We start from the raw sequence: 1153433 nt of genomic DNA, 5'->3' as shown, positions 1-1153433 counted from the left end.
AAAACATTCCCTTGAAAATTACTTTGACTGATTAGTCTCTTTTGAGAAATGATAGAGTCTACATTTCCCTCATAAACTCATCAGGGTCAATCCTGCCTTAGATTCTTTCTCAGAATTGTCATCCCTTTCAAATCCCAGTTGAGCTGAAAGATTTCCAATAAATCCCTCTATATTATAACAAGGCCTATTTCATTTGCCCATCCTTTTGCTGAAGTTTATTTATGAATGCTTATATTAAAACAGTCACGCATAATTTGTTTTCTCAATCTAAGTAGAAAATATTTTCAATCTGAGTATAATAGTGCCCTAACATGAAAACATGAATTTCCAGAAACAGTTAAATGTCTTATATATTTTTTGTGCTCACCCACATCATAACATGAGGAGAACAACAGCATCATCATTACTATAACCCAATGTTCCTGCTAAAAACGGTGGTAAATATTTATTGAGAAATTACTATATGCCAGACACTATGATACGTTTGATGTACGTCATATTATAAGAGCTGAATAACTAGGTACTATTATTATTCCTATTTTATAAATAAGCATATTCAGTCTTTGGGGGCTGGCCCTATGGCCTAGTACTTAAATTTGCCACCCTCTGCCCAGGTTCAGTACACTACTCGTCAACGGCCATGCTGTGGCAGCAACCCACGAACAAAATAGAGGAAGATTGGCATAGATTTTAGCTCAGGGTGAATTTTCCTCAGGCAAAAAGAAGAAGATTGGTAATAGACGTTAGTTCAGGGTGACTGTTTCTCAGCAAGATAAATAAATTAAAAAATAAAGAATATTCAGTCTTAGAGATGTTGAGTAATTTGCCCAAATAGCCTAGGGAAAATTGAAATTCTGAAATTCTCACTATGCTGGACACATGATAGAAAATCAATGCTCACCAAATGTACTTATCAAACCATCATAGGTATTAGGAGGCCTCTGAGTTGCTAGACTCAAGTTCAACACAACTCTGAGATTGTGATTCATGTGGGATAAAGTGGTCTGTATAATATACTTCAATTTATATGCTTTATTTAAGCAGACATATTAGGATTTCAAGTCAACTCAAGCCCTTCAACAAATTGAATTTCTTATTCAAGATTCTACTTGTGTTGAAAATACAAATGTTAAATAATATAGCTGGCCCTCTGTAGCCACGAGCCTCGAAGCAGCAGGTTCAACCAACTGCAGATTATGTCTTATGTTTCTGATCCACGGTTGATTGAATCTGTGGATGCAGAACCTTGGATATGGAGAGCTGACTAAGGGACTTCAGCCACCACAGATTTTGGTGTCCACGGGGGTCCTGAAAGTAATCCACCATGGATACCGATGGACAGCTGTGTCTCTAAATTTAATTAGATTAAAAGAAAACAATTCGAGTGTTTAGTTACAATAACAGAAGTCTTCATGCATTGTCTTCTCTCTCTCTCTCTCTCTCTCTCTTTCTCTTTTGTTTCAGTATCCTCTAGGTATGGAATATTTTTTGAGCTCAGCAAGTGTATCGGTCCTGAGAATTAAACCAAAAACTCAGAGAAACTGCTTCACCTAGGATGAAATATTTTATTATTGTGATTTGGTGTTAAAATAGCTAACTGCAGTTTACAGAGCTTTTATACTGATACACAGGCACTGGGAGGGGAAGGTATTCCAAACTGCAGTCAGGAATCTTAGCCACCTATATCCATGGGAGCTCTTGGGAGCTTGGCCACTGACAGATCCATCTAAAGAGAAGTTGTGAACGCTATCGCTTTGGGAAACATGCTTAAGGCCCTTTGGTGTTTCTCTGTTTGCCCCCAAAATGGTATTGCACGTGAATGCTTCACTTGAGGAAAACAAATGTCAAGATCTTCTTGTAAATGGTTTTTATACTTCAAATAAAGAGCACAGCTTTAATCCATGTTTAATTTATTTAGCTAACACAGTAGCTAAGATTTTATGCCCAATGCATTTTTTCTTTTTGATCCTGTAAAGGCAGATGATATGATTTATGGAGAACCAGTGTCCTCTTGGGTAGTTTAGAAAGAACTTGAAAAGAAATGGCCCTCAAAGAAGCTTCTTGATCTTGTAAAATTCTGTATCGTTAACTCAAGTTTGTATAGCTCCTCATTAAATATAAATATAAACAGAAGTTTAGTGATATATTTGAAATATTGAATTTCTATTAGGGAAAAAATGCTATCAGACAAGAATATCAGCTCAGGATTATATGAATTTCACCTTATTAATATTTTTGTTTTATTTTCTTTTATATTTTACTTATATGTGCTCTACGACAAGACAATATTGGTCTACTTAATGATGCTTTTTCATACTTCCATTACTAGAAATAAGAATATAGTAATAATGATAAACAAAATTGGCCAGTTTTATACATTTTTCCTAACAAATCTCATTGAATATGGGGACCGTTTATAGCTTTCTTTTACTCTACATTGGGAAGTCTTAGACTATCTTATCTGAAATGAGGGCTCTTGAAATTCTAAATATGTGCAAATATAAAATATTGTCACCAAACTCTATAAAATAAATTCTATTTCTATGCTGAGTCATTTTCTGATTCTGGTTAAATACATATAATTTAAAAATTACTGTTTAAATTATTTTTGTGTCCAGTTCTGTGGCATTAAGTATATTCACATTGTTGTGCAACCATCACCACCATTCACATCCAAGACTTTTCTTCTTTTCCAGCTAAAACTCCATTGCCCATTAAATGCTAACTCCCCATCCTCCTCTTCTCCTGGCTCCTGGGAACCGTCATTCTATTTCTGTCTCTATAATTTGACTACTCTAAGTAACTCATGTAAGTGGAATAATGCAATATGTTTTCTTTTGGTAACTGGCTTATTTCACCTACTGTAATGTCTTCAAGATTCTTCCACATTGTAGCATGTGTCACAATTTCCTTTCTTTTTTTTTCTTTTTAAGATTGGCACCTGAGCTGACATCTGTTGCCAATCTTCTTTTATTCCCCCCTTCACCTCCTCCCCAAAGCCCTCCAGTACATAGTTGTATATTCTAGTTGTGAGCGCCTCTGGTTGCGCCATGTGGGATACCACCTCAATGTGGCCTGATCAGCGGTGCCATGTCTGTGCCCAGGATCCAAACCTGCAAAACTCCAGGCCGTCAAAGCAGAGCATGTGAACTTAACCACTCAGCCACAAGGGCAGCCCCTCCTTTCTTTTTAAGGTTGAATAAAATTCCACCGTATATATATACTACATTGTGCTTATCCATTCGTCTGTCAATAGACACTTGGATTGCTTTCACCCTTTGGCTAGTATGAATAATGCTGCTATGATCATGAGTGTACAAGTATCTATTTGAGTCTCTGCTTTCATTTTTTTTTGATATGTGTTTGCATTTTAATACAAAGTAAAATGCACAATGTTTTAAAATTATCTTAAAACAAAAAGAACAAAAGGTTAGTAAAATATTAGAAAGTAGGTTATAGGAAAAAGAGAAGAAGCATTAAACCAAAAGCCAATAATCAGTATAAGAGAATTTCAAGAGGAAGAAACAAAGAGTGAGAATATCAACATAGTGGTTAGAGCAATATATAGATAATTTTCAAATGTAGCCATGTATCTGCCTTTGAGCTGGTATTTATATTCTTTGATTGTTCCAATTTTCTAATAGTGTGTACAATTTGAGAGTTTTGGTATGTTGTTAAATAAACTGAAACATGACTTGTATTTGGATATGTCGTCCTTGAGAGCAAGCTGAGTAGTATCAAGTGCTACTATAAATGAACATGACAGCAGAGTCAGTCTCCCAAACTTAGGGAAAAAAAAAAAATATGTGTATATATATACATATACTTGGTCTTAAGGCTCAATTGTATCATCCAATTAAATTGTCATTTAAAACTACCTGGCAATAAACAATAAAAAAATTAAAACAATAACATTTACAGAAATATCAAAATGTATAGTACTTAGGGATGAAACTGAAAAAGATGGGAAACATCTATACACTAAAAACTACAAAATATTGTGGAAAGAAATGAAAGACCTCTTACATGGAGTTCACAGGTCATAAGACTCAATATTAAGAAGTCAAATCTTCCCAATTCAATCTATAGCGATCTGTAGAAATTGACAAGCTGATTCTAAGACTCACATAGAAGTGCAAAGGACCTAGAATCCCAAATCACTTTGAAAGAGATCAAATTTAGATGACTAACACCACCTGGTTTTGAGACTTATCGTAAAGCTACAGTGATCAAGCTAGAGTAGTACTAGTGTAACAATAGACGAATAGACAAAAGGAACAGCACAGTGCCCAGGAATAGATGCATATATAGATAGACACTGATTTTCAACAAAAAGCAATTCATGGCATAAGGATAATATTTTGAGCAAATGATACTGAGACAATTAGATATCCATATGCAATATGTATTCGTCAGTGCTTCACATCTGGGAAGCATAAATGAAAGGAGATTGCCAAGGGGAACTAGGAAGCTTTTGGGGTAACAGCCATGTTCATTATCTTTTTTTGTGGAGTAATTGTTTAATGGGTATATACATATGTCAAAATTCATCTCATAGGACACTTTATGTACAATGTATTTTATGTTAGTTATACACAAATAAAGCTATAAAAATGTCCTCAAGATATACACTTAATTTTATTCATTTTACTGTACATAAATGAACACTTCATATATAAAACACAAGAGTTATCATTTGTAAAGTAAAAAAATAAATAAATACAGGTAAGAGATGTTAATAGGATGTTTTGTTAGTGCATGTTTGGTTTGTCTTACTGTTAAGGGCACTTGTATGTGTAGTAGCAGTGGAAAGATAAAGATTTCTGGTAGAGAAGCAAATGATTTCCATCCAATGGAACAGATAACCTTAGAAGATTACGGCTTCTGGTTCTGTTGGACACTAACCCAAACTCTTAGCGTTGGGTATAAACAACTAGCTCCTTAAATGTTCTTTGGAATGATTTTAACTCTTTACTGGAACCCTCATCATTTAGTGAGTTGAATAATATTTTTGATATGTGTTCATTTATAGTTTTTTAGAGCCATAATTCTACCTTTTAGAAAATTATACGTTAACAAATAAAATAAACACCTGAATTTGATCGTTTTTAATGTTTCAGCTGTAGGGTGACTCCTTGTACACTTATAAGTTCAAATTTTATTAACAATAGCAAATACACAATAAATTAGTAATAAGGAAAACATGACTCTTGAAAAGCGTTAAAAACTGGCTGGAGCTAGGGTCCTATGGTCTGTTCATCTTGTGTAAAATATCTAATTTAAGGGAGCTTTCTTTCAACATTATTTGATTCTATGACACAATAAATAGTATCTTATACTTTAGAAAAAAAATATATCATTAAAAACCATTGTAATAAAAATGCCTAGATGTATAGATCTATTCTTTTGTCTGAATTTTGATCAGCAAGAAGAACAATAATACTTTTATATTTTTCTCATACGCCACCAAATTGCAATGCAGTAACATTCACTTTACACTTTTGGAAAATCAATTTCAAATTTCCAGCTTCCAGCAGGTTTTCTGTTATGACTTGGACTACAGCATCTTAGCAAAAGCCATGGTCCATGCAATTTATAAACTATATATATTTTTTTCTTTTGGCAGCTTATGTAAAGTGCAAGTAAACGCCACTTTCTCATGTTTTAACCTGGACCTTTGGCTTTATGCATTTACTACTAAAAGGTAGGGGTTAAATTGAATTAAACCACTCTCACATATCACATGATATAGAAAACTTTTTTCTCCTTTATCCAGCACCTAAAATTTCTATTCAAGAAATTTATTCATTCAAGCTTGTGTAAGATGGTGGTTAGGAGCAAAAGCTATGGAATAAGACTACATGTGTCTACTCTATAATAATTACAAAGGAGTCTATAATTTATTAATTATCTATATGTAAATTTTTATAGTCTATAATAATGGTACCTATGAAATAAGTTAGGAAAACTAAATAAAAGTGAGTTCTTCTTTCTAGTAGTATGGCTAACTAAATAACTTGAAAACTATTACAAATAAAATAAGTACAAACAAAATATTGGATAAAAAAGTTTATATATATGTGTGTGTGTATATACATATATAAAATATATGTAGTACGCATATTTATGTATAATAATGTTTGTGTATGTATAATAATACATTGTGAAGCTGGTATCAAATTAGAGAATCTATAGGACCCCAACGCCAAGTTACAGAAATTCTTGGAGGTAAGCAAGTTCTTTATATACTTTTATGTTTGGGGAGATCTTGAGCTTTTGCTTTCTTGGTTTCTTGGAGAACTCAGAACAAGATATTTAGGAGTTTCCCCAAATGAAGCATTTAATACAAAGCTGAGACCTTGAATGGAGTACATTTTCATGGCAAGATAAATGAGAAATTTACTTAAATCATAGAAAAAGACAGCAAGAAAGTGTCTCCACCTTGGAACTGAGTAGAGGAAAATAAATGACTTCTGAAATTTCTGACCATAAGATGGCCCGCATGCAGGATTTTTAGTGCAACTTCATTCTACCTGGTTTGAAAAATCTCAGGCAAAAAAACACATTTAAAATATCTGCAGTTTGGGAGTTCAGACAGAATAGTAGCAGCAAATCTTAAGTTCTCTGTGGAGGAGCTCAACTTCCACACAGTCCTAAAATAATTCCTATGGGTAAACTTCTAAAGAAAAAAATAGCTCACAATTAAAACAATAACAATAATTCAACATAAAAAAAATCATAGAATAAGCATTTACAAGAGATATCAGGGAAAAGATCCACAAAGATTTCAGGAGAGCAGACTTATCAGCCATTAAATATGAAAACAAATGCATTTGTATTTCAAAAAATAAAAGAGAAACCTGAAAATACAAGCAGGTGCAGAAATCCATTAAGAATGACCAAGAAGATTTGAAATAAAGAACTACCTAGAGATTCTTGATCTGAAAAATATAATTATTATAATTAAAAGCACCACGCAGAATTCTGCTTCCAAGTAGGATATTGTATATCATAGCGTGCCAACATTGCAAATGCAACTAAAAAAAGCCAGATAAATATACAAAAATCATATTGTAGTCCTTAGGGAGCCTATGGCAGCGGGAAGAAGTAAATGATTTTAAAATATCAGAGACGAAAAACTCTTCCAAAATGACATATTATTTTTATGTATTTTTTTTCCCCTTGGATATTTGCTAATCTCAGGCATCATCTGAAATCTGGTCTTGGTTTGGGAAGACCTCTGATGGGGTTAACAGAAACCAACAAATCTTGCAATGGTTGCAAGGGACTGGAGTATAAATCGCAAAAATGTAGCAACTGAAAACTAACTGGCTTCTTCATGGATCCTGTGTTGAGGGGTGGATGTGCATGGGGGCTGGAAAGAAAAGGGAAAGGCATAGGAATGGCAGCCTGCCAGTTCCTGTAGTCCCCTGGGACTTAGATGAGAAAACGCCAGCCTCCTGCCTCAAGCACATAGCTGGGTTTTTACTCAAGAAATCTGTCCGATTTTGAAATTGTGTGGTCAGGAGTCTGGAGAATTGGACTGAAGACTTGAAGGGCAAAATTGTATTTCTCACAGTTTTTAGGGCTGAGGAGAGAGAAACCTCTGATCTCTTAATTAAAACTGAGGGGGATCACGTATTAGAAAAAAGGGTACAGCAGAGGTTCACTAGTCTTCCTACAACTACAAATAAAACACACAAAACTCAGTAACTGACTGTTTTGAGATGGTCAGTTCCTCATTGTCTTAACATGGGAAGAGACACAGCCTCCTTGGATGATAACGTGACCAACGGAGTCTTCTATAGGCGAAGTCCACCGTACACCCTGACACAACTAGACACAGGAAGAGGCAAGTAACAGTTACTGATAAGTAAGAGGAAATAAACAATAGAAATGGACCCACAAATAACTCAGGGTTTGTGTTTAGCAGATGAAAACTTTAACTATAATTAATATGTTCAAAAGGGAAGTTAATTATATAGAAAGAATCAAATAGACAATCTTGAAGAAAAGGTAGAGAACTGTATCTGACCAAAATGGATTAACTGGTATTAAACTTGACCTCCTTCTCTAAGCAACAAGAAAATTGGAGAAATATGTGTTTTCAAACATTGGACAGTTCGAAGGCCAAGACAAAGCTCCCCTGACTTCTGCCTGGAGGCATTTTCCAGACTTCAGCACAAGGAGGGGGAATCTAAGCAGAACATGGCAGACTCACGGAGTTTCAGAGGCAGAGTTTGGAGTTTGGAAAAGCAGAGCTAGCTGGATTTTCAGGAAAGAATCCTAAAGAAGAGCAAGAGGTACAGAGAAAGGAAAAGGCCAGAGATCTATACAGACGCCCCCTGAGAATGTTACTGAATACTAACATGTAATGCATAGGGAGAAACATCACATAGCTTCACAAAGGACTACCTGGGAGCTGTAAACTGAACAATTTGGGAATTGTTCACAGGGCTGATAAACTTTTGAGTTCTAATGAACACTAAAAATATGCTAGAACTAGGAACTACAAAATCCAAGAATATCATTATCTAGGACAATTTTGCACATGCTTGATGGACGGCAGATAATAAAATGCATAGGGAAATTTAAAAAGATACCTTAAAACAAAGGCCAGTTAAGCTCCGCAATAGAATATGTGGGCCGTATAAACAGGGGCTTTGTCTTATTTTCTTGCTGAGTCATCAATAACTTCAATACTGCCTTGTACATAGTAATCACTTAGAAATTATTTGTTGCGTGAAGTGCAAATAACTGCAGTGTTATTTGATACGTGTATTCAGTTATGTCCAGTAGTATTATGGGCTGTATGTCCTATTCTCTATTACCAAACTCCTTAGGAAATTCTCAACTTCTTTAAAAAACATTTTCAAAACAGTTAAGTGACTTAACCAGATCACACCAAGATTAATTGAAAACCAAGGTTCAAATTTACGTCTTCTGAAACCTTACCTAGAAATGTTTCACTACATTACACTTTCATACTAGATTACATTATGTGTACATTTATCAATAAGCCCAATCCAAACCGTTGGTTCTCCTAATAACCACATCCCAATCAAAATGGTACTTTTAGCTTACCAATATGGTCATTCAAGAACACAGGAGACGCCTACCTGGAACTAGGCATATGGGTGCTTGTGATGATATTTGGCTAAAACTCTTGCATTTTCCGTATATCCTATAGAAGATAAATTTGTAATTTACTGCCCAACTTGCCTGTATAAGTATTTATATTCCATTATCAAGTTAGTAAAACTTGCTGGGTGATGTCTTACATGAGAGGCACTTTTTTTTTAACATCATAAGTAAGTTATTGTTGACAATCTCCACTGATTATGACATCAGCTGAACTTTTCTGTTTGTTATTCATTAGGAAAACATCCTATACGATAAACTTAATTTTAAAAGTTAAAAATATATATGTAAACTTCGTTCAGTAAATTCTTACAAATACTATAGTCTAGAGTAACTAATAAATGGAATTTTCATTTTCAATAGTTAAACAAATTCAAATATTTAAAAAATACATATGCTAGTTGTAAGAAGAAAAAAAGACTAAATATGTAACTAAAATTTTGATTAGCAGCCTTCAAATAAATTATGTAACCATAATTGAGAACTACCATGTGTATTACTGTAAAAGTGACTTTACAAAATCCACATACACATCAATAAACTAGGAAAGCAGGTTGAGCAGCGTTGATCCAACAGTGACCTCTGACAAGTGCAGGTGATTCGAAGTCCAGAGTGGTGTTTTAAGCAGTTGTGTTCTGTTTCCACAATGATGCCCTTTCCATTTTACGGCCCAAATATCTCTCAAGATGTTCTTTCCTCTCCAGCTTTTTTTCCGCCTTCTTTTTAACGTTGTCTACATTTAAGATTGGTATATCGTTCACCTGGACTATTGCAATATGCTCTATTAGTATTTTTGTGCCTCTAATGTTTGATTAAATAATTTATTATTTACACAGCTACCAGAGTTAACTTCTTAAAATTTATAATATTGCACTATTGCACAAATCTTTTGACAGTCTGTCATTCCCTATGGATAGGAGGTCCAGACTTCTGGGCCAAGCAAATCAGACGCATGCAATGTAATTTCTGCCTGTCATCCTATTGTACTCTCCATGAATTACACTTGCTCTATCATTCCTCTTCAGTTTTCCTGGATTTCTTTCAATCCAATAACAATATATAATTTTATATATAACAATATTATATATTATATTATTTATAATAGTAATTTTATCCCTCAAAATGTAATTTTCAGGCAACCATGAAAACTAGCCACCTGAGTTGCTCGTCTATATTTCTCTTTTCTCCTCTATACTGAGAGTTATGCGAGATTAACAAGATATTTATTTATACCCCAAATGTATTTAATGAACAGTCTCCAGTAAGTATTCAGTAAAAGTTTTTTCAATTAAATAATCAGTGAATATATATCTACATTAAAAAAGGTTGAGGGTATGCACATAACATACATGTTCTAAATTCATTTTCACATAATTTTTGAAATAAAAAAACATTTAGAGCTAAGTTTAAGCTAAATAAATTTACCAAAGTAAATCCTCATGTTTTCATCAAGGTGTTAGTGAATTATCTTATGAGACATTGAACTGAAACAATAATAATTTTTCAAGTTATCTCACCAATTTACAAGGTCACTAAGTATTGAAGAGTCTTGCAAATCATATTCTTAGGGAATATTGATTTTTCAAAGTTTCTCCAAAACTAATTAAGTATTGTTAAAGTCTTCACTCTATTTACCAGCATTCTCAACATAGAACTAAAATTCAGAATTCTCTAAAAAGCATCATATATTCAGAAACCGTAAACACCACCAATTATGCACATAATATGGAGTGAAGAAAGCTCATTTGCTTGTATCCTGACAAGTGATTCAGCAAAGGACTGATTATTCCAAGCAATTTCAAGGCTATAACCAGCCCTAATGTCCTCAAAATGAAGTAATTGAAAATTCAGCAACATTTAATTTGGTGATCAGACAATCTTAGAATTTCCTGACTTCTGTGTCTTTAAAATTTCAATACTTCCAACAGTGGATTAACAAACTCTGTTTTCTAATAGTGAATAACAATGAAAAAAAAGGAAGAAGAAATATCAAGATCTAATCAACAGGAAAGAATTTTGATCAGGTGTTTCTTATTTCACACAGGTTCTCTGACCTGGAAATGACCTATTTCCTACTTAACAAAAGTATTATAAATGCTTAATTGAGATGAAATAACTCAGTTACATAATTGCCCTTCAGAAATGTTTCCATCTCTTGTAACATATTTTCAGAGATTGTTTAAATATATTGATTTAAAGTATAAATACCTCTGAGCCTCCACTATAACACTACCTTATAGATTTTTAAATATTTAATAAGTATTTTATTTTAGCAAAGTTTTTTATTTGAAGAAAATTTGCAAGGATGGTTCAGACAGTTCTCATAACATGACCTAGTTTGAGATTGCACTGATGAAAAGGGTGACAGCATCAGTAAGTCCAGTGTTCGCTCTTTTTAGAGCTGGGCCGATGGTAGGAGAGGGGGTCACAGAGCTTGGCTTGTTAATAGCAACAGAGATTCCAGATCCCCAAAATAACAGGCCAGATGGAAGCACTTCACTGCCAGAAGCCACAGTGCCATGTTTATCATAGCAAATGGCGGGGTTGGAGGTGCTGCCGTGGAGCAGCACCTGCAGACAGCTCTGGAGATGGTTCACAGAGCAGGGGATTCTGTCTAAGGAGCAAAATATGTGAAGCAAGTGAAGACGCTGCTTAACATCTGCGAGTAGAAGAAAGCGCAAATTTAGGAGCAAGATATTCAGAGCAATTACCCTAGAATAAGTTGCAATCCCATTTTCAGTTCCTTAGCTTGAGCCAACATTTAGATATGGAATCCATCGACTGAAAAGGTGACCGACTCCCAAGAGTAAGGGTCCTGCAACACTGCGGCAAGTGTATCTTGTAATGATTATTCTTGCGTTGCCCCAAAGAGACCTACAGCCATTTATTTAGTTAAATTTATCCCAGGGACAGGGAAACGATAAGACGTTTCAAGACTATTGCCCAAGGGGTCTGAGTTGACATTGAAAACCAGAGACCTGAAGCATCAACCCCATTCTCTCTTAGAGTAGGAGTATATAGGGGCCAAGTAATAAATGGGAGTCCCAGGTAAAGTTCACTGGTTCAGTGACACACCCAATTGTAAATTCCCCAGGCCCCAAATATATAATCCTCACACTGGGTCCTTAGCACGTGAGATAAGAGCTGTCATAGTGAGGAAGGCCAAGCAGAAACTTCTGAATCTGTTCCTCCTATCAGCGAAGATACTAAATAAAAATAATATTGCATCCCGAGTGGAGGGAAATGGAGACAGTAGGCATAAGGACAACCTTTAAAGATCTAAATGATGTGAGGATCGTTGTCCTTACTATATTTGCATTGAATTAACCAGTCTGGCTTCTGGAGAAACCAGAAGGATCCAGGAGGATGACTATTTAACCAGTTGGCAAGCCAATTCACACCTACCCTGCAGAACACAGTATGGTTGCTCAAACAGATTAATAAGGCCTCAATATATCATATGTGGCCATTGATATGACAAATGTATTGTTTATTATTCCAATTAGAAGACAGGATCAGAAACAGTTTTCATTGTGTAGAATCAGCAAGAACATTCATTCACAGTTTTGAATCAGGGCTAGGTTAAATCTCTTGCTCTCTGTCATAATATATTCTCAAAAGATCTGGACCACTTATATGTCCTGAGAAACATCAGAACATCTCATTAATCTAAGACACCAACGACATCATGCTCATTGACTGGAATAAGCAAGAGGTGACTTAGTATACTAGATGCCAAGTAAGACACCTGAATGCCAGATGGCAGGTGTAAATCTTGCATAGTTTCAAGGACTTGCCACTTCAGCAAAAATTTTAGGGAGCCAGCAGTTAGGAGCATAACAAGACAATCCCTTTAAAGTAAAATGCAAATTGCTGCATTTCTAAATATATATATATTGATTTGAAATTGATATAAACTGTTTTTCTCAGTAAAGACTTAGAATAAAAATATCCATGTTCTTATACTTGCAACAAAGGCAGAATGAATCTTAATCTGATGTAACAAAAAATACATATATGAAATCCACTAATTCATTTACTTGCTCATTGAGCTTTCCTGATTTGGGTATTCAAATATAAATATATTAAAATTAAATTTTATCAAATAACCTTGATTCAATTAGGAAAGTTATTTTCCTGAATGTAGGTTAAATTTTAAACAAAAATTAAATCTGCTTTACTCTGACATTTGTTGGCCTGATTGTCATGGAAATTCATTTTTCAGTTTGCTAGAATCTCATTGTATTTGGATCACAAGGACATAGATATCATCATTTACTGCTTTTCAAATTAACCAATAGAAATGGTTTTCCAAATGAAATACTTTGCAACCACTACAGAAAATGAATCAAAGCAGATTTGGTCTTATTAAGGCGAGAGTAGAAATGGGTTTTTCTGTGGGGACCCAGGCATCTCTGGGCCATCCTAAGGCTCCACAGACACGGATCAAACTCAGTGGCCTCATTTTTACTAAGTGAAGAAACCCTTATTTATGAGAGTGACATAATAGATAGTGGCAGCTCTAGGCAGAGAGGCTAGTTTCTTGCTTTTTAACTCTACTTACTATTTGCATTATATCAGATTTGATAAGTTCTATGACTTCAAGATGATAAAAGTTTGAGGAAAAAAGTATTTCCAATATGTATTTCAAAATAGCTCATTTAAATAATGTATTTATGGCTGTAAACGTAGTTCCACATCTGTGGTTTTAGCCCCAAAACATATTTTCTGAGACAGCAATCAGCCCCATATAGATTGTTGCCATTAGCACTTATTTTATTATACTGGAATTATCCTTTGCCTTTCTGTCATCAGCTATATAAATATAAACAACATGAAAACTGTTACTCCAGATTTTACTCAGCATAGAAATCGGAACTTAATTAGAACACAAATAAGTATTTGTTGAATTAATTAATTAACTTTATGGTGTCTGCCATTTCTTTATACTTTGTGTAAACTGAAGGTATATTGACAAGGAAAGAAGTCATTTTTCCTCGTTTTTCTTTAATTCAACATTTGAAAGTTTTAAAAGAATAATTTTTACAGCTATGCTTTTGGTACTTTTTTGGAAAGAAACACTTTTGCCGAAAATTTAAGTGCATGCAAAGTGTAACATGAGTAAAGAATAGTTTTGTGTAGAATCATGACCTAATTTGTTTCTTGCATTTGGAACAATGGAGTTCCATGGTCCTCAAAATGAGTATTATTTTGAGGCAAGCAGCACTTCTTTTTTTCAGAATAACTGGCATTCGAGCAACAAATTTCAGTATTCATAGCAAAGTTAGTGTTCTCATACCTTACCCCCACAAGCAACAACAAAAATCAACTGTGGAAATTTAAGCATGTTTTTGAATATTAGTATTTAAAGTACAGACAACCATTCCTGTGACACAACCTCAACCAACTTACCCTGCTGACTTCTGCCCCACCCTTTCAACTGCCACTGAGCTATCAGGAAGTGGTGCCCTGGTGTCACCTTGGAGAATTCAAGTTTGATTGGCCCAGATACCATTGAATTCCGCAGCCCGCCAATGTGTGACCCTCTCCTGCATTTCTGGGATTTCTCATCTTCATTTTCCTATGGGAAGAGCACCTGTGTCCTTGTATGCTGAGGTTTTTTTTTTTTCAAAATGTGTCACAATGTGCACAGTCAGCCACTTTAGAGTTGTCCATGTGAAAACCATTGTGTTAATCTAATTTATTTATAATTTGGGGGATTAATTAGAGGCACTGATAACGTACCCAATTGTTCAGCCATCTTTGGATTTCTCTTTTCTCTGCTCTTCATGCCTTCTTTTTTATTTACTTCCTTTCACTTTCCGAACACCTGAAGTCTTTCCCCACTTTTATGTAAGAAACCATTCCATTCTCCTAAAGCCTTGATATCAAGCGACACCAGGTCTCTCACAGGGAAATTTAACTTCTACTCCCAAATTTGCCTGTACAAACCCAATGAGGTACTCAGCAAAACAGAGTCCTTCGTGGCATCAATATCTTTCCTCCTGTGAACAGAGTGAAGGGAAAAGCAAACCAAATAAATGATGACAAAATATTTTCTATCGTGATGGTGCAGACTGTGATCTTAAGATGCTTCTCTAATCCTCGACGCGCTCTCTGAGAACCATAGCTCGAGTTCAGGAGCTTAGAGATTCTTGAGGATTCTCTTCTCTGTTTAGAGTCTAATTCTGTATTCTTTCATCCTGTGTCATATTTCGTTAGGCATTTCTCTTTGCATGACTGCCGCCGTATCTGCACGTCTCCCAATTCTATTTGTAAACTACAAAGATTTTATTTTCTAAACTCCCTTGCTCTGATTACCTGATCTTCTTCGAACTTTAACCAAGCCCTCCCTCTAAATATTAAATTCTCAACTTTTATAAGTTGGCAGCACCCCTTTGTAGAAATCTGGACAATTATCTTGAATGGTCTAATAAATCTTCATTTAAGAATTTAGATATCTTATATCTGAACTGTTAACAAATCAAATTCATAAGTCTATACTGAAAAATTTTCTTATAATCCTCACTTTGTATTATAGTTCTAAATATTCTTATGTTTGAAATTTCAGAATACCCATTGACACCCATTTTTTTCCCCTCAAACATAATGTCCAAAACTTCTTTCAACTCCTTTGGGGTCTAAATCGCAGTATCAGATGCCTACAACATCTTTCCTTATTGCAGACCTGTACTGACGTCTTCCTTTACTATATGTCAGAAGATGAAGGCAACGGGATGCACAAACACGTCTTTAGGATTCTATCCTTGGGCATAGAATGCTGTTCAAATTCTTAGAGGAGGGAGAAGGGTTCTAAGATTTCATTGAGCATTAATTTTATTATTAGGGATACAGTAAATGCTTGGAATATATTACCTTATTTTAATTTCCTGGAAATATTAAAAGATATATTATTTCCTTGTCTACAGGTGAGAAAATGTAGGTGTAAGAGAGGTATATTCATTTGCTAGGGCTGCCATAACAAAGTATCACAGTCTGGCTGACTTAAAGAAGAGAAATTCATTTTCTCACAGTTCTGGAGGCTAGAAGTCTGAGGTCAGTGTTGGCAGAGTTGGTTTCTTCTGAGGCCTCTCTCTTTGGCTTGTAAGTGGCCATCTTCTCCTTTCTGTCTTCATGTGATCTTCCCCCATGGGCACGTCTGTGTCCTAATATCTTCTTGTGAAGACTCCTGTCACAGTGGATTAGGGCCCGCTCTAAGAACCTCATTTTACTTTTTTAAAGACCTTATCTCCAAATGCAGTCAGTCTGAGGTATGAACTTGGCTGTAGGGGCACAGTTCAGCCCATAACAGGAGGTCAAATATCTTCAACAAACTGTCAGAGACAGGAAACAGTAGAACCGCCCCGAGTCATGGTTCTGTGTTACCATGCCTTTTGGTCATCTGTAAACACAGGTTGGGATGCTTGAATGAAGAGAAGAGTAGACTATGAGTTATTTCCTAGCGCATACGCACTGGGATATTTCTAATAATTAATTAGTAACAGTCACTGCTGTAGCATATACAGTTTATAATTTTCCACACATAAAGGCTAAAATGAAAGCACTCTTTTGTTTTTTTTCTTTTTGTATGCCTTCCAAAATAGCACAATTCTTCCAATGACTTGCTCTATTAGCACCCTAGAGCTATCGAATTCTGGCTCGGATGTAGTAATTCAGGTAATTATGAAGATCTCCATCAGTTTGCCATTCAGCTAAAGCAATTTTTATTCTTACTATGAGTTGTCCATCCATTTTTTGTTAAATTTCATATTTATATTGCGATCTGTAGCAGACTTTAGACACATTATAACCACTTATAAGCGATTTTTATTTTTACAAATTTGTTGTCATATTGTATGGTTTTTAGCCTCGTTTTCTAATTTACCATCATCTGAGAACCACTGCATGCTTCAGGAATTTATATTTGGATGCTTTCAAGAATTGTAAAGGGTCTGAGATTTTACCTTACGCACAAGCTGACATGTCAGCCTGACACAGTTTCATGGATGCTGGCAAGAGGCATGAGACTCCTGGGTGAGAGACAAAGATTTCCTTACTCATGGCACAGCAAGCAGCTTGAGCTTCATGTTCCTGATGGTTCTTCAAAGTCCCTTAGGGGAGATTTGGATGAGCCTATGTAGGTACTGTTCACACAATGGATTTGCGTCACAGCTGAAGAACCTAACACAGCTTATGGACCTTTGATAACAGGCTTTGATAAACCTGCCTGATCTTTACCCTGGAGGGAGATATGAACAGAAAATAAATGTGCTCTTTGGCCTAGAAAGTGACACTATTTCTATCATCCATGACTTTACCATTCAATCATTCTTGAAAAGATAGCATGAAAGAAAAGTTGTCAGTGCCTCTCCTTGCAAGATGTGCATAAATGAAAGAAAATCATAGAGAAATGTGTCTCGATACAGAGAAGCTTAAATTAATAAGAAAAGGTATCTTGTATCTTCTCATTAAAAGTCATGCACCATCTAGTATTTGCCCATTCTGAGTAAATTTGGTTCAAATAAGTAAATAGCTTATTTTTCATTTAATGCTTCTTTTTAGGCCAGGTCTGAATGATTTGAAAACAAAGTCGTTTCCTGAAGTATTCAACCAAAAAAAGTAATATGTTACAACTTCAGTAATTGCTGTGAAAAGTATATTTTATTCATGCATACTCCCGTATAAAAATCAAACAGGAGTTTCTCCATATTTCAAAATTTATACGTGTAGTTAATGCATCACTTATTTCAACTCTTCGTCTGAAAGGTAGTATTTCGATAAGGTCATCTCTGAACCATTTTTGTTCAAATGGTGTTCTTGCATTTAGTTAGAGCATAATATCAAATCTCTACTTATTGAGGAAGTATATTCCTTATTTTGTCTGTCTAGCAATAAGCTCTAATTTGTAACTAACTAGATGTTTAGGAAACAAAGCTACTATTTTCCCTGTTTCTGTGTCACATACTCTAATTTCATGTTGATATCATAATGGGGTGTATGTATGCCATGCAATTAGATGCTCTCAACAAAAGTGTTTTTACTTAAAGCTTGTGAGGTCAGCAATGTAATTGCTGTAATTTGGTTGACCAAAGGATCCAACTAATTGAACAGTGATGAATGATGCAATATCCCATTATTAGACAAAATCACTTGAGGTTGGAAAAGTTGTGTTTTGGGGGTTTTCTTTTCATTCGATTGTTTTGGGAGGCACTATAAAGCTCATTTATATTAACAGGAGAAATTTGTTTGTATTCATTTCTGGTCTGTAGTAATATTTGTGACTTTCTCCAAGTCCTGAGAAGATTCTCTAGCTGGTCACAAATAATAGGGCTTTCTTCTTGGTGTGCCTCCAATTCAACCAGAAGTCAACATTATGTGATGACTGATCCATATGTCCATATGTTGCATGGACCGCTATCTGTGTTTTAACGTGAAAGTAGTTCATTGTGGATGCCACTATGTTGTTTGAAGGCAACTCTTTTAACAACACTTCCAAATATTTCTTCTCGGTCCCTGTTACCTTATAGAACAATTTACAGATCGTGGAAACTTTGTATCACAACCATGTCCTCCCAAATATATTATACGTTTATATGTATTTGCTATTTGGCTCTCATAAATCTAAATCTCATACAGAGGAAAATAAGTACTTTTAGATTCCCCAATTTCTTTGAAAGCTCAATTTATTTTTAAATTATTTGGACTCAATCTGATGCTATAATTTGATCTAAATCTGCTGGGTTACCCAGAAGCAGAAATGTTACAATCTTTATGTGTTTTATCATACAGGTTTTTATCACCTTAATATGATAATGGGTCATTCTCCACTCAACCACTGCCAAAGCATGACATTTTTACAATCCCAATTACCTCTGCAGGACACTTAAGTTTGATTTATAGGTGCTGTTTTATGGCATGTTTGTCCTTAGGAGGCACTGAGCAATGAGATAAAGAATATTAATGGTGATTGGCTTTCAGAATACGTGAATATCTTGGTTGTCATAGTCTGGAGATGCTACGCTGAGAGCAACAATAAAAATATCAAATTGCAAAGCAAGAAAAAGCCCAGCATTTTGCTTATTCAGAAATGTACAAAAAGAGGCTAACACAGAAACAACTGGGAAAAGATAGACGAGTTATAAGCAGAATTTTTAAGAAGAAAAAAGGGAGAATATGAAATGGAATTATATAAATGACAGAAATCATATATATATTGATATATATAATATATATGATAGATGGTCAGATGACAGAAGTCGAGAAATGACAACCATATCTGATTTGAAAACATGTGGGATTTCGAACAATTCTGAGTGGCAATTGCTACAGAAATGAAAGCTGAGGAGAGTTCACCTAGAAGAAATAAACCATGTCTTTTTAATCATTTTTTGACCTCTAATAACCTTCCTCTTTCATGTTCTTCTACTTTGTATTCAATTCTATGTTTAATTACATATTGAATTTTTAACTTTACGTTGTATGTTGGCTAGCTTAAAGATGATCTAGGTATCACTGTCTTATACTTGAATGAAATGGCCATGGTTAGGACTTTTTTTCCCATGTGGACTCTATATATAAGCTCCATGTTTCCTGTAGTAGATTATTAAGGGATGTTTTTCATTCATTCAACTTGACTCATAATCATTGACTTAAAGTTACTAGTGCATATGTTTAGGTGTTTAATACTTATTTGTATACAATATTTACAACTACTAAAAGAACAGAATCTTTGCATTCAAGGTGTGCGTTGTGTTACAAGGAGTAGCACATCTGATCAAGGGTGAACAAGGGATAAAAGTGAAAACCAAAGTGGACTACAGTGAACTAATAAAAAGTTTATCATTGGTCTCCATTTTAGCATTGATTTCAACATCAGCTTTTATTTGGATCTCATAATCTGTGGTGAAAAGACATAGCATATATCTGAATATTTTTTTGCTAATTTAAAGTATAATTTATTGCAAATAGTCCCTGTCTCTTAAAAAATGTAATATGAATTTGAAAAGATTATATATAAGTAGATATAAATATATATATGCACACTCACTATATCTGTAAATCCCCGTATCTATAAATACCACTCTCTCTACATAACACACACTAGCACAGGTCTGAGGCAACATGCTAATAGTTCTATATAAAGATCTAGATATCTGTCTATATCTCTGTCTTTACCTATAGCTTCTGTATCTATATATAGAGAGAGAGAAAGAGACAGACAGGAAAAGAGACAGAGACAGACAGACACAGATAAATGGAGATATATAGAGAGAGAGATGTAGGTAGATATATATATATATCTCCCCATACCACTAAATAAGCTTTAATTATATTTTATCTGTGAGATTATGTCATTAGTTTGCCAAATAAGACTAACTCCATAAATATAACAAACATGTCTCATTTGCTCACTCCTGCGTCTCAGTGCTTGCCATTTTGCCTCAGACCTACAGGCAGTCAATGAGCATCTGATAACTGAGCAAGTGAATGAATGTTCACATGTATGGTTGATAGGATATGAAACAGCTTTAGGAAAAAAAAAAAAAACCCAGAGAATATTGACCACGACATCTTTCAGTGCTTCTAAATAGAAACTCTCATTAAAAAAATTATTTTTGAAATTAGAAATCAGTCTATGAAAAGTTTTGTTTCTATTAAATAATGTGCCTGTGTATCAATATGTGTATGCTAGTGTGTGTGTATATATGTGTGTGAATGTATGTATATATATCTGTGTATATATATGTAGAGTTTGTGTGTGTGTGTAGATGTGCATTTGTGGGGGTGTGTGTATATATATATATCTCCATTGTGTAGCCCCGAAGAAAACAATATATATTAACACACACACATACATAGACACATATATGTATATATATACATGTAAACTCTGTTTTTCTTCCATGCTACACAAACTATACTGACGTTGTTGTTTGTCTTTCATATTTTCATGCCAGAAAGCTCAAAACAAATTCAGGATCCAAAGATCGAAATACTGTCACCCCTTATAATCTAAATCTGTGTCGAACGCCCTCCTCCTGCCCTAATCTGACCCCTACTTCCACTCTAGATGCTAAAGTTTTACATTTTTCCATTTATATACGTGAGGTTATTGTAAGTGGCTTCAAACCGTTTTTTAAAATTGAGTCTGGCGTACGTAAATAATGATTAAATAATAAAACATAACCAATAAATGTTGTTTTCTTCCAGTTACATTTTACCTGCAGTAATATTGGAAATCAGCAAGATAAACATTCTGAGTTATAGACTGTTAGACAGATCACCCCTTCTGCTGTGAATAAATTAGCTCTTCTTGCCAATAATGCGTAAAATAGAATCACTAGAAGTACCTCCATACCAACAACTTATGTTGTCTTAATTTTAAAATTTTCTGGAGTTCCTGTCTTTGATGAGAACATAAACGCCCTCTCTCCTCTTTTCGCACCATTGAAGGGCACTATCTAGAAAATGTGAGAAGTAAGAAAACACTTCATAGCTAGGGTTTGCACATGAAACTCTTGATTTATGCCTCTGTTCTTGTAATGGTACCAGCAAGCACCTCCTTTTATTATCAAATGTGTTTTGGATTGTATAATAAATCATATGGTCACATTATTTATAACAAGTGCTAATGATTTTCTACCTCAATCTATCCCCCTTCCATTTTTCTTGCTAATATATCCAGATTTTGTTTAATTCCCCATTTTTTTAGGAAAGGTAGTTATATCATTGTTTTACTGGTAAATCTTGGATAATCAAGATTCACCATATTGAAAGTATATCCTCCCCAAATAAAAATTTCCAGATGTTTTACACACCCAGCATGGTGACACCTAGTGTGCTAAACAATAATTAGCAAAACAAAATCACTCTTTTAAGACTGCTTTTCCTTATGGACATATAAGAACATTCATACTTGGTTATGCAAGTAAATGTTTCTCCCAGGAACATTGATCTCTGTCTACACTTCAGAGATTTTGAGGTTAGAAGGTGGCCATTGATAGCCCTGGCTTTTACCAGATCCAGGGAAATTTCTTATTATCATTACCATAATCATACAATAATGTTACAATTTGAACTCAACTTATTTAAAATAAACTTATATAGGGCTCAAATTTAGGTCTAGCAATGTGCCTATTTTTATCATATATAAACAACCACTTTAATCCATCAAAAAGAAAGTACCGCAGTTGCGTTAGCATTAAAAAGGAAAAATTTAGAAAAGTACAAAAGAGAATTTAATGAATTACAGAGTATCGATTACCCCAAATTAGTAAATGTTGACGTTTTATGTTTTTCAAACGTTAATTAAGGTGAATATATTAAATATTGCATGTAAAGTTTAAATCGCTTTGTTTCCCTCCCTGAGCTCCCTCTCCCCCTGTCTTCCCCGTCAGTAACTCGCGTCAGTGTCCTGCAAGTCCATCTTTGTGGACTTACTACATAAATATATACACATAAATAACAATAGTCACCATTTTCTTTCCTTCCTAACTTTATTTCAACATTTATTTGTTATTAAATAAGCATTTAATATTTATTCAATGAATATTTTTCTGTTGTGTTCAGCTTAATGCCCATGAACCATAGCAGTGGTTGGAGGAAGTTATCCAAACATTTCCTATGATAACAGCAAAGGACCACGATAAAAATAGTAGTAGCCGTATTCTTCACCTCCAGGAACACTTTCTACTCAAATTCCTGACTTACTTACAGTTAAACTATAAAATCTTGTATCAAAACATAAGTTCTTTGAGGGAAAACACTGTGTCCTATCTGTCTTTGTATCCCCAGTATCTAGGACTGTGCCTGAGACAAAATGCATGATTAATCTATGTCTGTTTAAGTTCATTGAGCCCGGATTCCTTGTCTTCCATCCCCAGATGAAAATTCTTTCCTGGAAAGGAGGGAAACTGATTACAGAAGTGATATTAAGGAATTAGAGGAGTAGTGGGAAAACGTGTTAAAAATTATTAAGGGCAAGTGGTACCTGTATGAAGTAAGCACTATATGATTTTTATTAAATAAAAAAAAATAAAATAAACGTGAGATTTAGAGTCTGAAGACATGGAAATAATTCTAGCCAAATCATTTTAAGCTTCTAACGCTCAGTTTTCTCATTTTAGACTACAGATAATAAGAAAGCTTCCCTTAGGTAAATCTTAAAGCTGTTGTGAAAAATTACTTTGTAAATTATAATATTCTTATTAAGTGCTAAGTTGGATTCGTCTTTTGCCTGACAATGTTATTCACTGAGAGACCATTTGCATTGCAAAAAGAGGACATCTGTAGCAGGCACTGCTACACTCAAAGCAACAAATCACTAGACGTTTAGTAAAAGATATACATCTTTGTGCGTATTTCCATATGGCCAATATTGTGGCCATATTCTGACGTAATTAATCTTGTCACACTCCTGCTTAAAATCTATTTAAAAACCAGTTCTACTTTCCTATAGGTCTAAGCCCTGCTATAACTTTAAGGTGCTCTGAGACAGTGGTTCTCAAACATTACGATTTGTTGAATCACCAAGAGGACATGTTAAACTCAGGAGGCTGCCCTCTTCACCCTGCACTTTTGGACACCATGGCTCTGGCGTAGGGCTCAAGTATTTCCATTTCTAACAGTTCCCAGGGGATGCAGATGCTCCTGGTCTGGGAAATACTCTGAGAATCATTTGTCTCAGGCAAATAATGATCACTTTGATAACTTAATGAGATAAGTATTAAGTGCCTAAAAATATTTTAAGAATTTTGTCTATTAGATCAATGAATCTTCATAACAACTTTATGAAGCAGATGTGTAATATGCCTACATTTAAATAACTTATCTAATGTCTTATAGCTGGAAAATGCCAATGCTAAGGTTTGAACCCAGGGAATCTGGCTCCAGAATCTATTCAGGGCTCAAAAAACCATGTGCTTTATCATGATGTTAAACTGCTTTTCAAACACCAGAAGAATTTACCCTCTCACTGAACATTTCTCCTGTGTGCTGTTTCTCTTCCCTCAGACACCTCTAGTTCAACTTTCAGATGGTTTCAGATTACCCCTGGAGTGGATCTCTTCTAAAATTTGTTTGACCCTTTCTACTTGCCTAGGGCAATGGATTTTAAGTCACATATAAACGTGATTATGATCACAAAATTATTAATTCCCAAGCATGTCTCCAGTCTTCCTTACTGTCATGTTCTATTTTACCAATTCCATGTAAGATTTGTGCCCTCATTTTCTGTCATTCAACTCTATGTCCTTTTTGCTTGGGATTCCAGGACTTGTTCCCCAAGACACCATGCAGGTTGACACCCTTGTTCTTCGTTTTGTCTAACTGATGAATGATTGCTCATCTCTGTATCCTTACATCCTGCGCCATCTCCTCTGTGAAGCCTGAACCTTCTCTCTCAGGCAGTTATTTGTTGCTACTTCTCTATTCACGCTGCAAATTCTACTAGCAGAGGCCTCATGGCAGAGCAGCGTGGCAGAGAAGAGACATAGAAAAGAGATTTGGGTAGCAAACTGCAAAAGTATTAAAACAGACCTGATAGAAGGTCCCGGTTGCCCTGGCCTTCAATCCTTGCTTCCTTTTCTTGGTTTTCATATTTCTTACCTGCCCCTCTGCCCCCTTTTTGGAAACTTGCCTTCACTGCCTCTGAACTTTGATGAACCATAACATTTGCCAAAAAAGAAAAGAAAAAAAAATCTCTTGTGAGGACCGTTCTGTCAGTTATCAGGACAGGATTGTGTCAGTGACACCAAGCAAGAGGGATGAAAAACTAGAATAATATTCAGTATCCAAGCATTCGACCACAAGTTTCCCAGCAGCTAAAGACGAAGACCGCTGGCTGAGCCATATCGCCAGAACAGATCCCCCCTCTTCTCATCCTATAAAAGTCCAAGCCTGCTTCTACTCAGAGTGCACCTGGTATTCAGGTCCTCTGTACGTGCATCAGCTGAAGAAAGCCTTTAACACCTTTTTGAATCCCTTAAATTATTTTCTTTTGATAAGAGGGAACCCTAAAGTTTAATCTCAAGGTAGCTATTTCACAGCTGATCCACTGGGGAAAATTAATCCATGCTTGCAAGTTTTGATTTCAACACGTATAAAATATAGATTAAAAAATTAAATAAGTCATTTTGGGTAAAACACCTGGTGTATGATTCTCCTTACCCTTTATTTCTTCACCAATTCCACTGTGCTATAATTATTTGAACACACAATTTTGCTCTTACTGGATTATGATTTATTAGAGAAGAGAATATGTTTATTCATTTTTCTAACAATCACCTACATCACATTTGGATGAAGGATATAGCATGAGTATGATAATATTTTCTGAATAAATGCCTGAGTTATGGGCATTAACATTTACCCCTTTGCATATTTACCCATAACACATATACACACAATCATTTAATGAAAGAAAATATTGAAACTACTAATTAGATATATGTTCCTGAAATAAACATATTACTTATTTCTTGGGAAAAATTGGGAATCTCTTATTTAACCTTTGTCTCTTCCTTGTAGTGAAGAAACCTTTCCAATAACCAGCACTGATCCTTCCTGTCCCACCCTAACACGCAGATTCTTCTTCCTTCTCATTGATTAGAAATGGATCACATGCTTCTTCTTAAACCCATCACTGCACAGGCTAGCACATGGCCACAAGGAGGATGGAATTATCCACACTCAACTGGGAAGAGGCAGCTTTTAAAAGCAGGAGGAGGGGGTCAAAAGTGATGCAACAATGCTCATCCGCACATCACACATCACACTTCCCTCTGGACAAGCTCATCTCTCCCTCTGTCTTCAATGACTGCGTATATGTAGGCATTTAGATGATTCCAAAATCTTTTCTAGTGCTCACAACCTGCTGAATCACAGATCTCAATTTCCGATTTGAATACATGGTGAGTTAGACAGCACAACCATGGGCAATGCATCAACAAATTCAAACTTAGTATGTCCAAAACTGAACTCATACTTCTCTTTCAAAGGTATTCTTCCTTAGAGTTTACACTTTGTTAAGGGAGTTACTCTAGAGATCCAGGAAAACCTGGGGGTCATCAGATCTCCCTCTTCATTGTCCCCAAACCATCAATCAGTCATATCATCTGCATATTCTTCCTCATCCATGTACCTGGATTCTGTCTCCTTCGCACATCTCTGCTACCTTGTTGCAGACCTTCATCGTTTCTTACCCTGCATTTTTCCATAATCCTTTTACCAGTTTCTCTGCTTACATGTAAATATGACTTTAATTTTCTCCTACTTCTCGGTTACGATAGTGTAACGTCTACCCTTCTCCCTCTGTCTCTTTTAGACATTGCCTGTGTTCTGGTCATGTTGATCTATTTAGGATTCCCTGAATGTCTTGTGCCCTTTGACAAAGTATGCCTATTATGCAATGTTCCCACTGCTGGCCTACTTTACATGCACATTCTCTGCTGGCAAGATTTCTAATTACCCTTCAGGACTCAGCATTAATGTCACCTTTCTCTGATATCTTTCCTAGTACCCTTGGCAAGATTAGTTTTTCCTCCCTCTGTGTTCTCAGAGTAATCTGTACATATATCTAGCACAGAACCTATCAAAATACATCATTGTGGCTTGTTTGTGCTTCCTTCTCAGTTTGACAGCTTTGCAATTCTTTGAAGTTCTGCCATGCATGAACTCTGTATTGTTCAACCTTTTCTCCCCTGGGGAAATCAGATAGCTTGAGATATAGTAAGCTCTAAATTAATGTTTGAAATATTTCTTGAATGCATGAACACATGCTTACTTTCCTGCTCCAAGTATATTCCAGTGTGGCCAAAGAGTGAAACTCTTGAAAATCTGCACAAATGTTTAAAATAAGAAAGCTTGCGTGTACTATCTTACTGTCAAATATCACTTCTCTGAAGGAATATTCCTCTTTATATGCATAATAAATGGTCGTCTTTCAGACCGAACTATATCAATATCAGCTTTATCTATATCGATTTTGCCGTTGTTCAGACTTCTATATTAATCCATTGTCTGTATTAATATGCCAGATATATTTTATAACCTTTTTATTACACTCATAATTTCCGAATCAAGTCTTAGATTAATATTACACTGTAAGAAATAAAATTTTACTGGAGGAAAAGCAGTTCCTTAGAATTTGATGTATAAACTTGCAGTCCTATCTGCTGAGCTTGACTCCATCCCACCACCAGAGAGCCCAAAATAGTTCAGAAGGTACACTGGAGACAACTGATATTCTACCACAAATGAAACTCTTTATCTACTTGGACAAGACCCACTTCGCTGGGCACCAGTGCCTGACTCTGCTTGCCGCTTCTGCTGTGGGCTGTTGCTGCTGCTCCTGAACGCTGCTGTTTTTGACGGGCAGTGCCACCTCCTATGGCCATTGACTCTGCAGCTAGCTAGCATTTCCTCCACCAGGTGTCACCAACCTCGGCCAGGAAGGTTCACCATTTCACTGGGAATGGAGAAGTTTCAACTGCTCAGCAGAGCACTGGTGCATCTTAGTAGGTACTGTGTGTTCCTAGGCACCGTCATAACTGCTAGCTACCATTGTTCCTTCTGTCTTTAATGCACCAAGACTCCTGCTGAGAACCAAGAGGTCTGCCAGGAATCACTGTACCTGGGCCAACTGCACCGTCCTGAGTGTGCGTGTGTTTGTTGGCACAGACACCAGTGCTGTTGTATGCTGCCAGCTTTCTCTAGGCATTCCATTGCTTTGCTGGAGTTTGCTGGAGTTTTCTAGGTCTAAGAGATAATGTTCTCTGGAGACTTCATTGTCCTGAAGTGGAGCTGTGTTTCACGAGGAAGTACTAAAAACCTGGCAACATAGGTCCAAGCAGTGTGAAGAGCATCCTTATGCTGCAATGTCACACAGCTCTATGAACATTTTGGTATCTGCCCCTGTTCTTCCCTCACTGCTTCTTCTTCCCATGCTCTGTCCTCAGATATGAGCTCTACAAGCCTGAGTCAGAGACACGTTTAATTCTGAAACATCATGCTATGATAAGACTCTGTCCATCCTCTATGGATAAGGACAGCATTTGCTAAACGTTGTTCTGTGACATATTCTTGTTAGGGAAAACGAAAGAAAATGTGGCATACTCTAGGCTCATCATGGACATCCACTACACACACACTTTCGTACGTATATGCTTGTAAAAACCTTTGTGAAATACTGCAGGAACAGAATCAGAATGTGTTTGTTTAATCCATTGCATTTCATACTTATTTTATCACTAGGGTAGGGCCTAGTTGTCTTTTTGACAATTTGCTCCACTAAGACTAAACTCTCATAGGAATATAATCAATCTCTCATGGAGAAAGACTTCTGAGAGTTCCATCCCACAAAGTCATTCACCAGCTTTTGCCCAGACATGGTTAAAACTTAAGAATGTAAACAAACTGGAATTTTCTCAAAGAAATTTTAGGAATGTCTACTCTCTCTACACACACACACGTGTATATGTATATATGTATGCAAATACATAGTGTCTATATGTGTTCACATGTATATATTCTTGTGCATACATTCATTCATATACACAAATTCACATACATGTACATGCACTTGTGCAATGTGTGTAAATGCACACGCATATTGTTTGCTCTTTGGGGAACTGCACAAAGCAATGAAAGTGACTTTTTTCCCCCTGCAGCGTATTGTTACTTTGATCCCATGGATGAAGGAAAGGCAAAACAAAATCACTATTCTAATAGGATCTTTTTTCTGTTAAAGTCTTGGTGTTGAGACATTGCCATTTCAGTCCATTTAGTATCTCAGCCTTTGGTGTATTCTGTCTTTTCCCTGCCCAATGGGTGTCGCATCTTTGCTTAGGTTGTGCTTCCCATCATCGAGGAAGAAGAACGGTCCCTTTGATTACATGCCAGCCTGGAAAGCCTAGAGTGTAGCCTTTCCACAGATGTCCATTTATAAGATGCATCTGTCCCCACATCTCGTTCTGCCAGCTGGCCTTCAGTAAGCTAGCTGGCAGCGTTTAGAATCTCAGGCTGCAGGCCAGCAGGCTACAGCCCCAATGTACTGGTTTCTAAGGCTTATGGCTCATATCCCTGAGGGGACAGGAGGAACTTGGGACCATTATAGAAATATTGGCTCCAAGGAAGTCACTTCACATTACAGGAATATCAAGAAATATTACAAGTCTTCCATGAATGTTGGCTTTTGCATCAGGGACTATTTCAAAAGAGTTACCTAGACGAATTGGTGTAAGGTGGTTGTGCATGCATTACACCATAGCACAGATAGCATCCTGCATGACTTTGAAGAAAATGTCAAACACATATGATAAACAAGGAAGGCACAGAAATAACAAGCTTCCAGGGCCAGACATAAATGGACAGGTGGTGTTTCTCCAGCGAGATTTCAAGGTAAGTCTCACAGAATGGTTGGCTCCACATTCTTAAGTCTGAGCGCTGCCTCATCTTCTGAAGAGCCAGAAACTGCTGAACCGGAATGAAGTCCAAGGTTATCTTGACTGTTCCATTGGCAGAGGCCCTTCTATAAACTATGGATTGATATAAGAGATCCTTTTGTAAACGATGGATATTTACGTTACTTCCTAGATTTCCAGGTGGAATATATCCTCTTCCTTTACTCCCTTATTTGCCAAGGTTGCCTAAAGATACTATTCGAGAAACCTCACCTGTTTCTGTATTTCATTGTCACATGCAAGTGATGATTCAAATAAATCTGGTTGAATTTTATTCTCTCATTTGTTTAGGATGTAAAAGTGACTACTGTATGCCAGCTGGTGGCAGGATAAGCTGAATTCAGAAGCTAAATAGCAAATTTCAAGATCTAAGCCCTATTCACATTCAAAATTTTATGACCCATTTTCAACCATGATACGAGCTTTATCTTAATTTAGGATTAGCCATTGTGCTTTTTCATTTGAAGAATTAATAAGCACAATATGCAAATTTAAAACATTTTAAGCAAAATCATAATTTTGGCATAGCAATATCTCTTTTTGACACAAACACAGATGTCCTTTAATCCTCTGTATTCTGTCCTCTGGCTCACATATTCCTTATTTCTCATGCTTCCCTATGGCCATGAGGTTGTTTTCTGGTTATTTTCTCCAAGTTATCAGGACTCTTAATCTCAATGGACAAATGTATACTGCTGCATATTCAGTTGCAATTTAGTTTTCCCTTGTCACACTGGCATGAGGGAAGACAGATGGACCAACTATTTAGACATTGACAATAGCTAATCATGTCTTTGGGTAAGCTTCAGAGAGAGACCTGGAACATTCAAAGCGTTAGACTGTAGAAAACTACATCAGAAAGAATTTTAAATATTGCCTTAACTTTGAAATAAAAGTTTCCTGCCTTTTTTAGATGACAGGCACTTGGGCTCAAACATTGACCTACCTTTCTGAGCTTCTATGAGGATGACATGAGGAAATACTTTGTAAGACATTTTTGTACAGCATAATTGCTGCATAAAACTGAGAGATATCATTTATTTTATGTACGAGGCCCCCACAAGAAAACTACCTTATCATATATTTAGTGTTTTCAGTTTAATGGATAAGACTGTCATCTTCTAGGCAAGCAAGCTTTTCTTTGTTGTTCTAACAAAAGATACTATCTTGCATTGAACATTAATGGAACCCTCTCAGTTTGTACCAGATGGTATAAAGTTGTTTCTCCCTGTCCTTCCCCACTCCTACCTGACAAGCACAGTCATAAATCCTGGAAATAACACAAGAGTGAACTAGAATCACTAGAAGAGTGAAAAGGGGTAGAATAAAAAGAACTCATTTTGGACCCCGGGACTGGAGAAATAATAGAGCAGTAGTGTGCCTTACACACTCCCATCCATCAGAAGAAGACTACTTAGATCTGGTGTTTCGAGATCCATGACATAGGAAAAAAAGCAACTCAGATAGGTTCATTTCTCCCCTGTATGGATTAGGAGTCCCTCTGACAAGATTAGGTGAGATGATACCACCTGAGAAAAGGATTAATAGGAGGCCTGCCAAAAAGAAATGGCCAAAGAAGCCTTCCTTTCCTCACCTGGCATGAGAATTCCCAAAATAACACTGCAAAGCCTCTGAAAATTAAACTGTTTTTGGAACCACAGCACACAATAGTAGGCCACAAACTTTCTGCTAAACTTAAACAGGGTGACTTCCTCTTAAAATAAAACATTTAAGTAAGACTCAGTCTCTTAACATAATAGGAAAAATGTCCAGTATACGTAGAAAATCGCCCACCATGCCATGAACCAAGAAAATCACGACTTGCATGAGATAAGACAGTCAACTGATGCCAACACTGAGATGGATCATAGGATGGAACTACCTGACAAGGCTTCTAAGGAAGCTCTCACGGAAATTTTTCAACAGTCAATTACAAACTTTATTGAACCACATGAAAACAATAGAACATCTTAGCAAAGAAATAGAAGTTATATAAAAGAAGCAAATGGAAATTATGGAACTAACAGAAGTAAGGAAAATAAAACTTGCTAGATGAGCTTTGTAGTAGAGTGAAGATGACAGAATAGAAACAGTGGATTTGAGGACAAATCAATAGAATCTACCCAATCTGAACAAGAGAGAGAAAATAAACTAAAAAAAAGAAAACGAAGAGAGCTTCAGGGACCTGTGGAATAACAAAAGATCCAACATTCATATCATCAGAATCCCAGAAGAGAGGAGGAAGAGAGTGAGACTAAAAGAGTGCTCAAAGAAATAATGGCTAAAAAAAGTCTACAGATTTAAGAAGCTTAGTGAATCCCAAAGAGGATAAACCCAAAACAGTCCATGCCCAGACACATGATAATTAAATCTCTGAAAACTAAAGACAAGGAAAACGTCTTGAAAGCGGCTAAGGATAAACGGTGTATTGTCTATAGAGGAACAACATTTCAAAGGACTGTGGTTTCTCATCTGAAACCCTGGAGGCCAAAAGGAAATTAGACAACACTTTTGAAGCTCTGCAGGAAAGGAACTGCCAACTGTGAATTCTATATCCACTAAAACCATCATTTAAAAGTGAAGAAGAACTGAAGACATTCTCAGGCAAGGGAAAATAAAAAGAATCGATCACTAGCAGAACTATTTAAAGATTGGCTAAGGAGAGTTCTTTGGGCAAAAGAGAAATGCTGAAAGAATCTTGTAGGATCAGGAAGGAAGAATAAACAATGGGAAGAACAGAGATATTTGCATATAGAAAGACTATTATTTTTCCTTATGAATTTTGTGAATTATAGTTTATGGTTAAAACAAAAACTAAAACTTCCTCTGATACTCAAGACAATGCCATTTAAAAGTGGGGATTGTAAAGGGACCTAAATGGAAGTGACATTTCCACTCTTCACTTGAAGCGGTAACCTATTCACACCAATAGACTGTGATATGTCAGACATGTGTACTGCAATACCCAGGGAAACTATACAAAACCATATGCAGAGATATACTCAATAATGCTATAAATAAATCAAAAATCAAATAGCTGGGGGAGGAGGGAGTTCAAGTAAGCTACAGGAAGGCAAAAAAAGGAGAAACAGGGGAAAGACAGCCAAAGGAAATGAACAGAAGAAAAATAATAAAAGGTTAGATTGAAGCACTAACATATGAATAATTAAATGCAAATGATCTAAATGTACCAACCAAAAGACAGAGGTTGGCAGAGTGGATGAATCCACATGGGTTCTAACTTAGTAATAGTAGCCTTGGCAGGATTTAGAATTCAACTCTTTGTGCACATCTTATTCCAATCTTTTGCTTTCTCTCTCTTCCATCGACAGTAGATAACTGTCTCTTTATACATTGCCAAAGAAGGCTCCTGGTTTTCATACTTCACCTTCAGTTGGTTTTTAATTGTCCTCAGTTTTTCTTTGCCTGTCTTTGATGTGTTAATTCTACTTAGCAAGTGCCACTAAATTCTACTGTATTTAGAATTACTACTTGTACTTTACTTTTAAAAAGCCTGTCAGCGCATTCTTTGCACTGGAATCCTTTGACAGTCTCCTACGTTTAAGATTCTTTTGGAAAGCACAGAATTCCAGAAGTTTTCAGGGCTCCACCTCTCACCTACGATGAAGGCCTCGTCATCACCTCTGCAGTAAGTGATCCAACTACAAAATCTCATTTTAGAGTTTACTTACCCAGACCCTGCCTGACACCATCTGTTGTAGGTCTCAGCTCCCCAGGAAGAAAAAGAAAATTTACATGCAGGAGGTATACTGGAAAGAGCCTCAGGACAAAGACCTTTGTGCAAGTGAAGGAAGTAATATTGGGCAGAGGCAAGTACTGAACTGTGATGCAGTTTTAACAAAGACCTTACCTGATCCTGTTCATAATTTTCCCTCCTTTCCTGAGGCAAAGGGCTTTTCTCCTCTACTCCACACTGTGGCCACTAATTTGATGTAGACTGTTCTCTGAATGGTGTGTATTTTTGGAGAGGGATCTTTGAATGGACAGTTTCAAAGTAATTCAGCTAGTCAGTCGGAAACAAAATTTCTAGCAGCTCAGCAGCTCAAGACTGAAAGGGGAATTCCAGGGTATACTATACCACCCACTATATGCCATTTGAACTTTCTTTAAAGGAATGGTGAAATTGTACAAAACTAAGCAGTAAAAGAGGGATAGGGAGGCTCTAAACCTCCAGAAAACAATCATAATTATCCCTCCATAGTTGTAGAAATAATAGCATCATTTTTCTGGTCCCTTCTACAGGTAGCTGGCAGGGTAGTCTCTTTTAAGCAGGAATGATGAAATAAGACCTGTAACATGTTTCCATACAAGCATGACCAATTAAGAGGACTGGGCTCTCCATATTACCTACCATTTAGGGATAAAATTTCTGATCTCAATCTGTTTTGAAAACTTGTGGAAATCTTGACTTTCTGTGGTGCAGGATCACCAGGGAAGGCCAAGAGAAATAATTTAGAGTAATTATTTAGAGCATTATGCATTCTTATATTGTGGCTTATTATTTTATAATTAAATAGTTGTCTTCTAAAATTAAGAAAATTTCCATTATTTCCTTTATTCACAATAGCTATAGAATCTAGGAAAGTGGAATGAGTCTTTGAGGAATGTTTCCCTTGAATCAGTACCATGAGACAACATGAAAAAGACAATTTCAGCATATTCCATCTTAGATCCTGAAATTTGCCTTTAAATTTATTATTTATTTATTTCCTACCTAGATCCATACAAGTGATTTCACAGAGCTCATAATTTTAAATTTTCAGTACAAAAATGTGTCCTAAAATAGTATATACTTATTTAGAATTCCATATCCCAGAATAAAATGGATGAATGTTTTATTACTTTATTATTAATACAACTTAATTTAATTGAGGGTCTAAAGTGGTACATCTTTATTTTTCAGTGTTTATTAGATTCCTTATTCCTTCACGCTAATCATTAAATTACAAGATCACTATTGGAAACAGAAAATATTCTGTTGCATTAGAGAAGTTGCTCATAGCTTTTCATTAAGTTTCAATTGTTTTATTACACTATTGTCACTTTTATCACTGAATGGAATAATATACTGAAGGCTCATTTTGTAAAAAGGAAGCAAGACTACTCAAACCGTATTTTAAAATGAGATACTTTCAATTTACCCCAGATTTCAATTGAAAAATGAATTGAGTTTTGCAAATGTGAACGTTTTCAGAAATTTTTCAAAGTGGACAATTATTGCTTTTTCTGCCAGAGGCAATACAAAGTAGCAGGCTGTGGCCTTATTTAACACCACATTTCAGCCAAGGATTCGCTGCATCTTTAGGAACACCCCTAACAAATCCACAGACTGATTCTATGGAAAAAGTACGGTTGTAATTCTAATACTTAACTTTGAGCATGAGGTCCATTCTGCTTTCTACAACATGCAAAGAGGTTGCTAATGGTTGAATGAAAGATACAAATAAAAGGTAAGATTATTGTATCCATATGTAATATTTCATCTTAGTTTGTAATGTCAAGTTCATCTCACGTACTTTCAACCTAGATTTATTTTGTATGTACATTAGCTAAACTAAGTAAAACTGAGCAATTTTCTTGCATGAGGCTGAAGCTTTTGTTGTTTTGTTTAGAAACAAAAATAAAAAAGAGTAAATTCTTAACCTTGGGCAGTAGGATCTATATTCCTAATTTTTTTACATAAGAAATCCTAAGATACTGGATTATACCAGTTTCTCATCTAAGTAGGACAGGTCACAATGTCCTATTTCCTTAAATGTTTGAAGAAAACGTGAATATAACACATTTCTAGTTAAGATTTGTTGAGATCAGCATGGACACTCTGTTGCTTCTCTGCTGCAAAATCCCTTAAGAAAATTTTACTATTTGTTAGCCATAGAGACCAGAAATAAACACTTTTTGCCACTTAATTTAGCATTATGCAGTGTGACAGAGAATTATTGCTGAAATATTTAAATATATGGGTCATCTAAGGACTACTGAAAAGCAGGTGTAATTTGAAAGGAAAAGAAATATTTCATCTTCTTTCAAGAAATCAACAGCAGACTCAGTTCTAAAGGAGCATTATTTGACCCCAGCACAAATAATGAAACAATGAGTAAAAAGGAAAAGAATGGCATGTTTCTGTTAATACAGAAAAGTGATTTAAGATTTAAGAAGGAATGGTCTATCCATGGAGGTTTTAGAGTCTGTGTCACTTTGAAGTCCTTAATTAAGCATAGTTGGAAGATATATGTATAGAATAAGGAACTTGAACATCTGTGGAAAAAATTCCTTACAAGTACTTAAACCACTTCTCATAACAGTAATTTTGTATCCAGTGTGATGCAACTTGTAAATCAGAGCTGGAGCTACGGTAAAGCAAAGATAGAACAAGCTTATTATATGCATTACTGGTTTTAAATGCACAATGAAATTGCTTACATTAACAGGCCTGTTGATTTGATTTCTATAGCAGAAATTCTTGTGCTTTCCATTGATTGTTTTATATATTGATCTGGATGTTGAGTAATAGTGTTCTTGTTCATTAAAGAAGGTTTAATTTAATTACTCTAGGAAAGTCTAAATTCTGTTCTCCAAGTTTATTGCCATTCTCAATGACACGCTCCACACAGCTGCCAGAGTGACCTTTACAAAACACTAACTAATCATGTCACTCCCTCACTAAAAATCCTTCAAGAGCTCCCCATGGTCTTCCAAATAAAGTTCAAATTCCATAGCTTGGCCACAAGATGGTTCATGATTTAACTGGATGGCTGCCCTTTACTGGCTTCACAACCACTAGGGGCCAACTGTAAAATGTGCCATGCTAGTGGTGTCATTTGCAGCGAGCATTCCTCAGTCTTTCCTGGACTCTTCCTGTCCCTCTATCATCTTTGTTTCTACTCTGAAGTCTTGTCCTGACTCCCAACCTGATTCTGACTCTACCTTTGAATCTGGAATTTTCAGTGCCTTCTCCTGAATTTTGCACTATTCTCTGTGTTGGTTTATTATCTTGACTTTTTCCATTGTTTACTGCACCAGCAAAACTCTTCACCCTGATTCTTGCCTTCAGATCTCACCCTGACATTCACTTAAAAGGGGCATGTAGATGCCGTCTCTTCGGCCTCATACTTCTGCTTCCATCTCAAGTTCCAAACGTACAACGGAGTTTGGTACTTCTTGAATTTTAAATGTATCATTTCACCTTTATTTCTCAATATTTGTTAGTCCAATGTTTTGAAGACTTTTTCTCCCTTCTTTTTCCAGGGCAACCTGTACAAATCACAGGTTAATATCTACAATTAACATCTACAATGGTAACTTTCTTAAGCAGACAACTGTTTTGATTATTCTTGCAGCAAATTTTTATTAAGCATCTATATTCCATACACTCTTCGTCGGGGATACTGCAGAGAGCAAATTAATCAACTCCCAACCCAATGAAGTTTAGTCTAACAATGTGTCAGATTTGCCATACCTCTAATTTAAATGTATATGTTTTCAGACAGCTTTAGGAAAATACACCCAGTAGCAGATTATAGAGTCTGATTGCAGTTTTCTTATCTCCTATTAATTTTTCCATAAGTGGAAATAAATCTCTAATGTAGAATAGGTGATATATGTTGCATTTCTCTATATCAATATATTTCACACAGTTGTGATTGAGATTTGGGGAATGAAGAGAAAGATGAGTAGACCTCATAGAAAGTCTTTACTAGTAATGTAACCCTAAGTATTAAAAAACCTGAAATTCTAGGTTATAATTTGCAAGCACAGCTGACAAAATAATGCTATTTATTCATGTAAAAACCTGTGAATGGTTATTACAAAAAGAAGGCTTAATGAGAGAGTTTAAAAATCAGAGGTTCACACAAAAAGTTGATATCCTGAGTTCAATCCTTTAGGTTGTAGGCTTCTTTCATATTAGACGTGATAATGGAAGGGACATTACACAAACGAAATAAAACAAACAAACAGAATATATACTTTTCCTTGTAGTGTGCATTCAGAATAATTTGGAAACTCTCTTTTCACAAACCAAGCAGTTCATGTGTGTCTGAAATTTTCCTTCAAAATCAATTTATTTGGGTGAAAGTATTTTTGTATCAAGAAGCAAATAGTTATTAACAGGCATTATGTTGTGTTAACTTACCGATAAATTGATATGAATATATTCATAAAATGTTTCCCAACATGAAAGCTAGAAGAGAGCATGCCCATTTAAAGTAATGGAGGTGTGAAAAGACAGAGAGCTGAGTCATTCCATAGGTGCAGTCTCTCTGAGATTTCAGCATAGATGGACACTGCACAGCAAAAGCCATGAAAGCCTCATCGGTATGTCATTATATAATCCTCAAGCAAAGATGAAATCAAGGGCAGAACAATATACAAGAAGGACTGGTTCAGACAGATCTCGTTTCAAACCTATTGTGTACCACTTAAAAATCTGAGCATATTGGATTAGTTAATTGCATTCCCAGTCCATTGATTCATGCAGCACATAGTAACTGAACACTTATCATTGTCAGGATCTGTCTAATTGAAGCTCCTGTTTTATCAGGAAAAAAACCCATAAGATTTAAATGACTAAGTACAGTTGTGATGGGTGTTATGACAGAAGAATGTAAATATTCACATTGAGGAGAAAAGGGAAACTAACAGAGTCAGTGTCGTCATCCGTAAAATGAGTTAAATAGATGGAGTATACCTATATCATAAGGTTGTGTGAGGATTGAATGAAGTGATATATGCATCACAACATTTTAGTACTTTTCGCTTATAATACTTAAATTTCCAAATACAGAACAGATAAATTATCAGGGGCGTGAGAATCAGATTTGGGTAGAAACCTGAAATCATCAGTTAGTGACTAACACTTATGATATGTGGGTGGGAAATTGCCTGGTAGAAGTTTCTATTGTTTAGTAGAGACTTATGGCACCATCACCATTAGCACGTTCCATCAGCCTTAACAATGGAGGCTTCTTATTATGGCCTCTGACAATAGGCACATCTCAAAGCTAGTATCGTGGATAAATTACTGTGTGCAGAATATGAGAATGTTGCACCCATGAGGGAAGAGTTGAGAGGATAGAATATATAAACATGACTATAATTCACAGTAGCTTAGGTTTTGCTATAATAAAAAACAACCTCAAAATCTCAATGAGTGAAACAATAAAGATTAAATCAAGCTACGTATCTATTAAGATTTGGCCATAGCTCTGTTCCACAACTTCAATCAGGAACCCAACCGAAGGGAGAAAATACCAGCTCTTGACAGTAATGCCCAAAGGTGACACACATTATTTCCCTTCATATTCCATTGCCTAAAACAGTTCATATGGTCAAGTATTTTGTCCTTTCAGATGGAATATAAATTCCTCCCCAAGGAAGGGAAGAGAATAAGTATAAACAGTAACACTATCTACCATGAAATGATAAAATAGAATTTTCAGGAGATAAACTAACCAAATCCAACTCTTTCTATGAAGTACAGAATGTGCTTTGACTTTGTTTCTTCATAATTTTGTTGGTTAAATATTTCTTTATGATTTTAAAGAAATTCAGAAAGAAACAATAAAACAAAACTTTTCATGCTGTTCTGAACCTACAAAGTGCAAACATTCCATATGGCACCAGGATTGTTGCTTAATGTTTAGTGTTTGGGGGATATTACTGATTGGCATAATGTATGAAAATGACCTTGAGAAAATATTGTGGTTTATTTGCAGAAAGTTTGAGGAGATTTCTTTCCTATTGATTTCCTATTATTACCTCTTCAAATCAATAAGGATGAATTATAATCATATTTCATAAGTAAACAGATTTGAGCACTGGTTATATTGCACTTCCTTAATGAATTCATTTGAGATTATCCACTATAAGGGTATGAGACTAATATATTTAACTGAAATTAAAATTATTTGAGAAAAATAATAATAAAAAATAATGAAGATAAAATAAAATATAACAACCAGAAAAGATGTATGTCAAGAGATTTTGATAAAAATCTTACGTTAAAATAAAATATATAACTTTCAGTAAGTTTAGTCACACTGTGTTCTTAAAGGTTCAGGATGCTAAAAGTAATTATTAAAAACTAACTGCAAACTCTTTCTAATTTTACGATTTATTTCATTATGTAAAATAGAAATTTGCACACATTCTTTTGTTTCTCTGTTTTCCACATTTCCTGTGTCTAATTCTGTCCATTTTACTTCTTCTTGTGGAGCCCACCTAGAAAGGATATATCCGGTGTTCAGAGAGCCAAGAGCTAAACCTTCTTCAGTATTCTAAAACATACATTTAGCTCACACTTAATTTTGCCAGGGCTGTTTTTAAATGTTTGAAAATTTACTTGATTATATGTGCCCAAGTTCAGTATCTCAATCCCAGTTCTGTCCTTGAACGATGCTAAAAGTCCTTGAGCCTCAATTTGCTAATTTACAAAATGATTAAGATAAGTAAAGCAATGCCAAATTTTATAGGGATGTTTTAGGGAATTAGTCTAGAATATGACCCAGTAAGTGCCTGGCACATAATAAAAGACAAGGTTAGCAGCCCACTTTCAATCCACTCTCTTCTTTTACTGCGAGACTGGAAGTAAAGGAAAAAGATGCAGTTAAATGTCCTGGAAATTAGCTACTGATAGATCCCTTGCAAACTCTCCTTATCTATGGAATGCTCTCGCAGGATGTACGTAGTTTGTATGGATTGCTTAGGGTAAATAAACTGAATCTATGGATTACCCTGAAATCTATGGATTTCCCTGAAAAATGTCAAGTGAAATATATAACAGTCTGAAAATAAAATGGAGATCTTTATGATTGAGATAACACTCTTTGGATAAGGAATAACAATGTATGTCCCTTAGGCATCTCATATTTTAATTTGAGCCACAGCACATCATAAGATGCAGGAAAGATGTGGGGGGAAGTACCAGTGGTTCTAGACTACTTTCTGTTTTTGATGTGCCTGTGAAATACACATCCTTAAATGTGTTAGTAGAGCTTGATCTGAATTTTACATCTGACTCTCGTGAGCCTTATTTCACAATCTAATCCTTGGTGCTATATCAATACTTACAAAATACTAATCATTTTACTCCAGACTGGAACTACTGTAGACATTGTTTAAGTGAAAACATGTTGAATTCTCTGCTCTAAAATATAGAAATTTTGTGATTGTCTCAATTTCTTTTTTAATTCAATTTTATACATAATTTAAGATCCGAAAGTACAAATGTTGGAGAAATCATTCAGGGGGCAGTGAGTCAACTGTATATAATAGGAAGTCTTTATCTTCAATCAATACAGATATTAATAAGAAAAACCAATGAGCAGAACTGTCCAGATTGTTACATTGTTGATGCAAGTTGGTGAAAAGATATATCATATAACACCTTATCATTTCAAGTGTTCCTATTTCTTTATGTACGTTGACAAATTAAAAGAGGGAAAGAAATGTTCCAAATTAAAATTCACTATTATTATAAATTCTGTATGTTCTTGCACAGTCATAGTTATATACCTCATCTTTATTCATATTTACTAACACGATTTTTATAAGATAATCATAAAGCATATGCCGTTGATATATAAAATGTTATCTGAGAAGAACAATATTTAAATATCTACTTTGCCAAAAGGATAAGTTACTATTTACACTGTTAATTACAGGGTACTTGTCATTATTAAAAATCACATTACTATTAATGTCAGTATTCTCAATTTATCCAAAACATTTATTAGCTGAACTATAAAGGAAACAATATTTAACCAATTGTGAATTCAATAAAATAAATAGTAAAATTAGCTGTTCTTATATCAAGCTAAAATCCAACCAACCAAAAGACAGCTTAGGCTGGCATGCTATAATGGTATAAAAAATAATACACAATATGTTATATTACACTGATTAAATTTTGTAATAGCCTGAGAAGTTGCATACCTTATATTTTAAGGATACAAACATGCACCTAGAAATATTACCCAGTATAGATAGATACAAAAAATACTGTAAGGAAACACAAAAAATGTTGAAAATGCTCTTTTTTAGCTTCTTCATTATTTTCTGTAATTTACAAAAAACATATAAGTGACTTAAAAAAATGAAAACCATCTACTGTGAATATGTGCTAGCACATCCCAAGAGTTAAACATACACATACTAATACATAACAAGTATGAAATAAGCAGAGTCTGTACGCGACCAGCTTCGGAATATCCAGGGTTTATCTGGCTTGCCTCTAGCTGACTCTGGTATCTTCTGCTGCCCATTCATCGCCCGTTTTATTAAAAATCTCCCAAGGGCATATATTTGAATGGAGAGAACACTGACTCTTCCCTTCGAAGCAGGTTCAAGGAGACAGTGGGAAAGAAAGTGGGCCAGAATGACAAAGACAGCATCTTAGATTAGTGGTGGTTTCCGTTGAACCCAAGTATTCTTTTCCTGTAAACCCAAAACTGAGTTTAAGGCAGTTAGATATAGCCAATCACTTGTTAAAAGAGAAACTGAGGCGTATTAAAAGTTTTAAGAGTTTCTTTGAGCAAAGATCATTTGGAAGCAGGCAGTGCCAAACCAGGAGCAGTTAGGAGCTCTCCACCTATAGGAGCCCTAGGAGAGACTTGATAGAGAAACGATGGAGGCACAGTGAGGAAAGGATCATTGCCTCTAGCTGAAAGCCTACTTGGCTATTCGTGATTGGTTTTCCTTAGGTGTCCATTTCGTAACCTTGAGCCATTTACAGGTTTAGATTTCGGTTTGCTTAGCCGGGCCTCCACGGCATAGAGCCACCTCCGCCTAATGGCCTTCTTGTTTAATGAATTTAACACACTTCACCTCCAATCCAACTCCAAAGACCCTAGGGGTTCTCAGGAAGCTAGGTGTCTTCAGAAGGTGGCGAGTGCATTGCAAAGTACAGAGGAAAGACTTTCTTTAAAGTATCTTTTCTCATCCTTCTAGATTTTGCTCTTTATAATTGTGACTGCTCTTCTTACACATCTCTCTCTCCCTAAACTTCTCACAGGTGCTAGTGTTCTCCTTCTCGCCTTTACCCTCTCTCATCCTTTCACATGCAGAATAATCTCCTCTCTCCCTCCTTATCCTGAAAAAAAGTTTGGTTTGCTGTTCTTACCAAGATACTTTTTTACAGTGCCGATTGGGGTGGAACAAGTTACATAGATCAGAGCAAGGGAGAGCTGGAGATGAAAGCCCTTATAATTTAATTGTTTTATGCTTAGGAAAAATCATAGAAGATAATTAATTTCCTAACCTGAGTCACTATGATTTTTTTGACTTCTGTAATTGATCATACTTTTTCACGTTAGTTACTAGGAACCTTAGAGCATTGATGCTAAATATATTCTCTATTTGATTAAACAAGTAAGAACTATTTAGTTTTCCATTTATCAAATAAGGAGAATAAACAGTGTCTCTAAGTTGACTCATAGTTCTCTCCCCCATATCATGTTGTGTACTATATGGGAGACCATAAATTTCTACTGTCCCCAAAAATTAAAACATAGAAATCAAAGTATGACATTTCACCCAGGGCTACCACTTTATATACAGTTTATTTTATAGATTCTAATATATCTTGAAAAGAAAACCAAATGTATAAGCATAGCCAAACTAAAAGAGCATCTTTTTCTTCTATTTACTTTATTGCTTGAATCCAGTGATATAATGTGGCTTCATCTACCTTTGAGAATACATTTAACAACTACAGAGGCAATTTAACATTTTCCCAATTCAGATCTAGTGCAATATTTAAGAAGATTTCATCTAATTGAACACATGTTGGAACAAATTTAATAAAAGTGTTCTTGTAAATGCTTCAATGGCTACATGGGAGACAAGCTAGGCAGGCGGTGAAGTGAACAGCATTCTGGTTGGCTCTCTAGGCTAAGAAGTCATTTGCAAGATGTTTTGACTGCTGAGAATGTCAGCCATAATCAATCTCAGAGACAGAAGGAGGCTGCAAATGGGTGAGATAAAGTTGAAATTCATTGAGAGATGACTAATCATAATAAAAAGTAATGGATATAGCTGCATTGCCTTAAAAGAATTGAGAGCACATTAAGGTTCGCAAATGGTAAATTTCTAACATATTTGAGAAATGTATTGAATGTGGTTATGTGATACAGTCATCACCTTCCAGATCTGTGTGCCTCTTCCCCACATTCCTTAGCTTTGGAGAAGAACACATATTCTCTAGAAGCACACTTAAGTACAAACTGTCTTAATTCTTAATAGAAATACAAAAATGGTAGACATATTTATGCAGACTTTCTTCCTATATATCTTTATCTAAACAGTAAAATTGTGTTTCTCCTTTAGTATTTAATTAGTTTCTTGTTTAATCAGATCATTCCCTGGAAGTTATAAAATTAATATGCCATCTTTTGAAGGTATATCGGGGCAAAGACAATAGAATCTGACTGCGTCATTAATATGGAAAGGTCAAAGGCCACGCGGAATATAAATAAGCATGTGAAACATTTAGTTTTATTAAGTTCAAGCATTTCAGACTCCTACATCTGGACTTGAGTCAGGCTGTTTCACAGAACAGACAGTAATGATGCTAGAATATCACAAAGACTTTTTTTTGGTAGAGAAATGATTTTTTTAAATTTAACAATGCATCTTTTTCAATGATTTGCAAGATTTTGTCTGCAAACATTTTTACCTGATTTACAGAGAAAGACTTTACCTAACATCCAACATTAATTCAATCCACACACATTGCATAACTACTCAGTGTAAGATACCATACTGGGAATTGGGGGTACAAAGTAATGTCTAATCCTGGTGGACAAGTGATCAGAGCATAGTCATGGAGTAACATTTCAGCTCTCATTTGCAGTTTAAGGAGTGGTGAGTTACAAACTAACGATGTACTACTATAAAAATGTGTTCATGGTTAGTTACTGGAACCCTCTAGGCAGTTTCCATTCAGCTATGCACTTAGGAAAGTAGTTGAGGCTGCACAAGGTGGGATATGGTGTAGCGTGTGTGGTAGAGGAGAAAGAAGATAAGTGGTACATTATCTTTCTTCTCCTGTCTTTCCCTCTGATATGTCTTAATAATGACAGACTCAAGTCAAGGTAGCCTGGCTGCTGTACCCCTGTCTATAAATGAACAGAGGGAGCTATTATAAGGAAAAGATAACATTAAACCACACATTAATCAAAGCTTTTCTGACAGTTAATGTAGGTCTTCTCCACCATTCTATCTTGTCCTCAGATACTGTATGCTAGAGAAAATCCCTAGTAAACATTTAAGTTTGAAAAATTTAACATTAATGCTCTCATTTTGTAATGGCAAAGCCAATTCAATAATAGTCTAATGGCAAAACCAGTTCAATAATAGTCTTTGTCTTACAAATGAAATTTGCCTAAGGTTGTGTTGTCTCCAAATTAGAAGGCAATTAGAGCATTATCTCTACTCCTTAATAGCCATGGCGAGTCACTAGACTTCTTTCTCAGAAGCAAATGTGAGAAGTGGCTTACCATGATTTCCTTTGATATGATCCCATTGAATGCAGATATTCCTCAAGTTGGTGGCACTCAGTTTTCTAAGCTAATGCAAGTCTTTTTTCCCTATACATTTATATTTCTTTGGTCATTTCAGATTTTTTCTTAGAAGGGGTGGGGAGGGTGGCAGTGGTTGAGTTAAGGAGGGAGGGCTTCTTTTCTCTGTCTTGTTTTATTTAGATTTTTTTTTTTGATGGGGAGACATTATGTCTCTAAGTCCACCTTAAATAGAAATCACCAGCTGTGAAATTTGAAGAATTCTGCAAAAGTTATCTGTAAAATGGGCTAGAAAACCAAAACTCACAGAGTTAAGTCTTAACAATGATTGTGAAAGAAGTCTGCAAACTGTGCAGTGTTACGCAAAATGAGACTTAACCCTTATGCCTGCTGACTTCATCGATTTCAGAAAGTAATTAAGAACTGTGAACATCCTGTCTAATCAAGTACACTCCTCTGTACAACGAATACCGAATACAATGTCTGGGGAAGCAAGATACACAAGAAAGAACTGAATTCTGATGTCATGAAGACCTGATTCCAGGTTGTGTTTTCACTATTTTGTTTACTAATTGTATGTTTCTGACAATTGATCTAATACACTTTAATTCCCAGTTTATTCATTTATAAAACTAGAATAACAATAAACACCATTAAGTTCTTGAGATTAAGTTAGATAATATACAAAGTACCCTACAGTATATTTTTGTTTTATGAGCATAACTTACTCAGCTGTTTGAGTTAGTGGTATGAGCATGATATTTTTAACAATGGGTACAAAAGCATCATTGTAGTTATATGGAGAATTTAAATGTAGTATCGTGGTTTAACAACCAATTTTGCTTTTAATTCTGCCTTCAAAATTAAACAAACAAAAAAACCCAACATCAGCCACATTAAATAGCAGACATATAACAGGAAACTCAATAACTGAATTCCTATTTCTCAGGAAAAATTTTATGTGTGTACTTCATAAGAAATTATACTCCTTCAAGTTTATACTTTAACTTTCTTTTTTCCATTTTAAGGTTTAGCAACATATCAATTCGAGTTGAATATGAATGTTGACAACTGCATTTCTACAAATAGAATATTTCTACCCAAGGAGAAAAGAGAGAAAAATTAGTTTTAGAATTTCATTATTGCTGTGGGACACAGAAGTACACTTCTATGGCTATGGGATTCCATGATGAATCATTGCAAGAGTTGATTGAATAATAATATGTGAATATACTGAGTAGGACGAGTGATTTTAGGAAAGAAAGTATTAAAGTCAGCCCCTATATGACCTAAATATTTCACTTCAGGGTTATTTTTTCATAACTTCTAAGATAGCATAAAAAAACTAATAGAATACATTATGAAAAAAATCAAGGCAAAGAGGTAACTTGAACACTTTTATGCAGTGCTCATTATGAAAAATGAACATTAATGTAAAAATTCAATTAATCCTTAAGATCAGTTATTTTGGTATCAGCTTCCTGATATTCCAATTAAACAAAAGCTATGTTTCTTTCATCTTTACTCAGATAATAAATGCACATTTTGAGAAATATTAACATTGTTTACAGAAAAATACCCATGAATAACTAGTAAAATGGATTTTAAAAGTACCACGTGAAAATCAAAATAATTTTCAATTTTCCCTAAGGAATATAATTTCTAATTTTTAAAAATTCCTTGAAACCCTATCTTTATTCTGTTACTTCTTGTTCACTCTACACTATTAGCCAGGGTCAAACATCCAGCTTTCTTGAGGTTTCAGTCCACTTTCTTCCATAATCTGCACCTTTCTCATTCTTCACCTCCATCTGTGATTACGTATCACAATCTCCTTCACGAGTAGATTCTCACTACCATGTTTCTGATGCATAAATATAGCCAACAATTATATCATCACTCTCTTCTCATCTGTCTCTTTGGTAGCTTCTTTAAAAAAAATTCATTATATTTCCTTGGATGATGTTCTCTAATTCCCTGTTTTCATATCTAGGGGACTAGAATTTGCCACCCCAAAATGTATCTCTTTAGCATGATTAATTTTCAAGAACAAAAGACTGAGGAAGAAACTTTAGCCTTCTCCTAACTATCTAAAAGAATTTAGGATAGAAGGCCTGTTCCAGGAAGGAGCTATCGCCATAGACATCTATAATATAATGTGAGCTAGGTGTGGTAGACAGGGAGGAACCTAGTAAGGCCCCTTTGATCAAAGTCCTCCCCATGTCCCACTGTCTTTACAAGCACGAGCAACATTTGTTGACCAAACATTTGCTTTTCTATATCCATGCAAATTGCCTACCTCCCCTTTGAAGCCCCAAACCACTACCCCCAACATCCTCCTTTGTCTTTAGCTAAAGATAGTATTTAAGGTGGTGGCTTCTGCCATTTTGGGGAGTTACCCAGTTTTCTTGGGTTTCTCCCATGTATACATGTTATTAAACTTTGTTTGATTTCCTCTTGTTATTCTGTCTCGTGTCAATTTAATTCTTAGACCAGCCAGAAGGACCTAGAGGGTAGAGGAGTAGTTCTTCCTCATGTACACATAATCATCACAATTGTACTTCTTTACCTACATATAATTGATGTTGAAGTACTATATTTCTTGATTATAGAATTATCCTGTTTTTGTATTTCTAATTTAAATTCAGAAATTTTACTGGAATTTTACAAAGAATATTTCCAATATTTTGCCTTATATTTAGTAAACCCATTATTCCATAAAATCAATGCTTTGGTGATATTGGTAATTTGGCAATTTTGGTCATTTCATAATTGACTTTCTAGAAAAAGAACTATATTTTGAAAATTTTAGTTCTGTTGCTCCTTAGGCATCCAGTTTATTATTTTTTCCTATTATCAGCGTGATATCCTTCCTTCTATTCTCCTCTACTGTAGTCTGTCTTCTAATATCATAAACTGCATGCTTAGATTATTAACTGTCAGACTTTTTTCATTTAAATGTAATTCTATCAATGTCCCAAGTGCTGTGTCTCCTAGTTTGCTTTGAAGTTCGTGTAACGTTACCCCGACGTGCTACTTGAATGATTGCCCTGCAGGCAGATCTGCAGAGTAGACATGGGGGATCCCTGTGCTTAAACATTCACTAGGCTATTCTGACTTAAAGGGAAGGTTAAGAAATAATGCTAAAAAAATGCCAAGCACTAGGTAAAAGTTTAACAGTGATCAATAATTAACATCATCCGCATTCCTTAAGTTATTTAGTGTTGCTGAGAATCAGTAACTTCCCCCCAAAAGTGAGTCCTTTGGGTTATTAATCTGTCAGTCTCATCAAAGCTAGAGTGTGAGTCAGTGTCCCAACATAAAACATTCAGAAAATCCAGTATAGGATAACTCAGGGAGAGTTTGTTTTTTTCAGCTCTTTGTGAAAATGTAAGTGTATGGGGAGGATAAGCTGGGAGCAGTTGATCTGTCCCTCACTTGGACTTAAAAGGGAAAAAGGAACGAGCCACTCTGCACTGAACAATGTTATTTGGTCACTTTAAGGCAATTTTGAATCAAGGAAGGTAAAACAATAAGGAAGCCAGAGCACATCTCCTTTGATACAACCCAAACAGGAAAACTTCTGGGGCAAAAAGAAAGCTGAAGAATGGAGAGTGCATCTGATGGACACACTGTGGGTCTGCTATGGGTCTGATCGATGTGCTATTTTATTTATTTACTTGTTTATTCATTTTTTTATTTTTGCATGTAATTATTGAAAACTCTGTCCCTAGTTGTGTCTTCCATTAATTCTATCTTTGACTTGGCATTAACTTCACACTGTCTTGTAGAGATTTCTGAAAGTCTGTTGTTTGGATGGCAGATTTTCAGAAGTAACGTTGATTTTTGTGGCTATTGTGGTTGTTCTATATAATTTCTCTTCTTTTCTGAAATGTTGTCCTTATTAAAATAGTAAATTAATCAGCAAAAGTATCACTATTAAACAATGGTAGGATTTACATTGGATAAATTAAAATTGTGAAGATAGTTTTCCAGGAGAAAGAACTCTGTATTCTAGAGAGAAAATTATTTTAGGTCAAGGTTTGTCATTATCTTCACTATTTTTAAACCATTGGAGGTGCCAGGAGCTTAAACATGCCTTATGCTATGTAGTTTGCTCAGTTCAGTGGTGTCAAGGTACCACAAAGGAAGCCTTTGTTCGCAGTTAAAATTGTCTAAAGTTCTATTTTTGTGTCTGAAATTAGGGAAGGAGAATCTAAGCCAAAAAAAGTAATTGATTTGAAAGAGTACATTCAGGGTAACAATAGAGGAAAATTCTCATGAATTAAGTTATCGTTTCTTCTTTTTTTTTTTTTTCTGGAAAAGATTAGCCCTGAGGTAACATCTGTTGCCAATCTTCCTCTCTCTTTTTTTTAAAGCCCCAATACATAGTCATCTGTTCTAGCTGTAGATCCTTCTAGTTCTTCTATATGAGCTGCCGCCACGTGATGGCTACTGACAGACAAGTGGTGTGGTTCAGCGCCTGGGAACTGAACCCAGGCCACCTAAGCAGAGTGGGCTGAACTTTAACCATTAGGCCATCAAGCCTGGCCCTTGAGTTATTATTTCTTGGCTTAAAAATAAAATGTTAAGTATTTGATATTTGAGAAGAAAGATTACTAATAAAAATATATTTTATTTTCTGAAAACACATCCAGAAAACTCTGAACCTAACACATATAGAAAGCATAGGGATCTGAAGGCAGGGACAGAGCGGGCCTTTTCTAGATAGCCACGACTTATTAAAAGCTGGGTTCTTCCTAGAGAAAATCCTTAATCCTTAAGAAAATATGATAAAAGACTAAGTCTTAACACACAGGCTCCTTTTTTTTAACTCCATCCTCTTATCTCTTCCCAGGAGTAACTATTATGCAAAATTTGGTGTTTATTATTGAACTTTTTTAAAGACAGACATGTATTCACAACTTGATCCCAGACTTCTAGCCTCCAGAACTGTTAGACAATATCTTTCCATTGTTTAAGCCACATAGTCTGTAGTATTTTGCCAAGAAAGCCTAGCAAATGGATACAGAAATATAGTAATACATATCTGTTGCTTTTATTTCTCTGTATTTATTTCTATCTTATCTATTTATGTATCTATCTATGCATCTATCATTTATCTATCCTATTTATCTGTCAAATTATAATGCCCTGATTACTCTGTTATTAATTTTATAATGCTAAGTGAATCTAATGAACCATAATGTTCTATCAACTTTGCAGGTTTTAAAATTATAGCCTTTTAATTGTTTTTCTTAAACAAATGATTTCCTTAGGAAATCTAATTGAACATGAGCTTCTGGAAGTTATATTATTCTGTTATTTTTAGTATTCATCCTCTACTTTTAGGCATGCTCATTTTTTTTCTATTCATATAAATCAAAGCTGTTTAATTGTTTGAATGCATTTTCCAACATATAACCAGTAATTAAAAAAAATCAGTTCCTGTAATTTGAATCAGTGGATGTGTAGTAACCTGTCATTTGATGATTAGGGCATTTACAAATTAAGTAGAAGCTCCTGTTATTTGGGAAAGCTGAAGACACTTATTTATATAACAGGCTTAAGTTAGACTGTTAGTGATACTTGAGAGAAAGAAAGGGAGATGAAGAGAAGGTCCCTCCACTGATGTAAACTTCTACACCAAGCCAGAGTTCATTCTTCTCTAATCCCCACCCACCATGTTTTCATTCATTTGGTCAGCCAATAAATATGGTTTGTTATACAGAAGCAAAAAGGGGGCTATAAACATCACGTTAGGGGCCTAATTTCTGGATCAGGTGGGCGTGGGTCAAGGCCTGGTACCAGTGCTCCTTTCCTTTGAGCCTAGAGCAAGTTATTAACTTCTCTGCACCTCAGTTTCTTCCAATGTAGGTGATGGTAAAAACTACTACCCACCTTATATAGTAATTACCACAAATTTGCATCTCCGTAAGTGTTTAGCACTTGGAAGGGTCCCTGGAACATGGTAAGCATCATATAAATACCATCCAGTGTCAGAAATACTCTGGGATTGGTTACACAGAATTTGTTTCTCGCTCTTCGTAATTGCACTGTCTTTTCTCCAAAATCACCACCAGGACTATGACACATTTATGGAAGCCCAGCCTCATTGTTGAGGTCTTCAGAGAAGACTTCCTTTCTGGAACTACAGATGTGGATTAAACCTCAGCCACAAGCGGTTTCCTGGCATAGTTATTGAAATATAGTTATCTATATTTGCTGCCTCTATTTATTTATCAGTATGCACTAAAACTTATTTTCCATGCCCATTGTTCTTCTGATACTAATCAAAGTTTTCTCTTAAGTGCTTGATATTGTTGGTCATTCATCCTTGAAAGACATTCTTCCACCGGCTTTAGAACGCTATTTTATTGTGGTTTGTGATCTACCTGTCTGGAGCTAATGTGTTTTTTTTCCAACCACAACTTAAATATTGGTATTTCCAGGGATTCTATCTTAGTCCAATTTTAGGATTAATCTGTATACTCACTTTGGGTTACTTAACAGACTCACCTGTTTTTGATGTTATAGCTACTTTCTAATTCATATTTCTCTTATGAGCACTACTCTAGAATCCAGTTGCTTAATGAGATATTTATGATCCACAGACTCCTTAAATTGAACCTGTTCAAAGCTGAACTCGTAGAATTTCCCCACAGACTTGTACTTTGTCATGCAATCCTATTTCAGCAAATGGGAATAATATCAATCTAGCGCTATATGGTAGAGTCCGAGAAAGGAACCTTGGTTTGTCACATCGTGGCTATTTATGCTACACACCTAATCATTGGAAGAAAATAATTTTGAGTTTTGTTTACAAAAAGAATATCCTATAAACATTTCTTTATTTTTCCATGATGACAATGACACAAATGATGATGAAGTCAAAAATCTTCTGTAGTTCCCTAACTGCTGAGATTTATAGTGAAATTTAAAGTTAGAGTAAGACTAACAACAAAACAAAAAACAAAGAAAACCTAGTTGGGGTAACTTTTGTGATAACTCAGTTTAATGTGATTAATCAGCTTTACTTCTGAATACTGGTACATAATATTTTAGACTTTTTTCATCATGTCTATAGTAAGATTTCAATTAACCAACATTTGAGGACTAAAACGAAGAAAGTGGGTACTTCAGAACAAGGATTTGTTGCTAAAAATGCTTAGTTTCTTGTTAATTTGAAAAGAGCTTTTAAAGAAACTATTAACAAATGTTTTAAGGCCCACGTACTATGGCACACTATTACACACATTGTGGTTGCCAGTGTTTAGAATACAGTGCCTTCATAGTATTATAGAGTATACTGAATCTTCCTTTAGTAGTTGGATTATATCATTATGCCTAAAGGAGGTTTCAGTGACCATATCTCACTAGTTTATTTTTGAAATATCTAACAATAGGCATTTCTAGGTATATTTCTTATTATTCATGAAAGTATTACATGGATCCTAAACATCTCAATAAACAAGTTAAAGCGTTTTTATTGTGTTAGGAATGAAAAATCCATAATTACTCTTGGAATGTTACAACTATAGTTCTATACTATAATTGACATTCATTTGGAAAAAAAAATACATGGAAACTTTCACATAAAGAATAATTAACAGTGACTGGTTTGAAATTCTAAGTTGTTTTGTTTTTCCTGGATTTATCCATGTTTTTGCTGGTCATGGAAATAAAGTGTTATGAGCCATAAGCGGCAGAATACTGCTTAGAATACTGAGATCAGTTCTTTATTTTCATCAAGTCAGAGGTTTATATGGTAACTGCTTACTTGTTTGTTTCTTTTCCCACCTTGTGCATTTTGACCTGCTCCAAATTGGTATTCTTACTCTGTATATCTGGGTTACAAGATATCATTTACCATCATCCTGGGAAAATCCTTCTGTCTCTCTCCTGTGTTGGATTTAGGTTTCTATGTTTCATGTATTTGTCAATCTTGGTTTGCTCTCTCATTTTGATGGAGATGAATTTCCAGTTGCTTCTTAAGCAAGGCTATATGTAGGCACTCAGTTTTTCGGAAATCGATTATTTGGTGATGACTTTAATTCACCCAGACACTTGATTGGTCATTTGTCTGGGTATAGAATTCTAGTTTAGAAAATATGCTTCTTCAGAACTTTGAAGGCATTTTCCCAATGACTACTAACTTCTGACATTGCTAATGAGAATTCCAAAGTTAAAATCATTCACAGCTCCTTATACATGTCCTCATTACCACTATTTTCCCTGAGAAAGCCCTACAAACTTCTCTCTGATCTCTTCTTTCTTCCTAGTGTTCTGAAAAGATAATCAAGAAGTTCTGTTTAATTAATTTTCTGGGCACAAGGTGGGTTCTTTCTCACTGGTAACTTTGTAGTTTCAATTTTGGAAAGTCATCTTGAATTATTTTGTTGATAATTTTCTCTGTTCTTTTCTTCCCTTATTTTGTTTCTGGACCTACTGAGATTTGGGGGAATTATTTCACGTAAATAGGCTTGATTCTCTATTTTCCCTGTGCTGGCTGGGTTCTGCTTTTTTGTGTGTGCTAACTCACTTGGAGATCCAGTCCACTTTGCACTTTCCAAAGGACTCCTGCTGTGCTATCTATCCTCTCCTTTCTCCCAGTTCAAAAGGTTCTATGCCTTTTTTTGTAGATATGCCCTCACTCTGCTTTTAGTCAATTTTAGATGTGTGTGTTCACTCCAGCATTTTAATCAGGAATAAGAAATACATTATAAAACTTTAAAAAATGGAACTGCTGGCCTTGGTATTGTAGATATTTCTTCACATTATAAATTTTTCAGTTTGATAATTGGCACTCACTTTTATTTACCAAATAGGAAACCATTTTTGTTAAAGGAAATATTTTTCTTTGTATAAATTAAGTTCCTATTTTTCTAGTAATTCATGACATCACACTCAGCAAACAATTCAAATGATAAAGACATACAAGTTATTTTTCCTTTACTAATTCTTAATAATACATTTCTATTTATTTTTTTCCTAAAACTTATGTCATCAAATATGTAGCAATCACATGATGTGGTTAGTTTTTGGAACAAAATCTTTTATCTGGATAGATAAGCTATCAAATATAAAAATAAAAAGATCAAGAATATCTTAACAGAAAAATCTTTCTCAAGACAGAAAGGTACAGATTTGATTACATGGAAAAAATGATCTGGAGGGATAATGCGATTTGTCAAAACTCACTCGGCTAGGTGGTTGCAAAGCTCTTATAATAAAAACCTATATAACCCCAGAGCCATTTCCACACAGCTACATTTATTTTTTTCTAAGGTTTATATCCCTTACATTCAGGAGGAATTATATGTGTAGTATATTTTGTGGTCGTATTACAGACCCTTTTAATTCAGCTTGGTAATTCTCAGCCCAGGGTGGGTGACTAAGCAAAAATGAAAATCTAACATAAGATTAGTTAAAATTAATGTTACCGATCTTTAATAATTCTGCATTATGGCTTAATATAAAAGCAACTATCATAATACAACTTGAGCAGGTGCACTTCGGTGACTTCAAGGGTCACTTCGGTGACCCAGGGTTTACCGGTTTGGATCCCAGGCACAGACCTACACACCACTTATCAAGCCATGCTGTGACAGGAGTCCCACATATAAAGTAGACGAAGATGGGCAACGATGTTAGGTCAGGGCCAGGCTTCCTCAGCAAAAAGAGGAGGATTGGTGGTGGATGTTAACTCAGGGCTAGTCTTGCTCAGGGAAAAAGAAAAAAAAAAAAGAAAAGGGTATCTTATTTTCACAGTGCTTATCATTTTGAAAACACATTTTAAAGTAATTTCTCTCTTACAAATATAAAATAATTCTATAAGTAAAATACATTAGTATAAGTATTCCCACATAGGGGGAGTATACAATTTAGGAAAGCTAAGTAATTTGACCATTAACATAAGTACTAGTCATTAGAGCCTGGACTAAAACACAGATAATATCATTTAAATTCCCTACTCTTTATAGCAGTCACTTTTAAAGTAATACATTTAGGAATTATATAAAAAGGAAAAGTGGCATATGCATATGATAGAATAAAAATGAGTTATTTTAACTATAAATTAAGTGAGGAGACCCTTCCCTCCTCACAGGCTAATTTTTTTGTGTGATTGAACATGCCTAGACATGGTTCCCACTTTGGAAAGCAATGCCTGGTTAAAGAGGCTCAGTTTGTTTCTCTCTGTAGGCCATATTCCAATCATGAGTATTGAATTCATCTATTCCAATGAGCCTTTATCTTCTGCTTCATGCATATTTGTGAAAATTTCTCTTACTGCTGATTATTCAAATTAAACCTGATTTTAGGTCTGCGGTATCTTCTGTCTCTCTTTGGCCTCAAATGAAAATTTTCTAGGATTGCAATATATTGTTTTTTAGAAGAAATTAGAATACATATTTTATATTAAAAAACAATACAAAGATGCAAATATATGAGAAGTCCTTGCTGAAAATTTGCTTGATTGAATCATAATAAACAGGCAAGCCTGTCACATTTCTAAAGTCTGCTTTAGGAAGGCACCATTTAATGGTGACTTAGCTGGAATTATGTGATAACAATTGTCTACTGCTAAGAGTCTTCACTTCTATCTGCAGTGGCTTCCGATTTTGTCTCTAACTGAGGGGGAAGAGAATCAAAGACGAAAGACGACATCTCGAAGTTGTTCATAGACTGCCTGGTGATAATTCCTAAGTATTGATTTTGCCTCACAGAGAATTGCTCCTCTTTCCAAGTAGTCTTCCATTTCGTAGATCTATGAAAACTTAGAAAATTAAAGATCTTGTTTCTAAACCTAGTTTTTCTCATAACTTATCTGAACTATAGTTATTTTGCCTGTAAATGAAGTGAATATTATAATACATTTTGACACCATCATGAGGTCCAAATATTTTACACAAATATGCCTTACCAGCCTTAAAGTACTTTAAAACACAAAACAGTGATAGCAATAATAATGCAGTTTATAAAACATGCTGAGAATTTGCTTTAGGAACTTAAAAACCATCCTACAGGCCAAAAGAAAACCAGATGTTAAAACAAGTATAATAGTCGCCTTTTTATGTAATGCAGACAGAAGACTCAGAGTTTGGCCTAAAGTAAATGACTGCTGATTATAGTGTAAGAGGAAAAGCATCCTCTCTAATCTCAACCAATTTACGACTTTTCACTAAATCTACTCGTCTAAATTGCCTTCATGGGTTTTTCATAAATGTTCTCTCTTAAGATTATGCTGTTTGAAGTTTGGAGATATAGTTAATGTTGTGCCCCGGAGAGCAGAGGAAAAATTAAGAAACAACAACAGAAAAGTCACAAAAATATAAGAGGAATGCCATTTGACAAAGGTTACGTCCTGCGCACTTCACTGTAGTTGATGAGAACTTTGCCGAGCTTCTTCCACAGTAACCCACGTTTTGTTTGCTGTAAGTATTGCCCCCTTCTGGTTTCAGAACTTTTCTTTCAAGACTTTACTGTCAATGTTTTTCTTTTCTCTATGACACACTTTAGTAATAGTACTATGGGATTGAAAACCAGCTTTAGTTTTATTCCTCTAATGAACAGTAATTTCTGAATATTGCAGTAAAGTTCTGTTGCAATTAAATATTTAATGTATGTGATATTTTAATGAGAAAGAGAAATTTTTCTGTACTATATATAATGTAAACATCAGTGAAACTGCAGATACATAAGACTTTATACTATCTTAGATATAATTTGATGCTTGACTGATCATATAGCATATAATCCTTTTGTGCTGCAAGTATTGGTCCAGCATGCCTTGTAAATAGTTTATGAATTTCGTATTTAAACACTGTCTTAGCCTTGATGCCTCCCCTACCACTGCCACCGACGCAGAGACTTAGGGAAGTGGTTGCATGCAGGTGGTTTGTGGGAAAGTGATTCTAGGAAACAGGAGCGGGGTACTGAGGACAGAGAAGTAGCAGAGGGAAATCCATTTTCTGGAGTGTTCACACTCATGGGAAAATGAGACTGGATCCTTCAGAACCTTGTGAGGAGCAAGTTGAACGCAGCTTAGAATTTTCTGCCCCATGATGGGACGGGAGATCTTCTGTTCGAAGGCCCATAGCAGAGGTAACTGCCTTTGTACCTCCAGTTTGTGCTTGTCTAAGTGCCAGACGGATTGTTCCATACATCTTATGATCAGCCTGTGAATCAGAAAAGCTCCAGGACAGTTCAGCTGTGATGAGAGGAGAGGTGCTCTCCTGCTGCACCTGTGAATTACTCCTACAATGGCAGGAATAAAAGGTGGAACGGGATGTGAGGCAGAGTACATGGCATTATGATACAAAGGCTGCATCAGGATGCGAAAATCACAGATACCTTATCAGATGATAAGTTTCTAAAGGATATGAGCCCCGTCTTATCAGCTGTGTAACCTAGCAAAAAATTCATCATATACGTGTAAATTGTTTCCCAGGTTCTACTCCCTAAGCTTCTTTCAGATTAATATTTCCGTATCAGTGGTCTGGTCACCTGCTAAAAGAGATTCATGCATTTTCTTTACAACAAGATAAAAGTTACTTTCCTTACCCTGACATTCAACTTACTTGAAAATGTGGCTCTCACATGCTTTCCCAACCTATGTCTGACTCCTTGGTCACTACCTCCCTTATCCTTAACTTTTCCTATGCATTCCAGAAGTCTCAATTCAAACATCATATTCTCCATCAAATTCACTTAATGCCTATATATGTTGGGAAAGTAGAAGGTATTAATACGAGTGTATCTTGAGAAAACAATTCAATTTCAGTATCTTACTCATGGTTGGTAAGTGATATTTTCTGCCGTTTTAATAAATGAAGGAGAAAAATAGAGAAAAATTCCAGCTCTCTTCTCCTGATTCATCATTTTCTCTTCCCAATAGACTCAGTACCTTCACTGAGTTTTATAATTTAGATAAAGCTTGTGACCTTCATTGTTATTTTTCTTTCAAAGAAATTCCAACAAATTTCTTGTTAAGTTATTCAAAATTGAAAGACATTACTATTACTTAAAGTGTGCGAAACAGCAGGGTTCAATAATGTTTTCAATACTTTCGGTTGAAAAACATAGATTTTCAATGAGATAATGAGATTTCCCTATGCAATTTGGAGCAAGCTAACATTTAGTGCAGGCTTTTTAGACCTGTTTCAAAATATATTTCAATATTCTTTTTTTTTTTTAAATCTACACCTAGGCATATCATATTCTCTTTTTTTTAAAGAGCAGGTTTTTTTTTTTTTTTTGGAGATTGGCCCTGAGGTAACATCTGTTGCCAATCTTCCTTTTTTTTTTTCCCTCCCTAAAGCCCCAGTACACAGTTGTACACCCTAGTTGTAGGTCATTCCAGTTCTTCTATGTGAGATACCACCACAGCATGGCCTGCTGAGAGGTGTGTAGGTCTGTGCCCAGGATCTTAACCAGTGCACCCCAGGCCACCAAAGTGGAGCGTGTGAACTTAACCACTTGGCCACGGAACCAGCCCCTCTTTCAATCTTGTAAATAAAGAATAAGGTTAAAAAACTTTAGCCTGCATGGTGTATAAGAAGCTCAGAGTGTTTGATCCACTGCCTTTGTATTACACATAACATTGCTTTGGGTCAAGAGAAGTAAATGCAGAAACATTCAAGAAAGTAAATGCAGAATGAGTGAATGGCCACAAGATGAGCTGATGTTAGTGTGTATCGTACCACCCAGAAACTAACACCCTGATAAGATATGGAAGAACTCTTTGTAAGGTTTAGTTGAAGAGTCAGCTTGTGAGATGATGCCTTGTGAGAATTGGGCATCATCCTCTAGGAGGCAATATACAATCTAAAGCAATAATATTATATTGTTCCTTGACCCTAATGAGTAGAATGCAATAATATTATATTGTTCCTTGACCCTAATGAGTAGAATGCATGGGTCCAAGAGCCAAGAGAAGAAAATAAGAGTGACCTTGCTTCCCATCATTTCCATTTATGCTTGAGAATTTGTGCTTCCTTCATGCAAATCTAGGAACTGCTAACTATAGGCCTTGGTTCCAGAGAAGGAACACTTTCATCAGGGGACCCTGAAGGGTTCAATTTAATTTTAATCACGGTAATTTCAGGGTCCTCATGGAAAGGGAAAAGCAGTCACAGACAGGACTCAGCATCTCCTGGCTACAGTAAGTAGTAAGTGACCAGTATAGTAACTGAGGGAGAGGTAGGGATGCTGTTTTACATTGTGAGCAAGGAATAATATGTTTGGTACCGAAGTGATCCATGCAGCAGGGGGGTGTTATTATTTACCTATCCAATTTGAACATTGGGTGGATAAGTGCAGTAGTTACAAACTTAGAAGGGCAAAGTGACAGTTCTGAGGATCTGTGTCTGTGTCTGTGTCACACCACCAGTAGTCATCTAGTCTTACGTAGTCTAGCATAGATACTGGCTTAAGGTGAAGGGAATTTACAATAAAGAAGATCTAGAATAATGAAGGGAGATGACTGCTATCAACTGAGGGATCCAGATCAGATGCAAGAGTACAAACCCTAATTTACCCTCCTATCTTTCCTTTTTTAAGCTTACCCAGAAAGAGAGAGCAACCTGAATTCTGGAAGAATTGTTCCCAGATGGGTGACTTTATTATATGCAGCAAATGGATCCTAAATGGGCAATGGGTGGAACCTTGTAGATGCTGTATTTTTCCATGCAGATCCCACCTAAGGACTGAGGCGTTTCTCCCAGCTGTCAAAAGGCTACATGTTTACGGTTCACAGCTGAGTTCTTCAAGTGAATTTCCCTTCACAGCCTCACCCAAATTTAAACCTTCTCCCCAGGGACAGCTCACACTCAATAAGTGGTCAACTGTGTCATCAATGCTGTTGCCCAGAGCATTCTAGGTAAACTCCTTCAGCAAATCACTGTCTCAGAGACTGTTTCCCAGGAAAACAAACTAAGACAAACTGATTTCTAAAAAATGCTTGCGGTACATATTCATAATATTCATACTTGGCATATATTCAGCTCAAAGTTAGAAATAATTCTCTTTCTCCTGCACACACACTTAAAATGATCTATACCATCTTCATAATTAGACTCCAAATAATCTCTAAACAATAAAACTCTCCCTTAATAATTGTAGCCTCGCTTTATGACTAAGGGCTTGAGTGTCCCACACTGCGTCCCACATCTGCATCCTCACATATACTTTTCTCTGTCTTCTTCCACCTATCTTTTACTTGTTTAGCAGATTTATACTTCTCTATTAAATATCAGCTCCAGTGTCTCCTCCTTTAAGAGTCTTTCCCTAACCTTTACTCTGATTTAGATATATTGCATATACCGCAAAATATTTCGAATGCTTCTATAATAGTATTTTGAACATCATGGTACTAATAGATACAGTTGTTACCCTAGTGTGATGTAAGCTACTGGAGGCCAGGGACCAAATCAGGAAGGGAGAAAAAATAAATATACATTTGTGGACTCTGAAATTGAATTGCCTTTAATCTGTTGTGAGGATAATAGTGTCACTACAGTGAGGTAATAGTGTCACTCTAAATTCTCATGAAATAAATCTGTCCTTCCAGGGCCTAGCTCAATGCCTCTCAAAAAAATGATAGCTTGTTGAACTGATGAATGAATGAATGATGAAATAAATGATTGGTTGACTAAAGAAATGGAGATTAAAAACAAATAAAGGGGTGAAGAATTCCCATCATGGTCATATTTCCATAAGACTAATGTGTTTATAAAAATGTTTTATTTAATCTTCATATTAGCTTTTGGGGTTAGGTATTATTATTGCCATTTACTAGCTGAGAAAAACGAGTTTCAGGGATTTAAGTCATTTTCCAAAAGTTACAGGCATTAATTGACATACTGAAGGCCCTAGTAAAATTGTCTTTCAGTTCTAATTATTTTATAGATAGGTAGATGTGTGTCAGTGTGTATTTTTCTAAAAGGACAATGTGTTTAGGGAGCTATACAGAGTGGGAGATAAAAGTGTCATGAATGTCGGTCGTGGCAGAAGAAATAGAAAGAATGAGATGATTCCATGCAGTGTTTTGAAGGAAGACTCAGTCAGCAAGACCTATTGGCTAGTTAGCTATCAGGAGAAAAAGCTATGGAGTAATCAAGGACAGTAACACATTTTGAACCTGGGAGAATTGGAGAATGGTGGTTCAATGAACAGAACTATTCAAGGTTTGGAGTTGTTGAGAGGGGAAGTAAAATATTATTTGTAGAATGCTGATTTTAAGGTCTTTCAGGACTTTTCAATGGAAATTCAGGACAGGAGTTCTGGGGAGATGAGAAGAGAAATATCATTGATGTTTAACATTAATTGTCGGTGTCGCAATCCAATGTACACATCAGGATAGATGCGGAGAGGGCTGATGGCCACTGAGTTCATTGCAACCAGGGTTTCAATATATACATTGCTTACATCTGTTAGACATACACAGGTGTTCTGGATGAAATAATTAGCGAATGCCAAGAATTCTTAGTGATTTCTCAAGGAGCCCTCCCTCGGCCTCTGTTTTGATATTATCATGTTATTGCTGTGCTCGTATATTTTTATCTCGGAGCAGGCAAGGTCTCTTAGGCAATGGTCCCTCCGGCTCCCAATAGCGATATCGTTTCTCCATCTGTGCCCCCGGGCGGCCACCGCCTGTCTTAGGTTGCTCCCCCCCTCCCCCCCGAGGTATTACCCGTCATTGGCTAACTGGCCTTCTCACCTCCGGGTGACAGTTTGTTGGCAAGCTTTTTCCAGTGATTATTAACCCTTCCTGTGTCAGGGGCGGCTACATTAATATAGCAAATGTTAATGTTAAAAATTTAAGAATGTACATTTTGGCATTTTTATTGACCATAAAATTTATAGGGCATTGCGTTAACTTCCCAAGAAGGACAGCCAATGCAATGAAAAGACAGCAGATTGGAGCCCAGATTGCGATCATGGGCTTTTTCACGTGAAATAATAATAACACACATGCAAGACATCTATCCTGTCTTCAAAGACTCATAATGTATAAGTGAGTTTGAGTATGAATATTTTGTAATCCCACAAAAGAGTAAAATAAGTTGTTTTTACCATCTATTGCCTATTTGCATTTTCTAGAATCAAGCTTCATCTGACGTGGATCAAAATCCTTACTATGTTGGAATTGCAACATGTAAAGCATAAAAACAACTTTTCAAAGAAGAAAAATATACTGGCCACAAAGTAAATAAGGAAAACTTCTATTTTTCTTTTCCTTTTGGCTTCCTTATAAATCTACATTTTAATACTAATAAGACATAGAATCAAGATATTCTGCTTTCCTTTTTTGAAAAGATTATCAAGACAAGATTGAACTTTGTTAAAGTTCACTTCAGTCCTGTGTTTCACTTTAGTATTATCTGGAGCAACGCTATTTATATAGTTCATTTCATCCACACGCCATATGCACCCTCTACCCACAAACAATACACAGGAATCGGACAAAATATGTCAGTTCTTCAGTGAGCACAGCTACATGACAGGTTTTCAGAGAGAACAACAAAATCCTTCTCTGCCACAAAAATAACATAACTTTTCAAAAGTAAAAACTTAAAAATAAAAGTTGTGGGAGCTGTTTTTCAGGAAGTAACAGCAGTTCCCTTCTACCACATAGTGGTCTGAAATTATATTTCTCAGTCAGATTGATTCCAGATTGCCCCAGAAATTCCAAGTATAATCAACAGCAGAATCCACTGATGACAATGGACTGGTGGTAGACGCTCACAGGGCGTCTCCACTCCTACTGAGCCTTACCAGTCAAGCCAGGGTGCTATGTAAGAAGCATAACTAACTCTTCTGATTACATTTTTAGTTGCTTTCATTTTTAATCACGACATTACTGTTCTCTCTACATTCTTAGATAGGCAGATTTATATTTTGAGATAGTATTGCTTATAGTTGAAGAACACAGTTGTTGGTTTCAGACAGATTTGGGTCTTCCACTTATCAGCTCCCAGACCTGGGACTTCCATTAACCCTTATCAGCTAAAGTTTCTGAACTAGTAAATTAGTAATTATAAATTATCTGCCTTATAGAGTTGCTGTGATGATTAAAAATAATTGCTGGCATAAAGCAGCTAGCTCACAGCTTGGCCCACAGCAGGGGACCAACAAATGTTAATTATTTTTTATTAATGCTATTATAATTACTATTAGAAAGGGTATTTTATTCTAGGAAAAATTATCTTTCTTAAAACTTAAATTAAAATTTATGATAGAATACAAATGAAAATCTAAATTTTTAAAAAAATTTTCAGCTTTCTTGATCTTTGAAAACTTAAGACATCCATGGACTTAAAATGGTATTGACATATTGCCAACTTGAAAGAAGTTCTATGGCTAATAGTCTCCATTAAAACGATGAAACAATTTCCAAGGAATATAAATCGTATTTCTTTAAACTTTTCTTTAAACTTTTTCTTTAAAATTTCTTTAAACTTTTAAAAAATATCCAATTTCATGCACACTGCTTTATTGGTTTGCCTTGCTCATTATAATAATTTTACTGCACAAATGAACATTAAGTGAAGGTTCTTATTGAAAATATTCAACATGTCCCTGGAATAATGACTTAGGGTAAATTTTCTGTCTATAGCTTTGTGTTATTTTTACATTTACTTTGTTGGTGGAAAATACAATTATCTTACTTAAACAGTATTTCAGATACAAGATCTTTTTTTTCCCTGAACATCAGGCATTCTTTGAAAAAATATTGTTTCTACTAAAAAAATAATTTTTACCTCTAAAAATTGTGCATACGTGACATGGGATACTCAAGGCAAAAATAATTTTGAGAATTACTCATGGCATGTCAACATCCAAGTATCTTCACCACATTGCTATTTACTGATCATCTTAGAAAGAACAGAGCATAATCGGAAAGCTGTGAAAGACATTGAACATAATGGAGATATTAGACTGTACCTTTAAGGAAGAGCAAGACATATCCAGATTTTGGTAAGGGGAATTGCAGCACACTTGCCCAGTTCTTAGCAGAACTCATCCCTGGACTGTGTGAGGCAGTGATTACGTAAGAGAGCAGAGAGTAAACAGACAAGGCCTATGGGGTTTAGGGTCAGCTATCAATATGAGGGTCTAGTGCACTGTGGTGGCAGTGGCCCACCAATGACGTCCAAGCCATAATACCTGGAGGCTGTGAATATGTTATGTCTCACATCAAAAGAGACTTCACAGGTTTACTTAAGGCTGCAGACCTTAAGCTAGAGAAACGATCTCTAGTAAGTTAAAAATGGAACAAATTCAATATCCCCTTGAATTATACAAGAACTACCTTTCTGAAAGTTCAGTTTATGTTATAACTGGTAAAAATGTAAAAAAGGGGCCAGCCCAGTGGCATAGCAGTTAACTTCAGGCTTTCCACTTTAGTGGCCCAGGATTTACTGGTTCTGATCCTGGGAGCAGACGTACGCACCACTTATTAGACGATGCTGTGGCAGGAGTCCCATGTATAAAGTAGAGGAAGATGGGCACAGATGTTAGCTCAGGGAGAATCTTCCTCAGCAAAAAGAGGAGGATTGGCAGCAGACATTAGCTCAGGGCTAATCTTCCTCAAAAATTTTAAAAAAAAAGTGTAAAAGAGATTTATGTTTTATCTCCAAAAGTTATAGTGTTGTTTTCACCTGAATGACTTTCTAGAGGGACACTGGAAGGTCAGAGAGGATGTAAGACAATTCTTAATTACATGTAATTGACCCATGTATTGAGCTACATCTAGCAAAATTACCCGCAACCTGTTAAAGCCACTAAGTACCTCTGATGACTGTGATAACTAAAAAACACCCCTCTCTATTTTTCCAAAACATTTCTTGGGAAACATAACCATCTTAAGTGAAAATTGCATTAGTAAGTAATGAAAGAGACAGAGAGACCTTGGCCCTCAATGATTTTATAGTTTAAATACTGAAATAAAGTTAGCATGTAAATATCCATAATAATATTAAATGAATATTTTAAAAATATTTGAGAAACATTCCCAAATCAAATTAGTCTTCTCTTTGTATGATAGCCCACACTACAATTTTTAGTAGTACATTGAATGATTTAATGTGACCTGTTTTAATGTTAAGAACAACTATCTTAAAATATTCTAAAGTGGCCCATATTTTGACCTATTTGAGGAATTATAAATTTTCTGTCTAAACAGGCAAAACTGACTAGATGTTAGAAATATTTTTATTTTTCCAAAATCTGTCAAAATAAACAAATTTGAGAATGTGTCAACTTCAGTTAGCCGTCCGTCTCGCCAACCCCATCTTCACATACTCGTTCTTTATATGTTCATTTTGTGGCCTCTGAAGGCATTCAAGTTGCTGCTTTTGCAATCCCAGGTCACATAACACATTTGTGATATTATTATTTTGTTCTTTTTTTTTTTTTAGAGTAATTGTAAGGATTCAGTGAGTTTGTACATGTAAAGAACTTGCACAAGGCCTGAACACAGAGTCAGTAAGTGAGTACTGGCTATTTACTTAGTATCAACTATTATAATTACAGTTTCAGCATACATGACAACTGCTAGTTTTAAAAGAAAATAAACTTTTTATTGAGCTTTGTTTACTTGACAAATACAAATTTGGGGTTTCTTTTAAGGTAGTCATATACTACTGGGATAACCCTGTATATTTTTCTCATTAGATAATCTTAATTTAGTGATCAAGAATGCTCTTAATGATGCAATTTTGGATATTTTTGAGATAACTTTAAGACACAATGCTGTTGAAGTCATCAGATCTCTATGGTGTTCCTTTACGTGCAATAGCCTTCTGCTTCCTTGATCATCTTGGAAACACTGTCATGATGGTGACATGGTTTAGTGTATTTCACCTTGTGATCTCATTATGTCCTTTTGATGTATACTTACCTTTATTTAGCAATCCTAGTGAGTACTGTTTCCAGGATTTTCATTAGACACAAAAGTCAGCTTGAGTATATTAAATAGAGCCATGTAACATCACTAGTAAGATTTACCAGAATCCTTTTTGTTGACCTCATATTTGATAACATATAAAATTTACCCAATTTTCAGGCCATTGTCTTTGGCCTTCTTGCTTTTGCTTCTTTATTATACCTTTATGTACTCTCAGAAAGTGAACCGAATGTCTTCTAGAACTGGGCCATCTTATTGACCCAACCAATCTTGACAGGAAAATCAGTTTTGCTTTTTCTGGTAATGACTTTCTTCCAAAACTTCTCTTTAATCTTCAGAAATTTCATGACAATCTTTGCAAATGCCTGATGTCTGTGAAGGTTCTTTCATCTTCTATAAGGAGTGCTATGTAAGGAGGAGGACTTATTTGCCCAGTAGTAGGGGGTGGTTTTCATTTTGTGTTTCCCCATGGTCATGATGCTTTGTCAGACGTGAGAAGTTGTACACTGATTTCTGTTGGTCATATTTCTCCTGATTCCTTCTCCCTTGGCCAAAAGTTTCCAGTTCCTCTAGCTGCTTCTGGAGATTATCAGCATGGGTTTTTAGGCATCAATTGTTTCAGATAGACTTAGAGACTATCGTTATGGTGTTTTGTTACCTGCAAACCTTTTGATTTTTCTCTCCATTCCCTTTGTGATAACATCTAATTGCTTATCAACATTTGCATGCTATTTATTGTACCTCAGAAGGTCTACCTGCGTGGCCAAATACTCAAATTCTAGTAACTGCTTTCTGATCGATTTGTGTGTATCTGCTGAGGAAACTCCTCCAGTCCAATTATGTCTTCTTACTTTCAACAGTGAGCTTGAGATCTTGCTGGAGTCCTGGAATTCATACAATGAGCTTGTCTTCCTTCATCACAAACTCCTCCACAAGTTCTCTGCCATCTGTTAGTAGGTTATTCCTAGAGCAGACATCTCAGCTGCTGCCGTAAATAAGCTGGCCCCCTCCGCCCTCCATGGAACCACAGGAGGGCAGGACCTGGTCTGCCCTCTCCGAATTGCCTGATGGGTTTGGTTTTGGGGCTCGCGCTTCTCCCCCCAGAGAACGTCAGTTCTGTCCATCTTGCCCCTCACAACCAGCATGCTGCTTTGGCTATTTTGTGGTTCAAAGACACCACAAAAAGCTGTTTGGTTCCAAGAAACCAAAAAAAAGAATGTTTTATTTTTTCCCTGGCCATGTTTGGGAAAAAAAGTCATCAGCCTGAATTGCAATAATAGAACAGGCACTCGACCTGGGCCTCCTGAGTTCTAAACACCTGCTCACTAGCCTTGATACAGTGCCCTGGAAAACACAAGGTTCATACACGATGATGCTGAGGATTCTAACCTTCTAATTTTTCTTTGATTAATGATTCATTTGACTGGATATTTTTCAACATGAAATGTTTAAACGTTTATGTAACAAAAATTTTATGTTTTAAAAATTCCTTGGGCAAAGTCATGAGTTTCTGAAAATGTTGATATATTGTAGAGCACAGCAAACTGCAGTTCCTGTGTTAAATTAAAAATTGGCCGTTTTTCATGGCTTGTGATAGTGAGCTGGATTCCAAAGTAAAAAACCTCTGAAGACATCACATATCCCAAACTCAGATAATGCTGAGTGGCAGTTTGATTAGTCTTTCTCATGCAGGAAAAGGGGAGAAGGTGTATTATTCTGGGCAGAAGTAATTAAGCCTCACTTAGTGTTCGCGTTCAATGTCTGGCAAAGGGTATTAGTGGTATTAGAAGAACAAAAGGAAAAGCTACGAGGTAGAGACAAATGCCACCCCCAATTCTGTGATCGTTGTAGACAGAAAAACACGCAGCTAGAGCAGCAAATACTGAAGACTACTCTTCCATGCACTGAACTTACTCTTGTCACGAAACGCACTTCTATGACCCAATTCTGGGGAGAATTGTATAGCACACACTTTGATGCTGGGGTAGGTTTAAGTCTGGTCCACAGTAAAACAACGATGTTCTTATTCTGTGCATTCTTGAAATCAGTTCCTTTTCCCTATTTATATTTTCCCTAATTCTGTGCATTGTGCTTTATTAGCATATGTCTGTTTTCTTGTAGGTGATACATGCTGTCAGATGATAATTTCTTTCAGGGAAGGTTTATATAATTTGTCCTTTCTCCAACTAGTACATATAGTAAGAGTAAATGAAGATGCTTCATGCTTCTAAAATGAAATAATATTCGTTTGTCCAAAATATTAAAAGATATAAATATGTATTATTATTATTCTCAGTGGCAATTTAATGCATACCTTTTATCCATTAACACAAAAACCAACAATTGTAACTTCTCTGCATCCCAAATGATCATATAGCTTTGTCTTTTTTGCATGGTTTTAGTTTTCCATTATGGATAAATAGGATGTATGAACAATGTATTGTTCAAACTGGAAATCAAATTTTAAGACCTTTAAAAGGGGGAGAAATTACAATTTCAGAAACCTAGGGAACTAGCATGATCCTACATTTAAAAAATGTCAATATAGGTATCTGTGATCAAGTACAATATGCTCTCATTATCCTCAAGATTTTCCACGACCACCCTATATAAAATAGCATTTCCCAAAGCTTCACGGTCTTATCCTTTATGCTTTTATTCCCTTTCTTTATGACTGTAGCTAACACGTATTGCAATATCACTAACCCATAAAGCACTGTACTAAACGTCTCACATATATTAACTTATTTAATACTCATGACAACATTGGGATATTATTATCTGTGATTTACAAACTAGGAAACAGAGACTTAGTAATGCATCCAATGTCACACAGCTAGTAAGTGAGAGGAGCCGGTGCCAGGTTTCAAAACCTGACAGTCTGTCTCTAGAATTTGTTCCCTAAACAACAGCACAAAACTGTCTCTACTTTTGTAGAACTTATTTCTGCTACTTGGCATTTTATATATATATATATTTGTGTGTGTGTTTATCTGTTTATGTTCTTTCTGTCACCAACAGGATGCAACAAGCTCTATAAGAGTATAGATTTTGCTTTTTTTTTCCTTTTTACTGCTTACTCTCATTAATGAGAATGTCTGACCCATACTAGGCCCTCAAATATTTACAGGAAAGATCAGGGAATGAATGCACCATTATCAACTTTACATCTGCAGTATTTCCACACATATCTGTTTTGATGACATCTTATTTCTGACTTCAGAGCCTGGAGCCTTTCCAGTAGGTCCATATGAAGCAAAACACGAACCTGCAATAATCCCCTAAATAACAAAACTGAAGGCAACGCCAAGCGGATAATCCAATGTGACTATAAAGAGATGGAATCCATTTAGGCTGAGGCAGAAAGGGAATAAGCAGTCCCAGAAGAAAGGAAGAGAGTTTAAAAATGAGTTTATGAGAAACAGTCAGGGAGAACCTAGAGATTCTGGACGGTAGTCCTCAAAGCGTATCGCATGCACATTTTAGCATAACCAAGGAATGTGTAGAGGTTTTGGCATAAATTATAATTTTTATTTTGCCCTTCTGAAGTTCCATTTGTTTGTAAGATCTTAGTGTACATGATAGACCACCCTACATGTGTAGTTCACAAAGAAATTCATATAGATTATCAAGGGAGAATGTGCTTAAAAATCTAGTGATTATGTAACCAAATAAAGTAGTTTTGAGACCACCTGCAAGTGCCAATTGAAGCCACTTTGAAACTTGGCTATCTTCTGCTGTTTCAGTGCCTCAGTAACTTTTCGCACAACCCACTTCACAGATCTACACCCGTGAGGTGATGGCTTTTTGCAGCCATTTCTATATCCTGGATCTTAGAAGGTTGGAGGCAGCAGAATTTCTGGGACCCGCGTCTATGGACCCTTCTAACACCACAGCAGCCTGACCATCACCACAGGGCCTGGAAGCTTGAGGTGAGGGGAGGGAGAGAGATGGCTACAGAGCAACAGGAAGAGGCAAAGGGCAGACTGCCATCATGTGTGGCCTTGGAAACAGTCAAGCTCTCAAATCCTCTCTCCTAATAATTTTTAATATGTTGTTGGTGGTCACAAGTGACTTTAAAAATAGTCTATCCTCGTAACTATAGAAAAAAAGCTAAAACTATGCATTCTCTGAGAAACACACTGGAATGAGTGAGTTTTAATAAAAGTGAGGATGTCTCTCAAATCCCTTTGTGTTTTGATGTTGGTTGACACCTGATGTCGCATGGAACCTGACCTAGCATGGAACAGGCGCTAATGAGGGAGCAGGAAAGGAGGGAGGGGTCAGAGAAGAAAAGTTTCTTCACTTTGCAGCACTGTGCCTAGTCTGAGTGCATCTGAAGACTTTCGTATCTGCTTATGAATCTTAGATAAATTAATCTTAATCTCTCTGAGCCTTAGTTGCCCCATTTGTAAAGTAGAAATAATAATAGCGCCTACCTCATAAGGTTGTTTTGAAGAATGAAAAAGACAGTGTGTTTAAACTGCCTATAATATTAGCTGATAAATATTAACTAGATGTCTGTTACTGTTTTTTATTGTTATATTTTTGCCTGAAAATGAGAGTCAGATTTGTTGCTAAGGTATAGCTCACTAGTATTTTTACTTTTAAATTAACACGATATCATGATGAATTAGAAAAAATTCTTGCAATAAGTTTTTATATCATGAATTCTATTTCTTTTAAGCTTTCAATGGCAGAGGCTATATCCATTAATTTGCCTAAATTTATTTCATTTCTTGTTTCTAATGATTTGAGAAAGAAGGCATTGTTATGAGCAGCTGTCTTTTTAATTTTTGCTTTGTGAAGTTTCTGAAAAAAGAGTTTTCTATTATTAATATTAAAAAATTTAAAAATATAATGAATTAATTGCAAGATTTTAGCTCTTCTTTTTTTCTATGAGGCCAAGTTCCCAGATATTTAGTTAAAATTCACATGCCATTTACAATTTATTGAACATATGTGTCACTAAAAATTTCAAATACATATCTCCCTTTAAAAATTTTATAATGGGTGTGTTTTAAAAACTCTATGTAGGTATATAAATTTTAACCCCTTTTGTGTCAACTTTACTTTTATGTTTTGTGGCCCAAATAATAACAATTCTCTTATTCTCAACCTACAAATTTAATCCATAACACTGAGATGAAGTGTTGGGTATTTGATGCCTTAACAAAATAACACATCTTCTACTGTCCTTAAATTTCTTATAGCAAACACAGAAATGTGTGATGAGACACTCATATTCTCATCCTTTCTTAGGATGCAATTGAAAAAAAATATTGTCATAATTTCAGATTATTGTGCTTCCTCTTAGGTACACTCTGATAGTATGCAGAACTTAGCTTTGTCCCAGTAGATGACTAGCTTTTCCCTTAAATGTCCTAAGCACCTCCTATAAGAGACCAAGGAAATCTGGGATTTGACATCGGTTCAGCAAGTCACAGAATATCTATAGAAATGACTTCCGATTCAAACAGTACTCAGTATGGTAAATTTTTAGATGTTTCGTTTTTTAAAATTGTAAGTCAAAATCTCTTCAGGTATATCTGGATAGGATTAAAAACAACTTCCTTAAATCACCACAGTAATGATCTATCGAACCTCTGTACAACTGGTAAAAATAAGCACCTGCTTTTTATTACCAGGTCAAAACCAGATCTACAAAATTTAGCTTTACTTTCTCACAAAAATATTTACTCTAGTGAATGTCAGAACCATCTTTGTGCTAAGTCTTCACATCTTAGAACAAACATTGTCTTTTCTACCAAGGTTACTCTATTTTCCATTATGCCAGAGATGTATCCACTAATGAAAAAGAAATGGAAATCACGTCTGCTAATATTTATTTAGTAGAATATTATTGGTCAACCAACAGAATGGTTTTTCCTTCATAGATGTAATGTACTATAGGAAATGTCTCCATATCCAAACAATGTATGTAACATCAATTTTAAATAAATATTATAATATTTACTCATACGCGTAGATGGGAAAGTCTTGATCATGAAATGCCACCACTCTAGAGGCATCTCCCAGAAGAGTTTATTTTAAAAGTTAAAATTCAATTTTTAAGTTTTTTAATGTAAAATGTAATTTGAATCATTATAGACCTTTAGGTTAACTATACTAAATAAGAATAAAGAATCTTCCTAGTTAACATTAAGAAAAATACAGAAGAAAACAATTACATGGAACATATTAAGTGCTTAAGGTAGTTTCTTTATTAAAAAAAAGGGCTTGAGTTGTCATTTATACTGTGACTCAAGTTCACATTGTACATTTCTACATTTATTGGTTTTCTATTGCTGTGTAACAAATTACCACAAGCTTAGTGGCTTAGAACAACACCTATTTATTATCTCATATTTCCGTGTGTCACGATTCCAAGCTCAGCTTAGCTACGTCCTCTGATCAGTGTCTGAAAAGGCTGCAATAAACATCGGAGGTGCAAGTCCTCTTCCAAACGCACTGATGTCATTTAAGAACAAATTCAGACTTAGGTAAAGGGAAACGTTATTGAAAAACAGTATTGCAATGGAAAGAATGCTTCAATCTCAGGATCAGAGTGTCTATAAGTGTCTCAAAATCAACCAGGAAAAGGCTTTTCTTTTACTGAGTAAGACAAGCAGGCACACTGTGGGGAAGAAAGGTAGGTGGTGAAGTGAACAAGTGCCAAAAGCAGGATGCTTCGAACAGGAGACGTTTCTCTCAGTAGTAAGTTCATTCTCAGAATGAGCTGTTAAGGGAGGATGTTCTGCACTTTAGTACGTGCTTAATCTTAGGGGTGAGTCAAAATTCAGGGGCCTGAGGAGAGGAGAGAGACCCTGACTAAAGTTTGGCCAAATCAAACCAATGGATAAGTTATGGGTAATTCTGAACTTTTGGTCAGCCCCCATCTGTCTGTTGTTTAAAACAAACAAAATCTGGCCTTAAACACCATTTGGGATAGAATCAGAGTCGTGAATTAAGATTTGCAAAATGGTTTCCACGGTTGGGCTAGCCTTCATGTTTTTGTTGTCCTTGAAGGACTAGTTGAACAATTACTGAAAGCTGAATAAAGGAATATAACCAGGATTTGAGGTTTGAAGGGAGCCAGTTGATAATATTCTGGAACATTGGAACTGAAGTGTCCTTAAACAGTAAAATAAAGACAACAGTGGAGAGCCAATGAAGTTTCTGGTTTGTGGTCTGAATATTCTTGGTGGTAGAATAGACGTCAGAGAAGTTGCAGGGAACATATATACAGTAGTCACTTCTGACCACTGCATGTGTCCCTGTGGAAGTCACAATCATGTCCACTGTCATACCAATTTAGAGAAACACTTACTGGAGTTCCTGTAGTTCTCTGGAAATGATGGTGGTGGTTTCAGTAAGAAACCATAGTCCTGGTCATTTTCCACAGCTATAGTCACAAAATTTGCCCTTACATGAACTGCTGTGGTAGTCAAGTCTTATAGATTTACTCTCAATCTCCTAGACTCTTGCTCTAAAACTTCTTGGAAATGTAGTGACAAAAGAAGGCCATGGCCTCCTTATAGAGCCAGGATTTTGCATCTAAACTTGTAGTGGTGACACATTTTTGGCCTTTTGGATTGTCTAGTGCCTGGAAAACTTAAACCAGTGGCAATAAAGTAGTTACAGTAAGAAAAGGAGTCAGTCTTTATAAAGATCAGGTAAGGGCTGATTCGTTCAGCTAGGTAGCAGGATCCAGGCCAGTTTGTAGTCAGAGAGTTATAGGCACAGTTACCACCAATAAAATATGTCTCATTAGGGACTATTCAGGGTTCGGGAGAATAATTATGCACACATTTGTATTCTGGACTTTATATGAGCTCTTTTGATGGAGACATTGGCCCATCCAGTTAGGAAGAGAAAAATTCCTGGCTTTTTGCTTGTAGGATGGACAATTCCAAATGTACCAGGTAAAATTATGCTCAGGATCATCTTGGTTTTTTAGATGCATATAACAAGGCAAGGAATATGTGCTCTTGCCTCCTATAATAACAATGTAGATAATGGCAGTAAATTAGCTGTAATTGCAAATACTTAGACCCATGAAAGGACTCTTGGTTATGTTAAGGTAGAAGCATGGATTTCTCCTTTGAAAAGTATTGATGTTGAAGAATATTTCTTTTGAAATCTGCAAAGAAAAGCTAATGTTCCCCTAGTGTTAACACAAAGGATGCCCTTAAATTGAAGACAGGTTTAGGAATTTGGGGAAAACTGAGGCTTCCAAAGGAAATGGAGTACATAACAGGGAATCAGAAATAGTATTGTAAGATTGTGCTACAAGTTGAGTGAATTAAGTCATAGATTTTGGGGTCCTTGAGGGTCAGGGCAGCTATTATTGAGGGAATACCTTGTGAGAGAGGGGGAGAAGAAGGAGGAGGGGGAGGTAATACAATGTAAGGTTTATAAGGAAGATCGCAGTGACAATGAGAATAGAGAAGGATATAGCAAAGGACAATAAAATAGTGAGGATAGGAAGTAGGCAAGAGAATTCCAGGATGTCTTGTTCTAACATCAGGGGTGGAAAATTACGATGTCGTAACGTCATCTGCTTGGGCCAAGGTTCTGGGGAAGATTACTCATTAGCATTAAATTCTTCTGGGACTCTCAAGAGAGAACCTTAGTTTATGGTCTCCAGTTGGAGTGAACTTCCATTCACACTGGTTTTTGTATCTTTTTAGTTGAGAGATATTAATTTAAGTTGGATCCCCTGGAGTGTGGCAGCAGTGCTAGTGGTCAGGAGGAGGAAGATGTTAGGGTTTAAGATTAGTTTTCCAGTGTTGTTGCCTTCATAAAACTGTCTCCATTTTCTTGATTGTAGAGTGGTTTGGATGGAAGGACTGGAGGAAAAGCATCGACCCAATCTGTTGCTACTAAAGATGGATATAATCAATAAGTCTTTAGAAGTATTTTAGAATGTCTGGGTTGAATATCTTAGAGTCTTTGAGAACTCAGAACCAATAGGGAATTCTCAAGTGTCAGTTACTAACTCATAGGTAGACAGTTGGTGTCACCAAGCAGGAGAGGACTGGAGGACAATCAGAGCTAAAGTAAATGGATATTGAATTCTGTCAGTTTCACAAACATTAATTTTAATAGTCCATTATTTTTCATCATTCCAGATTACTGGAGATGATAAAGTCAGCATAATTTGAGGAATAAGGGATGAATTCCTTGACTTTCCTGCATGACTTTATCAGTGAAATGGGTCCTTCTGTCTGTTTTTGTCTATATAATTTGGAGACAGAAGCCTAATCAAAATCTAGCAAGGCCATTGACTTTCCAGGATTACTAGAAAGTGGAGAGAGACTGAATTAAAGATGAAAGATAAGAACTGAGGAAGGTAGATAAAAGGTAAGACAATTTGTAATGAAAGTAGCTGTGGAGGCTAGTAATATTTCATGAAGTTTTTAAAATTTACTGTGAAATAGTGTTGTGACCTAAGGCAATTATGTAGGGATCCGGGACAAAACCTAAACATGCAGATTTGAAACACCTAAGCACAAAGTAAAGTGCTGTGACTAATGTAATTTGACTGAAAAATGGAAACTGTAGACATTAAGAAAATAACTGAAAAGCTTTGAGGCGCCACACATTAACTAACTTTGAATTCCAGGCTGTGGCATTTGAGCTTTAAAACACACCTATCATTATAATGATTTGGACTCTAAATTAATCTTCTGTAAGAGTACAATGATCCATTTAAAATTGTTCTCTTTAAAAATTATACAACAATAAGGGTCAGCCTGGTTGCATAGTGGTTAAGTTCACATGCTCTGGTTTGGCATGCCAGGTTTTGCAGGTTCAGATCCTGGGTGCGGACCTACACACTGCTCATCAAGCCATGGCATCCACATACAAAATAGAGGAAGACTGGCACAGATGTTAACTCAGCAAAATCTTCATCAAGCAAAATGAAGAAGATTGGCAACAGGTGTTAGCTCAGGGCCAAAAAAACCCTACAATAAACCAGTCACAGACTATGTAAGTTCTCCCATGATATAATCTAAGTTTTTCATCTGTTTCCCACATATATTTGGATAAAGGCCAATCTTAGAAAAAATATGAAATAGCATATTACTTTTGGACCACTCACTATCTGAAGGTTTTTCTTGCTTTTTCAGCAAAACTTAGTAAAAGTAACTGACTTTTAAAGAAGTTTAGGTGGTATGTTATCTATATTCTCAACACACTTATAAGAATGGTAATGTTTTATTGTATTATTTTACAATATAGCATTTAATAAACACATACAATCTAATTTTTCACACATTTAAATTGACAACACATCCTGCATATGTTGTATTAGATAATTTCAGTGTGCTTGTTTTTCAAGACAGTAAAACCAAAATAACTCTTATCCTGATATTTTAAACCAATATTGAAAATTATAAGTGTCCCAGAATTGTAGAGACTTTCTTGAGCTCAAAATAAAATTAGAGTTTTTTTGGTATTGTCAATGAGAATTTTTCAGGTGACAGAATTCACTGAAATTGTAGGCAACCAACTGAATCATATATTTGAGTGTTACAATGTTAAAGCACCCCTAGAAACCAGAGGTAGTGTGTTGATAAGTGAGTAGTATGATCTGGTAGAATTTACTTCTAAACCAAATGGCGTTCGTTTGGGAAGGATATAATCTTATTCCAATTTGCTTCAAAGTCATTTTCCTTAGGCTAGCATGTTGAATTATGAAAGATAAGAAACATTCTCAGCATGCATAAAAAGCAAAGATATTATACAAGTTCATTTAGAATATTATTTGAAATTGCAGACTTCTAGAATGAAGAAAATGGATATAACTTTCTGTTGGAAAAACAAGAGACATGATCCGTAGAATTCATCCAAACAAGAGGAATACATACTTTGTTGCTGTCCAGACTTAGTGAGCTCTGATTTTGTTCAAAACTAATGTAGCAATCCTCAGGAAAGATAATTATTTTTTTTTGCTAAGGAAGATTGGCCCTGAGCTGGCATCCACTGCTCACAGCCAATCTTCCTCTTTTTGCATGTGAGCTGCTGCCACAGCATGGCCACTGACAGACGAGAACTGTAGGTCCATACCTGGGAACTGAACCACAGATTAGGTTAAGAGAATTAAGGATCATTATTCTACATACTTATGGGCAATGAAACCTAAAGGGAAGTCTGATAGGAAAACTCAGGGATAGCACTTGCCAAACTCTAACAGAGACAGGTCCAGGAGAATTCTTCCCTGGCACCATTCCTTTTCCTTATCTATATCAGCTATGTCTCTCTTCATTAGGCTTCTATTGTTTGCAGCTAAATGTGTCCTGATGTAAAAGTGCAAGGAAAACTGGAAAGAGATCATAACAGCAGGTTGACAAAGAAACAAAGGGCCTCTAACCCATGGGATTGTTAATACTGAATGTCAGTTAGATGCTGGGAAAGAAAGCTGGAACCTGGGTCCACAGAAGAGTGAGTCAAAAGGAGATGTGCATTTGGCAGACTGAGGTTATCACATCAAATCCTGAATCAAACTTAAGTTTGTAAGAAACTATCCAGTCATTCAGACATTATTGTCGTTTTTACAGTAGTTGAGAAATTACAAAACATAGATGTCATCTGTGAACATACGTAATCCTCATCTCCTATAACTGAAACTGGTTTGGCTCGTGGAATAGTTTTACTAATTCATGGTAAACTCAAGTACTTGCAGTTCATACTCACTCTCTCTAGTGTCCTTATTAACGGAGTCAGCATTCACATTTCTCGACAATTAATTTTCATCCTATAAGGTGATATGTGGGTTTTCAGGAGACCTACAACATAGCATCGTGTCAGCGTGATTTACACCCCAGTCCGTGGTTGTACCTTCTTCTTGCTGGCATCCACTCAGGTGTAAGTCGTCTTGAAATGTATGAGCAGGTCTGCCTCTGTCCCTGTGGCATTAGCTACCTATAATCTCTGTTCCTAGATAACATCTAGTTGTGCAGAAAACTAAATTGTCCTCTTGTGAATTTTGAAAGCCCTTTTTTTTTCGTTCCAGTCCTTTCAGCTACTTACATACTCCTTTTCAAAGGCCTGGAATTTTCACGGTTTCCCCTATACTCCTTAAGCAACTGGATCTAACAGTTGAAATATTACGTGGCTTTCAAGATTTTGTTCTGCCAGCAATTTTCAGAGAGTTTACTGTAGAGTTCAAAAGCAAAGAATTTTAGCTTTTTGATTATCCTTTTCTTGAAGCTAGTGCATGTATACTTGCTGCTAGTTTAATTTTATTGACAAGAAGGCGGATAACAGAAATTGAAAAAAGCACACAACTTAATAGCTAATAATCAGCCTGGTACATGTACCATATACAAGACACTTCTCTAAGCATAAAGGCAAATAAGATACGCATCTGACGCTAAAGTTCTTAGAATCTCTTGAGACACTCAAACATATAAATAATATAAAGCAATGAGAGGTCAAATAGAGTCTTGTGATTTTGTACTAAGTATTCTTGAAGTGTTTATATAAATAGACTGGGCTTATGTTAATTTGAGAAACTCTTTTCTTGGCATGTAGTGTCCTCACTGATGATGATCAGTGGTTAAAGACTTATGGCAGGATTTGGAGAAAACTCAATCTGCTCCCTCTGTTCCCACTTTCCATGTTTCTTTTGTTCCTTCTTTCAAATTGCCCGTGATTAACACTTATTAACATGTGTTAATGGAGGTTAATAGAGATCTTTGAAAGGAAAACTGACCCTATGGAAAAGCATGTGGGTAGAAAAAGAAAGTGGGAATCAAAGTTAGAAGATATAATGTTGAAGAGAAAAGCAGAATTAAATTAAATTAAACAAGTCTGAATTGAAGGTAAAGTCAAACTAAGAAAAAAAACCCTGCAGAAATAGGAATGACTGAAAAGAAAATAAACTTTGAACATTCAATTATTCAAATATTTCAAAACAATGTTCGAATAGAGACGGTATGTTATGGCTGTAAGACTAATTGTCACCAAGACTGGAATATGAATCCTGAGCAGTTTTGAGTTTACAGGAAAGACATGTGTTCCTCCAAATTTATTCATCTTTCAAACCATGCCTACATTCATGCCTCTATGCAGTGTTCCATCTGCCCTGTTTCCAATCCGATTAAGTGTATCTTGTTTATAATTCCATAGTATTAGTACTGGCCCTAGACAAGTAGGAAGGGCTCTATTGTAGCTCCACTTACTGAGAGGGCCCCTCTCTGGCTTTCCTCTGAGCAGAGGAGTCTGGGATCAAAGGGACCTGCCCTACCTTTAGATCAGTCTCTGGATAAGCCATTAGAAAGTCCTTGCCTGAAAGGACCCCAGCCTGCTTTCAGGCCTTGTGCAGCCTTCTTTCCCCTGGGCCATCTTATCAAAGGGTAGACTGGAGTGAGGCTAGTGAGTGAAACATCTATACCTGGGTGATGGGTAAGGTATAGTTACCCGGGCAGGTGTGAAAGGAGCCCTTGAATTCTGTGGAATAGCCTGAGATGGGAAAAGAAGGGAACCTGGAGTCTGTTCTAGACCCACCAGCACATTCCTATGCAGAATTGCAAAGGAGTCTAATAATTGTAACTTTGAACTTGATCTTAGAACTTAGATTCCTTTAAGGCACTTTAAAGGATAATGTTAGCAAGGCTAGGGGCCTGGGGGCATCTGGCAAACAGAAGTCTTCTTTATTTTCTGATTTTATTTGAGTCTTCTCTCTTTTTTAATTAGTCTAGCTATAGTTTTGTCAATTTTATCTTTTCAAGAAACCAGCTTAGTTTTATTGATCTTTTCTATTGTTTTTCTGATTAGGATTTCATTAATTTCCACTGTAATCTTTTTTATTTCCTTCTTTCTGCTAACTTTAGGCTGTTTGTCCTTCTTTTTCGAATTCCTTGAGATGTAAAACTCAGTTGTTCATTTGAGATCTTTCCTTTTTCTTAATATATACTTTATCACTATAAATGTCCCTCTAAGAACTACTTTTGCATCATTCCACAAGTTTTGGTAACTTTGTTCCCATTTTCATTTGTTTTGAAAGTTTTTTGCGTTTTTCTTTTGTTTTTCTTCTTTGATCCGTTGGTTGTTCGGCGCTTTGTTGTTTGGTTTCCATGTTTGTACGTTTTTCAGCTTTTCTCTTGTTGATTTCTAGTTTCATATCACGGTGGTCAGAAAAGATGTTTGGTATGATTTCAGTCTTCTTAAATTTGCTAAGACTTGTTTTGTGGTCTATAATATGATTTGTCCTAGAGAACGATACATGTGCACTTGAGAAGGTGTATCCTGCTGCTATCGGATGGAAATTTCTATATATGTCTGTTAGGTCCATTTGGTCTAAAATATAGTCATCATACTGTACCTTAGAAGTCTAGATTTCTTCATCCTACATAACTGCAGCTTTGTGCCCTTGGACCAGCCTCTCTTCATGTCCCCCGTCTACCTGGCGCTGGCAACCCTTGTTATACTCTCTGCTTCTATAGCCAACCTTTTTAGATTCCATATATAAGTGAGATCTTGCGATCTTATTCTTTCTGTGTCTGGTTTATTTCACTTAGCATAATGTCCTCCAGGTTCATCAATGTTTTCCAAATGGCAAGACCTCCTTTTTTTAAGGCTAAATATTATATATATGTGTATATATGTGATAGATAGATAGACAGATACATAGATAGTTTTCATATCTTGGCTGTTGTGAATAATGCTGCAGTGAACATGAGAGCACAGATACCTCTTTGAGGTCCTGATCGCATTTCCTTTGGATGTATATCCAGAAGAGGGATTGCTGTATCATATGGTAGTTTTGTTACTAGTTTTTAAAGGAATTTCCATACTGTTTTTCGCAATGGCTGTACCAATTTACATTCCAATGCATTTGTTCCTTTGGATTCTTATTAATTATTCAGTTGGAATCATCTTAATGATTACAAGTCATATATCCATATGAGGCAACACAAGATGATTACTTTGAAATTTTCAAACTTGGAGGATTTCTTTAAATTACTACCCACTTTTATTAATGTATTTGACCTATTATATACACAGCAGGACATAAAGAAAATTTTACAATAAGTCAAGAATACCGTCTTCACATATTTTTGTCACTCTCTCTCTTCTTCCTTACTTCTCTTGCCATCTCACGTACACTGAAAATGAAATTTAGTTTGTGACTTTATTAATCAGATGAACCATATGCCTATTACCATCTTTAATAGGTTCATTTCAACTCTGTAAAATAGTTAAGCAAATTCATTAAGAAAAGATAATAGACTATTATTCTGACTTTCTATATATAGTGATATTATTTTATATCATGTTTTTTTCTGTGCACATTTCAATCCTCTAAACATTCTAATATATAGTAGTCCCCCCTTCTCCCTGGTTTTGCTTTTCCAAGTTTTAATTACCTGTGGTCAATCATGGTCTAAAGATATTAAATGGAAAATTCCAGAAATAACCAACTCATAAGTTTTAAATTGGTGATGTTCTGAGTAATGTGAATAAATCTTGAACTGTTCCGCTCCGTCTCACCCAGAAGTGAATCTTCCTGTTGTCCAGTGGATCCACACTGTTTATGCCACCTGCCCATTAGTCACTTAGTAGCTGTCTTGGTTATCAGACCGACTGTCCTGGTGTCACAGTGCTTGTGTTCAATTACTTAATAATGGCCCCAAAGTGTAAGAGTAGTGATGCTGGCTATTTGGATATGCCAAAGAGAAACCATACAGTGCTTCCTTTAAGTGAAAAGTTGAAAGTTCTTGACAATAAAGAAAGGAAAAAAATTGTATGCTGAGGCTGCTAACATCTATGGTAACTTTATTACAATATATTGCTATAATTGTTCTATTTTATTATTAGTTATTGTTGTTAATCTCTTGCTGTGTCTAATTTATAAATTAAACTTTATGTAGTAATTATATATAGAGAGAGCAAACATAGTACATAGAGGGTTTGGTACTATCTGCCGTTTCAGAAAACCGCAGTTGCAGGCATCTGCTACGGGGCTTGGAATGCATCCCCTGCAGATAAAGAACCACCACTGTACGGGCATGGAATTCATATTTCCCCACTTTCTTTGTTATTTCAGTTGTAGATAAAAATACATAGAAGAGCAAACACTCATTATGTGCAGATAGTAGTTAACATAGCTTAACATTTTTCTACCTATTTGACAATTTGAAAATCTTTTTAAATAAATAAGGTGCAATACATATAACTGAGGTCCCCCTGTGTCCTCCTTGATAGTCCACGCTCCTTCCCTCTCTTTGAGACATTATCCTGAAGTTTGCATGCTCCTTCATTTGTGTGATATATCTCTACCTATATGACTATTTTCACTCATATGTATGTCCTCAGACACAATTATTTTTCGTTTTCAAATGCCACATATTTCCGAAATTCTCATGCTGGAAGGGACATCCCGCATAAACAGACCTGTTGCAGCACTGCCCAAGTCAAGCCCCTTGTGTGCTGTTGTCCCCTCAGCGTCCTCTCGTTTTTAGATCAGCTCCAAATCCTGCTACATCACTACAGCATGTGATTTAATTGTGACCAATAAGAACGGAGAGTTTCCTGGGTGACCTTTCAGAAAATATTTTTCTCTGCTAAGAAAAACACGAAGACAATCTCTTTTGTCTCCCACATTTTGTCAAATGTAGCACAATGCCCAGAATTGCCGTAATCCACCTGTTACCAGCATAAAAGGAAAGACATCTCTTAAAATTAACAGAAATGAGAGCTGGAAAGAATCAGGACCTCACAACATCAATAAATTACTGACTTACTCAGAAATCAGAACAAGCTCTGAAGTTCTTTTAAATTGAGATAACCCATTTTCTTGTTATTGAAATGATTTGGAGAATTTTTCTTTTAACTTGCAGACAAATGTAAATGACAGGAGATTATGAAATTTTATTCATTTAATATTTCCTTGGTATTTATATAATAATGTACATTACTTAGTTCATTCACTCTGTCTATTGTATAAGACTTTAACATAAATGCTACAATAGCTCCCTTTTTCATTAGTGTAAAATTTTGTGAAAGAAGTGTTCTGTTTCTTCTTTGTAGAGCTACTTTTTGATATTTTAACTTTATATATAATCTATCACATTTATTTTAATTCAGAAGATGAGGATTTAGCTTTTGTTCAACCTGCCTCACCCTGTGTAAGTCTTTTTGTCTCTCTACCCTCTCAACATATTCATATGACATCTTTAGATTAATATCACGTCGTGAATACTGCCTTATGTTGGCCACTTACCTTTTTCATCATTCTTTCTATTTAAATTATAGAGCTCCATTTATTTTTATATTGACCCTCCTGGACTGATTCTATCCTTTTCAAACATTTTTTCTTGGGGCTGGCCCCATGGTATAGTGGTTGGGTTCATGCACTCCACTTCAACAGCCCAGGGTTCACAAGTTCGGATCCTGGGTGCAGCCCTACACACCCCTCATTATGTCATGCTGAGGTGGCATCCCACATACAAAACAGAGGAAGATTAGCACAGATGTTAGCTCAGGGTCAATCCTCACCAAAAAGATAAAAAACAATAAAAATATCTTTATTTTATAGATTTTTCTTTTTGTTCCATTTTTATGGGTATTTCTGGCAACATTATTTTTCAAGTGTCTATGAAAATTGCATTTTGTCATTGTATTCTTAATTTCTAAGGGCTCTTTTTATTCTTTCTTTATTATTTTATTACATTCTTTTTTATGTCCGTAAATATTTTCTCTCAGAAGATATTAATCATTATTTTTAAATGCATTTTATTCCATGCATTCTCCTTTTATCTTAGATTTCTTTTACCCTTCTATTTCTTACAGTCTCTGTCTTTTCATGTCAGAGTTTTTCTGAATATCTGCCAATTCCTGAATATTCCAGGGGTTATACAACATGCAAAGTCCTACTAATTGGTGCCACTATCCCCTGCTAGGCTTTTTCAGATTTGTTAGATAAGTTTACATTTTTTAATTGCCTTCCAGATTCCAAAATCCTGCTATCATCTTTTCCTTGTTTCAATTTGCTTTGTTCGTATGGATTCATGCCTTTTTATTTCTGGATGGCTATTTTGAATGGTTTTGTGACACAATAGCAGTAAATGCACATAGTCAAACTGCTACCTTTAATTTGAAAACCACTACTTTAAAAATGCTAAACACATTTAAGTCAAGATTTTTTGTAGCTATTTAAATGTATTAAATCTCAGTCTTTTTCTGGAACAATATAAATAAAATGCCTTAATTCTGATGTGAATGTTTCATATTAGTTTATTTTAGGATTTGATTTTCCACTTTTTAACCCTTCAGTGATGGCTTTACTGATTTTACAAGTAATGGTTGACTCAGTTCATCTGAAGTCATTTTCTTTCCTCAGCATTGTTTCTAGAATCCTTTGAAGTTTACTCTTCTTACCCAACAATATTCTTTATTAACTTTTTCAGAGAGGAAATGTGAATGGTGATCTCTCTTAATGATTGTATATCTGAAATGATTTATTTTTTCTGGGCCTAGAATTCTAGGTTAACAGGTTTCCTTTTTGCGTGTGTGTACGTTTTGTATTCTTGATTTTCTCTGGAATCTGTGTTTTCTGATGAGAATTCTGCTGCTAATCTTACTGGTGTTCCCTTTTAGATAATCCGTCTTCTTTTACTCAGCTTTTATTTTTTTCCCCCTTTATCCTGAATGATCTTCAATTTCAGCTCTACATGACAAGGTGTGGAATTATTTACTCAGTGCCAGTAGCGAACTTTTGACATGATATTTCAGGGCTTTATTGAATAGCAATCTGTTCATTATTGATATTTGGAGTCAGGTAATTTTCTGTTGTTGGGGGCTGTCTTGTGCGTTATAGGATGTTAAGTAGCATCCCTGGCCTCTACCCACTAGATGTCAGTAGCAACTCTCCAGTCACAACAAAATACCTCTAAGACACGCCCAAATGTCTCTTGGGGTGGAGGAAGGCAGACAAAACCACTGATTTAAAGTATTGATACATGAACAAAAGAGAAAGAATTACAATTTTTACCATACCACTTTAGAGTGTCAAAAGTCTCTGAAAATAATTGTTGTGTGCTAAAAGTATTGCTTTAACAGGTACACTTTCCTATAACCTGATGACTTTAGAACAAATTAAACTTGAATATTTCTCTTCTCCCTGTTTACCAGATTTCTGGCATAACTCTTGAATTATTTTAGTAATTAATATATTCAATAAGTTGCATTTAATTTGATGAACCTCATTGAATGTCTTCTTGAACATGTCCTGAAACCATGGAGATTCTTTCTTTGTTTACTAAATTACTGGGAATGAACTTTATCCAAGGTTACATTAGAAATGTAGATTGTTGGTCTTCTGAAGCTAAAGCCAAAACTTATCAGGAGAAATTGATCAGGAAACTCATTATTTAGCACTCTGGAAACATGAAATTTACATATAATCTCTTTTCCTATAAAGAGTTGGAGATGAAGGCCTTTGACTTAATAAAATGTTTCTATTTCAAGAAATACTTTTATATTTCACACCTTTTGAGTTGTCTGCAGGAATCCTACCATAATACTTTTTAAAAAATTGACCGATTGTTACTGTATATCACGTTTCACATAAGAAGTATAAACATGATTTGTATGTATGATAACAAGAAGACCACACAATAATATGGGGTATCATGTCCATTTTTAAAGGACGCCCATAAAAATTAAAAACTTACTGTTAGTCTGGAGATTTGGAGATCATAATTTTTAAAAAATACTGACTAGCCAATTCCTCTGACTTCCATATTTACCAGCTCACATCCGAAGAAAAAAACAGATTATAGATCATTTTAATAAAAGGCATTTTCTAAAACACTTTTCTTTTGGACGCATATGCCTTAACAAGTAGATAGATGTGGGTCATGTCATCTACAGCAAAACTTCCATCCCACAATGTATGCAAGGAAAACAGAGACTCAGTCACTAGAAGTTCCAGAGCATGCAGCCATTTACCTAGTGAAACTAAGAATTGGGTCAAATAAAAAGTGGTGTCATCAGGTTATTGCATTATGTCACTGCCAGAGTTTAAACTGCTAGATTTTATTTAAATTAAGGTCCATCCTGGTCTTCCATTTTGTGTATGTTATGTGTGTTTGTGTGCATGCAGGATAGAGGGTTTGTTTGCAGGAGGGAAAACGCAAATACACGGATTATGTCATTCATCCATTCATTCACTCAAAATATTTACTGAGTACCTTCTATGTACTAGACACTCTATGGTTAAGAGAGAAGGAACCTGGTTCTTGGCGGGAACTCACTTCCATTTCGCCTTATCTTTCTGGACTGCCTTACCAGTTCAGATTTCTATGGAGCCTCTGTTGAAGTAAGCAACCCAATATCCTGATCGATACATGGCACATGAGTGGGACCCTACAGTCTACGCATGCCATATCCTTTCATAGACTTCCATGAGGAAAAAGAGAATGCTGAGCCCCAGGTGTCTGGAACACATATCTCAATCCATCATTTGTGATTTTTTGGTCCTGTGTTAATTGCTTGTATTTGCCACTATCTTATAATCAATGTGATGACAGAACCATGTCATCTTTGTTCCTCTTCCCCTTCTGCAGACTTGCAATGCAGATGTGGTGGTGCTGACCTAAATTTAACAATCTGGCAAGGGAAACTACTTCCGGACCAAATTATTGAGAAGTGTCACTGGTAAAATTTTTTCAAGGCTATGGAAATCAACACTGAAGATCAAGTGCTGTCCCGTTACCTGACCTATTGTACAGGCTTTTAGGTCTTCCTCCAGAAAGCTTCTCTGATCTCCTATGCTCCCTGTGGAGCTCTAAATTTAAAATTTGGGACCCCGGAGCAAGCTGATTGTGGACTAAGGCTCTGGAATATGACTTACATAGTATGTGTTTTGAATCTGAAATTCTACTTGTGTTCTCCTGAATCATGGATGATTGAGAATAGACTTAAGCAAAACACTGTGAAAAATTTCTTATAATCAAAATAAATGTATATCACTCAAAACATACACAGAAATTAACACATTGATCATTTCCTAGTAACATAAAAGCTACAGTCTTACCACAGTATATTGTCTTATAAGTCCAATCTAATCGTAAAAAGATGAGGTGACAATGAAGTCCATGAAAAATATTACAAACTCCTCACTTCTGTCCAACACAGTGATAGATATGTCATATTTCTTGCCAAGCAAAGGTTATTTAGTTATTTATATTCATTATAAGTATTAATAAACACCCCTAAGTTGTGCACAGTGGTTGACAAATTATCTGTGGCCGTAGATGCTGACTTCTCATGCTAAGGTAGGGAATTCATCCAACATAAATGGCACATAGGTTCTAACTAGGCATTATATTTAAAAACTCTTCAATAAAGTACAGTCTCTAATTAATTGCTCTCTGTCACTGCATTTCTAAAATAAAATGGCTGCTTTAGAAAATCATGAATATTGCATTTACCTATCACGCACTTTGACAGAAATTTGAAAGGTGAGAAAAACTGTTTAGGAAGTAAACAGAAGTTCCAGCTCCATATGTACAAAACCACAAAATTTCTTTAAAATTGGCAACATATTCTTTTACATGGAATATTGTGTTTCCTTGCTTATAAGTTCCTCAAGAACGTCACTGACATTACACCATTTTCTTGTGTTTTAACACAAAATCTATTTCTGCTGGGTCACTTTCATACATGGTTGGCAATTTACTAGCTCTTATTAACTAAGGATATAAATTTTGTAGTTATTTAAGTATATATTCAGTAGATATGAACCTTGAAGATAAATATACTAGTTAGTTATTTAAATAGTACATAGTCACCAACTTTAGAGGAAGCTTTTCTTGAAGTTATTATTGTCTACATAGTTTTAACTTCATAGTAAAGCTTCCATTATGCTTACAATCTCTAAATTTCAGTTTGATTTAGGCTTTAAGTATGCTAAGGTCTCAACAAGAAGGTCTGATGAGGAATAAAAAGTCCTACTGGATAGATTTGGTTGGACTACATTGTTAGTTTTTCAGACCCTGAGAGAATGCAATTAGCCACCCAGTGCTTCTAGAAAATTAATCCATTCAAAGCATGGATAAGGTCCGTTAACTTGGAATGTGGGGAGAAAATACAGTTTCCTAGAGAAAGAGTTCAGCTTGGTAGGTAGTGTATTACCAACCTGGGGTGTTATTCTAGATGTCTGAGGTTCAGACATGAATTTCCACCAGCAAAAATATAAAAGTGTATGTGGGGACACTTAGCAGGGGCCTGGCTTTCTGGTTTGGGACGATATGGTAAAGAATGGGAGCAGACTAATAACTGAGTAGCTTGGGGATACAGAGGGCAGTACACAAGGGTTCCCCATTTCAAATCTAAAGTAAATCTGCCATGAGGCAAGGAATCCTGGTACACTTCAAACCTTGGCCAAGATTAGTTCTTGAATTGATGGGGCTTAGCATTTGTGTGAAAGCCATCAGTTATATGCAAATAATCTTGTAACAAGCCAGACTCTGAGTCATAGAAAGACATTGCAGTTTTGGAAATGCAATGTGAATTTAAAAATATAAATACACAATCACTGTCAAAAGTGGGTGGAGACAAAGGTAGAATTTTGTTAAATATATGATGTGATTCCCAAGGACACATAAATGTTAAAAATAGTCTATTCATTACAGCAAAGCATATTTCTCTTCCTCCTTCTCCTCCTCCTCTCCTTCTGTCTTCCTCTCCCTTTTTCTCATTTTGAGAAAAGAAACCAGGAGGTGTTTGGGTTTTAGTACGGCCTAATAACACTTTTTTTTTTTTTTTAAAGATTTTTTTTTTTTTATTATTTCCTTTTTCTCCCCAAAGCCCCCCGGTACATAGTTGTATATTCTTCGTTGTGGGTCCTTCTAGTTGTGGCATGTGGGACGCTGCCTCAGCGTGGTTTGATGAGCAGTGTCGTGTCCGCGCCCAGGATTCGAACCAACGAAACACTGGGCCGCCTGCAGCGGAGCGCGCGAACTTAACCGCTCGGCCACGGGGCCAGCCCCGGCCTAATAACACTTTTAATAGACCAAATGCTGTATTGTCAATTCATATGATTTAAGAGTATAATAATGTTTTTCTCTGGATTTCATTTGGAAGGTTTACTTCATGACATCTAAATGTAAGCATAGTATAATGCTTTAAATTATTATTTACCAGATATAACATCTATAAACCTAAATACAGCAAGGTTTAAATTGGAAATGTTATGTTTGCTTTATGTTCTCTGACTTTTTTCATGCTTAAGGTGAATAAGGTTGTCATTTGTTATCTGACTTGGCATTCACTTTTTTTTTTATATGAAAGCATAGCATGGAATCAACCAAAGCACTGTGTATTAAAAGTCAGTCTACATTTTCAGAGTGTATTAGTGCTATTGTCAGAACATTAACTTTACATTTCTTCACTGTGCTGAAACTGACAACATTAGCATTTCATTAACATTTACTATGTTTCCTGTTTACTTTTTTTTCTGTTGTGTTCTTTGTAACCTCCTATGTGTGTATCAGTCAGGATTCTCCAGAGAGAAAAAAATATATATATATATATTTAAATATATATATATATTTTTTTCTTCATGGAATTGTTCTGTGTGATTGCGGGGGCAGGCAAGTTCAAAATGTGTGGGGCGAGCCTGCAGGCTGAAAACTCAGGATTTGAAGGAAAGACAGAATTTGAGCCTGCAGTCTGGAGGCAGAATTTCTTCTCCTTTGGGGAAGCTCAGTTTTTGCTCTAACGGCCTTTCAACTGATTGCATGAGGCCCATCAACTTTATCAAGGGTAACCTACTTAAAATCAACCGACTGTAAGTGTTCACCACATCTGCAAAATGCTGTCACAGCAGCACCTAGATTCAAGTTTGATTAAATAACCGGATACTATATCCTAGACACGTTGACGCCTAACACATCACACTTTGCAAATTCCTTTCTGTCATAAAAGCTACATCGTGGGGACAGTTTAGGACTTGAAGAGTGTTACATTAACAATTTCAGAATGTACTCACTCACCCTTGGAGTCATAGAGTGCTGTAGTTGCTTTGAAATGTAGTCTTCAAACTCAGTGCAGGACCATAGGGTCCCAAACCTCCTCATGTGCACCTAAATTATCCCCCTTCCTGAGCCCAATCTAGCAGATTAAAAAAAATGTATATAAAACAGATTATGTATAAGTAACCTGAAGTCTCTCTAGGAAATAATGAAATTTGAAAGCTAAGGGTATCAAGAGTCACACAAAAACGTTAAGGTTGCATCATAAGGGCCAGGTGTCTTCTCAGGTAGGAAAACATTTTAAGATAAAGACTGTAATCGCTCATAGCTGACTATCAGGTAATTATAGTAAAATATGACCAACTAATTATACAACTGTTATGAGAATATTAATAAAACACAAAGGAAACATGTATAACTCAGCCTAGAGCATCAACTGAAGCTGCCGAAATCAGGTGCGTCTAGAAAGATGCTTTCTTAAGTAAGTAGCATGTAGAAGGAAGACAGCTCTCTAGTTCCGGAGAAATACTTAACGTGTAACTTGGGGGTATGAGAAAACACATTGCCTTGCAGAGAGGCCAACAGTTTAGTGTCATCACTTGAACTGGTGATGCTCTCAAACACTGATGGGAGGTGAGGCCCCTGAGGCTAACAGGGGACCAGCTGTCCAAAGACTGTCCAAAAGTTTGTTCTGTTTAAGAATTGAAACTTAGAGTTTTTTTTTTTTATTTTAATGTGTTTTTTTGGTAGACAGCACAACTAATCTGCTGGGAAAAAATTCTCTTACCCTTTTACATTCAAAATGCTTTTTGAAACATAAATGAACAGCAATAATAACTATGTACAATAGTTTTTTTAAAATATATATTCCTAAAAAAGGGTTACCTGATGTCATATGGCATCAAATTTAATTCTACCTCCACAGAATCTTAATTACACCTTATTCAACTTGTATCAATACTACTTAAAGGGAGCCAAGTCATATATTGACTTCAGTGATATTGTGACTTTTAAAAATCACAAGAATATACATTTTTTAAAATTTTCTAATCTTCTTTCACCATTTCAATGGTTTTCAATTTTTTTTCTCCCCAGCAACTAATTTTGTTTTCAAAGTAAATAATACGAAGGAATGAAAAAACTATGCTTCACCTTAAAGTGGCGGGAAAGAACCACATGGTCATTCAGATTTTCATAGCATCTCACATAACCACCATGTGAAGTCTGGCTGTGCCTCTGCAGGAGCAGAATTTTGTGGAGTAGAGTGTGGAAACCACTGCTCTCCAAGTAACATGCAAAATAGGTATAGATCTCCTTGTGCAAAAGGATTTTTGTAAGAAATAGAATTTCGCTGTTGAAATATTAGTTGAATATCAATCAATTGAAGATGAAAAGCTCTTTCATACTTTAAATCATTACTGTCTTATTATTATTGTTGTATTTCTTCTCCTTCCCTTCCTCACTTGCTCTATTTGGCCCATTGCTCCTTTCTCCAAATCCATTTTCTTCACCATTTCTTCTTTCTTCCCCTTCTTCCTTGGCTTCTCCCTCTCTCGCCAACACAATACTGACCAAGACTTGTTATCCTGCCTTTTACACTAAGTGTAGAGCTGAGATTATTTCTGACCAAGCAACAAATATAATTAAAACCTTTAACAGCATGTTTCTCCTAGTGAAGAGAGAGTCCCCTGTACTTAGAAGAACAGAAGAGTAGCTGCGGAGTACAAGATGAATTTTATGTCCAAATTTCTTGAGTTTTCAGAAAAGTGATCCTAAGAATCTTTTAGAGAATTTAAAAATAATAAGAAATTGTAATTATACTATTTATCTCTCCTAGAAAAACACATTTAGAATTAACATTTCAGAAAGATTTTCTAAGTAAGCTAAAGCAGAATGTTTTTTGCTTAACCCCATTTGCCAATATACTTTAATTTATTCTAATTCATTTCCAAAACCTTCAACTGAATAAAGTAATTATTATATAGATATTCTATGCATTTGATTTATGCCTACAGGAACAATTTTGTGTGTTATATTTATGACATACTTTTTCCAACTTCACTACTTTGGGGTGGAATTCAGCATCATCATCATCTTCGTCACTATCCCCATCTCCATCATCATAGCTACAATAGCTAAACTTTGTGCATAATATCTCATTGATTTGCACATAAGACAAGGATGCCCACTTTCGCTGCTCTTATCTAACATAGTATTGGAAGTCCCAGCCAGAGTGGCAAATCAGGCAAGAAAAAGAAATAAAAGGCATCCAAATTGGAAAGGAAGAAAGAAAACTGTCACTATTTGCGATTGACATGACTTATATAAAGAAAACTCTAAAAAAATATTAGAAATAATAAATGAACACAGTAAAGTTTCAGGATACAAAATCAACGTACAAAAATCAGTTGCATTTCTATAGACTAACAATGAAATAGCAGAAAGAGAAATTAAGAATAGAATCCCATTTACAATCACAACAAAAGGAATAAAATGCCTACAAATAAATTTAACCAAAGAGGTGAAAGACCTGTACACTGAAAACTACAAAACATTGTTGAAAGAAATTGAAAAAGATACAAAGAAATGGAAAGATATTCCATGCTCATGGATTGGAAGAATTAACATAGTTAGAATGTCCATATTACATAAAGCACTACAGATTCAATGCAATCCCCGTCGAAGTCCCAATAATATTTTTCATAGAACTAGACAAAGAATCCTAAAATTTATATGGAACAACAAAAGACCCCGAATAGCTGAAGCAATCCTAAGGAAAAAGATCAAAGTCGGAGGCGTGGCACTCCCTGATTTCAAAATATGCTACCACGCAATAATAATCAAAACAGCATGGTTCTGGCACCAAAACAGACACACGGGTCAGTGGAACAGAACTGAGAGCCCAGAAATCAACCCACATATCTATGGACAGCCAAGTTTTGCAAAGGATCCAAGAACATACAATGGAGAAAGGAAAGTCTCTTCAATAAATGGTGTTGGGAAAACTGGACAACTACATACAAAAGAATGAAAGTAGACCGTTATCTTACACCGTACACAAAAATTACCTCAAAATGAATTAAAGATTTGAACGTAAGACCTGAAATTATGAAAATTCTAAAAGAAAACTTAGGTAGTACATTCTTTGACATTGATCTTAACAGCACCTTTTTTAATACTGTGTCTCACCAAGCAAGGGAAATAAAACAATAAAGAAACAAATGGGACTACATCAAACTAAAAATCTTCTGCACAGCAAAGGAAACCATCAACAAATTGAAAAGACAACCTAATAAGTGGGAAAACATATTTGCAAAGCATATATCTGATAAGGGGTTAATATCCAAAATATACACAGAACTCATACAACTCAACGACAAAAAAAAAACAAACAGCCCACTTAAAAAATGGGCAAAGGATCTGAACAGACATTTGTCCAGAGAAGACATACAGATAGCCAACAGGCACATGAAAACAAGTTCAACATCACTAATTATTAGGGAAATGCAAATCAAAACTACAATGACCTGTCACCTCATGCTCGCTCGTCAGAATGGCTATAATTAACAAGACAAGAAATAGCAAGCATTGGAGAAGATGTGGAGAAAATGGAACTCTCATACACTGATGGTGGGAACGTAAACTAGTGCAGCCACTACAGAAAACAGTACAGAGATTTCTCAAAAAATTAGAAATACAGAACGATCCAGCTATTCCACTTCTGGACATTTATCCAAAGAACACGAAGACAAAAATGTGTAAAATACATGCACCCCTATGTTCAGCACAGCACCATTCACAATAGCCAAGACTTAGAAACAACCTAAGTGTCCATCCATCGATGCATGGGTAAAGAAGATGTGGTCTAGATACACAATGGGATACTACTCAGCCATAAGAAGCGATGGAATCCAGCCATTTGTGACAACATGGATGGATCCTTGAGGGTATTATGCTAAGCGAAATAAGTCAGACAGAGAAAGTCAAATACTGTATGATCTCACTTATAAGTAGAAGATAAAAACAACAACAAACAAACATATAGACACAGAGATTGGATTGGTGGTTTACCGTAGTGGAAGGGGGAAGACGTGCATGGGGGAAAGGGGTGATAGGGTACATGTGTACAGTGATAGATGGTAATTAGTCTTTGGGTGGTGAACATGATGTAGTCTACACAGAAATCAAAATATAATGATGTACACTTGAAATTTATGTAATGTTATAAACTAATGTTACCTCAATAAAAATAAGACAGGGTGAAAAAAATAAATAAAAATAAATAAAATAAACTATTGAATGCAGAAAGAGGAAGGACATATATTTTTAAAAATATTTTTAAAATATCATATATTTTTTAAAACAAATGGAGAACTATCAATTTGAAAAAAAAATTTAGTGGTTAAATGATTTATGCAGTATAACACAACCAATAAATATATAAGCTGAATAGATTCCAAAGTCCACCGTTCAGAAAGAGTCAAAGCTGCAAAAATTTCCAAAATACCTCCAATTTGTTAGTGGTGTTATCTGTGGCTGTATCATTATGGGTTGGTCTTATTAAGGTGATTTTGAGCATTTGTTATACTTTCCAGTATTTTTATGAAGTTCCTAAATTAAGCATATGCTTCTCTATAATAATATATATATATATATTTTTTTAAAGATTTTATTATTTCCTTTTTCTCCCCAAAGCCCCCTGGTAATAGTTGTATATTCTTCGTTGTGTGTCCATCTAGTTGTGGCATGTGGGACGCTGCCTCAGCGTGGTCTGATGGGCAGTGCCATGTCCGCGTCCAGGATTCGAACCAACGAAACACTGGGCTGCCTGCAGCGCAGCGCGCGAACTTAACCACTCGGCCACGGGGCCAGCCCCATAATAATATATATTTTTTATTAAGGCAAATTGAAGCAGTAAAAGAATTTCCATCACATCAAAATTAACTGTGACACCTTTTAAATATCCATTTCTAAACTAATTATTATTTAACTTAAATATTCTTTTCTTTCTTCTTGATTTATAAGGATCTAACAATCAATTATCTTTAGACCCGTGTTTTGTGGTTTCAGTAATATATTGACTTTATTAGCCTAAAGTCACCCAGATTTGTTTTACTTCCTCCCTTCATTCCAACAGTCTCACAATGGAAAACAATGAACCAAGAGGAGGCAGAAATTAACTGATATATGTAAATTAGCTGATTGACACTTTGGAGGGTATAAATACATATTTTTAAAAACTGGCTGAAAAGACATTTGATATTTAACCAGAAAGGGTTGAGCAGTCAACGAATTGTTAGGGTGGTACAATGTAGACATTCTAAGACCTGCACTTGTTAGATACAGGGGAGCAGTATAAGTCTACCTATGTTCTGCCTCCTTCATAGAGCTTTCGGTAATATAGTGATCAAATCAGAGCCATTCCATGTCCTATAGAGAACACGAAGTTGAACAGTTAATTCAACTGAAACATAGTCTCTGACACCCCTGCAGTTTGTTTTAATGAAGAAGACATACATTTTCCTAATAACTCACCCAAAAAAAACCCTATAACGTTAAAATGACATACTAGAAAAGATGTTGTAAAATATTAATGTGGAAAAAGACATTGGTCCCATATTGTAATTAACAAATTGTCTGATTTGATGACTTTTGAAAAACCACTGAATACATAAATTTGAATTTCAGTGACAAACTAATAAATAAAATCATGCAGATTTATCAATCCTAGATATATTATTAAGACTAACCAAGTTGAGTTGTATCTATAGGATTCTAAGACACTGACACATACGTCTTGCAGGCTGGTGTACTAGCAACCAGTGAACACTTTGTGCAGCTCCCAAATGAGCAGTTTCCCTTACTGCTTCATTAATGCAATTGGAACTAGGACTTATTTTGCTCTAGCCAAATGATTCAAAGGGGCTGATTATTTTGTGAGCCCCTTGGAACAGCATTTCAAAGCAGAAGAGGCATGTACATAAAGAACACAACTACTGATGCCATCGAAATTCCTTACAAATGAGAAAATTAAAATTTGACACTAACAAGTTTGTTGCTGGAACCCTACTTTCTCTATATAGTAGTCCACTTTCTCCCTCTTTTGTTTCTTTTAGTTCTATGCCAAAAGTTATGGGAGATAAAACCCAGTCGATGAAGCATGGCATAATATGTAAAGTGGAAGAAAGGTATTTTACTAAAAGTTTGCTCTTCAAATTAATGTTCTATGCTATGAATGTATAAATTATAAACACATCTTGATTTGAGGTCTGGGCTTGTTTCGAAGAAATGTATAACAGATAATGCTTAGCATTCAATATATGTTCTGAAAAGTGATTACAAGATAGCATGTTAATTCCAATCCTTTACTCTTTTATTTATTCTTTATTTTTTTAAAATGTTTATTGAATGTATGCTCTATACCAAGGATTATAGTATTAAGAATGTCAGCAGTTTACATCTCTGTTTCTTTCTCTCTTCCACATTTTTCTATCTTATGTTCCTCTAAAATATATTTAAAGTAGTTTCTGTATATATAATAGGTATATATGTATATATAAGAATATATATATAAATGAACTTTCAGAATTCAAATAATTATGAGTAAGATGGATAGTAAGCAAATGAATGCAATGTGAGAGATTAGAGTTAGCAGGTTACAAAAGGAGTCACTGGAGTGTGGCAAATAATCCTATCTGTGAGGACAAAATGTAATCCAGATCACATTTTGTAATGAACATGTAAGCAGAAGTTCACCAGTGGCAAATGGAGAGAGCTCTTTGTGTGTGTCAGAGGGGAAGCATATGTAAAAGATGAGAGAGCATATGTAAAGGACCAGCATGGCATTTGGAGAAGAAAAAGCAGAGAGCAGATGGAGGGAAGTGACAGAATACGGCACTGAGAAATAGGAGAATAGGCTACTGAGAAAGATGCAAAAGATGATGTTTGTACACAGACAGGAACATATAGTTTTTATTTTATCCTAAACTTTACTAGAATCAATAGATTTTTTTTAAATGGAAGAGTCACAGGAATTCTGGGCAGTGTGGTAGCTGTTCTATTAATTTCTTTATTCATTTATCAATTTATTCATTCATTCAACGAACATGTTTTAAGCACATGCTATCTGACCTAGACATTGGTCGTTTGTTTAGTTAACAAAGATTCTGCCATGCACCAAGCTATAGAAAGTCTTGGGAAGTACAATAAGAAAGACGTCACACACACACGCAAATCCTAATAATGTGTGTAAACAAATAGTCTTGGGGGCAGGGCATAGGGAAGGTCATAAAAAACCAAATGTGAACCATCTCCTCAACTGAAGATTAACATATTCTAGGCCAGAATCTCTGTGTTCTGCGTCAACCCATTTCTCAACTGTGAAGGAGTGAAAACAGCTACTGGAGAGAAGCAGGTTAAATGAATAAAATGAATAACCAATACTAGCAAATTTTCTCTTTTGGAAGCAAAAGTTCTAAGACTCTTCCTGGAATTGGAGTAATGATCTGAAATTGTAGCTGCTCTCTATAGAAATAGGGGGTTAAGGACGGAAACTCCCAAACATTGTTTTCTTGAATTACAGAAAATGTAAAGATAGAACCAATAATCACTATCAATTTCAATTCTTAGCATTGACTCAAATCTCGCCCTCATACCCTGATACACACACACACACACACAAACACACGTTCTTCCATTCAGACACACCAACGAAATTCAAGAAAGGAATACCTGGACAGAAATCTAAGAAAAACTGTCAGGGAATTTAAAGAGAATTTATGCCTAGGTCTTGTTTAGTTTCCTTAAAATGCATGCAATTGATGCACACTTGTGAAAGTAGAAAAAGAAGAGAGGTGGAGAATAAGTTCCTTCTCTGCTGTGTCCTCAGTCAGTTCCGCTCCCCACAATGGATGCGATCTCTTGTTAATTGATTGTTCCTATTAGTTCAGCAATATCCTATGTAAATAAAAGTATAACTATAAATATTATATATACATGTATATATATATAAAACACTCCATACTTTGCATTTTCCAAAATGTAAATCTTGAAGATCACAGACAGCAGCCTCACACTACTTCCCTGTAATATTAATTTATATCAATACACTGCTATTTATTCAGTCAATCTTCCATCAGTGGACATGTCAAATATTTCAAATCTTTGGCTCTTAACATTAGAATTAATATCTCTTAAATGTGTCATATCACACTGCTGTGATTTTATCTCATATATATTAAAGAGGATAATTTCATACTTAGTATTTTATGAAGCCTCCAGCATACTCTCCTGGATCTTTAGTATCCATTGATTACCTCATTTCAGGGAATAAGGAAAGAAGTTCTCAACTTGGGCAAAGAGAAGGAAACAAAAACGGCTTTAAAATACATTAAAATAAAAATCCGTAACCACATTTTTAAGAAAAAAACATTTTACTAAATCTGTCAATCTAATGGCATATGTTCCCAAACAATCTACCTAGGCTTCTATCAATGATTCCATGGATTGAATTGTGCCCCCCTCAAATTCATGTGTGGAAATCCTAACCCCCAACATTATAATATTTAGAGACAGAGCTTTTGGGAGTCTATTTGGTTTTGATGAGGTCATGAGGGTGTGGCCTTATGATGGGATTAGGGCTCTTATAACAAGAAACACCAGACGGCCCTCCTCTCTCTCTCTCTCTCTACCGGGTAAGGACGCAATGAGAAGGTGGCTGTCTGTAAGCTAGGAAGAGAACTCTCACTAGAAACCAACCCTGTGTCCTCCTAATCTTGGACTTCCAGAACTGTTAGAAAATGAATTTCTGGTCCACCTAGAAGCAGCATCTCTGCTCCTTCTTGAATCTCCATCTGGTTCAGCCTACTGGCCTCCACTCCAACCTCCACCATGTCCATCAGGATGACCCATAAGTCCTACAAGGTGTCCATCTCTGGGCCCCGGGCCTTCAGCAGTGCTCATACACCAGTGCACCTGGCACCTGCATCAGCTCCTCGACCTTCTCCTAGGTGGGGAGCAAGAGCAGCAGCTTCCAGAGTGGCCTGGGCAGCGGCATGAGTCTGGTTGGGGGTTATAGGAGGATTGGTGGTGAGGAAGCATCACCACTGTCACAGTGAACCAGACCCTGCTGAGTCCCATTAAGCTGGATGTGGACACCAACATCCAGGCCATGTTCACCCAGGAGAAGGAGCAGATCAAGACAAGTTTGTCTCCTTCATCAACAAAGGGCGGCACCTGGAACAAGATTCTGGAGACCAAGTGGAGCCTGCTGCAGCAGCAGGAGATGCATCGGAGCAACATGGCCAACATGGTAGAAGCCTACATCAACAACCTTTGGTGGCAACTTGATGCACTGGGCCAGGAGAAGCTGAAGCTGGAGGTGGAGGTTGGCAACATGCAGGGGCTGGTGGAGGACTTCAAGAATAAGAGGACAAGATCAACAAGCACGCAGAGATGGAGTGTGAGTTTGTCCTCATCAAGAAGGATATGGATGAAGGTTACATGAACAAGGTAGAGCTGGAGTCCCACGTAGAAGGGCTGAAGGATGAGATTAACTTCTTCAGGCAGCTGTGTGAAGAGGAGACTGTGAGCTGCAGTCCCAGGTCTCAGACACGTCTGTGGTCCTCCCCATGGACAACACCCGCTCCCTGGATCTGAACAGCATCATCACCGAGGTCAAGGCCCAGTACAGGAGATCGCCAACCGCTGCCGGGTGGATGCTGAGTTCACCTACCAGACCAAGTATAAGGAGCTGCAGACATTTACTGGGATGCACGGAGATGACCTCCATCGCATGAAGACGGGTATTTCCGAGACGAACCGAATATCAACCAACTGCGGGCTGAGATCGTTGGCTTTAAAGGCCAGAATGCTTCCCTGGAGGCCGCCATTGCTGATGCTGAGCAGCATGGGGAGCTAACTGTCAAGGATGCTCAGGCCAAGGTGGCCAAGCTGGAGGCTGCTCTAAGAACGGCCAAGCAGGACATAGTGTGGTAGCTGCGTGAGTACCAGGAGCTCATGAATGTCAGGCTTGCCCTGGACGTGGAAACGGCCACCTACTGCAAACTGCTGGAGAGCGAGGAGAGCCGGCTGCAGTCTGGGATACAGAACTTGAGCATCCATACCAAGACCGCCAGCGGCTACTCAGGTGGGCTGAGTTCAAGGAACTTCGGGAGCCTTACGATCCCTGGCCTCAACTATGGCTTCGGCTCTGGTGGGGCCTCCACTTCCTTCAGCTGCATCAGCTCCTCCAAGGCCGTCGTGGTGAAGAAGATCGAGACCCGTGACGGGAAGCTGGTATCTGAATCGTCTGATATCCTGCTCAACAGCCACTGCGGTTCCTCCCAGCCTTCCTCCTCCTGTGGCTGATCCGGAAGCTCTGAGACAGGGAGCTGTGCAGGGGAGCATCGGAACAGGAAGCCCACCTGAGGCACAGCCCCAGTCCTCAGCCCACCCTTGAGGGGAATCTACTGCCTGAGGTACCCCACTTCTCACGCCTCCACTAAAAGCCAATTCAAGTGTCTTCCAAAATAATGCCTCAACTGGCTCTGCCAACTCTCAAAAAAAAGAAAATGAATGTCTGTTTTTTAAGCCACTCAGCCTGTGGTATTTTCTTGTGGCAGTCCAAGCTGACCTAGACAAAAGGCTACCTCCTCCACTTGTCCAGTGAATGCCATCCCTTATTGCCCATTCAAGGACTCAGTTATGGGAATAGTCCTCTCTCTTTCTTCTCTCTTTCTGTAGCACCGATTTTCCCTCTCTCCTGGATCATTCTAACAAGAATCTAGATTTAGAAAAGAACTCATTGACATCAAATCACTCTTGGCCCCTTTCCCATTTCTCTACTATTATTGAAAGCAAAATTCACTGAAAGACTAGTCTATATTTGCTAATTCCAATTTTTCATCTCCTATTTTCTTTTCAATTCACTTTACTCAAGATTTTCTCTCTATCGCTAGACTGAAACAGCTCATGACAAGTCAACAGTAACCTCCACATGGCCAAATACCAGTGTTCTGATCTTATTCAACTCCTCAATAGTATTTGGAGATAATTGATCACTCCCTATGCTAAAACAAAGAGACGAATAAGCAAAAAACTTCCTACCTCAGCTACCAGGATATCATATTCTCATGTTTTTGCTCAGCTTTTGGCCACTACTTCTCAGTTTCTTTTGCTGGATCCTCTTTTGTTCTTCCTTTCCTTCTCAATGTTGGAGTGTCCCAGGCTATGCCAGTGAAACTTCTCCTCTTAGGTACACATCTTCCCTGGATGATTCCATCTAGCTCTACCGCTTTAAATATTTCTCCCCTGGACTTACTACTCATATACCAACCCACTTATTGTACGGTATCACTTGGATCTATAATAAACATTTTAAAATTACGATGCATAATATTGAACTCTTGTTTCTCCCTACAAAGCCCACTTAGTAAATGGAGCCACAGACTTTTCAAGAAAAATTATTGCTAATATTTTAAACTTCTCTCTTACTCTCATAAACTATATGCAGTCTAGCTCTGCATCAGGTCTGCAGGACATTATTCTAAATCCACCGCATCTCACCTTTTCTATGGGTAACATCCCATCCTGAACAAAAATGTTTGTTTTCCTGCAATAATGCAATAACCTTCTAACCCAGCTTCTTGCCTCCTCTCTTGGCTTCCTTTAATCCTTTTCTCCACAAGCTGGAGAGATCCACTTAAAATCACTATCTGTTTCAAAGTCCTCCGAAACATTTTTCCCATGTTAAAAATGCAATACTAACCATGTCCTATTGGTCCCAACATGGCCTAATCCACAGGTAATATGTCTAATTTTATCTCCTACTCCTTTATGTCTTGCTTTAAGGGTCCAATGCACTGAACTCCTTATTGATTCTTGAATAAGTTAATCTTATTCTATCCCAATGACATTCTATTCCCATCAAAATATATAAGGTATATATATATCTATACACACATACATATATACATATATATGTATACATGTGAAACATTTCTTTCTCTCTCAGCTGCTACTCCACTTTTAAGTATGATACATGAGGACATGAATTTTATCAGTTCATGAATTTTATCAGTTACTGGAAAACAAAGGACATATGCATCAATAAATATTGTCAAATTCCCTATTTAGGGGTTGGAACAGTTTTATTCGTATGATAAATGTAAGAGTGAGCCTTATAGCCTCCTCTCAAAGATGCTATGGGTCATTTGTTTTTTGCTAAGCTGATGAGTAAAAAAAAAATCTCTCATATGAGTGAGGTTAAACATATTTTCATAGGTTTAAACATTTTCCTATTTCCTTTGTCCAATTTTCTATTTTATTATTGGTATTTTCCTGTGTTGTAGAAAGTCTTTAACTCTTTTAGAAAGTTGTAAATATTTTATCCTTGACTTTAGAAAAGTTTTAAATCAACTACTTGGAGGTATAATAAATATAGAATAAAATGAAATGTTTAAAGTGTATAGGTTGGTGAGTTTTGATAGAAGTATACATCTGAGTAACCAAATCTAGAATCAAGTTATAGAACGTTTTTACCACCTCAACTGGCACTTGTTTTAGTCAGTTCAGGCAGCTATAATAAAAATACCCGACACTGGCGTCTTAAAAAATACCACTGACTAGCGGCTCTTACAGTTCTGGAGGCCAGGAACTCTGAGATCAAGAGAGCAGCATGGTCGGGTTCTAGTGAGAGCCCTCGTCCTGGCTTGCAGACGGCCATCTTCTCATTGTGTCCTGACATGATAAAAAGAGAGAGAGAGCTCTGGTCTCTAACTCTTCTTGTAAGGGCACTAATCCCATCATCGGGGCTTCTCTCTAATGACATCCTGCAAATGTAACCACCTCCCAAAGGCCTCACCTCCAAAGACCATGGAGATTCAGATTTCGACATGTGAATTTTGAGGGAACACAAACATACAGTCCATAACAGAACTCCCATGCGACTACCCCAGCGTAAGAATGTTCACAGCAACTTTATTCATACTTTACAAAAGCTGGGGGTAAATATAACCCAAATGTTTAGTATCCCAATTGTCTATGAATATATACACATATATTTTTTTCTCTTAACTCTGCATCTCATTTTCCTGCTTATTTGCAAGTTCTTTAATTTTTATCGTGTGCTAGACATTTTATCTAGAAGAATAGTAGATATTGAAATATATGTTATACACAGACATAATATATACAAATATGTATATAATATACATATAGCACATATATTTTACAAATAACATAAATGTATGTGTATGTAATATAACTACTATAAGGAGCTTCTATGCTCTTTTGGAAAGATGCTCAGTGATCTAGACTGTAGGAATAAGAAGTTGAACAAGAGTTTTGTTTATAGTATTGCTTTCTTAAAACTTTAATAATCTAAATATGCAAGAGTTAATAAATCTTTGAATGTATTATATACATACTAAATTTCCACGTTAAAAATCTCTCTTTATATATACGTTGATGCGAAGGTATGTCCAAGTCATTGTCGCGAGTGGTCCCTCCCTTGTAGGTATGAAAAATATTAGTATTTAGATTTGCACATATTTGAATGTTCAGAGAAAAGCCCAAAATACCTAATACCCACTAAGTATTTATCTGCTAAATGTGACATCTGGGACATTCAGTGGCAGTATTTTTAACTGCTGTATTTTCAGAGTACTGGTCACACTTTTCTGTTTCTTTGGATATTTCATATTTCTTCTAGTTGATGAAAACTGGGTATTTTAGATAATATAGTTAGGCAATTTTGGATTATTATTTTCTCTGTGTTTGTTTCATTGTATTTTTTGTTTTCTTTGATTTTTTTATTTTTTCAGTAACTTTTCTTGTCTGAATCCACGCACTCTCCCCTGCAGTGTGTGGGTACTAATGTCTCTGCTCAGTTCGTTGTTGCTGCTGTTGCTAACCTTGTTTCAGTTTTCTATACTTTGGAATTCTACGGGTGGTCTCTCAATCTACATTGCTTAGTGGTCAACCAACTACTGATCAGAGTTTGTGGTCAAAGATTTTGAGCCACTTAGTGTTTCAGCCTTTTTTGATGGATCTGCCTGTGGGTTGGGGAGATCAGTCTGATTTAAGGCAGTTTTCAGGACCTCAGTTAACCAGGGTGTATGGAGAGCTTAAGCCTTCTCTGGTCTCCCCTCTGTGTAGATGCAGAAGGCACCATGGGCGTATGCAGAGCTTACCAATCTGGGACATGACTTTAAATAAGCAAGTGTGTCTCCTCCATTCTCTCATTTTCTTTTCTGGTGAATTGATATACACTGTGAAAAGTAATAAAGGGAAGCCTCATTTAAAATGGATTCAGGAGGCCAGAAGGGGGAGCTCCCACGCAGTACCCCTGGAGGTCAATTACAGGAAAGGATTGTCGACCCGAAAAAGAAGAATGTCAGCGGGAAAGATTAGCCAGTTGCAGACCTCAAGAGGAAAGATGTACATTGCATCTTCTGGAGGAAATCCACTACTTCAGAAACTAAGCCAATGAGAACCCATCCTCACCCTGAATTCTTGCTTTACTCCAATGGACTTTCATTCAAAACAACTCCTCCCAATTTCCTCCTTTTTCTCTATAAAAAATTGCCTCTCCTTTTTCTGTGGGACTTGCCTATGGTTTTTGCTATAGCTTGCTTGTCCCAAATTGCAATTTCTCTGCTATTCCTGAATCAACCCATTTTGCTGGTCAAATAATGGCTGTTTTATGTTTTAGGTTAATAAGATAGAGACGGGCATGAGGTCCTAAGCATAAAGTAGCACACATTTCCGTGAATCACCACACGGCGAAGATCCAGTTAGTAACCAGCAATTGGTACGTGACTGAGAGAAAAACTTCTCATTTGTTTACTCTCTTCTATATTTTTTGCTTCACTTGTACCATGTCCTAGGTTTTTCTAATATACTTGCAACATATGATTTTGACAATTGTTTCAATATGAAAGAAAACAAAGAGAATATTTTTCACTCTTTTAAAATTAGTATACCATGCTTTAGTATTGTATTTTTATGTTACATTTGGAGAGGTGATTTTACATATAAATTTTCAATTTTAAGGAAAACTATAACTAAAGAAATTTAAACTAGCAATATTCTGACATCAGTCTAATTGTAATTAAATGTACTTCCATACTCTGTATAAGTATATAAAAGTGAATTTGCTACATAAATTATCTGGAATGATTGATTCAGTTTATCTATTTGTAAGTAATTTATATCTCAAAATAGACACCCTACGACATTAGTGTTAGTCAATAAAATATAGCAAGAAAAATGGGAAAAATTCAAAGTAGCTTTAAATCGCCATCCTTTTTACTTCTGTTAAAATATTAAAAAGTTATATTCAACGAATTATGCATCTTCAATATTTATATAATTATGAGAGGGAAATCTTTTGAAGGTATTTAAAGCTATTTGTTGTAATGAACCTAAATCTAAACACAAATATTTAGGATAAAATCATAGCTAATAACACATTCAACTTATATTGAATATTGTAATATTCAGTCTTTTGTTACAAAAATATTTTTCTTGTTAATTTTGGCTAAAACTAATGTAATCACACATTTTATATTTACGAACAACAAAATATATTCTGAAATGTAGTTGTTATTTGGTAGTTCAATGTGTCTAATTGAACTCATAAATAACATCCATTTGATATTATCAATTCTGATTAAAAAAGATCATGGTGACACACTTCAACTTTTTCTTTATGGCATTCAGTTTCAACAGAAAAAAAGCTGCCCAAAATTTACTTAAATAGAGTATAAATCATTTTACCCATATCAGATCAATAAAATATAAGACTTATCCATCTGGATTTTGAAAGCATAATATGTGCCTCTATATTTCTGTGCTCTATTTCCTAAATCACAATAGATATGGAGGATTAAATTTTCACTGTACTTTGCAATTTCTTTCCAACTGGCAGTTATCTGATAAGAATTCTATAATTTCATTGAGATCAGAGATAATGTTGTCTGTATTATGCATCCTACATCCATTTAAGTAAATAGGCAGCTTTAGTTATGTTTTTCTTTCATTTTAATGGCTCATTTTTAATTTTTCTCTCCTTAACCTTAAAGTGTTAATTGAGACTAGGAAATATTTAAGCTTATGGTACAAGTTTTCCCTGAGCGCTTGTATGCTCCTTATCTCTCAGGGTTCTGTAGGAGCTTCAGTGTGTTGCTGACCCTACACTAAGTCAGTCTTTTATTCTCCCTTTAAGTTTTCATAATTAGCTACCCTACAAGGAAAAAATAGGAGAATATAACAGTTTTGCCATTTCTAGGACTCTTGTACACATTCTCTCCAAATCCCAGTCAGCAACCAAAACCATATTTCAATCATGAGTTTTATTTCAAAAACTAGTTTTCACAGCAAACTTTTGGCAACCTTAGTTCAATGGAAAAACATGTATAATGTTTAAGAAAGATCCCATCCTTAATGGTGGAGGCTGCTTTGGAAGGACTTGTTCATTGATAGTCTTTAAAATTTTGTATAGCAGCAACTCAAGACCTCCTCTGAGCACATATTTTCACACTAAAAATATCTACTGTATAGGTCACAACTCTCTAGACATCTATGTCTTTGGAAATGAGTCACACCTAGACACAGATCTTGATGGCAATCTTCTTTGACTTGATGTAATTTGCTGGATCATGAATCTCTGCCAGTTTTGCATCTTTTATTGCATTTGTTGGGATATCCTCTAGTTATCCATTATTTTTGAAATTTTCCCTAAACATATTTCACACAATTGTACCCATTCCTGTATATCTGCATGTTTGGAGTATGTGATAACTACTAGTAGACAAGCACTTCAAGGGATTGCAGTTTAACGTTGGATTACCTCAATACCCAAGGTTAGATGGAAGTGATACTCTTACTGCCAAGAGGGATCTTCTACTCACTGCAAAGATAAGCCAACAGTCAAGAGGCAAGGTGGTAGGAAAGAAAGGGTCTTTTTATTACATCTTGCTAGCAAAGGGGAAGATGGCAGACTAGTGTCCTAAAGAACCATCTTAAAACTACAAAATTTTGAAGCAGTTATATAGGACAAACAGGCTGAAAAGCAGGAGCGGGGTCTCAAAATGTTGACCACCTGGTCTTGTAGTCCTTGAGACACCAGATCTTCCCTTTCTCTTGTCACTGGTGATGGATTCCAGCATAGGTCTCTTTTCCAGAGGTCATTACATGCTTGGAAAAACTAAAAAGCAAAGTTCTTGCCTAATTGCAATAGGGAGGTCTATGTATAAGCCTAGGCTAAGAAAATAGCAGAGCATGCATATTTCTCACAAGCAGGCGTGTACTTATCTAGGCTACATGCAAACTAAAGCAATGCTGACAAGGAAAGGGGGTGCCTTGTGGATCAGGATCATTTACGGTTCCGACATGATTCCCCTCTGTAAGAAGTCTTCCCTTACGCTAACCTCTGTTAACCATCAGCTGTATTTATCTTAGTCATTTAGGTGGTGCTAACAACACCAAATGTAAGGGAAAAAAATGTAAGTTAACAGCAGAAAGATACTTGGAGATTTTCTAACATTTGGATATTAACAATATACCTTAAATAATCCATTTGTAGAATTTGTTACATTTTTAAAAATATATGAAACAAATTAGAAAATCTTTAGAACTGAATGAATATGAGAATAGAACATATCAAAATGTGTGGGGTACTGGAATGACTGGATAACCACAGGCAAAAAAAAATCATGGGGCCACTCCCATGCCCTAGTGGTTAAGTTTGGCATGCTCCACATTGGCAGTCCAGGTTTGTGGGTTTAGATCCTGAGTGTGGAGCTACACTACTCATCAGCCATGCCATGGTGGTGACCTACATATAAACAAAAGAGGAAGATTGGCACAGATGTTAGCTCAGGGTTAATCTTCCTCAACAAAAAAAAAAAAAAAAAATCATGCCAAATCTTACATCCTTCACAAATATTAACTCAAAATGGATCACAGACTGAAATGTAAAACCCAAAACTATAAGACTCTTAGAAGATGACATAGGATAAAACCTAGATGACCTCAGGTGCAATGATGACCTTTTAGATAAAAAACCAAAGACTCAACCATGAAAGAAATAATGGGTAAGCTGTACTTCATTAAAATTAAAAACTTCTGCTCTGTGAAAGACAATGTCAAAAGAATTAGAAGACAAGCCAAAGACTGAAAGACAATATTTGCAAAAGACATAACCAATAAAGGAATGCCATGCACAACATCCAAAGAACTCTTAAAACTCAGCAATAAGAAAACAAACAACCTAATTAAAAAAGGGTCAAAGACCTTAACAGATACCCCATGAAGGAAGATACGCAAATGGCAAATAAGCATTTGAAAACATGCTCCATATCTTGTTATAGGGAAATGCAAATTAAAACAACACACCTATTAGACTAACCAAAATCCATAACTCTGATAACACCAAGTGCTGACAAGGATGTGGAGCAGCAGGAGCTCTCATTCATTGCTGGTGGAAATGCAAATGGTACAGCCACTTGGGGAGACAGTTTGGCAGTTTCATACAAAACTAAACATACTAATAACATATGATCCAGCAATCATACTCCTTCATATTTACTCAAAAGAGTTGAAAACTTATGCCCATATAAAAGCTTGCACACATATTTATAGCAGCTTTATTTGTAATTGTGAAAACTTGAAAGCAATCATGATGTCCTTACAATAGGTAAATAGATAAACTGTGGTACATCTGTAAAATGGAATATTATTCAGCGCTAGAAAGAAATGAGCTATCAAGGCACGACAGCCACGGAGGAAATTTAGATAAACATTACTAAGTAAAATAAGCCAATCTGAAAAAAACTGTATCCTGTATGATTCCATACATATGACATTTTAGAAGAGACAAAATAATGGAGACAATAAAAATATTGATTACCACGGAGAGGATGAATAGGCAGAGCTCAGAGGATTTTTAGAATAGTGAAATACTCTGTATGGCATTACAATGATGGATACATGTCATTATACATTTGTCCAAATCTAGAGAATATAAAACACCAAGACCAATCTGTAATGTCAACTGTGGACTTTGGATGATCATAATGTGTCAATGTAGCTTCACCAATTATAGCAAATGTGCCACTCTGCTGGGAGATGTTGATAATGGGGGAGGATGTGCATATGTGGGGGCAGGAGGTATATGGGAAATATCTGGATCTTCTCTTCAGTTTTTCTGTGAATCTAAAACTGCTCATAAAAAAAGTCATAATAAAAAAACGTGCGGGACACAGCTAAATTAGTGGCTTGAGAGAAATTCCTAACTTTAATTATATATATTAAAAAATAAAAAAATATAAATTTTCTAAGCTCTCATCTCAATAAGATAGAATGAATATAGCAAGTAAAAACCAAAGAAGGCAGAGGAAAATAAAAATACATAAACCAAAATAAAATTGAAAACAAACATAAAATAAAATCAACCATTAAAAGTTGTTTGTGTAAACAGTAAAAAACTGATAAATCTTCAGATTGATTTAAAAATGTGAAAATATAAATTCCAATATCAAGGATGTAAAAGAGGACACCATTTCAAGCCCTTCCTGTGTAAAAAAGATAATGAGGAATATTATAAATAAATTTATAACAATACATGTGAAAACCCAGGCAAAATAATTATGTTTCTTGAAGAAAAATCTTAGCAAAACTGATAGAAGAAATAAAAAGTATGGATAATCTCATAGCTGTTGAACTTTTAGTTAAAAAATTCCCCACAAAGAAAAGCTATGAACATTGAAAGAAGACATGAGACCAATCTAGTTGTTCTGAGGCCAGTATACTACGACGCTAACCTAAGAAAAAAGAAAATAAAAGGAAAATATGCCCCATAAACAAAGATACAAAAACTCACCAACAGAACATTAGCAAACTGAAGTGTTTCGATAAATATAATAAGCAGGATTTATTCTAAGAATGCATCTGCTTATTATTCAAAAACCAATCACTGAGATTATCCATTAGAAACATAATAAGGTATGAAAAGCAGATAATTATCTCAAAAAAGAATAAAATTAATTTGATTAAATTAAACCATAATTTATTAAAAGACAGCACACTAGATATAGAAAGAAACATTCTTAATCTCGTAAATGACGTATGCAAAACATCTACATCACACTCAGTGTTGAAATGTGATTGGCTTGCCTTGCGAGGTCTGTTACGAAACAAGGATACCCAGTGTGTAAGTATTTTATTGTGGTATCAGACTCTATTGTGAGTTATGAACTAAATTATTTAATATAGAAATTAGACCTACACAATTGTGAGAGGAGCAGTAAATGTGAAGATCTTAAAGGTGGTATTGGAAGATTAAAGGTATCAACAACTGATTAATGTGAGAAGACCAGCAAATTCAATCACAAAATTAGAGCCGGAAAGGAAGAACTGAAAAAGCAATCTAGAAGTTGTTGCCTCTGAGGATCCACAGCTAAATGTCTTGTGATTAGCCAGAGAACATTTTTTAGCAGCCTTAGTTGTCAAGAAGCTCTTGACACACGATGGTGGCGATCAAGGCCAAACTTGAATCTGTTGGGCATTTCTATATCTGTTTGTTAACAGATATAATAATGTCAACATTCAGAGTACAGTCTCCTACTTCTTGTCTGCTTTCCAAATTTCAAACTAGTTATTTTGACCAAGTGTTACTTGGGATAATAAGGGAAGGGAATTCTGGGAAATGTAGCTCTAGTTTAGTTAAGCAGCAACAGAATGATCCCGTCTAGAGACTGCCGTTGTTAAATAACGTAACATTCGGAATTACTCTTCTTATTAAACTGTGCAAATGAATACTTGATTTATACAAATACTTAACAAATCAAATAAAATTAACATCTTCAAAGACATCAGAGAAGCTATACCATCCATTAAAATAAAAAGGAGCGTGAAGAGGCAAGAAAGGTCTTTGGGAAAGTAAAAGTATATTAGCCAAATTAAGTATAATAATAATTGCAGTTGACAAAATAACATGATGGAAATCTTCCTGAAAGCAACATATAAACAAAAACATCAATAATTGGGTGAAAAGAGATCAAATAATTTGAGAATAAATCCTGTGTGCTAACATCTTGTTAATGATGATTTCAACAAGAGAGAAAAAAGCAGATAGTAGGAAACAAACAAATAAGTAATAGAAAAAACGTTTCTAGAATACAAGACTTTCCTTAAAAAGGTTGATTGTCTACCTTGGTAAAAAATAGACTAGTGAGATTCATCAAGAATTTTAGGAATACAGAAAAAAGATTCTAAAATTTCCCAGAGAGTTAAAAGTAATCACATACAATGGAACAGAATTACAATCACATCAACTCTCTAAATAGCAGTTCTTGAAGGCAGATGATTATGAATTATACCTCTTCAAATCTAAGGGAAAGTGATTTTTACTCTAGAATTCCTATTCCAAGCCCAAAACTTTATCAAATTTCAAGGTAAAGCAGAGATGGTTTCTGACATATGAATTCAAAAATGTATCTCCACTGGACTATGTTTTAGTAGCTAATATGAGATCTGATTTAGCAAAGTGAGGGGAAAATAAGAAAGCGTAGTCATCAGTTCTGTGAAAAACTAGACCCAACACAGAAGAAAAGTGAGGGTAGACCTGAATTTACTGGTCTCCAGACTACATGATAAAGGTTACCAGGAGAAAAATTGGCAAATTAAAAAAAAAAGTGCTATACTGTACAACACGTGTTTGAATTTTGGGAGATAGAAATATACATGTGTGTGCATATTTACTGAATATATGATATAATTCAATAAATAAATATGTGAGGATTATCCCACTTGACTCAGCAGTGAACTATTTAAATAGTCACAATAAGCATAACAATGATTTAACTGCAAGTAGGATTGTAATATTATTATACACTCTAAATTTCTTTCCAAAAATTTCAACTTTCTCGCACCTGTTGCAAACTTTATGCCATCAGTGTTTTAAAATGATGATATTTCAGCCATGATAAAAAAAAAAAATGCTTTGCTTAACCCTACATCAACACCCAATTCATGCCCTTGAACTTTCTTGTCATCTCTCTCTCTCTGTCTGTCTGTCTTTTTCTATCTCTTTCTCTCTCTTTTTCCTCTCCTTTTCAGGAGGATTCATTGAAATCAAAATGTCTTCTTCACATAATTTCTGTTTAAATAGGATTTGAAATTACTCAGCCTTCATTATGTCACCAATGATTCTCTTGTTGCAACTTTCATAGAAACATTTCAATCTTCTATCTTTCTGTAATATTTTAAACTCTTGATCATTCCTTTCCTTCAACAATTCTTCCCTTTGGCTTCCATAACAAAAAAGCCCTGGTTTTTCTCCACGTTCAGGTTACCAGGGAAGATTGTATAGTAAAATATTTGAGAGAGAAGACTCTGGGGCCAGATGAACAAGCTTGGGTCCTAGCTCACTTACCAGCTGGAGCTATATGCTATTAGGCAATTTACCTAATTTCATTGTTCTTCCATTTCCCCAGCCACATAATAGGTGTAGTATTTGTTCCAACCTGATAAATGAAGATTCGGTTAGTTAATACATTCAAAACTATTTGATTGTTTGCACTGTATAAACACTCAGGCTCCCTTCATCTGTCTCTGTAGCCTCTGGAGTCTCTGGGTGGTGTAACTTAGAACAGGTACTATTTAGCTTGCTGAATGTTAAGTCTCAGGAAGTGGGTTAAGTTTTCCTATAATTATCAATGTTTGGATTCTGACTTTGTTCTTTGACTTTCCAAATGGGCCATTATCTGACCCCAATTCATCGTATTTCAAATGTTAAATGCCCTTAATTTTATCAATATAGTAATATAGATATGTATTTTACAAAGATACATATATATCACACTCTTTCTCCATTTCTTTCAATTCTAAGCACTTCTTTATAGTAGGGCTGTAAATGCCTATGCATTTATAATCATATTTGCTTACTATTTAAATCAATTTTCTGAGACAGAAGGGACCAAGGAAGCAATTACGCAGAATCAGGTAATTGAAATGCACCTGGCCTTAATTTAAAGCTTTCTGAGTTAATTTCTAATTCTATCTTAATATTAGAACTTGGATTGATTATTGGCGTTCAACCTTGATAGTCTAATTAGTCTGACTGCAGCTTCCTGATTCTGTCTCTGGGATTTTCTTTCTTGCAAATCTGCTCATATCTTTAATATTGTTTTTTTCCCTAAAGTCTCTTTTCTCTTGTCAGTCTTCACCTTTTGCAAATACTCATGTTCTTTTCTAAAGGAACTTCAATTATTATCTGTAGGTTAGACTGTTAATTGCTTCCCAAATTTGCTGCCCAGATAAAAGACCAAGTTCTTCAAACTCATTACACTATTTTCAGGTCCTGCAATTAGTGTGGCAAATTGAATAAGTAGAAGAGTAGTATGTGGATTTCAAGAAGCATTCTTAAAAGAAGGAACATGTGCTGAATTTTGTCTCCTGCTCTCTGCAACCTGGTATGATGACTGAATCTCTAGCAGCTATCTCAAAGCACAAGAACAAGAGCCACAATTTATTGGTATGGTCCTGTGATTTTTATCCTTTATTCTATTCATATTGTATATTAATTTAATTGATACTGGTTGATAAGTCAACATTTCATTCCTCTGATAAATGCCACTTGATCCATGGCATATATTGCTTTTTATATGTCATTGGATTTGGTTTGCTAGAGTTTTGTTGTGGATTTCTGTGTCCATATTAATAAGAGAACTGTCTTTAGTTTTCATTTTTTGTGAGATATTTTTCTGGTTTGGGTGCCACAGTAATACTGGCCCCATAGAATGAGTTGGGAAATGTTATTACCTCCTTTAGCTTTTTGGGGGGACAGTGTGTGAAGAACTATTAATTATTCTTTAATATTTGGTAGAATTTACCATTGAAGCCATCTGGACCTGGGCTTTTATTTTATTTTTTAGATATAATTGACACATAAGACTATATTAGTTTCAGGTGTACAACATAATGATTCAATAAATGTATATATTGCCTGTGGGAAATGTTTTTACTACTAATTCAATCTCTATACTTGGTACAGGTCTATTCAGATTTCTATGTCTTCTTGAGTCAATTTTGGTAGTTTGTATTTTTCTAAGAACTTGTCCGTTTCATCCAAGTTATCTAATTTGTTGTCATTCAGTTGTTGATAGCATTCTCATATAATGCTTTTTATTTCTGTAAAGTCGATAATAATGTCTGCTCTTTTACTCCTGATTTTAGTAATTTGAATATTGTCCCTTTTTTTCTTGATCAATGTAGCTAAAGTTTTGTCAATTTTTTTGACATTACAAATAATCAATTTTTGGTTTCCTTGATTTTCTCTATTTTTTCCCTATTCTCAATTTTCTTAATGTGCACTTTAGTGTTTATTATTACCTTCTTTCTTCTTGCTTTAGATTTAGTTTGCTCTTTTTTTCCCCCAATATCCTAAGTTGAAAAGCTAGGTTATTGATTTGATATTTTTTCTTTCTTAATATAAGCAATTATAGCTATAAAGCACTGGCTTAGTTGCAGTTGTGTTCATTTTCATTCATCTCAACATTTTTTAATTTCCTTTATGATTTCTTTTTTTAACCCATTGATTGTTTAGAAGAGTATGTGGTTTAATTTCCACACATTTTGTGAATTCCCAAATTTCCTTCTGTTATTCCTTTCTAATTTCACTTAATAATGTTCAAAAAACATACTTGCATGATTTGAATACTTTCAAATTAATTGAAGATTGCTTTATGGCATAGCGTATAGTCTATTTTGGAGAACATACCCTACGTATTTGAGAAGAATGTGCATTTTTCTGATGTTAAGTGGAGTGCTTTATGGATTTTTGCTAAGTCTAGTTGTTTTATGTTTTTTTTTAAAGTCCTCTATTTCCTATTTTTATCTTCTGACTGGTTGTACTCTCCATTATTTAAAAAAGACTATTGATGCTTCCAATTATTATGATGCAATTGTATATGTCTCCCTTTAGTGCCATCAGTTTTTGTTTTGTGCATTTTGAGTCTCTGTTAGAAAAACATGTTTATAATTTTATATCTTTCTTGTAGATTGATTATTTTATCATTTGAAAATACTCTCTGTATCTCTAATAAATAGCATTTTTGGTTTTAAAGTCTGTTTTCACTGATATTAGTATAATAACTGGAGCTTTCTTAAGTTTGGTGTTTGCATGCTGAATCATTTCCCGTTCTTTTATTTTCAACTGATTTGTAGCATAGCCTTTAAAGTGTGTCTCTAATAGACAGCATAGAGTTAGGTCTTGTTTTTAATCCTCTCTGACAAACTCTACATTTTAGTAGCATTGCTTAAACCATTCACTTTTAATAATCCTATCAATGTTGGATTTGTATCTGCCATTTTACTTTCCACACGTCTCACGTTTTTCCCCTCTCTGTTCCTCCTTTACTTTTCTCTTTCCCATTAAGTGAATCTTTTCTAATGTAACATTTAACTCTGCTAAGAATTTTTTCACTATATTTTTAAAGCTATTTTCTTTATGGTTGCTCCATGGCGTACCATACAACTTTTAACTTATAATCTACTTCAGACTTAATTCCAGTGAGATATAGAAATGTCAATATCATACACCTCTTCTGCCTCTTCCCACTTTTCGTGCTATTAATGTAATACATATTATACCTACATGTGCTATAAACTGCAAAAACATTTTTAGAAAATTACTTTACATAATACTATGTCTTTTAAACAAGCTGAAAGAAAGGAGACCAAATACACACTTTATTTGATAGTTCTGGTTCTGTTTATTTGTTTCTGTCAATTTAAATTATCACCTTCTGTCGTTGTCTTACTCCAATACAACTTTGCCCCCACCCATAAGCTTTGCGATATTATTGTCAAATATATAACATTTCTATATGTTATAGGCCCAATAGTACAAATATAAGCATATCATTTTATACAATACTTTTTAAAACACTTTAGAGAAGAAATAAGAAGAACATATGCATTTGTACTGTCTTTGATGATTATATAGTTACTGTTTCTGGTGATCTTTCTCTTTTCTTTCATGTTGTTTCAAATTGCTGTCTGAGATCACATGCTTTTAGCCTAAAGAATTTATTGTAATATTTTTTAACAGGAGGGTCTGCTAGCAACAAATTCTATCAGTCTTTGTTTGTGTACCATATTTTTTCTTCATCTTTATTTTTGAAAAATAGTTTTGTTGGATATGATTTACAAATGACAAGTTTTTAAAATTTTCAGTACTTTTAATATATCATTCCCTCACTTCCATTGTTTCTGAAGAGAAGTCAGCTGTTAATCTGATTGGTGTTTTCTTGCACAAGAAGAGTTGTTTTCCTCTTGCTGCTTTCAAGATTTTCACTTTAGCTTTGACTTTCAACATGTTTACTGTAGGTGTCTAGGTTTGAATCTCTTTGCATTTATTCTACTTCGGGTTTGTTGAACATCTTTGATGTATACACTAACTTTTTTTTGTAAGATTTGGGAAGTTATTGGCCATTATTTCTGCAAATATTTTTTTCTGCACCTCTATCTCCTCCCTTTTTGATATTTCCACTACACATGTGTTGGTGTATTTAATGGTGTCACACACTTCTTTGAGGCACTGTTCATTTTTCTTTGTTCTTTTTCTCTCTTTTCTTTGGATTGTACAATCTGTATTGATATATCATCAACTTTGCTGCTTCTTTCTTTTGCCAGTTTAAAGCTACTTCTTATCTCCTCTAACAGATTTTTTCATTTCATTTAGTGTGCTTGCCAACTTATAATTTTCCATTTTTAAAATAATATCTGTCTCTTTGTAGATATTCTCCATTTTAGAAGATGTTGGCATGATACCTTTCTGTACTTCTTTAATCATGGTTTCCACAATTCTGTGGACATATGAATAGTAACTGATTTCAATCATTGGTCTATTAAACACAGCATTAGTTTCTTGTCACAGGCAGCTTCTGCTCCTATTTTGTTTTTATTTTTTTTTCTGTATATGGCTCATACTTTTCTGTTCCTTTGCATGTCTCATATTTTTTTTTTTTTTGCTGAAAATTGGGCATTTAAGATATTATATTGTAACAAATCTAGATACCAAAAACACACACCTCAATGTTTTTTGTTGTGGCTGTTTTCTTTGTTATTCATATGGTGACTTGGCTGGTGAATTTTAAGTGAAGTCTGTTTCCCGTCTGTTTTGAAGCCTTTGATGTTTGTCTTCAGATGGCACAGCCCTGGCCTGCATAAGTAACCCCAGGATTACACTGGTTTTATCAGGGTTCATTTTAACTGTCTCTCTTCCTGATCTTTTTGTTAAACACTTTGCCTCTGTTGTCATCAGGGTCAGCTATTTGTTTCCACTGATTTTCAGCTGATTGGTCTATTTTTTTAGTTAACATATTGTTTACCTTACATAATTACCAAATTTAATGGTGATAACATTTAAGAGCAATTCTCTTAACAACTTGTGAGTATATAATACTTTTAACTATAGTCACTATGCTGTACATTAGATGCCAAGAACTTATTTATTTTATCAATGGAAGTTTGTACCCTTCAACCAACATTTTCCCATTTCTCTCAACTCCCAGCCTCTACTCTGTATTTCTATGAGTTCAGCTTCTTTAGATTTCACATATGTGAGAACATATTGTATTTGCCTTTCTCTCTCTGACTTATTTGACTTAGCTTAATGCTCTCAAAAGTCCATGCATGTTGTCATTATTATTTACGACTAAATAATATTCTACTTGGTGTGTGTGTGAGTGTATACACATATACATATCACACATATACATAAATAAATATAATAAACGTGATCTATATATACAAATCACATTTTCTCAATGGCTTTTCTTGACTCTCTTTCATTAGTCTCTCTGGTAAACTAACTGGCCTAGTTTAGCTCCTTGATCTAGCTGAGCTGACAGCCTCCTCTTAATTACTACCACCAACATTTCCATTGTTTTTGAGAGCACCCCTTTCAACTTCACCTTTCTCCCACTCTGTTCAGTAAGGTCAATTCCTTTGTGGACAGCACTGGGTCTCTCTGTTTTTTTGTTTTGTGTTTTCTTTTGTTTTATTTTTTTCCTCTCTCCCTGGGCCAAATCCCTGAGTCACTGCTCTGGAGTTGGGTATGGCGACAGTGGTCTGCTTCTCGCAGACTGAGGCCCCTACTTGGTAAGCAGGACACTGGTGGGCGCAGTAGCCTCTGGTCTTCTTGGATTGCTTCTTCCAGGGTGGGGCCTCTGCCCTGTGAGTGAACTGAGCTGAGGCAACCAAGACCCTAGTATTCTTGGCTTGCTATTCCTGAGGTACAGCTTCCTCCCATGAATGAGAAAGGGAGAGTTTTGACCTCTCAGTTATAATCACCTGCAAAATATGTTTTACAACCAAGAGTGAGGGGTAATGAGAAATGCTGGCAGTTTGTCCCTCCCAGGGAGATACCATAGCTCTTGATTGAATCTGGAGGGACTATACGTCCATCTTCTTGGCAACACTTGTTTGCAAGGGAACTTCTGTCCCACTAGTTGGTAGGGAAGGAGAATGGGAGCAGCTTGTAGCTCAAGTGCCACAGACTCTCGCTGTTCCTACCAAAATCTGCTAGATTATCTTGGGTACATGTTTATTCCTTTGCTAGATGCCTTTAGAACAATATCCAGAGACTTTAGTTTTTTTTTTTTTTTTTAAATAATTGTCCCCAGTTTCACTGGCATTTAGGTCCATGGATCTCCTTATTCTGGAAGTGGATCTTCCACTACCTAGTATTTTAATTGCTTTTTTTCTTAGAAGATTTCCATGATAGATTACGAACTCCTTGAGGGAATAGCCAGTATTACTCTTTTAAATAAGTGGAAATCTCTCATATAGAAGCTTTATAATAAATGTATGTGGGGGGAATTAATTCTAAGCAATGTGCTAATTTTTTTTCTAATTAATAGTATGTTACAGTTTATGCTTAATGGAATAAAAAGCTAGATTGCGTGAGTATCTGTGTACGCAAAGTCACAGAAAGAAGTATTCTTCAGCCTTTTCAAAGATTGAATTTGCATAGGTATAAGTATCAGACACTCCATTATTGCATAGATAAAATTACTTGCTCTCTATATATGAGGAAAAGTACTTAAGGGAACATGAATTTTCCTGTTGTCTTAGATTGTCTTAGTTTCATGAATTAGAGCTAAGATATTCTAAAAATTAAATACTGGTAGGATTTTCTCCATCTCTCTTTAAAATAATTTCAATTTCTCTTAGGTTTTGCTATTACTTAATTTGTGAATCTAGATTTTCAGCGTTATTGTAAGCTTTTTTTAAGTGAGAATTTATGAGTTCCTATCTGTGAGCTACGGAGTATATTCTCTTTTGAATAAAAGATGTCAATTTTTTATAACTATCACATGGTAAAATTGTTTATTAACTTACAGAAAAATTATGAGTCTGAGAAAATATTATTAACGACAGCTGGAAATGCAGAGAAAGCAAAAATAAGTTAGAATAAAACCATGAAAACACCATACTTAAATGAAGTGCCAAAGGAATGCCAATGAAATGCATCAATGAACCTAAAGGTCCAACAATGGCAGGATTAATAAATTATGGTATAATTGTACACTGGAATACTGTAAGTGATGAGCATAAATGAAATAGTTACATGCAATAACATTGGATGAATCTCACAAACACAAAAGTTTGAAAAAAGAAGTCAAAACTGAAAAGAATGCATACAGTATGGTTTGACTCATAAAATGTTCAAAACAAGGCAAAACTAAACTATGTAATCTAGAAAAACATTCATAAATCATTTAAGCAAAAAGAAAACTAAGGGAAAAGTTATCAAATGACCTGAAATAGTGGTCACATCTAGGGAGTCTGGAAGTTATCTACAGAGTATTAAAGAGACCGTTTTATTACTAAATGAAGAATTTAAAACAATATATTGAATGCAAAAATTTAGTAGTAAAGGAGGAGATAAACGTAACCTTTGGAGTCATTGCCAATAATGAAACCCTGCAAAACTTCATGTCTAATGATATTTTGACATACTGTCAGACATTTTTGGAAGCAAACGAGGAGAGTGCCAATTCTTAGTGTTCCCACTTGATCCCCATTGTGTTCAATCCTCACTTTATGGCCCCATGTGTATTTATAAGCACAATTCTGTTTTTATAAGTACAATATTGTCGATATAGTTTGATGCCTGTGAATTGGAATGTCTGTCCTTAATTGTGTTTTGCTTCCTCAAAAAGGCATCTGCTTTTATGAAATGGTACCACATTAGTAAAGCATACGTAGAGTGAGGGCTTAATTAGGCTGTTTATTTTGTAATCATGCTCCCAAAATGTTCTTGAGAGATAGACCAACCTCTTAAAAATCTAAATTTAAAAAAAAAGACATAGCTGTGTGGTGCCAGGTTTTCTTTTAAGTAATTTTCAAAGAGTATTTCATTACGTCAGGACACATGGATTTTAGTCTCTTTAAATGAGTGTGTTTTATTTTTACCTATTTTTATAGGATTACAAACTTCCTCAGTGTAGGGACGTGTCTTTGTATTCCTGTGTATTTTTTTTCCTCACATTTGGAGTACAATGCCTTGATAATTTCAGGGGCCTATGATTTAAATGTAAAATGCAATTACATATCTTTAAAAACAAAACTGAACAAAAATACAGAGGGACATTCATGCAGATCTCTTAGTGTTCCACTCGCAATAATTCTTTATCTTCCTAACACGGAGATAAGAAATTTCTATGTGGGCTGTAATTACCTAGAACAGTGATGCCCAGTACAAATATAAGATACATATGTAATTTTAAAAGCCCTAGTATCCACATTAAAAACAATGTTAAAAAGAAAAGAGTTCAGGGGTGGGGCCTGTCTCCGAGTGGTTAATGTTCCAGGTGCTCCACTTCAGCAGCCCACGTTCATGGGTTCGGATCCTGGGCAGGGACATACTCTACTCATCAGCCATGATATGGAGGCATCCCACCTATGAAATAGAAGGAGACTGGCATAGATGTTACCTCAGGACTAATCTTCTTCACCAAAAAGCAGAAAAAAAAAAGAAAAGAGTCACTTATTTTTAAACATATAGTTTCTTTTGCTCAATATATCAAAATGTTGTCATTTCAACATATAATCAATATAGAAACTGTTAATGAATTATTTTACATTATGTTCATACAAAATCTTTGAAATTAGTGTGTATTTTACACTAACAGTCCGTCTTAATTTGAACACTAAACACTCAGCAGAAAGATTTGTTCCATATTTAGATTTCATAAAATTTACATTCAAAAAATGGATTTACATACAGAAATTGTTGAAAACAGGCATATATTGTCCAATAACTGAATTAAGTACATAAAATCATTCTTCTTTGATATTTGCATCCACTTTCATGAAAGTACTTTATTTTTTTAGCATAGATTGCACTTTGAAACAAAAGCCTACCAGTTTCAAAACTATATTTCTCCCAGTTAAGTAGATTCACTAACTCTTGTTTTAACTCAGTATTGTTAACACCAAATATAAAAGGATATTGCATGAATTGAAAAACAGATCTAAATTTATTAATATCATCAAAGCATTCTTCATTATTTTTTTTAGACTTGTAGCCAATTAACATAGTTCTATTTATTACAATAAAATTTTCTGCACCTGGATCTTCTGAGTAGTGTGCAAGAAATTTACTGTTGATTTATATTATAAAAAGTTTTAATGTCAACATAAATCTACACTTTTCTAGCTTGGTCACAAACAAGCTTTTTCTTTTCTTGGAGATTCAAATTTAGCTTGATAATAAGCAGTGTGATAGTAGTGAGAAATGTAAACCACATTACCATTAACTTATTTTATTTGATTATTAAATATTTCACAAACATTCTTTTGATTTCAAGAAAATCTTAAATGTGTTAATAGTACAGTAAATCTTTACAAACTCTTCTAAAACTTAACAAAATATTTTAAAATTGTCTTTATTTATTCCTACGGTTTGATTAACCAAGGATCATTCCTTGCATTTGCATGTGGATATTGAAAAATTTAAACAACAGTATCAATGCCATTTTTCATAGTCTGATTCAAAAAGTAGATACAAACATTTTGTCTTCAATATATATCACACAGTAGAACTTAGCAAAAGAAAAGCACTAGTCTCTTGTTTATGAATTCCAATACATCTAGATTTTCTACCTAACATACCTAGAATGCTGGCCATCGTGATAGAATCTTTTTCACGAGGCCAGAATTATTTTTGACAGTTATAAAAAAAATCAAAACATCTCTCTGATATCAATTCAATTATTTAGGTTATCAATTTATGACTTTTTTAAATTGGGAAGTTCTTTAAGACAAGATGCATCCAAAGTATAAATAAAGCAATTTCTGTCATATCATGTAACTTATTTAAATCTGAAGAAATAGGCTATCAATTTTGCACTTACATATTTGTTAGATTTGGAAACTGTTAGAAAACTCATATTCTGTGAGAAATAGTTTGGTGGCTTATTGAAGATACTTTACTTTTAAAAAAGGTCCTCATGATTTCCTAACAAAATTTCTATAACTGATGTAGTATTTTTTACCATCTTTACATCTGTGATGGTCTTTTTTATCTGTCAGGCTAGTCTAAGTCTGGGCTAGTTTAGTCTCAGTTATTCAATCAAACACTAATCTAGCTGTTGCTGTGGAGGTATTTTTCAGATGTAATAAAGGTCAGTAATCAGTTGACTTTGAGGGAAATTATCCTAGTTAATCTTGCTGGTCCTGAATAAATCAGTTAGAAGGCTTTCAAACATGGCCAAGGTTTCCCCAAGAGAGTTAAAGAGGAGGAGAACAAGAAACAGACAGAAATTCCACCTGTGGACAATAGCTTTCGTCTGTGCCTGTGACTGTGAATTCCAGTTGGCGGATGATCTTCCCTTCTTGATTGGCCTGCCCTTTGGGTTTAGACTTGCTTTGCAAGCTCCCACTATCACATAAGGAAATTCCTTTCTCTCTCTATATAGAATACACACACATGCACGTGCACACACGTACATAAATATCCTACTCTCTTACTCTAGTTGAACACTGACTGATAAACTATCTAGGAATGTTTTCATTTTTATCTAAGAATTCAAATCATTTTGTAGCTGGCCAAAGTCACAGGCTCAGATCCTAACAACTGTTTTAAAAATTTTTGTTGGATATTTAATTCTGATTTTAGATAACTAACTTTGTCAACGCTTTTTATCTGTTGACCTCTTCTTTTGTCAAATTCATTATACATTTGAATATTTTTATATCATCATAATAAAGCTCGTTTTTCTTGGTCTATTGCAGGAGATTTCAATTGCCATTCATAGCATAATGTGTACCTACCTTCTTCCATTTTCTGTTTGTCTTTATTTTACCGTTTTAATAGTAGTTTCTGTTACACGACTTGATCCTGCATCCTGCAATTGGTCTATTTTGTTAAAGAGGAAAATAAATGTATTTTAACTAAAGCAATAAGTATTTTAATTCAATTGCCAATTATAATTTACATAGGTATCACTGTAACTTCTGCTGTGTTCATAAAATATTCAGATAAACACATTACAATAGTATAACATTGCATAGAAAAACATCACTTGAACTGAATCAATTCATTTACATTGACTAGTTATATGTGTATATGTAATAATAGACACAACGTAGGTCTGCAATAATGCGACAGTAATATCTTACATGATTCAACAGTTAAAGGGAAATGTATTTCCAGCAATACAAATTTTTGTTTAACGTAATCATTTTACATGTCCAGTTCTTCAAATTAAACTTAAACTAAAATTAATAATTCTTTTCCTCCATTACAGCAGCCATACTTCAGTTCCTCACTAGACAAATATAGATACTGGCTACTGTATTGGACAACTCAGACCTAGAGGATAAATTCACTTCTTACAACGAAACTTGGTAATTAAACAACTGATTCAGTTTGCCTTCCCAGTTTTGTATGCAACCACTATTAGTATTGTTAAAAGCTTGTAATCTGCTCTCAGTCTTCCTGAGACCAAATCCAAACTTCAACTGCTAAGTAAAATTATGAAAATTATAACCAATATAACTGCTACTATTAAATAATGCACCAATGTATTCCTATTAAGTGCATTAGGACAGTCAATATGAAGAAAGATAAGCTGTAACATTATATGAGAGAACAAATGTTCTTAATATAGAAAGAAATAACTCTTCCTTAAAAATATCCAAGTAATTTAAATAAAAAATCATTAAAGTTATGGCAATAATTTTCAATTAATCGTTATTTCAATTCACAGCAAGTTAGAATCATAAAGGGATTTTTTTCTCTAATGGAAATTGGCAATCTGATTCTAAAATTAAATTAGGAAGCAAAAAGGAAAGCCAAAGAAATGCAAAGATAATTTAGAAGAAGAAGAAAGAAGAGAGGAATGATCCACAAGAGAAATATATTTAAATGTAAGGATTAAATTCATATGGTAATGAAAGAAAAATGGATCATTAGGTCAACAAACTAGCTTCATACATCCTGGGAAACAGACACATGAATGTGTGCAAAAGTTAATATATGATAGCAATTCAAATCAATGAAAAAAAGACAAGTTATGAAAAAATACACTATGTTATAGCAGTTAACAATTTATTTTATTGGGGAGGGTGAGGGAATAAATCACATTTCTACCTCATTCCATTCACAGATATAATTTAAAATCAATTAAATATCAGAGCAATAATAAAAATTCAACAAAATTATGAAAAATATAAGATTATGGAAAACTAGAAAATTTAATCTCTTGAAATCTAATAAAGAGAACATTGCAAGAGAATGGCAAAATCAATCATTTTTAATACTGCTAAAATGTCAAGTGGAATAATAAATTTGTATAGACTGCAATTATTTAGAAAACATAGTCAAGTTTAAACAGATCTCTTCCCATGGAATGGTAACATCAAGTATTTGTGGGCACAAGAAGCTTTTCCAGAGCCACAATGAATACTTGAATGCTTAAAATTAAGTGAAGATGTGCTCCTACAGCAAGGGCAATCATATTTACTGAGAATTTGTTGAGTACATCAAATGTGATTTATCCTCTCACTCTTCATTACAATAGTTTTCAGGAAACTGCTCCATTCAAAAAATGAGTAATGATGACAAAAAACTTTTAAGAAACTTTTGCATTGATATTGTAGAAAAAAAAAGAAGAGCAAAAACTTGTAAATTAAAGATGAAAAATATATTTCCCAAGATGATTTTCAGTGAAATAAGAGCAGAGTTCAGAGGAAACATCACAATTTCAAAGATATTCCAGATTTAAAAAATGTTCTCAAAGAGGATTACAATGCCTCAAAATGAGATTATGAGAAAAAAGACAGACAGCAAAAGCAGCAGAGGTGAAAATATAAACATTTATATAAAAATTAAAGTGTTAAGAAGAACTGAGTGGTAAATTAGGAGTAATAAAGCAACTATGCCTGTAAATACAATCAGAAGTATTATGGAAAGACAGAGAAAATTATAAGACATTAAATGGAAGAGGAGAGACCTATATAATAATTATAGGGTAAATAACAGATGTGAAAGACTACAAATATAAAATAAATACAAATCTGGTGTTCCTAAATAAGAAAGAAAATGAAACTAAAAATATGTATGTATATATATTTAAATATATTATAGAGAGATATTAGTGGGAATGGTGGAGTAAGCACCTCCAAAACTCTACTCAGAACATTGGCAAAAATTGTCATAGTCAACTTTTTCAGAACTTGGGAAGTTAACCAAAACCTTCAACAATCTTAGGAGTATTTATTGAAGAAAATGGTCAAATATGGGCAAAAATAGTGAGATTTGTGGCATTGTAACTTTTTCTATTTCAATCCTTCTCTCCTTAGCTCTAGGGTACCTTTGAAAACCAAGAGCCCAGAAACCACTGAAGGGAAAAAAACAGAATAAGAGCTCCTTGAAAGCTCCATATCCAAAAAATGGTTATTATTAGACTTGTATACGACTTTTCTGGAAAACTCCATTTAGCAGGCTTTCTTTATTTGACCTCACTCAGAGATATTCCAGAGCTAACCAATAACCCTTAACCTGGGTGTATTTTTCAAAAACAATCAGCAGCAATTGTTTAACATTGCAGTTGCCTGAGACAGTGATAAAAGTTGAGGAAAATCTCAGGCTGATGATTATTTAGAAAGAAAAAACTAGGGAAGGGGATATCCATAGGGGACTTTGAAAAGTTTCAACATATTCCTGAGAATCTCAAAGGCCACATGCATATGTAAGACTGTGCATGCCCAGAGATGTGTGTGTGCTGAAGAAAGAGATGAGAGGGCCCTTAACTCTCACCTCTGACTGATCTTGAGGCTGTATGTAAACAAAGAGTGAAATGTAGCCAGAGCTATAAATTGCCTACCTGAGCACTGAAGATATGCCCTAAGATGCACACAGAGTCCTTTCACAAATGATAGAAGACTTATTCACTTGAGTCATTTAAGATAATCTCTGTCCAGTCATTAGCTGACCACTTAGCTAACTGAGCAGAGACTTCAGGAGCTACAGCTGACAAAGAATATAGACATTACAGAATTAGTTCAGGAAAGCAACTGAAAAAGCAAACAGCAATAACAACAAACCATAAGGAGAGGAGATTCTGATTTCCAGAGTTATCTCATTATATTATTTAAAATTTCAATTTTCAACAAAAAATATATGAGACGTACAAATAAACAAGACATTATGACCCCTATTTGAGGGAAAAAAGCACTCAATAGAAACCTCCAAAAGTAAGCCCAAATATTGTATTTAATAGACAAAAAATATTTACGCTTACTATTTTAAATATTCAAAGAACTAAAGAAAACCATTTCTGAAGAACTAATTAAAATATGAGAATAATGTCCCAACCAATAGATTATATCAATAAAGATATAGAAATTATAAAAGAGAACCAAATAGAAGTTATCAAATTGGAAAGTACAATAACTAAAATGAAAAAAATCACTGAGGGCTCAACAGCATTTCTGAGCTATCTGAGAAAAGAATGAATGACCTGGAAGATACGTCAATTTATATTATCCAATCTCAGGAATTGAGAGAGAAAAAATGGAGAAAAATAGACAGAGCCTCAGAGATGTGTGTAACACCAACCAGCATACAAGCATATCCCAGAAGGAGATCCCAGAAGGAGAGAGGGAAAAAGGGCCAGAAAGAATATTTGAAAAAATAATGGCTGAAAAGTTCTGAAATTTAATGAAAATCTTAATCTACACAACCAAGAAGCCAAGTAAATCACAAGTAGAATAAACTCAAAGATTCATAACTAGACATATCATAATCAAACTCTCAAAGGCCAAATACAGAAAGAGAATCTCAAAATCAGCAAGAGAGAAGCAACTCATCCTTTAAAAAGGATCCTCAAAATTAACAGCCAATTTCTCATCAGAAACCATAGAGACTAGAAGGCAATGGAATAGTGTATTCAAAGAACTATAAGGAAAAAACAGTCAACCAAGAATTCTAGGTTTACCAAAACAAACTTTCAAAATTAAAGGAGAAATTAGGACATTCCAAGAAAAACAAAAACTGAGAAAATGTGTGGCTATCAAATCTATCTTACAAGAAATCCTAATAGGAGTCTTTCAGGCTGAAATGAAAGGAAACTAGGCCATAAGTTGAAACTGCATGAAGAAATAAAGAGCCTGGTAAAGGTAACTGTACACTACATATAAAAGAGAAGATAAATTTTATGTTTATAACTTGTTTATTCTGTGTCTTGTTTATTCTGTGTTATATCTGTGTTAAAGGAGAAGTGTGTAAAGCAATAATTATATTTTGTTAGACATATGAAATAGAAAGATGTAATTTCTATGGCTGTAACTGTACAAGGAGAGGGGAGAGGAAGGATCTATATAGACGCAAAACGTTTGTATATTATTGAGATTAAGTTAGCATATTCTGAACTAAAAAGTGAGAAGTTCAAATGTTAATTGAAATCCAGGTATATTGCTAAGAGAATAATGAAAAACTATTGTAAAGAAAACAAACAAAAATTAAAATGGAATCTTGTAGAATATCTCTAACAAAAATTAAGGCAACAATGGAATAATGTGAGAAGAAAAAAGACGCAAGACATGATAGCATAGTGGCAGAAGTAATCTCTACTGTATCAGTAATCCCATTAAAAACAAATATATTAAACACTGATGAAAACCAGAGATTGACAGAATGGATTTAAGCAGTGCAACTATATGTTGTCTGTAAGAGAACTTAGTTTCAAATAATCAAATAGTTTAACAGTGCAAGGGTGGAAAAAGATATACCACGCAAACAGTAATTTCAAAAAGAGCTGCAATAACTATACTAATATTAGACAAAATGGACTTCAAGACAAAGTTATTACTAGAAGCTAAGTGCACATTTTTAAATGATAAAAATGTCAGTCAGTCAAGAAGATATACCATTTATATACTATATAAATGCAGCCAACACCAGAATCCCAAACTATGTGAAGTAAAACTACAGAATTGAGGAGATAAATAGGCAATTCAAGAGAATTCAATACATCACATTCAATAACAGATTAGATAGGCACATGAAAAACAAAGTAGAAAACTTGAAGTGCACAACACTAGAACACAATTAAACTTAACAGACAAATATAGAACACTCCACACAACAACAGTAGGCTAGATATTCTAGTCAAATGTATGTGGAACTTTCTCCAGGATAGACTACATATTAGGTCATAAAACACATCACAAATTTAAAAAGATTGAAATCAGGAAAGGTGTGTTCTCAGACCACAGTGCAAGGGATTTAGAAGATAACAGAAGGAAATCTGAGAAATTCACGGTTATGTGAACATTAAAGATAAGAATCATAAAAACAATGGATCAAACAGGAATTCATAGTAGAAATTAGAAAATACCTTGAGATGAGTGAAGATAAAAACACAACATACCAAAACTTATGGGATACTGTGAAAGCAGTACTGAGGAAATTTATCTGTAATCATCAGTATTAAAAATAAAGAGATATCTTGGAATGACGTAAGCATCATGGAAGAGTGAGGTCTCACAGAAATCTTTCCCCTTGAATATACAACAACAAACAAATCCATAAACCAACAGAGGACATGCAAATACACCACAAAAAAACATCAGAGAGACCCATGCAGTCATGTGATAGAAGGCAGAGGGGCTGGAGCCCCCCGTGGAGGAGGTGGAACAGGGTAAAACAAATTTTTGCTCCTCCCCTTAAAGACTGCAATTTGGGACCACAGGAGTCCTCCGAGAGGGAAGGAACAGGGGAGGGGATGTTCCTTCACGTGAACATCAAGGACTCCCAAGCATCCTTGCAGCCTAGAGGGAAGCCCTCTAATAGGGCAAAAGCTTTCTTGGGGGTGACCTCATGAAGCCAACACCCCAGAAGAAGAGAGGGAGAAAACCCCAAGAGAATGCAGGAGAAAGCACCCCTCCTCCCACCTGCTTAGCATGGCTGCAGCCCCTGGGATTTTGGCTGAAAGCAGAGGGCTCAGAATACATGGCTCTTGACCCCCACCCAGTGGATATAGGCAGTGACTGCAACCAAATAACACCAGGATGTGAAAGAGCAGAACTCCCTCTAGCAATATCAAACACTCTATTAGATCTCCAGACCAGAGAGAAAATGACAAGTACCAAGAAATCAGTCCTGAGGATGCAGAAATATGTAATCTAAATGACAAAGAATTCAAAACAGCTATCATCGAAAAACTCAATGAGGTAAAAGAGAAGGTAGAGAAACAATTCAAGGAGTTGAGGAGCTACTTCACAAAAAAGATGGAAACTATAAAGAAGAATCAATCAGAAATATTAGAGATGACAGACACAATGGAAGAAATAAAATAAAATATGGAGTCCCTGAACACTCAAGTGGACACCATAGAGGAGCATATCAGCATAATTTAAGACAGACATGCTGAAATGCTCCAGGGGGAGGAGGAGAGAGAACTCAGATTAAAAAGAAATGAAGAAAGCCTCTGAGAGGGCCGGCCCAGTGGTGCAGGGGTTAAGTTCACCCATTCTGCTTCAATGGCCTAGGGTACTCCAGTTCAGATCCTGGGTGTGGATGTGGCACCACTTGGCAAGCCATGCTGGAGTAGGCATCCAACATATAAAGTAGACGTTAGCTCAGGGCCAGCCTTCCTCAAAATAAATAAATAAAATTGATTTCTTAAATAAAAAAAAGAAAGTCTCTGAGAAATCTCCAGAATTACAGGTATTCCAAAGGACAAGAGAGGCAGAATGGAGTAGAAATCTTGTTGAAAGAAATAATAGCAGACAACTTCCCAAACCTAGGGAAGGAAATCTATGTGGAAGAGACTGCCAGATCTCCTAAATATGTCAATGTACAAAGACCTGCTGCAAGGCTTATAGGAGTGAAACTGGCAAAAGTGAATGACAAAGAAAGAATACTAAGAGCAGTAAGACAGAAGAAAATAATCTACAAAGGAATTCCTATCAGGCTTTCATCAGATTTCTCTGAAGAAAACTTACAGGCTAGGAGAGATTGGAATGACATATTCAAATCATTGAAAGATACAAACTTTCAGCCAAGAATAATCTATCCGGTGAAAATATCCTTCAGATATGATGGAGAAATAAAAACCTTCCCAAGCAAACATAAGCAAAGGGAGTTCATAGCCAGGTGACCCCCCTACAAGAAATCCTCAAGAAGGCCCTCATACCTGGAAAAAAAAGGGAGGAGGGGGAGAAAGGGGTTACACAGGTAGACAGAATCAGAGCAGGATAGCAAATACCCAAGTATAGCTTTAAAGACAAAGGGAAGGAAAACACCAAAACAAAGATTATCTCGTCATTTTAACCACAAGCTCATAACACAAGATGGAATAAGATGTGAGTAAAATGACTTAGGAGGGGAAGAGCAAAGGGACTGAATCAGTTTAGTCTAAGTAAATTAGAGGTCATCAGAAAAGGGACCATCTTATCCACGTGATCTTGAATACAAGCTTCAGGACAACTACTAAACAAAAAAGCAGAACAGAGACACAAATAATAAATATGGAGGAAATAAAGAAACACAACATGAAACACTACATAATTCGATTGGTAGACCAAAATACACAGGATGAGAAACAATGGAAATGCAGGAGAACCATAAAATGAGTGATAAAATGGAAGCATTAAGCCCTCATATATTGATAATCACCCTAAATGTAAATGGATTGAATTTTCCAATAAAAAGATACAGAATGGCAACATGGATTAAAGAACAAGACCCAACAATATGCTAGGTTCAGGAAACACGTCTCAGCTCCAATGACAAACACAGGCTCAGAGTGAAGGAATGGAAGATGATACCTCAAGCTAATGGCAAACAAAAGAAAGTAGGTATTGCAATACTTATATCAGACAAAATAGACTTCAGGATAAGACAGGTAAAGAGAGAAATGAGGGGCAGTATATAATGATCAAAGGGACATTCCATCAAGAAGAAATAACACATAAATATCTATGCACCCAACACAGGGCACCAAAGTATATAAAGCAACTATTAACAAACTTAAAAGAAGATGTTAATGATAACACAATAACAGTAGGAGACCTCAACACTGCACTCACGTCAATGGGCAGATCATCCAGACAGAAAATCAATAAGGAAACATTGGAATTAAATGAAAAGCTAGACCAGTTGGACTTAATAGACATATAGTATATTCCATCCCAAAACAACAGAATACACACTCTTCTCAAGTGCACACAGAACATTCTCAAGAATAGACCATAAGTTGGGAAACAAGGCAAGCCTCAATAAATTTAAGAAAATTGAAATAATAACAAGCATCTTTTCTAATAACAATGCTCTAAAGCTACAAATTAATTACAAGAAAATAACAGAGAAGATGACAAAGATGTGGAAACTAAACAACATGCTAGTGAACAACCAATAAATCATTAAGGAAATTAAAGGAGAAATCAAAACATATCTGGAGACAAATGAAAATGAAAACATACCATATCAACTCATATGGGATACAGCCAAAGCTGTAGTAAGAGGGAAATTCATCGCAATACAGGCTCACCTTAACAAACAAGAAAAACACCAAATAAAAAGTCTCAAACTACATCTAATTGAATTAGAAAAAGAAGAACAAACGAAGCCCAAAGTCAGCAGGTGAGAAATAATAAAAATAAGAGCATAAATAAATGCTATTGAAACAAAAATGCAGCAGAAAGGATCAATGAAACAAAGAGCTGGTTCTTTGAGAAGATAAATAAAATTGACAAAGCCCTAGCCAGGCTTACAAAGAAAAAAAGAGAGCAAATTCAGATAAATAAAATTAGAAATGAAAGAGCAGAAATAACAATGGATACCACAGACATACAATGGATTATAAGAGAATACTGTGAAAAACTATATGTCAACAAAATGGACAATCTAGAGGAAATGGATAAATTCTTAGACTGTTAAATTCTTAAACTCTTTCAACCTCCCAAAGCTGAATCAAGAAGAAATAGAGAATCTGAATAAGCCAATCACAAGTAAGGAGATTGAAACAGTAATCAAAAGCACCCCAAAGAATAAAACCCGGGACCAAATGGTTTCCCTGGAAATTCTACCAAACCTTCAGAGAGGATTTAATACCTATCACTCTCAAGTTATTCCAAAAAATTAGGGAAGATGGAGTGCTTTCTAACACATTCTATGAGGTCAACCTCACTCTGATACCAAAGCCTGATAAGGACAAAACAAAAAAGGAAAACTACAGGCCAATATCGCTGATGAATATACATGCAAAACTCCTCAACAAAATATTGGCAAACCGAATACAGCAATACATCAAAAAGAACATATATCATGATCAAGTGGGATTTATACCAGAGACACAGGGATGGTTCACCATCAGCAAATCAATGTGGTACACCACATTAACAAAATGAGGAATAAAAACCACATGATCATCTCAATAGATGCAGAGAAAGCATTTAACAAGATCCAATAGCAATTTATGATAAAAAGTCTTAACAAAATGGGGACAGAAGGAAATTACCTCAACATAATAAAGGTCATATACGACAACCCCAGAGCCAACATCATACTCAATGGAGAAAAACTGAAGGCCATCCCTCGGAGAACAGGAACAAGACAAAGATGCCCACTACCACCACCCTTATTTAACATAGTACTGGAGGTTTGGGCCAGAGAAAATTAGGCAAGAGAAAGGAATAAAAGGAGTCCAAAAAGGGAGTGAAGAGGTGAAACTCTCACTCTTTGCAGATGACATGATCTTATAAATAGAAAACCCTAAAGCATCCATTGGAAAACTACTGGAAATAATTAAAAACTACAGTAAGGTGGCACGGTACAAAATCAACTTACAAAAATCACCTGCCTTTCTGTACTCCAATAACGAACTTACAGAAAGAGAATTCAAGAATACAATTCCGTTTACAATTGCAAAAATAAGAATAAAATGCTTATGAATAAATTTAACTAAGGAGGCAAAGGACTTATACAATGAAAACCAAAAGACATTATAGAAAGAAATAGATATGGTCTGACAAAAGAGAAATTCTATAAACACCTCACACTGTTTCGAAGCTAATACAGTGATTCACCCGTGCTTGTCCAAGGCCACTTCATGACGCAGAACTATAAAGCATAAAAGTAATTTTTGCAACAAAGCCAAAACATATGAATAAAAACACTGCATAGGAATGTCAAAAGATCAGGGACAGGAGATGTGAACCACAGACTAGTAAAACTACGCTTAGAGTTCTAAACTGTAGGGTAGCAGAGACAGTGTGCAGGATTTAATCGAATAACACAAGGAAAATAAACGCTAGAGCAAAACAGCTTCATCTTCCAACATAGCAGTTATAAATATGTTTGTATTTAACATTGTTTTATGTAATAAAATCATAACAGTAAAGTAGTAAACAATGTAAGAGGTTTTAGTTCTTGAATAGGCATTTTTTATAATGCATGTACAAAGTACTCAGTCTGGTATAAAAATAATCAGTTAATAATGGAGAATCTCAGTAAACTGCTTGACATAGTGATAGGCACATTGTAAGCATAAATCAATTCCGCAAAGCCCTGCGAAAATAGAATGAAGAATAAAGGTTTACAACTTGCCTGTACAACTATTTATGGGCAGATTATGTTTCAGCAGAAGAAAATAACAAATCTTTCAGCAAGCATCTGAACCTATTACTATTTTTATCCCCCTGTTTAAACCATAGCTTAGGACATCTTTTGGTCCTCACATTTTGGAAGCTTTTTTTGCTTCTGAGAATCTGACATAAATATTCGCTTGAAAGGTCAAATTTGGTGCAAAATTCCCTGTGCTTCTATGCACATGCACACTCTCTGTGCCATCTTTCAGGACTGTGGGAAATTAAGTTGAAGAACAGAATCCCGACAAAAAAATAGAGTGAAGGCAATACAGCACTAGGTGCAGGGTGTATACTCACTATGGTAATATTCAATTCTTATATTATAAATGCCATGTGCTCTCAATATATGCTATTTGGAGAGATGATGCTGTCATGAAATTTCTCTATTCATCAACTATTATTTATATCACTAATATACCAATGTAGCATTAATATTTTTTCCAGATTTATTGAGATATAATAGATGTATGACATTGCGTAAGTTTAAGATGTACACCATGATCATTTGATACCGTGAAATAACTACCAGAGAAGCATCAGTTAATATTTCCATCGTTTCACATAATTACCCTTTTTTGTGGTAATAATATTTAAGATCTCCTCTCTTAGAAACTTTCAAGTATATAATATAGTATTGGAAACTATAATCACCATGCTGTATATTAGATTCCTAGAAGTTATTCATCTCATAACTAGAAGTTTGTACCCTTTGACCAACATCTCCTCATTTCCCTCACTCCCCCAGTCTCTGATAACCCCCATTTGACTTTCTGATTCTGTGAGTTCCATGTTTTTTTAGATTCCACATATAAGTGAGAACATACAGTATTTGTCCTTCTCGGTAAGACTTATTTCACTTAGCATAATGCCCTCAAGTTTCATCCATGCTGTCTCAAATGGCAAGATTTCCTCCTTCTCATGGCTGAATAATATTCCATTGTATATATGTACAACATCTTTATCCATTCGTCTATAGATGAATACTTAAGTTGTTTCCATATCTTGGCTATTGTGAATAATGCTGCAAATGAATTTGGGAGTGTAGATATCTCTTTGAGATAGTGGTTTTCTTTCCTTTGGCATATGCCCAGAAGTAGAATTGCTAGATCATATGGTAGTTCTGTTTTTAATTTTTTAAGGAAACCCCACTTAGTATTCCATAGTGGCTGAACCAATCTGCTTTCCTACCAACAGTACACAAGGGTTCTCTCTTCTCATCCTTGCCAACACACTGTTTCTTGCCTTTTGGGTGATAGCCTTTCTAACTGGTATGAGACGATCTCTCATTGTAGTTTTGACTTGCATTTCCCTGATGATTAGTGATATTGAGCATCTCTTCATGTAAATGTTGGTCACTTGTATGTCTTCTTTGGAAAAATGCCTGTTTCTTTGCTAATTTTTTAATCATTATTTGCTTCTTTGTGATTGAGTTGTGAGTTATTTATACATTTTGGATATTAACCCTTTATATGATATAGGATTTGAAAATATTTTCTTCCATTATGTAGGTTAATTTTTCATTTTGTTGATTGTTTCTTTCATTCTGCAGAAGATTTTTAGTTCAAGGTAATCCCACTTATTTACTTTTGCTTTTGATGCTTATACTTTTGGTGTCACATCCAAAAAATTGTTGCTAAGACCAAAGTCAAAGATCTTTAGCCCTATGTTTTCTTCTAGGAGTTTTATGTTTGTCTTTAATCCATTTCAATCTAATTTTTGTAAGTGGTATAAGTGGTCCAATTTCATTTTTCTGCATACGACTATCCAATTTTCCCAGCACCATTTATTAAAGAGACTGTCGTTTCCTCATTGAATATCCTTGGCTTGTTTGTCAAACATTAGTTGATGATTTATGTGGGTTTAATACTAGGCTCTTTGTTCTGTTCCAGTGGTCTATGTGTCTATTTTTATGCCAGTACCATACTGTTTTAATTACTATAGCATGTAGTATAGTTTAAATTTTGGAAGTGTGATGCCTCAAGCTTTGTTTTTCTGATCCAGGATCACTTGGCTATCTGGGGGTCTTTTGTTGTTCCATGCAACTTTTAGAATTGTGTTTTCTATTTCTGTGAAAAATGCTACTATAGACACCATGACAGAGATTGCATTGAATCTGTAAATGGCCTTTGAAGTTTGGCCATTCTAACAATATTAATTCTTCCAATCCATGAACATGGAATATCTTTCCATTATTTGTGTCTTCTTCAATTCTTTCATCCAAATCTTAAAGTTTTCTGTGTACAGAACTCTTTGGTTAATTTATCTCCCTGGTTAGATATATCCCTAAGGATTTTTTTTTATGCTGTTGTGAATGGGACTTTTTTCTTTATTTCTATTTCAGATATTTAATTTTTGTGTATTGAAATACAACTTCTGTATGTTGTTTTTGTATCCTGCACCTTTATTGAATTAATTTATTAGTGCTAACAGTTTTTTGGTAGCTCTTCAGGCTTTTCTATATATAAGATCATATCATCTGCAAATAAAGACAATTTTACTTCTTCCTTTCTGATTTTGATGCTTTTTATTCTTTTTCTGGCCTGATTGCTCTAGCTAGGACTTCAAGTACTATGTTGAATACTTTTTGTTGAGAATTTCTACATCTATATTCATCAGTAATAATGGCTTATAGTTTATTTTCTCATAGTGCCCTTATCTATCTTTGGTATTAGGGTATTGCTGGCCTGATAAAATTACTTTGGGAGTGTTCTCTTCTACTCATTTCTTTTAAAGAGTTTGAGAAGGATTGGTATTAATTCTTTAAATGTTTGATTGAATTCACCAGGGAAACCATCTGGTCCTTGGCTTTTCTTTGTAGCGAGATCTTAGATTACTGATTCAATCTCCTTACTCACTATTTATCTGTTCAGATTTTTTATTTCTTCATGACTCAGTCTGAGTAGGTTGTATCTTTCCACAAATTTAACCATTTCTTCTAGATTATCCAATTTGTTGGCCTATAATTGTTTATTGTAATCTCTGATGTTTGTATTTCTGTGGTATCAGTTGTAGTGTCTCCTCTTTCATTTCCAGTTTGATTTATTTGAAACTTATTCTTTTTGTCTTAGTTAATTTAGTTAAAGATTTGTCAATTTTGTTTATGTTTTCAAAAAAGCAGCTCTTACTTTCATTGATCTTTTAAATTCTTTTTGGTCCCTAGTACATTTGTTTTTGCTTGTATCTTTATTATTTCCTTCCTTTTGCTGACTTTTGGATTCGTTTGTTCTTTTTCTAGTTCTTTGAATTTTAAAGTTAGGTTGTTTGAAATCTTTCTTTTTTCTTAATGTGGGCATTTATCACTATAAATTTTCCCTTTAGAACTGCTTTTGTTGCCTCCCATGGAATTTGGTATGTTGTGTTTCCATTTTCGCTTGTTTAAAGATATTTTTTAACTGCCCTTTTGATTTCTTATTTGACAGCACTGCTTATCATTAGTTGTTCAGGTTTTTCAGGCATGCTTTGTTTAATTTCCACATATTTGGAATTTTCTAGCTTTATTTCTGTTATTAATATTTAGCTTCATACCATATAGATCACAAAAGATAGTTGGTATGATTTCAATCTTCTTTAACTTGCTAATACTTATTTTGTGACCTACCATGTGACCTGACCTATCCTGGGGAACATTCTATGTGCACTGGAGCAGAATGTGTTATGCTGCTGTTGGATAGAGTATTCTTTTTATGTCTGTTAGGTCTATTTGGTCTAAAATATAGCTCCTGTCCACCATTTCCTTATTGATTTTCTGTCTCGATGATCTATCAGTTTTGGAAGTGCCCTACTGAAGTCCACTGTTGTTATTGTATTATTGTCTATTTGTCTCTTCAGATATGTTAGCATTTGCTTAATATAATTCAGTGCTTTGATGCTGTATGGATATATTTTTATGATTGTTATATCTTCGTGATGAATTGACCCTTTACCCTTTTATAATGAACTTCTTTGTCTCTTGTTAGTTTGGCTTACAGACTATTTTGCCTGATAAATGTTATCTACCCCTGCTCTCTTTTGGTTTCCAATTGCATAGAATATATTTTTTCATGTCTTAACTTTGAGCCTTTGTGTGTCCCTAAAGTTGATGTGAATCTCTTTTAGGCAGCATATAGTTGGGTCTTGTTTTTTTAATCTATCCAGCCACTTTATGCCTTTTGATTGGAAAATTCAGTTTATTTGCATTTAGAGTAACTATTGATAGATATGGACTTACTAATGCTATATTATTGTTTTCCATCTGTTTTGAATTTCCCTTGCTCCTTCTTCCTCTTTTGCTGCCTTCCTTTGTTAATTGATGATTTTCCACAGTGATATGCCTTGATTCCTTTCTCTTTAACTTTCGTGAATCTGATACTGATGTCACTTCTCACCATTACTTTTTTTTTAAGTAATAGCTATCATGAACTTAATGTCTGTTTTCCCTAAGAATCTGTATGTTGAAGCGCTAATCCCAAATGTGATGGTTTTTAGAGATGGGATCTTTGAGAGATAATTAGGTTTAGATGAGTTCCCAAGGGTAGGGCCCTCATGTGAGATTGGTGTCCCTATAAGAAGAGGAAGAAAGATCAGAAATCTCTCTCTCTGCCATGTGAGAACACATGGAAGATGTCCATCTACACAAGCCAGGAGGAGGGTCCTCACAAGGAACTTAATCTGCTGGCACCTTGATCTTGGCCTTCCCATGCCCCAGAACTATGAAAAACAAACATCTGTTATTTAAGTTACCCCATCGATGATATTTTCTTATAGCAGCCCAAGGAAACTAAGACAATAGCTATTTCTATAAATAAGCTCTGAAGTATTACATTGTTAGTACTTTCTTGTAAGTAATTTAAAAGATGATGATCCAGTTTATACAAGACTAGGAAGCTACAATTGAGTGGGAATTTATAGCAAATATTTAGACCTTTAGGGATATTAAGTAATAATAGGTAAGGTTCATAATTTCAAAGAGAGGGGATTTATCAACATTTTCACCGTCAGGCACCTACTATCCTATTTACTAAAGAGCAAAGAAATAAGAAATAAGGTTTCTTACATAACAGATGAAGAAGAGATCCCTGTATGGGAACAATGGTATGATTTTGACTTCTAGTATTTCATATTCATGAACCTCCATATTTCACATAAGCTTTTACTGTTTTTGTATTCAATTTTTATATTTAATATTTGTTCCTTTTAGCTTTTTATGTATTATTTTATTTTGGAAAGAATACTTAATATGAAATCTACCTTCTTAAAAATTGTTTTAAAGTAAAATATGTTATTTATGTTGATTCCACATCTTGACTATTGTGACTAGTGCTGCAGTGAACAGTGGAATGCTATCTCTTCAAGATCCTGATTTAAATTATTGTGGATTAATACGCAGAAGTGGTGTTGTGAGATCATATGGTTTTACTATTTTTAATTTTTTGAGGACCCACCATACTATTTTCTATAGACAATGCACAATTTAATATTTCCATCAGCAGCATGCGAGAGTTCCACTTTCTCTGCATCCTCATCAACACTTATTGTCTCTTGTTTTTTCAATAATAGCCATCCTGACGGGTGAGAGTTTAGTGCCACTGAGCATTTTTTAATGTATCTGTTGGCCATTTGTATGTCTTCTTTGGAGCTATATCCTTTAGCCCATTTTTAATTGAGTTATTACTTTTAGTTTCATTTTTTACTATTGATTATTAGTTCTTTATACATTTGGGAGATTAACCTGTTATCAGATATATGGTTTGGAAATATTTTTCCCATGTCTTGAGTTGGTTTTTCACTCTGTTAGTAGTTTACTTTGCTGTGCAGAAGCCTATTAACTTTCATCTTGCTAAACTTGGAAAATGTTTCCGTTTTAGCAACCCAGTTCTATTTTCTAGTGCGTTTACTTTTTGTCTTTTTCATTTGTCACTCACATATATTTTTAGAATGAATTCTCTGCCAAATTAGTTATACCAATGTTGAACTGAACAAGATCTAGCAGAGATTTTTAATAAAAATTTCTTGAAAATTACTCTTCCTTGCAAGAAAACAGGTGTCCCTCACAGTATTTGTTCCCACCTCTCTTCCTGCTCTCTAAGCCATAACTAGGGCCCAGTTATAGCATAACCCAGGTGTGGATGTGCTGGGTCTGAGGAAAGGGACTACACTCCAAAGAAGCTGCTAAATCTTGGCAGCATGTACTGGAAGGAGCAGGGCGGTACGTGCAGTGCAGGATTCTGAGGGTGCTTAATCAAGGGAGCCCAACCATAGGACAGGGGCCATATTTCTCTGAAGATACAGGATTTAACAATCTAGCAGTACCTAGGAGACAGTATGAATGTGCTACTTGAAGAGCTCCTAGAAGATGGAAAAAGTGAGAGCACATTCTGAGCAAAGCTGAAATAGCAGGATTGCTGTGATATACGGTAAAGGAAGAAATTAAAAAGCTTGGAGAAGTGGTCTTCTTGGAATAGAGAAACTATGTCAGGCTAGAAGACCCTTCAGATTGAATGAAGGGTTCTTCATTTACAGAAGATATAAGGTACGTGTTAGTAAAAGATTTAGTAATGGCTCTACTCCCTATGGCAGGACTGTAGGTAAAAGAGGCCATTACAGAGCAAGGCTCACTGAAAGCAGTGATAACGATAAAACTCTAAAATCACAGAGGCTGTGTTGTAACCTCGAGAAGTCAGATGGATGCAATTATTATAAATGACATAGTTGAAGTGACAACCAAGAGACCAAGGATTCTGAGGAGTTAAGGACATGATTAAAGGAATACAAAATCCCTTGGGACCAAATATAGTCATCCCAAATGAGTACAACTAAGCTTTGTCATTAGAGGAAATCAAGGATATACAACTAGAATCCTAAGAGCAAACACCCCAATAAGAAGTGGTGATCCATTGCCCAGTTTCTAGTTATGAGCCAATTTTCAATCCTGTTTGGCCGAAAAGAAACTGAGTCCCAGGAGGAAGGACCTTATAACATCATAGCAACTATACATTGTAATATCCCCCTAGTCCTTTGGCAAGAGATCTTAAACCATTTCCTCAGGAAACTGTACACTGGTGACAGAAAGTGCCAAAATATTTTGAGAATTATGAAACATAGGATCTGACTTGACATTGATATTCATTGCCCCTGTCAAAGTGAGGGCAAACTAGAGCAGGGTCATATCTGGAGTCCTAGATAAGGTCTGCTTTACAGTGGGTTGACTAGATCTTCAGATCCACTCGATAATTATTTGCCCATTCCCAAAAGTATAATTGGGATGTACATCCTTGGTAATTGACACAACCCACCCATTGAGTCCTTGGCTAGCAGGGTAAAAGCTATTATAGTGGGAGAGCATATGTGAAAGCCTCTGAAACTACTGTCTCTGATCACCACAGTAAATAAGAAATAAGACTATATCTTCAGGGGATGGTGGAAATAAGAGTCACCCTTAATGATATAAATGATATATGGTCATAGTCCTAATCATGTCTTCGTTTTATTCACTAATTTGGCCTCTTCAAAATCAGGTAGATACTGGAGTATGACAGCAGCCTACCACAAACTCAAATAGAGCTCAAATAATTCCTAACCCCCAGTTGAACCCACTCTGCTAGATGCATATCTTCATTAGAGAAGGTTTAAAATGCCTCAGGTACATGATATGTGGTCATTAATTTGATAAATGCATTCTGATCCATTCAGATCAGAAAAACGGATGGCCAACTTTGCAATCACATGAAACAGGCAACAATATATATTCACAGTTTTTCCCCAGAGGTATGTTAATTGTCCAGCTATATGTCATAATGTAGTCTGACGAGAGCTGGACTGTCTGAACATCCCATAGAACATTATATTGATCAACTACCTTGATAATAGTGTTTTCATTAGGCTAGATGAACTAGAAGTGGCTAGCACCATAGAGGAATGGGTAAGACACATATATTTCAGAAATGGAAGATAATGAAGATTCAGGAGCCTGCCACATCAGTAAAATTTTTAAGGGTTCAGTGATCAGAGATGTGCTAGAACATCCCTTCCAAGGTATGGGTTAGTTTCTTGCACCTTGAACTTCCTACCATGAAAGCAAAAACACAATACCTAGTAAGCCTTGTCAGGTTCTGCAGGCAGCACATCTCATACACTAGAATACTATTTCAACTCATGTACTGGATGCTATGATAAACTATCACTTGAGTGGGGCCTGGGCGTCAAACGGCTCTACAGCACATCCAGGCTGTGATCCACTGTCACTGCTGCTTGGACAATCCAACTAGACAGACTTTATGGTATTCAAGGTATTGGTAGTTAGAAAAGATACCATGTAAAGCTCACGGCAAGCCTCAGTCATAGAATTACAGGATGGGCCCCTGAGATGCCAGAATAGTGCTATGCTGCCTGCAACAGAAAATTATATTAATTTAAAAAAATCCTTGGCTTGCTATTGAGCCCTTATGGATACCATGGGGCACCAAATGACCATGGAGGCAGAATTGCCTAATACGAGCCAGTTCTGTGATGCCAATCAAGTCACAAGTTTGGGTGTGCTTAGAGGCAATCCACTTTAAGTTAGAAGCATTGTATTCAACATTAAACACAAGCATGCCCAGAGTTTTCCTTCATGCAAGCTGCATGAGCAAGTAATCCATTCTCTATGTTAGCCATCCTTTGAGCACCTTAACTCATTCCTCTGGCCACCTGGAGGACTCTTTTTGATCATCTGAAAGGGACTAATAAATCCTAAAACTGGTATATAAATGGGTTCCACTGATCATTTTACATACCACACCACGCAAAAGCTACCAGCTTGATGGTCTGTGGCTGGAATGGCCTGTGAAAACACAGAAGAAGATACAGAAGTGATATACTGCAGGGATGGCACACTGTCTTCCAGGATTCAATATACACATTGGGTTCCCAATCCTCCATAGAAAGAATCTGTGAATTTTAATTGATCTTAACTTTGATTGTTATACAATATGCCACTGTGATAAATAATCTATGTTTATTTGTTTAGGGAGATAAAATGACTAAAAAAGATGTCCTAACAGAGGTTATAATCTAATGGGAAAAATAAACATTTTTTTCCTCTCTATATGGTTTATTATAAGCTATGGAAAGACATGTAAGGACAAAAATACTTTTGATTATGGAAGGTGACCTTTGAGACTTTCAAAACATTCAAAAAATGTTTTAAATTGTTGTAGAGAACATGAATATTCATGGTCCTCTGGAGGGGGCAACAAAAAATTGATAAATGAAAGACAAGTTTGAGAAAGGGCTACAAGTTGGGAAAGATATAAAAATATATATAATTTAATGGGAAATCACTATATGTCCAGCATTGTTGAAAATGCTTTAATTAACTTGAAACAATACTGTGCTGCTGGTATTTTATATCCATTTTAAAGGTGATGAACTGTCACACAGAAAGTGTTAGAGCTAGGGCTCCAAAACCATTGTATATCCCACCACATCATTTGTAATTTGTGTTAAGGAACACACCTTTATGTTGATAACGTATTAGTTCACTAAGCTTAGTAGATTACGTATTTTAGCTACTTGAAAAGTAACTTAGGGTAACGATGATAGTTATACTAGGAGTAAGCTAATAAAAGTACAATTGTGATGGTGGCAGTTAAGATACCATCATAATCTCTATGAGGAATACACTCTTACCTCTAAGGTGGAAATACATCACTGCAATGGAGCATGTTCAAGGATTAAGTACATACATGCCAAGACCATTTAAAAATGACTTGCATTGATTTGGCTTCTCAGACAGAAAACTAATCCTCTCCTAACAGAGTTTTAACATGATACACCTAAATCCCACCAAGAATTACAGTGCCTTAAAAAATTAAATCTACTTTAAATACAATAGCTTCTATTTCCTTCTAGCAGTGAATAGCCCAGCGATTGCAGGGGATTCAAGGTTTGCATGTTCTTCCCTTATCATATGTGGACGTAGTGGAGAGATTACCTGTGAATGGAATAGGAAGGAAAGAGGAAAAAAGGCAATTGCTGTTCTCCAGTATTTGAACAGACAGTTGCAATTACCTTTCTAATGAGTTTGGACAGAGCCTAAGAGGAGATAGGAGCCGTGTACTATATACGTGGGTACAGGATTCTCATAGACAGTCATTCGTAGCTCAGGTTCACTGCTTCTTTCATTATCACAGGAAGTCTTTCTCTTTCCATTTGCATCAAAATGCTCACTCCACTTCAGTGACCTGGCCTTGTTCAGCTTGGATCTAATTTTCAGGCTTATTTTTCATGACGTCAAGGAGCTGTACAAATGGACCAATATTTTTACCTTGCTTCCCAATAATTTAACATCAGGAGTAATTTTAAAGCTGGAAGAAAAATGCATTTTTAGTATAATTATATTTTGAAATAACGTACTTAGTTACTCAGGACTCTATTCACATTTTCTGTATATATAAAGGAATAGCTGTACTGAATATGTAATATTGAAAGACAAGCCTCTGAGATAAATTTTGTTCCACAATCTATTATGAAAAAATACTTGTTGAAACCCAGTAATAGGTGATCGTGTTATGCTTTTTAATTATCACGGATATAATCAAATTATGTAACTATCAATGTGTTTATTTATTCAAACAGTGTAGGTCACAACAGTACTCGAAAATCCTTTGCTCACTGGTTTTATCATCTGGCAGGTTTGGATTTAAGAAAATTTGAACGAACTTAATATCTCTAACAAGAAACCGCACAATGAGGGTACTTTTCATATCGTTATATACCGAGGAGATTTCCACTACAGATCCTGTTACAATTTCCTGCTATTGGAAATAGATTCTAAAATCTAAGAAGAGGCTCTAACAAACAAAAATCCCACTAACATTCTGTGTATCACACAGTGCTATAATATGTCCTATTTTTATACATAACTGTACTTTTGTTACTTCTTATCAAGTCTTTTGCTGTTAGAGTGATTCCTACTATTTACATTAAGCCTTACGGAAATAAAAATGAATAAATTTTCTTATAGAACTACATCTTCTCTGAGTGATAAAGAAACATGATATCGATTCCCATATCTAGCACATCTGATAAATATCAAACTGTGACTCTGCAAAACATACTACCTATTTCCTCAGTCTCCAATTAACAGCACATATAGCATCAATAAAACATTTTCATTAATATTTGGACTCAGATTTCATTACAGAAGTTCTGACGCATCATAACAAAACATGCTTAGTCAAGCAATTTACCTAATCTATGTAATGAAACCATTGAATCTGATAATCGCAAAGGTAGATAGCAGCCTTCAATCTGAGTCACATGAAGGATTATCTCAGAAATCTCAGCAGAAGTTAATGCAAAAATTATTGATAGGAGGATAATTTATAAACACAAAACCATTTTAAAAGTGCATGTCTGACTAAAGGAGTCAGTTAATTAAACTATGGTTCATGCTATAATGATTATAATGCAGATATTAAAATGTAGTAAACTTAATTTTATATTTATATTGTCATTTATATTTTAACTTTTAAATAGGGACTTAATGATGAGACAACATTGAGCAGGCTACTGAAACCTCATATTCCATGTGACTCACATTATATCAACAATTTTTTGTGAATACACATAAACATGCACACACACATATGCATGAATAAATGACATGAAATGCACCATTTTTTTTACATTAGAATGAATATTTCTGTTGTAGGAGTACAGCTGAGTTTTAAAATTGTTTCTCTACTCTTTTCTATATTTTGTGCATTTCATACCAATGAACATATATTAGTTTTACTTTAAAGAAAAATGGAAAAAAATTAGTTAGTGAATCTGTGAGTTATTTATTTTCATTTAAAGAAAATAAAACCCTTTGCTTCTATAATAAGGACTTAGAGTCTTACTTTGTGAATTAATTTCAGACAAATGAATTCTCTTTTTGTGCTATTTTAACCATTCCCAGGACTGATGCGATGAGTGATAATAGAGAAGTAGCTCTCATTTCCCATATTTTATAAAATTTGTATATCATACTTAGGATATGAATCACTTGTACTTATATTCCTATACTATTTCTGATTGCCTCAGGTTTGTATTAATTTAACATATATGTATTTATACTAGATCATGATTTGGATAAAATAATAATTGAAGCGATATGAATATGATTTTTAATAGAATCAACTTTGGAAAGTTATTATTTTCTAAATGGTATACCCTATTCCATGTAGAGTGAACATGTGTCTAGTCAATAAATTTTTGTTTAACAACTAAATGCCAAGCTTTGTCCTTAGAGCTAAGGATATAAACATAATGAAATTTATAACCTCCTAGCAGAGCTAGTAATAACAAGGGGAATCTAGTACATAAACACTTGATATGATATTACTGCGTTTGTGCACAATTATAGAGGTGTGTGTGAGGGGCAGTAACAAAGCAGAAAAATAGATGATTTGTTCTGAGGAAGTGGGTGGTAGGAGCTGAATCTGTAAGGAAAATTCAGTCATCAAACGTCATTTGGACAAGTAGGGTAAACCTGCATACAATGTAATGAATTGTTTAAAAAAGATGTGAAGAAATTACTGTAGAATATTAGATATATTCTCTATCATTAAACAATGTACTCTATGCTTACGTGTTTGCATGTGTGTATGTGTGTGTTTGAAATTACGTTTATGGACAATCCCTGCGACCAGAATGGTCAAAAGAAACATTTTATTCACATAGAACATTTCATGTATAAACTTATCCATATAATTTGGACTAAATTGTTGTAAATTATTATAACTTCCAAAGTGAACTCCTTCCTGTATTTTTTCAATTTCCTTTTCATTGGAAAGAAATGATGTAATTATCCTGTATATGTGTAAAACTATGACAAGTTGCAGAAAGTAATTTTCATAGGTAAAATTATACTCTCAATTATGTGTTGGTGCTTATGCAAAGAATCCTTTGTTAATAACATTCATTTCACAAGAAGTAGTCTCTAGGTTTGTATTATCCTTGTTTAGCGGCAAAATGAACACGTTAAAATTAGTAACCCTGATGCATTTATCATTGAAATAACAAAAGCATAGGACTGGAACTAGAATTTTACTTATTGTTTTCATTTACTGATAAGATGAAGAAACAGTGAAAACTGATAGTAGATTGGTTCTAAAAAGAGTAACTAGAGCAAATTGATTCCTTCTAGTACGAATTATAAAGAAAATGAAAACAATAAAATATATCAAGGTTTAAAAAAGTCTATGGTTTCTTAGTAACCGCCCATTTTCCCCCTCCCTAAGCCTCTGGCAACTGCCACTCCACTCTAATTCTATGAATTCGACTACTTTAGATACCCCATATAAGTGGAATCATGCAGTCTTTGTCTTTCTGTGACTGGTGTATTTCACTTACTGTAATGTTATGTACCATAACGCCCATGTTGTGGCATATTGTCGAATTTCCTTCTTTTTTAAGGGTGAAAAGCATTCCATTGTATCTATATACCACATTTTCTTTAGCCCTTGGTCTGTTGATGGACATTCACAGCTTGCTTTCACATCTTGACTATTGTGAATAATGTTGCAATGAACATGGCAATGTTTATATTTCTTTGAGATCCTGATTTCAATTCTTTTGGATAAATAACCAGACGTGGAACTGCTGGATTATATAGTAATTCGATTTTTAATTTTTTGAGGAACCTCAGTACTGTTTTCCACAGCAGCTGCAACATTTTGCTTAAGATGCATAAGCTCTAGAGATCTAGCGTACAACATTGTACCTATAGCTAACAATAATGTATTGTACACTTAAGAATTTGTTAAGAGGGTAAGTCTTTGGTGAAAAGGTAAGTATTTGTATTAAAATAAAATTTAAAAACAAAAACAAAATTTTATTTCAGTGAACTAAAATTATTCAAAAATATTGATCGAAGATTGAAAACTGGAGCCATTTGAGAAACAAAATTGCAATATCTTTGAAAGGCTATTAGCTATAAGCTCAGTAGCCATCGGTTTGAAGAAGCAAATTATTATGGTAGAAATTAGAATTGTAATTATTACTCTTAACTACTTAATTTACTAATAGTTGTTCCCTGCATAAGAGCATTTGTTCTATTTCTGTATCTAAGCAACAATATGAGAACTGTTTCAAAATAGAAATTCTACATCTAATGATTTGTTATTTTTTTAAAGACATAAAGGGAAACTTTTTTGTTAGAATTTTTATTAAAATGTATTTATGGAAAAGTCCCCAAGTTATAAGTACACCCACCACAATGATTTCTTTACAAAGTTAACATATGCATACAACCAGCACCCAGAATATTAGCAACACCCCAGAACATGCCTTTTTATCCCATCCTATCACTGTTACTATCTCCCTTCAACCCCCCGTAAACTCTAACTCGAGGGTTAACAGCCTGAATTAGTTTTGTGTATTTAAAAAAGAAATAAAATATTAAATAAAAAAAGATGAGCAAGAATACATTTGATAGAATCAAAGGATACATAATCAACTTAGCATTCTTGGAAAGCAATCTGGTAAATATAAAATTATATCTATACACTTTCATGTAGACTCTACTCCAAAAAGATAATTCCTTAATTCCCCTATGGCAATCCTAGTTCAATTTAAAATGCATAAAAAGTATCACATAAACCCCATTGGCAGAGGACAGAAATCGATTCCAATTCATGCATTCATTCTTTCCTTAATCGAAACTTAGTGGAAGACATAATATGCAAAATTGTGAGAATTATGAAAACACAACTAACTATTATTTCTTGCCCTCAAGAGGCTCAGAGAGGAGAAGTCCAGAATGACAGGTAAATAAATGTTTGTAATTTAAAGAATCGAATGTTCTAATTGTCTAGGGATTTGTAGCAGATGCCAGAGCAAAAGAAATAGACTGACTGCAAAATGAAACAATGAAAACTTTAACTCTTTAAAAAAATATAGTCACTAGACTAATTTTTTATATACAATTTAGAAATTAAATTGTAAAAGATATTAAATTTTAAAGTATATAGTAGATTAACTTATGTAAGTTTTAAGCCTTATATTTAAACAAATGTCATATACATACGTGTTAAGATAAAAAAATCACACAAATATGCGTAATAACCTTTGTTTTTATGATTAGCAGACAATTGGTGCTTCCAACATGTCCATGAGCATATTTGGTTCGTGCTAAAAGGTCCTTGATATCTGGTCATATTTGTTCCCGTCGAAAATAATCCTGGAGACATTTCATCTATGCCGAAAGGTCCTTGATATTTCCAGGACTAAATGTCCTGCAAGAGTTTTTACCATCTAAGAGGATATTTTAAAGCCCCTTAATTTTTTTTCTTCTATATCAAAACAGAATTATAAAATCTAAAAAGTCAGAAAGATTTGTTGGTCCACAGAGGGAAGAAAATAAAGGAATATTTTCCCAAAAACATTTTGACATCGTTTGTTAAGGAAGAATGAAAAGCATTTTATGGTGGGTGGTTTTCCACTTGAGTAGCCATGCTAAATTATTAAATGAAGCACAAGATATAAGTTCCTCTTTATGAATCTAAAAAGCATTATATATTTTTATTCCTTTTTAAAAAGCTTTTAATTATTAATAATTATTCTGTAAACATAAGATCATCTAAAAAGCAGAAGAAATAGGATGGAAGATAAACCTAAGGACAAAGCTAAGAATGTGTCCTATATGTCAAAGATATCTACAGCCCCTTGTTCATTGCAGCATTATTTACAATAACCAAGACATGGAAGCAAACTAAGGGTCCATCAGTGCAGGAATGGATAAAGAAAATGTGGTGTATGTATACAAAGGAATATTATTCAGTCACAAAAGGAAGGAAATCTTGCCATTTGCCACAACATGGATGGACTCTGAGGGCATTATGCTAAGTAAAATAAGTTAGGTAGAGAAATGCAAGTGTATGATCTCACTTATATGTGGAATCTGAGAAAAAAACAAAACAAACCACAAACTCATAGATACACTGAACAGATTAGTGGCTGCCAAAGTTGGGGTGGGTAGGGAGTAGGTGAAATGGGTGAAAAGAGTCAAAGGTACTTCCAGTTATAAAATAAATAAGTCTCGAAGACGTAATGTACAGCATGGTGACTATAGCTAATAATACTGTGTTGTAGATTTGAAAGTTGCTAAGAGAGTACATCTTAAAAAAGTCCTCATCACAAGAAAAAATTTGAAACTATGTGTGGTGCTACATGTTAAATAGACATTGTGGTGATGATTTTGCAATATATACAAATATCAAATCATGTTGTACACTTACAACTAATATAATGGTATATGTCAATTATAACAACAAAAAAATTGCATCCTGAATAACTTTTGAAAAGTAAGTGAAAAGAAAAGCTGGAAAAAAAAGAGAAATTAATTTTGCTGAGTCTAGTCACATTTCTTTAGCTGAAAACAGACAAAACAGTATATTAGCCTGGAGTTATATTTGGAAATATTAAAGTATTCTTCTCTGAAATAAGAAGAGATCAAAGATATGTAATTCAAAATGGATGCAATGTATGGCATCAGCTGGAAAAGCTCTTACCATTAACTGGATAGAAGATTCCACTGATAAATGGTATTTTGTATTATTTGTGAACTAACATGAGCGTCTTCTAGGTTAGTTTCAGTTAAATGTAGATTTTAATAACACCTACGGCGGGGCTCTGCACACAATAGCTCCTAAGCAAGCATGGTTGTTTGAGGGACCTTGGGGTAACATGAAAGCAATTAATCTGAGGGACCTAGATAAAAAGGTGCAGTAAGATTTTCAGTTGACAGTTGTTTATATTTTAGTATATGAGTGCTCTGTTGGATACTCTATTGCAAATGTATTTATCATATTGAGGCTTGTTTTTACTCTATGGTGTCTTTTGATGAAAGTTCTTAATTTTAATAGAGTCTTACTTTTCCCTTTATGGTTACTGTTTCACCTATATAAGAAAATTAAGAGCATGATGATAGTCCTCTAATGTTTTCTTTTAGAAACTTTATTGATTATGTTTTCATTTGGATCTAATATCAATTTAGAATCGTTCTGCCTGGAGTAAAATAGTGGTCAAAATTCAGGTTTTCTGTTTGGAAAAGATATTTGCTCATTGGTGCTACAGTGCCATTATTTTTGTCATAAGTGAAGTGAGTTGTTTATTTTCTTTGTTTGGTCTGTTTTGTTTATCCTTACAAAATATCACACTGTCTTAATTACACTAACTCTATGATAAATCTTGATAAATGGTAATTAAATTTCCTAGATTTATTTTCCATTTTCAATACTGCTTTAGATGTTTTTAGACCATTTTGTTTCCATATGAATTTCAGAATCAGCTTGACAAGTGTCCACAAATTACCCACTGGTACTTTGAGTAGGATTGCATTAAATCTATAGATTATTTTGGGGAAGATTATTTAATTAAACTTTTAATATTTTGTTACTTGTGGCACTATGCACAAGATGGTTTTACATAAGATAAATAAAGAGAGAGACAAATATCGGTGATAATGATTCTGGAAAAGTAAAATGTAAATAAAAAGTTATGAGTGTTGAATAAGAGATTTAAGTTTGAAAAGAAATAAGGAAAACTACAGATAATAACAAGAAAACAGAAATCTGGATTGCTCCCTGATATGCCATAATCACAGGATCTAACACTTTTGTGTGCGAACATGTCAGAAGTCTAAAATACCAACACACACACACTCTTATTACACTCACATACACACTCACACATTCTCACACACACACACTCACAAATCCCTTTGCTTTTCTTGTCCAATGCTTTTCCATCTGCCACTGCCATTCTAGTTTATTGCTTACTGGGGATTACTATAACCTGAAAAGAAGAAACAATTTAAATAATTAAGAATTACTTAGTACTACTAGGTACTAATTCAAATAGTATATTTCAATTTCAATATATAAATTATAGGTTTCTATATTGATAACAAATTATAATTTTTGAAGAGTTGTAAATCTAGACGGCCCGAGAGGCTCACTTTCTTCTTTGCAACAGCTTAGCTAAAAGCTATTTGGATTGAGTTAAACCAGTCTATTTAGAGACAGCAAACTTTGGAATGATATCAACATTCCTGACTTGCAAGTATCCTCCACAGGTAAGCCTTGGCTCTCAGTATGCACACTCCCTATTTAGTTGCTGGTACTGAAAGCCCTTGATAAATTTCTTGAGGCGTTGCTTAGCTCCCTCTCAGGCTAACCTCTACATGTGTAACACAGTATTTGGGTGAGTCTTGTTCTTATCTCGGTGCACTTATTCAGTCTTACATTGAGCATGGCAACCAGGCAGGCCCTTACCTCCTAGCACCCTGGGCATACGTATGGAACATCTATACTCATCTTATACTATGCAGTAATGAGAGTTTGGCGGTGAGCATGAGCTCTGCTGCTTCTCTGCTCTTATTGTCCCAGATAAACCCTATGTTCCATCTTCACCCTGTGACACTTGAGGTCTATAATGACCCTTTCGCAAGATTTACAATATTTACACATTTACAAATTTTGGAATGCAAACACATTATTTATCTGTGGATCTGTAAATATGGTACATCACAACGAAAAAGGAAATTAAGGTTGCAGATGGAATTAAAGTTGCTAACAAACAAACCTTGAAATGAGATTATCCAGGTGAGCCCAAACTAATCACATGAGTCCTGAAAAGTGGAAGACGATGAGATGAGACAAGAGCAGAACTCAACCCACATTCCTGGCTTGGATGGTTGCTGTTTTTGAAGATGGAGGGAAGGAGCCACAAGTCAAGGAAAGTGAGTGGGGCTAGAATCTGGGAATGGCCCTCAGGTTACAGCCAGCAAGGAAATGGGCATTTCCGTCCTACAACTGCATGGAACTGGATTCTGCCAACAACGCAAATATGTAAGGAAACAGATCCTGTAACAGGAAGCGGGACTGTAGGCAAGCAGCCTGCCAAACTCTTATCTATTTTCATTGCAACAAGTTATTGGTCTCAACATCCAGAAGAGTCTGCTCACAGAAGTTGGAACCTACTTGGAGTTTGTCATAACCCCAGTAATGCCTTTCATCCAGAAGACTCTAGAATAAGGGGAGTTTGTCGTAACCCCAGTAATGCCTTTCATCCAGAAGACTCTAGAATAAGGGGCATGATGGCCGATCGTTTATTCAGAGAATAAACTGGGATTAATCAGTCCTCTACTGACATTTCTCTGTAAAGTGGCCCGACTCTTTAGATAATATTTTGATTCTTTGGTTACCTTGTAACCACCTCCAGCTACTTGGATAGTCCTAAATAGAGACTGCAGAAATCATGGTCATAAGTGGATTGCTAAGCTCATGAGTATAAAGGCTTCTGAGTGGCCAAGGAAACATGTAAAGGATTTCTGGTAATCAGAAAAAAACAGTTTACTTCTATTTTCCAAAGTCCTAGTTTTCTCCTTTAGAGGATGTAACAGAGCTGCTCCTAATAGCCAGGAAATGGTATTTTTACTAACTTGCTGTCTGCTTGGTATTTTCTGTCTAGCCATTTAGTCAATTCTCCAGGGACTAAATTGATTTCCTCCAAATCCCATTGGTAAAATGTCCTGGTAACAAATCTCAGCTTTCTCCTCATCCTCCCTTTTCTTGCCTAAGAATCTATTATCCATTATGACTCATGGGTCTTAAAGAAAAAAACCCGATGTTGTCACCAACGTGTGTTTACACCAAAGTGTTGGATTGTCAACACAGAGTGACAGGATCTTGTACCTGAGTCCAAAACAAAATTTAGTAATAATTCAAAGGATCCAAGTGAGAAGCAGATACATATGAAGCATTTCTTTCTGGAGGTGCCAAATCTGAAGACGCTGTTTCCTAACTGTTGGATGCACTGGGACTCTTGGTTTAGGTGTAACTGTGGAAAGAACATTTTACTGTGCTTGCAGTACGTTTTTCTCAAAGCAAGTTTTGTTTTGTTGTGTTTCATAAGTTTTGAGAATTCTCAGTTATGTATTGTTTGTCACGTAGATAGAAAAGTTCCTCATGAGTAATTTCCATTCTCCAGTCACTTATGCCACATAAATCAATAAATTCCAGGTTTGCTGTCAAAATGTACTCAAGATAGGCCAGGCAGATCCTATTATATTTTGCCTCAAAGACTCCTTATATCTTTCAGGTAGTAAATACCATTGGCATATTTATGAAGAGGAAGTTTTCCAAGGAGGTCTGATGGGGTTTAAAAATTCCCTCACAAAGCTCCAAGAGGAAGAGGGGGTCACAGCCCTGCCGTCAACTTGCTCCTTCCCACTGATGTACAAAGAGGTTAAGTGGCTTACCCAATATCTTACAACTACTAAAAGCAAGGTGACCTGGGTAATCTTAATTTAGCATCTGTTCTCTTAACTACTCTTCCATATAGCCTCTGCTCATATTATATGGCCAGTTTCTTAAGGGAAAATCAAGAATGCTGGCATATTGAAGGCAGAAGAGGAAAAGCACGTGAAGCAAGGAAGCATGAGAAACCATAGCTAATTCCATTTGCTATTGCTAGAACCCAGAGAACTTCAGTTGGTTATTTCTACAACCCAGGAGAATTTAAGAAAGAGACCAACTGTAAAGTGAGTTTGAATATGCAGAGAAGGCCAAGATAATGAGACGCCATGCGTGATGTGCTAATAAATTTGAACTTTATTCTGCAGGCAACTTAGAGCCATCAGAGCTACAGAGTTAAATCTTTGAATTTGCATTTTAGAACAATAACCCCGATGGCATTATGGAATACAAACGGAAGGAAAGAAAAGAACAGAGGCAGGGAAATCAAGTAGGAGGGTATTAAAAGAAATACAAGAAAAAGAATCTATGTTATTACCAAGGACTTGTGATTTTAGCTTGTTATTAGGAAATAACAGAATCAATAGATCAAGCATGAGAAAGTATGAAATTAAACACATGCTGAGTTTGCAGGGATTGTGGATCATACAAATAAAGATGTCCAATTATTATTAGGGTGTATACATTTGATACACAGAGGGTAAATCTGGCTGTGGAAATATTTAGGATACATGAAGGTGCAAGCGTTAATCCAGGTCATGGGAGTGGAAAATAAATTTGTGAGGGTATCTAGAAAGTAACAGAAAGTCCAAGGCCAGAATGGTGAAAGAAACGTTCATTTAAGTGTCAGGCAGTAGAATAGGGACTATGAAAAAAAGTCAGAAAAGAAAAAGTAGAATGAAACTCGTCCAGAAATGTCCATAAAAGTTTGAAATTGTCAAACAAATACCATCACTGGAAATATTAACAGAATGGTGACATGCTTTTACCCTGGAAATAGAATGAATGAATAAACAGAGGTGAGCTACAAATCATAAAACAAGTTGTTATAACTGTTAAATTAACGTTTGTTAAGTGGAGCACAGGCTTCCGGCTGGTGAACCGCGGTTCACACCAGATCACAAGAGAAACTGAAACAGAGACGGTTATGACTCATAGGTCCTGGAGGAAGTACACAGCAAGCCTTGAAGGACGAATCAGGCAGGTCAAGTCAGGGTGCGGGTAGACAGAGAGAGAGATAGGACCTGGGGCACAGGCCTTTATTAGAGCCTGTGGATGGGGTGCTCCGGCGTTCCTAAACTAAGGCCAGATTGGTCAATTCAAAAAGAGCGAGGCTTTGGTAAGCTTCACCGCAGTCTTATTAAAGGGGTACGCAAGGAGACGGCCCTGAGAGGCAGGGGAGACCGTCAATGACGCGGCCTGTCGAGGAAGTCATAACCCGAACTTACATTTGCTTGTCCGCGAACTGCTGTTTAAGGCATGGGCTTGCGTGAGGGGCTACTGTCAGTTTAAGGTCCCTGCAGGCCACTTGGCCAAACAAAATGGATGCCGAGGCAGCAATACCATGGAGGAGATAACTCAACACGCGTCGTAAATAAGTTTCAGGGCTGGCTATACAATTGGCAGGACTCAGTCCAAAATAAAAATATGGGGCTCTTTATTTAAACATCCAAGAAAAATGCTAATGGTACTAAAAAGTCAAGCTTTTTTCCTTTCTTCCATGGTTTCTCTTTCTTGAATTGTCATGGTGCTTTTTACTTCTTACTTAAAATCATTTTAGGTAATCAAAAATTAAAATTTGAAATAATTAGCATGGATTTTACTGCCCATCTTTATATTGTACAATTCCAGTTTTAAATGCAAATACAGGAGCATTTCACTTATAATGTGGAATAACCAAAATTATATAATTTGTATTTTGTAGCTCATGCATGCACATGCATTTTTTTCTTATGAGAACCATGGAAATGCTCCACAAACTAACACGACTGTTTGTATTTCACTTCTTGATTCATATCCATTCTACCAACATTCTGTTTCTTCAGTACACGGCGGAGTAAGGAAAGACTGGAAGGAAAAGAGACTATTGGTTACTGTATATGTGGCTGACACAAACTGTCCCTATATCCTCTGCTCTTGCTTCGTTGTCCCAACAGACTTCACTTATAAAACAGTTCAAAGACTAAGGTGTTCAGAATTTAAAGATAATAAAAGTAAAGCATTAAGCCAAGTGTGTGACTTTTCTGAGCACCAGGCCGTGAGCCACTGCATGGGTCACATGTTTATGAAGCTGGCCTGATAAGGCTGGAATAGCCTCGTGCAGCTGGATGACAGGAGTTTCTGAAATTCAACTGAGTGGTTGATTTACTTTTCATTTGCTCAACAGTCGGTTATGTGTGACCGTAGTAGGTTCTGTAGCTTCAACACATTTCTTTGATGATTCCCACCCTACATGCTCTGCATCATCTAGATTCCTACAGGATAATTTAAGTCCCATTTGTGATTTTTTTTTTTTCAATTTGGGCTTCCGATTACAGACATCTAAATACATTCTAAATGATATAGTCTTGCTTTCAGATTATTTTGAATTTCCAAATGCTTTCAACTTGGCTGAAACAAGAAAAGCAAATGTTGACTGTAAACTGAGTCTGCCATCCTGGATATTTAAGAAGAATCTAGTTTTACTAGGAAACGAGTAAATAGTTTTATAATTATGATCTTCTCTTACTGTCTGAAAAAGTCTAGTGGTGAAGATTCTGAGAGGCAGATGTTTACAATCAATTCCTTGACTGTAACAGCACTTGAAAACTTAGAGTTACTAAATAGAGAGAAATAGCTTTTTGAAAGTTATGCACTAATTTAAGATTCATGAACTTATGCTGCACTTTGAAGAACATATCTGTCTGTTTTTGTACTTATAGTAAAACTTTGTGCTGAGTATAGAAAATAGGTGAAAAATGAGACTCTCCACTTAAAATTGATGCATTTTACTTATTTCCCTGTAGTTAGACTAAATTATGATCTAGAAACCTTGGTTCCACCAATTCAAATATTTACAACAAAAAGTAACTTCAGTGGAAATTCTTCATAGTGATACACATTGCAAAAGACGTTTTTCTTTATTTCTTCCTTTATCTCATTGAAATGTGTTTGGAAACTTGGATGTGTATGTTAGAGTTAGGAATTTATCTTGTAATTTTCTCCCAACCTGTTCTTGGTATTCTAATTATTTATACAATTTCCAAGAACTGGACCATTTTGAGAACTCAAACAATAATCACGAAAAAGAAGGCATTATCCTTTTTTCGGTTGAATGTTGTTCTCAATTCAACATCGATGAAGAACACAGATTCGTTTACGGCAAAAAATACTAACACAGATCTGTCCTTACCCTCTATGTTATGCTCAGTTTGTTAATTCATAGTGCTGGATGATGATTTTCGCCTTTAATCCACATACCTTCTATGATTAAAACAATAGAATTCAAATTTATATTTTCAAGTAAAGTGTATCCCAGTTTGGGTCCTTGTTTATATATTCATTTTTTCTTTATTTCACACATTTGCATTTTTACTTGGTGTGTACTGCACACCAGATTTCATAATTTCCTTGTGGATAGAATGCAAAATGACAACAATTTATAGTTTAAATACTGAGTTGGCAATTTGGTTGAAAGAAAGCATTCTAATCACAGTTTATTTTTCCTTTATTGTTGGTTATTTTGGATCATAGAAATGTAAAGCTTTTTTTTTAAAGCTTATGAATTTTGAAAATTTTGAGTTTCAAAGAATGTATTACTTACCTCTTTACTTTCCATTTTCATTTTTATAAGACAAATTCATGAAAAGTGAGAAACAGCCAAAATATTCATTAACATAAAGTTCAATATATGTTTAATGAATAATTATAAAATATATAAAACAAATGTTTAACATGTGAAATTGTGACTAAAAATAAGACTGGTCATATATCAAATTTTTAAAACCTATTAAAATGGAAAATAAGACAGCAAAAATTAGATATAAGGAAATAAAAATCATCTAAACTTTTCTGAAAAATAGGAATATTTAAAGTGCTTAAACACTTGGAAAAATGCTTGCCATATTGCTCTGAATCTGTTGATAATAGAAAAAATAGGCTAAATATTATAAGGCCATATTTTCTACTATTTTTTCTGTTAAATTGTTCTTTAAAACATCTTATTTTCCTTGCATTGCTTTCCTCTATGTCTTTTACACAAATGGCTGTGAGAAGCTAATATATTAGCTACTGCAATTAAAGCCTGTTAATAGTTGAATGAGTTTAACTAAAATACAAGTAATCAGGTGTTTGTGTTGTTGTTTTGAGGAAGATTAGCCCTGAGCTAACATCTGCCACCAATCCTCCTATTTTTGCTGAGGAAGAGTGGCCCTGAGCAAACATCCATGCCCATCTTCCTCTACCTTATATGTGGAGCACCTGCCACAGAGTGGCTTGATAAGCAGTGCGTAGGTGTGCACCTGGGATCTGAACCAGCGAACCCTGGGCCACCAAAGTGGCACATGAACTTAATCACTACACCACTGGGCTGGCCCCAATAATCGGGTTGTCAATTCCTATTTTAGGTGTTATTGGAAATTGGATAGAACAATGTACACAATTATGTCACCACAATGTTCTGAAGTATTTGGAGGACTATGGAATTGATTCCTTAGTATTATTCTTGAATTTCATATTAGTATTATATCTATAAGTTTGAGAGAAACAGAATGTATTTATTTAACATGAGTTTCTATTATAGAAGCAAATAATATAGATTACATATGGCATGCCATTCACTTTATCCTCAACACTCAGAAAAATACTCAATTGCAGTCAAAATTATCATTATGGTTTGTCATTACAGTCACTGCACCATGATTTAGAATATGTTTCCAAATTTCTCCACTGTCCAAGTCTTGTTTTTCTTTTTTTAGTTGTCTCAAAGTTTTGAAAAAAGCAAATTTTCTAAGCCATTTTTGTTATAAATTCTGCATTGAGTGAAGCATATTCTCAGTGTTCCTGGGTACCAGTTATCCTTACTTATAAACTCTTGGATATTTTAATATCCATGATGAAGATATGTAAGTCATTCTTATTAAATATACAGGCAATCAAAAATGAAAAGAAATGGCATATACGTTGAAAGTACATTTAGAAAGCAAATTTTGCATTACTTCCAAACATGTTATAGAATGATTCAGACTTCCACTTTAGTTAGGAAGCAGAATATTGCAAAAGACTTTAACTCTTACCATAAAAATAATGTAGATAAGTTACATCATCAGAGTTCCTTTCTTTTTACTCACTAAGGCAAGCAGTCACAGAGAAAACCTGCACCTGCCTATCAGCTCTTTCCCAGGGGCCCCCACCAAGTATATCCTGAAGATCGTGGGCAGAGAAGGAGAGATGAAAGAAACCACTTGAGACCTGTGGGGACTTGCTTCAGTGCAAAACAGGGGACTGCCAGGGCTGTGTGCATAGCAGTAGACTATTCAGAAATCCCTTCAATGCAACTTTGGCCCTGATGAAGAGTAAGCTAACAGTTTCTGATAGCTAGGGACAAGGTAGCCAAGGAAGATAAGATGTTCTGTGGTAAAAGAAAAAAAAAGTGCTGGACTAAGACTAGATAGTAAAGAAAACTTCTCCATGATCCAAAAAACTGTCAATTGGGTTACAAAGAAAAATGGGAGAAAGACACAGACAGACTGACTTCGATAATCTCGTTGGTACTCAGATCCCACACACTTGTGAAAGGATAATGATGTACAATCTCTCCACTTGTGTAAATATTCCACTTAAAGAGGAACAAAGGCCCAAAGTAAGAATAATACAGATGAGATTAATTATTCACCCAACACTAGAAGCCCGACAGGAAGAAACATGCCATTTTCTGGAGATGATTATTATTTACTTTGATATCCACTGTTCACTTACTTTTTCTCATAAATAAAAAATAATGAAGTAGAGGAGACAGGCTCAAGATGGCAGCATAGGCGGACTCTGAACTCACCTCCTCCCACAGACACAACAAATTTACAACCACTCTTGGAACAATTACTGCTGAGAAAGAACTGACAGCAGGATGCAAAGAACCCCACAACAAGGGACAGTGCTGATGGAGGTGGAAGAGGCAGAAATTCCTTTCGAGAGAGAAAAAAGCCACCTTTGAGAAGTGGTGCCTCATTGCCAGCTGGGAGCAATCCAAACATAGGAAACCTTCCCTGCAGGAGTGGGAGATCTGAGCCGGGGAGCATTACCACAATAAGCAGTTTTGGACTCAGCACAAATGAGACAAGTGTCATAATACCTGGCTTTGCTGGCTAGTAACTACAACAGGGAATACCCCCAGAAAAGCTATCAGACATAAGTGAAAAAAAGCCTGCTCTTAAAGGGCCTACACACAAATTAACTTGTCTCAGAAAGCAAAGTAAAATTACCAGAAATAAAGGTGCACAGTCTTTGGTGAAAAGAGACTCACCTGATAGGCTCTGGCTGCATCTCGATGAGGGGTGAGAGCTCCCCAGGGACTGAGACATTGGTGGTAGCCATTATTGTGAGCCATTACAGTCATGCTGACACAGACACTGGCAGATGGTATTGGAGTTCTTCCCCCGGCCTGTTGGCACAGGGGTCAGCCCCACCCACTAGAGCAGTGATTTAATCCAGCCCAGACAGGGCAGGCAGCCCACCCTAGAGACCGGCCCCACCCAACAGCAAGTGCTTGTGCAACTCATGGGCCTGTATAGCTTGGGGGACTGGAAACTCTGCAGTTGGGTGAGTGGGTCGCCCTCTGCAGGGCCAGATCTGCACAAGGGGCAAGCCTGTGTTGGTGGAGTGTGTGGGGCCTTTGCAGCAGGACAACTGGCTCCATTTCAGAGGGTGGGGGTGTGTGCACGGGGCAGGACTGTGTTGACTGGTGGTGAGGCTTGTGAGCTGCAGCAGACTTGTGCTTCCCAAACAGCCACATGGGAGATCAGCCTCACCTTCCAAAGCCTAAAACAATTGGGCGCTCCTATGCCTGGGGCCAGTCCCACTCAACTGCAATCCTGAGAGAGCTGACAACAGCCTTGCATCCCAGAGGCCTATAGCAATTTTAAGCCCCTGATCCTAGCAACCAGCCATTTTGGGGACCTACTCACTTAACAGAAAGACTGCAACAAGATTGTGCTGGTAGACCTTGCAGCCAACTGTGCTGGGTGTCCCCCGACCCAATAACATAACTGAAGGGATTATGGCAGCCACACGCAGCTGAGCATTACAACCAGCCAGCCAGGGGGACAGCCTAGCCTCCCTGTGCACCTGTGGCAAGAGCAACGCTGCCACAACAGAAAGACACATGTAGCCCACACAAGGGACACTCCTGGAACATTGGGAACTGGTCACAAGAGGGAGCACACTGCTGGGCCTCATAAGGCTATATTACAGGTGGCTATACTAAGAAATATAGATAATAAAGAGCAGCAAGAAGAAAAAATCTGGTAACTACACACTTTGCTGCTAGGAATTTTAAATAGTGCATTCATTTTGGAAAACTCTGGCAATTCCTCAAAATGTTAAACATAGACTTACCATATAACTCAACATCAATACTCAGGTATCTTCCCCTGAAAAAGGAGAACATATATGCGCACAAAAACTTGTACATGAAAGCTCATGGCAGCATTATTTATAATAGTCAAAGCGAAACAATGCAATGTCCATCACTGAAAAACGTACACAAAATAAAGTGGAATATTTTTACAATGGATTATTAGTTGTCAAGTAAATTTTAGAAAAGAATGAAGAATTGATAAATGCTACAATATGGATGAACACTGAAAACATCAAGCTAATTGAAAGAAGGCAGCCACAAGAGACCACGTACTTTATGAATCTATTTACATGAAATGTCCAGAATAGACAAATATACACAGATAAAATAAGTAGATGAGTGGATGCCTAGGGCTGCACAATAGAAGGGGTAACAGGGATTAGCTGCTAATGGGTGCAGGATTTCTTTGGAGGTTGATGAGAATTTTTTAAAATTAGGTTGTGAACTCTGTGAATATACTACAAAACAATGAATTGTACACTTTCATTCAATCAGTTGTATGTTTTGTGGATTATATCTTTAAATGATTTATATTTATACTTTTATATGGTTTATGAATTATACCTTTAAAAGCTTTATGCTTTTTAAAAAGTGGAGGAAAAAGATCAGGCCTGACCCAGAAGGAAAGGGTCAGTAAATGTGATATCAATAAGAATTATGCCATACTGACATGAAGTTTGTGTCCCAGAGGAGAAGAAAGAAAATAGACCTAAAAAAAATTGAAGTGATATTTGAAAGTAATTGTATTTGTTTGCTAGGGCTGTTATAACAAAGTACCACAAACTGAGTTGCTTCAAGAATATAAATTTATTTTCTCACTATTCTGGAGGCTAGAAATCTGAAACCAAATTGTTAGCAGGGTTGGTTTCTTCTGAGGCCTGTCTCCTTGCCTTGTCGCTGGCCGTCTTGTCCCCATGCCTTCACATGCCTTTCTCTCTGTGTCTGTGTCCCAGTATCTTCCTCTTATAAGGACACCGGCCTTATTGGATTAGGACCCACTCTAATGACTGCATTTTAACTTACTTCTTTAAAGACCCTGTCTCCAAATTCATACAACCTCAAGTACTTGGAGTTAGGACTTAATCATATGAATTTGGAGGACACACAATATAGCCCATAACTGTATTTTTTCAAATTCATTAAAACCATCAACTCAACAAGCTGGAATCTCAGTAACATAACAAAAAAAATTTAAATACACTGAAACATAGCATAGTAAATATGCTTAAACTAATAATGAAAAAAATATTAAAAACAGCGAGAGAAAAAATATATGATATACCGAGGAACCATGACAAGTATTATCCTTGACTTCTCATCAGAAACAAGGGAGGTCAGAAGACAATGGTATAATATCCTTAAAATACTGAAAAAAAAAATAAATGTCAATGTAGAATTCCATTCAGTGAATTATCTAACAATGAAGGTAAGAGAGGTCTGGTGCTCAAATGTGTTAACTCTCTTTTAAATATCAGTTACAAACACTGGACTAGACATACATAAACCAAAAAGAAAGAAAGCTACTTTTTGAAGTCAGCGGAGTATGAAAAAATGTCCTTTTGGGTGAGGTATTTGGAAGTCAAGTAGAAAGCTTCAGTCTACAAAGGGAGTCATAGAACAGAGTGTGAGGCAGTAAGAGTATCTGGAAAGTGAGTTGGGAAGTCCAAGGAGAGAAGATGCCACAGAGGAACAATCCCCAAACCTGTACGAGATTTAAACCCCAAACATTTATTGAGCCCCGTACTGTTCATGAGTGAAGAAAACTACAAGAATTACAACAGAAGGCAACAGTTGGAATTTGGGAAATACTGAGCAGAAGACCCAGAATCAGGAATTTAAATCAAGCCAAGTTAACCACCTATTAAAATAGAAACCAAAGATGTTCAGGGGACAATAGCAGTATCTAGAGTGTATACAGTCAACCCATAGCTATGTCTTGTATATAAGAGATATTATTAGACAAGTAAAGAGACAAGAACAGTATGATCTCTGATCAAGAGAAAAAGCAGGTGATAGAGACCATTGGAATTAACAGGCAGGAATTTTTAAAACAGCTATTATACACATGTTCAAAGACTTAAAGGAAAATTTTGCCACAATTTGGCTGGTAATTACAGGGGCATACACAATTTTCAAAACTTTTCAAGTTGAATGCGAGATCTATACATGTCATTGTGCATAAACTGTACCTTGTTAACAAAAATATTCAATTATTCTACAATGTTATATACAACCAAAAGAACAATGGTTTCTTTGAATGTTTTGCTGATTAGGCATCATGATAAGCATTTTAGGTATATCACCTGAAAAATAGCCTTCATATTCACAAAGATAAGAAGTAAGAAGCAGTGAAATAGTTAGGACTTAGTTACCTTTCATTATGTAATTTATTAACCTGAGCTTCTTTTTGGTACATAATTTATTAGCATCATAAAAAATTAGCTGATGAGTCTACAATTTGGTGAATTCATCAAAGTTGGTATAAATTTCCACTAAGTTTATGAAAATATTTTAGATATCTAAAGTCAAGAAACTATGCTTGTTTGTGTTTCCTCTCTCTATTTTGTACTTCTTTACTTACTCCCAGGTCATGGTCACCTGTCTTCCGATGCATATGCTTTAGCTGTAACTTCTAAATTTACATTACGTGGAACAAACTGACAATCATTTCCACAAAATTATCACTTAAACAACTTCTTATTCATTTTGAAGCAATTGAAAATGTCCAGTCTTGGAAATGCTTTTAACAGCTAAGTTCTGCCTTCTTATTATAGTAGAATGATCTGGAAGTCATCATGAGAGATTATTTAGTTTTTTCCTCCTGCTTCTGCATAGAATTCCTCACTTAGCAGTATTAGAAGCACCATTTTGTTCTTTAGATCTAAGAGCATAGGCAGCTGTAAGAAAATATTCATGACAATGGCTATCAAGTAACTCATTAGATGAATACGACTTTTGATTTATTCTGAATTATACTATTGATTTAAATTATACACCTTTACTCCCAGTTAAGTTGATACTTTTACAAAAGGCAGTTTCAGGACCGCAAGGCTGCATTGTTACAGCATTTCTAAAACTTAAAGAAGACAATGTAAAGTAAGGAAAGAATTTCAGATTTACTCAAATAAATTTATCACAACATAATTCAGCATCAAGACAATCAAAGCACATAGATAATTTAATAGTATAAGTTTGTGGATCAGAAGTTTCCAAGAAGGGGGATAGTATGAGAAAAATGGAGCTGGAGTGAGACAGGCTGAGGAACAGAGAAACTTTAGATTCTAACTTTATTGTAATTAAATACATCTGTATGTGTATAGACATCCATTTTTGGAATATGCTCATGAGCTTGCAGTATGTCTATCTCAATGCTCTTCAAGCAATCCATTCTTTGAGTTTTGGAAAACAACCAATTCTTTTCCCTGTAAATTAATGAAAGTAGACGATCATAAAATCATGGAATCACAAAGAACCTTCAACATAAGCTTAGTCAGCTGGTTTTGCCCAAGGAAACCAAGGCAATGGAACAGATTTTTAAAAGTAAAACACATATGTATATATACATACACAAAACAAATATACATCTGAAACTGAATTCATAAAACTCTTTTTAGTCACACCCATACTGAGACCTGAATTTGCTAAAAACCAGAATTCTTGTTTTCAGCAATAGAAGAAATTGCACTGATACAATTCTATACAATTTTGTTTAACTTTATAGCATGATGAAATCATATATGTGTGTAGATGAAGACAGTATCAAAGCACAAAAACCATCCAATACAATGTGGAGCTCTCTATAGTCATTGTGCAAAGACATGGAAATTCACATCAGGAGAAAAACCTACCCTTTCAATTTAATGCAAAACGGCACACAAAGTTTTATAAAAGCCATCTCAGTACACTTACCATATAATCTACAGCACATCTACTAACAATTTTATTTCTCATTTCTATCAGATCATAGAATTTCCAGATTCTAATCAAATGGTAACCTCTATAACTATGAAATACTCATTAATTTTGCATGAACATAAAAATGGTTGAGAGCTTTAATGCTGTCTTTGATCTAAGCAATTTTTTAATGTTCTAATAAAAACCCATAAAAAAAGAATGAGCTTAGAAATGGTGTGCTACATGGAATATGCATCATATATATTATTGCATTTATAAAATATTATGTTACGTGAAACTCCTATATGTCTGTTTATTTTGCATCATATAAGGCAAAATAAGCGAAATTGATTCTGACTTGTATAAAAGTATTTTTAGACATAAGAGAATATAACAACCATTCTGGGTTACAAAATGACATTTATATAAAATGAAGATGAATCATATTGAAGAAAATTAGTTTAACTACAATTATAAAATACATTACGAATCTGGTGCTAAAAGATTTTTAAATAACCAATAATTAAATTATCATTTTGCTACATTTGGGGAAAAAATTACTGATTTTAAAAGCCACTTATAAATAAATTATGATGATTATAAATTAAAGAAATTATGAATTCGAGATAAACTGAGATTTAATAAAGCACTTTACATCTGAAACAAATGGCTATTTTGTACTTTATGTGCCAGCACACTATCAAATTAGGAGAAGCAAAATAGATCTATCATTTTCAAATTCATTTTTTCATACATATGTAATATAATGTGACGTAACTTTGCAATTTAAAAATAAATTAATTCTCTATGTCTAATCTATTTTCTAGGAGTTATAAGAAGTAAATGGTTTTGGGTAGGAGAGTCTGAATTCCTGTGAAATGTATTCTGCCACATCCAGAGGGACAGATTGTTAATAGAAGCATCAAGCTTTCAAAATTAGATATTCAATTGGAACATTAACATGGAACAAAAGGGTATGTAAATAATTTCTACTTTTAAGAGAATGGAATTATTTACTAAGGCTTTATTAGTATGTTTCATTAGCTAGGAAAATAGAATGAAGAGTATGATTTTTGAAGCAGAAAGACCCGAAGTTAAGCTTCATGCCAACTACTACCTCATGTATGGCATATAACTTAGTGGATTAAAGAAAAGGTAGAAAACTTCATGGGAATATTGGTTCTGATTTGTGATAGGAAGGCATAATGGTCGAGGAACGATACCTAAGGTGTTACTGAGAGGAGGAGCAAAAGCAAAGGACAGAGGAAGTGCTTTTTTTGGGATGAAGATAGTGCTAAGCAATGAAATGGAATGGGATGTGATTGGATGGAACACTGTTGTCAAGGGGCAGGTGCGTTGTCCTCACTCTTGAGAGGAAGGACAGGCAAGCAGTAGCATTTTAAATTAGTTTGCTGCTTGTATGATTATTTTAGGGTGTAGATAAGACAGAAATTAGTCAGGATAATTAGTATTTTTCTTTTTCCAATCCAAACACAGAGTAATAGAGCCCAAGTCTGTGATCCTGATGGAAGAATGGAGGTGGGGGGGAGGAGAAGTTTTAGTGAATAAATATAGTTGAGAAACTTTTCAGAGAAATGACTAATTTAGTAACATATTAAGTGATGAAATAAAGGAAAACATAAAAAGTCTTATATCTCTAGTTGAAGAGATGAGACCTCTGACTAAAATGGTAGCAACTGGCTTTCTCTGTTCAAGCTCTCCTTCCTTCTACGATGTGTTTTCACCTGTAGATGCCATACATTTAGCACACACTTTGAAGGCTTTTGCTAAACTGTGTAATACTTCTAACGTTTTCAGAAAGATTTACTTTTCCTTTCAAATTCTTTTAGTAGGGAGAATTCTAAAGGCATTATTCTAGAGGGAGTTATATTTGTTCCACAATTTCAAAACATAATTTTAATTTAAAGATCAACCCATAGCAACAATTTAAAAACACTCAAAAGAGAGCTTCTCCATGGAGTCAACCAAAATGAAATGAATAAGCAGTTTAGCAAACAAGTCTACACTGCATATTTGATTTCATCTCTGGGAAAAGACATGTGAAACTTTCTCTTTTTTCTAATTTTTAATATTAAATAAAAATGTGTGTATTTATATGAAGTACTGTGTGTTATGGATTCAGATCGCATACCTTACTCTTACTTTTGTATTTTCTTCCCTCTGCTTGCTTTGAGTTTATTCTGCTTTTTTTTGTTTTGAGGTAGAAACATAGGTTATTGATTCGAGATATTTCCTCTTTTATGATATAAGTATTCAGTACTATCAGTGTCTCTGTCATTACCACTTAAGCTGCACGCCACACAGTGTCGTATGTTGTACTCTCACTTACATTCAGTTCTGTGTATTTTTAAAATGGCCTTTGAAAATTCCTCTTTTATCCATGGATTATTTAGAGGTGTGTTGTTTAATTTCCAAGTTTTTGAAAATTTTCCTGTTGTTTCTCTAACAGGTTTCATTATGGTTGGATAATATGCCTTATAAGATTTCAATTTTTAAAAATTTGTTCAGGTTTGTTTTATGAACCAGAATATGGTCTATTTTTGTGAGTGTCCCTTGGATGCTTGAAAATAATATATATTTATTCTGTTGTTAGCCAGAATATTCTAAAAGTGTCTCCTAGATTCTATTGGTTGATGGTGTGGTTCAGTTCTACGTAATTACTAATTATTTGCCTAGTAGTTTTATCAATTACTGTTAGAGGAGTGTTGAATATACTATTCCAATCCCTGTGTTTTAGTTGGCGTATTTAAAAAATTTACATTTAAAGTAATTATTGATATGTCAAGTTTGTCTCACGTTTTATTATGTTTTGTTTCCTTATTCATTCATTTTTTCCCTTTTCTGGCTTTCCTGTGGGTTACCTGAAAAATTTTGTAGAATTCATCTTTTTAAATTTATGGTGTTTTTGAATGTATCACTTTGTATAGTTTTCTTAGTGGTTGCACCAGGCATACAGTGTACATACCGAACTTATCACAGCCTATACTCTTCTTGACATTTTCCAACTTTTAATAAATGTTTAAATCTTATGTCCCTTTAGTTTTCTTTATCTTCCTCATTTCTTAAATACAATCATCTCACTATATCCTCTACATACATTGAACACCACGACTATGTCATAATTTGCTTCAATCATCCAGTATGATTTAAGAAACTTATGAGGAGACTCATCTATTATATTTACCCTGAAAGTCACTCATTCTTTTTTCCTTCTTTCCTTTCTGTCATCCCCAGACTTGTTCTGTTATAATTACCCTTCCGACTCTCCAACGTCCTTTAGCCATTTCTCAATGGTAGGTCTGCTAGTGACAAATCATCTTAGTTTTTGTTCTTTTGAGATTGTCTTCATTTCTCCTTTATTCCCGAAGAATAACTTTGACAAATAGCTTTTGGCTAGCTCTTCCTTTTGTTCAGCAGTTAAGAAATCTTGTCCCACCTCCTGCTGGCCTCTGTGGCTTCAAATGACAAATCTGCTATCATTCAAATTGGTGTGTTCCTGTAGGTAATATGTTATTTCTTTCTGGTTGCTTTTAACATTTTTTCTTTGTCTTCAGTCCATAAGCTTAATTATGATGTGTATTGGCATGAATTTCTTTGGATTTATTCTATTTGAGATTCTCTAAGCTTCCTGAACCTGTGGTTTAATTCTTCATCAAATTTGGTAATTTTTCAGCCATTAGTTCTTCAAATACTTTTTTTCAGTCTCACATTCTCTTTCCTGTCCTTCTGGGACACCAATGTATGAATGTCATTTATTATGCTCCTCAGGACCCTGAGGATCTGTTAATTTTCTTTTCAATCTATTTTTTTTCCTTGATCAAATTAATAATTTATATTGCTCTGTTTTAAAGTTCAGGGATTCTTCTGTCATCTCTATTCTACAATTGAACCCATGGAACAAGTTTTTTATTTTGATGATTGAATTACTCATCATTTTTTCTTTAGTTCTACAGTATCCATTCAGTTGTGTGAATTTTTAAACCTTTTATTTCTTTCTTGAGAGTCTCTATTCTTTTTATTTGTTTTAGAAAAAATATATAACTGGTTGCTGAAGCATTTTTGTTATAGTCATCTTAAAGTTCTAGTCAGATAATTCCAATATCTGATTCTTCTTAGTATTGGCTTTATTTGATTGTATTTTCTCATTCATGTTGCAATTTCCTGGGTTCTTGGTGTGAGGAGTAATTTTCAAATATCTTTGACATTTATCTATTGTGTGAGGAGACTCTTAGTTCTATTTAAATCTTTTATGTAGCAGGTGAGTGCCTTGTTTAAGTTTAACATGTCAGTTTTGACTTAATTTGTGGGTTGCAGTTCCAATGACAATTTAGTTTACTGAGCCCATGCAATGCTATTATCATTTGGTTTCATTTGAACTCAGGTGAGATTTCTGTGGGTGCAACCTGTGGGAAAGAAGGTACTTGCCTGGTCCGCAAAGTGTCCTTAGGTGGGGAGCAGTAGATGCCAGAACTGCATGACAAAGAGTGTTTTCCCTGGCCTATTCTCTTTTCCTCCTTAGAGGCAATCGCTAAAATGAATCATGTGTAGAGCTGGAGATTTCATACTTCCATTATGAAAATATGTATTCACATGCATTGTTGCGGTTTGGAGATTTAAAAAGATGAATCAATGGTATCTTACTATGTATAATATCGGTCAGTAAGTGATCAACCTTACATCTGCTTTCCTACTCTAACATCTAAGGTACTATTCATGGAATCTTAAGAACTACTGAGGACATCTATATTTTCTCAAATAACATTAGAGCCTACAAATAGGGAAGACTATAACAGCCGTGGGCCTGGGCTGTCTATGTTATACTTGATGTCTACTTTACTGGCAGGTGCTATGCTTCTTGGTCTTCCATTTTTAGAAATCTTCACATAAAAAGCAGTTATCAGTTTCCGAGTTCATATATATCCCCAAACTCTAAAAGACACACGCCACTCTGTCCTGAAAACTATTTCATCCTACTCTGATCATTCCTCTGAGTAAAAAGGTTAGGCCTGAAGATTCCACTAAAAGTGTATTCAATATGGATCTCCCCACCTGGATTCTCTTTTATAGACTGAGTGATTTGATTTGATAAGAGCTAGTATAATAGAACTGATTCCACTGAGGTAAAAAAAAGAAAGAGAGAGAGGAAAATCGTGCCTTAATATTTCGAGCCTATCTATAAAATGTGAATTGTACATATTTAGGGGTAACATGTGGAGTATCCAGCTTATAGCTTTAAAGATTTAATTTTTTTTAAAAAAAAGTCTGTCTGCAGGCTCTTTTCTGGTTAGTAGTGCTAAGGAGCACAAAGTTCAAGTTTTGAAACCTCAAGGTTCTAATGAAGACTTTAACTTTAAAATGACTTGCATTAAAATGAGAGCCATCACGTCTTAGAATTCCACTGGGAGATCTTGTCTGAGTTTGAATGTCAAGATGACTAAAATTCCTCACCCACCTCACCAACCCCACCCTCCACAAAGTCTTTGAAATGAAATTTCCTGTGAGTTCTTCAGCTATTCTGACTTGTGAAGGGGGAGATATATTTAGTCACCACCTTACAATTAGAGTGAAACAGCAAACTCATTCCAACTGAAGAATACATCTTTTGTTCTTTCAGCAAGCTGTCCCGTGGCAGCTGTCTGATGGCACTAAAAATGGCATCAAGCTCAGAACCATGATTGTCAAGAAAAGGAATTCCCCAGCAAGCTACAGTCTTGGTCTCTATACAGAAATCACTGCCTTTTCTCTTAGGGTTAGTCCTTTTATTAAGTTCTACAAATTTAGGAGTTAAACAATTTGCTTCACTATGGTGCTCCTATTGTTTAAGGTTATTTCTGGTATAAACTCTGAAAAGCTGTTCTTTTGGAAGGAGAGATGTTCTCAAATGTGTTGCCTTGATTTCCTTTCAATAGGCTTTGTTTTACATTTTGAAGATTTGTGTTAATGCTTTTATCCGTTAACTTTATAAATGAGTTAGAAAATTGTCCCCACTCTGCTTCTGGAAAGGAGTATGTATGCAGTGCATTTATGCACAATTTACAGGACTGTGCATTTCTAAGCCTGGCAAGCACATCAAAGGAAATACCAGTGTTAATGTGACATTTTGACTTTGTGAGCTAGAAGGTCACTTGAGTAATTAGTGCTAGCTAAACCCAGAGGACATGCTGTGCTGGTGTGATCATTTTAGCAATACGCACTGTGACTAACAAGCACAAAGTTGAAGAAACTTACTTATGAATTACAAAAATCTTCTTAGCTATTTTTTAAATACCTTGGGCTTCCTTAAACTGCGGCATTCTTTGAGAGAAGGGGCTTTGCCTAATTTGATAAATAATACAGAAAAATTACAGAGGATTACGTGCATCAAGATATAATTTGAAGGTAGCTGCAAATAATATTAATGGGGGTGGTTGACTCTTGTGCCCTCCAAAATAGAGATTTCAATAATGATTTTTAGTTTAAAATATTTTTTCTCAGAAATTCTTTTTTTTTCCTTTTTAATATTCTTTTGACTTCATAAAGAATCTGAATGAAAGTGTGGGACTACATTATTCCAGGTCATCAGCAAACATTTACCACTCTCTTGAACTAATTGAGTTTAATTACAAACCTTATCAATTCTTTTGTATTAATGTATGCCCTAGATGTATTTATAAGAATTCCTAGATTTCTTTTTAGGTACATGAACAATGACGTAACATAAAATTATTAGAAGAGAAAACCAGTGATAGTGAAAAGAACACACATATTCTGATAGGATATTTACTTTACAAAGATTCACTTAACTCTGAGATCCTTGAAATAATGCATCTATCTTCACCAATGTTATCTCCCCAAAGCACGGGGCCACATGTACAATGTACCATTTAAAAGAACATGTTGTAATCAAAGATATATACTTGAGGAATATCAGCAAAATAGCAGAGTAGGGAACTCCATACTATATTTCTCTACAAAATCAATGCACAAGTTGCAGAAAACTGTCAGAATCAAACTTTTCTGAACTATGTAATCTATTCAAAAACTTACAACAGCGAAGGGAATGCTTAGTGAAGAAAATAACCAAAATTTTGGTAAGACAACTCTATAGTGTTTTATTTCACCTTGTTATCATCTCCCGCTCCCCAGCTTGGCAGTGGCCTTGAAGATGGCAGCTCACTTTCTTGGTGCAAGCTGCTTGTACGAGAAGGAACAATGTGGATATGGACCTTGAACATACAAAAGTCAGTCAGTGCAATAAACCACATTAATAGAATGAAGGAGAAACAAACATGATCATCTCATTGGATGCAGAAAAAGCAGTTGACAAAATTCAACACCTTTTCACAATAGAAATACCATATAAAATAGATGCAGTATTCCATATAGGAACTGTACCATATAAAAATGTAACTTTTGCAACATGATAAAGAGTATTTATGAAAAACCCACAGCTAATATCATAAATTATGGTGAAAGACTGAAAGCTTTGCCGCAAAGATCAGAATAAGACCAGGAGGCCTGTTTTTCCCACTTCTCTTTAACGCTCTACTAGAAGTTCTAGCCAGAGCAATGAGGCAAGGAAAACAATTAAAATACCTTAAGTTGGAAAGGAAGACGTAGAACTATCTCAATTTGCAGCCCACACACGCAAACACTCATAGCCCCCATACACACAACTTGAGTGCTATTAATTGAATATTGCCATGTTGCAGGATACGAAATCAGTATACAAGCATCAGTTGTATTTCTATACACTCACAGTGAATGATTTGAAAAGAAAATTAACAAACAATTTCACTTACAATAACATCAAAGAGTAAAATAGTTAGGAATGAATTTAGATAAAGAAGTTTAGGAATTGTACATTGAAAACTATAAAACATTGCTGAAAGAAATTAAAGAGGATCTAAATAAATTGAAAGATACACTGTGTCCACGGATTAGAAGATAATATTGTTAAGATGGCAGTAGTCCTCAAGCGCTCCATTAATGCAGTGCACAAACAACAAAAGAAAAAATAGATACATAGAACTTCATCAAAATTTAAAAACTTTTTACATCAAAGGGCATTATCAAAAGAGTAAAAATACCACCTACAGAATGAGAGAAAATATTTGCAATATATGTATATGTAAGAGCTGGAATATATAAAGGATTCTTACAACTCAACAACAACAACAAAATTAAACAATGAAAAACTATTCTAGGGGCTCAAATAGTTGTTTATCCAAAGAATATATATACAAATGACCAATAAATACATGAAATGATCCTCAATGTCATTAGCCATTAGTGAAATGCAAATTGATACCATGAGATGACACTTCACACCCAATAGGATGACTATAATCAAAAACTGGGAAAATAACAGGTGTTAGTGAGTATGTGAAAAAGTTGGAACCCTTATATATTGTTGGTAGAGATGTAAATGGTGCAGCATTGTAGGAAACTGTGTGGCAGTTCCTCAAAAAATTAAAAATAGAATTACCATATTATCCTGCAATTCCACTCCTAGGTATGTACTCCAAAGAATTAAAAACTTATGGTCAAACAAAACCTTGAACACAAATATTCATAGTAGCACTATTCACAATAGCCAGAAGGAGAACAAACTAAACGTGTGTCAACTGATGAATTGATATACAAAATGTGGTGTATCTGTATAATGGAATATTATTCAGTGATAAAAAGGCATGAAGTACTGATGCATGGTAAAATACGTATGAACCTTGAAATCATTATGCTAAAGTGAAAGGAGCCAGACACAAAAAAGAGCACTTATTGTATGATTCAATTTATATGAAACATCAAGAATGGGCAAAAGCTTAGAGGCAGAAAAGCAGATTAGCGTTTGCCAGGGGCGAGCAGACAGGAGCTTCTTAATGGGTACAGGTTTCCTCTTAGGGTGATGAAATGTTCTAGAACTAGATAGTGGTGATGGGTGCACAACATTGTGCATGTACTAAAAGCTACTGAACTGTACAACATTAAAATAGTTAAAATGGTGAATTTTATGTTAATTGGATTTCACTTCAATTGAAAGAATTTATGTAATGATTTAAGCTAAGTTTTTATCTTATGATTTTTGTATCTCCCATGTTTACCTTTGAAAAAGCCTATACACAAAATGTGCAATCTTTCCTCAGTAATGGGGCTGGCGAAGAAACAGAAGCAGCAGTGTCCCATTGCAGGAAAGCAGGGCAAGGAAGAGCATAAAGCCTGAATCCACACTGCTTCCACCTGAAACACACTGCCTATGGTGGGGTGCGGCTTCTGTCACCTTCCAACCGCTCAGTGTATGCTAGATACTAATCTCTTATTGCCTTAGGCACTTGAACTGTTTGGTGAGTCTGTATTTTATAGGATTGTGGTAAAAGATTAAATTAGTTGGTACAAACAAAATCTTAGAATTGTTCCTGCCTTATAGTAGGTCTACAGAATTATTAGCTCTTAGTTTTAATAGCCAAAGACAGCACGTTATGATTTAACTATAATTGCACTAGAAACAGATAAAGTTTGTATCAACATCTAGTGATCCACAATATGAAGTCATAATCTTCTAAATTCCCCTACATTTTCACATTGAGTTTTCTTCAATGCTGCTTTAATTAATGCTCCTTTAATTCTGTTAGTAACTACTGCACTCCTTATTTTTTGCTTCTTTCACACCAAATCATCAAATGATGCAAATATGTCCATATTCAAGCCATCTTGGACCCCAGATACTGAAGCATAAATCCTTTAGTCTCCTTTATCCTTTTCCTTTTAAATCATGCTGTGCACACATCTCCCCTACATGCATGTACAGAAATGCATGTGTGAGCTCACACAGACGGGGCGTTCCCTCCCTGATGATATGCTCTAGGTAGGGCACTGGCAGTGTTTCCTTTGTTCTTGTTCTCAGCCCAGACGCTGAGATTTCTCTCTTCAGTTGCCTTAACTTACTCCATAATGCTATCTATAAAATTTGGGAGATGTGCCCGTTTTCTCTTTCTCTATTTATAACTTTAAAATATAAGCAAAGGGCATGTGATCCTGAAAAAGGAGACTATTGGAAAGACAGGTTCACTGGAAGCCTTGAGGCCAGGTGTCACTCTCTCTTGCTGAATATGACAGGACTAATATTTGCAGCCATCCATAGATATTGCTAATTCTACTTTGTTTGGGATCCTCTGTTTTCTCCATTTTACTAAACTTTCTAAATAAGCCATACCATTGTCATTCATTGTTTCTCTATTATCTAATCTGTTTTTTTCCTCTGTGCTCTTTACCTTTATAGGACACTTAGAGTGCATAGGCTTACAGATCTTTAGATTGTCTGAGATTATGTGCAGATATTGAGCAGCAGCACCATGTCATCCAGGCTTTTTAATCTACTAAAGTGAAATGCCTACCAATATCTTACCGGAATTAAAAACACATCGCAAATGATACTCCTTTTCCATAACAATTTTTCCCAATTCATCCTTATCAAAATATTCTTTGCAGTCTCTGTATTATGAAAATATCTGAAACATGACAGTTTGGGGCACGTCTCACAAGCCACCTTCTGTCATAGGTATTTGTATGTCTTTACTTCAATGTGCATTTGGTTGGCAGTTAATATTTACCAGGTAATCTGCCTGGAAATATGAATATTCATGATGGCTATTAAGTATGTTTATTATACAAATGAATTGGCAGTTGTTTGAATTTCAGAAAGCAAGGAAGATCTTTTTCGATACTACAGATTGTAAAGAATCACACATACACGTAAGATTATTCCTGGTATTGGTGACTTTAATAGAGAATGGGTGATTCCTTTCCTAGAGTCCATAAATAGTCCTTACCAGTGAAATAAGCAAAACAAATACCCTAAGCCTTTTATTAAAAAAGTGCCAAAGTCTTGACCATGTACTTTATGTACTTTATATGCTTCGGTGCTGAGCACGACTGAAATTATTCTCTTAGGAAACTCTTTTGCCAACTCTCAGACAGTCTTTTTAAGTCAATTCTGAAAATTTGAGGATGTTATTCCTCATCCTGGGGACTAGAAAAGAAGTTGAGCCCTTATTTTTGTCATGAAATTTCCGTATTCCTTTATTTTTACTTTCATGTTTCTAATTTTATGAAATACAATTTAACTAGACATGTAATATCTGAATACACTTTTGTTTTATATATGTATCGTGTACATATACCTGTGTATGCATATATATCTGCATATGTATGTATATATGCATATGTATGCATGTATGTGTATGCACTCACGCAGACATAGATCTAAACCAGAAGTTCCCCCGTGTCACTATATTTAATCCGTGGCATAGAACATCACAAAGTGTTTTTTAATAAAGAGCTACCACAGCAAGGATCACTGTCCTAATGAATATGAAAGCATTTAGGACAAAGAGTGTATTCTCAACTCAGCTGTATATATCACGCTCTGCAGTTTGTGAACTCTATGTCAATTGCATATTTCTTTTTGAAAAGTTATATTTTGGGAGGATGAAATTAGTTTCCTGGTACTATCAACATGAGTTTGTTCCTGTTGACAATAAATCAATAACTCTTTCTGACATGACTCTTACAGTAGTAAGAATCCTTGTAGTAATCCACTTTCTCAGTGGCAGACAGATAGCTATGCCTTGGATTCTTTGAAAGTGTTACTCAGACTAAATGTTGTTCTAGTGAGCATCATTTCCTTGGCCTCGGGGTGAATGGCCCCTTATGTGATAAAGAAAAGCAGTTGCATTTTGGAGCAAACAAAAGGAAGGAATAAGGGCACTCGGTATGCACACCGAGGTAGAGCAAAGTAACCGATGGATGCAATTGTAATCAGTGGAGAAAATTTAGATGACAGCTCAGTTCATGAATAATTTTATTAGCAGATAAGAATTAGCAACTGAGAAGGGACATTACATGCATGATCTCTTGGGTCTCTTAACCCTTTTGAATTGATTTAATTTTGAATATCTACTCTACAAAGTACATATTATTACCTCAGACTACAGATGAGGAAACTGAGATAAATTGATTAAGATTCCACACCCTGAAAATGATAGAATGAAGAATTAAATTCCAGTTCTATCTGAGAACAAAACTTTTGCTTCCTGATGTACTGGCAACTTCCATAGTTGACATAAATTGCTAATATAGTATAACAAATCACTTATTACTCTCAGTTAATAATTTGTAATCCACATGAAAACATTCTGTAAGGTAAGAAACAGTAAGAAAATTTATGTTTTTACGTGTTTGAATTTTAAGTGATTAATGCTTTAACAGAGAGAACTTGATGTTCATTTTAGTGGGGCAGTGAAGATGTATTTGGTTTTGGCTCTCAAGTTTCACACAAAATCGTGGATTTTTTTTAACTCTGTTTTGTGTCAAGGTCTGCTCTGCACAACATGAATATTCTCTAACAAATTCTATTTCCATGACCATGCTTCATGCCTTTCCTCTCTTAGCTTATGACTTTTCATCTCTATAAATCTACAGTATGTATCTGGAAATTTTATATAGCTGGAGAACACATTCTCTTATGGAAATTCCTGAGAGGTAGGAGCAGCTTTGCTGGGGACTGAGAGTTGTAGAGGTGACTTTAGTCCATCCATTTCTCTAGAGTTTAGTTTCCCAGTAAATATCCTGAATGAGTTTGATTGTTTTTATCTTTCAAGCTCTTGTACTAGTTTAAAGATTATAGAAGAATTCAGTAGTGGCAAAGGCCAGATTGATTTGGAAAATCAGTATTATTGACCTTGACCACACAGATAGCCTGGCCGCTTATAATAGTCAATCCAAGGATAGCTCATAGTATTAGAAATAAACCTTTATAAAATTTTCTTTAAATATAAGCACTGTCAACATTAAAATCCCCTCCATCTTAGCATCTTTCATTACATAGCAACCTGCATTCTATAATGATCAGATCTGGTAATTAAAATAGCTCAATGCACGATTTCACGCACACTCAATCATTTCATATTATTTTGGAGTAAGGGATGAATTTCCTGGGGTGCTGGAGTCTGCATATTAATTGTGTATCTGTCATCATTATGCTAAGTTCTCGTTAGGTATAATTTTCTGAGCCCTGTTGTTAATGTTAATGCTGTTCTTCTGTCGGCTTTCTGAGCAATCCAAATGCATTCTGATTTAGAAGTAGACATCTCTCCCATACAACTTCTTTCTTATTTCTTATCTTGCATAATAGAAAAGTCTGACCACTAAAGCCAAATATAAAAAGACCAGATATTTGCCAAAACTCATCCTGGCTCTAATACTCAGCATTCAGGCAATATCAGCTATTCCTCGAGTATGAGTGGGACCGATGAACTACACTCACTGTGGGTCCCCAAAGAGATATCAGTGACAGGAATGAACACGAAAAGGAGCTTTAACAAGCAATATGATGAAAGCAGGGGCTATGTAAACAGAAATTCAGGATATATGTCTTTAAGGCACAACTTTTCAAACTTCAACATGTATACAAATTACTTGGGGCTCCTGTTAAAATGAAAGTTCTGATTCAGCAGATCTAGGATGGGGTCCAAGATTGTGCATTTCTAACAAACTTCCAGGCGATACGGATGCTGCTGTCCAAGTACCACAATATGCTGAAACATCCCTCACATGAGAATGAAGGATTTGTACAAAATCTTTCTTATTGCTTCTCCAATCATATTAGAGTGAAATTTCCTTTTGTTATACTATGCATCTATCATTCTAAATCCCTATATTTTATGTTGTGTGCCTATTTAACTTTCTGTTTCCTTGATCATCTTTAAATCATGCAAAGTTTATGCAAATGTCTGTAGAATTCTCACTGATTCTAAAATACTTGAGGACAATGACTTTGTCTTTAATCTCAGTGTTCTCATATCTTGTTATAATGCCTAAGAGCTGCTCAAGAAATTTTAGTTGAATAATGGGTGAGTCAAGAAAGAAGTGAATGATAAGTGAAAACATATTCTCTTTGTTCTGGTCTTATTTAGTATTTGTACCTAAATCTTTTGGGAAGAATAGCATAATGAAGTGAGGACATCCATAGGACAAACAGACCGTGTGGTGTAAAAGGAAAGCTGTAGAGCTGGTGGTTGAAGGCACAGATCCTTGAGTCAGATTATCTTGATTTCAACCCTGACTCCTATAATTATGACAGTATGACATTACATAAGTAATAGAATCTTTTACCGTCCCCAATTCATTTACCAAGTAAGGATAAAAAATACTCTACTCATAGGTTAGATTGAAATTAAATAATTCACCTAAAATACTTAAAGGGCGCCTGGCCAATAGAACATGATACATAATAGCTATTTTTAGAACTGAAATAGCAATGCTTACTCTTTTCAAAAGTTTTAATTATGTTCAAAGTTCATATACAATCTTCACAGGTTACGAGGTAACTTTACCAATCCTATAGAATTACCATTTTTTTAGAAAACTAAGGACTATCTCTAGAGTGTTTTTCATTGGCAAAATTATGCTAGCACTTTATTATTTAGAATATTACAAAATAGGGTCAAACCACAAAAGAGATGTCAAGATTTAGAGCGAATTAAAGACAGATACTTTTAAAAAGCATTGCGATTATATGCCTTAAACTTTCACTTTTTGCATGCATATTTAACTGATTCCATTAGAGCACCTAGGTGCGTTTGACTTTATATTGGGCTATCGCTGTGTTCTTTCCTTTATAAACTAGTTGGCTAGGCTCACTATGCCGTGTTTCTAAGATGGTTGCCTACTGCTATAGCACAGTCATTCTCTTTTCTGCTGAACCATTATTACAATTCTACATTAAATAAGTTACCTGGCTGAGCCTTTGTCTTATTTTCAGTTTAATGTTAGCAAAAATGCTCCTATGTGCGAGTTAGGAAAGGATTATCTAACACTGGCAAACTTTTAAAGAAACCAGAGTCTGGCTTGCAGCTCTTTTTAAAAAGTGATGAGGAAAGGCAAGGCCATATATAGATAAGCTTGAGGGAAAAATATATTATTCTTATGTGTAAATAAAAACAGAAAGAGGACAGTGAAGCAAACTGTTATGATGACTAAAGGGCCTAATCGTTATGAAGACCATCTAGTTCTGAGCAGCGTTCATGCTAGTCTTGTATCTTTGGATAATGTTTATACTCTCTCTGGACTGTATTAATGTGGGAATGAATTAATTAATCTCGGAGCCCTCTGAGGTCTTTTCCTATAATAATGTTCACAAGTTAGCTCCCCGCCTACTTACTCTTCCCAATCAGCTACGTCAGGAAGTCATTCTAGTTCTGCCTCTAAAAAAACTTCCCAATCTGGCTCCTTCTATCCTTTTTCACCGCCACAACTTTAGTTCAGCTTTCATCTGAATTAAGTTATTCCAATAGACTCCCAACTAGTCTTCCTTCACCTACCCTTACCCAGAACAATTGTTATCCCACAACCTAGCAAGAGCCATTTTTTAAAAGGTTAATTGGACTATGTTATTCCGCTGCATAAAGCTTCCAGTACCTTTGCAATACATTTAGAAGAGAATCTTCTTTCTTATCCTGCCCTACCTATCTCTTCTTGTTCCCTTCTGCATCATTTACTTATTTCTCTAGCACTCTCCCACTCGCTTTTTATGTCGCAGCCACAGTTGACTTGAGCTTGGTCAGCCCTTCCTTCTCAGAGCACTTGGATATGATGGTTGCTTTGCTTAGAATACTCTTCCCTTTTATTGTCACAAGGCTGAGACTGCCTTGTCATAAAGATCTCATAAACAACACCTGCTTAATGAGGCCCTTCTTGACCACCAAAAGTAAATTAGTGAGACATTTGGCTTCAGCTCCAAAATGTAGAGTTTGAAATTTGTCATTCCCATCCTTACATCAAGAAAAATGGGGACAAGCCCCAAATCATGGACTTTTGGGGACCCATCAATGAGCTGAATTTTCAGGGCAAAATTCCTGGAAATCTGGAGAGATTTCCAATCCAGAGGGTCAGAACTAAGATCTGCTTCCCTCAAGCAGAAATTGCTGGAGAAATAATTTAGTAGGAAAACTCAAATAGCAATTTTGACAAATTACTGGAGGCTGAGTGTGGACCGGTGAGAGACTGACAAACTCATGGGGGCTGCATTCATGAGTGGGGGCTCACACTTTATCGCCAGGATCCGCATCATGTTCTCACAGTGAAATTCGAGAAAGACCTCTCCTGGCTCTGACGGTGAGAGGAGGAAGAGTAATCCTTGTGAAATACATCCAGATCCTTCTCCACTGGCAAGGGCTGCTACTCCAGGGGAAGGACTTTAATAGAGTCTTATCCTAGAGTGGTAGGAGAAGAGGATTCTCTTCATTCCAGCCCCTTCTCGTTCTCCCATCTCAACTAAATGAAGGAGAGGTAGAAGCTATGTGGGAAGAAACACCTGTGAAGTTCACAGACCACAGTCAGAGGCCCCGCACCCTCACCTTACCACTACAGCATGAGGCTCCAATATAATAATAGTGGATTATAACTGAAAGAGTGCAAGACGTAGACACTCGATAACAAGAATACTTAAGGAGGACCACACACAAGAGAGGAGAGCACTCAAGGACACTAAAGGAATTTAAGCCTCAGTCATCCATAGCTACAGGACATATTAAAGCACAGTTCAGCTTCTAGGGAGATCAACATAAAATCCCCCATTAGAGGCTTATTTACCTCAGTTCCTATTATCTAATACAATGTGTCCATCTTTCAACAAACAAATCACAAAGCACTCTAAAAGGCGAGCAAAATAGTCTAAAGAGACAAAATCAGCCTCAGAACCAGACTTAGATATGACACTTATGTTGGAGTTTAAAATAACCATGATTAATATGTTAAGGACTCTAAAGGAAAAGAGTAGAAACCATGCAAGAACAAGTGGATATATAAACAAAGGATAGGAATTCTAAGAAATAATCAAAAGGAAATACTGCAAATCAAAAACACTGAAACAGAATTGTAGAATGCCTTTGGTGGGTTCATCAGTACCCAGGACATGGCTGAAGAAATAAACAGTGAGCCAGAAGATAGAGCAATAGAAACTCCCAAAAATGAACAGGACATCTAAGAACTGTGGGACAATTTCAAAATGTGTTATGCATAGTTGGAATGGGCACCAAACCACATATCCAGCAAGCTCAGAGAACACAAAACATGGTAAATACCAAAATAATTATACCTAGTCATATCATAGTCAAACTGCAGCAAATCAAACAGAAAAGAAAATCTTGAAAAGAACTGGGGGTTGGTGGGGAGGTGGGGAAACATCTATAAAGGAGCAAGGATAGAAATTACCTCAGACATTTCATCAAAATTACATCAAAACCAAGAAGAGAGTGGAGTGGAATATTTAAAGTGACAAAACAAGAAAAAAAACCCATCCATCTAGAATTCTATATCCAGTGAAATTATCCTTCAAAATTGGAGAAGAAATAAAAATTTATCAGACAGTAACTAAAGCAATTCATTGCTTGAACACCCTCCCTTCAAGGAATATTAAAAGATGGTCTTCAGATAGAAATAAGTGGTATGGGTTAGAAATATGGATGTATGAAGAAAGAAAGAGTAGTGAACAAGGAATAAATAAAGTAAAATAGTTGAGTTTTCTTATTCTTAATTTAAAACAAAATTGATTTGTTTAAGCCAACAAGAGTGATAGTTAATTAGGTGCTTATAATATATGGCTAAGTGAGATAAATGGTACTGATATTACAAGACAGGAGAGAGGAATTGGGAATACCTTGTGATGTGGTATCTGCACCACACATGAAGCAGAAGAGTGTTATTTCAAGGTGGACTTAGATTAGTTAAAAATGTATGTGGTAAACTCTAGGGCAACCACTAATTTTTTAAAAAGAAGTATAATTGATCCACTTAGAGAAGAGATAAAATGGACTCATAAAATGCTCAATTAAAACAAGAGAAGGCAGAAAACCTCTGGGAACAAATGGAAAACAGTTACAAATATGGTAGATATTAATTTAAATGTATTATTACTTTAAATGTGAATTGCCTAAATACAGCAAAGGGATTATTAGAACAGATTTATTAAAAAAATAAGGTCCAACTATATGTTATCTAACAAGAAACTCACTCTAAATATAAAGATTCTGAGAGATCAAATTAAAAGGGTGAAGAAAGATATACCACGCTAAAACTTTCTAAAACAAAACTGAAATAGTTGCAACAATTTCAGACAATTCAGTCTTCATAACGGGGAAAATTATTGGAGAAAAAGAAGAGAGCTACATAATGATAAAAGGGTTCAGTTCTCCACATAAACATTACAATCTTAAATGCATATACACTTAACAATAGACCATCTAAAAATGTGAGGCAAAAACTAATATAACAAGGAGAAATAGATAAATCTACAATCATAGTTGAAGACCATAAATCCACCTCCATCAGTAACTGATAGATTAAGCAGGCAGAAAATCAATGAGCGTGTAGCTGACCTGAACAGCATCATCCATCAATGTGATCTAATTGGCATTTTTAGAATGCCCCATTCCACAGCAAAAGAATACATATTCTTCTCATGGAACCGTCGTTCACTGAGATAGATCATATATTGGGCCATAAAACACACTTTAATAAATTTAAAAGAATATAAATCATGTAGCGTATGTTCTCAGACAACGATGGGGTTAAACTAGGGATCAATAAGTGAAAGATAGTTGGAAAATCTCAAAATATTTGGAAATTATGAAACACTAATAAATGACACGTGGGTCAATGAAATCTCAAGTGGCGTTAAAAACATTTCAAACTAAATGAAAAGAGAAACTAAAATTTGTGAGATATAGCAAGAACAGTTTTTAGATAGAAATTTATAGCATTAAGCACATATATTGGAACATAAGGGAGATTTGAAATTGTTAATCTATGCTGTCTAGTTCTCTCTATATTCCCAGAATCCAGAAAATAGCCTGTCATACAAGCTTGTTCCTGAAGTCATCACATGGGCAGCCAGCTATTGTTTCAATTTTCTATAATAACCCTAACACAGACAACATGAAGTCTTGAAGGAAACATACTTTCTAGGAAAGTGTTTTTGGTTGGCCCCAACGCTTAAATGAAATGCATTATACTTACAGAATCTAAGAGTGAAGCTATCACTGAAGAATGTCATTTCATTCAACCATTTCAGTATCCACTATTTCAATCATATTGAGTCAATATTATAAAGTATACAATTTAGCCTATTTAGCATTATTTTAATTACTTGGCTTTTATTTATAGATAAATTTCTTCCTTATTTTCGCAAGAGTTTTATTATTTTTTCTATTTTCTCGCTCTCTCAGCCTCAATTTGCATTTAGAACGCTTGCTGCAGAAATACACAGACAGCTTGAAGTTTTGAGGAGACATTAAATGCTGCAGTAGGCTGACGCAATGAAGCCTTTGGGGAGAAAGCAGAAGCTCCTTCTAATATAAAGCTCTGGTTGCGATCCTATTGTGAAATCCAACTACTACATCTGAGGGGTCAAAAAAGATCTTAAACACTCAACAAAGTCCTCTTGAATGTTCTCCCTAATTTCTAATTTTGCGCATGGTCTAATGGTCTATAGGGTTGACGCTGCTCAAGATCATAGGCTCACACACTTGGCCGACTAGACATTAATTATAAAGACACAAAGTGGAAAACATAATGTGCACTACCCTGGGTTTTATCTTTTCACCATCTATAACCTTCCTCAAATCAGTTCTATAGATCAAATAAAGATTTGTATCTAATTCTTCGTATGTGTCGTCATAAAAAATATTATCTTAGATTTAAACTGTCATGACTTGTCCACAGTATTAGTTTGGAAGAAACTGAAAAAGTATTCCTCAAACAGATGTGCAAGAAGAGTTGGCGTTATCCGTCTCCTTTCAGAAATCTTGCTTTTAATTTCAAGAGTAATATACGCTTGTTTAAAAGATTCCAGCTGCATCAATTAAAAAGTTACATTTCTCCTCACTTGGCCCCATACAATTTTACTGCCCTCTTCAGAGACAACCTACCACCTACCAGTTTGGTTTGTACAATTGATGACTTTTTATTATGCAACCTTCTTTATATTTATAATACATACGTAATATTGTCCATAGTCTATCTTTACTCAATTATTTAAATAGCTATAAGTTACTGAGTGCAATGGAAGTAGTATAATATGTTTCACCATTTATATAATGAGTCGCTGTGACAAATGTATAAACTGCTACAGTACACATATGTACACACACATATGTTTTGTGTAAAAGTTTCAACAATATATATTTCTGAAAATGTAATTGCTGCGTGAAGGTATATGTGAGTTTATTTATGTTAATAATGATTGAGATTGCTTTAAATGCATACATTAATTTAGAAAAAACTGTCTTGAAAATTGTGTTGTCTTATCCAGATAAGTTTTTGTTTCTTCCTGTATTCTCCTTTATGTCCTACAGAAATTTTATTAGTTTTCTTATAAATAGCCTGCACATTTATTTTTAGCTTAATGTAAAATACTTTAATTGTTTGTTATGAGACATTTTTCATTATATGCAAAATTTTGCTATGGATATTTCATTTTGTCCTAAGGGCAATTAACAGTGGGTGTGCTTTAAATATTATTGCCCATATCATGTTTGCCAGAAGGCTATTTTTCTTTCTGGTTTTTCATTTATCTTTTGATAATATAAAATTGTTCAATATCTACATACATAGTAGAGGGAGGAAGGGAGTAAATATAGTTATCTGAAATCTCAACTTCTTTTAAAAAACGATTTTGGGGGAACTTTCAAAGTATGATTTATTCAAATAATGAAATTTATAAGGTACCTGGAAGGTAGTGGGAGGAAAAGAATGTTTGGTGATATAATAAATGAGTGGGTGAATTAATGATGATTAAATTAATGGCCAGATAATTGAATGTTTCTACTAAACCATGCTAGTAAGTTGCTGTGGTTAAGAATATCTGTTACCCACAAAAAAATCTGTTCTCTCTTACTTCTAGGCAACATGGCTAGACTTTATTTCCAAGATTTTTGGCAGTTATATATGATTATTTATGGTAATTATGGTATATATGGTAATTTAGCTCCAGTAGCAATGGAACATAGGCCCCAGGGCTATTGGTGTGGCATCTTCATTCTTTCTCCCATTTCCATTGACTACAATCTAAACATAGTGGAGAACTCATATGGAACATGTATACCCTAAGTGATGACAGAGCTACACAAAGTAAAGAATCTAGGACTCTGGAGCAGGGCTGCTTGCAAATGTAGGACATTCACACCCAGAGTTGGACATAACAGAGGAAAAAAACATCCAGACAAACAAGCAACAATGAGAACAAAATAATCTTGTCATTGGGTCTTTTTGTTATAGTAGCCTGCCTTTGTATAAGAAGGCGATACAACCTATGTTAGTCTCTCAGAATTATTACCCAATCAGCTATCCTCCACTTGAAATCTCTCTAGCTTCACTCCATGACGCCACACTTCCCAATTTTCCCCTACATCCGTAGCCACTGGTTCCTAGGCTCTTTTGCTAGTCCCACCTTCTCTTCCTAAATTCCAAGCCCAGAGCTTAGACCGTAGCTTCCGTATCCTTTCTACAAACACTCTGATCTAAAAATATTTCATTCATACTTATGGGTCAAAATACCACAGTTTATGGAGATAGTTCAAATTGACTTTCCAGTCTTATCCTCTGAGGACAAGATTTATATATCCAGCTTAAAATAGTCAGCATGATGGAGTAGTATATAAAAGCATGAATTCTGCAAACAACCCAGCTCTGACACTTAATAAATGTTTGATTTTGGGCAAATCACTTAACCACTTAGTGTCAAAGATTTTTTCTCATTATAATATTGTGATAATAATAGAGCTTACCTCACGTGGCTATATTGAGGATAAACTGAGTTTATGTGGTCCATCCATATATGAAATACTTAAAAGTGTACCTGGCACACAGAACAGTTTACTTAAGTCATTACTATTACTTGATTTTTTTTTCTTGGGATATTCCAGTGATAACCAAAATATCTCTAAACTGAACTTTTGATTGTCTCCAAAAGCTTCTTTTTTTCTCCAGCCTGTTCTATTACAGTGAATGGCACATTTCACAAATTAGAAACGTAGCATTCAAAAGTTTTCTCTATTCTGCTGTATACACACACACACATACACACATGCAAGATATATATATGAAGGGTAACATATATATCTTCAATCATTCCACTCCATTACACCATTCCAGCTACATAACTGCAAGATCCTACTTTATCCATTGCTATCATCATCTTCCCACTAGATTACTGCCTCCATATTGGTCTTTTCGTGCCAATTCATATATTATACAGGCCACCATTCACACAGTAATAGCTGGCATCATCTGTTTATTGTTTTATATTTGGTATGGTTTCAGTCAGGTTTATTAAGTATAATTGCCATAAGGTAGAATCTATCATTTTGGATGTAAATTTATGTAAATTTTGATATATTTATACAGTCATGTAGCCACCATCACAATCAAGATAAAGAATATTTTCATCATCCAAAAATGTTTCCTTTTGCACTTTTGTAATCAATTTCTACATCCCCAACTTCCCTCTGTGCTGGGCGAACATTGATCTGTTTTCCATCCCTATGGTTTTGCCCTTTCCAAACTACCACATAAAAGAATCATACAATGCGTATCATTTTTGAGTCTGGCTTTAATATTATTCAATTTTACAAATATCCCACAGCTTGATGTTTAGGTACATATATATTTAAAATTACTATATAATTTTAGTGAATTGATCCCTTTATCATTATGTGACATTCTTTGTATTTTTATTTATTTGTTTGCGTATTTTGCCGATGGATGAGTTATCTGTTGCTCTATGATAAATTACCCAAAATATTAGCGGGTTTAAAAAATATTTTTTCATTTTTTTTTTAAATCCAAGACACAAGTTCAGCTCAATTGACTGCCTTTGCTTCAAGATATGTCCTGAGTTTGCAATCAAGCTGTTGGCCAAGTATGTAGTATCATCTGAAGCCTCAACTTGAGGGGGATCTGCTGGCAAACTAAGTTGTGTGCTTTTTGGCAGGATCAGTTCCTTGCAGGTTGATGGATTGGGATATTCAATTTCTCATTGGCTCTTGGCCAGAGTCCTTCTTCCCTTCCTTATGAAGTGGGTCTCTCCAGAGGGCAAATCGCAACATGGCAGCTGACTTCCCTGAAAGTGAGCAAGAGAAAGAGAAAGCAAACATTCACTATGGAAGCTACACTCTTTCTAACCTTATCTTGGAAGCGACATCCATTCCTTCTGCTATATTCTATGCATTAGAATGAATCAATAAGTTCATTCCAAACTAAAGGGGAGGAGATTACACAACAGCAAATATGCAATTTGGGAAACATGAGAGGGCATCTTAAAGGATTTCTGCTATACAATATCAGTTCTTTTGATGAATGTTTGCATAGTATATCTTTTTCCATCCTTCTACCGTTAACCTATACATCTCTTCATAATAAAAGTTAGTATCTTGGTGACAGCATAAAATCGGACCTTATCTTTTACCCAGTCTGAATTATTTGAATGCATATATTTTTTATTTTTTTAAATGCATCCATTAACAACATGGCTCAGAAAATTATACCTAATGATAAATTAGCATAATGATGACAAATACACAATTAATATGAATATTCAAACTCTAGCACCAGAGGAAATTTATCCCTCTCTCCAAAATAACATGGAATGATTGAGCATGTGTGAAATCATTCAATGAAATGCTTTAATCGTTAGAGATGATCATTATAGAATGTAGATTGTTATGTGATGAAAGGTCCTAAGATGGAGGGAATTTTAATGATGGCAGTGAATGGAATACACGGAATTTTCCATGAGCATGGGCCCATTGCCACACTTCATTTTCTATGAAGTGAGTTCCTTCATAAGAAGCAATGGTGTGTGGAATAACATAATGATGGATAAAGAATTTTGTAAGTCCATGGATGGTAGTTTTGGTGTAAGAAGTCTGTGCAGGGAAGGCAAATCTATATCCAGAGTAACTGTCTATTCCAGTAAGAACAAAACAGAACATTGCCCTTCCACGATGGAAGGGGTCCAATGTAATCAACCTGCCATCAGGTAGCTGACTGATCATGTAGGGAATGGAGCCATACTGGGGACTCAGTGTAGGACTCTGCTGCTGGCAGATTTGGCACCAGCAGTGACTGTAGCCAAGTGGACCTTGGTGACTAAAATTCTATGTTGCTGAGCTCAGATATAACCTCCATGGCCTCTTCTTTATTCATGAACCCAATAGGCAATGACAGGGGTGGCTGGGGAAGGATGCTGACTGACATCCACAGAATGAGTCACCTGTCCATTTGATTATTAAATATTCCTCTGCCAAGGTCACCCTTTGATGAGCATTCACACAGGATACTGTTATGACTTTGTTAAATTAGCATTTGTTAAGTGGATCACAGGGTGTCAGATGGTGAACTGTGGTTCAGCAACAGACCACAAGAGATATTGACGCAGAGATGTTTATTACCCTCATGTCCTGGAAGAAGTGTATGGCATACCTCAAGTGGCCACATGGGGAGATCAAGGCAGAGTGCAGACAGGGAGAGAGTCAGGATCTGGGGCACATGCCTTTATTAAGGTCTATGGGAGGAGTACTTTGGGGTTCCTGGGCTAAAGCCAGATTGATCATTTAAAACCAAAAAGAGCAAGGTTTTGTTAAGTCTCACGGTGTCTTTATCTAAGAGGTCCATAAGGCGTATGGGAGCTGAGAGGCAGAGGAGACTGTTGATCACAAGGGCTGTTGGGGAAATCATATCAGAAACTTACATTTGCTTGTGACTCTATGGGCTGCTATCTCGGGCATGCACTTGCATGAGGGGGCTAGTGTCAGTTTAAGGTCTCTGCAAGAACCGAGCCAAATGAAATGGGTGCTGAGGCAATGACACCATGCAGTAGCTTAGCTAAATCTCAACAGACACAGTGTCTTTACCTGTTTTGCCCATTCAGAAAAGTCTATCAACATATATCTTCCCCAGATTTCCTCGTCACCAATTTTCCAGTCGTATTCTACCCAAGACCCTAAGCATCCAGCTAAATGATTGGCCATAGTCCATTAATTGGTATATAACTGCACACCTGGCCGTTTCTCTATCCAAACAAAATTAACAACCAGGTGCAGTGCTTGAAGTTCTCCCCAAGGAAGGATTTCCTTCAAAACTGTCCTTTAGGGATGTCCCAGAAAGGGACTGGCATGCTGAGGCTATCCACTTTTGAGTGGTGCCTGAATATCATGCAGAACCCTCTTTAAACAAGGCCCTAGTCTTCTCTTCCTCTGTCAACTGATCATAGGGGAATCCACATGAGACTATACGTACAGTCTGGGAGGGAGAAGGTAGTGTAGCAAGAGTGGGGACCATTGGCATTTGAGACACTTCCTCATGTAACTTACTTGTGCCTTCAGCGCCATTTTGGGCCTGATCATGTAAATACATCTATTTGATGATGAAATGCAGTTGTGCACACCCAACTTTATGGTTTGGTGGGTCAGATAATACTCATTTTATGATGGGAAGCTCGAGTTGCATAGTACCTATGAGGCCCATGATTGTCAGTCTCTCCTAAGGCTCAGTAGCCAGGCAAGAACTGTTTCTCAAAAGGAGAATAGTTGTTCACAGAGGATGACAGGGTTTTGCTCCAAAATTCTAGGAGCCTCAGCTGTGATTCACATATAGAGGCCTACCAAAGACTCAAAATAGCATCCCTACATGCCACTGATACTTTAGCACCTTTTAATCTGTTGGATCAAATGGCCTAAGCATCAGAGCAGCTTGCTTGACATCCTGGACCTTTTGCAGAGGTCTCTTGTTCTGAGCCTCACTCAAAATTAGCAGGTTTGCCAGGTCACTCAGAATATGTTACCTCTGATATCCAAAGAAGTCCACTAGGCCTCTGGTTTGGATGTAGGAGTGGCCAGGTACAACAACTTATCCTTCAGCTTAGAAGGAATGTCTTAATATGCCTCAGACCAGTGGACACCTGGAAGTTTCATTGAGGTAGCAGGTCCCTGACTTTTTGTTGAATTTATTTCCTACCTTCTGACATGCAAATATGCAAATATGTCCTATCAGCATAATATCATCTATGTAATAGACCCATATGATCTCTTGTGGAAGGCAAAGATGATCATGATCCTTGCAAACTAAATTATGACATAGAGCTGGAGAGTTGATATGACCCTGAGGAAGGACAGTCAAAGTGTATCACCAGTCTTACTGGCTGAAAGCAAACTGCTTCTGGTAGCCTTTATTGACAGGTATGGAGAAAAAAATTCCAGCCCTGGTGGTCTAGTGGTTAAGATTTAGTGCTCTCACCACCAGGCCTGGGGTTCCTTTCCCAGTCAGGGAACCACAGTACTCATCTGTCAGTCGTCATACTGTGGTGACTATATGTTGCTGTGATAGTGAAAGCTATGCCACTGGTATTTCAAATACCAGCAGAGTCACCTTTGGTGGACAGATTTCAGTGGAGCTTCTGGATGAGACTGACGAGAAAGAAGGTCCTTGCCACCTGCTTCCAAAAAATTAGCCATGACAAGCCTATGAATAGCAGAGGAGCATTGTCTGATATAGCACTGAAAGATGAGAGGACAGTGCAGACATACCAGGCAGGGTTCTGCTCTGCTGTCCGCAGGGCACTAGGAGTCAGGATCCACTCAACGGCATTAACATCATATGGGGACAAAAAGCACTTTCCAGATCAACAGTTGCACCAGATACCAGGAGATGTGTTAATTTGCTGAAGCAATGAAAACATGTCTGATAACGCAGCTGAAGTTGGAGTCACCACCAACTAAGGTTAAGCTTCTGGTAATCCACTGTCATTCTCCAAGATCCATCTGTCTTCTGAAGAAGCCAAATATTTAGGCGGATGTGGGAGGAATCACCACCCCTACATCTTTAAAGTCCTAATGGTGGCACTAACCTTTGTAAATCCCTCCAGGAACATGGCATTTCTTTTGGTTTGCTATTTTCCTAGGTTGAGGCAGTTCTAGTGGCTTCCACTTGGCCTTTCTCACCATATTGGCCCTCACTCCACAGGTCAAAGAACCAAGGTGGAGATTTTGCCAGCTGCTAAGTATGTCTATTCAATTATGCACTCAGAAATGGGGAAAAAAACCACAAGATAAGTTTGAGCACCAACTGGCCCCATGTGAGATGGACTTAAGCTAAAACTCCATTGATTACTAACCTCTATAGGCCTCTATTGTAACTGGTGGACTGGAGTGATATGTTGGGTCTCCTGGAATCAGTGTCAGTTCAGAGCCAGTGTCCAGTAGTTCCTAAAGCTCTATTTCATTGTCTCCGATGCACAGTTACCCTGCCAAAAGGCATTAGGTACCTTTGGGGAAGGCTGAAAGATTAACAATATAATTTTTTGTCAGTGTGCTAAGATTCTTCCTCAAGAGGACTCAGCCTCCCTTTCATTTAAAGAGTTCTGAGTCTGTACATTGGCTCAGATCTAGGAATTGATTGAGGGGCTGTGCTTTTCTTGTTTTTGTGATTCAAGTTAGACTTTTGATCACTTAACATAGGACTTTTATGCTTATATATATCAAGTAAGAATTGAATAGGCTTCCTATCTACTTCTGTTCTAGAAACACCATGACAAACTAGCCAATGCCATAGATCTGTGTCAGTCAGTCACACTGTTCTGATGCTACTGTTCTGGGAAACACAGCCACCTTGCCTTTGGATATTGAGTAATGCCGTTTGGCCCTGGCCATCCCAGAATCTAAATATCCCTATTGCATTTAGGTTTCTCAGTTGAGTGGCTGCAGTTCCCACTGTAAGGTCTGGCCTACAGACAAGAGAAATCATGGAACTCTTCAAGGACAATGGGGCTCCCTTCACAAATTTATTTCTCATGGTATTGATGAAATATATGTCTTCTGGACCCTCCCAGTATGGGTGAGCAGGACTTAAATGACAAACCAAGTCTAACATTTTGGTTCTCCCTAAGCTTTTGAATCCCTTCCTATACATTAAACCAAGGCAGTTTTGGCATCTCTAATGCACTTACTGTGGGCTACCTTTTGGTCTGTGTTTCAATCATCCAAACAAATTGTTGGAGCCCTTTCTGACTCTCAGGGCTTCAATAGTAAATGTAGAATCTCTGCTTAGTGAGTCCGTCCCTCTCTCTCTCTCCCTCTCTCTTTCTCTCTCTCTTTCTCTGCATTTGTCTATCTATGTAAAGAATTGGCTCATGCATTACAGAGGCTGAGAAGATCCATGATCTGACATCTGAAAGCTTGAGGTCCTGGAAAGCTGGTGGCGTAGTTCCAGTTCAAGGCCAAAGGCCCAAGAACTAGGGGAAATGATGGTGTAAATCTCAGCTCAAGTGCAGGAGAAGACCAATGTCCCAGCTCATCCAGTCAGGCAGAGAGCAAATTCTTCTTTCCTCTGCCTTTTTATTCTATTCAGCCCTCAACTGATTGGATGTTGCTCACCTACATCAGGGAGGGCAATCTGCTTTACTCAGTCTATGGACTCAAACGCTAAGCTCAACCAGAAACATACTCACAGACACACCCACAAATAGTGTTTAGCCAAATATCTGGGCACCCGTGGCCCGGTCAAGTGGAGGCATAAAATTAACCATCACGTCCTCCTTAGAATTCAGACTAATTTAGTAGTCCACTGTTCTCAGCTCTCTGATGGGCTCAAGAAAACTATGACTTTGTGGTTCATCCTTTTTTGTTATCTCAGGAGCAATGCACTTTCTAGCTTTCTATATAATAGGTGAAAGAAGAAATCCCACATTTATTTTTTAAAAGCATGTATGATTTCATGGCACGCCTCTCTTCATAATCATCGAGTGAATTCCAGTCGTGCTTAACACAAAACTCAAACTTGTTACCATGGTCCTGAGTGATTTTTGTCCTCCTTCTCCTAGCTCTTTTTTTTTTTTTTATGTTTTTCTTCCTTCTCAGCTCTAATACATTGTCCTACCTACAGTCTGTCAGTTCTTCAAATATGCCAGTGTTTATCATGTGATGGCCTCTGTGCATGTTGCTGTCTCTCAAATTCTTCCTGTGAAGTTTTAAACGAGTTTACTGATTCTCATACTTAAGGTTAGTTCTCAGTTTAAATATCATCCTCAAAGATGTAAGAGACTTTATGTCCATACTATTTTGGTTGCTTTAGAGGATAATTTCTAATAACTGTATTTCTTTTTATGTGAATACTTAATTTTTTTGTTTTCCCAAAGCAAGCAACTTGAGAATTGATTCCAATTCCATTTTGCTCAACATTAAGACCTCAGGGTCTTGAACAGTTTTCCAAGCATAATAGGCCATTTACAAATATTTATTGGCTGCTTTGGTAAGCATGCACTTTGTCATTTTTGAAATCCTAATTGTATGCTCTCCGGTTTCATTGGAGCCGAGGCTGATCTTGAGGAAAATAACTTTCCTACAGAACGATTCAGCATAAAACTTAACTTAAGAAGCCAAACAACATGTGGTATAGCTTCTGTTTGTTTTTCACCCTTGACATCACTGTTTGTAATCCCATATGCTTATTATTCCCTGTCTTACTTTACTGTATCTGCTGTGTCTGTTTATATGGATTCTGAGAGGAAAACACAAATAGGCCTGGTGTGATGTGAACATAATATGTATACCATATGAAAAATTGTTGGGTATTGTGCAATATAGATTACGTTGAATGTTATCCTCATGCGAATATCATATATTCATCAAACTTATATTTTAAGACAAGCCCACTGAATCATTTCTCACAATTATTTAAGCTATGCTGTGTATTGATGCTTAATAACATTTAACCTAGGCAGAATTTCCTTAGTGATGTCTTCTGTATTGTTTGATATTGTTAACTTTGCACTAAGTGATTCCTGAGAATTTAGGAGCAATGTAGATTTAGGCAGCATTTTTAATACCTTTTGCTCTTCCTTAAACTTCTTCGTTATAATTTAAAACTTTGCCCACTAGTGGTTAAAAGAGTGCATATCTTTTATACAGACAACATCGAAAATTATGCTTCAAGTCCTGAGACATATCTGAAGTTCCAGGTCCTGCCCTCTGACCCAAAGTTGAACACTTAAAGACGTGAAGACTTGGACAATATTTTATTTTCCTTTCCAAATACCTTCTTTCATGTTGTCATTCATTTCCCATAATACTACTTCATTTTCCCACCCCACTCTACCCCTCAGAAAGCAAGAATTTGAAGATTCATTAGGAATTTTCTTTCCCTTGTGAATTATAGCTCATTTTTATATTAAGTCCTGTTGGTTCTAATCCCACATCTTGACATGCACCTCTATCTCTCCACCTCCACCACCATAGAATGTAAGGTGATCAGGATTGCTTATCTAGACTTACAGTAGTCTCCTCAATGGCTTCTTTTCCTCAAAGTTATTTCCCTTTCAGTGAGTTTTAAAATTCTGCCTGATTATTCAGGACTGTTTTAAATGGACACTCATGGTTTTTGTTAGTGTGCTAAATAAATATTAACATCTTCAGCTTTGATTTCAAAGTCCGCTCTATCTACATTATAATATTTATCATAGTGGTGTATTTTAGGCTACGTCTCTTAAAAATTCTTGTTATAATCCAATCACTTAAAGGGTAAGGGGGAGACTATGATTCAGAAAAGTAGTCTGTATGAGTGAATTGAGAATTAGTTCTTTGAAAAGGCCCAGCTGAATAAGTACTGTCTACTTCATTTTTATCATAAAATAAGTGAACTGCTTGATACTTTCTACATTTATGATAAGAGTTAAGATTCACTCAGCCCATGGCGCACATACTCTGTTCTAATGTGCAAAGTGCTTCCTATCACTATATCATTCAATTCTTATAGGAATTCTGTAGGCTTGGCAACTATTACGACTTCCATTTTACAGATGAAACAATGGTTTACAGAGTTTATTTCAACTCTTATTTAGCTAATACATAGCAGAGTGAGAATTTAAATTCAGGTCTTTCTGACAACAAAACAAATAGCTGTAATGAATACCCACTTTGTCTTAGAAAACTTAAGAAGTCTTTAAAATGCCAAATTATCTAATCTTGACAGTAAGATTCTGCCAATTTAGATGGAGAGAGAGCTCAAGGATTTGCAGGTCAGGCAGGCATAAGGTGTCAGAGGTGGGACTCAAGCACAGGTCTTGTGAGGCCCCAAGACCAAATGCTATATCCATTACTCAGCTCCACACTTACGCAACATTCAGATGGGCTCGGGGGTTTTTTCTCTACTTTTCTTCACTAGCTGGGAAGAATTAGTAACTATATAAATTCTTTAGTTAGTGCAATGAATTTAGTTCAAAAGGCTCTAAGGATAAAAATTGGAGGAAAAAAAAGTGTTGGTTTCTTTTTCCCCTAATTATTGTGCCTGACATTTGGATTATCTACCTTATTTTTTCCTGAATTTCAAAATTTTGCCATCTGCTAGAATTCATCTGAAATCTTTGCATGTTCCCTCAGGGATATTTATACTTTCATAAGAAAATGGCAATCACACATGAGGAAAGGAGTTGAACAACACTTCAGGAGAAGGCTGGTCTATCAGATTTAGGGGAGAAAAAAATTTGCTAGTATTCTTATATCAAGTCTCCTGAGATGAATAAGGGTTATTTTTCAGTTCATCCGTTCATGTATTTACTCAAGGTTTTGTTTTTTTTCAAGAAATAGATATCAATTGTTTGGCATCTTGCTGGCAACATAAAGAGGGTTATGGAGATGAATAAGATAGTTTTGAGAAGAATTAAAACTTAAGAATGAAGAAAATAGAGTTTAAATGGTTAAATTTCAGATAAATAGCCTGTGTTTGAATATATGAAACAGGTATAAGTATAGTAGATGTGACGGCAGAATTAGGTAAGATAGGAGACTAAATAGGAAAAGGGGAATTAATAGAAAGTGGAAAAGATCATATAAATAGTTTTATTAGAAAGCAGTGATTTGACATTTTGAAACAGATAGAAGAGAAAAATCTGCAAGAAATCCATAAAGATAGGATCACATTAATGTCATGTCTATTTTTATATCTCTGATACATAGGCATTTTAAAGACATATTTGCTTAGCTCTATTGCTCTCAGAACTCTGCTAATGAGTTCAAGTTCTTGAGTCTAGAGACTTTGCAAAAAGCCCTAACCTTTTAGGCAAAAGGATAAAAAAAATTAATAATTTTGAAGTGGAACTATGAGTTAAGCGAATAAAAGAAGACATCATGACTCAAAAGACAACCTACACTGATTACCATTTCAATAATATGTACTTCATTTTAAGACTAATATGATGATTACGATAGATTAACCTTTATTTTATTTCAAACTGCTTCTTTTAAGAGTATATATAAACCACATGTGAAAAAGAGTCAATATCAGTAGTAATCAAGAAATTTTTTAAATAAAAAATCAAATAAGAGCTAGAACTGATACAGTTACGGCAAAATCAACATATTCATTTATGCATAGCATATCTATCAAGAATCATTGATCTTAACTTTTGACATCCTCTACTTTTATGAATTTATCATAGTAAAAGAATTCAAAAGAAAGAAATTTCACAAGCATGAATAATTGTACTACAGTTTCTAACTGGAAATATGTGTATGATTATATGGGATGGAGTTATTTTAAGCTGGACTGGGACAGCCTACTTGTCACATAGTGACTTTTGGCTAAGATACAGGCTACTAACTAGCTATGATTTCTAATGGTTTTTAATAGCAGTTCAAAATCTGAAATTCTTCCGGTGGCTCCCAAGGCCAGTTTGTTTATTGATGACTTTCACCTGGCATAACCGATTTGAAAGTTTGGCTTTGCTACTTGAACAGAGGAGCATAAAATACCTCACTATAAACTATAAACTCTCTGAAGCCAAGATTCACCACACAGATCTTGGCAGTTCAGTTCAGAGGAGAAGGTGGTTCTTGTGTGAATAAGAATGAACCTAGATATCTTGGATTCCCAATGCTGTCCTGGAGCCTTTTAAAGGTCTTCTCCATGGAAGCCCTTTAAAGCACGCTCTGTGGAATCCTGTGAGTCATTTCAGTTATTCAAACCTGTGAATTCTTTGCAATATACAGAGCATGTGGAGAAAGTACACTAAGTTCAACGTTGGTGTAAATATCTCAATCAACAGTGATAAATCCTTCATAGCCTATTATGCAAGCATTTTTTAAAATTCCAAATTTCATTTTCAAACATAGAAAAAGTTTTTAATATAATGTTGAGAAAAACTATAGAACTGTTGCTAAATTATCATCTTAAATACATTTAAACTACATATCAGTAGTGATGTAACACATTCAAATTCTGTAAGAGGTAATAATGCTTATCAATGTCCTAAAATATTGTTAACCTCTCTTTCTATTTCAGGTCCTGATCTTTACATTGTATAAAAGAAATTTAACTCAAGACTTCAAGGTACCATGAAGATTTGTTGACCTACTTTGAAAGGCACCATATATAACTAATACAGCGATAATGAGAAAATACATGCGTGAACTAACAAACTTGTATAATGAAATGCTAGAAGGCACTCTGAGAAAACTGATTCTGCTCAGGTTTTTAAAATATTTATTACGATTATGTCTTTCTAAGTAATCAGTTTCTAAGTTACCTACCCTATAGGAATTCACGGCCCACTAGCAGAAGGAAATAGCATTTTCTTCCGATTTAACTTATTAATTACAAAATATTCTTACCTCTCATGTTCAGAAAGGAAAGTCTTCATTAACCTCATGTGTGGACACTTAGTTCGTTTTATCTTTGTAATTATAGAGTTCAAAATATTTCCACCCTAAAGCACGCTGGTTTGAACATTTTGTCTTAAAAACAGTGGACTACCCTAATTAGGAATTCAACAATAACTATTAGGTGATATTACCATGCATGATTCTTTCTAATTTATTATAAAGTCATTCATTTTTAAAAAATTAATTTCAATGTGGAATCTCTCCTTCTCCCAACCCTCCTATGATTCCTCTCAAAACTTGAGTAAATGAATTCACATTCTAGGGAAGTCATACCAAGTAGTATTAAAAACTTCAACTTGCTACCCAACTGGTTTTGCAATTTAATCTTTTCATAAGCATTTTTATAAGCCTTACATATGCCAATAAAGAGGGATTGGAAAGGAACACAGAAAAATAGACTCAGTTGGTATTTTACAATGGTAGAATTGTGAAAAAAATATCTTTTTGTTAAAATAACTCTAACTTATGATAACAATGATAATGATCATAGCCAATGTTTTGAGTGATTATTTTGTGCTACTCACTATTTTAAGCACTTTACGTGAATTGAACATGTGCCTTCTCAGTTAACAAATAAGGAAACTGAGACAGAGAGGACAAAACATGATATGAAAAAGAGTAAAGACAATAAGTGAGAAATACAAACAAGAAGAAACAAATTGTAGATATGGATACAAAGATTTTTTGTTGTTTGTTTGCTTAGCTTTGTTGGGGTATAATTGACAAATAAAATTATATGACATTTAAGGTGTACATTGTGATGAACTGATACACATCCCCATTGTGAGAGGACTAGTTAATTAACACATCTATCGCCTCATATATTTATCTTTCTTTGTGTGTGAAAACATTTGAGTGCTGCTCTCTTAGCAAATTTCAGTTATGCAATACAGTGTACCAACTATTTTCACCATATTATACATTAGATCCTCTGAGATCTTACTCGTTTACAACCGAAAGTTTGCACCCTTTTACCAAGCTCTTCCTATTTCCCCCACACCACAGCCCCTGGCAACCACTTTTCTACTCTGTTTCTGTGAGTTTGACTTTTTTTTTAGGATTCCACATGTAAGTGGTATCATTCAGTATTTGTCTTTATCTGACTTATTTCACTTAGCATAATGCCCTCAAGGTCCATCCACGTTGTCTCAAAAAGCAGGATATCCTTCTTTCTTGAGGCTGAGTAATGTTTCATTCTATACATATATACCACATCTTTATCCACTCATCCGTCAATGGATACTTAGGTTGTTTTCCTGTCTTGGCTATTGTAAATAATGCTGCACTGGACATGAGATTGCAGAAATCTCTTCAATAGCCTGTTTTCATTTCCTTGGAGATATATACCCAGAAGTTGAATTGCTGGATCATATGGTAGTTCTATTTTTACTTTTGGAGGGAACTTTGATGCTGTTTTCCATAGTGCCTGCACCAATTTACATTCCCAGCAACAGTGCACAAGCTCCCTTTTCTCCAAATCCCTGCCAATAATTGTTATCTTGTCAATTCGATGATAGCCGTCCTAACAGGTGTGACGGCATATTTCACTGTGCTTTGATTTGCATTTCCCTGATGATTAGTAATGTTGAGCACGTTTCATGTATCTGTTCACCATTTACACGTCTTCTTTGGAAAATGTCTATTTAGTTCCTCTGCATATTTTTGAATCAGATTGTTTTTTGGCTATTGAATTGTGTGAGTTCTTTATATATTTTGGATATTAACCCCTTAGCAGATATATGATTGCAAATATTTTCTCCCACTTAGTAGGTTGCCTTTACATTTTGCAGATGATTTCCTTTGCTGTGCAGGAGCTTTTTAGTTTGAGGTAGCCTCATTGTTTATTTTTGCTTTTGTTGCCTTTGCTTTTGGTGTCAATGCAAAAAAGTCATTACCAAGACTGATGCAAAAGAGCTTATGGTTATATTTTCTTCTAGGAGTTTTACAGTTTTCCATGTCTTAAATTTAAGTCTATATCCATTTTGATTTTAAATATTTTATAATTTTGTCAATTGTACCTCAATAGAGCTGGAAGAAAAAGAAAAACTATATTTTTGGTCATGACCCATATTTATATTTCTCTGTCACTATTGTATCCATGTAGTCCCAAACACTTGTATTAACTATTATATTCAATCAAGTAACCAAATTTGTCTCATTTTGGAGAAAAAAAGAAAACTAGAAAATAAAAAGAACTATAACCTTTTAGCCACATTTTTGAGCAAAGATTTTTTATCACTGTAACAAATTTCAAGGCAACAAAATAAGAATACATATCATATAAGACACTTGAATAACCTATGAATCTGTAGTTATCCCATGCTATATAAAAATAAGAAACAACTAAAATCAAAACCACATTTAATAAGTATTTTCTTTGTTTACATTTTATTAAGGAATGCAAAGTTTATCAATCAACTCAATTTAATATTAGTCTAAAATCTCAAAGTTGAATAAAAAGATAAAAATATAATTTAAGTTGATACGTTAAGGCTATATGAGTTTTAAGTATAATGAGGATACAACAGTGAAAAAGATTAATTTTAAAGGACATCCATTATTAAAATGAATTTATAATTTGTGGTTTCAATAATTGCTTGCTAAATTTATTCAACTAAACCTGGAAAATTAAAAATTTTTTAGGGTCCTGCCCGTGACCCAGTGGTTAAATTCGAGTGCTCTGCTTCAGCGGCCCAGGGTTTTGCTGGTTCAGATCCTGGGCGTGGACATGGCACTGCTCATTAGGCCATGCTGAGGCAAGGTCCCACATGCGCATGCCACAACCAGGACCACAACTAAAATATACAACTATGTACTGGGGGAGCTTCGGGGAGAAGAATAAAAAAAAAGCAAAGAAAGAGGATTGGCAACAATTGTTAGCTCAGATGCCAATCTTTTAAAAAAAATTTAAAAACTTTTTTTAAACTGATGTCAAATCCACATCTTGTGCTAATTAAAATATTGTACTATTGCTATTCTATTTTTACAAAGTAGTAAAATCAAGGAGAAAATAACATTAATCCCTCTAATTTTTCCACCAAATAATCAATTTATCAGGGGTGTTCCATGAACACTTTTTATCAATATATTTATAAACCTCTTTATTATTCTATCAAATGTTTAAAGAATCTTGAAATTATGACAAAAACTCTAAGTGGCTTGCTTTTCTTTTTATTTAGCAATATGGTTATTACTGAAACCCTTTTAGACTTTCTTTCAGAATTACAGATTCGTTTAGAAAAAAAGAGTCAACATATAGAATATAAAACAAACAGCTTAAATGTTTAAATGTTTCTTTTTGAAATTAGTAGCTCTTCATTTAGATTTAACATTTAAGAGGATGTATATAATCACACACAATATATTTTCTTTTATGATTAATCTCAATGGATTCTCTAGAGAATGGGAAAAAAAGATGAAGAAAGACCAAAAGCAGAAGAGAGAGGAAGCTGGCTTCTTACAGAAATGAAATTATCACTGTAAAAGGCAAATTATTGTTCATCTGCAAGGTGGAAGAAATGTTTGGATGCCAAAAAATCTGTGTTAACATCCACTCTCTAAGAAAATAACTCTACATTTTTATTACTTTTTTTTAAAACAGACAATTATCTTTTAAAGTTGTTTAAAGAATAAGAAAAAATCTTTTATATTTACCTTTATATTTACTATTTCTCTTGCTTTGCATGCTTCTTTTCTTTGTGTGGGTACAGCTTTCCAGCTGATATCACTTTCCTTCTGCCTGAAGGACTGCCTTGAACATTTCTTACAGTGCCAATCTCCTCATCAATTCATCAGCTTTTGTATGTCACAGAAAGTCTTTATTTCTCCTTTGTTTTTGAAATATCTATTGACTGAATTTAGAATCGTAGATTGACAGTCTTTTCTTTATATTTCTTATGCTCAGGGTTTGTTGAACTGGACTCATGGTTTATACTTTTCATAAATTTTGGAAATTTTTCAGTGATTATTTCTTCAAATACCACCCTGACCCCCCAACCCTGCTCCTTCATTGTCTCCAATTATGAGTATATTAGGCCAGTTATAGTCTACATCTTTTTCTCTGTTTCTTTTTTTAAAACTTTTTATTTTTGAAATAAATACAGACATAAAATCTAAAAAAGTGTACAGGAAGGTTTTAGGAGCCCTTCATTCTGCTTCCTCTGATGTGAATATCTCGCATAACTTTGATATTGATAATTCAATAGTATAACCAAGAAATTGACATCTGATAATTCAGAAAAGTTATTCAGATTTTACATTATACGTGTACTCATTTGTGTATGTGTCTGCATATAGTTATACTCAATTTATCAATGCATAGCTTCATGTAACTACCACTACAAACAAGATCTAGAGCTGGCTACCTCTTTATAACCTCAGTTCCCACTCTGGGCCAAATTCCTAACCTTTGACAACAACTAGTCTGTTCTCCATCTCTATAATTTTTTTTATCTCATAAATGTTCTATAAATGGGATTCCACTGTTTGCAAACTTTGGAGATTAGCTTTTTTCACTCAGAATAATTCCCTTGATATTCATCTATGTTGTTACATGTATCAATAGTTTCCTCATTTTTACTGCTGAGTAGTATTTCACAGAATGTAGGTAATGCAATTTGCAACCATTCACCCTTGCAAGATATTTATTTCCATTTGGGGGCTATTACCAATGAAACTGCCATGAACATTTGCGTACAGCTTTTTCTTGTATACAGGTTTTCATTTCTGTATAATAAATGCTCAAGAGTCTGTTTCATTTTGTATAGTTTCTATTGAATCTTTTTCAAGCTCACTAATCTTTTCTCCTGCAGTATGTAATCTGCCATTAATCCCATCCAGCATATTTTCCATCTCCAGATGATGATTTTGGTCTTTTTAAAATATTTTCCATATCCCTGCTTAATATTCTCAATATTTTCCCTACCTTCTTTTGTATATGGTCTGTAGCAATAACTCTCTTAATATCTTTATCAATTAATTCTATCACCTGTTATTTATTGATCTGTTTCTATTGATTGATTTTTCCTGCATCTTTCCATGTGTGGTAATTTTTGTTTTGAGTGACAAAATTGTAAATTTGATCTTGTTGAGTGCTAGATATTTTCGTATTCTTGTAAAATTACTTGAAGTTTGTTCTCTGATGCAATTAAATTACTTGGTAACAGTTTGGTTTTTTTAAATGTGTATATCAGCCAAGGTTCAACCAGAGAAGTAGCAGAATCATTAGGATGAAGGATGAGTATATATATAGGAAAAGAAGGAATGGAGAGAATTGACTTACTTAATTATAAGGGCTGGTGAAGTGGTTTGTACAAGGTTATCTCTGTGTCAATGCTGGAGCTCAAAGCCCACAGGGTAGGCAGTTGGATAAGAAGCTTAGGAACACCATGAGCCGAAATTTCACAAGAGTTAACTCAATTCCATGTTCTTTTTCCTTTCCTCTCACTTAGCTGGGAAAAGTATCTTGCATAAGTCACTGCCTTTCATGTAACTAAACACACAGGCCTGTGGCCCAGGAGTCAGAGAAACTGGTGAAATGCTAGAGAGTAGAGTGAGCAACTGCAGGTCCAGCTGTTACTCTGGTCCAAGGAAGTGAGTCAACAGATCAGCAACAACATATGTGTCTGCAACAGAATGGCTGCTCCCTTCCTCAGGCCTTCCAGCTCTCACGAGAGTTACTCTTGGAGCCCACCCTAACAGGAAACATACTGGAAAGGGAATTCTGGGAAATGTTAGAATTTCCAGAACTTCCTTGAGTCAAGTCTAATTTTGTTTTACTACTGAAACAATGTGCTTCTGAGTACTCTACCCAATGTGCCATGAATTCCAAGTTTTTCTACTCTGGACGGTAAGAGCACAAATTATTCTTAAAACTGTAGAGCTCGAGGGATGGGTCCCTCTCTTCCTTTCAGAAGATCTTGGGTAGTTTCCTCACAAACATGTACTGCTTTGTACTCAGCTGAAGACTCAAGGGGACCCTTTGCCATTTCTGGAGCTCCCCCCACCCCCACCTCTCTTTCTCTGCACATCTATCTCTTCCAACAATCTGCCCTGAGAAGGTTAGCTGCTTGATCTCCCTCAAACCCTAACTCCATCTTCTCAACTCAGCCAGGCTCTGCCTGAGTTCCCCTTCCAGCGTGCTGTCCTGGAAACTCTTTCTGTTCAGTAAGTGGTGGTGATAGTATAATTTACCTCATTTATTTCACTCTGCCAGGATCACTGACCTGGTCGGCTGATAGCCAACATCTGAAAATGTTTGTTTCATACAATTTGTCAACTTCTTTTAGCTGTTTTGGAAGAAGGGGAAATGCAGTTCTTATTGTTCCAGCTTGGTTGAAAGAGGTATTTCTTATTAGCTTTTAATATTATTTCAATTCACCCTTTCTGGAGGGCATAATAGTCAAGAGCCTTCTTTTAGCCAAGAGACTATTTTATTCATCTTGTTCCTTCCTTATTGGTGGGATCTCAACTCTACACTTTGTCTCCAGAGCCCAGGGAAACTAGAGAAAATGTCACCCTGCTTTTCAGAGCTTTGTGTTTTTGCCTCTCACCCTGCACTGCTGCAGAGTTTATCTCCCTTGGGGAGAATTATGGGGCAGTTTCCATTTGCCGAAATCTCCAATATTCTCTTCTCCTTGGAATCATCAACCACACAGCTGTGTTTCCCTGTCCAACGACAGCCGTCCTCTTCTTTTGCAAAATATTCTGACAAGATGTCTTTTCCCTTAATCAGCAAATGGCCCCAGTGAAAAACCAGCTGCTAATCATAATTCACCTTTCTGGAGTTTTGTCCCCTGTACAATTATAGCTCCTCTTGTTTTTGTTGTCCCACCAGTTTTCAAAAATATTTAAAACATTTTTAAAATACAAACTTAAAAATGTTCTTAGTAGTGGCACTTTTCTGCCACAACTACTCTATTTACCCAAAAGTAGAAATCAAGTGGTAATTTTTAAATTACATTTTTCCTGATATTCAAAAAGAATATATATATATTTCCATAGTGGCATTTTGATTATATTTATACTTTTATAGTTATTCTGTTATAACTGTAATTATAGTTTTTTAACCAAAATTCAAAATTTCTGCTGCGGGGTCATCTGTACATATCTTGGCGTGTCTTCATATCAAAACTTTTAAATAAGCTTTGAGACTTTATGCAGTTCATGACATATTTGTTTTTAAAAATAATGTGATTCTCCTTTCTTAGTATGAGAAATAAGACAAGCATTTATTAAGAAACTTATAAATTCTAGAAGCTAGGCAAAAAAGGTTTACAATTATTATAGCTCTGAAGCTTCAAAATAGTTATTTATTCCTCTTGGGTAGAGCATAAAATAGGTGAGTTTTTATAAATGAATCATGATTTGTGGCCATGCCATAGAATAAATTAGCCAATGATATGCCTCATTCTGACATAGACGTTCTTTTCAAATTTGAAAGGAGCTATAAAGTTATTCTTCTGACTCTGAACTATGTAGATTGTATGCAAAAAGTTATGAGCTAATTTAGGCTTAAAATATACATTTTGATACACCAAATTAGATGAGTATTGCAGACGCACTATACAACAAATTTGCTCTTTAGAAGGGTAATATTGGATAATAGATAAGCAATTGCACTAGAGTCATAAAGAGATGAGGAAACTGGAGTCTGGATTCTAGTATTTGCTTTCACGACCTATGTGGACTGGAGAGGCCCCTTAGCTTCTTTGAGCATAAGTAATAACTATAAAATGATTCGGATCCATGCCTTGTCTGACTCACAGGTTGTTGTGAGAAGTAAATGAGATAAAAGATATGAAAGCAATTTACAAACATAAAACTATGAAAATATATGTAATTATATTCATTTAGGAAACTGAGTTTTCCAGACTTAGGTTTCATTTAAGTGTAGTGCTTTTTAAGTTATCATTAAGATGAGAGCATTCGAGAACAGCATGTTCCAGTGTTTAATATTTCAGTTGGGATAAGATTGATAGAAATCAGTTTTTTCCAGACCGGGTGGCTCAGAAAAATTAAACATTCATATTTATATATAAAAATTAGATAGCAATGTTCTTTGCATATTTTAAACCTCCAATAATATTAATACCACAACTCTTGAAGTGTGCTGTGTAACCAATTTTGCTTTAGAGCTATTTTGAGCCAGAGATTGGCTGTGAGGAAAGCCTGGGCACACACCTATATCTTGAGTAATCATCAGGAGTGATGAATATATATTGGTGCTTTTCTCCAAAGACGAAGATTTCAGTCTGATAATGGTGGACATTAAAAAAAAAAATCAAAACTCTATCTTCTTAGTTTGTTTTGGATTTGTATGGTATATAGCCCAGAAGATCTTATATAGAATGAATGTAATTTTTTTCATGCTGGCTACTATGAGTTGACTCTTATAAGGCAGGCATAATAACATGACATGCTTCTCAATATCTTTGATCCCATTTGATAGAAGCCAAATCTTCAATTTCCCATTTTTCTAATAAAAATACAGCTGACTCTGCACCAGAGATTCAGAAATCCCAAAGTGAGACAAGTAGGGAAAAGCTCTCTGGCAGACTCACGGATGTATCAGTGCTCTGAGGAGAAGGATGTATGAAAGCAGAGTTTACCCAGGTTACATTAGTTGAATAACTTAGATAAGTATCATAATAAGTAAGACGTAAAACTTTAGCTGAGATTACATTTTGAAAAGGCATTATTTTTCATCTTCAAAATCCTTTTTTATCTACTCTGTCTACCTGTACTCTCAACTAACTATATTTATAAATACTATATACAACTGGCTATGAGTTGAGGTTCTGATGTCAACAAATGTGGTCCATGTAATTGGCTCTGCCAATTACTAGGTTAAATATCTTAAACTAAGACTCAGTTTCTGCATGTGCCAAATGGTAGAAAAATAATAATGGCTACCTCTTAGAGTTAAGAAAATTGAGACCATGTTTGTAAAGTGCATAACAGTTTAATGTGTGGCATGGCCTGAAGTAATTCGTTGATAAATGTTTTTAATAATAATTACATATGTTATATATATTTGATAATACTAATATAAAAAGATACAAAATCTATTATGGGCTCACCTTTGGGTGGTTCTACCCACCCAAAATAAAAAATAAAAAAATAATAAATTTTAAATATAAAATACAAAATACAAAATAAAATACAAAATAAAAAAAAGTAAAACACATTTTACTTATTTTCAGGTTTGTGAAGGATTACCATGAATCTTTCAGACACTACTTATTGGCTAGAGGGTACAATGCAAAAGATTTTTACCATTTCCAGTCTCATTGGAGAGACTCTGAATGTTGCACTAAAAAGAAGGCCTTGCTGGACACAGATTTTCCATAATAGTCACGGCAATCCACATATTCTCTAACATGTGAAGACAATTAACTGGTACTCTCGGCATTTAAAAAGCTAAAGTACTAGCTTCAAATAAAAGGTTTTGATTTAAAATGTTGTAGGTGGGTGGTATTCTTATTGTTCAAATCAATCTTGCCTTTTACTTCTCTGTTAAAGATTTTCAAATAACACATACTTTTTTCAGAGCAAACTAAGTGGACCTCTGTGTGAGTTAACCCTATAGTCAGGTTAAACTCTAAGGAGAAAAAAAAAGCCAGCCACACTCTGATACTAATATTTCCATTTTTTACCTTTTGGTTGAAACATTTCTTTTTTAGCATGAAAAAGGAAATGACAGACTAGTAAAGTGATAAGAAGTTTACCTTGTATGAACGAAAGATGGTCCTTACTTAAACACATTTTTTCTTTAAGAACAGCACTGAGAGAAACATTGTCAAGGTTACTTACAGGAAAAAAATACAGATTCTAGATTAAGATGATGAGCTTAAATTCTACATCTGTTAAATGCTAGCTAGATGATCACAGAGTTAAACAATTCTATTTAAAGATACCTGTGCCCAATTTCTTCATCTTAAAAGATACACACATCCTCTATCTTATAGGCATATTGAATGGAATAACTAAAATAGCATTAGTAATAATTTAAATGCAAATTTTATAAACAGACCTTCTTGGACTGCTTATTAGGTCCCTGGCACCATGCTTATTAATTGAATGCATTACTTTATTTATCTATAAATGACTTTCACAGTGCCTGGAAATAAGGACTCTAATAAATTTCTGTTACTTTCTGTATAAAGTCATTACCGCACATAGGCATGGCTCTCTGACAAGGGAAAATAATGCAGTATAATTATCTGCTTTTTATATCTTCACTATTAGACTATGAGCTCTCAGAAAGTAGGAAAGAGGTCATTTTATCTTCAAATTTTCAAGGAACTTTTTGGCAAAACTTTTAGAAAATATCATGTCCTCAATAACTTTTGTTTAATGAATAAGTACAAAGAAATAAACTCTGGATTGGTAAATTCCAGGAACTAGATTTAGTAAAAGATAAGTGCTTTACAATTCAGGGAACTCTATAAGGAAACAATTACGCAGATAGAGCAAGGCAAAGCCTATTTAAATGCCACACAATTGGCATAGAAAAAAAGTGTTATGAATTCTGAGAAGGAAGGCATTATTATGAGTCAGAATTAGATTTGAAAAAAGCTTTTCAAATAAGACCTGGAGATATGAAATCGAGAAGATATTGCAAGGCAGGAGAAGGCAAATAGTAAGACTTTGAGGACTGAATAACTATGAAATCTTCATGGCATAGGGAGCAGACTGCTACGGCTTCCTAAATATCTCTGTAGACAAGAATGGAGTGATGAGGTTGAACGGAAACTTTGGTCTGCTTTGACCCTGTTATTAATAGTTATCTATTGAGGTCTTTTGAGCAAGAGTTTGCTATAAAAAAATTGTATTTGCACAACTATTCAGTTATGTGAAGACAGATGGAGAGTGAAGTAATTTGGGACCTAGGGTCCTTCAGACTCCTGTTAAAATTCTATATTTACGGAGATAAGGATCTGGGTTTAAATGATGACATTGAGAATACAAAGGAAAGCATAGATGTAGGAAGTAATGAAATGAAGGCACAGAAAGAGTTGAAATAAGTCCAAAAACTAGAAATACACTTCTATTCTAATTGGAATCCATTAACAAACCTCATCATAAATTCAGTGATTTTTTTTAATTTGATGGCCTAATGCTTCTCAAATGTTTCTGCCAAATACAATTTTAGAGTGATAATAACAGTGGTTATATGAACAAAACAGAGATATGTGGTCACATTAGCTTAGAAATTGACAGTTTACACAATAAAATGGATTTCTTAACTCACTGATCCTTGTGACAGTCTAAGTTAATACAGCAATTATTATTTTTTAAACATATTAGGCTATGTTAAAATACACCCCTTTCTACTCCTGTCTTTCAGAGCATTTCATATGATTTTAATCCAGTTTTAGAAAATGCTGATCTATATTACAAAGAATGATACTTTTTTCATTATTGTCTATTCTCAAATTGATGTTATTGCCCCACCTATCTCCTTTAAGTCTTGAAGGATTTTTTTTTTCCACTTTTGAAATTGTTGGAGAACACTTGGTCTGAAATTTTCATAAGAAAAAGAACCTAAACTTTAGGAAGCCAGTTTTAATGTTGTTTTTATCAGAAAACCAATTACTGAATTCATTCACTGCCATGAAGAATTTTTGTGAATCTTGTGTGTATATATTTGAAATATGTGAATTTTTAATGTATTTCTATTGAACCAATGAATTTTAATTATGTCATGAAATAAGATGCTTAAATTAAAAATTCATTATCATTTTCCTTATTTATTCTTACTTTCCTGAAGTATTGTGTCATTTGCTTGGGAACTCTCTAACATAATTGAACTTCACATCCATAACTCCTGTCTTTCACTATTCCAGGTATGATATCAAGTGATAGGTGAAATGTATCTCAGAAAATTCCCTCTGTTGTACCCTTTTTCTTTATTCTCAGATGAAGCAGGAAATCGTGAAGTACTGCTCTTAGCCAACCTGTGCTGACATTTTTCCAACAATAAAAATAGAGTATTCATCAAAGGATGCCCAAAGAACTCAAAATTCATATGTACTAGCTATATATGATATTTTATTGGATAGATTTTTTAAAGTTTAAAATTAAGGAAAACTCCTAGGCTATAAAAATTGAATGGCTTAAATTTGGTCTCCAAATGCCCCAAATGTTCATCACTAGGTACAGTTCCATTCAATCTAAAATGCTGGATTTATTGTGGATCAAATATGATATCTATTAAAAGAGACTTGGGACTTAAAATTAAAGGGCATCTATATCCTCAACATTGGCTCTTCATCCTCTGTGGAGTTCCAAAGGCTGAGTGACAGGACATTCCGGAACCCACAGGGGAAACATAGTCTGAGCCCCGACTCCAGGGAGCACTTGACAGACACAAACTGGTGGAGGCCGTGTCAGTCCCTTGAAATCTTCCACTACCCTCAAGATCTAGAAGCAGTTATTCATAAGTTAGACTACATACATCAGTTTCAGCAATAAACTAAACATGAATTAGTTCATATGGCTATTGCCTCAAACCATTGAGCCCAGTCTAGCAAGTAGGAACCCCACTCCTCTACTTGACTGTGGATCCTGTCTCCAGATAATACAGATTTCTGCTTTTATTTCAAATAGTTGATTTGAAATGAAAGTATTTATGTTATTCCTATTAAAGGTATTTTTGCATTTTGGTTTCCTTTTTTGGCCACTTGAATTTAGAGTCCTTAAAATCATCTTTGTGACAGAATTGCTAGGGATGATAACAGATCATTTTTTATTTTAGCTATTTTTTACTTTTTGGCTAAAGTCCTTCATAAGCATTACATTTTAACACACAGCAATAGAATATATTTCTTCTCAAGACGATCTTTACTTTGAATATTTGTCTAAGCTGTTGGAAGCTAGAGCTCCTTGTACATTTTGTAGTGTCAGTAATTGTTAACCTCTCTTTTAAATGTATCCTTTGCTTAAAAAAGAAAGCAAGTAGCATTCATTTTCATGATTGCATAGTTCCTGCCATTCCCATCCCTAATTGCACAATAACAGAGTAAAATTCATTTGTGACATTTTACAAATTGTGGCTTCTTCAAGAGAGGCTATATGTAAATACCCAATATTGTACACATTGGCTTAGAGCCAACATATCACTGGGTTTACTAGCACCCGGAATAAACATAGTAAATTCAAACTAGCACGCAGAAAGAACACTGGGACCAGAGGAGATATTACCACACAAAGGCCAAGCTTGTGGCTACATAGTTCTCTGGTTGGCACACAAAAAATTTTCAAGTATTTGTCGAATTGCATTGAGAAAGGAGACAGGGCTTCTGGTGGCAGATGGAGACAAGTGGCCCTCCCATACCCTGCCTGTATTTCAGGATCCTTTGTTTTTTGAGACTTAAATTGTGGACTTAAACTAAATCTCACAGGGGAGAGCAGTAGTGTCCATTTATAGTCAGGTGGCACCTGTCCTGAGCCCTGTTCCTTCCCGTTCTGAGAGCTGTTTATACTTGTCTTTTGGAGTATGTGACCCCTCGCTGCCACCACTGCGACAGTTAACTCAAAAGGGATTTCTCGCTCATTTTCTTGTTCCTATTAGTTCTTTCAGGTCTATTGTTAACTTCCCTCTTACATTAAATATTTTTTGCACAATCTCATCAACTTCAAATGCTTCAAATATGTTTCCCCTTCAATATCTCTACTTAGCTCCAGAAAAATATGGCCAAGTCTAGATTTTCTCTCTCTAATAGAATGTTCCATAGGCACTTAGAACACAATTCTAAAACAACATTATTGTCTCCAAACTCTAGCCCTAAAATATGCCATTTTCTTGAAATTCTATAAGATTTAGTATTAACACTGCTAATTTAGTCACCTAAGGCAAAATCATTGCTGCTGAGGCTCTCTTCTCCACATCAATAGATGAGTAAATTCTAGCCATTATAATTTTAAAATCTTTAATATCTTCCATCTCTGTTATACTTACTTGTCCTATTTCAATTAGTCTTCATGGATAATTCTCATACTTCATGTTGCAACTCATTTTGCTGGTGTTCTTTATCCTTGCTAAGTGTTATACGTAGATTTCCCCCTGTACCATTTTCTACATGCATAATTATGTGTTTTCCATCATTCATTCAAAAACATTAATCAGATACTTACCACTATTCTACGTGTGGCAGAACAATGAAAATAAACTCACTAAGTTTATTGAGCCTGTATTCTAGTAGGGGATGCCAAGAACAACCAGTCATCTTACAAGTAAGACGATTTCAGATAACAATAGTGACAATATTATGACAAAATAAAGCCTGGGTAATAGAATAAAGATTTTGGCAGATATAGTGAGTACAAAGCCACCATCACAGGAAGGTCAAAGAAGGCTGCTACAGGAAGGTGGTTTTTGATCTGAAACCTAAATGATGAGGAGGAAATCATGCAAAATGTAGGTGAAGAACATCCTAATAGAGGAGTGGGAACGAAAGAGGCCTGGGGAGAGAAGAAACATGGCCTATTCAAGGAACAGAGAGAGAGTGGGATGTCTAGAGGACGGTGAAGCTCTGAAGAGCAAGGAGGTCAGGGTGGCAGAGACTGATGCTTTAATTCTTGAGATGCCAAGTGAGTAGCTCAGATTTTGCTATAAATGTGACGGGAAACCTTTGCAGATTTCTAAGCTATGTAAAGATGTGATTTGACTTGTGTTTTATAAGGATCATTTAGTTGTATGGAAAAAGGACTGAATGGGATTTTGGAGAACACACGGAAAGAGGGTTAATGAGTATGTGGGATAAATTAACTAATGTGATTCTGTAAAAGTTTTATAATAATTTACTAAATTAACTCAGGAAATATTGAGATAACTTACCATACAATAAAAAGATGAACACTCTCAAAATAATGCCAGACTGATGGAGGAGTCTGCAATAGAGAAGTGCATAGATGTCACTGTGAACAGTCGGGGAATGAAGAAAGACTTTTGAACGAGAAGGTGCTTGAACTCAGTTGTGAAGTTCTAGCACAAGTAGAACTACAGTAAAGGCTTCTCAGGAAGAGCATATGAAAAATCATATGGATGTGGAAAAAAAGTACATTCTAGGGACTGCAAATCAGTGTAGTTACAGTGAAGTAAAGCTAAGGGCTCTAGAGGTAAATTACTTAGGTTCAAATTCCGGATCCTCCAGTTACTTGCTGTGTAGTCTCTGGTCGGTTACTAGATTGATGCCAAAATGCATCAGTGTGCATGGTTTCATCTGTGAAATTAGGGTAAGTCTATTCACTGACTCATAAACTCCCTTTGGGGATGAAATGTCAGTAAAACACTTGATACAGGGCCTGACGGAGAAACGGATCTGTAAATGGTAGGTATTATAATTTATTATCATGGATGGTACAGTGAGGAGTGTCTGTGGCAGAAGATGGTTTCAAGAAGTGGCAGAAGGAGGGAGAAAAATGACTCAAGGAAACTTTTTGAGATGATGGATATATTTATTACTTCGACTGCAGTGATGCCATCACAAGAATATGCATATGACCAAGTTCATCAAACTGTATACGTTAAATATGTGCAGTGTTTTCTACATCAATTATACCTCAATAAAGCTATCAAAAGCCTAAAATACAATGAATAAGGTTGATAATATAAATATATAGCAAACTGTAAACTATCATAACAAAAAATTAAATCTTTAAAAGAAAAACAGGGAAGGGTCCAAGTAGGAATGGTTGTATTTGCTATGTTAGTAAATATTGACTTCATCATGAAAACAACTGGCAGTCATTCACAGTTTCTATGGAAAATGTATATAATCAGACCGATTTCTCAGAGAAATCAAGCGAATCGCATTGTGGAGAATGAGTTACATGGCAGGAGAGCGTTTTTCAAAACGCCCAGTGGGAAATATGTTCTAACTCAGGTGTGAAACGCTGAGAGTCTGTACCAAGTCGCAGACCATGGAAACAAAAAGAGGATATGAAGAGAAATACTTAGAAGACATAGTTTATGGTTCTTGGAATTTCTGGAATATATGTGACGCTTAGGAAAATAGTGAGTATTTGTAAATTTCATTATATTTATCTTTTTTTTTTTTTCGGAAATGACCATGTGACAGCTTCTTTACATAGACAGTGGCCAATTATCTTAATGATCTTCCAAAGCAAGCCTTTCTAGCCTGTTATAGTTGAGGGAGTAGAGGCCAATGGGCTGAATAACTGCACGTGAATACACACAACTGGGAAGTGCTAGAACCTGAGTTTGAATAAAGGTCTATCAGGTTTCAGAGCCCATCCAATTTCCAAAAAATATGAGTCTTTCTACCTAAATGGGAGCTCATGGAACTGGTGAATGGAGATACATTTCATTAGATTATGAAGTACATCAGGACGTGCACATTTTCACAGGAAATGTGGTAGGTTAAGTTTTGGACATACTCAGCTTGAATAGCTACTGGGACCTAAAAATGAAGAAATGGACTATTTGTTAGAAGTATGAGATGAATGAAATTCTACGAGGTTAAGTAGTAAATCAAAAGTCATTCAGAAAACAGAAGAGAAATGATTTAATTTTGTTCTGACTCCAGGTCCGTATTCCTTGCCTTGTTCTTTTCCCCATCCCTCAGCTTGGTCATTAATCTCCCCAGGAGGAACGCTTTTCTTCACCCCTTGATCCAGCCAGATAATTACTTTTTCTACTCTATCAGTACTTTGTACAACCTTAATTTCCTTATGTTTCAGCGATTTATTTAGTATTTGTTTTTTCTAAATAGTTTGAATATGTCTAGAATTTTGGAGCCATAATATTTATTTTGTGGGTTCTCAGTTTCTCTTTATAGAATAAATTGATTGATGAAAGAGTTAAAAATATATTGGCCAGTAACCAGGAAAGTGGACTATTTTATAGAATCCTTTTAAAAATGGCACCATTACGCCTTTCTGTTCAAAGGACAGGTTGAACTGTCTGAATTCTCAGCTCTTCCCTCATGTGTGTAAGTTTTGCCCTGTAGAGAAAAAATATCTTAAGTCTTTAGAAGGTTGTGCTGAAGTTCAGCCTATGCCATTCAATATCACAGCAGGAATATCACAGCCCATCACTTCTAAAAGTTAATGTAGCATCCTTCACAAGATCTTCTCTGGACTAATATTGCCAAAGGTTAAATGACGTTAATACAGAAGTTCATGACTGCATAATATAGTTTATAATCCTGAGGACACACTTTCACAGCAACAACCATTCTTCTCATATTTCCCTTGTCTTTTAGATATAAAAATTGCTCTTGTGGAAAATTGTCATTTCCCCAAGGTACAGTTCTTGGCTATGGGGCTACACGGGGCACAGAATGGCTGAAACCTGAGTGAGGGACAAAATAATAGATAAAGAAACAACTGCCATCTGAGGAGAGTCAAATTGTAACAACCGGTTTTCTTATGTCCTGTCTTCTTTACGAAATAGAGAATATGGAATTCTGTTTTATTTTCTGTGTTCTGTGAGTGTATCTTGTGTTTGCTCATGCTTATATTTGTGTAAAATGTGTGTAACAAGACTGCTGTTTTTTCTAGTTGTCTTCCATTTACTGATGAGAGCAGATTTAAGTATCTCCTAAATAATCTTGGACCCCAAGTAACCCTGTGATTTGTTGATACTTAAGATTTTAGAGAGATATATACAAGGTATTCAAAGCTGCCTGAAACTCACTATTCGTCACTAGGGCACTTGTTTGAGTTCCTATGTACTCGCCTCCTGTAAGGAACTATGCTAGATGTGTAAAGTCTTTAAGAAAACTCTGTTGCACTGCTTATAGATCCTAGGTTACAGTCAGGCATAAGGAACTCTCTGGGAGTCCAATCCTCTGGGTGTTACTTGGTCTTGCAGAGAGGAAGGTATTTTATTAACAAATGTTCCATTTTTCCAATCTAATAGCTGATGGAGAAATAGGATCCTTCTGCTATAAGAGTGGATTAGTTCACTCCTCCTCACAGTAGCATCTCATTCCAGAATAGTGGAACTAGTCACCATCTTTAGTAGCACTATTTAAAACATAAAAATACAATAGTATGTGCTAAGTTTCAGTTAGAAAACATCTTTCCAAAATCTACCTTTTAATGTCCATTCGTATAGTTCAAAAATCATGATTGTGGGTTCAAATCATGATCAATGGTTATAAATTATTAGATGTAAATGAATAACATAAATACAATTCAAAGAAGTTTTTAAAGACAGTTGTCAAGCTTCTTAAATATCTTAGAAATACTCAATTTTTAAATTTTATCATGACAAACTTTTCTCATTTATTCAAATTATACTACATAGAATTCTGTGTCACAAGTACTGAAAGGAAATTGTCAGAACCATGTTACTTTAAAATAGAGTTCCAAGATCAAATGACTTTAGAAAATCTAGATTAAAGTTACACAGATCCTGTGGTGGTTTAACAGTATGTTCATGATCCTTTGCTATTCTTCCCTTTAAGAAGTGAGGCTTAAATCCTCTTCTCATCAGTACAGACTGGACTTTGTGACTGGCTTCTAACAAACAGCATATGGCAAAATCATGTGAATTCCTAGACGAGGTTATTAAAGGCATTGCAGCTCCCTCCTTCCTTCTCTTTCTTAGATTTCTTGCTTTGGGGGAATCCAACTACCCCTCATGAGGACACTTAAGCAGCTCTGTGGAGAGGTCCACGTGACAGGTCACTGAGTCCTTATGACAATGATCTGCGCTGATTTCCCAGGCAAGTGAGTGAGCCACCCTGAAATCACATCCTCCAGCTTCAGTCAAGCTTTCAGATGACTGCAAGTCCCAGTCAACATCCTGACCACACCCTCACAAGAGACTCTGAGCCAGAACCAGCCCGCTAAACTGCTCCCAGAGTCCTGATCCAGAGAAACTGTGGGAGATCCTACATGTTTAGTGTTCTTTGATGCTCAATTTTGAGGTAATTTGCTATGCAGCAATAGATAACAAATACAGATCCTTTTACTCCAGAACTTCTCAGAGCCTTTAATATGTTGATGTGTTTTAGTTGTAAAGGAAAGATCTACAATGCATTGTGTAGTGCAAATATAGTTAACCAACATAGGCATTCCTCAAGTGCATTTCTTGAAGTTATAATTTGCGAGACATTCTTTGCATAGAAAAGCATACGTATAAAAACTAATAGTTGTTGGCAGCTAATATGTGCTAGCAATTTTATATGCGTGATATCATTTAATCCTCATCAAAATATTATAAAGTATTATTTATCACATTCAGCACTTAATAGTGATAAGGCTAAAATAGAAAAGAATTTTTTCCCCTTATAAGCCATAGTTATTTTTCATAGCATTAGGGTTTACATCCAAGATTTACTTAATTTAATGACAGGGGACAGAAGAGGTAGATTTTTCAACTAAGTAGCCTTGGGCATAACTTTTTAAAAGTTAAATAGAGGCGACTGGAATTGTTGATATGTACGCTTTCTTTAAGCATCAAAATGCTATAGTTGTACTGTATGAATTGAAACTCAGAAAAAAACTATTTTCCATGAACATTTGTTTCAATAGATATAAGCAATAATCTTTAAAATAACAGATTTTAACGTTGAATTTTTAAATAATTTCAGATTTTGCAATGGCAAGAACTCACTAATTTGAATCTCAAGTCATGGTTTTAGATTACTGTTCTAACACTTACCAGCTACATCAGATATTTCCATTGGCAAGTAAAAGAAATTCTGTGATATTTTAAGGATACCTGTTATCTCAAATAACCAGAAGCCCAGAGGTAAGCTTTTATGGGATGAGTTAATGTAATGAGTCAAGGATGTGAGGGTCTGATCAACTGCCATGTAATTCTCTTGACAAGTCTCATGGCTGCTACTTGGATACAGAAGCTCCCAGCATCATGTCCTAACACAAATATGTGCAAAACCTGGAAGATGGTCTTTATCTTGTGTTTATAAAAGCAAGGAAAACAGTCCCAAGGGTCTCCCTTCTATCTCATTAGTTTAGGTTATATTGTCTCCATGATGCCTGATTGGAAGGATACAATTACCAAAGTTGGTTGATGGTAATTAAAGTTTGATCCCTTGAAACATATCTTCGAATAACTGGACAAAATTAGAGTTGAATCTTTTAAACAAGGAATTTGGTGACAGGAATCTACAGGTTAGGCAACCAATGTCTGTGGAAAAATTGATGTGACATTGAGCATTACACAATTGAAATACTCTCTTTTGTTCAGTTTCCTTACATGTTCAATAATAATGCCTACCTTAATGAGGCATTATTACTGTTACCTGGGGTAGTATCCTTTTTAACATACCTCAGGAGGATCTATATGTGTAGAATGAATTCATACTACATGCATGTGTATGTGTATGAAGGAATGAATAAATGATATTGGGTTTTTTTATTGATGGAGATTGGCTTTCCCTTCACTTGTCCTAAATTACTAAAAATGGACTCCACTGGAGTTACCAGGGCATAGCAAACTACACGGTAATTTTCTGAACACATTTCCCCAACTTACGTTTCCTTCTATTTGCATAACATCCCCTGGGTCCTTAAATATACCTTAAAGGCAAGTTTAGCTACATGCCAAATACTATTCATGTTATCCACATAGATTTTCTAACAACTGTGACACAAAAACACGGGTTGTTGCCTTGCTGCAAAAGTTCGCTTGAGCTTACTCTTATTGTTATCTATGAGGACAGGTGGTTGGAAAGTAGTCTGACGCTTCTGTATACCCAGGAGAATGCACAGTAAATGCTCCATCATGTACTGAAACGTACAGGAACCGCACGGAGATCAGTGCCAACATCAGAAGACGGCTGCTGTTGCTATTAGAAACACAGTTATGAATCCTTGCCTTGAATAATAGAATTGCTGTTTTAAAACTAGTACATGTAATGAGAAGTCATCCAGTGTATGGATTTAATTCAGGGAAGAAAAACATCCATGACCTTGATAGCATTAAGTCTTAAGAGATTTTGTGAAAGATTGCGGGAGTTACAGTGTTAGATCATTGGAAAGTCATTTGTCAGGCATTTGAATAGCTATCTTCCCAGTTGAGAAACAGGAGATTGCTTTCAATTCAGCTGTTTCTATTTTGCTTAGATACCCTTACTTGGTGATGCATAGAAGTATCATTTAAATTCAGGAACTTAAGGACATAAATATAATTGATTTAGGGGAATTAAAGCGACACCAAGGTATGAATTAAATAGAACTTGGCAAGCTAACAACGTGTAAGTATATAGCCAATGAAACCTAATTACAAAGCACTAAGTATTTAAGCTGGTTTTGCTCTACCAATCCTTCTTTTAATATAATTATCTTAAGTTCCAGAGGCAAGAGTGACTACAAGATTATATTTTCAAAACTTGTAGAACATTAATTCTACAAATGTTTTGGAAACTAAAGGCCTTTGTCTTTAAGTAAATTTGTCCAGAACTGCTTGCTATAAGCTCCAGGGAAAGTCACAGCATTTGAATATTAGAAGGCTGTTCAAGCTTATTCAAAAGAGACATGTTCAATATTATTTAAGACAGCGTTGCTCAAATTCACTCGACAAACTAATACTTTCATTCATATCACCTTTAACTCCCTGAAAGAGCCATTTATACTCTCATTCACTCTAATGAGACCATCAGATCTGCTTTTGTCAAAATGATCAATGACCTTCAAGTTATTACATTTAATGGGCGTTTCTCAAGTATAATCTTCTATGACATCTAAGCCTTGTTCGATACAGTCACTCACTCCTTCCTCCATGAAAAAGATAAATGTCCTCCACGTTGCTTCTGAGACCCACTCTCTGGTTTTCTTCTTACCTCCCTCCTAGTAGCTCCTTCTCAGTCTCCTTTACAGGTTCCAGATTTCTCACATCTCTAAATCAGAGCGCCTCAAGGCTCAGTTGTTGGTCTTTTTCTCTTGTTTATTTATGGTCATTAAAAATTCCATTTATATGTTGATTGCTCATGAATTTTATATTACCTCCAGCCTGAAATCAAGACAGGTTTGTTGAAAGGTCATCTCCTCTTGTGTACCTAATTGATCTCTCTAACTCAACATGTCTAGTTCGACTCCTAATCTTGTTCCCATAAACCTGCTCACCTGCAAATTCCTTCACCTCAGTTGTCAGTAACGCCATCAAACCACAAACCTCAGGGTCATCCTTGATGTTTCTTTCTCTCTTTTTTTCTCTCACTCCTCCCCCCAACCCAACTCCAAGCAAATCCTATTGGCCATCCCGGTCCGAGCTACCATATCTCTTCTCTCTTGACTAGTTTACTCTACTAACTTCCTAACAGTTCTAAGCATATCAGGTTACTTTTCAGCTCAGAACCCTGCATCCTGCAATAGTTCTCCGTTTTACTCAGATTAAAGGCCTGCATATGGGGCTAGCCCGTTATGGTCTGGTCTCTTTTCACCTTTTTGGACTCATGTCTTGTATTTCTCCCTTTTGTATTCTCTACCCAGCCACACTGGCTTCCTAACCGTTCTTTGAACAATCCAGGCTTGCTCTGCCTTAGGGCCTTTGCAGGAACGAATTTTTCTCCCTAAAAAACTCTTCATCCATATATCTTCCTGCTAATTTCTTCATCTCTCTCAAGTTTTTGCTCAAATGTCATCTTTTCATTGTGCTCTGCCTTCACCACTCAATTTTAAATTACAATCTGTGCCTTTACAAAACACTTTCAACTCCAAAACCCTGGTTTAATTTTCCTTGTTTCCAGAACACTTATACATTTGTAATATTTCATGTGCGTTATTTATTTTTTACATTCATTTATTTACTTTTTTTCTAAGCCCGTTCTTAGAATTTAAGTTTCATCAGGGCAGAAAAGTTTATCTGTCTGATTCACTGATATGTTTCAAGTGGTTATAATATTTCCTAGTGCATGAGAGATGGTCAATACATATTTGTTGAATAAACAATTAAAATCTGTGTATTAACTTAATCACTTCATAGAACTCTCTAAGAGAAAAATAAAAGTATGTTTTACAAAGTAATGAAAATATAGATAACGAAGTCAGTGACATACTTCTCACTAAAATTATAAATAAAATAATACTTATTAAACTTCCATTGTTAATAATATTGTAATTTTTTTTCTCAATACAGGACATAGCAGAGAAATGCAATATGTAAATATTATAAATTTTAATTTCAGATAATATGAATGAAGACAAAAAAATCACAAGATGCTTTCTGAAAATATATGAATAGAGGAACTCAATAAATATTCTAGAATGTATTCCATTTTTATTTTTTCCAGTTTTATTGAGATATAATTGACATATACCACTAGATAAGTACACGCTATACAATGTAATGATTTCATATATGTATGTATTGCCAAATGATCACAAGAATAAGTTCAGTTAACATCTATCATCTCACATAGTTAGAAACTTCTTGTGCGTATGATGAGAACTCTTAAGACGGACTCTCTTAAGCAACTTTCATGTATACAATACACTATTGTTAACCATAGTCACCTACCTTTACATTACAGCTCAATGGCTTATTTATCTTATAACCAGAAGTTGGTACTTTTTGAGCACCTTCACACATTTCCCTCACCCCATACCTCCTGCCTCTGGAACCATCAATCTGTTCTCTGTTTCTTCGAGTTCATTTTTTGAGAATACACATATAAGTGGGATCATACAGTATTTGTCTCTTTCTCTCTGACTTATTTCACTTAGCATAATGCCATCATAGTCCATTCATGGTGTCAGAAATGGAAAATTTTCTTCTTTTTTTATGGCCAAATGATGTCCCATTGTGTGTGTGCGTGTGTGTGTGTGTATCTCCCATCATATTTTCTTTAGCCATTCATGTGCCAATGGAAACTTTGGTTGTTTCCATGTCCTGGCAATTTTAAATAATGTTGCAATGAATGTAGGGGGCAGATATTTCTTTGAGATAGTGATTGCATTTCTTTTGGATCTATACCCACACGTGGAATTGCTGAATTATTTGGTAGTTCTATCTTCAATCTTTTGAGGAACCTCCATACTGTTGTCCATAGTGGCTATACCAGTTAACATTCCCACCAACAGTGCACAAGGGTTTCTTTCTCCCCACATCATTGTCAATACTTATTTCTTGTCTTCTTCATAATAGCCATTCTGACAGGTGTGGGGTGATATCTCGTGGTAGTTTTGATTTGCTTTTCCCTGATGGTTAGTGATGTGGAGCACCTTTCCAGGTCCCTGTTGCCTATTTGTATATCTTCTTTAGAAAAATGTCTATTCAGGATCCTTGCCCGTTTTTAAATTGGATTGTTTGCTTTTTTGCTATTGAGTTATGAGAGTTCCTTAAATATTTTGGCTGTTGACCCCTTATCATATATGTGGTTTGCAAATATTTTTCTCCCATTTCGTAGGCTGCCTTTTAATTTTGTTGTTCATTTCTTTTGCTGCGCAGAAGCTTTTTATTTTGATGTAATCCCACCATTTATTTTTTATTTTGTTGTTTATGCTATAGGGTCATATCCAAAAGAGTCATTGCCAAGACCAATGTTAAGGAATTTCCCCCTTATGTTTTCTTCTAGGAGTTTTATGGTTTCAGCTCTTACATTTAAGTCAGCAAGCCATTTCCAGTTAATTTTTGTGAATTGTGTAAGGTAGGAGTCTAGGTTCATTCTTTTTCATGTAAATATTCAATTTCCCAGCACCATTTATTGAAAAGACTGTCTTTTCTCCCTTCAGTATTCTTGGCTCCCTTGTCAAATATTAGTTGACCGTATATGCATGGGTTTATTCCTGTGCTATCTTTTCTGTTCCATTGGTCTATGAGTCTGTTTTTATGCCACTACAATACTGTTTTGATTACTATAGATTTATAATATAGTGTTTAATGATAACATTAACGCAAAATATAACTAACTTCATATACAGTAACAAATCCTCATGAATGAAAATGATAATATATTTTAAGAGAAGGCCGTAATCGTAATCGAAAGAAGTGCTTGACATGGAAATTCTGTCAGTCACAGGAGAGAAAGTTTCTTATTTGTATGTAATGGATGTGGTTCTGAGGAAGTCACTGGGGGTTCACTTTCCTGATCTTTAAATTGAGGGTGTAGAAAGATATCAGCAGTTTAAATCCTATTTAGCGAAATCTCAGCTGATATAAAGAAGCATCTATGAGCCACAAAGGGGTGAATTGCATAATAGAACAAATGTGAAAGGGTTAGATTTTGTTGCATAACTTCACCTAGACATTGTGCTTTCTTAGTTACAAATTAGATTTGATGTGAAATTTTCTTTTAAGAAAGTTTCTACTGCTAAACTCTAAAGTTTGGACACCACTGGATTGTATAATACCTAAAATACCTTGTGACTCAAACATATTTCAATGATTTGCTTTACTGAGAGCCCACAATGTATGGTAGAATATGCTAAATGATGTAGGAAGAAATATAGGTATGACATTAAAAGTGGAGAGTATTAACTTATGTTTTCATTCAAGAGTACAGAGGGAAGAGGCCATCACTCATTGCCTGAAAGAAAAGCTGTATTATTTTCTTTTAGAAATCAATGTTTTCCTAGGAAGAGAGAAGAAACAGACAGCTAATCTTATATAGAGTGTAAGGAAATGGGGCTCCCGACTGGCAGACTTTGAGAAGTGGGAGTGTTTAGGGAACTTTATCTCTGAAAGCATATTATCAAGTGGAGATTCTTTCTGAGTGGCTGATGCTTAGAAGCCTGGGCAGTGGGAAAAGGCTGTTGCTGCTTGACTGATTTTAGGAAGCGTGCTGTTGAAGGAAGTTGTTATTGATCAAATATGATGGGCTTAAAACTGACTCAGGTGGTTACTTATTGCTATGGCCAAAAACAATCAGTCTTTTCCTAGGAAGACAGGAACTTATTATTCTCAAAAGAAATAGAAAACATATGTTTACTTCTATATTCAGCAGTATGCCCAAGCCATGTTTCCTCACACTTTCTCTTTTTATTGAAACACAAAACCAAAAAAAGGGGAGAATCCTGGCCAAAAGTAAAAGTGCATTAAATGTGTGAATTGAGGAGTTAGTATGCTGCTGGTCAGAGATTATTTTTCTTCTTCACATATGGGGGATATGAATGGAGCAGTGCAAGGAAGAAGCGTAGGCCACGCCAATAAAAATGATCATAGTTTCAGGAGGATAAGTAATCCGCAAACATGACATAGCTTTGGTGCTTGTCGTAATATAAAGCTTTGGGTGTAAGTGTTAGATATGCTCAAAGAAGTAAAAACAATGTGGAAAAGATGAGAAGATTGAGATCTTGTTCTGCATATTATACTCAGCATTTTAACAACAGACAATATTAAGTTGGGGAAATATAAGACTTACGTTGCACCAACATAACCTCAAAATGGCTTTAGGGCATAGAAAAAAATGCAAATGTGTGTAGCATCTATTTGTAGTTCATCAGGGAGTAGAGACACCTTTACAGAACAGACTCATATTTAACCTCGTCACAGAGGGCCACTTAATCAATGTTATTGATATCACTTTTGATTCCTACATAGGGGATTATATAGTCTTGATTTATTTACCAACAAATTTCTATTGCAATTTATTTCTCTAGAAAAGTAGATAATTCCCTCAAGACCAGTCCACAAGAAATACTTTCAGGCTATGTTTTTTTGCTTTAAATGTTTTTTAAAACATTCTTGTCTATTCTTTTCTTTTCTATTCTTTTCTATAATTACAAGACTTTTTATTATTTTGGCAATTCGAATGATCTGCCTGAATACATATAAGTATATGTATATATGTATATACATACATATAAATTTTATATATAGACACAAAGACACATACACATAACATTTTCTAAATATATTAAGAAAAATTTGCTTAGAAAACATAGGTGTTTGGCTATTATGTGGTTATTTTGTAACTTTTACCAGTTTGGCACTCTGAAATATTATGCTAAATCTTATCTCATATTTTCTTTTAGTTTTCCAGCAAATTTGAACTTTTTTTGTAATACATGGCAGTTATGCGTGGATCCTATATTTAAAGTTCTACAATAATAATTCAGTTTTATCATCTTCATTACAGTTATAAAACAAGTTTAGCCTTACTTTTTTTTCTTATTGCAAAAATATAACAATTATACATCAACAAAATGAACAGCTAAGGTATGTTGTATGAAGGGAACCGCTGAAGCGCAGTACATAAGCACGCCGCTCTGCAGTCAGGCTCTTGGGTTGAAATCACAGCTCCGCTCTCATTCACTATAGTATGTGGGACAATCACTTTATATTTTTACACTTGCGTTTCCTCAGTTATAAACTAGAGATGATGTTAGCACCTACATCAAAAGATTTTGATGAATGTTAAATGGGAAGATTAATGTGAAACACTTCACAAACTAATTGCACATAGTAAGCAATCAATAAATGGTAGCTTGTTTAAAAAATGCAAAATTGCAATTGAGTTTACTCACATTTCAATTTTCAATTAAATTAAAATTAAAATAGCATTGAAATGTCGTTCTCTCCCTCTCCAATGGGCAGCATTCTGAAAGTTTGATAATAGAGTGTTGGGAAACAGACACTCGTACATTGTGAGAGTATAAATGGGTTGAATGCATTATAATTTGTTCTGTGCAAACAGCAGAAAATGATTTACTGTGAGTTTACTAGAGGTCTCACCAAACTGCTGCAAATGTTGAGAGTAGTTTAAAGTCTTCTCAGCTTCAGAACCACAAGGAAAATATGTCATGGGATCAGCCTAGGGAACCACCACTGCTTAGACCTCGGAGCACTAGACTCAGCTGCCCCCAAATTAAGGACACTAGACACTTAGTGTCCCTGCTGGAATGGTAACAGTGCTGGCAAACTTGACGGATATAATGTTGCCGTATCGCCAAGGTTGTTGCTATGACTCTCATGTCTTCAGTATTCTCTGCCTTTTTGTCTCTTATTCCTGATCAAAGCCCAGGATAGGTCACAAACCTTCATGCTAGTATCCTGGAAAGCCCAACAGTGAATATTTATTTCCTTCAGTGAGAAGTTCATGAAGATGCATCCCACATTTACTACCATCTCGCCCCTTAGCAAATTTGCTTATCTATGAGTAACAGAGAGCAGACAGGCCAAGAAGAAAGTAGAAGTCTACTGCTTTTAGTAGTATCATAGAGCTAGGACACAAACATTGAAGTTCAGGGTTTCAAAGACAGATAAAAGCTGAGGGGGCCAATTTCAGAAGAAAAGAGAACAAGAGAAGGATAGCTTAATCTCCCATACCACTTATCCTGTCAAGACATTTTCATATTCTTTATCTTTGTGGAATAAGAGACCAGGAAGGGAAAGAGAAAGCTGAAGCTGAGAGTCCCAAAAGCTAAACAGAATCTGTGGTTGTCTTACAGTATTCGGGCTTTAAAGATGGTGTTCAGGGCCTGCTCAGTATGAGTAGCTCTAGTAAAAAGTCGAGGTTTCTAGTTGAGTCCCCTAAAAGCTATACACTACCTGTAAAAACAAACCATAAATAGACCAGTGCCCATGAAGTCTGAATCCCAGGCTCGAGTACACCTATTATAACCGTCAGATAAAAATTAGATCTTTTCTGGAAGAAGATAACATCATTCAGAACCTTTAATATGTTTTATATACAGGGTCCAATTACATCAAAAACTACCAGACACATGTAAAGTACTCAATTATCTATAAAACAAAAAAATAATAATTCAATAAAAATAGACCTGCATGTGGTCAACATTTTGGAGTTATTGAAAACGTTAAAACTATAACCAACTGTACGTAATAAAATAGAAACTTTCATGAAACAACTCAGAGAAAATAATAAATTGGATAATTTAGAAATAAGAAAATAAAATACAGCAATTAATAACTCAACAAATGGTTTTAACAGCAGATTGGATGAACAAAAAGAGAGAATCAGGAAACTATATTATAGGTCAATACGACCTGAAGGGAAAATGGATAGAAAATTGTAGAAATGAGCATAATAAACATTTGGGACATAAATGAAGTGTCACCTATCCTAATTAAAGTACTAGGAGATAGGGAAGACTGGAGTGAGGCTGGGCAAAGGGAAGAAAGATATCAAGGATTTAGGAGGTACTACAAACCCTAAATATGATGAATACAAAGAAAACCCTTTCTAGGAAAATCATTGTAGATTGGAAAGAACAAAAGAGAAAGTCTGAAAAGCAGCCAGAGCAAAAGCAACATACCTTCAAATGAGCAATAAGATTGACAGATGAATTTTCAAAAGAAATATCTGAAAGTGAAGTTATTATATCCTTATTTTTTATTATATTTTATTTAGAAATAGTTTACTAAGTATTCATTTAGATTACCATATAATTTACAGCAATAAATATTTCTTTTAGCAGCATAGTGGTCTTGAGATGCAATGCCTTTATCTGTATTCAGAAATAAAGATTTTAGTAGCCCAGCTGGCGTGAGTGCTGCAGGTATCCAGTACTTAGCTATCAACCCTCGTCAGAGATTAACTCCATGATGCTTCATGATCACCTCAGCTGAAGATCATTGCCAAAGGTCAATGACCCCATCCCTTATTGGTCCATATCCAGTGGTTGCTCTAGACGTGAGGAAAAATACCCTGCTTTCTCATCACATCTTGGAACAGCTCTGATGGGTCATTCCATCTTGAGCACTCCCTGCAGAGATGGCTGAGCCATTCCACTGAAACAGCATTGCAGCCTTGACTTCTTTCTGTGACTGATCCGGCTTCTTTCTTTGCTCATGCACAGCTATTCATCCCAGGAGAATTCCTTAATAAACTCCCTGCTGTCTATTTTCTGCCTCAGAATCTACTTCTCAACGAAACCATCATGTAACAAGTAGGTACCATATTTTTTTTCCCACTAATTGGGCAGACCTTTATTCTCAGTTAGATTGAAATAAACTTTACATCATGTTTATTCTCTCAAACTACTTATGATATTTTGTACTGGTTATTTGTATAGAAACTAGAATAAAATTTCTATGGCTGAGTGATAATATTAAATAAGAATAACAGAAACAGTGTTAGAAGAACAAAGATAAAAGAGCTGCAAATTGGAATCTCTATTCAGCTAAACACATCAGCCTGGCACAGGTGTATATCATTTGGTAAAAAAGTAAGATTTGATTTCCAAGCGTCTGCATGAGAGCTTTAAGGAACTTTTAACTGTCCTTAACGAATGCTTTATTTGACCTGTCAAAAGTTCAGAAGTAACAGAGGTAAAACCCATGAGTCACCAAAGCAGTAATTAATAAAAATTTATTGTGCACACACCTAAAAGACAGTTGCTAACCGGGAGCACTCCAACCAAATATGGAAGGAGGCTCAGGAATATCTTGTTGGAAAGCAGCTTACAGAGTGAGGAGGCAGTGGCTGTTCTTTTACAGGGATTGGTTATAATGCTAGAATTATCTTAAATGCTAGGTAGTTGGTTAGTGCTTACTTCCTATCAATTTTGGGAAACAGTTTCAGTTTTGCTTATGATTTCCAAAGGCATAAACAAGAAATGACCCAGGTCAAGTTGGTCTTACAGAATAAGCTAACTTAAACTTTGCTTGAATAACTAAACTAGCTTTGTCTGCTCAGGGAATTTTCAAGGCTGTTCTCCATTGTTTTTGATTTTAACATACCAGTGATGTCATAGGCATCCAACAAGTTAAGCAATGCATACGCGTTTTAAAAGAATATATTTATTTCAATAGTGGTGTTGCCAAGTATTTTTCTTCTTTATTGTTTAATATTTAAGAGATACAGTGTTCAATATTTTTATTTTTACAATGACGTTTGCATTAGTTGACTGTTTTTAAACAGTTTGAGTATTCATCTGCCATACACTTCACCCATGCTAAGATTGAAATTCATATTTTTTAGTATCTTCATAGATACGTGCAGTCATTACTCCAGTCAATTGTAGAAGACCCTTTACCCTGGGACTAGCATCCCTTTGTCCCCACAATCTCCACTCTCATCCCTAAACAACCACTAAGCTACTTTCAGTCTCTCTCTATTTTTCTGTTCTGGACATTTCATATGAATGCAATCGTGTAACGTGGTATTTTGTGACTGGTTACTTTCACTTGCCATATGTTCTCCAGATTCATCTATCTTGTTGACTGTATCAGTACTTCATTCCTTTTACATCTGCATATTCTGTTGTAGGGAAACACCATATTGTTTATCCATGCTGTGGTTGATGGATATACGGATTGTTTCCACCTTTTGGCTATATGAATAATGCTGTTATAAATATTCATATACAAGTTTTTGTGTGGACATTTGTATTCATTTCTCTTGAGTATAAACCTAGGAGTGGAATTGCTGAGTCATGTGGAAACTGTATCTTTAACCATTAGAGGTACTACCAGAGAGTTTTCCAAAGTGGCTGCAATATTTTACATTCCCACAGGCAGTGTATCACTGTTCCAATTTCTCTATACTCTCACCAACACTTGCTATCTGGCTATAAGAATCTAACCAGCCTGGCGGGTATGACATCTCACTGTGTTCTGGCTTTGCATTTTCCAGATGACTAATGCTGTTGAGCATATTTTCATATTCTTACTGGCCACTGGTATGTCTTCCTGGAAGAAATGTTTATTCAAATCATTTGCCCATCTTTTAATTGCATTATTTGCATTTTTATTATTGAGTTGTAACAGTTCTTTATATATTTTAGACACAAGTTGCTTATCAGATATGTCATTTGCAAATATTTTTTCCTATTCCTTGGGTTTTCTTTTCACTTTCTTGGTAGTATCTTTGAAGCACTAAGTTTTTAATATTGATGAATCCAGTTTATGTATGTTTTTGTTTGTTTGTCACCTATGTTTCTGTGTTGTTTCTAAGAATCCTTTGCCAAATCCAAGGTAATAGAGATTTACCCTATGTTTTCTTCTAAACGTTTTAAGCTTTGGCTCTTACATTTAGGTCTTTGATCAATTTTGAGTTAATTTTTGCAAATGGTATGAATTAAGTGTCTAACTTCACTTTTCTGCATGTGGGTATTCAGTTGTCCCAGCACCATTTACTGAAAAGATTGTTCTTTTCTCCTTGGATAGTCTTGGCACTTTCGTAGAAAATCAATGTGTAGGTATCTTGGGTTTCAATTCTGTTCCATTACTCTCTGTCTCTGTCCTTGTATCAGTGCAAAACTGTCTTGATTGCCATTGCATTGTAGCAAGCTTTGAAATCGGGGTGTGTGAGGTGATGTACTATATTTTGTTTTTCAAGGTTCTTTTGGCTATTCTGGATCGCATACAATTCCCTGTGAATTTTAGAATCAGCTTGTCCATTTCTACAATGAAATCAGCTGGGTTTCTGATGAGGAATGTGTTGAATCTGTAGATAGGTTTGGGGAGTATTGCCATCTCCACAAGGTAAATCTTCAGATTGTGAACATGGGATGTTTTTCCAGTTATTTAGATGTGGTTTAATTTCTCCTAACATTTTGTGGTTTTCAGATTATAAATTTTTTATTTCTTTGTTAAATTTATGCCTAGTATTTTTTTCATATTATTGTGAAAGGAATGTTTTTCTTAGTTTCATTTTCAGATTGTTTATTGCAAGGGTATAGAAAGAGTGTATGTATGGAAAAATTGTATGGAATGATTACTTTAATTAAATGTTTTCTATGAGTCAGATATTCAAAGTCATCAGTGTTTTTGGTAGTGTAAACCTTTTCTCCAGACTAGGATTGAAACCAGAAAGGCAAAATAAGACTGTAAGGCTGGACTAGATATTGATTAAAAAATACCTTTACAAATAAATACAAGTTTAATGATTAGAAGATGCTTTGTGAAATGCATTAAATACTTTTAAGGAGAAAAAGTACTTTCTACTTATTTATTCACTCATTCACTCACAATATTTAAATATTTACTAGATGGCATGAATTTTTATTGTCACTGGGAATACAATAGCGAGTCAAATTCCTGTCCCTATGTGCATACTTGTTTAATCTTCTTTATCATTCTAGACTATAAACCATGTGATCTCAGTGATTGTCTTGTTTACTCTTGCATGATAAGAACACACGAAGTTATGGTAATATATAGGAGTTGCATATACCCATGATATGGAGCTTTTGAGAAGAATTTACCTTTAATCTGAAAATTTAAGCCTAAGTATGGTAGGCAAAATAGTGAACCCCTAAAGATGTTCACATCCTAATTCTCAGGACCTATGGACATGTTGTTGCCTTACATTGAAAATGGCACTTTGCAGGTATGATTAAATGAAGTGATTTGAGATGGGAAGGTTACCCCAGATCATCTGGGTGGTCCTATGTAATTACAAAGGCTCTAATAAGTATAAGAAGGAAGCAGGGAAGTCAATGTCAGAGTGAAATGATGTGAGAAAGATTGGACCAGCCATTTCTGGATTTGAAAATAGAGCAACAGGCTCAGGAATGCAGGCAGGCTCTAGAAGCTTCAAAGAGGCAAGGAAATGGATTCTCCCCTACAACCTTCAAAGGCAACGCAGCCCAGCCAAACAGCATGATTGCCCAATAAGACCCATTTCAGATTTCTGTCATACAGAGCTGTAAGATAATAAATTTGTGTTGCTGAAACCATCAAGTTTTTGAAAATTTTACAATAGCAGTAGGAAACCAATACAATGAATAAGAGTTAGGCGAGGTTTTATGCTGCCAGAGAAATTGTCATATGTCAAAGAATGCAGAGAAGAGAGAACATGCCATATTCCAATTTTAAAAGTAGTAAAGTACAGTTGTAGCATGGAATTTGTGAGGACAAGAAGTAAGTTGAAAGCAGAAACCAGATCATGAAAGATCTTGCAATTCTTGTAAGGAATTGAATTTTAATAAGAACAAGGAAAGCTATTGAAAACTTTTAAGTGAGGGAAAGACTTGATCTGATTTTTGTTTTAGAAAGGTAATTCCGAATTCAGTCTGGATTCATAGTAGGTAGGATTACCTTCAGCTGTCGTTATAATTCAGCCCACAGTTATTAATGACCTAACCTGGTGTAGTTGCTATTATCATAAAGAGGATGAGAAAGATTAATAAGATACGTAGGAGTTCGAATTAACTGAACATAGTGAAAATCGTGAACAAAGAGAAGTCAGTGTTGACATCAAAGGTTCTTCCTTGGGTAATGGATGAATGGTAGAACTATTGAATGATATCTTGGCATGGAATGAGCAAGTTTGGGAAGACAGCAGTTAAGTTCGGTGATGGATATGTCAAGTAATAGGTGTCTCCAGGCTGAGATATCGGTTGGCTATATGGATCTGAATAACAAAAAATGAAGGTTCAGTTTTGAATATAAAGTTACACGCTGCCTAAAGACGTTTTAATCAATGACAGACCGCACATATAGTGGTGGTTCCCTAGGATTCATACTATAGTCTAGATGTGCAGTAGGCTGTATCATCTAGGCTTGTGTACGTACACTCCAGGATGTTCGCGTAATGGCAAAATCACCTTCCAAAATATTTCTCAGAGAGTATCGCCATGGTTAAGCAACACCTGGCAGTATAAAAGGTGATTGAAGCAGTGAAGAAGTTCTATATGTTGCCAAAAAGACAGCAAAGAATAGACGGATTTAAGACATAACTCTGGGAACATTAGCATTTAAGACATTTTTTTTAAACTCTAAGCTTTATCTGATTGTATTATTTTTGCAAGGTTGTATAGCGGACTTTGTAGTCAGAGAAAACAGGATATAAACCATGACTCTATAGTAATGGGTTAAGCTTTTTAACTACTTTGAAACTGTTTCCCTATTTTCAAATGGGTATAATAATTTCCAATTTGATGTTTGTGTGAGGACAAAATATGGTATATGTGTGTGATGCCTAGCAAAATGACTGATTTATTAAAACTGATGTCCGATTTAGTGACCCTTTTGTCATAGACACTAAACAGGTGCTATTATTGGATCCTTAATTATAATTTCTCTGGTTTATTTTTCATTGATATATTAAAGACAATTTTCTTGCTCTAAGATAATGAAATGACAAAGTTCTACACATAATTTGACTTAATCTATTGCTCCTGTTTTCATAAAAATGGAACTGTGAGCATAAAAATGGAATCTTGAGCAATGATTCAAAATACACCCTTTGTTAGAATAAATGAAAATTTGATTGTGGTCTTGGCACAGGGCATGTGTTCAAGTGAGTGAAGTGCTTGAGATTAACCAAAGTACTGCAAAGTTTGTGATTAAAAGCACTAAGGAATTCAGAAACTAAAGAAACAAAGCCTAGCCTAACAAGATTCCTCCTCTGATCTTTGTCTGTGCCTGTAATGTCTGACTGTTCGATATTTGATTATCACACCATCCCTAAATGGTATCAGTGGTTGAACAGCATAAATACTACATTTTACCCTCCCAAAACAGCAATTTTCAGTGTCTACCTCTTCCATCTAACTATTTTCCCAGTGACTGTAGTCAAGGAACCTTTCCCCGTGTTGCTATCATAATTTCCCTGTGTTAGACTAGAGTTTAGAACCGAATTATTATGCATGTTTGTTTCTTCAATTAAAGTTAAGACCTTTGACTACAGCAGTTTTGCTTTCTATCTTTTACAGTGGCAAGCACAGTGGTGGATATGAAATAGATATGTTTTGATTGATTAAGAAGTAAGCATAATCACAAATATTTTGTTTATTTGAGCAGGTATGCAGGAATATTGACCTATAATTTTTTTTCTCATTTGGCTTACTTAGTTTTCTAATAGTTGTATGAAACAGAGATTTTGTAATAGGAGTTATAGTAACCAGGAGTGGTCAACATGAAAAGTAGCAAAAAAAAATGTAATAACTTTTTTTAAATAGCTGTGGAACAATTACATTAATAATATAAACAAATGAAATCTACAAGAAATGATGAATTGTGTGGAACTAAAATTTACAGTTAGTATATACACCTGCACATGCTTGCACACACAGACACACATACACTATTTAATACACACACATATGTTCTCTATTTATTTGACTTTCAAATGGAGATACAGCAGGAGTTGAAACTTTGATCAGCATTTACACTTATATATTTATATATAATTTTTGTCACATTTGTTGCTATACAGGTTGGCAATTATAACCTGTTCCCATAGGATCTTTCAAACTACAGTGTATCTCTTTAGATCTAGAGTTGTTAGTTAAGAGATAACTTTTATAAGGCACGGAAAAAATGTTCTTATAGTAGATACAATAGTATAAATAATGCTTCTACAATTTTTATAATAAATGCATATTGTATTAGTCAGCTCAGGCTGCTATAACAAAATATCATAGACTGGTGCTTAAACAACAGGAATTTATTTCTTACAGTTGTGGAGACTGAAAGTGCAAGGTCAAGGTGCCATCAGGGTCTTTGTCTGGAGAGGACTCTCTCCGTGTTGAAGATGACTGTGCATGGCCTTTCCTCAGTGCCATCCGGGGGAGAGAGAGAGAGAGAGGGAAAGTGTTCTTTCTTAAAAGGGCACTAATCCCATCATGAGGGCTCCATTCTCATGGGCTCATCTAAGCCTGATGACCTCCCAACGGCCCCATCTCCAAATACCATCACATTCGGGGTTAGAGCTTTAAAATATGAGTTTGCGGGGAATGATTCAATCCTTAGCATATATATTTCCAAAGCTATTAACATCATCAGACCTTGAGAGAATTTTTTCAGAGAAGAGTTAGAAACAGATTAAAAAAATATATGATAGGTGTAGCTTCATGATCATAAAATTCATTCTGTGATGGTTTTAGGATGCTATTTAGGAAAGTGACATTTTATGTCACTAAGGGACAGTTTTTACAACAAAATATTAGACAATTTTCAAGATTCTGTCTAGTTGATTTATTCAGTGATCGAGTGTGGTTGTGAACTAATTTAATTATTTGCTAAAGTGTCTCTTTCTTCAGGTGATAAATTATCACTAGTCTTCATCCATGACTAGATTTGAGGATTTTAAATAAGGTTTTGAAATTAAAATTTTCATATAAAAGCGTGAACTCCATGAGGGAAAAGACTGATCAAGTTTTGACTAGTTCAAAGTTAGAGAGAATATATGCATTTATTTTATACGACCTGAAAAAAATTTAAAAGCAAAGTGAAAAATGAAGAATTTTCAGTAATATTATCATCCTAACAAATGTAAAATGTGTCCAAAAATAAAGGAAATACAAACACCTAGATGTAAAAATAGTCTACAAATATATAAAGAAAATGAACAATTCATAAAAGAAATTAGTACATAAAATAATACAATGGATACTGAAATACCAATAGTTGTTTGAAACCAAAATATTTGCCAGGAGAATTATAAAAGAAATCCTCGATTTTTCCCTGAGATGCAGAAACTGACAATTTAGCATATTTTGAGCCCAGCATGGCTCTATTAGTAATAACTGTTACATTGAACATTTTAAAAAATAACGGGAATTTACAAGAGCTATTATGAGTTCAATTTAATGATTAAAGTTACTGTTTTCTGTAAGGCTGAATCTTGAGTTTTACTCTGTCATTTCACATTAAAATGAAGACATTTTAACATTTGTTTTCATGTTTGCAATATGACGTGTCGGGTATTAGAGCATACTATTAAACTGCACTTTTCCCATCCACGTTGTTCTTGTCTCTCTTTCTCTTTTGCTGTCATTTATTATCCTGTAACTTCTTTTCTCATGCTAATTTTTTGCATATATTTGTTCTTCCTCAAGATGTAAGGAAATGGCCATTAACAGGTGGGAAGTATTATGCTTGTCATTTTTGTCATGTCACTAATGCACCATAAAAATTGCTCATTTAATAAGGATTCACAGTAAATATGGAGAATGCATTCTAGAAAATCAATTTAAAGGATCATTTTTCATTTATTAGCTTGGTATAACATTATACATCATGTCAGAATTGTAGTAAACAATTCAAAAACTCAATACTATTTTAAAGCATTTTATTTACTCCTTAATATGACTTTTTAAAGTGATTGTCAGCCACTATAAAAATAGAGTGTGCCCAATGTTTAACCTTAATAGGTTAGTTAACATATTAATGTGTGTATGATTTTTCCTATGCCAGAAGTATCTGGAAGTTTGCACATTTCCAACACTGTCACCTTTTGAAACTCCATATTTGGGTGGATTTGAATTAACCACACTCTGGAATTAATGATGGAAGTAGGAAAGGTGTGTCTTTTAATGAAAATACTTACATTTAAGGCTATTCTTAGTCCGAGCCAATGATAGGCTATTTTTTGACTGTGTTCTCTCGGACTTGATTGACACACAAGAATAATGGAATCCCCTGAGACAAACGCCCCTCAAGTTAAATTTTCCATGTTGTGAGGCACCATCATCCACACACCTGTTCTGACTCTCCAATCTATTTAACCTAATAGCACGCTTGTATCATAGGCAATCTTCTTTTAAAGATTGGTCTTATTTTCACGGTTTGTAAAAGTTCATGATGTTTGCAAGAAGTGTCAGTATTTCAGAGACTAGGATTATATAGTGATGTTTAGTTGGAGGGGCCTCCAAATATATTAACATCATCATTAAATTTATATGAAACATTCTGAGCCAAACTTTTATAACCTAAATCTGAATATTATACCACTAGATGGAGTTTTGGATTTTGCATTGGCGTGATTGATACATGCTATAGCATTTCAGAGGAAATTATTTTACATACTTACTGTAAATATCAGGAAGATTTCACCAGCAAGCTGAACTAGCTCTTTCTGAGCATTATTAGGATCTGCAATAAAATTTAATTTTAACTTGTACTTTGAATGAGTTTTCATGTACTAGTGATTAGAAGAACACTCACAAAACAGAGCATAGCATTAATCTTGGAAAGACGACTTTAAATAAAATGTAAAATGGTGTGGGAGCCTGTCGAGTTTAATAGCAATCTAGAGTGAACATTATGGATGACACTTGCCTTCATTCTATGGTGGTTTTGGTGACCACTGACCTCAGGATTAAAAAAACTGTTTCACCTGGTTAGTCATTGTTAACAGCAGCTAATACATGGACCACTTGTGTGCTGGAGACAGGCACCAGTAACTCGCACCATTTCCCTTCTTTACCAGAAATTGATTTAACCACACCCTATCTGGTAGAATTTCAGGAAAGTAGCTGTAAGCACAACATCCAGGATTCTTAATAGATGGGCATGTATCTATGCTGTCATGCAAGAAAATTGACACCAACCAAGGAAACAGGCAAGAAAACCTCCATGTATTAAAAAAACTCTACTTAGATAGCAGAGCATGAATAAGAAAGTGTGAATAAGCTTTTAAGCTTAAAAAAATTATTTCTAGGGGCCAGCCTGGTGGTATAGTGGTTAAGTTCAGGTGCTCTGCTTCGGCAGCCTGGGGTTTGTTGATTTGGATCCTAGGCATGGACCTACACATCACTTGTCAAGCCATGCTGTGGTGGCGTCCCACACAGAAGAACTACAAGGACGTACAACTAGGATGTACAACTGTGTACTGGGGCTTTGAGGAAAAAAAAAAAGAGAAAGATTGGCAACAGACGTGGCTCAGGGCCAATCTTCACCCCCTGCCCCCCCAAAAATTACTTCTATAGATTAACCCAGTCTTGAAAATCTCAAAGATCTGTAAATCTCTAAAATTTCTGTAGTTGAGCATGATCATTATTTAAAGAGCCTTCTTAAGTAATTCCCTGAAGTAAGTGGAAACAGCCCATTCCCCAGACAGTAAATAGGTGAGGCACCTGGAATCTATAAAAATGGAAATTTATTTAGAAGTCAATATCCTAGTGAAATGAGAAACATAAATTCATACATTTTATGCATAGTAATAAACTCTTATCTTTACAGTTATTTTATACAGCGACTCTTAAGTAGTTATTCTAGGATTGTTTGTGGGGCAATTTAGGACTGAACATGTGACTTTTCAGGTGTCTATTCTGTTTTCCTCAAAGTTAATAAATTCTGAAAAAGAGGAAAGCTAAAATCTAGCTAATCTATTTCCTCACAGGGCAGGGCAGAGGGGGTTGTAACCACCTGTGGTAAATACCTACCGGCTCACCTCTGCTGGAAATGACCTCTCCTACAAGTTTGCTGCATTCCTACCTCTCAGACAGAAAGTTACTGACACTTTAAGAAGTCAGGGATTTCACCACTCAGAGGGCATCACCCTAGGCTGAAGTAACATTTCAGTTTTTATGCAGTAAGGCAAACGAAAGGCACATCAATTCCAGGATCACATTTACGTGTCCATTCCTCCTCTGTTCAGTTTGGAATGGCTCCATGTTTTATAATCCAAGGTATAGATTCAATTCAGTCTACTATATCTTGGGTCAAGAATTTTTTTTAAAAAGCCAAAATAATGTCACATTGAATATCTCTCAACTTTTAAAGGAATAAAAGAAAAAAATTACAAATATGTAGTTTAGAATAGTAGAAACCTTCCTAAATCTTGTATTATAATGCTGTTATTTTTGCATCTTGTTTTGGGATATATATTCCAAAATATAGATTCAACAAAATAGAAAAAAAATACTTATTTATCTATACAAAATTAGTATCTTTGGGAAAATAGTATAGTGTGTCATATAACCCAGAACTATCATAGTCAATCAATGAATTTCTGGGCATTTCTCATATGCAGTTTCCAGAAGAGCATCAGTTCCTGAAATTTATTTCCCTCTTGAAATTTGCCTCCTTGAGCTACAACCAAATGAATAATGTTCTTCCTTTAGAGGAGAATGACTTTAAAATGCTCTAGGCAGAATGCAAATCAGGATTTATCTAGAATAAATATGAAAAGAATATACATGTTAAAAATCCACAAGATTTTATAACTTTGACTTTAAAATCCACATGAAAATAAGCATTAAAGCTAACACTGAGACATTAGACAAAAGTAAATATAGTTGAAGCATCTCAATTTAATGCATACCTAAATAGTGTGCTTAAGAAGACTTGGACTTATGATTAAAATATAACAAAAGCCAATGCTAATATGATGGCATCCATTATCTTTTAATAACAGCATTAATAAATCTATGTCTCAAAACTATGGTTTACAATGCTCTGGATAATAGTCTTTAAAAAAACTTGCCTCAATTTCCAACCAAAATATATTCGAAAACAGAAAATGAAGAAAACACACAAGTGCTGAAAACCGGGAGTGTCAACACTGCTGAAATTAGTAAGAGATTTTCATTAATCAAAAGAAACAGTGACCAAATAGAAAAATAAAAATCGTAGACCAAGTTATTACATTGACAAAAATGCACATCTGAAATAAGTACAAAGAAATAAGCTTCTGGTTTATAAATATAGTTAGTAAATTACTTGCTCAATTCTATGCACACTTTTTGAGAATCTAGATTAAATGGATGATTTTATAAGAAATTATAAATTGTATAAAATGACATTAACTAGAAGGATAGTTAACTTGAGAAATAATTTCAAAGACTAAAAATACAACAAAGGCAACTAATGCTAATATGATCGTATTCATCATATTTTAGTAACAGCATTAAGAAGTCTCCATTTCAAAACCACAGTTTAAAATGCTCTGGATAACAGCTCAACATTCATCAGATACGGGCAGTTTCATAGGGGAAATTCTAGAAAACTTCTAAAAGACATTTAATTCCAACATCTTGGTAAGTTTTCTAGAGGAAAAAATATAATTAAAAGTCTAAATTATTTCTGGAAACCAGAAAACATTAATAATGCATTCATAAACTTATGGCGATGAGAGAATAGTAAAACCAATCTCATTGTACTACTGGTGTAAAAATTCTTACTAAAAATTCAGCAGACAAGTTTAATCTAGGAATGTAAACACGGTTCAATATTAGGAAATAAATCAATACAGTTCACTATTGATATGTCAGCATAAAACTCATACAATCACTTTTTTGAAAATTTATTTGATAAAGTTTTAAAAAGAAATGCATTCTTTATTTAAAAGCCCTTAATTGAGGAATAATGGATTATATACATAATAACATATTAATTCATAACAGCATATTAATTCACAACATAATAATAACATAATAACATTAATTCAAGATCATACACAGAATAGTAACATAGAAATTACCACTAAAATCACAAAGACTAACTAGTGTGTCCATTATCAACATTCTGAATGTTCTGGGAAGTCTAGTGAATGCAATTAGAGGAAAGAAAGAAACAATAATGCAGAGATTTTAAATTTATATACAAAAGTTAATGAACTTCAAATGTAGAGACAATGAGTTACAAGAATAAAATGAAAGGTAGACCCCACTTATAACAGAATGAGAGATATAAACAGAAGCACCTTTTAAAATGTTTGCAGTGAGCGTGTATAAGCCATTTAAAAATTAAATACATGTTTTAAAAAGACAGTGGCTTTGGAGGGAAATAGAAAGCCATATTATCGACAGCAACAAAATACAAATACACACAAAATACTTTAACAAGACATCTGAAAGACTTCCGTGGTTAAAAATCTGTAAATCTATAAAAGTTTTCTAAAAAGCATAAGAGAGGACTTCAATAAATGTAATGACATGTCAAGCTTCTGAAAAAGTACTCATCATTGTATGGATACCCATTCTCTCTAAATCAATTTGTCACTCAACTAAATCAAAATTCTCAAGACTTTTAAAAAGAAGCCTGGAAACTTTATTCTAAAATTTAACCAGCCCTATCAAGTACAGATTTACTATAAAAATCAGTCACTAAATAGAAAGTTACTGGTCAAGTAATTGACAAACCGAATAATAGAAAAAAGTAAACTGTCTATAAGTTTACAAACAAGTTCAACTATTGGAGCAAATGATGAGAAGAGCTCACCATTTAATCTAATTTTACTGCCAAACCCATAAAAACAAATTTAAAGTGTAGACACTCAAGATTAAGTATACCAGTAAGAGAATGTGACTCACTTCTAATTCTCCTGCCTTCTTTTATGTCACGTGGGGATGTCGCTAAATATAGCTGTGTCTTAGTCAGCCCTGTCCAGGTGTCCCATATCACACATCCAGGTTCTGAAAGGGCCCTAAAGTGAAATGAGCTGAGAAGCACCTGGCAGGGGAATGAGTGGGTTGTGTTGACAGCTGTTACTTGCCTCCAGCGTCTCTAGTAGGTATTTGGATCTTGGGGTCTTTTCCCAGGAATGGTAAAGCCTTAGTCAGATGAGCCTGGGAGCAGGTAAATGCTGGCAAAGCACGCTAACCCCTTATTGGGGCAGCCAACTTTGCACCTTCTGTACCCTTTCAGAACCCAGGTCACAAGCCTGGACCCATGGACAGATCCAGCATAGTTGTGGTCACGCCTAGTGAACCATTTGGATCCAGCAGATACTAAAGTCTGTTCCCACAGAGGACCGTAAAACTCCATCCAGCTATACCCTCAACAGGAGGCTTCTATTTCTACTTCCATGCAGGTCCCTAACAGGCCTTGGATGCCAGGCCCAGAAATTCTGGGCAGGTCTGACTTAAACAGAAACACTAGTGTGGAAACTCCCTTGAATCCGGATGGCATGGGAGCTAACCCAGTGGAACCTGGGGACAGATGAGAATTTCAGTCTCACTAATCCCACTTCTAGCTGGCTACTGCCTCTACTTCCAAATGATTCCTTTCTAGGGCTCTTTCTGGGGTGTCAGTCTTGGTCTGATTTCAAATAGGAATGAATTAAATAAATGCTAGACCCAAAAGGCACTGAAGAAACCCCTGGAATCTGGGGGCAGATCCGTTCCTCCAAACTCCCAAGACCCTCCCAGGTCCTGTATATCCTTGTTCATTTCTAGGGCCTGGATGCAGCTAATAGTGACTGTGGAAATGACCTTGGTGTTGATCTTAGTCTCTGGCTCTGGGATTCAAGACTTTCTCATTGCTGATACTGGCTGAAGTCAACAGCAGATAGCTACTGCTGGAGGTGAAGCAGGTGGTTAACTAGGTGACTGTGGCACTGGTTCTGGCTCTGGGAATCTATATTCAGTATAATGACTAAAATACACACTTCAGTCTAGTTATCGGTGAACAGCAATGTCATGTCAAAGTTCGAAATATTAATTATGAGATCTGACATTTACTTAATGGAAAGAAAATCATCATGAGACATTACTGAATCTAACTCATTTAAGATAGCATTATATATCTATCCAGATAAATAAATAAAATTTGAAATTGAAATGAAATTTATTTTTTAATCTAAAGGCAGTACATGCTTTTTATAGAGAAATTGCAATACAAGGAAAAAGTAAAATCACTTACCCCTCTAGTGATCCTAGAGAATTTTCATTATGATCAAGGTTGTTTCTTATCTTAGTACCTTCTATTATTTATTTCAGGTTATTCGACATATAGAAAATTGTTTTTACTAACCTAAGACTGTCAAAAAATATATAGTGTTCATTTAAGAATGAAAAATACAGAACAGCATTAGTAAAAATAAAAAATCATGTGCAATGTTAGTTACGTACTTCTGGATTTTTCCCTCCACATATAGTTTTAGACAGGTAAGATGATTTTATATGTCATGACTTTTAAGCACATTGAACACAAATATATTTTTAAGTGCTAGCAAGAAGAAAATAAGGAGATGTTTCTAATGATGATAAATGGGTGTCTGGTGCTTACTAGTCTCTGTTAATTAAATAATAAAACCTCAAAAATACATAATTTAAGAACAGGTCATCCAAATTCCTTGACAATAAAAATGACTATTTTGAAGTTTACTTCTTTCTCTACAGCAATGATATTTTTGTAAAAAACAGATTAGCCACTAAATAGTGAGTTCTAGATGAAAGGCACCAGTTATTTTAAGCAGTCATCAAGTACATGCAGAGATTCCAACTATATCATACATCAAGTATGTGCTTATTGGATCACACTTCTTGGGAACAGCAAAGAAATGGAAGCAGAAGAGAAAGGGCAGACGGGGTCAAACTTTCTTCTCAAAAAACCTCTTGGTTGCGAAAAGCATCATAACATATATGAGACCTGGAATCTTCAGTCACAGGGATTTGGCAGTTTCTCCCACCTCCAGTAGCATTTCTTGTTATATTATTGGTATCCTTTTGCATGCATTTCAATAATTAGACAAAATACACCTTTATCTAGATTTTTTAGTATCTTCCTTCCTGGCTCCATAGAACACTTGGTTCTAGTTTTGCAAGAAATATGAAATTGGAGTTATTCCTCCAACAGTAAGTGTTTGTTCTACTAATAAAAAGAAACGATACCTGACCAGTTTCCATAAGCTATATATAATGCTATATTCAAATAATATCAAGCTATATATCTATATGTACATATATGCATATATATATATATATACTATAGATAGATATGCCAAACTATGTATACACTATTTGATCAAATAACTGGGAGAAGCCATGTGTACACTATCTTAGAATTCTGCATCTTACACACACAACATAAATACACACACACCAGACATTTCATATCGTGTCTCCCTATCTTATTTTTCTTATATTTAAAATTACCTAACATATTTTATTCTTTCATTTATTGTCTCTCTGCTAGAATTTACGGTCCATGCTGGCAGAATTTTTTCTTTTATTGTTTACTACTCTATCCTCCCTTTCTTGCTTATGACTAGCTCGTAGTATGTACATAATAAATATTTGTTGATTGAATTAATAAATGAGAATTCCCAATTTATGAATGAGGAAACTGAAGCTGATGATTTAGTAAATTTTCCAGTGTCAGACAAATGATAAATAGTAGAACTAAAAACTGAATCCAAGTCAATCTTAATCTAAAGTTTATATTGTATCCCTAAACCAAGATTAGTGCCCGCAAATGTAGAATTCTCCTGATTTCAAGTCCCTAAAGGTCTACATTGAGTCTACAAATAGGAAGTGGGTATATGCGTTAGCCACATAGAAGAGAATTTGAATATTTCTTACTGGTTCTGCAGTGCCATCAGTTGGTAATCCAGTTGACTCCTCAATCTATCAGAGGACCACTCCTCCTAAATTCCATCAAAATCCTTTATCAGTTTGAGATCACTAACCAGTCCTATTTCTTATATCAATAGCTATTAACAGGTAATAAAAATATACATTGACACTAATTATGCTATCCCGCCAGAAACTCTCTTTCATTGCTGCTCTTTTCATTTTATACTTACAATACACTTAAGATGGTGAAAGAACACAGAGGAACAGATTTAACATGACTGAAGTCTTCCCCTGCAGAATCTTAAATAGGACACAGACTCTTTGGAATAGCAGATATAAGATTTCAATCATTAAGAGGCCATGAAAAAGAGGACAAAGAACTTGACAAACATTTAGATTCCCCCACAAAGCATTTCATCTTTGTCAGAATTTAATTTAAAACATTTCTGACATTCAATTATTCACTGTAGACAGAGTCTGAATCAGATCATCTGCTGCCAAAGCTAAATTACCAAATAGAGAGACATAAACCCGAGTGTTTTCTGCATAATGATAGCCCATAATGATAAAAAATTCTTCCTAAAGGCATCGTGTACTGTAGATATTAAGACAGAATCTAAGAAGGAAATGAAGACCTAAACAAATACACTTGCATACTCCTGAACATGGAAATACCTTGAGAAATAAAGTTGAAACTCTTAGAAAGATTTTAATTGGGTCTAAGCTTGATTAAATACATTTTATGTTGTTATTTTACCAGTGTCATCCATTTATTAACACCCTTTCAAATTGTCTTCTTATCTGTGTGCATTTTATCTTGTTGGCATGCTTTAATGAATATTCAAATTTGATGGATTAAAATAGATTAACAACTAAATATAGCAATACTGCCACATACTCAGGGCAATATTATCAGGCATTAAAATGGAATCTCTATTAGCCACATGTGGCTTACACATATTACAGAGGGCTCATATGTCACACAGGGGTATTTCCCAAACCACATTCTATTAATCTGAAGCCGGTAACCTTCCCTTTATACCAGTTTCATTTCCACAGTCTAGCTGCCTATAACATTTAGATACAAGATGGCACAGTCTTATTCTCTGAACACTTGAAATATCTTGGGCACTTGATTTCATTTTAAATATCGTGGCTAGAGTTATCTGTCTGCATATAAAATGGCAATTGAATTGAACAATATTTATCTTCCTCATTGGTAATTTAGGTGTTCCATCATCAGAGTCAATTTTTCTTTCAAAGATTAAATGATGTCTTTGCTCGCACAACTCCTCACAGGTACAAACTGTAGGATGATTTTTATAAGTGGACCACATCCCTTGCCGCCTTTCCCATTGTTCTCACCTAGAGTACATATCTCATTTTTCCTTTTAACATATAATGTTTCTATACCTTTCAGAGCCATATTAGGTGTCAATGAAAATGATTGTCACATAAGCAGAATTCCTTTTGGTTAAAAACAATGGAATCTCAATTTGACCTAAGATGTACAAGAAGAAAAATTAAAAATTAAATTAAACTGGGGCTGACCCAGTGGCATAGTGGTTAAGTTTGTGCACTCTGTTTCAGCTGCTAGGGGTTTGTGGGTTCAGATCCCAGGCATGGACCTACACACTGCATCTCAAACCATGCTGTGGCAGTGTCCCACATACAAAATAGAGGAAGACTGGCACAGATGTTAGCTCAGCAACCATCTTCCTCAAGCAAAAAGAAGAAGATTGGCAAGATTGACAACAGATGTTCACTCAGGGCCAATCTTCCTCACCAAAGAAAAGAAAAGAGAAAAATGAAATTTAATTAAAAATTAAAAGTTAATTAAAAAAATAAAGATACAGTGGTACTGAATATAATCACATAGGCTAGAAGAGATACCCTGATGATGACACAGGAGATTCCTGAAGTTCTATCCTCCCACAGATGCACTGAATGTACATCTATACACAAAGCAATACCCTCAGAGAGAAATCCAGAAGCTAGCTGAATGAATCCTACACATCAGGCAAATGAGAAAGTACCCACATTGAAACAGGTAGGAAAGGCTTAAATACATTCTTGCCATAATCCCCACCCCTAGAACAGGGCCAAATAATCAGGACAGAACTCCCAGCTCCCAGGATCCCTGGCTTCCATTCTTCAGGGAGCCTGAAAGAGCTGGTGGCCACTTCATCTGCCTTCCCCCTTGGGCTCATTCCAACAATAAAACTAAGTTGCCAGTATCTCCCTGGAGGTAGCTTATCCAAATATCTAGCACCCAAAATTTTATGGCAGCCCTCCAAGGTAAGGGACCCCAAATCACCTAGCTCTGATAGCCAATGGCCTTTACATTCATGAATCTCACAGGACTCTAGCAAAGAAGCAGTCATTAATGGGTGGGAGAGCACTTTCTCCAGCTCTCCCCTCAGGGCTCAGTGCAGAGGCAAATACACTCATCTTTCAGTTTTTCACTGGAAGAGGTTTGATGGCAAACTTTACAACCTGCTGCCAGAGAGTTCAGCTCCTATTTAGCATGCATCTGGAGCTCACTGCAATCCTCAAAAAAAGTGCCCAAAAGAGCCAGTGGGCACTTCCCCTGCCTTCTGCCTCTGGCTCATTCCAACAATAAAACCACGTGGCAGGGTCTCCCTGGAAGGAGCTTGTCCAAAAATTGACTTCTTCAGCTTTTCCAGGTACCTTCCAAAGGATGGGCTGCCAAATCACATAGCTCTGCTAGCCAGTGGGGCTTCCTTCATGAGTCCCACAGGACTATAGCAAACAAAGAAGCAGGTTTTAAATGGATGGGGAGCACCTCAACCCCCTCCCCCACCACAGCTATATACCAGGATGAGGCATAGAAGAAAAAGGCAAAAACTACTGTCTTCCAGTTTTTCCCTGAAAGGGGTTTAACTAGATACTTTAGCAACTTTACCTCTTTGAGGGTCCAGCTTCTAATCAGCCTGCATCTAGGTATTCACTGAGATTCTCCACCTTGGGACACTGCCAGGTCTTGGCACATCCTCAGCGACTGAGAGCCGGTAAGAACAAAGATGGTGATTTGGACAATCACAAAGGTTCAAGAAACAACCAGGAGCTCAAGAAGGGCTGATTGACAAAGGTCATCTCCTACATAAGCCCAGTCTAGCAAGACTGGGAGAGGTGGCTGTTTTATCTAATGTGCAGAAAGCAACACAGAGAGTCAAGACGAATGAAGAAATGACAGGATATCTTCCAAACAAAAAAACAAGATACTTCTCCAGAAATTAATCTTAATGAAATGGAGCTAAGTGATTTACCCTATAGAGAGTTCAAAATAACAGTCATAAAGATGCTCACCGAGGTCATGACAAGGTAATGCGCAAAGTGAGAATTTCAACAAAGACAAAGTATAAAGAAGTATCAAACAAGTAATAGATCTGGAGAACTCAATAACTGAACTAAAAAATTTAATAGAGGGGTTCAACAGCAGACTAGAAAAAAAATAGGAGAAAAGATCAGTGAATTCAAAGATAGAGCAGTGGAATTCATGCAATCAGAGGAGCAGAAAGAATGAAAAGAGTGAAGAGAGCTTGAGGGACTTACGAGATACCATCAGGCAGAACAATGTGCACATTATAGGTGTCACAGAAGGGGAGGAGAGAGAGAATGGGGCGGAAAGCTTATTCAAAGAAATTATGGATGTAAAATTCCCTAACTTGGAGAAAGAAACAGACATCCAGAACAAAACAGCCCAAAAATTACCAAATAAGAGGAATCCAAACAGAGCCACATCAAAATATATTATAATTAAACTGTGAAAGTTAAATACAAAGAATTTTAACAGCAATAAGAGAAAAGCAACTTGTTACATACGAGGGACTCCCCATAAGACTATCAGCAGATTTTTCAGCAGAAACTTTGCAGGCCAGGAGGGAGTGTGTCTGTAACATATTACCACAAGTTTGTGTCTTAAACCACACCAATATATTGTCTTACAGCTCTGTTTTTCAGTAGTCCTCACTGTCTAAAATCAAGGGGTTAGCAGGCTATGTTCCATTCTGGCTGCTCTAAGGAAGGGTCCATTTCCTTGCTCATTCACAGTGTTGGCAAAATTTCATTCATTTTGGTTGTAGAACTGAAAACATACTAAAAACAACCAAGCTGTATGCTTTAAAAGAGTGAATTATATGGCATATGAATTATGCTTCAGTAGAGATGTTACCAAAAGTTGCTGAGATGCCTGTGTAGGTATATATAGTGACCAAAGTTGACAAATATTCATAATGGTTTGAGGAAACTTTGATGATATAGTTATCACTCATGGTGTTTCCTCTACATTAACCTCATTGTCTAATCTTTCATGTAATCACTTAAAAGTGTGTCATAACCTTCACATACAACTAAAGTACTGCTCAGCTCAGTATATGGCAAAGGTCGCGTGAGAATGACTGACCACAGGAGCTCAAAGGATGATATTACTTCCTGATTATATATAGTCAGTGAAGACCACGTAAAAGAAGTAATGGCTTCTGGAAAAAGTGAAGAATATAACGCTGTCATGATACGTTTTAAACTGTGAAGGACTATAAAACGTAAGGTATTGTGATGGCGAGAATCACAACAGTGAAATGAAATGACATGATGGTATAATGAAAATTGTATGTTGGAGGCAGAATAAACTGGAAACGTGACACGGGCTTCTGCACTAGTCTCTACATGAGGTTAGAAGAATGTAATTAGGTTGGCAGCTTGAAAATGGAAAACGAGTGATGCCTTCAAGGGATGTCATGAAGAAATTATTGGCAGCTTATTCAACTCTCAGCAATCAATTTCTCTTCCCTCATTAAAGATTTAGGGAATAAATTGCACAATTGGTATAAAATCTTGCATTATACCTGATAAATTACACATTATGAATGTATGCACCATGATAAATCACACAGAAAAAATAAAGCTCAATCATTTGAATGTTATGACCTAGTTATGTTACTTAAACTCTTCCTCAAGCAAAATAAGAGTTTTGAAATATTACAAAATGACCTTTAGAATGTTAAAGGAAAAAAGGCCAAGGGGTGAGGGAGCAATTACACCTGTTTGTCCTTAATTGTGCAAAACTGGCCCTCCCTGAACCTTTCCCACAATCAAGCACTATTCTACCCCATAACCCATAAATCAGTTGTAAAGCTTAAAATTTATTTCCTAGCTTACAGTTTAGAAACAAATCTCTGAAATGTCACCAGCATGGATGGCTGAAACAAAGAGGGACTGTATTTACAAGGAATATGGGCATGCACTAAAAATTATGTAGTGAAAAAATATGTGGCTACATAATCACTTTGACTTGAGGATGAGAGGCAGAAAATTTTTTCCTAAAAAAGGCAACTTTGTCTTTTAGGTTAAAACTCATATTTGAAATGGTATTTAAAAATGAAAGAGAAGTTGAATACTTTTGACTGGCCCGTTTCTGCTAGCCAAGAACAGTCAGAACAGGTCAGTTTGACAGCTAGACTTCCCAAGGATCAGTGAAAGAAAAAGATGAAATGTAACGGGTGATAATTGAGCCTACAGTAGCAATTGAGTATAACCATGAGTTCTGAAGTAGATAAAAGGAATGCCTGTGGAATGGTGTAAAAATTTCAAAATGTATCAGAAAAGAATGATGTCCTTGGGAGTCTCTCCAGTTCTTGCTTTTCCTAAATATTTGCTTGCCCATCCCAAATCACATAATTATCTTGCTTTAACTCTCCTTTTAAAGCAATAATTTGAGCAAAGTGAAGTGCTTAGTATGTTAATATTTTATCTCTATGTAGTTGGTATTTATGTATTTTTCTTTCATAATTTAATTTCATTTCTAAGTGACTAAGGAAACATCCATCTTATGACACTCTGACTTTAATTTTCATTCGTGCCATGGCCCCAGTGCTAGATTTGGTGCAAATGCATTCCATATTTTCTCATAATTGGAAGATGCGTTACATACTTGATGCCTGCATCCTCTCCAGATTCCCTGTCATTGTGGTAATGCTCTTTGTACAAAACCTCTTAGAAATGTACAATGCAGTCTATATTTGGACAGCCTGGAATTTAGCAAACGCTTTTACATTGATGAATATAGACATTGATTAATAGAACCCTAATTGATTAATAATACATTGATCTATTAAATGAACATTGATGATTTGCACTGATTGAGGATAAGACCAAAATATGCAAGTTCAATTTCTGTTCTAAAGAGAAGATACTTATGTAACGCATGTGTAGAAGAGCTATATAAAATACTGTTAACACACAAGGCATTATATTTCAGTTCATTTATGGCAAATTAAGTTAAAACATTGAACTGACTTCAGATTGTCTACCTTCTTAGCCAATCTGCTATTAAAACCACATCGGTTTTCTCCGGGCACAGCTTTCAAGACTTCACTAAGCATTTTTTTCTGACTCTCCACCTCCTAGGACTGGAATATTCTACTTCATTCCCTCTGTTCTTCTAAGTCCCACTCCTCTCTCAAAGACTACATATTTATACGCCTTGTCTGCTCATTTTTCTTGCCTAAACCTGAAGAAGTATCTCTTGGCTTCAAAGAATTATCACGTTTACTACCAAATTATAGATTATCTGTTCTGTTTAAGGTGCTAATTGACTTTTGTACAACTTTGTATGGGTTTTCTTTTAAAAAGTTGGAGTTAGATATCCTTGCCTCATTCTCCCTAATAATATTTAGAACAAAAGTAAAAAACATTGGGAACTGGCCCAGTGGTGTAATGGTTAAGGTCGCTCGCTCCACTTCGGTGGCCTGGGGTTCACAGGTGCAGATCCCAGGTGCAGAGTGGGATCACTCATCAAGTCATACTGTGGCAGTGTCCCACATACAGAAAATATAGACAAAGATTGGCAAAGACGTTAGTTCAGGGACAATCTTCCTCAAGCAAAAGGAGGAAGATTAGCAACAGATGTTAGCTCAGGGCCAAACTTCCTCACCAAAAAAGAAAAAATGAAAAAGAAAAAAGAAAAATACGTTGCAACTTTGGGAAAATTAGGAACATCCACATGCTAAAAAAAATAATATAAAAAAAGGATTGTTAAAATCAGTAAAAATTATGCTAGTTTGGGACAAATATTTTACCATGAAATAAAGGAAATTTAAATGAAGCCTTTTTAAAACATATTAAAAAAGAAGAAAAAAAGATCAAACGAGAGGTCAGGACAAAAAGCAGAGGAAAATAGAGGTTCAGAGCTCAGAAAAAAATAAATAAATACGAAAATGAACACAGTGTTAAAAGTATCAAAATGGAGAAAATGGCCTCCTGAAACAGAAAAAGCAGAGGAGACTCAAGGAAACTAAAGCCAAAGTAAGTGAAAAGAAAAAGGTTTTAGGATAAAAAGTAGATAGAGGATGGATAAAGAAGAATCCAAGTCTGCACAATTAGTATGCCCAGAGAATAGAAAAAATTGAAGTTAATATATCAAAATAAAATAGAAAAAATTTTTTCCATTTGAATAAAAGATTGGAATCTACAAATTTAAAGTGTATAGATTTAAAAAACCTTTGTAAAAAATGATTAACATCAGAAACTGTTCAAATACTTAATTCTGATTTTGGAAGTTAATATAAGACACGTGGTAATCAAAGCCAAGGAAACAACAAACAATATTTAAAAGAAGGGTACACTTTCCTAATCTCTTGAGACTTTCCCCCAAGGAAAACTTGTTTTGGGGGCCGGCCCCATGGCCTAGTAGTTAAAGTCTGGCCCACTCTGCTTTGGCAGCCAGCGTTTGGTTCCTGGGCACGGACCTACACCACTCATCAGTAGCCATGCTGTGGCAGTGACCCATATACAAAATAGAGGATGACTGGCACAGATGTTAGCTCAGGGTGAATCTTCCTCAGAAAAAATAAAAATAAAAAAAATTGTTTTGTCTATAAGCAAGTTCCAAAAAGACTCAAAGAAGAAAAAGCAGAGACAATAGATTTTGACCCAGAAATTTATAGCTTGGTAAGCTGCCATTCTATTGCCATTCTATTAGTAAGACCACACCAATTCTGTTTGCCAATATGGGCAAGCATGAGAATTGGTGCATCCAGGTACAACTCTTAAGAAAAATTCTCTTGAAGATGAACTTCTGTCAACTAAGTTATGAATGCAGTGTTTCCTGGAAAAAGTGATAAAATTAACTATTAAAATACAAATCAAAAGTTACTCAAGATAATCACTGAACAAAATGTAAATAAAATTATAATTAATATATATTATAGTAGAAATAATATGTCTGTGATTAGATAACTATCATTGAATGGATATTTTAAATTTTCTTTTTCTCTGCTTACACAATATTTAGTTCCTTACTTTGTCTTCTGTGGGACCCATGCCTAGCTGTTCTTTGATAATTAGCAATGATGAATTTCAAAAGTAAAATGGAAAAAAAAAAAAAACTGGAAGCGTGGAAGTTAATGGGGAAGTGATCAGATCATACGATCTAGCAATTCCACTTCTGGGTATTTATGTGAGGAAAACAAAAACAGTAATTCAAGGAGATACAGGCACCCCAATGTTCATTGCAGCATTATTTACAAAGCCAAGATATGGAAACAACATAAGTGTCAATCGATGGATGAATGGATAAAGAAGACATGGCATACATACACTATGGAATATCACTTAGACATAAAAAAGTATGAAACCTTGCCATTTGCAGCAACATAGATGGACCTTGAGGGTATTATGCTAAGCAAAATAAATCAGACAGAGAAAGATAAATTCCATATGATTTCACTTATATGTGGAAAATAAACCAACAAATAAAACAATACAGAAACAGCCTTATAGATACAGGAAACAAAGTGGTGGTTACCAGAGGTGTGAGGCGTTGGTGGGGTGGGCAACATAGGAGAATGGGATTAAGAGGTACAAACTTGCAGTTATAAAATAAACAATTCTGGGCTGGCCCTGTGGCCAAGTGGTTAAGTTCTCGCGTTCCACCTTGGCGACCCAGGGTTTCGCCAGTTGGGATCCTGGGTGCGGACATGGCACCACTCATCAGGCCACGCTGAGGCAGCATCCCACATAACAGAAGCAGAAGGAGCTACAACTAGAATATACAACTATGTACTGGGGAACGTTGCAGAGAAGGATAAGAAAAAAAAAAACAGATTGGCAACAGATGTTAGTTCAGGTGCCAATCTTAAATAACTAATTCAGAGAGATGTAATATATAGCATAGGATACATAGTCAGTAATATTGTAATAACTGTGTGGTGACAGATGGTAACTAGACTTATCATGGTGATCATTTCATAATGTATATAAATATCAAATCACTATGATGTACACCTGAAACTAATAGGATATTGTATGTTAATTATACTTCAGTTAAAAACAAAAAACCAGTTATGGGGAAGAGAAAATTAAGTACATGTGTTTGGGCTTGGGGAAAAATTGGCTTTTAAGAAGGAAAATAAAACACAACAATAACGAAAATAATTAAATTGTGGAGAAATGAAGAGAGCACCTGGAAGTTTGCTAAAGAGAGGGGCTAAGAGAGGTGGAGAGAGTGATCAAAATTATTGGTAGAGAAAGGGAAATTGCTAGAACTGTTGCTATATCCTATGCAATCATATTTACTTCCTGGTGTTTGAAAAATGCAAATATGCAATTTCTATAATTTCGAAATTACCTTCCAGATAGTGAGCCATGTTGTTGTTTAGTTTTGGAAAGAGCGCTAATAGACTAGACAACTTGAATCATGGCTTTAATCTGGTTACATAATTACAAAGAATTTAGGAGCGTAATTGGATGTGCAGAACATTGCTGGAGTGTTGCAAGTGATGTGAATGTTCTCATCTATTTCTAGAGGGTCAATCAGTTAAGTTAAAACTCATAAACTGAATGATAGAACTTTAGGTACATTGTTGAAAGGGGAGGTGATAATCCCAAGAAGGATTAATAATAATAATAATAATATAAAGAATAAAATTGGATTTTAAATTGGGAAAGTGTAATCAGAATTACATCATTAGTTTGCAGGAATGTGGTTGTATCAGTTGCTCTTTGTTGTGAACTAACTGGCTAGTCTCACCCCTCTGGCCAATCCAGCCACCGTGGCTCCTCCTGGGACTCCCTGTGCCTCCACGATCCCGATCCCGAGCTGAAGGGAAGCCTGCTCCAGAGTTACAGCAGGCGTCCCTCATCCCGGGCACTCAGTGCCGGGGCCACAGCAGTTGTAAAGCTTTTGAATAACACTCCTGAGCTTAAGTTAAAAATACTGATTTCCTCATTTGCAGAAAAGAAAATCTGTAGATATCTTCTAAAGCTGACCATTTGAAAATACAGGTTTACGAAGGAAGCAGGCTGTAGAGCATCCGCAGTTATTGTAATGAGAGCAGGCACGGACGTTCTGAACTTCATACTTTTCAAAGCATTTTCACCTGCATTGTTTTATGGGATTCTCAGAACAAGCTTTTGGGGACAGTCAAAATGCATTAGTATGTGGCAGAGCTGAGATTAGAATCCAGATTCGCTGTCACTTCAATCTGTAAAACGCTTAATCTGTAGAATACTGCTTTATTTAGAAAAGGGTTTAAGATGGTTTCAGTTACAGAAAGAGAAAAGCTAAAGCCAAGGGAAAAGAATATGGACTAAAGGAGAGCATAGCCTGGGGAGTGTTACATCCGTAATAAAGCACTCTAGCGCTTGAGATTAGGTACCACGTGTCATACCCTTCCGTACTCTCAGCAGTGAGTAATTCAGTAGATGTTCCAATGGGTGTTGACCATTTATAATTCTGCTTCATTTCTAGTATAATAGCTTGTTTTAGCTATTATTTAAGAGAAGGCAAAACAGCAAAATCAATTGTTTGTTGTACACATGCACACACACACACGCACGCTTAATTTTTGCCCCTTTAAACGATTAAAAGTCTCCTTTAAAAGATATTGGCTTGTTTTCATTAGCTGGATTAGCTTTTAGTGGTAAAGAGTATTCATCATGTCCTTTTTTGCGCTGGAACTCCAGATACAAAAACCCACAAAATCTCTATAACCTTTCTTAGTAAGAACATTTTATTAAAATTGAGAATACTAGAGAATATTCCTAAATTAAAGTTCTATTTCAAAGCAATGATAATTTTCTAGTCATTTTGGGGGAAAATCTTTATTTGCTTTTACTGATATAAATCTGCTTTGAACTTTTTGCAGACATGCATTATGTCATTTTCATTATTTATGTTTGATGTTCGCTATTGGGGTAGTTATGTCTATATGTGGTACAGTGACACAACTTTCAAATACTAACAAAATAATCTTTACAAAAGCAAACCTGAACAGAAAAGATGGTATGGATTTAGTGAATTGGGCTAAGTACTACACTTTGCATCAGAAATAGCAGCAATATATCAACGACTGAGGCAAAACTCATGTCCTCAGAGTATTCAACCAGGAACACAAAGGATAGAAATGAAAGAAGAATGCAAGCAACTAAACTATATAACAAAATCCAAGCAACTCCTGTGATTTGAGAGATTTTAACTAGAGAAAGTGTTTATTCCGTTAGGGAATGAGATACAGCATGGTCTAACAAAGGGGATTGCGTATGCTAGAGAGATGTGCGAGTTATCTCGGACCGAGGGAAACACTACCTCAAAGGATGCAGGGGAGAGAGGGTTGGAACCGTTGCCTCTCCTGAATGAGCAGAATATAGTCTTGGACACTCTGTGGATTTTCATAAATGCTGAAAGAATGTAAAACTTACCCTGAGTATTTGGTGGGACCTCAACATCACTGCTGAACTGAGCAATGAGACCAGAATCATAGTATCACGGGAAAGTATCCATTTGAGAAACAAGCCTCTTCTTCACTTTCCTTCCTGCTGAGATGTCTCTTCTAAGCAAAAACACAGTGCACACTATTAGGAAATGCAAAACAAAACACAATCCTCTTAGAAGTAATAGCACAATTGCATGGTGCTTTATTTTAAGTAAGCTATTTCCAACATGTATTTCACTTAAAGTGGGTAAAATACCCAATTATCTAATTACAGTTTCTTGGAAACACATTGTCATGCCAAAAGAAGTGGAGGAAATTAAAGGCAAATGTATTTTAGAAACAAATAGAAACTCTTAAAGCATGTTATAGATGTCTAAGACAAAGATTTACAATGAAGAAAAACAAGGGTCCATGTTTGGGCCACTCGGCCTTGTGTAGGTACCCGCAGTACAATCTGAGTCTCTGATGGAGATGCTCCCAATTATACAGTGGGATAGAGTGTGTGGATGTACCACGTGAAAGGATAATCATTGGTTCTTCAGATCCTGTCAGCACAACCTCAGAGAACGTGCACCTGCTTTCTTGCCTTTCACTCTGCAAGGGATTATCAAAGCCTATCATATTTTGGAAGGAAACACATAGCTGCTGAAGAGTTCTTGTTCATAACCAAGTTATTTAAAAGTAGCATGGATGGGGTGTTCATCAAAATGACTTTTAATATCAGCTCAATATTCCAAAGAAAGCTTAAGTTATTGAAGCTCTTTTTTAAATACCTGAATGTCAGTAAGCTGGTTTAGCTTTCATTAAAGTACTTATTAACTCCATTTTAATGATTGTCTCACCATCCTAACTCATTAACTATCGCTATAGCCAAACAGCCAACTGTGCAAGGAGGAGAGTAATGTCAAGCTAGAATCCCTGTAAAACTCCCAATTGTACACTCTTGTCCCTTTAATATTTCATAGGCCTATATGTAGCTGTTAAATTATTCAAGTCAGCTCCATTTCTTGAACATCTCATCTTTTTTTATACGAATTTTGTCAAAGGGCCTGAAATGTGGTCGTCTACAGGAAACCTGATGCCGTATTAAGATGCAGGAGCTGAACTCAGGAGGAACTGACAGTCTGTTCCAGAGCACTGAACTGGCCCTCTCTTTGTGTCCCTTTGCTAGGGAGGAGCACACCTGTGCTGGGAAAAATAGCATGTCCAATAAGGCAATGCTTTTCCGAAAGCAAATTAGTAAAGACTTCACTGATAAAAAAACATACAGATATTTGTGTCTTAAATATTTTCTCTAAAATCTTTTCATATATTTTAGTCTAAATTATTAAATAGAAAGAGATGTCTCCTGTGGCCATCTCTTTGTGTTTCCTACAGTTTGGGTGGATTGCTTAAGGCTCGTAAACAAGTAACATGGAACTATTTTGCCTGTTGTAATAATATATGTTTAAACTAGAATTAAAGTAAAATCAATTGGAAATTTGAATCCTGAGGGTTGCCAATGCATTAAAGGAAGTAAGATCTGAGCCCAAATTTAAGAAGTGCCTAAAAAGAGGTCAAAGAGTGCCCTGCACACTCAATCAAGCTCAAGGGCAATTTCTTTCTCAAAACAGTCTTCAGGAAAAGGGCTGTCCAAGATTATAACATAACAGATGAAGAAAATGAGGCTCAAAAAGGCAAATTTCTTGATTAAGTTCGCACAGCAAGTAAGTGGCACAGCTGCGAATAAAAATTATTCTTGACTCCAAAAGAATCAATCTGCATGTTCACCACCGTGTGAGCTCTCATTATTACCATCATTACTACAAATCAGCAACGTTGAAAGCTAATTAAAACACTCTTAAGCAGGTTATTCATCTAGTATGGGCATGGTCTGCTCAGACTTTGACTCTGGGATAAATAATGAAACCCCAACTCTAAATGGTAATGATAACAAGCAATGATTGTCCACTGTCTTCAATTTATGTCCAAATACCACTTATACTAGTTCTTGTCATGGTTCAATCACAGTGGGTGTTATTCTGACTCATATTTTGTTTCTTTTAAGTTTTTTAGTTACATAATTAGGTACGAGAATCTTAGTTGCTTATTTAGATTTTCCACTGTTTATGATATTAAGTATAATAAATATTTTAGTTTTAAAATATAATTGCCTGTTGGGCACATCTAAACTACACTATTTTTGTGGTAAATGTGTGATCGTGTGAACAGAAATAAATGCTGAGAACCACAGCAGCATAATTTTCATTTCAATATTTTATTATCACAAAGGCCATTCTGAAGGGCTCTTACTATGAAAAGAAGGTTTGTGAGAAAAGAGGACATAATCTGTTAATGAAATTCATTGGTTAACGTCTTTTTAAAATATTATGTTTATATCTTGCTAAATTCCCAAAGCTCTGCACCTGAGATGTTAATAATTTATTTGATGAATGTCCAAATTATTATCAAGTATATTCTGTTGGTGCATAATTATTGTCAGATCTTTTCTGTTCATATATATAAATTAAGCTGCTAATATCGTCAAAGTGTCAGTTCTTCCCAAGTTGATCTCTAGATGCAATACAATACCAATCAAAATCCCAGCAGTTGTTTTGTGGATATCAATAAACTGATTCTAAAATTTATATGGAGAGGCAGAAGACTCAAAGGAGGCAACACGATGTTGAAGGAGACGAACAAAGTTGGAGGACTGACAACCCAACTTTAAGTCTTACTGTAAAATTACAGTAATCAAGACAATGTGATATTAGACAAAGAATAGACAAATAGATCAATGGAACTGAATAGGCAGTCAGAGATAGATCTATGTAAATATAGTCAACTGATCTTTGGCAAAAGATCAATGGCAATACCATGGAACAAAGATAGATACTTCAACAAATGGTGCTGGAACAACTGGCCATCAGCATGCAAAAAAATGAATCTGGACACAGACCTTACCCGCTTTGCAAAAATTAACTCAAAATGGATCACAGACCTAAAGGTAAAATAAGAAGCTATAAAACTCCTAGCAAACAACATAGGAGAAAACTTATATGACCTTGGGTATGGCAATGACCTTTTAGGTACAACACCAAAGACAGGATATATGAAAGAAATAATTCATAAACTGGACTTCATTAAAATTAAAAACTATTGCTCTGGGAAAGACAACATCAAAAGAATGAGGAGACAAGCCACAGGCTAGTAGAAAATATTTGCAAAAGGTACATCTGATAAAGAACAATTATCCAAAATTCACAAAGAACTCTTAAGCTCAATAATAAGACAACAACCCAGTTAAAAAGTGAGCCAAAGACCTTAACAGACACCTCACCAAAGAAGACATACGTATGGCAAATAAGCATACGATAAGGTGTTCCTCATCAACTTTCATCAGGGAAGAGTAAATTAAAATGTCAATGATATACCATTATACGCCTATTAAAACGGCCAAGATCCAGAACACTGATAACACCAAATGCTGGTGAAAATGTGAAGCAACAGGAACTTTCATTTATTGCTGGTGGGAATGCAAAACGGCACAACCACTTTGGAAGACAGCTGGGTGGTTTCTTACAAAACTCAGCATACTCTTACCATACAATCCAGCAATCTCGCTCCTTGGTATTTGCCTGGTGAAGTTGAAATTTTATGTCCACCCAAAACCATGCACACAGATGTTTATAGAAGCTTTGTTCATAATTGCTAAAACTTGGAAGCAGCCAAGATGTTTTCTAGTAGGAATGGGTAAATAAACCATGGTACCTCTAGACAATGGAATATTATTCATCACTAAAAAGAAATCAAGTCATGAAAAGACATGAGGAAACTTAAATGCATATTACTAAGTGAAAGAAGCCAATATGAAAAGGCTACCTACTGTACAATTCCAACTGTATAACGTTCTGGAAAAGGCAAAACTATGGAAACTGTAGAAACATCAGTAGTTGCTGGGGGATGAGGGCACGGGGTGTAGTGGGGAGGAGATGAACAGGCAGAGCACACACAATTTTTAGGGCAGTGAAAATACTCTCTACACTACCATAATGATGGATACATGTCATAATACATTTGTCCAAACCCAGAAAATGTACAACACCAAGAGCGAACAGTAATGCAAACTATGGATTGTAGATGATTAGGATGTGTCAACCTAGGTTCATCAGTTGTAATGAGTGTACCACCTAGTGGAGGTTGTTGATAGTGTGGAAGGCTAGGCATTCACAGAGGCAAGAGGAGGGGAATATGATAAATCACTATATCTACTGCTCAATTTTGCTGTGAATCTAAAACTGCTCTAAAAAATAAAAGTGTTCATGAAATTTCTTTAAGTAAAAAATTAAGCTGCGTCCTATTTTTCTTTGAAGAAAGAACAAAGGGCTTGAGGTCAGAAATTCCTAATTTAAGTTCATTGTACCTTCTACACATTACTTTCTGAGATATTCTAATGCAAGTATCGTGAGAATTCATTCACTCATTCGTTCATTCATAATGATTCTCACTTATTATCTAAGAGCTATGACATTAGATTTTTCTGGGGATACAAAGATCAATTAGAGATGGTTTTTTTTTTCCAAGGAATTTGGAGATCACAGTCTGACAAGAGAAACAAATTTGTATGCAAAAAGGCTAGTCAGTGTCATCACCTATAAATTAGGGACAATAAGTCCCATTATAGGGATCATGTGAGACAATACTTATGAAGGCACTTTCTAAACTGCAAAGGGTCTATGCATTTAACATGTGTGAGTTATGAAACAATAATTTTGCACAATTTAAATTCTGTAAACATCACTACTAATAAAAAATTCAAGTAAAAATAAGTTTCTAGCACAGGAAAACTATGTTTAAAGTATGTAATCAATGAGAGTTTGTTGAAAGAATTAATGTACATTTAAGAACATACCATACTATAAGGTGTTATATCCTTTCACTACTAACAATAGAAAAATTTTTTTATTGCTATTTCTTAATATTAATAAGCATATGTTGGAAGTGTAAATACTTTGTTATGCATAAAATGTGTTTTTTCACATAAAAACAGTTTTATGCATAAAACAAAATTGTTTTATGGAAAAAGCAGTTCTTCAATGTGACATTTGTAGTAGCTAACATATAATAAATATCTAGTAATATGGCTAAAAAGCCATATTAAAGGAGCATTTAAAGAAAACATTTGTATGATGTTAAAGATAAATAAGAAAGAAAAATTATATATATTATTAAAGCACCAACTTTTAAGAATATAAATACCTTTAATTGCTTTTATGATAAAAATAAGCAATTTATATTTATAACTACTATGTACGTTGGGCTTACTTTATTGTTATTCACTCAACATATATTTTGATTGTCAATTACATACACTTTCTTAACTTTAGAGATAGGAATTCGAGCAGAATTGGCAAGGCGGCTGCTGTCATGGAGATGGCATCATATTGGTGGTAAACAGGCAGTCGTCAAATGGCAAGTCGATGAGGAGTCCTTCAGACTGTCATGTGTGCTGTTAAGTAAAACAAACATATGTATTGTTTGGGAAGAGGATTACTGGACGTGTGCACAGGGAAATTATTTTATGTAGAGTGATCAGGAAAAACATCGATGATTAATTGCTTTTTAGACATAACTAGAAGGATTGAAGAAACAAGCTATGCAGCTATCTGGGCGAATATTATTCCAGGCAGAGGAAAATGCCCTGCTTTTAGAGCCTACTTTTCCTAGGAAAGCAACAAGGATCTTGTGGCTGAAGCTGAATGTGGGAAGAAAAAAGGTTTTTTAAATTTCCAAGTTTCCATGTAAAATGTCATCAGTGTAGAACGTCTCATGTTCCCAGAGAACAGTGGTGCAGCAGAGCACTAGTTAATATTTAGCAAAACAGCTCCTGGGGGAAAAAAGGCAAGGCGGCTGGTTTGATACCGTTTACCAGTTCAGTTGATAGCATTGTGCCATTTACATTGCAAATATGCCCCGTATGGTGATTTTAAGCCATGAGTATGATGGTGGACATGGAGTTGGGAAGAGCTATACTCAGTCAGCTCTTGAGCCCAGTGTGAGCCAGCTCCAACACACCATTGCGTTCATGGCCCTTTATCTAAAATAAACTTCCATAAATGCAGAGCATATTGCACAAATTCTGTGTCCAAAACTGAGCAATTATTGACATTCTGAATAAATGAAACTGTAGGATAAGTCCTATAAGTGTTAATGACAAACGGCTGAGGTCGTAAATATTTATTAAGCGTAGAGCACTGTATCTGAAGACAAATACAGTATTCAAACTGCATCTTCAGTCTTGTCACCTTTGTGGTAACTCACTTGGAAAGATATCAAGACTCTAAAGTCATTATCCTCACTGAATGACATCAAGTATACTTTAATGGTCACAAGATGACATGAATCAACTTTAATGAGTGATTTGTATAGCAAAAAGTGGCTGGAGATGCTAATAGTAATTCAATTGATAAATAGATGGAAATTGTAGCAAAAGTTATGATTTTTCTAGCCTCATTCACTTATTTTATTTGAACTCATCAAGTGTGTTCAGTTGTAAAGAAAAATAGCAAAAACATGAGAAAATGAAATGCTTTGTCATAGAACACAGTGAAAGAGGCAAACTATAGTGAAGGAAGAAAAAGGAGATTTTATTTTGCAGTATAGCTTAAGACTATGCACCAAAAAGGAAAAAAAAGGATTTGGGGAAGATTTTAAGATGATGTCAGTGGAAAGAGCATATATTTAAGTTTTTTTTATTTAAAATGTTTTCAGGCTTAGAAAATTTAAAACATAATTTCTATATACTCTTATCTCCATACTTAGACACAAATGAGTATTCGTAATCAAATATACGTGTGTATGTGTGTGTATATATATGCATGTGCATATTTACGTGTCTATACATTGATATATAAATAGACATAGGTGCATGTGAATTTATGTGTATATGTAAACACATTTTATAAATATATTTCTTCCTATACATATTTATATTAAAAATAAACTCATAATTATACGTCCAATCAAACTTGATAAAGTTCATTATAGCCTTACCCCTTTCCACACTGATAATTTCTTACTCCAAAGGTGAGAATCCTCACTCTCATTATCCACAATATATTTATTAGTTTTCTCTGTTCCAGAATACCCATAGAATATTTCTGAAATTCTTCTGTAAGCCTGGAAATGTAGTTAAAATGTTATGTTCAGAATTTACTTAGATAATTTCTCTCTCCCGACAGTTAGTTTCATTTGTTTTGCTTGTATTCGGTTTTGTTCCACCCATCCTAACCTTATCCATTCTCATTCTCTGTTGGGTATGTGAAATATTACCCTAATTCTAAAAGTGAGAAATAAACAAAAAGTGGTATTCCAAGGACCCTCCTTCATTCCGTCCCTGTTCCTCTCACCCTGTCTTTTCAAGGCTGTTCCCTTCTACCTCTCGCATGGAATGAACTTCACTATTTTTAATTCATCCTTCCTATGTTTCTTGCACAAATGAGCAAATACTGTGTATTTTTGTAGATTTGCTTCTGTGCTTACCAAAAAATAGCATACCATAAATATACGTGACTTTTATTTACTAAAAAGACTATTATAGTAACAATTGTTGATATCTAAATGTGAGTTATATGTTAGTAATCTATTGTTTCACTGCTAATTTTGTGATTGTGACACTTTTACTGTGATTATATAAAAGAAAATATTCATTTTAATAGGAAATATTCACTAGGCTAAGTGGTAATTGGACATATATCTGTAATTTACTTAAATAATTCAGAAAAATAAAATGTAAATATAATTGATATATTTGGACAAATAAGTATACATAACATACATAAAACTTTTGAAGGCTTCCTATGTAACAAAAGATAGGCCAAAAGAAAGAAAATCAATTAAAGTATCTTGTGAAAGACTAGATGTATTAAAAATAAATTAGAAAAATACTACAGAACTGAGCCCAAACATATCAATATATGTCCTTAACCAGCCCACTAAAGGAAAAAGATGTTCAAAATGATAGGATGGACAAAGGCATAACAGGCAAATGTAAATACAAAAAAAAAAACACCAAAAAAAGCAGAAGTCACAATCTTCTTATTTGACTAAGTAGAATTTACACAAAAAATGATTTAAAGTGACAAGGACACCATTGTATGATAGTAGCCATTAATATTTATCTACCCAATAATACAGCAATAACTTTCCTAAAACAGAAAGTATAGCAGATTCAACAAAAAATAGAAATATAGTAATATGAGAAAAATTTAATTTACTTTCCTCATGAAGACAGACCAAGAAGACAGACCTAGACAAAATGAACCAATAAACATAAGCAGCCCTAAACACTAAAACTAAGAAGGAAGATTTAAAATATCAAATTTTGAACTCCTGTAATAAATAACGTTGATGAAGTGTATCTGATGTATTTTGGCCATATATTAGACCACAAAGAAATCCTTAAAACACTTGAAATAATAGAAATAATTCAAATAGCCTTTTTACCATAATATATTAAAATTATAAATTATTACCAAAATTAAAAGTCCTTCCACCTGGTATTTTTAATGAAATTAAACAAATCTTGAGTCAAAAGGGAAATAAAAATTAAGGTGACAGACTTTCCTGAATGTAATGATAATGTTAGCATATCACGTAAAAAGAGCTAAAACATTTGTCTGAAGAAGCGTTTTACCATCAAATACACGTATCAATAAAAGTAAATAAAATATAATACATGAATTATACACCCAGCTCAAAAACATAGGAAAATGACATCAGAGTAGGCCAAAACAGAAGAGAAGCAAAGAGTTAATGAAGGAAAAAATATCTAAAACATGAACAGTTAGAAATGAAGGAAACGTTAGGACTGCCAGACATAGCAAATGAAGACATAGAATGCACAATTAAATTTGAATTTCAGATAAACAAATAATTATTAATATGAGTATGGCCCATGCAATATTTGGGACAAACTTATGCTAGAAAAATCTATCATTTTTCTGAAATTCTAATTTAACATGGCAATCTGTAATTCGTCTGACAAACCTAAAATAAACAAAAAAATGAATTGTTGTTAAAAAAATCTGAAAACTAACTGAACCACTAACAAATCCAACCAAAAGTGAAAAGAAAGAAAAAGTACAAATACTGTAATTGAAAATGGCAAGGATGAATGACAATTGGAGGAATGTAGAATGTAAGTTTACTCTGCACAATTCTAGCACAGCTTTTAAGAAAGATGAAACTCTCCCAAATTTACCTCTTTAGAGACAGAAAAATCTAAACCAAAAGGAGAGATTACCAAATAAATAAAAAATCTAAATAAACATAATACTGTCACAGAAATCAAGTTAAATGTATACCCACAGACAGCACCAGGCTCAGATAATTTCACAGGAGAATTATAAGATTGTCATAAAGCTACTTAAACTATTCCAGAGCATAGAAATGGAATGAAAACTTCCACCTTTGTTTTATGAAGCTAGTACACGTTGATCCTAAAACATGAAAAGATTGCACCATAAAAGAAAACTGCAAGCAAACTCACTTATGAATATTGATGCAAAATCTCATATAAAATAGTTGCAAACAGACCAAAAGCATACTAAAAAAAATGCACACCATGACTAATGGGATTTATTCCAGGAAAGCAAATGTAGCTCAATTTTAAGAAACACATTAATATGAGTCATCCCATTATTAAAACTAAAGGAAAATATCGTAGGGTAATTTTCAGTTACCTAACAGTTATTTAACATGGTCCAACATGCACAAATGTTAAAAACTTTCAAGAAATAAAAATTGATAGAATTTCCTTAATATGTGCACAATACATACATAGAGGCATGCATCCATACACATGTGCACACAGAGTTAGAATAGAATATGGACCAGTATATTTCGTGACTAGGAACTCCCATGGTCTGCCTTTGATGTACTTACATTTCTAGCCAAATTTTCAATTCCTTCCTTTCATTTTCAGCACACAGTGATATTTTCACATCCTGAATGTTTTATCCATCTCTCTACCTTTGTTCATTGTCTCCTCTGGCTGAAATCACTTCTTCAACTTCATTCTCTATTTGATGAAATCCTGCCTATAGGTCAAGGACCTATTTCTATATTTGAGAGAAAGACCTTTTTTTGTGTGAAATCCCCAATTCTCCTTCTTTACTTTTCTTTATATACATGTTACTTTCTGTACTGAAATTCAGTTTGTGTTTCTGTTTTCTCTTCCTCCCTAGATTTAAAACTCATTGAAGGTGTGGAGGAGTCTTGGAGGTTTAAAAGCAGTTTGAGTGGTTTCCTGAAAGAAAAAATTCTTCTCTGGGAAGATGACACCTATAGATCACCATAGTCAGTCATCTTTGACTTTATGTTTGCAGTCATCGGGAGTTTAGCATGGTGGATATGTCTCAGGAAACGCTAAACAATTCCGACTGACAGACATTACTTTTGCCTCTTGAATTGATATCTTTTTTCCTGTAACTTCTGCCCACTGGTTCCAGTGTGTCTTCTGGAACAATAGAGAGCCTGTTTAATCACTCTGATTTCGTTCTACTCCTGGCAAAATTGGTCTCTAGATAATTAAATGTCATAATTTGTACTTTGAACATAGAAATAAATACATTAATAATTACTATTTTTTGTTTTTCGAGGAAGATTAGCCCTGAGCTAACATCTGCTGCCAATCCTCCTCTTTTTGCTGAGGAAGGCTGGCTCTTAGCTAACATCTGTGCCCATCTTCCTCTGTTTTATATGTGGAATGCCTGACACACTGTGGCTTGACAAGCAGTACGTAGGTCCTTACCTAGGATCTGAAAGAGTGAACCCCAGGCCACTGAAGTGTATCATGCGAACTTTAACTGCTGCACCACCGGGCTGGCCCCTAATAATTACTATTTTTAACAAAATATTTTGAGTATAGTATTTAAAGATAGTTATACATTTAAAATGGATGGGGATTTTTTTTTTGAGGAAAATTAGCCCTGAGCTAACACCACTGCCAGTTCTCCTATTTTTTGCTGAGGAAGATTGGCCTGAGCTAACATCTGTACCCATCTTCCTCTATTTCATATGTGGGACGCCTGCCACAGCATGGCTTGATAAGCAGTGTTTAGGTCTGTGCCCCAGATCAGAACTGGCAAACACTGGGCTGCCAAAGTGGAGCATGTGAACTTAACTGCTACACTACTGGGCTGGCTCCTTAAAATAGATTTTTAACCTCAAAAACATTAAGCTGAGAAAAAATAAGGCAGACACAAAAGAGTGCATATTATGTGATTTAATTTTTCTAAAATTCTAGAGAAGACATAAGTAATTTATTTTGACATAAGCAGATCAGTGGTAGGCTGGGGTTGATTGATTACAAAGGGGCAAAGGGGACAGTCTAGAGTGACAACATTTCTGTAGTTTGATCGGAATTGTAGTAAACAAGTGAATACGTTTGTCAAAATTTATTGCACTGTGCATGTAAAATGGATAAATTTTATTATACATAAGTTATACCTAAAAAAATTTATTTAAAAATTTATCGGGGGGGGCTGGCCCCGTGGCCGAGTGGTTGGGTTCGCGCACTCTGCTGCAGGCAGCCCAGTGTTTCGTTGGTTCGAATCCTGGGCGTGGACATGGCACTGCTCATGAAGCCACACTGAGGCAGCATCCCACATGCCACAACTAGAAGGACCCACAACGAAGAATATACAACTATGTACTGGGGGGCTTTGGGGAGAAAAAGGAAAATAAATAAAACCTTTAAAAAAAAAAATTTATCAGGGGGGTCAGCCCGGTGGCACAGTGGTTAAGTTCGCACATTTCGCTTCTCGGCGGCCCGGGGTTCACTGGTTCAGATCCCGGGTGCTGACCTGGCACCACTTGGCAAGCCATGCTGTGGAAGGCATCCCACATATAAAGTAGAGGAAGATGGGCATGGATGTTAGTTCAGGTCAGTCTTCCTCAGCAGAAAGAGTAGGATTGGCGGCAGATGTTAGCTCAGGGCTAATCTTCCTGGAAAAAAAAAAAATATATATATATATATATATATACGTATATCAGGGGCAGGCCCCTTGGCCCGGTGGTCAAGTTCGTGTGCTCTGCTTCCTCGGCCCAGGGTTTCATGGGTTCGGAGCCTGGGCGTGGACATGGCACCAATCATCAAGCCATGCTGAGGTGGTGTCCCACATGCCACAACTGGAAGGACACACAATTGAGAATATGCAACAATGTACCTCGGGCCTTTGGGTAGAAAAAGAAAAAAAAAAAAGATTGGCACCTGAGCTAACATCCGTTGCCAATCCTCTTGGGAAAAAAAAAAAAAATATATCAAAGTTTCACTCCTGAAGACAAGGAGTTGCAATAGTGAAACAAATAATTAGTAATTAATAGTTACCTTTAAAGTAGGTCTTTTCAGAGAAAAAAAAATCCTATATATCTAAACTCAAATTACATGAAATATGTATAAAACTTATGGTTCATGTCTTAGGGCAGGAAAAGGGTTAGGGTGATATCTGAAGTGCAATAAATTAGCATGAAAAATATCTTTCTTTCAAAGAAACATTTATAAAATAAGCATTATTGAGTTATTCTTAAAAACACTCAATTTATGTAATACTATGTCTCCTATGGGATATTTTTAGTCTTATTTTAATTATTTTAATAGATATCTTACTTTGTTGGCAGGCAACAGAAGCTGTTGTCCTTAGAACAGTGTAATTATCATTTCTAACTTTATTACATTTATATTCTTCCAAACATTTAAAAAATGCAACTATTTTTTCAGTAATGAAACGCAGTAGGTAGTAAATTTTCAGGTGATTATATCAGGCACTGGTTGATTTTAATGTGGTGTAATTTACTTCTCAGAAAACATAACAATCACCCTTAAATTGTACTGCCTAGGGTACACCAGGCTTTCAAGAATGGAATATTTTAGACAGGAAAAACAATTTTTAAGTTAGTCAAATGAGGTGGATATGATATTTACTAGATATCAAGGTAGGGTGTTATTAGCAAATGCTACAGCCATCTCAAACCATTTCATGATTTGATAAAATAAATAACAGGTGGTTCTACTGCTGTGCAAATCAGGAAAATGAAATATGATGAACAAAATGAAAACAAATCCTTTTTATTACCAAGAAAAAACTTTGGCTAAATGGGGATAGATCCAATTTTTGGAATAGTTGAAGTGCATCAAAAAAAATATACCCATTTATATTTTATTTAATATGGCAACTAGTATTGGGGGCCTAATTTACAACATAATTGGTAAAGATGAGTAAGACAAACTACCAGTCTGTAAATGCCTGCAATAAAAATAGGGCAAGTATTATTTATATATAAATTTATTACACATAAAAATCTTTAATTTGAGATATGTCATAGTAGAAGATCTAAAATGTGAAAAAAAATGAGTATTTCAGATACTTACTGAGAAAAAATTGTGAGGAGTTGTGTTTCTGGCAATTGTGAAATAGATTATTTCAAATTAATACTTTCTAAGAGAATAAATAGAACAGATGGACAAATGGTTAAAAAAAAACTCATTTATGGTATCAGAAAACTAGCAGATTAAATTTTGAAGGAGAGGGAGGTGACTGAAGATAATATAAGGCAAGCAAAGGATTTGACAGCATGTTTCCTCAGTAAAATAATGCCAACTTGCAAATCCTGTTGAGAGATTAAGATGTTGAGCAGATATTTCTGCACTCTCATCTCATACAAACGTGGAAACAGATAGTGGAATGCAGGACCTGTCAAGTAGATGGTAAATATGCTACATTTTTAGAAAGGACCCAGGAAGAGAAACGTCCCAGGGGTAACTGGAATATACGATTTCTCACAAGAACTGAACACCAGTTTACCCTCATTTCAATCCCTGGTTGGTTTAAGATGATTTTCACTTAGCCTACCTTCATAACAAAATGTAAAAGAATATTCTTCTATCATCCAAAATGCTGTGTAAAATTCTTCATATACTATATTCACTAATCATTTAAAAATCACGAGACACACAAGGGCGCTTAAACAGAAATCAAGAAAATTACTGAAATTAGAAAGAGACTCAAAGAGATAAAGCTAATGGAATTGTGGGATACAGATTTTTAAATAGCCCTCATTAACAAGGAAATAAAACATAGGTGGCAAATTTCAGGAATAAAATGGAAAATATAAAGATAAATGGAAATTTAAGAGCTAAAAAATAACTTAAACTATGTAAAATATGTTTAAGAGCTTTTTTGGCAGAGCTAAAGAGAGAATTATTCTACTGAAAGATACTCAGAAGAAAATATATTGAAGCAAAGAGAGAAAAATATGGAAAATATAGAAAATAATGTAAGAGAAGAAGTTGACTTGTCGTTCTCCTCCTTCAAGGCTTCTGGAGAAGTTAACAAAAGCCAGCCAAATCTTCAATCCTTACAATTTTTATTTTTGGCCTCACATCTTCAAATGCCAGAACTTTTGCATAATATGTGTATGCTCTTCCACGTACTATTCATCACTATCCACCAAGGTGAAAGTCAGTGATTGTAATGTGACAGTATGCCAGGTGGTGTTGTCACCCTAACTTCTACCAGCAGTGTGGTTTTTGTTACCACTTGATCAACAAAATTCCAGAATCAAATATGGAAATTTCTCTCTAAGGTACCTTTCAGAGCTAACTGCTTTAGTCTTCGTTCTCCCCAAACCAAACACACAAACAAGAACTTGCATGAGGTAGATTACTTGTGAAACACCAATGAGAAACCATTCCAAGTGAGAGAGGAAAGAAAGAAAAACTAAGTTTGGAAGAGCAAGCAACTTGAGTCCAATCTTCTGGGGGCCCTTTGAGACACATGTGTTAACACAACTCATTGTCCTACAGGAAGACAAGAAAACTGAGGCTTTGATCTACTAGCTTCCATTCCCCATGAGCTGAGAGTTGCCCCAACAGCATACATTTCTCCACACTTCTGAGTTGTGCCTGCAACACAGCTGCACAATTCCCTCAGTGTCAGAGAGAGCCTTCTGGTAGAGACAAGATACACATTTTAGGAGCCTGAGCTGAGGAGCCTCTAGCAAGCCAGGAACTGCTCACAGGCACTGGCAAACTCATGTCCTGAAGAGGAACAGAGCATTTACTGCTCAACGACTTAAACGCCCATCAACCATGGCATGAAAAATAAATTATGTAACATTCATATAATGGAAAACTATACAGAAATGAAAGTAAACAATCTGTTACTTCAAGAATATTGATAAATCTCACAAATGTAATATTGAGCAACAGAAGCCAAACATGAAATAATATACATAGCCCTTTTCAATTTATATGAAGTTCAAAAATGGGCAAAACAAACCAATGGTGGTAGAAGTCAGAATAGTGAGGCCGAACCAGTGGGCTAGTGGTTAAGTTCGTATGCTCCGCTTTGGCAACCTGGGGTTCACAGGTGTGGATTCCAGGCACAGGCCTACACACTGCTCATCAAACTGTGCTGTGGTGGTGTCCCACATACAGAAAAAGAGGAAGATTGGCACAGATGTTAGCTCAGTGACAATGTTCCTCAAGCAAAAAGAGGAAGATTGGCAATGGATGTTAGCTCAGGGCCAATCCTCCTCACACACAATAAAAGGTTATAATAGTGGTTTAATTTTGAGACAGAAGACTGGTAATGATTAGGGACACAAGAGGGTCTATTTGATTGTACAGGTAACATAAATTTTTAACTGAACAATCGATTCACGTGTGTTCACTTCGGGATAATTCATTGAGCTGCACACATAATTTGTGCAGTTTTCTCTACGTAAGTTTTGCTTCAATAAAAGGTTTTCTGGTACATATACATATATATAGGTCTACCTTTTAAATATGTCCTTAACCTCTTGCTGTCTACGATCTAGCTTGCCAAAAGAGAGATATTACCCCTCTTGAAGCTCATGAACAGCCTAAATATTGCTAATTTCCCCACAGTTTTCTCAGTCTATTATCTCACCCACTTATCTCTCCCACTGCATTGTCAAAGGCATTTTGCGTCGTATAATTTTCTCTTCTTATAATTTTCAGTATATTTACTGATTTTCTTCTTACCGCTTGTTTATTTCTGATAAAATATCTGTTTTAAAGCCTTCCACAAAGATAATTATACTCATATTTTCTACAAAAACCTTTCCTGATCTCTCCACAAAGACTAATCTTTATTCTCTCCTATTGTAAAATTGGTTATTTGGCTAGGCTTTGATGAGCAATGATGAATAATAGGTAAATTTTATGGCATAAAGCTGTATCTATGTATATAACCTGCATGTATAGTTATAGAAATACATAAAATGTATTTATAATGACTGTCCTGTATATACTATACTGTACTATACAGTATATAGTACCATATACAGTGTATAGTCATTATAGTACTATATAGTACTATAATGACTATTTTCCAATCTTTAATAAGATATTGCCAAGATGACTTGTTCAATTACCACCTTGTTGCTCATGAAAGGAGTTGTTCCATTACTTTGTGATGAGGAAGAGTCTTCTCCTAGGCAACAATATAAGGTAATACTCATGAAATTACTGAATCATCAAATAAAACTCATCCCATAATGAATGATTATTATATGGTCAATAATTGCTGTGTTATTACATATTTCACTTGCTGCCAATGTCATCACTTTATAATGTGGTAATGAAAATTCTGCATTTTTTTAATATTTAGAATGAATACCTTAGTTTAGATTTTGATAACTTTATTTATGGAGATGAAGTTATATAATTTTAAGATTGTTGATTTGTTTTATATATTTAAATATTCATCTATTTTATAATCACTTTTATAACACACAGTTACATTTGTAACATGTATATGAATATATAAATAATATTACATTATTCAACGCAGTGTAAATTTAAATCCAGTAATGCAATACAAGTTTAACAAAGCCAAACAATAATATATAAAGATATCGATAGGCACATATCGAAAAAGAAATATCAGAGTTTCACATCTCTGACAGTCAACTAAAAAGCAAGTTAAAACTATTACATGAATTACTAGTTTTCATCTTTCAGACTGTGAAAACATTGATAGTATCTCAGTTATCAAGAGTGTGGAGAAAGGCGCCCTTTCTCATTGCTATAGTTGGTGCAGAAATGGTTGAGGCCATTTTGTGAGGATTTGTCCAACTGGTCTAAATTTAATTACTTCTACTTTTTTACTACACTGCATATCTTCTGGGTGTCTATTACTAATTTTCATGAGCCTGGTCTTCCCAGAAGCCATGCATGTGAAAAAGAGGGAAATGCCAGTGATCTCCTTCTGACTTAACAAAGAAAACTTGCAACTAATGATGCTTTCGGTAAACATAGATGGAAATTTCAATATTATTACCATGGTGACAAATTAGTGAGAATCACAGACTTCTGGAGCTTAAAGGTTATTTTTACAGAACATAATTTCTTAAGGCTGGATGTCTTATAATACTCCCTTTTCATAATTTTTTTTCTAAGATCAATTTTATTTTGAAGAATAGTATCTGCTTTTCAAGATCTTCATAAAATACAGAATTTTTTCAATTACTCGTCTTGCTAATATTTTTTTTACTATATAGTAGAAGGGCCTGCCATTTTAAGACTAAGTACTGGAAAAGCATTACTTAGAGAAAGAAGCAGATTTATGAAGCCCAAATTTCAATACAGAAAATAAAAGGCAGAAATAAAATTTGAACAAATTGAATATGAATCATGTATACTCTCCAACTGTAATTTGCACGTAAGTCAGACATGGATAGTGATAGATGGAACTGAGGCATAGGCATATGTACATAGTAGTTCATTACAACATAGGAATTAGATGAACCCATCTAAGTGTCCACTGATAAAGGATTGTTTCTATATATTATGGTTCCTCAATATGCAATCTAAACAACAGAGAACGTTTTTATATATGCACAATAATTTTTGTGAAAAAAAGACATTGCAGAACACTATGAATATTTTGTCTTATTCAACCTATTAAGCCTCTATCAATAATGGCCATTTTATTTCTGTACTGTCAACCCGACATTGCAATCATATCCCAACATGTTTCTTCCAGTCCGAGAATTCTCATATCTTCTAGAATGCTGGCTTACAGAAATACTTCAACAATCCTTAGGTGATTGGTCTTCTTGCTTCCATTTTTCCCTGCTGACTATCAGAATCATGACATACTGTATATGATTTAAGACATGGAAAGAAAAAGCCTGTACACTATATACTATAAATTTATCTCACAATCTTCTTGCTCTGACTAAGGAAACAAAGAATGTTATCATACAAACACACACACACACACACACACATATATGTAAAAGGAAACCTAAATGGAAAGAAAGAAAAATACTTGAGGAACCAGTGTCTTTAAACAAAATAAAGAGTGCTATTCTAGATGAAATGACAATATCTTTCTGGAAGAGGGAAAACTGGTGTGCTAGTGAGAAGTCATTGACGGAAAAGGCTTGAAAGTGTAGATCTGCAGTCTTACAGTGCATACATCTCATGTGCAGATTTTCTTTTCAAACTGCTGGTGATATATAACTTGTATCAACTAACGTGTAATAGTTTTGTCTCAGTTATTGCATATGTTTTATATATGTGTAATATAATGTATGAAAATTTAGTATCAAAAGAAACAACAAGTATTTGGACTCTACTTAATGGATTAAATATTTCAACATTCTCTTGTTTTAATTTTTTCATGAGGCAACTAGCTTTAAATTATACATTATTTTGAATAAATGATGATGACATTATTTAGCATTCTACTTAGGCATTTTAATTACTAGAAATTGCAAGGACTCCTCCCTGGCTCATTAAGGATCATGACTGTTCCACTTCAGCTCTTTATTAACCAGCACAAATTGATTCCCATGGATTTTGTTGGGCTGCCCTTGGGAAAAGTACCCACTCCCAGTTGATTTAGCTGTCATGACAGGTTCATGTCAAACAAAAAATGGCCATAAATACTGGAGGCTGGGCAAGTTCACTTAAAGCTGAGCTTAGAGATGATAAACCACTTACATAGCTCTAGGGTTCTGGATTTATCTAGATTCTTAATAATTATCATATTGTCCATTGGACCAAGATTTTAAAGAGAGAAGAATAAACAAAATGTTCTTTTGACTATCTTATCCCACTATCATTCATGAAACAGAAAAGACTATGAAAGTTGAAGACAAATGCTCTGCACCTCCTGATGTGTTAAATCATACTGTGGTTTATAAACAATGTAGCAAATCCACTTGAGATTTCACATCTTTAATCATAAGGATATAATTTTTACAACATTTTCCAAAGATGCATTGTAGAAATTAAGGGAATAAAGCAAGCAAAGACAATCCTTTTAGAAATGAAGACCAAGTACCAGTAGATGAACATGCAGCATTGTTAACTTCAGAATGGGCCAGAAGAAAGCATTCCATTGATGTCAATGGATGGATGGAAAGGTTATTTTCTAGTGCAGCAGTCCTTCAACTGGTGTAACAGAAAATATGTTACCATATTTTAGAAAAATAGAAAATGGGCTGGGAAAGTTTTTTGAACAACTGATAGCTTTAGGCATTTTGAAAGCTCATGGTTAAAAAGTATGCATTAGTTACTGTTGCAGTTTTTTTTAAAGCAATGTTGCTGTTTGACGGTGTCTCTAAACAAAATAAGAGAAATACAAACCAAACTGAAATTCTGTGGCACATTAGTGTAGAATTTTAACAGAAATTCCTTGAATCCAGTATGCACACCTTATAAGGAAAGTAAGAGGTTACAACAGAATCCTTTTCTAAAACCAGAAGGTCAAAATGTGACTGCTTATTGGGGAGGAAGGGTGAAGTTAAGAAGAATTGAGGGGCTGGCCCCATGGCCATGTGGTTAAGTTCGTGGGCTCCACTTCGGTGGCCCAGGGTTTCGCCAGTTCGGATCCTGGGTGCGGACATGGCACCACTCATCAGGCTTGCTGAGGCAGCATCCCACATGCCACAACTAGAAGGACCCACAACTAAAAATATACAACTATGTACTGGGGGGATTTGGGGAGAAAAAGCAGGGAAAAAAAAAGATGATTGGCAACAGTTGTTAGCTCAGGTGCCAATTTAAAAAAAAAAAAAAAGAAGAATTGATATTTGAAAATTTTGAATGCAAGGGTTTTAGGTAAGGAAAAATCCTGAAAGGTGGAATGGCAATTCTTCTATTTTATGGGGTTTTAATTTTATCCCACTTAAGAGCACTAACAATCACTTTAAAGTCTTCTAAATCTTTTCATACATGACTGGGTCCTGTTCTCTCCGTTTAGCTCTTGTAGCAAGAAGGAAGTGATACATGGCTAAAGTTGGGGAGGAACATTATGCTAAGATACCCACGAACTCTTGGTTCAAATCTGGAACATACGAGAGTGTAGGAGTGCAAAATATTGGTGTTGGTGGAGTGAGGGGTGAAATGAAAACCTAGCACCCAGAACCACATCTATACTGAGAAAGATTAAAAATGTGGGAGCTAACAGAAATATCCATTTGGGGAATAAAGAAATTTTCATCTTCTAATTTTATTAGAGCAAGGTTTATCAAAATACTAACTTTATAGTTTGAGAATAAAATGGCTTTCATTAAATTAAAAACCTAAAGTTAAGTGACACAAAATATCCAAATGTGGATTTCAGAGATTGAAAAGTTAAGTAACATGCCAAGCAAAATTTGAACCAGACCTGCCATGCTCCTTGAAATCCGATGGATTTCCCTTATTCCTTTAACAAGAGATAAAAATAAATTTGTGTCACCCAATGACTAGAATCTAGCACTATAAACTCTAATTCCTTCTTAATGACACTGTACAGATTCTGTCTTTTTACTGTTATAACTTCGCTTTCCTTTGATTTGCCATCATTTGACTTGGTTAAACTCAGTTCTACTAAGAGAGTTCCAAACTAGTTAAATGACTACAGAGCAAATTTCTATTCTCAAAAAAGTAATAATCATAATAATCATATTATCTTCTCCCTCCTTTCTGACATTCCAACTGGTTATCTCATATCTCAAAGATAAGCACTGTTTACATGTTGGTATGTATCATCCCAGACCCTTTCTCTATGTGTAACCGAAAATATATATTATATGACAGAATTACAAAATGTGTTTTACGAGGCAAAATCAAGTTTTCACCCATATACCCAATAGCCTCTTTTCACGTACTGAATTTATTACATATGCACTTAAGCTCCTATGCTCTGGACCTGGATCTGTAGGCCTATTAGTATGTAATGAAAATATAATTTTTCCTGCATAAAGTATACTCATGTTTGATGTAAAATCTGTTTCCAAAGAAGTATGACCTTTCATACTGTATGTACTTGTTAAACATTTATTTTCTCTTGTATTCGTTTTTTATTTCTGTGTCTAACAGATTGCCACAAATTTCACAGCTTCAACAACACAAATTTATTCTCTCACAGTTTCCCTGGGTCAGGAGCTTATGTGCAGGTTAATTGGGTGCTCTGCACAGGATCCCATCAGGCTGAAATCAGGGTGTCAGGTGAGGCTGGTATCTCAACGAAGGCTCAGGGCCGTCTCACCTCATTGGTTATTGGCAGAATTCAGCTTCTTGCAGTTATAGGACTGAGGTCTTCTGCTCCTGGAGGCTGCCCACCCTCCCCTACCATTTGACCCTCTTCCACAACATGGCAGTTTGCTTTTCCAAGGTAAACTAAAATGCTCTTAAAAGAGCATCTTCTGCCTCTGACCTCTAGATCCTATTTTAATCAGCTCATCTAATTATGTTAGGCTCCCACAGGCTTATTTCCCTTTTGATTAACTTAAAGTCAACAGACTAGGGACCTGAACAGATCTGAAAATTCTCTTCACTTTTACCATATAATATAACCTAACAAAGAGAATGGCTATCCCTTCCTACTCACATTACAGTCAAAAGCACAGGTTAATGCAGGGCATATACACCAGGGAACAGGGATCTTGATGTTATGAACTGAATTGTATGATCCCAAAATTCTTCTGTTGAAGTCTTTACCCCAGTCCCTCAGAACACGACCTTATTCGAAGACAGAGTCTTTACAGAAGTAACCAAGTTACAATGAGTTCACTAGGATGCACTCTAATCCAGTATGACTGGTAGGAGAAATTTGGACAAATACAGATACAAAGATAATGCCATGTGAGTATAAAAGCTAACTATAAGCCAAGGAGAGAGGCCTGGAACACATTCTTCTTTCACAGCATTCAGAAGGAACCAACCCTGCCAACACCTTGATTTTGGACTAACAGTCTCCAGAACTGTGAGAAAATAAATTTCTGTGAAGTCACCAAGGTTGTGATAACTTGTTATAGCAGCTCAACAAAACTCATATAGAGACTACCTTAGAATTCTGCTTACCACGCGTTCTCTACCCTCTCTTACTTTTCCCCATTATTAGCAATATTTACTTCCTCATAATCTTCTGCACATCTCAATGCTGTCAATGCTGCACTGCATATTTTTGGGACATTTATTTAAGAGCTTTAACTATTTATTTAAAATATTTAAATTATGTGAAACATCCACACCTGAGAGTAGAATACTTGAAGAGCCACATATTTCTTCACTTCCTGGAAGCAATGTGACTAAGAATTATGTGAACTCTTGTGGATTTCAGTCTGTTGCTCAGAAAAAGCAAGAATTCACTTGAGTCAGCATCATTCAGTTTCTATCCCAAGTCTTGGAATAGCAACAACTAACATGTATTGAGGGATTTCATGTGTTCTTTATATGTACTGTTGCTCCATTCTACAGATGAGGAAGAAAATGCCAATGAAATTAAATAAATATCTTTCCAAGGTCACACAACTGAAGCATAATGGAGATTAGTTTCAGAACGCAGATATTTCCAGAGCTCCATGACTGGACAGGTTTGCACTAATCAAATGTACAGGATACCAATGAATAACTCACAATGCTAACATATTAGTATGTGTAGGGCATCTTTAGCCTAGCTTTAATGTAACTAAGAAACAAGTGATAATCAGAAAGATTTTTTTTTGGTCAGTGTTAGTTAGGACCACTTTTGGTTTTCCATTCATAGACTCAAAAATTAAAGGTTAAACAGGGTGGAATTTCAATTCCCTCTAATGTAAAAAATGGTCAAAAGCTAGTCAGTTAAGAAGAGATGGTCACACCACAACTACTTCCCATTTTCCCTGTGTCTCACTACAGCGAAGCATTTATCCTCAAGGCTGTAGCTATTGCATCTACATTACAAGTAGCAGACTGGAGAGAGGATAAAAACTCCTTCCTTTAACATGTTCTTACTGTCTTCTCCAATAATTTATTTTTGCTAATATCACCTTATCCAAATCATAATTCACTACAAGGAAAACAGTGAAATGTATTTTTAGTCGACGCTTTAACACACTACATAAATATGAATGGAAATGGGGAGACAGTGGCATGTTGCTGTAGAAAACCAAAAATTTCTGCCTCAGTGAGTGTACCAACTACGAAGCAATTAGCTACTCTAAACTCCAATTCACATTCGATCAATTAGAAAGGGAATTTGATAGTTCACATAGTTGAAGTCCAAAGGAAAAATTACGTAAGTAATAGTAGAATCTGGAAGTCAATTATGCCAATGAGAATGCATGTTCTCTCAGATTCTCTACTCTCTTGCCTTCAATGATTTCTTCATCTCTAAATTTGAGTCCCTTTATGTCCGTGTAAGTTGCCATCAGACTTGTGCTTTTCCTGTTCACATCCAGCAGGAAGAGAAACACTTTCCACCTGAAATTTGGAAACATGATAATTCCAGCAGAATTATTAAGCAACTTTAGCACACAGGCTCACACAACGTTTTTAGAAATCATCACTTGAATTTTATAAACTTATTAGCCTGAATTTAAAATATAAGGGAGTATCAGACACCATCAGACACCATTTAATAAATAAGAAGTTAGAACAAACAGCATCAGATGATCTTGATTAACATTTCATTTAGGTGATGACAAAGCCTGCTGAACTTTTTTCTGACTCACAATACGATAATTTCTTTATGAGCAAACTGTAACAATTCCGTATATTAGTGTCTCATTTTTAAATATTACTGGAAATAAAAACTAACACGATTCTCCCTTATCTAAGACTTTTGCTTAAAACTATTATCTTGCTGGAATTATTTCCAAAGATTTGTTGATACGACTTATTAGATGGAAGTTTCTTTTACTTAAGCCAGTTTTTAGATACAAGTTTATTCCATCTTAGATAAATTTTAGTATGCTTCTAATTTGTGAAATATCCTCTCTGATTTATATGAATTTTAATCAATAAAGTAAATTTCTTGGATTTTTATACATTGATTTTATTAATTTGGTTCCAAAACAATAATTTTAACTTCAGATTAGACGGATGCTTTTCATGCTGCTTCCCAATCACCCCTCATATACGATTTTATTTTATGGGACTTTTATTATTACAAAACAAGAAATAAAAATAGCATTTTATGTTCAGTAGACTTAGGGATGAGAATACAGGGAACACAGATCTAATTTTGGATTCTGTTCTGATATTGATACTTTTGAAACATATTAATTATAAAATGGAACATTCCAAAGTAGAATGAAAGAAATAATTATTACTTGAAAACTATTAGTCTTGTTATTATAGTCTTATCAATAGAGTGCAAAAATAGTAAGTTCTCAGATAAGAAATAAAGAAACAAACAAATAAATAAATAGAAGAGACAACACAAAGCTTTCCAAACTTCTTTGATAGCATGAGGTTGGAAGAAATAATACTGCTTCTTCACAGATGTGGCAGTGTTACAAAGAATGCTATCCAAGTTTTTATAAACACAGACCTGGACTTATTCCTTATCTTCTGCGGCATTTTCTTCTTCGTTTATCTGGAAAGTTACAGTATCAGTTGTTTACTTACACTTAGACCTTAAAACAGCTTATTTGTATACCTTAAAACGTGAGCAGCTCACAAGTAGGGCTCTCCCAATGACTGGAGTATTATAAAATGTCTCAGAGTTAAGCCATCTGAGAGTGAATTCCCACTTTATTATTGCCTACTTAGGACAAAAAAATGAGCCTGGGAAAAAGAAGAAGAAAGAGTAAATTAATTCCAAGATGGCATTAACAGCAAGGACATCTGCTACAATTTACCAGAAACAAAATCAAAACTGCTTTCTCTCCACTTCCACACACATCCAAAACGATGTTTAGAGTAAGCATATTCTTATGTCAAATGACTTTATTATATGTACGAGAGCTTTTCTCAGCACGCAAATTACTTTTTCAAAAAGTATGTTTAAATTTCAACAGTAAACATCAAGTTGTGTCTCTTTGCTTTTTAAAAAAATAAAACATTATGCTAAGTGATAGAATCTAGACATAAAATGCCACATATCATATGTTTCCGTTGGTATGAAATACCCGCAATATGCAAATCCATAGCGATAGGAAGCAGATTAGTGGTTTCCAAGGGCTGAGGGGAGGATGGAATGGGAGCGACTATTTATTTAATGGGTACAGGTTTCTCTTTGAGGTGATGAAAATGTTCTTGAACTAGATGGGGGCAATGACTGTACAACATTGTGAATGTACTAAATGCCACTTAATTGTAAGCTGTAAAATAGTTAAAATGGCAAATTTTATGTTATGTGTATTTTAGATAGATAAGTACAGCTAAAAATAGATGTTGATAGATTCTTTCAGTTGGTTGAACCATAAGTACATTCTTTAGTAAGAGTGCTAAAATGTTAAGGAGAATGTGAAAAATACAACACTTAATATTGTCTTAATTAACAATATGGAAGGAACTTTAAGAATATGGAAGACTTATTTAGTTTGTATACAATTAAAAAGGACATCTAAATGTGATTATTCAATGACTGAAATATTTTACATAAAGATTTTGAAAACTACACTTTAAAAAGAAAAAAGATGTCAAAGCTGAAACAACATCCTCAAATTGGCAGCAACCTACAAGAGCTGTGGATTAGGAATTAGTAAATATTTTTACATTAATTTTCAGGCTTATAAGAATTATAATACACTGGAATCATATGACTCATAGCTCCAATCAGAGTCCATTTCAACAAATTGAACCTCAATATTATTCATCACTGGCATGAAATCTACAGTATTAGTTTGAATAGTAAACATGTACATATGTTATAAATGAATCTAATGCTTTGGAAGGTGATCTTTAAAATCATTCAAATAGGTAGTTTTGTTCCTACCATTTTTTCTTCACCATGTATTGGAATATAAGATATATGGAAGGACATACTGGCATATTAATCAAGTCATTCAAGGAACATAATTACCCAACTTATGCAAATATTGCTCTATATAATTGTATTAATGTCTTAACATTGAAAAATGTTCGTCGCCATACATAGAATGCTTAACTTACAGTACCAGTTCCAAACCAGAGAGAAATTATTTCATGAGTAGTAGACTAATGAATGGGTCAATGCTGAATATGTTCTTTTCCCTATATACTTAGAAAAGTTGGAAGAGCCAGGCAAAAATATCTCTTTCATATATGAAATCCCTAGAGAATTAAATATAGAGTTGTTTCTGCTTTCCCTTCCTCCTTTTCCTGGAGATCTATAATAGACATACACTGAAACTTTGCTATTTTGGGATTTCCCCTTCCCATCATTAGAGTGATTTCCAACATCTATGGGGTTTTTTTTTTGGTGAGGAAGATTAACCCTGAGCTAATATCTACTACCACCAATCCTCCCCTTTTTGCTGAGGAAGACTGACCCTGAGCTAACGTCTATCCTGATCTTCCTCTGTTTTCTATGTGAGATGTCTACCACAGCATGGCTTGATAAGCCGTGCATAGGTCTTCACCCAGGCTCCGAATCTGTGAACCCCAGGCCACTGAAGTGGAGTGTGCAAACTCAACCACTGTGCCACAGGATTGGCCCCACTAGCATCCATGTTTTTGTTATTTGGTCTAGGAGGGAGCAGATGGATCCATGCTGGGCCAATAATATTTTCAGGAACAGAGAAATTTAGACTAAGAGACAGTTTGAAATATCCAGCAATACTTTCTGCTCAAGTCTCCAGGGATTAACCAATTCTAAGCATTCCTAAAATAGGACTCTTCAATTCTTCTTTGTTTTTTATGAATTACCCCAGCATTCTTAAAATGTTTTCTATTTTACTTACAGTTGTTTGTATCCATTTTTTCCTGTATTTTCTTTGTTCTTCCTTTGAGTAGAGATTTTAAGTAAATCTCGCTCGCTTATATGCCAAAAGTAATAAGAAAAGTAATTATATGCCTATACTCTAGAATTGACAAAAAATGGTATTTGGTTTGAGTTTTGAACTGGAGATAAGGATATAAAAATCAAATTATTTAAATAAGCTTTAGAAAAAGAGCTTAAATTCTCCATTATTTTGTGAAGAAAATTCTAAATGTTTTCTGTTCACTGCTTAATACGTATCTAGTAATCAGAAATTTAAATATATTTTTGTGTGTATACACATACACAGTATTGGAAAAATATCTAAAATTATTCTAAAGTAGATTTTTGAATAATGATATATTTCCTATTGAAATTATCATGTTGTCTTTAAATAAGAAACAAAATTAAACCCACAATATATTTTTTATTTTTACTCTGTGAAGAAACCTTTCCTGTTGTTTGGGTCAGGTAAATTTGGAACATATATAATTTTATTTTTTATTGTAAATAAAGAAGAATTATTCCTGGCTAGCTTGGTTAACTGATATAGAAACTAAATTTGAACAAAAGAAGAAGAAATACTCTCTGATGAGAGGCACATTTGAACAAGACTGCATAAAATCTGTTTTTCTCAACAGTAGTCAAAAACTGAAATAATAAAGAATACGGAATCTGAAAGTTTCCAAATAGAAATACATGTAACATTTAGAGGTTTAAATTAATCCTTAATGTTTATTTCATGGCATTATATTTGGGGGGGATCATTTTTTAGAAGACAACCTCTACAAAATCCACCTCACACGCACTCTCGCGGGCTCATCCTGGCTGTGGCATTGTTGTCTGAAGTTCACTGGTTACCCATTGACGTAATTTAGCAGAGTTGGCACATTGGTATCCTTAAAACTACCAAGGAAATTTTAAGGAAAAAAGTCATAATTCTCTCTGACTTTCATTTAGTTCATCTATAAAATGGAGACTAGGAGGGGAATAAAATAGTATTATTTGGTTGTTCCTCTACCTTAATATTTGACTGTGTCTAGCATCTCAGATTAAACAAAATATTTTCTCATTCTCACCATCTGGTAAAATTTAACATGTCATCATCTTCCCAGGCCACAATGTATTCTACAGTGGAGCTTGCTCTATTTCAGAGTTTAAAATAGACCCAGCTTTTCAATGTAGTAAATGCACCTTTGTTTTGGCTCCCAAGTTCCATAATACAAATCTTCAAACAAAGCAAAAATTTTAACCAAAGTTTATCTTTGATTCCTCTCCACATCATCTTTTTCTTATCTCTTAGAAGACTTCGGAATGTTTTAAATTGACTATCGCTAGACATTGGACTGCCTTTTTACTAGGCAGAAAGATTTTCCTATCTTTATTCTATAATACAATAGTCGTCAAAGACACTAATTCAGCGCTTTACAATTTAGAAAATATTTTTACATGTAGACTCGAAGTTCAAACCTGTTACAATTATGACAGTCACTATGAAAAATGGTATTTTCCCTGTATAAAAGAAAAAAGTGAGACATAACTCACAAGATAGGGAATTTAAGGGGTGTGTGTATGTGTGTGTGTTTGTGATTAATATGGATGGGGAGGTTGGAATAAAAAGTTACCTCAGAGTTTATCCTGTGGCAGAAAAAAATCGTTTTTTTCCCTTTGTGAAATATACAATATAAGAAATTTCTTTGCAGTATGTGTGTATGTTTGAGATTATCTAATCTAGGAGTTGGATTGAAGAAATTAAATTAGTTATCCTCTTGTGTTTGGCAGAAAAAATTATATCTTTTCCACCTTTGAAAATATACAAATACTTACCTACTGTGGTATACTTAGGATTCAGAAAGAAAGTATACGTTGCCATAAAATGTATCATGAACAAAGATATTGTCTGTTAATTGAGAAGATTAGCTGAAAGAATATTCTGATGTATTCAAACTACCCTGGTATTATTTAGGATACATAACACTAGCTACTCTAAAATATAACCCCCAAATATCAGTGACCTGACATCATAAAACATTATTTTTTGCTCACATCAAAGTACAGTGTGGCTCATTAGGGAGCTTTGAGGCTTTCTTTCAAGGATCCAGACTCCTTTCACACGAGGTTCCAGGGCATCTGCATCACTGAGCTGGAGAATGGAGAATGAGAGGGAGGATGGAGAAGACACGTGTGATCTTAACTATCCATGCCTGAAACTGACGCTGTACTTCCTCTCACTTGCCTCATCATGCTCCAGGGAGCATAATCACATAGCAGCACCTGGAAGCAAGAAGGCTGGCCAGTATAGTTTAACTCTTTGCTCATGAAGAAAAACAATAATAATAAGTATTTACGGAACACATACCATTGTCTCTACCACAGTTTGTCATTCTGTTACCAAATATGCCTTACACTCTTATTCCCACCAGGGCAACATTGAATTTCGAGAGATTTAGAAAGTTTTTAGAAAGTCTCCACGGGATATTTCCTTTTCCAAAATCATTAAAATTGTATTTTACCACTGCCTTGATATGAAGGTAAATATGTTAACTTTATATATTAAATATTTTATTTGACCTAAGAATTTATTTTCTCTTAGGATTTTAAAAGAAAACAAAATTTTGTGGGCTCCTAAAAGTATTATGGGACATAAATAGGCCTTGTGTCAACTGTACCTAATGGATACTTTATTGTCCCTGCTTCCCAAACATAAAATCCTTATCACCTACCTTAAGGTAGAGGAGCCAAAGCACTGTGGAATCATGGCCTCAAAGGCAAGGTTCAAGAGCTCCAGGTGACGTGTAGTCCGCTCCATCAAGTACAGATATGGTTACTCTTCTCTGGAAAACTTTGAAATAAAGAGGTTAGTTCACATTCCAAACCCTTTGCACAATGTGGAGCCACAGACAGGATAACCTCCTTGAAATACCCTACTTCGAAAAAGTAAGCCAGCCCAGTCGTTACTGATTCATAGAATGCTAGATTTCTAGCCATGTTAGAATATTGTGGGACAAGCTTTCTGTGGTTTCTTAAATGTGGCGGTGAAGTGTATTTACTTTTTTAGACTCTAGTTCTCTTTTTCTATCTATCCCCTTCCTCCACGGTCCCCAGCTCTACCCTCAAGGGATTGGTTTATCATCTTTCATGGACATATTTTCAGAAGCTTTGAGAGAATGCTTTCTTTGGGGGCTATATAATATTCACAGTTCACTTCCTATTCACAGCAGGTTGTCTTAAGCCCTAATGAAAGGTAAGAATTAACATGTCCCAAATCGATGCCCTGTGGACTACCCTCCAAAGAGGAAGTAGACTTTCTGAAGAGCAAGATCATTTGAGAATTTAACCTTGCTTCACGGAAATCAGCTAGAGATGAGTATTAGCATCAGTAATCCTTGTTGAATGCTGAACTGGCAAATCAGGAATGAAAATCACTAGTTTGACAAGTCCTAGAACTACAGTTGGAAAGCTTGGACCCCAGTTCCAATCACTCTAGGAGAGGAGCTTATGCTCTACCAAATATTAATCCTGAAGAGGAGGAACAAAGCCGGAGGACAAGACAGGTACCACTTTATAGTAGAAACTAGAAATAGTCTTAGAACCCAGCTTGTGATCACATGAGGGAAGGGACTGATGTTTCCCAAATCATTTATCTTAACCCCACAGCCCAAAGTCAAGGGTTCATCTCACAGCATCTGCCATTTAATTTTGCTCAATATTAATATCATTACCTATAGAATGTAATTGGCAATAATTGACCTCTTAATGTGACCACCTCTACAAGTTTCTCCCAATAAACAATGTTTTCAATCTTTTATTTCCTACTTTTTGCAGTTTTCTAACCATTCAAGTCCTCAAATTCCTAAATTATAAGAATGTATTTTCACGTCGGTTTAGAAACTAACCATTCTTCTCCTGAGCTCGTCTGTTTCTCTTAGGACTTTTTCAAGTGGCTAAAAACCATCCATTCACATTAAAACTTTATTCTAACTACTTTAGAAGAAGACACCAGACGCACAATCTTGAGGTTTGCCTCCTAAATTATCACAGGCCATAATTTTTCTAAATATTTGCAACTGGAAGACATGCATCACCAACTTTCTAGCCACTAATCTCAATTTCTTGCTGTCCACTCCCAAACTCCTAATCCAAAGCCAAACACTTAAATTTTTTGTTGCACCAGAACTCCACTCACTTGTACCAATTTCTTTATAAGTTAAGGGATATAATACTAGTTCTCTCAAAATTTAACCTGAGATATTCAGATTAACCTGGAATTATGAGCCAGATAATTAAGGAATGAGACAATGGAAAAGGTATGTATATTTTTGACCATTTTACTCTGGAAGTCACACATCATTTCTATTCTTATTCCATGCAACATTTTGTCACTTAGATCAACATAGAAGACAAGAAGCTGGGAGAAATGGTCCTGCTGTTGACCAAGAAGGAAAGAAATCAGGTTTGTTAATGCATTGCGATGTCTTTCCTTTCTAACTTTACTAAAATAGTTGAGTTGCTAACAATTAGATGCCTTACAGCACCTGATTAGTTCCAAAATAGAAACTAAATCAGCTCCAGATTAGTTGTTCTGCTTCTGATGGGATGTGGACCTGATTCTAAGTGACAGGAGCAGTGAGTAATGTAGAAGTTTACTCCTTCCACCTCCAATACACACATACTCTCAAAGTACTGCAGCCATGCCATTATGCAAGAGGATTTAGTGACACTGGATCTATCAATTATATCTAAAGGGAAATTATTCCAACTAATGAGTTAGTTACCTGCCTTATGTCCAAGAGTAAGAGAATAAAGTGAGGAGAAGGGTGAAGATAGTTGGAATTTTGCACTTACAAATTCTGCTCAACCAAATTATGGTTAGTCTTGGTGTCATGTTGACAACAAAGCTAAAAAATGTAATAGGCTTCATCCAGAACCCAGTGTTACTTGGTCTGAGAATGAATACAGGACTGAGAAAACACAGCAACACAGCAAGAAAGTAACCTCAGAGTTAGAATCTCATAAATTCCAGGAACTTTCCCCATGTCCCAGTCACTCCTTACTTGAGACACATGTGGTCATGAGAAACTAGCCTGATTGGGCAAAGACTACAACAATTCAGCAAAGTCATCAGCTCCAGGGTGCTGTCAGCTTTTATAACATTCTGTTTATGAAGGCTCCTCAGTGGTACATGATTAGCTTCCATTCATGAATGTGATGGAATCTTATCAATGCCAGTTACTTACTACTAAAAAAATTGCTTTGACATTGAAGTAGAAGTGGTTGTCCCAGGATGTAGTTATCCTTACTGAAATCTTGTAAATCTTGGATCTGGATCTGGTATGCTCCTATAAATTCTCTGAGTGAGTGTTTCAAGGACATTTAAAAAAATTAACTTTTCGGTGTTTCTGAGACTAGAAGAAAGTTCAGAAACCAGCTGTTAAGCTTTTCCTTTCAGAGTTATTCCCATCTCTATTATGCAGTATGCAAATACGTCTGTGCCCCACACTATTATTAATCATTTGAATAAAGAATATAGTACTTTCTCATTTTAACTCTAAAGTAGGTGGGTACTTAGCCTTCAAATATGACCCTACCATGAGCCACATCTTCCATTATTCATCTCCTTGTGTAGTCCTTCTCAGACTGAATCTAGGCTGACCCTGTGAGCATAGAATATGTCAGAAGGGATGACAATTCAATTCCAAACTAGCCTTCATGAGAGTTGTCAACTTACTTGGATTCTCGTTTTGGGTCTACCTGATTGGCTATATAAGAAATCTGGCTGCACTACTGGAGAGACCTTATGTAAAAGTCAATGGAGAGAGAGAGAGGCCTTTTGACTACATGGAGAGAGAACAAGAGAGATTGAGGCACAGACATGGGAGCATCCTATGCCAGCCTCCGGATGACTTAAATGCCAGAAGCCATCTGACTGCAACCGGTTGAAAGGTCTGGAGCAAAATAGCAGACTTGCTTAGCGAAGCCCAGTCAACACACAAAACCATGAGAGATAATAAAAGATTTGTTGTTTCAAACCACTCCAGACCTTTCAACCGGTTGCAGTCAGATGGCTTCTGGCATCTGACATAAGGTCTCTCCAGTAGTGCAGCCAGATTTCTTATATAGCCAATCAGGTAGACCCAATTTTCCCCAGGATATAAATGTGAGAATTATCTAAAAATGCAAATCTATGCAGGTTATTTAAATACTAATCTTATATAATAGAAATTTTGTGAAAAGACAAAAGTCTTACAAAACTTTTAAAATTTTATTTCACGTTTTTGAAGGTTGAAATGGGCCCCTCTCCTGTTCAAGAACTATAGTTTATCTATTTAATCACTTTTATTTTTTCGTGAAGAGCAAATTTATTACCAAATAAAGGCATATAATACTCTTTTATATATTGTCAATATTGTATGTACTTTATTAATTCTCTTTGTAAATTACTATTTTGTGTTTTTCTTTCTGAAATCTGGCAGAATTTACCAAATAATTTAGCCACTTGTAATGGTCAAATTTTATTTTTCAGTTTTTTAATTTTCCATTTTATTATTCACCATTTTCTGTTTAACTTTTGATCTTTTGTTTTTTTCTATACTGTTAAAATATATTTTTAGTAAAGCAAGAATCTCTTCCTTTCTTATTAAAGAGAGCATTAATGTCAGTATATATTCTTTTCAATAATGCTTTGGTCCTTTGGATTTTAAGGTTATGTATATACTGCATTCTCTAATTTCTGGTGAGCTAGCTCACATATAGTAGACCATTTCAAATTTCCCTTGTGCGTTAATTGTTGTTTTACTGCACTGAATTCAGGTACAATCTTTCGATGCTACAGAACAAGGCAGTGGTGGTGAATAGCGTGGGTTTGGGAGCTGTTGAGACCGACAGAGGGAGCTCCTCTGTTGCCGCCTCTGCCTAGCTCTGAGGCTTGAACAAGTTAGTGTAAAATATGGGAAATTATATTCTTTCACTTGCTGTAATATTAAAGGATATTTGTAAAATAAAATATACTCATAGACTATGAAATTCTCCCTTGTAAAGTATACTATTTAATGTATAGCATGGTGACAATAGTTAGTGATACTGTATAAAATACTTGAAATTGGCTAAGAGAGTAGATTTCAAATGTTCTCACCACAATAAAATGATAACTTGTGAGGTTATGGACATATAAACTAGCTTGATAGTAGTAATCATTTTGCAATGTATATGTGTATCAAAACATCATGTTTTACACAATAAATATATACAATTTCTACCTCTCAAATATACTTCAATAAAGCTGGAAGAAATTTATAAATAAAAAATAAAGTATACACACTGCAGTATTTAGTATATACAGACTGTGCAAACATCACAATCTAATTTTAGAACATTTATATTATCCCCCTAAAACATAGGTATTAGCAGTCACTCCCCATTTCCTCCTGTCTCCAGCCCTGGACAACCACTAATCTACTTTCTGTCTCTATAAATTTCCTTTTTCTGGACATTTTATACAAACATAATCATGTAATATGTGGTCTTTTGTGACAAGCTTCTTTCACGATGTTTTCTTAATGTTTTCAATGTTGATTCACCATGTACCATGTGTCAGTACTTCATTCCTTCTCATGGAAGAATAGCTCTTATCCCCTTTGGTAGCAGTGTAAGGAATTGATTTTGATCCTTCTCGAATGGTCACGTCATTTCTAGTGCCTTTTTCTTTTACTTTTATGGTCCTATCTTCTGGTCATCTCTGTAAATGGATTGATGGGTCACTTAGATTTTGTCTCTGTTGAGTGAAAGACAACAGAGTACGTGGTTTGCCGATGTTTTAAGTTTGTCTATTTTGCCTATTTCGATCTCAAATCGATGAAGAATTTCATGCCCTTTGGGAAGTGATTATGTAGACTGGAGATTTCTATATTTCTTTGTTTGTACTTGACTCATGGCTGTAATTTTAGAATTGAAGCTATAACCATCCTCTCTGTTTTCTGTTTATTTAAATGTCTGCAATTCACAAAGGCCTTTACCTCTGATTGTGTGAGTGTATAATATTTTCCTAACTCTGGATGGTATTACCAAATTAGATAATGAAATCTCTTAAAAGAAGTCTGCTGTGATTGGCTTACAGATAAATACATGCTTGTATAAATTGGACATTCCTAAAGGTTTCAGAAATTATGGAAATTGCAACCCAAATAGTTTCAATGTGGAAAAAAAAAGAAGTTTTAGTATAGGAACTAACTCAGAAACACCTTAAGAATTTAAGTTCACATAATTTAGGGTAATTCTTTGTAAACAGGACAACTGACTAATTTTGGTTTAATACAAAAATTATCTTCTGTGATTTATCAGTGCTGAGTATAAAATACACAGTTTTTTTTCTTGTGTATGTTCTTCCTAAACTCACACTCGTTTACTGATTGAATAAGCTATCATTTTGTTAAGTTCTGCAAGCAACTTTTGTCTTCCTTTCTGTCTCAATTCTCTGCCTGTATTACATATATGCATAGTCATATTCTCAACTAAATTTTAAACAGTGTTTCGTATTTATTGCTGCATTTTCCCCTCAATTAGTAAAGTGAACTGCAAGTAATGGACACTACATTTTTTTTTACAAAAGCAGTATAAATAAATACCAGCTTTTATTTTTCTAATAGGTAATATTCGTAAACATTTAATAGAAAGCTACTTACCTATTTTAAATTGTATTATTAATAAATATTTGACATTAAAATGGATGATCGTGTTAAACAAGTTCACTTTCAGCAGAAAAAGAAATGTTGAAAAATAAATACAACAACTATGATGTTTAATTTCCTAAATTAGTCACAGAAAACTGAGCTAATTCACAATATGATACACACTTACACACACAAATGCATCCTTGTAATATTTCAAATAATGTTTTACATTTAATCCTGAAGTTGAAACAAAGTGCCTAGGGGCCAGCCCCGTGTCCGAGTGTTTAAGTTCATGTTCACCACTTTGGCGGCCCAGGGTTTCACAGGTTCCCATCCTGGGCACAGACATGGCACCACTCGTCAGGCCATGCTGACGTGGCATCCCACATAGCACAACCAGTGGGGATCACAACTAGGATATGCAACTATGTACTGGGGGGCCTTGGGGAGAAAAAGAAGAAGGAGAAAGAAAAGGAGATTGCCAACAAATGTTAGCCCAGGTGCCAATCTTTAAAAAAAAAACCAAACAACAAAGTGCCTATAAATACATTCTCATTGCTATTCTTGATTTTGTGAATTTGTTTACTTTGCGAAGGTCTCTCTCGGCAGTCGGTAATGGAATTCTTTTGAGGAATGCTCTCAATAGGTTGCCTCGGGAAGTACTTAATTTTATTGAATAATATGTCAGTGCCAGATATCTCTTATAAGAAACTTGATTCCTCTAGGAAACGTGTTCATTTGTGTGGCTTTGAGATAAATAAGTTTGGAAACTGGTCAGGAGGGATTCAGCTCTTTCATCGCTTTTGTTAAAAGTAATATGGGCACTGTCACAATCTCTCTGGAAACTCTGGATGTATCAGACAGTTGTAAAAGTTTCTGAAAAATATACCTAAATCTCTTAGGAGAAGCACTGGAAACCTCTAAAATGTTCAGAAAAATATAAAAGGATAAGCTAATATTTAAAATGAAGTAACTAATACTAAAAGGGAGTAACTAGAACTAATATGTAGGTTTTGGAAATAAAGTGCTTAAAGAATTCAGAAAACATACTTGCCAAACATCTACCCTCAACCGAATCCTCCCCAACAGAGTCAGAAACAAATACCCAGCCACATCTGCCTGGGAGCAGAGTGAGAGGGCGGGAGGTTTTATGCATAATTAATAGAACATCAGAAATCCACCTTAAATCAGCCTGCAGAAAACATGCATTCAATAAATAAGATCTGTATCAGAATAAAAAGATTAATATGATAATGGTTAATAATAAATTGTTAATAACAGATTATTGAGATTATCATTGATATGTAAATATATGATTTACAGTTTTGCCAAAGTTAATAAACGGAAGAGAAGAAAGAAAGGGGAAAACTTGTAATAATATAAAAGATTATGATTTAAGAAAATTGATTTATAGATAGAAAAATTTAATCAATAGACAATCAATCAAGGAATTGAGTACAAGAATGGATTACAAATCAAAACCCCCATTTTGTATAAGAATAAAATATAAATGTCAAAAGACTGAATATGCTCAAAAATTAAATATGCTGGAAATAATAGATTATTATAGTAGGAGACTAAAATATATTTTCTTTTAATTTTTTGAAATATTTAAGGAGAAAAGAGATCATGATTGAAGGGGAATCTCTCAGGGAATTAAAGTAGCCATTTCTCATGATTTCTTTCTTTAAAATTCAATTGATAAAAATAGTAATACAAGACCTTACAGCTGGGTACCGTAACCTGGTCACGTTGACACATAAATTAGCCATCACATATGGCTCCCTGGTTTGCCTGCTTCTATGAAACCTCAGGCCTCCTTCATTTTCTGAGATATTTTTTATTAATGATCGGTCTTTGTCTTGCAATAGCCTGAAATAATCTCCTTAATTGTCTGGGGCATTTTGTCTTTTACAGTTTCTTACTGTTCACAACTACTGCATTGACTAACTCTCTTCTTCACAGTCACGCTGCTCTCAGACTTATCTCTAAATCTTTCTCTCTCACTCACCTTTTAAACTATTAGAATATGATTTATATTATTTAACTAAAATTGCTTTCAGAGCATCAGTGCCTCTTCATTATCACACCCAATAAACTTTTCTCAGGACTACTACTTGATCTATCTAGCATCTAGTAATCTTTACCATTTCATCTTCAAAACTTTTTTTTTTTTTTTTACTGACATCATTGATTCTGTAAGTCTGGCTATCGACCCACTTTTTAGGTTTCTTCTTTTTCAGTCCTTTTTTATAGGCTCCACTAAACACATGTGTTAAATTTGGATCTTCAGAATTCTTTCCAAGGTGTATTTTCAGCTTAAACTTCCTGGGTGCGGTTATTGGTTATTATGGTGGCTTCAATAATCATCTGTATCCTGATTATTTCAAATCAAACAGCAATAATATCAGTGCTGATGTTCAAATCCACAAATCTAGCAACTTTTTACCATGTGCAGTTGTATGTTTTACAAACTCCATGAATCATGATTACAAAAATGAACAGAATTGCCCTTTTCAAAGGTGCCCCTATAATTGAGTACCATATTTCTTTTACTATCATTCACATCAGGTCTTTCCATTACAATCCATATCAATAAATTACAAAGCCCCATTTACTCACTTATTCATCTACCACATATCTTTCTGAAAACATGTGGTACACATTAACTCAACAGCTTTCTAAATAATCCCACTATCTCCAGTTTTGCTTCCCTCTAATCCAAACTTCACAGGGAGCTCAGAATGATCTTTGTAAATGTAAATGTACCCATGTCACTCTGCTCCACAAAGCCTTTGAAATGACTCCCCACTGTGCTTAAGGTAAAAGCTCTAGATCCTAGTGATGGTTTGTGAGGTTTTCTCTGCCCTTTTTATCTTTCTGGTTTACCACTAGTCTCTATCTCCTGTACAAAATGGAATCATACTAAACGTTCTTCAGATCTCTAAATGCATCACACTTTCTCTCAAGTCTGTTTCATTACTTAGGGTTACTCCTGTCTGAAGTACCTGTGGCCCTTCCTCTTATCAACAATATCCTCCATGTGTTACCCTGGCACATTGTGCTCTCTCTACCTTAGCATGTAGTATACTATAGGGTAATTGCTGACGTGTCTGCTGACTCTAAAATATGCTATTAGCTCCATCATGTTAAGACCATAATTTTTTTGTTGCTTACTCCTTACCCCAAAACTAGCATAGTGTGTGACAATAGTAACAGCTAAGTAAATTTTCTTTTTTTTTAGTGAGACAATGAAAGGATATTTGATTTTTGCAGCAGGGGGGGTAATTGAAATCCGTATTTTTTTTCTATTTTAGATTGTCTGGTGTGTTATGGAGTATCTTTGGGAAATGAATCTGTATACTGTCTGATACTCAATACCACTATGTTCTTTCATCTTTCTCCTGAGAAGCAAATAGGACTATATGATTCTTGCTACTATTTTTAAGCCAAGTACACTGATGTCTCTGAGCTCCAAGTCAAAGAAAGTTTGCCTTTCTCTTGTGGGTAGCAGGATGGTCACTATCTGAAGGTCTGAAATTAAGTTTATTTTTGTGTAACTATTATATAATGTCAAAAAAAGCTGTTTCAAATTTCTCCTTGAAAATTTTGCTACCTTTTTGATAGTAAATTAAGGAAAAGCCTACACATGAGCATCTCAAAAATAAGGATGTGTATATATGTGTGTGTGTGTGTGTGTGTAGTTGGATGTTATCATGCACCTTTAATTTCCAACCTGAATGAAACAGTAAACGTGAGAAATCACCCACTGACCTACCTCCAACCCCAGCCCCTTACAATGTCTGAGGTCACCGCCTAGCAAACGCCAGACAAGATTCTTCTTTGCTCATCACTGCATCACTGAGTAAACGGTGCCATATCCAAAATTCTGGACTCTTTAGAGATCAGTTTCCCACCTCAAACAAAACACTAAAGACAAAATGAAAGGAAGATGAATATAAACTTGATGCATCTCATTCTCTTGCTATCTTACTATTTGTTTTAGTAAAAGTCTTTAAACAGTCAAAATTCATTCTGACCCAGAAAGGAGAGAGAGACATCTAATTTCATCATACCCCAATGTGACCCTGCTGATCTTTTCTTTTACCAGCAAGTCTTTTAGTTATATTATTTTTATACCATGATAATTTTTCACAGATTACTTATTCAGGAGCAGAGGGGAAGGGCATTTGTGGCTTTTTGCTCTCACACTCAAAGCAATGTATCTTTCTCCCCAATTTTATTTATTTATTTACTTTGAGGAAGATTAGCCCCAAACTAATATCAGCCGCCAATCCTCCTACTTTTTCCTGAGGAAGCCTGGCCCTGAGCTAACATCCATCCCCATCTTCCTCTACTTTATATGTGGGATGCCTGTCACAGCATGGCTTGACAAGCAGTGCCATTTCCGCACCCGGGATCTGAACTGGCGAACCCCACCCCAGGCTGCTGAAGCAGAACATCCTAACTTAACCTCTGTGCCACCAGGTTGGCCCCCTTTTCTCCCCAATTTTAACTAGGGAAAACCCAGAACATGACTAATGCAGTAGCTTAGTAGTGCAGAGTTGTCTCTTTGATATCAAGTACCATTCAGCAAATATTTATATAATACCTACTAAATTCTAGATACTGTGCTAGATCCTTGTGTTGCCAATATAAATAAATTATTGTGCTTGCCATTGTGGGGTTTCTAGTACAAGTGAGAATTTAGTGTGAAAAACAAGTTGCAAAAATGCAACTTGAAAAAATGTCAAGAAACACTGTGATAATAATTACAGATGACATCGTTGAACTCTTACTAAGCATTTTATTGGAAGGGTATAATGCTGGGGTATCAGCTTTCAGTTCTGAATTGTGGCAAGAGAGTTGATCTTTATAAAAGTGCCAAATTTATGGTTCCCTGATCACTTTGAATTCACAGCCAGAGAAATATGCTTAAAGAGGATAAGTAATGTGTCCAATATCTTACAGCTTTGAATTGGCATAGAGCCAGTATTAATCATCTGAACTACTAACTACTTAATCATCTTAAACTACTAAATTAATGTTCCTCAGATCCATTTTTTTCTAATAATTTGGGAGAGTTTTATCTCAAGTTCTGAACACCCTTTATTCTTTTCATTAAATTTCTTTAATATACTAATAACATCGTATTGTATTTGCTAATACAGCAAGCTTCCATCTAGATTTTGATTTATTGGACAGAAGAAGTATATATAATTTGTTTTGACAAGGCAATCAACACGGCACTCGGTAAGAGGAGATTCAATCAATGCCTGGTGGAAAATAATGTTAAACTCCCCTTTCCCCAACCTCTTTTTCTTCATAACATCAGATGAAATAAAAATAAGATAGTCATCTAAATATAAGAATCATTTGATCATGTCTAAGGGGACCTTGGATTTTGCAAAAAAGGAAGAGTAAAGGAAAATATTAAGGAAAAAAAGAGAGTCATGTTGAGGGAGAACGATAGGCCACTTATAAACTATAAAAATAGGAGCAATTGATTTAATATTTTGACTTTTGCAAGTCTTCTTACATTACAGAAAGAAATGGATTGATAAAGGTAACAGTGTAATCTAATGAAATTACTATAGAGTATTTTCAGTAAATGAGTAATCATTTTAAAAACTTCTAAAAATTACATCAACTCTCTTTCAGAGTGAGTATGTGTGTTAAAGTGTGTGTTGTTCTTTCCTTTCACTAAATGGTAAAACCTAGTGAAGAAAGAGAAAGAAATTATTAGAAAACAGGTATTACTACATCTTTACTTTCAGGCTTGGGCATATTCAGTTAATTTCTGACCTCTGCACACTTCTCTAAGATGATAGAAGAAGCCTTGATGATAGAAACCAGCCTTCCCTCCAAGGGTAACAATTCAAAATATGAATGCTCTCTCTTTTCTCTTTCCATATATCTGCTGCTAACTTTATCTGCCCCTAATATTTCACAATTGCTCAAAATGCAGTCTCTGCTTCTTAATTGGCCTTAGACCGAAGAGCCAGGTCATCCTTGTGAGGATGGATGATGCCAAAGGGGCATGACAGAAACGAGATAAAGATAATCTCATGGAACAATTTCATCCCCGTACCACCATCGAGCCCATTATGTGTGTTCAAGCATCTTCTACAGTTTACTTGTCACATCATCCTTTGTTGTCTCTCCTCCCAGAGCAGTGACCCACCAAGGACCACAGTGGTCTTCCTGGTAGACTGTAAAATATTCTTCTTTTAAAAAAAAAGCCTTTTGCTTTTACATCAAAATAAGGGTGTTTTGTCTAATAACTTACCTGACAATCTGTCATTAACTGAGCAGAAATGTTTCCTTAGTCCCAGCCACAATAACTGAAGTGAAGCTTCAGAAGGTGGTTTGGAACTAAACAAATAGCTCATCAACTCAAGTACATGAAGCCTTTTAAATAAACTGTTCTTTTATTTTCCTCACTGTCGAATTAGCCTATACATTTCTGGAGAAAGAAAAATATGAGCGTGGTCACATTAAACATCTGGAACTACTTCCCATGTTATCTTTTCAAAATTTTGACGCTTTATTCTATCCATGGCACTCTGGAAACATTACAAAATGTTTCTTTCACACATCTCCAGTTGTATTTCACTTTTATTGATCAATAGGGTTATGGTTTCATATTAACACAAACATAAAAAAATTAGTTTTAAATGCAAATATTAAAAATACATTATACTTATTATTTCTACCTTAATAATCTAAATGAAATCTCTGTAATGCAGGATATTGAGTAGTCAGTGTTAATTTTATTATATCATCTACACTCATTTGGTATTGTTTTATTTTTATTATTTTAAAATTTTTATTTTTTGAATGCGTATATTTTGGCGAAAATACTTCACATCTGGTATAAAATCAGTTTGAGTGTTTTAAAGTAAAAAAATGTCTCAAGTGTTTGTGATTAAAGAATTTTGTTTTGGTGTGACTGTGATTCCCAATGTATCATTCATGTTTATCCATTGTTCTGAAGAAGGCAGTATATGTTTATTAACAAATCAATTAACGTAAGAAGATTACTTTCGAATTCACTTATGTTCTTGCTATAGACAATCAAATGCACATTAGGGACACGGGATTTCTTTTGTATCTATGCAAAGCCTGCATTTTCCATCTAATGTGCACTTGTGAGAGTTTTCAACAGATGCAAAGACTGGGGTTTAGCAATTTGTGGAGCTGGTTCAATTATTCAATTAACCATGCTTCTGAAGCTTTCTAATGCACTGTTCTGGAGATTTGAGACCTTCAGTCTGAAAAATTAACCACCTGTTTTAACTAGAAGTCAGCAGAGAATGCATACATTACAAATTAAAGAAGCAATCAGAAAGAGAATGAAATACGGTTTGAATTTTAAAAGACACATAACTTAGAGTGATAAAAAATGAAATACAAATATGTGTAGATCTATTGTAACCAGTCACCACAGGAAAGAAATTGAAGCATGTCGAAAGTACTTGCTATTTATGAAAAATGACTTTGGTAAAGCATCTTTACAAAGGTAGGAATATCCATTAACATCGTAAGTAAAAAGAAATAGAAGAAACATCATGTGGAATAAAAGTCTAATCAAAATTGAGATGTACACTAATGACTGTATCAAATAACTCAGCAGTCGAAAACTCATATTCCAAATTTAATACTAGAGTTATAATTAGAAATGTTGTTAAATGAACATATAAATCATTTTGGGGAAAATAAGCTGAGATTAAATATATGATTGAAATGCCAGTTTTAATTGCAAAAGTTGTTGAAAGCCAAAAGTAATATGCATAATTTCAAGGTAAGATAGTAGAAAGTCCAATAACAGCATGTTGTTTTATAGTAAGTAACCAAATGCAAACAGATAAATAAAAAGCCTGGCAAATCTTCAACAGCAGAGAACAAATATCAAAGAGACATCATCTTATACAATAATTTTCTAAAACTAGCAAAGAAAGCAAGTTGCTGCTTGGGTCGGATCATAATCTGATCCCCATAAGCCTCCGTGTCTTCCCCTGAATGGGAATAGATTTGTTAAGTGACAAAATCCTGAAACTTAATGTGAATATATTTGAATTTGTAGAGAAGCAGACCAAGGGATAAGGTAGCAGCTCAATACGAAAATAGTAAAAACCCAAAGAGTAAATCTCTCCACCAGTCAGTTTAGTATCTCTTCAAGCTAACGCAATTTGGACTAACCATAAATGCAAGGAAATCTGACAAGAAAATCAAACTATCCCTGGCAATAAAGAAAATTGAAGCAACATGAATCAATGTCAGAATAAAAGAGAAAATAGGAGAGAATCTTAAAAGGAAGTAGAAATTTAAGAGGAAAACGGACAGTGAAATTCTCACTCCCAGGTCCCCCTCCTTCAATAAACAATAAATCAGGAACCCAAAACTGCAGATATTAATTTCATCCTCTTCTTTTGGGTTTGTGAGTGAGAATGACTGCTTATGTACAAAAGATATTTAAAATTCAAGAAACAATAGTCAAAGCTGACACATTCCCACGCTGGAAAATCTAAGGGGCTTCCCTGTAAGAATAAAAAGTACATCTTAATATGTTGAGTAAACCCAATACAATGCATTAAATAAAAACAGAGCCTGAAGAAGACAACTGAAGTCCAACAACCAAGTCTGATCATTGCTTTAGCTGAGCTTTCCTATCCTAACTATTCTGGCAGACCATCTAAAAATAAATACAACAGATACTCTTCAAACTTGAAGCTATATTTATGGAGAAGATAAACAGCTCTCACAATAGTGGGAAAGTCACCCAAAGTCAAAGAAAGTCACCCAAAATGAAGTAATATTTGACATGATTCCCTTGTTGAGGAAGAAAGAAAAAAAAGACATATCATACCATTAAAAGAAAAATTCAACATAACAAAAGAAGAAAGAAGAAAGGCAAACAACGAAAATCAATTGTTGAATTAAATTATCACAAGAAATAGAAAATCACAAGAGAACAAGCCCAACTCTCTGGGCAGGCAAATTTCTAGCCCTTTTTTGGCATCACATCTACTAATATTCCATTTGAAAAATGAAGTCATATGACCAAAAATATGAGGGGGTTTAAAGTACACTGTTTATGGTGAGATATACAGCAAAATGATATAAGCAAAAGGGCTTGAATACAGAAAGGGACAACGAATTGGGGCCAATACTTTAATCTGCCATAACATCAAAGATGAAATATTGTCTTTTTCATAAAGATTTATGAGAGCTCAGATAAGAGATATAGGACAAAAAATACCATTACGAAACTAAAAAGTCCTTCTGGAATAGTAGTAAGAAATCAAATGTAGGATTGAGAACTAAATTGTAGACGCAAGCAAAGCTTAAGATACAGTGAAATCAAAGTAAAAGGACAATAAAATAAGTAGTCAAGACTCAATGCAGGACAAAGATTATCCAACGTAGCAATAAATGATGATCATAAAGAGATGGAATCAACACATGGAATTGAAAATGTATCCAAAGCTTACATTGGAAGAAAAAAACATTTAATTAAGTAATAACAGAATAACAAATCCTGCAGCTTGTAAAACACCACTGTACAGAAGAAATTAATACAAAACAATGAATAAAAGTTGTAATTTAATTGTGAAACTTAAAAAGTAAATAATTGTGTAGAAATTTTAAAAATTCATTTCAAAGGTGAGAAAGAATGAGCCTTGCTTCAAACATCTCAATAACAACATGAAATTCCAGAATTAAAAAAAAATAACTTTTGCAATTTGTGCCCTATTGTAATGTTTATACTTTCTCACTGATTATATATTTTCTGTTAAAAACAAACAAGGACTTTTATTCCTGACTATGACAAGGTAGTTGGTATCATATTAACCCTTTTGATGAAGACAAAAATGCAATCTAAATGAGACTTCCATTTCCCGGTAGACTGTAGAAAGACAAGGGACTGTCATCCTCTACCTAACAACAAGAATGAACTAGATAAATCAGAAAATAATTTTAAAACTATGCTCATCAGAACACTGAAGGTAAAAAGAAACTAAGTCAATAAAATTCCAGACACAGGAAGTGAATAAAGGAGAGGGAAACCCTAGTGATCAAGAAATCGAACTCAACCAGGTCGCTGAAACTCTGTGGTGCACAAGATTTTCAACTATTAAATGAAAGATGGGAGTTCATTACGTCTCTAAAACCTCTAAATATATATTTGAAAATTATTTGCATAGTTATCAAATAGATAATGCTTTCCTTGTTTATCAGGTCATCAGATACGTACTTGAATGTGTTTTTCTTTATAGCCTAAAATATATATTGTAAATGCTTGTGATAAAAACACAGAACGTCGTGTTTCGACTGATGTGTGTGTTATATTTCATTGCTGTCAGTTGAATGATTTCAAAAGTATAATTTTTCAGAACAGGAAGTGATAAAACGGAATAAAAATTTTGCAGATACCTCCAACTAAGGTGTGAAATTTTCACTTCAATAAGTTAAATAAACAGAAACTTAAATAAGAGAAGCATTCTCAATAAAATTTCACTGCAGTGTATTTCTGGTTGAAGCATTATTACTTTTGTCAAATGAAATAGAAATAATTCAGTGACTCAAGTCTTCCAGTTCTGTAACTTGAAATGAATTCCTAGATTAATATTATTTAAGGTAATATTTGCAATATGTTTTGGCTCATAAAAGAATATAACTTATCTCATATGATTCTACAATATCTCACAAAATTAGGAAAACATTGGGTACTTGATGAAATATCTACCTTTGCCGATTTTAAAGATCGTTAATTTTTGGGTTAAGCTATAATTTTAATGATATAGATATTAGCTCATCTGTCATATACTTGACATTTCAACATGTTCATTGCATCTAAATATTCATTACCTGTAAGATAGCAATTTATTTTTGAAGCGTTATTCCACACTTTCCAGTAAAAATGCTATTTTTTATTTTAAATAGCTTTGATATTAAAAAAATAGCTTATTTCTGTATGGTCTTCCCATCCAATTATTGTTTTGAAGCATTTTAACAATAAATACATATTTTCCCAAGAACTTTAACTAATTGAAGGAGATTTATAGACCATATAAAATTGCCATTCTTGTAATTCAAAGACGCAGAATATCAATATTTCCTTATGGTTTGGCCTAATAGCTTTCACTTTGTGAATTCTAATGTAAAACAAAAACAGTATATATAATGTGCATAAAAATGGAAAGGTAATAGAAAAGAATATTAGCAATGGCTGTATCATCTTGTAAACTGAAGGATAAAAATTTTTAAAACCATTTTCACTTTGTGTAATATCTATGTTTCTAAAATGAAAATGTATTACTTTTATAATCAGAATATCATCTCGTTCTGCTTGTAAAGCATACTATTGAATATGAAGTAAAGAATACAAAACATCATGTATGGGTTCTCCCTTCAGCCACTGCTGGCTCTGGACTCATAATTATTCAGGAACTCAGTATACACTTCAATATATATTGTTTAGAATGTTGAGAATATAAGCAGTACCACATCATGTTTCCAAGCTTCACTTAGCGTTTTCTGAGCTATTTCTCCTCACCGTTGGCAGAGTGTTTGCTGTTCACCAAGAAACCATATTTCTGCTCCTTCCTGGGTGTGGACATCAACCGTAGTTTCTAGCTACATAGATAGATGTGACTGTATGAACTGAGTTCTAGCTGAAGGGATGTTAGTGGAAGTAAGCTGGGTCAATATGGGGCTTTGAAGACATTCATTTATTGTCTTCACGTTCTCTTCCTCCACCAACTGACCAGAACCATCTGATTATAAAACTCTATGGGATAGTGATGACATATGAAGAAAGAAGCCTCAATAAATGAATCAGCACACAGAGAAGAGCCACATGCCGATGAGGAACACCTGACTCAGACAGTCAAATAATTGAGAAAACAAACTTATATTATGTGGTCTGTTATTACAACCTAGCCAACCCTTTCTAATACAACCATTAATCTAATGTGTACCGGGGAAAAAAAGATCTCTTCAGAAAAAAATCGATGAAATGATAAACAGTACAAGATACTTTAAAACAGTATTTGAAAAGTTTACATAATGAGTTACAAAACCACAAGTGAAATGTCTTTTGGATTAGTAACTGTATTCATTATGGACACCATTATTTCCTCTTGGGAGCCCATGATACATCGTATGATGTCAAGTGTCTCAGTTTTACATGCGACAAAGCCTTGAGAACAGTTAATCTCAGCAAATCCAGAAACATAGCTCTTTGTATATCCCTACCGATTACTTTACCCCTGTTTCTCTATACCCTCGTCTCTCCGTTCTACAAATCCCCATTGTTCACCCCTCCCCCAAATAACTTGTGTGGCTTTAAATCAACTCTCCATATGGCTCCTGTTTCTGACAATAACGAAGCAGCTTTGGGCTGATCAAAACACTTGTTGAAAAAGACGTGAAATAACAAAAGTATAAAATGTTTATGTATTATTGGAAAGCATAGAAAACAGCAAGGTGCTAAGACTTCAACAAACACAACCCAAGTGATGAGGGATGTCAAGGAGAAGAGAATTGCATTTGGCAGCTACATTTTCCCTAAAAAAACACATGCCAGTTCTAGAATAAGGGCAAAAGTTTGAGGATCCCAGCAAAGGACCCATCAGATGACAACTATTAAGAAGCAAAGAGGCCTGTATCGCTTATGCTGCTTCATAGGAAGAGAGTGACATAGACGTGGGGGGGGCAGGTGATCCTGTAAGAGGAGAGGAGTGGAGAACTGAGCTCTACCTTGATCCGAAAAATAAGGATTCGCGTTTAGAACCTAACTGATTAGACGCCCTGTGATTAAGACAGGTCCTAGAGCAGAAACACCTGGAGGGCTCCCCTAGCAGCAAACCAGATGTAAACATGATGGCTTCATCTACAACTCAGCCTCGAGCAGCCTCAGATTCTTAAGTAGGATTCAGGTGATCAGTCCCCAATCTGTCTACTTAACAAAGGAAAGAAGAAACTCTCTCTGCAGAAAGTTAATGAGAAATTCAAAGCAAAAGAGAACACATTAAAAGCAGCCAGAGAAAATAGATGTTACATTCATAGATGCAGCAATTAGATTGACATTTTAACACAAACAATGAAAGCTTGAAGACAATGAAATAAAATCTATAAGGGACTAAAAAGAAAAAAAGAGCCTAGATTTGGACACTGAATAAAAATATCCTTCAATAATTTATGTAAGAAATGTGTTTACAGGGGCCAGCCCAGTGGCGCAGCAGTTAAGTGAGCAGGTACCGATTCTGTGGCCCGGGGTTCGAGGGTTCAGATCCTGGCTGCAGACATGGCACTGCCTGGCAAGCCATGCTGTGGTAGGAGTCCCACATATAAAGTAGAGGAGGATGGGCACAGATATTAGCTCAGGGCCGGTCTTCCTCAGCAAAATAGAGGAGGATTGGCAGTAGATGTTAGCTCAGGGCTAACATTCCTCAAAAACAAACAAACAAACAAACAAAAAGAAATATGTTTACAAATGAAGAAATACAAAATAGAGGGGCCAGCCCCGTGGCTGAGTGGTTAAGTCCAAGCACTCCACTGCAGGCGGCCCAGTGTTTCGTTGGTTCGGATCCTGGGCGCGGACATGGCACTGCCCGTCAGGCCACGCTGGGGCAGCGTCCCACATGCCACAACTGAAAGGACCCACAACTAAGAATGTACAACTATGTACTGGGGAGCTTTGGGGAGATAAAGGAAAAACAATAAAAAAAATTAAAAAAAAAAAAAGAAATACAATATAGAGTCATTTGTTGACAACATATCTACACTAAAAAACAATTAAATTTCTACAGACTAAAGGAAACTATGACTGACAGAAGCACAGGTATACAGAAATAATCAAGAGCTATAAAAAGGCAAGTGTGTAGGTAAATATAAATCAATATTGACTGTACAAAATAAATAATTTTTTCTTGTTAAAAGTGTATTTAGAGTTAAAATACATGGCAACAGTAATACAATAGTAAGACAACTTACATAGATTTAATGGCATTTAATGTCTGCATTAAATTGAGTAAAGTAATATTTCGTATTGTAATAAAACAAAGATGGATGTTTTTAAACTCTGACAATTTTAATAGATACTAAAAAGCAATGTAAATTATCAAGCTACTAGATAGAAGTTATACGTTAACAGTTGAATAGGGGCCAGCCTGGTGGCATAGTGGTTAAGTGCATGTGTTCTGCTTCAGCAGCCCTGGGTTCGCCAGTTTGGATCCCGGGTGCAGACCTACACACTGCTTGTCAAGCCATGCTGTGGCAGGCGTCCCACATATAAAGTAGAGGAAGATGGGCACCGATGTGAGCTCAGGGCCAATCTTCCTCAGCAAACAAAGAGGAACATTGGTGGTGTATGTTACCTCAGTGCTAATCTTCCTCAAAAAAAAAAAAAGTTGAATAATCCAAAAGAAAAGGGATAAAGAGAGGAAAACTATTTAAACAAAGTGTGAACTAGTAGACATAAACCAGAATATGAAAGTAATACATTAATGTAAATAAAGTAAAAACTCAAATCCAAAGACTAAGATGTTTAGACAGTCTGAAAAAAGCTCAACTATAAAATGCTTACTAGAGACATATCTTAAATACAAGAACATAGAAAGTAAATGTATTGAATGGCTATATCATGCATACACTACCCAAGGAAAGATGGTATAGCTATGCTAAAATCAGACACATAGCTATTACCTAATAAAATTGCCTTTGCATATTTACCAATAAAGACAAAGTTCGTAGTGCTATCCATAATAGACAAAAATTGGAAATGCAGGAACAACTGAATTGATAAATAGTGCTGTTTTCAAACATGGAATATTATAAATTATTAAGAATGAACAAACTATTTCTAATACAACAATGCAGATGAATCTCACAAATATAAGTCCAAGCAAAAAGAACCCAGACATCCTAGGGCACATGCTGTATGAGTCCATTTATATTTATGTCTATCTCCAAAAATAGACAAAAGGCAGGGTGATAATTACTTTCCACAGAGTAGTGGAAGGAGACTGGTATAATGGGGATTTTAGGGTACTGCTAAAATCTATGTCATTATCTTATTGCTGGTTACATAGGTATGTTTTCTTTGTGAAAATTCAGAGTTTTATTCTTATGAATTGTGCTCTCTTCTATATGAAAAAGATATACAACATAGTCTATTATTATTATTGGAGTATTAATAAAGTTTCGTATTAGATAAAAACTTTAAAATTAATTTGTGCTTTTATAATTATACTCAATGAATATTACAAAAGGAGTTCAAAGTATAGATACACCCTTTTCCATATGAGTTAAAATTATTTTAATTGCTCTCAAATTCTTTCTTCCTTTCTTTTTCTTCTTGCTCTTATGATGAACTAATTGTGAAACATCTATAACAATGCATTATGGTTGCTTAAATCTCCTCTACTTATCTGACTTCCAATAGCTTAATGTGGGGAAGACATGAGTAGGGAAGGGATGCCCATTTTCCTACTCGGGATGTTCCACAGCAGTAGGAAAGAGGAAGGTAAGAATTAAAGTACAAATAAGCAATTTAGTTTGACACTAAGAGATCCAAACCAATTGGACAGGGATAGACAAGCTTGGCTCTAGAAATTAAGATTTAAGTGAAACACAATTAAGGAGATTATGATCACAATACAAGGAATCAAAACAATTGAAGGGGGTTTGAAGTAGGACACACAGAATGGGAATGAGAGAATGAAGTGTCCTATACAAATGAGCGGTCCTTACCAGTCAAAAACCAAGATTATGCCTATGATCATGATATTCAGGGGAATTGCTTCTGCATTAAGCTTGAATTCCCTCCTGAGAGGACAGTCTTAGAAAGGCTGTGCTTAGTGGAAAGGTTTACTGTAGAGTTTAGCAGGTGGTTAGCAAAACTACTAGAGTAGAGCAGTAGAGCTGGCTTCAGGGACAACAGAAGCATCACCGTAACTTGCCGAGAAGCTGTGGACTCTTCTTGGCCTGAAACATTCTGTTCCACTTTGCTCATGTATTTTAGATTTTGTTCTTTCATTTAAGCAATATTAATTATCTTCCATTTTGCTGTGTGCTTTAGATTTCACTCTTCCGATGTGTTAAAATCTCGCTCCTGTACCTGCCAGCTGTCATTCTGAACATTCCACACATTCTCCCTAATGTATAAGAGGTATGCTCAAGTTTTTCCCTGCTTAGTTCATTCACCTTGGATCTTGCTTCTCCTTCCATATATCTATCGTCGTAATTGCTCTTCTATCTCTCCCAGTGGTGAAAAGCTGGAATTGTCTGAGAATTTACATATCTGAATAGCTCTTGACCCAAGGCTGATGGATATGGGAGTATAGTTAGTCCAACTCCATTGCCCCTTGGTTGTGTGGAGTGTTTTGTAAATGTCAGCCAGCTCCATTTATCTGGTACTGTTGTTCAAGTCTTGTATATTCTTACCAATTTTTTGTCTATTTTTCTATCAATTTTGAGAGAAGAGTATTGAAATCTTCTTCTGTAATTGTGGAAGTTCTTTTTCTTGTTTTGGGAGTTTTTGCTTCCTTTATATCGATGTTCTGTTACTGGATACACACATATTTAGGATTTTTATGCCTTCTTGATGACTTGAACTTCTTTTATTAAACAATTTACCAATTTATCTGTGATCCTTCTGATATTAGTATAGCCACTGCAGTTGTCTTATGTTTAGTTTTACACAGTATATAATTTTCATACTATTACTTTTTACTTATCATTATTTTTATATTTAAATTGTACTTCTTGTATAGATCCTAAACTTGGATGTCGATTTTTTTCATTCTTTTAAATTTATGTTTATTGGGGTATAATTTATATATAATAAATTTCATCCTTTTTTATGTGTGTAGTTCATCGAGTTTTATTAAATCATACAATCACATAATCACCAACATCATTAAGATTTCAAATATGTCCTTCACCTTAAAAAAGTCCCTAATGCTCCTTTGTATTTAATCATCTCTTTTCACCCCCAGTCCCTGGAAACCACTGATCTAATTTCCATCCCTGTAGTTCTTTATTTTCTAGATTTCCATATAAGTGGAATCCTAGAATATGCAGCCATTTGTGATTCTACATATCCTAGAAAGTGTAGCCATATACAGCTATTATGTCACATATTTGTATGTATTAGTTTTGTGACCTCTAACCTATTCTACGATGATGTCTATACAGGATGCTCAAAAGCAGGTTGATTTTCTGAAACTATTGTTTAACAACGATGAATAAAATGCTCTAGTGGCACCTACTAAAATTTTTTAGCATTAGACTACAAATTAATAGAGTGTAGTGATATGTATAAACATAGTAGACTAACTTTATCGTAGTTCTGGAAAGACAGAAAATACCGTAAATAATAAACACTTAACAAACATCTGTTGAAACCTTCACAGTGTGGAAGGTACTGGTCAAGGTAGTGGAGAAAATAGAAATGTAGATAATTGTTGGCACTTCCTCTCCAACCATCACAGCCTAGATTGATTGATGGATGTCATTCACTTTGTTTTAATCATCTGTGACCATATGTAGAAATAACAATATGACATATAATGTACTCTTCTTTCACATATTGTACTTTAATTTCTGTATGTAGCCGACGGATATGTGTCTTAGAAACATTTACCTTAAACACAATCCTCAGTGTTATGATGAAAACGATCTTAGTTCAGGCACATTAGGGACACCTCTCCCAGAAGATAAGTTTAGAGATTACAATAATTTAAGATTCTACTATTTATTTATATATTTACTGGTAACTAAGTAAAGAATACAGAATATGTTCAGTAGTAGAAAAACACTTTAAACCCAAATTTTATAAGTATTTAGCTATATAAATACTTCTTTTTAAGTTATGAGTTTTAAGAAGTAAACTTATATGTCAACCTTATTAGAAATAACAGAAATATTTGAAGAATGAGTATAGTTTATGCTTGTGTGATTTAAATATTTATTAGTTTGAGCAGTGATAAACCTGTGAGTATCATCCACTCTTGCCCTGTGTTATTTTTGCTACATCACAAACCTGTAAGCAATGTCCATCAGGAATGTAATTTAACATTATTTTCAAGCCAGTAGACAAATAGGAAGTCTGACCATTCGAACTTGTCAGTTACTGAGAATCTGATACATTATTCGTCTACTTGTTTTTTAATTACTGAAGAGCAAAATGTTAAGAACCTACATTTTTGAATTCTTATTTTGTAGGAATCTGAAGATAGTTATTCCTTATAAATCTAAGGAAACAACCCTACTTTTGGCAAAATTTTGCTATGTTCAAAATGAAGAAACTTAAAAGAAATCTTCAAACTCGCAATTTTTAAATATAAAAGGTTACAATTTCAATTTCCAGGTTCTTAAATAAAACGTTAGTACAATTCAGCTCATATCTACCTCTTCCAACCTATTTTCATTCCATCTGTAAGAAGGCTCTTATAGAATTAAAATATTTTGAGTATACTCCTGATGATACTCTGGCAATAGGCATTAGCCACTGCAGATATGTAAGATCAATTACAGTACCTTCCTACTTTTAGGGGACCCATCACCATAGAAACCCCATTCATTTTAAGAAGTATAACATTAGCAATGTAAGTTGCATATGAAGCACACTGAAATTACAGATTTCATAATTGTTCTACCAAAGGACAGACTCTACTCATTCTCATATCTCTGAAAGCTTTGCTGAAACAGCAAGATTTTGAAACTGGCTGTGAAATTAGATTTTTCCATCATGAGTGATGAGAGCTGTCACAAGTCTGATCTCTAAAGGAAAAAAAAACTGTAGTATCATGATATATTTCTATCTCCTGTGAATATTTTCTCTGCTCACAATATGCAAAGGGTGGTGTACAAATTAAAGCTGACTTTTATGTAGTTAGAAATTTTTAGTAATATTTCAACTCTAAAATTTCTCTCCTCTGATAATGTTTTATGAAATATATGCCAACAAAAAATTGGCAGATAATTCCTAAAATAAAAATAAAAAAATAACCTGTAATGTCAAGACAGTTTATATTTTCCCCAAATAATTTTTAATCTATCATTGGTAGAACTGACTATTATGGGACTTTTTAAACTACTTGCATTTTCTGATTAGCCAAAATAATGTACAGGCACCTTCCTCACTGTGTCTCTTTTATTATTTTAGTATTTAGTATTGGTAAAAGGTCATCACTTAGATATGTAAATTACAGTTCAGGTCTTGAAATTAGACAAAAATTGAGTTCTAAATTTAACTTTGTGTCTCATAGTTTGTTCCTAGGCAGGTTACATAAACTCCCAAAGCCATAGCATTCTTGTCTTTAAAACAGAGTTAATTATAGTTCCTTACTGTTAAGATGGTTATGAAGATTAAATAAAATAATTTAGGTGTACTCTTTAGAAAAGGACCAGATACAGCCTACAGAGAAGTAGAAGAAAGTCACTTAGTTCCCACCCCTGTATCCTCTGTCTCTGGTCAGGAAATGCAAGCTCAGAGTCAATCCAGAATTTGAGCAGTGGGCGCTCATTATGTGGTTGCTTGGTTTGTTAGGGGAGCAAAATACTGCTTATTACTTCTCCTCCTATTAGCACCTTTTTTTTCTAGATCTATTCTGAGACTAAAACTACTAGAGAACAATCAAAGGAAAAGACTTTTAGGATGCATATTTACGTGCACAATATATTCCTGGAAAACTGATCCATTCACACCTTGCTAGAGTCTAGACTCTAGAGACATATTTTTTAACTAAAAGTTTAAAGAAATTCCCTTTGCTTCCAGACAGGGAGGAAAAAAAGTGAGAGATAGCAAGAGAGCAAGATGGGTTAACACCAGGGAGAAACAAATAAGACTTCTCCTAGACAGCCTTGCAATATTGAATACTAGAGGAAAATAGAGTAAGGTGCACGTTGTTTCTAAGATAACTCCTCAATAATTTGGGAATGAGCACAGTTGTTTTACTCATTCGAAAACAATAGAAATCTTACTTTCTACTTTAAATTGGACAAAAATTAGCTTTATTATAATAAAGCTCTCAGGGGACCGTGGTCACTATATTTTGGGGATTTATGCAAAATATCAAATCATAGGTTTTATACAAATTTATCAGTCTAGTGGCTTAATATTTTGTTTTGTCATAATTAATATATTTTTTGTAGATTTTCATGGCACAGAGGCTCTAATATGATTGCTTGTCCTGATTTTGCAGTGATGTCAGCAGCATTAATTATTGATTATAAACTCTGAAGAGAGCAAGAGTTCATAGGTCACCTAAGCATGAATCCACCTTTGACCACTATGCCTGGGTATTTATTCCCTTTTCTTACCTCTGATATCACTTACGGTCTGTACCAATAGAGCAACGGGATTAACGGCTAGCGATGTGAGCTCTGAAGTCAAATTACCTGGGTCCAGATTCATATTCACATTTACCAGTTTTAGGGCACTACAAAAGTTGTATTTTTTTTCTCTAGATCTTATTTCCCTTTTCTGAATGAGAGAAAAATGGTACTCACATTATTGAAATGATATGGTAAAGTGTTAGGAATAATGTCCAGCACATAGTAAGGATTCAGTTAATTATATATCATGTATGTATAAAATAAATGTCATACGTCAGTATGTAATTAGCTATTAACACGATGCTCAGAAGAGAGTACATATTCAGTGAATAATAGTGTTTATCATTACTGTTACCATTGCTGTCTCACTTGCTACCAAAAGCAGCTAGATTAACTTGTATTTTTGTGTGTGTATGATATAAAACTCCAGTGACAACAAAAGACTTGAAAGCGAGGCCCTTTTTTTCCCTCAACACCTACCATAGTATATGATCACTGAATTATGCAATGTGCTGGATTCAGCTTGCACCAACATCAGGGCTGACTGGGCACATCGCTTCTTATTCTCAACCTCTTGTTTGGTGACCTCATATTGTTAGCTTGAAATTAGCCATGGTGGGACTATTTACATCATAGCCATTGACAAACGCCACAAATCAGGGCTTCCCCCGAAGCCAGAGAGCCTGTTATTAACCATTTATTAACACGTCCCTGATTAAATGTTTATCAATATTGATATGAAACCATGTCTCTATACATATGATAGTGACTCTTAGCCAAGTTTGCATATTAGAATTAGCTGGAATTTTTTGTTTTAATTTGTTTTGATTTTTAGAGAGTACTTGGAACCCTCCCTAGCCAATTTAATAGCCATGTGAAGTCACAGTTGAAATTGACCTGGTTCAGAAACACTCAAACTACATTGCACAGGAAATGCTATAATGATGCATAAAATACTATGTCACATCAATTTAGGGCACTGAGATTAAGCACGTCAATAATTATTTTCACATGGATATATATCTTTATTTCTATATTTATATCTATCTCCTCACATAAAACAATATTATGAGATTATTGATTTCTACTTACACATTTATTAAACTTCCGTAAATTAATACCATGTTGAGATCACTAACTCTTAATGTGAGATTAATAACATGTTTTTAATCATTTTGGGGTTGCAAACTGAAATGGCTACGATAGCATTTCCTTAACTACTTTATGTACAAAGCATCACTTGGAATGCTTGTTAAAATACAGAGTCCATGACCGTTCTAGATCTATTGAGCCAGAATCTCCAGAGGATGAGCTGGGGATCAATGTTTTTAGTAAAGAGCTGAGAGGGCTTTTCCTGATCTGGAAGTTTTCAGAAACACTAACCGATAGGAGCTAGGTGGGTGATTTAAGTGGTTGAAGTGGGGTGAGTGAGGCATGTGGTGACGTGAGAGATGTCTATGGCTGCAGGGTCTAGTGCCAACTACCTTGCAAGTTTCCAAGATAAACTGGAAATACGGATTATTATATAAAATATTCTGATTTTTAAATATTGACAAATTACTCATTGTCTTTGTGCTATTACCATCTAGGCCAAACTTAACCTTCTAATGCACTTCTAGTTTCAAAAAATTATTTACCTACCCTCCTGGGAAATACTGTGAAAGGTAGCCCTGAAGGGGGGAAGTCAACTCCAATCCATCTACTCTCTCTCTATCGTTGTTCATTCCATGCCATTCCTCTCCATGCTGCTCTCTGCTCTGTTCCTCATCCATAGGAGAGCAAAATTCTGTAAGCCCAGTGAGAGAAAGAGAAAAGTGATGCATCTTTGTCCTATCCCTGGCACATAGTAGGTGCTCAAGAAATATTTTCTGAATACTTTTGGAAGTTTTAAAGAAATATTTAGGCATTTTCTATAAAAGTAGTTGTACCATAAGAGTATAGAAAAGTAACTATAACTTGGGGGTATAAAAAGTGACTTGAGTGCAAAAATGGTGATTGAATTATCTGAATGTAAAAAGGAGAAGTAAATGGGGGATAGTTAAGAGCAGTGACTTCTTGTTGACAGAAGCAAGAGTGTTAACATATATCCATTGCTTCTCTCTTTTTCCTTTACATCCCTCACAAAAAGAATGCTTTATAATAACAAGATACAACAATTACATCTACTTGCATAAACCTAGGGTTGTTTATAAGCTCTTGGAGTCAGAGATCATGTCAATCTTTGTTTTCATCATATCGCTAGTGTCTAACATTGTGCCAGGAACATAGAATTCCCTCCATAAATGCTTGTTAAGTGGGATAATGAATGAAGGAATAAATGAATTAAGTGGGTAAAACAGTTGCCATGTATGTTCATGTTCATTATGCTGTAATCATGTCAATTTACCTGAGCACGTAAAGAACCCTTTCTATGACGGATACCAACGCGCTCTATAGAGTTGTTATAGACCATATGCAAATTCAAAGAATAGCCCTTCTTAAAAAAATAGGCACACACACATACCTTTTTATTGAAATGGAACTCTTCCTTTACATCTTGGTTAGCACAACTTCTCTAAGGGTCAAACATTTGGAAGTGACTGCTCCGTTGGGAGGAAAAAGAAATATTGACTCTCGTTGTATAATCACTGGAAAGAGAGATAGAAAAAGTATTCTTCTCGTGAGTTCTTGACAGTTTAAGCAATATATATTTTATGAGAAAAGAGTAGAGCAGGCTCTGTTGAAATAGGGTCAACGAAGGCTTTAGGCACAAACACTAGTCCTGCTTCTTGGTAAGAGACTGAAAGTGAAATGTTGAAATGGGTTCTAAACTCGCAGTGTTTCTACTCAGCAACCTGATTTCACCAATATCACACCCACCTGTGTATTTAAAATTAAAATCTTACATATCTTTTCATTTTTTTGATTGAGTTCCCAGATTGAGTCATATATTATTTATAATAGACTATTATTTTTAAGGTATAGAGTTGTTTCTATTTGCCCTTTATAGACATATAAAATCACTATTATTAGAGTTTTTCAGGGTTCTGAAGTATTTCTAGAGCCATCACACATGATGAATGACTTGCTTCACCCAGGAAGATGGGGGGCAGAAAGTATTAGCCTTGCCATACTGGAGACTGGTTTAATATTTTAGACTATTTCCACATGGTCACCTTTCAGTGATATTACGTACTTAAAACTGCTTTCTAAGTGTTCTGATATTTTCATTGGTTCCTACTGTATCACTATAATAATGATGACACCGCCTAAATCATAGGTATTACAAGTCTTGAGAGCTTTTTTCCCCAAGAAAGTAACAGAAGGCCATGCATTTGAACTGCGAAATTGCAGAACACAATATAAAGTGAATATATTAGATTTGCTAAGGGAAGCATTAAAAGGCGATGGATATAAATTCAGAAACATGACCATTTCATTCTACTAAAACCAACAAACAAATAGACATGTTCTTCAAGTAAAACCAAATAACATTGTAATAGCACTTTCCACAGAGCCCTCAAACACGCGTACATATCAAAATAAGCTGAAGGAGGAGCTTTCGTGTGGGTAAGAAGGGAAGCCGTGGATAGGGTTATGGAAATAGTTCAAGACAACATTTGGGGTTATGTGTGTCTCCTTGCTTACTGTCCTCTCATTCTTTTACATTCTAAATCCATATGACTCTTAGAAACAATTGAGCAGGTCAGGAATCTCCCAAGGTTAGTAGAACACTGACTTAAAAATACTAAAATACTCTAAAAATACTCCTTGAATGTTCTATTAGTTTAAACTGAAATTATAGAAGTATCTAAACTTCAACAAATACTACAAATAGCAAAACAGCAAAGCTGATTTTTTAAAATTTGGAAATATGACTTTGCTTTGTTTTTGCAAATGTTTCGTAAACTACAATTTGAAGACATCTTCTTTTATTTTTTATTTTTTTAAAGATTTTATTTTTTCCTTTTTCTCCCCAAAGCCCCCTGGTACATAGTTGTATATTCTTAGTTCTGGGTCCTTCCAGTTGTGGCATGTGGAACGCTGCCTCAGTGTGGCCTGATGAGCAGTGCCATGTCCCTGCCCAGGATTCGAACTGACAAATCACTGGGCCACCTGCAGCACAGCGTGCAAACTTAACCACTCAGCCACTGGGCCGGCCCCTGAGGACATCTTCTGATATGTGTCCCTAATCTTTGTACTTCAAGGTTGGGCTTTTCTTCTCGCTCTATTACTCAGGATAGCAGTGGTTCAGGTGGTTGGCTTGAATACTGCCTGGGTTCCATATCCAGGGCTGCTACTTAGTGGTTGGGTGACCTTGGCCAAGTTACTTAACTCTTTTGGGCCTCCGTTTTCTTAGATATGGAGCTTAATAATGTATCCCTGATAGGACTGGTATAAAAATTAAAGAAGTTAGTTTGTTGAAATGGTTTAAAGACTTAAACATAAGACCTGAAACTATAAAACTCCTAAAAGAAAACATAAGGAAACTCTCCTTGACATTGGTCTCGGCAATGATGTTTTAGATACGATACCAAAAGCATAAGAAACAAAAGAAAAATTAGTAAACGGGGGGGCCAGCCCGGTGGTGCAGTGGTTAAGTTCAAAGGTCCCCTTTGGCAGCCTGGGGTTTACCAGTTTGGACCCCAGGTGCGGACCTAGGCACAGCTTGTTAAGCCATGGTGTGGCAGGCATCCCACATAGAAAGTAGAGGAAGATGGGCACGGTTGTTAGCTCAGGGCCAGTCTTCCTCAGCAAGAAGAGGAGGATTGGCAGCAGATGTTAGCTCAGGGCTAATCTTCCTCAAAAAGAAAGGAAAAAGAATAATAAATAGGAGTGAGGCTGGTACTGGAGGGTTACTGTAAATATTCAATAAGATTACCTCTTGACTTTGTTCCCAAAACAGACATAGATGAAAAGAAGTTAATCTTGTCAATTTGCTTTTGCTTCTTGAACTGAGGGGTGACTCAAGGGTCACGATGATTTATGAGCTTATTTTACAGAAGAAAAAGAATGCTTTCAAGGAAGTTATGATCACCAGATAACCAGCCTCCAGCAGCCACCGATGCCCAGAAGTCAGATTGCCCCAGGCTTACCTGGAGTGAAAGAAACATGGATTACCCCTTTGTTTCTCCGAAACTCCTCCTTCCAAGCCCCTAGCTCTATAAAAACCCCTGTTTTCTTTTCTTGTGAAGGTAGATTTGAGAGAATCTATCCTGCACCTTCTGTTTTGGCCTATTCAGATAAACCTTTCTCTGTCTCTGAGAACCTATGTCTCAGTGATTGGCTTACTGAGCATCTGGCACATGAACTTGAGATTGAAACAGATTTACCATATGAGCCAGCAATCTCACCTCCAGGTATATATCCAAAGGAAATAACATCACTATCTCAAAAAGGTGTCTGCACTACCATGCTCATTGCAGCATTATTCACAATAGTCAAGATACAGAAACAACCAAAGTGTCCATCAGCAGATAAATGGGTAAAGAAAATGTAGATGTGCTGTGTAAGTGGGTAATTATTCAACTGTTCAATGTTGAGAAAGAAGAAAATCTTGTCATTTGAGCCAACATGGATGGACCTTGAGGGCATTATGCTAAGTAAAATTAGTCAGACAGAAAAAGACAAATACAATAATGATCTCACTCATGTGGGATGTAAAAAAAGCCAATAAGCGCTATGTGTGGTAGCTTTTTTCATTAAATCAGATATTTCATTATGACACAGTTTTGTCCTTTGTGTTAACAGGATCCCAAATGGTAGAAGAAAACGTATTTACTGGTACTATCTTGCTTCCTTTAGAAGAAGGACTTTGTACTATGCATTTGAATGTAGAATGGCCATCTCCTTTAAAAACAGGCTAATGATGGCAGTGTTTTGTCAAAAAAAAAAATCTTCTTTTATGTATGAGAAGACATTGTTGAATATACAGCTCTTCTCTACATTTTAATTACTGTAGTCTTCTGAGTGAGACAAAACATATTGTTCAGCACATATTATGTACTACTTTTCCAAAGATCTGGTTATTTTATCCTATCATAGATATGAAAATATTGGCCATGATATGAAGAACTTAAGGGTAAAAGGAGCTGTTAAGGGACATTGAGTCCATTCCTGACGCATATACAGTATAAGAAACACTTCCTAAAATAAGACACTAATTTTCTGCTACAAGAGAGGGAAATTGGAGGTAAAGACATGTAACCAACTTCATTCTCATTTCCCATCATTATGGAAACATTTTTTATACTTTTCAGTAGTCTAGATTCTTCCGTATAATTTATGAAACAGTTGACGTGAATGGATGAAGAAGGATGATGGACTGACTAAATGTCTAATCAAAAAGCTGGCTTTCCCATCAAGAGAACTGCTCACTACTCGTTGGATTCTGAAACACTAAAAAACCAAACAACAAAACTGCACGGCTGATAAAAATAAATTATGGATGTTTCGGCGTCTGAGTGAAGTATATCTATGTCTAATCAGTCCCTTGGCTGTAATATTTTTTTTTTATGTCAGTTACATAAAAGTATCAGAAACATTAATCTTTATATTTATGAGATATTTGTTCATTAATTTTGTTTGTTCTACACATCTTTACTGTCTGCCTTGGGTATTATCTCTCTGCTTTCTGTTTTATTCCTACCATAATCTATTCTTCTCACAGCACCCATGTGAACATATTAAAACATTAAACCACAAATTATTTTATTATTCCTGTATCTAAAGCTCTCTAATGGCTTTCAATTGCAGTTACAATCAAATTAAACCTGCTTATTACATGCAACATGATTGTAAGTGATCTGGCCGTTGCGTACACCTCCAATCCCATCTTCCATCACTCAGGAAAGAACGTCCTAATAATCCTCATTAATGAAGCTCTACTCCCCTGCCCAGGCCTCTACCTAAATCCAGTTTTAAGTTTTTCGAAGTACCTATTACTCTCTGAAATTATCTTAATTATGTATGTGTTTATGTGTTCATATCTGTCCTCTACCCTCTTAATCCCAGCTTCCTCTCTGAGGACAGATATGTTGTTTTTATTAACCATTATAATCACAAAACCTAGAAAAATGATTGGAACTTCATAGTACTCAATAAAAACTAATCTTCTTAAATGAATAAATAAGCCAGCTGTGCATAAGACATTGGGATTACGAAGAGGAATACTACACAGCCTTCTGATTCTTGGTGAATTCATATCTTCTTACAGAAAATAAGACCAGTAACATTCAAGGATTTGACAATAGCTTTAGGATGATTTTTGCATCTATTTGGAATTAATGCTCTTCTAAGTCTTCTCCGTGTTTCTCATTCAAATCCTGGTTTACTTTATTGCTTTCTGTATATTACAGCTCCAGTCACCTCATTTGTCAGTTTCAATGTAAGAGGAACCATATCTAAATGTCTGTTCATTTAGCTTTCTTTTTTTCAGGAGGAAAAATGTTACGTTTAATTTTCCTAAATTACAAGATATTTTGATTTTGACACTTTGAAAAAAAACAAGAAAAGGTAAAATCAGTAAAAAGAGAACAAGAAGTGTTGAGGTCGCAATGCCATTCTGGACTTGGAGTGGATCAATCCCAGAATTCCTCTAGGAAATGGCCAGTGGGGTATTCTCAGAAATCTCACACACTTGTAACAGCTGAGAGTTGCATCACTGTGTTGACCACGGTTCAATCAGAGAAACAGAACCAATGGGATCAATAGGAAGTATTCAATATTTCTGCAAGTTTAGAATTGAAATTTTGAATGTTCTAAATTTCAACATTACCTCTTGATGTATATAATTTTCAAACAGTAGATTATTCATTCATATTCATGTTTAAATTTAGCTGCAGGAAAAATATCTTGGGAATTTTAATTTGTTATATTTAATTAAAACTTAAGGTAATTTTAAATTAGTACACATTATTAATAATTTGCTGTTTTTAGACTTCAAATAAAAGTAGAATCTGCCTAGAGAAATAGAAAGGTTGCATGCACACACACAAGAAAGAAAGACAGGCAGAGAGAGGAGAAAGAGAGAGATTTATTATAAGAAATTAGCTTATAAGACAGTGGGGGCTGGCTAAGCAAATTTGAGATTTGTAGGGTAGACAATCAGGAAGGAAATGTCATGAGCAGGATGGAACTCCACAAGTCAAGCCAAAGTCGCCCCCAGGTGGAATTTCTTCTCTTTCTCAGCAAGATGTCACCCAAAATTTGTGTTTTCAAAAGAACGTAGATATATAGGTTGATTCGTTTATTTTATCTCACAATTAAGAGAAGGCAATCTCTCTCCCTCTTCCTTGCTCCCTCCCCTCTTCAATGTCATTATTTTCAAATTCGTGCCAGGTTCACCTGCCCCCTGTGTTTGCTTCATTCTTGTAATTTGGACACACACACACACAGACACACAGAAACTGACCGGAGAAAGGAAATGATGTGAAGATAAAGATACTTATTTAACATACATAATATCAAATTTATCATCACATGGCCTGATCACTTGATATACTACATCTGTGGTGGAACTTTCCGGTATTGCAGACAAAGTACTTGGCTAGGAATCAGGAAATCAGTTTTTTAAATACTGATTTAGAATTGTATTTATTCAAATTTCAACAATATAACTAATTTGACAGCATTTATCAAGAAAGTTAGATTGGGCCAGCCCGTGGTACAGTGGTTAAGTTCGTGCACTCCACTTTGGTGGTCCGGGGTTGGCTGGTTCAGATCCAAGGCATGGACCTACACACCACTCATCAAGCCATGCTGTGATGGCATCCCACACTGAAGAATTAGAAAGACTTACAACTAGAATATACAACTATGTACTGGGGCTTTGGGGAGAAAAAATAAAAGAAGAAGATTGGCAACAGATGTTAGCTCCAGGCCAATCTTCCTCACCAAAAAAAAAAAAAATCAGGTGTATAGTTCATTTATTACACTGATATTTGATCATTATGATTTAGAATATAACAAAAATTATTTTCCTAATAATTAATTTAGAAGTAAAAAATACAGCAAAGAATATTAAAAAATGAGTCATAAAAGTTTACAATTTAATAGCCCTCAAATAAATTGTACCTGACTTTGTATGTTCTTCACTATTTTATACTCTATAGTTCTTCCTTATTGAAATTGTCAAGGAGTGGAAAATTCTCTGCTTCCACCCTTCTTGTGTTCTTATGGCTGGACTAACAGTAAAATTGACACAAGAGCAGATTAACGGGAGGAAAACCCAATTTAATTACACACAGGAGAATCATGAAAATGATGCTCTCCAAGATGGGCAAAGCAGGCTGCTTTAGTATCTTTTTATAAAAAGAAACAATAAATTTGTGAGAGACTGACAGGTCAAAGAAGCTTAGGTTTGGAGTGAATAATAGTGAAGAATAATTAACAAAGAATTTAGGCAAAGTTTAGGCTGGAGGTAGAAAATTAGGAAAAGTAACAAGGTTTGTTTATATGGGTTTCCGGGCCCTAAATTCCCAGCTCTGGCAATAAGGACGTCTCTCTCTCATAGTGCCTGGAGGGTTCCTTTCACGTGGGAGATTTATATTTTTCTTTCAGGGGAACAGACAGAGGAGGGAACGCCCTTTTGATTTGGCTGCTTCTCAAGTAACTTTAATTCAAAAGAACCAATATACCATTGTGTGATATTTTGGGAAGGCCTACCCTGGGCCCTGATAAAACTAAAATGGAAAGGTTACCTAAAATGTGCCACGTGTATATGAGATTATGGGCGTGGGAATGATCAGTTAAGGATGTGCCATAGAGATTCAGCAAGAAGAAAGCAGATGATGAGATTATAGTAGATTGCAGAGTTAAAATAAATTAAATTCAGAGTCGTCAGTCATATTGTTCTTTGAAAAGAGAGTTTGAGAGACTGAAGAGCAATTGAAAGAGAACATATATCTGGGGAAGAAGACTCTGGGTTTCCATCTGAATAATTAGTGCAGTAAAAACGTATAGAGTTTTGATCTACATAGGCTGTTACATGGCTTCATTCTGAAGAAGTTTTTTACAGCTTTAAAATTGAAGGCAAGTAAAACATGTGGGATGCGGATGAGCCCAGGTGGGAGTTATCAGGAGTTGCCAGAAGTTGACAGAAAAAGTTTGCAGAAGATGATTTTCTTTTTCACATATTAGGATGTGCTGGGTAAGATTAGAAATGTCTTTGCGTTAGCACCTTAAGAGTGGGTCCACATTCAGAGAGAGACATGTCAAACAAGAGTAAACTTCAAATTTTTATACAAATTTATATATAATAGATTTATATGTTAAAATATAAATATAGATATATAGATATACACATCAAATCCTCACAGCCTTATATCTCTTTATTTCTGCACAGTAGTGCTAACAACTACAACAGAAAAACAACAACACTGTACCCAGCTCTTCATTTTTTCAAAGCAAACTGACTAGCACTTGGTAGACACTCCATTTTTTTTTTCATTCTTTTTGCAGAATTCCTGGTAAAAAATGTTATTCAATGCAATACCTTATAACAAATTAGAAACTAGAAGCAAAGTATTTTTATCAATCTAAGTATCCAGTCTTAATTGCATAATTAGTAGATGGATCACATGATTTGAAATTGCACTGGGATCCTTTCTCTCATAACATTTTTGTTAGTGGAGGAAAATGGGAAATAGGTAAACTCAAAAGATGTCATCACTGGGGCCCAGCCCATGGCCGAGTGGTTAAGTTCATGTGCTTGGCTTCAGCAGCCCAGGGTCTCACCAGTTGAGATCTTGGGTGCAGACATTGGCACTGCTCATCAAGCCATGTTGAGGTGGCATCTCACATAGCACAACCAGAGGGACCTACAACCAAGAATATACAACTATGTGCTGGGGGGCTTTGGGGAGAAGAAGAAAAAAAAAAGGTTGGCAACAGATGTTAGCTCAGGGCCAATTTTAGAAAAAAAATGTCATCATTGCATTTATGACACCTTTTCTGGACCATCCTTATGGAATCCTGGAACTATCAGTTACTACACAAAGGTAGAAATTTAGAAATATGATTAGTTACTATCAGACTACAATCAAATGTTTTGTTCATTTGCAATAAGACTTTCTCAGGAAGTAAAAGTCCCAGTGGCTAACACTGACAAAATTATGGTTCAAAATGGGAGTAGAAAGGACGTATTCAGTGGCCATTTGTCTAGATTCCTTTTTTATTTTTTGCTTGAGGAAAATTGGCCCTGAGCTAACATCTGTGCCAATATTTCTCTATTTTATATGTGGGATGCCACCACAGCATGGTTTGATAAGGGATGTGTAGGTCTGTGGCCCAGGATCTGAACCCATGAACACTGGCTCACTGACGCGGAGCACACAAACTTGACCACTATGCCACCAGGCCGGCCCCTAGATTTTCTACTTTTAATAGACACCCACATCCTCTTCCCTCCCTCTTATGCCATTCCCCAAGTACAATGCACAGACCTGAATACCTCACCTGAAGGTCCTCCTTCTTGTCCTAGGAGACAACAATCATAGAATTTATCTCTGGTCTTGGTTGCCTGGATCCTTATTATTTTCTTAAAATGTGCCTGAGATAAATCACAATGAGAAAAAGAATATTTAAAATCATATTAATTGAACATTTATCACTTATTTACCACCTAAATATAACCCAAAGAAACAAGAAAAGGAAAAAAAAATCCCTGCACTGTTTACAGGAAACATATTTTAATGGAAGCCAAAACAAATCTATTCAAGGCCTATAATATGGGAGAGATTGTTTTGAACTGGTTTTCCCAGTGGACTATAAAGCATATCTATGCCATTTCTTCAGTGGTGTTCTCAATTTGAAATAGCATGGCTGTTTAAACATTGCATCTTCCTTTTGCTAATGGGCACATAACAAAGCCTGGTGACAGCCTTTCAAATAATGTAGAACAATAGCCTTGGGTTCCCCCCCAGACAGAAAACAAATCAAATTAACAAAACAAATGGACAAAATCATCATCGTCAAATGAACAAAGAACCAAAATAACAAACATTATCATAGGTTCCGTGCAGTTTCCATAAAATTGGCTAATTCTACATTTAATAAAATATTTCAACTTTTTCCTTTGGAAAGAAAATTTGAAATCTTTGCCTTAATTAGAGCTATAAGAAATCCAAAAGAATGAACACATAAAGGTAAGTGATCTCCTTACAGCTAACTATGTATCTGACATCCTCCCTGTTTTGCTTATGGATACTTTGGAGCCTGATTGTAGTGAGATAAGAGAAAGAGATCAGAAAAGGAGGAGGAGACTGAGTTCAGATTTTTCATGAAATTTGCACTCTTTATTTCACTGAACTCCTGTATTGTTTAGTATAATTGTTCATTCACTTATTCAAAATTGTAGATTTAGCAGGATTTGAGTCAAAACACACATACTCAGAGAAGGATGGACACTCCTGCAGAAGGGGACAGGGAGATTAGTGTGTGGGGCTAAGATCTTGCCTCCCCCAGACCTTTAACTTCCATCAGCAAGAGTGAAGGGGCAGCTCAGAAACCACTCAATTCACATCTTCTACTCCATGTTTTCACAGCTTCAACTCTCCTGTCGTTACCGCACAAAAATGGGCTTCTCCTACCCCAAGTGAATAAACAAGCTAATTAATTACAGCATCAGCTTTTGGGGAAAGAGATCACCTTTATCGTGTGAGATCAATTTGCAGGGAGACGGGGGGGGGCATGTGCCCTCAGATCTGTCTCCCTGATTTAGTATTTGGGGCAAAATTTAAGAGGTTAGGGAAAACAGGCTGGCATGCAGAAATGGTGGTGGGACTGGTTTTGACTGGTGGGTTTCAAGCATTTATGTTAAGGTTCTAAACATTTATGATGAGGTTCTAAACATTTATGGTAAGATGGGGAAGAAATTTTAACACCAGATCTCCCTGAATGATGGACCCCTCACTTCTGATAAGTCTGACTTTTAAGTTGCAGTCATGTCCTGGTCCTTTGGTTCTGTGAGGAGGAAAATCTTTGGTTCATTGGTCATTTCAGGTCAAGATTTCTCTTCTGTGCATGCTCTGGCCATGTGACTCTGAAAATTTTCTGAAAGACAATTCTTAATCACTGTGTTGATAAGAGATTGGGTCCCTGCTGACAGGCTATAAATGGGCCTGTGGTTACACTATCTGCTTAAATCCAGGAACTAATGTTATTGTGCCCTCTTTTTATCTTTAGATGAAAGATCCATTAGAGGATCCTTTTCATCCTCTAATGAAGGGCATTTCAATTCTATCAGAGGTGCCCCGTTTCTTTGCTCCCTGGAAATGGTTGTCTATATTTATCATCTCCAAATCGTCCCCCCATTCTCTCATATACTCACACCCATCAGGCTTTTGTTGACCATACCTGCTGTTATCAAGGTCACAATACTAACTCCAATAGTTAATTATCAGTCTTCATCTTATACAACCTACCAGTAACATTTGACAGAATTAATTATTGCTTCCTGCATGCAATATTTTAGGTTTTCAGGTGACCAGGTACTCTTTGTTATTCTTATGTCCCATGAGCCAGGCCCTTTCCATTTCCTCCTTTTGCTGACCTCTTACTATTGGTAATTTGGGGCTCACTCCTTGGCTCTCTTCACTACCAACATTCTTTCCATTGGTGATCTCATCCTCTCTCATGGCTGGATTCTAATGATACATTATCCCTCCAGCTCAAGCCTCTCTCCTCACTTCAGATCACATGTTCATTTGGCTGATGGACGTCTCCACTTGAATGTCCGATAAAACATGACAGCATAAGAATGAACTTCTAATTTCCCCACTCAGTCTGACTGGCTTCACTTGAAACCTCTCAATTAATGGTAAATTCTACGTGCTTAGGCCAAAAATCTTAAAATAATCCTTCATTCCTCTTTTTCCCTCCCTCATATCCCAGTTTCACATCACCATGAAATCCTCTCAGCATTCTCTTCAAGAGTTTTTTATAAAATATAACCACTTCTTACGGCCTCAACTGTTATTATTGGTATATCTGTTTTCATTAAAAAACTTACATAATTAAAATTAATAGGGGCCAGCCCCATGGCCAAGTGGTTAAGTTCGCTTGCTCTGCTTCATCAGCAGAGGGTTTCCCCAGTTTGGATCCTGGGCACAGACATGGCACCGCTCATCAGGCCATGCTGAGGTGGCATGTCACATAGCACGACCAGAAGGACCTACAACTAGAATAGACAACTATGGGCTAGAGAGCTTTGGGGAGAAGAAGAAGAAAAAAAATTAAATTAAATTAATAAAACATGTTCTTTGATGAACTATGAGCCAAAATTAATTTAAAAAGCAAGTATTACTATCTGTGACACTTGAATATGTGAAGAAGATTAATTTTGACAAAGTTATTGATAGTTTGTGGAACTTAACTATTAACAATATTATCTGTTAGCATGGCAAACCAATATGTACGTATACGTTGTCCACCTTTATTACAAAAGATATTAGTTTTTTCCAGTTGTACTGTAATATTTATTTTATTAATTTATTTTTTAAAATATTTAACGGCATCATTATACAGAACGTCCCAAAGTCTAGTGTACTTTTAACTGTTAATTACTTTTAAAAACCTTAAACTTGTAAGTACCATCAATTGAAAGGGTAATTATTCACTGTCTGTATTTCTCTTCTGCCCATTAATATTTGCTTCCTGTCATGATTATCCTCAAAAATAATTTTCTTATACAAAGGAGGAAGATATTAAAATGATCCGTTCTGAGTAAAATATGCACCACTGTCTTCAATATGCCACAACTCTCCTTCCTGTCTCTGCTCCAGCATGCAGACCTACTTCCTATTCCTTGAAATTACAGGAAAACTTCTAATTTAACACTTCTGCACTCTGTGTTCCCTCTGCCCTGAGTATTCTTCCTAACTTCTGCACTGTCCAGCCTCTCATCTTTTCAGGTGTTTGCTCAAACCCCACCTTCTCATTGAGACTTAACCTGATCGCCCTAATTAATGCTGCTACTTCCCCAGCCGCCACCAAGGCCCTCTAGAAGGACCTTCCCTTGCTTTGTCTTTCTCAGTTGGACTTATCAATTTCTAAAATACAATTCTATTTCTTTTTTTTTATTTTTTGTGTTTTTATTTCTTACCTGTTTTTCTCCTGATGAGAATACAAGCCACAAAGCTGGGAATCTTTGGAGTTCTGTTTGTTTGTTGTCATGGATGTGTCACATTTCTAGAACCTTGAATTGCACATAGCAGGATCTGGATATTCTTTTGAAATATTTGAAAGAAGAAAATAAACATGCACCAGGTTTTATGCTGTGCAATACCATGCAATTTTGTAAACACAAAGCAGTACCTGCCCCTATAGAATTTACACTCCAGGGGAAGATACAGACTTTAAACTGATACACATAAAATAAATATATAAATCAATATTTTTGGTAGACGCTACATTGGAATGATTCCGAGTTCTATGTAAGGGTTAAAGTGAGCTCCTGACTTATTCCTAATAGAAGAAGATGTCGAAGATGGAGGCCTTAGTGTTGAAAATCTGATCTGAAGGATAAGAATGACATGTGTGGGTGTGGATAGGGGCCAGGAGGGAGGGTATTCCCAGCACAGATATCTGCAAGGTCTTTGTAGAAGAAAAGGTTAGCAAGCAAGATTAGTTGAAAGAACTGAATAAAACCTGGTGTGTCTAGAGTGCAGAGAATGAGAAGGCAATGCATAAAGATGAGGCTGGAGAGCTGGGAGCAACACCATGAGGAGCCTAGGAAGGGCAAAATAAGTATTTTTTTGTTTGCTTGTTTCTTTTTCCCAATAGCAATGGTAACCACCGAAGGGCTCTATACTGTGGCGGTTGAGGGTAACAGAATCAATTTGTATTTTGAAAAGAAAAATCTGTCTCACGTGTGAAAAAGGAATTAATGAGACACAAGAATAGTCTTTATAGATTTTTAGTGTAGAACAGTTCGTTCAGAGGAAAGACATTGATGGCTTAGACCATATTCCAGAAAAATACATGTGGATGATCTCTTCTGATTGACTTCACTGACTCTTTATTTTTCTTTTCAATGATTAATGTATGTTCACTCTTTGCTTTCCCCTCTTTTTGTTTTTCAATTTATATCTTCACTTAGGGCATTCTCATTGACTTCAATAACTTTAACTGTTACTAATATAGTAATGACTTCCAAATTAAAATCTACAGTCAGGATTGGTTACATAATTTGTGGGGTCAGCACAAAATGATAAAAGCAGAGCTCCGTGTTCAGTCATCATTAAAAACGTCAGGACAGCCGTGGCAGAGCAGCGCGTGGGTCCCTTCCTTGCAGGAGGCCCTGTGCAACTACATAGGATGCCTGTCTATGAAGCTGGTTCTGCCTACAGCCTCTGTTTCTCTCCTCAGCTCAAGATAAAATTAAATGGAAAATTATGCAGTTAACTCTCTGTAGCTGGATGTCTCCAGGCACCTGGACATGAATGTGTCTAAAAATAGAGCTTAGATTTCCCCTTTAATATAGAATTCTCTCAGTTTTTCTGTTTTTTTGCCTCTTTTGTTTGGCAGCATCGCAATTTTTGCTCACACCCAGCTAAGATCCTAAATAGCATCTTCAATTTTACTCTTATGACTTTAACCCAATTAGTGAAGAACTCTCATCAAATAAAGCTTTAAAATATCTCAGCAATCTTCTCACTTTGTGTATAGCCCTCTGTCTCCTATCACAATCACCCCCTCACTCTTTTTCTTTTCTGACTGTAGTCTCAAGTCTTGGCCACCTTCATAAGGCTGTCACTATTTCCTCTGTTGTCACTATTTCCTCTGTAAGTCAGATTACTTTGTTTCGTTCTTGCCTAACTTAAAGATCTTTGATGACTTTTTACTATTTCTATAGAAAGAATAAATTATTTAGAAGAATATTCAGTTACCTCTATAACCCGGCACTAACTCACATTTTGTCCAGACTAACTCCGTTCTATTTCTCTCTATATCCGCTCTTCCCTTAGCAGTACCATCTTCACTAACGATGCTGTTGGTATTTCCATCACCATAGGTTGGCCTTTAGTCTTTCTGCCTATAATGCCCTTCTCTTAAGATTTTATATCTACTTAACTGTCAAGAGCCAGATCAAGTGTTAATGTGTCAATGATACATTATTCCCTTCTGCTATCTATTCAAAAAGAGTAATTCCCTTTTCTTTATTCCTATTCTGTTGGGAGAGAATTCTCCATAGGTTCCTCACATTTCTGCATGTCTTGCAAACAGAGCCGCTGTCTTTGTTCTGGATTATTTTTTTAAGGATAGCCAAGGTAGTTTCTTCCTTTGGAGCCCAGGGCAGGCATGCTTACTGCATATCATAAAAGATTTGTGTTCCCTAAGCTCAGGTTTCCTATCCTGTAAGGCCACCCACTATGTGTACAACAGTCACATGGCTCAAGTGGAGTCTCCCTGGGAGAATTAGGACTTAAGAATTAGCACAAGAAAATGTGGATATTCTGGCTACTGCTATTCCTATGAGTAATAAACTATCCTTTATCTCTGACTCAGAATTTCTGTATCTTCTGCCAGCATCAATAAAATTGTAGCAGGCTACCATACCAGTTTGGAATTAGGGTAAAATCTCAAATATTCACTTTCCTAAACAACTATTAGTAAATACATTTATCTATTTTCAGTCAGATATGTTCTTGCCTTCTCATCCTTTCCCTATGGGGCACACATCAAATTTAAATATGTTCAAATTTTAACATTTACTTTGTTTAGGGGACAACTACGCAGGCCCTGAAACTCAATAAATATTTGTTGAATAAAAGGGTAATTTAACAGCAATATGATTATGATTCTCAAAGCAAACTCATTGGGTTCTCAAAAGGAAATGATCAGAAGTGTTTTCCCTGAACTGTTTTAGTGGAAAAGAAATATATTACCAATAACTTTTAGCTATAATGAGCTCCTTTAGATTTATTTTAAAAATGTGGCCCTTTCCTGTCTAAATATTTTGTTCATAGTGTTCCATCTACTTCAGTTGCCTTTTCCTATCTTTAAAATTTCCATGCACCTTTCATGGTTTCTCCTCAGTAAATTATTCCCAAATTATCCAATTGTATGCAATCTCCCCTATCCTTTTGTTCAATCTACTCTTTGTCTGTAGTTGAAGTACACTGTTTATTAGAATTGGCCTTGTTTCATATACTTTTCTTATCTCTCCTTCAGTAGATTGAGTTCTGACAACACAGCAGTCATGTCCAATTGATCTTTGGACCACTTACTGATCCAAACACAGTGTGTAATGGGAGATCAATAATTATCAATTTAATTAAATGGAATAAAGTATTACACATTGTACCACTAACTGGTTCTCATTTCTTTGGCCACTGTGTTCCTGCTCTCTTCCCATTTACTTGTTTTCAATTCCATTATTCCTGAGGTGAGTTAAAGCCAACTGAATTCTTGCCAGAAAAAGATTTCTTACAGGCATCTAGACAGCTGGGATGCCACATTTGTTATATTTGAATTGACAAAAGGAAATATAACTTCGTGGCATTTGAATATCTGTGAGGACAATGACATCCAACAGCTTTTCAATCAGTTCGAAAATGCATATGGCAAAAAAAGTGAAAGCCAAATTCTTTTGTCTTCCACAGATGGAAACACGATCTTTGCAGAACTACTAGGGGTACACAGTCAAATGTCCTTAGGAAAGTGGGAGAGAAAAACGCAAATAGAAACCCTCATCAACTGAAATTCTTTCATATGACAACACAGTGTATGAACATTTCTTATAAAATGTGATTATTTGGGGCTGGCCCCATGGCCTAGTGGTTAAGTTTGACACATCCCTCTTCACTGGCCCAGGTTTGGTTCCCAGGTGAGGAACTATACCACTCATTGGCCACCATGCTGTGCCAGTGATCCACATACAAAATAGAGGAAGATTGGCATAGATGTTAGCTCAGGACTAATCTTCCTCAGCAAAAAAAAAAAAAATCGTGATTATTTGAGTGACAAGAATAATTGGTATTTTTTTTAGCGACACCAAAGGTATGCCAGATAAGTCCTTCCTAAAAATGAAACATTTTGATGTAGGCATTCCACTTGTGTCCTTTTTTCTCTAATAAATATATTGATTAACCTGAATTTTCCTGTTTTCTTATAACTTAGAGACTGGTATTTCAATATTTTGACTGATTAGAGTGGCAGCTGTCAAATCAAGTGTAATTTTAGATTACATTTTTAGAAAGCAATTACTGAACACTTGTTTATCATAGTATACACATGATTTACAAATTACTTTAGTAACCGTCATTTCTTTCATTTCCATTTATAAAATCAAATAAACATTACCAATACAACTTTAAGGAAATTTTCTGCTAGTTTGGCACCCGTTATGTAAAGAAGACTAGGACAAAGGTGGAAGATTATTGTTTCCAGGGAAAGAAATACATTCATATCTAATCCTCTGGGCCTGCAATCAAGGAAAGCTCTCTTAGGTCATCTTCTCAGTAAATCTGCTGATGCTGGAATGAACATCATTTCAGTTATTCTGTTATATTCTCCCCTTTTCGATGTGCTGAGTGTCATTGTCTTCTATAAGGAAAATTATAGTATAAAATAGCTTTCTCTACCTGTGTGAACTCTAAGTGGAAAAGGTCAACATCAAAATTTTGGGTGATTTTGAATAGTTAAATTATCAAGTGCCATGGAATATTCTTAAAAACGTCTAAGAAGGATACAAAATAATAGAATAGCCATTTGTTGTAAAGTTATTATTAATATTATGAACAGATTTATCTTGAAACCAGTAAACAGCCATTGATGATTAGGTAGCTAGTAACGAAAGTACTTTTTTCTTTTTTTGCAATTACTAATTAGAGCATTTAGCTGTTTAACCCACTCATTGTTAACTGTACCGTTTAGGCAATATGCTATCTGACTCCCACTAGGTTACTATTGATAACATCTCCCTTGAGCCTGGGTCACCATGGTAATGACTATTTGAGCTGTTTGTCAGGAATTAGGACCCCTTGTCCAGTTCAGGCCAGTAGAGACCACCAACCCATCAACTAGGCCTGTGCAGGTACCCAATGAGTGACCTTTTAACGTCAAGAGGCTAAAAACTCTGCCCTCAGGTCATGCTAACACCGCCATTTTGTGAACATGCGTCCTATGAAAAGGCACGGAGCTTGACTACTTAGCAGATCATCAATTACCTCACGTCTCCTCACCTCGGATAGGTCACCTCTATCTCCACAGCTCAGACCACCTTGCCCTCACCCCATAAATATCCCTGAGTCTCCATTTTTGAGGAGGCGGATTTGAGGCTCGTTCTCCTGCTTCCTTGCTTGGCTGCTTTGTGATTACAACCTCTCTGCTGCCATCTCGTCGTCTTGGCGCTCGCCTTTCTGAGGGACGGGCAAAAATGAACCTGGTTCACTAACACAATCTCCTTCTTGAAAATCTTAGATATGCTAAGGATTTCGCAGGTCATCTGTACAGGAGATACTTGGCAATATTTTTTATCCTTTGAATTGATGGACCTTATTTTTTAGAGCAGTTTTAGGTTGATAGAAATAAGAGTAGAAAGAGCAAGAGACTGCCCAGATACCTCCCTATCCTCAGCTCAACCAGTTTCCCCTGTTATTCACTGCTTGCATTAGTGTGAGACATTTGTTACATGATGTGACATGCTTTGATTTTTAACTAGAAGAATTTGGGGAAGAAATCCTAGCACTATACTCAATAGTGGGCATGATACTTAAATAATTACATTCTAAAACTACTGCAATCAGGTAGGGTGGTTGGTAATATTACCTAGAAATTGAGCCCCGGTAACCATGTTTTTCTGGGTTTTTTTTGTGTTTGTTTGTTTTGTTTTTAATCATAAAGGAGGACCTATTACTACTTTGGATTTTATGATTGTTTTTCTTTCAGACTTTAACTGATTTTATGATCCTGTATCTCCATTCCCCATCCCCTGTTACCTTGCTGATGAAGAATATTAGTAGCAAGACACAGAGAAAATTAGAAAACAATTTCAAATGGAACACAAGATAAAAGTTTGAATATTGATGAAAAAAACTGTCATGGGCAATGAATGGCAGGAAATTGGTATAAAAATAAGGCCTGCTTAGGAATACCATCAACATTTTATTTTGTGTATAATTTGAGCAAATGCATATTGCAAAAGGTTCTATAATTAGTTATGAAGGCCTCCATAGAAGAAACATGGTCTGTTGCATACATGTGAGGAAATTGGTGTACAAGACAAATCCTAATGGAACCAGAAAAGACACGTTTCCTTATTCACTCATAGTGCAGAGTTATACTCTGTTTCTAGAATGCAAGGAATGGAAGATTATCTAATAAGCTTATATCCTATTACTTATAGATTTATATGTATGATTGTGCATGACAACTATATAGTAAGTGTATATAGCTATTATTCTGTAGTGTTTATTTGATCATTCTTCATGAATCCTTCAGATTATCTTCATAAATCTCTAAAATATGTAATTACTGTAGGCAGGTATAGGCCATGTAGAATCCTACTGAATCGTACAGATTAGATTCGGTTTCCCTGGGTGCCAGACTATGTGAAATTCTGCTTTGAAAATCTTATGCCAAATAAAGTACAAATTACATGTGCACCACAAGATCACATGTCACTTATTTGAATTTTCTAGTCTTATAATTGAAGAACACTATAATGTTCTAAACAACAATAATTTCTCAACAGTTAATTCTTATGACTCCCCATATCCTAATATTGGTGTAAGCTAAGATCTTGTTTCATCTGTAAATGTTATTAATGCCCATTAGGAGTTTTGGATTCAGATTGTCTTATATGTTGTAATGACTTTTTCTTTGCAGAACTCAATTTATATTGACTTTACCCTTCTAACAATCCCATCTTCAAAGTTTATTCAATCCAATTGGTTGCAAATAATTAACTAAAGGCATTATTCAGCATTTAAATACGCTTTGTAATTGGATGTTTTTATTGTAATGTGTATTCCAAGAAGAACTACAATTACCCTATACCCAGATAGCTTTTTTTTCTTGTTTAATACCTTAACAATATCTATTAGACCTGAAATTGAACTTAAAATTCCAATTACTTTAGGGAGTGGGTGGCAGGAGATTTTGATGACAAAATTTACTTTGTAAGTGTACCCTGCTCAATTTCCTTGCTTATTCTTATATTGATGTACATGTTTAAGAACAAATTTCATTTATGCCATCTCCCTAGCTTGCCTTTATTTATGTTTTATTGGTAAGTTACTAGGGAAATCTTTTCCAATTCTTTGCAAGTTCAGATTCCTGAAATATTTTACATAAAGTGATTAAAAGAAAACTTTTATAAGGCTTTCTTGTCCAGCTGTGGATTGGCAGTGTTAATGGAGAGGGCTTAGAGCTCAGGAAATCGATCTCTGATCTACCAGCAGTGAGTAATTTCTTACAAGAATGAAAAGAACGTGGGTAGGTCAGATTCCAATCCAATAAGCTAATTAGTGAGCTTCCAACTTTGGTTACTATTAGTAATACGTTAATTAGGAATAAAGCAGGTGGAAATTAGATAAGACATTACATTTACATTGGTATCCTACTTCTACTATTCACTATATATGTGGTCATAAACCTTTGTGTATTTATATTCTCAAATATTTTTTAAAAAGAGAAAAAAGAAGGCTGGCTCCGTGGCCGAGTGGTTAAGTTCGCGCACTCTGCTGCGGCGGCCCAGGGTTCGGATCCTGGGCATGGACATGGCACCGTTCGTCAGGCCAAATTGAGGCAGTGTCCCACATCCCACAACTAGAAGGACCTACAACTAAGATATACAACTATGTATCGGGGGGTTTGGGGAGATAAAGCAGGAAAAACAAAAGAAAAAAGATTGGCAACAGTTGTTAGCCCAGGTGCCAGTCTTTAAAAAAAATTAAATAAAAAGAGAAAAAAGAAAACAGCAATAATACTCGTGCTTACCTTCTCTACCTGAGTTATAGGAAGAAAAACATGATACTCTTGAGAAACAACATACTATGGAACATGAGATGATCAATAACTTGTCAATCAATTGAGTCAGTTGTTTGCAAATTAGTGCAGTTGGCAGAAATGAAATATTTGTGATGTTATACTGATCACCTGTCAGATAACTACCTGTTAATCCAACATAATTAATTAGAGCTGACGTTAACCCTTCTACAGACACCTATTAGTCAAAGTTCTAATCATTCTGAGGGCGTATTCTAGAGACCTGCTAAATCTAGCAATTTAACAGTATTAAAATGGCAAAACCATATTCTTTTTATTTGCTGGCAGTCATTTCCCCCATGCTCTTCCTTTTGGACATAGTCTCCTCTAGGCAACCAGGGTGGACATCTGTGGGTGTAGGGAACAATTCTTTTGCTAATGGGCACCCATGCCTTCGTGGCAAACAGATGATGCGTGCAGATGGTTAGTCCTTTCCAACCTCCTCAGCTGTTCAATTCTCAGATTTCTGTTCAAATATACTCTATTTTAACATATTTCAGCACAAGTTTCTCATATTTCCAGAAAAAAAAAAGATCACCTGAAGCTGGTTTTCCTCATCACTTCAAAAGGTATTTAAATATTTATCTTGACAAGTTTGTAATTAAGAAAGTGTGTATGTGGGGGGGTGTCTGCTAAGTGCATTAACCATAATTATTGCATTTCAGCCCCATTTCCCTTCTAGGATTACACTGCATACTGTCACTCTTTTTGCTTATTTCAGTATAGATATCGTCAAAAAACAAAAATAAAAGTGACAACAGTTGTACCTTTCACAAGAACCCTCTGGACTCTCAAAAATAGTTTACAAATATATGCAGGAGAATAATGAATCAGGGTTCCTAATAAATTGGTACAGTTAAAAAGAAGAAAAATTCTTTTCTGAATTTCACATAGTTTTTGAAATGTGTTATGGAATACCTATTCATTTTATACTGGCAAAACCTAGTTTATTGAACTGTTTTAGAAATCAGGTTCCTTTTCTTTCTTATATTAAAAAAAACTAAACAGTAGCCAGTAAACTGACATTTTTAATGGTTCCTGAAAAGCATGGCATTCTCCATTGTTCTAATTTTTAAGATTCTCTGATGTACAATGTTTGTTTCCTGTCAAGCTGAATATGTCTGATACATTTGCTATTGAAGCTTGGAATCTTGGATCCCCCTGAAACAAAGGTTATGTTGATGTCAATCATTTGTTTCTCCTGTCTGACATAAGATAAAATCAGATTTGCCAATAACAGACACAAAACTCTTGTCAAGACGTAATGGGAACAGAAAAGAGGAAAAGCAAAAGTAGCTCAGTGAAGTTAAGTGAAGGTTAAATGAGTTGCTTTTGCAGTGTCTGGTACCCTGTTTACTGATGTGAACCACATAATGATTCCTAACAGTGATAGAGATATACTGGTTGGCCAGTGTTCTACAGTGGTCAGCTTGGTTGACCAAAAGAATCATTCATTTCTGAGGTTCTGTATACACATTGAAAATTAACTTTAGACTTGTTAAGGAAAAATCAGAGAAGAAACACTATGAAGTCTGCCATTTCTTCTCAGAAAATCTTATTTCACAGTAAAAAAGATGTTAACTTTCATCTTAGTTAAGCTTCGTTATTCTTTCACCGTACGGCTTTACTTACTTTTGAAAGCAGGCTAATATAGTCCACTGTTTGCCATTGAGTATATGAACACAATTTCCCTGCCGTGTTTCTCCTTGCCTTTATTAGATTAGGATGAATCTAATCTTCCAAATGTCTCTAGTTTCTGCAGTGATTCCAACTCATGATGCAGAGGCTTTGATCAAAAGGATAACAGATATATAGATAGGCATATAGATAGTGTAGGGCAGGAATATTTGCTACCCCAAAATGCATCTCTGACAATTATTTTTAGGAACAAAAGACTCAGAAAGATACTTTGAACTTCCTCCTAACTACCTAAAAGAACATAAGATAGAGGGCCTGTTCCAGGAAGGAGCTAATACCATAGACAACTATAGGATGATAGGAACCAGTTGGAATAGACGGGGAGGAACCTAGCAAGGCCCATTTGATCAAAGTCCTCCCATGTCTCATTGTCTTTGCAAGGCATGGCAAACATTTGTTGACCAAATATCTGCTTTTAATCTCCATTTGATTTGCCTTCCTCTCCTTTGAAGTCCCAAACCACTATCCCCAATATCCTCCTTTGTCTTTTTCTGAAGGTGGTATTTAAGGAGGTGGCTTCAACTATTTTGGTTGAGTTATTCAGTTTTCCTGGGTTTCTCCCATGTATACATGTTATTAAACTTGTTTGATGTCCTCCTGTTATTCTGTCTCATGTCAATTTAATTCTTAGACCAGCCAGAAGGACCTACAAAGGTAGAATATTTCTTCCTCCCCTAAAATAAATAGATAGATAAACTGGAGTCATTCCCTGTCTCCTAATTCCCTTTTTCCTTACTTCTCCTTATTTTAGGCTTTTTATAATATTTTTCTTCAGTCATGGAAATTTCTTCAAGTCTATTTTTTCTTTCACTCAAGTACAATAGTCTCATTCTAAAATCTAAATTGAGCCTAAAATTCTGCTGAAGATCTAAACAAATGATTCTACTTTGTTTCAGTGCATAGGATGTATTCCAAAACATAAGCAACTAAACTTTTCTTCATCTTTAACTTCTCCAATTTATAATAAACTGTATCCATAAATTTAATACTGAGTAGGTTAGGTCTAACTCTTTTCCAAATAAAAATTATTTTTAAAGAAGAAAAACATCAAAAAACACCCTGATGGACTCCAATGGATGCTTCAACTTAATCTTACTGGAATAACATTTTTAATTCATTTCAATTATTGTGGACCAGGTGTTTCAGAACAATTTCAGATATCTATTTAAAGTTCAAGTAAAGATTGAGGGGGTATTTACATACACGTTTCTGGCATTTAGGGGAGAAATTTGGGCTGAAACTATAAATTGGGTAGTATTCACCTTGTGTAAGGTAATTAAAGCTATACAAGTGGAGAATGGGATCAAAGAATGAGGGTAGACTGAAAAGGGGTCTATGACATGAGCTTCAGAACACCTGATTAATCAGCTTTTATTATGGTCTTATTACTAGATGAGTAATTGGCCAATTATCTGATTACTTTGTATCAAACATTAAACACTAAGAATATGTTGCAGACTAATTTCCTTCAGGAACATTATTTTGCCTGATGGAAACTGGTTCAGAAGAGACTACATAGGTGATTACAAGCAGGAGAATAAAACTCTTGTGCAATAGATAAATGAACTTAATTCATTTTACGCCTTCTCTCAGTGTCACCAGTGAGCTCTAACTTTGCATTTAGCATTTCATACAATTGAATGCACTTTCCTCTTTGATGTATTTTATTTGATGTCCAGGATACCAAAATCTTATGGTTATACTCCTGGCAAACTACCCCTCTACTGTCTTTTCCTTACTCTTCTCTTTTCTCTAATTTTTTAACCTTGTATATTCCAAAGCTCAATCTTTGAATCTTGTCCTATACTCAACTCGTTTGGTCACCTCTTCTAGTGTTCAAGCTTTAAAGTCCTCATATAAGGTGAAAATATGCAATTTATATTCTCACCCCAGATTTATCCTCTAAATAACAGACTTCTATATTTAAATACCTGCTCACATCTTTACTTGAATGTTGGACAGTCATCTCAAACTTAACATCCAAACCTCCCTCGAACACTTGATCCACCCTACAACCTTTCCCTTTCTGAGTTAGTGATCATTTCATCCTTCCACTTGCTCAAAACAAATATATTTTAATCATCCTTGATGCTTCTTTTCCTCTCATATCCAACATTTTTCTGCCAGAAAATTCACTGGATTCTTCTTTCTGAATAAATCTTGAATCTGGATACATTTCATCATCTTACTGCTATAAGAGTGGTCCAATTACAAACATTTCCAACATGGTTTTACCACTACTTTCCCAACTAGACTCACAGATTCCAAACTTGTCCTTCTCTCCCTCCCTCCCCACATCCTCAAAAAAAACCTAGTGTATCCTCAACCTAGCAGTTAGAGTAACCCTTTCAAAATATAACTTACTTCTTTGTACAAATGTTCTCTCTTAAATGAGGGTAACCATTTATCTAAAAATTCAAACAGTGCTCCCCAACATTTTTGATTATTTTTATCCTAGTCCAGTTTTTCTTTAGCACTTATGTTCTAATATATGCTTTCCTTGTATGTTGTATATACTATTTATTTGTGTCTCTATTCAATGGAATTTAAACTCCAGATATACAAGTATTTTAATGATTTGTTCATCATCATATAATAAACACGTACTTATTCAATCTTTATTGAATGAATAAGTGAATTAACCACTCAACCACACTTGAGGGATGTTCAGTGTCTTTTAGGAACATCTCTGCTAAGTGTTAGTCTAACATTTTACCAAATTGATATACACTGGCTTCATGATGGCAATCAAATGGGTAATTTAACATGAAGTGATGGTCAAACTAGTTCTCAGGAAATTATAACAGGGGTCCAACAAAAACTACTCTGATAGCAATAGATTATAAGAAAGGATAAGAAAAGTCTCTGGTTAAAATTACATCAATATATAAACACTCAAGGTTATTGCCAAGTGACTATTTGGGCAAATGATTGAGTGGCTACCTTGAATGAGCTAGGCATTCCAGTCAGTGCACTGAATGTCTTCAAGCTGCAACGTAAAAGGGCAAACTTCACAATTCTCAGGTATTCTGTGGAATAATATAATCAATCAAGAGCATTTGTTTTTAAATTCTTTTTAATGTATACATAGTTTAACTTAATCATTGAATAATAGATATAAACTTGTGTGCTGGTATGAATTTATTCAATTTAAGAAACTTACAGGGTTTCATACTTGCAAAAAGATTATTTTTGTGCATTTCACAAAAGAAGTGTTAAAGTTGTATAAAATATAAATTATATGAAGTTTTTTAATATAGCATGGAACTTTACAATTTAAAACCCAGATTAGGGGCCGGCCTGGTGGCAAAGCAGTTAAGTGCACACATTCTGCTTCAGCAGCCTGGGGTTCACTGGTTCAGATCCCGGGTGCAGACCAAGCTAGGCGTCCCACATATAAAGTAGAGGAAGATAGACACGGATGTTAGCTCAGGGTCAGTCTTCCTCAGCAAAAAGAGGAGGATTAGCAGTAGTTAGCTCAGGGCTAATCTTCCTCAAAAAAAAAACAAAACAAATTAAGTATAAAATACTTTTGTTAATCATAAGATGTTAATCATGAAAAGATTCTAAAAGTTTGGTTCATATTACTGCTCTGTGTTTATACCTCATTTTCTGATAATAGTAAAACAAGATTTCCAAAAAGGTTCAAAACTATACATCGATTTATTTAATTTTATTCAACTTCATTTAGTACGACTATTAAAATGAATTTGTATTTCAATATATAAAGCTTGTATGGTGGATTTCTTCTTCTTTTAAGTATTATGATTACATTTAGAGCCCCCTCTGAGAATCCAGGAAAATTTCCCCATCTCATGATCTTTAACTCGCTGGGATCTACAAAGTCCCTTTTTCCATATTAGGTAACATGGACAGGTTCCAGGGATTGTGATCCGAATATCTTTGGGGCCATTATGGAGTAAACACAAAAGGTAAATTTGATAACCTGGACACAACTTGTTTGTAATTATGTTCTTGTTGAACCTTGCCTATAGCAGAGATCATGATTATTTTTAATTTGATATAATATCATTTTTTTATACTTTTATTGTACTCTTTGTGCAATACTGCAACTAAAATTTATAATTTCATTCTTACTTTTGCCTTAAGTGGAACCTGAAGCTGTATAAGATTTATTTAAATATATATTTTTATTTCGAAAATTATGATTTATTATGCTTCTTAAAATACTCAAAAGTGGCTGAGCATAAACCAATGAAGAATGGCTCATACAAATCTAATTTACTATGAAATTCAATTTGGTCAAACTCCAGAATTCTCAATAATAAAAGAAGTTGTTTTTTTATTTTTTTATTTCACGTTACCTGCTTTCAAGTACAAAGATTGGCTATTATATGCACACATATTTTTAGCCCATATCTTCATCTTTTAGAAAGTCTGGCTTGCTCTGGGAGAAAAGAAATAACCAATTATAAAACCATCTGGTATTTTGAATTTTAGTTGTAAATTTAAGATTTCAATTCCATACCTCTGCATGCAGTTAAGCAAATGAAAGAAAGCACAGGTTTTCAATTGAGCTACAGCCTTTTTATTGTTCCTTTTAATAAACTGCAAAAAAAAAGAAAAAGAAAATGAAAAAGTAAACATCTGCCTGCGCCAGCTGCTAGAATGCAGAGGAGGTAATGGGATTCCTGCATATTGATATTGTTTTGTTTTCCAGTGGAAGTGATGGCATCTTTAACAATTCTCTTCAAGACACTTCTATTTCTCTAAATAAGAGAATTAATACCAGTAGATAGGAGAAAGATTGTTTACCCTATATTAAACAGATGTCTATGAAAGCTTCCCATGGATATGTATAGTTTTATTGAAATGTCTTTATGGTGTTCTATAATTTACATTTTTAAATGCTGTAGAAGAAATAGAAAATTAAATAAAACAGATTCATGTTATTCTAATATTGTCATTACCATAAGTCATGCTCATTTAGTAAGCATACATTTGTAAGTACATTTACAGAAAATTTTCTTCATGTATAATTTTGGAGGGGGGGATCAGAGCCATGGGCAGTTTTATCCAATGTATGACAGAGATTTTTTTTTTAATCTCTATTTTATTTTTTCATGGGTGGAAATAATCATTATCCTGAAGTAATTAAATACCATAAAATGTAGTATTATTTGAATGTATGGTAATACTCTGATTATATAATTTTGATCATCGACTGGTAAAGGGGTGCCACTTGTAAATCTAATTTAAGTCTTGTTTTTCTTCTTTAGCAGAGAAGTAGTCCATTATTACGCAATATAGTCACAAAAAGAAAATTTGCCTCAAGGTTGAGATAAAACTTTTTTGTTCTTTAAAAATTATTTCTGAAGAGTTTTTGTCGTAGTTTTGAGAGGAGAAGGTTGACATAATTTTTGTGCATTCTTAATAGTTTCAAAAGATCTTACTTCCTTTTGGCTGGGGGATTTTTCTTCCCAGGAAGAGAGGGGAATGGATGTTCTTGGTCCCAATGGTTCTGGCCCTTCTAAGGATGAATTGTGCTTACAAGTGTCTCTGAATGTGAGAAGTGACAACTAGTTCTGTGGAATCAAGAATATTAGGACAAAAACCCTCTAAACTGAACTAAAGGCTTTCACTTCAAAAATGGTGCTGAATGTCTCCCTTCCTCATTCCGTACAAGGTACTAGAACTAAATTTAGGGAAGAATTTCCTTGGTATGAGTGAATTCCCAGGTTTCCTCTCACTGCAGAAAGCTATAGAATATACAAGAAAAGCACAGTAATACTTTGCCCCAGAGTAGTGAGGTACAATAAACAGAAAATCAGCATGGAAGAAATTTCTCGAAAATGAAGAAAGAGAGAAAAATCAGCAAAACGATCAAAGATATTACAGGTAATTAGAAGCAACAACACCAAAGAATAAAGTGAAACGATTCTCTTCTCAGAAGCATATTTATTGAAAAGTTAGATCAAAGTTTTTTAGTTGGAATTACAGATTCAAATTTCACTTTAATCAAGAGTATATTAGGTTTATGGAACTGTAGACACCATGATAAAAATGAACATAGTTTCTATGAATATAAAATATTACTGAACACAATCCTACTGGAGGCAATAGAAATATTCCAAATACTTAGTAATATGGAAGCCAAATTTGGGAACTTGATATATGAGCAAAAGGATAAAACAAACCCCGTCGAAGTGTGCAAATAGAAAAGGTAGTGTTATATAGTATGAGCATAGAGATATATAATCAGAGGGCACACAGAGACAGATGCCATTAATATAATTTAAAAAATAATATTCAACTCTTCCTGGTAGCTCTTGATATTCCCTCCAAAAATTATAGAACAATCAAAAGAATGAAAATACATTAACTCAGCGTAACATAAAGACATAGAATGCCTAAATATAAAAATAATTAAAAGTAAATTTAAAAAATAATACCAAATCCTAGTGCTCCCACCCAACCGCAAACCTCTGTGGTGAGAAGGGCACTCTGCGAAAAACTCCAAGTAAGGGAGAGGTGGGGAGCCAGGGGTGGACCACGAACAGAGGAAGGAGGTCCCTTGTAAGTTTAAACATCTTTAAAAATGTATACTGCTGGATAAGAACGCGGACTGCAGGGAACCACCTGCAAAGTAAACATGATTTAAAGTGGCAAATAAATTCTGAGAGAAAGAGAAAAGACAGCAGAGGCACCCTCTGGCAATTAGCTGGTTAAGGGCAAGAGAAGCAAAAAGCAGACTTTAAGGGTTCTATGAGACAAAGAGGAAACAAAATAATCTGGGACACATAACTACTTTTCCCACCAGAAACAAGCAAACAAACAAACAAAACTACTAAAGAATTTGGACTTTGCTAAACTGAGAGAAAAGGGTGCCGCTGAACTAAAAGTCTTGTGAACAATCCTGTATCCATACTAATATTTTTTTAAATTCAATATGTGTCTTAAGTTGAGACATCTTAAGTTAAAATGAGAAAACTAGTTTAAAAACACCTCAACACATGGGGCTCCCCCCAGTTTCCCTCAACGTAAAAGAGAAGGTACTTCTCAGAGAACACCCCAGCCTGCATGAAATGTGCTCACACAAGCATTTGAGGGTTTGAAAACCCCCTAGAATATGAATTAATAAGTAGAACATTAATAAACAAAAGACAGGATATAGGAAAGGATAATTGAAAAAAATAAGGAAAGCAATAGGAAAAACAAATCTTAGTAATTAAGAGGAAATTACAACATGTCCAAATGGGAATACCCTAATGAAAATTATAAGAGGTGTTGAAGACCTGCAAGAGAGCGGGCAAGAGACCGAAGGTGAGATCAGGAATGAAGAATAAAGTGTAAGACGGGACATCAGGACAATGGCATATGGACAGAGAAGAAGAAATTTTCATATAATCGAGGTTCTTAAAGAAGAAAAATAAAACGGATATCACTAATGTTTAAAAGTATATCCAAGAATATTTTCCAGAAATTAAAGAAAACCTAAACCTACATCTTGAAAAAGCCCATCAGATAAATGGAAAAATTAAGCCCAAATAATCAATTCTGAAACATATCCTAATAAAAGGATTTGATTTCAATTGTAAAGAAAAAATTACTTTCTTTTTCTTTTTCTTGGTGTTCTTAATGATTTTTCCTGGGTGTTGGGAAGTAAATAACCTATTAGGGCAAAAGAATTAGACTGGCATCAGACATTTTAAATTATCATAGAAAGCAAAGCAACAATGGAGCTACTTTTTTAAGAACACACAACAAATGAAAGATTGAAAGTATGACCCAAAATGTTTATATTCACACCAGATCTCCTTCAAGTATCAATCCTATAGAAAAGCAGTTTTCAATATGCAATGGTGTACAGTGTTATACAGCCATGAGAACTTTTAAGGAAACTGTTAGAGGTTAACTTCATTCAGCCAAAGAGGACCAGGCATTCTATAGTGAGAGAACCAATGGTGGGCATATGAATACATACCATGATGGATCTAAGACTAAAAACAAAGTGAAAATAAAGGTGGAAGAATGATGCATCAAAATTATTTTATTAAAAAAGTATAAATAATACAAGTAAGCAATGATAGGAGAAGAGAAAATAAAAGGGAAATTAGCAAGAATATTGATTATTGCATAGAAAAGATATGGTAGTAAAAGAATGTAATTCAACACTGATAAACAAGAAGGTAAAACGTTAAATAAGAAAATAGGTGTCTAAGGACAATCAAATGTATAAATAACCACTAAGAACAAGAATAAAAACCCTCCTAAACACAATCCTGTTAAAAAATAGTCACACGTAAATCTCACAGAGACAGAAACATAGTAAATAGAAAATAATAGACAAAATTATAACACAGTTAAGACCAAATATTTCAGTCATATTAATAAATACAAATGGGCTTTACTCACCTTAAAAGAAAAAAGAGATTTTCTGTTTGATTCACAAATCAAGATCCAAATATATTCGGTGTTCAAGAGGTACGTCTGACCTAAAGTGGGTCTGAAAAGTTAAAAGCAAAGATGTTGGCAAAGATACACCAGACACGTGAAAATAATAACAAAGTTGATAAAAGTTATAGTAGGAAAAAATGAAGTACCCCTGCACATCTAGTAGAATAGATAGAATCCAAACTGACATTATCTAGCGCAGGTCGGGAGGCAGGGCAGCAGGAACTCGCATTTGTTGCTGGTAGGAATGCAAAATGGTACAGCCACTCGGAAGACAGTTTAGCAGCTTCTTACAAAACATAGTCTTACCTTATGATCCAACCAACATGTGTCTACACATTTACCCAAATTATTTAAAAACTTCTATCCACACAGAAACTGGCCCATGAATGTTTATAACAGTTTTGTTTATAATTGCCGAAAACTGGAAGTGACTTCAACAGATGAATGAATAAACAAACTGTGGTACATACTCTTGATAGAATACTCCTCAAAGATGCAAAGTACGTTGTCAAAATATGTAACCACATGGAGGAAACGTACATGCAGATGCTAACTGAAAGAAGCCAGATGTAAAAAGCCTTCATATTGTATGATTCCATTTATGTGACATTCTGGAAAAGAGTTGGACAACTTAATTAGAGTTGAAAAGTTGAGAGATGGTAAAATATATATAGATATAGATATAGATATAGATAACAGTATTTGCCAGGAGTTTGGGGAGAAGTAAAAAGTTGTCTAGTGTAGCACAGGAGATTTTTAGGGAGGTGAACTTACCCCTTATGATACGGTAGCGGTCGGTGCAGGATACTATACATTTGTTAAGATCCATAGAACTTTACAGCACAAAGAGTGAACTTTATTGTTAACAAGTGTTTAAAAATTACTTAGGAGGTCAGGGGAATTCCAGGACAGAATGCAGACTGTGACTAAATAATCTAACTGTATTACAAATGTATAAAACAACATGTATAACAGGAAAAAACACACTCCTGTGTGTTTCTCCTTCATTCACACACTGACAATACTCTAACACCAGGTTTATGAGATTTTTCCCTCCCACCAAGCAATTCTCTGCAACACCAGCGGGGTGTCTTGAATTTAACTCAATTATAACACTATCTACCTAGAGATAGATTTAGATCCCACAGGTTAAGGGCTCAGTGCCACGAGGCTGCCCGTCCAACATACACACGTACATACATTTCCAGATGCCAGTGGAAAGCCCAGTTGTCACTTTACTTCTGACCGACTGGCGGTACAGGTGGAGGTTCCCATGACCCCTTTCTTGGGTTCAATGATTTGCCAGAATGGCTCACAGAACTCACGGTAACAGTTGGTTAAGTTTACTGCTTTATTATAAAAGCATGCATTAACGGATGCAGGTGAACATCCAGACGGAGGAGAGGCACAGGGTGAGGCGTGGAGGAAGGGGTGTAGAGCTTCCACGCCTTCACCAGCCGCGCCACTCTCCCAGCACCTCCATGCGTTCAGCAACTCCAAAGGTCTTGGAACTCTGTGCTTTTGGGATTTTTATGGAGGCCTCATGATGCAGGCATGACTGATCAACTCAGTCTCCAGTCTCTCTCCCCTTCCAGGAGGATGGAGGGTGGGTTGGACAGTTCCAAGCTTCTAATCGTGGCTCGGTCTTTCTGGTGACCAGCCCCATCCTGAAGCTATATAGAATCTCACCGAGTCATCTTATTAGAACAGAAGACACTCCTATCACCCAATAAATTCCAAGGGTTTTAGGAGCTCTGTGCTAGGAAGTGGAGCAGAGACAAATATATGTATTTTCTACTATTTCACACAACCTCACAAGGGAGTGGGGTGAAAAAGTACTAACCTAAGTAACTTTGAAATAAATGGAGATTGTAAGACTAAAGTGAAAAGAAACTGTACATGTGCGCTTGCTCTACTTTGTAAAGCTATTTCTTGTAAGGCTATGAGTTAAAAATTCTGAAACTACTATATGTGCATAACGGGATGGGGCTATTAAGAAAATAGCAGATGGTAGAAGCCAGGTTTTGTACCATTGGAGTGGAAAGCTAACAGATACATAAGGTGGGAAGTCTAGAAAAAACCATATCATACCAGATGAAAGCTGAAGACATTGGTATGAACTCATGTTTAGCATAGTAATTTAATTTTATAGTTAATTATATCGAGTAATGTAATTTTTTTTTTTTTAAAGATTGGCACCTAGGCTAACAACTGTTGCCAACCTTTTTTTTTTTTTTCTGCTTTATTTCTCAACCACCCCCCCGCCCATAGTTGTATATCTTAGTTGCAGGTCCTTCTAGTTGTGGGATGTTGGACGCTGCCTCAATGTGGCCTGACAAGCGGTGCCATGTCCACGCCCAGGATCCGAACCCTGGGCCGCCTCAGGGAAGCGCACAAACTTAACCACTCGGCCATGGAGCCGGCCCCTAGAGTAATGTAATTTTTATACTGTGTAACATAAAAAATAATATATAGCTTTAAAACCACAATAACTTCTCATTTCCTGTAGCATTTATTCTAGCCAGAGGGAACCACAAGTCACTGGTTTAGATATTTTCTCAAATGAACCTTCAGGTAAATAAGATTATTGTTATGCTCATATAACCAACGACACAAATTATATGTTGACATATCAGTGATTTCGTTAGTTTCATACATCTTCCAAAGAGTGACTTTTTCTCACACTCAGGAAAGTGATTTAAAGAATTTAGCAGCAATCTAGTTAAACTTATTCAGATGAACAAACGGAAGTCCCGAGGAGTTATAAGTTCTTCTCGCTGCAAGGTAAATTGACCGATATGCTTAGTCGTCCAGACTTTCTTTCCTCATCTTTAAATTGAGGATGATATTAGTACCTAGCACTTGTGGTAGTTGTGAGTATTGCTTAGGTGGCATGATTTACATATCTGGGACAGAACCTCATAGGAGTTAATGCCCAACAATCAATGTTTATTGCCTTCTCCTTTTCCAGTCTCGCAGCTCTCCGTGTAACCGGCTGGAGGGGAAAATAATACCTTCTCCGTTGACCCATTTATTACATCTTCATGGAGAGATTACAACCACTGAATCTCAAATGAGAATTTAAAAAATGAGAATAAAAAGATCATATTTTGTTACCATTGCAATACTTTTAGCAAGCACAATACTAGAGTTATAGAATATTTAGTTACTAATCACTGCAAAGCCGTTTATTCATACCAGGTATAAATATGGTTACTTTCTTTCTGAATGTGAGACCTGAGTCTTGTTCCCAGACCAGAACTCACTCTGTCATGTTTTATCTTAGTAATTGATACTAGGATATTTTTAGACTATTCTGAAAAGTGGTAGATAATAATATGAAATGGAATCAAGATTAGAAGATGCTCTGTCAGTATAAATCAATGTCAGGTCCATGGATAAAACGGAAAATTTCCCCAAAATGTGAGAACAATAATCCAGCATTATGTGGACTCTGGAGAGAGTTAACTAGACCATTAAATGGCTTCAGATACTCTAAGAGCAGAAATTGCCCTTTTACTTTTGATCTTGCTGTCGTCATGACTTTCTTTGCTGATGTAAGCTTTTATTGGGACTTATAAGGAAGATGGGCATTAGCTGCTGACCAGCTTGCTGCTTTCTATTGATTATTTTCAATCTGTGAATTCTCCCTGTATTGAGGCAACAAAGAATGCAGCATTAAGATGCCATGTTTACCAAAATTGCTTCTCAGCAGTTTAAGACGCTGGTTTGAAAAAGTCTGGTAAGAAAACTGACCTTATTTAGTCTAGCACCATCCAAAGACTGTCATGGGCAGCTCTTTAAAAGGAAAGAAAAATAAGATTGAGTCTTCTATTAAAGAAAAAGGATGTGTGCTGTCTTAAACCCAACATATGCACATTTCGGATAAAGCCAGTATCAGTTTCACTAGTTTTAACTTCATAGGAAAAAACAAAGTAAATTCTATCTAAAATGAATTACAGTAAGTTTTCTTTATGTGTTATAGAAAAGTTTAGGTTGTTTTAATTTAGCACATGGAGCATTGGATTCAATAGTCTTGCCATAGGGAAAAAGTATAAAAGAACCCCCTATTGAATTAAAAAGCTTTTGTTCCCTGGCTTCATAGAACTCGGGAATTAGCACAGACTTGTTTGGCATTTTGTGGCATACACAAGAAGAGTCCAAATACGTGCATTTCATTTTCATATTTGCAGTCTAGAGAATATGAGGTGGCTTTATCTTTCTCAAGATTCAGTTTCTTCATCTGTTGAGTTGAGATAGCCACATCTACTATATATTGAGACAGCAACATCTATAGCTTTCACTTAGGGATTGAATGTGATGCTGAATATTTGAGTAAACTGGCTTATAGGAAGTACTTGGTATGTATTAGTGGAATCTGAATCTTAGACCAATGATGAGCTTTACACGGCTATTTGTTAGCATTTGATACTATGAAGATTCACAGTATCCATATGCTGTGATTCTTGTGTTGTATATTCAGTCAAACGATATTGATGAGTGGCACACACTGATAATTTTATGCAATGAAGAATGGTACACTGACAGCTCGAGGTCCAAGCACACTCTATCCTTTCACATTCCATACAGCCTGTATGAACTTGTGAGACTGATGATTAGATAATATCTTAGTAATTATGTCACATATCATTTAATTAAATGAGAGCTCTAAGGCTTAGGAGAATGGATAGTGTTCTAGAATCCAAGCTCCAGTATTTGTGTTACATATAATACCTTAGGCAAATCATGAACCTCTCTGAGGCTCAGTCCTTATCAATAAGTTGGAAACAACACCTAACATACTATCTTCACAAGTCTGTTGACAGGATACAATGTTATGTTGCATGTCAAAGGAAATGGTGAATTATAAAAGAATGCACAAATATTTAGGATTTTATCATAATGTGGAATTTAAAAATCTGTCTCAACATAGATGTTTTGGATTTTGTTAGAAGATAATTTGTAGCATTGTTTTACATATAGAATTCTCAATGAAGGCTTCCAACTGTGTGCCTTGACTAAATGATAATTGACACTTAAAACGGTCCAAGAAAACTGTTAGCCTTTGAGTCTGCACCAGAACATGATAGGGAAGTAAAAATTTCAGCTTCTCTGTGAACGGTATTTGTAAGACAGAAGCAGATCACACTTGCCAATGGGATCAGCAGTATCAAGGAATTACACGGGTTCCTAATGTGGGAGAGTATTGCAGAAAAATGAGCATGGGAAAGATGGCAGTTCAGAGAAATATATAGTTAGAATTTGCACTGCATTATAAAGCGACAAAGGAGGGGCCCCTAAACTAGCCTGGGGCAAAAAGAACGCAAATAGGGATATTGATGGGAAAACAGAAAAGTGACTGCAGTTAATCCAATTATTCATATTAGTATTATTATCTTAATAAAGGAGAGATAAGAGCATGTTTTACTTAGAAGTGGAAGCATCAGATGTATGAACATTGACATTGTTCAAGATGAAGGATGGTGTGTGGATAGAGAGGGAAAACGTAAACCAAATAAGGGAATCAATGAGGAATCAGGAGGTCAACTATAAGAAATCAGAAAGGGCAGATGACCATCTTCCGGAACTTAATGATCTGGAAGAAGCAGGGTAGCAATAGGAGCCTTCAGATCCTCACACTAAGAACAAAATCTGAACTCGGATATAGGAAGTGGGAGAGAAGGATTGCTGGTGCTTGTGGGGCACAGAGAGATAAACGTCCATGGGAAAGCCTGGTTTCTGGTGGGTCAGAAGGGAGCATAAAACCTGTGCAGGGTCAGAAGAGGTAGGAGCATCCATGTGTAGTGCGCTTGGGTTTACAGAAGGCACAGTACAAAAATATGAGAAGAGAATGGGTTAGCAAACAGAGTGGAACCGAGATTTAACTGTGTTTCTGTTGGGATTATGCCACAGACGTGCACAGAATGAAGACGAAGTGAAGACACTGGGAGAAGACAGCCAAAGATAGCAGTTGTCTATTTGTTCCTCTTTTTTTTTGGTGGAGGAAGATTCACCCTGAGCTAACATCTACGCCAATCTTCTTCTACTTTTTAGTATATGGGCCGCCAGCACAGTATGGCCACTAACATAGGGGTGTTGGTCTCTGCCTGGGAACTGAACCTGGGCTGCTGAAGCGAAACACACTGAACTTAACCACTAGGCCACCAGAGCTGGCCCATGATCCTCTATTTGCTAATCTTAGAACTCCATATAAATGACTCTGAAATTCTTCATATATCCATTTCTTTATATTCTTGAGCTAGAATCTGAATCAATTTTACAGTACTCTCTTTTCATTTGAGCTTAATCTAGCTTTTATTCTGCATGATTTCTTTTAGTTATCTATGTAATGTTAGGTATTTCTATTTAGTTCCTCTTTTTCCCTTCAGTTGCTCTTTTTTCATGTCTGTCAACTATGTTTATAATTTATTTTTGCTTTGTTAATGTTATCAATTTCTTTATCACTGAGAACATTTTTTTAAATCTTATTTTAAAATCCTCTTCAGATCTTGCCCGTTTATTTCCATTTCCTCAGGAGTGGATCATTATTTGTTGAATTAGTTCTGTGTCATGTTTGTTTTCCTTGTTTGTTTTAGAAAATTCTAGCTAATAGGTTTCCTTAACCAAAGAAAGATATAGGCCTTCATATTAGAAGTCTACATGGAGCAGTAAGAAGGATAAATACGAAGGAAATCGCAATAGAAAGTACAGCAAAACTGCAGGAGATCAGTGTATTAGTTTTCTATTGCTTTGTAGCAAATCACCATAAAATTAGCAGCTTAAATCAATGCCCATTTATTTGCTCACATTTCAGATCAGAAGTCCAGCACGGTGTGGCTCGGTTCTCTGGTCAGGATATTGCAATTCTGAAATCAAGATGTTGACTGAGTGGAGTTCTTATCTGGAGGCTTTATGGAAAAGTTTGCTTCTAAGCTCTTTCTTGTCATTGGCAGAATTAAGTTCCTGGGGATGCAGGATTGAGATCTGTCTCCAGCGGCTGCTTGTAGTCCCCAAAGGCTATCTGCCTTCCTCCCTGTGTGTTCTCCATCTTCAAGCCAACAATGGCACATCAAATCCTTTGTGTGCTTTGAATTTCCTATTTCCTTATCTCTGACCTGTAGAACCTTATTTAAAGAGTTCCTGTGATTAGGTCAGGCACACCAGATAATTGCCCTGTTTTAAGGTCAATTGAATTGTGACCTTAATTACTGTAAAATTCCTTTATATCAATGCCTAGATTTGTGTTTGATTGAATAACTGGTAGAATTTGTGTATATACCAGTTCCTAGGAATTTTTCTATCTACAATAATTAGGTAAAAACATTAAAATCTTAAATTATACTAGTACACACTCACCGCCCCCCCAGGCCCCTCCCACAGCCTGCAATCAATGACAATTTGGCTGCAAGGAAACATCTCAATAGCAGCTGTAAATGCTAGAAATACAGGAATCTGAGGAACTAAAAACTGTTAACCCAAATTCAATAGTCAGTTTAATTAGTATTCAAATTTCAGGGAAAATAAAGATATTTTCAACACTATAACAACTAATAAAAGGCTTAGACTTAAGATAGAAGTGTAAATTTCACGTGGAAATGTTCCCTTCCCTAATTCACCTCAAATTTATGCATTCACACTATAGATACAAAGCAAAATTAAACAATTTTTTTTATGTTTAAAAAGAAGTAACTGGATAGAAATGTCAAAGTGAACACACACGTCCCCTTTTGTTGCCTTCTGAAACTCTAATACAGTAACAGGGAGGTCTTTTTTAAGGTATTCTCGCAGAAAGACAGTGAGAAAAGAAAACTGACGGCAGTGGCATTTTGGAAACTACAAAGCAGATGGACTAAGAAGATCCATGAAATACAAATCTTTATCAGGCAGAGGGGAAAACAAAGAACCAGCTTAATTTGTATCATAGAATTCTCATAGGCATGAGGACCTGGCACCTGAAGTTGGGGACTGGTGGTAAATGGCTAGAATAAGGAAGCTTAAGTCTTCTTTAAATTAAGTTAAACCTACAATGGGTCAGGTTCCCTGGTAAAGAAGACTAGACAAGAACTCAGTTGCTTTTGATCTATTGAGAAATTACAGTAGAATACAGAAAGGAGAAGAATAGAACAAGACTGTGTTCCCAGGTAAGATGTAGCATACACTGCTTCAGAGAGTTATCCTTTATTGAGGCAGGGGCACCTGCCTTTTTATCCCCGTAAACAGTTGTCTAAGGTACGTCCAAAATTAATCAAAATGAGAATTCACTCTCGAAGAAATTCAGGTAATAGATGTTATTCAGCAGGCAAAAGCAGAAGAACATTCCAGACAGCAATAACAATCTGTGCAAAAGAGCAAAGGTGAAAATGCCCGTAGTGAATTTAAGCGATGGTGGAAATTAACTCAGAGATGAAAATTGTAGTTCTAGTGGATGAATGGTTACTTTTAATTGGGTCGTGAATTGTTATATACTTAAATAATATTTAAATGTAAAAAAAAGGGGGGGGTTATTGTAAAACTTGTACTTTGCAAACATTTTTCTTTAGAGTCTTATTTTTTAAGAAGTTCTAGAAATCTCACGAATGAAGAACACAATTTTTTTGCCTACTCTGCAATATTTAAGCAATTATACTTAACTTTAAAAGAGTGGGAAAAATATATTTGAAAGATATAGATATCTAAAGGTTAGCTGGAGCCCACTCTAGCATATAGAATGTTCTCATGCTGTCATTTTCTGACTCTTTAGTTTGGACTATAATATTTTGGAGAGATATTTTCCTCTTTTATTGCTGATTTTTGTAGGATTCAAGTGAACCTTAGCGACATCACCACACACCAATTCCTGAACTTTATTTTTAATTAAACTGATTATCACATTAATGGTTTTAGTTGTCCCATAGTGTTCTCCTAAACATTCTCCAGTACAAATATGTGTGTATGTATTTTTGCTTGTTTTGAACAAAACGCAAAAAGAGCTTCTCATGTTCAATTTACTAAGGAAATTTTAATGTTGTGTGATTAACATCCAATCACAAAACTAAACTCTAGATCAGCAAGTTTAAATAAAAGCATGTTTAAGGAAATTTCTTTCCCGTTTTGCAGTCTGTTTGTTTCTATTATGTATACATTTATAGGTTTATTAGCATATTTTCTGGAAATCCAAGCCTTTATAATAAAGGATTGAGGTCAGTTTAAAATTAGAATGATTTAAAGTATAGACACTACTTAGCAACTTGCACCTAATTATATGCACAGTAGGGATATATTGGTATTTATGGAGTTACTGATCTATTGATAAATTCATTGCAGTTTATCAATAGTTTGTATACCCTGGTGTAATCATGCCAGTTAAAATGAGAATATGAACTAAAATTTCTTAATAATTTATATAGTTAGTATCAAATTGTTTTCTGTAGACCTTGGACTGCTTTAGAATTATGACAAATAAAATTGAAAACTGATCATGAAAAAGCACTTAGACTATTTTTCAAAGAAAGTGACCATGTGAGGCATAAAGGAAGAACAGGAAAAGTCTATTAAACTGTGTGCTGGAAATGCTGTAATCACTATAGTTGTTACATTCCCTTATTAATAACATTGTAATAATGTAATAACATTACGTTATTAATAACCATACTGTAGAAGGAATTATGTCACCCTGAATTTCATATATTGAAGCCCTAACCCTTAATGTGATGGTATTTGGAGATGGAACCTTTGAGAGGTAATTAGGTTTAGATAAGGTCATAAGGGTAGGGTCCTCTTGAGGGGATTAGTGATATAAAAAGAGACTCCAGAGAGCTTGCCATCTCTCTCTCTGTCTCTGCCACGTGAGAAGACAGCAAGAAGGGGACCGTCTGCAACCCAGGAAGAAAACTCCATCAGAAACCCACCACACTGGCACCTTGATCTTGTACTTCCAGCCTCCGGAACTGTAAGAAAATAAATGTATGTTGTTTCAGCCCCCCAGTCTATGGTATTCTGTTATGACAGCCTGAGCTGACTAAGACAACCATGTTTAGTGAGGCTCCTGTAATTAGAAACAAGCTGACAACACAATTCAGGGAGCTAAGAATATTCTCCCAATGTCAAATTAGTTCAAATGACAAGATTATACACAACCTTTTCTCTTCAACTAAATGGATCTTCAAGTTCTCTCTACTTAATGTTTTTCATGATGTGTTCATAAATATAAAATATCAAAATTATTTTCTTGGTAAAACCTAACTTGATACATAAGCAATAGGGAAATAAAAACAGATGTGTTTAGGCCACTTAAAACAATACGGTGCCCTATGGAATGACAAAAATGAAGTAGAATGTGTATTGACAGTAAGAATACAATGTAAGGAAAAAAGAATGTGTATAAAGGTGTAAAAATGCATTCAAATAATCATAGAAATGTAATCTTTATATTTTATAGGATTCAGTTATTTGAAATACCATACCTAGGGAATATCAAAATTTAGTTTTAATAGCAAATAGTTCTAAGCTGATACAAATATATCTGTCAGAGAGGCTTTCTTCCTAAACATCTCTCAAATATTACTTATTTGGCTGAGCCTTTCTAAATTATGCATGTCTCAAACAAGCTGGCAATGTAAGATGACAATATTACTAACCTTGAAACTTTAGATACCGTTCAAATTTAATTTTAAACTTGGCATAGAACATTAAAAATAATTTGACTGTGTTGAAACATTAAAGAGTCTGATTTTTAAAGTGACATTTTCAAACATTTTTTAATATTATAAATTGTTTGATCTTGTTCTGCCTCTTGCCCCCAGTCAGGCCATAGGCATTTACATACATACACTTTTAAAGCGTTCACTTCCTCACTTACAAAACTGAGACACTAACGTGGACTTGAATTTTGAAAAATTTTATGTATGTGTGTAAACACCTCCTAGGTCAAGATATAGAGCAATCCCAACAACTTCAGAGGACTCTCTTGTGCTCCTTCCCTCCACCCAGAAATGTCTAGTATTCTCTCTTCTACGACCATCAATTACTTTTGCCTGTTTTTGAACATCATATAAATGGAATTATACATCACTTTTTTTGCGTTTCTTCATTTATCATTATAGATATGAGATTATCTATGTTGTCTGAACCATGTTTTTCTTTTTCTGTAACTGAAGGATATTTCATTATATGAATATACCACAATCTATTTTTTCCATTCTCATTTTGATGTAAATTTGAGTTGTTTTCAGGTTTTGGCAATTATCAACGGAATTCTTATTAACACACTTATACATGTCTCTTGAAGTCCAGTGGCACTCATTCCTCTTGGATATATATTTAAGGGTGCAATTGCTACATCATGAGAAGGTGTATCTTTTCCTTGAATGGTTGAGTGGTTGAACCATTTACACTTCCCCATCATGGAACAAATCACATCTCCAGCTTGACCTAAGTACAGTGAGATTTTAACATATATCTCATTAGCTTTAAAATTACTAAAACCTCCCCAGTATCTCCCAACTAATTATAAAAGTAATACAAAATCAAATACATCCATCTAACTAGAAAGAGGGAGTGGTGATATAAATAAACTTGTTTGTTTTGTTTTCTAGATAGGCAATCTACTGCTTCCACCTTCACTCACAGAGCTCTGCAGTCTCTGATCTAATGTCCTTTCAGATATCACAGGATTCTAGGTCATGCCTTTAAAAACCTAAAGTCTAAATTTTTTGAAGAAGATATCAGAAAACACATATCCTTTAATTTTCTTGACCATACTCTAATTTACAGACGGCTTTTGCTTTGTCCAAGTTCTGAAGACTGTTTTTTTTAACTGAAGTAAAATCTATTATGTTGACGGTTGGTGACGTTAATATCATCCTGCTTTTCAGGAGCTCTTTGTAGGGAAGAGGAGAGGAAGCAACATATACAAATACTCCATTTCACCTGAGTGCATGTTAATTCTATTCCAATATTATTACATCTATGGTTGAGAGTCATGTAATTCAAGCTGCTTAGTTCAAGGATTGCTGAAGGCCACCTAATTCATAAACTCCACATCCAAGGAGTTTCCAAAAGAAAGAAGACAAACAACATTTTTCTATTGTGTTCTTCTGTCTCAGAATATAGCAAAGAGCTACTTGTTCTTACCCTGTAAAATGTTGACTGCCGTTCCATTTGATGCAAGAGCTAGCCAGAAAAATAAATGCTTCCTCATTATTGTTGCTTCAAATTAAACAAATAAAAAAATCTATTTCTTCAAAGTTTGTATTACGTTCGTTTTCAAAGTTATAAGATTTGTCACATTTTAAAAATAATATTTAGTAATTTTACACTGCTGGACATAGTAATTTTATGCTCTTCTACCTACAGTAATGTGGTAATTTTTCACTACACTAGTAATTCATCGGGAGGTTTAAGCACGTAGTTTTCAATAAAAGGTAGGTATACTTAGAAAAAATTCAGTTCTAAATAAATTCACAAGGCTTCTAACATCAAGAATCAATAATACACTTAGAAATAGAATTTCTTGATAATAAAAGGATTAACATCATCACAAGACACATATTTAAGCAAACCCTTCAAGCATAGTTTGAAATCTTCAAATTTGGACTGTTTCTTGAAAGAGCAGAGATTAGTACCTATGGAGAAACGTAGAAGAGTTGTTGCCTTGATATGTCATAGTACTATGTACATCATATTCTGCTATATCCATAGGATTAAGTTGTATCATGGTGAGCAGTATCTAAACAGATGTAAGAAATGTAAGAAAAAAATAAAGTGAAGAAAGAACTTCATGCATGACTGAGCAGTACCATGACAATTAAAAAACAGAAAAACCCACATCTACAATCACACGTAGAGTGAGTCATTCTGTTTTTTTGATAAATTAGTGGCGTGGGACCTCTCAGTCACGTGTGACATTTTTAGTTCTCTCCACTGTTATCTTTGTATTTGCTATGTCATGTCAACAAGGTATATATTTTTTTACCTATGTGCAAAAGTCAAAACTATGAGAATATCATTTTGTAGTTTCTGTTGCAATATGACATTTTCCATTCTTAAGATTCCCCAGAAGTTATTTGTAAGCAGGCAGCAATGTGGACAGAGAGTAGTCAGACCATCAGTTAGTCTCCACTAAAACATACATGTGACATGAGTTCAGCTATTAACCTTGTCACAACAAAACACAGATGAGTTTTAAATGGATCAGCAAAGCATATCTGGAGTGTTTTAAATGCATTTCAAAGACACTGCCTAATTCTCCTGGCACATATCCTCCTGGAGATAAAAAACGTTAAAGAATTATGGTGCACAATTGAATTTTAGTAACGTAGTGTGCTTACAGTTAACCACACACTGCATGATTTAGTCTCTTTTTTCAGGATGGCCTCTTTGTCTTAGCTTCTACAATGACTTCTAGAACAATTACCCCTTAAAGAAGGGAGCTAAAAGAGCATCAAACGTGTGAAGACGTTTAAATTGGAACTTTCACCTAAGCAAATAAAGATTGCGTGGTGAGGTGGTTTAAAGTCATGATATTCATAAGCTAACAGGAGCTTCCAGAAGCTCTCACTATGATCTAGAACTTAGTGTGTGGCTGTGTGAAACAGTAAGACAATCACATATAAGTAGTCTTCTTTTGGGGCTGCTCTTGGCTATCACAGTTTCTCAGACTTCCCATGTTTTAGATGACCTTGACAGTTTTGAGGCATACTCATCACATATTTTGTGGAATGTTCCTCAGTTGGGATATATTTAATGTTTTCTGATGATCAGGTAAGGATTTTGTCTTTTGGGAGGAGGACCACAGAGGTAAAGTGCCATTTTCATCACATCATATCTAGGATACATTCTATTGACATAACTGATCATTGTTGACATTAACCTTGACACTGTTGATGTTAACCTGGCTGAGGTCATTTTTTTCCAGGTTTCTCCACTGCAAGGTTACTTTGTTCCTGATTTCCGTCCTCTACTCCTTGGAATGAGGTCGCTATGTGCAGCCCATGTTGAAGAAGTGGAGAGTTAAGCTCCAACACTTTGAAGGTGGGGTATCTGCATAAATTATTTCTAAATCATCTACTAGACGGGATTTGTCTATTCTCCCTTATTCATTTATTCAATTATTTAATTATTTATTAACTCAAATTCTCAATTATTTATTTATTCAATTATTTATTAATATTAGTATGAATAATAAAAATTTATTTTATACTTTGAGTTATAATTCAATAATACTCTAAAATTATTTTGGTTTTGGTCATTGAGAACTCTCAGTTTGCTCCTCTGTTCCTTTGACATATCTCAATCATTGTGGATTTTTTTTCCATTGTGGATTTTTTGTCTTTATTAATTTCTTATTTTGTTGATAATTATTTTGTATTTTGCAACATTGTGTTATTCTATGTTTAAAGCTCACTAAATAATGTTTCACACAAGGTAACCTACTTTCATCCACTTATTGTGTTTTACCTTGCAGCCCTACCCAGTTTGCTATTTTTTTAAACTTTGTTTTATTACGGTAAGAGGACAACACGAAATCTAAACTCTTACCAGATGTTTTAGTGTACAATACAGTATTACTATTGCAACAACGTTATACAGCAGATCTCTAGAACTTATTCATCTTGCATAATTAAGACTTTATTCCTGTTGGTTAGCAACTCGCAATTTCCCCCTCCTCCTAGCCTCTGGAAGCCACTGTTTTACTCTCTGATTTTATGAGTTTGATTATTTTAGATAAATCCTATCAGTGGAATCATGCAGTATTTGTCCTTCCGTGACTAGCTTATTTCACTTAGCATAAGATATTGAAGTCCATCCATATTGTTGCATATTGCAGGATTTCCATCTTTTTTTAGGCTGAATAATATTCCATCATAGGTATGTACAATATATTCTTTATGTATTCATCTGCCACTGGACATGTATGTTGTTTACAGATCTTGGTTACTGTGAAGAGTGTTGCATGAACATTGAAGTACTAACATCTCTTCCAGATCCTAATTTCAAATTTTTTGGATAAATGTCCACAAGTGGGGTCACTAGATCATATGTTAGTTCTATTTTTAATTTTTTTAGGAATCTAGGTGTTGTGTTCCATTGTGGCTGCATCATTTTGCATTTCCTCCAACAGCGTACAAGTGTTCCAATTTCTCCACATTGTCATCAACACTTCCTTTTTTCGTTTTTTTGATGATAGCCATCCTAACAGGTACAAGGTGCTAGCTCATCATGGTTTTGATTTACAGTTCCCTGATGATTAATTATGCTGGACGTCTTTTCATATGTATGTATTCTTCACGTGTATGTCTTCTTTGCAGAAATGTCTATTCAAGTCTTTAGCCTATTTTTCAATCAGGTTATTAGTTTTTGTTGCTATTGAGTTGTAGGACTTTCTTACACATTTAGGAAATTAACCCCTTATCTGACATATGGTTTGCAAATATTTACTCCCATTCTGTAGTAGTTGCCTTTTCACTCTGGTTTCTTTCCTTTGCTGAGAAGGAGCTTTTGAGTTTGATGTAGTCCCACTTGTCTATTTTTGCTTTTGTTGCTTGTGCTTTTGGTGTTATATCCAAAAAAATCGTGGCTAAGGCCAATGTCATCAAGCTGTTTTCCTATGTTTTCTTCTAGGTGTTTTATAGTTTCACATCTTACATTTAAGTTTTTAATCCATTTTAAGTTGATTTTTGTGTATGGTGTAGATGAGTCCTATTTCATTCTCTTGCATGTGGATATCCAGTTTTCTCAACACAATTTGTTGAAAAGACTATTCTTTCACCATTGAGTATTCTTGGCACCCCTGTCAAAAATCAGTTGCCCATAAATACTTGGGCTTATTTCTGACTGGGCTCTCTATTCTATTTCATTGGTCTATGTGTCTGTTTTTATGCCAGTACCATACTGTTTAATTACTATAACTTTGTAATATGTTTTTAAAAAACAATGTGTGATTCCTTCAGCTTGTTCTTCTTCCTGAAGATTGATTTTATGGTTTGGGGTCTTTTCTGCTTCCACATGAATTTTAATATTTTTTTTTTTCTATTTCAGTAAAAAGCTGTGAGAGTTCACCATTGTGGATTATCTTTAAAATAATTTATTTACTTTCTGGCAGTACAAAATGTTCCTGGCTTTTTTGTGTAATTTCTGCACCCTCCTAGAATTGGCCATTTCTCCAAGGAACCATGGTTCCTTTTATGGGAGTATCTTAGAAACCAAGATCTCAGTGATAAATGTGCTTGTTTCTCCGGGGGTGGTCTTGCTTCTAGGTCTTCTCACTGACAGAGCAGGGAAATATATGTGTGTTTACTAACCTGCATATACACTTGTATCTATAATTGTTTCTATGCGTAATTATTCAGCTACACATGAATTCACACCTATGTCTTCAACTCTAATCCATTACCACATGAATAATTCTAGTCTCTTCTCCTTGCTTGTCTATAACCTCTCACTCTAATGATGAGAACTTGGCTCCCACCATCTGCCATTCCTTTCTTGGATTTTTTAAATCTGGTATGCATATATATTGTGTCAGCATTGTTAATCTATACTCCAATGGGAAAAATCTATTTACTAGAGTACAGTGCGTATGTGCTGTTTATATTTCCTTTAGTGTCACAGGTGCCACCCATTTTCAAAGTTACTTAGGTCAGTACCTTTTTCTCTACCCTCTTCAGTGAGGTTCTTTCATAGATTTGTAACACAGTTAGGTTGTTTTGTCACATTTTACATTCCATCCCAGGATTTCCCCAATCTGTTAATTTGCATACATTAAGGTTCACTTTTTTCCCTTAAGTTCTATGTGTTTTGACAAATTCATAGTGTAACACAACTGCCATTACAATAGCAACAGAAAATTTTCATCACCCTCAAATATCAGCTGTGCTTTGTCTATTCAAACATCCTCCCTCCACTCAAGCTGCTGGCAACCACTGAAGGTTTTTAATATCTCTATATTTTTGCCTTTTCCTGAATTTAATATTAATGGAATTATACATTTTGTAGCCTTTTCAGATTGACTTCTTTCAAATAGCAAAATACATTAAAATTTTATCCATATTTTTTCATGTCATATTAGCTCATTTCCTTTTTGTTTTTTAAGACTATGTTTTTAGAGCAGCTTTTCGTTCACAATAAAATCGAAGATAAAGAGATATTTTATATACCCATGGCTCCCACACCTGCATAGCCTCCCCTATTATCAACATCATTCACCAGAATAGTACTGTTTTTTCTTTTACCAAGGATTAACTTGCACTGACACATCATAGCCCCCCCAAATCCATAGTTTACCCTAAGAGTTCACTCTTTGCATTGTAATTCTACTGGCTTGGACAAATGTATAGTGAAGTATATCCACCATTATAATACCATACAGAGTATTTTCCCTGTTCTAAAAGTCCTCTGTGCTCCATCTATTCATCCTTTCCTCCCTCAACCCCTGGTAAACACTGATCTTTGTACTGTCTTCACAGTTTTGCCTTTTTCTAGAATGTCATATGGTTGGAATCATACAGTATGTAGCCTTTTCAGATTGGCTTCTTTTGCTTAGTAATATGCATTTAAGCTTCCTCAATGTCTTTTCATGGCTTGATAACTCATTACTTTTTACCGCTGAATAATACTCCATGGTCTAGATGGACAACAGTTTATCCATTCACCTACTGAAGGACATCTTTGTTGCTTCCAAGTTTTGGCAGTTGTGAATAAAGCTACTATAAACATCCTTGTGTGTATTTTGTGTGGACATAAGTTTTCAACTCCTTTGGGCAACTACTAAGGAGTGTGGTTGCTGGATTGTATAGTAAGAGTATGCTGAGTTTTGTAAGAAACCATCACTTGTCTTCCAAAGTGGCTAGACCATTTTACGTTCCCACCAGCAATGAATGAATGAAAGTTCCTCTTGCTCCATATCCCTGCTAGCATTTGGTGTTGTCAGTGTTCTAGATTTTGGCTATTCTAATAAGAGTATAGTAGTATATCATTGATGTTTTAGTTTGCATTTCCATGATGACATATGATATGGAGCATCTTTTCATATTCTTATTTGCCATCTGTAGATCTTCTTTGGTGAGGTGTCTCTCAGGATCATTGATCTGTTTATTAATCAGATTGTTTGTTTTCTTATTGTTGAGTTTTAAGAATTCTTCATATATTTTCAATAACTGCCCTTTATCAGATGTATCTTTTGCAAATATTTTTTTCCAATCTGTGGCTTATCTTTTAATTCTCTTGACATTGTCTTTTTCTCTAATATGTTTATTTAATGCTATAAATTTCCCTCTAAGCACTGCTTTCTCTGCATCCCACACAATTTTGATAAGTTGTATTTTTATTTCATTTAGTTAAAAATATTTTTAAATTTACCTTGAGATTTCCTCTTTGATCCGTGTGTTATTTAGAAGTGTGTTATTCAATCTCCACATTTTTGGGACTTTTCCAGTAATCTTCCTGTTATTGATTTCTATTGCGGTGTGAGAGCAGATATCATATGATTTCTATTCTTTTAAATTTGTTAAGGTGTGGTTTATGGCCCAGACTATTCTCTGTCTTGGTGAACTTTCCCTGTGATCTTGAGAAGCATGTATATTCTGCTTTCGTTAAATGAATTTGTTTATAGATGTCAATTATATTCAGTTGATTAATAGTTTTACTGAGTTCAATTATGTCCTTACTGACTTTTTGCCTGCTGGATCTGTCCATTTCTGATAGAGAGGTGTTGAATTATGATAGTGGAGTAATCTGTTTGCAATTCTGTCGATTTTTGCTTCACATAGTTTGACACTCTGTTACTAAGTGACTACATGTTAAGAATTGTTACATCTTCTTGGATAATTGACTCCTTTATCATTATGTAATGCCCCTCTTTATCACTCAAAATTTCCCATGCTTTGGAGTTGGCTCTGACTGAAATTAATATAGCCACCCCTGCTTTATTTTGATTTTTAGTACCATGGTATATTTTTCTCCATCCATTTACTTTTAATCTATGTGTGTCTTTATGTTTAAAGTGGATTTTTGTAGACAACTATAGTTGGGTCTTGTTTTTATTGAGTCTCACATTCTCTGTCTTTTAATTGGTACATTTAGACTACTGATGTTCAAAATGATTATTCATATGCTTGGATTAATATCTACTGTATTACTGTTTTCTATTTGTTGCCCTCAACTTGTTGTTCCCAGTACAAGACCTTACGTCATAAACCCTGCCGAATCTCAACCTGTTCCCCTTCCTACAACACCCATCTTGAACTGATTCAGTCCAACTCCTAAAACACTATAAACATCCTCCTCTGTATTCCTCCTCCTTAGACACTACTAAAACTCTCTCAAGTCGTGCTTCTTCTGACTGTGGGAGGACTAGTGGCCCTATCTTTGATTTTTCAGCACGTTTTGAGGAGTCACTAGTCAACACTGGTGTGGTCCGTTGGGGATGTAACCTTTCTGGGCTTTCAAGAGTCAAAAGATAATATCAAGTTTACCCCCCTTGGGGCTGTTATTAAAGCATAAAGTCTGCTCTTAACTCATTTCTAAGTCCTGATCTCATTAAAACTCAATATCTATTAAATATCTGAGAGAGAGGAAAACAATATATGTGTAGAGGTTTTCTACAACTGTGTGTTCTGACTATTCCCCTAATGCGGACTCAAAACTAAGCAAGACAAACCTATAGCAGCTCTTGGCTTGAGTCCATTGATTGTCCTTATAGCAGGTTGACCTGCTTTACTTTGAATTATTCTTTGTTGTTAACTTATTTACTGAGATATGAATTTTTAATAAAATACAGCCCTTTGAAACTCATCATTGTACACTGCATGATGTTGTTTATCATATTACAATATTTTTCTTATAAGGATGAGTACATGAAATAGCTCTCTGCCTCAGTTCTAGCATAAATCTCAATTCTCAGGAGTAATTGCTGTTTTGTTTTTGTGTGTATGTGTGTGAGGAAGATTGCCGCTGAGCTAGCATCTGTGCCAATCTTCCTCTATTTCTGTGTGCAATGCTGTCACAGCGAGGCTTAATGAGTGGTGCTAGGTCCACACCCAAGATCTGAAACTGTGAACCCTGGGCCACCGAAGTGGAGTGCGTGAACTTAATCGTGATGCCACTGGGTTGGCCCCTCAATTCTCAAGAGTAATTGCTTTGATTTCTATTGTATGGATGCAGAATTGCATAGTTGAATTTTTTTTCTTTGCACTGGTAGACTAATATGTCTTCCACGAATAGTAAATAAAAAGGATTTCATACTCTGAATTTTGTGCTATAATCATACTCTCGATTTTACCTTACTTTCGAGCCTGAGTTTTGCATTCTCTATTTTAATCTATAATTTAATATAGATTAAATTACTTGGCTATACTACATATATTTGTTGTACTTAACTGCTTCATACTTCTTCATGATATGAGTCTACACACTCCCAGGAATGGCTGACTCTATTTGCCTCCACCTCCCTCCTGCCGTGAATAACACTGTTCCCTCAACATCCTTGCACACTTCCCCGTATGGAACAATGTACAATTTTCTTTCTGCTATGTACCCCAATGTGGTGTTGTTGGTTGATAGTGTATTAAGATACTTCAGTTGAGGAACTAAGCAGTGTTAGTTTCTCCTCCTGAGTAGTTGCCATCAGTAGGGTGTGTGAGCATTTATATTCTACATCATCATCAATACTTGGTTTTAGATATTTCCTAAGTTTTAATAATCTAATGAGTATAAAATTACAGCTAATTTTTCTTTCAGTTTGTATTTCTCTCATTATTAAAGAATTTGATCATCTCTTTGTTAGTTTTGGAGATTCCTTCTTTGTAAACTACTTGTTTACACACTGTGCTCATTTATCTATGGAGGTTATTGTCCTGTTCTTGTTGATTTGTATAAGTTACCTGCATATTATAGATAGTAATACGTCTCTCTTGTTGACATTGCACATTGCAAGTATATTCTCTCTTTCTGTAACCTGCTTAATTTTGTCCATCGTATTCTTCGTTGTAGAAAATGTGAAAAAAGTCACTCCTCATTTTTGGTCATTGATATAAGTTCCTATATTGTTTTGTATTAATCTGTTAACTGTACTTTTCACATACAGTTCATGTTGTATAGCCCACATTTGCATATGAGATCCTGTTTTATATATTTTTTTATGTAATGATTCAATATCCCAATATTCTCTTCTAGAGAACTCACTTTCCTGTTAATTTATAGTGTCAATTTCTTTTTTTAATTAAACCTTCATGCATACCTAGGTCTATTCCTAAAGTTTTTACTATTTTCTGGTGTCTTTTTTCCTGTGCTTGTTCCTTTTCAACACTATTGTTATGTCTATGGCTTTGTAGCCCATCTTGATATCTGGTGAGCAAGCCAACTACCATCTGACCACCTAATTTCATTTTATATTCTCTTTTTAAGGCTGACTTAGTTATTTGTCTTCCTTTATGTCTTGATAAAAATATGCTAGGTATTTTACTAATGCTAAGGTTTATTTTAGTTACTAATGTGAATAACTGCCTATATATATTTTTTCAATGTCACCATTATCAAATCTCTGTTTAAGCTTGTGTGTGAGTGTGACTACATATATATACACACACATATATACAGTGCTATGTATATATGCATATACATATTATATACATATACATATATGCATATATTTAGTGTTATTATATCATAGCAGAAAGGATGGCATCACTCTATAATGTTATAATCTAGCCGATTTGGAGGAGACAGTGAAGATTGAATGTCCCGGTGTAGTTTGTTTTTCAGTCCTTATTTTGTTTAATACGTTATCTTAGCATGTCTTTTGCTCACCTCTTCTGTGCATAGATCAGCACTAGTGGTCCACCGCAGTAAGAGAAGGCGATGATTGTCGCAGAGCACTGGATAGCAGAAAGACAAGAACAAGATCTACAGAGTTTTCTTCAGACTCTCACTGCTCCCCTTTGGCTGCTGTCTGCTCCAGGCTAAAGCTTCTAACTCACCCCATATACTAGGGAGATATAGCATTCAGTCTTCTGAGAATCTTCTCAAAACTTTTCCCTACCTTTATTAAGATATAATTGACATATAACAACGTATAAGTTTAAGGTGTAAAACATGTTGATTTAATACACTTACATATTGCAATATGATTATCATGGTAATGTCAGCTAACACTTCCATCACATCACTTAATTATCATTTCTTTTTTGTGGTGAGAACATTTAAGATCTACTCTCTTAGTAATTTTCAAGTATACAACCAAATACTGTTAACTATAATCACAATGTCATGCATTAGACCCCCAGAACTTCTTCATCTTCTAACCGGAAACTTGTACCCCATGACTAACATCTTCCCAATTCTTTCATGCCCAGCCCCTAACAACCACCACTCCACTCTCTGTCTCTTATGAATTCAGCTCTTTCATACAGAAGTTGCCCTTCTCTATTTGATTTACTTCATTTAGCATAATGCCCTCAAGTCCATCCATGTTGTCACAAATGGCAGGATTTCCTTCTATATCATGGCTGGATACTATTCCATTGTACACATATACGACATCTTTTTTATCCATTCATCTGTTGACAGACACTTAGGTGTTTGTTTATCTTGGCTGATCCAGCAATATCACTTGTGAACATATATCCAAAGGAAATGAAAAGGAAATAGAAAAGATATCCGCACTCTCATGTCTATTGCAGCATTATTTACAATAGTCAAATCTTTTGTTACATGTTTCTTTATGGTTTTTTTTAATTTGTCTTTTTGTTTTCATTTGGTTCATTTTGGTTTGTGCTGATTTGGTTATTTCCTTAAATCATTGTATAACTTTTAATTCTATAGTTTGCCCATGATTGAAATATTTAGGTTATCATTCCTTGCTCATGGTGTCTTGCCAGGCTTCACCTGTTTTTACAGAACAAAATAATCAATTAATTACTGTGGTATTGACCATCAGCCATTTCATCAGGCTTCAGATCATTTATCTGAACAATTTATTTTTTTATTTTGTTTTTGTGTCTTCATATATAAATCATTCATATTTTCTGACAAATGACTTCTTTGTGCTTCCTGTTTCTTAAAGAGGAGCACGTGATTTTTAACTGTTTATTTTGCTCAAATGTCCCATGTTCAAATCCCATTTGTTTTCTTCTCTCATGTAGTAAAAGAGAAAGTTCAGTAATTCCATAAAGAAGATAATGGAGCCTAAATACTAAAACTATGACTTCCAAGAGTTAAAGCTAATTTAATTTTCTTCCATCTATAAAGAATGTATTTCATGTCAAAAAAAGCTGTAAGTAGTCAGAGGATCAGCTGTGTTGATATTGTGTTCAGAGATGTCAGTGAAACAACAGACCGAAATGGATTGTTCTTTGTCTTCTCATTTTTCTCAACAAAGATTCAAAGTTAAAAAGATCTCTATAATTCTAAACAGATAAAACTTCCCAGCGACACTTGCCTTACCAGGAAAAGAACAAAAAAATTTGATTGAAACATAGGAAAACTTCTTTTCTTTGCATATATATCTATAAAGCTGACATTCTGACAGACAATTAATTTTCATCTGCATATGGCAACTGAGTGTGCTTCTCAGAGATTTGCAGAAGGAAGTTATAGTAATGTGAACTTCATGTAATTGGCACATGAAAACACTGCTTTTTCTCCTATCATAAAATAAGACAACTCTGTATCTACAATCATATAAGTTTATGAATTTTCATTTTCAAATAAATGAGTCTTTATCTAGGAAAGCTCGAATTTTTTTAGAAAAATGTTAAGAAGTGAAAATGAATAAAATGCCTTCTTATCAAGATGTGAGTTACCTGGCTCTAGAGGCTGGGAATATCTCAAGAAATATAACTGATCTCAGATAATATATATATAGTCTATCTCACATTTTGCCATTATAGACTGAATAGTTCATGAAATAAGTAAATATTTGTTGATGTTTTGTGGTTGTAAAATATGTTACAGTTTCTTTACACACATACTCTGCATTGATATTTTCCCTGTGTATTCCCAATAAAGTCTAGATATCTGTATATTATCGATTTAAGTTCTATATTTCAAAACGGTTGATTTATTATCATTTGGAGTTTGTTCTTACGGTTAGGCTGTCAGCTGAACTGTGCAGAAGAAAACACTGTGACCTGCCTGTGAGTGATAGCTCAGTTAGTGGAAGTCAATCAGACAATGAAAAGAGCAAGAGCATAGCTATCACAGAGGTACGGATAGTGGCAGCACCAAAGACTGTGAGAGTCCTTGTTGGGACGTACAAGAGATATTAGAGTGTATAATCAGCCTCAAGCTGGAGTGAGGCTGGTGAAGCCCATGGATACAGAGGACTTCGTGTCTACCTCTCAGTGTGAAGTTGGCTTCTACAAATTAATAGGGCAAAGGGAATGTTAAGTTTGCCAAGACATAGAAATGTTGATTTACAAGTCAACACACAATAGGAGCTATATAGGTAGTGTGAAGAAAAAAAAGATATGAGGGCTTTATCAGTAGTAAGCATGAAAATTTTCATAGAAAACATGCACTTTGAAGGATTAATGGAATTTTGGCAGGTGGAGATAGAAAGGAGATAATATAGTGGTGGCTGTTGTTATTGCCTCCTCAACATCCATTCAACCTTAGCATCAGCCTAAGTCAATCATGATTTTCAGTACCCCTTATTAATAAATGGATTAGAAAAGGCAATTAGTCTCAGTTATGGCTAGAAATAAGTGAAGGGAATCTACTGGTGGGTTGGGGTCAAAGCTGGTTTTGAGTAAAGCTACTTGTTTCTAATAAAAACCATAGGAACAGCTAGTTCATCACTTTAACTTTGAACAATTCCATTCCCAGGTGTGGTGCCAAGGACTATTGAAGCTCTCTCACTACCAGCCTAAAGATAAGGCCAATACCAAGGTATGTTGAGTGGAAATGTAGACATCATTGCGTAGCCATTTCAGACAATTCTGGGGCTCAAACCACCTTTGGAATTATTATGCATGAGACTTTATGAGGAAACATCTGAGATGTCATTAAATTTAGATAATCAATGGAATATCGGTTCTATCATAAGATAGAAATATCTGTGATTGGAAATGCTGGTTCTGAAAGTAAGCCAGGGATAATACCACAAATTTGGGATCTACATTCTTATGGGTAAGTATAGGGATTGAAATATTTCCAAGGTAGTATTTAGAGAGAAAAAGGCAATACGAAAAAAATGGGTAATGCCTACGTTTATCAGCTAGGAGGTAAAAAAGCATTCCCACAAAAACAAAGTTAGGAGTGATGAGAAGAGAACCAGAATTTTCCACTGTTGCAGAAACAAGGAAGAAAAGTATTAACAGAGGTATGGCACTGCCAAAAGTATCCAAAGAATGAGATGGACAAAATAGTGATAGGTTTTTTCCTAGGGGATATTGGGGACCTTTGCAAGAACTTTAAACTTCTCCTCCAACGTGTTCTTATGGAGCAATTCAAGGACGATAAACATGTTAGGAGACACATAATGAACATATGAACACCTAGGACATTTTTTTTTTTTTGTCTTCTAAGGAAATCATGGCCATTTTATTCTAAATCTGTGAAGAGCTCTTTCTAGTGTCGTGTCTTAAAGAGCAGAGAACATATTACATGTCTATTCTTAGGTCAGGAGGCAATAGAAATGACTGTTGACCTGTTCAAAGGATGGTCGCTGTTTCTCACTTAACGCTTCTTCCTGCATTTAGATTTCCCTTCTGTCATCACAAGAGTAGGTAACGACTTTCACTGCTGGGAGCATCAGTGTGTATGTTACCTTAGCAGATGGCTGCTGTTGAGGCAGATTGAGATCTGTAATGTGTACTTGTTTTAACATGTTATTTTCCTTTTAATGGTACACAAGGAACCTACTAAACAAAAATCCCCTCAAGCTAAACTTTCGTGTGTGTGTGTATTTTCCTTAAGATTTTCTGCTGCCACAAACTCCCGATATGAATTCTGTGTGAGGTCTGTCTGACATCACAAATAAGTTGGTTAAGGGAGAATGAGAAGTAAGAAAGAGTGAGGGAAAAAGACAGAGGACAGCAGCTTTCTTAACAGTCCTCCAGCGTATTTTGTGGGTAGGAAAATCAGGCTCATACATGCATGGGTGGAAATACAGAAAAAGTAAATGAAGAAGAAATGATGGAGTTATGTCTCTAGCTATTGAAGCCTTCCTGTGTTGCCTAGCACTGCAAGCAGTTATGAGAATGTTTAGATCGTTAATAGCATGGGATCCTTCGGTTAAAGGAGACTGTAGAGCCAAACTATGTTAAAGCTAGAGCTATTGTCCCATTTCTTTGCTTATTACAATGTGAAAATATGTCCCAGAATCGAAGGGAAAATGTTCAAGACATATATGTCATTTGCTAGTCCAATTCAAGGTTTATACTTGAAGATACAAAGAAATCAATCTTCTAAGAAAAGGAAAGGATATAAGGAATTTTACTAATACCTAGTTGAGATATTATTTAAATAAGGATCAAGATTTCAAAGGTGAAAAAAACCTAAGAGATATTTTCCTAATTTGACAGCTGGGCAAACAAGAGTGGAATACTCATGGATGGAGCTTCTAGTCGGACCTTAGTTTAGTCCCAACTCTATTATGTGATGTGTACCTTGGGAAAATAAGTTAAACTCTTCAAATTTTGTTTCTTCAGCTGTAAATTTGAGGTAGAATAACATGCTTCACAGAGTTGTAATCAGTAAATGAAGCGAAATGACCACTAAGAACCTGAGTACTCAGCATTGAACAGATACTCTATAACCATTAGTTTTTTTCCTTTCCCAGGTATCATCAAATGGTTAGTAGTTAAATCAATTCCATGTTCTTGCCCTTAAATTTTCAGACTGCTTCTAAATGAAAAAGAAAATGTTAATGTCCTGATGTCTGAGGCCCTTCCAATTTAGGAATAATAACCTCAGAGTTACCACACTTGAATTTGAAATTGTTTTTAAATTTACAAACAAATAAAATCAAGAGACCCTGTTCAAATTAAGTTGCACTTTCCCCTTATCTTTCATGTCTACTACAGTGGTAGATATTACCAGCACCACACTCTGCCCTCTTCTGAAATCTCTGAGCTAGTATATGAAAGACTCCTTCATCCGTAGAGAACACAAGAAAGAGACTGCTTACAACCAAATACCGTCCTCTCCAGGCATGTTCTAGTGACTGGCAGAAGGGATGAAAAGATGTCTGGGCACCCCATCCCCTTTTTCCTTTCAATTTTTCCTGAATTACAAATTGAAGATTCATCTTGATATCCAATTTGAACATTATTTTAATGTATTTAGTGACTTGATAAATAGAGCTCTCCCCAGTTAAATGGTCTCAGTAATGCTATCTCACCTTCTCTCTCGCTCTCTGTCTGAAAATATAGACGGATGGAGGGAGTGAGGGAGGGACGGATGTATAGTTAGATGGATAGCAAACAAGTTACTTGCCAAAGAGAACTTGTTGTGAGTTTTTATTGGGGGAAAAGATAATCCAGGATTGTTTATTCCACTCACTCTATATTCAAGGGAGGAATTATAATATGACCTTGTCAAAGGAGTTGCAAACTTTATGTTTATTTTATGGCAGTTTTCTTTTTAAATATAAAAGATCTCAAAATGTAAATTTCAGTAAATTTTTTGAGGACCAAGACATATTCATAGTCTACTTTGTATTGCCTCTTCCCAGTACAGGGACTGACATACAGTTCAAATTCAGTCAACCATTGAACAGACCTAAAGAACAGATTTGTATAAATAATCATACTAAGCACATTGACATGGTGGGAAGTAATTTAAAATAAAGTTTTCTTAAATAAATTGTACTTTTATATTGCAACCCAAAATAAAAGCTCATTTATGCTAAGGATATTTGAGGAAATGAATCATTTTTCTGGGTCATGAAGCAAACCAGCTGTATTTTGTTGGATTGATAGTATTATAGACAGCTTTTATGGTTTTAATTTCTTAAAGAACAATATATTTTCAATTCTGCTCCTGAGACATTTGTCAAATGATAAAGGTTCAACTACTTCAAGTGTTCATGAAACCATTTTCCCTTAATTTTATAGAGATCTTTAAACAGGGGTCATAAACTCAAATGCTACCAGATGCCAGGCACATGATAAAGAAATGAAATAATTGGATTTAAGGTAACTGGGAGTAGGTGGAATTGTGAGGAACTGAAATCCATACGCTTATGATAAAGACATTTTTAATAATTTATAACACTATACACACAAAAAGGCCAGTAGAACAAATTCTTCAAGCAATCTGCCTCCTAGTTTTCAACCTCTTTTTTAAGAACTAATTTTCAACATAGTAAACACTTGTCTCATGTTCAGTTATTCCATGATTTTTCTTCAGTTTGTTTTTTGTCAGCTAAATTAAAATGAATTTAATATTTTATAAAAAGTATATAATAGTTTTATTTCACTTTCCTAAATGTTTCCTATCTAAATTATTTTTTTTTATCAATTGTTAATATCCATAGATGGCTAAGAGAGATGCTTTCTAAAGGTTAATCATGCATATTTCTGAGCGGGAGATTTAAGATATTTTCTACTTATTTCTTCACATTTTTCTAAAGTGATTAATTTTTGTAATATACACATTTACTTATTTATTCATCACGTATTTATTATTTATTTACTATTTGTCAGTGTTCCAGTCACTGTGAACACAGTGGTAAGCATAGCATATAAAAGTTTCTGCCTCTCTGAAACTTGCATTCTAGTATTGGGAGACTTAAGAAAAATAACGCTAAGAAGAAAAATTCAGTTTGTCAATTAGAGATCATTACTATGAGGAGAAATAAAGTAAGGTGGATGTAGGGAATATGAGAATTTGAGAGAACAAAATTTTAAATACTTGGTATATTAGGCAAGGTCTGGTCAAGAAACACAGCCATATTAGTTATTGTAACACAGAGATAATTTACTATAAAGAATTGTTAACTAGGTATTGAAGATGTTAAAAGGTAACAAAGAAACACTAAGATATTACAGCAAGAGAAACTGCTGGAACAGCTCTGGCCCAGGGCTATGAGGACAAGGAGAATTGATAGGAATTATGGAAACTTGCATGCTTTTAGGAAGGAGGCCAGAAAGCTGGAACTTGGTTGTATAAGAATGAGATGATACTCCCTTAGTACGGTGTCTCTGAGATTGGAGAATGGTCCCCACGAGCCTGGCAATCAGACCTTGGAGGAGGAGGTGTCCCTGCGAGTGTGTATCGGATCTGGTTGTGTGCGTATTGGGAAAACTGCAAGCTAGAATGAATTGCCGCTTCTGGACAAACTTTCACATGGGACTGAGGAGGCGTTGCTGTGGTGACACTAATAGACTAGGAAGCATAAAGAGGAACTGGGAGCAAAAGCAGATGCAGCCAGGAAGCAGGAAAAGCACGGGCCTGCTCCTTCCGCCTGAGTGCACTCCTGACTGCTCCGCTGCCTCCTATTGGTAGAGACCGACAGAGCCAGCGGGCAAAGAAGAAACACGCTTTGCGGGCTTGTCTTAGTCTACATTCACAGAGTGTAGAAAATGTGGACTTGAAGTTGAGAAATACTACCTTAATATGCCCCCACTTTTTCATTTTAGCTTTTAAAGTGTTTTTGGCTTAGTGCATGTAGGTGCTCTTATAAGCTATTAATGAATTAAACAGTTTAAGAGGAAAGGGAGAGGGGTGTCAACTGGGTCAGTCTACAGATACCGTGGCTGATTGTCTTAAGAATATCCTTCTTCTTATATCGATTTGCTCCCCCCTGGGCAGATGCTGGGTGGATATTGAGAGCATGTAAATGATACACTGATACACATTATTTATTTTCCACTCTGAAAGGAACTTCTCTAAACTCTCTCTCAGTTAGGAGGCCCGAGGGTAGACAGCATATATGGTCATGCCTAACTGGTGAATTAAGTCTCTAAAATACTATGTCCTGCCTTTCCAATGGTCTGGCCCGGTATCCAGGAGTCACTGCTACAATCTGAGTCACCCTGGATTTGTGTTTTGAAATAAATCAGTTGACGTGTAGAAAATTCCTACATTGCTTAAAATATGAAGCAGTGTATGCAGTTTACCTCATTCCTTTCTATCTAGGCTTTATAGAATTTGGCAACCGTACTTCATAGATTTTTGCATTTGTCTAGAATCAGTAAAAATTGTTTCTTCTTCTTTCTAATTTTGGGGTGTGTGTTCACGGAGTTGAATAAAAAATTTACTCCACCTCTTTTATCTGGCTATGCAACTCTTTGCACATCAACAAAAGTATGTATTTTTGGAAAGAAATGAGAAAAGGTAGTGAGAGAAAGTAAGAATGAGGAGAAAGGAGGACCATGTAGAGGAAAGAAAGAGAAAAGGAAAGATGGAGAAATAGATGATGGGAGCAAAGAAACAAAGATGGAAGTGAAGGAAGGAAGAAAGGCAAAGAGAGAGGGAGGGAAGGAAAGAGAGAGAAAGGGATAAAGGGAGTCCGGGGGGAAGAAATTGTGTTTCTCTCAGGATGATGTAGTAATGTTTTGATGAATCTGGAACTCAGTGAAACGTACCAGTTGTGATGTGTAAGATATCTAAAGTATATAAAACGAGATAATATAGTTTTTTATTATTCCTTCCTGAAAAAGCTGTAAAATATTTGGTTGTATTATTTCCTTCCTGAAATAGCTACAAAATATTCAACTCGCTAAACAACAGATCCTAAAATGTATTTTTTTCATCTAAGCATAGCTGCATTAATAAAACAAATTGTATTTAATTTAGCAATTGATCTGTCTTTCCTGATTCATTTCCCACTTACCTTGGTTCAGAGAGAGGCTACCTAAGGATGTTCTTAGTCATAGAATATGAATATGAAGATCTTGGTTGAAAAAGTTGACAATTAGAAATCTGAGATTTTTTTGAAAAAAATTATTGAACATCTTTGCTACTCACATCAAAATGAAATAAATAAAATATTATATGCTTATAATCCAAGAACATATGTTATAGCAAATGGTAAAATATGTAATTTAAGTCTACCTGGTCTTTTTTTTTTTTTTTTAATGTCTGAGGGGGACAATTTTACACAGTAAGAAATAGTTTCTGTTACTTTTTTAAAATTAATATTTCAATTATTATACTTAAATTTCAATTCAATTTTTCTTGAGTCTGTTTATTTTAATCTAATGATTACCTATAAAATGAGATTAGTCATTTTACTCGGTTTCAGTGTTTGTTTGACTAACTTATTCACTTGAAAGATTAAAATCTATTTAAACATTTACCTCTGTTTACATACTTCACTGCACAAAATCACTTAGACTTTAAGCTACAAGCGAAAATTTATCTGATTATTTTAATCATCTTCAAACATCTAATAAGGTGAATATATAAATCTTATGAGCAAAGTTTGCCTATGCAGTAGGCAACGTTTATAAGTGTAATAAGCCATATTTGTAAATTTCCTAACTCAGGTTAATTTAACCACTTGAGTCAACTGTGAACAAAGTATAAACACACAATACAATGACTCCAAAATCCATTACTGTACTTATATTACTGTCAGCTACGTAAAATTTTCAATAATATACTCATTTCTTCATCCCAGGGTTACAAATAAATTCTCTTAATGAAGTGAAACATAATGACCATCTCATGTCTGCTATGGCCGATTTGATTTTATGCTGGTGTTAATGGCCTAGGATTCTGTCTTTGGGATCTAGATGTAGCTTCTGGGAAGATTTACACAGACTTGATTTTGTTCGCTATTTCTTACATAATGCAGCTTACCAAATGATGATTTTTCTTTCAGCCTGGGTAACCCCTCATCTGCTAAACAGACCATAAATTTTGCTTTTATAATCTGTTGCTTAAATGTATATGCATGTGTGTATGAGTGAGAGAGAGAGAAAGAGAGAGAGCGTGTGTGTGTTTGGAGAGTGTGTAAGGGGATGTTGAATAAAATTCATTTACTCAAAACAACATTTACCAGTTAGTTCCTGGGTTTCACCTTATACAGGTGAAAAAATAACAGAATAAGGATTCAATCAGTAAATTTTATACCTTAAAATTGTCACTTTTCCAATGTGGAACCAATAGTTGGAGAAACATATTTCCATGGGTTTAACAAATTTAATATAAATCTTTACACTGTCCTCACCATTTTTGTTGCATGATTTCACCTGCTTAGATTTTTGATAGCCCATCCAGAAGTAGAACTAGTCACTTTACAGTCAAATAAGTATGATTAGATTTAAGTGTTGACCAAAATGAGATAAGCACCTAAATTGGAAATATTCATGTTTAGCAATTTCTGTAAACAGCTGAAATTAATTTTATGTACCCATTCTTTAACATATTTTTTAGTATCATCACATATTTATTGTGTTTCAAAGAATATTGTTTTCTTATTGAATTCTTAGGTGATCACACGTTGTTTAGGGAATCGTCTTCAAGCCAACACCTTTGCATCCCTGAAAGTGATCTTATGGTCTGTAAACAATTCAGTTTTCTCGTCCTATCTTTACACAGATAACTCCTAAAAACCTTATCTTCTTTTAGTGAAGAATAAGGTTAGCATTGGGGCATTGTAGATGAATAAAAGATAGTAACAATGGGGAACACTATTTATTGGGACACCTTAGTGAGAGAACTGAAAGTATTATTTATAAAATGAACAGTTTTTATTGATCAATCTGATTTTTTATAGAGAGTTTATTTAAATATAAAATTATTCCAATCTCCTTTTTTCTTTTCCTACCTTCCTTCCTCCCTATTATATAATCTTATTGATGTTATTATATGAAATATGGATGTAAATTGTAGGATTATATATTCAATTCATGTAGGTTATATGCCTACTTAGATCTCGGAATCTACAAGAGATTCATTTACCCTTTCCTACTTTTTTTATGTTATTTCATTGTCCATCATTCTGTAGTCACTTATTGACACTTCTTGGGCTCTGCAGGAAAGAGATATAGTGGAAGTTTCAATTTACCTTGTGTAAGTTTCCATTATAAAATAAGAAGTTCATTCTGATTAATTTCTTAGCATATGATTGTGATTTTAGAGTTGGAGGCATGCAATGTTCAATTCTCACTAGCCTTTTATTTGTCATGATTATTCATCAGTTGTGGTGGCACTTGGCACGTAATGTTTTTGTGCATCTGAGTTTCCACTGTGATCGGTTGATTGGCTGCAATGTACTGTTTTTGATTGCTGGAAATTCATTTTCTGAATAAATATTTATTGACATAGAAAAATATAGGGAATTTTCACTAAATTATGCCAGTCACTCAGTTCTCTGGACAGATAGTGTAGTATATTTATCATAGAGGATATATTTGAGTGAGTAAAATAAGTTGTTTATCCCAAATTCTTCAGTTATTTCAATTGCTTTTATTCTCTCTTTTCTCATCTAATTAACAACAAAACAAAGATGCTAGTAATAAACTCACACAATATAATTAAAGCATTGATACATCCAAGGTCCCAGAAAGTCATTTAGAACAGCAAGACATGCAAAATATGATTAGTATGGTATTAACATTACCAAAAGAGGAAGAAATTTGAGCATGTCCTTTCGTCAGTTAAAAAATATGAAATACGAGGGGAACATTTTATATTATAGGCTGAGACCTAGGACCATGTGCTCAAAGCTATTAGTCAGTCATGTCTGATTATTCTCACGTATGTAGTGACCACGATAAACTTCCTTTGTTCCTCTTGTTAGCATTTCACAGACTGGAAGGCAGCAGCCAGTAAGTGACCACAGGGGTTATGTAGATGAAAATGAAAATTCAAAGGAATTATGTTCTTTTTATACAACAAAAACACCTGGTTTTTGCTGGTTTGCTTAATCTCCATATTTTCTAAAACTAAGATACTCTAATAGTATTTTCAACTAATTTTCAATTACATTTTTCATGTTTTAAGGAGATTAGGCATTTGAAGGATCACATTTAGTCATCTCAAGTCAATTAAAGTAAGAAATGAATTTAATATACAGTATGACCAGCTTCTTTTTTCTTATGTTCGTTATAAATATAACTGTAGTTTTGTTAGAATAAGAGCTTAAGAGCAAATATTTATAATAGCTCTGGAAATAAGTAAATTAAGTTGATGATAAATTTGATGAACTTTGTAATAAAAAATATAGAGAATTTTAAAACAAATAAAGGATATATAAAAACAATGAGAAAGTATCAAAAAATTTAAGGGGAAAATAATATTTTCTATTAATATTCCAAGGAGAATATTCTGAGATATAACTCAGAAAAACACATATTTGGAAATAAAGAGTTCATCGAAGTGATGATAATCATCATAATCAACATTTGTTATAAAACATGCACAAAGCGCCAGAAACTGCTCTATCCTTCCCATTGTCTCATTTAATCTTCAGAAAATGCTGTGTAAGAGGGGTACTGTTTTTCCTATGATTTCAAATGATGAAACTGAGCATTAGGTTAAATGATGTCATTAGATTACATGACAGAACTGAAATTTCGCATCGTGTCTGTTTAGGTTGAAGAATGAGTAGAGATGGGAGACTCGGCCAAAATGGCAGCATAGGAGGCTTCTGAACTTCCCTCCTCCCATGAAGGCACCAAAAGGACAGATGCACATGGAGAAATACCCTCTGAGAGAAATACAGAAACTAGACGAGCAACTCTTACCTATTGGGTGACTGAGAAAATACCCACATTGAAACGGGTTGGAAAGGCTGATGTGCTCTCGCCATACACCCACCCCCACAGCAGTGCCATACAATGCAGAGGGAACCTCCAACTCCCAGCTTCTCTCTGAGGAGTGAAGGGTTTCAGCTGCACATCTAGTGAGCCAGCTTTTAAGACTCCCACCCAAGTGATGAGCCCCCCAAACACCTAGCTCTGAAAGCCAACAGGGTTTGCCTCTATAACACCCACAACTACAGCAAACAAAGGAACAGTTCCAAATGGTGCTTGCACATTCAGCAGGGCTGTTGCCCCGGCGGTCAGCACAGAGGTAGCAGGCCAAAATACCTATCTCCCAGTCTTTTCCTGAAAAGGGCCTAACTTCCAGAGGGTCCAGTTTCTAGTTTTAGCACACAGCGAGGGGCTGGCCTAGCCTCCTCAGAGATGGAGAAAGTTGGTGGACCCTTCTCCCTCATTCTCCCTCTGTCCTACCTGAACAATAAAACCAAGTCACCAGTGTCTCCCTGGAAGGAGCTTGTCACATGGCTAGCAACCCAACTTTTGTGACTGCCCCTGGAGGGTGGGTCCCTTGATGACTGGCTCTAATAGTGAATGAGGCATACATTCATGAGCCCCACAGGACTGTAGTAAACAAAGAAGAAAATTTTAAGGCACAGGAGTACTCCCCCCATGGCTATACACCCAGCATCAGTGCAGACGGAGCAGGCAAAAACACCCATCACCTAGTTTCTCCCTGGAAGGGCCTTAATACATACTTTCCCAGATGCTATCAAATTTCTAAAGGCATTTTTCAAGAAACAGAAAAAGAAATCCTAGCATTTGTATAGAATCACAGAAAAAACCCCAAATAGCCAAAGCAATCTTGAGAAAGAAGAATAAGGCTGGAGGCATCACCAAACTATATTACAAGGCTATAGTAATGAAAACAGTATGGTATTGGCATAAAAGCAGGCACGTATATCAATGCAACAGAATGAAGAGCCTAGAAATAAATCCATACATATATGGTTCATTAATTTTTAACAAAGTCTCCAAAAATATACGACGGGGAAAGAACAGTGTCTTCAATAAATGGTGTTGGGAAAACTTGATAGCCACATGCAGACAAATACAACTAGACCCCTATCCTACACTATACACAAAATCAACTCAAAATGGATTAAAGACTTGAATGGAAGACCTGAAACCATAAAAATCCTAGCTGGCGAGCATGTGGAGAAAAGGGGCCCCTGTATACTGTTGGTGGGAATGTAAGCTAGTAGAGACACTATGGAAAACAATGTAGAGCTTTCTTAAGAAGCAAAAATAGAACTGCCATATGATCCAGCAGTCCCTTCTCCGGCTATATCCAAAGAAAATAAAACCATTATCTTAAAAAGATATATGTCCTCCTATGTTTGTTTAAGCATTATTCACAACAGCAAAGATATGGAGATAATCTACATGTTCGCCAACAGATGAATGGAAAAAGAAAATGTGCATGCGTACATACATACATACAAACGTGACAACACACATGCAGTGGAATATTATTCGGCTTTGAGAAAGAAGCAAATCCTGCCATTTACAACAACATGGATGAACCTGACGACATTATTCTAAGTAAAATAAGCCAGACAGAGAAAGACAAATACTGCATGGTATCACTTATATACAGAATCTAAAAAAAAAAAAAAAAAGCTGAACTCATGGAAACAGAGAGGAGAAAAAGTGATTTCCAGGGGCTAGGGGTTGGGGAAATAGGGAGAGGTTGGTAAAAGGGTACAAACTTTCAGTTATAAGATGAATAATGTCTTAGGATCTAATGTATAACCTAATGACTATAGTTGATAACACTGTACTGTATAATTGAAATTTGCTAAGAGAACTTAAATTTTCTCACCCCCCAAATTAAATATGTGAGGTGGTGGATGTGTTAATTAAATGAGAGGAATCCTTTGACAAGGTATATGTACATTAAATCATCATGTTGTATACCTTAAATAGCTTAAAATTTCATTTGTCAATTAAACCTCAATAAAGCTGAAAAAAATATCACGTCTGCTTAAACCTGTGGACTTTAGCTTCTCCACCATACCAATTTCCATGATTCATTTTTATAAAATTCCTTACAATTGTTCTGATACCTCTTCTTTTCTATATACAGTTTTAAATGGGAAAATTCTATAGGATTATAAGGGAGAGGAGAGTCCTACTCCAAGAAACATGGTCCTTCACTTAAAATATTTGCTTTGCCCCAAATAAGAGTGTTCTTGGTCAAGCAACACCTTATTCTGTCATAAGTACTCTCAATTCTTCTTGAAACCCCAAGATCTAGGACTCTTTCATTTTGATGGCTTACTTTATTGGTCAATAAATATTAAGTTTACATACTAATGCTATGACTAGGTTTGAGTACTTAACCAAGTTATTGATTTGAGGCTTTGATAATATCAAAGTAATATGATTATATTTCTCTCAGTCAAGGCGAAATGTGGTTGGTAATAAGGGGAGAAAAAAAAACAAGAATTAAAGAAAGATTCATGACCACTGATGTTTGACACAAGGACCTACTTGTGCACCAATGTCAGAGTCGGGAAGAGGGATCCAGTTCTTTGCCTTTCAAACTCATAATTTTAGACCAGATTCTGTGATTTGGAAACTACTACTTATTCTCCCTGTGTCTCATTTCCAGCCCTTTCTGCACACGAACATTGTATTTCATTGGTAACCACACAATCTCATGTTTCTTTACTCACCTCCTTCTTGGAATGTTTTATATGCCATATTTTCCAGATTACCTTCAACTTTTGACTCAGATCAAGCATAAATATCTATGATACCAAGACTGGTTAAGAACTCTTTTGTCTGTGAACACACGATTTACCGATACAAATCAACAACTTTTTTTATTGATGTTGTTAATTTAAGTTTGAACCTCTTGTCAGAATAAACTCCTTGCAAGCATGTGGCCTGTTAATGTCACTTCTGCAGTTTCCGTGCCTTGTTCAGGTCCTGGGTCAAAATAAACCCTCTATAAATATGAATTAAATTGTTGCCAGGCAGTAATATTTAATGAATCATAATTTTAGAGATATTTGTTGAACAAATAAGTATATAGTCATTATATTTAAGACATCATTGTAGATGTGATATTCCTAGTTTCTGTCTGTCAGGAATTTTTAAGGAACTTAAAACACAGTCTCTATCCAGAGGAATTTACCACACAGGGTGAAAAGATATACCATCAAGTAACTATAAAAAAAGAAGTGTATAATTGATGTTCTGTCTGTGGTCTGTTGCAACAGTAATAAGTGTTCAGAGATCAAAGAAAGGAATGAAGTCATTTTCACCTACAGTGATCACAAGAGGCTTCACAGAGAAGGTGCCAGTCTTTAAATATGATCCAGCCTTTAAAAAATGTACAGAATTTCAAGGTGGAGCTTTGGATAAGATGGCGATAAAAGCAAAATAGGGATTGACAAGGGCAAATGTTTTGAGGTATAAATGTGTAAAGGTCAAAAGCACAATGATGCTATTGACGGTTTTGCTAAAGATGGATCTATAAAGAGGGGAGTTAGGGCAGTTAAGAATGACACAACAGAGAACCGAAAGCCTTCATTCTGTAGGCAAGAGGTTTTGAAAGTGGAAGTGATGAAATTAAAGAGGTGTTATAAAATAAGTAATGTTCAGAACTGTTTGAAGGAATACGAGGCAGGCAGCTAGAATAATTTAGTTGCAAAGTGTAATAAATTCTTTATGACTGAAGTAGCAGTGGAAATGGAACCAAAGGAATAGGCACGTAAGTTACCAGTTCCTTCTCGGAAGTAGTAATTCACAAGCAAACTACAGACATTCTCGGTTTCAGCTGGGTTAAACTAAAAAAAGAACAGCTTATCCCCTTTATGAAGGAAACTGATATTTCCAAGCCAGATGGTATATTCTATTTTAAAACATTTTTATTGACTTTGTTTTTTCAGAGCAGTTTAAAGTCCACAGCAAAATTGAGGAGAAAGCACAGAGATTTCCCACAAAACCCTGACGCCTACATGTATAACCTCCCCAATTATCAACATCCCCCACCAGAGTAGAACAGTTGTTACAACTGATAACCCTACTACACTGGCACATAGTAACAACCCAAAGTCCATAGTTTACATGAGGGTTCTCTCTTGGTGGTATACATTTTGTGGGTTTGGAGAAATGTATTATGACATGCATCCATCATTATGGTACTGTTTTGAGTATTTTCATTGCCCTAAAAATCCTCTGTGCTCTCTCTACTTATCCCTTCACCCCTGAACCCCCAAAACCATTGATCTTTTTACTATTTCCATACTTTTGCCTTTTTCAGAATGTTATATAGTTGGAATCACACAGTTTGTAGCCTTTTCAGAGAGCCTTTTTTCATTTAGTAATATGCGTTTAAAGTTCCTCTGTGTCTTTTTGTGGCTGGATAGCTCATTTCGTTTTAGTATTGAATGACATTCAATTGTCTGGATGTACCATAGTATTTATCCATTCATCTACTGGAGGACATCTTCGTTGCTTCCAAGTTTTGGTAATAATGAACAGATCTTCTTGAGCGAGGTGACTGTTAAGGTCTTTAGCTCATTTTTTAATTTGGTTATTTTCTTATTTTTGAGTTTTAAGAGTTGTTTATGTATTTTGAATGAGGCCTTTATCAGATGCAGCTTTTGCAAGAATTTTCTCCAGTCTATGCCTTGTCTTCTCATTCCCTTTTCACTGTATGATGTAGGGCAGAAGGTTTTCATTTTAATGAAGTCCAGGTTATCAATTATTTCTTTTGTGAATTGTGCTTCTGGTGTTGTACCCAAAAAGTCATCACCATATCCAAATTCATCTAAATTTTCTTTTATGTTACTTTCTAGGAGTTTTATGGTTTTGTAGTTTTCAATAACATGTGTGATCCATTTTGAATTAATTTTGGTGGAGGATGTAAGATCTGTGTCCAGATTCAATTTTTTTGCGTGTAGATGTACAAGTAAGTAACAAGTTTATTCTCACCTAGGCTTAAGTAGGCTAAATATATAGCAGTTCTTACTGTTACATAATCTCAACTAGTTTGCTTAACGAGAAAGTATTTACAATGTCAAAAACTGCAGTTGTAATGAATAAACATTTACAAAAAATCAATCATTTCCCTCAGTCTTCCAATATACAGGGCCCAAGTTATATCAAAATCCATATATTTCAGCTGAGAATATTAATCTTTGTCAAGTATGTTGTTTTCCAGGAGTTCAAAGGCTTTTAAATCCCTCCATTTTGACATGTGGATAAGAATATTACAATGGCAATGCTGCAGTCTTTTGTGGCTTTGCCCATTTTTACTGATCATCCAGAGATGATCATACCAAATATAAAACCTGGGAGCACTTTGTTAATTACTGGATGTATTAATAACACCTTCATGTTAGAGCTGTGTGCTGCACTTAGCTATAAAATACTCATTTTTGATTCAAGTTATTATTATGATAATTGTAGTCTCTGAAGCAGTTGTAAGAAATAATGTAGAAATACCATGGATATTCTTAAGTCAGTTTCCCCTAATGGTAATATCTTGAAAATCTATAGTACAATATCACAACTTAGATATTTACATGATAAAATCCGCCATTATTGTTCAGGTTTCACCAGTTTTACTTGTGCTCATGAGTGTGTGTTCTATATAATTTTACAAAATATGTAGGTTCATGTATCCTCCCCCACAATCCATCACCACTTAGCTCCCTGGTGCTGCCCTTTCATAAACGTACCCACCTCTCTCCCATGCAGCCCCTCATCTCCCCCACTCCCTGTTCTACCCTCTATCAACATTAATTTGCTCTCCATTTCTAAAATTTTGTCATTTCAAAGATGTAACATAATTGGAATCACAGATTAACATTTTGAGGATGGCTTTTTTTTTCACTTAGTGAAAATGAGATTCATCCAAGATTTTGTATGTATCAATAGTTCATTCCCTTTAATTGCTAACATTGCTATATGAATATACTACAGTTTGTTTAACTATTTATCCCTTAAAGAAACATCCAGTTTTTTTCCAGTTTTTGTCTATTATGAATAAAGCTTCTATAAACACTCACGTACACATTTTTGTTTGTGTGACCATAAGTCTTCCTTTTTCTGAGATAAATGCCCAGGAATGCAATTTCTAAGTCATATGGTACTTATATGTTGAGATTAAGCTATTTTCTACATTGGCTATAGCATTTTATATTCGCTCCTATAATTTATAAGTCATCCAGCTTCTCTACATCCTTACCAGCATATACGAATTATATATGTGTTATCTTAAATATATAAAAATTTATTCCAACTCAATAACCAGATGATAACCTAATTGATAATTGGCAGAAAAGTTTTTATAGATATTTTAGTGAATAAGATATGTGGATGGCAAATAAGCTCACAAAATGCTCAATCTTGTTTAGCCAGTAGGGAAATGTCCACTCAAACCATAATAAAATACCACCATATACCCACTAGAATGGCTTAAACAAAAAAGACTTCTGTTGCTGAGGATTTGGAGCAACCGGAGCTCTGATACGTTGTTAATGGTAATGTAAAATGGTACCTATTTTGGAAAACAGGCTGACACTTTGGTAAAATGTAAACATATACTATCTGGTTATTCTACTTCTAGATATTTAACAAAGAGAACAATCACATGTCCATTACAAAGACTTGTACAAAAATGTTCATAGAAGATGTTGGCAATAACCACAAAAGTGAAAACAATTCAAGTGCCTTTGACAATTAAATGGATAAACAAATTGTGGTTCTGTACACAACTCAGTACTACTCAGTAATAAAAAGAATCAAACAACTGATACGTATAACAACATGGACAGATCTCAAAATAATGATGTTGAGTGCAAGAAGCTAAACAAATGAAGTCCATAATGTATGATTCCATTTATATTAAATTCTATAAAATTCAAACTAATCTCTAATAACAGAAAACATGTTAATTGTTGCCTGGGAGGCTGGGAGTGAGAGAGGTGGGAGTAAGAACTTACAGAGGTATATGATGAAACTTTGTGTGTGATGGTTATGTTCATTGTCATTATTGTGCCGATGGTGTCATGGAAGTATATATACACCATCAAATTGTACACTTAAAATATACAGTTTACTGTGTTTCAATTAAACCTCTATGCTGAGAAAAAGAAAAAAAAAAAAACTAAGATGGGAAATGTAAAATATTCCACATAGCATTGGTCCACGAATAGGTAACTAAAACCTGTTATGTTTTCTTACTTCTACACCTCTCTCACCAACACTTCCTCAAATACCCACCCCACATCCTGTTCCAGGTTTGAGGCTAGAATTTAATTCCACCTCCTCTAAATTCACTGTAGTTTAGAATTTATTTGTTGATAAAATCTAGTAATATAAATTATGAAAATATTTTGTTCTACGAACTGGATTTGCCTACTCCAAATCAAAGATTTCCCAAATATCCTGTGCACAAGAAACTCTGGTAAGCAAAACATTTTAAAATTAATCTAATAAGATTTTTATCCTTCATTCTGTTAATGTTGTGTATTACATTAATAAATTTGCATATGTTGAATTGTCTTTGGATCCCAGGGAATAAATCCCACTTGGTCATGGTGTATGATTCTTCTAGTACATTGTTGAATTTGGTTTGCTTATGTTTTGTTGAGGATTTTTGCATTTGTATTCATGAGAGATATTAGTTTGTTTTTTTTTCTTTTCTTGTATATCTTTGTCTGGCTTTGGTATCAGGGTAATGTTGGCCAATAAAAATGACTTTAGAGATGTTCTCTTCTCAATTTTTCAGAAGAGTTGAGAAGATTGATGTTTATTTTTCTTTAAATACTTGATGGAATTCACTAGTGAAGTCATGTGGTCCAAGGCTTTTTTTTTAATTGGTGGTTTCAAATTCACTAAAGTTACAAGATACCAAATCAATACACAAAAATCAGTCGTGTTTCTATACACTGACAACAAGGTATCCAAAAAAAATTAATAAATAATCTCACTTACAGTAGCATCAACAAGAATTTGGAATAAACTTAAGCAAGGACGTGAAAGACTTGTACACTGAAGGCGACTAAACACTGCTGAAAGAAATTAAAGAAGACACAAATAAATGGAAATAAATCCTATATGCATGGACTGGAAGAATTTTTATTCTTGAAAATCCATTCAACTCACAGCAATCTTCAGATTCATGATAATCCTTATCAAAATTCCAACGAAATTTTTTTATGGAAATAGCAAAAAACAATCCTAAAATTCATATGCAATTACAAAAGATCCTATGTAGCCAAAACAATCTTGAGAAAGAAGAACAAAGAGGGAGGCATCACACTCCTATTTAAAATATATTACAAACTTACAATAACTAAAACAGTATGGTATTAGCATAAAAACAGGCATATGGACCAATGACACAGAATTGGGAGCCCAGAAATAAAGCTACAGATGTATGGTCAATTATTCTTCAACAAAGAGGTCAAGATTACACAATGGGAAAGAGACACAATGGAGAAAGGATAGTCTCTTCGACAGATGGTGTTGAGAAAACTGGATATCCACATGCAAAAGAATAAAATTGGACTTCTGTCTACAACCTAAGCAAAAATTAACTCAAAATGGATTAAAGATTTAAATGTAAGACCCAGGTAAAACTTCATGACATTTGTTTTGGCAATAATTTCTTAGATATGGCACCAAAAGCACAAGCAACAAGAGCAAAAATAGACAAGTGGCACTGTACCAAACTAAATAGTCTTTACACAGCAAAGGAAACAGCAGAGATAAAAGGCAACTACAGAATGGGAGAAAATATTCGCAAACCATATATCAGATAAGGGATACATTTTCAAAATATGTAAGGAACTCCCAGAACTCAATAGCGATAAATCCATCTGATTTAAAAATGGAAAAAGGCCTTGAACAGACACCTCTGCAAAGAAGACATGCAAATGGCCAACAGATTTCAAAAAGATGCTCCATGTCATTACTCATCAGGAAACTGCAGATCAAAACCACAATGAGATATCACCTCACATCTATTTAGGATGGCCAGTATTAAGACAAAAAGATATCAAACAGTGTTGGCAAGAATGTGGAAAAAATGGAACACTTACACAATGTTGGTGGGAATGTAAAATGGTGCAGCCACTATGGAAAACAGTATGGAGTTTTTCCAAAAAATTAAAAATGGAATACCATATGATCCAGAATCTTACTTCTGGGAATTTATCAAGAATTGAATTCAGTATCTCAAAGGGATAGCTGTACTCCCAAATTCATTGCTGCATTATACACAATAGCCAACATATGGAAACAACCTAAATGTCCATGGATGGATGAATGGATAAAGAAAATGTGGCATAGAAATGAAATATTATTCAGTCTTAACAAAGAAGGAAATCCTGTCACATGTGACGATATGATATGGGTGAACCTGGAGGATGCTATGCTAAGTAAAATAAGCCAGTGACAGAAAGACAAATGTATATGATTCCACTAATGTAACGTATCTAAAATAGTCAAACTCGTAGAAATGTAGAGTAGAAAGCTGATTGCTAGGGGCTGGGGAGGGGTAAATGGGGAATTGCTGTTCAACACGTAAACAATTTCAGTTATGCAAGGTGAACAGTTCTAGAGATCTGCGATACATTTGCCTATAGCTCATAATGAACTGGGCACATAAATATTTAATAGAGTGGATCTTATACTGTGTTCTTACTACACACAAAAATTAACCTAATAAGCAATAGTCATTATAAGCTTTTTGAGGAGAGTATGGTAAAATTATATTTTCATTTTAAAGAATGATGCTTTTGTAAGTTTGATTATGGAAGGATCATGCAACATAAGTAGGTGTTCCTTTAGGAAGTTGGCATGCTATTTTAGCAATCTAACTAAAAGATAAAAGCCTGATATTGAAAAATTTGAAATTATACCTTATTCTGAGATCATAATAAAGAAAATTTGATGGCAGATATATAATAATGCTCATTGAGTGCTACTATTTTCCTTACCAATAAACTTTTAAGTGACAAAATATTGGCCGTGTTTATAATTAACACCAAAATTTTAGTTTGAGCAATATATTAAGAAATTAAAGTGAATACTAGAATTTACGAAGTAAAGAATTAGGATTCAATCACTTCTTTACTACACACATTAACTGGTATGCAGAGAAGCTGGAGACTATTCAGAAAAGAGTTCAATACTAATTAATGGACTGAAAAACAATGTACATTGATTGGGGAAAGTTGAAGGATATAAAACCATTTTAACTAAAGTAGAAAACTAGAAAATGACTAGTGACCAATAAGAATGTAAAGAATTCAAGTTGATGATTAAAAAATTTAAATCTCCAGTCCGCCCGGTGGCATAGTTCACGTGCTCCACTTCAGTGGCCTAGGGTTCATGGATTGGGATCCGAGGCATGGACCTACACACCGCTCATGAAGCCGTGATGTGGCAGCATCCCACATACAAAATAGAGGAAGATTCTCACAGATGTTAGCTCAGGGCCGATCTTTCTCACCAAAAGAATAAATTTAAATTTCTCCAAAGAAAGTTATTTAATATTTTTGCCTTGGGTTTTTGAGAAAGAAGTATCAGCTTAAAAGAACTTTGAAATATTGAATAAACTTGGTTAAAGTGAGAAGTTCTAGAAATGCTTTCTCTAGAGAATTATAATAAAAAATAGGATACATTCTCATTTTTCTAGGGGCAGTTTATAGACAGCAAGGGATGAAATAAGTGACATCTCCAGTGCTCATTCCATCCTTGAGGTTCTATGGTGTTGTTTATTCAACCATGCTGAAGGTAGAAAATTCATTTCGTTTCTGTATCATCAACTTGGGGAATAACTGTATTAACTGATGGATTTTTTTTCCTCAAATTTGTTTCCCAAGTGTCTCCAGTATTATCCAATATCACTCTCTGAACCATTGCAAAAATCTAGCAGATATAAGGTCAATAGATTAAATTATATGTTGACTTTAATATGCATGAGAACTATTTATTTTATAAGGAGAAAATCAGAAAATACCTTTCGGTCTGTTTCCCTCAATGCCCTTATTAATGTATATTTTAACATAACAATATTATAATGTGCACTTTGATAACTTTTTACACTAGAAATTTTGCACATATTTTTCATGCTATAAAAACTTCTAAATATCACTTGATTGTTAAATAATGTTTGTTTTATGGATATGGCATATTTTAAAACAGTTTCATTACACAGGTTATCTCAAATTTTTTAACATAAAAATTTTTGCAATGCACATTTTTATACATTAGTCTTTTTTCTGCCTGCTCTACTATTTTGAATTATGTTTTCATGTAGATTCTACAAGAGAAATTGCTGGGTCAAAAGACCTTAACACTTTTCAGATTCTTAGGAAATATTCCCAAATTACTTTCTAGAAATTTGAGTTAATTCCCTAACAATATAATTATGTTTCCAATATATATGACCTTCTTTGAACACATAGGATAGTCTCATTAAAATAACAACAAAAAACTTAGCTAATTTGAAAAGCAAATTATTGTATTGTTATCATGTTTTAGAGTGTTGATGAAAGACAACCTGCTAGTAATTAACTAGTTTTAAAGAAAAATGAGATCTCCATTGTGAAACACTGGGATTTCAAAATTAATTAATAAAATAAGTACTTGTTCATATGTTAGTGCAAGATGGTACCTGGAAATCACCGAGTGAGTTTCTGAGAATTATGAGAAAGGCTTCCTCAAAGCTGTTATCTTAGGTATCTATCGAGATTTGTGAAGTGATGTGTGACAGTTATCATAATCATATTGAAAAGATAAACACTTTAGTACAAAAGGAAGGAAAGGCATAAATAAAATGCAACAGAACAACAATGATCTTTCATTTGAAATGTAAGGGAATGGAGCATCCGTTGAGGATTCCCATTCTCCCATACTCCTCAGACACAGGTAAACATCCCTTCATGTTCACATGTTTTCTTTTAAGCCTTTAATTCTTACTATTTTTCCTTCTTTCTGAGCTTCCTTTACCCTTAAATAAATTTTGTAGAAGAACTTATTCCCCAAATCTCTTATATAAAAGTCTACAAGTGCGTTAGCACTCAATTCAAGGGAAAGAAACCCAATTTGAACTAGATCAAGAAAAAATGGAGACTATATTGAAGTAAACAGCCAAACTAGGAAGGATAAGGGTGGAGATGGGCTTGGGTAGAGATAAGTAAACCTTGGACAGTTACATAATCAAAACCAACTCCATCATTTTTCTCTGCCCTGCCTTGGTGCTTCCCTGCTAAGAAGGTAGAGGGTGAAAAGGAGGCAGAAACATTCCAACTGATTCTAGTATTTTCAAACCTTTGCTAAGAGTGAAGTAAAAGTTTTTGTTTCCAATTCCTGTTTGGAAAGTGTGGTTAATGTTATTAAGATTTTTTTGTGGGGAGGGAGTAAGGAAAAGAACACAATTTCATTCTGATTCCAAGAAATGTGAGTATCAATAAATAGGCAGAGAAATAAAGCAATTGAACATATCAACAAATATCTTAATTTTAATTGAGAATTCTCTAACTTCAGGCTATGTGTAGCATCCAAACAAATTATCAACAATTTGTATGGTGTAGGAACAAAATGAAATTGGTTCTGCGCTGCCATCACTCTATTGTAAAATATCTTCTGGAATTCACCGAAGTGTTTCTTACTACCAAATCAAATGTCCACATGCATTTTTCATCTATGTAAAGTCTCTGCACCATTTAGTCTACTAACTATACTTTTGTCCAGTAGTAAATTCTCTCTTTCTTTGATTTAATAGTACATAACGTTGTTGGTTCATGGAACTGCCCTGTGAATGGCAGGATCGTCCAAGAATGTAACATTGTATGTCTCCTCTGCAGTCAGTCCTGTGGGTGTTCTTCTTTCTATGTCTTCAACTCTCAATCTATGCAAATTCCACCGCAGTAAAGATACTACTATTTCAGATAGGTTATTTTTTTCTTCTAGGCACACAGCTTAATGGCATTTCCCTGCCTCCCCTGAAGGAAGCTGAGTCTAATGCATGGAGCTGAGTTGGAAGTAATATACGTCCTACAATACTCAATACACTTTCACAGGCTTTTCTTCCCTGGTCGTTGCATGTGTGTTGTTCATCCAGTGGATGATTCCATGGCCCTAGAAGAGGATAAAAGTGCTAAATGAAAGCACCCTAGATCCTTAACTGAGTGTGCAGAACAGATTACACCCTAAACCTAGCCACCCCCAACCTTCCAATATTGAACTTCCAACATTAATGTCAGCCATGAGAAAGAAACAAATCATTATTATTTAAAGCCACCAAAATTTCAAGGTTGTTTGTTGTAATGGTTATCCTATCCTGACTATACAGTAACCCAGTCTTTATTTTTGACTCTGATTTCTTTCCTCTCTTATAGATCCATAGTTCCCATTTTTTCCTTGATATCTTTAACTTCTTATTGTTTTGGTTCTGAACATTAAACAACTCATTTTTTTTCTGTGAAAAACTAGCTCTTTTTTTTATCTCTCCTCCTTACATTAAGGGCATAATTATGATTATATTTTAACAACGCTGAAATTATTTCTTTATATGTGTCCCCTTTTTCACTTTGTATTTTTGCTCGTGAAACTTCAATAACCGGGATAGTGTATGGTATGCAGTAAGTGCCTGCTAAATATTTTCAAACGATAGAACAAATAACATAATGACTTCCCCAAATGATGCCAACTTAAAAAATCAGCTGTCTTTAGATTTTTCTTAACTTTTGGCGGAAAATTCATAAAGCTGAAAAGTTATACAGAAGCTAAATTCTTAAAATTTCTTTCATCTTGTCTATTCCTTTCCTTCTCCGCTTATTCCTATTAAGTCATATAAACGGTGATTTATCTGGAATTCCGCAAAATGCTTCACTTTCCCCTCCATACTACAAGTCCCCCTATATGCTATTGTGAGAGCAAACTGAAAAGCCAATTTAATCAGAATATTCCCCCAGTTAGGCTTCCCATTGTTTGCCAAATTTAAGGCAGATGTCTCACCTCGTCAAGTTCTCCCATAACATATCCCCAATCTACCTTCTTAGCCTAATTTCTCCTACAGGGAAACATATTCCAGATGCTCCATTCAAACAATATTCACTATTCCCCATAGAGGCACCGATTCTCTCTGATTCTGTGAATCATCTCAAGCTGTTTTCTCTACTTGGAATATTTCTTTCTCTGGAAAATATGTCTGAACATAAATGATACCAACCCAAAAAAGTCTTTCTGATAATCCCAGTCAGATGCAATTTTTTTCTTTCTTTATCTTCCAGAAAACTCTTTGTTTTCAGAAAAGCACTGTTGCTTAATGATTTACGTAGCCGATTCTGAAGCCAAGTGCCTGGCTTTCATTCATGATTCCTCTGCTTAGTAGCTACGAGATAGTGGGCAAATCATTTAATCAATTTGTTTTTCAGTATATTAATCAGAAAATGACAGATATTAATAGTGTCTACCTTATTGGGTTGTTGCAAAGATTAAATGAATTAATACAAGTAAAACACTTAGAAAAACACATTGCACATTAGTTAGAACTATATAATATGTGAATTTTTTAATATTGTTGCATAAAACCATTTTATGATAAAATAAATATAAAACTTTTACGATATCAGTTGCATTATCAACCACTACATTTATCCTGTGCTCACAGTACACACATACATACACCTGCAAACACAATTATAAATGTATTAAACCAGATATTATCTTTCTTATTTTTGTATCAATGCATTAAACAATGACATGCTTGTATACATCATAGATGATCAGTATATTTGAAGAATTGTCTTGTACACACAGTGACTCTTTAGAGAATATTATAAATATAAAAAGGTTTTTAAATTTACTCCAACTTGTTCATTCATTCAAGAAATATCTAACTCTGTACCAGCGTTTTTTTTAGGCCCTGAGAATACATTATGTGATAAACACAGTATGTTGAATAATGGACCCCAAAATATCCATATTCCAATCTCTGGAAGGAGTAAGTATGTTACTTTACATGCCACAGGGACTTTGCGGATACGATTAAGTTAAGGATTTTAAGATGTGACAAATATCCTGGATTGTCCTGTCGGGCCCAGTGTGATTACAAGCATCCTCATAAGAGAGAGGAAGGGATCAAAGTCAGAAGATGAGATGTGATGATAGAAGTAGAGGTGGGAGTGATGTGCATTGAAGATGGAAGATGGAAGAAGGTTAATGGATGTAGGCAGCCTCTAGAAGCTAGAAAAGGCAGGGACACATTCTTCTCTGGAAACAGAGTCTTCCCCCAGAAGGAACACGGACCTCTAAAATATCTTGATTTTAGCCCTGTCAGACTCATTTGGGACCTTTATCAATTTACGTGTTTTAAGTCATAAGTTTGTGGTAACATTATAGCAGCAATAGGAAACCAATGAAATTGGTACAATAATGCCACCATTAAATTACAGTGCCACTTATGCATGCCCTTTTTTAATCCCCTCCCACATCATTCTTGGGTTTGATCATGGAACTTACTTTGGTCAATGATACATTAACACACATGAAAGAACCAGAAGCTTGCATATATTTTAGAGCTTGTCCCCTCTTGCTGTGGGAAAACATTGTTACCCTTTGAAAATTCCCAAGGTAGCCTCTTTTTATTTAATTGAGATTCATAATAGTTTACATCATTGTGAAATTTCACTTGTACTTTATTTCTTGTCTGTCACCACACAAGTGCTCTGCTTCACCTCCTGTGCCCACCCCTCATCCCCCCTTCCCCTGGGAACCACTGAACTGTTTTCTTTGTCCATGTGTTCGTTTATATTCCACATATTACTGAAATCATATGGTGTTTGTTTTTCTAAGTCTGGCTTATTTCACTTAGCTTAATACCCTCTAGGTCCATCCATGTTGTTGCAAATGGGATGATTTTGTCTTTTTTATAGCCGAGTAGTATTCCATTGTAAATATATACCACGTCTTCTTTATCCAAAACGACAAGTGTTGGAGAGGATGTGGAGAAAAGGGAGCCCTCATACACTGCTGGTGAGAATGCAAACTGGTGCAGTCACTAGGGAAAACAGTATGGAGATTCCTCAAAAAACTAAAAATAGAAATACCTTATGATCCAGTTATCTGACTACTAGTTATCTACCAAGCTAGCCTCTTTGAGGATAGGAGAATACAAATGGATAGAGAGAGACCTCAGCCATCCCAGATGCTCCAGCCATGCCAGCCATAGCAGCTATGTCCCAAATTCATGAAAGTGCCCACCAATTCCAAAAGCCTTGCAATGGGAGCTTGTTCAATTTGACTGTTCGGGTGAAACAAAGTGAAGAAGGACAAGTAGAAGGGGATGAAGGCAGAGGCATAGTAGGGCCATGGAAGCCAATGCAAGTGCCTGGGTTATGCTCTGAAAGATACGGGAAGCCACTTACACTTTAAAATAATTACTCTTGCTGCTAAACAGAGAGTGGACTGCATCTGGGCAAGGGTCAAAGCAGGAAGCCCAATTAGAAGGCTAGTGTAACAATCCAAGTGAGACATGATGGTAGTTTGATCCATGATGAAAACAGTAAACGTAGTTCAAATGAGTGAGGTTCAGGGGTATTTTGAAAGTTTAGATGATGGGATTTGCTGAGGGATTGAATTTGATTTAAAGACAATAGGATTCGTTTTATTTGCTGATATAGGGTAAAGCGGGGCAACAGGAGGTTAGTGGTTTGGGGAGCCAATAAATTAGATCTGGGTTTTGAATGTGTGATGTTGGAGATGCTCCTCAGACATCTAAGGCGGGTTGTGGAGTATGCAGTTGCCATCATTCAATAAGCAAAGGCAGAGTTCAAGGAAGAGAAAGGTCTGGGTTGTAAATAAAAACCCGGGAGCCACCAGCATATCTGCAGTACTTACAACAGGCGGCAAGAAAAGCTTTTCTAGGGAGAGATTGTAAAAAGGGGAGAGGAAAGCCCTACAGCCGAGTCCTGGAGCTTTCCAAAACTGAGGACATGGGGAGAAGAGAAGGAACCAGTGCTTGTGGAAGAGGCTGCAACCAAATTTTATCTACCACTATGTTCTCTGTGATTTCCACACAAAAATCTCATTCAATTTCCTATTTTACAGAGGGGAATAACCAAGGTTTGGGGAAAGTTAAACAACTTGCCTAATATCATAAGTGAGGTAACTAGGATGAATTCCCTTTTTATTAAATTCCCAAGCCTCAAGTCGTAAGCACAGATCCAATTATCTGTAAAGAATTGAGCCACATAGCCATCGGTTTTTGTTCTTCTTGTATAGAATTATTCCCTGCAAATTACTGAAGTTTTACTTGTCACACATAATGTTATTTGAGATTGGAAATCCCTGGTTGCTCCCTATTTTACTATCCACAAAACTGTGCACAGCTGGGATATGATCCATTATTACTTATTCACTACAACGTAGGATAGTTTATCCAGAGCATAAAAAGAAGTGACGGAGTCTGCTGGAAGAGAACAGTCGCATTCCAACAATTCAGCTTGCTTATAACCGCATCAGTTGTCCCCTGTTGGTTGTAGCCCTGCAATTGTTGAGCATTACCTTATACTTTAAACAGCCTTTATCTTTGGAGGGACTGGAGAACATTTCATTAAAATTATCATGAAACTGACAACCAACGCCAGCTATAAATAGTTTTGCTGTATAACCCAATAGGCTATAAACATTTCCTACTCCAATATAAAGAGGTAAACAGGAAACATGGGGGAGTCTTATTGAATCTGGAAGCTCAATTTTACTCTGTCTCTTTCCCATTTCAGCTGTTGAGATAGAGAGAGAGAGAGAGAACACAAAGAGTTGCTTCTAAAGCAGCTTTTGGTGCCTTTGGCTTACCTTAATTTCATCTTCATGGCAATTAGCACTCATGATGAACAGAATGCTTGTGTTGACAAAAAAAAATTTCAAGACATTTAAAAGCAATGTATCAAGATCTTTTAAAATCAGAGACAAAAAATGTGTCACTGTTAGGCTACCCATAAGGCTGATGTCCAGGGCTTCTATCAGCTAGAGAGTTGTGATTAGAATAAAACAGTATATGCATATGACTATATCTGCATATATATTAAAAATACAATGACACACATATGGAAGGTGGTTTCAATTTTTTTTTCCAACAAGAACAAAGCATTGAAAAAGTCTGAATACCACTTTTGAAAAGTAAAATCCAAACTCCTGTGCAAGGCACAGAATGCTCTTCACCACTAAGCCCTAAGCTGTGTTCAAGGATATGCTCAGAACATGATTTCCTTTCCTCCTACAGGCGTCCAGCCTGCAGCCCAGGGCTACAACTCAAGCCCAGGGCTGTCAAACTAGAGGAGGCAGAGACAGAGAAGGAGTTGAGAATTTAATTAAGAGGGAGATTCTCATGCCCTTAGTCTCAGAAATTCTAAATCATTATTTCTAGGTCGTTTTCTAAGAATATGCCTTTTTAACAAGTGCATTTTAAAATTGTTGTTGTTGTTGTTGAGGAAGATTCACCCTAAGCTAACATCCGTGCCCATCTTCCTCTATTTTGGATGTGGGTCTCACCACAGCATGGCCACCCATGTGTGGTGTAGGTTGGTGCACAGGAACCAAACCCCAGCCACTGAAGTGGCATGTGCTGAACTGAGCCAGTAGGCCACAGGGCCAGCCCCCTTAACAAGTGCATTTTTGAAAAACATGGGTTTAACCACACATATTAGTCATTACTCTTCATTTCTGAACCCTTACTTATTCCATTCCCATTGCTAAGAAAATTCTTTATCCTTTTGGGCAATTAACTGCTAGTGATAGCTGAAGTCCAAAATCTACATCTTTTTTCTCTGTCATAATTTTTCCCCATGTGTGTTCCACTGTCATTTTGTATGTATCTCCATTTTATTTCCAGCTTAAACCATAGATCACAAACTAGAAGCATCCTCACCTGGGAGCTTGTTAGAAGTGAAGAATCTCAGGCTCCACCCCAAATTGATTCAATCGGAGTCTATTTTTTAACAAGATCCCAAGTTGATTCTTGTGCACATTAAGGTTTAAGTACATATTTACATATTTCACAGTAGTTATTTGTTTTAAGTTTCTATGTCTCTCTCTCTCTCCACTGATAAAGCAAGAATTTCTCCAAGAGATGGAGTCTTAGAAAACATTTCCTCAGCTTTCAGCACAAAACAAATATATAGTAAGTACTCACTAAGAATATGTTAAATTGGAAATGTGTTTGTGAAAGAATTCTTTATCTACAAAGGAAAAGAAACATAAACATATAAGAAAGAATAAAGATTAATACAAAACAGGAATAAAGAGATGTGTGAAAAATGTGCTAGAAACAGAACTCTATTATAAGATACTTCATTTTCAGATACAATTTCAAACGATTTATTTCCTTTTGTAACACAGCAAGCCTATACAAGCAATGCTTAATGCTACTGGCCTAACTTAAAATTTAGTATTCTATTTTGCCCCAAGTTCCGATGTCAAAAAGGTGTTCTACTATGTTATGAATAACACAAAGCATTACCATAGAAACATTAAGATATCTGTTTACATTAGTGATTTTAAAACGAATTTGTACGTTTCTTAAAAATCTTCAATGTGGAGTCAACTGCCTTGAAAATCCTGATTCAGGGGTCCTGGGGTGAGGCTAGAGATCTGCATCATTACCCTGCTCCCCAGAAGGTTCTGATTCAAATCATTATGAGAAAGCCCTCGACTGAAAATGCAGTTACTCTTTGTTGTGGGTGGAATTGTGTTCCCCCAAAAAGATAGGTTGAAGTCCCAACCCCGAGTACCTTAACTGGAAAGAGGGTAGTCGCAGATGTCATTAGTTAAAATGAGGTAATACTGGAATGGAGCGGCTCCTTAACCCGGTATAACCATCCCTATAAGAAGAGGAAAGAAAGAGACATCGGGAGAATGCCAGGTGAAGATGGAGGCAGAGATTGGAGTGATGGTCAACAAGTCAAGAAACGGCAAGGATTGCCAGCTGATCCCAGAAGCTGTGAGAGAGGCATGGAACAGATCCTCAGAGCCTTCAAACGGATGCTTGTCTTGCATCAGCTTGATTATCGCTCTTGTTCTTGCTGTCACAGAGAACAGCAGTTCTCAAACATGAGCATGTGTACCATGATCTCATTTGCTTGTTTGAGATTCCTGAATTCTACTCTCTATCAACAGAATCTATAAGGGTGGTTACTGGGCATCCACTCCCTTCTGATACAGCTGACCTGCTGAGTACTCTTTAAGGTTTGAGTTCCCTAGACTCAAACATATCTCATTGAAGATTAGTAGGTGATTCAAGCCATAGGACACCATTAGATTGCATGTCTCATTTTAAATACCATAGAAGTAACCGAAGTAAGGCTTTGTATCTGAGCTTTCTCATTTCAAAGTCCATGCACTATGTCTATGTCAGAGCTTTTACCTTGAAGGCCATTTTTGGAGGGAGGGGATATGGATTTCTCAGGTTTGTAACCAGAGCATCTGAATTACACAGAAACTTTTCCTGTGGAGAGAATTTGTTTTTGTTGTTGTTGAATTTTTGAAAATTGCCTGCAGAAGACGATGAGCAAAGGAGAGTCGTTGAAGTAAAGGGCATCTTTTGTGAAGCCTTGGAGTGTTCGGGGGCTTATGTGGTGGGAGGCAAGGGAGAGGGCCCTCTCCTCTCTGATGCACAGAACATAGCACCCCTGTGGCAATCTGTAGGGTGTCCTAGCATTTGAAAGTGTTTGGAGGTGGCATCCTTGGCATGACATTGGCAATCTCATCAAGGGCACTAAAAAAACTGGCAAAAAAGAGATTTCTTTCATCAACTTTCGAAGAAATAAACATCAGCCCAATTTCTCACTATTAAGTTCTAGGCTCAAAGGTCACTTCATTGTTTTTTCATTGCACTTTCTGCAATAGCAGTCATTGCCCCAGCTATTCTAGCAGGATATTCTAATCAAATTTCTTCCTAACTCTTACCAGTCTCTGAAATGATCCTGTGTTTTCATTTGTTTGTTTGTACAATATTGGTTTCTCCCACCTCAATGGAAGTTCTTGGACGACATGAACCTTGACTGTACTGATCACAACCTTATCTTCAGTCTGGAGACATACTTGGAATATTCAAGGGCTCGGAAGTATTGGTGGAATGATTGAATAAATAATCCAGGGAGCTGGATCAGGAGAGGATCAATATGGCCAAGGTGTACAGTAAATCAGTAGATAGGATAATTTGGGAACTTTTCCAGGACACGCATTTTGAATCAACCAGAAATCACTTGGGGTGTTTGGGGTTCACAGTGTTTCATGTTCCGGTAATCATGATGTTAAAGTCTCAAGTATACAATTTTGGATAAGAATATATATAACAGGATTAACTACTTATATATGTAAGTCTATATTATTTGGATCTCTCTCTCTCTGTCATATACACATACACACATTTTAAAAATACTGAAAGCTAAAACAGCATAATGAATATTAAAACCAAAGTAATTGGTATCACTAAGTAGAAAGCACTTTTTCATATTTTCAGTTTACTAGAAGCAGCACAAATTTATATTAAGATTAGCAAAACAAACATTTAAGAAACTTTAGTGTTCATCCTATTATGCATTGAGGTGCACTAGTGTGTGAGATAAATGGTCACTGATTTCATGGGCTCCTGTTTGGAAATTCAAACAAGTAAATGTCCGTTTGACATGGAATAGTTCAGTGCCATTACAAAGGAAATAGAAAATGTTGTAAGGCGTGCAAAGGTGTGTTACTAAGCCAGATACAGAAGAAATCATGAAAAAAACACCTTTGAAGAGATGATGGTGTTTAGGCTGAGACACAGATGAGTGAAAACTATGTAAAGGAAGGGTGTGTGAGTATGAGTTGGAGTGTATGTATGCATGTGTATTTGCATGTGGGCATTTTGTAGTTCCACCAGGGGCAGGGATGAGGCATAGCTAAAGCTAATAACAGGAGATGCTCCACCTCATTAGGGCCCAGAAGAAGTGATGATTAAGATAGAAGTATTTTTTCATCCATTTAGTTGATAAAGATGAAAAATTTGACAATCTTAAGTGTTGTAGCAAATGTGGGTCGAGAAGGTTGCATATATATTGCTGGTAGGGATGTAAACTAGTACAACCATTTCAGACAACTGGGATTACTTTGTAATTTAACCTACTCATACCCAGTAATTCTAATTTTAGATACATATCACTTACCAAAAAAATTCTTGTGTATATTCACTGGTAGATAAGTACAGGTATTTTTATTGCAGCACTGTTCGTATGGAAAAATGATAAGCGTGTACCATGAAAAGCGGATCATTATTCATTTAATTCTGTATAACTGAGGTCCAGTGAAAGGGGAAAAGATATGCAAGGACTCGTCATCGTGGTAAGTAGACTGTGTTAACTGTGTTGATAATCTTGACTGAAATGGAAGCAATGGAATGGAGACAAGGGGAAGGACGAGAGACGTAGTTATTAGGTACCAGTGATGGGATTTTTTGACTGGCTGTGGGGATCGAGAAGGGAGGAATGTAAATGACTTATAGGGCCAACTGGATTTGTGATAATGCCAATTACTGAGATATTAAAAATAGGAGAGGAAGCCAGTTTAGGAGATGGGAAGAAGAGTGAGATTGATTTCAAACTGAATAGGAAAGTATTAACCTAAATATTAGCTACTTTTATGTACCCCACAGCCATTTGCAGAGGACTGGGTGTTCAACAGTTTCTTTGAATGTTCCATAATTTCTTGTATTGAAAAAAATAACATCCTGGAATATTATCTTGGGTTGTTGTTTCTACATTGTGCTTGAAACTGAGACATGGATAGTCACCATGGGATCCCTGGCATCATGGCTCAATAATTTTTAAAACATAAAAATAGATTGTCTATCCATTTATTTCAAAATAAGAGGCTGTTTCCTGTTGTTTGTGCCATTGTATATTCATAGATCACTTTTTAGAGCTCTCTTATCATTCCTGACACTTGAGAAGAAGATATTATCCCAAGTTGGCACTTAGTTTATCTGCATGTGGGGTGGTTTGTTTTCCTCTTGTTGATCCTTGAAGACTTTCATTTGTCTCTCCCATATGGCAAAAATGGGTACATATTTTGTGAGCATCTGCAAGGCAATATTTAATATCCTCACATTCCTAAGAAATTATGTTCAAGCTGACACGTTTTCACAACCAATGTAGTAAAAATGTGCAATGTCACACTGCCTGAGCAGAATAAGAATCAATTGTCAGTTTTACTAAACATTAGGAATGTTATCTGATGCTCTGTAATTTACTTTGGACAAAACTGCGTATTAATTTATTTGACCGTTCAGTGTGGTTCTTTGTTTATTTTTTTTCCTATTTGATCCAAATGTTCATCAGAATAAAGTAGAATTAGAATGAAGTCTGCGAGACAAAAGTAATACGATATTGCAGATGACAGCATGAACTTCATGTTTATATGACCTGTTCATACCAGATGAGACTCGAAATTCTTGGGTGATGATGCAGCTTAGAGAATTTTTAACCTTGAAAACAAAAACTCAAATCCCCTGACGCTTCTTTTATATAAAATATTTTTAACACTTCTTTTGGAGTTATCTTCAGAGTCAGATTATAGGCCACATTAGGCAATAAGTACCATTGCTTCCATTTTCAAACCAAAATTGTATTGCCAGTTGTCAAACTCATTATTCAGTCCCTTTGCCACTGTAAGAAAACCTTAGATGCTTCCAAAGTTTCAATCCAGCTTTAAAGGGCAAATGTGTTTTCACGATTGAGAGGATATAAATAGCTGTGCTACAGGAGACAGCACTAATTTAGATCTATAACATCTTAAATGCTTTTACAAAATCTGTTGCATAGCTTTAAATTCATGTCTTCTGTTCTAAGCTGAGTATGATGCACATGATATTCCCCCCAGGAAGTTTTCTAAAAAGTGCAGAGATTCCTAAACACTGCTGTTAAAATCTCTATCTTATTCCTCTAAATTAAGGGTCAGCAAATTTTTTCTGTAAAGAACCAAACAGTGAATATTTTAGGCTCTGTGGTCCATTTTGCCTCTACAGCAACTACTCAACTCTACCATGGTAACCAGAAAGCATGTATAACCAATAAATAAACAAATAGGTATGATTGTGTTCCAGTAAAACTTTCTTTACAAAAAGTACGCAGCAGGGTCCATGGACCATAGTTTACCAACCCCTGATCTAATTGATCTGATTTCTCTACTAAGTAGTAGTAACATATGCTTTTTACTCTAAGAAATAATTAGTAAGTGATGGAAAGGTATGTAATGAGCATTGTGTAGCATATACACAAGGTTAAATATCATTGATGGAACTAAGGAAACATCCTCTGTGTGTTGGAGAGGTTTTAATTCATCTAGTCGTTCATCCTACCAATATTTATTGAATGAATAGTAAATAACAGCCTTTATGGTGGTAACAGGAGAAATAGTGATGGAAAAAGCACACAGGCCCAGTCTAAGGAAGCCTGCATTAAATGCTTTGAGGAGCACACGTGTGCTTTGGAACAGCCTCCTCTGCTATGAGAGTTGAAAGAGTTAAAGATCTCTTAGATCTTTTTCTTCTTCTTCTTTTTTTCCATTTCAGATTTCCAAGTCTTCCCATATCCAAAGTAGCAGACTGGATTATTATGGAAGGAATAAGTAAGACAGGGAGGAAAGAGAACAAAGTGCTACTGTATAGGTAATGAAATTATAATGTAGAGCGCTTATAAAATTTGATCAAAGTCAAGTCTAAAGTGATGATGGAAATAGTGGAAATGCATATGGTAGCATCATTTTCCAATCTATTTTAGTACATTTTTTTCCTAGAAGAAATAGCATCTACCATTTAGGAAGGACACTCCAAGTTGCTCTGTATAGGTTACCCCTTCGATCCTAAAGAACAACCATCTTATGAGTTTGAAATTATTTTTCACGTCTGCCACATATTAAAACTAAAGTTTAGAAAAAACATGCTGGTCAACCAAGGAAAAAAAGCCAGATTAAATTAGAACTCAAGTCTTAACACCCCAAATATATCTGTGCTGCTTACCTTATAATTTGTGCAAAAGAAATATTAATAGCACATTGAAATTATCATGAGTACTATTATAAAGATATTATATTGATATATACAAATATGCTATATATATATAAAGATATTATAAAGATAGCAAACTTCCTCCTTTATTAAAATCTTAAAACTTGGCTTATATTAAACAGTGAACACTATGCTTCTCTTCTCACGTTTTTGAATTCATTTTTAGGAAAAGAACTCTTTAAATATACCTTTTTATCTTCCTTTGCGAATAGTTTTAATAACTGCTCAGTCACAATAGTAGAATGCATACTTACTATAAAATATTATCAATATCAACTCGTGTTTAAAGATACCTAATTTTCATAACAAGCAAGTCAACTACTTTATCTGGCACTCAGGAGATGACAATCTGCTCCCACCAGAGCAAAACCCAGCTGGAAGGCTTCGTGGAAAAGTTTTGTGTTCATCTCTCATGGGGCAACTTTCTCTAATACATTTTGCAGAGAAATTTTGACTTCATGATGTTTTCACCTAATTGCAAACTAATCCCAGTAGAAAAAATAATTTCACTCTTCCCACTATACCAACCTCATAGAATAGTGATTAAAATTCAAAGAGAAAATGCTTTTACTAGGCACTGTACTGAGTATAAGATTCAATAAGTGCTCTGATTCTAGCTTCTACTGAGAGAAACAATACAAGCTACTGCCAGGGGAAGTACACCTTGTCATTATCTGTAAGAAAATGAGGATAAACTAAGTGTCTTCATGTCTCCTTCATCTTAAAACTGAATAGTTTGATAATTCTATTACAGTCGTATAAAATGCAATGTTTAATACTTCTTGTCAGTTTCAGCTCTAGGCTCATACCCATGCAGTATAAGATTATTTTGATCATATTACATTTCACTTTTTATATTTGAGTTATCCTAGGATTACTATTTATATGGTCATCTTATTAAAACATTATTTACCTAGAACAGATGTACTTTTCTATGTCATATGTAATTTAAATTTTAAAAAAATCTCTTGTTTCCCTTGCCCGGTCAGACATGGGACTTGAAAATATGCTGCTCAGACCAATGTCATAGAGCGTACTGCTTATGTTTTCTTCTAGAAGTCTCATGGTTTCGGGTCTTACATTCAAGTCTTTAATCCATTTTGAGTTGATTTTTGTGCATGGTGTAAGGGAATGGTCTGCTTTCATTCTTTTGCATGCGGCTGCCCAGTTTTCCCAACACCATTTATTGAAGAGACTCTCCTTTCTCCATCGTATGCTCTTGGCTCCCTTGTCGAATATTAGCTGTCCATAAACGTGTGGGTTTACTTCTGGGCTCTCAATTTTGTTGATCTGTGTGTCTGTTTTTGTGCCAGTACCATGCTGTTTTGGTTACTATGGCTTTGTAGTATAATTTGAAATCGGGGAGTGTGATACCTCCAACTTTGTTCTTTTTTTCTCAGGAATCCTTTGGCTATTCGGGGTCTTTTGTTGTTCCATATAAATTTTAGGATTCTTTGTTCTATTTCTGTAAAAAATGTTGTTGGAACTTTGGTAGGGATTGCGTTGAATCTATAGATTGCTTTAGGAAGTATGGACATTTTAGCAATGTTAATTCTTCCAATCCAAGAGCGTGGAATGTCTTTCCATTTCTTTGTGTCTTCTTCGATTTCTTTCAACAATGTTTTATAGTTTTCAGTGTACAGGTCTTTCACCTCTTTTGTTAAGTATATTCCTAAGTATTTTATTCTTTTTGTTGCAATTGTAAATGGGATTGTATTCTTAATTTCTCTTTCTACTACTTCGTTGTTAGTATATAGAAAGGCAACTGATTTTTGTACATTGATTTTGTATCCCGCAACTTGACTATAATCCTTTATTATTTCTAAAAGTTTTTTAGTGGACTCTTTAGGGTTTTCTAGATATAAAATCATGTCATCTGCAAAGAGTGATAGTTTCACTTCTTCTTTTCCAATGTGGATCCCTTTTATTTCTCTTTCTTGCCTGATTGCTCTGGCTAGGACTTCCAATACTATGTTAAATAAGAGTGGTGACAGTGGGGATCCTTGTCTGGTTCCTGTTCTTAGAGGAATAGCTTTCAGTTTTTCTCCATTGAGAATGATATTTGCTGTGGGTTTGTCACATATGGCCTTTATTATGTTGAGGTATTTTCCTTCTATACCCATTTTATTTAGAGTTTTTATCATAAATGTTTGCTGTATCTGTCAAATGCTTTCTCTGCATCTATTGAGATGATCATGTGATTTTTATTCTTCATTTTGTTAATGTGGTGTATCACGTTGATAGATTTGCGGATGTTGAACCATCCCTGCATCCCCGGAATGAAACCCACTTGATCATGATGTATGATCTTTTTAATGTATTGTTGTATTCGATTTGCGAGAATTTTGTGGAGGATTTTTGCATTGATGTTCATCAGTGATATTGGCCTGTAATTTTCTTTTTATGTGTTGTCCTTGTCTGGTTTTGGTATCAGGATAATGTTTGCTTCACAGAAGGAGTTAGGAAGCCTCCCCTCCTCTTCAATTTTTTGGAAGAGTTGAGAAGGATAGGTATTAGGTCTTCTTTGAATGTTTGTTAGAATTCACCAGGGAAGCCATCTGGTCCTGGACTTTTATTTTTCGGGAGGTTTTTAGTTGCTGTTTCGATCTCCTTACTGGTGATCAGTCTATTCAAATTTTCTACATCTTCTTGGTCCAGTTTTGGAAGGTTGTATGTTTCTAAGAATTTATCCATTTCCTCTAGATTATCCAATTTGTTGGCGTATAGCTTTTCATAGTATTCTCTTATTATCTTTTGTATTTCTGAGGTGTCGGTTGTAATCTCTCCTCTTTCATTTCTGATTTTATTTATTTGAGCCTTCTTTCTTTTTTTCTTGGTGAGTCCAGCTTAGGGTTTGTCAATTTTGTTTATCTTTTCAAAGAATCAGCTCTTGGTTTCATTAGTTTTTTCTATTGTTTTTTTAGTCTCTATTTCATTGATTTCTGCTCTGATTTTTATTATTTCCTTCCTTCTGCTGATTTTGGGCTTTGTTTGTTGTTCTTTTTCCAGTACCTTTAGGTGCACTTTTAGTTGTCTATTTGGGATTTTTCTTCTTTGTTGAGGTAGAATTGCTATAAACTTCCCTTGTAGAACTGCTTTTGCTGTATCCCACAGATTTTGGCACCACTGCTGGGTATTTATCCAAAGAACTTGAAAACACAAAGGCGTAAAGATACTTGCACCCCTACGTTCATTGCGGCATTATACACAATAGCCAAGACTTGGAAGTAACCTAGGTGCCCAACAAGGGACGAATGGATAAAGAAGATGTGGTATTTATACACGATGGAATACTACTCAGCCATAAGAAATGATGAAATCCGGCCATTTGTGACAACATGGATAGACCTTGAGGGTATTATGCTGAGTGAAATAAGTCAGAGGGAGAAAGTCAAATACCACATGATCTCACTCATAAGTAGAAGATAAAAACGACAAAAAAAAAAAAAAACATGACATTGGAGATTGGACTGGTGTTTACCATTGGGGAAGGGGGGAAGGGGGAGGGCAAAAGGGGTGATTAGGGTCCATGTGAGGGGATGCACTATAATTAGTGTTCGGGTGGTGAACATGATGTAATGTATACAGAATTTGAAATATTATGTACATCCGAAAAAAATAAAAATTAAAAAACAATCTCTTTGGATTATGCTATATATGTCTGTTACATATTCAAGATGTTCATCCTCTAAAATTATCTTGGTATGGAGTCAAGAATAACATGTTATTCTAATATCCTTGTCTCCTTTTGAATGCTTATGGCAACACATTATATATGCTATTTTCATGTATTTTAGTATGTGAATTACTTAACAGATTAAATTGTTTCTGTTGAGTTTTCACACAAGTCTGAGCCTCATGTTTTCATTGAACTAATATTTTCAGATTCTTTTCCAAGAATAATGAATATTTTCCCATTCTAAAGTATTATTCAATAGATAACCCAGAGGAAAGGGTTTATCTTCAGTGAAAATTTAACTGAGTCTGACTATGAATGACACTGATATATTTTCAAGATTTGACAAGCACCACTGACTGTCTTTATTTAAGAGATCTGTTGTTTGGTTATTTGCTCATAAGTGAATTTTTGGTTCCCAGGGAATTGGTTTAAAAAACATTTAATCATTTACATCAGTAAAAAGTTGATAACAATCAAAGCAATGATTTGATCCCCTTGTAGGAATATTTCCACTGTAGAAAGTTCTGGTATCCTTCTGGGCTATATACTGTAACATGACTAAAGGACGCAGCTCTGAGTCTCCATAGCTTGATAATGGGTCATTACAAACAAGTTGTATAAAGTTATCTTGCAGCAGAGCAGATGAAGCCAGAATTTTGATTGTTGGAAGGATGAAAAAAATTAAACTCTCTATCTTTTAGGGAAGTGGATTATAATCCCATTTGCAGGAGAGTTCATTCATTTTCCCTCTTGCTCTCATATTATTTTTTTCCTTCCCTACCCTGTGTAGCATAAGAATAACCTCAGAATCACATTGCAATTGTGGCAGGTGTAATTTGTCAAGGCAGGTCAGGATCAACCTGCTTTCTCTGTGTCTTTTGTAGCTCACCTCACATAAAGTATAAAGTAACCTTTAAAAATACCAATGTACCTACATTACTCCCAAATAGCTCTTGTTTTCTTCTTCCAAGGCTTCAAGAACCATTGGTTTATAACACCACCCTCTTCTCCCCAAAAATGCCCAGGTGTTTTCTGAGCTGCATATTTTTCCCTGAAAAAAAAGTATAGATTACCATCTAATGCACATTAATCTGTGTATTTCTATATTTGTAAGTAATGTACTCCAACCAAAGTATGTCACAAGGTGTCCATCTGTAATGCACTCCCCTTTTTGAAGCAAGTCTGAGGCATTTCCTTATTGTATAAACTAGTTATCTAGAAAATTGCCATTATTTTAGAAAAGTGCAATTTTTTCAAATTATGTAGGGATTATGTGCTCTTAAGGGTACTTTGAAAATGACAGGTTTTCCAAAGAAAGTCTTAAAAGCATTTATGGGAGTCCAAAAAAAAAGTGCTTTCAGTAAGAGGAAAAACACTTTGATTCTGTTAAATAGATCACCAAAATTATTCTCTATATGGCTTCTCCCTGGAAAGTCATATTTTTCCTAGTTCTTTTCATTTTCATTCCCATAATTGTCCTTCCTAAGATTATTATATGTAATGTAATTTTGATTACATTAATGGACTAGTTTATAAGAAATATTCAAAAACAGAAAAGTAATATAAAAAGAAGAAGGAAGGCCAATTGGAAAACTCACCCTATTAGCAGGTTTCAAGTATGAGACTAGCACTAGAATTTGCATTTATGATTAAATAATTGTCACAATTTACTCTCCGGCAGCATTTTGAAGATGAAGGTGCATCTTCAAAGCTGACTGTTGGTCTTCATATTAAAAAAAAAAGCATTGTCCTGTAATTTATGGAAATATTAACACATTTTGTTTAGATTTCTTTTATAATCCTGGGGACTTAAACATAGGCCATGAAATTGACAATTTCAGTTTTTCAAAGATAATCAATGGGATTCAGCAGTCCTTGGGATCAATAGTACATCTTTGTCTATGAGGGAGTACTGAAGTATCAATCCTGTGGTCTATATTTTTCAAAGAGTATAAAATACGTTTGGAAGATTATTGCAATACAGTGTCACTTATACAGACCTCAAATAGATATTTTAACATAGTAATAAATGAATTTCAGAAAAAAAGCTTAAAAGAAAAACTCAAGTCAGCTCCATAAAACCTCATTGTGTAATGTATAGTCCTAAAACTTCATCAATCACTTCTACATCTCAGATGATTTCTTTTCCAACTATTTAACCATGGCTGGAAAAAGAAAGAAAGCTAAAGCGATGAGTGAACTGTTTCTTAAATCAAGAAGTGTATTTCTGAACATAGAGGGGTAAACAGTAAAATTATGTAGCTGAGCATCCTTTCCATATTTGTTCCCATTTATGTAGCATGATTTAAGATTGGAGAAGACTGTGGCTACGATTGCGTGAAAAGAATTCACAATGTATCTTGATATTTTAAGGAATTTTTGAGGTTCTAAATGCTTCATATCATTTTGTTTGATATCTTAAAATGAGTATGTGCCATTAAGTGACATGTACTGAGTACTTTGAAATTACTTTTAAAATCCTAAAGATAGATTGAACATGGTTGGTGCCAAAAAAAAATTATGGCATCCCACTAAGGTAATTACTATATTTTTTTAAGTATACCAATTTTTGTTATGTCTTTAATCAATTCTCACATATGCTAGATACTATTTGATTTTTTTTCAGTTCATATTTTTTTCCTCAGCTGTTTTTGTAACCTACATGGTACAATCCTGTATAGAGGGTTTGTTTATGTTTGAATATACACCCCTAAGTGTATATGAGAACAGTAGGTGTGCTTATAAAAATTTGAAAAGGTAATTTATTTTCACTCCTGGTTAATGAAAATGTCAATCAGCCAGTAGTTGGAAAATGAACAACTGTTTGGTTGTGTCTCGGTGTAGTGATACTATGAGAGACTAACTAAAATGCTTGTGATATACAAATTTACATACATGTATTTTTCCTGCTTTGCCTCAGTAGCAGTGTAGTAGTTGTGGCCTGTGTTGGTGTTTTTAATGAAGTGGGATTGTGAAGTAGCCTAGATATATATGTGCCCTTAGAATTATTTACCAAATATTAATGAGTCATTTTATACTAATACCCTGGAAAATTCTATACCAAGTAAATGCATTCAAAGTAGCTTTTTGGACAAGGATCAAAATGGTTCTGAAATCTTGTGGAGAATTTCCACAACAAATACGAAAAAAAAATAAGAACATCCCAAATACAAAATAAGAGACTGTTCATTTATAAGGGGATGGAGGAATAAAATAAAATATGATCATCCAATGATTACAAGTCCTGTCTGGTTCATTTTCTTGCAAATCCTGCAGTTGAAGGCTCCACTGAGGAAGGCTCATAGACCCCAGTAGAGTGAAGTACTCAAGGTGGTCTGAAGAGAACCCTCCTGTTACATCCACTGTCTCTGTGCCGAATCTCGAACCTGTGAAGTTTTGTGTAGGCGAATTACCTATTTGATCAACAGAGGAGTGAGAGAAGGACATGGAAGGTTTATTTCTGGTCTTCTCTGACTTCTATATTCCCACAAGGGCTCTTCTCTATTCAAGCCTAGGTATCAAGAATACTTAACATATTGACACTGCCCAGGTCAAGGGAGAAGCTAGTAAAAAGAATTCCGGGTTTTCTCTTTTATTTCTCAGGGAAAATAAGGGACTGTTAGAAGAAACGACATTAAAAGGGCACAGGAGTGGTGCCTAGCAAAGGGACAGGGGAACATATATTTCACTGGCATTGCTACTGGGAAGCCATGAACTACACCACCTTCCATATTCCTCAGATCTATGTTTAACAAATTGATAAGATATTGTTTTTCTTCCCATAAACCTACTTATTTCTAAATAAATATGTGTGTGTGTGCATGTAGTGAGCCATTTTAAAATCAACTTAATGTAACTTTAATTTTTTTGATAAAATATATGCATGTTCTAACTTAATCCCAACAATGATTTTCTTACTATATTGAAATAACAAAGGGTTAGTGGAATATACATATATTTGAAAACAATTTTCATGGTTGAGATTCTAAATGGTAACCCTTTAGTTTTACTCAAAGAGCTTCTTATCAAGAGAATAACCCTCCTTGAGTGATCTGATAATTTAAAAGTATGTTTGTTATCTGTTATGCTTTGTAATATCTGTTTAGCTAAAACAGGTTCTGAAACATTTTTGTACTTGTCCAAAAATTTATACATTGATGAAAATAAGTTGAGCAATCTGTCATCTGTGCCAACTTTAATAAAAAATAACTTTCTTTTTAAAGAAGAAACCTTCCTTATAGGTTTAATTTTTTTTAAGGTAAGAACTAAGAAAACTAGCATAAAGAAAAGATTCAAAGAGAAGACTCTATTTTCCATTTTGCACAACATAATCAAATTCCAATTTTTAAGTATATTTCATGTATATTCCTGCATTTTTGTAAATTTCTTGCCTTATTTTAACCCACTGAACCAGAGCAATAAATTATTAGGATGTTGTACTATATCGAAATATCAATACTTTACGTATTAATGAGGCTAAATTTTTTGGACAATCTACCAAAGATTCTCCTTTTAGGAACTGATGAAATACCATGTTATAAAATAGCTTTATAGTGGGAGATAGCTCAGTTCATATCCTGGCTCCACCATTCCAGATGAATAAATATTAAATGAGTTGACCCCTTAGCCAAGGCTAGGAACACGCTTAGATAGCCTCCGTTCCCTTCCCCCCACCAAGGTCCACACCCAGAGCCTTATCCTCTGCTCATCACACCTCAGATGCTAGGAAAGACAAAGCCAAAAAAAGCATGGTTGAAAAAAAGAAAGATAATTGTTTTTCAATTATTGAAGAAAGAATTGAAAATTTAGTGTCTCTTCTAAATATTTAGAGGCAAGCACTCTTAATTGATCCAGTCATATTTTTATACGATGGTGAACTTCTCAGACCTAACCAAGCAGATACTGCCAATGTTCAAGATACAATATACCGTAAAGAATGGATACCTGTTAATACAGCAATGTGCCTATAGCAATAAATAATTTTTTCAAAAATTCTCTAAGTGATGCTTATTAATAATTCTGTCACCTTTTAAAGTTTTAAATATAACTATTAAAATCTGTAAGTAAGTTAGTGTATATTCAAATTTCCACAGCTATTAATTTCATACTTCTTACATTTACATCAAGGAAATGAATGTATACTGACACAGTAATGCTTAATATTTTATTTTATTTAAAAATAACAATAAAATAATATCTTACATTATATAGAGCTTAACAAAAACTTTTCACATTATATTTTATCCTCTCAAAATATTGCAAAGGCAGACGTCATCCTTGTAGTAAAAGAAAAAGTGTTTACATTGATGAAGTGACTTGAAAAATATTGTGTAATCAATGAGGGATTCAGAATTTGAAATTGAGAGTTTTTTAAATTTGAAACTGACTCCAACTCCAATCCCTTTTTTAGTACAATTATTCATAAATTTTTTCTGTACTCAAGATTTACTTATAACATAAACATGTTAAATGAGATTCTCTGAGGTAATTTCATATTTTGCTAAAAAGTGTAAAGTTATCAATTCATATATTTGTTTTATGCTGCAAAGACTTAATTGTTGCCATTTTTCAATTACCTTCTTATTAAGCATAATTACATGCCTACACATAAAAAAGAAGCAAAAGTGGAAGTCTAATTAAATATTAAGCAGTGATATAATTTATCAGATTAGCTAATATTTTGCTAAACTCCTTGCCTTTCTTTCATTAATACTCAAATTCTATACTTGTTACTAAATAGTTAAGTCACCTCTCTAAGCCCAAAGGAAGTACTTCATCCTACTTTCTTGGCTAATGATATTCTAGAAACTACTAGATAGCTAACAGATTTCTAGAATTTATAAATTAATGACAAAATATATTTCCCACTTATGTCAAAGTGCTAGAAAGTTCTGAGAGAGATATACTGGTCAGAAGAAAGAAACATAGGTTTTAGAGTTAGCACTGACACTAAAAAGGTGGATTAAAAAAGCCTCAGTTTCTTCATGAAAAATGAAGACTATAATGTCTAACACATAATGGTAAATGTGAGGATCAAATGAGGTTTACATGGTAAGAAATATGGCCTATCTTAGACATGGATCATGAAACTATCCTATTTCCTGCACTGAAACCCTGTGACTTTCCAGCAAACACAAATTGCAATGTTTTTATTCCTCTGCTCTATTTAAACCAAAAAATGATCATCTAAAAAGCAGAGATAAAGCTAGCTGGACATTAGATAAAGAAAGATGCACAGACTAAACCATAACCCCTGATCCATGACCTTAAATGTCAAACTCAAGAGGTTCCTTTGCCCTTCCAAGGTAGTAAAAGACTCAGACTCATTTTCAAAAAAAAAAGTGCAGCCTTTTAAAAAATATATAAATATTTCAAAAGCATAATCACTTGGCTATCATCCCAAACCTAGATTTTTCAAAAGGTCTCTTAGAAAACACATATAATGGTAATTCAATTCTATTTATAAAATCACCATAATTCTATTTGTAGCCAAGGTAACTCAGTCAATTGACCTACTCTAGAGTTTACAATAGTCAGCTTGTTTGGGCACAGTTGCCAAAATTCATGGGTGTCTACACAGTGAGACCCAAGTCAACCTCTTGGAACTTAGTGAAAGTGGGTTGCTCAGTAACAGTTAGTCGTTTAAAAAGGTTATTCATAGCTGAAATAGCAACCACATGAATACTCATGTTCCTGAATAGTTGGTAAAAATGATTTCTCTCTATTAGGAATAAAATTCCCTGTTATGATAACTTAGCAGTCTAAAGGAGCGATGCATATCCTTCCTCTGAGTTTGTGAGTTATTGTGAATTGGTGGAGAGAGGGTTGTCTGAAATTGATGCAAGTTTATAACATCAAATGTGCATAGGTGTGACTCATAACAAATAAAGTGAATTGAAAAAGTGAATAGATGTCCCAGATCTGTGCAGTTTGTGTATTTCCACAGAGCTTGGGTCAGTTGTGTTCAGGATACTGTATTCTGCCAGAGTTTCTTGAGACAAAATTGAACATAAGCAGATGTGAAATTTGAGTTATACCCAAATTGTTTCTTTTGATATCAATCCCATTGGAACAAATTCATGTTTCAAAACAAACATGACAGCAGAACCGATTGTAGTTGGACTATGTAACAAGATAAGAATTATTTTTCTACTTCATATCTTGCTGTTCTTCTGAAACCTAATGAAAATCAATGTCAGTAATAACTGGAATGATTGGGTAATGTGACTCAAGGCAGAAGAACAGACAGAAACTCTTTTAGAATGCAAATATAGAGGGAATATGCTAAGAAGAAATCAAGATTTTTCATGTCTTGCAAGTTCTATCTCAACAAATAGAATATAAAATGCATTCATGATGGAACTTATTGAAACAATCAAACAATTCATCCGGCCAGTGTCTGTGGAGAAGAAATGCTTGTAGGGGTTAAAAGAGTCTCCAGAGGATGCTGGAGGTTTACAGTCTTGAAAAAACATAAACCTGGAGTCACACAAACCTGTGTGATAGAAAATCCTAAATTCTTCTATTAAACCAATGGCTATTTAACATTTATGATCCTCTTGAGAATTTAATGAATGCAATTAAATATGAGATATTAATGCTTAGCTTGGTCCAGCCCGTTGTGGGAAATGTAGCATGGAACTAATATGGCACAAAAAAAGACTTACATTTCTAAAGGCCTTGCTTATTAAGATATATACCATGGAATACAGAGTCATTCTAAAAGTTTTACGTTCTATGATAGGCTGAGAAACTGCTAACAAAGATAGGAATTTCTGTATTATTTTTTAAGTCAAAACTGACCAAAACTTATCCAATCAGAATTGTTGACTGTTTGGGCAGGCCCTGTGGCCAAATGGTTATGGTCATGTGCTCCACTTCAGCAGCCCAGGGTTCAGATCCTGGGCACGGACATACACATTGCTCATCAAGGCATGCTGTGGCAGCATCCCACATAGAATAACTAGAATGACCTACAACTAGGATATACAACTATGTACCGGGGCTTTGGGGAGAAAAAAAAAATTATTGTTGAATGTCTGTGATAATTTGAGTGACCAACACAGTGTTCCCTCCTTCTTCTGGAAATTTAATTTTTATAAACTCCAGACACCTGCACATTATGAGTTATTATTCAAAGCTACCAGGACTCCAGGCCAGGCTCAACTGCATGGTTGAGAAAGTTGCTTCATGTCACATGCTACAAAACTGATAGTATTTAAATTTGGCTGTAGAGGAATTCTCAAATTGTCTTGTCTGTGTGTGTCTACCACCCAGGAGTTGTTGAAACATACATTTGCTTTTAAACCATGACTTAAGATACAGAACTGAAGCTGTATAGTTTCTCTGAGATAGCATCTTTTTAAACAAGAAAGCCTGTATTCCTGCCTAAAGCAAAATAATTAGCCAATTACAATTGTCTTTTTATATTGGTGACTCTATTAAGGATGGAGTATTGGGGACCCTCTTGAAGATTAATTGATCACTCAGATCTCCTTTGCCCCTACTCTAGCAATATCTAAGTCATGCAGACAATTCTAATATCAAAGAGGAAAAACAGAATATACTTTAAAAATGAAACTAGAGGCCAGCCAGGTGGTGCAGCGGTTAAGTGTGCACGTTCAGCTTCTGCAGCCCAGGATTCGCAGGTTCGGATCGCGGGTGTGGACATGGCACTGCGTGGCAAGCCATGCTGTGGTAGGCGTCCCATGTATAAAAGTAAAGGAAGATGAGCATGGATGTTAGCTCAGGGCCGGTCTTCCTCAGCAAAAGGAGGATTGGCAGTAGTTAGCTCAGGGCTAATCTTCCTCAAAATAACAAAAAAGCAAAAGAAACATGAAACTAGTTTTGCACAATTTAGAGATCAGAGTTCTGCATTAACTGGCTTCTAGGACAACTGTGGGCATGAACTTGAATGTATAACTTAAATATTGAGCTGTAGGTGCTAGAAAAGACATACCCTGTCTGTACCTCGCTTGTCTGGCATCTCATAACCTCCCATTATCTATATCTGAGGTCATGACTTTTTCTTTCTCTTGTAAGTATTGGTAAAGTCTCATACACAAATAAACCAAGTCAAAATTTGAGGTAAAGCTTTGGGTAACAAGGCCCTGAAATTTTGAGTTAAGCCTCCAGCTCAACTTACCATCAGACCACATACTCTTCACCAGGGCTCTCTGTGTTACAATGCTGTGCTTGCACTAAGATCTCTAATTAATCTCAGCACCAAGGAAATGGCTTATATTACACAGAGAAAGGCAACCAGATCTTTCTGAGAGTTTGATCGATTCTTTCATCATGTGAGTGTGGAATATCTTCTAAGGAAACATATTGTCATAAATTTCCTCCTTCAAGGAGGAATTGAGAAATTAGACAAAATATCTTAAGTGTGAAGAGGCTCCTTTTCTGATAGGATTATAGATACTATTAAATGCTTACTAACTCTCACATGAAGTTCTGAAGTTCTGGAGAATTCTAAGAGAAAGAATAACTTTAAATTCCAATGCTTAAAGTATTCTGGCTGCCAGCTCAGGAAACATCAAGGTAAGAAAATGATAGCTGATTGTTAGATGGAAAATAAGCTAATGCAAATGATTATTAGTCCAATAGTCATAAAATTGCAGTATAGATTTTTGAAACTTTTTAAACAATTGGCATATAAATACAGAAAATTTTTATGTAGTTTTTGTTTATATAGTTTGTATAATGTTTATGTAGTACTCCTAGTGAGAGTAAGTTCTTGGACAAATTAAAATGGTTTGATATCTTGTCTTAAAAATAGCAATATATCCTCTGTCTGATCTTTTTACAATGTGAAATATAATGGAATCGTAAAATTCAATTTTATGTAAGATCATGAAAATGCAAACATATTTTTAACTAAAATTACTTTTTAAAGATTTATCTCTTGTCAACCTGAGGCAATGGTGCATGTAGCTGTAGGTGTTTCATTTAACTAGCTCACAATGTTTATGTCATCTCTGAGACAAGCTTTTACGATGAATGTGTTGTTCTGTAATTATAAGTCCCAAATGATTTTAGGACTTCAGACTAACATTGAATAGAGATAATAAATGTGTCATTTTTGGTTACCTGAAGTCTTTGGTTCCCGATACAATTTCTATGAAAATTAAAATTCATAAGAAGAAACTTTAAAAATAACCAAACCTAGTTTTATTTATGTATCTCATCTGTATGATCATTACTTACTGTTCTGTAACACTGTCATTAAGATGAGAGCACAAAGAATTATCTTAAATAAGATACTGATAGGGTTAATATGCTGTCATCTGAATCTATTAACATTATTAAAGAAACGATAATAAATTATCACAATGAGAAAATCAATACTCAGGGGAAAAATTATATTTGAATATCCAGTCTGTTACTCAGAAGAAGCAATAAAAAGTTATTCTTTACATTTATATTTGCTCAGGTGCAAAAGTACTTGCTAAGAGATGGTTAACTTTTCGTACTTTGGCATGATCCTGAATCAGTTTCTTGACAAAAGTTATTTACTCTTAAAAAGCTAGATTCCCTAAAAATTATTATTACTGGCTCCTTTGTTTATTTTAATTATTGTCCTTCTAAATCGAGTCTGTAATCATTGCTCAAGATTATAACAACTGTAGCTTACATGTACATATTTATGTAATGAACAGTGTCCTCTCACTGCTCTTTCTGATACTCACTGTCTTTCTGAAATTTAGGCCCCAAGTTCAGAATAATAAAACTGAGTTGGCTTTTATATGAAAACCATGTTTAGTATTACCCAGATGGCCAGTAAGTAGCTTCAAGGTTTAGTCCCTCCCTCATAAAAGGAGAATTAATAAAAATAAGTATGCACATGTTCTCTTTATATACTAATCAGCCTAAGGTTTTTGTAAAAGTTCTCCTGTTTATTAAGCTCACAAGAGTGAAAGAGCTGTCCATTTTAAAATATGGAAGCCACACCTCTCCTAGGTGATTTGTATACAAATAAAATATTATTGATGTCACGAGGTTTCAGAAGAACATGTTTCTGTCTGCCTGTCTCATTATAGATGCAAGCATACTCATGTTAATGTTCAGAGCAATGTTTTCATTTTCAATAAATTAACATTTAATAAGATTTTAATCCTAGTTTAAGCTATCCTCATCATTTCTGACAGTTAACACATACTTTGCTGGGTGAGTTGAAGGCCCTGGAGTTTTGTCAGTGTTCTCCTTATTGTCCATATTGGTCTTGGTCTTTTTTAGCCTCAGAATAATCTTGACTTAGTCCTCAGGAAGCAGTTATATATCATATATCAAAAGGAAGATTCCATTTACTTCCATTCTGATGTTACCAACTGAGTGGTTTTAAATAATTTATTGAAGCATCTTACCAAAAAGTGTTTTTGCTTTTTCCCTCAAGCTTGCTGAAGTCTTCTTCTAAAAGCTACAGGATAGAGGAAAGAAGCAGTAAAAGAATGATAATTTTAGTAAAATAGTACACTTCCTCTTAACCATGGGTAATGCAAGAAATCAATTTGTGAGTAGATCCCTCCCAGGGAAAGCTGCCCTCAAGATCACGGCCAGACTCCTTCAGAGCACTTCACTGAACTGAGTGGGATTTCCAGGTCTCTTTTAGTCTATAGCTGATGGCAGGGTCAAAATAGCTTCTAGGCAACCAAAGATTATTGAAATGAGTAGAATTATATAGAACTGAATGAAACTTACAGGAAAATAAAATTGTGCCTGTTTAATTAGAATATTTTTGATATTGTTTTTGACATTTTAAGTAGAGACCTGAACAAAAAGTCTTTTTGAGATATGGATCAAATTAATTTGGTTAAAATCTACATGTTAGAGGGTAAAGTGGACCAAAAGGTAATTCTAAAAAATTAAAACTGATTTTAACTTTTAGCTTTGCTTACTTTCTCAGTTTGACATGGGGCATGTCACATATCACAAATCATGGCCCCAAATAGATTAATATTTATGGAAATCTTGCATTAAAAAAGAGAAGCTATGGATTACAGAATCATCTTAAAACTGTCCATTTTGTGAAAAAGTAGGATACTCTTTTGTCATTGTTTCTTTTAATCATAATCAAGAACTTCATATATGAGTACTCAAATGTTATCCGAGTGTAAACCAGTTTAAACAGAACGCTGTCGTATGTAAGTTAATGCATACTGCTTTATTTTTTCACTCTTTTAGAGTTTTGAAATGCATAAGTTGGACTATGCATTATGCTTTACTATTCCAAGTAAAAAAAAAATCAAAGTTCTAAAATTGTATGTGGATTTTTTCCCAAGCAAATACTATAACATTCAATTTCCTATACAATTTCAACCTTTGCATGGATCAGTCCTCTGAAACTCAACCCTGAATAATATTCTCTGTGTCCCTGGCTGAAAAAACCCTCAACTAAGTTACCTAAATTACTTAAATTTCCTGGTCTTTATCTCTTCACCTTAAGATATGGGGAATGGTGATATATACCCCCTAATAAAATTCGAGTTTTAAATCAAATACCATATCTGTAAGTGTTAGCACATTCAAGAGGTTTAGAGGAAAGGCTTAAAATCTATCTGTCTGGGTCAACTGGCATTTACTTCCCACACGACTTAGGCTAAGTTTCTTACTTTCCCTGTGCTTCAGTTTCATCATCTCAAAAATGGTGATACAATGGTAACTTCCCAGTAAAGTTGATAGAATATTAATGGGGACAGTCTGTGAAAAGCAGTTAGAACAGTGTCTGACACACAGTTGAGACGTAAAATTCAGTCAGCACCTTCTTTTCCAGGCTGATTGGTTGTTCACTGCCAGTATCTCTTCTGATTGGTTGGTGTTCATGCAATTATGTATGTATTGGGAAGAAATAAAAATTTTAATTTAAAAGGTGGCAGAATTTCCTTGAGAAAAGATGATTTTTAGGAAAATCTTTGTATGTCATTGTGGTCATAACACTTAGAGCATGGATAATATTGGCTAGGAGTGAAAAAAAGTCTATTTTCTCTACAAAATAAAAAGAGGAATTCATTTGTTCAGTGAAGAGTCCTTGAAGAAAAATTACCCAATCCAGCAATAATCCAGATAAACTGGCAAGAATAGGCATAGGTTTTAGGGAAAAGCTCTAAGCAAAATGGTGCATACTGCCTCTTAAGAAAGAAATGACCATTGAGAATTTTCTAGGGCAAGATATGGCCTAAAATATGTCAACACGTGTCTAATATTTAAATTTTAAATTATTCTATATGTTACTTTAAATACTATGTCTGTCTGCAATATGTTTTATATGTTTTTGTACTCCTATCCTTTATCAGAATCTTCACAAAAATGTGATTGTGTACAAATTCAGTGCATGAGGTCTTTTAGAGAAAATTAAGGGAAAGAGGCTCTTTCGCTATACCTAAAGAGATCCAGAAGAGAGAGATAAAGATGCAAGAGAAGAACCCAAGAAAAGCTATGTATGCAACTGAGGTGATTAGGAGAAATGTATAGAGCCAGGACCTTCCAGAGTGGGAGAAAGTCTAGGTTTTAACTATAACTTGAACGCAGGTTTGAGCCATTGATAAATAGCATGGGCGAAGGAACGCCAGCGGGCTGGAGAATTTGTGCAATTGGCAGCTAAAATCTTGGTTATAGAAAGACTATTTAATGTGTCCTCATGCTTTTAAACAAACAAACAAAAAATTGTATATGCATATCTTAGAAAAGAATCAGGCTTTATCATGAATGATTAATTGTATAGGAAGAGTAGCTTATGGTATGTGCCACACCACTATCAATAGTGATGTTTTGAAGACTATTTAAGTAAAAGGATAATTCTTAAGATCTATTTTTATGTCAATACATTTATGACAAAATATCTTACATCAATATAATTCCTTAACATGCATTGTAATTAATGTAAAATATCTTTTCATGTGCTTATTGGTCATTCATATCTCTATCTTTTTTTATTTATATAATTTTCAAATTATACATTTTAGGTTTTTCTTTTTATATTAGAGAATTTAATATTTCAAAAGTAGCATATTTTATTCATAAAGTGTGTTTGAGACATATCTCTGTCATTTTTAAAGACCGTTCCAGATATAAGCTTTGCTTATCATCTAATCTACCATCCAATAGTTTTTGTTGTTCTTGGTTTTTTTTTGGTGAGGAAGATTAGCCCTCCTCTTAACAGCCATTGCCAATCCTCCTCTTTTTCCGGAGGAAGATTGTCCCTGAGCTAACATCTGTGCCCATCTTTCTCCATTTTATGGGACGCCTGCCACAGCATGGCTTGATGAGAGGTGTGTTATGTCCGTACCCAGGATCCAAACCAGTGCACCCTGGGCCACCGAGGCATGGCACGGGAACTTAACCACTATGCCACTTGGCTAGCCCCCCAATAGTGGTTTTTTAAATAACTTTATTGAGAGAGAATTCATATACGTACAATTCACCTACTTGAAGTATACAATTCAGTGGCTTTTAGTACATTCAAAGTTGTACAACCATCACCACAGTCAATTTTTGTCACCCCAAAAAGAAATCCTACCCTTCTTAACTTTCACCCTCCAGCTCCCTCCTCCCCTCAGTTCTAGGCATTAATCTATTTATATCTCTATAGATTTGCCTATTCTAGATATTTCATATAAATGGGATCATATGATATGTGACCTTTTGTGTCTTGTTTCTTTCACTTAAAGTTTTCAAGGCCCATCTATGTTTCAGTTCTTCATTTCTTTTTTTCCCAGTTCTATTGAAGTATGACTGACAAATAGTAATTTCATATATTTAAGGCGTACATGATGTTTTGATATACAAATGCATTGTGAAATTATCACCACAATCAAGCCAATTAACATACCCATCACCTGGCATAGTTACCATTTTTCTGTGGTAAGTACACTTCAGTTCTACTCGCTTAGCAAATTTCAAGCATCCAATACATTGCTATTGACTGCATTCACCATCATGTACATTAGGTCTCCAGAACTTATTCATCTTATAAGTGAAAGTTTGTATTCTTGGCCAATAGCTTTTGAAAAACACAATTTGGTTGTCATGTTTTCATGATTTCTGTATATTACCTTTTGGAATATTTTGGACTATAAGGAGTTGTACGTTTAAACATTTAATCATGTTTTCTTTTATTCTGACAATACGTATTATGCAATAAGCATAAAACCTACATGCTTATTGTGTCATCAGAACTCTTTATATAATCTGGACATAAGTCATTTGTCAGATACATTTATTGTGAATATTTTGTCCCATTCTGTGCTTTGTTTTTTGTTTACACAATAGAAACTTTTGATGACAAGGTTTTAATTTTGGGAAAATCCCATTTATTATTTTTTATAGCTCATTCTTTTTTTGTCCTAAGAAATCTTTCTCCTAAGTCACGAAGATTTTTCTCCTGTGCTTTCTTCTAAAACCTTTATAATTTTATCTTTTACACTAAAGTCTATAGTCTAGTTTGAGTTAATTTTTCAGTATATTGTGGAGTAAGAATTAGGATTCATTGTATTCCATGTGGAAATCCAGTGTTTCCAACTTTGTTTGTTGAAGAGACTTTCATTCCCCGTTGATTTGTCTTGTTCCTTAATAAAAATCAAATGAATATACATGTGTGTCTATCTCTGGTTATTCGATTATATTCCATTAATCTGTATGCTTATCTTTTTATATTATCTTGATAATTTTTGCTTTATTTCAGTTAGTGTAAGCCTTTTAACTGTGTCATTTTAAAAAATCATTTGTGCCAGTATAGCTCATTTGCATTTCCATATAAATTTTAAGACCATCTTTTCAGTTTCTAAATATAAACTGATTGAAATTTTTATTTATTAAGGGGTTGATTTTCTGAGAAGGATTCCACCACTCAGCTGGAGCTTTAATAATGTTATACATTTATAGTAGCTGTTGTTATGTTTTTCTTGTTGTTTGATTGTCAATTTGATAGTCCTTTTTCAATCTCAATAGCAGGGCAGTTAATGGAAGTCTCAGAATGCTCTGGTGACCCGAGGTTGTGCTAGTAGTCAGTTTGCTGGAGCTGAGAGAGGAGGCGCAAAACTTGTCAAATCACGTGCTGCAATCAAACACTTTAGAGAGAGAGAGAGGGAGAGAATACATAAATAAACGTTACAAAGTATATAAATCAACAAAACTAATATGCATACACACTTGTAGTACAGACCTGTGATTTCAATAATTAGATGCCATTCTCTCTATGTATTGATTTTGATATAGTGAACATAACTTCATGGAAGATCATTCTGTTTAAAATGTCACAATAAATTTTGCTTCACTAAAGCATGCGGAAAGTATAGAGAAACTAGTATCAAAGGATATTGATCTGGCCCTTGAGAATTTTCTAGGAGGAAACATTCAAGGTATCCATGGTAAGTTTTAATACACAGGGATTCTTTACTAGGTAAACATACTAAAAACAAAAGCATTAGGGGAGATAGTCTTAGACTTTTTGTTCCATGCACTCCTCTGGATAGCTGTGAAGCTCATGGACCCACTTACAGAATAATACTTTTAAAGACATACATATTCCATAGGAATACAGAAGAAAGCAACGACTCTGATGTGGAATGGATATATCTGTAATGTCTTTTGGTGACCCAATCACAGTTATTAGTACTCTATGCTTTGTTGCCTATAATCACAAGGAATTCAAAGAAAATGCTTAATTTAATTAAATGTAACTGAAAATGAAAGCATGATACTTTTTCTCCCATCTTCATAACTTCCTGGAGTCAATATGTGAAGCCCTTGGATGTCTATGAATCACTGAAGATTAATACCCAGATCAGTGAAGAGAAAATAGCAATTATTATAATCAAGAGGAATATCAGTATATTTTCAGTATATTTCGGTAAATTTTCCTAGGAAGCATATTAAATATTTCATTATAGCATATATTTCATGTGCTTAGTAAACAATCCACACTTGTTTAAGATAATGATATTTAGGTATAGACTGATAATGATTAACAAATATAAAAATATTGAGAATTCTGAAACTAGTGAAGATAAAAAATACTGAAAGTTATAGATGATTTCAATGTAAAGTAAAAATTTGACTTTAATTTCAATATTCTGACACTTTGTCAGATATTTATTAGCATAGGAGTTGCAAAGACAAATAATAAGATATGTTCCCTTCTCTTCTAGAGTTTATCATCTAAGGAAAGAAAAGTTCGATTTCCTTCCTAACTGGATTTTCTCCCTCCTTTGCTACCATGTTTTTCACCTGAATGATTCTTAGCCTCTGCTGATTATGTGTCCAGGGCCTGTCCTGGGGCCTGGATGAGAGTAGAGTCCCAGAACGTGTCATTAGACTTGCCCACTCTGAGTGGGGGATACTAAACAGATAAAATCACAGCAGAAATTCAGCGTGCCGAGCAAGACCTGACCTCCATGACAATTTGCAAATGTCATTCTTTGTACTTTCAAAAGCTGAATACTGTGATTCCTAGGAGAAGCAGACAGAAATAATGTAACAGGGAAGAGAGCAGACTGCCCATGAGCAGTAAAAGTCAAATTCCTATTTAAAAATTCATAAATATACCTCTAGAGAGAGATAGCAAGTAACAGTAAAGAAAGACTACCTTTACTTGTAAGTTGTTGGAGTAGGAAATGACAGTGTGTAAATAGCAGAAGCCTAGAGCGTGACCTGGGCACAAAAGAAGCCCCAGATCTGCAGTGTCGGTAGAGGGTGCTGAGTTCATCAGAAGCACAAGAACTGTGCACCCTAAGAACAAATTCAATCTAGCAAATAATGCGAAAGCATGACAATGATGCAATGTTACCAGTTATTCAGAGTTTGCAGGAAAGAATATCTCAACCAAGAATGATCTTATGTGCAAGGTGAAATGTCAAGGATGCTTGGAAGACTCCCTTTGGGATGATTTGGGATCATCAAGCATCCCTGATATTTAAACTTGTATATATGATTATTCTTGTTTGTACTCAAATAAATTTTCTCTATCATGCGTTCCGCTGGCTAAAATTCTAAAATCTCTCTCTCTTTTTAAAATGCAAATAATGAAGAAATTTTACACAAAACATTGTTAATCAATAATTAATATAGGCAACCATTGAGCGGATTTTATTAAGTCCTTACTATGCTCCAGGCACTAGGTTAGCCCAATGGGTACAACGAGAAAAACAAATGGAAAAAAGAATGACCCAAAGTCTGGAGGGAGTAAGCAGTAAAACTGAATCAGTATACTCAAAGTGCTAAGAATAGATGCAGGTCCCTCTCTGTGCTTAGACCAGGAACAGGGCTCACAGAGAAGTTTGAACTTTGAGCTGAGACGTGAAGGATGAATTCGTTCTTTCTAGCTATATAAGACAAGGGTGAAAATTCTAGAAAAAAATGGAAGAATGCATGCAAAACATAGAAAAATGTAAGGTCATGGTAATACCATGCATTACTGGCCGTGTGAATGAATTTACTTTCTGTCTCCCAGCACATTTCTATTGAGTAAGATGGCAACACTGACATCTGTAATATACAGAAAGCCTAGAAGGAAGGAAAGTACATAAAAGAGGCATATTTCTTCCTCTTCCAATTGTGATTTGGGCTGTCCTTGATCGCAAAGGAGAAAGGTTTGATTTAGACATGATTGTCACATAATGTTATCATAAACACTCAACTCTTAGATCACTTTTAAGTTTTCAAAATATTTTCTTATGAACCGAACAGATACCAAAAAATAAGAGTTTAAGAGGCTATTAGAACAATTTAGCAATATATCCTCAACCAATTGACTTTCCTCCCTTCCTCCAAGTAGAGGCAACACTTTCTTGCTATTTCACATAATTCAGCCTGGGCTGCTCTTGAATTTGTAAAGGCAATAAGAAAGAGAAGATATAGGCTGCTCCTTAACAGCATACATGGCTTTTTGATCAAGATGGATCTGTTTGGTAATTCCATTTTCTGCTGATGGCGTCGCATGGCAGACTAATTGCTGTCTATAAAGGTTGTACTCGTTATGCTACTATCAACCCCTGGGGAAAAGTGTTATTTTGCTAGCCACCATGCTGCCTAATACTGGTTTTCTAAAACAGTCCCATTGATTCGTACAGGTTTTGTAACTTGTGTCTTTCCTTTTTGTACTCTCCACCTCTCTAGACTCTTGATGTGTATTTTACGCCTTATTGTTTAGTCAAGTCACGATCCTGTGGTCTACCAAATAAGCTTGAAATGTTTAATTGTTGACCTCGCTGAATCCTACTGTGTGAAGCCTGGTTGTCGGAAGAAGGAAGTCACAGCAGTAAGAGAGAGTACAGGTTATACCTGACTGTAGTCAATTGCTTCCGGAGGAAAGACACCCGAACTCTTAGCGGCCATAGCATTGATTGAGACCTTCCTCCTAAAGAGATGGTGTTGTACCCATAAAAAACAGAGGACGAGTTACCTAAGCTATCGTCCCTGGTGAGGGGGAGAAGATGAATCAGTTCATTATTGAATGAAGAGAGTGTGCGCTCAGTTTTTCATGTTATCTGAGAAAAACTTTTCAGAATTGACCATGTGTAAACAAAATGCATTTTCTCCATACTAAAATAGATCGTTCTTTCTTTGTGTAAGATCCAATTTAAACAAGACAGGACAAATAATTTTAGGTTGATTATTCACCACAGGGAGCATAAGAAAGAAGATAAGAGGAATCAGCTTCAAAAAAGTAAACTAGGAATGGAAAAAGTAGTGACATAACATAAATAAAATAATTGTTTAAGAGTGCCCCATGCATATTCCTTGCTGTCCTCTTCGGATGCACATGCCTAGAATAGCATGAACTAATTCCATCCACACAACTGTGCGCATATTTGAAACAGATTTCTAACATCATGCTTTTATTTTTCCTTATCTAAATTCTCTACTATTTATTTAAACTAGGAAATTTGCTTGGTGAAAATGGCATGTAAATGTTTTATTTTCACAGGCTGTGTAGTGCAAACAGCTAATACTTTTTTCATTTTATTATAATTCAAGGGTAATTTCAAGTAAATTTTAGACAAATGTGAAAAGAGTAGGTTTTTATCATTTCTTTTTTAAAAAACAGGATTATAGGGGCTGGTCCAGCGGCGTAGCAGTTAAGTTCACATGATCCTCTTCAGGGGCCCGGAGTTCACCAGTTCAGATCCCAAGTGCAAACCTGAGCACAGCTCATCAAGCCATGCTGTGGCAGGTATCTCACATATAAAGTAGAGGAAGATGGGTATGGCTGTTCGCTCAGGGCCAATCTTCCTCAGCAAAAAGAGGAAGATGTGTGGTGGATGTTAGATCAGGGCTAATCTTCCTCAAAAAAAGCCAAAAGAAATATCTCAAAAATAACTAGGAATATGCTTAAAATAAATGCAGAATAACATTCTCAAATAAGGCTACTAAATTGGTAGGAGGTTCTGTTCAATAATCAGTCAAAAGAAAGGAAAACGACAATTATAGAAAATATCAATTACAATGATGATAGCAATGTTAATTTTTCATTACACCATCAATGTTTATTAAAGAATATCAATTGAATATAATTCTCATTATTTTAAACAGCAGTATAGCACTTTTCATCTCTATATTTTTTAATCATAGGAGAGAGTTTAGCAATATGTTTTAATATATGGAAGTTCTTGAAAGAAATGTTGGTGTAAGCTCCCTTCCTTCGAAGGGTTCATGTAGTGCACACTCTCAGAGGGGAGAGAAAATGATCTTTCTGTCCTTTTCTAGCTGGTGATGAAACCCTGTGTAAGTGGTGAGTCATTGATTGGGAGGCCAGTGCTCCACATAGCCTCCGGCTAGACAGCTTCCTGTGCTGTTCTAACATGTAGCTTGCAAAGCTAGGCTTCCAGGATGCTTCATCACCACATGGCAGAGGTAATTCAACGCTGTCGTTCATTCTTCTGTTCATTGAACAAATATATATGGACATCAGGCTATGTGTTGGGTCCTGAGTATAGAAAGGAAAGATAAGTTTTCTGCCTTAAAGAAACTCAGTCTACTTTTGGATAAAACAAATATAAAATAAATACATAAATGGACAGATGTCATAATGGAGCACATAAGAAGGAGAGAGGGCTTAGAGGAAGACACCTACCAAACAGGGTCCAGTCAGGAGACAGATACAACTTGACTTATTTTAACAGAGATATTTTAACAAAAACAACTGTGAACATTGTTGGAGAACTGTTGTGGAAAAGAGAGGAACATTAAACTATCACAGTGGTAGTAACTGCAGGAAGCAGTTAACACCCCTTAGGCTGAGCTAACAGAGAAGAAGTTGAAATTATTAAAGTTGAAAAGCCACGAGGAGGGGCTCTGTGGAGCTGGAACTCTGACTTCTAAGGAGGGAGCACTGTAGGCCTGGGATATCCACCTCAGGATCTCATGGAGCAGGTGCTCAGACCCTGAGGGAGGGCTCCCAGAAGGATAGTTCTGATATCTCCAAGGGGTCACAGTGAGGCTGGATCCGGGAACGTCAAAAAAACTGGAGACTGAAATCACTGCTATTACTAAAGCGAATTGCCACCACCACAGTCAAGGCGCACTGCTGTGGTGATGCTGACAGGAACAAAAAGCATGCCTGAAACTGGAAGCAAAACAAGAACAAAACCCTTCTCCCTCCTCAGACTTTCTAGTCTCCCTCTAATGCCTCCAGTGGCAGAAGCTAACAGGGAGACAGCTGGCAAAGTGAAGTATGGTTTAGAGTCCTTGCTGACCATAGGAGAGTGAGTTTTAATCTGTTAACTGGCACAGCAGCTAAATGTTGGGAAATGAAGGGCAGTAAAATAAGCAAAGCTTCACAAGAGAAGGGACCCTGAGCTGAAGATGAAAGAAGGAGCAAGAGTTTTCTAGTGTGAGGTAAGAAATTTGGGATGAGCCGAGATAAAGAATCATGGTTCACCAGAAGGGAAAGGTAGATGAATGACTTAGCAGGACTAACAGCGGGAACGCGTATTTGAAAGGAGAAGCAGATAAAACTGGTTGGATTAATGACGGGTGTCAGATAAAACCTGAGAACATCAGGGAGTAATTTAGATAAACATTCACTATGCAGCCATTGAAGTCTCTAAGGGAATCTAGTACTGTGAAGTAGATACTATTTCTTAAGGAAGAATGAAGTGGTTACAGGCTTCAGGATGGTTTGGAAAGAATGGGGAAGGAAGGGGAATGGATTAGAGTCCAGTAAAGGAACTATTCTTATAATACAGAATCATGGCAATGAGAGTGGCAATAAGAGAGTCAGTGCTCCAAATTCCAGAAAAAAAGAACCTGACATTCAGATATCTTCAGTATAAACAAAGAGAAAGAAGAGCTTCATGCATGGTGAATCATTATGTCAATTCAATATTTTAAATTTAAGACTAGTGAACAAGTTATTTGGGGGCTGAAAATATAGATTATAAGCATCAACAGTGACATGATCACTTAGATAATGAAAATAAATGTCTCTCAAGTTATATCTTGAAAGAAGAGGGCACATAAAAATAATCAGACCCTGAGAGCCCTCATCCCAAGGCAAGGAGAAGAAAAAGGAACAGCAAAATGGTAAAGAGAAGAATAAATCAAAGACATGAGAGCATTTCAAAGAATTCCATGATCTGGAGCCAGAATGAGGACAGCATTTCAAAAGAGGAAAGGTTGTTCAGTTTCCTCAGTTGTGAACAACACATCAAAGAACATATGATCTAAGAAGATGCAATCTGTTTTGTCTAAGAGGGGATAATACAACCTTTGAAAAATCAATTTCCGTAGAATGGAGGGGCTAGAATCCAAAGTGCTGTGTACTGAGGTAGAAGGGTTATTGAAAAAAATGCAAGATTTGAGCAATCAAAAGAAAAGGAAAATATGGCAGTTCACAAAAGAGTTAATTTTGAAATTAGAAGACATTACAGCTAATTCCAAGACTGGACTTATCTTCTTTACATGTTGGACTATTATAAATTCAAAGGACTATTAGCATATACTCTTTGGAAAGAATTATGTGCCCTACAGCCCTGTGCTAAACACTTTGCACATATTATATATTTAAGCCTCACCTTTTAAAATAGAAATTATACTTATTTAACAGTCTAGGAGACTAGATTTAAGAGGCAAGTAACATCAGTAAGGTCACTAGTGTAGCGGATATTAAAATCTCCCAACTATTATTCATGGATTTGGTTATTTCTCCCTTTATTTTTAACAGTTTATGTTTTGATGATTTTAAAGCTCTTTAATTAGGCACACATACGTTTGATTCTTATATCTTCCTGATAAGTTGAACTTTATTATGAATTATCATTTATTTCTGCTAAGATTCTTTATCCTGAGATCCACATTGATATGACAAAACAGCCTTCTCTTGTTGACTTTTTGAATGGTTTACTTTTTCTTCCTTTTTTTCCCCAAACCTAGCTATGTCTTTATATTTTAAATTAATCTCTTTTAGACAGATGTAGTCAGGACTTCCTGTTTTATCTACCCTGATGATATCTACTTTTAGTGGGAATATTTAGTCAATTTACATTTAGTGGAATTCCTGACATGATTGGATTTGGAGCTTCCATTGTTTCATTTTTCTCCTCTGAGCTATTCCTCATTTTCCACCTACTTTTGGATTAATCCAAAATTTTTAGTATTCTATTTTAATCCCTCTACTGGTGTTTTTCGCTGTGTCTATTTTTTAAAATTATTAATGTAGGGATTACAATATTTTGTCTCTTGTTAGAATCTACATGTAGGCAATATCATGCTTCATGTAAAATACAAGAAGCTTACACACTTCAATTCCCTTTACACTACCACATTCTTGGTAATACTTTTTTCATATATCTTGCATCTGCCTATGTTATAAATCTCACAATCGATAACTTTTTACATAAACTGTCAACTGACTTTTAGGTAAATGAAAAGAGGAAAAATGTACATGTTCTGTAAAGTTACTCAGGTAAACCTTCCTTCCGGTGGTGTTCTTTCTTTCCTATAGATGCCTGTTTCCCATCACGCAGGCTGCTATCTTTTCCCTTCACCCTGAAGAAGTTCCTCCACATTTCTGTATAGTTCACATATGGTGATCACAAATTCTCCTCACTTTTGTTTATCTGAAAAACTATTTGCCTTCATATTTGAATACTATTTTCTCTGGATATTAAATACAGATAGTCCTCACTTTATATGATTCTGATATGCGTGAGTTTCAGCTCCCAAAGTTAGTTAAATGATCTCAGTCCCCCACAGCATGATTCTAATTTCAGTTACCACCGTGTATTAACTGTGAATGATTACAAAGGGTTTAAACTTTGCTTCTGTCTCTTCAGTCCACAAATCACCACGGAAATAACAGATCTATATCATAATTAGTGACCAATCACATCACTTCTTTCAAAGTCATTCAGTGACTGATCACTGCATATCTGTTATTCAGTTTAAGTACAGGGAGCAAAGCATGAGATTGCATCACTTTCTTGTCTCAGTGATAAACTCATATGGATAACCGATAATCAAGAAAAGGAATTGGTCAATACGATTAAAGTGTGGCAAAAAACCAAAAAGCTATGACGCTTGAAGTGGAATTTGAATCGAACATAAATTGAGTTATAGAAGAAATAGCTGTCAGAATGTTGACACTGCTGTCGTTCAAGAGACCCGACATATGCATCCAGTAAACAGGGACATTCTCAATCCATTAAGAAAAAAGGTGGGATGATTCTAAAGTTAAAGTTCTTCATATTTGGAGATCAAAACCCTATCTAACAGTTTTCTGAAAGCTGTAGAAACCTTTTTCAGAATAATGCACAGAAATGTAATCCTCTGCATACAGCTTCAGGCATTCACACAAACACTGAAGCCCAATTAAAAAATAAAATAAAAACGTAAAAGAAAAACCCAGCACAGAAACTGAATTATTTTTTCATTTCTTGCGTAAATTCTTTACAGTCTATGTTAAAAACTGAATCTGCTTCCAAGAAAACATACACAGTAAAAGATAAAAGTAATAAAAAAAACTTCTGAACCAATGTGAAAAATGTACACTCAAAAATATATAATTAGCATGATCAAATATATAATTAGCGTGAATGTAATATTTAAGCTGCTAAACATACAGCTTTCAGAAATTCAAATTCTCAGCTGCCACAAGGAGCTCCAGGGTTACTTTGAAGGTGCTGCTCCCTAGGAATCTTGGGTAAATGTTGCTGAATACACTGGTCCTTGAAAGCTTTTAAACCAGACTATCTCATGTGTTTTAAACAGTAGGATTCCTAGTTCCATTTTAGTTGAATAAGGGTTATCATTTATTTTGAAAAGTAAAAAAACAACTGACTGCAGAAATAGTGCAGATTCTAAGCTAAACACCAGCTTCTATTCTTAGCGTTAAACACCATCACGACACCATGTGTTCGACTGTGATTACGAAGTGGCTCGGTTAAATTCCACCCCTATACTACCACCCACTGGCATTGAGAAGAGTACATGGACTAGGATGGTTTATGCTGCTTCTTAAATTGATAAACTCTGAGCGCTCATTCAATTCCACTTAGTCTCTTTAAAGAAATCAGTAAGGTTCTCCTTAAACAACCAGCAAGTAAAAAGAATGTGCTTGGCAATCAGGAGTCTCATGACTGCACTGTTTCGTCAGTTCTCAACCAACCTGATCAAATAAAATATGCTCTCTCTCCAGGACACGCATGCCACTAACCACCACTACGACGTCTTTGAAAACGATCATGAAACACAGTATTTGTACACTAATAGGATTTGAAAGTCTTACTTCATTACATGCTTTCCATCATACTGAATTAGCATCACATCACGATTAGCTGTTGTTTACAATAATAAGAAAGGATTTGTTGTAATTAGATCTTGGCCTCATATTTATAAAAAACAGACGTAATTTGAGATAGCAGATTAACTACTATAAAATGACGAAAAATGACTAACAAGTGGAAGTTCACTGGGTAATTTGCCTCAAGCACATTTTTTCTCTTTGTGTATCTTTGTAATTTACATATATATATCTCCTTATATATTTTATTATATCCTTACTGAATGTGATAGGGCATATCTCTTTCTCTTTCTCTGTTTATGTGTGTATATGGATATACACACATATATACACACATATATTTATATACCTCCTTATTGTACGTAAATAGAGATATATTTGTGTGCACATACATATATACAATTTAAACTTTTAATTTATTATTCAAATGAGTAGGCATTATGTCATATTTGGGAGTTAATCAAATGTGCATGTGACATAACCGATTTTTAAATTAAATATTTTGTTTTCCTTTTTATCTACAGGATTTCATATTTTAAAAGTAATGTACTATATTCATAAAGTATATTTGAGACATACCTTTGTCATATTTAAAAACCATCTCAAGTTCAGTGCCCTCTGCTTCAGTGGCCGAGGTTGGGTTCCCAGATGCAGACCTACACCGCTGTGTTAGCGGCCATGCTGGACTGGTGGCCCACATGCTAAAAAGTAGAGGAAGATTGGCACAGATGTTAGCTTAGGGTAAATCTTCCTCAGCAAAACAAACAAACCCATCGCGGGTATGAACCTTGCTTAGCATTTAATCTACCACCCCATAGTTTCTCAAAAGGACAACTTGATAGGCATGTTTTCATGGTTTTTATATTTTACTTCTTTGAATGTTTTGGAGTGTAAAGATTTGTGTATCACTTAATCTTGTTTTATTTATTCTGATAATCAGATAATTCCTTATTGCTTGTGGTCATATGTATAGTTTACTGACCAAACCTACTACTTTGGTAGGATATCTTGAGTTTTATAAAGTATTTTCTTCGCACATATGTCTGTACTTGTCATATCTCGTATTATAAATTATTGGGTTTTGCTCATTATAGCCCTACCACTGGAGTGTGGTATGATATAAGCTAACGACAGAGAAAAAACGAATGTAGTAATTGGGTAGAGGATGGAGGGAGTGTTGAACATGGTAAATTATTAACCATTGCATTGGTTTCCCTTAGATGAATAGTCCTCAGGAAATCTATGGCCTCAATGGATCAAAAAGACATAGAAGACAGCCAACAAATAATAGTGTGTTACTTACTGGTTAGGCACATGTCCACATTCACATGATATTCAAGGAACTGCCCTGTGACTCATGAACTGTTGACCGTTATTTTGTTTATGTCATCCATTAATGAGAAACACAGGACAGTTCATCTCTTTTTGTGGGCTTGACGTTCCTAAACTGTCTTGAATTCCACCTTGGTTTCTCCTGCTGCAGTTGCTGCTGTATATTCACTCTCTTCTTTTTTGCTTACTTCTGACACTGGGAGAGGATGTCTCCACAAGTCCTTCAGTTCCTTAGAACAAGTTGCAAATCTCTCCAGATCACCTGTACACAGAAGTTCCATTTCATTTTGTATAAATAAAAAGTCAGGTTATTCATTGTATTAATTATCCCTGTTTTCATAGCTAACGATTATATACAGTGAACCAAAAATTAATCTATAGCAATGGAACCAAATAGACAATAAATTGCAATATAAAATGTTGCCTCCTAAAAAAGAGAAAAAAGAAAACAGAATGCCAACTGTAAGAAACACTAAGAGAAAGCATTATAAATGGAAAAGAAAGGAACTATGCCCTTCCTTCCTTGCTTATCTTTCTTTACTGACACCTGTAATATGCAAGGAACACACTCAGCAAAAGATAAGGCTCATACATTAAAAAAATGCTTTTTCTCTTTTATCCTAAAATCTCTTTTTCCTCATTATTACCTATAGTCATTGATAATTGATATTCAATCAAACTCTTTTATGAAGAAATTATTGTACTAAGGTTTTCTGTCTTGTATGTGTATCATATAAATACAATAACTTTACATATCTCCCATATATTTTCTGTTACATATTTTATCATATGCCTATATAAAAATAAATCACTTAATCCTTAAAACAAGTGTATAACTAATGATTATATTGTTATATATTTATATCTTATACAGTTATATTTAAAAAGTGTACATGTAAGGCAATTGCTCACTAAATCCTTACAATAAGCAGGATATCTTAGCCTCATTTACAAACAAGAAAATTGAAGTTCAGAGTAGGTGGTTTGCCCACGATAATCCAACAGCTAAGATGTAAAGATGAGATTCAAACTCAAATCTATGTGGCTTGGGTTTCTATATGTTTAACCATTATTCGTGTTACACTCTTTAAAGCAATCTTCCTTAAATAGTGCCTTTTTCTCTAGCCTAATTCTCATGAATACAATGAGAAGTAAAACAAAGAATAGAGGATTAAGGTTAGTATATTACTTTACCACAGAAACAGGCAAAGTTGGAAAGTGCAATTTACCATGGGAGCCACTCTACCTGCTAACTGATCGCCAGCATCAGGTTGACTGAAATGTCAGTCACAGGCAAAGCAGGACCAGGGCAAAACCTCCCCAGTACTCCACTGGATAAGCAGAGCTCTCCCCTAGAGGAGCAGGAAAGACAGCCCATCATGCCCAGGTGAAGATTCAGATTTAAGTGATTAGGCCCTTCCTCAGAGCTTGCTCAAGGGATGCATATGAAAACTCTCTTGATTGAAATCAGTAATAAGGAAAAGCAGTCCCATCTAACACGCTACTCCAGGGACTTTGACATATAGGAAATCTAATTCTTATCAAGGAACATATTTATTCCTAAAAACTCTGTAAAAAGATACACTCTATGAAATGAATATTCTTAATTTTAAGCAGTTAAGCCTTTTGAAATGATGGTCTTCATACAAACATTATTGAGGGAAAATATCAAATATTTCTTTCTTTGAAAATATATAAAATAAGAGCAATAAAAAGAAAATGAACCAAATTACTTGCTTAGAGAATTGTGTGACATTTTTATCAGCCATGTATTACATTTTTGTATGTGTTTAGATAAAATGAAATTACTTTCTTTTTAAAAATCATAGAAACCTTAAAACTAATGGACCACTGCCACCTTTCTCAGAGAAAATGTAAATTTCTTACTTATTATAGTCTTAAAAGTTATATCAACATGAATTTAGACAAATATTAAGAAATACAAGTGAATCTGTGACTAAGTTTATTGGTTTCAATACGGCTATTATTTTTCCTTCTTTACTTCAACAACAACAATCTGAATCTTTCCAAACAACAATTTGGATATTTGTCTTATTTAACATTTTCCTGTAGATATTTTCTTAAGTTTCTTTTTGTTCAAATCTTCAACTTTGGTTCTTGTAAAAGGCAAAAAAGAAAGAAAATATAAAAGCAGAAGGATTACAAAACAAAACATAATAATAATAACCCCCAAATTATGCTTACGACTCACCAAAATTATCCTTTGGAGCCATCAAAACCTGAAAATACTTTTTTCTGAAAAGCAATTTGCATTTTTTTCTCTCATTTCCATGCATTTTGGAGCAAATAGATTGTTATTTGGTAAGTTAGGTATTACTGGAAACAAATCAATTTTTTTTTTTAAAGTTGGCCCTGAGCTAACATCTGTTGCCAATCTTCTTCTCTTTTCTTCTTCTTCTTCTCTCCAAAGCCCCTCAGTACATAGTCATATTTTCTAGTTGTAGGTCCTTCTAGTTCTGCTATGTAGGACCCCTCCTCAGCATGGCTTGATGAGCAGGGCTAGGTCCATGCCCAGAATCCAAACTGGTGAAACCCTGGGCTGCTGGAGCAGAGTGCGCGAACTTAACCACTCAGTCATGGGGCTGGCCCCTGAATAATTTTTAATTAATGTAATTATTTTTGCTTGCTAAGAGAAATAATTTCTTGAAATATATTACATTGATGCACAGTGATAAATACAGTATTATTTTTTTTTAAAGATTTTATTTTTTTCCGTTTTCTCCCCAAAGCCCCCCAGTACATAGTTGTATATTCTTGGTTGTGGGTCCTTCTAGTTGTGGCATGTGGGATGCTGCCTCAGCGTGGTTTGATGAGCAGTGCCATGTCCGCGCCCAGGATTCGAACTGACGAAACACTGGGCCGTCTGCAGCGGAGTGCACGAACTTAACCACTCGGCCACCGGGCCAGCCCCAAATACAGTATTATTTTAAACACATAAATTGCTTTTTAAAAATAACATTCCAAATTAATATTTCATTCATTCTATTTAGCTTTATATACATGTTAATATAATTTATTTATTATGCCTAATAAAATAAAAAGAAATTCATTGTCTAAAACAAAAACATATTTTTTCAAATACCTTTTTAATAACTTTATCCATAGAAAATTTACCAGTGTAAAATTGTTTATTAATTATTATTATTATTAGATTATAGAGATTATGTTGACTTTTGCTTTTGGCCACGATGTAGACATAGCAACTGGACTTACTCACTCCCCTTAGACAACTAGTTAAAGGAAAAAACATACGGAGCAACTGTTTTCAGACATTTGGCAACAGGCAGTGCTAGGCTGCGATCTGTGAGACAAGGGCATAAAAGGCATGGCTTGCTGCCTGGAGGCACATTCTGACCACTGAACAGGTGCCAGGATCCCACAGCAGTCTTGCTGAGTTGTGAAAACAGCTACAGAGATGAAGTTCAGGAAGTCTGAGGTGATTGGCCATCACGGAGCAGAGTTCCAGAAAGGAAAGAGGTCTGCAGAAAAAAGAGTGCCAGAAATCTGCCCAAGGGTGCCCTTTAATCTTTGTTGAAAGCGTGGTTCTCCAGGGACTTCTAAACAGGCAGTCTCTGGCAAGTGCTAACTCCTCGCCATATTCTTATTTACCAGGGAATTTATCTGTAGGTTCATCCAGGTACAAATTTGATTTTCATGAGAGGTGGAATTCAAGGACATGAGACATATTCTACATTACTATTGAGTCAGCTGGACAGAGCACACTATGAATCAAGAAACATGTTAAATACTGGGAATACCAAGATGAACACAGGCAGTTCACAGTCCATTTATCCCAGTCTGAAGATATGAGAGAATTCTAGAGCTAGTCAGGTTTTAGTCATATTGCGTTTGGGAGCCCAGATGAGGAGAAGTCCAACTGACACTTTGATATAAGTCTAGAATCCATAGGAGAGATTATTTATGGGAACAGAGATTTGTGAGTCATCCATATGTAAAAAAATTTTATTGTGCACAGAACAGTGTCATGATAGTGAATGAGATTCCCCCACAGAGAATGAACCAAATGGCAAAAGCTGTGAGCTAAGGACAGAGTGCAGTATATTATCCTTGTGTAAATGTTGGTCAAAGGTAAAGAAGCCTTCAAAGAAGAACAAGTTGCTGTATACTAAAAACTCTGCAGGAAGTCAACCCGACATAACTTCCTGAAGGGGTTGGTGGTCAGGATTGGACATTTGCCTTGACTGCCTACTCTGAGGCTTCCCCTCCATGCAGGAATACCTCCAGAAAAATAAATTTTTCATTTTTCCCCATTTTCCTAGATACCCAGGTTTTTATCACGTTAATAGCCACTAGATTTGAATTGTAACATGTTGGTATTGCAGATTGATTCAATTCAACCCATCTGTCTTCATATAATTAGCAATGCCCCTCCCGTAGAGGTTATGAAACATTTTTGAACGTGAAGGTTAAGTCAATCGTACCACAAACCCACAATCATTCTATAGGGACTAATCTGCCGAATATAAATTGACTTTGTTCAGCAAGTAGATACATAATACTCCAATTGGAGCAAAATCTTTATTTCCATCTATATTTTAGAGTGTTTTAAATATTATAAGTTTTACCCAACTTCTTTATATGCACTGTGCTCAGTGTCAAAATTCAGCAAAGATCTATTAAGATATAGAATAAAATAGATTCATCGAATTTGGCAATAAAGACATGATTTTTGACAAACCAATAGTTTCTGTGAGCAAACAATAACAGTGAAAATGGTTTATTTCTTTTCTCCCACCTAATGGCAAGGCTTACAGTCTGTAGGAAGCAAATACAATTAAGTATCTATTAGTAAGAAATTTGAAATTATGTTGTCATAAATTTCTTTTTAAAAATAATTATACAGTGGATTTCCATTTTTAGTGCCAAAATGGCCAATTGATTTTAATTAAAAGGATACAATCTCAAGATCCTCGAGAGAGAAAGACCCATATTCTTTCTTGATAACTGAAGGAAGAATAGTTAAGTCAATGATTTTAGCGAAGAATGATGGTAAATGGTCTCAGAAATTTAATGATCACTTAATACAGCTAATGTTAATATATGTTTCAACTACTTTTTTCATAGAAACAGTTTCATATCATCAGGAAATATAAGAACCACCTTGAATAGTCATCCCAAATTGAAATATGACAGAGCAATCTGATAATTTTAAATCGCAATGCTAACTCTCCTATAAATTATGGCATCTAGCCATATGTTTACCTATCTAAGTATTTAAGACGTGGAATATTTCAAATATATAAGCAAGAATAGATAACAAAAGAGTAGGCATACATACATATATATATGTATGTATGTATATATATGTATATATACACATATATATATATATATATCTCACACAGTGTTATTAAAATCTTAACATTAAGCTGCAATTTGTGACACTTTTTTTTAAGGTGAGGAACAGTATGTAATAAAACATTGTAAGCCTACCCTAGTCTCATCTTTCTTTTCTCCTAGCAGCAGTTGGTTCCACACATATTTACTACATATTTGTGCATCTCTAAATGCTAAATGGAAATAGTTTTCTGGTATTTAAAATTTAGAGAAATGACATTATGTAATAATCACTTTATGATAGCCATTATATGTATCCATGATGGTAGATGATTACTGTAATTCACTAACTTTTACAATTATGTATTTTTTATTTCTATAGTTTCCTGCTAAGAGACACAGAGATTATTCCCAGTATTTATTCTTAAAAACAATGATTCAATACATATTTTGGAAATTTGCAAACCAACCTTGCATTCCCGTGATACGCTCAACTTGTTTGTGAGGGCTTTTAGTTTTACTATATTGCTGCATTGGGTTTTCTAATATTTTGTTGAGAATTTTGCATCTGTATTCATGATAATATAATTTCCTTTTTTATTGATTTTGAGCTTAAGGTTATGTTGGCCTCAGAAAGCAAATTGGAATATGTTTCCTTTTCATCTATTCTCTGGAGGACTTTGTGCAAGATTAGTGTTATTTCTTCCTTAAATGTTAATAGAATATACTCATGAATCTGTCTATGTCTGATATTTTCTTTATCAGAATATTTATTATGGGTTTAAGCTTTTAAATAATAATATAGGGCAATTTTGAAGTTCTATTTCTTCTTGTGTGCATGTAGATAATTTACATCTTTCTAGGAATTTGTCCATTTTATTTAAGTTTTCTAAGGGATAGGTGTAAAGTTGTGCATGATAATCTCTTATACCCTTTTGAATGACACTAAGGTCTGTAATGCTATTCCCTTTATATTCCTGAAATTGGTTATTTGTGCTTTTTCTTTCCTCTTTCTTCCTTAACAAGTCCCCACATGCTACTGTTACTAATGTTACGCTTATCAAAGATCTGCTTTTGCTATGTTGATTTTCATTACTGTAGATTTATTTTGTATTTCATTGAGTTTGATTTCTTCATTTACTATATTTTTCTTTGATTTTCTTTGCGTTAATATGCATTCTTCTTCAAATTTCGTTTAATAAATCCTTGGCTCATATTTTCAACCTTTCTTATTTTGCAGTATGTACGTGTAAGGCCAAAAATTTCCCTGTAAGCAAAATTTAGTGGCAACACACTTATTTTACTATATTTTACTTTCATTATACCATATGTCTGTTTAAAATTTTTTCTAAAATCCATTGTTATCTTGGATCTGTGTGTTATTTAGGAGTTTATTATTTAGTTTCAAAAATAGGATATGTTCTAATTATCTGATTTTTATTAATTGCTATCTTAAATCTATTCAGATCTGAAATTTTCTCATATATATTCTATATGATTTCATTTATTTTATGTTTGCTGAGATTTGCTAATGGTCCAGCTTAAGGTCAATTTTCATAAAAATTGCACTTAAATAATATATGTTCCCCTGTTTGGGAATGCAGTAGTTTCCATATATCACCTGTGTCAAATTTGTCTTTTGTTCTGTTAAAATCTTGCCTTTATTATTTTATTTTTCTGCTTACTTTATCTGTTACTGATAGAGCCATGCTAAAATCTCTAACTATAATTTTAGATTTTTCCTCTTCTTTTTTCACTTCTCTTCATTTTTGCATTACGTATTTAGATGATATATAACTGCTCTGTCTAATACAGTAACTGCTAGATGATATATAACTGCTCTGTCTAATGCAGTAACTGCTATTATTTAAATTAATTAAAATTAAATAAAGTTAAAACTCAGTTCCTCATTCACCATAGTCATATTTCAAATGCTCAATAGCTACATATTGGACAGTGTCTCTTATTTTGGCCAGTGCAGGCATAGATCATTTCTATCGTCCAAAAAAGTTCTATTGGATGACATTGTTATATAATTACATTTATACAAATTTAGATTTATTATATCTCCCAGGAATATTAAAAGTTTTTCTCATTGTGAAAGGCCTCTCTATATCTTATATTTTTTTTAATTTCCTCCTTGTCTGATCTTACAGTAATCACACAAAATTTGTTTTGGATAGTTTTGAATGTTGCATCTTTTTCCATTTCCTAATTTTTCTCCTTTACATGTACTTACATGTTAAATTCATCTCTTTTAGATATGAAATAGTAGAGAACAGTTAATCTACCTAAATTCACTTTAATGTTAGTATATTTGAGCTCAAATCTAACATCTTATTATGTACTTCCTACCTATCCTCTCTGTTCTATATTTATTTTTTTCCTCATTTCTTTTTTCTTTTAGTTATATTCTACAGTTTTTTGTCAATCTATGTTTGTCTTCACCTTCTAAGAACATAATATAGTTTATTATTGCTACTATTTCTTAATGATTACCTTCCAAATTACGGCATGTGTCCTTACATTAGATAATAATAGTATCTAAATAAATATGTTACCTATTGACATAGATAATGTAATAGACAAACAGATAATAATAGTAAGTATCTTAATAAATCTGTTACCTATTGAAATAGATAATGTAATAGATAATAGACAATAATGGATAATGAGGATAGATAATACAGATAGATAATAGATAATAAAAGAACCTGGAGCACTTGAATTCCATTTTCAACTTCTCAGTTTGTATGATATTACGATTTCTAATGTATTGGTATATACACAAAGACACATGCCTACATACATATATTCGAAACTTCACAAAACATCATTATATTTACATAGTTAATTTTTTAAAGAATTACCATTTGTATATATATTCTTTTCTCCTATTAATTTCTTCATTCACTCTGGATTTTTCATTAGGGAATTTTACTGTCTGACCGATGTATATTCTTTAGACTTTCTTATTGTGCATCAGCTAGTGGCAAACTTTTCAGTTTTCTTCGTCTGAATTCTACTTTCAATTCTTAACACATATTTTTTGCTGAATTTACTTATTTTCTTTTATCGGAAGGAAGATATCTTTCTGTTTCCCGCTTTGCATCTGGCACAGAGAAGTCTCTGTGACATGACTGCCACTTCTCTAAAGGTCCTTGCTCTTTGTTTTCCTCCTCTGGTTCTATTTTAAAATTTATTTTTTTCTTCAGCTTGTCTCTTCTGTGTCTTGGAATGGATCTTTCTTTTTATGTATTGTTTTAAGAATGTGTGGGGATGCTTGAATCTTTGATTTGGGATATTCCATTTGTTTTTAAAACTTTCAGCCACTCTCTCCTCTAATATTGCTTCTGCCCCTTTTTCTATCTCCTCTCCCTCTTTATCTCATCTCCCTCTGGTAGGCTTGTGTTCAGCTTTCTCACTTGACCCTTTATATCTTTCATCACCACGTATGTATTCTTGTTGTTTTTTTTGTCTCTAGATAATCATCTTCTGACCTATATCTCAGCTCACTAGTTCTCTCTTCTGATGTCTGTAATTCTATGTCAAACTCATCCACTAACTTCTTAATTTTTGTGGTTTGAGATTTTTTGTTTCATTTTCAAATCTGCTCTGTACAAATCATACTTTCATTTCCCTCTGGATATATTTTCCTATCTTTTGTCTTCTTCGACATAGTTGCTATAGGTATTTTTCAGTCTTTTTTTGAAAATTGCAGTATCGGGATCCCTGTGAATCTGTTTCTGTTATCTGGTTCTGGTCTCTCTCAATACCCATTTTCTTTTAACCTTTTGTGCCTGACAATTCTTCTCTGGGTGCTGGATGTTGTATTTTGTAAATGAAGGGAATATTTGGGGTCTAGAATGATGGCACCTTTCTTCAGAGAGCATTGACAAGTCAGAAACCACTTGACTCCAAGTTCATGTCCTGAAGTGCTCAGGACCACCAAGGGGATGCTAACCTTGACTGCAGTCTCATGCAAAGACTGTTTGGAGACTGTTCTAAGCAGATCTATTTTGTTAGCTCTCCAGAACGTATTTATTTACTAGTTGTAAGTTAGTGCCCTTAAACAACATCTCCCCAGTTCTCTCATCCTCCTGCCTCTGGAAACCACCATTCTATTCTCTGTCTTTACAAGTTCAGTTTTTTCAGATCCCACATATAAATGATATTGGACAGTATTTGTCTTTCTCTACCTGACTCATCCCACTTAGCATAAGCATAATGCCTTCACAGTCCATCCATGTTGCAAATGGCAGATTTCCTTCTTTCTCATGGCTAAACAATATTCCATTGTATTTGTATTTCTAAAATTTCAGTTTTAATTGTTGGGGAGTTATCAAATTCTGTTGGCTTCAGGTTGATTCTTTGATGTGTACTCCTTGTGCCCTGTCATTCTACCAAAAGCACAACATATTTTTGCAGTCATTTTCTTTGAATGGAAAAGGCCTTCGGAGCAAAACCAGGAATGTTTGGTACTAATTAAGTAGCTTATGCTGAAGCAGAAGCTGTGCTGGGAAGTCACCTCGGCTTTGATACCTAGCTAGTCGTCTGGCACCATCAGGAGTTCATAGCCATCTGCCTTTCTCTTGTGCTGCTGTGTGTTACCACTATCAGTGACTTATCACTCAATAACTCATCTCAAAAATGAAGTACACGTGCCTGGCCTTGGACGTAGCCCTTGGCTATATTGAACTTATTTTGGATCTGCTCTACGTAAGCTCCTAAGAATTATTTCTTGATTTAGTGATGCAAGGAGCTTAAAACGTGTCAAATATTTAGGAATCTCTGAGTCTAATATGTCTCTACACAGTAAGTATTCATGTGACTTTCCTGACTATGACAACGGCCTTAGTTAAATACCCATTGAACATTTACCCACTAGCATTACTATTTCTGTTTAAAGTCTTAGGTTGTTCTTTTACTTTTGATACAATAATATAGTCAATATTTTAAAGACCCTTGTTAATATAGTTTATTTACCTGCTTAATTATTTTATGGATTTACTCCTATTCCTTTTATCTCATATTCTCATTTTTCTCATACCTCTCAGTTTACTTCTTGTCAAAGGTTGCCATTTAAGAGTCATTTTAATACTGGTCTTTTGGTCTTAAGACTTATTTACTAAAATTTCAGTATTCTCTGATATTCACTAATAATTATCTTAACTTTTGTTTTCCAAATGTGTCTACTTTGTTCCTACCACTAAATGAGTGTGTAGAGGAGTATAAATTCCTGAGTTGTTAACCATATTTCAAGAACATTCTGAATATGTCACCACATTGTTTTCTGGAATTGACTGTTGTAGGTAAGGCATCTAAGGTCAGCTTAACAACTGTTCCTCCATAAACAGTTTCAGTTTGTAGCTTTATATATTCTTTATTTTTCCTTGATGTTTTGCCATTTCACTAAAATGTTAGTGGACTTAGATTTATATTAATTATTCAGAGTGAAATTTCAAAATAAGAACTTGTATCTTACTTCCATTCTGAAAAAAAGATTCTAGCTGTTATCACTTTAAATATTACCTTTCTGCTATTACCTATTTTTTTCCGTAACAACTATTATTTAAAAATAGAGTTTTGAAATATATTTCCAGTTTTCTTACTTGTTCACATTTCTATTAAAATTGCCTTTTTTTCTCTCTGTTGCAGTCTATGTGAGTTCCTCAACACTGACTTACCATTCAGTGTTCCATTCATCAAGTATGTTCAGTCTAGAATTTTTCTCACGTATTACATTTCAGTAATTAATTCTTTTTTAAGATTTTTTATTTCATATTTGTTTCTTCCTGTTTCATTTTTGTTTGCTTTTCTTTAAAAATTATTTCTTTTTTAAGTTGGGATTTATGCACTCATATTTCTCTTTGAATATTTTCACATAATTAAAGTCTTTCTCAGAATCTGTTATAAAATTCATTTCAAGTGGAAGATTTTTATATTCTAACTCCTAATAGTTTGGCTATCATTGTATTAGATTATTTTCAGGCATTTTTCTGTCTTGAGTGGAATGTTTGGAGTTTTGGGAATTCGGGTTATTGGTTCTTTCTCCCCGCCATTCACAGATCACTTCTTACTTTATAGTAATATTTCAATTGCCTCCACTCAACCCTACGGGCCTACAGTAAAAAACCACGTTTTTAATAAATTTTAGATTTTCCTAGGAATATGGCAAATTGAGACACAGACACAGCTGGTGATTTGGCTCAACTCCTGGTTCAGAGGCTTCGTCTACTCACTTCCCTGTGTTTGAAGCCTGCAAGGACTTGCAGCCCCAGGCAGTGATTGATACCATTTTGTTTTATTATTTTATTTCATTTTATTTTTTGTCTCCATTCACAAAGTTCACGGCAAAGGGGACCCAATTTCACTCCCTAGTTTCAGGTAGTCAGCATAGTTCAGCGTCTCCATTGTACATGAAGCAATTTTAGTACCATTTACCCCACAGACACTGAACTCCTGGCCAACACTGCCTTCTTTGGTACCTAGAGCTCAGGAGCCTGCAGCTACAGCCCAGCTCATTACTGCCCGTTTTTATTCTATTTCTGGCACACGGAGAATTTTATCTTGTATTTGAGCCCAGCAGTGCCTTTTAGGTTTTCTGTTTTAATATTTTATCAGTCATTACTATGTGAACAGAGAGGGTGATCAAAGCGTGAACTCTGTGCTCCAACTTGACCTGAATGCCAGTGGCATCGATTTTTCACAAAACTATGTAGCTGCTCTCTAGAATATCAGACCCAGCAATTCTTCAAGCACGTCATATTGACCACAGACATAAAGGCACAATTATAAATTATGCAGCATGCAGAGAAGATAGCAGAAACACAATGCGTCTATCAATGAAAATATTTTTATGTGCTATTGAACTTGATTTTCCCAAGGTATTCAACTTAATCGCCAGATACACCTTAGCTGTACTATTGCACCTATAGACTTGGAGAGGCACAGCTTTTTATTTCCATGAGTGCATATCGATGCCAATATTTCAAAGCATCTCTCTTTGACTTCTGGCACAACTACAACATATTTTTTCACACTGCTATTTTTTAAGTAAAAACATCTCATATTTTTTAAGCCTGGACACGATGCTTCTAGTTAATAATTGAAAGAAATGGCTCAAGGCACAAAACCTTAGGTCTACAAAAAAGGTTAGTTGTTTTTTTTTTTCAGTTTTTTCTTGGGCTTTGAAGTTTTTCCTCATGTATTATTTTTTACCTTGTGATGTTTGTCAGATTCACATTGATGACCATTGGTTAAAGCAGAACATTCAGACTAAACTGAGTAATGTAGCTGGAGTATTGGCTTTTTCCTTTAAGATAATTTTGGTCATTGATTCTCCCATAATTTGGAAAAATTAATATTTTCACACCTTAGATTTTATATTGGGCTGTAATTGAATGAACTTCCCCATTTCAATCGCTATAGTTGACTGCATACGTAGATTTTGTGTATAAATGCATTAACATAAAGAGTGCTATTATATCCTAACATGATCCTGATACTGAGAATCTAGTGGATAAGGCTTGGAATTTAACAGACTATTTAACACCAGTTATCACAGCTTTGCAAATGGAGACCAAAAAAAATTATTGAACTGTACATTTTGGCTGAATTTTAAAGCTGTAGTTAAAAAGATAAAACACCAGAATCAAAGAGTGAAAACCAAAGGGAGAGTTAAACCTCAGGAGATTTCACATCGAGCTGATTAATCAGACTTGAAGAATTACCTTCACTGTGCAACCTGTTTTTATAAGAGATAGGGAAATAGGGCAATAAATTATAAAAATGTTATGATAAAATATATTTGGCCAGACACTGTCCATGGGAATTTAAAATAATGATATTACTTAATGTGTGAATACTATGATACTCAAAGTTGAATCTGGGAGGTAAAGGGTAGTTTATTTAAAGCAGCTTTCTAAAATATGAAGAAAACATAAAATTATGAAATAACAAAATCCAATTAAAGGAAATATAAGGCTACATAACAAACCAACAAAAATTCGGGGTAATTTTATGATGTATGAATGCATGCCTTATTCTCCTACTCAGATGATGGAAGTGGAATACAAAAGTGTTGTGAGCATCATGCAGGCACATAAAGAGGGAAACATCATGTGTTATTTTTCTTACAGAGTATAGACAGTAAAAACAAAAAATCTGTTTGGACAAATACAAGTCTCTATGCTACTGATGCCTGAGAAACTTTTATTCCATAAATTCTCATGACTTAGACACTTTTTTTTGTTTGAGGAAGAATCGCCATGATCTAACATCTGTGCCAATCTTCCTCCATTTTGTATGTGGGATGCTGCCACAGCATTACAGCCAATGAGTGATGCAGGTCTGCAGCCAGGAACCAAACCTGGGTGCCTGAAGCGGAGCACACTGAACTTAACCGCTAGGCCACAGGGTCGGCCCCATGAATTGGACACTTTTTGGTGAAGTCAACAACAATTAAAAGAAGTTAACCCTTGTCAGGAAATGATTTTCTGTAAATGAGCAAAATAACATATTTGTGTTTGCAGCTTTCTAATCATCTGAGTAATTAGTGGATGACCTAAGACTATCTGGAGAAAAGGTTATGAACTTTTTTTCTCCATTCACTATACGGAAGCAAACATGTTTAATGAATAAGACAGGAGAGGAAATAATGACTGGAATATCTGAGGTTCTATTGAGTTTAAACTTCACTTTGGTGAGATATTCCTTCTCGAAGGGAAGAATCATAGATTTCTTGAGAGCCACCACTCCTCTGCCTGGAGGTGGGCTGAGGAAATATCTGTGAACATGGCCAAGATTCTCCTCATGAATATTATCTGGGTATATCATAACACATAGAAACAGTTTTACAAGGATGTAAATACCACGATGCAAGTAACTTTAGCATAAATAATTTTTTTTAATTTTTGTTTTTTTCAGATGTACATCATTTTTCGAATTCTGTGTACATTACATCATGTTCACCACCCGAACACTAATTATAGTGCATCCCCTCACATGTGAGCCTAATCACCCCTTTTGCCCTCCCCCCTTCCCCCTTCCCCAATGGTAAACACCAGTCCAGTCTCCAATGTTATGTGTTGTTTTTTTTTTGTCATTTTATCTTCTACTTATGAGTGAGATCATATGGTATTTGACTTTCTCCCTCTGACTTATTTAACTCAGCATAATACCCTTGAGGTCCATCCATGTAATAATTTTCTATCTAGATGTTACTAACTAACTAACAATTGTACTTAATTTTACCAAGGTAACCTAATGATAAATTTTCTAAGTCAATAATTATCACTGTATAATAGGATGATTTACCAGATGTATTAGTTTTCTATTGCTGTTGTAACAAATTAACACAGACACAGTGCCTTAAAACAACACCTATTTATTATCTCACAGTTCTGTGTATCAAAAGTTCAGGCACAAAGTGACTCAGCTATGTCTGTTGCTCAAGGTCTCATGGGGCTTGGAGCACGGTATTGACTGGGCTTGATTCTTATGCAAGATAAGAATCTTTGGGGGAAAGCCAAACTCATTTAGGTTGTTGGTCAACTTCAGTTCCTTATAGTTGTTAAGTCTGAGGTCCGCATCTCCTTGCTGACTGTCAGCAGGGGGCTGGTGTGTATTCCTGAAGACCGCTCTCGTTCCTTCCAGTGCTATCCACATGGCTCCTCCAGCAACAGTGGGTCAGTTCTCCCTCATATTCTCTCCCACAAGTAAATCCTGCCTACTTTATCTTCTAACCAAAAGTGAATGCAACAGTCTCCTAATTTTTGTTTTAGTTTTGTTAGATTTTTTTTTTAAAGATTGACACCTGAGCTAACAGCTGTTGCCAATCTTTTTTTTCGTTTCTGCTTTTTCTCCTCAAATCCCCCCAGTACATAACTGTATATTTCAGTTGTAGGTCCTCCCAGTTGTGGCATGTGGGACGCTGCCTCAATGTGGCCTGATGAGCAGTGCCGTGTCCACACGCAGGATCCGAACCAGCAAAACCCTGGGCCGCTGAAGGGGAGCATGCGAACTTAACCACTCGGCCACGGGGCCAGTCCCCTAGTTTTGTTAGATTTTTAATGTACTAGGATTTTTTTCTAAGTGGCATGAGACAGAATATAATTTAATTTTCATCCAGAGGATTAGCTATTTTTTTTCCCAGTTTCACTTACCAAAATTATCCTGTCTCATGGAAGATAAATGCCACTTTTATCATAAGTTAAATTCTTGTGTGTATTTGGATCTATTACCTAAAACTCTCTTCTATCTCAATGACCTATTTTTCTATTAGTAATTTCATAAAGGAGATTTTACACATTTTTTACTGTCTTGTAAGGTAAGTCCCCTCTAACTGATAATGAAGTCTGTTTGTTTTTTTGCTTAACCCCTAAATGGACTCTACAATATTCAGACATTAATTCTCTTTACAATAACTTTATCCTATCTGTCCCCAAATTGTGGTTATTTTCCTTTGTCCCTGTTGCAGCAAATGTTATTCCTTATCTTTGAGGGAAACTTTCAAGAAATAATTTGCTATTTTTTTCACAAATTGTGGTCAAAAATATCGTATCTCCAAAATGAATGTGAGAGTGATGGTACCCTATGTCAGAAAATACGATGAAGCAAAGATGCCTCTAGATGTGCTTCAAGGTCCAATGGTAAGGTTGGATGAGAAGAAGCATCTCAGAGACAAGGAGCAGGCAATGAGCTCTTCTGGGGCCTTGGGACTCCTATAACCCTTCTGAGGGAGAAGTAATGAAAGAGTTTCTTTATTTAAAAAATATATACTCCCATGGAAAAAATATATATATACACATATTATATATGTATATATAAAATATATATTATACTATAATAATATTATATATTATATATGTATATATAAAATATATATTATACTATAATAATATTATATGTTATATATGTCTATGTGTGTGTGTGTATATATATATATATTTTTTTTTCTTTATCTAAGCTGATCCAGAACAAAAGCTTAGGATAATATCCTGAAAGAAAATTCTTAAATACATAGACAGAAATTAGAAAAAAAATTCTAGAAGAGAGGCAAAGGAATGGAGAGCTGTATGAGGGGAGAGATGGTTACCATTTGACTTTTCCATTTTTGTATTCTCTCATTTGGCAAATTATTCAAACGAATGATCTACGTGATGTAGAAATTGTAAACTTCAAAACTGTATGTTATATAGTCCTCCAAATTTGTATGAAGTTCTTGGAATAAAAATGCATAATCTAGATCTAATTCACATGCAGTGAAGTCTAAAGAGTAAAATTTCTTTTTTTGATTTTATCATTATTTTTATATAATTTTCAGCTGATAAAATCCAGTGGCCTTTCTTCATGTACATGTTGCAATAAAAATAAACTACAGGAGGGCTCATTTACTGTTAAGAAGTAAAAATAATAAAATATCAACTTATGTCTCCATTGTGTTACACTAATCGCTCATTTTAAGACACTTAAAAAAATACTTCTCTCTTGAAAATTCCACTGAAGACTGATTTGGAAACATTTCTGGACAACATTTTTAATCTACATATTTAGCTCTTAAAGGTTGTTTGTATACAGCATTTTAATAATGGCCATGATTGAAATTGGAAATAAATAGCTTTTTTAAGAAAGTAAGTGATAAGTGAAATAGTTAAAAATACACACAGAAAACTAAAAATTAAAGGTTTTAAAATAAATTAAAATTTAATTATAAATTTAAACTTAAAATGAAAAATAATAAATAATTTGAAATATTACTTTAAAAAATTAATTCAAACATAATCTGTCTTTAATCATTTGTTAAGCACCAGCTTTGAGCCAGGCACAGGAGTGGGTTTTGTCATACTCTTTTTATTCTTTTCTCAATTATCATTTCTTTTTTTGTCTTCTGATATTATCTCTCCTCTCTTTCGATTTTGCAGTTTAATATTGTTATAACAATAAATTATATATGTATATATGTTTTCGCCTCTCTCTTAAGATAACCTGAGATGGTAAATGTGTGTTTAAATAAGAAGACAAATTATTAGAAATATAGAAATAATTGTTCTAAAGACCTCCAAACAAAACCATGCTTTCCTTTGATTATATGCAGTCTAATACTCACCAATTATTTTGCATAATTTACATAGATCTATAAAGATTAATGCCACTAATTAAATTAGTTGAAGTGAAGGGAAATGGTATCCAGAGTTAGACAAAAGGATATTCTGAGGGTGAGCACAATTACAGTTCAAGATGCAGATCTCAGAATTGAGCTGTTTCTTAAATGGTCCTCGTAGTCCTTTCACCCTGTGCATCGACTTATCCCTTGTAACTGACCTTTGTCTCTGCTTTAATCTCAGGCTATTCCTGTGTGTATCCCATGATGCTGTGAGCTCTGCTAGGTCAGGAGCCACATCCTAATTGTTTTCCCAGAATTTTCCAGAATCTAATACAGAGTGGGCGCTTGAGTTATTGGATATAAGTCTCATGTAAAGAAGCCTCAATCATTGTGGTAAAGAATCAACATTTCAACAACTGAAACAAGGGTGAGCTTGGCAATGTAGAACCTTAGTTTCTCTTCCTCCCCAACATGACAACACTTTACTAACTGGTCTCCTGCACTTCTTTTTCTCCAGCTGTCCCTCTTCCTGGATCCCAAACTAAACACTTCAAACTTACGCTAGCATTAGTTTTATTAAGAAAATCCACTGTTCATCAATCCTGTGTTCAAAAGCAGTGATGATAAACTGAAATCTTCTCAGCGTAGTTCTGTCTTTCTACATGTTCTGTAAATCTTCTTTTCTTTCCCAACTAGTCCTCCACATACACTGCACTCTAGCGCACAAGCTGCTTGCTGTTTCCGATGACTGGCCATACCTCTACGCCTTTATATTTGCTCCTTAATGGTGGCATATTGCCATCCTTCTTTCGCCTCCTCTTCCTTCAAATGACACTGCCTTGGTTCATGATGTCTTACCTCAATGCCTCTGGCAGCTAGCTCTTCCATTCTTGTTCCAGTTACACCTTGCACAAGCAGTTGTTATAACCCACTTGTCTCCAATTACAACAAGAACTGCTCCTGAGTTAGGGCTTGGTCTGTCTCTTGTGTGTGTGCTCAGCAATGTAGAACTGTGCTTGCATGTAAGTATAGAGGGCAGAATGCCAAGGAGACAATAATAAAGTTAAATAGACTGTAAATAAAGGTAAAATAAGAAATATGCTTTAAATAAAGCTGCATTTCTTCTTATTCTACCTTTATCAGAATATGACATAATGAAAATCATGAAAAAAGTCTACTTAGTTTCTCATCTCTGGTATTTTCCATATGGAATCATCAGTGCCATCTTGATTTTATCCTTGCAGCTATAAATAGACAGGCCTGAAACTTTTCAAAAATAGTCTCAGGAAATCCAATCATTGAAACAATAACTTTTCAATATTTACATCCCAGTGCCCTTTAAAATCTTTGAAATTAAACATCTTATTCAACTTCCAATTGTGATTATTCATATAACTTACTGTTATCTCATTAATTGCCCTGTCATTTCTATTAGAGATACTTTTTATGAAGATTAGACTGAGAAAAGTCAAGGATAGCAGCTATACGGAAGAGGGCTCAAATAAACCTGTTAGTTTATATTAGTTCAAATAGCTCAATTTTCATGGCTTGAACATATTGAAATTTGTTATGGCATAAGGAACTTAAGATACTGTTTTTCAGCTACAATGTTATTTACACTCTAAGTTTTTGTGGATTTTAGATTTTTTTTAACTTTCTTTTCTAATACAATATTTAGGAATATATTCTAAATACAAAGTTGTTCTTTTAAATGTTTCAGCTTTGTAGAGAATCCGTTTCCTATAATCATCCTGGCCTTGAATGTAGGGCTCAAGACACACCACCATTTATATTACTTCCAAAAAAAATGAAATACTTGGATATAAGCCTAACAAAATATATAGAAGATCTATATATTTTGATGAGGAAAACTGTAAAACTCTGATGAAAGAAACCAGAGAAAATCTAAACAAGAAAGAGATTCCACACTCATAGATATAGGGACTAAACATTGTTAAGATTCCAGTTCTTCCCAAATTGATCTATATCACACTTAATCCCACTTAAAATCCTGGCAAGTTACTTTGTGGAGATCAACAGATTGACTCTAAGGGAAAAGCTATAGAGACATCAAAAAACATCAGTGGTTGCCAGGGGTTTGGCGTTGGGAGAAGTTTGAGATGAATAGCTGGAACACAGAGCATTTTTAGGGTTGTGAAACTATTCTGTGTTATGGTATAATGGTTGGTATATGGCATCATGCATTTGTTAAAACTCATGGAACTGTACAACACAAGAGTGAATGCTAAGGTAAACTATGGACTTTAGTAAATAATGCATCAGAATCAGTCCATCAATTATGATACACATACCACACTAATGCAGGGTATTAGTAACAGGGGAAAATGTATGTGTGTGGGACTTTGGGTATATGGGAACTCTCCCTTCTTTTTGAGCAATTTTTGGATAAATTTTCTAAAAAAGCTTTAAAAAATAAAGTCTATTAAAAATACACCTTTAGTAAAACAAGTACACAAGCACTGAAGGAGAGAAAATATTCATAATATGTACACTTGACAAAGAAATTTTGTCATATTATACAATCAACTTTTACAAATCAATATTAAGGAGATAAATTGCACATTAAAAAATGAGCAAAAGAATCAAATAGACATTTCACATAGGAAAACACAAAAACAGCTAATCTATTGAAAACTCGTTATCATTACTCATCAAGGAAATTAAAACTAAAATCACAAGATACCGTTATATACCTATCAGAGTGGTTACAAGTAAAAAGACTGACAATGCCAAATATTGACAATGACACAGAACAATTGGAACATTGCTGGGAATATAAAGTAATAAAATCACATCAGAAATTGGTTTGACAATTTCTAACAGGAGTTCAGCATACGCTTCTCCTATGAACCAGTAATTTTACTTTTTGCTATTGCTCAAGAGATATGAAAACTATGGCTATTAAAAAACTTATACACAAATATTCACAGTTGCTTTATTTATAATAAACCAGTACTGAAAAAGACCAAAATGTGTGTCAACTAAAATATTGTGATTTATTCATACATTGGATTCCTATTCGGTAATAAAAACAAACATTCTATAGATACAAACAACATGATGAACCTCAAAAACATCGTTCTAAGCAAGAGAAACTAGACACAAAACAGTACATTCTTTCTAATATCCTTGAAATCAAGCTTTAGAACAGGAAAAAATAACCTATAGGGAAAGAAATAAAAGTGATTGACTCACGGACTTGACAGTAGAGGGTGGGAAGGAATCGTCTGGGGACTGGCACGAGGAATATTTCCTGGGTGATGGAAACACTCTGCCTTGACAGAAGTGTGGGGTGTATTATTTTGTGTTTTAGATGTAAAAGCAATATCTGTGAATTTTACTACATGTAATTTATCCCTCAGTGAAGAATAATTTTTAAAAGTGCAAGAGAAGAAATAAAATTTGTAAGAGTGACTGTAAAGAGTAATTCTGAGTAATAATTATGACTCCTAGACTTGACGTAGAGATATAGATCAGATAGAAATCGTTCTTAGCAATCTGCCACTTAACTGCTTATGGGACCTTGGAGAATTAACAAAATCCTTCTAATCACCGGTTTCCTGGTTTATAAAAACGGAAATAAGTGCCAAGATTTTGAGTATTTTTAAAGATGATATAGTTAATGTTCTTAGCATAGGATTTGATGTTTAGTAAGTACTCAAAAAACATATCTAGGGGCTGGCCCCGTGGCCGAGTGGCTAAGTTCGCGCGCTCCGCTGCAGGCGGCCCAGTGTTTCGTTGGTTCGAATCCTGGGCGTGGACATGGCACTGCTCACCAAACCATGCTGAGGCAGCGTCCCACATGCCACAACTAGAAGGACCCACAACGAAGAATATACAACTATGTACCAGGGGGCTTTGGGGAGAAAAAGGAAAAAAATAAAATCTTTAAAAAAAAAATCTAATACTATCACTACTGAGCAGGCATGGAACTGTGGTAAGCTAGTTATAAAGGTAGTTTTAAATTCGATACTTCTCATGTCTAATTTGCATGACAATTGTAACATATTGTAAGAATATAATAGCAAATTATATATTATTTTATCCTGTAAGTATTAATATTAGGCGACAGCATCATTAAAATAGAAAAGAGAGAAAAAAGTTATTTTCCAATACAACAATTCAAAACAACTGCTGTCACACACAGTGGTAAAGAAGAACACATTCATTAGGTCTCCATCGTTCAGACTAAATGTGAGAAAACCGAAATGAAGAAATTTATCATTTGAATCATAAAATTTCAAAAATAAGAATTTATTTGTAACTGTGACAAATGAGGCATTTACAAGACTAAGTCTTTAGTGATGACACTTTAATGAATGGATAAGGCTTTCTGGCAATTACATTAGCCTCTTGACTGAATAGTTATTTGAGATTTCCCTTAAGATGTTTTAAACATAGCCTCTTTGACCCTATGCCTCTGTTTTGTTTTTGTTTCTTCCTTACAATTCGTCTTTAAAATTAGTTTAAGAGTAACTTTCAGTTCCTCCTATACTTTATTCAAATTGTAGAAATTGACAAAAAAAAATTATCACCTAAGTGTCAGGTACTAAAATGCTCACAATCAACATAAAAGGGGTTTAATTTCCCACACCCTCCCAAATTTCATACTCAGGAGAAAGCAAGGCTGATATTTTCTGTTTTCAGATTCTTTATGGCTGAAGAAAGTTCAAGAGATCAGGCATGAATTCCATGCAAAGCATATTTATACTGATGGCAATTCCATCTCCTAGATTTGGTAGATATTTGAAAGAATGTACTGAGAAATCTCAGTCCAGCTATACCTGCATCAAACGCTGTCCTATTCTACTGAGAACTCTGTTGCACTTGTGCCATATTGATGCCCTTCTCTCTACTTGAATTACGTTTTCTTTCCATGCCAACCAATCCATTCTTCAACCCAACTCAAATTTTCTTTCCATGAAGTCTTCTCTAATCCTTCACCAAAGAATTTATGTTTCTTTCTTCTGTCTTACTGTTTCACTTTCTTTGTATCTTTCATATGTCACTTTTCAAATGCTGCCTTACACTACGGTGAATTGTTTCCAACAAATTTTTGAGAGGCGTGTTCTCATTAAATCTCGGGTGATTAAATTGCGGACTTATGAACATAAAATTGTTGCCATCGCAATTTGAAAATGAAATGCCAATATGCTTTCTTACTTTAAACTTTGCTTTAATTCATCCTTAATGTGTTTGTTTTATGTTTCCTACTTAAACCACTTTTAAAGTGATCTGCATTTAAAAAAACAAAACCACCTAGGCCTTATTCACAAAAAGCACATTTATTTATAAGTTCTTATAACCACAGGAAGAAAAGAAAATCTGAAGCCTTGAAAGTTTAATTTTCTTTTATCCTTGACCTCGAGGTATCAACCCTGTTCTCTAAGTGTAAAAGCGTTTTACAAAATTAATTTATAGTAAGAGCTAGAGGTCATTTTCAAGAAGCCCCAGAGAATTAAAACCAAACAAGTTATATGGACTTTAGTGATTGCCAACAAGGAAAGTCAATTTCCAGAGCTAATATGTAGGAATTTAATTTAACACTCTTATTAGTATAATTAGGGGTAATATTGCTGGGAAGCAAATAGCTTAATCTATAAAGGAAGAAGAGAAATTTAAATCCACATCAACTTACCTATCAATATTCTACATGAATGCCATACCTTCTATTTTTCCCTATGTATGATTGCAGTTAATCATGAAAATATGAGTGAGATATTTGTGCTTCTAAGTTCAGGAATAAATAAAGAGAAAGGGGGTTTGCGACTTGCTGGGTGGTCCAGCTTTACATGAGTTCTTTAGACGATCATATGCTGAGGCAATAAACACATGACATAAGAGGAGGAACAATGCAATTGGAGGAAGAAAATCTACTTATCAACAGTGACATGCAGCAAATTGTTTATCCCCTCTGAGCTTTGACTTTCTCAGCCTTGCTCACAGGACTGCCGCAGCAAGGATCTCACGGTTGTGGGGTGTGTTTTAGCAGCTGCCTGGTGCCTCCGAAATCCAGGAATGAGACAGAATATCTAACCATTGGTAAATTTCTAACTTTTGGGCTCGCTTTATACAAGCTTTCTGAGGCCAATATGCTGAGAGACTGAAACCTACATCGGACTCCGTTGCTCTTAACTGTCAAGTTAAGGACTCAAGTAATTATTGCTTGAGCTCCTCTGCTATTTGACCCTAAAGAAATAATTCCCAACTCAGTCCATCGTGCAGTGAAAAGGAATTTGGGCATCAACTGAAAGAGAACAGACTGTCAGGGTTCAAATCTCTTCTCTATCATTTTTTATCTAATGACCATGACGCCTTCCACTGGCTCAGTTTCGGGATGTGTAGTGATAGCACCAACTTCACTGGATTGATGTGAAGCTTCCAGACTTGACGCTGTATATTTAAGGCAGGTAGAGCAGAGCCCGACAAATAGTAAACAGGAGATTGCTTTCCTTAGGCATTTGCTGTATTTTCTGAAGCTAAGTGCCTCATCATTTTTTTTAACAACTTCATTGAGGTATGATAAACATACAAAGAACTGCACATATTTAATGTGTACAATTTGATGAGTTTGTACATATACAAACACACATGATACTCTCACCACTCTCAAGGTGATAAGCATATCCAACACTTCCCACAATCTCCTTGTGTCACTCTACTTTTTTTGTCATAAGCTAATTAAAAAATGGGCAAAAGACTTGAATGGACATGTCTTCAAAGAGACATGTCCAAAGATATTTCTCTTCTTTATCTTCCCAAAGAAGACAAACACTTGCCAACAGGTATATAAAAATACGTTCAGGAGCTGCCCTGGTGGTGTAGTAGTTAAGTTTGCGTGCTCCACTTCGGTGGCCTGGGGTTCAGAGGTTCAGATTCTGGGTGTAGACCTAAATACTGCTCATCAAACCATGCTATGGCAGCATCCCACATACAAAATAGAGGAATATTGGCACGGATGTTAGCTCAGTGGCAATATTCCTCAAGCAAAACAAAAAGAAAAAAAAAAAGATGTTCAACATCATTATCAGGGAAATTCAAATTAAAACTACAATGAAATATCATCTCAAACCTGTTACGATGGCTATTATTAAAAAAACAAAAACACAAAAGATAACAAGTGTTGATGAGCTTGTGGAGAAATTGGAACTCTTGTACACTGTTGGTGGGAATGTAAAATGATGCACCATCTACAGAAAACAGTATGGATATCCCTTAAAAAATTAAAAATGGAACCAGTATATAATCCATCAATCCAACTTCTGGTACACATCCAAAAGAATTGAGATCAGCATCTCGAAGAGATAGCTGCACACATATGTTCATTGTAACAGTATTCACAGTAGACAAAATATGGAAATAACCCAAGTGTCCATCAAAAGATGAATGAATAAAGAGAATGTGGTATAAATATACAATGGAATATTATTCAGCAAATTGCCGCATCTAACATCTTACCTTTCTAGCCCAGCGGTGGCCCTTAGAATGACATAATGTGAGGAAAAATAATAGTTCATAATAGATACTAAATACATTTATGGCATTTTCTTATTTGTAAGTGCTTACAAACTTCTTAGCTTGAAATACTTTCATAATTAAAAAAATTCAGATGTTTAGAACATAAATTAATGAGAACTTTATTATACTATTTCACTTCATCTGAATGTGCTGTAACTTTATGTACAGGAATCTTGAGTCTTTAATTTTATTTTTACAAAAAAGCTAAAAAAATGTGAATTGACATTGGAATGTTACAAAGGTCAAATGATTTTTGCCAAGGAAAGTGTTTCAGTCATATATCACAGCAAGTTCATTTCATTGGAGGACATGTTTAGTAAAATGATGTGGAGTATTAATAAGGTGACTCCCTGTGCTCACATTCTCTCCCTTACTCTCCCAGCTGAATGCTGTTGGCTGGAGGTTGTTTGCAGACGTGCATTTATTGCCTTCCAATCCTACAGCTATTCTCTATGAAATCCTCTAAACCCTCAATATGCCTACCCACCAAAATCCATGGCCTGTTTCATAAGTGAGAAGAAAAATTCAAGTTTCCAAAAACATCAAGGGCATATACACATTTAGTACAATTAAAATCATGGTCAAATTCTTTTGAATTAAAACATGTATGAGCATAGTACAGTATTTTCATGTAATCTATTTTTTATAGTCACAATAAATATGTAGTTTCATCTAACTCCTATTTTAGAATATGTGTTAAGAAACTATCCCAAAATTTAGGGCCTTAACAGTAGCCATTGATTTAACTCATGATTTTGTGGGTCAACTTGGCAGCTTTTTTCTTCTGGACTGACTTAGCTGATCATTGTGATTAATTGGTGGCATGACTGGGGCATATGTCTCTAGGATGACTTGTACTACTGGCAGTTGTTAGTCTGGTCAGTCTCTGGGGCCTCAGGTAGTTCAACTTGATTGTATTCCATGTGGTCTCGTCCCTAGTAGGCTAGCTCAGGCTTCTTCATATGATGGGAGAAAGATTTCCACATGTAAATGAATCTTAAAGTGAAAGTGCTTTTCAAGCCTCTGCTTGCTACCATCCCCTTGACCTAAGCAAGTCACAAGCCCAGCCCGGATCCAAGAGGATAGGGAAAGGCTCCACTTCCTGATGGGAGGAGGCAAAGTGCTATGTCCTATTTTAGAATTGACCACAGTCTATACACATACACACGTATGTTTCATATATCACATATGCATATCAAACTCATCCAATATATGTATATGTTTGCATTTATGATTAAAATATAAACAAATGCCCTTCCAAGGCAACAAAAAATTCATTTTAGGGGGGTGGGGGAAGGGCACAAAGGGTGAAGTGATGCACCTACAACATGACTAACAATAATGTACAACTGAAATTTCACAAGGTTGTAAACTACCATAATCTTAATAAAAAGTTAAAAAATCAGTTTATATCTTTGTAGATACATCAAAAATCAAATAGATATAGACATAAGCAGAGTGAAATAAATCAAGGCATGCTGTGCTACTGCATAACTCACATCAGCAAGTCACATTACTCTATTTTTCTCTGGTGAAATTTAAGAGCACCACTATATGGTAGTGTTTTTTATTTGGTTGCATAATAAATTATCACTAATATAATGTGTTTCCAGACTGCTCTTTCTATACAGAGTCCTATTCTAGGCACTAAAGAATAAAAAGGAAAAGTTAAGACTGAGTAATTTAAAATCAAGTTGAGGTGAACATATACATACATATTTGGAATTAGCCTGAGCAGCAAATTTTAAGTAAATTAGCACAATTATTGGCACAGGACTTTAACTAGAGGGACTCAGAGAAGAGGACACCCAGGGGAATTGTATGATGAGTTTCTTATGTCCAGATGAGTTCACGGATGAGCAGAAGGACTGAGTGTGAAGCGGTGTGAGGTAGGCTCCTTGAGGAGAATAGGAAGCAAAGAGACAAGGAGCACCCGTGACACTGAATGCAGGAGTTTAAGTTTAGTGTCAGAAGCAAAGGGGCGTTATTGAATTGTTTAGAAAAGACATAACCCAATGCAATATTTAAAACGGCAGGTGACTTCCCTAATTAGCAAGACTTTAAATAGTTCAGGAATGTAAACCCACATCTTAGCCTATTTTGGTAGGTTTAATGTAACCTACTTTTAATAATTTTAAACTTGTACAAAGCATATGACTAGATACATATACATGAGTCTAGTTTCCTCTCAAAATAAATACCATAAGTAATTTAGTAAATAATTAATATAGATATGATTCCTAAAAAGTGCTCCACAAAATATAAAATGTATAAAAGTTATCATTGAAGTAATTAAAATTGGATATTGATCCTTAATCTTAGTTTTCCTAAGTTTTTCTATGACCTCTTTGGACACACAGAATTCAAGGACTCAAGGTCTCTCTGGGAGTTGAATCTTTGTAACACAAGGTCAAATGTAACTTATCCTATTGTCTTAGACTTTCCTTGCTTTTGAGAGTGGCTCCAGTGAGCAAGAAGAATAGGTGCTAGGTCATAAGCAAAAAGTGGTAAGTACTGTAAAACTAGTTCTTTATCCAGCTTCAGCCCATATGAGGGAAGAAGAGAGTGATGGTAAAAAGATCAATGAAGTGGGAAACTATTTGGAGAGAGAGCTGCTAATGTGATATACGTTCCTCTCTGGCCACCAAGCCATGTGACGTGAAGATTAGAGAAAGACTTAAAGATGTTATATGCGTTCTTTGGTTGTTTAGGGATATAACAAATATATATATATGTATATATATATATATTTTTTTTTTTTTCTGAATAAGATTCACCGTGAGCTAACATCTGTTGCCAATCTTTCTTTTTTTGTATGTGAGCTGCCACCACATCATGGTCACTGACAGATGAGTGGTGTAGGTCTGTGCCTGGGAACTGAATCCAGTCCCCCAAAGCGGAGAGCACCAAGCTTAACCAGTAGGCTATCAGGGCTGACCCCAAGAAATATTCTCTGATTCAAGCCTGAAAAAGTCTGTAGGTTTGAATGGCCCGTGGCAGCAGAGTGAAGTGAACTGCATAAGGACAGAACTTTCAAAATTCCACAAGGCAGTTTCCTATGAGCCAGAGTTGGACCTTGTGGAAGGCAGTGTGGTCAAAGTGCCCTCAAGACAGAAAGAATGCACACAGGTGACAGCCAGAAGCCAGAGGCCGAGAGGGAATGTCCTAAAAGTCTAATCAGAAGGAGCCTCATCTTCTTCAGGGAACTACAGGAAAAGTAGTTTCCAGTGATGGTTATATTGGAAGATCTCCCAAAATATTCTTTGATAGGCAGAAGTGTTGTTATTTCAACATTTGATGCAAAGGTGGTCCTGATGTCATGTTACAGTTATACTGGCTACATAACATTAAGCTTGTCTCCTAGGACCCATTACCCTTCCTCTAAGTCTGGGAATAAACATAATCATCACCTACAGTGTAGAAGAGGAGGTCAAGCAAAGAGGAGAAAGAAGCTGAATGTGAATGATATGGAAGATTCTGGGACAGATTCAGGTCAAAGCTGCCCGGAAAAGGAATAGCTTTAAACCAAATGAGAGAATAAAGTTTGTCATTAGATCAGACAGGACTTTTAAATACTAGAATGTGATTATAAAAGCTTTGGGATATCCTCAATGTTTTATACAAGATTAAGGAAGAACATTCAACAAGTTTGAAAGTATACAGATGAGAGTGGGTAGAATTACTTTAGGCTTGAAGCCACTGAGTCTAGGTGATATAATTAATCAATTATACCCTAGTTCATTTAATTTTAGGTGTGAAAGTTTTAATCTTCTCAAAATACAGAAACTATATTGACGGATTGGGGTGGAATACATTGATATGGTATATATACCTAGTCACATTTTAAAAAACACCTGACAACCAGTAAAATATAGTGACATCCAGAGCTAAAATAATAAAATAATTCAATACAGAGGAATTGGTTAGTCTTTGAATTCTGCTGAGAAGTAGATTAAGAAGATAACTGTTCGATTTATTGTTTTAAATGCAAAGTATCAGTTTTTTTCCCAAGGAAGATTGGCTTTCAATATGATCCTAACATATTTAGGAATGCCTAATCTTGTGAAGTAATTCAGCTAAGGCATACTCAATACCAATTGATAATTGGAATACCAACCTCCTAAGCCAAATATAGCTTGAAATTTTTGTTGAACAAGTTTTTCTGAAATAAACAGTCTAAAAGTATTCCTATTCTAAATATTCATAAATTAGAAGATGATAGTTTTAGCAATGTTTTAAAAATTTTAAATTTGTAGGAAGAAAGCTCTTCTCTTCCTTTGGTGGACAAACTTAGGCAGAACCTGAATTTCAATGTGAAAGTTACAGAACATATGAAGCTTCAACTAAAGATTTTCGCTAGCAGATATGTGAATAGTCACTCATTTCTTTCCTCATCTTTCAAAACAAAGGTTCATAGCTAGGCCAGAGTTTGATATTAGCAAAGAACTTATGTCACCAGCTTATTTACTTGAAATTTCCCTCTAGGTTTTTTTTACTAAATGAAGGTTGAAACCTGTGGCTTCCAGTTACAGCTGTGATTTTAATTAAGCCAAAATCAAGTCTGTTCAAGACACACAATTCAATTTTACAAAATATCTGTATTTTTCTCCAGCAATATTAAACTGATCAGCGGAAGACACAGAATAAGAAGATAATGGGTTTTAACCATAATTGAGGCACTCCCAGGCTAGTAACAGAGGTGGGGGAAAATCGTAAAGACTAAAGGAGCTTGTAAAGGTGCTGTTATAATGAAAACCCATGGAATATTAACAGTGCAGGTAAGACAGGAGCAGACGACAGTGAATCACAGTTTATGGACTGGAACTATCAGTAAATTTTAAGAAATGTTTTAACAGGAGTATTCGAGTAGCTGGAGCTGGGAAATAAGGATTTACATGCTTGGGTTCTGAACATGGGGCTTTTTGGATTACATGGATGTCTTGGTCAAGTGGGTGTTTTGGCCACACTGGGGAAGTGACCATATGATGGTGCTCGTTAAATGAAATTTTGCATTTCACCATGAGATCAAATGCCCCCTATGACCCGAAACAGGATGATAACTATTTCTCTCACTCTTATCTTTACCCTGCATAATTTCTCCAGGTTACCTTATGTAGGGACAGAAAGTTTGGCAATATTGTCACGTATGGTAACATGGGAAATGGAAAATATCTCTAACAAACTGGCTGAATTTGCTAAGGATATATCCATGCTGAATTTTTAAAGTGTCAACAGGTTTCTTTTAGCTGTGTATGATAAGATACAAACAGAGAGAAATTAACTAAAGTGATATTTATTTTGGGCAAAATATAAAAGCAAACTTTAGAAGAACTATAAAGAAGACAAGACTTGGTGAAGTTTTAAGAAAAAAAATGATTTTTCCTTCCCAGCTTCTTCAGAATGCAAATGATTTTCAAAATAGTAAAGGGACTCAGGGAAAATATCAGATCTACAGTGTTGTCAGGAAAATGTGGCCTTAGAGTAAAGACAAAGCCAAGGGTGTGATTGAAAATCTCTTTGTTAAACCCTCCAAAAAGTTTAAAGTGATGCCTCATGGACTCTTCCAGAAGGCAAAAGTTCTTTTAAGATTCTTTAATGTGTGCCTCAGAGATACTGTCTGTTAAAATATAGATTTCTATTAATTCTTAAATATGTTGTCCTACAAATGTCTCATAAAAAGCCCAAGATTGAAAGAACTGATCACAAAGGGATTTGTGGATGTGTTTTTCTTTTAATGGAGTGGATTATAAATTGATACATAAGAAATCTAGAATTTTTTTAAAAGAATTTTATCAGCTTGGACTAACAGTGACAAGGGCAGTACAAAATGAAGAGGTCTGATAGTCAGCTGAACTCTAGAACGCTGTGGAGGAGTGACTGCTGTCTACCTTTGATTTCCCCCTTTCTATGGCAATGCCTATTGTAGTGGTTCCAAGGTTGAGTCACCATTATATGTTGGGTTTGCAGGAGAAGATAACTGATCCCTTTAGTTTACAAGTTTTTGAATGGAGATAAGTCACAGGAGAAAAACTGAACCAGAAGAGATTCATCTGTCGCTGGCCTTGATTTAGACGATGAAATCCTAGACTTCAATTTGATATTGTATGTGATGAGATTTTGGGGATCTTCTGACGTGGATGAGTTCATTTTGCATGTGGAAGGATGTGGATTGTGGCCAGAGGGCATACTGGAGCAGAAGCGTATTTTCCAGAGAGGACTCTAACAATATCTCCTATCCCATATGCTCCCCTGGCATATGGTCTTGCCAATCCTCTATCAAGAGGAGTCCAATTACCCACCACATGAACCCTGAGTCTTCTAAGTAACTTGCAAGTGATAGGAAGTAGTGAAAGTGAGCCTGCACATCTTTTAAGGCTAGGTCAGAAGAAGACTTTCAGCTTCTGCCTTGTGTTTGTGGAGTGCTCTCTTTCTGCACACTCCCTTTAAGAACTCAGTTGCCAGGTTCTAAGAAATTCAAGCCGCATGGAGAGAGCACATGTAAGTGCTCCAGATGCCAGCCTCAGGTGAAGTCTTTGAGTCATCCCAGACCAGGCACAGAAATATTAGAAAAGAAGGCTTCCGATAATTTCAGGCTCCATTCATTTGTGTCATCCTACTTGTTTAATTCTCTCCGCTGAGGCTTCAGGCATCACGGAGCAGAGATAAATCGCCCCTGTTATGCCCTTTCTGAATTTCTCACAGAATTTCATCAACTTAAATAATTGCTGTGTTACACCACAAAGTTTGGAACCATTTGTAACATAACAATTGATAACAAAAGCACTGGGAAGTGACAAGCGATTTTTAAATTTTTCTGAATATTTTAACAACTTCCACTTCCTTGCTCGTTCTATGGAGGATTGCTCCAAGAGAGGAATGTTTTGAAACTAAGCACTGACAAACTAAAGCTTAAACATGACAGAAAATCACCACATTATAGGAAGTCATGAAAGAGTAACTGGAGTTGACAAAAATATAGTTGAACCACAGGAGTATACAGATTAAGGACTTAGCGGGGCAGTGCGAGCTGACTTCAAATATGTGAAGGGCTGTCATGTGGAAGATGGATTAGACCTGTACTGTGGAGCTCCGGAGAGCAGAACTAATACCTAACATTGGTAGGTCCAGGAAGCAGACTTTATACCTAAGAAGAGGAAGTGTTTTTCGGTAACCAGAGCAATAAAGTTGTGAACTGCTTTTTGGGGAGTGTACTTTTATAGTTTTCTTTGAGGAAAGCCTGGACATTGCAATGATGGTAATTTTCTAGAGAGAATTCTTGATTTGGGTAGAATTTTGGAGTAGTTGTTTTAAGATGTTGCATCTATAAGATTGTGCAGGAGTCCATAAAACACCCTAGTTTTTTAAAAGTAATCTATATTCACAGTTTAGGTTTGTGGGACGGTTAGAAAACAAAGGAAACTGTTATGCATAGGCTTTCAGTGACTTGTGATTTCAAGGTCAACAAAATACATAGTAATTTCTCAATGCTCAATAACAAGTTACAAAAATACATATTGAATAAATTAGCAAAACATCTATTGTGACTTTGTGTAAAGGCATAGTGACCGTAAGGTTAATGCTATTTTGTTTACATATAATTCCATTTTACGTACATATTTATTTAAATATTCTTCTATATGTACTGTCTCATTCCTCAAAAGATTTGATGGAAACTCCATGAATGTAAACAACATAATAAAATAGAAAAGAAATTAAAAGTAGCATGTGAGTCATTTGGATGAAACACAGAATAATAACTGCGGGAACATTAACATGCAGATACAGTCAGACCTTGCTTAACGAAGGGGACACATTCTGACAAACTCGTCCTTAGATGATTTCATCTTTGTGTGAACATCATAGAGTGTACTTACACAAACCTAGATGGCATAGCCTACTACACGCCTAGGCTACACGGTACTAAGCTTATGGGACTACCACCATATATTCAGTCATTTGTTGACTGAAACATTGTTATGAGGCATATATCTGTATTCAGAACATAACATCCTATACTGATTATAGGCAGATAGTGATGGAGGTGGTCAAAAGAAAAGTTACATCATCATCATCGTCATCCTCCTCCTCCTCACATCGTCACTTCCATTGTCATATCTTTGAAGCGGCTATTATTTATTGTTCATTTATTCTTACATCACCTTCTCAAGCATGTTATATCCATTATATCACTTAATCTTCAACTGATTTGATGAAGAAAGGAAGTAAGTTCTAGAGAAAAAAGTATGGCATGCTTGAGTTTACCCAGTTAAGTGGATTAATTGGGAATTGAACCCAGATCTTTTACGATGACTGAGCCTAGTTTATTATACTACACAGCTTGTTGGTGTAGATGAGATCTGTACTTTTTTTTAAAGGATAATATTATTTATTTATTTTTTTAAGGAAGAATAGCCCTGAGTTAACATCCGCTGCTCATCCTCCTCTTTTTGATGAGGAAGATTGGACCTGACTAACATCTGTGCCCATCTTCCTCTAGTTTATGTGTGGGACACCTGCCACAGCATGGCTTGACAAGCGGTACATTGGTCCACACCTGGGATCCAAACCAGCGAGCTGAGGGCCACTGAAGCGGATTGCGTGAATTTAACCACTATGCCACCCTGCTGGCCCCTGAGATCTGTACTTTTTATGACGGAGGCTTTAGTAATAAAAAGAGGATTGATGTTTTGTCTATAATAAATTCACCAGATATCTACCTTACTTTAATTCACATTTCCTGCAGTTTCACAGTTAGGTACATCCCTTTAGTTCTTGATTCAACGGAGGATGTGCGTGTTCTTAATTTATCTTTGAATAACACTGAGAAGGATTAGCGAATGCCTTTGGCTGATAGATTAAATATCAATTTAACAGAATTTAAGGAGCTAGAAAGGAGTGGACATGGTGGAGTACTCAAAAAGGAAAAAAAATTATGAAATCCAAGAGGAAAGAAAGGCTGCCTAGGACAAATGTCACCTATTTAATAATATTCCCACATAAAAGACATGCACTACCTCTTCCAAGGATAAGATTGCTCACTTTCATTTTGAAAGCATTAATCTTGGAACTAGCAAGTTGGCAACACATGATTTTTTTTCATCCCAGTAAAGGGGTAGATATTGTTGGGAGAAAACAAGATGAATATAGCCAATATTGAGACAGATAAATATGATTGAACTTGTAGAAAGAGTCAGCGTAAATATAGAGAAGTTTTCTAAATTTCAGATGTGAATTGATGAAGTTTTCTTCAGAATATTTCACTGAGGACTGAAGACAAGGTGCAGACCTTTAGGCAGGAGGCGAGAATATCAGATGGACATGCTGGACCTGGAGAGAGAAATAAATCATGTGAAATACTTTGCTCTTGCTTGAACATTTTCTGAAATATTTTATATCGTCTGCAATAAAATTCTCTTAGTTGGAAAGAAATGAGAGTAAATCAAACTCTTTTGTTAGTTTGGTATGACACTACTGATACCAGAAATTTTATGTGGGGATGCTAAATGACAGTTCATATAAAGGTCAAGATTCATGAGGTTCAAGCTATTAGATTTAGTTGGAAAATGTTATGTGGAAGGAAGGTCTTTATGCGATTTGCCAGTACAGTGAGTTCACATTCAACTTTCTATTTGAAGTTCAAATATTATAACTTAAAATCATATTTGGGATATTTTTCATAGTCTAGAAAAAGTATCCCTCACAGGCCATTTAGATTTGTTATAAAATCGGTGATAGTTAAATTTAAATGACTAAATGTTCTAAATGTCTCTACTTAGGAAAGGAACTGAGATTTAAAAGCGTTTATTCAGACATTTTTCTCTTCTGTTTCTGTTGTTGACCCTCTCTCTTCTTTCTTCACTGAAACAGTTATAGAATACATATATATATTTACAAAACCAGACTAGTTGTGTGGATACAACTCCTAGGGTCTCACAATTTAATATTTATGCCAATACTTCCAACAGTAGGAATCACTCAGATTTACTTAAGACTCGCTGTGTGTCAGGCACTGTGGTACCTTCTCTACATTCCTTCTCTCACTTACTTCTCACAACAGTTCTTTAAGGTACGTACTGTTAACATATACCATATTAGAGATGAGAATATTAAAGAAATGGAATTATGAATAAAAATTTTGGACAATTAAACTGGCTTTGGAGAGAATGTTTATCTTGAATGAATTGATAGGGAAGTCACCAGGTTTAGCTGTATTTTTCTCAATAGAGAAAAATGCGAAAATACACATACTTAATGAATCCTTTAATTTGTGTATAGCGGCATAGTGGTTTAAAGTTGATCATCTATTTCTTGTATCCAAGGTATTTCACAAGACTGATTTTCAGAGATTATGTACCGTACTAAGCAGGTGATTATAAATGTTATCTTTAAAATTCTAGCTCCTGTAGGACATTTCATATTCAAGTATTTGGTATCCTTAAATCCTAAGAAAAACTTTCAACTAAAGTGCATTTAATTAAATGAATTAGAAAAATATGGTTAGTATAACAAACATTCAGAAGATAGGCTAAAAAACAGCACAGAAAATCCCAGGTTAATTTAGTCTAATCACTCATTTACTTCAACAGTGATGACTAAGGCTTCATCAATGTTCTTGAGTGGATGTGGGAGATAGATGGACTCACTGCTGTGTATGAGGACTACAGTCCCGTGTAGAATATTAACAGTACCCAATGAATCTTTTTATCCTTCTTGCTCCAGTCCCAGAATCAATTTATCTTCTCATGGCCCTTTACTTCAGACAACGGTTAATAGTGGTTATTTATTGTTAACAACGTACCAGGAAAAATACCAAACGTTTTATTTACAACTATTATTTAATCTCCACAATAAGTGAAATATTACAAAACAACATTATAATGCCATCTTTACTTTACAGAAATTATATTCAGCGTCAATAGGCAGTGACCGAACAATGATTCAAGCTCAAGTCAAGATTTCTTTGATTCTCCTGCCTGGGCAACTGTTCAGCGCAGCCTCCTAGTTCTGGGGTTGTCACAGTTTCTGCTCTTTCTGGTTTCCATTTCAGTCTAGTGAACGAATTTCTTTTCTCTTGGTAGTGTCTTCTGTGGTCTCTCCCTCCCTCAGCATCCCAGCAGCACTCTATACTGTGTCTCTGTAAGAGGCTTGATGTATGCAGTTAGTTTACGAAGCAACAAGTAAATAATCCACACTCAAAAGTTTAGAACCAAGAAAATTCTGTTGGTACAGTACTCCATTTTCAGATAATATGCAACATAACATTAAGCCTGATAGTGTTTTTTGTTATTTCCAGAAATGATGATTCAAAATCTGCAAGATGTGTATTTAAATGAAATTAATATTTTCCAAACTGACAGTGGCTGTAATGGAAATTATAATAAATGCACCATCCCCAAATGTGCTGCCACTGAACCAGTGGAAGATAAGGCTGAGTAAAACTGTTTGTTGCCACATCCTTTATGAAGAAAAATGCTCGCAACTTCAAAACACTCTTCTCATTCTGTATTTTGTAAATGTGGCAAAAATTTATCTAACTTCTTTTTCAGAAATAGAAAAACTTGGAATGAAGAAAACTTGAAAAGGGATAATATTTCTTGCAGACATTGTGATGGAGAAATAGATATTAATAAATAAGCGCTAAATAATTCTTGTTTGTACATTAAGTTTTGAAATAAAAATTGTTCCCAGGCCAAGTAGACCATGGGAATTTAGGTCAATTTAGTCTTGCAAAGAGTTTTCTAAAACTATATGTCCTCCACAGCTTTCCTTAGGCTTGAGCAATTAGCAATTGTAATTTTAGCAATTGTAATTTACCCTCTATATTTTCATTTTTCATCTCCTTCAAGCAAAATAAAATTTTGTAAAGAGCTAAGCAGGGTAGACAAAAACCCAAACGTTAGACTTGTGCTTATACAGTCCATCTTTAAATGTTTCTTCCCTTAAATGTAAAAGTTTTAACAATGTTCTAAATAGTGTTGCTTTTATTCTTACTAGAGACAAAGTAATTATATCCATTGTATTAGTTATATATATGCATATATTAAGTAAGGTTATTGCATAAATTACCTCTTGAGTGAGTGTGTGTGTAGAATACTCAAATATAAGCGTGAACCTTTGGGATCATCTTGGAGCTATTACACTTCTACATGTCACCCGAACATTTTGAAAGACTTGACCACTTTTCAATTCTGCATATCAGTACATATTGTTACCTCCTTGTCTCATAGCCATCTGGTTTCTTTTCCTAGAACTGTGTTACGTTGGACATTTTTAATTAATTTCTTATTAACTGGATCTGATTGCCTCATTTCAGTTCTCATCTTTTATTGGGTCATCCTGTCAAATCCTCCACTTGAAACTGACATGCAGTAACTTCCACACCACTACAGGGCTCTATTTCCCTTTCTATAGTTTTCTCCCTTGGCTTCCTTCTCCATATTGCTTTAATGATACTACGTCCAATAGTTTAATTTTAGCCAGTTTTATTTTAATTTACACATATTCCTTGTTGTCAGGCTTTTTCATGATTTCAAGAAACATTTACATGCTGCTGATTCTCACATAGCCAGCACCAACAACTTTCTTTTGTCCGGATCTACTTGTCCATTGCCCCTGATCTACTCGGATAACAGCTGAACTTCAAAACACCTATGGACATTCAGTGCGTTGCACACCACAGAAAGTGTAGGAAAACAGGAGTTGCAAAAGACAGAGGTCTTAAAAGACATAGGTCAAATATTTTACCATTGATAAATTTATAAAAACATATAATCATATGCACACATGTGCCATTCTTCTGATCTAAGAAGATGCCTATGGAAATGAAGCATCCAGAAACTTAAGCTTAATTTGCTTCATCATATATCTGCCTTTGCCTCTCCTTTTCAGGTCCATGTCCACACTTCTTCCATCGTATACCGCTTAAATAAATCTTCTTTACTCCCTACTATTCAAATAATAACATGCAAACAATGAAGCATGGAAGACAAAGCCCTTAAAAATTATATTTCAGGGGCTGCCTCAGTGGCCTAGTGGTTAAGTTGGCACGCTCTGCTTCAGCAGCCCAGGATTCATGCGTTCGGATCCCAGGTGTGGAGACCCACACACCATTCCTCAAGCAATGCTGTGGTGGCGTTCCACATACAAAACAGAGGAAGACTGGCACAGATGTTAGCTCAGCAAAAATTGTCCTTAAGCAAAAAGAGGCAGATTGGCAACAGATATTAGCTCAGAGCCAATCATCCTCATCAAAAAGAAAAACAAATTATATTTCAAATTGTTTTCAACACTTCATTGCAATGCAGAGTTTTCACCGACTTAATTATAAAAATTAAGGAGATAGTTCATGACATAGCTACAATTTAAACTCAGCAGTATGCTGGAGTGGCTCACACTGATTTACAGCAGCTGATTGTGTCAATCTCTTCCTAACTCCAAATTCAGTGACATCATGATGGTAACAGCAAACATTACAAATCAAAACATACTTTTGGAGATCTGGCTGTCAAATATATACTAGCATCTCACTGTATTTTTGCCTTTGAGAAAATATGTAAAGTATGAAACTATTAACACGTAATATGTGAAGGGCAATACCAGCCACATGTAGCTTAATGAAAATATAATTTTCTTGCAATATGTTAATATACATTTCCAGAGCACAACTTCAGGAACAGCTTGATACATCACTCATTTGACATGACCAGGTTGTGAGCTGTCTTTGTTCATTTCCTTTTTCAGTTTTCTGGGTCTTGGCTCTTCTCCCAGACAGGCTTTCTCCTTTTGGTCTCAGGATGATTATCAGCAGTTCTTGTTAATTTATTTCCAGAGAAAAGTGAGAACTTCATATAGGCATTATTTGCTGGGCTTCACTCAAGTTTGAATTTATTTAGCTCAAGTGTACGTTACTGCACTAATTGCTCTGGCCATCAGGTTGAAAGTTCACTGATTAGATTATGTCTGAGTACTATTGCCTGCCACTAGGTGTGGTAGAGATCTGTTTCCATTCAAAGATAGACCTTTCAGAAAGAGATGGTTTCCATGTAAATACATTCACCTACAGTGAATATAATAATTGTGTTCATGTAGTTCCTACTCTAGTGAGAGAGGCAAATAATGAAAAATAAATTTTAAAAAGTTAGAAACTGGGAAATTCCAAGCAACAAAGTAAACAAATTGATGTTATAGAGGTGGCAATTAAGGTGAGACTTAAAAAAATAAAATAAAATAGAATTGGCCATCTCAAAATCAAGAACATTCTAGAATCTTTCATATAATGTACTGTGTAAAAGCCCTTGTTAAGCTAACTTTCTGGCAGGGAAATAAGTCAGATACAAGTGACTTATGGCATATACACGTAAAACGTAGCGAGTGTAGATATGAGTGTGTATGCTTACGATCTCATTGTTACCTATGCTTCAATTCTACAATTCTATTAAGACATTTTTGGGTGCACCTTTAACATCATCATTTCCAGTATGAAAGAATTTTGCTTGCCAATATCAGAAGTCAAGTAGACAGTGCTCCTCAGAAGGAAAAATCAATAAAAGTACATAATGTCATTTGAATTATCTTAAATTGCATAGTCCTCTACCCAGATCTGAGGTTAGGTAAATGGCTGAGACATTCAGTTTCATCAATCTGCATTAGAATGAGGTGAAGAATGAAGGAAAGAGTCAGGTTCAAGACACACATTGAGAAATCATTCCAAATTGTAATTTCACTGTGAGTTATAGATGTGATAAAATTCATTGTGCGATTTTTAAAATGTCAAAGAGAGCTCTATAGCATTTTGGACGATCAGGTCAGTAAAAATTTCTTATACAAATGTCCTCACATTCCCACATTTGTATTGGATGTTGCATATCATTTCAAGATGAATCTATTTAAATGCAAATGTACAATCACAAAGCAGTGAAACCAAATTATACGCAAACAATGCTAGTTGAAGAAATTGAGTAGTTAAGCATTTTTCAATCAAATTTAAAGACAGATTTGTTTCCTTGCAAAAAACACTACTTAGCAAAGTTTAAGCATGTCTTTTCCAGAATCATTATTGAATTACACTAGCTAATATGCCTATAGCAATATGACCATATTTTGAAGAATTTCGCATACATTTGTCATGTTTTGTATTCCAGATTCATTCTCTCACAGTAGAAAAACTGTTCTGTTAGATCCTCTTTATTCATATAATTTTTTAAGGATGTTAAATAGTGAAAAAGAAGAAATTTGGGGAAGTATAAGATATGCCAATTGATGCATATAGATAAGTCACTTCCAGAGAAGTGAATTATTTTGCCCAATGGTACCATGCAATAAACGAGATAGAAACTCATGTCTCCAAAAAGAAATTAAAGGCAAGACCAATATTTAGCATTATGAGGAGATAAGGATATGGTGTAAAAAGAGAGCTCTAATATTGCAAATAATTGAAATAAATATGATCTAAAGCATATTAAGTAAAAAAGAATAACATTATTGTCTTTGAGTGAACAAACTTAGGGAAGATATTTGATAAAGTCATCATGCCCTTAAAAATAATATTGACTAATTAAGTATATCTTAGATGTCCTTGAATTAAAACGTATTACATAAATACCTACGGAAAAACTGAATAAAATTTAATAATAGTGACAACAATTAGTACTTATTATGAAATATGTGCTACTGGGAAATTTGTATGAAAATTTTAACTATGAATTCAATTTCTTTAATGGATGTAGGGCTATTTGGGTTAATTATTTCTCCTTGAATGCGTTTGGCGGTGGCTATCTTTCAAGGAATCTGGCCATTTTATCTAAGTTGTAGAATGTATTGGCACAAAATTCTTCCTGATACTACCTTATACTGCTTCTAATGCCTATGAGAACTGTTGCAATGTTCTCTCATTTATTCTGGATACTACTAATTTGTGTCTTCTTTCTCTCTTTTTTTTTAAACATAGTTTTCTTGATCATTTCCAAGTACTAGCTTTTGGTTTCATTTATTTTCTTTATTGTGGTTCTGTTTTTAATTTCATTTTTTTCTGCTCTTTATGTCCCTCTTTCTATCAGCTGTGGGTTTAATTTATGGGCTTTTTTTTTTTAGTTTCTTTAAGCGGAAGTTTAGATCATTCATTTTAGACTTTACTTACTGTCTAATATAAGCAATTAATAGGATATATTTCCCTCTGATCACTGGTTAACCTCCATCTCATAAATAATGATATGCTGTCTTTTCATTGTCATTTAGTTAAATATAATTTCTCATATATTTAAATTGTGATTTCTTTTTGTGATTTCTTCTTTGATCAATATCTTATTCAGAAGTATATTGCTTAATTTCAAAATATTTAGAGATTTTTCAGATATCTGTTATACATATTTCCAATTTAATTTCATAGAGTCAAATGTTATAATATGCATCGTTTCAATCGTTTAAATTTATTGAAACTGATATTACGGCCCAGAATATGGTCTATCTTACTAGAGTTCCATACGCATTTGAAAATAACCTGTATCTGCTATTGTTTGGTGGAGTGTTTTAAAATATCAGGTCAAGATTGTTGACAAGATTGTTCAAATCTTCTATACCCTTTCATAATTCTACTTATTCTCTCTGTTACTGAGCCTTGTTAAAACATAACTCTGCAGTTGCTGATCTGCCCATTTCACCTTTAGATCTCTCAGCTTTTGCATCATGTTTTTGAAGCTCAATTGTTAGTTTCACACTCATTGAGAATTTTTATTAACAACAAATACTTGGGGGGAAAAAAAGAAAACATAAGGTCAATAGCCCTTATGAACTTAGGCAAACAGCCTTATCAAACTTTTAGCAACAATATATTAAAAGCCTAAGACATCATGACCAATTTGGATTTATCTCAAGGATGCCAAGTTAACCTATAAAAATTAATATTGTTGACTATATTCTTAGAATAAAAACAAAAAATCATATTATTATCTCAATATATAAAGAAAAAAGTCTTGATAAATTCAATTCCCTTATATCATTGAGCACTTTCAGCAAACTAGTAATAAAAGGACCATCCTGACCAGATAAATGACAGCTACAAAATATCTACTACTAATGTTATACTTAATGATATGATTCTGAAGATTTTAACACATAATCTCAAAAAACCAAGTATTCCCACTCTCACCACTTTTATTCAACATTGTACCAGAGGTCCTAGACTTCAGTAAGTCATGAAAAGATTTAAAAGGGCGTAGAAATTGGAAATGAAAGAGTCTTTATTTGCAGATGGTGTTTTTGTCTATGTAGATTATCCTAAGGAAGTAAGAAGGCTACCCAAAGTAAAAAATTTGTTTAGCACTTTTGCAAGATAAAAGGAAAATTAAAAAACCAATTGTCTTTTTTTTAAATAGCAATGAAAAACTGAGAATTTAAATTGAAAAATCAGTACCATTTACAACAACATCAAATATATGAAATGTTTAGGAAAATGTTTAACAACATATGTGCAAGATCTGTACATTGAAAACTATAATACAATGCCGAGAGACATTTAAAAAGACAAATAAATGAAGAGATACAATGTATTCATGAATCAGAAGATTCAGTGTTATTCGGATGTCAGTCCTCCACAAATTAATCTATCACAACCCAATCCTCACCAAATCCTACCTGAATTTTTGTTAAAAGCAAGATGACTCTAAAATTTATATGAAAATTCAAATAGCCTAGACAATTGCGAAAAAGAAAGACAAACTTGAAGATACAGTATTCAATTTCAAGGTTTACAATAAATCTACCTAATCAAGATAATGCAATGTTGCTGAAAGGATGGATTAGAATAGTGTCTAGAAATAGCCCTCATACTTATAGTCAGTTGATTTTCAGCAAAGATGCAAAGGGAATTCAATAGAAAAAAGATACTATTTTCAATATATGGTGCTAGAAAAATTGGACATCTATATACAAAAATTAAACCTTGGCCCCATTAACCAATATTAACTTGAAATGCATCAGAGCAGCAAATGTAAGAGTTAAAACTATAAAACTCCTAGAATATAATAAGAGAAAATATTTGTGACATCTGATAGGCAATTTTTTTCAGATAGGACACACAAAAGAACATGAACCATAGAAGGAAAATTAACAACTTTTATTCCTCAGAAGACACTGTTAAGAAAATGAACACAAAGTCAAGCCACAAACTATGAGAAATATTCAAGATACATATATCTGATAAAGGACTTGTTTCCTGTATATGTACAAAAACTCTTATAACTCAATAACAAGAAGACAGTCCTATAAAAATGGGCAAATAATTTGAGCAATGATTTCACATAAGAAAAATAACTGGACCTCTCATACACTGAGGCTAAGAGCGAAAATGATACAGATACTTTAGCACCTGAAAAGTATTTTTTAATATAGCTGAATATATACTTACAAAGGTAAACATATGCTTATTCTTTGATCCAGCAATCCCATTCCCAGGAATTTATGCAAGTGAAATGAAGGCATGCATCCTCACAAAGATGTCAACTTTAATATTCAAGATAACTTTATTCATAATAAATATCTATCACCTGAAGAAAAGATTAATACATATGGTGCATCGATCTTAGCAATAAAAAGCAACAATTTATTGTTAAATACAACACCATGAATGAATCACATAAATACAATGGAAAATGAAAGCAGTCAGACAAAAAAGACTGTATAATTCTAGAGAAGGCAAAACTAAAATGGAGGAAAATAGGTCAGTGGTGGTCAGAGCTTCGGCATGGGAGAGGGGGCTGACTGAGAAGGGGGATAAAGGAATATTTTGGAGAGATGAAAGTGTTCTAAATCATGATCATGTGGTGACTAGTCAACTTACCTATTTGTCAAAACATACCGAATTTTGTACTTAGCATTTATTTTAAAAATTCATGAGCAAGGGTTCAGACTGACTTACTCAACCAAATATAGATAGTGGGTTGCAACTATATAAAATTGTGAGAGTCTAAAGGCAGCCCTTTGGCTGTTGGGGTAGGACAGTAGAGGCCTCTGCCTCTCCCACACTACAAAGATGTAGGAGTATTTTTATGACTAAGAGGCATGGCTTTATACAGTTATACAACTGTTGAGTCACCACTGCTCTCAGAAGCAAAGATAAGGAATTAATCTCTTCCAGTAACAAGAATAACAAAACCCCTGAACCAATAGGCATAGATGGCAGGTATTGTTGATTACCCTTCTAATAGAGCCATGATTTAGTTTAGATAGTCACCTTTTTGAGAATTTGACCCTTTCCCAGTTCTGAGAAAATCCTAATTAGTCTAAGGCCCCATGATCATCCTATTTCTTCTGTCTGTTTCTATTTTGGTCTTGCCATGTAACCCAGCTATGTCCAACAAGACTGAGGAGATTTCCCTACTAAGAGTAAGGAAGTTCTGAAAAATGGAACCTTATTTTTCAACAGGGGAAAAGTATTTTCTGTCTCTCTGATGGCTGCTGTGTTTGGATGAGATGCTTGGAAATGTCATAGCCATCTTGCAAAGAGGAGTGGACCATCATAAGGATGGCAAAGTAATAAGATGGAAGGAAGATGGATTGCCAATAACATCACTGAGTTATAAATTAGTCATTCTTGAAACTAGAATACCTTGGGTTTAATGCTACATGAGACAAAAAATGTATTTACTGTTGAAGGCCCTTTGAAATGGATTGCCTGTAGTTTGATTGAATAAAGCATCCTACTTGATATAGCACCAAAAATAACAATGAGAGGATAGCCACTATCAAGATATTAATTTCCGAACAGCATTTTGCATCTGAGAAAACAATTTTACATACAGTATTTAACTGTAGCTTCAAAATAAGCCTGAATATTACTAATGCTATGAAAATTAAAGATGTTAATTAAAGATGGTATCATCTTGCTTAGGATACTGAGCAAGGAAAGGAATTCAGGGTTTTGATGATCTAGTCTAATAGTTTTATTTTCCTCACTCTTATATTATAATCATTTTGGCTACACAATCACTGAATTTCTTTTAAAAAAGCTACTCCTTCTGATTTGTTGCATGTGATTAACATGAACTTTAACATGTCTAATTCGCCTTTGTTGTATTTGCTTTCTATAACTAATATGACTGTTGTATAAAATTAACCTGTAAAACATACAAAACAGCAAACATGAGAAAACTGAGGTAGAGTTTTTTCTTTCAAAATAGCCATTTGAAGAGGATTTTATACATTGTTCAGTATTCTAACAGTGCTTAAATTTTTTTAGTTCCCTTCCTTTGGAATTGCCATCAATGCCAGTTTATAAGCCACAGACACACAAATCACTCATATTACCTTTTAGTCACACTTCAGTTTGATCAAAACAGTATTTTCCACCTGGAATCTTTTACTTAATTCACCATACTCAGTGCTAAACTGAGTCTTACTCTTCCCCAAAGTCTTACTCATCCGCAACGGATGAAAATTTTCTCTCTCCGATGTGATTTTTAAAGAAATGTTCTTTGGACTCTGTAGGCAATTATAGCAGGAGAGTTTAAAAGTTTTTGGTCAAATTTAATATTGTTTGGGTATTTACTTATAAGTAAATAAATTGAAGAGGATAGAATTAGTAAAGTTTTATAATTTTTCACATGCTTAATAGAAAGATCTTATATCATAGGTCTTTCATTGTAAACAGCCTTGTTTTGGCTAATCCAATTGGTCATGTGAAAATTTTCCACTCATTCTGTGTAGCTGATTTTAACAGGTCATTTCTTCTATTTCCTGTCGTTTGTTTTATATTCTGTGCAATTTTCTAAAGAAAGACTGCAAAGACATTTTTCCACCAGGAATTTCAGTAGTTCTGGGATCAGAGTGGGAAGTTCAGGAATACTCAAAGAACTATTTCATATGCCTTAGGTGGCTCCTCTTATCCTTTAAGACCCAATCCAATTTCTACCACATTCATGAAAACATACTTCAATGTGAATCCAACAGTGTAGTCTTTCTTTAGTCTGAGATGGGAGATAAAAGTACATCAAATCTTGGGATTCTGAGCCCAGAGCCTTCTCAATGGGAAGTGGTTGCAACAGATCCCACCCTGAATGATTCTGAATTTCATACATGGTTAGACTTTTTGCCAAACTTACATTTGGTCTTCTTTCTTAATATTCTCAACTTCATTTTCTCATTTGCCTATTGTGGTTTTGCTTACTGGCTTCCTCTCTTAGCAAATTAATATTTATCTATTATCATTATTGACATATTCCTTATATAAAACTTGATGTTTGTACTCAGTAGTCATTAATCTAAGCTTCCTAACATTTAAACAAGTCATTCTTTTTTCTCTTTGCATTCTGTGCAGGATCTACCATGAAGATGCACCCTAGTTAGAACATCCTCTTTAATGATCCCAATTATTGTCTGCATCATCCAACTAAACCATTGTCATATTTTGACGATTGAGCTGACAGAGATTTGGAAATGCATCTAGTTCAACTCTCTTATTTACACATAAGAAATCTAAAAGAGTAGAAATGACTTGCTTCTGGATTCCTAAATTGGGATTTGAATTAAGGTTCCTTTATTAGTGTAGTGGGATAAACATGGATTTTGAAGTAAAGAAAACATAGAATGTGAAACCTGACCCTAACAATTATCCATCAGAACATGCATATGCCCTTTTATTTCTGTAAGACTCTCCCTTCACTTATGAAGTTGAAATAACAGCAACGCTCATGATCTTTGTCAGTGTTAATTGAGCTACCCTATTGAAGAAAGCCTAAAGTTTCTAGAAAATAATAAAATAATTAGTACTCCTAAATGATTACCACGTGGCTTACTTTCTAATTGGGGTGGGGGTATGTGCGTGTGTGAGAGAGAGAGAGACAGAGACAGAGACAGACACAGAGACAGAGAGAGAAAGAAAGAGAGAGAGATCACCACATACAGATCATTTAATAAGCATTGACTTTGTTCAGTACGTATTTGGTTGCTTGATGCAGTACCTGAGATTGTGGTTTAATATCTCTCCAGCCGCTGCCAATATACGTGCCAAGTAATTAGGAAAGATCAAACATAGATAGTTGTAAACTTTTCTACGTTAAAAAAGTAATTTTAGTGCTATTTGAATCAAAGAATTTTGCTGAACCTCTATAAGGCACAGTCTATTTCACAGCAAAAGTTGGTTGAATATCATCATCATTTAGAAAAACAAATGATATTGATTACTGCATCTAGCCAGGAGGTTATTACCTAATTGGTCTAAGAAAATTGAGAACTACTCTTTAGATGTATTCTAAGTAAAAGTTATCGGTTTTTCTGATGGGTGTTACCAATACTTAGAGATTTTTAAAAACAATGGAACAATGTTAGAGATACAGTAGAGCAATGTTATAAATATACTTCTGTCATTTAAAAATTCTGAATACCAAAAAAACCTTTCAAGAGGGTTCTTGAGAAGAAATAATTTTCAAACTTTTTTCATGGCCACATTCTAAGAAACATACCTTACCCCAGCCGTGCTGACTATTATTTGTCCTGAGCTCCAAAATCAGGTTTTCAATGCCTACAGCCCTTGGTCCTCATAATAAAACTGTCAACACGCATGTCAATTAATGCCAATTGGAATGTGAACACCTATTCACCAGGAACTAGGCTGAAACCACCAACTAATTCCACATAGGCCATTGAGCAGTGATGACTTTCCATCACTTCCAACCTGAGCTACTTTCAAACTAGTGACCCAGAAACCAAAGGCTCTGTATCCCATTATCATTTCCTTGGAAAACATTGCTCCCTTGAGTTCACTTACTCCTAAACAGTTCTAAAATGCTTTATTGGCTTTAACAGGGTGTATTAGTGAGGAACAGAAATCAGAATTAAAAATGTTTTTAAAAGCTTTAAAAGCAACAGCCTAAATTTCTATGGGTGATGATAGAAATGATGAAAAGTAAAGTTTACTCTGAGATACAGGAGACAACAATGCTGTCAACCTGAATCCTTAAACACTCCTTTCTAATATACATGTAATTCTTTGAATGAAATATCCATTTAAAACAATTAGATAAGGTGATTTTATAAAATGTGAACAATCACAACGAGGTAATTGATAGATGCCTCTAGTGATTAAGCATGTGTGTATATGTATATACATATGCATATATGCATAAATGAATGCATTTTTAAATTTTGTACCTTGTGATGAGAACTTCTAAGATCAAAATGTATGCATTTTATATTATTAAATTTCCTATGACTTCTTAGAGATGATATGCATTTGTGGTGAATTCTATTCAGGAAGAGAAAAAATTGCTAAGTTGCAAAGTATATTTGCAATTATTATTTACACTACTCCTGATTTCCTAAGATTTGCTGGACAACTATATCTGAATTTACCCTAAAGTTTATTTGAAAGGTATATTAATTTAAGAACCGACATGACAACAATAAATATCTCTATGAGTATATGATCCGAGGCTCCACTTACCCATTAATTCTGTGGACAAAATTAATTAGTCTCATGGGTTCCTATTTTCCTAATGATAAGTTAATAGTTGAAGCAATTAAATGCCAGAGTAATGAGATGTTTACCATGATTTAATGGGAAAATTCTGGGCTTTGAGGTCATGATGACATGAATTCAAATTCTGACTCCACCATTCACTAGCTATATAATCTTGAAAAATCTTAATTTGTCTATATCTCCATTTCCATGTCTGCAAAAAAAGGACAATACCTATCTCTTCACATTTTATAAGAATTAGAAACAATATATGTACTTCTGGCGCACTGTAAGTAGTCAATAAATCACGGATAGGATTACAAAATGAAAGAATGACTTGGGGGAAATAAAATCTAACCTCGTGATTTCCTTTCTGAAACACTAGTTGGAGTAATATTGTTTTTTTCTTTTTTTGACTCTCAGTAAGATCTGTTTAACTTCAAATAACAGAGTATTACCAAAGTAGTCATATTAGCTTTGTCAATTTCATGTAGGAGGTGAATCCAGTGGCTCAATGATGTCAAGAAATAAAGCTTCTTACTTTCCCTCCCCAGCTTCTCAGCTGTTTTCCTCAACTTGGCAAGATATGAGCTGGAGCCCTAAGAGTCACCCCATTAGTGCAGAACATTCCTGCAGGGAGGCAGCGAACTGGGGCAGAGACTGTAACCAGATAGACGTGTGGTATGTTAGGAAGAAAGAGTGATAGCTATTGGATAGGCAATAACAGTGTCCCCTGTCCTCCCCCGATACCATTTTCTCTCCTTCCAATAGGTATCACAGTCTACAATTATAAATATATTTGTGTGATTGTTCAATTACTTTGTGTTTCATCCACTAGACTCTTAGCTTCTTCATAAGCAATTGTTCTCTATTGAATCCCCGTTGTCTGAATGTCTGCCATAGTTCAACAAATATTGGCTGAATGAATGCGCGCATGAATGTGAAACTTCAGTAAAATGCGGAAGCTTGTATTGTATTGATTTCTCACAACTTAAGGGATGCTAATTCGTGGCAGATTACTATTTTGTGTGTTTGCAAATGAGAGAATATATGAGTTATCTTCTCATTTTTTGCAGTTTACTTCCTTGGTCATACCTCATATTCATTTCTTGTATAATGTCACACTAAATGTTTTGCAGTTTCTAAGCAGAACCATTCTTTCAACCATTTCCATTACTTTATTATTTTTTTAAATAGCATAATGTTCCCAGTATAGAGTAGCAGAAAGAGGAAGAGTAAGAGATGGAGTAGCAGAAAGAGGAAGGGTATGAGGGTAGGTCATCGTGACTGCAATTCTCGTCTGATAGATAGTACTTGTAAGGTGCTTATTTTTGCATATTACAATAAAATTTAGTACTTATTTTGTAAGTTAAGTGTGTACACACAATACTCTACTACTGCACTCATTGCTCTATATGTATGACCTGAGAACTTGCAAGAGAGAAAGCTGGTTGTGTTAGAAATGCACCGAATTCTCTGTTTTAAATTGCATATTCTTATAGTGTCATGGTCAACCATGTTTTTCTTTTAATGGTTTTATTGTCATAATACGGCAGTCACGCCATCCTGAAAGAAGCTATAACAGATTGTATGCCTATAACTCACCTTGCTTAATTGAAATATTAAAATAATATCTACATTCCATTTCTCGTTGTGAAGTAGCTTGCACTGATCAATGCTCTTGCTGAAAACAACTAGAAAGTTAGGGAACATGTCAAAATATACAAACAAAGACAAATTTGTACAAAGGCATTAGGGATCTTCTGAGTCAAGATGGCAGAAAGATAAGGTGCTTATTGAGGTGTAATCAGCATTCCCTGTGCCACAGAGCCCTTCAGAGAGTTTGCTGTTTTCTTAAGCAGCAGAAGACAAGATACAGAAAAGCTGTGGACAACAACCGTGAAGAGGCAGAGAAATCAGCAAGATTTTTCACAACTCTTTATCGTTCTTTGTTTTCATTAGTTTGAGCCTTTTAAATCTGTGGCATATGTACATTACATTCAGGGGTAATATTTGTTTTATGATCTAAGAAAAATATCTCATTCTCTCAATAAACTCTTATTAAGCACTTATCATATGTTCATGACTGTGGTTAATGGTGAACCAATCATTGAGGAAATGTGATAGCCCTTGCTTTCACGGAACCTATAGTTTACAAGACGAGACTGCAATTTATTCATTTGTTCAATAGCTGTTTATCGAGTACCTCTCGTGTACTAGGAAATGTCCTGGCTAGTGAATGCTGGCAGTAAACAAAGAATTCGTTCCTCTCATGAAGCACACATTGTAGTGGCAGAGTGAATAGACAACAGCATCAAACAATAAATGCATTTTAAAAATCAGTGGGAAGTGCTAGGAAGAAAACTAAAAGATGGTAAACAGAGAAAGTGATGTGATTGGGTCCATTCTGGGTGAAGCGGTCAGGAAAGACTTCTCAGATGAGGCAATTTAAAGAAGTGAATAAAGAAATGACTCATCATATAGCTAAAAGAAAAGATTTTAGTCAAAGGGATCAGTAATGCAAAGGTGCTGGAGTAGCAGAAAGAGGTCAGTGTACGTGCAAAAGCCTGCACATAAGGAAAATGAAATAGAATGAGGTCTGCAGGATAGCAGAGAGCCAGACCATGCAAACCTGAGATTTATAATAAGGACTTTAGATTTTATCCAGAGTGAGATAGAAATCCATTGGTCAACATATATTACAAAACAATACCATTGATGTGATAATAGAAGTATGGTCCACATAGAATATTATAGAGCAGTAGAGGTGATAATTACTTCTCACAGGAGGTTTGCCAATAAGACTTCATCAAGGAGATAATCTTGTATTGATCTTAAAGGATGAGAGGGAATTTTCCAGAAAATGAGATAACAGGGGCAAAATGATAGAAAAGATCTTCCCTGTTGGAGGAAACGCTCTTAAAAATGTTAGAAGTCTGGTTTGTTTAGGTTTCCTGTCTATCCTTATCATCTTCTGAGAAGGTTCAAACTTTTTGGAAAGTTGTAGCTTCCAGGTTACTGCTTCAGGGTAAGCAGCTAGTAGGGGCAGTTAATCCGTCTAATTTGAAATGACAAAGACATCTTGAAGAATAAGTTTCTGCTTAGTATCAGTCCTTGGATTTCCTGAGTTTTCCTTCAGGGAGAAATGTTAATAAATGGAACAAGTGATTCAACATCAATATGTCACTGCACAATCTATTCCCTACAATGATTAACTAAATTCAGGAGAAGCAATAGACCTTGAGTGCCTAGAAATATTCTGAAGAGGAAGATTCCAATTAACCTTTTTATACGAAACTGAGATTCTTTATTTTTGACATTGTTCTTCCAAAGTGCTGCACAGATCTTAACCCGAGGAGTGCTAAGTGGGTCATATTTGGCTTTGATTCTGAGTTACCTAATTCCGTTGTGATTTTTCACCACAACCCAGGGAGAGGATCCTGTCGAGGAAAGATTCCCATAGCCAGCACCACTGAAGGGCAGGGATACGCAGTGCAGTCTTTACGGATTACTTTCATCTTCTCATAACTTTCCATTTTTGGTGACCTTCACATTTATCGTGGCAAGAAAATATTCTATTGTTTCTGCTTTTTATTCATTTTCGTCCTATTTCTTTTTCCACAAATTCATTCTAATTATCATGATTTCTCCTGGCTTTCTAACTAACACTAATGAAGTGACTGCTGACTAACTCCATGTCTTCCTATAGGGTTAGAGTCTATGGACACTGTAGAGATTGTGTCTCTCATAAATCTCCCTTTGACCAATCCTGCCTTCCCACATTGTGTTTAATACACTGGGTAAAATATCCCAGTCCTATCTGAATTTAGGCAGCAGGCAATGAGAATCTAAAGCAAATTTTAAAGTAGGAAAGTAACTCAAATAAGATATGTATTTTTAAGTAATCCCTTTGGCAACAGTGTGGACTGTATATTGAGTTTAATAGAGACTAGAGGCAAAGAGACAAATTAGGAGGGTATTGAAATAATCCAGGCATGGGATGATAATCACAATTAAGTATCAAAGGAAATAAAACAGAAAATAAATATACAGGGACTGTAAAACTTTAGTGTTAGAAAGGCCATAAAGAGAAAAGAAAAATAAACGTGTATAACTTTAAAAAATATTAAATAAATAAAGAAGTAAAAACTTCTCTTCAACAAAAGCATTTGCCCCCTTGGAAATTTAACCTTAAATGACAAGGAACTCCATGCCTCTAGGGGACACCTGAGAATCACAAGGTCCATGAACTCAGCTGTCTTCACCTCAATATGAGGAAGCTTAAGAAAGAAATGATTGGGGCTGGCACAGTGGTGTAGTCGTTAAGTTCACACACTCCACTTCAGCGGCCCAGGGTTCACTGGTTCAGATACCCAGCACAGAGCTACACACCGCTCATCAAGCCATGCTGTGGTGGCATCCCAGATGCCAAACAGAGTAAGATTGGCACAGATGTTAGCTCAGGGCCAATCTCCCTCACAAAAAGAAACAAACTGAAAAAGAAATGATTAATGCAACAAAGTTTGGTTGAAACACATAAATAATAATAAAAAGATAGCTCAGGACCAGCCCTATGGCCAAGTGCTTAAGTTTGCACGATCTGTCTTGGAGGCCCAAGGTTTCACTGGTTTGGATCCTGGATACAGACATGGCACTGCTCCTCAGGCCTTGCTGAGATGGTGCCCCACATAGCACGACCAGAAGTGACCTACAACTAGAATATACAACTATGTACCAGGGGGGTTTGGGGAGAAGAAGAAAAAAGAAAGAAAGAAAGAAGAAGATTGGCAAGAGATGTTAGCTGCCAATCTTTAAAAAGAAAAAAAAAGCCTCAAAGAAGATGAGAATATACCATCTTGATGTTAAAAGTTGGTTGAACGTTGTCAAGTTCATATGCTTCAACCTGATTCAAGGAGTGTCCTGCTCCTGAGCGTATATGAAATCTAACACAGGAGACAGAATATTTTGGCAGTAAAGTGATTTTAATGGGAGAAATTAGGATTTAAAATCAGATGTAAACTAATGTATTTGGGCCAAGGCTGACTTCATGGGCATGTGACCAGTTGTATAGAACCCACTCTCAGAAGGGCTTCACACTTGGTTGTATTCTCTCTTTTCATCATCTTGACATTCTTAATAATTTTGTCTTTGAATTTGTGTTTTGTAAGTGAACTGTAATGGGACAATGAAGCATGGATATTGAACAGAGGAGATAGATTAGATATGCATGTCTCCAGTTCCTTGACACCCCATGTATGTAAAATATTTGCCACATCCTATGAGCATAGCATCTTGGTGGATCCACCGTGAATGTATAGGGCGGTTCAGTGAGACTCAAAGTGAGTGCAAGGTGTGCATGTTATGTCTGCAACTGAGTTAGTGAGGGCTCTGAAAGCCTGAAGAGGCCATATTGTCCTTCTGCTTCAAATGCAGAAAGAAGATCACAATGTTTTATGAAACATAAACAACCAAGGTATGTTGTCATATCTTTTCTTATTTGTATTACTTCTCTGCATTAGACAACCACTTATGATGACACAGAAGGAAAGACAAAAACAGGGCAACCCATAATTCTTCTCAGCTGTAATTCTTGTTTACTCATCAGGAAGCCAGATTAGAGTGTGTGCATCAAGTAGGATGAAAACAATTGAGTTAGTTTTGTGTGGAATTTCCACTATTCTGATAAGAATGAAATACATATGTGTGCATGAACTATGAAATACTAATTGTGTGATATTGGTGATTCTGCATATGAGTTAAATGCTCTCATATTTGCCTTTAAAACTGGGATTACAAAATACCAAGATAAATGGAAAAAAATCACACTAATAACCTAAATTTTATTTTTCAGTTATTTAGAATGATATTAAATAACAAATTTAAAAAACATGAGAGTTGAGAGAGGGACTGTGGAAAAAAGGAAAAAGCTTGCTTTTTTTTTGGTGAAGAAGATTGGCACTGAGCTAACATCTGATGCCAATCTTCCTCTATTTTGCATGTGGCATGCTGCCACAGCATGGCTTGATGAGCAATGTGTAGGTCTTCGCCTGGGATCTGAACTCATGAATCCTGGGCCTCCGAAGCAGACAGCCCAAACTTAACCACTACACCACCAGGCTTGCCCCGGAAAAGCTTTCTAATTTCATACCTTTATCAGCACATTCTCCCTGCTTTTGAAAAATGTATTCTTATTGTGATAAAATACAACATAAAAATTTTTCATTTACCCATTTTAAAGTGTATAATTTAGTGATATTAAGTACATTCACCACGTTGAGCAACTATCACCACTCTCTAGTACCAGAAATTTTTCGTCATCCCAAATAGGAACCCTGTATCTGCTAAGCATTTACTCCCCATCTCCCCTCCTTGTCTCTGGCAACCACTAACCCACTTTCTGTCTCTATGATTTTGCCTATTCTAGTTATTTTTTAGAAATGGAATAAGACGATATGTGACCTTATATGCTTTTTCCTTGCTTTTTGAACAGGGGCCTCATATTTTCATTTTGCAATAGCCTCCACAAGTTGTATAGCCAGTCTGGTTTGGGGAGATACTAAAGATCAAAACGGACTCTAAATATACCTGCCTTTTAAAAGGAATATCATTATTCATATCAGGGGGAGATTAAATCTCTGGACTGTACCCCTTCCATTAATGGAAAAAGGGGAAAAAAATCTCTGAAATTACTAAGATTAGGAAGCTGTATGGGTCAAAAGGGTAATTCACGGAAGATGTCCTTTTTAGGTCAATGTCAATCTTGAATTCAATGAGTGAGTAGGTAAATTTCCATGAATAGTGATGGAGAACGAGTGTAAGGTAAGACGAGCTGGATGGCCTCAATTTGTGAGACAATAAGTTTGGAGACTGGAGCCCTTGGAGAGTTTCTACTTGCTGATTTAACTAAAGGACTTTCAAGGACAAGAGTGTCTAATATTCTATTTTATTTTTGTGTAATTCATCCTTCAAAATCTTGATTTCCCTTGCTATCCACACCAAAGTTGTGTGCCTGTGGTTTTGAGATAATCAAAGAAAACTTATGCTTTCCATATGCAAGCTAAGAGGAGGGTCAAGATTTCAGAAAAAGCAGTAAGTCACATCCAGAAAGAAACAAATATGCCCACAGAAATTTACATAAATCTTGAAAAAAGCATTGTACTTTCAAAAGGAAGTATTAATATTTTGAATATCAAGGGACAATGTGGTTTATATAACCTCTTTTATTCAATCTCTTTTTATATTTTATTCTACTTAATTTTTATTTTCATGTTAATGATTTTTGTGGGGGTGGTAACTGCTTGTTTGTTTCCATAGTTATTTAAATGGAGTAGTATAAAAAGTATCTTAATTTATGTCTTTTTCTTTCAGGACACTACTTATCATATTAATGATTATTATTAGTAGTATATTATTATATTTCATTATAGTGATATTTAGGCTGAAATATTATAGGTTGATAATATTAATAAGAATGCACACTAACTGGGGGTTATTCCATGACAGGCACTATAAATTCTTCCCATGATTTTTTTCAGCAAATCCTCACGCTATACAAAAATTATAGAGTAACGGTTAAAACATGGAACTTGGTGTTACGCTGAATTTGAATCTTGCCTCTGCCATTTCCTGACTAACTTACCTAATCTACTATTGTCTCAGTTGCTTCATTTGTAAAGGTAGAACTTTTAGAATTGTTGTATTAGTGAAAGTGAGTCAATCCTTTTCACCTGAGAACAGTGCCAAGTACCGAGCAAAAGTTGTATAATTAGTTCTCCTCATTGGCTCCATTTGGCAATTGGACAAGATAAGCCTAAAGAAGCTAGTATACGTAAGTGATGCTTACTAGTTACATGTTCACTTGCCTTTAATTTTATGCATTATTTGTTCTATTTCATTAGTGATTCAGTAAAATTTATTGTTCTCATGGCTGGGCAAAAAATAGTTTCAAGATTATTGGATCATATTTCTTTTTCTCTCTTCTTTTTCTTCAAATGGTCTCTACTCACTTAATAGCACTAACTTTAAGTGAAAATAGCTTTGAGTTAAATGAAATAGAAAGGAATTATCTTACCAAACATTCTCAACATTGAACTCTCTCTATGGTAACGATACTTTACGGGTCACATCAGGAATCTAGCAGGATCTGGAAAAGATACATTCCTTTAGCTGTAGGAATCTTAAATGTTCAGGAAAATTGGTGTAGTGTACTGAGAAGAAGTCTGAATTTAAAACTTTTGGGTTAGAACTCTACTCCAACAACCGGGAAGTTGTTGATTTTAAGCAATTTTAGTTTTCCAGATTGATTTTATTTTCAGTAATGAAATGAAGATTTTACTTGATCTGCTGAAGATTTTCATAAGAGTAATGAGGAACTGATGAGACAATGGTTTATACACCACGAAAGATGAAACTAAATTTACTATAGAATCACTAAACATCATAGGTTAAAGGATCCCAGAATCATTTTAGCAAAATCCTGCTGCCTTACTTAGCAGATAAAGTAAATGAGGATCAGTGTTTAGTAAGTGGCAAAGATTATGCAATTTATTGATAGTAAATGTAAGATTAAAATTTGGTTCTCTTTTACTGTATATTAATATATTTTATTATATTACTGTAGTTTTCATATTATTTATGTTTGAAATAACTCAATACTGTGATTCCATGGTATTTTCTAAAAATAAAAAATCCCATTGCAATATTACTTATTAATATACTTAACACTTTAGACAACAGTTAGACTATTCTGGCAGTTCTGATCATGCTATGTCTTGTTACTTTGCCAATGGTAAATGAGACCTTAATCTGTCAATCCTTTATTTTTGCATCTGGAAGTCTGAGATTTAAAAAATTGTACTGTTAAATAATTCAACTGATTCTCCAAGTTATAAAGAGTTATGTTATTCTACTGTGATCAGAGAGAATACTCAAGGGTCATTAATGTCTGATAACAACAGCCAATCAAAATAATTCATAAGTCCTTACTTTGTGTGACGCACTGAGCTCAGCATCAACTACGGGGAAATTATAGAGTAGGGGATTTTGCTCTCTTCCCTGTTTCTGCATAGTAGATAGCGCCCAGTGCTAAACATCCTCATTAGGACCCTAACTCTGATAAAAATGTGTTTGCATTGATTATAGAAGAGATTTCATGCATTAGTTTTATGCAAGGAGAACTTTTACTTACATTGCAATCCTTTGGGAGAGCTGCCCGAGTTAGTGTCCTATTGGTTACAAGGAACTGTAAACTGCTCCAAGTGCTTCCAACAAAAGAATCAAGTGACATAATAAGGACAAGTCTCACAGGAAGCCAGAACTTAGAAAGTCATCAGCAAGCAAATTGTTGTTTCTTTTTTTTTTTTCTCCTTTTTCTCCCCAAAGCCTCCTGGTACATAGTTGTATATTCTTCTTTGTGGGTCCTTCTAGCTGTGGCATGTGGGACGCTGCCTCAGCGCGGTTTGATGAGCAGTGCCATGTCCGCGCCCAGGACTTGAACCAACGAAACACTGGGCCGCCTGCAGTAGAGTGCACGAACTTAACCACTCGGCCATGGGGCCAGCCCCAAATTGTTGTTTCTTTAAGTGCATCTGCTCCATTATTTTCTTTCTTTGGATGCAGTTTTTGCTCCATGGGCACTGGGTGGAAAGGGGACATTATAACCTTATGTGACCTGAGGTTTAAATGCTGAAAGTCTAACACCAACTGGTAGATTAGATCTTTTGGTTTAAGTGTTCATGTTCAGTCCAATGAGATGTAACACCAGAAGCAGATTAATATAGTAAAAATGTGGCTTCCTGGCCATTTTCCTGCATGGGTTGTAATTCTTAGAGAAGTCCTTGGCATAAGCAAAACATCCCCTTTTTCTAATATAAGGTTAACTAGTGCAAACTCCAAAAAAGACCCAGAAAAAAAATCTGGATTTTTGATTCTGAATGGAGAACACCACTTTACATTGTCTTAGTACTGTCTGAAAATTGGAAATTAGGGTAGGATATTCATGAGGTTGTAAAAACTGAGTTAGATGATTTTAAAGTGGATTTTACACAGCAGAAAAACTAGCTAAATTTGGACAGAGTCTACAACTTACTAAATTGGTTTGGCAAAGGGAGGTGAGAATTCTGAAGTGACTCTATCAGGAAGCTGTTTAGTCGTAAGCTGTTAGTTGACAATAGTCTTATCTTCTGGGAGCAGGTATTTCCTAGAGCAAGCAGCGAAGATATTTTGGCTTGTCCCACTAGTTAATGTACAGACAGGGAAATACATCTGGATCCTGTGCTGTTTAAAATGGGTCAGGGAAGTACATATGGTCCCGGTATTGTTTAACGCAGGAACAAAGAATTAAGGGCGCTTCACTTAAAAGGAATATCATAGTACTCCAAAGCACCGGGATCAGGAACAAATACATTTTGATTTGATTGCTGATGGAATTCTTTCAGTCGTCTTTCAAATCACAGTGTTTGGAGAAATACTATCCTTCCTATTCTGTGGCTGCCTTTATAAGCAATATTTATATTGAAAAAAGGACCAAAAGATGGTGCTTTTACTTTGTAATTAATTGTAGAATTTACTACATGCTTCTCTGTTTAGGACTCCCTCAGTGAAATTAACAAAGTGCATGGCACTTGAATTGGTGCTCATTAATAACGGACTCTTTCAGTTTTGTAGCAAGATTAGAAAAGCATATGTGCTAACGCCAGCAACATGTGGGACCACTTTGCATAAAGGGCCTGCGATAGTTACTATCTAGGACCTAAAGTACTGCTTTTGTGTGAAAATACAGAAAGCACAGTGGTGGAGAGGGGTATGTTCCTCCATGACTCCTTTTTACTCAGAAAAGAATCTGAAAAAGGGGATGTGCCTGATGTTCACAGGATGCCTGCCTGCGCCTGTGTCCTGCTTCGTGGCCTCTGCTCTTCTGCCTTGGAAACTTCTCTGCATAGCTGGGATTTTATTAACCAATACTTCATCATTTCCCTATTTGAAGGAAAAATTGTATGAGAATAAATTATATAAAGCTAAGTAATGATCATCTTTACCAAAAAATCTGGGTTTTCTTCATTTCAAGATTAAGGTGTAAAATGAAATCACCAATAGAGATTTCCTTGATAAAAATGTGAAAGAGTAGGTGTATATCCTTCATACAAGATACATGCATATCTGTCTATCTATCTTTCTACACGTATATCTATATATCTATATCTCTAATAATGTTGCTACATCTCTTAATCCTTGCAAAAATTCTACCACTTCTGTATCTTAATATTTTAAAAGGAACAATATACACCATCCTTCTTTCCCATTGGTCAAGATCCATATGCACAAATGAAATGACATCAGCCATAAAGAGAAATTCAAAAGGCAACCTTGATTTTATAAATTTCTATTTCAAGAGGAATATTTTCCTCATTAAACTTGTTTTTTCAAGGTCAGTGAGGAAAACTACCCGGCACCTCTTGGCAACGCTGCAATTGCCAGCTAGGGTAGTTTTTATTTCATCAGGTGCTTAACTCCACTCTCATAGTTCTGCTCCAGGGCCCCCAGAAGGTAGCAAAATCACACATAGAATTTATAAAAGCCGCCATCCTCTCTGCAGCAGGAGGTTTTTGTTGTCCAACACAGCACCACTATTTCCATGCCCAAATGTCCTCACACTGTTTGACTCTTCAATTCCAAAGGATTTGATACAGAGTGGTTTAACATAAGCTGAGGGTATTAGTTAAGGTAACCATAGCTTTTGCAATACCTATATCTCTAAATTTCAGTGGTCTATAGAGTAGATGTTTATTTCCTGTTCATATAAGTTGATCACTGGTGATCTTTATCTGCCAGGAGCCTTATAGGGAGATTCAGGAACCCAGACTTTTTCCATTATAAAGGAATGTCTGTTTCTAGGGTGTCAGAATTCTCTACATGCCTCAGATACGTGGGAAATGGAAAACTGTGATGAATGTGTATCCACTTCTTAATCTCTTTGGTCTGGCACTGACACACACTTCCTCTGTTCAGAATGCACTAGTAAGAATTATTTACACAGTGTTACCTAGATACAGAAGGAGGTGGAATTGAGGCGAGAATGTCTCTGCTAAGCACATCTCTACTCTGTGGTAGGGAGTCACAAAATTCTGATGGTTCTCTCTCTCATACAAATGGCTGTACAAATGCAATCGGTCATGTCAATAACTCAACATACACTTAAATACACCTGTACTAAGCGATTATGTTTTATTCCTTTATTGTTGGGTTAAGAAAACAAAGACATTCAAAGACTGTGTCCAGTTCTTCCGTCTTATAAACACTGAGGAACATACACACAGTTAAAGAACTTCTAGGACTCTCAAAAGTCATATACCAAAAGAACCTTATAAAAATGCATTTAAAAATTGATTTTCTTAGGTTACATACCAAAAGCAGGGATCTTTGGAGTGATGATACTCTATTTAGAATTCAGTGTTCAGAAATAAAGCCCCTCTTACAATCAGCAGGGCTTCCACCAAGTCACTGAACCACAGATTCTTCTTAGAAAAGAACACTATGTATCCTTTGCAGGATTTTTGTGCGGAGCTGTACACACTGGTAAATTGCAAGCCTCCATATGCCTTCGCTCATGTGCTGTTTACTCCAGCAAGTGCCCCATTTCTCAGTTTCATGCACAGCTAAACATTTCAAAAGAATTGTCTCTACTTCTTCACCCAGTACCCTTACTCCATTTGTCTCCATCTGGGCTTTCAATCCCCCTGCTCCACTGTTACAGCCTTTCTGATCTACATCTCGGCAAACACACTGCTGGTTAATCCTCCGTCTTTGTCCTACGTGACTTCTGAGCAGCTCTTGCACAGTGCCCTGCTCCCTTCTTGGAAACCCTTTGTCAAAGGCTTCTGAAAGTCTCTCTCAAGGAGATTCCACTTTTCTAATGGGAATTTGTTTCCAGTTTCCTTTTCTGGTTTCTTTTTCGTTACAGACTTCTAACTGTTGGAATACTCTAGGGAGTAGGCCCTGGTGATCACCTCTATTCTCCTGCACCCCAAAATAATCTCATTTAATTGCAAGATTTAAGGAAACATACTTATCGCATCCAAATTTATATCTCTTCTCAGTATTCATTCCTAAATTCAAAGATTGTGCCTCCACACCTCCCCTGGGGTATATAATCGATAGCTCCAATTTCACATGGCCAAAACATAACAGTCGATTTCCTTTGCTGAATCTATAAGCGTCACCAACATCCACCTAGACTTTTAGTCTACAAGTCAAGGAGTCCTCTTGTATTCATCTCTTTCAAAGCCTACATTCAGTCTTTCATTAAGGCCTGTGGCACTACCTCCAAAATACACCCTGGGTTGGATCATTTTGGCCCCATACATCTCTCCTGTTACAATCCTGTTCAAGGATGCTACCATCTCTTTTTCCGTCCTCCATAGAACAGATATCTATGGATTAGTCTTTTTAAATTTTAATCAGAGATATAATTTCCTTTGTTAAATCCTCCATGTCTTTTTCCTGCAATTAAAATAGAAGTAAGCTCCTCGCCGTGGCCTGCAGGCCTGCAGTCTCTGGCGCTGCCTTGCTGTCTAACCTCCTCTCCCTCGTGTTTCCCCACGTCCACCAGGCCCCAGCGACGCTGACCTTCAATCTGAGATATTCAAAGGTCATTCCCTCCGTGATTACTTATTCTTCCTTCATCTTGGGACTTTCTTTCCCGCAAATATTTGCATAGCTGCTGCTTTCCAATAATTCAGAGCAAACTCAAACATCGCCTCTCCAGAGAGAACTTTTTGGATGACCTTAGATAAATTACTCACAAAATTACCTAAAGTATTTTACGTTAAAGTGGTTTTTACCCTAAAATGAAGAAATAATTAATAGAGAGCAGTAATAGAAGTAAGGGGAAAATACAAGCTAAAATAAAAGAAACACTGTGTCGAATGCCTCGTGCCCCATGACCCTGTTCTGCTACTAATTGACGTGTGGCTTTCTGTAAAAAATAATACACTTAAAATCTCTGGGAATCAGTTTTCTAGAATGATTAATAAACTCCATAAATGTCTAAGGTTTCTTCAGGTTCAAATATTCTATCACTTCTTCTAGTTTACTTATACTAGGAATTCTGGAAGATAATTTATTAAATTTCATACATTTAAAATATGGTCTTTAAGATAAACACATTACTTCGTATAAAGGGAGGGAGAATGAGGGGGACAGTTTATTGTGAGGTGGCATACACTAGGAGGCACCACACCAAAGGCCAAGTGTTAACAGATAACTGTGAACCAAACAGCAGCAAATTTTATTTTTTTTGCAGGGAAGATTGTTCCCAAGTTAACATCTGCTGCCAATTCTCCTCTTTTTGCTTGAGGAAGATTGTCCCTGAGATAATATCTGTGGCAATCTTCCTCTATTTTGTGTGGGATGCCACCACAGCGTGGTTTGATGATGTGGGGACCTGGAATTGGCCACCCCAAGATATGTCTCGTTGGCATCAGGATTATTTGAGGCTGATTGCTTTTGATAAACTGGGACAGGGAAGGAGGCTCTGAGGAATGGAACTTGCCCTTTGTTAGGACACATTTACATTTGTAAGGTAAATCTCTATCTGTAAAAGGTGCCTCCCTCTCTGTACCAGGAAGAAGAAAGGAGATGACCTTCTCTCTAGAAACTCTTAATCAATACCAAAGGCAAGGACTTAAATCTGCATTTTATTGTGCTTCTCTGGTAACCTCCTGTAACTAACTTCCCTCCCCCTCCCAACGTTGGCATTTCTTTAAGGATTAAGCATCTTTCCTTAGGCTAGGAACTGATTGCTGAGCTCACCTGTGACCGCCCAGCTCCAGATGATAGACTTGCCTCCTGCTACGCCCACCGAGATAGCAGACCATTACCTGCTGTGTCCATCAAGCACTGTGCCGACAGGGCAATCTTGTGACTCTTGTGGGAGGGACATTTCAATCACATGTGAAACACCCTGTTTGGGGGTATATAACCACTCTGTGCACCCCACTTCTTCAGTGCCCTTTCTTCCTTTGGGAAGAAAGGCCCCGGGCCATGGTTCCTCATAAAGCTTTGTTTAATTTTCTCTTGCTATTCTGTCTCATGTGAATTTAATTCGTTCTCTGGCCAGACAAACCCACATTTGGGGAGAGGAAATGTCCTCCTCCCCTACAATGAGCAGTGTGTAGGTCCATGCCCAAGATCTGAACTCATGAACCCTGGGCCACCAAAGCAGAGTGCACAAACTTAACCACTACACCACCAGGCCAGCAGCATTCCTGTTGTGATAATTTTGGACTCTTTCCCAAGGGTGTCAACTGTGGATATTTTCAATATTCTAGAAAATATAAATGACATTTTAGTTACTAAACTGAGGTTATAGACTCATTGATCTTGACTAAGTAATTATCCTTCTTTTTATTTTATAAATCATAGATTTTGCTTATTAAAACAACATTTGTTTGGGGTTTTTTTTGTATAAGTGGTTTTGAAAAAATTATTATTATTATTATTATTATTTTTTCACTGAGGAAGATTAGCCCTGAGCTAACGTCTGCACCAATCTTCCTCCCTTTTGTATGTGTGTTGATGCCACAGCATGGCTGACAAGTGGTGTAGGTCCATGCCTGGGATCCAAACCTGCGAACCTGGGCTGCCAAAGTGGAGTGAGCTGAGCTTAACCACTACACCATGGGGCCCGCCCTGGAAAACTTTTTTAAATAAGGCAATACTCACTTTTTTTTCTTTCTCTCTCTTAGGAGTGCTATGTGGCTACATTAGGCACATATTTTGAATAATTCTGAATGATTATTCAAGTTTGTTCCATGTATTATTATTTTCTCAAATAGTTCTTGAAATCGGTCACATGCTGAGTCTTAGAAGTCATTTCTTTTACCTTTAGATAAAGATCACCATATAGCTTATCAAAGTTAATGGCAGAGATTAAATAGAGTAGACTCTCGTATATAACTAATTTCCAGAGAGAAGTGAGAAAAATAGATTATTGTTTTATTTTTATAATATTTTTATGGTGTTAAAATATAGTTAACACTTACCACTTAACCATTTGAATGTGTACAATTCAGCAGCATTAAGTGTGTTCACAGAATTGAGCAACCATCACCACTATCTTGTCCTAGAACTTTTTCCTCAACCAAAAAGAAATAAAGGATACCCATTAAGCAATCACGCACCATTTTTCCTCTCCCCCAGCTCCTGGCAACCACAAATCTGCTTTTTGTCTCTTTGCATTTGCCTTTCTGGATAGTTCATATAAACGGAATTATACAATATGCGGCCATTTATGTCTTTTATTCACCTAGAATAAAGTTTTTAAAGTTCATCCATATTAGACCATGTATCAATACTTCATTCCTTTTATGGCTGAATAATACTTCATTATATGATCATAACACATTTTATTTATCCATTCATTTCATCTTTTGGTTATTATAAATAGTGCTGCTGTGAACATTCCTGTATAAATATATGTTTGGATCCCTGTCTTCAATTCTTTGGTGTCTATACCTAGAAGTGGACTTGCTGGGTCAAATTGTAATTCAGTGTTTAACTTACTGAGGTATTGCCAAACTACTTTCCAAAGTGACTGCACCATTTTAATTTTGTGAGGCTTCCAATTTCTCTTCATTCTCAGCAGCACCTGTTATTTGCTGTTGTTTTGTTTGCCACCCCAGTACGTGTGAAGTGATATCTCAGGATGGTTCGAGTTTGCATTTCCCCAATGACTAACAACGTTGATCATCTTTTTGTGTGCTTATTGGCCATTTGCATATCTACTTTGAGAAATGTTTATTCAAGCCCTTTGCCCATCTTTTAATAGTATTGTTTGTCTTTTAATTGTGGAGTTGTAAGAGTTCTTTATATATTCTGGATATTAGATATCCAATGTATGATATGCAAATATTTTCTTCCATTCCTGTGGATTGTCTTCTCATTCCCTTGTTGGTGTCCTACACACAGGTTTTCATTTTGATGAAGTGTAACTTTATCAAAGTCTAACCTGATAGTAGTTTTCTCTGTAGCTTGTACTTTTCGTATCATAACTAAGAAACCCCATTACCAAATCCAGAGCCATGAACTTTTACTCCTATGTTTTCTTCTAAGAATTTTATAGTTTTTGCCCTTACATTTTGGTCTTTGATCTATTTTGAGTTAATTTTTGTGTATGATGTGAGTTAGGAGTCTACTTGTACGTATGTGTGTCTGTGTGTGTGTCTATAACCAGCTGACCCAGTACCACTTGTTGAAATAACTATTCTTTCCCTATTGAATTGTCTTGGTTCACCTGTCAAAAACCACTTGACCTTAAATATGAGTGTTTATTTCTAAACTGTCAATTCTATTCCATTGATCTATATTTCTATCTTATGCCAATATCACATTGTTTTTATTACTGTAGCTTTGTACTAAGTTTGAGAGCAGGAAATGTGAATCCTCCTACCTTGTCCTTCACTTTCAAGATTGCATTGGCTATTCTCAGTCCCTTAAATTCCACATGAATTTCAGAATTGGCTTTTCTATTTCCGAAAAGTAAACACAGGCTATTGGGATTCAGTAGAGATTGCTTTGAATTTGCAGATCAATTTGGGTCATATTCCCATTGAAACAATATTAAGTCTTCCAATTCAAGAACACAGAATGACTACTTTTATTTTGGTCTTCTTTAATTTTCCTTGGCAATGTTTTGTGCTTTTCATTGTATGAGTCTTGTACCTTTTTTTGTTAAATTCATTCCTAATACTCTCCAGGTCTTTGCACATTGGGTCTGTGTTGGTCACTCCTTCACTGACTAGCCATACTATTTTTTTCAACTCTACCTTAGCCTTCACTTCTTGCTTATGCTGAGAAGAAGGTAGCTGGAGTAAGCAGGCATCCTGTGCAGGGTATGTCCATGGCTTTCTAGATTCCCCACTACCTGCAGGAGCTGTTCAAAGCCCTTCTTCCCCAAAGTCTCACTCCTCAGTTGTGCCTCCTTGGCTTTGGATGTTTCTACTGTTTGCCTCATTGTTATCATTTTTACCCAGGAAGCAGTGGCTTCAATTGTCTCTCAACGCTTTCAAGGAACATCCTCCTTATAGCAGTTTCTCTACTCTGAGAAACTTCAGAGTAAGGCAAAACAAAAGCAGGCCCCTTGTGTCAGTCTTTCAGGAAACTCACAAACAGACGAAAGCAGACACAATGCAATTCTTTGGGAGCAAGATCTGCTCTGGTCCCTGCAGAGCCAGGGACCCACACTGGGAATGCTGCCATCTTCAAAACCACAGTCAGACGAGGGAGAAGGAAGTGGGCAAAGCTACGTGAAAATGCTACAAGTCTCTCCTACTGTGCTTAAGTTGCCTTTTTCCTGTTTAAGATTCACTTGTCTGTTATAAACTTTTTAGTCTTTTCTAGAGTTCCTACAAGGTTGATTCTGGTCATTTTTGTCAAGTTTTTCAGTGTTTCTGGGGGTGGAATAAGCTATCAGAGGCTCCTACTCTGCCATTTTGCTGACACCATTGCTATCACTGGTTCTTGACCTGGAATGTGAAACTAGTTGGAAATTAGATATTTTATACAATTTATATTTAGATATATATATATACACCTCTCTCTAGAATGTTTGTGCTTCCTAATCCTGAACAAAAAGTATTGCAACGTGAAGTTGTAGAGATATATATGTTTTAAAATATTGTCTTTACATTTATTATTTATCAGAGATTATTGTGTTTATACTGTGTATCTGGCGCTGTACTCAGCAGTGCAATTGAATATATCAAAGGCACTTCATATATAAAAATATGCCTACCCTTAGGAACTTCAGTGTAAGCAAGAGAGTCAGATCAGTAAAAGGACAGCTACGTAAATGATTTAACCTAAGAGTTGATGGTTATTTATTCATTATCTGAGTGGGAAGCAAATATTGGATTCTTGTCTAATTAATCACTGCTGATTTTCTCTGAAGAATGTTACACAAAGTAAGCAACAAATATAGATAAAAGGACCAATATGAATAACTGGGCAAGTATTCCATACCTCAAAAGCAAAAGTCTGTAGGTTGGAGCTGAACATCTAGAGGCCACATTTGGATCTTCCTTTTCCCGCTAAGTTAAAAGACAAAACTTAATATCTTATTTCTTTCTGTTGATCCATAGGAAAGAAACCCCACAAACTCATCTTCAGGCTCAGGTGAACAGATGGAGAGAAAATGCTAGTGTGTTCTATTATTAACAGACCCTGGCTCATGTTATTCATCCAGACTCTTGAAAAATAGGACGTTGTGGGGGGAAAAAAAGAAGCAGCATAAATGGCTATAAAAGCTTTTAGGTAATTTAGAAACTTATGGTATACTTTTTCTAGGTAGCCCTTGAGAACACAAGAGCAAATTTTTGAAATCCACTGAACTAGAGAAGTGATAAATATTTTACTGCGTATTTTGCAGCATCACTTACTATATCTCTTAAAAGATAGTGTCACCTCAATACTCACACACACACACACACACACACACACACCCCTGATGAAATATCAAGAGAATTATCATTTCAAAACAGTGGAAGACAATTTGTTAAAGTCCAAGGCAACTCTCTATAAGGATAGTTTACTTAGCATTCACTTAGATCCTTCACAGATTCGGTTTCCTTTCACTATGAATTGAATCATTAAGAAATACTAACTGGAACTGAGTGCAATTAAAAATAAAGAAGCTGTGTAAACAGGAGATCAGCTCTCACTGCCTCTGCTGCGGTGACATTAGTAACAGTACAATGCGATGCACAGGGAGAGTAGCACTATCCTCTAAGACGTGCAAGGGTCAAAAGTACATAAAACACAAAAGCATAAAGACCTGTTGTTAAAAATGAGGTCAGTTTATACTAAATATCCAGAACAGATGAATGCATAGAAAAGAAAGCAGATCAGTGGTTACAGGACCGTTAGAAGAGGGGAATATGTGGTGACAGTCTAGTGGGTACAGGGTTTTCTTTGGGGTGATGAAAATGTTTCACAACTAGATAGAGGGGGTAGTTGTACAACTTTATGAATGTATTAGACACCGCTGAACTGCACACTTTAAACTGCTGAGTTTTGTTACATAAATTTCATCTCAGTATAAATAATAAAACATATTTTTGAGAAAATGGGTTGCAGCAGAGGCTGCGTTTAGTTTATAAAAATAATATGACTTTTGACATCCCCTTAAATCACAGACACTAATATGTGTGCCTCTAAAACCTAGTTGGAGGCCTATTAACCTTGTGATGGGTGTCACTGTCCCGTATTAATTCTTCTCACCCAAAAAGTTCCTAACCTTGGAATATAGTTAGAATAAACTATATACCAAAGGTAGGAGATTTGTTCTTCAATTTAGCATCACCTCGGTCTGAATTCATTTCCCCCAGTCTAGATCATTTGGCTGGTTAATGAGTGAGATTGAGATGGGAGGGGAGGAGCATCTTGCACTGCCTTCCTGTTCTCAGTATCCATCCTCTTGAGCTCTGACCGCTCCTACTTCACCCCCATCTGGCAGTGCCATAATGACAATATGATGTAACATGATCAGACAGAGGTTAAAACAAAGGAAAGACTCTTTTCAAAGCATCATTTGTCATAATAGACCATGGAAAGAGAGAAAAACTTTACAAGAGAACATATAACAATCCAGAGGAAGTGAATAACATTTAATCTTATCTGGCACAGTTTTTTACCTCATCTGTATAGAATTCATAGAATGGCCTCTTCAGGATTTTTAGAGCTTGTAAAGGCTGAAATAAAGCCACAAAATTATTTGGTCTTAAGAATATACAAATGGATATATGTGAAAATTAAATAAAGCAATGAATCACTGCAAATGATAAATTTTATAGAATGATAGAGCCAAGGGGACCCGAGAAACCATCTATCATAACCAAAATAAATTTAGTAAAATAAATCATTCAAAGCCTATAGCTCTCTGGCGGTAAAATGGACAATCAAAATCACAATTTCAGCAGAGCTGCTCTCTTATCTGAACAATAATTTATTACAGTCATGTAGGACTTTATGGTTTGCATGGTAACGTACCAACCCAGACATTTTTGGAATTTAGGACAACTTCTAATTTGGTCATTACCTATATTGTAAAGATGAAGGAAGTGGAGCCAATTAGACTTATATCTCCATGCATGATTTTTAAGCATTAACAAATTAACGGCTAAAGCTCAGGGAAATTAAGTTGCTTGCCCAACATTGGATAGCTAGTAAATGGTATAAATTTGAATTCATGTTTTCTATCTCCAACTTGTATTCCTTTCACAACATCATGCTGCTGTTGACACAGGTCGGGATATTTTCCTCCAATTCTTACAGCATCTGAGTGTTTGATGTGGTCATTTTATGACACCAGTGGGGTTTCTATTGAATAGTTTCTGTTTAATCACTTTAATATCAGACCCAAACTTGACTTTACCCTCAGCAGCACTCAATAATTAACTAAAAGTAAGGATTCAGCTAAAACTTTTTTGCTTAATTACTTGTAATAAATGAATTTATTAGAATATAAATAATGCATCTCTGTGAGGAGGAAAGTATCTAGTGGTTACTTCTTGCCAACAAGTTATGATATATTTTAATGATAAGAAACATGATGAGTATTTAATCCCCATTTTACAAATGAGGGTGCTGAGACTCATAGTTTTGTTCTTAGGCTGTATTTCACCAAAGGCAAAGGCCAAAATTCTAAATTTTCATAATTGAAACATTGAAAATTTAATTGGTTCATAACATATTTTGATAAATCTGTACTCAGATAATTAAATTCACGACTAAATACATGAAAGAGAAGTAAAGTAGGAAACTACAAAATAAAAAACTAAAGTTATATTAACCAATGCATTTTATTTCAGTTTGAAGAGGCTGAAAAAATGTGTGTAACTCTTTGAAAGTGTTGTTATATAAGATTCTTAGAAAAATGAAAAGATATATTTTCAACAGCAACAATTCTGAAATTTTTACACTTAGGAAAATAATAGTACAAAACTCTACCCAAATCAACTCTTTGAACTATGATAGACTATAAAATCACTAAAAATCTAAAAAACATGCAGTGCCCAAAAGAGGCATTTTACAATTTTTCTTGAATTTCTACTTGAAAACTCTCAAATCACATGAGTCTTACTAAGACCTCACCAAGTTCATATAACTATTCTGCAATGCCTTCTAATTTTCCTTTGTTAACTTTTATATACTGGTTGTTTCTACACCCAATTGATACTTTTTTGCAATCTGTCACTCATGGAATCAAGGTGGAGTAAGGACTAGTGAAGGATAATTGAATACCATGTATGTTATCAGAATGGAAGGCACATAACTAAGTCAAAAGATGAAATGGTAAACTGCTCTGTTAGGTGCCAGGTAAAACTCTGCAGGGAAAGTTAATGCTGTCTAATATTTTTGAATTGCGAAGAAACAAATGAGATTGACATTCAAAAAAATAAGGTTGCTGCTAGTCAATTTGTGCATCAACATGGATGATATTTTTGTGGAATAAAGATAAAGTTGCATTGCTCTTTAAGGAACTCATCTCAATCTTAGTGAAGGCAATAAATAACAGTGAACTCAAGAAATAGATTTCCCTTCAAAAAAATTTCTGATTATAGCTCCAAATTACAAGTGCTAATTAGAAGTAGGTTTTCACTGATCTGAAGACTTTCTTTTATTTTCCGTATTTCTTAATTTCTTTTTTATTTTCCTCTATAGACATAGGAATACTAACTTGCATCAATGCTTTGTTTACTCTGACAATGTCTGTCATCTGTCTGCCCATCAGTCTGTCTATTTATCAATCTGCATGTCTCTCATTATCTGTTTTCAATAATCTCCAAAGCATCTATAAACCCACTACTCAACACAAAATCTAGAACACTAACAAAAACTTACATCATCAATTTTTGGTCCTGGCTGCTCCAGATACCTGCCTCCCTCTAACTGAAAAACAAGAAACAAATGAACAAACAAAAAAAATCTACAATTCTATGTTCCTTAGTCACCTACGTTTATTTTTATTTCTATCCAATCTGTGAAAAAGCCTTAAAAGCGAATTTTTATTCTACTTGTATTTAAATTTCAAAATGGTCATAAAATAGAAACGCCTGTAACTTACTTTTTTAACTTTATATCACATGGTTAAAATTCATCCACTTTGTTGAACATAGCTTCAGCTTGTCCATGTCGATTTATGTTGAGCATTTCTATTTTGTGACGATTTCAAAGTGCGAGATCTACTGTCCTTTTGATGGACATTTGGTTGTATCCAAGTTTTATTTTTGTAAACAGTGCTGCTATTAAAAATCTTGTTTTCTGATATACATTACGAGAAATTCTTTTGGTAATACAATTAGGGTAAAATTTCTGTGTTTAATGAGATTTTAATTTATAAAATAGTACCACTTTTCCGATGTGGTTTTCCAGCTTCTAACATCTACAAAAAGATTAAGATATTTTACTGATCCACATCATCTCCAACTATTAATATTTTAATTCTTGCCAGTCAAATAGACAGAAAAATGACATGTCATTTTGATCAGCATTTGAATTTAACTGATCACAATTGAAATCTACAAGATAATCCCTTATATTTTCTTCTGTTAAAAAATTTATACTCACAAGTATATATACAAAAATTTACAAATCATAAGTTTATAGCTCAATGCATTTTCAGAGTGAACATATGCTTGTAACCACCACCCAGATAAAAAAAAATGGGTTATTACAGCAACACATAAAACACTCTTGCCCCTCTTTACCACAATTCACCAAAAGATAACTATATCCTGATTTCAGATACCATGGGTTACTTTTGCTTATTTGAACATTATGCAAAAGGAAATATATTGCATGTATATTTCGTGTGTTTCTTTTACTCAACTGCATGTTGGTGACTTTCAATATTTGTGAGTCATTCATGCTGTTTCATGCGGCGGTAGTCATTTGTGCTGTATGGTACTTTATTCAATGACCATCAATGCAAAGCAACCTACGCATATGTCTATATGTGTGTGTGTGTGTAAGTATATACACACACAACTGAATACTTCTCAGCCATAAAAAAGACAAAATCTTTCCATTTTTGATAGACTTTGAGAGTACTATGCTAAGTACTACGCTAAGATATGTGTTAAGGATGTAGGGGAGGAAGAACATTTCCTCTACCCACTCTAGGTCCTTCTGGCTGGGCTATGCACTAAATTGACATGAGACAGAATAACAGGAGAAAATCAAACAAAGCTTTATGACACATATACATGGGAGACACTCAAGAATACTGAGCAACTCACCAAAATGGTGGAAGCTGTCATCTTAAATATTACCTTCGGCTAAAGACAAAGGAGGATTTTGGGGGTCAGGGGAGTCAGTTATGGGAGATTACCAGAAAAGCACATTAATCAAGAGCAAGGTTATTATGCAGATTTAAGTCCTTGCTTTCAGCATTGATAAGAGTTTCTAGAGATAAGGTCACCCCCACTTCTTCCTGGTACAGAGAGGGAGATAGCTTTATGAATGGAGATTTCCTTTACAAATGTAAATGTCTCTTGCAAAGGGTAAAATTCTACTTTTCAGAGCTTCTCCCATGTCTGCAGTTTTAAAAGTAACCAGTCCAAAATAATCCTCATACCAAAGAGACACATTTTGGGGTGGCAAGTTCTGATTCCTCACAAGGACATTTGGGATTTTCTGGCTTTAGCTACCAAGCATGAATTTCTGTTGGATATATATGTAGGAAGCAAATTGCTGGGTCTTGTAAAATGATCCAGCTTTACAGATATTATCAAAATTTTCCATGATGCATGAGTAATGTACAGCATTTGGTATTTTTACCGGCAGTTTGAATAATTTCAATGAATACCATTTCAGTGTCCACTATTGTGAATCTTTAATTTTAGTCTCACTAGAAGAGATGTGTACTGGTACCTCACTGCCCCTTTAATTTCATTTTCCTAATGATTAATTAATACTATTGCATATGATTATTGGTCATTTAGATATGCTTTTTTAGTAATGCTCCTATTTGACTATTTTTCTCATTTTTCCCTCTTGTGCCCATTTCTTATTAATTTGGAGAAGTCTTTTATGTATATTTGGGTAATGAGTTCTTTGTTAAATATGTGCATTACATATATCTACTTCCTTCTAATTTCTTACTTTCCTTTTAATACACTTCACTACTTTTTTCCCCAATTTCTTTCCAATGTTCTTATGTAACTTAACATTATTTGTAAAAAGACCCTTTAAATGATGTTTGTGCCATGCTCCCGAGTATAATAACATTAGTACAGTAGGACATTGTTTTTTAGTCTGTTTGCTAAATAGGCAAAACTACTAGGAATTTTCGTACCTTTTCTCCTAACATTAAGCAAATATGGGAGTATTAGTTATTCTACCTGTGGTGTCCATCCAAAAATAAATAAACAGAATACATGAAGTAGTTAAATAAAATGTGAATTTCACAAGATTTATGATACAGAATTATAATGAGACATCAAATGATTTTTTCTTTTATATTTTTAATTTATTTCAGGTCCAGCTTTTGTAAAATATATCCAACACACCCACATTCACACATATTAAGAATAAAATACAGTTTTATTATTTATGGCCACAAGCCTCATTTCTCACTGGTTTTCTTCCCTCATGCTCTGTTACAATGCCAGGGTTTTGTAAACCTATCTTGGTACATTCCATAGTTGTTTCACTCACCAAGTATATTCTCTTTTATTTTTATCCATGCAAAATGTTATCCATTCTTCAAGGAAAGGCTCAAATTTAATTAGCATTGAAGCTTTTAATTAGTAACTTTCATCTTAGATTATAGCCTACTTCAGATTTTAAAAGCTATCATGTAATTTTTAACTAGACTACATTTCATATTAATAGCTATTACTTAATGTTATTTTTTGTGTTGGTAAACTAAATTGTAAATTTCTTAAAGGCAGTGGAATTTTCCTATGCTTCCTTATCTCATGTAGCATCTAACAATCTTGAGTATATAATAGGTACCCAATTGATTGTTGGTTAGTTAATCTTCCACTTCTACTAATAAAAATGAATTATTTTCAATTATCTTAGTAGTTAATAATAAATGATCCTTCAAATGGAGTGTGGTAGACAGAATAATAGCTCCCAAAGATCTACACTCTAATGCCCAGAACATGTGTGAGAAATGGAGAGGGAGGTAAAAAATATTTAGGATTTGTTCAGTCTTAGTAGCTTGGGAGATATCCTATTTTTCTTCAGCCAGATAAACATAAATCAATTCACATCTTCAGATGCACATTGTAGCCCACCTGTTCCCTCATTTCAATCTTTTCTGATTATTAGTGAAGTTCAATTTCCAGTTACCTATCACTACCAAGTCATACTTTTGTCCATCCGACAAATACACTGTTATTGTGCTTTTCAAATAGCTTCTTGTTAAGTTGCAATTATAATTTACCACTACATTCTTCATATATGCATCACGTGCTTTATGGAGGCTGAGAAAAATTAAAACAAAAGAAAGTGTTACTGCACCAAGTTCATTTTTGTGCACCACATGGAAAGCCAAACACTGAGATGATGAGATTGCAGAGAGAGGGTTTAATCACCAGGCAGCCATGTGAGGAAGCACAAGGCTGCTTCCCCAAAAATAGGGACTCAGGGATATTTATGGGGTAGGAGGCAAAATGGTCCAAAAGGTGGAGATAGGTGCTTGGAAGTGAGGAGAGGTGAGGTAATATCAATTAACATCAATATCAATCTGCGCATATGTAGTTGGACTTCATGTCTCTTCATAGGATGCATACTCACAAAATGGTGGCATTGGCATGATCTGAGGGTGGAGTTTTTAGCCTCTTGACATCAAATGGTCATTTATCAGACATCTATGTGGGCCCAGATGATGGGTTGGTGGTCTTGACTGGCATGAAGTAGATGAGGGTTCTAATTCCTGCAAAATATCTCAAAAGCCCCATTACCATGGTGATCCAGGCTCCAGGGAGATGTTATCTATAGGAACCTAGTGGGAATCAGATAGCATATTGCCTAAACAGCTCAGTTAATGATGAGTGGGTTAAACAGCTAAAAGCTATAATCAGTAATTGCAAAAGGAAAAAAAAAGACTAATTCCTAGCTATTTAATCATCAATCGCTAACTGTTTGCTGGTTTCAAAAGCACATTCAAAAGGAAAGTCTACCTTAGGAACATTAGATGTAAATAAAAAGAGACTCAACACAATTTATTTTATTTTGCTTATAGGAATATTTGGAAACATCAGTGTAACCACAGGACCAGGAACAGAATTTCCCACCCCAAAACATGTGTCTTTGGCATAAGGGCTAATTTGAGCTGACTATTAAAACAAAAAAATATCAGACACAGGAAAGGCTCTGAAAACATAGTAGAAGTTACCCTTTTGTAAAAGGAAATTTGCATTTATAGGAGAAATCTCCATTTGTAAGGGTGCCTCCTGCTGTGTGCTGGGAAAGAGGGGATGACTCTAAATCTTTAGAAACTCTTAGAGAAGAAACTCAATAGAAACTCAATAGAGAAGACAATAACTTAAATCTGAGTAACAACTTTACCCTGGTTTCCTGTACATTTCCTGGTAATTAACCTCCCATAACCGACCCCATCTTAAGAACAAGATGTTAAAGCTATTCTTCAGGGGCAGCAAGAGCCAGCCAGAAGCATGCGCAGAGGAGAAAATTTTGATCTGCCAATTGAAACTCATTCGGCCTGCACTTGCGTGGACCAGAGCACCCTCCATGATCCATTAAACTTTACCCTATACCTTGGACAGGGAGACAGATTTCAAGAGTGTTGCCTCGTGTCTCCTTGCAGATGGATCTCACAATAAAGTGTCATTTCTTTCCCAAAAGCTGATGCCCTAATAATTTTTTTTTTATGCACGACAGATAGGAAAACCTTATCTTTGTGCTGGAACATCAGTTTGATTTTATACAGTGATCGACCACAACAGGGTTTTTTTTTATTAGAGACAAGGATTTGACCTTGGGCTTCATACTCATTTATAGCGTTATATTCAAACCCTACCAAAATGTCTAAAATAAACTCCTTAGAGTCAGTCGCAGGAAACCCTGCTAGTTCATCACTGCTTTATTTCATTTCATGTTATTTTCAAGGATTGGATTGAGAAGGCGTGTAGAACTTGAATCAAAATTTCACTACCTTACAAACACAAACAAGCGACCCTTTCTGAACCACATTGTTGGAGCTTTTAGAATCAGGGCACAGTGGAGCTCCTTGTCCTGGACACTGTAATTCGCCATCCACAATGTAGGTGCTTTGTAACATGGTTAGTTTCATAGAGTCAAAATAGTTAGGGCACATCAACTCTAGTACTCTTGGCAGCAAGGCTGATACACTTTCTTCAAAAGTTTTAGAGTTAATATACTTCACTAAGAAGCTAAATTGTTATCAAATATCAAAATGACAGGGCCCACTAATTGGGAACTCATTTTGCTGCTAAAACCGGTCCTTTTGGAGATTACAATATAATTTTCCCATTAAAGGCTCTTTGATATGCTTGAAAGAAGGTTTATTTGAAGTTTCCTTTATGCTAAGGATGGAGAACTCTGCTCTTTGCAGTGTAGCCTTTGTTACAGGTTTTTTGAAATGCAAAAGTGATTGACTAAGCAATGGCATGTGTGTTGTTTGCATATGAATTACTACACTTCACCGATTCCTATTTCATCAGCAAAGTACCAATTAACCACCAGTGTTATTGTCTTCTAAATTAGCAAAGAAAAATTTCAGGTTATATTTAAGTAACAAATATGGCTCCAAATGGAGCTCCAGCTTCCAAGTATAAAAATTAAAAAAAAAAGAAAGAAGTAAAAGAATATTCTGAAGCCCTTTTCTTAAGTACCTGGCCTGTTATGTAGGAATTTCAATGATTGAATTGTATATGAAAATTCAGGTCACATAATCTGTAATTTTGTAGTTCTGTAGAAAACAATCTTGGCATGTAAGGGTTTGTTAGGGCAATAATATAAAGTTTAACCAAATTAGAGATGTACATCATTTTGTTCAAAATGTTTAGGAATACTTAATGCCTGCTAGTTCATAAAGCTGGGTAATGAAGTGGGAATTAGTTATCTGCCTTTGTGAAAAAGGGTTGCAGGTGAAAATCCCAGAAGTGATTTCAACCTACCCAAGAGAATACATTGACATATCACAATATGCTACTTCCTTATGAAAGACACATAGATGAATAAGACCTGTGGGGGATCAGAATTTGCCCTCCCAAAATGTGTCTCTTTGGCTTGATTGTTGTTAAGAACAAAAGGCTCAGAAAGAAACTGACTTCCCCCTCTGACTGCCTAAAAGAATTTAAGACAGAAGGCCTGTTCCAGGAAGGCACTGTCATCATAGACAACTCCAGGTATGATAGCCAGGGAGGCACCTAGCAAGGCCCATTTTTTATCAAGATTCTCTCTTGGGTCCCATTGCTTATAGATGACCCAGCAAACATTCGTTTACCGACATTTGCCTTTCTATCTTCAGGTGAATTGCCTTCCTTCCCTTTGAAATCCCAAACCACTACTCCCAACATCCTCCTTTGTCTTTAACCAAACATGATATTTAAGCTGGTGGATTCAGTCATTTTGGAGAGTTACTCAGTTTTCCTGGGTTTCTCCCAAGTACACATGCTATTAAACTTTGTTGGATTTTCTCCTTTTATTCTGTCTCATGTCATTTTAATTCTTAAACCAGCCAGAAGGACCTAGAGAGTAGAGGAATAGCTCTTCCTCCCCACAGTTTACATGAGTAACACTTGTCTAAAGCCCACAAGCAGCTGTAGAATTGTGAGGTTTGCAGTTGTTTACAGGCCAAAAATAATAACATACCAAGAAGTTTATTTATATTTGTTAGATGTTACCAGTTGGGTAGTAAATTGGGACAAATATTAAAGTGGTATCATTTATGTCAATATCATTTATTATATTAATGGAAACTATCACTGAGAACTCAACTCATAATCCAATTAATGAAGACTTTTCAACTATAAACTAATAGGTCAGCATTTGGCTAGATCAGAGTGCTGGGTACACTGTAGAATCACCTGGGGAGATTAAACATAGAGAGTTTCCATTTCTTATAATTAAGAATTAACTGATTCTGAACTAATCCTCTTGGCAATAACAATTATAAAGTCTAAATAGAAAATAAATTGTTTGGAAGTATTTTCGTGTGAGCAGAAGCAGGCCAAAAGTGGAGGGAAGCACAGGGATGCATAACGTTGAAGTTGCCCTTCCCGTTCTTAGTGCTCCACAGTGCTCACTACTGCACGTGGCCAGCCACGTGGGGAGGTGTGGTTTCCGGGTCATTATGTCCATCATTTACTTTAAGAAATGCAACTGTGGTATGAGAGGCAGGACTGCATTCCATTCCTCTTTGTACCCCTAGCAAATAGCATGCTACATGGGACACATCTATGTCTACCTATCCATACACACATACATACATATATACACATATTGTGTGTGTGTGTGAGTTTTAAACTAAAGCAGCTAGAAATTCCAAGGATGAGTTAATAAAAAATAGATTCCTATTCTTCTTTTACCCTCAGGGACATCTGCCTTCCATAGAAACAGTATTCCTTGATAAAATTCAATCTTGAAGCATCGCTTATTATTAATATGCCATATTTTTGAAAGACAGTATAATACAGAACAAGAAATGAAAGTAAACAGCACCAAATCTCACTTGAGTATTTCCTTGTTAACTTTAACTGTTATCAATCAGTGGCAGCAAGGCTTCTGTAAACTTAGTTTGGCTACACGAACGCATCGTGTTATTATCCTCCCCATATTCACGTAGGAAGCAGATGCATACCTCAGCCAGAATACTCTTCTGGAAGCAGAGGCCCTCTGGAGCGACATTAGATCTGACATTCAGCATGTCTGGGTCCCAGGGAGGCTCCATGCCCAGTGTGCCAGCACGTGGTTATTGTTCAGTATCTCCTTCCTCCAGGAAGAGAGGCCTTTAATTTCATGTTTAGAATCTACTACAGAGAAGCCACTAGAGAACATTTTCACACACCTAATTAACACTCCAAGCATTCCCTCTGACTTCCTAGCAGTTTCCCTGCCTGGGAGAAAAAAAAAACAAAACATAAAAAGGGAGAAAAACTGTGTCACGGTGACATGCTGCCATTCTGCATGATTTTTCTCACTCATCGGGGAGTTTCATAGTCACTCTGCCTACCCAGTTCACTTTGTGCACTATCAGATCTCTCAAAATGTGCAGCATAATGGTCTTTTTGGAAATGTCTGCAGATTGCTTGGAATTAATAGTCGAAGATCATAATGTCTTTCCCCATGAAACTAGATTATAAACCTCATGTAAATAGAAGAAACATGGATTGAAAAAAAGAAACACGATGATTTTCTTCAACTTTTCTTGTTGAAGGAACAACAGTTGTCTCTTTTGGGGCCGGCCTGGTGGCACAGTGGTTAAGTTCACGAGTTCTGCTTCGGCAGCCCAGGGTACTCCAGTTCGGATCCCGGGTGCGGACCCATGCACCACTTGTTGAGCCATGCTGTGGCAGGCATCCCACATATGAAGTAGAGAAAGATGGGCATGGATGTGAGCTCAGAACTAATCTGCCTAAAAAAAAAAATTGTCTCTTTCATTTTTTTCTGATTTCTCTGATATCCCTGAGTACACTTTTTAAAATAATTTCTTCATAGAAGTCTTGCATAATCCTTAAGTTGTGAGCCATCTTAACATGATGTCTTAGTGATGTAATTAGGTCCATCTGTATGTAACAGTGACTCAAAATAATGTTGGTTTTAGAAAGAGAGAAGATTCATATTTCTTTTCTCTCAAATGCATTTGTGGACCATTTGAAGAAGGAAAATGAATCTGAAGAAATGTTTGGAAACTCTTCATCGGTACCATTTGATACATTGAAGCAAGTACCAGCATCCAAACCTGTAAAATGAGTACCTTTGGCTTGGCAAAAAATCCTGAAAATTATGGTATGGCATTCTTAAAAAAGTCGCCTCATTATTCTTGATCATATGGGTGACAGAGTACAGGAAGGCTGAGTGAAAATGATTTTGAATGATCAGACAATGGTGGCATTATAAGAATTTCTCAGCTGTCTTTTGCACATATTTTGTTTTTAGGTAGGCGAAGAGTGATACATGACAACATCTGTTGTCTAAATTAATCGAAAAAACTTGTAAATCAGTATAAAACTTTTTAAAATATCGGATTAGAAAGCACTCTCATAATTTAATTGCCAGCAAAGTTTTTATTCCTTAGTGCCACATAAAATGACATTTTCCAATCAATATAGTCTTAGACTCAATAAAATGTGGCATATCTCCTGATCTTTGGGCTCGTTTGAAATTACAGTACAATCCCTGCCTCCTCCCCAACCCCAAAATCCACTCCCCCCGCCACCGCGGTCTGCTCTGGAAAGCCCCTTTGCCTTCTTGTTGTGTTTGACCAGTGGGAAGCACACTCTAAGATCTTAGCATGGGAGGAGAAGAGAAGGGGACGTATTTATTCCTGCACCTCTTTTTTCACTCTGCTGCAGATCTGACAAAAATCTGACAAAAGCTGCATTTCTTTATGGCCCCAGGGTTTGTCTAGTGGTTTGTGGTCCTAGTGCTCACTGGCTTCCATTAACTCCATTCCACCTCCTCTGTCCCTTCAGGAGGAGACATCATGTATTTCCTTGAATCAATGATACCACGTATCAGCTTTGCCACCACTCTTCATCTCTAGGAGTTTCCCTCTTCCTGTCGGTCCCTTAGCTCTGCTCAAAGCTTTGCGAACAGTCCCTCCACTGGACTCTCTTCCATTACCCCCTTTTAAGTGTACCTCTTTCCTGCTAGACCTCCAACTAACACAACTCCACTCTTCCAGTGTGTTAGTCTTCTGATGTCAGCTGGAACTAATCTGTTAATGTGAAATTTAGTTTCGGGAGGTGTGTGTGTCTGTGTGTGTCAATACTCAGAAATAAGATTGATTGGTAATTTACATTTGTGCTTTGTGCTTTCTAATGCTTACGTATAAGGGGTTATGCTGCAGTTAAAAAGTTGGAAGTGTTCTTCCTTTTTCTATGCTATAAACAATTTAGTTATCATGTGATAACGTTATTATTATGCATGGTATTAAAGTTAGAAAGTAATGGCTTGGGGGAACGTGTGGTCCTGGAGTATTGACAAATATGGCCTTAACGTTCCCTTCAATTTGACTAAACTTTAAATAGGATCCTTCCTGACACTAGGGTTCTGACCTCCCTTTTCTTAAAGCACTTACTTTAGAAAGTTTGTAATTGTAAAATCTTACTCTGCCTCTTTGAGCTAATAAATCTTCAAAAAGCCTCTTGCCACTCTTCCAACCCAGGAATGTCTTTCTCAAGGACCTGGAGTGCTCCCTGTGAAACGTAGTCAGGAAGGATGACAGCGTCCCCATGTGCCAGTCTCTGGGGAATAGAGGAGCCGAACTCCAAGTTGTAAAACTACCTCCTATCATGAAGATAGGAGAAAGTTTGCTTTTCCTTTGGGTAAGACCAATTAGCAAACACCAGAGGCCTGAGATCTCCCTGACCTCATCTCTTAAAAACCCTTTGTGGGGCTGGCCCTGTGGCCCAGCGGTGGGTTTGCAGGTTTGGATCCCGGGTGCGGACATGGCACTGCTTGGCACGTCATGCTGTGATAGGCATCCCACATATAAAGTAGAGGAAGATGGGCATGGATGTTAGCTCAGGGCCAGTCTTCCTCAGCAAAAAGAGGAAGATTGGCAGCAGTTAGCTCAGGGCTAATCTTCCGCAAAAAATTGAAAAAAAAAAAAACCTTTGTTACAGAAGAGTTGAGTTCAGAATCCAGCTCTCTTCCCCATCGCAATAGCCTGGGATAAAGTCATCCTAGCCTGTTCAGCTGTGGCCAGTGCAATTTTTACTTTGATGGTATTCTTTTCATATTTCTCTCTTTTTCTTTATACCAGTTATTAGTTTATACTTTTTCAAGAATCACTTCTTAGATTTATTAGAGCTTTGCTGCACTTCACTTTCTGTTTCAAAATTTCTACTTTTATATTTATGAATTATAATTATATGAATTTGAATTCTTGTATTTTTTGTTCTTTATGTTATCCAATTGCATGTGGCCTTTATTATTTTCATTCTTTTATTTTCTGAGTAATGAAGAGTTTTAAGGCAGTTAATTTCCTTTCACTACAACTGTTGTTATATCTCATAGGTTTAAATAGGTAGTAATAATTATTTGGCAATTGAATTTTGATTACCTATTTTATCAAAGAATTGTTTAGAGAATAATTGAATAAATTCCGACATCCCTAGGTATTTTTTATTTCTACATTTGTAATGTTTTTATGGTTTTAAATGTGGTATGATCAGAGAGTAATTCTCTATAATTTCTATTTTTTAGAATTTAAGAATTTTCTTTTTAATTAACATATGACTAAACAATATATTTTTTGTAGATACAATGAGTAGGTATATAGAAAGTTTGTAGTGTTTAGAGCTTATTAATATGTATGTTTTTAAATATTCTATATACATATAATGTAATGCATTGGGTTATTTATATTCTATAGCCTACTTTATTATTATGTGCTTTGAATGCCAGTGTTGGAGAAAAGTGTTGATGGATTGTATTATTATTGCTGTATGTTGAATGTTTTTGTCCCCTGAAAAGTCCTATGTTGAAATCATACCCCCCAAGGTGATGGTATTTGGAGGTGGGGCCTTGGGGAAGTGCTTAGGTCACTTTGGGAAGTGCAGAGCCCTCCTGATTGGGATTAGTGCCCTCTTAAAAGAGACCCCAGAGAGCTAGCACCTCCCTTCACCGTGCGTGGTTACAGCGAAAACATGGCTGTCCAGGAAATGGGCCCTCACCAGACACCACATCCACAAGTGCCCTGGTCTTGGACTTCTCAGTCTCAGGAACTTCGAAAAATAAATGTTTGTTGTTAAGCCACTCAGAATATGCTATTCTTATTATAGCAGTCCAAACAGACTTAGACAATTGTTTTCTCCGCCAATCATTTATTCATAAATAATAAATGTGCTCCATTTTAGCAATTTTGCTTTGAAGTAGCATTGTTCTCATAGTTTTATTTAGTGTTATTATCATTATGATGACTATTAAACTTTTTCTAATATCTACTTGGGCACTTTCCAAACCTTCCCTTTCAGTCTTTCTGAGGGACTGTTGGGGTTTACCTCTGAGGATGATGTAGAGTTGTGTTTTGCTTATGACTACATTTTGACTTACTACTTTTCTCTATGCTTAAGAGCATTTTGTTTACATTTATTATTTATAAGAGGATTTCCTCCCTCTGTGCAATCATTCTCCAGTGATTTGGAAATTATATAATCTGCTCTCATTCTAGTTTCATTACTTCAAACAATATTCTTAAACTTATACAAAGTACATCAACTTGAGGAGGGAAAAAGGAAATCTGCCGACCCAATTATTACCTCTTATAAAAGCTGAGTTAATATTTAGACTTTCTATTGGGCTTTTTCTTTTTCTCCCCATTGCTCCTCCACCTCTTAACTTTCCTTCATTTGACAGCTACTTTTGTCTCATTATAATCTTATTTTTCAATTCACCATTATTTCTCAAAAATGATCAACTTTTTTGATGACATTTTTATAGCCATGTGCTATTTGAAAGCTTATCATATAATAAATTGTATTTTTTACTTTATTTCCTCCAGCATTATTAAATATTATTTATTCTTTCTTTTCATACGTATTGAGTATATATGTGTATCTGTCTTTTTTTTTTCCTTGCTGGGAAAGATTTGCGCTGAGCTAACATATGTTGCCAATCTTCCTCCTTTTTTTCCCCCCTCCCCAAACCCCCAGTACCTAGTTGTATATTCTAGTTGTAAGTCCATCTAGTTCTTCTATGTGAGCCACCACCACAGCATGGCTACTGACAGACAAGAGCTGTGATTCCGTACCTGGGAACCAAGCCCGGCTTACCAAAGTGGAGTGTGGCAAAGTTAACCACTAGGCTGTCAGGGCTGGCTCATACCTGTCTTTAATGATGTGATTTCCTTCTGGTAGGAAGAACCATATTCCTCATATTGTCTTCAAATCCCCACAATGCCTAGCACAATGCTTCTCTATGTAAGTATTTGGCAAGATTATTTATTTTATTATTGAATTTAAAAGCTTGAGAGAAATAAGCCAGACAGGAAAAAATGCTCCTGAACTCTCACTAGCACTAATATTTCCCATTTCTTTTATCTTTTTCTGAAAATAAAACAAAGTTTCACATTTCACAAAAATATTGCTAACTTCAAAGACTACTCTATGACACTTTATTTACCAAAGGAAATAGTGAGAATGATCAACAACTGGCATTAGAGATACACATGACCTAATTCTGAGGACAAATAATAATAATTTTCATTTTTGTGTAAATGAGATTCTAAAGATCTAATTTAGTGTAAAATAATGCAAGAGATACTGATGAGCAGTTTCTTCTCTCACTGCCCAATCCTTTTATGCATAGGTAGCTATTAAATGTGCAGATGAAGTAGAGAGAAGGAAAAGATATTTCAAGACACATTTATTTAAAGCATATTGAAGAATTCTCATAGTTTTCAATTGCTGACTAAATATACTGTTGGCATTATCTTCATTATGAATGTTCTTACATAATTTTATGAATCTACTTATACATTCAAACTAAATAGAAAGGAGTATAATCATTAAAATTTGGGGGGGCCAGCCTGGTGGCACAGCGGTTAAGTGGGCACATTCTGCTTCAGTGGCCTAGGGTTCACCGGTTCGGATCCTGGGTGTGGACATGGCACTGCTTGGCAAGCCATGCTGTGGTAGTCATCCCACATATAAAGTAGAGGATGATGGGCATGGATGTTAGGTCAGGGCCAGTCTTCCTCAGCAAAAAGAGGAGGATTGGCAGTAATTAGCTCAGGGCTAATCTTCCTCAAAAAAGAAAAAAAAAAATTTTTTTACCGAGAGTCACAAGACCTTAGTCCATAAATATTCCGGCCCATTTCTGCTAAACTGAGATTGTCTGACCCAGAGTCACTTTAACATGACTTCATTCTTGCCTTGCCTACAGACTGACCCATGGTTAATACGACCTGTTTCCCCACCCCTTCCAGGGATTTGGATAGCGAACAATTCTTGAAACAAAAGTTCGACTACATTTCCCAATTAAATATAATCTTTAAGGTACCTGCCCCTCCTCTCACCAACACTTAAGTTGTTGTCACTTGAAATGTTTTAATAAAGGCTTGAGCTAACTGCACTGTTGGCCTTTCCATCCACAGTTTGGGAGTGTCATTCACTTAGAAGCGACAGCCCCTGCCTTGCCCAGACTGCTTCAGTGAGGTAGGGCACGAGGAAGACCCTTTGCTGTCTCCCCATCTTGGCAGCACTGGGCATCTAACTGCGGAAGCTCTGCAGCTGCTCAGTACTCTGCCCCGTTGTGTTGAACGGTCACGGGAACCTTTATTATCATCATTATTACTATCCTTTGTTGAGACTCTGCTACTTGATTTTATCATTGCTAAGAGCTTTTATGAGGTAGATACAGTGGAGCATTGGTTTTGATGTTTTTGGGACGTACTAATGATGTTCATTTTTCACCAATAAAAGGCAAAGGACAGCCCTCCTTTGATAGGCTTGGAGATAAGTCGGTTTCCATCTTCGTATTTGTATGAGTGGGTGCCAAGAACACAAAATATTTTAATTTTTGAAAAGATTCCAAAAAAGGCAATCTAGAATTACAATGGTCGTTTTGAGGAAATTTGACATAAATAAGATTTGTTGCTTTAGAGACATCTTAGCACAAAAAAGAGAAGATAGTCTAGTTTTGTTTGTCTAAAAGAGAGAGTGCTTATAACAGAGTTTACTTTATTTATTTTTGAGGAAGGTTAACCCTGAGCTAACTACTGCCAATCCTCCTCTTTTTGCTGAGGAAGACTGGCCCTGAGCTAACATCGATGCCCATCTTCCTCTATTTTATATGTGGGGTGCCTACCACAGCATGGCGTGCCAAGCGGTGCCATGTCCGCACCCGGGATCCAAACTGGTGAACCCTGGGCTGCTGAGAAGGGGAACGTAGGCACTTAACCGCTGCGCCACCGGGCCGGCTCCAGTTCACTTTATTTAAACTAGCTATAATAACACGTATATGTGTGTGTGTGTGCACACAAGCATGTGTATCAGAGGAGGTTTCTTGCATCTAGTCTTTCTCTCCTTTGTGCAGAGAGAAGATAAATAGATTTTGACAATAATAATTTCACATTTGTCTGGAACTGCCTCCTTCAAAACTTCTCCTTTTTATTTTTTTTTTTCCTCCTACTTTATCCCCTCTCTTGGGAAATTTTGGAGAACATTTAATCAAAAAACTGTGTCATGTGTTCACCCTAAAAATATCTAGTCTAGATAGTGTAGGGGGGGTTAGAATTTGTCACCTCAAAATGTGTCTCCTTGGCTTGATTATTTTTAAGAAGAAAAGACTCAGAAAGAAATTTGGACCTTCCCCCACCTGCCTAAAAGAATTTAAGATAGAAGGCCTGTTGCAGGAAGGAGCTATCACCGTGGATAACTACAGTATAATATGAACTAGCTGTGATAGACAGGGAGGAACCTAGCAAGGCCCATTTGATCAGAGTCCTCCCCATGTCCCACTGTCTCTGCAAGGCAATACCAAACATTTACTTTTCCATCTCCATGTGAATTGCCCTCCTCCCCTTTGAAGTCCCAAACCACCACCCCCGACATCCTCTTATTTTTAGCTGAAGATGGTTTTTAAGGTGATGGCTTTGGTCATTTGGGTAAGTTTCTCATTTTTCTGTGTTTCTCCCATGTATACATCTTATTAAACCTTGTTAGAATTTCTTCTGTTATTCTGTCTCATGTTAATATTATTAGACCAGCCAGAAGAACCTAGAAGGGTAGAGGAAATTTATCCCTTCCCTACAATTGCCTTATGACAAAACGTGAAGAAAAATTACTAAGTTGAATTTATTTTGCTTAAAATATATGAGCTATGTAAACAAACAAACAAACAAACCCCCTGCAACTGGGAAAAGTAAATGAGCAATGGCCTTGCTCATTAGATAAAAGAGAAAAAGAGACCTCTGGTTCTACAAAATGAGAAAGAAAATTTAAATATGATTTGAGGAGTATTTAAAATTTAGTTTTATAAAGATATAATCTTGTAACTTGTATTACAAATAAATTCATGTAATATTTGAGTTAAGTAGGTGAATAACACTGGTTAATAAATGCATTTGTTGTCTTTCATGTTCTACTATGTAAATTAATGCCAACAAATATTCCAGTTTGTACAAGATTATGACTAAGATCAAGACAAACTCTTTAAAATTTTCAACACTGTTTTATGAGTCAAAAAAGCTATCTTCTTCCCAAAAAAGTTAAAGGTTTCAAGTATACAAAATGGTCCTTAAAGAAATTAATCTGTAACATATTAATTTATTAGTTACAGATTATTATTTATTAATTACAGATTAGTAATTAAGTAATAATAGAAAATCTCTTAAAATATTAAATCTCATAAAATCTAATCACGCTATGAATATAGACAATTAATGTGTTGACTTTAATTACAATTTCTAAATTCCTAATTAAATTTAAGACCTTTGGCTAATATTAAATTGTGTTAATAAATAATCTTTGGTCACTTGGATGATTTCAAAGCAAGAAAAAGATAGAAACTTTGGTCATTAAACACGATTTTAATTTCATTTTTTTAACATATGAAATGTGAAAATGCCTTTGTATGATGTTATACATGTATTAACTTCTTTTTTTGCTACAATAGAATTCTTGAAGCTTATATGAAATATCTGTTTAGAAAGATGAAGGGTTTGTGAGGGGCCGGCCCTGTGCTGGAGTCGTTAAGTTTGCACGCCCTGCTTCAGCAGCCCAGGGTTTCGCCAGTTCAGAGCCTGGGCATAGACCTAGCACTGCTCATCAGGCCGTGCTGAGGCGGCGTCCCACGTAGCACAGCTAGGAGGACCTGCAGTGAGAATGCACAACTGTGCACTGTGGGGCTTTGGGGAGAAGAAGAAGAAAACAAAAGATTGACAATAGATGTTAGCTCAGGTGCCAATCTTTAAAAAAAAAAAAAGTGAGGTATTTCACATCTTCAAGCAGAGCAAAAGATAAAGAGTTTGTGGATTTGTGATTGAGTTTTCACTGTGTCTGTGTCTGGAGGAAACAAAAGTTGGTTACTGTAGTTAAGACGGAAATTAATATAAATGATTGAGATTATATTGCATATAATAAGAATAATAAGAGTATGTACACACAATAATAAATATGTTTTATCTCTTTCTTAAGGAACTTTTGTAGTTTGTTTAGATGGAAAATTGAATATAAATTATAAATTTTATTTTAAATAAAACTTAAATAGAAAATACTTAAATATTTAAAATAAAATAAATTTAATTACATTTTAGTTAAAAATAAAAACAAGTTTATTATTTAGTTAGATATTTGTGTATGTCTAAATACTTAATATTAATGATTTTACTTCTAAAGAAAATATTTATGAATATTTTACTGCAAGACATCACTGGATAGTACACAAAGAGAATAAAATTAGACTTTTTTTGTCTGTAATATGACCAAGTTATTCTCTGCCCAGATAACAAAGTTTCCTTAATTTCTGAAAAATCAAAGTTCCTCATAATCATTATTCCTACTTGTTGTGGAATTTTTTCTCTATGGAAACTTGTTTCTGTCTTGCTCCTTTGGCAATTTTTCTTAATTTTGTCTTTCCTTAATTCAGGCCCAAATACAGAAGAGTAAAATTAAGATATGCTTTATCCAAACAAGACCTTTGGACTTTCCTGAAATGGCCCAGATAATGCAAAGGTTTTTTTCCATCTCCTTATAAAGAGAAAGATTAAATATGATTAGTAAAAAAATTAGGCTTGTTTGGTATTCTCCACATTTAAGAAACTCGTAATTATTGTGAGAATTATTTGTTTACCAAACATAGGATGTTCCATTGTCATAGACATAAGTATAAGTAGCCTTCTCACATTAAAAGAAAAATACTCATGTAAAACCCAAAGACTAGGAAGTTACTATTTACCAATTAATTCCTGTTTCCAAATTTCAGCACACTTGTCAATTCAGGTATAAAAAATGCTAATTGGTGACATATCAGTTTATGATATATGATTTGATTGATTTATGATATAAATCAATAAGCCTTAGAGATCTTTCAATATTCTCTTTGTTTATGCTTTAATTCAAGAATAATCAATGACTACATCTTCATAATTTACTTGAATGTCACTTCTAAAATGAAGATGCTGCCTTCTGTTTTGTAAAGATTCTTTTGATGGCAGGACACAGTACACTGACACTTAAGATAAATGAAAGGCAGAGCCGCAGAAGGCAGTCAGGAAGGGTCCACACAGGGGCTCACACTCAGCGACAAGGTAACAGCAAGCTGAAGCTGAGGGGGCAGCTATGTGTGACAAGTAGGGTGATATTAGCTAGATTTCATGGACTCCCTGTGGATTGGCTCATTTAAACAATTTGGAGGTCTCTAGGGCACAGGGGCTGTCCCTACTTTTCTGGTACCCGATCCAAGGGGCATTTCCAGCTGGTGTATATAGTAGCCTGGATTATGAGAGCTCAGTAAGGTAAGTGATTGGACGTGTGGACTTAACCAGCTGCTCAGAAAGGGAAACTGACCAGTTTTCAGCCAGGATCTCGAAACTAGGCCATGACAGTATTAAAGAAAGAAACTATATTATACCCTCTTCCAATGTAGTCAAATCAGCCAAATAATTCACTGTCCAAAATTGTTCAGTTTTCACCATAACAATGAAAAATTGGCTGCATCTTAAATTAATATCTGTTGGGCCATTTTGCTTACATTTCTGAGGATGTCTCTCTGGTACATGTCCCATCAGACAACCTTGTAATCCTGGCAAAAGTCTATAAAAGTGGGACATAGGTATTTGAACACTGGCAAATGGATTTTATATAACTGTATCATTCAAATGAACATGAACCCATCCTTATTATCGTTTGTCTGTTTTCTGAATGACTAGAGGCTTTGCTCTATCAAAAGACAACTATCTCAAAAGCAATGTAAGAAAACCTTCAAAACTTTAAGACTCTGTTTCCAACTTGGGTTATCTAACTTAAATATCTAATATCTAAACCACTCATTCTATATTTTTACACTTTCAAAAAGCTTTGTAAGACACCGGGATTGCTGTGCTGCCTGGATTGCTCAATGTCCCTGCAGGGTTCTGGCCCCCTGAGCGATGGAAACTGACATGCTGTAAAGACAGAAAATGTCTCCTTTTGTCGTCCAGAAGCATTTGCGCTTCACATTTTAAGTGTCTTATACGCAGAGGCATAGGTTTATATTTCCCAGGGGGATGAATCCCTCAGACATTCTTCTATATTCACATTTTAAATGATTTTAAAAGATTGTAGGGACCTTCCTCTTGTCTCAGAGAAGATTGGTTTTCGTTAGGTAAGGGTTCTCTCTCTCTCTCATAGGAAGGAGAGCAGCTGTATATCAATTCCTATATAAACTCACAGGTTCATAATCTCAGATTCCTCTCCTGTAGTATAAGAAAACCACCTTTGTATGAAAATGGATAACCATCTGTCTCTCATCACACCTTTCTGAGAGTGGGGTGTCAGAAACTATATGGTTGTTACTGCAATTACTAATAGTCTACTTTGTGGCTGGTCCCATGACCTAATGGTTAAGTTCAGCGCGCTCCGTTTTGGCTGCCTGGGTTCAATTCCTGGGCATGAACTTATACCACTTGTTGGCAGCCATGCTGTGGCAGAGACTCATGTAAAAAGCAGAGGAAAACTCACACAGATGTTAGCCCATGGACAATCTTCCTCAAGCTCAAAGATGAAGATTGGCAACAGATGTTAACTCAGGGTGAATCTTCGTCAGCAAAAAAGTCAATCAATAAATAAAATAGTCTGACTTTAATCTGGAAACCTCATGTTTGCTTTCTGATAATATAAATAAATACAGGTATAAATGTTGTATCCAATGCTGCTCAACATCTGTAAACAACATTGTCCTTATCATCCACATTCAACAATGAAAACTGAGAGGACAAATGACACTTAAAAGCTTTCATGATTAGTTAATGTATTATTATAAAGTTTTAGTGCACTGTAGGCAAATTTATTACTAACAAGAACAAGAAACTTTTCTCAAGGATAAAGTACAGACTCTTTGTGTGACTTTTAGCCAAGAATTGAAAATAACCTCTGACTTAAGACTTCTCTTTAACCTTATTGGAAGGGACCTCATCAGACAGTGTTAACACAAACACTGCAATAAAAATTTGAGGAATTGATGCTTAGGTTTGTGTCTCTTAGTTAAAAATCATTATATTTGCACTTCTAGGAATTCAATGCTGATAAGACATCCCAGCAGTAAAGGTTCTGAAGAATCTTGAATCAAGCAGCATAATGTTAAATATTCTAGGACCAGCACCCCAAATGCCAGAAGCCAATGATTGCCACACCTTTAAAAAACCTCACTCTCCTCCTTTTTTCCCAATTCTGTTTCCCCTTCATATATGCCATTTATTTTGAGTTGTTTTCATGTCACAACATTCAAGTAGATATGAAAATTTGGGCTAATGGTCCTTGGTTAGTCTCCCTCCTTCCACATTAGCAAATTCACTCTCAAACTAGAAAGTCTCTTTGACACTGTTTCTGGGATCAAATAAATACAGTAAGAAGTCATTCTTTATGTGTTGGTTCTCCAAATATTTCTGATGTCATTTATTGCACAAGAACTCTACTTTTTATATTAGTACAGTAAGGATATTAAATACATTGCAAGGAAGATCCTCTCCATTTTTTCATGCAGACAACATGTATCTTGAACAGGAGCTACGAAAATAACCAGAAAAATTATGATTTTCAAAGCATTTTAGTTATCTCTTTAAAGGTTAGTGTATTAATTTGCAAACATGTTGTACAAGTTTAATTCTACTGCAGGGCGATTTAACAGGGGGATTATCCTGATTAACATCTGCATCATTTACAGCAGAGACAGTTAGAAAAGCAAGGTTCCCTGCAGAGAAGAACTCTGCAAAGGCATGAAAGTCCAAAGAAATCCCTGAACAAGCTGCATTATAACAGATTATTTCCTTTCACTTTCATCAGTGGGGAACTAGGAAAAAGTAACAAAATAACCAAATTCTTCCAGTTTGTGCATTTGTTGGCTTTAGAGTTAGAATATAAATGAAATGCTGTTATTCTCAATCAGTTTCTTAATAAAAGATCAAAGTTCATTAATGATATAAGTAATTAAGAATTTAATTATTTTAACCAGTGGGGCATAACCTGATTTAACCTACTAATAACACAGTTACATCACCACATTGATCTTGAAGCATCAAAGTTGTTACCATAATTCTGTTGGCCCAAACACTGACATTCTTGGTTGAATTTTGCCCTCATTTTAAATGACAATTCCACATGCATAATTTATTCTACCATTTTCAGAAAATGTTATTTTGTGTCTTACGACAACCTAAAATAGTATGAACGCAGTCAGTCTGATTTGATGATTCTTACTTGAATAGACTTCTGCGGTTTGTATCAATTTTATTAAGAATAGATGTAAGCAGAAGAATCAGTAATGCTTGTTTGTTCATTCATTCAAACAGCATTTATTAGGTGCTTTTTATTTGTTAGATACAAAGAGTATTAAAAAATGAATTGTATTTGGTTCCTGCCTATTATCTTGTTTGTAAGCAATAGCCAATGAAGTAATGAAATAGGAATATGTGCCAAGGATCCAACTTTTAGTTTACAAGCTGTTACCTTTGGGACTATTGATAAATCTTGAAGCTCCCTGCAGCAAACAAGTTAGGTCTTGGATATTTCCTTAGAATCTCTGAGTAATATCATTAATCTGGTTGAGAACTAACATGGAAACTCCTTTGTAGAGTTATAAATACTTGGATGTTTTGTAGGATGAACCCCCACCCCAAATTTGGTTCAGATGTTGAATTCAGATGATGACCCTCCATAGACCAAGAGAACTTGGAGAAAATTTTCTGGTCAGACAAGGGACTCCTGGGGAGATCAGATGGGCAAACAGGTAGGCAGTGGCAAAGCAGAGAGAGTGGGTTTATTGTTGCTAGATGTAACCAGCGGAATATTCGCACCCACAGGCTGGAGACTTGTAATGTTTGAATTTCCCACTGGCCCCAAAGGAGGAGGCATGTGCAGGTTCTTTCATCAGTGTGTCCAGAGTGGGGCCATAAGGGAAAGAAAGGCTCAGGATTAAAAAGAAGTCAATAATTAAATGTCAAAAATGTGATCATCACGTAAAATATATGCAATACTTCGTCTTTAAGCTAAGTAGTTAGCCTCATTTTTGAAAAGTAGTATAGCATCTCAAAAAGAACACAAGTTTTGGAATCAGACAGTCCTAGGATTTGAATTCATTCTCTGCTTCAAGGTAGTCATGTGATCTAACTAAAGTCAACTTCTATCTGCGAGATTCAGGGGTTTTTACTTTAATAAAATGGAGTTAATCCTTAATGCACACAGTCTTGGTGAGGATAAGACAATACACATCAAGTTTTTGATAAATATTTTAATTTTATCTTATTCTTTTAAAATAAATGCTGCCAATTATGAGTCTTGATGTTTATTTCCAAAGAGGATCCTTTGTAGGAATTCTATGAAGCTAAGTATTCCATGAGTTAAGCTATGTGGGCTTCCAGCTCTACGAGTCAATGGGCCTTCCTGGAATGAAACCAACCTCAGCCTTGGCAGATGTTAGCTTATTGCTGTCTCATTAGACACGGCTAGGTAGGGATAAGAAGACAGACTGGGAAATACAAGGGCTTCAAAAGAAAAGGTTAATACTCAATTAATAGAAACTAGAACTTCTATGACTAGGTTTTGAAAAGTAACCAAGAAGTGTGAGATCTCAGATGTTGCAAGATCAACTCCTTTTAATTATTAATATGGGAATTTATCTGAAGTAGAGTTTTTTGTTGTTTTTTTTAAAGATTGTCACCTCAGCTAACAACTGTTGCCAATCTTCTTCTTTTCTTTTCTGCTTTTTCTCCCCAAATTCCCCAGTATATAGTTATACATCTTAGCTTTGGGCCCTTCTAGTTGTGGCATGTGGGATGCCGCCTCAACGTGGCCTGACGAGCAGTGCCATGTCCGTGCCCAGGTTCCGAACCAGCGAAATCCCTGGCCGCCAAAGCAGAGCTTACCCACCTGGCCACGGGGCCGGCCCCAAGAGTTTTAATATATGAATTTTTAATGAAATTTAAAGACCCACTTTACATTCTTTTTTGCTAAAAATATATTACCTTCTCATTTGACAAACAAAATTTTATTAAATTTTAACTCCTTTTAAGTTAGAATATTGTATGGCAGATATAATTGTCTTTGTCAGAAAATTCAAGAGAAATGGTGCTAGTAAAATTAGGATATTTTACTCCAAAATTTCTTTAAATATTTTCCTCTGCATATACTGTCTAAAGGTTTTTCTTAGAGTTATTCAGAGACCTCCATCAAATATCTGTCATACACTAGGATATACACAGTATGCATCAGAATAGCACGTGTAAAAACACAAATATGTACTATCAAGGACAGCAAAGTACAAAATATGTGTTATATTTCAGCACATATTCAGGGCACATCTTATCTACTCAGACCATAAATTTAATATTTAAAATTATTTCCTATGAAAATTAAAAGTATAGAGTTTATAGCTTTCTTCCTTTTAATTATTTGCAACCAAGATATTGTGTAAACATTTATTGAAAACATTAAAGACTTTTTAAAAATTTATTTTACTGGCTGTCTTTTCTATTTTATATAAAAAAAACAATATGTCAAAGATGTTAGCGAATCAAATATGCAGTAAATTAAATAAAACCGGGCAGCTAGTGTGTGTAAAGTAATTAATGATTGCTAATACGTGACCTATAATGACTTTTTAAATGATTGGCATGGTTGCAGTATAATTAGCTGAAATCACTTTAATAAAACTAGTAATTGGTTTTGAAACATGAGCTGTATATTTAAAAATCTGCATGGTCTTCAATGTATGTCCTCTCATTGCATTAAAAGCAAGACCTTCCCGAAAAGGTCTTGATGGGGGCAGATAAAGAAAAAAATAAATGCATGTAAGAAATAAAATTCTATAATGGTCTATGTATAAGAACAATTGGATTTTCTTTCAGGATGAGCAGCTCCTATTTTCAACCAATAATTATACATTTACATTTTTGTGAAACTAAAATATTGAAGAGAAATAGAAATACTTTTATTTTGCATAATTTAGTGCATACAGGTGTGCTATCACCTGTGTCTATTCAGGCTTTGATGAATCTAACACTCACTCCCTGGGTCCTGCATCTGCCAGCAAGTAAGCCCCTTTCCATGCTGGCTTTTTGTACCTAAACATCAGCCAGGGTCAGGGTCAGGGTCAGGGTGGTAGCGAGGGCATAGTAACCAAGGGTACAATTCTTATTGCATGAAGTAGAAGCCAGCTAAACTGATTACCCAAGAATGCTTCACTCAAATCTATGCTCTCACGCCAAATACAGCAAGTTCCTTATAAATGTTTCAGGTAGGAAAAAAATGTGTAGAAGAATTTTACTTCCAAATAGTAGTCTTAATGGCCTGTAGAAATGGGGAGCTTGAATGCGACTATAGGTAACTTACTTTTAGTGGTTTTATGTTGTTGAAAATTGCAATAGATATTATAATTGTAATATGCATTATTTCCATCATTCAAAAACAAGAATAGAAAAATACTTAAAAAAAATAAGAATAACTTCGATAGAATTTTGTATAGGACTCCAATACCCTCTCAAATAGAATTTCTGCACCATGCACATTGAAGTTATCTAGCTTCAATGCTATGACAGGTGCAAGGCTAGGCACTGAGAATGCTGTGAAAGACCCTATTCTTTAAAAACTCACAATATAAATTAGAGAATATACAAATGTGCTTTTCTCATACCACCAAGTAAGGAGAGATTAAGTATTCAAATTAGAACTCAAAGAAATATGAAGAGTAATTAAAACATAAAAGGACAGAATAAGAATATAATAAAGGAATCATGTCCTTGTGGATGCAGACCACGTGACATGGCAGAATTATTGGAACCCATAAAATAGTTCTTAGGTCAAAATGAATCAGAAGAGAAAAATACATTTAGGAAATAGTAGAGTAAGAGAAAGCAATAATAACTAAAGTGTATTTTATTTAAAAGAAGTAGAGTTGAAGTTTTCGTAAATGTTGGCTTCTGGGGTCACAGGAAAGGAATTGCCCCTGTGGTTGTTTTCTGCATATATTTATGCATGCTAAAGATGGATCTGTATATCTTTCACAATAATTATCTATTATAATCAAATAGAGCGATGAATGCATATATAAATATATAAAAGGGAAAACAACTATAAATTATATATTTATGATTACGGCATAAGGGTGTCGCTAATATTATGGTGAAATCCTAAAGTATAAAAGCACACTTTAGTGTGCTAAAGTATAAAAGCACCAAATGTTAAAAGCAGCATGGATAAAGAAATCACTCTATGAGCTAATCATTCACAGAAAATAAAAGTAGCACGTGTCTTTAGAAGGAACTCACAGTAGAAACTTCCAGCCTGGCTATTTTCAAGTTTAAGACATTTAGGAGTACATTATGATCTTTGAAAAGCTGAAAGAATTTATTCAGCTTTTGTAGGATGGACAAATTGAATCTGTCCCCTAGCTAAGCCTCAGAGAAGTGTCTTTACTAGAATCTATCAAGATGAGTATATTGAATAAAATATCACATTTGCTGTTAGCTGAAGATACATTTTACATTCATACACCCCGTCAAAAATTTATAGCTTAGAGAATATAGAGAGAGCATATAGGTGCTCAGTGAGCAAAAGTAAACTAGTTGGAAATTAAAATATGTACATTATTTAGCAAATGAATATGCAGAGAATGTTAGGTACGACTTTTTCCACTCAAACTTTAATATGGTTATTTTCATGAATGCATTGACTATGGTAATATTTGTATTCTGAAGGCAAGGGCAATTTATCATGCTCATGTCAGTTCTCTTCCTTCAGTAAAATACAATTTACTGACTCCATTAGTGTTTAATTATTACAAAATTTATATTTTGTCTTTTAATAAATAAAGACACTCGTTCAACGGTATTTATTTAGAGTCCACCAAATACAAGTACAGTACTATTAACTTAGCAATGATTGAAATGTAGATGGTCCCTGCTCCCATTGTCTTCTTATTTTATCTAAAGTGAAACTCAGTAGATTCCAGTTTCATTTCAAATGTCATGCAATTTTATAATGTCAGATTCATTATTTTTAGGTTAGAATCTCACATTTACACAATTTTTGATATTACAGAACATATAAAAATTGCAAGTGGTTACAAAATTTTTAAATGTCTTAGAACATGGTAACTAGGATGCCTCTGAGATATGCTGTACTAAAAGATGTTATCTGGAATTCAGAGATGAGGTTGTTCTACGATTTAATACAACTTTCGGTAAGCTAAACTAACTGATAAGATATATTTTTTTTAAATGGCAGGCAAAGGAGAGCAAGGATTTATTAATATCCTCTTTTTTGGGGTGAGATGGTGTCAAAGAACACTGAGCGTTTGTTAGAAGATATAGCTGTGAGAAAGAGGAAGTATTAAGTTGAGCAGAGCTCAGTGAAAATAATAATTAACATTCATTGAGCATTACTGAATGCCAGGAAATATTCTAAAAAATTTACATGTACTCAATAAATTCCTAGAGGATCTCTATGAGTTGCGTATTATTATCATACAATTTCACAGATATGGAAACTATAGAACAGAGCATTTAACTTGTCCAAACTCTCACAGAATTCAAGTCAGAGCCAGAGTTCAAACATCAGCAGTCTGGCCCTCAAGTTTTTATTTTTATACAATCTTATAATGACACTGAGATTGGAATCTGCTTCTCAAATCCCAGAAGGAGGGCCAAGAAAGAACATTTCCAGCACACTGCTTTGAGGGCAAACAGTCAATAAATTGTTGAATCATGCATCATACAAAGATAACACTAGCTGACCTCTAAAATTCCTTCCAATTTCAGCATTAGATGATTCTATGAATGTTAAAATTAATGAATTTCACTAGACTTCAGGGCCTGGAGCCAAGATACATTGTGGAGTTGCAATGTGGAAAGAAGCCAGTAAGTGCCTGCTCTCTAGACAGCAAAATATGTCTGAGAGAGTCTATTTCCAGCAGGAAAGGCCAAGGCTGAGGACTGCTCCCACAACCCCTTAGCTGTCAGTGGAACTCGTATAACAAAATGCTACCATCTACTGCTCAGTCTCCGTTCTCTGAATCCACTTTTCTGGTCTACTACCCTAGTGGGTGACCATGGCAACTTTTCTCTTCCCTTTAGCTAATCAATTTGATATCTATCTCAAGCTCCAGGAGAGACTAAATTACTGAAATTTCCAAGCTTTGAATTTATGACAGGATCTGCTTATTCCAGGGGAACGATTTGAATGATACTGTGACCCATTACTAAATCTAGAACACTGGTTAATTTTACAGCTTTATACTAGAAACCTATACTTAGGGTTTATATATATGTATATGTGTATATGTATATAGAGAGAGAGAAAGAGGAAATATATTTCCCTATATATATTTATATCTGCTGAAGAATGTAGACATTCTTGTCCTTGAGTACATCTGTGCTCAGGATAGGGCCTCTCTGATGCAGAAAATTTGGGGTACTGATTTTATAAAAAACAGGCAATAAGAATACTATAAAATAGCAAACATACACTTGTTGAAAGAAATGAACAGAAGAATGAATGAATACTACCACTCATTTATCAAAAGTCTCTTTAGCAATAATCTTAGACCTAGACAGTATCTTATTAAATTTGATGACCAGGAATTAGGAATTTTCTTTTAAAGAAGGTGCTTTTACTAAAGCGTGATGAATCAATTGAACCAGCTTTATTCTAGTGATTCTAATAATTCGACTTAATTTTTCCTCCGACCAAAATTCTCATGGTATGGTTCGAAAAATGCCTCTGGCCTTCAGAATCAAACCAGAGAACCTGTAAAGAACAGTCTGTCCTGGGCAAACATAAGACTCTAGTGTCCTTGGAGTTTTCTGGCAGAGCCATGGCATTTCATGCGCTACATATTTGCATCTGCTGCTTGCTCTGCGTAGGTTCCTCACTCTCTACTTGGGTCACTCTTGTTTGTCTTTCCAAAATGGCCATAAAGGTCATCTCCTAGAGGAAAGTTTCCTGAAATACCACCATGGATTAGTGGTGGTATTCCTTCCACTCCCAATAAAACCTTCTTCACTTGTCTATCATACCACTTATCATATTTAATTGTAATAATTGATTTATTTGCCCACCTGCTCAACTTACCTGTGATATCCTTGAAGGCAGAGACCAATTTTTTTGTCTTTGAAGGGTATAAAAGTATCTAATAACTAAATATAGTTATATGTTCTTTGATGTTAAAGTTGCAGTCTCTCCCTTAAGTCTGTTTCTAACCAAGGTGAAGGCAAGATTTTCTCAGTGTAAAATATAAAAGCAAAGGTAAATTATAAAGTTGAGAGGGATATACCCAAGGACCAACCTAACTGAGATCATTTGGGAAGCACAGGCATTTCTTCCACTATTTGTTCTTAACCTTCTGAAATCGTCTTCCTGCTGATTTTTAATTTAAAATAATTCACTGCACAAAATAACTGATAGTTTCCCCAGCCTAAGGATATAACCCAGATTTGTAATTACTCTTCATGGTGAAAAATGTCAATGTGGTTGTGTTTGGTAATGATTAAGTATTTTATTCTCTACCCAAAATTATAGATCCAGTATTTTGTAAGCTAACTCCTTAAAACTCTATTTTCTCTTAATTGCAAAGCTACAGATTTTGGTATCTCACTTGAATATCTTGATTGTCTGGTCTTTATGGTTTAGCTATGTTTTATCTACTGCTTTACCTAATGCAGAAATAGCTTCCTTATGACCGTGTGCTCCAGAGTCAAGCATAGGTAAGCCCTGCTCTTGTTAGAGCATATTGTAATGCTAAATGATGTGAAACTGGTCAATGACTCAATAATTTAGTTTTTATTTAGAAAAATTTATAAATTTAAGAATCACTATTTGACTTGCTCATTGATAAGCTCATTGCATCTTCCAGCATTCTACCCTAGTGAAAACTGACTTGGTTTGGCCACAGGAGCGTCCCAGAAATACAGAGACCGTATCATCCCTGAGAGGCACTCCTCCAACGATGGGAAACAGAGGCTTTTGATTCAGGACTCCAGTTTCTCTTATTTTAGATGGACCATTCTGAGAGGGAGAATTTGGAGTCAAAGCCTCCGGCAACGACCTTGATAATGCATCCTTATATTGGCTTTTTTCCTTCCTCATTTCACATGTCGTGTTTCCTCACAGCTGCCCTTATTTCAGGATCTATTTTAGGGGAATCCAAACTAAGATACTCACTCTAGTGGTGCGATACAATATAGTCCTGCTCAAAATCAATCATTAAGTGGTAATTCTATGCAATCAATGGGAAGCTACATCTCTTAAAATCTTTCCAAATAGATTAATCTCGTCTCTGCTGTGTAATTCACAATTTGGTTAGTTCAACTACATATAGATTGGAGCACTGAAGCAGAATTAAAGCTGTTCATGTCAAGAAGTCTTGGCACTTCCAGCAAAATTAGGAGCCAAACACTGAGATTCTTCAAATAAAATATCAGTGATAACACCTGCACCTAAAACATGTGCATCTGCTTTCAATCAATTTCTACTTCAGGCCAGTCCACGTTGGTATAAAATTTTTTCATAACTTGACCCTAAAAAAGTTCACTGAGACAATTGGCGTGAGGACTATTTCACCCTGAAAAGATATTTTAATTATTTAAAATCCTAATTATCTAAATTTTATAATATCAGATTCATTATTTACCCTAGATTCATTCTCTACACTGGGAATGGAGGACCAGAAAGTACATACCTCAGATACGCTTTTGTACCTCCTAGAAACAGCTTCCATAAACCATAAGTTAACGTGACTAGCTTTATCTCTGGGTTCATATAAAAAAATTTAGGGGGCTTGCCCTGTGGTGTACTGGTTAAGCTCAGTGTGCTCTGCGTCAGTGGCCCGGATTCGTGGGTTTGGATTCTGGGTGTGGACCTCTGCTGCTCATCAATAAAAATTTGATGAACTATCTGGATAAATTGATTGGCAGCTTTTTATTCATGAATGAAATTTTAGTGTAGACTTTTTTTCTCCCTTTTCGTATTTCCTGCCAGGTATTACGGAAGTAAGTTTTATCCTTAGTGATAATTTTCTTTAGACTAAATGTTTAAAAACCATTCTTCTCTGTTTTCTTTGTTTTAAATAGGCTTTTATAAAGTCACATTAAACAATTATTGGAATAATAATTAGGTAGTCAGGATAAGAGTAAAAATGTGTTCGATTTCATTCCCCCATTGTATTAGCAAAGCATAAGCTTTGAAGAGTGTTTTTTTCTTGCATTTGTGTTGAGCAAACATGATTCTCTAAGGATATAATGAATTTGGACCTCCCTAGTAAGAATTCCATTTTTTTTTTAAATCAAGAAATATGTTCCTTCCCTACCCCCACATTTTGTACATTATTATAATAAAATGGGTTATTGGGAGTGATTTTAAATCTAGATTTTAGACAGTCTCTTAAACGTCTGTCATCAACATGAACTGATAAAATGGTCATAATCTAGTGGTACACATTTTTCTGCAAACCATTTAGTAATTTATTTTATTCATACTCTGTTTTATTGATTCTTAGGGAAAATATAAAATCTGAAGTAACATGGTCTGTCATATGATCTTTCATCTAGTGACCTATGTTTTGGTTCCTCTCATGCTGAGAGAATGCAAAATGACTGCCTAGAGTGATAGGATTCATGATACTCGTGTTGAATATTTGTCAAAAATAATAGAGCAATCAGCCGGCAATTAGTGGACTCCGACACTGAGCGTGATCTGGGAATGAGATGAAGAGAATCCTCCTAGAACCATTGTCATCCCAGGGGACTGTCTACCTGCCAAAGGCTGTGTGCACTGAGGAGCAGCATCAGAGGCTTCACGCCATTAGGAACGGTGGTGGGTAGGCTTCACTGAAATAGTCCTACCAGTCAACAATAAAACAGTAAACAACAACAGCAAGCAAGCTCTCCGTGGACTAAAACATCCAGTTTAACAGAAGATTATGAGACAGGCAGTAAGAAAGGGAAGTGTGATACATATCTAAGAAAAATAGCAGACACCAAGAACTGCCTGTCTGAAGGCGCAGATGCCAGATTTAACAGAGGAAGACGTCAAAGGAGCCACTACAAATGTATTCGAAGAACTAAAGGAAACCATGCTCAAGGAAGAAAAGGAAGGTATGAAGACACTATCTCATCCTTAAGGCTGTTGGTAAAGAGCTAGAAATGATACAACGAAACCAAATGGAAATTCTGGAGTTGAGAAGTGCAATAACTAAAATGAAAAATTCACTAGAAGAGCTCAATAGCTTTAAAGCAACAGAAGAAAGAATTAACAGTATAAAGACAGTGATAGAGATTATGCAATCTGAAGAAAAAGAAGAGTGAAGAGAAATGAAAAGAGCCTGAGAGAAATGTGGGACACCAGGAAGTGCACTGACATAGCTGCGTAGTGAGTTACTAACCATGTGTCAATCAGTTTGAGTTAACATTGCAATGTGCATCACACTAATGTCAGATTTTAATAATGGGGGAAAGTGTGAGAGGAAGAGGACTAAGGGGACTTTTTGTACTTTCTGCTCAATTTTTCTGTAAAACTAAAACTACTCTAAAAAATAAAGCCTGTTAATTTTTTTTTTTAATTATTACATTCAAATGGACTAAGCTACCTTCAAACTGAATTGTGGGACTTACTTGCAATCCCGAGAAAAATTTGATTCAGTGTTAAGTCAAACACACAAACAGGCACCCTGAACTTAAGGGAGAAAAGATAAGAGATTTAAAATGATATTATTTTTGGAAGAATAATTTAAACCATTTTAAACTGATAAGCAGTTTGTAAGCCAGATATATTAGAAACCATTGATTCTGTTTTATTTTTTTGGGTTTAAGCTCTTCAGTCACGCTTTTATTTGCATTCAGACAGAACATACAGGTGAATGTAAAGATGGACAGCTGCATCCGCAGCAGCGGGCACAATGCAGATCTGGCTGGCTTCTACTAATATAGCTTAACATATACAATCAAGTCCACATACACTTTCCATTGTAGAGACATCTGATTTGGATTCAAATATAGATTTAAATGTGTTCCTTGTAATGCTATTTAAAAATACCGAAGATTTAACGTAAATAGATCATAAATTTCAAGTAACTCTTTTCTTTGCAAGTAGAAATAGCAGATAATTCCATGCCTGATGAACTGTTTAGAAAGCAGGAAAATGATAAAGAAATCTATTGACAGCCTTTGTAAATTTTTCATAAGAGGAAACATCACTCTAGGGCAATTGAAAAGAACTCCAAAATTCTCTTTTATTTGAGCCCATATATCTTTCTTTTTAAGAAAATAGCAGAATTTGTTCCCCAAAAATTAAAAATTAGGAGATGTGCCACTAAGCAGTTATATACTTATTTTCAGCTGACAGTCCATGAGGATATTAGAAAATAAAGAAAAATACTCTCAAAACATCTGAAAAACATTTTCATTGTGAAAATTGTACCGCATCAGAAGTTCTCTATCTACTATTTGTTACCTATGGAGAAGTAGAGGAGAGGGGGAGTGAGGGAAAGGTGGGGGGAAGAAGACAGGGAGAGAGAGAGAGAAAGAGATTCATTTTGTTAGAACTCAAAGATTATATTATGATGAAAACAATCCTTGCTTCTACACAATTTTCCATGTGCAGGGTCAAAAATTCATTTTGCTCTCAGCATCTTTACCACTAAGCATTTTCTACAATAGCAATATTCTCTAAAATACTGGGTCCACATAACGCAGAGTTCTGGTGGTAAACATCCTGTGAAAGAAGCTTTATATGCTTGTAAAAAGAAGGCTTAAACTGAAAAACATTTCCTAAAGTACAATGCTGAGTGTCAGCATCCTCTTCCATTTGTTTCAGACAAGTTTGCCACCCTGCACCACTATCCATAAAATAAAAAAGTTCCTCTCTATATGGTATTCCCTGGGAAGCCATTTTTCCTTGTTTTCATGAATGCTTGGGGACATGAATATTGAATGTTTTTTATTAAGTTCACAAGTTTACTTGTGGTTATTATTGATAAAGATATTAAAAATGTTATTTTGAGAAGATACAATTCAGCAAACGGTACGGAAACATATAAAGTAGATTAGATAGGCCGATTAGCCTTTAATGAAGACTGGCTAAACTGAGTAAATTGTCGTAACATTTCCCCGACAGCCACATTTTCAAGGACTGGGAAAAGGAACAGCAATAAAAACAAAGCAAAACAACAGATTCAGTGTCGCAGCAAATGCCTGAGCAATATTTCTCCTAGGAAAAATCATCTTGGCTGCCAGGCTAATTTCAACATCTCTTTTTCTCCTATTTTCAATAGTAGCGTGATTAGGATCGTGAACTCTGATTTTAAACACAGTGGTGCACATCTCTTTTCTAATTGATCATTCTCAGTATTTACCATCACTTGTCTAGTTTGAGCTCATCCAAATAATAATCCTCTCATTCAGAAAATCCAAAGCAAATCATTCTCATTCAATTGTTTTCCTCATTTAATTAAAAAATTATTATTTTCTATTTTGAAGTTGCATGTGGGATAAAAGTGAAAAAAATGAAAACACTGACAATATAAACCCAATTTTGTGAATAATGAAGACAGAACCTGAAGTCATACAGGGTCGAACAAGAAGCTAAACAGAACAAGCCTTAGCGTCAGACTTCCCTGGGATTTGAATCTCTCTTTTACTATTTATCTAAATGAGAATGGGGAAGAGTTGCTTAACATCTCCCTTTCATGACTTTCTTAATTTAAAACGTGCTGGTGATACCTACATTACTGGGTTGTTGTGAGGACTTATTCGTTCAATAAATATTTATAGAGTGTATTATATGCCTAGTATAGTTCTAGGTAATGGGCATATAAAAACAAATAAATGTAGCTCTCAAAGAGTTTACAGTCTAGAGCAGCAAAAAAGACAAATAAAAGCAAATCCAAGGACTAACATGCAACAGCGACTATGGCTGATGTGCACACAGGGTCTAGGGGAGCCGTAAAGGAGGGTTACTTACTTCTAAAATAACTTTATGGAAAAAAAGACCCATCTTCCAGAAAACAACGATTAAATGGGCTACAATTAGAAACCTGTTGATCACAGTGTACTTGTAAATGGCAGTTAGTGTTCTTACTGCACAACTTCAAAGTCTGGCAAAGGGATGGAGTTGGGGTCATGTTAGATTGTACTATGGCGTCAGGCCAAAGCATGCGGTTGGGTGGGAAACGCAGCAAAGAGGACTTGATGCCAAGAGGTGTGTGAGGACTGTCCAGGAAGAAGGAGGGCCACAGACACCTGTACCATATTCCAAAGCAAATGTGCTGAGAAAGGAGTGCCGCAATGGAGGCTTCACACCTGAGGACAAATGACAAGGTTGGACTATGGAACCCCACTCCCGCCCCACCACACACACACACACACCGTGAAATGTTACTAAGTGGAAAGAAAGTTGTAAACAAGTGGGAGGCCAGCAAACACGCAGGTATGAAAAATTATTCCCAACAGAAAGCTCCCAAGAATAGGTGTGCAACAATTACACCTCTGAGGAAGAGAGATTCGAGATACTGTTTTTAATAAACGGAGACTTTTCAACTGTCTTAAAATGAAATGTCACTATATTTCATGTCAGCTTCCTTCATGTACGCCAGTCTTTTGGATCATTGCAGATCCAAAGTACAGAGAGTTTACAGGGACTTCATTCATTTAGCATTTTTGTATGTTAGGCCAACAAATCTGGACCATTTCCCCTTGTAAAGAGAAGTAAACAGACTTGTTTTTTAAAATACCTTAACCAAAAGGATTTTGATGCAAATGAATAATTATCTCCCTACAGCCTGAAAGCAAAGTAAGCCAAGTGAGAAAACCTGCTGTAGTTTAGATCCCCACCCTAGGTTTCAAAAGCCAGATGGGTGACTGATGATTAACGTAGAACAGGGCAAAAAAGACGCAGTCACTAACTCACTGTGCAAAGCCCAGAGTTTGTAAGTGACTGTCTAATTTTTTTCATGCTTAAAAAAATACTTCTGGCAGTTTGGATCAACTATCACACACAAAATTTAATAAAATTATCTTCGACTCTAATGTTAAACAAGTAGACCAAAGTTAGTTTTAAGTAGTTTAAATTAAAGTCACAGATATTATCTAGCAAATCTAAATAATTTAAATAGGTTCTAATAAAAATAAGGTTAAATAGCTATAGATTAAACAAAGCCTTGATGTATGTATGCATGTATGTATGTACATATAAAATATGTGTGTGTGTATACGTGTGTGTGTCTATATATATATATATATATATATATATATATTCTTTTTTTCCCCCCAAAGCAAAGCTGGGTTCATAGGTATTGTGGGTGGAGATGCAGTCAGCTGTCAACTGAGTCAGCTCTGGACTGACAGTGTACTCAGGTAAAACTATAACATTTAGGGAGACTTTTGAGACAGTTTTCCTTGTTAAACCTCCAAATGCACTAGTTTTTGCTGGCGGTGCTGCTGGCATTCTCGTTCTTTTATGCAGAGATGCAGGAGAGTTACATTGTGGCTATTTTTCTTCAGGTAATTTGCTTTTTATGTTTGTTTTTGTTTTTCTTCCTTGATGGCTCATGTACAGCGTTTGAAATGAAGTGTTTTTGCATCCACCCACCGTCTGGGAGTAGCATGCTTTTGGAAGGTGTTGGGAGATTGGAAGGAACCCCTCCCTCCCCAGGCACTCCCCTCCAAATAAAACAGCTGCAAACGGAGCACAGTTTTCTTCCTTTGATAACTCCATGCAGGTTTTGGCTCTTGGTTCTTTTGTTGAATTCCTTAGGACAAAATTAGTTTTGTTATTCACATTCATCCTGTAATTATTATTATTTTTTAAATTTCTGCTTTTATCTGACTGCCAGCATCAAATGAGATGTAAGAAGAATCCATCTGAGAATCTTTCATTGAGTTATAGTCCAAATAAGAGCTTTCAGTCTGAGAAGCAGTGGCGCAGCCACAATGACTCTGCCTTTAGGAAGGAATTCTTCCCCTAATCTCTGCCAGTATTATAGAAGTGACTTCTTTCTTTTTTCTTTTTTGTAACGGGATTCTCTTCTTTTTAAAACCTTCTTTGAGGAATTTGGCCTCCATCATGAATTTCTGACTCTTAAATTACTTGCAGACACTCAAATAAAAGAGATTTCCAGCATCAACATAGACAAAAATGAAGCATTTTGAAATTGGAGGCCCCTGACATGAAATGTGAAGGCTGGGAACGCTGCTGAAGGGAAATGAGTGAAAATGAAAATGAACAAAGCAGACAGCCCATCACATTTACTGTGTTGGCTCTGTTTCTATTTGAAATTACACATTAGGGCCCCTTTTGCTTATACTTAGTATGATTAAATTTGGTACTCAATATAGGATTGATAAACAAGTCTGTCATCTTAAATCTCTATCCTCTAAAAAAGCTATAGTGTCTTTTCCAGTAATGAAACTTAGATTTACCTGAGTATAATGTAAACTTTGGATTTTAATTAATATTCTTTATGATAAATTAGCATTTGTGGCTGGAGCTATGAAAACATAACAGGAAATGTAGTTTCAATTGCTGCCTTACAATCATGCCAGCTTCATTCCAAGTTAATTTGGACACGTAGATTATCTTGTTCCTTGAAAAATACAGTAGTCCCCCTTATCTGTGGTTTCTGTTTCCACGGTTTCAGTTAAGAAGAGTCAACCACCATCCCAAAATATTAAATGGAAAAATTAAATGGAAAATTCCAGAAATAAACAAGTCATAATTTTTTTTGTCTTTTTTTTTTTTTTTGAGGAAGATTAGCCCTGAGCTAACTACTGCCAATCATTCTCTTTTTGCTGAGGAACCCTGGCCCTGAGCTAACATCCATGCTCATCTTCCTCTACTATATATGTGGGACCCCTACCACAGCATGGCTTGCCAAGCGGTGCCATGTCCGCACCCGGGATCCGAACCAGTGAAACCCGGGCCGCCGAATCAGAATGTGCGCACTTAACCACTACACCACCGGGCCAGCCCCCATCAATTCATAGATTTTAAATTGCCACTATTCTGAGTAGTGTGATGAAATCTCCCACCATCCAGCTCCGTCTCACACGGGAGGTGAATCATCCCTTTGTCCAGCAGATCCACACTGTAGACAGTACCAGCTGGTAAGTCACTTAGTAGACGTCTGGGTTATCAGATTAGCTGTCATGGTATCACAGTACTTATGTTCACAGAACCCTTATTTAACTTAATAATGGCCCCAAAGTGCAAGAGTAGTGATGCTGGCCATTCAGACATGCCAAAGAGAAGCCATAAAGTGCTTCCTTTAAGTGAAAATGTGAAAATTCTCAACTTAATAAGGAAAGAAAAAAAATCGTATGCTGAGGTTGCTAGGAGCTACGGTAACTTCTATTGCAATGTATTGTTATAATTGCTCTATTTTCCTTTTAGTTATGGTTATTAATCTTTTACTGTGCCTAATTTGTAAATTTAACTTTATTATAGGTATGTATGTATAGGAAAAAACATAGTACATATAGGGTTGGGTTCTATCTGCGGTTTCAGGCGTCCACTGGGCTCTTGGAACACATCCCCTGTAGAGAAGGGGAGACTACTGCATACGGCATCAGGCTTCATATTTTTTAAAAGAACTGTGCTTCTTGGCCCATTATCTACTCAATGCTCTCTTCTTCATATTTGACCTAAAACACTTTCTTTAGGATTTTTAGCACCTTTTTTCTATTTTTGCCTACAAGAGATAGCATACGCATGGTGGCCATATTAAGGATAGCCGTTACTTGGTACTTTCTACTAGTGTAAATTTTAATCAGCCAGTAATTGAAGGGGTGTAGCCAGGGGAAAAAAACCTAGGCTGTAAGCCCACAATAAGGCCAGTCTGATTCATCAGGGGCACATGAATGAGCAGAAATTACTGCTTGAGAAGGCCACAGGATCCATTCTATCTTCTGGAACCTCAAGGTCCCAGAGCAAGCTTGCTGTAGCTGTGAGGCTAGCAATGTTGGATCTATAAAAAAAAGATTTTCAGGTCTTCTGGATTAGAAATCATTCTTTGGCCCTGAATGAAATCATTTTAACTTTGGCATAATTTCCCCCAAAAGAAAATTGTGAATGTGCAGAGATTTTCTAGAAATTTCCTTTGTTTCCAGGACTCTTCTCTTCTAAGAAGATTTTACGAAACCCGACAATTATCTAGGGAAATCCATTGCTTTGCCCCATTTAGACATTCTCTTCTTTCAGAACAAGTCATTTTGATTTTTTCTCTCTCCCATCAAAACTATTCTAACTGATGTCTAGTTGCATCAGATTCATGTTAGGTACCTCATGTCGTGATTTCACTGTAAAGAGATGGAGATGGTAAAAGGAAATGAGAAGAAATATTTGTTCAGTGAACTTTTAGATGCCTTTCATGTTGTGTCATAAGTAGCTATCTAGTGTGTTCCTTAATTGCATCTAGAGAATGTACCAAATGCCATACTTGTACTAGTAAGAGAAACACACATGAAAAAATAAGCCATCTTATGTTTCTATTGCTAGTTGATCCCTTCACCACTGTCCTCTTCCAGAACAAAAACATTGCTGCTGCCAGCCTACCTTTTAACAGGTAGAGGGCTCCCTCCTGTGGGCAAGTAGCTGAAACAGTATCCATGGCAACAGACAACTCCAACCATGACATCAAACGCTGGCTGAGAAACCCCAAAGTTATAGTAGCAGAGGAAAACAGAAAACGGAAGAGAATCTGGCAAAGAGAAAAGTGAACCTGGAAAAGAATGGCGATAGAGACTTTTTAAAAAATCGACAGAATGACTGCTAGAAGGAAGGAGGAAACAGAACCAGACACGTGTATAGCAATTAGATAATGGGAAAGGAATGGAAGAGGACTGGGGAAGAGTGTGGTGACACGCTAAATAAGAATGTCCTAAAATTCATTACCATGACACACTCAGTCATCCAAACACATGACGATAGATGTTTAGAAATATGAAAAAAAGTGACTGTTTGTGCAATAAATACATTGACATTTAAATAATTACCAACATTTGTATAATGCTTTCCAGGTTATGGACCACTGTCTTATGCTGATCTGTCCTATTTCCTCACATAAATTCAGAAGGACAAATTATTATTATTTTTATCATTGATATTGTAGTCATTGTACTCATTCTACTGATAAGACTGAGGTACTGAGCATAATAGCAGTTTCTACACGAAAATGTCATAACAAGTGATAATTATTATAGTCCTACTATGTGTCAGGCACTGGGCTCAAAAGTTTAGTAGACCGTCTATTTAAATCCTTATAACAAGCTAATAAAATACAGCAAGTGGAAAGAGTCATAATAGAGGAGCGTGGTTAGCATGTTTAACATCCAGCAAGAAGGTCTGTGACTAGGCGTGAAGATTGGTGTGTAGCAAGGATTTGAAGCTAGAGAAATAACGAGAGTTTAAAATGTAGGATGTTACAGGCCATGGTAAGTTCTTTGCTTTACTCTGAGCAAGTGTAAAGTCTTTGAAGGGTTGTGTGGAGAGTAGTGAAAGGATAGAATGTATATTTAAAAAAGAGTCTTCTGCTCTATCGAAAATAGATTGTAGATGTCCAGTATGGAAAGGATACCAATTAGAAGGGCACTAAAAAAATCCTGATGAGCATGGATGGTAGCTTGGACATGAGTGTTTGTGGTGTAGGTGGAGAGATTTGATCATTTTCTAGATGTATTTTGAAGGTACATACAACAGGATTTGCTAATGGACTAGATATGATGTATGAGACGAAGAGAGAAGACCCTCAAAATTGTGGGCTTAAGGGCCTTGAAAAATAGAGTTGCCATTTATAGAGATGAGAAAGACAATGTGAAAAGCAGGTTTTAGGAAATCAATAGTTAATTTGTTGATGTATTACCCAGTTCTTTATTAGACATAGGTCTTAGTATGGGATGCCCAGAAATCAGAGCCTGGAGCAGAAGTTTATGTGTTAATATGGTTCAGGGAGTGCAGTGACCGGGAAATGTGAGGGAGGAAAGGAGCAAGAACAAAGATCAGGTACATAAGTGAGTTGGCCACTTATTGGATCAAGCAATCTCACAGAACTTCTGACAGGTCATATAAAACAGAGCACCACGGATGAGAGGGCCAGGAGGAGGAAAGAAAAAGAATTTAGCCAACAATTCCCTGCCCTCCCTTATAGATTCACCTCAAGGACAATAACTACTCTGCATATCCAGCTTTTGTGTTTATGGGCACAAGAGCATGTTGGCTTATGCCAGTAGGGAAGTCCTGGAATGGAAAACAAGGCATATCACTAAGGACAAGGGGCAAGCACTGTCTATTTGGCCACATGTGCAGTCTGTTGCCTTAGCCATTGGCTGGATCAAGATCAACTAATTTGATAACCAAGGTAAAAGGGGAGAAACAATGGGCCAAGGCTCTGGATACAGTAAAGATGACAGGATGTGAAACAAGACATTAGAAGTATCTATGTAAAATTCAACTGGAAATAACAAATAGTTAGATATATGAACTTGGGGGGATAGGACTAGATAGATAAATTCAAGACTTAGCCTACAAATGGAAAAGCTGATAGATTTGACTACATTAACATTAATTATTTCTCTATAGTTAATGCAGTCAGAAAACAAAGAAAGGAGAGTGAGAAAAATATTTGCAATGGATAATACAAAATTTTAATTCCCTTCATCTACAAAGAGATCATATAAGTTAATTGAAAATGGAAAAGAATGCCCAATAGAAAAGAGGAAGGAGAAAATGAAAAAGAAACACAAATAGAAAATTAACCTATGAAAAAATCCTGCTAGTGCACATGTGGTGTTCTCAGTCTCAACGTTTGAACCAAACATTATGAATTACTTAAACATTAGATTTTAGTTGAATTGAACTATGTGCTTTTGTATTTACATAGTCTGTAAAATATTACATCAAGGGGGCTGGCCTAGTGGCATAGTGTGGTTAAGTTCATGCGCTCTGCTTCACCCGGCCTGGGTTCATAGATTTTGATCCTGGGCACGGACCTATACACCGTTCCTCAAGCCATGGTGTGGCGTCATCCCACATACAAAATATAGGAAGATTGGCAGAGATGTTAGCTCAGAGCCAATCTGCCTCACCAAAAAAAAAATTACATGATGAAAGCAATGGGGGCCCACTCTGTAGCATAGTGGTCAAGTTGGCGTGCTCTGCTTCCCCAGCCCGAGGTTCGCAGGTTCAGATCTTGGGCATGGACCTAGCACCACTCATCAGGCCACACTGTGGCAGCATCTCACAGAAAACAGAGGAAGATTGGCACAGATGTTAGCTCAGGGCCAATCTTCCTCACAAAAGAAAAGAGAACAAAAGAAAGAAACACTGAATTATGATAAATTAGTAGGTATGTGGGAAGTTATTTTCTAAAAAAATCAAATGGAAAACTTCATAGTTCTTTCTGTAATATATTTTTAAATAATTGCATGAGTAGCTTAATGGTTTGTGTGTGTATTGGTTTTGGTTACTGAATTCTCATAAAGGCTTTTAATCCTGATCCTCAGAGATTTAAGTTTAAAAGCCTTTGCTGGATAATGGCATTCTATATTGCCATTTCATTTTTCTCTTTGTTTCAAACTGAGATATACATAACTCGGTAAAAACCACGTTTTAAAGTTATAAATGTAATGAAATTCAGCTCAGTTTAGTTCAATATTTATTGAACATGTGATATGTTTTTGCTTTAAAGTATTTTAGAAAGCGTGACTGCCAAGAATTCTATTGTATCTTGGGCCTTTGCTACCGGCCAGGAGACAAGCTAGTAAATTACTTCACCTCTCTGTACTTCAGTTTCCTCATCTCTGAACTGGAAATAATAATACTACCAAGCTGAAGACCTGGCACAAATTAAATACTATGACAAGTTTACATCTTTGGATTTCTATAACATTTAAGAACAATGTATGTGTTTGTATATATACATATATACTATAAGTCTAGCACACAAAAGATGCTCAGTAAAGAATAACTTATTGTGCTTTTCTGATTTGGGACTGGACCTCTATGATACCATATAGTATCTCAGTTAATAAGCACTCTACTGTTTAACAGGCGTTTTACAGTGAGGTAAACTAGCTCCTTTCCTCCTCCCCTCAAGATGTCCCCTTCCCATATTGGAAAGCTGAATAATGTCCCTTAGATTTCCTGAGTTCTGGCCATCAGCTTCAAACAGAGCAAGCATTGCCCACTCATTTTATTTGTCTAGTGGCGACACAGGACACAGTTGAGCCATTGAGGCTGTAGAGCTGGGTACTCATTATAGACACAGATTTAACCCAGCGTGCTGACTTGTGGGACGAATTCACTGTATGAGATGATTCATATTTAATCATTTGTTGTTGTTTTACTGCCTTGGATGTTAGGAGAAAGAAGTCTTCCTAGAGAAAGAGAGAGTCAAAGAGTCAGAAAATACGAAGGGATTATTCTGAGTGCATTGTGGCATGCGATTCAGATGTTCGTCCCTTTCTCCTTTCTCCAGGAATCTGTGCAGCCCTATTAAATAGAAATAGCAATCATTTCAAAAGTAGAAGCAGGATATTATTCCTGTATTGTCACATGCCAGTGTGAGGGCATGGACATTGAGAATTATATGAGGATTTAGGAATATATGTGCTCTTTACATGAAGGAAGTCACAGGGTATATACCTATGGCCAATGTAGGGCACTGAAGATTATTTCGGGCCTTGAGCAATGTAGCCTCTTTTGGATTAATGAGAAATGTCGGGGCACTGACCAGGGAGATTCATCCATTATTGGGAATAGAAAAAAAAGTACACAGCAATAGGGAATTGTGAGGGCGAATGCATGCAAAGCTAGAGAAGGGAGGTGAGAGGATTCCTCACTCATTCGTACATTAGAGATTCCCTCCTGTGACTTTCTGAACCAGTGAGGGAGGAGTTCAGAGAACATGATGTACTTATAACTCCATGGGTAGGACCAGCAAAGTATTATTTCTTATTGTTACTGTGTCTCTAGGGAAACTGGAGTTTGGAGTGCTCCATTAAATGTGAATTACCTTTAGAAATCTTGAATTCTCTCATCTTCAGGCAGTTTACCTCTCTACTTTTACTCTTAAATGGTTCCACAGCATTCTTTCTGAACTATTACTCATGAAAATAAGGCAAAGCTTGGGGATGGAAAAAATGAGAGATCTTTCTCCTATGGGAATATAAATCAAGACTCACTATTTTGGTCACAAAATTAAGTCATCACACAGATTTTTAAGCTTTTCTGAAAAGAACTCATCCTTTCCTCAGGGGAAAAAAGCTTGGATTTGAAATGCAGAGGGTTTAGGGCTTAAAGAGTAACAACTGAACGTGGTCATTCTTTCTTCTTCTAAACCTAAACTCATGGGTCAGAACCTTGAGCCAAATGAATGGTTGTCAAAGTTTGAGTTCCTGACCAACCACAGTGAGTCCAACCGCATCAGAAAGGCATTGACCAGATGCTTAGAGAGGACAGCACGGTGGCCAATGCTTTGAGCTTGTCAATCAGAGACGCTTACTCAAAGGTTGCAGAAGCTCTTTATCTAAGGAAAGCTCTTCAAAATGTGTCGCTCCTTTCTTTTCCAGGGTGAGAGAGAAATTATTGTCCAAAGCAGATGAATTTCAAAATACACTTGCTTACTGAAACATCCATTGTTTAGTAACAGAATGACAAGCTTTTATGAATGGTCACATTTAGAAAATTATTTAATACAAGCCTCTTATTTCTACATTAGTGATGACATTTTATTATTATCATTATTTTATATATATTTTATATATTATCATTATTAGATGATAGATAAGAAGTATATCTATCATCTTAGATTTCAAAGCAGATCCATAAAGTGACTTCACTGCAGTGACGAATAGCATTTCTTTACATAATAATACATTGAAAGGAATTTTACGTGTTATAGATTTAATAAAGGGAAGGATAGATTGGTGAAATAGGAGTAGTGTTATGTGGCTGTAATAATCAGGGCTCTATATGGAGAAATAGAAAGATATGAGATAAGTATAAAAATAAACGTTAAGGAATTGGGTCATTTGATTGCAGAGGCTGGCAAGTCTAAAATCAGCAGGGTAGGCTGACAGTCTGGAGACCCAGGGAAGAACCGATGCTGCAGCTGGAGTCCCAAGGCGGCCTGCCGGCAGAATTGCCTCTTCCTGGCGGGAGGTCAGTCTTTTTCTTAAGGCCTTCAGCTGATGGGTAAAGCCCATCCACGTTATGGATGGTGAGCTGCTTTCCTCAGTCTACTGATTCCACTGTTAACCTCATCTAAAAAAGACCTTCACAGGAGCACCCAGATGTGTTTGACTGCATATCTGAGTACCGTGGCATAGCCAAGCTAGCACATAAAATGAAACATCATAAGGGCCTGCACATGTACCATAAAGACCTCTTCTGATTAATTAAGATCATTCAGTGGACAGCAAGAGACACACTGACATAGTTTTTTAAAGTTTTAAAGGTATTTCTTTCCAGAAATTTCAGAACTACTTCCTTTGTGAAGATAATTCTTGAGGGTCAAGAAGTGTGACTCAACCATATTTTCAGTCTAGCTTTGTCACCAGTAAGTCAAAAGTGAATATTTGGCCAATCATGATTTCATCAAACTTAATATAATGTTGCTTATACACGAGTCAAAATACTGCAGTTGTAGAATTGAAGAAAACCACCTTGTAGACTTTGGTAGTGTATTTCAGCATTATGGAATATTTTAACATGCACATTCCCCTGGTAATTATGTTGTTATTTCCCAGTTACAGAGATGTACAGCAGAGTTCTCAGAGAATATTCCATTAATGCCTATTTAGGAAGGATGTTAGTAGGAGTTAAGTGAATAGAAAGGACGTTCTGTAGTCAAATAAGTGTGGGAAACATTGATTAAACATTATATCCTCGTTTACTGCCTTACTCCTCCAGACAATATTAGCATGCATTGTGAACTTTTTAATAAAAGGGGGCTATAGAATGCTGCCATCCCATGCTGGTTTGACTACTAAATGTTACTTTATTGTGGAATATCTTGGTGAATCAGTGTCACAAGAGTATATTTTAAATTTTGTTCCCTACTTTAGAGACTTATTCTTCTTTTACAAAATGCTTCATGTATTCTCGGGCATTTGTATATCCAAACACATTTTAGGGTCGTTTTTTTTTTCAAAAACTGTTTCTGTATTGGTTGAGATTGCATGCAATTAACGTATAAATTTGGGGACATCGGCAACTTAGATATTGAGATTTTTGTTCCATGAACAAGTCTCTCTAGCTATTTAGGTATTTTTAAATTTCTTTCAGCAAGATATAGTAGCTTTTGAAGGACAGAATTTACACAATTTCTATGTTAAATTTATTTATTTATATAAAATTAATTTATGCTACCACTCTGTGGTATTTTAAAAATTGCACTCTCCATTTGTTTGTTACCAACATACAGAAATACACTTGACTTTAGGTATTGACTTTGTATCTTACCATTTCGCTTAATTCCTTATTAATTAATTCTACTACTATATTACTAATAATAATTAACACTACTAGAATTAAAATACTTTTTGTAGATTCCTTAGGACTTTATGGTAGACAATTGTGTTGCCTGTGATTAGAAACCATTTTACTTACTCGTTTTCTACCTATTTACACACACACACATACACAGGTATATCTGTGTCTATATATGTTTGTATAAATTATATAAATGATGGATTTCTCCTCTGGGCATATGCAGGCTCTCCCTACTGTTCAAGGACCTGGAGTGCTCAGATGGGTCTTTCCTGTTTACCCTGCTGAACCCTTATTTTCTGAGTGAGGACTTACCAAAGGCCGGTGGGAAATTGGTAATGGGTGGGTGAAGAACCTTTTGGGCCTCAGGCTCCTCTAGAATTTAAACATCCATGTTAGTCCACTTCAACTTTAAACAATTATAAAAAATATTCAGCTGCTTTCTCCTGATTCCTAATAATGGCAGCTTCCTCCTTTCTTACCGTTCTGCCAAGGAAAAAACACCAGTGGGTTCTTCTCTACTAGAAGGGGAGCAGTTTCTGGATTTTAATTCATTTAAGTTTGCTTAGATTCTTAGAGCTTTTATAGATTTAAATAAATCTATAATTTTCTGGGTTATTGGTCTTATTAGAGTGGAAAAAATGTTCATTTTCAACTTACTACATTCAGAGCAGAAGCAGAAGCATCCTTATTTGCATGTGTCTATTCGTTCAAAGACCTTAGCTCTGCACAATCATGTCTTTCATTCTCCTTAATTTCTACCAGTGATTTTCTTTCTGATGCAACTTTATATAATAATAAAATATATATTTATATTATAAAATTTAAAAAAATTTCAATAAGAAATTGTATGAAATGCTTGATCTCATATTTGGTTATTCCTCATTAAACTATGAGGCACTTAAAATATATCAGATTATTATTGACAATAGCATATATCAGCAGAACATCATAGATTTAGAAATAGTGCCACCATATATCTGAAATTAATATATCACAAATTTTTAATTTAATTCTTTAAGAAAATGAAGTGTTTAATTAATATACTAGGAAAACAAAAAAAAAACCCAAACCCCATATACTAGAACCGTGGATGTGGGAGCCTACCATAGAATAAAAAGGAAAAATAGGAGCGAAAACACCGTAAAATCCACTAACTGTGACAACATGATAATTTTGTAGTTGTTTAAAATCCCATGTGTGTGTGCATATACTAAATTTATACTAAATAGATTGAGAATAAGAGTAATGGGTCTAAAAAAAAAGGTACAAAGACAATAGGAAGTGTGCTGCCGAAGTTAGGGAAACCCGATTTCACACGAGTAAAAATGGGGTTTACATGTATAAGAAGAAAGCTAAGAAAACAGCAAATACTTGGCAAACCTAGGATTCAGAACAGGAGACTGTGGTTTCGAACTTCGTTCTGCGTCCACTGCTCTGCACTCTGACAGAGATTGTGGAGTGGCACGCACTTACAGAGACTGGCACCTGTCTAGGACAGTGACCAAGTCCACTTGCAAGTTCTGAGGTAGAAGATCCCCACCTGTAACGCTGGTTCTTTCTGGCTTCTGGGCACATGGCCCTTCTCTCCACAGAGCTTTGACTGCCTCGCTCAACATCAAATCTGCCTTCACTGACGCCCATCAGCCCCCACTCTAAGTATATCTGGCAGGAGAAAAAGGAGGGGAATCTAATCAAACTAAAATTCCTGCCAGGTGGTAGCCCAAAAAGCTCAGAAAGAATTGTGCGTGTTTGTGTTTGTGAGTGTGTATGTGTGATGGCAGGTGGTATTCTTTCCACAGCCAGGAATATTAAAAAATAACAACTGGTCCCTCAATGGCAAAGCGAAGTAACTCGAGAAAAATCTCTGCATGAACTCCCAGGAGAAACAGTCTGGGTTACAAGAGAGATCGAGGCAGGAAGAGCGAGGGGAACTTTGAGAAAGACCACTGTTCTCATTCATGCAGAGAAAGAGTATTTTAGAAGAGACTATTCTCAGATTGGGGGACGTGCATCCGCGGCATTATTGATCACAAAGGAAGAGAGCCCTAATCTGGAACAGTTAAACACTTACTCTATGTAAACCAGCTGCCCACCGTGTAATGGATGCTCTTAGACTCTCTCCTCCAATGCAGAGCATTTTATTGCACCACAGCCCCTGCTGTGTTGCTGTAGATTTCCCGCTGACAAGGGACACCAGTGATTGCAAGACTTCATTTCTGAAGTCATGAGTTTCCCCCAAAAAGCTGCAGGTCTTCTAGTAAAAGTAAAGGTAACAGGGATTTCTTAATTTCATCTTTTTGTCATTTTTGTTTTGCTTTGTGGTTGTTGTTGTTCTAACCTAGTTGGAAAAGAAGGCGGGAGAGGGAGCCTAGAAATCATGCATCTTGCCTTTAGGCTCTGCTTCTCAGGGCAGTAGAGCGGGACAGCGTGCCTCACACATGTTTGTGCTCATGTGTCCTGGAGATTTAAGCTGCCCTTTGCCATTGTATCTTTAATGCAATGCCTTGTCAATTTAGTACTAAAAGACTATAGTAGAAAGATAGTTTTAATTAAAGCAACAAAAGAATTATTAAGACAGTATTTATGCCTTCATTGTATTCATTTGAAACATACATACTATTTTGGGGAATTTTAGTGCAAATGAGGCATTCTAATGAATAAATTTACATTTAGAATTCAGATAAAAGATGTAACTGGCAATACCAGCCCACAGTAACACATTGGATGTGGAAGCAAATCTTCCAGCAAAACCACTCTTTTTCTGGAAAAGGAAAACAATAGTCAAAGCAGAAAAACGTTCAGAGTCCATGGTACAGAAATGCAGTGAGAGTTTAAGGCAGCAGCAATTCAGAAGGTTGATGCCGGGGCTCTGTTCATAAGCCTGTAGCGAAATCAGGCTGAACAGATGGAACCCCATCTGCAGGGGGCCCGTATCTGTGTAGTGATGTTCCATAACGTGCTGATATATAAAAACTATAAATAGAAAGCTCTGTAAATTAGTTCCCCTTTTACACATTTTAACTGGTTGAAAATGTTGAAGATCTCAGCTAATTGCGAAAAGAAAAAGAGTGTTCACCCTACAGTCTTATGGTCTTTTCTGATCGCAACATCAACAAGTTTACCATGATTCTGATCATAGACTAGTCTGTGAGGTTAGGAAGTAAAAAAGGAAAGGGAAGAGGGGGAAAAAGCCAGATACTTTGAGGTAGTTAAGGTTAAAAAGTTCAAAGTGTTTTCTACCTGGGGGAAAAATCATTGCCAAGATTGAGTTTATTTAGATGGTAAAATGATATCGACTATTGGTTTTAAAAAACAAAATTTTTCCACCAATTTGTGTCATTTTTATTAAATGGGTGGAAAATCTTATTTTCTGTCAATACATGAAGAATTTATCTTTACAATATAACTTAAAAATTCAATAATCAAAGATAAATTTTCTGTAAAAGCTCTAATTTCACACAGAGATAATCTTTAGTGATTTTATTTTTTCTAAAGGGAGCAAGAGGAAAATGACCTAAGACATTCTAGGAAAGCTTACAATGCAAAAAAAATTGTCTTCATATTTTTTGATCATCAGCATTCTTTTGTGTATCTACACAGAGGCCGAGTAACCTTAGACAATTTACTTAAGCTGTCTTTGTCTCAGATTCCTCCTCTACAAAGAGGGGATTATAATTATACCTATAATCATACTTATCTCACAGGGTTATTATGAGAAGTAAATGAGTCCACACATATAAATAACTTAGAACTATACCCGACATAGAATAAGTGTCCAGTGAATATCAGATATTACAATACAGATGGTTCTGTTTGTGGTCCAGACCTTAGTCAAAATCCTCCCTGACGCTTACCTAGGATAGAGCTAGGTAGACATTTTTTACCCCACCTCTAAAAATTGTTTACTTTATTCAAATATTTTTCTCTAAATGTAATGCTCTTACCATATGGCAAATGTACCATGGGCCCCTCAAGTTAAGAATTTGCAGGGCAGTTTTGACATTGATCTTAGAATCTACCTGGTTAGGGTTCTTCTATGATCTTAGCTTCCCTTATTAGTTTGGTTAATGGAATGAAAACCATACCATGGTTCTTCTGGGTTTTTTGGTCTTTTTAAAAAACTATTCACTTCTCAAAATCAATCCTTCTTTCCCCAAATCTTGATGTCCGCCCAGTCTCTCCTGAATTTATTAGATAACATGCTCTATTTCTTCTAGCTCTTCTTGGTGCCTTTCCCTTCCTCTTGTACAAGAGATTCCTCCTGTAGTCAATACTTTTTATGCAAAAGGCACAATTATCTCTACTTAAAAATGAGGTTCAGAGAAGTCAAGTGTACTTGTAAATTTGGATGTGGGCTTATTTGACTTGAAATTTGTGCTTTTCATTACATCTAAGGCCATCAATGCATGCTTACAAAAGGCTGTGCTATTCCAACACCATAGAGAAAAGAAAGGAGGAGAGATGGTGTTCGCTGTATTGTCAGGCAGCCCAAAATACAGTGATAGGCATGTTATGTCTCCAAATGCCTTCATTCCTTAAAGCCTTTTCTAGAGTTTCACCTTTCTCTCTGAGTCTCACCTCAGACAATGATGTGTAAAACCAAGCTCTTGAAACACTGCTCTAGGCTATGAGTTGCTGCTCTTTTTAGGAACACAAAAAAGTCATTTAATACATTCATTTTATAACAATTTGAAGAATAGGAGTATAAAATAAATGAAAATAAGAAATGATTTTGTCATGATCTTCAATAATTGTCATATTATGAAAAAAGTAGTTTTTTTAAAAAGAAGTGTTGGGAACGTTGAGAGGGATAAAATCAAATGAAGCTCAAGAATTATCATTTACTAGAATGCTTTAAGTATTACATTTAAAAATACTGCAGAGTGAGTAATAATATATATCTGACTCCAAAGTAATATTTTGGTTATTTAAAAAATATTCCATTTTATCTAGCATTTTATCTATTTGATTTGCTCTGATTTCAAACGTCATAGATTTTTACAGCATTATGCACTTACTCAGCAGTTTCAACTTTGATTTCTATAACATTAGTTAATTTCTTGCAGCCTGGCTTAAGTGACAAGACCATATAGTCTAATGACAGTAGAAAAACTTACATTTCTAAAATCTTGCTTATTTGGACTCTAATGCCTTATTTACATTTTGTAAGGGGCTTGGCTGAAGCCACATTCAACTTTGGCTAATGAATTCCTGATGCTCTTATCAAATAAATTATGAAAATAGTATTGTGAAGCAAGATGTCCCTTAGATAATAAGTGGCTTCAATCATTTTAGAAGCAAACATTTATGTGGTAAACATGATGCTTTTGTTACAAATATTGATCAAAGCAAGTCACAGGAAGTTGGTAAAACTTTACCACAAGCTTTCATTACTATGAAATCATTCTGATGTTTTTGTATAGTGAAATGTAACCTTCATATAGAAATGTGCATAAAACAAATATTTAGCAAAATTATCTCGCAAAACAAGCACTCCTGTAACCACCACTTGGGACAGTAAATGGAACATTTGTCAGCATCTTAAATTTTCCAATTGCTCCATCCCAGTGATAACATTCTCTTTTCTCTCCAATCACTATTCTGAAATTTATGGTAACTACTTCTTCATTTTTCTATATATTTTAACAAACTATAGATGTTCATAAACAATATGTTTTAGTTTTGACTGTATTTGTATCATACATAAAGAAATTACAATACTACTTGTCTTCTTTTGTGATAAGCTTCTTTCATTCAAAATTAGGTTAAGACTAAGCCGTGTTTTTGCAAGTAGTTGTCATTCATTAATTCTCATTGCCTAGTATTCCTTTTATGCATATAAAGCATTTTGTCACTTGTACTTCTGATAGGCAGTTGGGTGTATGGCTTATGCAGATTTTGACTTTATGAATAATGCTGCTAACAACACAATCGTACATGTCTCCCCATGCCTGCCTGCACACACTTCTCTAGGGAATACACCAAGGAAATACTTGTGGGATCATGGCATATGCCTATTGTACTGCAATGCAATTTTGATTCTAACCATCTAAAGTTAGTTCAAACCATGGATGTTAAGGGCATAGGCCCCAATAAGAGCGCCACTGCTTCAGACGCCAGCCCCGAGTTCAGGGTTCTCAAAGCCCCCCACATTTCTGACCAACTGGCTACAAGTCCAGAGGGGTTTCTACAGCCCCATTCAGATTTGAATATTCACTAAAACAAACTCTCAAAGCTCAGGAAAGTTTTGTACTTATAATTACAGATTTATAGTAACAGATACAAATCGGGATTGGTCAAATGAAGAGATGGCAGGACAAGGTAGGGAAGGTTCCCAATGATAGAGCTTCTGTGCATTCTCCCCCTGGGAATCAAAGTGGACACCCCTCCCACGTACATTGATGTGTTCACCAACCAGGAATTTCCACCAAACTCCAGTGGTCATAGTTTTTATTTGGGGTTTTATTACATAGGCATCATCGATTGAATCATTGGCCATGTGACTGAATTCCCTGGGCACTGGGCTGGCTCAGAATCCCACCCTCTACCATTGGGTTTGTCTTTCTGATGACCAGCCCCATTCTAAATTGTCTGGTTAGCATAAACTCAGGTATGATCCAGGGGATTCATGAATAATAAAGACATCCCATTACTTGAGACATTCCCAGGATTTCAGAAGCTCTGTGCCAGGAGCTCAGAACAAAGACCAAAAGCAGTCTTCATTATTCAACACATCTTTAAATTTTGTAAATAATATCAAACTATTATTGAAAGTGGTTAACAAAATCTCACTCCCACAAGCTTCTTTTGAGTCCCTATCCTTTCACATACCACAACTTGTTATGGCCTTTTCTTTTCTTTTTTTAAATTTCCACTCTGGTTCATTCATAGAGGTATCAATTATGGTTTTAATTTATATTTTTGTGTTTACTAATGAAGTTATACACCTTTTCATGTATTTAATGATTCTTTGGATATTTTATTTCATCTTTTGTTAAGACTGCTCAAGTTTTTTGCCCATATTTCTTCTGAGATGTCTCTTTTTTAAATTTATTTGTTGGCTTTTTATATTGATGATACGTTGTATGATTTATATATCCTGGATGTAAACTTTCTGTAAGTTTTATGTGTTCCAGATACATTTGCCAATTCTGAAGGCCAAATTTACCACTATCTTTAGTTGAACAGAAGTTCTAATTGCATATAGGCAAATTTATTAATTTTTCTTTTTCTGCATTTTGCGATGTATTTAAAGATATGTGTTCCTATCCTTCACTCATGGAGACATTCTCTTATATTTTTATCTGGAAACTTTTCCTGTTTTACATGTCACATTTTGTTTCATAGTAATTCATATGGAAATAATTCTATATGGTTAGAAATATGGTCATGATATTTTCAATATGGAAAAAAACCCAATTACCAATTCACTCGTTCACTGAAAAGACCCTGTTTCCTCATAGTCATGCAGCACGAACTTTTGTGATAAATCAAGTGTTGTACATGTGTTGGTTTGTTTCTGGGCACTATTTTCTGTTCCACTGATCATTTTATCAACACTTGGGCCAATGCACTATATCTTAATTATTATAATTTTATGCTAAATCTTGATAGCAGACGAAGTCATCCTACCTTTTACTTTTTGAAGATTGTCTTGGACATTGTTGATCGCTTACATTTCAATATAAATTTCAGAATCAGCATATCAAGATTCACACACACGTATGCACAAAGCGTTTTTAGATCTTTAGGAATTTGGGGAAAATTGGCAGATTTGCATTATATTAAGTCTTCTTGAATATGAAATGGGACATCTCTCTGTTCTTAACTTGAAAGGAGCCTCACTGTCCACTGGAAATTTGAGGTGCTCAAAAGATTTTTAAGATTTTAAAAGATTTTAAAATTTTCAAGCTTTTATAAATGTTTTCAGCAGGAAATAGGTCTGAATTATCTAAAGCTCCCATTACTTGTAGCAAAAGTCCCAAATCTGGTTTTATAAATGTATTATAGATTTTAAATGTATTTATACTTTTCTTTCTACTCCATTTTTTAAAATTTTATGTTGCTGAATAAAAATAAATCTCGACCTAGAGACTTTATTTAAATGTAAGACGATTGCAGTAGGGGGAATGCTGTATCAGAAATACACAAGTGCCTCAAAATTGAACAGGAAAGTCTTTTCTTTTATAAGTAGGGAGGGGTAGGCAATGCTTTAGCAGAAACCTTTAAGGGGAAGTTAGATAAGTAAGGGAAAATGGCCAGTGGGGGCCTGAGAGTGTCTCCCTGTGGTCAGTCAATTCTTCGGATAAGCACATTCTGCTTTTTAGTGCTTTCCTAGGGCTCGGGGGCAGACAGAGTTCAGCAACCTGAAGTGAGTGGAAAAGCCTGACTAAGGTTCTGGTCAAGACAAAGCAGAGGTAAGAAATGGGCAGTTGTTAACAGTTAGTCAAGGTCTATCTTTCTCATTCTCTCTGAAAATGTTTCATAACCATTCTTCTCTTATGGCATCCTTACTATTAAACAATCACAAGAAGCTTTTCACTAAGATAGTTAAGGAAATGTCTTGGGTGCAGTGGAAGGCAGGGGTAGGCAAACTCTTCTCTACGGAGTCACCAAGCAAGTAAGACAGTTGAGTCCAATGCCCTTTGGTAACACAACTCCCGACAACTGGAGTATCAACAATTAATGGTTTTTATATACATGATAAAAAGGCAATTTAGAGAAGATTCTTTCCCATTGCTATTTGCAAGTACATTTTAAAATTTAATTCAATCCTATGTGATGATTATCTTATTTCCATATATATTTATTGTTTTACCTTCAGTTATCTTTCTCTAACAAAGTAATGGATTAGTCTTCAAATAAACATAAATTTTATTTATTTTTTTAAGAAACATAATTTTAAATAATTACAGTGAAATAGATTTCAGCATTTGCTTATGAATTGAGGTTCTAATGAATACTGATATAAGAAAATATTTCTCTGACAATGTTAAGTGAATATTTTTTCCTAATTAATCACCAATTTACTAGATGTAGAAATTCAGAGAGAGGAAATAACAAATAGGTACATGTTTATGGGTTGAGAAACCGTATGATTGCTGGTGCTACCAAACAAGAGAGAACATTGGAGAAACATTGTTTTGGAAGGCCTAGTAGGATATTACAATTGTGGATTTAAGACTCAAAAGAGTATAAAGGAAGTTAAACAATGGAAGGGATGAAATTCGCCAAGAAGTGTAAGTAGTGATAGGCCTAAGAGAAGAAAAGGAGAAAGACTAATGCTCTAGGAAATACTCAAATGTCAGGACACTGAAGATCTTCAAAGAGACTGAACCAAAGTCTAAATCGGGAGGAGAATTTTGGTTACAATAGACCTAAAGAAGATGAGGGTACCAACGATCAAAAAGATGTCAAAAGATACAGCAAGGATAAGTAGACTAAGCACCATGATAGTGAAGTTCCATGATGTCAAGATCCTAAGAATAAGAAGGATTTTGCTCCCATTTGTGGCCGGACTACCATGAAAATGATTCAAAATTTAAAAATATTTTCTCATCCACTCCTGTTAGAACCCTGATCTTACATGAGGAGATTAATACAGATGTGCTTAAAGAAAATAAGCCTAAAAAAGGTGAGTGAATTTTTATTAAGCGTGTATTGACCCATTTTGGGTGTATTTGAGTATCTGAGTTGATCTAAAACATAAAGTGCTTTGATAGTTGAGTAAGTTATTTGGTAATGTTTCACTTGTCTTCCATGAGATCATATACATTCAAGGCTTGTCCTTGATTGCATGTGAGTATTTGTCTGTGCACCAACCTGAGCATAATACAGCAATAATAGTAGTTTTTCTAAGACTTTTAAAAATCACCTGTATTTTTCACTACTGAAATAATAAAAGACTGAAGCATTAAAAGAAGGCTTTTCTCCAATTAAAACAAGATAATGAACATGAATTTCCCATTCTGTCATAAGTAGTAAGTTGGAAAAAAAATGTTAAGGCCAGGACTTCGCTTTTTCAAACTTGATGAGCTGATCCCAGACATCAATATCCTTTTGACTGTAATTAATATCTTTCTGATTATCCTCAGGAAAGTATAAAGCAGAGGATTAGATGAGATAAGTCATACTTTAATAATAGATTATGCCCACTAGGGTTACATTTTTCAGGGCTGCTTTTCAAAGAGATGTGTATCTTTTTCCTTGAGTTACCTTTAAGTTCACTGCCACGGAGTAAAGAGACAGCCTATGTATGTACTCAGCCATTAACATTCCATCTCTAATTTCAGATGTCTGTAACTTAGGTCAAGAAGCCATTATGTGTGAGGTCAGAGAGTGTTACGACAAAACCTAGCTGAAAATAGATTCTTGGTCTGAAATCTTGTCATCAATTTTGAATGACATTTCTAAGCAGAACACAGAGAACTCACATTGATTCACTTGTGACGCGTCTTTTGACTCATTCTCTAGCAGGAAGCTCTGGCTTACGGTGGGGCATGTTTGAAAACCCCTTCATCTCTGCCAGGATATATTATTTAAAAATGTCAAATCTGTTTTGCTGTTTCTGAAATCTAAATGATTCCGGATGAGCTGCTTATATCGACACAGAATCACTCCTTAATAGTTTTTTGAACTTACGCATTGTGACCCTGCCAGTAAGAAAAATAGTTGCTTTATTCTATTCCAAGAATTGTCCTTCTCCACCTTCTCTTCATCACCTTGTCATAGTTACATTGCTGGATGTTTTCACTTCCATCTTAAAGTTTGAAAGAAAATGAAGTGGCTTAATAAATAATGATAATGAAAATAATATTAGCTAAAATTTGTTTTGTCTCAAAAGAGATTAGTTTTTCTTTTTTAGTCATTTTAACAGTCCAAACCCATAACGTATTGTGGAGTTATTAAGAGGGAGAAAAATTCGCAGTGGCTACATTTGTCTGACCTCAGTGTCCCCTCCAGTGATTCTACTCACTTCTTGTCAGACGTTAGATCTTGGTGCTGTATAGGATAGATTTGCTTTAAGAATACACCAGAAGTATCCCAGAAGCCCCAACATCTTCTGAAAGGATAACAAGTGGATTCATCAATACCCTTTCCACCATCTAATTATTATAATCATTTATGAATACTGAAATTCCCAACTCAGATATCTAACAAAATCCCTATTATAAATTGGAGTCTAAGAACATTTTTAAATGGACAAAATACAGATTATCACCAAATGGTGCTGTCCAAAAAACAATATCGCACTTAGTCTTGAGGAATAAGAGCCCCTCCCTTAGTCCTACACTTAAAATGGCACCCATATATTATATACAGAAACACGCACACATGCACGCCTCCTATATTAAGGTGCATATAGGCACCCTCGTCACTTGGACTATGACACTTAATACTTAGAGCAAACTGATGCCCTAGACATCTGTTCTTAGCAGCACAGTGCAGGCATCACGGAACCACTTCTCCACATCTCTGACCCAATAACCTCAAAATGAAAGGCGTCTGCATTTAAATGGCCTTTAGTTTGCGGGTTGTCCCACTGCTGCGGAGACAGACGCTGCTTCAGATCATCAGGACTGTCTCTGCAGCAGATTCGTTAAAGTCAGAGAAGAAAACAAATAGTAAATACAAAAGTAGAATCCAGGAAAACAAAACCAGAAATTTAAAAATTAATAGAAACCATCCAAGAGGTCATCCACTTATATTTTTAAATATATTATGTTTAAAACATAGTATATGTTCATAACATATGTTAGAATATATGTTCAAAATCATGAAGAGAAACCAAAAAATGGCCAAATTCACACACACACACACACACACAATTACTAAAAATGGAGAATAAGAAATACCGAATAAATAGAAAACAACCAGTAATTAAACAAAGTCAAGTTAATACCAATATAGGAATTGACATGATATTCATAAAATATATTTGTTTAAGATTTAGCAAATGGTAATCTTGTTTTGCATGGCACTGAGAATACACAGTTATAGAAAACTACAGAATTTTTATAGAAATTTTATGGATAATTTCTAAACTAAGTAAAACTAATCCAAAATTTGATTCTAGAATGGTCAGATACATAATACAACTATAGAATTTAGTTAATAAAAAATTAAGAACAAATTATTTATTTTATTTTATTTTTTTTAAAAGATTTTATTTTTTCCTTTTTCTCCCCAAGTCCCCCGGTACATAGTTGTATATATTCCTCATTGGGGGTCCTTCTAGTTGTGGCATGTGGGACGCTGCCTCAGCATGGTTTGATGAGCAGTGCCATGTCCGCGCCCAGGATTCGAACCAACGAAACACTGGGCCGCCTGCAGCGGAGCGAGCGAACTTAACCACTCGGCCACGGGGCCAGCCCCAAGAACAAATTATTTTAATATTTAATGATTAAACTGCAGTGGTCAGAATCCTTCAAGGGGCAATTACGTGAGAGTAAAAAGTATTTTAACATTGTCTCTTCTTTTACAAATTAAAAAAAAATCTATTTTCCAAAAATTTATAAATAAATGAGGGTTAATTATATCTCTCTTTGAAATGCAATCCTGAAATTCTTGTTACGCCCAGGGGAATGAAGCTGATTAGAGCGTAAGATGGAATGGGATGTGATTAGTTGCTACATATACCTTATAAAAGACAAAAGGAATGTTCTTTGACTTCTGAGCTAGTATAATATTACTAGCTTGTTGATAACTACTAGAAAATTTTTGTCATTATTTGAATTTGTGAGTCTTCTATGTAGTTATTTTAGATACAATTCTTCATAAAAATTAGCTATCGTACAACAAAAAGTAAATGGCTAGGTTTGGTCCTCTGGTTTTCAATATCTCTTTGACTTACTACTACTTACAAAATAAAAACGCGTACTGTAGCAATGTACACGAGTCTACAACTGTGCAGTACTGTAAATACAAATTCTTGAGAAACTGTAGACACAAAAAATATATTTGAAACAGAGTTTGCTTACTTCAAGCAAACTAGCTATGGCTTTCTCCTATTTGACTTCAAACCTAAACCTATTAGAAAGTATACACACAGATAAACTATGTACAACACAATTTTTATGTAAATTTAACATATGGATATATATATAACGATATCACACAAATGAAAAAAATTGAAAAAGTGTTGTTGGTGATTGTTTTTTGAAACGGTTTTATGTGATGTTTGCTGATTCAAGGACATCATAATATTTTGTTTCATGTCATCAGAATAGTAAATAAGATAATGATATAAGCCAAAAAATGATTTTTGTGAGTGAAACTTGATTTAAATTAGGGAGTACAAGAAATACAAGATTCAACATGAAAGCTAAAACAGATAGAATTTATGACTCGCTTTTCTGTATATAAGAATAAATTGATCTGTTCAAACTGTACAGAATATTTTTCATATAAATGATATCAGTTTGAATAAGTAATGGTTTCCTAGATAACTTCTACTTTGTATTGCAAATCGCCTGTATTTATAGTGATTACCTATCAAGAGAAATGAAACAGAACAGCACTGTTGGTAAATGTCTGCTATTTATTAGTTTGGGCATGAATTCAATTTATTTGTCATATTGACTCACCAGAACATGCTTGGTTTATGCAAAGACTTTGTTAGTGTGGAAGAGAAGCTGAGGAGCTGTGTTCTTCAGAATTTAAGTTTAGAATTAAAACCTTCTTCGATTCTGATCACTTGTGACCAACACTAAAATATAAAACTTTCTTTCTTTATCAGGTTCCCCTCACATGAAAAACATAGAAATAAAGTAATATAAAATAATCTGAGTTTATTTTTGAAGGATAATAATAGATTCATCTTTTATAACATACACTAATAAATAAAAATAACATTTAAAATGTTGCGCTTCTTTTCCCGCTTTCTTTTCTTCCAGTACCTGTGACTTTCTTCACTATTTTTTTTAAGTTGTTTTAAAATGTAATTCCTTTTAAGGATGGGCCATATCAAGGCATGCCACTAAAGAATTCAAGTCTCATTCCTACTACATTAAAAGAATACTTTGAAGGGTTTTAAATCTTTTATAATGAGTAGATTACAAATGAAGCAGATCATAAATCATTTAAATTACAACCATGAACATTATCTTTTAATTAAGGTTCAAGAAATTAGTTTATAAAGAGCATTTTGTTTAAAAATAATCTCTTAAAGTCTATCAATAGAGAGTGGGAGGATTAGAATATGAGGAATAATATATTCAATATAATTAAAAATAAACTTTTAATTTAATTATGGATATTAATTGTAGATAACAAACCTCCATCTGCATTTCAAATATTATCAGAAAATTTTGCTTCTGGTTTGGCTGAGTAGCTCCTATCAAAACAACCTTTGTGAAGATAACAACTAGAACTTTGGGGACAGGGTACCTACTTGAAGGCACGAGAGAGTAAAAAAAAAAAAGGCAGGCAGAAACTACAATACAGTTAACTCTTGGAAGAAGAGAATGGTACTAAATAAGTTTTCTCCTTTTTTATGGCTTTTAGCCTGAGAGTGGGCCCAAGTCTGCATCATTCAAGGCATTTAAAACTCTAATGGACAGTCTACAGTCACGCTGGCTTGAGGAACCAGGGCACAGAGTTTGGAGCAACTACAGCTGTAGGAAAATAATGGGGCAATCTCAGAAATGAGAAAGCTAGACAATGAGACCAGCAAGGCCTGTGTGCAATCACTGCTCAAATGTCTGGCTTAACCGTACCACTCATGAGTGAAGCTAACACCAAACAGCCCAGAAAAAAGAACTGAACTGACATTGTGGCATCCATCACAGGGAAGACGAGTTTTGTAGTCTGATTTCAGCTTACTTAAAAAATGACTAGTCTTAGGAAGACCATAACAGAATCCAGATTTTCTATAATATATCATTCTTGATTTCCAAGATACCATACAAAGCTCCTTAACATACAGGGGGAAAAATAATCAAGAAAGCAGGGCCCATTCCCAAGAGAACTGACAACAGAAACCAACCCTTCCATAACCTAGATGTTAGAATAAATTGACAAGGATTTTAAAGCAGCTACTATACCAGTGCTCAATATCATAATAGGAAATATCTTCGTAATAAATGAAAATATAGGAAATCTCAGAAGAGCAACAGAAGACTATTAAAAATCGAAATTCCAGAACTGAAAAATATAATATCTGAAACATTAGCAAGTCGTAAAACACATAAATCCCAGGTCCATCAAAGCACACAAAGCATGTTGCTCCTTCTAATAGATATAAAGGTAGTTCATATGGTCCCAGCCAAAGTTGATTAACTTCATGAACTTATTCTAAAACTGCGTTATGGAAGAAATGTAGCTGACATAAAAAATAAAGTGAATATGTACCAAATCTCCCTTCACCATTTAGGACAATGAAGAAGGACAACCTCTCGTGTTTCTGCTTACCAAGTCTCGGTCTAAGTGAAGTTCATGTGGCAAATAGCTCAGTCAGCTCATTAAATCATCTTTGCTGCAGTAAAAGAAGAAATCTGAGTAGATTTCCCCACCAATATTTCTCTCTCATGTCACATATAGGCAACTGATCAGCTGTGCTTCTGCTCCAGGGCCTGGCTCTCTGCTCTTCATGTCTTCTCATTTTAGGACCCAGCCTAAGTAAAAATGAAATTTTAAAAATTTAAAATAAAAGGTGAGACCGCATGATTGAAAGAGGATATAGCAGATATTTGGACCAAAGAAGAAGAGCAAGGTCAAAACTAATGGTAACAGCAAAACGTGTTAGAGCGATTCGAGGACTCAGAGAGGAAAGCATGCCGCCAGATGTGTATCCAAAGATCGTGGTATCAGCATCAATATGAATATCCATGCACTCGGGTAAATAGGAAGTCCGTAGTTATGCTCTAGGTTGGAATGTCCTGTATAATCGATAGTGCATTGAAATGGGTTGCTGATTGTCGTAACTGCCTAGTGTGAGCTTCAAGGTTTTTATGATGAGATTGAGATTTTGCAAAACTGAAGGAATTGCAATATAGTTATTTCTTTGTGCTGGATATGATACAAACTGGTGTCACAAGGTGAATGGAACACTAAAATTCAGCCAGGCAAACTGGCTTTTGTCTTCAATATATCTCCAACAAACGCTACCAAACAACAGCTCAGGCTCTGATGAATAATATGCTACTTGCAAAGGTCACATAAACCTCCCAGATCAGAAGTTTATAAACCTAGGATATATCATCAAAGAGATGTCTCTATTTTAACACACCTGCCCTGGATCTCAAGCTGATGCAGGGCTTCTCCAGGTTAAAGTAAAAAACCATGGGCTCTATAGTTCTATGAAAATTTTTTCTGTACATTTGCAGCACGCAACCCCAGGGGTTTACATAAGTATTTCTCACATATTTGACCAGCAGGATCCTTTCTCTCCACTCTCCACTTGAGAAATGATTGCCTATGTCACTTGCTTTATACCTTCTATATATTTCTTTAATTATTTTTACAGTTCTTTCCACAAAATTGGTATGGAATCTACTCAAGGGAAGAAACACTTTCGTAGTTTTCGTAAGCCCTGTCAGCTCTCAACAATAGTGTTCTGCTCAAAGTAGGCTAGTAAATACTTTTTGATTGACTGATTGCTTGATTAATATGTACTTGTGTTTTAATGCCTACTTATTGTGATCCTGCCTCAGTATGAATCTAGGTGTCGATTCATGCTCACAGAACAACATACCAAGGGCCATATATGCGTATTAAGCATACATTGATGTTAAAGTTGAAAAAATAACAAAAGATAGCCCAAACCTATATACATGAATCAAGCCATAACTTTTATAAAGTTTGTCATGATGGATGTTTTGTTCCTACTGTAACATACGACAAGTTACAGATTACATATTTTTACCATAAATTTGTAAAATAATCTTTCGCCCATCCACTAGCAGACTTTGTCATTAACATAATCAAACAAAAAGTAGAGATTATGTGAAACTCTCTTAATATGGTCTTTCCTCCCCTTTTGGCCAAACACAATTAATGGGAATTTATTACACTACAGCCCATTTTGGCATAAATTGCATTAGATCTTGGTAAACATTGTAGACCTCAAAGTATATATCAGTTCTTACAAAGATGAATATTAGATGATATACTCAAGATATTTAGGTTAAAGATTGAACGATGCAGAAAAGAAGATAGGCTAGCTTTGAAGAAGACGCCATAGTCTACTACCTAAATGTCTCAACTTTTTGTCCCTTAGAATCAATATATTTTTCCTACCAGGGATTATGTAGTGGTTTTAAATCATGACTTCAAAATTCTTTGACATTCTCCCATCAAGAAGTGTGGTCTATACCCATCCCCTTGACACTGATTGGGCGTGTGACTGCTTTGAACAATAGAATATGGTGGAAGTCAAACTTTTGACATAATGGACCATACAGCTTCTGTCTGGTTCTTTTAAAGTCTTTATTCTGGGGGAATGCAGCCCCTGTATAAGAAGTTTGATTGTTCTGAAACAGGAATGTTGAAGAAACCACATGTTGGCCCTCTCATTAATATCACCAGATCAGCCCATAAGCAATAGCCAATCTCAACCACCAGCTATGTGGGGACATCAGCTTGAATATATAGTCTAGACAAGCGTTCAAATGACTGCAGCTCTAGCCAATGTCTTAGTGCAACGACAGGAGAGATCCCAAGTGATCTACAGCCTTCCTGAAGTCCTGACCCACGAAATTGTGACCCTCATGATTGATGTTTTAAACCTCTACATTTTAGTGTAAATTGTTTAGGCATAAAAAAAAAGAAACATTTTAGGCACAACTTTCTACTACGCTTCGGGTATAAGATTTGTTTCCACTTTGATTATGTACCACCTGTACTTACCACCTGACATATGAGGACACAGAGAGGTGAAGTTACTTATCCAAAGTCTTACAGCTCAGCCAGCACAGGAGCAAATGGTACTGCTTTGTAAGTACCTTGTAAGCTACTTTGTAAGCTACTTTGCACAATACTTGACACATGGTAGTTACACAATAAAATTAAGCCATTATTATGACTATTATTATTATTATTTAAATTGAAAGCTTCAAGTAAAGTGCTATTTGTACATCAGGCTGCAACTGAGAGTGCTTTGCCGAAAAACTTTGAAAAACCTTGCACCTCCCTTGAATTATTGAAATAATTAGAGGACGCCCCCCTGCTATTTGCAGCACTTTGCAGGAAACTTTGGAAATGCCGTGCCCCTCCCTGAAGTGCTCAGATAAGCAGATGAGAGACAGTCAGATTATGTGTTCTGGGCTGGGCTTTGGCTTTAACTTGGCAAGTGCCAGAACTTTCAGTTTCTTCATCTATAAAATGAGAGAACTAGATCTCCAGATAATGTCTTATTTCTTTGCTTTACTATTTTCTTATTTTCAAGATTGTTTTAGATACAAATATTCCTGGTGTGGAAAGACTGTTAAGCCATCTCTTGCCCATGGCTGGTAAGATCTCAGAAAATATACTAACAGTAGACACCTTAGGGAAGGGGTTGTCTGGGGAAGAAACATTGACAATGGAAAGAGGTTAAGCGGTGAAAAGACAGTCCCCAAGAAACACTTCAGCTATAGCTACTTCCTAATGCCCTGATGCCTCTAGGAGCCCAGGTATAAAACAAAAAGTGTTCCAGCCTGGGAGAGCATGTTAGCGAATTCTATAGACGAAAGCTTCAACAAAACTGCGCCACTGTACAGGTCACACACCCATGACGTCAAACTTGCCTGGAAGAGAGCCCAAGATTACGTCATCTAAACCTCTCACTTTACAGGTGAGGGAAGTGAGATCCAAAAAGAACTAGTTTACTAATGATCACTCTGATAGCAAGGCTCACAGAAAGTTCTAGAAACCTAGAAATACACAGGGGCCCTTATAATTTTGAGGCAGTGGATAATAAAGAGGTGGCTTGGGGAAAAGGCCAAGAAAACTGTAAAACATCCCACAAGACATCCCAAATAAAAACAGTATCTAAGCTTGGAAAAAAGCAGTGAGCTTGCTCTGGAAACATATCTTCTTGACAAATGTTCCATTCCACTCCTATCCAAATGTATTTACACCTCTACGACATGTTTATATTGAAGAGAGGTCAGCAATGTTTTTCTCTAAGGGGCCAGATAGTAAATATTTTCTGCTTTGTGGGCTACGTGGCTCTGTTGCAACTACTCAACCCCGCTGTCGTAGGATGAAAGCAGCCATAAACAATTGATGAGTGAATGGGCATGGCCGTGTTCCAATAAAACTTTATTTACCAAAACAGGCAGCAGGGTGGGTAGAATTGACTAGGCTGTAGTTTACCAATATAGATAGATTTTCTAAAAGTTACATAAAATAAATACCTGATATAACTCATAAACTCATAATCATCTTATAATCCTCTTGTAGAAGTCTCACCTAATTAGTGTATATAATTGCTCATTCGTTTATACACACAAACACATACACACATAAAATTTAGCTCTCATGTTACATGTGGAAAATATGAAGAAAGGCAACAGTGTCTGTTGTCTCAATGTGTTAAAATGTAATGCTTTGGTTCAAATAAACAAACAGGGAAATACTGCAATGCAGTGTCTCCTAATGGAAGAGATCGCCTATCCAACATAAAGTGAGAGGTTGGTTAAGGGTTCAGAGAAGAGGAGGCGCTTGAGCTGGAGTTTGCTGTTTAGATGGGAATTTGTCAAGTGACTGAAGATGAAGGTATCTTTCAGGAATAGGACATCATCCTCTGTAAGGGTGCATGGTCAAAGAAGGAACCTTTGATATTGTAAATCATGTAATATTCAAGGTTGATTTCTATAACCAGACTGTGGCATTTTCCTTGGCACTACTGTTTTAAGAACATCTTTTTTATGAGTTTTTGCCAAAATGTAGTCTCATATGAGTTGCCCATGAAATTCACCCATTCACCAATTTCAGAATTAATTGGAATCTAGTGTGGCAGGAAATCTCCTTTTAATACCAACTGAAGTTTGGAAATACTCTTGGCTTAAGCCTTTAGATGAGATAATCACTGATGTTGCTGTCAGTCCGGAAACTCTCTCCTCCTTCTACCGTACCTGCTCGGGACACACAGACACACATATACACAGCACTGGGTGGCTAGACCTGCTCTTCCCGCGTTGGCCCAGCCATCTTCGTTGTACTGTACTTTGGCTCATTTCTTAATTTATGCTTCATCTCAGCTGATTTCTTTAGATGGGAAAGTAAAAATAGGTTTCATAGCATATGTTATAGCTGATGAGTAGCAGCCACGTAGTTCATTACCTTAAAAACCTTTTAAACTTCCTCTACGCTCAGAGATAAAGAGTGCTTTATTAATAATGTCTATAACAGATACAGGAAGGGAGAAATGGTAGCAAAAGTGTAACATATTTGAAGCTATCATTTAGATGCAACCTGGTTCTGGTTCTGCGTGGACTTTCTGTATTATCTGTTTCATATTTTTATCCTCTCTTTGATATCAAGCGATCAACCATGGCTCAGAGTTTCTATGTTTCCATGTGATTACATACTTCCTGCGCTAATAACAAGAAGTGAATTGCTAATACCGCTACACGGTTCTCCAAATTCACACAAAGGGGTCTAGCATATTTGTGTTTGTGTTAATTATATATTGTTTTATTTCATCATCTGCTTAAAGTCATACTAAATTAATACCTTTACACTTGTTACTCTTCACAGAATTATCTCTAGCAAATTACTTTTTGAATATTGTTTAAAAAGAAGGTTTCAAACCAGGGAGGAAAAAAAAGATATTTGCTATTTGGAATCAACATCCTGACACCTGACATAGGAATTCAGGTAGGCAACCAATCTCTCACAGATGGTGACTGAAGATAATCTGCTGTCATCAGGAGTGTCCCAAGTGGAAAATTGGGCAGAGGCACTGGTGGGCCATCTCCTTGGGTAAGGACTCCATGTTAAAGTGGTTAAGGTTAAATTTTTACTTTCTCTCTGTTTTATTGGACCTTTAAGCCTTCCCAATAGTTCATTTTGAATTTATCTGGCTGCCCCAAGAGTTATGGTACAGAATGAAGCAAAATCGATGAATTCATCTAAGTAAATCATGCTCAATCTTATTTCAGCTGCTAAAAATGGAAAATAAGGATCTATGAGAACTTACTACATAGTCTTAGATCAATTGGTGAATAAGATTGTAGCTTTCAATAAAGAGCTCATTTTCGGTGTGAGCATTCAAGAGAAACTATCTTACAGATAAAGATACATAGAGCAAGAAAATCTAAGAAACAAATTGGAGAAGTTTTTCAAGTTTTGCAATAATAGAGTATTTCAAGGACAATAAGAATGAATTGTCACCAATCTTCATTATACTAACAAATAGTTAATCAAACCCTGTGATATTTTTCTGTAAATCTATCTTAACGTCTCATGTTAGTATCTTGTATCTCTATCAATTTTAAACCTATATGATTATGCTGCGTAATATTTGTGTTTTCAAGATATTATTATACAATTTTAGAGTCTTAGAGAAGGAAACAATTTTAGACATTATATAGTCTTTCACATAGTCTCTCAAAATATATGTAAAATCTTAAATACATTTTCTTTATCATCACGAATATAATTTGAGCTTTTTGTTGGAATGCATATTGATAAGTCTTTAAAACTGTTGTAGGGTGTCGTTATCTTCTGTTTGGTAAGTTTCTGAGGATTATCTATAGGAATGAGACTTTTCTTTTTTGTTTCACTTAATATGAACAGTATTGTTATAAAACTTTCCTATTGACCTATCCAGTAACTTAAACAACCAGAAGTTTGCTTAAGGCAGAAACTGTGACATGTTTTTGTTTTGTTTTGGCTTTTGTTGTTGATTTTCTATTGGCACATAACACAGAATGTGGTTGTCTAGCATAAACTATATATCAAACTTTTTTGGAAAAAAAGTCCCACATAAACCCATTATTTTAGAGATAAAGGATTTCAGGCCTAGAGAAATTAAGAAAGTGCTCTCGGTGGCATTACATGGTGACTCTAAATTTGTTTGAAGAATAAATAAAGATGATTTGTCTTACTTAAGTCTTGTCTCCATAGTATCTTTGGCACTAGAAAAATAGATTATTTGAATTAAATACATCCAACTAATATATATATATACATAGAATATTTTTGGTTTTTTTCCTTTCTAATAGCCATCAACTGCACACTAGATTTTATGGATGCTATCATGAGATAATGTTATTTTCTAAATATCATAATTCATTTTTCAGTAAGCAACCTGTAGCTGGGAACCAACTGTGTAGACCTGGCCTAAATAAGGATCTTTGAGACATTCTATTGAAACATACAAATGTAATAGAATCATAGTCTAAGAAGTGAAAATACGATTTTCCAGGGAGTTTAATTACATAATTCAGTGTCTGACAAGTTATGCATATTTTTTTGATTTCTATCTTTTATCCTATGGCTAATATTGCTAAGATGCCCTTTTGTAAAAACACCTATTTTCCTCTTAAGTGAACTAATGTTGAGAAAATCTATTAGATATAGTTTCAGTAATTTTTCTTTCTTACTGCTGGTTTTGCTGCTAAATTAACCCACTCAATAGATTGCGCACCTTCCATCCAGATTGTTATTCATAGCTTTTGAATTTATCCCTTGGCCTCTGCAGCTTTTATGTTCCTTTCCCACACAGTGTAGGTACTGGTCTATAATTGCATTAGAAACCTTGATGCCGCCCTAATCACATTAACTGATAATAGCTTAGGAATTTTTGTGATTTTTAAACCATTTATTTCTGTGCACTGAATAGCATTCATAGGTTAAAAATGTTAAAATACTTCTCATCTTCATTTTGCAGGAGCAAGACTAAAAATAAAAATGTGACTAGTATGAATATTTGGACATCCTGACAGAAAATTCGAGTACCAAATAATGTGTTATATGGCAGGTCATTTATTTTAATGAAGTTAAAACATGGTATGTTATTAGAAAACTGTCAAATGATTAGTACTATTGATTTAACATTGCAAGATTGAGGAAGAAGAGTTGCATTAATTTCCTGGGAGGAATTTGCATGTGTAACTTCTCTAGAGCTAGTGTAATTAGCGAAGAGAGAGTTAAAGGTGAGCATATTACATACTGTGTTTGTTGTTCATCATAAATGTTCACCTTTACCCAAAGAGTTATCCATGGCTTAGATAGAGGAAAAGAGTGTGGCTTTAGAGTGAAGATGATCCGGATTGAAAATTGGCTTCATCAACTAGCTAATGAATGACCACAGACACATGTAATTTTATGAGACACAGTTCAATTTATGATAGATTGGGATAAAGGTTCCTATATAATGGAATTGCTGCCAGGATTGAGATCCCAAATGCATATAGAATTTAATTTTTGACAGAGTCACTTTGTTTTTTTCTCTCTTTTTCTTGAGGGTGAATAGCCCTGAGTTAACATCCGTCGCCAATCCTCCTCTTTTTGCTGAGGAAGACTGGCCCTGAGCTAACACCCATGCCCATCTTCCTCTACTTTATACGTGGGATGCCTGCCACAGCATGGCTTGACAAGCAGTGCTAGGACCACAGCCTGGATCGGAACTGGTGAACCCTGGGCCAACGAAGTGGAACGGGCAAACTTAACCGCTATGCCACCGGGCTGGCCCTTGGTTTTTGTTTTTAAACAAGAGAAATTCAATATAAAGAATAATTAAACTCTGATATAAGAGTGACTGTAGGACACAAAGATGCTCTATCTTGCAACCTAGGGTTTAAGGACGGTACCAAAGGAAAGACAAACTCAAAAGGGCCCCCTCCCCAAGGCTGAGGTTCAGACTTTGTTGCAGCAGGTATACCTCGGCCTCATCCCCTCAGATAGCAGGCACATTTGCTGGATTTCCCCAGCTAGAGCTGATTTGCTGTCACTGGGCAAGCAGAAATCAGCCCTCTGGAGGGGTTCAGGTCATCAGCAACTGGTAGCATGAGTGTGCAGAGAGAGTGGCGGCTCAGAGGGAAGCCTCTGGGTATTGGTAAGCCACACACAGGGCTGCAGATGGAGTTGGGGTGCCAGAGTGTCCACGAGGCCTTCAGGATGCTGGTCTCCATCGAGAGAGCCATGGGAAGGGGATCACCAGGCCAGGTAGAGGTCCTGGGCATGAGGTTGGGTGCTCCCCCTCACCCATGGACCTACTGTGCAGCAGGAACCCTTACTCCTGCAGTGTCCCTCCAGTGCGCAGTCCTGAGAAAGTTTCCCATCATGCTCACTGTGAAGAAGAGATGCTCAAAGGAGTGCTGTCCATTAGAGCAGAGCATGTGTGGAAGGTGCGCTTGGAGCTGAGAGGAAAGGCATCGATATCTGGAATACACAGTCACCTCAGGAACCCTAGGAAGCTAGAACTTGCATTGTCCCTTTGCATAGAGGAGTGGCTTTGGAATGGATCTATCCTAGTTTATAAAACTGAAATTGTATCAATTTTAAATTCAAATAATAATTCGTACCCAATGGTTTCAATATTTTCTGAGTGTTTAAGAATTTTGGAAGTACTAATTCTCCCCTTGCTACTCTCTCTCCCCAATTAGCTTCTCCTCCCACAGGTTCATCCTATTTTATTATTGGTTTCTAAGCTCTTTAGGACACCAAAGCGATTTATACTTCTCTGTGATTTTCTTAAACACTCTACAAAAATAATAAAAAATGAATTGTGCTCCTTGGAGTTTCTAAGATTGTGTATAAAAATTTATATGCACAGGCTCAGAAAACATATAGAATTTGAGAGAATGTCAAAAGTATCCTGGTTGGGTAAATTAAAATCAATCAACACGGAAAGACAGCTACTAAAGCAGCAAATAAATACGTCATTCTTTAGAAGCATGTGTGTGGGGTCAGGTGGTGCTGATAATCTTCCTCTGCTGATTGTCTCATTCTGGTTATTCCAGTGCACCTCTGGATCCCACGTCTAGAGGGACACGAGGAAATTAAAACACATTCAGAAGACATTGACCAGATGATGTGTGAGTCATGAAACCAGGTTAATGTAATAAGTTTATCTTTTGGAGATATGTACCACAAATTTACTGATGAAATGACGTTCTGTCTGGAGTTTGCTTCATATAAATCAAAGTTGTTTGGAGTTAGTGGTGATGATATTGATGAAACAACTTAGTCCATGACTTGCTGGTTCTTGAGGCTAGCTATTTAGGCATCAATTATTCTCTTCTTTTGCATGTGCTTAAATGGTTCTACAATTAGTAAAATTAAAAATGCAAAAGATACAATTCAGGAAGAGAATAAAGAATTAGAAAGGTCAGCATAGAAAAACGATTATTCTCAGCTAAGATTGACAGACCTATAAAGGAATATCTTTAAATTATTGGAACGTTACCATGGACAAAAACAAAAACGATTAGAGTTTTAGGGTGCTTGGGTAACATCTGGGATAGAAGGGAAGAAGCTGTAAGGAAATAGATTTCAGTTCAATAGAATCTGTATTTTTCATTTGTTTATTTATCAATCATTTATTCTCTTGCACCAGAAGAATTTTGCTATGAGAAAAGCAGTGTCAGGTCTGCTTGTGAACCAGAGGTGATAGGGAATATAGTCATAAAGAAATCAGAACTTAACAAAATTCCTGAAAAATAAGTAGATATTCATGATACTGAAAAATTTAGGTTGTATCTACTTTCCCTGAGGATAAATTAAAGAGATTCAAGCTTGGAGGGGACGGGATCAGATTCATATTGTATTTTGTTCTTTTTAGACATTGCAGAGAAAGTGTTGGAGATCTATGGGATTGGAGAGTTATTTAAGGTACTGGTTTAGTTGTCCAGGTGAAATGTCATGTGTCCCTAAATTGCAGCGGGAGCAGACAGGATGGAGTAAAGGGTGTGAATACCAAGCATGTCGAAAATCAAGATTCAAGGGACTCACTTACTGAAGAAATTGAAAAAGTAAAGTGATCTAAATTTCTGTTTTGGATGATTGCATAGATGTTGTTATTCACCAAGACAGGAATCAGAGAATGAGAAGTAGATTTCAAGAAACAAAAAGAATGGGTTGGTTTGAGATACAGTCATTTTGAGATACCTATGAGACTACCTGGACAAAAGGAAAGAAAAACTTTAGAAGGAAATTTTCTATATTCACAATTATAGAACTTAAGATAGGGAGGCTATGACAGCTCTCATTCATTCATTCATTCATTCATCCATTTACTTTTTCATTTCTGAAACATGCTTCAGTGTTGGAGTACACACCAGGGGCCGTATGTACACATAGATGCATAAATTAACAGGTTACATTAGTTAAACAAAGGAAGTGCATTTGCTAATCCCTCTCAGGAGAAACCCCCCAGAAATGCAGCCTGGTTTGAGTCTGGAATTCACCGCATCTAGAATTTGTTTCTAGTGTAAAGGTTTAGCAAGGACAGTCACAAGTGGGATTTCTATGACCTCTCTTACACTCATCTCTTCAGGTTTTAAAAACCGCTGGAGGTTGGAGTCTGTCCTGTGTTTTCATAAGTTGAAGCTAATGGATACATCTCACAGCTATCTGCACCTAGATGTCTGCTCTGGCTCCTGTCGATGCTGCAGTTGTCTAAGGATCAGAGGAATGAGGATGGGCCCTGAAGCTAGAGGTAGAGAGAGACAGTGGCAGCACTCAGATGAGCTGTGACACTTGTGGGCTTGGACCTCTGTAAATCTGGATGCTAACCCCTGTGTTTGCCACTCCCACCTCAGCAGTTACGAACCTAGAGATCTTATGGGAGAAGAAGAGAAAAAGTAACACTTTATATTTTCTTCAACTATCCCTCTGAAAGAGAATTTACTAATGCATTTGGGGCCACTTCAAATGTTCTTTCCCTCAGGGGAAGATTTAACAAGATGGAGAATTTCATGCACCTGAAATCTGGAAGGAAGGCTGTCTACAAAAGATAGACTTCAGTGGGTGGACTGTTGGCCTCAATCTTTATTAAAAGGAAAATGAGGCAGAAAAGAAACCCCCACATAAATCAGGAAACCATCCTAAGCTGTAAAAGTTTTGCTCAAATGTGAAATATTTATATCCTCTTAAATTCACCCATGTTGTTAAAAAGATCCCTGGGATACTAGATTTCTATTAAGAATTTTACATATTCTAGTTATGAATGTCAAGTAGCTGACAAGTAGCAACGTATGTAATATATGAGAGATTGAGAAAATATGTTTTTAATAGTGTAATTGAAAGAATCTCTGCATCATGTTACTATACTTTCCAGTCATAAAAATGCATAATAAAATGCAAACTGAAGGAACTTTGCTTTAATTCAAAAGTTATATTACAAAGGTTTCTGCTAAAAAATAAAATGTTTCCCTCCATAATACCATAGCAATATCCCTTTAGACTTGACCACTTATTTGATATATACCCTCCTGATTTATGAGAAAATTAGAAAAAGAAAGGAAGAGGAGAGTCTGCATTTGCACCATGTATGTTTCTTGCCTTATGAGACGTGGAAGTATAAGAAAAAAATGTTTTCTCCTGATCAGACTTTAGCTATGGAAACAGAAACACAAGCAGAATTTGTTTCTTCTCCAACTCCTTCTCATCTGCTTGTTTGGAATGTTACTGCTGTTGCATGAGATATGCCAGTTTTTGATGACGAAGTGGATGACTAGGTTATGTAGTCATGTGTTACTGAATGGGGGACCAGGTGGGCACTGGAATGCTTTTAGAGTTTTTTGGTTGCATCAAAATATTTTTTGAGGACCGGCCTGGTGGAGTAGTTGTTAAGTTTGCATGTTCTGCTTTGGCAGTCTGGGGTTCCTGGGTTCAGATCCCAGGTGCTGTGGTGGCGTCCCACATACAAACAAGAGGAAGATTGCCAAAGATGTTAGCTCAGAGCCAAACTTCCTCATCAAAAAAAAAATTTTTTTTGAAATTTAAATATACCATAGGCTTACAGGGTCGTGACATACTGAGGAATAACCCAGAAAATGGTATAGCAAACTTGAAATAATTAAGATTCTGTTTTTCTTGTCTATGAAGCATGTGATATACCAATATATTTCTTATTCAACTATCATTACTCCAGTGATTTCATGTAATCAAAGTGATGACTTCTAATTCTTAACCACCAGAGAGGTGCAAAATCTCAGGTTTCCTGGGCTCTTTTTCAACTAAGAGCAAGTACATGACCTAGTTGTGGCCAATGAAATACGGAGATATCATCTGGGGCCAGAGGAGAAAGATCTTTACCTGCTGTCCTCAACCTCATCTTTCTTCTTGTTTTGTTACACTGCCCTGTGGACATATGATATTTGAAGAGACATTATGATCAAACTGAATATAATTTAGCAAAAGGATCAGAAAATCTTGGGTCCATGCCGGCCTTCACACAAGTCATTGAACAAATCTTTGGACCACCTGCCTTCTAATGTCCTAAGTCATCAAAGTCCTGATGGTTTAATTCACTTTTAGTTAGGTTTTCTATTACTAGCTACTGAACGCATCCATTGTGACTGGAGTGGTAATGAATTACTGAAGGGACCGTCGTGTGTCATCTTGTTATGTCTCATCTTGCATCTGGCAGTTTAGGAAGAGGTTGAAATCTAAATTTAATCGTCTTGGTTCTGTTGGTGAATTAGACCTCATCTATTTTCAAACTCAGAGATTTTTAGCATTGCATTCCTTTTTCAGGAGGATGGGCTTTGTTTGAGCCTTTTAAGAATTATTTTGTCAGAAAATTCAGCATGTAAGTGGAAACTAATCACCTTGTCATTGGGTACATGAAAAGGTAAATAAAAGAAGCTGAATACCTTGTCTCTCAGCGCCCTGTCTCTGTTGTGCAGATTTTGAAAGAACAAAGTGCATTTCCTCAACTCCTATTGGTCCCTTGGTTCTTTATCTGGGGAAAAAAAGAAATGAGAACAACTGTTAATCTACATTACAGAAAAAATGCTGGAGAGGAGAGGGCAAATTCTGCTTTATGCTTTACAGATCTGACTCAGTACCCACGTATGCATCTGTTCACAGTTTAATGAGAGAAATTACTTCAGAAGATAGAAAAAAAATTACTGAAAAATTCCCAGCACCATTGAGAGTTGCTGAGCTGAGCTGCTGCGCCTTTTCACCTCTACTTAGTCGTGAAGTCGTAAGAAAGTTGAAGAGAGATTTTTGACTTTTCTCATATTATCCTGTCCTCTTGTGCTATTTTATGGATTCAATATATGTAGACTAGAGGGTAACTAGTATCAAAAGAAGAGTATAGAACAACATCTAGCTATATACATATACCTAGCTAGCTGTATATCCACATATAAATATAGCTCAAAAGATAATCTCTGTATGTTTTGAACATACTTAATTTCGGTCATTTCCTATATGCTAACTGCATTAGTTTATTTAATCCTTACAACTACTACATGCAGTATCATAATTGCCATTTAACAGATGAAGAAACTTAAATTTATAGAGATATTCTCCTGAGTTCATACAGCCAGCAAATAGTGGGGCCAGGATTTGCTCCCATTGAGCCTATCTTGCTAACCTACGCTCTTTATCACCGTGTTATACACACTGACACAGGTGTACAGTTGCTTTCTGACATGCTAGTTTCTGATACCACAGTCCAGTCAATTCTCACAAAGTTGCTGTTATCAACCTTTAACTAGTAGATAAGAGATTTGCCTTGGTTTTGCCATATTTAGAAGGAATTATTTAATTTAAGCTTAAAAATGTATTTTAAAAATTTATACAAGTGTTTATGAAAAGTGAAGCAGCCAGATATTGATTCCAAGACTTCAGTTTCTAGATTCTGTCTTCTTTTCCTTTTAATCCTCTGCCTTCACATACATTTTAGATTGTAACCAACCAGAATGGAGGTTTTTCTCACTTTAAATTAGAACATGTGAATGAAATCATTCATTATGCATATGCTGTAATTAAATTACAAACAGAATCTTGCTTATGATATATAAGTAAATGTATTGTGATAGAATTTAAATGATTAAGGTGGCTATAAATCATAAACTCGTAATTGGATGGTCTTCTGAATTAGGTTTAGCTTTCATATAACATGAGTGTCATGTATAAGCAATAGCCTTAAAAGAAATAATGCTTTTCCCATTATTTATATATAATATAAAAATATGTTATATGTAACATAAAATAAATACTATGACAAATAAATGGCAGACAATAGGATATATTGGAGTATATGAGGAAGCCATTTGGTGTAAACCTGATTCAGCTTGAACTTGTTTTTCCAAAAGGGCCTGACATGGCCATTGAGCATGTATTGTATACCCCATTTAAGCCTTTGCTATGTCCCAAAGACAAGAACAAATGGCCTTAAGAAAAAGATGCAACTTCCCCCACATTGGCTTTTCCTTAAGGATAAGCATCTTTCCCTAGGCTAGGAGCTGATTTCTGTGCTCACCTGTGACCACCCAGCTTGAGCCAACAGACCTGCTACCCTGCTGTGTCCATCAATTACTGTGCAAGCAGAGCAATCCTGTGACTATTGTAAAAGGGACATTTCAATCATATGTGATACATGCTCTTGGAGGCTGTATAACCACTCTGTACACCCTAATTCTTTGGTGCCCTTCTTTCCTCGGGGAAGGAAGGCCCCAGGCTATATGGTCCTCACATTTGGCTCACCCCAATTTTCATTTATAGAGTGATTATGTATTGTTTTCAGCAACAACGATATATAAAAATATATGTTATACATAAAATAATATATGTATATAAATAAATAAATTGGGGCTTGGGTCTGAGAGTTGACTATAAAAACTGTATTTAAAGCTTCAAAATGTCCTCACATACCCTGGACTTTACTGGTCATCCGTTGTTTTTGCCTGAAATCATCCCCCTCTTTTGTTTCTCCTGTTGCACATGGCTTTTCCCCTCCATGTGTCCTTGGTGAGATTATAAATCAATATGCCACCTGCCACCACCAATGCTGAGCCAACATGGGGAATGGTGACACAAACTCAGAAAAGCACATCTAAATATTTGAATTTTAAGGAAAATTACCCAAGGATGGAAAACTGCTGGAACTCTATCATCTTGATTTCTGCAAGGTAAAAAGACTACCAATTAGTTCCTTCTATCTAAATCCCAAGAGCTCTCCTGATATTTGTCCTTTCTGAAGCCTATTTGCTTAGTTTTATCTTTGGTTATGAAAGATTGTTTTCCAGAGTACGTTTATCCAGAGCAAGTATCCAGAGTTACTGATATTGTAGGAGAGGAAGACATTTCCTCTACCTACTCTAGGTCCTTCTGACTGGACAGCAAATTAAATTCACACGAGACAGAATAACAGGAGAAAATTAAACAAAGCTTTATGACGTGTATACATGGGAGAGACCCAGAAAAACTGAGTAACTCACCAAAATGGTGGAGGTTCTCATCTTAAATACCCTCTTTAGCTAGAGGCAAAGGAGGATGTTGGAGATGGGGGAGTCAGTTATGGGAGGTTACCAGAAAAGTACAGTAAACAAGAGTAAGATTATTATGCAGATTTAAGTCCTTGCCTTCTGCATAGATAAGAGTTTCTAGAAATGGGTCAACCCCCCCTTCTTCCCAGTACAGAGAAGAAGACACCTTTACAGATGGAGATTTCCCTTACAAATGTAAATGTCTCTTAACAAAGGGTAACTTCCACTTTTCAGAGTTCCTCTCATGTCTGCAGTTTTTAACAGTAACCAGCTCAACATAATCCTCATGCCAAAGAGACATATCTTGGGGTGGCAAATTCCAGTCCCCCACAGCACAAAGAATTAGAATGAATTTCTAAAACAGACCCTCAGTGAATTGTGGGGTATTTATAATGGGTTATGCCATTGAAACATAGAAATGACGTTGAGATTCCATTAACATTCCAGAACTGGAAAGTAACTGCCTCAAGGTAATCATCAGTGCAAGAGCTAATTAAGTATTTCCCTGTGGTCAACTGGAACCATGTGTCCAACAAGAGTGAAGCTCTGGGTGACTAACTGCTGTCACAGAACAGTTCAGAAAGGTCGAATAATTCTGCAAGCAAGAGGAAAGAGAGTTGTTTCTGACAGTCTTCGATATTTTAAAAGCGAAAGAGTGACAAGCTCAAATCTTAAAATTCTTGCCTCGAGGCATGGACTGAAACTTCTGTAACTGTGCTTGAAAGAATTCTTCTCTCTTACAGCCACAGGGCTGAGATCACCAAAAAACAACCTAAGAGATTAATTCTGTGGATGGCTGAATTAAAAGTCAGTTGAATTTACGTTTTCAGTTTTCTTATGGAAAGGTCAAGCACAGCTCAAGAACTTATATATTCCCAAAAATAGGGACAATTAAAGTGCAGTATATGGGAAAATAAGACCAGCTGGAGAACCCAGACCCCTCAAATGTCTCCTAAACATCCTTTTGTGGAAAATATCTATGTTTCTCATGAAAGAAAAATCAACAGTCCCTGTGTTGTTAAGAGACTACTGGCCATCATCGTGAATATAAATGGAGATTGAAATGCAGAATTAGAATAGTGAAGCTAAGAGTTAATTCCAGAAGGACTTACAGGAATTTGCTAATTCATGTAGTCAAAGCCTAGAAATTATTTGAAAAATTGGATTCTGAGAACACTTAGCCAAAGAGAGGGCTGAGGAAGGTAATTTTGGATCGGGCTGGATTTATCAAAATAGTCACTCTCAGCAGAGTTTCTGCATTTATTGAGCTAGCTTAAGAAGCCAGCTGCTGCTCTGGTTTTGATAAAGCAAACGTGGATCCAATTTGCTAACTGACACTGAAAGACCAAAAATCCCTGTCCGTATCTAGAAGAAGTACTGTCACAGACTTCGAGATATTGGAATGCTGGATTGGATTTTTTTTATGAGCATCTGTTCACTCATCGTGGTTATCATATTGAGCATAGTGGAGTGAAAGGTAACTAGATCATGTGGAAGGCTATGATCTGCATATATATCTGACAACAGCCAGGAGGCTAACAGAAATGAAATACATTTGTTGTGGTGTCTTAAAGAAAGAGGAAACTGTTACATGTTTTACAACCACAAATATATACTATGAATCTTTTCATTAGCTCTCCACAGAGACCTAGATTAATATCTGGAGAACTGTTACACCGGATAATGAGAAATAGCTGAAAATTTTGGAAAGCATTGGATACATTGGCTCCCAGGAAAGGTAGGGGCTTGTAGGTTTCAGGTGGTAGAGAGGCCTGATTCCGACCTCAAACCCATGTGGATTTTTTCCTTCCCTTATCCTGAGAGTAATAATCTGAATAGGTATTCTCAGAAAAGGGAAGACTCCTCCACTGACTATACTGCAAGGGTTATTATTGAAGAAATGGTCAAGAGGAAGCTGTTGGTTACTCCTCTACCTACAAAAGCAATGACATATCCTTGAGAAATTCAAATATGTTAGTGCCACCGTCGAAGACCTAAAAAATGAAAAATAAATCAGAGGTGGAAATGTCTATACCATCCCTGTTCAAATCTTTAGTTTGACCTGGGAAAATTCCTGATGAGATTCCAGCTGTATACACTATCCTAGATGTTACTGCCTTACTGGGATAAAGTCATACAGCTTCTGGTACCTGGTATCAGCCATTGAAGGAGTTTATTTTTCCAGTAAAACCAGTGGTGTCCTTTTACTATTTGTATTAGTTTTCCGCTACTGCTCTAACAGATCACCACAAATTTAGTGGTTCAAAACAATACAAATTTATTATCTTATAGTCCTAGAGGTCAGAAGTCTACAATGTGTAAGAAGGACTGCCTTCCTTCCAGGGAGAATCAGTTTCCTTGTCTTTTCCGTCTTCTAGAGACGACCTGAATTCCTTGGGTAGTGCCCACAAATTGCTCCACCCTGTATTTCGCTCATCACATCTCCTTGTCTGACTTTGACCTTCCTGTATTCCTCTTATAAAGACCCTTGTGATTACATTGGACCCACCTGGATAAGCCAGGGTACTCTCCCATCCCCTGTTCCTTACTTAATCACCTCTGCAAAGATTTTTTGCTGTGTCAAAAAACACATGCACAGATTCTGGGGATTTGGATGTGGATATGTTTTAGGGCTGTTTAACTGTCTACCACACTCCTGTGTTCTTTCTTTGTGTCACAATTTAACTCATGGTATTGGCTAACTCACTGTTACAGTGACTATCACATGACAATGAAAACATTATGATGTAAATACCTAGAGAATAAGAATTTATTATACATAGATGTTTAAATAAGAGTATCACAGAGTGGGAGATAAACAGCAAAATAGAAGATTTCGCCTATATTTCACTTAAGGAAGTTTCTGGAGTTTCAGTAGTGTGGAGGCATATCAGTAAAGTAAATGAAATGCTGCTCATTTTTGTTATGCTACCACAAGAGAAGACAAACAATATTTGGAAGGTGACTTAGGACTTTGCAAACATTTAGGTGTCCTTATATGACCCATTGAAATAAGAAATTGTGAAATGTGTCTGTGTTCCAGAGCAAGTCAAAGCAATACCAGGCTATACTGCTTAGCGTTCTTTCAACTAGTTAGAAGACACAGCAGATGCAAGGATTCTCAAAGTGTCTGTGACAGAATGGATGGAACCTTTGGCAAGCACCATTCCCACAACTGGCGAGTAGGATCCTAAGGTAGGGGAGAAAAGGCATGATCCATTTGGTAGTTAACCTCAGAGAAATACCTCTTGACATGCTACAAGGCTCTGATAAAAATTTAACAAATAACCATGTGACATAAGATGATGCTACCAACACTGTTTTGTTGAGAGTGCTGTTATGGACTATATGCTCTATTCTCTAAATCATTTTTATGTATCGTTCTGTTTCTCTTAGAGCCAGAACATATAAGTCTGGGAACCAGACTTGGATGTGAGAGTGATGACTTGGTAAAGTATGTTCTTTGATCTTCTCTAAAATTAGTCTCATTTTGGCCACTCTAGGTTCAGCTTCCACCAGGGCATACAAAAATGGTTAGATTACAAGGGAAGTTGACAGTGTCTTCTGGCCATCTTTAGCTTCTTATGCCACCAGACGGATAGACAAAAATTATTCAAATCATTGGTACGTCAGTTTTCTGTTAGACAAAGGGAATAGAGAAGAATATAAGATCTTTTGGGGGAGCACTATTTTAAATTAATACAGCAGTTGAAAATTTTAAAATAAAACCACTGAAGTGTTATCCAGGCAGGATCCCCAAGAAATCAGAGCCTTTAAAATTAAGATTTAGACAAAATTTCAATTAGCTAAGTTGTTAGGCAAAAGGAAGGGGCAAAGAGGAGAAGGAGCATCATAAATACAAGTTGTCGATTTGGACAATTACAGAAGCAAAAATCTTCATGTTGCTTCTTAGGTTACACTAAACATCAAAAATCATATTTTTCTTCTTCTTTATTCATACTATTAAAAAAGAGCATACTGATTATGATCACATATGGCACAAATTATAAGATACATACAAAAAATAGGACAAGAGTGAAAATCATTTCAGAGAACATAAAGCTGCCGCAGTTAACTTGGGTTAGGGTTGCCTCTTGGGGGAGACAAGGAGGAGATCTATACATATATGTAATATTTAGATATATTATGTATTTAGATATATATTGTATATTTATAATATGTATGATAGTAAAGGATGCTAAGTGAGTGTGTTAAACTAATATGAAACAAAATGATGTATTCATAGTGAGAAGCCAAAGAATGCAATGGATGTATAACTGTTACCTTTGCAAGCACATCTTTCCTTCTACTTTCTTTTGGTCATAAGGCCTCTTAGAAAACTACCCCACCCAGTTCCATGTGGGCTGTTCCTTTCTCTTCCAGGGCCCATGACTCAAGTTAATCAAATTAGGTGTCTTTCATGAGAAAGTTAATCTTTATGAGAGAGACATAAAGTTATAAAATATTTGAAACTGGACAATTCTATGGAAACAAAAGGAAGAAAGTATATGTGAGTTCTACACAAATCCTGTTTCCTGTCTTTTCTTAGATTTTATCATAATTTTCTCAGCTACCTAGTTGCCTTCAAATAAACTTGTTTTATAACAAAGTTAGCCAGAAATAATTATTCTCCTATTTATAAGGACAACATCTCTAGCTTATATACAGATTATAACCCCAAAATTATCAAAATAAATGATTTACTCTGAAATAAAATTTATAAAACATTTCAATTTCAATGAATTTGAGAAGCTTTTGTGTTTAGAGAAAACTATTCTAAGTAAATTAACCTATGTATCTAGTCATTCTCTCTTCCTTTCTCACTTATTAAACAACATAAAACCAAGCATTTTTTAGACTTTATGTATTTTCTCTAGCTCTCCATTCTTCCTAGAAAGTTCTGTTCTTTCTTGTCTTCCTGGCACATGGCCATTCATCATTCAAGGCCAAACTCCTTTCCCTTATTTCTAAGTAGAATTAATTATTTCCTTGCTTGAATTCTTATATTCAGGATACAAATATAAGATTTTATTAGAATTGCATATGTGGGCATTTGTCTTGCTCACTAGACCCTGAGTTCCATAAGGACTTAATGAGCTTTTTTTTTTTTTTTGAGGAAGATTAGCCCTGAGCTATCTGCTACCAATCTTCGTCTTTTTTTTGCTGAGGAAGACTTGCCCTGAGCTAACATCCCTGCCCGTCTTCCTCTATTTTATATGTGGCACTCCTGCCACAGCATGGCTTGAAAAGGGGTGCGTAGGTCCACACCCAGGATCTGAACCAGTGAACCCCACGCCACCGAAGCAGAACATGCAAACTTAACCACTGTGTCACTGGGCTGGTCCCCTTATGAGCATATTTTTTATTTCTAGTCCTTAACATATGCCTCACAGAGACTAGATGGTCAATGCTGACTGTTTAACTAAATATTGAGAAATGACCTATTTCTAAGTAAAATAGGAGAGGCAGAATTGTTTTGGAAATATGTAGTGCTACAGAGGTTCATAAAAATTGCAAGGCAGGAAAGCAGGAAAAGGAGTGACTTAACCTCCATTCACCAATATTATCATCTCCCAGTAAGAAAGAAAAATGGAGAAAAAAGAGAAATTTGTCTATATAATTTATTCATAGTAGATAAGAAAGAGCTAAAGGTGAATTACTTTCATCAGCAATCACAAGATTTCAAAGCAAGTTGGCATATTTGATGTATGTTCATTTTTTTCTTTGTTCCATACCTGAGGGGGAACATTTTCAAAATCAGAGACACAAAAGCTATGTGGAGACAAAATTTCTTTTCTTGCTCTTTGGTTTGCTCTTCTAGGCTGCTAGATTTTTTTTTCAACCAGTAAAGTCTGAGTAGGCAGAGAAGTCAGCACAGCCAGAAAAACAGAAGATTGATGTAAACAGTGGAGTCACTGACATTATGGCAAGGAGGAAGAGGGTTCCTTTGGAGCAGTGATGACACAGAGGAATCTGTGCATTCTAGGGTCTATGTGAGATCCACCACTGGAATGAAGAAAGAAAATACAATATCAACATCTCTATAGCTACAGTTATAGTTCTATCTATGCATTAAAGAAATTAAGTTTCATTTATAATTAATAGAAGGCTTGACACTGAAAGTCCCCTCAGCTAATTTGTCAGGTGTCCCTGTGTCAAATATGTTACCACATGGGAGGCAGTCTGAGTGAAAGAAGAGAAATCTACAACGCAGGACTACAGAGGCCCACATTCATGCTTAGCTCCTTTCAGTTTATTGGGATATTGCAATTTACACTTCCTAAATTAAAAGGATTTAGAGACTACATTATCTAATTTTAACTACATTTACCCTCACAAAAATGATTTTAAAATATTCACTTAAAGACATACAGATTGAAACTAACCTAATATAGGTATAAGCAAATAGTAATACAGTAGCAGAATTGACAGCTTTAGTCCTATTCCCAGCTAGGTTATCAGTAATATTAGGAAGTAAAAGGTGTGTCAGTGATGATCTAATCACACATGAGTAGAAGTTGGGCAAAAAAACAATTAGTAAAATTTAGTAGAGTTGGACACACATATACACATGCACAAATTACACTTCCATATAAAATTATTTTGCTGATAGTGTACAGTCCAAAAATTTTCCGGAAACCATTGGTTTGGAGGACTAAGTAGACTGAGACCAGTTCTTGAGGATAAAGTAGCCAATGATAAAATGCTTCAGGGCAGATGTAGTTTAACAACAACAACAAAACCACTGAGGCCAGAACTGCTGGGAAGACCGCGGCATAGGAGGACCGTGAACTCACCTCCTCCCACAGGCACGGCAAATTTACCACCACTCTTGGAAAAGTTACTCCTGAGAGAGAAACGGAAACTGGATCAAAAGAACCCCACAGCAAAGGACAGTATTGACTGAAGTGGAAGAGGCAGAAATTCATTTCTGGAGAGGAAAAAAGCCACATTCTAGCTGGAACACCTCATGGCTGGGTGCAATCTTCAGGTACACAGCTTTCCCTGAAGGAGTGGGGGTCTGAGTGGGGCAGCTTTGCCACAATAAGCAGCTCAGCACAACTGAGATGAGTGCCGTAATGTCTAGCTTTGCCGGCTATTAAATTCAACAGGGAATCCCCCAGAAAAGCTATTGGACATAAGAGAATGAAAAGCCTGCTCTTAAAGGGCCCATGCACAAATTCACCCATTTTTGAAAGCAACCTAAAATCATCAGAAAGGTGCACAGTCTTTTGGTAAAAGAGACTGACTTGATAGGCACTGGGCACATCTCAGTGAGGCAGGAGGTGGCTGGGACCACCTCCCCAGGGACTGAGACATTGGTGGCAGCCATTATTGTGACCTAGTACTGGCAGATGTCATTGGAGTTCTTGCCCTGGTCTGTTAGCACAGGGGTCGGGGATGGGGGGTTGGGAGTTTGAGGTCGGGGGTGTGCGGGGGCTAAGGGGCTGGGTGTCTGACCTTCCCGCTAGAGCACCAATTAAATCCACCTGAGCCAGAGCAAGCAGCCCACCCTAGGGACTGGCCCCACCCAACAGCAAGCCCTTGGGCAACTTGTGGGCCCACATACCTGGGTGTGTGGGACCTCTGGAGCAGGAAAACTGCATCTGCCTCTTGGAGCAGGGCATGCTCAAGGGATAGGCTCGTTTTGGGAGAGTATGTGTGGGCAGAGCAGGTGGTGGGACTTGTGAGTTGCAGCAGACTTACACTTCTCAAACAGCCACATAGGGATTGGCCCCACCTTCCAACGCCTGCAACATTGTGTGCTGTCACACCTGGGGCCAGCCCCACCCAGCTGCAGTACTGAGAGAGCTGACAACAGCCTTGCAGGCCAGGGGCCTAAAGCAATTGCAAGCCCCTGAGCCTAGCAACCAGCCATTTGGGGGCCTACTCACTTAATAGAAAAATTGCACCAGGAATGTGCTAGTAGAACTAGCAGCCAACTGTGCTGGGTATCACCACACTCAGTAAAGTGACTGAAGGGACCAGAGCAGCTGCTTGCAGCTGAGCATTACAAACAGCCAGCCAGGGGGACAGCCTAGCCTCCCTGTGCACCTGCAGCAAGAGCAACCCTGCCACATCAGAAGGACACACATAGCCCACACAGGGGACATTCCTGGAACATTAGGAACTGGTGATGAAAGGGAAGCACACTGCTGGGCCTCATAACTCATCTCTTACATAAGGCCACTTCTCCAACATTGGGAGACATAGTTAATCTACCTAATACATAGATATAAGCACAGAAAAAGAGGCAAAATGAGGAGGCAAAGGAATACGTTCCAAATAAGGGAACAGGACAAATCCTCAGAAAAAGAACTAAATGAAACAGAGATAAACAACCTACCTGGTAAAGAGTACAAACTAAGAGTCAGAAAGATGCTCAGTGATCTTGGGAGATGAATGGATGAATACAGTGAGAATATCAACAAAGAACTGGAAAACATAAAAAAGAACCAATCAGAAATGAAGAATACGGTAATGGAAATGAAAACTTTTCTAGAGGGTATCAATAGCAGAGTAGATGATACAGAAGAACAGATCAGTGAGCTGGATGAAAGACTAGAGGAAATCACCCAAGCTGAAGAGATAAAAGAAAAAAGAATTAGACAGAATGAGCACAGTCTAAGGGAACTCTGGGGCAATATCAAGCATACTAACATTCGTATTATAGGTGTCCCAAAAGGAGAAGAGAGAGACAAAGGGGAAGAGAATCTATTTGAAGAAATAATACTGAAAACTTTCCTAACTTAAGGAAGGAAACAGACATTTCGGTGCAGGAAGAACAGAGAGCACCAAACAAGATGAACCGAAAGAGGCCCATACCAAGACACATTATAATTAAAATATCAAGAATTAAAGATAAAGAGAGAATCCTAAAAGCTGCAAGAGAAAGGCAACAGGTGACATACAAAGGAAACTCCGTAAGGCTATCAACTCACCTCTCAGCAGAAATGTTACAGGCTAGAAGGGAGGGAATGATATATTTAAAGTGCTGAAAGGAAAACACCTACAGTCATAAACACTCTATCTGGCAAGGTTATCATTCAGAATGGAAGGAGAGACAAAAAGTTTTCCAGATAAGCAAAAACTAAAGGAGTTTAAAACCAATAAATCAGCTTTACAAGAAACACTAAAGGGACCTATTTTAAACAGAAAAGAAAAGACCACAAATAGGAACAAGAAAATTATCCAAAAAAAAAAACACCCCACAAACAATAAAATCATTGGTAAAGCAAAATATACAATAAAGGTAGCAGATCAACCACTAATGAAACTAATATGAAGTCAAAACAAAAAAGTACTAAAATTATCTATTTCTATGCTAAGAGGGTAATAGATCCACAGGCACAAAAAAAGAGGTTATATGTGATATCAAAAACATAAAATGTGGGATGAAGGGAGTAAAAAAGTAGAGCTTTTAGCAAGAGGTCAAACTTAAGAGACCATCAACTTAATATAGATTGCTATATGTGTGAGTTATTATATATGAACCGCATGGTAATCACAAACCAGAAACCTATAATAAATACACAAAAAATTAAGAGAAAGGAGCCCAAGCATCATACTAAAGAAAGCCATCAAACAACAAGGGAAGAGAGCAAGAGAAGAAGAAAGGAACAGAGAAGAACTACTAAAACACCCAGGAAAAAAGTGATAAAATAGCAATGCGTACATTCTTATCAATAGCTACTTTAAATGTTAATGGACTAAATGCTCCAATAAAAGACATAAAGGGGCTGATTGGATGAAAAAACAAGACCCATATATATGCTGCATATAAGAAACACACTTCGGATCTAAGGACAGTCACAAACTGAGAGTGAGGCAATGGAAAAAGATATTCCATGCAAATAGCAATGAAAATCAAGCTGGGGTAGCAATCCTCATGTCAGAGAAAACAGACTTTAATACAAACACTGTAAGAAGAGACAAAGAAGGGCATAGATAATGATAAAGGGAACAATCCAACATGAGGATGTTACACGTGTAAACAACTATGTACCCAAAATAGGATCACTTAAATATATAAGGCAATAACTAACAGACGTAAAAGAAGAAATAGACAGTAACACAATAATAGTGGGGGACTTTAACACTCTGCTTACATCACTGGTTAGATCATCCAAACAGAAGATTGATAAGGAAATATTGACCTTAAATGAAAATGACACATTAGACCAGATGAACTTAGGAGATATATACAGAACATTCCATCCAAAAGCCACAGAATACAAATTCTTTTCGAATGCACACAGAACATTCTCCAGAAGAGAACACATATTAGGTCACAAAACAAGTCTCAATAAAATTCAGATGATTGAAATAATACCAAGCATCCTTTGTGACCACAATGTTATGAAACTGGAAGTCAACTATAGGAAGAAAATTGAAAAAGCCACCAATATGTGGAGATTAAACAAAATGCTAATGAACAACTATTGGGTCAATGAAAACGTCAAAGGAGAAATCAAAAAATATCTGTATACAAATGAAAATGAAAATATGCCATAGCAAAATTTATGGGATACAGCAAAAGTGGTTCAAAGAGGGAAGTTTATAGCAATTCAGGCCTACCTCAACAAACAAGAAAAATGACAAACAAGCAATTTAACAGTGCACCTAAAGGAACTGGAAAAACAACAAACAAAGCCCAAAATCAGTAGAAGGAAGGAAATAATAAAAGTCAGAGCAGAAATAAATGAAATATAGACTAAAAAAACAGTAGAAAAAATCAATGAAACTAAGAGCTCATTTTTTGAAAAGAAAAACAAATTTGACAAATCTTTAGCTAGACTCACCAAGAAAAAGAAATAGAAGCATCAAATAAATAAAATCAGAAATGAAAGAGAAGAAATTACAATGGACACCTCAGAAATACAAAAGATTATAAGAAAGTACTACAAAAAGCTATATGCTAACAAATTGGATAATCTAGAAGAAATTGGTAAAGTATTAGAATCATATAACCCTCCAAAACTGAATCAAAAAGAAATAGAAAGTTTGAATAGACCAATCACCAGCAAGGAGATCGAAACAGCAATCAAAAACCTCCCACAAATAAAAGTCCAGGACTAGATGGCTTCCCTGGTGAATTCTACTGAACATTCAAGAAGACTTAATACCTATCCTTCTCACACCCTTCCAAAAAAGTGAAGAGTACGGGAAGCTTCCTAACTCATTCTATGGGGCCAATATTTTCCTGAAACGAAAGCCAGACAAGGACAATGCAAAAAAAGAAAATTACAGGGCAATATCACTGATGAACATCTATGCAAGGAGTCCTCAACAAAATCCTAGCAAATTAAATGCAACAATACATTAAAAAGATCATGCACCATGATCAAGTGGGATTCGTTGATCCCCAGGCATGCAGGGATGGTTCAAGATCTGCAAAGTGATCGATGTGATGCCTCACATTAACAAAATGAAGAATAAAAATCACATGATCATCTCAATAGGTGCAGAGAAAGCATTTGACAAGATACAGCATCCATTTATGATAAAAACTCTGAATAAAACATTCTTCACAGAAATTCAACAAACAATCCTAAAATTCATATGGGGGAACAAAAGACCACGAATTGCTAAAGCAATCTTGAGCAAGAAAAACAAAGCCAGCGGAATCACAATCCCTGATTTCAAAACATACTACAAAGCTACAGTGATCAAAACAGCATGGTACTGGTACAAAAACAGGTGCACAGATCAATGGAACAGAATTGAAAGCCCAGAGATAAAACCACACATCTATGGACAGCTAATCTTCGACAAAGGAGCAGAGGGCCTACAATGGAGAAAAGAAAGTCTCTTCAACAAATGGTGCTGGGAAAACTGGACAGCCACATGCAAAAGATTGAAAATCGACCATTCTTTTTCACCACACACCAAAATAAACTCAAAATGGATCAAAGACCTAAAGATTAGGCCTGAGACAATAAGTCTTTTGGAAGAGAATATAGGCAGTACACTCTTTGACATCAGTTTCAAAAGAATCTTTTCGGACACTGTAACTCCTCAGTTGAGGGAAACAATAGAAAGAATAAACAAATGGGACTTCATCAGACTAAAGAGCTTCTTCAAGGCAAGGGAAAACAGAATTGAAACAAAAAAACAGCTCACTAATTGGGAAAAAATATTTACAAGCCACTTATCCGACAAAGGGTTAATCTCCATAATATACAAAGAACTCACACTGCTTAACAACAAAAAAACAAACAACCCGATCAAAAAATGGGCAGAGGACATGAACAGACATTTCTCAAAAGAAGATATGAATATGGCCAATAGACACATGAAAAGATGTTCATCATCGCTAATCATCAGGGAAATGCAAATCAAAACTACACTAAGATATCACCTTACCCCCGTTAGATTGGCAAAAACATCCAAAACCAAGAACGACAAATGTTGGAGAGGTTGTGGAGAAAGAGGAACCCTCATACACTGTTGGTGGGAATGCAAACTGGTACAGCCACTATGGAAAACAGTATGGAGATTTCTCAAAAAGTTAAAAATAGAAATACCCTATGACCCAGCCATCCCATTACTGGGTATCTATCCTAAGAACCTGATATCAGATATCTCAAGAGTCCGTTGCACCCCTATGTTCATCGCAGCATTATTTACAATAGCCAAGACGTGGAACCAGCCTACATGCCCAGAAACTGATGATTGGATAAAGAAGATGTGGTATATATACACAATGGAATACTACTCAGCCATAAAAAAAGACGAAATTGGCCCATTCACAACAATGTGGATGGACCTCGAGGGCATTATGTTAAGCGAAATAAGTCAGTCAGAGAAAGACGAACTCTATATGACTCCACTCATAGGTGGAAATTAGTATATTGAGAAGGAGATCTGATCGGTGGTTACCGGGGAAAAGGGGGGGTGGGGGGAGGGCGCGGAGGGGGAAGTGGTGTGCCCACAGCATGACTGGCAAGAATGTACAACTGAAATTTCACAAGCTTGTAATCCATCATAACATTAATAAAAAAAAAAAAAAAAACTCTGAATAAATTGGGCATAGAAGGAAAATACCTCAACATAATAAAGGCCAGATATGACAAACCCACAGATAATATCATACTCAATGGAGAACAACTGAAAGCTCTCCTAAGAACAGCAATCAGACCAGGATGCCTACTCTTATTTAACATAGTATTGCAAGTCTTAGCCAGAGCAGTCAGGCAAAAAAAAAAAAAAAAGAACTAAAAGGTCTCCAAATTGAAAAGGAAGAAATGAAACTGTCACTATTTGCAGATAACATGATTTTTTTTCTAAAAGATTGGCACCTGGGGCTGGCCCCTGGCCGAGTGGTTGGGTTAGCGTGCTCCGCTCCAGGCAGCCCAGTGTTTCGTTGGTTCGAATCCTGGGTGCGGATATGGCACTGCTCATCAAACCACGCTGAGGCAGCGTCCCACATGCCACAACTAGAAGGACCCACAACGAAGAATATACAACTATGTACTGGGGGGCTTTGGGGAGAAAAAGGAAAAAATAAAATCTTTAAAGGAAAAAAAGATTGGCACCTGAGCTAACAACAGTTGCCAATCTTCTCTCTTTTTTTTTTTTCCTGCTTTTTCTCCCCAAATCTTCCCAGTACATAGCTGTATATTTTAGTTATGGGCCCTTCTAGTTGCAGCATGTGGGATGCCACCTCAGCATGGCCTAATGAGCAGTGCCATGTCTGCGCCCAGGATCTGAACCGGTGAAACCCTGGGCAGCCAAAGCAAGAGTGCATGAACTTAACCACTCAGCCCTGGGGCCAGTCCAAGATGACATGATTTTACATATAGAAAACCCTAAAGACTCCACCAAAAGCCTTTTAGAAATTATAATACAGTAAATTTACAGGATTTAAAATCAACATACAAAAATCAGTTGCGTCTTTATACACTAACAATGAAGTAGCCGAAAAAGAAATTAAGGATGCAATCCCATTTACAACTGCAACAAAATGAATAAAATAACTAGGAATAAATTTAACCAAAGAAGTGAAAGACCTGTACACTGAAAACTATAAAACTTTATTGAGAGAAACTGAAGACAGAAAGAAATGGAAAGATATTCCACACTCTTGGATTGGAAGAATTAACATGGTTAAAATATCCATACTTCCTAAAGCAATTTATAGCTTCAATACAATATCTACCAAAGTTCCAATGACATTTTTCACAGAAATAGAATGAAGAATCCTAAAATTTATGTGGAACAACCAAAGACTCCAAAGAGCCAGCGGAACCCTGAAAAAAGAACAAAGCTGGAGGCATCAAACTCCCTGATTTCAAAATATACTACAAAGCTATAGTAATCAGAACAGCATGTTATTGGTACAAAAACAGACACACAGATCAAAGGAACAGAATCAAGAGCCCAGAAATAAACCCACATGTCTATGGACAGCTAATTTTTGACAAGGGAGCCTAGACGATATAATGGAGAAAGGAAGGTCGCTCAATAAATGGTGTTGGGAAAACTAGACAGCCACACACAAAAGAATAAAAGTAGACCATTATCTTATACCATACACAAAAATTAACTCAAAATGGATTAAAGACTTGAATGTAAACCTGAAACCAAAAAAATCCTAGAAGAGAACATAGGCTATACACTCTTTGACATTATTATTAGCAGTATATTTTCAAATACTGCATCTCACCAGGCAAGGAGAACAGTAGAAAAAATAAACAAATGGGACTACATCAAACTAAAATGCTTCTGAACAGCACAGGAAACCATCAACAAAGTGAAAAGACAGCCTAACAATTGGGAGAAGATATTTTCAAACCATATATCTTATAAGGGGTTTATATCCAAAATACATAAAGAATTCATACATCTCAACAACAAAAAAACTAACAACCTAATTAAAAAGTGGGCAAAAGATCTGAACAGACATTTCTCCAAAGAAGATATACAGATGGCTGACAGGCACATGAAAAGATGTTCAATATCACTAATTATGAGGGAAATGCAAATCAAAACTACAATGAGATATTACCTCACACCCATCAGAATGGCTATAATTAACAAGAAATAAAAACAATAAACAAGACAAGAAATAACAAGTGTTGAAGGGGATGTGGAGGAAAGGGAACTCTCATGCACTTCTGGTAGTAATACAAACTGATGCAGTCACTATGCAAAACAGTATGGAGATTCCTCAAAAAATTAAGAATAGAACTAGCATACAATCCAGCCATTCCGCTGCCGGGTATTTCCAAAGAATATGAAAACACGAATGTGTAACCATATATGCACTGCTATGTTCATTTGGGCATTATTCACAATAGCCAAGACTTGGAAACTACCTAAATGCCCATGAAGGGATGAATGGATAAATTATGTGGTATATACACAATGGAATACTACTTGACCATAAAAAAGGATGAAATCTTTCCATTTGCAACAACATGGATGGACCTTGAGGGTATTATGCTAAGCAAAATAAGTCAGAGAGAGAAAGGCAAATACAGTATGATCTTACTCATAAATAGATTTTTAAAACAACAACAAAAACAAACACACACATAGATACAGAAATTCGATTGGTGGTTACCAGAGGAGGAGGAGGGAGGGAGGAAGGCAAAGGGGTGACTGGGTATATGTGTGTGGTGATGGATGGTTATTAGTCTTTGGGTGGTGACCATGATGTAATCTACACAGAAATCAAAGTTTAATGATGCATACCTTAAATTTATATAATGTTATAAATGAATGTTTACCTCAATTAAAAAAAGTACAAGATTAAGAAAAAATATGAGTGGAAAAGATGAAGCATTATAAGAGAGAGAAGTGAAAAATAAATACAGTTAATGTATTCCTGAGATCAGAAGAAACAGCTGACTCAAGAGTAGGAGCAAAGCAATGCTTTTATATTTAGTGTAGCAAAGACCTTGCAATAAAACTTTACGTTGTTGAGGGGCCAGCCTCGGTTGCCTAGTGCTTGAGTTTGGCATGCTCCACTTCAGTGATCTGGGTTCGATTCCTGAGCACGGATCTAGACTACTCTTCTGTCACTGGCCATGCTGTGGTGGAGGCTCACATACAAAATAGAAGATTGGCAACAGATGTTAGCTCAGGACAAATCTTCCTCAGCAAAAAAGAGGAAGATTGGCAGTGAATGTTAGCTATGGGGATAGGCAAAATTTGAAAACACAGAGGTCCAAGATCAGTCCTGAGATATTTACTTACCTATTCATAGCTAACTTATTTTTAACAGCAGCCTACTGAGAAAGAATTAGAGGTATGTGGTCAGAATCAATCCGATCCATTATCTTTGTTGTTATTTGAAAACTTTGTTTCAATTATTTAGTAGATAGGCATGTATCACTATGGAATAGTATGATTTGATCAATTTCAAGTTCTATGTTGGATTCAGATTTCTAATTGAAAGAGCCCTGTTTTGAAGAAGAGTAATCATATCATAGTTTGTGTGTAGGAGAAGGACTGAACTCTGAGAGCTACAGTAAACTTACATGGAGCCCCAGGAAAGGGCCTATCTTTTCTCATTTTCATTTTGAGTAGAAATTTCAGTAGTAAGTAAAACTGAAGAATTACCAGAAATGCTGTTATTTAGTTGTTTCTGGAATAAGGATGTATTTTAGACAAGTTTGGAAGGATGAAATAACCCTGGTGGAGCCTATTATATTTCTTTCACTTGAAGTGACATTGTTTTTTACATTTTAATGTCTGAAATTGACCTGCACTTTGCTATTTGATGACATTATGGTTGCTGTTGGTCTGTTGACAAGTGGGATGCAGTTATTTCCTTGCATGTACAAACTGGGTTATTGTTCCTGGGTGTCTAAGCAGACAAAAGCAACCCCTCCATGTTTCAGTCCAAAAAACAAAATTACAAAATCTATAGAGTTCTGGTTGTTATCTGACAACCTGTGAAGATATTTCCTACTGAAGAGAAGTAAGCAACAGCATCAACATACAAAGAATTGTCAGCAACTTAGAAGAAATGTCAAAGACAACAGTAAGCACCCTTAAAAATGCTCCGTTACCAATTCTCTCGGCATCCCAGGGGACAATATTGTGTAGAAAATATAGATATTTCTTACTTCAAGTCAAAGAGTGTTTCAGAAATTTGGGTTGGGAAGAAATTTTAGGAATCATTTGACCAATTAATTTTTCTTATATTGTCATTTTTATAGATATCCAAGAGAGATATATGATAAATATCTTTATCAGAATATGTATAAAAATCTCTTTCAATAATTATAAAATAAAATTTCCAAGTGATAAGAAACTGTTGAGTCAGTCAGTTTGGCAGTGAAAACTCTTATAATTGATGGTATCTTAGATTAGATGATACACAAAATTCTATATCTTCCCATCAACTTGATGCAAAGACATCTCTTAGAAGTATATGAGCGCTATTATATTGTAGTAACATCTTGTTGACATCTTGAGAATCTTTCTTGAGTTCTCATTCACACTCACTGTATTGCTAAACAGAATTTTCAGTTCCCATCCATTGTGTGCTGGACTTCTGGTCTGGTTGCTTCATATTCCTGCCTTTTACTGTAGTTCCCTCTCTGTGTTTTGACGGCAGGAGCTCTCAGTATAAACGTGAGGGTACCGTGCAAACACTATTGGGCAAATACATCAGAAACGTTGAATTGTAATGAAAGGAAGAATCACACACATTCAGGTAACAAATTATAAATATAAGCTCTTAAAAAATAAAATTTCCCTGAAAATATACTTTCTCTACTTTTTATAGAGAAAACATAGCTACTGAAAATTTATATTAAAACAATCTAGCAACATCAGAAATAATTTTTACATATCACATCTTCCAACATGCTTTTCACTAGAATTTTGTATTGTAAAGTTTGTCTAATCTGTCTCCATTCTATAAGAACCTATATTATCTGACAATAGAATTCTTTAGTGCATCTTATCAAAATTTCCATTTCAATATGCCACATGGTAGTATAATGATTATTATAAAATTGGAAAGAATTCATGCTCAGTGTACCCAAAGTCATTTCACATCAATTGCAATAGAAATATGAGATTATTTCACACTTCTATTCTCTCTTGAGGATGACACCTTTAGTAATTTCCATATGTCATCAAGTTAATGTGACAAACGAAGAAAGTTGAGGATTTCAAGCACAATAACAGAAGTAAAAGATTTTGATTGACTGGTACATTATAACTCTTATTACATACTGTGGACCCAGGATGTTATAATAATTAGCCTGTCAAGTCAATTGTTACTCTTCATTAAAAATGAATATAAGGGAGCAATTAATCTCACAACTTTAGCTTCATTAGGACATTCTGTTTTTGCAATTGAGTGCAATTCAGTGTCTCAATCTAAAGGATGTATCATTTCCTAATAAAAGGTTTCACCTTCGTTATTTTGATTATGTTCTTGAATAGCAAAGTGTAGCTTATGTAATAACTGGGTGAAAATTCTGACTTATTTATAATTTGCCTTTTGAAATTCATTATAGATACAAGAGATTTTTTTCCCCATTTCTTTTCTTCACCTTTGCATTATGAGGCTGTGGACTCAGAATTTCACACTCCTTAAAAGTAATTCTATCCCCTGTGAATCATGTCTCTAAAAATGCTGACAAAAATAGACACGACTCAAGGACTTTTCTACGAGCCCAAGAAACATTGCAAAAAAAAAAAAGTGAAAATTAGAGTTGAGTTTTTCTTACATAGTAAAGGTTAGATGAGTGATAATAAAAAATTGCCTGTTGGTAATCAGTTCCCAACTTAGACTGTGGACTGATTCATTGCTCATAGTGATTGAAAACTGGCAGGGGAAAGTTATAGCACAGATCACAGAAAAGATATTGGTTCTGCCCTCTGCATTCTAATGAAATGAAGACAAGAAATAATAATAGTTGAAAATCAGCGTCTCCCTTTATTCACTGACAAGTAACCCTATCAGTTGGAATATTAGAGAGAAAGAAGTCTGTATGGCCGGTAGATGTTAGAGGGAAATGTTGAACCATAGACTAGTAACACAGGAATGAACCCTGAAAGGCAGGCCATTTTGTCTCTGCATCCTTACCCAACCTTGATGTATACAGCTCTATATTGGAAATGTCATCATCTCCCTGGAGAATATAAAAAAACTTTCACTGTTAGCAAAGTGTTTCTTATAATAACCTGATGATATTACCGCTGCTGTTTATGTAGGTCCACATGATGTAACGCAAAAGAACATTTACTTAGATTAAACAAATCTACGTTTGAATCATGTTCCCCGCTTCTATCTAAGTTGCTTGACCTTGGACAAAGTACATACACTCTGAGCTTCATTTACCATGTGTATTAGTTTGCTAGGACTGCCATAAACAGTCAGGCTTAAATAACAGAAATTTATTTTCTTACAATTCTGGGGGCTAGAAGTCTGAGATTAAAACGTCAGCAAGTTTGGTTTCTTCTGAGGCCTCTCTCTTTGGCTTGTAGATGGCCACCTTCTCTCTGTGTCCTCACAGAATCTTTTCTCTGTCTGTGTGCATGTCAGTGTCCAAATTTGCTTTTATTATAAGACACAAGTCATACTGGATTAGGGTTTGCCCTAATGGCCTCATTTTAACTTAATTATCTCTTTAAAAAGCCCCGTCTCCAAATACGGTCACATTCTGAAGTATTAGGGGTTAGGGCTTTGATATGGGAATTTTGAGGGGACACAATTCAGCTCATAATACCATACCTACATAATTGCAATAATAGCATTCAAACTCTCAGAGTTTTTCTGAGTTCGAATGAATCAAAACATAAAGCGTTAGCTAAATGTCTATTACACATGGTAGATATTTAACAGAACTAACTTTCTGCCACTTCTCCTTAAGCTATAGATCATCCAACTCTTGAATTTCCCAGGTTAAGGATTGTTCTTTAGTGACCCAACAATCAGAATCTAGCAATTGAGGATGGTGGTGAAAGCATACAATTGAACTAGTTCACTGGATGAATTCCATGTACCCTAAAATTAGTGAACTTAGAGAGTGGACCCAGTTGGAAAAGAATGGGGGCATTTGGACAGGCAGAAGACAAAAGGAATCAGAACTTATTGTTAGACCAGAGGAAGACAAACTAGCTCTTCAAAGAAGTTCATCAAGGGGTAAAAGGCAAATGCACCAGAGGTGAGCAGATCTGGTGACCCAGACAGCCCAGGAACACCACCACCAGAGTGACAGCCAGGTAGGTTGCCAGGAATATTTAGTTACAGGAGTTTGGACAAGCTGATATTCAGGAACAGGACTCCAGGTACTTGAAGCAACTAGTTCAGGGGAAATTACCAAGATACAAATGAAAACAACAGCAACAGGATTAAGAATGCTGACTCCCAAGTTGTCAATTGCATTATTGGAAACACAGCAATATATGCAGAGAGCTGCACATAGTGTGTCTGTAGTCATCTCTTGTTAATTGACATCACTTGATTAATCCTCTCTGAGAACTGATTGTTCACCTGTCAATCAACTTACTTTAACATCCAGCCCACATTTTTTTTCCTTTTTGCTCTGCCAGATATTGTTACACTTGTCATACACTTTGCTGAGGTCAAACTCTAATAATATTGGGCAGCATAACATAATGGAATGATAAGGAGCATTGGAGTTAGTGTATTCTCTTTTGATGCCCAGCTATGGTACCTACCAGCTTTGTTATCTTGGGCAAATTATTTGGTGTCTGAATTTCAGTTTGCTTTATCTATGTAAAGGGACTTTTTATGGTTTGAAGTGAAGATACAATTAGGTCATTCATGTGACATGCCACTACCACAAAGTAGGTGATTGGCTAATCTGCTACCCCAGAAAAAAGTGAAATGAGTCATTTTCCAGAATTAATTCTTACATGAAATTGTTACTTTCTCCCATGAAGCTCATTAGGTAACATGAAGTAGTTCATCCTTTACAAAACTAAATTTAAAGTACTTGTTTCTTCAATTGTCATCCTACTGCATTTAACACTGAAGCTCACCGTTTCTGAAGATTCATTGATCTCTGGTTTTCACAGCACCATTCATTCTGAACTTTTATTTTTCCTGAGGAAGATTTACACTGAACTGTTGCCAGTCTTCCTCTGCTGTTTATATGTGTGTCACCACCACCACAGCAAGGCTGACAGGTGGTGTAGGTCCATGCCTGGGATCCAAACACACAAACCTGGGCTGCCAAAGTGGACCACATCAAACTTAACCACTATGCCGTGGGGCCTGACAGTCTGAATATTTTTTGATATCTTAGCTCTTTGTTCTTCCTTTACCAAGGATGTACATGTAGATATCCATGTTATTATGAACTTCAGTCAAGATTTCTTCTGTTTTTGAAAATACTTCCCATGTTTTTGGATATTTCATACAATATGAGTTGTGCACCCCCAAGGAACAGGTCAGAAAACTTACTCTTGGCTTTCCTTGAAGCGAAGAGGGGGCAGGCATGGAAATTAGGGCCTGCCAATCAAGTGTACCTATGTGCATTTAGCTTGGAAATGAGGAACAAGACTGAATGAGGATGAAGATGGAAACATCCAGCCTGCAAGCACAAAGCTGAGAGTGTCGTGGTCCTCGGCCAGTGCCAATGATGCCAGTTGCAGTGTCTGGGTCTTTGCTGGTTTATTAATATGGTATAGGCAGGAGCCTTTTGGCTGCATAGTCTCTAAGCCTGAATCTCTAGCAGTCACAAATATTCTTTGAACTGTCTATTACCTTTAATTTCTTTTCTGCTTAGACTAGCTGCAATGGTTTCTGTAGTTAGCAACACAGTGTCCTTCAAACGTCTACCCATGACCTATTTTTCCTTCTATACTCAAGTCCTAAGTAAAACCTTTTCACAACGTCAGTTAAAATCTAGAAGTTAATAACCATCAAATATTTATTTCTGTCTTTGACAGCAGACATTTGAGCTTCATGCTATATTTCCACTGATTTGTTGGACATCCCCATGTGGATATGTGCCAAAAGTACTCAAAGAAAATGCATTCAAAGCTGTACTTACTACATCACACCCAAAGTCAGATGTATTTTATCAGTCAAGTCAAACGTTTTTATTCTATTAGTTCTTTTTCCTGCTTCTACATGAGATTGAGTTGAGTTTGAATCTCAGTTTATCTTCTATAGCTGTTCTGCCCAGTAGAAATTTGTGCAATGATGGAAATGTTCTAAGTCTGCACTGTCCAAAATGTTAGCCCCCCAGTCGCATGTGGCTATTGAGCGTTTGAAATAAGGCTGATGCAACTGAGGAACTGAATTTTTAATTTTGTCAAACTTTATTAAATGCAAGTTAAAATAGATGCATGTAGCTAGGAGCTGCCATGTTGAACAATGTGGTTGTATTTTGCATCCCTTAGCGTTGTTTTAATTTGCAGATGTAGCAAATTGTACTTTTCTATAGATTCTACTGATAGAAGTTTTTACAATAGACTTGAGGCTTTTCCTTTGGAAACAGTGCTTATTACATTCTCCAGGCCAGCATTTTACACTGATAATTCTTTTGGTATTAACCATTAACCAGTCCTACAGCCACCTAAATGTAGTGTCTAGAATGATTATCCTGACCTATTGCTGTATGTCAAGTAAAGCAGAATCAATAAGCTCCCTGAAGTCAAGATGTATGACATCTGTGTTAGCAGAGTTGATCATCTGAACCTGCCAACTATATAGACTTTGTATCAAGTGAGAGAGCAGATGTTTACCTTGCTTCTGGAGGAATTTGTATAGTCCCTGCCTAAATAAAGTTGCTGGCACGTTCCAAATTTGGAATGGATCCACTTTTGTTTTTAACATGGTTTAAGTAACAGAATTCCTTAGTGCAGGCACTGGGGGATGAGTAACAGGTTGTGCTTACTTAGAACACCTGGATCAACTTATTCGATTAATTGTAGTGATTAATTGTAGTGTTGGAAACAGTTGCAAATTTAGCTAAACAAGAGATTTGATGATTTTTCCTCTAAATTGACCAAAGTCACACATGCTTTATTATTCTACAGACCAACGTTTGGCAAAATTTTTCTCTAAAGGGTCAGATAGAAAATATTTTAGACTTTGTGGGCCAAGAGACAAAATCAAGGGTATTATATACCCACCTATATAGTCATTTACAAAGTAAAAGACTGATATGCTTTTTTTTTTTTTTTTTTGAGGAAGACTGGCCCTGAGCTAACATCTGTGCCCATCTTCCTCTACTTTTTATATGTGGGATGTCTACCACAGCATAGCTTGCCAAGCAGTGCCATGTCTGCACCCAGGATTCGAACTGGCGAACCCCAGGCTGCTGAAGCAGAACATGTGCACGTGACCTCTGTGCCACCAGGCCGGCCCCTGATATGCTTTTAAACATTACATGATCTCCATTTGTTGTTTGAATCATTGTAAACCTGTGTCCGTGTATTTCTTATCCATACATATTTATTTTTGATGTCTCATTTTGTCCTTACCACTATTTATTCCCTCATTTTATAGTTTGCACAGCTTAATTCATTTTAAAGTCATTTAGAGACTGTTCTGTAAGTCTAATGTATCACAATTGCTGTTAATTGCGTGCCTTAGTTTTCCTTAGGAGGTTTGGAAATTGAATTGATAGGGTCTAATTCTGCAGGAAGATTTTCTTGTGACATGTTCCCCTCAATCTTCGCACTTAACCTTTTCCTCTTTATAGGTTTTGTGGGCAGTCCCAGTGGCTCCCAGTCCAGACTCAGGTATCCTATCAACGGCTAAAATCTTCTGTCTCACAGTAATATTGTTAACATTCCAGCTCTAGTTATTCAATCAGGCGGCGATGACCCAGGCTCCATCTGCAATGATTTCTCTGCAACCCCAGTACATTGATTTATATCAGCTGTAGCGCTGGGCCACATTCCCAGCTTATCTTCAGCCCCCTTGGTTCAAGGAGTCAGTCGTGGTGCGACCTCTGCCACTCATAGGTTTTCCCGTATCTGCTACCCAAGGTCAGTGCCACTCCATCCCCAGCTTATTTCTGTGCATTTATAATCTATGGAAAACTTTATTTTTATTTAAACTGTGTTGATTTACTTTATATCATGATTTATTTGCATATTTTTATTTGAATTATTATTTTTTAGTTGCGTGGACGGAGAATTTCCCACTTTTAAACCCACATCCTTACCTTGATCCAAAGACTTCAATGAGTTCTCCAAAACTCATCAGAAATACTCATAAACATAGCAACTTGTCTCTTTGAATTGCATTCCTTTATGCATGAACTGAAGTTCCTTTGACTAGCTTTCCTGTAATTTCTCTGCACCAGTTAGAGTCCTTTTGTCTACACGGCAGATGTATGCCTTGAATGGGTCTCGTGTAAATCCGTAATATAAACTGTGAACTTGACAGACAACGTCAGGGAGTTCACGCAGCTTCAAGTCAGATTGTGCATGAAGATCTACCCTGCCTTCTTTTTTGTTTAACTTTTTATTTTAAAATAACGATAGATCCACAGGGAGTTGTATAGAAATGTACAGAGTTGTCTGCCTTCTTTGCAAATGTAATATGGTACTGGGTTTTGTGGCAATGTTTTGTTGCCATCTTCCACATTCCATTCTACATATTTGACTTACATTCGTACACAAAGATAGCTGGGTGCTCAACATATTTGCTTTTAAATTCCAACTTACTCATTTAAAATGACCAACTGTGTTTTCATTGATGCACACTAATATTAGCAAAAGTTCTGACATACTTACTATATAATGATGTTTCTATACTTAGATATGCAAAGTTTAACTTTATTTTCATATGCATAGACACACACATACAAAGTACACACACACACAGGATGTCTTTTGAATTTGCATAGGTCAAAACTACATTATAGCACAGTGTCTCTTAAGATGGGAATTACTATCTTACAGCGGACCTGGCGATAAGAACACCACAACCTTCCTGTGCACTTTTGAACAGAAGCAGCAGGATCTTCTGTTTTATTTTATTCTGTCCGTGGCTCATTTCCTTAATATTGTTTGGCCTGTATCTTACCAAAATTTTTTCTTTTTTCTCTACCGTTACTTCCTCTAATTTCTTTACCAGTCTTCCTTGTCAGGTTAGTCACTCTACTCCTCTCTTCATAGTGTAATGCTCTTCTCCTTCCATCTCTCTCCAACTTAGCAGGCCACGGACCTAAAAAATCATTCACTTATTCATTCACGAGAAAACACCACATCAGTCCTGTCCATTAATGGGTATTGTGAGTGTCACCAAGTCCCACACTGAACTAGGAACAAATATTTGGGGACACGTCCAGAATATCAGCAATAGCTCTCATATGGAAATTTTAGCATGGGGTTAAAAAAGAAAGAAAAGAAATTAAAAAAGGAAAAGATTCCTATTAAAGAATTTCAACATCCAAAATAATGAAATCTGTCCACTCTCAGAATGTATATGACTTCAAAATTCTACTGGACTTTTTGCTTAATTGGCAAGTTTAGTCAATTATAAAAATTGCGTTTTAGTAGTTGTTACCGATGATTTTGTTTCTAAAGGGTCTCTATCACTTCTTTCACTAATTTTCCTGCCAGTATTATGCAAGAAAGAAAAAAAAATGGAAAAGAGGCTAAAAGAAAAAGGTATATCAGAGAGAAAGGCAGAGTGACATTTGACTATTTATTTACTTTTATAATTTTTGGCTGAGAAAAATTCACCCTGAGCTAACACCTATTCCAAACATCCTCCTTTTGCTGAGGAAGATTCCCCCTGAGCTAACATCTGTGTCAATCTTCTTCTTTTTGTTTCTGAGCCGCTGTCACAGCATGGCCACTGACAAGTGATGTAGGTCCCTGCCAGGGAACTGAACTTGGGACACTAAACTGGTGTGCACCAAACTTGACCACGAGGCCACTGGGGCTTGCCCAACATTTGACTATTTTTAAGATGAAGGAAAGTTAGAATATTTTACATTGCTCACAATTTTACCCCTCAGTATAAAAATCTAATTATATGCTTTGTTTCCAAAATGTGGCTAATAATAAATACTGTTATACATTGTACTTAGACTTACAAATATTTAGAAACTGTTTTAGAAATATAACAAAAGATTAAAGTGACATACAATTACTCAAAAGCATATTTGAAAATGTGCTTCAAAAGTTGTTTATGTAAAAATTCTCTTAAAGATAAACACAAAGCATCTCCTAAATTTCTGCTGCACATGGAAACTTTCCCTTTCCCTTTCTTTTTTTTGTACTTTTTGGTTTCTGCTCTCTTTATTTTCTACTGTATTAACTAAGAAAGTCTTTGCAAAAAGACTTTGCCTCCCAAAGAAAGAAATTGAAAATATTTATCATAAATAACAGATACTGCTTTCCTTGTATGTAATGTTTAAATTGCTAAATGATTTGGTGATGCATAGATAGAATTCTATTGTGGTTGTATTTACTTGTTTAATTGCTTACTTATTTATTTCTCTTCTGGCCAGTATCTTCTGTTTCTTCTGAACTCATCTGAAATTTTTGGTCTCAGAACTTGTTCAAAGGAAGTGTTTCTGCCATTAATTTATTTATTTAAAAAAAAGGCATTTTTTTAATTTTTGAAAATAATACTGCCTTGAAAAAATATGTATAGGTATGCTTATAGATTTTTGCAACGGCCTTGTACTTCATGTAACAATATACACATGAGATTCAAAACCTCATAAGGTCGACCTAGTTCCCTGGGAACATAAAGAGACGCAAAAGAGAAGAAGGATGCATTTATGAAGGACATCGTTGTTACAACTGTGCACAGCTCAGCAATATCCTCTTTGCTGAGGAGGAAAATACCAGAGGCCAGAATACCTCATATCCATACCCACTGAAAACATTTTGTACTTTAAAGAAATCAAAAAAGAATACAGAGGGGAAGACAACAGGCCCCCAAGTCATGTGCTTATAATTTTGCTGTCATCCGCACCCTGAACTAACCACACCGCATAGCCCGTGGATGTTCTATCCAATTTTTATTACCTATTCATTTTGATTGATATACTAAGCCAAAATGGATAACTGAATGATAAAGTACCCAGTCTTTCTGTACGTATAGACTCATCAGATTTTTGCTATCTGAAACCACAATCCTCTAAGCTACCTTGTGCCAATCAATCTCTGAGAGTGGCGTCTAGTAAAAGGGGTGTATTGTCTGATGACCACAGGTAAGAAATGCATAGGGAGGGGGAATTCAGTTGAGAAAAGACATGGGAAACATGTTCCCTATTCAAGGCCCATACTTCACCCCTGCTATGAGCTCATGAGTTATTTTTTCTTGAAATCCCTTTACCACAATATTCCTTATACCCTTCACAACTATGGTAACTCAGAGCTCCAAGGATTTTAAAAATGTTATTCCCTTTTTTTTTTTAAATAACTAGTCATTGATCTAGGCAATCATTCTAGAAATCTAAGCCTGACAAACTTTAATGGACTTTGAATTATTTTATACAATACCATATTACAAAAAAAATACAACATGAATATGAGTATTCCAAATTTGTTCTCAAAAATATGAGACTTTGTACAGGAATATTAGAAGAAAGTGCCTCTCACTTCATAAAGCAGAATGCCTGGTGTGCTCCCAAAATGGGATGAAAAGAATAGATAGAGGAAAGGTACCAAAACAGAGTAGAGAGTTCAGCTCATATAATCTTGGGAAGTGTCGGGAAAGCATGCTTTTTATTTATGGTAAGTTGTGTCCAGCACTAGGGAAAGCTTGGGACCTGGTTTTATCCCAGGAAGGCATTGGAGCCTGAATGACCAGAGGTGAACTGGACAGGGATGCCCATCCTCTCCCATCACAGGTTAGATGAGTGGAGATCTCCAGAGATCCAAGAAGCAACAGCTCAACTTTAGAGCGACCCCTGGATAGCTCCAGCCTGATTCAACAGAAGTTCGGGGGCAAGGTTCTGAATCTGGAGGAGGAACAGGGGTCAGATAAGAGGAAGGAGACTGTGGCTGTAGATAGCTCACTCAAATAGTAGCTTCAAGTGGGATCGCCAAAGTTTAGTCCTGACTACAAGCTGGGACACAGTGTTGGACTTGGAGCTCAAGAGTTCGCAGTCCGTCAGCTCCAAGCTTTTCAGAGAATCTGCAGTGCTAAGGGCGAGTGAATAAAAGAAATTAGACTGGGGACTGTAGTTGAAAGCTAATGCTATATACTAGACATATGGATGCAGCCAAGGCTAGGGAATAAAACTAGGAGACTTGGATCCCGGGAACAGCACAAGAACCAGCAGCTGCCCTGAACCACTGTGCCACTTCCGCTGCATGTCAGAATAATTTAACATCACTCTCAAATTTAGGGGAGGCAGAAGTTGCCTTTGTTTCTGCTTTTGTGAGCCCTGTTTGGCCTGGGAAAGAGAGATCTGACCCTGCAGGAAAGCAGCTCAGTAGCACTGTGTCTGAAGAACTAGGGGTGGCAACATCAGGAGCTAAGAATCTGGCCAGGGCTGGTTCAACGCAAGGATGCTCTTAGGATTTCGTCGGCCTCTGTGGTACTCTTCCTACTTACTACACATGTAAATATAGCTCATAGCTCATATATTTGTTTTATACATATATATTACAAGTTCAGCTCAATTACGATTAGTTAGTTCATGTGATGTAATGTTTTATGAATATTTTACTTGTGTAGTTTTTTGAACTCACTTTTATTTTCTTTATTTTGTATTTTATTGTTAATACTCTCTTTTGTTTTCAATTATTTTGTAGGCTCTTGAAATACGAGAGGACTAGACACTATGATAACAATGTCTAAAGACAAAAAGAGCCCAGACTAAATATTTAAGAATCTACAGCACGTTATCCATGTGAATATTATGTTTCCCCCTCTTCATTTTACTACACCAGTCCTGTCATACAAAGTCCATATGTGTTCAGCTCCATTTTCTACAGCTGATAAACTTTCTCACAGATCACGGGAATAAATGGCCTATATATTTAATTTTTAAAATTTTGTTTTGTATTTTCACACTTTGTTGTGCCTGCACAGACATTTTAATGGGAAGTCGGCAGGGCCGTATCATGAGTGGTCAATAAGCCAAACGAATAGCGCTGGAGTGCCCCCTGGTTTATAGATGTTTTACTCCTTTTTAGCTTGGCTGCAGAAACCTAAGGTACGGATTTGAGAGAGCCAGAGAGGCGGTAGATTATAGCACATAAAGGCCTGATGTTGGAGCCAAGCTTTCTAGATTCAAATCCCGTGTAGATTTTTACTAGATGCACAATGTTGGTGACCTTGGAGATGATTTTTACGTTTTTCTGGGGCGCAGTTTCTTCATCTGTAAAATGACTTCATTGAGAGTATGCAATAAAGTGATGTAGATGCAGCATTTAGAACAACGCCTGTCACAGACTAACACTATAGGTCTATTACTGTCTTTGAAGACCAAGGGTATAACCTTACACAATTGCTTTGAAATCTGCGCTTGGCATTTTTTTGTTACACCTTGATCATACGCACAGCAACAGAAGCCAAAGGTATATGCCTTTCTTAGTAAGTTTTAAAGTGATACTGAGGATTATAAAAATGAATAAATGTTAAATACTGTGGTTTATTCACCTGGTTGTAAATTTCCCTATCATTGAGTGATAAAGCAGTTACGAATCTACTGACTCAATATGGTTGTTTACATCAAAACCACGTTCATGATCAATCGGGACACCATGTGTTTTCTTTGTTTTTTGTTATTGTTTTTTGGTGACGAAGATTGGCCCTGAGCTAACATCTGTGCCAATCTTCCTCTATTTAATGTGAGATGCCGTCACAATCGTGACTTGATGAGCAGTTCTAGGTCTGTGCCCGAGATCTGAGCCTGCTAACCCCGGGCCGTTGAAGTGGAGCATGCACACTTAACCAGTATGCCACGGGGCTGGCTGCAAGAGACCATGTGTTTTAGTTTAAAAATATTGAAACATGGAAGTCAAGTATATAATTTTTAAAGACTTTGTTGTCAGTTTAGCAAAGCTCATCTCCCAGGGTGGTCAGATTTGGTTTGCAATTATTATGACAAATGGTGCTGAGTGGTCTGAAAGCAAAATAAGTGGCTTTCTTTAAACGTTTTTTCTGTGATCTTCCTGTCTTTTATTTATTTGGCACACTTTATCTTTTTAAAAAATTTTTACCGTGTTTAACACTTTTCCTTGGGTCCCTAGACTTTGCTGCTCTTGATGGCAGTGGTCCAAAAAGATGAAAAATGCAGACGTGATCTCTAAAACAGTGAAGTTACAAGCTTGTATGTATTGTTTTTGAGGTCTAACAGGTACTGGGGGAAAAGAAAATGGAATCCTCATCATCTCCCCATTGATAGGAAACTGAAATCAAGGGCATGGAAAGCGAAATCCCAAAGTCTACAGCTTTCTACACATCTCTTATTTATAACAATACATCTACATTAGGCAAAGCCTATCCAATTTTTTATGACTTAATTGCCTCTCTCTCTTTGCATTTATAACACTGATCTACTTTCTGTCTTTCAACATACATCCCAGAGAAAGGAAATAGAAAATAGAGCACATTATTCAGTAGGATTTCATTGTGCACTGAGGGTAGAAAGCAGGCATGTATAAATGGAAAAGCATTTGAAAGCCTTCCCCACTGAAATCTGGCGGGAGGTAAAGCACATCATTAGGATTTGTAACGTCGATGGCGAACTGCGTCACGCAAAGTGCTACATTTGCGAATAAGGCACAAAATTGACTGTCAAGGAGATGTAAGACCACAGCCAATTCCAATCCATTTTGCACAAAGCACTCTGTGGAACCACTGCACCTCTGCAACTCCAAGATTTAGATTTCATAAACTATCGGTGGAGATTCACCATTGAATCTTCATTTGATTCTGAAATAAGGTTTCTTTATAATGACACCATGTGAAGGGCACAGCTACATCCTGGAAGTCAATAGGCAGTTCACTGACATGCTCAGAGAATTACTGGCAAAAGTAATCCACATTCCCTGAATTTTAAATGGAGACAGTGACATATCCTAATGTTATAATGACTGTAATTATATGTCAGTTGGCAACGTGTATGGTTAAAGATAATGTCAAAGTTGCTTTTTAGAATTCAGGGTCAGACACATACAAAGTAAAGCCTCTGATCTTCTGCTCATATCGACTTCCATTATTGACAAGCTTATTAGCATGTAATAAGTATGTTTGCTTGCTGAGTTAAGAGACACGCCACTTGCAAGCACCTTTTAAAACAGAGCCCACTATTCAGTACTTAACTGTCTCTTTACCATCCCCTTTCTCCCAACCACTATTCTTCCTCCCCACTGACAATTTTTCTGGGTAAGAGTCAAAACCATTAAGAATTATCCTGTTTTTCATTATATTGATAAATACCACTTACGTTATTTAATATTCCTCATGTAAAAAAATTATGAATTTAATTTCTCAGTGTCCACAGTGAAATAAAGATTGGCTCCATAGGACCTTAGTGACCCCTCCTCCCATAAAGAGAATTATCTGACTTGATGTATTTTCTTTCAGCCTTGGATTTTAAGAAACCAACATATAACTACCAAGCCTAAAAGTGGTCTGGATCACATACCCTCGCATGAGATTCTTAGTACTTCTAATTCTCCTTTTCTGTGGGATTTTATCTCCATTTTTATCTCAGTTTCAACCGTGCAGTCAGAATATGAACTCCTCAAGACACGAAAGTTGCCTGATTCTTCTGTATCCCAAAGCACTCTAGTGCTTGTAGCATAAATGTGTTGCATTTTGTTTACGTGAATATTAAAATATGGTCTTTTTTGGGGAAAAGGATAGCTATATTTGTAAAGTGTGAGAACTAAAAGGGTCCAAAATGTAAATGCTTTAGAATAAATTATTTGAGGGAACTACATAACACCATTGTTATTTCCAGGTAGTATTTCAGCACACACCTAGTTTGAAGTTGTCTTCCTGTGATTTTGAAACTTCCCTGCAGATAAGAATCACTTTGGGTACTTCTCAAACAGACAGATTCTACAGAATAAGAATATTTGACAGAGAAGTTTGATAATTTTAGATTTAACACATAGGAGCAACTGTTGAATAATGCTTGGGGGGAAATACTGAAAAGTACAATGAAAGAAGAAACTGATGTGAAAACATCCAGGAATTGAGGAAGAAATAAAAGTCCCCATGAGAAGCAGCTGAGAGCTGCTGCCTTGAGCAGCACCAATGGCCGTATTCTGGGAGTTTTCATTAGGAGAAACTGACGGACCTTGAAATCCTCCACTGACCAGGGTTCCACTAGAAGCAGAGGGAGTGTCAGCCTGGGAAACCCATGTTGATTGAAGGTCCATTTTCCTTTCTGTATCATTGTGAATCACTCCTAAAATCTCACATGGAGGTGATTGAAAGACAGCAATGCAGAGAGAAGGTGATTGGCAAAGTAGAAACTACAGGTCTTTCAACATCTGCTTCCCTGAGTAGAGAAAAGCCATAACCTCACCAGGACATCTGAAACATAAGAAACCAGATGCTCAGTGAGTACCTAACTGAAGTCTGAGCGTGTTGACAAAAGCAGCCATCTTAAAAAAAAATACTGTTTTTTTAAGGACTAACTATTAATAAAACACTTCTGATTCAATTTGTTTTTTCCCTTTGAGATTTAATAAACAAACTCTACACTCTTTTTTCTTTTTTCATATCTCTCTGATCAAGGTTTCTTAGTCTCTCACATGTAAAAACATTCTCTTTAATATTTTACTCTCTCCTCTGTCTTTAAAACAGGTAACAAGATAGTTTTTCTTTCCCTACACGTTATCCTATTTCTGAGTCAATAAACTACAATTATTATAGCTGATACACATTAGAGGACCTCATTCTTTTTATAATATTTTCTAGGTGCCTCTTAACTTAATCAGAAATCCACACACTGCATAGCTGGGTCCTCTGACTCAAAATTTCTCCCAAGGCTGCAATTAAGGTGTAAGCGAAGCTTTCATCTGAAAGCTCAACTGGGGGAGAGTTTGCACTCAAGTTCAATCACATGGTTGTTGGCAGGAATCAGTTCCTTGTGGGCTGTCGTTGCTGACTTATGGCTGAAGGCCTACCTCAGTCCCTTCCCATGTGGGTCTCTCCAAAGGTCAACTCACCATGTCATTTCCATTAGAGCCAGCAAGCAGGAGAACAAGAGAGGACCAGCAAGACAGAAGCCAAAGTCTTTTTGTAACCTAGGCTTGGGAATGACATCCATTTTTTCCCCCTATTGTGTTTCTAGAAGTGAGTCACTAGTGGAACTTACAGTCAAGAGGACAGATTACTCAAGGCCCTGAAAACCGGGAGGCAGGAAACATGGGAGCCATGTTAGACGTTCCCTACCACAGGTGCTGATAACAAATTTCTAAGGACAACAGAACAATAAAATCCCGAAATTTTGATGTAGAATCAGGCATGATAGTGAACTGCTACTTAGTAGTAGTAATGATAGCACGAGTGGTGATGATTGCAGTAATAACTGTAAGAGCAGCAATAACAGTAACAACAGGTCGAATGATAACAGTGATCTAAGAGAAAGAAAAAATACTATCTCAATAATGTAACATTTACTGCTCCCATATTCTAGATTCAGTGACTGAATTCATCTCAGAGGCAGATGGCTTTGATGTTTTGGGGGAAAAAACTTGATTGGTATTTTTTGTTGTGATGAGTGAGTGGTTTGGGGCATGATTTGGAAAAGTTTTTTACAACAATGCAAGTCAAAACTCATTAGCATATTATGAAATCAATTAAGTGGATTGAGACTAGGATGCAGGAGACGGAAACAGAAACAGCAAAAGTAAGTTTTTCAGCATTAAAAAGATAGATCAGGGATATGAAGTCTTACCTAGAAAAGAAAAATCAAACAGGAGAAACCTTGAAAGGAAAATTGAGCTAACTCAAAGGAGGAAGCTTGTAATTTGGTTCTAATATTTTTTCAGTATTTAGAATTCCCCTAAGGCTCCTAATCAGATTTTTCTGTACACAGCAGCTTGTGTTAGTGATACATGGAGAAAATGAAGGAAAATGTGTATGGGGTAAGTGGGACAGAGAAGTCAGCATCATGGAAGCCAAAAGCAAGGACTAGGATCTGGGCAGGGAAGCAGGCTACTGAGAAACCGGCTCAGATTTAGACTTGAGACTCAGTCAAGTCACCTTCAATAATCTATGCATGAGACCAGAATCTATACCCACGGGGATCTTATGTCAGACCAAGATTTCACTTAGTACCGCACTGCTTGGGATGGAAGGAAAAGAGTAGGTACAAGGCATTGTGATTGAAAATGGGGCTTAAAACCCAGAATCAAAGTAAAAGTGAGTGTAATTAGACACAGAATCCTAGCATGTTGAAGGAAGGGTGAGATGATTGTCATGTGACTGGCTTAGGAAAGCAGGGCTGCCATTATTGATGGAATTCACCATTGACCCTCTTGGACATGGGCAGAATTCTGTGCCTTAATAAATAACATCTCCTTCTACGGCTTCACCCACCAATCTCACTTACACATAGCAGAAAATGTTCTGAACTCTGTATCTTCTACTCAGAATCCATGCCACCTTGAAAAAACAAAACCCTCCAGGTTTTACCAACATTGATAATCATCATTCTGGGCTCTATTACTTCTTCTTTCATGGGGAGTACTATCAATCTTAAATATTTTCAGTCATTTTTATTTTTATCATAATGACTTCAATAGACATTATTGATTTTTATGGAAATTCAAATTACACGTTCTCTTCAAAGTCATTTACAATTCTTTTAAAAATGACCTTTATACACTCAAATTATTCTATGGATATTTTAGGAATAGCTTTATTTAACATTTCAAAAAGATGGTTTATTAAGTATCGTTTATTGTACTGTACATATTCATTTTTTGTGATTCATTTCTTAATAAGTGTTCTTTCATATATTTAAATTTTGTGATGTTTTGGTATAAATATGTAATTCCTAAAAAATGGGAAGCTGGGAATATGAGCTCCTGCCTCTTGACTGAAGCAATAGTTGGTGAAATGAACTCGTGCACAGTTTGTGTGATTTCAGGATGCTGAAGGAAAGTAAAAGGAGGACAAGTGTATAATGAAACCAGAATTGGCTGTGTTTCTGGATCTTTTCCTGGTGAGATAATGTACTTAGTTGCTCTATACAACAGGGACATAAAATGGTCTCATGCACAAATGAAAGCTCTAATAATGTTTCATTTTGGATTAGCAGTTAAGCAAGCATAAACATTTATCAAGTTGTGAAGAAAAAAGACTAAAAAACACTAAAAAATAATACTAATTTCAGTACAAGAAAAGAAACAATGAACAGAAAATGAATATAGAAACACTTGAGCTTTCCTATAAAGGGAAGAATAAGAAACAATGTGTTTAATTTACTAGTGAGACAATTATGCAAATGTGCATTAAATTTTCTTTGGAAGACTTAACAGTTAGATACAGAATATAAAATACAGTCAACAATCACACCAGGCTAGTATCTGGGAACTGAGACCAATAATTACAACATAGTTGTGTTAGTTTTCTATTGCTGTGTGACAAATTATCATAACCTTAAGTGTTTAATACAACATCCATTCATTATCGCATGGTTTCTGTAGGTCAGAAGTTCAGGTCTGGTTAGTCCAATCTTCGGCTCAGATCTCACCAGGCTGAAATCAAGGTGGTAGCTGGAGTCCCATTCCTTTTGGGTGTTCAGGGCTCTCTTCTAAGCCCATGTGTGCAGAATTTTACTAAGTACATGGATTTGCTTAATTGTCTAGAGACAAAGAAAAAGAAATGATGTTATCATAGCAGGTTCTCGTGGATGAGGCTGCTGAGCTGCTAACAATCTCCTGCCCCGTCGTTCTGATAACTGCACCTGGTGCCCAGGATAAGCTCCCAGAGGCCGTGTCTGCCTTGTGTGGCCCTTCTTATCTGGCAGAGAGCATTCGATTTAGGAGTATAAAACCAGCTTAAAATAAGACAATAGGATCATATTTCCCAGAATTGTAAACTTTCAACAAAGTAAGATTGAAATTCCTCAAGGGTTCTTGGCAGCCTTCTAGGGCAAAAGTGGGCAGGCTAAGGCTCACAGGGCAATCCAGCCTGCTGCCTGTTTGGGGATGATTGGCAGGAAAGGATGGTTTTTACATTTTTTAACCGGTTGGAGAACAAAGCCATGGGAAAAATGTTTCATGGCACATGAAAAGTCTATGATAGTCACATTTCAGTGTACATCAATAAAGTTGTATTGGAGTTCAGCCACGCTCACTCATTTATGAGTTGTGTTTGGCTGCTTTCACACTGCAATGGTAGCATTGAGGAGTGCATCACAGACTGTATGGTCCACAAAGCCTAAAATGTTTTCTATCTGGCTCTTGATGGAAAAAATTTGGCTTATTTCTGCTCTAGGGTAGAGAAAAGGACCATGAGTATTTACAGCAGTCCTGGTTCTTTTTAAGTCTTGTTTGCCGCACTGTTCCTTTGATGACATAAACTATTTCAATGTCTTGCCATTAACGTTCCTGTTTTTTTTTTTTAACTTACAGAGTCAGCTTTCATTGCTTACAACCAAAAGAACATCAACTAATATAATTATCTAATAAATTAGTCCAAGAAATCCATTAGCTTTGCATAATTATAGAGCTGAATTGCCCATTCTGAGTAAATTTACCAGTGAATTAGTAAAAACAAACAAGCAAAATCTTCATTTTAAAAAATATCCAACAGTGAAAAAATTGCTTCAATTTGTCTTAAATGGACAGCTAAAATTCTTAATGGAATTTATATGGTACGAATGGGTTACTGTGAGGTCTGAGATCGTTACTGGCATTTTCAGATAATCAATTATTTCTGAGAATCAGGATTTAAATGAAAAGCTTATGGTTTCTGCGTGAATTCTGTCTGTGTGGTCTGTCTGGACCACAAGAGGGAATATGTAGATATGATATACGACACTACTCTTTAAGCTGTGCCTGAGGAAAAAGCTGCTTTTCCAGCTTTGCCTGACTTTGAGCATGAACATTAGTGACTCTTCAGATCACCCTACTTGAGTTCTTTTTTTTACCTTTTTCTTTTCCTGACTTCATTTTTCTGCAACTAACTGAAAGCCAACGAGCTATACTTGGCCTGAACATACCCACCCTGATGTGCATACACGTGCCGGATCCCCGCGCCTTTTCTCTTCATGCCTACTTTATGATCTCATAGGCAGGCCATTGTGCTTCTTGCTTAATTTGTACAAGTGTAATTTCAAGGCACAAATTATTACAGTCAGGTGTAGCTTGACGACAGGGATACGTTCAGAGAAATGTATCATTAGGCGATCTTCTCATTGTGCGAACATCGTAGAGTGCACTTACACAAACCTGGATGATATAGTCTACTACACATCTAGGCTATGTGGTGCTGATCTTATGGGACCACCATTGTATATGAGGTCCGTCATTGACTGAAATGTTGTTTGTGACACATGACTGGACTTCATGTTTTCACTCCTCAGTCTTTCTACTAAATGTATTACAAGGATTTTATCCATTTGATTTTTTCCTTTTTCCCTATGAAGCAACCACAGTCTGATTTTATTTCTCAATCCAAACAGCCTGAAATACGTATAAGCCACATCGTGTTAAACTTGCTGGCACAGCAATTCCCTCCATTGTTCCAACATGAGTGTTTTTCCAATTCTCAAACCTGGGTGAACCACGTCTTCTACTTCTTCACTCATGCTTCTCCTACAGGAAGAGTAAAGGACACACGAAACATGCAGTTCCCACAAGTACCAGTTGATAAGGAGTAGAAAAACATCTTTTGACACCTCATGGAATCCTAAAATGTTTTTAGATTAGAAAAAGAGGAGGAATTACCGTAAGCCTCAGAGAAAGTCATATATGTATTTGGTTGGATTTCTCTCATAATCTGATTATTATGGGCTCAAAACCCCAAAATATAAACTAAACCATTTCCATGGAGAGTGCAATTGCTCAATGTAGGGTGTTATTTCCAGTTCTCCCCACGATAATTGGGCCCAACCCTCCTGGGCTATGGCAGAAACAAGGGAAATGATTAAAAACAACAAGCTGTCAGGACTATTCTTATCCAAGAATCCTTCACCCAAGACCGAGAATGCCAGTGTCAGACTTTTCCCAGTTTATGATGCTGGATTTCCTTTGAAGCAGTGATGCTAACCAAATTAATATAGCAAACGTTGCCATGTGAACACAAAACTACATAATTTATTACCTCACCAGCCTGACCAGGAGAAGCAATAGATTGTAATATATAAGAATTCTGACACAGGATGGTTTGGATTTACATCTATAAACAGAATTTTTAACTCCACCTTGTAAATCTTTTTTTTGTCTTATCCAATCAAAGTCCACACCCAGAATCCGCCTTGTAGTGGTCTAAGCTTATTTAATTTGGAATTATATTAGGTCCATTCTTTCTTTTTTATTTTTTACTTTTTTACTTTTTTTACTTCCTTTTTTTTAAATACTTTTAATGTAAAAACTAGAACTTTCCTTCCCATTTTCTCTTGCTAATGGCAGTTGGTGTTAAGGTTTTTGTTTTGGTAGGGACATAATTTGATTAGATTAATTTTATACATGTCCATTCATTTAAAATAATACTGTGAGACAATTTTTTAAAATTGTTCAATATAACTCTCAGTCTCAGGGCTTTTGCTCTATCGAATGGGGTATGAAACATTGGACCAGAGGGAAACATCCAGGTCATGAATAGAGAGCCCCTGGAGGCCTCCTTCTCAACTCCTTCCCTACAGGACTGCATCTCTCCTCTAGGTATGTCTGACCACAGCCTCACAAACATTGTTTTAAGATTCTCGATTTTTGCATACCAGGAGAAGCAAACTGTTAATCAGCTGCTCCCAGCTTTATGTCCAGCCTGGCTGGGTCCTCAGTTTATGACTGTGTCTCTCCCTTTACTAAAATATCTAAGAGTTTTGAGTTCTACTTCGTAATCATCCTTGCCCCTCGCCCAATTTTATGCCTCCTCACGTTTCCAACCTCCTTTCTGTATGGGAGGAAGATATGCCCCTCCTCTTATCCAAAGGCAGAATTTCTATTTTGTCCTTGACTCTATTCAATCTCTTTTTGTAGAAGATTATCTTGTCTGTTAACAACACCCACTATTGGCCTCAAATCCAGCCTCTCCACCAATTCCATTGCTTCAGTCCATTTGCTGCAATATATCTCTCAGTCTGATCCTGGAACTTCTTATATTTTCACCATATATGCTGCTTTTCAAGTTCAATAAACCTTTAGTTAATACTTACTGCCATATCTTCAATTGAATCAAAAGCATCATTGATTGTAAGTACACCAATATGTATATTCAGCTAAGAAGTAAAAAACAAACAATCACATGCCATTGATTATAAGACCCATTCCAATTTCAGAGATGTTAACTTATTAAAAATGTGCATTTTAAAATTGATAAAATATGTTGGGGCCGGCTCCGTGGCTGAGTGGTTAAGTTTGCGCACTCCGCTGCGGTGGCCCACGGTTGGGATACTGGGCGCAGACATGGCACCACTCGTCAGGCCACGTTGAGGCAGCGTCCCACATCCCACAACTAGAAGGACATGCAACAGTTGTTAGCCCAGGTGCCAATCTTTAATAAAACTGATAAAATATGTATATGCTCAGCACTGAGCTGCACGGGAGATACAGAAATGACAAAGATGATGTCACAGCTCTTGAAAAGTTTATAGACATTTACTCTTTATGGGCACTGAGGGCTCTCACCAAATAGAGAAAATGTTGAAAATTGAGAAATGGTATTTTGTTGCACAAAGACAGTTAATTGCTGATTGTGTGTTTGCATTACATATGAGTTTTACTGAGCAGTTTTTGGTCAGTTGCTCCAAACTACTCAGAACAATCTTGATCTGTGCTTGTTAATTACAGTAATCATAAGCCACATTTGGACAGCAGGGTACTCTTCACAAAGAATGATCTGACTTCATATGTAAGTAAATTGCGATGTTCACTTAACCAAATATAATTAGAAAAGTAAATAAACTACAAATAATTTTTGAAAGCATTCTATTTCCACGCATAAATATCAGTCAGGGCTTTGACTCATTTTTATTACTTATGGACAGTAGAGGGATAAACGTGGTGGAGTTTGCTAATTTTAAGATTTTGGCTATTGAACTGGTGACTCAGATTCTGGTTTGGAAAAGATGGAAATTATTTCTCTTGCTGGAAGAAATCTTCAGCATACATTGTGCCCTATGCTCACACTGACTATAGCTTCAGTTGGAAAGAAAATGTTAATACAGATGTAGTGATTAATCCCACTTCAATTCATGGGTGAAAAAGGAATTAGAAATTTCTATTTCTTCTACTTTTTTTCTCACCATCATAGACACGTACACAGAAAATAAACTAAGTCCTTATATTGGACAATTCAGTTGAAATTGGATTGGTCACAGACTGGTTGTGCTTACATTAATCCTTTTCCTGGTACTGATAAGTACACGAATCCTTTTTGATTACTGCTATTTGTGACAATCCTGGGCTAAAGCAGAAAATTTACTGAGAAGTAAGGAATGGATACCCATGAGTAAAGTCACGAAATCAAGGGAGGAGATTAGCAGTGGCTGAGATAGCCTCTATGGCGTCTCCTTCAATTCACTGGGTCTAAGGTGAAACTTCGAAGAGTTTTGAAACTGGTTTAGAGCAAGAAATCATTATGGAACAAGAATAACCTAAATATTACGGATTTTTGTTATGTTTGAGCAAGACATAACTAAGAAGAGCATGAATCAATTTAAAATTTGAATTTGAATATAGAGCATCAAGCTAAATCTAACATTTCTTCTATAGCTACTCTTCATAATGTGTGTATATTTCTCACTGATATCCATGGCAGATAAGTATATTCAAGAGGAGGATCTGTCTGTTTTTCTGTATCTTTGTGTAACTATATAGCTGAGCAAGTTTCAGTTTTTAGCTCCATTGATAATAATTCATCAGATACTAGCAAAAGCGAATGTCTATGACGAAACTACTGCTATAACGTATTAGCTTGAAGAGTGGTTACTAATGGAATTCATGAAGTCAGAACAATTTATCAAATTACGACTTTTAAAACTGAAGGGTCTTTTAAAATAGCATGTGAATTTTTATTCCAACATACAGTGTTTCACTTACCTTGACAACTTTTAAACTATAGAATGATTTTTATCTAATATTAGTATTAAAATATAACTCTATTTTAACTTTTTGGCATTAGACAAAGTATTGGGTGTTGTTTCTGATCTTTTATAGTAGATTCTATTTAATGCTTTTCCTTTTTCTTACTGTCAATATACTTAGGGCAGTATCTATGAGCCTCTTTCTGAGTCTTCACTAACTCAGAGAAAACATGCATACTTAGCTGTCAGCCAGAAACCATTTCTCAAGGCAGACTTAAGGAGCATCAGCCAACAGTCCTTAAGGAAATGTGATATCAGTTCTTCTTTTATCATACAGCTTAGTTTTCCTTGTAAGGGGATAAGACGTATATATAAGTAACCTAAGGATTCTTATTTTCACTTCTTTTTTTTTTATAAGGATGACAAAATTCAATTCATCTAAAAGGAATTCTATACATAGGAAAATTATATTTTGCAAAAAAAAATGCTCTACTTGCTTCTGGGTAGTGGTGCTTGTTGGTCCTTTCTAAGACCCGAATTGAATATGTACTCTTGAAAAAACCCTCTCTATTTCAGATGATCAGATCTAGAAGGAAACATGTTGTTCTTACCCTGAGACTTTTGCTGGCTTTACTGAAGTCATTTTTTAAGGTTTTCTAATTCTGTATTTATAGTTATATAGTACAGTACTTTTATGATAAGCCACTTCAATATTTTTAAAAAAATAATTAAAGATTATATAACAAAATGAAATACACTCCCTTAACCCAGTCCTTTTAAAGTCTTGATATTGAAGTACCTCTATAAGCAGAGTAAATGCCTGCTCTGTTTAAAGGTGTAGTTTAAAGCTTCTGCTGTGAGTAAAGAATGTCTTTGAACACTATGTTTCGTTTTAGAAAATGCAGATGAAGTTTGCACTTTATTCCATGTTATATTAGGTACAATTTAGTCTAAAATTAATGTTTCAGTTGTTTCATCTTCTCAAGGAGAATGGGCCAGTGTACATCGTCATTCTTTGGCATCAGGTCCTCCTAGCACACCACCAAGAAACTGTGATAAGACCACAGGCTAGACTCGTTGTCTCAGGGACTTAGTGATGAGAGCAGAGAGAAAAAATAATTAGTGTGGAAAATGACTAGAGCCCAAATATGCTTAAGGCCTGATGATTTTGGTAACTATTTGCAGTTGATACCATGATAGGTGGAAATGAATTGAGTCACATATAGTATATATTTTAATAATACCATTGCATTCAAAAATAAGGGGAAACATCTGGAGTCACTCTGTCTTACAGCCTGGATTACATGGATAAAGACAGAAAGATGATCTGAAATAGTATTTGCAGTCTTTTTTTTTTAATAACAATTTGTTTGGCTTATCACCAAATTTCTTTTGCTTCCTACTGGAAAAGCAATTCAAATAGGTTTCCCTTGACAATGAGTCATAAGTATCACTACTGTACGTGAGACATGCACAATGAGGGCCACTACATAGCTGATGCCATTATACCATTGGCAAAAGATACTGAGATGAGAACACCACTTACTTTCTGCCCAAAGAGATTTGATTCATCAAGCATCTACTTTATCCCCTGTTGGCAAATTAGAAAAGTTCACTACTTCTTTTGTGTTTCTATACTGTCTGTCATTTTCTGAAGGGTAGAAGTGGGCAGGTATGAAAAATATTGAAACAAATTAGCATCAATTCAAAATTAATGTATTGAACTTCGACTTGCGGCAGTATGACAAACTAGACATTTCGAATAAACTATCCAGTGCAAAACACCTGGATGTCGGATAAGCTAAAACAAACTTTTAAATGCATTGCTGAAATATTTTCTCAATAATTTTTCCCTATTCTCTGCCATTTCCATCTTGGAATCAAATTTCACAAATATTTGACTTGATTCTATACCACAAATCACTGAGACTCTTCATATCTTTCAATCTCCTTGCTCTCTGTTCTTCAGACTGAGGATTTCATATTGATACATCCTCAAGTTCAGTAAATATTTATTTTGCTGTCTTTATTGCTGTTAAGCATAGTCAATGAAATTTTCAATTCAGCAGTTGAACTTTTCAGGTCTAGATTTTTGTTTTGTTTTATTTTAATTTGCATTTCTCCATTTAAATTCCACAGTGTTCACTCATTATGATCATCTTTTCCCCTAAATTCTTGTGGATATTATAACAGTTGATTCAAATTCAGTGTGTCCTAATTTAAACATCTGGGGAGCTCTTGGTGTTTTCTATTAACTGCTTTTATTCGTGATTATGGATCACATTTTTATGCTTCACCACATATCTAGTAAATGTTTATCTTATGATTGCCATTTGAGTGATACATTGTAAGGTGTCTGGATTATGTCTTCCTACTCTGAAGAGTGTTGAGATGTGTTCTCGCTGGTGATTTAATTCCTGGGAGATTGCTCCCCTCAGATGGATCTAATTCTTCATTAAAGCAGGTGGGCAATGATATGAGGCTCAGTCCTAGTGAATGGCCCTTACTCTAGGCTGGGGTCCATACTATTAGGCATGGCTTTATTTGGATGGTTAATCTGAATGTACTGGGTGTTCAGTGAGGACTCTCCACTTCTACTGGGCCAGAATTCCAATATCCCCCAGCGATGCATAACCTCTGGTATCATCAGTAAGTTCTCAGTCCAGAAATAAATGATATCTGTAGGTCTTATGGAGTCTTTGCCCGCACTTGAGAAACATAACCTTTAGTGAAGTAATTTTGGTGAATTCCCATGCTTATTCTATACACCCCCACGCACTGCTCCATATTCCCCTAGAATCCTATCATTTTAGTGGGAAAGAACTCTAATTTTTGCCTCCTTAGCTTAGCCAAAGCCAGCCCTAGTGGTCTAGTGTTTAAGATCTGGCGCTCTCACCCCTAGGGCCCTGGGTTCATTTCCCAATCAGGGAACCACACCACTCGTCTATTGGTTGTCAGACTGGGGCGGCTGCGTGTTGCTGTGATGCTGAAAACTATGCCACTGGGATTTCAAATACCAGCAGGGTCACCCATGGTGGACAGGTTTCAAGAGAGCTTCCAGACTACGACAGACCAGGAAGAAGGTCTGGCCATCTACTTCCAAAAAATTGGCCATGAAAACCCTATGAATAGAGGCAGAGCATTGTCTGATACAGTGCTGGAAGGTGAGAAGACGTCTCAAAAAGATCAGGCAGGGTTCCGCTCTGCTGTACACAGGACTCTAGGAGTCAGAATCGACTCCTTGGCACTACCAACAACAAAGCTCAGCCAACATGCTCCTTATCTCAGAAAAGCATCTCCATGTACTTCTCTAAATTTGGTTCATTACCTATAAAATAACATTTCTTCTCTAAGGAAAAATAAGGAAGTGTTCTTTGCTGCTTTGTTTTAGTCGCAGCCTTAGTCAAGGCTTAGCCTTAGTCAAGAAGCCTTTACTGCCTCAGGCAGTGAAAAATGTTAATAGTTAGAAAAGGTCATTTAGTTTTCTTCATTAAGACCAAGAAATCGAATTGGATGTAAATGGCTCCTCACTGAAAATAATCAATCCAACGTGATCTTTATACGATCATTTTAAAGGGCCTCTAGATCACTTATGTTGAAGAATTGCATTGATTTTTCTGGGTGACTAATTATAACAGTTTAAATAAAATAAATCTACATAAGACACAAATATAGACACTTTGATAACATTCAAACATGTTTACAGGATTTTTAATGATTGCTTTTCATGATAAGAGAAAACCATTCAGAGGCTGATTATGCCCACTTTATACTTAATGTCGTCTGAATTAGCAATTGTTTTAAGTAGGTATTTCATGTGTTCAAAATTAAAGTGTTCTAAATCAAAATTAGGTAAGATGCTGGTTATTGGAAACAGATGTCATCTATTTAAACTGATCTAAGCTAGTTTATGGAAACAAATACATTCTAAATCCAGGTGAATCAGTCAGGGTTCAATCAGAGAAACAGAGCCAGTAGCAGATATATATTTAAAGAGTTGTTGCAAAGAATTGACTTATGCAGTTGTGGGTGCTGGCTGGGTAAGCCCGAAATCCACGGGCAGGCCCCCACGAGGGACCTAGATCTTTCAGGTGTGGGCTGGAACTGCACTCCACAGGTGGGACTTCTTTTTCAAGGAAGGCTCAGCTCTGCTCTGAAGGCCTTTCAGCTGATTCAATGACTACCAAGATTATCTAGAATAATCTTCCTTATTTAAGTTGACTGATTACTTTAGTTACATCTATAAAATAACTTTATAGCAATACCTAGAAAAGTGTTTGATTGAATAGCTGGATACTGTGGCAGTTATCATCTGAACTTGTTCCCCCAAAATTCATATGTTGAAACGTAACCCCCAGGGTGAAGTTGTTAGGAGGTGGTTCCTTTAAGAGGTGATTGGGTCATGGGGGCAGAACGCTCACGAAGGGGATTAGTGCCCTTATAAAAGAGGACTGAGGCCTCTCACTTGGCGCTTCTACCATGGGAGGATACAAGGAGGAATCTGCGACTCAGACGAAGCCTTCACCTGAGCATCCTGACACCCTGATCTCAGAACTGTGAGAAGTAAGTTTCTGTTGTTTACAACCACCCGTCTGTGGTCCTTTGTTATAGCAGCCCTAACAGACTAAGACAGTAGCCTAGATCATGCCGGAGAGTTCCATCGTGCTCTTTATAACAGCCTGCCCTATGAATTTCACGCTTGTCTTGGCAGCCCCACAATCGTGTATGCCAATTTCCTATGGTGAATCTTTTAACGTATATCAGCATTGCTTCTGTTTCTCTAGTTGAACCCTAACTGATACAAATTTTAGTCTCTGGAAATGAGGTACTGCTATTAGAAACACCTAAAAATGTTTAAGTGGTTTTAGAATTGGGCAATTGGCAGAGGCTGAAAGATTTTTAAAGAGCACGATAGAAAAAGCCAAGATTGCTTGTAATGAATTGTTAGAAGAAATATGAATGTTAAAGATTCTGCTGGTAAGGGATCAGAAGGAAATGAGGAACATGTTATTGGAAACTGAAGGAAAGAGTATCGTTGTTATATAGTGACAGAAGTTATGTTCAATTGTGTCCTGCAGTTATTTGGAAATCAAAGCTTATAAGCAATGAGTTTGGATGTTTAGCGAAGGAGATTTACAAGTATTGAAGGTGTGGCTGGGAGTGGTCTTGCTGTTTATAGTAACATGAAAGAACAAAGAGGAAAACTGAGGGAAGAAAGTTTAACAAAAAAGAAATAGGACTCGATGATTAGGGAAACAGCCTATCCAGATTGCAAAAGATGCAATAATCAGGAGATTGGTGGAAAAGTGTGCTCTTAAGAGAAAGCTAAGGGTACAGCTGGACAACCTTTTACTAATGCTTTGGAAGGATCAAAAAGTCAGAGTATTCAGTCACAGAGAGCTCTTGGAAAAGATTTTGAGTGTAACTCTTGTATCCCCTCAGTTATCTGAGTAGGAATAGGGATGGGATAATCTATATAAGATCTGTAGAGGAGCCTCTTGTCAAATGAAGTGAATCCCATGACACGCACAGGAGACAACCTTCTGGAGAATGTGACACCAGAAGAAATATTGTCATCTTGGACTGAAGGAGACAGAGAGATGGTAATGTGGCGATGGAAGCAAAGAACCTGATGTGATCACAGAAGCGGAGGTCACAGTGATGAGGGACCATGAGACAATGTATGCAGTCTCTAGAATCTGAAAAAGGCAAGAAAGTAAGTTCTTCTCTAGAGCTTCTAGAAGCAAGGGACACTGATTTTAGTCCTTTAGTCATTTTAGATTCATGACCTCCAGAATTCTAATAAATTTGTGTTGTCACTAAGTTTGTGGTAATTTGTTATAGCAGCGATAGAAAACTAATGTACCAGGAATTTTAGTCATTTTCTTGTAGGTTTCTTCCCACTGTCTATTGAGATGATCATTTAATTTGGGGCTTTTATTATTAATATGAAGTATTATGTTAATTTATTTTTCAGATGTTAAAGCAACTTTTGGATTCCTAGACTAAATACTACTTGTATAATTATTTTTTTTATATGTAGCTGGATTCACTTTAATAGTATTTTGTTAAGGATTTGTGTCCATATTCATAAGAGAGATTGGTCTGTAGTTTTCTTTTTTTTGATGTCTTGCCTGGTTTTAGTATCAGAGTAATACCTAAAGACTGAGTTTGGAATTGTTACTGCCTCTTCTAATTTTCTAATTTTTAGAAGAGTTTATGAATAATTAGTATAAATTATTCTTTAAATGTCTGGTAGATTTATAGCAGTGAAGTCTTCTGGGTCTGGGCTTTCCTTTGTATAGATGATGATGATGATGATGATGATTTTCTATTAATCCAATCTCTTGACTTCTTATAAGCCTATTTAAATTGTTTATTACTTTTTGGTAGTTTGTATCTTATATATACATGACTGTATATAATAGAATATTACGCAGCCATAAAAAGAAGGAAATCTTGCATTTGCAATAACATGGATGGACCCCGAGGGCATTATGCTAGAAAAAAAATTCTTTTCTTAATATACAGCTATGAATTTCCCTGTGAGGACTTCTTACGCTACATCTCATTACATTTTGGTATGTTCTGCCTTCATTTTCATTAATCTCAAAGTATTTTCTGATGTTCCTTTTGACTTCTTGTCAGATCCATTAGTTATTTAAATAAAGTTTCTGAGTTATTGCTTGATAGCCACATACTGGTGAATTTCCAAAATCTTTCTCTTACTGACTTCTAATTTTATTCCTTTGTGATCAGAGAACATACTTTGTATTATTTCTATGCATTTAAATTCCTTGGCATTTGTTTTATGGCCTAGGATACGGTCAAGGCTGGAGAATGTTCGGTGTGCACTTGAGAGGAATGTGCATCTGTTGTCCACTTGGAGTGCTCTAGAGGTGCCTGTCAAGTCTAGTTGGTTTATAGTGTTGCTTAAATCTTATGTTGCTTTGGTTGATATTTTGCCTAGTTGTTCTTTCCATTATTGAAAATGAAGTGTTGAAGTATGCAACCATTATTTTTGAATTGTCAATTTCTCCCTTCATTTTTTAGTTCATGGAAATTGATGCTCTGTTAAAAGGTGCATGTATATTTATAATTCTCTCTTTTTGATAAATTTACCCTATTTACCCTTCTATTATTATAAAATATCCCTTTTAGTCTCTAGTAACAGTAACGTGTTTTGTTTTAACATCTATTTTTAACTTCTATTTGTCTGATATTCCTATAGCCACTTCAGATTTTTGTGCTTGTTATTTGCATAGTATATCTTTATCCTTCCTTTTACTTACAATTTATTTGTATGTTTGAATCTAAATGCTATAGACAGGGTAACATTGGATTTTTTTTTTAATTGTCTTTTTGTTTTGTTAGATTGGCCCTGAGCTAACATCTGTTGCCAATCTTTGTTTTTCTTTTTCTCCCCAAAGCCTCGCAGTACAATGTTGTGTATTCTATTTGTAGGTCCTTCCAGTTCTTCCACATGGGATGCTGCCTCAGCATGACTCGATGAGCAGTGCTAGGTCCACGCCCAGGATCCAAACTTGTGAGAGCCTGGGCCCCTGAAGTGGAGCGTGCAAACTTGACAACTCGGCCATGAGGCCAGCCCCTAAATTCAGTCGTAACAATCTCTTACTTTTGATTATATTTTTACTTAATTTAAATTTAATGATATTATTGATATTGTTGGATTTATGTCTGTTTTACTGTTTGTTTTCTATGTGTCACTTTTCTTTTTTTCTTCTATCCCTCCTTTATTGCTTTCTTTTGCATTAAGTGAATTTTCCCGTGAAGCATTTTGTCTTATTTTTTTTTACTTCATTTGTTTCAGTCATTTTTTTTTTAGTGGATGCCCTAGGGCTTACTATATATATCTTCACTTATCAGAATCATCAGATTTATACTAGCTTAATTTCATAAGATATAAAAAATGTTACTGCTATATATCTTTATCCTTCTTTTATGATGTTATTGTTACATATATTACATCTATTAGCACAAACAATTCAACAGCATATTGTTATTATTACTGAACCATCTGTAGTCATTTCTCTTTTTTCTGTTCTTTTTGGTGAGGAAGATTGGCCCTGAGCTAACATCTATGCCAACCTGCCTCCATTTTGTATGTGGGACACCACCACAGCATGCCTTGATGAGCAGTGTGTAGGTCCTCACCCAGAATCCAAACCCATAGACCACAGGCCTCCTGAGCAGGTTATGTGAACTTAACCACTGTGCCACCAGGCAGGCCCTGTAGTCATTTCTTTAGTTCAATAGAGCTTTGCACCCATCTACCTCTTTTGCATTGTTCTTGGCAAATATATGACAAATAAATTATAATTCTATGTGTTAGAGGCCAACAATATATTATATACATATTATTTTATGCAATTGCTTTTTACACCAGTTAAGTAGAGATGGAGTTTGCATTTATACTCTATTTTATAATTACATAATTACTGGTGCTCTTCGTATTTTTGTGTGGATTGAAACCAATGTCTGGAGTCACTTGCTTTTGGCCTGAAGATTTTTTGATATTGCTTATAAGTTGGGTATACTAGCAACAAATCCTCTCGATTTTTGTCTATCTGGAAATATTTTAATTTTGCCTTCATTTTTGAAAGACAGCTTTGCTCATTGACAGTTTTTTCTTTGATCATTTTGAATAGGTGTTCCTACTGTCTTTGGCCTCCATTGTTTCTACTGAGTCAACTGTTATTTTTATTGAATTTCCCTTGCGAGTGATAAGTCATTTATCTCTATCTGCTTTCAGGAGTTTCTCTTTATCTTTGACTTTTAATGTGTTTACTATGAAATGTCTGTAGATCTTTTTGAATTCATCCTACTTGGAGTTAACTAAGCTTTTTGGATATGTAGATTATTGTTTTTCAACAAATATTGGAAAGTTTTCACCCATATTCCTTTATTTTTTCCTGCTCCTTTCTCTCTCTCCTCTAGTACTGTCATTGTGTACTATATTGGTGCATTTAATAGTGTCCCACATTTGTCTGAAGCTCTGTTCAGTTTTCTTCCTTTCTCTCTGTGATTTGGATTGCATACTATCTATCGATCTATCTTCAGGTTCATTAAATCATTCTTCTATTGGTTCAAATATACTTTTTAGCCCTTCTAGTGAATGTTTTCTTTTAGTTATTGCACTTTTCAACTCCAGAATTTCCATGGGGTTTTCACTTATAACTTCTATCTCATTATTAATATTCTCTATGTCCTGTGTCATGTGACATTGACATCGTACCTTCTTTGCTTAATTAATCATGCTTTCTTTTAGTTCTTTAAACATATTTATAATGGCTACTTGGAAGTATTTTTTGTTAAATCTGACATTGTGGTCACTCTCACAAGAAGTTTCTGTTGCTTGCTTTTTTACCCAGTGCATGTGTCATACTTTCTTTTTTGTTTGCATGCCTGTAATTTTTTTGTTGAAAATTGGATGTTTTAGTTTATATATTATAGCAATTATCGGTACATCCCCTAGCACATGTAATTATTTGCTTGTCTATCTATTTAGAGACTGGTTGGATTATTTTAGTGAATTCTATCCCCCTCTCCTCCTCCTCACCACAGTGTTAAGCCTCTGGTGTTCCTCTTCAGAAGATATTCCCACAGTCACCCTGGAATGAAATAGTTTTGACATTGCTATTGTAGGGGAGGAAGACATTTCCTCTTCCCAAATGGGGGTTCGTCTGGCTGGAGAACGAATTAAATTCACATGAGACAGAATAGCAAGAGAAAATTAAACAAAGCTTTATGAGGAACCATGGTCTGGGGCCTTTCTTCCCGAAGGAAGAAAGGGCACCGAAGAAGTGGGGTGCACATAGTGGTTATATACCCCCAAACAGGGTGTTTCACATGTGATTGAAATGTCCCTCCCACAATGGTCACAAGATTGTCCTGTCGGCAGTGCTTGATGGACACAGCAGGTAATGGTCTGCTATCTTGGTGGGCGTAGCAGGAGGCAAGTCTATGTCTGGAGCTGGGTGGTCACAGGTGAGCGCAGCAATCAGTTCCTAGCCTAAGGAAAGATGCTTAATCCTTAAAGAAATGCCAACGTTGGGAGGGGGAGAGAAGTCAGTTAGAGGAGGTTACCAGACTAGCACAATAAAATGCAGATTTAAGTCCTTGCCTTTGGTATTGATTAAGAGTTTTCTAGAGAGAAGGTCATCTCCTTTCTTCTTCCTGGTACAGAGGGAGGCACCTTTACAGATAGGACATATTTACATTTGTAAGGTAAGTCTAACAAAGGGCAAATTCCATTCCTCAGAGCCTCCTTCCCTGTCCCAGTTTATCAAAAGCAATCAGCCTCAAATAATCCTGATGCCAAAGAGACATATCTTGGGGGGGCCAATTTCAGGTCCCCACACTATCTTGGTCTCTTTCCCTGATCACACCTAGCTGTTCATTTCTGCTATTTGCTGTTGATCTGTTGTTTTCCTCAATTGCTCTACGGACTAATCCAATACAATCTGGGCTCCTTTGAAGGAACAGTTCCACATGGTGTTTGGTATTTCTTCTAACCCCATGAGGGCTCCTCCTGGATGTCTCTTCCTGTAGTTCTCTCCTACAATTTATCCTTTATCTTAATTGAGTCTAGGAACCTCCTTCCATTTGCCTTTCAGCTCAAATTCCACTGCTTGGTGAGTGTACTTAGGCTTGAACGTCTCCAGATCCTGTTGCAAATTACATCAGTTCCATTGGGAAGAGAGATTAGGAGCTACCTGTTTATGTCCTGTTTCTCACCCCAGGCAAAATCTCAATGCCAAGGCCAGGGATCAGGAAGTGGGAACAATGGCACACTTTTCTCTGAGTGACACCTCTTTTTTAAATGTTGAACATTTAGTGGAGGGGAAAACAATAGCCTGAGTTCTTCATGGCTTGCCTTTCCTGCCATGGAACCACTGCCTTATAAGCCAGGGCAAGGGTGCTTCAGGACCCATCATTCTCATGGTGCTATGGGTAAAGTAGAGTCTCTATTCCATACATGAAGTCTGGGCAGAAGGAGAGAGCCTCATCTCTCAACCATACTCACTCAGAGCTTAGCCTCAGCAATAGGTAACATAGGGCAGGTTGAGATATGTTGCTGTCTCTCTCTTCCCCGGAATAAAGCCCTTTATCCAGAAGCTGGCAGGAAAAGAAGCCCTATGTTCTTGGACATGATAGTGTGGAGTTTCCATCTTGCTGAGCTGGGAGGTAGAAGAATGGAGTTGGGTCAGTCTTAGTTTAAGTACTACAGATTCTCTTTTTTCTTACTGAATTTTCACAAACATTTTAAATAGAATATTTCTTCATTTGTTGTATTTCTTTAGAACCATTTCCAGAGACTTTATTTTCTTTTGTTAAAAAATAATTTTTGGGGGCCAGCCCAGTGGCATAGTGGTTAAGTTCACATGCTCCACTTTGGCAGCCTACAGTTCGTGGGTTCAGATCCTGGGCAAGGACCTACACACTGCTCCTCAAGCCATGCTTTGGCAGCATCCCACATACAAAATGAAGGAAGATTGGCACAGATGTTAGTTCAGGGCCAATCTTCCTCACCAAAAAAAAATAATAACAATAATTTTTGCCATTTCACTGAGAAGCTGGTCTACAGAGCTCCTCATGCTGTCACCCTACAAGCTGATCTAGGCATGAAGTTTTAACCTCCATTTCTGAAACAATCACAGAATTCTAAAACCACATGCTAAGCTTGCCTACATGAGAATCTGAGTCAACTATTCATGGGAAGGCTTGAGACAACATATTCTTATTGAAAGAAAAGTTACTTATTTTTTTGACCCAGGGCTCATTTTCCAGCCTGGAGACACATTTCTCTATTATCTATTTGGCTATGGTTTCATTTCCTTATTGACATTTATATTTCGTCAAGCCCTTTAGTAAGACAAAAACTTGCATTAAAAGAAAATGAGAAAGTACGGAAGTGACTCTAATTAAATTTAGTAAGGTTTTTCTTTTTCCAATCATATAAACCACTTGAGCTTTGCAACATTTTTTGAATGAAGTAGGAAATAAGTCACTCCACTTGCCCTCATTTATTCTTCAAGAAATGATTCCATAATGAAAAAGAAACATATTATGTATCTGATTCATTAAGTCAGGAACGAGTGAAAGTGTACTTTTTAAACAGAAGTGAAAGAGGTCTGTATTATAGATAGGCTGAAAATGCCAGAATTCTCATGATCTGCTTTTTTTTTTTTTTCCCCGCCCTCGGAGTTCCAACCCCAATGCACCCATTCATGGAATCACAATCTTCAGAACAAAGTTTTATGATGACACCAGTTTTCAGTTTGAATACTAAATGCGAGACAACACAAAACTTGTCTCATCTCCCAGGACTTCCTAACAGGAAATGTTTTTAAATAACAAAAACAAAGTAGGCACCTTAAGAGTTCAAGGTAATTGTTTTTGTCTTGTTGCTTTTTAAAAAAAAATAACAAGCTATGCAATTCCAAATAGTTTCTTCCAAAACAACAAATATTTATAGCTCCTCAAAGTTTCCATCTGTCTTTGATTGAAAACAAGTTCATATAGTCTGCTCAAGAAAAGCCATATAACTTACCTACCAAAATACAGAAATTGCAAAGTCTTTGCTGTCTCATAACTAATTGAGAAATATCAAGCTTTCCTATTTCTTTTCTTTGTTTGCTTTTCTTCTTAAAACTCTCAGCCAATGTGTTTAAAATGGTCAAAACATTATGCAAGATCATAGAAAAAGGAACACAGTCACAAAAGAAAAAAGTGAAGTAAGCATTTTCTACCTTATCTAGTTGTGGTCGCTGCCATATCATAATGATGCTTTCGTTTTTGAAATAATTCTAAACTTTGAGAAATTTTACCAGAATAAAAAAGAACTCCTAGATTCCCTCTACCAAGATTTATCAATATTTAATGTTTTTCCACATTCTCCCTTCTCTCTCTATCTCCCTCCCCCCTCTCCCCCACTCCCTTTGTGTTTGAGTATACATTATACACATCACCTTTTTACACAAGTCAATACATGAATATGGCATTGCCCAAGAATCAAGATATTCTCTTATACAACCTCATTTCAATTATCAAATTCAGGAAATTAACTTAAATACATTTCTTTCAACTAAACTATCATCCATAGTCTAATTTGGTCAATTTCCCCAGTAATGTCCTTTATTCTTCCTCTATTCCAGGATAAATTAACCTTTCTTTTTGTCTCATGACCTTGACATTTTGCCACATTGTTTTTTTAAGGTTTGGTTAGGAGGAGGTCAATCTAAATACTTGAAGATTTAGTAATTACCAAGTCTGAACACTATCATTTAGCATAATGTATGCCAGACCTAAGGTGACCAAACTAGCCTTGGTTATTTCCTTGCCTTAACTGAATGTGCTTCTTTTCTAACAAGGCCTTAGGAGAGACTAGAGAAATTTATACAACAAAAATAAAAGCCTCTACCAAAATTAGGTGCATCCCAATTATGTGAATTTTAGAATGAATATAATTCAAAGACTCTATTAAAGGTACTGAAGCTACAAGAAGAGAATATACAAAAAGATAATAAAGACAAGGAAACTTTCCTACAAACAAAATTACCATTACTTAAACATGCTAATTTTATCCCTGTGCACTCTTTTGTATCACCAGATAGCAGAATCAAATTTCTATACAGGAAACTTCCAATCTTGATACAAAACGTAACTGATGCTACATTGCAAAGCAAGTAGATGATTTTCACTCGAATTTTATGTTGTATTTGAAAGGTAGAAAGCTGCTTTTATAGACATCTTACATGAGATTTAAAAAGCAATGTCTACAAGAACATTATTGCTTAGTACTGAAGAATGTTTTACCTCTTTAGTATGTTAATCACTGTTTTATACTCTGCCTTATTCCTAATACATTTATTAATTATCCTAAATAGATACTACTTTTCATTCCTTTCTCCATTGTTTTTTCATGTGACTGTCTGTATTTTGTTGCTTGAACATGCCCTGCTTCTTTGAACATCTACAATTTATCACAGGTCATTCTTTTTATCTATCACACCCTCCACTCAGCTTGGGAAGTGGAAGATCGTTTATTAACTTAAATATAGATGGCCATTCTAGAAAGCATATCACAAGATGTACAGCTGGAATTATTCTTTCCCCCAATTCTTCTTCCTCTATCTGTGCTCCTAAGAAAGCTTTGACCTGCCTTGCAGTAAATCTTTTGCCATCAACGTAGCTCTAAAATCGCACATATTTAGGAATAAATGAGTGATTTGTATGTTTGTCTTCCTCTTGTTTGTGTTTCTTGAGAGCAGGACTTTGTATCCTCCATAGTGTTGTTCAAAGTTTTTTACTTGCTAGACACTAAATAAAATATATTTATTTTATACCTCATTTATTAAATTGATCCATTTTATGGGATTTTACATACACAAGAATAGGAGACAGCAATGCCTGCCTCCCTGAAGAGATTTGGCTGTACATATGGGCCCAGTGGGCAGTGAACTCTGTGATGCATTTTTAGGAATATTGAAATAGGCATTTTTATTAGTTTGCTAGGGCTGCCATAACAAAGAACCACATACTGGGCAGCTTAAGCAACCAAAATTTATCGTCTCTGTTCTGGAGGCTAGAAGTCTAAGATCAGGGTGTCAGCAGGGTTGTTTTCTTCTGGGAGCCATGCAGGAAGGATGTCCTCTGGGCCTCTGTCCTCAGTTTATGGATGACCGTCTTCTGCCTGTGTCTTCACATTGTCTTCCACTTCCTACAGCCCACCAGTTACACTGGATGAGGGCCCATCCTAACGATCTCACGTAACGACCTTATCCCCAAATATAATCACTTTCTGAAGTAGTGGGGTTAGGACTTCAACCTATGAATTTAAGGGGCAGGGGGGCATAATTCAGCCCATAACAGCACCAGTCCAAAATCTCTGTTACGTGCAAGTTTATGATTGTAAATGTTTAATGAAGATGGATATTTTGTTACAATTAGAAAGACAATGGTAAAAAACACTGGAAAATTTAATATGCTGACTTAAGACATTTGGTGAGAGACGCTACTAGGGAGGGCAGGATTTGATAATATGTACAGGGAAAGGAGAAAAGTGGGAGAATTAAAACACAAGGCTTCTAAATCCCTGGAAGAAGAGGTAAGCGTTCCATGCAATGTGGAAAACAGTGGAGAGAACATAGAAATGAGAGAGAGAAGCACTAAATGTGAATTAATGCCCAAATCTCCCTAAAGATGACCTACACTCAATTGTTAAACAACTCCATGTTGATTGTATATTCCAATTGTAATGTTGTTACTGAACCAGGCTTGTTTTTGCCTGCCGCCCAGAAAGCCAAACACCAAGATGGCAAGACTGCAGCAGAGAGAGAGTTTAATCACAAGGCAGCCATGTGAGGAAACAAGAGCATGAGTCTCAAATCTGCTTCCCCAAAAACAGGGACACAGGGATATTTATGGGGTAGGGGAGCAAGCTGGTCTGATATGTGGAGATAGGTGACGAGAAGGGCGGTAATTGATGATCTGCGCACACGTAGTCAGATTTCATGCCTCTTCAGAGGATGCATGCTCACAAAATGGTGGTGTGAGCATGATCTGAGAGTGGAGTTTTTAGCCTCTTGACATCAAAAGGTCACCTATCAGACATCTGCACCAGCCCAGTTGATGAGTTGGTGGTCTCAACTGGCCTGGAGTGCACAAAGGGATTCTAATTCCTGAAAAACAGCTAGAACACCCATTATCATGGTGACCTAGCCTCCAGGGAGATGTTATCAATAGGAACCTAGTGTGAGTCAAATAACATACTGCCCAAATAGCACAGTTAAGGATTGGCAGGTTAAACAGCTAAAAGCTATGATCAGCAATTGCAAAAAGGAAAAAAAAACTTTAGTTCCTAGCTACTTAATCATCAAGGGCTAACACTCTGCAGGTTTCATTATAGCAAAAAGAGAATAGCCTAAAGCTATATGAGACATTTTTGGATGTGTTAAAAGCAAATATTGTGATGGTCTCTCCCCTTGAAAACTCCTGGGTGAAACAATAGCACTGTTTATGCCTTGAAAGAATCTGTTTTCTCTTGAGAGAGAATCTCAGTGATGGCCAAACTCTAAAAACATAAAAGACTCTGGCCACCTCATCTGAGGTATATATAATTCCTTGTGAAGCACAAAATTCTTGACTTTACGTTTGAATAATCAGCATCTTTAATTTAGGGGCAGATTACTCTGTTGATAAATTTTCCAAGTCCATCTGATTCCCTCTTTCTCCCTTCTGAGTCTTGTTTTTAGCACCAATTTCTCGCTCATTAGCACTTCTGTCAAAGGGTAAATACAGGAAATAAAAGATGAAATAGTCCAACCCAGTCCTTGTTATGGACCCATAAAAACATTTAATGACAGAGGACGTTGAATTTTATAGGGTGAATAAAAGTAAATGGTGGTTTCTCAAAAATCATTCCCTTTAAAATTGTAATGAGTGGCCTATTTTTTAAAATATACATTGCAAGAAAAAATTGAGGAAAAAAATGAACGTTAAATCCCACTATGTCACAAAAGCAATTGTATTAATTAAGCTTTTGAAGATATGTACAGTCAGATGCTATTATTAAGATTTTTACTTATAAATGCAAGAGATTAAAAATAGATTAATGTGACCTTTTTCTGAAGTTATACAAACAGTATTGAGCTATTTGTTACCTATTATGTCTTTAGTTCACTTACAGTGACTATATTCAACATTTTAAAGAAATTTTGGCCATGTCAAGACCCACAGAAGGCTCCCCCTATAAATTATGCTCCCTGTTACTGATCCTGTATTACCCGTGGACTTTTCTTTGGACAATCTCATGCCTCTGTAAGCAATTACTGTGTACTGAATTTCTACGATAGCAAGTAGTATTTTCCCAAGTTTGGCCTCTCTGAAAATATTATTGGCACTATTTTTTTTCCCCAAGATGGCAAATTGACTCACAAAACAGACTCATGGAGACTTCCATTCAAAATAAATTAAGTAGAAATAAAATTCTGTGGTAAAGTTCTTTTGAAATAAAGAGTAAAACATAAATTTGGAGGTTGAAAGGCAGTACTGGTCAGGATATTTTGACAAGTATTTTAAAAGCTAAGGCAGGTTACTTTTGGGGGGAAAAAAAGCCTGTTATAAATTGATAAAGGCTCCTTCTGGGGATAATTTTATTGATACTACTGAGATGATGATCCAGCTTTTAATGGTTTTCACTCTACTTGTAGCCACAGGCGGTTTTCCCTCCAGCCATCCTCTCCTGCCAAAAGTAATTCCATCTGAATAGTAATAGTAACTCTGAACAGTTTAACAGTGCTGTACATTCCGGAAATTGTTCTAAGGGTGTTACATGTATACACTCATTAATCTTCTCAACAAGGAAGGTGCTATTATTTTAAAGATGAGAATTCTGAGGCAGAGAGCTACATCACTTGCCTAATATTACTGTGAGCAACCGTGAAGTTCTGAGGAACTTTCACTGTAGCCTTTGCAAAGTCACGTCCCCAAAGCTTTTCCTCCCTACCCACTCTTCTTTTTTAATTGTGGTAAAATACATACAAGGTAAGCTTTACCATCTTAACCATTTTTAAGTTATGGTTCAGCAGCGTTAAGCACATTCACATTGTAGTGCAAACATTCTCCAGAACTCTTTTCATCTTAGAAAACTAAAACCCTATACCTGTTAAACAACAACTCTTTCCTTCCACCCTGCGGCCCCTTTCTACTTTCTATCTTTATGAATTTGACTCCTTAAGGTACATTATAGAAGTGAAATCAAATAGCATTTGTCTTTTTGTGACTAGCTTATTTCAAGTAGCATAATGTCCTCAAGGTTCATCCACGTTGTAGTATGTGTCAGAATTTCTTTCCTTTTTAAGACATAATGATATTCCATTTTCTGTGTATAACACATTTTATTTATCCTTTCATCCATAAGTGGATATTTGGATGCTTCCACCTTTTGTCTACTGTGACTAATGCTGTGGTGAACACGGGTGTACAAATCTCTTCAAGACCCAGCTTTCAATTTTTTTAGATATATACCCAGAGGTAGGATTTTTGGATCATATGGTAATTCTATTAATTTTTAGAGGAATCACTATACTGTTATCTACAACAGCTGTACCATTTTACATTCCCACCAGCAGTGCACAAGAGTTTCCATTTTTCCGTATCCTCACCAACACTTCCTGTTTTCTGGTTTTGATTTTGATGGTAGCCATCCTCAATGGCTGAGGTGGTATCTTATTGTAGTTATGATTAGCATTTTCCTGATAAGTGATGGTAAGTATCTTTTCAAGTGCTTCTTAGCCATTTGTATACGTTCTTTGGAGAAATGTCTATTCCAGCCCATTGCCCATTTTTCACTTAGGTTGTTTGTTTTGTTGTTGTCAAGTTATAGGAGTTCATTATATATTCCAGATATTAATCCCTTATCAGATATACAATTTGCAAATATTTTCTCCCATTCCATGGGTTGTTTTTCACTCTGTTGGTTGTGTCCTTTGCACAGGCATTTTTAATTTTGATGTAGTCCCATTTATCTATTTTTTCTGCTTTTGTGGTCTTTCTCCTCACCCACTCATGTACATATCTTTAGCCACTAACTCCTCTTCCCTTCCCTGTTGATAGAATTTAAAATACTCAAACAATGGCTGAGAATTCACAAGTTCTCTCCTGAGAACTGACCCTGACCAGCTAATCCTGAAACAAGCTGAACTCTGCTGACCACCTCCTGCTAAAGCCCTATAAAAATTCCACCCTCCTTCCCTAAATTGGAAGGCTCACTCAGACTTATGAAGTGTTTGAGCATGGATTTGAAACCTAATAGTCTGATTCTAGAGTCAGTTCTCTTAACCACTGCACCCACTGCCACCCCACCTGTAACCAGCAATAAAAAAGAAATTATCAACTGTATTACCTGCAAAGCCTCATAGTGAAAAATATTTTGTAAGAAGATGCAATTAAATTCTTTAATTTCAGTTTACAGCAAATGTTAGATTAAAACAGAACTGTTTCATACCAATAATTATAAAACTTTAATAAAATAAAACAGTTTAAATGTGTTGACAATTGCTATGGAACTTCATGGGAAAATATACTACAAATGTGTGAGCTGATTCGAAGCTGGTTCATATCTCAATGCTTCAACTCTGTGTTTAATTTCCCTTTGGGAATAAACTCTCCAAGTCATCATTCAGATACAGTGGCAAACAAAATCATTATAAACATACAATTTGCAATGACTAACAATGAACCTTCTGTCTATTACTTATGAAAATATACATTAAGATTCTTTTGTTTTAGTTCAACAATTTTTAATTTTGTATCTATTAAGCACTCAATATAACATGAGGTGGCAATATTAGCATAGCAATTATTTTTTAAAGCCTTAGTGTCATACATTATACATTAAACTGCAATTTTTTTAAAGAAATAAAAGTAAAAATTAGGTAATTCAAAATCAGTTTACCCTGAGATGTGTCCTTAATGGAATACGCCTGGGGTGAATGTATTACAGTTAGCTATCATATTTGTATTTTACTTAGAACTTAAGGAAAGCATATGGATATATAATTTTACATGGTAAGGGGCAATTACTGAAAGCCTCTCCAGAAGAAATATTATTATTTCTGTATTGGAGATTTGCAAGACACAAGAAGAGATCAAGCTGATATTGCACAGAATTTTATCAATACAGCTCACAGTGTCAATGGCTTCACTCCAACTCTGTAGAGGAGAAATGCAAAGCCTCATAAAGTTCAACTAAACTACTTGAACAAAAGCAAGATCACAGAAACATCATTCCCCTAGAATTTTAATCAACAAGGAGTAACTGAAATAACTGTAAACAATTAGACTTTACCTTTGAGAATCCTAATATTTCACTCAAGAAAGCAGTGTAGGTGCCCTACCATAAAAACAAATTGAATCAGCAGAACACTGCCCTTTCTGTAGCTTCTCTCTCTGTGGATTCCACCTTGAATGAGATCTAACGTGTGGTTCCTTCATTTGAACTCTTCCCTTAACAATAAGAGCCTGTTTAAAATATGAATTCTGATGGTTAATGATTTCAGACTTTATTTGGAATATAACAAATACATATCATTTATGTTTATTTGTATTTGAAAGTTTCATCTGTGAGGAGGAACCTCTTTCTTTGTACCTTTCTTAAGTTGAGTTAAAACTTAGGCTCATAAATTGGTGGCAGATGATTTCATAAAATTCTCATCAGGGGACCTGGGTTCCAGCCCCAGCTCTCCTGTCAGCTATCCATGTAACAATTAGTCTCCGAACTCCAGGTGCCCCAATCACTCAACGAGTGTGTCAATAACAAATTTCCCATCTACCTTATGTGTATCATAGATTATTGAAAGTCTAACGTGTGCTAAGCATTCTACACATAATACGAGTTACGTTAGTTACTTTAATTCTGAGAGTAGCCTGATACTGTAGGTATTATCCCCATTTTACAAATATGTCAGAGAGGCCAACCAAGGTAGCCTGGTCATTCCCTAGAACAGTCTGTGTTTGCAGACCAATCTTTCTGTTTCCAAATCCCATTTCCACGGTATTATGCCACTTTCCTGTGACTGTGAGGGTCAAGTGAGCCCATAGCTTTGCCAGCACTTGGTAAAATGATGAAGTTCTTGGTGAGCCAGGTGGCCAACACCTTTGCTTTTCTACACTTGTCTAAAAGTAGAATAGAAGTAGTCTATTATAGTAAAAGAGCATTGGAGTAGAAGTTTGAAAATATGTATTCTGTCTTATGTATTAGTTTCTCATGGCTGCCGTAACAAGTTAGCACAAAACTGATGACTTAAAACAGCAGATGTTTGTTTGGGAGGTCGAAAGTCCAAAAGAAGTGTCACTGGGTTGAAGTCAGGGCGTCAGCGGGGTCTGGCTCCCTCTGGAGGCTCTAGGGTTTGGGTTTTTTTGTGTTTGTTTCCTTGCCTTTTCCAACTTTTAAAGCTGTATTGCTTGTGTTCCTTGGCTCACAGCTCTTCTTCCAATACTGAAAGCCAGCAGTATAGCATCTTGCCTCTGTCGTCACATTGTTTTCTTTTGTGCCACACCTTCTGCTTGCCTCTTAATAGGACCCATATGATTACATTGGATCCACCTGGATAATACAGGAACAAGCCCCTACTTCAAGATCCTTAACCACATTTGCAAAATCTCTTTTGCCATATAATGTAACATTCACAGATTCTTGATTAGGTTTATGATTAGAACGTGGACATCTTTGGGGACCACTATTCAGCCTACCATATTCTGATTCTGTCACACTGCGCTATCATTAGTTATCAATCTTCTCCACTAAGTTTTTCATTAATGCATTCCCTGCATTTGGCAGAGCGCCAAGCACTTTAGAAGTGCTTGGAGGGCTTTGAGATTTTAAAGACACTATATGTATTCCTTCTATCATAAGGCATTTTATTGTATCCTTGGTACAGTCAGAATTGTTAAAGACAAATAAAATTGCAATGGAAATGCTACTTTATAAATAACACTTCTGCTTTAAGTACTAAAACCTAGAATGACTTGCATAAACATTTGCTTCATTTGCTTATTTAAGAAAAACAAATGGTATTTATATTCGAAGTAAAATGAATGTGTTGGACTCAACTCAATAGTGAAATAAGCAAGACCAACACCAAGAGGATGCTATAATCGTCAGTGCCATTACTGGTCTCTCAAGTGCTCATTTTCAAACATTTTAACTGCCTGATCACAATAAACTTGAAAGATGTAAATTTGTCTCAAAGAGTTAAAGGAAAAGAAAGAGAAGATTATTTACTTGTAGAGGTCGTACAGCCAGAGTTAGATTTTTATCTATACTGATGGCCAGTAAGAAGCACTCTCTAAATATGTCAAAGTTAGAATATATAAAGAAGATGCATTCCCTTTGGAATTAACTGTGATGCCAGATTCCATGCTTCCTTCTAAAAGAAGTGACTGAAATCCCCTTTGAACATGGTTATTTCTCTTACCTAATTTTTAGCCTATGATTTGAGTCTGTAAACAGATCATTTATGTATTCCTCTGTTGCTAGAGTCAGAGATGGGAAGATAATATCACAGTAATAGTACCAAAATAGTATAATATCACAATGATAATGGAAGCAGCTAATTTGGGGGGAGTTCTCACTATTAAGAACATCTATATTCATCTTCATAGAAGTCTTATGTTGTTGATACTATTATAATTCCCATTTAATTGAGGAGAATACCAGATTTTAATAAATTTCTTATTTTAATTATTGTCAACTATCTTGTTAGGGGTGAAGATTGATTTTGAACATAAGTAATATTACTAAGAAGCTGAATTCCTTTTTTTTTTTTTTTTTTTTTTGGTGAGGAAGCTTTGCCCCGAGCTAATGTCCATTGCCAATTCTCCTTTTTTGCTTCAGGAGCTTAGCCTTGAGCTAACATCTGTGCCAATCCTCCTCTATTTTTGTATGTGGTATGCCTCTTCATCATGAAAGATGAGTGGAGTAGGTCTGTGTCTGGGATCCGAACCCAGGCTGCCAAAGCAGAGCGCGTGAAACTTTAACCCACTTGGCCAAAGGGCCGGCCCCTGAAGCTGAATTCTTAACCTCTACACAATATTGCTTGAAATTATTTCAATTTATTTTTCTGGGTTAAGGAAACTTTATATTTTCTATTGATCAGGCCATGTTTTCACCTATATATCAAGGACAATATATATAGACAAAAATGCCATTTTAATTCACAGACATTTAGTGATAAAATTTTATTCTGTGGCAACTTCTGTTAGCCCATTGAATAAAATTTGCTCACTCTCCATGATATAATTAGATATCACTAATTATATATGTGATATAATTAGATGTCACTAAGAATTCAACTTCTAAGAAAATCTAATATCCTTTCAACTAGGAAATCCTTCCAAGGTTATGGTTCAAACAGGTGCTGTGGTACTGACATAAAAAAAAAAAACTCATGCCTTAACAGTTTTTTAAATTTTATTTACGAATTGTTATATCACTAAACTCTGATCGATGAGGTGGTATGAAGTAATCTTTAATAGTCTTGATAATCCCCACAAACACTCCGTGTTTACAGGGTGAAATAGGCATAGGGAATGATCTTAAGAGAAACTTTTTTGGCTCCGGAGACCAATCAGAACAAAATTCTATCCTGTTTATATAAACTAATGTCCCATGTCGACCACAGGCTAGGCCATAAAGCAAGTATTCACAAATTAGTAGTGTTAAACACATAGCATACATGTTCTCTGACATGGATGGAGTTAAATTAGAAATCAACAGAAGAAAATTTGAGAAATGCACAAATATCTGGAAATTAAAATTTGTTTAACTTTTAAAATTTAGCATTTAGAAATTTAAATATATCAAAAACCATGGGTCAAAGAAAAATTTACGAGGGAAATTAGAAAATATGTATTGGATGAAAACCAAAACATTAGCATACCAAATTTTATGAGATGTAGTTAATTTGGTGCTCAGAGGAAACTTATAGATTAAAATGCCCATATTAGAAAAGAGGAAAAAAATCTAAGAATTCATCTTTAAAATCTAGAAGAATAAGGGCAATCAAACTGAAGGCAAGCAGAAAGGGGGGAATAATAAATATTAAAGTGGAAATTATTGTGATAGAAAATAGAAAAACAGTAGAGAAAAGCAATGGGATCACTCAGTGCTAAGTATTCCAAATAATATTTATACATATTACGAAGAAATGCTAAGTGAAAGGTTTTGCCAACAAATTCAGTAATTTGGGTGAAATGGCCAAATCCCAATATGTCTCATACTACCAAAACCGACTGAAAAAATATAAAATTTAAATAGACGTAACAAATGAAGAAGATGAATTTGTAATAAAAATCTTCCCATAAAGAAAAGCCCAGACCTGGATGGCTTCACTGGTAAATTTCATTAAACATTTAAATGAGAAATAATACCAATACTCACCAAAATCTTCCACAAAATACGGGAGGAAGGAGTACTTCTCAACTCATTCTATGAGGCCAGTATTACCCTTAACAAAGCCAGCTACAAACAAAGCCAAGATGTTACAAGAAAGGTAAACTACAGACAAAAATCTCTGAAGAATATAGATACAAAGTCATCAGCAAAATATTAGCAGCCCAAATCCAGCAACATATTAAAAGCATTGTTCACCAGGAATAGATTCAGTTGGGATTTTCACACCCAGAATCAATTAATGTAATACATCATATAAATCATCACTTATGTAGGTATGAACCATACATCAGTAGATGCAGTAAAAGATTCGACAAGGTCCCACACTCATCTTGCTAACACCTCTTAGACATGTAATAGGGGGCCTATGAAAAATCTACCGTGAGCATTGTACTGAACAGTGAAAGACTGAGAGCTTTTTCCTTAAGATCAGGGAAGAGACAGAGTCAGCTCTCATCTCTTCTACTCAACATAGTACTGGAAATTCTACCCTGCCAATTAAGCAAGGGAAAAAAAGGCAACCAGATTGTAAAGAAAGCAGTAAAACTGTCCATGTGCACACACAACAAATATTATATATAGAAAAATCCTAAGGAATGCACACACGTACACACACACAAACAAATATTGGAATGAATAAATAAGAGACCAAGGTCACAGGATACAAGATCAATATCCAAGAAGTCAATTGTGTTTCTGTATAGGAGCAATGACAATCGAAAACTGAAATCGAGAATACAATTCTATTAAAAAATATTGAAAAAATTAAAATATTTAGAAATAAACTTAACAAAAACATAACCCTGAACTCTGAAAATTATAAAACTTTGTTGGGAGAAATTCAAGTTCTAAATAAATGGTATCTCACTGAGGATTTTTTGGTTCTTAAATTTTATTGACATATAATTGACAAATAAATTATTAAAGTGTACAGCATAATGATTTTTTTTTTGAAAGAACAATCTCACCAGCTAGAACTTCTATTTTTTTTTTTTTAACGTGAAGATGCATTTGTTTTTTTTTGGAAGATTGGCCCTGAGCTAACATCTGTTGCCAATCTTCCTCTTTTTTTTTCTCCCCAAAACCCCAGTACATAGTGGTATATCCTAGTTGTAGCTTATTCTAGTTCCTCTAAGTGGGATGCTGCCACAACATGGCTTGATGAGCGCCATATAGGTCCATGCCCAGGATCCGAACCGGCAAATCCCAGGCTGCCCAAGCAGAGCACTCAAACTTAACCAATTGGCCAAGGGGCATAATGATTTGATATATGTACATTGTGAAAGGATTCCTCTTATCTAGTTTATTAATCCATAAATATACATATATATTGGTGAGAACGCATAAGTTCTACTCTGAGCAAATTTTGATTATATAATACAGTGTTCTCACCTATAGTTGCTCTGTTAGACATTAGATCCTCAGACCTTATTCATCTTATAGCTGCAAGTTTGTACCCTTTCACCAACCTCTCTCTTTTCCCCTCATTCCCCAGCTTCTAGTGACCACTTTTCTGTTCTCTGTTTCTGTAAGTTAGACTTTTTTAAAGATTCCACATGTAAGTTATATCACACAGAATCTTTCTCTGTCTGATATTTCACTTAGCATGATGTTCTCAAGTGCCATCCATGTTGTTGCAAATGTCAGGATTTCCTTCATTTTAATGGCTGAATAATATTCATGTGTGTGTGTGTATAGATAGATATAAAATATTCCACGTCTGTCATTTATACTTCAATTAAAAAAAATAGTTTGATGGAAACAATATATAGTTCAGCATAGATTTACACTTGCAGAATCAATTGATTTTTTTCAAACGATGTCTAAGAAATTCATTAGGAACAAATATATATGTATATTTTTTTCTTTAAAAGATTGGCACCTAAGCTAACAACTGTTGTCAACATATTTTTTTTTCTTTTTCTCCCCAAGTCCCCCCACTACATAGCTGTATATTATAGTTGTGGGTCCTTCTAGTTGTGGCATGTGGGACATGGCCTCAGCGGCCTGATGAGCTGTGCCATGTCCACGCCCAGGATCCAAACCAGTGAAACTCTGGGGCGCTGAAGCGGAACGCACAAACTTAACCACTCGGCCACGGGGCCGGCCCCAAAATACATATTTTTTAACAAATTGTATTGGACTAACTGGTTAACTTATAGCAAACGAACAAATCCTAAAACTATCTCACAAGGTGCACACGTTAACTCATTATAGATATTAATTATAATCTTAAATGTAAATGCAAAATCTGTGGAACTTCTAAAGTAAAACATAAGAAAATTATTTGTGACTGAGTAGGGAAAGGGTTTTAGGTGGAACACAAAAAAACACAATTTATAAGGAAAAACAATGAACCTCTGTCAAACTGAAGTTTTCTTTTTTAAATTGAGATATAATTTATATATAATATTATATGTTTCAGGTGTACAATATAATGAGTAAATATATCTGTTTATTGCAAAATTATCACAACAATAAGTCTAGTTAACATCCATCACTATACATAGCTAAAAATACTTTTTTCTTGTAATGAGAACTTTTAAGACCTATTCTCTTAGCAGCCTTCAAATATATATATGGTGTTATTAACTACAGTCACCTATTGTATGCTACATCCCTGGGGCTTACTTATTTTATAACTGGAAATTTGCACTTTTTGACCCCCTTCCCCCATTTTGCCCACTCCCCCTCCATCTCTGGCAACCAACCATCTGTTCTCTGTATCTGTGAGTTTGTTGTATTTTTTTTCTTTTGTTTTTTAGATTCCACTTGTGTGTGAGCTCATACAGTATTTGCCTTTCTCTATCTCATTTATTCCACTTAGCATATTGCCCTCAAGGTCCATCCATGTTGCAGCAAATTGTAGGGTTTCCTTCTTTTTTTATGGCCAAATAATTTTCTGTTGTGTGTGTATGTATATATATATATATGTATATATATATATATACGTATATATATATAGGCCCATAGGACCCAGAAATTCCACTCTTAGGTATTTACTCAAGAGAAAGGAAAACATATATCACCCTCAAAAACTTATACATAAATATTCAGAGCAGCTTTATTAATAAAAACTAAACTACCTACATTTCATCTAAAGGTGAATGGATAAGTAGTGATTATTTTTTAAATGGACAGTATTCCTCAAGAAAAAGGAAAAAACTACTGATACATGCAAAACCATGGATGAATTTTTAAAAATTATATGAGCCAAAGAAGCCAAAAAAAGAGATACGCACAGTATATGATTCATTTATATGAGCTATAGAAATGAAACATGCTAACTATAGTGACAGAGAGTAAATTGTACATGTAACATGAGGCTGGGAATGTGGGTGATTGATTACAGTGTCTATGAATAAACCTCTTAGCATGGTTTTATGGTTTATACTCTACTAAGTTCATCAAAATGTACACGTAAAAGTAGATGAATATATTGGGGCCAGCCCCATGGCCAAATGGTTACAGTTTCATGCACTCTGCTTTGGCAGCCCGGGTTTGCAGTTTCAGATCCCAGGCACGGACCTACTCCACTCATCAGCCATGCTGTGGAGACATCCCCGATACAAAACAGAGGACGACTGGTATGGGTGTTAGCTCAGGGCAAATCTTCCTCACCAGAAAAATAAAAAGATGAATATATTGTTAAATGATACCTTGATTAAAAACATGGGGAAAAAAAGCAAGTTGAGAGTAAAAAAGAATGATTCATTTCTGTCATAAGTGAAAGGAGGTCACATAAAATCACTCGTCTGGTGAATTTTCTGTCTTTGAAGACTAGATTCTTTATTGTAGAAAGATTTTTCCAATACTGAGCAGATATTTATTAAATGCCTATGTTGTACTACTTTGTACATTAAATCATTTAATTCTTGCATTCTGAGTTACCTATTATCACTTTTTAATGCAAATGGAAAAACTGATTTCAGAGTTTAAATAGGATTCCCAAAGACACATAATTCAAAGTTGGAAAGTGATTAACTACAAAACCTGTGATTATTCTGCCACCTCCTAGGCCACATAGAATCCAACGTTGCAAAAGAATACGGTCTTCCACTGCGTCCCCCAGAAGAAGTTCTATGTCTTTCATATGAACCAGCTGGTCTCCCTTGTATGAGGAAAGGAACCACAATCCAAAGTTTTATGAACCAACTTGGAGATGTGAATGCACTGGTATAAATGGTACCATTGTATTCCATGTATACATGTATACCATGTATAAATGGTATAAAAATTATACCATTTTTAATGCTTTGAAAATGAGGAGGGTTATGTCATATAATCTGTGGTTCATAACATAGGATTTTCTGCAAAATAAACTTAGAGTTTCTTTCCACAATCCTTCTCAAATATTATTGACCTCCTTTTAACCATTAACAGAAAAATTGGAGAGCAACTCACACTTGTTTCCTGAGCAGCTACTGGAAATTCAGCACCAGAATACAGCTTAGTCATCCCTCTAGCCTTTATTCATTCTATATAGCACTCTGCAGGTGTGGGTATGCCTAATATATATTAAAGAATAAAAATAATAAACACAGAAGAGTAATTCACGCTCTGCTGTATCTGCTCTCTGAAGTGTTTATTAATAAACCATTAAAAGCAAGGCGCAGGGCACAGTTCATTATAATGCTCTTATAAATATGGATTTTTTTTTCCTTTTAATTTTTTAAAACAACATTTTCACTTTTAGAAACCACTATCTTCCCAATATGAAAAACAACCCAAACAGGAGAGAAGCGGATGCATTAAACAAATGTACTGTTGTTAAAATGCTGCGTCTGTTTGCATAATGTCTTGCTCTCTTTCTAAACTCTAATGAAAAGTCAAATTTTGTAGGTTTTTAAAAAAATTATTATCATTATACTACTGTTATATTATTATTCCTGCACTGGAGTGTATGGAGTCATAAAAAGGGAAGATTCATCCTTATCTAAAGGTATTCCTTACCAAAAAAATCTCAAAACTGCCACAAAAAATTCAAAACAATAAATAATAATTAAAAATGAAAGCTGCTTCATTTGTAGGCCCATGATTTCCATCAATAAATAGATAGGATTGAACATAATGGTGATCTCTTTGAATGTTTTGGCAGGTCCCTGCCCACATAACCATCCACTGACTTGGAATGCTCAATTTGGACTGTTTCAAGGTATGTGTGTCTGTCTGTCTGTCTATCTGTCTATTGATCTATCTATCTCCCTTCCTTTTTCCTTCCCTTCTTTCCTTCCTCTCTATCTTCTTTAGATCTTACTATCTCTCTCACAAGCAACTTAATTGTCCTCTACTCATAGAAAAGTCATCGTATTATCATGGAAATATAGTGTTCTGGAAGAAATTCACAGCATTCCTCATAAAAATTATACCATCCCAGGAGACAAAATGAGGATTATTGGGGGATTGATATTAGAGGTTTACACTATGACTGAACAATTTGATTACGATTGCCAATAGTTGAGGGGCTACCAAGAATCAATATTTCCCCTTACCTAATTTCTCTCATACTATGGAGTTCTATTATATCAGCCTCACCCACACAAACATTCTAATTTTAGTTTTCTCTCCTCAGCTGATGGATGATTTTACATACATTGACCATGTATTCCTCATACCAATCTCTTAAGTCACTATGAATACAGGATATATTGATTATTCTCTGTTCTCCCCATCACCTCATCCATTTTTTCCACTCTTTGTGCCCTGCTCTGCCAAAGGGAGGTAATGGCAAGAGCTTGGCAGGGGGAAAGAGAGCAGCCAGGGCGTTCTTTTCTTACTCTGCTCCTGCTTAGCCATTGTGTCTTGTACACAGATCCAGCTTTCCCTAGAATCAGCTTCTGCTAAGTAGCCCACATTCACAGTTCCATTCTCACTCGTCTCCACCAGCAGTATTTGTCTTCCTTGTTCCTTCAGTTATGGTGATAGTAACAGCTTCACTCTATGGTTAGTTTTTTTTTTTTTGTTTGGTTTTGTTTTGTTTTTGCTTCATCATCCTTTTTTCTTTTACCCTAAATATGCCTCTATAAATAGTTCCTTCATAAATGTCTCTTTAACTGAACCATTTGTTACTTTCTGTTATAATATATTGCCCCCATTTTATGGATGAGGAAACACAAGTACAGAAAGATCAGCACCCCGAGTTTATTTAATAAATGATATAACAAGGGTTTGAAACCAGGCAATCTGATGTAGTGTCTGTGTACCTAAATGCTACACAGTATGCCGTGGTGCTTTCACGTATCAGTGCATAGAATTGCTCAGAAAAACCTTGAAAATAAAAGAAATATGTTACATTCTGAGAGCTACACTTTCAATCATCATAATGTGGGTTAGAAAAGGGTTTTGAAATTTTAAGTTACCAGATCCAGTGTTCCAATTTTACCTGGAAAAAATATGAAAAAAATAAAAAACGAATGCAAAAATCAAAAGTGGGAGGTATGCGTAATCTACCTAGGAGAAAAGAAAAAAAAAAGGAGTTCAATAAAGGAAATTATGACAATGTCCAACTCTGGGTGTTCAGAGTATATCAAGATTTAGCCTCATTGTTGAGTCATCCCAAATGTGTGGGACAAATGAGGCTACCTTATTCTGGTGCCACTAAATATTTCATACATCTCACTAAAACCTTTTTTTCTTATCACATGCTCATCCAGCAGCTTTATGATTTTGATTTGTTTTTGTTATTCTGTCTATAGAAGAAGAATGAACTAGTTCATACATACTAAGGGTATGCTGTTCCTGTAGGTGTTGTATTTGCATTTAAAAATAATGGATAGATTGAATTTCTGAATGTATGTGTCAGTCCTATGAGTTTGGTTAATAGTTGTCTGATCCCGTAGGGTAGAGCTGTTTTCAAGGATCTGAGGAAATCATATTTTTAAACTTACAAGACTAAGGGGCAATCACATTGTTATAGAGAACAAATCTCTTTTTCTATTTGAATATTGAAAGGAAAGGAGTAATAGAAGGGCAATATTCTCCAAAATTAGCTGAGAAACATGTAAAAATGCTAGCTAAGAGAAAGATTTCATAAGAAATATCAGTTATCTGCATCATTCAGAAAAAGCATTTATGAAACAAGTATTCATGGGCCACTTTCTCCCAGTCACTCAAGTTAACAGACACAGATCTCGAAGGACTCACACTTTATAGCCTAACATAGAGTTTGTCTTAAAAAATATATAAAAACCCAAAGATGAGTATTGAAGCCAGCTTGACAGTAATCTTTCCCAGAGTAAAATAATAAATTGTCGTTACAAGTCTCTTGTGAGTTGTATGTTATCAAATTATCCCTGAGGGAGCTGACTTGATCAACATTTTTCCTAATCCTGAAAAGCTGAACCCCAGACCCTGAACCCCAGGATGGCATAGATTCCCTGGGAGACTCGGTTATAAGAACTTTAGTCCATCTGATTCTGACCCCTAAGAACTGTAAGTAGTTCTTAAGAGCCCGATTACTTTGTAACCAGACAAACCTGGCTGACTTTTGTTCCTGCCACTTCCCAGCTGTGTGGCATTGGAAGCATCTTAGTTTGTAAAAGGGGGATACGAATACCTACATCTCAGGTTTATGATGAAGACGGAATGAAACAGTCTATGTATCTGGCACGTGAACCACATATAGCAGCCATTATTATTATCATTGCCATTAGAACTCTGAGAAGCACAATTTAAATCTGTCTTTGATTACCGGAAGTTACTCTAGAATCATGTAGATTCTTGAATTAGCAGATTAACTATCATTTTACCACAGCGGAGTAGCTGAACAAGTGCACGGAGATCTACACTTCATAAGTGCTAGATAAAGCAACTTTTATTAGATTTACGTGCTTTTATGAAACTTAGACTGGGGAGAGAAAAGTTGTTACTAATACATTTTTAAGTCACCAGGTAATGGACAGAGACATTCAAAATTAAACACGTATTTCAAAAATATTTCAATGTAAAAGTAGTTTTAACATCTGGTCAGGAAAATTTCTTATAACTATAGCAGACATATTTGAGCTATTTTAATTACAAATACTTAGATTTTAGTGGATGATTTATAAAAAGACATTTCCTGAGGGCCAGCCCTGTGCCCGAATGGTTAAGTTCATGCACTCTGCTTCCAAGGCACAGGGTTTCACCGGTTTGAATCCTGAGTGCAGACATGGCACTGCTCATCAGGCCATGCTTAGGCAGTGTATATAAGTTATACATAAATACTTGTATGAAATTAAGTAGAAATGGACTCTAAACAAGTAGAGATTTAATTACAAGGGGATTATGAGATTTACTCATTTATTTACTTTTCTTTATACTCTGACCTATTAAAGTGATGCAAAAAAAGCATGGAACTCTGATAAAATGATTTTACCAGAAGTGGATATGAGTTAGCCAGGCAATGTATGTGCGGTGAAAAGGAGGGAGAAAGAAGAGGGAAAAAGCTTCGTCCAGAGGAATAACACTGCATTGCAAATCCGAAGAACTGAAAGATGTGCTGGATACAAAATAAAAGGGAGTAACATGAATCTGGGAGACAAGTAGTGTCAGATCATTTGATGCTGTGTGAAGAAGAGGCTCAATGACACGAGATTTCCTACAGGAAGACAAGGTCGTGGTCTAGGTAGAACTATGATGATGGCCTGGGTCAATGTGTTGATAGACTTAAATGAGGGAATTTGAGGATGCAGAAAGAGGTCAAATTCCAGGAATAAAATATTTCTGCTTGGGAAACATGTTTATTAAAGCCTCTGAATATAGACTACATATTTTAACCCAACTGTCATTCACTTAAATTGAAAATGAAATCAAAGGCATTTATTTATTGGTCTCTTAGAAAACACCAAGTCTTTAAAGCATAGGGTTGAATTCTTATATTTTAAAAAACTACAAAACGAAAAAAGAGTACTGAAAATGTAGGGGAGAGTGTAACTCTGAAGATCATCCACTGCAGGAACCAGAAGAAAAGCAAAGAGAACTGTTTGGCATCTTCAGTAGAATTTAAGAAGACAATGGATCTGTATAACAGAGAAGGAATCTTTATAAGAGGGCGGTCATGAAAAAAACTGGAGGATGGATGATATATGACCTCCTGAGACTAAATTAAAGTTGACAATGGGGGACATAAAAACAAGAACTGACAGTGCCAAAAACTGAATTGGATAGGGGCCGGCTCAGTGGCGCAGAGGTGAAGTTTGCACATTCTGCTTCAGCAGCCCGAGGTTCACCAGTTCGGATCGTGGGTGTGCACTTATGCACCGCTTGGCAAGCCATGCTGTAGCAGGCATCCCACATATAAAGTAGAGGAGGATGGGCACAGATGTTAGCTCAGGCCCAGTCTTCCTCAGCAAAAAGAGGAGGATTGGCAGCAGATGTTAGCTCAGGGCTAATCTTCCTCAAAAAAAAAGAACTGAATTGGACAAGTACCCAGTTGACTGGATAAAGTCGACGTGGTATATATATACAATGGAATACTATTCAGTCATAAAAAAGACAAAATCATGCCATTTGAAACAACATGGGTGGATCTTGAGCATATTATGCCAAATCAAATAAGTCAGAGAAAGACAAGTAACATGACTTGACTCATATGTGGAAGGTAAATAAACAAACCCATGGATAAGGAGAACAGATTAGTGGTTACCAGAGGGGATTTAGGGTGAGGGGAGGGTGAAAGGGACAAATATGTATGGTGACATGTAAAAACTAGACTACTGGTGGTGAGCACAGTGCTGTCAATACAGAAACTGAAATATAATAATGTACACCTGAAATTTACACAATCCTTTGAGGCAATGTGACCTCAATAAAATACATTTTTAAAAAAACTGAATTAGAGATACATCTCAGTGACTTAGATTTGCTGAAAACTTCATATTTGTTTAACAATTTTTAAGTATGATTGGAAATGCAATAAGCCACATTGCCCCTACATTCTTGAAGATAGAGAAATCCCAGTATGACCTCCACAACCAGCCTCTGGCTAAAGCAGAACTTTATTCTGGTAGGCAGCACTATCTCTTCCTACTGTAAAAAAGCCAAAAGTTCCTTTAATTAACCAGTATTTAACACTCAGTATAAATTACTGCACTATTTGTATTATAAATGTCAACTTACATCTTGAACTGGACTGAATACTCAGACCTACCAGACAGAATATTATAGATTTGAATATTTCCAAATATTGGGAAATGATATTCTACAGAATTTATCAAATCTTTTAAACTCGGGATATTGTTTTAATATGAGGGAGGAAAAAAGATCCAGAATAGCTCTTCTTTAAAAATAATTACTGTAGCTCAGTCAGTGAAAAAATACCTAAATAGTCAAAGTCTAGCCATCATCTAAGAAAAGTTGTCGGCCTGGCACAGTAACAATACAGCCGCGTTGAGCTCCACGTACCTGCCTGCAGAGCAATTGACCACTAAGGAGCATCAATGAGTTCAGTCAACAACTAAATGTTTAAAACACATACCCACGAATATAATATACACTGATTTTGGTAAACACAGTGGTAATTAAATGTATTTGGAGAGAAGTCTCAGAGCTGAGCACAAGACTATCTGAGTTGAAAATTTCAACAGTAACTTGAATTGTTAGAAATCACAAGAAAAGCTGTGTAAAGTCTTCTTATTTTTATTTATTTATTTATTTAGAGAGGAAGCTTGGTCCTGAGCTAACATCTGTGTCAATCTTCTATTTCATGTGGGATGCCACCATGCAGTGGCTCCACGAGTGGTATCAGGTCTGCGCCCAGGATCTGAACCTGGGAGCCCTGGATCCGAACCTGTGCAACCCCAGGCCACTGAAGCAGGGCGTGCAAAGTTAACCACAACACCACTGGCCAGCCCCTAAGGTCCTTTAAAATAATTCATAATGCCTTTGAAGTAAAAGTCTACCGCTTAAATTCAGATGAATGGTTGTCCGTGACCTTAGCTCATATGGTGTCATGACAGCCGCAGAATCTCCTAATCATAGGTCTCCTAATCTCAATTGCATAAGAGACTGTTCTCTCTATTTTCTTATTTCAGGACCAGAATGCTCCTAACCACCTGTGAGATAGACGACCTGAGAGACAGAGTGAGTGAGAGAGAGGTGGAGAATACAGCACACACGCACATGGTTTAACGAAAGCAGGACAGAATAGCTCATGAGGAAAATGCAAAGCTCCTATTCCACAGCTCCCGCACCACCATACCTGCTCCCCACAGGCAACGAACTTTTATCAATTTAGATTTTCATCTTTTCTGATGCTTATCTCCATGTTGCTAAATAGTTTTAAATGTTAGACATTAACAATTTTCTCCCTACTTGAAAAATGAGTTAAATTTCACTACCTTGTTCCTCGACTATTTCTCTTCCTTTAAGATTCTATTAGTTATTTTTCTGAGCCATTCTCTTGACTATCATTTTCACTTTAAACAGTGTTCTTAGCATTTCCATTTTTCACAGGATCAAGAAAGCAGCCTTGAGCTGATTCTCTACTTCTTCGCCTAAAATTAATAGATAACAATGGAAATGAAAACAAGTTCCCATAATTTACATCATGAGTTAGACGGAGTTAGGGAGCTCCAGAAAATTCCTAATAAGATGAAAGTAAGCAGGAGGTGGGGGATATCCACACCTAGCAGAATGACTGCAAATGGCTGTGATAGCGGGGCAGGTGCTGTGGGGGCAGCTGACGACTCAAGGAGACCTAGAGAAAGCAGTAGCCAGAGAGCACCACCACTAGGACCACCACGCCCCACAAGGAGAGCATCCCACCCACACCCCCAGGAGACACTGATTTACTCAATTTTGAGAACAGTAGGGCAGCAGAGGAGAGCTGAAAGTGTCTAAGAGGAAGAGCCATGATAAGGTGCAGAAAAATTCTTATGTTATGGGAGCTGAACATCAGGGAGCAACGTGTCAGTGTCACAATCCAATGTACACATCAGGATAGATGCGGAGAGGGCTGATGGCCACTGAGTTTATTATAACCAGCATTTCAATATATACATAGCTTGCATCTGTTAAACATACACAGGTGTTCTGGACGAAGTAATTAGCAAATGCCAAGAATTCTTAGTGATTTCTCAAGGAGCCCTCCCTCAGCCTCTGTTTTGATATTATCATGTTATTGCTGTGCTCCTATATTTTTATCTGGGAGCATGCAAGGCCTCCTAGGCAACGGCCGCTCCTGCTCCCGATACCTTGTCTCCATCTGTGCCCCCCGGTGACCATGCCTGGCTTAGGTTGCCTCCCCCTGGAGGTCTTACCCGTCATTGGCTAACTGGCCTTCTCACCTCTGGGTCACAGTTTGTTGGCAAGCCCTTTCCAGTGATTATTAACCCTTCCTGCGTCAGGGGTGGCTACACAACGGAAAAAGTTCTTATGCTGTTTAGACTTCTCCCCTGCGCCTCCAAGGGATCCAGGAAAATCTAACATGTAAAGAGGAGTTATTTAAATATGAATACTGATTTTAAAAACATTCATGACCATATAAAGATTTTTTTAAGATTAAAAATAAATTCAGAGATTTTCAGCAAGAAAAAATGAAACAAGAGGAAAACAGCAACAGACCATAACTTCAACTTAAATATTTATCCATTGGAACTATGAAAGAATATCAAGAAACTAAAATAAGGAAACTCAGAGAAGAAATGGCCAAACGTGTAGAATAATCATTTTTTAAAATCCTCTGTTTATTTGACTAAGGTATTTTTGATTAATAATAATGAAATGAAAGAAATAATACTAATATTCAGAAAAGAAATTCAGTGAGAATTTTCTTTCTTTGAAGTTTGAATGTATAACCATACTACTAAAAATATTAATAGAAGAGAATATAAATATGAGTATAAAATATAAATTAAATATAAAAGTAATGGATTAATAGTTCTAAAACATAGTAATGAATTTGTCTTGATAAAAAGTAAAAAGTAAACAAACAGCTACATGTCCATCTGTGATAGTAACATGACATTGTAGTTCCTGTTTTCAAGCCTTAACTTCTGTAGATTGTTGAATGATCTTCACATATTCATGTTAGTTAGAAAATATGGTTTACATGTTATTCAGTCTTCACTCACAGTTAAAGAACATTCTGAAATTATTTTATTTTTGTGAGGAAGATTGTCGCTGAGATAACATCTGTGCCAGTCTTCCTCCATTTTGTGTGTGGGGTGCTGCCACAGCATGGCTTGATGAGCACTGCTAGGTCTGCGCCCAGGGTCTGAAACTGCCAAGCCCAGGCCACCAAAGCGGAGCACGCAGACTTAACCACTATGCTACCAGGCTGGCCCCCTGAAATAATTTTTAATGTTGAATCATTTCTTTAACATAAAGCAACAAATATGCAAATGAATGGGAAAATCATCATAAAAATTAGTTTGGGAGAGGATCCTAAAATTCCCATTTCATAATAAATTCTAGAAATTGCTGGTGTAGCAATGTCTTTGTCTCTGTTGATGTCCTTGCTCCTTTTGAATTGATTCTATTGGCTTTTATATATCTCCACAGTCTAAAATATTCTGTTATGATATCTTAGTGATTAAAAAAAACTTTTGAAAGTTTTCTTTTTCTACAAAAAAAATCAGGAAATGTTTAAATGGTAGAAAACATTGAGATCATTTGATTGGTTGCTTTAGAATGAATATCTAGTTCTGGAAATTTAAGATAAGCATCTTTCATTGTTTCTCTGATATCTGAAATTTGATTTTTATTTTATATATGTAAATGCCACTTTCTTCTGTGTTATTGTTGTTGTCACTGCAAAATTAATAGTCGGCTACACAATTTCTGCTTTTCAGTTTTCAAGGAGCAGTTTTAAAGCTTGATATTTCACTGCCAAAGTCTCATTTGGCTGCTGGCAAATATTGTAAAACTTTATCCCAGGAAAAAATTATAACTCAGTAAAGCAAAATCACATACAGCAAATACAAAAATCTGAGCAGATTCTTTCGCATCCACATTTTCTTCTGGATAATACAGCACTTTAGAGGTTAAGATTAACTTTCCAAAACTTCTCTTTGCTGTGCTCACAGCTTGACAATAAACAGCAGTCCAGCTTCTGTGCGAAGGTCTTTTTGCTTTTACCCTGATATTCTGCAACCTTGTCACTTCACAGAACAGAAATCAAGTAATTCAAGTTCTCTGCATCTTTGGCTTTGCAGTCCCTGCACTCATTGTTTATAGACAAGGATATGAGGTACCACTGGGATCAAAGACACAAACTGAATCAGAAGAAAGCTAGAACGATTTTGAACCATTACAAACCTACTCTTGAAAGGAAAACATGTAGCTAAGTCTGCATATTTTCAGGCCACTTGTGTAACAGAGTTCTTCAAAGTAATTTCCAAGTATAAAACTAATAGTTATTAAAGATAAGTAATCTGTGCTAATATGAAGTATATTTATGTGTGTAATTAAAACTCAACAATTCAGTAATTGCTCAGAAATTTGATGAAGAAAAGATTTTTGGGGGTTAATTAATTTCTTGCTGGCAATATTAAAATTGCTGGCATGTAGAAATAATAAAAAGTAAACCAAGCATTAGTAAACGTTATGATTGATTTAAGATCCTCTGTAGAAAAAGCAACCCCTTATTGTCCACACCCAGATTTGACTGCCCCACCTCACTGCCCCTGTAATTTTTCTGAGTGTAATGAATTCTAGGAATTCAAAGAACACAAAGAAATTTTATACTTAGTAGTTTTGTTGTTTGTAGTAATATCAACATTTTTATTTTGAAACTCTTTTTATAAGGGAGAATAAAACAACTATGTTAATTATGTTAAGAATAATTCTACTCAATGTAAGAGGAAAGAGATGCTATTCTTAAATCAAGCGGATTAAGTGAAAATACCATAATGTTAAAATTAAACTGAAAATATTATGGAATCTTGCTATGTATATTCTAAAAGTATGTACTCATAAAGGAGCATCTTCTCAGTAACAACAAACAGTGCTAGTATATTTAAGTCTCTAAAGCAGTTACGCACTGAAGAGAACATGGACTTCTCAGAGAAATGCTGATTCCAGATCCTGGACAGTGGAAGTGAAGACAGATCCTGATCTAAGCCGGGAGAGCAGCAAGAGGGAAGCATTACAATATAAGAGGATCATGAGAAAATACAGGAGTCGGCCTGAATTCATGCCTATGGACCAAAACTGTGAACATCAGAAAAGAAATCGTAATTGTAATAATAACTGAAACATTTCTAATCAATGAAAATAAAAGAGTACATAATATATTTATTTAAGAAAGAAAGCCAGAAAAAAGAGTTTTTGTAAGCATTTAGGGAACCAATTGAGTCACTAGTTTCCAAAATTTGCAAGACAAATATATGTTGAGTTTTTCTGGTAGAAGAAAGTGGTCTAAGTTCACTCGAACTGATTCAAATAGGAAATTATCATTCTGCAACACTAATTAAATATATTGATTGAGGCAAAGGTTACCAAGTAGTGTTACGAGTATCCAGTATACAGCTAAAGGAAAAAGAGACAGTCATATGATACCACAATAATATTATACAAATTAGAGAAATTATTTTTAATCACAAGTTATAAAATAAATCTAATGGAGGGGTTAAAATGTCATAATCATAATGCAATGACCTATTTCAGCATCAATAATGGTCGCTCAGATAGTTCTGTCTCATCCTGTGATGCACTTGGAATTATAAAACAGCCCTACTGACACATTAGCATTTATGAGATATTTTAGCCACATTTAATCTATGTGTATGTTAAGATTTTAGAACTATTGTCAGCTTACCTGAGAAGAAGAGAATATGGATAAAGCTACACACCACCATAACATCTAGACTATTGTCTGTGGTAACATTCATCACACTTTAATTTACCTGTTTATGTCTTCCAATTTTCTCTAAACGGGTGACCCATTTCGTAAAGAGAGGGAATGTGTTCATCTCATTCAATTTCTTACTTCAAAAAATGAGCAGAATGTCTGGCCTGTAGTAAGTGCTCAATACATAGCTGTTAAATGAAACGAAATGGAATATAATCCTTAACCTATACACAAGCCTTTTAAGTTTGACAAAAAAAAAAAAATTTGCGAAACAAGCATTCTCATAACAGAAATTATTATAGGAGAAATCCTTCATGAGGGATGAATGCTATCAAGTTAAGTGCAAAAAGCATAATCTTGGTTTGAATATTGGAACCTCTGCTTATTAGTTTTATCTGAGGGCAAATCACTCATCGTACTCATTGGTGAATAGAGGAAAATGATATTTATTTCACAGAATTTTGAGAGGATCGCATGGTAAATACAACGTCTGGCTTACATGAGACGCATTCTAACTCTTAGATTGCTTGTCCGTATCTATAAAGCTCTAGATTGTCTGAAGCAAGTCACCCCTACGGTGTTTACAACCATTCTGAACAAAATTGTGGATCACCCAGGTGCTGTCTTAATCTATGGATAGTACGAATTTAATCCACTATTAGAACCAGTAATAGAATTCACCTTTGGCCACTATTCTGGTTAAGATGATTATCAAGGTGTTCACTATGAATTCTCTACCCTCTAAAGCAATAGAGCAGGTAAAAACAACTTTAAAGAACAACGTAAATGTTGTTCCATTTTTAAACTCATGTTCCATTTTAAACTCAGAGCCCATGAGTTAGGTATCTTTAAATAGAAGTCAGAAACATAGCCCATATTTCTCAGAATCAGGAGAGTACCATCCTAGAAAAAACTTCTTGCTTTTATTTACCTTTTGTCGTTTTTGTCTTACTTGGGAAACAAGGTCACTTAAACTTCGCTTGATCCATCTTCCCTAGCAATGTGTTAGTTTATGACAAAGCGGGGTTTTATGGAGCTTCTGATCTATAGAGCTCTGGTTGATTGCAGAAAGCCCAAACTCCTGTTAGGAATACAGATTAAGAGAGAGGTAAAAAAATCTGTGAAAAGGTAAAAATTAACCCTTGAAATAGTGCTGTGTATTTACAGTTATGAATACTCCTTTGTAGGAAAATTATAAAATCATAATTTAAGAACTAACTTTACATATTTTTGACATGCAGCTTTTCCAACGTTATAACATTATATTACATTACTATCTTAAATAGATTTTCAGGTCACAACATTTGATCCTGAACAACAGCAACAAAAGCAATATAACCTGGAATAATTTATTGAAGTCTTCTCAGCTTCCTGTAACATTAAGAGGGTTGATTACAACAGTAACTATGTCAAAAGGTTGTTATAAAGATAAAATGTGACAATATACATAAATCACTTGGAAAAGTGTCAGCAGTAATCATATGTTCTACCATTCTACACTGTGTATTCCTTGATCCAACCGTGTCAAATTACAACACTTAAACTGTGGTGTGCTATAATCTCTAACGTTGTGGGCATTTCAACATGCTTCTTCGTTTATGTAAAATGTTCTCCTTGCTCTGGGCTCCCGTGAATGTCCCCCGCTGGCCCTTTCAGTCCCAGGAAGGCCTTTCAGCCCTTTCAGGAGGTGAGAAGTGGCCGTGGTGAGGGAGGAAGGCAGGGCGGAGGTGCTCACGGGCCCGGGGCAGGCGGGGTGGAGAGCTGCACAGGCCGCGGGGTCTCCCGCACAGCGCCAGGCTCAGTCAGGCACAGCCCCTTCCTCCACCCTCTCCCTGAGCACACACGCGCTGTCCACGCGGGTCTGTGTGCCGAAGCATCTCATCCTCGCCTCCCCAGTGGGCACAAGTCCCCTGTCTCAGCCATCCTCAAACCCCATCTCATGCCACCCCGGCCCTCACCCAGCCCACCTGGCACCAGACGTTCAGGCCACGGGCGCCTGGCAAATGTTGCCTCATGTTCAGGAATTAGTCAATCCTTCCAAGAGCCTGCAAGCCACATCTGGCCCACTTAGGCAAAGTTTTATATGTTATTTTCTAGGATCATCTAGAATTCTCATTAGCCACTATGGCATCAAATGACTTGGCTGTACTCTCTTAAAAAACAAAATGAGATCACTCACCAGTCTGCAAATTCTAATTCTAAATTCAAAGCAGTAACAATTTAGAAACTGCAAGAGAAAATATAATTAACTTAAAGGACAAAATTTGTGAGGCTGTAAGTAAAACAGTGATAAACCGGTATACTTGAGTTTTGGAGGTGTGTTGTCAGTTATTCTAATTTATTTATATTGATAGAAAATATGAGATGTGGATTTGATTAATAACCAGAAGAAAACAGAGATAATGACAATTTGAATAGAATTGAACAGAACAGGAAAGGAAAAAATGAAAAAAATACAGCAAAGTATCATAACAGACACATAAAGTTAAATACAAGGACAAACTTGAGTATTGTCATAATATAAGTAGATTGGAAAAAGAGCTTACATATTAAAAGAGTTATAATTCCAGCAATGGTCAAAATTATGGTAGGCAGGTGAGAAAAATGTGAGGTAAGCAATATTATAAGACAATACAGAATTGAAAGCAAGAAGATTTATATGATGAAAGTTTATTTTGCATGAAAGCTATAATTTATAAAACACATGATTTATGATCCTCAAATTTTTAGTGACAAAGTATATAAACAAAAATTGTTAAATGGAAATAGAGTTTGAGAAAAATATCATATTTCAAACACTAGTGCATTTCTCTCAGAATTTTACAGATGGATTAGATTGTAAGCATATATGTAAGATTTATTAATATCAACAGTCTTGATTACAAATATGTACACCCATATTTATATAAATAATGATATAGTCTAGAGACTATGCATCATTTGCTGCTGTCCATGAGCATCACTCTATAAAAAGTGATCACATAGGATGTCACAGAATGTCTAAACACAATAATAAACAAATATAGCCCATATACACTATAGTGAGAAAAGAAAATGAAACGCCCATTTTTGATATGGCCTAACCATAATCAGAAAAATATGCCCACAAACTGAAATATTTAAGGTTACAATTAAATAAAAAGATTAAAAAGATAAAATGTAAGCATTGATCTCAGGGAAATATAAAAATTAACAAGCATAAAGAAAAACAGAAGGAAATAATATAAATATATAAGCAGATAAGGAAAAATACTAAAAGCATTAAATGAAAAAAGAACTAATTTTTGGAAGCAAATCATAAAATAAAAAGTGCTGTGGAAAATATGATCAACAAAATACAAATACAACACATCCTTTGTTAGCCAATACAAAGGCAGAGTGAAGCCAGCAATATTTGCAAATCATATAATTCATCTATATAGAATATCTAACATAATCAATTGAAACATTTTATAATTAATAATATAGTTGACTAAGATAGAAAAATACAAAATAAACACTGAAAAAGCATTAGCTATTTATGGTACCAGTAAAATAGCTAGAGATTTGAATTAAAAAGAGGCAACTGTGGACCAGGCCCCTGGCCAAGTGGTTAAGTTCACGTGCTCTGCTTCAGTGGCCTGGGGCTCCCCAGTTCAGATCCTGGGTGCAGACCTGTGCACCGCTCATCAACCATGCTGTGGAGGCATCCCACATAGAAGAACTAAAATGACTTACAATTAGGATGCACAACTATGTACAGAGGCTTTGGGGAGAAAATAAAAACAAAAAAAAGAACCAACTGAGTGATGTTAGCAAGATGGTGGAATAGAAGTTCTCCACACCTTGTGCTCTTTTAAAAAACAATGATTTGGCGGCCACTCACAGACAAAAATCCTTTGTGGGAGCCTGGGGATCCAGGTAGGTAATTGTGTACCCCTCTAGAGCCCACAATCAAGGAGGGCCCCTTTGAGAAGCCAATCCCATTGGCAGGTCTGCTGAACATAGTGGGTCCCAGCTGTGGATCCCAAAGCAGCCCTGTCCCCCTGTGGACTGTGCTCCTGTGCTACTTGTCCATGACCTTGCTACTATCTCCACCAACCAAGGGACACTAGAGGAGCCACATCTGTCAGCATCCCCAGTAACATGGTTGTTAACCTGGGACCTGACTGCAGACCCTGAAGCATTCCTATAACCTGCTCCACCATGGTCCCAGAGGCAGTCTTCACCAACCACAAATCCACCCAGGGACCCTGCAGGAGCCATACCCATCAACACTCCTGGTAACAGGCCCACTGTGTGTGGACTTGGCTGTAGACAGGAAGCAGTCCAACACACAGCTGTAGCCCAACTCAACTATGGTCCTTGCAGTACCATTCACCCGGAGACACTGTAGGAGCAAGACTTTACCTGCAAAAACCAGACTATAAAGACTAGAAGAGCTGTCTGCTCCTTCAAATGAACAGATACCAACACAAGTCTACATGGATCACAAGGAATCAGACAAACATGACACCACCAAAAGAAACTAATAAAACTTTACTAACTGATCCTAAGGAAAGGTCCATAAAGATCCATGAACATCTTGACAAAGAATTCAAAGTAATTGCCTTAAAAAATCTCAATGAGCAACAAGACAACACAGATAAACAACTTAAAAAAATCAGAAAAAATAATATGTGAACAAAATAAGATGTTTAATGAAGAAAAAGAAACCACAAAAAAGAGCCAAATAGAAATCCTAGAGTTGAATACAATGATTGAATGCAAAAATTCAATAGAGAGCTTCGATGGCAAAGTTAATCATGAAAAAGAAAGAATGAGCAAACTTGAAGACAAGTTATGTGAAATTATCAAGTTAGAGAAACAGAAAGAAAGAAAGAAAGAATGAAAAAGAATGAAGAAAGCACATGTGACTTATAAGACACCATCAGGTGAAAAACTCTGTGCATTAGGTTCCCCTAAAAGACAGAAAAGGGGACATAAATTAGGAGAATTAGAAAAAGGGTCAGAAATCTTATCTGAAGAAATAATCACTGAGAACCTCTCAAATCAAGGGAGGAAAACTGGAAATACTGATTCATGAAGCTCAAAATTCTTCAAATGGGTTAAATCCAAACATCTCTATACAAACACATATTATAATTAAAATCTAAAAGGTCAAAGATGAAGAGAGAATTTTGAAAGTAGCAAGAGAAAAGTGATTTACTATACAAGGGAACTCCATAAGACTAACAGCAAATTTCTCAGCATAAACCTTGGAGGTTCAGAAACAGTGGGATGATATAGTCAAAGTATTCAAAGAAAGAAACTGCCAACCAAGAATATTTTACCCAGAAACTCTGTCTTAATAAATGAAGGAGAGATAAAGACAATCAGACAAACAAAAACTGAGGGCCTTCATGACCACTAGACCTACTTTACAAGAAGTGCTGAAGTTCTCCAAGTTGAAACAAAAAGATGATAAACAGTAACAAGAAAGAATATGAAAGTATAAATCTCACTGCTAAAAGTAAATATAAAGGCAAACACAGAATGTGGTAATAACGTAATGGTGGAATGAAAATCACTTTTAATACTAATATGTAAATTAAAAAAACAAACGCAATAAGAGGAACTATAACCACAGAAATTTGTTAATAGAAACACAACATAGAAAGAAGTAAAAACTGTCATCAACTATATCAAAGTGTGTGTCTGGGGGAGTAAAGTGTAGAGTCTGTATGTGATCAAGTTATCAGCTAAAAGAGACTGTTATAACTATAAAATATTCCATGTGAATCCCGCAATAACTACAAAAAATATACAGCTGATACACAAAAGATAAAGAGAAGAGAGTCAAACGATACTACTACAAAAATAAACAACAAAGAAGACAAGAGAACAAGAGAACTCAAAAGCAGACAGAAAGCAATGAACAAAATGGCAATAGTAACTATCAAAATTTCTATCAAAGTTACTGTAAATGGAAAAGGAGAAGGGAGGAGGGTGAAAGGGGGCATAGGGCACATGTGTATGGTGAGGGTTGGTAATTAGACTTTGGGTGATAAACATGATAGAGTCTACACAGAAATTGAAGTGTAATGATGTACACTTGAAATTTATATAATGTTATAAACTACCTTTACCTCAATGAAAAAAGTTAAATTTAAATGGACTTTTGAAGGGAGAAATTGACAGGAATACAATCATACTACTAGGATAATTTAATACTCCACACTCTCTAATGGATAAATTATCCAGACAGAAAAATCAATAAGGAAACAATAGAATTCACCACTATAGACCAAATGAACCTAATAAATATAGACAAAACTTTCCACACAACAGCAGAAGAATTCACATTCTTCTCCAGTACAAATGGAACATTATTCAGGATAGATCATATATTAGGCCACAAAACAAGTCTCAACAAATTTAAAAATATTGAAATCATTCCAAGAACCTATTCTGACCACAATGGAATGAAACAAGCAATTAAAAACAATTGAAAAATGGGAAAATTCACAAACACCTGGAAACTAAACAACACCCTCTTGTATTTTTTAAAATTTGTTTTTATTGAGATATAATTTACATGTGTAACAATGTGTAACTTTAAGGTGTGCAATCTGTTGATTTGATACGTTTATACATTGCAATCCGATTACCACCGTAACATTCACTAGCACCTCTATCGCGTCACGTAATTGTCATCTCTTTTTTGTGGTGGGAGAAATTAAGATCTAGTCTCTTAGCAACTTCGAAGTTTAAAATACAATGTTGTTGTCGTTAATCACCGTTTTATGTATTATCTCCAGAACTTATTTATGTACTAGTTCCAGGTTTGTATCCTTTAAGAACATATCCCCAAGTCCCTCACACCCTAACCTCTGATAACCGCTATTCTACTCTGTTTTTATGGTTTTGGCCTTTTTAGATTCCACATATAAGTGATATCAAACAGTGTTTGTTCTCTTTATGACCTATCTCACTTAGCATACTGCCCTCAAGGTCCATCCATATAGTTGCAAATGGAAGGATTTCCTTCTTTCTCATAGCTGAATAATAGATAGATAGATAGATAGATGGATAGATGGATAGATAGATAGATGATAGATCTCACAACTTCATCTGTTCATCGATTGACAGACACTTAGATTGTTTCCTTATCTTGGTTATTCTGAATAATGCTGCAATAAACATGGGAGTACAGATATTTCTTCCATATCCTGCAGATACACTTCGATTTCCTTTAGACATAGAAGTGGGATTGCTGGTTCCTATAGGAGTTCTGTTTTCAACTTTTCGAGGAATCTCCATACTGTTTTCCATAGTGGCTGAACCAATTTACATTTCCACCAATAGTGTACAGGGGTTGTTTTATCTCCACATCCTTTCCAACACTTATCTCTTGTTTTCTTGATGATAGTTATTCTAACAGTTGTGAGGTGATATCTCGTTGTGGTTTGGGTTTCATTTTCCTAATGATAAGGGACGTTAAGCATCTTTGCATGTACCTTTTGGTCATTGGATGTCTTCTTTAGAAAAACATCTATTTAGTTTGCCCATTTTTAATCAGATCATTTATTTTTTTGTAACTGAGTTGTATGAGTTCTTTATATATTTTGTATATTAACCTGTTATCCAATATTTGATTTTTGAATATTTCTCTCCCGCTCTGTAGGTTGCCTTTTCATTTTGTTGATTGTTTCTTTTGCTGTGCAGAGGATTTTTAGTTTGGTGTAGTTCCACTTGTTGATTTTTGCTTTTGTTGCTTTTGCTTTTGGCGTCATATTCATAGAATCATTGCACAGACCAATATGAAGGAGTTTCTTCCCTATCTTTGTTCTGGAAGTTTTACAGTATCAGGTCTTATGATTTACAGTATCAGAACTTTTTGAAATTCATTTTAAGTTAATTTTTGTAGGTGGTATAAATTAAGGGTCCGATTTCATTTTTCTTCATGTGGTTATCCAGTTTTCCTTGCACCATTTCTTGAAGAGACTATCCATTCCCAGCTGAGTGTTCTTGGTCCCCTTATCAAATGTTAGTTGACCCTATATGTGAGGCTTTATTTCTGGGCTCTCTATTCTGTTCCATTGGTCTATGTGTCTATTTTCATGCCAGTGCCATATTCCTTTAATTACTATAGCTTTGTCGTAGAGTTTGAAATCAGGAAGTGTGATACCTCTGGGTTTGTGTTTCTTTCTCACGTCCGATTTGGCTATTCAAGGTCTTTTGTAGTTTCACGTCAATTTTAGGATTATTTCTTCTATTCTTGTGAAAAGTGACATTGGAATTTTGATAGAGATTGCATTGAATCTATAGATGGCTTTGTTTGCTATAGACATTTTAACTATGCTAATCTTCCATTCCATGAACTCAGGATGTCTTTCTATTTGTTTTTGTCTTCTTGAATTTCTTTCATCAAGGTCTCATATTCAGTGTACTGATCTTTCAATTCCTTGGTTAAATTTATTCCTAAATATTATATTGTTTTTGATACTACTATGAATGGGATAATTGTCTTTATTTCTTTTTCAAATGTTTCACTGTTAGTGTATGCAAATGCAACTGATTTCTCTATGTTGATTTTATAACCTGCAACTTTATTCATTGATTATTTCCAACAGTTTTTTTAGTTGAGTCTTCAGGATATTCTTTATATAAGATCTTATCATCTGCAAATAATGACAATTTTACTTTTCTCATTCTAGTTTGGATGCCTTTTATTTACTTGTCTTGCCTAATTGCTCTAGCTCTATTCTGAATACTATTTTGAATAAGAATGTTAGCAGTGGGCACTCTTGTCATATTCCTGATTTTAGAGGAAAAGCTTTCAATTTTTCTCCATTGAGTATGTTAGCTGTGTGTTTATTATATGTGAACTTTATCAGGGTGAGCTATATTCCTTCTTTATCCAATTTATTGAGAGTTTTAATCATGAAAGAAAACTTATAATAATAAATTTCCCTAATGGCTAATGAGCCAGCCATGATGATCTAGTAGTTAAGATTCAACGCTCTCACCACCACGGCCCAGGTTCATTTCCCCTTTAGGAACCACAATACCCATCTGTTGGTTGTCATACAGTAGCAGCTGCATGTTGCTATGATGCTGAAAGCTATGCCACCAGTATTTCAAATACTAGCAAGTTTCAGCAGAGCTTCCAGACTAGACTGACAAGGAAGAAGGACTGGCCACCCACTTCTGAAAAAATCGACCAAAAAAGCCCTTTCAATAGCAGCAAACATTGTCTGCTACAGTCCCAGAAGATGAGAGGATGGCACAAAAAGACTAGGCATCATTTACCTCTGCTATATGCAGGGTCACTAGGAGTCCAAATTGACTCAATGGTACTAAAACCAAAAATGGCTAATGATGCTATATGTAGTTTCATGTTCTTATTTGCCGCTTACTTATTTTATAAAATGTCTGTTCATGTATTTTGCCTGTTTTCTAATTGGATTGCATGCTTTTGGCTGAAGTTTTAACAGTTCTTTATATATTCTAGATACTAGTCCTTTGTTAGAAATATGGTTTGTGAATCTTTTCTCCCAGTGTGTAACTTTTCTTTTTATCATCTTAACAAGGTCTTTCAGAGCAATTATTTCTTCTCTTTTTTTTGAGGAAGATTAGCCCTCAGCTAACATCTTCTGCCAATCGTCCTCTTTTTGCTGAGGAAGACTACTCCTGAGCTAACATCCAGGCCCATCTTCCTGTACTTTATATGTGGAACACCTGCCACAGCATGGCTTGACAAGCTGTGCATAGGTCTGCTCCCGGAATCCGAACTGGCAAACCCCAGGCCGCCAAGTAGAGCATGCAAACTTCACCGTGCCACCGAGCCAGGCCCCAGAGCAATTTTTTTTTTTAAATTTTGACATAATATAATTTATCACTTTCTTTTATGGATGGTACTTCTGGTATCTGGTCTGAGAACTCTACATAGCTCTAATCCCAAAGATTCTCTTCTGGGACTGGCCCCGGAGCCAAGTAGTTAAGTTTGTGTTCCACTTCAGCTGCCTGGGGATTTGCCGATTGGGATCCTGGATGCGGACCCATGCACTGCTCATCAAGCCATGGTGTGGCGGCATCCCACATAGAGGAACTAGAGTGACTTATAACTAGGAAATACAACTATGTACTGGGGCTTTGAGGAGAAAAAAAAAAGAGGGAGATTGGCAATAGATGCTAGCTCAGGGCCAATATCCTCAAAAAGAAAAAGATTTTCTTCTATGTTCTTTTCTAAGAGTTTTATAGAATTACATTTTACATTTAAACTCGTTATCCATTGGGAAGTTATTTTTGTATAAGGTGAGAGACAAGTCACTTTTTTAGTCTATGGTTTTCCAAATGCTTTAGCACTATGTGTTGAAAAAAGTGGTTAAGCATATTTTTCTAGGTGTCTTTCTGGGCTTGTATTTTATTACATTGATCTACGTATCTATCTCTCTACCAATACCAGACAGTCCTGATTAGTGAGCGATGTATAGGAAGTCTTGTCATCAAGTACAGATTCCTCCCCTTTACTCCTCCTTTCCAAAATAGTTTTGGCTATTTTAGTTCTAGTGCCTTATCATATACGTTTTAGAAAAATCTTTTCTATATTTAAATGAACAAACAAATAAATAAGTTGCTGGGGTTTGGGGACTATATTAAGGCTGTATATCAATTTGGGAACAATTTAAATCTTCACCATTTGTCTTCCAAACCATGAACACATTACGTCTCTCCATTCACATCTTTTTCTTGCTTTATTTCACTGGTAGACCTTCTAACACTATGTTGAATTAAAAATGATGAGAAATAATTTCTCACTATGCCTTGTTCTCAATCTAGAGGCAAAGCATTTAGCCTTTCATCATTGAGTGTAATGGTAACTGGAGATGTTTGGTAGATGTTCTTAATCACCTTAAGGAAATTTTCTTCCATTCCTAGTTTGCCGAGAGGTTTTATCATGAATGGGTGTTGAATTTTATCAAATGCTTTTTCTGCATTGTTTTCTACAATCATGTTAGTTTTGTTCTTTAGCATGTTAGTATCATGGATTACATTATTCAATTTACAGATACTGAATGCACCTTTATCCCTGGAATTAATTCCTTCTTGGTGATGGTATATAACTCTTTTTGTACATTGCTAAATTCTATTTGATAATATTTTGTTAAGAAATTTTGCATCTATATTCAGTAGAGATATTGGCCTATAGTTTTCTTTCTCATAATTCCTTTGTCTGGTTTTGGTAACAGGGAAATATTAACTTCATGAAATGAATGGAGAATTACTCCTTCTTATATTTTTCAGAAGAGACTGTAAAGTTGGTGTTAATTCTTTTTTATATTTGGTAGAATTCTCCAGTAAAACTATGTAGGCCTTCAGATTTCTTCTTTGGGGATTTTAAAATCATGAATTCAACTCCCTTAATAGTTATGACAATTCAATTTATCTATTTCATATTTTACGAGTGGTGGTAGTGGTGTTTTTTTTTAAAGATTTTTTTATATTTACTTTTTCCCCCCAAAGCTCCCGGGTACATAGTTGTATATTTTTAGTTGTGGATCCTTCCAGTTGTGGCCCGTGGGACGCCACCCCAGCATGGCCCGATGAGTGACACTATGTCCACACCCAGGATCCGAACTGGTGAAAACCTGGGCCACCAAAGCGGAGCGCGTGAACCTAACCACTCAGCCACAGGACTGGCCCCAGTAGTGGTGTTTTTTGAGGAAATGGTCTATTTCATGTAAATCATCAGTTGATGCATTTAGAGTTGTTTTTAGTATTCTCTTATTATCCTTTAGATGTCTTCAAAATGTGTAGTAATATCCCTTGTCTCATTCCTAGTATTGATGGTTTATGTCATTTTTAAAATTTTTGTCAGTCTTGCTAGAGCTTTGTCAATTATTTTGATCTTTTGAAAGAGCCAGGTCTATTTCATTGATTTTCTCTACTGCTTTTTGTTTTCACTGTTGTTGGCTTCTGCTCTTATCTTCATTATTCCCTTTCTTCTGTTTGTTTGAGTTTATTTTGCTCTTCACTTTCTAAATTCTTGAGGTGGAAGCTGAGGTCTTTGACTTAAGACTTTTCTAAGGTCTACATCTATTTATTGCTCTAAATTTCCCTCACAAAATTGTTTTAGCTGTGTCACACAAATTTTGATATTTCATTTGACTATCATTTTAATACATCATTTTTCCCTTGAGATTTCCTTTTTGACTCATGAGTTGTTTTGAAGTGTGATGTATAGTTTCTAAGTGATTGGAGATCTTTTTTTAATCTTTCTGTCATTGATTTCTAGTTTGAGTCCATTGTGATTGGGTTAAAGCATTTCATGATTTCACTTATTTTAAGCTTGTTTAGATTTTTTTTTTTATGGTCCAAGTTATGGTCTATCTTGGTATACATTCTGTAGAAAATTGAAAAGGATGTGTACTTTGCTGTCATTAGATGGGATGTTGTAAAGATATTGATTAGATCCTGTTGGTTGATAAGTTGGTTGGTGTTTAGTTCTTTTATATTCTTGTTGATTCTTTGTCTAGTTGACATCAATTGTTGAGAGAGAGGTGTTAAAGTTTCTAGCTATAACTGTGGATTAGTTTATTGCTCAGTTATCTATTTATCTGTTGGCATTACCAAGTTGTAAGCTTCCTTAGGTCCAAATCTAGGTTATATGCAACCAAAACAAAACCCACAGAACTCATCATCAAGTTATTCCTTGGATCTTGGGGTTCCTAGCCAGTCTTGCCTTTCCCAACTTCTGATAGTCATCTTAAATTTGTTTTATGTGTTATGCCCAGGGTTTTTAGGTGTAGTTAATGAGAGAAATAGGAAAAAATTTGTCTACTCCATCTTCCTGAAAGAGGAAGTCCTTCATCTTTTTCATTTTACATTCCGGCTCTGGTGTACGACTATCCTATAAAAATATTTTTCTGTCATTTTAAGGAAATCCTTCTCAACCCGTGTGCAAGTTAGAATTACATGGGGATCTTTAAATATTACTAACATCTTGATAATACCCATAAATTTCTTCTTTATAGTTTTGAGATATTGCTTGGATTTTGAGATGTATAAAAACTGTCCTTATAATTTAAATGGGAAGGAAAGGTGGAGAATTGCTATTTTAAGTAATTTGTGAAGGATAGGAAGGTAAGTCTCCTGATGTGATCTTTTGATCCAAACTAGTTGAATCTCTCCCTCCAGGAGATTCTAGCTCAAAAGATTGAATTACCAAAATCTGACCACTTAGCCTGAGCCACTGGCAGATGGGTATGTGTTGGTATTATTGTATCATAATTTTCATTCTTAATTGAGAGAAAAATACTTGTATAAAAATCTACACACAGAAACATCAGCAAGATGGTAGAAGAGGAGTCTACTCACTTTCCCTACTTCTAGGGACACAGCAAATATACAGCCACACATAGATCAATACCCTCTGAGAGAAATCCAGAAACTAATTGAGTGAATTCTACATATTGGGCAACTGAGAAAATACCCACATTGAAATGATTTGGAAAAGCTGAGACACAGTCATACCATAAACCCCACCTCCAGCACAGTGCCTTATAATCAGGACAGTATCCCAACTCCCAGCTTCTTCCTGAGAAGCAAAGAGCTTGAACCATACATTTCGTGCCACAGCTTTTATAGCTGCCACTCAAGGGACTGTCTCCTAAATTACCTAGCTGAGAGAGCCAATGGAGCTTGGCATTTATGAGTCCCCAAGGACCACAGAATACAATAGACTGCTTTTTAAACAATCATTTCATCAAAGAAGATATAAATTTGCCAACAGGTATATGGGAAGATGCTCAACAACACTAAACATCAGGGAGATGCAAATAAAAACCACAATGACGTATCATCTCATACCTGTTAAGATGGCTATTATTGAAAAGATGAGAGATAAAAACTATTGGTGAAGATGTAGAGAGAAGGGAACCCTTGTGTATTGATGATAGGAATATAAATTGGTATAACCATTATGAAAAACAGTATAGATGTTCCTCAAAAAATTAAAAATAGAACTACCATATGAGCCAGAAATCCCACTTCTGAATATATATATCCAAAGGAAATAAAATCACTATCTCAGTTGGGTATCTGCATTCTTATGCTCTTTGCAGCATTATTCACAATAGCCAAGATATGGAAACAACCTAGTGTCCATTGACAGAAGAATGGATAAAGAAAATGTATATACATACACATACATGCAATGGAATATTATTCAGCCTTAAAAAGGAAGGAAATCCTGCCAGTTGCAACAACATGGATGAACCTAGGGGACGTTATGCTAAGTAAAGTAAGCCAGACACAGAAAGATAAATATTGCATGGTAATACTTATATGTGGAACATTAAAAACAAAGAATAGAACATGAGCCAAACTCATAGTAAGAACGATCAGGATAGTGGTTAACAGAGGCTGGGGTGAAAGGGGACTGGGGAGATTAAAAAAGAAAACAGAATAGTGTTTGCCAGGGCCTGGGAAGAGGAGGGGAGGGGACTTACTGTTTACTGGGGGCAGAGTTTCATTTTTACAAGCTGAAAAGTGTTCACGAGAAGGATGGTGGTGATAGTTGTACAACAATATGAATGTCCTTAATACTGCTGACTCTGCACTTAAAAATGGCTCACATAGAGTAAATTTCATGTTCCGTGTACTTTACCACAATTTTAAAAAATCACGTATATTCTCTTGTTATAATTGGATACTTGGTTTGGTAACTGATTTTCCTAACAGTATTTCTTATAATTACATTGAATTTTTAGAGCGAAATGAATAAATTTATGAGAATATGGGCTATTTAAAACTGTAAAATCTCAGCTAAATAAAAATTCTTATTCCAACATCTCTTTTTTTGACACATCTACTCAGTAGCCAAATATTCATTGCTCTCTACACTGTGATGTCTTTGGTACCCAACAGGTCTTTTGAAGTTAAAATGTTAACAGCAAGACTTTGATCCTGTAATCACGGGAACATGTCATATAAATGCAATGTTCTTGGCTCTGATCTGTGGCGTGTGTAATATAAATCAATGGGCAATATTTTCTACTGGATTATGTTTTAGTGATGTTTGCTTGTTTTTTTTTTCACCAACTCAATTAATAACTTCCTATTTATAGTGAATGCCTAGTTTATACCTTTGTATGCACTGTCTGTATATTTGAAATATATTTTTTCTTTTCCTTTCCAATTGGAGAAAAATCAGTAATATTTTTATTCAGATTCTACGTAAGTTAAGGTAATGCTAGTAATACAACAGCTAAACTTTGAAATCTCAGTGGTTTAAAAAAAACTGAAGTTTATTTTTCTCCCAGTAGACTATGAATTTTTCACTCTGCACTAAGCACTCACTCATAAAGCCAACCTGACAGGGAACTTACCATTTTCAACATGATGGCTTCCAGGGTTCTCTGTACCAGGAGAAGGGGGAAGAAAGAGCAGAGAATTATGCTGGGAATTGTATTTAAGGAGGTGAGCCTGGGAGGGTGTATATTCCCCACACCTACATTCCAGTGCTTAGAAATCCTAACTACATTCCCATGCCTAAATAAAAGAAATGGATTTAGTTAGCAGCTAGCCAGTCTCTACCTTTTCCTGTCCTGTTATATATATTGTATAATTTTATTTTCACAACAATCCAGTAAAATCACATTTTATAGATGAGTAAACTGAGGCTTTGAGAGACTAAATAAGTCCCCTAAGGTCATTGGACGAGTAAGTGGCAGTTAGAAATGGGACCCAGGATTTTCTAACTCTGATACTATTTCATGTACAGAATGAAATTCTGTTTACAAAGCATTTTAGCCAAAGACAAATGAAGTGAGCTAAAAAGTTATTTGATATTTTTTAATTCACTAAAAATTAGAAACTTGTTTTTTTGTTTTGCTGTTGTATAATATTAAGATTTATATGGTGTTTCCATGAATATTTCTTCTTTAATATGATAAAAATAATCCACTCTTCTCTACTTGGGAAATAAAACTACAGCCCGAATACAAACTTGTTTTCCATGTAAAACTGCTGAGGCTACGTCAAAATGTTGTGGCTATGAGAACATTTGGTTGCCTTTATGCAATCAAGGCGAAAATACAAGTGAGGGAGACTCAGCAAGGTATTGAAGTTTGCCAGCTCATTTTCAATCCTAAGAAAAAAGGATCAAAAGGATCATAAGCTAAGAGTGAAGTAACATGGATTACTTTGGTTAATGTAAAATAAGACTTTGAAGTCACTATCTTAGATGTTACAAATCATAATCTAAGTTTGAATAGTTAGAAAAAAGAATGAGTTTAATAAGATGGTTCATTTTTTTGTTAATGAACAATAAGTCAGTTATTTGTGGTCATTAAGGAGAGGTACAAATATAATATTTGAGTATTCACTACACTCAAAATTTACAAAGAGCAATATATATCTGCAGCTTAATTGTAAAGGTAACACTGCACATAAGTCTGCTAGAAAATGTGCAATATGCTAGACACAGTAGTGAGGAACAGTTTTTTATATTCTTATTAAATACGAAAGGCAAGCATTTGAGGGTGAGGTGACCCCCTTTGCCCACCAACATTCCTATAAAATACACCAACAATCTTAGGAAATCAGCCACCAAGAAAACTTTGGAATGAGAAACTAGGAACTGACTGCAAAGTTCGTAAACCTAAGCCCCAAATTGTCATTTGGGAACCAGCTGTTCCTTCCTACCTTCCTGCCTTCCCTCCCATTTGTGTGGGGGAGGGGCAGGTAGATTTCACCACATTTAAATGCCTTTTAGTTCAATCAATCAATCTGCTCAGGATTAGATATTGAGCTGAGGTGACATGATATTAAGAGAGAGGGAGGAAGGAGACTAAATAAAATATATGTTAGTAAAAAAATTCATTTCCATAGAGCTCTAGGTGGAAATTTAGGTCAAGTCAGGATCTTACTGCTTTTCATAGGGCAGGAAGTAAGTTACATAGTCTGAACATTTACTGTTTCTTTTAGAATTCTAATTTGCAAGCAAAATCCTTACATTGTACCTACTCCACTCTTTATATGAATGTCTATGATTTACTTGGATATTTAAATTGCAAATTTAAAAGAAACTTCATAAAAATGTTATAAAATGATTTTTCTTCAAATATGGATAATTAAATAGGTTGAGATAAGTGGTACAAAACTGGCCAGGTAAAATTTTAGCAAACAAGACCATAATCTTATGCTCAAATACTATTGTGGCTAGCATAAATCCAAGTGCCTGTTTAGTATTCTTAGGTTTAAAAAAAAATTAAAATTTAGAATATTTATCTAAAAAGGGAAATTGAGTATAAATCCACCACTTTGTTTTCTTGGATTCATTATGGAGGATCAGAATTGGCCAGCCCAAAATGTGTCTCTTTGGCTTGAGGATTTTTTTGGTCTGGTTACTTTTTAAAACTGCAGAGGTAGGAGAAGCTCTGAAAAGTAGAATTTACCCTTTGCAAGAGACATTTACATTTGTAAGGGAAATCTTCATCTGTAAAGGTGTCTCCTTCTCTGTACCAGGAAGAAGGGGGATGACCTTATCTCTAGAAACGCTTATCAAGGCAGAAAGCAAGGACTTAAATCTGTATAATAGTCTTACTTTCATTTGCTGTGTTTTTCTGGTAATCTCCCAGAGCTGACTCCCCCTACCCCCAACATCCTTTGTCTTTAGCTGAAGATGGTATTTAAGATGACAGCCTCCACCACTTTGGTGAGTTGCTCAGTTTTCCTGAGTGTCTCCCATGCATACATGTTATAAAGCTTTGTTTGATTTTCTCCTATTATTCTGTCTCATGTCAATTTAATTTGTAGCCCAGCCAGAAGGATCCAGAGGGTATAGAAAATGTTTTTCCTCCCCTACACATGTTTTCCTTGAAGATATTTTTAACATCACATGAAATAAGTTTTTAAAAAAAGATATGGAAAACATGCATATTACCATGGAGGCTCTCTTGGCCATTATTCCAACTCAGTGTTCTCAGCTTGTTTTCCATCTCAAGTGTACACATAAAATAGTACCCCATTAATTTTTCTTACCTTTTGCATAATTCATAAGTGTAAGAATCACCCTTCTCACAACATCCATTTTCACTTTTCTGACTTGCTTAAACTTCTGGGATATGAGTGGATTATAACTTCAGCTTTAACTAGTTTTTAAAGAATCAGATTTGTTGAGGACAAGAGATTTTCACATATTGAGGTATATAGGGTAACTATTTGGGTTCAAAACTGACTCATCTTGAAGCCAAGCCTGACTTATGGTCCCTCAAATATACATTGTACATCTGCTTTAACCATTAAAGTAAATAATACACTCTTAAGAATGCATACTTCCCCTCCTACACCTTATTGGTAACACCCTATTGGAAACACTGGTATTAATGCCTTTCCCAACATCAGGATCATGTTGACCTACTAATTTACAACTAAATACCACTTTGAAACTTTGAGAATGTATCTTGGGTGTGTTTAATGTATGTTCTTTGTTCCAAAAAGATATAAGACTGTAGTGAAAACCATGCTTCTCTGAAATTCTTTCTAAGGCCTTCCCAGGTTATAATCCTCACTCTGGCTCAACTAAATCTCACTTATTTCTCTTAACTATAGAATGGTTATTGGTTATTTTGCATCAACAGTACTATAAAAGTTATGTAGCTAAGGTATTAGCTAGTTACGTGCCCTTAAAGTTTTATTACAGGGAAACTGACATCCAGAGGATATCAAGAAGCTGAAGCTTCCCAAACCCCAATTCCTGGGCTTCCTGGCACCAGAATCCACCATCCACCTTGGAGTCTGACAACCAAGGATACCTGCCTGCTGACTCCCTTATCTTGCCATCTTCTCTCTGTAAGCATCCTCACAAGGCCAAATGCAGACTGATGGAAAGGCAGAAACCTCTAAAGCCACATATTCCCTCTCCCCTATGTAAAACCTCAAATAAAAACCCCTATCTTTCTTCCTTCAAGGAGATGAATTTGAGTTTTAGCTCCCATCTCCTCATCTGGCTGCCTTTTGATAATGATAATCAAAACTCTTTCCTTGCCATAAACATGGCATTACACTTTTATTTGGCCTCTCTTGTGTGCTAAGGGTAAAAAGAACCTGTGTTTGTGGCCAGAAACATAAGAACTATTTGCCAAACCGTTGACTTGAATATTTTTCCCTATTTTTCCCCCAAATTGGTGTTCTTTTACATTTTACATTTTAGTCTGTGATTTATTTTGCTAATTTTCACATTAGGTATAAGATTTTAGTTTGTGTTTTTGCCTGTGGATGTCCAATTGCTCCAGCACCATTTTCTGAAAAACTCTATCTACCTCTGTTAAATTACTTTTATACACTTGTCAAAAATCAGTTGGGCAGGGCCGGCCTGGTGGCACAGCAGTTAAGTTCGCATGTTCTGCTTCTTGGTGGCCCAGGATTCACCCGTTTGGGTCCTGGGTGTGGACATGGCACCGCTTGGCTAAAGCCATGCTGTGGTAGGCATCCCACATATAAAGTAGAGGAAGATAGGCATGGATGTTAGCTCAGGGCCAGTCCTCCTCAGCAAAAACAGGAGGATTGGCAGTAGTTAGCTCAGGGCTAGTCTTCCTCAAAAAAAAAAAAAAAAAAAGATTAAAAAAAATCAGTTGGGCAAATTTGTGTTGGTCTATTTCTGTGTTCTCTATTTTGTTCTATTATCAATGCCTGTAATCTGCAAGTGCTACAGTCTTGATTGCTACAGCTACACAGTAAGACTTAATAGCTTAGAGAGTGATAACCCTCATTTTATCCTTCCTTTTCAAGGTTGTTTAAACTATGCTAAAACTCTACCTTTCCATATAAGTTTTGAAATAAAGGTGCCTATGTCCAAAAGACAAAAAAGCGTGGAATTGGGATAGGAATTGCATTAAACCTATAGACTAATTTGCAGAGAATTGACTTCTTCACTATGTTGTCCATTTCAGTCCATGAATGTGGCATGTCTATCCATTTATTTAGGTTTTTTAAGTTTATATCTAATATTTCTCTTTCTTTGGAGTCTTTGTAAATGGCATTGTGTTTCAAAATTCAGTATCCACATGTTCATTTTTAGTAGTTGGAAATGTTATTTTTGTTTGTTGATCTTATATTCTATAACCCTGTTGAACTCACTTCATTCTAGGAATTATTTTTGTAGATTCCTTGAGATTTCCAGATAGACAATTGTGTCGTCTGAAAACAGAGACAGTTTTCTTTCATCTTTTCCAGTCTTTTGCCTTTGATTTCTTTATTTTCCCTTATTGCAGTGGCTAGAATTCCCAATACAGTACCCAAAGTGATAAGAGCAGAGATCCTTGCCTTGTTCCTGCTTAAAGGGAAAGCATACAATCTTCCCCCTTCAGTATGATGTTAGCAGATTTTTGAAGATGCTTTTTATCACATTGAGTTAATTTCCTTCTAATTTTAAAGTGCTAAGAGTTTTTGTCATGTATGAGTATTAGATTTTACCAAACGTATTTTCTGCATCAATTGATATTATCATATTATATTTCCACTTCAGCTTTTATTATGGTGACTTATACTGATTAATTTTAAAATATTGAAGTAGCACTGCATACCTGGAATAAATGCCACTTGTCCATGGTATATAAATCTGTCTTTACATTTTTGGAATCAATTTTCTAATATTTTATTGAAATTGAAGTGAGCTCATGTAAATCACATGTAGTGAGCCATGTTTTATTTTTATCAAGCATGCCAATCTGTGCTTCTTAGTTGGTGCATATAGACCATTTATATAATTATTGATATTTTAGAACTGAAGTCCACCATTTTATTGTTTGTTTTCCATTTCTTTCCTTTCTTTTGCCTCTTTTTTCTTGACTTTTGTTGGTTACTTGAACATCTTTTATGATTTTGTCTTGATTGATTAGCATTTTTGAGTGTATCACTTTCTATATTTTTTATAGTGGTTGCTCTAGTTTTTACTGTGACTTACCACTGTCTGCTGATATTAACAATTACTACCTCTAGTAAAGTGTGAAAACTTCGCTTCCATTTAGATCCCTTTAACTTTCACACTTTTAAATATCTTTTCTTAAATATAAGAAAGCATTGCAATAGTTATTTCAGTAATCAGATATGACTTAAAAACCTTACAAGGAGAAAAATAGTCTATTATATATACCAAAACGTCAACACTTTCCATCCTGCCACTTTCCTTCCTGATTCTCCAATATTTCTTTTTTTATCATTTCTTGTCTATTTTAAGGACTTCCCATATCCATTCTTTAAGGGTATGTCTGATAGTGATAAGTTCTTTCAGTTTTTCTTTGAGTGAGAATGTATTTCTCTTTCACGCCTGATGGATAGTTTTGCCAGATATAGAAGTCACAGTTGACAATTCTTTCAGCACTTGAAATATGTGCCCCTTTTTTCTGGCCACCATGGTTTCATAAGGAGAAATTTGTTGTCATTTGGATTGATGTTCCTCTATTGATAATGTGCTATTCTTATCTGACTGCTTACATGATTTTTTTGGAGAGGTCTTTATTTTTCAAAAACTTACTATGTGTGTCAGAGTATATTTCTTTAAGTTATCCTGTTTGAGGTTTACTTAGTTTACTGAATTTGCAGGTTTGTGTTTCACTAAATTTGAGCAGTTTTCAGTCACTATTTCTTTGAATATTATTTAGCCCCACTTTCTTAATTTTTCTCCTTAGGAACTCCTATTATACAAGTTTTGGATCCTTTTTATTGTGCCATGGGTCTCTCAGGCTCTGTTCATGTTTTCAGTCTATTTTCTCTGAGGTTCTGTTGATCTATCCTCAAGTGTACTGATGCTATTCTCCGCCAGCTTCACTATATTATTGAGCCCATCCAGTGAGTTATTTGTTTCTGTGCTTCTCAGTTTTATAGTTTCCATATGGTTCTTTCTTTTAAAATAATTTCTATTTATTTACTGAGATTTTTTAGTTCTTTTTTCTATTTGTTTCAAGACTATTTGTAATGCTTGGTTAAGCATTTTAAGATGGCTGATTTAAAATCTTTATCAGATAAATTACAACATCTGATAAAACCGTGTTGGCATCAAATCATTTTCCTTCCACATACAAGTTGTGAATTTCCTGGTTTGTGGTGTGGCAGGTTATTTTCTACTGTACCCTGTACATTTTATCTGTTGTGTTAGGAGATCTGAGTCCTATTTGGGGCCAGTGCCATCCCCCCTACATGTTGTTTCTAGGTGGGAAGTGGGTGTCTCAGGCCTTTGGTGATAAAAAGGCTTCTTGGGCTGGGCTTCTTGTTGTGACAGGATACCTTTGTCATTGCTCTAGGCTAACTGGTATCTTAATACAGAAGTAGAACCTTAGACAAGATGGAGAAGTTGAGCACTTCAAAGATTTGGAAATTGTGGTAGGACACCTCCTGCAAGTAGGGGAAGGATATTGCTTCCAGGGCTGTGTGCATCTTGTGTTGAGATCCTTTTTGTGATTGTCTTCTATCTACTTGGTGTCTCTGAGTGGATAGCAGAAGTTTCAGGACTTGGGGGAAATGTAACATCCTGAGCCAGGCTAGTTATTTTGCTTGCATCTTCCCATTGACACTTAATTTCCTTAAGTGAGAGAGGGTAGTGTCAGATCCTCAAGGATAAAGAGGCTTCTCAGGCCAGGCCATTTGTCATAGGTTTAAGTATTGTACTCTTGCAGGTTCTGCCTGGGTATTCAGGTCTCTGGGTGGGGGATAGGAGTCCCAAACCCACTGAAACAGAAAACTTGCAGGCTGAGCGTTTGTTGTAGTGGAACCCCCTTTGCCAATGCTGCCCACCCATCCCAGTATCTATCAGTAAAAAAGGAGAGTCTCAGATGCAAAGGGACAAAGAGGCTTCCTGGGTCACATGCTAGCTGTGGCATGTGCTGCTGGACTCACCTGAAAGTTTTCGTCAGCATTCTGGTTCAATCTGGTAGACGAATAAGCCTACCTGAATGCTCTTCTGCTTCTGGGTTGGACATTGGGAAATGCCAGGTGTGGGTTACCTTATTCTATTAGGGTTCATAAGATGTTCTATTGCTATGTTGTTCCTCAATTCCTGGGTTCCTAACAACTTTGTTTTTCTCTCTCCTCGTTTCCTAGTTCTCCTTTCATTGCCTCTTGCAATATTTCCAGGCTTTATGGGTGTACTTAGCAGAGAAGAACAGGGATAAGCAAGTATGGGTCATCTTGGTCAGACCAGAAGTCCCCCTTGTATATTTTTGACTTGTGTATTGGCCACAGATACATATGATTGTTTTCTCTTCATGATAAATCTCTCCATTATCATTATTAAATGTCCCTTTTTATCTTTAACAAACTCTTTGTCTTGGATTCTATTTTATATCAATATACAGAAATCCCTCACACTAACCTTTTTACGCTTCCTATTTGCATAGCATATATGTTTCAATCCATTTAAATTGAACCCACTTGTGTTTTCACATTTCAAGTGTACCTCTTTAGAAAACATATAGGGAGTTATGTTTTTAATACTCTTATGTTTTTGGGGGGTTTTTTGGGGGGTGGCTAAATTATACAATTTAAATACTTATGTTTTTAATTTTAGGCTTTTAATTGGAGCATTTAGTGTATTAATAGTTAATGTAAATTGTCATATGATTAGATGTAACTCCACCTTTTTATTGTTAGGTTTATATTTGTCTAATGTGTTTTTTGCTACAATTTTTTTTTTAATTTCCTATTCTCTTGAATTATTTGGATATGTTCTATAATTCTATGTAATCATTTTCTTTCGTTCGTTTGTTTTTGCTATGCATCCTTGCTTTTTTGGCCATTACAAAAGATTACAATATATGTCTTAATCCTTATACAGTCTAAAGTGTATATTGCACTACTTTATCTAATGTGTAAAGACCTTTCCAAAAAGGTCCCCTTACTGGCACTCTATTTCTTTATGCTGTAGCTGTCAGGTGTACTACACTACAAGTGTTATAAATTCTCCAAAACAATGCTACAATTTTTTATTGAAGTAGTCATAATTATTTTAAAGATATTAAGAAAAATTAGTACATTATATATATCCATCTATTAGTATTTTAATTTTTCTTCTTTCTTTCCTGAAGACACAAATTTCCATCTGGTATGATTCCCTTAAGCCTGGAGAAGTTCCTTTAACATTTCCTGTAGTAGAAGTCAGCAGGTGAAAAATTCTCTTGGTTTTGTTTTATCTGCAAATGTCTTCATTTTTTACTTTATTCTTGAAGGGTGACCTATACTTGTTTAGCCCTGTTCTTCTCTGCTAAGTACAGCCATAAAGCCTGGAAATATTGCAAGAGGCAATGAAAGGACAGCTAGTAAAGGAGAAGAGACAAAAGCAAAGTTGTTAGGAACTCAGGAATAGACTAATTCTGAACCAATATTTATTTTCTTTCAACACTTTAAAGACATTGTTCTGTTGTCTTCTGGCTTCCATTATTTCTGATAACAAACAAATCAAATGTTTATTGTTGTTCTCCATATATAGCATTTCTTTCTTTTCTGTCTTCTTTTAAAATTTCATCTTAAACTCTGTTTTCAGTAATTTAGCCATCACATGCCTGAGTGTTTATAATGATAGACAGGCTAGACCCTGATTTCATGGAGAAAACATTCTAGTATAATAAATAAAGCCTACAGATTGTTGTCTATGTGATAAAATAAAATGCTGTGACAAAGAATACCAAAGGGATTCAGAAGACTTTATATGAGTAGTCAGATAAGGAATTTTCAAGGAGCTGGCATTAAATTAGAGACCTAAAGGACGATAAAGAAACTGCCATCAAGACACAATAAGAGTGAGCTAGGATGAGAGAAGAGCAAATAGAATGACACTGAGGTTAAAAAAAAAAAGGTTGGATTTTAAGAACTGACATTAATCCAATTTATAAGGATCAAGCGAGATGGGAAGGGACTCAAAATAACTGACAGTATAGACAATGCTAGATTATGTGGGGAATTTTAGGCTGTATAGACTAGGAATTTTGTATTAATTATAGTGAGTAATCACTGAAAAATCTGAAGCAGAGTTGTAATTTATTCTTCTTTACACCTTTAAAATTTTTTTTAAATCTTTTTTAAATAGGGCTTCTTTCCGAAGTGGGACTAAGACAAATTCCCCAGCCTGAAAATGAAATCTTTTCTTTTCTTTTTTCTTTAAAGACTTGGCACCTGAGCTAACATCTGTTGCCCATCTTCTTCTTTCTTCTTCTGCTGCTGCTTCTTCCTCTCCCCAAAGCCCTCCAGTACCTAGTTGTATATTCTAGTTTTAGGTCTTTCTGGCTCTGGTATGTGGGACACTGCCTCAGCATGGCTTGATGAATGCCGCCATGACCCTGCCCAGGATCCGAACCCGAGAAACCCTGGGATGCTGAAGCAGATCATTCGAACTTAACCACTGGGCCATGGGGCTGGGCACTTTTTTTAAAAAATTTACCCTAGTAATAGTGTGAAGAATAAATTGAGGAATGTTAAGTATGGAAACAGGCTGACAACTAAATAGGGTATTGTATTAGTCCAGAAGAGAGATGGTGCTGGTTTAGCCTAGGGTAATGGTGGACATGAAGAGAATTAGATTTTATATTTATTTTAGAATTAAATTTTCTAGTTCTATCTTATATGAGGGGCACTATTAGAACGTGTTTTAGAAATAAATCTTGTGAACATTAAAATAAATGGTTAAATTTTCTAATCTAGAAAAATGACACCAACATTTTCCATGCTATAATAGCTTTTTAGGAAATATATTTCTTGGGTTATTGTATAAATTTTCTTTGTTCATTTTACCTTTTCATGGGGCTGATATACATAGGATTTTACTCCATAAAGATGAAGATATAAAGCCTAACCACCTGCCATTGAAAAATTAGATTATCATTCCAACTTTCCAACATTCCAACCAAAAATAGAAAAAAGTTATGGCCTCCTATGGCAATCCAATCAAGATGACTGTTATTCCTTAATGAACAAGCAGATTAAGTATCCAAACTCCACAGAAGAATAACTTGCCTTTTCTCATGTAAATTGCTTTGGCTGTGTAAGCTATTAACATCAAACAGAGGTGCTTTAATAACCTAGAAATCCAGTTATTTCATGCCTTAAGTCCCACTTTTGTGATCCTTCGTCAGCTCTATTAGTTCTTTGAAAATAATTATTTCTGTTTTGGACTACTTACTGGTTTTTTCCCCCTTATTTTTCAATATGCAGACTTTCCCTTACAGAGTTTATAGAAATATATAGAATGTATGGGATTATATTGGAGTCCCATTACTAATTTTAGTCAGGTAGTATGTAAACCCAATAGCTATTTGAGATGGAGTCTCTTTCTTTTAGTATAAATACAACATGAAAGTTTACTGACAGTATTTTCTTTTTACTTTTTTATTGAGATATAATTGACATGTAATGTTGTATTAGTTTTAGGTGTACAACATAATGATTTGATATATGTATATATCGCAAAATGATTACCAGAATAAGTTTAGTTGACATCTGTCACCACATAGAGATAAATTTTTTTTCTTATAATGAAAACTTTTATGATTTACTCTCAGTGACTTTCAAGTATATAATATTGTTTTTTGTTGTTAACTATAGTCAACATTATATACATTACATGCCCAAGAGTTATTTAGCTTATAACTTAAAGTTTGTACCTTTTGACCATCTTTACCATTTCACCTAACACCCACCCCCTTGCCTCTGGTAACCACCAATCTCTTCTCTGTATCTATGAAGTTATTTTGTTATTATTTCCACATATAAACGAGATCATTTACAGTATTTGTCCCTCTCTGTCTGACTTATTTCACTTAGCCTAATGCCCTCAACATCTATCCATGTTGTCACAAATAGCATGATTTCTTCTCTTTTATGGCTGAATAATATTGCATTATGTATAAATATATGATAACTATATCGTATTTATACATACACTATATATGTATACACACCATATCCCATATATAATATATTTATACCACATTTTCCTTATCCGTTAATCCATTGATGGAGACTCCCCACAGTGTAAGGGGTTCCCTTTTTTCCACATCCTTGCCAACCCTTGTTATTTCTTGTCTTTTTGATAAGAGTCATTCCAACAGGTGTAAGTGATATCTCATTGTGGTTTTGATTTGCATTTCCCTGACGATTCGTGATGTTGGGTGCTTTTTTGTGTACCTTTTGGCCATTTGTATGTCTTCTTTGGAAAAATGGCTATTTAGATCCTATGTCCATTCTTCAATTGGATAGTTTGGTTTTTGCTATTCAATTGTATGAATTCTTTATATATTTTGGATATTAACCATTATCTAGATAGATGATTTGCAAATATTTTCTCCCATTCTGTAGGTTGCCTTTTTATTTTGTTGACTGCTTCCTTTGCTGTGTAGATGCTTTTTAGTTTTTAGTCTGACTTGTTGATTTTGCTTTTGTTGCCTTGTTTTTGGTATCAAATCCAAAATATGATTGCCAAGACCAATGAAAAGAAACTTTAGAAACTTACTTCTAAAGTTTCCTTCTAGGAGTTTTATTGTTTCAGATCTTACATTTAAGTCTTTATTACATTTGAATTGATTTTTGTGTATGGCATGGGATAGAGGCCCAGTTCATTCTTTAACATGTGGTTGTCCAATTTTTCCAACACCTTCTATTGAAGAGACAGTCCTTTCCTCATTGTATATTTTTGGCTCTTTTATTGTGAAATAATTGACAATATGTACATGGGTTTATTTCTGGGCTCTCTGTCCTCTTCCATTGATCTATGTGTCTATTTTTAAGCCAAAACCACACTGTTTTGATTACTATAGCTTTGGAGTATAGTTTAAAATCAGGAAGTGTGATGCCTCCAGCTTTGTTCTTTCTCAAGATTGTTTTGGCTATTTGGAGTCTTTGTGGTTCTTAGGATTGCTTTTTATCTTAGGATTTTTTTTCTATTTCTGTGAAAAATGCTGTTGACATTTTTATAGGGTTTGCATTGAATCTGTGGATTGCTTTGGGTAGTGTGGACTTTGTAACAATATTAATTCTTCAAATCCATGAGTATGGAATATCTTTCCATTTATTTGTGAGTTCTTCAATTTCTTTCGTCAATGCTTTGCAGTTTTCAGTGTCTAGATCTTTCACCTCCTTGGTTAAATCTATTCCTAGGTATTTTATTATTTTTGATGCAGTTGTAAGTGGAATTTAAGAAAAATTCTCTTTCTGATAGTTATTATAAGTGTATAGAAAGACAACTGAATTTTATGTATTCATTTCGTATCCTGAAACTTTGTTGAATTTGTGCATTAGTAAACAAATAAGGACTCTAACTTTTTTTGATAGAATCTTTAGGGTTTCCTGTATACAAGATAATGAAGACAATGTGATCTGTAAATAGAGACAAATTTACTTCTTCCCTTTTAATTTGCATGCTTTTTATTTTTCTTGCCTAATTACTCTGGCTAGGACTTCCAGTACCATGCTGAATCAAAGTGGTGAGAGTAGGCATGCTTGTCTTGAGGCATGCTTCCTTAGAGGAAAAGGTTTCAGCTTTCACCATTGAGTATGATGTTAGCTGTTGGCTTGTCATATACAGCCTTTCTTATGTTGTGGTAATGTTCCCTCTCTATCCACTTGGTTGAGAGTTTTTTATCAGGAACAGATGGTGAATTTTGTCAAGTGCTTTTTCTGCATCTATTGAGATGATAACAAGATTTATCCTTTATTTCATTAATGGAGTGTATCATATTGATTCATTTCCAAGTGTCAAACTGTGTTGCATTCCTGGGATAAACCACACTTAATAATGTATGATTCTTTTAATGTATTGTTAAATTCAGTTTGCTTTTTTTTTTTGAGGATTTTTGCATCTATGTTCATCAGGGATATCAGCCTGTAATTTTCTTTTCTTGTACTGTCCTTGTCTGGTTTTGATATCAGGGTAATGCTGGCCTCATAAAATGAGTTTGGAAGCATTTCCTTCTCTTTTATATTTTGGAAGAGTTTGAGAGGAATAAGTATTAATTCTTAAAATGTTTGGTAGAATTCAACCAGTGAAGACATCTTGTCCTGGGTTTTTCTTTGTTAGAGAGTTTTGATTACTGATTCAATCTCCTTAGTAGTAATTGGTCTGTTCAGATTTTCTATTTCTTCATGATTTAGACTTGGTAGGTCATATGTTTCTAGGAATTTGTCCATTTCTTCTAGGCTATCCAATTTGTTGGCATATAGTTGTTCATAGTGTCCTCAGATGATCTTTGTATATCTGTGCTATCAGTTGTAATGTCTTCTCTTTCATTTCCTATTTTATTTGAGTGTTCTGCTTTATAAGTCTGTCTAAAAATTTGCCTATTTTATTTATCTTTTTAAAAAATCAGCTCTTAGTTTCATTGATCTTTCCTACTGTCTTTTTAGTCTCTATTTCATTTGTTCCTGCTATGATCTTTGTTATTTCCTTCCTTCTACTAGCCTTGGGCTTTGTTTTTCTTCTTTTTCTAGTTCTTTTAGGTGTAAGTTAGGTTGTTTGTTTGAGATCTTTCTTGTTTCTTTTCTTTTTTTTTTTTTTTTTTGAGGAAGATTAGCCCTGAGCTAACTACTGCCAATCCTCCTGTTTTTGCAGAGGAAGACTGGCCCTGAGCTAACATCCATGCCCTTCTTCCTCTGCTTTATATATGGGACGCTTACCACAGCATGGATTTTGCCAAGCAGTGCCATGTCTGAACCTGAGATCCGAACTGGCAAACTCTGGGCCGCACAGAAGCGGAACGTGCGAACTTAGCTGTACCACCGGGCCAGCCCCCCTTTCTTGTTTCTTGATGCAGGTATTTATTGCTATGAACTTCCCTCTTAGACTGCTTTTCCTGTATCCCAAAGTTTTGGTATTTATAGTTCCATTTTCATTTGTCTCAGATATTTTTTAATTTCTTTTTTGATTTACTTTGACCAATTGGTTTTTCAGTAGCATTTGTTTAACCTCCACATATTTTTAGATTTTCTAGTTTTCCTTTCATAATTGATTTCTAGTTTCATACCACTGTGATCAGAAAAAATGCTTGACATGATTTCAATATTCTTAAATTAATTAAGACTTTTTTTATAGCCAAACATATGATCTATCTTGAAGAATATTTCATGTGTACTTGGAAAGAATGTGTATTCTGCTGCTGTTGGAATGTTCTGTAAATATCTACTAAGCCCATCTAGTCTAAGAAGTCTTTTAAGTCCAACGTTCCCTTATTTAATTTCTGCCTGGATGATCTATCCATTGATGAAAGTGGGTTATTGAAGCCTCCCACTATTGTTGTATTGCTGTCTATTTCTCCCTTTAGGTCTGTTAATATTTGCTTTATATATATAGGTGCTCCAATGTTGGGTTCATAAATATTTACAATTTATAACCTCTTGTTGAATTGACCTATTTATCATTATTTAATTGTCTTGTTGTGTCTTGTTACAGTCTTTGTCTTAAAGTCTATTTTGTCAGACATAAGTATAGCCATTCCAGCTTTCTTTTGGTTTTCATATGCGTGGGATACCTTTTTTCATCTCTTCATTTTCAGTCTGTGTGTCCCTAAGGCTGAAGTGAGTCTCTTATAGACCACATATAGTTGAATCTTCTCTTTTTAAAAATTGATTCACCACTCTGTCTTTTGATTGTAGAATTCAGTCCATTTATATTAAAGTAATTATTTATAAGTATGAACTTATTGCTATTTTTTAAATTGTTTTATAGCTGTTTTTAATTCTTTTGTTCCTTTCCTTTTTCTTGCTCTCTTCCTTGGTGATGTAATGATTTTCTCTAGTGCTATGCTTAGATTCCTTTCTTTATCTTTTGTGTACACTATAGTTTTTTGCTTTGTAGTTACCATGAGGCTTACATAAAATATCTTAGAGTTATAACTGTCTATTTTAAGCTTATAACAACTTAAGTTCAAATGCGTTCTAAAGTTTTACAATTCTTACTCTCTGGAGAGTATTGCAATTGGCCTCTAGGTGTGTGTTAACTTAGAAACCTGCCACTCAGGACATAGCTTTTAAGAGACGTTAATAGATGTCTTTCATAGAAACACTGGGGACTTTTCATTCTGCTACCTCTGCACTGGGCCCTGAGGGGATAGCCAAGGTGAGTCTATGTGAGCCCATTAAGAACTGTTTCTTAGTTTGCCATATCCTTGTGGGTCTTCTGGACACAAGACCCTTTGGTTTTCAGAGCTAGATGAGATGTCCTTTAGGTAGAATTCTTAATTGTTGGAGTGCCAGATGTGGAGTCAAAATCCTTTGCTCCTCAGAGAGAAGCTGGAGTTGTGAGTTTCCTCCTGGATTTTTGTCTCTGTGCCAGGGATGAGGGTTATGGTAAGATTGCATCTCAGCCTCTCCTACCCATTTAGACATGAATTTTTCTCATTTGCCTGATGTGTAGGAGTCCCTCAGCTAGTTTCTGATTTCTGTCAGAGGGAATTACTCCATGTGTAGCTGTAGATTCAGTGTGTCCATAAGACAAGTAGAGTTCAGGAGCCTCTTATGTTGCCATCTTCTGTTTCTTTTTATTTCATTACTTATGCCATAAACACTACCATTTTAGCATAAGTTTTAGATTGTTCTGTCTTATGACTGAATCAAGAAGCTGAGTAATCATCCTTGCTTTTATCTAAAAACCTTCTGGAAAGTTTCATAAAGAATTAAAAATGGAAACATGCATACACATACTGTGAAGTGTTGTAATGGAAAAATAGATACATATATCTGTAATTTCTAATATATATAGTTACCTCTGACTTAATTGGAAGGAACACAAAGCCTCTAACTGGGTTAATTGAGCCCTAACTTTTGGGCTATCATCTCTCAGAGGACACTATTTTCAAAATCAATATGCTGTGGTATCTTTGGGAAACGATTAATTTTCCTCATTTAAATTTTTCTCTTTCAACTTTTTTTTTTGAATAAAGAGGTCAGTTGGATTTCAAAGATTTAGTATGTAAGGGAGCAGTAGCAGTTTAATTAGTCTGTGTGAAAAATCCATCTCAGTATTGGTAAGCTCTAACCTTGCTAACCCTATTGCTTTTATGCTTACTCTCATTTCCTCCTACATTGTCATCATTATGTGATTGTACGGAAAACACTAAAAGTTTCAAGTTATATCTGCTTAGTTTTTTTTGTTTGTTTGTTTCTGAAATGGAAATTTCAGCCCATCTAGCTTTTCTTCCTAGCCATTATTCTATCCATTCCTGAAATAAAGTCTTGAAAGAAATAATAAGAGCAGTGCCAATGGAAGGAATTGCAGGCCTAGGTTTGCTCAAGATCCCCATGAGACTGAAGCCATTTACATTGTGGAAGGTGAACCTGGAAACTTCATCCAAAACATACTACTGCTATGTTGGGTGGTGATTCCACGTCTGGCTGTGGCATTGATAAATGGCATTTATTTATGTTCAAATGTCATATCTAAGCTTTATGTTAATAAATTCCTTTTTAAAATGCTATGATAAGGTAAAATTTAAAAAATATTCCAAATATGAAGAATATTTTTTCTAAAACCAACGTTATTAAAATCAAGGAATGGCTTCCTTAGCCTCTATGGAATATTCTAAAATTGAACGACATGAAATCAACTTAAAATATATTTTTGACAAAAATTCCCTTTTTAGATAATTAATCTTTCTCCTAAGAAAGTATTGAATAATTTCCTTGTATACCAAATCATCTCTTTTCATTTTCTTCTATTTCAATTTCTTCAGACTACTTTCCTTGTAGGCCCACTTGACTCTTCACGTTTCTCATTCACGTTTTTCTATGTCATGTTTTTAGAAATTAAGTTCCTATTAAGAATTCTGACTCAATCTTATACTTCTTTTCCTTCAGATCTTTGTATTCTTTCTTGCTGCTTTATCTAATTTGATGTCATTTTGGTGACATTTTTACATTCATGATAAATCCCAGTCTCTCTGTCCAGGCGTAAGACAAACCACAGTCTATTTTCTGTGGTGGTTTTGATTATTCTGAAATAATTTCCTTCACATTGTCTTGCCACCTCTTTATTTAAACTTGTCTAAAATCAAAGTGCTTTATTGCCCTTTCTATTCTTTGTTATTGTTCCCTAATTGTTCCCCTGCCTGCTATATCCTGGGACTCTCTCTATTTTCTCTTTTCCGCTTAGATGATGTCTATTTACAATTAGGTAATATCCTAAGGTTCAGAAAAATAGTACCTCCAAGTCTGGTACAATTAAATGTCATCTTCCAACAAACTCTTTCTTAGGAAACTAAAAAGTACAGAATAGGGTCAGTTCTAGAATATGATCAGTTACTGGTCAAGTATTGTGAGTAAAGTCATTAGATTTTCACAATTAGAGTAAAGTGTCTTAACGGGACACTCAGTTACAGGATGTTCCTGAATCTCAAACTCCATTCTTTAAATCACTAATAACCTCTCATCATTTTTATTCCTCAGTATGGAAACATCTACTGAAAGAGACAAATACCTAGTAGAGATGAAGCAGTTCACTGGTGAAAGGAAGTGCAATAGGTTTCGTCTTCATGCGGATTCCAGTCAATTTGTAGTGGCCACATGGATCATAATGTTCAGAGGGAGTCTGAAGTCTTGGTTAATATCAGCCAAAAAGATTACTGTGATCAACCAGCAATATCTGCCTTGAATGGGGGAATTGAGATTGATACCTAAGTGCTGTCTTTATCATCCTTGATCTAACAAAAAACTACTTAGCTCCTTGTTAAGGGAAATTTTGAATGATGACACCTATCAATGAAATTGTGAATGACATAGAAAATTATGTAGAGAGTGAGAGTTTTGAAGACAGGGAGCTGGTAATGAGACTGTTATCGTAATGGAACCAAAAAAAGCATAAATTAAAATGAGCAGTGGAGATAAAGAGAGAATGAATGATGGTTCAGGGAGCTTTCGCACCATTGGATGGATTGGAGTTAATCATTGGTTAAATGTGAAAGATGAACAAATAGTGTTAAAGAAGGCACTTAGATTTATTGCTAAAATGATAGTGTGGACTGTTATATCAATTGAAATATATAAGAAAAAAGAGCCTTCAAAGAAAAGACAAATATTCTGTTTTGAATTTCTCTGTCTCTTTCGTTTCCAAGTCCCTTCTATCCCTCCCCCACATTTTAGTTCCTGTTCATTATATCTTATTATTTTTGGCAATCTTTAAGTAGGCCATTATACACATTCTTTTGTAAAAATAAAATAAAATAATGAGTAAAGTCCCATTAATCACCACTCTTAAATCTAGTCCTTGCCTCTCTTCCCCAGGGATAGTCATTGTTATTCATTTTTCAAGTATTCATTTATATTAGGGTTTCTTAATTCCAGCAACATTGATATGTTGGATGAGACAATCCTTTGTTGTGGGAGGCTGCCCTGTGCATTGTAGGATATTTAACAGCATCATTTGCCTCTGCTCACTGGATGCTAGTACCAAGCCCCAGTTGTTACATTCAAAACTGTTGTGTGACCAAATGTCCCCAAGTGACAAAATCACCCCACTTGAAAAGAACTGACAACATACGTATCAATCCATATGAAATGTATAGTAAGGGAAAATGTATAGTAGGGGAATTTCAGTTAAGCACAGATGAGCAAGATATTTCATATAGGCTCACTCAACTCGACTTCAATTCCCTTGCAGTGTTCCTTACTGGCATATTAGTGGGTGGAAAGCTAAAAGCCACATTTCTAAGACTCTGTTGCAGTTAAGATTCTGCATATTATCTACATTAAACCAAGCCAAAGCACCAGTATTTGATGTTCGAGGCAAAGAAAATACCATGAAGCAGAGATACGACTCCTCTGGCAAGCATGACCATAATCATGTTTGGTTTTTCTGTGTGAACTGCATCAGAAATCTCAAGTCAGGAACCTAGTTTCATAGCTATGGAGTTGTGGGGCAAAGATTGTGTTGGCCCAGTTCATGGCAGACACATTCCGGAGTCAACAATAACAATGGTAAGTTCTTAATTTTCTAGCATCCCAAACGTTACAGAGTCAGCATCTACTTTACTGAGTAGACTTAAGAATCAGAGGCACTGATACTGCTGTGTGGGATGTAAGAGTGGGGGTGAGGACTGTGCATTATGTGTGGGGCTAAAATCAGGGAAATCAGTAAAAAGCAAAATATGGAGTGAGTATACCCCCAGATAACTAGTGGTATATCCCAGTAACTACTCATCCCAAACTTTGGTTATTTACCAGGGAACTGGAGCAGAGGCATGAGACTCAGGGGTACTGCTCACTGCAGAAGAAGAGACAGCTGCATTCCAAAAAACAGAGATATGAAGTGAAATTCAGCACATGGAATGGTGAGACTCTCAGCTCTTATAAATGATCAGATTTCTAGGAAAATTCTATCAACCAGGTATATATACCCAAGGCATGAGACAGGTGGACCCTTCTATGGATACACTGAATAACCCAATAAAATAGACTTATAGATACTGATACTTAGAAGTCCCCCAACAAAATGTATGGGTCTCCAATCTGCCCATCTGATCTTTCTGCAAGGAAAATCATTAGTTGACAATCTTCCTCCACCCAACATAGAGCTTCTATTACTATTTTATTGTCCTGATCTTAAATATTAAAGATGACATAAAATAGCAGATATGTGTGTGTTTTTGTATGTGTGCACAAGTGTGTGTCTGTGTGTGTGTGGGCGGGCAGGAGGGCAGATTTGATGTATCCAACAACGTGAAAGATAGAGACCAAAACAAAGAATTAGGGGGAAAAGGAATTAAGAAAGAAGATAAGGTATGTTTGTGTGTATGTATGTGTATAGAGAAAGAGAGAGAGGAATATATATCAATATATCTAAATACATAATATATAAATCCATACACACACATTCACATAACACATATATAGAGAGAGAGAGAGAGAAAAGCTCTCCAAATGAGCCAGCCCAGAGCCTGTTTCTCCCCTTCTAGAGCATGCTCTGATGACCCAGTACTCTAGGGCTCCCTAACCTACTGACCTGGAGCCAGCTTCCAGGTCTGTTGCTTTTTTTCCTGGTTATTCTCCCAAATGCAGGTGGTGGAATACCATAGTTGCACTAGCTGCATGAGGATGGGGAGGTACTGTGTGTAAGGAGGTTGAAAGGGCTTTACTGTCAAGACGCACTTCTAGAAGCAACTGTGCTGTGCTCTAGAGGAGCCTGGAACAGGAGGAGAGAAGTGGATCTAGCTAAGAAGTGGGTCTGGAGCTAGTTGTTTGTTCTCTTGCTTCACGCACTGCAAATAAAAGTTAGCCACGGGCCTGTTTTCCCACTAATAAACCTCGTGTAACAGGATATGTGACCCATGGCAAATCTCTGACACTCCATGGGCCTCAGATTTTTCATCTGTAAAAATGAGGAGCTTGAACTTGATCTCTGAAGATTCCTTATAATATTTTATGATTCTTCCTCTCTTTTGATGCTTTATTTTTATACCCAATAACATATATTTGTTTACAAGATCACATAAACAATAATTTTGCAAAATACTTTTTATTCATTTCCAAAAGACACTGATTAAACACACATTAAAGCAGCAGATTCAAAGTCATTTCTGTGCCTTTTTTTCTTCTACCCCTTCAGAAGCCTTTAACTAGGTGAGCAATAATACCCCCCATTGACCAGAGGGGCCTCTGGCAGTGACTCTGGCATCTTCTGGCTCATTTCTCCCTTGGTCTGAGTTAAGGTGCCAAACCTAAAATAGGTTTTCTATGCAAGATTTAGCATGGAAGGAATTATTGAAACCACAGGGTGGAAATGAATGATTAGCTTGAGATGCCATTAGCATACCAGCAGGAGAAAAGACTAAATGAGCTATGAGCTGAAGTAAAATATGTCATCCTGGAAACTGCAAGTGATATGATGAAGAAACAATACTGGGTAATAGGGGAGGAGAAGGAATGAGCTATTAGACTGAGGCAAGGAGACAAGCATTTAAATTAAGAGGACAGGACAATGAGGCAGCGTGAGTTAACGTGCAAGAACCCAGACTGAAAGACACTGTAGTTAGTGATTGCAGACAGGAAACAATCCATCAGCTGAGATAGAATTCAGCACTAAGGGAACGAGGCAAGAAAGAGGATGCAGTACTTTTCTACTCGGATAAAGCAGCAGACATAAAATTCATCCCAAGCACTTCTTCCCTTAAGTGACATCATTAAGGACTGCCATGAGCAAGACTCACTAATCAGAAAATAATTGATAAAAAAATGAGGTGAGGAGATATAAAAAGACTGATGCGCAAATGTTTGAGATCATATACAAAATAATGAAAGGCACTCTGCACTCCTTTGGCAAAGGTGGGTATCAAAGGGCAATAATTATATTTAGAGAGAGAATGAGAGAGAGTGAGAGCTAACAATTCACATCCATATTACAGAGAGCAGCCTTTTGTAAATCTGGCCAGGCTTGTGGGTGCAGACAGATCACCTCATTAAGAACCGATTTCTCTGTTTTGGAAGGAAAGGTGTGTGAGTTTTGCTGTATAACGTTACCTTCATTGTCAAGTGTAAGTTTTGCTTATAGCGTATCATTCCACCACGGGTGTCTGGCTCCAGGAAATGTGAGTGGGGCAGAGAGAGAGACATAATAAGCCTGTGTCTGCATTGCAAACAGGCCATGGGAAATAAGGATTAGGTATTTCTATTTTGTGTGATTGAGAACAGTTCATGAAACTAGCTAAGAAATTAGATTAGCCCCTTTGATCACCAGGAAGCATTTTTCCCCCACAATTAGACATAAAGCTATGGGGATAGAGAGGGAACCAACATTTCTGAATCCCACAAATTTCTAGGTTCAAAGTTGAATTGCAGATTCCAGAAAATCCTATTTAATAAACACCAAACCTAAACCCAAAGAATCAGATTTTCAATCTCAGCATTTCTGTATCTAGACAGTTATTTTTAAAAAATTGAAATTTATTTTTGCTATGTGCTTGAAAATTGAGAATAATTAATTTTATCCACAACTTTTCATTGTAAGCAAAAAGAAATTAAACCTTGTATAAATACCACATCTTCTTTATCCATTCGTCCGTTGATGGGCACCTAGGTTGCTTCCAAGTCTTGGCTATGGTGTATAATGCTGCAATGAACATAGGAGTGCAAGTATCTTTATGCCTTTGTGTTTTCAAGTTCTTTGGATAAATACCCAGCAGTGGGATAGCTGGATCATATGGTAGATCTATCCTTAATTTTCTGAGGATACTCCATACTGCTTTCCACAGTGGCTGCGCCAGTTTGTACTCCCACCAGCAGTGTATAAGGGTTCCCTTCTCTACACATCCTCTCCAACATTTGTTGTTTCCTGTCTTATTAATTATAGCCATTCTGACCAGAGTGAGGTGATACCTCAGTGTCATTTTCGTTTGCATTTCCATGATAGGTAATGATGTTGAGCATCTTTTCACATGCCTGTTGGCCATCCATATCTCTTCTTTGGAGAAATCTCTGTTCAGATCTTTTGCCCATTTTTTAACTGGATTGTTGGTTTTTTTGTTGTTGAGCTGTATTAGTTCTTTGTATATTTTGGATATTAACCCCTTATCTGATATATGGTTTGCAAATATTTTCTCCCAATTGTTACTACTCAGCCATAAGAAATGATGAAAGCCAGCCATTTGTGACGACATGGATGAAACTTGATTGTATTACACTGAGTGAAATAAGTCAGAGGGAGAAAGTCAAATACTATATGATCTCACTCATAAGTAGAAGACAAAAACAATGACAAACACACACACAGCATTGGAGATTGGATTGGTAGTTACCATAGGAGAAGGAGGGAGGGGGAAGGGAAAAGGGGTGATTAGGCTCACATGTGAAGGGATGGAGAATAATTAGTTTTTGGGTGGTGAACATGATGTAATCTACACAGAATTTGAAATATAATATCATGTACATCTGAAAATAAATAAATAAGAAAGAAATTAAACCTTAAAATAACGGAACATCCAACTTTTTAAATCAAACTGTCATTATGTCAATAGTATTTCTAACCTATCTGATTCATTAATAATCTTTTTTTTTGAGTTTTGTTTCTAGGAACTAGGGCTACAAAGGTGAGAAGGATACTGTCTGTTTCCTCATGTAACCACACTCTAATATGGGAGTCAACATTCGACAATGAATAAATTCAATGAGAAAAATGCTACACTATTGATTCATATCAGAAACAGTAAGGAGGTTAAGGCAGCATTATCAGCTTTATCGGGTGATAAAATAATTCTTCACAGAGAAGAATATACTTGAGCTGGAACCTGAAGAATGAGAAAGGTTTGCCCCTTTGTTAAAGTGGAGGTCATTTGGGGCTGACGTCAGCATCCCATGGGCTGAATAGTGTCAAACAACATAGGTAGGAGGACCATAAGTGTTTCCATATGGCTGGAACGTGTGCAGTAAAGAAGAGGGCTAGTGAACAACAGGTAGAAGGCTAACCAATATTAGACTAGTTACACAGCGTGAAGATATAATACAGTTACCTGCCTGTCTGAATTCACTGAGAGGTTAACACCATGAATTGGAGCTTTATTTTATCATAAAAGCATGTGACTTTCTTGTGCTGCCTGATTTAATCTTGGTGATCAATGATAATATATGTTGCTGTCAAGTAAGTCTAAGGTGTCATTCCAGACTAGTTTCATCTATTGATTTGCTTTTTGCCAGTTCAGCTCACTCCACAGAATGTTTCAGAAAGGGCAACAAGAGCAGGTCCTACTTTGGATTCAACATCGATGTTTTGGAATGTTGTCATTTTATAATTGGGCAAATCATAGTTCTTTTCTCCTTCCTGTTTTTGGAGTTAACAAATTTCTCAGCCCTCCAAATGCCTTCTTTATTAATTGGTGTAAATGATTATTCAGACAGATGGCTTATTTAAGGAAAGTAGTTACTTTTATATCCCTTGGGGAAGAGCCATCTGCTCTAACTGGTGCTGGGGGTCTTGCAGATGTTGTCATTTGCCCATAACCAGGGGAGACTTTGTAACCCATTATTTCAACTATGACATGGTGCTCCCTATGGAATAACATCTGGTATACATTATCCTCTCTATCAACACATGGAAAATATCTAGATGCAGCCTAGATGTGTCACACCTTTCCTGTCCCTTCCCCATCATCACCTTTTGATTCAAAGTTTAAAACTTCCATTATTAAAACTAGAGTGGACAAGAAAAAAAGCAATTAAAAATGGGCAAAAGACTTGAATAGACAGACATTTCTCCAAAGGAGACACACAAAAGGCCAATAACCACCCCAAAAGATAGTCAACATCACTAATGATTAAGGAAATATAATTCAAAACCACAATGAGATACTACCTCATGCCCATTAAGATGGCTAATATTGAAAAAAAAACAAACAGAAAATAACAAATTTTGAGTATTGGCCAGATGATGGGAAACTTGGAACTCTTGCAAATTTATTGGTGGGAATGTTAAATTGTGTAGTCACTAAGGAGTACTGTATGGTGGTCCCTCAAAAAATTAAAAAATAGAATTACCATATCTAGCAATTCCACTTCTGGGTACATATCTAAAATAACTCAAGCAGGGACTCAGACATTTGTACATAGATGTTCATGGAAGCATTATTCACAATAGCTAAAAGGTGGAAGCAACGCAAGTGTCCACATATAGATGAATGGATAAACAAAATGTGATATATACATACAGCAGAATATTATTCGACCCTGAAAAGGAAGGAAATTCTGACACGTGTTACAACAAGGATGAACCTTGAACACATTATGCTAAGTGTGAGATAAGTCAGTCACAAAGGGACAAAAATTGTACGAGTCTAGGTAACTAAAGTAATCAAACTGATAGACAGAAAGTAGGATGATGGTTGCTAGGGACTGGGGTGAGATGGAGTGGAGAGTTATCTTTTAATGGATGTAGAGTCGTAATTTGGGAAAATGAACAGTCCTGGAGATAAGTGGTGGTGATAGTTGCCCAATAATGTGCATGTATTTAATGCCACTGAATTGTACACTTAAAGTTTTTTAAATGGTAAATTTAATACTATGTATGTTTTAACATAATAATACTAATAAAATAACACAGTTGAGTTAGTTTGGTCATTCCTAATATTGTCAAAACTAACAGCATGTTTTCTGACTTGGCATTTGTGCTTTACTTTTCCTTCCCAGATTAGCCTACCCCATTTTCTTAATCTTTTATCTTTTACTCTAATAAGTTGATAAATGTATGATATTCTCCTATATAATTAAAATGTCTAATTCTCATATATCTATATCTATAGGCTTTAAATTTTTGATACTGGATCAAGGATGGCAGCGCGTTATAAAACAGCTGAACAAGGAAGCAAGACATGAGAGCAGACTAGTAAAGAGAGATATTAATGGGATCACAATGAAGCAGAGATCACAAAAGTAAACAAAATCCAGAGAACATAAAAGTGGAATTCCGAGTCTGGGGGGAGATCTATGTGAATAATCACCAGCCAGAAATCTGCAAGACCGAAGGATCAAGAAGAATGGCCAAGCAAAGCAGTCTCTGGTCAAAGTCCAAAGAACTAACAGAAATTTGCATTGCGCTAACACTGGGAAGAGAGGGACACTGCGATGAGCTTCCCCATAGAATTTAGAAGACCTCATTTACTCTGTATTCTCGCCCACCTCCACCTGTGGCAACCTGAGCTAAAGAGGGCTAATAGAATAGGAGTAAGAACCTTGGCAAAGTTATTTTTTCCCTCAGACACCACATATATATGGTCGCATATGTACGTCACCACATGACATATAATTAATTATATTCATAATTAATAGTGAGAACTAGCATTCACATAGCACTTGTCATGATTCTGACATCTAAACAGTGGTAGTTCTTCATGTTTCTAGACCAGAGTTGTTGTTCTATGTTAGAGGCAAAGACCATGACAATTCACTTGCTTTGTCTGGCACTGATGGATAAGTACTTCTGACAATACTGTTAAACAAACTTGGTGATTCAAAATTCATGTGTTCAAATATTTATAAAGTAGGAGGTAGAGATAATAAAAATTTATGAAAAGGTCAATTTTTAACTATTAAATTTACAAAAACTACAAATGTTAATGCACAGTCCTTTATACAAGGAATAATTGAAGGAGAAGCAGCCTAGTAAATTCAATATGCGTGGCTTACAATAGTCAAAAAATTTAGAATCATCTTAAATGCTCAATAGTATCAAGACTATTATCATTTTAAATATGTTGTAGCAACATGATAGAATTTATATATAGTAACTTAAGAAAAGTGCAAGATAAAAATGATACACTAAAATCACAAATGTTAAAATATATAGCCATAAAACCTAAAGAGACTGTACATACCTGTTGGTAAATGAGAATGTATATGATTTTTCTCTTCTTTTAAACTTCATGTAATGCTATATATGGTTTTAAATAGACATGGGATTAATAAATCTTATTTATTAATTTGTATTATTTCAGTAATATCTGGGAAACCTGCAAGATAAATATTGTTATCTCCACTAAAATAGGAGGAAGAGAAGAAAGAGGAGGAGGAGGAGGAGGACGAGGAGGAGGAAATGATGGTTAAACTGGTCACACAATTATTAGGTAGACGATTCAGATTTGAAACGTGATTGGTCTGCCTCGGAAACTTACCACCTTTACTTTATGTTATGCTTTCTCCGTGCTACCTTCACACCTTAGAGCCCCATACAATTTTTTCCAGGGCACAACCTTTCATTTCTGATGAAGAATGGTAAGTAGAAATAATTCATGATAATTCAGCATTGGCTGAATGCAAAAGCCTTCAAACCTTCCCAAGTTTCCCTCACTCACTCCCGATACAGGCCTCAAGTTCTTCCTTGTGAAAGCATTTCTATTTCTTGATAGAACTAAACGGCATCCCCCAAATTTAGTCTTTTTCTATCAGTGAAATTTTAAAAATTGGATGGAGAAAGTGGGTTCTCTCAAAATCTGTATTCTCATACTGAAATATATGTTCTTAATTTTGAAATAATGTTAGATGTATAAGTTGCAAAAATAGTACAGAGGTTTCTGAATATCTATCAGCTTCTGCTAAGCTTAACATCTGACATACAATACATAGTAAAATTATCAATACCAGGAAATTAACATTGATACAATCTTATTAATTAAATTATAGATCATATTCAAATTTCACCAGTTTTTCCACTAATGTCCTCTTTCTGTTTCGGGATACAATCCAGGATTCCACATTGCATCTTTTTAAATTTCCCCTTAATCTTTTCCAATCTGTAACAGTTCCTTAGTCTTTCCTTATTTTTTATGACCTTGGCACTTATGAGTAGTACTACTGATTAATTATTTTGTAGGATGTCCTTTAATTTGGGTTTGTCTACTGTTTTCTCACGATTGGACTGAGGTTATGAATGTTTGGTATAAATGCCACAGAAAAGACATTGAGAATGACACACATTTCTCAATGTATTGTATCAAAAATAACATCTGTGTGTCTTTTTACTGTCGCTGTTTATCTTGATCACTTGGTTTAAACGTTTGCTTAGCTACTATCTTTCCATTTGCAGTTAATAAATATCTTGGAGTAAATGCTTTGAAGCTATGATAATATCCTGTTTCTTCTTAAACTTAAACTTTTGGTAGGTCCTGTCTGCAACAATTATGTCTGTAGTGTTTGTCTAATGCTACTGATTTTCTACTGAAATGAAATTTGAATCTGCAGGAGGTAAAGGGCGCACACATTGAAGAAGCCATATTTTTTTCTTTCCTCAGGTGCTCTGTACCTATAGGGAATGTAAGTATATCCCTTAATATTGTGCTTTCCCTTAATCAGCATTGGATTCCATGAAAAATGCTGCTTACCTTCAGTCAATAATGATGTCTCACTTTTCTCAGCCACCTAAGTTGCTTCAGAACTAGAGCGGAATAAGTGAAAAATAAGACTGTACCATGTATGGTATGAGTCCATTTCCTGCATAAATTCTGGTGATAGGGGAAATATCAGTGGTATTCCTTTCCTTAAAGTAGATGTCAACAACCAAAAACGACTCATTGATTTTATTAGATGTTCTTGAGTTTGGGCCTTTAATGAAACAAATTTGATTGCCTGTAAGGAAAATCTTTTCAGGTTCTGTTTGTTTTACTATTGCCTAGCCCTTCTTGTCCTAGGCTGTTTTTCAAAGGGATCGTTAATAGTAGACTGAGATATCGTATTCCCATAACACCAAAGGAACAGTTTCCGTCGAGGAAAATATGAGGAATCAAGTGACGGAAAGACCTCCCATCCTCCCATTCCGTTAAGTCAAAGGATTAGGAGGAGCAAATGGTGGGGTAGGCATGGCTATGCCTCTGTACTTACGTGTGTCATGGGATAAGTCTTCCTTCAATTTCAGTTTCTATAAAACCTAAGACAGGCAGGTAAGTGCTCTCTGAGATCTCACATTTCATGGAGCTTTGAAAATGTTATTTACACAAACTGATATAGACAAGGTGTAAATTAGATAGTTAAGCAACAGCAGTGGTTTTCCTAAATATATTTTTATGCATTTTATTTATGAATAACACTACTTGTTATTCCACTTGCCTCCTTGTTGGAAATTAACTCTGACAAGTAGGAGATAGGTTAAAAAAAATTAATCCTTATAATGTGTTACATGAGTAAGTTTATTTCTATCATTTGCATATTATTTCAAATGTTCAGTATTTTAAGAAATTTTATTAAGACATAAAAAGAATCATGTTGATTCTTTTCTCTAATATATATAGAGTATTCACAGTGAATGTTCTTCCAATTTACATTTGTTTTTCAATTTGCCTATGCCAGAACTATCTTAGGCAAAATTGTATAGTAAGTATGTTTAGTCTATGCTTTCCCTTATTTTTCTTCTTTACTAAATCCCACATACAAAACTGAATTGATTGAAGCTAAGCTCTTTGTCATAACCATCTCTGTCTTTTCAGGGCTTGCACTGTACTGTCACACTGTAGGCATTCAGAATATGTTTCGTTGAACTCAATGGTATTGACTGAAATGAAATGGAATACAAGATTATCCCTGGTTATAGATGAGAGATCTAGATATGGAGACAGAGAATCTGGCCTCACATCACAGCTCAATCACTCAAAAACTATGACACATAGACGTTTTTCTGGCCTTCAGTTTCTTGACTAAAATAAAATATACTTTTTAAGTTTCCTTATGGAGTTTTTGTGCAGATGAAATAATAGCATACTGAACTTCCTCTCCTGTGATAGAATATGTCTCTATAATTTGAAAAGATGTCACTAGTGAGGCAGAAAATTAAAGAATTTCTGGAATATAGAATGCAAATGAGGTTACGTCAAAAGCAAAGCAAAAGCGTCAGTGCCCCAGTACATAAGACACAAGCTGGGGGAAATGTCAGCACGAGGAAAAGACATTTTCGTGACATGCCAAGTTCTGAGCAAAAAATAGCCTGGTCTTAAAAGCTGTGACTACCTTACTACCCCACGAACATTTTCTCTCTAAAGCAAGACTAATTTCTACCCAGAGGAAGGTCCCATGTGCACGTATTAGATCTGAGGAAAAAGGGAGCACAAGCGGACTTTGTAAATAAACAAAAAGACAAAAAAAGAGAGTTCTATCCATAAGAGAAATTTACATGAATACTAGCACCTTCTTACTTTGGAAATTGGTGGGTGCCTAGTTTGTCTGCCACATCATGTGTGAGGGCAAACTCTGTAAGTTGGCTAGTACTGCAAACTTACACAAAACACACTTTAGTAGAGTGTGCTGTTTATGCTCCTCTGGGCAGGGAACTATCAGGACAAGAGGCTTACAGACTCACACAGAAAACGCAGACCTGGTATCTCTCCTGGTCAGCCTGGTTCTCCATTCACAAATGTGATAAACAACCGTGATCTCCTGAAAATCTAGAAAAAAATCACCTTTTTGAAATAGAAGCAAGAGGTGAAAAGAAAAACTGACTCAAGGGGCATAAAATAAGAATGAAAAACTCTAGTCAGTATTCTCAGAAGGATGTGAATAGTCTTTATCTCTAAGAAACAAGGAGCAAAGAGGGACAACAAGATTTATTGAGAGTTAAAATTATAAAATAAAACTTTAAAAGAATGGCTAAATAATAGGATGAATGCAGCTATATACCTAATTAGTAATCACAAATTTCACTGAGGAAAAAATTCCTAAAATCCAAGACAAGAAGAAAACAGTGGAAAATATGAAAACATTGAGATATGGAGCATTAATCCACCTAACAGGATGTCAAAAAGGAGAGAATGAACAATTATCAACAGAGTAATAGAAGAGTATTTTCCTGATCTAAAACATCTTAGCAATTTTATGCTTTCAAAATGAACAAATCTACTTCATTATAAACAGAAGGAATAAGAAATAATATGCACCTAAATATTTCAGGACTCCATTGATAATATTACTTCCAGGAAGGTAAAATTGGTTACCTACAAATGAACACAAGTCATTGGCTTGACTTCCAATCACCAACACATGGAGATAGAAGATCATGTTCAATTTTCTTTACAAATCTGAGAAAATTAATTCAAAATTCTATATCTAACCAAACTACCAATCCAAAACTGTGTATGCGTATTGTTCAGTGAAGTAAATCCTTACATATGCTCTAGACTTGGAAAAACTTCTGAAGGTCTTATGGAAAAAGACTGGAAAAGAAAAACATCAACATGAAATATCATAGAAAAAAATTGTAGTTAAGTATGGCACATGAAGCATCGATAAATCATGAGAATAATTAGAGGAAATTTCACTTCACCTTCAAGATCGGAAAATTCTCCTTCAAACAGCAGATGTTTACTTATTTTTCTACAGATGTAAACACACTGCTTATTCTGCATTTTTATTTACATGATACATTAAAACTGTCTTACAAACTCTGGGGCTGCCTCAAACTGTTCCAGCACCCTGGATTGTATATAAATTTTATAACTGTCCAAACTAACTTGTTAACTCTGTTCAGTTACATCAGGACAATTGATTTTGCAACAGTGAATCCCCACTCTCCATAAGCATTTTCCCCCAAAGGAAAAACAAACTGTGACATTATTTCTTCTGGAGAACTGATCTGTCAGCGTTTTCACAGCATAAGTTTTTCAGTCAAATCAGACGAGATAAAAGAAGCAATCTCTTTTGAATTTAATGAAAAGAAAAATATTGAAAAAGAAGAAAAGCTTTATAATTACAGTCAATGAATTACCTGTTACTGTGAAAAGGACACGATAAACCCATTCATGCTTCATATACAAAGAAAAACATAAAATAATGAAAGTGAATATAAATTCTTTGTCCCTACAAAGAAACTCCCCAAATTTCATTGGCATAATTTTATTTTTTGTTGAAGTAACATCGGTTTACAGCGTTATATAAATTTCAGGTGTGCATCATTATATTTTGATTTCTATGTAGACTACATCACGTTCACCACCCAAAGACTAATTACCATCTGTCACCATATTCATGAGACACTGGCATAATTTTAGATCAGAAGTGAGATGGAGAATTGTAACATACATCTAAGGCTTTGAATTTAGGGTTATCTACACAAACACTAATCCACATTTTTATAAATCTGGATTTTTTTCTATTCCAAATATTATGGAGAAGATGTCTCAAAGGAGAAACCATATTGACTCCTAGCCCTTATTCATCACCACATTTTCAACTGCTCTACTTAAGCCTTTCATTCTGCTCACTGGTACCTCAAATAGTACAGTGGGTAATAGTTTAAAGATGTTGTATTATATTTCTATTGCTGCTATACAAAATTACACAAAATCCATGTCTTAAAACAATGCAAATTTCTTATAGTTTTGTAGGTAGGAAGTCCAACGTAGGCCTCACTGGGCTAAAATCAATATGTCAGCAAGGCTGGGTTCCTTCCTGGAGGCTCTAGTGGAGAATCCGTTTTCTTCTCTTTTCCAGCTTCTAATGACCACATACATTTCTTGGCTCTGGGCCCCCTTTTTCCGTCTTCAAAACCAGTCATGTTGCATCTCTCTAACCATTCTTCTGAAGTCACATCTCCCACTGACCCTGGACTCAGCCAGGAAAGGTTCTTTTAAGGACTCACATGATTATGTTGGGCCCCTCTGGATAATCCAAGGAAATCTCCCATCTCAACATCCTTAACCTTAATCCCATCTGCAAAGTCCCTTTTGCTATGTAAGTTAACATGTTTACAGATTCCAGTGACCACACTGTGGATGTATTTAGGGGCCCATTATTCTGCTCTCCGCAGTCTACCTTCTGCCTCCCAAAGATTTGCATTCTTCCCATATACAAAATATATTCACCCCATCACAACCTTCTAAAAAGTCTCAATCCATTACACCATCAACTCAAATTTCAAAATCTCATCTAAATCTCATCAGCTCCAAAGTCCCAAATATAATCATCTAAATCATCTTTTAAACTAGATATGAGTGATGGTCTTGGAATAATCCTCCCTGAGGCATCCTCTTCATCCATGGACTTATGGAACTAAAGAAGCAAGTTATCTGTTCCTAAAATACTATGAAGCAACAGGCATAGGATAACAGTTCCAGAAATTCTGGTTTAAGAGCATCCAAAATGGAGGGGAAAAAGTCACTGATCCCAAGCAATTTCAAAATTCAGCTGGGAAAGCTTCAATAGATTCAGGTCCCAGGATCAATCCTATGTGGCTCAGCTATTTGGGTTCTCAGCTCCGCCATATGATGCATCCTCCATTTCTCATAAATGGTAGTCCATGGTTTGCATCTGGGTAGTTTTATCAGCCTTTTTCCTGCCTGCAGAAATTTGTGGTTCCAACAGGCTTCCTTCAGTCTGTACTCTCTCCATCCCTTTCAATCCCAGCTAACAGTGTTCCTACTGGTCAAAATTCTGAAGACGCTTGTGGGTTTCCTGTGTATGTCATGGGATTTACTCCAGTATACAAGAAGCTCCTCCATAGATCTTTCCTAGATAACCCAGTATTTGTTTTTGTTTTTTGTTGAGATGGCTGAAGGATAATGCCCTAAAGCTTTCTGGATGCTCTCCAGTTAGGCTGAGGTGATCTGTGAGACAGACCTTTAATCTCCTCAAAGAGTCATTTGTGTGAATGAATTTTATGACCTTTTGATTTTTCTGAGGTATTAGCAAAAAGTGGAACAGTCGCATGCCTGTGTTTTTTCTCTAGATCATGATTTCCTGGCAGTGAATCTCTTCATTTTAGTGATTTTTTTCGTTTAAGTCTAAATAGGTTGAGAATTTCCAAAATCATCCAGTACTGTTTGTTGTTGTTATTATTGTTTGGTTTTGGTTGTTTCATTGTTCTTCCTCAATTTCTCTCTTTCCTTTAGCATTTTACTATAAGCAGCAAGAAGAAACCAGGCTAAAGCTTCAACGCTCTGCTTAGAAATCTCCCCAGTTGAATATAGAATTTCATTGCTCACCAGTTCTGCTCTCCACATAACTGAAGGACACAATTCTGATAAGCATCTGCCACTAGAGAGTAAAGATTTTCTTTCCTCTAGTTTTCAATAGCATATTCCTCATTTCCTTCTCAGCCTTCACCAGCTGTTCCTTTAATGTCCATATTTTTCCTAACAGTCTGTTCACAGTGATTTTGGATTCTGTAAGGTGATTTATGTTTTCTCAGTCCTGTTCCTCATTTCTTTCTGAGTCCTCATTAAAAGCACTTCACATCAATATTTCTACTTATGGTTTGTTCAAGGAAATATAGCCGTTTTCATTCATGCTCCTCAAAATTCTTCCAGCCTCTGTCCATTGCCCAGTTCCAAACCAATTTTCACATTTTTAGATATTTGTTATGGCAGAACTTCACCCCGGTACTGAATATATATTTGTTTAATTTTACTGTTGTAATAAATTTAAAAAAAAATGGTTTAAGCAATGCAAATGTATTATCTTATAAGTTTGTAGGTTAGAATTGCAACAAAGGCCTTATTGAGCTGAAATGAATGTGCCAGCAGAGCTGTATTCCTTTGTGGAGACCCTAGGGCAGAATCTGTTTCCTTGTCTTTCTCAGCTCTCAGTGGCTAACCACATTCCTTGGCTCTTGGGCCCCATCCTTCATCTTAAATCTCTCTGACCACTCTCTCTGATCATTCTCACATCTCCTTTCTGACCACAGCTGGAAAATTTTCTCTGCCTTTAAAGATCTCTTTGATTAGAATGGGCCCCCTAGACATCCAGGACAACCTCCCCATCTCAAGGTCCTTAACCTTAATTATATCAGCCATGTGATTTTTGTCATGTAAGATAACACACTCACAGGTTCTAGGGTTTAGGGTGTAGACACCTTCCGGAGCCACTTTTCTTCCTACTACAGGTAGTCTCATCTGAACAGCCTTGATCACTATCAAGGGCTTCTCCTTTTCCCTCTGAGTACTTGCCATCCCATATCTACTTTTTAGAAAATCTTTTGAATGAATATGACCATTTGACCACTGAGCCTTATTGCTCAATCTTTATGGATCTCTCGGTAGCTGACAATGGATATGGACTCAGATAATGTAATTCAAGAGAAGGCTGAGTTCCCCAGAAAACAGACTGTGAGGTCGAGCATACATTGTAGGAAGCGTATTTGTGGTGGTTTTAGAGATCTCCATCCGCTGTAGAAGAGTAGGGAAGGAAACATCAAGGTTGTGCTGAGGAAAAGATCAGGCTGCAATGTATTCTCAACAGAAGCCTCAGGTGATCGTATGTTGGAGGAGTTTTTGAAGCCGGGTGGACCCTTTAGTTTATCCTGTGTTACAGTGAATAGACCAGGCATTTATGCTATGGGAGCTACCAGTCGCTGAATGCAGGCTGCCCACCAAGAAGTAAGGCAATCTCTCCAACCAAGGGCAACTTCCAGAGCGAGCTGGCCCTTGAGAGCCATCAGGCAACAGCACTCACAACAGCTGGGGAAACAAGTCCTTCAGTCCTGAACAGGGATCAGGGAAGTGCATTACAGCATCCACTGCTTCTCCAGATTTTGACTTTTTAACTTGGATCTGATCTTTACTATATATACACATATATATATACGTGTTTGGCTGGCAGTGTACCCAAGCCGCTCACACTATCACCAAAAATTTGCATTAAAACTGAATATTTGCTTGTTTATATATCCTTCTTCCAGTTCTGGTCTATCCCTCCTGTTAATGAATGCTGCCAAATCAGTTCTGTCTCATTTGAGCCGCGATGTACTAGAATAAATTGGGTGGATCTGAAGATTGTGATTTCCCTTGTGCAGGGCTGACTGTTTTCTACGATAATCTGACTTCCAATTTAGTCCACAGAATGGGATGGTGTTAGGTAAGAGGGAAGCCAGTACTTTACATCCCTAAGTTACCTCAGATGAGAAGTAGAATTGAGAGTTCTTGCTCCTCCTTTCCTTATCCTGCGCAGTGTGACATGGGTGGCTGTGGAGTCAGAGCTGTATTAAAATTAAAGACCCACCACTTACTGGGTTTATGACCCATGGCAAAAAGTCTTAACAGCGTTGAGCCTTGGTTTCTTTATTTGCAAAATTTAAATAATACCCGCTTCACAGGGTTGCCTATGTGTTGAAAAACAGAGATACAAGATCTCTAGCATGGTGAGTGGCACAAAATTATTGTTCAGAATGCATTAATTTTCTTATTCTTCTTCTAGGTCATTATTAGATCTTTAATGGGCTTTCATCTCTCTTTCCCTTATACTGAGCCCTCCATGGGCCACCATCCTTACTATGTACTTAGTACATTATATATCTATCATCATAAGCCTAGAGATATAATATTTAGACAAATTTTAACTCATGAATTATTGTTTTAAGAAGAAATAAACTATTTTAGGAAAACTGAAATATATGATGCATCATTAATACCTTTACAGGACTAAATGTACTTTCATTTTAGGAAATTTATAAGTAAATTTTATATGTAACTTTATTAGAACCTAAATTTAAATTGAGAACATAAAAGCAATTATTTATGGTACATCTGTTTTCATTTTTTGTTTATTTATTTATTTTTCTGAGGAAGATTAGCCCTGAGCTAACATCTGCCACCAATCCTCCTCTTTTTGCTGAGGAAGACGGGCCCTGAGCTAACATCTGTGCCAATATTCCTCTACTTTATATGTGGGATGCCTGCCATAGCATGGCTTGACAAGCAGTGCATATGTCCACACCCGGGATCTGAACCGGTGAACCCTGGGCCGCTGAAGCAGAACATGCGAACTTAACTGCTGCGCCACTGGGCTCACCCCTGGTACATCTATTTTTAAAATAGAGAGACATATAAATATAAATTACTGAATTATTTATTTTTTTAAAGTATACTTATTCCAAAACTACAAATATAATAATGAAATTTGCTTTATAATAAGTATGTCTCATGAGTTTTTTAAATAAAATCTCTTTATAAGTCTCAAATGAAATCCATAAAAATTTCCCCAGAAAATGTGCATGCAAAGAAATTTGAAGACCATTTTTAGGCCATATGTACCTGTGAAGTGGAATCATAAACTCTCACACAGTAGCTACCAAAATTTTAAATAACTATGCATGGCATAAATATGTTTTAACAACTTTGTGTACATACACACATCCATGCACATAAAGAAAACAAAATGTTCATGAAATAACACCTAAACTTCTATATGCTGTGTACTCTGATTTTTACTGTTTTGTTCTATCCTATTTATTTAAAAGAAAAAATTGATTGCCTAGCCCCCTAACTTGATCTCATGACCCACTATTCCATCATAACCCATAAATGGGTCAATTCACAGCTTGAAAAATAACTGTTGTAAGGCTCCTAGGATTCCATATTGAAAAGCAATGCTTGGGGGTTTAGATAAAAATATAGCGTAAGCTGCTGTGCCATAAGGAATCAGGTATACTTTAGTTGCATTCAGTTTATAATCCTTAAAAACACACAGAGAAAGAGCAGAAACTATCACCATTAAACAAAGTCAGTCAGTCCTTTTGTGAGTCTGTCTAGCCATCAATCTATTTGGAGAGAATTATATTCATCAAGTTTGAGAAAATTCTAACAGCATTTTGGAATATGGTATACAGTCATGTACTGTATAACAACGTTTTGGCCAACAACTGATCATAATATATGATGGTGGTCCCATAAAATTAATACCGTATAGCCTAAGTGTGTCACAGGCTATACCATCTAGGTTTGTATAAACAAACTCTATGATGTTCCTATAATGACGAAATTGCCTAAGGATGCATTTCTCACAACATGTCCCCATCGTTTAGCAACACATGACTGTGCTAAAAACACCCAGTGCGTACAATGTTTTTCAAATAGAATTTTGTCTATTTCTGTTCCTGAGCTATTTTGCTATCATATATTTATCTAGATGTCTCAAGTTAATGATCTTCTCAGACAAAAATAAAGATATGTAAGAATTAAAACCAATTTGTTTGTAACATTTGGTTGTTTTTTAATTTGATATGCTTCCAAACACAGCAATTTCATTACCTCACTTCAAAATAGAAGGAATCAAAAACATAAGGAGAGTCAGGACCTGTTTTCATGTATTCACCTTGCTACCAGGTATCAGGACATATGTGTGTGACAGAACTGCTGATTGCATTTCTAGCTCATACCTGAAAGGGGCTCCAGGTTGTGCGTCGTTTCAAAGTGCCTTTGTATAACCCAATGCTGGGGCACTGCTAATTTCATATTCAAATCACAAGCCATAGGATTCAAAACTAGACTAATATCACTCACCTTTCATGTTTCTGCCTTTCTGTTAAATTCAAGGTATAAGCAGCACATTAACTAATGAGCAATTTTATCATTCCTGTATCCTAATAATGTATTCTATTTTTAAATAGAAATGTACAATGTATTTTTTCTAAATTAGTATACACACTTAATAGGAGTTATTAGACCAAAGAATATCTAATTCAGATCAATAATTGCATAAACATTCCAGATGCAGACATTTTTATAAATTCTGGAACAACTATGTAAAAATCTCAACGATTAATGACTGGATGTAGGGTCAAGTTCCAAACAGGGCCATCATCCAAAGTTGTCCACTTCTCTCACAGCATCTGCTTGTACTTTGCTCCTAGCAAACTGTTATTAGAAAAGTTATTCAACAAATTACATTTTCCTCATTTGTGAGGGATTGATAATGTCAATATTTGCTTCACCTTTTAGAGGTTTACAGACTTAAAAAAGGATATCAAGAAGACAGTTACTTTAAATATTCATACTTTGTCTATGGTGTAGTATTGCTGCGGTATATTAATTTATTATGACTTTTTAAATTTAGCCAGGACTCGTACCACTTACAATATATCATGGACTATTCCAAGTGTTCTCTTCCTCCTTTTCTTCCTCCTCCTCCTCCTTGTTCTTCATAATCATTATTCATCATCTTCATAACAGCCCTATAAGGTAAGCAGTATTATTATTCATCTGTCTAATGTCACACAGCAAGAAAATAGCAAAGACTGACGCATTTTGTGGCAGTTTGTAGCATCATCAGCTAGTCTTAGATATAAATTGGCATCTGTTTTAGCAGCTGAACAATCAGAGATGTTATTCCCCAGTCTGTGGAATTCTTATCTCAGAAACATAGATACCAAGCAAAAAAAATTTTATAAATGTGTTTTTGTCTTTTGTGGCCTATAGAATCAAAATGACTGTTTGTTAAAGGTATCAGTGGCTCCATCTGTATCAATAATTGACGTCTTTCAGGGTTTGAGATAGCTCTCAAGGAATATTTGAGTCCATACAAACAATGAAGGTAAATATTTGTAGTGAGTGACCCACTTGCTGAATAACAAGACTGATGAGTCAGTGAACATACTGGGGTTTTATCTTATAAAGGAAGTGAGTGTGGCACGTTTGATGATGTTGTATACTGGCTACAGATGATGGGGGTTATAGCAAGTGTCTTTTCCCTCTTTGCTGTTTGTCAACTTCGAGTGTTTTCTACTTCTTTCATAGAAGAATGATGTGGCTGAAATTCTCCAATAGGATCCCTGTGAAGACTTTCACAATTCTATAAATTCTCTTCCAAGAGATATCCAAATTCCCTAGGAATCTGGTTTATGTGGCTGTTGGGAATAGTCATTATTCCTACAGTATATGTAACAAAGTGAAAACATATATATATTTTAAACCAGAATTTCCAAAACTAAGGGCCTGGTTAAATAAGGTTGAAAAACTGTGCATGTTACAACTCCCTTTGGATAATAACGATATTCATGAAACTTCTGAAGATTATAAGAACTCTTGCAATCAGTAAAATAAATGAATCTAGCATTTCCTGAAACTTCTGAATATAAAGTCACCCCCTTTCTCTTGTTAATATCCTATATACATTTCTTTAAACCAGAACTATTATCAATGTTTGATAGAATCTTCTGGGACCACTGTTGTATATGTGGTCAGTCATTGATTGAAATCTCATTATACAGTGCATGACGGTATTTAGTTAGGTATGTACCTCAAAGAATGAGAGACAAATTATCTAATTATTTCCTGCTTTCTCTCACATTCCACATCCAATTCTGTCAGCTCCCCTTCAGAATATATCCAGCATCTGAGCACCATGTTTCAGACTGATTACTGCAATAACCTTCTGACGTTCTCCCTGCCTCCACTCTTGCCCCACCGCCGTAGATTCTCAAAGCCGGCAGCTGGGAGGTCCTACACAATCCTTCCCCGGTGGCCTCTCTGACTCAGCTCTTACCTTCGTTCCCCTTTGCCGCTTCATCTTCTTATTCTTTGAACATGCCAAGGATGTGATTTTTGTCATGGTGTTTACATTTGCTATTTTTTCTGCCTTGAAACCTCTTTTCTCATGGTTCACAAATTCTTTGTTGTCAAGTCAATGCTAAGTATGTTTTTATCAGAAAAGTCTTCCCGAAGAACACAATCGAAAGTATACCATGACCTACCTTATTTTCCTTCTTTGAACTTATCATCAACTGACAATTTTAGCTTTCACTCACTAAAATGTAAGTTCCATGAAGGAAATAATTTAACTCCTTTTTTTCCCCCACTGATACATTCTCAGAACCTTGAAAAGTATTTGACACAAAATTGGTGCTTGATAAATATTTGATGACTGTATTACTTTGTTGCATAATAAATGCTTAGATTTTACCTCTTTTTATCAGTTGAAGAAGTTAGTGTGATATTTCCTAATCCTTTTAACTACTTTGCAATCAGAGAGCACAGATGGGCAGAAAAACTTAGCGTGTGCACTGCCAGGCACTTTTATGGGCACAGAAAAAGTCAGATCTAGTGAAGCTAATACAGATGGAAAGGAAAAACAACTGTTTTTTAATTCAGAGAAGCCTAGTTTTGTTTTATGGATGTGAACCCTTCTTGAATTTCTGACACTGTAAACTAGATACATTTTTTTCTGTTTTTCTATTTTTTTAAAATTTGGTTTGTTTGACTTGTTATCTGTTTTCCCTTTCTTCATTTTCCTCACATATCTAATGATAATTCATTGTCCATTCATATAAATAAGTGATCAGTATTAACTAGTAATAATAAATGATTAGTTGTACAAACGAATGGATTTTCTTTTAGAGGTCACTGTTTCTGTAGCAGGAAATGCAGCTGCCAGTGGAGAACCCTGCTCATGATAAGTGGGTAGTGTGTGTTTTACACTTGGGACAGACTAGAGTGACCAAATACACCATCTTGCTTTTCTATGTAGCCCTATCATACTTTCTAGAGGACTCCATACACAAATTCTTCATTTTGCCTTGGGAACTGGTCTTACTAGCTATTCTTAACCTGTAAGCAAACCACAAATTGAGCTGTTTCTGTTCAGAAAATGGGTCCTGTGAGGTATCCGTTTAGGACACCACACAGCAGACTCTAGCTAATGGCTTCTAGGAGTTGCCTGGGGCTACCTTGGTTAAATCTATATACGTTTCTTCAGTAGCCCTTCTATGACTGCTTACTGGTTTGTATGGCTGTGTTTCGTTTTGTTGTTGACTTGAACAAAACAGCTCTTTAATTTCCATGAATTCTTCCGTGTAACTGATTGACTTTCCTTTCCTAATTATTTGATATACTAAAAGGCATTGCAACCCATGCTTTCAATCAAATATGTTTTGGGGGGTTAGGAGTTTCTATGTATGAACACGAATATAGGTGAAGGATTCATGGTTACTGGTCCAGGTTGGTCCAGCGGAGGAGGCGGAAGAAATAACAGATAATCAATGTAGTCAACTAAATGTTATAGAAAAAGTAAACATGAGATAACATATTTAACAAACAGAAGGAGAACTAAAGTCAGCCTGGGGATTTGGGACTGTTTTTAGAAGAGAGAATGTTTATGCCAAGTACTGAAGAATGTATAGGATTTAAACAGGCAAAGACGTTTGGGAGAAGAAGCCTAGAAACAAAAGATGTGAAGAGAACATTCTAGGTGAGAGAATATAACATAATACAATATAATGTAATATAATGAATATAATGAATAAAATAAATATAACTAATATGACTAATATGATATAATATTAATAACCTGGAAAATCTTTTCATCTTTCACATTTAGTTGCCACAGCTAGAATAAAATATTCATGGGCAGAAGGAAAAGGAGGTTTATAAACTGGCCTCTGGCCATTCTTACTTTCACCCTCGGTATTCTTCTTCATAGTACAATATTTTGTTTTTCCATTAAGGCAAATTGTTAGTGTCAGAGTGATGCTGTGATGTACCTAAAACATGTGACTATCAATGTCCAACTAGGCGCAGATCCCCTGCTAGATTGAAAGTCATTCAGCCTTATGATAATGAAAAATGGCAGCTGATTAATTTTTTGTAGTTCTGCTTCTCACTTTATGACACCCCAGATGTTTCCTTTTCCTCTGTTTAAACACTACACACATTGCAAAGCATAAACATATTTCTTTTCCAATGTGCAATTAAAACTGCCTGAACTCTAGAGACCATAAGCAATATTATTTGACCTTGTGTGGGCTGTAGTTACAACATTCACCAACCAAATTACAACAAAACAAATAAAAGGTTAATGAAATTGCTTTGCTTCTTGTAAATTCACAATAAAGTATAGTGCCAATTAAATTACGTATATTTCTACTTCTTTCTGTTTTTCCATTCTGTATCCATTTTGCGCTACACTTAGTCTTTTAAGACTTGACTCAAATTTTTTTCATTCACTTTGCTTTACTAATTTTCTTATATGTGTATATATGTGTGTTTTTTAATATAATACTATTATTTTTTTCTGGTTTTTCAGCAACGCCTATTTTTCACTAATAATATCACAAGGGCCTTGCATGCAGGGATTAAGTTGAAATAATCTTTCTCACATATCATTTTTAAACAACATTTTTGAGATATAATTGCACTCATTTGAATTATGCAAATTTTATAGGTTTTGACATATGTATATGCACAAGAAATCATTGCCACAATCATGATAAACATATTTATCATGCTCAAAAGTTTCTACATGTTTCTTTGTAATCCCTCTCTCCCTCCCATCCATGATCAATTCCCTTCCCCCATCCTTAGGGACACTACTGATCAGCTTTCTACAAACTTTCTATAGATTTGCTTGTATTTTCTATTTCTAGTATTTTAAATAAATGGAATCATACTTTGTATTCTTTTTTTTCCTGCTTTTTTCTCCCCAATCCCCCCCAGTACATCATTGTATATTTTAGTTGTGGGTCCTTCTAGTTGTGGCATGTTGGACGCCACCTCAACATGTCCTAATGAGCAGTGCCATGTCTGCGCCCAGGATCTGAACCCTGAGCTGCCGAAGCAGAGCACGCAAAATTAACCACTTGGCCACGGGCCTGGCCCCAGATATTTTGTATTGTTGACTTGAATCACTCGGCATAATTCTTTTAAAATTCATCCATATTGTGATAGTAGCAACAGTTCCTTCATTTCTACTGTTGACTAGTATTCAATTTATAGATATACCACAGTTTGACTATATATTCCTTCACTGATTAGTATTTGAGTTGCCTCTAGGATCTAGCTATTACAAGGAAAGCTGTTATCATCATTTCTGTATAAGTCTTAATACGGACATATACTTCCATTGGTCTTGGGTAAATCCTCGGAGTTAAACATCTAGATTATATGGAAGGTGTATGTTTAATTTTTAAAGAAACTGCCAAGTCTTTTCCAAAGTGTCTGTACTAGTTTCCATCCCTGTCATCATTGTACGAGAATTCCAGTTCCCCCTTCTTTCCAACATTTAGAATGGTCAGTCTCTTCAATTTTTGGCATTCTAGTAAGTGTGAAATGGAGTCTCATTGTGGTTGCAATTTTCATTTTCTAGTGACTACTGATCTTTTCCTGTGTTTACTGACTTGGCTTATCTTCTTTGGTAAAGAATTTGTTCAAATCTTTAGCCCATTGTTTTAATTGGGTTATTTTGATAGTTCTGAATATAAGTTCTCTATCAGAAATATGATTTGTTAGTATTTTCTCCAAGTCTATAGCTTGTTGATTCTTTTTGCAGTGACTTTCAAAGAGAAGTTTTTAATTTTAGTAAAGTCCTATTTATCAATATGTTCTTTTATAGGCCTTGCTTTTGGTATCATATCATTAAAAATGTTTGTATAACCCAAGGTCACAAAGGCTTTCCCCTATGCTTTTTTCTGGAAGTTTTATAGTGATAAGTTTTACATTTTGATCCGTGATTCATTTTGAATAATTTTTTGTACATGGTGTGAAATACAGATAGAAGGTTATGGGTTTGTTTTTGTTTTGTTTTGTTTTTGCATATGAAGGTCAATTGCTCCAGCCAGCGAAGTACCTTTTTATGTTTTTTGTCAAAGATCAGTTGCCTATATATGTGTACAAATGATTTTGGACTCTTTCTTCTGCTTTGTTCCACTGATATATTTGTTGGCCTGCAGGCCAGTCCCACACTACTGCGATTACTGCGCCGTTATAATGTCTTGAAATCAGGTAGCGTCAGTCCCCCTATTTTGTTTATCCTTTACAAAATGTTTTCACTATTCTAGCTCCTTTGTATTTCCATACAAATTTAAGTATCAGTAAATGGTTAATTTTTAAAAATCATTTAATTAATGAATAAAGATTAACTATATGTAATGGGCATCAAATACCCCAGGTTCCTGCAAAGTAAAAAATAAAATGGAAACATTAGGGAGCACTTTCTTTATGCTTTTTTTTTTGGAGTTACTTAAAATATTTCAATTTACTTGCAGCAGGTAAATTGACACAATAAATGCATGAAATTGGCCCCTTGAGTCTAAACTGTATGTGTATTGTAAACAAAGGAAGATTTTATCTTCTAGAGAGTTATAATATCTCAGAGCCGGGAAGAAGAAGCTAGTTCAACTTCCTCCTGAGCCTCAGGGAAGTCACGTGGTTTGCACAGGATCTGTAGTAGGGGAAGGTAAGACATAGCAAGTGGCCCTGACCAGTATATATTTTACATTGGATTCATTGTATCTCCAAACTTCACTTAGTAAAATAGGCTACATTCCTGAAGAAATAAATAAGCAAGCTACTACTACCAGTATATTTTACTTTATGCAATGAGAATATATCTATACCTGTACTGTTAATATGTAATGCAAGTCTAATGAGGTTTAATCATCTATTGTAATGTGGATATTTCTTCATCTTGCATATCAATGTCTTAATGAAATTTATTTTACCTTAAAATTCTGAGAGATTTGCTGAATGTTCTTTGGCAAACTCTATCTAGCTCTGTGACTCTGGCCAAATCATTTTAGCAGAGATCTTAATTTCCATATCTAAAAATGACAGCTTTAGATATTAAAGTACATATTAGGACCCCAAATGTTAAACTCCATAATGTGTATTAGATATTTGAAATCAATAGATGTGCAGAATCAGTGAGCATGTTAAGATGTAGAGAAGGCGCAGATACTCTGGCTCAGAAATAATTCCTGAGCAAATGGAAGAATGGACATTGTCAAGGTGAGTGAGGACAGCAATTACCCCTGAAATAGTTCTATTTCCTATTTCAAGTTCTCCAGGCAAGAGAATAATAGAGATAATTCTGTTGAGTCTTTTGCATTAAGAACAAAATTTCTAATCTAGGACTCAACCAAACCATCCACCAGAGGAAAGACAATAGTAACAGACGCGGTCTCTCATCCAAAGCCACTTCCTGTAGCTATGACCCTTCCTCTTAAGCCCCTGAAATGATCTTCAGGCGGTCCTGTTGTGATGCTTTCCAAATTATTCTCTAACTTATGATTTCTAGGGTGGACTTGTCACATTGCTGAAATTCGGTAGCAAGCACAGCAAGAATAAGAGGTAGCAAAACAACGACACTTTCATGTCTAGATGGTCACATTTCTGTTAGCATGAGGAAAAAGATGCTTTTCCAAAGTGTTATTATGATAGAAATCTTGATATGTTTTCATTGATGTCACATAGCAAGAGGTTAATAAAAATTATATAGTATGCAATCTATATAATAAATAGAAATTTAATTGCTAAACTACAATGAGTTTCCACCTTGAAAATTGATAATACGTCAAAATATAAAAAAATTTACATTCCTGAACAGCCTTTCTTTTTTTTTTTTTTTTTTTACTATCTTTATAATTCAACTATTAAGAAAGGTTCTCAATTCCTCAGAAGAATAGGCCAGGGTAATATCAAAGCCCTCTGAAACCTTTGGGCTCTTTTCGTGGTGAGGAATAAAATGAGTTGACCGTATTGAAACAATTTTTAAAATTTGTTAATTTACCTTTAGGCTTTTGCAATTTTGTCACTAGCATCAAGCAGATTTTTAAAGACACTGGTAAACAATTCTAAGGAACCTTTCAATTCAGAGACCTCAGATTCTTGAGTTGCTAGTTAAGCATATTAATACTATTTAGTATAAAGACTTGTTATCTGAAGAAAATAAAGTTAAAATTGTGTGATCTGCTGATTTTTCCCAAAAATTTATATTATAAATAGAAAATTTCCGAAATTTTTGAATTCGCAGGTGTACTTTATATTGGTTGGAATACATCTGTTTGTAATTATCTTTATATAAGTAAAGAGCTATTTGAAGCACATAATTCGATTGCTTGATAAGGAAATATACAGTCACTTTATTCTTTACTTAAAATTTCAGTAAATACATGTTAAATTATATAGTGTTGCTTTAACTGGACATGGCCTTATTAGCTTTTCTATTTTCTCTCCAGGAAAAGCAAAGAAAAGTAAGTGCATTAACTTCAGGGAGGAAAGTAAGTAGGCAGAAGTAATTACAGAACTGGAACGTCTCCAGAACACTGGGGCTAACATCCTGATTATTAGAGCAGCATCTTTTACGGCCACAGGAGATTTCAGATGAGCCTAATCCATCCGTTCACGCTCCCCCAAAGGCTTCTAATTCCTGCTGGAGCATTGGCCACCTGGTCAGGTAGGTGATCCGTTTTCTTTTCAGTGCACTTTAACTTCTAAATCCATGTGAAGCTGCACCCCTGAACGCTTAGGCATTCTAAAACTGCTGTCAATGTGCAAAAATACTATCCTGTTTTCTGAGGACTGTTACCCACAGATGGATGAGGTTAGCAGGCCCTGGGAAAATTGGACTTTCCTAGGGTCACAAGTAACATTTCCAGCACATTAAGGAGAATCATTTTAAGGGCAATGCCCTTAAATGAGGTGGCGAATTCTATGGTTCAGCCAAGTTTTAACCCTGGGAAAGAAATATTCATTCATCTTGTTTTCATTTATTAAATTGTCCCTTTACCATGACAAAGGTGTGATAGCATAGGAGTTAAAATATGTGCAAACCAGGAAGACAGAGCTAAGGAAAGGAAACTAGAAAATGACATTGAAGCAAGGGGCAGAAATGCATCTGTAGCCCCCTCCCCAGCACATTCTATATAAAGTGGTCAATAAGCATTTGTTAAGTGAATGAATCATGACACAGGTGTCTAAGTTTTCAGGACAACATGCTAGGACCTTTGTTCAGTCAGAGACAAAATAGAGGTTCTACAGAGCACTGAAGTTGTTGGAATATCATTAAGTTTCATAAAGGATGTTAGTAGAAATATTCGAATGTGTCATGAGGTTATTTTCCTAACTTGTAAACATTCAGGTGGCCTGAACAACTGCGTGTAACAGTTAGGAGGACTTGGTAAAAATGATTCATCGCTTTTACACTGAATAAATGAGTAAATTCTATCTCTATATGATTAATCTAATCACATAGAAATACTGTCTTCGAAATTATCTACTGCTCTCGAACTCCTGCTTGGAAGATGCCAGGGTTAACAGAGTTTCCTGAAATCACTTCATCCTCAAAAACAGAAAAGGAAAAATGTTCCTCCCAATTTACACTTCTCTTACTAAAATGGTTTTTATGTGTTTGTTTCGAATACATCAAATGAATTCTGTCCTTCCATAAGTCACTCTGCCCCAAGTGGCATTTCTTTACTTCCCATTGTGTTAAGGAGGAGCATAAATTACCTGACATAATATTATAACAAGTATTTGGATCCAAGTCTCAAAACAAACATACAGTAGCAGATAAATGATTATAGAACTTCACCAAGAAACGTTGATTGGCTGTATTTTAGTATCCTCAAGTTTCAAAGCATACGTCTTTATTTCATGTAACCAGAAACCTGTCAGTGCCATTTGGTAGACCAAGAAGATTTTGACATCAAACAGAATTCTTTTTTTAATCCCAGGTTTGTCACTTGTTAAAAGAGTAGCTTTTTATACTAGAAATTTCCTTATTAACTAACTCTGGTATTTTATTTCATTTCATTTTACTATTTTATTTATTATATTTTAACCTAAGTAACACAGCCTTAGTTTTTTATGAGGAACAGGAAAATATAAAATGTAGGGATTGTTATGAAAATTAAATAATACAACATGTAAGTATTAGTTTCCTAATTCCTACCTCATTATGACCTTTCTATCAGTACCTGCTGTACTAATACCAAGAATCCAAAAACATGTATTCCTAGAAATTAAAACATGAATATACAATAAAAAATGGAGCCTAGAGTTGCTCCCACCAAATAGTTTATCCAGGAAGCCAAACTGAGGAACACAATGAAGAAAAGTAGTGTAGGTTCTACATTTCTATTGAAGATTAACAGAGAGAGTATTGATTAACCTTTTAAAACAAACTGACTGTATCTTTCTTTGTGGCATGAATTCCATTTTCAACAAAGATCAGAAAACCTTCCATCAAAAGAGATATATTACTAAGCTGAACATTTTAAGCATCGTCATGGTTTTCCTTTCTTCTATTTTTTCTCAAACAGAATTTCACAAGAGATCATGTGGATTACCACTGGGTTGTCTTTAGTTTAACTGCCATACTGCTTCCATATGGTATTATTTACAAACTATGAATTTGGGATCCAGAATTGGAATAAGTCTAAAGAGCAATCAACGTAAGAACAAGAGATCTCCTGTTCTCATAACCTCTACCACACCTTATTGTAAATACTTGTGCTGTGGTCTTTCTTCCTGGGTAGTTTCCAAATATTGTTAAATTAGGAACAAGATTTTTCTATTTATTCTATTTGTTTGTGTGCCCAGCACAGTGTCTGGCTTGTAGAAAGTACACAAGAAATATACATCAAATTGAAATTAAATTGAAAGATTAAAAATGAAGCTAGGAGGATATTGAGGAGGCTCAATTCCTCTTTCAAACAAAAATAGTTGAATTCAGATCTATTTGACTCAATGGTTGCAGAATTTGGAGTGCTTATCATGTGTTCAACCTAATCAATTACCCTAAAAGAAGCTATCCTGTGACTATCATATACTGTGCAATTAATAAAGAGTAGCCTCCTAGCTTTGTCTACTAAAGAAGACTCCAGGGTCGCAACTGCTTGAAAAAGGGTGGAAAAGAAAAGAATATTGCTCAGTCTTACATGCTTTGGCGTAAAAACTAAAATGACAAAATACTGTAATAACAACTATGCTTCAGATTTTCTGGCTTAGGTAGAATTACAGAGTGAAAATACTTTGCAGTCATGACCTTAGATATATTTGAGATATAGAAAACTAAGCATTAGGTTAGAAAACCAAGTTTTGATGATTGTCAACATGGCATATCATAATCTTTTGCAGAAGCTCCTCAATATAAAGAAAAAGGGAGCTGACAGAACCACATGAACCACCTAATGATGGATAAATACCTCATACTCTGACTAGAATGCCTTTTGTTCTACCAGTTTTACTGAGATATAATTGACATAAAACACCATATAAGTTTAAGGTGTAGAGCATAATGACTTGACTCACATACATTATAAAATGATAACCATGGTAAGTTTAGTTAACATCCACCACTTCACAAAATTACAAAAACAATTCTTTTCCTTATGATGAGAACTTTTAGGATCTGCTCTCTTAGCCACTTTCAAATATGCCATACAGCAGTGTTAACTGTAGTCATCATGTTGTACATTACATCCCCAGCACTTATTCATCTTACAACTGCCAGTTTGTACCTTTTGACTACTTTCACCCAATTCCCCCACACTCCTCCCCTGGCAACCACAAATCTGATCTCTTTTTCTATAAGTTTGGTATTTTAGATTCCACATCTAAGTGAAGATGTGCAGTATTTGTCTTTCTCTGACTTATTTCACTTACATAATGCCCTAATGTTGTTGCAAATGACAAGATGTCCTTTTTTATGGCTGAATAGTATTCTACTGTATGTATGTATATAAATACCACAATTTCTTTATCCATTCAACTGTTAATGGACATTTAGGTTGTTTCCCTGTCTTGGCTACTGTAAATAATTCTGCAATGATTATTTGCATACAGATGTCTTTTCAATATAGTAATTTCATTTTCTCTGGATAAAGACCCAGAATTGGAATTGCTGGATCATATGGTAGTTCTAGTTTTAGTTTTTTGAGTAAGCTTCATATTGTTTTCCGTGTACCAGTTGACATTCCCACCAACAGTACAAAAGGGTTCCTTTCTTCCACATCCTTGCCAGCATTTATCTTTGTCTTTTGATAATAACTGTTCTAACAGGCATGGGGTGATATCTCATTGTGATTTTGATTTTAATTTCCATAATGATTAGTGATTTTGAGCATCTTTTAATGGACCTGTTGGCCAATTGAATATCTTTTTTGGAAAAATATCTAGTCAGATCCTTTGCCCCTTTTTCAATTGGATTATTTGGTTTTTTGCTATTGAGTTTTGTGAGTTCTTTATATAGTTTGGATATTAACCTTTGTCAGATACATAGTTTGTAAATATTTTCTCCTCTTCCATAGGTTGCCTTTTCATCTTGCTAATCATTTCTTTTGCTATAAAGAAGTCTTTTAGTTTCATGTAGTCCCACTTGTTGATTTTTTATTTTATTCCTTGTCCTTTAGCTGTCGTATCAAAAAAGTCATTGCCAAGACCCATGTTAAGGACCATTTTTCTTATGTTTTCTTCTAGGGGTTTTATGGTTTCAGGTCTTACGTTCAAGTCTTTAAACCATTTTGAGTTAATTTTTGTGAATGGTAAAAGATGTGGGTCTAGTTTCATTCATTTACAAGTGAATATCCGATTTTCCCAGCACCATTTATGAAAAGACTGTCTTTTCTCTATTGAGTATTCTCGGCTTCCTCATCAAATACTAGTTGACCATACACGCATGGGTTTATTTCTAGGCTCTCAATTCTGTTTCATTGGTCCATGTGTCTGTTTTTATGCCATACTGTTTTGATTATCATATCTTTATAATATAGTTTAAAATCAGGAATTGTGATGTCTCCAGCTTTGTTCTTCCTTCTCAGGATTGCTTCAGCTATTTGAGGTCTTTTGTGGTTCCATACAAATTGTGGGATGGTTTTTCTACTTCTGTTAAAAATCCCATTGGAATCTTGATAGGAATTGCATTAAATCTACTGATGGCTTGAATAGAACATCTTAAAAAGAAAGCTATTTCATGAACGTGCGAACAGACAAATTTTAAGAATTTAAATAAAACTTTAATTTTCAAGACTTCCAATTTGAGTGCTAAGGAATCAAGATGTTAGGCACTAAAAGAGGCATTTTTATTATTTAGAAATACTATGATCTATAATTGTGTCATTTCAAAAATACTATATGAGTAGAACCAAATAGCATGTAACTTTTTGAGATTGGCTTTTTACACTCAAAATAATTTTTGGGCTGGATCTATCTAAGTTGTTATGTGTATCAGTAGTCTCATTAATGATGTGTAGTATTCCAAGACATAGATGTACCACTGTTTGTTTAACCAATCTCCTATCAAAGGTTCCAGTTTAAGGCTATTACAAACGATGCTGCTATAAACATTTGTGTTCAGGTTTTGTGTGAACATAATATTTCATTTATTAGAAATAAATGCCCAATAGTGCAATTGCTGAATCATATGAGAAGTACATTTTTAGATGGTTTTTAAGAAACTACAACCTGTATTTTAGAGTGGCAGGACCCTTTTACATTTCTTGAAGCAATGCATGAGTGATGCATTTTCTCCACATCTTCAGCAGCATTTGGTGTTACCACAATTTGTTTTTTATTTTAGTCATTTCGATAGGATGTACTGATAGCTCATTTTTGCTTAATTTGAATTCCTTTATGGCTAATGATGTTGAACATGTTTTTATGGGCTTATTTTCCATCTATATATCCTCTTCAGTGAAATATCTGTTCACTTATTTTGCCCAGTTTTTCATTGTATTTTTGGTTTTGCTTTCTTTTTTTACTAAGTTTTGAGAGGTTTTTAAATATATTTTAGATATAAGTCCTTTGTTAAATGTGTGCTTTGAAAATGTTCTTTTGCCAGTTTCTAATTTATCCTTCTATCCTCTTCACAGGGTCTTTAACAAGGCAAAACATTTTCATTTTGATGTGGTTCAATTTGTCTAGTTTCCCTTTTATGGATTGTGCTTTTAATTTCAATTCTAAGAACTCTTCACCGAGCCCTAGGTCCCAAAGGCTTTTTTACAGTTTTTATCTAAACATTTTCTAGTTCTACATTAGAATTAAATTGTATACAAGGTGTGAAGTTTGGGTTGAGATTAATTTGGATGTTCAATTGATTCAGCCCTATTTGTTGAAAAGCTGCTCCTTCCTTTATTGAATTTCTTCTGTAACTTTGTAGAAAGTCAGTTGGACATATTTATGTTGATCAATCTGCAGGTTCTCTATTTTGTTCCTTTGGTCCTCGTGTCTATTCCTCCGGTATTACCACATTTTCTTGATTGCTAAAGTTATATAATGAGTCTTAATGTTGAGTAGAGAAATATCTCCCATTATATTTTTCTTTTCTTCAAAATTATGTGAACAATTCTAGGGCCTGTACCTTCAGCACAAGTTGTAAAACAAGCTTGTCTGTGTCCAAAAAAATATTGCTGAGATTTTTGATAGAAATTGCATTAAATCTATGGATCTTCTTGGGAATAACTAAGATCACTACTCTGTTGAATCTTCCAATCCATGAACATAGTGTCTCTATTCATTTAGAACTTCTTTGATTTCTTTCATCCACATTTTAGAATGTTCATGACACTGATACTGTACGCGTTTTCTTAAATTTATACCTACGTGATTTTCTTCAGAGGAATTGTGTTTTTACATGTTTAATTTGGCTTTTGTGTCACTGTTATTAGTCTATAGAACTGAAATTGAATTTTTTTATTTCAATGTGTTGTCCTGCAACCTTGCTGAACTCACTTATTAGCTTTAAGAAGGTTTTTTTTTTTCTTTATAGATCTGAGATTTTCTTTGTAAACAACTATATCATCTGTACTTGAGGAGTGTTTTTTTTCTTCCTTTCTAACATATATGCCTTTTCTTTTACTTGCCTTAGTTCAGCAACTAGAACTTCCAGTATTATGCTGAATATATTGGTAAGAGTGGATATCTCAGCTGTATTCCAGTTCTAGAAGGAAAGTAGTCAGCATTTCAGCACTAAGTATGTTGTTCACTAGAGGCATTTGTAAATACTCTTATTAACTTAGGGAAATTCTCCTTCATTCTTAGTTGGTTAGAGTTTTTATAATGTATGGTGTCGATTTCGTCAAATGATTTTTCTGTGTCAGTCAGTTATGATCACATGCTTTTTCTTCTATAGCCTGTTAATATAGTTGATTACATTGATCAATTTTTGAATTTTGAAGCAGCCTTGTAAACCTGGAAGAAACCACACTTGTTCATGGTATATAATTCTTTCGATACACTGCTGGATTTGATTTGCTCACATTGTCTTGAGGATTTATGCATCTAAGTTTCTGAGACACATTGGCCTGTAGTTTTCCTTTTTGCTATCTTTGTCTGATTATAGAATCAGGGTAGTACTAGTCTTATCAAATGAGCTGAGAAGAGTCCCCCAGTGATCTATTTCCTGGAAATGATTCTATAAAATTGATGTTTACTCTTCTTTAAATGTTTGTGTGAATTCTCCAGTGAAATCACATGGCCCTATATATATCTGTTTGGTAGATTTTAAATTACTAATTTCTTTAAAGGTAATAGGTCTTTCAGATTGTCACTTTTGGTTTGATTAATATTGGGGAATTTGTGATTTTCAAAGAATGGAAATGGCTGTAGGATGTGCTGCCATACCCCCATCCCTTCCTAAATTTGAGATTTATCTTCACTCTTCTTATATTTGTCAGTCTTTCTAGAGATTCATCAACGTTCTTGATTTTTATTGAAGAACAAACCTTTGATTCATTGATTTTCTCTCTTAGTATCCAGGTTTCATTTTATTGCTTCCTGCTCTTCATTATTTCTTTCCACATCCCTTCGTTGGATTTACTTTGCTCTTCTTTTTCTAGTCTCTTGAAGGAGGAAACTAGGTTATTGATTTACCTTCTTTCCTCTTTTTCTAATGTAAGTCTCAAAGGATATCAATTTCTGCCAGAGGTGATATAGCTGTGTCCTATATATTTTGATATCTTGTATTTTCACTCAGTTCTATGTAGTTTTGATACTTTCTTTGCAACTTCCTCTTTGGCCAGTGGATTATTTAAAAGTTTATTGTTTATTTTCCATATGTTTGGAGATTTTCCTGTTGTCTTTCTGTTATTATTCCCTAGTTTGATTTCACTGTGGTCAGAAAACAGAATCTGTTTGACTGCAAATCTTTGAAATTAGCTAAGGTTTGTTTTGTGACTAAGGTGTGTTTTACCTGGATATGTTCCATGGACACATAAAAATTACGTGCATTTTGCTGCTGTTGGGTGGAATATTCCTTAAATGTTAATTAGGTCCTGTTGGTTGATGGTGTTTTTTCATCAATGTCCTTGCCGCTTTTCTCTATAGTTCTATAACATATTGAGAGGGGCGTGTGGAAGTCTCCAGGTATAATTCTGGATTCATCTATTTCTCCCTTCAGTTTTATCTGGTTTTGCTTCATACATTTCGCAGGTGTGTTGTTCCAGGTATACACATTTAAGATTGCTATATCTTCTTGATAGATTGATCCTTTTATCTTTATGAAATGTACCTCTCTATGCTTGGTAATTTTCTTTGTTGTGAAGTAAATTTTATCTTATGTTAACATAGTTGCTCCTGTTTACTTTTGATTAATGATTTTATAGTATATATTTTTCTATCATTTATTTTTACCTACCTATACTTTTATACTTGAAGTGAGTTTCCTGTATACAGCATATGATTAGGTCGTGTGCGTTTTTCCACCTGTTGATCTCTGCCTTTAAATTGATATATTTAAACAATTTCCATTTAACATTATTATTGCTATGTTAAGACAATTCTGCTATTTTATTTATTGTTTTCTGCTTAGCATCTTTATTTTTTTCTTTCTATGGGTTTTTTTCTTACTTTTCTGTAGGTCACTCTAGCATTTTTTAGAATTCCATTTTTATTTATCTCCGGTATTTTTGAATGTATCTCCTTACATCACTGGTTAGCACTTGCTCTAATATTATATTATATATAAAACACTTAGCACGATCCATGACATTCACATTTTACCAATTTGAGTAAAGTGTAGCAAACTTACCTCTCTTTACATCCCTCCCCCTCTCCCATTTATAATAAAATGGCTTCAATATTTTCTACATATATTGAGACCATGTTAGACAGTATTATCATTTTTGCTTGAAACATGATTTAGAAATCTCAAGACAAGGAGAATATATTGTCCATATATTTTATTTTCTGTTTTATTGGTGTTTCTTCTTGAAGTTACAAAGTTTCTTCTTTTATTATTTCCATTGTGTTTGGAGAACTTCTTTTAGACATTCTTTAGGGTAGGTGTGCTGGCCTGAAAGAAATCTTTGTTTTCCTTCATCTGAGGCTATCTTGATTTTTACTCATTCTCAAAGGATATTTTTGCTAAGTATAGGATTCCGAGTTGACAGTTCTTTTCTTTCAACCCTTATAAATATGTTGTTTTACTTCCTTCTGGCATCTATAATTTCTGATGAGAAATCAGGCCAGATCTGAATTGTTTTAACTCAATAGATAAAGAGTTGTTTCCTTCTGGCTGCTTTCAAGAGATGTTCTTTGTCTTCAGTTTTTATGAGATTGACTGTGATGTGTCTTGGCATTGATTTCTTTGGGTTTATTTTGTTTGAGATTTGCTCAGTTTTTTGAATTTTAGGTTTATGTCTTTGGCCAAATTAGAGAAAATTGGCAGATATTTCTTCAAATATTTTTTCTGCCTACTCTTCTGGGACTCAGATTATATGATATATATATTTCTCTCATATCTATATATATTTATATAATTCCACAAGTCTGTGAAGCTCTGGTCATTTGTTCTCTATTTTCTCTCTCTTGTTCAGATTGCATAATTCTATTGTTCTTACTACATGTTCATTGACTCCTTTGTCCTTTCCATTCTGCTATTAAACCTATCCATTTAGTTGTTGTTGTCAATGTATTTTTCAGTGTTAAAATCCATTTGATTCTTTTTAAATATTTCTTGAGTTAAATTCATTTAACTTGAAATTCACATTTTAACTATATTAAATTGTGCAATTCAATGTTTTTTAGTATATTCACAATGTTGTGCGATCATCACCACCCTCTAATTCCTATACATTTTCATCACCCCTGTGATAATGTGATTTATAATAAGAAATATATATATTTGACCCTCATCCTCATATGTGGCACAGAGCTCCTAAAACCCTTGGAATTTTCTAAGTGTTGAAAGTGATAAAGGTATCTTGGTTATGTTGCTGAGGTGACTTTTGGAAAGCACCGAAAGATGGGGCCAGTTGCCAGTAGAGCCAACCATGTGATTAGAGGGTTGAAACTTTCAGTCCCATTACCTCCCTCTACTTTGGGGCAGGGAGGAGGGGCTGGAGGTTGAATCAATCTCCAGTGGCCAATGATTTAATCAATCATGCCTATGTAATAAAGCCTCCATAAAAACCCAAAAAGACAGGGTTCAGAGAGCTTCCAAGTTGGTGAGCACATGGAGATTCATGAAGAATCGCATGCTTTCAGAAGGCATGGAAGCTCCATGTTCTTTCCCTGTACCTTGCCCTAAGCATCTACTCCATCTGGCTCTTCCAGTAAGTAAAATGTTTCTTTGAGTTCTGTGAGCTGCTCAGGCAAACTAATTGAACCAAGGAGGGGGTCATAGGAACCTCTGATTTATAAACAGTTTGTCAAAAGCACAGGTAACAACCTGGGCTTGCAATTGATGTCTGAAGCAGAGTGCTGTCTTGTGGGACTGAGCTCTTAAGCTGTGGAATCTGATGTTATCTCCAGGATAGTGTCAGAATTGATCTGAATTCTAGGACATCCAGCTGATGTCAGAGAATTGCTTGTTGGTAGTGTGTGTATGGGGAAGCCTCTCTAACATGTTGGAATGGGGTCCAGAACTAAGTAATACCCAAAAGAAAATCAACACCTCCTACCATCCCCTGAACCACCAATAATCTATCTTCTGTCTCCATGAATTTGTCTAATCTAGATATTTCAGCTAACTGGATTCATATAATACGTAGGCTTTTCTGTCTAGCTTATTTCATTTAGCTTAATGTTTTTGAGATTCATCCATGTTGTTGCATGTCTCCATACTTCAGTCCTTTCTATGGTGGAATAATATTGCAATGTGTGGATACACCACATTTGTAAATCCACTCAAGAGCTGATGAACATTTGTATTGTTTCCATCTTTTGCTATTATGATTAATGCTGTTATGAACAACAGTGTACAAATATTTGAGTGGACATATGTATTAATTTTCTTGGGTAAATACCTATAAGTGGAATTGCTGGGTTTTACATGAATTCTACGTTTAACTTTTGAGGAAATGTCAAATTGTTTACTACACTGCTACAACATTTTACATTCCTGTAAGCAGTCTATGAGGGTTCTAATTTCTCCACATCCTCATCAACAGTAGTTATTATCATTATTTTTTATAGTCATCCTACTCAGTGTGAAATAGTGTCTAATTACAAATTCGATTTGCATTTTCCTAATGACTAATGATGTTGAGCATCTTTTCCTATGTTTACAGAGGATTGGTGTCAATTCTTCTTTAAATGATTGGTAGAATTCACTGTGAAACAACCTGGTCCTGAGCTTTTCTTTGTTGATAGAATTTTCATTACTGATTCAATCTGTTTTTACAGATATATTCATATTATCTATTACAATTTGCGCCAGTTTAAGTAGTTTTTGTGTCTCTAGGAATTTGTCTATTTCATCTAAGATTTTTTGTTTGTTACTTACTAACAAGTTCATATTATTTCCTTAAAATCAGCTTCTGTAAGGTCAGTGATAATGTCCTCACTGCCATTCCTAAATGTAGTAATTTGATTCTTCTTTTTTTTTTTCTCTTGGTCAGTCTACTTAAAGGTTTGTGAACTTTTTTGATCTTTTAAAAGAACCAACTTTTGATTTCATTTGTTTTTCTCTTGTTTTGCTATTCTCTTTCATTCATTTTCACTGTTAATTTATTATTTCTATTTTTCTTGTTTTGTGTTTAATATTCTTTTTTCTCTAGTTTCTTAAAATAGAAGGTTAGGTTATTGATTTGAATTTTTTGTTTTTGTGAGATCACACCAACACTTTTTAACTCTCTCTCTTATATTTTAAATGTTTTTCCAAGTATCCTTGAGTTTCTCTTTTTTTTTATTTTAAGATTGGCACCTGAGCTAACAACTGTTGCCAATCTTCTTCTTCTTTTTCTCCCCAAAGCCCCCCAGTAAATAGTTGTATATTCTAGTTGTAGGTCCCTCTGGTTGTGCTACGTGGGATGCTGCCTCAGCATGGCCTGACGAGGGGTGCCATGTCCACGTCCAGGATCTGAACCAGCAAAATCCTGGGCCACCGAAGCCGAGAACACAAACTTAACCTCTCAGTTGCAGGGCCGGCCCCCTGAAAATTTTTTTAATGTGCCTATTTCTAGCTATAAATTTCCCTCTGAGCACTATTCTCTGCATACCATAAATTTTCATAAGCTTTGTTTTCATTTTTGTTCATCTCAAAGTATTTTGAATTCTTTTGAATTCTACTTTGATTCAGTAGTTATTTAGGAGTATGTTTAATTTCCACATATTTAAGTTCTAAATTTCCTTCTGTAGTTGATTTCTAACTTCATTTGATTGTAGTCAAGAGCATAATTTATGTGATTTCAATATTTTCAAATTTATTGATACTTGTTTTATGAACTAACATATGGTCTGTCTTATAGAATATTCCATGTATATTTGAGAAAAATGTAAATTCTAATGTTGATAGGTGGAGTTTTCTGTAAATCTCTGTTAGTTCTACTTGGTTTGTACTATTGTCACAGTCTTCGTTTCCTTGCTTATCCTCTCTCTATTTGTTGTATTCACTACTTAAAGTGCGGTTGAACTTTAAAGGTGCTATCTATTAATGTTGAACTATTTCCGCCTTCAATTAGGAAAGCTTTAGCAGCATGTGTTTTGGAACCCTGTTTTTAACTGCATGTATGTTAATTATTATTATATCTTCTTAATGGATTGACCTTGTTATGATTTATAAGGTCCCTTTTTGTCTCTAGTAATAATTTTTGTCTTAAAGTTTATTTTTTATGATACTAGTATAGTCAGCTCCCTTGTTCTTACTGTATGCCTAGAATATCTTTTAGCATCCTTTACTTTCAATCTATTTGTATCTTTGAATTTCAAGTCTCTTGTAGGCAGCACATAGTTAGATCATATTTTTTTAATCCATTTTGTCAATCTCTGCCTTTTAATTGCAAAGAGTGGTCCATTTACATTCAATGTAACTACTTATATGGAAAGATTTATTTCTACCAGTATGATATTTTTTCTTTATGTCTTATATACTTTTCGTTCAAGTCCTCCATGACTGCCTTTTTGTATCGAATATACACCTTCTAGTGTACCACTTTAATTTCCTTATCAACATCTGTATTATATATTTTTTAGTTATTTTCTTAGTCGTTACTCTGGCAATTACAGTTAACATCTTTATCTATAACAATATAGATCAGATTAATACCAACTTAATTTCAATTATATACAAAAAATTTGCTCCTATATATCTCCATTTTCCCTTTATTCTGTTATTTTCACGAACTACATCTTTATACATTGTTTGCCCAATACATATTTGCAATTATTGATTTATGCAGTTGTCTTTTAAATGAGATAAGAAAAAAATGTAGTTATGAATAAAAATTACATTAAGGCTGTATTTTATATTTACCTGTGAAGTTTTCTTTACTGCTTTTCTTTATTTCTTCATGTGTATCCAGGTTACTGTCTCATGTTCTCTGTTTCAGCCTGAGGACTACTCGTAGCATTTCTCGTAGGGCAAGTGTGTTAGCAGGTAACTATCTCAGTTTTTGTGTATTTGGGATATCATAATTTCTAGATTATTGAGGGATAATTTTATTGGATATAGAATTGTAGGTTAACAGTTGTTTTCTCTTTCAGAACTCTGATTATGTCATATCACTATCTCTAGACTCTGTGGTTTTGGAAAGTAGCTGTTAATCTGATTGAGGATCCTTTGTACTCGATGAGTTGCTTCTTTCTTGCAGTTTTCAAGATACTCTCTCTTTTTTTTTCCCCAAGGAAGATTAGCCCTGAGCTAACATCTGCCAATCCTCCTCTTTTTCTCTGGGGAAGACTGGCCCTGAGCTAACATACACGCCCATCTTCCTCTACTTTATATATGAGACGCCTACCATAGCATGGCTTGCCACGTGGTGCCATGTCCGCATGCAGGATCCGAACCAGTGAACCCTGGGCCGCCAAAGGGGAATGTGTGCACTTAACCACTGGGCCACCAGGCTGGCCCCCAAGATACTCTCTTTGACTTTGGATTTTGACAGTTTACAATGTGTTTTAGTGTAGATCTCTGAGTTTATTCTACTTGGAGTTTAATGAGCTACTTGAATGTGTAGATTAATGTTTTTCATCAAGTTTGGGAAGTTTTCAGCATTTATTTCTTGAAATATTCTTTCATCTCCATTCTCTCACAAGCTCTCCTACTGGGACTTACATTATGATAATGTTGATATGCTTGATGGTGCCCCACAGGTCTCTTAGACTTTGTTCATCTGTCTTCATTTATATTTTTTTCTGTTTCTCAGATCAGATAATTTGAACTAATTTATCTTGAAGTTCACAAAGTCTTTCTTATACCACTCACATCTGTTGTTGAACTCCTCTAGTGAATTTTTTATTTCAGTTATTGTACTTCTCAACTCTACAATTTATGTATGTTTTCCTTTTATAATGACTATGTCCGTATTGATATTTTCTATTTGGTGAGACATCACTCTCTTGGTTTCTTTTAGTTCTTTAGACATGGTTTTCATTAGTTCTTTGGAGATATGTAAGATAGGTGTTTACAAGCCTTTTTTAGTAAACCTGCTATCTCAGCTTCCTCAGGAATGGTTCTCTTGATTCTTTTATTTCCTGTATATAGACCATGCTTTCTTTACTCACCTCAGGTTCTGTTCTTGCCGAAAACTAGACTTTTTGAATATTATAATGTGGAAACTCTGGTAATCATATTCTCCCCTCCTTCAGGGTTTTTTGTACTGCTTGTGGCAGTTGTTGTTATTTGTTTAGTGGCTTTCTGGAATTAATTTTGCAAAGACTATATTTTTGTCATTTGTGACCCTTAGTGTCTCTATTTCTTTATCATAGCAACCAGCTAATGAATAGACAGAGATTTCCTTAAATTTGGGAGGAGCAAAATATCTCCCAGTCTTTTAATATGGGCTCTACGTGTGTATTTGAGCACACTTTCGACACATGGTGAGGCAGTTTACAACTCTGCCTTAGCCTCGCTTTCTTCTTGCACAAAGCCTCAAGGTCAGATGAGGAGACAGTAGCCAGCAATGATGCTAGAGCCAAGGATTTACTAATGTGAAAGATATTTATGAATATATATATGTAGGTGGGTACTGGATATAAATAAATATGGAATTACGTTTCTGTAAAGGCGGAAATGAACTATGTTAGCAGTGATTTTCTCTGGGTAGTGTTTTGGGGTGATTTAAACTTTCTTGTTGGCTCCTTTTGTATTGTTTAAATTTAACAATAAAATGGATAGAATATCTAACAATGAATAGTATATTCTTTTGAGACAAATGATTTTTTAAAGCTCTCTTTCCAATTGTTTTTCACCATTCAAACACCTTTCTTCACTCTTATTATAAACCAATGGGTTTTAGTACTTTGGATGTATAGATAATAATCATAAAAATTTATCAGGAGATGTCTTGGTACATTATGTTATGGGAACTGAGGGGAGAATTAGACAGTTTACTTGGTTTACAGGATAATTTGCTAGGTTTCTTCCAGTCAATCTATAAACTCTAGTGAGTTTTTAAAAACTTCAAAAAAGAGTCCAAAAGATTACTTGAGTTGAAGTGTAACATTTATATAATTTACCCAATATTGCACATCGTTGGTTAGGAAGCAGCTCTAAGAACAAAGAAAAAATTATTTTTTTAGTGTAACTGCAAACATTACTTTGTGGGATGGCTTAAGAATCATTTCACTGAATCTAACTGTACTGTATATGTGTGCACCCAAGAAGAAAATGTCTTTTGTTGCAAAGTCATACATAGTAATTTGACAGCCTACAGCTGATGTGATAGAGCCCCTTAGAATGGTCAAGAATATTGCACAGAATGTAAATTCCAAGCACAATGAATGCATAAAATAAAATTATTCAAGAGAGCAATTGGTCACATCATACTAGGAGAACACCTATCTATTTGGAAACCTATTTGGGTAACTATCCATAGCATGTCACTCTTTTCCTACAGTGACAACACAAGAAGTGGGAGAGAGATCATCTTCTAATCCAGGTTTTATCTACGGCTTCTCAGATAATTACATGTATCCTGCTGCAGTTTCTCACTTATTTCCTTATTCTAATTAAAGGGAAGGTGAGATAAATAAAATATTATGATTCAGAGTAAGTATCTTCAGACTCTTACAATTTAAAGATAAAAGCACAGCTCTGCATATTTAATTTAAAGTCATTAAGCAAATTTTTAAAGTGTATAGTCAAATAAGTCTATGGGAAAGCTCTTTTTCCCTGCCATCACCTATATATCTGTGGTAGAAAACATTTTTCCCAATTAAGCCTCTGAGATTTGGGGGATCGAATCTGACTGCAGCATGTGGTAGCCTAAACTGATATGGATTTTAGCAGGGGTTTTTACTACTCTTCTATAGAGGACTATGAGGGTACAAAAATAAGGAATATGCAAAATTTGCTCTTGAAGAACTTATATAAATAATAATAGAAATCTCTAATGATATATAGAAGACATTTTAGACTCCAAATCTTTCTTAATTATCATCTGAGCTTTCTTTTTTAATGTTTCCTCTGAGTTCTTTGTCTCTTCACTCCCATTTCTTCTCGGAGACCTCAGAACTTGAACTTTTATCCTTCTATTATTCTTTCACACTTTTCCAATATCTTTCTTCTCATGTCAAGAAACAATTGGTTCTGTATGTGTGTGCATGTGTGTCTATCTGTCTGTCTGTGTGTTTGTAATTGGAACAAGCCAAAAAAATTACATAATTCTGATAAGTTTATAAATCTCTTTTTTCCTTTGTCCTTTGTTTCTTCAATTGAAAACACAAATTAATTTAGTTGCCACCATTAATATTCTTTCCTATGCATCAGATGTTTTTGTTCTTCCCAAAATATCTTTATAAAAACTATGGCATACATGAAAGAACACTAACTGTCTTGAGAATTGAAAGCTTAAGATTCTGTTGTTGCTATATATTTAGTTAGATTAAAACTATAGTAAAGAGACTCACAACACGATGATGCCTGAATCTCCTTGTTTTTATCCCTTCTTTCCACTCTTTATCTAGTTGATACATGACAAACATTTAAAAATCTCTTGTGATATAATTCAGTAATTTATATTAAAAATGAAAATGTTTAACATTTATAGGTTTTTCCATTACTTTGAGTTTTAAATCAACCAATAAAAGAAAAAAGATCAATATTCAAGTTTCATCAAAATTGTATCAAGTTATCAGCAAAACATCCTGAATAGTAAACAGTTAATATTTTAACAGCTTCACCTACCAGTATGTGAAATGTGTGGACCTCCCATGACCTTTTCACCTTAGCCTCTTCTCTTATTGTCATGTTACAAAGAATGTGTAAAAGATGTGGCTATGGAAATTAGCAAAAAGAAAAGGAAGAGTGCACAGCTTCTGAAAAATAATGAGGAGCATAGATATACTTGACATTCTTCAGGATTGAGGTGTTGTGACAAGCATGCTTTTTATTCACCTGAAACAGATCATTCAAATGAGAATGTTAAATTACTTCAGCAAAGGTTTTTGGGAAAGACTGTAAGGTGGGACATTGACATCTATTTTCATCAAAACAAAAACAGATAAGCATAAAACCTTCAAATTCTAGGAGATGTGGACCAGCTAATCGTTTCACTCAAACTTCCTAGATGAAACTTTATCTTGAAACTGAATGTGCCACTGATTTCTAAGTTCCTTTTCACTAAAATTCTTTGATTCTAGGACAAAAGAGAATGCTTATTTAGTGGTGAAATGTAGGCACTATTACAAACAAAATTTATCAGTTCTCTGAACTTACTCATATGCACGTAACTACCTCCTCTGATAATGATGAAGTTGAAATGTCTCTGAATGTACCAAGATGGTCAAAATGAGTATCAGAGGGGCTGGCCCCGTGGCCGAGTGGTTAAGTTCGCGCGCTCCGCTGCAGGCGGCCCAGTGTTTCGTCGGTTCGAATCCTGGGCGCGGACATGGCACTGCTCGTCAGACCATGCTGAGGCAGCGTCCCACATGCCACAACTAGAGGAACCCACAACGAAGAATACACAACTATGTACGGGGGGCTTTGGGGAGAAAAAAGGAAAAAATAAAATCTTTAAAAAAAAAAAAAAAGGGTTAAATTTAAAAAAAAAAAAAAAAATGAGTATCAGATAAGGTTGCCAAAAAGTTTCTCTGTTAATTCATAAAAATTAGTATAACAATTCTGAGAGGGAAAAAATAGTAGTCTATTGCCTTTGTCTTGAAGGTCAATGAAGACAAACTTTCTACATACAGCATAATGCTTAGTCAACAACAGCGTAATTTTAACAGAGCGGGAGAAGAGCTAATACCTGATTAAGGGAAGGATCACAACCAAAGCTGAACACCTACGCAGTGGGGTTTTTCTTCAGTTTTATTGAGATAATTGACAGACAGCACTGCATAAAGTGTAGTGCCTAATGACTTAACATACATATATTGCAAAACTAATTACCATAATAAGTTTAGGTAACATCCACCACTTTGTATATACAAAAAAAAAGGGTTTTCCCCTTATGATGAGAACTTTTAGGATTTACTCTCTCAGAAACTTTAAGTATGCTATGCAACAGTGTTAACTATAGTCATCATGTTGTATATTCCATCCCCAGTACTTATTTACCTTATAACAGGCATTTTGTACCTTTTGATCACCTTCACCCAATTCCCCCACTCCCTACTCCCAGGCTCTAGCAACCATAAATCTGATCTCTTTTACTATGAGTTTGGTTTTTTGTTTAATTCTACAATTAAGTAAGATCATGCAGCATTTCTCTTCCTCTGTCTGGCTTATTTTACTTAGCATAACGTCCTCCAGGTCAATCCATGTTGTTGCAAATGGCAGGATTTTCTTCATTTTTATGGCTGAATAGTATTCCATTGTATGTATATATGTATGTATGTATGTGTGTGTGTATATATATACACCTATATATGTGATATATATGATATACATATATATCACTATCTCTCCATCCATCTGTGTTTGGGTACTTAGAGTGCTTCTATGTCTTGGCTATTGTAATGCTGAAATAAACATGGGAGTGCAGATAGCTCTACAAGATCCTGGTTTCAATTTCTTTGGCTATACACCCAGAAGTGGGATTGCTAGATCATATGGTAGTTCTATTTTTAATTTCTTGAGGAACCTCAAAAGATGGTTTTCCATAATGGCTGAACCACTTTCTATTCCCACCAACAGCACACAAGGGTTCCCTCTTCTCCACATCCTCCCCAGTATTTGTTATCTCTTGTGGTTTGGATGGTAGCCACTCCAACAGGTGTGAGGTGATATCTCATTATGGTTTTCATTTGCATTTCACTAATGATTAATGATGTCTAATCCCTTTTCATGTACCTCTTGACCATTTTTGTATCTTCTTGGGAAAAATGTCTATTCAGATCCTTTGTCTATTTTTTATTTGGATTATTTGTCTTTTGCTATTGTTTTCTATTTGTTTTGGATATTAACCCCTCATCAGATACGTGGTTTGCAAATACTCTCTCCCATTCTGTAGGTTGCCTTTTCATTTTGTTGATTGTTTCTTTTGCTGTGCAGAAGATTTTTAGCTTAACATAGTCCCATTTGTTGATTTTAGATTTTGTTGATTGGGCTTTAGGTGTCACATCCAAAAAATTGTTGCCAAGACCTATTCCAAGGAGCTTTTTTCCTATGTTTTCTTCTAGCAGTTTTATGGTTTCAAATCTTACATTTAAGTCTTTAATCAATTTTGAGTTAATTTTTGTGAGTGGTAAAAGGGGTCTTGTTTCATACTTTTACCAATGAATATCCAATTTTTCTAGGATCATTTATTGAAATGACTCTCTTTTCTCCATTGAGTTTTTTGTCTGCTTGTGAGTATTGGTTGACTATATATGTATGAGTTTATTTCTGGACTCTTTATTCTCTTCCATTGGTCTATGTGTCTGTTTTTATGCCAGTACTACATGGTTTTGATTTCTATAGCTTTGTAATATAATTTAAAACCAGGAAGTGTAATGTCTCCAGTTTTGTTCTTCTTTCCCAGAATTACTTTGGCTCTTTGGGTCTTTTGTGGTTTCATATAAATTTTAGGATTGTTTATTCTGCTTCTGTAAAAAATGCCATTGGAAGCTTGATAGGGATTGCATTGAATCTATAATTTATTCCTAAGTATTTTATTATTCTGATGCTATTGTAAATGGGATTATCTTATTTATTTATTTTTCAGAAAAGTTTCTTGTTAGTGTATACAAATGCCGTGGAATTTTGCACATTGATTTTGTATCCTGCAATTTTACTAAATTCTTTTATTAGTTGTAGCAGATTTTTGATGGAGTCTTTAGGATATTCTAATATATAAAATCATATCATCTACAAACAGAGATAATTTTACCACTTCCTTTCCAATTCTGAAGACCATTCTTTCTTTCTTTCTTTCTTTCTTTCTTTCTTTCTTTCTTTCTTTCTTTCTTTCTTTCTTTCTTTCTTTTTCTTTCTTTCTTCCTTCCTTCCTTTCTCCCTCCCTCCCTCCCTCCCCCCCTTTCTTTCTTTCTTTCTCTCTTTCTTTCTCTCTCTCTCTCTCTGTCTCTTTGTCTTCTCTCTTTCTTTCTTTTCTTTCTTTCTTTTTTTGGCATTATTGCTTTGGCTATGACTTCCAGTACCATGTTGAATAGGAGTGGGAGGGGTGGACACCCTTGTCTTGTTCCTCATCTTAGAGGAAAGGCTTTCAATCTTTCACCACTGTGTATGATGTGGCTGTGGGTTTGTCATATACAGCCTTTATTATGTTGAGATGTGTTCCTTCTATACCTAATTGATTGAGAGATTTTTTTAATCATAAATGGATGTTGAATATTGTGGAATGCTTTTTCTGCATCTATTGAGATGATCATATGATTTTTATCTTTCTATCAATGTGGTATATCACATTAATGATTTGTTTATGTTGAACCATCCTTGCATCTCAAGGATGAATCCTGCTTGATCATGTTGTATGATCCTTTTAATGTGTTGCATTCAGTATAGCTAGTATTTTATTGAGAATTTTTGCATCAATATTAGTAAGGGATATTGGCCTGTAGCTTCCTTTTCTTGTAGTATCTTATCTGACATTGGTACCAGCATAATGCTGGCCTTGTAAAATGGGTTTGGGAGCGTTCCCTCCTCTTCAGTTTTCTGGAAGAGTTTGAGAAGGGCTGGCATTAATTTCTTCTTTAAATGTTTGGTAGAAATCACCAGTGAAATCATCTGTTCCTGGGTTTTTCTGTGTTTGAACCAGTAATCACCAACCTCTAATCTCCTTATTAGTAATTGCTCTGTTCAGATTTTTGTTTCTTCCTGTTTCAATCTTGGTAGGTTTTATGTTTCAAAGAATTTACCCATTTCTTCTAGGCTGTCCAGCTTGTTAGAATATAGCTGTTCATAGTAGATTCTTATGATTCTTATTATTTCTGTGATATCAGTTGTAATGTCTAGCCTTTAGTTTATAATTTTATTGATTTGAGTCCTCTCTCTGTTTTCTGATTAGTCTAGCTAAAAGTTTGTCAATTTAGTTTATCTTTTCAAAGAACCAAATCTTAGTTTTCTTAATCTTTTCTATGCTTTTCCTGTTCTCTATTTCATTTTTTTTCTTCTCTAAAGTTTAACATTTTTTTCCGTCTGCTAACTTTCGGCTTAGTTTATTTTCTTTTACTAGTTCCATGAGTTGTAAAGTTAGGTTGTTTGTAACCTTTCTATTTTCTTGAGGTATGCATTTATAGCGGTAAACATCCTTCTTCTAACTGTTTTTGCTGCATCCCATAACTCTTGTTATTTTCATTTGCCTCAAGATACTTTTGTTCTTTCCTCTTAATTTCTTCTTTGATCCCTTGGGTGTTCAGGACAGTGTAATTTAATTTTCATGTCTTTTTCCTCATGTTATTGATTTCTAGTTTCATACCATTGTGATCAGAGAAAACACTTAGTATGATTTCATACTTCTTGAATTTGCAAAGACTTATTTTGTGACCTAACAGGTAATCTATCCTAGCAAATGTTCTGTATGAACTTGAGAAGAATGTTATTCTGCTGTTGTCAGATAGAATATTCTTTATATATACGTTAGATCCATTTGGTCTATACTCTTGTTCAAATCCACTGTTTTTTATTGGTTCTCTGTTTGGATGATCTACCCATTGTTGAGAGTCTGGTGTTAAATTTCCCAGCTATCATCGTATTGCTATTTATTTCTCCTGTTGTTCTGTTAGTAGTCGTTTTATATATTTAGGTGTTCCAATGTTGAGTGCATAAATAATTACTATTGTTATATTTTCTTGATGAATTGACCCCTTTGTCATTATACAATGATCTTGTCTCTTTTTTTATCATTTTTAGTTTAAAATCTATTTTGTCTGATATAAAGTTACCCCTACTTTTTTAGGTTACTATTTACTTGAAATATCTTTGTCATCCCTTCACTTTTAGTCCATGTGCATCTTTAAAACTAAAATGAGTCTCTTATAAGAAGCATATCATTAGATGTTGTTTTTCTATCCTTTAAGCCACTCTATGTCTTTTTATTGGAGAATTTAATCCACTTGCTTTTAAAACAATAATTGATAGTTAAGGACTTACTATTGCTATTTTCTAATTGTTTTCTGACTCTTCTGTAGATCTGTTGTTCCTTGCTTCTTATCCTACTGTCTTCTTTTGTGATTTAATGACTTTTGGCATCAGTATGCTTTGGCTTCTTTATCATGTTCTTTTGTATAACTCCTACAGGGTTTTCCCTTGTAATTACCATGAGGCCGAATAAAATATCTTAAAACTATAACACCTTATTTGTAAACTGATAAAACTTAACTTTAATAGAATTCCTAAACTTTACACTTTTACTTCTCCTCCCCCTCACAATTTAGGTGATTGATGTTACAATTTAGATATTTTTTATATTATATATCCAGATAACAGATTATTGTAGTTACGATTATTTTATTTATGTATTTATTTTTTATTTTATTTCTTTTTGAGGAAGATTAGCCCTGAGCTAACAGCCACTGCCAATCCTCCTCTTTTTTTTGCTGAGGAAGGCTGGCCCTTAACTAATACCCATTCCCACCTTTGTCTACTTTATATGTGGACACCTGCCACAGCATGGCTTGACAAGCTGTTTGTAGGTCCGCACCCAGGATCCAAGCCAGTGAATCCTGGGCCACCGAGTGGAACATCTGAACTTAACTGCTGTACCACCAGGCTGGCCCCCATTGTAGTTACGATTATTTTTAATACATTTGTTTTTTTACTTTAAATTAGAGTTATAAAGGAATTATGTACCAGCATTTCCATATTAGAGAACCTCACTTTGATTATATATTTACCATTACCAGTGAGTTTTACTCTACCTTCATATGTTTTTATGACGTTAACTAGCGTGCTTTTGTTTTTGCTTGAAGAACTCGCTTTAGAATTTCTTGTAAGACAGATCTAGTGGTGATGAACTCCCTCACCTTTTGTTTGTTAGAGAAAGTCTTATCTCTCCTTCCTTTCTGAAGAAAATTTTTGTCAAGTATAGCATTCTTTGGTAATATTTATTTTTCTTTCAATATTTTGAATATATCATCCCATTCTCCTCTGGCCTGGCTCCCTGATCAAGCAAGCCTGTAGGATGGGCTCTGGGGTTGCCTGGAATCTCTGGTCATGTTGGCTAGACAGTTAGGACTGGGTACTACACTCAGCAGTAGGTGGGGCTATGAATTATCTTCCCTGCTCAGGTAGAGCAGGAGAATGGGCCCCAAAGCCAGCACATCTCATTGTCTGGGGACCCAAATCAAGCAGGACTATGCAATGAATTTCCAGGCCAGATGGGACCATTGGTTTTGTGGTGCTCTCTGCTCAAGTGCCACTGTAAGTGGGGCTATAGGATAGGCTATGGAGCTGCCAGTGTGCTCTTGTTAGGTTCCCTGGTTGGGCTGGCTGAAGGCTATATTCAGCAGTGTGTAGGACTATGAATTAGTTCCCAAGTGGGGCCATCATACAGGCCCCAAGGTCAGCAAGGCTGTTGTTTGGGGATCAAATCAGACAGAACTATGTACTAAGCTCCTTGGTCTGATGGGCCACTGTCCTAGCTCTGAAGATGGGCAGGGTTACTGGCCAGGCTCTCTGCTCAAGTTCTGCTATAAACATGTTTGTAGCATGGGCTATGCAGAGTCCCAGGATCTCTAATTAGGTTTTCTGGTCAGGCTGAGCTTGGAGACTGTATTCAGGTTTGGGCAAAGCTATAAATTACCTTCCCTGCCTGGTTGGGGCTACAGAACATGCCGTAGGGCTGGCAAGGCTCTTTGTTTAGGGACCAATTGAGGCAGAACTGTGCACTGAACTTCCTTGCCAGGCCAGGCCACTGTCTTGTCTCAAGTGCTGCTGTAATCAGGGTTGCAGGATGGGCTATGCAGATTCCTGGCATCTCTGTTTAAGTTTCCTGGTTGGAAGTGTTGTGTGTCTCAACTCAGCAGTGGGCAAGGATACAAATTAGCTTCCCTGCCTGGGCAGAGTGGCAAACCAGGCTCCAAGGCCAGCAAGGCTCTTTGTTTGGTGTCCAAAATCAGGCTGACCTATGTCCCACTACATTTTCTGGTCAGACTATGCCACTATCTTGGCTCTGCAGATAAGCAAAGCTGCCGGTAGAATTTATACTTAGGTGCCACAGAAGGTAGGATCTCCTTCTGCCAAGATCTGAGCTGGTTACTATAAACAGCACCCTTCTTCTCCATCACAATCTGATTCCCAGTGGTCAAACTCTATAGATTCTTCCTTGATCCCTCTGAGATGAGATCAGAGTGGGCCTTCTGAAAAGTGACACACAATGCTGAGGGGGCTGGATGTCCACCTTAGACTCTCTTTTGCCCACTGGAGGAACAGTAGGCTCAGGAGGGCTCTCTCAGTGTGGTGCTGTGGTGGTGAGTGGGAGGGGCAATGTGGTCAGAATGTAGCTGCTCCTCTTACCTTTCTAATGCAGTCTGTCTCAGACTCTGTGATGCGGGAGTTGGGGGGCCTTCATCCTCACCCCCGTGTTCTTGGATTTGCATAATGGTGTCTTGTCCATGAATAGCTATTAGTACATCATTTTGTGAGAGGGAGGCAAGTCAGGAATGACCTATGTTGCCATCTTGATGACATCACTCCTCAGTGTTATATTTTAATATGCGATTTTTTTTAAGTGTGTTTTACAATTGTTGGAAGATAGGATTCAGAATTTTTATTTACATCTATTTTGAATATGATGTTTTAGGTAGCTGCTGAGGTAAGGATATATAGGTACATATGTATGTGCATTTTTATGTGTATGTATGTGAGTATACACATGTGTAATTGTAATATCTACATAGATGAAATCAAAACAGTTTCTTCTTATATGGCTTTGTCTATGTTCCACAATATAGACTTTCTTTTTTTTGTCATTTTTGACTTGAATTTTTCTTTTGACTTTTTATTGAAAAATAATACAGATACTGAACACTATATAAAAACAAACAGATTACTGAAATATTATAAAGTGAACACATCTGTTCTTTTGATGTAGAAATTCCCACTTCAGTCCTTTATTTTCCTTGTGATTTTTATACATTTAAGATATTAGGCCATTTAATCTAGAGTTTCTAACAGTCTATATTTTGCTCTTTGTGTACTCATGGTGCGCTTTAGCAAATTATTCACTTGTCTTTATTTACTGCAACCTGGCATCTGGACTTAAATGCATGGTCAAACTCAGGTTCAATCTGTTTAGCAAAGATATAGATTGCATTTTCCTCCTTCATCAGGGGGCACATGTTTGGTTTTTCACTTTCTTTTGATGTTAATATGCATACAGGCTCAATGTCAAGGTTCACTCACTCATTCAGGGTGTTGACAAGATGGCTCTTTTACCATCGTGTTATTTCGTTTTTATGTATTAGCTATAACAATTTTATAAAGTGATGTTCTTTCTCATTTATAACTTGGTTCCCAACTAGATAGAAAAAGGCATATAAAATGTTTGATTCTTACATTTACTTTATTTGATAACTGATTCCTATCATCCTCAAAAGACGACCAATTATGTTTGAGTTTTCTTCTAATACAATTACAAACTCAGTTAAATCTTTTGATGCAGTTCCATCCATTGCAATTCTTCTTATTAATAAAGCTCAAAATGCCCCATCTTCAGACAGTTGTAGTCTTTCCAAATTGCCTGCTGTGTCCTTTTGGTCCTTTGGATGTGGCTTTAATATTTCTTGATAGCTTTGAGATCTGGTATGACAAGTTGATTTGGTCTCATCTTACACATGGAGTTAACCAATTCTATAGTAGTCCTGGATTCTTTTAAAGGTAAATTGCAAGTTAAGGAAACAACATGGATGCTCATTGCTATGAAGTATATAGGTAATTTATAGGATATATAAATTCAGATCATATACGTGTGTACAGTCAACAGAAAATATGATATATATCTCCTGTATGTGGAGGAGAAGGATACAGAGACAGAAACAGAATCTAAGAAGATATGTACATGTAGATAAAAGGAACAAAACTTCATAAGTTCATATTCATACAAATATTCCCAATTCTAATGCATAACCAATTATAGGGTTTTCACTTCATCTTTTCTATATTAAATCTGTATGGATCTCCTTTCCTCCACACAGAAATCTTGGTTCTAAAGAACACAGGAGGTGGTAGAGCTAAAATAGTCTATGATTACTCACTTTGCTTTATAGCTAATATTACAAGTGAACAGATTCAGAATAACAGTAAGAATACTGTCAATACCAATTATAGTTAACAAAAACAGTTTAAAAAATTTTTTGCATATGATTTCTCCACATTCTCTCTTAACTTTTTTGTTTATGCTGTGTCTACACTAGCAGATCACACAGCCGTGACATGCTATAAATTCCTCCTTTGAGTTCTCATCTTAGTTCTCTAAGTAACTATGTCCATAACTCTTATCACTAGTCCTTAAGTCAATATTTTTCTAGTTGTTCTCATAGCCCAAATCTCTTTCACTAGGAAGTAACCTAGGAAAGTCTCATGGGAACAATATTCCATTAATATGTGCAAATTAATGACGGTTTATAGCCTTTAGAAATGAAGATCAATTTTGCTGAGTAGGAAATGCTTGGCTCACATTTTCTTTTCTTGAGTACCTTAAATGTTATCCCATTTTACTGTTGTGTTAACATGCAGCGATCTTAATCTCAGATAACCTAATTTACTTTCTTATTTAAATCTTGTGCTTCTTTGCTTGAATGGCCAAAGTTTTTTTCTTTTCTTTTCCTATAAGGTTCAATAATTTTATAAGAATGTGTTGGTCATTCAAAGTTAATAGTTTTAGATATTTTGTTTTCTCTTTAAAACATTTCTCTTTGAAACATTTTGTTTTAATTTCAAGAATGTTTTGAATTATAGTTTTAATTTCTCTTCTTTGCATTCTACTCCCTTGGTCTAACGTTCTTCAGGTACTACTAATTCCCATATATAGGATTTTATTTGCTTGCCTTCAATAACTGCACTTTCTCTCAAATTCTTTTATGTTTTTCTTTTTTTAATCTAAAATTTTTCACTTTTTGCTGTCCATTGCTATTAAGGCATTATATTGTATTTATTTGCTCTTGTACTCCTCCTACAATATTCTTATGATGTTTTAAATTTCTCATTCTTTCTTAAGTTCTATCATCTCATTCTGAATTTTTATTTATGATGTTATTTCACACCTTGCATAAATTTCTCATATATTTAGCTTATCTTGAGATATACATTGGATCCTTAATGTTTTGTAGGTGTGCTTTTCTGGCATGCATACTTTTTCTGAAAGTAGATATTTTGCTTCTTAGTCTATTTTTTATTTTCTTATAGTAACCATGTATGGTGACTGGCCTTAATACTTTTGTGTTGCTCATTTTTACATGAATTGAGTTTTCTGATCTTTCACAAGGAGCTATATTTGAAGGTAGTTTTTGTAACTTCACAAAGCTCTTTTTACTCTTGTTTTTGTTTAAAAATTTGGCAACTTGATTTCAGAAATTTTCTTGCTATGTTCCTCTCCTGCACTTTTATCTAGAATTTTCCTCTCTGTTATCACTGTCTTACTCAATTTTGATTCCATTCCCAGAAGTTTCTCCTCAGTGTGGAGCCCTTCCCTAGAGAGGCATCCTCATGGATCATTTTTGAGATTTCACAGGAACTTCACTTTAAGATTAACGTAGGCATCTGGCATGTACTGAGCAATGCTGTTGGCAAAAACCATATGGGTTTCACCTGATCATCAGTGTTGCTGAGGAGGAAATCCTTGACTCACATTTTCTTTTCTTGAGTACCTTAAATATGTTACTCCATTTTACTGTAGCACAAAGGATAGCCGTCTTAAATATCTTATGATAATCTAATTTACTTTATCAGACAAATCTTGTGCTTTTCTGCTGCTGTTCTTTCCAAGGAATAACTGTTGGGTTGTTGCAATTCTTCTTCTCTTAGGCCTTTCAAATGTCCTGTGACTTCCCTGTGCTGTTTTCCACAGGGCCACAGACAGCACACACGTCTTATAGGGCTTAATGATTTGTCTCCAGCTATTTGTATTTGGGGGTTTGTGTGGACACTGTCACTATTTTTGTTGAAAATGCTGTCCACAGATTTTTGGTTTTGCTATCCAGTTCTTCTCTTTGTTTTTCTGTGGGGATCCATAAAAATCCAAAAACTATGCTTCCACTGCATCACCATCTTCTTGCCTGGAATTTTAACAAAAAATACTCATGACAATTATTTGATTGATTTATTGAAGGTTGATCACAATTGAACTTAAATATACAGTTTTTTATTTCTTGGATGATATGTATCATGACCCTCATATTGTGTAAATATATTCAGCAATGCTGCCCCGCGCAACTATCCATTTTCTAGTGCTGTAACTTTCAGAGTCTGGCGCTTTAGGCTTATGCATCTAGAGGTACAATTGTAGCTCCTATATAACTTTCTTTTTTCAGAAGAACAGAAAGTAGCCAAGAAGAATTCATGAGATGATTGATTCTGCCTTCTTTGTAATCATGAAATACAATGTCTTCTACATATTTTGATCAGACTATTCCTATTCCAGCACTAAAAGATTCAGCTAAATATTAAATATACAAGCTGATGAACTTACTTAAATACCTACAGCATAGTCATGAATAAATTTAGATTTCAATATACCCTGGAAGTAGAAGGCACTGAGAAATTTACTTTTGCTTTCATATGTAAAAGATCTTTTTACCAACAAAGTCCTGAGAACCCAAGGGAGCTCCAAATTCCTATCGTAAATCCTGAAGTAGCTTATGAATTGTTGTTTAATATTTGAACACCCACCAAGTGCTCACATCAGTTCATCTTCTCTGAAGTGGCTACATCTCTAAGAGGGTGCACAACAGCAGCTCAGCTGCAGAAAGTGAAAATGAAATTGTCGTGTTTAATCACTTCCCTTCCTGAGAAGAAAGATTTAAGCATGTGAAAATGGAATCACTCAAGTCAGAATTAGGCCAACTGCTGTGACTAATATCTTTATGATGAAACAAGCTTGTTCATTTTGTATTCCAAGCAACTAGCTAAAAGAAGCACAGTGTATAAAACATAATAGGCACCCCAAATTTCCTTCTTTAAAAAAAAATGAATGAATCAGTGATTGGAAGGACAATCTTTCTTGTGTTTTTTTTGAAATAATGGTTAATAGACAATCTGATATCTTCACTAAGAGGTAAAACACTCTAAAAATGTTCAATAGCAGGGAGGCAGGAAAGAGTATACATTTTTAGCGAGATAAACTTGTTTGAATCTTGTCTCTGCCATTTAATTATTGCATGACCTTGAGAAAATGTCTTACTCACAGTTTCAACATGTGTGAAACTTAGAGAATATTACCTCCCCCACTAGATTTTAACCAAAAATATTGAAAAAAAATAGTGATCACAATCCTGATCACTATTTGGCATTCAATAAGAATTTGATGGCTTTCTTTTCCTTAGAGCTAGATAAAGTCTTTAAAAATATAATAATAAAACATCGCTGCTAAAGAAGAGCATAAAAATTTTCACTTTATGATACTTTATCGCAGTGCTAATGAGATGATTACATGTAACATTGTTTAAGTTTAAGGCATACAATATAATGAATTTTTATATATCTATATATTGCAAAATGACTACAACAATAGGATTAGTTAACATCCATTACCTCACATACTTAAAATGCCTTTCTTCCTTGTAATGAAAACTTTTAAGATTTACTCTTTTAGCAACTTTCAAATATACAGTACGGCCTCGTTAACTATAGTCACTGTATTCTACATCACATCCCCAGAACTTACCTTGTAACTGGAAGTTTGTACCTTTTGACCAGCTTCATTTAACTATCTCATACCCCAGCTGCCACCCTTGGCAACCACAAATCTGACCTCTGTTCCAATGAGTTTATTTTTTTTGAGATTCCACATATGAGTGAGATAATGTAGTATTTGTCTTTGTCCGACTCATTTCACTTAGCATAATGCCCTCTAGGTCCATCTATGTTGTCACAAATAGCAGTATTTTCTTCTTTTTTTATGACTGAATAGTATTATACAGTGTGTGTGTGTGTGTGTGTGTATCTCAATTTCTTTATGCATTCATCTGTCTATGGACAGATGTGAATATCTGGCTTGTTATTGTGAGTAATGCTACAATGAAAATGGAAATGCAGCTATGTCTACAAGATCCTGATTTCAATTTCTTTAGATATATACCCAGAAGGGAGATTGTTGGGTCACATGGTTGTTCTATTTTTAATTTTCTGAGGAAGCGCCATACTATTTTCCATAGTGGCTGCACCAATTTATATTCCCACTAACAGTGCAAAGTGTTTCCTTTTCCCCATATCCTCACCAACACTTGTAATCTCTTTCCTTTTTGATCCTAGCCATTCTAATAGGTCTGAAGTGATATCTCATCATTGTTTTAATTTGCATTTCCCTGCTGATTAGTGATGTTAAGCACCTTTTCATGTACCTGACGGCCATTTTAACAACTTCTTTGAAAAAATGGCTATTCAGGACCTTTGCCCATTTTTAAATTGGATTATTTGGGTTTTGCTGTTGAGTTATATGAGTTCTTTATCTATTTTGGATATTAACTCCCTATCAGATATGTGGTTTGCAAATATTTTCTCCCATTCCATATGTTGTCTTTTCATTTTGTTGATCCTTTCTTTTTCTGTGCAGTTTGATATAGTCCCGTTTTTTTAAATTTTGTTGCTTGTGCTTTAGCTATCGTGTCCAAAAAATCATTGGCAAGACCCATGTCAAGAAGACTTTTCCAAATTCTTGGCAAAAACAGTGATGTAAGAGATCCCAGCTTCCCTATCCCCCCACAAAGATCAATGATTAGACAGCTAGCCAGGAACAAAAACAGCTCTGGGAGACCTCTAGATTGCACTTAGGAAGTTTTAGCAACAATGTGGAACAAAAATCTGAGAATAATCACACAGAAGGAGAAGGAAGACAACTTCATTTTGCCAGCATCATCCCTCCCCTATGCCAGCATTGTTTGGTGCCAAGAAAGAACTTCATAGCTAGTGAGAGTTTCCCTCATCAGGAAAGGAAGAGCAGAGTGAGCAACCAGCTTTCTAGCTCTCCCAGCACTGTGTGAAGGTCCAGCTTTGATTTCACCTCACCCAGATTGGCATAGAGAGCTGGCTAGAGAAAAGGAAGAAAAGCAAAAGTTATTATCATCAAAGACATGGTGAGAGTGGTTGTGGTTCACAGAGACCTGTTCCACGGACAAACTCAGCATCCTGTGCCACTGACCAAGTCATCAGCAGGCTGTGCAGATCTTGCCAGCTGCCCCAAGGATACTCACATTCTCTAACATGTGCCCAAGATCATCCCTCCTCTCTACCTCTCTATCCCCTGCTGGAACCTAAACCTGCAGTGGTTGCCATCCAAGCTCTCTAAAGCTGCAGACTTGTAAGATGTCAGCTGCCTGGGTCCCTCACCAAACCAGGTTTCTGCAGCTGCACAAGTGTAAGATATCAGCTTAGGCATCTTTGGCTGACTCCACATAGTGTGCCTGTGCTCAGGGACTGGTCCTCCAGCTGTGCACATGATACCACCAGCCTGATACCCATCATTGTCCTCCACTGCAGCACATACAGAAGAGAGTACACAGCCACAGGTGAACACAATGACAGCCAGGGCTCCCTGTGGCTGTATGTGGGTACAGACCAAGCACTGCTTTCTGTCACTGGCTGGCAATATCACATACACATAAACTACTCAGAGATAAGCTACTTAGAAATAAATGATATAAGAGCAAAATGAGAAGCTCAATGAAGAGATTAAAAACCATTAAAAAAGAATCAAACAAAAATTGTGGAGCTGAAGAATACAGTGATTGAACTGAAGAGTTCAGTAGAAAGCTTAAACAACAGACTTGAACAAGCAGAAAAGAGAACTAATGAACTAGAAGACACATCAACTGAAATAATACAATTAAGAACAAAGAGAAAAAATGAAAAGCAATGAAGAAAACCTACAGGGGTAATGGGAAACCACCAAAAGAAATAATGTATGCATTATTGGAGCTCCAGGGGAGAAAGGAGTAGAGAGCTTATTTAAAGAAATAATGGCTGAGAACGTCCCAAACATGGGGAGAAACTTGCACATTCAAATTCATGAACCTTATAGATCACCTCAAAATTTCATTTGAAAATGTTCTTTTAGAGAAATAATTTCTCTAATATACAAAAGCTTGGGGAATTCATCACCACTAAACCTGCCTTACAAGAAATGCTCAAAGGAGTCCTTCAAGCTATAACAAAAGGACATTAATTAGTAACATGAAGACAGACAATGTACTGGTAATGATAAGCCAGATTCAGAATACTCTAGTATTGTAATGTGGTGATGTGCTAACTACTTAACTCTAAAATAAGATGTAAAAACAAAAGTATTAAAAATAGCTATAGCTTCAACATTTGTTAATGGATACACAATAAAAAATTAAAATATTGAGGTCAAAAAAGTAAAACAGGGAAGTAAAATGATAGAATTTTTGTATTCAAGCCAAGTTAAATTATCAGCATAAGGTAGACTGTTATATGTATAAGATGTTTTATGTAAACCTCACGGACCCACAAAATCTACTGTAGATAAACAAAAGCTAAAGAGAAGGTAATCAAAATATACCACTATGAAAACTTATCTGTTTACAAAGGAAGGCATCAAGAAAGGAAGAAAAGAAAAATGGATCTACAAATCAAGCAGAAAATAATTAATAAGATGGCATTAGTAAGTCCTTACCTATTAAATATGGTTCTGAACCCAATTCCAATGTGAATGTGGTGGTTTTCTCCCCACACCACCAAGCAATGCTCAGGACACTAGCTGTGTGTTCTACAATTCAACTCAATTCTGTCACTATCTACCCAAAGATAGTTCAGATTCCACAGGTTAAGGTTTAGTCCCACAAAACTGCCTCCGCTACTCCAGATGCTAACTGCAAGCCCAAGTTATCAACTGTGCTTCTCACCTATAGATTGAATTTTCCAACAACCGTATCCTTAGGTTTGATTAATCTTCTAGAGTGGCACACAGAAATCAGGGAAACATCTTACTAGATTACTGGTTTATCATTAAAGAATATAGCTCAGAAACAACCTGATGGAAGACACACAGGGCAAAGTATAGGGAAAGGATGCAGAGTTTTCATGCGCCTCTGAGTATGTCACTCTCCCCAAATCTCCATGTTTTCACCAACCAGAAGCTCTCTGAACTCAGTCCTTCTAAGTTTTTATGGAGGTTTTATTATACATAGGTATGATCAAATCAGTGGCCACTGATGATCAATTCAGCCTCTAGCCCCTCTAACCTCCTGAAAATCAGGGAGTGGAACTAAAAGTTCCAACCTTCTATTCATGGTTGATTCTCTTGGCATCTAGCCCACATCCTTAAGTTCTTTCCAAAATTCGCCTCATTAACATAAATCCCTTTGGTGGAAACAGGTTTCTTATGAATAACAATACACACATTTCTCCTTTGTGGCTCTGGAATGATTTCAGGAACCTAGAACAGGAGACCAAATATTATGACAAAAGATTCTTCCATTGTTTTTAACACTCAGGAAATTCCAAGGGCTTTGTAAGCTGTAAGCTAGGAATGAGGATGAAGGCCAAATATACATTTCTTATTATGAATCACAATATCATGCCTTTCAATAATTACTCAAATGTTAATGCATTGAATTTTCTAATCAAAAGACATAAAGTGGCTGGATGGATAAAACAATAAGATCTAACTATATGTTGCCTACAAGAGACTCACCTTAGCTTTAAGGATACACATAGATTCAAAGTGAAGGGATGGCAAAAGATATTCCATGCAAGTGAAAACCAAAAGAAAGCAGAGGTAGCTATATTTATATCATACAAAATAGACTTTAATCCAAAAATGGCAACAAAAGACAAAGATGGTCATTATATAATGATAAGAGAGTCAATTCATCAAGAAGATATAACAAATATATATGCACCTAACATTGGATTACCTAAATATATTAAGCAAATACTAACAGATCTGAAAGCAGAAACAGACAACAGTACAATAATAGTAGGGGACTTCAATAGTGCACTTTGAAAAATGGACAGATTATACACAAAGAAAATCAATAAGGAAATGTTGGACTTAAACTATACCTTGACTAGATAGGCTTAATAGACATATAGAGACGTTCCATCCAATAGCAGCAGAATACACATTCTTTTTAAGTGCACGTGTAATATTCTCCAGGATAGGTCATATGATATGTCACAAAACAAGTCTTTGTTAATTTAAGAGGATTGAAATCATATGAAGTGTCTTTTCTGATGACAGTAATATGAAACTAGAAATCAATAATAGAAGGAAAGCTGGCAAATTCACAAATATGTAGAGAATAGACAATATATCAGTGAATAACCAGTGGGTCCAAGAAGAAATCAAAAGTGAAATCAATAAATATTTTGAAACAAATTAAAATAGAAGCACAACATATCAAAACCTATAGGATGTTGCAAAAGCTGTCCTAAGTGAGAGATTTACAGCAATAAATGCTTATATTAAGAAACAAGAAACTTCTCAGATAAAGACCTAACTCTATGCCTTAAGGAACTAGAAAAGAAGAATGAACAAGGTCCAAAGTTATAAAAAGGAAGGAAAAAACAAAGGTCAGACCATAAATAAAGGAAATAGAGACCAGAACAATAATAGTAAAGTCTAATGCTTTTTAAACATTTTAAATTGAGATCTTTTTTTAAAAATGATAAGCCAAATTGACATTTAACTAGACTAACTTAGAAAAAAAGAGAGACTCAAATAAATACAATTAGAAATGAAAAGACATTAAAATTGACACCACAGAAATACAAAGGATCATGAGACTACTATGAACAATTATATGCAAATTGGATAACCTAAAAAATGGATAAATTCCCAGAAGCATAAAACCTACTAAGACTGAATCATGAAGAAATAGAGAACCTGAAGGGACCAATATTGAATTAGGATATTGCATCGGTATCAAAAAGCTCCCCAAACAGAAAAGCCAGGACCAACTGGTTTCACTGGTGAATTCTATCAAAAATTAAAAAAGAATTAATGCCAATCATTCTCAAACTCTTCCAAAATTGAAGAGGATGGAACGCTCCTAACCTCATTTTACAAGGCCAGCATTACCCAAAGACAGATAAGGATACCATAAAAAAAGAAAATTACAGACCAGTATCCCTCATGGATATAAATGCAAAAATTCTCAACAAAATATTAACTCAAATTCAACAGCAAATTAAAAGAATCATTCAACATCATCAAGAGGGATTTATTACTGGTATGCAAGTTTGGTTCAATATATGCAACTCAATAATGATACATCACATTAGCAGAATGAAAAATTAAAATCATATGATCATATCAATAAACACAAAAGAGCAACAAAATACATCACTTTATGATGAAAATGCTCAACACAGTGGGCATAGAAGGAACATATCTCAATAAAATAAAGACCACATATGTCAAATCCACAGCCACATAATACTCAGAGGTGAAAGGTTGAAAGCTTTTCCTCTAAGATCAGGACAAGACAAGGTTGTCACTCTCACCACTCCTATTCAATATAGTACTGGAAATCCTAGCCAGAGCAATTAGGCAAGAAAAAGATATAAAAGGCATTCAAATAGGAAAGGAAAGAGTAAAATTGTCTTTGTTTACAGATGATATGAAAGTCCTAAAGACTCCACCAAAAAACTGCTTAAACTAATCAACAAATTCAATAAAGATAATAAAATACAAATTCAACACCAGAAAAAAGTTATGTTTCTATGCACTAACAACAAAATATCTAAAAAAGCAATAAAGAAAACTATCCTATTCACAATAGCATAAAAACAATAAAATACTTAGAAAGAAATCTAACCAAGGAGGTGAAAGACCTCTACACTGAAAACTATAAGACATTGACTAATGAAATAGAATCATGAGCTCAGAAATAAATACGTGCATATATGGTCAATTAATATTTGACAAGGAAGCCAAGAATACTCAATGGGAAAAGGATAGTCTGTTCAATAATGGTGCTGGGAAAACTGGATAACCACATTAAGAAAAATGAAGTTGGACCCTTATCTTACACCACTCACAATGAACTTGAAATAGATTAAATACTTACATTTGAGATCTAAAACCATAAAACTCCTGGAACAAAATATAGGGAAAAAGCTCCTTGACATTGGTCTCAGTGATTCTCTTGATATGACAGTAAAAGTGCATGTCAAACTAAGTCAAATAAATAGGTTATGCACAGCAAAAAAAAAAAAAAAAACAAGAAAATGAAAATATAACCTACAGAATGGAAGAAAATATTTGTAAGTCATATATCTGATAAGGAATTAATGCCAAAAATATATGAGGAACTCATAAATCAATAACAAAAAAATCTAACAACCCAATTAAAAAATGGGCAGAGGGGCTAAACAGACATTTTTCCAAAGAAGACATACAAATGGTCAACAGGTACATGAAAAAGTGTTCAATATTAGTAATCACCAGGGAAATGCAAATCAAAATCATAATGAGATATCACCTCTTTCCTGTTAGAATGTCTATCATCATAAAGACAAGTGATAAGTGTTTGTGAAAACATAGAGAAAAAGGAACCTTGTGCACTGCTGGTGGGAATGTAAATTTGTTCAGCCATTATGGAAAATAGTATTGAAGTTCCTCAAGAAATCAAAAATTGTACTAGTATATGATCAAACAATCCCACTCCTGGGTATATATCCAAAGAAATTGAAATCAGGATCTCATAGACATATCTGCACTATGTTCATTACAGCATTATTCAGAATAGCCAAGATATGGAAACAAACAAAGTGTCCACTAACAGATGAATGAATAAAAAATATGTGAGACAGACACACACACACATGAAATGGAAAAATGAAATGTTATTTAGCTATGATAAAGAAGGAAATCCTGCCATTTTCAGCAACATAGGTGAACTTTGAGGGCATTAAACTAATTAAAATAAGCCAAAGACAAACACTGTACAATATCACTTATATGTGGATTCTGATTACAGAAACTCAGGAAAAGAGTAGAGTGGTTGGTAGGTGGAAGAAATAGGGAGATGTTGGCCAAAGTGTGCAAACTTCCATTTATAAGATTAACACGTTGGGGGATCTAAAGTACAGCATAGTGATTATAGCTAATAACACTGTTTCGTATGCTTTTCTTTTTCCTTGCTCTTTTTTCAATTATGTTATTGAGATCATAATCGTTTAAAACATTGTGTGATTTCAGGTGTACGTTGTTGTTTATCAATTTCTGTATAGATTGCGTGGTGCTCACCACCAGTAGTCTAATTTTTATCCATCACCTATACATATGTGCCCCTTAGCCATTTCACCCACCCTCTAGTCCCCTTCCCCTCTGATAGCCACTAATTTGTTCTCTTTATCCATGTGTTGGTTTATCTTCCACATGTGAGTGAAACCATGCAGCATTTGTCTTTCTATGGCTGGCTTATTTCTAACATCATACCCTCAAGTTCTATCCATGTTGTTGCAAAAGGGATGATTTTGTCTTTTTTTATGACTGAGTAGTATTCCACTGTGTGTATATATATTCCACATGTTCTTTGTCCACTCATCCATAGAAGAGCACTTGGGTTGCATCCATGTCTTGGCTATTTGTAAATAACGCTGCAATGAACATAGAGGTGTATCAATCTCTTTGGATTGTTGATTTCAAGTATTTTGGATAAATATTCAGTAGTGTGATAGCTGGATTGTATGGTTTTTCTATTTCTACTTTCTTCAGAAATCTCTATGCAGCTTTCCATAGTGGCTGCACCAGTTTGCATTCCAACCAGTGGTGTATGAGGGTTCCCTTTTCTGCACATCCTCTCCCAACATCTATTTTTTTTTTTGTCTTGTGAATTACAGCCATTCTGACAGGTGTAAGGTGATAGATCACTGTAGTTTTGATTTGGATTTCCCTAATAATTAGTGATGTTGAACATCTTTTAATGTGTTTGTTGGCCATATGTATAGCCTTCTCAAAAAAATGTTCATATTCTCTGCCCATTTTTTGATCAGGCTGTTTTTTTATTGTTGTTTTCTGTATGAGTTCCTTAAAATAAACCCCTTGTCAGATATATGATTTAAAAATATTTTCTCCCAGTTGGTGGGTTGTCTTTTTGTTTTGTTCATGGTTTCCTTTACCTTGCAGAAGATATTTAGTCTTATGTAGTCCCATTTGTTAATTTTTTCATTTGTTTCCCTTGTCTGAGTAGACATGGTATTCAAAACGATCCATCTAAGACTGACGCCAAAGAGAGTACTGCCTATATTTTCTTCTAAGGTTATTATGGTTTCAGGTCTTACATCAAGTCTTTAATCTATTTTGAGTTAATGTTTGTATATGTTGAAAGATAACGGTCTACTTTCATTCTTTTGCATGTGGCTGTCCAGTTTTCCCAGCACTATTTATTGAAGAGAGTTTCCTTTTTCCATTGTATGTTCTTGGCTGCTTTGTCAAAGATTTACTGTCCATAGATGTGTGGTTTTATTTGTGGCTTTCATCCTGTTCCATTGATTTGTGTGCCTGTTTTAGTACCAGCACCATGCTGCTTTGATTACTATAGCTTTGTACTATATTTTGAAGTCAAGAATTGTGATGCCTCCAGCTTTGTTCTTTTCTCTCAGGGTTGCTTTGGCTATTCAAGATCTTTTGTTGTTCCATAGAAATTTTACATTCTTTGTTCTATTTCTGTGAAGAATGTCATTGGGATTGTGATTGGGATTGCATTGAATCTGTAGATTGCCTTAGGTAATATGGAAATTTTAACTATGTTTATTCGTCCAATCCATGAGCATGGAATATCTTTCCATTTCTTTATTCTTCTCCAGTTTATTTCAATAATGTCTTATAAGTTTCAGTGTATAGGTCTTTCACCTCTTTGGTTAAATTTATTCCTAGATATTTTACTCTTTTTATTGCAATTATAAATGGGATTGTGTTCTTCACGTCTCTTTCTTGAGTGCTAGTTCATTATTAGTGTATAGAAATGCAAATGACTTTTGTAGGTTGATTTTGTATCCTGCAACTTTGCTGTAGTTGTTGATTATTTCTAATGGCTTTTTCTTTGGGGTTTTCTATTTATAGAATCATGTCATCTGCAAACAGCAAGAGTTTCATTCCTTCCTTTCCAAATTGGATTTCTTTTATTTCTTTCTCTTGCCTAATTTCTCTGGCCAAAACCTCCAGTACTATGTTGAATACGAGTAGTGAGAGTGGGCACCCTTGTCTTGTTCCTGTTCTCAGAGGCATGGCTTTTTGTTTTTCACCATTAAGTATGATGTTGGCTGTGGGGTTGTCATATATGGCCTTTATTATGTAGAGGTAATTTCCTTCTATACACATTTTATTGAGAGTTTTTGTCATAAATGGATGTTGAATCATGCCAACTGTTTTCTCTGAATCTATTGATATGATCATATGATTTTTATTCCTCATAATGTTAATGTGCTGTATCACATTGATTGGTTTGTAGATGTTGAACGATCCCTGTGTCGCTGGTATAAATCCCACTTGATCATCATGTATGACCTTTTTAATGTGTTGCTATATTTGATTTACCAATTTTTTTTTGAGGAGTTTTGCATCTATGTTCAATAGCAATATTGGCCTGTAATTTTCTTTCTTTGTGCTGTCCTTGCCTGGTTTTGGTATCACAGTAATGTTGACCTCATAGAAGGAGTTAGGAAGCATTCCACATTCTTCAAATTTTTGGAATAGTTTGGGAAGGATAGGTATTAAATCTTCTTTGAATGTTTGGTAGAATTCTCCAGAGAAGCCATCCAGTCCTGGACTTTTGTTTTTGGGGGAGGTTTTTGACTACTGTTTTGATCTCTTTGTGATTGGTCTATTTAGATTCTCTATTTCTTTTTGATTCAGATTTGGGAGGTTGTATGAGTCTATGAATTTATCCATTTCTTCTAGGTTATCCAATATAGTTTCTTATAATGTTCCCTTATAATCCTTTGTATTTCTCTGGTATCTGTTGTAATTTATCCTCTTTCATTTAAAATTTTGTTTGAGGCTCCTCTATTTTTTCTTGGTGAGTCTGGCTAAGGGTTTGGCAATTTTGTTTATCTTCTCAAAGAACCAGCTCTTAGTTTCATTAGTCCTTTCTACTGATTTTTGGTTTTTATTTCATTTGTTTCTTCTCTAATTTTTATTATTTTTCTCCGTCTGTTGACTTTGTTCGTCTTTTTCTAGTTCTGTTAGGTGTAGTTTAAGATTACCTATTTGAGAATTTTCTTGTTTGTTGAGGTGGGCCTGTGTTGCTATGAATTTCCCTCTTATAACCACTTTTGCTGCATCCTATAAGAATTGGTATGTTGTGTTTTCATTTTCATTTGTCTGGTTATTCTTTGATTTCTTCACCGATTCAATAGTTGTTCAGTAGCACATTGTTTAGTCTCCAGATATTTGTGACTTTACCAGCTTTTTTCTTGTAGTTGATTTCTGGTTTAATAGCATTGTAGTCAGAAATGATGCTTGATATGATTTCAATCTTCTTAAATTTATTGTGGCTTGCCTTTATTCCCAGCATATGGTCTATCTATGAGAATTTTCCATGTGCACTTGAGAAGAATGTGTATTCTGCTATTTGGGGATGGAATGTTCCATATATATCTATTAAGTCCATTTGATCAAGTGTTTCATTTAAATCTACTATTTCTTTGGTCACTTTCTGTCTGAATGGTCTTTCCACTGATGTGAGAGGGATGTTGAGGTCCCCAACTATTATTATGTTGCTATTAATTTCTCCATTTAGGTCTACTAATAGTTGCTTTGTATACTTTGGTGCTCCTGTGTTAGGTGCATATATATTCATAAGTGTTATGTCATCTTGGTGGAAAGTCCCTTTTCTCATTATATACTGCCCCTCTTTGTCTCTCATTGGCTTTTTTCCTGAAGTCTTCTTTTTCTGATATAATTATGGCAACACTTGCTTTCTCTTTTTTTGCCATATACTTGGACTATCATCTTCCATACATTCTCTCTGAGCCTGTGTTTCTTTTAGACCCAAGATGTGAACCCTGGAGGAAGCATATTGTTGGATCTTATTTTTTAACCCATCCAGCTATTCTGTGTCTTTTGATTGGATAATTCAATCATTTACATTTAGAGTGATTATTGATACATGAGGGCTTAATACTACCATTTTATCTCTTGTTTTCCAGTTGTTCTATATTCCTCTTCCTTTGTATTTCTGACTGCTATTTCATTATGGTGGGTTTCTGTGGTTGGTTCTCTCAATTTTTTTTTTAATTTTTTTTACAAATTGTGGCTCTGCTCTGACTTTTTGTTTAGTGGTTACTGTGAGGATTGTATAAAAGATCTTGTACATAAGATAGTCTATTTTCTGATAGCGTCTTATCTCCATTAGCCTAAGCAGATTCCTTCCCTCTTGTATTCCCATTCTGAGTTATTGTTGTCACAAATTATTCTGTTTTGTGTTGTGAGTTTGTGACTAAGCTGAAGTGTTTATAGTTACTTTCGATGCTTTCCTTCCCTTTATCTTTTGAGTTATAATTAAGTATTTGCTACCCTGTTCTGAAAGAGAGGTGCAGTTTTCTGATTTTGTCTGTCTATTTATCTCCTTGCTCAACCCTTCATAGACTTTTGCCGTTTTGCTTCAGGTATGAGGGCATGCTTGATCATTTCTCATGGGAAGGGTCTAGTGATGATGAACTCCCTCAGCTTTTGTTTATCTGGGAAAGCTTTTATATCTTCATCATATCTGAAGGATAGTTTCACTGAATAGAGTATTTTGTCTTTTGGTATTTTGAATATATCATTGCATTCTCTCCTGGCCTATGAGATTTCTGCTGAAAAATCCTGTGAAAGCCTGATTGGGGTTCCTTTGTATGTTTTTTTCCTCTGCCTTACTGGCCTTAGTATTTTTTCTTTGTCATTTATTTTAGTCAGTTTTACTATTATATGCCTTGGAGAAGGTCTTTTAGCATTGATGTAATTAGGAATTCGATTGGCTTCTTGTGTTTGTAAGTCTAGTGTCTTTCCCAGGTTTGGGAAGTTCTTAGCTATTATTTCTTTGAACAAGCTCTCTGTTCCTTTCTTCCTCCCTTCTGCCTCTGGAATACTTATAATCCTTATGTTGCTTTTCCTAATTGAGTTGGATATTTCTTGAAGAATTCCTTCATTTTTAAAAAATCTTGGCTCTCTGGAGGTGGGCTGGTGGCATAGAGGTTAACTTCATGTGCTCTGCTTCAGTGGCCTGGGGTTCACTGGTTTGGATCCTGGCATGGATACATGCACCATTTATTAAGTCATGCAGCGGCAGGTGTCCCACATATAAAGTAGAGGAAGATGGGCACGGGTGTTAGCTCAGGGCCAATCTTCCTCAACAAAAAGAGGAGGAGTGGCAGCAGATGTTATCTCAGGGCTATCTTCCTCAAAAAGAAAAAAGAAACCTTAGTCTCTCTCTTCCTCCACCTGAAGCATTTCTATATTTCTATCCTCTAGATCACTAATTCTTTCCTTCATAACTTCAGCTCTATTTTTAAAGGATTCTAGATTTTTATTTATTTTGCTGAAGAAGATTTGCCCTGACTTACCATATGTTGCAAATCTTCCTCTTTTTTTGCTTGAGGAAGATTAGCCTTGAGCTAACACCTGTGCCAATCTTCCTCTATTTTGGGGTTGCTGCCACAGCAAGTCTGATGAGTTCTGAAGGGCACATGTGGGATCCAAACTCATAAACCCAGGCTACTGAAGCAGAGCATACAGTTCTTAAACACTAGACCATGGGCTCTTCCCCCTCTAGATTATTTTTTATCTCATTAATTGTGTTCTTTATCTCCATAATTTCTGCTTCCTTTTTTTTATAGTTTCAATCTCTTTAGTGAAGTAGTCTTTCTTCTTGTTATTTTTATTCCTGAGCTCATTGAACTGTCTGGATTTTCTTGTAACTTGTTGAGTTTATGACAGCTATTTTGGTCTCTGTCATTTAGGTTGTAAATTTCTGTGACTTCAGGGTTGGTTTCAGGAGACTTGTCATTTTCCTTCTGCTCTGAATTGTTGCTGTATTTTCTCATGGTGTTTGACGAACTAATCCTTTGCTGGCACATTTGTGGTAGTATCAGGCCACAAATTCCACCTGCTACCAGTGAGGGAAAGCAGGAGCTGTGTTTCTGATCCACCCTGTCTGGTGGAAGTTGTGGGGGTATGGTTCACTCTCCCGCTGGCCAGGAAAGCCTTCACATGCTGGCTCAGGGCTGCTGTCACCGCTTCTTACAGTCTTGCTGAGGCACGTTCCCACTTTTGGGGCTATAATGGTACTATGGGTGCTCTCACCAGCCAGGAAACTGTTCACACACTCACGTAGATCTGGCACCACCTCTTCTTATGGTTGCATCAGCTGCTGTGTTTGGTGGGTGGGGCTTGAGCTTGAGCCTGGAACACTCGTTGGGACTGAAGCAGCGTGGTGGGCTCTCCTGCCAGCCAGGAAACTGTTCCCACAAGGGCTTAGGGCGGCTGCTGCCTCTTGTTACAATCATGCTGAGGTGCATTCCCACTTGTGACACCACAGCAGTACTATAGGTGCTCCTGCTGGCCAGGAAAGTGTTTGCATACACACACAGGGCTGCCAGGGAAGGGTAGGGGAGTGCTCACCTATCTCCACTACTTCCCTGGGGGTCCCATCCAACTACCTTCAGATGTATAGCTGCATAAGCCTCTCAGGCATCCTTTTCTGCTTTGTGCTTATCCTTCATTGGTCAATGAATGTCCATTTAGTTGTAATTCAAATGGAGAGAAGTAAAGGGAACAGCTCATTCCACAGTGTTGCCCACATCACCTCTGTTTCATTTTCTTAAATGTTGCTCAAAGAGTAGATCTTCAGTGTTCTCACCACAAAAGAAAAAAAATGGTAACTTTGGGTCAGAATGGAGCTGGTAGCTAATACAATTGTGGTAATCATTTTATAATATATAAATGTATGAAATCAACAGTCAAGTGCACCTTAAATATACACAATTTTATGTGTCAATTGTATCTCAAAGCTAGAAAAAAGGAAGCTTTTTAAATTTTTTCTTCTAGGAGTTTTATGTTTTCATGTCACATTTAAGTCTTTAATCTATTTGGAGTTAATTTTTGTGAGTGGGCATAAGACACAGTTCTAGTTTCATTCTTTTACATATGAATATCCAATTTTCTCACCACCATTTATTGAAGAGACTATCTTTTTTCTATTGAGTATTCTTGACACTCTTGTCAAAGATTAGTTGGCTATATGTGTACGGGTCTATTTCTGGGCTCTCTATTCTGTTCCATTGGTCTATATGTCTGTTTTTATGCCAGTACCATACTGTTTTGATTAGTATATCTTTGCAATATAGTTTGAAATCAGGATTGCAATGCCCCCAGTTTTATTCTTCTTTCTCAGGATTGCTTTGGCTATTTGAAGTCTTTGTGGCTCCATATGATTTAGGATTATTTTTTCTACTTCAGTTAAAAAATGCCATTGGAATCTTGACAGGGGTGGCATTGAATTTATAGATGGCTTTGGGTTGTATGTACATTTTAGCAATATTAATTCTTCTGATCTATGAACATAGGATTTTTTTTCATGCTTTTTGTGTCTTCAATTTCTTTCATCAATGTCATAGTTTTCAGTTTAGAGGTCTTTCACCTCCTTGGTTAGATTTCTTCCTAAGTATTTTATTGTTTTTGATGCTATTGTAAATGAGATTGTTTTCATTTCTTTTTCAGATAATTCCTTGTTAGTTTATAGAAATGCTACTTAAATAACTTTGAGGTTTCTGGGAAAGAGAAGAGTCTAACTAGTAGTTATCTTGCATTCCTCCAATGCAGTGATTATCCACCATTTGCCATATTGATTATTCTGAGCTGGATCCATTCATAATTACCCACCTATATGCTCAACCTTATGCATTTCCATGCCAATTTTAATTACATTGGATTTTAAACACATATTCCCAGTGGGTGCTTATAATTATTTCACAGGTAAATGTACAAGAAGGCAAATGAAGTAACTTCTAGCCAGAGAAAAAATATACTGGACTAGAAAAAGTATTTCCAAAGTTGATTTGGAGTAGTGCATGTCAGAAGTGACTATCAGGAACCAAAATGTGAGGCCAAATAGACACCAGATACCGCTCCCCTCTTTTCACTTTCTTCCTTCCTTCCTTCTTCCCTTACACTTTCCTTATCTTTTTACCATACTCCATTTCAGATAACATTTGAAGTAGCATGCTTACTGATTATGCTTCAAATCTTGCAGTTAACTGCCTTGCAACAACAAATATAGGAAGATGGGGTCATTCATATTATTAGAAAGAAAATAATGCATAATTCTCAATGAAAGGAAATATATTGTGACACCAGTCTCGACAACAATTTTATTTTATGAGACTTCATAAAAAAAGAAGAATATCACGAGGAAAATGGAGGACTATCGTGAACAGATTCCTAAATAACATTCTACAGCTGATACAATAATGAGTTATGTGTGGATGTTCCTTATAGTGCTCTTGGATAAAGGCCACATTTTAATATTAAACTGCAATTCAGGAAACATGGTTCTTCAAGCAGGCCAAGTAACTGTTATTCTTGTGGACTTGTTTGAAAAAGTGTAGATCACAGGAATAGCTAATGAAAAATGGAGGAACTATATTTTTCAAATCTTTCCTATAAATAGAATTTCCCTAAACTAAATGTATGATAAAAGCAGACAGGTGCATTCTATGACAAGGCCTGGAGTGCTTATACAAGGAGCAAAGTCATGATAGTGAATATGTTGAGAGGTTAATATACTTTTGTAGCAATTAAGACGCCTAACCAGCATTTTGCCTTAATTGGAGGCTTAATCACATACTGCCTTGTGACATCTGGCATATAATTGCTTTATCCTGTTATTTAATTTTTCATCTGTGGATATCCAATGCACAATGAGATGAAAACTTCTTGGAGGGCACATGCCAAAAATGTTATAGACTTAATTCACCCACAGTTTCTAGATATTATGTGCGTGCTTAATAAATGTTTTTTACATGATTAGCTCAAGGAAAGAAGCTTCATCCTACTCAATTGGTCAGGATCACTAGACATAAAAGCAATGAGGGACTTGTAGGTACCAGACCTCCTAATTTGAAAGAAGTTATGACACTTACATTATAACCATTATGGAATCCACTTTAAGTAACTCAGCAAATTATAATGGTCGCAGTTCCACTTGGCTAAGAGTCCTAAAGATGGGTCAAAGAAGGTACTGCCCCTCCTGTCATCTGCCCCAGCTATTGTACTTTTAGAAAAATGGAAGGTCTGCTACTGTCACAAGTTCCAGAAATCAAACCTATAGCTGCCTCCTGTGTCTATTTTGTTTACAAGTTCAGAGAAATGAAGAAAAAGAAAGTCTGAACATTCTAGATTCTCAACCACAAGAAAAACTATGTTTTTGTTCCCACAAGAGTCAATATCCAATCTTAATCTGTGTATTTGTTTCAGTCTGGTGTTCCTTCCATAACCCATGTTTGTGTACACATACTGTGATAATAAATGCAGACCACCAAATTTCACGCCCAAGGAAAGGGCAATGGTCCAATATTAGTTGTAAACAGGGACTTAGCTGAGATCCAGCCATGGATTTCTTGGCTTAAAGAATGACTAATCTAAAGGTACAAGGCAGAATCTCAGCACTGAAAGAACTAGAGTGCGAGAAATAGAAATAACAATGATACAACTAGTCTTGTGTGGAGGTATCAGAACATGACGTGTGATAGCAAAGACAAAATCTGAGCTTATTTGGATTGGTAGCAGAAAGAGACCAAGTGACAAACAAGCCTGAAGCATTTTACTGAGAATACAGGGAGGGACCTTTTCCTTTGGCTCTTGACATCAAATAAGGGATGGGTGGATAGCCCATCATGGGTATCCATGAAGAGGCTGCAGTCTAAATGCTGTCAGACAAAGAAAAACTTCCTATGAGCAAGCTGCATGAGGATTTTTAGGGGCTAGGGTGCATAGATCATATAGTTATATACAATGAGGTGAACAGCTGCAGACTCTTAAATTAGTGTTTGGAAGCTCTGTAATGAAGCTAAATAAAGTGTCATAGCATTACTCTATTTGACTTACATATTCAGATTACTATTCAATGTTTTTTTGTTTGTTTTTTTGTTTGTTTGGTAGGTGTTTTATTTTTTTTTCCTCTAAAAGCTACATACCTATGTGGAAGAAAAGACCCAATAATCTCAATCTCTTTCTCTCTCTCACCCTCTCTCTCTCTCTTTCTATCTCTCTCACTCACTCACTGAAAGGGAAAGAAAGATGAAAAGTTCTGAAGAGGAATCAACATATTCTTACTATCCTTACTCTCATCCAAGGTTGGAGAATATTATAGAACTTGTTGGATCAGATGGTTGAGGAGTAGAGTTCTGAGATCTGGAAGACTGAGGATCTGGAAGTCTGTATCTGCAGGTCTGGAAGATTTAAAGAAAGTCATAATGGACTTCATAAAGAGAACTATATCTGTGTGTATTTTAAGTACAACAAGTATATTTAAAAATATGTCCCCACTTAATCTATAAGTTTAATTGCAATAAATCCAATGAAGTCACTTCTTTTTCTCACTGTTAAGCAATAAGAGCTATTCAAAAAAGAAATGGAACTACTTTTCTGGGCATAAACTCAGTCTCTTATCTCTAGACAAGTTTTTCATAAAGTCTGAAGGACCCTCCTGGTCTCACATAGAAGATAACTTTCCTATAAGAGGATTAACTCAATTAATGCTTTCAATGATATATAATCACAAAGAACACTTTTATATATATTATTTGATTTCCCTATTTTGAAAGATGTAGTCAAAAAATCAGAACCCTAATCACACATGTGATTTAAAGTACTACATAAGAAGTAACATTTTATAATATCTCTCAGAAATGTCTTTCCTCAAGTGACAATACAGAAATTTTATTACATTCATTTCTCTTTGGTGAAATTTAGTCAACAAAATGGTCAGCATGACTAGTGCACTGATTCTGCTTGTTCTGACACAATGGCAATAAGTGTTATGGACACACACAGGAGTTAGTAAGAATGGAACCACTCAAACACCCTGCTTTAGACAGTAGTTTCACCAACAAAAATGATGACATCCTATAGTTTAAAGGATCTGCATTTACCACCAGAAGGGCTGCGTTTAAGTTCTGTTTTTGACACTAGCTTAGTGATGTTTGTCAAGTCACTTAAGCCCTTTTACTAACCTAGTAAAGTGGTAGGCTAAACTGAACACAATAAGGTTGAGTTTTATTTCCAGCTATTAGTTTTGAAATTATATAGCTTTTACTAAAATTATACATTAAAAACCAAAATTTCTCCAAAAGAGGGTGATGGCTGTGTTGAACTTCAAATAAGTCAAGTCAAATCCAAACGCACCAGTAGCTTGTGAGTTCAAATATGTCATGGATTTTTCCATCACACAACTCTTACAAGAGCAAAAAAACAAACAAACAACATTTACTAAGTGCCTATTCTGCAGCAAGAACTTGGTAAGAAACTTTATTTTTATCAATTCTGCATAACAATCAAATGAGAGAATATCAATATCTACTTATCAAGTATAAGGAAACTGAAGAACAGAGCATTTGGATAATTTTCTCAAAGTCATATAAATATTTAGGAAGCATGTAGGAGAGATACAACTTATTCTTTTATGAATACTGCAATAGTATCCACAACTACTGAGTTGCCACAATCTACTGCAAGGCACTGGCCTAGCCTGGGTAAATTTTACCTCCATTCAGTTGCTTTTACATTTCTATATTTCTGTGGTTTCTATATCTCTCCTCTTCCCATACGTTTGTATATTTTGACTTGAATTTTCCTGTAGAGGCCAAAGGGATTCAAGGTATTCCCACGAAGTTAACTACAACAACAACATATAACAAAGCTCAGGATTAAGCATTTAGCCAATGCATTTGATGTTATTTTGTTTCAGCAAAATAAATCATGCTGCTCAGCCTCTCGCATATGATGGGCATTTAATAAGCATTCATTGCATAATTGGAGGAATAAATATATTAGGATACACTTACAGACCTCATTAGTATACTTCGTTATCCTTTGACTGTACTGAAACCACAATTCAACTCTAGTATTTAAGTCTGTGTCTATAATATATCATTTATATATATATGTAATAATTACATATATATAATATATAATTGAGAATACCAGAAGACAGAACATTTCTATAGTTCAGGTAGGTCACAGAAGCTATTGATCAAAAATAAACCCAGTTCAAAAATAAAGCAGCACAAACCCACATTTCTATAATCAGAAGATTTTCGTTTTTTAAAAAAAAGAAAAAAAAATCTAGATAATTACCTCAACATTATTCTTTGCTTTCTTTGTAAAAATGCAGACTAAATGTAAGCCTGACTCACCACTCCTATTTTGGGTTATCTGCATGATATTTCTAGACATTATTCTTCCAAGTAATTTTCACCTATTTGTTGCTATTATATAGGAAGCTACAATGTATAATTGTAGCATTGCACTGGACAGAAAGTCTCCCATAGCTGGGGTCACATAATATCCTTTACATTGCAATAAAATATTTCTATCTTGTATTTTGCATGAGTTTTTAAAGTTTTTCATTGTTTTCTATAGTTTTCAAGAGTGTTATTTTTTCTTTACTAGATTTCACCTGATTTAGCATAATTCTGAGCTCAGAGAACAAGTATGAGATTACATTATAACTAAAAAAGTATCGCAAAAAGCCTCTGTTGGTACTTGGTTTGGGTTAAGCCTGAACTGCTCAAAACATACTTCATGATACTGCAGATTTAAGTGTATTCACATTATTTCAGATTTTCAAGAATTACAATCTGAGGCTATAATAAAAGAAAATACCTTCTGCAAATAATATATGTTTAATCAGTTCAGTACCCATTGCAGAATATTCTACTCAAATATTGATATTCATTTATTCAATAATTACTCTTGAACATCAATGCCATCACCACCAAAATGATGACATAGGAGAACCCAGTCTCTGTCCCCCTACAAAGATCAAGAATACTTTAGCCAGCAAAATTGTCCTTTATTAATGAAAAGGAGATAAAACTTTCCTAACAAACAAAAACTGAGAGAGTTCATCACCACTAAACTTGCCTTACAAGAAAATATGAGCTCTTTAAGGAGTTCTAAAAGAAGTTCTTTAAGCTGAAATGTAAGAATGATGGTATAACATGAAAATACTCAACACACTGGTAAAGATAAGCATATAGTCAGATTCAGAATACTCTACTACTTTAATATGGTGGTATGTTAGCTGCTCAACTCTAGTATAAAGTTTATAGGATAAAGTGTTAAAAATAGCTGTAGCTACAATAATTTCTTAAGGGATACACAATGTGAAAGGATGTAAATTGTGACATGAAAAACATAAAAAGGGAAAGTAAAAAGGGAGAGTTTTTTTACATGCTCAAGTTCAGTTGTCATCAGTGTAAAATAGACTGTTAAATATACGTTTTATGTAAGCCTCACAGCATCCACAAAGCAAAAACCTACAGTGTTTTCATAAAGAATAAAGAGAAGTGAATCAAAGCACACCACTACATAAAATCATCAATTAACAAAGGAAGGCATCAAGAAAGAAAGAAACAAAGAAATTACAAAACAGCAAGAAAGCAATTAATAAGATAGTATTATTAATTCTTTACCAATCAGTAATTACTCTAAATGGAAATGGACTGAATTCTCCAATCAAAAGACATAGAGTTGCTAGATAGATAAATACGAGAACTCACTACATGCTGCCTACAACAGACTCACTTCAGCTTGAGGACACATGTCAGCTAAAAGTAAAGGGATAGAAAAAAGATACACCATGAAAGTGGAAACCAAAAGACAGCAGGGATAGCTATACTTATATCAGACAAAATAGACTTCAAGCCAAAAATGGTAATGAGAAAAAGAAGGTCATTATATAATGAAAAGGAGGTTAATTCATCAAGAAGATACAACAATTGTAAACATACATGCACCCAACATTGGGACACCTAAACATATTAAGCAAATACTAACATATGTGAAGGGAGAAATACACAGCAATACAATAATAGTGGGAGGCTTCAATATCCTACTTTCAACAATGCAGAGATCATCCAGACAGAAAATCAGCAAGTACTGTTGGACTTGTACCATACTCTAGATCAAATGAAACTAACAAACAAAAAAGAACAGGCAAACAACAAAGTGCAGAACATTCCACTTAACAGCAGCAGAATACACATTCTTTTCAAATGCACACAGAACATTCCCCAAGACAGATCATATGACAGGTCACAAAACAAGTCTTTGCAAACTTAAATGGATTGAAATCATACCATGTATCTTTTCTGACTACAATGGTGTGAAACTAGAAATCAGTAACAGGAGGAAAGCTGGAAAATTTAAAAAATATGTAGAAATTAAATACACTCCTGAACAACCAATGAGTCAAAGAAGGAATCAAAAGGGAAACCCAAAAAATTTCTGAAACAAAAATGGAAGCACAGTATATCAAAATCTGTGAGACCTAAGAAGTTCTAAGAGGAGAGTTTATAGTAATGAACACCTACATTAAGAAAAAAATGATTTCAAGTAAAAAACAACTTTATACTGCAAGGAACTAGAAAAAGAACACACTAAACCCAAAGTTAATAGAAGGAAGGAAATAAAGGTAAGAGTAGAAATAAATGATATATAAACCAGAAAAACAATAGAAAACATCAATAAAACTAAGAACTAGTGTTTTGAAGAGATAAACAAAATTCACAAACCTTTAGCTAGGCTAAGAAAAAAAGAGAAGACACAAAAAATTAAAATTAGAAATAAAAGAGGAGATACTACAACTGATACCTCAGAAATACAAAGGTCATAAGTGAGTAGTATAAACAATTATATGCCAACAAATTGGATAACTTAGAAAAAAATGGATAAATTCCTAGAAACATATCACCTTCTGAGACTGAACCATAAAGAAATGGGAAACATGGACAGACCAATAATGAGAAGGAGAGTGAATCAGTAATCTAAAACTTCACAACACAGAAAAGCCCAAGACCATAGGGTTTCATTGGTGAATTCTACCAAACCATTAAAGAAGAATTAATGTCAGTCATTCTCAAACTCTTCCAAAAAATTGAAGTGGAGGAAACACCTCCAAACTCATTTTATAAGGCCAACATTAACCCAATACCAAAGACAAATAAGAACATTGCAAGGAAAGAAAACTACAGAACAATATCCCTGATGAATATAGATGCAAAAATCTCAACAAACTACCAGATACCAAATTCAATAGCACATTAAAAGGATAATATACCATGATCAAGTGGAATACATCTCTGGGATGCAAGAATGGTTCAACATATGCAAACCAACTAATGTGACACACCACAATAATAGAATGAAAAATAAAAATCATAATAATATCAAAAGATGACAAAAAAGCATTTGACAAAATGCAACAAACTTTCATGATAAAAACACTCAATAAATTGGGTCTCAAAGGAACATACCTCAACACAACAAAGGCTACATATGACAAACCCACAGCCAATATCATACTCAATAGTGAAAGGTTGAAATCCTTTTCTCTAAGAGGTGGAACAAGACAAGGGTGCCTACTCTCACCACACCTATTTATAGTACTGCAAGTCATCGAGAGCAACCAGGCAAGAAAGAAAGAAAAGGCATTCAAAAAAGAAAGGAAGGGTACAATTGTCTTTGTAGATGATATAATCTTATGTAGAAAATCCTAAAGAATCCACACAAAAAACTGCTAAAATAATTAACATATTCAGTAAAGTTGCAGGATACAAAATCAAAATACAGAAAACAGTATACAAAATCAAAATACAGATATACACACTCCTATCAGTGTTCCTATACATTAGCCACAAAACATCTGAAAAGGAAATAACAACAACAACAAAAGTATTCTATTCACATAGCGTAGAATCAAAAGCAATAAAATACTTAGGAATAAATCTAACCACGGAGGCGAAAGATCTATACAATGCAAATTACAAGAGTTTGATAAAAGGAATTGAAGAAGAGACAAACAAATGGAAAGATAGCCTGTGTTCATGGATAAGAGGAATTAATATTGTTAAAATGTCCATACTACCCAAAGCCATCTATAGATTCAATGCAATCTCTTTCAAAATTCCAAAGGCAGTTTTTGACAGAAATAGAAAAAATAAATGGAAAATTTATATGAAAACATAATAGATACTGAATACCCAAGCAATCTTTAAAAAGAAAAACATAGCTAGAGACATCACGCTTCCTTTTTCCAAACTGTATTACAAAGCTAGAATAATCAACACAGTATGATACTAGCATAAATATAGATACATAGACCAGTGAAACAGAATAGAGAGCCCAGAAATAAACCCTCAAATATATGCTCAACTAATATTTGGCAAGGAAACAGAATACTCAATGGGGAAAGGATAGCCTCTTCAATAATGGTTGGAAAAACTGGAAGAATGAAATTGGACCCTAACACCATACAAAAAATTAATTAAAAATTGATTAAAGGCAAATATAAAAACTGAAACCCTTAGACTCCTAAAAAATAACATAAGAGAAAATAGCCTTGACATTGGTCTTTGCAACAATTTTTTAGACATGACAGCAAAAGCACAAACAACAGCAGCAAGAATAAATAAGAGGGGCTACATCAAACTAAAAAGCTTCTACACAGCAAAAGAAACGATCAGCAAAATGAAAAGACAACATACAGAGGGAGAAAATACTTGCAAATCATATATCTGATAAGGGGTTAATATTCCAAAATATATAAAGAGCTCATACAACTTAATAGTAAAAAAAAAAAAAAAAGGATCTGATTAAAAATCAGCCAGAGGAACTAAATAGACATTTTTCCAAAGAAGACATACAAATGGCCAGCTGGTATAGAAAAAGTGTCTGAGATCACTAACTATTGGGGAAATGCACCTCATATCTGTTAGAATGGCTTTCATGAAAAAGAGAAGAAGTACACGTTGGTGAGAACGTGGAGAAAAAGGAACACTTGTGCACTGTTGCTGGGAACGTAAATTTGTACAGCCATTATGGAAAACAGGATCAAGATTGCTCAAGAAATTAAAAATAGAACTACTGCATGACCCAGTAACCTTACCTTTGGGTACATATCCAAAGTTAATGCAATCATTATCTCCAAGAGATATGTGTACTCCTACGTTCATTGCAGTATTATTATTCTATAGGTAAGGTATGGATACAACATAAATGTCCGTCAACAGATTAATGGATAAAGAAAATAATATGCCCTCTGTGATATGCACTAACTTTCTAAAGATCAAAGACTTTCCTTTCCTTCAAGGATCCCACATTATATTGGGGCCAAAGATTAGTAAACAGAATTTTTAAATAACTAATTGAAGTGCGGGCAGTGTATTACAACTCACATAGGGATCCTGGACCTCATTGTCAGTTTGCACATTACTTGTACGTGATTTAGGCACAAACTAGTTAGAGGGTGATTCTACTCAGGTCTTCAAATGCCTATTAACTTTGTAACTATCTTAAATAGACTTAGGGCTGAATCATCAAAACACCAGTAAATTACCCTTTTGACTCCAAATAGCTAACGCAGAGTTACAGAAACAAGAATTTTTCTCATCTTGTAGAGCAAACCTAATGTGTTCGTTTCCCCAGTGTGTTCCTTAATGAAGCAGGGATAATAATGGTTTTAAGTAGTGGGTGGTCATTGCTGTGAAATGAAAAAAGCTAGAGGAGATGAATAAAGCAAGCCAGTTGAGAAATCCTTACCATGCAAGGTACATTTTACTCAAATTTATATTAACTTAAATTATGGATCCCTTTGCTGTGGTATCTGTGCTTAGACTGTTAGCAACCTGTTTAAATCTCTAGATTCTGTTTGTCTGACCCGTTTTACTAGGAAGGCTAGCAAGAAAGGAGAAATGAGTTTGGAAAGGTTTTCTAGTTTGGTTACATTTGAAAATCATGTATCTTATGCAAGTTTGGGAAAAACTTATCCAGCTGGAATGTTCCAGAAAATGAATGTTCAGTTTAATATGATTATTTGGAAAATAGCATGCATTAGTTAACCAAGTTATACAAAAAAACTTTTAAGGTAACTGCAGAAAATCTTTCTAAAATACAATAGTCACCAGTATATGTAACATATTTTCAAATTCTCTTAAAAACTCTATATGTTAACTTTTTTTAGAAGGATCATTCACACAGTTAAGTCTCATTGTGAAGAAAACCAGCTTCAGACAGTTTAACAGACAAAAGTGAATGAGCAACGACTTCAGGTTATTCCCTAGAGGTGCCTAACATACCTCAAATTGCCCAAAGGAATCTGCACATGGATCTCTTTCCTTTTTTCCCAAAGTGAAGGAGTATTTTAACTTATATGAATTTTGCAATAGATCAAATTCCACGTAATGTCCATATATTTCTACATTTTAAGTATCCTAAATAAGAGAAAACCTCGTAACATGTTCATAAACTTTTCATAATTTCTTTGGTCAAAATTTTACCTTTTTTTTGGTTGATAATTACAGATCAAGTTTATTTAAAGATTAGATCTAGAGCTAATCCTAAATGTTATTTTCTCAAGAACTCTGATTTTCAGATGGTCCTAGAAATCAAGCAATACGCCTCTTGAGTGTAAGATCAATACTTTTTCATGAAGCTTTGTGGCACCTACTACCTTAACTTATTCAGAAATACTAACTTATTATTGAGGAAAGGAATAAAGTGTTTAAAGTAAATTTCATTGTTTATGTACACAGCGTAAAATCAGAAAAATGAAGAAAATATAAAGACATACATATACAAAAATTTCCCATGATAGCATCATCTAGTAATAACCACGGACAGTTTCTTTGGAATATTCCTTTCAATTGCTTTTCTCTGCGTGTATATTTGATTTTACTCAATATTATATTCACTAAATATCATTGTTTCACCCAATTTTCTATCATATTTATTACCTTATGATGGCAATTTTTCCTCAAAACTACTGCATTAATGGTTATATAATATTCTACATATAGATGTACCATATTCATTTAAATAGTTCTATCATTATGAATATTTATGTTTCAAAACTTTCTATCATATTTAATGACATAATGAATAGAACATATAGCATTGAATCATAGAACATATGGCATTGCCTTTTTGATCAGTTAGGATAAATTCATAAGGATACATTTTAATAGAGATTTGAACTAAAAATTATCTTAGAACTGTTAAAACATTTCCATAGATCTAAAATGAAGTGTCACTAAGCAGGTATAATTAATTAATATTTTCTATCCAAAATTAGATGTATATCACGTCTCAGAAGATAAATTATTATGTACATGATCATCTTTCTGGTAGTTTAGATAAAGTGGAGGAAAACCGAATAAACTCACGAAATTAGTAAGCCTATCATAGTGAATTTAGCTGTGTGGCCTGGTAAAAGTTATTCAGTCTGTCAGTGTTTCACTTCCCTCACTGAAATGGAGATTATAACAGCATGTATTCACAGAGCTGTGCATGGCACAGAATGAGAGAGGGATAGACAGACAGACAGTTAGTTATGGCTATTAGAGTTGTTTTAGTTATTGTTGCATCATTACTATATTTTCAATGGAGAAAAATACCATGTCGAATATTGTTTTTATCAGCTGTAAAGATTATAGAAACCAAGTTAAATGCAAATGACATTTTTAAAAACATGAATGACAGTTCTTCCCAAGAACTTTTGCTTGGCCTGATGCCTCTGATCCCCAGGTTTGCAAGAGAAGTGAACGAGTCCGTTCTTAGCAATACACAGCATTGAAGATTTCTGTTCGAGAGCTTCGCCAATTGTCTTCTTTCTGCTCATGTATAATAAAATTAAGGGAACAAATGTTATCTAGCTAAAGCTGAGTCTGAGATAAACGCTTTATAGCTCTGAGTATGAGATAGCAGATAGAATACATCATCCGGCATTTCCTTTATTATCACAGTAATAGAATATAAAGGCCTTTTGTATCATGGTCCTTCCTTGAGGGAATAAAGAAAGAGCTGAGGAAATGGAATCTTCTTTCCTTTCTTGCCCTTGTGATTTATAACTATAATAAGCCTGACTACATGAAAGCAACATTGTTTCAAGGAGATGCTAAGTGTCATCTCAACACATCCAAAAAGCCTGGTCTTCACAGTAATAAAATGTTGCAGCAGAATCCTGTGATTTCAATTCCCCAACCATTTGCTTAGAAAAACCATCCTACTCTGTCCACCATAAAGTTACACTACACTTACCTTCAAGATCTCCTAAGGAAGGCAGGAGTTTGGGGTTGCGGGGACGGGGCACACAGAAGAAAAGGGTAAGTGGGAATTAGGCTCTGGGGTAATAGAGAATTCTCTTGATCAGGAGGCCAACATATTGGGTTCTGTACTATTCTGTTAGCTAAGGGATTTGGCACAAGCTACTTGACTTTCATCTTCTTTTTTTTTTTTTTTAAAGATTTTATTTTTTTCCTTTTTCTCCCCAAAGCCCTCCAGTATATTGTATAGTTGTGTATTCTTCGTTGTGGGTCCTTTTGGTTGTGGCATGTGGGACGCTGCCTCAGCGTGGTTTGATGAGCAGTGCCATGTCCGTGCCCAGGATTCGAACCAACGAAACACTGGGCCGCCTGCAGCAGAGCGCACGAACTTAACCACTCGGCCACGGGTCCAGCCCCATTGGCTTTCATCTTCTTATCTACGAAAAAATTAGGTTATTGAACCAGATGGTTTTTAAGTTCCTTTCCATCTACAAAATTGTTCAAATCTGTATGATCCTATTAATAAGAGGCCAGCATGACAGAAGTGGTAGAAAAAGAGGGAAGTGAAAGTACATCTTTCAGAAATTACCCTGAGGAGAAAATTAGCACTGACCACAGTGACTACAATTATGACACTAGTGATCTCCTCAGCTTATCTTCCTCTCTTGATTTCTGATCTTTCCCCATCTATCTGGTATTCTTTGTGTACATTTTTGTTCATCTCCTCCGAAATTTTACTAAGGGAACTTGTAAATTGTCTCATTCAACCTCCTCATTTGCATAGGTTGAACTATGCAAACGTGTCCACCAGCTGCAATGAACATGATGACTTTGACGGGGACACCTAAAGAGCTAATTTAATATTCTAAGGCATGATCTGGAAGAGCAATGAAAAAAAAAATTAGAAATGTAGATTTGAGTTCTAGACCACTTTTAGAAACAATTATGATTATATAAGAGGGGATGGAATTAGACATAAAGAAATGGTTTGCAAATTCTGAGAATATCCCACTGAAGTCTAGCTATTTGCATGAGAGAATAGGGATGTTCAGTGATTTAATCAAGATGGAAATGACTACTTGCCTGGCAATTCAAATTATTTAAATATAAAGATTTCTTTGTTTGATTTCTCTCAGTTTACTAGATTCATCATCACCACAGATGCTCTTAGTAATTGCATTAAATCTTCCAGTGAGAGAAAGCATGTGATTTATTTTGCAGTATCAAAAATATGTTTAATATAGGGTTTTAAATACTTATCACGACATAATCAGATTACTGAAAACCTGACCTAAAACTGTCAAATAAGATAAGCTTAAACAGCCAGATGACCAAAAGAGCAAACCAGTTATTGTGGTTCTCTCAATGAACAAACAGTAGGAATTTAATGGTTACACTTATGTAACAAGTGTCTATTTAAGTATCCAAAGAAGAAAAAGAATTTCCATCGAATTAATAACTGAATTACATTAAGCCTTCGTATTTTGTATCTAATATGCCCTTCTCATGAAATCAGAAAAATAAAAAACTTTTGTTAATAGAAAGCTTACCTATAATACCCCCAGATTATATCAGTTTTCCATTTGGCTCTTTCTCATGCAGAACATTCATGAAAAAAACAATGAAATCCAGAAAAGAGAAACAGAATATCAAAATATCAGATAATTGGGTTTAACTGGAAACACTAATTATTAAAATCACTCACTATATGGAAAATACCATCTAAAAAGACTGTAAATATATCGATCGTTTCCAGTCTGATTACAGGATAAATAAATAATTCTGACTCTTAGGAAGAGATATTGATATATTTGGCTAATCATGACAAATAACAGGTAGTTAAAGAGATTAAAGCTAATAATTTACCATAAACGCAGGCACAAAATCCCTGAAAATTCAACAGGGAGAAGAAATAGAGAATTTGTGATGAATAATACTTCTTTTTCATCATTAAGTGATCATTATTCTGAGATTTAAGTAAGCATATTTCAAACTACTCCTGTAGCAGTTACTAGAGACATTATTTCATTGTTCCTTTAAAAAAAAACCAGGGAATAGATTATGAAAATGTTTTGGAAATATTCATATTATGCAAACTAGCAATGCACATTAGCATACTGAAGACTCTGAGTTGTTCTGCAGTAGAGAAATCTTTGACATTGTAACTTAACCTTACCTAGTGAAATGATTCATTTTATGAGTCCTAGGTCTCCAGCTTGCCAACTACAGCTTTTGGCACTTGTAAACCTCCATTACTGCATCAGCCAATTCTTTATGATAAATAAGTCTCTCTCTCTCTCTCTCTCTATATATATGTACACATATATATATACATGTATACCTATCAATCGATAGATCTATCTATAGATAGATCCCAAGAACTTTCTCCTGCCTGAGATACATATATGTGATAATATATCTTGTTACTAGTTTCCTGTGGCTGTTGTAACAAATTACCACAAGGATAAATTTATTCTCTCACAGTTATGGAGGGCAGAAGTCTAAAATCAATTTCACTGGGCCAAAGTCAATATGTTGGCCAAGCCATATTACCTCTGGAAGCTCTGGGGAAAAAAGCATTTCTGCCTCTTCCAGCATTCCTTGGATTGTGGCCATGTAACTACAATTTCACCTTCCCTGGTCACATTGACTTCTGTCTGTGTCAAATCTCCCTCTGGCTCCCTCCTACAAAGATACTTGTTATTGCAATTAGGTCCACCTGGATAAACCAAGATAATCTCCCCATCTCAAGATCCTTAACTTAATCCCATGTTTTACCATATAAGAAAATATTCACAGTTCCAAGAATTAGGTCATGAACATTTTTTGGGAGCCATTATGCAGCCCACCACAACCATATTTTTGAAAATTAACATTGATAAAAAACAAGTACTGTTGGCCCTGTGTATCCGTGAGTTCCACATGTCCATTTCAACCGACTACAGATCAGTCCTGTACTACGTTTACGATCTGCAGATGGTTGAATCCCCAGATGCAGAACCTGTGGATATGGAGGGCCATCTAAGAGACTGGAGCATCCAAGGATTTTGGTATCCAAGGGGGTCCTGGAACCAATACCCCACAGATACCAAAGGATGACTGCAGCAGCAATGGAGACAAATAGATTCAAGTACAATGAATAGTATTGTATCCAACAAGATTAAATTGAACTACTGAAATATTTAAAAAGAAAACAGTATAAGTCTTCTTTATACTTTAATGAATTATTATAAGGGATAAAATTGATTAAACATTTTTCTCCCCTTTGTTTAATGGGGACATGCAGGATTTCTGGTTAATTAATGGCTTCACATATAAATCTTATATCTGAAAATAGCCTTATTAATTTCAAATTTAGAACTAGAAGTATATCAGGGAAAAAGTATTAAATATAATTTGGTTGTAACAATTCCACCAAACAATTTGTAAATAATTAAATAAAACTTCATCAATCCAGTCTTTAGCTAAAGATATAGCACCATATTTTTTTTTAATTGAAGACCACAATATAAAAAACACTCAGCATGGATTAGCCTGAGAAGATAAAAATTTGAATCTGAAATGGAGCATCATAACTAAATATTGTCTTTAGGCCCAATTCATTGGATTTTCAAGTAGCCAGTAGGCTATAATTTTCACCTCTGGAGAAATACTTTCTTCCTATTTCTTAATTTTAGATTTCTATAAAGTAAAATAGTCAGAAATGTTACAGAGTTGTAGAATACAATGTAGGTTTTTATGAAGAAACTTTAGTGAGTTTTAAGATACATCCCATTTTATAGACTTGTAAAAATTATCATTGTCCATTTCTAGTGAATACTAAGGGGAGGTAATGGTTGAGGGTTATAGCCTGCCTATATAATCATAATATTTTATAGTTAAATGGTAAAGGAAGTGCTACTAGAAGTTAGCTAATTTGGATAGCTCCTATTTAAAACTAAACTCAATTTGTTAGTAAAATTTTTCCTCTATATCATGTATTAAGGATAGGATAAAATCCAAAGGTTAAACTGTTATGAGGTTTAGACCAGGAAACTAACCATTTTTTCTTTAAATTACATCTAATACGCAGTTTTATTTTAAACTTAGTTGTAAACAGTCCATCTAGTACCAGCTTTTCACTTTGAAGAGTGTACCTAATGGCAATTAATTTGATTTTAAATATATATTATGATGGGTTAAGAATTTTTAAAGAGAAAAACACACAACTAACTGATTGTGTTACTAAAATGTGTAACACAGTTAACTTAAAGAATAGATACATATTCATAATATCAAAATTTACGAGATCCCATTTACTTTTTTTTTTTTTTAAGATTTTATTTTTTCCTTTTTCTCCCCAAAGCCCCCGGTACATAGCTGTACATTCTTCGTTGTGGCTCCTTCTAGTTGTGGCATGTGGGACGCCGCCTCAGCGTGGTTTGATGAGCAAAGTGCCATGTCCACGCCCAGGATTCGAACTAATGAAACACTGGGCCGCCTGCAGCAGAGCATGCGAACTTAACCACTCTGCCACGGGGCCAACCCCCCCATTTACTTTTAAAGATAAAACAGAAGATGAGTAACTCCTATATCCAAAAGCTAGATATTTTCTTTTATCAATATTTTTATTCAACAAGTTATTTATTGGTTGCTGCTGTGGATACAGAGCTGAGCATACCACCTGCCTTCAAAAAGTTTACAGAATACAAAAAAATTTTGCAAAATACAAAGATGATAAAAGCAAAGCACAGACAAGTAGCTATACTACAAAGTAGTTGTGATGATTTAGAAGGGAGATAGTTCTCTAAGAGTGAGAAGAATGTAGAAATTTTCTTGGTCAGGAAAGGGCAAAGCTTTATGGAATTTTTGGGTATATGTCCTTTGTAATTATTTTTCGTGATTTTGGAGCTTTTTTTCTGTGTAGCCCCCTCCTTTACAGTATTCCACTCCACAAATTCCAGGCACCTGAGCCATTCTCTGTCTTTCACTTCAGTGAGACCACCAGGCTCTGCTTGATTTGCTCCTCCTTGAACCTGGCAGGAAGGTGGGTGGTCATAGGTCTCACTCCAGTTGTAACCTGCAGCTATTTACAAGAGATAGAGAGAGTAATAAACGAACCTGGGTTCTTTGGCTGATGAGACTGCAGTGAAAGATTTCCAGCCACTTTTAATTGCCTGTGATAGAGTATGAGACAAGAGAGATGAATTAAAGAAGAAATTGGTTCATCTCCAAGAGGACTCTAGAGGAAATACGAAAGAAAAGAGCAGAGCACAGTAAAATGGATGAGGAATGACAGACATGATGGGATGAAATGGGTTAAAGGGCATAGGCTGCAATATTAATTAGAGTAGTTAAGAAAAATCTATCTGAGAAAGTGAGACTTGAACAAATCTTGAAGATGGTTAGAGATTTAGCCCAGCACATATCTGAGGAAAAGTAGCTGCAAGCCAAAGACTGGAGCAGTGTCACTAGGGCAAGAGTGTGCTTGGGGTATTAAGGGAACAGCAAGGAGCTACATGAACAAGGTGTAGATTCGAAGAAGAGGAGGTCTAGAGGGAAGGAGGGCAGGCATGTAGTTCCTTCTAGATCATGTAAGGATTCTGGCTTTTCTGTGAATGAAACAGAGAGGTTTTCAAAGTAGTGGTTTCATCAGATTTGAGTGACATGTTTTAAGTTAGGTCTTAAAATATTCATTCTAGCTGCTGTATGTATAGATGGTAGACAATAGAATTTCGAAGTAAATAAGGGGCCAGGGATAATAACAAGGAAACCATTTAGGAGGCTATTGCAATAATTAATAAGAAAGTTGACGGTAGCTCCAATCTGCTGGTAGCAGTATAAGTAGTGAAAATTCCCGTCATGAATATATTTTAAAAGTAAAATAACCATAATTTCCTGAAGGATTTGGATGAGCAGTTAAGAGAAAGAATCAAGAATGACTCCAGGGAATACAGCCTGACAACTGGAAGAACGGGATTGTCTTTAACTGAGATGGAGAAGCCTGGGGGTGGAGCACGTTGGGGTTGGGAGGGCAATGGAAATAGGAGTTAAATTTGGAAATGTTAATTTCGAGATGAATGTTAGATTTCAAGTGGGTATTTTAATATATGACAGTGCATCACACTGATTGATTACCTATTGAAGCACTGAACCATTCGATTACATGATGCTTTGGATGGAGACCAGGACATGTTTACTTTTAAATTTCCATGGCATCTAGCACAGAGCAAAATATATAGCCATATCCAATGCCTCTTAACCTAGCTGTTCACTTTATTTTTAGAGTATTCTAGTAAATGCGTAGTTTCAAACAAGTTATAAGAATTTTTTTAAGTGTCTGTAAGAAGCAATGTTAAAAAAAATAGAAACAAGTCAGCCTTCAAGTATAAAGCTCACCAGAAAATATACAGCAGGAGGTTTCCATGAGTGAACAGGCTTTACTTGGCTATGCAAGCTCTGTTTCAGTGAGTCGGGACACATCTATATAACAACACTAAAACACACATCTTTTGTAGGTTTCTGTTTTGTAAAGTTTCTTCTCCACCCTTTGTTGTTCTAAATATAACTCTGTAACCATGCCACAGAAGTTTTCTTCTTGAATTTCTCAGAAATCTACCGAAAATACATTACTGAAGCACATTCCTATGAGGGCTGAGGAAGTAAATAAAGCATAATTCTATTTAAATTACTTTAGCACTTTTGTTTCTCTTCATGACTCATGGTGAGGACATTGTAATCCTGAATATGGAAATGGAGTATTCACACCATTTACGAAGAAGGTATAAGTTAGAATTGTAGTGTGGAGTAAATATTAATTTTTTAAAATATGAATCTTTATATATTTATTAAAATACCTCCCTAGTAACTTTTTCTCACTAGGATTTTTTCTCACTAACATAGACATTCTACACAATATACATCATACTCTTCCAATTACATTGTATCTTGGCCTGAAATTTTAAATGTCCTGAGGCAAAAATGATAACTCTTTTTTTAATATCAATTTGATCCGTTTAAGTATTTATTAAAAATATTATTTTGTCACAATCGGTAATAAAATTATAATTTTCTCTTAATAATATAGATTTTTAAATCAAATCAGTTACCTATTTTGCTGCCTGTATCATATAATTGCATATCTGTTTTTGTAGGCAGATTATATATATTAAAATGATATCAGAGTTTCGTGGTTAGGCCTTTCTATTTAATAGCTCCTTTCTACACATCTTACATCACAGGAACCAACTTGAGTGGCATCCTCTATAGCTGTACATTGGAAGATAAGTCCTGTAAATGACTGTCTATATTTATTATTGATTAAGACCTACTAATTTTAGTCATTTACTCCAAATGTAGACGGCACCTTGCCTAACTTATGGGGTCATTTTTGTTTAAATATGAAATACTGATAAGAGATTATTTGGGGAAAAATAGATCAAATCAACTAATATTTTTTCTCTGTTACATTACTTTATATATGTCGTCAAAAATAAATATTTATCAAAAAATCCACATTCATACTACGCAGTGATTAAAAGCTTATGATTTTGGAATTTCAAAATAAGTGACAAAAGCAGGGCAAAAGATCTGAAGTTACACCTCACCAAAGGATAGATACAGAAAACAAATAAGCGTATGAAAAGTTGCTCAAAATTGTGTCATTAAGGAATTACAAATTAAAACACAAATGAGATACCACTGCACATCTATTAGAATGGTTAAAATCCAAAATACTGACAACAGCAAGTCAAGGTGAGATGTGGAGCAAAAGTAACTCTCATTCATGTTGATGGGAATACAAAATGGTACACCCACTTTGGAAGACACTGTGGAAGTTTCCTACAAAGTTGAACAAACTCTTACCATTCTATCCAGCAGATATCACACTCCTAGGCATTTGCCCAAAAGAGCTGAAGACTGTATGTACTCAAAATCTTGCACACAGAGGCTTATAGGAGCTTTATTCATAATTACCAAAACTTGGAAGCAACCAAGATGCTCTTCAATAAGTTAATGGATAAACAAACTGTGGTACATCAAGACAATGTAACAATATTCAGCAATGAAAGGAAATGAGCTATCAAGCCACAGAAGACATGGAAGAACCTTAAATGTATACTGATAAGTGAAAGAAATAAGTCTGAAAAGGCTATATACCATATGATTTCAACTATATGACATCTGAAAAAGGCCAAATCTTAGAGACAGTAAAAAGATTAGTGGTTGCCAGAGGTTGGAGCAGAAGGGAATTTTAGGGCAGTGAAATTATTCTGTAAGATAATGGAATTGTGGATACATGATATTATACATTTATCAAACCCATATAAATAAAACATCAAGAATGAACCATAATATAAACTGTGGACTCCGGTTACTAATAATGTATCAATATTGTTTCATCAATTTTAACAAAGGTGCCATGCCAGTGAAAGATGTTAATAATAGGGAGAGACTTGGCAGACAGAGGATGGGGGTGGGCTGAGCGGCAAGTGAGGGCGAAAATACTCACTGTATTTTCTGCTCAATTTTTCTGTAAACCTATTACTGCTCTCAGAAATAAAGCCTATAATTCAAAGAAAATAAAAGCAAATTTAAAAACATAACCATCCTGTTTTTTATTGAGAAAAAGTATATTTTTGTATATAAGATAAGAAAAGATCTACAAGAAGAGTGAGCAAAAATTTTCTCTGGGTTGTAGGCTTTTGGGTGACTTTGCTATTTTTTTATTTACACTTTTTTGTACTTTATGACATTTTGTACTGTAAATATTAATTTTATAATTAAAAATAGAATAAGGAAATTACATATAGCTAAAATAATTTCCTGTGTCTTCATGCATATCTACTTATGGAATTTTCTAAAACAGAAAGAAATTATTTGCTGATTCCTAAAAAAATGATTTTCTGTGTTACAATTATGTCAATCACTGTGCCACTATAAGAAATACAAACACCGGGGACGGCCCGGTGGCGCAGCAGTTAAGTGCGCATGTTCTGCTTTGGCAGCCAGGGATTCGCTGGTTCGGATCCCAGGTGCGGACATAGCACTGCTTGGCAAGCCATGCTGTGGTAGGGGTCCCACATATAGAGGAAGATGGGCACAGATGTTAGCTCAGGGCCAGTATTCCTCAGCAAAAAGAGGAGGATTGGCAGCAGATGTTAGCTCAGGGTTAATCTTCCTCAAAAATAAAAAAAGAAATAAAAGAAATATAAACATTAATAAGAGCTCACAAAAACAAGCTCACAATCTCCATGTGAATAAGACCTATTAACTCACTTTAACACAATATCAGAGGAGACTGTTGGGGGCATGGGTGAGATGCTGTGAGGGACTGATGAGACATCGTCATTTCATTTTAGACATGGCACAGATGAGTCTTTTGACATGTGCTTTTGTGGGACGGTGATTCAGAAAATTCTAGATGAAGGACCTACAAAGGCGATGGAGAATAAAAGTAGGCACGCATTACAGGAATGGTGAGAAGTTTAACATGATTGGACTGTCAAACATAAGAATCACTTTTTTCTTTTTTAAAATGCAGATTCCTTGGCACCATCCAAGAACAAATAAATCAAACGTTTGTAGACAGGTCTCGGGGATCTGCATTCTAAAGAAATCTGCAGGAGTTCATTTAGCACCCAAACATCATGAAACCATCAAAGTTTTAAGCAAAGGGCACTGTAATTCCATCCATATGTATATATTGTTAAAGTAATTAAACAACGACGCCACTAGACAGAGGCAGCTCTAATGCCTTGTAGCCTAGTAAGCAAACCAAAACCTAAGCCAGAGCCACTGCACTTGATCCAGGAAAGTGAGACTTAAGAACAGCCAATCACAAATAGCCAAGGAGGCTTTCCCAAATACGGCAACAGCTTAAGCTACAGCCAATCAAATAATTCCTTGCTTAGCTTCCCTGACTTCTCTATAAAAGCTTCTCCCCATCTCCTGTTGCCAGAGTACTTCTAATAAACTCTTGAAAATTTTAATATGCCTCAGTTTGTCTTTTAACTAAATACATATATACATTTTTAAATAAGTGTCAGGTGAATCAAAAAAAGGTATGGTAGAGGAAAGATTGAAAGTTGGAAGCCCAGTTAAGTATTTTCAACATAGTCCAGGTAAGCATTCACGAGAACATGTATTGGATTAGGGTACACACTTGCCACATCACAATGTCTGAGAGCTATGTTGAACTCCATTCTGATGAGATATCCTTTGGGTACAACAAAATACAAACTTACAATGTATAATAAAATCTCAGAGTATTTCTTTATGATTTTCTCAAATGTAAAACTAAAGACACATTGTCTACACTAAGGGCAGCAAAAAAATGAGTTAGGAAAGAAGGGAGGGCGTGAAGGAGAGAGGGACGAAAGAAGAGGGAGAAAGACTGAAAAAAAGAAAGATGGAAGGAAAGAGGGGAGGAGGGAAGAAATAAGTAAATTGATTAAAAGCAACATGGTAGGAAAATAAATAGGATTAAGATGTAATCATAGGACGTAAGGGCATTCCCACCTTCCCAACAACATAGAACCTCAGCTGCTAGCACTTGAGAATCAAAGCATTGTCTAAATATCCATGCTAATTAACACTCTTGGCAAGTGGTAGATGCTATCTCTATATCTGTCTATTCTCTGTCTCTCTTTCTCTGTCTCTCTCCCTCTCTCCTTCTCTCCAAAAGCACACCACTCCCATCCTAGTCATCTTGGAGCAGGCACTGAATATTGACTCTAAAATCCTTTCCTTCTCTCTTGTCTCCAACCCATCCCCCATACACACAATGGTGTTCCATCCAAACAAGAACAGGGAGAAAAACGGTAGGTATGGAAGCAATGGAGTCATAGCAGAGGTAAAAGGCAGCCATCAGTAAATCATATTTGGGCAGGGGGATGGGGCAACAGCATTAATAAAGTATCTATCACCAGATGTAATTTCGTATTGCATGTATAATGAGCAGGGAAATATACTCAGCCTTTAAGGACTCTGAAGTGCTTTCAAGAGCTTGAGCAAACTTGTATTTTATGCAAATCAAAGCTGTCTATTTAAAATGCATCATCGTCAATTTTCACAAATATTAAAGCAAAAGTCAGACTGAAGAAAGCACATTGTCTCTGGGGGAAAAGAGGGAGGAATATTAATAACATCTTCCTAGTTTAATTATTTTAAATACAAATGACTTTATAGAGTTTTTGATATTCCAAGGTTTTTGAGAAAAAAGATGGCCATAAGTATCACACATATATGTAAAGACAAAAATCAATCAGAAAGCGCTGAATAGCTTGCTTATTTCTCTAAAGAGAATTCAGTTGCATTTGTGTAGTAAGTAAACATGGGTAGTTTTTGCAGGTCCCTGATTCTTCATAAATTTACAAGGTTTCCTAAGGACCTTTATGTGAGAACAGAGAAATCCCTTTTAAAAATCTACAAAAGTTTAAAAAGGAATATCTGACAAAAATACAGCAAACAAATATACATGCGTATCTTGTGCTATATACACTAAAAAGCAATGTATTAATTAATGGAAAAACTGTATAGGTTCCCATTAGTTTAGTGAATCTAATTCACTGATTCACGCATACACAGATTCATCCATCCATATATTCATTCATCCGTCCACCTATCCACTTATGCTTCAACATTCATTAAGTGCCTGTTATTTCCAGATTCTACAGCAATGTATCTAAATTCCAGAGACAGAATTGATTAAATTATTTCAGAAGATATTTCACAGCACCTTTTTGAAATGCAATATTTTCCTCAGTAAGTGATATTTTAGCAGCAAAATATATACCAAATCCATCCACTTCTTTCCATTTCTTCTGCTGCTACTCTAGAGCAAAGTACCAACAGCTGTCTCCTATGATAGCCTGACAATTTGTCTTTCTATTAATCTTTTTCAGACTTCTACTTCCATGCCCTCTTATTACATTCTTTTTTTTTTTTTTTTTTTAAGATTTTATTTTTTCCTTTTTCTCCCCAAAGCCCCCCGGTACATAGTTGTGTATTCTTCGTTGTGGGTTCCTCCAGTTGTGGCATGTGGGACGCTGCCTCAGCGTGGTCTGACGAGCAGTGCCATGTCCGCGCCCAGGACTCGAACCGACGAAACACTGGGCCGCCTGCAGCGGAGCGCGCGAACTTAACCACTCGGCCACGGGGCCAGCCCCGTCTTACTACATTCTTAAACCAATTCTCTGCAATGCAGCCGGAGTAGTAAACATAAGATTTAATTCTGGTCATGTCACTCCTACATATAAAACCATTCATTGCCTTCCTATTGTACATTTTTTTGCACTTACCAAACCCATAACACAATCTTCTAGAGTTAAATAGTCATGAATGGGACCTTACAAACTTTATAAAGGCAGAAACTTTTATTTGCTTAGTCATCTTCGCATAACCAGAGCCTGGTATAGACTTATCTTTATTTTAAATACTTGTCCTTATGTTTTTATTGAATGAATGGAATATGTAAGAACAATATTATTATTTTCAGTTCAAGGTGCTAAAAGCACATGCCAACAGAAACTTAGTGACAGAGTGAGGATTGAAAATCCAGGATTTACGTGTTGGACTAAGAGGATGGTATGAGAAGGAAATGATCAGATGGCGGCACCATTCACAGGAGATTTGGAAAACTGAGAGACAAAAGGAGTTGAGACAAAATTAAAAGCTCCATTTTATGGAGCTGGCCCCGTGGCGAAGTGGTTAAGTTCACGCGCTCCGCTGGAGGCAGTCCAGTGTTTCGTTGGTTTGAATCCTGCGTGCGGACATGGCACTGCTCATCGGACCATGCTGAGGCAGCATCCCACATGCGACAACTAGAAGGACCCACAATGAAGAATATACAACTATGTACCAGGGGGCTTTGGGAAGAAAAAGGAAAAAAATAAAATCTTTTAAAAGCTCCATTTTATGTGTTTGTAAGATATTTAAGTGAAGATGTCAAGTAGATTCTTGAATGTACAAATGAAGTTAATAAGAGAGATTTCTGCCATCTGTATTAATGTTATTTGATGTCATCAAAGTACAGCAGGGAGCTTGCCTAAGGAAAAAATACAGAGAAAGAAAGAAGGAGACCTAAACCCAAACTAAATGATTGTACCATGGCACCATTTGGAGGCCAGAGAGAAATGGAAGAGTTGTAATGAAGATTAAGCACAAGCGTTTAGAGAAATAAGAAGAAAACCAAGTAGGATGAAGTGAGGGAATTATTTAGAGAAGTGAAGAATCAGTTATGTCAGAAATTGATGAACATCATTCAGGTTAAACAAAAATGACTTTTGTGAATCTGACAGAATGAAGCTAACAATGGTGTTGACATGGACAGCTTCATAAGACTGAAAAGAGAAGGGGGAGACAGTTTTGTTAATGTCTTTGTTTAGATGAAAGATATTACAGTTTGCTGTTTGGAGTGATGGGAGCAAGGTAGGGAGATTGCTGATGCCAGAGAGTTGAAGTAACCAAAGATTGAAGCCCTTTGGTTATGAAGACGAGATGTGAGTGCCCTGGCCAGAATACACCAGATGCTCGATAAATGGTAGCTATTTACCATGTTATCTGAAAGAGTAAATATTTTTGTAGAAAGTTGTAAGTGTGCTGTTTATGGTAGAATGAAATATTTCTTTTCCTATGTTTTTGCTTACCCAAATCATAATAAAATAAATGTAACCGTTGATTCTCAAATCACACCAATGGAAAAATAAGATAATAGCCATAAAATAGCCTATCATTGACACTCTCCCACCCTCTCTAACCAAAATCTGTTCTGCTACATGTTTCTCCTAAATTGTTCTAGAACTCACAAAGGGATGCTTCATGAGAGGTCCAAGGATTAGCTAATTGTCTTGACTACCAAATGGTGTCTATTTCCTTTCTCTGCTGCTTCACGGATGTCTACAGTCATCACTATATCCAAAAGGGGGAGCTGTGTGACCAAAGTTACAACCTACCAAGAGCACTACTAATACCCAGTGCCTAACACTGAAGACAATGAGACATCACAGTTGGAACGCTTGCTACTGCCAGCTACCACTGTAATTGTTGCATCCATCACTGCAAATCCTGCCACCATATTTGCCGATGCCTTTTCCAATAACCCCAGTAATATTTCCAATGTGTCTTGCTTTCAGTGTCCCAGAAGTGTTGTAGAGTAGCATTCATTTAGCTTGTATTTGTCCTTTCATTATCCCCTTCTCACTTTAGTAATCAATTGTGTGTTCAATGATGCTGGAGCTAGGAACATTGTACCAGTCTCACAATTACCACCAATTCCAAATGTCACTTAATTTTACTCATTCTTTCTTTGTTTTCTGGGGGGGTGAGAGTGGGTAGTAGTGGTGGAGATTTTCACTTTGTTATATAAATGAGTTTGCTTCCAAACTAAACTATTCATGCCAGGATTTTTCTAGCATGGGCATAAAATAGGGCCCTGATAGACTAATTCATTTAGCAAAACCATTTGGTGGCAATGCTGAACTTCTTGGTTTTCTGATATGTTGTGTATGATACCTGAAGGAAAAATGCAAGTTAATGGTTAATATGTAATTTAAAGGGAAGGGGGAGCAATCAGAGACGCTTTCCTTGTATAAATTTAAAACATCAGTAAATTAATTTATAAAAGTTACCCAGAGTCTAAGTCTAGTCCTAAAATAATCTGTGGACTCCTCAGAAGCTTCCTGAAAATCTAAGGTCAGAAAAACAACTTAAAAGTCAGATATGTCCTGCCTCACATTGCCTAGTTTACTCGATTTTTAAAGTGTTTTCTTGTTTCATTCCTTCTTTGAAGTTATGCCAGAGTGTTAGCATAGGTTTACGGTTCATAGATAATCAGGTACTTACTTCCCAAAGATACTGTTTTGGCATGTCAAATGGCAAAGATCCCATATGATGGAGATGATGGTGATAATGGTGCTGTACCTGGGACATATTAGGAGCTTAATATTTAAGAATCGGTATATGAATGAATGATAATCATTTACATTTTCATGGAGTACTACAAAGCATTTTGTCTTATATTACCTGATTTGAGTCATAAAACAATCATGTGAGAAGAGCAGAAATTATCAATCTTACTTCAATGACCAGGCCTAGAGTGATTAAAGGGTTTGTCCAATGACTCAGCTATAAAAATCATTTAAAGCAATGCATTCTGGCCGTGCCTCTTTTGCCTTTTCCTTATTTAATTCTTTCCTAAAGTAGTTTCTGTCTTTTTTATTATTTAAATGTATATTTTAAGATAACTTTGTAGAAGCTTTACCAGTGGGGTTTGGTGACCCATCCTTGTCAATTCTGACTGAAAGCTCTCCTCACTTGATTACCCAGACTCTTCTCAAAATGTGCTTTCCCTTCAGAAACCAAATAAAGTAAATCTGGCTTTCTTGCCCCAGAGGTTTTATGTCAGTGTTTTGATTGACAAGTATGAACTCTGCTACTTTGATAAGTACCACTCTTGACAAGCCAATTCTTCTCAAACTGTTTAATGTCAACAGGTTGCTTCAATATATGAGTATTTATTGCCCCAAAAAGAACAGCAGAGGGGAATAGCCCAATGCATGTGAGGCTGTTAGGAAACAGTGGTTAAATCTATTTATTTTTTCATCCACAGAAAACCAAAGATCCCTGACCCATATAATATACTTGGCGAATATGTCACTGACAGATACACTTTTTTAGGAAAACTTCACCTCAATCACAGGAAGAAACATGGTGGTTTTCTTAAAATACCAGTCAGCAAAAATGAAAATTTATATGATACTTCAAGTCAAAGACTAGATCTACCAAAAAATTCAAGGAATATGTTATCCTTACTATCTAAATTGTATTCTAAGAAACAGCAGTAGTTATCATGAGGGACCTTGTTAAAATGCAGAATCTCAGGTTTCATGACTAAATCTCTTCAATTAGAATGTGTATCTTAACAAGATTCTCCGTGCAGTTTCTATGCACACTAACGATGTGAGAAATAATCATCTAGATTCTAAATCCTAGGGAGAAACCTCAGGGGTCATCAGCAGGTAATCCATTCTTTGCAATACAGGGCTTTAAAATCAAATATTCAATGAATTGATCAATTTATTCATTCCTTCAATAACTATATTTTCAGTTCCCATTTATGTTGTGATTAAAAATGTTCATGGCCGCTGCTCCTACGGAACTTTCAAACTAATGGGGTAGACAGATCTTGAAGGGAAAAAAAATGATAATTGTTTCAAAACAGAAAATACAGCAAGCTATGAAAGTTACAAGTCTAGACTGAAGCAGTCATTCTGAAATTTGATCATACCTACTAACCACCTAGAGAGCTTGTTAAAGGATTCTTGGGCCTTGGCCCCATATCTCATATCCCTCCGCCAAAGCTTGTGATTCAGCTTGTCTAGGTTGCTGTCCAAGAATCTGCATTTCTATCAAGCTTGCCAGTAATGCAGATACTGCCAATCCAATGACAATGCTTTGCATATAAAGGATCTAGGGTGCAATAGTAGTCATTCCTACAAAAGGAAACATTGAGTTGATCTGAAGCTAAGAAAGTAACTAGGTGAATGGTAAGGTAATGAGTAGCAGAGAGACAATGTCTGTGGTGTGTGAGAACTCTCAGGTAAAAGAGGCAAGGGAAAGAAACAGTAAGAAGAAAATAAGAAAACCAATGAGAGAGGGAGTAAGTAAGACTGATTCAAGAAAGTGAAAGGAGGCCAATGTAGCTAGAATGTAGAGAACTGAAGGAAAAGATTTAACAAATTGAGAGAGACAGGCACCATGAAGAGTCATGTAATCTATTGGACTGATTTTGGTTTTTAGCATAAGGACCTATATGAAACTCTAAAGTGTTCTAAGCACTGACAAGAGATTGTCACATATTGAGGTTCATGGGATGACTATTCGGGTTCAAAACTTATTTAGCTTGAACTAAAGAAGACTGACTCCTGAACTGTCAAACATGCATTGTACATCTGCTTTAACCATTAAGTAAAGAATGCACTCTCTTAGGTTAACAATGCATACTTCCCCTCCTACACCCTATTGGTAACACCCTATTGATAACACCCATATTAATCCCTTTCCAGAAATTAGGGTCACATTGCTCTGCTAATTTACAACTAAATATCTCTTTGAAACTTTGAAAATATATCTTGGGTGTGTTTAATGTATGTTCTTTGTTCTAAAAAGATATGACTGTACTGAATAACACGCTTTTCTGGAACAATTCCTAAGGCCCTCCCGGGTTATAATCCTCATGCTGGCTCAAGTAAAACTCACCTTATTTCTCTTAGCTATAGAATAGTTATTGATTATTTTGCTTCTACAGCATAAAAATTAAATAATCGAGTTTGCTTCTTGTTGTTAGTGCCATAGACTCTATCTTGACTCCTAGTGGCACTGTGTGCAGCAGAGAAGAACCCTGCCTGGTCTTTTTGCACCATCCTCTCAATTTCCAGCACTACAGCATATAGTACTTTGCTGATATAGCATTTTCATGGCCAATTATTTTGGAAGTGGATGGCCAGGTCCTTCTTCCTACTCGGTCTTAGCCTGGAAGTTCTGCTGAAACCTGTTCACCATGATGACCCTGCTAGTATTTGAAATACTGGTAGCATAGCTTTCAGCATGACAGGAACATGAAGCTGCCACAGTATGACAACCTGAACAGGGAACAAACCTGGGCCACAGCAGTGAGAGTGCTGAATCTTAACCACTTAGACCACCACAGCTGGCAAACAAGTTTGTAATTTTTAAACTCTTCTGATAGAGAATGCATTGACTGGAGCCAAATGTACATATGAGATGACCTGTGAAGAGAATATGGCTGCCTTCTAGGGAGAGGAAGAATGGCTTAGTCTAAAGTGGTGGTGGTAGTATTGAAAAACCACTGAAATTCAACTGGACAGCTTTGTGGAATTTTAATTTACCCTTGTCACACAGCCCTCCCTGATGCAGTGGCAATCTTGAAGACAGCAGCCAGAATTTCTGGTGTGGGTTCTTGATTTTGGAGGCAGTGGAGCAGACCTTATGCCAAAGTAATTGTGTTTGTCTGTTTTGATCTTCCTGGGGGCTCCCTGAAAGACTGACACAAGGAGCTTGACTTTGCTTTGCCTGAGAACTTTTTCAGGGTGTAGAAGCAACTTTAGTGGGGAAGTTCCTCAAAACAATTGAAAGGCAAATGAACAAGCTTTTGCCACCTGGGGCCAATGATGACCATTGTCACAAACAATAGGCCGAAAGTCTGGAGAAAAAGCTGGGGAGTATGATACTTTGTGAAATAAGGGCTCTGAAAAGCTCCTGGATATACCAGAAAATTTGGAAAGCCATACATATGCAAAGGGTAGAATGCCTGTTCAGAAAAGACCTGAAAGATCATAACCTTTCAATTCTGGCTGAAATTTAATTTCAACACAAGCAGGAAGTGAAAAGACTGAGACAGACTTGTAAAAGAGATAGCTAGGCATTGAAGGAGTGTCCCCAAGCAGAGCTGATTGACAAACACAAAGGAAAGTTTTTTCTTTTTTTTTTTTCTTGGATCCATAAGTTTAAAAAAATCTGTTAAACCACTGGCAAACCACTAGCTAAATTAACCAAGATTTCTGAGACCACACATAACAAATAATGTAGTCTTTACAAAAATACTTTAGAAAACTAAACAAACAACTACAACCCAGAGCAAGCAATAAAACGAAATCCTGGGGGAGGGAAGAAATTCTGATTTCCAGAGATACTACATCATACTATCAAAAATATCTGATTTCAACAAAAAATTATGAGGAAGACAAGAAACAAGAAACTATGGTCCTTTCACAGGAAAAGAGAAACAGAAACTGACACTGAAGAAGCATAGATATTGGTACTCTAAAAAGACTTTAAGTCAACTGTCTTAAATATGCTCAAAAGCAAAAGGAAACTGCAAGAAAAGAACTAAAATAAGCTAAAAATAATAACTGAATGAATAGAATATAAATAAAGTAGTACAAATTATAAGAATGAACTAAAAGCAAATTCTGGAGCTGTAAAGGTCAGTAATTGAAATACAAAATTCTCTGGAGAGTTCAACAGAAGACTGAGCAGATAAAAGAGAGAATCAATGAAGTGGAAGATAGAACAATTGAATTGTCCCAACTAAGGAGCAGAAATAAAAAAGAATGATTAATGAAAAAAATCTTAAGAGATCTGTGGCACACCATCAAGTATAACAAGATATCCAGAATTGGAGTACCAGAAGGAGAGGAGAGAGAGGAATGGGCAGAAAGAATATCTGAAGACTTAATGATTGAACCTTCTCAACTTTGACAAAATCATGAATCTATACATCCAAAGAGCTTAATGAGCTCCAAGAAGCATAAAGTCAAAGAGATCCACATCAAGTTATTTTATAGCCAAAATGTCAAAACACTAAGAGAGAATCTTCAAAGCAGCAAAAGATAAATAATTCATCATGTACAAAGGATCCTCACTAAGATTAATAACCAATTTCTTATGAGAAATCATGAAGACAGAAGCCAGTGGGATTACATATTTTAAATGCAGAAACAAGAAAACTGGCAGCCAAGAACTTTATGTCAGGCAAATTATCCTACAAAAATTAAAGTTAAATACAACATCCCCACATAAACAAAAGAGGAAGTGGTTTACTGTTAGTATACCTGCTCTACAAGAAATACTAAAGATAGCCCTTCAAGCTGAAATGAAAGGACAGTAAATAGTAAATCAAAATCATGCAAGTAAATAAGGGACACTGATAAAAGTAGCTACATAAGTAAATATACAAGCCAATATTACTTTATTTTGGTTCATAACTCCTCTTATTTGCCTATATGATATAAAAGACACATGTGTAAAACAATAATTCTAAGTCATGTTAATGAGCATATTGTCATTTTTGACAATAACATAAAGGGGGATGGACAAAGATGTAGAGGAGTGGAGTTTTTGTATGCTATTGAAGCTAAGTTGGTGCTAATACAAAATAGAGTGCCATAAATTTATGATAGTCATTGTAATCTACAAGATAATCACTAAGAAAATAAATATAAAATTTACATAAAAGGATGTGACAAGGGAATCAAGAGTACATTACCAGAAAGTTAAACACAGAAGTCAGTAATGAAAGAATTGAGAAACTGAAAAGATATGACATATAGAAAATAAATAACCAAATAGCAGAAGTAAATTCTTTCTTATCCATAATGACTTTAAATGTAAATGGATTAAAATCTCCAATTAAAGGCAGAGATTGGCACAACAGAAAAATTATTTGATCTATCTATGTATTGTCTTCAAGGGACTCACTTCAGATCCACAGTCACAAACACTTTCAAAGTGAAGGGATGGAAAAAGATATTCCATGAAAATAGTGACCAAAAGAAAGCTGGGATGCCATATATTAATATCAGGTATAATAGAATTTGTTCATTACTATTACAGGGGTCAAAGAAGGACATTATATATTGAGAGAGAGTCAATCCATTCTGAAGATATAACAATGGCAAATATATACCCACCTAAAACACAACCCAGAAATATATAAAGCAAAAATGGATAGAATTGAAGGACGAAATGCACAGTTCAACAATAATAGTTGAAGATTTCAGTACCCGATTTTCAATAATAGACAGAACAACTAGAGAGAAGAATAGCAAGAAAATGAATATGTGCACAACACTATAAACCAATTAGAACTAACAAACATATACAGAACACTCCACCCAAAAACAAAAAAATAAATGTCATCAAGTATATGTGGAACTTTCTCCAGGATAGACCATATGTTAGGCCACATAAAAAGTTTCAACAAAATTAAATAGATGGAAATTATACAAAGTATCTCCTCTGATGACAATGGAATGAAACTAGAAATTGATAACAGAAGGAAAATCAGAAATTTACAAATATACAGAAACTAAACAACACTCAACCAATGGATGAAAGAAGAAATCACAAGAGATATTAGAAAATATTTTGAGATAACTGAAAAGGAATAGACAACATACCAAAGTGTATAGGTTATAGTGAAAGCCATGATAAGAGGAAAATTTATAGTTGCACACGCCTACATTAAAAAAGAAAGAAGATCTCAAATCAATAATCTAACTTTACATGTTAAGGAACCAGAAAATGAAGAGGAAACGATACACATAGCTAGCAGAAGGAAGTAAATGATCAAGATTAAACTGGAGCTAAATGAAATAGAGTTTATAAAAATAATAAAGAATATTGATGAAACCAAAAGTCGATTCTTTAAAAAAGATCAATGTAATTGACAAATCTTTATCTAGGTTGGCTAAGAAAAAAAGAGAGAAGACTCAAATTATTAAAACCATAGATAAAAGTGAGTATATTAGTACCAAACCTCCACACACCAAAAGAATTATAAGGGGATATTTTAAACAATGTGACAATTATGAAACTGACAAATTCAAAGCACCAAAGCTTTGAATCAAGAGGAAATAGAAAGTATTGAGACATAAAACAAGTAAAGAGAATGAATCAGTAATAAAAATGCTTCCAATAAAAAAGAAAATCCCAAAAACAGATGGCCTAACTAGTGAATTCCACCAAACATTTAAAGAAGAATTAACACCAATTCTTTCAAAACTCTTCCAAAAAAAGAAGAGAAGGGTGTGCTTCCTAAATCATTCCATGATGTCAGAATTGTCCTGATACCAGAGCCAGACAATGATATCAGAAGAAAAGGAAACTACAGACCCAGATATCATATGCATATAGAAGTTAAAATTCTAAACAAATCTAGCAGCATATTAAAATATTTATAAACCATAACCAAGTGAGATTTATTCAGGAAGGCAAGGTTGGTTCAACACATGAAAATTAATGGCATATACCACATTAATAGAATGATAGGTAAAACACACATGATTATCTCAGGTGGTTCAGAAAGCATTTGACAAACTTTGGAACTATTTCTGGTTTTAAAAAAATCAGCTAGAAATACAAGGGGATTATGTCATCCTGTTTAAGGGCTTTTTAAAAACCCCACAGCTAGCATCATGCTTAATGGTAAAAGACTGAAAGCTTTCCCCCTAAGATAACCAACAAGACATGCTTGTTTTGCCACTTCCATTAAATATTTTTTGAAGTCCTAGCCAGAGAATTAGGCAAAATAAGAAATAAAAGTCAATCTGAGTTAGAAAGGAAGAAGTAAAACTTGTCTAGTCATAGATAGGAGATAGCATGCTCTTGTATATAGAAAATCCTAAGGAATACACACAAAAAGAATAGAAGTAATAAAAAAATTCCTAAAATTTGCAGTATATAAGAAAAATACACAAAAATCCATTGTGTTTCTAAACATTAGCAGTGAATAGTTTGAAAAGGAAATTAAGTGGACAGATCCAGCAGGCAGAAAATCAGTAAGAACACAGCAGCACTCAATAACACCATCAATCTGCTGGGTTTAATTGATCTCTATGGACTGCTGCATCTATAAACAGCAGAATATACATTCTCCTTAAACTCACATGGAACATTCACCAATCTAGACCACCAATCTGAGCCATAAAAAAAAAAAATCCAAAACACCTTAACAAATTTAAAAGAATAGAAATCATACAATGTGCACTCTCCAACTACAATGGAATTAAACCAGAAATCACTAACAGAAAGATAACTGGAAAATCCTCACATATGTGGAGATTAAAAACATACTCCTAAGTTGCACATAGGTAAAAGAAATCTCAAGACAAATTAACTAAATTCAGTTCATACATTTTGAACTAAGCAAAAATGAAAACACCTGATAATTTGCACAATGCAGCAAAAGTAGTGCTAGAGGATAATTTTTAACATTGAATTCATATATTAGAAAAGAAGAAGAAATAATTCAATAATATGTTTCCACCTTAAGTAACTAGAAAAAGAAGAGAAATTTAAATTCAAAGTAAGCTGAAGAAAAAACAAAAATTAGAGCAAAAATCAATGCAATTAAAAACATAAAATCAATAGAGAAAAATCAATGAAATTTATTGCTGCTGAAAAGATCAATAAAATTAATAAGCCTCCAGCCAGAAAAAAAAGAGAAAGGACACAAATTACTAACGTCAGGAATTAAAGAGAGGACATCACTACAGATCCTATGGAAATTAAAAGAATGATAAAGGAATACTCTATGAAAGTGAAAAACTCTATGCCCACAAACTTAGTAATCTAGATGAAATGGACCAATTACTTAGAAGACATAGTTTTAAAAACTCACAGAAGAAATAAACAATCTGAATAGTATTTTATCTATTAAAGAAATTAAACCAGTAATTAATAACCTTGTAAAACAGAAAGTACCAGGCTCAAATGGGTTCAATAATGAATTCTACCAAACATTTAAGGAAAAAATAATACTATACCTTCTATAATCTCTTTCAGAGGATAGAAGCAGAGGGAATACTTCCTAACTCATTCTTTGAGGCCAGCAGTACCCTAATAGCAGAACCAAAGACATTGCAAGAAAAGGGAACTACAGACCAATACCTCTCATGAACATAAATAGAAAAATCTTCAACAAAATTTTAACAAATTAAATGAAACCATTTGTAAAAAGAATTATATATTATGACCAAGTGATGTCTAACCCTGTTATGTAATTCTGATCCAACCTTTGAAAATCAGTTACTGTAATCCAACACATTAACAGGCTAAAAAGGAAAAATCATATGATTATATTTTTAGATGCAGAAAAGCATTTGACAAAATCCATATCCCATTCATGTTAAAACTCTCAACAATCCAGGAATACAGAGGAACTTCTTCAACTTGATAAAAAAGAAATTTTACAAAAACCTACAGCTAACATCATACTTAATGGTGAGAACCTGAAAGCTTTCCAACTAAGCTCAGGTACAAGACAAGGACACCCCTTCTCACCAATACTTTTCAATATTGTCTTGGAAGTCCTAGCGAATGCATTAAGACAAGAAAAGGAAATAAAAAGTATACAGATTGGGAAGAAAGAAATAAAACTGTCTTTGTTCTAAGAAGACATGATTGCCTATGTAGAAAATCTGACAGTATTGACAAAAAAACTCCTGGAACTAAGAAGCAATCATGGCAAGAGTGCAGGATACAAGGTTAAGATGCAAAAGGCAATCACCTTCTTATATACCAGCAATGAATGAGTGGAATGTGAAATGAAAAACACAATGCCATTTACCTTAGCACCCCCCAAAATAAAATACCTTGGTATAAATCTAAGAAAATATGTATAAGATCTACATGAGGAAAACTATAAAAATCGATGAACAAAATCAAAGAGAAACTAAATAAACAAAGAGATATTCCATGTTTATGGATAGGAAGACTCAATATTGTCAAAATGTAAGTTCTTCCCAAATTGACTTATAGATTCAATGCAATCTCAATCAAAATTCCAGTGAGTTATTTTGTAGATATTGAAAAACTGATTCTAAAGTTTATATGAAGAAACAAAAGACCCAGAATAGCCAAACACAATATTAAAGGAGAAGGACAAAGAGGGAGGAGGACACCACACAATATCCAGATTTACTATAAAGATATAGTAAATAAGACATCATGGAATTGGTGAGTGAATGAAGAGACACATAGATTAATGGAACAGAATAGAGATACCAATAAACATAATCAACTGATCTTTGACAAAGGAGCAAAGGCAATACAATGAAGTAAAGATAGCCTTTACAACAAACGGTGTCAGAACAATTGGGTAGCCACACTCAAAAGAATGAATCTAGGGGCCAGCCCCGTGGCACAGCGGTTAAGTTCACATGTTCCACTTCTCAGTGGCCTGGGGTTTGCCGGTTCTGATCCCAGGTGCGGACATGGCACCACTTGGCAAAAACCATGCTGTGGTAGGTGTCCCACATATAAAGTAGAGGAGGATGGGCATGGATGTTACCTCAGGACCAGACTTCCTCAGCAAAAAGAGGAAGATGGGCAGTAGTTAGCTCAGGGCTAATCTTCCTCAAAAACATAAATAAACAAATAAATCTAGGCATGGACCTTACACCCTTCACAAAATTTAACACAGAATGGATTACAGACTTAAATGTAAAACACAAACTATAAAACTCCCAGAATATAACATAGGAGAAAATCTTGAGTATGGTGATGACTTTTTAGATCAAACACCAAAGGCATAATCCACAAAAACATTAATTGATAGACCTGGCTTAATTAAAATTGAAAACTTCTGCTCAGTGAAAGATAATTTCAAGAGAATGAGGAGACAAGTCACAGACTGACAGAAAATATTTACAAAAGATACATCTAATAATGAGCTATTATCCAAAATATATAAAGAATTCTTAAAACCCAACAACAGGAAAACAAAGAACTCAATTTAAAAATAGGCTAAAGAACTTAACAGACACATAACAAAAGAAAATATACAGACAGCAAATAAGTATATGAAAACATCTTCCACATTATATGTCATTAAGGAATTGCAAACGAAACAACAGTGCAGTGAGATACCACCACTGCCACAGCACACCTGTTAGAATGGGCAAAACTAAACACCCTGATAACACCAAATGCTGACAAGGATGTGGAGCAAGAAGAACCCTCATTCTTCCTGTTCAGAGTGCAAAATGGTACAGCCACTTTGGAAGACAGTTTTTCAGTTTATTACAGAACTCAACATCCTCTTGCCGTATGAGCCAGCAATCATGCTCCTTGGTGTCTACCCAGATGAGTTGAAAACTTATTTCCACACCATAACCTGCACATGGATGTTTATAGCAGCTCTATTTATAATTGCCAAAGCAATTTGGAAGCAACCAAGACGTCCTTCAGTAGGTGAATAGATTAAAAAACTGGTATATCTAGAGAATGGAACATTAATCAGTACTAAAAGGCAATGAGCTATCGAGCCATAAAAAAATAAAGGAATTATAAATGCATATTACTAATTGTAAGAAAACAATCTGAAAGGCTACATAATGCATGATTACAACTATATGGCATTTTGGAAAATGCAAAACTATTGAGATAGTAAAAAGATCAGTGATTGCCAGCCTTCAGGAGAGGGAGTTGGATTAATATACAGAGCATAGAGGATTTTTATGGTAGTAAAAATACGCTGTATGATACCATAATGATAGATATATGTCATTATACATTTGTCCAAACCCATAGAATGTACAACACCAAGAGTGATCCATAATGTAAACTGTGGACTTCAGATGTCACGATGTGTCACTGTAGGTTCATCAATTGTAGCAAACGTACCACCTGGTAGGGGATGTTGATGGTGGAGGCTATGTTTGCGTGGGATCAAGGGGTAAATGGGAAATTTCTGTACCTTCTCCTCAATCTTGCTGTGAACCTGAAACTGCTCTAGAAATATAAAGTCTCAATAAAATAAAATTTTAAAAAGGAAATTAAGAAATAGTCCCATTTACAATAGCATCAAAAAATAAAATACGTAGGAATAAATTCAACTGAGGAGGCACAGGACTTGTATATGGAAACCTACAAAACACCGCAGTGAGAAATTAGAGTCCTAAGTCAATGGTAGGACACCTTGTGTTTGTGGATTGGAGGACTTAAAATTAAGATAGCAACACTTTTCTGAAGTAATATAAAGATTCAACACAAACCCTATCAAAACCCCAATGACCTATTTCTCTGTTTACCTATTTTGAAACGTACTGCAAAGCTATGATGGAAACTGTGTGGTACTATCATAAGGCTAAAGGTATAGATTAGTGGAATAGAACTGAGATTCCAGAAATAAACCATACATCTATGGCCTACTGATTTTGGCAAAGGTACCAACACTATTCAATGGGGAAAGAATAGCATCTTCAATAATGCTCAGACAAATGGACAACCACATGCAAAAGAATAAATTTGGACGCTTACCTTATACTATATAAAAAACTAATTCAAAATGAACCTGAGATCTAAATATGAGAGCTAAACCTGTAAAATTCTTGGAAGAAAACATGTGGGCATTTTTCGCAGTCTTGGATTTGGCAGTGGTTTACTAGATATGACGCCAAAAGCGAAAGTAACAAAATAAAAAACAGAAAAATTGGACTTTGTCAAAATTAAAATTTTTTACACCAAAGGACATTATAAAGAGTTAAAAGATTAAAAGACTACCCATAGAATGGGAGAAAATATTTTCAAATCATATATCTTAAAAAAGTCTAATATTCAAAATGTATACAGAAGCCTTATAAAAACAACAAAACAACAAACAACCAAATTAAAAATGAGCAAAGGACATGAATAGACATTTCTACAAAGATAATATGCATATAGCAATAAGAACATGAAGAGATAATCAATGTCATTAGGGAAATGCAAATCAAAATGACAATGAGATACCACTTCACAGTCACTGGAATGGCCACAATCACGCCAGAAAATAGCAAGTATTGATGAGGATGTAGAACACTCATACTTTGCTCCTGGGCATGTAAAATGGAACAGCTGCTGTTGAAAATAGTCTGGTGATTCCTCAATAAGTTAAACATACAATTATCATATGACCCAGTAATTCCACTATTAGGACTATATTCAAAAGAATAGAAAACAGGTGGTCAAATGAAAACTCGCGTACAAATGTTTATTTGCAGCACTATTCACAATAATCAAAATGTGAAAACAACTCAAACTGATCAATGGAAAATGAACTGATGAATGGAAAACAAAATGTAGCATATCTATACAATGGAATATTATTCCTCCATAAAATGAAATGAAGTATAGATATATGCTACTATATCAAGGAATCTTGAAAACATCATGTGACGTGAAAGAAGCCAAACACAAAAGGCCACATATTGTGTGATTTCATTTATATGAAATAGCCAGAAAAGGAAAAACCAAGAGAGAGAAAGCTGATTAGAATCAGGGGCCAGGAACTGAGCGGACAGAGTGTTGGGGAGTGACTGCCTAATGGATACAACTTTCTGGTTGGAGTGATGAGAAAATTCTGGAATGAGGTAGTAGTGATAGGTGCACAACATTGTAAATGTCCTTAATGCTGCTGAATTGTACACTTTTAATGAGTAAAGTGGAAATTTTAGATTATGTATATTTTACCACACTATGAAAAAAGTAGACAGAGTTAATATATATTCAGAGGTGAGAGCTGTAGGGAAAAGATGGAAGAGAGAGAAATCAAGGTAGTGACCAGGTTTCAGTTTGAAAAAATGATTAATGGCCCAATTAATGGATCAGGCACCTCTTTGCAGGGAAAAGGGAAGATGAGTTTGAAATTTTAAGGTTGAGACTTTCATAAAACATGTAAACAAACATGACAAGTAATCAGTGGGACGTACAGATTTCTAGCTGAGGTGGCAGATCTGGACTAGAGATATGGTTTAGGGAATCATAAATGGTAATGGAAGACATGGAAGTGGATGAGATTATTGAGGAGTATGGAGTAGAATTAATGACAGAATTATCTGGGTGGATAGACCGATAGTAAGAGGAAAACCAGGAGCTTCAGGGTGATTCCAAGGAGAGGTAGTGATACAATAAAAGAAGGAACAGACAAAAATATTGACACTGATTAGACCTCAGTGTGGCCTAAGAACAGAGTCATGGCCCTTTGGATTTAGTAATATGGAGTCACTGTTGATCTACGTTTGAAAGAAAGCAGGGATGGGAAATCTGATTGAAATGGTTTTGAAGAATGTATCGATTTTAGGGCAGAAAATGCTGAAAGTGATAGTATACAACTCAATTGAGAAGTTGGCTGTGAAGGATAGATGAGATTAGAGCTGTAACTGGAGGTAAGAGTGGTGTCAAGGGGAGAGTTTTCTTGCTTTTTTTGAATGGAAACAATTAAACACATTTAAAAAATAACTAAGGGGTAGACCTCCATTGAGGCAAATTTTCATAAAGTTAATGCTTCTTAGATGCTGGGAAGTGAGGACAGAGGGATTGTATGAAACCTACTAAAAGAATTAACGAAAAATATCACAGTAGTCTCATGAATTTACAATTTCAGGGACACAAAGCTATTCTTCTGGGAATATATAATGTATTATTTCATAATTATAAAAAGGTAGCATACATAGCATATAATATCATATATTAGATTAGAATGATCTCATTTCACTAATGGAAAAATTGTGAATCTGCTAAATATCAACTTGTTTCTCCTTAGAATTAGTCATTGTCATTAATAAATACATCAGCATCTACTTGCATATACTTCACAGAATTCAGGAACTATGTTTGTTAGCTTTTTTACTCAAATCACTTTGTGTTCAGAGACATCATCCAAAACCCTTCTACTGAAACCCAAAATGTAGCAATGTTTATAAAACATATTACTACTGATGTATTTAATGAATATTTTTATTTTTGGTGCTAAACTTGGAATTTTCGCGCTAAAGATGATCTGCTATATCTTCCAGGCATTAGGAACGAGGAGAAAAAATAACAAGAACTAACAAAAAGTAACTATTTTTCTCAAGATATAGTTTATGTACGTAATTAAAAATTTTTAAAAAATCATGAGTTTAACACATAACATGGCACCATCTGTGAGAAATACAGAAGAGGATGATTAGCATACATTATTTACTTCTGAAAGAGTTGCACTTCCTAGTGTGATCTGATCTATTTGGCTTAGTAAAATGTTTAAAACACATTTTATAAATATTGGAACACTAGATACACTGAATTTAAAAAAAAATCTACATTAGATAATGTCATTCTCAGTAACAGATGAAATTAAAAAGTAACTAAGTTTCAAACTACCAAAAATATATAGAATTAGCATTTGTATTTTTCAAGATAACATATTGTGAACAAAGAAATAAACTGTTTACTCAAAAACTATTGAAGCTTCTTTAGATGTTAGTCCAAAGCACAGGCTGGAAAATGTAATGGCTGGGAGCGCAGAGACAGACCTGAGCTCAGAGTCATGGCTCTACACATTAAATGATTGATCTCGGGCAGATAGCATTTCCCCTTACATCCCTTTCTTTATCTGTAAAATGGGTCAATACTAGTAGCACCTACTCCATATTTTTCCTTTGAGGATAATATAGATGAAATATTTAGTGTAATATAGATATGTAGTATAGTAGTATAGAAAATTTAAAAGTTATAGTTTGTTATTATTTTTATTAGACTGTTCAAGTTCTGCCAACAATTAGATTCTTTTATATAATAAAGACAACAGTGTGTAAACTAGTAGAAAAAATTGAGAAAGAAAATTGATTATGGTAGTTCTCTCCACAGAATAAGTCTATTAAGCAGAAAGAAACATGAAAGGTAAAGTGACACATCCAACAGTATGGATGAAGATGATTAGACCGGATTTCTTCAGACCTCCCTACCTCCTTTTACTCTCAACCTAGCTGTAGATATTCACACGATTAACCAGGCATTGAACCTGATTAGTACCTTATATGAACCATGGATATTTTAAGAAGAAAGAAATCCTCATGTGGGATTTCACTAGAACATGACCTTTGTTAGAGCACTTGGGTATGAGTGGGCTTCCATACTTTCTCCAGTAATAACTAGTTTGCTATCATGACTCTAAAAGTCAAGAAGTAGAAAATTATTTGTAACCACAACTCAAAAGCTCTGTTTGCATTTTAATTTCTTTTTTTGTGTGTGGCACCCAATGGTTTGCTAAAGTTAGTATCAAATAATAAAGTTAAGAGCTAGAAAGAATTTTAGGTTAATTTCTTAAGTTAATTTCTTTATTCATGAGACAAAAACTGAATCCCAAATAATATAAAGAATAATTCTAGGTTATTCAAGTAATAGTGGCATAAGCAAGATTAGAACTAAGATCACCTGAATTATAAAACAGTTTCATCTATGACATCATGTTTGATTCATTATTTTAAATGATCCACAAATATTTATTGAGAGCCTACTACAGTCTCACAACCCCTGTCTGAAGTCCTTGGGGCTGAATATATCTTAGGTTTCAGGATTATTTTGGATACATTTGCATATATCCTACATTACTCTGACACTCCCAGCAGAATCTGGTACCTTCAATTTTAAGAATGTATCTTCCTACAGCAAAACATACGACTATGCACACAGAGTGAGAAAGTAAAGACTAGAAATAGCCACACATCAGTTCAGATCAAACTTGGCCATGAAATGAATGATAGAAAAATAATTTTTGTTGTTTTTCACAACTTTTTGGGTTTTGGGTTGCACCTAAAGTGATGTGGATGTTTAATAGTTTCTCATTACTTATCATACATTGTGCTAATTTTTGAGGGAGACACCATGTATAATTTGTATCATGCTTTAGTATATTCAGGAGTGCCATATAGGAATGTAAATAGACAATATTTTCAAGGCTTTCCTAAGCATCAGCCTCTGTTTAAAGCATTCCATGTACATTAACTCAGGACATATGAGGAGACTAAAATTGCAATAACCTCCTTTCTGGCTTTGCTATTATTTTTATTAGTTTAAATTAATGCTTTACGCTGCTACAATATTCCCCTTCCTAAGAGTTAAATAACTGTACTGCAACTCTTTTGCCTAAAATTTGTCAAATTTCCCCCCATTATTTGCATGATGCATAAGAACATCTTAGAAGGCCAAGGTCAAGTTTTAGGACCCGGATCTCCGTCAAGCCTCACACCTTCCATTGCATCTAGCTTACCCTTAAATCCAACCAAGCTAAATTCTTAGTTGTTCTCAAAGTGTTTTGCCTTTTTTATTTAATCTCTCTTCCTTTACATATAGCACAGGGATTGGTGCATACATGGAGTAAAGGTAAAGAAAATGAATTTTGGAATGACAGTAGGACACTATTATAATAAAGCATAAATAAACTATAGTGATGGAAATGGCATTTAAAGGAAAGAATAAGTTTGAGAGACTGCTAAATAATTAGTGTGAGATTTGAGGGATACAGAATAGTAATGACTGAAATATTCAAGCTTGAATAACTGGAAATAACCAGGATAAAATAAAATCACTTACTATGACAGTAAGCTCACTATGACACTCCTGTCTATAACTGTAGCTTCATTTCTGATAACTGACCAGCATAAACCTAGTGGTGCAGTCACACAGAACCACTTGAAGGTTCCAGAATATACCATACTATCAGACACCTCTAAACTTAACAGAGACCTCAAAACACTCTTAAAAGATCCTTTCTCTTTTTGATCCATGCCTCATACATTCATCAATATTTGTTAAATGCCCAACATTTTCAGGGTAATTTGCTAGATATTGGGGATAAAATATGGGGTAATAACATCCAAAGTCTTTGCTTTAATTAATTATTCCCAAATTGTATAATTACAAGTTGAGGCAAATGCAGTGATAAAGCAACATGGAGCACTGGGAGCTTATAAGAGAGAAACTGACTTCCCTCAATTAGCGGTGATTAAAAACAAAGATCTGTAGAATAAATATAAATTAAAAATAGATTTTAGGGACAATGGAAGGTACCCTCGGGCCAGGAAAAGCAGATATAAAAAGACTCTGTGGGGTAAATACAAAGGCTATCTTGGGCTACTGAAAGCAGGCCAATATGGTTGAAGAACAGAAAATAAAGGGGCAAGAGGAAGAAGGTATGACTGGACAAGTCTGTTGAGACAAGCTCAGGCAGTGCTCTGAAGGCCCCAGCTGAAGAATTTTGTTCTTTACCCAAAAAGAAATTGGAAATATCTGAAAATCAATTAATGCAATACACTGTATTAGTGGAATAAAAAACAAAACCACATGATCATCTTGATAGACACAGTGAAAGCATTTGACAGTTATCAACGCTTATTCATGATAAAGAATATTGATAAACTAGGAATAAAAGGAACTTCAACCACATAAAGAACAGCAACAACAAAAAAACCCCCTTATGGCTACCATGATATTTAAGATAAAAGACAGAATGCTCCTTGCCTAAGATCAGGAACAAAGCAAGGATGACCACTTTCACTACTCTCTTCAACTTTATGCTGGATGTTCTAGCTATGGAATAAAGCAAGAAAATGAATTAAAAGGTATTTTGTTTGCAAAGGAAGAAATTTTAAAAACTCTCTTTATTGACAGACAATGTGATTTTTGTACATAGACTGTTTTAAATAATTCACAAGGCCAACAATGTCTCAAGGCACAATAACAATTCTTAAAAAATGTATTTCTATACACTAGCAAGGAACAAAACACAACTGAAATTATTTCAACCACAATAGCATTTGAAGAATGAAGTACTTATGAATAAATTTAATGGAAAGATTGTAAGAATTAAAGATTGAAATCTACACAACAGTGCTGAAAGAAATTATGAAATACCAGATGGAGAAATACGTTCATGGATTGGAAGATGCAATATTTGGGGCAAGATATCAACTCTCTATCAATTTATCTAATGATTCAGTGCAATCTTTATCAAAAACTCAACTTGTGTATTGAAAGAAAGAAGCTGATCTGAAATTCAAATGAAATTTCAAAGGACCCAAAGTAACAAACACAATCTTGATAAAGAAAAATAAAGTTGGAAAAATTATACTACTCAATTTCAAAAGTTACTACAACACAGCAATCAAGCGTGGTACTGGCTGAAGTGTAAACATATACATCAATAGTGCAGAACTGGAATCCAGAAATAAACACTTCAATTTATGGTCAATTTATTTTGTCAAAGGTGCCAAGGCAATCCAGTAGGGAAGGATAGTTTTTTCAACAAATGATTCTGGAACAGTTGGATATCCATATGCAAATAAATTAATTTAGAACCTTACCTCACACCTTGTACAACAATTAACTCAAAATAGATTATTGTCCAGAAAAAAGTTAATATAGTAGGCCTGAGACTGCTATCCTTAGAGGCATGCTTGCAAGATGGACCCTTGACTGGAGTCTCAGAATGGATTTCAGGAGTATTCCCACCATTCCCAAAATGACAAGTGTGGCTTAATGTGCTTAAATGTTTTGTGCAAATAATGATTTATGCTGCATACTTGCATTTTCTCGTAGTCTGGAGATCTGGTACACGCTAAGAAGATGCCTACATGACTAGCCCCCAATAAAAATCGTGGTCAATTAGTCTCTAATAAGCTTCCCTAATAGGCAATATCCCATATGTATTGTGACAATTAGATACGAGAGGAACTAAGCGCCTCCTGTGTGCGTCCACTATGGAAGAACCCTTGAAAGCTTACATGTGATTTCCTCCGAACTTCACCCAATACTCTTTTTCCCTCTATAGATTTTTCTTTGTGCCCTTTTACTGTAACAAATATTAGCTGTGAGCATAACTTTATTCACATCTGCTGTTCATTACTATGCCTGTAAACTCTTGCTGGTTTGGTCCCTCTGGACTCTAGTATCTATCTCTTCAACCTATATAGTCTCCTGGGTTCCACATTCCTGTGTTGTGCCATGGAAACTCCCAGTAGGCACTAAACTGGGACCGTGGTAGGGCTCAAATTCTTTGATTCCCATTTCTCAGGGATCATTGTCCATCAGTGTCTGATGTCCAATGTCCTCTGAACTATTATTGAATATATTTTATCCTTTTTCTTTTCTTTGCTTCTTTCCTTTTTTTTTTTTTTTCAGTTGGGAGGATAAATTTAGTCCCTCTTACCTTTTGGTGTGTATACCAGAAACAAAAATCTTACAAATATCAAGCGTTTGAAATTCCTTTTTTAATAAAGTCTATCAGTCTCTATTAATCTCTTTTTTCTTCTTTCCCCATATTCTTTTGTATTATTTGATTACTTTAACGACTTAATTTTATGTCTACTATTGTTTTATTTAGTCAAACACTTTAAATGTTTTTAGTAGTTGCTCTAATGAACAGCTGTCCAATAGAAATATAGTGTGATCCTGATAGACAATTTTAAGTTTTCTGATAGTAACATTAAAAACAGTAAAAAGAGGGGCTGGCCCCGTGGCCGAGTGGTTAAGTTCTCATGCTCTGCTGCGGTGGCCCAGGGTTTCACCTCTTTGGATCCTGGATGCAGACATGACACCACTCATTAGGTCCCATTGAGGCAGCATCCCACATGCCACAACTAGAAGTACCCACAACTAAAATATACAACTATGTACTGGCAGGGTTTGGGGAGAAAAAGCAGAAAGAAAAAAAAAAAGGATTGCTATGTATAAAGTTTAGCTCAGATGACTACATCCATGAAGTTGGAACAAAATTAAAGGTTTCAATATTAAAAAAAAGCAACCGTAAAAAGAAAGAGGTGAGCTTAATTTTAATAATATATTTTATGTAACTCAATTGTACAAGATATTATCTTTTCAAATCGTTTAAATATCCTTTCAATCATTTCAATCCACACGAAATTAAGATTTTTCATTCTAAAGTCATTGAAATCTGATGTTAATTTTATCTTTATAGCACATCTCTATTTGAAGGCTAAAATGTAATTGGAAATACCTGGTCTATTTTCCTATCTTATAAAATTTACAGTTAAAACATAAATTAACAGAACTAAGTTTTTCTAAACATATGTAAAGATTCTCCCATAAATGAATTGAATACAAAAAAATATTTTCCTTTAATACTCACATGCGTATAGACAAAACTAGTTTATCGAATTTCATAAGAATTGACTTGACTTTGAAGAAAAGCACAGGAGTTTTAAACGTATCTCTGCAAGTTAAACAAATCCACTAAATCTCATGTCAACTCAGTATTGGTAACATCATATTCAAAGGAGAGTTGCCTATTTTAAAAAAGACCTCTAAATTTATCATGACCAAAAATTCTTCAATTTTTATAGGTTTTGCACCATATGGGCAGGTGTATACAACACACTAAATTGCAACTAAAATTATCAGTATGTTGATTCTATGTTAGAAAAATGTGTAACATTATAATTCATTCTTATTTTGAAAAATTTTAATCTCAACATACATTTCCTATCTGTCTCTTTAGATAAAAAATAAGTTTTCCTTTCCTTGAGCTTCAAATTGAGCTCATTCATATGCAGTGTGATCTCTGTGAGAAAGCATAAATCACATTGCAATTTTTTGTCTTTATTAAGCATTTGGCAGACATTCCTTGGTTTCAAGAAAATCTGCAATTGGAATTAACAGTACAGTAAATCTTTTTTCAAAAACTCTTCCATGTTGAACCAGAGTGAATTCACAAGAATAATGCAAGATTATTAAATTCATTGTCTTCTATTTCTTCTGCAAGTCCCATAAACTGTTAAAGATTCATATCATAGCATCTATCATATAAATCAAAACTTGTCACAGCTGTATCTATGGCAATTTTAACAGTCTCCTTCAGATACCAAGCACAAATATTTTTAATACCTATAATACAGTGAAATGAAGCAATAAGGAAAGCCTCAATCCCTTCTTACAACATTCTAATAATCACTTATGTTTTTGACCTAATGTAGTTGGAGCAACTTCTCTCAAGATAAGACAAACTCTCTCATATCTAGCTTGAATTCTTCTTTAACAGAAGTAAAAGACTAAAGGATCATTCCACTACAAATTTATTTATTTATTTATTTGAGGAAGATTAGCCCTGAGCTAACATCTGCCGCCAATCCTCCCCTTTTTGCTGAGGAAGACTGGCCCTGAGCTAACAACGGTGCCCATCTTCCTCTATTTTATATGTGAGACACCTGCCACAGCATGGCTTGATAAGCAATGTGTTGGTCCATGCCCAGGATTCAAACCAGTGAACCCAGGCCGCTGAAGCAGAACATGTGAACTTAACCACTATGCCACCGGGCCAACCCCTAAATTTAATTTTTTAGACTGTAAAATAACAACTGTTTTTGAGTCGGAAGTCCTTTGATGCAAAATTTCCTCATATTAAGTGCATAGTGTCTGTTACATTATCCAGCTCATCTAAAGAAAAAGAAAGTACTCATACATTTAAAATTTTGACTACTTCATCTTTCAGTCTTTTTACAAAGGACTTGTATTCTACATACAATTATTTGGTGGCAAAATTGAAGATCAATCAATTACTTATAAAATATCCTTTTTAGTATTTCCTCATAATTTCCTAACAAAATTTTAATAACTGAAATAATAATTTATTTAACTATCTAAAAATGATCTTCTTTTTCTTGTAAGAATACTAGGCATTTTATACCTGATTGGAAGAGGGCTCTCACCAAGCACTGAATCTGTGGGCATCCCAAAACGGGGACATGCCAGTTTCCAGAACTGTGAGAAATAAATATTTGTTGTTTAAGCCACACAGTGTATCATATTCTGTTATAGTGACACAAATAGATTAAGACACTTCCTATCTATTTCAGTTCTAGACACACCATGATCAACTGGCCAACATCATAGGGCTACATGAGTCAGATTCTTCTGAGCTGCTTTGACCCTGCCCTCTATTGTGGCAACTGCACCCACCTTGCCATTGGTGGTTGAGTGCAGCCACCCGGCTCCCGCCACCCTGCCATCTAATTACTCCCATTACATTTAGGTTTCCCCATTCAGCAACTGTAGTTCCCATTGTAAGATGTGGCCCACAGAAAAGAGCCATCACAAGGCCCTTTAAGGAGGCTAGGGTTCCACTCAAGAGTTTATTTCTCACAGTAAGGGTATGTCTTCTGGAACCTCTAAATTCTTGCTAACATTACATCTCCTAAGCTTTTGAGTTCCTTCCTCTACATTAAACCAAGGCAGATACTAGATCTCCGATTAACTCACCTTTTGCTCCATGTTTCAGCCAACCAACCAACCAGTTAGAGCCCTTCCTGTGTCCCCAAGCTGTGACATTAAATGCAGAATCTCTAAGTGAGCCCATATCAATAAATTCGACCTAATTCAACTTTATGCGTCTTCTACCATTATTCCATGCCTTTAATGTCTATTTCCACACATATTCCTTGGATTTCTGTCTGTAAAAATTAGAGAATTCAAGTAGTTCTTTTGGAATGTAACATACCTCCTCATGAGTCACACTTTGTACCTCACCTGTAGGGGCCTGCTGTGACTTGAGCCTAGTTAGAGTTCTAGAAGCAAAGAGGGGTGATATGGGTGGGTCCTGAGGAGAATCAGCATTTTCTTGTTCTCAGGCAATGAAAGTTAATCCACTTAGATGGAGTGGAGAGGATGCTACCAGTGGGGGTGGGAAAGCCACTATCCCTGGGAATGGGGAGTCTGCTTGTACTTGGAGTAGTGAGGTCTTTTCCACTGGCAAATCTGACTTATCAGAATTTAGGGGCTCAATGTCCCCAGTCTCATCAGGATTTTCCCACATTTCCCCATTCCAGGTAACAAGGTCCCATTCTTTCCCAAAAGATCCCCTTACTTTAAGAGGAGACATCCCATGAGGGTGAGAGTTCAACTTGTATTGTAATTCAGCCAGTCACACAATGAGATGCTGCATTTGATTTTCAGCAATACCAGCCCTGGGGCTACAGGAGATAAGGATCTCCTCCAAGGCACACATAGAAATTCTGAGGTCATTGATGTCATTCTTGAGCTGGGAATTTGAATCCCTGAGTTCATCATTTCTTGTACCACGTTGTACAGTAACATTAGGAACAACCAATCGACCTCATTATATCTGTTAATTTTCCAAAAGTGTTCAAAAGGATTATATCCACAGTCACCCAGCTCTTTGCTTCTGTTAAGTGGTTGATTAGAAGTATACAATGCAGATATTTTGTGTATCTCTGCTGCCAGATCACACCGTGAACTATTAATGCTCTTGTCACTGCTGGAAATAGAGTTATTAGCATTTTTAAATCCAATCAAATTAGACATCCAATTCCAGAAAACCCAGAACCAATTCAGAAAGCTTATCCCTAACATTCTGTTCCTCTAGAAATGCTCTCAGTACCAAAATCTCTATTAGGCAGGATATCTGTCCCTGTTTCGAACTGGCTCATGTGTTCTGAGGCTAAGGAGCCCCAGGATCTGCAGTCTGAAGGACTGAGAAGCAGGACCGCCAGTTTTTTCTTCTAGACTTTTTTTCTTCCAGCTTTTATTGTGTCTGATAAAATATTAACATTCCCATATTTTTCCCCTGTGTATAAGGTGTCTTTTTTCCCTCTGGATGCCTTTAAGTTCTGCTATTTACTATGATTTTCATCTATTTGATTATAATATACCTAGATGTAGGGAGCTTTTTAATATATATTTAACTCGCCTTATGTTTACTGATCTGTTGGTTGTTGCCTTTCATCCATTTGGGATATTTTTCTGCCATTCACTTCTCAAATATATTTTATGGCCCGTTTTCTTTCTCTATTCTCCTGAGAGTTTAATTATAAGTATGGTAAGTGACTTTACATTCTCCAAAAGATTGCTGATGCTTTCTTCTTTTTAAAACTAATTTCTATTTTTGTGCTTCAATTTTATCGTTTTCTATTGACCTGCATTTAGTCTTTTAAGGAACGCATCATTTTTACTGTTGTGTTATTATATCAAGCAATTTCTTCAGGATATTTTTGTTAGTTTACATGCCTCTGAGAATGCTCTCTCCTTTACTGTGCATTGCTTCTGCGTTTCACTAGATTCCTGAACATTTTCTCATATGCGTTTTAAAGGCTGTGACTGACAATCCCAACATCTGGAACCTCTTTGTGTTTACTTCTATTGACTATCTCCTTTCTTGAATGTGTTTCACATTTTCTTGCTTTTCCATAGGTTTTTGTTTTGTGCCATACGTTTCTACAAAAGCCCAATAGAGACTGAACTGCGTTATATTTATCTCCAGAAAGGGGTACACTCCTGATCCTGTCACTTCCTTATTGGAAAGCCTGGAATCCCAGGAGAGCTTCTCTCACTTTTTCTTCTCTGCTTCCGGTTTTGTGGTACCTCCCCCAGCCCTCTGCGGAAGCTGGCAGACAAGAGTTTTAAAGGTAGTGCAGTTTTGCTCTCTGTCTGGGGGGTCTTCTGACCCAAATCATGTCAGTCAACACATGGCAAATAAAAGCTTTTTAAAAATTAGACTGATTTTTCTCACCCTAAGCTATTGCCCTGGAGGCCTAGTGGTGAAGATTTGGCACTTTCACTGCCGCACCCTGGGTTCCTTTCCCAGGCAGAGAACCATGCCACTGGTATTTCACATACCAGCAGGGCCACCCATGGTGGACAGGTTTCAGTGGAGTTTCCAGACTACACAGACTAGGAAGAAGGTACTGACCACCCACTTCTGAAAAACAATTGAGACCTGGCAGGGTTCTCCTCTGCTGAACACATAATCTCTAGGAGTCAGGATCCATTCAAGAGCACTAACAACAAAGCATTGCAAATACCTTATCTTCTGTTTCACCCACGGGAGTCTTTTCTCTCTTCATTGTCTGGAGCTTCATTCGTTTAGTTGACTTATATTTCTTTTTTTTGTGGGGTGGGGCGATGGGGTGGGGGGGGGGAGGTTAGCCCTGAGCTAACATCTGCTGCCAATCCTCCTCTTTTTGCTGAGGAAGATTGGCCCTGATCCATGCCCATCTTCCTCTTCTTTATACGTGGGATGCCTGCCACAGCATGGCTTGATAAGCAATGCGTAGGTCTGCACCTGGGATCAGAACCAGCGAACCCAGGGCTGCCGAAGTAGAACATGCAAATTTAACCACTGTGCTGCCAGGCTGGCCCCAAGACTTATATTTCTTTATGCGCTCTATGATGGTAGAAAATAATAACAGCTGTAAGTATGTGGTTGATCTGGCTTGCTTTTGTCATTAGGATATGAGCAACATTCTTTTACAACTTTCTACTCTGAACCAGAAGTGTACACATTTAGTTTTTGATTTCAACTCTTGTTTCCAGACTCTTATTTCTAAAAGTTCTATTTTATTATGCTTAAAACATCCCTAGCATTTTAGTCTTTTGTTGTTTATTCGTTGTGCTATTCTTTTGGCTGGAACATGTTGAAATCTTGAGAGTCTAAACTGTGGATTGTTTCTGTCGAGATGATTTAGTTTGCTCTCCACTAGAGGTTGGAGGGCACACTTAAACCTTTAAATAGTTCGGCTAAATTTCAAAATTTGCGAGTTTCTTGTCCTATCTTATAAATGGTGCAAAGCTTAGCCTTTTAATCCTTGCTTGGACATTGATGTTTCTACCCAAGATGGCCCAAGTTTTCTCTTTGTTGATGCCTCACATGTCCGTTTTAAATTAGTTGGTCTTTTGTTTGTTTATTATGCTTTGTTTTTCTTTTTTGTCTCTTAGAAAAGGCCTCTAAAAACTTGAACATTCATAAATTCAATTCAAATAAATCTTGTGACAATTTACTCAGAAGCTTGTTTTTAGCACCCTATAATAAAGGCTAGACAGCATTATATTAACCCTTGATTTCATAGCATTCATCACTGAGTTTCTTGACATATAAAATACACATTCAAAAGACATTCAAAAGTGCTAATAGAATTGCAGATATTAATATCTTCAATATTAAGTCAAGTAGCAAATCAATCCATAGGAAAGATTATGAATGACTAGATCTGTTATAATCTCTTACACATAATTGTCACTAAATAAATTAGATTTCAATGGAGCTTCACTTTTAGGTATATTTTATTTGATGAGATAGCAGAGAAGTAAAAAGGAAATATTGAGCAAGTAGTTTAGATAAGTAGGATGGAACTTAGTAGAAAAATCATGATTGATTGTAAAGATTTTTGGTCGATAAATGCAACATCAAATCTGTGAGAAGGGTTGTGTTTTCCAGGGTAGAGTAGCAATGTCAGATCCTTGATAAATATTCAAATATTGAAGCAAAAATACCCAATGTGGGGTCATAGAAGACAAACAAAAACAGAATTACTTATAGCTGCCATACTTACAGGCTTGAAATATCACTGACACGCCTTCAAATTGTTCTTTTGTTTCTAAGTTCTACTGTTTTGAGTGAATTCATTATCTTTAACATAGTATTTTAATGTAATGATGCCACTGACCCCATTTTAGCCTTTTCTCAAATTATAGCAAAGCATGTAGAATTAATTGAATTTTAAAACTATGAATGACCAAGTTCATCCCCAATTTGGAACAGCTAAATTATAATGAATGGAAATGTGAACTATTGATCAGCAATGGCATTCTTAAATTGTTGAACTGAGTTTTTTGTTTATTCCACATGGAAAATTATTTTAGCGTTTTGAACAAAAGTCTGGCTTCTTGATATATGTAGCAGTGTGCAAACCCTCAGAACTGGAAAGGTTTGCATTATCTGCACAAAAATAACAAATACAATAACCCCCTTTGCAAAATAGCTCTTCTTCAGCTTTTAGAGTGAAACTAGCTTTATTTCAGGAGGCTTGAAAGTATTCTTAAAACAGTATTCATCCCCATTAATAGTTCACGTGCCACCTTGCCCATTATGACTTTCTCAGAGGATAATCTGAGATGAAAATATAGGGTGAGACTTTTCTTTCTTATTTTCTTTCTTATCTGTGCCTCACTTCTGAAATGCTGTTAAAGCTTTAACTTCTTGCCTAACACCTATCAGGAGCCTGCCACAGGAATTAGAATGTGAAAGATTGAGGAGGCAGCCCTAGCAGATGTGAATAAAAGACAAAAGCATTCTTTTTTTTCCCTGAAATCAACAAGAGCTAATTTTTCATTTGGGGTTTGCAGCCCTAATATACTGATTCCTAAACTAATAGTGCAATTCAGAAGATCAATCTTAATGCAAATTTGGTGAAGAGTGCGGTGATTTATAGTAGGTAATTGGCTGCCCCCAGCATTTGGGTATCAGACAGCAGTGGTACTCAGGGATTGAGATGGAAAATGGACGTCTCATCTAAAAGAAAATCAAGCACTTCATTAATTTATGCCCTTTTAAACCCATAAATGTTTTGTAATTCCTAGATTTTAGGGAAGTTTTAAAAGTCTGGTCTAAAATGCCACAGGCACATTAGCAGAAACATTGAAAGCTGTTAGAGGCTTCCAGCAGATTGTATTATTTATTATGTGCAGGCTCTGGAGGCTAAGAGCAGCTGAAAGGATGGCAGTGCCAACAGCTGAAAATGAGGATTCTCTAAATAAAGGGCCAGTTGCCATTTAGCCTGATTTGCAAAGAACTGAAAATACAGTGAAACTCCTGTGAAAACAAAAATGACTCCTACTATCCTTGTGTAACTGAAAGTAGAAATGTGTTTATGTTATTTCATCAAAGGGAATAATTAAAAATAGATGTTTCTTTTTCCCATGAATGAAAGGACTGTGATGATCACATAAGGAACTGAATAAATATGCAAGCGCATTTTAGATTACAGAGCATTCTGCAAAATGTATGTTTTTGTTACTATTATTAATATGATCATGTAAAGTAAATGCCATTCATATTTATTTAGAATAGATGAATGCTGTAAATTCTTAGCAAGTTTCTAGACTTGTTTCTTTTCAAAAGTGGAAAACTGGTTTTAGTCTACAAAGTCCTTACTTCACTCTTAGGTATGAAGCACTATTTTGGGTTGACATTATGGCACAAAGTGGTATTGAAGAAATAAAGAAAATGTGGTTTCCAGCTTTCAATTAACTCAGCACTCTTTGCCTAGGAGTAGATGGAAAAATTGGGAAATATGAGTCGTTAACCTGCACTGACAATTTTCCACTAATATGATTACATTTGGTGAACCAGAAGAAAAAAAGTTGAATTGAAATAATTAAAAAGTTTATTTTACACCTCTCCTTGAAGTCTCGGCAGGATGCCCAACAAATTTCTTCTTACTGAACTCACATTTTCCAGTATAGCTCTAACAACAACAATGTCTAGATTTATGATTTGAGGTGTAGCTAAGACACACATGCTTGAATCCCCCATATTTCCAAATCAACAGAAAGTCCAATCTAGCTCCATTTAAATTTAGAAATTCTTATGGTCTTAAAAATGTGTGCACTCCTGTATGTGTGTCTGGGGAGGAAGGATGGGAACACCAGCTGGACAGGAAGACAGGGAAGAGGATTGGGCTGGTTGGGAGGAGCAATCCTACTTATTCCAGAATGTCTATGAGAGTAGGCCCCACATGAATGCCATTTGAGTCTGGGAAATGCCACAGCTGCTGTTGTCTGAGGGAGCCGGTGTGACAGCTGCTGCAAAGCAAGTCTGGAGGGACAACTTTCTCATTGCCGATACCCAGTTTGCAGGCGATTCTCTGAGGGAGCACCATCACGTCACCTACTATAACATAAAGTCAGGGGAGCTGTAGAGCCATCAGGATCTGGCTTCTGTTTATGGTTATGGGCTTTGATTCCCTCCGAAGCTCTGTAATGATGAAGAATACAGGACTTTCCAGAAAGATATTAACACTTAAGCTTCGCAAATTTAACACAGGTTTCTGGGTTTCGTGATGCTTGTAGTATTTACCATTTTTTTAAATTGTAGTTGCTTTTCTCATTCTCATTAAATATTGACTTTCACATGTATTTTACATTTTGTTCCTGTATCAACAAAATTGGAGTAATGTTGTCTTTAAAGAAAGAGAACTAAGACAAAAAAGACAAATTGCACTGTCTCTGAAGGATATGTCCGAGTTGGTGTCACTGGAACTAATTCCACTATTCCTGTGTTCTGTCTCCTACCTCAGATACCATGCAGACTCCTGCCTCAGCCATGAATTTTGTTCAAGGGGTGGAAATTAATACTTTCTGTTCCCAGTAATAGGAACTCCATGCCAGGTCGTCCAAGGCCACATTCAGACTCCCTCACACAACCACTGCTAGGATTTCTGAGCAGATTTCACCTATCTTTGAAAATCCTTGATTACTAAATTTTTAGTTTTAAGTCTTTTGGGGTATCCTGGGGTTTCCTGGAAGGATCCCTCCAGTGATGAAAATGTACTTTCATTCAAAATACAGACTGCATGTCCGGAGAAACCATACCTCTGCTCCAGGGGATTGGTTTCTCCAGAAAATTACAAAAGTTTATCCCATTATATGACTGTCTATGTATATGACTCCAAGTACAGATAAGGGAGGAAATCTGGGAAGTATCACTTAACTGTCAAAAAATGCAGGGTTACCTAAAGGAACGCAGTCCAAATTTCTCAGATTAAGCCAGATCAGCAGAAAGACACAGGCCTATACCATAAAACATTGGTCCCTGGTGGAACTGCCTTTATGTAATTGTGCTGTGGTGTGTGAAGTATAATGTAAGGATAATTCTCAGTAGTAGGAGTGTTGTTGAGACTATTGCTCATTGATTAAAATTAGATATTTTTCATGATGATAACTGGGAAATAATTCTTTCTAGTCTTATTATGAGCAATAGTCATACTCCTTCGAAATAAACTGTTAATTTTTGTCATATAAATTAGTAAATAAAAGACCATTTTACTCTCTTGTGGTAACTTCCACTTAGAGGTAAATTTCTGGCTCACCCTTACAGATTATTTTTGGTATTTCATAGCATGTATTTGTGTATTGATTCCACTCCTATTTCCATTTATTTTCCCTTTACCTCTCCTTTCCTAAAAATGTTATCTTATTGTTTGTAAACTACAATAAAGGTCTGTTTAGAAAAAAGAAAGATAGAAGTAAACATATCCATCACATTCCAGTATAAACAAGTAAAAGTACAACATGTAGAAAGTCATACACAGTCCTAAGGAAGATAAAGCAGGGCAACGATCCCCACACTTCATGGCCAAATATAGAGGAAATAAAGTTTGTGCCCAGTCTCAAAAATTTATTAATGCAGCACCCTATAAGTAATAATCCCTTAGCCCTAATGAAGAATATAATAGAAGTACAATCTAAGTTGGAAAAGAAGACATACGCATTAAAAATACATCACCAATTATCAGATCAAATCTTTACGATTTTAACTAGGCTAATGTAAGTTACTCTGGAAAGGAAAGGTAAATTGTTATAATGGATTTTTCAAAAGGAATGAAAAGACAGTGTTTATTTTCTCTTCATTTGATCACTTGTTTATATTATTTATTGGCCATATACAGTATATCTTATCCTCACATGACTCTCATTTTAAGTAGATAGGTGGAAAATATGTAAGTTTGATGGGAAATAAATAAGTACAATAAAAAAATTGAATCAAAATTAGAGGATAGAGAACGGTTTGGGAGGATGTTCTGTTTTACATATGGTAATGGAAAAGAATGTACATTTCCTCTACTTGTTTAGAAATTTCTTGACTTTAGCCTGTTCATTGACTTCCTTTAGCACACTGTGTCATGAATGAAGGGGTCCTAGTGCTGAATTGAGGTGGGAGGGGAGTCAGAAATGGACTGAAATTATTATGATTTTCACTTAAACTTTTTAAAGATTTTATTTTTCTCCCAAAGCCTCCTGGTACATAGTTGTGTATTTTCAGTTGTGAGCCCTTCTAGTTGTGGCATGTGGGATGCTGCCTCAGCATGGCTTGATGTCCTCACCCAAGATTCGAACCGATGAAACCCTGGGCCACCAAAGCAGAGTGCGCGAACTTGACCACTCGGCCACGGGCCGGCCCCTCATTTAAACTTTTTAAATAGTATAATTTGATTTATGTTCATAAAAATGGTATTTACAGATACCTAGAGATATTTATAAATACTATAAGGATTTACTCCAAAATGTTAACAGGGATTAGTTCTTACAAAACTTTGCATCTGATATAGTTATAAATACAGAGTCCAGCACATAGAAGATACTCAACAAATTGTTTAAATGAATAAATTAAGGACTAAGAATGGACATTTCCATAACACTACAATTTTTAAATGGACCTCAGCTTGCGGAATTGGATTATTCATAATCTTTGCCTTATGGCACACTATCATTGATCCAAGAATAGTCCTCTTTTAGTCACTTCTATTTTATAATTTGCCTAACACTATAGTTTACAAAATCACATGTACTGTTTCAAAATAACTTTATGAGAAATATATATTATTTCTATTAACAGACATAGCAACAGACTTCAATGCACTAGGTAACTGCATAAAACTACCCAGCTAAGAAATAACACATCCTGGTCTGCTTCCAATGCCTGCATTCCTTCTACTACAGTACAATGCCTTTCATAGTCCACTCCCAAGTTTCAAAGAGATCCTGGTAGGTGGCTGATGTGTATTGAATGTTGTGATCAATGCAATTTCTATCCATGTTTAAACAGGATGCAAACAGACATTATAAATCCAAAAAGTGAAAATGGTGACAGTCTGAAGAAAACAAAATATGAGCTGGGTTTAAAGATATATAAGTGGAGAAAGTATAAGTAGCTGGAAGGAGATAGAAAGGTTGGAGAGAAGGGACAAATGGCAGATGGGGACTCCTAATTGAGACAACGAGTAACAGAGAGCAGCTCCCATCAAGAACAGGACCTGAAAGCCTAGAATAGGCAGATCTCCCAGCCCAGGATGCAGATGCAGCCTTCTAGGAGAAAGTTAGGATTGAAGTAAGGTGAAGAGGTGGAAAGCAGAGGAGAGCAAATGATGATCACAAACAAAGCTAATCTCTGCAGATTTTCTTTAAGATTTGTGAGTTCGGCAAACATCTAAACGGCTCAGGAATGCCAAGGGACTTTAAAAGAAAGTTGGCTTTAAGTGGATGCTACCAAGCAGAATGGTTTCTTTGCAAAATGAAATGAAATCAATAAATTCAAGGAAAAAGCTCTAAGAGTAAAAAAACTTTGAAAGAATCTTGGACCCATGAACATAGGTACTCAGCAGAAGAGTATGCAAAATGGAAACTGACCTGTTCCTTATATAGAGAGAAGTTACAGTTGGTTAGAGACCTAAATGAAAGTTGGTATCAAATGAATCCAAAACTTCTTTTCTGGCTATCCATACTGACTCCTTTTCATGAAAATATTTCCCGAATAGAAATGACAATGTTAGAGTTTTACCTCTATTTCCACTTCATTGCTTTCTTAAATTTTCTTATATGGTACATAAACACTATAGCCAGAGAATATACTTTTTTTTTTTCAAATCTCTATATCTCCTTTGTATGTAATGTTCTCAGGGAGAGAAAGAATGGGAAATTTTCAATCATTGGAGAGTTTCTGGATGTCAAGTGGTATAGACATCATCCTGTTTACATATTATCTGAAATTGTTCAAACTCTAGTTTTTTTCTACTATAAAATGTAGACAATAAACTATATTTAATTCATAATATTACTGTGATGATCTCATGAGATAATGTGTATAAAGTGATTAAATAAACGTCTGGTCCTTATTACTTAACCATACGAATTTTTAATGAAAGATCATTTAATATTATGCATTACATTATAGCACAGATTCTGGACACTGGTGGCCCAGGTTCAAAGCCTTGCTCTATCGTTTACTAGCTGGGTGATCCTGGGGGCATTACTAAGCCACTATGACTTATATGTACAGAACTTAATCCAATTCTTGGTACAAATCAAGAGCCAAATAAGTGTCAACTCGTGTTATTAACATGCAGTGAAAGAAGACAATGGTGACTGTAGACCACGCAGTGATTCTTACTTGTTTTATGCTACAGATGCCCTCTGCTAAGTTAATGAACTTTGGGAATCCTTCCTCCAGAAAAAGAAAAATAATAGAAATTATATTCATAAGCACATTCACACAAAATCTTTCATGTAATTTAAGCATTCATGAACCCTTTGAAGCCCATCTGTGAATTGCACATTATGAAAGCCAAGTTTGAATAATATTTTACATAAACTACTCTGTAAATGACAGAATAAAAAGGACAAGTACATGTTTTATTTACGCTATATATTGTGGAATATTGTGAAAAATATTTCAGATGCTTATTAAGACATTTATTTTGGGACAAAAATAAATATGAGATAATCTGGAAAGGTTTGCAATTGATGTCATTTACAAAAATTATCTCTCAAAAATTCTCAGTTGCTTAGTTTCTGGAACTTAGTTTCACTGAGGAAAAGAACAGCGTGGCTCAGCATGACAAAAATGACATACAAATTCTATTCCTCAAAACATCCAACACCTGCCAAAGCAAGCAACATGAATATCGGGATTTTGCCAGCTTTAAATTATTTGCAATGATGCACAAATCTCTATAAAAGTCCCCCAATATTTAGGTAGCAGAATTTAACATCAATATTACATTGAAGAACATTCTTCATCTCCTTTAGAAAGAGATAAGAATTAAATTTATTTTCAATATAGTTATCCAGTGAACAAGTAATAGCCATTAAGTCTCTTATTTAAAACCTCAAGATATTATGATTTGGGTATAGTTCAAAACACACATTACAATTTGCACCTTGAATTGAACTGTATTTTTGAAAACAGTGTGAGTTCTGGAGAAGAAAGTGAATTTTTCAATTAGTTTTTAATGTTGACTCTTTCTTATATAACTTACACAGTAAATAGAAAAAGTAGTTTTCCCTTGATAAGTGAGAAAACAAAGTATTTTTTCTAAGAGAAAACCTTCACAGCACCTGAGAGTCAGAACAATCTATGAAATCAAGGGGGATGGTGGCTGTGGCCTTGTCTGACACAAATGCACATCTTTGACACACTAAGGCTTGAATTTAATTTTCTAATTAAAACTAAACTATTAGGGCAGTTGAAATGGCTCTAGACTCAGGAAGTAAGCGCTATTTGTTTTCTCACGTTATTCATCTCTCATTTCTGTTTCCCTCGTCCTCCATTTGGTAGCCCTTATGTACCAGAGATGTAATCCAATTGCCAGCTCACAGCAGCCCTGCTCCTGGTCATGCCTTGGCCAAGAATACTCCACATCTCCAAATCATTCCTTGCTTGGCAAAATACTCAACTTTCCTCAATGCTCGGTTAAACTAATTCTCATTAAGTTGCTAATAGATAATAGCATATTAATTACCACTCTCAGAAGTGTATTAAAAAGTAAATAATTATGCTTATATAATAATGTATAATATGATAATACTAAACTGCTTTGTAGAGTTATTATTGTAAATGAGTTATTATACTTACAACATTTAGATTCTCAATAAGTGTTGTTATTATTATTATTGTATATAATGGATGTTGTGGAAGAAGATAATGGAGGCCATAGGTTAAAAGCTCACTCCAATTAGAATATAACTTAAGTTCTATTTCAAATTGATGACTGCTCTCAAAATGCCATTTATTGATCTTTATTATAGTTGTACATATCACCTTTAGTGGTCTAGTGGTTAAGATTTGGTGCTCTCTGCCACAAGCCCAGGTTCATTTCTTGGTCAGGGAACTATACCTCCTGTCTATCGGTTCTCATACTGTGGTGGCTGCGTGCGGCTGTCATGCTGAAAGCTATACTAGCAGGGTCACCCATGGTGGACAGGTTTCAGCAAAGCTTCCAGACTAAGAAGAAGGATCTGGTCACCCACTTCTGAAAAAATTGGCCATGAAAATCCTATGAATAGCAGTGGAGAATTGTCTGATAGAGCACCAGAAGGTGCGAGCATGGCGCAAAAAGACCAGGCAGCGTCCTGCTCTGCTGTACACAGAGTCCCTAGGAGTTGGAATTGACTGGATAGCACTAACAACACACATGTGTTGGATACATATGACCATAAGAATTGAAATATAATCAAGTGCTAATAGTCTAACATACCATATCTTTAGAAAATGACTATTGAAGAGAAAAAATTTTGATGTAAAAAAAATTGACATTTTAACAATTGGGCTGTCTGAAAATGAAATGGGCTGCTTCTGATGCAGTGGGGCCTTGGTCTGTAAAGGTGGGCAAGCAGCAGCTAGATAACAATTTATAAATGATATTTGATGGAGAAATAACACAAAACATTAGATTACCTCCACAGTACTTCTAAACTTTTCCCCTGTTATGTTTCTAACAAGTATTTAAATCTAAAAACATACAATATCAATCAGATCAGTAAACACTTAATAAGGGCCTCCTATGCTTCAGGCACTGGGCAAGACAATGGGAGTGAAATGATGAAGCAAAATGATTGGGTTCCTGCCTTATGTGGAACTACGTTATAAGTAAGTAACTTAATTTGTTACCTGGTTGTCTAAATTTTTTAAACTATTACAAGAGTGTAAGGCACTAACGCAAGTTTGAGGATAACATCCCAGGGAAGGCAGTCTAGAGGCTTGACGGCATCGGCCTCTTGAAAAGGATAAAACATGGAATTGGAGACAGTCTTTAGACACAGGAAAGTGCCTGTGCAAAGCTCTGGAGTGAAAAGAAAGGACAGGTTTACTAACAACTGGTGTTGGGAGCATCTCAGCAAAGCTGGAACTGAAAAGGTTAGGGAGAGTAATCTGGAAAGAGGCTGAGGGGGCAGGGAGTGTGATCCAAGCCCAGAGAACTACAGGCCCCATTACTAGCCAGATTTTGTACTGGAATTAAGCCATTGAAGACCGTCACGAGAGAATGATGTGATAAGATGTGCATTTATGAAATATTCTTTATACAGGAACATTTGATGGACTTAAAGGGTATATATTATTCATTAATATTATTAATGTATAGAAAACATTTGTGACTCATATCAACCAGCAGTATGTCAAAAGTGAAAATAAGTTTGATTGCGTGATTGGAGAATGCACCTTAGTTTTAGAATAGGTCTCTTAGCTAATAAAATATTAAAATATTCCATCAGGCCAACTCAGATGCACAGAAACATAAAAGAGTAATATCACAAATTAAGAGCCAACACAACATTTAGAGGGACTGAAAAGAGGGTGAAATGAAGGAGAAAAGATGCACTATTTTGATGGAAAAAAATAGGTCAGAAATAAAAATGGTGATAGAAATGCCTCAGGTAAGTCTCTAACAAATTTATGTGACAGATCAAACAAGGGCCACATCAATTCTCCAGAGCACCCATAGACGTTCTCTCTCTCTCTCACACACACACACAGGCAGGCAGACACCTTTTTGATAAGTTTATACCAGGAAACTACAGTCGAAGCCTGAAAGAGTCAATATCTTAAGGCGACTTCTTGCACAATGACTATGAAGAAACCCCACAGGATAACAATGAATCAGCTTTACAGTAGATGATGGACATAACTGAATTCCCAAAACTGTGTTGATGAAACATGACATTTCTATATTAGAAATGAATTGGAGATATGAGCCACATTTTAAGAAGTGACCTTGCCTTTTGTCTCTTCTTTGAAGCTTATTATATTAACCCCCAATGTATGCAGAAGGAAAATGTGACCAAATTTCCAAAAATTGACTTTTGGTTTCTATTTATCTATTGACTTTTGGTTTCTGTGTCAACAATGCTCAATAAATTTGAAATAAAAATAATCCAATTATAAATTCTTAGATTTTTGCAACATTAGTACGTTTTTTATCCAAGATTTTGAAGGACATTTAAATCGTTAATTAAGCTTCAAATCACCCAGTATTCCTACTATACACATTTCACAGATGGTTAAGCCCTATCACTGAAATGTTAAGTGATTTTCACAAGGAGGCTATAATTGGCAAAAGTAGAATATGAAAATCCTGATGTGTGTTTGTACTAACGCCTAGACACCTCATGCTCTGAAAAGTGGCCATGTAAGCCAAGAAGAATTTGCTTTTCTTCCATTGCTTTATGGAATAACTTCAGGTCTTTATGATGTTACGGCTGGGAGAGAACTTGAGGAATGTGGTTAATATCACATCTGACGATCATAAAGTGTATGCAATAAAACGACTACTTTAGAAATATACATTAAATTGTGTCTGCACATTGACTGCTGAACAATGGCAATATTTTTATCAATCTTTTTGGTTCTGGTAGGAAAAGAATTATATTGGCTTCCCACTTCACATTCCAAAATGGTAAAATATAGTACAGTATTCCATTTATTGAACACTGGCCAAAGATAAGTGCAAGAAGAACGCTTTCATAGAATTCTATACTTCGAAAAAGCATAATATGCTTTACACATGTAATATATTATTTCTATTAAAAATGACTCAATCTCTTTGAAATCTGAAAATGGAATGTAAATTGATTAGCTCAAAAGTTGTTCATGGGGGCCAGCCCAGTGGAACAGTAGTTAAGTTCACATGTTCTGCTTTGGCCACCCAGGGTTTGCTGGTTTGGATCCCAGACGCAGACCTATGCACCACTTATCAAGACATGCTGTGGCAGGTGTCCTACATATAAAATAGAGGAAGATCGGCACAGATGTTAGCTCAGGGCCAATCTTCCTCAGCAAAAAGAGGAGGATTGGCGACAGATGTTAGCTCAGGGCTAATCTTCCTGAAAATAAATAAATAAATAAAAGTTATTTAAAGAAAACGTTAAATATTATAACAGAAAATGAGCAAATGATATAGTGGGCAAATCATCACAGAAAAATAAAAATAGGGGCCAGCCCAGTGGCGCAGCGGTTAAGTTTGCACATTCTGCTTCGGTGGCCCAGGTGTTCACCAGTTTGGATCCTGGGTGTGGACCTACACAATGCTTGTCAAAAAAGAAAGACAAAAAAATACAAATAGCCAAGAAATGTGCAGGAAAAAAGATAATTCAAATTAAAACAATAGTGAGATTCATTTCACCTATTATGTTAATTAAATAAATATATATCATTGTGTATACATAGAATAATATAATATTTTGTAAAAAAACACTTTTGACAATAATATCCAGTGTTTTTGAATATACAGATATGTGAGACGGTTTATGTATTACTCGTGGGACTATAAATTGGTACAATGACTCTTGAGACCAATTTTTCAAGATATTTCAAAAGCTTCGGAAATATGCCCAATTTTTGACCTAGAATTTCTAGATCTACAAAAGTATCCTAAAGAAATAATATAAGTTATATAAAGAAAAGTCTGGAAGAATATTTATTGCATCTCTGTTTGCCATAGTAAAAATAGAAACATAATTAAATGTTCAACAATAGTTTCTTCAGAAGTTATGGTGTTTCCACACATTTTCCTTTTACATAAACATTTGAAATGATGTAGAAGAATATTTAATGATATGGTAAAATGCTCACAATGTAATATTTTTAAAAGCATATTACAAAACAATATTTATTACATGCATGAAAAGAATGAAAAATATGTACACTAGGATATTAACCGCAGTTAATAATTCTTATGTGTGAAAATTAACCATACTTTTTATATCTTTTGAGCTTTTATTTGTTTTCCTAATTTTCTTATGTTACATTTCAAAAGTTTTTAAGAAGCCCTGTTTATTATTTTTCTTATACATTATTTTTCAGAATTGAAGTACATTCAGAAGAAACCCTGAATTTTGTTCCTTCTTTTTCATATTTTTTCAACTTTTTCTTTTGAAATTATTATAGACTCATAGGAAATTGTACATACATGTACAGGGAGGTTCCCTGAATCGTTTTCCCATGGTCTTCTAATGTTAACATTTTTCAGAATTATAGTATAATTTCAAAACCAGAACACTGACATTGGTACAAAACACAGAGCTTATTCAGATTTTAGCAGCTATATGTGCACTCTTCTCTGTGTGTTTGTGTGTGTATGTATGTAGCTCTATGTAATTTTATCACATGTAGCTTTGTGTAACTACAACCATTATCAAGATACATGACTGTACCATCACTGTACTTCTCCTTCCTGCTACCCTTTTATAACCATGCACATCCCCACCCTCATCACTTGACAATTACTAATCAGTATCCATCTTTATACTTATGTTATTCCACATATCTATATAAATAGAATCATACAGCATATGTCCTTTTGAGATTGGATACATTACTCAATATAATTTCCTTGATGTTCATCCAAGTTGTTGCATATGTCAATAGTTCATTCTCTTTTATTACTAAGTAGTATTCCACGGTATGGATGCACGACAATTTGTCTAACCATTCACCACTGAAGGACGGGTAAGCAGGTTCCGACTTAAGGTTCTTTCAAATAAAACTGCTTTGTGCATTTGTCAACAACTTTCTGTGTGACAGTATGTTTTCACTTCTTTGGGATAAATTGGTAAGAGTACAATTGCAAGACCTTATGCCAAGCTATTTGCCCTAGTGGCTGTATCATTCAGCAGTCCCACCAGCAAAGTATGACTGATCAAGTTTCTCCAACTTGGAGAAGGATCAAAGTTGGAAGACTTACAATATCTTACTTCAAAACTTGCTATAAAGATATAGTGATCCAGACAATATGGCAGTAGCATAAGGAGAGGCATATAGATGAATGGAAGAGAACTGAGAGTTCGGAAATTAACCCTCACATTTTTGGCCAGTTGGCTTTCACCAAAGATTCCAAGACATTCAACAGGTAGTGGATAGTTCTTTCACTAAATTGTTCTTAGACAATTGAACAGCCAAATTTAAAAAAAGAAAAATAACTCACACTTTTCTCACACCACACACAAACGTTAACTCAAAATAGATCATATACATAAATGTAAGAATTAAAACTATAAGAACTCTTGAACAAAAATCATAGATGAAAATCTTCATGACCTTGAGTTAGGCAAAGAATTCCTAGATAGAACTCCTAAAGCATTAGTCATGTTAGCAAATTAAAACTTAGACTTCCTTAGAATTATAAACCTTTTATTTCAAAACACACCATTTAAAATGAAAGAACAGTCCACGAACCAGGGAAACGTATTAGGAAATAACATATCTCTTGCATCAATATATTTAAAGCACACATAAAACCCAATAAGAAGACAACTCAAATAAGAAAATGGACAAAAGTCATGAATAGACATTTCACCACAGAAGACATATAAATAGCTGAGAATCACATGAAAAGATGCTCTATATTATTAATTAGTAGGGAAATGCAAATTAAACCACAATGAGATAATACTCAATAGAATGTTTATAAGCAAAAGATATTGATATCAAGTACTGACAAGAATGTGAAGAAATTAGAGCCTTCATACATTGCTGGGAGGAATGTAACATTGTATAGTTACTTTGGAAAACATTTTGTCAGTTTCTTAAAAAGTTAAACATAAAGCTACCATAGGACCCAGAAATTCCACTCCTAGAATTTTATCCAAAAGAAGTGAAAACGTCTGTCCACACAAAGACTTGGTGCATAAATATTCTTAGCAACATCATTCGCGATAGCCCAGATCTGGAAACAATCCAAATGTCTATCAGCTGGTGAATGCATAAACAAAATGTTGTATAATATACAACAGAATACTCTTCAGCAAGAACAAGAATGAAACACTGAGTGCTACATGGTATAATGTATATGAATATCAAAAACATTATACTGGAGGTAAAATATCATGTATTGTATGATTCCATTTACATGAAATGTCCAGAAAAGCAGATCATTTATATTATATTATTTATAAAGACTGAAAATAGATAAGAGTTGTCTGGGGCTGGATTAGGATTAAGAAATAATTACAAATATGCTAAAGAGAATTTTTTAGAATGATGGAAATATTCAAAAACTGGATTGTGGTGATGATAGAACAATTTTACTAAAATTATAAAATTGGACAGATACACTGGCTGAATTTTATGGTATGTAAATTATACCTCATTAAGGACATCTATTTTAATTTAAAAGAGTGTTATATACTATTTCATGCCAAGAATTATCATTGGGAGTAAGTGAGCAATGAAGTGGTTGGATATGAGGCTGGAGAGGCAGGCAAGAGACAGATGTTTAACGTCAAGGTGATTTTCTTTCCACAATTCCTAAATCTATAGAAGATACTTAAAAATTAAAGGGTTGAGAATAACAGGATCAGGTTTGTGTTGTCGAAAGATACGTAAAAATTAAAGGGTTGAGAATAACAGGATCAGGTTTGTGTTGTCGAAAGCTCTTTCAGTGATAGGGAGAATAGACTAAGCTTGGTCTATGCAACCCAAAGAGGAAATTGTTACAGAATCAAAGTTAGAAATGATGGGAGTCTGACAAAAGAGGAAAATGTGGATACATTCAAGAGAAAGAAGCAGAAAACAGGCCTGGATGAGAAATTCAATACTGAAGAATGGAGAGTAGCATCTAGAAAAATTATTGTTTGCTTAGGAAACTAAACAGGTGGTCATAATATTAGGTAACATTGAGTACAGAGTTATTACTTCGATAGTGACCTGCACTACATCTAAATGGGAAAGTTCTCTGGGTATCTGCATATATGAATAAGTCTGGAGCTTGCCACACAGGGGCAAGAAATTAACGTATCATCAATTTATATGTGGGAGCTAAATTTCTCTAAGGAAACCTGGGGAAAATAAATAGAATAAGATAGAAGGTCAATGACAGAGGCCTAGGCTACAGAGAAGACACGGCTAGAAAGGAAGAGAGTGATGTCTGGAAAACAACAGCCTTGAGTGGTACAGAGATTGAGAAATACATCAGAGAAGATCTTCTGGATATGGGAACATGTCAAGTAGTCATCTCCAGAGAAGTTTGCTTGGAAGTAATTTTTGAGATCTGAAAAGGTCTTTATTGCTTATCTAGCATCTTATCTATAAAATAAAATGAAATCTGAGGCCTGGAGATCTTACAGGGACCTGGAAGGATACTTCTGAAGCTACTTGACTGAGATCTCTCCCTGCTGCAAACTTTTTCCCACAAAATCAGTTTTTCTTCTTTTAAATAAAACATCATTTACTTTTACTTCCATAAGGAATATGAATACACTCCATAGGAAAAAAGGAAAAAAATAAAAAATTGTAGCTAAAACAGAAGATTTCTTGACACAGTCTTATTCCCTTCCCCAGGGATAAACACTATTGGAACTCTATTATGTATTTTGTATGCTTTTAAGCATATATAATAGATATATGTAATTTACCTGTGAGTTTCTTTCCTCTATTGATGATATCGTAAGTTACATATACTCTACAACTGGCTGGGGTTTTTTGCCCTAAAGGGATGAAATTTTTTCCATGCCCGTACATTTAGAACTTCCCTATTTTTTTTTTACTGCTACATAGAATCCATAGTTAACTTCATTATTTTTTAATGCTATGATTAACTTAAAAATTGTATGCCTTGCTCCACTCTGTGTTAGCCTCATATTTTGCAATACTTGCTTCATTTATTTTGAGAAGTAAAACACCCTTACCACTGAGACCACCTGTTTATGTCTTCTTGATCGCATTCTCCTCCAGTACCCACTCTCCAGATTTGCTATTTAGATGTCAGTGCATGCTTTTGTTCTACTATTATATATGTAGATACTTAAATAAAAAATATCTACATATGTATATGCAGAATATATATATTATTTATGTATATAATCATTCTTTCTGTTTACATACTTGATATATGTGCTCTCACACAATAGGCTCATTCAGAAACAGTTTTTTGTTATCGTTAAATATTTTGTCTTTGGAATTTCACCATGTTGATGCTGAAGCTCTTGTTCTTGCATTTTAATGATAGTAACATTTCAATATATGGATACGGCGTCATTTAGTTTTCTATTGGTGTATATTTAGGTGGATTTCAATTTTTCATGATAACAAAAATGCTGCTATGAATCTTTTTGTAATATTCTTCTTAAGCATGTCTGTGATTTTTATTTGGTATAAAAGTGGAATTGCTGCGTCAAAGAGTGCATCATTTGCTATTTGCTATGTAAAAAAAACATAATAATTGGGTTGTTTGTTATTGTTGAGTTTTAAGAGTTTATTTCATAGTTTGGATATAAGCCCTGTGTCAGATATACACTTTGCAAATATTTTCTCCCAGTCTGTGTTTTGTCTTTTCATTCTCTTACCAATGTCTTTCACAGAGCAGAAGTTTTTAATTTTAATGAAGTTCCACTTATTTTTTTCTTTCATGGATTATATTTTTGATGTTATATCTAAAAAGTCATTACTAAACCCAACGTCACTGAGGGTTTCTCCTAACTTATTTTCTGGAAGCTTGACAATTCGGCATGTTTCATTGAGGTCTATCATCTGTTTTGAGTTACTTTTTTGAAAGATGTAAGTTCTGTGTCTAGATTCACTTATACACATGTGGACGTCCAGTTTTTCAGCACTATTTGTTCGAGGACTTATCCTTTTCCCCCATTGAATTGCCTTTGCTTCTGTGTCAAAAATCAGTTGACTATATTAGCGTTGGTCTGTTTATGGGCTCTCTATTGTGTTCCATTGATTTGTTCATTCTTTCACCAAACCATACTGTTCATCAGTGTAGTCTTACAGTATGTCTTGAAGTCAGGTAGTATCAGTCCTCCAACTGTTTTTCTTCTTCAATATTGTGTTAGCCATTGTGGCTCTTTCCTTTCTGTACAACTTTAGAATTACTTTTTCTAGATCCATAAAAATTTTGATTCAGACTGCACTGAATCTATAGATCAAGTTGGGAAGAACTGGCTTCTTAACAATATTGAATTTTCCTATCCGTGAACATGGACTATTTCCCCAATTTATTTAAATCATCTTTGTTTCCCACATAAACAGGCAGTTTTGTGGTATTCCTCATATAGATCTCGTGCATATTTTGTTAGATTTATACCATAAATACTTCTTATTTATCTTGGGTGCTAACATAAATGGTGTTGTGTTTTTAATTTAAAATTTCAATTGTTCATTGCTAGTATGGAGGAAAACAATTGACTTTTTATAATAATCTGTATCTTGCAACATTACTATAATCACTTCTTAGTTTCAGAAACTTTCGTTGTTGATTCTCTGGGATTTTCTACACAGACAATCATGCCATCTTCTAACAGATACAGTTTTATTTTGTCTTTACCATTGTATTTCTTTATTTCCTATTCTTTTCTTATTACAGTAGCTAGGACTTCCAGTATGTCATTGAAAAGGAGTGGTGAGAAGGGACATCTTTGCCTTGTTCCCAATCTTAGGAGGAAAACATTTAGTATCTCATCATTAAGTATGATATTATCTGAAGGTTTTTCATAGATATTCTTTTTAAGTTGAAAAGGTTCCCCTCTATTCTTAGTTTTCTGAGAGTTTTTGATATGAATGCATGTTGGGTTTTGTCAAATACTCTTTATGCACCTGTTGATATCACATCATATCATATTACTTCTCCAGCCTATTCGTGTCATGGATTACATCAAATTACTTTTGAATGTTGACCCAGCCTGGGATATATCCCACTTTGTAGTGTCATATAAATGTTTTTATACATTGTTGGATTTGATTTGTTAATAATTTATTGAGGATTTTTGGATGTATTATGATAGATATTGGCCCATAGTTTCCTTTCTTGTAAGATCATTGTCTGGTTTTACTATTAACAGTATACTGACCTCATAGAATGAATTAGGAAGTGTTTTCTCTGCTTCTATTTTCTGGAAGAGACCATAGAGAATATATATCATATCTCCCTTAAATGATTGGTAGAATTCATTGGTGAAATCATCTTGGTCTGGTACTTTCTATTTTGGAAGGATACTAATCATTGATTAAATTTCTGTAATAGATATAGACCTATTTGGGTATCTGTTTCTTCATGTGTAAGATTGGAGAGCTTGTGTCTTTTAGGGAGCTGGTCTATTTCATTTAAGTTATCAAATTTACAGACACAGAAGTTTTATAATATTCATTGGTTGTTATTTAATGTTCATAGGATCAGCAGCGACAGGCCCGCTCTCATTTCTGATTTTAGTAATTTATTTCTTCTCTCTTTTTTCTTGGTTGATTTTTTTAAACAATCTATTTAACCTTGTGCCTTTACTTCTAAGTCCTATTTAGCTTTATCTGCAAATTTTCAATATAGAATATCATTCTAAATATATTGGCTTTTTACATGTAAAATTAACTTAAGGGTTTTTTTTCACTTTTTAAATTGTGAGGCAAAACACATTACAGACAAATGTACAAAATATAAGTGAAGAGCTAAATTAATTATCACAACATGGACACGATTATACCACAAAATTTATAATTTACAATAATTTATAATCCATAATTTATGTCATCTATAGTTGAAGGACTTTGGGGTTGTTTTAAGTTTGAGCTATTGGGAATAATGCTGTTCTAAGCACTCTCATGCATGTCTTTTGATGCATACGTAGACATACTTATGTTTTGTGTACAAGTACGAGTCAAATTTTTGTAGATTTTGTGTATAGTATAATGCAGGAGTCAACTTTCTACTATTAATATATAGGTATCCGATTGACCAGTATCCAATTCAAAATGTTATTTTTCCACTTTCTGAAGTATCGCCTTTGTCATAAATCAAGTGGCTGTATATATGTAACACATTTTCTGGACAGTTTATTCTTTTCTTTGTTCTCTTTGTCGATCATTACACCAATACCATATTTTCTTTACTATTGTATCTATAAAATACACAATGGTATTTGATAGTGTAGATCTTTCCATCTTCTTTTTTAATATTGTCTTGTATATTCTTGTCACTCTAGATTCCAAGTAAAAAATGAGATCAGCTTTTCAAACTCCACCAAAAACAAAACAGTTAGTATTTTTGTTGAAATTGCTTTGAATCACTAAATTGATTTGGGGCAAATTGACCTTATCATGGTATTGCATCTCATAATTGATGGATATGGTTGATCCCTTCATTTTATTTGTCATCCTTAACTTCCTGCAATGGTATTTTATATTAAGCAGTGCTCTTCAATGTTATTTTTTAGGTTTATTCTCGTGTTTTTTTAAAATATTTTTGAGGCTATCAAATTGTATCTTTTTGAAAAACAGGTTGTAAATATTTGTTGCTATTTAAAAATATAGCCAATTTTTTGTCTATTTCTTCCAAATGTTAATTTTTTTCTTTTGTTCTTAAAAATTTGCACAGAGGTTTATCAATTTTATTTGTCTTTTCAAAGCAAAACTTCTACCTCAGTAATAATCTACATTGTATATTTCCTCTATTTTATTAACTGCTGCACTCAGATCTTTATAATTTCATTCCTTCTACTTTTTTTGAGTTTTATTTGCTGCCTTTTTTAAAATAACTTATTGTGTTACATGTCTATATTATTAATTTTTAGGTCACATTCTTTACTCACATATATATGTATCTTTGCCTGTAAGCACAAATTTAGGTTTATTCCACAAGGTTTGATATGTGACATTTTAGTTATAATTCAGTCCACAATATTTTTTAATTTACCAGATGATCTCTTATTGACCCCTGAGTTACATAAAATTACACTAACTTAAACATATAGGGATTTTCTACTTATCTTCCTGAAATTTAATTTCCAGCTTTATTGCACTGTTGGCAGAGAACATCCTAATGTCATTCTATCCTTGGAAACCTCTTCAGATTTGCTTTGTGTCCCAGCATATGATTCAATTTTGGAAATGTTCTAGGTGCACTTGAAAATGTGAAAATGCCTCCAAGATTTAGGTGCAATGTTCTATATCTGTCAAGCAGCTTAATTTAGGTAATTATAATGTTCCTTACTTTTAGAAATATTTTATAGAAAAAAATAAAGCAAAACAAAGAAAAACACTATGACTCTCCAAATATATTTAATCTCTCACTATTCCCTGTGCCTAGAATGCCTTCTTTTACCTGTATTTATCCAAATTCTCCTAGTCTTTTCAGGCCTACCTCTTTTGCCATCTTCTTTAGAAGGTGTATTTATTTCTCCAGTTGGAGGGAATCTGTCCATTTCCTAAAATCTGTAGTGCTTAATTGCTCTCTTTATCTAATACTGCAGACATTTATGTGTATATTTCATTCACCTATTTGATTATAGCTTCCTTGAGGTCTGGAGTGGGAAGAATTTCTGTTTAATTTCCAGAAATCCTTGACTTGAGTTTGCCTCAAAAAGCCTTTTACAGTTGAATGAATGAATAAAATAACAAAGACTCAAGTCTAAAATGGAAATCAATAATTCTGCTTATAAGTTTTAGTCCATTTTTATCATCTACTCTTTTCCTTCACACTTCTTATCTTCAATACTTATTATCTTTATCATTTAGATACTGGACTGATTCTTTGAATTTCACTCTAGCCTTCATAAAATCATAGTTGCATAACTCAAACCCGGAAGCTAACAGATTCTTTCAAAACTACTATATTTGAGGTGTACTAGAAAGAATTGTCAGCAAAATAGACTAGAGAATTTTGAAAATGTCACACAGTCTTAGCACATAAACATCAGGGTAAAAGCTCTCAATGCTCCAGTATTTTGTTAATAAATTTAAAGATCTAATGAGAAAAAAAAAATGGAACAAATGAATGCATTACCATGGTGAACTTTGTGAATGCAATGGAGACCAGTAGAGCAGAGAAGAAGAACATTTATATATAATTATGGGAGTTCTCACCTGAGTTTTTGATCTAAGAAATATTTTAGATTGAAAAGCCTATCTACAATTAGATAAAACCTATCCTTGAAAAATAGAATATATTAGTAAAAATGCTAACATTAGAACTGCCCTTTTCAAATTTTTTGAACCATTAAGAAATACTAAATGAAAATTGTTCTGCATGTAAGTAAAGTGCACATTAATTCAATAATTTATTTCATAATTACCTTATTGGAGTATTTAGAAATATTTAAGTCCTTATTTTATGTCTTTATTCTTTCACATCTCCCAGAATTTGAATAGGTATAGTGAAATTTTGAATTCCACACAACTTTTTGGCTGGAAGTGTTGTAAAGAGTGTTTAGGATCTCAATTATACTATGGAAGCTTTATAGCACTGCACACTGCATATTCTGTCATTAATTCTGAGGTATAAAAGGACAACCCGGTGTGCTTTTTATCTCGGAAAAGTGTACAAGAGCAGACAAAGCTGTAGCTAACCCATATTTAACCTCACCTCACCAAAGCTCAACTCCATTGGAGTTGAACAAAGAAAAACTTCAGTCAAGGTTGAGATGTTAAAATTTCACCATCCCAAGTCCAATAATCCAAATGACAAAACCTGCAAAGTGAAGTCAATCAAACAAAACATAACAATGATAAATGAGCAGCTTAAGAAAGAATAGCAGTAGGTGTGGACAGACTGCTACTCTGGGAACCCCTGAACCGAATGCCTACAAATAGGCCCTGTTGCTCCAAAAAGAACTGAAATAATAAATGGAGAAGAGGAAAATGTCATATAATTTCATCAACTGCACCCATTCTGGAAAAAAGTAAAAATAAAGCTTAATGTGTACGTATGACTATGTGTATGAGATCACACACTAATATGTGCAAATCAAAATTAACCTGTTTTCTTATCTAGCTTCTAATTTTTATTTCATATTCAGAAAGAATAAAATAAGAACATTTAGTACTTTGTGTACTGACCAATGGTGAACAAAATGTTTCATTCATTCAACCAGAAGATGCTAAAGTTTATTTGACGCTTACTAGGTATCTTTAACTGCCTTTGTTACTCTAAACAGATTTAAAGAAGTTTAAAATACACTCTGTCTTTAAGTAATGCAAAAGACAGATGTTTTAACACAGAAATGTAACACTCCCCTGTGGATAATTCAAATTCTATCTTAAAAAAAAAAATGGTTCTGGATCAACGTGCTTATCTATGTGTAAATCTTTTTGTTAAATTGTACACTGATGTGTTATGGGTTATTAAGTATGGAATCTACAAGAAAGAGTGATACAAAAATAATTACTATACTGTCTTTCAAATTATTTGCTTCCAAACTATTATTGATATTCTCCTATCACTATCTGTGTAAACAATACCACATGAGAAATTTTCTAACCAAATGTTACAAAAATGTTTTCTTAATGATTATATTCCCCTCTTTGCTTTGTTTGATAAGAAACTCTGAGCTCGGAACAACAAAAAACCCCGAATAGCCAAAGGATTCCTGAGAAAAAAGAACAAAGCTGGAGGTATCACACTCCCTGATTTCAAATTATACTACAAAGCCATAGTAACCAAAACAGCATGGAACTGGCACAAAAACAGACACACAGATCAATGGAACAAAATTGAGAGCCCAGAAGTAAACCCACACATTTATGGACAGCTAATATTCGACAAGGGAGCCAAGAGCATACGATGGAGAAAGGAGAGTCTCTTCAATAAATGGTGTCGGGAAAACAGGACAGCCACATGCAAAAGAATGAAAGTAGACCATTCCCTTACACCATGCACAAAAATCAACTCAAAATGGATTAAAGACTTGAATGTAAGACCCAAAACTATGAGACTTCTAGAAGAAAACATAGGCAGTACGCTCTGTGACATTGGTCTGAGCAGCATATTTTCAAGTCCCATGTCTGACCAGGCAAGGGAAACAAAAGAAAAAATGAACAAATGGGACTACATCAAACTAAAAAGTTTCTGCACAGCAAAGGAAACCATCAACAAAACGAAAAGACAACCTAACAATTGGGAGAAGATATTTGCAAAGCACGTATCAGATAAAGGGTTAATATCCAAAATATACAAAGAACTCATACAGCTCAACAACAAAAAAACAACAATCCAATTAGAAAATGGGCAAAAGATCTGAACAGAGATTTCTCCAAAGAAGATATACAGATGGCCAACAGGCATATGAAAAGATGCTCAGCATCATTAGCTATCATGGAAATGCAAATCAAAACTACAATGAGGTATCACCTCAGTCCCGTCAGAATGGCTATAATTAACAAGACAGGAAACAACAAATGTTGGAGAGGGTGTGGAGAGAAGGGAACCCTTGTTCACTGCTGGTGGCAGTGCAAACTGGTGCAGCCACTATGGAAAGCAGTATGGAGTATCCTCAGAAAATTAAGGATAGATCTACCATATGATCCAGCTATTCCACTGCTGGGTATTTATCCAAAGAACTTGAAAACACAAAGGCATAAAGATACTTGCACCCCTATGTTCATTGCGGCATTATACACAATGGCCAAGACATGGAAGCAACCTAGGTGCCCACCAAGGGAGGAATGGATAAAGAAGATCTGGTATTTATACACAATGGACTACTACTCAGCCATAAGAAATGACGAAATTCGGCCATTTGTGACAACGTGGATGGGCCTTGAGGGTATTATGCCGAGTGAAATAAGTCAGAGGGAGAAAGTCAAATACCATATGGTCTCACTCATAAGTAGAAGATAAAAACGACAAAAAAAAAAAAACACGCATAGCATTGGAGATTGGACTGGTGGTTACCATTGGGGGAGAGGGGAGGGCAAAAGGGGTGATTAGGGTCACATGTGAGGGGATGGACTATAATTAGTGTTCGGGTGGTGAACATGATGAAATGTATACAGAATTCGAAATATGATGTACATCTGAAAAAAATAAAAATTAAAAAAAAAACAGAAACTCTGAGCTCAATCAGAGACTTAAGAATTACTAGTTTCTTCATAGGATTTTAAGTATCTACCTGTTTTGTATCACTAGATATTTCCCTACTAGCCAGCTGACTTTGTTATCTGACCACAACATGAATAAATATATAGTTTCTTTTTAAGGTTTCAGTCCGAAAGTTCAGTCTGGAATTTTATTTTTTTTAAATTTTTGTTGTTATGTTGATGCTTTAAAATATTTCACACTCTTTCTTTTTGTAACAATATGTCAGAGGCTAAGGAACAAATTTAAATGCTGAGGAACTATTTTAAGATAAGACATCATCTATAAGCATCACATGTCTGTATTTATCTCACACCCTAATGGCCTAACTTTGTAACAGTTGAGATAATATTCAAAAATCGAGATTATTGAGTTACACCCATGTACCACCATGACATCTCGGAATGAAGAAGCAACTGGATTGTCTCCATCTAAATCATGCTTCAGTCCTCAGGTGATGGCTGCAGTGTTTTCCAAGTGGCTCCTGATTAAAGGATTGAGAAATGCTAGCTATTATGATCTCTCCATATTGACAATATAGCTTATTCTATCAGAATCTCTAAGGAATCATTTAACCTTGTTGTACCCGTAAATTTCTAAACATAGATGACCATACCACTTGGTTTAAACCAAAACACATAAAGCTCATTCTGGAAAACACTGACCTCACAAATGTAGAGGAGACAAATTTGCCACCTCAAAGTGTTTCTTTGGCGTGAGGATTATTTTAGGCTGGTTATTTTTTAAGAAACAGAAGACTGAGGAAGTTTCTTTTTACCTTCCTCTTAACTGCTTAAAAGAATTTAGATAGAGGAGCTGTTCTAGGAAGAGAGCTTTCACCAGAGAGAACTACAAAGAGTATGTGCTAGCTGTGTAGACTAGGGGGAACCTAGGAGGGCTTCATGATCAGAGTCCTCTCTGTGTCCTTTTGTCTCTTCATGGCATGACAAGCATTTGTGTCCTATACGTTTGCTTTTCTCATCTTCCTGTGAATTGTCTTCCTCCTCCTTGAAGTTCCAGGTCCCTACCCCCTTCTCCCTAACTCGAGATAGCATATAAGCTTTAATTGCCTGACTATTTGGGAGCCAAATATCTTTGTGGGGCTCCTGTACATACATAATTAAATTTATTTTTCTACTGTTAACCTGTCTTTTGTCAATTTAATTATTATACCAGCCAAAAGAACCTAGAAGAGCAGAGGAAATCCCCGCCCCCTCCCCCGACAGAAGCTACACTAGTTTAATGTAATTTATAGAAGGAACTTGTTCTGATTCTTCTTTTGTCCTCTCTAATTCTACTCTCTGACATTTCAGTGGGTGGAAACTTCTCCAAAGTGTCTGAATTCACTACGACTCTTTCCTTTTTCTCTCACTTTTTCTACTTTCTTCCCAACACACACTGATTTAATAGTTTATACTTAGGGTTTAAATAGAAAATTATCTTCTTCATTTACAACTGCTTTAAGATTTCTGTACTTATACACACATCTAGTCAGAAAAAGGAAAAAGAAAAGGAGGAAGAAGGAGAGAGAGAAAGGAAGAGAAGGGAAGGAGGCAGGAAAGAGAAACTGAAGGAGGAGGAGGAAGAATCTGAAAGACTTCAAAGTACCAGGAACTATCAAAAGTGAAGAAAAATAAATCTCTAACTTTGAGAAGAATGCAATATAGAAGAGGAGACATAAAGATAAGTGCTATTGATAATGCTTGTGGAGAGAGATTAGGGTATGGCAAAGGCAAGGGAAGGAATGGAAAGATTGATGGTTTTTCATGCAATAAAGGAAAATATTAGAAAAGGATGTGAAATGATCACAGATGCTATGTCGATGAATAGATAGTACTGGAATTAACAGTTTGACCCTGAGAAGGTCACTAAATACTTTGATGAGAACAGTTGCAGTAACAAAATATCAGCAATTCAAATGCAGCTTTATATAAAAAGAATTATATAACATGATAAAGTAAGATTTATTCCAGGAATACAAAGTTAGTTTAACAGCCAAAAATCAATAAATGTAATACTATAGCAATAGAATAAAGGACAAAAACCACATAATCATCTCAATTTATAAAGAAAAGACATTGAGATAATTCAACCCTCTTTCATGATTAACAAAAAAGTCAACAAACTAGGAATAGATGGGAAATTCCTCAACCTAATAAAGAGCATTTATGAAAACCCACAACTAATATCTCACTTAGTGGTGAAAGACTGAATAGTTTTTCCTTTAAATTAAGAGCAAGACAATGATGCGTGGTGCTGCTTCTACATAACACGTTACTGGATGTTCTAGTCAAAGCAATTGACAGGAAAATTAAAAGGCATCTAGATTGGAAATAAAGGAGTAGAACTATCTCTATTGGTAAATTACATGATTCTGCATATAGAAAAACCTAAGAAATATACACACAAAAATTAGAACTAATAAACAAGTTCAGCAAGGTTGCAGGACACAAAGTCAATGTACTAGACATCCTCGTATCTAGAAGATATAAAGGGCTCTCAAAACTCAACAAACAAACAAAACAAAACAAACAAAAACAATCCAATTAGAAAATGGGCAAAGACACGAAGAGACAGTCCACTAGGGAGTATATGTAGATGGCAAAAAGGCACATGAAAAAATATTTTATATCATTAGCCATCAAGGAAATACACATCAAAAGCAAACTGAGATATCACTTCACAGCTGCTTGGATGGTTATAGTCAAAAAGGCATATACTAGCAAGTTTTGGAGAAGATGTGGAAAAATTGGAACCCTCATACATGGCTGATTGGAGTGTAAAATGATAGAGCTGCTTGGGAAATAAGTTGGCAGTTTCTTAAAATGTTAAACATAGGATATCATATGACCCAGCAATTCCACTTCCACATATATACACATCCAAGATAAATGAAAACATACGTCCACATGGAAATGTGTACATGAACGTTCACAGCAGCATTATTCATAATAGCTAAAAGTGGAAACAACTCAAAAGTTCATCAAATGATGAAAAGGTGAACAAAATGCGCTATACCCACATGATGGAATGTTATTTGGCTTGCCTTACATAAGTAATGAAATACTTGTATATGCAACGACGTGGGTGAACCTTGAAAATATTATGCTAAATGCAGGAAGCAAGGCAGAAAAGATTGCATATCATATGATTCCTTTTATATGAAACATCCGGAATCAGAAAATCTATACAGTCAGAAAGTAGATTTGTGATCGCCTAGGGCTGGGCACTGGGGATCGGTTGTGGGGAAATGGTGAATGTTTAGTAAGAACGGAGTTTCTTTTAGGGATGATAAAAATGTTCTACAATTAGAGAGAAGTGATGATTGAATAACTCTGTGAATATATTGAAAACTATTGAATTGTACACTGTAAACAGATGGATTGTATGGTATGTGAATTATATAGCAATATAAAGCTGTTAAAAAAAATAACAATTCTAGTAGATTAAAACAGGCTGTGATAGGTATGGCAAGAGATGTGGAGAAAGGTTCTACCTGAAGGCATTGACCTCTGTTGTATTTCACTGAAAATTACCTGCCCATTTTTCTTTTCCCCAAACTCCACACGTCCACACCAAGTGATGATGGCAATAATTACGAGTAATTTGCTAGAGCAAACAGTCTACGCCGTGCTCTCTGTGGATTCTTTATATTGGCTACTCTGAAATTCTGCCAATTTCTGATATATAAGTACTTGCAAACTTTAATTTTAAAATGTCTTTAGCAATGACTCACCCTTTCCCAAGTTTAATGTACTTGAGCCTTGATGAGATTACAGACCTACAGTGCAGCTATTTTACATTCAAAAGCTCTCTAGCAGGTGGTCATTCTCATTTTTACTTGCCTACTTACTGTCTGCTCAGAATGCAGTAGCACATTCAGTCTACTTGGGTTTTATTTTGCTGAGTAATTCACTTGTTTTCTCTGCATTTGAGACACCCCTACTAAGTTATGTATTGAACAAGTATCTGTGAACCAAATTGTCTTTTTCTTTGTTTTTCTATTTATTTCCACGATATCTTTGTGATAGTGTTCCCATAGGAAATCTTTTGTGGCCAATACCTATAAACCCCTAGCTCACACTGAGAACAATATTCTCTAGAATGATGCCATGCCTCTCCCCCATGGGCTAAGGCATTCCATGGAGGGGGCTGGCTTGCTGCTGGACTTCTCAGTATGCCAAAATGCAGTAAGAATCTTCAAAAGGAAGATAAAGTATGTGGCACAATGTTAAAGCACAAAGCATTTAAAGTCAGAAAGACCTGTGTTCAAATTCCAGCTCCAATTAAAATAGAACTACCATATGATCCAACAACTCCACTTCTGAGTTATATCCAGAGAAAATGAAATCACTATGTTGAAGAGATATCTGCACCCCCATGTTCACTGCAGCATTACTTGCAATAGCCAAGACAGGGAAATAACCTAAGTGTCCATCAACAGATGAACGGATAAAGATGTGGTCTATATATAATAGAATACTATTCAGCCATAAAAAGAAGGAAATCTTGCCATTTGCAACAACACGAATGGACCTTAAGGGCATTATACTAAGTAAAATAAGTCAGACAGAGAAAAACAAATACTGCATGATGTCACTTATATGTGGAATCTTAAAGAAATCAAACTCATAGAAAAAAGATTAGATTTGTGGCTACCAGAGTTGGGGGAATTATATGAATGTGGTCAAAAGGTACAAACTTCCAGTTATAAGACAAATAAGTACTGGGGAAGTAATGGGCAGCATAATGACTATAGTCAACATTGCTGTATGGTATATTTGAATGTTGCCAAGAGAGTAAATCCTAGAAGTTCTCATCACAAGTAAAAGAAATTTTTTTACCAACATCTAAATAAATGAATAAATGCATGCACCTTCCTGTGGAGGAGCCTCTCTCTCTCCACCCATCAACAGAGTCAAGTACAAATTGCCTTGGTAACAGGACGGATCAAATAAGAGCAAGGATCTGGAGTCAGGCAGGCAGATTGGCGTTCCAGTCCTAGCTCCACCACTGTTTACTGGGTTAAGATAATCACCCTGAGCTTCAAATTCTTAATCTAAATTAAAGGAGATGGTGATTGCCCTTCACTCATAGGGTTATTGAAAGGATTAAGTGAGGTAAATTATGTGAAGTGCTGAGAAAAATACCTGATAACCAGTGCTCCATGATCATAGCTCTTTTTATCAGAGATACAGCCATGGCAAATTCATACGTTGAGTCCTTGTAGACGCACGTCTAGGTTTATGACAATGAAACCATGTCTGTTTATATTGGAGAATACTGAGAATTTGGTTATAGGTAGAAGGACATATATCTATTTCACTCAGGAACATTAATGCATTTTTTAAGAATATGAAAGGTATAAAACACACCCTTGCTCTTTATTCTCTGATGTCTGATGACGTTTTCTGGACCTGACTCAAATTGCTTTTAGCATGCAGATTAAATGACACATTCTCTGCCTAGTATTTGAAAGTAGCATATACTTTTTACAAACTGCATCTGATCACAGCTACTACAGAAGCAGAAGTCTCCATTCTCCTGGAGACCAGGGTTACAACTCCTCTCATATTACAAAGGTACTTTCCAATGCTTCTCACAGTGGAAAGCAGCAATGGCAAGGACTGAGAGCTTTCATATGATGGCCATTTTTTTCTCAGCAGATTTCTCTTCTTGCCTTCCAGTTAGCACACTATCTGTTGAAATATGTGGGGTTTTCACATGGTTTTTTCTACCCAATAGTAGAAGGTTTTACATCTTTTCTACCAAACATAAGCCAGTCAGGATACCTTGACAAATGAATCCACTCCATATAGATCTCTCCACCAACCAGAAATATCAACAGGAGCATATCAAATCAAGTATACCGTTAAAATTTTTAATTCTTTGCCTAATCCACCTGTACCCCAGATGTCCCTAATGCTCATCCTAGGCTCAGGCCTGCCCAGCAGTGGAGTGGATGATATTCTGCAGCTCTCTCTGCTAACAAGGAGATTCTAGTAATTTTTTGATCTATAACTGTCTATTATAAGTTTGCAATACATAATTTTAGATAATCAAAGCCTAAGAATTATACTTTCTTATCCAACCCCAATATCGATCTTTCAGGTAAAGCCATAGCCAGCTCTTCACTCTGTATTGAGAGCTCCTAGATTTGCTAAAAGTTCCCGGCCTCAATATCCACCCACCTCCACCTGCCCACTAATAAGGAAGAAACTGGTAGCCCTCACTTTAACCACTTTACCATTAGAAATATTTTCAGATTTAAGATACATGTTTTAGGATCAGACTTCTATTTCTGCTTGGTTGTCCTACAGATTTATGTGTATCATTGATACCAATTCCCTCCACCTTAGAAAGCCTCACGATTAGTTTCATAGTAAGTGAAATTCAATTCCTTTAGGTACTCAATAAATTTTGTCAGTGCTAGGTGTAGAGTTTGTCCTTTTACTACTCGCTTTCTTTTCTTCTTGATATGCTGGAGCTATTCTGAATGCTGTTCAATACCTGAAAAAAACAGATCTTCTGTAAGAACTTACAACTATGGGAGTTGATATTTGGAGACAGGATGTTTCTTTTCCTTTGGTTTCTGGGATATTTTAAAGAGTGTCAATTCTTCATAAGAGGACTATTATGTTTTTTCATAATGTGAAACTACTGAGATTCTCAGCTTCTTAAGAAGATGCTGCAATCTGGGAATAAATAGACATTTAAAGAGAAGAATGCTTATTACACTGCCTTGTGGCCTCTGGGTAGTCATTAAATATTAGTTGATGTTCAAAAAATTAAGTGGAATGCAATTACTTTCTGCATAAGGAGACTGCAAAGTCGAACTTTGGCCACGCTTGAAACTAAAAGAGGAGATTTGAAAAATGAAGAATAAGGGCCGTTCTCATAAAATTTAAATTGGTACCCTGGCTGTCATAAAATACCAGAGTATAATTATGATTGCGATACAAAAATAATCAAAATATTTCATATACAAACTGTATATTTTTACAAATATAGGTCTTGTTCAAAACTGGAAAACTTCTTTTTTTATAACACTCTGATTACTTTAACTTTGTAATAATTCTTTGGCCTAAGAGTAAGATAACCAATAATGACTGATCCATAAAGATTCTATAAGATTCTATGCTAGCAAGCTTTTATTTCAATTGAAGCTTAGCTACCAACAATTAAAGTGATTTGCTTCCGTCATGAATTGTTGATCCCAGAGATTGGTCGTTGAAACTCAATAACCATTGAGCCAGTACTCAGGTCTCATTTTCCTCAGAAACATAGTACCTGCCACAATACATACTGGTTATATATAAAGTACAATTATATCTACCTATACACTATTGATACTTACATAACTGCATACAATCTAATATAATGTATCCACATGGAGTGCAAGGAAATTTTTGACATCCATTATCACCAGTTTGGTGTTCACTAAGAGTGGAATGTTTGGAAATGACTTTAAGTATTATCCTAATCTGTCTCCTTCAGGAGAGGCAGGCTGCAGCTCTGAAAATGTCACATGTCTTTGTGATAAATGGGTTTGTTCTCACTGCTGGGTGCAAGGTTCTCTATGTGCTCCTTACATCACACTTATTAGATGTGTTGTTCGAATCTTCTGTATCTTTCCAAATTTTAGTGTGAGAACCTGTCTGACTCAGCCTTTGGAACCAAGAATACATTGTAGACAAGAAACGTGGATTAAAACAGAAGGAACGTGAGCTTGATTATCTACTTTTACTGCTAAAGGCAATGAAAATCCCCTTGTCACTAATGGATGGGCAGCTGGTTGCCCGTGACACTCAGTTATGTAATAGCAAATTAAATTATTCCCTATGATAACCATGATTAACGAGCTGACTAAAAGCAAGTTTGGGGGATCCTTGCTGTTCCCATGACAGAATTACACAATGGGCAAAAGTAACTCAAGAAATGCCACGTAGGATGGCTGTTTCTAAGGGAGTTAAATAATTTAAAGGGAAAGAATGACAAGGTCAAATCCCTAAAACTTGTTTTTACATATCCTAAAACAAGGGACACTATATAATTTTAAAAATCTGTTATTTCCAGCGGCACCAGCGATAAAGTAGCTAACAATTAACTCAAGATTTTATTCTTAGATTGACAAATTGCAGTAATTATTTAATTCACTGACTCTCCAGGTCCCTTATGTGAAGGTCAGTATGTGGATTGTAAAAGTATGTGTTCTATCAAATGACATACAAGTATATGGAGCATTTCAAAACTCATGTTTCCCCCAAAACCTCACCCCTCCCTGAGCCTCCCCTGCCACCTGAAGCAGCCTCTTCTTCACTTTCTGATGAAAATTTTTCTCCCTCTCTTTGATACTTTCATAGCACACTCAAATGAGGCACTTACTTTTCAAGATAAAGCCAATTCTTACACACTCAACTCCCCAGTAATAGAATTAAAATTAGAGGAGTATTCCACCTTGTACCATGGACAAATTATAAAGCAAAGCCTGGGAAGATAGGCTTAAATGAATTTTTTTAAAAGGCATAAATCATATCAATATAATGAGCATAAAGTTGTGAAAGGCATATGGATATGGGTCCTGAGAATGATTTTCTGAAGAAGGAAAGCAGAATTTTAGGTCAGGCTGAATATGTCGATAGTCAACATGTCAATGCATAGCCACATATTCAGGATACACTGTGCTACCCTGAGGAGCTAGGGTCAGTTCTACTGTTTTACTTGTGTGTAGTTGATTTTTTTAAAAAGCTAGTTTTGCCCGTGGGTTTTCTCTTTGAAATTGAGATGTCAGAATGCTCATGCAAACACTTTAAATATTTCAAGAGATGGAAATTTAGACATGGCTCTGACTAAGGATCACAAAACAGCTGAGAATATTTGCCCTTCAACAAGTCTTTGAAACACACAGAGGGGACAGGGGCACAAGCATCTCTGAAAAGTGCTTCTGAGGCTGTTCGCCTTAGGGGTGTCACATTGACAGTACATACTGCAGATGAAATCAGGATAAGTGTATATTATGTGACCCTAAGCAAGTTAATGTTTCTGAAATCACAGAAATAAGAACAAGGCAGCTTTAGTTAACACAATAGAGAGAAGGGACAGCACATTCACCAGAATGATTTGATTCATGAGAAATAACCTCTTCATTGGATATTTCTTGATCAAGGGATACCCAGGACTAAATATATATGCATCACATTGATGTTCTATCTCCTGATTCCTAGACCTAAATCAATTCTTAGTTCTACAGCCCCTTAAACAAATCAAAATTGGGAATACTTAAGGAAAAACATACAACATCCATATATTCTGTGTATTTTTATCCAGGTTTTTACCAAATATATATGCAGCCATCTTGTAAATTACTAATGTATTCAGATTATTGGATGCTTGCCAAACTTAACACTATAATCCAGGGACCCACCTTCCCTATTGTTTACCATGGATATGGAAGTTTATGGAAATCAGGTAATCAACAGAGAACTGACATGAATCCACCTCACCATACCTCCAGTGGGACATCCAATATATCCACTATATATTGATTTTTTTCAGTATATACTACAATAGTGATCATTAGCACCTGAGAACATCACCTTCTTGGTTCTCTGATATTGGAATAGTGGTTACTTTGGTAGGAAGGGCTATGTATACATCTTTGGCTCTCTACTTCCCTGGTACATCAAAAGCTAAAACATGACTAGAAATGAATTTAAGAAATTGATGCCACCACCAAAGACTTGAAATGTACATAGGAAAGTAATGTTACCTATCATTTCCCATTTTACCCACCATCTTAGCTGATACTGAAAACATATAGGTAGCTGTTGATCTAGGAAATGTTTTTTTCCCCTATTCCAATAAATGAAAAACACCAGAGGCTGTTTTGTTCAACTTAGCAGGAATTACAAGATATTTACCATCTTGCTTCTAGGGTATGTCAGCTCTCTATCTTTGTGCCATATTGTAGGCTGCAGGAATCTTGACTGTCTTACCATCCAGGGAACACTATGCTTCTAGACTGATGACTTCATGCTAAAAAGACCTAAAAGCTAAATACTCTAGATGCCTTGGTAAGACATATGTCTACTGAAGATAGGGAGATAAAGTCTTCAAAAATCAGTGAGACATTTGAGCAACAAAAGAAACAATGAGAAGAATATATTATAGGTCATAGAATAAAATAAGAATCCATGAGTCCAAATTGGTAGAGAAGGAATACCTCTTCCCTACAGCAGATTCCAAACTAATACCATGGAAAATATAATAGAGAGGCCTGGAAAACAAAGCTTCAAACAAGAGATCAAATTAACATCACAAGTAATGGGAACAGCTGGCATCAAGGGCCTCCAAGGATGATTTCTACTAAAAATACACACCCTGATTCTAATCATGATGAAGATCAGGCAAACACAAACTGAGGACTGGTCTAGAAAATGAATAACCAGAGCTCTTTAAAAACGTTAAAGTCATGAAAACTAAAGATATTAAAGAGCTAAATTCATCATGAGACCCTGGGCTGCATCCTGGAAAGAAAAACAAATGTTTGTTTTGCTAAAAAGGACAATTAATGGGACAATTGGAGAAATTTACATAAAGTCTGTAGTCTTGATAATAACTATCAACATTAATTCCCTGATTTTGGTAATCTTACTTTGACTGTGTAAGAAAATATGCTTGTTTTCAGGAAATACACCCTGAAGTATTTAGAGGTAAAGGGGTATCGTATCATATCCGCAAGTTTCCTTCAAACTTTTGAAAGAAAACATATATATATATATATACATACATAATGTGTACTCATATGGTCTCATAATGTGTGAGTGTGTGTGTCTGTCTATATATATTTAGAGAGAGAAAGAGAGAGAGAGAGGAAGGGAGAATAAAAAATTGTATGTAAAATATGTTACCATTTAAGAAATTTAGGTAAAATTTTGGGAGAATTTATTGTACTACATATGCAACATTTTTATGATTCTCAAAGTACTTCAAAACACAACACAAAAGAAAAAAGCCAGTTGGATTGCAATCTTGCAAAAAGTTGAGGAATCCAATGGTTCATTCTAAGGAGTTCACTCTTAAGAGAAAGACAATTTGCTGAACATTATCACTAACAAAGAAGCACATTTGTTTCTGATTGCTTGAAATTAAGAACACCAACTGATACAGCAATCTAGAGAGAATAGCTAAAGACCAGATGAGACCAGAGAGAGAGAAGCAATGAGGAAAAACAGCCAGAAATAGCAAAATAGTGGTCCAGCACATCTCCCCTTTTTGCAGTTTAGAGAATGTCTATAAATGGTCATCAGTTATGTACCAATATAATCTCAAATTGTTTATTACTCTTCATATAACTCTGAAATATCTCATTCATTTGGATTTATTATACATCTAATGTGCCTATTATTGTGTTAAGTCTTAACATACCCATGAACAAGAGAGACATACTTCCCACTATAAATATATGGTCTCATGCAGAACGCCAACAATAAACAAATAATTATTTAATATTGCTATGATAAGTATTATGAAGTAGATGAAAAGACAGAGGACAGAGATAGGGTTTAGTAGAGGAAGATATTTAGTTTCAGGAGACACAAGACTTTAGTGAGAAAGTGACTTTAACTTGAGATTTGATAAATAAAAGTTAGTTTCTTTATGGACTCTTTATTGTGATACATTATTCTGTTTGATTATCCCTTCACCAATACCACACTCAGTTGATTACTAGAGCTTTAAAATGTCGTGAAATCAAGTATAAATCCTTCAACTTTGTTCTTCTTTCAGAAAGCCTTATTGATTTTTGGATTTTGCATTTTTACATAAATTTTAGAATCAGATTTTCATTCTTACCACAAGGTCTTTTGGAATTTGGATTAGAGATTGCATTTAGATTGCTTTATGGAGTGGAAATTTTTACAAATTTTGAGCTTTCCAAAAATAAAGGTGGTAAATCTCTCCTTTTATTTATATATTCTTTAATTTCTCTCAGCAATGTTTTATTGTTTCCAGTATAAGGCTCTTACACATTTTGTTCAATACATCCCTCTGAAGATCACGTTTGGAAGCTATTACTAATGATGGTGTTTTTTAATTTTCATTTTTCCAATGGTTGGCTACTATTACTTAGAAACATAATTAGACTTACTTACTCTTCTGCTTAAGATCTAGAAAATTTCAGAAACACATCAATTCCACCATAACAATGAGGACAAACCATATAGTCCACAAAAATAATTTTCTTGGTTATCAAAGAGCTGAGGTTGCAAAGTAACTGGCAAACTGAAATCCAAAATGTTCAAACCCTCTCCTAAGAAAGATAAGAATATAAATTATTTCACTTTTTTGCAAAATAGTAGAAAAAAGAGGTCATCACTATAAAGTAGGAAAGAAAACAGCTGAAATTTAAATGAAATCTCAAAAGCCAAATAGGCTTCTATGGTAGTTTAGAATCACAGGGAGCCCCAGATACCAGAGAGTCCAGATAATTCATCAAAACTTTCCGCTGAACCTCCACTGATTATTGATAAGAAAGATTTGAGGAGTGAAGCAGACCTGAGAGAAAGCCCTTCTGTGGTCCAGGCATATAAGACTTGCCTAAACTTAGGGTGGTGTAGCCTCTCCACTGTATAGACCATAAAGAGTACAAGGTATAGGTTGGTGCCTACTGGGGGATAGGCACAAAAACTGGCTGTATCCTGGACACTTCTCAGGTACAAGGAAGATGTCTATTGATGGGTGTGGAACAGGAAACTCATCTGAAGCAGAAGTTATCCACTTCTGGAGGAGGGATAGGAAATCCACGCATCCTGGACCCTGTGCAGATATGTGGCAAGGTTCTGCTGTCACAGGGAAGGAGCAGGAAACTCACTCATGCCAAGACCCTGCACAAAGTGGAGCTTTCCTGCTGCTGCTACTGGGAGAGAAACATGCAGTCTGTGTGTGTTCCAGACCCTGTATTGAGTAGAATGCAGAATTGTTTGAGAGAAGAAGAGTAGGGATGCTGAGAGAGCACCACTCCCAAGAAAGAGATACACAGAGCCTGCCTGATACTGAGACCGGAAGTAAGAAATCCCTGTCCATATGAGCTTCATCCATATAAAGGGACAGCAACAGCAGTCTACCACTGGGAAATGGGACTGGAGCGCAGAAGGAAATCCCTCTGAGGTGAAGAAATGCAGGGCATGCTGAAGTCCAATGGAGGAGCAGAATGTTGAGAAAAACTCTTCGACATTACAATACTCACTAAGCACAAAGCAGGAGCAGAAAATCACTTAAAAAATAATTGAAACATGATGCAACAAAGCTAAATAAAGCAATGGCAAACTCATGTACAAATTAGATTGATTCAACACTCTAACATCCTGAAAGAAGAAAAGGCTCTCACATTTTTGGGCATAAATATTATTTACTTTAATCCTTAGAGTTTTGCGGCAAGAAAAAAAAAAATCTGACATTCGATACAAATTATAATGTGCAGAAAATATCAAGCAAATGTCAAACATTACCATAAGATAAAATAGTCATCAGGAAGAAATTCAGATGTGTCACAGATATTGGAATTACTGGATGGGGACTTAAAATTATCAAATAGGGACTTTGTGTGGCTACAATGTTAAGTATGTGTAATTGATGAACAGATGGAAAATTGCAATAGATAGACGAAAACTATAGAAAATCCAAAAGAAATGATAGAAATAAAAAAATGTGTTATGAGGCATATAATTCCATTAAAAGACTTAGAACAAACTCAACAGAGGAAAGGATCAGCTAAATAGACTATAGTCCAATAGAAATTCACCAAACTGAAACACAAAGAGTGAAAATAGTGAAAAAATTGAGTAAAACCTCTGGGATATACAGGACAATATGAAACAATCTAATATACACGCAAACTGAATTCCTGATGAAGAAGAGAGAGAGTGCATACAAGTTCATTTTAATTGGTAATGGCCAGAATTTTTAAAAAATTATTGACCAACAAAAACTCACATATCCCAGAAGTTCAGAGAACCCCAAGAAGAATAAAAAGAAAAGAAAATATACCTAGGTATATATTAGTAAAAGTGCTGAAAACTGGATTAAGAGAAAATCCTGGAGGCAACCAGTGAAATAAGAAACATTATACAGAGATGAACAATGACAAGATGTACATCTTACTTCTCTTGAAAAAGAATCGAAGACAATGGAATGGCACATTTTAAAGTGTTGAAAGATAATGTATACTTGGTCAAAGTATTCTTTAAAAATGAAGGTGCGTTGCCTTCTGGCTTCTGTTTCGGATGTTAGAAAGCTGGAAGGAGCATTACTCCCACACATATAACAACAAAAATCTCACTGTATGATCTAAAACGTCACAACTGTTCTTGAACCCATCAAAGAGTTGTGGTGGAAGGACAACCAACTAACCCCAAATCTAAGGAAGACAAGTACGACTAAGAAGAAACAAGACAGGAATGGTTGTTTCCCAGGGGCATATGACAGATTCCATACAAACTTCTAACAAGAATTCACGTACATGTTTAACAAATTGCTAAAGGTTGAGTGTGGGCTAGTGAGAAAACATAATACCCCTATAAACCACAGGCACAAAGGACATTCTCAATCATTTGGAGGGTGTTCTTCACAGACCTAATCCAATGCTCAAAAGAAAGATGAGGGCCAGGGCGAGAGATCTGAGGAAGCCTCCCTTTTGGTTCAGAGTTCAGGGAGGGAACAGCAGCTATTGCTGGAAAAGCGAAAAATTTCACCTGAATCCATCTCTCCAAAGAATAAAAGACTTAAGGTCCTTGGAAAAGATTAAAAGAAAAAAAAAACACTCTATCTCCCTTAGGGTACAAATGAAAACATAAAAACTGGAAACAATCAAGATGTCCCTCAGGTGGATAATGGATACACTGTGGTACAGGCATACAATGGCATACTCTTCAGCAATAAAAAGGAACAAAGTACTGATATGGTGACAACATGAATAAATCTGAAATGCATTATGCTAAGTAAAAGAAGCTAGCCTTAAAAATTGAATACTGCGTGATTCAATTTATATGACATCATTTAAAAGGCAAAATTATAGAATAAAAAATAAATCAGTGACTGCCAGGGACTATGGGTGACAGGACAGGTGACAACAATTGGGCAGAGTGTAATTTTTGGGGCTGATGGAATGTTCTGTATCTTGGATATGGTGGTGATTATAGGACTGGAACCGTTTGTCAAAACTCACAGAACTATATAATAAATAGGGTAAATTTTATTGTATATGTTTTTCATTTTGTAAAAGGTGAAAAAAGAAAATATTGTTATGAAGATGAAATACATTTTAGATAGGCAAAAAGGAAAAAGATTCATCTCCTTAATCCGCACTAAAGGAAATGATAAAACAAGTTCCATGTCGTTTAATATTACTTTAATGGCTGTATACGTAGGGGTGTGTGTGTCATCTTTTAAGTTTCTCCTATATTGAATATGTACCATAACATATATTTATAATCATGAAAATTTAAACAAATATATATATTTATAATCATAAAAAATTAAACAAATTAGGAGAATATTAAAACATGGTTATTTTTTCCAACTCGGTCTGCTTTACTCTAGACCTCCTGTGCCTGCTGTCACTCTTATTCCAAGGACACTCCCGCATCTGCCGCTTTCCTCTTTGTGTCTTCATTCCCAAAGGCTCTTTCGTGCTTACTTCTCTCCTGCAGAAAACATGCAGAGAAAGATAACAAAGTTTAATTAACCATTCTCCAGATGTTTCTGACAGCTTATAGTGTCCCAAATATTTTCACCAAAACCTCTTCCTATCTGGTGAACCTTACAACACTTCGTCTCCTCACATTGTTTGAATTACTTCCTTAACTGTCTCCTCCACCTATGTTCACAAACAGGGCCTCAGAACCGTGAAATAATTTGGTCAAAAAAATGCCTGATTTTGCACTATCTACAAAATATTCTCCTCTGCTCAAATCTAAATGTCTCCTGCTACTTAAAAACAACCACAATATTTTAATCTCTCTTCCTCTAAACTTGTTCTTCCTCCTTTTCTATTTTTTTAAACTCAGTGTTATTCCCATACACACAACTTGCAAAAATTTAGAGAGACAGAGAAGACATATGAGAAGATATGATACAAAAGCTGGGTTTTAAAGGAGTGCTAGGAAATAAACAATCAAGAACATGGAGAGATGGGCATTCCTGGCAGAGAAACTAGCACAAGCAATTCAGTGGGAGGGGGCGACTGAGGTCAAATTTCACTCCTCCCTCCCCCTTTCCCAACTGTGTCAAGCTAAACTACAACAATGGTTTCTGCAGTAGGTTGTATCTTCAAAAGATGGATGCAACAATGTATTCCATCCCACATGCTTTCATCGTGACCTTGAAAATTATCCCAGGTAGTATATGGCCCAGGCCCCTGCTGCTTGATCTGGGTGTGTCCTCTTTCATCTGCTCTACAGCCGTATAAGGAATATGCTATTAGCCCAATTTTGTAAATAAAGATGCTAAGGACTATGAGGTGGCAAAGATAAAAGTGACGGAGCCCAGAGATGATTCCTCCTTTGTAGCTTTAAAGCATCCAAGCCAATTCATGAACAAATGCTCTCCTTATTTTGCTCTTTTCAACTCTGGGATAATTTAGAACATCCACCCAATTTCAGTTATGATCCTAAAAGCGCTAGCCTTACTTGAGTCTACGAGGCTTCCTCTAACTCCTCTTTTCTCAGAGTTTGAGGATGTTCACCTCAGCATTACTCCCACTCTTGCAGTGAGGATGCCTGGAACTGGTTTCTTCAACTTCGTAAGTTTTCCTGCTGGAGATATGAGAAGAGAACCTAAATGTTAGACTAGATAGATAACTGTTTGGAAGGTTTGGGGAGTAATCGTATAAGGGCAATGAAACAATGGTCATTAAGGATTCAAGACTAGTCTCTGGTCTCCCAAGCCACTAAGGATCACTGCTCTGTTCACTTAAACTTACCTTCTTCTCTCACACCTGCTTCCTATACAGCTGTCCCAGCAAATGCCATGGTCACCATGGTTTCCTGGTTCACCTTGAACATGCAGCCTGTCACTATACCTATTAATAGAAGCACTAACTGAACAAAGAAAGGATGTCATTGACTAGGCCTAGTGACCTTTTAATTTTTTGTATGGAAGCCACAGGTATTTCCCATTAGGACTTAGGTTTATTTGTATAGATGGGCAATTCTGAGCATCAATCCTGGCGCTTCTCCAACCTCCTAACTCTCCCCTAGAGTCCCTGGTTGTTATTTACATCTTTACTTAGTGAGTCTTGGAATTAAGGCCAGCTTCACATTTTTCACCCTCAATAGCTTGATTGCAAAGATGGTAATCCACCTTAAATGTGTCACCTCAGTTATACACCTCTTGTTACTCACACAATAAAAATGTTAGATGGAGCAAATAATAGGGCCAAATTATCTGAATGGAAGAATGATGATATTAAAAGCAGATCCGGAATGGGAAACATGGAGGCCTCCCAAACAACGCACATAGATTTCTGTCACCAAGGCCATCAAGAATCCCAAATATGGCCCCAGACACCTTCTTCATCCGGCCTTCACTCTACTCATGGACTGGCTTTCACGATTGAGCACTGATAAAGACCTCACATACCCTAGGTTCCCTTGAACGTGGAACTTTGTAAATGAAACCTCCAACAGTAATATCAGTATAAACAATAAATAGAAAAAAAAAAATGTAAGGGAGACTGAGGGAGCAATAACAAAGCAGAATTAATTCTCCAGAGTGATTAGGATGAATCCCCACTAGTTGTGGCTCCAGTAACAGCCTGCCAGAGCCCCCGGTTCCTAAATGTTCTGTCTTCTGCCACAATGCCTTCAGAGAAACACTCTTGAGAGGAAATCTAAGCTCTGTTGCCATTATTCTTGCTTTAAATCCCCATTAAGATTTTTATCTGGCTGATAATTTCTAAATAGCCTCAATGTCTCCATAGTGTCTTACTATTACTTGATTACTTTCATGCTTTCCCAGAGAACATGCAAAGATCCTACAGGGTAAGGTTTTTAAAATTTCATAGCCCACTTGAGACTTCAGTCTTAACTTTCCATAGAGGCATTCATGACACTGGGACATCTGTTGTCAGATAAGAAATAAGTCTGTCTTGAGGAAATTCTATAGATTTTTGCCTGGGCTTCATATTTTCTTTTTGGTAAAGCATAATAATAAAAACAATAGCTGCTTTTTATGCAACTGCTGCACCCCTTCTGAGTGCATGTAAGCAACAGGCTGAGCTGCTGCCTCTGCCCTCTTCTCACACACTGGACTGGCCTGGAATTCCAAGACCCCCAGTGAACTAGATACCTTCGTGAGGAGTCACATGTGTTATGTTAACAGTCATACCAAACTTTCCGTCTCTTTCTTTTCACCCTCTGATAGAAGGTCCGGGACTTGAATCCAGACAATTAGCCATTCCAGATCTCCTCTGTAACACCTGCTTTCCTCCAGAGCAGGAGTGGCAAGTTAGGTTCTCTAGGCCAACTCCAGTCATCACCTTGTTTTACTAATAAAATTTGACTGGAACACTGCCACATCCTGTCCTATACATACTGTCTGTGACCGCTTCTCAACACAAGGACAGAGGTGAATAGAGACGACAATGCCCATATGATCTGCAAGCCTAGAATGTTTACTATCTGGTCCTTTAAAGAAAAAGTGTATTGATTTCTGCTCTAGAGGCTTTCTGAAGAGTTTTAAATCCTCTTCCTTCATCACACTGACTCCCTCACAACGTGGTATTCCTCACTTTCCAGGCGAAGAAAGCATTCTCTGCTCAGCAGATTTCTCCAGAGCTCCAGCTAACTTGTGTTTTTTGACCTCTGGAATGCAGCCAGTAACCATGAACAGAGACTTCTTACATTCTAATAAGACAGCCCTTTTAAGGGAATCCCAAATAATAAACTCAATCAGTCTACAACGTATTCCTCAAAGCCCTTAGATCTCTTGTTTCCTCATATTCTGTAAGTGCTTAGAAATACTGGGATTTGATGTCTTACTCCAGATTTCTCTGACATACTTAGAATATTATGCTTTTCAAAACAGGATTATTGAGATATAATTCAGAGCTAAAAACTTCAACCATTAAAAGCTGACAGTTCAATGATGTGTAGCATATTCCCAGGTTTGTGCAACCATCATTGCAATCCAATTTTAGAACATTTTCATCATTCAAAAAAGAAACACTACATCCTTTAGCAGTTGCACCCAAACACATCACAGCACCCTAGGTTCTAGGCAAATACTAATTGATTTTTTTCTCTATAGATTGCCTATTCTGGACCTTCCATATAAATGCAATGACAATTTATAGTCTTTTGTGGCTGGCTTTGTTTACTTAGCCTAATATTTTCAGTTCATCCATGTTGTTGTATGTACCAATACTTCATTCCTTTATATCTATAGCTCATTGATGTTCAATTGTAGAGATATATCACATTTTTTAATCCATTCGTCAGTTGGTAGACATTTAGGTTATTTCCCCTTATGAATAGTGGGACTATGAAAATTCATGTGCAAGCTTTTATATGGACATATGTTTTCATTTCTCTTGGGTATATACTGAGAAGAAAAATTGCTAGGTCATATAGTAACCTTATATTTAACATTTTGAAGAACTGCCAAATGGTTTTCCACGGTCACTGCATTATTTTGCATTCCCATCAACAAGGTAGGAAGGTTCCAATTTCTTCACATCCTCACCAACACTTGATGTCTTTTCCATTATAGCCTTTTTAGTGAGTTTAAAGTGGCGTCTCATTGTGGTTTTGATTCGCATTTCCTTAATGACTAATGATGTTGAGCATCTCTTCCTGAGCTTATTGACCAATTTTATTTCTTCTTTGGAGAAACACCTATTGGAATCATTTGTCCATTTTTTAGCCGGGTTATTTCCTTTTATCATGGAGTTATAAGAGTTTTTTGTATGTTATGGATATCGGTCCATTATCAGATATATGATTTGCAAATATTTTTCTCTCATTTGGTGAGTTGTCTTTCCACTTTCTTGATGGTGATCTTTGAAGTATAAAAGTTTTAAATTCTGGTAACGTCAATGTATTTATTTTTCTTTGGTTGCTTGTGCTTTAGGTATCATATCTAAGGAATCACTGCCTAACTCAAGGTGGTGACGACTCACTTCTACATTTTCTTCTAAGAGCTTAATAGTTTTAGATCTTATATTTTGGTCTTTGATCCATTTTGAGGCAATTTTTGTGTCCAGTGTGAATTAAAGTTCCAACTTCATTCTTTTGCATGTGGATACCCCTTTGTGCCGGTATCATTCACTGAAAAGAGTATTCCTTACCAACTGAATTACCTTGACATCCTTGCTGAAAATAAACTCTCACATTTCAGGTCAATTTATTTCCGGACACTTAATTCTATTCCATTGATCTATAGCATGCCTGATGTGTGAGTCCTCCAAATTTGTTCTTTCCCAAAATTGTTTGGCTATTCTGCATCCCTTGCAATTTCATATGAATTTTTGGATCAGCTTATCAATTTCTGCAAAAGAGCCAGCTTTATTTGGTAGGTATTGCTGAGCATTATGTTTTACATGTTCTCTGTGAAACTTAAGATAACCCACTGACATCATAACTATGTTAGACTGGGTAACTGATGGGGGTTGGCTGCGCTAAGTAGAAAATACTAATTTTGGAAAGAAGGTCTAGGAAGGGAAATGCTGAGACCTCTGAGCACCATAGAAAGATTATTGCCACCTAGACTGCTAGGGGATATAAGTCTGGCATCACTCCATTATTCTAGGAAAATGTCATTTCCATTTAATCAGTTTCTCATGAGGAGTTCCTCTTCTCTCTCCCTAGCATCTCACCATGTTACTTCACTACATTGCTATACAAATAATAGCATTAGCTACCATATGTAATGCCTGTTATTGTTGAAAATCTATTGTTTATACAACATGTTTAATGCTTACAACCAACTTAATAGCCAAATAGTGTTTGCTTTATTATACAGATGAAGATATAGAGGGACAGTGGATAAGAGCTTTGAATATTTAGGTAGAAAGTGTTAGAGACGGGATTAGGACTCAAACCCATGTAACTCTTAAACGTAAGCTCTTAATTAGTATTTAAAATTCCTTCCCATAAAGTATCCAATTAATGAATGTTTTTGAAGTCAATTAATCAAAACTAACTGAGGTTTAAGTAGTGGCAACAATTTATACTACTTTACGATGCTCTCTGAGTGACCATGAAATAGAAATTGTAAATTCACAATTTTCATGTAGTTAGACACCTAAAGAAGCCTACTTACATCATAGAGTAACACGTAGAAGACTTTACTGAGTAATTATACAACGTCTTAGATGAGCTTCAGAATAGTCTGCAGGAGTGAAATGGGGGAAGGATGATGATGAAACAAGATCTGTTGAAAATTGTTGAAGATAGTGACTGATACATTGGGTTCATTTGATTATTTTTTCTGTCTTTGAAAATCATGATAATAACCACAATAAAAGTTTCCTTTGTTAAGCAGCAATTTGAAAGCTTTTATCCCGAATGCATTTGGTTAAATACTATCTCTTTTACAGAATTAGTAACCCTGAGGAAGAATACGATAAAACAAAATAATATAAAATAATACATGAGTCAAGGCAAATACATTTTAAAAAACCAACAACAATAACAACAAAATTATTTCTTTGAGAAGTTTCTCAACGTTTCTCTCTTCTCCCTGTCCTGGTCGTGGCTGCCCCTGGGCTACCTAGCCAGTAGGAACCCGCCTCAGCCATGCACTAGACTCTGAATTATCTGCCTCTGTTGTTCTCTCAAGCTACTCATCAACTTCTGTCTGATGTAATCAAATTATTGATCAGTCTCAACTTGTGAGGTTCAAGCTTTAATTTTTTCTAAACACTTCCTTCACTCGTGTTCTGTCAAATTTCCTTTACTTTCTTTTAGCTACAGAATTGGCCATGAGAATATTTTTTCTAGGCCTTCAACTACAGGGAACATAGACCAAGAACCACAGGCACTGCACTCTGAAATCTGTCTTTGTTGTGAGGCCACGCTTCCCACAAACTGCTCCAGCAAATGACTGAGTACAGGAAGGGTACTAAAGCAAGTGATTCCTGGAAGACAAAGAACTCCTCTGATAAACAACTTTGGCCGATGTCTCCCCAAACACCTTCCTGAACTTTCTCTAGACTGTGTAGCTGATTATGACATTTATACCCAACCTTCCTTCCCTCTCTCCTTCATGGGAGGCAGGACTGCATTGTCATCTGATGCCTAACTCTCCCAGACTTCCAGCTTCCTCCCCATTTTCTCTCACCAGTGCTTCCCATAATAAACATCCTTGCTTGATTGATCACCTTGGCACCTGCTTCTTGGAGAACTGCTAATGACACAACTACATATTAGACAGATTCCTAACTTCCAGTCACTTTTAGCACAAGTTGCTTTTTTTTTTTTTTTTTTTTTCTGAGGAAGACTTGCCCTGAGCTAACATCTGGGCCAATCTTCCTCTATTTTGTATGTGTGTTGCTGTCACAGTGTGGCTGCTGATGAGTGGTGTAGGTCCATGCCCAGGAACCAAACCTGGGCCACGGAAGTGGGAGTGCACTGAACTTAACTGCTAGGCCATCGGCAGGCCCCAGAACAAGTTCTTTAGACTTGTTTAACTCTTCAGTCTTGTGTGATATTTAATATTTATCTCTTCCTTTTCCCCAGACCTCTGGCAGAGAAGCTTGGATAGTGAGGGGTTGTATCTCTCTTCTCAGGCTGCTTTTAGAGGCCCCTTTTGGCTGCTGCCCTTTCTTTCATTAAATACTGACTGTAGCTCAATGCTCTCCTTGTTGCAAATGTAGATTAGGCACAAGCAAGTTCCTTGAGGGACTTTACCAGAGATGCCTTACATTCTGTTGCACGGTTTTCTCATAAGGGAGATCTGATTCCAGCTTGATTTCTTTCCACTACCGGCCACAGCTCCAGCCTCTGTTGGTAGAACCATTCACACAGACAGCAACCTTCTTGGGTGGAGTGCCTACAGAGAAGCTCAAGCTCACCTTCTTCCAAGTGTCCAATAGACCCACAAAACCTCACATCCTTGCCACACCACTGGGGTTGGGAGGTTGACTGCTACACACTGCCCTCTCTCTCCTTCCCAGCCCCTTTCACCACACTGTCTTTCTTTTCCAGTTACCTTCTTGCTCTGTTCAAAAAGGCCCAGATGTCAGATTAGCAAATCATTTCATAAGAACACTTCCCAAAGGGAAATGAAATGCCAAGATCCTCTTCTTTCAGACATCCCTCATCTCTACAAATTATTTTCTCAGAACCACATTTACTTAGATTGTGGATTGGGGACACACACCTCCTCTTCAATAGGAAAGGGTAGCACAAGCCATATAACTCCCTTCCAGGCTCTTAGACAGGACTTCAAAGGAGTTCTTTGAAACATCTTCCCTTCTCATAGTGGTTTTACATAAACGGAATAGAGGAAAGAGCACAGTTTGAGTAGCGAGCTTATTTGACCGTGACTAAGTCAGTCCTGGGAAGATGTCGGCCCCCAATTATTTTGGGCTTTCTTTAGAATCTGAGTAATGTTTGAGACTTCTTTGTTATCATCTTGAAGTCCCCAAAATCAACTTCAAGGCATAGAAAAGTTTCATAAAATATTCTCTGACACTAATTTGCTCCCCTACCAAGCCCAGATTCAACCCTCTTTGATACCGTACCCCCTTTTTATATTTCTAACACTTAACACTATTATCTCTGGCTTTTAATTCCACCCAGATGCAGTTCACTGGAGTCTTCTTTAATGATATATTTTCTGAATCTGACACCCTGCTGGTTTAACCCAGTAAATGAATGGAGAAAACTTAGATATTCGCCTGCGTGAGCACACTCCTTTCATTGCCTTCTTGAATGAGATTTGAGTGGTTATTAGTTCATCATCTTCTATCCATCTTATTTGCCTTGTATTTCATTAAAACTTGACAGCAGAATGATTTCCAAATTCAAATGTCTTTGCCATATGACATCTATAAGATATTTAAAAACGTCAGTTCCAGAACCTCAAGTAGTGGGTATTTTGTTCAGAGTTATTCTGGTGCCCCAGCTACTCTTTTGGGATTATTTTCTTTGTAAAGATGATATCTATCAAGTTGTATGATTCTAATACTAAAAGGGGCTTCCCTCCCACTTTCTTAAGTACTAGTTTTCAATCATCAATATGTTCTGAAAGATTGCTATATCTGCCATGTCTGGGTTGTGTGTTGCAGGGGGTCAACTCTCACATAACGGATGAACAGCAGGCTTATCTGCACCTGAGTGCTTAGCAAGACCTACCATCTATGTCTCCAAGGTTTATTGATTTCCATTAAATTCCATCTGGTCTCAAATATATCCCACATATTTCTGGTCTTCAGATCAGTAATTATTTTCCATTTGTACGATTATTTAGAAATACTGGAATTCAAGAACTTATAAATTCACTTTTATTCTGTCAGACCTGAGTTTTTAACCTGTATATAAAATAGTGTTATAGAAAAGTTGGAAGTCTTGAAGAGGAAATGAGGAGACCCAACTTCCCACTACTATCAAGGAGCACCATTCTTGCCACTCATCAGTCATTGAATTTCTGTCATCCTTCCCACTGCATGGTCTTTTCTTCCAGTTGAACTTACAAATAGGCACTCCACATAAGCTCAACTTAGATATGAAACCAGTGGAGTGAAATTTTCACAAATAGAAATAGCAATAGTCACAACTCAAAATGAAAGAGGAAGAGATTTTATAGCTATACATTCAATAGTGATGCTGCTGGTTTTATGAACATTTTAAATGGAAGTGTTTGTCTCTTAGTCCTAAATTGTATCTCAAAAGAAATCTTAGGGTAATTTTCAGTTACCAGATTTAGTCCTTGACTGACAGTTTTCTTTCTTTCTAATGCAATCCCAACAGGTAGTATTTGGAATCTTGTTCATGGTAGATTCTAAAATTTCCACTAAGACACAGCCTACTAATGTAAGTGTCTGAGAAAATATTTTTACCACAGGTCGTGTTCTTTTCACTCATTCTCTGACATGTCCTGCAAGACCATGTCGGCTGTCCCACCTATTTGCCCCTGCAACACAGCTCATTACAGATCAGCCTCATTCCTTTGAGGCACATTCCACATAAAGGACCAGGAGTTGAATTTAGAGCTCTAGTATTCCTTGGTCACTGACACATCTATTTCTCTCCATGGCATTCTGGAGGCTTTACTAAATTCCCCTTAACTTAATGACTCCCATAACTTAATTGTCATCATTAAAAGAAAATGCCAGGGGCCAGCCCCATGGTGTAGTGGTTGAGTTTGTGTGCTCTGCTTCAGCGGCCTAGGGTTCATGGGTTCGGATCATGGTTGTGTACCTAGACCATTCATCAGCCATGCTGTGGCAGCAACCCACATACAAAGTAGAGGAAGACTGGCACAGATGTTAGCTCAGGGCCAATCTTCCTCACCAAAAAAAAAAAAAAACTAAAATAAAAAAACAGATTGAAATGAGCCAAAAACATAAAATTATCTTTAAAAACAGACAGAAAATAAAAGATTTACAGAGAAGAAAGAAGAGAGTGGGAGAGGCAGAAAGAGAAAGAGCTAAGAGAAAGATAAAGGACATAGAGTCACTAACAGACAGTCACACTGATAAAGAGAACTTCAGGGCCAGAGCAATAAATGATCAGCCTGATACAAGAAGAAAAACACCCTCCTTTGATGCTCCAGAGACAGTGAGTAATCCATCACAGTGTGTCAGCTGAGGAGTCTCATGCTGGTGACTGTACACCTGCAACTTGACTTCCTGAGTTTCATCACTCTCTCTTCCTGTCAATAGCCGTGTTTCTGTACACAAGGGGAGTGAAGGGGGAGAGTGTCAGGTCAACATTCCCAGAATAAGCTACACTCCACTCACTGCAAGGAAGCTCCACCCTTTTCCTCAGCCTTCAAATACACCGAATACAATTTCTACTTGCCTAATTGGCTCAACTCCAACACAGTATTTACTGTGTTTTTTTCTAACATATTATTTTAGGAATCACGTGTGCTAATATGTTACAGTGCAATTTTTTTAATATTTTATTTCTGGCAAGAGAACCTAATTTTCAATGGAGATCATCTTATTTTTGGAAATCATTCATGAGTTTCATGTTTCAATCACTCATGAAGAACTCTTCCATAATCTCCACAGGGTCTCGTTCTCTTTATAAAGTATAACAAAAAATGAGTCTAGCTACAGCTAGCGAGCCCATGCTGAGCGCCAGACACTCTAAGCAGTTTACAAATATCGTCTCATGCCACCTGCAAAGTAGCTTTATGAAGGGGATAATATTCACTTCATTTGAGAGATTGCAAAATTAAGGCCCAGAGGTTAAAAAAATTATTACAAAGCTACAACTTTTTAGAGTTTGAAATATTTTCCTGTGCTTTTTTCTAATCATACATACGCTCATAGACTTACTCCTAAAAAGCATTTCATTAAGTTTGTTTAGGGAAACTTCAAAAAGTTAAACTTCAAAAAGTTTACCTAACCTTAAACATATTTCCCAAATCTCTAGTGTACCTCACATATACTAGGCTACTTTTGTTCATATGTTAGCTCAGAAATTCTAAAGTTTCGTGAAAGATATATGTACATTTATCATGCCCAGATCTTGAGGATTTCACTTAAAATTTTGTTCCCTAAATGAACGTTCTCATCTTTAGACCTCAAAATCGCTAATAGTCACAACACACAGCACCAAATATTAGTATAGACAATGGACAGAGCCATCTGCCCAGTGTGGAAATAGAGTGGGCCAGAGGACAAAGAGGAGTCTTCCTTCCCAGGACAGGGAAGTCTCTGGTCATCCAGACCACTCAGGTACTGGAACCTGGCTCTACTCCATACTCTTTCTTTCTGTCCTCACTCCATTTCAAATCCTAACATTCCTGGTTAATCGTACTTAATAATAACACCATAATCACTTTTACTGGATTATACAGCCAGTTGGAGTTACTGTATAATTATCATTAACTGCACAAGGAAATTCATCACAAATGTGGGAAAGTGTAGGAGCAAAAGAGAGAAATAGATGCATGAAAGATACAGACATCGAGAATAAATCTTGTCTAAAAGAAAAAAAAAAACACCAGAAATGTGATCTCATTTCTGAAATGTATGCTTCCCCTGTCCCTTGCAGGAAGAACAGGTGGGGGTGAGGAACACAGCTCAGTTGCACCAGAGATAAGCACCTTCTTTTTACTATCAGAAAATATATTCCCATGGACAACTCCCAACAACCTCCACCCCCACTAAGGCTTCTACCCTCCTACAACATCTTGCTATTTCCTGTTAGGTAGATCTTCTCTAAGAGGATGTCTATTATGAAAATCCATCACCATAAGTCTGTTAATATTTTATAACACAATGGAAAAGTTTGTATTCATCATTCAATATAATGTGGCACTCTGGAGTGGGCTGAAAAAAGTAGTCACACATAAGCTCTCCTCTCTGCGCTTCCCTTTCTCCAGCTTGTACTGAAAGTAAACATTAAACGTTGTCTGCCAAGTAGGAGACATATAGCTCTAGCAGGAGGCTAACCTGCATTCCTCTGTCTTGTTAACAAACGCATCTGCATAACTCTATGATGGGTTGTGGGTGGGTTTCCTGGTTCCCATGCTTACAAGTGTTTGTCCTCTTTCCACGACGTTTCTCAGAAGCATAGGGTTCAAAATTGTTATTAATCTTTGCTTAGAGAGTGAAGATTGAATGCTCAGAAATGTATTTTTCTCTCCAACACAACTTAAACGAATTTATTTGGAGTTTTTCTCTGAAATAAATCTCCTTAATAAAGTACCTCACTGTTAGAACATACTGTTCATAATGCAGAGCTTAAGACCACAAGATGGGTCCAACAGTCTGTGTAAAAAATAACGGACTTGAAGAAAACATCTCCAGAGGGCAACGGAGAGGCTACATGACATCACATTAAAGTTCCTGCACACGGGTCTCTAGGAAACCCCACTCTGTTGTCGCCCCCAGATACCAGCTTCCTTCCCACACTCTAATCCATGGAGCATTCTTTCTGAATAATTACGGGTGACTAGACAATGGAAAATCCGAGGAGGAAGGCAGGATACTGAAACATACTATTTCAAAGTCAACATAATTAGAAAATGATAGAGAGAGATGTTAACAGAGAGTAGTACATCAGTTAGCGCTGTTGTTCTGAGGCGCTGTCGCCACCGTACGTCTTCTTGGGATCTCTTGCTTTGAAGAGTAGACACCACAGATTCTTCTTCCTGGAGCATAACCAATTTATACTTATTTCATGAGGATTTTATATCATTTTCAAAGACCACGTCCGCTTTTCTGGCATTTCTTTCCGGGTCACCATATCTAGTATTCCTGGGACTGAGCGGAGTCATGGTAGCTGACTAAAATGCACGAAGCAGCCAGATTTTCTGTGTGCCCTGATGTTAAAGTACACTTGGCTTGATTTGAGGGTGGAAGATTTTCTAACTACCATATCCATTAGGGCTCTCCAGAGGGAAAATATGTTGCATATGTGTGTGTGGGTGTGAGACAGCAAGAGATTGATTATGTTGGATGAGTGTCAACCTAAGCCTTCTCTGCTCAGCTTGTGCAAGCTCAATAAGGATAGCGTCCTCTCGCTCAGCCTTTTGCCAGTATCATAACCTCTCTCCACATCCTTTAATTTGCTCTTTATTTCCTTAATTCTTTGGATGGAAACTTACATCATTGATTTTGAAATCTGTCTTCTTTTCCAATCTATACATTTTAAGCCATGCATTTCTCTCTAAGGAATCCCTTAGCAGCATCCCACAATTTCATGGGTTTTTTTTAATTATCGATTAATTCAAAATAATTTCTAAATTCCTTTGTCATTTCTTTGGCATAGGGGTTATTTAGAAATATGTGAGCTACTTTCCAACATTTGGGGATTTTTCAGGATACCTTAATGTTACTGTTTTTTTTTTAAATTAATTTCCTTGTGGTCACAATACCTACTCTATGATTTCAGTCCTTTGCCATTTATTGAGAAGTTTTATGGCTCCGCATATTATCTATCTTAATGAACATTCTATTTGCAATTGAAAAAAATGTATATTCTGTCTATGTTGGGTGTAGAGTTCCAAAATGTCTAACAGATTGTGTTGGTTGACAGTGTTATTCGAACCTCTCCTATCCTTGCCAATATTTCTTGTTTCTTCTTTCAATTACTGTAAAAGAATGCTACAGTCTCCAAATACAGTTGTAGTTGTCTCTATTTCTTCTTTTATACCTGTTAAATTTTGCTTCGAAAACTTAGAATTTCTGTTATAATGTGCATACACATTTAGGATTCCTATGTTTTTCTCAATGAAATACCCTTTTACCATTATAAAATGCCTTTTTCTCTCGTAATATTCCATTACTAGGAATCTGCTATGTCTGATATTGACATATCATGAGTATTCTTTTCATGATTTATTCTTTTTTCTTTCTATTTTTAACCTATTTGTCCTTTTACATGTAAAAAGCATTTTCTTTTCTAATGGCAGGTAGTGGTGTCTTGCTTTGTATCTGGCCCGACAATCTCTTTTAACATGATTGAGTGCATCATTTACATTTAATGAAATTATTCATACTGTCAGGCTTAGGCAGCCATCTTCCTAATTGATTTCTATTTGTACAGTCTGTGCTTCATTCGTTTTTCCTTTCTTGTCAGCCTTTCTTTGCACTTAGTACTTTAATAAAAATTGATTCTATCTCCTTTATTGCCTTTTGAGCTGTATCTGTTTAAATTTTCAGTGGTCACCACAGGAACTGAAACATTCCATTTAAACTTATGACAGTCTACCCTGAAGTAATATTATACCACTTTACATAAATGTAATGAATCCTTACAGCAATGTATTTCCATTGATCCCTAAGTTTCCTTTGTGTTAGTGTTCTCATCTTCTTTACTTCTACATATTTTGCAAACCTCACAATATATTGTTATTACTTTTGCTTTAAACATTTAATTTTTTTAAGAAATATTAAAAGAGAAAAATAAATCCTTATATTTGCACAAATTTTACAATTTCCCACTCTCCACATTCCTGCTATTAGATCCTGCTGCTATCTATGACCTTTTTGCTTGAGCCCGAAGGATTTCTTTTAGCATTTCATATAATGCAAGTCAGCTAGATACAAATTCATTTAGGTTTCATTTATCTAAAATAACTTTATTTACTTTCATTTCTGAAATATATTTTCTCTGGATAAAGAATTTTAAGTTGACTATTTTTTCCTTTCAGCATTTTAAGACATCCTTCCACTGTTTCCTGCCCTGCCTTGTTTCTCATAAGTTACCTATATACCTTACTGTTGCTCACATGTATGTAATGTGTCTTTTACTCTGACTGGCGTTTGTTTTGTTTTAGTATTTTGTCTTAACTCTTGGTTTTCAACAGTTTGATTATGATGGGTATTTAACCTGATTGGTGTATGCCAATGGTGTGTCATGATTTTCCTCAAAATTTAAAAAGAAAATAATGTTTTAAAAATCTGCTCTATCGTCTGTCTCACCTCTAATTTTGAGACTCCAGTTGCATGCATGTTAGTCTGCATGCTGTGCTCCCACAAGCCACTGATACATTGTTGAATTTTTTTCAAATATTTTTTTCTATTGTCATTTTGTTACCTTCTGTTGATCTGCCTTCAAATTCAATGATCCTTTCTTCTTTAGTCTCCAAATTGTTCTTAAGCACATCCAATGCATTTTTGATATCAGATATTGTGTATTTAATTATAGAATCTGTACTTTAATCTATTTTGATTTTCACTTATATGCATGATATTCCTCATTTTCTCCTTAAATATTTCCCTTTAATTTTTTAACATAATTAAAATATTTATTTTAATGGTCCTTGTATATTAGCTCCAATGACTGATTATCTCTGGGAAGTCTTCTAATAATTGTGTTTACTGTTGATTTGGGGTCATAGTTTTATACTTATTTATATTATTTTTAAATTATTCTAGACATTGTCACAAATTGTAGAGACAGAATATAATAATATTTTATTTTGTTAATTACAAGACCATTCATATTGCTTTCTTGTGTGATAGATAGGATAAGAAGCTAATCATTCAGGTTCTTCCTTCCACCAAGTTGGGTGAAGTTTGGACTAGCTTTAATTAGGTTGAATTAGCCTGTGATTAGTCCAACCCCAAACCTCCTGTGACTGTGCATTTTGTTGATCTTTTCATTATTTGAACTAGGAGGGAATAGGGCTGACATTTCATATTAGATCATGCTTAGATTTAACTCAGGCACAGACCCAGAAGCCAAGTACAATGTGAAATTTCAAGAACACATTATTTCTCTCCATTCTCCAATCTCTTCTCTCCTGCTACTCTCTGTGCAAAGGCATCATGAGAATTATTTGGCCTAGTGATTTACTTCAGCATTTGGGGATCCTCAGGATTATACACTATCCATCTAACTCCTAAGTCATTCAGTGCTCAGCTAATACTCTCTAGTCCCTATAAATTCTCTCCTTCTGAAACAAGCCCATTCCGCCTTCTGCTTATTTCCAGAACCAGCACAGCAACTCTCTGCCTTCCTATGAAGGATTTTGCTTTCCTTGGAATTCAGTTCATCAAAGTTTCCTTGGATTCACTGTTCTTCATTAGCCCCATTGAAAAGTGTTCATTTTATTTCAGTTTTTTCTTGTTTTACCAAGGGATTGAGAGTACTGTGAGCCCTTTAACAACCTAACCTAAAGCAGAAGTTCTCTATTCATATCCTTTCAAAGTTTATTTTAAGCATTTCTCACCCTTTCATAGTCATTCTATCAATTTTAGCTTCCTCATCGATTTTACCACCACAGCTAATGCTTAAAAATACCTGCCATAGAACTAATATAGACTACCAATAAACAGATTAAATGAAAATTTTTCAAGTACAGAACAAGAATTTCTCATATTTTATCATCATTAATTTAAAACCTTATTTCATATATTCTAACCACTCTTAGGCATATCTCCAATTAACTGACTTTCCTCGAGTTAATAAGGACTTCAATTTCTATTCACATGAACTGACAAATTTGAGTACTTAATAGATACTCTCTCAATCAAAATCTTGATAGTTTTTTTTTGGATATTCTTTCTGGAATGCATTTTTTCAGAGAATAGTCTCTCCATCCATGGTCAAAATATTCTGTACACAGGACAAAGAGATTAGCCTGAGTAAGCCTGTCTGATGGTATGGAAAATCCTGATGAGGGAGTATTTGTCTGAAAAGGGTATTAATGTGGCTTTCTGTCCAGTGAAGACAGGAATCTGGTCACTAAGGCCATGAGTGATCTCTAACCACTCCACAGACACCATCTTTCTGCCCTCACTCTCACTCCATGAAGGATCTTACTGGTGACATTCATGCTCAGATTCAGCTTATATTTGCTAACAGTAGGGTAAAAATATGTCTGAATTATACATGGCTATATGGAAAAAAAGCAAACAATGAAAAGAATGAGATAGGGAGAAAAATAGCAGAGAAATATGCAATCTCAAATTAAATAGATGATCTTCATTTTATGAAACTTTCACCAGCCTACTGAACAAACACTAAATGTCCCCAACACACTGTGGGCATTTACATACAATGGGTTTTGTCGTCTGACTTGCAATTTTCCTGCGCTGAGCATTTCATTCAGTCATCTAAGACCACTCCTTGGATTTTTTATTAATACAGAAAATGTTAAAAATAATTCCAACTGGGATGTTGACTATTTCCAAATCTAAAAAGTGCTTTTAACTCATTTCTCTTGCCCCTTGTCCTTGTTCTGTGGTATGTCATGTATCTCATCATATTCAGCATTAATGGCACATGTGGACAGTGATGTCTGTACTCATGCTACTCACTTCTCCAAGATACCAACAGTCCTCATATGTGAACTGGATTGTTAAATACATTCTTGTCAAGGTTTGGGTTTGAGGATTTCCTGATCACCAGTGTTCATCAGAGTCTTTCACTGAAGAGGAACTATTATTCTATTACTACTAGGCAATCAGACAAATTGGGAATGACACTCTGTGACCCCCCTAGTTGCTTCCTACTTGCCTTCATTCCTATTTTCAGACACTAGCCTTCTTGAACAATCGCACATTATACAGCAAACACATGAAGAGCAAAGTAAAGAGAAAAAGAACATAAGATCCACAGGAGAAAGAGAAGAAATAATAGGAGCAAAAAAGTTAACTATAGACATGTCAGTACTAGAAATAGCGAATTTCTAATAGTGCCTCATCCATGTTCATATACCCAACTATAAATAGTCTAAAAATCTGACTATCAATTCTTGACCACATTATTTTCATACAAATTGAGAAATTCCAGGAAGTAGCTCTAGAGTGCTAGAGTAAAAAACACTCCAAACAAATAACAACTTCCAAAGAACAAGCAAACAAAAAATAAGAAAGAAAGACAGAGGTAGAATGAGATAGAAAGAGACTAACTTCGTAGCCATAAATACATTATTGCTGTTCATGATATTTTTAAATTTTTGCAACAGTAATTTCTGTTATCCAAATCTTTTAGTCTTGTGATACATTAAGGATATTCATGACAAGAGATTTATGACCTTGACTTGTTTTTTGTCTATTCTGAGTGACCCTAGATGCCGCATGGCTTGGTACATATTTCCAGTGTTGAAGAGTAGATTTTATTTCATTACTACTGATCTCTATCTTGTTCCTTGGTATTTTCTTCAATGTCGTCTAAAAAAATTTGCAGCAAATATAGTCCATAGCGATAGGGAAGCTATTCCTTCCCAGTTCTATTGTCGGTAAGTCTCCATAATTGAAGACTGGAAGGCTAACCCTATTTAAATCAAGTTCTGATAGTCAACCTCTCCTCCAATACTTCCCTAAAGGGAATGAAGTATAGCTATGTTAAGAATCTGTGTGCCCATTAAAGACTTCATTTTGTTTAATTAATTTCTTTAGAGACATCCCATGGCAATATTTCAGGACTCTGACTTTAGAGTTTGTTCGGTTGGTTTTTTTTTTTTTTTTTTTTTTTTTTTGGTGTGGAGGGGTCAGTCCAATCTCTAATACTTCTAATTCCATCTTTTTTTACCCCCAAATATTTATCCTTGACTCATTTAATGTTTCCAAGTTCCTTTGTTTGCAGAATAGGCCATCAAAGCAGTATTAATGAAAAACGAGAGAGAAAGAGAAAGAGTGAAAGCTAGAGACAGGCAGACAGCCATGAAGAATATACAGCCCCAGAATGGGAATGACCAGTTGGCACAAGAGAAACTTTCCTTTTGCTTTTGATTCACTGTCACGGCAGTGACTAGCTAATATGTGGCTTTGTCATGAATACTCTCTTCCTCACCTTTCCCTGCAGGTAACCCTAGAGAAGGGTCTGAGCTCCTGTTATCCAGCATAATCACAGAGTTTATCCTGTGAAGAGTTCCTTTATTGCAAAGCTTCAGAAATACCCATTTTTTTCTTTTCCATGTTGGCATAACTTCTACATGACCTATTTCCTTCTATGGAACGTGTTCTATATACAACTTTGCATGGCTCTTAGTGTTTCACATTCAACTTGCAGATTTAGACTTAACTTTCGTTGGGGGGCGTCTTTAAGTTCTTGGAAATGTTTTTGAGCCCCACCTGTGGGTCATTCATGGGATAGTCCTCTGTGCTTTCCTCATCACCTCTATTTTCTTAGTGAAGTGGCACCAAAAAAGTATTGATACATTTACTGAGCTCACTATGTGCCAGAAGCCTTTCTCAACTGACATACAAAGTCTCCCTTCAGCCCCACAATATGATATGTGGGAGCTATGCTTCACTCTCTTTTATAAGGGTTGAAACTAAGATGCAGGGGTTATCTATTTTTCAAAAAACTCAGAGTTGTTAAGTGTAGGAGCTGTGATTTGGAGCCGGCTCTGTCCGGCTTCAAACATCAGGGTGTTTAACCGTGACACATAACTGATAGGCACAGAGCAGGTTATCAATTAATGCCTGTTGATTAAATGAATGGCTCCATCATACAATCAACCACACAACGAGAGTCTCCCAGAAAGAGTGACCTTAGCAGCCTCTCCAGTCACATCAATGGCTTCACAACAAAGAAGTCTGTCTTAACCAGCTTGGCTATGTGAAAATTTCACAGCAGGAAGCTGTACACAAATAAGTTTTTTCCCTGGAAAATAGATTGCACAAATTATTCTGACTGGGCCCTCACACACTGGTAAATATTTGCAATATTGAAAAGCCCTTATTCCACTACTTAAGGTCCTGTCCTCATCACCTGGCATGACTTGCAATGTCTCCCCTATCAATCAAGCCTGGAATTCCTGCCACAGACCTACCTCTTTCCCTGTGGCAGCCTGGTTATCAATAAGCCTCTTAATATGTGTTCTGGGTGGTTAATCACAAGTTTGTCAAGTCAGTGACTGCGTATTTCCTGTTTACCATCCCAAATAGTGTATGATAAATGCTGAAATATGGATATATTTTAATTTTAAGTGTCAATTCAAGCCAGCTGACCTACTGGCTAACATAAAAAGCTCAATAATTCTCACCAGAGCTCTCCCTCATATTATTTTCAATGTTCCTCTTCATTTCAGAGTCTGCTCTTTCTTTTAGGCATGTTTATCTGTGCGAGATTATTAGTTATTCACTCTTCAGGCTTTGGCAGTTCACCTTTATCTTGATAGTCTAGAATCCTCAGTGGCATTTCCTGGTTACCAAGCTCAGCCACATTCCCTGGGCATCCTAAAGGAAAAAGCCCATGGATTCTTTCTGTATTGTTCTCAGCTACGCTTCCTAGTGACTGTGTCTACTACTCTCTAACTGCTCCCTAGAATCCTTTCAAAGCTTTCCCCATTACAATGTAACTTTCCATCCATTTTACAAATGTTTATTAAGTACCTACTTTGTGCCAGATATTCTTTCTTTGTGGGGAATGCAGCCTTGAACACAACAAAACGATATCTTATCTTAATAGAGCTGATGTTCAAGTAAGAGGAAGGGACTTGATAATACGATAATAAAGTAAAATATGTGTTATATTAGATGATGGTAAGTCATATGGAAAATAAAGCAGAGAAGGGGCATGGGGTATATGAGTTATAGACTGATTATAATTTTAAGTAGTGTGGTTGGGGAAGACCGTATTAAAAAGGACACATTTAACAAATTGCTGATGAAGATGAGAGTGAGCCATGAGGCTATCTAAGGGAAAACCATTAGTTGGGGCAGAGGGAATGACAACTTTATCCTCTTCAGACATTTAAATGATATCTATACTTTTATCTTAAGTTTAAATAAGTTTGTTTTTGAAATACAAAATAGAATATATTAAGTATGTTATAATATACGATGAGACATGACTGTTACTGAAATAACAATATACGTTTGTTTATCCGAAGATTTTATCTATTGCACTTTGAAAAATATGGTATTCCAAAAAATATTCCACTTACATTTAAAACAATATTTCTCATCTCTGCACTATTGACATTTGTGGGGGCTAGGGGGTGGAAGGGTGGGGCTGGGGCCTGTGCATTTGTAGGATATTTACCAGCATCCCTGACCTCATCCCACTAGATGCCAGTAGCACCCACATACACACATTTATGACAACAAAAATATCTCCAGATATTGCCAAATGCTCCTGGAAAGCAAAATCATGCCCCCCCAGCCCCGCCCGCTACACACACACACACACACACACATCAAGAACTACTGGTTTAAAAGAGCCAGGGTTGGGGGCCGGCCTGGAGACATAGTGGTTAAGTTTGCAAACTCCGCTTCCATGACCCAGGGTTCACCAGTTTGTATCTTGGGTGGAGATCTATACACGGCTCATCAAGCCACGCTGTGGCAGCATCCCACATGGAAGAACTTCTGGACTTGCAACTAAGATAGACAACTATGTACTGGGGCTGTGGGGAGAAAAAAAAAAAGAGGAAAATTGGCAAAAGATGTTAGCTCAGGGCCAATCTTCCTAAGGAAAAAAAAAGGACATGTATGACCTTTTAAAAAAAATAAAAGTAGGGGCCAGCCCAGTGACGCAGCGGGTAAGTGTGCATGTTCCTCTTCGGCGGCCTGGGGTTCACCAGTTCGGATGATGGGTACTGATATGGCACCTCTTGGCAAGCTGTGCTGTGGTAGGCATCCCACATATAAAGTAGAGGAAGATGGGCACCACCAATGTTAGCTCAGGGCCAGTCTTCCTCAGCAAAAAGAGGAGGATTGGCAGCAGATGTTAGCTCTGGGTTAATCTTCCTCAAAAATATAAATAAATAAAAATAAAAGAGCCATGGTCATAGCTCCTACAGCTTCTGTTGTTAAGAACTCAGTACATCCCAATGAGGGACAAGCTTCACCCTTAAAGAAAAATATATAAACAGGCACAATCAGTAAACTGCCTGGTTTAGAGCGGCTTGAAAAGTCATTAAGGGAAACTTCCCTCAAATCTGCTGCTGTTTGCACATTATCCCCTTGTCACTAGGAGGATTTCACACTGCAGGCAATGCAATATTATCAGATATGGGATAGGTGAGGTGAGGCGGGGGCTGTGCCTTTATGATTTTAAGTACAAAAAGGGCCAATGTGAATGCAGGCGCGTTCTAAGGGTGTTTTATAAAACAGGATAATGGAAGTGGGGAATCTGGAAATGGATTCCCTTAAAGCTAGCTGTGTTGCATATCCAAATTTTATTCTCTGATTTATTTTCCAATAGGTTTATATTCCTCCACAGGCACTTCTTCAATCATTTCAAAACTCTCCTTCCTATCGTACTGTCATCCAGACAAGCTAAACCTTGACTCTGACGAGGCCATAAAAGCTTTTTATGGATTGGATTCGTTATATCCCAGAGTTCTTACCCATGTTCCCCGGATTCTAAACTCTCTTCAACTGCACACTAGCCTCAGACAGCCCTTGAGCTAGGATTTCGCAAAAGCATTCCTTTCTAACTCTAGAGTTCATTTAAAAATATTGTCCTTCCAGCCTGTAACAGACATTTCTCAAATCCGTGATCTTTCTCAAATTCATAAAGACTCACAAATTTGTTTTCTTTCCATCAGATCTTAGAATTCAATTTTACGCACCCATTCCAATTCGGTATCCTCAGCTTCCTTTAACCTCACAAAGAAGGTATCCAGTATATAGCAGAATAATAGATGGGTTGACTATCCTATTGTGCAGAGTGCACTGGTTCTGGGGAATAGGTTGGGTAAAGTGCCACACCCCAGACAACTGAGGGACTGTTGCAGTCACAGAACTCCACACCCCACCTCCCAGTCCTGTTGTCACTCCCTCACCGATAGGACCTATCCCAGTAGTCACCAACATTTGTGATTTCATATTAAACTTATCCTCAGTAGAGAAAATGTTAAACATATTAAGGCAACAAAATGAGAAATTGTAAGGAAGGGAGAGGGAGAAAGATAGAGAGAAGAGAGAGAAATTGACAATTTGTGAACCTCAAAGGAAGAATGGCCAAAATGAGACACAGGTTCAACCAAATGCCTTGCTTATGGGGCCATGTATCCTAAGCAGCATTTCCACATAGCAACATCCCACTGGGCGCTGTCTAAAATGTAACTTGTTCTTGAAAGTCCTGTCTCTCTGCTTCAAACCAAAAGAAGCATCTGTGCAAGAGGGGCTTAGGTAATTCTCTCAAGGACAATCCTCCTCCGCCAAGTTCCTCAAAGCTAGTCCTGCTTCACAAGCATGAAAAAGTCCCACCATGGCATCCTCCATTCTCACAGGTGCACTCTCCCCAAATCTTCTTCTGCCTTTATTAACTGTATCTAAACTTAAAGTCTCCAAATTCTTTAAATTACTAAATTTATATACTTCAGAGATTTGAAAAAGTCCATTTTATCTCTCCAGTGCTCATGTTTTTTGGATTTTTATGGAACTTGCCTCTTCCTTTATCTGCCTCAGTAGGACCTATATTCTGAACCTTCTGTCTCCATCCATCCACGCAACTTCCTGACAGCCCTTCTCATCTCTACTTCCTTTTACTCCTGATCTAAGGCATGCACTGCTATGTATTTGAGTCTGCCTTGGGAAATGGAACAATTCTACACCTCTGGAACGACTTGAATCTCCTGCCCTAGATATTGTTCGTTTTGATGATACTCTTTCTCCCCATCACCAGAAGACTCAGAGGCCTGCCAAAACCCCTGGCAAGACAGATGCAGGCCTGCGAACTGCATCATCTTCTTTAGCTCCATCCCTAAATGGCAGACATTCTCAACATTCTAGAAGAAAACACTGCCCATCTATAAATGTTTTAAACTCAAAAGTAGGCCTTTATTCCACTTAAAGTTTGTTCTTTGTTTTTTGGCAAGTTCTGCATGAACACGATGAGTGCTATTCCTAGGACGTGGACATCAAGGACGCAAGTCCTCTCACCATTAGGAGGCTGAGTCGCTTTCCTGTGCTATCAGTAGAACTGATTATCTGTGTACAAAATAGGCTATTAACCCTCATGATACAGGTATGAGAATTCAAATCAGCTGTCCCCTTTAGTGAAACTTCTGTGTGCTACCCATGTGTTTTCTACAGAATCCCAGGTTTTGAGGATGGATTTGTTCACGTTTCTCTACTTCTGAGGTCAAAGATTGCAAGTATTTATAAACAACAGATCTCTTCACTGTCACTGCCTTTTCTACTAAATATATCCTTCCCACAGCAAAAGAAGTGGACTAAATAATTGATGGGGCCATAAGACTGAGTGTAAAAGCTTGGTTTAACTGAGGAGATCCAGAAAGGAAAAGAGGGAAGTTCTAGCACAACAGAAGGCTGTCCAGTGAACTGGGTCATAGAACAGCGCTCACTGTGCCCTTTCCCCAGATGCCACCTCCCTGGCCAATTTATGCACCTGTCTTTAGTGATGCCACTATTGACTGCTACTCTTAAACTTACAGCCAATAGTTAAATTCCATCAAACACATTTATAGCAGAGTTTACCTAACAAGTAAAGCAAAAGTCAGCGTGACCAAAATTCAAAGAACTGAGATTTTAGAAACTAGAGAGAGAATACTTGTTACTGATGTTGTACGAGAACCTCCCTTAATGCCCCAGACAGGGACAATGGACCACAATTATGGTTCCCCAAGGACAGCCTTCCACTGAGCCCTGGAAAGTGATGTCATCTGTGAAAATGCTTTTCTTCTGGCCCTCTCTGGTGCTAACACCGATGGCAGGGAGGCGGGGCTAGAGAGGAAACTCAACTCTGTTACTCTCTGCCTCCTCTCAGGAAACTTCACACTCCCACTAGTGCTTCTATCTGTACGACAGGACCTGAGTATGCTCAGCATCCTTCCAGAATCTTTGATATCTTTTATTTACATTATTTTTGTTATATCTTCTGCCAAGCCTCTCTCAAAGATCCCACAGAGGAAAGTTCCTGAATATTTTGTAGCACATAAGAGAAATTAGGCTACACTTTACTTAAAGACATCCATTACTTAAGGATGATCTGGTATGTCCCAAAATCACTGGTGAAGAGCTTCTCTATGCTTTCCTTGTTGCCCTTACTGAACAATAAATATTCATAATTGGTTACATGCTCTAAGCAAGTGGCCTTTACTCACATGACCATTTGTTCAGCAGAGTATACCAATACAAATGGAGAGGCTCCTTCCATTTACATTACTGTCTGGGGAAATCTTAGACTGTAATAAGTGACCAGTTTTATAAATTGTTGAACAATTCTAAAAAGGAATAACATGCAATCATTTTTAAATGTTATTTTTCTTGTTTTTTTGTTTTTGTGGAGATATAATTGACATAACATTGTGGAAGTTTAAGGTGCACGTGTTGATTTGCTACATTTATGTACTGCAATAGGATTACCACCTTAGAGTCAGCTAACACCTCCATCATGTCGCATAATTACCATTTCTTTTTGTGGTGAGAACATTTAAGACCTAGTCTCTTAGCAACTTTGAAGCGTATAATACAGTATTGTTGACTATAATCACAATACTTTGCATAGATCCCAGAACTTAGTCATCTTCTAATTGCAAATTTGTACCCTTTAACCAACATCTCCCCAATTCTCTCATCCTCCAGCCCCTTCATAACCACCATTCTACTCTCTGTTTCTACCACTTTGGCTTTTCAGATTCCACATATAAGCGGTATCGTACAGTGTTAGTCTCTCTCTTACCTCATTTAGCATAATACCCTCAAGGTCCATCTATATTGTCCCAAATCGCAGAATTTCCTTCTTCCCCATGATTGGATACTATCTCATTGTGTGTGTGAGTTTGTGTGTGTGTACACACTAATATTTTTATCCATTAATCTGTTGACAGACACTTAGGTTGTTTCCATATCTTGGCTATTGTGAATATTGTTGCAATAAATATGGGTGTGCAGATATCTCTTTGGGATTCTATTTCATTTCCTTTGGATATATAGCCAGAAGTGGGATTGCTGGATCATATGGTAGTTCTATTTTAATTTTTTAAGGAACCTCCACTATTTTCCGTAGTAGCTGCACCAATTTACATTCCCACCAATAGCACACGAGGATTCCATTTTCTCCACATCCCAGCTAACACTTTTTGTCTCTTATCTTTTTGATCATAGCCTTTCTAACAGGTGTAAGGTAATGTCTCACTGTGGTTTTGATTTGCGTTTTCCTGATAACTAGTGATATCAAGCACGTTTTCATGTACCTGTCTGCCATTTGTATGTCTTCTTTGGAGAAACGTCTATTTATTTCTTCTGCTCATGTTTTAACCTGATTGTTTTTTTGTGATTGAGTTGTAGGAGTTCTTTATATATTTTGGATATTAATCCTTTATCAGATATATGTTTTGCAAGAATTAATCCCGTCCCATAGGTTTCCTTTTCATTTTGTTGGTTGTTTCTTTTGCTGTGTAGAAGCTTTTTAGTTTGATGTCATTCCTCTTGGTGATTTTTGCTTTTGTTGCTTGTGCTTTTGGTGTCACATCCAAACACTCATTGCCAAGACCAATGTCAAGGAGTTTTTTCTCTTTTTTCTTCTAGGAGTTCTATGATTTCAGGTCTTATGTTTATGTCTTTTATCCATGTTGAGTTAATTTTTGTGAGTGGTGTAAGAGAGGGGTCCAATTTCATTTTTCTTTATGTGGTTACCCAGTTTTCCCAGCATCACTTATTGAAGAGACTATCTTTTCCTCATTGAGTATTCTTGGCTTCCTGGTCAAGTATTTGTTGACCATATATGTGGGGGTTTATTTCTGGGCTCTTTAGTTTGTCCCATTGGTCTCATGATTCAGTCATTACTTTAAAAAATGATTCATACCAATATGTACTAATATCCAATCAAATCAGATATTTTATCAAGTCAAAAAACAAGGTGCAGAAAGTATGTGTATGTGTGCATGCGTTTGTATACATACACTTAGAAAGAATTCAGATTACAGATTCAACTGGTATGAGCTGGGAAAGCGGGCATACACAGGAATATAAAGACCCTTGTATACCACCCTAAAGAGAAAGTACTTGATCTCACAGGTATGCTATTAAGGAAGAAAATTTAATAGCAGTGTGAAGGAAACATAATTTGATTGCTATCCTTTTAGCATTCAATTATTTTTCAACGCATGTAATCCTTGTTCAAATAATAAAGAAATTAAATTCAAAAGTACTATGTTATATTCGAGTTTACACTATAGTTTCTAAAAGTATTTATTATTTTTTTACACACCTTTATGTACTAAAAGCCTGTGAAATTAATGGCTATCTATTATATAAGTAGATAATTAAATTGAGAATAGTACACTGAATGTGGGCATAATATTCCCATTTGTTAACTGATTTTGGTCATGTACACAAAATAATCTGCTTACAATTGACTAAAAGGAACAAACATGGTATACATTAACATACCCTTTAACTCTTATCCTCTGTATTATGTTTAATTTTAGAGTCAGGAAGGGTCTCAAAGCTCTCTGGACAACTACCTTAACTCCAGGTTTTTTCATCTTATTTTAAAGCTGGGCACAGATAAAACATTCTTAATATCCTTTTAACCCCACATGGATAATGGTCTCTTCTGACTGCCTATCCAAACTTTTGCTGTAATCTAAGCTTTTTCTTATTCTGTCTCCTCTAGAGATGAAAAAAAAAAGAAAACTAATCATCACCTTCTAAAGTCTTTAAATAGTTGCAGTAGGTTGACATGCTTCTTGTCTCTAAACTAGTCTCTCCCAACTCATCAGACCTTCCTCCTAAGAATCTAGTTGTTAGCTCTTTAAGTACTTTGGTCGTGCTTTGCAGGGACCCTTCCAATTTATTCAAGTCTTTCATAAAAATCCATTATCAGAACTGCAAAGCTGAATTCACTGTTGTATTTATATAAGACTCAAATCCAATTCTGTTGATGCTACAAATGTCAAGATGATTTCAAATTATTTTGTGTGAGGGCCATGTTACATAATCCCAACTCTGCAATGAGATAAATCAATATTTTTTATCCAATAAACATCTATTGAATGTCTACTGTGTGTCAAACAATATAAACATAAAGTTCAATTAAAGAGTGTAAGAGACACTGAAATAAGGAGTTACACACAATAGGAGAAGAGCTTCAATACGGAGTATACGTGATGCCATTAGCAGTGAAAGGACAAAACATCTCATTCTGTCATAGATCAGAGAGAAAGTGGTAGAAGATATTCTTAGAGAAAATATCACTTTGTTAAATCTTGAAAGATGAAGAAAATGTTAGCTGGGTAGATGAGAAAGAAAAACACTCGACAAAGGGCATGTAAAGTATAAGAAGTCAAATGTGAATAATCACAAATAAAACCAGTGTGTATGGGTCTAGATATAATACTGGGATATATGGCCAGAAAGAAGGCAAGACACTAGATTATGAGTTACTGAATGAAATCAGTAGGGATAGAGATGTGCAACAGATTGTAAAATTATTCATGTAGAAGACAACAGGATTAGCTAATTGTTTTTGACTGAAGCGATTGTATACATAAGAATTTTAGAGTATATAGCTGAAAAAATGCATTACAGATAAATTAAAATTAGCTATCTATTGGGCAAGCATGTAGAGCTATCCAATAAGTAAATATGTTTCTGATTTAGTTCAACAATTCATATCTTACCAGAACTATTGAAACAGCCTCTTAACTAATTTCCCCAAACAGGCTAATTCACTTTTTATAAAACTAAAAGAGAAATTTAGATTTAGGTAACATTGATACACAAGAAAAAATGAGAATGGAATCAATAGATATTGAGGACCTACTAACTACTGTGCATTATAATAGATTCTTTCCCACACATTATTATTATTTCACAATAACACTGAAAGATAAAATTTTGTCCTTATCTTACATATAAGGAAACTGAGCTGAGACAGTCTAAATAATTTGTGCGTTTTTCAACCACTTTATGGAAGTATGATTTGATTGACATCCAGAAAGCTCTACATATTTAATGTATACAACTTGATGAGTTTGGAGATAATTATACACCAGTGAAACTATCATCACATTCTATGTCACAAACATCTTGATCACGTCCAAAAGCATCTTCTCACCTTCTTTATTTATTACTATTTTTTTCTGTGATAAGAACAACATAAAGGAGACGGCCCCGTGGCCAAGTGATTAGGTTCCCTTGCTCCACTTTGGCAGCCCAGGGCTTCACCCGTTCAAATCCTGGGCGCAGACATGACACAGTTCATCAAGCCACGCTGAGGCTGCATCCCACATAGCACAACCAGAAGGACCTAAAACTAGAATATACAACTATGTACTGGGCGGGATTTGGGGAGAAGAAAAAAGAAAGATTGGCAACAGATGTTAGCTCAGGTGAAAATCTTTAATAAAAACAAAGAAAAGATCAACATAAGATCTACCCTCTCAGCAAATTTTTAAGTAGACAATACAGTACTGTTCACTATAGACACTATGCTGTACAGTAGATCCCTAGGACTTATTCATCTTGTATAACTGAAACTTTATACCTTTGGCCAATTCCTCCCCATTTCCCCTCCCTCCCAGCCCCACTTCTGGCAACCACCATTCTACTCTCTGCTTTTACGAATTTGACTATTCTAGATTCCTCATATAATTGATATCATTGGTGCAAGTATTATGGAAAACAGTATAGAGGGTCCTCAAAAAAATTAAAAATAGAGCTAACATGTGATCCAGTAACCCCACTTGTGGGTATATATCCAAAGTAATTGAAATCAAGATCTCAAAGAGATATCTGCACTATTTATTGGAGCATTATTTAAAATAGTCAAGATGTGAAACAATCCAAATGTCCAATGAATGGACAAAGAAAATGTGGCACAGTAGTCCTGCCTTATCCATGGGGATACCTTCCAAAACCCCCAGTGGATGCCTGAAAATGCACATTGTACCGAACCCTATATACACTATGTTTTTTTCATATACATAGATACTTAAGGTGCGACTGCAAAACTAGGATGAATTTCCTTTTCCTTTTTCATAGATGGAAGATTCATTCTCACCATAGATCTTAGAAACTTCAGCATATGACTTTTTTCTTTTCTTACTAAGTCTAAAACTTTCACCTTTTCACTTAAAGGAAGCACTTTACGCTTCTCTTTGGCATATCCAAATGGCCAGCATCACGACTACTCTTGTGCTTTATGGCCATTATTAAGTGAAATAAGGATTACTTGAACACAAGCACTGTGATACCACAACAGTCAATCTGATAACCAAGATGGCTACTGAGTGACTAATGGGCAGGTGGCACATATAACGTGGATACACTGGACAAAGGGATGATTCACGCCCTGTGCAGGACAGAGCGAGGAGTGCAAGATTTCATTACGCTACTCAGAATGGCATGTAATTTAAAACTTATGGATTGTTTATTTCCAGAATTTTCCATTTAATATTTTTGGACCACAGTTGACTGGGGTAACTGAAATCATGGAAAACGAAACAGTGGATAAGGGAGGACTACTGTGTACACATACAATGGAACATCATTTAGCCTTAAAAAGAAGGGAATCCTGTCCTTTGCAGGATGAATGGACCTGGAGGACATTAGTCTAAGTGAAATAAGCCAGACACAGAAGGACAAATTTATATGTAGTTTTAAAACTGAAAAATACCAGAGCTGAAATTTAAATGTATATCTAATTTAAATCACGCTTTATTGCTTGTGACATGCTGCCTCTACTCCTAATTGGATATGAAGTAAAGTGCCTCCTCCACTTTATTATACACGTTACTTTTAGATTTATCTTTCCTTAAGATCATTTTAAACATGCTGTGTCATTGCCAAACCTTCTCTAATCATTCTCCCTTACCTACAGAATAAAATGAACCACGGAATAAATTCATAGCCTGATATCCATGACTCTCCATAATCTATCCAAAAAGTTCCATTACTCTTATTCCTATTGCATTGTTCACATAGTCAAATTTGTCTTTCTAGCTAACCTGCTCTGAAAATTGTTTCCCATTTCTATGCCTTTCTAGTAATGCACTCCTTTCTACCTTGAATGCCCTGACTCTTATATAAGCCTATTAGAAATCCCTCCCAGTCGCTAAGGACTTCGACTCCAATGCACCCACTTTTATAAAACCTTTTTGATTGATCTGTTTTAAAGGAATCTATTGTGTGTGTGTGTTCATATGCATTACATGACAGCTGAAAATAGTTTTTTAAATAAATTAACCCTGTATTTTTAAGCCAAATTATTATCTAATGTCCAGGACTTTTTGAATTCTATTGTCTGGGGCTTTTTTTTCGATTTTAGGAAACTATACTATAATCGGTGAGCACATCTTTAGTTTTTTAGATTGGTAACAGAACAGGAACATTGCTAGGAAAGAACAAATGCACTGTCTAAAATCCAGCTGTCGAAAAGTGATCCAGAAGTGACAGAGAGATTATCATATTTGGAATATTAAAATAAAGCCATTTCTAAACACTCCAAGAATGTATAACAGTAATTTAAGAAACCACATATTTGTGGATGTGCTTTAAAAATAGACCACTAACACATTAGTAGATAAATCAAATCTTCCTTTAAAAATGAAGCTTTCTTGTTATATGAATAGGCAAATAATAGCTGCCACGATTTGTACTGTCCATATGGAAAACTATAACTTAATATAAATGATAAATTATTGAGGCATCTCATTATATTTATTAATAAAGAGTAGCTTTGCATGTGCGTGAGTGTACCTGTAGTAGACACAACTAGGTGCTAATACTCAACTGTTTATGAAATCTTCTATGCTGCCTGAATCCTAAAACTTTTCTGGATCTCTCTCTCTCCAATGTGACTTGGGTAAATACTGATTTGCCTAAGCCAATCATGCAGTCCTCTTTCCTAGTGATTGAATCACAGAAAACCATGTAACCTTCTGGCTGGCTTCCAGCACAGGTTTCTTCATGCTTAAAAAAACAAATAAATGTAAAAACACACATCCTTTCCATTTTTGTCTCTGGACTTTGGTGTAGAAGGATATGATGTCTCAGGAGTGCCACCTCATGAGTATGAAGGAAGCGTGGCAATCTACTGAAGATAGCCGAGGAAAATAGGAATGACAATTCCAGGACTTGATGATTTGTTGAACCACCTAATTGCCTAGTCTTAGACCCATCTATTTTTGGACTTATTGTTATAAGGAAACAATTCTCTTAATTTTAAGCCATTTTTAGTTGGACTTTGTTTTTTATTGCAACAGTTTCCTCCAGGACAAAAGACCATTTATTTAAGATGTGTGCAGTGCATTTGATTCTACACACTTCTGCTCCCTCCAAAAAAAAGGAAAAAACAAAAGATAAGGAGAAACATGGCGGGGAGTGAAATAATTCAATAGAGTGAGGAATTCTGCCTATCATTTCCTTTCATGAACTATGACATCGAATGAGTGAGATGGGAGATACAAATCCATTTTTCTTTCCATTGAGTCTCAGTGTCCATGTGTCAATCTTATTGTGGGTAGTCAGCTCCTCTGAGTGTGATTTTAATGTTTGGTGCATATTTTTCATACTTCATGGTCCTTAAATGTGAGTCAATCACTTCATTTGGTTCTCCTGAAATAAAATAGTAATCTCCAATGCTGGAGGGACACCTTGCTGCCCTGGACTTATTTAAAAATAGTACTCTCCTCGTCTACCTAGGTAACTCTGATGGATGCGAGTCTGATTTGACAATACAATCCTGTGTGTTAGCTTATTCACTAATCTTTTCATTGTGTTCAGTTGTTCACAGCAGCCGGGTCATCGTTATTACTAAATTCTTTGAGTACTGCAATATGACAGGCACTATCCTAGGTGCTTTACTTAGATTATCCCATTTAAGGTGGATAGATGTCCTAGGAGGTGTATTATTAACCCAGTCTTACCAATGGTGTTACCAGCCAACTTGAAGAGTCTGAGGTTCAGAAAGATTAGTCAACTTGTTCAAGTTTTTGCATAATTACAAGTAATTAGCTATAAACAAGCATATAATTTATTTTCCCCAATAGTTACGAATAAAAGTTGAAGTGAGAAAGCCAACTATTGACTGGCCTTCAGATAGATTGTTTTCTGCTAATACAACTTTGTCTTTCAGCTTTTAAGAACTAGGGAGGTACTAGCTGATTTTACGTCATCCTGAAACTATGGAGACAAAGAGAAAAATATCTTCTAATCCTCTTGTGTTATTGTTAACATTATCTTAAACCTAATATTTCATGGACTGTTACACAATAATATACTTACTGTCCATCATTACAAATATCAAATTATTAGAGCAAAACAAAGGTAGATTTGTAAAAACAAGCTTTAGAAAGATAAATAGCAAAGTTTGTGTAAGTGTGTTTGTGTGTGTATGTCTATATATGTATGTTTTAACTGTGTTAACATTTAAAATCTTTTTTAGATGATTATAACAGATCCAAAATATTTTCCACTTCAAAACAAAATTTTACATGAAGTTCAACACACACAAAAAGGACATTTTGCTTTTCCTAGGTCGTATCTACAATTAACCAACACATTGACTGCTTTTTGGCAGCTTTTTTTTCCTTTTAGGTGTCTCAAATGGCACAATCAATCAAATTTACTATACAACAATCCAGAACAGCCATTAAGAAGCAACCTTGAGGTGAAATGCTTTGACCTTCATGAAACTTTAAAGATTGGACTCCCCGAGGATCAGTTCCTATCCCTACACCTGACTTTGGAAGTTGACACCCTGAGGCACTTTATCAATGTAAAATTTCACTGAAATCTTTCACTTTCATCAGAGTTGCATGCAACTCCATTTATCATTTTCTTTCAGTTGAAAAATACCTCACTCCAAATATTCTTGAATTCTAAAAGAATTAATTCCACTATAGCACCATTTTCTTATTTTTTTAATTTTAGGTAAAAGATATGCATTTATAACTTTTTTAAAAATAAAAGGCTACCTAGCAGTTCTCCCATAGCTAATTTCACACCTGTAACTCTTATTTCAGGCAAAAAGAAATTACATTAGAATTGAAGAATAATGTTAGATCACAAACAAATGCATGATACTCATGTATAACCGGGACAAGGTGGTTACTCAGTCTTCTTTGGAAGTGAGATAAATATGCGACGTCTGCTATCTAAAGGGCATCGCTCTCCATGCTATGATAAGAATACCAGCAGAAGTCTTTGGTTGCAAAGAACAGAAATTGATTCTGAATAGCTCCAGCAGAAATTTACTAGAAAGAACTCTGGTAGATGACAGAATTCACAGAAAATCTAGAAAATCAGCCTGTATCAGGATCTAGATAGAGCTAGTAACGATCAGTCTGCTGCGAATCCCACTGTGCTGCCACTGCCACCACCTTTACCACCGCCGGTTTTCTCCTGACAGCGTTAGACACTACATACCCTCAGTACCTTTAATTGCACAAGTGGACACTCCACTCAGCCACAGCCACAGTTAAAATCACGATCTGACTTTGAACTTTTGTTTCACCCCCTCAAGAATGAAAGCACAGACATATGTATCTCATTCACCATGTTTGGATCATGCAACAGGTGCTAGACAGAAGAGGGAGAGGAAATGGAATGTATAAGACATCCTCTCGGATCCTATAGTGGAAGGGGCTACCAAGATTATTCAGGGTCATGAAAGCCAAAATTGAAATTACCTAGTGGTAAAGACACACCCTATACTGATATTTCCAAACTAAAGTAAAGCACACACAGTGGCATAAGTCAAAAACAGACATTTTCCACAGGGTCTCAGAGAAAGGATTTAATTTGAGCTGGGCGATAATAAAGGATATATTAGATAGTATTAGATATAAACTTTGAAGTAGTTCAATTCAAACATTAAATAAAAAGAAATGTCAGTCTTAAATGCTTTCAGGAAATAGAGCAGTGAACACTTTTCAACCTGTTCTATGAGAAAAGTATAAGCTTCTTACCAAATATTATGAAGACATATTGGAAAAAAATTAGAGACTAATTTCCCTTGAGAGTATAATCACAAAAAGTCATTAATAAAATATTAACAAATTTAACCCAACAATATATCAAAAGCATGTTACATTATCATCAGTTGGATCTCATCTCAGGAATTCAAGGTTAGTTTAATGTACAAAAAGCAATCAAAGTAATTCATGGCATTAACAGAGTAAAGAAAAAAATTATACCCTCACCTCAACAGACACATAAAAAGCATCTGACAAATTCAATGCTCACTCGTGGTTTTAAAGGAAATATTCTCAGCAAACTAAGATATAAAAGAATCTCCTCAATCTGATAAATGTCAGTAACAAAACACCAATGGCTAATATATTCTAAATGGTGAAACATTGAACACTTTCCAAAAGGTCAAAAACAAGTCAAGCATATCAGTTACTTACTTCTATTTAACATCGTACTAGAAGATAATTAAATAATTGGCACAGAGATTAATTAGAAAGAAAAAAGTAAAACTGTGCCTATTTGCAGATGACATTGTTATGTAAAAGAAAATGCTGTTCAAACCACAAAAAATATACTAGAAATAATTAGGTCAATATGCAAAAAATTAATTGTTTTTCTATATATTAGCTGAGACTAATGGAAATTAAATAAAGCCATACCTTTTACAAAATTAGTAAATAACATCAAATGCCTAGAAATAAATCCAATAAAAATTCCTGAAAACTATAAAACCTTGATAAGAAAAATTAAAGACGACGTAAGAAAAAGATTAGACACAGTCTTGTGCTAGAAGATTAAAAATTAATATATCCATTCTCCTCAAATTGATCTACCCAAGATTCAATGTAGTTCCAGTCAAAATCACAGCAGAATATTTCACAGAAATTGACAAGCTGATATTAAAATTTATGTAGAAATACAAAAATATAAAGTAGCCAAAGTAATCTTCATAAACAAGAGCAATGCTAGAGAACTTAAACTGCCTGATTTCAAGACACACTGTAAAGCCACCGCAATCAAGACACTGTGATATTAGTCTAAAAATAGATCAATTCAACAGATGAGTGGCCAGATAGAGACTCACATGTGTATGTTTAACTGATTTTCAACTAAAGAAGCAAGTTAATTTGGTGGGTAAAGGAAAATATGTTGGTACAACAAAAATAGATACTCATATAGGGAAGAAAAAGAACCTCAACCACTTATTCCATACACAAATGTTAAGTTGGGAATACATCACAGACTTAAATGCTAAATCTTGAACCATAACATTTCAAGAAGACATAAGGCAATATACTTGTAATATGGAGGTCAAGTCATCCTCAGTGAGTTAACAATTTATGAGCATCAGTAGGGATTTGAAAGATATATACTCATGGGATATATGGAAAATGATATAATAGTTACCTATTATGTTAACAAATATCGTTAAGTACCTAGTTGGTGTGTTAGTCATCGGGAACACACTAGTGAAAGAGCACAGACAAGATGCCTGCTCTCATTGAACTGGAAGGAAGGAAAGAAGGAAGGAGGAAGAAAGGAAGGGAAGTAGGTAGGTAGGAAGGAGAAAGATAGAGAAAGAGAAAGAAATTAGGACATATTATAGATAAAGAGGCATTTATTATAACAGATAAATTTTAAAAAATAACTTTTGGTGACTCTCCCTAGAAACAGTACAGGATCTGGAATGAAAAAAAAAGTACATATGATAGGAGAGTGACATCCCCAAAATGACATTGTAGGAGACCCCAGTCTCTGGCCCCCACAGAGATCAACAATTAGACAGCTAGCCACAAAAATAGCTCTGGGAGAGCTCCAGAGTACATTTAAGAAACTTCAACAACACAGTGAAACACAGAACCTGAGAATAACTGCATAAAAAGGGAGACACCTTCATTCTGACTGCATTATCCCATCCCCAAGGCTGGCATTGCTCATTGCCAAGGGGCAACTCTCCAGTTAGAAAGAGCTGGGAGTGGAATGAAATGCTGGGAAAGGAGGAGCAGAATGAGCACCCAGCCTCCCAGCCTTAGGGGTATCACACGAAAGTCCTACTTCAGTTTCGCCTCACTGAGACCAGTAAAGCCAAGACTTACATAGATGACTAGAACAAAGGAAGAAACAGGGCCTACCCCAATGGTAGCCTTGCAGCAAGAGTGATTTCGGTTCACAGTGACCTTCTCTGCAGACAACACCGCAGCTTTCACCACTGAATAAACCAAAGGCCAGGACAGCTTCTGCAAAGCCTGCAGATTTCAGCAGCTTTCACCCCCCAGGTGTTGGTGTTTGCTGATGTCAGCTGCCTGAGTCCTTCCAACTCCTTCCCCCACCACCTGCCAAAGCCTCTGAACTGCACTGGTAGCCAGCCAAGTCCTCTGCAGCTGACAGTGCAAGATGCCAGACTTGACCCCCATAGCTGACCCTATATGCCACGCATGTGCTTGAGGCTAGCCCCTCCTGCTGTGCATTTGCACACTAATGGCCCTGATGCCCTCCACTGGCCTCCACTGGTGTGTACATGCCTGGGAGAGACTGTGCAGCCATGAGAGAGCACACTGACAGCCAGGGCCTGCAGCTGCTTGTCAGCCCAGGTCAAGTTCTGTCTTCTGTCACTGGCCTGCACTCACCTGCAGCTAGCCCCTCTAACTGTGCACCTGCATGCCCCCTGGCATGATGTCCATCACCAGCCTCCATTGCCATTTGCCTGTAGTGAGACCCAGCAGCCACTGTAGTGCACACCAACAGCCAAGGACCCCACAGCTGCCACTGTGCCTTCAGTTGGCTCCAGCCCTTGATAACTGCCCTGACTCCACCACTATGTGTGTGTCTGCAAATGGCCCCTGTCACTAAAAAGTCACCTGCAGTTGCCTTCTGCAGCTGAGTGTGTGCACCCCACTGACTCTGGCCACCACTGTTTCCCGCCCTGGTCCCTAACCTCTGGACATAGAAATGCCGCTGAGGAACCCAGCAGGCCTTGAAGCCAAAGTGGATGCCCATAGTGTTCTCCAAGGACACCACAGTTGTCAATGCTGTGGACTTCAGTGACCTGAGACAAAGAGACATAATGTTCTGCTGGGCCCAGTGTTACCACACACCCACACACTTGGCACCTTGCACCACTAGATGCTACAATAAAAGAAAACTACAGATCAATATCGCTTATGAATATAGCTGCAAAAATTCTCAACAAAATATTAGCAAGCCAAATTCAACAGAACATTAAAAGAATCATATACCATGATCAAGCAAGATTTATTCCTAGGATGTAAGGATGGCCCAACATGTACAAATCAATAAATACAATATACCACATTAATAGAATGAAAGACAAAAATCATATGATAAGCTCAATAAATGCATACAAAGTATTTGACAAAATTCCATATCCTTTTATGATAAAACTTCTCAACAAATTAGATGTAGAAGGAATGAACATCAACATAATAAAGGTCACATATGACAAGCCCACAGCTAACCTCATAGTCAGTGGTGAAAGGTTGAAAGCTTTCCCCCTAATCAGGAATAAGACAAGGGTGCCCACTCACCACTCCTATTCAACATAATACTGGAAGTCACAGCCAAAGCAATCAAGCAAGAAAAGAAATAAAAGCCATCCACATTGGAAGGAAGAAGTAAAATTGTCTTTTTTCAGATTATATAATCTTCTCCAATAGAAAATCCTAAAGATTTTACAAAAAAATACCTGTTAAAATTAATCAACAAATTCAGTAATTGCAGGGTACAGAATCAACATACAGAATTAGTTGTGTTTCTGTATACTAATAATGAAACATCTGAAAAAGAAATAGAGAACATAATCCTATTTTCAATGGCATCAAAAAGAATTAAATACTTCGGAATAAATTTAACCAAGAGATGAAAGATCTGTACACTGAAAACAACAAGACTCTGATAAAAGAAGTTGAAGATGACACAAACAAATTGAAAGATTTCCCATCTTGATGGATTAGAAGAATTAATACTGTTAAAATGTCCATACTACCCAAAGAGATCTATAGATTCAATGCAATCTCTATCAAAATTTCATTGGCATTTTCCACAGAAATAGAAAAACAATCCTAAAATCGGTATGGAACTGCAAAGATCCCAAATAAACAAAGCAAATTCTAAGAAGGAAAAACAAAGCTGAAGCATCACACTTCCTAATTTCAAACTATACTGCAAAGGTATAGCAATCCAAACAATATGGTACTGGCATAAAAACAGACAAAGGCAAATGCAAGAGAATTGACAGCTCAGAAATAAACTGTTGCATATATGGTCAACGAATATTTGACTACAGAGCCAAGAATCCTCAGTGGAGAAAGGATAGTCTCTTCAATAAATCATGTCTGGAAAACTGGATAACCACATGTAGAAAAATGAAATTGGACTCCTATCTCACAACACTTACAAAAATTAAATCAAAGTGGATTGAAGACTTAAACACTGAAACCAAAACCGTAAAACTCCTGGAAGAAAATATAGAGAAAAGCTCCTTGACGTTGGTCTCAGCAATGATTTTTTTGATGTGACACCAATAACACAAGCAACAAAAGAAAAAAACTAACAAGTGGGACTACATCAAACTAAAAAGCCTCTACAAAGCAAAAGAAACAATCAACAAAATGAAAAAACAACCTACAGAGTGGGGGAAAATATTTGCAAAACATATATCTGATATGTGATTAAAAAAAAACACCAAACAATCCAATTAAAAAATCGACAGAGGAACTGAATAAAAATTTTTCCAAATAAGACATACAAATGGCCAATAGGTACATGAAAAGGTGCTCAACATCACAAATCATTGGGAAAATGCAAATCAACACCACAATGAGATATTACCTCACACCTGTTAAAATGACTATGATCAAAAAGATGAGATGACAAGTGTTGGGTAGGATGTGGAGAAAAGGAAATCCTTGTACACTGTGGTTGAAATACAAATTGGTGCAGACACTATGAAAACAGTATGAAGAGTCCCTAAAAAATTAAAATAGACCTACTATATGATCCAGCAATTCCACTTCTGAGCATATATATAAAGGAAATGAAAACAGGACTTAGAAGCAATATCTGTACTCCCATGTTCATTGCAGCATTAACACAATAGCCAAGATATGAAAACAACCTATGTGTCTGTCAATGGATGTATAGATATATATACGTATATGTATATATATACACACACACACATCTACAAGTATGCACCCATGTACTCACACACACACACACACACACACTGTGGAATATTATTCAGCCATAAACAGGAAGAAAATCCTGCCATGTGGGACAAAATGGATGGACCTTGAGGACATTATGCTAGTCAGACAGTGAAAGACAAATATTCCACTTACATGTGGAATCTCAAAAATATGAACTCTTAGAGAGTAGAATTGTGGTTACCAGGGTCAGGGGGTGGGGAAAAATGGGGAGATGTAGGCAAAAGAGTACAAACTTCCATTTATAAGATGAATAACTTCTAGGGATCTAATGTACAGCATGGTGATTATAGTTAATAACATTGTATTATGTACCAGAAGTTTGTGAGAGATTAGATCTAAAATATTCTTAGCAATAACAAGAAATATTAATTATGTGCTGTGATGGAGGTGTTAGCTAACACTAGGGTAGTAATCACTTTGCCATGTATAGTTGTATCTAATCAATACATTGTACATCTTAAATTTACATACTGTTATATGTCAATTATATCTCAGTAAAGCTGGAAAAAAAGTAAAGATTGATTAACATGGAAAATTTCATTGACTCTAATCATTGAGAGTGAAGGTTCTATATATCTATAATGTTATCATTCCTAAAACCACAACTGCTAGGAAAGCATTCATGATTCCATGAAATTTACTCTTTTGAATGGCTCTCTGTATCTGGTTTCTACTGTGTTTCCATTATTCAAAGCCTGCTCAAATCATAAATATTCTTGAAGGCAAACTGGAAACTGATGTAAAAACTTCATATTTGTTGGAGTTGTTCTTTCTCTCAAATACCTAAAAATTAGTCACACCTTTGACAATACATATTTTCTAGATTGCCCTAGAAACTACTGTCCATGTAGCAGTTTATCAAATACTTTAAAATCATAAATAAGTAAAAGTTCAAATTTTGTTAATGTACATGTATGTTTGTAAATATATTTACATTATAGATGCATGAGTCAAATATTGAACCCTTGCAATGATTATGGCATTAAAGCATAAATAAAACAAACTCCACTTACGACTCTACAAACGACTAGATTACAATTTCACACCTTTTATTTTAAAATCATATTTTTACTATTTTTCTCTGAAGTTCTTTCTTGCCCAAAGTAGCTGATTCAGTGTAGAATTTTGTATTCAGTGTCACCTTTATTAAATAGGAAAAACCATTCCAGCCAGCTCTTTCATTTCTGACATTTTCCACTGAATCAGTCACCACTAAAGCAAGGTAATCTTCTTTACCATCAAATTCAGTTAATCTAAGATTATATCTATCTATATCTTTCCATTCTGAACATAACACACCAGTAAGTTGAAGTCCATGTGACTTGAGAAGGAAGTTTATCATCTGTGTTTCAAGTCAAAGCACAATATTCAAAACCATCATAGTTTATGTAACAGTGTATTTATTGTCTGTGGTATTTTGTCCTAATCCAAGCATTGCAGCTTAGAATTTGCCTGTGAATAATGGGCAATAAGAAATCTCTGCATTCTAAAGGCTTCCAGTTGCTGGGGCAAGCCATTTTTCCATAGGGCTTGGAGAAAGGTACTTTGTGAAGTCTGAAATGCCTTATGCATGGACACACTTCATTGGAACAGGACAATTGGTTGCTTTTCCTCCCTATAGACAAGCAAGGGGTGCTTTGAAGGAATCAATAAGAAAATGTCTTTCAATGGATAAAAGGATAAAGAGAAAGCAATATGTATATTGCTTTATATAAACATATATAAAATACATTTGTGTTCATGTATTTGTGTGTGTAATCGAATTTTATTCAGATCTAAAAAAGAAGAAAATCCTGCCATTAGTAACAACATGGATGGAGCTGGAGAACATTGTGTTAAGTGAAACAAGCCAGACACAGGAAGGGAAATCGTGCATGGTCTCACTTACACGTGGAATCTAAAATAGGCAAACTCGTAAAACCAGAGAGTAGAATGGTGGTTGCTGGGGTTTAGGAGGAGGGGGAAATGGGGTGATGTTGGTCCAGGGATACAAATTTTCAGTTACACAAGATGAATAAGTTCTGGAGATCTAATATACAACACGATGATGATAGTTAACAATACTGCATTGTATGCGCGAAATTTGTGGAGAAGATAAATTTTAAAACTTTTAAACATACACAAAAAACACACATAAAATGCCCACTGTGTAGAGGTGATGGATATGTTAATTAACTTGATTATGATGATCCTTTCACAATGCATACATATATCATAGCATCAACTTGCATACCTAAACATATACAATTTTTATATGTCAAAGATATCTTAATAAAGCTATTTTTAAAAATTCATATGCCTGACCCACCCTATTTCTACTAGGTAGGAAACTAATGAACATCTTTCCTGTAAATTTTCTGAGCCTCTTGACTAACACAGCGCCTGATCTTTCCGGGGCCTGAAGGATGGTGGGTCTGGAATAAGGTGAATCATCCTGCATATGGACCATTTGTCCTGGTTTACAAGGAAGTGCCTGGGCAAGTGTCCATCATGGAGCTACAGGACCTTAGCTTAAGGCTGGCAGAATGGAACCTTTCTGACAGAAGCTAAGTTAAATGAAGAAGATAACATAACTAAGCTATAGCTCCTATTCCTGGAAAACGTATCAAGAAAGAGAGTGGATACTCAGGGTTCTCGGAAGAACACACTAACACACCAATAAAGAGGCGACGTTTGGCCATCTGGGGCACAGAGGGAGTAGGAATGACCAGAGAGGCTATGACGGTTAATTTGCAGGAGAAGGCAACATTTCCCAATCAAATACAGAGACATCTCTTTTTTCTCTCCCAGTCTTGGCTGTTACAATACCAGAGAATATTCCGTCCACAGAGGTAGAACTAAGTCAAGCAGTACTAGGAAGAGAGGAAAAGAAGAGCTTTAAATCAAAATGAGATATTGATGTTTCAAAATGAACAGGCCTGATTCTCAGTAAAAACTAGACTAATACTCTTTGAATAATCAAAAATTAATGAAAAATCATGGAGTTAAATGGAGATATCATTAAACATCTATTTATTCAGTGGGAAATATGAGTTAAAAATATCCTGGCTAGGCATAGTTATTATAAAAAAATTTTATAGCATCAATGAGCTGAAATTCACCAATAATTAAATCATTTTTCCTACAGGCTAGCATATTTTGAAAAGACAATGTGGAATATTGGAATGAGTACAGGATTTGGAATTCAAACCCCAGTTCTGCCACTAATTATGTATCATGGAGTAGCTCACTTAATCTCTCAAAATCTGTTTGTTTATAAAAAAAGATATTAAAAAAAATCTTCTCTCACAGGATTATTTTGGGGATTAAATTAAGATAATGAACCAAAAAATACCTTATAACCTGCAATTAAGTTCAACAGAACAAATAATAACGAAACAGAGATTTAGAAGCTATGGAATTTGCATCTGTTTCCAGAGCGTAAGTGTTTTCCTCATTGCTTTGATGACTTTACCTCTGTTTTCATGAATGTCAAAAATTTCAGAAACATAAAGAGCTTAATGCGCACTTTGGTATGAGGTGTACTTTACAAAGAAGACAAAAGTTATGAATTAATCTAGAAGAAAAGGCAAGAGAAGGTTGAATTATGAAAGCCAAGATTATCCTATGTTTGCTTTTCACATTTATTTACATATTTTAACCATATTTAGTCAAAGTCTATTAAATGTCGGTCATTAATCAAGGTGCTCCTGTCTTAACAGAATTTAATTGTTGAAGGAGGGGATGAAGTCAGAGCTGCAGAAAGAAAAGCAAGATATATGCATACACATATATAGATGTAGATATATAACACATATATGTATGGATAACATGTATAAAACACATATATACATGTGTATACATATATAAATGTGTATGTTCATATTTCTGAAATAATTTTATAAAGACAAAATAGTAGGAGAGAGTATAGAGAATGATAGGTGCCAAGAATAAATCTGTCTCTTTTCAATAAGGTGTCCAGAAAAACGGTCTCTGAGGAAGTGATAGTTAAGCACGCAATTAAATGAGGTGAGAATCCCTGTAGTAACTGTAGAAGATCTTCCCAGTCAGAGGATGAGGACAGCAAAGGATTCTTCTGGGGTGACTGGAAGGGTTCAAGCAATGGTCAGATAAGAGGTTGATTTAGTAGTAAAAATAGAGTACAAGTGACAGTAGGGGCCAGATTGTGAAGGCCTGCAGTGTGCTTGGAAGCTAACAGAGACTTTGAGAAGAAGTCCCATTGTCGAAAAATAACTCTGGCAGGTTAATGTAGAAACTGATTCCCATGAAGTGTTTTAAGCTGATTGTGTGCTGGCCTTGAAAGAGAAAGCTGATTGTGGTGTTCACTGGAGCAGTAGAGGTACAGATGATGAGGAAATGTTTATAGTTAGAATTTGTTTTGTATGTAGACACCACAAGACTTGGATATGGGTTGTGAAATAGAGAGATAAATGAAGGGTAACTCCAAGATTGTTGTATTTTAATGAGGTAGATAAGAGAAAGAAGAGATGTGACCATTGTGTAACCCAAGATTCAGAGAGTGTGTGTCTCCCATCCTGTTTGTGCTTTACCCTAAATTCGCTATCTTCTCCCAAATCTTTCTTTTGGTTGTCACTGTGTACCTTATGTTGATTTAATAAACCAAATACTAAAGCGTTTTAATTTGGTCTTTGAGCATTTCTGTTCTATGACATCTGGATAGCTTGCCTAGTGCTGTACTGGGAAGCTACCATTGCGTCAAGGTAATTTCCCATGTGATAGAGGAACAGAGAAATAAAGCAATAGTGGGAGGGATGTGGGGATGTCAAAGAGGACTTTTAAAAGGAAAGATAATATAGAGTTATTATTTACTGCCGTTAATAACCGATTAATGAGAGGAAATTATGATTCAATTTAGAGGGAAAAACTTAGGTTCACACAAAAACCTGTACACAAATATTTATAGCAGCTTTATTCATAATAGCCCCAAATTGGAAGCAACCTAAATGCCTCTCAATGAGTGAATGGTTAAACAAACTGTGCTACATTCATATCTTGCAATATTACTCAGCAAAAAAGGGAGCAGATTATTGATACATCCAACAACTTGCATGAAGGGAATTATGCTCACTGAAAAAAAGTCAGTTCCAAAATGTAACATACTGTATGATTCCATTTATATTACATTCTGGAAATGGCAAAATTATAGAAAGGGAGGAAAAATTCATGTTTTCCAGGAGTTAGGGAAGAAGGAGAGGAGGTAGGTGTTTCCACAAAAGGGCAGCATGAGGGATGATGGAAGTATTCTGTGCCTTCATTGTGGTTGTGACCACATGAATCTACACATGATAAAATTGCATAGAACTACATACACAACCCCCCCACACACACACACACACACAAATAAGTGTAGGTAAAATTGATGAGATCTGAATAAGATTTGTGTATTGTATCAATATCAATTTCTTGGTTATAATATTGTAATATGGTTATACAAGATAGTTACATCAGAGAAACTGAGTGAAGGTTACAGGGATCTTTCTCTATTCTTCCTTACAACTTTTTCTGAATCTACACTTATCTCAAAATTATTTTAAAATAAATATACTAAAAATCAAGAGGAAATGGAAAAATGTGAATACAGCTCCATGTCCATTTGAAAATATTTAATCAGTAAACGAAAACCTTCCCACAAAGAAAGCTCAAAACCTGGATGATGAGAATTTTCCAAGCCACTTAGAAAGAAATGAGATAATTTTTAAATCTGCTCCTTCAGAGAACAAAAAGAGGAAAAACTCTGATGATATGCATGTTAAAGTATTTATGACTCAAGTGTACTGATGATTCGACTTAATTCAAGATGCCTCAAACACAAGATGAACTGAGAGATTAATAGAGATAGATATCTGATAAAATAAAGATAACAAAAGGCTAATTGTAGAGGCTAGATAGGGGTATACATGCTTTCAAATTCTCTTTGTGCTTGATTATTCTCTTAAGAAAATATTGAAAAATGGGAAGTCAAAACTTAGAGATCATAAACATAGACAGCACCTAGATGGAATTTTGCCACAAAGTGGTCATGAGTAGCTGAGAGAGGACAGTTTCAGAGATTGGCTTTAGATGATAATATTCAGATTTTATATATGATGCTAGGTGTGAAAATAGGGCATATAAAGTAGTCAATGCAATTCAACACATTACAAACAATGAGAATATTATATAATTATCTTATTAAATGTAGAAAAACGATTTGATAAAATTAAACAATTTTTCATGATTAAAACCTTCAGAAAACTAGGAATATGAGAACCACATCAACCACCTCAATTCTAAAAAATAGATCCAAAGAACATTGATTGCTAACAGCCTACTTAGTGAGGAAATGTTGAGTGTTCTTCCCTGAGGTTGGGAGTGAGATAAGAATGATCCAGTATCATTTCTTCTATTCATCATTATACCAGAAGACCTAGCTAGTACATTAGGATATGTATATGTATATATGTTTTTTAAAAATTTTTCAGCCACTTCTTTTTTAATAAAAGGAAAATAATATCTCTATTTAGTTTATTATAGATATAATCATATAGAAATATATCAACTTAGCTATGCACTTTTCAAAATTAAAGAAAACTGCACAATGTATAGTTAAGTAGTTTACATTAAAGCAGTGCAAAAACGTGTAAAAATGCAAACCTTTTTTTCTATCTTTATCCACATTTACAATATGGTAAGATATTATCATTACTTTGCTAAACACCTAGATCTGGATAGATACCATTAATTTGGTAAGGAACTGAAACATCATACAAGCCAGCACCAAGGAAACGCTATAAATAGCTAACGATCTTCCTCATCATTAGAAAGCTGAAAGCTATCACCCCCAAACTCCTCTACATTTTTCTGGCAAACCAAATGGTAAAAAAGCAAACAGAGGAGGCAGCTTGACTTCCAGGAGGCTTCGCAGATTAAGACCAAGTTAACTCAGACTGCAGTCCTTATTGAAGATGGTAGTATCTGATCTTCTCACGGATATGAGCTATGGAAATTTGACATATAGCAACTATATATACAAGGGCCTCCTAGAATGCAACCAAGGATGCTACAGTCTGGAAGTGATGCTTATTATAAATGTCTGTGGACAATTTCAACTACTCATTGTCAGTGGGAGGTCCTAGCAACTGCTCTTTAGTGGTTGGATCCCAGGCAATGGAAGCAGACATCATAAAAAGACATGCTGGAGAACAATAGAATAGCTCTATGGAATTACTGGCATTTAGAGGTAGAAAAGATCCTAGAAATCAGCCACTTTTTCTTTTTAACTGAACACATGAAATACAAGGTGGAGCACATCTCTTGCTCAAAGTCAGAGACACAAGAGAGAGCTGAGGCAAGAATCAGGTTCTCTCATGCCCAATTCAAATTTCTGCCCTTGACAACACAGTGCCAACAACCACGGTGCTGAAATCCATATGGAGGTACATATAGTCAGCTGAGGAAGTATTTGGCACCTGCTAGTGGTAGTTGTTGTGCCTTCATTCATGAGTTTTCTATTCCATGAAATATTGAAGAGGGACCAGGTGCTGCATTCAGATGAAAGATCTGAGTAATACATTGCAGCAGAATCATATCAGTACAGATCATCCAACCTGGAATGCAGTAAAGTGGAGAACTAGTGCAGTCTTCAATGAGTAACTGACTGATGAACTGGCCACGTGGAATGGTAATTTTCACTTGAATGTAGCAAAGAACAGTGTTTTGGCCTCCAATTGAAACATTCTGGAATATATTCACATCATAGCTATCACTTCAGCTTGAAGGAAATTAGAATCCATTCAATGAATGATTGATAAATTGGCTGAAATTTATTTTTGGAATGTCCCAGATCTAAAAGAGCTGAGTATTAAATGGTCGCACAAAACATATTTTTTTCTATCCTCTCTCTCTTTTATTATGTTTATAGGTCGAAGTGAGCAGGGACACATTATGACTTTCATGAGGCCTAGGCTCTTTTGCTTTCACAGGCCCTTTCCTCCCTAAAAATATTAAAATTATGTTTTAAAGTGCCTTGGCATAAAACAAATATATTAATTACGTATTAAAATAATTTCTTTGACCTAAAAATTTATTTTTCTAATGAAATTTTTAAAAATTAAAACATTTTAATGAGCTCCTAAAATTATTGTGAGGCTGAGGCAGTGTGTCTAACAGATAAGTTGGCCCCTCGAAGACAGACATCTTTCCGTAGGAACTATAGAAATCCCTGGATTTCACACATCAACAAAGTCAGAAATGCCAACACCTCCTTAGGTATCTTCAATGGATCATCAGTAGGAACATGTGACTTACTTCTAAAGGTCATTTTTGATACAAAAGCAGGTCCTTAATCACCTCACCATATTCTTAGAACTTAGAAGTGACTACTTAGAAGTAGAACTTAGAAATGACTAAAGAAAAACAGAGAGGTCGGGTTTGTAGATAGATGTTCCTCTGTAGAAGTCAACTCATGTGCATTAGCTCTTGGTATGAGGGTTTCCCTCTTTTTCTCAGCAAAGTCACACCTTATTTTAAGCCTGAAACAACAGTTAAAATTGAAAAAGTTAGAATTTACCAACAACAAATTCCACAGTACTTTGAAATAAACTTTATTCTAAAATATTTTAACCATTATCTTTTCTATAACAAGGTCATTTTATTTGGTTGCATGGGACTCGCAGAGGTAGGAAAGAAATATGTTCTCCATATGAGGATTTAGAAAGAGAGTTAAACTAATTCTGCATCACTAGTCCATCCATCAAGCATACACTTTCCACAATTCTTTTGGTCATGTCAAGATTAACTGAACCAGAAATAAGATCTCAATAGAATAAAACAAAGGAGAAATACAGAAGTGAAAGAACAATGATTTGATTTCTTTGTAGTCTACAATTGTTGATGTTTGATATTAATAATTGAGGGTCCTATTATGTTCATTTACGTGACTTTTCCAGGTTTTTCAATAACTGCAACAACCACCACCGCACTTATGTCTAAAAACATTAAATACCAAAATTCACTGCTTTAAAACTTCCAGATTCTAACAGGTATTCTACAGATAAATATGCCCAAGCTGTTTGTCTTTTGTCTTTAGATTTATATATTTCTGAGTATATTCACACAACTAAAAGAGAATATGCCAGTAAATGCCTGCTTTATTTTTTTCTATTATTTTCTAGATTAAAATACTTTTATCAATTGTACAGGGTGACACAGTGCTGCATAAAATAATCTCTGGAGGTGTTTTGGCTTCTACTCTTATGGTAGTAACTACAAATTTCCCCAGTTGTCTGCCTCATAAAAAATTTAACTGGAATCAGGTGCAGTAATAAGTTGAACTTCTGGTTGAATGACATATAGTGATTCAGTCCAGAACCCAATCATATTCAATTCAGTCAACTGAAGAATGCTTTTCAATCTTTCAGATAAAGTCCATAATACAAATCTGGAGGATAGGCACTCTAAATTCAGGAGTTTCTTTGACCTTATCTTGTTTGTCTTGAGACTACATCTGGATCAGGTCATAAGTGATAATCTCCCATTTTTGGAATACGCCAGGGCAGAACAAATGAACTTGAAGTAGGGAACTATAGAACAGAATAAATAAAAAAGGGCATAACTCACTGAAGAAACGCCAGTTACTATCTCAATTCAAGAACTTCCATTTGCTTTGTCTTCTCATCCTTAAGCCTAATGTTACCAATATCATGACTGTGTAGCTCTTATTAAGAAGCCACACTTTTCTTCCCATGACTTGAACCATGACAAATATTTTTGTGTAAAATTTTGAAATTCCAATATTGAAAAGTGTACAATTCCATGCCTCACTTGCAACATGAAACGGCCTTTCACGATGATTACCATGTAGCCACACTAGCGGGATAATTGAATAACTTTGGCATTTAAGTTATGGCCCAAGTGTACAAAATGTACAGTTTTACAAAGAAAACAGAAATGATGAAAATTTGCAATAACAAAACGACAGGAAAACGTTAGTTCTGCCACCATGTCAGGTTGCATTTATATGTCTGATCTTCTTATGGAGAGGGAAAATGTGGATACTTTTCCAGTGTTAATTATTCCCTGATGCTCTACAGACACTTTCCTCTGATTTAGAACACAAAAAACAATAAGCTTGGTTTCCATCAACAGTTATCCATTCTATCCCTAAAGATTTTTCTTGTGTATTTTTGTTTATTTTACTTTTCTAATTTGTGCCTCTAAAAAAAAAATGGGAAAGTTCACCCCCAGAATCTGAGATCTTTGAAAACTGTAGGAAAGAAAAACATTTGCTGCAATCTCGTAAAAGCAACGAAATGCCTGTTGGATTTCTCTTTCTGTCGCCCATTTCCTCAGAAAATTGCTACAATCATTCTTAGATTGCCTTTCTTTGGTTTTGAGAAAGAAAGATTTAAATATTTGAGCTCAATTATGGGCTTACACTGAGAAACTCCTTGAATATTATCCTCCAGAGTTATGGTGGACTTAAATAGTTGACGTGATTATGAAAAAAGTGATTGTGTTTGGAGTTTTCTTTGGAGCTCTTATTTCTGTTTGGGTTTTGATACTCTGCTTCTGAATGGAATTGATATAAAGCATTTCTTTGCCTCAGATTTTCATACTGGCCAACGTAGACCCAATTGGATAATGCTAGATATTGCAGAAACCTTGGAGGCCATATGGTCCAGTTCACTATCAAGATTAAACATTTCTTCCACCACATGCTCAGCAAGTTACTATCCAGGCTCTACGTGTATAATTGACATGCCAATGAACATAATCCTATCTTAATGATAGTCATAACAGCTCACCCACTCCCCTACATTACCACCACTGTGGGATACCCGAAAGATTGAATTCAAGGCCCTCCAATGATAGAGAAAGAGACAAGCAAAAAAATTAAAGGCTTCACTGCTTTCTCTCCCTGGAAAACCAGGAAGCATGCTTTAGAAAAGGGATACTGAAGGATGTAAATTCCCCTAACTTAGTTGAGTATATGTGTATGTAAGGCTCAAACCATGAGCAAATCTCAGCAATGAAATAGGAATTTGATGTATTTCGAATGTTTTAATACAAAAAGCATTCATGACAGAAAATTGATGAAAGGGAAAAAATAGTATCTAACATTAGAAGAAGAGGATCACTAGACTCCACAGAACTGGATAATTCAAAAAATTAAAAAGAAGATACAGACAGAGGATGTGGGAATTTCCAAAATCTGACTAAAGTGACCAATTAACCTGAATGCCATAATTGGAATTTAATATCAGCACAAATTTAGTAATTTGTCACTAATAGTAATATTTTTATGTTCATTTCTGTGTTTATGTAAGTGTATGATATGTACATGTCTTTATACTTAAAGAATACTCTAGAAAAATCACATATTTCTTATTCATTAAAATAGTCCATCGATTTAACTTAAACAATTTGTTGTATTTTTAACTTTCTGAGATAAATATCCAATTTTGGTTCTCTGTGATTTGGATAGGCCCCAGTTGACACTCCATCAAAATTCTGTTACTCTGAGTTCACAGATCAGTAAAGTAGCATCCCTTAAAAACAAAGTCTTATCACTTATATCCTTCCTTGAATTCTTAAAAGAATTAGGAAATTTATTAAGTCCATGGTAGCTCTCCCATGTTGGAGACAATACTGTCAATGTGTACAAATCACCAGAATTCAAAAACCAGGCAAAACTATCAGAGAGAATCTCCTAAGGATGATGCTTGTGGAGAAAATGGAGGACATTCTCCCAGATCAAAAAATACAACAAAACTGTTTCCATCATTATTTTGAAGGAGCTACAAGTTACCAAAATAATGTCTAAAATTCATAAGACTTTCTAAGATTCTTAAAGGATTGATATATTGTTTATAGAGGAAACAGATATGGAAGAATTAGATGTTTGTGAGTATACATTACAAAAGGAAGATCAACATAAAGAGTTGTATTTATGGCCTAGAACATATATTTGAGATATTTGCGAGCAGAGACTAATATGCCATGAATAATTAGAGCCTGTCTTGGGTTCTCCTTGACTTCAGAAAGATTTGTCTGTTGTGAATCTTCTTAGGTATCTTTCCTGGGGCATCACTAGGCAATGGATACCTTACCACCTCCCTTTGTTATACTGAGCAATCATAGAAATATAAAGAGGAACAGGATCATATTCCTTTCATCTACTCTTGTGCATGATGCAAGCAATTCTTTTAAAAATGTATCGGGAAAATGGCAATCCAGCTTTCGCTTAAACATTTCAGCAATGGGGAGCTCACACCTAACAAGGCAACATGGTCCATCACTTGATATTTGTAATTTTCTAAGTCTTGATGTTGGACTGAAGCATGTTTCCCTCTTAATTCCACATGTTACAACTTCCGGAGATAGACATGATAACCATCCGGATGTCTAAAAGCAGCTATCAATTTCCTTCCACATGATATCTCTCTCTTTTCTTTTTCAGTCCTTTGAGCAATTCTAGATGTGGTAGTTTCTGGTCTCCTTTCACTATGTTTATATTCTCCTCTAGATAAGCTCTAATTAGTAACTCGGTTGTAACCTATATCCTCCTGAAAGTATAGAAACATTTCACAATCTAGACGTGGGCAGGTAATTCTTCCACTATCCAAAAGAGAATATACATATTAGTGTAGATTTTTGGGACTTTGAAACAAAGTGAATTTTTGTTTCATCTCTGCCATTGACATTGCCCTTGACTTTAGGAAAACTCCATATTATCCCAAGATACTAGGGAATTATTAAATTTATAATAAGGTATTATATTAAAGCCTTGGACCTTCAGGGATAAATCATGTCAAATAGTTACAAAGTAATGGTGGTAAGGTAATGATTTCTACTTAGCTTCTGAAAGGAGTATTTAAAATGGTCAGCAAGTTGATATCAGTGCTCCTTTCAAGTACTACAGAAATTGGAGGCAAAATTTTAGAAGCTCTGCTTTATGAATTCCTTATCTAGGAGCCTAGCATATCTTGAGATCCTGAATGACACTTTCATTGATTGCTACTTTAAATGTTAATTTCCCTGGCTTTGCATTTCACATTTCTACCTCTTTTTGCTACTCCATGGCAAGTAGTAACACTGAACTCATTTACAATTTAGTGTTAACTTTATTAAAATTTCATGAAATGACAGTATAGTTGGTTAAGCTATGGAGACAACTTAGTTTGGTGGAGTTTCACATTTTCCAAGCAGGTGAAAATCTCTGTGGAAATTCTTTGGGCTAAACAAAGACTTAAACCAACACAATAAGTAAATATAATGCATGATTATGTTGCCTTACCTAATATCTGTTCTGTTAAGCAACATCCAAGGACAATCTCATATGAGCTCTCAATGAAATAGGAAAATCTAACATTAATACAAGTCATTCCTACTTCACAAATCATACATCCTTCACACTGCAGTTAAAGTGATGTTTCTAAATTACAAATCTGCTTATCTAAGTCCTTTGTGCAAACCTTTGAAGAACAGTGTCTAGAGTCATGTCTATGGATATTTCATCTTCAGAGATGAAAAAGAAGTAGAGATGACAGCCTGTATGTGGAAAATTTCAGCAAGATTATTTTCCCCTGGCAAAAGACAAAAGAAAAATAAAGGTCACCCTGAATTTCTTTCACTTTGAACAAGTTAATTATAGTAAATTTTTTGCTGCGCAAGAATGTTTTCAACTTCATTATTAATATCTACTGCAAGCAAGATAGAACGAATGAATCTATTGGAACTGGCACCTATTTTTCTGAATGAATCTTCAAAGTGAAAAAAGTCAGTGAGAATTAAGAAACACCAGTCTTTTCAATATAGGTCCCATAGGAGACAAACCACTGAAGCATGGATCTTGCTTGTTTGAAGAAGAGTAGAGAGAATTAGACACCATTAAACATATTGATGTGCACATCTTACATGTTTGGAACCTTTGAAATAACTCTCATTTTGAAGCAGCAACGAAAATTGGGACACAGCAAAATGTAAGACAAGGTCCACAGGAGTCACCAAAAACTATCTGTGATCTGCCACAATCCAGAGCAAAAACAGTTAGATCATTATATTTTCCTGCTTTGAGCCTAACTTTGGGCCCAGGGTTAAAAGACTTAAGGGAAAAGGAAAATTGTACCGCTGTCCACAATTGCAAGACATGTTTTACTTAAACACCTGATATTAAGTGTACTCAATCTCAATCTTCAATAAGATATTAGAGGTCATCTACAATAAATGTCTAGGAAGAATGCCCCTACAAGAGATGCCCATGTCCTAAATCCTAGAACCTGTAAATATGCTACCTTTCATGGCAAAGGGTTTTTGCACGTGTGATTTAGTAAACAAATATCAGAACCATGTTCAGATACAAGAAGGATATTGGAATTATCAGACTGAGAATTTTAAAAAACTATGATTAATATGCTAAGGTCTCGGGGCTGGCCCCGTGGCCGAGTGGTTAAGTTCGCGCTCTCCGCTGCAGGCGGCCCAGTGTTTCGTTGGTTCGAATCCTGGGCGCAGACATGGCACTGCTCGTCAGACCACGCTGAGGCAGCGTCCCACATGCCACAACTAGAAGAACCCACAACGAAGAATACACAACTATGTACCGGGGGGCTTTGGGGAGAAAAAGGAAAAAAAATAAAATCTTTAAAAAAAAAAAAAATATGCTAAGGTCTCTAATAGATAAAGTAGACAGCATGAAAGAACAGATGGGCAATATAAGCAGAGAGGTGGGAATTCTAAGAAACAAACAAAAATAAATGCTACAGATCAGAAATACTGTTATAGAAATGAAGAAGCCTTACTTGGGCTTGTTAGACCGCACACAGCTAAGGAAAGCATTGCTGAGCTTAACGATATCTCAATAGAAACCTCCAAAAATGAAAAGCAAACAGAAAAAAAGACTGAGAGCCAGCCCTGATGCGTAGTGGTTAAAGTTTGGCACTCTCACTGCTTCAGTGGCCTGGGTTCACTTCCCAGTCATGGAACCACACCACCTGTCTGTCAGTTTCCATGTTGTGGTGGCAGGTCACATAGAAGAACTAGAAGCACCAGGATGTACAACCATGCACTGGGGCTTTAAGGAGGAAAAAACAAAAGAAGTATGATTGGCAACAGATGTTAGCTCAGAGAAAGTCTTTCTCTGAAAAAAAAAAAGAAAAAAGGACTGAGAAAAATACAGAATATCCAAGAACTGTAGGAAAACTACAAAAAGTGTAACATATGCATAATGGGAATGCCAGTAGAAGAAAAGAGAAAATAACAGAAGTAATATTTGAAGCAATTATAACAGAATTTCCCCCATGTTAATGTCAGACACCAAACCACAGATCCAGGAAACTCAGAGAACTCCAAGCAGGGTAAATGCCAAAACAAAACAAGCACCTAGGCATATCATTTTCAAGCTACATAAAATCAAAGATAAAGAAACAATCCTGAAAGAAGGCAAAGGGAAAAAATCATCTTACCTATAGAGGAGCAAAGATAAAAAATTCCATCAATTTCTCAGAAAACACGCAAGCAAGAAAAGAGTAGAGTGAAGTATTTAAAGTGTTGAGAGAAAAAAACCGCTGACCTAGAATTCTGTACCCTGCAAAATTATCCTTCAAAAGTGAAAGAAAGACTTTCTCAGACAGACAAAAATTACAGGAATTTTTGTCAGTAGACCTGCCTTGCAAGAAATATTAAAAGAAGTTTTTCAGAGATAAGGAAAGTGATATTGATCAGAAATCCAGTTCTACACACAGAGAGGAAGAGCATCATAAAAGCCATAAGTGAAGATAAAGTAAAACTTTAATTATTCTTAATTGATGGAACAGATAACAATTTGTTCAAAATAATATTAGCAAATGATGTATTTAATCATGTATGCTTTATGTATAAATATATGTATATTATATATATATGCTTGTGTATAAATGAAATAAATGGCAATAATGATACAAAGGACAGGAGAGAGGAATTAGGATTATTTTGTTGTTATAAAGTTCTCATCCTGCCTCTGAGGTGGTATAGTATTATTTGAAAGTGGACTTGGATTAGTAGTAAATATATATTGTGAACTCTAGAGTAACCTGAAAAAAGTGATGGGGGAAAAAAGTATAACTGATATGCTAAGAAGGGAAAGAAAATGAAATCATATAAAATTCTCAATTAAAAGCAAAAAAAGAATGCATATGGGAGACAAAAATAGGAACAAAGAATAAGTACAACAAATAGAAAATAGTAAAAAATGTGGTGGATATTAATCCAATTATATTAATAATTACTTTGAACATCAATACTCTAAACCCACCACTTAAAAGAGAGAGACTGTCAGAGTGGATCAAAAAACAAGAACCAATTATATATTGTCTACAAGAAATGCACTTTAAATATAAAGACATATATGGATGAAAAGCAAGGGATGGGGAAAGCTATATCATACTAACACTAATCAAAAGGAAGTGGTAATAGCTATATTAATTTCATACAGAGCAGATTTCAGACCATGGAAAGTTGTCGTGGATAAAGAGGATCCTTACATAAAGATAAAGAGATTAATTTTCCAAGAAGACATAACAACACTTAATAACTATACACTTAAGGAAATAACTTCAAATTACTTAAGGTAAAAACTGATGGAACTGCAAGAAAAGTAGATGAATCTACTATTATAGTTGGAGATTTCAACATCCCTCTATCAGAAATGGATAATACCAGCAGGCAGAGAACCATTAAGGACACAATTGAACTCAATAATACCATCAATCACTTGGGTATAATGGGCATCTAATACTATTTCACCCACCAACAGCAGAATATACTTTTTCTCAAGATCACATGAAACATTCACTGAGACGGGCTACATTCTGGGCTAGAATGCACATCTTAAGAAATTTAAAAGAATAGAAATCATATAATATCTTCTTTCTCAGACCACGATGGAATTAAAGTAGAAATCAATAACAGAAATATAGCTGGAAAATCTCAAAACACTTTTAAATTAAATAATATACTTCTAAATAATACATGGGTCAAAGAAGAAATTTCAAGAGAAATTTAAAAACATTTTGAACTAAATTAAAATGAAAACACAACTTATCAAAAATTGTGGGATGCAGTGGAAGCAGAGCTTAGAAGAAAATTTATGGCATTGAATGCATACATTAGAAGAGAAGATCTAAAATCAGCCATTTAAGCTTCCACCTAAGGAAACTAGAAAAAAAAAAGAGCAAATTAAATCTGAGTAAGCAGAAGAAAATAAATAATAAGAATTAGAGCTGAAATCAATGAAACTGAAAGCAGGAAATCAAAAGAGATATTCAACAAAACCAAATCTTGATTATTTGAAAAGATAAATAAAATCAATAAGATCTAACTAGGCTAATAAAAAAAGAAAGGACATAAATTACTAATATCAGAAATGAAGCGGGTATATCACTATAGTTCCCATGGATATTTGGATATTAAAACGATAATAAAGAAACACTATGAAAACTTGATGCCCACAAATTTGATTAACCAGATGAAATGGACTAAATCCTTGAAAGACACAATCTGCCAAATTTTACACAGGGAGAATAGTCAACCTAAACAGACATATATATTATAGATATTGAATCTATAATTAATTACATTCCAAAACAGAAAGCACCAAGCCCAGATGGGTTCATTGGTAAATCCTACCAGATATTTATGGGAGAAATTATACCACTTCTCTACCATCTCTTTCAGAAGATTGAAGCAGACGGAATACTTCCTAACTCATTCTATGAGACCAGCATTACCCTAATATCAAAAACATACAAAGACATTGCTAGAAAGAAAATTACAGATCAATATCTGTTGTGAACACGAATGCAAAATTCTTCAACAAAATATCAGTAAAATGAATACAATATGTATAAAAAGAATTATACACATAACCACGTGGGATTTATCTCAGGTATGTAAGGCTGATTAAAATTCAAAAATCCATTAACATATCCCTCCCATCAACATGCTAAAGAAGAAAAAACAGATAATCATATCAATAGACATGTAGAAAGTATTTGATAAAATTCAAAATTTTTCATAAGAAAATCTCTTAGGAAACTAGAAATAGAGGAAAACTTCCTCAACTTGATAAAGACTATCTACAAAAAAATTGCATCTAACATCATATTTAATGATAAGAAGCTCAAAGCTTTCCCACTAACATCAAGAACAAGGCAAGGATATCCTCTCCCACCACTACTTTTCTATATTGTGCTGGAAGTCTTAGCAGATACAAGATAAGAAAAGGAAATAAAAGTTCAAGAAAGAAGAAATAAAACTGTCTTTGTTCACAGATGACATGATCATTTACATAGAATATCTGAAAGAATCACCAAAAATCTCCTGGAACTAATAATTGATTACAGCAAGCTTGTAGGATACAAGGTTAATATGCAAAAGTCAACCACTCTCCTATATACCAGCAATGAATGAGTGAAATTGGAAATTAAAAACACAAAAATTTCCAAAACACCCCCAAATTGAAATACTTAGGTATAAATCTAACAAAATATCTATGATATCTTTCTGAGGAAAACTCTGATGAACAAAATCAGAGAACTAAATAAATGGAGAGATATTTCATGTTCATGGACAGCAAGACTCCATGTTGTCAAGCAGTCAGTTCTTCCCAACCTGATCTACGAATTCAGTACAATCCCAATGAAAGTCCAAGCAAGTTATTTTGTATATATTGACAAACTAATTTTAAGCTTATATGGAGTGACAAAAGATCTGGAATAGCAAACACAATATTAAAGGAAAAGAACAAAGTTAGAGAACTGACACTACTTGACTTCAAGACTTGCAATAAAACCACGGTAATCAATACAGCATAGTATTGGTGAAAGAATAGACAAGTGGATCAATGAAACAGAACAGAAAGCCCATAAATAGACTCACATAAATATAGTCAACTGATCTTTGACAAAGGAGCAAAAGCAATACAAGGGAGTAAAGTTAGTCTCTTCAACAAATGGTGTTGGAACTGGCCATCTAAATGTAAAAAAAATAAACAAAAAAGAATGTAAACACAGATCTTACCCCTTTCACAAAATTAACTCAAAATGGATCACAGACCTAAATGTAAAGTGAAAACTCTGAAACTCCTAGATGCTACATAACAGAAAATCTAAATGATGTTGAGTTTGGCGATGAATTTTTATATACAACAGCAGAGGTATGATCCATGAAAGAAAGAATTGCCTTTTGCTCATTTTATAATTATACTGTTTTCTTGTTTACTCTTGAGCTTTGAAACTTCTTTATATATTCTACATACTAGTCTTTTCTATAGAAATCTAGTTTGAAAACATTTTCCTCACAGTCTGTAGATCATCTTTTCACCCTCTTAACAGATTCTTTTGCAAAGCCAACTTTTATTATTTTGATGAAATCACACTGGCTTTTTTATTCCTTTGGATTAAACTTTTGGTGCCAAATCTAAGAACTCTTTTCTTAGATCCTGAAGATCTCCTTCTACATTTTTTACTAAAAGTTTTACAGTTTCACATTTTACACAAGTCCATGAACGATTTCAGTTAATTTTTGTATAAGGTATAAAACATAGGTCAAGATTCATTTTTTTTGTCATGAATGTCCACTAGCTTCAGCATAATTTCCTAAAAGTCTATCCGCCATTGAATTGCCTTTGCACCTTTTTCAAAAATTTGTTGGACACATTTGTGTAAGTCAGTTTCTGGGTTTTTTATTCTGGGTCATTGATGTGTCAATTCCTCCACTTAAACTACATAGTCTAGGCAAAGTCACTATATAAAAGTCTTGAAATTGGGTAGAGTAATTCCTGTAAATTCTTCTTTTTCAAAATGTATTTATCTACTATAGTTCCTTTAACTTCTCAGAAAAAGTGTAGAATAATCTTGTCTATATTAACAACAAATATTGATGGAATTTTGATATAAATTTTGTTAAACCTGTATGCGAACTGGGGAGAACTGACATCTTTACTATGTTGGGTTTTCCAATCCATGAGCATAATCTGGCTCTCCATTTATGCAGCTCTTCTTTGACTTCTCTCATCAGTATTTTGTAATTTTAAGCGCACAGATTCTGTGCATGTGTTGTTCCACTTACACCTAAGTATTCCATCTTATTTTGAGGAAATATTATTTTTTTTTCATTTTGGTTTCTACCTATTTATTGTTAGTATAAAGAAATGCTATTGACTTTTGCATGGTCATCTTATATTTTGCCATCATCTTCAACTCATTTATTAGTTACAGGATTTTTATAGGTTCTTTCAGGTTTTCTACGTAGACAATCATTTCATCCACAGAGTTTTATTTATTTATTTCTAATCAGTATATATGTTATTCCCTTTCCTTGCCTTATTGTACTGAAAACAACTTCCATCAACTGTTGGATAAAGGTAGTGATAGTGGACATATTTGCCTTGTTCCCGATCTTAGGTAAAAACCATTCAATCTTTCACAATGAGGAGTTTTATCAGCCGCTGATTATTGGTAGATGCTCTTCATCGAGTAAAGGAAGTTCCTCTCTCTGCCCTCTTCCTAAGTTGGCTGAGAGTTTTTATCATGAATAGGTGTTATATATCATCAAATGTTATTCCTGAGTTAGTTGATAGGATCATGTAATTTTTTTTCTTTAAACTATAACTACAGTAGATTGCATTAACTGATATTTGAATGTTGAACCAGACTTGCATAGCTGGAAATAAATTCCAATTGATCAGGGTACGTAATTATTTCTATTCATTGCTAGATTAGATTTGCTTATATTTTGTTGATTTTTGCATCTCAGTTCACCATTTATAGAATCCACAGTTGACATCTCTTTTTTTCAGTACTTGAAAAACGTTGTGCTAATTTCTTCTGGCCTCCATGGTTTCAGACAAGAAATCTAATTAAATTAATTCAAGTTATTGTCCCCCTATAAGTACTACATCCATTGTAGTCATTACAGAGATGAGAGAGAAACCCCACCCAAAATTTTGTTTAGATTTGGAGACTGATGGTGCCAAATATGCACCAAGAAGGTAAGAAAAAGTTTATTCCTCTCATAATGATATTTTCTGTTAGAATATAACAAGTTCCAAAACAAGATAAAAAATCACTTGAGGGGCTGGCTCAGTGGTGTAGTAGTTAAGTTCGTGCACTCCGCTTTGGTGGCCTGGGGTTCACTGCTTTAGATCCTGAGTGCGGACCTACATACCACACATCAAGCCATGCTGTGGTGACATCTCACATCAAAATAGAGGAAGATTGGCAACAGATGTTAGCTCAGGGCCAATCTTCCTCACCAAAAGTAAATAAATAGATAAATCACTTGAGACAACAAGAGGAGACTGGCTTGGATTTTATTGTGGTTAGAGGTATCAACTTAGGAGCCAGTTCCCACATGTGGGCCAGATCTTCACTGGTTTCAACTTCCCACCTACACCAAAGCAGGGAACATCAGGCTTTCTTATCAGCTTGTTCATATTATGAGGCAAAAGGGCAAGAGGAGTGGTGAGGTTGAAAGCTGTCAGCAGTCAAACATCAAAAATCAAGTCAGACTTTATCACAATGTTTTATCTCTCTGGTTGCTTTCATAATTTTTTTTCACTTTTAGTTTTCATATCTGTAATTATGTTGTGTCTTGGTGTAGATTTCTTTGATTTTATCCTATCTGAAGTTCACTTACCTTCTTGAATCTGTGAGTTTATGTTGTTGTTTTACCACATTTGGGAAGTTTTCAACCATTATCTTTTTGAACACTTTTCCAGTCCTGATCTCTCTCTCCTCTCCTTCTGGACCTCCTATGAAACAGAAGCTAGGTCCTTGGTTATGTTCCACAGGTCTCTGATGCTCACTTCTTCTTTCAATCTATTCCCTCTTTTTTTGTTGAGAATGGATAAATTCTATTGGTCCATCCTCCAGTTCACTGATTCTATCCTCTAGGACACTGACTCCAATCACCTCATTACCTCCAAGTAGGGATGTAAACTCAGCTCCCCTCTGGGTCCTGCTGCTACGAAGGAGGAAGTAACAGAGGACTGGCTCATACGGCTTTGTTGCTGTAGGATGGGAATGAAAACTCAGCTCCTTGCTGGTTCCCCCCTCCCATACACACACACCATGATTAAGGGAAGAAAGCAGAGTGTAAACTAGCCCTGCTTCCTACCACATTATGAATAGCCTATCACCTTATTAATGGCAAGAAGAGATGGAGATTCAGCTCTTCAGTGGGCCCACGCTCTTGGTGGGGGATGGGAGGAGACAGCCAGAATCAGAATACTAACTAGCAATATCTTACCCCCTAGATTACCATATTTCCAAACAGTTTTCCCTGCCAGAAATCTCTTCTCATTTATAATCACCTGGACAATCTTTAGTTATCCCCACCAGTGGGTCTTTTTTGAATTTACAAGTTGAGAAAAATTACCGCCTTGGGAGTCTCATAGCATTTGTAGCTTAGAATGTATTTTTTTTCTCTGTGTATGTTTGTTCTTCCATAAGCTACAAATTTCTCAAGAGCAGTTTCTCTTGCCATAGCCCATAGTAAGTGCTGACTATTGAACTGAACTGTGTTGTTTTCTCGGGTCATAAACATACAAGTTTGCTATTTCTTTCTGTAGTTGTGATAAAATAGTCATAGGCCTCTACAAATTAGAAAAACTATGATGTGTGATAAAAATAGGTGGTGTTAATATGACCATTTCTCCTTAAGTAGTTTGAGTATACTTGAGTATGGCCCAATTATCACGAAGTGAGAAGATTCTGTCTTGTCCCTTTCTCAGATGAGGAGCTGCAGGGAAATACAATCTGGAGCAGATTATGAACATTTTATAGAGTAGACTTGAGGGGAAAAGAAGGAAGTGATGGAAATGGCAAACATTGAAGGAGGTATATTTTTTGGTACTCGTCTCTAGAAATGGAATATGAAACATTGTTATTACAAATCTTTTATAAAAGATAACTTGTTCAAGTTAAATTGTCCTTATATTACTCCTCAAATTCACTCCCCTGCAACTATTTTTTATTTTTAATGAAAAAAAAGTTTTATGTGACTAAAAGAATTTGGTGTCAACCCATCGACAAAGTCAGATCATTACAATTCTTTTACACTGAGTAATTTATGCTGCTGCCAGTTTCTTCGATCTGAGATTCAAAGGCAGAAATATAAAACTGCCGTTGCATTTGACTGGGTTACAAACTAAGCAGCAGTTAGCCCAGATGTCAGAAAGAACCTTTACCGTGCTGAAGTAGAAAAGGCATTCCTTCGGGGGCTGCTCCAGGAATTTAGTCCGGGATCTGCCAAGCATCTGCAACAGACAGAACTTGTGCTTTGTGGTTACGGGGGAGTTAAAGGGAAAGTCTCAAATCCTGACTCTTCTGCTTGCTCATGTTCAGTTGATTGGGATATTTAAATTCTCAGCCTCAGTGTCCTCTTCTGTGAATGAAAATAATACAAATTTGCCATGGTTATTCTGAAGCTAAAGTGAAATCATGTGAACAAGATGCTTTGTCCCAAATTTGGCATATGGAAAAGTCCCAACAATATTAGTAAACGTCCTCTTCCGCAACGTTACCAAGGACCTCACAAGGGGGAGCATCGGACTCCTCATCAGAAAGGGAAAACCAAACAAAGGAGAAGAACAATGACGAACTCCATGTCTACATGGAAATCCCAGAATCTTTCCAAGAAATAAACTAAATAATTGTAAACACAAGAAAAGACTGTGTATAAAAGCTTCAGTTTTGTGAAATTTATGCTGAGATCACAATGAGACAGTTGCAAAGCGGAAGCCCCTGATAGTGATCCCTCATATAGTGAGGGTAATTAACAGTATGGAAAAGATTTTCAATGAGAATCTTGGAGTTTGGAAAATGGTGAATTCAGAAGCTGCGTGATTCCTTTCTAGTATCCTTTGACCTTCTGAGAGTAATAGAGCTGAAATCACAGCCAACTAGAGCAGCAACAACATGGGGCAATGGAATTCTGGGAAAGCCTGTTACATGCTCTCTCTTTGCTTCTGTTACAACCACAGACACTTCTATGTCTATGCCATAAAAATACAGCTCAGATATGACTACTTCTCAATCTGTACACCTACTACCCTATTCCAAGCCATTACCATCTGTCCTAAACCTGAGTCATAGCCTCCTGACTGGTTTGCCTGCCCTGATTTTTGTTCCATTCTTCACAAAGCAGCAAAAGTGTGGTGTTTAATCTAAGTCAGCTCCTGACACCCCCTGGCTCGAAATCTGAGAGCTTCAATTCACATCACATCAAATAAAACACGAACTCCTTACCATAGCCTACAGAGACTTACATAAACCATCTGCTTCCTTCGTCTCCAATCTTATCTTCAGAGCTGTCTGCCTCCCTCATTCAGTTCCAACCACACTGGCTTCCTAACATCCCTCAAATACAGCAGTCCTGCCTCATGGCGCTAGGAGCTGGACTGTTCAGAACACTATTGTTCCAGGTGTTCCCTCTCTTACTTCATTGATGTTTCTAGTCAGATATCTGCTTTTCAGAGAGCCCTTCCTAGCTGCTTTAGTTAAAATGGCCACTTTTTACCCTCTGTCACATGCTATCTACTTGGATAGCTGTAATTTTCTTCAAAGTATCTATAACTACAAACTACTTATGTCATATATTTATTTGTATCTTCGTTTTTCATTGTCTGTCTCCCCAACTAGACAATAGGCTCCATGAGGATAAAACTTTGCCTCTTTTATTTACTGCTATAAACACAAAGCCTACAAATGTGCCTGCCATATAGAATGCTAGAGCAGTAACGGCCATCTCTCCACTTCCTGCTGGGATGTAGTCTTGTTTCGTGGCTCCCTTTTCTGGATACAGCACTGATTTTGGCTTAGCTGATGGAAAGGACTTGGTTTTAGACCAACATATGTCTTTCTGTCATTTCTGAACAGGCCACTTTCTGTGTGAACTTGGACAAACAAGTTATACTGAGTTTTGGGCCTCTGATAGGTAAGTTAAAGAAAATAATACCTCAAAGAGTTGATGCAAAGATTAAATTAACTTACCTTTAAACTGTCTAGCCCAGTTCTGGGATTATGGTATTTATCCCATAAGATTCTATTGCGTTCCTCATCACCTTTTTCCTCTATTCTGAACTGTATCTGCTTCCATCTCCCAGCTGGGTTCTGCCCTTCCTGCCTCCAGAGATCCTCTCACCAACTGACGACACCACCCTCCTACCTCATGCTCATGTTACAGCTCCATGTTTCATTCTGGATTCTTCTGGCAAGACCCAACGGGTAATACACAATTTCAGAAAAATAAAATAAAATAAAATATATATATATATATATATATATATATATGTTTGCCTTAACTCTTTTTCTGAAATTATGTATTTCTGCATCTCTAAGACAACAAAGTGGATACCACATCCACAAAACATGATGACTTTGTTTAGTTGTAATATTGATGGTTTCTTATTTTCTTGGTTGTTTACTGCTTCAGATAAATAAGTAAAAACTAAAAGATGTTTAATGTCTTAAGCTCAGCAGCTTGCAGTGCCATTTGTAACAATTAAACAAATATGAAAGTAAATCCCAATAGTTAATAAGAAATTAGAATCTAAAGAAACTACTCTTTTAAATTTAATATGCCAACCATTTTAACTTCATGAGTAAATCAAATATACTCTATATAATCTTTACAGTTTGAATCCAACAAAATGACTAGCTCTATAAAGGAAACGAAGATATATTACTTTTTTTTTTCTATTTCTACACAGTTCTTTAAAAATGTAATTTCTCCACAAATTCAGAATTTCCAGAAGCATTATATGGTTTTTCTGGAGTATCCTGCACCGGGGGTGAAACTCTGATGTGAGCCTTGTGTTTGGAGAGGCTAACTAACCAATGTGTTGTGTTGGTCAGTGTGGGCTCTAGATTTCAGAGGATACTGCAGATAGAGGATGGGGACGGTCCTTTGCCACTTTGCTGAGGGCCTAAGCCTAGAGCTAGTCTCTACAGAGCATGATTTAAACAGTGTTTAATCAAATTATTTGTGTTCATTTATGCATTATGAATATATACTGCTTAGTAATGGACGTTTTTGTTTTGTAGGTTTGCTTTGTTTGTGTGAGTGGTATAGTCTTTAGAAATTATGAAGAGGTGTTAAATATGCTTTTTTAGCACTTCCCTTAAAAGCAACTATATTGCAACTTAGAGGTATAGCAATAGAGATGACTATATAAAATGCATGTTTAAAAATTGACGTACTTAAGTGATAACTGAAGGTAGAACAATATAAAATAAAAAAGAGTGGTTAGACAATTTATTCCGGTTTGGGAAAGGTCTTTGTAGAATAAAGTTTAACCTGAGATCCATAGGATAAAGCTATGTTTTCAAACAGAAACAAAACTGTCACCAAGACATGGAGGTGAGACAAAAACTGACAAATATGAGACACTGAAAAAAGGCCAAGGTGGCTAGAATATACATGGAAGAGGGAGTAGAGAGAAAAGAATTTGAAAGGTGTGCAGGGGCCAGATTATGTGCATTCTGAGATGCCACGTAAGAAATTTGTATTTGAAATTGGATGACATCTGGCAATTGGAAGGTGTTGAAGATTTTTTTAAGGAGAATAATATTGTCCAATTCATAGTCTAAAAAGATTATTCTGATTGCTATTTTTAAAAAAGGATTTAAACAAGGGTGAGACTTAAAGATGAGACTGGTTGGGGCTGGCCCTGTGGCATAGCGGTTAGGTTCGCGCACTCCACTTTGGTGGCCTGGGGTACGCAGGTTCAGATCCCGGGTGTGGACCTAGCACTGTTCATCAAGCCATGCTGTGGTGCCATCCCACCCAAAATAGAGGGAGATTGGCACAGATGTTAGCTCAGCAACAATCTTCTTCAAGCGAAAAGAGGAAGCTTGGCAACAGATGTTAGCTCAGGGCCAATCTTCCTCACACACACACACAAAAAAGATGAGACTGGTTAGGAGGAAAGGTATAAGATATAATTTAAGTAGTTTGAATGTAAATAGTCATAGAGTAGATAGAGACAAATGAATGAGCACGAGCTATCTTCAGAAGGCAAATACGGTAGGAGTTAAAGATTGATACCCTTGGGAGATTCAGGAAGACACTAGTTTCCAGCTTGAGCATCTTGGTAGGTAGTTTTAACAACTACTGAAATGACGAAATCCCAGAAGAGGATCAGGTGTGTTGGATGAAATCAAGAGTTCCTTTTGGAAAACATTGTTTGATATATCTATGAAGCATCCATTTGGAAATGTCAAGTAGTCCAGTAACTATATGAGTCTAAAGGTCAAGGGAGAACTGTACAGAAACAAAGACATCATGAGTTATTACCAACAACAGAAACTGCAACCTTAGTTCTGACCACCCCTTGTAGACAAGCCTTCAAAAGTCAAATCTGAAATGGATGAATGATTCTTGCGCTGATTGAGGAAAAGCCAAAAGGGATTATAAGTACCACTCCCCACAATAAATTCTCCTCTGATATCAGGTTCTAAGTTCTCAAGTTAGAAGTCTGGTCCTAAGATCTCAATGCTTCCTGAAGTAACACACTTGAATTCATGGAATAAAATAACTAATAACAAATCCAAAGAAGGTAGAACAACTCTGGTAGACACATCTATTTCTCAGCTACATCAACTTTACAATAATTTGACGGGACACATGATGCTAAATTTAACATAAGTTTAATTCTTAGGTCAATATTTAACTATTGGACTTAGTCACCAACAACCAGAGGTGATAGTACATATTGACAGGAAGGACATCCCTTACCTTTAAGCTGTCTTGACATATGACTAAAAGTGAGATTCTGCTTCACATGAAACAGTTATAATCAGTTTTAAACAGAGATCTCATAGTATCATTCTTTTGATAATTCTCACATCAGTCATCATTCTGCTTCCAGTAACTTTACAGCCTCTGACACAGAGTAGTACATCATTGTTGAATGAATGAATTAAGGACCCCAAAATTCACAAGTTGAAGAATTCGTGAGACCTAAGACCAGCAAGTTAAATATAGGAACTTCTTATTGTGTAAATTTGCTTCTCCTGGTTTTGTTTGTTTGTTTTCTTTTTGTTCTCTCTTAATCCGAATAAAAACTACTACTCTCATAAAGTTTTGCTTTTATTTGTTTTTGCAAAAGCACACTGACTGCTTTCTATAGAAATAACAGAAAAGTTACTGTGTGTCGGACATAGCTCTGATTTCTTTGACTGTATTATAATGTCTTGTACGCTCCTTTGAGGTAATTGTCATGATTATGTACATCTTACCCAGCACAGGTCAGATAGACAATAAATCTACAGATCTAGTATGACTGAAAGTTTGGTCTCTGATCCCGATGCCAATCCAAATAGTAACAGAGTCTTGGGTGAAAAAGGAAGGGCTTTACTTTGCCAAGCAGAGGGAGCAAAGCAAGGGCCAGTGCCTGAAAACTTGATTGCTCCCCGTTAAGAAACAGGTATGGGTTTTTATTTGGGGTTTTAGGTAGCGGAGGGGGGCCATGGATTTCTTGGTCAGCATTTTCCCATCGGCCTGCGTCTGGAGCTGCTTCCAGAGGAGGAGACAAAGGATTTCTCAGATGAGTGTCCTTGGATGTTTATCTCCATAGTGAAAGGTAGACTCTGAGATCAGGAAGCCAAGGAGTTGGGCTTCAGAAGCTTCAGTTTCCTGATATTTTTTGGACATTAGTTTCTCTGTAAAAGAACTTCAAAGTCCTGTGATTAGCCACGACTTTAGTGGGAGCCCAGCGTGAGGTCATCTGGACTTTAACAATTTGTAACTTCTATTTGGCTCCATAGCTCAGGGAGTCAGAGGTTACAGACACAAGCATTTACATATAAGTGTAACCAAGAACCAAGGAACTGGGAATGCGCACCTTTAGCTTTAACCCATATATGCTGGGTTCACTATAGGGGAACCAGTATCAGGGCTGATAGTAACTAAAAGCTGGTAACACTAGGGTGGCAATACCTCCTGTTTATTCTTTTCTGTAGGATTCTACACAGTTGTTTATTTTTATTTTAAGTCTTGTGTCTTAGGGGTCACCCTTGTGTCTCCATAGCTTAATAGTCAGCCAATGATTTGGCAGATATTGTGCTTAGAAATCTTGAGCTTCCTCTCTCTGATGATCAATCTGTGTGTGGCTTGGTGAGGGCATTCAAAAATCAGCCAATTTTCAAATCTTCTTTTAAATTTACTTCCCACTGGCTGTCTCAAGTGTATAGTTTCCTAGACAGTCAGGGATGCATAGCTTATCTAACCATTCCATGTCTCTCTTATTTCCAGAATCTCCTAATGAAGTTCTGTCTGATCCACCATTCACCTCAATCAGGATCACAATCTCAGGTTATCAGAGATGTTATTTTCCTCCAGTTGCTCCCCACTACATTCACCACTTTTATCTGCAGAGTTTTGTGTTTACATTTTCTGTACAAAATTGAGTCCACATCCTCTGCAAGCACAGCTGCAAGTTTATGCAGCCAGTCCCAAGCCAATGAGTGACAGTTCTCACCTGTTGAAGGTGGAAGTGGGTCAGGAACAAAGCACCACCGGACAAAAACGTGGAAGACTCCCATTTTTCTTACCCAAAGTTGTAGCAGTTTTACAAGAATTAATGATTGATTCTAAGTTTCTCTTCTACCTTTGATCATTTTCAGAGTCCAGATTCTTTGTACAGAATTCTGTCTATGTTACTGATGTGGGCTCGGCGAGCTGAGGAGTCAAAAGAAAGATTTCTTGGACTTTCAAGGTCTGGCAGTAGGCCTCTTTTATTCAGAGAATAGCATGGAGTAGCACGGGGACAGGACCCGTGGGCAGTAAAGAGCTGCAATGGGTTGAGGGTAGGGCTAAATTTATAAGGCATAGGTATGTGAGTTATTTCTTTACAAGACAAAGGAAAGATCATGAAACAAATCATTAAAATGGTATCAGTGCAGGTGGGGTCTGGTTATTGGGTGGTCCTATAACTTTGGATAGGAATCAGGTCAGATCAGTTCAGGATGTCCTATTCCTTCTGGAGGATGATATAGATTAGTATGTTGGGCAGGATGCCTTGGGCTTCTCTCCCTGGGGCAGCCTCGATCCTCATCATTACATTTGTGTGTATCTGTGTGTGTGTGTGTGTGTGTGTGTGTGTGTGTGTGAAGGATTAGCAACCTATTCACTCTGCATAGCTGGAAGTCCTAATTCAGTATTTATTATTTTTTAAATGCACCTGGAAGAGCCACATAGAATCTTTACACAAGCACTCAGTGCATTTCCTCTCAGAGTGGGAAGTCCTGTATTAGCATATTTTTTTAATCTCATTTCAAATGAGTAAAAATTCTCCCAAGGGAAAAACACTGTATGTTTTGATCAATTTAGCAAAAAGCAAAACAGATTTGTCATGTTTAAACCATATTTTTAGTTGATCTTTCTAGTCAGTGCTATTAAATACAGCTACTAAATTGTCATCTATCCTGACAAGTTTCCATAGATGTACAATATTATTCATTCTCTCAGACAATAGGATTTGAATGGAATAAATTTATTCTTATGAAAAAGGTCACAATTTGACAATTTCGAATTACATTCAAATATCATTAAGTCAGATTCCACTAATTTTGTAGTATTTATGACCAAGTTAAGGCTATCTAGCTGGAAAAATGGATAATCAACTTAACAAAGAGTATTTTTAATCAGGAGGGAAATATTTTACTCCATAAAAGAGCACATTACTTGAGCCTCATGAACACCTTAGAAGTATCTAATTACATATATTCCTATGCTGACTATAAATAATCTTTAATGATTCATTAAAGCTGGTCTTTAGGCATCTTAATGGGCCACAGTTTGTTGCCCCGACATATTACTCTTTGGAGCTGAACATAAGAAGCTATTTTATCATAGACTACACCTACAAAAAAAGGGGGCGGGGGGTTAGGAGATTCATTGTGAATATTTACAAAATTTCTGTAATAAAGTCAATCACTGAGTTGTCAAAACACTATGTCAACTCTTAGCCAGTTGGTGTTCAGAATTAACTCTCTAGCCTTTGGGGCTAGGTTTGGTACCCATTCTCTATGTTCCTGGAAAATGTTAACATGCATCTCATAAGTCATTATATTCAGTGCGTAACAGTGCCAAACATTTAGGAAGCATCCAGTAATTATTTAATGACTAAATAAAAACTCTCTAAATTTTTTTATCCATCTTCTAAATGGACGTAATATCAGTCTGAATAGTCAGCGCAGTTACTCTGAGTATCTTGGTGTTGAAAATAAGAAATTTAACCTGTCATATACACTGTGGGCTAGGTCCTGGACTGGATGCTTTATATAAATTCTCATTAAATCTTAATAATAACCGTGTGAAACATCTATTATTACTCCTTTTATGTACTGAAAGGTTAGACATTTACCTTGGACACAGAGCTAATGCATACCAAAGCCAGATATTTTAATCCATTTGCTAGACTCTAATGCCTGTGAACTTTGTACAATGCTTCCACTCTGGAAAATTGCATGACAAATCACTTAGAAAAGTCAAGCACTATATAAATACAATTTACTATTATACTTGAATCATGAAATCCTAAGAAACTCATGAAGATTTACCCAAAATGAGTCTGCGGTACAATCATTATTTCCTCCTTTGGTAATTTCTCACTAGTTTGACAAAACACTTGAACATTTGACTAAGGGGTTCATATATGTTAACAAGATGTTTTTGAAAGGTGAATTGGGTAATATTGCTAGATGAATTCACAAATGCCTTAGTAATCATACATAATTTTGAATAAGACATTGATTTCAACCTTGGGATCAATCTCCAGTGGAACACCACAAAGTTGTGGCCTTGTCCTCACCTGTCTATTATTTTTGTCCCATGCATTAGATGAGAACATAAAAGGAGACTTGTTCTATTTCCAGGAGGTGACAAAGTAGGTAGAGAGCAAACAACATAGTGACAAAATCAAGATTTAGTATGACAGTGAGGAACTGCATTCCTAGGCTAATAGAAAGACGATAAAATGTGCACTTATACTTTTAAGCTTAAAATAACAAACATAAGTTTATGGAGGACGAAAAAATACTTGGCATGAGTTAATGTGAAAATTATGTGTGACTGTAAGCCCCCTAATGAGCTAGAGGTGTGAGATGATTGCTTACAATAGCAAGGCTATCTCAGGAGTTTAAATAAACCAATAATCTCCCTACAGTGAAGTGAGGCAGACCAACGCTACACTGTGCTACCCAAACCAAACTGGGAGGATTACGTACAATTCAACATCATTTAAATATGTTGATAAGCTGGATTACATTAAGAGGAAGAAGAAGAAATGAGACATGAAATTAGTAAGAGACCTGCAAACATCTCAAACAGGAGCTAAGTGTAGAACTTCCTTGTGCCTTAGAAAAGAGTTGAATAAAAGAGGAGGCGTGCAAGTTATTTTTCAAATATCTGAAGGATTTTCTTATGAAAGACAGATTAATCTTACTCTGTGTGGCTCCTAAGAGCAGAACTGGAACCAGAAGTGGAAATATGAGAAGCAGGTATTGAATTAATCTAAGAACAAGAGGCAGGTCAGAGCTTCAAAAGAATAGAATGTGTTGCCTTTAGAGACAAGGACCTTTCGTCATTAAAGATATCTCAGCAGAAAAAATGTATGTGGTAAATAAAGCTAGACAGATGTAAATGCGTATGTAAACTCCGTGTGAGGAGCGGCCACCTTGGCACAACAGAGAATGCATGCACTGAGTAGAAGCCTTCTCATGTCCAGGGGACTATAGCCATGAGGAAACGAAGAATTGGTACTGCCATAAAAGCATTGGTAAGAGAAGTCAAATATCTGACTTTAATACGAAATTTCTAATTTTTTCTGTTGATTCATTGTGGACCAAAAAAAGAGACTATCTGTAGAATTTGGTTTTTTGACACTTGATCTGCAGAATCTCCTTCCTGTCTAATCTCCTTATCTCTCCAGATAAGGTCTTCTATATCTTAATTTCTATCAACTTTAACGCCTATCTCCCAATTCAGCATCTAACAATAATCAGCTTCTTTAATTTCTTTAGCCATGCTATCCCGGCTCATGCCTTTGCAACTTTGCTCTTGGTGCCTCCACCTCCTAGAAACCGTTACCAACATTCTACACTTGGTAACCGCATATATTCAATTAAAACAAAATTTACTTATTTTTTTTACATCCCCCGGAATATTTTCCAAAGGAATGTTTCCCAAAGTCCTCAAATTGGAATAAGTCCTCTCTTCTGTTTCCTATGTCACATCATTCTCACTTCTAGTATGGAATATATAATGTAATTTTCAATGTGTGTTTACCTGAGTGTCTGTCTCACAAGATGGTGATCTCCTTGAAGACAAAGATCAGTTCTCAGTGATGCCATGTTCCCATCAACTGAAATAATAATAATAATAATAACGTAAAGGTAAGGAACATAATAAAACTCTTGAGCTGACTCTCACATCCTTTGATCTGCCCAAACTCCAACTGTTGTTCATACTTTCTATAGAAAGAAAGTTCTGGTATGTCATACTTACCTTTTCTTTGCCTTAGTAAAACTCCTTAAGGATTAGAAGGTTGTGTATGCTAAGGTTGTTTAAAAAATTCAAGGCAAATTCATTCTGCTTGTCAGCTCTGAGCAAACAGTAGAATCAATTCACCATTTGGCCTCATAGTATGTCTTATCTGTCATCTCTTCCTTCCTTCTTCCTCACTCATTTGTTTTTCAGTTTTTGATTTCTGGCTGTTTTCTCACGTGGAATAATTTTTTCCCTGCTTCTCTGAAGTGGTACCTGCTTCTCCATCTTCAAATGACTCCCCAAGTTTCAGTTCTTACAGCGAGCTTTCTTTGAGTCATCCCTGCGTAGCTCAAAGGCACATGTTTATGCTGCCGTCTGCTCAGACTTCCCCAGAGCTTCTGCGTTAGGCGCTTGTGTTCAATACCAAATTTAGCTTGTATGATAATGGGAAAACTAAGCCTAACTCATTCAATAATAGCACACAGCACGTCACCAGCCCACAGTGAATGCTAAAAACTATCTTATTTACTTGCATTTTCCAGAAAGGAGGAACATACATACTGTGGATTTGTGAAGTCCAATCGTGCTTTGATTGTGATGGCTTGTTTTTGTAGTTTTGACTCTCCTACATGTTGAAAAGCTATTAGAATTGCTTTCTCACCTTCTCTTAGCCAGTTTTACTTTTATCATATTATTACAATTATTATTATTATTTATTATTTATTTTTATTATTTATTATTTATTTATTATTATTATTTAGGAATTATTATTCCTAAAATAGTTCAACTGAATTGCAAAACAATGTATGCATTGAATATTGCATCCACTTGTCCCAACATGCATTTCAAAGTTATTTGGGTAAGTCAGTTGAATAGGAGAGAAAGGAGGTCAAGATAACTTCCTTAGTTCCTACTGTTTTCAAGGTACTATTCTCTGCATCCTTACTTAATTGAGTATTAATGCTGAAAACTGACAGTAACTCATTTTATGCATGAATAAAAAGATGCTAAGAATGACTCAGTAATTCAACCAAGGTTAGACAACTAGCAAATGGCCCAGTCAGGATTCTAAAACCAATGTTGTTATCACTACATTTGTATACTCAGCACCTGTGAGTTATACATTAGGGTGCATACAAATTCATACTAGAGCCAATAAAGGAAAAGAATAATCACAAAGGAAAGAAAAGTAGTGGTATCTGCCCTGGAAGCAATTTCACAATACATGACATTAAATATACCTTGAATGAACAATACCTTTCTCCTCTCGGTTTTGTGTGTAAACGTGTGCTTATTGCTAAGTGGTTAAGTCAGGATTCTGGAAGAGAACTTGCTGTAGGAGGAAAGAGATCTACAATGAACAAAACAGCCAAGAAACCCTGAGGAGGCAGAATCAGAATCTGAGAAAATAAATTGTATCTCATTTCCAATCTCTGGAATTGATACAGTACTTCTGATGGGGGCAATGCCTCACCATTCGCAATGCCATAACTTTCTCCTTTAGTACTAAGCACACTGTATCCTAATTATTTGTTTACAAATTGGCCTTTGACTTTTATACAATAAGAACATAAAGAGTAAAGATCTTCTCCAAATCTACATCTTCAGGGCTTAACCAATTGCTTGTTGCATAGCTTGAATGAGTGAACATATAAATAAATAAAGGAAGGATTTATTCATTTAGTTTCATTATCGGTCTTCTCTATTTTGCAAGTCAATGAGACTCAAGTATCTTTATAACAAGAACCCAGAATTTAGTCATTGTTCATCAAAATAAGATAAACTTTGAACCTTAAAACAGAAGCACAACATACATAAGATCAGTCACGTCAGTGCCATGGAAATGAGTGAGCGTAGAGGTATGAGAGTATATTTAATAATAAGATTATATTAAAGACTGTTTTAAAAGTACAAACACCCATAATCCTACTGTCTAAACACTATTTACACTTTGGTCAAAAAAGAAGAGACGCTCTTATTGTCATTTTTCTCTTGGTGTTTCTGATTGACTCTGCATAGATAACAGAAACTATAGAATGTGAAATTAGAATTAAAAGAAAATAAAACTTTCAAAAAGATAAAAGCATGGGAATAGTGAGAGTGTCTCTGAAATTTGTTGAGAGGTGCTAGTGTCCAAGAAGTGAGTGACAGGAGCATCCAGCAGGAGGGTAGGATAAGAAGTTCTTAAGCAGTAAGTGGGCGCCATAAAAGAATACCAAGAACCAGGCAATAGATGAGACATGAAGCAGAAAGGACCCACCAGAAGGGTACCATCATACACAGAAAGACAGACAATAGAAGAGAAATGCCTTAGACATTTTTGGAGTGATGGTAAATACATAAAATATTCTAGTTCCTTGAGAAACACAAGTGTGGGGCAGACTGTCAAGATAAAATTGAGGATAGAATTCCAAACAGGAACGCTAGAAAACACTTGACCTCAGAAGGTAGGCAGAAGGCCAGTTCCAACACGGGGGGGCAAGATCTGCGCAGGACAACTGACAAGGTATCTGCCCACATGGAGTTCACTAGTCTAAGGTATTTTAAACCTCTCCCCCAGCCAGACCTCCAACCCTTGGCAGTAGAGACAGGCTTCCCTCCCAGGCTGGGGAGAGAGTTGAGACTATACTTGGGGATTAAGTAACCTGAACTGTAAGGACTGGAAGAAAACTGGCACGGGGAATAGAGCAAATCATTTCCCTGAGGCCTGCTGCCTAACAGGCCGGTTCTTGAACAATCTGGTAGTACCAGTCTGACTACCTCAGATGGATGAAAAACAACAAATTAATTCAATCAAAGTAGTGTGACTTTTTTTCTGAAACCTCTCTTAGAAATCAAATTCAACTATTAAAATGGTCAGATTGTATTTTGTATGTTGACAGAGACTAAGGATGTCACTAAATATACTATTAAAGTTTTGAATTTTTAAATCATTCTTTAAATCAGGGTATTAAAACAATATAAAAAATAAATACTTCTATGGTCTTCATTTTAAAATGTGATTTTAAAATGCAATTTTAAATCAACTTAATCTAGTTTTTTCAGAAAATTGCATTTGGTGATAGACCTCCATCTTTGTAGGGACCTGAAAATATTAATGGAATTTACAGTGACTTATTTCTTGGGTTTTTTTTTTTTTTGAGGAAGATTAGCCCTGAGCTAACTGTTGCCAATCCTCCTCTCTTTGCTGAGGAAGACAGGCCCTGAGCTAACATCCGTGCCCATCTTCCTCTACTTTATATGTGGGATGCCTGACACACCATGCCTTGCCAAGAGGAGCCATGTCCGTACCCAGGATCGGAATCGGCAAATCCTGGGCCACCAAAGCGGAAGGTATGAACTTAACCACTGCACCACCCACCTAGCCCTATACAGTGACTTATTTCTTGGAAGAAACCTGCTCCCCAAAGGATGTGGCTCGTTACTTTACTGCAATCACAGGAGATAACAATTGACAGATAAGAGGCTTCCAAGAAGTTTTGAAGCAAATGCTGAGCAAAGCTAATATTTTGCATCTTTTCACACACTTATATTCAGAAGAAAATTGTTCATTTTTTTAAAGAAAGACCAGAATGTTAATATCTTAAGCTACATAGAAAGATATTTGCTGCCAGCCAATCATTTCCTGAAATGATTACTGCAATGTATTTAAATTAACATTCATGATATAAAACTTTGCTTGAATTTCTAAATGGCAACAGTCTTAACTGTTGAAACAGAAAAAAAAAAATTGACATGGAAAGGAATATTAGCGAACGAGGCTTTTCCTTTTGATTTTTAAAAAGTTTATTTAACTTTCTTAATATAAAATTCAAAAAACAAATCATGATTTGTTTATTCTTTGTACAGGTGAATAATTCAAATGACTTGATGTCTTCATAGGCTGAAAATTTTAAACATATTTTAAATTATCAAAGTAACACGTCTTCATGGTGACTAGTGGACCAATGCGAAAATATATACAGTTAATACTCTCTCCTCAACCCCTTGCATGCCTCAACGTTGGAGGTAAGCAGTTATAAAAACACAGTATGTATCCATGTGGATATGAATCTATGCAGGCTTAGTTTAGATGGAGGCTGGGTGGGATGGCTGACGTGTTGTTTTACAAAGATCAGTTTATACCATCTGTATTAATTTGCACTTTTGTTTCCTACTTCACACCTCACAGGATTAATAATATCTCATAGAGTTCTTTCTTCCTAAACCTGCTCTTTATTTTAGAACTTTCTTTACTAAATGGTAAACAAAAGCCAAAATTTATTTCCTTTTCTGAAAATCTAATGAAATAAAAGAAAACACATCCCCAAAAATGTGGCCTCTTCACTGCCTCCACAAATAGTCACAAAGAAGAAAAGCACTTCAGAAAAATAACCCAGGATCAAAGCACTCTCTAGATGAGTAACCTTTGTTATTACTATTATGTTCATTAATATTATTAATATTAATGTTCACTAAGTGCTTTCAATAAACCTATCTCTACACTTACCCATTTATAGATATAAGCTCTTTTTATAGTACTTATAACAATTCCAGTATTTAAGAACTATGTTGATGTCCATTTTAGACACAGATTAGTGATTTGCTGATGTGGTCTCAAAACTAGAATGCAAGAGAGACCCACAACAAATGCAAAATAATGCATCCTCCTCCCATATCCCAGTAAAAAAAGGCAAGAACTGAAGTCACAACTGTGGAAATAGGAAAGGAGAAAGAAGAAGAAAGAGAAAAATCCTTAAGGGACCTTAATTTTTTATCACTCTCCTATGTCATTATGTGCATTTGTTGATAAGAATTATATATAGCATTTCTGCATCTTGGTGTATTTAGAAACTCGGTCACTATAACACATTTTCTAGATTATTCCACCACTACTGTACTAGATATTCCTTTTTGGTAGCCCATGGAATTCATCTGTGAAACAATAAAAGATCTTTTTATTGACCTCTACTTAAGCAGCCGACCAGTAAAATTGACATACTGACCCACAATAGCTGAATATGCATGAAGCAAGTAAGCTACTCTCAGGTAGTGGCATCTTAATTTATTAAGGTGAAGGCTATATAAACTGATAAAATATGAGTGGAATCATCCTCTAAAAATAGGCCCTGGCCCTCCAAATAGATTAATATTTGAGGACATATTCATATATATTTAAATTAAAATATGTTGTAAAAAAAAAATAGCCTCTCTCTTATGTTCCCTGATTTCCTGCTTTAACAGACTTTTTAAGGAACCAATCATCTGTTGGTCCAGATTACATTGATAAGAAGGCTTCTAAAGAAATATATTTAGCCACCACAAGAGATGCATATAGTCAAAGTAGACGATTTTCTGTGTGATATTGCAAACTACCCGATTTTTCACGTTTTAAAAATAATTTCAGGGGGCCGGCCTGGTGGCGCAGTGGTTAAGTTCCCACATTCCACTTCTCAGTGGCCCGGGCCTCACCGGTTCAGATCACGGGTGCAGACATGGCACCGCTTGGCAAGCCATGCTGCGGTAGGCATCCCACATATAAAGTAGAGGAAGATGGGCATGGATGTTAGCTCAGGGCCAGTCTTCCTCAGCAAGAAGAGGAGGATTGGCAGCAGTTAGCTCAGGACTAATCTTCCTCAAAAAAAAAAAATTTCATTTCTTCAACAAAAGTCAAAATAAAATATATAAGAACATCAAGGAGAGTGACAATAGACCTAAAGATCGTGTGAATTAATGTCTACCATCAACTTCTATCTTTGATTTTTTTTTGCTGAGAAAGATTCGTCCTTAGCTAATATCCACTGCCAATCTTCCTCTTTTTTGCTTGAGGAAGATTTGCCCTGAGCTAACATCTGTGCCAATCTTCCTCTATTTTGTATGTGGGTTGCCATCACAGCATGGCTGACAAGCAGTGTAGGTCTGTGCCTGGGATCCAAACCTGTGAACCCAGGCTGCCAAGGTGGAGGGCATAGAAATTTAACCACTAGGCCACAGGGCTGGCCCTTGATTTTTTTTGGCTCCATGAGATGGGAATCTCTTTCAGTAGTGCCCAAGTAGTTCTGGCTTTCCCACTATGTCCTGAGTTGAGAGTTGGATGACATGAGCCACACATTTTCTTCCTTTGGCTCATTGATGACATTTGACCCAAACCAACCAACTCTACAGGCCTTATAATTAATATTGTTTCAACAACACTCAAATGCTAGAAGTAGGGCATAAACTAGTGTATCCTCTTATACCTGCATTCCATTTCAATTCACACAAGAGGGAATTCTTAGTAATTGTGATGCAAAAATATGCCAGAGGTTATCATCACCCAGGACCAGCAACAGAATTATTGTGGACATTTGGCCAGCATGTTGTTCAATTACAGAAAACCATCCTGAAGATCTGCTTTCTAGGAAAACTTCTGCCTTGTGGGGGTTTCCAAATAAGCTGACCCTGAGAAATGTATTCAAGTGCAGTTTGGTTATTTGGACTATAATTCCAAGAAACATAGGTAGGAGACTGGGGAAATGAGAAAGGAATGGGAAGACAGCCAAAAAAGCACGTGTGTAAATCAAGTTACCACTTAGGGAAACAATGGCTTAATCCCACTAGTGTTGGTTCACAAACTGGCCCCCATACACGGAGGGCAAGGAGAGATGGAAGAAAGAGGCAGATCACTCCAGATGGGTAGGTGGCAGGTTTGATAAGCAAGGGCATTTACATATGAGGCTTGTCTTGGGCAGCCCCACGACAAGAAGATCTCTGCATCCAGCCACCAGAATCTTAAAAGTTTCTATAGAGGCCTTAACTGGATTCAGTCACATATTCAGTCCAGATGGTCTCTACAACCTGGCTCCGACTGTGGGAATGGTGGGCAGAACACACAATCCAAGGACAGGGGAGGGAGTGAAGAGACTCCAAGTGCCCAGGTCCAGGTCGCCGGTCAACTGGCTATCACGTCTTCTGGATGACTTCCTCCAACAACTGGGGAATTCTGGGAAGCACCATACAACGTTGACTTCAGAGTTATCCAATCAAGGAAGAGAGAGAACTGAAATATTTATACACCAACTACCATTAGCTGAGGACCCCAGCAAGGAGAGGAGGCATTAATCTCCTGACACTGCCAGCCTACCAGGTGGGCTAAGAAGGTTCCACTGGTTCCACAAAACCTTTAGGGGACAAAAAAAAAAAAAAAAAAAACACAGTAGGTGCTAGCAGTTGGAAATCAGGCCTCTGTGCACTGATGTGTAAAAGACACCAGTAAAATCACTCTAGTGTGCTCTATCTTTCAGGTTATCTCCTGGCAGATGTTAACTAGGCAGTTTTTCCCTTCAGCTGCTTCAATTTATAGATTTTCCTACTCAAAGTTACATATTCTAATGCCTCTAATCTTCTTCTTAAATATTAGTGTTGCTTAATATCATAAACCTTAATTATTTCATCAGCAGCAAAATGAGCAAGCTGCTCACTGATTTCCCCATTTTCTAGGAAATATGTTTTTATTTTTAATTATGCTCTTCTATGAAGTGTTTCATGTAATCTAGTATGAATTTTAATTATGTGACATCTCATGGGACAGACAAAAAGAAGTATATATGGAGAGGCATACATTACAATTAGAGAGCTTCATTAGCAAGTAAAATGTGAAGGAATATGAAATACAAGAACGTCATTACCAAGAAAAAAAAAAAATAAGAACATTGGTACTGTGTGTATGAGTCCAACACTATCTCTGGACTCAAGCTCACATTTAAAACTAATATACCAACATATGAAGAAGTAATAGATAAGTTGAGTGTTTTAACCACTAAAATAATTGCAAACGTAATTAAAAAATTCTTATAAACAAAGTGCTAAAACAAGATAGTCTTATCTATGTGTTCTAAGAACAGATAAGTTCAAGCTTATACAAAATTTTTAAGAATATAGAAGAGGAGTAAAAACACTCTGATATATTTTATGATGTGGCTATCCTAACCTTAAAGAAAGCAGAAGCAGATAAAGAAAGATAAAGCAAAAAATGTCTGATGTATCTGCAAAATATATGCCATGACTGGGGATGGAAAAAGTCTAAAGAAGATATTAGCAAACAAAATATATCTTAAAATTATCCCAGTGGATGCCAGAAAATATTTATCTAAAATACAGCATTTAGGCATCATTCTTAGCAAACTAGGACTGGAAGGGAATGCTTTAATCTGCAAGAGGGAATTGATGTAAAACCCACAGCAATCATCACATTTAATGTGAAAAGTTAGCCCTACCTTTAAGAACAGAAGTAAGCCAAAAATACTTTCACTCTACTTTGAAACATTGTGCTGAAAGTCTTGGCTAGGGAAGAAAGACAAGGAAAGAAAATGAAAGGTGTAAGTACTAGAAATAGAGAAAAAATATCAGTATTTGCAGAGAAAATTACTGCCTACATAGAGAATTGAAAAGGCTCTATAGATAAGGACTCATAAGATAATCCACCAAGTTTTTATTTTCTGAAAATATTTTAAATTAGTTGCATTTCTACATACTGCCAATGAATACATAGTACATGTAATTCAATTTTGTAGCCTGAAGTTTGACTGAGTTCGTTCTTTAGTTCTAACGGTTTTTGGGGCCTCTTTAGGGTTTCCTATACATAAGATCACGTCGTCTGCAACTTTACTTCTCCCTTTCCAATTGGATGCATTTTGTTTCTTTTTCTTTCCTAATTGCTCAGGCTAGGACTTCCAGTTCACTATGTTGAATAAAAGCGGTTGGACTGGGCATCCTTGTCTTGTTCCTGGTCTTCAGCAAAAGCTTTCAGCTTTTCACCGTTGAGCATGATGTTAGTTGTGGGCCTGCCATATGTGGATTTTATCATGTTGGGGTACTTTCCTACTATACCCAATTTCTTGATAGTTTTATCATAAAAGGCTGTTGAATTTTGTCTCATGCTTTTCTGCATCTATTGAGATGATCACGTGATTTTTCTCCTTCATTCTGTTAATGTGGTATTTTACGTTTATTGATCTGCACATATTGAATCATCCTTGCACTCCAGAAGTAAATCCTACTTGATTATGGTAAATGATAATTTTAATGTACTGTTGAATTTGGTTTGTTAACATTTTGCTAGAGATTTTTGCATCTATGCTCATCAGGGATATTGCCTTGTGATTTTCTTTCCTTGTAGCGCCTTTGTCTGGCATGGGTATCAGGGGAATGCTTGCCTCATAAAATGAGTTTGGAAATGTTCCCTCTTCTTGAATATTTTGGAAGAGTTTGAGAAAGATTGGTGTTAGTTTTTCTTTGAATATTTGGTAGAATTCATCAGTGAAGCCATCTCGTCTTAGACTTTTCTTTGTTGGGAGATTTCTGATGACTGATTCAATCTCTTTGCTCATTATTGTTCTGTTCAGGTATTCTATTTCTTTGTGAATCAGTCTTAGTAGGCTGTATTTTCTAGGAATTTTTCTATTTCTTCTGGTTTATCTAATGTGTTGGTATATAACTGTTTATAGTAGTTTCTTATGATCCTTAGCATTTCTGGGTTATTGGTTGTAAGTCTCCTCTTTCATTTTACTTATGAGTCTTCTTTATTTTTTTCTTAATCTAGCTAAAATTTGTCTATTTTGTTTATCTTTGCAAAACAAAAGAAGCTCTTAGTTTCACTGATCTTTTCTACTGTCTTCCTCCTCATTTATTTCTGATCCTTGTTATTTCCTTTCTTCTACTAACTTTGAGCTTACTTTGTTCTGTTTGTATTTTCTTGAGCTGTAAAATGAGGTTGTTTATTTGATATCTTTCTTTTTACTTAATGTAGGTGTTGATTGCTATAATCTTCCCTCTTAGAGCTGCTTTTGCTGCATCCCATAAGTTTTGGTATTTGTGTTTCCATCTTTATTTGTTTCAAGATATATTTTGGTTTCCCTTTTGATTTCTTCTTTGAACCATTAGTCGCTCACAAGTGTGTTGTTTAATCTCCATATATTTGTGAATTTTCCAATTTTCCTCTTGTAATTGATTTTAGTTTCATATCACTGTGGTTGGAAATGATACTTCATATGATTTCTGTCCTCTTAAATTTCTCATGACTTGGTTTGTGGCCTAGCATACAATCTACTCTAGAGAACACTCCATGTGCTCTTGAGAAGAATGTGTATTCTATTGCTGTTGGTTGGAATGTTCGGTATATGTGTGTTAGGTCCATCTCATCTAACACATAGTTTAAGTCCAATGTTTCCTTATTGATTTTCAGTCCGGATGATCTATCGATTATTGAAAATGGGAGATTGAAGTCCCCTATGATTGTTGTATTACTGTCTATTTCTCCCTTCAGATCTATTAATTTTGCTTTATGTCTTCAGCTGCTCCAATCTTGGGTGCACAAATATTTACAATTGTTAAATCCTCTTCATGAATCAACCCCTTTATTGTTATATATTATAATTTTAAATTATATAATGACCTTTGTTTCTTGTTATAGTTTTTGGCTTAAAGTTTATTTTGTCAGATATGAGCAAAGCTATCCCTGATTTCTTTTGGGTTCCATTTGCATGGAATAGTTTTCCACCCCTTCACAAGAAAGGAATTTTTAACTAAACACCAATAGTGCACAATATAAAAGAAAAGATTGATAAAATAAATCACCTTAAAATTAAGAATTTCTTGGGGCCCGCCAGGTGGCGCAGCAGTTAAGTTCGCACATTCTGCTTCGATGGCCCGGGGTTCGTTGGTTCAGATCCTGGGTGCGGACCTATGCACCTCTTATCAAGTCATGCTGTGGCAGGCATCCCACATATAAAATAGAGGAAGATGGGCACGGATGTTAGCTCAGGGCCAGTCTTCCTCAGCAAAAAGAGGAGGATTGGCAGCTGATGTTAGCTCAGGGCTAATCTTCCTCATCAAGAATTTCTCTTTGTAAAAAGGCACCAGAGGGCTGGTCCTGTAGTGTAGTGGTTAAGTTTGCATGCTCTGCTTCGACAGCCCAGTGTTCGCGGGTTGGGATCCCGGGCATAGACCTGCACACCACTCATCAACCTATGCTGTGGTGATGTCCCACACACAAAATGGAGGAAGACTGGCACAGATGTTAGCTCAGGGAGAATCTTCCTCACCAAAATAAAATCCAAAATGCACCAGAATAAATGAAAACACAAGTCATAAACTAAGAAAATATTTGCAACTCACTAACTGAGAATAAAATAGTACACAGAACATCAAAAGACTCAAAAAATCAATAAGGGGGCTGGCCCATTGGTGCAGTGGTTAAGTTTGCATGTTCTGCTTTGGCAGCCTGGGGTTCCCTGGTTCAGATCCCAGGTGCAGATCTACATATTATTTTTTAAGCCATGCTGTGGCAGGCATCCCATATATTAAAGAAGAAGAAGATGGACACAGATGTTAACTCAGGGCCAGTCTTCCTCAGCAAAAAAGGAGGATTGGTGGCAGATGTTAGCTCAGGGCTAATCTTCCTCAAAAAGAAAGAAAAAAAATCAATGAGAAAAAGATAGCCAAGTTAGAAAACTGGGGGAAAATATAAACAAACCCATATGAACACAAAGATACAAATAACATTAGGGGATGCTCAATGACATTAGTAATTAGGGAATTGCAAATTAAAATCACATTGGCATGCTATTTACACCTACCAGATTGGCATAGATTTGACTATATCAATTGCTAACATTAGGTGTACAGGAATTGGAACTCTTTTCTATTACTCATGGAAGTGTAAACTGCTTACACCACTTGGGTAAATAGTTTTGCACTTTCTAGTAGAGTTGAAAATACACTTGCCCTGTGTCCTAATCATTCCACATCTAGGTATATATCCTAGAGAAACCACTGCACATATATATCAGATGTATATCTAGATAAATAAACCCTCACCCATGTACATTAAGAAAGCTCATAAAAACATTTGTAATAGGAGAAACTAGAAGCCTCTATTGACAAAACAGTAGATAAATAAAATGGCGTATATTTATAAACTAAAATACCATATGACATGGCAATGAATCCATTTCAGCAAAATTTATCAACATGGGTGAATCTCAGAAATATAATCTTTAGAAAAAGAAGAGAAAGTCACAGAAGAATATATACAAAGTGATTCCATTAATATATGTTTAAAAACCTGGAAAACTAAACAGTATATTGATGAGGGCATATCAGATTAAACAATTAGAAAAACAAATAAATAAATGCAGAATTCAAGATAGTGTTTACCCCTGCAAGGATAAGATGAGTGATGAGCTTAAGGAAAGATCATGCAGGGGCTTCAAAGAAACTGGTAACATTCTATTTCTTAAGTTGGTTCACCCATGTGTCTTTAGTAACTTTTACCTTACATGTATGTTATAAATGTTATTTTTTATTTAAATATTTATTAAGTCATTTAAAAATAAAACCAAAATAATTGCAGTATTTCTTTTTTAAGAAATATGTAAGGCATAAATGTAATTTTTCTTACCTGAAAAACATACATTTTAGAATAAGTTTAGGTGCTGTGAAATCAAAGATGTAGCAACTATACAACCCTAAGGTCAAGAATTATTTCTTTTCAATATTAAAATGTTTCCCTTCCCACATATAAAAGCAAGATGAACTACCAAATAATACTATGAGCTCAGTAACTCTCCTTATTAATATCTGGAAGCTAGAATCATCTATGATTCTCGTCCTACTGCAATAACATTGATCTCCAGCCATCAGATGAGAGAAAGGTAGCCTATTTAGTGACCTAGAATGGTAGTCTTAAGTGTTGTTATCTCTAGTGCAGTGAAAACAAGGACACAGTTAAAACAAAGTCACCATAATAAAATGATCCTTGGCACTAAAATCGTAAAAAGCGTTCTAGAACCATAAACAAATATAATGTTGCTTTCTCAAGAAATGAAGTACAGCCAAGAATGGAAAGAACCTTGAGAGGTCATACAAGTACACAGTCTAATGCCAACAAAACACTTAGCTTCAATTTTCTCAGAGTAATTTTATATAAACAATACCTTATCTAATTTGATGTTCTAGAATGTTTCACTTTATCCAAAAGGTCATCTTTTAAAATTTTTATTATAGAAAATTTCAAACTTACACAATAGTGAGGAAAATAATATTTGAACTCTCATGTACCCATCACCCAGCTTCAACAATTATCAAAGCATGACCAGTCTTATTTTCTCCATAACCTCACACATTCACCCACCATTCAATTATTTTGAAACAGAGCTCAGATGACACAATTTCATCCATAAACATTTTAGTATATATGTGTAAAACACAAGAGTTGACCTTTAAAACATAAGGAAATCTTCATCACACCCTCCCAAAAAATAAAAAATAACTTCTAATATCAACAAATGTTTAGACAAAATACAGATTGTATTGATCATCTTACGATTTTTCTATCTTTACAGTATATTCGATCAAATGAAGATCCAAACAAAAGTCATACATTTTGATTGGTTCCTTTGTCCCTTAAGTCTTGAAATATACAATTATCACTCTTTTTTCTTCTTACAATTTATTTTAAAGAAATCAGTTTTGTTTTGTTTTTTGTCCTGTGGGTTTCCCATAGTCCTCATGTGCCATTTGCATTCCAGTAGCATCACTCAACAGGTACACCTCTCTCCCATGTTTATTACACATTCGCAGTTAGATGTAGCATTTGCGGGACTGTCTCACAGGAGGAACATTGTGCTTCCTTTAGCAGGCACCGAATCTCAACATTGCCTCTCTCTCTGATGGCAGCAGCTCTTAGTGTTCAGTGTTTAAATCTGTGTTTCATTAGGGATTGCAAAATGTTTACATTTAAATTAAATTATTCCTTTTTCATGGGTGAGCTGGGATATTTTTACAAGGATTCTCCTCTCCTCATCTACTATTTTGTTTCCCTGAGTTATTGATTTTCTTGGAAAGGCAGAATAAATGCTTATTTCTTTTTTATAACAAATTTCAAAATGAGTTAATTCCTTTTAGTATCTTCTAATAATGATCAATTAAGGCGGGGGAGGGGTTCTTTTGTTTAGTATCATAATGAATTCATGGATTTAAACATATTTGGTACGCTTTGGTTCACTGCAGTTCTGTAGAAACTCAAATTGCCCCTTCTTTTACCAGGAGGAGCCTCTTTAAGTGGGTGCTTGAAATTGGCTAAAGTGAGCGTATTTATACCACAGAAATCAGCAAACACAAATCAGGGCTTTTTTCTCCCAGGAAACCAGTTATCAACATTTACCACGTTACTACTGGCATCATATCCTATACTGTCTCTTTTATCACCATCATTACAGTTTAGATCTGTGGAAAAATATGCATTTAATGGCCACTTCTGGACCACATGATGACTTTTTTTTAGTTATTTCGATTGCCTCAAGGGCATTCTCTTTTAAATCCAATCAGGAAATGCTGATAGAAAAAATACACCCCGAGTACTTGTGTGTTCATGATAGTTTGCCTGTGGCCTTTAGATTTGAAAATCAGATTTCCTGGATGTAAAATTCTTGGATGACATTTTATTTCTTTGAACATCTTAAAAAAGACTCACTGTTTTCTGGAGTTCCAAGCTCTACATGTGATTATTGGGCGTGGAGCTGATGAGGGGTAGGTGAGCCAAGGAGTCGAAAGAAAGATTTCTTGGACTCTCAAAGTCTGGCAGTAGTGCTTGTTTATTTAGATAATAGTGTGGAATAGCATGGGGACAGGACCCATGGGCAGTAAAGAGCTGTTGCTGCATGGGGACAGGACCCATGGGCAGGAGATGCTGCGGCTGCAGCTGCAAACATGGGTTGAGAGTAGGGCTAAATTTAAGGCATAGGTATGTGAGTTATCTCTTTACAAGACAAAGGAAAGAATATGCAAAAAGAGTTGTTAAAATGGTATTAGTGCAGGAGGGGTCTGGTTATTGGAAGGTCTTATAACTTTTAGATAAGAATCAAACCAGATTAAGTAAATGGCAGAAGCCACCACCTTAAATATTATCTTCAGCTAAAGACAAAGGAGGATGTTGGTGGTGGGGGGAGTCAGCTACATGAGGTTACCAGACAAGCACACTAAACAAGACTTAAGTCCTTGCCATCCCCATTAAGAGTTTCTAGAGATAAGGTCACCCCCACTTCCTCCTGGTGCAGAGAGGGAGACACCCCCACAGATGGAAACTTCCTTCACAAATGCAAATATCTCTCATCAAAGGGCAAGCAAATTCCACTCCTCAGAGCCTCCTTCTTATCTGCAGTTTTTAAAAGTAACCAGCCTAAAATAATCCTCATCAGAGAGGGGGACTCCTTACTGTTGGCAGGGAAGAAAATCCTGGTTCTCTACTTGTTCCTCTCTTATACCAACTCATAGCTTGGGGGCTTGGGGTGCCTAGTTCCAGCATGATGATGGTGAAAGTCTGGGCTTCACACTTGGTCTTGGCTGGTGGGGAATGTGGGGCTGGGGTCACATTGTTTTCTGTAGTGTTTGGCTGGAGTAGAGTAGCTGTTGTTTAACAGCTGTCTGTCTCACTAGGCTGCCTCTTTCCTAGTCCATTTGCTAGGGAGAGAAGGCATTTGTTTAGGCTATTTTGTACATATCTGTTGGCATTTCTGAGTAGCCGGCTTCTTCAACTCCAAGTCAGGAATATGGGAGGCAAAAAGAAAACCCTGAGGACTCACCACCATGTCATTCTTTGGATTGTGAGGTCCCAGCCCGTCTGCCTTGGTCTCTCCACCTTTCAAAATCTCCTTATGTTTGTTTTATATAATATCCAGAGGTTCTAGTTGTACTTAGAAGAAACAGGGAGAAGCACATCTCTATCTTCCTGAAAGCGGAACCATAAATTTCATCTTAATTATTTTTCAAAACAGTTTGTGTTCCATGTTTGAGAAACTTCACCTATGCGCTTGACCTCTGAATAAAAACTAGACCATACTTTCAGAATGGTAATGTATTTTTGGGTGTCTTCTTCACGTAAACCACTTCTCCCCACAGCGTCCTCACCTTTCCTTCTTTCTCTCTGAATCTGTTCAATGTTTGGTCTGTTTTAACCTCTATTCATTGAATGATATCTTACCTCTCCTTCTTGTTAGTAAATTAACTTTCAGCAGTGTTTGTTTCCTCAAGGTTTTCTTAATTTAACAGCGTTTATTCAGTCCTCAGTTCGTTTTATTAGGCATGCAATTTTTGTCTCATGTCATTTGCATTAGTTTTCTATTTCTGCTATAACAAATCACCACAAACTTAATGGCTTAAAAAAAAACCCACAAGCTGATTCCTTACAGTTCTGTAGGTCACAAGTTTGAAATGGGTGTGGGCTGCCTACATTCTGGAGGCAACAGTGAAGAATGTTTGTTTGCATTTCCCAACTTCTAGAGGCCACCTGCACACCCTTGCTTGTGGTCTCTTCCTCTTTCTTCAAAGGAAGCATCTTCAAATCCCTGTCTTTCTCTCACTGATTCTCCTGCCATCCTCTTTTCTTGATAATGACCTTGTGATTACATTGGACCCACCCAAATAATCCAGGAGAGTTTCCCTTTCTCAAACGCCTTAACTTTAATCACATGGACAAAAATCTCTTTTAGCATGTGAAGGAACTTCACAAAATCCTGAGATTAGGATGTGGACATCATTCAGGGGCCATTATTCTGTCCACACATCATACAACTGTTTTATCACCTCACTTTTGGCTCTTATTTGATAGATTTAAAGTTGTAGTTGCATTGTATCATTAGGAGAGGTTTCTTCTCCAGATTGAGGTGCTTTCTTCTGTATGAAAATATTGGTGATTGCATAATTTTATCCTTTTTTCTCCCTCTGACCTATGCTTTTTCTTTATTTTTTATAATGCATAGCTCTCTGTTCCAATGCAGTTTGTCAGCTCTCTTCTTATCTGAATTTCATTTTGTCTTCAAAGATACAGTTTGAGGGATCTAGACGATTTCTATTCTATCAACTATTCTATAACTTGAGGGAATTCTTGGGGAAGAAACTGCACTAAACTGAGGTTGCGGTTTGAGAATCAGAGGTCTTACTAGTCTGCTAAACGTCCTTAGCAGAATTCACTAAATTAGCAGGAGGAACCCCATTCTCAGGGAGAGACGCCCTCCTGGTTCCTAATTTAGTGTCTGACTGTGGAAGCTGTCTTTCCATTAAAGAACCTCAGTTCCACTGTTCATGTCCCCTTTTCACTCTCTTCTCCTCAGCAGCCATTTTCTTTCCTCCTCCTTCAGGAAAGGAAACAGTAAAGGAGATCTACTCAGTTTTTCTCTCTCAGTGACAATGTGGAGGGTTGTGTCTACTTTTTATTATAGCTACAATAGGGAAGGAAGTGCAAGAACTAATCTGTGCAGCCTTGCTCTCCATTTCAGACTTTTCTTCACTTTTGCTTTTATGCAAAAGCAACAATTTTTATAGTTTATTGCATTTGGTTATGCTCCTTATTTTGTGTTGTGGCTCTTTTTGTTTGGTTTGGGGAGGGGGGTGGTATTTTTAGGCATCTTGTAAGTTACCTTTGACCATTTTTTTATATTTTAGAGAGGGAAAATTCTGTGATGTTATCTCAGTCAACTTATTTCCAATTAAGAAACAATTCCCATGAGTCCTGTCTCAAATGTGAATAGAGGGACCAATTCAGGATATATTGATTGATGAGTCATGAGATAGTGCGAGATCAGTAACATAAATTTCAACCTCCATATAGCACTTTTTCTTATTTTCAGGAATTATATTTTAATGACCTCACTAGAGCACAATGCATTTAGGGGCTAAATTATATTTTCCATAGTTTTCACAGTTACAATTCATATTATAATTTAGTATAAATCATTTCCCTCTTGAAAGCTTTAGTTGAATTTTAGTTGGAATTTAAGTATACCTGTTATTTCTTTGGGGTAAGATGGATCTTTCATAAAATTACAGGCATTCATAACTCAAAGACATTCTAAAAGGCATACACTTCAATAATCTTTGAAATTGTAGAATACGCTATAGAATTTTTGCCAAGTGGTCATCTGCTTGTGGTTCTCAGATACCTCACCACCTCCTGAGGCAGCCTATACTGTCTTTTGGCTGATAAAAGTCTCAAATATTCATCTGAACTCTTTCTCATATTGACCCATGCTTTATAATTCCTCTGCTAGGGACCTTACAAAGTTCTTTCACATGCTAACACTATTTTAGGGGAACGCTCGTATCTTCTCTTCCTGACGGTGCAATCCTGGGCAGCTTCATATCAAAAGATTTTGAGTACCTTCCCCGCACTGGTGTCTCTGACTAGAACACGTCTGGCAGCAATAAACCCTGTTAAAGTGAAGCCTTAAATATAAACACAATATTTAAATTATGCCTTCACCTAAAAAGAATATCACAGTCTCCCTCTACATAAAAGTGTAGGGTTTTTTCTTAATTTTCCCCTTACTCATTGCAGGCTCAGGGTGTTCAGAACTTTCGTGGTCTTTTCATGTTACAGTCACTGCATACTAAAACACTGCTGCTGAGAGCCATTTAGTCTCTTCCTAAACTTTATGCAGTTGGCTTCATTTTTCAGTTTGCCTTCTCACGTCCCATACTGTTGAATTTCATTTTCAAAAGATATAATCCACCAGGATAGACTAAGAGCTCTATTTTGTCATCCAGCACATTTGTTATTCTCCCAAACTTTAGGGCATACCAGATTTGAAGCATCTATAAGCATGTAAGAGTCAAACCCTTTATAACAAGAGGAGAAATAAAGCAGGAAGAAAAAGAGAGAAACATAGTGGGAAAGAACAAAGGGAAAAGAAAGGGAAAAAAGAACAAGAAACGGAAGTAGCGAGTAGGTCAAGGATAAGGGGCTGATATGTCATTCTCCTCTTGTGTAACCCAAACTCACAGAGATCTAGGAAATCTGAAACCAGAGGAAGGTGCAACCTAATTAAAATGATTATAATTTTATCCTGCATTCTCACATTCATTTTGGAGGAAGCTATAAAGTATAAATAAACAAATACATAAATACGTTGTCGCCTCTGTATTTACTTCACATATTTGCTCAAATTGCTCAAAGTGCTTATCACACATTTTCTTCATTATCCTCATACATACACCTGTGTACTTGAAGGAGGAAACAATTTCTATACAAGTTATTTTTTCTGAATCACATTAGGCTAGATGCTGGAATTCTGTTTTTTCAAAGATGAAAATAATGTGATAGATCGAAAGATGATGGGGATGTTACCCAAACCGAAGTGGGTTCCCTCCTGGTGAGTTAAACCTGGCTCTCCACCAGAAGTAGTTGTCTCACAAAGTAAAGTATATTTGTGGCAAATAGGAGACCAGGAGGAATCATTTCCAAAGTCATGGTGATGTGGATTAAGGCTGCCCCAGCTAGAGAAGCCCAAGGTGACCTGGCCTACATGTCAAACTATGTGACCCGGTGGATGTTTTTATGGTATGAATTAGGGCTGCCCCAGGGAGAGAAACCCAGGGCATCCTCAACTACATGCTGATCTATATGGCCAGATTCGTATCTAAAGTTATATGACCGCACAATAACCAGACCCCATCTGCACTGAAATCATTTAATGACTTTTTACATCATCTTTTCTTTTTCCAGTAAAAATAAGTCACGTACCCATGCCTTATAAAATTAGCCCTAACCCTCAACTCAGGGCAGCAGCAGGAGCTCTGACTGCCCATGGGTCCTGTCCCCATGCTATTCCACACTATTCTCTAAATAAAAGAGCACTATTGCCAGATCTTGAGAGTCCAAGAAATCTTTCTTTCGACTCCTCGGCTCACCGACCCCACATCAATGGTGTCCCTGAACAAAGGGAAACAGACATTTATTTCAGGTGAGGAATGAATATTCAAAAGGGAGAGGTGAGTATTTGTTTCTGCAGACTCAGATGGAAAACACACTTCCACATACACTGCAGGTTATGGTAAGAAGGCCTAAGCTCCTCCTGGAGAGATCTCACCATTAAAAGTAACGCAAAGGTCATAGGTGAGGCTTGGTCTGGTTCCAGGTGATTGGTGATTGCATCTCCTTAACATAACAAAAGGAAAAAGAACAATTTGGAAAAACAATTAAAATATTCAAACCTCCCCTTGAGTTCCTTGGGATAACTAGTCGGTGACAGGGATGATAATTAAAAGTAATTAAAATACTATGTAAAGCCATGCTGACCACAGGGCAGAGTGAGCAGAAGAGACAGTGAGAAAGATTTAAGTTAAATGAAAACAAGTAGCATACTGGTAAGATAGTTGTGACATAAATGTGGTACTTGAATCTTTTAAAATTCTTTCAGAAACGTAACTAAGATGAGATGGTAACTTCAAGAACCCCAGAATACATTGTTTAAGGGTACAAACTTGGAACTAGTAGATAAATAAGTCTTGGAGATAAACAAGCCCTAGTTAAGTAGATAAATAAGTGGATAAATAAGTCACTAATGCACAGCATAATGATTATAGACAGCAATATTGTATTATAAACTTCAAAGTTGCTAAGAGACTAGATCTTAATTGTTCCCACCACAAAAAAGAAGTGATAATTATGTAACATGATAGAGGTGTTAACTAACGCTACAGTGGTAATCAGATTACAATATATAAATGGATGAAATCGACATGTATGCCTTAAACTTACACAATGTTATATGTCGATTATATTTCAATAAAAAAAGAACTCTAAAACAGAAGTAGGTGAAGACAAACCCTGAGCAGACCAAGTGTTTAGGGGCAAAGGAAAGAGAAGATTCAGATAAGGGCAAGGGGCTGACGTGTGTGGGGAGTTGCAGAGGAAGGTCTCAGAAAGTTGAGATAGGATTTTTGATTAATTGGTGAAACAACAGAGGAGGGGGCTCTTGAGTGGTGGAACTAAACTAAATATCCTTGCTCATCCCTCCTTCCTAAAAGTACAAAATGGTCATTTTAACTACCAATGTGTAACAGAAAAGGTTTGCAGGAGAATCTCATACAAATATGTTATAATTAAAAAAGAAAGAAAAAGGAAATAGTGAGTGAAACCAGCAGAGTTAGCCATTGATGATTGAGTAGCTAGGAACTAAAGGGTTTTTTCCTTTTTGCAATGACTGATTAGAGCTTTTAGCTGTTTAACCCACCCATTGTTAACTGTGCTATTTGGCAATATGCTATCTGACTCCCACTAGGTTCCTATAGATAACATCTCTCTGGAGCCCGGGTCACCATGGTAATGGGTGTTTGAGATGTTTTTCAGGAGTTAAAATCTCTTTATCCACTCCAGGCTGGTTGAGACCACCAACTCATCAACTAGGCCCATGCAGATGTCCCATAGGCAACATTTTGAAGTCAAGAGGCTAAAAGCCCCACCCTCAGATCATGCTGACACCGCCATTTTGTGACCATGTGTCCTATGAAGAGGCATGGAGTCCGACTACACTTGCCCAGATCATCAATCACCTCACCTCTCCTCACCTCCAATCACCTCTCTCCACATTTCAGATCACCTTGCTCCCTACCCCATAAATATCCCTGAGTCACTATTTTTGGGGAAGTGGATTTGAGATTCATGCTCTTGATTCCTCACGTGGCTGCCTTGTGATTAAACCCTCTCTCTGCTGCAGTCTCGTCGTCTCAGTGTTTGGCTTTCTGGGTGGAGGGCAAAAATGAACCCAGCACAATAACACAAGCAGAATAACATTCCTCTATATGATGAAAGCATGCCATTCTGACCACAGCAGGTAAAAATTGTAACAATATTTCAAAATAAGGTAAAATTTAGACCTTAAAATACAACGACTGAAAAAAAAACAATAAGTGGACTAAACACCATCTGGAGGAAACAAAGATCAAATCAATTAACCAGAACAAAGAACAATAAAAATTGCCAAATTGGAACAACAGACAGAAAGTAGACTGATTGAGGAGAAATGAACAGAACTTCAGAAACCTGTGGGATAATAAGAGAGGATTTAAAATTCATGTTATCAGAGTCCTAGAGCAGGTACTGACTGTATCTGAAACTCAGTTTCATTTTCTCTAAATTGGGCTAATACTGCTCATCCTACAAGATTTTTATAAGGATTGAATGAGACAGTATAGGAAGAGCTTGGAATACAGTGTTTGGCACAGACTGCTCTCTGCCTTGAAGGTAAAAATGTAATAATTTCTCAATAACTATTAATTCCTTCTTTCCTTCCTTATTATATTCCTTTATATTTCATATATTTTTATTAAGGTCATAGGGAACTGCCCAGCATATTTAGAATAACTTCTATTTGAAGTGGCTAAGTGTTGAGAAAAGAATCAGATTCCATCCTCATCTTCTGCCACCTGAAATCTCTCAGGGATCCTCAAGCATGCAGCCTTGACTGGTTGTAAATGACCATTTTTTTCTTCTTAGGATTTTTATGAAACCGCTCAGTTTTACCAGGGACAATTTTTCTTGTTGAAAAACATTGAAAATCCCCGAGATGGGTAAACCAAAGAAAAGGTTAAAAACAAAAGTGTCAGTACTGACAAAACGTACCAATTTGCTTTTCACTAGTGGACATTAGGCTGCTGGCAGGGATTAGCCAAACACTTCATATGTTTCTTGCTTCCAGTCAGGCAGCAGCTGGTTTGCCATGGAAGACTGCACATTTGTCTGCCTTTCTCTACCCCCAACTGTGCTCCCCTTATGCACTCAAAGAGGTAAAGAAAGTCTCTAAATCAAATTAATAAAATGACAGACCATTAAGCAAAATATGGTACTTTTTCTCTCATTAATCAGAGGTTAAAGGGTAAATAAATCTGCTTCCAGCACAAGTGATGATGTAGGCAAAACAGCAGTCCTACAGATCCTCTCACTGGTCCGCATCTACCTATGATTCTGGTTCACTGTTCTACTTTGCCACTCGCTGAGGGCAAACTGGTAAACTTGCTCTATAGCCAGTGACTTGTTTTCTCAGGAGGGGATCTCCTGACACTACTTTCTGAGGCCATTATGAAAATCACCTGATCTGGAGAACAGTGAAGGATAAACAAGTAGTCACTGTATTACCAAGCGTGGTCAACGTATGAACCATCTGCCTTCTTAGGGAAAGTAATCTGGACAGATTCCCTGCATCCCTCTTGGCAGCTAGATCAATATGACAGGTATAAGCTAGCAACTGATCTACACGATAGTCCATGAGTTGGTGCCACAGGTGACGACACATCATCTACTAATCACAATTCAGGTGTGTGTTTTCATGAGACCATGATGCCAGCTCTTGAAACTGTGCAAAATTTGGTTAACCTATTAAGATAGGAGCTTGAAAAATCAGGGAGCATATAGATGATTGAACACTATCAATGACCTTGACCTAATTGATATTTATAGAACACTTACCCAACAACAGAACTAAACACAGTTTTTTTTAAGGGCATATGGGATTTTAACAAAGTGGGCCATAATGAGGGACCATAAAATAATTCTCGATAACCTTCAAAATTATTAAGTCTAACACTGTATATTGTCTGAATGTGGTAGATTTAAATAAGAAATCCATAAAATCACAAATATCTGCAAATTAAACAGTTCTCTTCCAAATACCATGTAGGTCAGAGAAAAATATCACAAGAAAAAATAGAGAATACTTTGAAGTGAATGATAATGAAAATACAACCCGTGAAAAATTTCTGGGATGCAGCTGCAACACTGGTAAGAAGGAAGTTTATAGCAGTAAATGCTTAGACGAGATGAAAGAGGTAATATTAATTATCTAAACTTCCACCTCAAGAAGATAATGAAACAAGAGAAAGATAAACTCAAAGTAAGAAGAAGGAAGAAAATTAAAAAGGTAAGAAATCAAGTAGCAGTAGAGAAGATCAACAAAGACAAAGCTTATTCTTTAAAAAGACTAAAAATTGATAAGTCCTTAACATTCTGAGGAAGACACAAATTAACGCTATCAGGAATAAAACAGAGGATGTAAATCCAGACTCCATAGAATTTTAAAAGGATAATGAGGAAATATTCAAACAACTTATGGGCAATAATTTCAACAAATTAGATGAAATGGACTAATTCCTTGGAAATCACAATTTACCAAAATGGATACAAGGAGAAATAGGAAATCTTTTAAAGAAATTGAATCTGTAACAGACAAATTTCAGTATAAAATTTCACAAAGAAAATTTCAGTATAAAATTACCTCACAGTAGAAATAATCCCAATAATATACATGCTCTTTCAGAAAATATAAAAGGTGGGAATTGCACAATAACTCAATTTATGGGGCCAACATAGAACTGAAAATAAAACCTAAAAAGAAATGACACGGTAATAAATTCACAGGTGGATATCCCTCATAACCGTAAACACAGATAGCCTTAACAAAATATTAGCAATGGAATCTGACAATTTATAAAGTAAAGAATGTGTCATAATAAGGTGGGGCTATGCCAGGAGTAAAAGCATAATTTAACATTTGGAACTCAATCATTGCAATCCTCCCTAGTAACAAATTAAAAGAGAAAATCACGAAGAGTCATATGAAAAGATTCATGACAACATCCATTCATGATATAACTCCCAGAAAACTAAACATAGAAGGAAACTTAATCTGTTAAATGGCATATATGGAAAACCTATAGCTAACATTCCTCACTCCTTGTGGTGAAAAATGAACATTTTTCCCGAAGATTGCAAAAAAGGCAAGGATGTCTGCTCTCAGCCATTCTAGTCAATGTCACACTGGAGGGCCTAGACTTTGAATAAAGCAAGAAAAAAATAAAATTCTTAGTTTAGAAAGTATAACTAAAACTGTCTTTATCCATGGATAGCATGTTTGTTCACAATATATACTTAAAACTATTTTTGTAATAAAAGAAATAAAACATTAAATAATAATAAACTACCCTTTGCCCAATTCCAACAACTCCTGGAAGCAACTACTATAATGAACTATGTGTGTATACCTGTCAGTCTATTTTTATGCTTTTGTGTCCATACACAAGTAATAATAAATAATATATGGTATTATATGAGTTTTCTGATGAATGGAAGTAACGATGAAATTGATGAGGGCAATTTCTTGCTTTTCCCAGATATAAGGGCATTTAGGATCCTGTCAACTGGACTCTTTTTATAAATATATAATTATTTTGCATAAAAATATAAATATTCGTCAAGTATTAAATATTAATCTTTCTATGATAAGTAGAAGGCAAAACGTGAAATAATTTTTTTCTGACCTAGAGACCATGTATCTATTTTCAGCATTTTTTATTTGTGATACATGAGCATTGTGTTGATAGATCTTCAAAGACTCAATAATTGTTACTATCCACTGATACAATTAAAAAATGGAGAAAAATAGAGATTTAGAATTATTCTAATGCATTCTAATCCAAATTTAAACTGCTATTAATTAATACTATTTGTAGTTCCACAGTCCTAAATCACATTTTTTCACATTTTAATAATTCTGTATTCTGGAGCTTTATAAAATTAATATGTGTGTTAAATGTAGTTACTGTTTCTTTTCTTCTTTTCTGAAAAAGAAAGTGATGTTAGTGAATTTATGGGGTGTTGTACCCTTGATGGAATTTTGTACCTAGGGTATACAATTAATTTATTTTGTTTTTATTTTTTGTCATAAAACAAAGTTTTTTCAGCACTTTCACCATATTTGGCATGCTCAATGATCCCAAGTTTTGCTCTTACTTTGTTAAATGATTTGGATGCCTTTCTCCAATTAAATTTGCTCCAGAATTCCACTGGGAATGATGACAGCTATTTGTTGTGTGGATCTACTTCATATAAAAATTGCCTTGCTAATGGGGCCAGCCCCATGGCATAGTGGTTAAGCTCAGCACACCCCACTTTGGCGGCCCAGGTTCTTGGGTTCATTTCCCAGGTGTGGACCTACACCACTCATCAGCCATGCTGTGGTGGCAACCCACATACAAAGTAGAGGAAAATTGGCACAGATATTAGCTCAGGGTGAATCTTCCTCAAGCAAAAAAAAATTACCTTGCTAATCCCAGGGACTTTATATAGCCTTTGTAATTATTTTTCCTTATCAACATAGATTATTCTTTTTTACAAACTTTCTAATTAGTACCTCTTACTTCCTCACACTTTCCATTTACGTATTTTCTTCCAAAGTTAGAAACAGAAAAAGTTAAAAAATAAAGTACACCAAACTCTGGAATGGCATTGTGATTAAAAGCAGAAGCTCTGTAGTTCCACTGCCTGGATTCACATCCCAAATATGCCATTACAAGAGAGGTAGACTTGGGTAGATTTTTTATCCTCTAAACTTCAATTTTCTCACTTGCCATAGGGAGATTATAACATTTCCATAATATTTTGAGATATGTAACAGACTAATCATGTAAAGCATATGGCACAGTGGTTGACACCCAATCAACAATGAAAATTAGATGTTTTATTATGGTTACAATCAATTTCTTTTGGGGCCAAATTTTCATGACATTCAACACTCTTTCCTCACATTTAAAGAGATAATGATTATTTGAGGATTATTAATTAACCAGCTTAACAAAAGCATTATAATTTTGAAATCTAATTTATAATTATAGTTATATTATTGAGATCAAATTTAATTAAAGTCAAATTTAAGAAAAAATGCACATATCTGCTAAATCTTTTTTTACTTCTAAATTTTACTCATTTATTTTTTCCCTCCTTTTTCCTTAATTTGCCAGGATTTCTCTATTTAACTATGTTTTTCTAAAATAAGACCAAGAACATATTTATAATTTGTTCTCTTTTATATTTTATAATGTAATCATTTCTACTTTGGTCTTTATTATTTCTTATTTTTTGCTTTCCTTTAGCATATTGTATTGTTCTTTTCTAATTGAGTTGAATGTTTAATTTGTTTAATTGAATGAGAGGGTAAGCACTTAAATACATCGCTGTGTCTTTTCTTTTTTCAGTTCTGATGTGTTTTCTTTAAATATGACATTAATTTCCACTTTGCTTCCAGATGTTCTTATTTATTATTCAGAACCACTTGTAAATGTTGGAATGGGTTTGCATTATCTGCACTCTGTAGCAATTACCTTCAGTAGGAGATTGAATTATCAGTCCCAATCTTTTACTCTTCCCAATATTCATACCCTTAATCTGATAACTTTATTGTTTTAGAGACAGCATATTTCCCTGCCCACCCCTTGACTTTTGGGCTCAACCATGTGAATTTCTTGGACCAAAGGTGACTAGCAGAAGTGATACAATTAGAGACTTGATATGTACTTGTGCTACTGAGCTTTCCCTTTTATGTGTCTACCATCCATTAAAAATATATGTCTGGGGCTAGCCCAGCCCAGTTTAGTTGATGAACTCAAATAAAATTGTCAATCTTAGCTCACCCATAGATTCTGCAGCAAGAATGTGTCAATGTTCTTTCAAGGTATTGAATTTTGGTCAGCTTATTAGTCAGCATTGCTATTGGCAATAGTTAACTAACTCAGAAGTTGGCACCTAGAAATGAGGTCCTGTAGTAATAAAATCCTAAAATGTGTGGCAATGGATTTGGGACCAGGTGGTAGGCATTCAAGAAAGAGTTAAAGCAGCTCTGAAAATGGTGACCTGTATTAAGCAGTAGGAAAATATTTGGTAAAAACTACCACCTGTGATAATGTGTAGGGGGAAAACCTACCTAAGGCACTTGTAAGAGTGGAGAGAGGTAATTTTAAGGAGATTTTGAAAGTGCATGTTCTTACTAGATGTGTTTGATTAGATACTGAAAGAAAAGTTTGAGCTCAGAAAGGAACTGGCCAGTTTGCAAACTGAATTTGAAGAGAATACAGTCAGGCCAGAAATTTAAGGGATGGAAGATACAACTACTTCTCACCAAATCAGCTTCAGGAAAAAGACTAGATTTGGAAAGGGGTGAGAGGATAGTGCCAGGAAGGCATGGCCTCAAGGAAAAGACTAAACCAAGAGTGTCACTCCAAAGCCCTTTTATAAGAACTCTGAAAGAATTAATATGAGCACCTAAGAGAGCCTCTCATCCAAAGAAGATTCTAGAATGGCTACTGGTGTGCTTCCACAGAAGTCTGATGCATCCAGATCCTCTGCCATTGATATAATAGAAAATTCAGAGTTTATGAGAATGCTGAATTGGCAAAAGCCCTGCCAGCCTGGCCTAAAGGAGACTGAGACCATTTGAGACATGAACTCTCAGGGCTTCTAAATTCCTGCAGGCAGACAGCAGACTGTGAAAGCTGACCAAGCACCAAAAACAGCTGTTTCCCTAGCTCTAGGGCAGAGGCAGGCCCATTGTTCCTGTAAAGGAATAGATGGAAAATATTTTAGGCTTGCTGGCAACATATGGTCTCTGCATATTGTTCTTTGTTTGCTTTGTTTTGTTTTAAACAAACCTTTCACATAAAAACCTCCCTTAGCTCCCAGGTTATACAAAACACAGTGGCTGGATCTGGCTCAGTGGGCCATCCTGTGCAGACCCCTACCCTAGGCTATGTGGACCTGATGACATTTGCCCCGGAGAATTTCAGAACTCCAAAGGACCGGGGAATGCTATGTTAAACAGACAAGGACGTCTTTATTCCAAGCTATGGCAGTAGGGGAGAGAGGCCAGAGCAATACAAAACATTCTCAGGTCACTTGAGTCTCACAATTCAGTCTCAATTCACTCATTAAAATGTCCAATAGTCAAAACTTTAGCATTGGTTTAAAGTTAACACGTCCCCTTTTCCCTCAGTTGGGAGAGGAGTTTATAACTGGTCCTTTCTACCTTCAGGAAAAAAATACAAGGGAAAAGAGGAGTACAATATAATGAGTTAAGAACTTTCTCACTGATGGGTAATGTGGAAATTTGGCTTCAGTTCTCTCTGGAACTGGCATATGTTTGAAGCTGTCTCTTTCTCTTACGGATACTTTCATTGGCTTTGGGATCACCCATGTCCCTGTTCCTTTTCCCATTGCATCTGCCAGCTGCATGCCTAGCCATTTGGCAGTACCACCTCAGCTGAAGACGAGGTCTCTTCTCTCCGGAAGGATTTAGGTGTTCCTCTAGAGTTGACATTTAAAAAAAAAAAAGTCTATTTGTACCTCAGCCTTCTGGACCAATGGAGAAAAGAAAAAGTAAGAATACCTAATTTAGCTACATTATATTTGATTAAAATTTTTAAGAGAAAAGGAGTGGAAGAGCAAAGCAGTATGAAGGACATGTGCAGGAGGATAAGACAATAGACACACAAAACAGAGATAAACAGAAAGGAGACAGGTCCAGCAGCTCCTGTGATATATGCTAATTAGCTTTGAAGTCATCCTCTCCTATTTTCAGCTTTGAGTCGCAGAATATTTAGCACCTCAAAACACTGCTCTTTGAAACTTCTCATCAATTAATTAACCTCTGTTCACAACTCTTTAGCTGGTAGTTAGCTGCTAGAAAGTAATTTTTTCCAGAAGGGTTTCTACCCTTCGTTTGTTTGTCACTGCATCCTTGAGCCCACTACAATGTCTGGGATGTGGTGGGCAGACATTTAAAACAACTGTTTTGAATTAATAAATGAATACATGTGCCCTTCGACCCACAAGGAAGGAAGTTACACTCTGATCTCTAGCATGGGGCTATAACAGTATCACCAGGTGAACCAAGATGAAGGTAAGATAATTTCATTCCTTTAGTTCCTCAAATCTGCATTGTGCACCCATTAAATAAACCTGAATTTCAAAACCCATCTTTGTCTCGGGGGAAAAACTAGTATTACAGTGGTATTCCCTTCAGTGCAGGAATTGTAGTAGTTTTAAAAAGGAGAAGTCTAAAAAGTATAGAGTCAAACTGCCTGGCTTCTAATCCCAGCTCTTTCACCTGGTAAATGATCTTGCACAAGATACTAAATATCTCTGTCTCATTCTCACTAGTAAACAAGAAAATAATTTTAGTACCGACTTCACAGGATTATTTTAAGGTTAAATGTTAAGGACTTAGTCTCGTGCCTATGACATATTAGGTATCCCACATATATTACCTACAAATATTATTTCACTTTCCCCTCTACAGAATCCCTAGGGGTTGTTTCACATGTTTGCAAAAACATGATCCTCACAAGCACAAAATGAACTCTAGCCTTTCCTCCATTCCTTCTGTAGACCTGTATTAAATTACAGTTTAGATTTTCATTACCCCCAAAACTTCTTTGATGATATCTACCAGAAATACCACCACTGGCTGCTAATGTGTGCTCCAAGATTGTTAATGCCCAATGTCTGCTTATATCAGCAATGAGGGTGCTAATGACCTTCATTTATGAAGCCGTAGGCTTCAATACTATTAATACACTACACTATCATTTTCTTCAAAGAAAAGAAGATGGAGTTCCAGGTAAGCTGCCCCAAAACATGCCATTTTGGCATATTGATTTATTTTGAATTAAAGTTACTTAAGAAACAGCCAGTACAAGAAGGATATTCTGAAGTTCCTTTACCCCCCTGAGCAGAAAAGAAATCTCCCATGTGAAAGGAATCCTTCCTATACTAGGAGAGACATCTTTATCTCCAGAAAAAGGGCATTCAGGGCCAGGAAGTCTGTATAAACAAACCGTTTTACTTCTTTACTAATTTACTACCCAAGTCCAAACCCCTCTACCTTGTCAATTCTTCACTAATTTATTGTATCTTTGTCTAAAAGATATAAAATTTGCCTGCTCTGGTCACTTCTTTGAGTTTCATATTTCCATGAGCTCCTGTACATTTGAAACTAAATTTGTTTTTCTCCCGTTAGGCTGTTTTATGTCAATTTAATTATTAGAACAGCCAAAGACCTAGAAGGGAAGAAGGGAAAAGTTTTCCTCCCCTACAAATACAAATATAGGACATTTGCTGTTCCTGCTCTCTTTTTATACTCCGTCATCCTAGAGTTCAAACATAAATTCATGATCCATGATCAGAGGATATTTGAGATAGAGATATTATTCTATGCTCATAGTTATCCCAATTCATTTTGACCTTGAATCAAACTTATGTTTTAATTCTTTCTCCCTTAGAAAGTATTCCCGTGTCCATACCTCCCAGAGTTTGCTCAATAACTCATGTAAATAACTACTTTGAAAACCCCACAATCATCACCAGTTCCCCAGGTATTGTAAAATGTGCCAAAACTCTAGGATAAGTATAGCTTAGTCCCAATAATGGATCAGAACAGGATGAGCCACTGCCAGACTGCAGCTGAGAGGGACCGGGTGCTGAAGATAGAGTCGAGAAAGGCGGAAGAAGCCTGGAAGGACCCACAAATGCTTCTTAGGAACTTTTAGGAGTCACATCAGTACCTATAACATCAAGAGAAGTGGGAAAACTTAATAATGAGCATCTATTTTCCATGGATGGCTGGTACTACTTACTACCACGTCCTGAGAGTAGACTCGAAGTTTGTAACATATAAACCACTCACATTTTAGAGAAAGGAGTGGTTTTCAACCAAGGGGTGAGGTGGAGTTGAAGTCTAAGCTTCACGTTCTAAGCTACATCCTGGCCCATAAATTCCCCATAGAAACTGTTAGCCAGACAAGTGACTTGATTTCTGAAAGACAGACAGATGTAAATGACCTCAAAAAGATGACTTTGTACCAGTAACCTGGACTGTCCATCTCTATTAACTTTTTCCGACTATCCTATACAGGTCATATATGGTAACCAAGACTTCTACAAGGAAAGTTTGGCAAATCTTTCTATGCTACTATATTTTCAAATAAAAGACTCATTCTCTGAGAAAGTAACTAGAACACACACGCAATTTTTAGAAAATTACTTTCGGGTAGATATGGGTATGAATTTGTTCTCCTGAGTGAAATTTATGTGCTCTCATCTTTAAAACTGGTCATGATGCTGCATGTCAATAGTGTAAACTAGAAAGCAATTAAAAGACATTAATATTTATTCCTCATGATCCTCCTAGGGGAACTTTATAATAATCCTGTTGAGGCTATTTTTGTACGTCGAGTTTACTTATTTGTTTGATTCATAAATGGATACACTTATATAGCCTCAGGCTCTACAACGTCTACATCATTGGATAAAAACCCATGGAAGAAAGCAACATCAATGAGAGCAGCATATGGCACAACTTTAGATTTTAAAATGATCTGTCAGTTAAGAGGCATTCACTTATAAGCAAAAGAAGACCCAGCTCAAAGTGGCTTAAAAACATAATGGCTTTAATAAGTAGAAGCAGAAAGAGACCATCCTTTGGAGTTGATTTGATTCAGGGGCAACACAATATCAATACAGAGTTTTTCCCCATCCTTCTGCTTTACCTTCAGTAGTGTCACCTTTCTCCCAAAACTGCCATTCCTTTCAGTCACGATTCTTCCTATCCACTTCTTCCTTCACCTCAGTGGAGGGAGAGAGACTCACTTAAAGAAAATTTCTGATAAGACAGAAGAAGCTTGTTTCCCATTAGACCCTAACAAACATTTTACCCGGTCTTACTGGACCTAACTGAGTCAAGGATGACAAATTTATCCCACGCTTCAGATTATTGCTATACAAGAAATATTTTTTAAGTTGTTATGGCATATTTCCATTTTAACATCTTAACATGAGAATTTCACAGTACTAGAAAATAATGACCCTTAAGCATGAAGATGGTAATTTGATTACAGGGTAGAACATTTTTGCTGTTCTCTTCTTTAAGATGTTGTCACATTCTTTAGCTTCTCAGGTAATAAAAAAAGCACAAGAACCCACTTCTTATCCTTTAACACAATTTTATATCCATAATGCATTAATCAGACACTGATGAATATAATAACTTGTGGAGAATTTAAACATTAAAACTTTTCAGGTAGCACAATGATTTAAAATCAACCAGGAGAAAGTTCCCTCAAAATATTGTTTTATGTAATTTTCTGTCTATTACCATAATAGCAAAGTAAAAATAGTTAAACTTTATAAAGAAACTAAAGGAAAATGTTTCACTTTTCTGCTCTTTTGAAACATCATTATTAGTGCTCAAATAAAGAGGGCAAACTTTTAATTTGAGGGGGGTGGAATCCTTTATAAGTGAAATCATCAACTTTATCTCAGTTTTACAGTAACTAATTTAGGAAAGAAAGAGATAACTTTGATTCAAAGTTTTACAAAATATTTCATTTTTGCAAAGTGGAAAAGTAAAATTTAAAGTTAAAAATATTAGCAAATTGCACTAACATAAATCACTCATCAATGTATTTTACTATTTTTAACAAATTCATAATTATGGAAAACTAGGTTAGGAAAAGTGTCCTTTTTAGAAAAATTGGTCAGATTAGTTCTAATCACTAGGCAAACCACATGACTCTCTGAGCCTTAGGATCTCCGTCTATAAACAGAGGGAACTAGACACAGTGCACTTTAATACCCCTTCCAACCTACAAATTTATGTAGCATTTTAAGTAATCCTTGAAGGAATGAGGATTTAACCTCCAAGTATTTTCTAGATACATAAAGCTCCCCTTTAAGTTGCAAAGCTTTACTTTAAGCATTTACAATAAATGTGTTACATATCTCCCTGTCACCCTAAAAACATAAGAGATATTACTGATAACACAATATCCTAACTTCTTAGTTCTGTCTCTCAAACATGGCAGCTGATAGACTAAATCAGCACACATGGATTTCTGGGCCTTGGCTCCAATTCTTGGCAACTTTGCCAAGAACTCTGAGTCTCAAGCAAGGAGACCGGAATCTTCCCTGTCTCACTGTTTTCAAGACCAAAAGAGATACCAAAGTATATCTAAACAAGAAATATATAGAAACAACAAATCACCATACCAGTGCAAAGGATTATGATTGTGAGGAACAATCGTGACTTTTTCCTGATGAAAATATCTGGATGCTATATAAAATATATCTTATTTTAGAGGACTTGTACATTTATGGTTCAAAACCTTCAACTAACTGACTAGTCTGCAGTCATTTTGTTTCATTTCTAATTTGCTGCTCTATCTTCTAATTACATAGGGCTTGATACTCTGTTTGTCCTAGAGTCTAGAAGTTTGACCTTTTAATAAGGGAAAATGAAAATCTACAGATCTCTGCTACTTTAGCAAATTTGATGTCACCGTTCACTTTAAAACAGTGGCTCCCTAAACTCAGGAAGTTTTTTGTTTGTTTGTTTGTGCTTTTGTTCTTTCTTTTTTGTTTTTTGGGGGTTTTTTTGGTTTTTTTGAGATTCTGAGGCTCCAGCCCTAGAGATCCTGATTCAGTGTGTCTGGGAAGGACACAGGAAAGCTCTGTTTTTCAAAATTCCTTTCAGGCAATTCTGAAATCAGCTAGTTTGGGAACTACAACTTTGCCCTCAATTTTAGCAGCTGCTGCTTGTGTTTTATGACAAACATAAAACTTTCCTCTGACATTAATCCTAAGAACATTCAGGGCAAATTTGTAGATATCTACAGAGAACTACTTGTAACAATCTGTTGCAAGAAAACTTTAAGATATTATATTAACGGCAGAGTAAAGACTGCAAGCAGATGCTGAAAAGTGAGTGGCTGTACCCTTAGGAGGCAATTGTTTCCCGCTTTATTGTAGTCATTCACTGGTAAACAGAGACTCTTATGACAATCGTCATTACTAAATAAAACATAGAAGACCTCCAAATAACCAAAAGGTGGCTATGTAGTAAATCAACATTACAGAGAAAATGTTTCTAGCAGACCTAAATGAAAAGTTAAAGTAAACTGCGCTGTTTCCTGTAGAATTGCAAAGATTTCCATACCTCTGGAGTTTACCATAAACAAAATAAAAAAGTTAAATAAAACTACTAACGTTGAAAAATAAGTTAAATTAGCTCCAAAAATATATGTGTAAAATAGGTACAACTTCACCTTTTAGAAGGTTTAAAGGCTATATAGTTTTTACATTCTATTTATTCTGCCCAGAAGTTTATTACGAAAATGAGATGTAAAATGCTTGGTACAAAGAAGGAACACCACTCTTTCCAAACTTAATACAAAAACCGCATTTGGCTTTTCCAGGTGTCCTAGATGTCTGTAGCCCCTGCAGAATGTATGCGTTTTGCCGGTCTGCTTGGCACATGCTTGTTATGAGCCTCATGGTTGGTGTTGTGCTTCCAGGCAGCTGTGTTATACACTGGGAAGTCTTATATAGATGAATATAACTGTCCCATAACATTCTAGGAGATACAGCTGCAGTTCTCCTTGAAATATTGTACAAGACATTATATGGGCAGTCTATAACTCAAATCAGCCAGAGAGCTGCTCCAGATATCACCACAGGAGGCTGGGGTGTGGTTAAACACATGTCATTGAAGAATCTATCACTTTTCCTCAGAAGCACATCATTTCCACAATCACTCAGGTCTGTCAAATCCTAATTACTTAATGTGACATGAAATTGAAAAAAGGGTAAACCACCTTCGTCAGTATGGAGTTTCCTGACTGCTCCATCACATTCTCGAAAAGTTCAAACCCCATGTGAGAGAGACGGGTGATATATGAACTACCTGCAATGGCTGGGTTGGTAATTTTACATTTGCTTCAAGTTCTGTTTCAGGAGAGGAAATATACTACAAATCACACAGAATCTAGCAGTTTCACAGCCATCTTTAATAATTTCATCTACCTTGCAATTTGGATTAAAGCTCCCATTTCGAAGAGGTGGAATTATTTTGTTGTGCCACCATACAATAAAGAGTAGTGAATTGACTAACATTCCAATCAAAATGCAACTTATGTAGAAATGTCCAAAAAGTACTGAACATTCTATCTGGTGATAGGGATCTTCCCGAAGCTCTCCTTGTCTTGAATCCCACTCTGAGCCATGCCTGCTTCCTTGTGTCTCTTCTAGATCCTTCTCACCTTGACTGTAAATAAATGATGTTTGCATCTTTAGCATTTTCATCCCTAAAAATCAAGCAATTCCTGCAGACTCAAATATACTATCTCTGAACAGTTGAGGTGATAGATTATCTGGAAGGAGACATTTATATCTTGACTATCTCAGAAACTGGAAAGGTCTTCTCACCTTTCATGGATCTGAAGGTCGGAGGAGAAGTGCTTGTACAAGTCCATTTGGCCTGACACTACATTGGGTAGAAGGCCCCAAGGGGGAGTCTTAGGTGCTGAGGCCACCGCTGGGTCAGGGGGATTCAGAAGGTACAGCCTGCGTGGGCCTCTGAGATCCCTACAACTCCTACGCCAGCCTAGCAATGAAACCTGCCCCGGAGCCTGAGCTACAGACATTTGGTGGCTGTCCACCTTTGAACTAATAATGTGTCCAACTAATCATATGCTAAAGTATTTTGACCTGAGCCATATGCCTCATTTTTAGAGTCAGAGAAGGAGTTTACTTCCCCCAAAACATGAGTTTTTAGCAGAGAGGATCCTGAAATGAAAACCAGGACTATTACCACAAGACAATGGGATGGATGAGAGAGGATGAAACAATTTATGCTAAAAATGTGGAAGTGGTTTATGATTGGGCGGAATTAGGTAAGATATCATCCAAAAACAGTTTTATTTTTCTCCCACCAGTACCTGCAAATACACTTTGTAGATCCAGCTTACCTACCTCTGGTGAGAATCTTGATCAGATCATCTACTCTGTTACTCTAGCCAGGGCACACTACGTTAAAAACTCAGCGTGGAATCTGACTGACTGCTCTTCCCTCTTGCTCTGCTCAGGCCTGATTCATGGTTTGTAGACTTGCCTGTGGGAAAGGAAGGCATGAACTTGGTTCTATTTTCCATTCAATTAACTCTTCTACTCCTTCCCCCACCCCTCACCTGCTTTCGACTGGTCTAGGGTTGGGAACATGGAAGAAGGACTTGGAGCAAGAAGGGCAAAGTGCTCTATGTGTTGTATTTTTGCTTTCGTTTTTGTTTTTATGTGGCTCTTGGAGTCCTCCATCATAGGCACCATCCAAAAGTTGACTTTCTATTTCAAGCTCAATTTGTCTGTTCTTTGGAATGTCCTCCCTCCCTGCAGGGGTCCTCACACAGTCCTCTTTCCTTACTCTTTGATGTATTCCCTGCTTGACCACTTACACCCTCTCCCATCTCTTGTCCCTGGCAGAAAACCCCAAGCATCTTTCTGCTAAAGCCCCTCACCTCATTGGCCAGCCCTCTTGGGTGAGTAGCTTTTAAGATTCTAAGGGCTCCTGGTAATACTTAGCCCTTGCTGACTTTTCTTGCCTTATCCTGCCAAAACCAGATGATTCCAGCCAGTCTTCTACCTTCAAAATTATGCAGGCAGGAGATGGCTACCAACTTCCTGGTGGGTTTAAAACTCAAATTGCTGGGGATTGAGAACTCTCTTAAGTAATCTTCAGTAGCAGCATGGTAAGGATGAGGATATGCAGCTCAACAAGCAACCAGTCCAGAAATAGGATGCTTGCCCTCCTTCTTGTTGGCGGCCCAAATTTTTGGAGTGATTCTCTTGGGATTCCTTCACTCAGCTTTTGTTGGAGGGAAGAGAAAGGAGCATTCTCCTCCCCCACCTGAAAGGAAGGGAAAATCCCACAACTTCTTACTCCTATGAGTTTGTTCCAAAAGAGGTTTCCTCAGTGACTCTCCAGTCTACTCTCAATATTGTTTGGAGATAAGCAGTGATAATGCCTGCACTGGTTACAGCCATCTCTAGAATGCAGAGGTTCATGCACACAGGCTCAGCCTCAGAGTTCCAGGCTAAATTCTAAGACAACAGTAGTTTAAATAAGAAATAAAGGTAGAAGGGCCAGCCCAGTGGGGTAGCAGTTAAGTTCACATGTTCCACTTCAGTGGCCCGGGGTTCGCAGGTTTGGCTCCCGGGCGAGGACCTATGCACCATTCATCAAGCCATGCTGTGGTGGCATCCCACGTACTAAATAGGGGAAGACTGACACAGGTGTCATCTCAGGGCCAATCTTCCACACCATAAAAACAAGAAAGAAAGGTAGAATTAGGGATAAATTTTATGATTCATTCCACCACCCACTTAGTAGTACAGCAGCCAAGCCAAAGAGCTTATATTCTTTTTCATACCATGCCCATTTTTCTATTGGCAAAGAAAAATATGTGGGCAGAGGGGAGAGAAGACTAAAAGGAACGGGGTGTCCTAAATATATAACTGCTTCTATTATCCTACCTCCTGAGATCCAAGACTCTCAGTTCCTGAAAGGTTAACCACATTCTGTGATAGCACTAGAGAGCATCTGTGATTCCCTTTTATCTAAAAATAGAGGTTTTGAAGAATGTAGAGGAACTATATCATTATTTTAATATTTAAGCCTGTGCTCAGTGAGATTCTAAAGCCCTGAAAACTTTCTCGTCACAGGAAACATAAATCAAGGGCCTATATTTAATATCACACAAAGCCGAAATAATACGACACACACACACACAAAAAAGAAACGCAGGAAGGGGTGAAAGCACTCTTACAGATATAGTACGTTAAGCAGATGTGCATGCCCTTATTTTCAATGCGAGCCATTGAAAAGGTGGCAATCATGATCTAATAGGCTTTATTTTAAACCAACATCAGATAGAAGACACCAAAAGCAAATGTGCAATCTTATCAAATACAGCAACTGAATTTGAGCTTATCCATTCAATACTAGAGGCACTGAAACTCAGAGAATATAATTCCATTTTGACTATGTTTCCAGATAAAACCACTGCAAAATTGTTTTCAATTTATACAGATAAAATAGATATTCTTTTAAATAGAATGCATTCTAATGTTGAAATAATGTTTAAAAATAGAGAAAGATTTAAATTACTGTTATGTCTGAACAGAGAAACTAAACATAATGTAATAAATTACTTATTAATAAGAAACTGACAATTATAATAAAAATTTAGTCATCTAAAATTTTTCAATCCAGATACACCTTTTTAGGAATTAGCTGTTTTTAAAATAGTGTGTCTCCTGAAAATATTGCATTCAAAGATTTTTAATGTTCAATTATTTTTTAAGATCCTGACCATTATAAGAAAAACACTATGATTAACACTACAGTGTTTACGACAATTAAAAATATAGTGATTACTGGAAAACATGCTTTGTTCTTGTGGAGAAATTCATTATTTCCCAACACATCTGAAATGCAAAAAAAAAAAAAAATCAACAAAGTTTTTTATTTTGAATTAATTAAATTGAAAGTTGGAATTACTTTACTTTGCTCAGTTTGTAGAGGTTGGATAAGCTCTTAAATTAAATGTCCCTAGAAATAGAAAAAGAGTTGAATTATCAGATAATCATAAAAACAACCTCCAAAAAGAGATTGTACAGTTAATAGCCTAGTCATTTTGATGAAGAGCACGCTTAATTCTTAACCACCTTTCTATGGTGATGACAAGTCATAGAAAAGCAATTACAGTGTAAAAATTATTCTTACACTTGCTGAGTCTGACCCTGTATGTTTCCATAGGGAATCCAATAGGGTTTGTGATGAATTCAGGAGGCATATTACACAAACTTTCTTTGAAGCTAATTGCGTTGCCACATTTACCAACATCTAGCACAATAATATCTGACCTAGCATTCTCGGTTATGAGCAACATGTAAAAATTGTGGGCAATCAATAATAACTAGAAAATTGAGCTGGCAAAAAGAAATCATTATACATGAGTCAGAGTCACACTCAATTGTTTAATAAAGGATTCTTCTACGGGAAGACATGTGTTAGCACAAAATTCTATACAAAATATGAAGTTGTAGTGTAGCGGTAATATTGCAGAAAATCAGAAGAAAATGTGTCATTCTTGGTTAATGTTAAATAATAAAGCAACCCTCCACATGCAGCATTATGAGCCCTCAAACACATGTGGAATCAATTTCTCCTTAACATTGTGTAGGACATTTCTTGAATAGTAACTCTTCCTGAAGATGTCCTCGTAAGGCAGAAAGTCAGAAATCAAATGATCATCTATATGGGAGAAAAACGACTCACTCACTCGCTCTCCCCTTTTACTGCATTTCTGGGGGATTTGAGTGGGGATGGGGGTACCTATGAAGCTTGAAAATGAAGAGGGGGTTTTCCATAATCTAGGCCCATGTTAGAATAACAGATGGGAACTTCTGTAAGAAATTAAAAGTAGGGAGCATAAAGTGATATTTTGTTAGTATAAGAACACAACAATCATGCTGACCAATGTCCTTAGGCAGTGTGGAAGTCTCATTGTTTGGGGGATATTTGACCTTAGGACGAAACTGGTCTCTTATATTCCTCCTCCATTCATAGGGATTCTAAACTCTCCTGAGAAACATCCAAAAATAAGAAAGAAGACAAAACAGACAACTAATAGAACAAAATGATTGACAGTCTCAAAAGCCTGGAGGGCAGGAGGCAGATTCCAGACCAAGAAGTCTGGGGCAGCCCGGGAAGAAATAGGTGATTGGAAAGAGGGTGATTTGAGAGGTGGCCACAAGAATGGGGACTCTGTCATGCCCACCAAGGAAGAATTGGGATGAGAAACAGAACATATCCTCCTTATTTTCTACCCAAAGTGGACTCTTTTTATACTACATAAAGCAATTTGAAACTGACAGAATGAATAGTGAATGAATACTGAATAACAAAATAGAATAACGTATTTTTCTAGAATCCGTGTGTGACATAATTCTCACATTAAAGAATTACCTGTGGTTGGAAATGTAATTTATTCTTTCTCTCTTTCTGTTCCTACAAAAGCAGCTCAACGTGGCTCTTGCTGGGACTATTAGAACCATTGTGTGTGTGTTGTGTGTGTATGTATGTGTGTGCTCGTGTGTGTGTGTGTGTGTTTGTGTGTGTGTGTGAAGAGGGATAAGATGACATCACCTATTGTCAACTGATTTCACAAGAATTATTCTCAGGGCATTTATTCTCTCCCAAGTCCACTGGCTTGAGACTGTGCACAGCCTTTATTTTCTACCCCAAAGACGCAATGGAAGTCACATCGCATATTCTCCAGGATCTTTGTGAAATTGCAGGATTAATGTTCTGATTACTTCAAATGTAATTCATTGAGTTTTTCTGAATGGAGAAGGGAAAAAAACGTACTCAACAAAGGTTATATTGTTTTTTTAGTAACTAGCCTTCACATTGCAGAAATTAACTAGCATCATTCTTGAGTTAAACCTCACCAAAAAGGGTTTGATTTTGTTTCAGAGTCTCATTCTTTTATTAAGAATTTTAAAACTCTCAATATTAATTCATAATGCATATGAATCTATGATTAGTGAGTACTAGAACAGTCTCAGAGTATATGACACAGCTAGTTCTGTCCACTGAAGAATCAGTTACATGTGGTTAAGACAAGTACTTTGGAGTTAAGAAAACCTGAATTCAAAGGAAAGCTTCACCATTAACTTGAACTATAATGTTGGGTAAACTCTAAACCTCTTTTATTTTTCAGTTCTAAAATGGTAATACAACATCAACTTCATAAGAATGCTGTAAAAACAAAATAAAGACTGTTCCTTAATTGCTCTGATAACATGTGCAAGGTCAACTGCTTGTATTCCTACTGACTCATAGCTCAAAACATTGTAAATAGTAAATGCTCTCTGAAAGAATGCATATGGAGGGAAGGAAATTTAGAGTCAGAACTTGAGAAGTTCATGCCTGAATTTTTATATCTGTTTGTATTATCAGTTCTTTGAATTATCTTTCTTCATTAAAACAGTTTCCTTTCCATTATGTCTTAAATAATTTCCTTAAAATTTCTAAACCAGCCTTGGCACTCTTTGCCAGTATCTAGCACTTTTATAGGTGCATTCCTTTCGTGCCTTTATTTTTCTCACTATTTGGTGGACATTTGGGATGAGGGGAGGAAATAATGGGGTTACACTACTCTGTCATGTTGAGCTAAAAGTCTCAATTTATTTTCAAATTTAAGTGACATATATCTGTCTGTTTTCTTGCATTTTGAGTATAGTTGTAATTTCAGTTGTTCCCTGACCTTGAAAGAGAAGGCTATCAGAGTTGGCAAACAAGGTGACAAGACTTCACAAAGAAGACCCTCTGTGGTAGGCTCCTAAGTTTTGTGAAATTTACCCATCATGCCAGAAATAAACTGTGGGGTTTTTTTCAAAAATAGAATCATATATAAGGATATATTTTAGCAGGTCAACCTGCAAAAGATAAAATACCAGTAATTGATCATTAAGAGTTGAATGGGAGGCCAGCCCGGTGGCTGAATGGTTAAGTTTGTGTGCTCCGCTTCGGCAGCCCAGGGTTTGCCAGTTCAGACCCTGAGCAAGGACCTACACACTGCTCATCAAGCCACGCTGTGGTGGCATCCTGCATAGAAGAAACAGAATAACTTACAACTAGGATATACAACTACGCACTGGGGCTTTGGTGGGGGGAAGAATAAAGAGGTAGATTGGCAACAGATGTTAGCTCAGGGCCAATATAAAAAAAAAAAGAAAACAGTTGAATGATGGACATGTACTCCAAGAGAGGATTTCCAGGCAAAGAACAACTCTTTAATAATAATAATTTAATTATTATATCATTTAATAATATATTATTATCAGTAGCCTTGATAATCCCCTCTTTTAGTACTAGAATGCTATCCTTTAAAATTCTAAAAAATAATCGACATAATGACAATCCAAATCAGCTGACATTTACATAAATTTCTTAAATGCCTCAAATGTCCAAGCCATTGTGCTAGACAATATGAATAATACAAAGAGGAAAGGATTTGGTTCTTATGTATTTGGAGTTTACAGTGAATGTCAGAGAGCTGGGTATACAAATATATTTTTTTTTAAAGAGGAATTAAATACTGAATGAATATTTATTTCCAAAGCCAACACTCTCTATTTCATTGAAGTGACTATAAGGGAAGAAATGAGGCAAGAGTTCTTGGAAAATGGTCCAAAGGTAATAGAGCTGCAAGACACAGAAGTGGGTAACGAACTAGGCTGAATAAAGTCATTGAGGCAGGAATCTGCAGAACATTATAGAATAAGGAGGACTCCTGCTGATTGTGGGACAATCAGGCTTATCTTTTTTTGTTTCCAACTTCCAACTTCCCTCCCCATGAAAGGAAACGTACACTCTTTAAAAGAGTGAATGTTACACCTTGAATGTACATATACGTAGCATTCGCGCACTAGGAATCATGCTCTAGCGTGCCGTTTATGCTGTAAGAGTAATAAATGTTTTGAACTGGACTCAGAGGTGAAAAGGCTCCCTAGAGATGCTTTTAAATGTTCAAACTTCAGGACATATGTTTTCTATCTCTAAAATGAACAAAATCCCAAAGGAGAGAAACCAAAATAAATAAATCAATAGAAGGGTGGGAAAAATAGTGGACCAGCTAGTAAGACGGAGTTAGAAACTTGGCAGTTTGATAAATTCAATCTACTGAGCAAACACAATACAGAGTAGGAACAAATGGAGCAGGTCAAGGAGAACAAACTTCAAGAGCTGTTACACAAAAGACGTAAGCGGAGGAGTGTTCACTAAAAAGAGAATGGAGCTTAATTTTACAGGATCTTCATTTCTACTGTCTCCTTCAAAAATGTGTTCCTATGATTATATATCTTGAAAAATTTGCAAAAGTAAGTAATTTTAACCAAATTTAGTTAAGATCACTGTATCTTTCCTCCTCAATTTGTGCTCTGTCACAGGTCCCTTCCTGTCAAGTCGGACAACTTTGGAGTGGCCTTAGTCATTATCGGGATCTAGCTAGATGGAAGCTGAGTTGAAGACTTTCTATTTTAGAAGGATAGGAGCCATGATTTTCAGTGACTTCTTTGTAAAAGAAGTAGTTAGAGTAACTAGGGTTTTTTTTAGCCCTCTTGGTGTAGCGATTACAGCCAGTATATTCAACTGCCTATTGTACCATCTTAGTTTTGCATCCAATTTTGCATTATAATTTTATCTTACCTTGCTTAAAGACAATTCTCAAAATTTTATAAGCTTCATAACCCACAAAATCCTGGATAGAACATAATTTCTGGAATGGAGAAGTTGATAACTGACTTGGAGGGAAAGAGCAGGTCCCAAGAAACCAATATGATATAAAAACTGATACAACATGTGAGGATTAACAACTCTGGGTTGCAAATGAGAAGACCTAATTTCTTGTCCCAGAACTGTGTAATAGGCATAATAATTTAATATAATGGGCATAATAATTTCATCTCTTTAGGCTTCAGTTATATTATCTGTAAAAATGAAAAGGTTCATCCAACTTATGATTCCCAAACACCAGTGTTTGGATTAGAATTCATTCCTAATAAAGTTTTTAAGGGCAGTGCATTCATTCGCATACGACTAGGATGTCATAGATATTCAGTGAACATCTACTATGCATCAGAAGCTGCTAGGCTTCAAGGATGCACGAGCTCTGCCTTGCTGCAGCTGAGAGCCTAGTGTTTTGGGTTTTTTGTTTTTAAAGAGGGGTGGAGACATTAAACAAATAATCATAGAAATGCATACAAAATTACATATTGTGTTTAAGTACTATCAAGACAAAGTGGAAAGAGCCACAGGAGAGTATAATAATTAACTTCTGAAGGAGGCCAGATAAGGCTTCTCTAAGAAAGTCTCACTTAAGCTGAGATAAGGATGAGCAGGAGGTAAGTAATGATAATGCAAGATTGAAGGAGGGGGAGAGCCTTTCAGGCAAAGCGTGAGCAACATCCCGAAGTGAGAGGGAGCACAGTTCACGGGAGCAGTGGCCTTTATTCTGATTGTGTACAACAATCGGTTAAAAAATCTGACCATAATACAATATTTGTTTATTTATTCATAAATAGTATCCATGCACTACTTTATTTACCTTGTGTGTATAATACAAAAATAACAAAAACATGAATGTTTAAATATTACATGAATGGTACAGAAACCTTTCCACTCACAAAAATACAGCACTGTTAATTGTGACAGATTATGCCTCTTTGTTTTTTAAAATCTTGGTTTAGTACTTTGTGATACAGTGATGAAAAATCTTTGTTCTATAGCCAGTTTATTTTGATGACTAATTTTAATGGTTGTTACAACTTTATAATGTAATAGTCCACAAAAAGGAGCAAATCTAAGTAAGAAAATGCATGATTAGCTAAATTTACCGAATTATGACCTTGGCTTTTTAATCCATTTACCCAGTAAGCAAAGGTTTTATTAAAAATTGCCTAGCAAATGACAATTTTGTGGCATCAATCGGTAGATGACAAACTAACCAGAGTGTGTTTTATTTTTAAATTTTTAACAAATGAATCTAAAATCCACAGAAATTTTTTCTTTAAAAAATTCTATGAAATTGCAAAACTTTGTTTCCATGATAAAGCGTGCAGAGATATAAGAACATTTATAGGTGATGCTGTGACCAATTTTACCTCACTCTGGTGAGAGTCCAACCTACATTCAAGGGAGCTCTGAGGAGGGGCCCTGTGGTGGGTCTCATACCCACAATCCACCCCGTCCTCGGAGAGTTTTTTCCTGTTCAGTGTCACAGATTTGAAATGAAATTGAAGCTGAGTGTTCAACAGCACAAGCTTTATTCAATGGCCAAAGAATGGAGAAGCAGGAGCCAAGTTCACAAATCAACTTCTCAGCCCCTGGGGTGATTTAGTAGCTATTTTAAGGGGTGTAGGTAGTGAAGGGGAAGAATACTGATAGTTATTCAGGGAAATGGTCAGGCTGTTCTGGGGAGCAAGGGTGCCACCTCTTTTCTTTCCTTATTTGTTTATATCCTGCCATTGCCACGGCAGTTGTAAACTGTCACGGCATCAGTGGACGTGTTCTATAACAAGGTAATATATTACAATGAGTGTACAATGAGGTGCGGGGTCTATGTCAGGTCAAGTCACACTGCCTTGTTACCTTCAACCAGTTTTGACTGGTTTTGTTCACCCCCTCCTCCTTCCTTTCTTTGTGGTTTCCGGCAAGCTAAAGATAATATGTTAGGCTTGTTCTGAGCAGGGTTGTGGGTTAACGTCTTATGGAGTCAGTGGTCAGATAACAACGCAATCATGTAACTTTCAGCATCTACATCATAATGATGGAAACACTTCCAAATATCTTTCTGTATTCAAAAGCGCTCTATTCATAACAAGAGTTTCTTTAAAAAAAAAAAAAAAGGTATCATTAGCTATTTTGAAACTGAGAACCGAGTTAAAAAAATCTTCCCCAGAGAAAAAACTTTGAGATAAGCTTTGCTAACTGCAGCTGTGCATACTCAGCATAATCAATTGTTGTTCGAAACTTCCAGGTCTTTCTGCCCCTTCTTAGTATACGAGTGAGCTGTCTTTCCCAGGAATTCAAAGCCCAGATGTCAATACTCAGCCTCACAAGGCCAAACACAGGATGGTGGGAAGGCGCGAATGAGCAAGGTCACATGCTCCCCCTCCCCTACCTAAAACTCCAAATAAAAACCCCTGCCTTTTTCCTTTCAAGGAGTGGATCTGAGTTTTAGCTCCCAGCTCCTCCTCTGGCTGCCCTTTGATAATAAAAGCCTCTTTCCTCGCCACAAGGCTGGCATTTCACTTTGTTTTCCTTTCAACCCCTCTTGTTTCCAGGTAAACAAACTTCCGTTTGTGTTCCATAACAGTTTCACTTATTAAAACATCACAGCTACCTCAAATAGATTAGGCAATTTTAGTTTTAAAAAATAACTAGTAGGTTTGAAATTGAAGAAAGCCATTGGATACAAAACATCAGCACATTTTTTGAAAAGGAAAACTTAAGAAGTCATCTTTAAGTACAGTAATTCTAAGAATTTTGCCATGTATTAACTAGCAAAACTTTGGACATTACAGAAGATTTTGATAGTCACCTCCCATCATATCTCCAAAGGATATTAAAGACTATTATATAAAGCATTGTTTTTTAAAAAGCAACCTCAGTAAAACCTTAGTACAAGAGTAAAATTATTTTTAAAAGAAAGCCTGTGTTGCATGAACTGCAGTACTTTCAAATATTCTGAAAGTTGACAGAGGACTAAGGGTGAACCTGTTTCTAGCCCAGGTTTGCAAGCACCCACTCTTTCCTAGGAGCTCCTCTCCCCTGTGATGGCTCACCCTCTGACAGAGGTACCAAGGAAGTCATCCTGATTGAAAATATCAGTGAAGTCTACTTTTATAATTTTGTAGATGAATATTAAAATAAATCCTAGTATTTTCTCCAGCACCTCAATGTAATTTTACCTTGTGACCCCCATCGTCTTTCTTTACCTCACTTTGTTGACTACTGCTTGAGAAGAGCCAAAAGAAAGTCAGGAGGCTGGAGGGCCAAAAGCAAGGTGAGCCAGAGATGATGCTGGTTAGAAAGCAGGGGCCAGACCATGCAGGACCTGTAGAGCACGTTAAGGATCACCTCATGAACAACAGGAGTGGCCATCAACTAGATGGTGACATTTTTAGGAAGTTAAAATGGATTCACCACGGGCTGGCCCAGTGGCATGGTGGTTAAGTTTGCGCACTCTGCTTTGGCAGCCCTGTGTTTGCCAGTTGGGATCCTGGGCATAGACCTACACACCACTCATCAAGCAGTGCTTTAGTGGCATCCCACACAGAAGAACTAGAAGGACTTACGACTAGGATATACAACTATGTACTGGGGCGTTGGGGAGAAAAAAAGATGTATTTACCAGATTGTCCTTTATTCTGTGGTTATATTAGTGTTAGTATTTGGTGCCAAATTTTTCAAACAAGTCATATGGTATTTTCTCTAATGTTATCTTATTGTGGTTAATATGAGATCTACCCTCTTAACAAATTTTTTAGTGTACAGTAAAGTATTGTTGACTATAGGTGTAAAGTTGTACAGCAGCTCTCTAGAGCTCATTCATCTTGCTGACTGACACGTCATGCCCATTGATTAGGAACTCTCCATTTTCCTCTTTCCCCAGCACGTGGCAAACCATCATTCCACTCTTGGATTCTATGAATTTGACTATTTTAGATACCTCAAATAATTAGAATCACGCAGTATTTGCCTTTCTGTGACTGGATTATTTTGCTTAGCATAATATTCTCAAGTTTCATCTATGTTATCTCATACAACAGGATTTTTTGTCTTTTTAAAGGCTGAATAATATTCTATGGTATGTATATGCCACATTTTCTTTGTATATTCATCTCTTTTTAATGTGTTTGATTCCATGAAAATCTGACCACTCTTTGCTTTCTTCTACCTTAATTGTTGTTACTATTGTTTTAAAATTTTGATGGTCCATTTAATCCAAATGTCTGAGAACGACTGGTCTACATAAAATCTATGCTCCTTTAGTCTCTAAAATTCTTGGATTATATATCTGAAAAAAAAGATTGAAGTCCATTGTGGAAACAAGCCAGTGCAATTTTGTTATTAAGAATAGAAATAAACCGGGGCTGGCCCCGTGGCCGAGTGGTTAAGTTCGCGCGATCCGCTGCAGGCGGCCCAGTGTTTCGTTGGTTCGAATCCTGGGTGCGGACATGGCACTGCTCGTCAGACCACGCTGAGGCAGCGTCCCACATGCCACAACTAGAGGAACCCACAACGAAGAATACACAACTATGTACCGGGGGGCTTTGGGGAGAAAAAGGAAAAAATAAAATCTTAAAAAAAAAAAAAAAAAAAGAATAGAAATAAACCGTCCTTGTATAAAATGTTTACCTATGATTAAAGATGCCACATAAAGTTAACTGTGTGTCCCAAGGATTTGGACAACCCACAGATTATATGGCTTTTTCTGTCAGTTTCCTACAGTTATTATACTAGATATATTATTAAGTGTCCTATACCAAGTGTGCTGATAATTACTTGAAGTTTTTAGAAAAGCATGGAGTAACAATATAAAATACTCTGGAAAAAATTAAAACACAATATATTTTCCAGGTTTCCAAAACCTGAAAATTATTCTAGAAATAGAAAACCTTCTATTATTCTAGAAGGGAGAAATTCTGGGAATTGAGCAGAAGCCAGACTTTATATTTTGCATGTTTATTGTCATATAGACACAGCCTAAATGGTAATGATTCTGTAAAATATATTCGTAAAAACTATTGTCTTGCATTATCCATGAGAATAAAATCCCAAACTTGCATGAACTTGTGTTTATAGTAGCTGATACTTGTCAAGTTGTCAACAAAAGCAAAAAAGAAAAAAAACCTATAATGTTTGACTAGTTTTTGTTTCAAAAAATTCCTTAAATATGATACTTCTTAGAATAAATTAGATATTTTCTTCCATCTTTCAGGCAGGAGAGATTTCATTTACACATAGCTAGAATGAGGTCTCATGCTATTAAGACCTCATTATTTTTACCAAGTTATCCGTGACATGTACTTATCTAAATGATATCAGTGATAATTAAAATTAACTTCACTTGTCAGAAAAGATATTAAGGATATAGTATATCCTGAAGTCATTTTCATTTTATAGAAACCAACGTGAATTGTCTTTATTTTTTACAAGTGCTTATGTTTATATTAAACTGCGACTTTAACAAACCTTTTCACAGTTTCCGAAGATTTTCCACAAACTGTGTCATGACTAAAATTTTTAGAAGCAGCACAAATCTGTGATGCAAAGATATTTTAAAAAGGATAAAGGTGTATATTATTTTCAGGTACAGTAATAAAGATACGATAGGCCATAGCGGGACAAATAGCCAGAAACCCAGAGTCAGCTGTCAGCTCTCTAACGCATTCCATTCCAACTTTCATTTTTGAAAAAGTTACACAAGAGGAAAAAAACTTTAGTCTTCTATCTAATTATGGACTCAGGAGACACTGTTTATTAACTTGAAGTAATAAAATACTTTAAATATATTAAGTGAAAATCCTCTAAAATATTTAGCATTTTAGAAGTAACAGGTGGTTGACTGGCATAATCCATTCTTCAAAGCATGTGATCAGAAATCTTAAATTCTGCTACGAAAAAGCCCTTGAATGCTCTACTTTTTCCAATGGAGAAGTTAACATAACAGAATAGACGCATCAGTTTGTAGGGAAAAATGAATAAATGTTTTCAGAATGTCATTAATATAACTGAATTTAAATTACCCAGGTCCTGAATGATCCTCAGTGTTCAGTGTTCCATTTCAGAGGAAGATGAACTATTAACCTACTCATTTGTGAACTCAATAGTTCTTTTACTTAAATTTCCCTTTTAAAATGAATATTTCAAGATATTATAAATATATGCATAAGTATGTAACTATGAATAAATATATCTATAAAAAATTATCTAATAAGCAAATCTCAAATTCGATAGCATTTGAGAGGTTAAACTTTTAAAAATTCAGATCCACACTGGCAAAACCTTACCATTATATGAGGTTGGGACTGGCACTAATGAGAAGTTGTAGAAATTAAGCCACAGAAGTAACTTCTGCCAAAGAGAACAGAAATTTCAGTGCTGAGGTTTGAAATAGTTTTTATAGTCTTAACATAAAATTTATCTTGCCCTGGGATCATTATATTTTCCCCGAATTTTTAAGGACACTCTCCATCTACTTCCTAACAACACTAAAATTGCCCTTCCATTTAGTCATATTGATCTTCATCACTTCTGAGGGCAGAATTTTGAAGTCCAACTGAGTGAGCAATGCTGCTTGAGGACTAGAAGACTGCTTAGGGATAAATTGTCTTTTTCAAAGCCAAGGAAGTTTTAGCCATAAATAGGTTAAATTTCCATTCTTGATGATGCAGGTATGTGAACCAACCAATTTTGATGCCTAAATATAGTATATTACTAGTAATTGTTAATTAAGTTGGACATGTAGGCTATATAATTTATAATATAATCTTGAAATTCAATCCCCATAGAGAAATACTGAGGGTACTTAACACTAGATGGATGATGCCCGCTGGTTCTGAGACTATAAGACCCTGTTGAGTTTTGTCCACATTAAAAAAAATAAATACCACCACTGAAATGTAACTGCCTTCTCAAACTTGAGAACAATACTTTAATTGCTAAATCTAGTTACTTCTTATCAATTTTCCTCTTTCTTAGTCTCTCTGAAGGCTCTGGTACCGATCACTTCATCTTTCTGGAAACTCTCCTGGCTTCCAGAATGTTACTGTCTTCTATTTCTTTTTCCTCTTTGATCCACTCTTTCTCACTTTCACTTATTATCACCTTTTTCTTCTACATCCCTACTGAATTATATTTTCCCTATTTTTATGCCTTAGGCCCTCTTTTCTCTATACATTCTCCCTAGGTATGTACATAAATGCTGGCAACTTTACGTGGTTAAACGTACACATTATAGAACATACGACCTGAATATTATATAGGTACTTCTAATTCAATAGAACCAAAACTTGCCACATCATTTGTCCTTCTCAGCAGCTCTTCTTTCTGAGAATTGGTTCAAGACATTATCAAGCATCTAGCAGGTTTTCATTATCTCTCTTTCTAGTTGATTGCAAAAACTTCTTCATATGTTGTTTCTATCTCTAATCCTACGAAACAATCTTATTCTCTGCAACACGAGTGATTTTTCTGGAATACAAATCTGACCTTGTCACACATCTACTTAAACTATTGCAAAGGGTCATCCAAATATAAAGGTGATTTCCGAAGTCTTTAGCTTGGAATTCAAGACTTTTTACAATGAAGAGCTACTTCTCCTTCTCTCCATTACATTCATTCACTCATTCTTTCTTTCATTCATTCATTAATCTTCTACCTGTCAATCTGTTAGGCACTAAGAATATGAGGTCACAAATAATACACACCATCCTTTCCCTCCTCTATCTTTTGCTCTCTTTCATTTCCAGTCTTAACTGTACCACACGGACTGTTCCACCTCTAAAAATGTCTTGATGTTTCATGCATAACGCCTTTGCTGCTGAAATTTTGTCTTACTTGAGTGTCCTTTTATTCTTTGTCCATCTCACAGTATCTTATCCTTAAAACTAACTGAAATTGCAACATCTTTCTTCAAGTTCTAAATAATTTCTCCTACTTAAATTCCAACCAAATGTTCTCTAAACGCTTAACTGTCATTATTTAATATTATATACAGGCTAAAATACAACGTTAAATTAATTTATAATATTACATATTATAGGGATTGAAAGCATGTCTTTGGAGTTAGTAAAATTCAGTCTCAAATCTTGACTCTGTCATTTATTATCTGTGGGATTCATTCTTGGGAAATTACTTTGTCTGTGCTCTGCTTTCTTGGTATGTGAAAAAGGCTCAATAGATCTAGTTATATACCTTGATCTAAATACCTAAATCTATGTCTCCATCTCTACAAACTCATTTACTTCTCTATAATGTCTTCAGTCGATGCATCCTTTTTAAGGACAGAGATTCTGATATCTAGATAATGTATACAGAGTTGATTCAATGCATTTTATAAAATGCATATGAATACCCACATTATCATTATACCCATGTCCCTATTCTCAACATCGTCCACTTTTCATTATTAAGGTGTGGCCATTAATAAAAATAGTTGGGTCAAATAACCAGCAATGTATATAATTAAATAGAACATGTGCTTATGTAACATTTTAAGCAATGACTACATGACAGTATGCAAGTCATTTAGCTATTCTGAAATTCACTGTCCTAATTTATAGAGTGAGATAACAGTGGCACAGTCTTTTCCAGCTCTAAATTCTCATTCTCACTTTTAATTCTGTAATCTATAGCACTCTGGTTATAAAAGTAGTACTATAATAATGATACCACAAACTTCAAGAGTGCTTCATTGATTTAAAATTTTTATAGCTTTATCTATTTTATTCTAACAGTTTTGCGAGATGAGCAAGATGTTACCATTATCTTTTAAGATGAGAAAACCAGTGATAATGCTTAAATGATGCCGGGACGTCAGATAGCTAGTTAAAATTAGTTCTGTTTTCCGGGCTAGTGTCCCCTCTGCTACGCTAGTAGTTTCTAACCTTTGAACTCAGGCCCCCTTGGAGGTCGCAAGGCCCTGAATTTTAGTCTATAAGCCTTCATAGAACCATTCACTCAAATTGTAGTCATGCTTATGCAAGGGCCTGTGAATTATTTTTAACACTGTAGTTTTTTCAATCATTAAAAATACAAAAGCATAATCTATCTATTTATCTACCACCGGCATTTACTTCATAATTCTACGTCGTGACACACGCAGTTTGATAGAATAGCAAAGGACCAAGCATCCAAGCGCTTGAATTCCCAGCTCCATCCTTCCTCCTGCTTAGACGCTCCACCTTTTACCTACAGCAAATTCTCCATGTGTAGAACAGAAAACAGCAGGCGTTCAATCAATGCTCCAGGATGATATATACATATATTCAAGGAAATAAGAGCAATCTGCAAGTACTTTTTGGCCATTAATTTCAACCCTCTATTTTTTTTTTCCCCAAGCCTTTTGTTGAGCTGCTTAAAGTAGTAAAGATGCTACTTCATTATGTAAATTAAGGTCCTTACAGATTCTGAAAGTGCCATAACCAGGCCAGGAAGTGCCAAGAGAGAAACCATGGCAGGGGGTGGAGCAGCCATGGATTATTAAACTGGAGATTGTGCCTACGCCACTAACATGCCTTGTGGAAACATGGATGTCCTCATGAAGAAGGGATTTCTGAGCTGTTGTTCCACTACACTGTGATTTCCTTGAGTAAGAATCTGCTTTTAATTCATCTTTATATCCATAATATTCCATTACAGGACACAGAGTAGATAACTCATAAATATTTTGAAGAAGTGAAAAGAATATAGAATCCCAGCTCTGTTGTCTACATGTGTGAACTTGGGCAAAATACTTAATTATCTCCATTGTAACACGGTACAAATAACCGTTACTTTACAGAATTATTTTAACTTTTAAATGTGCTTGGCATTTATTTAAAGCTCAGTAAATGTTAATTTCCCTTCCATTAATCTTGAATGAATTAATGAATAATTGCTATTTCAGGCAGGATTTTTTTATTTTGAGCAAAGGCCCTAATGTATTAGTGTACACAGAATATTCCAGAAATGGAAAAAATGTTTGTGATTACAGTGCAAAATAATTTAAAAGGACCATTTATGCAGGGAAATAGTCTGAGGACAAGAGTGCATGAACAGAGTGAGGCCACGGTGTTAAAGACCTCAAATGCCGTACTCAATAATTTCAACTTTTTCTTCTAAGAAATGAAAAAGTATTATAGCTGACCAGTGCCATACTTAGATTTATGACTTAGAAATAGTCTTTGGGCAGCAGTTAAAAGGGTGACTTCAAAGGTGACCACTCTCATAGAAGTCCAAACTAGAGCTGATGAGGGTTCTGGATAGGCACACTGGCACTGGGGACAGAGCAGAGCGGATGGTAGTGAAGCAAATTTAGGTGCTGTCTTGATAGGAGTTGATGACAGATTATATATAGGGAATGTTAGAGAAGAAAGATCCAAGGATAACTCCAATATTTCCAGTTTGAAAAACTAGATGAATGATTGCTATTGATATTCACTAAGATAGGAATAATTTATATGACTATATAACTTGATGAGGGTTCATTGGAGAACAATGATAATAATTAAGTATAAAAACGTAACTATAGGGGGACGGCTCCATGGCCGAGTGGTTAAGTTCGCGCGCTCCGCTGTGGCGGCCCAGGGTTCGGATCCTGGGCGCAAACATGGCACCGCTCATCAGGCCACGTTGAGGCACGTCCCACATCCCACAACTAGAAGGACCTGCAACTAAGATATGCAACTGTGTACATGGGGGGTTTGGGGAGATAAAGCAGAAAAAAAAAAAAAAAAGATTGGCATCAGTTGTTAGCCCAGCTGCCAATCCTTAAAAAAAAAAAAAAAAAAAAAAAAAGATTGGCAATAGTTGTTAGCCCAGGTGCCAATCTTTAAGGAAAAAAAAAAAAAAGTAACTACAGTTTATTAAGCCCTACACTGCCACACGCTTTATCTCACTTAACCTTTATACTGCTTCTTCCAGATGGATATTATTATTTCCATCTTACACATAAGTAAAATGAGGTTCAGAGATACTAAGTGACTTGTCCAAATTCACTGAGCTAAGCCAGAATATGAGTAACTGCCTGATTCTAAATATTATGTCTTTAAATTATATGCTACATTACGTGTCATTGAAGATTTGGGAAATTAGCCTAATGAGGGAAAAGCAAAGCATTTGGCCTTATTTAGCCCAGGGAAGTAAAGTTAACAACACGAAGCTGTTTTATGTGAAAGATGGAGAACTTCCTTTTTTTTATAGAAGACAAAAAAAGTCAATATTTTGGAGTTAGGTTGAGGTCAAAGCAATACAAGTAAGTAAAGCAATACAAGTAAGTTATTAAAAAGAACTCACATCAAAGAACTTTAAGACATTAGAATTAAAATGAGAATTAAAGAGATTTAAAAACACACCTTTTGGGAATGATATATACAAATGTAAAAAATGTTTTACTGGATTCACATTCTAAGAATAGCACTCTGCAGAAAATGTAGCAGGAAACGTATGGCATTTTTGTTTTAGAAACTGTTTAATGCTCCATACATTTTGGTTAAAAACACAAAAGAGGTTCTTCTGTCAGACGGGAAAGAAGCAGCTCTTATACAGATCAGTAAATAAAAGAAAAACCTGCAGCACAAAATAAACCAAAATTACTATGACCAAATAAGACACAAAAGAAAAGATACAAATGGCCAAGAAAGGCGATAAACATCCTGCCTCTTATTAATCAAAGAAAGGAAAATCAAAACACTATTACGATAACACTATTTATTAAACTTACAAATATTTTTGTGATAATATTGTCATCTAGGGTGAGGGAAAATAGCTTCTGATGGGAAATGTTAATTGGAAACAATAATGACAATAATAATATTTCTGAAAGTTTCTGCTCAGGCAGGTACTATTATGATTATTTCCCATATTTTATCTATGAAATCTTCACAGTGATCATATGAAGCAGTTTTATGAATCCCATTGTATGGATGAGGAGACTCAGCCACATAGAATCAGCCTATGGTCTACAGCAGATGGAATCCAGAGCCTGTGGTCTAGCAATTATCTCCAGAAGGATACATTCTATCTGCAGGGTACTTAAATAATCAAATGTGCAAACACTCTGACTCAGCAATTCAAGATTTTCTCTTAAAGAAGTGATTAAAGCAGTGACATAAATTTATGGACAAGAGCAGATAGTGTAGCATTACATTTAATAGTAAGAAATGAGAAACAACCTGGTGTCCAGCAATTGAGAGTCCATAGTTATATATCAATATTGTGAATGCAATCTGTATTACAGTACTTAGAAGATTATTTAATTACATGGGGGATGATTACAGTATTTTTAATTAGTATGCAAGTTGCAGAAGAGTCTATACAGCATAATTATGGTCTTCATAAACACAAACCTATATAAACACAAACACACATATCTGTGAAATACTGGGAATTGTTCACAGAAATGTTAACATGTTTATCCTTGAGAAGTTAGGATACTGGTGATATTTAATCATATCTGTATATTCTAATTTTTCCATAGTGAGTATGTTAAAGCAAACAGTCTCTTTGTCACAATCACAAGGTAACACATATGACTCTCCATGACACCTGAGAGAGAGTGGAGCACGTCTGGCAGAAACATTGCCTGGAGGACAAAAGGACCATCACTTGGTCAACAGGGTGAAAATCTGCATCTTAGAACAAACATCTGAAATTTTATTCAAGGACAAAGAAGACTTCCTATCATTGCACTGAAAGGAGTAAACAACAGAAAGGCTGCTCTCTTCATTTCCCACTAATGGATCTGCTAACACTTTTAATGGTTCTGAGATCCTAAATCTTGTGTGTTCTACATGATGGCAGTTTCACAGCTTCCTGTGGTAGACAGATTGTTCTAAAAACTCAGTTTTAATAGTCAGAGAACTCTTTCCTGAGAATCCATTCTAAAGGTTTTCCCTCAATTTCCTCCCCATCAGTTTTCCTTGCATCTTGGTAATTATTGATTGTTTCTAACTTCTGTAGACTGACGCATTCCTTTAGATTTTTATGGCAGTGACCTGTATCTTAGATATTTTCTTTGTAGTATAACTCATTCACATGCTCATCCCCTTGCTTCACTTCTCCATATTTCCCACAATTGGTTCATATTTACGTGGTTTTCCATAGTGCTTAAAGCTCTCATTCCTCCTTAAGATAATTAAAAATATTTTTATAGAAAACATGATGGCTGGTCAGATTATGACTTACACACTACCAACTTTTAGGTCCTGACAAAATTTACACAAAATAAGAACATAATAAGTTAGCCTTCACTTTGTTTAGTAAGCAGAATACGAGCAATTTATTTTCCACAGATGATTAGAATGCTTTACTGCGAGCTTATTGACCTTTTAAGCTGATGTTCTGCCAGAGAATGTGACATTCTGCCCAAGGCTGTGATCCACGAGATTTTCCCCATAGGTTGTTGCTAGGAGGAGGAGGAGGAAGAGTGAGCTGATGGCACTCAGGGGTTGTTCTGCCCCTTTTTGCTGGACTACCTGAAATCTGCTTTACTAGGAAATACAGCACAGGCTTTGGAACCAGACAAGCCTGGGTGTAAGGTCACATCTGCCGAGGACCAGCTGTATGACTATAGGCACGTTGCCTAAAGTCTTCAACCCTTGGTTTCCTTATTTATGAGAAGAGGATATTAATATCTACCTTATACTATTTCTATAAAGATTAATCAAAATAATTTTTATAAAGTATTTTTATTCAGAAGGTGCCCCATGAAAGTTTTTTGAATGAATTAAGGAAGTAATTAATTTTTACTCTTCATACTGTTCTCAAGGATATAATGACAGCCCTTAGGCACTGATTCAGATCTTGTTGATAAATGTTCCAATGATGCTCAGTTTCTTCTTATACTTTCCATGGTTTCAAATGTTCTTTTCAATCCAAATGAATGATATTTCTCAACCAAAATGATATTAACTTATTTCATGTTATTAGCATTGATCATGACAATAATTGACATCCAACAATCCTTACGGAGAAAATTCTCTGTTATAAACAAAAATGGAAGTATAACTGAGGACTCAGTTATCCATCTTAATTAGTCGGCATATGTCACTGTATATAGACCTGCCCCTTGATATGTTCCCACTGCCTTTTAACCCAGATATATCTGCTTGCTTTCTTGAGGCTGCTATTAATAAAGTCAAATTGTACAGAAGTATCTGTCTTAGTATTTCTTCACTTTCCCTAGACTTTCTTATTTTGGATCATAGTTGGCCATTGGTGACTTATGGTAGTAGCATCTACTAGTTACATCTATGTGTCAGGCAGACCCAGGATCTATTCCTAGTGTTATCATATATATTGTCCTTGAGTAAGTTACTCACTTTGCCTAGATTTACATTCTCCACCCATGACAAGGTCATAATACTAGTCTTTACTTTAAGTGGCTACTTTAAGTATTTGTTTAGATAATGTTGTAAAGCATTTAGCAAAACTTGCCACACTTTACGTACCCAATTTAACTATTTTAATATTATTAAAATTCAATTTAAAAAGTCATAATACATATATCTAATTTTTGGATATGACACCTAAAGCTCAGGAAATCCTGCCATTTGTGACAACATGGACAGCCTGGAGGACGTGATGCTAAGTGAAATAAGCCGGGCACAGAAAGACAAATACCGTATGATCTCACTTACATGTGGAATCTAAAATAGTCAAACTCATAGAAACTGAAGGTAAAACAGTGGTTCCCAAAAGTTTGGGGGAGGTGGACATGGAGATGATGATCAAACGGTAGAAAGTTTCAGTAATGCGAGATAAATAAGTTCTGGAGATCTACTCCACAGCACAGTGCCTATGGCTCATGATAAGGTCTTGTATACTCAAAAGCTGCCTTACTTATCGACCTCCCTTAACAAAGCCTTACCAGCACCAGTCTAAGCTGCTAACCATATCAGTGTCTTTACCAGCTCCATGGCATTCCCAGCATTCTCAAGAGCACCTTAGATTCCCACACTACCATATTTCTTTCTCCTTATCTGTAATACCAATTCCCAGCATGGTAGCATTCCTTCTTCCACCTTCTCTCCATCTGCTCTGAGTTTAAAAAGTTTCAATTGCAGAGTCACTTTTTTTATTAAAAAACAAAAAGAAAAACAAAAAGAAGCTTTCTTCCCAGTGCTCTATTCTAGATTTTCCACGATTGGCAGTTGTTCCCTCAAATATGAGACAATCTCATCCCAGGTTTTCTTTTCCTCTCCCTCTCCTCTCTCTCCAGCTTGTCACAGATATCAACATATTCTCTTTGTCGTGTGTTTAGTTTTCTCTTCTCTTAGCAAATAACCTGGATTCTGTGTAACAAAAGTGACAGTAGGTAGCTGATCCAAAAGGCAGAAATTTTTTACGCTTAGGACTCTGGATGGTGTTGAGGGGACTGTGTATGTCCACTTACTAAAAACATATTATTCCCTGACTTATATACATCCATTCTCTTGTGGATGCCATCCACCGTCTGGTGATTACTTCATTCAGTTCTAGGGGATTCCACATCATTCATGCTGGAGGATCTAGCTCTATTTCTTTTATCACCTCAAGCCATCAGTCTTCTCAAGTCCTCTCTTGCTTACTGATTCACAGAGAATAAGGCTATTGAATATGAAATTGTGATTTAATTTATACCAATTTCATCACATAATTTCAGTGCTTTGTCTGTCCTCAGAAGGGATGTGTTTTCTTTAAACTTCTATCCTCCCAAGAATTAGTTCTCAGCCTCAACCTGAACAAAAAAGATGACTAAGAAGAGAGATAGAGAATTAATAGGTTAATTTCCTCCCCCTGAAAATGGTTTGGAGTCAAATATTTTTATTACATGGTTCTCTATCCACTTCTAATCTCCCCAAAATTAAGTATTTTATTTAATTAGCTACATAAATCTTTTATTCAAGATTAATAATTGAAATGCCATCACAACCACCTAGGTATAACCTTATTCAAGACGGTATCCAGGTACCAAAGGAAAAAGGATGATTTTGACATAAGTGCAGTTCTCAAGGAGGTTTGAAGATAATCAGCAAAGGGTATGGTGAAATAGGTGGCACTGAGGGAAACATCAGTAAAAATGAAGACATGGGAGAGAGGTAAGGAGATATTTTTTGGAAGCAATTATACCTAAGAAGAGTCTTAAAGGACGAGCAAAAGTTGGTCAGGTTGTCTTTGTTTTAGATCCACCAAAAGCAGAACCTGAGAGTAAGGCTTATGTGCAGGGAGTTTACTTGGGAATTGAGCCTAAGCAGCATGAGGAAGGGACGGGGTAGCAAACCAGGGAAGGAGGGAAAGCCAATATAAGTATGTGTTATTGGGTTGGTCACCAAGGCGTGTGACTGGTACTAAATTATATGAAACATCCTCAGGAAGTTTAAACAATATTCACAAAACTATCCGCCCAGAGGATGAAGGTGGAAACATTTATTTATGTCCCCTATTGGTCAAGAATGGCCCCAGAGGCATCCACTTCCCCCAGACTCATTCATGACTACCAGGCAAATTTCTACAAGCATCTCATACCACAACATCAGAGAGACCCATGGCAGGATATGAACTGTACACAAACAGGACCACCTGGAGCTCCTTGAAGCCACCACAAAACTATTCCCGCAGTGTCTGAAGTCAGAAGTGGGGTCAAGAGGATTTGGAGTGACACCTAAGAAATATCTCAAGGGAAGGAAGGTAACAGAGACACAATGAAAACCAATACAGTGTGGTGCGGGCTGGGAGTGATAAAAAAAAAAAAATGACATTGCAAGAATACTCATCTGAAACTAGGTATGGTGAGACAAGAGACCCGAGAAGTAGACAGAGGTTCAAATGCTCTGTTAAGAAATTTGGAATTAACTCTATAATTAATGAGGAATAAATAAATTATTTAAAGGGATGTAATCATTGTAAATGTTTCAATCTTTAAGAAAGCTGTTGGCAAGAACCAGGGTAAAAGATAATGTTTGAGAGCAACAAATGAAGACGGAGGATGAAAAGACTTATTTGAAATGAAGGCTTTTTGCTTTGGAAAATGAGGTATTAATTAGATCAGTGGTTCTGAACTAGGGGCAATTTTGCCTCCCAAGAGACTTTTGGCAATGCCTAGGCACATTTTGTTTGTCACAAGTGGGAGGATGCTACTATATGGATAGAGGAAAAGAATGTTGCTGTATATGCAACACACAGAACAGCCCTTATTAACAAAGAATTATCCAGCTCCCCACTGCAATAGTACCAAGTGAAGAAACTACAGACTAGGTACTTTGGCTCAGTTAAGAATATACATGTACATACACATATGCCTAGCTGGAAGCATTGCAGAAATAACAAAGTAGTAAGTAATTATCCGAGCAAGATCCAGCAGCGAAAGAAAATCCAGAGAGGGTAGGGTTTTTATTGTGATAGTGTTGAAGTAAATACGGCAAGAACATACGTCTTAATAATACTGAGTTTTTCACCCCATGAATATGATACAGCTCTGAATTTTTTATACTTTTTAAAATCTCTGTTGGCAATTATTTGTAGTTTTCAGTATAGAAGTCTATTTTTTTTTTTTTTGAGGAAGATCAGCCCTGATATAACATCTGCTGCCAATCCTCCTCTTTTTTGCTGAGGAAGACTGGCCCTGAGCTAACATCCATGCCCATCTTCCTCTATTTTATATGTGGGACACCTGCCACAGGATGGCTTGACAAGCAGTGCAAATGTCTGCATCTGGAATCCGAACCAGCGAACCCCGGGCCATGAAAGCGGAAGCTGCAAACTTAACTGCTGCACCTCAGGGCTGACCCAAGTATAGAAGTCTTTTATGTATTTTTTAAAAAATATCTCCCTAAGTATTTTAGGTTTTATAACGCTCTTATAAATATTTTTCACTTCATCTTCCAATTCTTTATTACTATTTAAATAAAACCGACTTTTTGTATTGATCTTACTAAATTCACTTATTAATTCTAGAATTAAAAGCATTATAAACTTAATTTTCTCCAGTGGATTTTTTTTTTTATAATCTTGTATTTGGATAACTGAAAGTACTCTGTTGCATCCTAAAATTACTCACTCTGTCCAGTTATTTTCAGACATTTTTAGTGGCAAAAACCTTTATTCAAATGAAATTTTAACTGGCAGCCCAACAAATGTATCAGATAACTCAGAGCTTCTGTGGCTGAAGCTAGTGTGAGGTGTTTGTGTGGGATGCAGGAAGCAAAGCCCTGCCTACCCAGCCCAGCCACCTCCAATGTGGATGGTGTGAGAGCTCACCAGAGCCCCAGAGGGCTCCATGGAACAGAGACGGCAAACTGATGCAGGTTCTGGGGGCCGTACATGTATAACGAAAATTTAACTTCAGAAAATTGTCAAATTTCTATATTTCTTTTTTTGTTTTAAACATTGGCACCTGGGCTAACAACTGTTGCCAATCTTTTTTTTTTTTCTGCTTTATCTCCCCAAACCCTGCCTGGTACACAGTTGCATATCTTAGTTGCAGGTCCTTCTAGTTGTGGGATGTGGGACGCCGCCTCAACGTGGCCTGAGGAGCGGTGCCATGTCCACGCCCAGGATCCGAACCAGCAAAACCCTGGGCCGCCGCAGCGGAGCGCGCGAACTTAACCACTTGGCCATGGAGCCAGCCCTTATATTTCTTGAATAAAACATTTTTACTGAAAGATATTGTGATGTAAACAGGGAAAGAGAAGCATAACTCTGCATGTGGCACTATTTTGAAAACACTTGTAAGGAAAGTGGGGTATCTCTGAGTACAGGCAAAACTCATAATAGGAATCGGAGATAGTGGATAATCGCAGGAAAATCCAAATTTCAAATGTAAAGCACAGAAAAACAAAGGAAATCGGAAGAACACAGGCACGTGTGTGCACACACACACTATCCCTTGACAAAGAGAAGTAGCAGAAGATCTTGAGTTAAATGGTAAAAACTTGAATCCTTGCTCAAATTGACACTGTATGTGACCCTGGCCAAAAGCTCCTTAAATTCTCTAACCCTTAATTGGTTTATCTATAAAATAAGCTTTTTTGAGGTTATGTAAGTAAAACACCACTGGGTTTGAACTCAGTAAGAACTTAATTACTGTTTTCTTAAAAATTAAACGCTTCCCTCCTCCCCCTCCCCAATTCAGCATCATGGTACGTGAGGTGGCCTCTCTCCAAACTGTGGATGTATACACTAAATGGTAATGGAGACCTCGTTGATTTGGTTTTCAGAAATTATGGCATAATAGCAAGTGCATTCACGCCATATAAAAAAATCAATTCCAGGTAGATTAAAAACCTAAATGTGAAAGGCAAAACCATAAAGCTTTTAGAAGGTAATTTGGAAGAATATATTAATAGCCTTGGTAGAAAAGGATTTCTTAAACAAAACACAAAAAAGCTGTAGCCATGAAGAAAAAGACTAATAAACTCAACTATCTTAAAATTAGGATCATAATTTTGCCTTCTACAAAAGACACCATTTAAAAAAAAAGTAAAGAGCCATAGAATAGAAGGTATTTGCAACACAGACAGCTGAGAAATGATTTTATCCAGATTATATATGACAAGGAAGAAAACTCCTAAAAAGTCAGACAACCCAATAGAAAAATAAGTAGAAGACTTGAAGCAGGCATTTCACAAAAGAGGAACTCAAATTACTAATAAACATATGCAAAGGCACTAAATTTCAGAAGTCATGAAAATGCTAAATAATAGCATTTTTCTTAATATTTAAATGGTTAACATAGAGAGTTAGAAGATTTCCCACATATGGCTGAAGGGATTGCAAACTAGAAGGACCTCTTTGGTAAACAGTATAGCGAAACCTAAACATCTTGAAGATGTATTTCCTTTGATTCAGAAATTTCACCCCTGTGCACAGTCTATTGAGATAAAAATACTTATTCGCAGCAGGTACAAGAATGTTTAGAGCACAATTGGACATAATTGTCAAATATTGGAAACAATCCACATGACCAATAGTATTAGAACGGGAAATCCATTGTGGGTATATAAATACAGCAGATCACAGATACAAGAACATTCGTGTATCTAAAAGACATCATTTTGAACAAAAAAGAGCAAGTAACAAAAGATTATACACTGTGTTTATATAAAGTTCTAAAAAAAGCAAAATGAAACTATGTTTAAACGTGGGATGAAACCCAGCACAGCCCTCCGCACCAAGAGAACGGAAACTCGCCACCCTGCACGCCTCAGCTGGAGTCCAAAGCGGAGGTCGTTGGAGCTTAGAAGCTGGGGCTCCCTGGGCAGAGAGCCTCCAGCTTCCACTCAGGCGCACACACACACACACGCTTGCACAGGTACCATAAGGATACACACTCATACTCCTTCTGCCTCCATACTCACAGTACACATGCACCCCTAAGTGTGCAAGCACATGGTACCCAGCCGCCCTCCAGCTCTGCAGGCATCTACTCATTTGTAACACACGTTTTCATTGCCAGCATATTTGCACATGCACACCCGTTACACCCACATGCACTAGCAGGTTATTTTTCAAACTGGTTTAGTATTTTTAAAAACGTATATGTGAGTAGCAAAATTATAAAGGAACTCAAGAAAATCATTTTAAATGAGTTAGGATAGCAGCTGCCTCTGGGGAGAAATGAGGGATCTGTGATTTGTAAGGTGTATCAGTGAGGGTCCCAAACCACGATAACAGAGCAGTAACGACCAATATGCAACTAGGATTCTGAAGAATGCGGTAGGTACACACGGAAGGACCACCTTGGAAGGGATTCAGACCTTGTTAAGAAAGCATAGTTGAAGCCCAAGGCACGAAGTTCATTGAGTTGTACAGGCCAAAGCTGGTTCAGAGCCACTAGGCAAGCAGGAAACATCCCTCTGCGGTGCAGGAGGGGCGAGGTTGGCGGGCAGACCCAGAGGGAGGGGGACATCACCACGTTGAGGATCCAGCATCAACCAGGCTGCACACACCTACAGACAATACTTTAGGAGAAAGACGCCAACGGCGGCACGTTGCAATCAGAGACGCCCCTTCCTCCTGCGAAGTCCCTCTAGCTCCCTCTACCGACGACGCTTAATATCGCGTTGGCAGCAAAGAAAAAAAATGCCTAAGGCTCCGTTATCAAACAGCAGATTTTAAAAAGGGGAGTTTGAAGGTAAGAAGCAATCAATTGATATTTGGCGCAGAAGAGATGGAGAGAGCCTTCTGAGATACGAGCGATTTTCTACTACTTCGCTTGTGTGGAAGTTACACAAGTGTTCTCTTCACAACTGTTGTTAAACTGCACAAGTACTATGAACATTTCTGTATATTTCACAATAAGATATTGATTTTAAAAAGCAAATTAGCATGTACAACAGTTAGCTAACTTGAGTTGTACTCTTTCTCATGCTAACTACCCATAAAAGCTTTACTAAGCCACTTAATTTCTCCTCGTCTTGAATCCATCATTCTTAAAATGGAGATGGCAATACCTGCCCAGTTATATCAAAGGATTTTCATTTTTTAACAAAAGGAAAAGTAGGAAAAAAGTAAGGTAATATGTACAATGTTTTGAGGGGCATGTGAAAATGTGAAATTAAATAATGTAAATTACTGATTTGCCAATCATTTTGAAAACTACAGTTTTTGAAAAAGGAAAGTGTGTTAGTCAAGGTTCTCCAGAGAAACAGAACCAATAAGATATATATATAATAATGTATTATATGGATATATAAAATAAGAAATTGGCTCACATAATTATGAAGGCTGAGGATTCCCACAATCTGTCTTCTTGAAACTGGATACCCAGGAAAGCCAGTGGTATCATTTCAGTCCAAGTCTGAAGGTCTGAGAATCGGCAAAACCAGCAGTGTAAATTCCACTTCCAGTGCGAAGGCCCGAGAACCAGGGGAGTTGATGATTTAAACCCCAGCTCAAGGGCAGAAGACCAACATCCCAGCTCATCCTGTCAGACAGAGAGCAAATTCTTCTCTGCTCTGCCTTTTTATTCTTTTCAGGCCCTCAACAGATTGCATGACGCCCGTGCACACTGGGGAGAGCAATCTGCTTTACTCAGTTCACAAATTCAAGTGTTACTCTTTTCCAGAAACACTCTCACAGACACACCCAGAAAAAGTGTTTATCCACATGTCTGAGCACCCCATGATCCAGCCAAGTTGACTCATAAAATCAACTATCACAAAAAGCATATATTTATTTTTAAAGTGATATTACTACCAAAACATACCAAGAGCTAAAAAGTCAGTTATTCTTCTATTAATTGAGAATCAAGAGCATGCACACAGCTACTTACACAAAAAATAAATGTTTCTTCTCTTGTCTGAAGCGTGTATTTTCCAAGTTGACAATGACACAAAGATTATTTAGTCCAATCTTTAATTTGTAAATATGGAAATGTGTATGCCAGAAACATTAAGGTTTTCAATTAGTGAAATCCAGGGTCAAAACTGGAACCCAATTCTCCCCATATACAAATCATGTTCGTCCCTCAATTACACTTAGGATCGTAACAAGTCCCCTAAGGTTGCAGAAAATCTATGAGTATGAATGGAAGCAGCAGCTATGGTCTACTTCCTTTTTTACTCATTTGATTTCTCCTCTTCTGAGTGGGTTTGAAGCTGAGATTTATTACCAACTGGTAGCCTCTGGCGGTGTAAGAGGAAGATGAGCCTGCCATTGCAGAATAAAAAATGAAAAGTGTGATAAGATGTAATGAAGTGAAATAAAATCTCTGCTTAATGCCCAAATAAAACTGTCAGGGTTTGGGTGCTTCCGCCTGTTGGGCTGAGCTTAGAAGGGAGCAGGGGAGATCGTGCTGTGTTGAGTGAACATGCTCTTATTTCAGTTTCCGAAATCGCAGATCTCTGAGTTGATGTAAAAAATGAATGACAACTCAAGGTGCATCTGATTACGATATTTGATGTTGGTCACAATCCAGGCTAAAGCAAATATTTAAAGCAAAGTTTGGGTCTGTCTTACAATTACTACATATTTAAATAATAAGTTCTGAACTAATTCTACTGTAGAGTTCGTGAATAGGTTACAAAATGCAACCACAGACAATAATTACTATATTCTTATTGTAAGTTGAATGTAGGTGTCAACACAAATATTCCATAACCAACCTATAAATCAAAATTGAGGTGAATTTATTATGAGCCAGGAGGGGGATTATAACCCAGGAAGGCCTTAGAAGGTGTTCGGAGCAGCATGGGTATCAGTAGAGTCTTATATCATTTTAGAACAAACTCACGTTAAACAAATCTAGGGTACATTTTCATCAAAATTTTAAAGAGGTGTTCAGTTGCGTATTATGAGCTCAACATGACCGTGATGTCAGAAAGGGACTAATCTGGGTGTTTCCACTAGGGTGTTACCAGTAGGGCGCAGGAGGAGAAGTATGCATTCTTATCTTAAGAGAGTACATTCTTTACTTTATTAGTTAAGCAGGAGTACAGTATATGTTTGATAAGCCATAAGTCAGGCTTTTTAGTTCAAGCCGAATAAGTTTTGAATGGGAATAGTTACCCCGTATCCCTCAATATGTGAAAATCCCTTGTCATAGGCTACTTGAGGAACTGGGGTAGAATAAGTCTTTCCTACTTAAAATCAGAAACCCTGAGTTCTCTGATAAGTCTTGACTTGTATAAGAGTAGAAATAGCTCTGAAATCCTCCATTACCTGTGGAATGCAAAATGCAGCCATTCAGCAGCTGGATGACAGTGATAAAGTGCAGACTAATGGTGTTCACCCTCTGCACTAACCCTGATGTACCTGGCCTTTTCAAAACAGGGAGGCTAATGTCTAACAAGTCATGTAAAAGTCAGAGTGAATGAACCTTAAAGTAAATGCAACATAACATCCTTTGCATTTCAGTTTTCCCTGAAATATCATCATTTTAAGTTCAGTGTCAAAGCCAAAAGGCAATGCTCTGGGTGAGTTTTGAAATGTGTGTTAACTTAACCAGAAAACAATCCAGTAAAGAGAAAGTTGAATCACTTGCTGTCACTTGGTAGTGTTAGCACTCAGTTTTTGCTTTGGTGATCAAGGTGCTGGAATTGGCTTCAACATACGGACTTTCACTGAATTTAGAACTAAATCATTTTCACCCCAAAGCTAAAACAGCAGTTTATGAAAATATACATTAGTTTCATCATAGAAAATACTGAAAATTAAAGATTTACTTTGTGAATACCTACTATGTACAGATGCTTTTGCATAAATTATAAATATATTCATATTTTTCTCATTTTACCAACATGGCAACTGAAGTACAGAAAAGTAAAAGAATTGTTCAAAGTCATGGATTCAGTAAGTGGTGGGTCATCATAAAACCCCAGATTTGTTCATGATTTCTTTGTTGTTTTAAATATTTAACACAACTCCTGGTGAAAAATTAGATATTCTGCCAATCACTATATTTAGAGCAGTAAAAAATGCTGCATAGTATATATGTTTGGTTGGCTAGTTTAACTGGTATGCATCTCCTGTAATAGAATATTGGGTCTTGGTCACAGTTCAAAGATTGAAGCGGGGGAGGGTGGGGGGCAGGGTGAGGGCCTAGTCATCAGAGATCGTACTAGAGAAGAGAGTGATCCAAAAAATGGCTGACAAGATTAGGAACCCAGAACTTAGATGAAGTCCAAGGTATACCACCCTAAGAAAATAAAATTAGGAGCAGAAGATTCGGACTTCAGAGAGGAAATAAAATGCTTCCTCAGCTCTGACTTAATCAGCCTATGGGTTTTATAGCTGTGATTTGTGTCTCTCCACTTCCTTCTTTTAGAGACGTCTTAAATATTTAAAGGCCTCATGCATTCTCCTTTAAAAAGAAACTTCAACAGAGAAAAGGCTAAGGCTTGATCTTTCAGTAATTGTAAGTTACGGTTTCTGGCCCATATTTTTTTACGGCTTTATGGAGATATGATTGACCAAAATTATATATATTTAAGGTGTACAGTGTGATGTATGACATATGTGTACATTGTGAAATGATTACCACAATCAAGCTAATTAACATACCCATCAACTCACCTCAGTTTCCTTTTTGTGTGTGTCAGAACACTTAAGATCTAATCTCCTCACAAATTTCAAGCATACAATACAGTATAACTATAACTATAATCACCATGCTGTGCGTTAAACTCCCAGAAGGTCCTGTTCTCACAGAAAAGCCCGTCACTGAACAGCCTAGAGGACAGTCTGACTCAAACAAGCAGGATAAACCTTGAGGCTCCTAGTCCTGACTAGCAATGAGATTCAGTTATTAAACAAACAAGAAAAACTGGGAATACGAACTAAGAAAGGAGTTGGTGTAATCTACAGTATAGATCAGCAGTGACCAACTAACGGTCAAATAGAGATCATACAGGTTCAGAATACAGCCTTTTTTAATTTCAGGATGAGCACTTCTTAGGACGCTGCCTCCGTCTCACTACTTCTCTAATATGAAAAAAAAAAACAAAATTACTTTCTCATTGGAATTATTTTGTACAATAAAATAGGTAGTCTGAGTTGTATGAATATACACGTTCTCCTTGGGATTCAGAGAAGTCAAATAGAATGAATATGTTTTCTTACCTGTTAAATGTCACTCTTTCTGGGTATTGGTGGTATTTTATTTTATTATAGTGTTTGGATATTTTAAAATGACCGTTTATCTTTTTTTAAATTTATCATCTTAACCATTTTTTTCTCAGGAATTTTATCGGGATTATAATGTTTCATAACATTGTGTAATTTGGGGTGTACATTATTGTGCATCAACTCCTGAATATACTTCATTGTGCTCACCCCCAGTAGTCTAATTTTTATACATCACCATACATATGTGCTCCTTTATCCCTTTCGCCCAGCCCCAAATCCCCTTCCCCTCTGGTAACCACTAATCAGTTCTCTTTATCCATGTATTTGTTATCTTCCACATATGAGTGAAATCATGCAGTATTTGTCCTTCTCTGTCTGACTCATTTCGCTTAACATCATACCCTCAAGGTCCATCCATGTTGCTGCAAATGGGACAATTTTTGTCTTTTTTATGGCTGAGTAGTATTCCATTGTATATATATGCACCACATCTTCTTTATCCATTCATCTATAGAAGGGCACTTGGGTTGCTTCCACATCTTGGCTATTGTGAATAATACTACAATGAACATAGGGGTGTATAAATCTCTCTGGATCATTGATTTCAAGTTCTTTGGATAAACAACGAGTAGTGGGAGAGCTGGATCATATGGTATTTCTATTTTCAATTTTTTGAGAAATCTCCATACTGTTTTCCATAGTTGTTCTACCAGTTCGCATTCCCACCAGCAGTATATGAGGGTTCCCTTTTCTCTACCTCCTCTCCAACATCATTTATCATTTTTTAAAGATGTATTTTTAAAAACTATTCTTATTGCTAAATATAACTTTAAATATCTTTATTTTCTGTAAATTGGTTCTCATGTGGGAAAAAAGGCTGATTAAGGATATGAATAACTATGAGTCAAGTGAATCAGTATTTCTCTCCTACATGGACAATTTAGAAGGGTAAGACACTCCACATCTGAATTTAAAACGTACCCAGTTTTGTCATGGCGATAAATTATCATTCCTGGAAGGTCCTAACATCACCATAACATTGTAATGTTTCCTAACCCCGGCCAATGCTCTTTTTCTTTAGAATCACAGATACTTATATGAAGGAAATGTTTCTGGCTATATCATGATACACAAGTACATGTGCAAAAGTGGTCTTGTTTGGTTGAGGAGGGTTTGAATTATTCTATTTAGTTTAGTTTGGTTTAGTTTAGCTTGTTTTCAACTGAAGAGAAGGAAAATGTATAGATGCCCTTCCAAACCTGCACAAGGAAAAAGATCCAGAGAGACAAGAAGTGCCTGTCAAATGCAGGTCTGAGGGATTGGAGTGAATCCGCAGCCCCTACCCAGCACATTTTCGTCTGCTTTGACAGTGAGAAGGATCACACAGTTACACACAGGGTTGTTGATACCTCTTCAAGAAATAAAAACAAACTTGTTCTTTCTGTCTTCAGTTAATCATTTTCTGTTTGATGTATAGGTTTCCAAACACAGACAAGTCCACTGAGAGTCTGTTTCTACAGGTTATTTTCTGAAGTGAGAAGGATTTTGAGTCCAGCCTCTCTTAGGTAGAAAATTAGTCTTTCAAAGTTCAAAACCAACCTGTAGCACAAAGTAGCATTATATAAACATTTTCTTGAAACAAAATTATTTCCAAATACATTCTTTATAACTATCATGTGTTGAATTCTTACTCTGTGCTAATTGTCCTGCATGTATTACTTCATTTAATATTATAAACATATAAAAACCTATAAATAGATAGTTACTAATACTCTTATCTTGATATCACAGATGAGGAAACCAGAGCATAGAAAAGTTATTTGCTCAGCGTCAAATAGCTGCTAAGTCACAGAGTTAGACTGTGAACCCAGCTTTACCTGACTCCTGACCTTCCTCTCTCCATGATTGTTTCCTACCGTCTCTCAATCAAGAAGAATGGCCATGGATGTCAGTACAAGAAAACAATCCGGACAATATCTGAAAGATAATTAAGGGATTGGAGCAATAGTTTAGTTATCTCCATTAATCAGTAGTGTCAGAAAAATTAAAGTGATGGCTGTGTGGAATTCTTAGGAAATGATGTCTATATAATTGTATAAAGTTCAGTCACTTTTAGAGATTTAAGCAATTTTAAGTTCAAACCATGTTCTCCATTCTTTGTATATTAAGGTGATTTTTACCTATTATAAAAAACTGTAGGCTAGGCTGGAATGAAGTTTTACCCATCTAAATTTTTAGAGAAATAAATGGAATCTAAGCAATGAAACATAGTTACATTGGCTGGCATTCTGACTTTCTTCTGCTTTGGCCCTTTGGTACATCAAGCTTCTGCTTCCAGCCTGGATTCCAGTAAAGAGAGTATCTGCACTTGTCTCTTCTTCCCTCCCTGATTCTGCCTTATAACTCCAGGGAACTAGAATCAGACATTATCCCCACAGGAACCTTTGAACATTCCAGATTATCCATAGTTTTCTCAGTATGTATTAATAGTAGAGAGCAGCTAAAGAGTCACGTAAATCTCTTTATATTTCCAATAAATTTTCAAATATCAGGCCAATAGTAATTCATGTCCCTATTGAAGATATTATAAACACACGCCAGTGCTAGTGACAGCAAACCTCTTAATGTCAAGTTCGTATGCCTGATGTGCAGTAAATCAATCACTGAGACATCTGTGCTTAGAGATGGAGAAAGGTTTATTACAATTGGCCAAAACAAGAAGGTGGGAGGATGGATTCTCCCAAATTTGCCTTAACAAGAGCAGACAACGGGGGTGGGGGGTGGTTTGTAGAGCTAAGAGGCTTGGCAGGAGGACATTAGGAGAAACAAAGGGTCACAGCAAAGGGGAAAAAAAAGGGATTTGATAAGATTAACTTATTTTCATCTAAGTTTGTGTTGGGAACAAGGTCAAAAGGCAATCATGTTCTTATTGAACATCTACAGTAACCCTCAGGTACCTGGCTTCACTAGGACATCAGTAAATCTTCATTTAAATTTTCTAAAAGGCATAGGGAATTAGCATGGGCAGACATGTTATATTTTGAAAATGTAATGGATCTCAAGTTCACAGACTTGGATTGATCATAATCCAATTGGCCCATTTGTGACCTTCCTTTATGTATGTGTGCATTTACTACATTTATGTGACTGGATTGCTTGTTTGTTTACATTGATGTAATAAACATTTGTAAACATACCACCCAAGATGAAGGCCAGATTCTTTTTCTTTGTCAATTTTATTGAGGTACAATTTATAGAGAATAAAATACACCCATTGTAAGTAAAGAGTTAAATGAATTTTGACAAATACATAGACTTGGCTAACCCCTACCACAATCTAGACAGAATACCTCCATCATCTCAAAAAGCTGCCTGGTGCTCCTTTCCAAGTCAATACACCTCCAGCTCCAGCCCCAGGCAACCACTTATCTGCTTTCTTTCACTATAGTTTAGACTCTTTAAGAGTTTCATGTAAATTGAATCATGTCAGAGGTACTTTTTTTCTGATTTATTTTCTTCATCCAAATTCTTTTGAGATCCAGTCATGTTGCAGGTATCAGTGGTTCATTTCTTTTTATTTGTAAGTAGTATTTCATTACATGGATGCACTACAGATTATTTGCCTGCTGGTGGACATTTGGGTTGTTTCCACTCTTTGGCTACTCTGGATAAAATTGCTGTGAATATTCACCAACAAGTCTTTGCACATATTTTTTTCGTTGCTCTTGGGTAAATATCTGGAAGTGACACTGGTGGGCTGCATGGAAGTGCATTTTTTTTCAGATAGTACAGTGTGATGATTTAATATGTGTTTACATTGTGAAATAATTACCACAATCAAGTTAATTAACACATCCATCACTTCATATAGTAGCTATCATTTTTGTGTGTGTGGTGAGAACACTTAATATCTATTCCTTCAGCAAATTTAAAGTCCACAATGCAGTATAATTAACTATAGTCACCATGCTATGCATTAGATCCCCAGAAATTGTTTATCTTATAACTGAAAGTTTTTACCCTTTAACCAAAGTCTCCCCATTTTCCCCAACCCCCAGTCCCTGGCAATGACCGTTCCATTCTCTAGTTATATGATGTTGACTTTGGTAGGCTCCACATTAAGTGAGACCATACAGGATTTGTCTTTCTGTTTCTTACTTCACTTAGCATAATGTACCCCAGATTCATCCATGTTGTTGCAAGTGGCAGGTTTTCCTTCTCTTTATGACTGAATAATATTCCATTGTGTGTATGTGTATATATATATAAATAAGTATATATAAACACACTTTATTTATCCATTTGTCTGTCAACAGACATTTAGATTATTTCCATATCTTGGCTTTTGTGAATGATGCTGCCATGAACATGAGGATACAGATATCTCTGCAAGATAACTGATTTTATTTCCTTGGATATATACCTAGAAGGAGGATTGCTGGGTCATATGGCAGTTCTATTTTTTGTTTCTGAGGAACTTCCATATTACTTTCCATAGTGGATGTGCCAATTTACATTCCCACCAAAAGCGCACAAAGGTTCACTTTTTTGCACACCCTCATCAACTCTTGTTGTCTCTTGTCTTTTTTATAAAAGCCATCCTAACAGGTGTGCAAGGATATCTCACTGTGGATTCGATTTGCATTTCCCTGATGACTAGAGATGTTGAGCACTTTTTCATATACCTGTTGGACATTTGTATGTCTTCTTTGGATAAATGTCTGTAAAATTTCCTTTGTCTACTTTCTAATTGAATTATTTGTGTCTTTTCGCTATTGATTTATGTAAGTTCCTTATATATTTTGGATATTAACCCCATATCAGATGTCTAATTTGCAAATATTTTCTCACACTCCACAGGTTGCCTTTTCATTTTGTTGATCATTTTCTTTGCTATACAGAAGATTTTTAGTTTGCTGTAAACTTTGCTTTTGGAGTCAGATCCAAAAAATTGTTCCCAAAACCAATTTCAGGGAGATTTTTCCCTACATTTTCTTTAAGGAGTTCTACAATTTCAGGTCTTACATTTATGTTTTTAATTCATTTTTTACTAGTAATATATTGTTTCCCACATATTATTACATATAGCTATAATTCATTCATTTTGACTGTTGTTTCATATTTCATTGTGTAAATAAACAATTTATTGTATGTTTATTCATATCAGTTATTAAGACTTTTATAAGCTATAATAGTAGAAACAGTATATAGCTGGAATAGGAATAGATATCTTGATTTACATTGCCCTGACAATGGGTGAGGTCAAACATTTTCTAATCTCTTTACTAGCCATATGCATTTCTTCTGCTATGAAATGCCTTTTCATGTCTTGTGTCCCACTGTTTCCCACTGTTAGTGCTTTATCTACTAATTTGTGGGAGTTCTTTAACTGTCTTGATAAAATTTATTTTTTTGCTATGTTTAATGCTGATAACTTTTTCCCATTTATAACATGTTTTCACTTAGGTTTATTTTTCAATGAACCGAATTTCTTAATTTTAATATTGTCAAATATTGTCAATAATTTTTGTGCCTAAAATATGCTCACCAATATGCTCACTAAGATGTTCACAGTTTTGTTTTAATAGTCAAATCCTTAATCTAGCTGGAGATGATTTTATTTTTCTGGATAACCAGTTTTCCAGTTTCATTTATTGCATCCTGATGTACCTGATGTATTGCGTCTCTGATGTACCTGAAGTTCTGTGAATGCATGAGTCTAGTCTTGGTTCTCTGTTCTATTCCATTGGCCGGTTTTCTATCCCTATGCCAGCTATATACTGTCTTTACTATTATAGCTTATAAAAAGTCCCAATAACTGATATGAATAAACACACAATAAATTGTTTATTTACACAATGAAATATGAAACAATCAAAATGAATGAATTATAGCTATATGTAATAATATGTAGGAAACAATATATTATTAGTGATAAATTCCTTAATTACTACATATAGCATGACATACTTTTCAATAAAGTTAAAAACAACTGAAAAATATACTTACTATGGATACATATAACAACAACAAAAAATTATATAAAAAGAAAATTATAAAACTGCTCTTCTTCAGGCTTATGATTAGGAAATCCGTAAATATAATTTGCCACGTTAAGATACTGAAAGAGAAAAGCAATATGTTTATTTCAAATAGGTGTGAGAAAGTTGTGTGATAAAATGCAACCGAAATTCATGATTTAAAAGAAAACTTTCAGTAATTCAGGAATAGATGAGAAGATCATTAATCTGATAAAAGTATCTTTGAAAACAAAAAGGCAGAGACCGCTGGGCCTCTGTCCATCCTCCAAGAACCACTCCAGACACAAAACATTCATCACAGATAAAAATAAGCCAGAACTGAAGCCAAACTGACCGAGCAGGCTCAGCAATATGATGACACGGCAGCCTGCAAGAAGTCTATAACTGAGCAAGGAGCTGAATTAGCCAATGACGAGAATCATCTTCTCTCAGTTACTTATAAAAAAATGTAAGAAGTTGTAGGTCATTTTGGAGAGTCACCTCAAGCATTGAGCTAAAGAGAGAAGACGCTGAGAAAAAGCAACAGATGACTCATGACAACAGAAGGAAAATTGAGATCAAACTTAGAGGACACCTGCAATGATGTACAATCTCTTTTGGAAAAGTTATCCATCCCAATGCTTCACAAGCAGAGAGCAAAATCTTCCATCTGAAAACGAAAAGAGACTAATATCGTTACATGGCTGAGGTTGCTGCTGGTGAGGACAAGAAAGGGATTGTGGATGGGTCACCAAAAGCATACAAAGAAGCTTTTGAAATCAGCAAAAAAGAAATGCAATGGACTCATCCTATTAGATTGGGTCTGGTCCTTAGTTCCCTGTGTTCTATTATGAGATCTGAACTCCTCTGAGAAAGCCTGCTCTCTTGCAAAGACAGCTTTTGATGAAACCATTACTGAATTTGATACATTAAGCGAAGGGTCATACAAAGACGGCACCCTAATAGGCAATGACTGAGAGGCAACTTGACATTGTGGACATGGGATACCCAAGGAGACAAAGCAGAAGCAGGAGAAAGAGGGGAAAATTAACCAGCCTCCCAACTTTTGCCTGCCTCATTTTAAAATGTACATAGTAGAACATTTGTCATCCAGGCTGTCCCACAGATAGTTTTTTGTTTATGACTTGTGACAGGCTTATGTTACTTCTCTCTGAATTTCTATCTTTCTCATGTGGTTTTTATGTTTAATATTAGGGGAGCAGAGACAGTTAACAATTAGAGAGTTATCTGTTTTCATTTTGAGGTGCTCAATATGGGGATGTGGAGTTTTTACACAAATTATAAATGTTTGGCATAGCACTTTTGGTACATCGTGCTTCACAAGGGCCAGTGTTAAAACAGCTTCCATGTCTAAGCAAAGAAAACTGCCTGGTAGGGGGACAAGGAGGAATTGGTTCTAGTCAGAGGTGAACTTACTGTGGGTCCTTTAAGGTGTGGAGCCAAAGGCTGCAGCAGAAACAGATGCCCCGATGGTATTACCTATCAAACCAAGTGTCTCAGTGGAATGCACAATCTCATTGTGCACACATTGACTACAGCTACAGAAGTGTTCCCTGAGAGAAACTTTGCTCTGTATAAGAGCAGAAATGGTTCATACTCCACAATTTGTAAAGTTGCCTGTTGTTTACTTTCATTATTTTTGATACACTTATTTGTATCCAAATATTTTAGGCAACCTTAGAACAAACACACAAGCAAAGATGAGGTGAAAATGAATTTCCTGATACCCATTACTTCATATATGTCAATCACAGCAGTAAAACAAACAAAATATGAGTTTGACTTTTTTTAGATTTGTTTTTTTCATTTTTGTGTTGTACCTACACGACTGTGAAAGTGGTTAACAGAAATAACTTGAGGTGATGGATAGGTTTGTTTAATTCCTCATGAAATTTTTAGTACCAACTTAAGCATAATTAAGAACATGTGTATTAAGTTGATATAAGTGGAATAAAAGTTTTATGAGTCTTTTTTTTAAAAGAAAAGATTATCCGCTATCACTCCTTTATTCACATTTACTTTACGTTACAGCCAGTGTAAGAAGATGAACAATTAGAGATATGAGGATTAACGAGGAGGGAGCAAAACTCTTTCTTTACAGATGATGTTACCATTTATACAGAAAACTCAAAATAATCTACAAGTTACTAGAAAGCAAGGAATTTTTGTCAAAATAGCTGGATAATGGTTAGTATACAAAAGCTAAGTGCATTCCATACACCTTCAACAAGTAAGAGGGATGTGTAATGGAAGATTTTTTTTATAATGGTATTAGAAAATATCTAACATCTTAGAGATAATTTTAGTAAAGCCAAGCAGGTCTTTTACTGTGAAAAATATACAAATTTATTAATAAATCTCAAAGAATATCCTACAAAACTAGAGAGAGACACTATAGTCACTAGGAAGACAAATGGATCTCTAGATTCAATGCAACTTTAATAAATATCTGAGATTTTTTCAGAGAACTTGATATATTTATTCCAACATTTAGTTGGAAAAGTAACGTGCCAAGAATAGTCAGAGCATGCATGTTCCCCTGGGGATATTTACTACTTGTCAGGCAAAGACAATCTGGCTCTAGGCCAGATTCTCATTTGTGTCAAGCCTTGTGAGTTCAAGGATAGTGGAAATGGATGCACCCCAGGGTAAAGAGCCTCGAGTACCAGAAACCCCATCAAAAGAGTTTTCAGGTCAAGACTTTACCCTCAACCACCAGAGAGAAGCAGCCTTAGGATGAGTCTTGCACACAACAACTCAGATGTGAGAAAAAATCAATTTATTTTCAATGACTGGTCTCATCTTCATTCTGGAGCTCCCACTCTCATTTAGTAGTGAAAAAGAACATTTAAATCTCCATTCAAGGTAACTTAATCTTTTCCAGTTAAAACATCACAGCTGTGTGTAAACATGTTTTCTCTTCCATCCACCCACGGTAAGAAATACTTTTTTCCCTCATTGTGACCTAGTACGACAGAAGTATGAATATGTATTTGTGTGTTATATAGATATGGAGATAGAGATTTACTATTGATATAAAACTGAACTTCAAATGACATGAAACAAGACTTCGTGGGATACACTTGTATTTTTCTATTTTATGCTATTTTTAATTCACAAATTGATTTCAAGATGCACCAATAGATATGGCCAGTAGTTTAAAAGACACTGATGTAAAAACAATGATATACAGCAATTTATTTTAATCTCAACTGACTCTAGATTTTTCTCTCTCCCTTTTTCTTACCTTTTTCTGTCCTGGAATAAATTCAAATTATCAAGATGTAGGAACAGGGAGAGGTGACTGCTAAGCCTCATTACAATATTACAAGGCTATACCTGAGAAGCAAGGTATTACCCCTAAATTTATCAGGTTGTTTCTACCTGTCCCTCCTCAAACTTTAACCCCAAGGACTGGTGGAGGATAGATTAGTTAGGGTACTGTGTCTAACCTCTTGGCTCTCTCTCTCTCATTCCCTCTCTCCCAATTTCTTCCCCCAGCATGAATACAGCATTCTATTTCCCATTCTTTTCTGGTAGCAATGGCCCTTAAGTCTTATCCTTATCCTCTCCTGGTAGCATTTGTTCTTCCCATGCTGAGCCAACATGTCCCAGCCTCAAGACTTAGTCATCATTGCAGAAGAAAAATATCGATAAGGAAAAAATACTGTAATATCTCAAAATGTTATCCCATTACTTAGGAAACCAATTTCTCGTGATACATTTCATAGCTGCTTATGATATGCTATTATTCAGGAGCGTTATAGCTGAAAGTCACCAAACAACTCCAACCCTTTCCTTTTCTAATGAGTAGACTGGGACCCCCAGAGAGAGTGTGTCTCCCAAGTCCGCTCCACTGCTTCTCTACTGCTGCTTCTCCCCTCCGTTGCATTCCAATTTTCTAAGGAGTGTGCCCAGATATGTGTCTTTTCGGCCAATCAGAGGCAAAACAATAAATAGATAAAAGTAAATCTAATATGACCGGTCTTCCCACGTGAAACTCTCCTTGTCCTTTCTCTTGCTTTCCCATCTCTACCGGCGACCCTCAACCTCCAACCAACACTTTACTGACCATCACGTTGCCTTCAACACTTTACACGACAGAAAGTTGCTACTAAGAAGTTAACACAATCTTATAATATGATACAGCACTCCTCAAACTAGAATGTTTTTGTCAACACCTTGTATCCTAAACATTCAAGTTTAATATTCAGGCCAGGCTCAAAACTGAAGGCAGTGCTAAAAAATTTATGGAGGCACAGAGATTTTTACATCAATTTTCTAGTCATATTCACTTTTCTAATGTGATATATTAACATGGCAGATTCATCATAGCTGATTCTAACACAATAGGACGTTTCATTATATACTTAATTAGGATATTAATTAAATCGATATTGTCCCAATTAAAACAATATTATTCTTGAAATATGAGAAAAAAGTTTATTTAAATGAGTATACCTGATTTTGAAATAATAGAAAGTACTCCAAATGCTTATAAATTATTTTTTAAGTTAATATAATATCAATAAAGAAGAAATTAAGTGGATTTGATTTTAAAATAATTATACTAATAAACAAAACCTCTCTGCCCTCTTAAACATCAACATGTTTCAGAGATAATTGTTTTGAGAAGGGTTGTGTGTTAATTAGAGAATTAGAGCATATTAAACATGGTGCCTTATAAACATGTTTCCATTTTTCATTTTCTCACTTTGTCGCGTTAATATGATAACAACCAGAAGTAGTCACATGAAAGCTGAGTCTAAAAGCCAAAGTCAAATTAGGCTAAGCCAATCAAATATATCCCTAATTTAAAAAAATCTGATTTGGGCTGCCTTGTATTTAAAAATAGGAGTTAAAAGCACATGCCGATTGCTTGTTTGCCTATTGCCCTTCTCTTTCCGTCATTAGAAGTCAGGGCCAGTCACTGTGATTTGGTGATTGCTCTTCTGAAAGTTGCAGGGGATAAAAGCACTTGACCTACATTTTCCTTTAGGCTCTTCCTTCTGTAACCTGAAAGAAAAAAATCAGAGTTCACAGTGAGAATAGTAATCTTTCCTGCACCACCTACACCTTCATTTTCAGGGATCTGCAATCAACTGTGACAGCATTTGAAGACACTAATCAGTCAGGCTCTGAGATTATTGATCCCAGAAAAAAGTGCATGAATGATTTCCTTTCCATTTCTTCATATCTGTGGGTAGCTCCAAATAGAAAACTCTGTAACATCAATGAGTCAAAACCTCCTACAAATCTATGTGTTAAGTCATAATACATAAAAAAGGAAAAGGTGTGATGGAATTTGAGTGATACGGTTAACATTTATGTTTGCCTTTGAGAGGGGTTCTGCTTCAAGGCATACTATGCGCAACTGCTCTTTCCTATGAAGGAGATGGATGGTGGGGGGGATTTGGCTACAAACAATTGCCCAGTTCTCTTCTGGTTAGACCCTTTGATATGTCATAGTTTGAGCTCTAAGAGAACCAGCCTTTAGCTCTACAGAGACAACAGGAATTCATATCTGATCATGTGTGCAAGAATAATGTGCACAGATCAGTATAAACTATGGAGAATCTTTCTTGCTCCTTCCATATAAGTCTCCTGAGGAGAGAACCTCAGGATGTCACGTACACTATCTTGCATGCTAAAAGCCAAGTTTAACTTCAAATGTCACATCCCCATGAGCAGCTCATAATGTGTTATCCACATGTCTTATTTATCTGTGTAGTCTCGGTCCTTAGTATAATGCCTGCCACATAGAAATGGCACTAAAATTTGGGCTAAACTGAAGAAAATAGAGGCGCTCTCACAGGCTATTGAGTCATGAAGAGTTAAAAAATCACAAATATTTCTGTATTACAAAACGCCATCCAATCAATGAAGTTATATTTATAAAACTCAACATAAAAATTCTTGACCCCCGTATCTTCCCTAAGGGGAGAGTTGGTTATGATTTTTGAGATGCTTAAAAGTAAATATCAAATATGAAACAATAATATACAATATCCAAGACTGAAGCCTAAAACAGAAAGATAGGAAACCACATGGAAATTCATAAAGTCCACTGTTTTAAGTCGATTTATTTTCGGTTCTTTGACTTTTTCTCTGCACAAAATCTGTGTTCCATTTGGTAGGGCCATTACCTATCCTTGAGGCAGGAACTTCACAGTTTCCTTCAAAGAAATATTATCTCTAGGCACACCTAGTGCTTGGCTTGCCAAGATGGTTGACCTAATATTAAGAGTCTGGTGAATTACACTCACAGTGTATTCAGCCGTATAGTTCTCTGCACCATCAGGGAGGAAAAATAAATGCTTTCAGAACAGATTTTCAAAAAGTAGCTTTCTTCAATCTAGCATAGTTTTAGCCAGCACAGTTTTGAAATAAAAGGTTATAGGAGCCTTCAGAATTTCCTTTACTAAGGTCCTTTGAGTTAAAATAGTTTTTCATCTGTCTGTCTTTATACAAAGATGAAGAGGAAAGGTAATAGTTCCTATAGAGAATTTTTTTCTACCTCTGCGGTAGACATGAAGTTGCACCACCCAGATTCCCGTTCAAGGTAACTTATCGCCCAGATATAGAGAATGCAGTTGGCAGCCAGTTTCCAGCTGTCAGCTCCTTCGGGGTCTACTTCAGCTGCAGTGAGCCACTTCAGTCTCCTGTGGAACAACTCAGACGGGCACTGCTCCCTCCAAGGCTCCCCGCTGGGTTAGCCAAGGATTTTGTGGGTCCTGCATCACAGTTCCTCCCTCTGTCTAACACAGTTTCTTCCTCCTTCCTTTCAAAAGTATTGATTAGTAATAATCTTGCACTGTGTATTGTCTTAGCATCAACTTCAGAGGAAACTAAACTGAGGTAGTGGATACCAGGACTAGTCCAAGATCATAGGTGATAGGATGGAGTTGTGGATTATTCACTGTCCTGTTAGATGAGAACCCCATCACTGGTAGTGGTGGGAGGGGGCACAAATTGTCGTTGACACAAGGTGGCAGTTCAGTTGTTAATACCTTTACCAGAAATGAATTGGGATGGTGTACCAGGAGAAGGGGATGTGTTAATGAGTTTGAGTATTGGATGGTTATTTCCAACGAGCATTGATGCACGATGGAAGGATAAAGAACAGCTGAGGATGAGTAATAGGCAAGTGAAAAAACAAGTGTGAAAAACAGATGGTCTCCTTGGTTTCACTAAAGAAGCTTTCATCTATTATAGCAGAAGGGCAGAGAAAGCTGAGGATGAAGCCCATGGTTTAATTGTCTGAGTGACTTAACTCCAAGGAAAATTAAATGCCAGACCAAGCAAGTCTGTTATTCCAAGTTCAGGGCCTTGGTTGGGAAAATTCAAGACTTGGACATCCAGTTGGATGTCCCCAGATGAAATGAAGATATCTCAGTGGAGACCCCTATCCCTATATATTTTGACTTGCCAGCCTCCTCCAAATTTCTGAACCTGAAAAAGTATCTTGTCTCTCCATAAACAGCCTCCCCCAAGCACACAAACAAACAATATCTCCTATCCCCATGGAGGAAGAAAATACAGATGTTTCTATCTTAAAAAGCAATGTCACCTTCTCAGGATTTGACCTCACCTCTCCTCTTGGCCACTCTGCCCATAACTTGGGTTAAGTTATGATGTAATCTTCCTAGGGCATTGCTAGGCCTGATACAAGAGAAAGGAGATTACATCCACAGTAGTTGCAAGACCTAGCCAGCACGTAATGGCAGGATCCAAGGAAGTAAAGACAGGACCAGATTCTGAAGGTGCTTGATAAAAGTTATTAGGACATAGAATTGGGAAGGAAAGAATTTGGAGGTGCACTCATGACACACTGGATTTAGCACTCTGGCAAGGAGTAGGTGCAGCAGGCTTGCTGCTAGGATGATACTTAGAAGCATAGAAAAAGTGATGCCTGTATTGAAGGAAGTTGGAAGGACAGAATTGCAATGGTGAATGGTGAAGGAAGGGATTAAATGTTCACCAGGGAAGAACTAAATAAACACCTGACACTGGCAGTGTTTTCTGTCAACAGCCACCTCAAAGTAGGCATGATAGGCATATAAGTGAAGTGGCCATAGTGGCAGATATAGAAGCTCCATTCGGGTTGCTGTAACAAAATACCATGGACTAGGTAGCTTATAAATAACAGAAATTTATTTCTCACAGTTCTAGAGGCTGAAAGTCTGAGAGCTGGGTGCCAGCATGATCAGATGAGGGCCCTCTTCTGGGTTGCAGACTTCTCATTGTATTTTCACAGGGTGAGCTAGCACTCTGGGCCTCTTTTATAAGGGCACAAATCCCATTCACAAGGGCTCCACCCTCAGAATCTAATCACCTCCCAAGGTCTCACTTCCTAATATCATCACCTTGGGTGTTAGGTTTTCAACATAAGAATTTTGGGGGACACAATCATTCAGACCAGAGCAGAAACTGTGCATAGACCCAACAACATGGACTTCTAATTACCAAAGCTGATCTATTGCTACAACCTACTGTTCAGTCTACTGGCAATAGAAAACAACTCTTAGCTCCCAATATGGCACCATTTTTCAAGGAGACCCATTGGGCTCCTTCCGTACTGGAAGGTCCAGACATTTGTTCTCGTAGAATAGATCCCTATTCTGGGTACAGGTTTTCCTTATTTGTTCACAGAACTTAGCACAACTGTGTGAGATCTTAGGGAGTATTTTTCTATTGGCATGGAATCCCACAGCCTCACTCCAGACCAGGGGAAAATTTTACAGCAAATGAAGTGTGAGCGTGGGCTCATGATTATAGGACCCACTGGATGTATCACTTACTGAACTAACCAGAAGCGGCTGGCTGGACAGGGCATTGGAATGGCTGTGCCGGTACAGATGAAGCACAAGCTCAGAGGCATTATTCCGTAAAAAGGGAGCATCTTCTTCCAGAATGCATTGAAAGAAAGAATTTTGTATGGTACCGTGTCACCAAATAGGATGAATATATAAGTCCAGAATGGTAGCAGTAGGAGTGGTCTCACTTACGTTTACTCCTGATGATCCCCAGGGGGGCTTTGTGCTTTCTGAACCTGCAATTTGCGCTCTACTTTAAACTGGATAGCAGGTTAACGATTCTGCTCTGCGAAGGGCGTGCACTTTCCCCAGCAATACAAGAGCTTCATTAGATTACAAACTATAGCTGCTTGGATTCAGCCAATGCATTTATTTCTACCTCAGTCTGAAAAGGAGCACACATTTTGAGCTCTCTGTTCCCGAGGAGCACCACTTTCTCTTCAGGAAGAGAAGCGCACAGAAATCCTAGAGGCGCTACTCTCTTGATGTGTTTGGAGAAGTGGAGTTGAGCAGCGCCAGTGAGGACTATGGCGGACACGCGGATGAACTATCGAAATGCCTTTTCAAGGGAGGACTTGCTGCCCAGCAGTAGGAAGTGCAATCGGTCGACAACCTCCACCTATCTTCTCCGTCAGGGTCTGCCTCAGCCGCAGAGAGCCGTCTGAGGTCACACCGTTTTCCTGAGTAGCCATCTGGTAGCTGAGCTAGGTGGCCATGTAAAGGCCCAGCAATTCTTACTCAATATGGGACAATTCTGACGGCACTGCTCAGAGTTCTCCATCAGTTTGGCCAGGGCTTTGTCAGACCTGGTTCACAATTCAGCTACCTCCTTTGTCCACTCCTGCTTCCTCTCCCTTCTTTCACAGGTATTGATAACCTAATAAACACCTAGTACCGAAACTCTATCTCAGCTTCCACTTAGGGAGACTCAACCTTCAAAACTTCCCACTGCAAATCCTCCATTTCTGATTCTTAATATCTTCATTTCCGTATTTCCTAACTCAGCATTTCCCAAAGTATCTTCCTAGGAAATAAGATCCCATCAAGATATTAACTTTTATTCTACCGTAGTAGAAATGATCAAAGAAGTCGATAAATGCTGGGTAAGACTAAGTGAAATGAGTTTTCTTACTGCAGGACCAGAGCGTCTGACCTGCAAAGGAACTTAATCACAAAAAAGTATTTTCCATCTTGTGAATCCCTAGGACATCAATCCTCCACCCATTGCCAGTGATAATCTCTCTAGAGAATAAGCAGTCATGTGGTGATTTTTGTCTTCTATTTTTTCAGGAGCAGAAATAAGAATTCATAAGTACCATAAATCATCCAACTGAAAATTAAAAACATCATTTGTAACAAGAGTTATAAGGCTACTTTACGGCAGCTATGACTCTCACCCTTTGGAAACTGAACAGAGAGAATCAATGAGCATAAAGGAAGCTTGAAGGACACTTAAATGTTTAGTTTTTCATAATTTTTTTCTCATTTATCTTCATTAATATTATTAGATAATTTCTTTTAAAAGATGTGATTAGATATCCAATCAAATCTAATACAATCAAAGCTTTTAAAATCACATCTTGTTTCAGAATATGAGTAACAATTTTTCAGTGGAAGATTACTACTTTGCATACACTCTTTAAAAATTATGGAGATTAGAGAATTCATACATATTATTTCTTTGCCCAGATGAAACCCGTCTTTCCTTTAGCTTTGAAAGAACTTATAGATGGAAATTTTCACACTTTGTTCAAAAATGTCCAGCCTTGTATATACATTTTGCTGTCAAAATAGTCTTTAGTTGACTAAATGATTAGTCTAAGCCAACCACATTTCCCTTGCTCCTCTACATTTAGAAAAGGACATGTAACCAAAGATAGGACAATGAGATGTGAGAGAAGTTTTCTGTGAGACTTCTGGGAAATCAGTCTTTTCTACTTTGCAGAAGACGCACACACAAAAAAATGGACACTTCCTTCCAACAGACACTGCCAATTCTAGATATCATGCCAGAAAGTTCTAGAGTTGTCTTTTTACCAGGCTGAGTATGAAGTCAAGACGAGGAGGGTAGAGCCAAAAGAAGCTGAGCCACAGCCTCCATATTCCTCACCTCCCTTGATTCCATCTCACACCTACACTTCCTCTTATGTGAGATAAAACTTAATTCTTGCTAAGACTGTTTGCACTGGGATTTTCAGTTACATGAAATGTAAAGCATCTTTGCTTATAGGATATCTCCAATTCCTCTAGAAAAAAACCTTAATGACCAACGACCAGTTAATTTGCCCTTATAAAAACTGGTATATTCCATTATAAAGAATAGAATTACTGAATTGTGAGATAGACATACTATATAAATTAATGATTGCGAAGTACAGCTTTTATTAGAAGTAATCAAACTTGAATAAGTGACCCAATGTTGTTGTTCTTCCCCTACAGAAAAAAAAAAATGTGTATATTGATAAAGACAAGAGAGTAAATTTAGGATATTTCTTTTGAATTTCAGTTGTACATTATTGTTAGTCAGGTTGTAGGTGCACCACTTCACCCTTTGTGCCCTCTCCCCACCCCCCCCCTCCCCTGGTAACCACCAATCAGTTCTCTTTGTCTATATGTTACCTTCGACCTATGAGTGGAGAGGATATTTTTATTTTTAAGAAGTCCTTGCTGAGGTCCTAAAGTATGCTCTTGTTTTGTTGTATTTATTTACTTTTAGGTGGTAAGGTATGATAATTCACCTGGTCTTTTCACAAATTATGGATGATTGGAAACTGGTGATTCTTCATTGACGATGATGGCAGAATAGAGATTTTGGAGTCAACAATACTACGCCTGCTCGAAGCTGGCTTTCTAACACAGTTCTGCATTCCTGAAACCTGGCTCTTGATTCTAATTCCAGAATATTTTCAAGAAAGTGCTGGAGTCCAGCTCCAGCAGAGTCCAGGTTTCCTGAGGGATGGATGGTGTCGGCGAATGAGAGGCAGTGAGACTGGAAGTGAGGTTTCCAAGTCTGATTTATTCAAAGCATTCAAGCACTTATATGGGGTCCAGGTCACGCGTTTATGATTTCGTGGAATTGTGTCAGTATATAATTTTGGCAAACAAAATGGGTACATAAGCATATCTTGTTATAATATTAACACAGTACTTCTATGAGAAGCAAGCAACCTTTGTTAATTATAGATATTGACCTTTTCTATATGTCTACTAGCCGTCTAGGTGCCTAAGACTGATTGCAAAACGGGGTGCAACGTCTAGATTCAGTTCCCCATGGGTCGAATGGCACTAAGCCTCTATCTTTATTCCTGTAATAAGGAAAGCAGAAGTAGTGCAAAGTATAAGGGGACCAAGTATACACAGGCCCCCAGCTCCGTCTGATGGAAAGCCACACAGGCACAGTGCTTGGGGTTTCTCTTTTACCATTAACTATTTTATAGGGTTCCCAATTCTCATCATAATCCCAGTTCCTCTGTGTCAATATATTATGATATTTTTCTGCAACTTTATCAGGATCATGAGTTGTCTTAGGAAGGGGTAGTTTTTGTATGCCTCTGCTCCTGGGTGAATGCCACCATTTACCTCCTATCCTAACAGGCCTAGGATAACACCTACCTCCTAGAAGGACCTGAGGAGGGAACGTTCTCTTTTGAGGCTGATTATTAGAAGGCTTCCTCCTTGAGAGCTGTCCAAGCTCCCTTTCCCGCCTTTCCAGGAGGGGGTCAGAATGTTTTTTCCCTTCAGGCTGCTGTTCCCCTGAACCTTTCCTAGAAGGCCAGGTTACATCAACTTTTTTCCCCTGCTTGGAGAGATTTTCCCCAAGATATCCCCATGTACAGAAAAAGAACAGCACGAGCAATATTGCTAAGATTAGTAGCATGAGTAGGATCAGGAGCGGCCGACCGCCATCTTCTGAGGGTCCGCCGTGCGTTCCCTCATCTCTCTCCCCAGACCATTGTCCTAGGGTAGAGGCTTAGCTGACTGATGGGCGGCACCCGGCAAGAAAGAAAATTCATGATAAAAGACAGAGAGAGAAAAGGCGTATATAAAATGTACTTCTCCAAATGGAAGAATGTGACTGAATATTGACCTAGAATACATTTAACTTAGCCTTTTTATAATGGATTAAAATAAAGAGTGTAGATGTTGAAATCTTCAAATTAGCAGATGGCTGTACCTTCTTCGAGTAATGAAATGTCAGACTGACTGGTGAAAGTTCTCAAGAGACTGTATGCATAGCCAGAACATAGCAGGTGAATTGCATTGTGGTAGCGATAGTTCAAGGTAATGAAATAAAACAAAAGTAATCCAAAATTTACTTAGGATAAAATGGCCTTAATTTACATATTGAAGACACAGGAAATAGATTCTACTATAGATTTGGCAATGCTTCTTGAAGAATAGTCTGTGGAACCACAGCAATCACTGAGACTGACACGAATCTAAAAGGCTACAGCCTCAGTGAAAAAAACCTACTGGAATCCGTTCAGCAGTCAGGCAAGTGCAATTAGCTTTGTAAAGGAGCCAATGAGACATTCAAACAAGATATCTCCAAAATCATTATGACGACCACAGATGTCTTGGAGATAATTCTACACATCCAGCTGCTGTGTGAAGACAAGAATGTTCCCTATGCGTTTATATGCTCCAAACAGCTCTGAGGTGGGCCTCCGGCCTCTCTAGGATGATCAGAGCATGCTCTGTCACCATCAGTAAAGACAACTTTGTAGCTGAATCAACAGATCCATTCCATCAGCAGTTCATTGAGAAGCTCTTGGTCTGAACCTGTGGTCTCCATTAAGTTCTTCCAGTTGACCCTTCCCCTGGTAGTGCGTGTGTGTGTGTGTGTGTGTGTGTGTGTATAAGTAATCTCTGGATTCGCATACAGTGTGTTCAGCTAACTACCATTGTTAGAAATAGCAGCACTGAATCTAGTTTTTCGATTTTTGTATTAAGCCTCTGTCCCTTCTCATATTCTCCTTTGAAAATGCGCAGAGTGTTGGCCATGTGAGTCAGGAAAAAGCCAGGAGAAAGTGTGCGGAACCACGATAAAGAAATTCTCCATGCTTTCCTCAGCCAACTCTTATTGGCCTCCTGGATGCAGAAGTACATTGTGCAAAAGTACAGAGGGCATACTGTAGTATTTGTTAGCTTGTATATTCCACCTAAAGTGTGAGTCCCTTGAAAGTAAACACCCTCAACTTTGTATCCCTTGTCCCTAGCATACAGAGGTATTCTACAGATGGTAAATTAATCAGAGATTTTTTTTGCTCTCTACTGGATGTGGATCATTTGAGGAGGAAGAGTGCGTTCTGTAAGGTTATTGCTTATATGTCCAGGTAATCAGTTACTAATGAATATCCTTACTGTTTTTCAATGTTGACATAATTTCACACTCTTTTCTTCTGGGGATGGTGGCAGCACACAGAACAAGCATGTGCAGAATTGCAGAGGAGGCCTGGGCTAGTGAGACACAGAAATGCTCGACGTAGGCCCTGAGAGAAGGGTGGGATCTAGCAGGAGAGGTAGGGGCAAAGGCCCATAGGTCTCTGTGAAAGTGTCAGTTGAAGCCTGTTAGAGCATTCTGAGAAATTCATGGAGAACCAGATGGAGAGCTCAGTGGAAATTACTAAATCTGAAGAAACATCTAGTAGGTGAGGATTGTCTTCGGTGGATATTTTGTCCTGAGAGCTTCAACCCATTCCTGCACTAATGTGCCGTTCATTTTTGAAAGCAATCTAATAAAATAGATATTCATATTCCAATTTAAAAGAGTACAGGAAATAAAAAATATATATATTCTATGTTTTTATCCAAATTAGGACTCACTTGCACTTAAAATATCATGTTAAATTCAGATAATTGAATCTCTAAAGCGACTCACCCATTGTGAGAATATTTTTCCTCATATTGAGTAAAATCTTGTCTACTAACAAGTCACCCACTAGTTGGTATTTTGTCCTTTGAAGCACATTGAAAAAACTCAACAATTTTCTACATGACATTTCTTCAACTTTTTGAAAATATTTATTACATTTATCCTTGATCTCTTCTTTAGGTTAAACATAATACAATTCAATATCTTACTTGCTTTCTTTAAGCAAGTTTTAGTCTCATGGAATTCTTCTTAAACTGTAAGCAGAATTAAAGGTAATATGTAGACTTTTTCTAACTGATACGCTGTATTAAAGAGATTGTTCTCTCTCAGAATAAGGGCATTATATTTTTTATTTTCAATCATTCCAATGTTTCTACACTGCAGGTTGTATACATAGATGGATACTTACTTAAATCTGGCAGCATAAATATTTTCAAATAAATTAATGTTTAATAGATTTACAATACAGTATTTTAGACAAAGATTCTCAGGAATTTTTAATTTTGAAGAATAGCAAAACCCCTAGTTATTTACATCACATCTTTTTGTGCCTTTTTTTTTGTTACTACTTGGGAAACCCAGTAAAGTACTTCTGAAGAACTTGAAAATGTTCTGGTCTACAATACACAATTGGTTAGAACATAAATGTGCAAACTCACTTAAAATACTTTAATCTGTAGGACTAAACTGAAATGTGACTAAGTGTATTTGCAAACAATAGGATGATCAAAACAACATTGGCCAACCATATAATGTAGATGTGACCCCTGTGAAAGAGAGCCCGAGGAAGATTAGTAGGAAACTTCTTCAATGGTTGAGTAGTTCTAAGAAAGTTTTGGTGAGACTAATGAGACTAATGAGGCTGGAGCCAAAGTCATCTGTCAGAGGAGTCCTTCATCTCATGGAACTTGCCCTAGTATCCTCCACACTGATTCAAAGACTCCTTAAAGTGGCCTTGGTGTACACAAGATGGTGGAACCAGAGTACAGCAGCTAGGGTCATCAGTCAATTATGGTTCCCTAAATAGAATATTTGGGAAAGATATATTTCATGGCCACCATGCCACATTACGTGGACTTTTTGAGTATGTGATGTTTGCTTTTCAATTTAAATGGACACATTGGCATTCTTAAGTTAATACGTAGGAAGAGAATGAGTTCCATGCACACTTCAATAACCTGGTTCCTCTTATAAGTATCAATGTTAATCAATTAATCTGGATTTTTTTTTGCTGTTTTTTTTTAAAGATTGGCACCTGAGCTAAAAACTGTGGCCAATCTTTTTTTTTCTGATTTTCCTCCCCAAATCCCCGCAGTAAATAGTTGTATATTTTAGTTGTGGGCCCGTCTAGTTTGACATGCGGGATGCCATGTCAACGTGGCCTAATGAGTAGTGCCATGTTCACACCCAGGATCCGAACCAGCAAAACCCTGGGCCACCGAAGCAGAGCACACAAACTTAACCACTTGGCCACCAGGCCAGCCCCCTAATCTGGTTTTATATACCTCATTTCAATTTGCTAAATGTGAGAGTGCTTTGAAAAGACCCATTGTAGCTGTACTGATAAAATATAGTATCTCTGCCTGAAAAGCTAAGGAATAGCGCATAGGTGATGATTTATCAAGATTTACCAAGATTATTATTGTTACCCCCATGAGGCCACCTCAAGAGATGCTGATGACCTTTTCATTGTACAGACCTTGGCTATAATGATGGCCAAATGTGAGGACAGCTTGCTTTTCTTGTTAGAATTTCCACACCCCAGAGATTGACCATAGAATCATTATATTAACTTTAGAAAGAGCCAAAGATATCATTGAGCCTAGCCTCCTGATTTTGGGGGAAAAACCTGGAAAGTTTTGCTTATTTAACAGTCATATGAGTGAGGAGCAGAAATGTCATGAAAACTCATAACTCCTGTGTCCTGGTTTAATACTCTTTCTGGTACAGAACTTATGGAAACGCCTTTATCATTCTAATCATCTTTCTCAAGTTTATGAGTTTTGAATACTGTTACCTCACAATTCCTAGACTCTCATCCTTCATTGGTGCATTTATTTAACAAGCTTTTCAATAAGTAATTTGATGTAGACCTTCACTGCCCAACATGGCAACGACTAGTTACATGTGGCTATTACACCCTTGAAATGTGGTGAGTCCAAATTAAGATGTGATCTCAGTGTAAAATGTTAAGCATGAAGCCTTAGCTCCCAAACATATAAGATATCTCAGTACAAATTTTAGGTTGATTATTCGTGGAATATTATTTTGGATATATTGGATTAAATATAATGTACTATTAAAATTAAACTCACTGACTTCCTTTTATTTTTAACGTTGCTACCAGAAAATTTAAAACTATATATGTGACACATTGTATTTTCATCATACAGAGCTATTATAGAAAATTGCAGCGGGTCACTTATTCATCAATTCAATGAATATTTAGTACAACCCTACAAGTTTTTCAGCATTGTGCATACACAAAATGTCCTCTTTTGTCTAAAGGTGGTGTTTCATTTTTTTAAAGTGAGGTGATTTAGGATATTCTAAAATGGGAAAATATTACTTGTTTAGATAAGGTAAGACCCAGAAGGCATCTATCGTCCGTCCTGGAGCTAAAGATGTCTGAGGAATAAGATCAGATTTACATAATACCACTGACCTTCGTTTCTGGGGCAAGGTGTGGGTCAGCTAGGTTTACAAAGCCTGGCCTCCTAGCTGTAGACTAAAAACAGCTTTATTGTTTCTCTGATACCAAGTCAAGCTCCTAGTGCTCTTTAGATTATCATCTCCTTTGTCTCTGCTCTGACACTTGTTATCCTTTCCTTCCCTTTCAGCTGAGATTTCTCCCTTAAATTGGCATCATTTTTAGCAAGCAGAATCAGGGAAGAAATAAGCACAACTAAGTTTTCCAAATAGATGAGATATTAGAAAACTGTTACTGTATTGTAACAGTTTTCATCTGAAGTCTTCTATCATCTGAATTCTTCCCTAACTTTTTTATGATGGAGTATATGAAAACACAGACATACAGGCATCCTTAAGAGGACAGTAAACAAAACTTGAAGAACAGAAAATCAAAGAAATTGCCTGACATAGAAATTCATAATAAACTATGAGTTGGTGAAATTAAAAATTAAGTGCCTTGCAAAGGGAGAAATTGCGAGGAAAAAATGAAAAATATGTGATGTAATTCTCTCTATAAAATTAGAGAATAGCCTATTAAGTATGGAAACTCAGTTAAAGAAATTGCCAGTTCAGGATGAAAGGACCCTCAGTAGCAATTCTTATCTTTTTTGAATGTATGACAACAAGCTTACAAATAACCAGCAGGTGACATGACAAAGTAGTCTTCTTATTTGCTTCTTACAGAAGTGGCCTTGGAAGAAGAATCCAGAAGCTTTATACTCATAAATATTAGAAATTAGAAGACAAAATAACCTTGACTCAAAAAATGAACGTTAAAGAAGTAACAAAATGCCTTACTTGGCCACTTAGGGTATTGATAGTTGGAGGGCTCACCTTTGTGACACTGAAGAGAGAATCTTATTTTTGTAACAATGGGTTAATTGAGTGTCTCTCTGTTATGTGAGCTTTATAACTCACGTAGCTCACCATGGCAGAGAAAACCAAAGCCGTAAGTCTCTTAAGTTCCATGGCTGTTCTATTTATTAGGTACCTTAAGGGGTTAGAAATATTTCTCCATGATAGCTTTACATTTTGCAATTTTCAAAAGAAGGGAAAAAAAGATTGAAGGGTGCACTTCTAGTTTTGTAATCAGAGTGATATAAATCAACAAGGATTTCTTTCCTTTCTGCTTTGGAAAGTTATTCACAGTGTTACTTTACTTATGGGCTAGTCCGCCTTATTGCAAAAGTCAAACAGAAGAGTTCATTCACTGTGCATAGGTTATTGAAGCGATGTTTTTTGTTTTGTTTTGTTTTGTTTTTTTGCTGATGAAGATTTGGCCAGAGTTAATATTTGTGGCAATCTTCCTCTATTTTGTATGTAGGTCACCACCACATCATGGCTGCCAACAAGTGGTGTAGGTGCACACCCAGGAGCCAAATCCTGGCGGCCGAAGTGGAGCATGCCGAACTTAACAACTAGGCCATGGGACCAGCACCTGAAGCTATGTTCTCAAGTCTATAAAAATTAACCCAGTCTCTCGTTGTCTTACCAACAGTGTTAAGAATGACCTAAACATCTGAATGAATCACTATCATCAGAGTTGCTGCCACCTAGTGCATGGGTCTGCACTGAAGAATGTACCATTTCTTCAACAAATGGTGCTGGAAAAACTGAACATTGATATGCCACAAAATGAATCCAGACACAGACCTTACACCCTCCACAAAAAAATAACTCAAAATGGATCATAGATCTAAATATAAAACACAAAACTATAAAACTTTTAGAAGATAACATAGGAGAAAATCGAGTTGACTTTGAGCATGGTGATGCCTTTTTAAATACAATGTCAAAGACAAGATTCACGAAAGAAATCACTGATAAACTAGTTTTCATTAAATTAAAAACTTTTGTTCTGCAAAAGACAATATCAAGAGAATTTGAAGACAAGTGACAGACTGAGAGAAAATATTTGCAAAAGATATATCTGATTAAGGACTGTTATCCAAAATGTACAAAGAACCCTTAAAATTCAACAATAAGAAAACAAGCTGATTTAAAAATGGGCCAAAGTCCTAAACAGACACCTCACCAAAGAAATCTACAGATGGCAAATAAGCATGGGAAAAGATACTCCATGTCACACATCACCAAGGAAACGCAAATGAAAACAACACTGAGATTCCACTACACTCCTCTTAGAATAGTCAAAATCTGGAACACTGACAACAGCAAATACTGGAAAGGGTGTGAAGCAACAGGAACTCTCATATATTGCTAGTGGGAACACAAAATGACACAGCCACTTTGGAAGACAGTTTGGTGGTTTCTTACAAAACTAAGCATACTCTTACCATATGATCCAGCAACCACACTCCTTAGTGTTTACCCAAAGGAGTTGTAAACTTAAGTCCACACAAAAACAGCACAAGAATGTTTGTAGCAGCTTTATTCATAATTTCCAAAACTTAGAAACAACCAAGATGTCCTTCAGTATGTGAATGGATAAACTGCGGTATGTCCAGGCGATGGAATATTATTCAGCAATCAAAAGAAATGAGTTATCAAGCCATGAAAGGAAGCTTAAGTGCATATTACTAAGCAAAGGAAGTCAATGAGAAAAAGTTACATACTGTATGATTCCAAGCATATAGCATTCTGGAAAGAAAAACGATGGAGACGGAAAAAGATCAATGATTTCCAGGATAAAGGGGGAGGGGAGACAGATGAATAGGCATAGCTCAGAGGATTTTTAGGGCAATGAAAATACTCTGTATGATATTATAGTGACAGATGAGTGTCATTATACATTTGTCAGAACACATAGAATGTACAACACCAAGAGTGAACCCTAAGAATAACCATGGACTCTGAGTGATTATGATGTGTCAATGTAGCTTCATTCTTAGTAAAAAAAAAAAAAAAAAAAAAAGGAAGGAAGAAAAAAATTAACACTCTAGTGAAAAATGTCGATAATAGGGAAGATTATGCATGCGTGGAGTCAGGGTGTCTATGGGGGCTCTCTTTATCTCACTCTGAATTTTGTCATAAACTTAAAGCTGCTCTAAAAAGATACTCTTAAAAAATAAAAATATAAATAAACAAGCAAAATAAAAAGAAGATGCCATTGAAAGCCTAAAGCCCAATTCTCAAAGTCAACCCCTTCACCATTGTCTAGCCCATTACAGAAACTAATAATGAAGGTACAGACCTCTCACTGTTCAACTTTCCCTTCGAATTCCAAAAAAGTCTTTCTTGTTCCTGTGGAGAGGAGGGGTCATGTTGAGAAAATCATAAAGAAACTCTAAAGTGGTACAATTAATAAAAATGGACCTTGCTGCAAATTAATGTGGCTCTCCTTTGGGAACACAATATAAGCTCCCACCTTTCTGTTCATTAATGGAAATTGAACTTTACTAAATTCTTTGCTAGGAAAGTAACAAGGAGGTCAAGAGTTTCTTTCTCCCATGGCAGGGATTGATTTCTCTAAATAAGATTGGTGTCAGGGGCTGGCCCTGTGGCCAAGTGGTAAAGTTCATGCGCTCCACTGCAGGCGGCCCAGTGTTTCTTTGGTTCGGGTCCTGGGCGCAGACATGGCACTGCTCATCGGGCCACGCTGGGGCAGCGTCCCACATGCCACAGCTAGAAGGACCCACAACGAAGAATATACAACTGTGTACTGGAGGGCTTTGTGGAGAAAAAGGGAAAAAATAAAATCTTTTTAAAAAAAAAAAAAAAAGAATGGTGTCCCCGAAAGGAACCCTATTTCTGAAGTGCTGGCAGTAGCTTGCAGAGTTTCTGGCTTTTCCTTGGAATATAGTACTGCACTGCTGGGATTAGGTGGTGAGGGGTGAGTGAGAGGGATTGAAATGAGGCTAGAAGCCCAATTATATGCCAGATCCTGTCTGGCACACGAATTTTGAAAATTGTGTTTGGCTACTCCAGTTCATCTGATCCATACCAATATATCAGTGGTGGGATAGCTTTTGGGCCCTACCCTTCAAATCTGAGATCTAACCAATAAGCTAAGGGGAGCTTTTGGAAAGTGTAATTATTTGTAAATTGGGGCCCACCTGTAATCTTAGTGTGGTGATGCAGAGGGCCAGTTTTGACAGAGCTGAGATGTGGATCCTGGTGTCAAACAGATCTGGCTTAAAGTCTCAGCACTGCCACTTTAGGATCCGTCACCTTTCCAAGTTTATATAACTTCTAAACATTAGTTTGTTCATCTGAAAATTGGTCGTAAGAATAGTACACAGTCCAATGAGTTACTGTGAAGATTAGATCAGGTAATAAGATACTAATGATGTAAATCTCTCTATGAAAAGTAGTTTTGCTTAAAGGAAAAGACAATGTTTATTATCTGTATTGACCAGAGCTGTATTCTGTATACTAGCCATGGTCAATGGACATTTGTTGACCCTCAGTTACCCTTTAATCCGTATATCCGCAGAGGCAGTCAAGTAGTCAAACCATTCCTCTGACTGAGCAGTCTATTTTTGAGGCAGTAGGTAGCATGTACTTCTTCATAGAAATGAAAATATCTTGAATTAAACTACCTGGCAACAACAGAAATCTCACTACTAATGGGTTTAATAAAGTTAGAGTATCAATATGAGATTGCATGTTGAATCATGTCATCTAAAGGGATGGTGATGTAAATACCGCGTAGTTAAACTTTATAACAATGCTTCCCTGATATGAGACAGCCCAAATCACATGCTCACTGCTCGCCAAATTTTCCAAATAGTTTAGGTGACAAGAGGACATCAAATTAAACACCCTGGGATTACAGATGCTATTGTTTCAAACTGAATGTTGGTCATATTGCCTCCGTCTGTGTCAATACTGTCATTCAAAAGGCAACTTGGCAATCAGAAATGGAAATGGAGGGGGGTGTTTTTTCAAAGGTTCCAATTACCTGCCACACTTCAAAACTGCAGTCAGCCTGTTCATGGAATCTGTGCAATTTCTTTCTGCTGAGTTCTCCCACACACCATTTTGTAAAGCATTTAAAGTGAAAACAAGGTAAAAATTCTTTTAATAATACTTTTTTTAAAAAATTGAAAGAACATGGAAAAGTTTTGATGTGTTATATATATATATATTTTTTTTCCTTTTATTCTTAGAGATTGGGTGCCCATATTTTTCTCCTTCTTTTCTAGGTACCAAGAACTATGTCCCCATCAATGGAAAGAACGGGAATTTTCTTTCCGTATTCCTGATTGAAGTGCAAAAAGTTTTATTGAAGTGACTTGAGGAATAAATCATAATCTTAAACTTTATTGAAGGTAATCAATTTGCATGTGTTACCCTAGAAAAAGGTACCCGTCAATGGATACAGTCCACAGGCTACCAATACTTGTCGGGACATGAGGATGAAACGCCTAGAAGTATATCTTGGTAATATGGCAAGCCTTTATAGATCCACTTTAATTGTGTTATCCTAGAAAAATTTCAGAGCTGTTCCACCTTGAAAGAAAAGATATAATAAAACTTTGTACATTAGAATGTTTTCTTACCATAAGATTTGATGATATGCCACAAATATGACCTGGTTTTTGTTTCACAGTCACTGAACTTTAAGTATCAAATACTTTATTCCCATATTACAGATGGTGAAAAACCATAAAGTTAATAAACTTTCCTAAGGGGACACAGTAAGCTGATAAAGAAACTTAAAACTGAACTCAGATGAGACAAGACATTCTCATTTCTCCTCTGTGTGTCATAAAAATGCTTTAATGTATATTTCAGAATTCAACTTTAAATACTTGGCATTATTGATCTCTTTGCTTTCTTTCATAAACTAAAAGAAAAAGAAACATGGTGTCACAAAAAAATTAAGTACAGTATTATGTACATGTTTCATCACTCCACATTGTAAGCTCCATTTACTTAGATTTTCAATTATGAAAACTGAGTCACCTTAGCTACAAATGCCTCTGACTCCATAGGGTTTTTAGTGTAGGAGTGTGTCGGGGTGGAGGAGAGATACATTCAACAGAACACAACTGTTAAAGTTTTGTTTGAATTGTAGCTACATCTCATAATTATCATAATCAACTTTTGAAACCTATGAAAATCACCCTATGTAAGGGAATTTCCATTAAATGAGTTTATTTATGTTAATATACCAAACCAATAATCACAATTACAGGGAGAAAGAGAAAATAATAAATTTTTAGTGGGATTAACACTTAAAACATCATTTGTTACGTGTTAGTTTTTGTACACATAGTATACAAAATTCACATTCTGTTTAAGTAGGTTTGTCTTCGTGAGCTTGGTCAAATTATACTTATGCCAAATATTTCTCATTCTGGACTCCAGAAAGAAGATGGGTGTAAAGAAAGTAACACAGATCTCTGTGACTTACTGTGGGTCTTGAAATTATTTTCGAGGGCAGGACTATGATTAGTCTCTGTAATCTAGTGGATAATGGATCATATAGTCCCCAAAGCCTTTGGAGAGAATAAGTGGTACATAGAAACTCAAGACTAAGGATTACTAATGAATTCCTATTAGTTTTGATATTTTAAAAATATTTCCTTATTTGTGTAATAATGTAGAAAAATATTCCTGATATTTTTTCTTTCACTGACCTTGTTTTTAACATCTATATTTTTAAATATTATTCTGAATGCAAACATAAAGTTTCCGAAGCATACAAGATAATTATTTACTGCCAGCAAATACTTGCCCCAGTTCCCCATGCACCAATTTCCTCCTTCTAAGACAGTACAATGAAACCCCCATGAGATGTCACCCAACCTGCAAGGGAGTTTGTTCTGTAGGCAAGGGACTCCAGAAATATAAACTTGGGTGGCTGTACAAGACAGAGACAGCAGTCCCTTCCCCAGCCTGCATTCAATACGCAACTGTCAAAGGCAAGAGATGAAATACAGGTACTAGGGGCTGGCCCCGTGGCCGAGTGGTTAAGTTCGCGCGCTCCGCTGCAGGCGGCCCAGTGTTTCGTTGGTTTGAATCCTGGGCGCGGACATGGCACTGCTCATCAGACCACGCTGAGGCAGCATCCCACATGCCTCAACTAGAAGAACCCACAATGAAGAATACACAACTATGTACCGGGGGGGCTTTGGGGAGAAAAAGGAAAAAATAAAATCTTTAAAAAAAAAAAAAAGAAATACAGTTACTAAACTGAGGATATTAAAACCAGTATTTCTTTGATTAATTCTAGGTATAACAAAGCATTATGGGTTCTTTTCCTTCCCTTCTTCCTTTCTTCTTTCCTTCCTTCCTTCCTTCTTTTCTTTCTTACTTCTTTCCTTCCTTCCTACCCTCCTTCCTTCCTTTTCTTCTTCCGCCTCCCCTTCTTCTTCTTTTCTCTCTCCTTAAATTTAGAAAATATCTTTGGTAAAAATACTCAAATATTTTTGATATATATCTTTTACAGAAGTAAATATGTGTTTACTGTTACTTATGTGTTCCAGGATGAAAATTCAATTATGTAGCTAAAGATACCGAAATGGGTTCCGAAACATGATCATAAGTTTCAAACCAATTTGAAGCACCATAAAGTACTCTGAAAGATAGTTTACTAAAACCGCAGAATACATTTATGATATTATTCCTCCCTACTATCACCACAAAATATGGAGTCATAGACTAGATACCAAGCCTGATGCACTAATATTTGCGTCCTGGGGAAAACTGGCCCTTCTATGGGATTTTGATTTAGATCAGAGTTTTGCTCTCTCAGCATAACTTCCCCCAGGTTTTTTTCTTTTGTTTTTTTTTTAAAGTTTTTTTTTTTTCCTTTTTCTCCCCAAAGCCCCCCGGTACATAGTTGTATATTCTTCGTTGTGGGTCCTTCTAGTTGTGGCATGTGGGACGCTGCCTCAGCGTGGTTTGATGAGCAGTGCCATGTCTGCGCCCAGGATTCGAACCAACGAAACACTGGTCTGCCTACAGTTGAGCGTGCGAACTTAACCACTCGGCCATGGGGGCCAGCCCCTCCCCCAGGTTTTTCTGTCATTCAGTAGTAGAGTTCCACTGCTGCTCCTGTAGGAATTCTCTAAACCAACACATGAACTGTTCAAAGTACACTCTCAATTCTGAGGCTTTTAAAATAGAAAACAATTAGTTTGGGATACAGTATTTACAAAGGGCAACATGGTCACCTCCTCACTATATCTTTCTAAAGCAGGATATTTTTAACCAACTACACAGCATGGGACTATGGGTTCTCTGAAACAGAAAACAGCAGATGTGAAGGCATATGCTCTTTGCCAGATACATCCTGGATGTCTGGACTTACCATGTCAGGAATTGCTGTCTCAGTGAAGGCACAAAAAGGCTGACCCCATAACTCTTCCATAATCTAGAGATGTTCACTGCAACAGCTCTTTCAGCTGATATGGCTCTTTAAATGTGTACTTCCCAATATTAGAAATTGAGAAAGTTCAGCAATTGGTCAACTCTCAGCATGAGATGTCTACATGGAGCAGATTAGCAATGGCAATTGGGAGGTTCTTTTCTGAATCTTTATTAGAAATTGTCTTTTGTAGACTGTTTCAATTAGGAGTCTATCAAAGAAGCAGAACCACCATATTTCATATCACCATGAGTAATATTACTCATGATTGATAAATATAATTAATAAGTAATATTACTCATGGTGATATGAAATAAGGGAGTTATTATAGGAATTAGACCCTACAGAGTTCATGGAAGGTGCTTGCCTCTATATATGGTGATGGACTTGAAGTGCCTATAGATGACGAGAGACAGCAATCAGGAAAAAAATATGAGAACAAGACAGCAGAAAGTAATAATAAATTGGTACCCATAAGGGCAAACTGAAACTATATCCAATCTCAAGGACACTGCAGAAAAAGCTGAAGACCTCACCATGGAGCTGCACAGGTATCCAGCCCAGAGTGAAGAGATGCTGGAGGAGATCTGATGGAAGCAGAGGGAGCTGCAAGGTTGGCAGCTGCCCCACACAAAAAGATGAGTTGGAAGCTCAGTAGCCATTTGCACGAGTTGCAGTGCTGTTTGGTGTCTTACCCCAACCTTCAGTATGGGAAGGTTTATGCTTCACTTCTACCTTTCAAACTCGTGCAAATTTTCCTTTTGACCAACCCTAACCTGAGGCCATAAACAGAAGGAGATTTGGGGTAAAATTTTGGCTTTAGCCAGACTGATACAGTAGAAAACAAATAGAGTCCATCCTTGTCAAATTGACATCCATGCAAACATCTTTTATCTATATTTAATTTCCAAATAAAGACAATAATAAAATCTTGCTTCTGCCCAGCTTGATGCAACCATTCTTACACAATTGAAAATATGACTTTCCAGAATAAGAAATTAAATTCCTTATGTCATTTTAACAAACTTTGGAAATTGCTAATTTCTCTTCTAGCTAAGTAACACACACCCCTTTTGATAACCTAAAACACAAATACTGACATAAAGTTAAACATTATCAATATATATTATGTTAGATGGTAGAGGAATAGCAGAGAAAGAAAGAAAAGTTGGCTAACATGCACACAAATATATCAAAATAAGAAAAAAATACTAATTACAGTCCTTATTTCTTTAACTGGTCCCATGACTGTGACTAGTACTTATAACTTCTCCCAGTCCCCATTCTGTATTCTCTTTGCTCTTATCAAGCATCTTTGCTGGTCATGATTTCCTGCCTGGTTGGATGACCCAACTTTCTTTTCTTCAAAGGAGGATCAAGTGCCTATAAAAGTGCTTTCAGGGTCTAGATCAATAGCAGTTCTACCTGTATTCGGTTGTTATGGTTTTCCATTAATGTTGACTGCGAGACATAGGAGCAATAAAAAACATCATAGAGGATCTTGCATTCCAAACATTTCCCCCATTTTTAGTAGTAACTCAATTTCCTCTTACTAGTGTGGACTAATCAACCAGGCAGTGTAGTAACCCTTCACTTTGCCTTTTGTTCATTGACATGAGGAGAACAAAACTGAACCCTGGAGGAAGCATCAGAACCTAAAGTTTTAGGGAAAGGAGGCAAAAATTTCACTAATAAGTCACTAGAGGTAATAGTGAAAGGAACCACTACCATATAGATCGTGTAATTCCTGGCTATGGAAAAACAACATCATATAGTGGTCACCAATTTAGAGCATATACCACATCTACAAGGCTTTACCCATTTCCTTAAGATGTCACTTGGCTAGTACTATAAATGAGTCTTCAAGCTATCTGCTTCAGGATAATGAGGAATATGTTAAGATTAGTGAATTGCATAAGCATGAGCTTGTTGTCATATTTCGTTAGCTGTAAAACGGCTCTTTGGTCAGAAGTAACGTTGTGTGGAGCACCGTAATGATGACTCAGGCATTCTGTAATACACTGATGTAGCTTTTCACAGAGAATTATCAGGGAAGATAAATTCATATCCAGAGTAAGTGTTTATTTCAGTGAGGAAAAATTGTTGGCTCTTCCATGAAGAAAGTGGTCCAATAGTCAACTCATCACTAAGTAGATGGCTAATAAATAACCCCAAGAAATGATGCGATATTAGAGACTCAATGTTAGGGATCTGCTACTGGCAGATTGGGTCCTCAGCAGTGGCTATAGCCAGGAAGAGATGGCTAGGTAAAGAAACTGACTGATATACCCACACAATTGATCATCTTGTACATCAGATTATTAAGATCCTCCACTGTTAGTTTGCTCTTTGATGAGCATTTATATGTGATACACACAAATACACTCTTTTTGTCTGTTTAGAAAGATCTGTCCACATACTTCTGCCTTATAACTTCTTATCACTAAATTTCAGTTGTCTTCCTTTTCAAGTCCTTGATTGTCCATCAAAACCATGAGTTTTTGCCTATGAATCAGTGTAGAACTATACCTCTGGCCATATCTCCTTCTGGGCAAAATGAGAAACAAAGTGTGCTGCTTGGATTTCTGCTCACCGAATGGATTTCCCTTAACCACACTCTTCTTCAGGATTACTCATAAATGGGATTATAATGCTGCTGCTGTCCACTTTTGGGTGATGCCAGCATATCACGCAGAACCATCCGTAAACCAGTCTCCTATTCTTTCTTCCTCAGTAACTGGTCATAGGGAGCTTCCTATCACACTGTGTGTACAAGTTAAGAGCAAGAAAGCAGTGTAGCAGGGGTAGGGGTCGTGGACATCTGCACCACTTGCTCATTACGTATGGCTTTTGACCTGCTTGAGCTCAGTCTCTTGCCTACCATATCTGTGATGATGGAGTGCTTACGTGCATGCCCAATTTTAAGACTTGATACATCAGAAAACATCTACTCCATGATGGGCAGCTTGGGTCACCTCATAACATAATGGCGCATGATAAAGCACTCAGTCTCCACAAGGGCTCAGTAGCAAGCCAGAAGCTATTTCTCAAAAGAATAATAGTTATTTAGAGAGGATAGCATAACTTTGCACAATGCCCTAAAGAATTGGTGCTTCAATTCAATTGTAGGGGTCTGATAAGTCTTGAGTCTCGTTATAGTTCTAGAAACAATGAGAGTTGGTGAGGGAAGGTCTTAAGGAGGATAATCAGTCCTCTGCAAAACCATGAAAGATTCTTTAGGGAAGGAGAAACTTCCTCCTCAGACAAAGGAGGATCCTTCTACTGGCAAAGGGTGCCTAGCAGAAGTTAGGAGTTCAAGATCTCTAGCTCCAGATTTGCCCACATAGTTCCAACCATTCTCAGGGTGAAACTCCTTTCCAGTCAATGCCCAATTCTAACATGAGAGAAACTGGGAAGCTGTCGATTCAATCTGCTTGAATCAATTCCCCACAGACTTTGAAGTTGGCATTCATTTCATTTCAAATTTTGGCCCTGCAGCTAAAGAGATAAGTTTTTTTGAGAGCTGTCATAGATTTCTGCTCCCTTACCTGGACTTATTTCTGGGAATTGAAAGCCTTGAACTGACTATTTTCTTATTCCAAGTGCTCTAGCACATTTAGAAGTAACCAACCAATATGCCATTGTTTTTCCTTTTTTTTTTTTTTGCTAAAATAGTCTGTGGTAGCAAATACTTGGTCACTTGAAGAATTTCCTTCTGTAGGCACTTGATTAAAAGTACCTACAGGTTATAATTTAAGTAATTTTTTGTTACTGTATGCCATAAACTCTCAGTGTCCTCTTCATCAGTGAAAACAGGGTCACTAATGCCTTTAAATCTAATCAGATAAAAAAAAAAACAGTTCCAGATAACCCAGAATTAATTCATATAACCCATTCATAGATTTTCTTTCTCCTAGAACCGCTTTGCTTATCAATCTCTGCACCAGTTAAGATTTGATCAAGGAAGTACAACCATTAGAATGGCATAGTATTTCAAAACAAATTTAAAAAATTTACTATTGCATAAAAAAAGAAGAAGAATGGTATGGAATAAGCAGTTTATTTAGGGGCTTTACACAGTTATGGGAATTGGTGAAAACTTCTAGAGAATGCTATTCTCTTTGTGTCCAGTTGTGGGCCTGAAATCACTAAAGGTCAGCAAGGCTAACCGTCTGGGAGCAAACCTGGCCAGAAAGTATGAAAGAGAGTAAGGAAAGTGTAGAACTCATGCAGACAGATTTGAAATTCATGTGTGTCTCTCGCCAGCTCCAACCTCAACAACACAGATGATCTGCAAAAAAGCTGGAGCTCTTTGCCACAGAACTCCACTCAAGCTTGGTCCAGGACTCACAGAAGCTGCAAGAGGGAAGCCAAGCAGGAGCTGAAATGCCTCTGGATCTGGCCAACAAGGTGACAGAACAAATCAGCAACAACTCACTTGGCTGCAGTGATGCTGGCGCCCTGCAGGAACTGTCAAAGCATAGCCCTGCTGTTTCACTTCTTTCCTTCCACACCTCGTGCAAATATTTTCCTTGTGGCCGACCCTAGGTCAGAAATTTACAGGGAGGGAAATGTTAGGAAACATAGTTCCAGTTCAGCTAAACTGACACAGTACAAAATCACCACATGCTTGTTTTTCCAATGTGTCCACCAAACTCTTTGTCCATCTTAAGTTTATAGAAGACCATTTAATACATTTGACAAAGGAACCCTTAGGCCCTATACCATAGTGTACCATGGGAGAGGAAAGGACTATGTTGAAAGAGAGAAAAAGAGAGAAATTAAGACTTTGTTTCCTGAGTTTCTAATTTCATTCCCCACGGAGTCATCTTATTTTGTGTTCCTTCTTTGCAGGTCTGTGAGATTGCCTGTTTTATCCTTACAAAAAAACAAATTCGCTTTTTATTAGGCAAGTTCAAATAATATTTTATTCCAAACAAACACAGTGCCCTTGACTAAGACACTAACCATGGTTATTTGGATGACCACATGCATCCTGAAATTTCCCCTGATTGTCTCTCTTGTAAGCCTACAGCCAGCCGTTAAGTACCAGTTCTCTGGAACTAGAGAAAAAAACAAAAAGTCCTTAAATTCCCCTAAAGTTCCAGGCAGAAAAGAGAGAAACAGACAGACAGAGAGAGAGAAAGTACACGAAAATTTCAGAGTTTTACAGGAGAGGAAAGCCTTTCACAAATATGAAACCTTCTTTAACCTCAGTAGTAATGGATTAACAACAAGATGATATCTTTTCCTTCTTGAATGACAAGATACCAAAAAAATCACTTTTGTTTCATAAACGTATAGGTACCAATTCATTTCAGAAGGGTGGTTTCATAAATGCAAATCATTATTTTTGCTTTAATTCTATGAATTTTGTATATTGTTTATATGAAATTACCATTTGGTAATTTTATCCATCTTACCCACTCTAAATGTTTTCTTCTGATGACTTCTCCTCATGCTCTCCTTCCTTTATCCCCTCCATACCCCCTGTCTTTTCTCCAGAGAGCTGTTCTTAGGGGATGATGACATAGAATGCCAAGAGACTAAACCCTTAAACCACCTTCTTGTCACTGAAGTTTCCTGTCTTCATTTCAAATCCAAATGCTATAGACTATCTGCCTTTTCTAACAGTTGCTAAGAAAACAAAATCTTGAACTGGGTTGGATGGTCATGATTTTGAGATCCTAGTATTTACAGGCTAAAATGCCAAAGGAATATAAACTAAAAGATGCTTTTGGAGAAAAGCTGCCTGGTTCCTTCCCTGTGAAAAATAATAATCATTTTATCTTTTTCACTAGTTATAAACACAGGTATTAGCTTGAAGGAAGATGGGGCTTCTAAAATGTTTGGATTAACTAATAAAGCCCATCTTCATAGGATTTGAAGTAATTTGATGGTCTGCAAGAATACTGAAAGTAAAATTGTTGAAACTTCTAAGCAAAAAATTCATTACAAGAGGTTTGGGCATGAGCTGAATGCTAGAATTAGCATTGAATGGGATTGTGAAATATATTAAATTACCATGATTAAAGTCATATTTGAAGCATCCACCTACTAAAGGAGAAAAATCAAGCAAGAAATTAGCAAACAATTCAAACCAAGAGGATCAATTAATAAATCAAACAACTACACTATTAATTTAGCACTGAAATTATTAACGTACGGCACTGTGTGAGAATTTACAAAAGTCCTGGAGATGGTTCTTGCCTTCAAGCTGGCTCCAATCCACATAGGAAGTAATAACCTGGATGTAGCAATAAACTACACTCTGTAATGTATTCCTTTCTTAAACATCCCACGCTGTTTGCTAGCCAGACGATTCCCTTGTCTGCTTTTGACTTGATGTCGTTCTCACTGAAGAGAAGATATCCTTTTATGCTATGTCAGAACAAAGTCTTAGTTTTGTTTCTTCTTTGAAATAAAGGAGTGAGGAATCAACTGTATGAAAACAGACTTGAGTTTGTATAAAAAAAAGAAAAGGATTTTTCTTTTTCCTTAAAGAGATGGAAGGACCTTAAGATAAAAAGAAGTGGTTTCTGTATAAATAGTCATGTCTCAGAGCAGCTTACTGAGACTTGGCCTCTTGATCTCAGCGCTAACAAAGTGACAACACTGGCCTTTGATGATTTGTGATAGTCATTGCATTTCAATTGTCTGAAACCATTACTACCCTCCAGTATCCTCCTCTTCAACAAGAAAAGCCATTTATCAGCTCTGCCTGATGAGGCCTGAGATGACCCAAAGCTTCAGCTGGCTTGTAGAACTCTTGGAGCTTGGATCTGCTGCCGGCACTTCTACTGAGCAAACGTTCAGCAGCGTTTAGTGTTAGATACACAGTCTCACTCTTTCGACACTTCAGATAATAGTTTTTAGTGTGCTTATGTTTATACATACCTGAGCCAAACCAAAGTCAAATGCAAACTTTCAACATAACATTTTATGTGTGGCCCATGAATTTCCTAAGCATTGTACAATACAGCAGCAGTGGGAAACCGAGAAAGAAAGAAAATTGTAATGTGTTAAAATATAAGGATGGTGCCAGAGATAAGAGGTCCAAAGACTCACGTAAGTGTTAAAACATTGCTTTTGTGTGTGCTTGGAGAATAGCGGGTAGTATCCTTCAGATTTTTACTATTTGTGCTGGTTGGAGTTGATTTATATTTATATGTTACTTCAGTGCGGTTATATTTTTTCAAGCAGAGAAGTAGGGAAACTTTTGATAGAATCAAAGAAATCAATGCAGCAAGTTTTTGTTAGAGTATACACTGTTTTTCCAACACTGTGATAGATTCCAGAGGGAGGACAAACACGGGATACAAGTAAGAAAACTCCTGGCCTTTAAAGAGCCTACAAACTCCGTAGACAATCAAGGTTAATAAACATCAAAGTGCAGAGTTAAAAATAATCAAGGACCAAAATATAGGGCTCTGAGCAGACATCTGCTTTTCTCAGGGGAGGTTTCTATCAGGACACGGGCCTTGAAGCTTATAGCGACGTAGCAGCTGCAAGGCCAGACCAAGGATGACTGAGATCTACCAGTTAAACTCTCCTGGAGTTGTCACGCTACAGGTATCAACAGTGAGCACAAGCGGAGGAAGAAGCAAGCAGGAGAACGCCCGGCAACGGGGCAGAACATATGCCAGGGCCCAGGTCTCTTTTGTCGCTATGGTTTCTTTTGTCCTGGTACCTCTCGCTTTGGGCCTTGTGCTGCATCTCCGTCCTCTGAGGCCACCAGTCTGCTCCCTTCAGATATGGAGAAGTGACCAATTCCTGGAAGTTCTTCCATCATTGTAATTACTCAGAAGGCCTCCCCCAGGTGGCAGTCCCTTTTCATTCCTTCTTCTCTAACCCCTCCCCAAAAACTATAAATAAAGAATTTTTTTCCCCTAGCACTTAGGTGACATTTAATAAATATTTACTGAAGAGAGTGTTTACAAGAATGAGGACTCCCTGCTCTTCTAATTAAGTTTTCTTCTATTTTCTTCCTTTGTGGGTCCACAGTGCTCTAGGCTTCAAAATTTCACTTTGTATTGGGGATCAGAATGCTGGCTGGAAAACAGTGGATGAAGTGAGAAAGAACACCAAAATTAGACTCTTTGATGCCTGGAAGACATCCTGGAATTCTGGATCCCAGATTGTAACAAAATCTCTCCTATCTACACAAAACCCCATTTGGCAGAACATAAAATTGTACCAGACGCTGTTGGTGCATCAGTTAGATGCTCTTTGCCAGACCAGTGGACTCATCTCCAGTTACTATGAATGGCGGCTTCCCAGAATCCACTACTGCATCCTCCCCTTGAGAACGGTCCATGCGAGCCACCTCCTCCAGAAATGTCTGGGAGGCTATGCCTTCCTCCATAGGGCAGATCTGCAAGCAATAACTAACTCACAGGAGTACAAACACTGCCGCTATTGCCCCCAATAGGGACAGGTCTGTGGTGCCATTCATGCTCCAGGGTTCTCTGTAAGATCAGGCTGAGGCCTGATCCTTCAGTTGGACCAGTGATTCTCAAATTTTAGTGTTCATCAGAATCACTTGGAAGGCTTGTTAAAACACAGATTCCTGGACCCCACCAGCAGAGTTTCTCATTCCATAGAACCGAGCCTAAGAATTTGCCTTTTAGCAGATTCTCACATGATGCTGATGGTGTGATCTGGGGAGCACATTTTGAAAACCTCTGAGCTGGACTCACATCTTTACCCACCCCCTTCCCTAGTCCTTACTTGCTTCACTCATTCTCTTAGAGTTTTCTCTTGAGAACACTCTCTCAATGATTCATTAGCATAAGAATTCCCATTCAGGCTCTACTTCTAAGAAATCTGACCTAAAACAACAGTCTGTGATGAATTAGACCTACAGGACTTTAAAAAGATGTGTTTTCGCATATGTTTTTGTGTATAGATGATGAAAATCAAGACAGGGACCTGGAAAAAATGTGCCACCTAAATTTATTGAGGGTTACATGGGCTCTTTGTACACGTGAAGTCATATTAACAATACTCAAGTATTTCCCTAGCTTAATAGTTCTTCCTGGAATCACTTATGTGACTCTTTCTCAGTGGGCATCGGTCCCGTGCACTGAAGCATCCATAGTTGCTAAGGGACATGAAGCTTAAAGGAAAGCATGGGAAGGGGAGATAGGAGGGCAAGCCTCTCTCCCATTCTGTTAACCCTGTTAGGAGGATCACAAAGCATGTTACAGGTGACTCCCCATCACACAGAGCTTATTGAAACTGCTCTTGCAGAAATGATTGTCAACCCCCTTTTCCTCAAACCTAGAGATCAATCAGCGCAAGAAAACAGAAAACTCACCACACTATTCTCAAAATTCTCCTTCCCCCTCACAGCTAAACCTTCCTTCCTGGGTCATGCCTATTTGACTCTCTCCTTTTAATCCCCGGTTGAGTTTTCACAGGAGTTCTTTGCTGCTCCCGGAAGTGTATTTCTTAAGGACTAACCCTTAAAATTTCTCTAAGTCTTTCTGAGATTCAGGCTGGAAACCACTACATAAACTTAAATGTTTGCATCAGAAAGTAAACTTCATGGCTTTTTGTCTCTAAAGTATTGCCTGACACTGATGCTCCTGATTAAAAAAAACTTCTAGACATAAAATGATGAAAAGGTAAAACTTATGTTAAAAAATATATATGTAATTCCCAGAATACCAGAACTATTTTCCCTCATCCTCTTGCTTGTCAGTACCATGTTTAATGAGTGAAACATGAGTTTTCAAACCCCAAAATGTGGCTCACTGTTTCCCTTTCCTTCTTATATGACTTCTTCAAGGCTCTGTATCCACTCCAAGAAAGCAGTGGCTGAGGTAACAAATCTCCCACTCCTCATGGCAACAACGTGTAGAAATTACCACCATACATGACCAAGAGGCTCATACGGAGTATGGAGGAATTATGGAAATCTAAAAAAAGGGTAAAATCTTTGTTACGTTAGCGTGTTTTTGTTTGTTTTTACTTCACTTTTTGCAATTTACTGCAAACTTTCCTCAGGACAAGCTTTTGGGTACCAAACACACAGCATCAGTTAAGCTCCAAATTAATTCACAAATATTTGGTTGCAGAATTTTCAAAGCTGCAAACTTCTTTTTCTGGAGGAAAAGGTAGTCTCTCATTCCACACTAAGAAATTCACTAAAATCAGTAAGATACACTTGCTACCAGACAAAAGGGGCCTCCGGACTGACGTAATGGTACAATTCGGAGCTTGATTACATATAATTTTGTTCCATTGTCCTTAAGCCTTAGCCAGGATTGGAAGATTCAGGCATTCTGTGACATTTGAAGGCTCTAATCAGGTAACAAATAGACTAACTCTCCTGAACAACCTACTACATAAATGAGAACAATTTCACGACTTGTGACATTTAGCAGTTTTTATGACTTCCCCACCAGCAGGATTCCTGCCCTTACTGTTTAAAAGTAATTTGCGATCACATACTCCATTTATGTAGTGAATATCTATCTCATAACTGTTGTATATATCTTCACACAGATTTAAGTCTCTATAATTTAGGATTTGGGGGAGTGACAGGGTACCGTGAGGTCACTCACAAAATAAAAGTAAATATTTGATAAAATATTATATTGATAAATACGTCTTTTTCACATTTTCCACTAAGTTTGTGAAAACCTCAGTGTCTCCCATCAGTGTGCATGAACACAAAGATGTGACATTTAGTCTTCACAGTCTCAGACTCTTTAAGTGTTAGGTACAAGTCCAAACCACGCTGCCGTCCTTGTCCTGCCTTTCAGAGGATGGCTGGAAGGGGACATGCTGTGTTTAACTGAATTAAATTCTAAAACTAATTTCTGACAGGTTATGATGTGCTGCTCTGTGGACTTTACTTGAGAAGAAACAAGAATAAATTAGGAAAAGTATGAAGCAGTAACTTAAAATGTCAATTTAGTTCTAGGTGGTTTGGGAAATATTTTGATGTTTCAGTTTACTGGTTCAATAAAATTATATTTGATGTTCATCAAGGCTGTTTGTTCCTAAGCACAAGAGAAAGAAAACATGAATTTTCCCTTTTTATAATTAATTAATTTTTTTTTTAAAGATTGACCCTGAGCTAACACATGTTGCCAATCTTCCTCTTTTTTTTTTCCTTCTTCTCCCCAAAGCCCCCCATTACATAGTTGTATATTCTAGCTACAGGTCCTTTTAGTTATGCTATGTGGGACACCACCTCAGCATGGTTTGATGAGTGGTGCTAGGCCTGCATCCAGGATCTAAACCCGTGAAACCCTGGGCTGCCAAAGCAGAGCACGTGAACTTAACCACTAGGCCACAGAGCGGGCCCCAGAATTTTCCCTTTTACAGAATGAGATCAAGGAATAAGATCTCTGGGCTGGGCTGGTGGTAGTGAGACATTGTTATCTCATTACACACAATCGGTCTAGTCTGAATTTCACCAAATGTTGCAAAACATATTTCCTAATCTTGGAGACTACTTTAATTTTGCTTGATTTCATTTGTATGTCTTACAACATAAGTACATGTAACAAAGACTCTTCATTACTTCTCTTCTCCAATGGATGTGTCCACAAGTGTATGAAAATCCTTTCAAATACTTTACTCCTCCTAGAATTTGCAAGTATAATAAGTGGGGTCCTCATGAAAAAATTGAAAACGTAATGACTTTTTAGATAGGATTCTATAAAGATTAGATAATTGTCTATCTCAAAGAAAGAGGGAGTCTGTTCGAGTCAAGTCAGACCTTCACCTGCTGCTGGTTGGGCATGTTGTTATTCTTTCAATAAGCCCAAATATGATGATGGTTCTTTATATAATGGATACAGTTCATGTAGAGAAACTTCAATAGTATTATATTGAATATGATATAGTATCAATCAATACTATCTTTTAGATGAATAGTTAATAAAATGAAACATAATGAGCTTGTTTGAAGAAAACACTTCCTTTTTTAAATTGTTTAAAACTCTAAAGTACTATTTAGAATCATAATTTTCAAGCCGTATGTGATGCCAAAAATAACTAATTGTGAATCTAATGACTTATAATGCAGCTCATAACTTTATTTCAGGAGACGTTTGGATATTTTCACAATAATAAATATGTCATCCTTCTGAAAAGACTATCATTTTATAAATAGAAGTATATATTTTGTTTAATTCTAAGGACAAGTTATAATTGATAAAAACAAATATCATTGACAGGTATTATTTCCTGTCATTGCACTATTTATTTCCTTGGAAATTATAAAACCAAATAGATAAAGATGATAAATAAATCACATCATGATTTCAAGAATTACAATTCTAATTTATTTCTTTTTATTGGTGAGGAGGATTCGTCTTCAGCTAATATCTGCCACCAATCTTCCTCCTTTTTTTTACTTGAGGAAGATTAGCCCTGAGCCAACACCTGTGCCAATCTTCCTCTATTTTGTATGTGGATCACCACCTCAGCATGGCTGACAAGTGGTGTAGGTCCATGTCCTGGATCAGAACCTGCAAACCTGGGCCACTGAAGTGAAGCCCGCCGATATTAACCACTACAACACGGTGCAGGCCCCACAATTCTAAGTTTTTTAAAGAAATATGTAAAATATTTTAATATCTCTGCAAAATGTTAAAATAATCTAACAGTCATATGTTAAATATCAACCATGTACCAAACACTAATAACAAGGATAAAATGTGAAAATTCATGTTCTCTACTCCAAGGAGTTTTCGGTTTAGTAAAGGAGAATAAAATAGAATTAAAATGGAGCAAGTCAACTAAAAACATAGAGTAATATATAGTAAGGCACAGAAGAAAGAACCATCCAAGATTTTCTGGTAAATTTAGAGAAGGCTTCACAAGGGAAATGAATGGCATTTGTGCTGAGAGAAGCAGTAGACTTTATGGATACAAGCCTGGGTTCTGATTCTTGACCCCCTTCTTTGGATTCCCAGCTCTGCCAACCTAGTAGCTTTGCCATGAGTCAAGTAACTTAATCTTTCTCCCCTCAGTTTGAGTTAAAGAAACACACATGATAATAATAGAACCTTCCTCTTGGGATTTATGGGATTAAATGCATCTATACACTTAAAATACTTAGGACAGTAGCTGTCATATAGTATTATTTAACTGCTTAATAATAATATTTGAAGGATGAGGAATAGTTTGTTGTGTGAATGAAAGTGGGAAGAGTGTGCCAAATAAAGGCAACAGTATAAGCACAGGTGAGGAGTTAGGGAGCTGATCATGAAGGATCTTTAATCCATGTAAAAGTTTGAGGTTTTTATCTGATGGATATGGGTGTCCAAGAATTGCCGAACAATTTTTGTCAGAAAATATGCACGTTAAGAAGCTCATTCTGGGGCCATTTTGAAGCAAAATTTGGAGGATGTTGAGCTTTCAGGCAGAGAGACCAACTAGAAAATTGTTATGATAGCACAAGGATCAGAACTAAGGGAGTAAGGAAGAGAAATTAAGGAAGGTAAGAGGGAAATTTAGCAGATCAAAAGCACTGAACATGATGACTCTTGAGAGTTAGGGGTAAAGAGAAGAGAGGAATGCAGGAAATATAGAGAGAAATAGAAAACTAGAAGGACTATAAATGAGGGAATGAAAATTTAATTACTAAAATCATAATGAGAAAGGACATAACTGTGGCTTCATAACACTTCAAATGAAAATATTTAAAGGAAGGTTTGTAAGTCCTATTTATATCTATTATATCCACATTAAAAATAACACCCAGTGTTTGCAGGTAGCTTTGTTCTTTGAAAGAGTTACCATAAACTTTCCTCTTTAATATTCAAAACAGCCTTGTGAGCTAGATATTACTGTCCTCATTTTATATGTGAATACAGAGAGAGACCCAAAAAATGTATACACGACATCATGTTCAGGATTTCTATCTTCATGTCCAATGTTTTTCTCACTATATCATAACTGTTGATTACATACACTACATTACTCAAACTATGTTATTCTGGGTCTGCAAAAAGATTAGTCAAAAATCTTACTAATAGCTGACACCATCCTTCCTATTCAGTAAAATTGTGCCAGAGTAAAACAAAATACATGAAACAAGCAGGTCATCCCCAAAGTTCTCATGAGAGTAAAATTTGCTCCTCCTAAAATTTCATATAAAGTATTGGCATTATCAATGTAGGCAGAGCACAGCTGAAATGTGTGTGTGTGCATATGTGTGTGTGTGTGTGTGTAGAGATTGGCATGTTGACATTACTTGGACACGTTAGAAATAGGACTCGTAGTTTATTTTTCATTTCTAAATTGATGGAATATTCCAGATATTTATAGTTTAATTTATTTTGAGCCAAATTTCAAAACTAAAATGACCCTCTGTGCTCTTCCATAAGGCATGATATGAAGGATCTATGCCTCTGATACTTCTCTTCATACGCAACTCATGTTATCTTACAGACTAACCTATGTCATCAAATATTTGCATTCCTTGGGCATTTAACCAAAAAACCCCATCAATGTCCCTATTTGAACTGTGTCTGCCTTAAACCAACATTAAAGAAGAAAATACTCATATCTAAGCAAAAAAAAAAAATGAATCAAATTAGGTTATTGAAATTTAAGAAAATTTTAAAAATTCCTCACAGCAAAAATATCTATGAATCCATAGTCTGTATAACAGAGAAAAATTCTTGATACTGTACGGTTATGCAAAACAATTTAAAACAGGTATTATGACCTTGGAAATTCTGAGAACACGAGAGAGAATCTTTGGGAACATAAAAAGCTCTAGGTTCCAGAAAAACTTTTAGCATATCTGACCTTAAGACATCAAGGTATAAAAAATGTACAATTTTCTGATTGTCTATCATGTTGATTTACACAATGATTTTAAAACTGACCATTAATGACTTTGGGGAGCATATGGTCCTACCTCCAAATTTTACAAGTGAGAATACTGAGGCCTTGAGTGGCTGAGAGTTGCAAAGTTTACTTACCAAAGTGGGGCTCCATTTTCCCTTAATCCAGTGCCTATTTTTCATTACCAAATGTGACAGGACTGTCATATTCATGTTGTATCGGAAATAAGAAATACAGATAAATTGATTATTCAGTTGTCACTTAAATCAGATAACTTCTCTAGCCAAGAAGAGATTGTTCAAGTGAGTGTACTTTTTGGAACTATAATGAAATTCTAGAGACACATAGACCTGCCAATCAGAAAATCTGATTTGGTCTTGGCTTTTAAGGCTGAGTCTGTTTTCTTCTGGGTAAAAATGCCAATTAAAAAATACTTGCTCTGAGGATAGTGAAAATTCTAAAAAAAAGAATATTATTATATTGGCAAACTGGTAAGTGCTATCTAGAAAAAGATTATTAAAAATATTAAATATTGAGGAAACATTAACACCTACAAAAATGCTTGCTAGAAACTTTCTCTAGGAATAGGAAGTCTGTACTTACTCTCCTTTTAGATTTTTAGACAAGCAATGGATTGTTATTGGGAAATCAAATATCAGTCCAAATGAGCTAAATAGGAGATTAACCAATAATCACTTTTTGCTGTTATTTTAATCAATTCTTTGAAAAAAAATTCTAAGGGAAGATGGATAATCTAGGTCTCTAGCATGAGCTCCTAAGGTGATTGCTCCCGATCTCCTTAGGAACTGAATAACTCAAAGTGGTACCCAGATTTCTTGGTCGGTGCATACATGCAGCACTATTTTCTTTTCATTCCCATTTGATGATGTGAGACTTGATAGAGACATGCCTTCTATAGTTCCATCTGACTGAGCCCTGACATCACTGGTGCCTGCAGCTTGGGTAGCTGTACCAGCTAATTGCTGTCCATCAAATCAACTGGCAAAAGGCAAGGAAAGCCTGATCCCAGGCCATGCAAATATTGTGTCTTCCAATGGATGCCAATGTCACAAGTGGTCCTTGGCCACACCATCCAAGTTCCTCTGACCTCTCCCATTCCTTTTGTATTCATATACAGACTTATTTCATTGTATTGTGTGTTACACTGAACATACATCCAGCAAAATTCTGGGATCTCTAACAACTAGCATGCTAAGGGAAATCGTTTGTAGAGACGGGATAACATAGTGATTAAGAGCGCAGACCTGGGAGTAAGGCCTCCTAAACTTTATTACTGACTCCATTTGGAGGTAGCTGGGGGGTCTCTGAGAAAAGTACTAACTTAACATCTAGTTGCCTTGGTTTCTTGATGTGTAAAGTATGGTTAATAGTAGTTTCTACCACATTAGGTGATAACGCATGCAAACCTCTTTTTTTTTTTTTAAGTAAGAAAAGCTAAACAATCTTTTACAATATAATTTTGAAGCCCTTTAGACTTGACAAGTGTATTAGGCAAAATTCTAGATCAAATTATTAATTTGTACATTGTTCAATTTATGAAATTGTGAAGACAAGGTTTGGAAAATAACTTTGTATTACGAGTGGCATGTTTATTAATATTCAGGAGTGTTTTGTCTTTCATCCTTACGAGGTAATGTCCTTGAAAAAGCACTTCCTGCAAATACGTGCTAGGAAGCTTGGTTTTCAGACTAAAGTAATTTACACAATGATACATCTTACTTAATACATCTTGTGTGCTGCTTACTGAAAATCTATACAATTATTAAAGTGATGAAATGCTTTAGCCATACTGTAGTTACCTTAGCAACTTGTTGTAAATAACTTCCTCTTTTATATTCCAAGTCAATTTTTTAAAAAATCATCATGCCATACAGATCATTTTAAAAAAGACTTGGAGAACCCATATTTTGGTATTTTAGCTTCATAACAGCAATATTAATTTACCTGTAACATAATGTCTTTATGGTAATTTTATAGTTACCTTATCTAAACTGAATTATTTTTACCTTTCCAACTTAATCATTTTTTTAAAATGAACTATTCTTTTATATATTTATTTGTTGAAAAAAATATTTAGCAGTCTGCTCTGCAAAGCCATTGCTCTAAGAGAAATGAATAAAGTGGTAACAAAATAAGGTCTCTGCACTTCTGAGCTTAGATTCCATTGGGGGAGATAGATGAAAAATATGCCAAATACATATTAAAAAAATAAAGCCAGATAAAATCATGGAGAATGGCCTGGGCCTGGAAGTAGGGAGAATAGGGAGGTTTACAAGGGGGCAGTTTACGATTTAGAGTGGATCAGAAAGGTTTCTCTGTAGAGGTGACAACTGAGCGTAAATCTGAGTGACGTGAGTAAGCCAAGACAACATCCTGGGAATGTTACTCCAGGCAGAGGAATAAGAATCTAACAAGAACAGGACAGAATGAAGGCCAGGATAGTCAGAGGCTCATGTAGACAAATATGGCATAATCTGGTTTAGAGTTTTAAAGTTACTCTGGTTGTTGTGTGCAGAAAGGATGGAGTAGGGTAGGGCGCAACGAGGGAAGGAGACACAAGAGTGGAAACTTGAGAGCATTTAGGAAGAAACTGCTAGAATCTAAAAAGAAATTATGGTAACATAGTCTAGTGTCATGAAAAAGTGATGATCATTAGGCTTTTTTAAGGTGTATTTAGAAGAACAATTCACAGTTCTTGAAGCCTTCCTTAAATCTAGAAGCAGGGGATTGCTGGAGAACTGCTTTATAAATGGCCGTGGGTAGTGCTTCCTGGAGAAAATTTCATCAGTTTGAAAGTGTTGACATTGACTAAAGGTCATCTCAACCAACTTCTCAGCTGCATATGAACTCTCCTTACATCCTACCTGCAGGTGGTTATTCAGCCTTTTTTGAATACAATCATAAGGATAGCTTTCATTTTTCTTATATTAAACCTAAAATTGGCTACCTGGTTCTCCCTTTGAAACAGGAAATAGAACAAATTCACTACTTCTCTATAACTATCATTTCTTCTTACAGTGCAATTTTTTTTGACCAGGATTTTTAAAAGGGTGTTCTGTAGAACTCTGTGATCAAATAACTTGTGAAAATATTGCATTCTATAAACTCCTCTTAAAAAGTCACTGGAAACCTTAGCAAAAATTTGAGATGTCCTCCAGTAACGAAATCTTTTCTATTTTGATTAACACTGTGTTCTTAAATCTTTTCCTACCATTGTTTTTTAGCATAAGACTCATTCATATTTCAGAAAATTAGTGTATTTGGCGTTTCTTTGTAATTGACAATATAAATCCAAAATACAGCAGATAATTTAAAAAACAGTTCTGATGTTGTCTGAGTAGCTGCATATTTTCTGTGGTTATTACTTTATGTAAACCTGAATCCATGTTCCTTTTGAAGCAACTTAAGACGATGTTCAATGTGTTGTCACGATGTTGTGTCATCAGTCAGGATAAACACAGATGTCGCCTCCAGAGAAAGAGTTTCCAAAGCATTTCTTCCCGATATAGTCGATGTTTTCAGCAGGCAGGCTGGATTTAGAATTGCTGTTGGATTTCAAGAATTCTATCCTCGTTTTTATTGGCAATGTCTTTGTGCCATCTACATCCTTTATGTTTTATGTCATCTCCATCCCTTATATGTTTTGATCTTAGGAAATGATGGAATTTGAATTTTTAAAAAAATTGCCAAAGACAGAAACTTAAGTCAATTCACCAGAGCCTTCTCAACAGTTTCATATTAGGTAGTTAACAAAAACACTTTGAGTATCATTATACCATCAATTTGGATCCAGAAAAAATTTAGCATTCTCATCCCAAAGGAGGTCATTGGGATTGCTTTTGTCAATGTAAAACATATCTTTACTATGTTTTCACCTGATATATCAACCTCTCTCCTACTCAGAAAGTATATGTTTACTAATTCTTGGACAATATATTTAGATTCTTAGGGCTTTCTATGCTTGTTTAAATTTTGTTTTCTTTTTCTTTTTTTGGCCCCAGCCCACCTCCCCCTTCATAACTCACCTAAATTTTCTGAAAAATAACTAGGTAAAAAATATCTATTTTTTAATATGATTGAGACCTTTCTTAACCAAATTGTATTTTTCAGCATTCATCCTTGCTGCCCTTTTGCAAAGCAAAACATTTGCTAATTTTCCTTTCTAATTTCTCTCAGGTCCTCTATGATTTCTCAGAGTTTTCCAAGGATAGCCCTGAAGTTACATTTACAAGTGCTCTGATAATGTAATTCAATGAACTTACAAATTTAAATCCCTTTACAACTGAAGCTGATTTTCTGCATGTTGCTATACTGGAGCTGGAGGGAACGCACACAGCTGAAGAGAAGTGGAAAAGCAACTAGAAGTGGGTTACAATGAAATGATTGCAAGAAGAGAACAAATAGATAGACATTTTAAAAGAAAGAAGAAACTGATTAATTTAACTGTTCAGATTTTAACAAGGTGAATTACAAGCAAAATAGGTATATCTCATACAAATTCTACTAAGGTTTTCAAAAACTCTGCCTACGAAATACCATTCTGCCTCACTCAAGCTGTATGACCACAAGCATTACATTTAAATATATTCTTTTTAGGCCCTGCTATTTTCTTGATTTAGCACACGTACAATTGACAATGCAAGAGTAAGAAATTATAAAGTATGGCAGTTGAAAGAGGGGGGTGGTGTTCCCAGTCTGAATGGTATTAGAAACCGTTAGAAAATTGACCAGTTCATAAACTGCTGTATACAAATGAATGCTAGTCACCCAAATCACGGCACATGAGGCTCTTCCAAGCATGTCGTGGCTCTGACCCTTCTTATCAGTATGTTAGCAATGTGATGGATATAATAGAGGGAGCTGTGATCATGAGAAACTCTTTTTATTGATATGAATAAACAAAAATTGGCAACACTGTATATATTGGAATCCTGAAAACAAATCTAATATCTGTAAAATGCAGACATTCATTTGGTAAATCAGGGAGTTATTTAAACATTGACTAAGCGCCTACTCTGTGCCAAGAATTTTTCTGGGAAGTGGAGAAACAGATGTAAATGTATTATTACTCCTGTCCTCACAGAGTCCAAGGGACAATCTCGTCTAGGAGTCAGACATCTAAATAAGTACATTACAATAGTAAATAGTAAGAATAACAATAGACTCCCCCTTAAGACATAGAGGTAACATTGAAGACCATGATCAACTCCATCAGGAAAGGCAGGAATACCAGAAGAAAGAATATTGCTGTATTTGCATTCCTATAAGTAAGAATATTGTTTTCAAATGAAATAAAGCAAGAACTGACTTTTTCCGCTGAATAGTTTTTTAAAATGGAGAATAGCTATTACAAGTTATTGTGGTTAAAGTAAAAGGAGAATGGAAAAATTAACTCTTTTCTTTAACAAATTAGGAAGTAATCCTTAAGGCAAATGACCCACAAGTGTAAAAGCCAGAGAAATTAGTGTTTGCTAATCTTGAATTTTCATTTAAGAGCATGGAAACTATGTGACAAAATTCTCTTCCCCACTTAATTTTTTTTTTTAAAACTTACTCTTGTTGATATCTATTATGAATTATTTCCTAAAATTTTAAGATATTGAATAAAGAAAATTAATACAAATCCTAATACTGTGTGTATTAGGAAGCCAGAAGTTTTATGAGAAGTTGGAATTTCTGATTACCTGGGTAAGTACGAAATCAACATTAGACTTGAAGATAGGGGAAAAGATGTTAGGCATGGAAGGAAGTGGAGATGTGGGTAACAGGTATGAGATTTCCTTGAAATGTATGAACAACCGAAAGCTTTGAAGTAGAATTCTAGTACAATATTTTTCAAATTAGCTCTCAAATGACCTAAAGATTTAGTGGTCCACGGAGAAATAATTTAAATAGCATAGGTTACATCTCTAAATCCAAATCAAAATCCAAAAGATTTCCTTTATAATGCTATGATTAAAGTAAATGGTGCAAAATCATCAATGCTGTTTTCAAATATGCTGTTACGTGGTTGCTGTGGGGACCTGGAAATGGCCACCCCAAGATATGTCTCTTTGGCATCAGGATTATTTGAGGCTGATTGCTTTTGATAAACTGGGACAGGGAAGGAGGCTCTGAGGAATGGAACTTGCCCTTCCTTAGGACACATTTACATTTGTAAGGTAAATCTCTATCTGTAAAGGTGCCTCCCTCTCTGTACCAGGAAGAAGAAAGGAGATGACCTTCTCTCTAGAAACTCTTAATACCAAAGGCAAGGACTTAAATCTGCATTTTATTCTGCTTCTCTGGTAACCTCTGTAACTGACTTCCCTCCCCCTCCCAACGTTGGCATTTCTTTAAGGATTAAGCATCTTTCCTTAGGCTAGGAACTGATTGCTGAGCTCACCTGTGACTGCCCAGCTCCAGACAATCGACTTGCCTCCTGCTACGCCCACCCGAGATAGCAGACCACTACCTGCTGTGTCCATCAAGCGCTGTGCCGACAGGGCAATCTTGTGACTATTGTGGGAGGGACATTTCAATCACATGTGAAACACCCTGTTTGGGGGTATAAAACCACTCTGTGCACCCCACTTCTTCGGTGCCCTTTCTTCCTTCAGGAAGAAAGGCCCCGGGCCATGGTTCCTCATAAAGCTTTGTTTAATTTTCTCTTGCTATTCTGTCTCAAGTGAATTTAATTCGTTTTCCGGCCAGACGAACCCACATTTGGGAAGAGGAAATGTCTTCCTCCCCTACATTGCTATATTTCGTAGGATATGATTAGCCATAACAAGCAGTAGTGGAAGCAATGTTCTGTCATATTATAGAAGCAATAAATGTATATCTTCTCCAAAGATATTTTATTTGGGGCAAAATTGTCATTGTATGAGTTAGTGTAACAGTGGCTCTATTCTCAAATTATAGATTCAATCATAGAAATTTTTAGCATTTATACATATTCCCTGCTTGAGTTGGCAGCTGGCAATGATTGATTTCTATTTATTATGGCACTAATCTTCCTTTGATCATCTCTCAGGTAAATAAAATATACAATGCCACAATATCTGATGTGACATTTCTTTAAGACTGATAAAACAGATTAGGAGATATCCCATTCATAAGATGTAGGACAAATTTAGTGGTTTAGTTCCTTTTTAATGAAGCTTTTGTCATTTTATCAGGAACATTTCAGGGCAACAAAAGATTAAACAGGAAGATGAGTAAAGTAACAGGTAAGACCAACTTACAAATGAGGAGATTTTGTTTTTGTGCTGATAAAACAAAAAAAGTTAGATCTAAGAGTATATAGAGAACTCCTACAAATCAATAAGAATAGTACAAACAGCCCACTAATGAGTAAGAGCCATGAGTAGGCATTTCACAGAAGCGGGAATATGAATGCTAACAAACATGGAGACATGAAGAGAATCATAAATGATCTCAGAAATGCAAACAGACACCACACTGAAGTACCATTACATACTGTTCTGATTGACAAAAATAAAAGTCTGAGGCTACCTCATATAGGCGATGCCATATATCCACATGATGTCTTAGACATTGCTACGAGAAATGTAAATTCGTGCAAACATTTTGGAAAGGAATTCAATATTCCCTTGTATTGTTGAAAAAGCAAAACTTCTAAGACTCAACAATTCCACATGTACAAGTACAGCAGGGGATATATGCAAGAATGTTCATAGTGCAATTATTCACAATTGCAAAAATGTAGAAATCACCTAAATGTCCATAACGGGAGAATAGATAAATTGTGGTATATTCACATAAAAAAGCAAAGAAGTGAACTATAGTCAGACCAAAACCTATACACACTATAACAATACATGGAAAGTATAAGCCCCCAAATATTAAACATAGCATGATACTTCTTTCATAAAATTAAAAGAATAGATTAAATTATCTTTAGAATAGATACAGATATAGGAAAACAATATAAAAAGGAAAATGAATGAAAAACAGCATTTAAAATGGTATTTGGAGAAGGTAGGAGGATAGATTAGTTATGGGGTGGGAGGACACATGGTTAGATTTACACTATATTGAAAATCCCAACTTTTTTTTATGGGCCGTGGATTCAAGTTTGCTTATTATATTCTTAGAAAATCAAAATTAAGTAATTCCATTTGTTTAAGAGTAGGCTGTGCATAGAACAAGAATGAAGGTGTGTCATGAACCAAGGATTAATATTAACAAAATTCTGTGAAACTATGTTCTTGTATATGTACAAATCTACAATAATAAAAATATGAGACTATGCTACATATCTTAGACCAAGCAAATAAATTATCTGTTGAATTTCTGTTATATGCCTGATGATCTTCTTTCCTTATATTCCTGTTGGAGAAGCAGAGTACAATATAATCTTGGTTAAGAATTATGGTTAATTCATTTCTAGATAATTTGGATTGTTTCATAGTTCATGAAGTCAACCATTACTCTCTCTCTCTCACTTCTTATAAACAGTTCTTGCTGGAAATTACCTGAGTACTGTTAGAGAGGACAAGTTTTCTTCTTCTTCTTATTTTGATGGAGGAAAGAAAAAGTAATTCATAATCTTTTTGGTAATAAGGTCATCTACCACTTAAGACTTTGTGATTCACGTAATTCAAGAATTTGAAGTATAGTAAGAAACAAAGGAAAATAAATGGTCTCCAGGATATTGGGGATCAACTTGGGTTAAATCAACAGGCTGATCAATAAGGCTAAAATGAGTGCTACCCTCTCTATATCTATTGTTTATATAACAGAAACGCTATTCAGCATTCATTTAAAGAGCTTTTTTTAAAAACTTGTATCCTAGAAAAATAAGCAAAATGCATTTACTAAAATTTTACCATGTGTTCTTTTTCTCTTCCAAAAAATCACTGTGCTGGGCGAGTGGGTCATTGCTTTCTTGAAATTTGTCAACACAGTCAGCAACTGAGTCTATCACTATGTTGCTTTATCTCCCCACTAAGAACACTTGAGAGTTGGCACTCTTTCAGAAAGACTCGCATTCATCTTACTGTCAGTACACTTCTTGGAATAGAAGCTATACTTTGTCTTCTTGATGTTTGCAAAGCTTTAGAAAACCCAACATCAACTGGCAGAGGGTTGAGGCATGTTATACAACATTCAATTTAACGGGGAAATTTTTCATTGATGCTTTATGCTATGTTACTGGCTTTAGAATCGAATTTTAGCACCAATTTCTTCAGAATTACATTCTATTAAAAGATATAATTCTGTGGATGTAGGAATGTGAAAAAAGAAATTGGTTAGCATATTTCAGAAGCTATAAATTTTCAAGTTGACAAAAGCTTACTTTTGCACTACTTTGTAATATTATCACTTACTGCATATGGCATTGTCACATGAAGATTTCATTATTTTAGCCTTCAGATTATATTATTCATATTAATCATGCTTTATCCATGAAAATATTTCAAGATCTATTTTTTCTTTACTTACATGTATGCAAAACCAAAATATTTTAATATGTTAATATCTGATACTAGTTAGGCAAGATCAAATTTTAGTGAGGACAAACATTTACAAATTTAGGAAAAAAACTACAAAAAGTAATATATATAGAGAGAGAGAGAAACTTAAGTACAGTAACTAGAAGATATCCAAAAATAGCCATGGCTGAGAATGGTTAGCCTCTAATTTGAACATTCGTTTTCTCTTTAGCTCTCCATAAGCGATCTCCATTATCAGCTGTGCATGTTGCCACATGGCTAAGAGAGAACATTTCTGCTGGGTCTCCCTTATAGTTCTGGTGACCAAGTGACTAAAGTCTGGGTGAATATTTGCTAGCCAAAGTATGTGTGGGACAAGTGTGGTACACTCTTGAAATTTTCACCTTCCTCCATCTTACTCTATTCAACGACTGGGGTTTCAGCTGACTTCTTGAATCAAAATGACCTTCAAAATGGAAACTACACAGAGTAGAACAACAACACAGGGCCTATGACTTTGACACAATGGAGCCACTACATAAGCCCTGGACTGTTCTCTCCCAGATTTCTTTCCTGCAAGAGAAATAAGGTACTATATTGTTTAAGTCGTGACATTATTCAATATTGAACCTGACCCTTACTAATATATGACTCATGGACAATAACTTATGCATCCTCAGTACAGTCAGGAAAAATATAATCTCCATATTCATCCCAGAACTGAAGAGTCTTTACATTGTCATGCAAATTTAGTTGCAAAACAACTTCCAACTATATTCTTTCACTAATTGTCCAACCTCTGCTTTACTTTCTGTGTATGAACATCCTTGTCACAGTCTCACCATATCTTGGTTCATTTTATCTTTACTCATTTTTTCTATGTTTCCATTCAATTTCACATTGTCAAATACCACATCCTTGAGAAACCAGCTTCAATCTTTAGGAATCTTTTTCTGATCTTCTAGTTAGGAAATCTCACTTCTCCATATTCATAGCACCTATTTTTTTTTAAACAAAACTTTGTACTTGATTGCATACTACCTTAAGACATATATATTGTTTTCTTACACTGCTACTTAATGTGTGGTTTTGACGTTTTCATATTTGTCACCCTAACTGCAATTAAATCATCATCTCTAACTGCCCACTAGCAGAACAAACAATAAAAAAAAAACCCCCACAAAACTTTCCTTCCATCCCCAGCTTTGTTTCCTGTCTTGGAAAAGGGTACCACCATTTGGTTCTATATTTCTCCCTCTCCACTGACACTCAAGTGAGATCAATCGTTAAATTCTGCTATTTCTCCTTTCTTCATCTCTCTGGAATCTCTACACTTTTTTCCATACCGTTTTCACTGCCCTAATTCAAGCCATACCTTTAATTACTAACTGGCCCAGGCTGCCCTTCTTCATTCTTATTCCTCTAGAGTGATTTCATGAGAATCAGCTTATTAATGTTACTCCAAGCTGTTTACAATAATTTTTACAAACTTTTTGCAATAAGTTGCTTTTGCAATCTAAGTGTAATTGGCAAGTCCCATTAATAGCTGGCTTCAAGCTGACTTCTCCAATCCCGTCTCTTAGTTGATCTTTCTGTATTTGCTTGCTAGGGCTTCCATAGCAAAATACCACAGACTGGGCAGCTTCAACAATAGAAGTGTATTTTCTCATGGTTCTGGAGGCTAAAAGTCCAAGATCAAGGTTTATTCTAAGACCTCTTTCCTTGGCTTGCAGAGAGCTGCAATCTTGCCATTGTTCTTTCGTACATATGAGCCCCTGATGTCTCTCTGTGTGCCATAATCTCCTCATCTTATAAGGACACCAGTCAGACTGGATTAGGGTCCACCCTAATAGCTTCATTTTAATTTAATTACTCTTAATTCAAATGCAGTCACAACCTGAGGGCCTGGGAGATAGTTGTTCTTAACCTTTAAGCACCTGTCTGCAGTTACCCTAAAGGTAACAACCTCTCTCTCCCTTTCTTCCTCTCTCCTTTCCCACCACCTACCTTCCTCCATCCCATTTTTGAAAACTTCACATGGGTTTCTGCTTCCCTATTTGGATTCAGATTACTACCATGTCGTCCTATTGATTCTGCTTAGAATGTATTCTTCTGGGTAGACTTCTTAGAATTTTCCTTCCTGATCTTTTCCCCCTTTTCCAATGTCCCCTAAAATGATTTACAGGAACCTCCTATGGCTCCTGTGGAAACTTGGTCATCTTTGGAAGAGTACACACAACTAGCAAGTCTCAGAACCAGAGTTCACACCCAGGGGTCTAACTCCAGGATCTGTAGATTAACTGTTACACAGAGATGGATGAATCTACAGACAAACGGTTTATAAGAAGACCATTATCATCAGGGTGAATTTCAAACTCCTTGGCCAGGTATATAAGCCCCATGAAACTGGCCCTTAGGTGACAACTCTAACTCATCTTTCAACTTCCATGCTAAACACTGCTTTATGTTTAGGATTTAAAGGAAAAGGAAATTTGAATTAAGGTAAAAGTAAAAGCTTCCTATTGGTTGTTTCCTTTTTCTAGTGTGCAATGGAGAATGCCATTTTAAAATTTTATATGGTGGTTTTATGAATATACCAACTGATAGACTGAGAGTTGAAAACAAGTACCACTTCTGAGTAAGAAATAAAAAGGGCCAAACTTGTCATAAAAACAAAAGTATATTTTTTTCTGACCAGATTACCTTGTCTGATTTCTTCCCTGTCCAAAAAAAGTCAAAAATAGTCACAAGGGTTCCCTCTTATCTTAGGAAAACAGCAAGCAGTAAATCACTGACTAGTAGGCAGTTTCTTCAGCAAAACACTCCAACTGCTAAGGGAGATAACTATTCCAAGTCCATATTCAGTGTCTGTTTATTTTGTGGTAGCATGTGTTTTGAATTGAAAACTAGAACAGTTACTGAATTTTAAGCAAGTGACTTTGTTGCAAACACAACATTATAGTTTAAAGTAACAGTTTAAGTTAAAGGCAGTGAGGTGTAAGGCTTAAAAGTAATAGGTTCTGGGTCCTGGTACCATACTTAATGGCTGTGAGGCTTTGATGAAACAATAAGCTTAATATTGATCATTAGTGGAATGATAGTAATATTGCCTCATTCATGGGACTCTGAAAATTAAATAAGATAATGTATTTTATGTAATTAACACGTGCATTGAACATGGGGGATACTTGGTTAATGTTATTGCCATTTGTACATCTCCCTCCACTGTTCATGGTTTTTTTCTAGTCATGAGTCATGTACTATTTATGGTCCGGGGAATCTGTAAGGAACAGTACAGCCAAGTTCTGCTCTAACAGGCCTTACAGCTAATATAGGACTTTCTGGTGCAGGTTAAGAAGCTGGGCTCCAAATTTAGACAGTCGAGGTTCAAATTCTGCCTGTACCACTTAATCAGCTGTGTGACCGTGGCAAGGTCACTTGACCTTTCCGTGCCTGTTTTCTTATCTCTAAAATGAAGATAATAATACCTAATAGATTTGCTGTCCATATTAAATGAATCAATAAATCTAGTTGTCTTAAAATAGTGCCTGGTACATAAAAGATGTTCAGTAAAGGTTAGTTACAATTTGAATTAACCAGCAACTTTTTGAGCTATTCACAGGACTGGATTTTTCAAATCCGCTTGGCACAAATCAGAGATCTTAAGCAGTATCAACCTAAACTAAATAATTTCAAGGATACAAACAAGAGGTGCATCAAGAATGGCTCTCCTGGTCTTTCCTTCCCACAACAGACAATTTACTCTAGCCCAGACCAGATGGTGAGGTGTGCGTGGTTTCTCACACAGTGGGCAGTGTTTAAATTATGACATATCTTCCTTTGATACCTCAGAGTTAGACAGCCTATACGACATTCTCCAGGGAGCCATCCCTCACAGACTTTGGTTCTATTCATTGTAGGTTATCCTTAGCTAGCCACATCCTGCTAAAGACACTTCAGTGATAGACCTCTTTTTCCCAGCAAATATACTTCGTCTATTTATCCAGAGGAAGTTGACGACAACTGGTCACTTCCTCTGATAGAATGAATGTTTGTGACTCCCCCCCCCCCCCCCAATTCATATGTTGAGTCTCTAACTCCCAATGTGATAGTATTTGGAGATGAGGGATTCAGGAGGTAATTAGGGTTAGATGAGGTCACAAGCTTTGGGCCCTCATGATAGGATTAGTGGCCTTATAAGAAAAGGGACCTCTCTCTCACTCTCTTTCTTCATGTGCACTTACCAAGGAAAGGACATAGGAGTACAGAGAAGATGGCAGTGTACAAGTCAGGAAGAGAGCTCTCCCCTGGAACCCAATCACCCGGCACCTTGATCTTGGACTTCTCAGACTTCAGAACCATGAAAAGTAAATTTGTGCTGTTTAAGCCACGTGGTCTGTGGTATTTTGTTATGGCAGCCTGGGCTGACTAAGACCCTTCCTTTCGCCTCTTTCCCCCAAGGTGTCTCCCTGGTAAGGGAAGTGAATGAATCAATGGACCACAGGCCACGTTCCTTAACACCTTCCAACTCAACTTGTCTTAAAACTTTTTTCTAAGTCACGGAGGAGATGCATCTGCTATATTCTTTTCATGAATTCACTCAAGAACACTCTTTTGTTCTTTTGATAGGTAAAACTTTCACATGGTTCAAAAATCAAAAGAACATAAAAGGTGTCACCTCAACCTTTGACACCATCTGCCCACTTACCTCCAAATCATAACCACTTTTATTATTTCTGGTATTTTCTCCCCGCACTTTGCTATTTTCACCTAAAAATATCATGGAGACCTTTCCGTATCAGTATGAAAAGAGCTTCCTCATTCTTTTCCGCAGCAGCACAGTCTCCCGTGGTATGGATGCGCTGTATCTGCACTGTAATGATACCAGCTTTAAAAAACTGTTCTGTAATGTGAGCCTCAGCAAATGACAACTACATCTCTGTGGCACGTTCATCTGCCACTCTATATTCAAGTCCTCTGTGTTCCCAGCTTTTACTTTTACTTTTTAATCGGGGTAAGAACATTCAACATGAGATCTATTCTCTTAACAACTTCTTAGGTGTACAATACAGTATTGTTAACTATAGGCACAATGTTGTACAGTAGATCTTTAGAACTCATTCATCTTATTTAACTGAAATTTTATAAGAGCATTCACTTCTTTTTTTTAACATAAGGATAGCAACATGGAAATAAACAATGAAAAGTTTTCTATAACTATGAATTCAAGGTAGCTTGATCCCCCTCCCTTCAAGGAAACTGACAACCCAGCATGTGGCATTCTTATGGTAATAACGCCTGGAAGACCATATCACACTTTAGCAGAAGAGAACTACACTGTCCCAATGTTCCTACACTTAAAAAGATGTGCTTTAGATTGCATAAGAGCTAAAGAACTTATTCTAAATTTGACATATTCCTTTATTCAGCATTAAATATATATAAATTCCCTTTAACCTTGAATAATGGAAAATGTGGTGCCTGGCTATCTAAATAGAGCAAAGTGGTTAATGCTGCAGCCTTCAGAGTTAGGCAGATACAGATTCTAATCCCAACTCCTTTGTGACGAAATAGCTCTGTGATCTTGGGTAAATTTGCATAAGCATCAATTTCCCCATAATTTGAGGATATAGAATTTAGGTCAGTGGGTTGCAAAGAGGATCAACTGAGAAAATGTACATAAATCATATACATCACGGAGTAGTTACTTAATAAATGGTAGCTTTCATTATCATCACCATCATTATTATATGCATCTATTCTGTGATAGATTCTGGATCAGACATTGGGGAATAGCAACCGTCCTTGCTGTCAGAGCTCAGAGTGCAGTGGGAAAGGCATACCAGTAAACAAAGAGTAACTTTAATTTACAACAAAGCAATACATAAATAGATTAAGTGCTATTTCCAGGGAAGAAAAAAGTGTTCTGAAAACACACACAGCAATTATCCTCAAGAGATAAAAGGTTCAAGACAGTCTGCATTGGAAGAAATACCACATTAACAACTTCAATTTCACTTGTCAAAGAATAGAGGGAACTATACAACACTACAACCATGCTGTAGTTCTTTTAATTTGCTGGAGGGGGGTGGAAAGGCTCTTGCATCTAACACTCCCTTTGCATCTCAGTAATTTCTTCCTGCTAAAGTAGACAGATGTAAGAGTATAGGGAATGGGGTGGATCCTCTGACCTGGAGATTTGCTTCTCTTATTTATTGTCAACTATTTTTCCCCATGACAGCAAAGTGTGAAAAGTGGGAAGGAAAAGGGTAATCCCAATCCTCCCCCTGTTTTAGTATAACAAATAACAAATGTGAGTTTGGTTTTTCCACAGTCAAAAATCATTGAGGAAATTGCATTCTTTCAAGAGGAGTGAGAAGTGAATGCTTCTTGAAGAGGGTCCATAAATCCAGAGGCTTTTTTACTTTCTTGAGGGTGCTTAAATGTCAAGAACATCACAACCCTGATTACTACTGCTGACTATACATCTTGTAAGCCAAAAACTCCAGGTAAGTGAAAAAGACTCCTCTGTGGCTGGTATATGACTTTCCATCACATTCCTCAGAACTGTAAGACACCTTTCAAGTATTAAATGTGTAAATGACCTACGTTTATTTATTTTAAAGAGAGCCATTAGTAGCAGACAGTGGCCTGCACACCAACAGCAACCAGGAAAGGACTTTCAAGCCAGAATCTCTTTGGAGAGGAGTCAGTTCTGAATTCTGAGTTTTCTTTCACCAAGCAAGTCTCTTGGTTACAGTTCCATAATTCTCGTCTAATAGTCTGACACAGTATTTATTATTAATCCATAGGCTTATGTAATCAAAAATCATAAGTTAGATGGCCTTTTGTTGGAAATAGTTTATTATAATTCTTATGGCCACTTCACTTCAGTACCAGAAACAGTTCTTATTCCTAATTGATTAGGAATAAGAATCAGGACTCGAAGCATCAAACCCTGTGACAAGTAGACAATGTACAAATTTATAGCACGTTCAAGAATACTGGGAACATCCTCTACTTGAAACGCTGCAAAAAGTCAGTGTCCGAGATACCTCTTGGAATATTAAACCTAAAATGTCGCTCCTGGAAGACTAATACACACAGAAATGAAATGCTTCTTTATCCTTTAGTAGCTCACCACCAAATTCATTATTCTCTTCACGCAGGCTCCGCGATTTAGCTTCAAGCTCTTCCCTTAACCGCATCAGCAGGAAAGCCGGGGCGGCGGGACCTGCGCTCCGACTCCCTAGGCGCCCGTCTGGGAGTAGCCTTGTGCACAGACGCAAGTTAGCGGGAGGGTGTTGCCAGTGGTGCCCTGGCTCCAAGGGGCAGCCTGGATCGATCCATCCCTCTAAAGCTGACAGTCCCTCTGGGTCTCTGCTTCCTCCGGAGGAGGCGCACATCGAATCCAAGGCAGGTTCATCCCTGAAATTCAGATGGGCGCCCAGTAGCTATGGGTCCACAGACACTGGGCGCATCAACGCTCACCTTCGAAAGCTCTGGATCGATTTCTGAGCTGTGAGTAGTGCTGCTAGAGCTCCTATCAACACAAGTTTCATCTTTTGCACCAAATCATCCTCTTGTTCCACTTTTGCGCCGCGGCAAGTCCATGTTCGGCTTTTATTTACCATCTTCCGGACAAGGTCTAGCGCCTTTCAACTTGAAGCAGACTTCCAGAGCCAGTCAAGAGCCCCTGGTTCCAGGGAGCTACCTGGATGGCGACCGCGACGGAACGACGCGCCCAGCGCTGGAGAAAAGGAAGCTCGCGCTACCCATACGCTGCGCAACTTTGTGTTTTCTTCTGGCAGGTCCCAAGCTGTAGAGATTCGCGAAGTCCCGGAGTAAAAAAAGCCGCAGCAATCCTCAGCCTGGCCAGCACTTGGGAAAGCAGCGAAACGCTCTGCTAGTGTAGCGACCTCGCAGAGCACAAAGGCGAAGGATGGTTAAAAAAACCCAGAGGGCAAAAGTTAACTTTCCGTGAGCAATTCCAGCAGCCCTGTCTGGGTAAGACCATCTCCAGCTGGGAGACTCCTTTCTGGGGAGCTGTGAATGAGCCTGGGGCGCTTCTGAGAGCAAAGTCTCTCGGGCTGGGGCTCCGAGCTGTGCGGCACCCAGCGATCCCTCCAGGCTGTCGAGGGAAGAGAAAGAAGTTGGGACAGGAGCTGGCCAGACACCTGGATAGCCACTCCCGGCGCAAAACCTTGGAAATGGCTGCTAAAGGGGCTGGGTCTCCAGACTCCTAATCCCTCCCCTTTCTCCTGCTGAGCGATTCACCTGCTACCGTCCAGTTCCCAATATAAGCGAAGACAGCAAATGAGCCCAGTACGAAAAGCTAGGCGTCGAAAATCCCTAGGCAGTTCCTGTCAAAAATGATCTACGCGAGCTTCAGGAGCTCCTGGGGGAAATGTCGTGAGGGAGTGGGTAGGAAATGGGGGAGCGGGAGGGAATTGTGTCCAGGAAACGATGCAGAGGCTCCTCTATTCGAAGGACCTCGGGGAGCCCCTTAGCTTCCTTGCTAGCTGCTGCGGCCACTTCAATGCTCTACAATAGGAGAGGTGGAGGTAGCCCTGGAGGGTGGAGATGGGGACAGGGTTAATCTTTAGTCCGGCGACCCCACGCAAGGTGCCCGGAGAGTAACTGGCCTCGAGGAAAGAGCCAGAGAGCAGAGATGCCAGAGAGGACAGGGACCCAGGAGGCAGCCGGCCAGACTTGAGGGCTTGCAGCGCGGAGCTGCCTTCCAGCAGCAATCTGCTAACTAGTGAGGAGTGACTGAGTCTTCCCGTCATCTGCATCCTTGGATCCCCTGCCCTTCCTGGCACCACCCGACTTCTCGCTCGCCAGTGGCCTGGGGCCGCGGGCGCGGGGCTGGGCGTGCGCGTGGGGCTGCGCGCGCGCGCGCGGGTGTGTGTGTGTGTGTGTGCGTGCGTGTGTGCGCAGCCCTCGCGCCGAGCCCCGCCGCCGGGACCCCGCCGCCCGCCGCTTGCCTGGTGTCCCTCCTCCTTCAGCCGCCTCCTCGCAGCCTCCTCACCTGGCGCCCGCCGCCCGCCGCCCGCCGCCCGCCAAGCCCGGCTGCCTCCCCTCAAAGTTTCCTCCGCGGAGACACCTTCGCCAAGGGCTGCCCAGGGAGATGCGTTTCTGAAGCTGTGCCTCGGAGTGGCTCTCCTTACAGCACCTCTCCTCCTTGGTCCCCCCAGCCCCCCACCTCATCCGAGCAGAGAGTAAAAGATTTTCCAAATTAAGAGGCGAAAAGGAGGAGGGGGTACTGTCAAGAGAAAGAGAGAGGAGCGGCCACAACTGAGAATATCCGCTTCTTTCCTGCCTGATGCCGGGGAATTGATGACGGGCCTGTGGGGTTAAAGAAGAAAATTAAATAGAAAGCCAAGTTGACCGAGGGGGCTTCGGATGCCGGGAAGGTTGTCCCGGTCTCTGTATCCACCGGCGTGAAGATTTGGAGGCGCCCCCAGGGCGAGGGCTACTAAGCCGCCATCCCCTCCTGATCTCTTTGGAAGGAAAAGCCGGCAGAGCTGAGGCTGGGGGAGTCAAGGAAAAGCTTCTGGACTTGCGTGCGTTGCATCCTTGGCTTTGGATTTTAAGGACATGAAAGAGAATTAACAGCGTCTCAAGGTAAGAGTCAGCAAACTGCTGACTGACCACTGCCTGCATTGCCAGAAAGAAGAATAACTTAAAATAGCGATGTTGGGGATGGGGTGGGGGTTTAAGCCAAGTTAGGATGATCTCTCCGGGCGTCGCCACGCGGTTGCACAACCTGCGCGAAAGGCTCCGGGCGGGCTGGTCGGGGAGTAGCCAGTGCCGCCGGTGCCCAGGTGGGAGGCAGCAAGCCGAAGGGAGTGCCCTGCCTTTACACTTTTTGGAACCTACTGGAAGTAAGTATCGAGCTGGGTCGTGTGTCCAGGCTGATTTACAGCGTGGATTTGTGTGTGTGTTTCCGGAGAGGTCTTTTGGTTTTTTTCCATCAGCACCGCAGACCCACCCCCTCGTTGCCCTAGAGCGCTGTGGGCACCGGCGAACGCCGCTCGGACGCGGCGGCAGGTGAGCCCGGCGCAGGTGGGCAGGTGGGGGCGGCGGCGGCCTCCGGCCAGCCGTATGGGGGGCGCGCGAAACCCACGCCGCCGCCTGGCTGGCTCGCCGCAGCGGGCGTCGGAGCCCTGGCGCCGCGGGTCGGCTGCGCTTCCCTTCGCCTCCGCTAGAGGCTCCCAGCGGGCGCCACGGCGCCGGTGGGTGTGGGGGCGCCGGGAGGCGGAGGGCGAGCGCGGGGAGCGAGCGCGCCCGCGGGGTGGCGGAGCGGGCGCGGCCGCGGGAGGCGAGCCCGGCTGGGGCGGGGGACCGGAGCGGGAGTCCCGGCGCGCCTCCCGGCTGCGCGCAGAGCTGCGGGCACGCGGGTCCGAATCCCGGCTGCGCTCCGGAAAGCGGCGTCCTGAGCGAGAGCCACTTCGGGGATGCGATCCTTGCCCGCGCCCTAAGGACAGTCCCGGCAGGTAATGTCCTCTTTCTCCACTCTCCTCTCGCCCCAGATTCTCTGTAAATTCTCAGCCACCTACCCAAGGTGGGAGGGAGTGGAGGGTGCGGGTCTGTAGGGTCCAGAAAGGTGCCTTTCAGTCTTGCTCCGTGGAGCTCCGTGGAATGTATATTCGAACTAACCCCTGATTTCGTCCGCCTCCCCTGAATATTTGCCTGCTTTAAGGGAAGTTTTCTGCAGAGAGCGCCGGGTGGCTGGTCTTTGGGCCAGGCTGCTCCGAGGTGAGCAAGGGGACCCGCTGTGCTCCCCTGAGCCGCAGTGGACTGGAGTGCGCGACTCCAGGGGTGGGGTGTGGTGGAGAAAAGAGTACCACACCCTCTTCTATTCCTCCCCTTTCCTTTTCACCTGATGGTGAAGTCTCACCCTCTAGCATTTTACTGATTTCTTTTCCCAAGAGGTTGGCTGTGAGAACAGAGCAAAGCTGCTGAAAGACTTGGAGAGGGAGAGATAAGGATGAGAAGGAAGTCATGGCCAGAACATCAAGGGAGGAAGGAGGGTGAAGTTAAGCTTGGGGGGGCGGGGGTGCTGGGAAATGGCCTTGGAGTTCAGATCATTTGATGAAGTCTGATTCATTTCACATTTCACACTGTCTTTGACATAATCCTTGCTCAAGCCACTAACATAAATCATTTCTTCTAGGTACGCCTTGAGCACGGTGGGCGCTGAATATGTTTCATGATTGTGTCTAAGCCAAAAAAAAAAAAAAAAAAAAGAGCGGGTATTGTGTGTGCTTGGCGTGATTACACCGTGTCTGTCAGGCAGCTGGCAATGTATGTATTTTTCAGTGCGCCGTGTTGTGTTTGTGCATACCATATGTGGTCATTTTACACTCACTAATGCAATTTCAGAGTCCTCTAAAGGTGGCTCTTAACAAACACGACTTGTGATATTAAACCTCCTGCAGAATAATACTGAAGGAAGACAGAAAATATGAGGGGGGCATGGAATATTCTAGGAATACTGAATAAAAGCGGAGATCCAGCATTTTGTGAAATATTGGGCCACGTACTGACAAAGTAAAAGATATTTTCAGAAATGAGAAGCAGTGGTTAGCATTTTAAGAGATGCTCTCCAGTGTACTATCCTCATCATCCAGTGGTGTGCATTACTGCCAATACAGTTAGAGTGTAAGGCAGAAAACAATGAAGCACTTCCTGGTGAGAACCAGTAAAATGTTTTGTGAGATACTGTCAGGTATTTCACCTTAAGAATTTAAATGGAATGGGTCGCCTATTGATGATGACTGAACTGCTTTGGTTATCATTTATGTGTAGGGCATCTCTTATTTTTGATTAAGGTAAATATGTAAGTTACTATTATATAATAAGTGTAATTTAATGGAAGTGGAAACAGGCCAATTTACTGATGTTTTTCATTCCAGAATAATACATAGCATGATCTTAAGGAAGATTTATATGAAGTTTGTCGTTCATGTGTTACATTGGATAGAGCTCTGTGTAGAAGACAAGAATAAGTATCTTACTGAAATCTCAGAAAAGATGACTTATGTTCTTAAAATACAGTTTTACAAATTTTATTGTGACAAAATAATAGTTACTTACCTAAATATAGTTATCTGCACATGTAGACATAAATTATTTATTTGTTGAATTGAATTAACCATGACAAATATATCAGGGCTCAATTTTCTTTCTGAAAAACACCTCTGAACCAGAGGAAGCTCTATTATTAAGAATCTGTGTATTTGATGCATATGAGATATTATATTTCCTGACAATTGAGTGAAACTAGTGAGGCTGGTTTGTAATCTCAAATTCAGTTTCAAGATGCCATCTCTAAAGATTTTTTTCTCTCTAATAAATGTGATTTTAAAAGAGACCAAACATTGAAATGTTCCCGGGATGCCATGGACCTGAAAACCATTTGAGTCCTCTGAAACTTCATCTCAAGAAGAAGTGATAGGATGTTGTCACAAATTAATTGGCTTGATGCTTCAATTAAAAAATGATTATTATCTGGCTCTGGTAGTCATTATGGTTGATTTCATTTGGTCTCCAGATATTCTGTGAAAGGACTCTAGGTGGAAATGTTTTCCTGTAATACAAGGAGAGGAGGTCACTGTATGCAAAAAGGCTTGTCAGTTCCTGATTCTCCAGTTTGGTTGCATTTTATCCATAAGGCAGGATGCTAGATTGAAAAAAAATCATTTTTCTGAATTTACATGAATATTTTCCTCTTTGTCCTAACCCTCAACCTCTGGGTACTCCATTTATGATTTTGATGAGAAGATATGTCACCAAGCCCTTTCCCTTTATGGTTTAGGGGCTACTTTGGTGTTAAGAACTTTAAGAACTGTTTAGTCATGAAAGATCATATTTCCTGAGAGAAAATCAATTGAGCTTAAAAAAGATGTTTGATAAGGAAATGAAGGAGATTAGAAGAGACAGGTTAAATTCCAGACTAAAGGTTTACCCCTCTAACTGAATGTACCTCTGTGATTTCTTCTTTCAGCAACCGTTTTTTGGTTATGTTTTTTAAAAAATCTTTTTCTATTATTTGTTTATTTCCTTCCTTCTTCCTCTCCATCCTTGCCTCCCTCCTTTCTTTCATGATTTCATTCTTTCTCTCTTTTGATTAAAATATTTCCTTCAGAAAGAAATCCATGCCAATTTATAGTTACTTTACAATCATCAGTCCATAGTTTATTTTTAAATGGGAGGTAATTTTAAAATATTGATTGTTTCATTCCTTTTTAAATGTTATACAGAAGAAACCCACTAGAATGCGGGGTTGTTTCTTTAGAGAGTACAACTCATCAGTTGATCGTTATTTTTCCATTGTGGATGCCTCTTGTGTCTGGTTGCAACTCCACTGGCTTCTGTTTTCAGGGAGCAGACAAGCATGGGCAGTAGTCACTGGAGAGGGATGGACTGCATGTGTGCTTTGAGTGACGTATTTCCGTGTAGTTAATACTCTCTCCAGGTGCGTAATGGCCAACATATCAAATCTGAAGTATTCATAGTAAGCAAATAGTTGAGTCACACTTGTCAGTGTTTACCTGTTCAGAAATTACTAGTCCATTTTAGGAAATCTTTAACTCCGTCTAAGTCTTTAGTAAATCTAACTATTTTTTTAAGTGTCACTCAACAAATACAATTGCTAAATGGTTCTTAAATGTCCTCAGAGAGAAAATCTAGTGTTCAAAAATCTCCCAAGAGAAACTAATTCAGTGCCACCGGGAGGCAGCATGAATAAGTAGAAAAATCACTGGATTTGCTGTCAGAAGACTTGCATTCTACTTCTCTCTTACCACTACTGGTGTAGTTATGAAAAGCTCTCTTAATTTTCTAAGGCTCAGTGTTGAATTCTGTAAAATGAGGAAATTTAATATCTATACACTCTCTTCTTATATTTAAACTTTGACCACACCTAGGTTTAAGCTTTGGAAAAAGAAAAACAAAACTTTCCAGTGCCAAGTAAATGTCAGGGATTGTAACACTTCGTAGAAAAGTAAGTGAGGAACATATTTAAAGAATACCTGTAAAACTTGCATGATAAAGCATGGATTTTGATATTCCTTTGATAAGAGAGTTTTTTTCTTTTTTTACTGGAGGAGCTATTAACAAGTGTCTTGAAAGCAAAATTTAGATTAATATGTATCTATATGATATGATTTTCTCAAAGTTATTACTATGGCACAAATTATGTGAGACATAAAAGTCTATCTGGGCATCTGAGCTTTATTTTTTTTTTGGTGAGGAAAATTTGCCCTGAGCTAACATCCATTGACAGTCTTCCTCTTTTTCTTGCTTGAGGAAGATTAGCCCTGAGCTAACATCTGTGCCAATCCTCCTCTACTTTGTGGGATGCCTCCACAGCATGGCTGATGAGCAGAGTAGGTTCATGCGTCCCCATCCTGGGTGTGTGTAGAACTTTAACCACTTGGACATGGGGCTGGCCTCCTGGAGCTGTTTTTAAGACGTTGTGATGATAAAGAGGAGGAAAAAGAAAATGATACAATATTTTTGAATAATAAAGTTTAAATGGAGTCCCTCCTCCCTTTTTTAGCATTCTACATTTTTCTTCTTGTATATACTTAATATGACATAAGTAGCAGTTCCTATTGATTTCATCATTGTCAGGTCAGTTACCCATTTTCTATGGACACTTTAAAAATATTTACCTTGTGGAACATTGATTCAATGGTTTAATTTGTGAAGTTGGACACAAAACTAATACAGTGTCTTAGTTTTTACAGTGGAATTTGCCCAGGAATGCTGATAGTCCATATGTCCTATTTTATTTTAGTGACTTAAAAGCTGGTTATATTATTCATAGGTTGTTTTCATCAGGGGAATTAGTAAGACAATAAATGGTAGATATTAAATGACTCATTGATTTGAATACAGTTTTAAAAGCCCATTGAAATAATTATGTGCTCTTTTGATAAAATATGAGACCTGCTAGGATTTGAGACTAGAATAAATTTGTTGCTTTTCTCAGCGTTTTCACTAGTTAATGTTAAGAATAGCCTATCTTCACTTACTGCAAGGATAAGTCAAATACCATTTCCTTCCCTAGAATTTTAGTGTCATTGTCAATATAAACCATGAATGTATTTTCTTTAATAATATTAGTAAGACTAAATGCAAATCTAGGAACCTAGCCTAGAAAACAAGTTATATATATTTTTGCAGATATAATAGAAAATAATATCAAATTGTCTCTAAGGAGAGAATTATTGTCTGTACAAAAATCATAACCAAAGTTCAGTGTAAATGAAATATATGCCAAAATCTCAGATTCCCAGCACATTTCAGTTTCTAGGTGTAGCACTAGAGAGTTTTTGAAATGGATTCTAAATTGGACTGTATAAGAGGATTTTGTGTCTTCATACAATCGCATTCTATTTTAGTGTAACTATGGTTAGCTGCAAGATATCTATCTAGTAGTGAGCGTGAGGGGAAATAATTAGCATAAAAACTGCATTGCTCCTGGTGTACCAGGAGAGCCAACAACACTGCCTTGTGATAAAAGTTGATTTTGAAACGTTGGGTTTCATTTGTCAAAGAGAAAGTGCCTTTATCTTCTTAACTATTTTTATTGGACTTCTCTCCAGTTATATGTATTTAATATCTGTTATGTTTTATTTTTATTATATATTTATATAAATATATTTTATTATATATTTAATATATCACATATATTTTATACATATTATATATGTATATATACATACATATAAATTTATATACCTATATTTAAAGTTTATATGTACTATACTTTATGCATGTATCCTATATTTTGCATGTATAAATAAATAATGCTAAAAGCAGGCCTTGGCTCTTGTAAAGATATGTCCTTGACTGTCACCCACTGGATAAGTATATGATTATGGATTGCAAATAGTTTCTCTTTATGATTCGCCTTCAATTTCATTTGCATGTAAATACTGAAACCCTAACTTTGGTCTCAATTTGTTAAATTTACATCAGTTAACACTCAAATATTTATTGATGTTAAAATGATGTTCTGTATGAGTCAGGATATAATGATGTATTTGATTGGTCCTTGTTCTTAAAAATGTTGTGATCTTGTTAAGGAGAGAAGGCATATGTAAGTGGGTGGTAAACTAACAAAGAATAGAAATGTCTATCACTTCTTTCAGAAAATTCTTGTTACATATCTGTTGTTCACAAGACTGTACAAAATAACAATATAAGAGTTTTGTAACCAGGCAATTGAGAATATGGTGAAGTGAGAGTGGCCTGGGGAGAATCTGTAAAGGGGGAGGAAATTGGTCTGAGCGTGAGTGGAATATAAGTGAATGATTAATACATAATGTCACTAATAATCAAAGCAATGTAAATGAACACAGTAGTGAGATAGTCTTGCTGATGAGCTGGGACAAAGGTGAAATCATTGATAGATTCCCTGTGTTGGTCATGGAGGGGGGAAATAGATACTCATACATATAATTGGAGACATTGTAAACTGGCTCAACCCATCTGGAGTGAAATTGAGATAACTATTATTTAAATATCTATTATATTACAAATATTCATAATAATTGACTTCATAGTTCCTCTTCTAGGAATTTCTACTCAGAAATACTCTCATGAATGCGCAAAGATCTATTATGTACACGCAAGAAGAAATATATAACCTCAATGGCTTCATATCTTTTAAAGAAATTATATTTGTAGTTAAAACCTTTCTAAGCCAAATCAAGTGGTGAACGGATAAATAGAATGAGGTGTATCCATACTATGGAATAATATTCAGCAATCCAAAGGGATGGAATATTGATACATGCTACAGCATGAAGAAAACCTCTAAAACATTATGTTGAATGAGAGACGCCCGACACAAAAGACCAAATATTGTATGCTTCCATTTATACAAATTTCCAGAAAAGCAAATCTACAGAATTCAGAAGTGGATTGGTGTCTGCGTGGCCCTGGGAGTGGGGATGGTGAGTGACTGCAAGTTGGCACGAGGGGGTTTTTGGAGTGATACAACTGTTCTGTCACTGGATTGTGGGGATGGTTGCACAAATCTGTATATGTACTAAAAATGATTGAATTGTTCACATAAAATGAGTACATTTTGTGGTCTATAGATTATATGGTACATAAATTATACCTCAAGATGGCTATTAAGAAATACACAAAATTCAAAACAAAACCATACCCCAAAGTCTTTCCACAAAGTAAACCCCAGGCACAAATGCCCTCACTAATAAAATCTTCTGAACATTTAAAAAAGAAATAATACCAATTCTACACAATCTGTTCCAGGAAATGGTAGAGAAGGGAACACTTCCCAGCTTATCCTGTGAGAATTGCATTACCCTGATACCAACACCCGAGAAGGCATTATAAAGAAAGAAAATTATGGACCAGTACCCTTCATGAACATAAATGTAAACCGTATTAACAAAACTTTAGCAAATATAAATCAACAATATATAAAATGGTTATACATCATGACCAAGTTGGGTTCATCCCAGAAATGCAGTGTTGGTTTGCCATTAGAAAATCAATCAATATAGTTCACTATGTTGACAGAGTAAAAATGAAAAACTATATGGTCATCTCAGTAGATGTAGCAAAGCGTATTTGAGAAAATCCAACATCTACTCTTGATAAAAACTCATAGGAAATATTCTAGGAATATAAGAGAACTTCCTAAACTTGATGTAAAACATCTGCAATAAGCCTATGGCTGATATGATGCTTAATGGTGAAAGACTGAATGCTTTTCCTCTAATCTTGGGAGCAAGGCAAGAACGTCTGTTCTCATCACTTCTGCTCAACATTATAACGGAAATTCTAGCCAAAGAAGGAAGCCAAGAAAAAGACTCAAAAAGGCAGACACGTTGTAAAGGAAGAAGCAAAACTGTTTGAATACATATTTGTTGAAGAAATGAAAAAAAGTCCAAATATCCCACGGGAATATAGTTAAATAAACTTTAGTTAAATTCTCTGTTGCTGGTTTAATAAGAAGGTAAATAAAACTTTGCAGTTCGTTAAATACCATCATGGTAAAATCTTCAAGTTATATTGTTAAGGGAAAAAAATGTGGTTGGAGAACAATACTTAGTCTAGGGTAGATGGATTGATTCATGCAGCAGGTATTTAATATATACCTCCTTTGTGTTCAGCACTAGGGTAGGCCCTGGGTAATATATTGTCTGTGGGAAGGGGCAGATATAATGCTTCCTTTGAGACACTTACAGGCTAATGTGGGAAACAGTTAATAAGCAACTGAAAGAAATTAAATATGAAATGAGAACTTGTGTTATATGTATATAACAAGCTGAGTAGAAGGGCATGGATTTGCCCATGATGGTTGGGAGCAAGACGGGAAGATTTCCCTATGCGGTATCTGATACCTAGTGAGCGCTCAGCAGAGAACTTTGTTCATAATGGACTAATTCAAACTATCCTTCTTTCCTGCCTCACCTTCTTCCTTTCCTATCCAGTAACTCACCCAGCCACTGTTCAAAGAATGCATACTGTACTTCCCCATCACACCAATTTCCCCTGTGTTGTTACACTCTTTTCTCATTTGGAATGATATCCATATCATCATCTGCATTCATTGTGCACCATTCATTGTGCACCGAGTGTGAACAAATGCATCATCCTAAGTGCTGGGGATTCACAGTTGCTTAAGGCATGTCCTTTCTCTTTAATTTAATCTAATTGATACCCTTTTCTTCATATGTAATTTTTAATAATTTTTTCTGATTACAAAAGTGAAGCGTTCACAACAAAAAGAGTTAATGTTACAGAAATACATAATTTACAGAGGAAAAGAACTTCCATGGGTTCCCTTAAAGCCTAGGTTTTGACAAAGTAGGAAACTATGTTGTGCAAAAAATGAGAGAAGAGTGAGACAGAGTGTTGTGTGGGTAAGAGGCAAGACGGTTAAGTGGTCTGGGACCAGAAAAGACTTCAGAAGATAGATGTCAAGTGGGAATTTTTCAGATACAGTGTTGTACTTCCTGTGAACTCAAAATCTTCAGCAAACTCACACACGTCTTAGTAACATTAATGTGATTGGATTCCTAGTAGAGGCTGATGACAGAGCTTATTTTTGTGTCAAAGTTGGGGCTGCAATGCAAAAGAGCCAGCACATGTGGATAAGAGGGTACTAGCAGCTATATGTAATACAGATGCTCCTTCCTTGGCCTTTTCCATGAGTGGCCTTAACTGTCCAGTCCATTTACCTATGTCTTGGATACATGCCTTCCAACATGTAGGCATCTAACATATTAGACAAGTAGTTGTCTAATGTATTCTTAAGCACTAGAGCCTGTAGCAGATTGTTCTGTGTCTCTACATAGCTTTGATATTTTCCATGAAAACTCGTTCTACCTAACTAAATTACATTGCTGCCCTTTCATTCCTAGAGAACTTTTTGATTGCAATTTCTGGAGAGCATTCTAGAGCATGCTCATATGTCAGTGGTCTTATTTTTGCAGATGCTAATATTAAGAAGGAAGCATTTATGGTTCTGTATTCAAGAGTCTCACAGGGAGCTATGTACTTTCAATAAAAATGTGGTGTATCTTTGCCATAGAAACTATAATTGCCATAAAAAATGCAGTATTTTGTCATTCATTACACTTGAAAATCTGTATAACAAGATTGATGAAATCAAAGTGAAATATGAAGTAAGTTCTTCATGTTATTTATAGGTGCTTATGTGGCCTAGCAAAGGTCTGGGTGACTGTTGAAAGTGGTAGATTGCTTGACTGGCCTGTTGGACCTGGAGCTTCTGCTCCTGTTTGTCCATCTATAGGAGCATTTTATAGAGGATTCTATGGAGGGATTAGGGGAACAAAGCTAAAAGCATTACTATTTGACTCAGAAAAGAAGGTTCAATGATTATGTTAATGTAAAATTCAAGGGTGGGTGTGTGGTTTGATTCAATAGAAATTAATGATTTAAAATTATAACTTTAGACTATGGATGATAATCAGATATTTTATCACTAGTAATGGTAGAAAACCATGGGTAAGTTATTTGCATTTTTGGAGGGTAATCATCCATCATTCCATTTAGCTCTCCTCGTGGGAGAAGAAAGAATATAGAGATAGCAAGTGTATAATTGCTTTATAAAAATAAAGTGCTGATGAATTTAATTAATCATTCACGCTAAGTTTTGAGATGTTGGAAACAGTATTTAAAAGTAAAATGGGGGCTGGCCCCATGGCCTGGTGGTTAAGTTTGGCACCTTCCGCTTTGGCAGCCCAGGTTCAGTTCTCAGGCACAGACCTACACCACTCGTCAGTGGCCATGCTGTGGCCGCAACCCACATACAAAATAGAGGAAGATGGGCACAGATGTTTGCTCAGGTGAATTTTCCTCAAGCAAAAAGAGGAAGATTGTTAATAGATGTTAGTTTAGGGTGAATCTCACTCAGCAAAAAATAATTTTAAAAAGTAAAATAATCTAGTACTTACTGATAAAACCATTCCATTTTTTATATATCTGCTTAGCTTTACACATTAGGGTCCCTCCAAATAAAATATCCATTTCCAGATTATCTGAGCAAACTCCTATTTATCCTTTAAAACTAGCCTAATATGATGGGGCTGGCCCCGTGGCCGAGTGGTTAAGTCTGTGCGCTCCGCTGCAGGCGGCCCAGTGTTTCGTTGGTTCGAATCCTGGGCACGGACATGGCACTGCTCATCAAACCACGCTGAGGCAGCGTCCCACATGCTACAACTAGAAGGACCCACAATGAAGAATATACAACTATGTACTGGGGGGCTTCGGGGAGAAAAAGGAAAAAATAAAATCTTTAAAAAAAAAAAAAAAAAAAACTAGCCTAATATGATATCCTCAGTAAACCTGTCAGAAGCTCTGGACAAAATACAATCTCTCTACATTTGCAAGCTTCTGTTATATGTATTTTTTAAAATATATTATTATTACTTTTTTAAAGATTGGCACCTGAGCTAAGATCTGTTGCCAATCTTTCTTTTTCTTCTTCTCCCTAAAGCCCCCCAGTATATAGTTGTATATTGTAGTTGTGGTCCTTCTAGCTGTGGCATGTGGGACGCCGCCTCAGCATGGCCTGATGAGCGTGCCATGTTGGCGCCCAGGATCTGAACCGGTGAACCCCTGGGCCACTGAAGCAGAGTGTGCAAACTTAACCACTCGGCCGTGGGACCAGCCCCTAAAAATATATTATTACCTTGGTTCACTGCCTTGGGTATCTTCCCAAACCATGTGGTCCTTGAGGGTAAAAATTATATCTTATAAGTTACTATTTTTTTAATAATCTAGAATATAGTCAGTACTTATTAAATATTTTTTGAAATGAATTAAAAAGTGATTTTTAGAATACTTAGTTTTAAATTATAAACCAAACCGTTATAATACTATTCCCAATTAGTAAAGGAGATAGCGTGCAATGATTAAGAGTTTAAAGATTTGTTTTCAAATCCTGACTCTGCCATTGACTGCTAATTATTGGACCTCGTACAATCCCTTAATCTCTTGAAGTGTTAGTTTCCTAACGTGAAATAGATGTAATAACACTTTTCTGCCCTGCACGCCTTACATGGAATTTATAATAATAGAGTAGATAATGGGTAAAAATAAATTTGTGTACGTGGTACCTATAAAAATGTAGTCATTCCTGTATTAAATATATATTCAAAAGCCAGTGATAAAATAATCTCAAATGCAATAACATGTATCACTTTTTGTAGCAAAATGGGGGATTTGTCCAGAAAAGCAAAAAAAAGAAAAGAAACAACTTGAAATTAATTTCTTTCTATTGGATTTTTATTGCCTTTTTGTAAGATAATTTCCTCAGATTTTCGTATCATATGAATTTTATTTTATAGATTGTGAAACAAAGGTAACAATACAGATCCAACAGTAGGAGTTTAAAGACCTAGTTATAGATGGATCAGTTGATAAGTTCCATTTAGTCTTTTAGACTTAGATTGAAGATTGTTGAGCAATCCTATTAGTTCTGAATAAGCACCGATTTTTACCCTCTCTTCAAATTACAATCAATTTGCATAAAATAATCAGTATTTTCCTCTTCTTTATGTTGAATATTTGACCTCTTCGAACGCTTGTATTTTCTCCTATTTTCTTATTTGATATTTTCTAGATCACTGACAGAGAGAAATTCAAAGAGAAAATAGTTACTGATTTAACGGTAATTTGCTTCTGCGAGATCCACTATTAATGTGTTCTGATAATATAAGGGGTTATCGCTCTATGCCTAAATCTAGTTTGTTGGAAATAAATTATGTTTTTCGTCTCTCCTCAGCGTTCCTATTTGGCCAATGTTACAGAGTCTAATCAGATTTTCTGCCATTCATTTTGCTGTGATGGAGCATTTTCCTAGGTGTTTTTGACTTAAGTCAGATTCTCACAGCATTTTTATCTTTAATTTTGGTTTCATGTATCTGGGAAAACTTCGAAGGTAGTTTAGCCTGATTTCTAAACTTTTTTCTCATTTCTGTAATAGCTTTCTATCTTAATGCTTCTGAGATTCCCTTGGTTATATGTGATAGTTTTCCTCCCATTTTCTAAAGATATTTTGATAGTTGTTTTTATTTGGATTCACTTTGAAGTTTTGTTTTTTTCCACTTAGTACTTTCTTTCTGACTTTACCATTCCTGGAAACTGTATTCACCTAGCCCAAACTGTTTTTTTTCATATGTGTATTTCTTAAGTGAACAAGTATTTATCCCCTGTGCCTCCACTACTCTACATTTAAACCTGCTCAACGGGGCTAATCCTGTTCTTGCTCATGAATAAAATCTCAGATAAGCCTCATATCTTATTTAGTTACTATTAGAAAATAAAGTGTTCTGTGATCACTTCTAATCATGTGAAGAGTCTCCTTTCTGTTATATCCCATTCATTTAATAAGGAAGTCCTGAATTCATTTAGTGATAGGGATTTCCCTTTCCTTAGTTCTGGCCAGCTTAAGCTCGGCCACATCTCATGGAGAAAAAGGGGAGCTGGTCAGCCTCTCTTGTGTTTCCCCAAAGTGACTCATGCTTTTTGCCCTGTTCAAGTAGGCTGCCTCTGGCTCCTCTAGGGTTGAAAGAGTAGAATAGGTGAACGTGAGGTCTGATTTGATTGACATGAATGTGACCTTGGGTAGGCTGCCTCTGAGCTTGGAGGCCTCTGTTTTACCTTAGGATGGTGTGGTAGACATTAATGTTACTCATCAAAAGTTTCTCTGTCTCCTGTGCACATAGTAGGATTGAACTTCCTGGCTTATGGTGGTTGGGTGAGGCTGTATGACCAGGTCTGATCAAGGAGTTGTGAACAGAAGTGAGAAGTGTCCTTGATAGGCTGAGCTAGTGTAAGAGTCTCCAGAGATCTTTTTTTTCCTTCTCACACTTCAGGGAACAACTTTAGAGATGGTGGCTGTTCCGTCAACCCGAATCCCTGAAACTCCAGTGAGAAGAGTCAGCCTCTTTCAACTACTGACATACAACAACCATGTTTCATGAGCAAGAAACTAACTTTGTGGTTTTAAGCAACTAAAATTACAGAGTTGCTTGTCATCACAGCATAATGTGTCCTATTGAAACAGAAAGATATGTGGCTTTCTCAGAGGTGCCTACTGGGACTTTTTGGCAATGTTTTCTGTGACACAGGAAATGCAGTTTCTTCTGGCTAGATGATAATAGTTCTCCCCTAGTTCCTGGAAATCTGGAAATCCATTCTTCGTCTTGGGGAATTACTCCATCCCTCTACGTATTCTTCTTGGACAGGAATTGAAATGTCTCTAAGTAACCTCCTCCTCCTTGTTGCCCACCTCTCGTCTTCCGGAAACATTTACACAATCTTGCCTCTCCCAGGGAAAGTGTAGCCAGCACCTCTCTCTGCTCTGCCAATTCAGGACCATAGCCTTTCTCTTTTAATTCAGTTTATCAATGGTTAAAAAATACAGAATAACACAAATTGTGCTCTAGTTCTCCTCTGGAACATACCCTACAACAATGGTCTCAGAATGGCGTGTTCTCAGATGCACATCAGACATTCACTGTCATGTCCCTCAAGAATCAGCATATACATTTCAAGCTTTTGCAGTGATTCCTTAAAGCTTCTTCAGGGTTTGAGGTGAGAAGGTGGTGGTGGGATTAATAGTATGTCAACAACTCAAAAAAAAATTTCCTCTACCCTGTTTCCAACCTTTTTGACCACTTAAACTCAAAGAGGTGTTGGCTCACAAAACTGATTTTTCAGAGTTTTCTTTGCAAGTTCTGCATAGATAACCTAGCACCTCCGTTAAAAATGTGAGTGTACTTGTTAACTATTGTTTGGTTCTTGCTTTTGGGTCTTAGCTGAAACCCACACAGAAAATGTCTCTTTTAACAACCTGCTCTAAGACCGTTGTTCAGGGTATGTTCCAGAAGATTATTAGACCATAGTGTCATTCAGTACTTTTTAAGGCATCCATAAATTGAATTAAAAATACATTTGCCTACAACTGCAGAGCCATGGCCTCTCTGAAGGAATCACAAAATGATTTATGGGAAACACTGGCAAGTTATTATTATTTTTTGTTAAAATCAATATGGTACTATGCATAAGTAGTATAAATTTACTCACTGCTCGTTAAAGCTATTTGGTGTTTCTGCAAGTGTTACTAAGTGGAATTGACTGGAGAGACTTAAGCAAAATGTATTTATTCTTGTGATTTTAGGAGGAACTATGCTAAAACTGATGCTCTCAGTTGTTGCACATTTATTCCGAAAGATCGCTCTGGCTAAAACAGTTAGTAAATCAATCCTTCAGACTGATTGCTTATGTTGTAAGTAATATGAAACACTCTGGGGTTTGAGGAGGGAAAGACAGTGACGCTCTACAAAAGCATAATGCATACTATACATTAATAACATTATCCAGTGTTCATTATAAAATTTTAAACTTAATGAAAACATGAAAAGAGATGCTGCGTTTTGTTACCCTGAGATGGAACATTAAGTCATTTTAGTTAGCAAACAAACCTCAAATAGGCAACCATTATAGAGTCTAAGTCCCACTACAACCTAGCAAGTGTTATTCTTATTTTATCTATCATTATTATTATTATCTTTATCTTCTGATTCACAGTCCTTCATGTGGCAAGTATATTATCACATTTTAAAGATCTAAGCCAAATTGGTGAAGACAAGTATGAATTTTCATACAAAATATTTTAGGACTGTTACCTCCCTGTCTTTGGGGAGGATCTAATGAACAGCTATTGACTTTGAGCAGTATAAGATTTTGTGTAGGTTAAGAAAGGGACATTTTTATACTCTAGTCCAGGCTGGGATATCGTATGGCTGATAATTATACAATTTTAAGTTACTGTTTTCTGAAGAATGGTAGCAATTTAAGCTATACATTTCTGAGCCCCAGATGTTTCTTTTCAATGTTTGTAGAGTATGACGTGTTATTATGTATAAATGATTTAATGTCAGACTGGACACTGCCACCATCTGGTGGCCTTGTAAAAGTCTACCACTTCAGTCCACAGTCTAAGCTTTTGGGGCATCAAAACAGCTTAAGTGAGTTTCAGTGGACTTGGAGGTGGAAAAAAGGAGAAAGAAAGAAAGAGAGAGAGAGGGAGGAAGTGAGGAAAGGAGGAAGAGAGGAAGAAAGAAAGGTATTTGTATTGCCAATTGTGACTGAGTATGCCTCATAGCTCCTGGTAGTGGGTAGGAGAGTGAGGTACCCAATCTGGGATAACCATGAGCAAGTGTGAGGAAAGTTGCACAGTGATACCCGATGAACACATCTGTTAGTCCTGAAATATTTTGTTACTTGTGACATCTTCTTTCAAAGTCTTCTCTGCCCCAGCCCAGAAAACGAGGTGTTTGTTTTCTACTATCTGGAAAATTTTCCGTATACTGCACGATAGCCCTCAATTACCTGTATACACTTTCATAGTCTTTGTATTGCTTTTTAATTAGTTAACTTGGGTTAATCTTTTATCTCAAATTAGACCATGGGCTTCTTTAGGGCAAAGACATTAGAGATTTCTTTTGTGTGCCAGCACACTTGAGAGTGTGTTCAGTCTTTGTTTAACACCTAGGAAAGCTTCTCTATCAATATAATGGTGGCGTTTACGAGACTCTTCCATCACAGCAACAGTTTTGCAAAGTGATAAGAGGAAACCGTGACTTTTTTATTTCTTAGTTTTAGCATCTCTTTGTACCTTTAAGAAGCCTCAAGTTGCATATATTAAATATAATTAAATATAATGTTTGAATAAGATAGTGATAGTAGTAGTGGTATTATGAAGAAATAATAAAAATATTACTTTAGTCTATAACAAATTAAAATTGCAGACACTTCCTTGTATGTAAGAAACAAAGAAGGAAGTTGCTTGTCAGTCAAATAAGTATATTCTAGGAACAAGGGAAAGCCAGTGGGAAATCAAATCTATATGAAATTAGGAGGTTTTAGGGTAGAAAGCATATGTACTTGAATGCTAGACAAAATTTTTCTGATTGAAAGGACTTATTCACAAGATGTGAAAGACTCAAGGGGCCAATATAATTTGATAACTCATTTTTTTTTTTTTTTTTTGCAGGGGGTGGATGGGGAGTGGTTAGGACCGTTAAAGAACAAAAGGATTGAACCACAACATATCCAAAAGTTATGAAGTTTCAACTCTTTTCCTCTAGACTGTCTTAATTGAATTTTCTTATCTAAAGTGGAGCACATAGAAATAATTTGTGTGGTTTTATTTTCTAAATTCTTCCAAGGATGGTGGATGACCTGTAACAGGCTAAATGCAGAGAAGAGAAGTGAATTTACTCCATACAATGATGCCTCAGGGCCTTAGAGCTTTACCTGAGTATAAATTACTGCGGAGTAGGAATATCTGCAGTGTCAGAAGATGCTCAGTTTATGTTTTTATGGCAGAGAGCTGCAAAGCAATGGCTGGTCTCTTGAATAGTTGCCCTTTGTGACTGAATCCTCGTATATTGAATACCACAGAGAGTGTACAGGTCAGATTTAGCTGTTTTGATAGTAATTGAAGTTCAATATGAACAAAGTATTTTTTTCCGTTTGAAACTTTGTAAATCTTTGTTTGCTCTTAGTGGATTTTTATAAATAGTAATTAAGCAAAGATTAGTAATAATATTTAGTTAAATACTTCTGCCGTTATTTTTCTAGGTTGTTTTCATAGGGATAATTTCTTTTGTGTGTTTTCTGTTACCCTTCTAAGTTATTGGAGCCTGGAGTGATGGCCCCTGGTAGAGCTGTTTTGGTGATGGCCACCTTAATGTGGGCATAGACCTAGAGATACACTCGCTTTTCTTTGTCTCAGTCCAAATGTCAGCACCCAATAAATAAAAACTCTAAGTAATACGTTCAAAAATTATATATGTGCTGGAACAATTGAACATCCACAGCCAAAAGAGGAACCTCAAACTAAACCTAACACGTTATACAAAAATTAACTCAAACTGGAGAGCTGATGTAAATGTAAAACATGAAACTATCTAACTTTTAGAGGAAAACTTAGGAGAAAATCTTCAGACTTACAGCTAGGCAAAGAATTCTTAGACTTGACACCAAAAGTATGATCCATAAAAAAAATTAATAAATTGGACCTAGTCAAAATTGAAATCTTATGTTCTGCCAAAGCCTGTGTGTAGAGGATGAAAAAGTAAGTTAGAGATGAGGAGAAAATATTTCCAAGGTGTATATCTGACTAAGGACTGATATCTAGAATATATAAAGAACTCTCAAGACTCAACAATAGAAATACAAACAAACAGTCCAATTAGAAAATGAGAAAAAGACAGATATGAAGAGACATTCCACCAAGTTTATGCAGATGGCAAAAACACACATGAAAAGATGTTCAACATCATTAGCCATTAGGTATATGAAAATTAAAAACTCAATGAGATATTGGTACACAACTATCAGAATGTGAAATAATGTGAAATGCTGGCAAGGAGGACAGAAATTGGATTACTCGTACTTTGCTGGTAGGAATGCAGAATAGTACAACCACTCTGGAAGACAGTTTGGTGTTTTCTTATAAAACTGAACATGTCTTTAATCTCTCACCTAGAAATTGCATTCTTAGGTATTTACCACAGAGGAATGAAAACATGTATTCACACAAAAACGAGTGCACAATGGTTGTAGCAGATTTATCCCATGATAGTCCAAAACTGGAGGGATAATCTGACGACCTTCAATAGGTGACTGGTTAAACAGACTGTGGTATCCATGCCATAGAATACAACTGAGGGATGAAAAGGATTGACCTGGTGATACATATAACAGTTTATGTGAATATATGTAACAGTTTATATGAATTATGCTGAATAAAAACTGCCAATTATGAGAGATTATATACTGTATGGCTCTGTTTTATATAATATTTTTGAAATGACAAAATTATTGAAATGGAAAACAGATTGGGGTGGGGGTGGAGGTGAGTATGGTTATAAAAGGGCGTCACAAGCATTCTCTGTGGCTTTGAAGCTAGAAGTGCATTGTTTCAACGTCAGCATCCTGGTAATGATATTGGACTATAGTTTTGCAAGATGGTACCATAGAGGAAATCTGGGTAAAGGATGTACAGAATTGTTCAGGAGAGATTTGAAGTTTCAAAGGGGTCACCCACATCCTAATCTTCTGTGTTGCAAAATCACTCAGGGACCTTTTGCTACTTTGTGATCAGAGCAAGTTTGGTGTGGGGGAGGTAGGTGTTGGGAAAATTTTACCTTCATACCTTGGAGTTGAGAGAGTATAAAGACTGTTGCCTGATCTTTCCATGAAAATGTCAAAGACAAACGTCTAGCTGAAGCTTTCTGGGATAGCAGAGCAAAGAGAAAAAGCTGTAGCGAAAGTAGGTGGCCCTTCTTTCATTGAGGATGGGGAGGAGGTCCTGGTTCTAGTGGACTGCAGAGGGCACTGGATACCTAAGATGGGTTAATGCCTTTGTGGGAGGACCCCAGAATAAATCTACATGCGGTGGACCCTGGCAGTGGGAGTAGGTAGCGCATAAACAGCCAGCTGTGGGGCCATGGCCCATACCAGTGAGCACTGCAGGAGAATTCTCAGTAAATTCGAGGTGGGTTGTGGAGGAGAGAGGATCTCAGAGCCCCACAGAAGCTCTCCTTGAAAGAAAGAGCCAACATTGGGGCATATGCTAAACTGTTAGGGAATGTGACTTTTGCAGCCTTTTCCTTTTTGCTCACCTGCCTTCTCTCTAACCTAGGAGAGACCAGAGACAACACAGTGAGTGGCAGGGAGGAGTGGAATGATAAGGCAGAGACAGCAGTAGAGATGTGCCCCTCCCCAACTCCCTGACTCCCCAGCCCTGAGCACATTTCCAAGCCTGAAACAGGCGTGAATGAGGGCACAAGGAGCAGCTTTAGACTGAACTGCAAAATTAAGTTTTTTGCAGGGCTTGCCCGGTGGTGCAGCAGTTAAGTTCACACGTTCTGCTTTCACACCCGGGTTTGCCGGTGTGGATCCTGGGTACAAACCTATGCACTACTTGTCAAGCCATGCTGTGTCAGGCGTTCCACATATAAAGTAGAGGAAGGTGGGCACGGATGTTAGCTCAGGGCCAGTCTTCCTCAGCAAAAAGGAGGAGGATTGGCAGCAAATATTAGCTCAGGGCTAATCTTTCTAAAAAAAAAATTGTTTTGTACATAAAAATTAGACTGGTTATTAATACCTCAAAAGGACCAGAAAGCTTTGAGATTGGCTTAAAACATATTTTCAAAGACAGGAAAGAAATAGAATAGAGCGGGTTTGAAAGACAATGAAAATAGAACAAAGTTGTTTCCTTCTTTATTCTCCACTGAATCTAGACTGTTCAGTAAACTGGTATACATGCATATATATAGATACACATTTGGTTTAACATCATTGTCTTCATATTAAAGAAAGGCTAGACATTTACATAATAAAATATTAATGATAGTTATGTCTGGATGATATTCAGCTGTTTTGTATTTCATTATTTAATCTTTGGTAGATTTCCTAAATTTTATGCAATTGGAACATTTTACTTTTATAATTAGAAAACTGTTATTTTAAATTAGTGTTGAAAGTATTTTGTACACCAATTTTAGTGGCACATAACTATGATCCTACATGTAGCACTGTATAAGTGTTTAGATCTTTTGCTGATCTCTCAGACTTCCTGCATTTGAGTAATCTGTATCTGGGAATAATAGCTAAGAGTAATTTTTTCCACCGGTAATTGAAGGTTTAGCTATATAATTGATAGTTTTTTTTCAGCCCCACACTTCTTACAAATGATGACTTATTCATGTCCTTATACTAGTGCTATTCTAGGTATTAGGATTATAACAGAGAATAAGAGTCCCTTTCCTCAAGCAGCTGAATGCAACAGTTGAGATGATAGGGGATTACAAATCTGGTGGTCAGTGCTACAGCAGGGGCAGGTACAAGGTGTTGCAGAATCACAGAGGAGCAGCATCCAATCCAAGACAGGGGAGGCGCGAAAGGCCTGATCATAAAGAGGTGATGTTTGAGCTGAGACTTGAAAATCAACAAGCCAGGCAGAGTCAAAGTGAAGGAGCAGAGCCTAGTAGGCCATGGAGATCCTGGAGGAGGATCGTCAAGATGGGAGAGGATATGATACATTCAGGCTCCTCCCAGTGTGAGGGGACTGAGTGAGGATGATGGAGGTGGGCGAGGGTGGAGTACCAGATTCCAGGCTGAGTGGGAAGCAGGCAGTGGGGATAGGAACTAGATTCTGAGAACCCAGAGAGCCTGGAGGAAAGACCCACTTGAAGGGACTCAAAGTGTTGCAGGTCAGAGAAGATGATGTCCTAACGGAAGGCAGTGGTAGAGGGACGGGAGAGAGACATATTGGTGCATTTGGATGGGACGAATGAAGGCAAGGAAGGAGTCAGGAGTTCCAGTTTTATATATGTAGCAAGCAAAGTTTGTGTTAACATATTTAGTGCCTTGTGAAAATGACTAAAAGCTACTACTTCTTAACAAATGAATGGTAAAAGTGACCATCCCCGGGGAGAAAATTACAAAGAGGCGCACCTTTGTCTAAGATGCTCTAGGACCTCAGTCCTGCAACAGGGCACGTAGTTTGGCAAGTGGAGCATGAACTGAATTTCAGTCCCCACTAGTCCCTGCAGCCAGCCAGCATCCTTTGTGAAGTGAACAAACTGCAGAACCAGGGCTCTGTGCCCTGACTGCCACCAGATAGACAGAGTTTCTTCAAGCTCCCTCCTTTTCTGGGTTTATATCAGAGGAGGCCTGTGAGGTGCAGAAAATCAAAGCAGCATCCAATAGAAATGCTTTACCTCTGCTTAGCTGAATTGAGACTAATTAAAAGTATGTAGTCTCTATAATATTCAGACCAAAGAAGACATTTATGAACTGTTAGATCACCAGCAATTTGTTCTTCCTCGCAGCAGTCGAAGAAAAATATGTTAATAATATTTCACTAGGAAAATATTTTTCTCTACGTATAAAAAGATTAGTTGTTTTTCTATATTATTTTTGTTACATTTGGGGACCACCATTACTTCTCTAGAAATGAATCTCCAGTTTAGTAATAGAGATTTTTTTTTTTGAGGAAGATTAGTCCTGAGCTAACATCTGCCGCCAATCCTCTTTTTTTTGGTGAGGAGGACTGGCCCTGTGCTAACATCCATGCCCATCTTCCTCTACTTTATGTGTGGGATGCCCTCCACAGCATGGCTTGACAAGCTGTGCATAGGTCTGCACCCGGGATCCGAACCCGTGACCCTTGGGCTGCTGAAGCGGAACATGCAAACTTAACCACTGTGCCACTGGGCCAGCCCTCTAGTAATGGAGATTTTGAAAAGAGGTAATATGAAGAAGACCAATGCAGTTTTTAGCTTTTCAAAAGTGCTCTTTTTTTGCAGAATACTTTTAGAACAGTACAAAATGTATCCTGCAAGCTATCTTCAAGTATCTGTTCATATTTATTAGCAGATCGATAGGATTTTTAGAAACTACAGAACCAGCTCTAAAACCATGTATAAGTTAACTGGAAGCAAATATGGTAAGGGTATCTAATTCAAGTCATTAAACTGAAACTCTATAGCAGAATTCATATTATAAGTAAATTTGACAACCGCAATGTAAATGCTGCTAGTAGAATATATAACATTGATCCCACAGTTGGGAAGAGGATGGAGAGAGCAGCTAACTTCATCACAGATAGTGCGCTGGTAATTAGGTCAAGAAAAGTGATCAATTCCCTACCTAACAGCCACTATGGAGTATTTGACATTAATATTGCTTCTGCTTTAGCAGGAGAATCAGATTAGCTGGAAATAGGAACATAATCCTGAATTTAAAAATGAACTCCATAGTTAAGAAAGTTTGGAAAAGTCTAAAGAAAACAGATATGATAGTGTTCATAAGAAAGATCGTTTACACTATAGTTGTAAGTTAGTGTTATTTACTGCTACTATTTAAAATTATTCATCTTTATATCCCTGGAACCTTGGTAAGTGTGTCTGACCCCTAGTGAGTACTTCAAAAGTGTTCAATAAAGTACTCACTAGTGGAACATGCATTATAGTTGTATTATCTTACTGATTTCTGGGTCCTGCCATCTTGACTGTGGTGACAACAAAGAGAAATTAGGCAGCGAGGCATCCCCAGAATATTTTGTGTTCTTAGCAGCATAAGCAGTTTTGAGACCCTGAAGATGACCTGCCCGATGGAAAACAATGAGAGTCATAAGGATTATTAGCACTGGGATCAACAAAACTCAGTTAAAAGTGACCAGGGATGGTTATTTAAAATTTGCTATCCCAAACGAACAAACGAAACGACAACTCCTCGTCGTCATGAAAACATCTATGTGTACATTGTGACTAAAATTGAATAAGAAACTTTGAAAATATAGGTCAAGTTCCTTTTTATTAATAATTTATTTGGAAATGAAATGTATGATAAGAGACATTTAAACAATCTTATGAATAACGTTAGAAATTCTTAAGCTACACAGCTTGCTTTTAGATTTTTCTCATATATACCAAAGTCATAGCGATAATGCATTTAAATGCATCTAACATACTGAATTCACTTATTTTAAGAACTATATTAATATGGTATATCTTGTTCTTGTTTCTGCTTGTTTATTGAGGATCTTGCTTAAAGGATATCTGATGTTTGACTCTTATTGACTCTGAGACTGTGAGCCAGTGGGATTTGAATGTCTTCAGTGGTGACAAATGCGTGATCTCTCTCTCTCTCTCTTCCGCCATGGGCTAATGCATTTTTGTGCATTTGATGATTACAATCATTTAGAGTCATTCTTCCTGATTATCAAATTGTTCCAAGTTAGCATTCAATAGATATTAGCTGCCTTCTATTTTAGAGACCATTTAACAACTTCTCTTTGATGTTGACCTGCTCTTTACTTAGTCTCTTTGTCCATCCAAGACCAGTAAACCTCAATGACTAACACTAGAAGTAACTTGATTCCAATACATTTTTAGAAAACTGCAAAAGTATTAAAATTAGAGACAGTGCCATGTCAGCTAATTAGCACACGTTTTTAATGCTTGAAAAGCTGTTTATAATTTCAATGTTATTGTAATTTTCATAATTAATATGAAAATGTTAATATGGAAGTTTTGAAGAAAGACAAATATAATTTTTTTTAAACACAGCTTTTCAGTTTATAGTATCCTTGTTGTTTGTCCTACTCTGGTCTTGGTTTTATTGTTGTGCTTGGATTATATGAAATTAGCATAAACCTGCCTACTTACCTTGTTGGCATTATTTTATGTTAATTTATCTAGCAGAACTTTTTACTTATTTTAATCATATGAGCCAAAAAAGAGTCATTTTCAGAAAAGCATTGGGGATAAATAAATTAAAAATATTACATTAAGTTTCTTTACACTATTTTTTAAATATGTTAGCTCTTTTTGAACCATAAGATTGTTTTGGGATCCATTTTATTGCCAGCCTATCAACTAGAAATGGGTAAAAACAAGTCAGTTTACTCAAATTTTATTGTAATTACCTTTTCCAGTAATTTACAGTAGTTACTAGCAATTAAAATATGATTAATTATTATAATCATGTATTTTGTGCCCTTTGTTCTAGTTAGATTGGCCATCTGTCTGATGACATTTTAATCTGTTGCTTGTGGTAACAATCGCAAAATTGTGATTCAGCACTGATTGCTCTTTAATAAAGAGAAAAGATTTTTAAAGATTCCATTTTAATGCATCCTTAGATTATGAATTTCACAATGAAACTGATGAACTTTAATGCTCTTCTCAAAAAATTGAAATCTATACTTTTCATTTTCTTGAAAAAGCTATGTTAGATATACAGAATATTGCATTTACATATAGCAGATGAGATGGGATTGACTTACATATATTTACTAAATTTTTGATTTCTATAGAAAATAGACGTGATGTATTTTCCAGTTGCAACACCCAGTGATAAGATGCAAAGTTATAATTAGAATATGGTTTTTATTGTATTCGTGATGGCAGAGCTAAGAAGAGCAACTAAGTTTCATCATATTTTTAATTTGGAGCTTTAGATATTTCTATGAACTGGGTGAAAATTGGATTGAAAGAATTAATAACAGAGTGAGCAATCCAGAGGCTGGAATCTACATAGTATTCTTAGTGGTTAAAGCGCTATGAAAATATAAGATTTTTGATTTATTTTACTTATCAATTGATGTTAAGTTACATTGTGTTCTTCTTTTCTTACAATAAGACACAATGGGAAAAGAGGGTTCTCTTTGTAGGAATTTGATTTATAATTGTTTTTGCTCAGTTCTCTAGCAGAGTGAGACATGCTATATATTCATTTTTAAAGATGTAATTAAAAATTCAGTTGGTCTATATGTAATGCTCTATGCAAGTGGATTGATTGTGAAAGGACATTTTATGGTGAGGCTGTGGTACAGCAGGAGGAGGCCTGGACCTGGACGCAGAGATCTAGGTTCAAATTTCAGCTTTGCCTCTTTGCTAGCTTTGGGAGGTTGCGCAAGGAAGTTAAACTCGTAGAAACTCCAGGGGAGATATAATGATTCGTCTGCCCATAATTGAAATTTGTATGTGTATATAAAAACTAAACGAGGGAGTGTATGTGAAAACCATTTAAAATTGTGAAGTGCAATTTTATTCTCATTGTCATGCATAATATGCAATTTTTATTGTTTTTCTTATGTGCCAAGTGTTATGCTGTGGGCCTTATCTCATTTAATTCTCAACACAGCTATAGTATTCAGTAGGCATTGTTAGCAGCCCTATAGGACAAGTGAGAAAATTGGCATTGCCTAGAAAGCGGTGGGGCCAGGAAGCAAACTTAATCTTTCTAAAGCCCACACTTTTAACTAATATGATTTAGCTTATGATTTGACGTTTATCTTGTTGCTTACAGTAAGATATTATAGAAATTGGGTGTTAAATCCTACAAATCATGAAGTATTTTAGTGAGAAGGTAATTCTTTTTGGTCATTTTAGAAGTATTATTCTGATGGCTAGTTATTCAGAAGAATAGCAATTCTCTGAACTTTTCTATTTTTGGGGGGGTATTTTTGTTTCATTTTCTGTATTGTAAATTTTCAAGTTTGGCAAGGATGGGAACATTTTTAAATTTGAGTGTATTTATAGCCTTTGTTCTAAATATGTGACCCTCAGGACCTCACTGTACTGCATAGATGCCTTTGTGGGTCACTTAAAATAATCAAATGGAAATCCTATATTCTTTGCTTTGTGTGTATGTGTGTGTGTGAGATAGAAATTAAAGAACTGCTTGATGAATTGTAAAATTGGAGAAAAAACAGATATGGATTTATACAGCTCAATGGTATTTTAAATTGAGTTGCTAAAAATAGTAGGAATTAATTTCTCAATTTTCGTAAGTTTTGGTTACCTCTAGTCTGAGAATAGTCCATGCAATCGTTCTGAAAAGCCATATAGTTCAAGCTCCTCATTTTATAAATGGGGAGAAAGAGATGTGAGAAGTAGAGTAACTCTTTTGCAAAGTCAAATGGGAGCTGATTGGCAGAACTTGGTTGTATACAGAGGAGGAAATTAATGATTGGTCTGCCTGGTAAGTTTGGTTTGGGCTAAAGAAAATGATTGTATGCCCTGTTTGTCTTTTAAGAAGTCTCCAGATGCCGGATGACACTTGGCATTGACTTCCACATCTGATGGCCTTTTTGGATAAGTTTCAGCAAAATCAGCTACTTTTGAGATGTGGCTTATGTATATCCCTAGTTGAATGCATTTTTGCAGATCTGGTTTGATTCTGTGGTGTTTGGAAATGCTACAAATCGTTATTTACTTTGGGGTCATGAGGCAGCAAGAGGATGAGGCATGAGCATTGGTCCTGGAGTGAGGAGACTGAAGTTTTATCAATTCACCCTGCCTATCAAGGCACTGTTTGTAAAATGGGAATACCTTCTGCTTTACCCACTACCATTGTCCAAATTAAAAGGAGAGATTGTTATATAGGCACTTTGCAAAGTATAAATTGATTTTTCTTCTAAATTTTTGTGGAGGTTAACTGTGTGTTCCTGGCAGGTTATTATTTCACTTCTTTAAGCATTAATTTCCTCTTACCTGTCTCATGGGATTATTTTGAGTATAATTGAAATAATGCATTTAAAGTATGTAATGTACAAACAACAGTGCCTGGCATATCATAGATGTAGGTGGTAGATTGAATGCAGAAATTGGCCCAATTTTTCATTTTTCAATATGACTTTGCAATGCTTCCTCTCAAGAGGTAGAATCTATTTCCCACCCCTTGAGACTTGTTTTCTTCCATAGAGTGCTATTCTGAGGGGTGCCATTTCCGACCAAAGTCTCCAAAGACCTGGCATGTTCTGTTCTCTCTCTTGAATTCCTGCTGCCACCGTCAAAATATGCCTGGGGCTGTCCTAGAGGAAAATGAGGCACACCATGGAGTAGAGCATAGTCATAGACCAGCCAGTCCCTTGCCCATTGTTCACCATATGTATGAATGAACCCAGCAGAGATCATCTGAGCTGGGCTCAGATCAATGGGACTTTCCAGCTGACTCTATAGTGTATATTTAGACTAGTTAAAAAAATTCGTTGTTGTTTTAAACCACTGTGTTTTGAGCTGTCTTGTGACTTAGCAAGACTAACTGATAACACATGCAAAAAAATGGTAGACATTATTATTGTTCTCAGGACTTCTATGTATGTAATAAACTTCATGACAATGATTACATTTGGGAACATTTATTTTGGCTTGCATATCAGGTAATTTTTTTCAAGTTTACCAATCCACACATACCCAGAACAAAACAAAGCAAAATGGAAGAGGTAATTAGAGGAATTCATGTTATGTAAAAGTATTTAAAAAATAAATGCATGTGGTTTAAGGTAATGGGCAATTAATTCAACCACCTAACCCCTCCCAGAGAGACATGGATATTCTGAGCTTCTTTCATGTTTTAGTCATCAAGCTGAATAATGATGCTTGAAAGCAGAATCACCCTCCCCTCCACTCTCTCCCTCCGTGCCCCCAATAGAGCATGAATTTAATGTGCTTTAAAGTACGTCTACTTGGCAGCTTCAGTAAAGACATTAACCAAAACTTTTAGCATGACCTTGAAAACACATTAAGTGAAACTCTCTGGGAGTCCATATAAAAATATTTTTTAGTTTTCAGAACATAGAGTTTTGTGTCCTTTCTTTGTTGTGAACTTTTAGCCAATTGCAAATGCAGTTGGCTACCTTCTCTCAGTTTGAGGAAATCCTTCAGTTGCTTCAACACAGAAGGGAAGGGGTATGTTGAGCCCTCCCAGTTAAAACTTGGCATTTAAATACTGTTTTTCACTGCAGAGCACTCTTCAGCAAAGATATTTACATGCGAAGGTATATACTTGTCCAATTACTTTCTCTATCCTTGTTATTCACGTTGTGATGCTTTAGATAAGAGCATGTTCTTTCACTGCAATCTTCTTATTAAATTAACTTTATTTTCAAGAAGCTCTAAAGATGAAAAGCGCTCTGAATGTTAAATATCATTTAAATATTATATGAAGTGCTTCTTAAGTGTTACATTTGTAGGTAGTAGAAAAAGAGAGATCCCGGCAGGCAATGGGACTGGAAGGCTAAGGGGCAACTTAATGGCAGACTTGAATCTTTTTGGAGGGCTGCTTTGTGTAGGATCACAAACAGCTATTCTCTGTTATCATCGGGGACTTTACGAGAATGGAATGTGAAGAACTGGCCTTAAAGAGCAACAGAAAGGATCCAGAAATATGTAATTTATTCATTCAACATAATTTAAACAAATGTGTATTGAGGGCCTACTGTGTAAGACCCTGTTCTAAGTGCTTGGGATAGAGGAGTGAAGAAACCAGACAAGAACCCTGCAGTCATTCTGGTAAATATTTCTTCCCACTCAGAGAGTGATTTAGAACTTCTGGCACCAAGACCTTCCCCTTACTTATAGAGCTACAAAGTGAAGATGGAGCCATTATGGGTACTGTGAATGATGCTGCAGAATCTTATTGGCAGCATCAGGCTGCTCATCTGAGGCTCCAGGTTCTCAACCCACAGCCTCAGTTCTTCATGGGAAGAATGACCAGAGAGATGTTTGGACATAGTTCTTCCACTTTACTTTGAAGATCTTCTGATTAACTTTTTCATTCAATGAAATATTTATTTGGGTAGGTAATTTCTTACTTTATTCAAGCAAGATTTCTTCTTTCTGGGCTGTGACAACTCATCTCGATATTTTTCTTAGTTTGTAGGCATTGAAAATAGAAAATTGATGGCCCCTGGCATTTGGGTCCCTTTTTATCATTTGCAAATTTACATTCCTACTCCATTTATTTTCTTTCTGCTAATGTGGGCATATTTCACATTCTGGGTTTATTGTTTGTCATTTCCTAGTTAGAGTTCGCATTTTCATTTGCCCATATGCAGGTTTTGCTTCTGTTCCTCTCATGGACTTCTTAAGTAGTGTCACTTTTTATTAATTGAGATGTGAATAGCTCTAGTTGTAAATCTCAGTATGCTTGGAGAGCCTGCAAATTGTGGTGGGTTCTTCTTTCCTGTTTAGTCCACCTCCTTGAAGGAATAACTTTAAAATGTAAAATCTATCATTTTCTTTTCTGTAAGTATAAAAGGCTGTAGATTTGTTTTCTGACAGCACTTACCCATAGATATAGATGATCTATTCACAGACTAGATCATCCGGAAAGAAAGAAAAAAAGGAAGAAAGATGGAACACATAGATTTATTTCTTTGCTTGTCTAACAGGTGGACTTCTTAAACTAAAGAAGATTGATCTATTGACCCGTATTTGGGTCACGTGCTGCTTTGCCGTACATGGAGGTCCTTGGTCAGCATTTCTCCCTGTTAAGAGAACTAGAGAACTCCTGAATTTATTCTTAGTCATCCTGGGAAACTAGTGTTTACCTTTTCTAGTCTGGCCCCTCCTTCAACTGTAAATTTTCCTTTGCTACTTTTGGAAACTCCATCTGGGCTCTGAGCCTGTGTTTGTTATTAATTTTATATGCTCCTCCTGTTTGAAATCTGCTTCTGACCGTGACCTGCCGTACCCAGGACCTGGATCCTACGTCCTGATTCCTGCCAGACAGGTTCCTATCCATGGGGCCCTTTCTTTTAACTGGCTGTTAATGCTAATCTCTGACAAAATAAGAGATGTGTTCATGAAAAGCTATGCTCCCTGTGATGTGTTCTAAATGGAATTATTTTAAATGCACTGGGGGTAATTGCTATTTAAAGGCTACTGATAATGAGGTGTTTTATAAAGTGAAAGACCTTTCTACAAGGCAAATTATAACTCACATCCCCATAATTCATCTCTCTCTTTCATTTTCTTCCTGAATTTTGTACTAAAAATCCTCAAGACTGGGCACATCCAGGGCCACCTCCTCTGGTGACTTAGGCTGTGTACTCTACAGCTCCAGGGATTGTCATGCACAGAGACCATAGTGTTAGCAGCCATACTCACAACCGCATGGAGTGTGGCATTTCAAAATTTATTTTTCCTTCAACTTGACTTTAATAAACTCATTGTTTGTTAATTCGTCTGTTTTCTTTGATGTCTATGGTAATAGATAGCTCACCTTTTTTTTTGTTTTTGAATCAGAGAAATAAAAAGTAGGCCACTGCTGGGATTGTTTTACCTGGGTTATGTGGCACGTCACGTTGGCTGGTTTTGAAAGCCCGTGGCCCTGTCTGGAGGAGGTCCACCATCTGATTCCTTTGGTCATTTCCTACTGTATCAGTTTGTTTCAACTTCAGCTGGCTCTTTACTTCTATTCTTCTTTCTAGGATTGTTTTTGTGTTCTCCCTAGACTCGAGGAACCCTCTCAACTTGTCTTCTGGTCCTCATATTGTTATAGCATCTAGGAATGCAGCAGTGTCTGAGTGAGATTTATACTTTTTATGTGACGCGTTTCAAATAATAAATCATCAGGAGAGAAACTGCTGGAATTTTTTTTTTAATTCAAAGTTAGACACTTAAAAAGTTTTGATCTCCTGATAGTACATAAGTAATGGCGTCAATTTAAGCATCATAATAGAAGATAATGCCTTTAATAATAAAAGCCACCTTGTAGTGAATGTCCACTCTGCACTACAAAGGAACCAGTACTGATTTTCACAGTAACTTCCACAGGGTCAACTTTTTTGTCCTCATTTCATAGATGAGGAAACTAAAGCTATTGGAGGTTTTGTAAATTGTTCAAGGGCATACAAGTAATTAGTGGCAGAGCTGGTATTTGAATCCAGCCCTTATAATTCCAAAACTCATTCTTTCTATACTTCGATGCTTTTACATTAATCCTATCTAATTTTTAAAATATACAGCAGTTACTTTGCTGCTGTGAAGACAAAGTATTCCTTCAATAGATGTTGATGATGCTTTTAGGGAGTAAATTCTGCCCAGAATCGGCATGTCAAGAAAGTAATAAAATGGATAAGGAGCCAGCCAGTTTTGCAAAATTCACTCTCAGAAACATTCCTCTACCATTTTCCTGTTGTTTGCTTGTTTGTGTTTGTTTTTTTCCTTCTTCTGTTTCTTCCCTTGCTGACCTTTTGTGGCCTCGGATTTTACCTTAATAACATCATTAAGCCTTTGAAGCAATGGCTTTACTCTCTTTGCCTATTTCCTCTTTAATGGATAAAGTAGAAATGGTAGATAGAAGTGATACAAATGGACCAGTTGTTTCCAGGTACCCTCAGGGCATCCCAAACTCCTTTATACTTAAGGAATGATTCCTTCCTGGGAGGAAGGTATGCGTGGGGGAAAGATGGTGTAGAAGCTTTGAAAAAGTGTGTGATCACATATAAGGAAAGCAGTCTGGAGAAGCAGACGGTGCGTCTTTTATCTGTGATTTTTGATGATGTAGGAAAATAGAGACTATAGGAGAAACATATGGGATTTATATAGTCTTTTGCCTGCTCCCGTAGTCTGGATCTTAGAACTACTGAGTCCAGTGTTAACTTGCTGTAGCCAGGATAATGTCTGTAAGGTATAAAACTTGGAAGGGTATAGATTCCTCCAAACTTGAAAATGTGCATACCTCTCACAAGTAATGTGGGAGACCTCCACCTACTAAAGGCCCTATCATCTAGTGATGCATATTTGTGTTCTTGTTCATGATCATCTAGTTCTGGAGAGCTACAGGTTCAAACAGTGTTTATTAAAAGGGGCAGGCGACAGAAGTAAAAAAATGTACCAGATATTTTTGTTTACTTTCCATCTTCATGTTTGTGTATGAAAGAGAGAGAGGGGTAGAGAGAGAGAGAGAATGTGTGTGTGTGTGTGTGTGTGTGTGTGTGTGTGCGTGTGTGTTTCCTGGTGCTGAGATAAATGAATGAAAGTTCAACCATGAGGCTCTTTTTTTCCCCTCAATATGATATCTTCCTGTACTTTACTGCTGCCTTCCTCCTATCTCCTACTTATTGGTTCTTCTGTGTTTTTTATTCGTTCGTGAATAAAAATTTATTTCAGTAAGTCTATTTAACTGAGTTACTCCCTTTTAATTGTTAGCTGGTTGAATTTTAAGTTTTAATTTTGAAACTAAATCATTGTAGAATGTCAAAAATGAATTGAATATTATAGCAATGATGACTTGAAAATGTAAAGTTGACTTTTGCCTGGGGTCTACCTTATTCTATGTTTTCAGATTTTATCTGTCAAAATTTATCATGGAAATATACTGCAAAATTGTGCCTCCCCCATGTGTATTTATTAGAGCATGTATTAGGATAAGCAGTGGAGAGCACATGTAAGCACTCAGAAATAAATGCTCATAGTGATCAGGAACTGAGCATTTTACATAGCCATTGGTATCATAGAAATATTTCTAGGTTAATTGAAAAGCTAACTATGTTTTCTTGGGAAACAAGCATACGTGGTATCTAAACAGTGGTGCTTGTACAGAAGTTCACCTTGTTTTGTTAAAAGGCCATGAACAATAGACTATCCCAGAGCAAGGAGTCAGTATTGTATAGATAACATCATAGATATGATGAAAGAAAGCCTAATCTTTGAAGTATCTTCAGATTTAGAGTAAGAAAGGAGCATTTCATCATGTCACTTTCCCAGGAGGTAGAGACCAGCATCTTCAGCTGGCCCTAAGTGATTTGGTCCTTGCCTGTGTCAACAGCCTCAGCTAACTCAGCCCCCAGCACTGAGTCTGCTGAAGCCTGCCTTTGGTTTCTTAAATGCCCAATCGAGTAGGATTCCCTGTCTATACTCATAGCTTCCAGGAAGTATCTTTTTTTTCTTTTCTTTTTTGTTAAAGGTTGGCACCTGAGCTAACATCTCTTACCAGTCTTCTTCTTCTTGTCTTCGTCTTCTTCTTCTCCCCAAAGCCCCACAGTACATAGTTGTATATTCTAGTTGTGAGGAAGTATCTTTTATTGCTTGTAATGCAGTGGAAGTTAAAAATACATTGTTGTCAATTGTCTACTGTATTTCTTGCTAGATAATGAGGACAGTGGTCACTTTTGTCTTTGTTCACTGTCCCTTCCCCACCACATGCTAAGCTATAATGATGGCATGTAATTTGTGCTTGGCACATACTTGCTGATTGATTGAATGAGCAAATGAATGGATAAATGTGTCAATGTATGGATAAATTCAAGGCTAGGACAATGGAGAGGGAAAGGGTATAGACCAGGAAAGAAGGATCAGAGAAAAGAAGAGAAGGTTCATAATAGAAATACTAAGAGTGGGAGAGATGGTGGGAGGTAACGGTGGGAGTAGTTGTTCAATACTTTGTAACTATTTAAAAAAGGATACGAGAATGGAGGTGTGGAGATTGGTAAGAGAGAGGAGGTCAGTGTTTGTCTTTGTTATTTGACTTATTCAAGTACTATTTCCTTGGCATTTGGTATTGGGGCAATTTTCAACACAATGACACTGACACTGTATTTATCACCTTTCTTTATAGAGGTAAAGCCCCTCTTCTCCGCCACCTAAAAATTCCACAAGTTTAAAAATACCTAAAATATTATATTAGTGAACATAGAATCAGTATAACAATTAGTGGAAGAAGACTCTAAGAGATGAAAAAAATAAAAATCCTCTTATAAGACTGAAAAAAAGCGTTGGGTTTGGGATAAGAAGATCTCAGTAGTAGTTTCTTCTCTGGGGGCAAATCCAAATTTTCTGGGTCCCTGAAGATTATACATTTTGGAAGGCTCTTGTAAGAATGCTAATACAAAATTAGATACAGGGCTATGGGAGTAGTCAGTGAAAATAAAAGCCCCTGAATTTTAATTAACTACACTAAAACTTTGTCTTCGTTCAGCCGTATTCTTACTGGTGTGGCAGTTTTAGGAAACCACATTAACTTTTTTAAACTTCAATTTCCTCTTCTATAGAATGATGCAGGCCATAATTTCCAGTGAAAGATTGGTGTGATTTTTGTAAGTATATAATTTATTTTATAAGAAAACTGCTTTGTAACCTAGAGGTGGATAGAATCAGTCATTGTTGAAATTATAATATTTATTAATTCATTTATTTTATCTTTATGACCACACTTATAATATCACTTTTTCTTTTCAAGTGGAAGAAAAAGACAGATTAGTCCCTTTTTGGTAATTCTCCCAAAGTACTGAAACTCGCTGAGCAATACTTTAATGCTGCTTTCACTGAGCCTCATTTATTCATGGTGGTCCTGTTCATTAAACATTGGCCATTTATATGGCTGTGCTGAGTCAGGTATGGACCTAGGCTGCCTGACTGGCTAGGGCTAAAGGTGCTCAACCATCTACTGTGTTGCTCAAAGTCTTTTCTTGATTCTAATTCCTACTTGTCAGTCAAATTCTAATTTTTGTCTTCGGGGAATGGAATTATTTGATAACTTCCTCTTCCTAACTGCTCTTGGTTCTTATCATTCTGTCAGAAAGCAAAAGAAAAACTATTTTTTTAAATAATAAAAGTAAAAAGTTGTGTTGAATTTTGTAGAAATTCCAGTTATGTTTTTGGATAACATCTGTCCCTCAACTTGATAGTTGTCTCATATTTCTGCACTTCCTAGGAGCGTTCCCTGGGGATGCAATTCTTAGAAAGAAATTGTTATATTTTCACTTCTTTCTTAGGTGCTGGGTTTCCTGCATAGAATGTAATTAGTTAAGCTCTTTCCCATGAGTATAAGGACAGACAAACAAGATTATGCACAGTTTACATAATACACTCTTCTATGAATTTTAGATGCTAAATGGTAGCCCAGTACCCTTTGTCCTAATCTTATCTCAACTGTCACAGTGTGTGTGTCTGGGGGGGTTGTAAGAAGGGGTGGCCAAGGCAAAGACAAATGGGGGAAACACATGTCCTTGGGGTGTGTCTCATTATTTTATCGCCTTCCCTAACTACCTGTCCTTCAGGTGTTGACAGATCAATTCCAGTCCCAATAAGGCACATCTGTCTCTGAGGCCACCAGGGCAGCCCTAGTAGCAGTCTGAGGATGAAACTGAGTGAGAGAAGATGACAGAAAAGGCAGCCTTGAGGCAAGGTGACCTTCAGCAAGTTGCCTATCTTCTGACAGCATTGTTTTTCTGTGCAAATGAGAATGATCATAATTACCCATTAATTGTTGTGAAGATGAAGTGCGATAATATATGTAAAATGCCGGGAACTTTCTAGGTGCTCAGTCAGTATTTTCCCCTACACAAAGGGTTTTGGATGGAATATGTACATATTAAGGGCTTGGTACCAAGGCTGGCCCATGAGAAGTGCTCAATAAAGACTCCTGAGTGACGACTTAGGTGCAGGGTGCTGCTTGCAGCTTAGTACCCCACTCCGAGAAGAGGAGGGTGGAAAAAGGCTCGTAGAGAGAAGGGAAAGTAGAATGCTGTGATGGGAGAATTTAAAGATTAAAAAAGTTTTTTTAAGATTCCTTCCTTTGAAAGCCTCAGATGCACTTTTTTAATTCTTCCCTCAGGACTCATGATGTCAAAAAGTTTGTTATGAGTAGGCTGTGAGCACCCTGAGAGATGCCACTCCTTAAGGTTGCATTTCAATGCATATGCTCCAAATATTCAACAAAGCACTTGATCTCCCAGAAGTAGTGAAACAGTTATTTCTTCAAGGAGCAGAATCGGTACTCTATATAATCATATTTTTATATCAATAATAGCCAGTGTAAAAATGGCAGTTGCATTGATTTAAAAAAATAATGACTACTGAGATAGGTATTGCCATTATTTTAATTAAAGCCGCAGAGAACTAAAGGATCTTGTCCCAGTTCACAGAGCTGCTACGTGACAGAGCCAGAATTCAACCCTCGTCTGGCCCATTCCATAACTACCACACTCAATATTTTAGATTTTTTTAAATAATTTTTTTAAAGTCATCCAACAAAATTTGCTTTCCTTTTGGCCAATCTTATCTGCCACCTACAAGTGTGGGAGTGTCTTCACATGCACATAGACGTTGCAGGCATCTGAACTACGTTCTGATATGCAGATAGAACATAATCTCCCGAGGTTCTGAATCAGCCCTTCCTGAGCTTCCTTCCCACAGCAGTCTTTTGATTCCATCCAGTCATAGTGAGCAGGTAGGAAACTGCCCTAAGACTTTTAAGTTCTATTCTTTTTTTTTTTTGGAAGACTTTATTTTTTCCTTTTTCTCCCCAAAGCCCCCCGGTACATAGTTGTATATTCTTCGTTGTGGGTCCCTCTAGTTGTGGCATGTGGGACGCCGCCCCAGCGTGGTCTGAGGAGCAGTGCCATGTCTGCGCCCAGGATTCGAACCAACGAAACACTGGGCTGCCTGCAGCGCAGCGCACGAATTTAACCACTCGGCTACGGGGCCAGCCCCTTTAAGTTTTATTCTTGATAAATAGTTGCTAGGTTTGGTTGCCATGAGGCATAAAAGGGACTCTCCATGTAATTGCATTTAAGATTATGTATTTTCAAAAGCTTAGTTGAAAGCCTTCCATTGAAACTTCTCTTAAACAGTTTTCCCGAAATCAGTCTAAACCTAGGAAGCAGTATGGAATGCTATTCTTGGAGTGATGTGTTTTTATAAAGATACAACATGAAAGTTTGGGAACAGTCAGACTAAGTGTATTTTACTCCGCACTTCAGTTCAAGAAAATCTGATTTCACTTTGTCACAATATGGTACACATGAAGGATGCCAGCTGGTAAAACTTACTTCTTATTTATCATCCTTGCCTTAGGGAGGATAAAGGATGAGTCCCAGGGAGAAAAGGAAAACACATGGTGTACAATTTTAGTTGAAACAATGTGAAACTTCAAAAATATAGTGTGAAATAGATCATCTTATTTAATTTCCAATGCCTGCTCAAAACAAAAAGAGAATGCTTTCATACATTAATATTTTTAATTTTTAGGTAAAGCATAATCTTATTGTATACTTGTTTTCCCTAAATTGTTTATTATCTCAGACATGTAAAATTGATGGTCTATCCTATGTCTGACTGATGACTTTTCATAAATGTGTTTTCAATTCTAACTCCTGGACACAGTACAATACGTATGCATTGAAGGCAAAAAAAGATTTTTGGAAGAGTGCAGAACACTATAAATAGCATTGATCATTATGTCAGTGTTGTAAAATAGGGTACAATTTATTCTCATTTTCTGAGATGTTAATTTCCTTCTTGCCCTAGACAGATATTCTCATGATTACATATTTATAATGAATTTTAATAATTGTTCACGTACATGTGTAGATCCTTTCTGGAATCCATGTCAGTGGTTTCTTTGAGATTTTCAAGTAGACTTCATTCTTTCTTCATGACAGTACTTCTTCACAAAGATGAAATTCAGATGGCCTTTATAGCTTAGCAGGATTAATCTCACACATGGTTTTCAAATGGCTGATATTTAAGATCGATTGGAAGAGATATGGTAAAATGTGAAGTTTGAAGAAGTGACTGGAAATTATTTCCCTTAATCATCTTTGAGTTTTCATCTCTTACGACATCAAGAAAGCATGTCTCACAGAAACCAAAGCAACTGGATAGAAAGAACTTGCTGCTGCGTAGCAGTGACTTGCTGTTAGGACTATGGTCAGCCGGGAAGTTCTTTATCATAGTTTTTACTTTATAGTAACTCTAGTTTTTAATACACCATGTATATAAAAGGAATCATGTGCGCTGATATTTTAAAAAGATGAAATGAAACATACAGGGGTGGAGAAACCCTAATTTAATTACTGCTGCATTCGAGGTGATCCTTTCTTATTACTGATTTCCAGAATATTCAACTAAACAGAATCTTGGGGTAGCCCTCAAAAGACCCTGTTCCCATCTTGGCTGACTAAGCCCCCTCCCCCCACCACACCACAGTTGCTCCTATATGTTGGGTGAAAATAAGATAGATGGATAACTTTTCTTAACCTTATTTATTTGTCTATAAAATGAAATGGTAACATAGTAAAATTTTGAAATATAAGTATGGGATAACGTCTTCAAAATTGTAATTTCTCTAATTCAGGTTTCAGACATGCTTAATATAATAATATTATATTGAGATTGTACACGAAATCCACCCAGGAACTGTGAGATTGTTTGATGCTGTGTCGTGTGTGTACATATGTAAGGGTTTGTGGAGAGGAACTGCTCTTAAGTTACAGACTAGGCCTTTACATTTCAGCAGAAAGAGAAGGTGAGACTTAACTGCTGTGTAAGTCAGTCGTGGATGATCCATGTGTCCAAGTGTTCTGTGGTGTGAGTTTGTGTGTGTCTTTTTTTTTTTTGAGGAAGATTAGCCCTGTGCTAACTACTACCAGTCCTCCTCTTTTTGCTGAGGAAGCCTGGCCCTGAGCTAACATCCGTGCCCATCTTCCTCTACTTTACATGTGGGACGCCTACCACAGCATGGCGTGCCAAGCGGTGCCATGTCTGCACCCGGGATCTGAACTGGCGAACCCTGGGCCGCCGAGAATTGGAATGTGCACACTTAACCACTGCGCCACCTGGCCGGTCCATGTTTTTTTTTTTTTTTCTTGGTTTCACTGGAGATTTGTGAAGGAAGAGTTTAATTACAAGGAGTAATAGTTGGAACACACTGATATCGTGTAGATTCTCTGTCACTAAATTTATTTAGAATCAGCAGCGCTAAGAAATTGTTTTTCTTCGGTAGTTTGCATTATTATCTTACTGCTTCGATTTTATTTATATTTAATTTCAGTGAGTGCTAAATGTTTTATGATAAGTGACCAAAATATCTGCCATGAAATCAAGACTTAATCATTTAATGATGAATTTCTCTTGTGTTAAGACAGTGCTTTCTTGATCCAGGGTTCTGTTTTTAATAAATTTCTCTGATAAATAATCTTATTCAAAGTTTACATTAAATTAAATGAGTTTTAAATTCACTGGGATCAACTTTGAGTTCTGATTTATAAGTAGACTGAGGCGAGTCATCTCTGATCAATTAAAAATTAATAAGACATCACTACTTGCGTAGTATCTATTAATATCAGTGGATTGATTGAGATGATCTGTGATTGCTAGATTACAATAAAATTGGCTGTCATCTTTCATTGCAATTTTTATAATTAAAATAACTAACTGTATCAAAAATACTGTCATCACCATTTTATAATTGTGAAAAGCTATCATGATTGAAAATATGATTTACTCTTTGAAAGTACTTTACATTTTAAGAGTTTAGCCATAAGCCATAGATAGGACTTTCTCACCTGCCTTTTGGTAAAGTCTGCACTGCTATATTAATTTTAAAGAGACTAATAGTTTTTTCTTATTGTAACCACCTGTTCCCTTTGAAGGGCAGATAAACTTGCTTATGCTTTTGTATTTTATAATGTAAGTTAATATATATTATAGAATTTTCAAAAGGTTTATAATAAAATTAAAAAATTGAATTTTTACTGGCTAACTCAGAGGTAAAAACTGTAAACTGTTCATTTTCTATCTTTCAAATGCTTTTCTATCAATCGTGCAATATAGAGATGTATCATTTAAAAAATCTAAATGCTATCATATGGTGCATATGGTATTGCAACTCTGCTTTTTCTACCTGTCAATATATGTGGGAGACTTTCCTTGCAATTCACGGTGGTCTACATCATTATTTTTAGTGCCTGTTTGGTATTATATAAATGAGTCATCATTTAAACCAGTTTGTTCCTTCAGGTGGACATTTAACTTGTTTCCAGGTTTTTGCTGTTAAAAATATATATGTATAGGGGCTGGCCCCATGGCCGAGTGGTTAAGTTCTTGTGCTCCGCTGCAGGTGGACCAGTGTTTTGTTGGTTCGAATCCTGGGCGCGGACATGGCACTGCTCATCAAACCACGCTGAGGCAGCATCCCACATGCCACAACTAGAAGGACCCACAACGAAGAATATACAACTATGTACTGGGGGGCTTTGGGAAGAAAAAGGGAAAAATAAAATCTGAAAAAAAAAAGATTAAAAAAATATATGTATATAATTTAATAAATAATATATAGTTTAATATATAATATAAATATACATAATTTAATATAACAAAATATATATAATTTATTTTGAAAATATGAGAATAGTGAGTATATCAGTACTTTTTCAGAAGCAACTGACAGAAATCCAAATAAAGTTAACTGATACACCCAAACAAAGAAACATAAACTGTTGTCTACTCCAAGAAAAGTTTCTGAGGCATAAACAGTTTAAGGTATGAAAGGGTCTAAGTTCCAAGTTTTTCAATGTCTCTGAATCTCTCATCTGCTCTCCTCCATGTGGGGCTTATTCTTAGAGAAGATTTCTTCATGTGTCAGAAAAGATGGCCACCGGTTGATTTCGGTTTGTGTGGTCCTTACATGCATCAACTTAAAGCAGAAATTCTCTCTCTTCCAGGAACCTTGTGAAAGTTTTTCAATGGGACTTCTTCCATTTTTATTATGTGCCTAAATTTTGAAATACTCAGAGCCAGAGGGGGAAGAGGAAGCCACAGTACCGCGTGCCCAATTCTATGACAGTCTTCACCATTGCCACATAGGATGGAAGAAGTTCTTCCAAGAAAAAAGACAAAAACAATAGATGCAAGGAGTATTAACACTTCAGATTTTGGTAGATGTAGCCAAATTACACTTCTGAAGCAATTTACACTGCAGCTAAAGGAGGAGAAAGAATTTCCCTGCATCGTGCTAGTGCTGTCAGTCGTTTTAGTTGATGAGTTTAAAAAGGTCTCATGTTTACTTTAGTAAGTTGTGGTATTGTTTTCATATGTTTATTGGTCATTTGTATTTCTTCTATGGATGTTTGTTTATTTTGTATTAAGTAATTTGTCTTTCTTACATTAACTTGCAGGAAATTTTATATATCCTGAATGGTAATTCTCTGTTACATAGGCGGCATGTAAATTCTTTAGTCTACCATACAACTTTCAGCTTTTCTGTGTCCTTCATTACAGAGTATTGTTTATGGCTTCTGATTATTACATATTGCTTGGGAAGACTTGCCTCCTAACAAGATAGTCTCAGTATTTCTTCTAACATTTTTGAAGTTTTTTTTTAAAAGAGTTACTTATTTATAAGTACTTATTTATATCTTTAATATTTACAAACAAAACAATTATGACCTATGGAAATCCATTTCTTGATAGATAGGTAGCAAACGACCATACTTTGGCTGGTGCCAGAGAGGAGATTCAGATTTCCTATCGGAAGGTGTCACAGCTACTACTTCCTCAGCACAGAATCAATAAGAAAGTGTCCGTGTCATCAGTGCCATCTGGGACCCACTTCCTTCCATCCTTCTGCACTGCCATCCTCAGCATGTTCTCTCTTGTTCTCAGAGTTATCTCACCTCAGTCACAAGGTGCAGGCATCAGATCTTCACTTGCTGGTGTCCAAAGCAGAAAGGAAGGAAAAATGGATGGTGGAGGGACTTCTTCACATATGAAGGGAAATCTCTCCCAGAATAATTCCCAGCACACATTTGCCTATATTTCTTTGGCCAGAAATAGGTCTTGTAGCCACCTCACCAACTCAGTCCTAGGCATATGTGAGTGAGATCCCTATGATCAGCTTAAACCAATCGTTATTCACCACCTAGAGCCAGGGACAATGCCACTTGAAGGAATTTGTTAGCAAGAAAACGTGAGAGAATGGTTGATGAATGGGAGGACAATAGAGTCTCTTATACCAAATATACAAATATTTACAAATATACAAATATGCAAATACTTTAAATTTAGAGAAGTTTTCATATATTAGCTTGCTTGATTTGTCTCACGTTCATGTAAGCACAGTTTTTCTTGCTGTTTCACAGATGAGGAAACTGAGATCTAAAAGTTACATGATTTGCCTAATATCACAAAACTGATAAGAGAAAACTTAATTCAGGTCTTCTAATTCCTCGTTCAAGACTTTGTTTGTGATGGCACACTGTCTATCAATTAAACAAACAAACTTGTCTTTAAAATAGTAAGAAGAATGCAGGAGTAGTTTTAGATACGTGGGTGATACATCATCGACAAAATTCTAATTTCCTTTTTTCTTAGGTGAAAAAATTGTCTTGGTAGCTAACCACTGGAGAGTGGCGTTTTGATAGAGAGAAATAACAGCCACGTAGCAAGGTACATAAGTAATTTCTCACCTAAAAGAAACTTGGAATTGTTAAAATAGGTAGAAGAAACTAGTTTTCACAAATGTGTTCAGAGCACGTTGAAAACACGAATTGGGTGGTTTCATGGATGGTTTCCATTTCACAAGGCAAAGAAGCGTTGTGCGTTAATATCATGTAGTTCAAACATATGCGTGACAGATTTTCTTGCTGAAAGGACTCTAGTGGCTTTAAGATATTGCCAGATTTTTGTTTGTTTAGTTTTCTATATAGTAGAAAATAGCAGAACAGGTACTGTTTTGTTTGTAGCCTCTCCTCCAAACACCCCTGTCTTTTATGGAATATCATTCAGGTTTTTTATTGTCTATTGTAGGAATTCATTCCAAAGTAATCCTGACATTTCACATATAAGCTCTTAAGATTTTAGCTCTCTCTTGTTTCAAGTGATAATGCAGTACTCAGAACATTAATGTCTGAGATCTCCTCTGCTGACAGCCAGTCTGACATCCTGGTTCAGATAAATTTAAATGTGAAAACAGAAGTACTACATTTGCTGCATTATAAATATTCCAAGTACCTGGGGTAATAAAAGATGATCTAGATGGATCCTTATTATGTTAAAATTGTTTGTTTTTGTTTAAGACATCCTTGTTCGGTAGACATACATGATTTGCAGAGATGCCAATTTAGAATTTCTTTGATGTTTTATGGTCTGTTCTTGAATATCTAAAAAGTGAAAAGAAAAACCTTTTTCCTATTACTTGTTTATGTCATACAAGATAAGCGATTTTTGCGTGCAATGTAGATTTTAGAGTGCTCGATTCCTTTCAAATAGACATGAGGAAATTAGCTTTTTAGATGAAGATTTTCCAAATTAAGTGAGGAATCTTTTTAAACCTCTTTATTAAAAAAACGATAAAGAGAGCCCTCCTTTCCCCCAAGTATCTATCTGTCAATCTCTGTATCTGTCTGTCTATCTGTCTATCTCTTGGGAATTCTTTCTGCTTGCTTACATTTTTAGTATTTTACTCCTTTTATGATTATAAGAAAGAGAATCCAGTTATATGAATGGAGGTAAGTGAATTTTGATGTGCCTGTAATAAATTTAGAAATAATTCATGTGAATGGCTTAAAATAAAAATCTAACAAGTTGGAAAGACCAGCTGACGTTATGCAAGGAGTTTATCAAGCATTTCAGTTTGACTGGAATACTTTGGACTGGAACTTATATATTAAGTACAAATGTCCAATAGTGATTAAAACAGCCATTTATATATTGTTAACATTTTATAAAATGCCACATACAATAATGATAACATTGCATGTGTGTGCCTTGGGCAATTAACTGTTTTTTCAGACTATATTTTTTTCACCTGTAAAATGATAGGCTTCCTATATTAAGGTCCTAAACTCAAAGGCCCATGGGGGACCAGATTATATAATGTGGGGGACTGAAATTCGCCACCCCAAAGTGTGTCTCTTTGGCATGAGGATTATTTTGGGCTGGTTACTTTTAAAAGCTGCAGAGATGAAAAGAAAACTCTGAGAAGCGGAAGTTACCCTTTGTTGAGAAACACCTTTGTAAGGAAAGTCTCCATCTGTAAAGATGTCTCCCTCTCTGTAGCAGGAAGAAGAGGGAAAGACCTTATCTCTAGAAACTCTTATCAATGCAGAAGGCAAGGACTCAAGTCTATGTAATAATCTTACTCTTGTTTACTGTGTTTTTCTGGTAATCTCCCATAACTGACTCCCCCCTACTCCCAACATCCTCCTTTGTCTTTAGCTGAGGATGGTATTTAAGGTGAGAGCTTCCGCCATTTTAGTGAGTTGCTCAGTTTTCCTGAGCCTCTCCCATGTATACATGTTGTAAAGCTTTGTTTAATTGTCTCCTGTTATTCTGTCTCATGTGAATTTAATTCATTGTCCTACCAGAAGGACCCAGAGTGGGTAGAGGAAATGTCTTCCTCCCCTACAATAGGGAGCAGCAGGAACTCTTTGTAGCTGGAGAGTGCACATTCTGTCTAAGGTGGTCAGTCTATTTCTTTCTTTCTTCCTTTTTGTTTAGACCTTGTGGCTCAAATGAAACATATTCAAGAGCTGAATTTAGCCAATGGGACTCCAGGTTGCAATTTCTGAACTAGGGGAATAATGAAGATCACATCCAGCTTTAAACATTGGATATATTTTTTAATACCACTTAGAGAATTATTTCTTCCTTCTAAACTTCTACTTGCTTAATTCTCTTCACTCTTAAAATTTGACAATGTGGTTGACTCCACATTCTTAGTTCTATTTGAAAGTCATTAAAGAACTATAATTTTTGAGGGTTTTTTTTGAGGAATATTAGCCCTTAGCTAACATCTGCCACCTATTCTCCTCTTTTTGCTGAGGAAGATTGGCCCTGAGCTAATATCCGTGCCCATCTTCCTCTACTTTATATGTGGGACACCTGCCATAGCATTGTTTGATATGTGGTGAGTAGGTCTATGCCTGGGATCCAAACTTGTGAACTCCAGGCCTCTGAAGCAGAGTGCGTGAACTTAGCCACTACACCACTGGGCTGGACCCAAAGAACTGTTATTTTGATAATGAAATACATTGATTGTGTGTATATATAATTATGTATTGTGATTATTATATATTTTATATATACATCTATGCACACATTACACACACACTATATATACACATATGTTTTTTCCTGGAGAATAATGGTATTACTGGTTTAGAAGTTCAATGATGTAGAACTTTTTAAATAAAAGATAAATTTTCATCTATTGTTCTGAATAAAATCAGGCTTTAAAGATAAAATAAAAGAAAAATCTTTTATTACATAAGAATTGGCTTATTCTTTGGTACAGTTCTTCATGTCATCCTTTACTTTGCCTGATCAGATTCTTATACTTTAAGTATCAGTAGATCACAGTCACTTAATTTTATTTTTGTAAATACTCAAAACTAATGGGAAAAAAAAGAGTAGATCCATGTAACAAAGAATTTTTTCCCCTGCAATTCGCATTCCTCCTCCTATTATCTAGTCCTCATAGTTATGAATCTTGAAAAGTTAAGTCTGAATACTTAGGACTATTTAGAGAAAATCAGTGACAGGTTATCCTAGGCTCCATAGACATTATACAATTCTGGTGATGTTCAAGTTTAACAATATGCCAAGGTCAAGTTATGTTCAGTGTCATGTCTCGGGGAAAATGGTCAATTCTGGATATCCGTCTACCACAGGGAATCTTCATAAGCTTTTGGATCTCTCAGAGCATCATCTCATGAGAGCAAGGACTCTGCTCTTTCCGCTGTGATGTCTTCAGGGCTTAGTTATTCTCAGTGTTTGCAACAGTGTCTGGGACGTAACAGGTGCTCAGTAAATATATGTTTAGATAATTATAGTAATTTTGGAAAAATATTTTAGGATGTCAAGTATAGATCTTGAGAGAAAATGGCATTCTAGGGAAACTATAATGAGGAGATTTCTTAATAGGTTTTTAAATTATGGGATGGACATTTTGTTTTTCATTGCTGTGGTAGCCATTACCAGGGGAAGTTCTGAAAGTTAAAGGAGGTTTTCATTTTTTAAGAATTTCCAAGGAAAAGCTAAAAGGAGAAATGAGAAATTTACTTCAGTACTCCTATTGAATCAAGTTTGTAAATAGACAATATTGGTAAAGATAGCGTTACTAAAACTAGGTTATAGTTCTTAAACCAGTAAATAAATGAGTTGTTAACTCTAACTATCCTCCCTCGTTAGTGTCTACACTAAGATAATTATGGAATTATCTTACTATCTTATTTTGTTCACTCCTTATCCTTGCTTTTCAGATTATGTATATATACATATGCATGCACACACATGTATATCCGTGTGTGTGTGTGTGTGTGTGTGTGTATACACTACTTGGCTGAAGTAGGTTATCTATCTTTGTTATTTGCAGAAATTCTGCATCTTAAGTGTATTGTTTACAATGTGCTCTGCTTAACTATATTTTTCTCATTATTACCCAAAACTCTCCACCCAACTGTAAGTCATTTAAATCCTGCTTATTTCTACTTACAACTAATACATTGAAAATAGCATTCCTTAATTAGTTGATAACATTGTTTCATTTGAGTTATGATATGCCTATTTCAAAACAAACACCAATTCATATTTATATTGTTGTGTCCTCATTATTCTGTTTCACTGCTGTAGCGCAGAACGTTGATTGGTGGTTTATATCAGTTATCTACTGCTACATCAGAAACCATCCCTACTTAGTGACAACAGTTATTTGTGTTGCTCATGACTTGGCAGGAAGGGCTTGCCTCAGCTGGGGCAGTTCAGGTGGTAGATGGGTGATCCACTTTCAAGATCACTTATTCACATGACTGCTACATTGGAGCAGATTGTCAGCTGGAAGCTCAGCTGGGGCTGTGTTGTCAGGGGCCTTGTTTTTTCCCATGTAAACTCCTTCATTGGCTGTTTAGGTTTCTCGCAGCGTGGTGGTTAGCTTCCATAGCATCCTAAGACAACAGTGTAAGTGCATGGCATTTTTATGCCTAGCCTTGGAAGTCACATAGAATCACTTAATCTGTAGTTTACTGATCAAGGCAGTCACAAGGGTCCACCCAGGTTCAAGGGGAGGGGAGAAAGACATCATCATGTGATGGAGGATTAACAAGTTTCTAGAAGAGCATGTAGGACAGAAGATTGTTGTGTTCACCTTTGGAAACTACAATTTACCATATAACTATTGATTTGTCATCGTGCAAAAACCTATTCTTTTTGAGGCTGCCTGGTGGTGTAGTGGTTGAGTTTGTGCCCTCCACTTTGGTGGGCTGGATTTCGCCAGCTTGGATCCCAGGCGCAGACCTATGCACTGCTTATCAAAGCCATGCTGTGGCACATGTCCCACATGTAAGGTAGGGGAAGATGGGCATAGATGTTAGCTCAGGGTCAGTCTTTCTTAGCAAAAAAGAGGAGGATTGGCTGGTGGATGTTAGCTCAGAGCTAATCTCAAAAAAAAAAAACCTATTCTTTTCAGGTTTCCAAAACACTTTTAGCAATGGAGATATTGTTGCCTTTTTCATCCTTAATCCTTTTGTATGCATTTACATGGCTGTCTTCTGAATTTCCTAGCCTTAGGGTTTAGCATCTCCTCTTGCATTGTGTAAGCCACAGTGTAAGTCTCCGAGATGGAGGGATGCACGAATGACTATTTGCTCTTCTGATGCCAAAGTTTTCTTAAAGTTATTCTGATACCTAGAAAGGACCTTTTCTAGGACATAGTAAAAATCATGAGGATAAATCATGAGCCTGTCTCCTACGTACTATTAGATTCTAAGCTCTGTTTCTGTCATTGTTTCTCTGCATCCATAACTGCCGGCACACAGAGAAGAGTAAAATTTAAGATCAGGATGTAAATCTGATCCAGCTCTTCTCTGCTAAAGATGATATTTTGGTATGATGAATATTTTACTTGCTGTTAAGATGTGTTTTTAATACTTATGACTTCAAGATATCTTAAAACTTTAAGGCAAAGCTGAAAAAATGATTAATGCAGTCACAAGCTCTTCTTTTTTATACTGAGTGGGAAATAAAATCTAGATCGTATGTTGCATTCAATCTCCTTCTCCCTTACGTGTTTCTCTTCCTCCATCTCCTTGACGGAATCTGTAAGAGTCTTAAACTTGTCAGACAAGCGAAGCCAGACATTGTCTTTTTATAAGAAGGCAATGCTACTGAAGCCAAAGTGTAATGAAATAATGTTTTGGGGACTATTCTGTGGAATAGGCTGTTTGTTGCTGGTTTTCAGTAGATTATTTTTTTCTCTAATGGTACTTAATATTAATAATTCTGTATTTGATTCAATTTGATATTAAAATTGAACGTAATTATGATCATATTTTTATATTCATTTTTCTGATGATTTATTCAAATCATGAAGAGTATTTAGTTTGATTCATATTATATACTAATCTGTTTTCTTTCTTTCACCATCCACTTTCGGAAGAATACTTGATGACTCAGGTATTCTGTTGAGTAGTGCCTTTCATGTCCATTCACTCATTAATTTTTTCTTCTATTTATTAATTTATTGTGGTTTTCGTGACTTTGTTCAACAAGCATATATTGAACTCTTTCCATATGCTTGACTCAGTGTTGTATATAAAGTTAAATAAGATACTCTCTTTTCTCTAAAGTTTATGACCCGTTAGAGGAGGTACCAATTTTTATTTTCAAATGCTACCTGCAAAGATCAGTCTATTCAAAAATTGAATTTACAAGAAGCTTTCCTTGGTAACTCTCTTTTGTAATAGTTTTATTTATAATAATCACAAAGGATTTCTATAGGAATTTCTTTATTTGTATTCCTTACCTTATGTGGTCTTTTTACACTGTTAAAACCACTTCTCGGGGCTGGCCCCGTGGCCGAGTGGTTAAGTTCGTGCGCTCCGCTGCAGGCGGCCCAGTGTTTCGTTGGTTCGAATCCTGGGCGCGGACATGGCACTGCTCATCAGACCACGCTGAGGCAGCGTCCCACATGCCACAACTAGAAGAACCCACAACGAAGAATATACAACTATGTACCGGGGGGCTTTGGGGAGAAAAAGGAAATAATAAAAAAAAAAAATCTTTAAAAAAAAAAAAAAAAAACCACTTCTCAAGAATAATAGACTATTTTCAACCTTACTGTTATAAACCAATGTTACCTCACTAAAAATAAAAAGAAAGAAAATGGACTGTGGTGAGGTTTGGATTATGGTTCAAGACTACTTATGGGCTATAAATTCGTGAAAATAAAACCCTTCTAGTTTTTCATTGTTAAGGTCTGCTGGCTTGTTTCGTGAAGATCCTTTTCCTTGGCTACTCCCTGTTTTTATGATTAGAATCCTTCACCATAAGATAGTAGTTTCTTTTTTTCCTAAAGATTGGCACCTGAGCTAACAACTGTTGCCAATCTTTTCTTTTTTTTCTGCTTTATCTCCCCAAATCCGCCTGGTACATAGTTGTATATCTTAGTTGCAGGTCCTTCTGGTTGTGGCATGTGGGACGCCACCGCAACGTGGCCTGATGAGCGGTGCCACGTCCACACCCAGGATCCGAACTGGTGAAACCCTGGGCTGCTGCAGCGGAGCGTGCCAACTTAACCACTGAGCCACGGGGCCGGCCCCAGATAGTAGTTTTATAGTGTTATCCCTAGACCTGCAGAATCATTTGGGAAACTGTTAGAAATGCACATTTGTAGGTTCCACCTTAGACCTACTGAATCAGAAACTCTTGAGGACAGCACAGTAATCTAAGTCCTCCAGGTGATTCTGATGCACAGTAAAGTTTGAGACTGACTGCTTAAAAAAGGAATTCTGACACATTCATATCTCTCTAGTAAAATGTGAGACATTCACAGGATATAGTTGGTACTGATGGAGTTGGTTTAGCCAGTTAAACTTAATGAGTAAAATTAAGAAGCTTAATGTGCTGGGGAAGAGTGTATGCTATAAGCTAAAGACACAAAGCAGACTTGTCCATTTGTCAAATTTTATCTATTCCTTAAGAGGAAAATAAAACATACATCTATCTCTTACCATGCATAGGTTTGCTATTAAAAAATGCAAACCCGTATGCAGTTTTATAATAATTGCTTCTGAAGTGGTAACATTTTCTCTGATGTATAATCAAATGTTTGTTACCTTTGGCGTGTTAGTCTAATTTAGAGGAACTTTGGCAGGATAAAGCAGTTTTCTAAAGTCCATTCAAAAGTAGTAGACCCTGTAATACTATGTGGAAAAGAGGTAATATTTAATGAGCAGTTATTAATTCTAGGCCACTTTAAATGTATTATCTCAATTAATTTTCACCAACACTCTGAAGTAGGTACACCTAATTCCCTCCTGTGTTGATGAGCAAATCAAGGAAAAAAGGAAACATTAAATAATTTGCCACAGCTAGTAAAGTATGGAGCCACTTTACTCAAACTTAAAAGTTGAAGTTTCAGAAAACCCTTTTAACCAAAGCTCTTCATTGCTGCAGTGGAAAGTACCTGGGGTCTGGGGTTAGGGGATTTAGGTCAGTGGTTCTCAAAGTGGGGTTTCCGCTTGTCTGAAGTGCACGCTCCTTAGCTCCACCCCAGACCTACTGAAACAGAAACTGTGGAGGTGCAGACCCAGCAGTCTAGGTTTTAATAAACTCTTCAGATGATTCAGATATACTGAAAAATTTGGAAACCATCCATCTAGGCTTAAGACCAGGTTCTATTATTTCCTTTCTCTAGAATTTTAAACAGATCGCTGAATATTTTGAATGAAATTCTTCATCCTCAAAAGGAGGCTAATAGGAATCCTTGCATGTCAGGCGGATGTGAAAATTCTGAGGTCAGCCTTGAGAAAGAGTTTTGTGATTTGCAAAGTACTCTTCAGGCGTTACTTGGTCTTAATTTGTCACAGCAGCCCGTGAAGGTGACTGAAATCTTCACTGTAAGTTACACCTCTAGGAGTATGATCTCGTCTTAGGAACTTGTACGTTAGCTTCTAAATCAACAGATTTAATTGATCAAAATAAATTAGTGTCATCTTAGCTTGCTCTCTAATACAGAGCCAAGCTTGAAGGCCATGAGGATGGGATGAGGGTGAGTGAGAAAGATCTGCCCAGAGTCCCACCTTGGAAAATGAGCTCGTAAGTAGGTAGCCAGGAGGAACTGCAAAAAATTATTGGAAGAGGAGTTTAGAAAGAGAATTTGCTGAAAGATACTACTACCAACCTTCCATTCTAGTTCTGTCTATTCCTGGCACCTAGGGTGCCATTCCATCTTTTGTGTGTGGCTCAAATAACGCCATCTTCAGTGTAAAACGGTACTTCTGAGATTTGGGGCAGAGTGCAGGGGCACTTTGGGTTACTTAAGGAAGGTTTCCAAGAGAGGACTAGAGCTCTGAGTGGGACAAGCCCATGTGATTTGAGCTCTGAGACACAACTAGTGATGGGAAAATCAAGGGCTGGGCACTGAGGCAGGGTGGATCTGTGAAAGCTTCTCTTTCATAACCCTTCCTGAGATTTAGGTTTAACTGCTGGGCTCAAGAGGCAGATAAGGAAATGGAAGCTCTCCGAATTCAGGTGGATAATGATCAAAGGTCTTCTTTCTGTCTCTGTGCCTCTGTGTCTCTGTGTCCCTGTTTCTCTTTCTCTCTCCCTCATACACACACAAACACACACACACACACACACACACACAGACACAAATACCCTTGGGTAACTAAAATAAAGACTGAGTGGGAAGAGATGGAGTGATGGTTCAACAGGACCTCACAGTTGTAGTATAACCCCCTAGCAGGTACTTCTTTTCTCTTTTACAATAGAGATGAATCTCAAGAGGATGATTCTGGGATGCTTTGGAGATAATAGACTTGAGAACAGATGTTTTATATTCCACTCAGATCCTTCCTTCAGTCTGCTAAAGAGCTATCGTCCAAATTCTCTTTAGCATTTGCAGGTTCTCATTTAGTTATTAATAGAATGTGCATCACTGATTAATAGAATGAAAAAGGATCTCCTAATCCTATAAGTGAATTTTCTTTATAAAAGAGGAAATTGTTAGTCCAGATGAATCTAGAAAGTCGCATCCGAGTAATATAAGGAACAGGATATATAGATATAGCTTAGTACGTTCTTTTCCTAAATGTCCTATGTCTTTTAGAGCTTAGAAAACAGAATATATTGTTGTAGAGGAGCAAGTGCCTAGTAACAGTGCATGAGGATGTCACAATTCCCTCTTAAAAATCCTCCATTTTTCACAATAATATAAAATAAGAAAACAAAACAAGACGAAATCAAAGATTGCCCTAAACCCAAAATCTGAGCTTGCATGTGGATTTAAATTTGAAAAATGAGTGGAATTATTTTGTTGCAGAAGCCAGATATTATTGCTTTCATGGAACCAAGAAACTCTAGTATCCTTCTTGATTCCAAACAGCAAAAAATGAGGGAGTGTCAAATTAGTGTAAGGTTTAAAAGAGAATTACTTATCTACATAGATCTTTTAGTGTAAGATTGAGTTTCTTTAGTATGACATTATTGTGTATTAAGTTTTTCCCCTCATACAATGTCTTGCTACTTCCGGGCATAGTGGCAATTGCAGTGTGTGAGTTTCGTATACCATAATCTATTTCTATCTTCAGTTTACTCCTTGACTTTCCAAATATTCAAACAACTTTAGGGGCTGGCCCAGTAGAGAAGTGGTTGAGTTCACACATTCCGCTTCAGTGTTCCTGGGCTCTTGGGCCCCGATCCTGGGTATGGACCTACATACCACTCATCAAGCCATGCTGTGGTGGCATACCACATAAAATAGAAGAGGACTGGCACAGATGTTAGCTCAGGGCCAATCTTCCTCACCAAAGAAAAAGCAAATAAAACTCTCATAACTTTAAAGTGGGAGTTAACAAATTTTGTTACTCATATGTTTTCAGAATGATTCATGCACATCTTTAGTTGTTCTTGGCATAGCAGGTTTCATTGTGTTGACAAGCGAGGTTGAATAGCCAGGACAGCATTCTGGTATGTATAAAACAAAGTACTACTGTAAGTGTACATATCACATCTTATTGTAAATATTTATTTATGAGTCTGTCTCTCCGACTGCCACCCTCTAGTTGTGAGCATTTCTTGGAAAGGGACTGTTTCTCATTAACTTCATGTAATGGTAAATTTCATATGCTCAATGACACTTTGTTGAAGTTTAAACTGAATATTTCTTACATCGAATTCCTTTATTTTTTTAAAAGTCTTATGTAGGTGTGGATGCTGGAAATTATATCCAATTTAGTTCTTAACTTATCTGTCAACTTATGAAGTCTTAATAATCAGCTAATGGAAATGCCTAACTATATTGCTTAACCTGTAAAATTTGTTTTTATTATTATTTTATTTATTTTGTTCCAGATTAAATTGTATATTCTAGGAAGCAATAATAATTTGGATATTGGACTTAATATTTAGATCTAAGTTACATTAAGGGATACGTTAGCCTCCTGAAAGATTGAATGCACTCAGTTTATTCCCAGGTAATAATTTATGAGGTGTAATAAAAATAAGGCTGAATGAATTTCCTGTTACGTTGTCGTGGAAGTGTCATGTGAAGTTGATATTCAGAGACTTAGCTAAGAAGGCTAGCATTTTATGAAGCGTTCCACTAGTAGCGAAATGTTCCCTTCCAAAGACACAAATAGCTTTTTCATGTGCTTCAGTCTGGGAAGTTATCAAAAGAAGTTTAACGGCTTGCAAACTGTGCTAGAATTTTCGTTTTATGTATTGCTACTCCATCTATATGCATAAATGAGATGTAATCATGTACCAAAGTGCATTTATCTACTGTTTCATGTCTAGGAATAGGTAAGAAACCCAGATTTAAATGAAAACCATTTGTTTTATCTTTTTTTCTTGCCTAAAGCCAACAACTGATTGACTGCTGTAATATGAATTTAGAAGGTAACTAAAATCCCAATATTGAAACTATACGACTGTAGAACCTGTCAGTTCTTCGTGATGCACATAAAAGCCAAATATGTTTTCAATTGCTCAGTGTATTGTGAAAAGTCTGCTGGGACTTTTTTCCCCTCTTGCAAATTCTCCATGGGCTTTGAGATACATCCTAAGGGCTGTGTTGTAGTTTTACAATTAACCTGTCATAGTGAGGGTTACACATGATGTTGTGTTGTAGCTGCTTCCTTTTATATCATATCTCAGTATCTATTTACCAAAAGTTATCTGTAGTAACATTAGATGAGAAAAGGACCAAGCTTTAATTTTGAGGGCTATTTTAGAACTCCCCTGTGATTTTTGTTGCTATCACTTCTGGAATGTTCTGGTAGAAAAGCTTCTAGATCCTTCGTTACAGTCACAGTTGTTTGTGCTTTTTTCATTCTGCCATGGCTCCTCAGTGAAGGGAGGTTTTTGTTTTTTGTTTATTTATTTTAGACGCATAGAGATGATCTTTTCTATGCTCTTAGCTTCCTTGAGATGGCAGTGTAAGCTGTTTACTCTGGAATAAACTACCTGTTTTTCAAGAGAGGAAACACAGCTAGCTTTATTTGACACTAACTTATGCATTGCCTTGTTTCAGAGTTTAAAAGTTCATAATCTTATAAAAGCTAATTATATACTAAATATTACTCTGGGTGCTATCCTTTTTTAAGTAGATTATTTAAATAAAATAGTAATCATTTATGTACATTTTAGGGTGTAGTAATGTTCATTTTATGATTTTTTCTCATTCATTTTTAGGTTACTGTTAAAAAAAACTCCCAGTCTTCTAAAAGCTGATAATAAGAAATATCTAGATTGTATTTATTTCTACTAAACTCTGATTCTTGGAGACCTATGGAAGAGAAAAATTGTAGTCAGCGAACTGCAATATTCATGATCATTAACATCAATATTACGTAGGAGAAAGACAGTAAAATAAAAAAAAGACTAGAAAAGTAGATATCTGTCTTTCATCTGTGTAAGTGATGAACACAGCAACTTTTAAAAAAATTTATTTTCTACTATTAAGTATGTTCTGGGATTTTAAATTTATAAAAGGAACAGATCTTCATATTCCTAGCACCAAGGAATAAGAATGTAGTAATTTGTGCCAGAGTTGTAGAAAGGGTAATATGAGAAGTCTAAGGGTAATATTTCATCTTTCCTAGGACAGGAAGTTGGCAAATTATTCATTATTTTTCCTGATGAAGAAATAACAATGATAGCAAAAAGAGAAAAACAGTGTATACAAGGCCCTATGATAAGTACTCTCATCTAATCCTTTTCAAAGCACGTGACACTATTAGTGTTGCTAGGATTCAGATTTGAAGAGATTGAGGACATTGGGAAATCAGAAGTGAAACAGGGTGCCTGGCCCAGTCGATGGGCCTCTCGAGTCTGCGATGTTAACTCTGAAGAGATGGTTCTTTAAATAAGAGGAGACAAGAACTTTGACACTTCTTTTTCCTATTCTACCTCAGTATTTCTGCTTTCCCCTCTTCTCTTTTTCCCTACAAATCTTTTCTATTAGTGATATGATAATAGCAACATCCCGTTCTAATCTAAAAGTTGGAAGCAGATAAACTGTGGTACATGGATTCCACAGCACAAAACATATGCACATTTGTTTTCCTTATCAAGTATTTAGTAATAAAGCCATTTACATTATTCAGTAAGTTAGACTACTTAATAAAGTTTTACAGGAATTCTCCATTTGCCAATACTAACCTGAATTTATTTCATGGCAGCCTGTTTTTAGCATAGGACTTCTCCCTTTATTGGAAACGTGCTGTTGCTTTTATAGATTCCTATTCAATGTTTGGAGCCCATGTGAGAGCTTAAGAGCAGTCTCCTAACAGTGATTTTTACTTGTTCAATAAATACCATTAACCAAAACAATTTTAATCCAGGAGTACTATAAAATTCTTAGGATGCTTAATTCAAATCAGAATGACTCTCTTGCTTTTCATGGGCTCTGGATAACCCCATCGGCATTAGTTGAATAGAAATGTGTCTGTGTCCATTTTAGTAGAGGGAATATCCATCTGGGTCCTGTGGGAAAAGGTCAAGGGTAAGGCAGATGTTCTGTGCCTTGATCCCTTTCTCATTTGTTCAGGTTTATAAAGACCCAGGAGATATGTGGGCATTGGCATATATCATATTCTATTGACAGTTGGGTTATTTCATGATCCTTTTCATGAATAAAGAAACGAATACTTGGGTAAAGGCTGATTTCATTGTTACCTATTGGATTGTGGGGCTTATATTTCATCAACTTCAAAACTAGAAAATATGTTTGGCTTTTAAGAAAAAAAATTCCTTGGATTTATTTCACAGATTAAAAATTAATTTGTAGTGTTTTTGGTTTATTTTTTAATTTATTTTTGAGGAAGATTAGCCCTGACCTAACGTCCGCCACCAATCCTCCTCTTTTTGCTGAGGAAGACTGGCCTTGAGCTAACATCTGTGCCCATCTTCCTCTATTTTATATGTGGGATGCCTGTCACAGCATGGCTTGCCAAGTGGTGCGTAGATCTGCACCCAGGCTCTGGGTTGGCGAACCCTGGGCCACCCAAGTGGAACCTGTGAACTTAAACCCTGCACCACTGGGCCAGCCTCCTAATTTGTAGTGTTTTTAGGTGAAGTTGATAAGCTTTTATTTGAAATAACATATAGACAAAATAACTAGTATCTATTTTTGGTTCAAAAGTTACTGCCATTTACGAGGGCATACATTCCTAAAAATAAACACTGAAAAGCTCTTTTTCATAGACATTAAATTCTATAGCACTCTTCCTGTCTACCCAGTAGATGCTGCCAAATTTATGGTCTTAGCAAAGAATGCAAATTGGATCATTAACATTGGAAATAAAAATGAAGAAATTGATCGGAATGAATTATGTTAGACTTAATGAAAGCTTGGCAAAAAATGGATTCTGCTTACTAATCTAAGTGGCCCAACTAAAGGAACAAGCAACTTTCTATTCTTAAGAGAAGTAAAAAATACATAAAGAATAAAGAATATGGAAGAAAACTGAACTAAAGTAAAATGAAATGAAAGAAAATATAATGGTGAAATAAAATTGGCAAGAACGGGTACAGGAATGGATAACACTATCTTGTTTTTGCTTTCCTTAGTATTACAAAACATAAGTTATCTATTCATTTCTTAATATTTTTAACAGTGTGTATTTATTAACTACTAGTGTCACAAATTTTTGAGTCATTTTTGCTGTGTATTTTTACATGCCTTTTCCCACTGAGCTTTACAATTGAAGTAGGTAATATATTTAATTCCTATTTTTATATATATTATCAAATAGAGACTCAGAGAGGATGTCCTAAAACTGGTACTTTAATAACTAACTCTAGCCAATAAGGGATGCTTAACTTATTTCATATGAGATTGATGAGGATATTGATGATGCTTTATCACCAATCTTTTATCTTTCAGACTCTGTGCTCTAGTGTTAAAGGGTTTTGTTTTAAATTTTCAAATATTAGCAAAAATATGGAGTTTAAACTTTATGGCTTATCCCTGTGGTTCATTGACAGTTGCTCTGACTCTTATTCCATTGCTATACACCTATGGATAATACTGGTTGTGCATTTCCTTGGACAAACATAGAAGTGTAAGATATACATAGTGCTTTATTTTTGTCTGTGAACCAGTTCTGACATCAAAGTAAAACTTAAAATGTGGGAAAAAATGAATGGGTATTCCTTGGATTTCAAATTCTAAGTGATTATATTCTGATGGATTTTTCTGTCCCACTTCCCGTGAGGATGCTACTGCCAAGTCATGGGAATTTGAGCTTGGTGTTTGACCTGTTTAGCTGGTAATTGGTGATGTCTGTACCAGTTTATCCCTGACCTTTGCACAGTTCTCTACCTTCATGTACAATCTAGGTCCATGCAAGGGGCTGATGCTCAACAGTACACATGGGGATTGAATACTAGTTCTGCCCATTAACCAGATTTAGCTAATCACAAATTATGATGAATTAATAGTGTGAATAATACGCAATTTGTAAGCTATCTAACCTACTTAAAAATGAAGATTTTTAAATTATCTATAAAATATTTAACCTAACTATGATTGGTTAATTGTTTTAAAATACGCAATAAGATGTTTAACCTACATAAAAATTAAGATTTTTTTAAGCAAATAGTTTTATGAAGTGCATTTGCATGCAAAAATGAATATTTTAGTTTTACAAGAATTTTCCTGGGTAAGGAGACTAATGTAAGGATGTGCTCTAAGGAAGATTAAATGAGCAGAGAGGCTGCTGGAAGAACATCGAGGAGAGAAAGTTTAACTCTGGTTGAGAGATAGAAATAAAAATAAGGGAAAAATAATTGTGACTGCAATCAAAAGAAGTGGGAACCCTAGTGGCCAGGGCTTCTGCACGTCTGCTACTTTGAGACCCTCCAGTGGAGTTGGTTGAGAAGAGTCCCAGTCTGCCAGGTCACCAGAGTCCCCTGGAGGTTAACAAGTGGAGCAACAAGGCTGAAAGGAAATTCTTGGATGCTTCACAGATTCAGCCATGCATAGGAGTCTTGAGAATAGCAGGGAATGGCCCCCAAAGTTTCCATTGCTGCTCAGGGAAGCAATAAAATGATAACGTTTGCAGAAGAGGTAAATGGCTGTTTCTGATTGAAATTGTATAGTTAAGAGCTGCTTGTGTAATATTTAATGTACATTACACTAGACAGTATATTCTGTTTCAAACATCATTTTTGGTAAGAAAGTGACTTTTTGTCTTCTATTTCAGATATTTCCCTCTCTGCTGGAGGTCAACTTTTGAACGGCTTTGTTAAAGAGAGAGAAGTCCTTATAAAAAATTGTCAGAAGGGAATTTTTGAAAGATCACATTTGTTATGATGCTGTATGTGTTTTTACCATAATAGGCTTGGGTAAATCCAAAATTGACATCTCTTTCCCTCAAACTCTCTATGTCTCTCCTTTTAGCGACTTTTGGCATTAAGAGTGAAAAATAAAATGAGCTATTAAACCAAAATATAGTTTAAAAATGTAAGAAAATTAAAGTGGACTAAATTTTTCTATGGTTCAGAATCGTCACTATGAAATTCTTACTCCCACTGTGCTTGTATTAGTGAAGTTGAAGTCTAATGAGTTAGGAAGCTTTAGCGATACCATTAATTCTCTAAAAATTGTATCTAGAGATGTTTAGGAATTAACATCTGTCACCTCAAGGACCCTCTTCTGTGACAATCAATAGACACTCAACTTCCAGAGATTCTTATTTTGTAACGAGGTAGAAATAATTTCATACATAAAACACTCTCCCCTATTCAGATACAATATAGTAATGCTTACAACATTGGAAAAACAGCTGAGCTTTTTTTTTCATTTGGCACATGGATATTTTATTTTTTTATTCTTGTAGAGCAAAAATTTCATAACGATCATCCACATTTGTAGAGAAAATTGTACCCCTTCCCCTGAACATTGCAATTGCTATAAGAAAACAACAGGTTTTAACCAACAGGAATCAACCAATAGCAAGAGTATATGCATTTATGTTTTCTATGGTTATGTATGCATCCATGCTCTTAGTTTCATTCCTTTTTATTTATCTAAGTATTGAAATGTAGGGAACAGTCCAAATTAAGAGGGAATGAGAATGTTTTATGTAAAATGGTTGCTAAAAACACAAAATATGGCAGAAATAAAATGTTTGGAACTGTAGGAGATAGCACTATAAAATGACCAGATTATAGTTACCACCGTAATCATGGGGACCAAAAGTTTAATCCCAGCTCTGTCATTTATTAACTTTGTAAAACTGGAAAAGTTACTTCGCCTCTCAGCCTCTTCCCTCATCTACCTCTCTGGAAGGGTGAGTTTGAACAAGGCCACATGTGAGAAGTTCTTAGGCAAAAAGGTATTCAAAACATGTTGACTGCCTCCACTTAGTGAAATGGCTCATATCCTACAGGAAGGATCACCTGGCTGTATAAAATTTTAGGGAGATGACTGTCAATAATTAAAATGATACCCAAGGGAAATTTAGAATTAAAGTAATATATAGTTTTAAAGAAGAAATAGACGTTGGAACATATAAAGAATTTTCACCATGACCATTATCATGATCATCAAGAGCAGCAGCATGATTATGAGGCATTGTTTTAGACTACCATAGATGCTATTTCTACTGATTTGTAAAATACATGCAATTTAAAAAATCATTGTTATAATATTGGCTCATACCCAGAAATCACATCAGGTTAAAGAAGTGTATTTTTTTAATACCACTCTGAAATCATTATATAGAATATTTGGAAATGCTTGTTGGAGATTGGCCAGTGAAGCACTAAGGAATGGTAGAGGTAATTAGCTTTATTAAATACCTTATCTTGTTTTCTGGAGTCTGCCGTACACTCATTTCATTTGCAGATGGTTTTAACTTGTGGTGGTTTAAACAAAAAGAAACTAGATTTTCTCTTATACAAACAAGTAAGAAGCAATATATCTGTAGGAAATTTTGGATTGTCCATAGAAAAAAATGTGGTCTGAGTGTCTTAGGATTCTAAATATCAATTATATAAACCTAGTTACAGAATATCTAGGATATGTTTATGACACTTTGGATATATTTAGAAGATAATTTCTGATTCCTGTCAGGCTGTGCTTGACTATTAAAAGGTTGGATTTTAAAAAAGGAGTATAGACATTGATTGTGGAGTCTGTGAACATAAATAGGTCTGAAATTATCAAAGCTCGTTGCTTTTTATAATGTGTCTTGCATATAGATTATTCAGAAATCTTAATGAAAGTGAATCAAAATAGGGACTGTATTTCCACTTTTAAGTTTATATCCTAATTAAGCTTGGAGATAAAGAAATATATTACACTAAAATGAGGCAGTTCAAATCATTAACACCTTATAAATTAACTTTTTTAAAAATGAGATGAATAAATTCTACACTATAGTGACACAGAGTTTGAATCTCAAATATTCCTCATATCTGATAGCTTTGATACTCAATAGCTGATATTCTGCTCTCTTGTCTTTAAAGCATAGACTACATCATTTATTTTAATTTTTATTTTTCTGTCTTTCTAAAAAAATACTTCATACCAAATATGCAGTATGAAGAAAACATTCAATTTGGGAAATAGTGAAATATATACCCATATGTATTAAAAATATAATACATGCTTTATAATACTCATCATTGATTTATTCTGTTGCATTTCCTGGGTTGAGGTCTTAACAACAGCAAGTATTCAGCTATGTGTTGGAGATTCCGAAACTTTATCTGATCCTTTAAAAAAATCTAAATACTATCTTCACACAGATGAAAATTTGAAATGGTTGATATCTTTTGAATGGACTTCATATTTGGAATCTAATGAGATGCTCTTGAAAAAATAATTTGGTGCTTTAGAGTGTTTTTTTGGTGTGTATTTCTCCATTTCTAAATGCCAAGGTTTGAAATTATCTTATTTCTGGACAGTCCAAGTTTTCTGCAGTCTTTGTCTTTAGTTCAAAATTATCTCAATTTCACAGTCCATTATGAGGGCCTGGCACCTTATAAAAAACAGTTGAACCATCTATTAATGAGATAAAATGTTTCTCCTAATTTATGAAAATGATAATAAACAAATATTTTCTTTTCCCTAACTTCTGCTACAAAGTCTTTCTTTTAAAACAGATGTTTAAACATTGTGTAATACCTTGTGCAGTGTCTTTAGATGACATGATACGTTCTTGCAAAAATAACAAATGTTAATGTTCATGTTGATGGTAATTAATTAAGGCCAGCAGAAGTCTTGGCTGGGGTGTAGATTCACATCCAAGAGGTACTCTGGTGCTGCTTTTATGCTGATTTTTTAATACTCTACCAATGAGTGGAATTAAAAATTACTGACAGAACTTCTAGAAGCAGTAGTATAATATTTTTTCAGTACCACTGTGTGTGTATGCACACACACATATATTTATATAATATATATTCTTCTCTGTGTGTGTGTGTGTATATAGAGAGATTTTTCTATAATACATGATCATTTAAAATACGTTCTTCTTTATGGTTTGACACTGAGATCATTACCATTCCATGTGAAATGAAGAACAAACAAAACCAGACCTCTGTGTTCATGGGCATTGTTATCCATGGGCTTTCACGTGTTTAGTCTCACTTAATATTAAATTAAACAACTCACAACTGATCCCATTGGGATAAAAATGTTTTGAAATATTTAAATTAAATTTTGTTGGGAACATTGTTCCTATGTCATCAAAAATATTTTTATTCAGTTATTGATTATTTTAAGCTAAAATGTAGTATTTCTACTGTACAGAGACAGATAACTATTGAATTTTATTTTCTTATTGTCCCATATAATTATGTTGTTGATGAAAATAGTGTGTTAGAAAATGACCAGCAAAGAAAATAACATGATATTTTCTTCTTCCTTCACTCAAAAAATTTTAGAGCTATCATAGCCTCTTGCATCTGAATCTAGATATTTCTTGATCAAATTTAGATGGAAGAGAAAACAAACTATCTCTGGTCACAGCAAAGATAATTGGCTAGGTGGACTTCCAGCTTCACACCTGGATCACCACAATGTGTGTCTGGAACATTCCAAGTGCATGATTGATGACATTTGCACAATATGAAGTTATAATTACATGTAGGGGATTCTTAGGAAGATTTATTTTACTCTGAGCAACAGCTGCTAGAACTCCGACTCCATTTCATGTAAATTATCTAGAAATTCCTTTGAAATTAAAGAAATAAAAGGAAATGAACCATTCTGACAAAGAGAAAAAAAATCTCATAGGAAATATCAGGCATCTTATTATCCTTCACCTTTTGTTTTAAACACACCCAAAGTAATGCAGATAATGAAAGATCAGTATCCAAATCATGGTAGCTTCTGTTCAAAAAGAAAGGAAAATAAAACTTGTATGCATGCAGAAAAAAAGGCACTAATCTTCAATATAGTAATTATTTGTCTTTTTTTCGTTACCTTGCCCAATTTTTAATTTTCCCCTCTCATTAACATCTTTGTAAGAGGGTAATTTCTGGTGACCGCTTACCGGAAACCAATTAGCCGTATTGTCACTTCTGTACTACATAAAGGAGCACATGAGATCAACTCGGCCAGGTGGCTGCACTGTTATAGGATGTTATAGGATGACTCCTCAGCTGGTGGGAGGAGGAAGAGAAGAATCATTCACTGTAGTGGTGGTGGAGGCAGTGAATCTGAGGCGACCGCACCTGCCCTGAGATTGCTTTGGTTTCTCCCTCCTGTCCTTCAGGGCTGCCTTGGCACTGGCCTGTTACTCGGCTGGTTCTCGGGCCTCCAGCCAGTTCCAAGAGTGGAGCTACACGTCTCTAATACACTTCCAACAAATTCCTTTTTCTAAATTTAGCTAGATTCCATTTCTGCCATTTGCAACCAATTATGCTAACTGATGAAGTTTTAAACTTATTACTTAATTGACATGCAGTTGAAGTTTTTTCTTTGATTTCCATGAGACAGTATATGTGAACACCTGCTTATTGAAAGTATCTCTGAAACAATTTGAAATAATCTATTTAACTTTCCATCTGTTCATCTACATGCATAGACTGTCTTTAGACTTCAATTTCTTTTTTTTAAATCGTGGTAAAAAACATAACATGAAATCTAAGCTATTAACAAATTGCTGAGTGTACACTATGATATTATTAACTATATATGCATTGTTGTACAGTAGATCTCTAGAACTTGTTCATTTTGCATGACTGGAGCTCTATGCCCATTACACAGGAACTCCTCAATCCGCCCAACCCCGGCCCCTGGTTCTACATTCTGTTCCTATGAGTTTGATTACTTTAGATATCTCATATAGGGGAATCATGCAGTATTTGTTCTTCGATGACTAGCTTGTTCCAGGTAGTATAATTCTCAAGTTCATCCATGTTGTAACGTATGACAGGATTTCCTTCTTACTTAAGGTTGAGTAATAGTCCATTATGTGTATGTATCACATTTTCTTTATCATTCATACGATAGACATTTAGGTTGTTTCTACCTCTTGGCTATTGTGAATAATGCTACAAACAGGGGACTGCAAATATCTCTTGGAAATAGTTTCTGCATATAAGATCATGTCATCTATTAACAGAGATATTTGTATTTCTTCATTTCCAATTTCAATTGCTCTTCTTTCTTTTTCTTGCCTAATTTCAGTAGTTGGGACTTCGAGTACTGTTTTGAATAGAGGTGGCAGAAGGTAGCATCTTTGCCTTCTCCTTGATCTTAGAGGAAAATGTTTCAGTTCTTCACTGTTGAGTACAATGTTAGTTGTGGGCTTGTCATATATGACCTTTATTACATTAAGAATATCCTTCTATTCCTAGTTTCTTGAGTATTTTTATCATGAAAGGATTTGGGTTTTGTCAAATGCCTTTTTCTGCATCTATTGACATGATCATGTGATTTTTATCCTTCATTTTGTTAAAGTAGTGTATCACATTGACTGTTATTGTTATGTTGAACAATCCTTGTATACTAGAAATAAATCCTAGTTGGTCATGATGTGTGATCTTTTTAATGTGCTGTTGGAGTCTGTTTTCTAGTATTTTGTTGAGGATTTCCACGTCTAGATTCATCAGGGATGTTGGCCTGTACTTTAGTTCTCTTGTATTGTCTTTGTCTGGCTTTGATGTCGTGGTGATGCTGGCCTCATAAGATGAAATTGAAAGTCTTCCTTCCTCTTCAATTTTTGGGAAGAATTTGAAAAGTATTGGCATTAATTGTTCTTTAAATGTTTGGTAAAATTTGCCAGTGTTGTCATCTGGTCCTGGGCTTTTCTTTGTTGGAAGGTTTTCGATTACTGATTCAATCTCCTTACTAGTTATTGTAAGTCTGTTCAGATTTTCTGTTTCTTCGTGGTTCAGTCTTGGTAGATTGTATGTTTCTAGGAATGTATCCAAAGCTGGGACTTTCTATTCCATCATCTTGCTAACCAGACGTTTAATTTCTAAATGCAAACATGATAGAGAAAATAATCTCATACAGCATTGGCTGTTAACTTAAAAGTTATAATAATATTTGCTTTTATATTTGTTATGTATTGCTACATAACAAATTACCCCAAAACCTAGTCGTTTAATAAAACATGTTTATTATCTCACAGTTTCTGTGGGTTAGGAATCTGGGCATTGCTTCACTGGATCCTTTAGCTCCAGTTTTCTCACAAAGCTATAATCAAGATGGAGATTGGGGCCACAGTCATCTCAAGGCGTATCCGGGGTATGGTCTGTTTGTAAATACTTATGTGGTTATCAGCTGGATTCAGTTTCTCATGGGCTGTTGAACTCAGAGACTAAGTTCTTCTCTGTTGGGCAGGCTGCTCTCAGTTCCTTGTCTTGTGAGCCTCTCAGTAAGGCAGCTCACTCAATAACAGCTGGCTTCATTGATGTGAACAAGCGAGAGAGCAAGGGAATGTGCAAACAAGACAGAAATCACAATATTTTAGTAATCGTTTCCAAGAATTGACATCCCATCATTTGTACCATATTCTTTTTGTTAGAAGCAAGTTACCAGGTCCTTTCTATACTCAGGAGGTGGTCATACAAGGGTGTGAGTAACAGGATGTGGAAATTGTGGCCATTTTCAAGCTGCCCACCACTGAACTTCTCTAGTTATTTTGGATTATCTATTCAATCTAAAAGAGAATCCTATGACACATCAGTTGTGCTGTCACAAAGTTTGTATGAATTTGATAAGTTACTTGTATACCCTGAGGCTTAGACTGTTCATTTACAAAATGGAGGTAATGATTCCTTCCTCATAAGGAAGGGTGTATAATGTATGTGAGAAAGCTTTTAATGTGTAAAGTTCTATACAAATGATTGATGGATGTTACTAATGTGCTGCGTACTCACCTGGGTTTCATGGTTGAGTAGAGTATTTGACTATCTTACATTCAGAATTTGAGAAGTGAATATATGTCAAATGTAAAAAAGTGAAATAAAAAGTATTTAACTGGAAGATTTTAAAAATGGGAAAAATGTACTATTTAGTCAATAGCTGTATGGGAAATATGGATGAGTGCGTGAACCTACAGAATGTTCTGCTTAACTAGATTGTATGGTGAGTAAAGGGCAGTGATAGGAGGCAAGATCAGAAATGCAGTTTGGGCCCTGAATATCTGGCTAGGTGGTCTGGACTTTTTTCATTGAACATAGAGGATTCTTTAAAGATTTCTGAGCAAAGGAGTAGCTGTGTAGTTTGGGCGGATTTATCACATTCACTGTGTTAATCATAAATTAAACCTATTAATAGATATTTCAGGTGTTGTCTATAGCTTCCATTTTTGGAAGAGCTTTATTTTCTTATAGTACTTTTTGAGACAACAGTAAAATAAGACTGTGTCTGGGAAGCATTATCAAATAATCTGTAATTAGCTTTTGTAGGCAAACTGTGGAAATAGAGCTTGGAGGTAGATTGGGAAAAAAAGAGAAACCTTACCCAATGCTAAATAATATTACACCTACCAAAATATATTATTTACCAGGCACTGTTTGAAGAACTTTGCATGATTATCTCAGTTTATCTTCATAACAGTCCTACAAAGTCTGTATTATTATCTTCACCATTTTATAGATCAGAAACTTGAGGTACAGATAGAGTCAATGCCTTGCCTCATATCATAGAACTAATAAGTTGAGAAATCAAGATTTGAATCTGACCGAGTGGCTCTAGAGCTTTACTACTAAAGGTGCCATCAGCGTCCCAACAACATCTCATCCTAGAATCACTTGAGAGATTGATGGAAATGCAGAATGCAAGGCCTCTGCCCAGATGAGCTCAATCAAAGGTCTTTAGGCAACTTGTAGGCCAAAGGTTTGAGAACCTTTTGAGCCCGTGTCCTTAGCTGTTTTACTGTATTTTAGAATAAATGAAAAAGAGACACGATCACTTGTAGCAACTGATTTTGGAGGGTAGACTTCTTAGCTGTTGTCATGAACTGATTCCAAGACATATACTCTCTCTTTGGACCCTGCAACTGAAGCTGTCTAATGCAGCAGTAATGTGATTTTCTTTACAAATCCTTCTCTTCCCCCATACATGTACCTAAATTCTAACCTTTGATCTATTTAAATCGAAGGCTGATATGTGTGATAACCTATGCATTATGACTCAGGAAAGAAGATATGTGTGAAAGTGCCTTGTCAATTGTTAAATATTCCACCCACTTTCACAAAGTATGAGAAGTGGAAGGATTATTAGGGCTCTTCTAGCCCACCCCTCAAATTACTGATGAGGAAACTGAGGTTCCAAAGGGGAAGAGTCACTAGTTAAAGTCAAGGTTAAGTGGAAGTATCCTGTGTGGATATCTGAAATTGTCATTTCTTCAGTATCCTTCTAAAACTGTCAAGGGAAGGATAAAGTTATAAAGCAATGGCCTGGACAAGATTCAGGCAGTTGGAATTGAGGAAAATTTTCCACAGTGTTGATTTTCTGGGCTTGCTATGTCCAAGAAAATCTTGGACTGGGCAAGAGAGAGGTGGACAACCAAATAGAGAAGTGCTTTTAGTGAGATGAAATCATTGAAGTTGTTAGGACGAATACATCTATACATAAATATGTCATCTATTTATTCTGTTTTTCATTTATTCACAAAAGAAATTTTTGTTGAGTTCCCAAAAATGATATGCTGTACAAAATATTTGAGTTTGAGATGTTTTTAGGACAGCCAAGTTGATGTGGCTGTCAATTAAGCAGTTGTATTTATAGGCCTGAAGGTGGAATGGAGATAGGTATTTGGAACTGAACATTTGAAGCCCTGGTTGTGGATGATAGCATTTATGAATGTGTGGGAGTGTTCATGGTGAGAAAGCAAGTAGGTTGTAGACTGTGAACTGACACCTGGGGAAGAGTAACATTTAAGGAATAACTGGAGGATGAGGGGCTCATGCAGATAACTGAGAAGAAACATCTAGAAATCGGGGAGAAAAATCAGCAGAGAGAAGTGCTACACAAGTCAATGGTGAAGAGATATTTTAAGAAGAAAGGCATAAGCAACCACGTGAAGGGCTCCTGAGAAGTCAGGTAATAGAAAGACTAAATGTCAGTCTAATTTTACACACATAAAAATTATCCTTGGAGAGAATAATTTCTGAGGAGTGGTAGAAGCAGCAGGAATACATGAAAGGTCAAGAAGTAGAGACAATACTTGTAAACTAAACTTTGAAAATACTTCTTAAAGGATAAAGAGAGAGAGGGTAGTAACTAGAGGCAGACATTCCTGGAAAGTTCTTTTAAAAGTTTGTGGGAGTAAGGACATATGGACAAGTTCGCATACTAAAGGGAAAAATCCCATTGAGAAGATATTGAAGTTTCATGCGATGGCAAAATCTAAGCCCTGCCTGTTCTTCTTCCCAAGTTTCCCTCTTGGATTAATAATGGATTTAGTTATGTCCCTTGGGATTGGGACAAGGGAGGCTCATTAGTGGAAGAGGGCACCAATGAATATGGAGAAGGGAGACTGGTCAGGAAGTGAAAGGGATCTCAAACTGTGGAAACTGGGGGAGATTTGTTTTGTTAGTGAGATGATCATGTCAGGTGATCCAAGAGATTTTTAAAAGTTAGATGTCTAAGCCTTAAAAAGGAAGGGAATTCTGACACATGCTACAGCATGGATGAACTTGGAAGATATGCTGAGTGAAATAAGCCAGTCACAAAAAGACAAATACTATATGATTCCACTTAGGTGAAGTATCTAGAGTAGTAAAATTCACAGAAACAGAGAGTAGAATGGTGGTTCCAGGGCTAGGGAGAGGGGAAAATAGGGAGCTGTTGTTTAATGGGTGTGGAATTCAGGTTTGCAAGATGGAAACATTTGTGAGATTGGTTACACAAGCAATTGGAATATACGTGTCACTACTGAACTGTACACTTGCAAATGCTTAAGGTGGTCAATTTTATCTTATCTTTGTCTTGCCACCATTAAAAAAAGACGTCAATGTCTTTATATTTGCTTCCATTGGAAGCTGTTTCGAAGGCAGTCTCTCCTCTTTTGGAGTGGAGAGGAAGCTTTTCTTTCCCTATGTTGGGAAAGAGTATGGGATTTGTCTCCTTGTGTGTATAAAGCGACTTAATTCTAAATTGGCAATTAACAGAGCTAATATATGAAGATATTTGCCATACCCAGGCATGATGTCAGCTACAGAGAGTTTTTACCATAAGCAGACAATACAAGCAAATCCAATAAAACTGCATGCTTATAAATATATTATTCGCCCTCATCCATACTCAAAAATGTTCAAATTAAAACAGTAATCAAAATTGGAACCTATAAATGATTATCTGATTGAAGGACTAGAAGGAATTAGAAAAACAAACAAACAGAAAACTCAAGCTGATAAGGCTTCAGTTAAGTTCTAATATACTGTGATTGGAAAAGTAGGTTGATGCAACTAATTTCCCACTTCTGGAAGATGATCTAATATTATGAATCTAAATCTGTTAAAGATTTATACCTTTGACATCGTCAGTTCACTTTTAAGAATATATCTAAGATTGGGAAAAATATATATTTATAGGTATGTTTATCAAAGTGTTATAAACAATATTTTAAGAAGTAAACAACTTTATAAAATATACAGTAAAGGAATGGCTAAGTTATGATAAGATAATAATGGATTCTTATACAAACATCAAGTATAACAATCTAAACCTGTTTAAGGATTGGAAATTCGCATGACACAATGTCAAATGAAAAAAACTATTCATCCTCTCATCCAACCATCTATCCAGCCAGCCAGCCAGCAAGCCAACCAGCCAGCCCTCTATTCAACCATCTAATTTTATTAATCCAAGGCTATTATGTATGTAATTCCATGTGAACACGGAAAATATAACTGGTGTCGTACACCAAAATATCATCATGTCATTATTTCACAAGTTGTGAGATTATGTACATTTTTCAAATTTTAGACAATGCGAATGTCTTTCTTTGATATATAGAGAAAGAAATCTTTATTTTAAATAGTTTTAAGAAGCAAATAATTATATTGTGTGAGGCAGTATTGACGATAGATGGCTTCAGTTAAGATTTTTCTCCAGATATATTTGATTGGCTACTGTGAACATATCCTTGACGGTTACTGAAAAGTTGATTTCAAGTAAGAGTATTCGTTGGAACACAGAGGATTTTACATAGCTTTATTTGGTACAAAACTGGACGCATTAATGAAATAAGTCATAGTCATCAGCGATTACATTTTAAATGACTAACTCAAACCATATTTTTATCAAAGAAAACAATGGACTCCCCATTTGTGTTTTATGGCCTACATGGAAAACTGTAGAGATTGAAGTTATTAGGTCGAGAACCTCGCATTATTAACTGTAATGGCGATGAATCTTCCTCTTCTGAATGTCTGTGCCTTCAGTGAGGGGAAGAAGGACCTCTCCAGAAACCATACACATTCGGCAGATGGGCCATTAAATGGACTTCATCGTATATGGGCACTGAATAAGACTGTGTGGTGTTAATAAACATGACCCCTGGGAAATTCTTTTCTTTTTTAAAGATTTTGTTTTTCCTTTTTCTCCCCAAAGCCCGCCAGTACATAGTTGTGTCTTTTTAGCTGTGGGTCATTCTAGTTGTGGCATGTGGGATGCCACCTCAGCGTAGCCTGATGAGCAGTGTCGTGTCCGCAGCCCAGGATTCGAACTGGTGAAACCCTGAGCTGCCGAAGCGGAGAGCAAGAACTTAACCACTCGGCGACGGCGCTGACCCCCAACCCCTGGGAAATTTTGTCTTTTGTTTGGGGAAAAAAAACCTACTCATGTTGCAATGGCAGCAAGATTGACAGTGATGGATTAGAAAGTTTCTTGGAGTGTTCTTTAGCAACCAGAAGTTAATGCAGAGCTATTTCTGACAAGTGTTTCACTCTTGTTGCCAAGAAATAAATGTGTCAGTTACATGAGGTAGTAAGGAGGATTTTATTTCTTTGAAATTTTGTACTTTTTAAAAATGTTGGACTAGGAGTTGGGACACATTCTCTAGTCCTGACCATAACACCAAGTCCTTGTGTGACACTGGGCAAGTCACTTACGTTCTCTTCTCCTGAGTGTGCACATTTCTAATAATTATTTTAAGGACTAAATAAAATAATAATAGTTTTAAGGGTGCTTTAATATATTGAAGAAAATGTATAAAAGCAAAGTTATTATTAGTGATAACCTACATTATGTTTAGGATAATGAATCAGTTAAGTATATGGACAAGTCAGAAAAAATTAAACCAAGAAAGAATGTAGTATAGCATCTCAAACCCCCTCCTGATTTAACAAAAAATTCTACTTTGTTTGTGGAAAAATGTACTTTTTTTATACCTAAAGAATGCTTTTTTTTTTTTAAAGATTTTATTTTTTTCTTTTTTCTCTCCAAAGCCTCCCAGTACATTGTAGTATATTCTTCGTTGTGGGTCCTTCTAGTTGTGGCATGTGGGACGCTGCCTCAGCGTGGTTTGACGAGCAGTGCCATGTCCGCGCCCAGGATTCGAACCAACGAAACACCGGGACGCCTGCAGCGGAGCGCGCGAACTTAACCACTCGGCCACGGGGCCAGCCCCCCTAAAGAATGCTTTTATAGAAAGAGTGGCCAGGATTATGTCGTCATCAGTGAAGATGTTTGTTGAGTACCTTTTAATATTTTGAGAAGGTAATCTGACTGTGTCAAGATCAATAGACTGGAAGTGGTGAAAAGTTGGAGGCAGGGAGCCCCAGGTAGGAGGCTGTTGACATAGCGAAATAATAAGGGCCTGAATGTCCCTAGATAACTTTCCATGCAAAGTTCAATCTATGTATGTTTGTTGAAATTCCACTACGTGCAGGGCATCGGGCCAGCACCGGTTCTTACTCTTTGAAGAAGGTTTTAAGTAGGGAAGAACAGTAAAATATTGGATTCCCAGAAGATTTCAGCTGGACGAAGCACTTAGATATAGCCGTAATATGTCTGCCCTCTACTTATGTGGCTGAAGTGAAATCTTTGGGAACACCACTTGTTTTGATTGGTAGGGAGAGCCTGTGTCTAGCAAGAGAGGCTTCATTCAGGTCAGAAGTGGATGAAGGCAGTAGGGTCAGGGGAAGAATCAATTGTGGTTATTGAAGGAAATGAGCCTTAGCGAGAAGCTGTGCTGTGCATCAGGGCAAGATTTCAACAGGAACTGAGTCAGACAGCAGGACCATTCGGGTACAATTGAGAATGTGGAGTCCACACTGAGGTGGAGGAGGGAGTTCAGGACTAAAGTTGTGATGGAGTGAGGTAGGGGCTCGTTTTGTTCTCCTCCCAGCTGCATCATGCAGGGCTCTAATCACTTAAAGTAGCCACCCACTTGGATAGACCAATGCACTTTGTTGATGCTCTCCTTTTTTCAAGCTCACTAGATAATGAACTTCATGAGCTTTTGCTGCCACATTCCCACTTTTTGTCTGAGTGAACCTGAATCAGGGAATTGGATTGGCTTCCTGGACATCTTTGATAGCACTCTCACCACAAGGTTGGTTAAATGAATGAATGAGGTGTGTTCCAGAACACTGAGCTGTAACTGACACATGAAAGCAGAATGCCAAGTATGAATACCTTTCACTTCACACAAGGTGGATGAAGGTGAAGAGGTGGATTTTCATGGGTTTTTTCCTTTTTCACTGAATTTCATATATGACACCTGCATTTACCCCTAGGCTTCAGGCTTTCTGGAACTTACAGTTGAATCTAGCATCTCTGGAATCTGGAGATGAGTGTTTAACTCCCTGTGTAACATCAAAATATGTCAGTCATAATTCTCTGTAAAAAATATAGACAAGACAATTTCCTGTCCTGTATGCTGTCAATTTCCTCTTTGATATGGCTTTTTTCTTTTTCCCCTGGTATGTCTTGGAAGCTCTTTTCCCACTTCATTTGCAGATATCTTTAATCCGTGTTACTTCTTTCTGCTTTTTCTCTTGCCCCTGGCTAATTACAAACTTCCTATATATTTGCTAATAATAGTCATTTTATAAACATAATACACATGTACTTGCAACAATGATCCTTTGTAAATGATAAATTCTTTTGCATCTTTTCTTGTCTCATTTTGAGTGCCTCCTTTTTCCACAGACCCCATAGCTGTTGTCTTAGTCTGCTCGGGTGGCCATAACAAAGTACCATGGACTGTGGGGCTTAAATAACAGAAATCATTTTCTCGCAGTTCTGGAGGCTAGAAGTCCAAGATCACGGTTCTGGCTGAATCGATTTCTAATAAATGAGAGCTCTCTTTCCGGCTCCCAGACTGTAGCTTCTCACTGTCTTTTCACGTGACCTTTCCTCAGCACTTGGACAGGGATTTACTGGGGAGTGGAGGGGTGGGCAGAAAGAGAGAGTGTAGCTTTCTGGTGTCTCTTCTTTTGAGAACATTGATCCCATCGGATCAAGGCCTCACCCTTATGACCTCATTTAACCTTAATTACTTTCTTACTCCAAATATAGTCGCATTGGGATTTAGGGCTTCAGCATATGAATTTAAGGGGGACACAATATGGTCCATAGCAGCTGGAAATACAAACACTTCATTCCCACTTGTAGGCACAACCCTCCCCCGTCCCCTGAGATTCTTTATCATTTGTTCTTTTCTTGGACAGATTGTATATGAGTATCTACTATTTGTTAGACCTTGGAAACAGAGCCAAGGTACCTGCCCTAAAGAAGAATTCATTCTAATGAGGAAGACATATTTGTGATTAAATAACCAGGAAAATTCCAGATGTTGATAATGCAGTGAACAAACTAGGAAAAGTGATAGAGAGTAACTCAGAAACTGAGCAGTGATTTAAGGAAAGAGGCTATTTTACACTGTGTGGACAGCGGAGCCCTTTCTGTAGAGCATACATGGAAGCTGAGAATGGAAGGATGCATAGGCGCCAGCTGTGTGAAGGTCCCCAAGGGTTAACTATTCAAAAGAAAGATGAGAGCAATTCCGATTGTCCTGTGGTATAAAAGAATTTAATATATTGAAGGGACTGAAAGCAGACCAGGGAGCCTGTAGCACACGGACCATCAGGAGCACAGATGATGGAGAGGTAGCCATATGTCATATCATGCATGTCTTGTAGATCATTGAAGGGTATTCATACTTTATTCTAAATCAAATAGAGGGCATTTAAGTACTTCAAGGGGAGGCGTTGCATGGTCTGATTTATGTTTTAAAAGGCGGATTTGAGAAGGAGACAGGAATAGAAGCAAGGGCCCAGTGAAGAGGCTATTGTAGTAATCCAGGTGAGAAATGATGGAGGCTTGAATTCAAGGAGTGGCAATGGAGAAGTCATAAGAACTTTAAATACCCATTTTTGAAATAAAAGAAAAACATCAAATTGGCTAGTCCCACTGTGTGGTTGTGGTTCATAGTTAAGTCACCAAGAACCCAGCACCATCACACACATAGGGGATGTATATTTCTCCTTACTTCTATTTGCTGCTACTTAGACTCCATTGTCTGTTCTCACAGACTTGTTTCACCCTCTCTTTCTGTTTTCATTTTGATTTTATCATAAGACAGATTCTGCTTGCTCTCTTCTCCTTAATTATGACCAGTCACAAAACCAGTATCACAGGCAACCTAAAAGGCAGGAGGTCAGCTGTGTGCCCGGTTCAGTGGCTGTCCGGCTTTGCTCAGGCCGGTCCTCTTCTTCAGGCCTGGAATAGTGCCCCACACTGGGCAGCATCCATTGTTTTCTGCCTGTCGTGACTGACCTTTTGAGACAACTCGGACCACTTTGCCTGTCTGCGGGTGTCCTCTGCATCCAGGGCACTTCTGCTGACTTCTCTTCAGTCCTTACATGTGGGATTCGTGCCAAGTCCTGTGTTTCCCCCCTTCTCATGTCGTTCAAGCTGCGTGAGATGACCATTAAGCCTTGTGTAGATCATCTGAAAACATAACAGAAGATTCTTAGAATATAGAAACGCTTGCCAAAGAAGTGCGCATTTGATTGTACTTGAACTTATTTGATATGGTGTTTAATATCAATCTGTTTACATTTATGTATTTTTCAATGAAGAAAAAGATTTTATAGATTTCTTTCTTGAAAGAAATTTTGTAAGTAGCCTGAATAACTTTCCTGGTATGATACTAGGTTACTCTTATTTCTCTGTCATGTGCTGCTTCAATCCAGGCTTTCTTTACAGTATGTCATGTGAACCACTGTGTTAGGTACTGTTATTAGCCCTATTTTATTGATGAGAAAACAGATCTCGTGAGGTTAAGTGACATTTTCAGGGTCATGTAGCTGGTTAGTGGTGGAACCATAATTTAAATCTGAGGAGGGTCTGACTCTTAACTATCTTGTGCCTCTGTTACTCAATTTTATCTCCTTTATACAAAGTTTATCTATGGAAATAAACTTTTTTTTCCGTCATCTTCTTTTTAAACCATTTGCTCCTAAGTAATCCTGAGCACCATAATTTGATGATGATTGGCTGATAGACTGAAAGAACTCAAGGGGGAGAAAGCTTATTTCCAATATATGTAAGATTGCTACAAAAATAATCATGCACATCAAATCATTTCATTTAAATAGTTTATGTTAGAAATATTACATTTGGATTTTTCCCATTTAGATCATAAATAATTGAGCCAGATAATTCATTGGTTTTTATTTTGTCCAGAGTCTGGTGAAGTTGATTTTTCTATCTCTACTTGATTAGTTGTAAATAAATATGAATAAAAATCACCCGTTACCACAATTAAGCTTGAAAAATCTCAAAATAAATGTTGGCAGTCAATTTACTAGTTCTCAAACAGACCATATGTTCCTGAGGATGTAGGCATTAAATGCCCTACAAATACTTCATTAATTTTACATTAATCTGCATTCATTTGTAGGCATCCACACTTTAATTGCTTTAGTGATTTTTTTTCCTCCTAGTAAATGTAAGCAGTTTCACAGAATGTTAAAATGTCAATAAGTGTTATATTTATTGGTTGTTCTTGGTATACTTAAGCATCATTTCACCCATAATTATCAAAACCAATAAGGTTGAACAGGAATAACATACTCAAATAAAATATATAAATATTTGTATTTATACCTTAGCCCATGGATTTATCAAAGTTTGTCAGGGAATGACTTGTTCTAAACTACATTAATCTTTAATTGGTTATTAGACCATGATTTTAATTAGCTAGTAAGGCTTTTTTGTTAAATAGAAACTGGATCTTTAAGATATTTTATTTAAACCATGGATATTTTTACTTCAGCAGGAACAATAATTCAGCATATGTCTCATTCATGTTTCCTATTTGAAACAGAACAGGAGATAATGGAATCTCGTTGTAATTCTACTATCAGGCAACATGGTTAAGATTGGTTGTGAGTTAAAATATTATAGTGAAGTTTTATTGTATTAGTTTGAGATTTTCTGTTATTGTTTTGGAGAGAGCTAATATGAATGCTTTATACAATCTTAATAAAGATCAAAATAAAATATATCATAATAGGATATTAAAGTGTCAGTGTTTTTACATTCTTCAGGTATCTTAACTTGGAGATAAGCATTATTAAAAATCTCTTATTTGAGACCCTTGCTAATGAGTTTGTAAGCATGAGAGTCTTGTTTACCTCTTCACTATCTAGGACAAA

The 1153433-nt window shown here is 35.9% G+C and overlaps 1 protein-coding gene, 2 long non-coding RNA genes and 2 pseudogenes across 10 annotated transcripts in view; 4 read left to right on the top strand and 1 right to left on the bottom strand.

Moving 5' to 3' along the window:
* The first annotated feature begins 98932 nt into the window (after positions 1-98932).
* Positions 98933-100411, top strand: LOC106836598 (keratin, type II cytoskeletal 8 pseudogene; annotated as a pseudogene).
* A 128907-nt stretch (positions 100412-229318) lies between these two features.
* On the top strand, positions 229319-710131 carry LOC123280266 (uncharacterized). 3 transcript variants are annotated; one of them, XR_011497405.1, is made up of 6 exons: positions 229319-229542; positions 360473-360588; positions 371380-371442; positions 655948-656004; positions 701779-701885; positions 707838-710131. It is a non-coding gene; the product is annotated as an uncharacterized lncRNA (long non-coding RNA). The 3 variants fall into 3 exon arrangements; XR_011497404.1 differs by lacking the exons at positions 655948-656004; positions 701779-701885; positions 707838-710131 and adding exons at positions 403510-403628; positions 405856-405951; positions 409465-409832; XR_011497406.1 differs by lacking the exons at positions 655948-656004; positions 701779-701885; positions 707838-710131 and adding exons at positions 403510-403628; positions 409465-409832.
* A 157501-nt stretch (positions 710132-867632) lies between these two features.
* On the bottom strand, positions 867633-1007724 carry LOC106836601 (uncharacterized). Of its 3 annotated transcripts, XR_006518801.2 has the most exons (4): positions 1007374-1007724; positions 941706-941781; positions 869360-869485; positions 867633-868375 (listed from the first exon to the last, which is right to left on the bottom strand). It is a non-coding gene; the product is annotated as an uncharacterized lncRNA (long non-coding RNA). The 3 variants fall into 3 exon arrangements; XR_011497477.1 differs by lacking the exons at positions 941706-941781; positions 1007374-1007724 and adding an exon at positions 905283-905379 and having other exon boundaries at positions 867634-868375; XR_011497476.1 differs by lacking the exon at positions 941706-941781 and having other exon boundaries at positions 867635-868375.
* Positions 1007725-1009899: 2175 nt separating this feature from the next.
* LOC106836599 (14-3-3 protein zeta/delta pseudogene) lies at positions 1009900-1018297 on the top strand (annotated as a pseudogene).
* Positions 1018298-1076109: 57812 nt separating this feature from the next.
* Positions 1076110-1153433, top strand: part of LINGO2 (leucine rich repeat and Ig domain containing 2) — a 1114992-nt gene continuing 1037668 nt past the window's right edge. The window contains exon 1 of one of the 4 annotated variants that reach the window (XM_044756857.2): positions 1076110-1076838. The gene's annotated coding sequence lies outside the window, so the exon portion shown is untranslated. Of the gene's footprint in view, positions 1076839-1077518; positions 1077711-1153433 lie in introns of those variants that run through there. The other 3 variants (XM_070495517.1, XM_044756855.2, XM_044756858.2) reach the window with 3 other exon arrangements.

Source organism: Equus asinus, chromosome 23, assembly GCF_041296235.1.
Source record: "Equus asinus isolate D_3611 breed Donkey chromosome 23, EquAss-T2T_v2, whole genome shotgun sequence".
In the NCBI taxonomy this organism is placed as follows: domain Eukaryota; kingdom Metazoa; phylum Chordata; class Mammalia; order Perissodactyla; family Equidae; genus Equus; species Equus asinus.
This window is presented reverse-complemented; position numbering and strand designations above follow the sequence as displayed.